Here is a 1,119,363-nt window from a genome sequence, read left to right as displayed (position 1 = left end):
TCTCGAAGGACCACGATGAACGGTGTGGACTGCCGCACGGTGAGCGTGGACTGTAGGGGCGTTGGTTCAGGCTGGAGTGAAACACAGCGATTACTATTCTGAAGCCTCCGGTACCGTCTGAAGAGAGTATTTTTCTTCTTGTCCTATTTCTTCTCGAGTGTAGTGCGTCGCTGCCCGGAAGCGAATGCCGCTCGACGAGAGGCGGCCTATCTTTATACCCGCCCGCTCGCATGATAACGTTTCCAACTCGCGTTAGCGAATCTGCGCGAGCGGGATGGGGCGAGAAAGAACGAGACGCGTGTCTCTTCAGATCGGTACTCTATAGCGTCTATTTATTGCAATTTACAATTTCTTAATTCTATTTATTGTTACAATTTCTATTTCTATTCGTAGGTAATAATGACAACACACAAAGGAATACTTTATTTAACTTACACTATCTTAAATCTATGTAAATCTATATAAAATAACAGAATACAAAACGATTAACTAGGACTTAACAACTATAAATTACGATATATACAAATAATGTCGCGAACACAAGTGTTTTTTAATAAGAATTTCAAACTTATTAAAAGGCAGATCCAAAATATCCTTTGGTATCTTATTGTAATATTTAATGCACATTCCCATAAAAGACCTAATACCTTTTTCTAAACGATACTCTGGAGAGTAAGTCGAAGGCTGGATGTAAAAGACCTTCTCCATGTATATATTTTTTTATTGATGTGACATTTTACCATTAGGATTTGGACCACCTGTATAGCTTCAGTTGTTCCCCTATCAGCCGTGAAACCAAATTGATTTTCGGTTATCCTTATCAGCATTAGTAATCGCGTACCGATCACTCTCTCTCACAGTTTCAGCGATCGCGATGTAAGTTTAATGGCCCCATAATTATTACACTTTTTAGTTTCTCGTAGAAACTATTACGGAAAATTGATTTTGCTTTTGCAACTGTGGCTTTTGTTACAGTTTCCATAGACTTATATTGATTGTATTCTTTGTCCGACTTAGTTTTCTGCCAGAGCTTAAATATATCCCGCTTTGGCCAAAATATTTTTTTTACGTCGTCATTCCACCAGGTAGAATCTCTGTTCATGGGTAGGCAACATCTGGATATAACTAGCTTTTGCTTGGCTTCCTTTTGACAGAAAAAATTCAAATAAAAAAGTAATCCAATTTATTTACCTAGAATGAAGTACACTGTTACGTTACGCCATAGTAGAACTAATATCCATGTCCAATAAACGCTGATGTTTATTTTATTAAGAATATCACCAATTCCTGCACTGCATCTGGATGTGTACCCAGATTTTTTTTATGCAACTTAGAATGGCAAACAACCTGACGGCCCACTTGATGACCGTCACCTATAGATTGTGAGATGAGCAGTATTGATATAATATATGAGCAGATTCCATGTTCTAAATCTCTAATTATACTATATTGTAAAAGTTTCTTTTTGTCACTGCCTTCAGTTTTTTATTTACCTTATCACTTTCCCTTTTTTTATTAAGTTGTACTGTCATTGTATAGGACGAACTATTATTTGACTATAATATTTTACAGCCAATTACCACCTAACGACAAGGCTTTCATCTTCTCAAGACGTGGACAGCGCCATTGGCCCTCTGAGCCTATTCGCCACCATCCCTTTTGTGTACTTTAGCCATAGCAGCACTCTGGAAAAGTTTTCCTTGTTGCACGGAGTCAGCGGATACGCAAACACGTCGGACACGAAGAAAAGTAGAGAACAACTTGGGCACGAGGTTCTCGTTCGTCGCCTTAGTTTCGCGCGCTTTTTAACGGCCGTCCGTTCGCGTACACGGCACGCGCTGCCACCTCGTCGCGTCGCGAGTGCAGTGAGTGCATGTGAACAGTTACAAGTGACAATTGTGTAGTGTTGTGAACTCTAGTGCATCGGACTAACACGTGTTAGGGTGGTGTACTGCGCCATAAGCGCAGCGCACCAGCTCCGGAGCCGGTGCCAGAGACCAGCACTCTCCTCCCCGGCGACCCGCGCCGCCTTCGACACCCCGGCCAAGTATCGGCAACAGGTACACAAGTCACTCCGGTGACTACATTCCATTGTTACATTAACAATAGGCACACACCCCCCCGCCGTACTCGGCGGGGCGGTTAACTGTACACAAAGCGGCCGGGTAACCGTCGCCCGGCCGGTGACTAATCCTTGTATAAAGGGCGACTCATACCTGGACAGGTCCCAACAGGCCCTTATATACGCGGCTTGTAGCGGCTTATTTTTTGTGTCCACTTTTATAGTAGCGCATTGTCCGTATTATAAATTTAAATTATTTTTAGGTATTGGCACCCGACTTAAGAGTCGGGTGCATTGCTAATTTATAAGAGGAGTGTTTCCTGGGACAACATGTCGCTGTCCCAGGATGACATTCCACAATTCGTGGCCTTTTTAAAGGCCAAATGTCCTGGCCTCTTAAAGGCATTTTTCGATGAGCGCAGGGGCGCACATGTGATACATGACGACGCCCCTGCCTCGCCGGCGGCCTCCCTTCAGGAGGCCAACGACGAGCTGTCCTCAAACCCACCTTCCCCCGGGGACCACCTAGTGAGTACCCCGGAGCCGATGTCCCCTCAGGAGGTTGCTCCCAACCGCCCCTCCTCTGAAACGGAAATGGAGCTAGACGCTCCCAACGTCGTCGCCGAAACAGGCGACTCCTCCGACACTGCCTCCTCCTCGGAAGAGGAATTTCAAATTGTGGGTGCCAAGCGCACCAAACGCGCGATGCGGGCGCGCGATCTTCCCCCGCCTAAAACCCAACGTGCCAACTTGGCGCACCGGTTCCGGCTAACGCCGATAAAACCGACCGCGATCACGCGGGGAAAGTGAGGCCTCCTCCTCTATAATCATCCAGGACAAGACAGCCTGGAACAGGGTGTCAGCTGCGCTGAAGGAAAAGCGCATATCCTTTACCCATGCAAGGGTAACCTCACTAGGAATCAGAGTAGTGGTTCCCACATCGGCGGATCATCGCCAGTTAACTTCCTTCCTCAGGACAAACAGTGTGGGTTACCACACTTATGCCCCTCGAGGAGGAGAAACGACTGCGCGTAGTAATACGCGGCGTCCCTAAGGAGCTGGACTGCCAGGACATCCTCGCAGATATCCGCTCACAAAACTACCCCGTCCACGAGGTACACAGGATGTACCGCAGCAGGGCCAAAACGCCACTAGACATGGTACTAGTGGTACTAGATCTCTCCCCAGAGGGGAAATCTATCTTCAACATCCGAAGTGTCTGCCTGATCTCAGGCCTATCAGTAGAACCGCCAAATAAGCGGACTTACCCCGGGCAGTGCCACCGCTGCCAAAATTATGGGCACTCCGCCCGAAACTGCTACGCGCGCGAACGTTGCGTCAAGTGCCTGGGAGACCACGGCACCAAGCACTGCACTCGCGTGAGTGGCACCCCGACCCCACCTAGCTGTGTACTCTGTGGCACACAGGGCCACACAGCTAACTACCGCGGATGTCCCCGCGCTCCCCGTCCCGGCCAAAACAAGGCCTCCGCAAAAGCCACAAAGGCTCAGGCACCCCGCGCAGCACGCCCCGCGCCCCCTACTATCCCGCAGCCCTCAGCTGCACCACCTCCCCGCCAAAAAATGCTTGGGTGCGACCTCCGGTCGTCAAGGCGACCCCCTCACCCACCATGCCATCTGCAACCGCTCCCACGCTTGCCAAGATTGTGGCATCGCCCGCTCCTCCGCGCCCCGCCCCGCAAACTGGAACGAACATAGGCTCAAGCTTCGCAGCCGACTTCGCACTGGTAGCGAACTCGCCAGCTCCATCGACGCTGGCGAGATTACGGCCCTGGCCTCCAAATTAAGGTCAGTCAACGACCCACAAGAAAGACTCGCAGCCGTCTGCGAGCACATCGGCGTACTAGTCGCCATCCTCAATTTTAACAATTAATTATGGATCTAAGGGCGAAAAGATGCAAACCTCGGTCCGTTAAGTTAGCGTTTTTCAACGCTAACGGACTACAAGGGCAAAGAGACGAAGTCCGTGAGTTTCTCACCGTCCATCAGGTGGACGTTCTCCTACTACAGGAGACCTTCCTCAAGCCTTCAACACGCGGTCCAAGAATCGCAAACTACAATATCGTACGCAATGACCGCATCAGTCGCGGCGGCGGTACGTTAATTTATTACCGAAGGTCCCTTCAGTGCATTCCGATCGACACGCCTCCGCTCGTAAACATGGAAGCCTCGATATGCCTTCTCGCGATGACAGACCACCGACCGATCTATATAGCATCGGCATATCTCTCTCCCTCCAAAAAGCTACTCCGGGCCGACCTCCAAGCTCTCATGGACCTGGGGGATTCGGTAATTATTGCCGGAGATCTAAATTGCAAGCACAGCCTTTGGAGCTGTGCTTATCCGAACCCAAACGGTCTCACCCTGGAACGCCTTTCGCTCTCCATGGGTTTCGACATCCTTCCCCCAGTGCACTTCACGCACTATCCGGCAAACACTGCTCATCAGCCCTCCATCCTCGACATGGCCCTACTAAAGAACGTAGCCTTAAGGCTGAGTTCTATGGAGGTCCATGCCGAACTCATCTCCGACCACCGCCCCGTCACATTCTCGCTAGGCCCACCTGCAGACGGGGCGCCTCAATTTAAAACGGTCACGGACTGGAGCCGGCTCGAGAAAGTCCTCGAGTCGACTAACTCTCCGGTACTGGACCGCATCCCGGACGTAGTCGAATCTATCGAGGAGACGACTACAGCCATTGACGCGCTAACAGAGCACCTGCAGTCGGCAGTCAAGGACTGCTCCAGGGAGGTTCCGGATACGGGCGACCGTAGATGGAACCTGCCTGATGATGTAAGGGCTCTGCTGCGCACTAAGAATGCAGCCACACGAGCGTATGACCGCTATCCCTCAGAAGAGAACCGAACCCGCCTGCGAGATTTACAGCGCGAAGTAAAGAGTCGCATAGCGGAACTTCGGCGAGACAGATGGGATAAGTTCACCAAAGAACTCACCCCCTGCCATACCGCGTACTGGCGAGTTGCCAAAACCCTCAAAACAGACCAGTGTTACTCCGACCTTCCGCCCTTAGTCCGAACAAACAACAGTCCGGCCTTATTTGATGAAGAAAAGGCCGAATGCCTAGCAGACAGCCTAGAGGCCCAATGCATGCCGAGTACCCTTCCGGTGCCCGATGATCATCTAGAGAAGGTAGAATCCGAGGTGGAGCGAATCCTGTCGATCCCTCCAGTAGAGTCACTCCCCCCGTTACACTGGATGAGGTGCGAACACTCATCAAAGGAACCCCCAACCGAAAGGCACCCGGTGCCGACGGTATCTCTAACAGACTCCTTAAGAGTCTGCCAGAAACCATTCTGCTACTTCTAGTAGCGATCTTCAATGCGGCAATTACCAATGCCATCTTTCCAGATGCTTGGAAAGAAGCCGATGTCGTAGGCTTTCCCAAACCTGGGAAAGATAAGTCCCTTCCCACCAGTTTTCGCCCCATCAGTCTCCTCAGCTCGCTGGGGAAGCTGTATGAGAAGCTAATACTCGCACGCCTGAAAGACTGGCTACAGTCCAAAGGCATCCTGATCGATGAGCAGTTCGGCTTTAGAGCCAAGCACTCAGCTGTTCATCAAGTACATCGTGTAGTAGAACACGTCCTCAACGCCCGACACCTGAAATCCAACGGGGTCACATGTGCCCTGTTTCTCGACGTAGCGAAGGCCTTTGACAAAGTCTGGCACAGCGGCTTGATTTTCAAACTGCACAAGATGGGAGTGCCAGACAGGCTCGTGCACATCATACGAGCCTTCTTGTCCAATAGGTCATATCGCTATCGCGTCAATGGAGTGCGTTCCAGCGCACGACCGATTAGAGCCGGCGTCCCTCAAGGCGCTGTCCTCTCCCCCACCCTCTTCTCGTTGTACACCAACGACATCCCGCGTCAGCCCCGAGTGCAAATCGCCCTCTTTGCTGATGATACAGCCCTATATGTGGACAGCACGTCGGCCGCCTGTGCAGCCAACAGGCTTCAACGGGCGGTGGACGAGCTGGCCTACTGGTTCAGAAAATGGCGCATCGAAGTCAACCCAGATAAAAGCGCCGCCGTGCTTTTCACGGCCAAAAGAAAACCATCCCTTCCCGCCTCTATTCAGCTGTTTGGCACGCCCGTCCCCTGGACGAACGAAGCCAAATACCTAGGCGTGACACTAGATTCCAAGTTGAGTTTCGCATCTCATCTTAAGCGCGTCCGAGGCCTGGCCAATTTTATACTGGGACGCCTCCATCCCTTTATTAACAAGCGCAGCCAATTGTCGCTTAACGCAAAGCTGACGCTCTATAAAGCATGTATAAGACCGGTGATGACGTACGCTAGTGTCGTCTTCGCCCACGCCCTTCCTTCATTACTTCACCCCCTTCAGGTGGTGCAAAATAAATTTCTGCGACGGGCCACGGGCGCCCCGTGGTACGTGCGCAACGTGGATCTACACCGCGACCTCAAAATACCCACTATAAGGCAATTTATGAAGCAAGCGTCTCGACGCTACTTTGCCTCAGCCGAGTCCCATTCAAATCCGCTCATAGTAAGAGCGGTCAAATACAAACCCCCCATAGAGAACGTCGCTCCAAAACGTCGTCGCCCGAGGCACGCACTCTTGGACCCCGATGATCCAACTACGACGGCAAACGCGTCTCCCTCCCTACCTACCGCGGAACCCTCGACAAGAGCCCCTACAAACACACCCACACATCGCACACACCGCCCCCGCCGGCGGGGGCGAAGAACCCTCGCGACACACGGTCCGCGCGCGATCAGGTTTGCGCCCGAGCGCATAACAACCGCGTCGCAATCTCACCCACCCAGACGTACCGACCCTTCGCCGTCCCTCGACGGGGGTCGAAGTGCGGTGGCCTAAGCCGAGGCCGAGCCACTCTGGCGCCCTTAGGCGCACACACACACCGCAGTCCATAAGAAAGAGTCGACACCTCTGTCGCTCCCCTCTCGCGGGCTTGGAGTGCCATCAGCACTCGCCCCTGCATTCGCGTCCGGTGAAGCTGTAAAGGCCACACACGGCCAACAGCAAACACATTCAGAAAAAAAAAAAAAAAAAAAAAAAAAAAAAAAAAAAAACTGGAAAAGTTTTGTAACGGAGTTACCTTCGCCGGCCTGTTGGTTCGTGGGAGGTTTTAATTTTCCCTCCTACCCTGCGAATCTGCCGAGCATTTCTAAAGCTCCCCAGGAAAAATCGCTTTTACTTCATTTATAATAAAATTAAGGATTTTATATTTAAATTTTCTTTTGTTAATTCTTCTATTCTTCTTTCCAGGTATACCGTTGACATGGAACAGAACGATGCAATCACATTCCTCGCTCTGGTGTCCCACGTCCTATGCTACGCCAATTCTGCAATAAACCCTTTGATCTACAACTTTATGAGTGGTAATTTATTTTAATTATATACATTTTTATTATAAATAAATATTTTTTTAATAATAATTATTAAATATCATATATTAAAGTATTAGCAATTTTGCTGTCCTAAAGAGCAACAAAATTTCGAGAAATGTCTTCGGCATTAACATTGGGAGATTAAATATTTTTTGACATTTTTGATTTTTGCCTTTTCTGTTCTAATATATTCTACTAGCTTTTACCCGTGACTTCGTCAATGTGATCAACATAGAAAGTAAGCCTGTGTCCTTCTCGATCTCATATACATAATACGTGTATACCAAATTTCAATGTGATTGGTTAAATTGATAAGGCGCTAAGTAACAAATAAACAAACTCACTTTTACAATTATAATATTAGTCAAAATAGCATGAGGAGATTCTCAGATTAACACGGCGCGTACAATTCAAGTTATTTACTCTTCTTTGCATGACTTTTTTTTTATTGGTGAAATAAATCAAAGTGATATAATTCATGTCCAAAAGTAAAGTAAATATGGTTAAAAATAAATAAATTTAACAGCTATGTTTTTTTTTCTGCATAGTACATTAAAAAGGTATCCAGACACGATCAACTTAAACTTGTTCTTTTATATAATTTTTGGGCATTCAATGTTATGATGGAAATTTCCACCATTATGCAAATAATGGTTAATTACTTCGACTTTCACCATTATTGTCAAGAGCATACGAGTCTATATACTTACAGAGATCAATTATGTTTTTACCAGGAAAATTCCGACGGGAATTCCGTCGCTCGTTCTGCTGCTCAGCGAGCCCTATCAGAGAGAACTTCACCACACTGACGCACCTCACGACGTCGAAAACGAAGCGACCCTGTGACCTTGTCACATTTGAATGCAGAACACCAGCTCACTACAAAAGCGTGTGCAGTAGCAGCTTAGTCGGAAACGGTTATAGGAACAATTGTCTTAGATAAGCTGTAAAGGAACGTCATGATTCGGTTTACATTTTTTTTTTATTTTTAAGTTTTTTTTTAATTAAAATATAATCGTATCTTCGCCTACGCTATGGATATACGCAGGCCAGTACCAGTGAGGAATAATAAGTGTTGTTGAAGTAAAGTCAGTTGGTATGTTACGACGAAATCACCAAGATGTTTTTTGTGATACGTGAAATGGCAAATAAATTGACAGCCCACCTCATAGGAAGTGGTAATCGTCACCTATAGACATGAACAGCACCGTGGACTTCACAGAGCACGCTGTGATACCTGTTTATATATTTTGTTTTTTGTTTTTTGTTTTTTATTTTTTATTTTGTTGCTTTTTTTATTTCATTCTTTTATCTCTTTTACTGTTTATATAATAAACAGTAAAAGAGATAAAAGAATGAATGAATGTATGTTTTTTTTATTGTAATTTGTGTTTGTTTTTAATACCACTGAGGTGGCAAACAAGCATACGGCCCACCTGATGGTAAGTGGTTACCGTAGCCTATGAACGCCTGTAATACCAGAGGTATTATTACACGCGCGTTGCCGACCCTGAAGAAACCTCTTTACGCCCCTTTTGAAGAACCCAATGCTGTAGTCTCTATTATTGTAATTTGTGTTCTGTAAGTTATGTAAATAAATTATCTATCTATCTATCTACTCCTTATGCGTTACCACTCCTGAGGAATAGATTTTGTCGCCACCAAAACCAATATGTTCAGTGACAGTTTAAATAAGAATTATTAAATGATTAATGCTCTAGATCGCAATCGGAGTTCTTGTAAATAATCAAGTAATCAATCAGAGATATTGATTTTATTAAATTTGACAGATATTCCGTCATTGCCTCACTTCATTGAGATTTGGAATGAACGCTTTTAATGAATCGAAAATATAGTTAAATAAATATAACATATGTATCATTATCATAATATATTGTATATATTATGTATCATACGTACAATATATATATATATATATATATATATATTGTACTATATATACGAGTATATATATATATATATATATATATTGTACTTGGCTTTTATATATTTAATTTTAATAATTTCTCTTATCTGTGTGCTGTAAGTAATGTAAATAAATTAAATATCTAATAAATTATATATTATATGTGTGTCTATATAATTATAATATTATTCGGTGATATATTTATTGTTATATCAATCTTTTAATTTATTTTTTTGTATAATATATATTTGTTGTTATTGTTGCCCTCAAACGCTTTCTGTTTTTATGTAATATTTATTTAGTAGCCATTTATATTAATTTTATTGGGCAATAAACAATAAATGACTAAATATTAAATATCAGAGGGAGACTTTGTACAAAAGTCGTTAACTTGGGTACCTCTGTCCCATTCGTGTTTCAACCGTAATGCAGTTGTGTTTGCATAGCTGGGATATGGCAGTGAATTTACAGGGTACAGAGGAATAACATCTGAGTCCTCAGAAATGGTAACGCTTGGGAGGTATCATGGGCGAAACAGTATACATATGTTATGTCCATGGTACTGCTCATGTCTATAGGCGACGGTTACCACTTTCCATCAGGTGGACCGTCAGTTTGTTTGCCATTCTAAGTAGTATAAGAAAAAACAATTGTTATTTAAAATTGACAGCAGATTCCAATGTTGCCACTCTCCTAGTGAAGTGTGGTAAATGGCGAATGACTGCTATTTTTTTTTAATCAAATCATGACATTCACCAAGGTCTATAGACCTTTACATACAACAATGGTGAACTAAATGGTGGGAGGTTTATTGAAACGGGAAATGAAACAATCAATTGAATTTACCAGCTGTGACAATATTATTTTATTGGCACTTGATCAAATTTTGGACTGATAGAAAAAAAAAATGTATTTTTTAATAATGTTCTTTAGCTTTTCTCGAGCATTTTTGAAAAACAACTAATACAGTCGATTCAGCATCTGTGTTGACATACATTGACGCAATTGATTGCGATTGAAATTCAATTAATTAAAAGTGCAATATCTATGTATTATGGCAATATCTATACATATATTGGCTTAACAACAAATATGTTAGATGTCGGTTGTCCAATATATTAGAATATCGAAAAGTAGAACCCGCTCGTAATGAATATTCAACTGGCTAATGGGTGGTCATCGATGTCCAGAAGAACTCAATATATAGATATCAGATATTATCAATCTTAATCAATGAATACAAATATACCAGATATATATATATACCAGATATATATATATACCAAAGGAAACACAGCTATGCAAACACAACTGCTTCACGGTAGAAAAGTCGAATGGGACAAAGGTACCTCTGTTCCATTCGTTTTACAAAGTCCGTGAATATATTATATATTGTATATTTAGCTGTGTTTCGGTTTGAATGGATGGTCATCAATGTCCAGAAGAACTCTTTATATATATATGCCTCACTCTACGTGTTCTACCGCTTGTACAATGGATTGTGCATGAGGAATTATTCAATATGACAAAACGGTATACTCTGTTATGTCATAGTACTGCTCGTCAATAGACAGGAAGTTACCACTTTCCATCAGGTGGCGTACAACGTCAGTTTGTTTGTCTCCCACGAACAGTTGTATAATATATATATATATATATATATATATATATATATATATATATATATATATATATATATATATATATATATATATATATATTTTACTAATAAATTTCACGCAGCTTTCCTTGTACAGGACTCGTTTTCTTTCATTCCCGTAGCAACTTAAAAATACCTTCTTGTTTTTCTTGTATACAAAATTTTGTGTCGGATGATCGTTCACGCTAATCTTCGAAACCGAAACGATTTTGATAAAATTTTGTACATATTTATCGCTCCAATATGAGAGATACCATAGCCATAATAAGAGAATAGACTCGGCAAGTGTCGATTGAGGATAAAACAATATTTGCCGAGTTCAGTAGTTTTTCTTATAAAAAAAATTCTTTATTAAAAAGATCTGAAACTTTTAATTCTCTTTGCTATAATATCTTACTTAGACGAAGGAAATTTTTTTCTGCGGTAAAATTTTCCCTTTGTTTACCTCATCCTACCCACGCTTTTAAGTCCAAAAAGAAGCATCCTCGGGCTATAGTTTAATCCCACCATAATAAATCCGCTAAAATTGTACTCTATGATCCACACGTACTGTTTTTTTTTTTTTTGTGTAACTTAGAATGGCAAACAAGCTGACGGCCCACCCGATGGAAAGTGGTAACCGTCGCCTATAGACATGAGCAATATCATGGATATAACAGAGTATACTGTTTCGCCCATGATACCCCCCATGCCAGAGGGAGACTTTGTACAAAAGTCGATTGCTTGGGTACTTCTGTCCCATTCGTGTTTCAACCGTGAAGCAGTTGTGTTTGCATGGCTGTGTTTCGGTTTGAAGGGTGGGATATGGCGTGAATTTACTGGGTACAGAGGAATAACACCTGAGTCCTCATAATGGCAACGCATGGGGGTATCATGGGCGAAACAGTATACTCTGTTATGTCCATGGTATATGTCTATAGGCGACGGTTACCACTTTCCATCACCGTCAGCTTGTTTGCCATTCTAAGTATAAAAAAATATGCATGTATAAAAAAAATCACTACTACGATATGAACAATACTGTACACAACGACAAAAATAATACAATTATTAGACTGTTGTAAATACTTGTAACTTGTAAATCGGTATCGATCTAGCTAAAATAAGTACCTATTCAAGACATACAATATATTTTTAATAGATTTTTTTTAAGAAATAAGTCCTAAATACAGTCAAATGACGCCTAGGGTTCCTTACATAAATGTATAAATATGATTAAAAATTATATTTATTATATTTTTCATACGAAATAGACTATATTTAGATACCTATTTGTTATTATTGATTTATTATTGATTATACAATTACGTTAATATATTTTTTTTTTATTTGGATCGTAATTGTTATTAAAAAGTAAATGAACAACTTCGTTTTTGGTGGTTTTTTTTTACACATTCTTTAAAAATGGTGCTAATTAAATATTCTTTTTTTTTTCTATATCCACATACATATATATGTATTAAAAATGAATGTACAAAAGAGTATAAATAAATAAATGCTTTATACACTTTAAATATTTTAGATTTTTCGCTACAGAAACTTAGAAATTTAGGGAGGGAATGGTTTCTAGTCTCAGATTTTCTATGATAACTATAAAACTATTTATATACAAACCGTATAGAAACTTTCTCTTTTCGGGTTCTTATGGAACAAATCCCTTTAAGGGATAAGTCCGCCTGTGTAGATTTTTACTGTAACCTAATATATAAATATATACTATACTTTAAGTAAATGTACAAAAGTATATAAATAAATAAAGTACATAGTATAAAAATAAATAAAAATCAGTTTAAAATATACAAATGAAGCTCTTTCATATGATATAATACCTTACTTGGACTAGCATTTGCATTCATAGTTTCTGATACGTGTATATAACAGACGGTATATACATAACCCATTATTTCAGCCGTTAACTGTCCGCTGTGACAAACAGACGGACAGAAAAAGTCACACCATAACCCTCATTATACGACTATCCGGCCGTCCATTTTAGTACGGAACCCTAAAAAGTACGTGCCTATTCTATAAATCTCGTCCACATGGTGACGGAGTAAGAATGCAATATATCTCGATTCCGTTTACATTCCGAGGATTCGCCATGAAAACACAATAACATTACATGTATAAAAAAATCCCCATAAACTTAATAATTTCACTATTGTTAATTTATTGTAATGAAAAAAAAAAGATTAAATTCGAACTAAAGAAAATATAATTGTTTGTAAAACAAACAAAACAGTATTGTGATAACATTTTATCATCATCATCATCATCATCATCATCATCCACTGCTGAACATAGGCCTACCCCTAATCAGAAGTTGTTCCAGTAGTCGCCACGCTTGGCAGGCGAGTTGGCAACAGCAGTTAGACTTTAGTGATGTTTAAAGAAAAACACTCCTGCCTATATCTCAGTCATTAAATTCCCTTTGTTGCCTACTACGACAGCCACCGGAAAGAAAGATGTAGCCTATTCTATGCCGGGACCACACGGCGAACATTTTATACGTAACATTAACTTAATATTTTAGAAATGGATTAAATAATAAAACTAGGTACTTTTTTCTTTACTATAGCAATATATAATATAACCGACTACTGGCCTTCTCTCCCCATTAGAGAAATATATATCATTATTCATCAACATAATGAGGCGGCCTAGTATAGCTGTTTTACCTAGTCGCTAGTCGATGTTATGAATATCTGTAGAAGAAAAAGAAATTTATACATTTTTATATTTTTATTCCGTAAGCAAATGCAATTATATTTTTCTTCATGTTTGCAAGATGCAAAAAAAACTATTGTAAATATTAATAAATATTATTATAATAATAAATAATTTAATAAATAATAAAATATTAAGTATTTTAAGAGATTTTATTTATTTTTTATCTTATTCCATATTGAAATATTAATGTATTTAATTAAGGCTTACTTGTCGTAATGAGATAATAAGTTTTTTTATAGCATTATTGTTATTAGTGATTATTACAAATAAATAAATAAATGTTTTTGTAAATATTATTGTCAGTATAAAATAAATATTCATAAAATAATAATGTAGTCGTTTTTTATTAATATCATCATCACCTTTACATATATACGTACTTAGTATTTGCCAAGGAAATGGGACTACTTTCTTTGCCAATCACACAGGTAAAGTCGCAGTTACAACTAATATTTATATACAAGTAAATGATATTCAATATGCAATTAATTCTTAATTTTCTTTTAATAAAGGAAATAAAGAATTTCATAATTATTAACATTTATTCGATACGTTAATTGCCTTTGAAATGCAGAAACCAGAAGTGCATTTGCATCGATCGATTCATATTTATGTATATACTAGTTGTGTCATTTTGATATGCTTAATTTTAAGTATATTTATTAATTTATTTAACTCTTTATGGTACAAGAAACATAAAAATAATTAAAATGATTATCAGAGAGAGACTTTGTACAAAATTCGTTTGCTCGGACATCTCTGTCCCATTTGTGTTTCTACCGTGAAGCAGTTGTGTTTGCATGGCTGTGTTTCGGTTTAAATGGTGAGATATGGCAGTGAATTTACAGGGTACAGAGGAGAGTACCTGAGTCCTCATGAAGGGCAACGCGTGGAGGTATCATGAGCGAAACAGTATACTCTGTTATGTCCATGATACTGCTCATGTATATAGGCGACGGTCACCACTGACCATCAGGTGGGCCGTTAGCTTGTTTGGCATTCTATGTAGCATAAAAAATGGCGTATAAATAATTCAAGTGCATAAAGTACAGATTAAAATATATATATAAAGTTACATAAGGCGATCTTATTGCTAGAGCAACCTCTTACAGACAACCTTTGGTTTAAGAAGAACAGATAGAAGTGGGTAGGTATCATATTATAAGTATTGTAAGGATAAATAAAATATGAGAAGAAAAAATGTAAGGATTGAGAGGTCATTGACACTCGGTTCTCTGACTAAACCACAAGGAATAGGGTGTGAAAATAAACGATTAGTTTAAGTGTAGACAGAAGAAATAATTACTAAATTAATTAATAAATTAAAAGACTAATAACATAAAACAAAAATTAAATTATATGTCTACATTAACTTATTTTTTGTATAACTTTTATATTGTTAACATTACAATTAATATTTATTAAATACATGTAAATGCGATGTGGAACGGATCATTTCAATAAAATGATAAAATGTATGACGCATAATAAAATGCAAACACGGAATACCATGAACACCATGCGAGACAAAATGAAAAGTATTCTCATTGCATTGTAGCATCAAACAGTACTTATACTGAAAAGCACTTATATTATAAAAATGCATTATTTTATTGCATTATTAATGTGTTTATTTATAAACGAGATTAGAAGCGAAAAATGTACGTCTTTCCAACAAAAAATTATTACAAAAATTCCTGAGAAATTAGCTAATGTGATTAATAATACATTTGGAAGTATAATAAATAGAGTTCTAAATAAAGATAAATCTATAATTGAAAGTATATATGAGAAATATATAAACGCATCGAATACTGAAGATAAAAATCTGAACATAACACAGTTATTAAATAAATATGGTTATCCTGTGGAACAACATGAGGTGACTACCAGCGATGGATACATACTGACTATGTTCCGAATACCTAATAATGGACCACCAGTATTATTAATGCATGGTGCTCTTAGTAGCTCTGATGACTTTCTAACGATTGGCTCTAATAGTGGACTTGGATACCTTCTAGCTGATGCAGGTTACGACGTTTGGTTGGGTAACGCCAGAGGCAACCAACATTCCCGACGTCACATCACCCTGTCGCCATCCTGCGCCGAATTCTGGGACTTCAGCTGGGACGAGCACGGTCGGTATGATCTGCCAGCTAAAATCGATTACATTTTAAACAAAACTGGTGAAGAGCAATTGATATTCGTAAGTCATTCTATGGGTTCCACTATGTATTTCGTATGTTGTTCTTCATTGCCTGAATACAATGCAAAGATAAAACTAATGGTAGCACTATCCGCAGTGGCATTCAATATTGGAAGTCCGTTACTTAGAATATTTTCACCGGCCAATCCTGTTTTGACGGAACTCGCGAAAGCAGTGGGATTATACGAACTTTTACCGAGGAACGCGTTACTGCAATATTTAACAGATACTTTCTGCGGAACCCCTGCTACAGCTACGTTAGTCTGTGGTAACATACTGTTTCTGTTTGCTGGCGCTGATTACTCTCAAGTTAACGCTACTGCATTGCCAGTAATTTTCGGTCATTATCCCGCAGGGATGGGTACTAAAGTAGCCTTGCATTACGGACAGTTGGCGTTAACAGGAAAATTTTCACGTTACGATTATGGATTTTTTGAAAACTTAATAATGTATGGTTCATTAACTCCTCCTGATTATGAATTAGATAAAATCACTTCTCCCGTTGCAATATATTATGCAACTAAAGATAGAGTCACGCCTCAAGCGAGTGTCGATGCCATAAGTAGCAGATTAGGCAACGTAGTTAAACTGACCAGAGTTCCCTATGACGATTTCTCTCACGCTGATTTTTTGTTTGCTAGAGATGTTAAGGAATTATTGTATGACGATGTTTTGGACTTGATTTATAAATACAGTCAACCCTGATCTCAATAATTTTTTAGACAAATATTTTGTTTATATTTTAATTTTTTTTTTTTGTAATGTGTATAAACTTATTGGCGTTATTATGATTAATAAAATGTGTTTGTCTGTAAGTAATATTTTATTTATTCTATTCTATTTAGTCATTAATACAATTTGGTGCCTTAACTGGGCATATGCCATTAAGTCATATACTATACAATATGGGTCTATCTTTGGACACACTATGCAGATTATGCAGTGAGGAATCGAAATTCAAGAAACATCTGATATGCAGCTGTGATTCATTGGCAAGTATGTGTATGAGTCTACCGGGAACGGCTTATCCGGAGCCAAGGGACTACAGATATCTTAAACCGTAGAATATCGCAAAATTAACACATAGGATCAATAAAATGATAGTATAAAGCGGAGGAAGCACAAAAGATCCCAATAGGTCGACATGTAATGGCTTAGCTGACCCCATATGCAAATAAAAGCAAATAAATGCACAATAAACCTAATAAAATAAACCTAAAATAATAGAAGGAAATATTCTACAATAATCTTCTGCATACCTCAAATCCGCTCATGTTTCTGCCTGAATGCTTCTCATGAAGCAGCTGCGATTTCTTGGCTCTATTGCAATTTGAAGCAGCATATTGACATAGCAATGATATTACAAGGTACAGAGGTGTAACATAGTCCTCGAGAGTAGCAACGCATGTGGCGTACCTTTTTTTTTTAATGGATAATAATGGAATGGTAACCCCGTCTACGCTATCGGCACCAGTGAGGGATGATATTTGAGAATGAAAGGTCAGGTCAGTTAGGCCATCGTGATGAATACACCTGGAATTCAGCATGATGGTTTCTAGGTAAGCGACGTGGAGGTCGACCTGACGGGGTATATTTCTAGCAATGGGGCTGGTAATCCGCATTACTAACTTTCCCTCTCCCCCACATGAGGGGTACCTTGGGCATAATAGTGTATTCTGTAACGGTCATGGTGCTGTTCATGTCTATAGGCGACGGTTACCACTTTGTACGTGCAATACAAATATTTGTATTGCACGGAATTCGAACTCGCTACCATTGGGAAAACGAGGCAGTGTGAAAATCTGTAACACTGCTAAAATTGTCAATAATTCTTTAAACCAATAATGCAAGGTAATTGCTCCTTAAATGGATTAATAAAATTACTCGATTAGACAACTGGAAGGCCGGGGCGATTGCGCAATCTGGTTTGACCATTTGTCTCCATAAATGGCCCCCATTACACAATTTATTACTCTTGAGTTCCCTTAAATTTAACCATTCCCGTAATAACCATCTATTTATTTATACCAACAGTACATTTATCTTAAATTTAACCATTCTCATAATCTCTATCTATTTATTTATTTATCAAGGCATACCAACAGTATATGTATTAAAAAAGATACATTTATATAAAAGATCAAATAATGGCCGTGTGGTCCCGGCATAGAATAGGCCTTCCCTTCCTTTCCCGTGAGTGTCGTAAAAACCGACTACAAGAGGGCAAGAAATGGGCAGCAGCGTGCCTCTTAAAATATCTCCAAAGTCTAGTCGTAAAAGATGACTAAGTAAGAGCGAGAGATGGGCAACAGTGTCCCTCTTAAAACATCTTCTTTTCCCTCTTAAATCATCCAATCCGCCTGCCAAGCGTAGCAACTACCGACAAAACTCCCAAAGGAGGAAGCTTATGTCCAACAGTGGACAGTTAACAGCTGATGATGATGATTAAATAACGAGGATGAAGCACCTATCAAAAAGTTCACTACAATACAACTACAAATATATATGTACCTATATATATTTTATGTAAATTATTTGTTGTGTACAAAAATTAAGACTAAAAACTCTACTCAGCTTCTGCATTACGAGCGTTTATTGCAAAAAATAAAAAAAAATAACTTATACCAGAAGCAACTAAAAAAAAACCATAGATAATCTTGTTCTCAAACAAACCAAAGAGTATCAACATTACAAGAACGGCAAACCACAGAGCCCCTATTATTTAATATCTATTAAATTAACATTAGTGGCGACCCCGTACGGGCAAATGCAGTGTAGGACGCCCCCCATTAGATAGAATGATGATCTCAAATGCTTTGCAAGGAGTCAGTGAATGCAGGTGACTTAGGATCGTTCCTTATGGCAGTCTATGGGGGAGGCCTATGTCCAGCAGTGGACGGATAATGACGGAAATGATGATGATGATGATGATGAAATTCACATGAAGCTGTATTATTTCATATACAACAGTTTTAGATTACATAACATAGTGTCTTCATAAAAATGCTTTGTTAATTGTAGCAAAACCTACTTTAAAATTAAAAACTAAACTACTGAATCTGTTTTGATAAAATTTCTATGAAATAAATGTCTAAAAAAAGACATTTCAGATGAAAAAAGAATTTTCCAAATCGGATTGTAACTGATGGATTGAACTGACCGATTTCGAACCCTATTTTTTAATTACGGTTGAAAACAGGACAACTTTTTATACATGTGTGCGTTAATAGGGGGAACGCTGGGGGAAGGGTTTGCTAGTAATGGGGTTTAATTTCCACATTACTAGCAATACACCCTATCAGGTCAACCTCCACGCGGTTCCCCCTGGAAACTATCGTGATAAATTCTTATCTAATTCGTCACTATGTGCCAACTGATCTACTTCATCCTCACCTATCATCACTCACTGGTGCCCCATTCCCTCCCATTTCATTGTTAAACATTAAAAAAACATGACGTACGCGTACATTTATTACCTCAATAAATACAAAATATAAAGAACTACTTTCTTATACTATATATATATATATATCTATATGGGAGAAATGATATTATAAGGTTAAATTGTAGAAAGAAAAAATATACAAAATTCTTACAAATATTTATATTTGAAAAATAAATTAAACAATGCAAAATGAATTGTAATGATGCTTGTCTTTACTAATTACTTTGATTTATATCCAAATATAGACAAAAAATGACTTTCCATTTTTAAATCATTAAACATTACTGTTATTTAATTAATGTTTATATATTATTTGTAATCAAAACGTACCTATGTCTGTTTACATTAAACAAAAAAATACCCAATTTAATTTTTGAAATTTCGCCGATTTTGGTAAAAAAAATTATCTAATTACTTCTAACACTGAAGAAAGCGCGTTTTGTTATGAAAAAAAAAATTGCTGTCAAAATTTAATCAGTCAAAAGCTTATGACGAGGCTGTATGGGTGATGCTCTTTGCCTGTCCAATTTAGACGAATTTTAAAACTACAACATCGATTGTCCTGATCATCTATATAAACTTTCTCTAAATATCCCAACCAAGCAATTAAGATTTACTTTATTTCTTCCATTGCTTTTCACTAAATATAGAAAAAATTAAATAAATTGAATGTTGATCTTATTCAATCTATGTTAGCTGAACTTAAACCAGAAATTTTTTAACATCTCTGTAAATTATTGATGCCCATTAATTCTTCTCTTTCCGCGTCTAGGGAAAGTAGATAAAGTTTTGTTTGAGAAATCAGTTCAAGGTACAATAGGACTGATATACCCGAAGAAGGTATAGCTCTTAAAATAAAATATAAAAAAAATAAAATAAAAAAAATGTCTAGTGTGCAATCGATAACTGTATCAAATATCTAGAGATCTCAATTTTGATTTATTTAATTCTAAGCTGTAATCCGCAAGACGTATGCTGAGTCAGTGATTCTTTGATAGTTCATCTTAGAACGTGTGAGTTCAACACTTTATTTTGCATAACTGCCTATCTACAATATTTGTACCTATTACTTTAAATTTAATTGAGTTAATTGTACATAAAAACGTTGTGATATGCATTTAATTAAATCTCGTTTTAATTTGTAAAAAACCTGTAATTGGTTTTTTGTCTTTTTTGATATTTTTTAATAATATAATTTTGTAGCTATTGATCTCTTAAAAAAATAAATAATAACATTAGTTTTTTATACTACTATGGTAACAAACAAGCATATGGCTCAACTGATGGTAAACGGAATTACCATAGCCTATGTAACTCTTGTAACACCAAGGATATCACGCGCGCGTTGCCGACCCTTAAGAAACCTTAATACGTCCTTTTTGAAGAACCCCATGCTGTAGTCTCTAGGGACAGCTTCGGCATTCCCATGAAACTACAGCATAGGGGCTGCCGAGGCAGAAAGATCATTCCACGACCGGAATGGGGAGGAAGCTTCTCTAAAACCGCACGGTAGGTAACGTTTCGGATTCAAAGGTACGAGAATGGATTCTCTGCCGATAGCGAGCGGTATGATAATGAAATATGGCTATAGGCATCATGTTGAAGAGTTCTTCAGAACACAATCCGTTAGACATCATCCTTTATTAGTCAGTCAAACGTTAAATTAGCTGACTAAATTGTGACTCGTTACTTAATTCTCGACCCTTCATCTGTATAATAAAAACAGCTGTTTATTTAGCAGTATTTACACACATGTGAACAGAGTAAAATAAGATCCAAGTACTGTAACGTCAAAGGAAGGCAAAGTCACAATAATCTAAAATAATGTGTGAACTTTCCCTGAATATTAAAACTTTGAAAATACTGTATTATTTTAGAAGTAAGTAAAACAAAAAGTTCTGATTACAGATACATGTTCATTAGAACATGAATTAAGCTTTGATTTTCTGCTAGTTATATCCCTCGGCTTCGCTTGTGTGAATCAATAAATACATAAAGAGTCCTATATACTAAGCTAGGACATAACCGACCAGTGTACCAAATTTCATTTAAATCTGTTCAACAGTTTTTGCATAGATTAGGAACAAATGTCCATCCATTCATTCAGCATCATTACCAACTTGTATTTATTATATTAATAGGATAATAAATGCAAAATAAAGTGTTAATCTCTACTAATATTATTTACGTAAAAGTGAGTTTGTTTGTTACTCCTTAGCGCCTTAACGTTTTGACAAATCTCTATAGAATTTAATTTACACCTACTGTGTGGTTTGGAAAAGATATGGGCATTTTAATCCGGTCAGTGATTATATCCCATTCACGTGAAAAAAATCGCGAATAAAAATTACTTATATATATACATAGATCCACCGACAAGAGGGCAGCTCTTAAATAGAGTACATAGATACATATATTACTATTTATTCTTTATTGTACTTGAACAAAAGATACAGCGAATAGTTTAAGAACTTGTTATCAAGTGTGGGCTTATCTCTAAAAGAGATCTCTTCCAGCCAACCCAATGCAGTTAGAGAGAAAATAATTAGTAGATAATATCAAATTTATGTTATAAATAAATAAATAATGGCCTCACGATTCCATTGGATTTGAAGAGCAGAAGGGAACGGAGAAATTATTAGTAATGAGGATTAATAGCACATTGCTAGCAATACACCCTGTTGATTCGATTTCGCGGTTCTCTCTGGAAACCATCGTGGTCAGTTCAAAGAATTTACATATCTTCAGGGCGGACTTAATTTTCTATCATTCAGTCTTTCTCGCGATGAACTAACTGACCTGCATTTTTATTCTCACCTATCATCCCTGACTGGTGTCCCGCCAACATATGGCGTTACCGTAGGCGGGGTTACCATTCCATTATTACACGTTGAAAAAGAAACTATCGGATTAAGCTTTGAAAGTTAAGTTTTTCAACCTATTAATATATTTAAGACCAGCTTTTTGTCCGCTACTTCATACACGTAATTTTCAGAAGTAGAAAAGGCACTGAAATAAATATCTTCTCGATTATCGTTCTAAATAACTTCTCGAGATAAAATATACACTAAATCTTAAGACCTTCAGGAATACAACTGCAAAAAATGCACCCAATTTGGCGCAATAGCTTTTGTATTATGTTAGACACATATTTACAGATAGATTGACAAATTTTCTGTAAAATATTGTTTTAACTTCTATTGCTCTTATTAAGAACCCTCGCATAGTTTTATCGTAAATATCTCTCATGTGCAGACATTGTCTAGTCGTAATTTTATTATATCAGTAATTTACTGCATTTTACCTACTCTTCAGTTATTGTTAAAAACAGATGGTGTTTTGGATTTTTTTTTCCTTAAAATTAATATATTAGACGCATTGTATTTTTAATGACGCATTTCCATTCTTTTTACAAGAGACAGTGTTAACACTGGCAGGTAGGTCATTTTGAAATAGACACTTTTTCACCACACACAATCTCTGACGGATGTGGTAGAAAATATTTTGTCCTCAATTTTTTAATATGATAACACTGGTATTTGTTTTATTGTTATCTCTTAACACGGCTAGTTGCAAGGAATGCTCATTATTTGAGAGAAACATAGCTGAAATTCCCGATAAAGTAATCAAGATTTTCGATGATGTCTTTGGGGACTTAATACAAAACATTATCCGCCATAATGGAACTGTAATTGAGACTCTATACGAGGAATACAAAAAAGCAGCGAACTCCGATGACAAAAATCTGAATATAACGCAATTACTAACAAAATATGGTTATCCTGTACAACAACACGAGGTAAAGACAAGTGATGGATATTTATTGACTATGTTCCGGATACCTAATGATGGGCCTCCAGTATTATTAATGCATGGTACTCTTAGCAGTTCTGATGATTTTTTAACCATCGGCTCCAATAGTGGACTCGGATACCTGCTAGCTAATGCGGGCTACGACGTTTGGTTGGGTAACGCTCGAGGCAACAAACATTCCCGACGTCATACCACTTTATCGCCATCCTGCAAGGAATTCTGGGAATTTAGTTGGGATGAGATCGGCCGCTACGATTTGCCAGCAATGATTGATTATATTTTACTTAAAACCAAAGAAGAAAAGTTAATATACATTGGCCATTCACAGGGGTCGACGACATTTTTCGTTCTTTGCTCAGAGTTGCCCGAATATAATAAAAAAATACGCGTCATGATAGCTCTTTCTGCTGTGGCCTTTATTTTTGGTATTCCAGTATTAAATTTATTATCTCCAATTAATGCACTCGAAACTTTAGTTGTTGATGCAATTGGTGCATACGAACTTATGCCAAGAAATAAATTTCTACAACGTTTAACAGACTCGTTCTGCGGTACTCCTGCCACTGCCACTTTGGTGTGCGGGAATATCTTATTACTTCTCAGTGGTGCTGATTATTCTCAAATAAATGCTATTGCATTGCCGGTTATTTTCGGTCACTATCCTGCAGGCTCTTCTACAAGACAGGCGTTACATTATGGACAATTGTCGTTTTCGGGAAAATTTGCACAATACGATCATGGTCCCATTAAAAATCTTATGTTATACGGTTCATTAGCACCACCTGAATATCCCTTAGAGAAAATCACGTCGCCTGTGGTTATATATCATTCTCTTCTCGACCGAGTGACACCAATAACTAGTGTCGAAAAAATTAAGAAGAAACTGGGAAACGTAAGTAAAGTCATCAAAGTACCATATCTTCAATTTTCTCATGCCGACTTCTTGTTTGCTCGGGACGTTAAGAAACTTTTATATGATAGTGTTTTGGATGTTATACCAGAATATATTGATGATCTATATTAATTTAAATATATAGTAAAATAGATAATATATTAATTTTAAAATGTTAAAATTAAAAGTTTTAAAAAATTATCTTTGTGACTGATTTTCGTTTTTAACTGATTCTATTTTTTATGTACGTGAAGAAAGAAGTGTCTTTGTAAATAATGGAATAATCTTTGACGAATGATTTTTATACAGAAATGATGCCCAAAATATATTAAAGTTAATTACAATTAAAAATTCTTTACCTAATTGCTTTGAAGAGTTTTTAAATTATGAAATAAATTCAATACTGTTATTTTTATGACACACAGCCATATAAGAGAGTAATTTATATCATACGAAATGATTTATGATCCTACACGGTTATCCATAGGGATAAACTTCAAGTTATTCCGCAAGCGATGCAGAGGATTCTGCTCGGAGTTTCTTTGCGTGATAGAATCCGAAATGAAGATAATGATCCACTAGATGGAGAGATTTTATCAGAGGGAGACTTCGTACAAAAGTCGATTGCTTGGGTGCCTCTGTCCCATTCGTGTTTGAACCGTAATGCAGTTGTGTTTACATGGCTGTGTTTCGATTTGAAGGGTGGGATATGGCGTAAATTTATAGGGTACAGAGAAATAACACCTGAGTACTCAGGAATGGCAACGCATGGGGAGTATTACGGGCGAAACGGTATACTCTGTTATGTCCATGGTACTGCTCATGTCTACAGGCGAGGGTTACCACTTTCCATCAGGTGGGCCGTCAGCTTGTTTGCCATTCTAAGTTGTATAAAAAAAACGTTATCGGAATACTCATTTATAATATTGGCAAGAGCAGGATATCTTTTAATTTAATTAATCTATTTTTAGTTCAGTAACATTAATATTATACATTTAATTGCTAATGGGGCATTCCAATATACATATCAATGAATAATGGACCGTGCGCCACTGCAGTGATAAGACTGGCGCGTACCTAATTGTGAGATCAATTAAAATGTCATTTATACACAAACACACGTGAGAATTTTATAAGACAGCTTTATTTGATAAATAGATAGATAGATACTCTTTATTGTTTCCTACAAAAGATTACAATAGTAAACATATTATAGATATAAACAATTACAAGAAATAATCACAATGAGAAAACAATGGGCGACCTTATCGCTAAGAGCGATCTCTTCCAGGCAACCTTTGGATGGAGAGGTGCAAACACAACTGCTCCACGGTAGAAATACGAATTGGATAGAGGTGCCCAAGCAAACGACTTTTGTACAAAGTCTCCCTCTGGTGTTTTTAAGTGTTTTAAGCCTATGTCCTTTTCCATCCCATACAGTATGTGTATATCAAATTTCATAGTGATTAGTTAAGCCGTTAAGGCATTATAAGGTAGCAGACCGTACAGTCTTATACTTATGTTTTAAATTTCAAACAAATCTATTCGTCAATTGTAGCAGAATCGAGTTCAATGACTAATTTGAATTTGATAATTAGATTTTTTATTTTTTTTTTATACCACTGAGATGGCAAACATCTCTGAAGCTGTATATTTTAATAGTAGATAGTCTTAGATTTACAATTGTATGGACTTTTAGTAACATACTTATTTCACTATGAAATAGTAGAAACTGTAACAAAATTGTATCCATAAAGTATCAAATATCGTATGAATGCCTATTTTTGATGAACGTTAATTGTGTTACGGAATTCATACGATTAAGATTGACGTTTTATAATGTTTTTTTTTTTTTTATTTTTTTATTTGGAACAGCAAACATTAATTTTGCCCGAAGCAACAATATTACTTTTATCCAAATCAACATTATTACTTTTATCCGAAGCAGCAAGTATTACTTTTGAGCGGAACAGTAAATATAAATTTTTGCCCGGAGCAGCAACGATTAATTTTATTCGGCGCAGCAATAATTGCTTTTACCTGGAGCAGCAATAATTTTGCCCGGAGCGGTAAATATAAATTTTGCCCGGAGCAAAAATAATTAACAATTACTTATGCCCAAACAGTAAATATTAATTTTGTCCGAATCAGCATGTATTACTTTTTGGCCGAAGCAGCAAGTATTACTTTTCACCGGAACAGTAAATATTAATTTTACCCGAAGCAGCATGTATTGTTCTTATTTTAAACAGCAAATATTAGTTTTAATAATAAAAATATTGCCCGGAACAGCAAAAAATATTTTTAGCCAAAGCAGCAAATTGATTAGATCGGTTACTAATAAAGTTACTTAATACTGATCAAAGTTCAACAACCCAAATTGTATGCAAACGAACTCGAATCAAATACCTCTAAATTTTGAATATTTGATATCATTTTCCTTAAGGAAAATTGATAAGAATTATTTGAAGTCCCCACTTTACGGCGTATTGGATTAAATGTATTGGCGATACAGCCAAGATATACCTAACTATTTATAAATAATATATTATTTAAATTTATATATATACATATATATATAATATGGTGTACTACTATCATAAATGTGACAGTATGTGTATATTTTCTTAATAGATGGAATTTTGTTTCCCTTTCACGCAAATCTAATTAATACAGATAGGGTACTAATGAGTGATGATAGGTGAAGATGAAGAGAATTCAGTTTATTTAGAACACAAGGGACAAACGAGCATACGGCTTACCTGATGGTAAATGACTACCGCCGCCCATGATCTCCCGCAACACTAGAGGCATTGCAGGTGCGCTGCCGACCTGTGCTAAATTAACTTTTTGTGACGAATTGATCTAAAATTATTCAATCAACATATCCCACCCTCCAAACAAAAACACAACTATGCAAACACAACTGCTTCACGGTAAAAACACGAATGGCATCTGAAAGAGGAGTCAAGAGCATTCGAAACTGGCGTACTTGCATGAAACGAGTTATGGGAGAGCGGGAAGCAAAAGATGTACTCGTATATAAAAGGTCTTAGGCACTCAGTTCTCTCTGCCTACACCGCAAGGGAGTTAGCGTGAAGATAGCTAATTTTAGAAAAGTGTATCTAATAATAAAAATAATTGAATGCATACAAGTTTTTGTGTTCAATATTGAATAATAAAAATACAATACAATTTTCTTCGATGCCTAAAGCTACTTGGATGTTATCTATTTTTAAGTGACTTATAAGGGATTCCGGTTTCGTCGCTGTACGCGGAATCGATTCCGCGTTCTAAATTCAAACATTTTCAATATAATGTCAACGTGTTCACGAAACCCACCAGTGAGATTCTTCACAAGAAGTCGCTGTTTTTTTTTGTGGTCCAAATTGTACTTGTCAATAACATTAATGGATCTGTAGGATAGACCGTTGTACCACAAGAATAAAGACCGAGTAGAAGTGGCACTCTCGCTAATTCCATAGGTAGGGAAACATGGTTCAATCAATTCGGGATCCTCATACCCTCTGGTGGATGCTTGATGGGGACCTTGGGGAATTTTTCTTTACCCAGGCTTTAACTCCGAGGTAACTACCCCTGGGTCACTGAATCTCAGCACACTCCAGTTCTTTTAATACGGCGTGGTTTTTTTATGCAACTTAGAATAACAAACAAGCTGACGGCCCACCTGATGGAAAGTGGTAACCGTCGCATATAGACATGAGTAGTACCATGGATGTAACAGAGTATACCTGTTTCGCCATTCCTGAGGACTCAGGTGTTATTCCTCTGTACCCTGTAAATTCACTGCCATATGCCACCCTTCAAACCGAAACACGGCAATGTAAACACAACTGTTTCACGGTAGAAACACGAATGTGACAGAAGTGGCCAAGCAAACGACTTTTGTACAGTCTCTCTAGTTTGGTCTTCAGCCAATATGGCTGTTAGTTTTTAAACAAAACTGGACACGACATACTAGGTGGCGCTAGAATCGAGACTTGTAGTTTTTGTTAATTATTTTGTAATTAAAGGTAATTGGAAGCAAACTTTTTCAAATTGGCGAGTGTTTTTATACATTTTCTATTGATATAGTAATAATTTATTATTTTTCTATTTATTCTCTTTGTATTTATTAACATTGTAATAAAACACATGCTTACATTTCGATTGTGTGAGTTACAATTCGTTCAGGAAAAGATCACGTATTACCTATTACTTCACATTCATACATAATAATAAAAACCAGTCGATTCTCGAAACTCCTCTGACCTTTGCTATATGATAATGGATTGCTTTCTGTAATTTATGTTTGACAAAGTAATTTATTAAATAAATATAAATTGTGACAACCCTATTTGAGTGAGGGGTGAAGTGGGGTACAAATTGTCGGTACCGGCGCACGCAGAAAGGAAAGTAGGCGAGTGTCACTTCTACCCAGATTATATTTTAGGGTTGTGATATAAGAATAAGAACTATATTTATAGTTATGCCTAGAAATGATATATGACTCTCGAAATGTCGAAATACAAACAACAATGAAATAAATATTATCTACTATTCTCATCTTATATATATATATATATATATATATATATATATATATATATATATATATATATATATATATATATATATATATATATATATCTTCGTCATCATATCAGCCTTTAACTGCACTTACTTATTTCATTTCTATAGCCGACGGTTACTTTCCATCAGGTGGGCCGTCAGCTTGTTTGACATTCTAAGATGTATAAAAAAAACTGCTAAACACGGGAGGTGTTGAGGAATTTTGTCAGTAGCTCTCATGCTTGGCAGGCAGATTGGCAACTGCAGTTAGCTTTTGGTGATGTTTTAAAAATGACGCTGATCCCTTGATCATAAGTTCTCTAGTCGCCTCTTACGATACTTACGGAAAATGAAGGAGTGGCACATTCTATGCCGGGAACATATGGCGACGACAAGATTTCATATATTCAGTCATATCATGGACTAATTAAAACAATCATTTACTCATCCGAATATTGTAATGATTCGTCATTTTCTTATCAACTATTAGACTTTTTATTGGTCAATCGATAAATGATTGCTGTTTCAATTAATTGTGTAATGCTTAATAATGTATGTTTATTAACATTTAGCATAAAGATAAATTAATAAACTAATTAATTAAGATATTTAAACAAATTGGATTTTAAATAAATCTACGGCACAACTGGTGGTGATGGAACGTGGTAACCGTCAACTATAAACACAAGTAGCACCATCATAATATTAGCTTTAACTGTCCACTGCTGAACGTAAGAATCTTCCTTAGGGTTTTGCTAGTAGCCATGCTTGACAAGTGATTTGCGACTGCAATTTGGCTTTTGATGTTTCAAGAGGGACGCTGCTATATTATGTACATTATATGAAAAAAATATTGTATAAATTGTATTCTAAGTTGTTTTTTTTTTCAAATTATGTAATCACGTATTGCTGTTGTAATACCTGATACACAGTCGTAAACTCTTAGGTTTTTCCCTGAGCCCCTAACTTCCAAATGATCTTATAAAAGCAGGAAGATTTTCAGTGTTGATTCAGTGCGCGTACGCAGATCTATTGGCATCGTGCGGCGCGTGACTATTAATAATAATAAATAAACAAATAGTCTCCTCTCACAGACAGTGTTTAAGGATATATTTACCAAAACAAAATGTATTGTTAAATAAATAATAATTTAATATAAATTAAAATTTAATGTTAAATAATTTTAATTAAAAATATACTTATAATTAAAAGTGTTTTTTTTTATTATTTTTAACATTGTTAATTAATTTTGAAAATGGTGAATAAAGTGTATAATGTAAGTTTGAACAAAGAGATGAAAGGGAGCAAACACAATCAAGTGCTGATGTCAATAGTGGGTAAGTACAAGTGTAGTTTATTTATTTTTTAATCTCTCAATTAATTTTATTATAATTTTGTATTTACAGACTAATTTAGTGAATAAAATGTAGTGACCAGTGATTATTGTTAGTATTTAATTCCTTTTTTTTTTATTTATTCTTTTTAGTATAATATACATTAATAATATATAAGCAGAGATATAATTCAACTGGATATACAAATTTATTTATTTTTTATGTAATATCTACATCAATATATATATTTGATAATGAAACGGTGCCCCGTGTAGGTGCAAACTGAAAATCAGCGCTGAACGAACATCAGTCCAGCAAAAGCTGAGTTTGTACCTATTGCCAGGCGCATACGATTGATGGACAATATATTGATTAATTAATATATGTACATTATAATTTGTGAAGAATGGCAATAAATTTTATTATTATTATTATTATTAAATTAAATACACATTAATTAAATTTAATTTAATAAAAATTTCAAGATTTATTTTATTTAATAATGTTTCTATAACATACATTTATTCATTTATATTAATTAGAGCTATATTATAATTTTTATTGTTTTTTTTTTTATTACTAAACAATATATGTCCGCACTGTTCATCCCAGAAGTTAACTGGTAGATAACTGCTGCTAGCATTAAGTCCACCTATTATACCAAATTTTTATTTGATTAATAAAATTATTTAAATAAATAAAATATATAAATATATTATATATATATATATATATATATATATATATATATATATATATATATATATATATATATATATATATATATATATAATACATATTTGCTTTATTCATATATATAGTATTTAACTAATATTATCAATACATATGTATTTATTCATTACTTAAACATACTTGAATGGCTAAATTAATTTTAATAAAATTACAAACCACAAATAGTTCATATCCTAGGTTAACGATTACATAAATGACAAATGTAAATAGCGTTGGTCGATCATGCACAGGCTTTTAACAACCACATAATTTTAGATGTAAGTACATTTAAATAAATACATATAATGTTAAAAGAGATTTAAAAGAATAACTATTGAGTTTCTTGTGGGCTCTTGTCAACAGATCAGATTTTCCGAACTCTACATAAAAAAATGACCATTAAAAATGCTTGTAATTAAGACTATTTGAATAATGATTAATTGAATTTGAAATTGGAAAAAAAAGTTATAGGATTTTATGTACTAATTCAAGCGGAAAAAGCCGCTAGATTCATCTTGTTACATAGTTTCTTTAGTACATTACATCATAAATGCATAGATACGGTATTTTTTTGTACACTATATTATTTTCAAGTGACTTCAAAAAGAAGCAAGTTCTCAATTCGGTAATATATTTTTTATTTGTTACCTTATACCACCGTTAGTTCTAAGGCCTAACTGACCTGCCATCATCCTCACCTATCATGGCACACTGCTACCTGGCTGGCATAGCCGTGCGTTTTTCAAAGCGCTTTCTTCCACGCACAGTCACTCTTTGGAATCAACATCCAGCCGTTAGTATTTCCGAACCGATACATCATCACATTCAAGAAAAGAGCATATTCCTTTTTCAAAGACCAGCAGCACATCTGCAATGCCTCTGGTTTTGCAGGTGATCATGGGCAGCGGTAGTCACTTACCATCAGGTGAGCCGCATGCTCGTTTGCCCCCTATTTTATATAAAAACAAAAAAAAAAAGAGAAAACGTTTCGCCTCGTTACTAATTACATTTAGACAGAAATTTCTGTAATATTAACAACAAAACTTGAACTTTTTCGATAAATTTTTAAATAGCCTATGCTATTCCTAATCTATATATAATAGATTTTCTGTGATATGACAAACAAAATGACAGTTCACAAATTAAACCCCACGAAATTAGATCGTAGTTAATGAATGCAAAGCCCACGATATCCCCTATTAATCATAAATCAACCACAAACTTACCATCAGGTGAGCCCCATGCTCGTTTGCCCCCTGTGTTATAAAAAAAATATACCGACAATACTACCAGACTATTGCGTGCTCACCCGAAAAAAATACCTTATCCATTACTCTACTGCATATATGATCTTCGTACATCGACGTTTTACACGTGTAAAGTGCCAAGAAAAGTTCCTAATTCGTCGTTCAGATATCACGTTCTCAGTTGTCTATTGTCTAAATTGGGCTTGCCATTTCTGTGGGCTGCATCAATGCCAACAATTTGTTGCTAACTATAGCTAATATAACATAGGTATATAATACAATATCTCTTAGTATGCATCTCATATTTGTATAATTCGTGCCTTTTTCATACGTCTTGGAATGACTAAATAAATGGACGTCACAATGGAACAAACTCCTTTCTCAGATACAAGAGAAACGTTCTACTACCTCTTTCAGGGGGGAAAAGGGATTGTTAGTAATGGAGACTGAGAATCCCATTGCTAGCAATAGTACCCAACCAGGTCGACCTCCTCGCAGTTCTCCCTGGAAACTATCATGGTTAATTCCTGATGAATTCATCATGATGGGCTAACTGGCCGGTTTTCATTCTCATCTATCACCCTTCACTGGTGCTCCGCCAGCGTATCCCGTTAGCGCAGGCGGGGTTACCATACCATTTTCACCCATCAAAAAAAAAAACTACCTCTTTCAAGAAACAGTTGATATTGCATTTTCTTGCACTTAAGTCTTAAAATCTTAACTTTTCATTTTTCTAATTGAACTGTCAAATCTTGAAGTCATTAAACTAAATTTATAATTGAATGAATGCATGGTTTATTTTCTCTTCACAAAAGATAGTATATGGTGACAACTTAAGGTACAATTTGATATGAAGACCAATTTTTTGAGAGACTGGTGCCTGCGGTAAGTTTTGAAGAACCTGTGTCACAAGTCACCAGTGCCCCATCACCATGGACTACACAAATACAAGGCAACCAATTAGTGTTATAATACACAGATAACAATAATGAGATAAAAAGTGCAAGAGTAAAATTAACATTAAAACTTATTTCTAATAATTATTACTTATATATAACTTAGGCAAAGTTAATTACAAAATACAGACTATGTGTGCGTGTGCGTGTGCGTGTGCGTGTGCGTGTGCGTGTGCGTGTGCGTGTGTGTGTGATTAAGGTTAAGGTAGTTTAATATTAATTTATTTTAACATTCATTATATAAGTAAGGTAGGTTTTGTTTCTGATATTCAACGCACGTAAATGTAAGGTGTATATAATAGATAGATTATATTTTTACATGTTTGTATATAATATATATATAATTTTGTATATAATTAATTTATATTAATAATTAATTAACTATATCCAAATGTCAAAATGTAAATAAATCTTCCATTATAATATAAAAAAAGTAAGGTAATTATTTTATTTATTTAAAGTATAACTATTTATGTAATATTTTAATATATATTAATATTTCATTTAACTGTTTATTTGTATATTTGTTTGTGTATAATAAACACATACGTGCAGTTTATCTACCCTCTAATGACATGCTTTCCAACTGTGACTAGAAGAGCCCCCTGTCAGAAATAAGTCCACCCCTGCTCACAATATTTATAAATACATTAACAATGTAATTTACAAGTGCAATAAAGAATATATATCCCTGAATATATGAATGAAGTACCGCGTTCGTGATTCACTGTTCATCCCAAAGGTTAACTGGTAGAGAATGCTACTAGCATTAAGCCCGCCTTTTGTACCATATTTTATTATTTATTTACTTATATAGACTGCTTTGATGTAGACACGCGGGAGCGTTATCCAGCTTAGTTCAAAGAAAAAGGAACTGGCGACGCAGCAGCCGAGTGTAATGTAGAAATTTTATCAAAATCGATTTAGTAATTTAGTTTCTAGATTGTGACAAAAACAATTGGTTTTGTCACAATCTAGAATTTTCAAATCAACACAGATTTTTTTTTTATTATTTTATCATAAAATACAACTTATGTCGCTGTATAATGTAGTTTTCTATATGTGGAGGTATTTTAATTTTTTTTTTTTTAATTTACAACAACAAATAAATAGTACAAATAAAAATAAAATTTACATAGGATCAAATTGATTAATATAGTTTTTCTTTTGCAGTTTGCATGCCAGTTCTGGCATACGGCACGGCCATGGGGTGGATATCCCCTAACAAAGCTCTCCTCATGGGTGACTCCAGTCCATCGACCTCGCCGCTGTCAGAAGAGGACGTGTCATGGATGGCCTCGATCATGTTCATATTCGCCCCCATAGCTGTGTTTATTTATGGGGTCGCAGCTGACAAGTTTGGAAGGAAACATGCACTACTGTGCGCTTCTATACCTGTTGCTGTAAGTATTACCACAATTATTGTGGAATTTTCAAACGAAAAAGATTATAAATTCGTGTAATTTGATGTTATGCTACCATTTTGCGACATACACACTAGCGATGTACTTGAAAATGACCCGATTTCATTAACACTATAGTGAAATTAGGTAACTTGAGTCATTACGACGAATTCAATCGAAATTAATCAAATGGTTGTGAAAATAAGAATATATAAGTATTTGTTGTGTGTGTGGATATGTTTGTCTCGACGTGCGTGAGCCACGTGAATGATGTGATGTGCGTTCGTGCATGTGTGTGTGCGTGTGCGTGTATATATACATAAAATATATATATATATATATATATATATTACATGGTTAATAAAATTTTCATTTTTACAACCATTTGGTTAATTTCGACTGAACTCGTAACATAAACAAACATATATATATATATATATATATATATATATATATATATATATATATATATATATATACATATATATATATATATATATATATAGTATGTGTTTGTTTATTTAGATCATTAAATATTTCGATAATTGTATGTGTTTGGACATCAGTTATTTACACTTAAACAGTTAAATTAATTAGTATGAAATTTAATATACAAATAGACCACACCTGTGTGTGTGTCATTATATTTTATATATTAACTAGCTGTACTCCGTGGTTTTACCCGCATAAAGGAGTAAGTACATAAAGTATCCTAGTATATGCAAAATTAGGATATAACCTAAATTTAAATACACAATCGGGATTTAACGCGATGTAAAAACCTTTACAGGTAAATAATGCCTACTTACCTGCTACTTTGTTGCCAACATTTCGACGTGGATTGTACCACGTCGTGGTTACGATCGCGTAGTTTTTTACGTGAAACACACGTAGTAACAAACATGCGTCCATTCCGCCTCACAAATTCTCACATTTATATTAATAATATAAAGAGCCCGAGTTTACTAACCGGTCGTTAGGTTTCTAAGCCGAAAGGGTGGGGGCGGGATTGTTAATAATGGAAACTGAGGGCCCCATTGCTAGCAATACACCCAAACAGGTCTACCTCCACGTGGTCGCCCCTGGAAACCATCGTGCTGAATTCCAAGTGTATTCAACACGATGGGCTATCATCATCATCCCTCACTGGTGCCCCGCCAGTGTATACTCATAGCACAGGCGGGGTTACTAATCCATCATCACCCATTAAAAAAAAAAGCTGAACGGTTAAAATCGTACGTATATTAGTTAGTGCTATTATATGAAATTGAGGCCTTAAGGTCTCTGATTTAGTGACCTAATCGAAGAACCTGACGCGAAATTCCGATGTGTTCGACCAGGCTAATAAATAGATAGATAGATAGATACTCTTTATTGTTTCCTCCAAAAGATCACATTAGAAAATTTAATAGTGTCCAAACATTACACGAGCGAAGTCGCAGGTAAAATCTATATATATATATATATATATATATATATATATATATATATATATATATATATATATATATATATATATATATATATATATATATCATAGTGAATAAAGATTATTTTCTCTGACTTTTGTTCACAGCTCGGATGGGCGGTGAAGTTATTGTGCGCACATCCTATAGCTCTTATTGGCGCGAGGGCATTAATTGGTTTTGGCTCTGGAGGGGCATTCGTTGTATGCCCTCTGTACGTTAAGGAGATAAGTGAAGACAGCATCCGTGGCATGACGGGCACTTTTATCATATTTTCTCAAGTAAGTACCTAGTTTTTTCAACCGTAAAGCAGTTGTGTTTGCATGGCTGTGTTTCAGTGGGAAGGGTGGGATATGGCGTGAATTTACAGGGTACAGTAGAATAACATCTGAGTCCTCAGGAATGGCAACGCATGGGGGGTATCATGAACGTAACAGTATACTCTGTTATCTCTACGTTACTGCTGTCTACAGGCTATACTGTCATGTCTATAGGCGACGGTTACTACTTTCCATCAGGTGGGCCGTCAGCTTGTTTGCCATTCTAAGTTGCATAAAAAAAAACAGATTTTCAACGAAAGTGTCGTTGGTTTTGGTACTATATGGCTGATTGAAATCGAAAGACGCGTTTCGACTAGGTTTTGTATACTGCAAGAAGATATTTCTAAAATTTTAATTTCTCAAAAATTTAAAAAAGAAAAAGATCAGACTCATATTCGTATTCGAAAAACGAAATGGAATATTGAAAAAAAAAAACAAAAAAGAACCCTAAAGATATGGCTTTGAACTATATTTAAAAATGTATTGGAGGTGCGTATTACTTATGGATTATTCAGAAATTGCACCTTTGTGGGTCGGAATTTACGCGCGGAGAGCTCGTGAGCGTGGTAGTGAGGGCGAATAAAATGTTTTGAAGCACGATTATGCCTTGGAACGAAGTGATACTTTGTAAATAAATAAATAGATAGATACTCTTTATTGTTTTCTACAAAAGATTACAATAGTAAACTTATTATTCGTTTGTATTTAAATTAATAGATACAGTTATTTAATTTTTTTTAAATTTATTTACAATAATAAAGTACAAATAATACCGTATTAAAATAAATAATACTTTTCAATAGGTATCACTTATTAATGGTTATTATTACTAATTAGTAAAAATTTCTAATTATTTTACTATTCTACCTACTTTGTAATTTTTTCCACAAATAAATAAAATTAATATGTTAAAAAAATGTAATTCACTTGATTTGGCAAATTCATTTCTAATAAGTCCTAAGGTCGTAACAGATATAAGATCTCTGATTATTTTTTATATTACGGTTTAATTTCCCTAGAATCTCCTAGCAATAAAATAAATAAATAAAATACATGTTCCTAAAATATCAAATCATATTTCACAATCCTAGTCCTTTCTATACAACTTCTAAAGAGCGATATACACAGTTCTCGTATATATATTTTTTATGTTGTAAGTATATACAGAATGAAAAAATGTAAGTAGGTAGTTGTAATAGGTATTTATATATGTTACGCCTGCGCGGATTAGACCTCTGTACCTATTATATTATCTGTAACGATATTTTCCAATTCTAAACTAAATATTACAAAAAATAGTGTTAAAAATCTTATCACTCTCTCTCGCAATCTTTAGGATTTTAATCTATGTTAATCTCTTACTAATTTAATCGTGACTATAATGAGTTTTATAACTAAGTAGTTATAGAATAAAATTATTAATTATTTTTTTCCAAATATATATATGTATATAAAGCAAAATAAAAACACGAAGACATACAAACACATGTCGCAAAACGTGCTTGGACAAAATGGCAGTCAGGGATTTATGTCTGATATGAAAAATTATAGTATCTTACTTCTGGTAATAATAATAATAATCAATTTTCAAAAGTTGGCAGTCGCACACTACTACTAATGATAGCGGAATTAAACAAAATAATTCTAAACAAATAACCATGTGGTTTTTACTTGTCACAATTATCTTTTAATACCAATATTTATAAATATGTTGTAGCATGTATTTTAAATATTGTTGGTCCATATACCATATATTGCCACATAATTGGTGTCAACTATGGAAAACTGTAGTATCTTACTTCTGGTATTAATAATAAACTTTTGAAGATTGATTACATCTTCAAAAGTTGGCAGTCGCACACATACTAATGATAGCGGAATTAAACAAAATAATTGTAACCAAATAACCATGTGCTTTATTACTTATGTCTCAATTAAATTTTAATACCAATATTTATATATATGTTATAGCATGTGTTTTAAATATTGTTGGCCCATATATTATATGTGGCCACAGAAATAACTAAAATAAGATTTTATTTAAAAAAAAATAACTATTTCAATTGAGGCAAAATCAGTTATTTTGATTTTAAAACCGATTTTGATAAAATTTCTTATGTACCAAAGTATATCCTTTCAAATACAAAAAAAAATCTTAGATAACAAACGTACAAAAAAATACAACCGAAGTGAGAATCTTCTCTTTTTTTTTAATTCGGTTGAAAATTATACTTTCTTTGCTAAGGGGTTCAAAAAGTATACTCAAAGTTTCAACATGTATTAGTCCAAATAGGGAAATGTAAAACGGTTAAATTATACGTTTTACAACTGGTTTTTATTTTTATTTTAATGGTGCGCAGTTTTTTTTTTACTAATAATAGAATGATTCCATAAAGAATAGTCAACAATAAAATGAAGGACATTATTTTAAAATGGCCGCAGCCACAAGATGGCGGATTTCATTATAAAAGTTTCCTTTTAACAGGCAGAAATGTTTTAAACAAATTTGTTTTGATTGAAATCGTATTGCAGAACAAAATCTGAAATTATTACATTGACACCTTCTTTCAAATCAAAACTGCTATATTGTTTAGATTAAATTGAGTTTTGAGATTATCAATTGTTTGTAAGACTTTATTATTATTTTCAGACAATGGGCAACCTATTTGTCTTTATACTGGGCGATTTGTTACCGTTCAACGCAGTGCTGTGGATCCTGCTGGCTATACCGCTGTTACATTTCTGTATACTGCTTCGGCTTCCCGAAACCCCCTCATATTTGATCAAATGTGGAAAAAATGAGGTTAGTGAACATATATATCTATATAAATATTAAATAATTAAAGATTTTGTCTTGCAAAAAAAAACTACTTCAATTGTGACGAAATCAGTTATTTTAATTAAAAACTAAATTACTGAACCGTTTTTGATAATTTTGGACCGATTGGTCCTATTATACTTGTACATTTTTAAATTTATTCCTGAAAGGATAAAAAAAAATATTTTCCAAATCGGTTTAGAACTGACGGAGTTATGAGGTACCAAACATAAAAAAATGCAATCGAACCAAAACAATGCTGCCCATCCCTGGACCATTAAGTTCCCTTTCCAGTCCGAGTGTTTCCAAGTTCCGTTCTCAAAAAAGTTTGTTCCATTAAAAAAGTTACCGTTAATAACAGTTCCCCCCCCCCCCCTTTTTATATAAAATTAATTTATGTAACACAATTATATTACTAGGTTATATTACACCTAGACAGTGGGGAAAGAAATTATTAACCAATGACAGAGCAAGTATATTGCTAGCAATGGGGACCAATGCCCCATTGCTAGCAATATACTTGCTCTGTCAAATTCATCTCCATAGGGTCGTTCCTGGAGCCTATTGTTTTTAATACGCCATTGTCCTCTCTACCTCTTCACATATCATCCCTCTATGGTATTACGGCAGTGCAAATGAACAGCGTAACCAGAGTTCACATTTCATACAAAAAAAAACTTATATTTTATTGTTAAGATTCATAAATTCACATCACTCGAAAGCCCTGATTAAGAGATTTTCAGAAAATTACTCTAAGTAATAAACTTTGTTAGGGTAAAAATAATATGTTTGTTAACAAGGGCTCTCTCTGGACACTGCAAGCCAAACAAGTGCATGGCCCAACTAGGCTTATACCCAAAAAGTGTTTGCAGATTTTGTCACAATGAAGAAGTAACACCGCAGCACATAATTTGTGGCTGTAGCCCGCTTATACATAAACAATATATCTCCTTTGAAATATGTACTTTATATTCCGAGCAGAGAAAATAACATCGCTACAAAGAACATCTTAAAATTCCTATCACTGCTAGGAATTAGCAGCGAACTTTAAAAAAAGGCGAGCACAAAAGATCATAAAAAGGTCTTACAAGTTTTTCTATCTGAATAAACTCGTCTCTCAATAATGATAAAAGTTCTAATTTTATTTATTTATTTATTTCTTCAACTGGGTGAGTTTTTTTTTTATACAACTTAGAATGGCAAACAAGCTGACGGCCCACCTGATGGAAAGTGGTAACTGTCGTCGCCTATAGACATGAGCAGTACCATGGACATAACAGAGTATACTGTTTCGCCCATGATACCCCCCATGCGTTGCCATTCCTGAGGACTCAGGTGTTATTCCTCTGTACCCAGTAAATTCACGTCATATCCCACCCTTCAACCGAAACATAGCCATGCAAACACAGCTGCTTCACGGTTGAAACACGAATGGGACAGAGGTACCCAAGCAATCGACTTTTGTACAAAGTCTCCCTCTGGTAAATTATATCTATTGCCAATATCAATTTTGTACCATACTCATGAAAACAATTAGGAATTAGGTCAGAATTGGGATCGGTTTGCAATAGTTTTCATTGGCAAGTTACACTAATACGCATCTATCAGAACAGTATAGAACTATTATGTCGCTAGTGTTGCGATTGGAGAGGGCGAACCGTCACAATTGTAATGATCAATCTTTTGGAATTTATTTCAAGAGTAACCACACTTGTTTAACTTGTGGTAATAGGGGGGAAAGGGATTGTTAGTAATGGAGACTGAGAATCCCATTGCTAGCAATATACCAGGTCGAACTCCTCGCGGTTCCCCCTGGAAACTATCATGGTTAATTCCTGATGAATTCATCATGATGGGCTAACTGGCCTGTTTTCATTCTCATCGATCACCCTTCACTGGTGCTCCGCCAGCGTATCCCGTTAGCGCAGGCGGGGTTACCGTACCATTTTCACCCATCAAAAAAAAACTTGTAGTAATATGGACATATAAAAAATAATATCTAAGATAACTCTGCTAAACAAAGAATTGTATTGCTAGAAATTAAAATTGCAATACTCTCTTTAAAAGGAAACAGCAAAAGTCCTGGGTTGGTTGAGATCTCTGCCAGAAGACGACAAATCGATCCTGGAAGAGATGGACCGGCTTATTTCTGAGAAGACGAGCTGCGAACCGAAGTTCTCCCCGAGACTGCTTTGTAAGTATACTTCTGTTTACTACTAGTTTGTTTCTGTAGAACTCATAAACATTTATATCTTTAGCTTATCCTATTGTAAATGCCTGTTAATTTTTAAAAAACAATTTAACAATTGTTAAAGTTTCCTAGTTATAACTTTAAAAATTCTATGCCTGCGAATTGAAATGTTCATTATGCAATAATATTCTTAGTAAACTATCAATAAAAATATAGATTTTTAATGGAGATATGTTTTAGAAAATTCCTGAAGCAAAATATGAAGCAAGTGCAATTTTTTTATGCTAAATTTATATGCAACATATTCTTTAATTAACGTCTCAAGTCACTAGTAGAGAAATAAAATTGAATGACTTTTATTTGTTAGATACATTGTTGATATTTTGAAAGCTATCAAAAGTCAAAAAAAAAAGAAACCAAAGTCACCGACATACCCCGATAGATAAGCAAGCTGAAGTGCCAATAGACTGGTCGCATAGTTCGAAGAACTGATTGGGAAGAAAGGTTCTTGAGTTGCGACTCAAGTTTGTAGAATGATCTCCTACTAAATGGAATGGCGACCTCAAATACATTGCAGGTAGTCAATGGATGTAGATGGCTCAGGACCGTTCCTTATAGCAGTCTATGGAGGAGACCTATGTCCAGCAGTGGACGGATAATGGCCAAAGTAATTGAAAATTATAAAACTATTTATTAAAACTGATACAGGTTTTCCCAAGAGACTACAGCATATACAGGTTTCTTCAGGGTCGGCAACGCACGCGCAATACCTCTGGTATTGCAGGTGTTCATAGGCTACGGTAACCACTTACCATCAGGTGGGCCGTATGCTTGTTTGCCACCTCAGTGGTATAAAAACGAAAATGTAATTAAATACGACGCCACACTTCGATAAAGCTAAAGGTGTTCTTAATGAAAATCTAAATAAACGATTAATTAACCCGAGCATAAAACAGGTGCATTAATCGATTCTTGATTCGAGTGTTAGACTTCGTCCAGTGCCAATCAAGAATGGATTAATAGATTAAATGTTCTAATTTGTTATTAATTCTATTTACAAAACGTTTCTGTGATGACGTCAACAAAACCTGTTTGCCCATTTATTAAAACAGATCATAGTACTTCCAGAAAGAAGAAAATTCTCAATTTATCCACATTTACCTTCTGTAAAGGTATCGAAAATGGTGCCCAACTATGTTATAATAATTGGTCATACGGACAACGATCCAAATGAGAGGCTTAGCGCGGAAATGAGAGTTAGCAATGGAGTTTGACAGCTCCATTGCTAGCAATATTAGGTCGACCTCCACGTGGTTCCCCCTGGAAACCATCGTGAACAATTCTTGTTGAATTCGTCACGATGGGCCCGTCACTGGTGCCCCGCCGGTGTATACCGATAGTGCGGGTGGGGTTACCATTCCATTATCACTCATAAAAAAAATTACATTTTCAGTAATTGGTCTAACGTTGTAATATGTTTCAGTCTCATTAGAGACACATATACACTACTTACTGTATTCTACGGGTTCTCCCACGTAAATCGATACATAAGGTATCTTGTATACTATGTAAGGATATAACCTACCCAGTGTACTAATTTTCATTCGAATTTGTTAAGTAGTTTTTGCGTGAAAAAGTAACAAAGATCCCTCCATTAATTCATACAAACTTTCGCATTTATAATATTAATAACACCTCGGCCCTCTGTAATGGCAACGCATGAAAGGTACCATGGGCGCGCAGTATACTCTATTATGTCTATGGTACTGTACATGTCTATAGGCGACGGTTACCACTTTCCATCAGGTGGGCAGTCAGCTTGTTTGTCATTCTAAGTTGAATAAAAAGTAGGATTGTTTGATACTTTTTAGGGTATTTAATAATAACAAAGTATCTTCGCTAGACGCTTTGAAGCTCGATATGTATTTGGAGCAAATCAATATCGTCACAGTACAGACGCTGAACTTTATATTACCACTAGCTTGTACTCGCGACTTTGTCCGCGTAACAAAAATATGATGATAAAATCGGGATAAAAAGACTATATCTTTCTCCATCCCATGTAGGACGTGTATACTAAATTCAGAGCGATTGTTTAAGCTGTAAAGGCGCTATAAAGTTACAAACTCACTTTTACATTTACAATATTTGTAAAAATTCGAATAAATATAAAAAAATCATCATTGACCTGTTCTCAGTATCGAGAAATATTTTGGAAACACGCACATCTATGCGAATATTTCTCGATTGTTTGCAAACAGTCTCCCTAGTTTATTAAGGCCATTATTCGAAATCACATGCGAACAAAGTATATTGCTACTAGTAAACACCTAACGATATCTGGAATATTCTTTACTCTTTAATTAATACTAAAGTACACTTCACGATTCATACTGTACAAAGGTATGGTAAATTTTATCACAAAACATTGACACGTTCTGAAAATAACCTCAGAATGACCGCACACATAATATTGGCAATAACAACAATACGGAACATTTATACAAAACAAACAAGGTTAATAAGCAACTTGACCGAGTACACACACTTGACTCTTGACATTTGACACCAAACAATAAATGCAACCAAATTAAATGGATGGTGAATTGAGAATAACGATCGGTGAACAAGGACGTGGACAGTCTAACGATTCGACAGGTCACATTACCAATTGGCGCAATAAATCTGTTTGCGATTCCTTCCATTGTTTTCTCGTGTCACTGTTCGACACTTCTACTAGCACAATCTAGACTAATATTATAAAGAGGAAAAGTTTGATTTGTCTTATGTCTGTTTGTTTGTATTTTTTTTATAGGTGATAATGAAATAGTAACCCCATCCGTACTACCGGTATACACCAGCAGGGCACCAGTGACGGATGATAGATGAGGATGAAACAGATCAGTTAGCCCATCGTGACGAATTCAACGAGAATTGTTCACGATGGTTTCCAGGGGGAACCACGTGGAGATTGACCTGATAGGGCATATTGCTAGCAATGGAGCTGTCAAACTCCATTGCTAACGATCCCTTCCCCCTGTTTGTTTGTATTGGATAAACACAAAAACTACTCAAGAGATATTAAATCTTCCACCACCTATAGAAAGCTACATTATCAGCGAATAACATAAGTTAAATATTATTTAAAAGAATAACAGGAATAGACATCTTTTTTTTATACTACTTAGAATGGCAAACAAGCTAATAGCCCACCTGATGGAAAGTGGTAACCGTCGCCTATAAACACGAGCAGTACCAAGGATATAACAGAATATACTGTTTCGCCCAAGATACCTCCCATGCGTTGCCATTCCTGAGGACTCAAGCACTCGACTCGAGGACTGAAGCAGTCGTTTGCATGGTTGTGTTTCGGTTTGAATGGCGTGAATTTACTGGGTACAGAGGAATAACACCTGAGTCCTCAGGAATGGCAACGCCTGGGGGTATCATGAGCGAAAGAGTACACTCTGTTATGTCCATGGTACTGCTCATGTCTATAGGCGACGGTTACCACTTTCAATCAGGTGGGCCGTCAGCTTGTTTGCCATTCTAAGTTGTATAAAAAAAATCTAAGATATATGTATATTATTCCCATGGCACCCCATAGAGATACGAATAGGTCCATATATGTAAAAATGCTTCCTTGTTCTTAGCAGAAATGCTGTATTTTTTGTTTTAAAATTGACGCGTACGAAGTTGCCAGCAAAGGCTAGTATTTACAATGCGTAGTACACTCCTCGCAAAAATTAAGGGAACATAAAAATTATTGAAATTTTTGGGTGATTTTCAACAGGCTGTATTTCAGTGAAAAATAATCGTACAGGAAATTTAAAAAAAAGGGTTTTGAAGCTTGAAAACTCTAGTTTTCAGATTTTTTGGTGAAAAAAATTTTTGAGCTCCGGTTTCCATGCAATTCTTAAACAAAGCTGAAAATATTTTTTTTCTAAATTTTCTAGGTTTTGTTTTTCATCTATGGGCATAAAAATTTTTTCGAGCTACTCCATTGTATAGGTCTCTTAGCGTGTTTATTCAGCTTCAAAAATCGCTTTGGATGGCTCAATTACGACCATTTGTCTCCGAGATATCGAACTTTGAATGCAAAAGCATCCTTTTCCATTCAACTGCTAATATCTCTGGAACTACTGGTCGCACAGCAAGCGGGCGCCGAGTTTCTTTATCTGCATAAAATTTTCTTGTTTTTTTTGATTTTTTTTTTTGATAATGAATTTTTAAAAAACAAAAAATTGAGTAAAAAGTGAAAAACAAATGAAATTATTGATTTTTGAATGGATTAGGGTGAGTTTAAGGGACAAAAACCTTGTTCCCTTATTTTTTCCAAAATTTCAATCAATTGGTCCGGGAAAAACCGTTGAACCGATCGCTCCAGGGATTTGGGGGGGTTCTTTAAGGAACAATAGACTGTAAAATTTTCCTCAAACCTTAGCTTTCCCGCCCATATTAGCGAAGATACAGCCAAGTAACCAAAAAAGGAGAAAAAGTCACTTTTTTCCACTGTTTTCAATTCAATGTTAGAGGTGGAAAAAAATTTTTTCTTCACTAACTCTTGACTGTGCTTAATTGGAAATTTTATGCAGATAAAGAAACTCGGCACCCGCTTGCTGTGCGACCAGTAGTTCCAGAGATATTTTGAATGGAAAAGGATGCTTTTGCATTCAAAGTTCGATATCTCGGAGACAAATGGTCGTAATTGAGCCATCCAAAGCGATTTTTGAAGCTGAATAAACACACTAAGAGACCTATATAATGGGGTAGCTCGAAAAAATTTTTCCATGCCCATAGAGTGAAAAACAAAACCTAGAAAATTTAGAAAAAAAATATTTTCAGCTTTGTTTAAGAATTGCATGGAAACCGGAGCTCAAAAAATTTTTTCAAAAAAATCTGAAAACTAGAGTTTTCAACAAAACCCTTTTTTTAAATTTCCTGTACGATTATTTTTCATACAGCCTGTTGAAAATCACCCAAAAATTTAAAAAAATTTTATGTTCCCTTAATTTTTGCGAGGAGTGTATTTATACGTAGACAACTGTATAATTTTATCTTTTTATTTTTAATGCATGTCGTTAATGCTGAATCGTATTTTTCTTTCTTTCGATAGGAAAAGATACATATTATATTATATAATCATATCAGGTACGCTATATGAATTGTAAAGTAATTTAATACACCTAATTCTTTGATATACAAAAATAGCAATTGTCCAATTCAAATAAACAAATAACGTCGGAAATTTCTAGAAAGATATTCATTGAGGAAACTCATTTCAAATGTTCGTCGATGGGTCTATTATTCATTGACATTCGTATCGGCATGGCGTCGTTACAAATTCCCCTCCATTTTATATATATATATATATATATATATATATATATATATATATATATATATATTCTTTATTGCACTTGTAAATTACAATGTTAATGCATTTATAAATAATGTGAGCAAGGGTGGACTTATCTCTGACAGAGATCTCTTCCAGTCAACCCAATGCAGTTAGAAAACATGTTGCTAGCGGGCAGCTGAAGTGCTACAACTATTAATATTTAGAATACATAAACAAATATACAGTTAAATAAAATATTAAGATACATAATAAAATATTACATAAATACATATACTATAAATAAATATAATATCTACTTACTTATACAGTGGATGTTAAAATAAATGAATATACTACCTAGAATAGAAATTTAGTTCAATGATTTCAAAGTTTGACAGTTCAATTATAAAAATAAATAAATTATGACTCAAAGGAAAGAAAATGTAACTTCAACCTTTTCTTGAAAGAGGTAATTGAAGGGCTCTCTTGTATGTGGGAAGAGAGTTTGTTCCATAATTGGGCAGCTCGATACGAGAAAGAGTTGCCCATAAAATGTGTTCTACACAAAGGTAGGTCGAGAATCCTGGACTGAACTTGACAGGAGCGTTTAGGACGGATTGGTGGTGGTAATAATTTAAATCGAGATCGGAGGTACGAAAGAATTGGGGTTATTAAGTATGTTATAAAGGAAAGAAAGGATGTGCATATCACGTCGAAGTCGGATAGAAGCCACTTTAACTGGTTGCGAAAGGCAGAAACGTGATCATATTTACGAAGACCAAAGATGAACCTAATGGCCAGATTTTGTAATCGTTCCAGCTTGTTTAGAAGCTCCTCAGTCACATCCAAAAAACAGACGTCGGCATAGTCAAGTATTGGGAGTAGTAGAGATTGTGCGAGCATGATTTTAGTATTTACTGGGAGAAAGTATTGAAGTCGCTTGAGAGAGTGAAATGTAAAGTGCATGCGTCTACTGAGCTCATTTATATGACATGTCCAAGATAGAGTGCCGTCCATTATGAGACCAAGGTTCTTAACCTTCTCGCTATATGCCACTGGAACTCCATCGTAGTAAAGTGGCATCCCGGTCCAATTCAACCTGCATCGCATCCTGCTGCTGCCAATAATGATAGCTTGTGATTTAGCAGGATTTACGAGAAGACCAAATGTCTTAGCCCACGATTGTATTGCAGATAAATCCGTATTTAAGACAGCAATGGCATCAGACACTTCGGACAGTGCAAAGTGTCTGTAAAGTTGTAGATCATCCGCATACAGATGGTAGGGAGAATTAATGATCCGAGAAATATTGTTTATAAAAATTGAAAAGAGTAAAGGAGACAGCACGCCACCTTGAGTTACACCGGCAGTGAGTGGAGACCAATCCGATGAAGCATCATTGGCTCTGACACACTGCTGACGACCGAAAAGATAGGAAGAAAACCATTCAATAGCAGGAGAGGATACGTTTACTACACGGAGCATGGCAAGCAAAATGTCAAAATCTACTGAGTTAAAAGCGTTAGTAAAGTCAAGAAGAACAATAGCTGTGAGATTAGTGTCATCCATGGCACGCCGAATGTCCTCAAATATTAAGTAGTGCTCCAGTCTGCTATGGGATGGACGGAAACCTGATTGGAAAGGGCATTACAGGTGATTGGCAGTGAGATACTGATGTAATTGATGGTGAACTACTGATTCAAGGACCTTAGAGAGAATGGGGAGAATGGATATGGGACGGAATTGGGAGAAGCTGGTCGGATTCAGAGTTTTGGGAAGTGGAATAATAAAGGCCTTTTTCCACTGTGTCGGGAAAACATTGCATTTCAGTGAGTAGTTTATAATGTGTGTGATTACGGGCAATATCTCATCCAACACCGGCAGAATCATATCGAGGCTTAAGTTGTCACTGCCAATGGCTTTGGTAGATATGGAACAGATAATTTTTCTGACAGCATCTGTAGACACTATACGGAAAGTAAATGAAGGGCAATCAGGCACTTCGGCATCAGAAAGATATGAAAGAGAGTTGGCCCTAGCAGAATTACTTAAAGAAGAGGGAGGAGTAGAAAAGTGATTATTTAAACCATTAAGGTCTTATTAAGAGATTGACTAGAGGATTTGCCTATGCCTAAAGATTGCAGAAATTTTTGCGGTTGGGAGAGGTTTTGAATGGTAAAATGGATATAGTGGCGTTTGGCATCCCTACACATTCTGTTGCAGATGTTACGTAGTTTCTTATAAGCCTCAAAATTAACCTGAGACCTGTCGCGCTTATACCGATTTGCCCTATCACGCTTAGCCATAGCTCTTCTAATTACTGGGGATAACCAGGGAGCTGGTGGATGCCTAATACGAACAGGACGAATTGGAGCATGAGTATCGTACAGTTTTAGTAATTCCAGATTTAGGATATCCACCATTACGTCAACGCTATCAGCAGAGAGCAAACTCGACCAATCGATGCGCCCCACATCCTCTCTCAAACGACCCAGATCCATACACCGAAAATCACGAAGCAGACGAACCTTGTTTAGTCTTAGGAGGGCGTACCCTATTTATGAAAGATATACTAGATCATGGTGAGAAATCACATTTGCCCCTGAGAAATGGCCATATTAGGATGAGAAACAATTGTGAGATCAATAAGGGAAGGTTTACTATTAGGGAAATAATGTGTCGGATTTGGCAATGTGAGTATTTGAAGATTTAGCGCAGTAGTTAAAGTCTTAAGTTTACTAGCTCTGTTGTCATTCCTCAACATACAAGTATTTAAATCTCCCATAAGAACGACATGATCATACTGAGTTACTAAATTTTCCAGTATATGTTCTAAGGTGCCAAAGTAATCAGTTTTGTTGGAAGGACAATACAAAACACCAAGTAGAATCTTTTTATGGTGAATCTTCAAAGAAAGAAACAAGTATTCGAGAGAACCAATATATCCTGGCTGAGATGCACAAACCACATCCGCAGCAATGTGATCGCGAAGATAGATCCCCACTCCACCTCCGCCTGTAAGAATCCGATCGTTGCGAAAGAGTTTGTATCCCGGAATGGCACAACTGACAGATGGTAGAGAGGGCTTCAACCATGTTTCGGATACAAGTATACAATCAACTATGCCAGCGCTGAAGGATGTGAGAATATCAGGGTAATGAGCTATAATACTCTGAGCGTTAATATGCACTAGGGAAAGGAATTTGGAATGGTCAGTAAAAGCAATAAGCAATTTATTTTCAAGAGGGTCACCATCAGATAACGAAGAGTAGAAGCAGTATTAAAATCATCAGAGGAAGAACAAGAAAAATAATCATCTTGTATATTCATAAATACTTGTTAAATGTATAAAAATAACAATATATTAATAAATAAATATTAGTAAATCTATATTATCGCACTAAATATATCCTATATAAAATATTAAAAAAAAAACAATAATAAAAAAATGCTTAATTTCTGCTTAGGTTGACGCAACGAGTCAAGTTCATACTTACTACAAAAATATCACACACAAAAAAAATATATCAAAAAAAAAGAAACATAACAATCATCAAACATTTACAAAATTGAGAATAGTGGGTACGGAATCCAGAACTGCAATAACTAAACGCAACACTGTAATTGTATTTGTAACTGTCAATTGTCAGTGGCTACTGACAATTGACAGCTCACACAAGTAACATTTTAAACAAAAAGACGGTTTACAAAATTGGTATCTTAAAAAAAATTTAAATTACCCTCAGTCAGATTATTTAAGTGAGAGAAAAAAAAATTATGAATGTGATAAACAAATAACTTTGTATACAAAATCTGGATCGTAGAATATTTCAAACTAATATCAATCAAATTATTTAAGAGAGAAAAAACAAAATATGAATGTGATAAATACATATACATGTTCAGTGTTACTATGCTATAAGAGATATACAAACAAAAAAAAAACAGTACCCACAGTTTTTAATTCCCCACACTCTAAAAAGTACCTCACACAGTGTATACAAAAAAAAAAAAAACAGTATTTTATATAAGGTAATGTTACTGTAAAAATTTAAGTTTGTGAAGCTAGACTGTACAAACATTTTGCCAACAGAGTTATACAGCATTAGTCGCGAGATTCTTGGGATATAAAGAGATCATATGCTGCAACTCAGACATTGAAGCAATTTTCTTACGATTTTTATTAGGAAGAAGGATTACTACAATACCATCGGAAGACCAGCACTTCTTCATCCCAAAGTGATTTCGAGCTGCAACGAAGACCTCTTGCCGTTTTTTAAAAATTCTGAAACGCTTACTTTGGAACCTTTTAATGTGGTTTTGGCCTTCCATACAGATCGAAGATGCGTTGAAGAAAATCGGACGAGAATTGGTCGGGCTGTCTCCTTCTTGAGACCCAATCTGTGACAGGTTTCTATAGCTTCGGGACTCACACCACTCAATTTCATGCGATCAGATAGGAGTGCTAAAAGCTTACTACGTGTATTCTCATCATCTTCCTCCTTGATTCCGTGGAAGAGCAAGACTTTCCTACGTGAGTGAAATCGATCCAAACCCAGCAAAAAGCTCAACCTGCGACTTGATCATTCCCAATGACTTCCATATGAAGCTTTTAAATGATGCGTAATCTGCAGCCAAAGTTTTCACTGTGGTTCCCGAAGAAGCAGATCCATGCTGCTGGCACCCTTTCTCATACTCCTCCATCCTACCCTTGAACATAGAGGCTAGATCGTTAATGCTCTTCATAAGCTGCTCTGCTGTAGTATCCATGGTGACGTAAGTTTTTTCTAATAGTAAACGGCACTGACAAAGGCGAAACCATTACATCGGCGCTCGTTTATTTCAAACTTCTTAGTTGACTTCAGAAAGGAGGTCCTTGAGTTGTCTGTATTTTTTTTTTTCATTTTGTATTTGAAGGCATCGTTTGTCTTTGAAGAAGGACCGCAGGTTATCCTTAATCTATTGCGGAACAACATCCGGGGAGTCTACCATGAAACGAAACTCGGAATTTCCGGACTCAATTTCGTATATACCGAAATCGACCCAGTAAATGGAGCTTGCCGTTTTATTTGTCATAAATCCTACCATAAAAGACCAAAGGAACGATATTTTAACTTTTTTAATAGTTTATGAACGATATGTATTATGTAATTTTAAAGTCAAATTTGTATTGCATTAGATCTATTTCGGAAAATATTCCTCGGTAGGTCCTCTTATACTTTAACCAAAAAATACCTGGCTTGTTGTACGCCATAGATTAAGAATGGTCTATTCGTGTTCCTTTGTATATGTACCTATATAATTCCGCGTTCTATATTCAATTTTTTTGTTTATTTAAACATTCTTCGAATTATTTTTCTGGTTATTCTTGCATTCTATTAATTTTGAATTAGGAAACGTTTATTTTAGGAGTTGATAATATAAAAATACAAACAAAAAATACAACGCTAACTCCTCTATTCAATTAGGGTTGTCACATAATTAATTTTAAAATTTTGCGATGTTTAGACATATTTTAAATACACTACCGGAACTTAACGCGATAAAAAAATTGCAAGTAAATAGTACCTACATACCTGCTTCTTTATTGCCAACGAATCGACGTGTATTACACTACATCGTGATCCTATCGTGACCAAAATTTTCCATCGCCTTAAGTCCCAATAGTGCATTGAAAATAAGTTTCACATAATCACACTAATTACCTGATCCTCAAGTTAGGATAACGTCTGTTAAAAGGAATCGGGCAACAAAAATCTGGAGGGCACAACCACCATTGACGCGACCAGGAATCGAATCCGCGATCTTATTTACGCAAAGTAACCACTACACCATCGAGTATAATAATTACGTCCCGTACGTACATGTGAAACTAGTGCTCATAGTAGCTCGTTTGTTTTGGAGCTTTGGGGTGGAACACTTGTGCTTATCTTAGTAATTATGAATGTAAAGTTATAATAGAGTCAAGGACTATCTATCTATCCTATTTAAGAGCTGCGCTCTTGTCGGTGGAGCTCTTGCCACTCGCTACGATTTTCAGCGAGTCTCTTCACCTCTTGATACGACACGACACCAACTCCTTCCTTGATCTGCCTGATGTAACTATGTCTCGGTCTCCCTCTCCCCCTCCTTCCTTCTATCTTACCTTCTATTATAATGTTCATAAGTTCGTCGTGTCGTATCAAGTGTCCCAACATTTTGAGTTAAGGACTAAATCATCTAATTTAATGTTTTAATCATGTAGAATTGTTATTTAGTTAATAAATTAGTTCTTTAAAGACTCTTGTCTCTTGTATCTAATACTCTCAAAATTATCTTTTCTTACAGTCTCTGATAAAACAGCAAGGAAAGCCTTCTGGGTGGCTATAATAGTGAACCTGACAAGAGAATTCTGCGGATGCATCGCCGTACTGGTGTACGCGAGCCATATATTTGCGGAAGCGGGCAAAAATCACAACACCAGTATCGCCCTATCGCCGAACAAGCAATCGATTCTGCTCGCTGCGGTCCAAATAATGGGGTCGTTTTTGGCTTGTCAACTCGTGGACAGAGCTGGGAGGAAGGTAAATATTGATGTAAACCCTTATTAGAATTATTGAACACCATTTCCGTCCGATAGATTTTTATTGAAAGTGAAAACGGAATCATTAGTATCGTGGTATAGTATTTCCTGTTTTTTTTTTTAATACATCAATAATTTATTTGCACCGATGAAAATAAATATTTATGGGATAAGAACATAGATTGATAAGGATGAGAAATTTTGTGCTTCCCATATTACCACGGTGCATCTATTTACCTCAGATTATGTAAACAGAGTATTTCCATAGAAATGCTTCGCCAAAATCAGGTCGACTTGTTTTGCCATGTGTATGTACATTTATTACTCAGTATGTAGGAGAAATCATATTGTAAGGTAAAATTAAAAAAATTAAAATAGTTTATTTTAATTAAATCTTATTTAATTATATTTGAAAGAACTAGTTAAATAGTCCATAATGATCCATAATGACGCTTATCTTTTTAGAAGAACGCTTATAGTTTTTACTTAGTTTTAACCGACATAGCCCGAAGTATAAGTAAGCTGAAGTGGCAATGAGCTGATCACATAGCTCGAAGAACCGACAACCGATGGGGAAGAAAGGTTCTTGATTGACGACAAGCAAACGCAGAGTAGGATGACCTCCCACTAGATGGAGTGACGACCATTGCAGGGAGTCAGTGGATGCAGATGGCTCAGAATCGTTCCTTACGGCGGTCTATACGGAAGACCAGAGGGAGACTGTACAAAAGTCGTTTGTTTGGGTACCTCTGTCCTATTCTTGTTTCTACCGTAAAGCAGTTGTGTTTACACGGCTGTGTTTCGGTTTGAACAGTGGGAAACAGTATACTCTGTTATGTCCATGGTACTGCTCATGTCTATAGGTGACGATTACAACTTTCCATCAAGTGGTCCGTCAGCTTGTTTGCCATTTTATTTATTTATTTATTCATTAGTACAAATATGTGTACATGGCGGACTTAATGCTAAAAGCTATCTCTCCCAGTCAACCACAGGGTAGTGTCAGAATACTCGAATGCGGTACTACTAATTATTGCTATACATACATACTAAAATTACATATAAACGAATAAATATATATAAATAACAAATATACTTACACATATATGATATATACTATATTATACACGAAATTGAAAATAGTATAAAGCACTTACTGCTCGGAAGAAAAAAGTGAGCGTGAACTTTTTTTTGAAAGACGGTTTAGTCGGTAGTTTCTTAATGGCATCCGGAAGCACGTTCCAGAGTCGTGAAGAATGTAGGAGTAAAGAGTTTGAAGCGTAGCCAGTACGGTGAGAGGGTATTATTATAGTATAAGTTGTATAAAAAAAAGACCTATGTCCAGCAGTGGACAGATAATGGCTGAAATGATGGTGATGATGAATATATTCTATAGCATGTGTAGTGTAGTAGATTCTTTGTTTTATGCACGGCTAACGAATTTAATTTAAAATACTTGGCCACACATTTATAATACTAAGTGTTTATTCTACAGCCTCTTCTATCAGTCACGAGCATCGTGGCAGGATTCAGCATGTGCTTGCTAGGAATATGGTTCTACCTGCAAAGCGTTCAAATCTTCATGCCAGGATGGATACCCATTGCTGCGATGTGCACGTGTATATTCGCTGACGCATCAGGCCTTCAGCCGTTACCGTTCGTTATTATGACGGAAATGTTCAATTTTCAGGTAATTTCTTTATTATTTTAGCTAAAATAATTTTATTATATTTTTTTATTTAGAAATATCAACATTAATTACTATATTTTGGTAAGGGTGTTACTTAGCAATATTACAATTGTACATGGAAGATTTAAAATATTTAATATATATATTACATATAAGGGGTCTTAATAAGATCAATAGAGAAGCCGAAACAATATTTTTTTGAAATTATGTCTGTCAATATATTTGTTCTGGCATCACGTGAAAACTTCTGCACCGACTTAGATGTGGTTGCCACAGTTATGTTCCTGAAGATCTGGCTTAAAATCTAATTCATAAATTCAGGTATAAAATGAGCTATCCCTTCCTTTCTCGTAGGTATCGTAAGAGGTGACTAAGTTAATGGTCAAGAAATAGGCAGCAACTAAAACGTCACCAGAAGCCTAACTACAATTTTCAATCTGCCTGCCAAGCGTGAAAACTACTGACAATCCCTCCCCTCCTTAAAATAGGGAGAGGTCTATGTTCAGCAGTGGATAGTTGAAATGCTACAACCGCAGATAGGCTTTTGGTGATGTTTTAAGAGAGATTCTGCTGGCCATCTCTCGACTATAAGTTACCTTTTTCAATACATCTGTACCAAAAAAATTAACTATAGCTTTTAGGAAAAACATGAATGAATGAAAAATTTTACAACCTCCGTGGTGCAGTGGTGAGCACAGTGCTTTGCGCAAATGAGGTACCTGGTCCAATTCCCGGTTTCCCCATTGAAAGAATGGAACTTTTCTAAATTGACTCCTGTCTGGGTGTTCTGGGCTGTGTTCCCGGATGTTCATTGTCTAGTTCTTGAAAACAGGGTATTTATTTATCTATTTAAACTTGAATGCACAATTATATAAGTAAACGTACATTTGGCGAACTTAACACCTTGACATTCTTTACCAGTCAACCATGAGGCAAGCAGAAAATGAAGTAGACGGTGCATTTACTACTAAAATATGTATATATATTAGATATCCTAGTTAAGAGCTAAGCGATTGATATGATCATGCACCATTCATTTATTTAATCATCACTTTCACAGCTTCGCGGTACAGTGGCAACACTCATCATGGCGATCTCCTTAGGAACTGACTTCGCACTGCTCAAATTGTTTGCACCGCTAAACAGCTGGATCGGCTACCATTACACTTTCTGGATATTCAGTTTTATATGTCTGGCAAATATCTTTTACCTATATTTCTACGTGCCAGAGACAAAGATGAGGAGTTTAGAAGATATTTATGCTGATTTGGAAGGAAGAAATAAAAAGAAAAATATAGATAACGTAATAGAAACCAATCATGTTTGAATTTGGTTAAATTAGGGACATTTAGAAATAAATTTGTACAAAAGTTCATTTTACCATTCCGAATATAAAATTATATTAGGAATATAGTAAAATATATTAATACTCTATGCATGATGCTAATCCTGAAATAAAACTTACGGATTTAATAAAATATTTTAACCACCATTAATATGAATTACAATTTATACCAGAGGTAGACTTTGTACAAAAAACTTTGTCGTTCGCTCGGGCACCTCTGTCCTATTCGTGTTTCTACTGTGAAGCAGTTGTGTTGCATGGCTGTGTTTCAGTTCGAAGAGTGGGATATGGCAGTGAATTTACGGGGTACAGAGGAATAACACGTGAGTCCTCAGGAATGACAACGCATGTAGGGTATCATGGGCGAAACAGCATACTCTGTTATGTCTATGGTACTGTTCATATCTATAGGTGACGGTTACCGCTTTCCATCAGGTGGGCTGTCAGCTTGTTTGCCATTCTAAGTTGAATAAAAAAAATATTAAAACGATATGGACTACAAAAATCTCATTCAATACGGTTTTATTACAGCAAAAACAGCTGAAATATCAGCTGTCACTTGTTTCACTGGCGCAGAATAATGCCTATACAATTTTGTAACGCCAAATGAATGAAATAAGAATATATACATAATAAGTAGGAAATTTTAGGTTATCAAATTGAAGATATGTACCGACAAATAATTATTTCACAATTTTGGTACCATTTCTTTTTTATAATACTAGATACTTTATAAGACCACATGATGTACATACTCGATAAAAATTTTACGTACAAAAACTTCATTGTCCAAACTTCGATCATTAATCATCACAAAATTTTTTGTTTATGGTAGTTCGTTTTTCGCCACGAACTGTATCTAAGTAAAATTATAATATCGATGTTTATAAGTACAGTTAAATCTAAAAATAGATTTTATATTAAATGGATATTTATTTAAATCTAGTCAAAAAAAAAAACAAGTAAAATCCCAGGCCTTCCTTTGCATTTGTTATGACAAATGAGATATATGTGACAGAAGGTATAAAATTAATTAATCTAAAATCAATTTCTTTAAAAAAATCCTATTTAAAGACTATGCTAATTGAAAGAGGCTACATTAAATGTACAGAGGGGAGGGAAAGGGAGTTTGTACGTTTGTCTATACACAGTAATGTTCATACATAGAGTATATAGATAGAATGTCTCCACAGAAATGATTCGAGAAAAATGGGTCTACTTTTTCATACGCATTTTACATTGTTTTCAACATTTTACGTGATAAACAGTTGAGTTTTTTCTTTATAACTTCTATGTTTATTTTGTTTTATATTTTGCATCTTTTTAATGCGTAAAAACTCGTTTTATTTATTGAGTAATTAAATATAGATACGTCAAGATAAATTGTGTAAGCAAGTATATAGAACACTAATAAAAAAAGTCAGCTAATTTGACAATTAGCTGACACAAAATTAACGGGTTTTTGAGGCTCTATCTATATAATCTAAGTATTTATAGTACTTAACAAGTACTGAACCATATTTATCGGAAATCTAATATTTATAATTCATAGTTACTGTGTCATATTTTTTAGTACCACGTAGATAGTGTCATTAAAAACTGTGCCATCTACTGTGGTAACTCCTTATGAATTGTTTAAAGCAAGAAATTAAACAATCTTAAATATAGGTAGCATTTAGTTTTTATTTATATGTGTGTCAGAATTTTGTAAATATATAGATTAAGAAATAAAACAAAATGTAATAGTTTTAGAAGATTTACTTAGTACAATAAATAACCAGCTGTTTACAAAAGCGTCATATTTTTTATTGTTTTTGTTTTTTTTTTTTTAATACAAAATATTCGAAAACTCAAAGTGTAACTGCCAAGTTTCATTATTGTATATTTTCAACAATGTTGATTATCATTAAAAATACAATCCCGTAGGGGGATGACTTCGTGATACTTATCAAAAAGACTAGTTACAAAAACATTGGATAACTACGTACAATAACTTCAGGAAGATATTGGCGCCAAATTATGACAGCGTCAAAAATTATTTAAACTTTTTTTTTAAATTAAAATACAGTGTCATGTCAATGTCAAATTGACATTGACATTTACATTTTTCATCAGTTCGCATAACTTTTTTTAAATCCTGTAATTTCTCGTCAACCGCCAATATTTACACTTCTTAAAACTACAACTCAACATTACCACGATTAAATAAATTAAAAGTATTCCTTCCATTTTTTTTTTATATAGTTGCAATAATAATCATTAATAACTTTTTATTTGCAAATAGTATTTTATTTTCAAAAACGATATACATCGAACGTATATCTAAGATGTTATAGTTAAAAAATCAATTATAAATTGGGGCGGTCCTGTAACTTATAAAACCCTAAATCAGTCATATCAACAAAAACCCATTTTCATTATACTTTATTATACATAGTTTACAACAGAACATCTATTACAATGATTCATATTTTACACATTACCTTTTTTTTTTGTTCAAAATGAGAGGCAAAAGAATATCATTACATAAAATTTATAGTGATTCGATGTGACAATTTAATGGTCAAGTACACACACAGATACAAAATTTTGGCATTCGAACAAAACAAATTTGAACTCTCAGACGTTTGACATTTTTGTATATAACACAAATTCATTCATTGTCCAATTTGGAATTTTCCCTCTAACGTTTATATTCAATTTAGGACTTCTTGTGATATATTTCTTAAACTAGTGCATAATTGTATACAATAATGGACCGTGTTATTCACATCTTAAGTCACAACTGCATAATTCAGTGATTGATGAAAAAAAAATATAAATTAATATTTTATTATGTAAACATAATGTTATCATGTAAAAGTATATATTCATAGAAAGAAGGAGAACAATATTTTTTTATTGCTTTTTATATATTATTTTTGCAATTTTTTTGTGAGGCTTATATTTGGGGCATAAGACCGTCAAAAGTGATGTGGGGGGGGGGGGGGGGGGGGGGGGGGGGGGGGGTAATTTTCGATATTTCATTTTCAATTAGAAATTCATGTTGTTGTTTTTAGGATTAAATAAATAATGAGAATTAGACATAAATATTTAACGGGCCGTGTGGTCCCGGCATAGAATGGGCCACCTCTTCCGTTCCCGTGGGTGTCGTAAGAGGCGACTAAGAGGGAATTAATGGTCAACGGATAGGCAGCAGCGTCCCTATTGAAATATCATCAAAAGCCGAACTACACATGCCAACATGGCAATCAAGCGTGAAACCCTTTCAAGTATTAGTATCCATGACAGGGTACAGTGTCTACCAATGTTCAGCAGTGGACAGTTAACGGCTGGTATGATGATGATGGTGATGATGATGATTTGATGTAATCACCGTATATTGTTTTTATAATAATCGTTATATTTACGTATATTAGGTATAGTATTGTTAGAAACAAAATGACTATGTAAATAGCATCTATATCCAGTTACTTGTATGTGTATAAAATACAGATCCACTTTACTATTAAAACTATATTTCGCTTATTTTCAATTGATGTACTTCAGTTTTTTTTTTTCATATTAATGTTCATAAACGTTGAAGATTTTAGGGGGCCTGTCAATTCTACAGATATTAAATTGAGCTGTAAAGTGGCACTGAAAGTCAGAACACAATAGGCCAATTTGTATCCACGTAACCAAAACTTGTCAAATTTTTGAAATTGTATGTTACACCAAATCGGTTTACGATAGTATTGCTATATACAGGGTTAATCATAAAGTAGGAACCAAGTGGATAATATTTGTGATAAAACTAAACAAGTTCTATAAATATCTTATTTGAAATCTAAAAATAATTTCTGTAACATCTGTACAAGCCACGCGGTCACGTGATCGATTCAGTATAAAAATTTTAAATAAAAATAAATTAATTAAAAATTAAAAAACAGCCCCGACACAAGTCTATAAAGAGATAAAGGCCTTGAAACGCCTTATAAATTGTAGCTAAGAACAATCAATCACATCGACTTTGAAACAAAAAGCTGCGTCATAATCGGTCGATTCGTTTAGGAGCTATGACGTCACGGAAAGACACACAGAGATTTAAGAGAAAAGATTAAAAATATTTTTTAGATCTTGACCGTCCTTTTTGGGGCGAACTGTACTATTTCAATCATACTTTCATTGATTTACGGTTTGGTCGTATTGTGACTTTATGACTAAGCCTGTATATTTCAATGCTAAATAATAATAGTTGGAAATGCGGTCTTGTTATATATAAATATATATATAAATCCTATTCTGAGTATAAGAGCAACATTCAATCATTAGAACACTTAAAAGCATTGAGATCTTTATAACGAGCAGAAACACTTTATTAAAAAAAAAAAAAACAACTTATTAAAAAAAAATCTGTATACAATTAGTCCAATATAAAAAGTTCCTTACAATTGAAACAAAACCTTATTTCTCTCTAGATAGAACACGTTATACCTTTTTTACTTCGAGGTCTGCATTCCAATTACTATACAAATATAGAGTAGGCTTACACATTTTTCTATGTACTTAGAATATTTTATACAATATGAAAGATTCTCTGATGGGCTGTAAAAGGTAAAAATATAGGTTTTTTAATCTATTTTTCTACAAAATTTAATGCCTGATTTATAAATATATATTTTTTAATTTGATAATTTTACAACTTTGTAACGAAATAATTGGGAACTACAATTTTTTTATGCAACTTAGAATGGCAAACAAGCTGACGGCCCATTTGACGGAAAGCAGTGACCGTCGCCTATAGACATGAGCAGTACCATAGATATAACAAAGTATTAATTAAATTTATTTAATTTTTAATTAATTGAAGCTAAATTAATTAAAAGCTGCGACGACATCAAATATTTTAATTTTTTAGTAAATCTAGTAGAATTGTATTATATATAGTATATTTCATATACTGAAATGAATTCAAAAATAACAAAAAAGAAGAAGGCATATTTTGTTCTCAATACAGTACTTTTTTTAATACCACAAAGATGCCAAACTAATATGCAGCCCGTCTAAATGTAAAACGGTCCAGCGTTTACTATCAGACGAATTACAGTTAGTCTATGGACACCTGCAATAGTAGGGGTCATGTGCGCGTTGCTGACCCTGAAGGAGCCCTTTATGAAGAACCCTATATTGCAGTCAAGGAAACCCCCAGTAGGGAGCTCATTCCTCACTAAGCGTTCACGAAAGGAAACCATTATATATTTAAATGATTAGATTAAAAAGAAACCACTTTAAGGTTACTAATGACTATTATAGTCATTAGTAACATTGGCCTTTCTTTATCTATAAATATTTAATACCTAAGTTTCAATAATAAACTCACAACGTGAAAAGTACACAATAACATTTGAAATGTATAGAGTTTAGACTTAGAAAAATTAAAAAAAAAAAACAAAAAAAAAACAAATTATTCCTACCTTTACAACCCATACAGAATAAAACACAGCCAAACAGTAATTTGAAATCCATTCCTAATTAGGGACGGTCACACGAAACCCTTTATTTTACCAATATTCATATTTTATTTTTATTAATAATTACATATCAAATACCGAGTCTAGGCTTATGTACTTGTAAACCCTTACAAGTTACAAGTTGGCCTGATTTCTCGTGTAATATGAGAAATTTGTTATATTACATATCCTATATGTAACGCTTGTGTTACATGTAACAGTACATGCGAAATTTCTCAATGAGCCGCTCATCTGATGTACACGTCTTATGTAATATAAGACATGAATTCTATAAACATGCATACGAAATGTAATGTTACATCTCTTATTTGTAATACTCGCCAATGGGTTGTTACATTACGAGCAAAATATCTCAATGAGCAACTCATTTGATATACCCATCCCGTATATTATAAAGCATGTGCTGAATTACATAAAAATAGGTATACCCAAAATGTAATATTACATCTCCCATTTGTAATACTCGTCTCTTAGATGTTATATTAGACACAAAATGTACATTTGATATTATTGGACTGAGTAATTGTGCGCCTAACAATATTATGAGTTTAATGTCCATTTCATAATTACACGATTATCAATTTTTTTTGTTTTTTTTTTACAAGCTGAGGTATGCTGTATTGTTACCGTAATCATTATTATATAAATGACGATATGTTGTTAAATAAATCAATACACTTAGATATGTTTACTCTGAGATTCTAATACAGTAAGAATACATTGGATTCATTTAAACAAATTACATTAATATAATTAAATAAATTACAGATTAAAAAAAGGCCAATCAAATCAGTACTAGCAAATATATATATATATATATATATATATATATATATATATATATATATATATATATATATATATATATATATATATATATATATATATAATGAAAGATATACACTGAATGAAAGATTTCTTTCTAACTAGAAAAAAAAACAATCTAGTTCCTTTCATTGTAAGATTCAAATTTAAATGTAAATGAAACTTCAATGCCTTTCAAAATGGAGCATTAAACTAAATGTTAGTATGTTAAATTTTATATACATTGAAGGTACAAAGGAACTCTTTTGTGATACAACTTTTTCATTAATAAAATTTTATTCTAAAAAAAAACACAACTCAATTATGGTTCAAAAACTAAACCACTGAACCGATTTTGATAAAACTTCCATGGGACCAATCTAAAAGTATATCCTTTCAGATAAAAAAAATGCAAATTAGTTTAGAAACATATATAACATAAAATAACAACTGAATAGATAGCCTCCTTAATTTTTGAAATCGGTTGAAAATAGCTTTTAAAGTAATATTCTTAAATCTAAGTGGACGCCGCTTTGTGGCTTACAAAGAATTCCAGCATTGTACAATGTTTGCATACCTGCTGCCTTAATATAATCCGTACAAAATTGGCATTTAAGTCCATTCTACGTTTTTTTTATACATTCTTTAATTTCGGCTATATAATATATAAGTTTAGGAACATTTTTTTTTTACAGTGGCCAACCCCATTGAAATAATAACTTCATTTACTCACAATTTTTCAATAAAAAAAAAAGTTATATTTTATGTCTATTTGTATATAATGCATTCGTTTCATTGATCCCAATTCTAAAATCGAATAATCCGTTTCATTCTCTGAATTAAATCAAATATGTAAAATTACATACATTTTATCCAATCAATCTTCCATAAAAGTCCTAACGTAAATGTTAACAGAACACACAATCACAACACAATACAAATAATAAACTATATGTTAAATACAGTAAACTCATAGCCGTATATAAAAAAATGCGAATAAGTAAGGCTAATATACCTTAAAGGGTAAAATGGAGTATTACTAACAAATGTAGTCATTTTAGATTTTATCCATAAAACATAATATTTCAATTAATATATATATAATATAGTTAAATTTAAAACATTTTTATATGTAGGGATCAAAATATTTAAGAGTCAAATAATTTGAGCATGATTACATATAAAAAAAGTCTATAGTGCAATTTTCATTGTCTATGGTTTTGTTCAAGCTCTTTGCCATCCATTACTTTAACTTTGGGAAGAGTATTAAAAAATAATTTAACAATAATTTCCACATTTGCTTTTAATCTCAAACAAATAAAATCCAATAAATACTTTTTACAATTCGAGAATCATATAAAAACGATTCGTTCTATTTTTAAACATTTAAAAACTTTTCACGCTACGGCCTCGGGTGGAGGCGTTTTGGCCCAATTTTTTTGCCAATCGACCTATGTGACCGTCCCAATCCAGCAAAACTATCTTCGGCTATAATATTTCTCTTGATAACATTCATAGAATTTAATTCTTACCAGTCACGCATCCGTCCCTATACTTTCTTGATTAGGGGCCGCCTCTACTTCTTGCGTCTCTTTCTCTGGTTTTCTTTCCTCTTCTTTGACCTCTTTGGTCTCTTTCACTTCTTCGGTTTTCTGTGCCTCGTCTCTACTCTCGGAGGGCTTGGAATCGGTTGATATGGAACTAGATGTTAAACTATTAGGTTGTGAGGACTCTTTGCTCTGTGGCTCCTGGGACCCGCGGTTTTCAGATTGCGGTTTGTCTTTTGTATCTGTGAAATTAAAAATACAATTAGAATGATGTACATAAATGAAAATTAATATCTATTTTTTCTTTCTAAAGGAAAAATCAGAGAATGGCTAAACCAAATCGACTACTTTTTTTAAATACCAACATTTGTAGTTCGTTAAAGATTGTTATAAAGAGAAAAACTGGAAAAATTGTTCAGTAACGAAGTTAGATTGCCCTCCACACGGTCCACCCTGGAAAACGTCGTAATTCCTAGTGAATTTATCATTGTGGGCCAACTAACCGGACTCATACTCACCTATCATCTCTAACTAATACCTCGGAGGGGGAAGGCATTGTTTTTTTTTTATGGGTGAAAATGGTATGGTAATCCCGCCTGCGCTAACGGGTTAGCTGGCGGAGCACCAGTGAAGGGGGGGGGGGGGGGGGTAGAAGGGATTGTTAGTACAGACTACCAGTACCATTGCTAGCAATATACCCAATCTGGTCGACAACTAGTACCTCGCCTGCATCAATCAATAAGGAAAGAGCTACTATTTATTCCATTCTCATCCATTCAAAAACGATCACGACTAAAACCAATATAAACAATTACAATTCAAGATTAATAGTAGTACCTACACCACATTGAACATTATTTTATCTACATGATTACGTTTTTTACTACATACATAATAAAACTATTGTACTTAATTGTGTAATTTTTTTTTATAATCATAATTATTTTTATGGTATCCCATATATAATTAAGTCGCCATTGATTGTTTTTAATCGATAAATTGATAAATTTAAGTATGTTAATACACTTGAATTTATAGAATATTTTATATAAAATAAATAATACATTTATACGATAATTATAGCCAATGCTGTGTATATCTATTACTGATTAGAGAATTATATATAAATACTAGCTGACTCGGCAAACGTTGTTTTACCATATACATTATTTCTAGAACTATACGTGAAAATATATAGTACTACAATTATTATATTCGATTGTCATCTTGCAACCCTATTGCAGCATATATAGAAATCGCGATTAAAAAACAGCGGTTGATCGTAAAAGCGTAAAAATTTGAATTTGTATGTATTGTTCAATGCTAAATCATAATAAAATAAAAATAAAAAAAATTGCCAAAAAAATTGAAAAATATATTTAGGGATGGGTCGCTCTTATCATTAGGGGATATGAAAAATAGATGTTGGCCGATTCTCAGAACTACCCGATATGCACACAAAATTTCATGAAAATCGTGAAAGCCGTTTCGGAGGAGTTTGGTAACAAACACCGCGACACAAGAATTTTATATATTATATATGGTAGAGAATTATAGGATATATATATATATATATATATATATCCTATAATTCTCTACCATATCCCCACCATTCAATCACCGTTCAATTTATATATGTTAATAATAATATGTTACTACTGTAACAAAAACTAACTTTACTGTATTACATTTACATTAACATACAATAATTGATATAAACATGTACATTACTACACATTAAAGAATTATTTTGTCATAATTTTACTAATGATTGTTGCACGTCAGTAATGACAAAACGTGAAACCAACTCATCACCTTATTGTACCAAATTTTTAGCAACAGATTCATAAATAAGTAATAATGTTAATATATAAATAAAATCACTAGTACATATATATAAATATATCACTACTTTGTTACCTCCACCGGAACTATATATGACAAAGAAAGACCGAGTACAGACCCTTTTTTGCCGTCAGGCGTGCGCTCGTACACATCTCTGTTACTTTATTTGATCTGATAAATTGATAAATTGTTGAATATATGTTATATTAAAGTTCTTATCTATCTTTGTTCATATAAATTATGTTATATTGCTTTGTGCTTGTGCCTACACTTTAAACTTTTAAGTGGATTCCTAAATACATATGTATAGAACGTAGAATATCAAAAACAAGCCAAAGACAAATTATCTATAAAAGCATACGGTTATTTAGTGTTACTAGTAAAAAATTAAAAAAGTAAATACTTTGAACTGAGTAATTAATACGAATCAAAACAAACTGAAGAAAAATATTAAAGAAAGTATGACTTTATTCTAAAAAAGGACGCATACTTTCTGACTATTGTATAAATTGTTAAATAATTTCTATCTATCCGTCCTTGTGTACAATCTTATCCACTATCCATGGATACTATTTATACTGAGTGAATTTATATTTATTAGCAATAGGTATAATATAAGATCGTGTTCCACAAAATAAAATCAATTTCAAATATGGCAACACCACTCTTTTTTTTATAATTTCGATTTGAAAACCAAACCACTGAACTGGTTTTTATAAAATTTCTATATGAAATATAATATATAAGAAATATATAATGAAAATATATATATATATATATATATATATATATATATATATATATATATATATATATATATATATATATATATATATATATATATATATATATATATATATATATATAAAGAACTGACTGAGTTATGAGGTAACAAACATATATACATATATATTGTTATAATAATGCTAATAGCGATATAAATAGTTTACTGTATAAAACAATAATAAAAATTTACAACTTAAGAGGAAGCTTCTTTCCTTGACAACTTAATTCGAGTCTTATCTTCAGACAACAAACAATATTTTCTTCAATTCCTTCGAGCACTGAGCCAAGTGTGAACCGCGTACTTGGGCGATAGAAAATCTTTAGTGGAAAAATAAATTTTTATATATTTTTTTGCAACTTAGAATGGCAAACAAGCTGGCGGTCCACCTGACCGAAAGCGGTAACCGTCGACTATAGATATGAACAGTACCATGAACATAACAGAGTATACTGTTTCGCCCATGATACCCCCCATGCGTTGCCATTCCTGAGGACTCAGGTGTTATTCCTCTATACCCTGTAAATTCACAATAAAAAGTTGCATTCATTTACAAAAACTACATTTAACATAATTTGTTTATTATTTTAATAAATCTGTGTTACTGAGGAAGAAAAAAAATATATAAATTATTCATAGAAAAGGAGAAAGAGAGAAAAAATATCCACCTTCTTTATACTCGTAAAAATTAAAAAATATTACAAACCTACTTTTGCTTTTTTTTAATTAGAAAATTATTAAAAAGAAAAAACATAACAGTTCTATATTTAAAATAGGTTTATTATCGTTTCGAAGGTTTAATGACTAAAGAGAGTATCAAACTCACAGATTTTTCAGGCGTAGACTACGCCTGTACAAGGGAGATATTTAACAAAAAAAAATATATGAAAAATCTTTATATAACAAAGAGCTTCTTAAACTTTTTACAAGCTTTTTTACATTCACAGACCACTTTCATGATTTAAACAATTCCACGGACCCCTGTCAAAAAGATTTTAGTTAGGTCCTAAATATTAGGAAAAGAAAAAACGGGTTTCTTTTATATTAAAAAAAACTTCTATTGGTAGTTTCATTACACTTACTACTAATTTAATGAGAAGAATGCTGCTGTTCGACCTCAATGAGAATCAATAATAAATATTTTTAAAGTTAACTGATCTATTACGGACCCCTGATAGATATGCTATGAACACCCAAGAGGTCCGCGGACCCCACTTTAAGAATCCCTACATAAGGGCCAAAAGAATATCTTTTTTTTTTGGGAATTTTATCTGTCTGTCTGTATGTTGCAAAAACTACTGTGCCAAATTTAATGTAGTTTTCACAGTTATATTGTTGAAATTTTAACTTAAACATTAACTATTACATTGTTAGTCTATGGTATATAATATCGGCGAACATTAGTTAACGGGTAACACTTGGTAGCGGTAACACTTACCGCCGCCATGTGTAGCCGGCCACGGTTTTCTCACGAACATGTTCTCGACGATTCTGTCGATGTTGTCCTTCTCTGATGAGTTAGCCGGCCTGTAATCACAACTCAAATGAACAAGGGTCTTGCCACAAATAAGTTAAACTTGTGTTATAAAGTTTATATTGTTATTGTGTTATAAATGCATGTTTAGACATGTTACTACAAAAGTGTCTAACATCTGTTTATATATAAACAAAATAAAAGTCTATTTTACAAATTTACTTTAATTATAAGTGGCCAGGATTACAAAACATTGCTTCGCATATACCTTGCTCTTATATTATATAGATAGAGTGACTCTATAGAAATACTTTGAGAAAAACGGGTCAACTTTTTTCTACAATTTTGCGTGATAAATAGTTACGAATGATTCCTTTATAACTTCTATATTTACTTTGTCTTAAAAATTCTATATATTTTTAATGCGTAAACACTCATTTTATTTATTAAATAATACGTCAAAATATAGAATATAGATAACAAGATATAGAATACTGATAAAAAAACGAGTCAGCTAACTTGACAATTAGCTGACAAAAAGTTTACCCGTTTTTGAGGCTCGATGCTCTATCTATACAATCTAAAACCTTTTTATAATGATAAAAAGAGTTAAATATTTTTTAAAAATCAAACATTCGAAATTCAAACTTTTATAACCAGCCAGTAGCACAAAACATTAAGTCTTGTGTAGTACCTTACTTAAAAAAGTAAAATTTTTCAAAAAACGAATATTCTAAATTCAATCTTTTATAAGCTGCCAGGAGTACAAAACATTGTCACGTTCGCATGTACCTTTCTTAAAAAGTACGAACTATATTTTTTTTTAAATATACCATTCGGAATTCCAATATTTATAAGTGGCCAGGATTGTTCCGTGTGCTACGTACCTGTCTGCGCAGGGTGCGGCCGGCCGCACGATTGGTATGGCGGCGGTGGGGCGACGTTGTGCACGCGGCAACTGTTCCTGTTCCGCACAACTGTAGTATGTCACGCCGCCCGCCTGCGTCGCCTGCGCCAAATAAGCACAATATAAATAAATAATTACAACGATAATCTCTTAATCTTTTTTTTTATAATATTATAAAAAAATAATACAAAAATAGTAAGCGGTGACACCTCAATTCATCGATCGCGGCTGTCGGTCATAAAAATCGACTAAGAGGAAGAATGGTTTCGGTTCGGTTCGAAGGGTGGGCGTGAATTTACAGGGTACAGAAGAGTAACACCTGAGTCCTCAAGAATGGGAACACATGGGGGATATCATGGGCGAAACAGTATACTCTGTTATGTCTATGGTACTGCTCATGTCTATAGGCGACGGTTACCACTTTCCATCAGGTGGGCCGTCAGCTTGTTTGCCATTCTAAGTTGTATAAAAAAAAGAATGGACCAGCGGCATCTCTCTTAAAACATCTCTAAAGCTTGACTGCAGTTGCCAATCCAACTGCCAAGTATGGCAACTACTGGCAAAACCCTGCAAGGGGGAGCCTTATGTTCCGTAGTAGTAAGACAGTAAAACAGACAGTTAAAGGCTGATATAATGATGATGATTAATGTATAAAGGCCAGGGAATAAGCGTATTCACTCACCTGACATAAATCTAGAGAGGGGAACGGATTGTTAGTAATAGGGAGGTTAGTCCCCATTGCTATCAATATGCCCTTGCTATTGCTATAACATATCAGATCAACCTCCACGCGGTTCCGCCTGGAAACTATCGTAACTAATTTATCATTGAATTCGTCACGATGGGCTAACTGACCTACCTTTTCATCCTCATTTAACACCTCTCACTGGGGGGAAAAGGGATTGTTAGTAATGGAGACTGAGAATGCCATTGCTAGCAATATACCCAACCAGGTCGACCTCCTCGCGATTCCCCCTGGAAACTATCATGGTTAATTCCTGATGAAGTCATCATGATGGACTAACTGGCCTGTTTTCATTCTCATCTATCACCTTTCACTGGTGCTCCGCCAGCGTATCCCGTTAACGCAGGCGGGCTTACTATACCATTTTCACCCATTAAAAAGAAACATAAAACCAAATGGATATTTCCAAATATACTCAAGCACAAAATATGACCGCAAGGATGGAGTGTACTCACGTAGTTGTGATGCGGATACATCTGATGTGGATATGGCGCGGGTGGCTGCGCGTACATAGCGCCGCCGAACACTCCGCCGGTGCCACTCTGCTGCGGCGGCTGGGGATAAACGTACCATCAGTACATCTTATCTTACCAACACAAAAAAATTGTAGCTAGACGGATTTTTCTAATGCAAATTAGAATGATAAACAAGCTGACGGCACAACTGATGTAAAGTGATAACCATCGTCTATAGACATGAGCAGTACCATAGACATAACAGAGTGTACTGTTTCGTCCATGACACCCCTTATGCGTTGCCATTCCTGGGTTAGTTAGGCTTTGGTGATGTTTTAAGCGAGACACTGCGTCCATCACTCCACCATTAGTTTCATATTGTTCATAATATTGAAAAAAAATCGCCATGTCGGTCCAGTATAGAACGGACCACCCCTTCCTTTCCCGTAGGTGTCGTAAGAGGCGACTAAGGGAGGGCGATGAATGGACAGCAGCGTCTCTCTTAAAAAATCACTAGAAGTCTAACTGAAGTTGCCAACCCGCCTGCCGCGTGGCAACTACTGGCAAAACTCCCCTTTTGGGGAAAGCTTATGTCCAGCAGTGAACAGTTAAGAGCTGACATAATGATGGTGATTGAAAAAATCAACATACCTGCATATACTGTGCCGGCATCATGGCAGGCGGCGCGTATCCCTGTGTTGGTTGTAACTGCCCTGTAAAACAGAAATTAAATAAGATTTTGTTTCACAAACAAAAAAACACTTCAACTGTGGCAAAACCAGTTATTTTGGTTTAAAAAATAAAGTACAATACTAATATTACCGATTTTAACAAAATATCTATGATGGCACCAATCTGAAAGTCTTTTTAAATAAAAAAAAAAAAAAAAAAAGCAGATTTTCCAAACTGGTTTTGAAATGACGGAGTTATGAGGTAACTAAATTCCCTATTGTATGAGTTATGAACTTGGGCCGATTATTTCGACACTAGTTTCTCAATTTGAAAGACAAAACACATCTGGTTAATATTTACCTATAGTATGTGGCTGCGGCATGTTGTGAAGTGAGTGGTGAGGGTGGGATACCAACTGCTGCGACTCCAGTATGCCCAGTCTGACCTGAACACAAAAAAAAAATACGGTACATTTATATATTTTATTAATACACATTCATTTTCAATTTATTAAAGAAAAACATTCCATTTTGTTGATAGAAGTATGGACAGAAATACCAAAAAAAAATGGCCCAAGCTTCTTGTTTCTACATAATATTTGCAATATATTTACTAATGATATGCTTCCACTTCACACAAGTATATAGAAAGGTAAATTAGTATTTTATATTAACTTTAATAGGCATGGTTTTACCAGAGGGTGACTTTGTACAAAAGTCGATTGCTTAGGTACCTCTGTCCCATTCGTGTTTCTACCGATAAGCAGTTGTGTTTGATAGGCTGTGTTTCGGTTTGAACGGTGGGATATGGCGTGAATTTACAGAGTACAGAGGAATAACACCTGAGTCCTCAGGAATGGCAACGCATGGGGGGTATCATGCGTGATGCTTTATTACCACTTTCCATCAGGTGGGCCGTCAGCTTGTTTGCCATTCTAAGTTGTATAAAAAAAAAAAGTAATTCACCAGTGAAGATGAATATTGAATGATGACGAATTCATCAATAATTACGATTTTTAGGAGAAATCAAGTGGAGACCGACCTGATAGTGTACACTACCTGCAGAAGGTCAGTTAGACCCCGTTACTAACAATTTCCAGAAGTTCACATTATTAGTCTAGCGTGCTCATTACTAATGTTTTTTTTTTTTTACATATACACTAATACTATAAAAAGGAAACATTTGTATTTCGTGTGTATATTTGTAATGAATAAACTCAAAAACTACTTTGCCGATTTAAAAAATTCTTTCACCATTAGAAAGCTACATTCACCCTGGGTAACATAGGCTATATTTATTGCTAGAAAAGATTAGGGATCCTTACTTAAACTTTAGTAACGTAACTCGAGGTGTAAAAAAATGCTATAAAATATCTTTGGTCGCGTGCGCTGCGAAAACTAGATGATAGTGCGGTGATAGAACAAAAGTATGTTCTACAATATTGAAGAAAATATCAATTACTACAAAAAACTTCGCTATATGTCCAACCATTACCGTTATGTCACTATAACCACTTTTTAGATTGTTGTAAAAATGTCCACCCGTGCGAAGCCTAGACGGGCCGCTAGTTTATTCATAAACAATCATTTTCATAATAATAATTTTAAATAATTGTCCTCATCCTCTCCTCCCGCCAGTAAGCGACTGGTACCTGTTGGTTGTGCTGCGGCGGCGCGTGCGGCGCGTGCTGTGCGTGCTGCGCGTGCTGCGGGTGCTGCGTGTGCTGCGCGTGCTGCGTGTGCTGTGGAAGCGGCGCCAGCGGCGGCGACGGGCCGTGCGGCTGTACGCTCGCGCCGCGGTGAACCTACACGTACGTATTACAACGATCAAATTCGAAATAACAATCGAATACTTACCAATGTAATTGTGATTTTTTTTATACAACTTAGAATGGCAAACATGCTGACGGTCCACCTGATGGAAAGTGGTAACCGTCGCATATAGACATGAGCAGTACCGTGGACATAACATTATCTATTTTATTAATTTTAACGTTTGATATTTGACATTTATTACAATATTTATTAAATGTAATGTGATTTCTAATACGGGTTCTTCGGATACCCAGTTCAGGCACCAGTTCTCTACAACATTGATCTATGTATGGTATTTTTTTTAAGTGTTTCATTGTACTTAAAAAAGTTGTGAGATAAATAAACATTTTTATTATTTAAAAAAAAAATGTTATACAGTGAACGCTCTATATAAGCAACACATTGGAACCAATTTCATTAAAAAAAAATCTTATTGGGAAAAGTTACTTATACGGAAAAAAGGAGTATAAAAATACTTTACCGTCTGGAAAATATTTTTACTTATTTCTTTTACGAAACATCGTTTTCATTTATTTGCAGGAATTTACGAACAATTTATTATTATTACAGTATTGCTAGTGTCAGATTTATTAATTAACCGAAATAGTAGATTTTGCATTACATTTTGCTATTGTATCAACCGTTAATTGTCCACTGCTGAACATAGCCTTCTCCATAAGTGGGGTTTTTACCAGTAATTGCCATACTTAACAAGCAGAATGGCAGCCAAAATTAGGCTTTATGGGTGTTTTAAAAGTAACACTGCCGCCTATCCCTCGACCATCACGTTCGCCTAGTCGCCTCTTACGACACCCATTGGAAAAGAAGGGGTGGCCTATTCTATGCCGGGACCACACTGATCTCTTACAAATTATACGGTCCCTTTAAAATTTACATTTTTAATAACAATTTTAAATGTCACATTCATTAATTCCCTTACATCAATACATACCTGGTGCATAAGCTGTTGAGGGTGCATTTGGGGTACGGGGCTACCCTGGTGCTGAGTCGGCGGTGGATTACCGCCGGCGTATTCTAAACAAACGTACAAAGTTTTATTATTATAGATTAAATTCACTAAAAACACTTATTTATTCCTTAATTATAAAATAAATATCTCAATCAAGTGGGCATAACATTATATATAAACTTTTTACTCTTAAATAAAAACAAAAAAATTACAACATGGGATTCTTAAAAAAAAAAATAGGGGTAAAAAAGTTTCTTCCGGGATAGCAAAGCGCGCGTAATGCAAGAGCATGACGCGCGTAAACGCCGTATGCTTATTTTTTTTTTATACAACTCAGAATGGCAAACAAGCTGAAGGCCCACCTGATGTAAAGTGGTAACCGTCGCCTATAGACATGAGCAGTAACATAGACATAACAGAGAATACTGTTGCCATTCCTGAGGACTCAGCTGTTATTCCTCTGTACCCAGTAAATTCACGCCATATCCCACCCTTCAAACCGAAACACAGCCATGCAAACACAACTGCTTCACGGTTGAAATATATTATTATGTTTACTTATTTGCCATCTCAATGGTATAAAAAATATACATTTATAGCCCCCTTGTATTCTCAAAAATAAAACAATATGCCCATACCACTTTATTGATAAATAAAGTTTAAATAAAAATAAATTACGGGTTTATATTGTTGCTATTGTATTATGCTGTTTTTGTAATCATGTACAGATCAACAATTTGCCGCTATGATTATCAACAAATGTAAACAATTACACTATAACCAATTTAAAAAAGCTCTCGTCGTTGCTCTTGTTGTTGTCATTATTGTTGTGCGTCAACAACTTGTCGCTGAAATTATCAACAATTGTAAACAATAAAACAATTACCGGTGTATCTAAACTGTTGTTGTTGCTATTGTGCCCGTGACTGTTGCTGCAATTGTTGTTGTTGTAATCACGTGAACATCAGCAATCTGCTGCAATTATCAAGGAATAATTACCAAGAAACAACAAAACCATTACCGGTGTATCTAAGCTGTTGTGGCTGTTGTTGCTGTGGCTGTTGTTGCTGTGACTGCTGTTGCTGTGGCTGTTGTTGCTGTGGCTGTTGCTGTTGTGATTGTTGCTGTTGCTGCGATTGCGGTGAATATGTCTCAGCGAGAGGTCGCTGGCGTAAGCTGCTGTAGCGTTTCACACCACCGCGTGATTCGGCCCCTACGAGAATATATTAATGGTGTTATTTACACTATCACTAGCTGACCCAGCAAATCTTACTTTGCCCCCTACCGCCACCTACCGTATCCACCGTACCGTATTTATTACCACGATAAAAAATCATTAGATCTCAAGAAAGAAGAAGAAATACAAGTCCCCTTAAAATTAATACAGCTAATAAAAAGTAAACCAGACATCAAAGCACTGGCCAGAGACTTGGAGTAAATATCCCCCGGAGATGAAACTAGGACAAAGCGAATTTCCTCAAGACTCCTTAGAGGGCTAAGAAGATCCGTTATCGTAAATTATCCAATTTCTTAAGTGTATAAAAAATCGTATTTACAAAACTTCGAATAAATCGATTAAGGGATTAAAAAAATTAGCGTGAACGAAGCGTAGAACAGGATTGTAATATATGTATATTGAGATACGAGCTCTACGCCTAGCCTTCGGGCTAGTGTAGAATTAACAGGCTATATCCTACTCTTGTGAGGAGAGACCTACATATGCTCAATAGTGGGGAAAGGGGATTGTTAGTAACGCGGATTACTAGTCCCATTGCTAGCATAAGACCTGTCAGGTCAAACATTTCCCAAGAGACTACAGCATGGGGTTCTTCAAAAGGGGGGTAAAGATGTTTCTTCAGGGTCGGCAACGCACGCGTAATACCTCTGGTATTGCAGGTGTTCATAGGCTACGGTAACCACTTACCATTAGGTGGGCCGTATGCTTGTTTGCCACCTCAGTGGTATAAAAAAAAAACCTACACGTTGTTTCTCCTAGGAACCATTGTGCTGAATCCCAGGTGTATTTATTACGGTAAGCTAACTGACCTGCCCTTTCATTTTCACCTATCACCCCTCACTGGCTCCCACCAATTTATACGCTAACGGTATACCGTTAGCGCAGGCAGGATTACTATTCCATTATCATCCATTAAAATACTGGTAGGTTATGGTAAAAATCGAGCCAGTAATTGGATTGTTTATTAATAGTAATACAGTCTAATGAAATGAAATGTAGAGAAATCATAAAACTAAAGATGTATATATACAATGGCATATAGGTATGCTTGCTATGGAGTATATTTTTAAAAATCTTAATAATATCCATTGCCTTTTAATGCTGACCATACCAAGGCTTAGTGCCGCCACCACTATCCTTTTATAGAAACACCATTACCCAACAAGACAATAATAGATTTATTATTTATTTACACCCAGTAGGCTAGTGCACAATAGATAAATATTTGGTCGCCGATCTTCCGTAAACGGATGATCGGCAATGTACTGCACGTTTTGTTATTTGATCCGCCACACTCGACATTAATGCGACTGAAGATCGGCGACCAAAAATAAGGTAAAAATGGTACTAGCATGTCATTTTTAATATTTAACAACAAACTCACCGGCCTGTTGCTGCGGTTGCTGGTTCTGTTGCTGTGCTTGCGGTTTTTGCTGCGGCTGCGAAGGCTGTTGCTGAGGCGGTGCTTGATTATTTTGCTGTTGCGTCTATTGGAGATGTGAAACCAATAATTTAACTTTTGCTTATTCTGTCATCATCATCATCAGTCATCCTATTTTTCAGTATTTTTTTTTTTCTTAAATTAAAACCAACATGGAACGTTTTTTATATATTCCGCCATAGAACAGCATAGAATTTTAAGATTTTATTGTCAAATTACTTACAATAGAATATAGTAGATCTACACAGAGTACCCAGTAAGTATATTTTTAAGTTTTTTTTTTTTTTAATTATTTGTTAAGTCAACAAAACCAGCTCTAATTACAAGTTACTCAATAATTACTAAATCTTATAATTATTATTGTTGTTTTAATGATATATATTATATCCATATATATTTCTATATATATATATATATATAATTATTTTAGTACGTTACTATTAATTATGTCATATATTTTTCACCACCACTGCCCTTCATATGCTTTCTATTCTTACCTAATAGTTAGCTGGTAAAGGATGGCATATGACATTAAGCTCACCAATTATACAAAGTTTTATTATACAATAAAGAATAAATAAATAGTCTAACAGATTTAAAGTTTTGACAGTCAATGCTGACGCCTTGTTTAGAGGTGACATACATATATATAATAATCATTTACGTATGAAGCCCAAAAATTCTTACCGGTGCCTGCTGCGGCGGCCTCTTCTTGCCCTGTTCGGTTGGCACTGGCTTCTGCTGAGCCACTGCGTTCACTTTCCGCTGGGGCTGGCCTTGACTGACGACATACAATTGTTGTAATACATACTTTCAAGTTTATATACATAATATATTATATATGTATTTATTTAATAATAATAAATACAATAATAATATCTAATTTCATTGCCAGTAGTTGCCATACTTGGCAAACAGATTGTCAGGCTACTGCCAATCTCTCGACAATTGCGCCCTTAGCGGCCTCTTACGACACGCACGGGAAAAGGAAGGACCAATTCTATGGCGAAACCACATGGCAATTGTGATATTATATTCTTGCAACCAAATCATCATCATCATTTTAAACATGAATTGTCCACTGCTGAACATAAGCCTTCCCCATAAAAGGGGTTTTGCCAGTAGTTGCTAGACATGGCAGTTGGGTAGACAACTAATGATTTGGTGATATTTTAAGAGAGACTGCTGCTCATCCCTCAACCATTATGTTCCCTTAGTCGCCTCTTAAGATACCCACGGGAAATAAGAGGGTGGTCCGTTCTATGCCGGGACCAGATGGCAATTGTGATATTATGTTCTATTGCAACCAACTAAATAGCCAACTCACTTGTTATTCGCAACTGCTGTAGTTATTGTGAGATTCTCCAATGGCGGCATCTTCTCCTTGTTCTGAGGTTTGGCTTGGGGTTTGTTCGCGACTGGACGGCTGGACGGCTTCGGCCGTTCGCCCCTGCCCTTGGGCGTCTTGATGGACGCGTTCCTCCGGAGTTGCGAGCCGTTTTCCAGTGATTCGTTAGAAGCCGGCTGAGATTTGGACCTGGGCCTTTGGGGCCGGGGTTTTCTGCTGAAAGTCAAAATTGTTTTATTACACGTATTACAGAACGGTGGACTGTGATGAGGTGATGAAATGATGTAGACACGGAATTGAGCAGCGAATAAATGTATTAACAGCGACCAAGGAACAGAACAATAAGGTATATGTCAAAAAATATTGATTTTTTTTTATATTCCCATTGGTGTTTCTACCGTGAAGCAGTTGTGTTTGCATGGCTGTGTTTCGGTTTGAAGAATGGGATATGGCGTGAATTTACAGGGTACAATGGAACAACAGCTGAGTCCTCAGAAATGGCAACGCATGGGGGGTATCATGGGCGAAACAGTATACTCTGTTATATCCATGGTACTGCTCATATCTATAGGCGATGGTTACCACTTTTCATCAGGTGGGCCGTCGGCTTATTTGCCATTCTAAGTTGTAAAAAAAATTTAAAACAAATAATAAGAACATTTTAAAGGTAAATGAAAGAAAAAGATGTCTAAAGTGTTTGCATCAGCTGGTCGCCAATATAACTGCCCAAAAAAAAGACTGAACATATTCAGGGTTCATGTGTATATGTGGGTTTAAGTTCCTTAATTCCACCATAACTCCTAAATATTTTAATGCAATAACTACCGGTTTAACTTACGTGTAATTAGATCGATTGTTTGAACCGCTCATGATTAAAGGTCACGAATTGATAGCGAAACTAGTCGAGCATACTCTTTGAACATTAGAAAATAAAATAACTCCTTTAATGCCTAAACAAATTTAAATATATTGGTAGAATCCTTACATCATCACAAGTGACGCTGGTAACAATATTTTTAAATAGATTATTTATGAACAAAAAGGAGAACTTAAACTTTTTTTATACAAATTAGAATGCCAAACAACAGTAATGTAAGCACAGGTTCATACCATCATCTTTATCATATTATCGATCGATAACTACCGATACATATACATATAGATGATGATGGTTCATTGAACAGATGATGATGATCATTGTCCATATACAGATGATGCTGATGATGGTTCCTTATACAGGTAATGGTGGTTCATTAAACAGATGATGATGGTTCATTGTACAGATGACGATGATGACAGTTCATTGTACAGATGATGATGATGATGATAGCTCGTTATACTGATGATGATAATCATGGTTCACATACAGATGACTATTATACAAGAGTCGTTTATATAAAACATCACTTTAACACTATCTATCAGGAGGGCCCTCAATTTATTTGCCATTCCGTGTTGTATAAAAAAAAATACTTACGCATATTTTTTGCCTGCAGCATCCAGCTCCGGGAAGTCCTCAGGGTTTGGTGGTTTCCGCGGCGTCGCTTGCGCCGCATTCTGGCGTTTGTAGGCTTCCTCGTCCTCCCACGTCCGAGTGTACTTATTCGGTCCACGGCTAGAAATGAAATGATATTTAAAAAATGTTTATTTATTATTAAAAAAAAATAACAGAATCTTAGAACAAGAATATTATTTATAGGAGAGCTTATAATCAAGTTACATTATGAAAAGTCTTCATTGCAATCGGACCCCAAACTAAATCAGACCTGTATTTTGGGGACTAAAAACTAGCAACTGACCTAGTAACTCATCATCATCAGAGGTGGAAAAGGACCGAAAAATAACACCTTAGTTTAATTCGCCCAACTGATAGAAAGTGGCAACCTTTGCCTATAGACATGAACAGTACCATGGACGTAACAGAGTATACCAGTCCTCGAAAATGATAATAACGAAAGTCGAAAGATAGCTAACAATATACTTTGCCAGATAGACCTCCACGAAGTCTGCATCCCTACCTTGACCAACAGCTGAGGTTGCCATTTCCCCCGCCAAGCGTGACAACTACTTGTAAACCCCCAATAGGGAGGCTTACGTTCAGCAGTGGACAGTTAAAGTCTGATATGATAATCATCATATCAGACCTGTCCATAATAAAATTTCATTCATTAATAAATTATTATATCATTAATACTACTATATCATAATAACATCACTGATATAATCAGAGATTTTTTAAACAAATAAAAATTCCATTGCGTATACAAAGCTGTTTAAAGAACTATACAAATAAATAAGTAAACAATAAGTATTACGAACGCATGCAGAACTGATCATAAACTGCAAAACAAAATTGTAACATCATGCAAAAAAAAAAATTAAAGGCCCATATGTAAATAACCCATATTTACTAACCGCCAATGCCGGTACCTCCATATTGAATAGCGTGGATAGAATTATGCAATTAGTATCGCTTTCTCTGTATTAAAACATTGGTCGGTTTAGATTCATTGCGTCAATCGATACAGTTTGCGTGTGTGAAAGGAAATCAGCGCCATCTAGCGGTCACAGCTTGACACTTTCTTATAATTATTTTTAATATACATACAATACGTTATTAGAAACTAAACCATAAACATCTGCCCCCCCCCCCAGACAAGTGGCAAGCGAATCGATAGATACGTTATCGCTATAGTATGCATGAGATAAAACGTAATAGCAATATCCCACATCTCGTTCTCCCTATTGCGAGTGCTATCAAAAATATACGTAACTGATTCGAATATGTTTTTTTTTTACACTTATCCAGATAATAGATACATTATAGGGTGCATAAGATAGAACAAGATGCAATCTCTAGTGTCTCTTTCTTATATGAAACCAATGAAAATTTATCAAGATATATTTGCCACTTATGTAGAGGGCATAACCTCCAGCACAGTTATACAGAAATTAGAATAAGCCAATTTAGCCAATTTTTCATAAAATGGTCTGAGCTTATTATTAGAAATTTAAAAAATCCTTACATAAACTTTACGTATCCATCCAAATAACGGTTGGAAATTTAAATTTAAATTAGATTTAGTCAACCCTGATCATAAGACTCACCCATATCTCCTATTGCGCCTGGCATGCGGAGGGGCATCCTCGTTTCTGATATCATAACCATATATAGCTACCAACTCATCCCGAGATTTCGGCATCTGTTGACACAAAAAAAAATTTACTTACTTGAAATCTCATACATAACACAGTTTCAACAAAAATATAATTCCATGTTAAAAATTTATACTTTTAACGACGAGCTAACTAATCATGCATTTTTTTCCAGCCAGTTCTATCCGGGGCCATATCCTTGACCTCCCTATACGACATGACAACTAGTGTTTCTTTTTTCTGTCCCATATAGTTATTCCTCGGTCTTCCTCTTCCTCTTTTGCCCTCTATTTTTTCCTTCTACTATGCTCTTAAAAAAATTGTCATGTCGTATAAGGTGGCCCAGCATTCTGCCTCTCCTATTCTATATATATATATATATATATATATATATAAAATACTAATTTCGAATTATTGATTTAGAGAGTATTTCTATGACAAAGTTGGTTACCCTTACTATTCTCTATTCTATTATAATTAAATAAAACAGACTAGGCAGGTGCCTATATATAGGTATATTACTGTCCGACTCGACCCACTGAAACTGCGTAGAGATGTTGCATCTCTTTGCATCTTCTACCGAATTTATCATGGGGAGTGCTCTGAAGAATTGTTCGGTTTGATACCTGCTGCTAATTTTCACAATCGTACAACCCGCCATAAACTAAAATTTCATCCCAACCATCTGGACGAGGGGCGGCCCTCCACCGTGCGTTTTTCAAGGCACTTTCTCCCACGCACAACCACTCTTTGAAATCAACTTCCAGCAGCAGTATTTCCGAACCGATATTGTCATGTCATAACCTTCAAGAAAAGAGCATATTCCCTTTTAAAAGGCCGGCAGCACGCCTGCAATGCCGCTGGTGTTGTGGGTGACCATGGGCGGCGGTAGTCATTTACCATCAGGTGAGCCGCATGCTCGTATGCCCCCTGTGTTGTAAAAAAATAAAGCTCTCTAACCTGTTCATTCTCGTTGTATTTGTCGTGCGACCATTTATTGATGACGTCAGACTTGCGCGGCGGCCGGCGGCGTTCCTGCGGCGTCTCGGCGCCTTCCTTCTTCTCTGACGCTGTTTCGGATGTCGTGTTACTCGATTCTTCGCCACTATGAATATCATAATGATTTTGTAATACATACAAAAGGTTGAAATTTATTTTCGGATGCTGGTTTACGGATTTCTTTTTATTTGATTTTTATTGAGAATTTTTCAAATCCCGTCAGTACTTCTAGAAATTAATTATTTTAAACAAACTCTCTATTTTATACATTTGTCTATACCAATATATATTTTTTCCATATTAAAGATTAATTATATTCTGCAGCTACGCCTGCATAATATGTCAAAAAGTTTCCTATGTGCTATGTTAGTATATGACCTATCAAATTTCATTGGAATCTATTTAGTAGTTTTTGCATTAAAGATTAACAAATATACATCCATCAATACAAACTTTTGCTTTTATTATATTAATAGGAAATTTTTCGACGGAAAAATCTTAAATAATAATTTAAAAATAACAAAATTGATTGACAGTCAGTGAAGATAAACCATAATTAAAATGCGCAAAAAAAGTTGATTAAGGAACCTCAATTTTTGAAGTTGATTATTAAAAAATACAAAGAAGGAATAAATTATAGATTGTAAACTAAATACTGCCAATTAACTTTTAGCCAGTTTTCGTGACGAAACACGACTCTACGTGCATTGTAATACGATTCAAATTGCACCAGCACACACAGCACCCAAACAACTAATTCTTACTTCTAATTGCTAGCTTTCTACGATATTACGATAATATTCGTTCCGCGTCAGTGCGCAGTTTGGTCATTGACGTTCCGTAATGCTTGGCTTGTATAAATTATTGAACTGTTTATTTACGTTTTTCTAAAAGACGAGAATGGATTAGTTACAGCACCTATACTATCGATAGATGCAGGCAGAATGCACAGGCACGAGTAAGGTATAATAGTTTTAGTTAGAATTTACCAGGAATTAACCATAATAGTCTTTTTAATAGATGGGAATAGCACTAATAGGGAGATCAGTTAGTGGTAATTTAATTTAACCTGATAAATCAACAAGATAAATTAATTTAAGCTTAGCTCAAAACTGTGGTAAACGGTGTTGATGGCAAATTTATATCAATGTTTTCTTTGATTAACATTATGTATTATTCTTTATTTTGTAACTGTTAATTTTCCAAATGAAAAAATAAAAACTGTTGCCATTCCTGAAGACTCAGGTGTTATTCCTCTGTACCCAGAGGACTAAAATCATATTTTTTTTGCCATTACACGAGAGATTTTAAGGTATCACAGATTATACTGTGATATCCAATAAAATGTACTCAAACTGTATATTATACAGCCTGTATCTAGCAGCTTCATCCACATGAATTAATACGTAAAGGAACTTATGTACTAGATATTTTTTAATGATTGTGAATGGAATGGTATCCCTGCCTACGCTATCGGTATACACTGGTTGGGCACAAATCAGAAGTGATAGGTGCAAATAAATGCAGATCAGTTAGCCCGCCGTGAAGAATTCCAAGAGAATTAACCACGATAGTTTGCAGGGGAAACCACATGGAAGTCAACCTGATAGGTCATATTGCTAGCAATGGAGCCCGTTACTAACAATCCCTTTCTCCCCTTTGTACTAGGTTAGAATATAGATAGATAGATAGATAGATAGATGACATTTATTACCATTACTAAGAAATTAAAACAACAAAAAGGAAAAAAAAATGTACAATTAATGTTGCTGGTAATAGGAGCCGCCTCAGCTATTGCTATATATGTACAGCTCCAGCGAGATGTACCTATATAGCGCTGATTTTCAGGCGGCCCCTTAACTTCTTTACCTATATAATATAATTTCTTTACATATAACCTATGTTTGTACCAAATTTCATTAAAATCTGTTTAATATTGTTTGCATTAAAGAGTAACAATTATCAACCCATCCATCTGTACATACTTTCGCATTTAAAACATTAATAAGAATATTATTATTACCTGGCAGCGGTTCGATCGTCGTGCTCGTAAAAAGTACCACGTTTAGGGATGTATTGGGGATTGCTTCTGTCCTCATCATCATCAACCCTGCGCTCTGTCTCCTAAAATGATAGATCAAGTATTAATCACACACGTCACACTGTTTATAATTACTCTTCTCAATCCAAAGGTTACCTGGAAAAGATAGCTCTTAGCGATAAGGCCGCCTGTTGTTTTCTCAATGCAATATTTTCTTGTAATTGTTTGTATTTATAATAAGTTTATTATTGTAATCTTAAGAAGGAAAGGATAAAGACCATCTATCTACACAAATATAATTAAACATTTGTTTTAAATAAAAAACAATTTATTTCGTATTTATAACTGGTGAAACTGAATTCCAATTGGGGCATAGATTCGGAAAAAAATAACCCTTCTAAAATTAATAAAGTTTACTTGATTAAAAATTATTATTTATAAACTTTTATTTGCAACAGTCAGACTATCTGTCATGGCTAACGTGCCTATAGCATCAGAAACGACTTTACCTAAGACCTTTGTTTGTATATTCATTTTCCCATTTATTTATAAGCTTACAAATTTAATACAGTAAGAAAAGACAGAATATGAAACAAAAATTTTGAATTATAAAATCACTTGTCATAGTTAGAAATGTTATAAATATGATAGTCAAATGCAATAGGCGTGGCTGCTACTCTCATTCAAAGATTAACTACTAAATATATAATCTTAAAACTCTTGTATTATATATATAATTTGTATTGGATATTATTTAGTTTATCTCCAGCTGTACGGTTATTACCCTTGTACTTTTTATTTTTTTACAACACAGGGGCAAACTAGCATGCGGCTCACCTGATGGTAAGTGACTACCGCCACCCGTTTAGTTTTCTTTGAGCTTCTCAAAGATTGACTGTAAGAGATCCCTTTAGGGGATAAGTCCGCCATTGTATAGTAAATCTTTTAATGTATCCAATATAAATTATATACAATATAGATGTTACAATACAATACTCTTCTGACTTTTTATTTATTCCATAAAAGCCCCACGAATAAGTGATACATGAATCTATCAATAGATAATTATCACTGCCATAGATATGGGATAAAATAAGACAGCAACATCTGGTATCTTATTCCTTCTCATGTGTATGGTTAAAAAAAATCATATCTTCTAATGTTTATTAATTTTTAGATTTCATATTGCATGGTTTATGGTTTATAAGAGACTAGCGACCCTCCCCGGCTTCGCATGGGTGCAATGCAACCACTATGTCCCTGCATTTTAAATCTGTAATATCTTCAAAAATATTTATTTAAATTACAAGCAGTAAAGAGCCATATGACCTATATTAAATGCACAATGTAGTTAATTGGATAAGGATTAAAGCTGTATTGCTTAAAATTGCTTTGTAAATAAAGCATTATGAATGGTTATTGTGGGTTAACCTTAAGAATATATTGTCATAAACTTTTTTGTAGAAGTTTTTAAGGTATATAAATACTGTAGTACATTATTTTGATCTATCTATCCCATAGGGTTCAGCCAGTATTTACAATGTAAGCGCAAAAAATGTGTGTAATACAACATCAGATTATATACCTCTAAAATTGTCAGTGTTTCTCTACTATATTATGCATGTATTATACATATAAACCTTCCTCTCGAATAACTCTATCAACTAAAAAACAAACGCATTTAAATCAATTGCATAGTTATAAAGATCTAAGCATACTTAGGGACAGGGATACAGATGAGAAGCGACTTTGTTTTATACTATGTAGTGATAATGGGAAATAACCGAGCCAATGTAACCTAGTCAAAATGTCATGATAAACCAAGAAAATTATCGTATTACTTCTAATGTTTGTTTTACAACTTTAAAGAATCATAATAAAAAGTTAATATAGTAAGGAGCTTCTATAACATATTTATGCAAATCGAAACTTATTGGGCATAAAACTCTTAAATATTCCTTCTCTTACAATAGTGTCCTATAGTCAATTTATTTATAAAAAAAACACATGTAAAAATCTTACATTGTAAATACAATAGTTTGTTAATAACTGATAAGCATAAGCATAAGAAGCAAACTAGAATAGACTTACAAATTAGAAAGTTATATAGAAGTACAAAAATACAATGTGATTGTAGCATATCAAATGACAATTGTTTTGTACTTTAAAAACATATATAGAAGTGTCACATATTAACATACTTTTGTAGATCATATGCAATGGCATACAATTTCTACTGTAAATAGGCACCCACCAGCTTTTAATCACAAGGTTATATATATATTATATACAATTAATATATTATTACCTGGTTCTCTGGATCTCTTTCAGAGCGGTCAGAATCACTTCCCTGAGAGTCATAATCAGATTCGTGCTGGCCTCCCTCCTGCAAACATTCAGCAACCTTCAACAACTGCATTTTCACAACCACCAAAATAAAGGAATGTTTACAAACGACGTGGCACTTCTAATTTTAGGTGTAAACGCATCAAAGACGTCTCAGTGAGTGGTGTCTGAACCGTGACCTCAATATCACGAAAAGAAATGGGCATACCGACACGCGAGTGCGCGGGAGAAAGTGCCGACGAACGAACCACTTTTAACGTCAAAACGAAAGTTATTTCTCTTAATAAGCCATTGTGCCCTGTCGTTTAAATGTTCTACTCACGTTTCCCGAGTTATTGTGCTCGATATCTTGCGATGCATCCGAGTATTCCCCGGAATCATCTTGCTCCTGCCTTCTTACTACGGACGTCATATTGGCGTCCTCACGAGTCACTTGTAGTACTTCCAGATTGACGACTTTAAATATCAGACAAATTAACAAATACTAATTGGCGAGTAACGTGGTTGATTTCAATTGTTAAAATGGAAATCCACTCTTCACAAGGAAAATGAAGGAATGTCAAAACAAGGAATTGGTAGCCATAATGCCATAAAAAAAACGCGTTTCGTTAAACGCAGTCAACCGGCAGCATTTAATAATTTAGACAAAGAATCTAAAATTGGTCGCTGACACATAAACTATAATAAATAAAAAATTAAACTTTTTCGTTATTAAAAGTTATTACTTAGGATTCAAAATCGTAATAAATTTATCTCTATATTTCATTTAAAAGGAGAGCCAAAAAACTATTTTAAATAAAGAATAAAAATTCTGGTGCTTTTATTATTTGCTAATTGAACAAGTCAAATTTGCATTTATAGTAATTTTTTCTCCTCTTTCTTATGAAATTGTCGGTTTTTGTTTAAAACCTATAGTTTTAAAAATAATTCTATTATACCTAATCACACTTAACAAAAATATTAAAATTATCATGTGAAAATAGTTTTAAGTTGAATTAAAACTATTTTATTGAACTATTGAAGAAAAACAATGTTGTGTATTTTACGCTATAAAAAAATAATCGCTATTAAATGGTGTAAAAGGGTTCAAATCTAACTGATTCATTTTACACAAAAATAAATTCATATTTGAAGGGTGGTTCTAAGTATCTTGTCATTTTTGGCACTATTTTTGTAAAATATTGTAGTTTTATTTCTAATTATGACTTTTTTACCACAAATATTTTGTTAATTGTAGCCTTTTACATGTTTACTATCTCTATTGTTTTTAAAGATATCGTTACGATTCTTATACCATTCGAAAGAGAAAAATTTGCTTATTTAAAGTAGCTTGAATGACTAACAACAAATAACTTGAGTTATACCCTTTCTCACTAGAGGCACAGATATGTTATGTCTGTTGAAATAACTAACCAATAAAAAATTAAAAAAAAAAATTATCATGTGAGAACTTTGGAATGTACTCATGTATTCTAACACTCTTATTATATGTAGCATCAATAACTCCGTAAACTCTTCATAAACAAAAATTTATTATGATTTTTCCTTAATCGCAAAATTGAAATCTAGAGGTAAAAGATTATATTAATTCATGACGATAATTTTATTTCTCAAATCGTACATCAAAAGCAGCATCGTCAAGTACTGGCTAATCTTTTATTTAGATAATACAAAATGAAGATTATAATAACAAATATGTTACTATTTTTGATGAACACCTACAATAAGTAATTGTTATTACATAGTAGGAATAACTTCCAGTTTTAATTTTACAATTTTTCCAGAGGCAAACTAAGAAAAATATTCGCATATGTCTGTAGAGTCTTTTTCGCGAAAGTAGTCTAGGTACTTCTAGTGTTCTACTTTAGGTCTGTTGTAATATTTTTTTTTAGTACGTTTGTTCCATTGTGGAACAGGCTAAGGTCGGAGACCATGCTGCCTAGCCTTCAATATGATAATTTTGTTGTAATAAGTGACACTTGACAGCTAATAACCGGGTCCATATCACTCTAGATAAAAACCGTTTGTATGATTTCTATGTAAGTAGTCCAAAGAATTGGTAAAATTAAAATATAAAGTAACTAGGCCTTTTATGAGACCTATTGCATATGGATACCAAATTTGGGCCTAAAACATATTTTAATTTACACAAATATATAAAATGTGGTATATTTTACACCACTACTATAGCATGAATAAAATACTGGATAATGCAGATATCTTTTATTTCATCTATATCGGCAGAAAAATAGGAACACAATGATAGCAATTTAAAACAAAAGATAATATAAAATAAGTAGAGAAATATGATGGCTAAATACACCACAGGATTTTTATACTTATTTACAATTTTGAATGCAAGGAAAGAACTAAAGAGAAACTCCATTTTTATCCAACTTATTTCTCCAAGATTTTATTATATTATTATTAAATATTTTATATTATATAGCTAAAATATAAATAGTATTTATTCTATAAGTTTGATATAAAACAAATAATAAAGAGATGGCGCTCACTAATTAAGGATTACATAAAATAATTTACCAATTTAGTTCTTTAATTAATGTATAGTGAGTGCCATCTCTTTATTATTTGTTTTATATAGAACTTTTAGAATAAATATAAATTGCAATTTATTTGTTATTCTTTAATCGTAGTGTCTTTAATCTGTATTTTTTATGCTTTATATTTTTTTATTTCATTTTTATTCATTGTTAGTTCCTGTACAATATCCAATTCAATGGCGGGGTAAGTTTAATCACTATATGTGTATCTCATATTATTAAGTAGTCTACAGAGCTTATATTAAAAGAGCCAACAGGATTGGAAGATGAAAAAGCAAAACCTCTAAAACGTAGGCTAAATGGCAACAGTCATAATAATTTATAAATGAATGAATGAATGAGAACAGATAAATAAAAAAACTGTAGATTTTAAGATAGATACTGGTAGCGACTGTGATATTTTACCTTTAAATATTATTAAAAAGTTAAAATCAGTATACCTATATACTATGTACTTACACTTACAATAAATTGTATGTTGATTAATAATAAAAAGGCCAATCTTAGGTCACAGCACTGTTTTAAATTTACGATTAATGGAAAGAAAATATTTAAATAAAATTATTAAAGACAAGTAATTACAGTGAATTTTTATCTGAGTAGGAAGAATTACTTGATGAAAATAAAATAGATACTATGAAAGGTGTTAAATATAATATACATTTAAAAGAATAACTCAGGTTCTCCAAATTTATACAAAGTTTTGACTGAAACAGAACAGGAATAAGATAGAAATAAAAAACTTTTAATAGGAAGAAAGAATAAGGATAAATTTGAAAATTTCTCCCATGCACAACCACTCTGGAATCAACTTCCAACAACAGTATTTCCGAACTGATATGACCACATAACCTTCAAGAAAAGAGCATATTCCCTTTTAAAAGGCCGGCAGCACACCTGCAATGCTGTTGGTGTTGTGGGTGACCATGGGTGGCGGTAGGCATTTACCATCAGATGAGCCGCATGCTCATTTGCCCCCTGTGTTGTAAAAAGAAATCAAAAATACACTTTTCTGCTTTGTCAGAAACCATAGTATAAATAATGAAAGTGCTCAACAGTTTCATTTAGAAAGGCCCAAACGTATGGCTCGTAACGGGCCAAAACATGTGGCATAGAACAGAGCAGCAAGTGTCTTCTAACTCCATTAAATAAAATAGACAAAAAATAACCCTTTAAATTGACAGTAAAGACAGTAATAAAAACAAATTATCAGTAAATCATGATAAAACTATAATCATCCCATTTACAGAAAGGAGGTAAACAAATAACGCCTACAGTAAATGGCAAAATGATTAACTTCTCCAAAGAAGTACCTGGGCATATTCATCGACCAAAAATTTACATGAAATCCATACGTTATCTATATGTGGATTTCATGTCAGTTTTTAGTCAATGAATATGCCCAGGCTTTGTAAAAGGCTAAAATTGCACTTGGCATTATGCAAACTTTAAAAAAAGTGTGTACAATGGATCTATAGAGGTGTGAATCTCAGTGTTATAGGTTTTTCTGCTTGACACAGCCAATTACTCTATAGTGATATTACTCTATATCAGTGATTCTCAACCACTGTGCCGCGGCACTTTTGTGTGCCGCCAAATTTTAAGTGTGCCGCTAAATTTTGCAAATATTTAAAATTTTTGTCATAAACTATTTATGCAGTGTGTTGTAGTAAGTAAATAATTTTTATCTTATCCTTTGTGTGCTGCCAAATTTTGAAATCGTTAAATATGTGCCGCAACAAAAAAAAAAAGGTTGAGAATCACTGCTCTATATTGTTATTCTACAAAGTATTTATATTTTAGGACGAATCCTACAACTCCTGAGGAAATAAACACTATCCAACTCTTGGCCAAAGGAGTAATGGAAATCTATGAGCCACCATTAGCAACCATTAATACTCATTTAAAAGAATTAACGTAAGTATAATATTAAAATTACATTAACCATGATATGGTATGTATTTATGCTTATACTTAATATAATCTAAATGTTTTATTTTAGTGAAAAGCAAGAAGCTGTACACAATATGCTAGTTTCTGAGAGGAGAAGGCTTGAAGATCTACAGAATGATGCAATGCTTGATGCACTGGTAATTCTTTTTTTTTCTATTTATACAACAGAACAAAAGCATGTTTTTTTTTATACAACTTAGAATGGCAAACAAGCTGACAGCCCACCTGATGGAAAGTGGTAACTGTCGCCTATAGACATGAGCAGTACCATGGACATAACGGAGTATACTGTTTTGACCATGATACCCCCCATGCGTTGCCATTCCTGAGGACTCAGGTGTTTTTCCTCTGTACCAATTACATATCCTTTTTTTAATGGATGATAATAGAATGGTAATCCTATCTGAGTAAAGAAAAAAAGAATTGTTACTAATAGGTCCATTGCTAGCTATATATCTTTGCTAATAATGGAGCTTATGTCTGGGTTGTTTTTATGTGGTTGATCCTGGAAATCATTGTGGTTAAATCTTGATAAATTTGTCACGATGAGCTAACTGTCCTGCTTAATAAAAACCTATCATCACTCACTGGTGCCCCGTTAGTATATACAGAGAACGCAGCTAGATTACATTTAACAGCCTATCCTGGAGATTTCATCAAGAATAAACCACAATGTTTTCCAAAGGGAACTGCATGAAGCTATATTGCTAGCAATACAATATTAGGGTATCCTCTGAGATATGGGAATAATTTAAATAAATATCTGGGTTATGAACCAGGAACAAAATTGAATCAATTTAAAAAATATACAAGAAAAAACAAAAAATATAATATTTCAGAATAATTTCCTTAAAAAAAGATGGCGTCGCTAAAAATCGAGACTGCCTGTTTCTATTTTATTGCATTGTCTATGGCATTTGATCATGTTTTAATCAACACAACCACATCTCAGTTTATTGGTTTATCCTTAAAAAGGCAGAACTCTCATTTTAATACTATAATACTTTTAATACTTCAGCTTGCAGACATAGCAACAAGTAGAGAGAAGTTGACGTCAATATCTAATTCAATGATGGGACTACACAAAAGGGTGCAATCGTTACAGGTAAAATTAAAAAATCAAGACGTTATTCGTTTTTTTATGCAACTTACAATGGCTAACAAGCTGACGACCTACCTGATGGAAAGTGGTAACCGTCGCCTATAGACATGAACAGTAATATGGTCATAACAAAGTATACTGTTTCGCTCATGATACCCCCCATGCCTTGCCATTTCTGAGGACTCAGGTGTTAAGCCTCTGTACCTTGTAAATTCACCGCCATATCCCACCCTTCCAACCGAAACATTCATAAAAGGTTCTTGAAACAATATATTATTTATTTCAGACTAGAGCAGCCAACGTTGAGAAAGCTGCTAAAAACAAGGCGGCAAGTCAGAATCACGCTTCAAAAAGCTAGTAGCAAATACGTACTTAATTCATTTGGCACTGAACTATGATAAAGACTGTATTTAAATTATGGCAAATTTTAAATCAGTTTATATTTACAGTATATGTACTCAAATACTATTTAATTAATATATGAATAATTAATATTTTGTTAGAACAATGACCAAATATATATATAAGATTTAATTTTACTGATATAGTTGTTTTATATGTAGGATGATAATCCGTTCTGATTTGAATGGATATGTCTGGCCTTCTCTGTTTATTAATTTATTCCAAGGAGTTTTTAATTACATGTTTTTTTTTTCAATTTTATATCTGCCCAAAATCTATTTTGATTATGGCAGCCCCACATAAAAAGAAGACTTGATATGCACACAGTTTTTAATCATAATAGTGAACATAATTGAGTTATCTCAAATTTGTTTATTGCGATAATTCACTTGTTTAGTGTTTTTTTTTATTTCTTTATAAGTATAACATATTTGATATATTATTATTTATTAATTTATTTAATAAGTTTAGATGTTTTCTATTAGTTTTTGTATAAAAAAAATTGTATACACTATAGCAAAATATGTTTACGAGTTATTTATTTATATAAAATATTAAATAAAAAGAGAGAATGTCGAAAATGAGCGATATTATCAAATAAATCTGAACAGTTTACCTCTTTAAAGGTACTTGATTTTTTTAAATTGGATCGAATTAGTGTTGTTATTTTCCATAATATATATATATATATATATATATATATATATATATATATATATATATATATATATATATATATATATATATATATTAAGATTTCTTCAGAATCAGCAATACGTACGTGACATCCCTAGTGTTGCAGGCGTCCATAGGCTACAGTGACCGTTTACTATCAGTTGGGCTGTATGCATGTTTGCCACCTTCACAGTATATTAAAAAAAAAAAAAACAAAGGGGGAAATATTAATTATTAAATGAAAATAACATGTTTATATTTAAAGTTTATTAACATTGTTACATGTACTGTTTTAATGAACAATAAATAATGTTACTGTTTATAACTATTTAGATTATTCTTAGATATTTTAGAAACAAAGATATTAACTCGTCTATTTGATGTTATGAGTATAAAATATTTTGAAAATTATAACTTGGTCATAACAATGGTGTGATATCTATTTCAGTTTGCATTCCATTTAAACTAAACAATTTTTTTTTTTTCTATAATCTAAAAGCATTATTTTAATAATGAGATATTTGTATGTTACTTAAATCTAAATTGTGTTATGTCGCACCTAAGACTAGTTGTTTTTATGTTTTTTAAGTTCACATTTTCACTTAATTTAATGTAAGTAATATTAAATACATCTTACTTGTAAACATTTTTAAACAATTATAGTTAACGCATGTTGAACAAGTTATGTACAATCATTTAAGAATACATACAAGCAATGATGTTAAACCTAAAACTTTAAATGGCAGTTAAAGATTCACAAAATACAGTAAACAATACTGTACGATAATATTATAGAAAATAAAAGCATTTTTTTTGTCAATTTTCTTTTAATTTATTAAATATATTGCTGGAATTAACAATACTATTCATATAATACAAGTCTTACAGACTTAACTCGATATTATAAAGCAATTATTGGCAATTTTGAATAAATAAGTACAAATAAGTCGAATGTATACTTAAAGTGCTTAATATCTTTACGAACTAAGGCACTAATTCCAGCATTACTACATAGAACATTGATATGATAATAACTTCCTTCGATTTATAAATATTCTACGTCCAATATAAAAATATACTTTCTTACATACCTAATCGGTCGGAGATCGTACTCTAGTACTATGCATCGACATACACGCTGCGTTAGATCATACAAACGGAATAACCTGCGAGACAGGATCGAATACAAAATGTTTCTTTGCAAAATGATGATTACTAAGAGTAATTTTTTAATAAAAAAAAAAAATTTAAAGCCAAATAACAATACATTTATAGAAATTTTAGAATACAAAAATAAACATAATATTTTAAATAACACGTTTAAAGATCTATATCGCAATGTATACGATTTTTTTTTCAAGTAATTTTCAAAGTATACAAATAACAACAAAATTTGGAAAACATTTTCACATGGAAATTACTTGAAAATATGTAATTTTAAAATTTTATAACACGAAAACTTACTGCTCGTAAGTTTTTAAGTATTTAGGGAAAATGCAGACGAATATAGATGTTGTTGACGGTGAATTCCAAATTTCTTTTTGTAAAATATTTAAATGCTTACAATAAAGCAGGTCATACGTGTAGGATTCGTACTGTTTAACAACGTTACCTCAACTGGGGTAACGTTATTAATTATATTAAGTACCTCCTTTATATTAAAGTAACTATAAGTTCGTTTAGTTCTCTATGATAAAGTATTATTGGTAGTCATTTATACTATATTAGAGTCCTACGATTAAAAAAAAAATAAGCTATAATCGAGATTTACTCGTCTACATTTCCCTAATTATCGGGATGCATACCGTAATACTGCCAACGTCTATGTTATCTCTAATATTTCAAAGCTTCGATAATGTATTAACGAATAATATTTATACACTAAATTTTTTTCTTTACACTGTATTTTAAACTGAATGCACACTTAAATGCTATGTAAATGTGTGTCATACAAATTTCGAAGAAAAATTTTATTTTCGTATCCTAACAATTGTCTTTAAATTATGCAAGTAATAAAAACATTGTCAGTTTCACAATACGCGACCATTTAACCAAAATTCCTTGTGCTATTTAACAAAATGTATCCCTTTCTGGTCTTCACCCTTCTGGTCGTCACACACAGCGGTGTGATGAGGTGTGTTCTCGTATGTTATTTCTTGGCGTTGATGACGTCACTGAGTACAGTCACCACAAAGGATTCGATGCCAGACTCGTTCTCGCCACGGGCGATGTGGAAATATCCATCTATACCCCATTCCCGGCCCCAGCTGTTAGCGACAATCTGGAAATGAGACAGTAATTCTTTATCATTCTGAAGTAATGTTGTAATAACCAAATTCGTATGTTATATTTCCTATATAGATGCTGTACAGAAGTCGTCTGCTCAAGTGGGGTACTTCTATTAATTTTGTGGTAATGTCATTAATTATAGATACTTGAAAAAAAAATCAGTCTGGATTAGTTATCACTATTTTATTCGTATCTCTACTGCAAAATATTTATGTTTTGAAGGTTTTTCGAATATTATTTTAGGAAAAAACACCCACTGTTGAAAAGCTCACTTAAAATGTTTCTGATAATTTTGATTTCATACTGTATACGTCCTTACCCAAATGTAAATCTTACCCAATATTTGTCGCCTCTATTCTCGCCCCAGCCTACTATCCTGACGCTGTGCAGACCTTGCAGCTGGTTATCACCATACCTCGTGTGGCGATATACACCGTCGCGATAGTGGAAGAAATCTTGATATACCGTCATTACAGCTGGGGGAAAAAAGTTGATTACTACTTCACAGGCGTCTATTCTTACTATCTCGGGGGGATTGTTAGTAATGGGGATTTATACTACTACCATTACTAGCAATATACCCTATCAGGTTGACTTCCACGCGATTCCCCCTGGAAACTATCGTGATTTTTTTTTTATGCGTGAAAATGGCATGGTTACCCCGCCTGCGCTATAGGTATATACGGTATACACTAGCGGGGTACCAGTGAGAGGTGATAGGCGAGGATGAAAAGGTAGGTGCCTTAGCCTATTGTGACGAATTCAATGATAAATTGGTCACGATAGTTTCCAGGGGGAATAGCATGGAGGTCGACCTGATACGGTATATTGATAGGAATGGGGACTAAACTCCTCATTACTAACAATCACTTCCCCCCAAACTATCGTGGTCAATTCTTGTAAAATTCCTCACCAAGGCCTAACTGACCTGCTTTCATTCTTACCTATCATCCCTCGCCGGTGCCCTGCCAGCGTTTACCGATAGCGCAGGCGGGGTTACCATGCCATTATCATCCCTCGAAAAAAAGCTTTTACCACCTTCACCTCACTTAGTTTTCGCGACGAATTATCTTTTAAAAACTCCATTATTTTTTTTAACAAGCAATTACTGTCACCAACTCACCATGCACGGGTCCAGACTCCATAATATCGTACATGATGTCCAGTTCCTTCTTCAGCTTGCCAGGCGGTCCAACCTTGTAGCGGGTTGTTCTCTCAGGGACGGAAGGTGTGCAGAAGATTGGCAGATTGTCACTCTTCGGTTTCACTGGACATTTCGTTACTTTAGCCTCGTAAGGGAAGCAATTGTCGTCCAATAATCTGTACATGTTAATATTATTATTATACAAAGATGATAGAGAAATTACAGAAGATGTTTGTTTGATGGCTGTATTGTAAATAATGTAGGTATCTTATATATCCGAGCACTTTTCTGTTAGATGTGGTGGGATATCGTTCCCTAGATGTAAGGCGACTTGTCTCTCTGTTGGATTACTTGTACAATACAATCACTACATAGTATAAAACAAAGTCGCTGTCTGTCCGTCCCTATGTATGCTTAAATCTTTAAAACTACGCAACGGATTTTGAAGCGGTTTTTTTAATAGATAGAGTGATTCAAGCGGAAGGTTTATATGTATAATATTGTAGAGAAACATTGATAAATTTAGAGGTTTCTAATGTGATGTCGTAAATAAATACATTTTTTGCGCTTACATTGCAAACGCTGGCTGAACCCCACGGTAAATCAAAATAATGTACTACAATATTATTCACTTTAAAAACCTTTTTAAAGTGTAAAATACAATTGTTGACTTTAACAAAAAAGTTGGCGATGGTATATGTCTATTTCTTAAGGATATCCAACAATAACCATTTATCCTTTACATTTTACGGGAAAAATGGCTTTACGAAGTGATTTTAAGCAATACAGCATTAATTTTTATCCAATTAAGTATTAAGTACCTTAAATACATTGTTCATTTAATATAGATCAATATGGCTCTTTACAGCATGTAATTTAAAAAATTCAAAAAATTCAAAATTCAAAAATCATTTATTCATGAAGGACATTTTAGCCGCTTATGAACGTAAAATTTTTACATTATAATTTTATTTTTTTCCCTACCGTCCAGTTCGGTATATAGATCCAATTGAGAAGAACTGGCAAGAAACTCAATTGAATTACTTTTTTTTTAAAGCCAGTTTATTTACAATGTTTATTTATATAGGTGTCTATGTCTAACATTAAATGAAAATTCAGTGCATGAACAACTATTGCCATGCACACTCGTCATTTAATCGTTTAGTGAGTAATGAATATGATTTAACAGATGTTTTGAATTTATTTAAGATATTCCTTTGGTATCTTAGATTTAAATGACCTATTAACTTTTTCTAAACGATACTTGGGGACAGCAAGTTTCAAATTAATATTTAATATTATATAATATATAATATTTTAAATTAATATTTCCGGTGATGACATTGCACATTACCGTGCGAAGCCGGGCCGGGGCACTAGTTAGAGGAATAAAGTACAAAGTACGAAGGCGTTACGTCTGTTCAGTGAGGCAGTATCGAGTTTCGAACTGAACTTTTTTCATTGTACTGCCACAGAGTTTCGCAGAGTGGTGACAAATTACGCAGAAATGCATTTTTAATATTTATTTTTTATAGTACAATTAGATTTTTTTTATTCTAACTATTATTTTCCCATTATTGTATTATTATAATGATTAAATTTTTTTTAGTTTTGTTCAGTGCATTGGTAAATCTGCAAAGCTCACAGAAAAATATGTATATATATATATATATATTATAAATAAATAAATTATGCTAGATATCATTCAAGTCCACTCCTTGTCCATCAATTTGAAGTGTCTATAATTTAAAATATTGTTCCACTAAAACAAAACATTACTTAAATCGTGAAAAAACCAAATTATTATATTTATTATTATGATTTTTTGATCAAAACCTAAACTTCTGAAGCCCTAACCTAATCTTCTAATTCTTATTTTTTAATCGATTTCAAAATAGAAGTAAGATCTCAATACTGTTTCTGTTTTTTTTTATGTTACCTCATAATTTCGTTATCTATAAATTGATTAGGTTAATTTTTTTTTATCTAAATCAAATTGGTCCCAGAGATTTTTTTATTTCGAAAACGGTTTAATAGTTTAGTTTTTAAATAAAAATTACTGGTCTTATCATTATTGAAGTAATGCTTTTTTTTTTGTGGAACAAAATCTTACTTAATTTATTTTAGAAACCCAATTTATAATTATCGACCTTATGGATCCGGCATGGGCGATATCAAACTTGGTGTATGAGTAAGTAACACCAATATAGATAATGACCTATTTTCATAAGTCGTTAGAGGGAGGCACCTTCTTAAAACCTTGCCCAGGAACGCCAGGTACACTAATGACGGTCCTAGGTGACGTCTCACAGGGAACATCGAATGACGGTTGAATAATGCAGCTTATAGTGGCGTTCTTTCCGAGAAGTTGCTGAGACGCCTTACTATAATCTATTATTATTATTATAATTTCTATCTATTCTCCTTTAACCAAAGGTTGTCTGTAAGAGATTGTCCTAGCGATAAGACCGCCTTTTTTACCTTTATGTGTATATTTCAATCTGTATTTATGTTACTGTATTTCACTTGAATTATTCATTTGTCATTGTATATTTTTGTTTATAGTGCAATAAAGAGTTAAATAAATGAATATGATCTACTTATATTCCATCATCTCATATTTAATGATGACTTTATACCAGAGTCCTGTACATGAATCGTTTGCTTGGGTGCTTTTGTCTTGTTTTTCTCCCGTGAAACAGTTGTGTTTGCATGACTGCGTTTCGATTTGAAGGGTGATATATGGCAATAAAATTATAGGGTACAGAGTCATAACACCTTATTCCTCAGGAATGGCAACGCATGAAGGGTATTATGGGCGACACAGTATAGTCTGTTATGTCCATGATACTGATCGTATTTATAGGTGACGATTATTATTTTCCATTTAAGTGGACCGTCTAAAAAAAAAGAATAATTAAGCATGAACAACATCATGAATCTGATGTCTATGGTAATACAATAAGGCATTTCCACTCCTGAGAATTTCTTAATCCTCTATTAAAAAGTTTACGTACCCATCTTCCCTAACGTAGTTCCACGCAGCATCAATATGGCCTCCATCACATCCCCTCTGGTACCGCCTGTTGCAAGACAGAAGTGTCTGTGGACTGAGCAGTATTTTCTCCATGCCGTTTGACTGGATTGCAAATCTGAAAAATAAATTTAGCAGCGTTTAAATTTGAAACATAGATATTTACCTACCTACATATTAGGTATGCAATTTTAATAAAGATGTTAATACTTTTTGTTAAATAACATTCAAGAAATAAAAAAAAATTACGTAGTAAACAGAATTTTTAATTACCTAACAACAAATTAAATAAATAAATAAAAAAAAACTTTTTTTTTCTTATATATAATTGAACCATAAATTACATTTAAAAAAAAAAAACAAAATTTGTTTTCTTAAATATAATTGTGAGAGTCTAAAAAGTGATAAATAAAGACATTAATTAATTTCTATTCTATATTATTATTTTATGATAGTTGCATGTACAAAAATGTTACATAGTTCTGTTTATATTTTAAAAGAGTAACTGTTGTGTTTCTTGTGGGCTCTTTTCGACATATAACGTTCCGAACCTTGCAGTATAGATTAAAAAAAATAATGACGATTTAAATGTGCTTTTAAACAAGTCTATTTGAATAAACATCTTTTCTATGGACTTTTTTTTTTCATTTATTGCGACTTAGGCGAAAGCCATCAGCCAAAAAGTAACAATTACAATGTAACAGAACATAAAATTACAAGACAAATTACAAAAATTACAATGGTTATTTTTTTTTCCATAGACTATTGTCTTTTTTTTATCTGCCATTTTTTTTTCTTATTTTCGATTTTTATTTTTTAATAAACACCCAAGAAACAAGCTCAGTGTTAGTTTCCTAAACCTGACAACGTCGTGATGTCTGGGTTTTTCCAGCGCATGCCACTTCACAAATTGTAAGCACTAATTACCGCTGAATAATTAAAAGCGTCGGTTATTCGACACTGAAGCTAAAAAGCAAAATTAGCGTCCGCCGTTAATTAGGATTTGTTTAGATTGAGCGGAGTGCATGGTGGCATGCACTGTAATATTTTCTCTTTGTTTATCTAATTCTGCACGCATCATATAGGTCTGCTCTAGATAACTGCGACTGATTTATGCCGTGTTAGTAATTTGTATTCTCATAAAATTCTAAACTTGTTTTTTTTTTCTGTTCGAAAAAAGCAACAGTCAAATCACTTATAGATATTTACTTTTGTAGAAAAATAAAATCATGTGGTTACATTATTTATATTATATAATTGTGAATTTAAATAAATAAATAAAATATTGTCTCAATATATAGATTAATAATTTAAATAACTATATGTGGGACTAAGTCACATTAGAATTAGACATTTTTTGAAAATGGTTTATCAAAAATCTTCACGGGATATTATAGTGTTTATATTCATATTGAAAAATTAATAATACGATATATGGTATAGGAAAAAGATTAGATAATTCTTTTATCTAATTTGCAAAAATTGGTATGAACGTATAGGCATAGAAAAAATATTACGTTTTGCTTTTTTTAATCTAAAAACTGATCATAAACTTAAGATACGGTTATTGTAACAGATTTAAAATGTAGGCAATCTATTTGAAATTATTTATAATTGTAAGAAAATCATAATAATTTTAAACAAATCTGCACGGGATCAATAAAACATATTTTTTTTTATTGGTGGTTATTAAAAAAAAAAATGGATCAGAATTGGCAAAGGTATAATAAAACACAATGCTTAATTTGTACCAAGAAATTTTTAATTATATTACTTCAACAATTGGTGAAATTTAAATATGTAATTGTAACTTATACTTTTCTACTTAACTTACTTTCTTAGTATATTATAATTAATTTATAACTATAATAATTTTTGTAATTTATCTTGTAATTTTATATTGTTACCTTGTAATTGTTACTTTTTGGCTGATGGCTTTCGCCAAAGTCACAATAAATGAAAAAAAAAAAAAACACAATGCTTAATATAGAAAACTTTCAAAGTTAGAGTGAATAAGCACTATTTCAGTTTGACATCATCGTCGATTAAGATCAGGTAAGATTGTAGTCAACGCGCACAAATTTAATATCTATAAAAAAAAAAAAAACAATAGACAACCTCCTTTATTGTGACCTGTTAAAAATAGCATTATCATCAATGAAATGGCGCGAAGTTTTTACTGAATTCTAAATTTAAAATTATTAATGAAATAAATCATTCCACGGCACGATTTAGTCACGCCCGGTCTATTATGAATGGGTCTCAACGTAAACACAGACGACGCGGCATTAGCTCCTGTTTGTTTACTTGTTCACCCACCCTTGAAGTGAGCTCACCGTCATATTCAATTGCATTGCATAATACAAACGCTGTGCTTCACAATTTACACGTGGATGACGTTATTTTGTATTTACATCATCTTTATTATAAAAATGAATCGCTAAATACATTGTTAAGTGCGAAATTCGAGAACGATTGGATAAATTTTGAATATTTTCAACCGATTTTAAAAAGAAGGCAGTTCTCAATTCGATTGTATTTATTTGTTTATTACTCTTAACTGAATCAGTTCTAAATTGATTTGCTTTTTTTTTTTAATGAAAGGATATACTTGGAGATTGGTCTCAATTTTATCAATATTGATTCACTAACTTTATTTTTAAATCTAAATGTTTTGCTTAATGTTTTGTAAGTAACGGCGAAATTTCCATTGGAAACAGTGAACAGATAAAAGGCCTGTATAAAAGCCAAAGGTGACCATTTGGAATAGATTTTTTTTTTATTTTTTATTTTATTTTTGCTGAGACTTTAGTCATTTAATAAATATGTTAGTATAAATTTTAGTAATATTACATTATTTCATTAAAAAAAAAAATGCATTTTCATTTGTAAAAGAACTTATGGCTAAATAACTTAAATAACTATATACATATGTATGTAGTTATTTGACTATCTACTGAGAAACAGGCGCAACTAAATCTATGTAAAATTTATTAATTATTATGTAATATTTTATACAACTTAGAATGGCAAACAAGCTGAGGGTCCACCTGATGGAAAGTGGTAATCGTCGCCTATAGACATGAGCAGTACCATGGACATAACAGAGTATACTGTTTCGCCCATGATACCCCCCATGCGTTGCCATTCCCGAGGACTCATGTGTTATTCCTCTGTCCCCTGTAAACTCACTGCCATATCCCACCCTTCAATCCGAAACACAGCCATGCAAACACAATGTTTGTGGTCGAACTCGTCCAAAACAAGTCGATCGATTTTTATGAAATTTTTTATGTGTATTTTAATGAGAATAGCTCGTAGCTATACTTAATACCGCTACGTGATTAGGATGTCCCTATCTCTAATTTATATGACAGAACAACCGGATCACCTTGTATATGTACAAAACAATATCTGACTCCAAGTATATCGAACCGGTGTAATCAACAAGTTTCCAACGATAATTGGATTTTAGTTATGCATTTTAATATGATACAGTAAAGTAGATAGAATATTATCTATCGGAGTGTACAAATATTTAATATTCATAAGGAAAGGAACGTATCAGCTTATTATAAATAAAAGTAACTATACTGTAGGCTTATCCTAAGATACGTATTAAGGCCGATTGCAAACGTTAAAAAAGTAAAACAAAAGTTCCACAAAAAAGTCGACTTCAGTTGTGGCAAGACAAGTTATTTTGATTTCGAAATTAAATTACAGAACCGATTTTGATGAAATTTCTAAGAGACCAATATGTATGTATTTTTTTTAATGGATGATAATGAAATGATATTCAGTTTATAATTACTGCTCTCCATCCAAAGGTGGCCTGGAAGAGATCGCTCTTAGCAATAAGGTCGCCCATTGTTTTCTCATTGTGATTATTTCTTGTAATTATTTATATTTATAATAAGTTTACTATTGTAATCTTTTTGGAGGAAACAATAAAGAGTATCTATCCCTGTCTGCGCTAACAGTATACGCTGGTGGGACATCAGTGAGGGATGATAGGTGGGATGAAAGGGCATATAATAATACACCTAGAATTCAGCACGACAGTTTCCAGGGGGGACCACGTGGAGGTCGACCTGATAGAGTATATTGCTAGCAATGGAACTGGTAGTCCCTATTACTAACAATCCCTTTTCCCCCTAATATATAAGTATTAGGCATGGGTAATATGGGTACCGATCCGATATTTATATATTGGATTCTCCTAGACATTGATGACGGAAAAAAGGTCATCACCCATCTCGATATCGCCCATATCGGTTGGATATTTATTTTTGAATATGTTAAAAGTTTGCTAGCTAGAGGCATTTGTCGACTGTTGTCCTTGTAGTGAACTTAATTCTCGGAATAACAATATTATTTACATGAATAGAGCCTTTGCAATAAGCAATAAATCTCTAAAAATAGTTTTTGTATAAGGCATAAACAATTGAAAATTGTCATTTAGGTACAATGACAATGTAAATACCTATTTATTTACTGTTTATTTGTCTGGGTCAAAACGCCCAATGCCGAAACTCGCGCAGTGATAAAAACACAAGATGGAGGGTCCACGTTCGAAATTCAAATACTATGTGTGTAACTGTGTAGATTTACAAAACATCTCGATATCCGTAGTGTGTTTTGTCACGATCGAAGTTACTTTTTTTTGTAGAGCAAAATGTTTGGTACATTTTCAAGCGATTTCAAGAAAAGGACGACGTTCTCAATTAGGTTGTATGTTTTTTTTTATTTAACCATTTAATAGCTTAACGCCAATCGGCAATTATTGTCATAATTATTGTATTATTTCTGACTACCATTTGTAAATTTATAATTTAAGATTGTATTGCATAAAAACCTACTTGAATTGTTAATATCAGTTATTTTATTTAATATCGAAGTTACTCAATCGATATTGATACAATTTTTATGGAACCAATTTGTATGTATTGTATAATAACCTTTCAGAAAAAAAAAGAATTATCCAAATCGGTTTAGATTTGATGGAGTTATAAAGTAACGAACATAACACATACAACCGAATTGTGAACCTTTTTCTTTTTGAAGTCGTATAAAAACGAGTTTCTTTTCTTGATTTATCTATACTTTTAGTGTCAATTTAAGGGCAGCTCGGTTTAATACTTTTTTATACCACGAAGGTGCCGATCAAGCATACAGAACGTCTGATGGTAAACGGTAACTGTAGCTTATGGACGCTGGCAACACTAGGGGTGTGTCACGTGCGCGTGTTGGTGTTGAGATCCTAAAGGAACCTTAATATACCTTTTTCAAAAAAAGCAAAGAGCCCATTCCACAATCTGAGCGTTTATGGAGGAAACATCTCTGAAATCGCACAGTACGTGGTCATTTAGATTCTATTCGTAGCGTGTGACGTTGAATTCTTTTATTCCCTGTTGATGGCGAGTAGGGTGATGATTCTGTACTAATATAATAAAGATGAAAGGTTTGTTTGTTTGTTTATTTATAATAGATAAACTTAAAAACTACTCAACTGATTTTAAAAATTCTTTCACCTATACAAAGCTACGTTATTAGCAGTAACATATACTATATGTTATTTTCTAAAATTCTATTTATCCGTGTAAAGTCAGGTCGGACCTCTAGTAATATATAAAACCGTTATTCCCTTATTCATAATATGTCAAATCTCTCATTAACCTATTTTAGCTATTAAACTGTTTTGTCTCTTTCTTTTATACAAAATTCCCAATTTGAAAGAGAGTGACAAAACAGTGTAATAGTTAAAATAGGTTTATAAAACATTTTAGTTTTTATGAATAAGGGGGTTAGATTTTAAAAGCTCAAAATAAACTCCGGGGGGCGATTAAAATGTTGAAGCTACAGTGCCCTACAATAAGCTCGCCCCGTGTACGAGTGCCCTAACTAAATGAAACGTAACCAAGTGTCCACATAGGAACGTCGACGACACTCGCCTATTTTTAGTCGCACTCAAGTTAACAAGATGACGTCTTGCGTTGCGCTCGAGTGCAACGAGTCAGGTTACCGAGTAGTTCTAGAACTGGAGCCTTTTAAAATAAAAATAGACATATATGTATGTATATTAATTAATACAAAAAATACGCATTCGAGTATTCTAACACTTTCATAAGGTTGACTGGGTGAGAATGCTTTTAGCATTAAGTTTGCTTCGTACAGGATCATGTACTAAGGAATATGTATCTAATTTTAATATGAAAGTAGGGGGGGGGGGGATGTTAAAAACGGGGAGTAGCATCTCTGTTTTTAATGCAATTTAAAATGACAAGCTACCGTCCCACTATTCGTAGACAGAAAATGGTAAGTCACCTATAGACATGAACAGCACCACTGACACAGAGAATATGTTTATAAATGACAACCCAGCTTGCACTACCGGTACACACTAGCAGGACATTAGTGAGGGATGAGGATAAAATGTACCTTTGAAGTTAATGTACCTCACCATTACATTATATTTATTTATAATTTAAAATAATTTAATCACAATTTCCATTATTTATATTATATTATTATTTATATCGTTAATATCTTTACTCATTCAATGACATTTAATAAATTAATTCTATTTTAATGTTTATCAAACACAAGGCATGCTGTGGTTGCCTATACTCGTAAATGTAAGAACAGTTAGATCTAATCTACCAGTGTATTGTACTGAAATGTTTCGCTGTATCTTATGTTGGTAATACTATAAATAAATAAATAAACTGACCTGTCAGACACAACGGTAGCGATGGTCACCGCCCAGTCTGAGCCGCACCAGCCCTGATCGATGACCGGCGAGATGTAATCACGCCACTTGGTCCTGCAATCGAATTCATTCGGATAGACGATGTTCTTGTCATATCTGATAGAGCCCATACGTTTCGTTTCCACAGTCAGCGGGAATGTACCTGTGAAGAGTATAAAATTTATTTAATTGTTTTATTTCATTAATACTTTATTGTAGACACTAATATTATAAAAAAAAAATATGACAGAGGTAAACAAATGTACAAAGGCGAGCTTAGCTCTAAAAGAGTTCTCCTCCAACATAACCTAAAGTGGAGGGGGGGGGGGAAGGGATTGTTAGTAATGGAGACTGAGAATCCCATTGCTAGCAATATACCCAACCAGGTCGACCTCTTCGCGGTTCTTCCTGAAAACTATCATGGTCGATACCTGATGAATTCATCATGATGGGCTAACTGGCCTGTTTTCATTCTCATCTATCACCCTTCACTGGTGCTCCACCAGAGTATCACGTTTGCACAGGCGGGGTTACCATACCATTTTCATCCAAAAAAAAAACCCAAAGTGGAGAGGAGCGTCAGCGGGCGTCAACGAGCGTCAGCGGGTAGAGCGGTGTACAATATTGTGACAATTTTCGAATTTTCAAACAAAGAACTAGACGAACTTAAGTTTATACATAACTAATTCTATTGCCATCATCATCATGTTAGCCTTTAAACCTCTACTGCTGAACACAAAACCTCCCCCTTGGGGGGTTTTGCCAGTAGTTGCTACGCTTTGGCAGGCAAATTGGCACCCGCAGTTAGGCTTTGGAGATGTTTTAAGAGTGACGCTGCTGTTTTTTTTTACAACAGTAGGCAAACGAGCCTGCGGCTCACTTAATGGTAAGTGACTACCGCCGCCCATGATCACTTACAACACTAACGGCATTGCAGTTGTACTGGTGGCCTTTTAAAAAGGAGTATATTCTTTTCTTGAAGGTTTTTTTTTGATGGGTGAAAATGGTATGGTAACTCCGCCTGCACTAACGGGATACGCTGGTGGAACACCAGTGAAGGGTGATAGATGAGAATGAAAACAGGCCACTTACCCCAACATGCTGAATTCATCAAGAATTAATTATAATAGTTTCTAGGGAGAACCGCGAGGAGGTCGACCTGGTTGGGTATATTGCTAGCAATGGGATTCTCAGTCTCCATTACTAACAATCCCTTTCCTCCCAAGCGAGTTTATTTGTTAGTGTCTTAACGGTTTAACCAACACTATGACGATGACTCTATATACTTCGTGTACACTTTATACACTAGCTGTAAGGGATCATTACCATCATCACCTGCAGCAGCTGTCCACTGCTGAACACAGATCTCCCACTATTGGGGGGTTTTGCCAGTAGTTGCCAGTCTAGACAAGCGGGTTAGAAACCGCAGTTAGACTTTAGTGATATTTAAAGAGGGACGCTGCTGCCCATCCCTCGACCATTATGTTCCCTTAGTCGCCTCTAAACATCCACAGAAAAGAAAAGTCCAATTTTATGCTACACGGAATAGAATGTGGTTAAAGGTATGAAAATAAAGGTTGTCTGGAAAAGATTGCTTAGCGATAAGGCGGCCTTTTGTATCATTTCTCACTAATATTTATTGTATTTGTTATTTCTCTTTTTACTTGGTGCAATAAAGTGTAAATAAATAAATGAGCTACTTTAATGGAAGGATAGGAGATAGGCTATTTTTATATATTTAGTCACGCGACCAAGGTCTTTATATATTTAGTTATGCGGCCAAAGTCGGAGATAAAAGGTAGTAAATAAATACATTGTTATTCGTAGATATAGTATCTTTAAATCTTTAGGTTCACATCTATGAACTCGAAAGTAGAAACCAATAATAGTTTGCTCACGAACTTAGCGATAAACAATATAGAATAGAATTGAAAGCACTATAATACAGTAGGTGAAGTGAAAGTAAGTACCTAAAGTTCAGACTTTCTCTAGACGCATTTTGAAAGTCAACTTTAAACATTAGACGTTAGAATAGTTAATACATTGCAAACTTAGTATTGAGTATAGACCTATTATTAAATTATTTAGTATGAAACAAATAGTATTTGCAAGCGAAATCAATTGCAAACAAACAATGAACCGCTTGGTCTATTTTAGAACAATTGGTTTATTTTCACTTAAGCCAGAAACGATTTAATGTTGAAGTTGTTATACTGAGAAGTTTCTGCGACTTCGGCTGTATAGTAGTCGAACGTAATTCGCCAAGACAATGAGATGAATTGATACTATCGATAGGCCCGGATTTACATGGTCGTTTTTTTTCCACAATAAAACAGCTACAGCCCATACTGTACGTTAATAATGTAGTTTATTTATTTATTCTTTATAGACTACAATAAAAGTTCTTTATTCACGCTTCCGCGGATTAAAAAATTGCGACCCAATTCCTATATTCGCGGCTAAAGATTTCTATATTCACGGATCTAATCGGTACATTATTATTAAAAAGGATTAGGTATTCTTTGTAAACGCGTCGGCACATAGACTGATAAAAAAGTAAAAATTTGACGCGACTGAAGTCAGTGATTTTTTTTTGAGAAGCAAAATTTGCATGTTTGTTAGAAAAATAATATAAATAACTCACCCAACTTATATTTAATGCCATCCTTCAATTTCTTCCCGTAGAACTCGCTGTAGTTGGCGGCTCTCCACTTCTCGTTGCCGTAATTCACGCCATTGATAACATCCTCGGAGATCAGGCACACGTCCTGTTCACAGCTCCATTGCACCTCCTCAGGTCTGTCTGACTGGATGACGCATTCGCTGTAACAAGAGAAAATATAATTGTTGATACAAATACAAAGCAATTTTATGCAAATAGACTTGTTTACTAGCTCTTTTCAATCGATTTAAAAAGAAGAAAATTCTAAATTCGTTTGTATTGTTTTTTTTTTCTCATAACTCCTAAACTGACTTAGAAAATTATTTTATTATCTGAAAGGATATACCTTTAGATTAGTCCTATATAAATTTTAATTGTAATAAGTTTACTTAATAAATACTTATAAAAATAAATACTCTCCATCCAAAGGTTGCCTGGAAGAGATCGCTCTTAGCGATAAGGTCGCCCATTGTTTTCTCATTGTGATTATTTCTAGTAATTATTTATATTTATAGTAAGTTTACTATTGTAATCTCTTGGAGGAAACAATAAAGAGTATCTATCTATCTATCTACTTTAATTATTAGATATTTTTAATAACAGTTTAAAAAAATTTATATGTGTTTTTTAAATAAGAATAAATGTTACACATTCAATTTAGAAAACGAGACTATAAAAAACTTATAGAGACTATAGAACACTAGCCAGCAAATGTTCTTAGCTCATAACCTGTCATGAATTGAGAAAAATAGCAATTGATGGTATATCTTTCGTCCTCTTTTTGCTAATTATATTTGCATTTGGGGGAAAGGGATTGTTAGTAATGGAGACTGAGAATTCCATTGCTAGCAATATACCCAACCTGGCTGACCTCCTCGCGGTTCTCCCTGGAAACTATCATGGTTAATTTCTGATGAACTCATCATGATGGGCTAACTGGCCTGTTTTCATTCTCATCTATTACCCTTCACTGGTGCTCCGCCAGCTTATCCCGTTAGCGCAGGTGGGTTACCATACCATTTCCACACATAAAAAAAATATATTTGCATAAGAAGAAAAGAGACAACCATATGGTTTTGTGTTTTTATTTTATCATTCCTTCTATGTAATTCCTTGTTCTTAGATTTGTATTAAAGGAAACTTATTCCTTAACGTCAATCCTTAATCACACATATTTAAATAAATATGTGTGATTGCTTTCAAATCTTGGCCTTTTTTGTGTATTTCTTAATCTACGCCCTTTTTTTTGTATTACCACAGATTAATATAAGCACTAGTTATTACGGAGATCATGGTAGGTATGGTAATATGAATTGCAATTTATGAAAATATATACAAGTTTGAATTGTTAGAGAGACTTGCAGCCTTATAAAGTAGGCTGCCGAGGTCTCATCAAGATATATTGTAAAATAATACAAAATTATCATAAAACATACTATGTTATAACAAATTATAGATTCCCCTTGAGGGCTTTTCAAATAGCTTGGTAATAACATAAATGATATGGTTAATTTATGTTTTTATGTGTGTTGTGATGGAGTTAGATTACTTGTGTGAAGGTGGCGCCATCTAGTATCAAGGTAGTTTTGTACGTTAAGGAATAAATTGAACACCTATTATGTCTATCGGGAACGGGGGAGAGGGGTGAAAAAACAATAAATTATATATATTAAAAAAATAAATGCAAATATATACACAAGGGAAAAGAGCAACCCTCTTATTGATTTTCAACCAGACAAGAAGGAAGAAAGAAGACGCCACGCCGACATACACAGATCGTGTATGTCAGCTTAAAAGCAAGTGCCTCCGGAGTTGAAGTTGGGGCAAAGGGGTATGCCCCGAGGCCCCTACCTCGCCCGCCCCCGCCACATGGCGGGCAATGAGAAGACCTGGATTGATTGAATAAAATGGATAAAAATAAAATAGTATATACACTATATACACTGGCGGGGCGCAAGTGAAAGATGATAAGTAAAAACGATGCAGCTCAGTTGGCCCATTCTCATTTCATTCATTCTTCACTCGTCGAAATCTTTATTATTATTTTTTTGTATGTTCCCCGACTACTGGTAGACGTCTGAGCCGATCCGAAATTTGTTCTTTTTTTATTGAAAGGGTTTTCACATTAGTTCCGTAAAAAATTTGGAAATAATTAGGTTCAGTAGTTTAGTTTTTAAATAGCAAAATAGATGATTTTTTAAATAATATTTAAATAATAATATTTGATTTTGGCACGATTAAAGTCGATTTTTTTTTGTGAAATATTTATTATAATCTTAAATTATAATGGATGAAAATGGAATGGTAACCCCTCTGCTATCGATATACGTTAGCAAGGCACCAGCAAGGGAGGAACCGCAATGGTTTCCAGAAGGAACCACATGGAGTTCGAACTAACAAGATTTATGGTGGGGGGAAAGGGATTGTTAGTAATTGAGACTAAGAATCCCATTGCTAGCAATATATCCAACCAGGTAGATCTCCTCGCGTTACCCCCTGGAAACTATCATGGTTAATTTCTGATGAACTCATCATGATGGGCTAACTGGCCTGTTTTCATTCTCATCGATCACCCTTCACTGGTGCTCCGCTAGCGTATCCCGTTAGCGCAGGCGGGGTTACCATTCCATTTACACCCATAAAAAAAAAACTCCCTTAGTCGCCTCTTACGACACCTATGGGAAAGGAATAGCCAAGAATAGAATAGAATAGAAATCATTTATTCAAATAAACTTACATTGAAGCACTTTTAAAAAGTCATTACATTTTTTTTAATTTACCGCTCGTTCGGAAAGCTGTCTCATCACAAGAAGAACGAGCAAGAAACTTGCGTGATGCTCTTTTAAATAATTTTATTATTATTTTACATTTTTAAGTTTAATTGTGTGAATACAAACCACCAATTAGCACTAATTCAATTAAATACTCAAAAAGAAAAAAAAAATTGAATACATAACCAACTGGTTAAACAATTAATAAGAGGAAATCAGTCATAGTGATTAGAGCAGACCAGTCCCTACAAGCAGCACCCGTTCACGAGTATGACGGATGAGCCAGCCATCACTGCGCTCGACCATATTTTAGGGAGCCCAATGACCCGGCCCACCACGCCGCCACAAGTCTGGACATTTTAGTGAGCATGACTACTCAAAACACTAGACCACGTCAAAGCTACTCACAATTGCCATCTGATAGTTATAGTATTCACATTTTACATAAGAATGCATGCGGCAATTAATACAAAAAACCGCTACGCTTTCATATTTCTAAAATTAATCAATTAAATCAAGAAAGCAATGAGAAAATAAAATTATAACGTTGTATGCTAATAAACTAATTATTTACTTGATATGTTGTCATCTATGAATTCGTCTATCCTGTAATAGGCTTTCTTACATAAAAATTGTTTAATATAAGATTTGAATTGCCTCTCTGTCAGATTTAATGCAGATTCCGGCAGTTTATTATAAAATCTTATGCAATTACCATAGAATGAATTACTGATTTTGTGCAGACGGCATTTAGGTAAAATAAGCTTATTTATATTGCGTAAGTTTCTACTTGTACAGTCTTTGAGTTTTTTAAAACTCGCTAAGTTCTTCCGTGTATACATAATATTTTCATAAATGTATTGTGAAGTAACTGTGAGGATATTTGAGTCTTTAAAGCACTGACGTAATGACTCTCTTGAACCCATACCATAAATAGAACGTATGGCTCTCTTTTGTAAAACAAATATAGTATTTATATCGGCTGCTTTACCCCACAGCAGTATGCCATAAGACATTATGCTATGGAAATAACTAAAATATACAAGTTTAGCCGTCGCCACGTCTGTTAATTGCCTAATTCTTCTAATTGCATATGCAGCAGAACTGAGTCTACTGGCCAATTTTGAAATATGGGGCCCCCATTGTAATTTCGAGTCCACTGTTATACCTAAAAAAACTGTATCATTAACAAAATTTACTATTTCGTCATTAAGCAATATAGTAAAAGTAAAGCCAAACAGGCTTATTCTATGCCAGGACCTTTACAGCAACGTCAGGGCTAATTTATTTGAGATTAACCACGTGGTTTGCAAGGGGGATCGTGTGTAAGTCGATCTGACCACTAGATAAAACGACCACCTCTAATGCGATACAGGAAGTTATTGGATGCACGTGACGTGACATAAGATAGTTCTCGTATTTATGCAGATATCATGTTCTATCCATTCTAAATTAACTATATATGATTCCCACGGTTCATGGGAATCACATATAATCAGATATTGGACTCGCTGTAATAATATCTAATTACAGGATTGCGTCCTATTAACATATTATATTGGTGGGATATGGTAATGAAATTACAGGGTATAGAGGCATAAATAAATAAATAAATATATATATATATATATATATATATATATATATATATATATATATATATATATATATATATATATATATGTTATATATCCACGTCTCTATAGGCAACGGTTATTACTCGTAGCCTATTAGCTTATTAGCCATTTTCAGTTACATAAAAACAAAATACAGACCTCATGTTTATCGAAAATTTAGATTAGATAGCCTTTTTTAGCCGACTTCAAAAAAGGAGGAGGTTCTCAATACAGTTGTTTTTTTTTTATTTCGTTTCTTCATAACACTATCACTTATAAACAGACACGAAAAATTCTTTTTTATCTGATTCCTTCCTATCGGATTGGTCTTAAACAAACGACTCCTATGGGGAAAATTATTGTTAACAATAGGGTCTAAATGTCCCAACCTCAACCTCCATATGGCACCCCATGGACGTTATCGTAATAAGTTATTATTGAATTCGTCAAGATGGGCCGACTGACCTGTTTTCATCCTCGCGTATCATCCTGATGCCCCGCCAGTGTATACCTGCTGATATGCACTATCACGAAGGCGGAGTGTTTGTTCTTTTGTATCAATATATTTCTGATAATCATTTCTTTTCAGTTGAAATTGCATACCGAACTGTGCGGTAGATTCATAAAAAGATGACTGTTCAAAAATGCTTATAACTAAGTGCACTTAATTTTTTTTTATACAACTTAGAATGGCAAACAAGCTGACGGCCCACCTGATGGAAAGTGGTAACCGTCGCCTATAAACATGAGCAGTACCATGGACATAACAGAATATACTGTTTCGTCCATGATACCCCCCATGCGTTGCCATTCCCGAGGACTCAGATGTTATTTCTTTGTACCCTGTAAATTCACGCCATATCCCACCCTTCAAACCGAAGCACAGTTATGCAAACACAACTGTTTCACGGTTGAAACACGAATGGGACAGAGGTATCCAAGCAATCGACTTTTGTACAAAGTCTCCCTCTGATACTAAAATATTTTTAAAACCACAACTACTGTTAAGAAACTACAGTTATATTTTTTTTTTACGAATAAATCTCATCTATTTTCAAAATATTTTAAATGTTATTGTTTTTATCAAATAAAAAATAAGACTTCTGTCTGTCTGTATAGATTACTAACAATACAGACCACCTGCAGCGTAAACATACAATTAATCTCTGATCACAACGGTGATCTGCGTTTGTTTTGATGTTCAAAGTTATGACTTCATTGTTAAACTGGGCATAAGGTCACTTGCCAACTGATTGACATTACAAAGGGCTAGGTGAGCCTTACATTATAAACTTGACATGATGACACCCATAAACGGTGGGTGTTTTGTTTTTGAATTAAATTATGATTGATATTAATGGCGTTATTAATGATGTTATGATAACATAATTGTTGTTCAAACGATTTCCATAAAGGTGAGTCAAATTTGTTGTTATTTTTTACACGACTACAAAAAAAAAAGAAGCGTAATATTTTTTGTGTGGAGGAGGTAAGTATGTGACTTTATTTATTACACTATAACTTCTGAATGCATAAACCGATTTAAAGGTAATGTGTATATAGTTAAAATCCTTACAACGTTCTGAATGATATGGCTATACATTTTTTTTAGTATTTCGTTTCTTAATTGAGCAATCGTGTTTTCGACCGACTTGAAAAAGAAGGAGGTTCGTAATTCGATTGCATTTTTTTATGTTTGTTACCTTATAACTCCATCAGCTGCTGGACATAAGCCTCCCCCATAGACTACCATAAAGAACGGTCCTAAGCCACCTGCATGCACTGACTCCCTGCATTTGAAGTTGTCATTCCATCTACTGGGGGGTCGTCCTACTGCGTTTGCCCGTACGCGGTCGCCACTCAAGAACCTTCCTTCCATATCAGTCAAATTAAAGGATATACTTACAAATATTTCCATACAAATTTTATATTTAATTGATCTAAATAATTTAAAATTGTGTTAAATAAAAAAATGGACTTCAATTGTGTCAAAAGCCATTCAAAATTCAAAATTCAAAATTCAAAAATCATTTATTCATTACTTCGATCTAAAAATTAAACTACTGGATCGATTTTAATAAAATTTCTACGAAACGAAATTTTAATCATACCTATCCTTTTAGATAACAAAAAATATTTTCCAAATCGGAGATTTGTAACTGACGGAGTTATGAGGTAACAAACGTAAAAAAAAATACAATCGAATTGAGAGCCTTCTTCTTTTGAAGTCGGTTGGATGAAGAGCCAAGAATGAGGAAAGGGAAACAACCGTTTATATTATTAGAAAATTGTTTCATAAACATCACTCGCATAAACAAGGAAACCCATACTGTTTGTAATTCAATAATTCTGTACGTACGAGTATGTTATACAATTGTTAATTACTACTCGAACTAATATAATAATGAAAATCTTTTGCGGAAAATATTATATGTATAAATGAATCTTATATATACGAGTAGATAGAATTTTCCAAAATATTATGTTACTCTCTGAAAAATTTTTTTTATACAACTTAGAATGGCAAACAAGCTGACGGCCCATCGGATGAAAAGTAGTAACCTTCACTTATAGAAAATCCAACGTGCCTACGAGGAGGAAAAGGGGTTGTTAGCAATGGAGTTTGACAGCCCATTGCTAGCAATATGCCCTGGGGGGAAAGGGATTGTTAGCAATGGTGTTCGAAATTGCTAGCAATATTCTCTATCAGGTCGACCTCCACGTGGTTCCCCCTGGAAACCATCGTGAACAATTCTTGTTGAATTCGTCACGACGGGCTAACTGGCCTGCTTCATCCTCACCTATCATCTTTCACTGGTGCCCCGCCGGTGTATACCGATAGCGCGGGTGGGGTTACCATTCCATTATCACTCATGAAAAAAAAAACGTGCCGACGAAACATTTCCTCGTGAGTTGGTGAGTTATATCAAAGGCGCTCATAGTGAATTATAAATAATTATTTTTCTCATAGCATGACTTACATACCTTAATCAACATACGACTATGTGACAGCTATATTGCTTTATGTATGCTACCCAGTACAGGTATAGTATTCACACATTACGCAACAAGGAAGCATGCGGCAATCAATGGTAAAACTACTACACGCTAATCCAAATAAAGACATAAAAATGTTGTCAGCAAATTAACAGATATAAAGTAAACAAGATACAGATTTCGCGTTAATTTTTCCACAAAACATTATTTCCCTCTATAGATTGATATAAGGAACGGTCCTGAACCACCTGTATCCACTGACTCCCTGCAATGTATTTGATATCCAGTGGAGGACTTCGTACGTTTGCCCGTTGCTACTTCAGCTTATTCAGAGCTTCGCTTTTCAGAGCGTCCATATCAAAGCAAATTGCTTGTTAGTTCTTAGTAATATGGTATAGGAAAAGATATAAGTCACTTTTTTCTCACCAGTGATCATATGCAGTGATCTATGATCATACGCACGAAAGAGTTTTTCATATTTCTAATTGTTTATTTAAAAAAATATTCATTTAATTAACAAAACATAATATTAATAACATAATAGGTTGTCTGTAAGAGATTACTTTTAGGGGTAAGGCCGCCTTTTGTATATGCACATTCTGTATAAATACTCCTTGTATACATCTCTATTGTGCGCAATAAAGAGTTTATTATTACTATAATTATTATATTAATTTTTATATTTTATTACTTATTATATTATTTTTTAACTGTCACTGAAAATTAAAATTTTACCATCGAAAAAGTATTTGAAAAATTTCGAAGTAAAAAATAAAGAAGGCGAAAAAAAATTACTGATAGAAATATAATTATGTTTACATGTGTATTAAAAAATACAATTTAATTAACTCAGCAATAGATATTTTTGATGTTGTAGACGCATTGCCTCATTGTCGGACTGCACTGTATTTGAACTGTGGACTATTTGCTAACTGACGATTCAGTTCCCTGATTAGCTGATTGCGATGACATCATCCCAATGATTTGACTCAATCGAATTGGGATCAAGTCGAAATCTCTATAATACTTTATTTACCTTTTATTTAATGACTAGCAACCTGCCACGACATCGCACGGCTTTTTTTTTTAAATAAAATACATGGTATTCGTTAACGTTGTAAATTTTTATAGGTATTTTTTTACAACACGGGAGGCAAACGAGCATGCGGCTCACCTGATGGTAAGTGGCTACCGCCGCCCATGATTACCCACAACACCAGCGGCATTGCAGGTGTGCTGCGGCCATATGCTCTTTTCTTGAGGTTATGTTGTCGTGACTGTTGCATTTGTAAAAGGAATATTTATTATCGATTATTTTAAAAATACCTAATAATTTACAAATATAGATAAATTATTATTTTTTATTATATCATTTTATTTTATTATTTATGAATATTAGTAGTGTCGTATTTTTTTCGGCAAATACTATTGTTAAACTAATCGCTGTATCTTTTGTTTAAGTGCAATAATAGTACATTACTGCAGCGGCCAGCAACTGAGGCAATAATGGACGAACATACAAATGTGCGTGGAATGGCTAGTTGTGGAAAGTGCGCGGAAATAAAAAACACAATTTTATTTTTAAAATGACGAATAATGAACAATAATAATTTTTCACGCAAATGTTCCTTTGTTTTTTTTTTCAATAAACAGCTTTCTATTTGCAAGCCAGTTCGAAATTTAAACAAAACCTTTTATTATTTAAATAAAAACTTATCTCCTTGGTTGCCATATTTCGAAGTAAAACGTCACTCCATTTTTAAATTACAGGACAGATATGAGTTTCTATAGTAATTTATCTGGCCGCAAAACACGACAGATATGAGTTTTTATACAACTTTTGCCGGCCGCTGCCCGCATGTATCTGGCCAGTACGGCAATTTTGATTTATCTCTAAGAAGATTGTTAAAATAATGCTCACATTTCCAAGCATGTTTGAGAAAAGAATATATATAATAACGTTATTAAAGATTATACAGCTATTTCTTTATTATCAACTAGCTATCTATTATCCCGCAGATTCGATTGCGATCGTAACGTATGTCGAATGGCCTATAACCTTCTTCAAGAAATAAGCTATTAAATCCAAAGGGTATATTTCAAATCCAACTGGCAGTTCCTGAGATTGGACAAACGAATTAGCGGGAAACCAGTAAAGAAAGATAGGTGAGGATGAAGCAGATCAGTTGGCTCGTTCTGATCTATTTAGTAATAATTTATTACACCAGTTTCCAGGGGGAACCACATGGAGGTCGACCTGATAGGGTATTGCTAGCCATGGAGCAGTTACACCTCATTACTAACAAGTAGACATGTGTAATATGGATACCAGTCTATACCGGAGGGAGACTTTGTACAAAAGTCGTTTACTTGGGCACCTTTGTTCCATTCGTGTTTCTACTGTGAAGCAGTTGTGTTTTTACGACTATGTTTCTGTTTGAAGTGTGGGATATGCCAGTGAATTTATAGGGTACAGAGGAATAACACCTTATTGCTTGGAGGGAAAGGGATTGTTAGTAATGGGGTCAAATAGCCCCATTACTAGCAATATACCCTGTCAGGTCGACCTCTACGTGGTTCCCCCTGGAAGACATCGTGGCTAATTCTAGTTGAATTCGTCAGGATGGACTAACTGACTTGCTTTCATCCTCATTAGTCATCTATCACTGGTGCCCCGCCATTGTACACCGATAGCGCAGACGGGGTTACCATACCATTAAAAAGAACCCGTTAAAAAAAACTCCTTATTCCTCAGGAATATCATCTATATATTGGATTCCTCTGGGCATTGATGGTGGAAAAAGGTGATGACCTATTTTGATATCAACCATAGCGGTCAGATATCTTTTTTTTTTTTAATAATGTTTATTTATTTATCTCACAACTTTTTTGAGTACAATGAAACATTTAAAATAATACCATAGATAAATTAAAGTTGTAGAGAACTGGTGCCTGAACTGGGTATCCGAAGAACCCGTATCACAAGGCACCAGGACCCCTCCCTGGCAGATATCTACATTCGAATATGTTAAAAGTTTGTTAACAGATATAATTTTTTGAAAAATTATTAAATTCATTTCGTTATTCGTATATATATATATATATATATATATATATATATATATATATATATATATATATATATATATATATATATATATATATATATATATATATATATATATATATATATATATAATATATAGATCAATATATGTATATTACCTACCATTACTAATAATCCCATTGCCCACGGATTCAGACGTTGCAACAATTGGTTATGTACCCTAATACGATTACGGCATATTACTCAAGAAATGATGTATTCTCTAAGTGGCTACAAGGTAGGATTTTTGGCAAATTCTCATCAAAACGAGGCCGATGTACTGACTAATGCACTTGAGGTACGGTCGCAATACATACGCGACAGCGATTATATTTTTGGCAACTACTGGCAAAACTTCCCTTATGAGAAAAACTTATGTTCAGTAGAAGACAGTTGACGGCTGAAATGATGATGATGAAGTTAACAAAATGTATACAAAAAAGTCACTGTTCACTAATGGTATAGTAATGGTAATTAACATTAGAAATCTTAACAATTCAGTACACTTATAAAGTACGTATATATTGAGATGTATATATATATATATATATATATATATATATATATATATATCTTCTCTTCATCACATGATATAATTATTTTTATTACAACTATCTTAAATCCTTCAATAAATTATGATATAACATATCAACAAATATCGTATTTTTATCAGATTTCCATGTACTCTAACTAGACACCATAAAATGACGACATATAATGTGATATTTTATTTAAATTAAATATTTATTACTAACATAATTAATATTTATTGGATTCGTAATTCATTGCATAGTATTCGTAGTAACGTCTTTATTTATTTAATTCTATATTGCACCATAAATATTAAAAGAGACAATGACAATTAGAAAAAATCAAGTGAAACACAGTAGCATAAAATAGAGATTAAAATATATACATAAAGGTAGAAAACGCGATCTTATGTACTACAGGTCGCTAGAGCGATTGTCTATGAGAATAGACAATGAAAAAAAAAACACTGATTTTAGTCGTGACAAAATTAATTATTTTAATTTAAGAACAAAACTACTCTATTTTGATAAAATTTAAATGGGACCAAATTAAAAGTATATTCCTTCAGATATAAAAAAAAAAAAAAATTGTATCTGAATAATTAATGCAGGGTTAAGCTCGCCTCTTGTACAGCTTTATTTAATATAAATTATATGTATGTAAGTTTTTGCGTACAATCACACCAGAGAGAGACTTTATACAAAAGTCGATTTCTTGGGTACCTATGTTCCATTCGTGTTTCAACCGTGAAGCAGTTGTGTTTGCATGGCCGTGTTTCGGTTTGAAGGGCGAGATATGGCGTGAATTTACAAGGTATAGAGCAATAACACCTGAGTCCTCAGGAATGGCAACGCATGGAGGGCATCATGGGCGAAACAGTATACTCTGTTATGTCCATGGTACTGCTCATGTCTATAGGCGACGGTTACCATTTTCCATCAGGTGGGCCGTTAACTTGTTTGCCATTCTAAGTTGTATAAAAAAAAACAATAAAGTATAAATAATTTTTTTAAATCGGTTTATAAATGGCAGATTTATGAGGTAACAAATATAAAACAGAAATACTTTGATTAAATTGAAAATCTTATCCTTTTTTGAAGTCATTTGAAAAGTATAGCTGTGTGGTCCCGGCATAGAATAGGCCACCCCTTCCTTTCCCATGGGCGTCGTAAGAGGCGACTAAGGGACGACGAGGGATGGACAGCAGCGTCCCTCTTAAAACACCTCAACAAGCCCGACTGCGGTTGGCAATCCACCTGCCAAGCGTGGCAACTACTAACAGAACCCCCCAAATGGGATGTTTAGGTTCACCAGTGAACTGTTAAAGGCTGATATTATGATGATGATGATGATGATACTTGTATTACGTTAAATTTATAAACCGCTTCCGCTTATAACATAAGTCCACGTAAATTCAAAGCTTATAAATGTAAATACCTACTTAACAATAAAGTACTAAATGCAATACATATTTACCAACTCGTCAATACTTTTAGCAAAACGTGTTAATTTCAGCATACCATTCTAGTCTAGTCTAGACTGTTTAGAATTAGTGTATTTTTAGATAAAAATCTAGTTTGACTAAACACAGAATGAAACTGAAACCGTTAGTATTAATATTGTATTTTTTTTTATACAACTTAGAATGGCAAACGAGCTGTCGGCCCACCTGATGGAAAGTGGTAACCGTCGCCTATAGACATGAGCAGTACCATGGCAATAACAGAGTATACTGTTTCGCCCATGATACCCCCCATGCATTGCCATTCCTGAGGACTCAGATGTTATTCCTCTGTACCCTGTAAATTCACTGCCATAAACCCACCCTTAAAACCGAAACACAGTCATGCAAACACAACTGCTTTACGGTTGAAATACGAATAGGACAGAGGTACCCAAGCAAACGACTTTAATACAAAATCTTCCTCTGGTCTAGATAGGTCTAAGGTCTAGCAGCCCCTGGTAGCAACCTGGTAGGTTAATCTCCAGTCAGATCGACCACCACGCGGTTGTCAAGAATCCATTGTGGTTATTTATTATTGAATTAGTCACGATGGGCTAACTGACCTGTTTTCATGCCCGCCTATTATCCATTCTTTGTCGTGTGATCGCAACTTAGAATAAGCCAACCCTTCCTTTACCGTGGGTGTCCCTCTTAAGACACTAAGCCTTGCCAACCCGCCTGCCAAGCGTGGCAACCACTGGCAAAACACCTCTAATGGAGTGGACCTATGTTCAGCAGTGGACAGTTACCATTTTCCATCAGGTGGACCTTCAGTACAGTGTTTAAACGTAAACTTAAAAATTGGCTGTTATGTAACGGGTTTTATACCATTAATGAATATTTCGCTAAAAAAACAAATGCACTTCACAATCTTCAAACAATAAAGCTAAATTAAAATAATCTGCAACACGAAAAGACATTGGTCTTCAAGTTTATATTAGTAGACTGTCAAATATAAAAAGAATTAATATTACCATACCATTGAGGTTATATACTCTAACACGCCGCCTTAATCGCAATGGTAATAATAGTCAACAAACACATAAAACTATAACACTGTATAATACAGTTGTCAACCAACGCATTTGTCTACAACATTTAAGCCTAATTCCGAAACAAATTTTTGATGCTTTTCAACAGAGAGAGGCTTTGTTAAGACATCAGCAACCATCTGATCAGTTGACAGGTACTTAATGCTCAGCACACCAGCTTCAACCAATTCTCTAATAAAATGATGCCTCACGTCAATGTGTTTAGTTCTCGCATGAAACATTGCATTCTCAGACAATTTCTGCGCTGACTGATTATCATTAAATACAACAATCTCAACTGGTGTACTAACTAAGCCCTCATTCAAAAAAGATTTAATAAATACAGCTTCTTTACAAGCATCAGAAAGTGCCATATATTCTGCTTCGGTGCTCGATAAAGCTACAGTGCGTTGTTTTCTACTCTCCCACGATGTTATCGAATTACCAATTTTGAAAACATACCCAGTGTATGACTTCCGATCAACTCCGTCACCAGCCCAATCTGCATCCGTGTAACCAGTAACATTTAATCCTGACTGTTTATAGTTAAGACAATAATCAATGGTCCCTTTTAAATAACGTAAAACTCTTTTCGCCGCCTTCCAGTGAACTTCTGAATAACAATTATTAAATTGACTTAATACACCCACTGCATGCGCTATGTCTGGACGAGAACACACTGCTACATACATCAGGCATCCAATTAAACTCCTGTAGTCCAAATTTTTATTCACTTCAGAATATTTTTCAAGTTTTATACCAACTTCCATAGGCGTCCGAGCAGGCTTGCATTCTGTCATATTAAATTTCTTCAGAATTCGTTGAATATAACTAGATTGATTCAGAATAAATGTATCTCCTTTCTTACAGATTTGCATTCCTAAAACACGCTCAACAGGCCCAAGGTCCTTCATGACAAACTGTTTCATTATCAGATCTTTTACCACCATCTTAGTTTTATCACAGTTACTGAAAAGAAAAATGTCATCAACATATAAAGCTATAATAACTAAGCTATCTTTTCCCCTTCTCAAATACACACATGGCTCCGATAATAATTTTTTAAATTTTAATTTATTTACAAGAACCAAATTAATTTTCTCATTCCAAGATTTTGGCGCTTGTTTTAAACCATATACAGCTTTGTGTAAACGATAGGCTTTATTATGGCTATTTTCAAGCTCAAAACCTTCTGGAATGTCCATATATACTATCTCCTTCAAATCACCGTTTAAAAACGCCGTTTTGACATCCATATGGTCAACATCCATGTTAAATTCAGCAGCTAGAGCTAATAGCATTCTCAATGTAGAGTATCTTACAACTGGCGAATAGGTTTCGAAATAGTCTACACCATATTTCTGTGTATATCCCTTCGCTACAAGACGTGCCTTATATTGTAAAATCTCTCCATTCAGGCCTCTCTTTTTCTTAAAAATCCATTTACACTTAACAGGTTTCTTATCCTTTGGTAAATCTTCAAGTGTCCAACAGTTATTATCTAAAAATGATTGATATTCATCATTCATTGCTGTTTTCCATTGTTGAGCCTCAGCACTACTCAATGCTTCACTCACATCCATTGGTTCATCGTCATCGAACTTCTTACCTATAAAAAACGCTGAGTGAATAGCATCTTCAAACTCACTAAAGTTTCGCGAATCATCCGTATCAAATGACGATGGACTTGGAACATACGTTGAATCTGACGTATTCAAGTCAAAATTGGACGATTGATTCTCTTCTAAGTTATCTAAGATTTGGTCTAATTGACAACCAGTAACGTCTGGAGTTTCTTGCTCTGGCCTGGATGCAGTTAAATCTGTAAAAGTGGCATTGTCAATCCACATGATCTCCAAAGGTAACTTATCTCGTGTTGTAGGATTTCCTTGTGCATCCTTGATAAATTTATTTTCTAGGAATGCAACATCTCTTGCAACGATCACCTTAGTAGGATATGCTGGATCTATTAAACGATATCCCTTACTCGCTTCGCAATAACCTATAAACACAAACATCTTCGTTTTAGAGTCTAATTTTTTCCGTTTATTTACAACTGCATACACTAAACATCCAAAAACTCTAAGATGTTGAATATCTACCTTCTGACCACTCCACTTTTCTTGCGGTGTAACACCTCGTACAGCTTTTGTAGGTGACCTATTCTTTAAGTAAATAGCCGTCCTGGCGGCTTCACACCAAAATTCATCACCCAGACCTGCTTCACGCAACATACACCTAACTGACTCAATAATAGTCCGATTAGCCCTCTCGGCTACGCCGTTTTGCTGCGGACAATGCAGAGTTGTAGTTTCATGGCGTATACCATGGGTCTTCATAAAATCTTTAAATGAATTATTTACATACTCACCCCCGTTGTCACTTCTCAAAACCTTAATATTTTTATCCATTTCATTTTCAGCAAGTGCTTTAAATTCTTTAAAACAATCTAAAACTTGATCCTTGGTTTGGATGAAATAACCAAACGTCTTCCGCGAAAAATCATCAATAAAAGTCAATAAATATCTAGCCCCGTTTATTAAACTTTTAGGCATGGGTCCACACAAATCAGTGTGTATCAACCCTAATACGTCAGATGCTCTATTAAATGATTTTTTCGGAAAAGGTAATTTTGGTAACTTACCCTCTATACAGGTAACACACGGTTCATACTCATTACCATACGAAATTCCATCTGCCATTCCACGCTTCAGTAATCCCATACTTTTAGCATTCAGGTGTCCAAGTCTACGATGCCACGTGTTTTGATCAACACGCCTACCAGTCGACACAGGAAACGCTGACATATCTGACGTTGTTGACGGCAATGACAATATCACCGCATTCTTCTCTTGAGCTAGAGAAAGATCGAAATGTACAAATTTTGCATCAGTTACTCTATGCTGAACATTACGTGAAACTTCACACATTTGTAATTTATACAAACCATTCTCCCTTCGTGCAGTCGCTATAATATTGTCACCTAGCAGAATTTGACAAAAATCACACGAAAATAAAATTTTATACCCATCATTTGTCAATGCGTTGACTGACAACAAATTACATGACAAATTCGGTACAAATAATACATCATTTATATGTTTTAATCCCGCTTTGACTAAAAAGTTTGTACTACCACGACCCGCACTACGAAGTATTTCACCGTTTGCTACAGTAACTTCTACACTTTCATCCGGTACAAAATCAGATAAAATATCGACACTATTACACATGTGACAACTCGCGCCTGAATCAATGTAGAACGCATCTTGCCGTACAGTCGTCGATAAAGCAGATACCATCGTAGCCTTTACCGATGAACCGCTGGATGTTTCGGTTTTCTTAGTAAACCTACTAGGACAATCATTTGCATAATGTCCAGGTTTCTTACAGCGAAAACACCTTATCGGTTTCTGTTGACGTTTCACCGTTAACACTGTCTCAGCCGGTTCCGAACCGCCATTACGCCGTCGCAAATCCTCTTGTAATAGTTTCATTTTTACAAATTCGCTAGATAATTTCAGATTAGAATTTTCCAGTGCCATGATTAGTGGATCATAGCATTGTGATAATCCACTTAGCATTATTACAGCCAAAAATTCATCATCTAACGGAGTGCCAATGTCGACCAGTTGTTGAGCAATACTACATATTTGTGATAGATACGTCTCCATGTCTGCAAATTGTTCTAACTTTAGACTAAAAAGTGTACGTAACAAACCCAGTCTTCTTGTAAGACCTTTATCCTCGTACGCTTTTTCCAAGTTCTCCCAAGCTTCATATGCAGTCAGGGCATTCTGAACATGTACAACAGCCATTGGACTCAAGCTCAAACAAATTCTCGCTAGCGCCTTCTGTTGTTTTTTCCTGTCATCGCAACGAGGTTTTCCAGCATCTGTCCGTTCTATGCAGTCCCACAAATCTTCATGCATTAGGACCATACGCATGTTGAACTTCCATTGAGTGTAATTGATTAGCCCATTTAATCTTTCTATAGCCGGAACAATAGCCGAATTCGTAGTCGCCATTTTTCCTCAGATCGCTATTGAAAATTTACTTTACTCCGTAAATCGTCACCGCAAGCAAATACAGTGATTTTAAATTAAAATATATTCACTTTACGCTCTGCTACCATGTTGGATAAAGCTAAATTAAAATAATCTGCAACACGAAAAGACATTGGTCTTCAAGTTTATATTAGTAGACTGTCAAATATAAAAAGAATTAATATTACCATACCATTGAGGTTATATACTCTAACAATATATATATATATATATATATATATATATATATATAAATTTATTATATTGTTAAAAATTTGCACGCCGACATAGAGGCAGAATGTACACGGGAAATATAAACCTCTATCATTTAAAATTACCTGCATTCTAGCAAAATAAATTCATTTCATTTCATTTCATTTCAGCTTGTTTTTGTCATTCTAAGTTATATAAAAAAAAATCTACCCGTAAAACTAAACATTTTTCTCAAAAAAAAAAATTACTCTTAATAGAGGCAAAAAATCTCAATCCTCCCATACTGATACGGCGCGTCCAGCTGTCAAATTCATATAACCGATGTGAATGATTAATTTTGACACAAATCACAACAAACCAATTACGGAATCATAAAAAACATATTGTGTACATACATGCATACATTTTATTGTCCGTCAATAATGTCTAAATCAAAATAACTGGTCGACTATATCAATAGTCAAATACCAATAAAATGACATCATTTGGAATCATTCAATGTAATTGCATATCTGGTATTGGTTCCATTCATATTGTTGTGATGTGACATTGAATCAATCACATGGCAACTGTAAGAAAACATACGGACACATATTTCGAACGAAAACGCTGCTGTTCAGTTAATACAACTTTGTTTAAAAATTTTACACCCTTCGCGCTCTATCCTAGCATTGTTTATTTGGGCTCTGCAAGACTTTGCCCATTACAATCCTTTCTTGAAGTTGTATTACGTTTACCCTTATTCACAATTATTTTCCGTTTACTTTTTTTCTTTTATAACATTATTTGCTATAATTTTATGAACAGATCTTATAATTATGTGTATAATGTTTTTGAATGGCGATGTCGGTAGGGGCCACCCTAGATGGACATATGTCGACCAAATAGGCGACGTGCTGAAGAAGGGCCAAATTAAAAGTACCCATAACCGGCGAGCGTGTATGAAAAGATTGATGAATTTGGAAGAAGCAAAAGAGGTTTGTTTGAATCGAAGCATTTGGCGTTCCATTGTTTCTGCCTACCCTAATGGGAGACAAGCGTGACAGATATGTATGTATGTATTTATGTATATTTTTCACATCACATTTTTCACATAGTGTTACGACAGAAATACTCTGTAAAATTCACTGTACGATTATTAAAAAACAAATTGCTTATCGTTTTCAAATGATGCGTTTACCAGTATAGAATGTATTATTTTCAATAATCTCACTTTTTAATAATACAATAAAATTACAAGGCATTTTTTGTTCTACCTATTCTCAATATTAATAGATAGATTAATAGATATAATTTAGAGAAATAATACATAAATTACACTCAGCCAATATTGCGTATATTTTCTATTTAAATTACTACACGCAGTAGGGACGGTCGATATATTTATCTGTATGTTTCTTTTCTCTTAAACTAAAGGTCAATAACGACAAACCACTTGCAGCTACCGCGAAACACTTCACCGTTTGTTCCTACCGCCACAGATTAAATTAATTGTTGCTAGCGTCGTCATTATGCCATAGATAAAAATAGTCTATCAAAACTCGCTTACATACTACACCTACATATGAGTGATGAGATGGATAATGTGCTATCTGATGGCAAAGTCAAGAGTCCTCGAAACCGGTGTGTATGCATGAGTGGAAAAATGGACGTTACAAGATGTGAGATCTATTAACCCCGTAAAGATCTGATGATGAGCGTGATATTATAGTTAAAAATAATTCCTTTTAATATATTTCCATCTACTAATAATAAAACAAGAAAATATTTGTTGGTCCATTTGTTTTAACGAGTAATTTAATAAGAATAATTTATATCTTTTTTTTATATCTGGCAATTATACAATTAAATAATAATTGGCAGATAAATTATTATTTAATCGTGTATATGTTATATATGTTGTTACAGCTGTCCATTTGCTTTAAATAAATAAAAATAAATAACGATCGGCCGAACGAGAAAATATTTCCCGCCATATTTAGCTGAGCGGACAAAAAAGGCGGGAAATATTAGATGAAAAAAAAAAACAAAGTAGAAAAAAAAAGGCTAAAACTGAAATAGTTATATACCTGTTTATTAGAAATATAGAATTTTGATATTTTTATGCATAAATAATAATCGTTAACAGCCAGGTGTTTAATAAAACAAGTTATCGGTCATTTATTATATTTTGATGACTAACTTTACAACATTTAAATGTGTCTAACATTGAGTGAATGTGTGAGTGGATGTCCTTATTGAGCGACTTTTAAAAAGAAGGAATTTTTAATTCGCCTTTATTTTTTATTTTTTTTTCTCAAAGATTAGTATTTATCCACTTGTTGGTACGATATTAATTTTATTAGATTTAGAAGCGCTGTTCCTTATTTCATTTTTGTTGATAAAATCTTATGTTTGTTTGCTTGGTTATACTTTAGACTTTTTTCAATTCTTAATTTAAATATTTTTTATGTAATAAATCCAGAGATATTGGATTCATCTAAATATGATCGTTTCATCACTCATGGACGCCATTTGTTTATTTTAAAAAAAGAACAGTGAGATTACTAATTGTAAGTAGTATCGATTTTGTTATAATTGAAATCACTGTTGTTTTTAAAAAAAAGGCTAAATCTATTTGTTTGTGGACCGGCGTTTTAAAGCATTCCTAGAATCACGTTTATAGGTTTCACAGACTAAACAATATGCTCGTGACCGTTATGGAATAATCGGAGAGCTTAACTCTCTGGTTTCCAATGGAATGTGTTATGTAGAATGCAGCGTTAATGTAGCATAGTTACCTCTTAACGAAACCCCGTCGGCAATAATATATATATATATATATATATATATATATATATATATATATATATATATATATATATTACAATATTTTCAAATAGTAATTACGTTATTATATATAATTCTATAGACTATTCTGGGAAAGATCCCACAAAATCAAAATTTTATTATTTATTTTAAAAAAAAATAGTTTAAACCGACGGTATTTCGGTTAACAACAAAATAAGCGATTAACCATTAAACTATTCGATATGGTACGAAACTTACTCAACATTTAAATCACGCTAATCGGCGTACAAATTCATTATATCATCGATAGATACGATTATTTACATAACACATGTTGTCATATCTTGTTATGGTCATTGAAGTTAGCACGTGGGACTAGACGGTCGGTTATTTATGAGTTGTATGACGTTTCTACGTTTATCGTCACGAAGCAAGCTCTTCGCCGTCTGAGTATTTTACGAAATCCGTTATTGTCTCTAAATCGTACATTTTTTTTCACAAATAAACCCAGTTGCTTCGATCGTGACAAAAATATTATTGGCCAGCAATCAATTGTCATTCTAAGTTGTATAAAAAAAAAAAAATAAAAAAAATCTTATTTCAAAACGAATAAAACGCATCAATTGGAGGACGAGATCGTCATCGTCATAATTAGCCTACTGCAGTCCACTGCTGGATATAGGCTTCTACCAAGGAACACAATCTTCAGCTCTTCGTTTCATTACCAGCCACTATGCGTAGGGGTGGCAAGGGACAGTAACGCGAATTGCCAATCAATTGCTAGCAATATATCCTGTCAGGTCAACCTCTACATGGTCTCTCCTGGTAACCATCTTGCTGAATTCCAGGTGTATTCATCACGACGGGCTAACTAACCTGCTTTTTCATTTTCATCTATCACCTCTCTTTGGCGCCTCGTCAGCGTATAACGATAGCGCAGGCGGGATTATCATCCCATTATCATCCACAAAAAAGTCACTGGACGTCCTGCACCACGCCTGCCGATACGCGGTCTTCACTCCAGATTACATATGCTCTAACGATTGTCGGGTCTATGACGGATATGATCAGTTCCATGCCGCTTCAGCTTGCTAGTTCGCTCAGTTTATTTGCCAATTTTGATCCTCTCCCGAAATACTTCGTTTCGGATTCAATCCCTCAGAGGAACTACAAGCGCAGCCCTATCTATCGCGGGCTAAGACTAGATCATCATTATTGTATCAGCCATTATCTGTCCATTACTCCAAAAAATAACTGTAAACCCAAGCATAATCAATTCTAAATACGTACATCCGAATACGAAGTATCCCATTATATAAGTATCCCAAAATAAACTATCCACTGCTAAAGATAAGCCTCCCTCTACTAGGTGGGGAGGGGGGGGGGGAAGTTGCTAATAGTAAGATTAGATTATCATTACTATTATTATTACAGCCCGTTAACTGTCCACTGTTGAACATAAGTCTTCTCCATAAGGGGAGTTTTGCCGGTAGTTGCTACACTTGGCAGGCGGATTGGCAACCGGAGTTAGGCTTTTAGAGATGTTTTAAAAGGGACGCTACTGCCTGCTACGCTTATCCCTGCTTACAATACTCAAGGGAAAGGAAGGAGTGGCTTCTTTTATACCAGGAGCAAACGACAAGTAAGACTAGATACTCAATTTAAAATATTTGAATTTGGAATATAAAATGAGTCTCAGTGGTGACAAAGTTAATATGTGACCTACACAGGAACAGTGGGTCTACCATGGAATGAAATTCGATTCCGAAATTTCGGACTCAAATTCGTGTTTTTGTTTATACCACAATCGGACCAATAAATGGAGTTCAAAATTCCGTTCGTCGTACATCCTATCATAAAAGTCCAAAAGAACAATATTTTAACATTTTTGATATTTCCAAATGGCATGTATTTTGTAATTTTAACATCAAATTTGTGTTTCGTTTAGCTCCGAAATTTCGGAAAACATTTCATGGTAGGCCCTCAGTTCTTTATTGAATTAAAAAGGAAAATGAATTATCAAATTGATTCGTACACACTAAAAAAATAGTATAAATAAAGAATAGATAACATATACCTACATGATTTCAATGACAAAAAATGCATTGTTATATAATTTTATAATAGTTCGAGTTTCTGATAAGATAAAGTAAAATACATATTTCATATTTTATCTCAATTCGTCTATATTTTCTTGTAAGTTGCGCGATTAGTTTGAAGATTTGTTGATTAATTTTTAATTAAACCATCCAAACAGTGATGGGTTCGTATAAATTATATTTATACGAACTATAAATATAATTTATACGAACGTATAATATATATAAATATAATTTAAATTAAAATAAATTAATGAAATGAAATTATTTTTGTCTGTACATTGTAGAGGTTCCACGTCAAAAAGTCTGTGAATTCGTCCCACCGTCTATCTGTCCACCTTCTAGTCTACCTATCACGACGTCATAATAATTTTGAACCGACTTAAAAAAGAAGCAGGTTCTCAAGTCGTTTGTACTTTTTTAAGTTTGTTACCTCATAACTCCGTAAGTTTTGAACATATTTGTATTTTTTTTTATTGGAAAGGATATACTTACAGCATGGTCCCATAGAAAGTTTATCAAAATCGGTTCAAATGTTTAATCTTTAATCAAAATAACTGGTTTTATCACAATTAAATTCGTTTTCTTGTGGGACACAATCTATACTTATAATAAATCTGTAGAGAGGTCAATTCTGTACATGAAATATATTTTCAAAATAACTATCAGGGGGTGATTAGTGATCGATAGTGATGCCAAAAATGCAATCAGTATGTTCGTTATAGAAACAAAAACTACTCAATGGATTTTAATGAAACTTGGTACAATTATTCTTCATACTCCTGGGCAGGTTATAGTATACTTTTCATCACGCTACGATCAATAGGAGCAGAGCAGTGAAGGGAAATGTTAAAAATGTCCACCCGTGCGACGCCGCGACGGGCCGCTAGTCTTTAAATATAGTAATTACTAATTTTTTGCGAGAATTAACTGTCGTGTAAAACCGAACTAATTTTGTTATTTTTGAAGTAAGTAATATTTTTAATACAATTATTTACAACTTGGGTAAAATTTTATTTACTTGCAAGTGTGTTTAAATTTACTGTTTTTTTTTTTTTTTTTTTTTTTTTTTAATAAAATCTTGTACAACCAGTGTTATCTTATTTACTTCGGAGTGAACATGACTCGTTTGAAACAACATCCACGTAAACCAAGTCAGTGATAAATTAATTATGTATTATTAATTACATACTATCATTTTCATTAAGAATTTGTCCTTCATACAAAAATATGATTTTTCAATACGGAAATGTTAATGATGTCACCACTAGTCGGTAAACGTGATATATCCATGCTTAATTATAATCCAGTCATTTTATTTGTCTGTATATTCATTGAGGTCATGCGAATACCTGCATTTTTTAGGTATCTAGTATCAAGATTAGTCATAGAGGTATAGTTAAATAACCTCCAAAATTGGACATGTATTTATTTATTTAACATTTTATCGCACCAATATTACAGGATTTGTTGAACAATTTTCTATAAGTATAGTGTAGTACAAAAGGCGGTCTTATTGCTAAGCAATCTCTTCCAGACAAGCTTTGGGTAGAAGAAAGAATAAATAGGTAGGTGGCGCGTTAAAAAAATAGATCTGTAAAATAATATAAATATCTGTGACATCACAAACTTATACACACACACACATATATATATATATATATATATATATATATATATATATATATATATATATATATATATATATATATATATATATATATATATATATATATATGTGTATAAGTGTTATATATATATATATATGTTAGTTGTATATATGTATATATATATATAGAGGATTTATCTTGTTTTAATATCCATTGTTATGTGTATCATAAATAAACAAATAAAAGAAAAGAAATGAAAATATTAATAGTTATAGGCTAAAGTTAGAATCGTGAGAGGAGTCGTTGTGACAAAAAAAAAAACTAAAAAAGACTTCCGAAGAAACAAATATATCCAATAATGTCATATTTACAGTAAGAAAATCTATTGCATTTACCTCCAAGGAAATCGTCAATTGAATAGTATATTCCATTCACATACTTCATACAGTTTAGTAGTGTAATTTTTAAATTTAAATCTAAAACTCCTAAATGGCGTATCAAAATGAAACACACGTCAGATTTGAAATTAGACCTTTAGGAATAACTAACTATGCAAGCCGTATCCAATTTGATAGTTTTGCGTGATACCGAAACAATCGTACAGACTTAAAGAAAAAAAAATGTATTAATTAGTATATTGGCTTTGTTATTATTGTCTATATATAGTGTTATTTAATAAATTACCTATCCAGTTAAAAATTATACGAAGCCTCAATTCTTTTAAGATTAGATTACGATCCCATTTATTGGAGAAATGTTACTACTCCGTACATGACTACTGTACGGATGTTTAATATAAATAATTAAAAATGAATTTGACATATGTATATAATATTACTATGAAATTGACACTGTTTATTGCAGAATTTATTTATTATAATTTATTGTTATTATTATAGTTTGGATGGTTGTAATATTCAGGTTAGTGTAATGATTTTTGTATGTTTATCCCTTATTTCAGACACAATGTACATTGTTTTTTGAATAAATGACTAATGACTAATGTTAAAACATTTCATAGTATTTTTTTATCTCCTCTGAAGTGACTCTAAGTCCAACCACGCTGGGTGACGGTTATGGATTGTTAGTAATGTAAACTGAGAATCCCATTGATAGCAATATACGCAACCAGGTCGACCTCCTCGCGGTTCCCCCTGGAAACTATCATGATTAATTCCTGATGAATTCATTATGATGGGCTAACTGGCCTGTTTTCATTCTCATCTATCACCCTTCACTGGTGCTCCGCCAGCGTATCCCGTTAGCGCAGGCGGGATTACCATACCATTTTCACCCATCAAAAAAAAAAACCATGCTGGGTAATTCCTTGTCTGAGATGTAACAGACGGACGAACAAAGTCACATCATAAAGGTTCTTTTATACCTTTTTGTTACGGAACCCTAAAATATGATTCTTCCTTTCAAAGTCGAGTAAAAGCAATTTTCTTAATGGCGCCATTAACAATGGACGATACATTAAGTAAAGATTTGTCTTAACCCAATGTTTGTTTAAAAAAGTTTGCGTTGTAGTTTGTTTGAGCTCCTATAAAACTTTGTGCAATTATTTGTCTATATCTATTCATATATAGTCTATGTACATAGTAACCGAGATATTTGTTGGGTAGTTTACATTGCTTTAGTAAACGGTGGCTCCAAGCGATTGTAAATAAAATTTATCCTTCTTTGCATGATTTTTTTTTATTGGTGAAATAAATCAAGGTGATATAATTCATGTTTGAAATTAAAGAAAAAATGGTTAAAAAAATAAATTTGACAGCTATGTTTTTTTTCTGCAATGAACAATAAAAAGGTATCCAGACACAATCAACTTAAAGTGAACTTGTTCTTTTATATAATTTTTGGGCATTCAATGTTATGATGGAAATTTCGACCATTATGCAAAGAAGGATTAACAAGTTCTAAAGGAAAAAGTATTAAGACAACATGTGTTATGGTCGAGGGATGGACAGCAGCGTCCTTCTTAAAACATCACCCAAAGCGAAACTGCGATTGTAAACAGTTAACGGCTGATGATGTAACGATGATGATGATTGTACCATAGTATGTAGAGATCTACACTAATATTATAAAGAGGAAAGATTTGTATTTTTGTGTGTATGTATGTTTGTAATGAATAAACTTAAAAACTACGTTGCCGATTTCAAAAATTCCTTCACCATTAGAAAGCTACATTCACCCTGAGTAACATAGGCTATATTTATTGCTAGAAAAGATTAGGGGTCCTTACTAAAACTTTAGTAACGTAACTCAAGGTGTAAAAAAATGCTATAAAATATCTTTCGTCGCGTGCGCTGCGGAAACTATTGGTGATAGAACAAAAGTTCTATCACTTCGTAATACTATATGTCTAACTATTATCGTTATGTCACAATAACCACTTGATAAAATGTTGTAAAAATTGTCCATCCGTGCGAAGTCGGGACGGGCCGCTAGTAAATAAATATTCAAGTTGTATATGTTACTGGTATGCGTATATATTCATACCAGTAACATCCACTTAGTATTAGTATATGCATGTGTGTCTGTATGTGTATATATGTATATATGTGTGTATATGTATATCTGTGTATATGTATGTATAAAGATATAAGTTTAGTATATAGAATTGGAATATAAGTTTATAATTGTTTAAAAGCTGTATGTACAAGAGCGCAAAGCTGCAGACAAACTGCAATGCAGTTTCGCGACACTAAGAATATGTATTGTCTATGTAACTGTTTACTTGAAATAAATAAATAAATAATAAGGTAGCACCTTTTTATATGATGATCATAAAACTGCTAAATGGTGAATCATACAATGAATCACCCCACGTACTACTGTTTGTCACAAATGTAATTTATTATTGTCACCAATAACTTTGTCATGACTTCATTTATAACGAGTTACTTATAAAAAATGGCGTGATGTCACACATTTTTATTTTTTTTCCAAATAGCTCAATTATAATTTAAAATTGTATTTTATTTAAAAAAAACTTTAACTATGTCAAATGTAGTTATTTTGACATCAAAATGGTACTACTAAACCAATTTTGTTAAAATATTTTTTTTTATTTTTTATTATACACAGACATAACGATAAATAGATGAGCTTATCTCTGATATTTGAAAGTATATCATTTCACATGAAATAAGAATTTTCCATATTTATTTATTTATTTTCTTGTTATTTATTTATTGACCACATTACAAAAACAAAAATGTTATATCATATCGGTTTATAACTGACAGGATTTTAAGGTAACAAACATAAAAAAAAATACTACAGAATTAAGAGCCTTCTTCTTTTTAAGTCGGTTAGAAATAAACAAATACGCTCTATATATTAAAAGCAATATCTTAACAGTTTCCATAAAAAAAAAAACAATGTAATCAACATGAAAAAGATTCACGACTAAATAATAAAAATAATAGTACAATACTCAGTACGATGATGAAATAATACAAAAATTGTATGAAACTAAGTATGATGTCTTGTATGACCTAACCGTTGGCACTGCTTCAGAATGACAGTGAAAGGCGATCACATCACGTGGTACGTCACTCTTGAAGTATGCGTATGCGCAGTGACAAAATGGCTAATATTGGATGAAAAGGCAAGATTTTATAAGTGCCAATATTGATTTACTAGTTGTTTCCCGGCTTCGCCTGGGTCTATCAGTGTATAAACTGTACAGTGGATCTACCCATATACCAAATTAACAAAAATCCTATATTAAATTTGTTACCTCATAACTACGTTATTTAAAAACCAATTTGAAAATTTCCCTTCTTTATTTGAAAGGATAAACTTTCAAATTGGTTCCATAAAAAAATATCAAAATCGGCTCAGTACTTTAATTGTTAACTGACTCCAAAATAGGAGGAGGTATTATGTTCAGCTGTATAATGTTTTTTTTATACAACTTATAATGGCAAACAAGCTGACGGCCCACCTGATAGAAAGTGGTAACCGACGCCTATAGACATGAGCAGTACCATGGATATAACAGAGTATACTGTTACGCCCATGATACCCCCCATGCGTTGCTATTCCTGAGGACTCAGATGTTATTCCTCTGTGCCCTGTAAATTCGCTGCCATAACCCACCTTTCAAACCGAAACACAACTGCTTTACGGTTGAAACACGAATGGAATAGAGGTATCCAAACAAACGACTTTTGTACAAAGTCTCAAATGTTTTTTTTTTAATCGAAGCAAAAATTTTTGATACGATTGAAGTCTTTTTTTTTTATTTTCTATACAACAAAATCTACTTGTTTCGCTCTCCTGTAACACTCACTAAATGTGTCTTACTACATTTTGCGCTACAAGCATCGATATAGTTTTGTCACTATTGCATGGAATTATAATACGGTATAAGGTCAACGGTGACGTCAGGGCGTTGGCCTATGATACGTTCAAGGTTGCGTATTGTCACCTTTTGTTCGCTTACCGATATTTGTATATGTCGCAGACAAATGAGATTATTGGGAAATCGGAAAGCTCTAGTCGATTGCAACAAAGAAAAAAAAATTAAGGCTTCTATGGCAGACCTAGGGATATCACGAAATCGCCAAAAATTTTGTAATATGACAAAATATTGTAATTATTGTTGTTGTATCAGCCATTAACTGTCCACTGCTGAATATAGGCCTCCCACATAATTGGGGAGTGGGGACGGGAGTGCCAGTAGTTGGCACGCTTGGCAGGCGGGTTAGCAACCTCAATTTGGTTTTTGGTGATATTTTAAAAGGGACGCTGCTGCCTATCCCTCGCTTTCTCTTAGTCGCCTCTTACGACACCCACGGGAAAGGAAGTAGTGGCCTACACAATGCCGGGACCACACGGTTTGTTACCTCTATGTAACGACAAAATTTTTTATTCATCAACCGACTTAAAAAGAAGATTGTGTTCTAAAAAAACCGACTTTAATTATGACAAATCCATTATTTTGGTTTCAAAAATAAACTACTAAAACCATTTTTGATAAACATTTTATAGAACCAATGTAAATGTATACTATTTCAGATAAAAAACAATTTTCCAAATTGGTTTACAACTGACGAAGTTAGGGGGAAAGGGATTGTTAGTAATGGAGACTGAGAATCCCATTACTAGCAATATACCCAACCAGGTCGACCTCCTCGCGGTTCCCCCTGGAAACTATCATGGTTAATTCCTGACGAATTCATCATGATGGGCTAACTGGCCTGTTGTCATTCTCATCTATCACCCTTCACTGGTGCTTCGCCAGCGTATCCCGTTAGCGCAGGCGGGGTTACCGTACCATTTTCCTCCATCATAATAAAAAACTGACGAAGTTATAAGGTAACAAACAAATAAAAACACAATCGAATTTAGAACGTCCATCTTTTTTAAATCTATTGAAATTAAAAGAAGAAATTTTGTTGCGATTGAGTTCTTTTTTTGAAATGTTTTTTTTTTTTTTTACTTTTTTGACTAGTGTTCTCTGCCTGTTATAGTGAATGCATTGACGACAAATTGTAGTACTTGTCAAGGACACGTATTATCGGTAAATAAATAAAAAAATAACTGTCAGCTCACTGTTTTAATAGAACCGAAAACAAGATAAATGACAAATGATAATAATATCATCACATCAGACCTTATCTGGCAGACAAAAGATAAATTATTGTAAATGCATTATGCATGTCGCCATGAATATAGGTGTGCCGATATTATGTTTGTTTATCTATTATAAAATATATAGATAAGTGTCTTTTAAAATACATTAAAAGATCTAAGAGATATTTTATATTATATAACTGTAATATATCAGTAATGGTAATGGTTAAGCGGTAGATAACGATTGAGAAATACATGTTTTGGTTAACAATAACTTAATAAGACTGTTTTCCATAGAAATCTAAACTACTGTATTTAAAAAAACTAAACTACTGTACCGAGTTCAATTAAATTTCTATGGGACCAATCTGAAAATATATCCTTACAGATAAGAAAATAATTTTCCAAATCGGTTTAGTACTGACGTAGTTATGAAGTAAAAAATATATAATAAAAAATAAATACATAACCGAATTGAGAATCTCTCTTACTTTTTCTAGAATCTAAGTCTAAATATATTGTAGATAAACTTTAAAGTTAAACGGGAACGAGAAATTTTTGGATGTTGTACCACGACAGATTCGAAAACACGAGAGAAAGGGCAAAAAATTACCATAGTAATGAACAAATATTATTTTAACTTGCCATTATTGAAAAATAATATTTTCAGTTAAGAGTTCACTCTTAATAATGTATTGTAACATTTACATTATGAAGATCAAGAGTAAGATCATTATTTCATTATTAAAAGCAAGATCAAAACTCGGACTATTAACCCAAAAAGGCGTACACTCGAGTAATATTTTAACCTTAAACGTTATTTCGTTAAAGAAAAAATACATTTACTAGTAAGTAATAAATTTTTACCTCACATTTTGGTTTTATTGAATAAAAATATATACATTTAATTTATACTATCATATATCTTATTTCTTTTATCACATATCCTTATATAAATGGTCATGCGCAGGATGGGGACAACGGATCCACATAAATTTCGGAGATGTTTTTACAAGAATACCTCTTACGATCCCTTGTCAAAACAAATAATAAATCCCACCTACATTATATCTTATACATATAATTATAAATAAATCTATACAAATCAAATATGTTGCTAAACTGAGACCGACTGGACCGAATCTGCAGTATTTTTAGTAATCTACACTTTGTACTTTTTCTAAATGTTCTCTATTCGAAAGTTTGTCTGTAAGAGATTGCTTAGCGATAAGGTCATTTTTGTATTCACTTCTCATTAAAGTACTTTACATATTTATGTAATTAATTTAAAATAATGTGTAAATAAATGTTTTTTTTTTTTAATATTAATCTTTTTTTTTTATTTTTTGCTTCATCTGAACCATTTAATCTAAGTTTATAGCTTCTCGTATATATTCTAAATACGAGAAGCATATAACCATAAAACATATAAGCTGTTGTTATTGTGTTGCAGAGTAAAAACTATTAATTTAAATAATGTATTTGGATAAATTAATATTTTAATTTTTCTAAATACATTTATTTAAATGTTTCTTTAAATTTTTTTTATTTATTTATATTTAGAATACGGGAAGCTTTTATTTATTTATATTTAGAATACGGGAAGCATATAAGTTGTTATTATGTTACAGAGTAAAAATTATTAATTATAAAATGTATTTAGATAAATTTATAGTTTCATTGTTCTAAATAAATTTATCTAAATTACCTTATTTAAAGTAGCTTATCTTAATTATTGTAATACAAAGTTATGCGGCTTGAAACAGGGTTTTATTTCGAGTTTCCTTCTCCGTGTGCATGCAGTACATTATATATCTGATTGCAACCGCTTCATGTTTCGTGTTATCGCAACGTAATTTATCAATCTCATTGTTGTCATATATAGATTAAGTGATTATGTACCACTTACTTATTACCTCTTTTAATTCTTGCCAATACAATAATATCATAAATGTGAAAGTGAGTTTGTATTTTTGTTACCTCTTAACGGCTTAACTAAACACTATGTAATTTGGCATATGCTTTCTATATGACATGCTTGGTATATGACATGGAGAGTAACATAAGGCATTATTTATCCCGGTCATGCGGACAAAGTCGCGGGTAAAAACTAGGTTTAAATTATTTTATTATACTCGTATCTCGACCTCAAAAAAAAGATGATATCTTCGTCATTTGTGAACCAATTTTTATGATTCTTTTTGCGATCAATAAGATATGCTCTTGCGTTGGTTCCATTTTTAAATTATAATTAACTAGCGACCCGCCCCGGCTTCGCGCGGGTACACATTATACCACGTTACATTAGAAACCTCTAAATTTGTCACTGTTTCTCTACAATATTATGTATGTATTATACATATAAACCTTCCTCTTGAATCACTTTATCTATTAAAAAAACCGCTTCAAAATCCGATGCGTAGTTTAAAAAATTTAAGCATACATAGGGACTGACAGACAGCGACAGCGACTTTGTTTTATACTATGTAGTGAAGATTGTCTCCCACAAAAAAAAAACTAACTTCAAATGTGATAAAACCAGTTATTCTGACTTAAAAACTAAACATCGATTTTGTTAAAATTTCTATACCACCAATCTGTAAGTATATCCTTTCAGATAGAGTAAGAATTTTCCAAATCGGTTTACAACTGACGGCGATATGAGGTAACAAACATAAAAAAAAAATTGCCTCCTTCTTTTTGAAGTCGGTTGATGAATCCTACAGTATTATGGAGTAATATCCATGCCCACTAGTGGGATTTTAATGTAAACAGCGTAATGTAAACAATATAAGCTTGTGTTCTTTAATTTTAAATGATACACGGTCTATATTTAACACGTCCCCAGGTGTATGTAGCTCGCATGCCACAAGTTCGCACGTTGGCTGGCCGTGTGCCATTGTTTGGCAATAGTATTTTGAAGTGTTAATGAAATAAGAGTGATACAATAATATATTTATCTAATGGGATATGACACTAAAATTACGGGTTACAGGCACAGCATCATAGGCATCGCAGGGCATCACAGTATATACTGTGACACCCACGATACCTCATGTGTTGTTGTTCTTGTGGACTGTCAAATAATAATAATAATTCTCTAATTGTGTATATATATATATATATATATATATATATATATATATATATATATATATATTTCTTTACCACATCTCCACCATTCAATTCAAATTCAATCACCGTTCAAAATTGCATTCCGAATAGGCGATAGAATCATAAAAAAATACTATTTAATTAATAAACGTATATGTAAACTTAACTAAATGCTTTTAATTAAGTTTACATAAATCCTTACTTATTTAATGTTATTATTTATTTAACTCTTTATTGCACCATAAACAAAAATATATAAATGACAATTGAACAATTCAAGTGAAATATGAAGTGACTTTGTTTATTTCATATCAGTCGTCACATTTGTTCATCTTCACCTCTAAACGAGGCTTCTTTAGGCAAATAATTAGATCACTCCTCGAAGCCGTTCGGAGTTTTTTTTTTTTATACAACTTAGAATGGCACACAAGCTGACGGCCCACCTGATGGAAAGTGGTAACCGTCGCCTACAGAGATGAGCAGTACCATGGCCATAACAGTTATATACTGTTTCGCCCATGATACCCCCCATGCGTTGCCATTCCTGAGGACTCAGGTGTTATTCCTCTGTACCCTATAAATTTACGCCATATTCCACCCTTCAAACCGAAACAGCCATGCAAACACAACTGCTTTACGGTTGAAACACGAATAGGGCAGAGGTACCCAAGCAAACGACTTTTGTACAAAGTCTCCCTCACTTATTGCAAAACGTGCGTGAACAAAATGACAGTCAGAGGTTGATGGCTGATATGGAATGTTGTAGAACTTCTGGTTCTAGTGGTGGTCAATTTTCAAGTGTTGCCAGCCACACACATACTAACGGTAACGGAATTAAACAAAACATTTCAATTAACAAGTGATATTAAATCTTTTTCAAAGGATTAGATGACGTAGCGATAGAACGATGTGTCACTATCAACGAGGGGAACGAAGTAAGCAAATACCATACTGTCTATTGGTTTTATCTATTTGACTCATAATATACATAGATATCAATAGAGATAGATGACATAACTATTTCCATTTAAATTAAATTCAACGCAACACATTTAAGCATAGTAGAATAAACCTTTTTTTGCATTAAACCCCTTCAAAATATCATTCGTAAACATTTTTTTTCTAAATAATTTTTAATATCTATGTTCTAATCTGTAGGCGACGGTTGCCATTATCTTTTTTTTTGCTTTTGTTATTTGAAATAATATACAGATTGCATTATAAAAATACTATCAAAATCGGTACAGTAGTTCGACTTTTAAATCAAAATTACTGGTTCCGCTACAATGAATGCTACGTGTATGTTTTGATTTTTGAAAATTCTGTTTCTTCCAGCGAAGCCAGGTCGGATCGCTAGTATTATAGTAAATAATATAATATAATTTCTGTTATAAATATCCACGTTTTTATTTATTAAAAAAAATCACCTTGCGATACATAAATCTAACAAAATGTAAACATAACACGACAAGTTATTATTACTATATCTATTTATTACATATCAGCTAATCGATGACGACATCAACTATCGAATGACTCAACACAAGGTTCACCAGAAACCGCATGACAAAAGATACAATCGTCACTATTGTATGTTACATATGTTTACAATATGTGTTTATATATATATATATATATACTCTTATATATATATATATATATATATATATATATATATATATATATATATATATATAACGGGTGATAATGGAATGGCACCAGTGAGGGATAATAGGTGACAATATACCAGGTGATGAATATACCAGGAATTCAGCACTATGGTTTCTAGTGGACAGTACGTGGAGATCGACCTGACCCCCCCCACTCTCCCACAATCTAACTGATAAAGACGTAGGTGCGGTATACATGTAGTATTATATGATGAAAATGAGACTGTTTGTTTGTTTCAAGATTGGCATAATACACGCATTTGAGACACTAAAGGACTTTAGCTGCTTTTTATCACTGACAATCTATACATCTCAGACACGCAGACAAAGTCGCAGGTAAAAACTAGTGTATCTATAAATATTAGGTGACGTATAAATATACAGAGGTCAGTAATGTATTCATTTATTTATATGTATTTTTACCTGAATAAATATGAGGCTAAAGTTACTGTTATTGTGTGTATGTAAATACTTTATACGGAATAGGTAACTTGGAACCTTGAGGAATTTCCTTGATGAATACAAAATACTAAATTTGACCTCAAAATTCTAGAGCAATGATATATGCCTACTTATACAATACACGTGTATTACACATGTCTCCCATTTTTTGACTGCGTCAGGGAAAGGAAGTGTTTTTTTTTTTAAATGGATGATGGTGGAATGATAACCCCATCTGCACTAATGGTATACGCTGGCAGGACACTTGTGAAGGATGAAAGGTGAGAATGAAAAGGCAGATCAGTTGGCTCCTCGAAGAATTCACTTGGAATAGAACACGATGATTTCCACAGGGGAACCGTGTGGAGGTCGACCTGACAGAGTGTATTGCTAGCAATGGGGCTATTAAAACCCATTATTAACAATCCCCACAACCCCCAGAAAGGGAGTGTTAGTAAACTATTATCAATTCTTAAATTCATCAAGATGGGCTAATTGACCTGCTTTAATTCGCTAGTATATACCGATAGCGCATCCAAGGCTACCATTTCATTTCACCCTTTAAAAAAATCTGCCTGTGTTATCAGCGGGTCTACCATGAAATGAAATTTCGGACTCAATTTCGTGTTTTTGTTTATACCAAAATCGGACCAATAAATGGACTTGAACATTTCGTTCGTCACACATCCTAAAAAGATATTTCCAAACGGCATGTCTTATGTAATTTTAACATCAAATTTGTGTTTCGTTTGGCTCCGAAATTTCGGAAAACATTTCATGGTAGGCCCTCAGTTTACAGTGGCTAGGGAGATACTAGTGAGGAATTCACAAACTGACACTCTTTCTTGTAAACACTCTAATGTTAAATCCCGTAATTGTTTCTTATTTCTTCTTAAAGAGTTTTACTTAAAAAAGAATTAGGTAATAGCTACGACTCAGTAAAATGAAATAAAAAATAATAAATAAATTCCCGCCAAATACGACTTAGTCTTTTTTTTTAATATAGACAAAAAAAAAGAAAACAAAGGAACATTGTCTGTACCGTGTACAATAATTGTTTGACAATTGAACCATAGACATAGTATAGCATACGTAACACATGATTCGCAAAAAAACATCTGTTCCACAGATAAACAATAAATACGAATCAATCATATATCACTTAAGTGTGTCACGAGCGAATTTGTGGAATTGAAAACAATTGTTTTAAAAATATAAAGTAAACATACGTGAGTTCACGGTCGAAAAAATAAACTGTTGTATGGCAGCTTACATATGTTACAAGTAGGTCAGCTGATTAGGGTTAGCAAGTAATTGAAACATTATACATTATTATCGCTATAAACACCAGCTGTTCCCGTGACTTGATCTACGTGTCTGGGACATATTGAATTGCAGGATATATTATTAATTTAATATAAAAATCTATAGCTCTTAAAACAATATTACATGCTAAGTTCCTTATAAATACAGCCGATAACGGATTTTAACTATATAATCGAAAATTATAAGTCTAAAGCAAGTAAGGCAAGGTAAGGATACCAGAGTATAGGAACTGATGCCTGTATTCATAATATTGTATGTATGAAAAATTTCATGATGTTTGGTTAAGGATTAAGAGCCCAAAACATAATAAATGAATTCATATTTACAGTTGTAAAAATTGTCATTAGTACCCGCAACAGTATCTATTTATAATCTACAGCAAGTTAACAGTCCAGTTAATAGAAAGTGATAACCAATAACAATATAAACTTCACAGAGTATATTGTGATGCGGTAGAGATTTTTCTGTTTCACCAGGGTTGATATCACTATGTTACTTATTACTGTTTTAAAATATCAATGTGAGTAATTCTAAAGAGTAAGGATAACCAGTATAATCTCTGATAAAGAAAAGAATCTATAACTCTGTCTGGAAGGCTTTAAATTCATAGACATTAACAATAACTAGAATAAAAAATTTGTGACAACCCTAAATGCGTAGAAAAAGTTACGTCATTTCATATTTAACACTATGACCAAGTGATCACTACGTTTTAATTATGACGATTATGACTTTGCTACGTCTATTGTTGACGAGAAATCTTCGTCGTAATGGGTATAGCTACCCGTTGTCGTCGAATTAATTAGATTCGTAAAACTGTTTACGAACCCAATTAATTCGACGACTCGAGTCGATATGAGTAGGAATATCCCATTGCGACGAGTCAATTAAATATGCTCGACGAAATGTGACCCAGCAGACATTATGACACCACAACAAATGAAATAGAACAGAAATAAACTTTATTATTACACAATGATTAGGTTCGTATTGTTGAAAAATAAAACTTTATATTTTTAATTGTTATGTTATCACAGATTAAGAATAGTATTTAGAAATAGAATATCACAAGTATTATCCTTAATCTATGCCTGAGTAATATGTATTTTTTTATGGCTATCAATTAACTCATAGATTAAGAAAAGTTCTTAGCATTATTTTGCTAAAATTATACAGAATTGAAATTAGCCTTAGATTACGTTATACTATATCTATGTAATTGGTACTTTAAACAAACAATTTTTCTATATCTTTGGTAGTCGTGAGCACTTTTAATATTTGTCTATTGCAAAAGTAAGTCGTAAATAAATAACAGATACTGAGCTAATATACCTATAATATAAAGAATATTTGCAGCTTTATTATACGTTCGTTATTATTCTTCGTCAATATTATTGTAAAGTACGATATTATTCTTATATACTAAGTAGAGCACTAAAATACTTGACAGTTGCATTGTTTTACTAAGTTATTCGAAAATGTATTTGACTATAATGGCTGACTATAATTAGCGTATATTATAATTACCTAAAGGAATCTTAGAATAGAATACTTCGTAACTTTACAGTTACAAGTGTTTTGCATATACATAATATGAATTTTTATTTACAATATGAATGTTATGCAAAACTCTGCGAAGGTGGCGCCACTTTTTATTTATTTATTTATTTATTATAGTTGCATTGCACGTTATGATAAAATGTTTTTACAAACATTACAAAATGCAACACAATATGCATTTTGTTAGGCGTAGCAACCTGAAGGGAACTTGAAACTCTACTAAAAAAAAATATATACCATAATTATATTATTTACGATATTAACTAAAAACAAGAACTAACGACTCGGGGATAGTAGCTTTCGGAAATGAAGCTGGAGCAAGCGGATTAGCTCCAAGGCCCGTCCTTACGTTCTTTTAGAGCGACGAAGGCCTAATGATGACGATGATCGCAGGTACACTTCTTAATTTATGACTGCCGACAGAGTGATTAAAAAAAAAATTACTACCGACCACAGAATAGGTGAAATTCCTTTACGTTCTAACAATGGCGCCACTGTCAATATAAATTGGTATTAAGCTTCCCCATTACCAGCACCCACGAAAATTTTTTGAAGTCAGTTATAAAAAATGAAAATCAACAAACATTTTCTACCTTGGCCATGTTTCATTAATCGACTTCAAAGAGTAAAGTTTCTTAATTCGTTTCTATGTAAATATTTTGATATCACTGGCATTGGTGGTTCCATTTCGTAGATTGATTGCAATTGTCAAGGATATTTCAGAGTGAACTATGATTAGATAAAGGTTAAGGTCTGATAATGCGATTCATATGAGTTTAATTTAATTTTAATTTAATTTAATTTAATTTAGTTAAATTTTCTAATTGTCATTATATATTTTTATGTTTTTGGTGCAATAAAGGGTTAAATGAATAAATAAACTTTTTTTTAAAGTCATCTTCTTGGGTACCACTGACCCACGCATGTTACTGTTGTAAAGCAGGAATGCTTGTAATTTTTCGTGACTTCTAGAACATCTAACGGCCGACCTTAACGTATTTGGCGCTCCTGAGCATATTTTATATAACTCCCCCCCTCCCCCCCCACTCACGTCTAACTAAGGAAAAAAGGTCCTAAGAAAAGGTAAGAATACGCAAGCAGAAATGGCAATGGGCTGGTCACATAGCTCGAAGAATTGATAACCGATGGGGAAGAAAGCTTCTTGAGTGGCGACTCCGTACGAACAAATGCAGTAAAGGACGATCCCCCACTAGATGGTGTGACGATCTCAAATGCTTTGCAGGGAGTCAGTGGATGCAGGTGGCTCAAGACCGTTCTTTATGGCAGTGTATAAGGGAAGTCTAGTTCAGTTAGAAATTCAGCAATGGACGAAAAATGGCTGAAATAATGATAATGATGCGTCATATTAATTTTCTGACAATTGCAACCGTTGTTTTTCATCGCGGAGCAAAATTCCGCTTGCTACGAACCATAATCACACGTAACAGGTTTTTTTAAATGGATGATAATGGAATGGTAACCCCATCCGCGCTATCGGTATACAACAGCGGGGCACCAGTGAAGAATGATAGGTGAGGATGAAGTAGGTCAGTTAGCCCATCGTAACGAATTCAACAAGAATTGTTCACGATGATTTCCAGGGGAAAGCACGTGGAGGTCGACCTAATAAGGTATATTGCTAGCAATGGGGCTGTCAAACTCCATTGCTAACAATCCTTTTGCTCCTATGAGACACGTGACAGGTTATCCACATGAATATCGCATTAGTCATTCAATTATATTAATAACCAGATAATTGAGTGAAAGTACGATAGTGCACTATGTTTTCTTACATTCACTGTTTGATACGTTATCAGTAGTGCGTTATTCGAATTCTTAAGATAACAAAAGTATATTTGGACTATGAACATTGCAAACAATATTCAGTGACAATATAAGCGAGGAAATTGCAACAATTATAATGTAAATATTAAACCATCCAACTCAGCTCGACAGCTTCGGAATGTATGACGCATTTTCTATGACTTTGTACAAAAGTCGATTGCTTAGGTACCTCTGTCCCATTCGTGTTTCAACCGTGAAGCAGTTGTGTTTGCATAGCTGTGTTTCGGTTTGAAGGGTGGGATATGGCGTGAATTTACTGGGTACAGAGGAATAACACCTGAGTCCTCAGGAATGGCAACGCATGGGGTGTATCATGGGCGAAACAGTATACACTGTTATGTCCATGGTACTGCTCATGTCTATAGGCGACGATTACCACTTTCCATCAGGTGGGCCGTCAGCTTGTTTGCCATTCTAAGCTGTATAAAATAAAAAAAATAAATTTTCATATCTTTATTATTGTTTAGATTTTCAACAAAATTCATACCTCCCCTCTTAAGAAGATGAGATGGATCATCTCGTGGACCAAATACCTAGAGATATTTCCTCTTCTTCTCGGTTTCGACTTTTACAAGGTTCTCGTCATGCAGTATAGTTACATCCATTATTATTTTTTAAATTTTACAAAATTCTCATCTCCCCTCTTAAGGAGAGGAGATGGCAAACTAACCCTTGGCATAAGCACAGTCGGCTAGGGTTCAGGGCCCCAGGGAGAGAAACAGGCGTACAATGCGGGCAGTATCTAAGAGCACCGCTTTCTGCATGTTTCCCGGGAGTAAGCCGCCTAGAAATCCCAACCGTCTGAGATGTCGTTCCAGACTAGTTGGGATAAGACTGTTTACCGACAGAATGATTGGGATGATATCAGTGGATACAACCCCCACATTTCGGTCATCCCGTGAGCCAAGTACCTAGACATATTTCCTCTTCTTCTCTGTTTCGACTTTTACGAGGTTCTCGTCATGTGGTATAGTGACATCCATTATTATTATATTTTCATCTCCTCTCCTTAAGAGGGGAGATGAAATTTTTGTATTTATTGTTGGCAACTAATTCCCGGCAGAAGCACAGTCGGCCGGGGTTCAGAGTTCCAGGGAGAGAAACCCGCGTACAATGCGGGCAGTATCTTTTTTTTTAAACATTTATATATTTATTTTTTTAAAGATTGATTAAGTTCGATTCAATATTACGATCATTCCTTGGCTTATTTATTCATTTATAATTTAATTTGGTGAATAGATAGTTAATCTAGATATATAATTAGAAATAAGTAATTAAAAAATAAAAAAATATAAAAAATAAATTATATTACGATACAGCTACGAACAGAAGCCACAGGACAGGACTAGTTTTATATAATCGTATAATTTATGTAAAATAAAAATAACATATATTAGATATTTGACTGCATTTAATTGAGAACTAGACTAATGTATTTAATTATTATGCTAATTGCCATATTAGTGGAAATATTAATTAGTTTCTTTTTTATGATTGACCGAATCCGCGTATTAAAATCGATTAGCATTTAATATATTTTAAAAGGTGGCAAAATTACGCGTTATTTATTTTGTAGTACAAAATACGGAACTGGTACGTATCCTAGGGTTTTCAAATTTTAATTTTTTTATTTTAATTTTATCCCAATAATATATTCTCATCTATGATTTATCAGTATTATTATTATTAGGCATAGAATAGGCCACCCCTTCCTTTCCGGGGGAAGGGATTGTTAGTAATGTGGACTACCAGTCCCATTGCTAGCAATTTACCCTGTCAGATCGACCGCCACGTGGTTCTCCTTGGAAACCATCGTGCCGAAATCCAGCTGTATTCCTCACGTTGGGCTAACCGATCTGCCTCTCCAACGTGTACCGTTAGCACGGACGGGGTTACTATTCCATTATGATCCATAAAAAACCCCTTAATTTCCCGTAGGTGTCGTAAGAAGCGACTAAGGTAACTTAATGATCGAAAGATGTACAGCAGCGTCCCTCTTAAAACGTCGCCAAAGCCTAACTGCGGTTGCCAACCCGCCTGTCTAGCGTGGCAACTATTGGCAAAACTCCCCAATAGGAGGGGGGCTTTGTTCAGCAGTGGACAGTTAACGGTTGAAATAATAGGAAATAAATGTAATTATGTGACATTATTATTATTAATATAGTCACGATAGTTTTTTTTTTAATGGATAATAATGAAATGGTAACCCCGCCTGCTAACGGTATACATTAGCGATAATCCAGTGAGGGATGATAGGTGAGGATGAAAAGACAGGTCTATTTTTTTATACCACGACGTTGACAAACAAGCATACAGCCGTCTGATGGTAAACGGGGACTGTAGCCTACGGACGCCTGCAGCATTAGGAGTAACACGTGCGCGTTGCCGACTCTGAAGAAACCTTAATATAACCTTTTTGTAAAATCCCATACTGTAGTATCTAGGGAAATCCTCAGCAGGAAGCTCATTCTAGGTCTAGCACAGCCTAAGATTTCGCTTCGATTCCTTTGAAACCGCACTGTACGTGAACATTCAGTTTCAAGAGTGTGAGGATGAATTCGATGGAGAGCGTTGCAATGATAAAAGGTGACTGTAAGCATCATTTTAAACAATTCCTCAGAATACAATCCGTTATACTTCTAGCGGCAGTATTTCCGAACCGATACGACATCATAACCTTCAAGAAAAGAGTATATTCCTTTTTAAAAGGCCGGCAGCACACCTGCAATGCCTTTAGTGTTGTGGGTGACCATGGGCAGCGGTAATCACTTACCATCAGGTGAGCCGCATGCTCATTCGCCGCTGTGTTATAAAAAAATACAAACGGCAGAACACAAAAAGGGAGGTAAAGTCTCGAAGAAGGTACATACGTTGACGTCAAACACTGTTTTTCAGGTAATATGAAACTGTACATCAGAACGTGCAAGTGTCACCGTGGACTTCACTAATGTTTCAGCAGTCTGTATTTAGGTCAGCCACCTTATTATTTATTGCGATGAATCGCCATATGTTTCGTAATTAGACGCATTATATGTACGGTACAATTGGCAACAGAAGTGTAATCAAAGGTAACAATACTAATTTGAAATGGCAAGTTGTCTTTATATAATTATTTGTAATTTATGTAAATATTTATTTTAATTTCTGTTTAACAGTACTACTGTCCACTCACTATTTCCTATCTAAGACTTCCTATGTCAATGGGTTAGGTTGACTGGAAGAGATCTCTTTTAGAGACAAATACTGCATAATATGTATTACGTTCTCCACATCGGTATAAGTCGACAAATATCTCGGACTATAATTTTGAAAGTCGTATGGTCCCAGCAAGGCCACCCCTCCCTTTCTCGTGGGCGACTAAGGAGGGCAAGATGTGAGCAGCATTGTTCCTCTTAAAACATCTCCAAAGCCTAACTACCAAACCGCCTGTTTTTTTTATGGTTTTCGGTACAGTATTTAAGGCATCCCGTCCTCGCTATTGGATACGGGTGACGGAATGCCTATACAAGAGGGTACATGGTGGACGTAATTTAGAGGCAATGTTTGAGGAGCATTAGGAACGTACTACAGCCGAATACTGCAACAAAAAAAAAAGAGTATGTGGTCGGCCCCCGAACTGGCGACCTCTGCCAAACCGCCTGTCAAGCGTGGCAACTACTTTCAAAACCCCTAAGGGAGGAGCTTATGTTCAACAATGGTCGGTTAAAGACTGATATGATAGTGCTAAACGTATCTATTTACTCGTATTGTATTTAAATAAATTTATTCCTTGTAATTATCTTCGTGACTGTACCACGATATTTATATTTCTTACATTTTATTTGGCACACGGGAATTCTTGTTATGTTCACTTAGAGAAATTCTTACAATCTGTGATGTCATTTGTAATGGATTTTGGCGTAATAATAGAATGCGCAATCCTAATTCATTGTTAAAGACGATACAAGATTATTAGTAGATAGTATGTGTAAGAGTACGTTACTATGTTGTGATAGATATTGTAGATGCATATCGTAAACAGACAAATGATGTTTGTAACACATTGAACGATGTTCAACATACGATATTCGAATGTAAAAAATACAAAACAGAAAGAGAAGCCATATAGAAATATAGTCTACCTCCCATGCGTTGCTATTCCTGAGGACTCAGGTGTTATTCCTCTGTACCCTGTAAATTCACGCCATATCCCACCCTTCAGATCGAAACACAGCCATGCAAACACAACTGCTTCACGGTAGAAACACGAATGGGACAGTGCAAGAAACAGAGGTGGAACAGAGGTGTCCAAGCAAACGACTTCTGTACAGTCTCCCTCTGGTAGATATATATATATATATATATATATATATATATATATATATATATATATATATATATATATATATATATTGTGACAATTTCATAAATATATTCGTTCTCTTCACAATCCTAAACATATCCATACATCCTTGACATATGGTAATGTCAGTTATTTGACCTGCATCGTAAACAACTGAACATCTTAAAGCATTTTAGTATTTTATTATTATTTTAGTACATATATATGTATTTGTGTATATTTGTATATTGAATTCATAAACTTATCGAAACTAATATTAAAATATTTACATTTAGATTTTTTATTTGCAATTAACAAACTTCTGTTCACCTATAGAATACATAATTAGTGAGTATGGGCTGTATTTTATTTATAAAAGACGTGTGAAACCAGGGCAAGTCTGTAGTTTAAAAAAGCTTTTTTTTTTAATTTTAATATATATATTTGTGTATTTCAATACTGAATTCATAATTTTAGTCTTAAAAATGTTAAAGTAAATAATTTTGAGTATTTGAACCAGTCAAAGGATGAAATGAGGGAGACTTTGTACAAAAATCGATTGCTTGGGTACCTCTGTTCCATTCGTGTTTCAACTGTGAAGCAGTTGTGTTTGCATGGCTGTGTTTCGGTTTGAAGGGTGGGATATGGTGTGAATTTACTGGGTACAGAGGAATAACACCTGAGTCCTCAGGAATAGCAACGCATGGGGGGTATCATGGGCGAAACAGTATACTCTGTTATGTCCATGGTATTGCTCATGTCTATAAGCGACGGTTACCACTTTCCATCAGGTAGACCGTCAGCTTGTTTGCCATTCTAAGTTGTATAAAAAAAAATCTCTCACGAGGTCTGCATTTCTCGACCCATATGAACTGTCATCTTTCAAGGCTAAATTAAATAGACATTATTTGAGTCTGTGTGAGTCTGCATTTTAAACGACGTCATTTATACGTGGTCATGGAACTGTGGTCAGACGCGCTCTAGGTTTATAAAAAAAAAATATATAATACTTTTTAGTTTTAGATGTAATTTGTAACTGGATTTAATTTATTGAATAAAATTAAAATCAACTGTTAAGGAAAGTGTATTATAATCAGTTTTACCAAAGAAATAAGGATCAAAATACAACAAACGTGTGCATGAATTTATACTTGGCTCGAATATATCGTCATAGTCGTAGAATACTGACGGATATATCTATATACCTACATGTAATATTTGTCAGATCCGTCAGTATTCTACGACTATGACGATATCATCGTTATCAAAATGGGTGATAACGTATTTTCCACCATCAATGTCTAAAAAAACCCAATATACAAGTATCGGAATCGATACCCATATTTTTCATGTATTGGAACAAAAAATGGACTTACCACTCATTGCATCCTTGCTTCACCTTCTCTCCTGGTGGGTAGAACTTGTTATTGTACCGGCACGGCTTCGTTATCGGGTTTGGTGGTGGGGATATCCCCAGGCAGACCTCCTCGTAGTCAGGACAGCAGTCGTCGTGCACCCTCGACCGGTTGCAGAACTGGTCGCAGTAGCACAAGGTCGCTGCAACAAATCGATTCTTTACCTTATGGCTGACCTGATGGAAAGTGATCTTCATCATCATCTCACTCATTAGCCGTCCACTTCTGAATATAGGCCTACCCCATAGATCGCCATAAAGAAAGCGATGATAATAATATAATAAATGATGGAAAGTGGTAACCGTCGGAAATAGACATGAGCAGTACCATGGACATTACAGAATATACTGCACAATTCCTGAGGAATAAGTGGTTTTTTAATAGGTGATAATGGAATGGCAACCTTGTCTCCGCGGAGAGAAAGGTATTGTTAGTAATGGAGACTGAGAATCCCATTGCTAGCAATATACCCAACCAGGTTGACCTCCTCGCGGTTCTCCCTGGAAACTATCATGGTTAATTCCTGGTGAATTCATCATGATAGGCTAACTGGCCTGTTTTCATTCTCATCTATCACCCTTCACTGGTGCTCCACCAGCGTATCCCGTTAGCACAAGTGGGGTTACCATACCATTTTCGCCCATCAAAAAAACCCTGTCTCCACTATCGGTATACGCTGGTATAGCACTAATGAGGGATGATAAGTGAATATGAAAGCAGATCAGTTAGCCCAACGTGACGAATTCTATAAGAATTGTTTTCAGAGGAAGGGGGTAGTAGTTTTTGCGTGATACTGGAACAAAAATTCTAGAAAATATTTTTTTAGCATTTACTAGTTTTATTAAGAGGCCTCATTTTGATTTTTCTTAAAAATCTCTCATGTGCAGACATCGTTCAATTACTAATTTATTTTGTTAGTAAAGTAAGGAATCCTATTATTTTTTATATACGAATTTAGTAAATTATATCCTTAGATTATATAGACAGAGTGTCTCCATAGAAATGCTTCGAGAAAAACGGATCAATCATACAGTTTTGCGTGGTAAACAATTATGAATGATTCCTTTATAACTTCTGTATTTGTTTTGTCTTATAAATTATACATCTTTTTAATGCGTTATTAAATAAAGATACAATACATAAAGATTCATTTTATGCGTAAATATAATGTAATGTAATGTAAATAGGACTCTATTTTCCGCGTTTAGCCGTTGTGCCGCATTTGGGCCATTGTGCGTATGACGTGCGTAAATATATAATACATATAATAATTTGACAATTAGCTGACAAAAAATTGGTCTGTTTTTTGAGGCTTGATGTTCTATTTATACAATCTAAGGTTATATCCTAACTTAGCATATAGTATATTTTTCGTACTAATTATGGCGAAAGAAACAGCGGGATATAGCTAGTTTTAAATAAACAAATTTCTTTTCATTTCATCCTGGACCTTGGTTGGCTTGTACATAACATTTGTAATGACTGTTGCACGTCAGTAATGAGAAAATGTGTAAAACCATTGTAATATTACCATATGACTTTATTGTACCTACGACATTTTTAGCAATAAAATTCATTCATACATTCTGTCGCTTTCCAGGCAAATCTGTATAAGGCTAACAATCGAGATAGTGATAAAATCTAGACATGTTATGACCATAAATCATTAGCCAAGGCTGACTGTGTATCTGTTTGTCCACATTATCTATGTTAAATATCCGAAAGTGGTCCAGATTTGTAGTTCCAATCTTGAAGGTCTAATTTTAAAAGAAAGTTCCCATACAGAGATTTTTTAACTGATTTTTTTGTGATTTAAGCGATTTCATCGTCAGCTTTGAGCCGATTTTCGGAATACTTTTGCAATAGACTTAGTCCTCTTGGTTCCATGTTACGAGTTTACGATTACAGCTATTGTTGTTTTTTGGGAAGCAAAAGACTTTAAAGTAACTTAAACTTTACAAGAGGGAGACTTTGTACAAAAGTCGTTTGCTTGGGTACCTCTGTCTCATTCGTGTTTCAACCGTAAAGCAGTTGTGTTTGCACGGCTGTTTCGGTTTGAAGAGTGGAATATGGCAGTGAATTTACTGGGTATAGAGGAATAACATCGGAGTCCTCAGGAATAGTAACGCATGGGTATCATGGGCGAAACAGTATACTCTGTTATGCCCATGGTACTGCTCATGTCTATAGGCGACGGTACCACTTTCCATCAGGTGGGCCGTCAGCTTGTTTGCCATTCTAAGTTGTATAAAAAAAAAGCAAAATATCTATTTATTAAACTCTAATGACGGTGCAACGTAACGAGCGAATAATGAACAGTATCATGGACATTACAGAATGCATGTTGTTTTTTTTTTGATGGGTGAAAATGGAATGGTAACCCCGCCTGCGTTAACGGGATATGCAGGCGGAGCACCAGTGAAGGGTGATAGATGAGAATGAAAACAGGTCAATTAGCTCACCATGATGAATTCATAAGGAATTAACCATGACAGTTTCCAGGGAGAAGGTCGACCTGGCTGGGTATATTGCTAGCAATGGGATTCTTAGTCTCCATTATTAACAATCCCTTCCCCCCTGATAACAATTTAGATATTAAACAAACAAACTCACTTTCACATTTACATACATGATATCAGTAAGGATTAAGAACGATAACGCATGAGGCGTACCATGGGGGTCAGTGTATTTTGATGTATTATGATCGATCAGAATGCTTTCATGGTTATCTATGCCAGTTACCACTTTCTATTAGTTGGCCGTCAGTTTATTTGGCTCTCCAAGTTGCATAAAAATATGTCATGATGATACGGTAAAATACCTATAAAAATAAAATATTTATTTCTTATTGCATTCCATAATATAATTAGTAGATAACATTTCAATTATGGACCCTGTTGGCCACAGCAAGTACGAGAGAGGAGGACAACACTTTTTTTCACTTTAGAAATAGTCTAAGTCTAATAAATTCTACGTTCTTTGTTTTTTTTTTTATACACCTGAGGTGGCAAACAAGCATACGGCCGACCTGATGGTAAGTAGTTACGATGTTTGTTACTCTTTTTAAACAAGCGTGTTTTTATTTTTATAATAAGTAATTAGAGAGCAATTTCAACCGTGAAGCAGTTGTGTTTGCATGACTGTGTTTCGGTTTGAAGGGTGGGATATGGCGTGAATTTACATGGTACAGAGGAATAACACCTGAGTCCTCAGGAATGTCAACGCATGGGGGATATCGTGGGCGAAAGAGTATACTCTGTTATGTCCATGGTACTGCTCATGTCTGTAGGCGACGGTTACCACTTTCCATCAGGTGGGCCGTCAGCTTGTTTGCCATTCTAAGTTGTATAAAAAAAATGATGATATTGATTGTACAAATATTCATGTATTCAAGTAATATTTTGAAATAATATACTGTACATTTGTTTATTATCTATACATATAATAAAATTGTAGAGGTTGAATGTCTGTATGTAGAAAAAAAAACGCTAAAGACCGAGTCAGGGGGATGTTAGAAGTGAAAAAGAACACATTCAGTTTTTTCCAAATTTTGTGTTTCTCTGTCTGTTTGTAAAGGCTAATCTCCGAAACTGTTGGACCGATTTAAATAAAATTTCGCATGGTAGCGCCTTACATCCCCGATCTTCATTTTAGATGGTTTTTATCAAGGAAAATTAAAGAGTTTCCGCGGGATAGTTAAAAAATTATAGTAACTTATACAGCTTAGTACACAACCTACTTAAATAAAGTAATTTTGACCTAAGGCAAATAGTCACGTCACGACACGTCACGACACATCATTTGTTAACTTTGGCCCCTTATTCCCAGACATAATAAATAGGTAGGCACATACATCGATACATACTAAACAGGAATAACAAATACCACGCGGACGAAGTCCCGGGCATCAGCTAGTTCAAATTAAATGAAAAAAAAAAGAATCTAATTTGGTATGGATAGGTTATTTCTTTTACTTACAAAGTATCTCGTGCGAACAGCTGTCTTGTCTGTCATTGCAGCATTGACGGGTGCCCCTCTTCCCGCAGTAGGGTCCCGGGGGCAGGTCCGGACCCCAGTACCCTATCGCCACGCTCATCGAAGCCCCCACTAACAATAACAGGTTCAATCTGTAAATAAAAAGAAAACCTGTTACTCTTTCTCTTTATACTTATATTTTTTTTTATACAACTTAGAATGACAAACAAGCTGACGGCCCACCTGATGGAAAGTGGTAACCGTCGCCTATAGACATGTATAGTAGAATAGACTTTGTACAAGAGTCGATTGCTTGGGTACCTCTGTCCCATTCGTGTTTCTACCGTGAAGCAGTTGTGTTTGCATGGCTGTGTTTCAGTCTGAAGGGTGGGATATGGCGTGAATTTACAGGGTACAGAGGAATAACATCTGAGTCCTCAGGAATGGTAACGCATGGGGAGTATCATGGGCGAAACAGTATACTCTGTTATGTCCATGGTACTGCTCATGTCTATAGGCGACGGTTACCACTTTGCATCAGGTGGGCCGTCAGCTTGTTTGCCATTCTAAGTTGTATAAAAAAAACGCACAGCTAATACTTGTATGTGAGGGAGAAGGATAAGGAAAAGATTAGTAGTGGGGTCTAATGAACCCATTGCTAGCAATACAAGGTGTATTGCTAGCAAATGCAAGAAAGAAAAAAGAAAACTGACTCATTCTATACACACACACCACATGGCAACACCAAGGGGGGGAAAGGGATTGTTAGCAATGGAGTTTGACAGCCCCATTGCTAGCAATATGCTCTATTAAGTCCACCTCCACGTGGTTCCCCCTGGAAACCATCGTGAACAATTCTCGTTGAATTCGTCACGATGGGCTAACTGACCTGCTTCATCCTCACCTATCATCTCTTACTGGTGTCCTGCCAGTGTATACCGATAGCGCGAGCGGGGTTATTATCCCATTAAATCACCATAAAAAAATACTTGTATGTGTGAAAGTTTGTTAAATATGTCTGTTACTCCATCACATTTGAGTTGTATGGACAACTTTGTATCGACTAGCGGTGTCATTAATTTTAATAGTAACTACCGTTCATTGTATTGTTACTTTGTAGTATTGTTATAAATAAACATTTATGATTAATAACTCTTGCAGTAAAAAGGAAACTGTGATAATTAAGTTTAAAATTCAACAAATCTGTAATATACAGAAATTTTCCTAATAAAAACAAATTAAACTCTCTCTGCTTAATATCTTATTTTTTCGAAATTGGAATAGGAAATAATAATAATATACAGACTTTAATTGTAACAAAAAATTTTGATCTAGTAAACTAAACTACTAAACAAATTTTGATTAAATTTCTGTGGGACTAATCTGTATATACTTTTAGATAAAAAAAAATCCAAATCGGTTTAGAACCGACGGAGTTATGAGGTAACAAACATATAAAAGTACAACCGAATTGAAAACTCTTTCTTTTTGCAGCCAGTTGAAATATACTTCATATTACCTAAATCCTAAACTATTACCAAACATTCTTTCTTAGGGATTAAAAAAAAAAGCTCTTATTCATTTAACAATAATACCTAACCCTTTGCTACCGAGAGGAAATAGAATAAATAGAGATATTATTAATAGGGTCTAACTGCACTCTTGTAATATATATATATATATATATATATATATATATATATATATATATATATATATATATATATATATATATATATATATATATATATATATGTTACCCATTCCACCACCACTAAAAAACTAAAGAGCCGCTACAATGTGGGAAGTGTCCATTGTTGCTAAAGTGTATATCTAGAAATAAATGTCGCATATATCGTCATAGTCGTAGAATACTGACGGATCTTTATATGTAATCTTTATCAGATCCGTCAGTATTCTACGACTATGACGATATGTCTGAGGTACATGCGACATTCAGTCTCTTACATTTTTATTATATTTTTTTTTTTATTTATTTTAGTGACAAACTTTTGATGAATCCATCACTATGTGCCAACTGACCTGCTCCCATCCTCACCTATCATCCTTCACTGGTACCCCGCCAATGTATACCGTTTACGCAGGCGGGGTTACTATTTCATTCGCATCCATTTAAAACAAATCCTTCGTTACCTAACTCTAAGTACGTCAGCTCAGTTTCTGTAAACTAAGATCAAATAGAATTTGAATTCTAAAACGAAAGCGTTCGACATAAATTCGCCATAAATCTCTGTATAAAGCGCAATCAGTGCAATAATACGAGCGACCGCAGTATTGTTTGCGTCTGTTATCGGGTTTTCAAAGTGGGTCGTTGACGGTGTTATATTTTATTAGGAATCAATGCTTAATGTTATTTTTTTGTATACGAACTCATATAAACATCATCTTTACTAAAATAGTAGGTATGCAGTTCACCTGTAATTCGCGTTTCCCTAAAAGGCTTTCTTAGTGTTTGAATTTCTTTAGTGTTGAAATTGCTATCTTCAAACACGAACAAGAGAACTGCATATATGTATATATCATCATGATATGATGTATTTAACTGTCCACTGCTACGTTTAGCAGGCGGATTGGCAACTGCAGGTAAGCTTTGTAGATGTTTTAAGAGGGACGTTGCCGCATATTCCTATATATATATATATTGCAATATAAATACTCAATCTGGCATTTGTACAGTCATAATCTTCACAGTATATTTTATATTATCTATGGTAATTCATAATGTGTATAGGAGAGATTTACCACTCTCCATCAGGTGGGCCGTCAGCTTGTTTGCTAGTTTGAGTTGCGTAAAAATGTTTTACTTTAGCATGTTTCACTTTAGCATTTTTACACAAAAAAAATCTACTAATTTGGATATTTGTTTTGTAATTGATCGCTGTTGGTGTATTTACTTTTACATTCGACTTGCCCACACATTTTGCCAGCACAATGCTTACCTACTTGACAGTTAAGTTGAATGTTGAAAGCCAAATTTATAAAAAAAAAAAAATAAGTACTATATTCCTCTTCATCTTTTACATATTATTTTTAAATATTTATTGCCAGAAAAACACACAGTTACAACAGAAAATACAAAAATATTACATACGTGCGAAGCCGGGGCGGGTCGCTAGTTAGGTAATAATAAATATTAGAATAAGTTATCGTTGTTTAAAAAAAGAAATAAAAAAAAAAAATACAGTAACCTTTGCATCTGGTTTCCGTTTTTACTCATCGCTGTCACTTTATACGATTCGGGTATCGTCCCCAAATCTCGACACTCACAATAAATCAGCGGTCACGTAGTTAGATTTACGAAGCTCTTTGATATGTGCAAGCGTAGCATCAGTATTCGATGACAAATCATTAATAACTCTAACAGTGATGAACTAAAGTTAAAAATTGCTTAAACCTATTTCAGTTTAAGATCTCATTGACATGTTATTAGCATATAATATTTATGTTCGTGAAAGACAAAGGGATTTGTTTTTTGAATTGTTTATTGACAGAATTTTGTTTCAATAAATTATGTTAGTTACATTTATTTTTTTATTTATAAGGAAACCTTAGCTTTTGTTAGTACTAATTTAGGATTGTCTGTGGTTTTATGATCTTCGTAATGCAGTGGTAAGTTGTTTTGAGTATGTAGGTTTGATTCTCGGTTGGCTCCATTTAAGAAATAAACTTTTTTAAATTGTATCGGGTTCGGATATTCTGGGTATTTTCTGAATTTCATTGCCTGGTTTTTGGATAACCTAGGTATCCTGGCTTGAAGGCCAGTTAAAATTTTTAATTTTTTTAAGTCGATAGGAAAGATAAAAACTGTAACTAGATCGTGTTTGCGCACGAGTCATGTAAAAATCATTAATAAAGATAAATCTGTTTTATTACCATAAATATATTTCAGCAAATCGAACTCTACACTATCTCTCCTGGAAACCATCGTAGTTAATTGCTGATTAATTCACCATGATGGACCAACTAACCCACCCTTCTTACTACTTAAATAATAATATATTGATTTATTCGGATAGTCAATCGGCATTACTTGCACTTGACTTTTATAAATTAAGTCAAAGCTTATAAACAACTGCATAATGTTATTAAAAGACTTGGGTAGCAGAAATAACATTATCTTGAGATGGTCTGGTCACTCAAAAACTCATGGAAATGAAATAGCTGACCAATTAGCAAAAGAAGGGACAAAAAATGTCTAAATAGTACCAGAACCTTATTGTAGCATACCTCGAAGACTAAAGACCAGACATCTCAAACTTGAAAGCTTAGAAGCAGCAAATAATAGCTGGCTCCTGTCGCCAGGATTAAATCACTTGAAAGCCCTGATTAAAAGGTTTTTAGAAAATTACTCTAAGAAATTATTTCCTTTCAGTAAATATAATTTATGTGTATTAACAAGGGCTATCAATGGACACTGCAAACTAAACAAGCATATGGCCCAACTAGGATTATGCCCAAAAAGTGTTTGCAGATTTTGTTAGTGAAGAAGAAACGCCGCAGCACTTAATATATGGCTGTAGCCCACTCATACATAAACGATGTATCTTCTTTGGAAAACACACTGTTAATCCTGAATAAAAAAACTGAATAAAAAAACCTGATAAAAAAACGTCGCTACAAGAACAATCCTAAAATTCCCATCATTGACAGGAATTAGCAAAAAGGGCGAGCACAAAAGATCATGGGAAGGTCGTAGTGTTACAGGTTTCACAAAAAGCCCGTTTTTCAAGAGCAATAATAACTCTCCCCAATTCCATTCCTGAGATGTTATCCTGTACCTTGTAATGTCCCTTGGTATGTATGCCTGTTACACGTGTATACGGAGAGGAAGGGATTGCTAGTAGTGGGGAGGTTAAATCCCATGGCTATTAATATAGCCTATCAAGTCGACCTCCACGTGGTTCCGCCTAGAAACCATCGTGGTTAATTCTAGTTGAATTTGTCAGGACGGGCTAACTGACCTGCTTTCATCCTCATCTATCACTGGTGCCCCACCAGTGTATACCGATAGCACAGTCGGGGTTACCATTTCATTATCATTCATTAAAAAAAACACGTGTATACGGTACAATATCTATAAAAGGTTTTAAATTGTTTACATAGATTCGTTTGAGAAACGACATACATTTTAGGTCAAGTTCGTTTCATTGTTGATATCTGCAGCGAATAATATTAGGCAAGCTATCTTATAACTGTTTATATTACTAAACACGATAGGTGCTTCCTACGAACTGTCATGTCATGTAAATTTACATGACCGTATTCTGAGAACTCAATTGCTTCCTAATTGTGCTATTTAGTTTAAATTGGCGAAGATTGATTGATTTATAATAAATGATTAAAAAAGTCGCCGTGTGGTTCCAGCATAGAATGGGCTACCCCTTACTTTCTCGTGGGTGTAGTAAGAGGCAATTAAGGAAACTTAATGATCGAAGGTTGGGCAACAGCGTTTCTCTTTAAACATCAAAGCTTAACTACAGTTGCCAACCCGCCTGCTAAACCTGGCAACTACTGGCAAAACCCCCCTAAATGAGTAGGCCTATGTTCAGTAATGGACAGTTGACGGCTGAAATGATGATGATGAATTAAGAACGTTCCGATCGAAATATAGTTATGTGTTACTAAAATTAAAAAACAAAAAAAAATTCAATATTTCTTATTTTAAAAGTCAGTAAATAGGGAATGTTTTTTTTTTATACCACTGTGGTGACAAACAAGTATACGGCCCACCTGATGGTAAGTGGTTACCGTAGCCACAGATAATATAATCCGTAGCCTATGAACACCTGCAATACCAGAGGTATTACACGCGCGTTGCCGACCCTGAAGAAACCTCTTTACCCCCTTTTTGAAGAACCCCATGCTGTAGGCTCTTGGAAAAACCTCGGCAAGGAGCTCATTCCATAACCTGAGTGTTCGTGGGAGAAACATCTCTGAATTATAAGTTGTACATAAAACAAAAGTACAGTCAGAAACGAAATTAAGCGATTGAAACCAAAGGCCGGATCCCCACTATAGTGCCGGTCTCAGTATTGTTAACATGGTCGTTTAAAAAAAAAAGTAATTAATTTTTATCGCGCAAATTTTTTCCTGTGTTTACATATTTTATTATATTTTTTCTAACCTTCGTTTAGAGACTTCGCAGATCAGTCAGTGACAATTCCTACTACTCTTTAATAGGGTCATTTACACATTACTGTCATATCTTATCAGTAATAATGTATTTCTATACGATAAGAGATAACAGCTGTGAGGTGTTTAATTTTAGGAATCATTGTTCTTCTATACATGCAAAAAGTGTTTATTTATGATTGTTTACATTATTATCTAATTATAACTATAAAACCATATTTGAAGGGTGATGGGGCATGCCCACCCTAGAATCGTATAATTCCCACCACAGTAAACGAGTGTTTGTTTTTTAATATATAAAGATATTTGAAAATTCCCTTGCTAATGATTTACAACAAGTTTTCTCTTATATTTCACGTGTATAAAATTGTACTTTAACGCATACAAAATATATATATATATATATATATATATATATATATATATATATATATATATATATATATATATATATATATATATATATATATATATATATATATATATATATATATATATATATATATATATAATAATATATATCACGAGAAATATATATAAATACAGTTTGTATAAGTTTATTATTTCGTGTTATTACATGCCTTTAGGCTATCTATTATATTTACACAATTGTATTTTGTATGAATTAGAATTTTCCTTCTTGATTATGTATTAAAGAGAGTATGGTTCCGAAATGTTTAACAGTTAGCACGCTAGTTGGTAATATAAACGGCTGCTGGTGAAACGGGGACAGTATTTCAGAAGGATATAAATACTGCGGTTCTTAAATCGGTTGTATTATTTTTTTTTTTATAATTTTTATCTCATAATTCCAGTAATTATACATCTAATCCGGTTTATATACATATTGGTCTCGGTCTAGAAATGTTATCAAAACCGGTCAGTAATTTAGTTATTAAAGAAATAAGTAGTTTCGCCACAATTGAAATCGGAATTTTGGAAATCAGTTGAGTATTTGAGAGTGAGTTTATCCATTACAAACTTACAAAATATCAAATATTTCTTGTAATATTGGTAAAGATTAAATGGATAGAAGAAGGAATGAATCTTTTTATAGTTATTGATATTTTCTTTAATACTGTAGAACATACTTTTGTTCTATCAACAATAGTTTCCGCAGCGCACGCAAAGAAAGATATTTTATAGCATTTTTCTACACGTTGAGTTACGTTACTAAAGTTTTAGTAAGAATCCCTAATCTTTTCTAGAAATAAATATAGCCTATGTTGTAGCTTAGGGTGAATGTGGCTTTCTAATGGTGAAAGAATTTTTGAAATCGGCAAAGTAGTTTTTAAGTTTATCCATTACAAACTTACAAAATATCAAATCTTTCTTCTTGTAATATTGGTAAAGATTAAATGGATCATTACCTTCATGAATGAATGAAGTTTATTATTTTTTTATTATTTATAAACATTTTAAGATGATTCTTTTTACAAACAACATATTGTACTGCCGTATGATATCATATAGATGTATTCCGTGGTTTCGTTCGCCTGAATCAGTAAATATATAAAGTATATGCTAAGCTATAATATAACCTACTAGTGTACCAAACTTAATTAAAATCCGTTCAGTAATTTCTGCGTCAAATAGTAACAAACTATCTATATCAATCTATTCATCCTTACAAATTTGCATTTATAACATTCATAATAGAATTACTCTAATTTTATCACGACTAAAATAGCTGGTTTTTAAGCTAAAAAAATGATTTAATTTTAAATACAGAAGCAATGAACTCGTATTTAAAATAAACGCGTGGGAAACTCAAATATTTTTATCGCCGATGCAGACGGTCGCTAAAATGATTAGATTAGTGTCTAGGTTTAAATATACTACTAGTTTTTTATTTTATTTTTTTATTTTTATGACTATTGCAATGTTATTCTATAAAATTTTATAACTCATTCCATTTTCACTTAATCTAATTTTTATATTCTGTAAGCTTTGGCAATGACTAGTGAAGTGAAATGAGTTTTCTAAAGTGATTTCCATTTATTTTTGTAACTACTGCAACGCTATTCTAGTAAATTTCACAATTAATTTCATTTTCACTTTTACTTCATCTAATTTTCATATTATCTAAACTTCTGCAATGACTAGTCAAGTGAAATGAGTTTTATAAAATGATTTCTGTTTATTTTTATAACTACTGCAATGCTATTCTATTAAATTTCACAATTAATTTCATTTTCACTTTTACTTCATCTAATTTTCATATTATCTAAACTTCTACAAAAACTAGTGAAGTGAAAAACTCATTTCACTTTCAAAAACTAAAGTGATTTTCATTTATTATTATGACTACTGCAAATAGCTATTCTATAAAATTTTACAATTAATTTCATTTTCTTCGGTTATGACTAGTGAAGTGAAATGTGTTTTAAAATCTAGTGTGATTTCACATTATTGTTACTACAAAAAAAAGGAGCTTCTAAATTCCGTTATATTTTTTTTACGTTTGATACCTCATAACTCCCTAATCAAATTTCTGTAGCATCAATAATGCTATAGAAATTTGATCAAACTCGGTTCAGTAGTTTAGATTGTCATAAAAATAACTGGTGTTGCCATAATTGCAGTAAATTTTTTTTAACGCGATCTTAACTTTTATATTTAAAGGTATATAAATATTCAAAACACAATTTCTTATCATATTTTACATCTCAAACGAAACTTATTCTTTTATTTAAAAAAAAAAAAAACAAACAGTTTCATTCAACCTAACATAAATGAAATCATGAAATGATTATAAATCACAAATTGTGAATGAAATTCAGTAGCCATACTTATAACAGATCGTTACAATATCTATAAAGTCTTTAAACCCAATCATAAACCCATTAATCCTCATCAAAATATATTCATTCATCATGTTAATTGATGTTATATTTATCAAGGAATGATCTTCGTTGCCAATTAAAGCCAACATGCACCGTATTACTTTGGAATTAGGTCTTAAATTTCCTTATTAAGGTCGCGGAGTATGTAATAGTGATTTATTTAAACGATTTGCAGTGAAATGCAGTTGCGTATAAACGTATGTTATTTATTTGAATCTGTTACTCTTGGCTTGCATTTGGAAAGTAGCAATTAATTAAATTTATATGTACCGTAAGGTACAAATAATTATTTATGTTTCTCTTTGAAGTAAAATATAAAGCAGTCTCTATTTATCAATTGACATTAAAAAAGAAGGGTTTTGTAATTCGACTGAATACTTTGTGTGTATATTAAGAGATATTTACGTTACGTTAATTTTGAGATTTTGATCTTTTTTTTTAACGAAGCAATAGAATAAATTTAATAAATTATTATAATATTAAATTTATTCCGCTGCTTCGTTGACTTTAATGTTAAATTTATTCTGCTCCCTATTAGAAACTGAAGCAACTTATATCTATTAAATTTATTTTATTAAGTTTAGTATATAATTAAAACAGACAAATAATTATTCTGTAAAATAAATGTTCAGCTGTTTTTCCATTTACAACTACAATTTAGATAATTTCCGTTATGTTTAAGCTTAATGAAATTGTACATTAATGATTTGTTTAATAAATCGAGTAATTACAGAATATATTATTGTTTATAATATTCTGTTTGTAAGTTAATAAAATTTTCTTTAAAAAGTATTTTTTTTTAAATTTTTCACTTTTACATACTTATAACATTGTACATTATCTGCTTAATTGTTCTAAGCATAATGTTGGTGTGTCTTTATTAATTAATAAAAAAAATATTTATATTTTTAGAAATGACGGGTTTGACCTTGACATAGTTAACTTACGGGACTATAAGGAAAGGCAACTTCATCGATTTAAAAAAAAACAATCATTTCAAAAATAGCAAAGATATCGCGTGACATATATACAAAATATACAAACCAACTTTAAACCTACATTTTTATATTAGATTGAAAATGAATACGAATGTCACTAATGTGATAATATCTTTTCAAATCGTCACTCCTTTTGTGAGCACACCTTTATTGGCCTTGTACTCGTGACAATGTTCCTTCTAAAATTCTGGAGTGAATGAGACGGGTATATAAGTTTACTTGTGTAGAGCGTGATAGCAATATTTAAAGGTGTGTTTACACAAGTGGTTATGTTACAGAAGCTGAGACGCATTCATTCGTGCTGCTTTGTTGTACACAGGGCTGTTACTATCTTTGATTATTAATAAATTGATTTTAAACTTCATTTTATGTTACGTTACTAAATGGTAATTTAGTATTTTAAGAATTTACTCATAATATCTTGTCTCAAATAAAGGAGTTAGTTGGATTTATAATGTTGTTTTTATTTATAATAAAATTGACAATTATATTTTGTATTAATAAATTGTGAGGTCAAAAACATTTTTCCTCTTCTTGCTACAGATTCTCAAATTTCTAATAAAACTGTTTTTTTTTAAGGTTTGTGGTACAGTATTTAAGGCATCCCGTCCTCGCTATTGGATACGAGCGACTGAATGCCTATACAAGAGGATACTTGGTGGGCGCAATTTAGACGCAATATTTGAGGAGCATTAGGAGGGTAAATGAATGGCCGTACTAGTGACTTTTTAAAAGTAATCGATAATAAAACTGTTAAATATTAGTGTTAAAAAAATATGTGATAAAAAATTACGATTTAAAAGTGCTTGTTAATAATTCTATTTTAATAAAGATTTGAATTTGTGTAATGTAATTTTTTAACTTTTTACTAAAACTAAAGAAATGAATTACTAGTAATTTTTATAGACTAATTGGTGTAATTATTTTATTTTCCTTATTTTATTATGTTAACAAAATTTTTTTAATATGTAACAATGTTTATTCGTGAGCATATTTTTTTTGTGTTCAGTACAATTTTGTCTAGTAAAATTTTATATGTTTAAAAAAAATTATTGACTTCCTAAAAGTGGCAACCCTAAATAAGTGTCTATTTTCATAAGTACGTGTGCATTTCAAGGTACATTTATTAACAAAGAAATATTATCACGAGCAAATTGTTTCCATTCGATACGGGCACAATACAATACAGTTTCTTTTAATTCAACGACCCGGTTGGTTTGTCCGTAGACATTAATCTAATAGATGTCGCAGTATATGTACTTTACATGTTACAGTTTGGACTTTGTCCTCAAAAGAGCCTACTTCAAAATTAAGATCTGTGTTCATGTCTAAATTAAAAATTGATGTAGCTCGCTATTATGTTTTGTTTTTATTTTGAATTTAATTTAATTAATTTGAATTGTTGGGTATCATCAAGTGAATGTAAATTATTGTTTTCTATTAATTTACTGGCATTTCATTGTTTAATAATTTAATTGTATTGTAATAATTTAATTCTATTTTAATATTTTTTAAACACAAAGCTTGCTGTGGTTGCCTCTAAATTTAAGAGCGGTTAACCGTAATCTACTTGTGTAATGTATCGAAATGTTTCGCTGTATCTTATGTTGGTAATCCTAAATAAATAAATAAATAAGATTAAGTTTTTAATTTAGTGTATTAGTTTTTATTTATTCGTTATTTTACTATATAAGTAATTATATATGAAAATATGACAAAGGTAATTAAATGTACAAAGACGGGTTTAACTCCAAAAGAGTTCTATTCCAGCAACACCCAAAGTATAAAGGAGTTTTTACTTTAGAAAATCAAAGGAAAGTGAATTTGCTACTTAGAATTCAGTATCTTTATTGCAATTTCAAAATATACATATAATACTTGCATACAAAGCATAATCTAAAATAATCCATACTTAATCCTTCATAATATTATAAAAGTGATCGTGTTTGTTTGTTTGTTATGTCATAACGCCTTAATGGTTTAACCAATTACTAATAAATTTAATACACGTATTATATGGGTTGAAGAAAAGTATAGTCTACTTTTTATCCCAGTCAGTAATAACACCCCGGCCACGTGGACGAAGTTGCGGGAAAAAGTAGTTAATAATAAAAATAATTGTAATATCGTAATAGATAGGACAAGGACAAACTCTGGGAAGTATCTTTAAGAATTAATTTAAAATATATATATATATATATATATATATATATAATGTGAGAGACTAAATGTCGCATGCACCTCAATCATATATGCGACTATGCGACATCTATTTCCTATATATATATATATATATATATATATATATATATATATATATATATATATATATATATATATATATATATATATATATATATATATATATATATATATATATACTAGCTGACTCGGCAAACGTTGTTTTACCATATACATAATTTCGAGAATTATACATGAAAATTTATCATACTACAATTATTATATTCGATCGCCATCTTGCAACCCTATTGTGGAATATAAAAATCGCATTTAAAAAACAGAAGTTGATTGTAAAAGCGTGAAAATTTTAAGTTGTATGTATTTTTCAATGCTAAATAAATCATAATAAAATAAAAATTAAAAAAATTGTCGAAATTTAAAAAAGGGGATGGGGTCACCCTTATCATTGAGGGGTATGAAAAATAGATGTTGGCCGATTCTCAGACCTACCCAATCCGCACACAACAAAAATCAGTAAAGCCGTTTCGGAGGAGTTTGGTAACAAACACCGCGACACGAGAATTTTATATATTAGATAATATAGTGTAGTCCCGGCATAGAATGGCCCTTCCTTAGGCGTGGACGTCGTAAGAGGCGACTAAGGGAATTTAATATTCGAGGGCCAACAACGTCCCTTTTGAAACACCACCAAAGCCTTCCAATCCGCCTGCTAAGCGTGGCAGTTCCCAGTTTTGCTAGTAATTACTAGCAAACTTCAATAAGAGGTGGCAAATGTTCAATAGTGCATAGTTAATATGATGGTGATGATTTAGCCTGATCAATCAACGAATCAATCGTTCGCAGAGAGGGAGACTTTGTACAAAAGTCGATTGCTTGACTACCTCTGTCCCATTCGTGTTTCAACCGTAAAGCAGATGTGTTTACATGGCTATATTTCGATTTAAAGGGTGGGATATGGCAGTAAATTTACTGGGTACGGAGGAATAAAACCTGAGTCCTCAGGAATGGCAACGCATGGGGGGTATCATGAGTGAAACAGTATACTCTGTTATGTGCGTGGTACTGCTCATGTCTATAGGCGACGGTTACCACTTTCCATCAGGTGGGCTGTCAGCTTGTTTGCCATTCTAAGTTGTATAAATAAAAATACTATTAAAAATATCGTTGAATTGGTAATGCGTCCTTTTTGAAAAAAAAAAATACAAAATGTTTATTCACAAATAGTCTGAAACACGGATCTTACCGCCGTGTCTCACCTTGGCTTCTAAAATGTTTGGATAACGTAGACATACGGGCGTTAGTAATGGAATTACTAAGTATTTTGGGAATATTTAAACGCAAAATTTAACGAGTATGTTTGAAAATCAAAATGATGCATATTATTATACCTATTGCAATCCGTTGGCAAACAAGTAAATAATTTTTTTTTATGCAACTTAGAATGGCGAACAAGCTGACGACCCACCTGATGGAAAGAGGTAACCGTCGTCTATAGACATGAGCAGTACCATGGACTGTAAATTCACGCCATATCCCACCCTTCAAACCGAAACACAGCCATTCAAATATATCTGTTTCACGATAGAAACACGAATGGGACAGAGGTAGCCAAGCAATTGACTTTTGTACAAAGTCTCCCTCTGGTCTTAAATCTAAGTTTACTTGAATAAAAATTTTTCTTTTTTTCTTTCCTTTTATAATACCAACATATAGATATATTGTATAACATATATATTGTAACTACAATATATACATAGGTTTTTTTTTAATAAATGATAATGAATTGGTAGCCCCACCCGCGCTATCGGTATACACCGGCGGGGCACCAGTGAAGAATGATAGATGAGGATGAAGTAGGTCAGTTAGCCCATCGTGACGAATTCAACAAGAATTGTTCACGATGGTTCCCAGGGGGAACCGCGAGGAGGTCAACCTGGTTGGGTATATTGCTAGCAATAGGATTCTCAGTCTCCATTACTGACAACCCCTTTCTCCCCAACATATAGATATTGTAACTACAATATATATAGGTATTTGCTATGTATTACCCAACTTTATTTTTGATCGTCTACGACTTATCTGCCGTATGTGTATATAAGTATTAATCCCATGGTGATAACAATGTCGGTTCGCTTGAGAGCAGCTAATTACAATAGCCTTGGAATTCCAACGACGTACGAGTCAGTATGAAATGCCTATGCGATTACATACATATCTAATACTTTAGTCGGCTTTATAGGACTTTCATCATTTTTCAGCCGCTTTCAAAAAGAAGGAAGTCTCTCAATGCGTTTTTTTTTTTATGTTTGTTACCTTAAAAGTCCGTCAGTTCTAAACCGATTTAAAAAAAAAAGCCGTTAAATTGATATATTTATTCCATTCAGTAAACATGTTCCGAGCACGTGGACAAAGTCGCGGTTAAAAGCTAGTTATTTTTTTATAAATGGTGCAACAAAGTGTAAAGTCAATTAATATATAAATAGTATTATTAAATAATAAAAGATTATACCCCACAAAAAAAGGAGATTTCAATTGTAACAAAACTAGTTATTTTGGTCTAAAAACTAAACTATGGGACTATGGGACCATAAACTACTTTTTGTTCCTGTTAACGAACATATCCCGATCACGGATAAAAGATAGAAAATGATAATTTAAGAAAGTTTCATTAAAGTAAATTTCTTTCTTTATATTTATCAATTCAAGGTGTGACTTTCGCTTTCTGTCATAATCTTTATTCTTTATAAAAAAAAAAGTAGGTTTTTTTACTTTTATAAATTGGCGCCAACTTTAGGCGCCAACGAAATGTCATAAAAAAGAATGTAAATTTGTCTATATAAAAAGTATCAGTCTGTGTTTCTGTAACGAAATAAAATAAGTAAAGATTTTACATTCATTGAAACAAGTTGAACCTAACTAAAATGTTTTATGTTAGCAAATCTTATATCTTCCTTTAGTTTTTAAAATTTTGTTTAATATAAATTCTTACATTCACTTAAGGTATTTTATCTAGTCTAAATATACTTTTAAGTATCTAAGAGCAAGTCCCTTGCTTTAAACATGCTAAAGGAGACGTATTAGTATTCGTTAGGGGGGAAAAGGATTGTTAGTAATGCGATCTAAAAGCATTTTTGACTAATTTAAATTGCTTTAAACTTGCCAAAAGGTATCATCATATCAGCCTGGAACTGCCCACTGTAGAACATAAGCCTGCCTCTTGGGAGTTTTGCTAGTAATTTCCAACTTGGCAACCGCAGGCTTTGGAAATGTTTTAAGAAGGACGCTGCTGTCCCTCTCTCGCCCTCACGACGTACACGGGAAAAGAAGGAGTGGCCTATTCAATGCCAAGACCACACGATCATAAGGTTTCGAAGAGCATTATTTTAATGATTTAAACGTGCTAAAACATACCAAACAAGGGAAACGTGACAAGAAAGGCATTCTTTAGTTGCAGTTGCGGCATTTATGTAAAACGATATCTGTGATCGTTTCCTTTGCATTATGTTTATCAATACAAACATTATTGATTCGCAGACTATAGATAAGCGCCAACGTCACGTCACAGATCTTATCGATTTTGCTTCCGACCAAATATCGATATGACACTTAACAAATCACAGCTGTTTCTATTTTTAAACGGCTTTCAAAAGTGATGTTCAAGTTGTATGAATTTTTATGCATGTTTTCCTTATACAGTGAACGCTCTATATAATCAACTTTTTTGTACCAATTTCAATAAAAAAAAAATCTTATTGGGAAAAGTTGCTTATAGGGGAATAAGGAGTATAAAAATACTTTACCGTCTGGAAAATATTTTTACTTATTTCTTTTACCAACTAAGCTGAGTAGAATAAATAAAATATAAAGAATGTTGCTTATAGAGAGGTTGCTTATATAGAGCGTTCACTATATTACGTGATTGTGACTCGAATTCTGTACGATATTGATATTTTTTTTAATCGATAGGGTTTACATCCATTTTGATCCGCGTTATATTGATTTTATGATAATAAAGTATTTTTCCCGAAATAAAAAGCTTAAGAGAAAAATCTTAAGGCACGTTACATAGGGTGCGAAATATTTTAAAAAATTACGTTAAAAAAATGACTTTTTTTTTCTATTTCTGAATAATAAATAATTTGAGTCGTATTATATTGTAATTAAAGACATCGAATTTACTTGTTTTAAAATTAGAGAATTCCCATATTTATGTATATTCCACATTATTATCAGTAACTAAAACACCTAAATAAATATTACGTACCTACTTATTATTTTAACAAGTAAACCTGTCATATGTCATTAGTGTTCGACAGTAAAAACGGCGTTCTTAATCCGCTCACCTGTCGACATGCGCCGGCGCCGGTCTGCTCTCGTCTCGACAATAAAAAACAAAGATAATCCAGTTTATGCAAATCATTCGATACAGTTATATCCAGGCAAAAAATTGGTCAAGGGTAAATCGAAGTGTTATAAAAGTGGGAATCTATACCGAGCTTCTTGCATTGTTTCCTATTAAAAGGAGATCTCAATCGATGTCCTCAGGAATGGCAACGCATGGGGGGTATCATGGGCGAAACAGTATATTCTGTTATATCCACGGTACTGCTCATGTCTACGGCGACGGTTACCACTTTCCATCAGGTGGACCGTCAGCTTGTTTGCCATTCTAAGTTGTATAAAAAAAAGATCTGTGTATTATTGAATACTATTATTTATTATTTATTTCAAGTAAACAGTTGCATAGACAGTATATATACTTAGTGCTGCGAAACTGCATTGCAGTTTGTCTGCAGCTTTGCGCTCTTGTACATACAGCTTTTAAACAATTATAAACTTACATCCTAATCCTATATACTAAACTTATATCTTTATACATACATATGGTATATGAATGGTGCTTTTATCGGTCAGCATTTCTAATACTTATATCATATATAGACAGACATTTATTTTTTTTTTATTTTAGAGATATATGAATATGTTATGCCGTATGGTCTCCGGATAGAATTGGCCACCCATTCCTTTTCCGTGGGTGTCGTAAGAAGCGACTAAGGGAATTCAATGGTCGAGGGATGGGCAGCAGCGTCCTTATGGCATCTCTAACAACGGGGAAGAGATTGTTAGTAAATAATAATGAGGGCCCCATTGCTAACAATATACCCAATCAGGTCGACCTCCATGTGGTCCCCTGGAAACCATCATGCTGAATTCCAGATGTATTACTAAGTACTTCATGATGGGCTAACTGATCTGCCTTTTCATTGTCACCTATCATCCCTCACTAGTGCACCGCCAGCGTATACTGTTAGCGCAGGCTGAGTTATCATTCCATTAGATTGTTAGTAATGGAAACTGAAAATCCCATTGCTAACAATATACCCAACCAGGACGACCTTCTCGCGGTTCCCTCTGGAAACTATCATGGTTAATTCCTGATGAATTCATCATGATGGGCTAACTGGCCTGCTTTCATTCTCATCTATCATCCTTCACTGGTCCTCCGCCAGCGTATCCTGTTAGCGCAGGCGGGGTTACCATTCCATTTTCACCCATAAAAAAAATAAAAAAAAACCGCGATTGCCAACCCGCCTGCTAAACATGGCAATTACAGGTAAAATCCCCCAAAGGAGAAACATATATTAAGCAGATGACAGTTAACAGCTGATATGATAATGATGATGATAAAAACATCATCAGATAAAAACATTGGACTGTTATATATCAACAAATTAATATTTACCAATGATAAAAATGAAATAATAATGACATTGATGCGTTGATATGGGGGCACATAAATATTTATCATGCTAACTGGGGTAACGTTGAAATGAGGTTCTCATTTCGATTTTGCTCTGCATAAATATTTACTATTTAACTCTTTATTGCACCATAAACAAAAATATACAATGACAAGTGAATAATTCAAGTGAAATACAGTAACATAAATACAGATTAAAATATATACATAAAGGTAAAAGAGGTGGTCCTATCGGGTCCTATAAGGTTGTCTGTAAGAGATTGCCCTAGGCAATCTCTTACAGACAACCTTTGGTTAAAGGAGAACAGATAGAAATGGGTGTAGTGGAAAATAGTGATTGTAATCATAATAGAACAAACCGATATACATATTTTTTATATCTATACATATAATACAACTGTAGAGGTCAGAATGTCTGTGCGTGTCTGAAAAAAAACGCTAAAAACCGAATCAGGGAGATGTTAGAAGTAAGAAGTAAGTAGGAGTGAAACAGATTTTTTCAAATTTTTGTTTCTCTGTCTGTTTGTCTGTTTGTACGGGCTATTTTCCGAAACTGTTAAACCAGTCGTTGACTGTCCACTTTTTTTTATACAACTTAGAATGGCAAACAAGCTGACGGTCCACCTGATGGAAAATGGTAACCGTCGCCTATAGACATGAGCAGTACCATGGACATAACAGAGTATACTGTTTCGCCCACGATACCCCCCAAGCGTTGCCATTCCTGAGGACTCAGGTGTTAGGTGGGTACAGAGGTACCCAGTAAATTCACGCCATATCCCACCCTTCGAACCGCAACACAGCCATGCAAACACAACTGCTTCACGGTACTTTGAACATAGGCCTTCCCCATAAGCAGGGTTTTGCCAGTAGTTGCCACGCTTGGTGGGCGGATAAGCAACTATATAAGGATAACAGACATTTACCATATCCGTTATTGGACTAGTATATAGATATTGTAATTAAAATATATATCATATACCTATCATCATCATCATCATCAGGCAGTCCACTGCCGAATATAAGCCTCCCTCTTGGAGGGGTTTCGTCAGTAGTTGCCACACTTGGCACACAGATTGGCAACCGCAGTTAGGCTTTAGAATTGTTTTAAGAGGGACGCTGCTGCCCATCCACCGCCCTCTCTTAGTCGCCTCTTACGACACCCACGGGGAAGGAAGGGGTGGCCTATTTTATGCCGGACACACGGTTCGTATGATGATGATGATGATTTTGTAAGTCAACTTAAAGTTTATTTTGAGTTTGATAAAATGAATTGTGTAAATCGATTCATAATTAGCATAACGCATAAGGAAGTCGTAAAAAACTGAGACGAACTCCTTTCTTTTGAAGCATGCAAATGGCACGTGGAGAGACCGTATCCATTCGAATCGTCTTCATACAATTTATAACACACATTCAAATTTTTATATTTATCATCACATTTATATTTAAGTACCAACTCGATCCAGTTTCGAATCGAATTGAAAATATCGATTAATAAACATAAAGAAATGGAGTCAAGGCGAGTGAGTGCAAGTGAAACAATTGGGGGATCATAAATAAAATCGATGCCACTTGACCGACTAAACGATACAAATGGTATGCAAAAATGGACAGTACCGTGGACCGATTCGAATTTGATCGATTTACTCATGTACATTGATTCGAATAAATAAATCCGTGTGTATTCGTTCTGTTATACAGGATTGTGCGAATCTGCGGGCAATTAACTAGTAATACTATAAAAATTTTAAAACAATATTGATGCAAGTCTTTTATTTATTTATTTTGCATTTAATAATAATCTTGATATTTATATGTTGTATTTAACATATATATATTCTTATTTATGTAGGTTTATATTCATACGTATGTATTAATATTGTATCTTTCAAATATATATATATATATATATATATATATATATATATATATATATATATACTTTGCTAACATTGTTATTAACTTATTGTTGTTACTGTATGTTAATAAAAGAATAAATAAAGAATATATGTGTATGTATATATATAATAGCTTTTACCCGCGATTTTGTCCGCGTGACCGGATATGTTCATTAACCAGGATATGAAATAGTATAATTATGTTGTTGTCCTTCACATATAGTACTTATATATTAAGTTTCATGATGCCCTGTGGTCCCGGCATAGATTGGGCCACCGTTTTCTTTCCCGGCGTCATAAGAGGCAACTAAGGGAACTTAACAGCAGCGTCTCACTTGAAACATTACCAATGCCTAACTACGGTTGCCATAATACCATTGCTAGCAATATACCTTCTCAGGACGACCTCCACGCGGTTCCCCCTGGAAACCATCGTGGTTAATTACTATTCCATTATCACCCATTAAAAAAAAACTACGGTTACCATCCCGCCTGTCAAGCGTGGCAACTACTGGCAAAACCCTCCTTTATGGGGGAAGGCCTATGTTCAGCAGTGGACAGTTAACGGCTGATTTTATAATACTAAGTTTCATAGTGATTGGTTAAGCTGTTAAGGCGCTAAAAGATAACAAACAAGCTCACTTTCACATTTTTTTATACAACTTAGAATGGCAAACAAGCTGACGGCCCACCTGATGGAAAATAGTAACCGTCGCCTATAGACACGAGCAGTACCATGGACATAACAGAGTATACTGTTTCTCCCATGATACCCCTCATGCGTTGCCATTCCTGAGGACTCAGGTGTTATTCCTCTGTACCCTGTAAATTCACGCCATATCCCACCCTTCAAACCGAAACACAGCCATACAAAAACAAATGCTTTACGGTTGAAACACGAATGGGACAGAGGTACCCACAAAAACTTCTGCACCAAATTGGATGCAGTTTTCACAGTTGTCCTCCTGAAAATTTCACTTCAAACCTGGTGCACGTTTCCACTTTATACGCCATCTAGAAGCGGTATATTTATCTGGTTTTCCTACTACAGAAATCCACGCGTGCGTAGTAACGGGCAAAAGCTAGTTCATTAAAAAAATATAATACACATAGCTACGAGTACGTGTTTTTCTTACATCGTTTGTACATTTTATGAAGCGGTAAATATTAAAAAGTTCAAAACAATAATAGATTAAAAATTGTACCGCAAAAAACGGTCAGTTCATCACTATTTGTCTAAGGGTCACTCACAGCCATTTTTTTTTTCAACAAACCGCGTCATTCTGTCGCTAAGGAAATCTTTACTATGTAGACGGACAAACGCCAAGGTAACTGTGACATTTTTTTGTCTATGGTAGGTATACTAAAAATAATCTAGAAGTCGTTGACTTCATTATAGTCGGATCTGAGATTAGGTAGATACATTTTATTAGAATAAATTCATTTTGTACAAAAGTCGTTTGCTTGGGTACCTCTGTCCCATTCGTGTTTCAACCGTGAAGCAGCTGTGTTTGCATGGCTGTGTTTCGTTTTGAAGGGTGGGATATGGTGTGAATTTACTGGGTATAGAGGAATAACACCTGAGTCCTCAGGAATGGCAACGCATGGGGGGTATCATGGGCGAAACAGTATACTCTGTTATGTCGATGGTACTGCTCATGTCTATAGGCGACGGTTACCACTTTCCATCAGGTGGACCGTCAGCTTGTTTGCCATTCTAAGTTGCATAAAAAAAACAAACATCGCCCAAAATTTCAATAAGATAAATTTAATTGTGTTGCATTTATTTTATATTGACATACGCGATACAATCGTGAATTCAAATGGACTTTATTCGCTCGACTGACACTATATTCACCTTCAAATTGATTATTTCGCTAAGTTAAGTGTGTATGAATGTGTCAGTGACAGATTTATTATAATATAGATGCATATCAAGTAATTACCAGAGGGTATACTTTATACAAAACACGTTTGCTTGGGCACCTCTGTCCCAGTGGGATATGGCGTGAATTTACAGGGTACAGAGGAATAACACCTGAGTCCTCAGGCATTCCTGAGGACTCAGGTGTCATTGCAACGCATGGGGGGTATCATCGGCGACACAGTATACTATGTTATGTCCATGATACCATCGCCAGCTTATTTGCACATTTTAAGTCCCATAAAAAAACGCATATTTTAACTGTTTACTTTGATTTGTATTCAAATATGGACAAAATAGGTAACGAGGAACAGAGAGACTCCTTCATTTTGAAGTCAATTGAAAAGTATCAGGATGATACTTTTCATTTTACTTTTCGCTTGTTCTTGCGAGCTCTTCTCAATAGATAACAACTTTCTGAACCCTGCAGTAGATAAAACAAAAACGTTTAAAAATGCTTGTAAACCAGTCTATTTGATTAAAGAATTTTATTATATATTTGAATTTTAAATTTATTTTAAATTTTAAATTCAAATCATCTTTGAAATTTGATTTGTAATTTCATTGTTAAATTTATTTTATCTATAAACTGAAATTCATGTTTTTAGTCTTTATTTTTTGTTTATAATTAAATTTATATATATAATAATTTATTTCGAATAACGATATACAACAGGCAAGCTTAACTCTGTAAGAGTTCTCTTCCAGCAAACCTTGAGTGGAAAGGAGTCTTAATTAAAATTGTTTTGCTTAAGTATATTATTTTCGTTAAGTACTACTGAAACACAATTTAAATCTAGCGTTCAAAATCTCGACGTGCGTCATATAAGTTATTATTTATTTATTAACTTTAAGTTATAACATAAGACTAATGACATCACTAGCAGCCACGACTTTTTTGTGAAACGTAATCTACTTATTTCACGATTGAGGATTTTTTTGTAAAGTAAATCTTAAAAAACTATCTGAATAAGAATCTTCCAAGAATTTTACTAATGTACAATAATATAACAATGCCACTGCGGTCCCGGCATAGGATGAACCATTCCTTCCTTTCTGTGAGTGTCGTAGGAGGCAACTAAGGAAACTTAATCGACGGATGGGCAGCAGCGTCCCTCTTAAAATATCACCAAAGCTTAACTGTGGCTACCAACCTGCCTGCCAGTGACAATTACTAGCAAAACACAAAAAATGGGGGAGGCCTATGTTCAACAGTGGTTAGTTAACCGCTGGTATGGTATGGTAATATAACATATTCCTGAGTCCTCAGGAATGGCAACGCATGAGGGGCACTTTCCATCAGGTGGGCCGTCAGCTTGTTTGCCATTCTAAGTTATATAAAGAGATATATATATAAAGAGATATATATATATATATATATATATATATATATGTAACAATGAGAAATAAAAACAGATGTTCGTGAAACAAAGAAATTTAATTATAAACACTTAGATATAGAATTAAGAGCAATTTTCGTTTATCACAGCTGAATAGACAACTGCGAGAGATTGATATGATAAAATTAATAAATTCGTGTATTCTGAAGGTTGTAATCTAAATAATTTGCATCTTTTTAAAGAATGTATTAGATAAATTGAACTTTTTCCTCGACGGAATATAGAAAATTGGGAAGAAAATTAGAGTCGTGATTCTGCTGTGAATTAGCTACATTTGCCACTTTCATCGAGGTGGACTGATAGCGTATTTTGCTATATATATATATATATATATATATATATATATATAAGCTGTAAAGGCCACCCACGGCCAACAACAAACACATTCAGAAAAAAATGTTAACTATAATTAACGACAACGCATGGGGGTATCATGGGCGAAACAATATACTCTGTTATGTCCATGGTACTGCTCATGTCTATACACGACGGTTACCACTTGCCATCAGGTGGGCTGTTAGCTTGTTTGCCATTCTAAGTTGCATAAAAAAAAACTTTATTATTATTAATCTATACTATGTATAATAAGCTTAATAAATTTGTATTAAGGAATTGCCAATATCATGGTCACGGTTATGACTTTATAATAAGATGATAACATTCTGTTGAGGGGAGAATTGGATCCGAAGTTAATACGATAAGCATATATTGAAAATATATATTTTAATACATACAACTTATTTTCATAGAAGAAAAAAAAAATACATAGCCCGAATTACGTATATCTTTAATATGTGCAAAGCGTATTTATTAAGTAATATTTAGATTAAGTTAAAAAGTAGCGGCACGCGAATTGTAACGTTAGGCGCATGTCATCAGCTGAGCCAGGAATACAAATTAAGGCGAGATTAAAAAGGTAAAACGGAACGTCATGAAACGGTTGCGTCATCGTTTTTTATGTCACAGTAGTGGTATACTAGCGTACAGCCCGTCTATTAGTAAACGGTTACCGTAGTCTATGATCGCGTGCAACATTAGGGATGTCACGTGTGAGTTACCGACCCTGATGCACATTTTTATGCCAACATTTTTTTGTAAATATTTTAGTTTATTTATTTAGTCGTGGCTCGCACGAGCAAAATTAAAAAACAGAGAATAGCCTATCCCATCGACCTGTAGATCTTATTATAATTAAACTTAAAAAATACGAAGGTCCTCAATACGCCTGTATTTTTTGTAACAAAATCGACAGGATTGCCTTCTGTATTGCTGCCATATTAATTTGATCATGCCTAAATTCATTGTTTTTTTTTTTAATAAATTTTAAATTACATTAATTTATACATATAACTCAAATATCTTGTTTCTTTCAACTATTGGTTTTCAACTATAATCTTTCTAAATAATAAAATATCCATAAAATCTAGAACAGATTTAGCCGTAGAAATTGCACTTGCTGGAGAATATAGCAGTTTTATCAGGCATGGTAACTCGCACAGGACAACCCTGACGTTGCAGGCGTCATAGCCTACTGCAAACGTTTACCATCAGACTGGTCGTATGTTTCTTTTCCAGAAATATTATATTAAAAATAAGATCTATCTTACTTTTTGCTTTTTATTGATATTCTTAGTTAAAAACATAAATATAACGTTTTGAATTAAACTAATTGTGAACAATGTGAGTAGATACGGTAGTTAATAAACGTTATTAGGTGCTAGATGTATTCTGTGGGTTTGCCCACATGAATTATTGTAGATATAAAGTGCACTATATTTTAAAGTAGGATAATTATCTGTCTACTAAACTACATTCAAGTTCATTCAGCCTTTTAACAATAATAGAGTAATAAACTAATAGTGTGGGCGATATTATGGACTGTATATTGATATATATGTTGTAATCAAACAATGGGTTTAAAAGGAAAATAACTATAATAAAGAAAACTACTAAAGATAGACTACGACAGCAAAGAGCAAAAGAGTGACAATTGGTGGAAACAAAAGTATAAAAATACAATAAAAATAAAGTCTTTAAAAATAATTAAGGAGTTCGCAACAAATAGAGTTTAAAAATTAAAAAAAATAATAGAGTTTAAACTTATGTATTTTTTTAAGGAAAAATAATAGAAATAAATATATAATTCACGTTATCATATTAATAAGCTTATGTAAATATTTATCATAATCGTTCAATGATCTGTGACATATACATATACAATTCTACTAGATCTCGTAGGAATTGTTAGTAATATGGGCTACCGGTCACATTCCTAGCAATATAACCCACTCAGGTCGACCTCCACATGGTTCCCCCTGGAAATCATCGTACTGCATTCCAGGTGTATTCATCACGATGGAATAACTTACTTGCCGTTTCATTCTCACCTATCATCCCTCACTGGTGCCTAACAAGCCCTGTCAGGTCGAACTCCACGCGGTTCTCCCTAGAAACCATTGTGATTAATATTTGTCGCATTCGTCACAATGGGTTAATTGACCTGCTTTCATCTTCATCTATCATTCCTCACTGGTGCCCCGCCAGTGTGTACTGATACTGCAGGAGGTGGTTACCATTCCATGATCCATTAAAAAAAAACGCTCACTGGTGCCCCGCTAGTGTATATTTGCGCAGGCGGGGTTACCATTCCATTCTCATCCATTAAAAAAAAAACGTTTATTTATATTTATTGGTTTTATTCATACAAATCAAAATTAAGTTATACAAAGTCAGCACAAGAGGTTGATTAACTTAATTGAATTTTAATTAATTCAAATCATGTAATTAATTAATTAATCAGTACTAAGTTCGTATTTCTATTTTTACTAACCTTTTTTTTATTTTATTTTTTTTTAAATAAAGCATCTATCTATCTATCTTTTTTCCTAATACGTCGGATTGCAGCCATGCCGAGTGACGCTAGCTACCATAACGGCAAAAGATCAATAAGTACCTCTGACCACCCCGTTAGGGATTATAACCGTGAGCATATTATTTACTATATTCCTTCAATATTTCTAAAAAAGATGGTATTTTTCAAACAAACATACAAATACAAATAATTATCATCATCATTTCAGCCATTATCCGTCCACTGATGGACATAAGCCTCCCCCATAGACTGCTATAAAGAACGGTCCTGAGCCACCTGCGTCCGCTGACTACCTGCCTTGCATTTCAGGTCGTCACTCCATCTAGCGGGGGGGGGTCGTCCTACACTACGTTTGCCCGTGCGGGGTCGCCACTCAAGAATCTTTCTTCCCCATCAGTTATCGGTCCTTCGAGCTATATGACCAACCCATTGCCACTTCAGCTTGCTTATATTTTGGACTATGTTGGTTACGATGGTTCTTTTGCGGATATCTTCGTTTCGGATTCGGATTCGGAAAAAAAAAATCTTAATATATTGTTATAATATATTTAGATAGATAGATAGATAAACACTTTATTTGAGCCATTTATGACACACGTGAATTAACAAATGAGTTTATACAATCAGATTATTTACACTTTTTTAAATATAAAACAAAAGATAAAGTATGGAAATATGTTTTCGCCAAGTGTGTCGCAGTAAACCGAATAAGCTACAGCTCAGTGATAGTTTTGCTTAAAAACAAAGCACTGATTTTCAGCTGCAGCCTGAAGTTAGGCTACACGGACGCGTGCAACAAACCCAGAGTGTAACCTGTGTACCAATTTAACAGCCAAAGGTAAAATTGTATTATATAGATACATACATAAATGATGCATAAATAATATATTATATATATATTTGTCCTAAATAATTCCTATCACGCATAATTAAAATCATTGGGGTAACAATGGTACCATCCAATCATCAAGAATTTCCCTAAATTCCCCATAATGCAATAAAAAAAAAGATAAAAAAACGAGTTCAACATGAGCGAATCCGGGATAAACAGCTTACATGAAATGACACTTCAGCATAAAAATGTAATACAATCATTATGCAAATACTTGAAATTGTTACGTTCTGCAAACTTATTACAAATTCAAACCGACTTTCCAACTACACAAAGACTTATATTATACTAAACACTCGTGTAATTGTGCTAACTATGTTGTTAAGCTAAATATATTTTACTTACGTATTGGTCATGGCAGCTTTTGTCAACACTTAAAACTAACACAGCCAAACAGACCAAATTTGTCTAAAAGCCTTTACAAACTCAAAACGGTCCACGATAAATAATCCGCTTAATTTTAAAAACACGTTTATTTTTAATGAAACAAAATCATCTGCCCATTGTTCTCGAATAACACTGGCAGGTTAGAATTTTTAATTTTTTTTCGTTAGAATAAAAAAGAAAACTTTGTATTCTAATTTCGAATAGCGCGCGTAAAATATAGCCTCGGACGAGAGAACGTCCGACTGAATAGACCGCCGCGGATACACTGTAGCGATTGCTTGCTCAGTGTAAACTGTGTACTAACGGCGCCGAACACCTGATTTTAATACGAATATGACGAGACATCATTATACATAATATAATACATACAACGTCATACTCGTCAGAACTTCGTAACAGTTTTAAAAATCTCCAACTAGCATTGTTAATAATATTATAAATAATATATATATATATATATATATATATATATATATATATATATATATATATATATATATATATATATATATATATATATATATATATATATATATATATATATTATTTATATATATATATATATATATATATATGTATATGTATATATATGTATATTCTTTCTTGCACTTGTAAGTTACATATAAAATAATGTATAAATGTTATGAGCAAGGGTGGACTTATCTCTGACAGAGATCTCTTCCAGTCAACCCAGTACAGTAAGAAAGCATTACGTTAGCGGGCAGCTGAAGTGCTACATCTATTAATACATAAACAAATATACAGTTAAATAAAATATTAAAATATGTAATAAAATATTACATAAATACATACACTATAAATACATATAATACCTATCTACTTATATAATAAATGTTAAAATAAATGATATATATCTACTAATTACATTAGAAATTTACTTTAATGATTTTAAGATTTGACAGTTCGGTTGTTTATTACCTCTTAGCGTCTTAACGACCGAATCAGTCACTATGGAATTTGATATACACGTACTATACTCGTCATTGGATGTAAAAGGGTATCCCGTGACTTCGTCTACATGAATCAATGGAGCTAAGTTAGGATCTTAGATTATATACATAAAATGTCTCCATACAAATACTTCGAGAAAAGCGAGTAAATTTTTTCATACAATTTTGCGTGACAAATAATTATGAATGTTTCCTTTATAACCTCTATACTCGTATTTGTTTTTTTTTTAATAATTTTTGCTTTTTTAAAACTAATTTTATTTATTAAATAGTTAAATATAAATACGTCAAGATACATTACGTGCGTAAGTATATAGACTACTGATAAAAAAATGAGTCAGCTAATTTGAAAAATTGCTGAAAAATAGTTGACCTGTGTTTGAAACTCAATGATCTGTCTATCTATATAAAATCTAAGAGTTAAACTATAACCTATCTATGTAGCAAATTTCAATCAAATCCGTTCAATCGTTTTTCCGTTAAAAAGTAACAAATATATCCGTAAAGAGGTAAAGAGCTTTCTTCAGGGTCGGCAACGCGCACGTAATTCGCTTAGTTTTGCAGACGTTCATAGGCTACGGTAACCACTTACTATCCGATGGACCATATGCTTGTTTGGATAGATCGATAGATAGATCGATATATATAAAATATATATATCGATCTATCCATCTTTACACACTGCCGCATTTATAATATTAATAAGATGTATTTATAATAAACAAAAACATTTTTTTTTACAAAAAAAAACCGATTCCAATCGTAACAAAACCAGTTATTTTGGTTTTTAAACTAAACTATTGAAAGCACAAAAAAAAAATCCAAATAGCTCTAGAACTGATGGCGTTATGAAGTTAAGAATATACAACAGAATTGAGAACTTCCTTATTTTTGAAGTCGGTTAAATATTACCTTTAGTTTTGTTCTAGTCAGATACATATTATTTTCTCCATTTCTCCTATTTATGCTACTTCGAATGGCAAACAAGCTGACGGCCCACCTGATGGAAAGTGGTAACTTAGACATAAGCAGTACCATGGACATAACAGAGTATACTGTTTCTCCCATGATACCCCCCATGCGTTGCTATTCCTGAGGACTCAGATGTTATTCCTCTGTACCCTGTAAATTCACGTCATATCCCACCCTTCAAACCGAAACACAAACATGCAAATCCAACTGCTTCATGGTAGAAACACGAATGCTACAAAGGTACCCAAGCAAACGACTTTTGTACAAAGTCTCCCTCTGGTAAATTTCCCCTATTGTGGTAGCATGCTTCGAAGCCTAAAGATCAGATATCTCAAACGGGCTTTTGAAAACTAAAAACTACTCGAAAGCTCTAAGGAGTTTTCAGATAACTACCCAAAGAAATTACTCTCTATCTTGAGTAAAAATTAGGTTTATATATTAACAAGGGCTCTCACTGGACACTACAAACTAAATAAGAACATGGCCCAACTAGGCTTGAGCCCAAAAATATTATATCTCCTTTGGAAAATATACTTTATATCTTGAAGAAATAAAAACATCGCTACTAAGAATATCTATGAATTTTTATCACTGATAGGAATTAGCAGCGAACTTCAAAAAAGGCTAGCCCAATAGATGGCAGTGCTGCAAGGTTTTTTTTACCTGATAAAGCCCATTACTCAATTATAATACGTCAATTTACAGATAAAAAATGACTAAATTAATATGACGTCAATAAAATTATATATATATATATATATATATATATATATATATATATATATATATATATATATATATAATAAGAAATATTTGCGGATATAACATAATAATTGTTTTAATTATCCGTTAATTATTGTCAAATTCATCACGATGGTCTAATTGACCTGTTTCCATCCTTATCATCACCATACTGCCTTAATGGCTCAACTAGTTCTTATGAAATTTGGCATACACGTACTATATGACATGAAGAAGGATATAGGCTCATTAACCGAATTAGTGAAATATCCAAGTGACGCGAACAAAGTCGCGAGTAAAAGCTAGTTAATAATATTAGTAAGGATTAATTTAGTCGATGCACATTCATTCAAAAACGCCCTCGACCCAGTACTTTCAAATTGAGAGCACTGGGAAAACAGTGAATCATTTATAAAATTATAACTTAGGGTAATCTTTTGTAATATAATGTAATTCAAACATTCCTTTTTTTATACAACTTAGAATGGCGGACAAGCTGACGGTCCACCTGATGGAAAGTGGTAACCGTCACCTATAGACATGAGCACCATGGACATAACAGAGTATATTGTTTCGCCCATGATACCCCCCATGCGTTGCCATTCCTGAGGACTCAGATGCTATTCCTCTGTACCCTGTAAATTTACGCCATATACCCTTCAAACCGAAACACAGCCATGTAAACACAACTGCTTTACGGTTGAAACATGAATGGGACAGAGGTACCCAAGCAAACGATTTTTGTACAAAGTCTCCCTCTGGTAAATTGATTGAAAAGTATACCTCGTGAATAGTCAGATTGCCGTGTGGTCCCGGAATTGAACGGGTCATATCTGTTTTTCTCATGGATGTCGTAAGAGGCGACTATGGGAATTTAATGGTCAAGAGATGGGGAACATCATTAAAGCCTAACTGCGATTGCTAACCCGCCTGCAAGCGTGGTAACTATTGGCAAACTCCCCTTATGTAAAATGTTAAACGTCTGTTATACTCGTACAATATTATTTTCTCAAACATGCTTGGAAATGTGAGCATTATTTTGACAATCTTCTTCGAGATAAAATTGTCGTACTGGTCAGATACATGCGGGCAGCGGCCGACAAAAATTGTATAAAAATCCATATCTGTCGTGTTTTGCGGCCAGATAAATTACTATGTAAACTCATATCTGTCCTGTAATTTAAAAATGGAATGACCTTTTACTTCGAAACATGGCTACCAAGGAAGTAACTAATAAAAGTTTTTATTTAAATTTCGAACTAGCTTGCAAAAAAAGAGCTGTTTATTGAAAAAAAAAACACAGGAACAGTATGGCGCATGAAAAATTATTATTGTTCGTTATTCGTCATTGAACTTAAAAAGTAAAATTGTGTTTTTGATTTCCGCGCATTGTTTGAGAAAAGTACTGTACAAGCCTTGGCCACAACTAGGCATAGATGGACTCGCGTATGTGTGTCTCGGCTACGCTTCGGCCCACATTTGCACCTTCGTCCATCAATGCCTCAGTTGCTGGTCGCTGCAGTAATGTACTATTTTTAGATAACAGACTTTTAACATATTCGAAAATAGATATCCGACCGATATGGACGATACCGAAGTGGTTGATGAACTTTTTGCTGTCATCAATGAGCAAAGGAACCCAATGTACTCGTATATCGAATAGATATCGGGTCGATATCCGTATTATCCATGCCTACCTTTAAGTTGGAGTAACAACGTCTGCATTGTTGATTCAATGCAAAAATAGATAAGTCAAGTGCAACAAACAAATGCAGCTTCAGTGGGTACCTAAATGTTGGTCGGGCAATTTAAGTGCACTCATTTAGAATTTATTTATACGCTTTGCATCATCTGACACAGATCAAGCAATTACGTACATACATAGTGTATTTATTAAATGCAGCTTTAACTCATGTAACAAATACATTTTTGTTTTGAGAACAATGTTTAATATACTGCTCACGTGACGCGCAGGGATAAGGAGAGAATTTTAAGAAAGAAACGTGGTTGACTATAAGGACAGAGGAAGACCTAAAAAGACATGGGTGGCCTGTGTGAAAGATGATATGACCAGAATGGGAATGAATGCGGAAATGATTACGAATAGAGAAGAATGGAAGAAGAAACATATTATGTCCTCGACCCCAATTTTTTTTTTAATGCCCGCCTTCTCTATTCATATATACGCTAATATAGATATATAATGAATACGCTGATGGGGCACCAGTGATAGATGAGAATGAAAAGGTTAATTAGTCCATCGTGATGTAAAAAACCCTGGAATTCAACGCCATGGTTTCCTGAGGGACCGCCGTGAGGTTAACCTGAGGGGGTATATTGCTAGTAATGGGGCTGGTAGTCCGCGTTACTAATAATCTCCCCCCCCCCCAAAATAATAATTGAGAAAAGGATAGAAAGATAACGATGGAAAATTAGTAAATGACTGCCTATTTAAAATCTTCATTAAAAATGAGTTTAAGAAATCGATTAAAAAAATACTTAAATCCGATGGAGTCCTCAAATACCCATACAAGTATTCGATTATTTATCCGAGTTCTTACACTCGAATCAGTAATCGGTTCTTTTTTAAATGACAACTAAAATACTAGAATAACAAAAAAGGCCGAGACGTCACAATAGTAATTGATATACAGAGAAAAAAATCTAATAATTTATCGAAACTAACCAATGTAATTGCGTATTTATTAAGAATATATATTCAAGTTACCTGATTTAAATAAAACCTTAATAAAATACTGTATTTTTTTACAAAACAGGGGGCAAACGAGCATGTGATTCACCTGATGGTAAGTGACTACCGCCGCCCATGATCACCCACAACTCCAAAGGCATTGCAGGTGCGCTGCCGGCTTTTTAAAAAGGAATATACTCTTTTCTTGAAGGTTATGATGTCGTATTGGTTCGGAAATACTGTATATACTTACAATTGGATTCAACCGCATTGTATATACATTACATAATACTAGAATAAGATTAACCCAGTAACGTTGCTTTATTTACAAAATCAGTTAAAAAATATTGGACTTTATACGTCATTATTGATACCCAATATTCTACATGCATTCACTGATAGTATACCGAATTTTAATTAGATTTTCACTATTAGCTACGTATGTGTCTACCAAATACAAGTTGACAGTTTTAGAGAGACTGACGACATACTCAGATTTTGTTTCCTAATTGTCTTTATAAGGGAGGAGGGGAGGGGGGAAGGGATTGTTAATTAGAAGAACTAGCTAGCAATATACCCTGTCAGGTCGGCCTCCACGTGGTCCTCCTTGGTTTTATGTCTCCGTGTCCTGTAATTTTACTTCCATATACTTCAAACCGAAATCAACTATGCAAACATAACTATCTCATGGTAAAAACACTAAAAGCACAATGGTACCCATATACCAAGTATCCTAGTAAAAAATATTTGTGTAATATATCCAAACGAAGCAATTAAAAGGTTAATTTTTAACGTAAGGACCTACCTAAAAAATGTATAAGGAATAAGTAGGATAGGACCCTTGGATAGTAGTATACCGTATTTTAAAAAATTAAAAATTTTGACAGTAGCTTCTATTTATATAATGGAATGTGGAATATTCGTAAAGACACAGCCGCAATTATTTACAACAAAATTAGCTTATCATAATAAATTAGTATCAAGAAATCCAACAAAATTGGAAGTCCTGTAGAAGCACACTTTATCATAAAAATTGTTATTCAATGACAATCAAAATTTATGATAAAATACCAAAAAGTATACGAGAACTGCCATTTAGAAAATTTTAAAGATTCATTAAAACATTGGCTTGTTGAGGAGTCCTTTTATAGTGTGCAAGAGTATTTAATACAAAAAGGTAAACAACCTACTTGAATTACCTATCGTGTTACAATGCAGCTGTTATCAATAGTCCACGATTTGACAGTGACATTTCTTTCTTTTTTATTGTTGACAAGTGTCTGACATTTTTGATGTATTTTTTTTTATATAACATTTCGAATTTTAATGACTTATTTAACATTTATTCTTTTTAGGTTATAATATTTGCATGCCCAATTATGGCGAAATATGAGGACTTATACTTATTGTAACATCTATACACTTACCATGTTTCTTGTAAATAAGTAAATAAATGATTTCATTGCACGTTGAATACGCAAAGATGTGACGCAGACTACGAATGTCTATTTAATAACTAATGTAGTCGAACACCAATCGATTAATTGATAATCGAATATGCTGCCAACATAATAAATAGGTATCTAATAATATAAATATTAATTATTCGTTAGAGAAATAAAGATATCATCACTAGTAGATTTGTATTTTTTTTTTTTGGTTAATTCCTATTTTTGTTGCTTTGTGTGCAGTGCATTTTATCTATATTGTTGCTACTTGTGAAAACCTATTAGTGGCTTGGTTTGTGATCCTAAACTGTATCTATTTGCTCGAGTGTAACCCTGGTTTTCCTGTGAATAAATGAATAAATAGCAGACTACGAATATTCAATAACTAATGTAGTCGAACACCAATCGATTTATTGATAATCGGATATGCTGCCAACATAATAAATAGGTATGTAATAATATAAATATTGATTATTCGTTAAAGAAATAAAGTTATCATCACTAGTTATAGTGTATACGATTTTTTACCATCGTTATATCATCATCATTTATTATTAACACTTTTCATTATCTCAATTTCGTTCACTTCCTATTTCAATACACTGATTTTAGTCGACGGTTTTGTCTGTATGAATCCTTACTAATATATAATAAATGTGAAAGTGACTTCGTTTATTTGTTTGTTGTAATTAAGGTGCCACTTTATATCTGGACTTATCGTTTTGAAAATTGTTATAATAGGTCAAGCTGAAATCATGCCAGTTGGACTATTTTTTTTTTTATATAACTTAGAATGGCAATCAAGCTGACGGCCCACCTGATGGAAAGTAGTAACCGTCGCCTATAGACATGAGCATGGAAATAACAGAGTATACTGTTTCGTCCATGATACCCGCCATGCGTTGCCATTCCTGAGGACTCAGGTGTTATTCCTCCGTACCCAGTAAATGCACGCCATATCCCACCCATCAAACCGAAACACAGCCATGCAAACACAACTACTTCACGGTAGAAACACGAATGGGACAAAGGTACCCAAGCAATCAACTTTTGTACAAAGTCTCCCAAATATAATATAATATAAATATTCTTTTTTCCTTAAAATTGCTATTTTCATTTAAATAATTAAAATTTTTATAACAAAAGCCCTTGTCAACAAGTTGTTAAACTAATCGTTGTATGTTTTATCCAAATGCAATAAAAAATATTTACATATATGTATATGAACCGACTTTTGAAAATGTATTTATGTAAGTGAACAACCAAAAGTCTAAGTGGTAAATAATATGAACACTCACCTGGCGCTTCTCACATTGTGCCAAAGCGAACACGCTATTTGTGGCGAGTGACGACTAGGGAATGCATCGTGTTATGAGCACAATACTAACACCAACACTACGGTGTAATTTGCTTTTAATAGTGATGAGCCGAGTCCGCCTTTTTTAGTATCCGAGTATTTTGATAGGTATTTGTCAGAACAGAATCGAATCCTTACTCGAACCAATACTCGAGTATTTGTATGAACTCGAACTATTACTCGATTACTTATATGGGTATTTGAGTACACAGTTTACAATAATTAAATCATAGTAGTATGTTAAAAATGTATGCAAAAGTTATAAGTTACTTAGCAAGCTAGGAAGACTGCAATGCTTGGAGTCTCTGCGTGATAAAATCCGAAACGAGGATATCCGCAAAAGAACCAAAATAACCGACACAGCCCGAGGTGTAGGACGACCCCTCACTAAATGGAGTGACGACCTGAAATGCATTACAGGAGTCAGTGGATGCAGGTGACTCAGAACCGTTCTTTATGGCAGTGTATAGAGGAAGCTTATATCCAGCAGTGGACGGATAATGGATGGAATGATGATGACGAGTTTGTTAAAAAATCAACCAATAATACTCAGTATCAGTTTTATTTAATAAAAACGTATAAATGACGTCATTATGTAAATAATCCTCCTCCCAAAGAATAATAACATAACAAATGCAAGTACTCGGTTACTTTTTCTAATATCTAAATTTAATTTTATAAATATAATATTTTTTGTAAGTACAGTAAGGCCTTGTTGCTGAGAGCAATCTTTTTAAGACATCCTTAGGGTAATGGACTAATTGTCGTATAAGTAGGTATAATATTATTGTATTATTTAAATTTAAATTATTAATTAATTATGTTATTATTGTAATGATTAAAGGGTTTCCCAGTTGATAAATGAGAACTATAAATATTTATTATACACTGAATATGGCAAATTTATAATTATAAAGGATAATCCAAAATTGTAATTATTTATATCGGCTTTACTGACGTAAAATTACATTCTAAGATAGACGATCACTTTTATTCATCATCATCATCTTTTCAGCCATTCATTCCAGTCCACTGGTGAACATAAGCCTCCCCTGATAAACTGTCATACATATAAGGAACAGTCCTAAACCACCTGCATCCACTGACTCCCTGCAATGCACTTGAAGTTGTCACTCTATCTAGTGGGGGCTCTACCTGCACTGTATTTGCCCGTACGGGTCCGCCACTCAAGAACCTTTATTATGTCGTTTCTTTCGTCGTTTGTCGTCGTTATTTTCGGTTATCGATTCTTCGTGCTATGTGACCAGCCCAGCCTCTTCACCTTGCTTATCCTTCGAGCTATGTCGCTTACTTTTTTCTTTTATCACGATGGACTAATTGACTCGCTTTTTCGTCTTCACCTATCGTCACTCACTGGTGCCCCGCCAGCATATACTAATAGCGCAGGCGGAGTTACCATTCCATTATTATTCATTAAAAACCCTTCAAATTGAAACACAGCCGTGCAAATATAACTGTTCACGACGGAAACACAAATTTGAATCGAAAATTTGTCTTGACAATTACAAACACAATAAAAAAGAAAGAATTAGCCAAATAATTGTAGCCGTTCCCAAGTGATGCCTTTACATACATTCAGCAATTGATTTTTTTTTGTAGTATACCAATATACACGCCAAATGAAATTGTGATTACATTTCTGATACTGGCTAGTTGAACATACGACAAATGTCGTTCTATATTTAAATAAAAAAAAATATTGCCTTTTTTTCTTTGGACAATTCGAAATCTTATTTTTTTTCCTAAATACCTTCATATTCATAGACGTAGAGTAACGTACTACGTACTGACAGACTGGCAATGCGATCACAAAAACGAGACAAGAAAGTGTTTGCTTTGGTGTGCGTATTTTGTAAAAGTGTGCACGTGACAAGTGTGAATTTGTATGGAATCGAAGTTGCAAAAATACAACAAATTCACGTATTTAATATAATTTTCATTTTAATTCATGGACGTTCAGAAGTCCAAATAATAGATTTAAATTAGATATGTTTTTCCACTGATTCTTGTACAAAATATTTCTGTTTATTCTATAATAGTGCATGTAAAGTAGTATAATGCATAATTTCGTGAAAAATGTGCATTGACGTGGTTCTTATTTTTTTAATTTATGTTATATCCAGGTTGAACACATTTCTAACTATATTTATTTAAAACTAATTGTACTTATATATATATATATATATATATATATATATATATATATATATATATATATATATATATATATATATATATATATATATATATATATATATATATATATATATATATATATATATATATGTATATATATATATATATATATATATATATATATATATATATATATATATATATATATATATATATATATATATATATATATATATATATATATATGTATATATATATATATCCGCTCTAACATATTTTATTATGTTTTCTCTCTTTTCTATATAGTTTTATGCTGGCCAATCAACAACTCCAGGTCACGCGGACGATTTCGCGGGTAAAACCTAGTAGCAAATATTGTCTGTGGTTCTATTATAGTCTAATATTGATAAACATAATATTCGTCTAATCCATAAGTGTACGTAATAATCAGAAGTTTATGAGGTCGTAAATATAAAAATTTCATCAAAGCGAATTATAGTCTAAAATTTATGGCTGTACTAGCTGTAACCCGTGACGTTGCCTGTGTAATAGGATAAAAAATAACCTATATACTAAACTAGGACATGGCCCATATGTGTACCACATTTTAGATTAGCCGGAGGGGAGGGATTGTTAGGAATTGGGTCTAGCGGTCCAGTTACTCTAACAACAGGGTTGCCAGATTTCCATTTCACTCTGTCTTCATCATCATCATATAATTGTTTATTTTTATAATTATTTATTTTATGATAGTTTGTTTTCCTTGTGCCTATAATTATTAATATATATCTTAGTATTAGGTACATATTTAACAATTTTGTTTGATTAATTTTTATATATTTTTAATTTGCAAAAAATGCTTTTGTAATTATACAGTACTATCATACCTACTTGTACAACAATTAGTCTATTACCTTAAGGTTGTGTTGAAAAGATTGCTCTCAGCAATAAGAACGCCTTACTGTACTTATACAATTGTATCGTTATGTTTGTAAATTGCCTTGCTTATTTCCTATATTGTATAATGCAAATAAAGAATACTCATTCATTCATTCATTACTATATTTGCTGTTATCTGTCCACTATTGAACATAGACTTCACTTTATAAAAAAAAAAAAACAAATAATTTTATCCATTTTTTTTTTTTATTGACTTAAGAACTTGCTTCCAGATGTCCCATAGAAATTTCATCATAGCAAAATCAATTGCGTAGTTTGATTTTTAAATCAAAATACGAGATTGAAGTCGGTGTTTTTATTTTTTGTGGAGCAAAATCTGCTTGTGTTACTAACTTATAATAATAAGTCGATTATAGTCCATAGTATAGTGGCAGCCGTTAAATTTCAACGATGAAGGTTAACATTCAAACTTTATGGTAACCTACCTCTCGTTCTCTTTAGTTTATGGTCGCATTAATATTACCGTGAAAAATTCGAATGGCTATTAAATTTAGATATTTATAGACAAAATCAAATGTTTGTTTATTACTCTTTACAAGCATGCCGACAGTTCAACCATCCGCATACTTTGTCGATCATATTTTTCCTACGTAATTTAAAAACTATTTTGATTTTGGATTTTTGCTAATGATTTTTACTATGAACTATTAATTGTTCAGTGCTTTTTTTTTAATGGGTGATAATGGCATGGTAACCACGTCTGCGCTATCCGTATACAATGGCGGGGCACCAGTGATAGATGACTAATGAGGATGAAAGCAGGTCAGTTAGTCCATCCTGACGAATTCAACTAGAATTAGCCACGATGGTTTCCAGAGGGAACCACGTGGTAGTCGACCTGACAGGGTATATGCTAGTAATGGGGCTATTTGACCACATTACTAACAATCCCTTTCCCCCCACTGGTCAGTGCTGAACATAGGCCTCTCCTTTGAAGGGCTTTACCAGTAGATGCCATGTTAATTTTATTAAAAGGAAAGTAGTTTTGTTTATTTGTTAGCGCTTAATGCCTTAATAATTTAATCAGTCTGTACATAATTTAGTTAACACATTTGAAATGTAGGTACGTATGGTAATAGGACCTAGATTATTTCTTACCTTTGTAGTTTACTTATTTTATTTTTAATGGGTGATAATGAAGTGGTAAATGCGCCTGCGCTATCTTTATATGCTGGCGGGACACCAGTGCTGGATGATAGGTGAGAAAAAAGAGACAGGCCAATTAGCCCACCGTAATGAATAAACCTAGTATACAGCACGATAGTTTCCAGGAGGGACCATTTGGAAAACGACCTAACAGGTTATTTTTTTTTATACAACTTAGAATGGCAAACAAGCTGACGGCCCACCTGATGGAAAGTGGTAACCGTCGCCTATAGACACGAGCAGTACCATGGACATAATAGAGTATACTGTTTCGCCCATGATACCCCCCATGCGTTGCCATTTTTGAGGACTCAGTTGTTATTCCTCTGTACCCAGTAAATTCACGCCATATCCCACCCTTTAAACCGAAACACAGCCATGCAAACACAACTGCTTCACGGTTGAAACACGAATGGGACAGAGGTACCCAAGCAATCGACTTTTGTACAAAGTCTGGTAAACAATAGGACTGATAGTCCACATTACTAACAATACCTTCTCCCCCTGTAGTTTACATATTCGATTATAACTTCTAAATGCCTGAACACATTTAGGTGTGTAAGGTATCGTTAGATTCCTTATATCATCCCGAGTGACATTGGCTGTATTTTTTTTATTTCTTATTTTGACAGAGAAATATTATTTTTAATTTTCAGGTCAAAATGTTTTTACTTATGGGGTAGAAGTAGTTATAACAAAAATGTATGTATGTATGTATTTAAGGAAATAGTTTCAAGGTATTTAAGAAAAAAACAAATGTATATTTGACAGCCAAATGTTACTATACGTTACATGACTATTTACATTGATAAATATTAGACATACAATTTAATTATTTCTATTGACATTTTTTACATTTTATTATTATTATGTTAATCGACAATACATATATATATATATATATATTGTTTTTATTGTTATATAAGTTGTTATTACTTTAATTTTATATTGTACACGCCGATATGGTTGAATATGGAATAATGGACATGTAATTATTATTTTCATCTAATGTATGTACCCATATTCGTGCAATAAATTATTTGAATTTGAAATTTGTATATACACCATTTAGTGAAGGTTAATCCACAACCAAAGCAGGTAAACCGTTAAATAAAATTAGTGTTAAACAAACGTATCCATAAACAAGTGATAAATATTTCAAGGGCCTTTATACGTTGTCCTAATTCCCGTTGATTCCTCATTAGTCACAAGCCAAAATAAGTATGTTTGTACCGCGAAACTGGGTCGCAGTCATTAAAATGCTAACAAAATATTTTAACTTGTTAAAATAATTATTGTCACAGGTGTAAATTGGACAAATAAAATAATTGACATATTTAAATATATGTACATGACACGAGTTTGCACGTGTGAATTAATATACAATTATTTATCGCCTTTCCCTTACTAATATTGTAAATTTGAGTTTTTTTTTTAATGGATGATAATGGAATGGTAACCCCGCCTACGCTATCGGTATACGCTAACGGGGCACCAGTGAAGGATGATAGCGGCTTCTTCAAAAAGGGGGTAAAGAGGTTTCTTCAGGGTCGGCAACGCGCACGTAATACCTCTGGTATTGCAGGTGTTCATAGGCTACGGTAACCACTTACTATCAGGTGGGCCGTATGCTTGATTGCCACCTCAGTGGTATAAAAAAAAGATGAGAATGACAAATCAGTTTATTTAGCCCATCGTGATGAATACACCTGGAATTCAGCCCGATGGTTTCCAGGACCACGTGGAGGTCGACCTGATAGGGTATATTGCTAGCAATAGGACTGATAGTCCGCATCACTAACAATCCTTTCCCTCACCTAATGTGAGTTTGTTAGCTCATAGTGTCATAAAGACTAGATTAATTGTTATAAAATTTAATACACTGGTGTTGTATGGGATAAAGATGGATATTGGTAAAAAGTATATAACTAAGGGAAAGATATTTATTACGTTTTCAGACGAAATTGTAAATACCAAAGTACTAATGAGAAGATTACATTGAATAGTTGATAAAAAAAAAATGGAACCAAGCAAAATCACTTCTTGGCAATAAAATGAAATAAATCGATCTATTAAATTAAAAAGATATATTTTAGTTCTTGTTACTCGTAGAAAATGTAATATTTAATAAATACTCTAGATTCTACTGTAATAAATTTTATTGTAATATTTAGGTACAGACATTTAATTACAGTAAGGCTGACAATAGCGTAGAACAGTAGTAGTGGTCTAAGAACAAGGATTTCTTATTCTTAGTCTAAGAACTAAGAACAAGGATCTCTTATTCTTAGTCTAAGAACTAAGAACAAGGAAACTCATTGGTAGTAGCCTCGCAATGGGAAAGGCAAAGGAACTAAGCCATACAGCCTGATCTTCAGCCACAAGTGAAAGAAACTCTTTGATATTGGTATCAATTTAACCATAGTAGGAAAGGTAAAGGTACTAAGCCATACAGCCTGATCTTCAGCAACAAGTGACAGAAACTATAGTAGCGTTCTGTTATTGACATTTTAAATTTAATATTGAAGTAGAGATTACATTTGATTTCATATAGTAATTATCAAAATAAATAGAATTTAAATTGTAAACAATAATATCATACAATAATTTTAACTTATATAATTTCTTAAATAATAATACTAACAACTAATCATAAATAGTCACCCAACACACCACACCGAGGCAACGTACCCAAGATACTTACCTCTTTGGTTTGCCAAACTTATCCTTTGCGCAAAGTAGCTACAAGCTCTTAGCCCATAGTCTCTACAGCAAATGGCAGGAAATAATAAGATCCCTCCAGATGTGAGTATTTACGCCTCATTATTGTTTCTGCTGTTTCTAATAAGAGGACGACTTAGATAAATGGCTATATATGGCTAAATATGCGTTCATCAAAAAAAAAGAGAATTTACTATTCTTAATTTTTTTTTATTTATGGGTAAAAATAGTATCTATAGTAACCCCGCTTGCGTTAACGGGATACACTGGCGGAGCACCAGTGAAGGGTGATAGATGAGAATGAAAATAGGCCAGTTAGCCCATTATGATGAATTCATCAGGAATTAACCATGATAGTTTCCAGGGGGAACCGCGAGGAGGTTGACCTGGTTAGGTATATTGCTAGCAATGGGATTCCCAGTCTCCATTACTAACAATCCCTTTCCCCCCAAACCCTATTCTTAATATTTGTTTCTTATTCATAATTAAATGTGTAATTTGACGTCTACGTTTGAAAACAGAACATGCTCCATAAAACCTATGTATCGAGGTCAGTCTTCAACCGCAGTTTCTGTTCTTAATCTATGGTCTTCAGTATCGACGAAGGCCATCCTGTTCCATATATACTTAAACGTAAATTGTCAGTGAATAGGTGAACCATAGACAATAATAATAAAAAAAAGCAATCCCATTGTTCTATGAGCAAAACCAAACCTCTAAATTTATACATACTTCACCGTTTAAATTACATTAGTTATTTGGTTAGCAATACAATTGTCTTTTTCTAACAAGATTTTTTTACACCACACGGGGCAAACGAGCATGCGGCTCACCTGATGGTATATTGACTACCGCCGCCCATGATCACCCACAACACCAGCTGCATTGCAGTTGTGCTGCCGGCCTTTTAAAAAGGAATATACTCTTTTCTTGAAGATTATGATGTCGTATCGGTTCACAAATACCGCTGCTGCAAGTTGATTCCAAAGAATGGTTGTGCGTGGAAGAAAGTGCCTTGAAAAACGCACGGTGGAAGGCCGCCGCTCGTCCAGATGATTGGGATGAAACTTTAGTTTGATTAGGCTGTATGTGGTTGTACTTTTGCATTTTGTGTCGTAAACAAACAAACTACTACCTACTTATTGCCATTCTTATTAACTATTTTATTAGCAAAGGCGGATTTAGAATAAGAAAGCGAATGCTATTCACGATTCGTGATAACATTCGCCTATTAATAAAATTTATTTCTTAGTTTCGAATTCAGATTGTTTTACTAGTAGTTGCCATTCTTGACAAGCAATTTTTTTTAATTAGAAAAATTGTAAGTTCACCTGAGTAACTAATTTATGTTTAGTATCAATGAGGTTTGGTAGGTGACGATTAAGTTCGAGTCAGTTGACCCATTTTGGCGAATTCGCCAGCAAACAGTCACGATAGATTTTTAGGTAAATCGCATATATTGCAAGCAATGTGAAATAATTAATATTTAAAAGTATTCAATAATGTTGTACTAATATTTAAATATAAGGTTTCTTGTTGTAACGTTGTCTATCATGTTGTACGCACTTATATCTGGCCTTACAACTTGTCATAAGACATATAATTTGTGTTGATGCTATTAAATGTTTTGTTGCCAAGTTGTTTTCTACATGTAATACTTAAATAAATAAATATATATGCCATCAGGCATTAAGCCCCCCCCCCCCTGTAAACATATTTTAATGTGTGTAAAAGTATAAATAAATAAATATAATATACTTTATTATTCAGACTGCAATTTGATCCATTACAAACTATTTTAAGTTAGTAAAAAAGAAAAACAATTAAACATTTAATTTTTAAAACAATTTACTCAGATGTGACCCAGCCGACTAGAACATCATCTGAAAGAAACGCCTAATGATAGGCGAGTTATATTTCTCGCCTGTTGCTTTCAGAATGCTGTTGGTGCTTGTCCTAACCCTGTGGTAGCAATTATGCAGTTCTCTTTCTCCTTATAGCGTAGTAATCATCTGCGCGGGTGGGAAAGGGATTGTTAGTAATGGAGACTGAGAATTCCATTGCTAGCAATATACCCAACCAGGTCGACCTCCTCGCGACTCTCTAAAAACTATCATGGTTAATTCCTGATGAATTCATAATGTTGGGCTAACTGGCCCGTTTTCATTCTCATCTATCACCCTTCACTGGTGCTCCGCCAGCGTATCCCGTTAGCGCAGGCGGGGTTACCATACCATTTTCACCCATCAAAGAAAAAACATCTACGCGAGATTGAGCAAACATGCTAGAGGCGCTACAAAAGCGAGGTAGCCCCAACAGCACTCTAAAACTGTTATTGTACTGTATTCAGTACAATAAAGCCTATAAACGTTATATGTTCAGCAAAGGACAATTAACGGCTAAAATTATGACAACTGCAAAATTTATTGTCGATACGACCGGAGTAGTTTAAATCCGTCTTCAATCCACAAAAAACAATCTACAATACAAAGATATAAAGCATCTATTACATTATGCTATTTATATGAATTTTTATTACAAATGCGTATACATATTTTAACTTCGCCTTTAAAGTATGCCATTATTTCGCGAATCAATATTCCATGACTGTTTATTTATGAGTATAGGTCGGCCAAACAATTTAGTAAAAATCTTATAGTAGCTATAAATTAGTAATATAAAGAGGAAAGATTTGAGTGTCTGCTGTTCAATAAATGTTGGCGGTCCGGTTGTGTTCCAGGTGACTGGAGCAAAGCTGTTATTGTGCCACTATATAAAGGCAGCGGGTCACAGCAGGAGTGCAAAAATTTCCGCGGAATAAGCATTCTTAGTGTTGTAGGCAAATTGTATGCTAGGATTTTGATTAAAAGAGTGATGAATGAGACGGAAAGTAAAATTTGGGATGTGCAAGCAGGGTTTCGAAAGGGTATGGGATGTACGGATCAAGTCTTTTCCTTAAGGTGCATAACAGAGAAAACCTTAGCTCAACATCAGAAGGTTTTCTGCGCCTTCATTGACCTTGAAAAGGCTTATGATAGAGTGGAGAGGAATGAACTGTGGTCAACACTGGCAATGTATGGGGTGAGCAGCCATTTGATACGGGCATTCAAATCTTTATATAAGGATTCAAATGCCTGTGTCAGAATAAATGGAGTCTATACAGACTGGTTTGGCATTGAACGCGGTGTTAGACAGGGCTGTGTAGCGTCTCCTTGGCTGTTCAACCTATTTATGGACAGTTGCTTGACCGATTTGAAAGGATCTAATTGTGGATTCAGGATGAATGAGTCTCTGTTTAAGACTCTTTTATACGCCGACGACCAAGTACTTTTTGCATCGTCGGAGTATGAATTACAACAAATGGTGACTATAATGAATGAAGCGTATGCAAGAAAAGGTATGAAAATAAATGCGAAGAAGACGAAGGTAATGGTTTTTGAGAGGAATGAAAGTTTAACGGCATGCCAGATTATGATAGGAGATGAAAAAGTGGAGCAAGTGAGTGAGTTTCTATATTTAGGTTCTTTGTTTACGAGGGATGGGAAGTGTGAAAGAGATATTGAGAGGAGAGTAAAAGCGGGAAACAGTGTTAACGGTGCACTGCTCTCGATTATGTCAAGTAAAAATGTATCGAGCAAAGCTCGCCTTGCTATAATTCAAGGAGTACTGACACCAACACTCATGTATGGAAGCGAATCGTGGGTATGGCAGAAGAAGCATGAAAGTAAGATAAATGCTGTACAGATGAGAGCTTTGAGAAGTATGTGTGGTATTACTTTAAAAGATAGAGTAAGAAACAGTGTGATTAGAGAGAAGTGTGGACTGAATGTCGATGTAGTGACCAAAATCGAAAAAGGAATGTTGCGTTGGTTTGGTCATTTGGAGAGGATGGATGAAAGAAGAATTACGAAAGAGATTTATCGAGCAAGAATGAATGGAGATGTCGGTAGGGGCCGCCCTAGACGGACGTATGTCGACCAAATAGGCGACGTGCTGAAGAAGGGCCAAATTAAAAGTACCCGTAACCGACGAGCGTGTATGACAAGATTGATGAATGTGGAAGAAGCGAAAGAGGTTTGTTTGAATCGAAGCATTTGGCGTTCCATTGTTTCTGCCTACCCTAATGGAAGACAGGCGTGACAGATATGTATGAAAGATTTGATTGTTTCGATGTATGTATGTATGTATATTCATATATATATATATATATATATATATACAAATGTTGTTTTTAGCACTATAGATAAAAATTTATCGTACTACAATTATTATATTCGATTGCCATTTTGCAACCCATTTGTGGAATATAAAAATCGCAATTAAAAAACAGGGGCTGATCGCAAAAGCGTGAAAATATGAATTTGTATGTATTTTTCATTGCTTAATCGTAATAAAATAAAAATAAAAAAATTCTCAAAAAAATAAAGAAAAATTTTTTTAGAGGTGGGTAACCCTTATCATTGAGGGGTATGAAAAATAAATGTTGACCGATTCTCAGACCTATCCAATATGCACACAAAATTTCATAAAAATCGGTAAAGCCGTTTCGGAGGTGTGTATATATATATATATATATATATATATATATATATATATATATATATATATATATATATATATATATATATATATATATTATGTATTATTATAGCTGTTTCCCGCGGCGTTGCTCGCTTCTAACTATGTAATTCCCGTATATCATTCCCATTGGAACACTTCATGAATTCGAACTTATATTGTATTATATACTTACTTAATGATAATTAAGTATCTAATACCTTCATAAAGTTTCAGCCAATTTAACTCGGATCGGTTATTTTATAGCATTTTATATGTGATTTTTATGTAAATTGATATAACCTTTTAAAATAAAATAAACACTTAATGTTAAGTGGAGCAAACCGCAACGTATTAGTGAAAACGGCATTCAAATCAGGTAAATTGTTTCTGAGATAAGCGTGCACAAACGTTCAGACAAACATACAAAAATTCTAAAGAGAGTCTCCATAGAAATGCTTCGAGAATAGCGGGGTCAACTTTTGCATACAATATTGCGTGATAAATAGTTACGAGTGATTCCTTTATAACTTCTATATATATTTTGTCTTATAATTACTGCATCTTTTTAATGCGTAAACAATCATTTTATTTATTAAATACGACGTCAAGATACATATTATGCGTAAGTATAAAGAACACTGATAAAAAAGACGAGTCAGTTAACAATTCCAGACCTTTTGATAATCGCAGTTAGGCTTTTGTGATGTTTTAAGTGGAACGCTGCTGCCCATGGGCTCGACCATTAAGGTTCCCTTAGTCGATTTACCAAACCCAGGAAAGGAAGGGGTGGCCCATTCTATGTGGGAGCATAGAATGGGCCACCCCTTCCTTCCTTCCTCACGGGAAGGGAAGACTATTGGTCGAATATTACTGAACAGGTTCGAGGATTTGGTATAATAGTTATGTATTATAAACCCGGGAATGCTTTCTCGGTATCGTCATAAAGATATGCCTCATATGATCGAACTGACTGTTCGTACGCCGCACTTCCAAGAACGAACCCTAAAGTATTTTTGAATACACTAATTGATTTATAGTCCACTTGAGTTTCGTCTCCTTATTTAATAAAAAATTCGCCAAGGGCACGTCGGGCGCTTCTTTAATGCGATTCTTTACATTATTTTCCCATGTAACTGCTTGAAACAATTGTATAATTATTTCACAATTGTTTTTTTTTTTTTAATAGATGAAAATGGAACGGTAACCCTGTCTGCGTTATCGGTATACGCTGGCGGGGCACCAGTGAAGGATCGATAGAAGACGATGAAAGCTAGTCAGTTGTCCCGTCGTGATTAATTCATCAAAAATTAACCATGATGGTTTCCAAGTGAGACTGCGTGGATGTCGACCTGTTACGACATATTGTTAGCAATGGTTTTGGCAGATCTCATTACTAACAATCCATTCCCTCCCCTCCCCCCTTCACATCTAGTTTTTAACAATGACTTCGTTCGCACAATCAGGATGTTTAAGACAGTCCTTAGCTGAAGTGGTAATGAACCGGAGAACTAATGGGGAAGAAAGATTCTAGAATGGTGATCCCGTACAAATGCAAGGTAGGGCGAGCACTTCAAATGTGTCACACGGAGTCAGTGGATGCAGGTGGCTCAGGATCGTTCTAAGGGGGAGGCATTCAGCAGTGGACAGTTCACGGCTGAAATAATGGTGATGATGATGTGTATTATATGAAAGCAAATTGGTGCTTTATTTTTTTATACAACTTTTTTTTATATTTTTTAACTTAGCATGGCAAACAAGCTGACGGCCCACCTGATGGTAAGTGGTAACCGACGCCTATAGACATGAATGAGCAGTACCATGGACATAACAGAGTATACTGTTTCGCCCATGATACCCCCCCCCCCCCCAATGCGTTGCCATTCCTGAGGACTCAGGTGTTAATCCTCTGTACCCGGTAAATTCGTTTGCTTGGGCACCTCTGTCCCATTCGTATTTCTACCGTGAACCAGTTGTGTTTCGGTTTGAAAGGTGGCAAATGGCAGTGAATTTACAGGGTACAGAAGATTAACACCTGAGTCCTCAAGAATGGCAACGCATGGGGGGGGGGGGGGTATCATGGGCGAAACAGCGCATTATATTTAAAGCATTCTATCTCTCTTAAATAAACTCCGGTCAGATCGACGAAGTCGTAGATAGAAAGTACCTAGTAACATTATATATGTCCCATTTCTAAATTTGCCCACGGAACCCTAACAGCTAATCATCGTATCGTCGATCGTTGAACAGCTGATATATTACCAATATCAATAAATAAACACCTACTTAAAGCATTTATTTATTGATTCTAAAGTCAAAACAATACTGATTCCATTTAATATTATTTGCGAGTGATCACAATCATTTTTAGGGGCAAAGTACTGATGACTAACAATATCCCGTGGCTTCGTCCGTGGTCGTATCGTAATGTTGAATAGATCTTGCTCCAGAGGAATGCAAAAAGAATTTTTAAAATTCGAATCTTAGTTCCAGAGATTAGCGCATTTAATTTTTTTTTTTGCTTTACTAACGAGACTAGCGACACGCCCCGGCTTCTCGTGGGTGCAATGTAGAAACCAACCAGTGTGGAGTATAGGTAGAAGTGGAGGCTTTTGTTCAGTTATAATTAAAGATTGCTATGAAGGTCATGATAAATATTACTCTTGTATCCGTCTAAATAACTTTCCAAACTCCATATTATTATTATATTATTAACTGTCCACTGCTGGACATAGGCCTGGGACGAGTCAAGTAAACCACCCCTGACATATAGGCATAGATTTACAGCAAAAAACGCCTTAAATTGTAAACGTACCAACAAACAAGGTAGTGCAATGTAGACACCTACTATATTGGAGAAAAGAGATTGTTAGTAATGGAGACTAGCGACCCCACTGCTCACCATATACCCTGACAGGCCGACCTCCACGCGGTTACCCCTGAAAGCCATGGAAATAAATGTTTTTGAATTAATCACGATAAGCTTCCTTAAACCTGTTCCCATGTTCACGTATCATCCCTCACTGGTGTCCCTCCAGTGTATACCGATAGCGCAAGCAAGGTTACTATTTCAATACTATCCCATAAAAAATACCATATTTGTAAACTACATATTTACGTATAGATTTTACTTAGCAACAAACAGTTTTATGCTACGTAAGCAAAAACGACAGCTTAAATCGTCACAAAATAAAATTGGAACTAAACACCAAAGTACATGTGTACAGTGTAAATCCTATCAATTTAAAAAAGAATCATAAAAATCAGTTCAGGTTTGAAATGTAAAAAAAAAACTAATGAATTAAGGAGCTTCATTCTTTTCGAAGTCGCTTCGTAAACATGCCACAAACATTACATCAGCTAAGAACAGAATTTTCCATGATTTAACTATGTGAAAATGCAGTTAAGCAGTGATGAAACATAGCTCAACTAATCTTAATACCGTCTTAATACAAAATTGCGTTATACATTATTATTAGATTGCGAACTGTACCTCTGAATTTTTCCTAAGTACATATAATCCTGTCCGATAAAATTATAAAAGACCAGAGGGAGACTTTGTACACCAGAGGGAGACTTTGTACAAAAGTCGATTGCTTGGGTACCTCTGTCCCATTCGTATTTCTACCGTAAAGCCGTTGTGTTTGCATGGCTGTGTTTCGGTTTGAAGGGTGGGATATGGCGTGAATTTACTGGGTACAGAATAACACCTGAGTTCTCAGCAATGGCAACGTATTGGGGGTATCATGGGCGAAACAGTATACTCTGTTATGTCCGTGGTACTGCTCATGTCTATAGGCGCCGGTTACCACTCTCCATCAGGTGGGCCGTCAGCTTGTTTGCCATTCTAAGTTGTATAAAAAAAAAACATAAATAGCAAGAACTCCAACCAATAAAATATGAAACGTCAAAAAAAAGTTTCTCTCTACGCGTACCTAAGAACAAAGAATTACATAGAAAGTATGATAAAATAAAAACTGTAAATCATATGATTGTCTCCTTTCTTCTTATGCAAATATAATTAGTAAAAAGAAGATGAAAGATACACCATCAGTTGCTATTTATGTCAATTCATAGCAAACTGGTGTATAGAAAATGTTATACGGCCGTATAATCCTACCAAATTCAGATACAACCCGCTTACATACTTTCTACATAAACTGTATTGAATATATAATCTAGTAATGTAAAATTTGTCATTGATTAATAATTAACATATCAAACATTTTCTATACACTACCTTTTTATCACTATTCCATATATTTACACAACAAATTAACAGTCGCATACGAAGGAGCGGACTCACCCAAAGTAGCAGACATGTCTTCATGTATAGCTTTTGAAGTTAAACCTTTCAAATTCAGGTATTTTATCACTGCACGATATTCAATTTTATCCATTTCCAAAAATAGCTCTGACTTGATAGACAGTATCACGTGTAAACGAACAATGAGTTACTGTGAATAAACTAAACTGTGCATACTTGTTGCTAAATAATGTAACTACAAAACGAGGGTAGTTATAAAAAAAACCAATGACTAACCATGTTAGGCTAAGAACTTTTCAAATGACCCTCGTATAAAATCTAAGGTTTTTTTTTATTTTCAATGTCGAACGAGAATAAAGCGGTAACATTCCAAATAATTAACTATATTTAATTACTCATTTCCACATAGGTAACTATTAGATCATGGAAATGTATTTATTAACGGAATAATATGTAAATAACTATAAATATTATTCAATTCGTAAAATAATGATTCAACCTCATAGTAAATTAATAAATGAATGACATCATTCGGTAAATAAATAATTATATATATATATATATATATATATATATATATATATATATATATATATATATATATACACACAATATTTCTTACTACTAACAAGTAGTACTAAGAAATATTAAATATATAATAATACTATACTGAATTAAAGAAGGAATGTTGCGTTGGTTTGGTCATTTGGAGAGGATGGATGAAAGAATAATTACGAAAGAGATATATCGAGCAAGAATGAATGGAGATGTCGGTAGGGGCCGCCCTAGACGGATGTATGTTGACAAAATAGGCGACGTGCTGAAGAAGGGCCAAATTAAAAGTACCCGTAACCGGCGAGCGTGTATGAAAAGATTGATGAATGTGGAAGAAGCGAAAGAGGTTTGTTTGAATCGAAGCATTTGGCGTTCCATTGTTTCTGCCTACCCTAATGGGAGACAGGCGTGACAGATATGTATGTATGTATGTACTATACTATAACTAGTACTATACTGTTTCCACTTCTTATTGTAAACACGCTGTCCGCTTTCCACTCAAAATTTGCTGGAAAGTTTAACTCTGTAAGTTCTCTTACTGAGTTAATTATTAAGAGAACTTACAGATTTAAGCTCGTCTGTTGTACATCTTTATTCAAAATAATATTATAACAATGTAATTTTTGAGTACAAATAAGTATATATAAATAAATAAAATAAATTATTTTTACATATAATTTAAAATTTTATTTTAAATTTTTAAACATGTTTTACTACAAATTTATCTGATATTAAGTGACGAAGTCTAAAGTGTTACACGTAGACTCAAATAATTCATGAAAGAGCTCTTTACCACATAACAATGGAATAGAGACATTTTTTTATGTAGCTTAGAATGACAGACAAGCTGACGGCTCACCTGATGGAAGGTGGTAACCGTCTCCTATAGACATAACACACTTAGAAATGAGTTATTTAACTATGAAGATGAAACAAGGCTAGTGGACCCATCGTGTTTTTTTTATTGGGTGAAGATGGAATGGTAACCCCGCCTGCGCTATCGGTATACGCTGGCGGGGTACCAATAAAGCGTGACAGGTGAGGATGACGGCAGGTCAGTTGGCCCATAGTAGCCAGTTGAACAAGAATTAATCACTACGGTTCCCAGGGAGAACCGCGTGGAGGTCGACCCGATAATGTATTGTTAGCAATGAGGTTGTTAAATCTCATTCCCCCCGGACCCATCGTGTTGAATTCACCAGGAACTAACCACAATAGTTTCCAGAAGGGTTCGCGTGGAGTTTGACCCCTATTTTAGCAATTTACTCCATATTGCTATAATAGGGGACTAGTGTCCCCATTGCTAACAATGCCTTTCCACCCCATATGAGTTGGTTGGATAGGTTTCTATTTCGAGTATTTCTCCTCTTGCATTGACGTACTGTGATTTATTTCCTAAACCGTCTCTTACGACATACTTGGGATAAGAATGGACTGATGACACACTGAATTCTCACTCCATAACCACACGGGAAAATAATATATTTAATGATTAATCTTGTTACTCATGTATAATAAATAATTCTATTAATATAATAAATGCGAAAGTTTATAACGATCGATGGATAAACGTTTGTTATTCTTTCACGTAAAAACTACTGAAAAGATTTGAATGAAATTTAATACACGTATAAATTATATTCCAACGTAACATATAGAATACTTTATGTATTACTTTACCAGAGGAAGACTTTGTACAAAAGTCGATTGCTTGGATACCTCTGTCCCATTCGTGTTTCAACCGTAAAGCCGTTGTGTTTGCATGGCTGTGTTTCGGTTTGAAGGGTGGGATATGGCGTGATTTTACTGGGTACGGAGGAATAACAGCTGAGTCCTCAGGAATGGCAACGCATGAGGGGTATCATGGGCGAAACAGTATACTCTGTTATGTCCATGGCACTGCTCATGTCTATAGGCGACGATTATCATTCGATCGATTGAAAAAAGCGTTATCAAAATTGGTTCAGAATCGGCGATGTAATCATAATAATACGCAAATAAAGGTTATCTGTAAGAGAATAGAGTATATGTAGTATCAAGTACGCTTTTTGTACCAAACATTTTTTTTTTTTTTGTAATGTGGTCAACAAAGAAGAAAAAAATAAATATTATTATATGCATGTAGGTCCAAGGAGCCAGAAATAAAATTTCTTCTTTGCACAAGCGATTCAACCGTTATATAATTGCAACACTAAATCTTAGAAATAATTCGTAGGAGCACACACACGCTCGTTCATTTGTCGTACATCTTAATCTTTCTCTCCAACCGTTCCTCTCTTCACTCCACATCAGTCTTTTAAATAGATAGATAGATAAACTTTTTATTTGAGCCATTTATGACACACGTAAACTTACAAATGTGTTTATACAATTAAATTATTTACACATTTTAAAATATACAACAAAAGATAAAATATGCTTTAGCCATGTGTGTCGCAGTGACCCAAATAGGCTACAGCTCAATGATGGTTTTGTTTAAAAGCGAAGCACTGATTTTCAGCTGCAGCCTGAAGTTAGGCTACACGGACGCGTGCAACAAACCCAGAGTGTAATTTTTTTCTTTTCTCATTCCTCGTATTCCAATATATGCATACAACATTCACTTTTAACATACGTTCCGTTTCATACCAATCCCACATGCATATAATAAAATTGTAACTAACTGATGTCTTTTTTTTAATGAAAAATGAATAATAAAAAATTATGCACATGAATTAAATATCCATTTTCTTTTATTTAGAAGTTGATAATTTTATTTAAGATCACAAGATCGATACATCTATTTGTTAATAAATTATATATAATCAATTCCTTTAAAAACAGTTTCATGCATTCATTAAACTAAATACTATACGTTATTTAGTTAATGGCGCGGTATTAAAATATTGGCCGTGTGGTCCCGGCATATAATAGGCCACCTCTTCCTTTCCCGTGGGTGTCCATAAGAGGCGACTGAGGGAGGGCGACGGATGAACAGCAGTATCCCTCTTAAAACATTTCTAAAGCCTAACTGCGATTGCCAACCCGTCCGCCAAGCGCGGCAACTTCTGGCAACCCTATTAGTATCTATCTATCCACCTCTCTCTCACATACATATATACACACACACACACATTTTGTCTCTGTTACTACTTTGCACCAGCATGTCCATCAGATACTTGACCATTCTAAATGAAATAAAAATATAATTGAGCCTTTAGCGTTTAGTTCTCTCTGCCTACCCCGTAAGGAATCTGATGTGAAGATAATTATGTTGATGTAGTTTAGACAGCTGTGAAACAAAAAGCAAATATTTAAACAACACCATGATTATACCCGCTAAATATAACATCTCACTATAGCGATCAGAATTCCATTACGAATGTAAGTATTAATATTGGCATACCAACCGAAACTATGCACACTTGCGACTTTTTGTCGCTATTAAGGGATTTAGAAAGCCGTGGCCTGTAGCTCAAAACGCTAAATAGAACTTGTATAACACTAAGGTGACAAACAACGCCTGATGGTAATTGGTTACAGTAGCCTGATCTATTAACCTAAATAATGACACCAGTACCTCACAAAGATTGTTTTAAATTGTATCCTATATAACTATAACTTTTATTATATTGTTATTTTGTAAGAGAAATAAATATATATATTTATATTTACATAACATTTATCAAGAAAGAAATAGATAGGTAGATACTCTTTATTGTTTCCTCTAAAAGATTACAATAGTAAACTTATTATAGATATAATTACAAGAAATAATCACAGGTACAACTTTTTAATATCCTATACTAATTTCATAAAGACAAATGTACCGCTATTTTTGTTTTTATTAAATCAATATAGCATAAACACTAAAATGAATAAATTAAACAGAAAATAATCAAAACCAGTTCCTGGCAATGTACACAAAAATATGGGTAGTTGGAAATTTATTCATGATCAGTCAATAGAAAGTCGATGCTTTTTGGTTTTTTTAGGTCATACTATAAAAAATTACAGTGGAACTCATTACAGCCGTCGTTCAAACTGTTATTAATAGCGTTATAATATCTTAGTTGATTCTATCAAACCGAAACATGAAATAAATTGTTTGAAACTTAACTATCGGCCCACTCTAAATGCGAAGGAAATAACTGAAAAAGTTTAGATGTTTACTTTCTTTGATCCAAAAAAAATCTTTTGAGTCCAAAAAAAGTATTTAAAATTTCTAAACACAAAATATGCCAATTCAAACTTAAAAACCTGTCAAATTAAATAAAATTTATTTTGAAGAAACTAATGAAAAAGTTCTTTAAAATAGAAATTTTTACGATTAATATTATAATTCAATAGTAAGAATGTGTCACCAAATTAATAAAGTTACTGTAAACAGTAACGATATTGGCATATTTAATATTCACCGATCTCATTTTTTAAATATATAAAAGTGTCCATAATAATGATTATAATTAATGTACTCCTATTTATCACGTTTAATATTTGTATTTAACCAATATAAAACGTATCTGTATACAATCGCATATGTTTAATTTTATTTAACTTTAATAGGGAAACATACAATACCTAATACATGAATAATAAAAACAGCAATAACATACAGTGAGTGTAAAAAGTATTCGTACACCTAGGGTTATAATAAAAAAAATACGAATTTGATAGACTTTCCTCTATTTTTTTAATTTAAATCAATACTGTTAAATAGTTTAACATTCCCGCACTTTGTTTATGATAATTTTTGTTTTATAAAAAAAAAATTATACAACATAAAAATATTTTTACGTTAACTAAGCAAATAATGACAAACAAAAAGTATTCGTACATTCATTCTTTTTTAAATGAAATTCTGTATAAATCATTTATTCAATCGAATTTTTCATATATCTACAATACCAAGGTCATTTTTAATACGTAGGTATAGATATTAGACGTTTTAGTTGCACTCGTGACAAGTATAGACGTGTTTAGTTACAAAAATGGGTCGTAAAGCAAAAGAAACGAGTGAAGAGGAGAGAAAAATAATTATTAATTTGCATAATCAATGCAAATCATTATGTGAAATTGCAAAATTTGTCAATAGACCACGTTCAACCGTACAGACTATAATTGATCGGTTTTCTATTACTAAAACACTAAAAAACAAACCCAGAGGTGGGGCGTCCATCAAAAATCACGCCTCGATTGGATCGGAAAATTTTAAATTGTGTAAAAAAAAATCCAAAAATTAGTGCCCCTCGAGTCTTACAAGAAATTAATAATATCAATGATTGCCATATTTCTGTCAGTACCGTTCGGAACGTATTACGTAGTAACGATTATCATGGAAGAACTGCGCGTAAAAAGTATTGGGTAAATGATATTAATAGAAAAAAAAGATTAGAATTCGCAAAAAATATATTAATGAAAAAAATCATTTTTGGCAAACTGTTATTTACTCAGATGAATCGAAATATTATATTTTCAAATCGGATGGACATCATATGGTATGGAGAAAACCTAATATGGAATATAAGAAAGAAAATTTATGTCCAACGGTAAAACACGGTGGTAGGTCAGTATTTGTATGGGGTTGCATGAGTGCTTTTGGGGTGGGAAAACTTGCATTTATTGATGGAATTAGGGATCACAAAACGTATATTAATATTTTAAAAGAGAATCTTCTCTCTAGTGCAGCTCAAATGGGTTTTAACAATAATTGGATATTTTTACAAGATAATGACCCTAAACATAAAGCATGGAATACTAAAGCATGGATCCTGTTTAACGCTCCAAAATACCTAGAGATTCCTCTTCAATCACCTGATATTAATATTATAGAGCATGTGTGGGATTATCTCGATAATAAAATTCGAAATCGACCAATTTCGTGTAAAGAAACACTAAAAATTGCGCTTCGCGAAGAATGGGCATTGATACCGTCTTCTTATATTTTCAAACTAGTTGATTCGATGCCGCAGAGACTCCAAGCTATCATCAATGCTAACGGTGGTCCAACAAAGTATTAATATTTTTTTAATATTCATTTACTTACAAATTTTATAAGTGTACGAATACTTTTTGTTTGTCATTATTTGCTTAGTTAACGTAAAAATATTTTTATGTTGTATAATTTTTTTTATTAAAAAACAAAAATTATCATAAACAAAGTGCGGGAATGTTAAAATATTAAATAGTATTGATTTAAATTAGATAAATAAAAGAAAGTCTATCAAATTCGTATTTTTTTATTACAACCCTAGGTGTACGAATACTTTCTACACTCACTGTATATCAATGAAGTTTCCACAATAAACTTACACATTATAACGAGATCAGGTATATATACATACATACACATAAACACACACACACACACACATATATATATATCTATATATATATATATATATATATACTTAATAAAAACACTTTACACTTTGTTTTTGTTTCAATTCAATTTAATATGTTTATTTAGGTCCATAACTTAAAATCGCTCGACTGTTCGCAACATAAACCGTGTATCAAATTAATGATTTATTTCTGGACACCACGTACGTACCAGGTATTCTCAGATGATCCAATTCCTTTATACTATTTCGAGTCGATTCGTCAATATTACAACTTCACAAATCTGCAATGCTGCAGTGCCTTTATTTCCTGCAATTTCGTCAAAGTCGAACTGTTTATGTCTGCATTCCACAAGCGGTACAGGGTTACTTTTGTTTACTTAAACGTGAATCATTACGTTCATATTAAACTACTTATAAAGGCCAACGCAAACCAGGAATATTTAGCTGTGAAGGACAAAATGTCCCTTTTGTCTCCTGAGAATACAGACATTTCGCTAGCGTCGCAACATCGATTGTTTTCAATCGACTTTAATAAGAAGTAAACCTTTGTATAAACCGTATGCTAAAATATGATTGACTAAAATAACAGTTAAAAGTACCTAACCTACCCTAACCGCAAATTTGCAGTTAAATCCACTTTTGACCAATCTGTTCAGTCAAAAGTACTTTTGACTGATTTTGCTAGTCAATAATACTTTTGACTGGTTAACAGTTTGGACTGCAACATATATACGTCATTACCAACCAATCAGAAGTAACAATTGATCCCGCAGCAGTGATGACCCTGACGTGATCGCCCATACACAGTAATGTAAATATTTTTTATAAAATTCTCATGAAATTGGTATTTTTGGTTGCGGAATATGTTGACTTAGGTTAGGTTCGGGGTCGGATAAAAATAGCGCTCCTTAACAACGGCTTCCTTGCACACATTGTATGGATTTCTCAGAAACCGCATTCCGGGAGGTTATTAAAAAATAAACCATCCACTCAACACTTGTCCGGTGTTTTTTTTTTATTTTTTTTTTTTATGTGTGAAAATGGTATGGTAACCCCGCCTGCGCTAACGGGATACGCTGGCGGAGCACCAGTGAAGGGTGACAGATGAGAATGAAAACAGGCCAGTTAGCCCATCATGATGAATTCATCAGGAATTAACCATGATAGTTTCCAGGGGGAACCGCGAGGAGCTCGACCTGGTTGGGTATATTGCTAGCAATGGGATTCTCAGTCTCCATTACTAACAATCCCTTTCCCCTCGGTGTCCGGTGTGCTTACCATTATTTTATATTCAAATACGACGTTTAAATAATGTTCAACAGACATCAAAGGATGCTTACCTGCAAGATACATATGTATTATTGTATTTTTCCCGCGACAGTAGTGGCGTAATGCTTTTAACCGACTGTCAAATAAATTTTGAGTAACGATTACCAGGTGTTCGGATCTCTAATGTAACATATTGCTTTTGCGGTTCTATGGATTTTTTTAATAATGATTAGTTACTAATTTCAATTCGCGACTTCATCCGCATGACCGGGACATGTTTACTGAACAGGATAAAAAATAGGAACATTTAGTGCAGAAGTTGTTTGCGGAAACCTTTAACCCTGTGCTTCTGCAGTTCAATAGCTCTACTCGCATAGCTATTTTTCAAGTTGTGGGATATTGCAGTGAAAACAGGGCAGACAAAACATCATAGGGGGGAAAGGGATTGTTAGCAGTGGAGTTTGACAGCCCTATTGCTAGCAATATGCCCTATTAGGTCGACCTTCACGCGATTCCCCTTGGAAACCATCGTGAACAATTTTTATTGAATTCGTCACGATAGGCTAACTGACATGCTTCATCCTCACCTATCATCCTTCACTGGTGCCCCGCTGGTGTATACCGATAGCGCGAGTGGATTACCATTCCATTATCATCCATTAAAAAAAAGCCATAACATCATCAACATCATCATATTAGCTGTTAATCTATCCACTGCTGAACATAAACCTCCCCTTATTAGAGGATTTACCAATAGTTGTCACACTTGGTTAACGGATTGAATTCCCAGTTAAACGTTGGGGATATTTAAAGAGGGACGCTGCTGCCCATTCCTCGACTATTGAGTACCCTTAGTTGCCTCCTATAACACACACGGGAAAGGAAGCAGTGGCCTATTCTATGCCGGGACCTCACGGCTAGGGCATAACACTATAGTGCTGAGTAATGTATTCCGTAATTTCCATAGTGCTGGCTATGTCTATTGGAGACGTTTGATACTTTTCATCAACCATATCGAGGTTCATTGGTAATGCACATTTCGTTCATAATATTGATTGCTTTTTGACTTTTTCTCAATGTCCTCTACACAAAGGTTGTCTGAAAGAGATTGCTTAGCGATAAGGTCGCCTTTTGCTTCACTTCTTATTAATATTTATAGTATTTCTTATTATTTTACTTAGTGCAATATACTGTAAAATAAATAAATAAATATATGATTCTGGATGTTGTAGATTTATGACACTCATTAGATGGAGTGACGACCTCAAATATATTTTTTTATACAACTTAGAATGGCAAACAAGCTGACGGTCCACCTGATGGAAAGTGGTAACCGTCGTCTATTGACATGAGCAGTATAACAGTATGGCCATAACAGAGTATACTGTTTCGCCCATGACATCCCCCATGCGTTGCCATTCCTGAGGACTCAGGTGTTCCTTTATACCCTTTAAATTCACTGCCATATCCTACCCTTCAAACCGAAACACAACAATGCAAACACAACTACTTCACGGTGGGGGGAAAGGGATTGTTAGTAATGGAGACTAAGAATCCCATTGCTAGCAATATACCAAACCAGGTCGACCTCCTCGCGATTCTCTCTGAAAACTATCATGGTTAATTCCTGATGAATTCATCATGATAGACTAACTGGCCTGTTTTCATTCTCATCTATCACTCTTCACTGGTGCTCCGCCAGCGTATCCCATTAGCGCAGGCGGGATTACCATACCATTTTCACCCATCAAAAAAAAAACTACTTCACCGTAAAAACACAAATGGGACAGAGGTGTTTGGCAAACGACTTTTGTACAAGGTCTCCTTTTGGTGATATGTTATATAGCACGAATATAAAGTATCGATATTGGTTTTGATATCATTCCGTATACATATATGATTAAATTTACCGCGGGTCGAACCACCACCGCCCAATTTGCGAATAAATTACGTTTTAATAAAAACTTATTGAGACATCATTTTATCAATCGGCTTAATTGAACAATTCTTAAAAAGTAATTGATTTGTCCTTAGCTCTTTATACGTTAACCCATCGTAAACCCACTTTAGATGTATCATTAATTTTATTAAAAAACTGACTGTAAACCGCCTATTTGTCCTCGCGAAGATTAAAAGTACCATCTAAAACATGGTCTTTTTGTGGGAAACTTTGTTTCAAATCCGTTTAGCCACTTGATCATGATTCATCCCCCGTTCGATCTCGATAGCCTAGTAATTAAAGGATGCCTACAGCCACCTTCGATAGAGAAATTTATCCGCACACGCTTGAACTTAAATGATCACGTACAGTGCCGTTCCAGAGAAACTTTCTCCTACAAACGTTCAGGCTGTGGAGTGAGCTCCCTGCCGAGGTTTTCCCTGGAGACTACATTATGGAGTTCTTCAAAAAGGCTATAAGGTATCTTCAAGATCGGCAACGTGTACGTGACACTCCTGGTGTTGAAAGCGTCCATAGGCTACAGTAACCGTTTACCATAAGACGGGCATGCTTGTGTGTCATCTTTGTGCTATAATTTAAATTTTAAAAAATAGAAACACCAGCTTTGCTACCATAAGTTTGTACAGACAGATTACTATCAAGTTTCTACAATAGTCGAAGTATTCGAAAATTATGCGACTATCGTAAACTATAATACGAACTACATCTCGTTTTAATTTACCTAGGATAGATTACTATCCCGTAAACCACAACTCATTGGCCGTGTGGTTCCAGTATAGAATAGGCCACCCCTTCCTTTCCTGTGGGTGTCCTAAGAGAACGAAAGAGTAGAGAGATACCGGCAGGCAGAGGCAGCAACGTCCCTCTTAAAACATTTCTAAAAGCCTAACTGCGGTTACCAACCCGTGTACCAACCGTGACAATTACTGGAAAACTCTCCTTATGGGGAAAGCTTATGTTCAGCTGTGAGCAGTTTATGGCTGAAATGATGAAACCAAAACTCATAAACGCATAAGTAATACCCGGGCAACAGGGAAGGATTAGCATCCTTCTCTGGTGCCCGGATGATACTATAAGGATTTTATAAGAAAGGATGCCGGGACTACCTATGAGGATGAATTCAGGCCCGTTTGAAGTTTGGTTTGAATGGTGGGATTTGGCAGTGAATTTACAGGGTAAAAAGGAATAATACCTGAGGCCTCAGGAATGGCAACGCATGGGGGGTATCATTGGCGAAACAGCATACTCTGTTATGTCCATGGTACTGCTCATGTCTATAGGCGACGGTTACTACTTTCCATTAGGTGGACTGTCAGCTTGTTTGGCATTGTAAATTACATAAAAAAAAGAGTTTACCCATCGTGGCGAATTAATTGCAAATTAACCATGATAGTATTCCGGGTTGGGAGACCACGTGAAGGTTGATTGAATAGCGTATATTGCTAGCAATGGGATTCAACAAACCCATTACCAACACTTCCTTCTCTCGCCACCATTTTTATTATTAGGTAAAGATGGTATAATCAAATTCTATGGGTACCAGTAGTAAATGAAATTGAAAATTGAGGTCAGACCAGTTAGCCCATCGTGGCAAATTTATTAGACATTAAGCACGATGATTTCTAAGGGAGACCGTGTAGAGATCGACCGGACAGCGTATATTTGTGCAACAATGTACCCAATATAGCAGGCATCCCGCCATCCGTACCAAATAGTAAAGAACGGATGACCTCCAGCTATACAAAAAAAAACTGAAAACTAACAATGGTGACTAACATCTCCATTACTAACACTCCCTTCCCCTTCCCCATAAAATTGTAATATCTATTTAAATCCATAACTGTGAGTTAATGTAAGTATGAACTTTGATCCGGCCCGTGGAAAGCAATAGTTGACCCTCGGGTCAACCGATCTGTGATTTTACACGCTTGCAGCTTATCTAGTTTTACCTTCTCTGTATTTACGGATTAAATTATAGATAACAACAGCCTGAATAACCCCCAGTACAAAATATATATTGATGAAATTAAAAAATTACATGGTAAATTCCATTTAAAAAGTTTTTGACATAACATTTAAAATTTAAGTGTAACTCTTAAACAAAAAAATCCCGCTGTTCCGCTGACTGATCGTTATTTAGAAAGGGAAAAAGTGATTTTTTATTTAAATTATTGAGAATTTTACCACTTTTAGTGTTTTTTTTTTATGCAACTTAGAATGCCAAACAAGCTGACAGCCCACCTGATGAAAAGTGGTAACCGTCGCCTAATAACATGAGCAGGACCATGGACATAACAGAGTATACTGTTTCAACCATAAATCTGCCATTCCTGAGGACTCAGATGTTATTCCTTTGTAACCTGTAAATTCACTGCCATATCCCACCCATCAAACTGAAACAAAGCTATGCAAACACAACTGCTTCACGGCAGAAACACGAATGGGACAGAGGTGCTCAAGCAAACGACTTTTGTACAAAGTCTAACTCTGGTATAAGTGTACCTTTTATGAAGACAAAATATGCTGAAAACACATTTGTATTTCGCATTTGTACTGATTACAATAAATTACGTACTCCAGTGTTAACATATTTAGTAACTCGATTGCAGTGTACAAAAAGCTGATTAGGGATAATATGAAGAATTCAATGTGATAGTATTTGCGTCTTAGTATATGGTTTTTTTGTACTTACCGCTGTATTTTGAACCTTGTTTGCTCTGTATTATTGTTTATATTCATTTTATTAAAGTTTATTATTTTTAATAGTGGAAACTTTCACCATCATTTCAACCATTATCCGTCCACTGCTGGACATAAGCCTCTCCCATAGACTGCCATAAAGAACGGTCCTGAGGTACCTGCATCCACTAACTCTCTGCAATGCATTTCAGGTCGTCACTCCATATAGTGGAGGGACATCCTACACTGCATTTACCTGTACGCGATCGCCACTTGTGGAAACTTTATTGGTTAATAATTATTTACTATCTATTTTTTTTTACAACACAGAGGGCAAACGAGCATGCGGCTCACCTGATGGTAAGTAACTACCGCCGCCCATGATCACCCACAACACCAGCGGCATTGCAGGTGTCCTGCCGGCCTTTTAAAAAGGAATATACTCTTTTCTTGAAGGTTATATTGTCGTATCGGTTCGGAAATACTGCTGCTGGAAGTTGATTCCAAATAATGGTTGTGCGTGGAAGAAAGTGCCTTGAAAAACGCACCGTGGAAGACCGCCACTCGTCCAGATGATTGGGATGAAACTTTAGTTTGTGATGGGTTGTACGGTGGTGAAAATCAGCAGCAGGTATTAATCCGAACAATTCCTCTGAACACAGAATCTGTTAATTGTACTGTTTGTTTCCCAAATAAGAATAAAATAAAATGAAAATAAATAAATTATCTGCAGATCTTGGATCTAGAATGAAAGAATCAATACCGTGTGTTAGTGTAATTCAGTAAGTGGTCTGAATATTTTATACGTGTGACAATTACATAATAAATAGATTAGCTAATTAGCCAAGTTATTCCTCCATTAACCATTCCTCTCTCCTCTCTTCCCCCATTCTATGCCGGGACCACACGACATAGACTGTCTTATAGTCGATTCGTTTTTATTAAATTATTTAGTTCTTGTTCAAAATTAACCTTTTTATATACTTTGACAATTGTAGTTTTTTATAAAAAAGAAAATTGATAAACAATTGAAATAGAACAAAATACATACAATACTTCAAGTCAACAGACGGCAATTTTACTTACAAACAATATAATTAATAAATAATATATACAAATAAGAACCAGCATATTTTACAAACAGTTCTAGTTAAACAAACTACAGCAATAGGACTGCCTGTCCTCATTGCTGGCAATCTAACATTATATCAATGACTCTCTGAATACATCGTACACGTAAATTCCAATTTATGACGTACAAAATCTTTGCCTTTTACATTTTAAAAGGCACTTATATTTTTTTATATCTCAAAGATAGCAAACAAGCATACAGCCCGTCTGATGAGGGGGGGGGGTCAAGGAATTGTTAGTAATGCGAACGACTACTCTCATTGCTAGCAATATACCCTGCTCAGATAGATCTCCTGCCCCCCCCCACCTCGCCACTGAAAACCATCATGCTTGATTCCAAGTGTATTCATCACGATGGGCTAACTGACCTGCCTTTTCATTCTCGCCTATCGTCTTGCACCGGTGCCCCGCCAGCGTATAACGTTAGCGCAGGAGGGGTTATCATTCCATTATCATCCATAAAAAAACTTATGGTAAACGGTCACTGTATCTCGTGAACGCTTGCAAAACTAGAGGTGTTACTGTTAATCACTTACCATCAGATGAGCCGCATGCTCGTTTGCCACCTATATTGTAAAAAAAGTATGTTCTAGAAGTTTGAAAAATGCAAACAAGATTGATATATTATATAACTTTAATTCTATATTTATGCATAGGAACCACTAAAGATGTTTCCCATATTTGAAGAAAATATACATTTATAATAAAATACAATCATATTTATTTATTTTGTTTATTTATTTGTACTTTTGCACACATTCAAATATGTCTATAGGGCAGACTTAATGCCTGATAGCATTCTCTACCAGTCAACCGTTACGCTAAACAGAGAGAGAGTAAATGGCGGTGTATAGATTTAAAAAAAAATTGTAAATTAAATAAATATTTTGAGAGATAACAACAATTTAAGATATACATATAGAATAATATACTTACAAAAAATATTTTTTTTTTTTATACAACTTAGAATGGGAAACAAGCTGACGGTCCACCTGATGGAAAGTGGTAACCGTCGCCTATAGACATGAGCAATACCATGGACATACCACACACAATACATATATAAATAACTATACATAGTACATATTAAATTAATAAATATATAAATCATTTTATTGTTTAATTAATCTATATTAGTTAATAAATAATACAAATATTAATTAATATGGGACTATTCATTATTTATACTTATATATTATAATGCCTTATATAAAAATTCATGAAACTTCGTTTTCGTATAAATATTCAAGATATGGGGCGTTTAATTGATAAGACAAATGTTTGCTGATAATCTTAATAAGTCGACTTTTCACTGTGACATTTTGCGATCCTTCTAGAAGAGATTCAGCCAATTGTAAATAATCTGCAGCTGTATTATCGTCGGGTTTTGCGTCGACATATTTTCTGAAAAAAAAAAAACTTGTATATCAATACAAATCGTTTGAACACATTAATTTCTGCAACTACTAATCTCATTAAAAACTGTTTTTGCATTTGGTAGCTTATTTCTTGACAAATATTATGCTATTTAAATTACAAAAGATGATACATCTAGTGTCATAATAATCAGGAAAGACTCTGCTGCCCATCCCTCGTCCTCCCTAAGTCGCCTCTTACGACACCCACGAGAAAGGAATGGGTGGCCTATTCTATGCCGGAACCACACGGCAAAATGTATTAAAATATAGTAAATAGATATGTAATCCTAGAATCGTATGAAGAAACAATTGTCTATAAAATGTGTTCCAAAACATAATTTTACTATTTAAATACACTATCTGGACTTAGCACGATAAAAAGTGATGGCGACGTGATGCAATTCACATCGAAACGTCGGCAATAAAGAAGCATATATGTAGATACTATTTACTTTTTAAATTTTTCATGTGTAAATAACGCGAGAGTTTAAAATTAACTGTAATTTCACTAATCGCGAAAGCTACACGATTTAAAAATTTTAACTGCCCAGACACATCGTCGAACAAAAAATATTTGTATAAAATCTATGCAACCAGTTACGTGTATAACGAAGGCGTTAAGCGCAGTAACATAACCCAATTGTTGTTTTATTTAAACTATTTTATTATTTATAAGAAGTTAAATTAGAAAAATAGCAAGAATCAGTTTTATTTTAAAGAGAACAATACAGATTAGAGAGAATATGTCAAAAATCTCAGCCAACAATCAATCTATGTTAAACGTTAAAACAAAATAGAAGGCGGCAAATTTAAACATTACAACACCAATTATATGAATAGAATCGCACATAAATACCAATTTATATTGAATTACCTTAAACAGTTAACCATAGAATCGAAACGGTTCCAGCTACAGTCGCACCTCATGGGAACATTGGCAGTTTCTTGTGGCGTACATTCAACTATCTCACTACAGTCGACCTCAGAATTAGTTGAATCATTTTTATTCTTTCTCAAGTACAATTTCCTTAAAATAAAAATAAAAGTTTTTAGTACTTATTTCATAATAAAAAAAACTCACAGTTTCCTGTTGCCACTAACCCAGTGTATACATATGCCTCTTATTATGTTCACCATAATGCCATATTGTTATGTGTACCATAATGGCAAAAATCAGAGTTGACAAGGTAATCTTTTCACCTAAAACGTGGTAAACGGACGAATAAATTGATGAAGAAGTTTTTAAAGAAAAATAATATGGGTGTGCAGATACCTATTTGGGTAAGTAATTTGTCTGATAGTTTTAATTTTCGTGAACCTAACCTAACCCATAATTTGAAGTGTAAGGAGCCTTTTTTCTATTTTTTTTTTTTCAGTCGTTTGCATAACGCTTAGACAATATAACTTTGTCAGCTACAGTCGATATATGCTCCCCAGTATTTTTATTATTATTTTTATACTCAATAATATATTCATTACTCTTTTTAATTTTATTTATGGAATATATACGGCACACTTGTTCAGTGATTACCGCCGCCCATAGACACCTCTAACATCAAATGATTTGAAGCAGATGAATTGCCGGCCTTTTAAAAAGAAATATACTCTTTTCTTGATGATTTAAATGTCGTATCTGTTCGGAAATACTGCTTTTATTATTGTTGGGAGAGGGAGACTTTGTACAAAAGTCGATTGCTTGGGTACCTCTGTCCCATTCGTGTTTCTACCGTGAAGCAGTTGTTTGCATGACTGTGTTTCGGTTTGAAGGGTGGGATATGGCGTGAATTTACAGGGTTCAGAGGAATAACACCCGAGTCCTCAGGAAAGGCAACTCATGGGAGGTATTATGGGCGAAACAGTATACTCTGTTATGTCCATGGTACTGCTCGTGTCTATAGGCGACGATTACCACTTTCCATCAGGTGGGCCGTCAGCTTGTTTGCCATTCTAAGTTGTATAAAAAAAATTACCTTGTAAATGTCGAAGTGGACACCGGCATCTGTTTGTTGTTCAGATGCTCCATTGTTATCGTGTCGTATTTTTTGTCTGTCTTGTCTATGGCCACCCTCCGCTTGACCACAGTTATGATTGACTCCAGGTCTTCCGTGGCCGCGAGCCTGTCTATTTCCTCGCACAGGGTCTTTATGAACCATGAACCTTCGTTTGTCCTGGAAAATTATTTATTTTTATTAATCCTTACTATTATTATAAATGTAAACGTGAGTCTTTGTATGTTACCCCCTGGTGATAGAGCCAATTATCACGTTTAATAACACAGTATTTAAATTGAAGTACAATGTAAATTATTATTTTAACTTAACTAAGTAAATGGGAAATCTTTCTCTAACTTATCACTAACCACTCGGTATTGAATGCGACATTCGTTGTCCAAGCCTTTATGATTCTAACTCATAATTGATACTGGGCTCAATTCTAAAATGCCGTTTCTCTAAATTCCCGAAATTGTTTTATTCATCCCAAAAAAATCAAAGTCAAAAGTTCAAAGTCCCCCTCTGGTAAAATGAATCCGATAGGTGGCACTAAGGAGCAAATTAATGCTGTTTTTTTTTTAATAGATGATAATGGAATGGTAACCCCGCCTGCGCTAACAGTATACGCTAGTAACGAGGCACTAGTAAAGAATAATAGGTAAGAACGAAAAGGTGGGTCAGTTAGCCCATCGTGATGAATAGACTTGGCATTCAACACGATGGTTTCTAGGGGAGACCATGTAGAGGTCGCTCTGATAGGATATATTGCTATCAATGGAACTGGTAGTCTGCATTATTAACAACCTCCCCCCTCCCTTCATTAACGCTGGATAATCCAATAGATAGGTAACCCTCATTTGGTCCTCCTGTCAGGTATGGTTTAGATACCTGACAGGGGGACCAAAACCTAACAGGGCGAGACCTTGCCCCGCCAGTGTATACCGATAGCGCAGGCGGGGTCGCAATTTCATAATCACCCATTATTAAAAAAGAAAATAGGACAATTAACGACTGATGTAAATAATAATAATAGTCAATAGATAAGTAAAAAAAATACCTGTGAGCAGGATTTCCGGCATAACAGCTATGTAGGACCAAGATATCTGACTCCATAGGCAATGTGTAGGGTTCCGGTTTCTTCATGCTGTCACGAAACACCAATGTGTATGGTTCTAGTACATTGACACCCACGATACTGCCTTCGCCTCTGCAAGCCTAGACAAAAAGTTCTTTAAATAGTAATTAAGAAAAAAATACTCAACTAACTCTTATAGTTTAATGAAAATTCTTGATGTCCTAAAAAACCTAGTTTAAACTGAAATTGATATAGTGTACGATAATTCGAATTCCTACAGGAATAAATTGCTGAAGCACTTTGTACAACAATCTTATGAACATTAACTCTAATTGTCATAATATATATTTTTTTAATATTTTTTTTTTAATTTAATTTACTCATAATCTTATTTTCTGATTTTGCTCACAACTTAGATTACATGTTTATTTTTGGTATTTACTTAAATTTCTTACACTGTATAATTATGTTAAAGTGAATGCTGTGAATACCTATAATAGGCATGTGCATTAATATTGTATTGTATTTAATGTTGTGATACCTATATGTTATAATGCAATATGCTGTTGGTGTTCCTTAAATAAATAAATAAATAAATAAATGCATATGAGAAAATGTCTTAGAATTATTAAAGGTTTTTGAAGTAAATTTATTTTCAAAATAAATACCCGGTTTAATCATCGTCCGTTTCAGCCCTTAACTTTTCATTGCTAGAAACAGACCTCGCTAAAGGATTTTGCGAATTGTTACCACGCTTGACATTTTATTGTGCAATTTTAAGGTCAATTTGAGAACATCATGATTCAGTAATATAAACCGCAACATCAGAAACTGAGGGTCGAAGAGCATATTTTTTTTACAACACAGGGGGCAATTAATGATGGGAACATATTGCTAGCAATAGAGACATCATCATAGCAATATACATTGGCAGATTGACCTCTACACAGTTCCCCCTTGAAAACATCGTGATTAATTCCAGGGGGAATTCGAATTTTTTTATGATACTTACAAGCTGTGTAGGTCCCAGTGTAGAATAGGCCACACCTTTTCTCGTGAGTGTACTTATGGTAGAGGAATGGACAACAGCGTCTTTTTTAAAACATCACTAAAAGCCTAACTGCGGTTGCCAACCCGCCTGCTAAGCGTGGCAACTACTGGCAAAGCTCCCCTTTTGTAGAAGGCTTATGGGCACGGCGATGTGTTCATAAGTGTAAGCGTAACGAACATATATCGATAGCATAAAAATTACCTGAATTATTACAATCCTCGGCTTGGTAACTAACGTTGGATTCCTTCCTACTTTCAGGTAATCCACGATCATCTGTTCAGGGTACGAGACGTCTGCCGCCATCAGCATACCATTCTCTGAGCCGTGGGTGAGTACTGCCACTGCTATGCACCCATAATCAGACAAGTCTTTGCTTGTAACTGCAATTAGATTTTTTTTTTTTTGCAATTTATTGAAAAATTCTTTCCTCTTTCTTTCTCTCTTTTTTTTATACAACTTAGAATGGCAAACAAGCTGACGGCCCACATGATGAAAAGTGGTAATCGTCGCCTATAGACATGAGCAGTACCATGGACATAACAGAGTATACTATTTCGCCTATGATACCCCCCATGTGTTACGATTCCTGAGGACTCAGGTGTTATTCCTATGTACCCAATAAATTCACGCTTCTTTCTCTCTCTCTGCCTGTCTCTTTCTCTCTGCCTTTCTTTCTCTCTCTCTGCCTCTCACTGGCTCTCTCTGCTTGTCTCTGTGTCTTTCTTTCATAATAGACACGTAATTTTTACAAAGTTTCGAACTTTGTAATTACGTTCCATCACAGACCCCATTATTTTATGCAGGACAGGATGCTTAATCAGGACAAGTATTTACATGTATGATAGATAGAGATAACAGAATTAAAATATACATACATTTTAGTACATTCTAATTGATTCAGCGAAATTGGCCCGTTATCGCCACGGAAATATATGTCGCGCGAATTCGCATGTTATCGCTCCTTATCAGGAGAAATCGGAGCGTTTTATGTACTGACATAGAACACCAGTATCATAGTTTTCTTTGTTCCCACTTTCACTATTATATGTACTTAAAAAAGAATATAATAACTGTTCCGCAATTGTTTTTCCATGTATATTAGAATCCATCATGGCCGTAAGTTACCCTACCATCGTCACTCGAATTAATTTCATAATACTCTTATTGTAATCTTTTATTACTTCAATGATATTAATTTTTTAAAGAAAAAAGTACATTGTATGTTACAAACAAATAATTATTTTTAATCACAGATCACATGCAATGTTATATTAAAATTTCGTATTAGATTTCGGCTCATCTAAATTTGACTTCATCAATTTTCATACTCTGTAAGCTTTGACAATGACTAGTTGAGTGAAATGAGCTTTAAAATCTAAGCGAATTCCTAAGGATGATAGCATACATATATACCCTTATTAAGTCAAGGTATCGTTCACAATCAATGAATCAAATTCCATTTTACTTATTTAAAGAATCCCACACACAAATTCACTCGGAATTCCGCTGGCAAAATTTGAATTTGGCTTTACAGAATAGAATTAGAGTCCCCGTCAAATTTCTTCAAGGATCACATATATAATAAACAAATTTGAACAAAAAATTTAAGTAGTTAATACACACCCCTAAAATAAACAAAGCTACTAAACATAAAAACTGTATCACTAAATTATCAATGCCTACTGTAAATCGCGATAAAATAGATAAGTTCTTGGTAACATGCAAGTTTTTTAGTAAGATAATCTTAAAACAAAGACAGGAAGTTGAATATGTATCATTTATTATATATATATATATATATATATATATATATATATATATATATATATATATATATATATATATATATATATATATGTATAAGTCAAATTTATCTATATCTCTAAAAGACATCTCTTCCAGCCAACCCAGTGCAGTTAGAGAGAAAATAATTAGCGGGTAAAAGGAGAACAATACAAGATAAGTAGAATGCAAAGAAAATAAACATACACGGGAGGGGAGTTTTGCCAGTAATTGCCACGGTTGGCAGGCGGCTTGACAACCACGCTTAGGTTTTGGTGATGTTTTAAAAGGAACTCTTCGGCCCGTCCCTCGACTATTAAGTTCCCTTAGTCACCTCTTACGACACGCGTAAGAAAGAAAGAAGAAAGCTAACTCATTCTACACACACACACACACACACACCACATGGCAAAGAGGGGAAAGGGATTGTTAGCAATGGAATTTGACAGCCCCATTGCTAGCAATATGCTCTATTAGGTCGACTTTTACGTGGTTCCCCCTGGAAACCGTCGTGAACAATTTTTGTTGAATTCGTCACGATGAGCTAACTGACCTGCTTCATCCTCACCTATCATCCTTTACTGGTGCTCCGCCGGTGTATACCGATAGCACAGGTGGGGTGATACCATTCCATTGTCACCCATTAAAAAACCACATGGCAAAGATTAAATATGAATGTCGCTAAATTGAAGTTTCTAAATGTTTATTAAAATAACAATCTATTAAGATCAACTAAATTAACTGTTGCAAGTGACGAAGTATTTAATGGTAATTCATCACGTCTATCATCAAAAAATTCATAAACATCTCAAAGCTGAACGTAGGAATTCCCATAAAAATTAACCTATTATTGTGAAAGTTTGCTATATTTTTTTATACAACTTAGAATGGCAAACAAGCTAAGGACCCATCTGATGGAAAGTGGTAACCGTCGCCTATAGACATAAGCAGTACCGTGGACATAACAGATTATACTGTTTCGCCCATGATACCTCCCACGCGTTGCCATTCCTGGGGACTCAGAAGGATATTTGTAGTAAATACCCTTAGACATTCCTTATGACTCGAATAACTTTCATACACTAATACAATAAAAATAATCGCTTGATGTGATCCTCTATACATGAATGTCTCTCAACAAAAATAGATTTAAATGCGTAATTGCATTGTTCGTTTGTAAGCCGATTGGAACTACTTTACTGCCTATTCAGATAAATATATATTCACAAAGATTGTCAAGTATCAAAAACGTATCAAAAAAGACTGTCAACTGTAAATATATTATTAATTATTAAAAAAAAAAAAAAAACAAATAAATTATTGGAATAAGACTTGAATGATGATGTGAACATTTGGAATGTACTAATACTTACAGTCTGATAATATTGCTTTAATTTCTTCTTCCGTTTTATCAGTAAACGGGGTTTCCACAGTGAATCCGATTTGCTCAAATGTTTTCGTCAATGCTTCTACGTCTTTCTCCGTGCCCAATCTTTTGTCGTGACTAACAAAGTTTACTTGATTGAAAATAAGTAGTACATTTGATTCAAACTCCTCCAATTGATATGTCGAGGCTGTTTTCAGTAATGCCTTCTTGTTATATAATAGCGCAACATTTGTTTTATTCTCGTCTACATCTTCCCCTTCCACCACAATCGGGGTTCCACTTATTGTTTCTGTTTCCTTTGGATTAACGTATTGACCAGGATTAAAGACTCCGGCATCGTAAGAGTTCGTTTCGACATCTCTATCGAATACTTGTAGAATCTCTTCATAGTTAAGCTCTGTTCCCTCAATCACATTGTAGTTTGACATCTTCAAAATTCAAAAACACGTCTGACTTCTGTGAATTTGAAAATTGACTAACATTATCATTGCATTGTTGCAGATTATTATTTGTTATCTTATCAATAAAACACGATATTAGATACCATCGGTATTAGAATTATTTTTTTAAGTTTTATACCTCTTCTAGTTATTTCCTGCGTATCGTAAGATTAATCAGCTTATAACATTTCCCAATAAATGAGCTGGCAAATGCAAAACTATTTTTTTCCAAGTCCGATTGGTAGTTCCAAAGTTGAATGCATTAAAACCAGAGGGAGACTTTGTACAAAAGACGTTTGCTTGGGTACCTCTGTCCCATCCACGTTTCTACCGTAAAGCAGTTGTGTTTGCATGGCTGTGTTTCGGTTTGAAGGGTGGGATATGGCGTGAATTTACAGGGTACAGAGGAATAACATCTGAGTCCTCAGGAATGGTAACGCGTGAGGGGTATCATGGGCGAAACAGTATACTCTGTTATGTCCATGGTACTGCTCATGTCTATTGGCGACGGTTACCACTTTCCATCAAGTGAGCCGTCAGCTTGTTTGCCATTCTAAGTTGTATAAAAAAAATGCATTGAAACTAACTCATCCTCTCTATTGTATATACAAGTATCTCAATACGTAACCATAACCATAACTAATCACTGCTGATTTGGTAAAGGAAGGGATGACCCATTCTATACTGGAACCACATGGTAATATCATACCATATTATTATACATATACCTCAAAGACTTACCACTCCTTTCTTCAACATTCGAGTATCCATCGAGTTATTTTATAAGGGACTATGACAGAACAAATTTAAAAAACAAGACGTGTTCTAAAAACATCAATTCTAACAGTTAATATTAAATCTCCAACATTTTCAATTTTAATTCGAATCTAAAAGTAGATCTTCTGGACCTCAAAATTTGATAGTATATCTATTCCATTCTACACTCGTATTAATCCCAGCGTTGTTTTTGAAGTCTTTTTTTTTTTTTAAATAAATAATCGTTATTATAATTATAACTACGTCACCAATTTCGATCAGTAAGATTTACTCCCGTATTGTATAAATTTTGTAATGTTTTAAGTGGCGTTTTCCTTTTAAAAGCAAAAAACTGCTTGTTGTGGAATTAAAATATGTACTCGTGTGTGCATAACTAAAGTCTATTTTCATTTTTTCAACCGACTTCAAAAAGAGGGTTCTCAATTCGGTTGTATTTTTTTATGTTTATTACCTCATAACTCCGTCAGTTGTAAACCAATTTGGGAAATTTTGTTTTTATCTGAAAATATATATTTTATTTTTAATTTGTCTAAACTTATTACTATTTTTATAGGTATTCTAACTTATATGTACAGATTTTTTGCGATAGAAATTTTATCAAAATCCGTTCAGTAATTTAGTTTTTAGATTAAAAAAGGTTTTGTCACGATTGAAATCGGTTTTTTTTTTGTGGGGCACATTCTTTAATTATCGTTTTACATGTAAATTTTGTTACTGTTTGTGAAACTTCTTAAATTCAGTAAACTATCAATAATCTACATTCTTGATCATCAGGACTCCCGATGTTCAATAATTTTATTTCACAACAATTTATAATTATTTGGGAGTTACATTTTTTTATACCACTGAGATGGCAAACAAGCATACGGCCCACCTGATGGTAAGTGGTCACCGTAGCCTATGAACACCTGCAATACCATAATTATTAGAGATTTACATAACTAAAAAAAAGAATATTTAAATTGATTAATATTTTTTAAATTATTCCATGAAAACAATTTAATTTTTCATGTGTAATATTACCTTATATATAACAATTACAATAATTACCAGAGGGAGATTTTGTACAAAAGTCGTTTGCTTGGGCACCTCTCTCCCACTCGTGTTTCTACCGTGAAGCAATTGCGTGTTTCAGTTTGAAGGGTGGGGTATGACAGTAAATTTACAGGATATAGAGAAATAACATCTGAGTCTTTAGGAATGGCAATGCATGGAGTATCATGGGTATTAAGGTCTGAAAATGAATAAAAAGGTAAGATATATTCAACTATGTTTTATTACACTATGTTTAAAAAACCTGTTGATATTTCCGGGTTCTGGGCTCTAAAATCCGGGGTTTTCAATGCATCTTGTCCTGGTTGCCAAATTCTAGAGACGGCAACCCTACTTGCAAATACAGCAGTAGTCATTTGCTCCCATTACTTCTTTCACCTGGTCATCTCCGAGTACATGCAGGGCTTAGTCTTCAAAAGCTCTTGGTCACTACGTGGCAAAGGTAGAAGAAACGTTTTATCAGAATCAGTGACAGTGTCATTTGATAACAGTATTACGTCGCATAACGCCTTTCTTCAGAACATTGCGGGTGCTATTTTAAAAATTTTATGTATTTAGTAAGTAACTAGGGCACATAAATACAAAACATATATATGTAAAATAAATCTTTTGGACCATTTCCACATTTGTTTTTATACTCATTATGGTACGGATTCCATACAATAGTATACTAAAAAGTAACTAGGACGTAATCAAAATTTTTATAAATATAAACCGATATGTACTTTTTATACAACTTAGAATGGCGAACAAGCTGACGGCCCACCTGATGGAAAGTGGTAACCGTCACATATAGACATGAGCAGTACCATGGTCCGTGACATGGACAATGGTACTCTATCATATCCATGGTCCATGGACATAACAGAGTATACTGCTTCGCCCATGATACCCATTTATCTAGGTTAAGTTACCTTTTCATTAAATTCTGTTAAAATATACTATAACTGATTTTAATATATAATACCTTAAATAATTCACTATAGGGTCGGAACAGTCGTATATACAATCGTTCGGACAACATATCGAACTGTTTTGACCATTTGAGTAGGCACGACGTCTAATTCTTGTGGCGATGGTTCATCACGTGCAGTAATGCTGACTTCTGTTTGCTCACTTACCTCTTTATATCTTCTCAGATACAATTTCCTTTAAATAAATTGTAAAATGTAAAAATAAAATAAGTTTTAAGATATAAGTAAGGTTATTGAATTTCGTAAATTATTGTCAATTTTTTTTCCTATTTATTTTATATTTTTTTATACAACTTAGAATGACAAACAAGCTGACGGCTCACCTGATGGAAAATGGTAATCGTCACCTATAGATATGAGCAGTGTCATGAACATAACAGAGCATACTGTTTCGTCCATGATACCCCTCATGCGTTGCCATTTTCAAGGACTTAGATTTTTTTTAATGGGTGATAATGGAATGGTAACCCCGCCTGCACTATCGTTCTACGCTGACGGAGCATCAGTGAGAATTAGGTATAATGTGTGAATGTCCTAAATCTAAATATTCCTTGATATATACTTTTTACTGAAATTCCAGGTATATTGTTGAACTTAGATTCTAATTGATCAAATATATGTAGATAAAATTAAACGAATTGCGATAGGATAGATCAATAGGTAACATACATACATATCTATCACGCTTATCTCCCATTAAGGTAGGCAGAAACAATAGAACACCAAATGTTTCGATAGATAAATTAACTGTAAATCGGCTTACGCTATCTCTAATCGAAATACTCACTAAAATTACTTCGCATTTTTGTTGTGACTGGTAGAGTGTCTCTAATTTCCTCTTTCTCTCAAAATTTGGTCAACCAATCCTTATAGTAAATAAGTAAAATCAAAGAAAAAGTTAAGGTGCCATGATGGATTAAAGCAGTGTTTCCCAACGTGGGACCCACGCCTCACAGGGAGGCAATTTGATAGTAAAGGGGGGGGGGGGGCGAATTTAACCATCTTGCTTCGGGCCATTTAAATGCAATGCTACGAGTAGATATCGGTGCAAAATTTAACAAAAAAAAAAGTAAGTAAAAAATGCTGTAAATATTTATTAGGTATAATTTCGTTTGACGTTACCAAAATATCAACCGAGCGATTAGAGTCGTCAAGTAAACTTTGTCAGGAAAAATTATGTATGGGGGCATAAAAATTTTGGAAATGGGGCAATTGGGGCGTGGCACAAAAATGGTTGGGAAACACTGGGTTTAAAAATTGACCACAATAATATCCAAGAGGCAAAAATACTAACGTATTTATTTTAATAATGAAGCAATCCCCTAATAAACTGAAAAAAGAAATGTATTTTACCTTGTAAATGTAGAGGTGGACACTGGCATCTGTTTGTTGTAAGAATATTCCGTTTTTATTGAGTCGTATTTTTCATGTATATAGTCTATAGCTACCCTCCGCTTGACCACAGTTATGATTGACTCCAAATCTTCCGTGGCCGCGAGCCTGTCTATTTCCTCGCAGAGGGTCTTTATGAACCATGAACCTTTGTCGGTCCTTTAAATATATATATAAATATGCTTACGGTTGCAATACTATATTTTTAGTAATTAGCCTACAAATATAACCCATCGAATTTCTCATTGCGATAGGATTTTACACGATACATCGTCTTTAATGACTTTTTAATCCAACAGATAGCACGACTTTTTTCGTGTTTTACAGTTATAGAAATACTGTGAGCTTAAGACATAAAAAAAGACATGATTCTTGCACTTTAGGGTCGATTACTTACTAAGGAATGAATTGAAGAAATCACCATACTCCCTAAGATGCAGCATTTTCATATATTTTATTGAATTTGATTGTTGATATTATTTAAATTAATGTGCAAAAATTAATCTCTCATTTGACTAAAGACTGATATTGAATTTAACTTTTACTTTCCTACGTCACCGCCCCACTCTTTTTCGAACGATACTTCTATGCGCTAGAGAGCAGACTTGCATTGACTTCCTAGTAGCACAGTAGAGAACACCAATATAAAATAATATTGGAGAGCTTGTTTTATTTATTCAAAGCCCAATTTCCCATATTGATAATATTATCCATTACTGTCCACTGCTGAACATAGACATATTGGAGTATTTTGTTAGTAATAGCTACGCTTGACAGACAAGTTAGCAACCGCAGTTAAATTTTGGTGATGTTTTAAGATGGACGTTGCTGCCCATTCCATGACCATTAAAACACCTAACCGCCTCTTACGACACCCACATGCAAAAAAGAAGAAGGAGCCTATTCTATGGACCACACGGCAATTGTACTCTTTTTTTTTAATACAACTTAGAATAGCAAACAAGCTGACGGCCCACCTGATGGAAAGTGGAAACCGTCGCCTACAGACATGAGCAGTACCATGGACATAACAGAGTGTACTGTTTCGCCCATGATATCCCCCATGCGTTGCAACTCCTGAGGACTCCGGTTTATTCCTCTGTACCCTGTAAATTCACGCCATATCCCACCCTTCAAACCGAAACACAGCCATGAAAAAACACAACTGCTTTACGGTAGAAACACGAATAGGACAGGAGTACCCAAGCAACTTACTTACTTTTCTTTTCTAATCAACTAGTACATAATTCTTGCACAAAAGCCTCCATGATTGTAATAGATAGATAGATAGAAATTTTATTAGAAACAATCATGAAATAAAATCTCTATCTATCTATCTATGAATAAAATCCACGATTAATATTACTTGCCTATGAGCCGGATTTCCCTCGTAACAGCTATGTAAGACCAAAATGTCTGCCTCCATAGGCAAAGTATAAGACTCCGATTCGTTAATGGCATCAGTAAAAATATCGTTTTCTTCTGTTCCTGATACCGTAACAGCCTTTATATCACCCTTGCCTCTGCAAGCCTAAACAAATTAAAGTCAAAATTAGAATTAATTGAAACCGAAACAAATAAAACTACTTGAAAAATAATTACAGTAATAAAAACTGATATAGGGAAACAATTCGTGTGATATAGGAATATGAGTGGGTAGAAAAAACTTCTTCCTCGGAGACGGAGACAAGACAGCGCTACATCAGTCTACTCGTGACCACGACCGGTGTAACATGATCGTAACGTCGAAATAATTTAGATAAATTCGCAAATCAACTTTAATTCGTTCTCATTTTTATATTTTAGAAAAAGTAAAATAGGAATGGAAATATACAAATATTATACAAGTCAAATTCTTTCGTTATGATTACGAATGTTTTTTTTTTTAGTTCACTTCCACTATAAACACCATCCTTTTACCGTCTCCTTATGTTATATATTTCAATATTTTTACGTCAATTAATAAATATGAATTACCTGTATAATTACAATCCTAGGCTTAGTAATTAATGTGTTATTATCGCCCGCTTTCAGGTATTCTACGATCATCTTTTCGTTGTACGATGTATCTGCCGCCATCAATTCACCATCGTAGGAACCATGGGTAAGAACAGCTACCGCTATGCAACCATAATTGCTCAGGTTCTTGCTTGTAACTGCAATTGGAATTTTCATTGTCATTAAGTCTCTTAACAGTTGACGGCTGTCTGAATATCCTAAGAAAGGATTCCAAGATCTGAACCTAATCCTCTTATTTTTTAAAGTCGTATTTAGCTAACTTAAGTTAGCCAAATACGACTTTAAAAATTAAGATATTTTACCAATAAGCCACGTCAAAAACATTAATGTAAAAAAAGCGTGTAAAAAGTCCCGTAAATTGGTAAATTTTAGATTTAACTGATAAACCTTAGGATTTACCGACATGAGTTGATATGTGTAAGGATTTAAAAAAAAATATAACAACATATACAAACTATATAATCAGATAGCAACACCTTCGCAAGAATAGATTTTTAATGGGTTATAATGGAATGGTAATCCCCTTGGACTATCGGTGTACGCTGGTGGTTTACCACTGGTAACTTACGAGTAAGAGATGATAAGTGAAAATGAAAGTAGGTTCATTGGCCAACACGACAATTCCATAAATACTAACCACCATAATTTCCAAAAGAAACCACATGGAGGTTGATCTGATATATACCCTATATTGCTAGCAATAGGACTGTTAGACCTAATTACTAACAAAGCCTTCCCATCCCTCGCAAGAGTAGTTATATAATATTTAATTTAACATTAGTGGTAACCTCTAACCAAAGAGAAAAGGTCTTTCAAAAGAAAAAACTAAAAATCAACAACTATTACAACAGTTATAATAGAAAAAGAAGATGGGAAATTATTACTTATTTCTCATACAACTCGGAATGAAGAACGATATATATATATATATATATATATATCATTTAATAAATAAATAAAATAAAAAAAGAAATGATGCCTATAATTTATACCCTATAATTTGACCTATCATACAAAACCGCGATAAAAAAAAAACACAAATTTCATTAATATTATAAAATTTAAAGTGAGATTGTTATCACACAATATATTTACATGGAATTCTAATTACTATATCCTGTTATCAAACATAATGATGCCCAGTGCCAATTAATATAAAATAACGAGAAATTTTATTAATTATACGATTAGATATAGGTAGATACCATGTATAGAGCACGTAACAAGATACACATACACATTTTTTTAAGTTAGTCCATCAGGAATACATTTGCGAAAACCGCATTCAAATTGGTGCAATAGTTTTTAAATGATGCCAAAACAAACATTAGACAGACAGATAGAAATCCTAAATATTTTAGTTTCTATTGTAATTTATTAAAACCAATATTCATTATTTTACAACTTATATTTATTTTTAAAGTCATTTGCTTGAGCACCTCTGTTCCCATTCGTGTTTCTATCGTGAAGCAGTTGTGTTTGCATGTCTGTGATTTCGGTTTGAATGGTGAGATATGTCAGTGAATTTACAGGGTACAGAGGGATAACACCTGAATCCTCTGGAATGGCAACGCACGGGGTTCATACATACCAGGGTATACTTACCCTGTTATGTCCATTGTACTGCTCATGTCAATAGGTGATGATTACCACTTTCCACTTTAGTTGGGCCAGCAGCTAGTTTGCCATTCTAAGTAGCATAAAAAAATATACTTACAGTCTTTTAATGTATTTTTAATTTGCTTTTCCGTTAGGTCAACGTATTCTGTTACAGTGAATCCAAAATTTCCAAATGTACATTTCAAAGATTTAACATCTTCTTCGGTGCCTCGTCTTTCCTCATGATTGATAACCTTTATATGATTGAAAATAAGAAGAATTTTCAATTCGAACTTTTCTAATTCGTATGTCAATGCTGTTCTTGATAGTACCTTTCTTTTTCTAACGTTCTTTTGTTGTACCCCTTGCTTTTCCGTTTCTACAGTAGAAGTGTCCACATCTCTTGGTACATTATTAAAACGATTTATACGTTGGCCACTTTTAAATCGAATACTATCGTATAAAAGTGTTATATTATCTTCTGTTCCTTCACTGTTCTCATTATTAGCATCCATTGTTTCTATCTCTTCAGGAAACAGCACTGTTTCTTCAATCACTTCGTATTTACTAATGTCAATAATAATATACGACCGATGTCTATTGAATACACAAACCGAATAACTGTATCAATTAATAATCCGAAATATCTTATCAATACTTGGTTGTAAATCATTACCTGAACTCATTTTTCAGAAAAATAATTAAGGTGCAATTAAGTGTTTAAAGTATTACCAATAAATATTGTAAGTAGGTACCCCCAATAACTTCAACCTCAAACAAAACTTGTAGTCCTCTCCTCATTATTATCATATCAGTCGTTAATTATTCACTGCTGAACATATGCCTCCCCCGTGGGGGCTTTTATCAGTAGTTGATCGTCCTTGCTACGAGTAACAATGAGAAAACAGTGGGCAACCTTATCGATTAAAGCAATCTCTTCCAGGTAACCTTTGGATATACAGGAGTAATTATAAACAGTTTGATCGGAGGTACGATGGAAATTTTATTATTGTTCAATATGGAGATGTAATACATATATATATATATATATATATATATATAAATTATATAATTTGTGTACTATACCCCTTTTTTACATTGCCTGCACTAGGTTATCCTACTATATATATAGGTTATAATAAGTTTTCCTCTGTTGTTTTCTTGTTATACACTGGGTTGACTAAAAGACTTTGGGACTAGGGACTTCATACTATTTTGTAACAATTAGTGTAATAAAGTGTTATTAGTAACAATCCATTGCCTTTCTGTCAATGGAAGCGAGTCCGCACATTGGTATTAATACAATTAATTTAAATAAGTTGATTAAAATGATTATATTTTTACGTGTATACAAACATTGATATGTGTATTAATTTTTTTTTATATTATACTTCAATAATCTATAATCATTAATCAAATAATACCTACACAAATTTCCTGCAGTTATCATTTCAGTTTTTTTCGATAAAAAAAAATACCTAAGAATAATATAAAATAAATTGCACTTTTTTTTTATCAGTGTTTTACATTACTAGCTTTTAGCTGCGACTTCTTTTGGGTGAACGGGATGTGCTTACAACCTGGGATAAGAACTAGCCTATATGGGCTAGTTGTTTGTCAGCTACTTCATTTGGTTTTCAGAAGTAGGAAAACCACTAAAATTGATACAGGAAAGGGATTATTACGTGTATGTTTATATTATATGAATTTATCAAATATTGCTTTATTCTTTTTTCTCAATTCAATAATATAGCGCCTACTTATTTCTCGGTTTGCCCAATGGTTGACTGGTAGAGAACACTGTCCAGTGTTATGTCCGCCAAATGTACATAGAATTTTACTGTGCATTAAAGTTTAAATAAATAAATAAAGTGAAAGGAAAAAACTAAAATTTGAATTCACAAATATGAACACAAAACAGTTGAAGAAGTTGTCGCCTCAAAGATAGCGACAGTTACTACTTTATAAAAAAAAACATCGTGATGAATTCCAGGTGTATTCATCACGATGGGTTAACTGACCCGCCTTTTTATTCTCACTTATCGTCTCTTACTAGTGCCTCTCTAGCGTGCACCGGTAGTGCATACGAGGTTCTTTCCATTATCATCCATAAAAAAAACAAGTATTTTAAAAAAAAAAAAACAATACAGCGGAAAAAAAATACACATACACAATATATATATATATATATAATCTTCTGGAGAAAACAATAAAAGGTATCTATTTATCTATCTATATTTTTAGTGAAACAAATAATATGAAACAGAGTAGTAATAAAATACAAAAACAAAAATTACGAGAAAAAAACCCATACTTTAAAGTAAATAGTAATTTATGGCTCGACCAACCGTGACTAAATAATATTTGGAGAAGGACGCCTCTAAAGCCTGATTGCGGTTGCCAATCCACCTGTCAAGCATGGCAACTACAGCCAACCCCAGAGAAGAGGCTTACGTCCAGCAGTGAACCGTTAAAGGCTGATATGATGATGAAGAAGGACAGAATTTAACTCGTCAATCAATATATCCCGAAATCATGCGAAAAAAGTCGTGAGAGATACAATATTTTTTTATACTACTATAATAGCAAACAAGCATACAGCTCGGCTAATTATAAATGGGGTTACCTTAGCCTATGGATGCCTATAACACCAGGGATGACACGCGGTCATTGCCGATCCTTTAGAAATCTTAATACATTTATTTGAAGAAAGTCGTGCTGTAGGGAAAACCTCAGCAGGAAGGTTACTTCACAACCTGAGCGTTCGCAGAAAGAAGTTCCGTTGAAACCACGTGACCATTTTGCTTCTAGAGTGAGAGGAATATATTTAGTGTCTACTTTTTGTACGGAACCAGCAAACCAAAAGCATTTTATCTATTGCCTTGATACTGTTAACACTTTATCATATTGATAAAAGATAAAGTACCAATAATTCGTAACAATGTAAATATCAAATAATATTAGGAACCATCGAACGCAGACGTGTTTTTTTTATAATTCTTATATTTTCTCATTGAGATTTTTATTTTACTTAGTTAACTGTATAATTTAAAAAAAAAAGCAATATAGACTTTAAATAACATATATCTATTTATCTAACTATAATGGCGGATAAAATAACTAAGAGTCTAAAACATAACAATGAAAAAAGTGCAAGAATTTCTCATGATGTTGTTGTTTTTAATAAACCTCGTTACGAAACTGAGGAGAGTAATGAACCTGAAGAAAATAAAGTTGAACCAGTTACTGTAGAAAACGAAAACAATGATGATAAAGAAAATAATGAGATCAATAAAAATATCAATACATACGCTTTGTCAAAACACGCCTCAACTTACGAATTGGAAACTTTTGAATCGAACCTTCTAGTTATGTTCCATAACAATGTATTTGATGAGTACCGACCAAAAAGGAACACACTTGAAGATGTTCAAGCAGTAACGTCGACATTTGAAAAATTTGGGTTCGAATCAAAAATTCACGCTAATAAAACGTTGGAAGAAATAAAAAAAGAAATGGAAAAATGTGAGTAATTTTTATATTTCATTTGATACAAATATGAAAATAACACCAAAATCAGCAATACAAAAGAAATTGCTACAGTGGTTTTAGGAGAAACATTGTAATGTTACTATTTTCTTGAATGATAATAAATATTGGCTATTAGAAAAGGCGATGAGAAGCGCAAAGTGTTCGTGCCTATTTTATATTATAGCTCAAAATTATGATATACCAAAGGTAAATTGGTAGAGAATGCTACTAATATTAAATCCACCTTTTGTACCATATTTTATTTGGTCAATATAGTATTTTTTTATACAACTTAGAATGCCAAACGAACTCGCGGCCCACCTGATTTTTTTTTTATACGACTTAGAATGGCAAACAAGCTGACGGCCCACCTGATGGAAAGTGGTAACCGTCGCCTATAGACATGAGCAGTACCATGGACATAACAGAGTATACTGTTTCGCCCATGATACCCCCCATGCGTTGCCATTCCTGAGGACTCAGGTGTTATTCCTCTGTACCCAGTAAATTCACGCCATATCCCACCCTTCAAACCGAAACACAGCCATGCAAACACAACTGCTTCACGGTTGAAACACGAATGGAAAGTGGTAACCGTCGCCTATAGGCATGAGCAGTACCATGGACATAACAGAGTATACTGTTATTTAAATAAATAAAAATAAAAATCTGAAGCTGTAAAATTACATAATCTCTAATTTTAAATCTAGGCAGCATCTTTACCAAAAACAGCTCATATAATAGATATATTACATTAATAAAATATTTTCATAATTCACTTCATCCTGAAAAATTTTTAATCAAATTTGTCAAATTAAATCAAATCAAATGTGTTTCGGTTTGAAGGGTGGGATATGGCGTGAATTTACTGGGTACAGAGGAATAACACCTGAGTCCTCAGGGATGGCAACGCATGGGGGGTATCATGGGCGAAACAGTATACTCTGTAATGCCCATGGTACTGCTCATGTCTATAGGCGACAGTTACCACTTTCCATCAGGTGGACCGTCAGCTTGTTTGCCATTCTAAGTTGTATAAATATATATATATTTGTAACACTGGCATGAATGGGCGAGCACAAGAAAAATCATGAAAAAGTCGCAGTATCACAGGTTTTTCTGCCTCGAAAAAGCCCTTCTTTCAATACAATAATAAACATTGACATACATAATTATCATGTCTGTCTCCTATTAGAATAGTCAAACACAATGATACGCCAAAATGCTTCAATTCAATCAAACCTCTTTAGCTACCTCCACATTTATCACCGGCGATAGTTTGTAAATAGATTATTTACAAACTATCGCCGGTGATGGGTACTTTTAGCTTATCACCAACACATTGTCTATTTGGTTGATATGTCTGCGGCGTCCCATCGACACCTCCAATCATTTCTGTGTTCCTTTATTTCATCATGCGTAATTCTTCTTGCATCCACCCTCTCCAAATGGCCACCAAATCAATGCAACAATTTCCCTTTCGATTTTTGTCACTGCATCTTCTTTTTTTATCTAATTTAAAATATATGCATCAGCTAATAACCTCTTTTGGCTGTCCGGTTTTTCTAGTCCATTTCACGATTCTTGGCAAAGTATATGATCTCTGACTAACACATTTTTTATACCACTGAGGTAGCAAACAAGTATACGGCCCACCAAATGATAAGCGGTTACCGAAGCCTGCAATACCAAAGGGTATTGCAGGATGCCGACTCTGAAAAAACCTCTTTACCTCCCTTTTGAAGAACCCCGGACTGTAGTCTCTTGAGAAAACCTGGGCAGGGAGTATTACTAACTATAATTATTATAACACAGTTAAGAGAGAAGACTTCGTTAAATACGGTTGCATAGTAGTGGTTATACTCACCATGGACAAAGATGGCCACTTGATGGCCAAAGATACGTCGTACAGCGAACATGAAATTATAGAAAATTTGAAAATAAGAAACACAACACTAGTCACAAAACCGAGGATTGTAATTATTCAGGTTAGTAATTGATGTATTTTAAATGATAAATCGTTATATATTTTTTTTTCTAATGAATGATAACGAAATGGTAACACCGCCTGCGCTTACGATATTCGCTAAATTGTATAAATACACCTTTTTTTATACAACTTAGAATGGCAAACAAGCTGACGGCCCACCTGATGGAAAGTGGTAACCGTCGCCTATAGACATGATCAGTACCATGGGCATAACAGAGTATACTTTTTCGCCCATGATACCTCCCATGCGTTGCCATTCCTGAGGACTCAGGTGTTATTCCTCTGTACCCGGTAAATTCACGCCTGAAATCCAGCACGATGATTTCCAGAGGGAACCGCGTGGAGGCCGACCTGATAGAGTATATTGCTAGCAATGGGACTGATAATCCACATTACTAACTATTCCTTCCCCTCATCGTTGTATTATTAGGTAATGTAATAAAATTGTAACAAGTCGATGTCTATACATGTAAGATATTTAAGAAAATTTAATATCACGGGTTTTAATAAAACCATTAAATGACAAACCGTAAAACCTGCTGACATACGGGATAATCCTTCCATTACTTCCTTCAAGAGAAGACTGAAATCACATCTTTTAATCAATTGTACATTATAATTATATGCACTTATACATCTGTATATATATTTATCTATTTACTTATTTACGTATTTATTTATATATTTATTCACAATAGTGTTTGTTGTATTTATATTATTTTCACCGGTACCTTTCCTGCACTGGATTACCCAAATTAAATTATTTTCTCTCTAATTTGGGTTGGCTGGAAGAGATCTCTTTCAGAAATAAGTTGTTAAAGTTTCTCACAATCTTTATATCTACGTAATTGACAAGTGCAATAAAGAATATATATATATATATATATATATATATATATATATATATATATATATATATATATATATATATATATATAAAATGCCAAAAACACAATTAAAAAAAAATTGTATGTCTATATGTTTTTTTACGCAAATACTACTGCAACAAATTCCTAATAATCTTATTCGATTAATCGCTAGTAAGTTCCCTATTAAAATTCATTTCAAAAATTTTTATTTGAAAAGCAGAAATCAGACTATATTCTAAAAAGTTATCTTTCCTTTTCGAATTGCTTGTTTTTTTTTTTTTGTGGCAACGTTACACGATTACGTTGCTAATTTTGAACCGACTTTTACTATTCTTTTTGCAAATCTTTTTTGTAACTGCTGCATTAAAATGTATTTTTTTTTTATTTAATAATCTCAGGTTCGATCTCTGCTATATATTTGTCTATCCATGTTTAATGTATTTACAAAAAGTATTTAAATAATTATTTAAATATAGTACAAACTCTGATTCAAAGAACACCACCTTCTAACACATTAGTGCTCAGTACTGACACCGTCTGTAAAGGATATCACAGTGTACTTTGTGATGTCCATGGTACTGCTCATGTCTATACGCGACACTTACCACTTTCCATCAGGTGGACCGAAAGCTTGTTCACCATTTTAAGTTGCACACAAAAAATGTTTAGGGCTAGACGATTCTAGATAATTCGACCAGTGGTCGAATTTATATGCGTGTTTTAGTCTTGCAGGCCTGAAATAATTACAAAGGACTCCATTCAGTATGAAATGGAAATACTTGCCAACGAGACCGATGCTGGTTCATCAGCTAAACATTACATATTGCCCATGGAATCCGATATGTTAATATTACACAGCCGTTACGTCGGAAATCCCAGGTAAGAACTAACACGTGATTAGGCATGAGAAATGGGGGGGGGAGAAATTATCAATATGGGATCTAACTGACCCACTGCTATCAGGTCACCCTATCAGGTCGACCTCCAACCGGTTCCCCTGGAAACCATCGTGGTTAATTCTAGTGTAATTTGTCACGATGGGCCAACTGACCAGTTTTTATCGTCACCTATCATCCTTCACTGATGCACTACCAGCGTATACCGATAGCGGAGGCGGGTTCACCATTCCATTATCATACATTTAAAAAAATTTGGGGAGAAGAAAAGATTTTTAGTAATATGGACTGCCAGCCCCATTGCTAACAGTGTGCCCTGTCAATCCCCCCTGGAAACCATCGTCCTGACGTCCAAGTGTATTCATCACGATAGGCTAACTGCCTGCCTTTTCATTCTCATCTATTATCCCTCACTGGTGTTCCGCTAGCGTACACCATTAATACAGAAGGGGTTACCACTCCAGTTTCATCCATTAAAAAATATTGGGAAGTAATTAGTAAGTAAAGATCTAACAACCCCCATGCTAGCAATACCCTATCAGATTGACGTCCACATGGTTTCCTCTAGTCACCATCGTGGTTAATTATGGTGGAGAATTCTTCACATACTAACTAACCAGTTTTCATCCTCACCTATCATCTTTCACACAGCGCAGACGGGGTTACCATTCCATTATCATCGATTAAAAAAAACACCACTAGTTAAGAACTTACAGTGCCTAGCTTGTTGCTAATCCATGTTGCTTCACCATCCTCATCATTTCAGCCATTAACTGTAACTACTGACCATAGCCAGTAGTTGCCACACTTGGCAGGCGGGTTGACAACCGCAGTTAGGCTTTTAGAGATATTTTAAGAGGGGTGCTGCTGCCTATCCCTTTATAATTAAGTTCCTTTAGTAGCTTCAAGACTTTCCCAGAGAAAAAAAGGGATGGCCTATTCTATGCCAGGATAACATGAACTATATTGCTTAGAAAACACTCTCTCTACTTCGTACTCCTTTTATTAATTCTATTTATTTATTCTTTATTGACCACATTACAAAAAATATGTCTGATACAAAAGGCGGACTTAATACTATGTAGCATTCTCTCCTAGTCAACCTTTGGCAAAACAGAAATTTTATTATGCGGTGAAAAAAATTACAACACATACAATGGAGATTTACTACATATTATGATTATATAAATATACATACATGAATACATTAAACAAATATTACATAAATATACATATATAAATATACCTACATACTTATAGATTATATATGATAACACAAATAAACAACGATAGAGATCAAAAGTGATGATGATGAAGATGATGAACTGCTATCACAGGTTTTTCAAAAGATAATCGTAGACTTTTCCTTTTAAAAATAATTTTGTTAGACATTTGTCTTATGTCCATGGGTAGCGCATTCCAGAGTCGTGAGGCCTCTATGCTATATATATATATATATATATATATATATATATAATTTTCTTTATAGGATTAAAAATGGCACTTGGTTTATAAGAACTTTATGTGACACCATCGACAAATTTGCGGCAACTGAGGATTTAGAATCGATAATTACTATGATAAACCAAAAGGTCGTTATGAACAAAACAGGACATAGTTATGGTACCAGAGACATGAAAATAATGTCTACAAATGAGATGCCTGTGTCATACTCTACATTGACAAGGTAATTCTGTTCTTACTGGCGCACTACTACAAATATGTCTTTATCGTGGCTCGTGTGGGCAGGTTAAAGAATTAAATAGTATCTCTATATCCAGCTAAATAAGCATATAATCTTAGATTATATGGAACGCGTATCCAGCCTCAAAAACGGGTTAACTTTTTATCAGCTAATTGTCATATTAGCTGACTCGTTTTTTTTTTCTTTATCAATATTCTATATATTTACGCATAAAATGTATCTTGACGTATTATTTAATAAATAAGGTTTGTTTGAATCGAAGCATTTGGCGTTCTATTGTTTCTGCCTACCCTAATAGGAGATAGGCGTAACAGATTAGTATGTATTTAATAAATAATATGACTATTTACGCAATAAAGATAGAAGTTATAAAGGTATCTCACTCATAACTATTTATCACGCAAAATTGTATGAAAAAGTTGACCCGTTTTTCTCGAAGCATTTCTATGGAGACACTCTATCTATATAATCTAAGCATACAATATATTATATAAAAAAATGTGAACGTGTGTTTGTTTGTTTCTTGTATCGGTTTAACCAAATCACTATAAAATTTGGTGTACACGTACTGTATGGGATGAATCGCGCAGACGAAGTCATGGTTAAAAGCTAGTTGATGTTATAAATGTGAAAGTTTATAATATGTGTGGATGTTTGTTTCTCTTTCATGTAAAAACTACAGAACGGATTTGAATGAAATTTGATACACGTGCAGGATATATCCTAACTATTCCTAACTTACTACATAGAATACTTAGTACATAGAATACTTAGTACATAGAATATATAATACATTACACCCCTGACGATTATTTCAGCTTTAGAATAGACTTATTATACTTACTATTTAATATCTACTAATAACTTGATTTTTAAGGAAATTGTTCCTGAGAAAATATCAGGGTAAAGGTTGTCGTGGCCTGACTCTTGAGTCAGGTCGCGGTTAAATAGCATTTTTGTTTTCGAGCTGCGTAGACAACACTGTAAACACCACGGTAGGTAATAATTTACATTTTTTGATAATCTACCTACTAACTGGGATGAGAGTTCTTTTTTTATACAACTTAGATTAGCAAATAAGCTGACAGCCCACCTGATGGAAAGTGCTAACCGTCGCCTATAGACATGAGCAGTACCATGGACATAACAGAGGATACTGTTTCACCCATGATACCTCCCACGCGTTGCCATTCCTGATGACTCAGGTATTATTCCTCCGTATCCTGTAAATTCACGCCATATCTCACCCTTCAACTTCATCGAAACATAGGCATGCAAACACAACTGCTTTAACGGGAACTAATCTCGCCATTACTAACAATGACTCACTGACAATGCGACTTCATCGCGATTCCCTTTAGAAACCATCGTGGAAAATTCCTGGAGAATTCATCACGATGAGCCAATTGACTTGTGTTTATCCTCACCAACGTAAACCAGTAAAACGGGCGGTGTTTCGCTTCATTAAATTCGTTAAAAGAAATACGTAAGATATGATTTTAAAATTTCAACAACAAACATTCATTATGTCAGCCATAATCTGTCCACTATTGAACACAGCCCTCCTCTTTATAGGAGGGTTTTATTTTTATTTTATTTATTAGACGCACATAACAGAAGTTTACAAATACAAACTTAAATTATAACATGCAAGTACATTAATGTATTGATCAGGTAAACTTGTCACAACATGTGCACACAGCGTGATCCAATAATAAATGCGACTGCAACAAAGCCATTCGGTTGCAACTATTAGTGAAAAAAATTAAACATAAAAAGAAACATAAACATAAAGAAAGTTAAAAAAAATATAAGAAATTTCTAAATTATTTTATACAATTGTCTGCGATAATTTTTATAACTGAATCCAAGTATGTCAAGGTCATTTCGATCATTTTGCCGGTAATTGCCACGCTTGGCAGGCAGGTTGGCAAGCGTAGTTAGTCTTTAGTAATGTTTTAAAGAGGACGCTGCTACCTATCCTTCCACCTTTAAGTTCCCTTAGTCGCCTCTTACGACACCCACGGGAAAAGAAAGAGTGGCCTAGAAGCCGGGACCACATCGCATCATACGTTACGGACATTAGCGTATTTAAAATTATTTTCCTAGACGACTGGTACTTCTAGAAAGGTGTATTATGTACTCGCAGGCATATCGTTATGGCATTAAGCTCGCCATTTGTACAAAGTTTTATTGTGCAATAAAGAATAAATAATAACAACAATTAAAGCGGCTCGCTCCCGGGAAAGATGCAGAAAGCGGTACTCTTAGATACTGCCCGCATTGTTTTCTCTCCTTACCGGTTTCTCTTCCTGGGGCACTCACATCCTGGGGTGGGCACAAGATATTTCTCAGATGACCATGGATATGTGGATGACATAATGTATAATTAGTAAATAATTTATAGATTTTTAAGGCTATTAATAAAAATTTTAAGAAAATTAATTTTCAAATTTAATTCACAGAAAATATACTGAAAAGCTGGAGTTGTATAGAAGAAGAAAAAAGGAAGAAAGAAAATGTATCTTACTCCATTTTTTTTTTATAAAAAAGAAATAAAGGATAAAACTCACCCATGGAAAATTAAATACCCACCCACATGGAAATTTAAAATTAATTAAAATAAAAATTACTAACTATTATTGAAGTAACGGAATATTATCTATATCTACCCAGTAAGCGTATTTTTAAAAGAAGACTTCAATTATTTGTTAAGTCAACAAAACTAGCTCTAGCTACAAATTGCTCAATAGTTACTATATCTCGTAATGCTTATCGTTGTTTTAATATATATCTATATATTTCGTATATATTAGTATATCTATATATATTTAAATAATATATTTATTATGTATAATTATTTCAGTATGTTATAATAATCATATCACATATTTTTCACCTTCTTCATACGGTGTTTGTACCTAATGGTTAGTTATTAAAGAGTTTCATATGGTATTAAGCTCTCCACTTGTACAAAGTTTTATTGTGCGATAAAGAATAAATACATACATACATACCTACGTACCTTGTTTTATTACCTAGCCTATTTTATAAACAATAAGCCAGACTGCCAGCCAATTGTTTCCAGGTGTGCTTTGGGGAAACTTGGCGCGAATCATCGCGATTCCTTTACCTTCCTTCAACAATTCATACTCGTGTGGGGGAAAGGGATTGTTAGCAATGGAGTTTGACAGCCCCATTGCTAAAAATATGCCCTATTAGGTCGACATCCACGTGGTTCCCCCTGGAAACCATCGTGAACAATTCAACAAGAATTGTTCACGATGGTTCGAATTCGTCACAATGGGCTAACTGACCTGCTTCATCCTCACCTATCATCCTTCACTGGTGTCCCGCCGGTGTATACCGATAGCGCAGACGGGGTTACCATACCATTATCATCCATTAAAAAAGTGCTCAATAGAGTAGACGGACCCGGTGAAGAAAAAGTTATAAATGTAAAAGTTTGAATATATATATATAATTTGCAATTTATATATATATATATAAATTGCATTAAAACATACAGTAACAACAATAAGATGATGTACTATAATAATGTAAAAATAATGTATAAATGGAGGGAACTAACGGCCCTATTGCTAATAATGGCGTGTCAGTCTACCCTCCACATGGTGTCACAGTCCCCATGAAAACTATCATTGTTAAATACTCCATATACTTCGTTTTGAAGTGTTTCGGTTTGAAGGGTGGGATATGGCGTGAATTTACTGGGTACAGAGGAATAACACCTGAGTCCTCAGGAATGGCAACGTATGGGGGGTATCATGGGCGAAACAGTATATTCTGTTATGTCCACGGTACTGCTTATGTCTATATGCGACGGTTACCACTTTCCATCAGGTGGGCCGTCCGTCAGCTTGTTTGCCATTATAAGTTGTATAAAAAAAAAATATTGCTCACTGGAACTCCACTGGCATATAACAATATCTATATGTAGACGAGTCTATCATTCCATCTCTAGACTGGATTTCTTCAAGGACGGCAACGTACACGTAACACTCCTAAAGTTGCAGGCGTCTGTAGACTACGGTGGCTGTTTACCATAAGACGAGCTGTATGCTTGTTTACCACCTCCGTGGTGTAAAAAAAAAGTGTAATTTTATTCAAATTCAAAATATTTATTCATTCTCCACAATACTGTCTACAATACTATTCACTTAAAAATACACAGTTTATGTATTGTGAAGACGGATGGCTGAATTAGGAAAACCTGTGCTACAGCCACCAGGCCACCAACTCCAGACAACTTGTAACAATGTTAGTAAATAACATTATAAAGTAAATAACAAAATAAACTATCTAACGTTAACTATACATAATTTTATAATTCTAAATATTCTAATAATAACAAAGTCCAAGAACGGGTGTGTGTGTGTGTGTGTGTGTGTGTATGCTAGAGAATGTGCATGTGTGTGCGTATTCATAAATAATATAGCCTTATTCTAATAATTGTTTTTTGCTTATGTTTTGAAGGTCTGTTTGCCATTTGGCAAAGGCCTCCTCCACTCTTGCCTATCCTGAGCCACTTTGTCCCACATTTTTCCAGCCACTTCCCTGATGTCATCATCCCATCTTATACAGGGTCTGCCTCTTTTCCGTGTGCGTATTCATACTTGACTGAAATTTTTATCATTTTATATCAAACTCTGATAATCATAATAACTAATAATAGATAATAAGTAGTAAATTTACTATCTGATATTTCGCGTTGTACTTCGGTTATTCCCCCATTTATATTAAAAAAATCATGTCACTTGCGAGTGTTAGTAACAAAAATTAATACAGTAGCACACTGTACATATACATGTTTCGTCCGTCGTCTGTCATCATCTTTCATCCGTCCACTGGTAAACATAGGTCTCGAAGAACTTACGGACGATGTACCCGATACCACCATAACAGTGCCGCTGGTAAATGGCCCCCATTTCTTTTTAGTATTTACCATTGAGGGGATTTTGCTAATAGTTGCCACGCTTGGTAGGCAGGTTGAAAACTGCAGTTAGGCTTTCAATGTTTTAAGAGAAACGCTGCTGCCCATCCCTCGACCATAAGTTTCCTTAATCACCTCTCACGACACCGACGAAAAAGGAGAGGTGGCCTTTTCTATGCCGGGACCACACCGCAGCTATTACTTATTAATTGCAATATTTAAAAAATGCTATAATTAATTCTTTAAAAAGTACCAGACAAATATGTAATTGCGATCTGATAGGATTTTCGGCAACAAAAAATAACGTCCACTTAAGGACAGAATAATCAAAAATAAAGAATCGCGCGTCAGAAATAAAACAATACCTTCTTACTGTTATTTATTTTAATAATTGCTAACAATTTCGTTTAAAATAAAATAAAATGTCCGTCTTACCACGGAATAAATAAACTTGTGATAGACAGGTGTTCTATACGTGTTTAAACGTCTTACTACAAAAGAATGTCTGACATCTATTTATGTCTAAACAAATGAAACTGTGTCGTATTAATTTTTTTTTTAATTTATATTTTTTTATAAATAATCTTGGCATATCATACAATTACAAATAAACATTATTGCACTAATTAAACAATATAAATTAGCTAACTCCAAAACCTCTGTTAATTCCTACTATTTCTTCCTTTAACTACTGTCTTCCTGTGTTCTCTTTTCATCTTCCTCTTTCAGCTTCTCTTGTTATGTGTGTGCTATTAAGCAATGGTATGTTTATGTATGTATTAATTTATATATATATATATATATATATATATATATATATATATATATATATATATATATATATATATATCTGTTTCTTCTCGGAGTTTCCCTCGTTTTTGACAATTTTTTTTTATCATATCTCTTCTTAAAGTCTCCACACAATTAAGTCAATTTAGACCGATTTAAAAATTTACTTTTTATTTCTAAAGTCTTTGAAACTGCAGCACATAAGCAAGTGTCCTCCTTTATCTTTGCAAATAATATCCTTACTCCCTTTCAATCCAGTTTTCGACTTGGGTATAGTACTACTCAAAGTAACTGAAGATATCCGTTCGGGCATAAAAGATAGATTGGTCACCATTCTTATTTTAATTGACTTTTTCAATGCTTTCAACATAGTTCACGATATCTTACTTGCGATCCTTAATCATCACAATTTCTCGCCTTCTGCCTTGGACTGGTTCACGTCTTACCTTCGTAAACAACGACAAGTTGTCCGTATAGTCTGCGAGCTGTCTGATTGAAAAGATCTCCCATCAGGTGTTCCGCAAGGTGACATCTTTTACCCTTTAATGTTTTCTATATTTATTAATCTTCTTTCCACGATAATTAGTCGCTCTTACCATGTATATGCAAGTGATATTAATAACTTGCCAAATTTTGTGACCTGTGACATTATTTACTGATGATAACACTATCACAATTGTATTGATATTAACCTTTATGAAGCTGACATTAATAAATCATTGATATTAGTAACTGAATGGCTTAACAATAATACTTGTTTAATTAACTTAAAGAAGACCAATGAAATGGATAACATTTCAATCAAAGATCTCAGTATTTTCCGGACATAAAGTGACATCATCGTCATCATACCAGCCTTTAACTGTCCGCTGGTGAACATAAGTAATGCCGTATGTTACTAGTGATTTAACTAGACGTAAGTAGCGTATGCTAGACTACAAAGTTTTCTATTTAGATTATCTACATGGTTTTTTCCTTGATATCTTTTGGCATGCTGTTGGCAATATATGTTAGAACTAAAGTTGTATCCCAACTATCTTGACGAGTGGCGGTCTTCCACCGTGCGTTTTTCAAGGCACTTTCTTCCACGCACAACCACTCTTTGGATTCAACTTCCAGCAGCAGTATTTCCGAACCGATACGACATCATAACCTTCAAGAAAAGAGCATATTCCTTTTTAAAAGGCCAGCAGCATACCTGCAATGCCGTTGGTGTTATGGGTTATCATGGGCGGCGGTAGTCACTTACTATCAGGTGAGCCGCACGCACGTTTGCCCACTGTGTTGTAAAATAAATAAATAAATAACGCTATTAAAATACCCAGTATATATCTACTGCACACATATGTTTCAATAAATAAATTTATGAGTAAAACAACATTACCTGAAACATTCCATCGCAGAGTAAAAATAATTCACTATACAGTTCCAAATCACGTCAATACAGTTGCCGTCATCACGCGATGAGAGATCGTTGTCAGTATACACAATTGGTTTATAACGATATTCTCTTAGATACAGTTTCCTTAAAATTGATGGTTACATTAACTATTGGTAACTGATTAGAAAGTACGTAGTACGATATACTAAGTATTGTATTGTATTGTAAAATCTTTATTGTACATAATTGATATATATATATATATATATATATATATATATATATATATATATATATATATATATATATATATTATTCTTACACCTCATAGATTTAGGATAGTACCTGCAATGCTGACAGACTTAGTAAAATTTTTTTATGCTACATAAAATGTCAAACAAGCTGACGGCCCACCTGATGGTAAGTGGTAACGTAGCCTATAGACATAAGCAGTACCATGAACATAACAGAGTATACTGTTTCGCCCATGATACCCCCATGCGTTGCCATTCCTGAGGACTCAGGTGTTAATCCTCTACCCTGTAAATTCACTGCCATATCTCACCCTTCAAACCGAAACACAGTCATGCAGACAACTGCTTCACGGTAGAAACACGATTGGGACAGAGGTGCTCAAGCAAACGACTTTTGTACAAAGTCTTCCTCTGGTAAACTATACCTTATGACATGCAATGACAGTAATAGAACGAGACACCGTTATAAGCAAAACACGCTAGTGCGAGCAAGATCGGAAATATTCTTTGCCTTACTCTGCACACGCTTTTAATTTGGATGAAACAACTTACTTACCAAGTCAAAGTATGTTTGCATTACTTGTTCAAATTAAATAGCTTTTAATATTATATATATTAATACGAAGCAAGCTGCTAGTTATAAGCAAGCTGAACTGGCAATGGGCTGATCACATAGCTCAAAGAACCGACAACCAAAAGAAAGAAAAGGGGAAGAAAGGTTCTTGATTGGCGATCTCGTACGGATAAATGCAATATAGGTCGATCCCCCCTCCCCCCATTAGATGGAATGACGACCTGAAATGCGTTGCAGGAAGTCAGTGGATGCCGGTGGTTCAGGACCGTTCTTTATGGCTGTCTATGGAGGAGGCTTATGTCCAGCAGTGAACGGATAATGGCTGAAATGATGATGATATTAATAGGAATAAAGAGATACGTTTTTATTTGCTAATTTGCTACTTCATTCTATTCATCATCATCGATATGATGATGATGAATCATGATGTCGTTAACTGTCCACTACTGAACATAAGCGTCCCCTACTGGCAGGTTTTGCCAGTAGTTGCCACTCTTGGCAAGTGGGTTGGCAACCGCAGTTTATGGGAAAACTGTGTCAGAAGTTCAGCAGTGGACAGTTAACGACGAAATACATCGAGAGGTATAAGCCAAAAATAACATATCACTTACTTCGTCAACGTGGATGTCGACACGGGCATCTGTTTATTGTACAAAGTTTGCTCTTCTTTCGAATCGTATACCTCATGTGTTCTGTCTATGGCAATTTTTCTCTTCACAATCGTTATAATTGACCTCAAATCTTCAGTGGACGCGCGATCATCTATTTCCTTGCATAGAGTTTGTATAAACCAAGAACCATTCTTATTATCCCTGGAAACCGAATGTTTTATTTCTGTTGAAAGAGAGATTAAAATAATAGAATGGAAATCCTTTAATTCTGTACTTATTTTAAACATAATTATAAACATATTACATAAAAAAGTGAGTAAAACTAATTCTTGATAATTTATGTTGGAATTAAATATCAATAAACGGTCTTAATTCCAATACAGCTTGTCTTCCGACATGGGCCTCCTCTAAAGAGTTCAATTCTACCTTGTTCTTTGTTTTGCGTTTTTTTTTATACAACTTAGAATGGCAAACAAGCTGACGGCCCACCTGATGGAAAGTGGTAACCGTCTCCTATCCTATAGACATGAGCAGTACCATGGACATAACAGAGTGTATTGTTTCGCTCATGATACCCCCTATGCGTTGCCATTCCTGAGGACTCAGGTGTTATTCCTCTGTACCCTGTAAATTCACGCCATATCTCACCCTTCAAACCGAAACACAGCCATGCAAACACAACTGCTTCACGGTAGAAACACGAATGGGACAGAGGTACCCAAGCAATCGGCTTTTGTACAAAGTCTCCCTCTGGTGCGTGTCCATATTGGACCGACTATTCTCTTAATATCATCCTCTCGCATCTCTTATTCTGTAATCTACCTCTGTTTCTTAAAAAAAAGACAGGTAATCTATTAGGTTACTTCTATACATAAACAAATTTAATAAATTTGAACAAATTTCTGTTTCAATGGAACTTAATGAAAAAATAAATAAACGAACAATTAATCCGACCATAGACAATCTGCTGGGCTAATTTCTGATGTATCCAAACTGAATAGCCGCTTGACAGGTAGGTGGTAGTCGCAAATAGACTTTGATGATGTTTTAAAAGGGACGCTGCCCTGGACCATTAAGTTCCTTAAGTCGCCTCTCACGACACCCAAGTGGTAGGAATTGGTGGCCTATTCTGTGCCGGGACAACATGGCAAACTTTACACATTATCCTATCCGTGTATCGAATTTTACTCAATTCCGTATAACCGTTTAAGCGTAATTGAATAAAAAACATACAAACATATAAATATTGAAATATCTTTAAGAGCTTTCGTATCTACAATATTAGTAAGAGTTTATTTATAAGCCAAATAAGATTTATTAGAAACGCAGTGTAGGATGACCCCCCACTAGATGGCGTGACGACCTCAAAGGCATTGCAGTCACTGGATGCAGGTGGATCAAGATCGTCCCTTATAGCAGTCTATAGAGGAGGCCTTTGTTTAGCAATGAACAAATAACGGCAAATATGTGTTTTTTTTTCTACCACAAAGGTGGCAAACAAGCATACGACCCGTCTAATGGTGAACGGTCACTGTAGCCTATAGACGCCTGCAACACTAGGAGTGTCACGTGTGCTTTTTCTAACCTGAAGAAACCTTAATATACACTTTTTGAAGAACCTCATATTGTAGTCTCTATGGTGATGGTGATGGTGATGATGATGAAAACTTATTACCTGTAAGCTGGACTTCCAATATAAGAACTATGTAATATCAACATATCTGGTTCCAATTGCAGAGTATAGTAACGATTGAATTTGGTAACATCTCTGCCAATATTGTGAACATCCGGCTGATGTACCCCGACACCTCTAATATCATCTTTACCTCTGCAAGCCTGAAACGATAGCACTTTATCCAGTGGCGTAGCTAGGTAACCAAAGGCCCTGGGCCAAAAAATAAACTAGGGCCCCCAACTAAACTATTTAAAACCGTTCCGTATTCGTCGTGTTCCGAATTCGACGTGCTTCAAATACAAATTGTAACTTATTTTAATGAACAATTTATGAAAATAAAAGACTATTTTTTTAAAGGTAATAAGTACTTACCTTTAAAAAAAATAGTCTCGTGACAGACACACAGACAGCGGAGGCACGTTAAAGGATCCCTTGGGTACATAATCATAATGTTTAAACCAATAACACTACTTTCTTGCCCGACTATACGTTTTATGGTGAGTCTGGCGTATCATGAAACTGGGTTACTACAAATCTGGCGTATTTCGAGTTCCGAACACGACGAATACAGAACAAATCTTTAAAATTTTATAAATATAAATTATAGATAGATACTCCTTATTGTTTCCTCCAAAAGATTACAATAGTAAATTTATTATAGATACAAACACCGTAACCCCCTGAAGAAGACTTCCAGATGAAGTTCGAAACGACAAAAACACAAGGAGTCCATTAATTTCCCGTATGTATATAGACACTTAAATAATTAATTTTATCATTTATATTGATTAAATCAGTTTTTTTTTATAATAATTTTAATACTGTTTAATGCAATTAAACTCTTTGCAACGTTCCATTTCATTTCGTTTCATTTAGTTTCATTTCGTCTTATTTCGTTTCTTATCGTTTCATTTCATTTCATCTCGTCAGTTTTACTTTTGTAAAAAACAATCTTAAAATATTTGTTGAACTACTATAATAAATACCTGAATAAATACAATCCGGGGCTTGTTAATCAAGGTGGTATTAGTGCTTACATTTAGATAATTAATAATTAGCTGTTCATGGTAACTGTCGTCTTTCGCCATCAGTCTTCCATCGTATTCCCCATGCGTAAGCACCGCCACCATAATACAACCGTGATTGGTGAAGTTTTTTTTTCGTGGATCCGTATCTGTTTGAAAAATATAAATTTTTTTTAATGGATGATAATGGAATGGTAACCCCACCTGCGCTATCGGTATACACCGGCGGGGCACCAGTGAAGGATGATAGATGAGGATGAAGTAGGTCAGTTAGCCCATCGTGACGAATTCAACGAGAATTGTTCACGATGGTTTCCAGGGGGAACCACGTGGAGGTCGACCTAATAGGGTATATTAATAGCAATGAGGACAAACTTATATTCGTACTTACAAACTGTTATTTGCTCGTAACTTCGCGTGCATCTTCGCGTGCCTTTCCATCCTCACCAATTATCCCTCACTGGTCCCCTGCTAGTGTAATGTATACCAAAGGCACTTAATAAAAGTACTTACAATCTTGCAATATTTTGCAAATTTCTCTCTCTGTTTTTTCTTCATAAAGTAACACGTCGAATCCTAATTTTTTAAATGTATTCGTCAAAGCTTCAACGTCTTTTTCTGTCCCTTTTCTTGGTTTATGATTAACACACTCTATATGATTGAAAATAAGAAGGTCTTTTTTTTTATAATTCTCCAATTGGTAAGTTGTGGCAATTTTTAATCCACCCATATTGGTAATCTTATTGCTTCCATCACTTTTTATTTTTATCCCTTCATTTTCTCCATTACTAAATAATTCATCTTCGCCTCTTAATAATTCTGTCTCTTCCGGATAATTGTAAACGGCAGCCTCGTAAGATGTTGTTCCTCTGTCATCCAACTCTATATCTTCACGAGATACACATAAAGTTTCATTTGTTTTGTTATAATTATACTTTATTCTCGGAATTTTTTTCATTGTCAAATATAGCACTTATAATGGGTACGTGTGATTGCAACGATTACAGAAATGTACTGTCTTTTATCTGACAGTATTATGCGTTACCCGTATCTTATCAATTAGATTATGACAAAAAAGCAATAGAAATGTTTTTGCGTTGGATTCAGGGGCGTTGCAACGGTGATTTACAGTAGCATCAAGGAATATTTTCCCCAGACTTTTTTTTATATATCACGAAGGTCGCAAACATGCATACAGACTTTGTACAAAGGTCGTTTGCTTGGACACCTCTGTCCCATTCGTGTTTCTACCGTGAAACAGTTGTGTTTGCATGGCTGTGTTTCGGTTTGAAGGGTGGGATATGGCAGTGAATTTACAGGATACGGAGACGTAACATCTCAGTCCTCAGGAATGGCAACGCATGGGGGGTATCAGGGGCGTAACAGTATACTCTGTTATGTTCATGGTACTGCTCATGTCTATAGGCGACGGTTACCACTTTCCATCAGGTGGACCGCCAGTTTGTTTGCAATTTTAAGTTGCATAAAAAAATCAGTTACTTTTTTGGATTTCTTTAATATTATAAAACTCTTCATTGTTTAACAATTCATATGATATTTTTATATTAGACATTTTTAACGTATTTGAAATTTTATTATAAATTTTAATGCTCATACTTTGATAGTTTTTTTTTTATATATACTGCGTCAATACAGGTGTTTGTGGAAGCACTAATCTATCAGGATTTCTAGTATTTGTATGATACTAGTAATACATATATAGTAATAAATACACTGTGAAGTACCCGTACGCCAACAAACTCGGCTTTCGCTGGACTAATGTGCGTTCAGCGCTGATTTTCAGTTCGCACCTGCACAGGGCCCTGTTTTATTATCGAATAAAATATTTATATAGTAAACAATTGCAATAATAAAATAACTGTATATTAATTAGAAAAAAATCAGTAGGTATTCTTAATGGAAGATTGTACTTTTTTAGTATTACCACAGTATAAATAATAATACTTTACCTAAGTACACAAAGATGTTAAGAAATTACAACAGCAAAAAAATAGAGTAAAAATAAAGAAATATTATTTAATTTTTATAAATTTTTATGTCATGTATTAAAATATACAAATAAAATAAATACTCAGCACATAATTAACGTGTGATACTTAAAAAATAATAAATAAATTAAATTAAATTATTCACATTTATTAAATACTGTTACATGATCCGATTAATTACATTATTTATATATTAAATAATACTTATTCTATTATTCCTTAGAAATATAAAATAAATGGAAATTCATTTATATTTAAGTAATGAATTTATATATTTTTACTTTAGTCAGCAACAAATTTTACATTACTAGTTGAAGTATTATCCTAAATATTTATTTACAAATAACAAGAAAAAGTAATTAAAAATTTTAAAAATTATAAATAAATTAATTTATTTATTCTTTATAAAAAAATATATTAAAATAACATACGAATACATATTACAAACTGTATAATTTGTATATCACAAATATGACTAAGCTGTATGACTTGAATTTGTTAGCTATACGATTCTATTGAGTTCGCTTGCCACTTGTCTAGAGAGCCTGCTTACATCTTCACTTACTGTTACTCCGCCAGCGTATACCAATAATGCGGACAGTTTTTTTAATGGGTGAAAATGGAATGGTAACCCCCCGCCTCCTTACTGGGGGATGCCTATGTTCAACAGTGAACAGTAGACGGTAGACGGCTGATACGATGATGATGATGAACCCCATCGTTAACCCTTCTTTGCATAATGGTGGAAATTTCCACCATAACATTAAATGCCAAAAAATTATATAAAAGAGCAATTTTACTTTAAGTTGATCGTGTACAGATACCTTTTTTAATGTCCATTGCAGAAAAAAAACATAGCTGTCAAATTTATTTTTTTAACCATTTTTCCTTTAATTTTGAACATGAATTATATCACCTTGATTTATTTCACCAATGAAAAAAGTCATGCAAAGAAGGGTTAACAGTGTACGTTGGGAGGACATCAGTGAAATATAAATAGGTGAGGATAAAAGCAGGTCAGTTGGCCCGTCGTGACAAATTCAACAAATTTAACCACCATAGTTTTCCCATTGCTAGCAATATACCCAACCAGATCGACCTCCTCGCAGTTCCCCCTGGAAACTGTCATGGTTAATTCCTGATGAATTTATCATGATGGGCTAACTGGCCTGTTTTTATACTCATCTATCACCCTTCACTGGTGCTCCGTCAGCGTATCCCGTTAGCGCAGGCAGGCAGCAATTCCATTTTCACCCATCAAAAAAAAACCCCCATAGTTTTGTTTATATTTACGAGAATGTCGGCTTTATTAGCAATCAACTTCGAAAAGGAAGAAGTTCCAAATTAGGTTATATTTTTTTATGTTCGTTACCTCATAACCCCGTTAGTTCTAAAGTGATTTAATAAATTATTTTTTTATCTGAAACGATATACTTGCAGATTGGTTTTTTTAGATTACCTATATATAGATATATTTTTTTCATATAGATTTTTTTATAAATAATAATAACTGGTTTTATCACAATTGAAGTTGGTTTTTTAATGAAATATATATATATATATATATATATATATATATATATATATATATATATATATATATATATTATTTGTTCTTACGGTACAAGCATTGGCGTATTTTGGGGGTTGGCTCCTAAAAAGGTATATTATATACTCTCATACATACATATCTTTGTTAAAAAAGTTAAAAGCTCCACTCGCTTCTGGGGTGGGCACTAGACAATTCTGGACTGGGCACACCCCATCTTAAATACGCCTATAAGTACTGGCACGAAAATATTTGTTAGATTAATCCGACTAAAAAAAAAAGTTTCATGTTTTATCTTCGTTCACCGACGTAACCGAATGGGATTGTAGACAACTGTTCTCTTGGGCTCGTTGCAGTATTGACATGTTATGGAGTGAATTAAAACTCCTAGCTTCCCTTATATAACAGCAAGTCCTGGAATCAGAACTTAATAATTAGTAGTGTCGCGTACAGTGTGAAGCGAAAGATAGCAACACCGGATGTGCTCAAGGATTGGTCCATTTACTTTAAAAAACAAAACTTTTGCTGTTGTCAACGGACGACTTTCAAAATTGGAATGGATCGAGGCAACGGCTCTTCCGTTAAAATTTATATTTTTACAATATTTCACATACAAAATTGAAAATTCAAGTTTGTTTATATCAAATTGACATTGTAACGATCTGTTGAAGACTTCACACTTCACACACATAATAAACAGTTAGTAGAATGTACATCATGCTTTGATAGTGTGAGTTTAACACAGATTTATGTCAAATTACTTATTTATTAAAATATACGACAGACTCCGTAGTGTGACTGTATCCCTTAGTTGCCTCTTACGACACCCAAGGGAAAAAAAGGGATAGCCTATTTTATGCCGGGACCATACGGCAAAATATTACCCATTGCAACGAAAAAATTGTGAAACTTATTTAGAATTAGCGATCTAATCGCGTAAAAAAGTCACAAAAAAGTTTAGAGGAGTTGAGAAACTACTTCTTTTAAAAGTCTCGTAAAAAAAATATTTTATTGTAAAAAAAAATATATTACCTTATACATTCCAATACAGAGTATAAATATAACCTAATACAGTCACAAGTCGTATCAATGCATAGATCGTCAGTACCTTCATATCTTTTCAGGTACAATTTCCTAAAAACAAATATTGTTTTTGAATTCGTTTTATACTAAATAGTAATACAACACAACGAGTTCAAAGAAATACAATAGAGTTTTGATACCTTCACCGCCTCCGTTCCATGGAATAATAATCTAAATTAATTAATATTTAATTTAATTAACAATATTAATGTAAATTAATTAAAATATTCTTCAAATACATTAAAAATTAATGATTTTTAATATTTTTTAATTACTGACCAACTTTCAACATACAATTTAATTTAAAAATAAATAATTATATCTTACTATCGTTATAAAATGATAGCTAGATGGAGTGACGATCTCAAATGCATTGCAGTTACTTGGATGCAGGTGACTCAGGACCGTTATTTACAGTAGTCTGAAGGGGAGGCCTATGTTCAACAGTGGACAGACATTGGTTGAGATGAATGAAAATGAATAATTGTTATAAAAGCGAAACTTTGTATGGATTTCAATATTTAGAATACGAATAACGTAGAACACAGAATTATTTATATTAATTTAATTATTATTAATTTAATTTAATTATTATTAATTTAATTTAATTACTATTAATGTAATTATTATTAATTTAATTTAATTAATTATTAAATAAATTTATACATAAATAAATATTACTTTGTTAACGTAGATGTTGACACAGGCATCTGTTTGTTATATAACGTTTGATTTTCTTCCTCATCCTCTATCTCATCAGTCTTGTCTATAGCGACCCTTCGCTTCACCTCCGTTATCATTGATGTCAAGTCTTCAGTGGATGCACGTTTATCAAATACGTCACAAAGGGTTTGAATAAACCAAGAGCCATCCGTGCCTGTGTACTGCTCACTAGAATTTATTATAACTTTTTAAATAACACTGGAAATATTATCTTTAAAATGTATGTTCATTTTTTACGATATATGTATACGTGTGCGTACGTGCGTGTGCGTTTGCGTGTGCGTGTGCGTGTGTGTGTGTGTGTGTATGCGTGCGTGCGTGTGCGTGCGTGTGTGTGTGTGTACGTGCGTGCGTGCGTGTGCGTGTGCGTGTGCGTGTGCGTGTGCGTGTGCGTGTGCGTGTGCGTGTGCGTGTGCGTGTGCGTGTGCGTGTGCGTGTGCGTGCTTATTCAAAATTACTTAATTATGGTACCTGCCCTTAAACTTAGCTCTAGCTACTGCATTCGCTTAATAGAAGCATTATTAAAGTTGAAACTACAATGTTTAGAATTATTGTACGCAGCTACGTTCTGCAGAGTTGAATTTAAAATCTGGTCATTATGTTTATTCAATAATCCTTGCATAGGTACCAAGTCGCGGGCAAAAACTAGTTATAGTAAATAATTTTTATTACCTGTGAGCAGTATTTCCAATATATGAACTATGTAACACCAACATATCTGGTTCCAAATCTAATGTATAATAATAATCACTTCTTTCTTGTTTTGAATTTGTTTTTTTCGGAAACCTGTGAACATCTGGTTGATGTACTCCAACACCTCTTATATCATTTTCTCCTCTACAAGCCTAAACATAATAAAAATAAATAATTAAAGCATTACTTTTCTTGTTTTATTTGTAGTAATTAATTACTAAATAACTATTAATTCAAATTAGATAAATTAATTATTCATTGTCAATTATTTATAAGGAATAATAATTAATTTAATTATATAAACAATTAAATAATAGTAATTTATTTATTGCAAATTATTTATTAAAACTACTGAAATAATAATTAATTATAAGGGTTAATCATTAATAAATTGATAAAATTCTGATAAAAAGAAAAAATATAGCTATGTCACGATTCAGTAGAAATTACAAAGTTATTAAATTCTCCAACAAGCTAGCAATACGAGTATATATCTATGTATCTTATCTTGGACGCGGCTATTCGGCTATTAAAGTGAGGTACACTTTGTACAACTCGCACTATGTCTAGTACATAGTGCGAGTGTGTGTTAAAGTTAAAATAATGATAGGGACTATAACGGGCCATTGTCCATTAAACAAACATTTATACACAATAGCAGCCACAGGCAGCCCTCTATGTCGAGGCTGTTTCGACGCCGAAGAAACGGCTGCTCACTGCTAATCCTGGAATGTGAAGCTGTGGCCCATCAACGTTTAGAAATCCTCGGAACGGTGAGGTCGCTCCGTGAGGCCTGTGAAGATCCCAGGAAGCTTCTGTGCTTCTGGGCGCAGCTAGGTTGGCTGAATTAGCCACGACTCATACGCACAACGGCCCAAATGAGAGGCTAAGCGCGGAAAATAGAGTCCTGTTTACATTACATTACATTACTAGCGTGTGTTGTTCAAACGACATATTTAGTGTGTTACGAGTATTTTCACATATTAATATTTAAATGTTTATATGGAAATCTGAGTTTTATAAACTATCCGCTAGATACGCAGATAAAAACTGACGTAAACATTTAAGCAGTGTAACGTAAAAGTTTGTACAACTCACACTAATTGCTCTAGATTTATTACCTGAATTATTATTATCCTTGGCTTATTCATGAATGTATTATTGGTACTTGATTTCAGATAATTAATAATTTGCTGTTCTTTATATTGTTTGTCTTTTGCCATCAATATGCCATCATAATATCCATGAGTAAGCACTGCCACCGCTATGCACCCGTAATCAGTGAAGTTTTTCCTTTTCGGATCCGTAACTGTAGAGGCAAAAGGTATTATATTATGAGATTACCTTAAGAAAGAAAGAAAGAAAGAAAACATTTATTGACAACAACAAAAAGTTACATACATTATGAATAAAAAAAAAAACTTTACATTTATTATTGCCAACGTGGTCACCACTCAGCATGTGCTGCAGCAATTTAATTGTTACAGCGCTGATATTCTGTAGTGCCCATACGTGACATTACGAACGACGACAGCAAACATACGCATATATATATATATATACTCTTATATATATATATATATATATATATATATATATATATATATATATATATATATATATATATATATATATATATATATATATATATATATATATATATATATACACATACACACATAAGAGATTGGCTAACTTTTGTAATTGTTTATGTTGTATATTTTATCATCTGATATAACGTACATGGGACACTCAGAAAATTTTGGAATACTAAAAAAAATGTTCTATAGGTAAATATACTTTTCAAAGTACTCTCCACTAGCCTCTATACAAAGTTTCATGCGTCTGAACCAGTTTTGGAAACACTTTTTCCACCCCGACGCAGACAATTCGTTTACAGCCTGCTCGAACGCTGAGAGCGCATCATCCGGCGACGAAAATTGTATCCCATTGAGCTAATTTTTTATTTTTGGGAATAAGAAGTCACACGGTTCTAGGTCAGGGCTGTAAGGAGGGTGATCCAGGAATTTGTCCGGTGTGCTGTCTAGAAAGTCCCTCGTTTTGATTGCGGTGTGGGCGGGCGCATTACAATGGTGGCAGTAACCCGCGGAGCTCTGTTTGGTCGCTTGTCTATCGTATTATTCGTCCGGTTTCAGAAGACACTTAAAATCGTAACAAATCATAGAGCAAAAATGTTCTCGACGCAATTCCATTTTTAATGAGACACGGTAATTTTAATAAGCTCGCCAAAAAATGTGGAGGGAAATTTTGAATTTAAAATGCACCTATTTTTACTTATAAGTAATCATATTTTTAAATAAATTATAACTGGCCAGTCTCACATACATAAAATCATTTTCTCACAATACTTTCTGAGTGACCTGGTATAAGATCTGGGCTCTATTATTGACAATGTTGCTGTAGTTTTCAATAGTATTGTTTAATTTTGTGTTTTCTTCATTTGCATTATACATTTGTGCAAACTTTAGTGGCTGTTAAATTATTATTTAAGTGTGTCATTATGTATTGTTATAGCTGTCTGTTTGCTCTAAATAAATAAATAAATGCATCTGTTTTGTATGCAATAAAGAGTTTGTTATGTTCTTATGATATGGTTAATTATAATAAAGTTATAATTATATTATATTCCACAAAAAAATGGATATACATACTTCTTTACTTCCTTAATTTTGCTCCATTTCGATCGATTTATAAATGCGAAACTAGATAAACACTTCTGTTAATACATTTAACACTAAACTTACTTACACTTTTTCAATTTATTCTTAATTTCTTGTACTGTTTTGTCCTCGTAACATTTCACTTTAAATCCGTTTCTTTTGAATGTCCTCTTCAAAGCGTCGACGTCATGCTTAGTTGATTGTCTAGATTCTAGGTTACAATCAAATTTTGCATGATTGAAAATAACAAGAATTTTATGTTTATATTTTTCCAATTGGTATGTTAGTATTTCATTTTTTGTATTAACTATAAGGGACACTTCCTCGCTCGGTGGACTCATCTCTGATTCAAACACAGTATTGTCAGTGGATGTTGACGGTCTGTTCCATGATTCTAAATCATCGTGGTTATACTCTACTTCACGCTTTACAGGTGTATACCTTGCCATTTTCGAATATGTTAGAGCTATTTCAACGTCTGTTTTCGCGGCGCGACTAGAGCGTACTGTTGCAAATTGTATGTAGGTAAGTAAGTCGTTGCATATTATTATGTATTATCTAATTAATTTTCGTAGAATATTGTTAAATCTTATCAAACATGATAACAGAAGATAGGGTTCTATACTAAAATAATACAAAGAAACCCCTGTGATGCGATAATTAATTTACTTTTTATTTATTTATTTATTTACTTGCTTGTTTACTTGCTAATTTATTTGTTTATTTGCTTACTTATTTTTCTATTTATTTATTTATATAATACAAAACTCCACAGCTCTTAAAAAAAACAATTTACACGCTAAGTCTCTTATAAATACAGCCAATAACGGATTTTATTTATACAAACAAAAATTATAATTCTAAAGCAAGCTAGGCAAGTTAGAGTGGGTAAATCAGTGTTTGCAGGCAATGTAAGTGTATGTATGAATAAAACCATGTATAATAATAAGTGTCCATAAATTCAGGTTAATTAATATACAAAATAAATAAAACCCATGTTGCTACAGTTCAGATATTGACTGTAATGATTAAGCAATACAATTTCATGGTAACCAATTGTAAAGAACGCCGCCGCTCTATTATCCGCCCCTCTGTCCGTCTATCCGCCCGTCTGACCGTACATCCAACAATTTCTCTCGCCAATTATATGTGAAACACATACCTAATATTATTTATGTGTTAGATTTTTTTTTATATAATAATAATGTTACTGAAAATAATTTAAGCTTTAATCCAAAAAAATATCACACCCTCCTGAGAGAATAATGGCCCGCGATTGCAATAAGAAAATAAATTTTGGCGTGAATTTACTGGGTACGGAGGAATAACACCTGAGTCCTCAGGAATGGCAACGCATGGGGCGTATCATGGGCGAAACAGTATACTCTGTTATGTCCATGGTACTGCTCATGTCTATAGGCGACGGTTACCACTTTCCATCAGGTGGGCCGTCAGTTTGTTTGCCATTCTAAGTTGAATAAAAAAAATTATATATATATAAATAAATATATATATATATATATATATATATATATATATATATATATATATATATATATATATATATATATATATATATATATATATTTCAATATCGCCCATATCGGTCGGATATCTATTAAGTAATATGTTAAACGTCTGTTAATATAATATTATATATGTTCTTTAATCAAAGGTTGTCTATGAGAAATCGCTCCAGCAATAAAACTGCCTTTTGTACCTTTGTGTGTATATTTTAGTCTGTACTCCACGCTACTGTTTTTCACTTGAACTGTTTATATGTCAACGTTTATTTTTATGTTTTTGGTGCAATAAAAAGTTAAATACCAGAGGGAGACTTTGTACAAAAGTTGTTTGCTTGGGTAACTCTGCCCCATTCGTGTTTCTACCGTGAAGCTGTTGTGTTTGCATGACTGTGTTTCGGTTTGAAAGCTGGGATATGGCAGTGAATATACAGGGTATAGAGAAATAACACCTGAGTCCTCAAGAATGGCAACGCATGGGGGGTATCATGAGCAAAACAGTATACTCTGTTACGTCCATATGCGTATATAAACCATAGTGGTTAATTCTTGTTCAATTAGTTACTGTGAGCCAACTGACCTGCCATCATCCTCACCTGTCACCCTTCACTGCTCCGTCAGCGTATACCGATAGCGCAGGGAGGGTTACCATTCCATCTTCACCTATTAAAAAAATGTACCTACGTACATTAACAATTGTACACAATAAGGTGATAGGTATATTAATTCTGAAACTGATATCGGATGTTGAAGTGATACGATATCACAAGTCCGTTTCCGAAAGTAGGTATAGATAAATTTTAATCGAAAAAAGGTCATGTCCTAATCTCATTAGAAATTGGAAATCAATAAATACACCTACAGACAACGAGATATTTAACTAATACATTGATGAATGAATTTAGAATACGAAATCAGGTGAAAATTAGTCAATCTTTCCCAAAACTTTAGATATATCTACCGCCATCTCGTGACGAGTAGCATATTACATACCTAGAAACTAGGTCTACACCTACCCTGTAATTTTATTAACATATTCTACCCTTTATTTCTATCCTTATATAATAACATGTAAAAGTTAATTTGTTTCTTATTCTTACTGTGCATTTATCGATTAACTAGTATTTATCTTTATTTTTGTCACAGATTAAGAATAGTGACTTATATTTTAACCTTGTATTTTTTATGATTTTAACATAAATACTTCTAACAAATTGGCAACACAGATCTGTCAGTCATAAATTCATCATTCACTCTGTGGTTCATTCATTTATGAAAACATTGTCGCATGAATCTAAATTTAATTATATATTATAAATAAATAACTATTAAAATGATTTATAATTTATTTATAAGTTTAAATGTTATATAGTGTTATCGTGTATATTATTTGATTCTTAAAATTAATTAGTCAACATGTTTAATTACAAATATCTTTCTCGAGATCACCTCGAAGGTTTCGATAATTACAAGGTAAAAATGTACTTAATTACTTAATTGATGATATATACCAACATGATTATTAATGACTAATGAAATTAAGTAAAGTAACATTGATATTATTAGGTAGAAGAGACTAATTGATGTTAATCTCGTAGTGAACTCAAAAATTTCAAATCTAACCTCCAATTAGTATACGTAACCCTAGCCTATTTTGGGTAGTTTACTTATAGTTCACATATACATACATACATATATATATATATATATATATATATATATATATATATACAATTAAGATACACTGGAGTTAATTACGTGTCTATTAAAAATATTAAATAGAATGGTAACCCTGCCTGCGCTATCAGTAAGGGATGATTTTTTAATATGTAAGTAAGAATGAAAAGGCAGGTCAGTTAGCCCATCGTGATAAATTAAACGATAAATTAGTCACAATGGTTTCCAGGGGGAACCACATGGAAGTCGACCTGATAGGATATGTTGATAGCAATGGAGACTAATCTCCCCATTACTAACAATCCCTTCCCCCCAGTGAGGGATGATTGGTAAGGATCAAGTCAGGGCAGTTTTTTTTATTGGATTAAAATGGAATGGTAATCTTGCCTGTGCTAACGGAATATGCTGGCTGGGCACCAGTGAAGGATGATTGATGAGGATAAAAACAGGCCAATTAGCCCATCATGATGAATTCATCTGGAATGAATCATGATAGTTTCCAGGGGAAACCGTGAGGAGGTTGACCTGGTTGGGTATATTGCTAGCAATGGGATTCTCAGTCTCCATTACTAACAATCCCTTTCCCCCAGTCAGGGCAGTTGAGTTATGTTAAATAATAGAGAATTTCAGTTAAGTATCCTGTATATAAGTTATAGATAGAGCAACAACTTCAAATAATTTTACTTAAAGTTTGTAGATGCAGTTGACTCAGGATTGTCTTAGAACATTTTTATATTATGGTCTGTGGTCCGTCATGAGCTGTGATCAGCTGCAGGAAAATAAATGCTGAAATTAAGATAAATATTATAATTTAAATTTATAACATCTACATGAATTATCTCTTTGGAAATACTTCAAATTCTATGGCTTATTTTTTTTAATGCTGCACTTATATTTATTTATATGTAAGATTATTAATATAACTTATTTATAATTACTGTGGTGATGTTATGTATAAATTTCCATTTTTTTTTTTAGTACATGGCCATAGATACTAGTCCACTAAGTGTGTATGTTATGCACCCATTTTGGAATAAGATTGTTGAGGTAAGTACTAATGGAAATCCTATTAACTGTAACAGAATAGCATGGCACATATGTTCGACAAACTAATACAGTGAACACTCTATATAAGCAACATTGTTAATACTACTTTATTTATTCTACTCAGCTTAGTTAGTAAAAGAAATAAGTAAAAATATTTTCCAGACGGTAAGTATTTTTATACTCCTTTTTTTTCCTATAAGGAACTTTTCCTAATAAGATTTTTTGTATTGAAAGTGGTTAAAATGAGTTGCTTATATAGAGCATTCACTGTAATAACAAATGAACATCCCATACACTAAGCATGGGTATTTCTCTACCTCATATGAAAAATAAATTCACCTACTGTTACCCTGCTAGCCAGAGGACTTAATATAAGGTTTTGTATTTACTTTTCCTTCTTTACAAAAAACAAATAAATTATTGTAGAAACTTCTATCTAAGAAAATACAGATAAGTAGATAGTAGTTTTAATTATTAGAAATCCTTAATTCGATATGAACACATCATTTACACATGCATGTCTCGTTTTTTGCTCCTGCGATGGACACCAGATATTTTTTTTACAACTTAGAATAGCAAGCAAGCTGACGGCCCACCTGATGGAAAGTGGTAACCATCTCCTATAGACATGAGTAGGGAAGCAAACGACTTTTGTACAAAATTGTTTGCTTCCCTCTAATTCTAGGATGGAATCAGCCTAATTACACATATGAGATTGGCCATACTAAGTACTGTGCATTTTATATAGATATGTCTATATATCTAACATGTTGTTTTAGTAACCATAAATATGCCATCTATTTGAATTTACATTAATTAAATTTCAAACTCAAAATTATTCTATCATAAGATAATTATAAGATGAATTATACTGCTGTACAAGAAAGGCAACCCGCTTGATATTGGCAACTACAGACCTATCAGCTTACTATCCACAGTTTACAAACTCTTTTCATCCATTATTTTGAGCAGAATAGCAACAGAAATTGACAAATATCAACCAATAGAGCAGGCTGGATTCAGACCACATTACTCTACAATCGATCACATCCACACAATAGAACAGATAATAGAAAAGTACAAAGAATTTAATAAATCACTTTACATAGCATTTGTGGACTACTCCAAGGCCTTCGATAGCATTACACATTCATCCATATGGTATGCTTTGGCTGACAATAACATAAACAGCACCTACATAAATATTATAAAAAATATTTACTCTAATAGTATAAGCAGAGTCAAACTGGAGAGGCAGGGTGAAAAGTTCACAATTGGAAGAGGCGTAAGACAGGGAGATCCACTTTCTCCAAAACTTTTCATAGCAGTACTTAACAACATCTTTAAAAGTATCGATTGGAGCCATGAGGGTATATGGATACTGAACAAAAGACTAACACACTTATGTTTCGCAGATGATATAGTACTTTTTAGCGAATCGGTTAGCAACCTAGAAAAAATGCTACAAGAACTAGATTTGGAAAGTAAGAAAATTGGCCTAAATATGAATGCAACCAAAACAAAGATCATGACAAACCACAGCAAAAAAATTATCACAATAGAAGAGAACCCTATAGATTATGTGGATAGTTATGTGTACCTAGGTAAAATGGTCTCTTTCGAAACGAACAGTGGAGAAAATGAAGTTGATAGAAGAATAAACATAACATGGAAGAAATATTGGGCTCAAAAAGAAATCCTTAAAGGGAACTACAGTCTCAACTTAAAAAAGATAATTATGGATTCCTGCATCCTTCCAAGCCTAACATATGCATGCCAAACATGGACCTATACAGAAAAAATAAAGAACAAAATCCTATCATGTCAGCATGCGATGGAAAGAAGTATCTTAAAGTTAAGAAAAATACAGAAAATAAGAAACACTGATATTAGGAAGAAAACCAAAATAAAAGATGCTCTTCAGCATAGTATGAAACAGAAGTGGAGATGGGCAGGTCATATAGTGAGGTACAAAGATAAAAGGTGGACTCTCCAAACAACAAAATGGCGAGGTCCAGCAGGAAAAAGAAATGTTGGAAGACAAAGAAAGAGATGGGAAGATGACATAATAAAGATAGCAGGAAAGAACTGGACGGGTATTGCTATAGACAAGGAGAAGTGGAAAAAGATGGAGGAGGCTTTTACCCTTGGGGACCACGGAAGTGGAAAAAAGCTATAATAATAATAATAAAAAGATAATTATATTAAATGTATTCGGCAAAAAATCTACTTTAATTGTAGCAAAACAAGTTATATTGATTTAAAAAATAAACTACAGAAGCAATTTTGATAAAATTTCTATTTGACCAATCTGTAAGTTTAGATAAAAAAGAAAAAGAATATTCCAAATTGATTTGTAAACCAATCATATAATCAATCATAAATCAATCCAATCATAACCAATCAATAATAAGTCAGTTGGTTGTAACCAACTGACTTATTTATTTATTTAAAGGAACACCAACAGCATATTGCATTATGAGGTAACAGACATCAACTGAAACCTCCTTTTTTTTATTTTAAAGTCAGTTTTAAACTAAAAGAAGACAATGTCAATAGAATGGGTATTAATAGATGAAGCCATAGAAAATGGCAAGGTGAAATACCAAGTTATAGTATGTTTATCAGGCATTTCCTTATATATTAATATTTTATCATTCTGGGAAGTATCTGCTGATTACCTTGCCAAACATTTGTATACTTGCAATCTTATCAGCAACATCGCTTCTGTTATCATGCATGACTCATCCTTACTTTCTAATCCTTACTAATATTACAGATTTAAAAATCTGTTTGTTTGTTATTAATTAACTCAATCGTCATTAAATTTGGTATACACATAGTATTTGTCTTGGTAAAGAGCATAGGCTACATTTTATTTTGATAAATCGATAGGTAGGTACAACCCAATTACACAGACTTAGTTGCAGATAAAATATAATTACATATTTTTCCATATTTTATTAGTGTCAGAGAATAATAAACCTAGTAGTTTCCATGCTTGACAGGCGGGTTAGTAACCGCAGTTTGGCTTTTGGTGATATTCTAATAGTGGCACCTCTGCCCCTCATTCGACCATTAAGTTCCCTTAGTCGCCTCTTATGGGAAAGAAAGGAGCCTATTCTTTGTGGATCACACGGCAAGTAATATATATTTTAAAACATGGTTTCTTCTTAATTTACAGTTAGTACCTCGCTGGGTGGCGCCCAATGTTCTAACGTTCGCTGGGTTCCTACTCACTGTGCTGGATTTTCTGTTGCTCTCGTATTACGACTACGATTATTACGCGGCGACAGCGCCGTTTCATAACGAAACTGTATCAGAAGTGCCTCTCAATGGTCACATTGAAAAAATACCACAATCGCTGTGGTTCGTGCTGGCCGTTTTCCTGTTCCTCGCATATACATTAGGTATGTACATAGAAAAAAAAATAAACACTAAAAAAACTTTTTTTTTATTGATGAAAATAGAATGGTAATTCCCCCTAATTTAGGCGGGATTTCCATACGTATAGGCTGTCAGGATATCCATGTGTGATCATAGATAAAGTCATGACTTTATCTATGTCATTCTATCATATATATGAAAATGAAGTCAGGCTATCTTGATGAATTCACTAGAAATTATCCACGATGGTTTCCAGAGTGGCCGCGTGGAGACCGACCTAACCGTATTTTTTTTTAAAGTGAAAATTGGATCTATCAATAGATTGTTGTGTGTATATAATATTAGACTAATAAAGTTTTATGGCTTGTCCCGCTTTTTCAGATGGTATCGACGGTAAACAAGCGAGGCGAACCCAAACCTCGGGACCCCTGGGTGAGCTTTTCGACCATGGCCTTGACTCGTATTCCGTGTTCTTCATACCAGCATGCCTGTACTCCATATTTGGAAGATTGGATTACTCTATAGCACCTATAAGGTAAGTCTATTTCTTATGTAACTTGTGGTATAAAACTTTTCATTGCAAATCATATAGCGTGGTGTAATTATCACCAAACTTAGCAAAAATTTTACCTCCTTGAGAACCCCTAGGTTGCCACAAACAGAGTGCAGGCATTTATTTATTTATTTAATTATTTAAAAAAAAAAACATTTATAAATTATTAAATACCCATAGTACAAGTTCTAGTTTGGAACTAAATGCCACTAACATTTCCAGTTTTATTTATATGCAAAAATAAAAATAAACCAACTAAATTGCGTAAGAATAATTTTATATCTATATTGCTCATAGCTGAAAATTCTGATCATCCTGGCGTGGATGTCAGATGATTCTGGGATGGGCAGTCCCTTCCAGTTCCCTTAAATACACCTATAGTGGCCACTAAGAGTGAAACCTACAAGGTCCTCAAACTCATCATCAACATCATATCAGCCTTCAACTGTCCACTGCTGAACATAAGTCTCCCTTTAGGGGGTTTTGCCAGTAGTTGCCACGTTTGGCAAGCGAATTGGCAACCGCAGTTAGGCTTTAAAGATATTATGAGGGACGCTTCTGTCCATCCCTGGCCGTCTCTTAATCGCCTCTTACGACTCCCACGGAAAAGGAAGGGGTGGCCTATTCTACTCTTCCTTTTACAGTGTGCAAGAGTTTTTGATACAAAAAGGTAAACAACCTACTTGAATTACCTATCGTGTTACAATGCAGCTGTTATCAATAGTCCATGATTTGACAGTGACATTTCTTTCTTTTTTATTGTTGACAAGTGTCTGACATTTTTGATGTATTTTTTTTTTATATAACATTTCGAATTTTAATTACTTATTTAATATTTATTCTTTTTAAGTTTAAATATTTGCATGCCTAATTATGGCAAAATATAAGGACTTGTACTTATTGTAACATCTATACACTTACCATGTTTCTTGTAAATAAATAAATAAATACTCTTATATTGGGACCACACGGCCAAATTAATTAATTGTATCTATTTCAGAATGTACTACGTTATGTGGAATTTACTATTCAATTTCTACATAAGCCACTGGGAGAAATATAACACTGGCGTCTTATTTTTGCCCTGGGGATACGATTTCAGTATGTGGGTAAGTTGATATCTATACTAATATTTAGATACTGGGGGGATATGGACTTTTAGTAATGGGATCTAACAACCCCATCGCTGGCACTGTACGCTGGCAGGTCGACCCCCACGCGGTTCCCATTAAATATCGTAATGGTTGTCCTGGAACATATTCTGGTCACTGGATGAATATCATATATGCATCCAGGTGACCAGAATATGTTCATTAACCAGGATAAAAGTAGCCTATATCTTCTCTGTTTCATATATAAGTAGTTTTTTAGTGGGTGGTAATGAAATTGTAGCCCCACCCGCGCTATCGGTATACACTGGTGGGGCACCAGTCAATGATGAAGCAGGTCAGTTAGCCCATCATGGCGAATTCAACAAGAATTGTTCACGATGGTTTCCAGGGGAAACCACGTGGAGGTCGGCCTAATAGGGGATATTGCTAGCAATGGAGCTCTCAAACTCCATTGCTAACAATCCCTTTCCCCCATATATGAGTAGTAGGTACATATATACCAAAACTCATAACAATTGGTTAAGCCATTGAGGCGCCAAAATGTAATAAATAAACAAACACACATCAATACATATAATAAAGTCGTAACTGGTCGTTGTCTGTACATGGAAGATATATAAGAAAAACTATTATAGGAAAGGGGGGGGGGGCTTTAAGAACGCAATAGAACCCAAAACAATGATTTTTAAAATTCTTGTCTGTTTGTCTGAACGTTTGTACACGCTAATCTCAGAAACGGTTTAATGCATTTAAATGCAGTTTTCACTAATACGTTACGGTTTGCTCCACTTAACATTTGGTGTTTATTTCAATCAATTCATAAATAGAAATGTTATATCAATCTAAAGAATTACATGTAAAATGCTATAAAATAACCGATCAGTTGAATTGGCTGCAATTTTTTTTTTTTATTGTATGTATTGATTTTCGAAAATTCTGTCCACCTGTGTGAAGCCGGGACGGGTGGCTAGTTCATAATATTGTTAAGGATTAATACTATATTATATTCCAGGCTTCCACGCTATTCTTCCTGTGGACCGGCATTAAGGGTACCGGTTTCTACAAACGCCATGTATTCGGAAGCTATACATTGGCCAACATGTTTGAAATACTCATTTACGCAACTGGAGTATTCACAAATTTACCTGTCGCTCTCTATAATATATACAAGTAAGGCACCAGTACATTTTTCTTTTTACATAACCTATTAATTTTCTTTTTATTGCTCAAAGATTTTGGTATAGAATAAATGAAATATATTTATATAGTGTGTTGCTCATTGTATTTATGACATTGTCAATGCGTTAGAGAGGGATAGACACATAAAAACGCATCTGCCTTTTGACTAGTTCGTAGAAGTGAAATTCATCAAGATAGTCACTTCGTTTTCTTGGCCATATAACCCTACCAAATTCAGATACAACCTGCTTGCATACTTTCTACATAAAGTGTGTTGAATATATAATTTAGTAATGTAAAATTTATAATTGACATATCAGTATGAACAAAAATTTTACATACACATTTTCTTTACACTAGTCTGCTATGATTTGAGAAAAATAGCAACAGATAATGTATCTTTGGTCCTCTTTTTAATAATTATATTTGCATTGCAAAGGAGGCAACCATGTGATTTACAGTTTTTATTTGATCATTTCTTCTATTTAATTCCTTGTTCTATGGGTTAAGGTCGTTGCGAAACAATATCTATTTGTAAGAACAATTCTCCGTTCTAAATTCAAATATTTTTAATGTTGTGTCTTATGTATATGTGTATGTGTGCGTTCTTGTGTGCATGCATACTTGCATGTGAGCGTACGTGCGTGTGTATACTGTATGTATGTTCACATTAAAAAATCTCTTTTTTTATACCTTATTACAATCTTTGTTCCAGGTCATACAAACTTCACACCGGCAAAATGCGCCCCCTAGGGGAAGCACTGCGGCCATTGTGGTCATTTCTATCTGTGTTCGCTATCTGCTCAGTGTGGATGTACAAGTCTGAGCAGCTTCCCGAACTAGATTTGCGTGTGGTGTTCCTACTTATAGGCACTCTATTCAGTAATATAGCGGTAAGTCTAATTTACTTGATTAACTGACATCTGATTATAAAGATTCTGTAGTAATTTGTGGATAATATGCAGCTATATCTATATTTATAGTTACAATATCTATACAAGGCTCTTAGCACTCACTAAGATTTTTGGCGAGTCTCTCCATCTCTTGATATAACACGACACCCAATTTTTCCTTAATTGTCACTGTGCCTTTATATTCTTTTTTTATGCAACTTAGAATGGCAAACAAGCTGATGGCCCACTTGATGGAAAGTGATAACCGTCGCCTATAGACATGAGCAGTACCATGGACAAAACAGAGTATATTGTTTCGCAACATAATACCCCTCCATGCGTTGCCATTCCTGAGGACTCAGATGCTATTCCTCTGTACCCTTCCTCTGTAAATTCACTGCCATATCCCACCCTTTAAACCGAAACACAGCTGCTTCATGTACATAATATATAATAAGTTTAATTATAATATATAAAGCTTATATCTCCTGATTATTGAATCTAGTTGTCGCCTTGTTCCAGTGTCGGTTGATCGTGAGCCAGATGAGCTCGACGCGGTGCCCGGCGACCAACTGGCTGACCGCGCCGCTGGTCGCCGCCGTGGCGCTGTCGCTGCTGCAGCCGCGGTTCGAGCGGACTGCGCTCTACGGCCTCACTGGTCTCGCGGTCGTCGCGCACCTGCACTACGGCGCCTGCGTGGTAAATATCCCCTCTCTATACACATAATCCTATTAAAATTCTTTTCTCAAACATGCTTGGAAATGTGAGCATTATTTTGACAATCTTCTTCGAGATAAATCGAAATTGCCGTACTGGCCAGATACATGCGGGCAGCGGCCGGCAAAAGTTGTATGAAAATCCATATCTGTCGTGTTTTGCGGCCAGATAAATTACTATGTAAACTCATATCTGTCCTGTAATTTAAAAATAGAATGATCTTTTACTTCGAAACATGGCTACCAAGGAGGTAACTAATAAAAGGTTTTATTTAAATTTCGAACTGGCTTGCAAATAGAGAGCTGTTTATTGAAAAAAAAAAACAAAAGAACATTATGACGCGTGAAAAATTATTATTGTTCGTTATTCGTCATTGAACTTAAAATGTAAAATTGTGTTTTTGATTTCCGCGCATTGTTTGAGAAAAGTACTATACAAGCCTTGGCCACAACTAGGCATTGATGGACTCAGGTATGTGTGCCTTGGCTACGCCTCGGCCCACATTTGCACCTTCGTCCATCAATGCCTCAGTTGCTGGCCGCTGCAGTAATGTACTATTTTCATTGATCATCCTTCATCCCTGAATGCCTGTACTCGACTAAATCAAAAGCATTGATCATCCAATGTTTACAGAAAATATAATTGTATTCCAGGTACGTCAGATGTGTGATCACTTCAGAATAAACTGCTTCCACATTAAGCAGCGCTCAGATTGACTCTTAGACGACAGTGCGTGCTAGCAAACGTAACATACAAACAAACACCATTATGTACGCCGGCACCGCTACAAACATATCCATCCTAGAATATATCACCTCACAGATTGCGTAGTTGACCACAGAGTTATGGGTTATTTTTTTAATAAAAAAAAAAGTAACGAAATGACAATAGTTTCAAATATATTAAAATTGAAGTAGATAGGCACTATTCTTTGTCTATGGTAAGCATATTAATATATTATTTTGCATATACACTTTCATAATTAATAATATAAAGAATGGATATGTAATTTATCTAATTTAATATTGCCTTTGATTAAGTACATAATTGTGTGTGTTTTTTTACAATATGTTATGTTTGATAAAGATTGTGTACACGGCAAATTTAAAAATAGTATTACTTTTTTTTTAATATGTCATATTTATAATTAAATGCTCCCCAAAATTGTTACAGATTTTATAGTAAATTAAGAAGCTATTTATCCAATGCTCAATCAAAATAAGGAAGACACGCTGGTGACGTGTCTGATTACGTCACCAATTTTGAACTGCTATGTTAATTTTACAATCAATGGGTTTTTTTCCTTTGATGGGGATTTACTTCCATATTAGTAGAAACTGCTTGTTGCGAAGCAAACAGCATCTACAAGCAATCAAAGGATTCCGAGTTCCAAATTCAAATATTATAAATATATCAATGAAACATTTTGTCGTCAATGATTTTATTATTATTATTTTAATCACATTTTTTATTCCTTATTTATGTCTTAAGAATCACAAAATCATTAACAATATGGCGGAAAGACAGTACTGTTCTTATTTTGATTGCATTGTACTTGTTAAATGGGTAAATAGATTGATTTCTTCATCATCATCGCGTCAAAGATTTTCAATTTTACGCCCACATATGAGATTATACGTTTCGTTCCAACCCTATCCTCGCTAGTCAACACAAAATGTATATTCTCCACCTCTTTCTATCAGTATTGCCACTATCAAATATTTTTCACGTTAAAATACTCGTAGTTTTAAATCGATTTGTGTTCGAAAATTAACCAATATATTTATTTAATGGCACCTTTTTCACATATTCTTATACTTATATTAAGTGTACACATCTTTTTATATGAGATTATAGCACGCATTGTCTTAATAACTTTTATGTAAATTATTTTATATCGATTGAGACTGGCAACATCTGTACAGACTACCAACGTTCAAACAATAAATAAACTTTTTACGCATATCTTAAAGATCATTTTTAAAAGTTATCAATTGGTGAACTAAATATTACTTATTACAAAATATTACTTAGTACAATTAACTTTATAAGAAAATAGTATCTAGAAACTTCAAAACGAAATGGGGTCGATTCTTAAGCGCCATTTTTCTATCTCTATCTCTTAATCTATTATTTTAAATCGAATGTTTCGTATAAATTCTCGTTTATGAGCCATAATAAATTAAATCTATAATAATTTTTAAATCTATTAGAAATTGATTTCAAGTCTATCCTTGAAATAAAGATTTAGAGAAATGGTCGCTCAAAATCGATCCCAATGGCACCTTCGTTTTATATTTAAGGTAATTACTATGTATTGTTTATAATTTACTCTTCTCAATTCATAGGTCGCCTGGAAAAGATCGCTTTTAGCAATAAGGCCGCCCATTGTATTCTGTGTAACCATTTCTTGTAATTTATTTTCTATTAAATTTACTACTGTAATCTTTTGGAGAATACAATAAAGAACATCTATCTATGTATTTACATAACTTTATTGATGTTGTGTAAACTATCTAACTCTATTGTACTCATAAATATCTAAAAAACTCTTTATTCTTTATTGTATATTCTATGTGTTGTAGTATGATGGAAGTGACAGCTGTTATTTTGACAGTTTTTACTAAAAAAAGAATTGTATTCAACACCTTAATATCGGGGTGAATACCACTAAAGAAGGTTGTCTTGAAAAGATTGCTCTCAGCAATAAGACCGCCTTACTGTACTTATACAACTGTATCGTTATATTCGTTGTCTTGCTTATTTCCTATATTGTATAATGCAAATAAAGTATACTTATTATAAAGAAATATATTCATTCATAAAGAAGACAAAAAAAAATATTAGCGTTGAAATCAATTTTATAAATATATTTAAATTTAATTAAACTCTCATTACTAAACGCTGTATTGAATGTATAAATTATGTTTTAGTATTTTTCTTTTTTTGTATGATTTTAGTTTTATGTCACTTGCATTATGCTACAATGTAATAAATACAAAGCGAATAATTTGTTTTTTGAATTGACAGTTGAAAATGTTGCCAGTCTTAAATTATAGTTTTTTTTTTTAGTGGTAAGTTATTATAGTTATAATAATTGTTTAACTCGATTAACGCTGCTCCACATTTTATTGATAAGTTTAGATATACATACGAGCGATTTGTATAATTTTCAACATGTCTGCAATTCGTTATTTGTACAATTATTATTGCCAGGTACAAAATTCTTTAACGTATACAAATTCTTACTAATATTATAAATGTGAAAGTGAGTTTGTTACCTTTTAGTTCCTTAGCGACTCGAGCAATCGTCATAAAATCCGGTATATACGTACCATATGAGATGGATAGTGACATGGACTATTATTTATCTTGGGCAAGAAATATGCCCCGGTCACGTGGACGAAATCGCGGGTAAAAGATAGTATATAAAAAATACGCATAAGTGATAATCCCAATACTATAGTCAGACTAGCTATCTCTCGCGACTTCACCCGTGGTCGTATTGTGATTTTGAATAGTCTTGTCTGAGAAATTACCTACTAAATGCAATTTTTTTTAATCCTACCAGTAGTCCCAAAGATTAGTGCATTCAAACAAACAAACTCTTTCACTTTATTATATTATTATAATTACACATAAAGTACGAATTGCGATTTTGTACAAATTGATTGTAACAATTTAAGTATTATAAACTTTTAGAAAGCCAAGACTGACAGTTCTGAAGAAAAATTGAAAAACCTTTTTAATACTAAGATAAAGAAGTATTGCAGTTCGCGCCAAAACATAAAAAAAAAGAATCTTAGACATTTATCCTAACACAGCAGACTCTATTGTACTATGATAAATAATTACTGCGTAAATCACACAAGGTATCAACAAAGTTTTTCTTTGTACTGGTTTCTTTCTATACATAGATCTAATCATAGATTCTGTTCTTTGTCTATGACTGTTAAGCGTGCTTAGAGAATAAGGTTCTATTTATACTTACTGTCTTTTTAAAAAAGCTAAAATCTACAAATCTATTTTGACTATTGGTGTTTACTTTCTTTTACACAAATTAATGCAATAGAGAAAAAAATAAACTTTAAACTCAAATAGGTTCATTGTTTGATGATTTTAATGTCTTTTAAGACTTTAAACATGATATTAAACAAGTACATAATAGTTCTTCATCTTACGGTTTCTATAATATTAATAAATAGCTGTCAATAATTCGTCATGTGTTATCCACCTACTTAAATTAATGGTTGTTCAATAGTTTACCTAAGATTTATTTATTGGTTTATTAATGTTATTATTTATTAATTTTTATTAAGTCCCGTGTTATAACGCGTGGAGTAAACGGCGCTAAAACAAAATAATTTTAACATAAAATGACTAAATATTATTAAATAAAGGACTTCTAACATAAGATCTAGTATTGCACGAAACTCGCTTAGTATTATTTTTGTTAATTTTTATTAGAGCTTAAAATGTTTATTATTAATTCAGTATTATCTTGTATTAAAATTATGATAATCACAAATGTAAATTACGCTATAAAATGACAAAAACTCGAATGTCCAGATTCATTTTGGTCTATTTATAAACGTACATACTAGAAAACGTCGAAATATTAAAAGCATAGCCACAATATATATTATAAAGCCGTTGGTATTGGACTCCACATCTCTGCTATCCTGCCCTAATATCGTCCGAGTTATATCACAGAAGGAATGATATACTCCTATATGCCATTAACAAGCATTGATTTTTAATATTTTGCAATTTATATATAAGACAAAAAAGAAAATATTTAAAGTCTGTATTAGTTGCCGAGTGATTTTTTGTATTATATAAGAAAAGGTTCATTAGCTTTTAAGTTTTAACGCCAGCCAGTATTTTTTATATATATAAATTTACTGTTTTATTTTTTATGAATTGAATCATCACAATCAAACATTGGAATCATTGTTTACATTGGGGATGTGATCAATTGTTTTTAATCCAAGTATTACTCTATATTTATAATTGTTTTCTTTTTAATATTTTTTTTTATATGTACCTACCTGCATAGCATAGACAAATGACTTATCTGCGGAAGAGTCTCTGTATGTTCGCAGAGTAAAAATTTATTTACTATTTTGACAGATAAAAATGAACGCTAAGACCTAGTCTACAGCCTTAATTCATGCAAGTTATAATTTTGTGCACAGTACCTGTATGTACATATTAAATTTGCATTGACTGAAATATTTTTATTTTTTATTTATTTCTTATTAAACTTTATTAATTAAATATTTAAATATGTTACATTTCATGTATCTCCTAAACATTGCTATCCTTAAATAGGTATTTAAATGGAGACTCGTTTAACCGAACTAAAATCATTTGAAAAATAAAAACTTTGGGTTAAATACCCATGTATGATGATTTTTTCTTTTACATTTATTAACACTAGAAAGACAAGACGCTTGCGACGGGTTATCTCTTAGGTAGTTTTATCCTAGTTCCATCAAAATAACCAATGGATAAATTCCATTTTCATATTGTGACGATTTAAGCTGCCGTTTTTCTTCGGGAAGCAAAAAACTGCTTGGCATGAAACAAAACGTATCTGTAATAAACACCTTATATATACAAAATATGTAGTTGTAGGGTATTTACGAATTACCAATTACAGAGAAGATACACTAATTCGCAAAGAAACGAGCGGGTTGAAAAAACGACAAAACAATTTGACCCTTATTCGAACAACGTATCCAGCTGTCAAGATGTTAAATACGTAATGAGCGTGCACTAAAACTTGACATGTCATGCCTATTGTATTATGTAGGTACAAATTTTATGAAATTAAATCTATTTTTATATGACCAAAGAATTAATTACTGCTACTGGAAATAGTATTCATAATTTCCTATTCTGTAGATCTGTTGCACCAATTAGGTATATTTATTATCTTCACTCGTGGAAATATTTAAAGAAACTTGTTCTTCCTGGATTTGCCTTCTATTGTCTAGAACATTTGTAGCTAGCTTTTACACTGTGACACCTCGTCATCGCTTCTCACATTATATTTCACGAAAATATACACATAAACTATATATAGAAAGTTCGTTTTATTTAATCCCTAACCGATATTCCTAGTCATACCATAAAAGAGAATATTATGTTTAATAACTATCATAGATACTGCAGGTTTCTAGTATAATGACTTGGACATATTATATGAAGCCATAACTCCATATTCTATTCAGTGTTTTGCTCTTTTTAAAGCAAAGCAATAAGCTGAGTTGTGACCATTTTGTTGTTGTAATGCTAGCAATACACCCTATCAGGTCAACCTCCATGCGGTTCGCCCTGGAAACCATCATAGAATCTATTAGAATTTGTCACGATGGGCTAACTGAATGCTTTCATCCCTCACTGGTGCCCCACCAGCGTACACCGATAACGCGAACGGAGTTGCCATTCCATTATTACTAACAAAAAAAACGAGTTATTATGAATAGAAACATGTATGTCAACTTCACAAACTTTCAAATCTATACTTATAAATCTGTAGAGGTCAATTCTGTACATGAAATATATTTCCAAAATAACTATCAGGGGATGATTAGTGGTCGATACGGATGCCAAAAATGCAATCAGTAAAATTTTCGTCTATCTGTCTGTATGTTTGATATAGAACCAAAAACTGCTCAATGGATTTTAACAAAACTTGGTACAATTATTCTTCATACTCCTGGGCAGGTTATAGTATACTTTTCATCACACTACGATCAATAGAAGCAGAGCAGTGAATGTGTCTGTTACAAAACCACTGAACCGTGAGGAAGGACATAGGCTACTTATTTTACGAAAAACAATGGAAAAGCGGACATAGTTGCGGGCAATAGCTAGTATATCATAAAATATTGGTAAGATGAATTAAAAACTTCATAATATACTCAGAAAATAAATTATATTTCTCTATATTTTTATATTATCCTATTCTTTATACAATAATAAAATATGTCAGTTGTCCATAACATTCTTAAAATATTCTGCCTTTATTTTTTCCCTTTCTTCAACATCGGGTAAGTACGGCTGAATTCCCTTTGACCTCCTATTTCTAGAGACTTGACCCTGAAATAAATAGTAGACAAATGCAATTTTACATTTATAATAGTTGCAAGTATTTTTTTACATGTAAGACATTATTTTTTTTTTATACAACTTAGAATGGCAAACAAGCTGACGGCCCACCTGATGGAAAGTGGTAACCATCGCCTATAGACATGAGCAGTTTCGCCCATGATACCCCCCATGCATTGCCATTCCTGAGAACTCAGGTGTTATTCCTCTGTACCCAGTAAATTCATGCCATATCCCACCCTTCAAACCGAAACACAGCCATGCAAACACAACTGCTTCACGGTTGAAACACAAATGGCACAGAGGTACCCAAGCAATCGACTTTTGTACAAAGTCTCCCTCTGGTCTTCTTCTGTCATTCTTATATTAAGACTTAATTGGAATATTATTATTGAATGAAACTATTGTGAATCATACTGAATCTGATTTATATTAGCTTTACTCAGTAATAAATACAGAATTATATTTAACACAAAACTAATCATGGAACCCAAAGGTAAATATGTCAGTAAAGTTGACATAAAAGTTATCCTCCGTGGCGCAGCGGTCAACACGCCTGCCTGCGACGTGGAGGCCTCGGGTTTGATCCCCGGCCAGGTTATGATGGAAAACGATTTTTTCCTGTTTGGCCTGGGTCTTGGATCTTTATCTATATATGTATCTATTATAAATATAGTATCGTTCAGTTAGTATCCCATAACACAAGTCTCGAACTTACTTTGGAGCTAGCTCAATCTGTGTGATTTGTCCGTATATATTTATATTTATTTTTTAATATTTACAAGTTAACACAAAACAGAAGTATGCACAGCCAACAGGAAATAATTATAATTCACTTTGGTCATAAACCACTAGAGGACCGGACAATCAAATTCTAATATACCTCACTCGATAATTTAACAATAACTGGACAAACTTTTGAAAGTTATAGCCAATGTCTCACCCAGAACTTTTTACAAGTATTATAATTATCGAAATACTTTTCACATTTTTCATGATCGAAGCCGTTTTTATTCAAACACTCATAAGACTGTTCTTGTTCCTGTAAATAAGAAATTATCGTTATATAATTAAAAATTTTAAGAGTAATTTTGAAAGCAAATATTTAGAAATATTTCACGGCGTTACCTTCAAACATGGGTTAAGTCTAGCGGCATTAGGATTTGATAATTTTGCCATTTTAATTTCTATACACTTTGTTAGTGTTTGTATAGTTTCATATTTTTTTTTAAATACTTTGTTTTTTAATATTTCACAAACAAAATATTTCAGGTTAGATTACTGATACTGTCATGTCACTTTGACTTTAATGAAGTTTAACGAAAACAGAGCGGGTATTTTTGACTGATCAATACAGATTAGGGTATAGAATAAGGTAAGGCTGTTACCTTCCATATATAATAATAGCGCTCGTAAGACAGACAGACAGAACTATTTGCATTAAATACAAAACTATTTGATAGCTGCGGCTTTATCCGTGTGGTATTTATTATTCCCGTTTAATATATATAGATATATGTATCTAAATATTTATTATGCCTGGAAATACTGGACCAAAATTAACAAATGACATATCGTTCTCACTCTTTGCCTTACATCAAAATGATTTAATAAGTTTCTATAGTTTTTTTTAACTATTCCACGAAAATTCTTGAATTTTCCGTGATCAAAAGTATTTAAAATGTTGACCGGAGATGTAAGTTACCACCATGTAAAATTTCATTGAAATCGGTAAATCAATTTCGGAGATTAGCCCGTATAAACAGACAAATAGAGAGAGAAGCAAAAAAATTATTCAATACAGAATAATAATGCATGATGGTTGATGCTTTTTTAGGATTAAACTGATTAAACATCTATATATATAATGAAACTTTAGAGGTCGAATGTTTTTAATATAGAAATATTAGAAGTGGAATAGAACGCATCCAGATTTTTTTTAATAACTTTTTAATAAATTAATGAAATCTTTAAAACTGGTGTTATATTAAAAAATAGAGTCCCAAAATTATTTTTTATATAATAAATCTTTATATTACCAAAAATTAACAACGAAATATTTAAATTCTTGAAAAAAATAATCGATTGCACTAGATACATATATAATATTAAGTATGTGAACACCTTATACTAGATGTATAGACATTATTATGTAATTCTGTAGAAGATTATACAATACAATCTTACTGCCCTTACCAATAATAATAATTTATACAAATGTTAAACAATTGTATAGTTATACAATAAATAAGCGTTATATACTGACTGTATATTGTTGTCACTAATAAACGGTGCACAACCGTTGTAATTAATTAATTATCCATATCCAATTATTCATATTTTTTTTATTTATAGTCCCTTAAATCCTTTTCCAGTTCATTTTGTGTAACGTATTTGTCTATTTCACTTTAACATACATGTTGCCACATTTTTTATCTTTTACATTACTATATCTTATTTTAATTAATTACTTCTAATTTTTTAATTTAAAATGCATTTGTGTTCTCGGCCAAAGATAATGTTAGTTCTTGTTTTTAGATACTGGTAATAGATATAATCTGTGATTCTTAGTAAAGAAATGAGTTGTGAATATCGTCCAATGAAAATCATGATTAGACTTCAAGTGCTCTTGTTATTGGTCGTTTGTTATATCTTGACTAAAAATATCGTAATAGGAAACTAAAAAATTATCTAGAGTCAGTATGACAGACAGAACAGACATAATAGAATACCTGACTACCTACCTAATTTATTTGATAGTTCATTCACAACGTTTGTGACTAAATTATATTTTTTTATATTTTACAATGCTATGTTAAAAGTGCCTGTATGTTTAAAATTTGTTTTTATACATCTAAGGATTTGTCATAAATGCTATCGAGATGTCGAAAAATAAGATTGCGGCTAGAATAGACAGTCAAAGTGTCGAAGTTAAAACTAAAGTGAGTACAACAAAATTTCTAATTTCTTTAGCAATAATACGATAGGCACGCAATTCTGCTAACCTAATTTGTATTAATAACATTATTATTTCATTCTGACGTTGCATGTTTTTAAAATTTGTCTGGTAGTTGTTTTAAGTTTTATGATAATTTACTAAAATACGTGTTCTACTATCTGCATTGTTAATAGTGCAACTAAAAAGTTATATATGTACTATAAGTAAGTATCACTTTCATATTTAATATAGATATATTAAATATGAAACGTATAGATATACGTTTTCTTATAAAGTGATCCAACTAATGATCAAATCTAATTATCCATTATACTTATTTGGAAACCTATAACCCATGTTAATCTATTGTTAAAAATTACTAATTAATGTTTGATTTGTTTTATTACCTACCAACCATACAGTACAGGTCATATTAAAATAACTTTTTATATAATAACTTTCTTTATACCATTCTATTGCAATGAAAACTTTGCCTATTGGTGAATTTAAGATTACTTTCCAGGTTGGCACAGGCTCTTTAAAAAATAGTGCTTATGTACTTTTAATATGCCATTGTACATATCTATTAACTTCACTCAAATACTGGAGTGTTCTCAGCCCACCCGCTTATCCTTTAAATACACCTGTGATTCAGCCTCATTTGTGGAATACAGCTTCAATTTAAAGGATATATTTTTTTATATTCTAGTTTGTTCTATGTGCACCAGAAATTGAAACCAAACAAACATTGCTTCATATATTTTTTGTTTAAATTTCAAGAAATATCACCAAAGTTCAAGAAATATTTATATTATCTTACCATTGCTTCAACTTTATTGAAATGTTCACATAAATTTGTGCTTATATTTGAATTTCTTATTGTAAGTATTTAGAATAATTATAAAATAAGACATCTCTAAATTTTTTTATCGTATTTGTTATTCTAAAGTTTAAGATTTATGGCTTGTGTCCATTCCTACATATCCTGAAGAAGATATAACAAATTTACCTTCCTAAAATATGGGAAAATAATTTCTTTATAAAATATGTATATGTGGCTTAGTTCCTTTGTCTTTTCCATTACAGATTAATTAATACTACTACTAGTATAGGATACATTTAGCAACTTAATAATAAATTTAAACTTGGTATCATTAACAGTAATGACTGATCTGATGGAAAATAATAAATATTACCTATAGATATGAAAAACACCATGGACTTACTAATATATAATGGACACCAGAGCCAACCCTCTGGTTTATAACCTCATAACTTTGTCCCTCATAAGATTGATTACATATTAATTATATTAACATTGATTTAGTAGTTTAGTTTTGAAATCAAAATAATTGATTTTGCCATAATTGAAGTCAGTTTTTTTTTTTAGGAAACATAATCTTAAATTTTAAATAGTAATATATTGATAATCTATGATATTGAGGCCTTCATAGATAATGTTAGATACCTGTTAAATATAAATATTTACATATTTCAAATACTATCAGATAGGAAAAGATATTAGACAGCTTATCTTTGTGTAAGGAGATTTGGAAGGTGTTCAGTTTTTAACGGCCTTAATAGAAAAACAAACCAACTTCAAAAAAGGAGAAGTTGCTTAATTTGTTTGTTATTTTATGTTTGTTAAACAAAAATGATGATTTAAAAGTGCTTGTAAACAAGTCTATTTGAATAAAGATGATTTGAATTTGATACTCTTGTCATTCATAAACTGATTTGGAATTTTGTTTATCGGGAAGGATATACTTTGAGATTGGTCCCATAGAAATGTTATCAAATCTGGTTCAGTAGTTTAGTTTTTACATAAAAATAAATTAGAGAAGGAGGGGGGGGGGGGCAGTGACACACAGACACTAGTTCTGGTTACTAGCAATATACCTTGGCAAGTCTATCTTATGTAATACCTCCTGAAAACTAGTGAATTCCTGGTGAATTCCCCATGATGGGTACTTAACCTGACTTTCCCATTGTATCATACTTCATTGGTGCTGTGCCTTTGTAATAGTTAATCTTTTACGCATAAAAAATATTTCATCATCATCATATCAGCTGTTAATGGACCACTGCTTTACATAGGCCTCCCCATAAGTTTTTTTTATACAACTTAGAATGGCAAACAAGCTGACGGCCCACTTGATGGAACTGGATTGTAACCGTCGCATATAGACATGAGTAGTACCATGGACATAACAGAGTATACTGTTTCGCCCATGATATCCCCTATGCGTTGCCATTCCTCTGTACCCTGTAAATTCACGCCATATCCCACCCTTCAAACTGAAACACAGCCATTCAAACCCAACTGCTTTACAGTTGTTGAAACACGAATGGGACAGAAGTGGGAGATTTTCCAGTAATTGCCACACTTAGAAGGTGGGTTGGTAACCGTAGCGCTAGACTTTGGTGTTGTTTAAAGAGGGACGCTGCTGGCCATCCATTCATATCGCCACACATATATATTTATTGCAGGGATTCAATGGATGCAAGTGGCTCAGGACTGTTCTTTATTGCAGTCTATAGGGGAGGCTTATGCCCAGCAGTGGACGGATAATGGCTGAAATGATAATAATTATATTTTTATTTAAATGTACTATGTCTAAAATTACATGGTTATTAAAAAGCTTGTACATGATCGACTAACAGAATGCACATTTGTCATTCGAGTAACCATTTAGTGTGTAATAGGCTTTATTCAACAAGTGTTTTTTAATAACAGTTTTAAATGTATTAAAAGGTAGATCCAAAATATCCTTTCGGTATCTTATTATGAAAAACGTTTTACAGTTTGATGCCGAATTCCGACGTTTCTCGCTAAGTCGGACAGAGAAGCTGAAGTACGAAGACTTCAAAGGTCTGATAGAGAAACTGCACAGGCTACACGATGTGGCGTTCCTCATCTCGTACACGGACCCTCGGGACGGGGACCTGCTTCCGATCAACAATGATGACAACCTGGCTCGAGCACTCCTCACAGCCAGACCGTTACTCCGGGTCATAATACAAAGAAAGGGTGAGTGTTTAATCTATTTATTTATTTATACTTTATTATACACAAAAAAAAAATTACAATCATATAATTTATATTAAATAAAGATGTACAACTGGCCAGACCCTGAGTGAAAAGAAGCCTTAATTACCAGCGGTAATATTTTTTTTTTAATAATTTGTGCTATTTTTTAAAAGTAGAAACTCTTAATGGGTGATAATGACATAGTAACCCCTAAGGATATACGCTGGCTGCGTACCGGTGAAGAATGATAGGTGAGGATGAAAAAGTAAGCCTGTTAGCCCATCGTGACGAATTCACATGGTATTAAGCGCTGTAGTTTCCAGGGAGACCGCGAAGAGGTCGACCTGGAACATTGCATTGCCAAGGACATTGCGAGCAATTGGGTTGCTAGTCCCCATTTGTTTTGGGTTGAAAATTTGTATGGAATTTCGTCTACTTAGAAGTTGGATACATGAAATTTTAAGTTTAAAATTATGGTTTGAAACAAAATCCTCGAGAAATCGAATACCATACGCAAGCGTAATCGCGGCCAAAAGCTACTTTTCTTATATAATCTATACAGGTTAATGTTCACAATTTGAAATTACGTCGTTGAATTAATATGCGCAGTGCACTGCGCCTGCGCCGATTACGATTTCGTGTCCCTTGATGCCCATAAAATAATTTGAATGATACCTATTGATACGCTTTCTATGGTAGCGAACATTATTATATTCTGGCTTCACTTTGGGATACGACGCAGTTTGTTCAGTATCTTCGCAGCAGATAGTAACCATAGACGTAATTGGGGGGGGGGGGGAGATTGTCTGGTGCCCAGCAATGCATTTGAGGTCGTCACTCCATCTAGTGGGGGGGGGGCGTCCTACACTACATTTGCCCGTACGGGGTCACCACTCAAGAACTTTCTTCCCCATCCGATTAATTTAAAACTCATTAGTAAATACACTGGTTGAAATAGTTTATTGTTGTGTTGACCTCGGACGCAAGCAATTGTTTGGGTCGCTGTTGTCCAATTAACAATTTAAGATGTCAAGATAAACAGTCGATTGTTTCAAATGTTACGTAGGCCGCAGACTCCGTGTACCCAACGACATTGGCGTTACTTAAAATTATTTACCAGATGGCATTTGCTTTCTTAACAAAACTAAATACGCAGCTTCTGGGGAGTAAGGGATGTTAGGAATGGGGTCCAACTGCCCTCTTTCTAACAATATACCCTTTCAGGTCGATCTCCACGCGGTTTCTCCTAAAAACTATCGTGGTTATTTCTAATGGAATTTGTCACGATAGGCTACCTGATCTGAGGGCCTACCACGAAATATTTTCGGAAATTTCGGGGATGAACGAAATAGAAATTGGATGTTAAAATTACATAATACATGCCGTTTAAAAATATTAAAATATCGTTCCTCTGGACTATTAGGATAGGATTTATGATGAATGAAACGTTAAGCTACATTTACTGGGTCGATTTAGGTACGAACAAAAACACGAAATTGAGCCCGAAAATTCGGAATTTTATTTCATGGTAGGCCCCCTACTTTCATTCTCACCTATCATGCCTCAATGGTGCCCCGCCAGCGTATACCGTAGTGCAAGCGGGTTTTCATTATTTCATTATTATCTGTTAACAAAAATACACATTTCACACATGTCTGCTCATAGGGTCGAAAACCCTTCTTGCAGCCGTGTGGTCCCGGCATAGAATGGACTATCCATTCCTTTCCCATAGATATCGTAAAGCGACTAACCGAACTTAATAATCGAAGGTGGGCAACAGCGTCCCTCTTAAAACAATCACCAAAGTCTGCGGTTGCCAATTCGCCTGCCAAGCGTGGCAACTACTAGTAAAACTCTCCTTATAGGGAAGGCTTATGTTCAGCAGTGAATATTTAATAGCTGAAATGATGATGATGATGATTTGCTTTGGAACAAACCGTTTTTTTTTAGTAATAAATAATCTCAAAATGTATATAAAACTAACACGGAAGTAAACCCTGACGTTTACAAAAATAATTGTGAAAATTGGTTCTGTTTTAGCCACGTAACTCTCTGACAGCTATAAAACAACTTTAGACTAAATGAGAACCCTTCTTGTAACTTAAAAAACTCAAATACCTACCACATTTATAATGAACAAAAAGAGACACTGATCACACAGATGTGCCGTATTCCAAGGTGTTAAAGTTCACGTTTGAATGACAATACACATGTCCACTGTCGTGTGACGCATTTCTAATTAGTGCTACCTACATTATTCACATTGTGATTATGTCGGCCATTATGAATTTATGTATAAATATGTACAAATAAAATTACTCTATAGTTTTGTCCGTACTTTACCCGTTATTTCCTGTTCTTTTTTTAATGGATAATAGTGGAATGGTAACCCTGCCTGCACTATCGGTATACGCTGTTAGGGCACCAGTAAGGGATGATAAGAAATTCAACACTGTGGTTTCCAGAAGGGGCAATGTGGAGGTCGACCTGACAGAGTATATTGTTAGCAATGGGACTGGTAATCCACATTACTAACAATCCCTTTCCCCCTGTTCTGGATCCCAAGAAAAAAAATTATATTATTACCCCCCGGGGGGGGGGGGGCTTAAGGAAAACATACCAACCCTAGTAATAACATCCAGACTTACCCCTCTTAAGAGTACGCATTAAGAAGCTCTGAGTAAAACCTTCCGAACTAAACCAAGCTCCCAAAACCATAATCTTAATAAATAATTTTTACTCAAGTAAATTTAATAATAAGCATTTTTGAAACGTAATTTTTTTACGAATCTACCGCCCAGTTCGGAAAGCAATTTTAGCTGGAAAGAACGGGCAAGAAACACAGCTGTTGTTTTCATCAAATAAAATTTACAACAAAAAATATCGATTCAGTAATTTAAATTTTAGAACTGGCTTTGTTACTTTTGGCTTTTTGAATTGAATATATATATATATATATATATATATATATATATATATATATATATATATATATATATATATATATATATATATATATATATTCTCCTATTCAATTATATTTTATTAAGCTTATCAGAGAAATACTTTGTACAAAAGTCGTTCACTTGTGCACGCCTGTTCCATTAATGTTTCTACTGTGAAGCAGTTGTGTGTGCATGGCTGTGTTTCGGTTTGAAGGGTGGGATATGGTAGTGAATTTACAGGGTACAGAGAAATAACACCTGAGTCCTCACGAATGTCAACGCATGGGGAATATCATGGGCGAAACAGTATACTCTGTTAAGTCCACGGTACTGCTCGTGTCTATACGCAACGGTTACCACTTTTCATAAGGTGAACCGTCAACTTTTTTTGCCGTTCTAAGTTGCATAAAAAAAAGCTCTATTATTTATTATACACATTAGAACTGAAAACAATGGCTGTATAGGCTTAGTCCTTTTGCCTTCCTTATGTATAGGAAAAATGGCACCAAAAAAAAGCTCTTTGGTCAGTTTTGAAAATCGAACCCAAACAAAACCCGGTATAGTGTCATCCTTTATTAATGGCGTGTTTCTATTGTTTAACGTTCACACGCCAATCCATGGCCGTGACACGAGACTAGCACAAATAGAATACATACAACTCATACATACATACGTCTACAAGTTATAAGCTTCTATTACCTTATTGGCCGCTGGGTCCTAGCATAGAATAGGCCACCCCTTTTTTTCCGTAGATGTCGTAAGAGATAACTAAGGGAAGGCGAGGTATGGGCAGCAACGTCCCCTTAAAACATCTCTAAAGCCTAACTGCGGTTGCCAATACCTGCCTGCCAAACGTGGCAACTATTGGCAAACCCCCGTAATGGCTGATATAATAATTACCTTATTAACAACGTGTTATTACTAAGTACACACAAACAAACAGAAAATAATAGTTTTATGAACATTATTATATCATCCGTTAATTGTCCACTGCTAGACATAAGCCTGTGAAAGTGAGTTTTGCAAGTGTAGTTGCAGCGCCTGGCAGGATATGTAGCTCTTATCCGAGTTTATAGGAGTATTTTTGAATCATTATAAATTTGTTATATATTTATTTAACACTTTATTGCATCAATACGAGTATAACAGTCGATTGCTTGGGTACCTCTGTCCCATTCGTGTTTCTACCATGAAGCAGTTGTGCTTGCATGGCCGTGTTTCGGTTTGAAGGGTGGGACTTGGCGTGAATTTACTGGGTACTGAGTCCTCAGGAATGGCAACGCATGGGGGGTATCATGGGCGAAACAGTATACTGTTATGTCCATGGTACTGCTCATGTCTATAGGCGACGGTTACCACTTTCCATCAGGTGGACCGTCAGCTTGTTTGCCATTCTAAGTTGTATAAAAAAAATTAAATATACGATAATTTTGATGCTATTGGACATATTAAATTATTTTTGCCATTATATTGTATAGATATATATCATACTGGTTAGAGAGTAGGATGCCTCAGAAATATGAGGAGTATGTGCTATGGGTGCCACAGTGTATTCTATCCTAGTGCTAGAGTCTAGGTGCTGTCTATAGGCGACGGCTGCCATTTTCTATCAGGTGGAATTTTAAATTATTTGTCATTCCATATTGCGTAAAATATTTAAATCGCTTCCGCTTGTAACTTGACGCTGTACGCGTCACATGTGATCAACCTGCAGTCACGCATCGCTCATTTCCATTGATCCGATTCAGTTTACTAACGTCATTATCTAAAGCTAGTACCGAGTAAGGTTCCTCTATGACGTGTAACCACGTTATATTACACGTTGATTTAGTCTTAATAACTCATGTTATTAGATTAAATTATATGTCCTGTATAGTTAATTGAAGTATATTTTAATTACTTCATTTGTAGTATTTTATATATTAATTAAATTTAATTACATTTAATTAAAAGCAAAATCATTAGCATCCTTTACTAATCTTTCTTTTTGTTCTACCTGTGAACCTGACCATTTTTCCCTAAATGTATATTTACAAGAATTTTTCATGTATTTTTCCGTGTGGTTCCAGTATAGAATGGACCACCTCTTCCTTTCCCATGGATGTTTTCAGAGGCGACTAAAAGCACTTATGGGTAACAGCGTCTCTCTTAAAATCACCAAAAGCCTAACTGCGATTTCCAATGTGCCTGCCAAACGTGGCAACTACGGACAAAACCCCCAATGGGAAGAGGCCTATATTCAGCAGTAGATAATGGCTGATATAATGATGATAATGATGTGTTTTTTTTTTTTATTACATTAATTTTTTTATTACATTTTTTTATAATAATACGACTTTGATCTTAAACAAATTAGTTTAATTAGCTTTTACCTTAATTACCTTTTACAGTTGATAAAAGTAGAATTTAAAACGGATATAAAGCCAGTTGTTTTTAAAATCGCACACCGCTTTTAACTTGACTACAATTCACGTGTGATCAACCTGCTGTCACGCACCGTTAAGTTCTATTGATGCGTTTCAGCTTATTTACTGGTAACGTCATTATCTAGAGTACTGTAAGATTACACCTATGGTAGTAAATATAAGTGGAAGCGATTTATAATTTATAAATACCAGATACACCTTATAAATTATTGTGCCAATGTATGCCCATAAGATTACATAATGCTTTTGGCCATAGCAAAATATCAGTATTTTGCTCTTGATGCAAAGTTATAAACTGAGTTGTGACCATTTTGTATTACTATGGCACACGCACAAAAGGAAAAAAATATGTGTTTTTCTATTTTCTGTATATCTACGTCTTTGTTATTTGTATGCTGTAAATAATGCAAATAAATTATATATCTATCTAATGCTTTACAAAATGGTGTAATAACAAACACACTTTCACTATTATAACATATTATTAAGATATTATTGTAAGTCAGATCTTTGACGCTTCTATTCATTTTTTTTGTTAAACGAAGTACCATTACATTTGTATTGATCGTAAGAAAAATATTACTATTTTAGTTGAAACAAATAACTGTGGCAATAACTGTTAAAATTTTACGAAAATTAATTTATGTTGCATATTTGTAAACCGGTTTTCTTTGACATTGTCACATCTTCAAAAAAATCGCTTCTTTCTCTTGACTTGACACCCACACGTCATGTGCGATTGATTGTTCTATGATGCACTGTTTGTATTGTATGGTCAGTGATGCATTACTCTGTAATGTGGGTAGAATACATCAGTAGAATCATTATTAGAATACGTTTTTTAAAAGGAACTGTTTCTCAGTATACTTGTAATTTTATTTTATATGTATGTCTAGCGGCCCGTCCCGGCTTCGCACGAGTGGATATTTTTACTACATTTTACATTTTTATCTGATCCTACCTAATCAAATTGACTATATTTTTTTTTAATATTTTTAATTTATATTTATTTGGACAAGGATTTAAACAGAAGTATGAATAACATGGTGTAATTTTGGTCGGTATTTTTATCAATTTTTAAAATGTAAAAAGTGGTTATTGTGACATAACGATATTAGTTGGACATATAGTATCGCGAAGTTTTATGTAGTTATTGATATTTTCTTCAATATTGTAAAACATACTTTTGTTCTATCACCAATAGTTTCCGCAGCGCACGCAAAGAAAGATATTTTATAGCATTTTTTACACCTTGACTTACGTTACTAAAGTTTTAGTAAAGATCCCTAATCTTTTCTAACAATAAATATATGCCTATGTTACTCAGGGTGAATGTAGCTCTCTAATGGTGAAAGAATTTTTGAAATCGGCAAAGTAGTTTTTGAGTTTATGAATTACAAACATACATACACACAAGAATACAAATCTTTCCTCTTTATAATATTAGTGTAGATCATGGTTTATCTATGTTTAATAGTGGACAGACAATGGCTAAAATGTTGATGCTGTTTCGCGATATCTGCATCTATCCTGAACCGATTTGAAATTGTCTCGCTTTTCTCGAAGCATTTGTATGGAGACACTCTATCTTTATTATCTAAGGGATAAGGTGTTTTTTTTAAATGGATGATAATGGAATGGTAACTCCACCCGCGCTATCGGTATACACCGGCGGGGCACCAGTGAAGAATGACAGATGAGGATGAAGTAGGTCAGTTAGCCCATCGTAATGAATTCAATAAGAATTGTTCACGATGGTTTCCAGGGGGAACCACGTGGAGGTCGACCTAATAAGGTATATACCTTATTAGGTTTATGCTAGCAATGGGGCTGTCAAACTCCATTGCTAACAATCCTTTTCCCCCTGGGATAAGGTGTTATGGTTAAGGATTACAGTTGTCGATGCCTTATTTTGCAGAGTAAAATGTATTACTTTTTTTTTGGGATTTCAAAGTCTAACATATGACACCGCAACGCCTAGTTTTTTTTTAATGGATAATGGAATGGTAACCCCGTCTACACTATCGGTATACGCTGGCGGGGCACCAGTGTGGGATGATAGATAAGCATGAAAGCAGGTCAGATAGCCCATCGTGACGAGTGCGACAAGTATTAATCACAATGGTTTCCAGGGGGAACCACGTAGAGTTCGACCTGACAGGGCTTGTTAGCAACGGGGGCATCAGGGGGTCTATCATGAAATATTTTCCCAAATTTCAGGGACGAACGAAACAGAAATTTGATGTTAAAATTACATAAAACATGTCGTTTAAAATTATTAAAAATGTTAAAATATCGTTCCTCTGGACTATTAGGATAGGATTTATGATGAACGAAATGTTAAGCTCCATTTACTAGGTCGATTTAGATACGAACAAAAACACGAAATTGAGCCCGAAAATTCGTAATTTCATTTCATGGTAGACCACCAGTCCCCCATTACTAACAGTCCCCTTCCCCACCCGGAACGCCTAGTAGGCTATTTCGAAATAACTCAGCTGTACCTATTAGTAGAAATAGTATTATAAAGTAATGCAAGCATTCTATTGTGTGGTCCCAATACAACCATAAATAGCGAATGAATTACGTGCCATTCCATACAAAAACAGTAAGCTTGTGACCTACACAATGTAGTACTAGATTGTCCATATAGGCAATGTAGGCAATTTACATTTATTTTTATTTTATTTTATTTATTAGGCGCACATAACAGAAGTTTACAAATACAAACTTAAATTATAACATGCAAGTACATTAATGTATTGATCAGGTAAACTTGTCACAACATGTGCACACAGCATGATCCAATAATAAATGCGACTGCAACAAAGCCATTCAGTTGCAACTATTAGTGAAAAAATTAATCATAAAAACGACGGTTTACTGAATTTTTTTTTATAGTATAATTAAACAATCTAACCGACTCTAATTGTGACAAAAACAATTTTGTTTTAAAAACTAAACAAATGAACCGATTTTGAAAAAATATCTATTAGTATCTATAACTGTAAAAAATATTTTTCCAAATCGGTTTATAACTGATGGAGTTATGAGGTAACAACCATAAAAAAATACAAACGAATTGCGAACCTCCTTCTTCTGGAAGTCGGTTGAAAATCATTTAATTTTAATAATTTTTTTTTAACATTAAATTGCAATAAATATTCTTTTTTAATTTATTTATTACATTGATAAAATTTACTCGAGTTTTTTATATCCATTCGTTTTTTATTTATTTATTTAAGTCAAACAGATATAACAATATGTAATTACACGGTTAAATAGTAATTTAAAAGACGTTAAAGTTTGCACAAATGTATAATGCAAGTGAAGGAAACAGGCAAAATTAAACAATACCATTGAAAACTACAGCAACATTGTCAATAATTTTTAACAAATTTGTTAAGTGAATTATTGTGAAAAATAAATTATGAGTTAACTGAAATAGAAATCTTAGCTTAATTTTTCTTCTGAGATACTGATTTTTATTTTTATATTATTTCAGCCGTTAACTGCTGGACATAAGCCTTCCCCATAAGGGGAGTTTTGCCAGTAATTGCCACGCTTGGCAGGCGGGTTGGCAACCGCAGTTAGACTTTTAGAGATGTTTTTAAAGTGACGCTGCTGCCCATCCTTAGCTTCCCCTTAGTCGGCTCTTACGACACCCACGGGAAAGGAAGGCGTGGCCTATTCTATGGCGGGACCACACGGCAAACAGATACTGATTACTAATTAGTAATGTTCGTATTTATTATTTTTACAGGTGACAGCCTGGAGGAGTTGAATGGCTACGGTACCATGCGTCCGCGAAATATTATATCGTCTATACTAAGTGGGACGCCCGCCAAAAACAAGGGGCTCGCTATATCAAACCCGCACGACTTTAGAATGGTAAGCATATAATTTCTTATATGTATAAATGGCGACCATTACCACTTTCCATCAGTTGAACCGTCAGCTTTTTGTCTTTGTAAAAATTAAAAAAAAAAATTCTTTAGATTTTTTTGCAATTGAGTCGTCAGTTTATTCTAAGCCATTCTAAGGATTACAAAGAAAAAAAATGTTTTTATTATTTTCTTTATTTTTTGATGTGGTCACACTGTAAAGTTTTTTTTTTTCAGGTATCAGCTATTATAGACGTAGATATAGTACCGGAGACGTGCAGAAGAGTGAAGCTGTTAAAACACGGCTCGGACAGACCGTTAGGATTTTTCATAAGGTAAACTATAATGGTTATTGGCCGCGTGGTCCCAGCATAGTCCAGGCCACCCCATCCTTTCCCGTGGATGTCGGAAGAGGCGACTAAGGAAGGGTGACGGATGGACAGCAGCGTCCCTCTTAAAATATCTTTAAAGCCTAACTGCGGTTGCCAATCCGCCTGCCAAGCGTGGCAACTACTGGCAACCCCGAAAATATTTTTAATGCATCTGTCTTTTAAATGGCATTCAGTGAGTAGTTATGACTCCACTCTCATAACTAGAGTCAGTGGAGTTCACAGACATCTCCACTATTTATATATTTTTTAATTGGTGATAATGAAATGGTAACCCCACCTGCGCTATCGGTATACGCTGGCAGGGTACCTGTAAAGAATGATAGGTGAGGATGGAAGCAAGTCGTGACGAATTTAACAATAATTAACCACGATTTTTTCTAAGGGGAACCCCGTGAAGGTCTACCCAATAAGGTATATTGCTAGCAATGGGGTTGCTAGTCCCCATTACTAACAATCCCTTCTTTCCCCCCATTATTTGTATTGATTGAATAGATCATGTGGGGTTTTTCAATCAAGAAAAAGCATCCTTTGTACGCAACAGTTCTTAAGATATTTAGCTGTTTCATATCATTATGAAATTATATTTGTCAATAAAAACGATGTAAATAATTATAGGTAATTTTTTTTAAACAACTTAGAATAGCAAACAAGCTGGCGGCCCACTTGATGGAATGTGGTAACTGTCGCCTGAACATGAGCAGTACCATGGACATAACAGAGTATACTGTTTCGCCCATGATACCCCACATACTTTGCCATTCCTGAGGACTCAGGTGTTATTCCTCTGTACCCTGTAAATTAAGCTATTGCTGTGTTTTCAAATTAATTTCTGTCTTATTTATTATTTAATAATTAAATTACAAATGTATTTATCTATTTATATTTAAAAGAGAGCTTAAAAAGGTTCTAATTAATAAATAAAAAATTGGCATACCTTTTATGTATGTTGAATGAACATTCTTGAATGTAATCGAGAGTGACCTCTGACTACCCCATTGCGAATGATATTTTTCATTTATTAATTTATATTAAAATATTAAATAGTTATTGATAATGGGCACACACAATTAGTTTAATTCATTTATTTATATTCTTTTTTTGTCGAGAATGTCGCGGCTGGCTTTTCGCATTTGGCCACCAACAGAATATCAGTATTTTGTCTTTTTGAGGGCAAAGCAATAAGCTTAGTTGAGACCTTTTTATGTTACTCTGGTACACTCACGAAAAATTTTCTTGTCTCTTTTATGTACTTTCTTTTTGTTTTGTTTTTTGTATATGTTTGGTTTTATTTCTTTTTTTAAGTATACAACCAATATCTAATTTTATTTGTGTGATGTATGTGATGCAAATAAATTATCAATCTATTTGATTAGACAGAGTTAATACCCTCGTTAGTTCCGTACTAATGTTATTACATTATGATTTTTTTTTATATTTCCCAGAGACGGCACGTCTGTACGCGTGACGCCGAATGGCGTAGAGCGTTCACCCGGTATATTCATATCAAGACTGGTGCCAGGCGGGCTGGCTGAGTCCACTGGTTTGTTAGGCGTCAACGACGAAGTACTGGAGGTCAACGGCATCGACGTCTCAAATAAAACACTCGATCAGGTGAGAAAGATTAATAATATTTATTAGGTGTCGAGTATGTCACACTTGACGTTTATAGGCGTCGAGTTTGTTGCTCTTGACCAACCAATTTTTCATACTTTTTATAGACGTCACTCCTTGCCCATGCTTTATAAATTTCGATTATATTATTTAGAAAACCCTCAATCGATGTACAATATTTCGAAAGTGTAGTAGTAAATACATGATTATATTTGGTCCTTCGAACCGGATTTATTACGCTCGACTTGTTATTTATAATCGTCGAGTTTGTCACGCTTGACGAACCAAGTTTGTTGTTTTTATTTTCAAACTACTAATTTGGTTTATTCTTCATACATATATGTGGCTATGTCCGACTCGGCAGGTGACAGACATGATGGTGGCGAACTCGTCGAACCTGATCATCACGGTGCGGCCGGCCAACCAGCGTGCGGGCGCCGCTGCCGCCGCCGCGCCCGCCGACACTGCCTCGCGCACCTCCGCCGCCTCGCACCACGACAGCGAGCCCGACGAGGACAGGTGAGCCCCTGCCGCCGTCAAAAGCGACACCGTCTCGCATCACGATAGCGAGCCCAACCAGGACAGGTGAACCCCCGTCGATGCTGAAACCGACGCCGCCTCCTGCCATCTGCCATCTCATCACCATGAAACTGCCATCCTACTCGCATATCCCAGAGATACACGTACATAGGCAGAAGCGTCATTATTCTAAATTTGTTTATATGTTATAACTATGCACACACACACTGATAAACACATTTATAATATTTCTTTCTTTTTCAGATTCGATCAAGACGAGCAAGATGAAATAGTCGACCTAACCGCGGTCACATTAGAGGAGCAACCGGAACCCTCCAATTTCTCTCACATTCCCACGAAGGATGACGGGCAAGTCCTCCACCTCTAGTATATAATAAATCGTTACAGACGATTTTATAGCCTAACATCAAGATTACAAGTGTCAAAATCGAATGAACATTCCATTTGTTATAAGTAACGGTGCAAAAATATATTTTCTTATTTAAAATTCGGTGACAATAAGTTTGAGATGCGCTCGCTTACATTCCATTCTATGCCTTATTTTTAACTTGCTAAGTGTCAAAATAGGTAAGTCACAATAAATGTGTATATAGATTATAGTACTTAAGTGCAATTAGGACATGATCACGGTAACGTTAGTGACATTTATTTTACTATGTGCAGAAAAGCATTTTTTTTTCATTTTTGTTTTTAAAGTCGGTCTACAATAAAAACTTATTTTCCCGAATTGTATTAGTTTATGATAAAGTGAAATTAAGAGATATAAATTTATTCATATAAGCCCTTATATATATTTTAGAAACTTGTGTCATGTCATTTTTTTAACTGCCGCTCGGTACAGGTAGTGTTCAACCGAGAAGAATGTGCTAGAAATACGGTTGTTACTCCTTTTAATGGGTATTAAATTTTATGTATGTAAGATGAGTAGCACAGAGACAAATCAATTTTTATTATTAGTTATTTTGTACTGATTATATAAATTAAAAAAGCGACGATTGACTAGATAAAAACATATCCACACTATTGAGAGATGTATTGAGAGTCGGCACTACCTATAAATAGCTGAACTATTGACAAGTGAAGAACTGCAGACTAATTTTCGACGCGATCGGATTGACACATTCAAATTGGAATCATCGAAACTACATCATATGGACGTTAAACGTAGTAAAAGAATGCCATAAAAATACTATGAGTGTATGCATTATGAAATAATAATAGAATGTCGTAGCAAACAAACTATTAAAAATGTACTTCCTTATTCGCAACGTGTCGTCTCCTTTTAATTTGAACGGATGATGTAAATATAATGATTTTGACGTGGAAAATAAAAGTGTAAGCAAAGCAAGACAAAAAATATTTGCGATCTTCCTTACACTTTCATGTTTTAATTATAATAGTGTCTCGTTCTATTATTGTCGTTGTACAAAAAGCTTCGTATAAAATCTATGTAGTATGTAAATATGAATTTGAAAATTTTACATTATATCTATAGGACAGAGAGTTAAAACTTTGAATGTTGCCTTACTTTATTGTGTTGATATCTAGGTGGTTGCATAGATTTAATTTTCAATTTCGTTATTATAAAGACAGTGCCGACTCTTAAATGACATAGTGTTTGCTTGCTCTGTAGTAACAGATGCAGTGGAAAAAAAAAACAAAGGATGAAGTAGAAAACAAATTGTTCTAATGTACGAACAATCATAGAACTTCGCCAAGTATTATGTACGTGGCGAATTCATAGCTTATGATACGTGTACTGATTACTATGCTTATAAATCAACCACCATATTGAAAAACTTTCTCATAATTTGGCGCCAAATATTAATGTTCAGATTTAATCTGGTCATGCAAAGAGAAGATATGTATGTATGCAAGTTGAGATTTTTTTAAATTCTTTGGCGCCAATTTTTTTTTTAATCTGCCATCAATCAGTCCAAGACCAGATATGACTGTATGCGATAATGTAGTTATTTATCTACGTAAATAAATCGTCAAAAAAAATGGATGTTTACGTCAACTGCCGAGCTCTGCCATGTTGAATTGCACTTAGCATTCGCACGTCGTTATAGCATGCTGTGGGTGTAATTTGACATTTTGAAGTTTATATATATTTAAATAAAACTATATTTGTGAGAGAAAAAAATAAAGCTCGTCTTTATTTAAATACACTTGTTTATTAGAAATACTTTTAATTCGTCACTTATGATTCAAATTTAGTTTCTTGGAGTCGAAGTAACTCAAAGTAATAACTGATATTTATTTATTTATTTAAATTTTTTTTTGCACCATAAACAAAAATATACAATGACAAGTAAATAATTCAAGTGAAATACAGTAACATAAATACAGATTGAAATGTACACAAAGGTACAAAAGGCGGTCTTATCGCTAGGGCAATCTTTTACAGACTTCCTGATAATCAAATATTTTGTGAAATACTTAAATTATGTTTTAGTAATTTTTTGTCTATGGTTTTAATCATCCACACCATACTATAATGCACAAAGTAATAACACTGGCGACTAATAAAACTTGCAGTATTCCATTTTTAAAGACACCCGTGCCTTGACACTCGGCTTTAGACACGCGCTAGCTGAGTAGCAATTGACTGGATAGTCGTGATAGTGAGATCTGATTCGGATTCTATGTAAGTCCTAATCAGTGCGCAGACGCAGAGAATGCAGGTTAATATCGCTCCTGCACATTCTATATTATTTGTGGTGAAAATACTACATCTTGACAAAATATAAAATAAAAATAATAATAAATAGGTCAAGAATTAGCATATGCCACAAATATATTATGGAATTGAGAACAGCCTTTTAAATAAGTAAATATAAATATAAAGTTCTTACACAAATAAACCATCAATACTGACTGTGAAATAATATTTATTTTTTAAAATTTTAAACCTCCAAAATAAGTTCTAATCATTTAGGTGTCAACAATACCGAAATCTAACAACACATGGTGTTTTTTTTATCTATGATAATGGAATAGTAACCCCACTCGCGCTGACGGTATACACTGCCTGGGCTCCAGTGAATAATGATAGATTAAAATTAAAAGGCAGGTTAGTTCAGCGTGGTAAATACACCTGAAATTCAGCACGATGGTTTCCAGGGAGGACCACGTGGAGGTCGAACTGACAAGGTATATTGCTAGCAATGGGACTGGTAGTTCGCATTACTTACAATCCTTCTCCCTCCCCCAGTCCTTCATAAAGTGGTTAGAGGCCTTGCGAGCGAATTCTTGTTCGATACTTCTCCATACTTGGTAATGTTGAGGTGCTAAGAAATGACCAAGAGACTTGAATTGATCAATAAAATTCGCAATTTTGTACGTTATTGTTACGGCATTATAGTCTAAATCCATTTTAATTTAATTTTCAATCAGATTTTAAAATTCAATCGGATTCCATTCTGATGTAATGCATTTAAATGTGGAGCTTTTAGTATTTTTTTTTATTTTTAATATTGCCTGCATTCTGTGTGTCTATGCTTTATTCGTAGCATTTTGTGATGTATATATAACACTGGGCCTAATTAGTGCCTTGCGGTACACCTTACAGTAATATTAAGTTTTCTTTATAGTATTTTTATTGGTTAATCATATAATTAAGAGTATTGGTTATGAATTTAGCGGCAAAGTATTTATATTATTGATTATAATCATTTAATGTTATGACTGTATGTATGCTGGCTCAGATGCGCGTCGAGTTCTATTATGAAAAAAAAAAGGTTTTTTTTTTTTCAACAATTTTTTTTTTTAGTTTTCTATATACCAGTTCGTCTATGCTTTGCTATTGCTTATTTTTGGATATTTTTAGAAATATAAACGTTCTATCTTTAAAACGTTTTATCTGAAAGTAATATAGAAAATAATTAACCTGTACCAGAAAGAGCCAGAGCTAATTGCCGTTACTAAATACATCACAATGTTTATAATTTAAATGGCGGGAAAATAAACTTACTCTGTTGTTTCTGTCAGTTGTCATCCAGTAGTATTAGGTAAAAAAAAAAAAAAACGAGCGAATGTACTCGTTCGTGAGACGCAGATCTGTAGTCAGCATTGGTTTTTTTTTTTTTTTTTATAAGATAACTGAGTTTACTTATACTTTAGAATAGTTTCTTTTATTAAATATATTTTAGTTGACATACTGGGAGATTAGTATAAGACATATCGTATGCAATATCAATTTAAAATAATATAAAATGCTCAGGTATTAATTTAATATTTGGATATCTTTATTAATTCATTATAATTATGGTCTACTTTAATAGAATTTAATGAGAATGTAACCAAGTCTTGTTAAAATTTTTAAATGAGCACTCACTAAATTAAATCGATAATAAATCGAGTCATTCAACCGATTAATCGATTTTTTAATTGTACTCGTATACAAATATGCTGATTATTTTTATTTATTAATTTTATTACATTTAAATGAAAATACCATCTGTTGACGTTCTATATTATATTTTTTGTTGTAATTCATTTGTTTTTAATTTTTTCTTACAACTATAATTACCAATTTATCTTAAAAGGTTCATTTTGAACAATCATTTATTAAATCATTCTATTGGGCATCAGCAGACTGTCTTATGATTGTGTCAATTATTCGTTTTGTTTACATTTTCATTAAATTCCATGGTAACGGACTACAGTAATTTATTACCCGTCCTCTGGTAGGATTTGAAGGTGTTACCCATATCGACGGTTAACTGCAAATGTCGAACATTGGCAAAATTAAACAAAGTAATATCAGAATATATCAACTAACTAATGTTGCTAAATAACTAAGAAAGCTAACTCGCTGATAATGTAGTTTTCTATAGGTGAATTTTTTAAAATCTAAGTAGTTTTTGTTTATATAAATTACAAACAAAAAACCAAATCTTTCCTCTTTATAATAATTAATTTTAATTACAAATACAAATAAAAGTAAAAAAGTTGGTTTTAACATCAATTCTCAATAGGAATGTTGATGTAACAATTATTTCTCTATCTAACATAGGAAAGGAGATAGGTAATTTGGGTCGTATACTCGTTTGCCACCATAGTAGTACAAAAAAAAAGTTAGCAGAAATGTGTACTGAAGATCAGGCTGTATGACTTAGTTCTTTTGCCTTTCGTATTGTGGATAAATTGATACCACAACTATTTTTTAAATGTCAGGAGCAATTTATGGTTAACCGTCGGAAATGTGTTTTCCGCATATTATATAAAATTAATTATGAATATAATACTAACACGAATAAATTGTTATATGTAATAATGGTTTTTTTCAAAACTGTTCAGTTTTTATCAAAAAACATGGCTACGTGACCGCGCTGTTTGTACAGAAGTTAAGTAAGTTATTAAAAATCTGATTTAGTCATATTTCGAATGTGAAATTTATAAAAGTTGTTCAATTTTATGAATCGTTCTTTTTTGGGTTTGTGTATAACTTTCACGATTAATCCTGTATTAATTCGTTCGTTAATCACAATTTTTTTTTTAATATATCACTATTTTTTCACGATATTTTTAAATCTTCAATTTTACTGTGGTTTTATTTTTTGATAATTGCTTTTATTAATCTAACTGTCCACTGCTGAACGTAGGCTCTCTCCTTAGAGAATTTTATCAGTAGTTGCCACGCTTGGCAAGCAATTTGGCGCAGTTAGGTTTTGGTGATGTTTTAAGAGAGACGCTGCTGCCCATTCTACTCGACCACTATTGATAATTGCTTATTGCTTCAATATTTTTTTTTTTAAATTTTACAGAATATAAAAAAAAAAATTAAATTAAGGTTGACAATTATAAGTATTTTTAATACTTATAATTGTCAACCTTTATCAAGAGTAAATTAATTATTAAATTATTAAATCTATAGTATTATTTTAAATTCGCTATCGTTCCTATCAATATTGTATAACGAGTCGATTAGAATCGATTATTATGTCAATTATAATCAAATTGTGTAACGCCTTCATATCGATTCGATCGTTAGTATCGATAGTATCAATAGACAATTCGTAATTTTGATAATTCTGGGTGAAAACTATCGATTATTAAGTAATGTAAGTACCAGCTTTGCTAGCCAATACATTTACTAGATACAAAATAATAAAGTACTTTAATAATTCTCGACTATTTTATATTAAAACTGAACATAAATCCACTATTTAATTTACTAAAATGAATTTAACATTACGTTATTGTTACGGTACAAATTTGGCTGTACTTCCATTGCATCATATGTCAATTTATAATAAAAAAAAAAAAACTAAGTATTGTAAAGACAAATTGCTTTATACACGAAGTTGATTGAAAAAATCATGTGCTAAATATGTTGGTATTTCTGGTTATATTTATACAATGTTATTATTATTTATATATTATTAGTATTTTTTTATTTCTATTATGTGTATTAATTGTTCATACATGTAATTCATTATACTTATGTACTTAATTTTTTTTTTTTTTACTATTATCACGCGCTGCCTTTAGTGTTATATTAAGTATAAATATATGTATGCGTATGTAGGGTGAAATTTAAATAATTTTTAGATAAATAAGTGGAACTGATGACTTTATTTGAAATTGGTGAAAAATGACGAAAATTTTAAAACTATACTCTCTTGACAGCTGGTTGCCGCCATTTTAGTATGGGAGATACAGAATTTTTCGTTGTTTTTCTCTTTATGAATGTCGGTTAGTTTTACTATGCTTATGATTTGAATTTCACATCGTGGAACTGATATTGACCGAGTTTTAGTTGATTTTGTCTCGAATAATTCAAAATAGGGTATTTAAAGTTCAAACAAAGTGTAACGAGATGGATATGACAAAGGGAAATCCAGCAGTAGTTCATTCACTGTGTTCTGTTAGCAATGTGTATTTATGAAAATGAAATAGCAACAGAAAATAATAGAATAATAATATAGTAGTCGGAAATAGCAACGCATAAGCATCACGTCTATGTATTGGCGACGGTTACCACTTTTAATTAAATGGCTCATTTAATGAAAAGTGGTAACCATGTTTATTATCGTGCTCAGCGTGTTTATTAAGTTTTAAAATAAAATTTTCCTCCAAAGCACTTATAAATTGTTTTATTAAAATGAAATTTGTACTTTCATATAAACCGCGCGGTCACGTGGTTTTTTTAATGGATAATAATAGATCGTTAGCCCCGCCTGCGCTAACGGTATACACTGGCGGGGCACCAGTGAAGGATGATAGGTGAGGATGAAAAGGCAAGTCAGTTAGCCCATCGTAACGAATTCAACAATAAATTAGTGACGATAGTTTCCTGAGGGAACCGCATGGAGGTCGACCTGATAGGGTATATTGATAGCAATAACCTCCCCATTACTAACAATCTTTTACCCCCCACCCCCGCGGTCACGTGGTTGTTCCAAGATAAAAATAACTTATTTTCTTACCCGATTTTTTTTTATAAAGCTAAGGTGGGAGTGATTTCTTATTGTTATATCCTTTCTCCTACACTCTCTAGTTTGTAAATGAAAATTACGTAATTACATACAAATTAAACTTTCATGCCGCTAAAATTGGTAAATTACGGGTATTTTGAGTAAAACTGTACTTAGATTAAGCCTAATTTATATTACGAAACATGTTTCGCGACGTTTCATCAACAGTTTCAAATGTAAACAACTAATCTTATATTATTGATAATAAAACTGTTGCGTATTAATATTAAATATAAAAAAAAGAAAGTATAAAGACATTTTCTGTATTACAAAAGACGGCCTTATCGTTAAAAATAATCTCTTGTAGATAAGCTGTAATGCATACATTTCGTAATTTCACTTCTATGTTTGCGCGCGATTGAATAGGAGTGTATATCTACACACCTATGTCACGTCTGTTAGCTATCAAGATGTTTAACTTGGCATTATTAAAGTTTGTTAAATAATAATTCATTCGTAATTAAATAAACATGAATTACAATAATTACTAATTAATTAAAATAATTAATTACTCTTATTTAATTACGATTAAATTATTACGAGACATTACATTCCGACATCATGCATCAATTAGGCTTTATCACAAACTCGGTTGAAGTATGTTAAATTAAATTCCTATACAATAATAAATGGAAAATTGTTGATTGGCTCAAATGAGATGGTCCAAGTGTAAACAATATTATACTCGTATTAGTCAAATATCATAGTTTAAGGGTTTTATTTACACTAAGCACCTGCGTTGTATGTAATGAAATATATTCTTATTTAAATTTGGAAATCTTTTTATTTGTTCCCTCCCCAAACATCCACATTCCATTTTTTTTTTATACAACTTAGAATGGCAAACAAGTTGACGGCCCACCTGATGAAAAGTGGTAACCGTCGCCTATAGACATGAGCAGTATCATGGGCATAACAGAATATACGAGGTCTGTCCGGAAAGTTCGTATAAAAGTGTTCTGGAATGCGAGAAAGAGGAGTGGGGAGGCCAGGTAAGCGCAGGACCCCTTCCTTATGTCCCTAACAATGCTTCAGTTCTGGTCTGACCGCCGTGCGGTGCGAACTGGCTTGTCACGCCATCTGTGAAGTTACCTCTTAACGAAACCCCGTCGGCATGGAGCCCGCTTCCGTTGAAGAGCAGCGCGTCGTAATCAAGTTTCTCTCGAAACTCGGCAAGAATGGCCGTGAAATTTTTGCCGATCTCAGAACAGTTTATGGGGATGATGCTGTGAAGGAACCAACCGTCCACAAGTGGCTAAAAAGATTCAGAGAGGGCCGAGAAAGCGTTCAAGATGACCCACGTTCAGGACGTCCTTCCACTTCACATTCCGACGAAAACGTGGAAAGAATTCGAACTTGTGTTAATGGGGACCGTCGTTTAACGGTCAGACAGGTGGCTGAAGAGCTTAATTTGGGCAAAACCGTGGTCCACGAAATTCTAAGAAACGAACTTCAAATGAAAAAAATTTGCGCCAAGATCGTTCCGTGAGTTTTTGAGTAAAAATTCCATTACGGTGACCGAACACCCCCCTATTCGCCGGATTTGGCCCCGTGTGACTTCTTCTTGTTCCCAAAAACCAAATTGGTACTTCGGGGGCGGCATTTGGGGGACATAAATGAGATAAAAAAAGCTACGACGGGGCAGCTGAGAAACCTACAACCAGAGGACTTTCAAGGAGCCTTCTCACAGTGGAAACGGCGTTGGCACAAGTGCATTATGTCACAGGGGGAGTACTTTGAAGGGGATAAAATTGATTTACCTGAATAATTGTAAAATAAAATTTTTAAAAAACTTTTATACGTACTTTCCGGACAAACCTCGTACTGTTTCGCCCATGTGTTGCCATTCCTGAGGCCTCAGATGTTATTCCTCTGTACCCAGTAAATTCACGCCATATCCCACCCTTCAAACCGAAACACAGCTATGCAAAAACAACTGCTTCACGGTTGATACACGAATGCGACAGAGGTACCCAAGCAATCGACTTTTGTACAAAGTCTTCCTCTGGTATTTATTTTTAAATCAAAACCTGACTTCAATTTTGATATTAGCGTTCTACCAAAGTAGTTGCCGTGTGGTCCCGGCATAGAATGGGTCACCCCTTTCTTTCCCGTGGGTGTCGTAAAAGGCGACTAAGGTAACATAGTGGTTGAGGGATGGGTAGCAGCATTCCTCTTAAAGATCACCAAAAGCCTAACTACGGTTGCTAATCCGCCTTACAAACGTGGCAATTACTGGCAAAACTCCCCTAGATACGGGAGGCCTATGTTTAGCAGTGGACAGGTAATAAAAAAACTGAATGATTTTAGCTAAAAGTAATCAAGTACCCAGTCGAATAATTAGTAATAGGATTTGTAAAGTCGCGCATCGCTATTTTAAACGAATCTTTCGAAGTCCTATTATTCTTTAACACACCGACCCCCTTTAATAAAGGACGCGACCCTCCACCCCCCAAGGTCTCAACTCCCCGGTTGAGAAACAAAGCTCTAAAAGTTTCGGTGTTCGATTACTTCATTAGACTGTAGAAGTATTTCATTTATTTCTAATAGATGCTTTTAATGAAGGCATTCAATTATTTTTCGTTTATGTGTAACAATGACACGAGAAATGTTTCATATTATTTCATTTAATGAAGATAATTGAATAGAATGTAAATAATGTTTATTCAAATAGACTTGTTTACAAGCTGTAAATCTAATAAATGTTCAGTCATTTAATATAATTTTTCGTTTATGTGAAACGATGACACAACGGGTCTTTGTTGAAAAAACTCACGACAAGTATGTTAAGAAACAAATATATCACTGCATATATAAATCAGGGATTTCAAACGGATTACATATAATATGAATATGTTTATAAATATGTTTATGAAGTGCACTGATAAACTAAGGATATTTTTAATAGATGATAATGGAATAGTAACCCTGCGTGCGCTATCGGTATACACTGGCGGGGCACCAGTAATAGATAAGAATAAAGCAGGTCAGTTAGCACATCGTGACGAAATTCACAAGAATTAACCACGATGGTTTCCAGGAGGATCCGCGTAGAGGTCGACCTGATGGGATATATATTGCTAGCAATGGAGCTGTTTAACCTTATTATTAACAATTCCTTCCCCCCCCCCCCCCCCCCAGCGCCAAAGAGCTGTGGATGTTTTTAAAAAGAATATTAACCCTGCCTATGTGAACAGTATACGCTGGCGAGATGACAGCTAGGATGAAAGCAGGTCAGTTGACCTATCGATAATTCTTTTTGAATTCGTCAATTCAAAAAGAATTATCCATGATAGCTTCCAAGAAAAACCGCGGGGAGATTGACCTAATAGGGTAAATTTTTTTAATAGGTAGTGATGGAATAGTAACCCCGCCTGCGCTAACGGTATACACTGGCTGGGCATCAGTGTGAGATGATAGGTGAAGACGAAAAGGCAGGTAGCCAATCGTGATGAATATACGTGGAATTCAGCATGATGGTTTCCAGAGGGACCACGGGGATGTCGACCTGTTAGGGTATATTATTAGCATCGGGGCCCTTAGTCTCGATTATTAACGATTCTTTTTCTCTCAACAAGATGCATTGTTAGCAATGAGAAGTAAGTTCCTCTTACTAACAATCCAGAGGGAGACTTTGTACAAAAGTCGATTGCTTGGGTACCTCTGTCCCATTCGTGTTTCAACCGTGAAGCAGTTGTGTTTGCATGGCTGTGTTTCGGTTTGAAGGGTGGGATATGGCGTGAATTTACTGGGTACAGAGGAATAACACCTGAGTCCTCAGGAATGGCAACGCATGGGGGGTATCATGGGCGAAACAGTATACTCTGTTATGTCCATGGTACTGCTCATGTCTATAGGCGACGGTTACCACTTTCCATCAGGTGGGCCGTCAGCTTGTTTGCCATTCTAAGTTCTATAAAAAAAAAAAAAAAAAAAAAAAAATCCCTTTCTCCCACTATTAAGTCAGCTGTGAGCGGGATATATATCTAAATATGTCAGTCAGGCAGTGAGACAGGTACTTATTTAAAATATCCGTTCTCGTCCCGGTTTTCAGCGGCGAAAATACTTTTGACCTTGTTTTTAATGTCTTCGCCACGAAAATGGGTTATTAACCTTGATTTAGGGTTGCTTCTTTTTACGCGGTATCCAGAGAAACCCAATATATAGATATTGGAACGGTAGGGATAAATTTATTTGCTGATAATGGAATGTGCCCGTCTGTGCTATCGATATACACTGGTGGGGCACCAGTGAGGGATGATTGGTGAAGATGACTACTGATCAGCTGACCAGCATTCACCCATACGTACACGTAGTCCTCCATGACAAATATAGACAAATATTCACGATGCTTTCCAGTGGCAACCGCGTGGAGGTCGACCTGATAGGGTATATATTGCTAGTAATGGAGCTGTTAAACCTTATTATTAACAATCTCTTTCACCCCGGTAACAATGTAACTTATGCCCATCGAACTATGGCATCAAATGTTTTACATTCATTCCCATACTATGGAAAGGTCGTCCTAATGTTTTTGTTTTCCACCTTCATTGTCTGAAAAAAATATGAAACGAAGCCAAATATTCCTTTCATAGAATCTATAATTATGTAAATAGACAGTCATAATAACCAGACCTACCGTTCCAAAAAGAAAAAATAAAATAGGTACTTTTGCTTTTATGAACGAAATAGTACAAAAGTATCTACTTTTGTACTCCTTCGTTCGCTCGATTGCAGAGTAAAGTAGGTCTCTCCTCTCTATGAGAGCGATACAATACTTCCTTCTCCTCTCTACATCCTCTGCTAATGTAAAGACGCTCTTTACTCACAGTAAAAACTTGTAATATCAGAAATTTTTAACGAGTGAGAATGAAATATTAACCCCGCTTGCGCTATCAGTAAAGACTAGCGGGGCACCAGTGAGGAATAATGTATAATGAGAGCAGATCAGAGGGCCTACCATGAAATGTTTTCCGAAATTTCGGATCCGAACGAAACAAAAATTTGATTTTAAAATTACTTGATACATACCGTTTAAAAATATTATAAATGCTAAAGTATCGTTCTTTTTTACTTTTATGGTAGGATTTATGAAAAATGAAATGAAAAATGAAATGAAAAATTGAGCCCGAAAATTCGGAATTTCATTTCATGGTAGTCCCTCAGGTTTGCACATAGTGACGAATTCTGCAAGAAATAACCATGACAGTTTCCAGACGTCAACGACCTGATAGAGGATATAGCTAACAATGAGGACATTACTTACAATTCCTTCCCCCCCCCCCCCATCTAATAACAATATTAGCCTACTTCTTAATACCAAGTTGGCAAAGTAGCTTAGATACCTATCTACGGTAGTACGTATTTCGATTTGACCATTACCCCATTTCGGTCGCCAAATTGAACCTCCACTGCTCCCAATTTCATATTCAATTCTAACACCGTACAATAAAGTATAAATTTCTATGATTGTTTATATTTTTTTTAATAATTTTTGCATTATTAATACATCTCGACTATAGAAGTGATAAATTCAGTTCTACTCTTGAATCAGATAGGTTAAGTCTCGTTAAAATGTAAGTATAATTATTCTTATAACTCACCTAGTGCTTCAAAATGATCGACATCTTTGGTAATTCTTTAGTGCAGTTTACTAGGCTTATTAATAATATGGATTGGTAGTTAGGTCTTTTCTAATTGTATAATTGTTAGTTAGTGTACATTGACGCTTATCTGTGAGAGCTGTATACACCTTTAATTGATGTGTTCATATGGCCTTAAGCTTGGTAGTGAGGAGTAAGATTTTTTTTTTGTTCAAACATAGATTTAAGCATTTTTGAATAGTAGTTTTTCTCTTTTACTTACTAATAACATTGTATATTCTCTGCTTAATTATTGTGAGCATATTGTTGGTGTGTCTTTTATAAATAAATAAATAAAAACACTAACATTGCCTATACTTAGGTTAGATCTAAATAGGTAATTGTATGTAATTATTGAAAAGCAACCTAGTGACAATTTAAATAATTGGAAATTAAACTAACTGTGAAGCAAAATTAAATACATTTTATTTTAATTCAGAAACTTGCTACTTTAATAAACTTTTAATTTTACATGTATATTGTAATCAGAATTATTTTGTGATGTTTTAAGACTAAAATAATTTAAGTACGCCAAAACTATAAAAATCAAAACAAACAACAGTTTTGTCTAAACAAATAGAATGTTTAATGGTCAATAACACGCCAGTTAACAATTATTAGTTGCTTCCTGACTTTGTTTACAATGCGAAGGAAAGACGTCACAGTTCCATTGAGAACAGTAGAGCGTCACAAACTAAAATAATGAATCTGGTATATAATTATTTCAACTTAATAAATCACGCTTTTCACAACAACTCAACGTATCATTTTAGCCAATTTAATTGTTACAAAAATTATAAAATGTAATAATTTCGTGTCTCTTAATGCCAAACAATAAGATACAAAGTTAAACGACAAACTACCCTTGGCAATGGGAAATACGTTGCCAAGGTGTGGGCTTCCAGAAATAAATGTTACACGCTCTCCAGAAAATAGGTGAGTGTGCCAAGTTTCTTTGCCCTTTCATTAGTCTATTCAAAATTATCAGACCAGATGGTTAAACGGGACAAAGTGTTCGCGATAAACGCCTGTGTTCGTATTTTGAAATAAAAAAAAATAAACATTTAAAAAATACGTTGCGTTCCATTTACGTATTTATTATTTTGTGGCAGTGAAAAACAAAGCAGTGCATCATGGCCGACGAAAGTTATGAAGTGATTACTAGAATGGAAGATATCACAGAACAAGACGATAAACATTTGGCTGGCGCGAAAAAGGAAATAAGGAACGATCTCACTGTCATTATACCCGAAAATCCGTTTCCTGAAATAGAAGTCGATGCGTATCCACCCTTAAAGTTCTCATGGGTTATTCCCAAAAAGTTGGCAGCAATGGCTTTTCCGAGGAACAAGGAGAATGTTCAATTTATCGTCAATCAGGGTATCACACATCTGGTAACACTAACCGCTGGAAAAAAACCGCCAGTTGACGATGTTGCCAGGATAAGGTGGACAGAGATACCCATAGAAGAATTTGAAGCACCAACATTAGAGCATATAAAAAAGTTTATTGATGTGTGCAAAAGGGCAGATAAAAACGGTGAGGTAAGACTGTCTTGTCTATACTAGAATATTGTACATAAAAATATCTATTTCACTTAATTACTAATTTCTTTTTTCGAAAATCTGTGTACAAAATTTATTTGTTTATGTTTTTAATGGCTAACGAGATAAAATATTCCACTGTAACCTCTTATTACTTGTCTATTTATTTATTTATTTGGATAAATAAGCAAACGCTTTACATAAAAATATTTGAAATGTATTATTATATATTTAAATATTATTTCAGTCATTAACTATCGACTACTGAACCAGGTTTCCTCATATGGGTTTTTTTTTTCAATAATTGCCACACTGAACACGGGTTGGAAACCGCAGTTAGGCTTTTAGAGATATTTTAAAAGGGACGCTGCTGCCTATCCCTCGACCATAAGCTTCCTTAGTCGTCTCTTACGCCACCCAAGGAACATATTATAATATGATATAAGTATGTTAATTTATATAAATATAAACATGATAAGCGCATTACTTAGGAGGATGAATGATTTAGCATTTTTTTTTAATATTAGTATTACTATAATATATATTTTAATACTGCCAATAATACTAATGCCTAACTGCGGTTGCTAACGCGCCTGCCAACCGTAGCAATAACTGAAAAAAACCCTCTGTTATGAGTAAACTCTATATTCAGCAGTAAATAGTTAACGGCCAATATAATAATACAGGGGGGAAAGGGATTTTTAGTAACGGAGTCTAACTGCCCCATCTACTACCTCCTTCTAACACCACGCAGTTCCCCCTGGCAATCATCGTGGTTAATTCTAGTGCAATTCGTCACGATGGACTAACTGACCTGCTTTCATCCTCATCATCATCCCTCACTGGTGCCTCGCCAGCGTATACCGATAGCGCAGGCGGGATGACCATTTCATTATCACCCATTAAAAAAAAAACAATAATAAATATCATATTTAACATATATCTTATTATTGTTTCCATTGTTTCTGCCTACCCTAATGGGAGACAGGCGTGACAGATATGTATGTATGTATCTTATTATTGTGTCATGTAAAGTATATACAATAAAGATTTTACTGATGAAAAATATCAGCTGTCACCTATAGACATGAATAGTTCCGTGAACTTGAACCATGAACGAAGCCCAAGGCTTTTTAATTCCTAAAGACTTGGGTTTCCCTCCATTCCCTATAATTTCACTGGTACTTTTTTTCAAATCGAAATGCAGCCGTACGAACAGCTGCTTCACGGCAGAAACAATAGTGGAACCCGGGGGGAAAGGGATTGTTAGTAATAAGGAAATTGACCCATTGCTAGCAATACACTCAATCAGGACTTCCACGCGGTTCCCCCTGGAAACCGTCGTGGTTAATTCTGGTGTCATTCGCCACAATGGGCTAACTGACCTGCCTTTTCATCCTCACCTGTCATTCCTCACTGGTGCCTCGCCAGGGTATCCCGATAGCGCAGGTGGGGTTACCATTCCATTATCACGAATTAAAAAAAATAGTGGAACCCATAAAAATTACGTTTGTACAAGCTCTGATTCTCCCCAGGTTGTAGGCGTCCACTGCCGGCAAGGTCGTAGCCGCTCAGGCGTGATGTTGGCGTGCTACCTGGTACACTTCCACAGGTTTCTACCCGACCAGGCCATGAACGTCATCAGGATGGTGAGAACAGGTAACAACTTTATTTTTATCTTTTATGCAACTTAGAATGATAAACAAGCTGAAGGGCCCACCTGACGGAAAGTGGTAACCGTCGCCTATAGACATGTGCAGTATTATGGACATAACAGAGTATACTGTTTCGCTCACGATACTCCCCATGCGTTGCCATTCCTTTATCGGTATTATGGACATTTTTAACGTAGATAAACGAATCCTTACTAATATTAATATATAAATATGAAAGCGAGTTTGTTTGTTTGTCACTAAAATAACAAAACTTATAGTGCCTTTACGGTAATCACTATGAAATTTGGTATACACGTACTATATGAAAAGTAGAAGGTAATAGACTCCTTTCATCCCGGTCAATAAACATATCTCAGTCGCGCGAACGAAGTCGCGGGTAAGAGCTAGCTTTATTAAAATATTTTTTGTTGTTTACTAGCGATTAGATCCGACGTAGAAGACTTAAATGAAATAGAAGCTTAACACAACACACACAATAGCAAATCAGCGTTTTGCTCTTTTGAGGGCAAAGCAATTAACTGAGATGTGACCATTTTGTCTTACTGTGGCGGACTCACGAGAAATTGTGTAACCCCTTTTATGTACTTTTTTACTGTTTTTTTTTATATTTTTTTTTTATTTCTTTTCAAATATGTACCAATAGCTAATATTATTTGTGTGCCGCAAGTGATGCAAATAAATTATATCTATGTATTTATATTTACTTTAGCGAGATAGATTACCTGCGACTTCGTCTGCATGACCGAGATGAACAGATATTTTCACTGACTGACAAAAAATAGCCAATGCCTTCTCCATTCTTGTACAGTACGCGTGTGCCAAATTTTATAATGATTGGTTTAGCCGTTAAGATACCAATAGGTAACAAACAAACAAATTCACATTTATAATAATAGTTAGGATTAAGTTTTTTTTTATTTATATTTTTTTATTTATTTATTTATAGGATTACCAACAAACAGCAAATCATTTTAATAAGTAGATTAGATCTAACTGTTCTTACATTTATAGGCAACCACAGCATGCCTTGTGTTAAACATTAAAAATTAAGCAATTATAAATAAAAATAAAAAAAAAAACTTAAAAATTAACGAAATCGACAAATTCGAAAAAGTTTATACTAAGCAAAATAGAAATACTTAATTACGTTTTTTCCTAAATAAATACTGTCATTAGAACTAATTTATTACTAAAGTTTTATTACATACAGATAATGCAAATAGATAAAAACTACATTATTATATATTAATTTCATCTTATTTTACCTATCCCATATGGTCTAGTGGCTAGGATACCTGGCTTTCACCCAGGAGGCTCGGGTTCGATTCCCGGTATGGGAACCAGAATTCTTGTTAACCAATTAAAACTACATCATATTGCATGACAGTGGGTGAAAATATTTATTAGTTTTTATAACATTGTTAATTGAATTCCAATTATTTATTTTGAAACTACAGTCATTATTTAGCCATATTAGGTCACAACTCTAAAACGTCTCAGTAATGACGTCGTTTTGGCGTCGCAGAAGTCTTTTTATGATGCTACTTTGTAAAATTACATTGAATATGCACCAGTTGCGTTAATGTTAACTGAATCTATTATAATTATTAGGTTTTTATATAATAAACTAGCTGACTCGGCAAACGTTGTTTTACCATATACCTTATTTCTAGAACTATACATGAAAATTTATCATACTACAATTATTATATTCGATTGCCATCTTGCAACCCTATTGCGGAATATAAAAATCGCAATTAAAAAACAGGAGCTGATTGTAAAAGCGGGAAATTTGAATGAAGTTGAATGAATATTTTTCATATATCATAGTAAAATAAAATTAAAAAAAATTATCGAAAAAATAAAAAAAAATATTTAGGGGTGGGTCACCCTTATCATCAAGGGGTATGAAATATAGATGTCGGCCGATTCTCAGACCTATCCAATATGCACACAAAATTCATAAAAATCGGTAAAACCGTTTCGGAAGAGTTTGGTAACAAACACCGCGACACGAGAATTTTATATATTAGATATATTAACAGCCAGAAAATTATTGTGTATTATTTTATTTTAATCTAATTTGACATACTCAGCGAACTATGGAAAGGGCTGTGTTCGGAATTTCGTGCATGATAGAATCTGAAATAAAAAATCCGCAATAAATCCAAAGTAACCTACATAAGCAAGTAGAAGTGGCAGGGGGGAAAAGGGATTGTTAGTAATGGAGACTAAGAATCCCATTGCTAGCAATATACCCAACCAGGTCGACCTCCTCGCGGTTCCCCCTGAAAACTATCATGATTAATTCCTGATGCATTTATCATGATGGGTTAACTGGCCTGTTTTCATCCTCATCGATCACCCTTCACTGGTGCCCCGCCAGCGTATCGCAGGCGAGGTTACCACTCTATTTCATCCAATAAAAAAAAAGTAGAAGTGGCAATGTCATATAGCTCGAAGAACCAACAACCATTGGGATAGAAAGGGTCTTGACTATGGTGACCCCGTACGGGCAAACGCAGTGTCAGACTAGGCTTTTTGTTAAATATTTTCTAAGGGGCTAGCGTGAAAGTCGCAGCTGACGTATTAATAAACTATTGTATTTATGACAGGTTCCCTGGACTTCCCGGAGCATGAGGAGGCAGTGGGACGGTACTTCGAGTATTTGACAGAAGACAACCCTCTCAAATTTGGTGTTAGCGGCGACGTGATGGACGAATTCATTGAAACAGCAAAGGAGACAACGAAGAAGGCATTATAAACTGTATTAGGTTTTAATTCATAATTATACCTATTCATAAATACTGTATTTGGGAATCGAGTTGTAACTTGTACCTGATGTAAATTAAAATGGATTTTGATACATTTATTTTTTTTGTACCAATTTACTGGAAGACAGTGAATTCATAGGTCACAATTAATTTATAATGCCGTATTTTTTTTAATGGGTGATAATGGAATGGTAACACCACCCGCGCTATCGGTATACACCGGCGGGGTACCAATGAGGGATGATAGATGAGAATGAAGCAGATCAGTTAGCCCATTGTGACGAATTCAACAAGAATTGTTCACGATGGTTTCCAGGGGGAACCACGTGGAGGTCGACCTGATAGGGCATATTGCTAGCAATGTCGAACTCCATTGCTAACAATACAATGCCATAGAGTCCCGGCATAGTATAGGCCATCCCTATCTTTCCCGTAAGAGGCGACTAAGGAAGAGCAAGAGATAGGCAACATCATCCCTCTTAAAATATCTACAAAATCTAACTGCGGTTGCCAAACCGTATGCCAAGTGTGGCAACTACTGGTAAAATCCTGCAAGAGAGAAGCTTTTGCAGTATTGGACAGTTAATAAGTTAAGGTACTTGCGTGTCATATTTTTCTATCAAATTATTTACTTATTTGCAACTCCTAATGATACAAATAACAAAATAAAAAAGTACCGCGCTCTATGAAACAGCCGCGATAGACTATAATAAAAATACTACAAAAAATTATGTTTACAACGATGGAGTCTTGTTAAGGAGATCTGGTAACGTCATTCTTGGAAATAAACTTATATTAATGACGGCATTAACGCTATAAATAGATTATTTGCGTAGTCGAAATGCGCACCAACTTTCCAGCAGAAATTAATTTACAAGAACTTGGCAAACACACATTTTCACACTTACAAAATTATTCCTTCTTAGTGACAATACTCGTTTTATTGCAATTTTAGAACCAGAGGGAGACTTTGTACAAAAGTCGATTGCTTAGGTACCTCTGTCCTATTCGTGGTTCAACCGTGAAGAAGTTATGTTTGCATGGCTGTGTTACGGTTTGAAGGGTGGGATATGGCGTGAATTTACTGGATACAGAGGAATAACATCTGAGTCCTCAGGAATGGCAACGCATGGGGGGTATCATGGGTGAAACAGTATACTCTGTTATGTCCATGGTACTGCTCATGTGTATAGGCGATGGTTACCACTTTCCATCAGGTGGGCCGTCAGCTTGTTTGCCATTCTAAATTGTATAAAAAAAAATCTAAATCGTGTTATATCGTATTCGCCTTTAACTGTCCACTGCTGAGCATATGCCTCTTCCATAAAGGAAAGTTTTCCCAGTAGTTGCCATACTTGGCAGATGGGTTGGCTACCGCAGTTTGGTGTTGGTGATGGTTTAAGAGATACGCTGCAACCCAATACTCGATCATAGAACTCGGGGTTTAACAGCCCCATTGCTAGCAATACACCCTATCAGGTCGACCTCCACGCAGTTCCCTTTGGAAACTATTATAGTTAAATCTTGTTCAATTGGTCAATATGGGCCAACTGACCTGCCTTCATCCTCACCTGTTACCCTTCACTGGTACACCGCCAGCGTACTTCGACCAGCGCAGGCGGGAATACCATTTCATCATCATCGTTTAAAAAAATGCCTCTGACTATCTCATTATAGATTATAGTCGTGAGCATATTGATTATCGACTTAATACGAACATTGATCAAAGAAACTAAAATCAAAATATAGAACAACAAATCCTCATCAATATAAATTGGCATATTACAAGCCATGTCTAAATGTCAGTCTGTCTCTGCCAAATGTTAGCCAACGTCTGTGTACTGGCACACGTCCAGGCGAAATGTCTGCTCCAAACGGCACACTCTTAAAATAAAATACAAACTATAGATAATTACTGTATGTTTCGGAAGCGGGTTTCGCCTCGATTTTATGTGAAAGTGTTAATTGTTTGTGAATGAAATCCCTTTGAGGTGAGTTCGTTTGGTTTGTTGTTGTAAATGTACATATATAATTTAATACGGACAATATTTAAATAAACTTTTAGGTTACTAGAATAAAGTACAAAGAATCTTCATTAGATATATCACCCTTGACACATTTTGTTGTAATCCAATACAAATATTAATTATATCTTAGTAATTAGGGTGGAGGGGAGGGGTACACTTTGTACAAAAGTCATTTACATAGGTAGCTGTATCTCACTTGTGTTTCTGCTGTAAGACAGCTAAGATTGCATGGCTGTGTTTTCGGGTTGAAGGATGTGCGAATTACAGTGTACCAAGGCATTACGAATGGAAGTACGCCTTACATGATTATTTATTATATATATTAGTTACCTATCAATAAAATTATGCTATATCCAAACATGGTTCATATACTTTTTCTTCCTAAGAATATTGTAACAACTCTATATTATGTACATGAATGCATTATAATAAATAAATAAAAACGTCCAATCTCTCAAAAACCTATTTTAGCTATTAAAATGTTTTGTCCTTCCCTTATGTGTTAAATTTATTTATTTATTCTTTATTTTAATTCTATATTTATTCTATATTAAAACTTTATACAAGTGGCAAGCTTAATGGCATACAATAATATGGCATACTCTACCAGCTAACCATTTTTTTTAATGGATGATAATGGAATAGTAACCTCGCCTGCGCTAACGGCGGGGCACCAGTAAGAGATGATAGGTGAGGATGAAAGTAAGTCAGTTCCTCGCTAAGAATTTTTAAAAAAAATCAAGATGATTTCCAGTAGGAACTGCGTGGAGGTATATTGTTAAGAATGGGGCCTCTAGTCCCATTACTAACAATTCCTTTCACCCCACCAGGTTACCATTAGCTAAATTCTCAATTTAAAAGAGCGACAAATAAAATAGGTTGCTATTTTAGTTTTTGTGAATAAGGGGGTTGTCCTCAGGAATGGCAACGCACATGGGGCACGACGGGGCATCAGAGAGTATTATTCTATGGTGTGCATTGTGATTCATGTCTATAACACTTTCCATCAAATGGAAAGTCAGTAGTGTCCAATTACAAAATGCTTAAAAAAATTAATGGTAGTTTACTATTTCTTTTTTCAAAGTAAAAATAAAAATGTACGAAGTTACATACATTGGCGGGTACTCCTGTCGTTATCAATCAAGCATATTCCTTGCACGTTGTGTTCTAATTTCAAAATTGATATATTTTTAATATAAATAATTTATATATAAATTAGGTAGTGTAACGTGCCTTGAGATCTTAAAGATGATATTTTTAAACATATACATAAGTGTAAAGTATAGTAATCTGATAATAATTACTACAATTTCCGAGGTAAAGCATCTTACTTCTCAAGACTCTCATAGATGACGCTGACTTCTCAAGATATCTATAATCATTTAAATTCAAACCAAAAAGTACGAAGTGACCAAATCAAACTCCTTTTTACAGGACAAATTGCCAAAGTACAAGACAAAATGAGCACCGTACAGATAAGGCCAAATGTGAAATTAGCGAAACTATTTTATAAATACGCAGAAGAACAGAAAGAGAAGACCGAGCCAAAGGAATCGAGAAACACTGAGCCGGTTCAAGAGAAGGATTACGAGTCCTATCCGCCTTATAACTTCTCATGGTTCGTAGAGAACAAAATAGCCGCAATGGGGTGGCCGCAAACGGTCGCCAATCTCAACTACTTAGCGGACGTCGGAGTTAATCATTTGGTGACACTGTCACCGGAGAGGAGACCGCCGATACTCGAATGCGAGAGGAAATTAAAGTGGACAGAGATAAGAATAAAAGAGTTCGGTGCGCCGACGCTAAAGCAGATATTGAAATTTATTGAAATATGCGAACGAGCAGCTATAAGGGGGGAGGTAAGGGAATATTTTACTTCTGGCAATTTAAATACATACCTTTTTTTTTAATAAAAATAACAAGTGTCTAATAAATCTTATCTATTTTTTTTTCTTTTGGGCTAAAATATCCATTTAAAGAAGAATGATAAAACATTCTAATAATTAAAATAAAATTCTAGGTTTTACTTTTATGAATAAATAGTTAATAAGAAATATGTAATATAAAGAAACAGGGAATTTGAAATAGGTATAACAGAGTTTCGTAGCCACTATTTCTTGCTGGGGGGAAAGGGATTGTTAGTAATGAAGACTGAGAATCCCATTACTAGCAATAAACCCAACCAGGTCGACCTACACCCGGTTCCTCCTGGAAACTATCATGGTTAATTCCTGATGAATTCATCATGATGGGCTAACTGGCCTGTTTTCATTCTCATCTATCACCCTTCACTGGTGCTCCACCAGCGTATCCCGTTAGCGCAGGCGGGGTTACCATACCATTTTATCCATAAAAAAAAAAACTATTTTTACTCAAGGAGTCCAGTATTAGGAAAACAAAACTCTAAGGTAATCTTAGAACATTATACTAACTCTGTGGTAATAATAGTAAGTTTTATATCCTCATCTCGTGTCCAACAGTGGGAATTTAAAGGTTTGAGTTGAGGTTATAAAGGTTGAGGTGAGGAATAAAATACATTAATGTTTTTAGGTAGTAGGCGTGCACTGCCGCCATGGCCGCGGCCGCACCGGCACCATGCTCGCTTGCTACCTCGTATACTTCCAGAATATGGCACCAGAGCGCGCTGTGCTCACTGTCAGGGTACAGAGGCCCGGTATGTATCATGTTACACGCATTTTTCCCAAATGAAGTGTGATACGAGAAGCATGTGTTGATCTAGAATTATCATCTATTTCACCTTTCCTAAAAACACCAGTTATTATACAGTTATAGTCCACAAAGTTTTCCACTAAGAACAATCCTCAGTCCAAACTGATTTTTACCGCTACAAGAATTGGGATTTAATCATAATGACATCAAATTAACGTAAAATGGACCTTAAGTCTTTTTATTTCAAATAGTATAAATAAGATAGGAGACTGTACAAAAGTCGATTGCTTGGATACCTCTGTCCCATTCGTGTTTCTACCGTAAAGCAGTTGTTTACATGGCTGTTTCGGTTTGAAGGGTGGGATATGGCGTGAATTTACAGGGTACAGAGGAATAACATCAGTCCTCAGGAATGGCAACGCATGGGGGGTATTATGGGCGAAACAGTGTACTCTGTTATGTCCATGGTACTGCTCATGTCTATAGGCGACGGTTACCACTTTCCATCAGGTGGGCCGTCAGCTTGTTTGTCATTCTAAGTTGTATAAAAAAAAATAGATGTTTGACTGGCATACACATCTAAATTTTATAAAATTTTAGGCTCCTGTGAAACTTATGAACAAGAAAAAATTGTATGTCACTATCATGATTGCGTCCGTGGCACTATAACGAAGCCCGACTACCGCTTAGTTGAAGACAAGCTTTACTTCGACTGCTCCATGAAATACATGTACGACGAGGACCAAGAATCACAAGATGGCGACGATGAAAAACAAGATGGCGGCTGCGAAGTCAATTTAAAAAAGAGCGACTTAAATAAAAAAGTTGAAGCATTAAAATTGGAGAAGAAAAAAAAGGCAATGGTTATAAATCATAAAATTTATTTTTAAATATGTATTCAAGTTACAAAAATTAAGTTGTTGTAAGAAACTGAGCAATTGTAATTTAGATTTTTATATCACAAATACAGATTCAATAATGAAATTATGCAAAAATCACATGTAATCTGCTACAAACAATTATAAAAACTTCCTGACCTTTTTCTTATTAATCCATTAAGTGCCATCAATCATCGTGATGGCACATCAATCACCAGTAAATTTTCAAAACAATTTTGATTTTCTTTATTTAAATATAAATAACTTAACATGAACTGCGAATTCTAACTCCTTACTAATCATACTATTTGTTACTTTTATATACATAAATATAAACATTTTTGGAGTTTTATTTTTTTATATATTACAAACATTCGCGATTTTAAACTGTCCTTAATTCTATGTAAATAACCGTTACTGTTTAATCACATCCTAGAACGCTTTTTGCAGTACAGACACGTGGCAAAGTTGAAGCACATTGTTTTGTATAAAATGATGTTTGTTCCGAATTCAAAAACGTTTATACCGAAGCTTGCAAAGTGTGGCAACACCGGAACTAATGTTTAATTTTCAAAAACAATTTTCCAATATTTTTTATTTTTAAAAAGTATTTCGATAGCAAACTAAAATATCAATCATGCAATATTAATTAATTATAATTATTGCATAATAAATAATTCTTTAACTCTTTACAGCAGCAAAAACAAAAAAATATACAATGATATATAAAAAATTCAAGTGTTATTACACTAAAAAAAAAAAACCTACGCAAAACTCTTATTCTGAATACAGAAAAAAGTATTTGTTCAAAGCAAAATACGAATTAGGTTATAACAATTAATTATATTAATTATTAAATATTTATTTATCTTAATCTCTTAACCCTCGACGGGTAATGCATAGGACATTAACAAAAAATTTCGTGTGAAAACAATAAATATTTTTGCACGCGAATTGCGTTAGAAAAATTAACATTCTTATCAATTCATCATTCCTATTACTTCCCATCATTTTAAAATCTTTTTTAGGCAATACACCATGTTTTGTCGAATTCGAAAACATTTTAAAACCCAGGCATTAGAAGTCACACACAAAGTTGTTGTTGTGCCTTAGTTCGCTATCAAATCACTTTTTTAAAAAAGTGACAATTAAATAAATTCAGAAACATTATATATTTAAAAATTGACAGATAAATGCAATGTTGCCACACTTCGGCTTGCCCTCCAAACAGGTAACGTTGAGTATTCGCGGTTATGAACAATATTAAATTATTAATTTGTTATTCGCCTCAAATTAGCGCCGAGCAGCGACTGCCTGTTGTCATCCGATTGCCACGGCCGCGGCACGACCACCAAGTTCAATACGGAATTACCTCTCTTGACCTTCACTTGTATTCGACGGCCGATTGAATGGGTGACGAGTTCTTCCATGGGTGCCAGAGACGGCTCTTCCGTATTCCTGGAGTTCAGTGACCCGAATTGTATGATCGCGTCGTCGCTTCTTAAGCCCTGAAATATATGATTGTATAATTAATTTTCAAATAACTTCAAAAAGAAAATGATTCTCGATTTGATTGTTTTTTTATATTTATTAACCCATAAGTCCGTTAATAAACCAATTTGGATTTTTTTTATCTGACAGCTTTTTATCTTACAGATTGGTACCATAGAGATTTTATCAAAATCGGTTCAGTAATTTAGTTTTTAAATCAAAATAACTTTTTTTACGACAATCGAAGTCCGTTTTCTTCCGTTTTTTGGAACACAATCTTAAATTTATTGTACTCTATTATCTTGTATCTCTTTTTCTGCCTAATATTTCTCTATCAAAAAAAATTAAGTACTTACGGCCAAATCAGCGGGTGAGCCCTCGCAAACATTGACGACTAATGCAATCGGTGTGACCTGCTGTTCAATCGACGCTTCATTTCGCGGTGGGGGCTGGTGTGCTTCACCATTTGCGACCCCATTGCTTGCATGGCCATTTGGTAGATATCCATTGCTGCCATGGCCATTTGGTATGTGCCCATTGGGCACGTGACCATTTGCATTTGGTTGGTGAACGTTCATGTTTGACGGTCCAGCTCCATCAGCCCTATGGGAGTATAATATTTATAATTGAATATAATAAATTTATAATTAACCTAACTAGGTATCCATCCAAATAATACAAATGTTTCACTTTGTCATAAGTACAAAAGTGGATTGCTTGGGTACCTCTGTCCCATTCGTGTTTCAACCGTGAAGCAGTTGTGTTTGCATGGCTGTGTTTCGGTTTGATGGGTGAGATATGGCGTAAATTTACAGGGTACAGATGAATAACACCTAAGTCCTCAGGAATGGCAACGTATGGGTGGTATCATGGGCGAAACAGTATACTCTGTTATGTTCATGCTACTGCTCATGTCTATAGGCGACAGTTGCCACTTTCCATAAGGTGGGCTGTCTGCTTGTTTGCCATTCTAAGTTGTATAAAAAAAAATTTTTTTCAAATATTTATTTCATACGAATCTTGCTCTGATATATTCATAATAAAAAAATAATTAACTAAATAGGGCAAGCCATTTTGAAATGCTGCACTTTAGAATATTCAGCAATTTATTTTTATTTATATAGATAAACTAGAGATTCAGTCCAGCCTCGCATGAATAGATAGAATTTTCGAAATTAATATACAATCTCTATTAATCACTGATGACGTAGTTTTAGGTGATAAGTGAAGGATTTTTTTAATTTATTAAATAGTTTCTGAGTTTATTTATCAGTTACAAACATACAATAAAATATTTCCTCTTTATATTATTTGTATAGATTTTCTATTTTCCTTAAATGGCAATTGATCATTATTTTGAAAACCATTTCTGCTATCATGATGCGTAAGAGGCTCATTTTGGGTTTTTAAACCAACTTCAAAAAAGAGGTTCTCAATTTGGTAGTGTCGTTTTTTTTATGTTTATTACCACGTAACTCTGTCAGTTGTTAACCAATTTGAAATAATCTTTTTTTTATCTGAATGGATATCTATACTAATATTATAAAGAGAAAAGATTTGTATTTTTGTGTGTATGTATGTTTGTAATTCATAAACTCAAAAACTACTTTGTGGATTTCAAAAATTCTTTCACTATTAGAAAGCTACATTCACCCTGAGTAACATAGGCTATATTTATTATTACTAGAAAAGATTAGGGCTCCTTACTAAAACTTTAGTAACGTAACTCAAGGTGTTCAAAAATGCTATAAAATATCTTTCGTCGCGTGCGCTGCGGAAACTATTGGTGATAGAACAAAAGTATGTTTTACAATATTGAAGAAAATATCAATAACTACATAAAACTTCGCGATACTATATGTCCAACTATTAATTATTATAAATGTCCACCCGTGCGAAGCCGGGACGGGCCGCTAGTTGGATATTTACAGATTGTGTGTATAGAAATTTTATCAAAGTCGGTTAAGTAGTTTAGTTTTTAATTCAAATTAACTGATTTTGTCACAATTGAAGTTGGTTTTTTGTGGGACAAAATATTTCATTATTAGTATTATTACTGTAAAAAAAGCACAACATGAGTGTAAAATGTGTATTGAGTTGAAACCTTAAATTGGTAATTACATACATTCAAGTGATAATTAAATGTTGTGGATAAAAGACAGTTAATATTAGCTTACCTCCCACCTGCATAAAACTCATCCAACGCTACCTCAATCTCCTTCATTTTGTCTTTGTGGTCATTTTGTAAGCCTGTAAATTATGTTACATATAGATTTATAATAATATTGTATATTTATAAAACGAAAACTGGTTGCTGTTTTTTAAGAGTTGAGAAAATCTCTCTAATGGAAAGTAGGGCTAGACCATATAGAGCTCATGTAGACAGATATGTCTATATAGATGGAGCCAACATTTAGCATTAGGAGGGGAAAGGGATTGTTAGCAATGGAGTTTGATAACCCTAATATGCCCTATTAGGTCAACCTCCATGTGGTTCCCCCTGGAAACCATCGTGAACAATTCTTATTGAATTTGTCACTATGGGCTAACTGACCTGCTTCATCCTCATCTATCATCCTTCACTGGTGCCCTGCCTGTGTATACCGATAGTGTGGGTAGAGTTACTATTCCATTATCACCCTTTAAAAAATGCATTATTATTTTTTAATACAAAGATAATTTTAATATTCATAATTACTTTTTTTTTATAATAACTCCACATGTGACCATACCATCGTAATTGAAAACAAGGATATATTTATCCTTCCAGTCCATAAATGGGATTAACTGAAAAGAGAATATTCTCCTCTTGACAGTTGGCAACAATGGCTGATACTAATAATTGAATGTGTAAGAAAAAGTGCTAAATAGTACTAATAATTTAGTAAATATAACAAAATGTTAATTTCTGTGATGAATAACCAATTAAAAGATTGTTAAAATTTAAAAATCAACCTTTTTTATACAACATATGGCAAATAAGCTGAGGGTCTATCTCATAAAATGTGACAACATTAATTTATAAATATCATAGAATACAGAGAATTCCAGAGAACTAGGATGCCTCTGTAGGTTATAAATTCATTGTCATATCTCAGTCTTCAAACCGAAACACAATCATATAAACACAGTTGCTCCAAAGTAAAAACAGCAGAATAATCTACGCAAGGTACTCACTTTTGTATAAAACCTCCATCTTGTAAAGATCATTTTAAAAGATAAGCCATTTTTGTCTGAATATTTTTACTAAGGTTATTTAGATATTTTTTTAAAACAGGGGTGGCTGACTTAATTAGACTTAAGATCTAATGTTTACTGACAAAACCTTGTGCAATCTACCAATTACATACTTCATGAAATCTCAAATAAAACAATATAGTATTGTGTAATATATGTAAATATTACATTTTTATTTTTTTAAGAGGGAAAACATAAAACTGAAAATTATTCTTAATAACTACTCATTTATATTAGTGTGATCGTTGCATCTGAGCATCTTCCGCTAGATTAGCAAAATATTATATTTTTGCCTTGTCATGATCGACTGGACTAATAGTTGTGATCGAAGGTTTGCCACTCATAGTGTAAAGGTTATGCTAATAACTATAGACAAGAATAATGGTATGTGTGTGGACAGTAGTAAATAGTACTTCATCATCATATCCACTGCTTTACATAAGCCTTTCCCATAAGAGAGATTTACCAATAGCTGCCACGCTTGGCAGGCAGATTGGCAATCTTGATTAGACTTTTAGCTTATCCCTCGCCTATTAAACTCCCTTAGTCACCTATAAACCCACGGGAAAGGGAGGTTGGCCCATTCTATGTCGGGACCACATGGCAAATTACTTGGTAAACATAACATATTACATTCTTACATATAATTCTGTGTCTCGCATGCCGAACCCTCGCCACATCTATATCATTGCGCGGGAATCCTTCACTATCGACCAATGGCTCCCTCATCCCAATATTATTTGCATTCAATACGGCATTCCACTCTGCAATTTCTTGTTCAATTTTGTCCTTTTCGCGCACGAGCCTCATAGCTTTGTCACGCGGGGTCTCCAGGGTGCACGTTACCATTTTTCATAAATTATAACCTTGACCACTTTATTAATTTATTTGAAAACTTTATTTTTTACCAAACAATCAAATGATTAAATCAAAAACATAACACGACGCAAGAAGAAAATACATGAATGACAAATAAGACAATCAACACAGAAATACCTACATACAGGAATGAATATTGACAGTTACAGAAAGTATTGCCATAATTTACAAATGTTACTATACACGTTATAATAAACGGTTTGGAAAGTTGCTATTGTTATTTTGCTACATCAGATAACAGTTATTTTACCAAACAGTCTAAAGACACGTTTTTATCTATAAGAATGATCCAACTATTTTTTCCACTCCTGCTCATGTGTATTGTGTTCATATAGTGCTGTAGATTATAAATTTATCAGGGATAGATTCAATGTAAAATAGTGCTTACTAAATATATCTTGAAATTTATTAGTAAAATTTGATAACTAAGTATTAAGGTAAATATTAGAATTACGCGTCTATATTTTAATAAAATGATGGAATTGAGTTAATAATTTCAAACATCGATAGTTATAGTTATATTTTATGTATGTAACATATAGTTCCTAACAGAACATAAAAGTAATGTCGTTAAGAGTTAGATATTGAGTAAAATATGAATAATGTAGAAGTAAATACATGTTATTTAATAAAAAATAATAATAAATTTAAGGGATTGAACTTTCGCACTGAGTTAAAAATGTAGTCATTTGTAATGAAAAATACGTTTGTAAGAGTACACAGAGTTAAGACTAAGTTATTATATTTATAATAAAAAGTTATAAAAATATCTTTTATTTTTGTAAATAGATTGATACCTTCGAGAGAGGGAATACCCTAATATTACATCTTACTTTTTCAGGGAAGGTGTAATACATGTCCCAAGAAATGTTAAGTAACGAATATTTACTCCGAAGTACACCAGGTTAAAACAATCAACGAGTGTTTTACTTTCTGCTAACCTCCTTCATTGCATAATAATACTAATTATAAATACTGGGTACAGAGAAATAACACCCGAGTCCTCAGGAATTGCAACGCATGGGGGGTATAATGAACGAAAAAGTATACACTGACATGTCCATGGTACTGCTCATGGCTACAGGCGATAGTTACCACTTTCCATTAGGTGGGCCGCCAGCTCGTTTGCCATTCTATGTTGCATAAAAAAAAATATTGAAAATAATACACTAAATCATATGAATTTTTCTGCAACTTTTAATTATTTCTCTTTCCTTGTATCTTTGTAAATTCTGTGTATTTTCGTCCAATTTTATTGCATTATTTTTATATATTCTCTAGTATTACGAACTAAATAAAATGATAATTTGTTTGTCTAAGCTCGTTTCACGTTTCTCAAATATAACTAGAAACATTTTAACCGGTGGCTTAAGTTTAATACTATTATAATTAAATATAATTAATGTAAAGTTTATGAAAATGAATAGTAGGATGGAACTCTTACGTAGGAACTCTTTTACGAAAAAGTTACTGAACAAATTGAAATGGAATTACACGAGTAGGTTATATCATAACTTAGCATATAGGATATTTTAAGTACTTATGGACGCGGACAAAACTGCGGGAAAGTAGCTGTCTACTTTAGATTCAAGTAGTTTTCAAACATGAATCAAATTATTTTATTAAACATCTTATAAGGGGATTCTTTTGTGTCAACTTTCAATATAGATAATTACTCTATGCTAAAAAAGTTATTCACTATTAATTGAAAATACTTATACATAATTTGTCGGTACTGGCAAGTCAACACATTTTTCTTTTTCACACAGCGAAAGTTTGGTTTGAACGTGATAACCTTTGGTACTAGCAATACTATTTAAAAATATTTTTTTGTATTTAATCTCATTTCTTGAGGAAGGTTAGAGATTATTCAACATTACAATGCGACCATGGGCCTAGTCGCAGGATACAGGATACGCTAATAGTTCCTTCTTTCCAAGTCTTTTATACTATCTAAAAAATGTAAATTTTATTGGTATTAAAATTGCATACATACAGTATGTTTAATTATTTTATATTGCTATGGTAAAAATAGGATATAAATAAAAATACAAACATATTATTTGTTATTCTTTATTTTATATATTTTGAAATCAATAATGAGATTTTAAAACTGTAGCTTTTCAGAATCATTATTTTATACAAAAATGAAAGCTTTTATTAAAGAGGCTTCGATTTTATAATTAACAAATACAACAATGATTTAAATAAAAATGACCAGATTAATAGTTTTATAACTATAATAATGAAGGCTTACATGTAAAGTCAGATTTATAATAAAAAATTAACAAATAAGTGTAAGTGATGGTTAACAATTTCAAATGAAGAAGGTTACATTTTAAAGCATTTATTGCATACAACACATGCAAAATATCCTTAGCATTTTATTATTAAATGTCTTTTTGCGACAGTGTACTTTAGTTAGATCACTTAAAAATTAAACATTCTTTTATGAGCAGATTTTAAACAAAATGTAATCGTGACTCTGGCGACAGCCACGATAACAATTCTAAAGACTTTCTATTCCCATGATTTCAAATAAATTGTGCAATTAAACATATAAGAACTCTCATACATAAATGTACATTTTAATAAAGTAATAGTGACAAATCACAACATAATATTGAACACAAAAAATAAACTAAACGAGAGAACATGATTGTGCATTACAAAAAAAAAATGTATAAATAACACTATTATCACCTATTCATAAATCATCAGCAACAACTTTTAGTGATTCCTAATGAAACACCTAGTCTGGCGTTACTAAGTGACAAACGTGACCACGAAAAGCGGTAACTGATGATCACCTATTCTCCACAACTCAATTAACAAAATGGTCCCTAAAGGAAAAATATTACAGGTTAAAAAAATCACACTTTTCCCACTCTCCATAGAGAGACGCAAATACGTATTTTACATACAAAACATACACTAACAATTATGGCAACGTCGATAATAAATAAGGGAGATATTCACATTGAAACGTAATTATTTTGACGAATTGCTCAAAATATTAAACAGAACCGGGGAATACTGACAGCACAAAATAAATAAAATATTCCAACGTGCACAATAATCGCACGAATTGTAGAAAAAATAAGTATACAAGGCAACAAGTGCAGACTTTAAGTTTTACTACTACCATCTATTGTTTCCACTTAACTAAAAAGCCACATTCGCAAATTCGTTTTTTTTAAGCTTGGCTTAATTCGCGAATTGGTTAATTCATTGTTAGTATTATTATTAATAAATATGGGCACTTGCCTCCATGAATGCCAGCCGCAATGATGTAAGATTTTTATTTTGTCCAAAGGTGGGATACATGTTACAAGTATGTATGTTTATTCGCTTAAGAGATAAAAAAATCTGCAAATAAATGTGTCAAATAGAATTTTCAAAGCGACTAGCAATCCATGGATTTAAATTCGGCACACAAATATTATATTTTTCAAAAAGTAAACTTTAGTTAAAAATATCACTTTTTAAAAATTATACTTTTCAAGTGTCGAAGATTGGCTTTTCTAACATTTCGTCTACAGTCGGAATGGTTCGCGTTTCTCCGTATTTCGAGATGATGCCGGAGTCCCACGTCGGGAGCCTGGTGTAGCGGGGGCACCACTATCGGATGCGTCCGAAGGCTTGCGCAACAACCGCGTCACGGCGGTTTGCTGGCCTGACCGTACGGGTGTTGTACTTCCTGACGGCGTCCTTTGCCTGTTATAATATCAACAAATTAATTATCTTACAAACTGTATACAAGATCATGCAATCTACAAACATTTTAACAAGATAAACCAAACACCACAAATTTTTGAATTCTATTGTAAACCTACAAATTATGTGTATCCTAAATACAAATAATTTCTAACAAACTCATTTGGTAAATAGCAAACAAACTAAATAAACGAAAGCAATTGTTTTCACACTTTATCTACGCACTACAACAAACACAATTTTATTAGTAAAAAAAAAAATAGAATATATATAAAACATTCAAAACATTCCAAAACACACTAATAACTACAGTAAAAGCACACTCAATGTATATTAGTGATAAAATTACCTATTGAGATTACAGTTAGTATGGTGATCCTTTAATAGAGGGATGCGACTCCTGCTAGGCGTTTGTCCTTCTGTAGAGGCAAAGGACCCGCTCCTATGTAGATGGTGTTAGCGAGCACATAAGAAAAAATATTAGTTGGAAACAGAAAAGATTATAAATATTACTATAGGTAATGTCATTGCACATGCTATTATAAAAGTAATTATGTAAAAAAATTGTGTAAAATATTCCAGACAGTGCAAAGTTAAAATTACATACTGATTAAGAATCTTTTGTTCATGACTTGTAAAAATAAGAAGTTCATGTGCATTAACAAAATATTAAAGAAAAGAAAGACTATGTGGACGTTACATAATAATTTAAAAACATAAATGTTTTTAGATTACTACATTAAGCAATGAAAATATGAATAACAGAGAGCAGATGTATACATATTAAAAAAATGTACTGAAATCAATAATTAATTACAATTCGTTTCTAAACAATATTATACTATATAATGCAAAATAATCCAACAAAAATCTGTAATGCATTATTTACTCGATAATATATAACTGCACTTGAATTTTGCAATATAAAAATACTTTTTCAGTACATTTTTAAATGGCATAATGTTATTGTCATAATGGTTTTATGTGCAACAATTCAATTTTCATATAACTAAACATATAAGTATAAAAAGGCATACAAATTGAGATGTAAGATAAAGCGATAAACGAACAGATTTATGATGTTAAGCAGATAGCGCTTATTTCCACGTTTTAAGGCGTTATCAAAGCTGTGAGTTGAAATATATATAAAAAGATGCTTCAAGCAAAATATATTTCACGCAAACACAATCATTAATGACAAGATTGACAGTGGTCATAGGTTATGATAAGTGATTTCACGAGCCATAATCAAACAGAACAGATGAACGATTGATGTCGGAATTGTGATGTAGATAACATATAATTCAACGTAATGATAGATGAGAAAGTCTGAGTAAACATGATATCAAAACAATTTCCAAAATAAAGGAGCGTCAATCATAATTATCGAGCAGAAATCGAAGCTAGCAGTCTACAAGCCTGTACCCTTTGGCATCACGTTGTGTGGGCTTTGACGCATCACCGCTTGACTCGCTTATATTACTCTCATATTCATTGTCGCTCGTCATTCCCGAAATGCTGAGCAATGAGGAATCGTCTTCTGGACTTCTCTGCTCGGATTTCCTTGAAGGATCTTGGGAGGTTGGGCTAGGTTCTTGGGAGGTTTCTCTAGATTGTGATTTTCGAGACCTTTTTATTTGTCTTTCGACAGATGGTGTTCTCTGGGAACGAGAACCGACATATATGGGAATTTTTGTACATCCTTGGGTTTGGAATGCCGGATGATTATGAGATTTAGGATGTTCAGAAGCCAAAGAAGATGGCTGGGAATGTGTTGAGCTGTTATTTATCCGTTTCCGTAATCGATGCATGCGGAAAGGAAAAAGAAAGAAAATTTAAATAACTATATTATAAATGTACTACTATATTTGTATTGTTAGTAAAATTCGCATTTTAATGAGATTTAGTTTTAACTACTTATTCATGCTATATAGCTGTATGCCTATTATGATATTACCACCACCACTAATACTGCACTATAGAAAGTGTTCAAAATCTTTCAACGAATATCAACAAAGGCCATTTCGAGTAGTGTGATCATAAACAAAAGTGCGCCCATTTTTCCTGTAGTACCTGTACTATTGCGCGTCGCTACATTCACCTATACCCCTATGAAGCCAAATGACGTGCTTTTTCATCACAGTGATATTTCCATTAAATTGCGATCAAAACTTTTACAAAGAAAAGAATTAAATTTATATTGTATATGTGTTTTGTATGTAGTTTTATAAAAATTTTGATCACAAATATGGCGCGGCAAACAACTCATGACAAACTCTCAATGTGTACCTCAGCAGCGGCGGCACGGGGGCCAGTGTGGGTATACTGGATGTGCGGTACATCGCTCCGCTACCGTACCTGTCCGTGCGTTATCAGTTCACCATATAATTAAACTATCACCTATTATTTTTAAACATGAAAAGTACAACAGTGCGAACATTTTTTTAGGTAACTGTTGTTTATGTCAATAAGTTAAAATAATAACAAAAAGAAATAAATATGATTTACTCCTCATGTCTAAGTGAATAAAATTGTAGATAAAGATAGATTTCCGTATCTAATATTTATTAAAAAGAAACAAAAATTTTCACTGGATAAATGGGACATTAAATTTTATCCGAATTTTGACTTTCCTAATGTAGCGATCGAGATTCATATAAATAACATAAATTAAATTTGATTATCTAGGAGTGTTATTCACAAATTTTGTTTTGTTAAGTTTCATATTATAAGAAACATCAATATATTTAATTAAAATATTTGTATGTACTTAATTAAAAATTCTCTCAGCATATAGATCATGATATTGCAATCACGTATTTTATAGAGATTTTGAAATTACGTAGGTATATATCAAAAATCTCAACACAATCTATCTCTATCTATGAAAGTGAAAATAAAAGAATAGAAATTTTAATTAAGAAACGTACCTTCCACTGGCAGGTGTTAAGAATCCAGTTGGCGTGCGAGGCCTTGAGCTACCATTTGGTGTACTGACTCCAAGCTTGCTGGCCGTAGCTGCTGCGCGTGCCGTCGACGCTCGCGTATTTGTCACTTTACGCATTGGTATGCGTGATGGCGTGATTACTTCATCTAAACCAAAAATATAGAAATATAAGAATACATACATTTTAACTACTAACTGGCTCAATACATAAATAATAGAAGCTCGACTCTGACTCTATTATTGTATAATTTTCTTTTTGTTGACTAAATAATGAATTCATGTACCTATATTATAAAATAAAATAACATTATAACAATACCTGTACTGTCTAAGGATAGATTTGATCCATGCCTTGACGGTGGTTTTGAACCTGTTCTTGATCCTGGCCTAGAACCTGGCCGTGATCCACCGGGTGTTAACGTTGATCTAGTAAAATTTATAAAATTTATTATATAAATAGCTAGTGATATATACATATATATACGATTGTATTTGCATGTGGTTAATAATTTCAGTGTATTTAAAAAAATAAATATTGTGCGACTAATGTCTCAATCTACATATTCACACTTAATTATTTAATAAATACATTCGCTCGGATAATTGAAAGAACACAGAATCGTGTTTCAATTTAAACAGGCACACTTTAATCTTAGACATTGTATTCGATCAAACTGACTATAATGAAAAAAAAAATTAAGTAATACTTATAAAAAATAATCACTGACCTGGGTACACTAGGTTTTCTATATCTCGCACCGAGACCGCTAGCAGCTTCGTTATCACTGAGCGAGTCTGGTGTGCCTGCGCTGAGAGAGGATCTCGAAGCTCGACCGGCAACACCACCGCCTGACATTGGCACGGATCGGGCCGTCCGTTCCCTTACCTGTATATAAATTGTCTTTGTAAACATAAAGAATAATTTTTACACAATATTAATCAATATAATGAGTATTTAATAAGTTTATGGTTATGTCGTATGTCAGCCATACAAGAAATTTCAAATTATTTATAGTAATAACTAAAGACACGTTACTGATACTTTCAACATATACAAGCATGCCGAACTATATTGGACTTGACGGTTGATTACTATGTACTAACACAATAAAAATAAAATAACTTACACCACAAATAAAATAAACAAAAGAGCTGTTGATTATTAGAAATTGAATGTGCAAACAAACCGCGACACTAACACATTGCCTATTTAGCATTACCCAATGGTATCCTGGCGACGGCTGATATCCATGGTGGTGAGTATAGTGGTGAGCGCCCGGTGTCGTCGAACCTTGAGATCTTGAATGGCCGTATATGAACGCCTGTTTAGTGCCATGTGTTGAGCCGACGTGAAGTGGATACGAGCACGGGAGTTCTTCCCGTTGACGTAAAGCCTCGAATATTGGCTTCAGCTGCTCCATAAACTCCTCAGCTAAACGCACCAATACAAAACCGGGGACTGATTAAGGAGGGCAGGGGATTCTTAACAAAAACAAGTTTTTGTCTTCATAGTGCCAATCTTTTAGCCGAAACGCGGATTATTTGTTTACATTGATGTTACGATTAGTCCACACGTTTAAACGACGAACGCGATTTTTTTTTCGATATGCGGATATGATGGGACTAGCGGGAGAGGATGAACAAAATACATTACCAAAACATCCATATGCGTTGATGTGCCACCTCTCCAATGCAGTGGATCCAATGAGTGGTATACTAAACAACACCAAAACACTACACGAGCCTGTGCATCAACGCATAGCTTGAACACACTAATGCAATACGACCAAACGCTACGAGCTCAACACATGCTGTATTCTCGAAACTGCAATTTGCATATGGATATGATAATCCATGTACAAATTGTAACAAAAAAAGCCAAAATGAAATCCCAAACCGATGCTCCCTCCAACAACTACAGTGCGCTTTATGTAGTATATGTGCGAATTATAACTAAGTTCTATCCTGTAGGAGAGAAGAATTTATTATGAAATAATTTAATAGCAGCATTTAGCTACTTACCTTTGTGATAGGTCCAGTGGATGGAGGTGTATTTGTGTTAGAGCGGGGCGTACGCGGTCGGAACGCTGCCATACTCTGTGATACTCCATCGGCAAGAATGAACTGTTCCCTCAGTTCGATGTTGGTGCGTCCTTTGGCTGCATGCGGGCGGCGTCCAGTGCGTAGGATATAAAAGGAACAGGATTGGGAGAGGGTCAAAGAAAACCGTTAGGTGAAAGGATGGGATGAAAATAACACGTATAGTGTTAAATAAAACGGGACAGCGTGCAGTGGTAGTGAGGAAAAGAAAAAAAAACAACAAACAAAATCAGAACATATCAAACATAAACACACAACGCAGTAATAAAAACAAAACAAAATTGGATATTTCCGTATTTGTGTGCAGTTAGGAATAGGAATATAAAATACAATTAGTTATTTTCTCTCACCCAAAAATACATCCAATATGAATCAAGAACAAGATTATTGGTGAACGTCGAAAATTTAAATATATTATAATTCAATATAATAAATATAGTATATCATTATAGTTTAATCAAATGATTAAATTAAGCGTTTCTAAATTTATTCTTGCTCTTGTTCCATACAAATTAGTATGTTCTACAGTTTAAAATAAACTTTGTAAACTATTTTATGCAAATAAATTCAATTTTATCATGCTGTAATAACTAATATAAAAGCAAATTATTATAAATAAAATACACCGCTATTCCATTTAAAATTGTCATACTTGATATACTACAAAGCCATTCTACATATTTGATGATAAAATTATTATTATCTATATAAATATAAGCTCATTTGACAACAACAAAAGCACCAAACATGTAAAATGACCATTTTACACATTGAGCCAATAATTCTAGTTATGGCGAAAATAAAATTTAAGCCACACCAATGAATAACGCCCCGCTTTGGAACCAAAAGTTTTGTTAAAATTTTAAGCGTTTAGATAAATATTATTAAATAAATACGTAAAAAGGGTGTAACTGAATTGATTTCATTATTTTTTTGGTTCCGAACGCAGGTCATATATCTTACCGAGCGGGCAACAAGCTTCATGCTGCTCCGGCTTGCTCGGATCAGGCAGCGGTAGTACTAATGAAACTACTTTATATAAAGGGGATGTCGGGGTCATAAAATAACATAAATTGAAAATAACGTAAATTAATGATTTTTATAAAGGAGCCAGGGGATTTGGAATGGGTAAAGCGAATACGAATTAGTAAATTAGTAGCAACATTAATTTATTGTGGACATTTTCAATGCTTACTTTAGCTATATGGTATTATCCGTTACTAGCAATTGATTTACGTGTTCATAAATATTTTACAATAAAATTATGACATAAAATTTGATGAAGGACAAAGACTGTGAACCCTAAAAATTTATTTTACATTAACATATTGTGTTTTAGAATTATATTTATTATTTATTAACAATTTATTTTATATTATAATTTATTAATTTAATAATAAAAAATAGTTATATATTAAAAACAGTTAATAACGATTACGTTTCACAACTGTTATGTTGCGATAAGTTTAAGCTGGCAACACAGCTACAGCGCATGTCAAATCGAAGCGCGTCGAAAAAAAATAAGAACAATGGACTCTTCTCGTTGATTTTATTTCGTGTTCAATTGTATTGTTTGATTTAATTACCAAAATGACTGGGACGATAATTGAAAACCTTAGCGGGCGTAAACTAGCCGTGTTAATGACCTTTTTATTGTTATGTCAAATAACGTGTTTTCTAATCGGCGGTTTAGTCGCACCCACGCCAGCGAACGCAAATTCTATCCTCGGTACTGTGTGTCAAGATACTTCTACAGTGAAAAATGACACGACAAAGTGGTTTTATAATCGCGGACGCGGTTCTTGTAAATCGATCAACCTCGAAGATTTGCATCAGGACATTTCCGAAGCGGACATCGTTTTTGCGTTTCAAATGCCGATTCCTCGCGATAGCAATACATTAGACTATTCTAGATGGCAACAGAACTTAATTGGGGTGTTGCAATTCGAAATAAAGTACCATTCTCAGATGGAAGTGAAGCCTCGCAGTGTTGTCACGATAGATGCGCGGCTCGCTTATCAAAACAAGGGCGATCCGGAAGATGAATGGAAGCTATACACTCAGTCCATAGAAAAACGGCACCTCGATTGTTATATTCACAATGACGAGTATTTATACAACTGTTCAGCCATACCACTGTTTGAACTCGGCTCATTATACCATGATTTTTATTTACTCAACGTCAGACTGCCTGTTGACACGCCTGATATGAACACTAACATTGGACACCTACAAGACCTTTGGCTGACCGTCATCCATCAAAATGGAGGTTTCACAATGGTTTGGGTATCATTAAAAACTGTATTTTTCCCATGTATCATAGCTATTTTGGTATGGTTTTGGAGGCGCATTCATATGTTACAGAGAAAACCTGTATTACTTGAAAAGATGTTACTATGTTTAGGATTGGCTTTATGTCTGCTTAATATGCCACTTGAGTATCTGACGTTGCATTTTGACCTTCCATTTATGTTACTACTGGGAGACATAAGACAGGGTGTATTTTATGCTATGCTGTTCTCCTTTTGGCTCATATTTGCCGGGGAGCACATGTTAATACAAGATATATCAGCACAAAGCTCACTAAAACAATACTGGCGTCATTTGAGTGCTGTTGCAATGGGGTGCATTTCTTTATTTATCTTTGATATGTGTGAACGTGGGGTGCAACTTCGGAATCCATTTTACTCTATCTGGGTGACAGACATCGGAACCAATCTGGCATTAACATTCATTATACTGGCTGGGATATCGACTGGAGTGTACTTTTTATTCTTATGCTACATGGTGTGGCAAGTTTTTAAGAATATATCTAACAAACGGCAGACCCTACCCACCATGTGCTCTGTGAGGCGCTTGCACTATGAAGGTATTATTTATCGCTTTAAATTCCTTATGTTAGCCACACTTTTGTGTGCTGCACTGACTGTTATTGGTTTTATACTGGGGCAAGTTGCTGAGGGTCAGTGGAAATGGGATGAAAACATTGAGATCGAATACACCTCGGCATTCTTCACTGGCGTGTATGGAATGTGGAACATATACATATTTGCACTACTGGTTTTGTATGCACCGAGTCACAAGCGTTGGGCTGTCACTGAGAATACATCGGACACCCAGAATTTAAGTGAGGAGATTGAATTCAATGGAATACCCAGTGAGACGAGCAGTGAGATATCTTCATTGACATCATATATAAGGAAAGTCAATATTGATTAAATTGTTTATGGCCTAAATATGAAATATAGTTGAGTATTGCTTAACTTGTATGATGAAGTAATACTTAGTCTCAAGGAAATAGTCATATATCTTATCATTGGTAAACAACTATAACAGTATTTATTTAAGGAACAAGTTTTGTACTAAACTGTTTATTATGGAAATGTATTCCTTATTAGGTTACATTTATTTTATACTGTGTAATCTATGAAGCAATAACCACTTAGTAATAAGATATTCAAGTAGCTTTCTAGTACTATGGAGAACTGTAAACTGACTAATATAAACTAATAATGGATCTCAAATTTGAATATTAATTATGACAGCCATAAAGAATTTGTAGAGTATTTTTATAAAGCAGCTTCTAGTTCCAGTCTGAGTCATTTAAATATACAACTGGTTTTTTGACCTTGACTGTATCCAGTCTGTGCTTCCAATTGTGTGGTCGTGAACTTTTAGAATATAATTCAGTCATTTGATTAACAAGTTTTATTGGAGATCCCAGACAATTTTTGAGAACATTTACCTAATTGGTCCCTACATTAAAATGTATCTCTCTCTATAAAATCCAGTGCATTTTAAAAATATGTTTACTTTGTCATGATTATTTTTACTTATCTCTTCTGTGATAGATTTATATTTTATATTACCTTTAACAGTATTGCTAGATTTATTTTTGTGTTGCCAGCCGTCTAACTTGTATGTTATTTGTAAGTTTTAACTTAAATATTGGTAGTTTTTTAGTAACCCGTAAAGTATTTGTACCCATTTAGATACATAATTGATTAATAAAGTTATTGAATTCATATTGTTATTTTTGTTATTAACACAACTGATGGCAAATATTTTCCTAAGTGTTCTCTGAAATTATTTGCCTTTCGATTAAATGAAAATTAGGTTAGGGACGTCACAATTATTAATTCCCTTTTGTTATAGTGTTAACACAATTTATCAGAAACGTTTTTGATTGACACTTTGAATATAAAAAGTATATTATACTAGTCGACATTTGCAAAAACGAATTGCAAAAATCGATACATTAGCACTCTTTATCAGATAAAATATAAAGTGCATACTCAATAGTATATTCATATATATAAAAAAAACCAAGACTCGCAAAGATATTATAGCAACATTATATATTTAGATATATAAATATAACAATATATTAGGTATATTTTTTAGGATATTAAAGTGGACATGTGCATATCTTGGTTTTTCAAATTAGAAAATATGTAGGCATCAATTCTGTATCATCATCAATCATTAGATATGAAATCAATATTTAGGTAAATATTGGTTGGTAGTTTTAAATGGTTTTTCTCACAAACACAAAAGATAAAAATATTTAGCTGTAATTTATATAAGTAATAACATAAAGTACTTTTATATTATACGGTCACTGTACCCTTTTTTTTAATAAATTAAAAAGACAAAATAATGAAAAACTATTTTACAAAAATATAAAAAAAGTTGTTGCCTTCATATTTTCCATGTAGATTTTATTAATTATCCCAAAAACATCATTATACTAAGAGAATCGTTTAAAAGTAAGTACCATTGAAATTCAAAAGTATAAAATGAATTCGACTTTATTTGAAATGATGTTTTTGTGTTTTTTTTTCATCTTTAATTATCAATTGGAAATAACATATTGGAGTCATAATATACATTTTATTCCGTTGATTGGAAACGGTTGCAAAAACCTACGAATAATTGTAATATGGAAAATTGGAAAAAAAAACCATTTGTTTAAAAATTACTTGCTATTATTACATTAATAATTCTATTCAAGTGTAGAACGAACAACATACATGTTAGCAAATTTAATATCTCTACTAATGTTATTATTTTTATGAAGAGAAATCAACCATATTTTTACCAACATTAAAAAAGAAGGAGGTTCTCAATTCGATTGTATATTTTATGTTTGTTAACTCATAACTCCACTTCATAACTTATTTGGAAAATTCTTTTTTCATCTGAAAGGATATAGTTACCTAGTGGTCTCATAGAAATTTATCAAAATCGGTTCAGTTGTTTAGTTTTTAAATCAAAATAACTGGGTTTGCTACAATTTGTCTTTTTTTTTGGAACAAACTATACTAGCGAACGAATTTTTTTTTAACCGGGAGAAAAAGCCTACAACCGTTTCCAGGATTCCATCTGTCTTTATATCAAAATTCATCATAATCGATTCAGCGGTTTAAACGTGAAGGCGTAACAAACAAACTCACTTTCGCATTTATAATATTAAGGATATATCTGTATATGTATGATATATATTAGATATGACTCGAATATGTTACACAATTAGATAGTAAAAAATGTTATAATCCTTACTACGATTACATACTATATACGTAAATTTGTTTTTCTATATGTGGCCCAATTAGTGAACAGCCTGCATGTCTTTTTATCGAAATTTGAATTTTAAAAATAGAATAATAAATATAATAATAATAAATACAGAAACCTAGGCTAGACTCGGTGGAGGAATCAGTGGTCGTTTGTTCTTACGTAAATTTTCTTTTGTCTATATATATATATATATATATATATATATATATATATATAATTTTTTTAATTTATAATCTGGTATTTCGATAAAATGAGATATCAAAACTGTTTACTAATTTTGCCATGTGTAGAAAAACAAATCATATTTTTAAATATATTGCAATATTGATTCATTAATGGAAAATTATATTACGTTTTAAATTCCGAATTTGGACATAAGGGTGCAAATATTAAATAAACGAAGTCGTTACTGAAAAATTATGTTCAGGTATAGACTAGATACTTACTATAGGACTTAAAAAATTTTACCCTTCCATAGTTATTTTATTTTTGTAATAAACTAGCTGTTGCCAGTGACTTTGTACGTTTGGACTTTGGAAGCACGTATGAATACGTACACCAGACTTTAAGTTCGACTTCCTAGAATACAACTGAGAAAACCTAATCCAATTTGGTACAGTAGTTTTTGCATAATGCCAGAGCAAATATGGAAACAAATACACAAAATAAAAAAAAATATCGCTATGGCTTCTATACTTTTTAATAAGGCCCGCCATATTGATTTTTTTTAAATATCTCCTATATACAAACATCGTGTAATTACAATTTTAGACGTATGCAGATTTAATTTTAGTCCTTCGATCCGGATTTTTTATAATATTTTTAATAATTATTATTATTAATATAATAACAAATGTCCAAATTCAGAGCGATAACATAGACAATCGTAGTAAAGACTCGTCCCGGCGGCCTGAACACTTTCTAGATGTGTACATACCTCTGCACGGGTCGTTCTTGATCAGGAACTCGTCCAGGGCGACCCAGCCACCACCGACGCGGACCATCACCGTCGACCGGAGGATGCGGACCAGGCGGAGCTTTTGCGAGTCGCCGAACTGGTGACAACGAAACAGGATTTAATCATCATCGTCATTGTCAATCTATTGACGTCTAATTTTTGTGACGCCGAAACAAATGTACAGACAAAAGTTTTAAAAAATATTGTTTTAGCATTTATTGGTAATATTGAGCCCCTCATATCATTTTTCCTTAAATATATATATATATATATATATATATATATATATATATATATATATATATATATATATATGTGGTCTAGTTACAATTTTAACTTCAAAATTCAACTTACCCTGTATTTGCCCTCGCCAACTTGGAATACGCGGAACTTTTGCCGGCATGTGCACAGCATGACGAGGCGCTTCACTTCGTCGTGGATCTTGTCAGCGTCGGTCGGCGGACCGCGCCTCTCAACCTGTATGAAAAAAAAATCATTAAATAAATTAATAAGTGGATTTAAAAAAATTGTAGCACTGGCTAGATATATTAAGTCCATAATAGTCCGATAGGCTACGGTAACATCGTTTACCACCTATACTGTCTATTATCACTCTTTTTTTTTATTTCCCGTAATTTTTTTTTATACAACTTAGAATGGCAAACAAGCTAACGGCCCACCTGATGGAAAGTAGTAACCGGCTATATAAAAAACAGTATATCAAATGGTGGAGTCTGCTAGAACTTACCCAGTCAGGCCTGAGAGCGGCTATGAACTCCTCCCAGTCTATGAGTCCGCTGCCGTTCCTGTCGAACAGGTCTGCCACCGCGCCCATCTCCAGGCGGGACGTGTCGAACTCTGGGCGAAAATTAACTTTATTACAAGGGGGTTAAGTTTTATTACTAATTTATTTCAGTTAGGTAACAAAGCCTTCACTCTTCTCCTTTTTATCAACCGACTTCAAAAAGAAGCAGATTCTCGATTCGGTTGGATTTTTTTAATGTTTTTTTCCTCATAACTGCGTCATTTGTAAATCGATTCAGTGTAGTTTTTAATCAAAATAAACCGCTTTTTTTTTCACTATTAAAGTCGTTTCTATTTTCGTGAAACACAATGCGAATGACAATTTAAAAGGAAGCTAATGATTTAAATTCTGTCCTATTTTTTTTTATTATTAGGTATATCAATTGTTAACTGTCCACTTCTGAACATAGACCTTCCCTATAAGGGAAGTTTTGCTAGTAGTTATCACGCTTGGCAGGCGGATTGGCAACCGCAGTTCGCCTTTGGTGATGTTTTAAGCGAGACGTTGCTGCCTATCCCTCGACCGTAAAGTTCCCTCAGTCGCCTCTTACGACACCCACGAAAAAGGAAGGGGCGGCCCATTTTAAGCCTGGACGGTACGGCGATTTGTCCTTTATACCACAATAAGTGCACGTGTACCGAATACTGTACATAATTACTCACTGGTGCCAATGATGCCGTCTATGAACTCGTTCCTGGGTATGAGGCCGTTATTGTTCTTGTCCATTTTGCGGAACAGATCAGTCACTCTGGACTTCTTGTGGTTCATGTACTTCATGAACTGTTGGCAATAATGCAAAGGTTAATTTGCAATTGGTCACATTTTCATATTATTTGTTCATGGTTTGAAAAATTTATAAATCAAACTTTTATAATGTAGGCTCAGTTTTTATATTTATATACTTAAAATTGATTAGCATAAGCCATATTACTGTTTGATTTTACGTTCTAAAAACAATATTAGAAACAATTTTAAATATTTGATTAAAATAGTATTATTATAATATATTCCAGAATATCCGGCTCAGAGGACCAACAAATAGAGGTACTAGTAATTAACTAGTTTATTAATACCTACTATTATTTTAATTATATAAATAATTACTTTTAAAAATATCACTTATATGGTTACATTTGACACCCGAACATCAAATTGGATAAATTTCCAGCTTGTAACAATCAATGTACATAATTTTTTTAATTGACTCAATAGGTTTTCATAACTAATAACGTACTATAAAAAATTAATTAATTAGAAGGTATTGTCAAGTTAAAATATATTTTTTAGAGTTACAAAAAATTTTAGTCGCTCACCCTCTTTCTCCAGTCGTCCCAGCTGAAGTTCGACACGCGCTGCAGTTCCCTTAAATGAGCGAGACGCTCGTGCAGCCGTCTCTGTCTCTCCCACGCTAACAGCCACACTGTACGCCATTTGTCCCACAGTTGTTTCACTCTCGCTGAACGGAACTCAGGCTCTGCGCCTTTGCTGTATAGACATAAGGTTTATTTTAGATTGTTTAAATAACATATAATAAAATATGAGCTTCTAGGCTATAATATTTATTGCTTGTGATGAAACTTTTTGTCGACGATTCTCTTTTACATAAATAATTATATCTGAAAACGGAATATTTATAATTTAACTGGTAAACAAACAATTGATTTTTATTAGGTACAAAGATCTGTTTCTTGTTGGGGTAGGCAGATACAATAGGGGTATGGTATACATGTGTTTATATGTGATTTTTACACATTATTGTCAACTCTATATTCACGGTCCAAGTCCATTGCGGGGTAGACAAATAGAACCAGGTGTGAATTGTGAAAAATTGAAAAAGGAAAATATATATAAAGATAGAGGCAATCTTTATATAATATATCTTCCTTCCTCAACTTTCGTAACTAAGATACTTTTGACTTCTTCTCGTGATTAACATTCGTGTTTCAACCGTGAAGCAGTTGTGTTTGCATGGCTGTGTTTCGGTTTGAAGGGTGGGATATGGCGTGAATTTACTGGGTACAGAGGAATAACACCTGAGTCCTCAGGAATGGCAACGCATGGGGGTATCATAGGCGAAACAGTATACTCTGTTATGTCCATGGTACTGCTCATGTCTGTACGGACGGTTACCACTTTCCATCAGGTGGGCCGTCAGCTTGTTTGCCATTCTAAGTTGTATAAAAAAAAATATTAAAGCAACAATACGTAATTGTACTATTTACTTCTAAATAGCAGTTTCAAATTTCGACATCCATGCTTATGCAAAAAGAAATCTATTCGCTATATACTATATTAAAATTGGCACTCCGTTATATCTAGGGTTGGCACAAATAGCACAAACAAAAAAATAAATAAACACACAAGCATCGCCTGTAATGACGTTGACCAATGAAAATAATTCATTAAACAGCGTACATTAACCCTAACAAGCGTTTGAAGGGTTCAGAAAATACTTACTTCGTCTTAATATTAAATTGTAACCCAAATATTTTATAATTTTTAAGAAATAAATGTTTCAATTCAATTGGTTTTGTTTGTAGCAGATTTTAATATTGTTTATTCCATATTTTTGGGTGTTTAAAAAACAAAACGAAAATGTTATAAAGTAAAATTTTACATATATTGTAGATAATAATTTAATAATATATTAAACAATATATCCCTAAATATATAATTTGTAAGATTTTTAATAAATAAAACTATGGGGTAACTAGAAATTGTATCAATTTTTTACACTTACACGTGAACCGGAAAATTGCCTACACCGGCAATAATAAATAGAAATGCTAAAAATCAGCTAAAGGCGGCAAATATAATTTGCCCGGAACGGCAGAATAGCTACATACGGACTTGGAATTATATATATATATATATATATATATATATATATATATATATATATATTACTATTTACTCTTGTATTGCAGTTGTTTAATAAATTGTTTTATATAGTAATATTTTTTGTATTTATGTATATATGTATTTATTGTATGTATATATTTAACATTATGTGTATGTTTATATTATATGAATTTATTAAGTATTGCTTTATTTTTCCTTTATTCAAAAATCCACCGCCTACGTATTTCTCAGTTCGCCCAATGGTTGACTGGTAGAGAACACAGTCCGGTGTTAAGTCCGCCAAATGTACATAGAATTTTACTGTGCGCTAAAGTTTATATGAATAAATATATCTTGATTGAGGGCGAACCAAGTGAATTGAAACAGGGTAAACGCGCCGTGGACTTACCTTCCCTTCGGTGGGAACCTGGGTCCGTAGTGCGGCAGGACGCGGTCCGGACTGTCCCGGCCGGGACTCACACGGCTAGAGCACACGCATCATTATTACAACAAAGTATCGTAACAAACTGTTAGTACGCACGTTACCTGGTTAGTGTGGCGGTGTCGCTGTGCTGTTAGTTCACGTACTGTTACCATCCACCCGCGAGTATTTTGAGAAAGTATATTTTATTATGTTATGTAAAAAAATTTGTATATATCGCTCTTTTATTGTTGTTTATTTTTTTTTGTTACTATTGTTACAATTTTTGTGTACTTGTGTGCGCACGTACGTGTGCATGTGTGTGTTGCATTTAATATGCTTTCTCAAAATATACTCACATTTATGCCCAGGCGAATATGTTAAACATTCTACGTATGATTACAACTAGCTAATGTTATTTTAAACTGATTTATTCTAATAATAATATAAGCACGTAATTTTAATGCTAATTAGTTTGCAATGTGAAAATATAAAAGTTAGTTTATAAGTGGCAACCCTAAATGTGTTATAAATGAACCATGCGTTTCTTGTATTTTTTTCTTTTAAACATTTCCTGTCTATAAAATACAAATTTCTTTTAATAAATAATTTTAACAATATTTATATACATAATTAAACAAAAATAAATTTAAAGGATCTTAAAACAAAGTAAGATTATTGTATTACTATAACATAGGTACTCGTAAATTTAAAAAATAAAAAAATCTACAAGTCTTTATTGGCATTTATGCACCATTATAAGTTGCCGAAGGTCTAATGTTATTTGAAAGTAAATACTTTGTAATTTGTACCTACAGTACAGTATATATAGAAAGAAAAAATATGTAAAAAATACATCAACGTATTTACCTAAAATAGAATCCAAAACGACTGCATTCAATAAGTAAGCAAGAAGAAAAAAAACTTCAAATTAAAAATAATTAAACGCTCGCAGATTAAGAATAATTCTCTATCTACGAAAATACAAATATATCACTATTTTTTTTTTATTTTCATTCAAACGTCACTACCATGCTATAATAAATAATAATAATAAAAAAAACAATCATCATTCTACAATAATGCAAAGCATACACATCTACAACTACGACTAAAAACCTAAAAAAGGTGACAATCCTAAGAAAAATTAATTCAAACCTTCCTCTCCTACTTCGACTGTGTATCCGGGACCTGCCGTGTTGAAGCGAGTGCGACATAGGGACGAGACAGAAAGCCACATTTACAAGGTATTAGAGCAGGACGAAGCTATACACGTTTTGCCGCTAGACGGTTTTTAGGTTATAATTTGATATCACAGATAAAAAAAAAGCTAAGTAATAATGCTACGAAATATTTCGTTGCATATACAGATAATGTTATCCGACACTAAGACTAAGAACTTTAATTATTTCATAATCTTAGCCACAACGTTAATAAATTTTATAATTCTAAATTACAGTTACAAAAATAAAAATAAAATGTACCTTCTAGCGACAAAATACCTAATACAGATTAAAATGTAAAAGCATTACATCAGTTAAGACACAATAACATTTTCTCGAGAGAAAATGCGACATATTTTTGTAACCAATTTCAATATTTAAAAAGTCCAATATATTAATAAACATATACATATTAACAATTCAAGTATCTTGCTGTCTAAAGAACTATAAATCATAATAAAGTGTATAAAAATAAAAATATTATTTTGTGACAGTAAAAATTTAAATGATTGAAATTGGTGTATGAAAACATTTAAAGAAATTATTTTTTCAATAGAAACATTTAAATTAAATATCAAGGGACTCTTCTGGAGAGAACAGAAAACGTCGATATTTCCTGTCAAAGCTTGCGATTTTTTAATGCTATTTTTATTTTTAATAGCTAAGTAACTGTATTAAGTCGAAAACTAATATATAAAGACTTTTTTGTATAAATTTAAGGTTTAACAGAGTAGTGTTATTTCTTATAATCGTAAGTCGAAGCTAATCTGTACCTATAATATAATAGACATGCCGAATATAATTTGATTAATAAGTTATGTATTAAAGGAGAGTAAATAAAAAAAAAGGTTTTTTTTCGCAGTGAATATTTTTTTTTTGTTTATCCATGTAGTACGTTATTGTAAGTCTATGATTTATTTAAAAGGAAATGGCAAAGGGCTCTGCCCATACAGCTCATGTCTATCGTAATAATTCTTTCAATAATTATAATGGCAGCATTATTGCAGCTAGCTAGCTACTTTAACAGTAATAACATAAATATGTTACACTGGAATAAATCTTAAAATCAGTTGAAATTGATAAAGATATTGCAAAATATATGCAAAAAATCTAAATCACTTAAAAAGCGCAAAACTCGACAGGAATTAGATTACTCTTAGAAGAGCGTCTTAATTGAAGAGTACAAATAGTGTTAGAAATTTAAACAATTGAATATAGAAAAGTTTAAAAGAAAAGAACGTAGAAAAAAAAATTAAAAATAAAAAAAACACACCTGTAACGTCTAGTGCCGTAATAGTCGGGTGATACAGATCTGTCTCTATTGAGGTCGTGCTGAGATCCACGCCTGTATGTACACGGTACGAAGCGACACACCATGCAATGACGTCACAGTGATGGCGTGCGATGAATGTGCATGACACGTGACACGCGAGAACAAAATGAGAAATGAACGAGAGAACAAATAAAAAAAATTAAATTCAAAATTGAACCTTGGCAGTATGGTGATAAGAGTTGTTACGTACCCAGGTGCGCCCTTCGTGGCGCTCTTGGCCGACACTTTCCTTGGTGTTGATTCGCGGCCTTGGCTTTGTGTCTTGACCTGCATTTACAATAGTATTGTTAAAAAAAAAATCTCACCACAAACAATAAAGGAACTTACTATCTATAACATGCAGAGCATTTTAACAATATTATTTGTGAGAACTGGTGGCTGTACTAGGCGTTAAACCTGTACAAGTCACCAGAACCCTTACTTCGAATAGTACAAATTATACTAAGATACAGATTATAAAAAAATTTCAAAAAAAAAAATGTAAACAAACTGGCACGAAACTTTTTTTTTTATACAACTTAGAATGGCAAACAAGCTGACGGCCCACCTGATGGAAAGTGGCAACCTATAATCTACACAATATTAAATATATATGAAATTTTTCCTCCCAGTCCTATTTTTATTCACATAGTGGCATCAAAATGCCGAATTCATTATTTACTCCAAGTAGGAGGTACCCAATTTTTAATTTAGATATTTTTTACTAGGAATTTCTATTATCTTTTTTTTTAATATTACTAATTATAAACGTTACAAAATAAAAGTTTTCATATTTTTTTTTAACATCAAACTTTTTTCGCACGTGTGCCCCACACTGTGTTTCTTTTTATTATACAATTTAGAATGGCAAACAAGCTAACGGCCCACCTGATGGAAAGTGGTAACCGTCGCCTATAGACATGAGCAGTACCATGTACATAACAGAGTATACTGTTTCGCCCATGATACCCCCCATGCGTTGCCATTCCTGAGGACTCAGGAGTTATTCCTCTGTACCCTGTAAATTCACGCCATATCCCACCCTTCAAACCGAAACACAGCCAGCAATAACCTTTTATTTTACTTTGTTGTTACCGACCTGGTACGCTTTGCAGACGCGGTCGACTTCGTTCTGCCTCTTCTGCGTGTGTTCCATTAATTCCTTATGGTCTTCAATAAGATTTTCCAGCAGTTCGATGGATTCTGGCAGAGGTTCCGCTTCCAATGCTAAACAAAGAATTACTCTATATAAATATATATACATACTTATATGTACTTTTGTATTATTATGTACTCAGAATAGGTATAGGGCCAATTGAAGATAAACACTTTCATCAAAAAGGAAAATAAAGAATAAAAATCAATTCACGGATGATAAAAACAATACATATCTTTTTTTTTAAATAAACTGTAACTCCCTTATCCATAAAAACGTAAAACGTTCTAGTAAACTATTAAAACTATTACATTGTTTTTCACTTTCTTTCAAATTGGGACTTTAGCACAAAAGAAAGAGACAAAACTAAAATAATTTTATAAATTAAATGTGTTATTAAAAAATGAAATTTAATAGCTAAAATAGTTTTATGAGAGCTTTGATGTTTTTTTATAAATAAGGGGGTTATTCCATATTTGGTGAAGGTCATTAATCTAAATTAATATTATAATTTTTTTTATACAACTTAGAATGGCAATCAAGCAGACAGCCCACCTGATGGAAAGTGGTAACCGTCGCCTATAGACATGAGCGGTACCACGGACATAACAGAGTATACTGTTTCGCCCATGATACCCCCCCATGCATTGCCATTCCTGAGGACTCAGGTGTTATTCCTCTGTACCCAGTAAATTCACGCCATATCCCACCCTTCAAACCGAAACACAGCCATACAAACACAACTGCTTCACTTCACTCCACTTCAATCGACTTTTGTACAAATCCCTCTTAATATATTAATTTAATGTAACAATTTTTTTTTAAATTTATAATGGATAAATTAAAAAAAAAAAACTTAACTGGTTTTAAAAAATCTTTTGCCTACAGAGAGCTACGTTATCAACGGGTACCATGATTTGTATTTTTTTTAAATTTACTAATTTATCTTTCTACCCATGTACCGTATTCCATATAGAACCCCAAATATACGTATATACTCACAAAGCAGAGTACTCTCCAAGCCGATGAGCCACTTAAGCAGCTCCTCCAACACCAAGTCGAGGTCCTTCAAGCTCTGCATATGCGACTCTAGCTTGCCGCCGCGCTGCATCGCCCACTGCCATACCTGTGTAACATCCACACATAACTAATTGTCAACTGGGGCGCTTATTTACAATTATTTACATTCATTAATAAATTCACTTCTTTTTAATATTTTATCGGTAAAGAACTACTCAATAATCGTTGTTTTGACAAATATATTTTATATATGTAAAGCATGTATAAAACAAAGCATACATGTCTTCATTTTTGTGCACAATATTTACTAATGTTATAAATAAAGCTAGATAGATTGGCCAAATCCACTTGTTCCTACCAAAATCCCCCCTATGTAGTCTTGTACAGTGGATTTTTTTTATACAACTTAGATTGGCAAACAAGCAGACGGCCCACCTGATGAAAAGTGGCAACTGTCGCCTATAGACATGAGCAGTAGCATGGACATAACAGAGTATACTGTTTCGCCCATGATACCCCCCATGCGTTGCCATTCCTGAGAACTTCGGTGTTATTCTTCTGTACCCAGTAAATTCACGCCATATCCCACCCTTCAAACCGAAACACAGCCATGCAAACACAACTGCTTCACGGTTGAAACACGAATGGGACAGAGGTGTCCAAGCAATCGACTTTTGTACAAAAGTCTCCCTCTGGTTCCTACTATTGTATAAGCAGTATAGATGAATAGTCATCTCTTACGGAGATAACATATAGCTATTCTCTGCTTCAAATGTAAAAGTGAATTTATTGTTTATTTATGTAACATATTACGCGGTATCAACTCGACCTGATGTTCCCTATATCTGAGATGAAAAAGATATAGCTTAGTTTTTATATCAGTTAATTTTTATTTGTTTATTTATTTTTAGATAACTTGGATCCATTTTTTGTTAGTAAGTGTACTTAAAAACTATGTTAATCTAAACTATATTAAGCGAAAGAATATTAACTAACTGTTTCCTGCGGCTCCGCCTGCGTAAGCCAATATACAAAGTATCCTATGAGGTAAGTTAGGAAATAACCTAATTGTGTTTCCCCCATGTATGTTGTGTGTGTTATATTATATGTATGTACCCGTGTACTAAATTTCATTCAAATCCGTTCAATAGTTTTTGCATAAAAGAGTAACAAATATCTATCCATCTATTCTTTTACATTGATTATAACACTAGCTGTTGCCTGCGACTTCGTCCGCGTTTCCGTCGTTTTTAGTATTATAAGTAGCCTATGTCCTTCCTCACGGTTCAGTGGTTTTGATATAACAGACACATTCCCTTTCACTTCTCTGCTCTTATTGATCGTAGCGTGATGAAAAGTATACTATAACCTGCCCAGGAGTATGAAGAATAATTGTACCAAGTTTCGTTAAAATCCGTCGAGTAGTTTTTGTTTCTATAACGAACATACAGACAGACAAAAAAATTACTGATTGCATTTTTGGCATCAGTATCGATCACTAATCATCCCCTGTTAGTTATTTTGGAAATATATTTCATGTACAGAATTGACCTCTCTACAGATTTATTATAAGTATAGATAATAATTAGGATTTATGAACGTACTGCTTACGGATGTCACACCGGGTACAGTACATATAAATAAATATATGAATTCGGCCAAAATATATGAACTCACCTCATCCCATCTACTCTGGATGATAGTGATCCAGTGTTTGATGACGGTGACCGCGTCGGGATGGGCCTTGCCCAGTATGGAATGTGCTAGCGTGATGGTCTCCTCCTTGTCTTTCTGCTTCTCTTTCAGCTCGTATATGAACCGCTCGTGGTCCCTGATCTGCTGCAGTGTCTCCTGGTCGCCTTCAGGCAGCTGCCCGGAGAACCGGAGCTTGGTCTCGGCGTCGGAGAGCCATTCCAGGAGCATGTTGACGGAGCGGTGCAGTTTCTCAGCCTGGTGAAGATAAATATATTATGATTATGATATTGTTTATCACGTTGCAATGTCAATTATGTTTATGGTTGACTGGTACCAAAGTGTTAAAGCCGGTGTGGCTTTGATTTACATAATAAGGACGCATGTGGCGTAACCCGATAGCTCAGGTTACTATTCCATCGTCATTATCACTATTTCAGCCGTTAACTGTCCACTGCTGGACATAAGCCTTTCCCATAAGGGGAGTTTTGTTATTAGTTGCCACGCTTGGCAGGTGGGTTGGCAATCGCAGTTAGATCTTTGGCGATGTTTTAAGAAGAACGCTGCTGCCCATTCTTCTACCCTTAAGTTTTCTTAGTCGCCTCTTACGACATCCACGGGAAAGGAAAAGTAGCCCATTCTGTTCCATCATCGCTCATCAAAAAACCTAGATGATTATTAGAAAGTACATACCTCCTTGAGGGCGCCTTCCAGCTTGTGAGCCTTCTTCTCGCTGAGGCCGAGCACCTGGTCCCAGGCGCGCTGCAGTTCGCTGCACTGCTGCCGGATGGTGGCGGCATCTTCCGCTGGTACCGTGGCCTGCAGTTCACGCCCGGTCTTCAGCACCGACTGCATCTGCTGCTCGCGGGAGTGGAGGTCCTCTTCGAATTGCTGCAGCCATCAAATTTATGGTTAATGTAAGAATCGTCATGTTTCTTTTTTTTATACAACTTAAAATGGCAAATAAGCTGACGGCCCATCTAACGGAAAGTGGTAACTGTCGCCTATAGATATGAGCAGTACCATGGACATAACAGAGTATACTGTTTCGCCCATGATACCCCCATGCGTTGCCATTCCTGAGGACTCGAGAGTTATTCTCCTGTACTCTGTGTCTCTTTTGGTGTTCGTGCGTGAATATGAAGATAATATTTTTATTCTAATTAGATTCTTATTCATAAAATTTATGAATTTTATTCACTTTCGTATACATCTTGAATTATTTCAAATGTTAAACTCCATAAGAGGAGTTCTGCTAGTAGTTGTCATGCTTGGCAGGCTAGTTGGGAACTGCAGTTTAGATATTTTAAGAGGGAAGCTGCTGCCCATCCCCTGATCATTAAGTTCCCTTAGTCACTTCTTACAACATCCACAGGATAGGAAGGGATGGCCTATTCTATGTGGTCCCTTACATGAAAGTTTTTTTAGCCATACATTAAAAATGTATTGCAAATAAATGATAAATGAGTTTAATAGCTAAAATAGGTTTGTTAGGATACTATAGGATTAGACCTACATGAATAGAGATATTTTGAATTTTACTTCGAGATTTTTCTGAAAAAGGAGAATAATCTCTGCTAGCAAAATCATTGACTCTTAGACTGAGTATGAGAAGCTGGAGTGGAAATTGTTTCTGCAGTGAAGCAGTTGTTGGCGTTGTTATGTTTGAAGGCAATATGGCAATGAATTACAGGACACACAGACATACTACTCAGGAATGGCAACTACTCCATATATACAGCAGAATGGACATATGGAGACCCTTTATAAGTTAAAATTTGTATTTATTACCTTATGTTGTTCAATGAGAGCCATAACAGTGTCGAGGTCGCCGTGCACGGGCGAGTCTGCGCCAAGTTCTTTCTGTTGCTTCTTCAGCCACTCGAGGAGCGCGGACATCGCGTCCTTAAACTGGCCAGAGTACAGCAGCGCCTCTTCGAGTTTGCGTTGTCTATGGATTATGAATATAGTTAGATATATATTAAAGATTTTTTTTAATCATTATTTATATTACAATAAAAATAAGTTTGTTACTTTGTAACATCTTAATAGTAGTATTTAAAATAAATAAGACTAACTTTATTTAATTGCATTTCAGGAATTAAATAAAGTTATTTTATAACAATATACGTGATTTTTAGGCGAAAAATATGGGCACTGCCTTAATAGATTTAGTCTTGTGGAATCAAATCATTTTAATATCTATAACAAAAATAAAATTGACTGTATTAGTGTTGTTTAAATAAATAATATTATTCAAATATATGAAAATTATTTTTTAACGCAATATTTTATACTTTGATTGTAAAAGTGCCAAAAGACAAATCTCAACGCGGAAATATTTTTACATAATGACAATAAAGCAAACTTTACCTGTCCACGGCCTTCGAGCAAACAGTGGTCCATTTAGATTTGAGATCGCTTATCATCGTCTTGAGCGTGTTCTCATCGCCCTTGGGCGCTTTGTCCTTGAGCTGCTTACCCGTCTTCATGGTCTGATCGTAGGCGGGCTGTTTAGCGGCGAGCGCCTTTTGGAAGTCACGGTGTTTGTGTAACCTGGTTATTTAAAAAATAAATCCCTAATTATTTTGAAATATTGATAAGTAGCGCATAAAACGTTCGTGACGAAATATAGATAAGATTATTAGTAATATAAATGTATAAAGAAAAGAAATCTTTTCTAAAAAATGTATACATTATTGTTAAAATGTTTTTTCGTTTTTTATTTTAAATGTACATAAGTCCACTTTTCTGTGACGTAAAGCGCTACAACGTACTCCGCTTGAAGATGGTTTTCGGATGAAGTCGATTGTCGGAAATGACAAACATAGTAAGTTCATAAAATTCCCGTTATACATATATAGAGACAAAGTTAAAATTGTATATAGTTTTCTATGAATACAACATGTATATGTACATATTTAATTTCAACAAATTCATTTTTAATTAGGAACTTAGCATTGTAATAGTTATTACAATAATATAATACGTTAATACGTATTAATAAACATTAATAATGTTAATTTAAAATATTAATTTTTAAGAAAAAAATATAACTTGGCTTTACAAACTACCGCGCTTAATATTCACAACACTAACCTCTGTTTGATTTTCTCTGGGTCATTGACTGTGGCTTCCGAGTTGAGTTGATCCAGCTGCTGTTCAGTGTCAGTGAGCCAATTCATCAAGTTGTTCCTGCGGGATACATATACATAAAATACATAAAGTACGTACATATTTCATTCAGTTAAATTTATTATAGAATCAAAGTGGAATTATTAAATATTAGATACAATGCCAATTTAAAATATTATTTCCTGTGTGATTAAAAACTTTCCTGACATTGTAAATATTATGTGTGTATACATATATGTATAAACAGTAGCTTCAAATGTTAAGAAAAATTTTTTTTTGGAAATCACTTAAGTATACAAATGTATTAAAACTTAATATTTATAGGAATACGGTTTAAAATCGTATACGAGTCTCGAGTAACTCACCACATATCGGAGAACTCTTTAGCTTCCTTAAAACCGTGGTCGAGGGCTCTCGTCCTCTCGGCCGCCTTGGAGACCACCCTCTCCCATCTATGCTGCACGGAGACGAGCAGATTCTTGATGAGGATCACATCCTGTTTCTGGCTGAAGTATTTCAGGTGGGTACCCTTCTTGTCCAGGTGGAGCATCGTCTCTCGGTGAGTGGCCACCTCCTTTTGGAAGGACTTGTGTTCTTCGATTTGGGCTGTGGATTTTTATATACGTCAATATTGTTTGATCTATATACAGAGGGCGCCACCGTTACTTGAATAGCAATAAGAAAATAATATGCTCATAACTGTAATTCAGTTCTCTGGTACAACTGACTTCGACTGCTTAAAATAGGTTACAATGGTTAAGGTAAAAATTATGGTGATGCAGATGATGTAATCCCTGATAGGGTTGTTAGAAACATTTTTTGGACTGAACAGTGAAGTGTCCACATTTCACTAACAGTATTTAAATGGCATGTAAGAGAAAGGCGATCCTAACTCTTAGATCATCTATAGAGTGCATATATACTGTACAGATAATTAAGTTATTAATTATTCTAGAAAAAAAAAAATATTTATTTATATATTATATACATTATTTTTCTATGATAGAAATTAGGCAAAATCAGATGTTTAGATTCAAACTTGATGTTCATAAGTAGTGAGTAGGAATTTTATTAATCATGCAGTTACATAATCTTTGTATATTTTATTTGCTGAATAACTACCGAGGTTTTCCCAAGAGACTACAGCATGGGCTTCTTCAAAAGGGGGGTAAAGAGGTTTCTTCAGGGTCGGCAACGCGCGCGTAATACCTCTGGTATTGCAGGTGTTCATAGGCTACGGTAACCACTTACCATCAGGTGGGCCGTATGCTTGTTTGCCACCTCAGTGGTATAAAAGAAAAATACTAAATTAAATGCAAAATGTTATATAAAAAAAAAATTATTATTCCAAATGCATCGAAAAAATTGAAAGTACATCTCGTAATATTATGGTTCTAAATATGATATAATAATATGCTCCTATCTTATAGTATACTCACTGAGCAAGGTCTCCATGACCCTGGAGACGGGTTTGGCGGAGGTGAGGGTCTTCTCAGCGCTGGTGAGCCAGTCCACGAATGCTTGCAACGCGTCGTGGAACTCCGTCGCTTCTTTCAGCGCTATCTCCAGTTTGATCTTCTTGTCTGACGCTCTGTAAAAGAGAGTTTAAATTTAACATTATGTCTAGCTCATAGGTTCTAAATGTGAGCGATAACGCCCTCTTGGGGACCTTTAAGACTTTCAGGGAAACAGTAGAAAATTCAGAAAAAATTAAGGGGGCCAGAGATAAGATAATATAATTCATCATTGAGATGACGCAGAGAAGGCGTGGGCAGATTAAAAAATATGGTTTAAAAAAGGCAGATGGTAAGTAAAATTAAGATTAGAGATTCTACAAAAAAAAAAAAAACAAATTGGGCGTTGGACAAAATAAGGTTAAGATACTATATGGTTTATCATACATATATACATATATAAAAATATGGTTTATCTGATAAAAACAAATAATTATTAGATTATTATTTTACGCCCCTTAGTGCATAATGATCACGATGTATTTTAGGCGTCACAGTGTATTCTGTGACATCCACGATGATGTTCATATCTATAGGCGACGATTATTTCCATCAATTTAAGTGGATCGTCAGTTTTCTAAGTCAAATTGTATAAAATACATTATTTTCTTTTACTAATAGTCAGGTAAAACGGTGTAGTTACCTGGCGGTGACACTGTCCCATCTGGTCTTCAAGGTCTTCAGATTGTGATGGAGCTGCGAGGTTGGGTTGGGTTTTTCCTGGCGTTTGAGGTACTCTTGACCTTGCTGCAGTACAGCTTCTACCTTCGGCCGATTGGCTTCGATCTCGTTGTATACCTCCTGTTGTTAAATTAATACATTTATTATAATTATGTATGTACATATTTATTTTTAAATAAACTTGGATTTGCTTAACATAATCTGGCGAGTTTAATGAATAGATTGAAACATTTACATCGGTTTATTACCGGGATATAAGCCGTGTGTCCCGGCATAGAATAGGCCACCACTTCCTTCCCGTGAGTGTCGTAAGAGGCGACTAAGAGAGGGCGAATGATGTGAATGTGTGAATGTGAATAGGACATTTTCCGCGCTTAGCCTCTAATTTGGACCGTTGTGCGTATGAGTCGTGGCTAGTATAGCCAACCTAGTTCCGCCCAGAAGCACAGAAGCTTCCTGGGATCTTCACAGGCCTTACGGAGCGACTAAACAGCGAAGGATAGGCAATAGCGTCCTTCTTAAAACATCTTCAAAGCCTAATTACATCTACTAGCAACACCCCCTAAGGAGGAGGCTTTTGTCCAGTAGTGGACAGTTAAAGTCTAATATGATGATGATTACCAGCGGTTTATAAATAACAAACCCTATTTTGATTCGTATACAGTGAAGTTTTTAAAATCCTGGGACTCTTCAAGTCTATGACAAATAAGTATTTTTGGGTGAGCGCGCTCCATTGTAGGTCTCACTCTCATTAGGCGAGGCAGGCACAAACCCATATTGAAAAAAAAAAACAAGATATAGCAATAAAAAAAAAAGTTATACACAGTTCTATACACTGTATAAGCTACAGTGTTTTAATGCCTGATAGTTAGTAGATTACTGACATTCCTCCGCCCCATAACATTTCCCGTGATCTTACCATGAATCTCTCGAGCTGTTCGGAAGCAGTCTCGGGCAGACCGCCGACTGGTTTAGAAGCAGCGATAACGCCGTCCACTTCGGAGAGCCACGATAGAAGATCGCCAATCTCGGCATTGAAGCTGTAAAGAATATAGATCATGATTTTTCTGTCAAAGTAAACTTTTTTATGAACAACCTTCAAAAAGAAGCAGACTCTCAAAATTCGTATTCTCTCTCTCTCGTAAACTCTCAAAAAACGTATATAACTCCGTTAGTTCTATATCGATTTGGAAAATTATTTTCTTATCTGAAAGGATATATTCACAGATTGGTTCCATACATATTTTATCGAAATCTGTTGAGTAATTTAATTTTTAGAATAAAAAAAAAATTGATATAATTGAAGTACTTTTGTAGGCACATTCTTTATATATAAAAAAAAAAAAATCTCTTAAAACACATATGTACTGCTTCAAAATATCAATCAACAATGACACAAATTCACGTAAGATGAATTCAAATAGGAAGCCCGAATAACTTGAGTTGCCATTCAAGATGAAGAAAGGTCATGAAGAAATAAGAATATTCGAAGCAGATTAGTTCATACTTTATGAAAAATATATATTTTTTACCTCTGGGCCTCTCTTAGAGCATCCTCGAGCTCCGTCTGGCGGTCTCTGGCTTTCTGCTGCAGTTCACGCCATTTCCTATTCAGTGTTGCCAACTTTTCAGCTGTTTCACCCGCTTCCTCTGTACCTGTTGAGTTTAAGAGTATTTTCCAAGATATTATTTATATTCTGTGATGACAATATTAACTCTTGACTTGTCATATTTAATTTTTTTTTATTCTTTCCATGTTGTTTGTTAAATTTTATAAAATTGCTGTTATATAAAAAATACGTAATTTACTAAGGTTAATGAATCGAAATAAAAATATAAAATTTTTAACAATAACAATAGATTTATCATAAGAATTAGTTTAATGTTTTATGTTTTTTTTTTTATACAACTTAGAATGGCAAACAAGCTGACGGCCCACCTGATGGAAAGTGGTAACCGTCGCCTATAGAGCTTCATATACATTTTCATTTTATTCATAAATATTATCAATATCTTTTGATTACCTTTCAAATTAAAGTTTAATTCTATCAAAAGAGACATACCATGATTATATATATCAGTAAGATTCTTGTAATTGTTTGTATCTATAATAAGTTTACTATTGTAATCTTTTGGAGGAAACAATAAAGAGTATCTATCTATCTAAGATAACATTAATTAGATTGATTTATTAGATGTTAAACGTTATTTGTAATTGAAATAATGTATGCATAATCTGTCTTTTATACTTTTCGTATTTAGTCGATAAACATCGCATATTTTTTTTATAATAGAACACTAGAAAAAAAGAATACAAAAACATAAATATTTGTAATTTGTTGTAATTATTAAATAACGACTAGATTGTAATTATTAAATAATATAAAGGTATAATGTAATCAAATGACGAGGACAAACTTATTATTCTTGGCATTTCTTTATCACTCTTATTTTTAAAATTGAGTACATATAATTGTTAATTATTTTTATTTTGTCATATTTTTTATGACCAATTAAAATGTCAAAATTGTTCACTAAATGTGGCAAAAAACAAATTATACATAAATACAATAGCTAATAATGATACTCAGAAAACGACGACAATGACAATGGCCAAATTAAAATATAAGATTATGTACGAAAAACACGACACACGAACACACAAAGCGTAAAGCATTAGTGCATGACGCACGATTTGTATATAGAACGATAGATGCGTGAGTGAGATCACTTATGTAAATCTATACTTTATCATGACATGTTGATGACAACACAATGTGTTACACAGTTCATGACAATATGTTTATGGCAACAGAGCGTCCTGCAAGGTTGTTAAAAACATGTCGATAACAACATCACACGTTGCATAGTTATTGACAACATGTTAACGGCAACATAACATGTAACAGAGTTGATAACAACAGAGCGTATTGCAAGGTTGTTAAAAACATGTTGATAGTAACACCACATGTTGTATAATTAATGACAACATGTTGATGACAACATATTTATGACAATACAGTGTGTTGCCGAGATGATAACATGTTGATGGTAACACAGTCACTTGTAAATTAATAACAACATGTTGATGGCATCTGAGGGTACGAACATTGGAACCGATTTTAATGAAATTGGTCGATTAAAAACCAATAAAATCTTAGAGGAATGAAACAGTCGTGGGTAAACTAGTAATGCTGTAAATATGAAATTAATAGAAAGTTACGATGGTATAAAAGCACAAGCCGCGAGCACATACCCGTACCCTGCTGCACGATCTGCGCGCCGGCCTCGTTGAGCGTGTCGACACTGGCCTGGTGCGCCGCGATGTCGTTCACCAACACCTTGAGCTTGGCAAGTTCCACTTCCAAGATTTGGGGATCGCCGGCCACCTATAATAATAAGATGCATACATTTTAATCAAGTTAAACTTAGAGACGGCAAAAATATAAGCAGAGAGACTCAGAGTGAGAGTATGCGTACATTTAATTAATGCGTACATTGTAATTATCAAGTTTAGGCTAGATACCTCTGTTGTGAAGATATACTCAGTTATCTTGATACTTGATCTCTTTCCATATTGCATAAAAGATACTTACAGGGCGCAGGGTGTCAAGGGTATCGCAGGTGTTCTGTATCCAGGTGAGGAGTTCCTGCAACGCGTGCTGCAGTTGCCCAAGTCTCAGCAGAGCTCTCTCCAGCTGCTGCTGGCGTTCCACCATACCCCTAAGGAGGGTCGACCAGCGCGTGTTCACTTCAGTCAGCGGTTGCTTGATGGCGGCCGCTTGCTCGGACGATGTACGCTCCGTCAGTTCTTGGGCTTGTCTGCAACGTGACTTGCTTGTTACAATTTTCGTTTTTGTTTTCGATTTGTGAAGACGATGTCGTATTCTCATAGTTTGTATTAGGAATTCATCATCTTGCAACCATTCATCGTAAAGTTACCGATGTAAAATGTATTTATATATATTTTTAAGTCGAATGGAGAAAGATCATGAGAATATAACTTTCGCCTTTACAGCGTTTACAGCTATATTAATAAAGCAGTGTTTATAAAACTCAGTACATAACAAGAACATTACAGAGGCAGATTATAAATACAAAATTTATGGAATAAAAAAATATTGGAATTACAATATTCATATACGTATAAAGACAACTGTCTATCAGTGCTTTTGCCTAATATACGAAGTAAGCTACAAACATGCGTTATTATTATTATTAATTTAAATATTGCTCCAGATATTATTAAATTAACATATGACATTAATTTTAGACATATATTATATTTCTAAAAAAAAATCAATGATATTGTGTCCAAAATCCAAATTTATTTAGTAAATTCTAATGTTTTCTTTTATACATCTGGAGCAAAATGTACTTTATGACTATGTTAAATAGGTTCAAATCTAACTACAATATTCTACACAACATAAGCGGCACACTGAAATAAGGTAATATTCTTGCCTCATCAAACTCCTGCACGATTCCAATCCACGGGGTAACGCATAAAAAAAGACACGATTAGTTAGGTGTTACGTGGGTACTCGACTGGTGACTGACAGTCAGGATACAGGCAACTGACATTGATTATATAGTCAGCTTAGTTAGCTTAGATAAATTGTTAATTTATAAATAAATCCTTTTCAAAATTGTGCTAGTTCTATTTTCAAATTTCTGACTGTCAGTTTTTAATCAGCAGTCATTGCTGACTATCAGTCTAAAGGAAAACATTCCCGGTTTTTGTACTTGTTAGGTTGTGCTACGACAGTTGATACAGGAGATTCAATTGCATTGAAAAATAAAATTATGACATTAAAACAAGAATTTTGCAATGTAAATTATAAGGTACATTTTTGTTTGTAAATTTTCTAAATTTAGTGCAAGCTGACTATAAACTTAGTTTATAGTCAGCTTGGTATCGCTGACTGTCAGTCTATAGAATCACATAATATTTGTTCTTGTTAGCTTGTGCAATGTCAGTGACGGGGGAGATCTACAATGTATTTTAGAAAATACGATTAGGTTACAGGGTAATTAAATTGGTAATTACTATTGTATTGTTATTAACCATCACCATAGAAACTTATTCTAATTATTTATTTATTATTATTATACACCCCTCCCCCCTTTATGGGGAGGTCCTATGTTCAACAGTGGACAGTTAATGATTGATATGCTATTGTAAAATTATTATTCCGCGTTACAAATACGTTTCAATCTATTTAGATGAAAATCATGTGGATTCTATTCTCAGTCGATCCAATTTAGGAAATAATTATTTCTAAATGGTTTCTGTTTAAATTGTCTTGGTTGTATTCAGTATGTTACTTGGTTTCTTTTACCTAATAATAACTTTTCGGAATCTGGTAATGAAATCGTGAAAGAGGAAAAAATTTAAAATGTTTTTATAGACATACATTTGAAAGTTTTTTTTATTTTTTTATTTATTAGGCAGCTCTATGCCTATCTCCTAATTGATCTGACATGTAGATAGACTCATATAATACAATATATACCTGTTAAGCGCTTCCACCTTGACCATGTGTGGATCGACCTCCTGTTTGAAGTTGGCTAGCTGAGCGATCTGTCGCTTGACGGCGTCGATGTCGGAGCCCAGAGGACCCATGCGTGAGAACTTATCCTCAGCGGTGTCCAGGAACTCTTGGAGATTCTAGGAGAATAAGGGGTTTGTTAGCAAAACTGACCGTTATATACCATTATCACCATAAGCACCCATTAAAGTTCTTCTAAAAAGGCATAAGATTTTTTTCTGTTAAAAATAATAAAAAAAAAAAACACTTTATTGTCATTATTAAAAAGTAATTATTAATTAAGTATTAATTACTTGTAAAGTGTCATGGAACTCCATAGCTTTCTCCATAGCGTCAATCAGGTTCTCTTCCCGTCTCGCGTACAACGCCGTGATGTTGTCCCAGGCGTTGTCCAGGTCTTCCATGTGCTTCTTGACTTCTGGTTTGTCGGGTTCACCGCATAGCGACATCAGGGTTGAACCAGTCTTGCGGACTTTCTCCACCTAAGGAATTAGTAAGGCATGAATAGGTTAGCTTGACGATATCCCCGTACTAAAAATATCATGCTATTCAGATAGCTACGTTTATCTGCACTTAATAAAATATAGGGCGGACTTAATGCCTGATGGCATTCTCTATCAGTCAATTATTACAAAAGCTTTACACAAAAATGATACTAAAGGATTTAAAGTGATCTCTTTTGATTTCTTCTCGTTTCTCTATACGTACAGAGACTAATATCCGATATTTAAAAAAATATTTTTAAAGCATAATCTTGTATTTGGAAATCATTTGTTAGCGTATGGTATTTTTTAACCTATTAATAATAAAGGAATGATAATTCTGAGATGTTATATGGAGCTTTGTAAAAAACAAATATAACATACCTCAGGTTTAGTATGGTCGATCTCGTGCCTGATCTCCTGTAAGGCTACTTGTTGAGCTTGGATGGCTCTGGGTTGTGCTGCAGGCGGTGGCTGAGCGGTGAGGGTGTCTTCTAACTCGGCCAGGGTGGCCATCACGGCGTTGAGTTGCTGCCAGAACTTGCGGGCGACCTCCAGCGCGCTGTCCAGCGACTGTCCACGGTCGTTCGTGGCCTTTTGTACGTCATCCCATAGTCTGGTGGAATAATGTAAGAAATAATAGTAAAAAAAAATAATAATAAACGCCAAAAATGGGGCAGTGAATTGTCTATTATAACAATTTAGTCTATTGATTAAATAAGTTACAACTGAAATTTATAGTAGCGTTATTTGAAATGGATAAACTTAAAAAAAAATGTTCAACCCATTTTAAAAATTCCGTCGAGATTTTTCCAAGAGACTACAAATATTGCAGGCGTTCATAGGCTACGGTAACCACTTACCATCAGGTGGGCCATATACTCGTTTGCCAACCCAGTGTTATAAAAACAAAATAAAGATCAGTATTGTGGCATATTTGACCGGTGTTCTCGCTGGCTACTAAGACATTCTATAATCAAAACTGATGGCTCGGGACAAAAAAAAAAGGACTTGGACAAAAAACCGAAAAGAAGACGGACATAATTTTGCACACAAATATCCCTTTTAATTATTAATATATTTTGACGACAAATTTGGACCTAACAAGCGGTCCATTGGTCTTTCATGTAGTCCTTCGACCTTTCAATCAGTGACCATATCCACGTCGACGAAATCACGGGTAAAAGCTAGTCGGTACATACTTGTGCAACTTGTCGAGCTTGTTGCGTATGTCCCGCACGGCGGGGTCGCTCTTGTTGGCCTTGCTGATGACGTCGGAGGCGGCGCGCTGTACAGCGTCGTACGCCTCCTGCCGCTTTTCCAAGTCTTCCGCCAGCGCGTTGTTCTCCTCGATCTGGTCCCTGATGCACGTATGGAAATAAACAATTTAATGCATTGTATTACTTTTACAAATATTATAGTTAACGACTGGCCGGTAAAAACATTTTTTTATGTCTCTTTTGTATTTATATTCTCTTTGTATTTTGTATCAATTTATTGACTGTAATTTTAGTTCAGTTTGATTGTTCGCATTCTATATTTTAACACAGTAAACAGTGCGGCATGAAAAAAAATATATTAATTTGATAACGTGTACAATACACAGTATGGAGGGGGGGGGGGGGGAATCCCAATGTTCGCAATATATACCCTGTCAGGTCGACCTCTACATGGCACCCTTGAAAATCATCGTATTGAATTTCACGATGGGCTAACTGACGTGTCTTTTCATCCTTACCTATCATACCTCACTAGTACCAGCGTATACTTTTAGCACAGGCGAGATTACCATTCCATTATCATTCATTAAAAAAATACACAGTATATACTGTGTTCTGTAGAATACATAGAAAGTATATACTGTGTACTTCGTAGTACATAGTATGTGTTGTGTACTACGTTATATTTTATTGGTGGGTATAATTAATTGGCGTAGGATTAATATGTATAGTAATATGTAATATTAAAGCATTAATGTATCCAGAAGTAAATAAATATACGCACTGTATCTTAGGCGGGTGTGCAGAGACGGGCTCCGCTCGCTGCAGCAGGTCGGCAGTGCCGGCGAGCGCGCGCAGCATGCCCTCCAGCTTGTCAGAGAACTGCGACGACTCTTGTAACGCCTGTGAACGACACACGAACGTTAGCATATACGATAAAATTGTTACAAATTTTATATGTGAAAGTATGTATAAGAAATTGATGGGTTAAATTTGTGAACATCAAGAGTCGAATTAGAGAGTGTAACCATAAATTGAAAGATAACATTACAAAACAATTCGATTATATTTTTTCTGTTTGTTACCTCATAACCCCATTAGTTTAAAGTAAAACGATTTGGATTTTTTTTTATCTGAAAAGCCCAATTTCTAAATATATAGCTTGATATCATAGAAATTTTTACAAAATCGGTTCAGCAGTTTACTTTTTAAATAAAAATCATTACAATTTTAGACGGTTTTTGAGGCCAAGATGACCTTCTTCCTTCGTATCTCTATCTCACTCACTCACCTGTTCCAACTCCTGCTGTCTCTGTCGGAGCTCGGCCCGTAATGCGTTGTATCGCTCGCAGTCATTCTCCACAATATCTTGAACCTTCACTGCGTCTTCTTCACCGACGAGGCGCGCGAGTGCTTCGCCAGTCTTCACCAGTTTGTCGACTAGAGGCTTGTGCCCGGCGATCGATGATTGCAACATCTACACAACAATATATATTTATATAATTATAGAATAAACTTTTTTTTTATACAACTTAGAATGGCAAACAAGCTGACAGCCCACCTGATGGAAAGTGGTAACCGTCGCCTATAGTACCATGGACATAACAGAGTATACTGTTTCGCATATGATACCCCCCCATGCGTTGCCATTCCTGAGGACTCAGGTGTTATTCCTCTGTACCCAGTAAATTCACGCCATATCCCACCCTTCAAACCGAAATACAGCCATGCAAACACAACTGCTCCACGGTTGAAACATGAATGGGACAGACCCAAGCAATTGACTTTTGTACAAAGTCTCCCTCTGGTAAACGTTTCAAAGTGACGAAATTATATTCTTCTGAAGTACATTTATTAACTAATGACAATGGATAATCGAAGTGCTCAAAGTAGGTCATAGCGTAAGGGTAAGTGTACACTGACCTCATTTTTGTCTTGCTGCTGCACGATCTGCTCGGGCCTGAGCGCCGGCATAGCCAGCATCTCGATCTGTTTCTCCATATCGTCCAGCCATGACGACAAACTGCAATGTATTTTATTCGTTAGCACCTTGACATTAAGTCTATTCTTCAATACAAGGAAACAGAGGATTACAATCTTCGTAGTATGCAGAATGGGTCAACAAACTTGACTTTACATATCATGTACCCCATTAGCAGATATCGATAGTGCAGACAGGGTTACCATTTTATTATAATCATTTAATGTCATATTCGCATCCTTTCACCTTCCACTGATGCCCCGTCAGCATATAGCGATAGTGCAAGTCGGTGCACCATTCCATCTTCATATTAAAGAAGTCTATTTTAAAATAAGTAATCCACGAATCCGTCATCCACTATCTTATGACTGTCTTCAATTTAAAATGTCATTTATTTCATCGTTAGCTACTCTCTACAAGTTTTTCATTTGATACCTATATTAATGTAGCTGACAATATACATCATCCGCCATTTTGTGACGGCGGCCATTTTGAAGATTTTATCATATTGAGTATTGCATATTGTATTGGCATCAAAACCGAACATCTATGCAAAATTGATTTAAAAAATCTCGATCTTATGCAGCTTACGAGTACAACAAATATAACAAATATGGCAAGTGAAACATAAGATTTTGGAATTACCTCCCAAATGATACAAGAATGGCGCAATAATGAATAGTTATTCTATGTTTATATATACTTATGTATATATGTGTATCTATATGTACGAGGTTTGTCCGGAAAGTACGTATAAAAGTTTTTTAAAAATTTTATTTTACAATTATTCAGGTAAATCAATTTTATCCCCTTCAAAGTACTCCCCCTGTGACATAATGCACTTGTGCCAACGCCGTTTCCACTGTGAGAAGGCTCCTTGAAAGTCCTCTGGTTGTAGGTTTCTCAGCTGCCCCGTCGTAGCTTTTTTTATCTCATTTATGTCCCCCAAATGCCGCCCCCGAAGTACCAATTTGGTTTTTGGGAACAAGAAGAAGTCACACGGGGCCAAATCCGGCGAATAGGGGGGGTGTTCGGTCACCGTAATGGAATTTTTACTCAAAAACTCACGGAACGATCTTGGCGCAAATTTTTTTCATTTGAAGTTCGTTTCTTAGAATTTCGTGGACCACGGTTTTGCCCAAATTAAGCTCTTCAGCCACCTGTCTGACCGTTAAACGACGGTCCCCATTAACACAAGTTCGAATTCTTTCCACGTTTTCGTCGGAATGTGAAGTGGAAGGACGTCCTGAACGTGGGTCATCTTGAACGCTTTCTCGGCCCTCTCTGAATCTTTTTAGCCACTTGTGGACGGTTGGTTCCTTCACAGCATCATCCCCATAAACTGTTCTGAGATCGGCAAAAATTTCACGGCCATTCTTGCCGAGTTTCGAGAGAAACTTGATTACGACGCGCTGCTCTTCAACGGAAGCGGGCTCCATGCCGACGGGGTTTCGTTAAGAGGTAACTTCACAGATGGCGTGACAAGCCAGTTCGCACCGCACGGCGGTCAGACCAGAACTGAAGCATTGTTAGGGACATAAGGGGTCCTGCGCTTACCTGGCCTCCCCACTCCTCTTTCTCGCATTCCAGAACACTTTTATACGAACTTTCCGGACAGACCTCGTATATATTTATATGCATATGTATATATTTTTATTAATGAAAGTATTAATTTTGCACCTTAGTTGTTATACTTTTTATGTTAACCCTATAAATACTTTCTTTTCGGGTTCTTGAAGTTGACTGGATGTAATCCCTTTAACCACTTAATGCGAGGGTTTTTCTGTGAAATTAGATCAACTGGCGCACTAAATCTGAACGAGCATACAATAAATATATACTGAGCTCTATGGAATACAAACGGGCGAGAAGGTATCGTTCCAGATAAAAATATAAACATAATATTTACAAGTGGCGAGAGGTACTCGGGATAGTGTAAATCGGAACATATTTGATGCATAAGAGGGTCTCGTTCGAGATGCCTAAGTGGTTAAGGGGTATGTCCGCCTGTGTACATTTTGGTATAACCTAATATGTATCTACCCATTGGGGGGAAAGGGATTGTCAGTAATGGAGACTGAGAATTCCATTGCTAGCAATATACCCAACCAGGTCGACCTCCTCGCTGTTCTCCCTGGAAACTATCATGGTTAATTCCTGATGAATTCATCATGATGGGCTAACTGGCCTGTTTTCATTCTCCTCTATCACCCTTCACTGGTGCTCCGCCAGCGTATCCCGTTAGCGCAGGCGGGGTTACCATATCAATTTCACCCATCAAAAAAAAATATGTATAAGTGAATGCAAGGCCGGTACCCGTGGTGCGTGTCGGCGAAGTGCTCGGCGAGCGGCAGCGCGTGCTCGAGCGCGGCGAGGCGGTCGGCGGCGAGCTGCCCCACCTCCTCCATCACCTCGCGCAGCTCCTCGCTGCGCGCGCGGATCACGCCCGTCTCCTCCGACGACTGGCACTCGCGCAACACCTGACAAGGGTACCAGGGATCTTAGTCATGGACATTATCAATACACCTTACCAGGTCAACCTCCACGAGGTTCCTCCTGGAAACCGTTGTGATTAATTTGTTGTTGAATTCGTCACGATGGGCCAACTGACCTGCTTTATCATCCCTCACTGGTACTCCACAAATACACGGATAGCGCAGGCGGGGTAACCATTCCATTACCATCCATTAAAAAAACCTGTGTTAGTGATGAAGTTTAGAAGTGATCTATCTAGAAGTAGATCACTGACTACAAGTAACTTAAATTATATCTTTTTTGTTTGACTTAATTAATGTCTAAAACAGACACTGAATGACAATGTTATTATTGAGTAACCGCTACTACCTGTATTGAGCGCGTACTCAGCAAAGAGACTCAGTCGACTCCTTCACGTCACCGATTACTTCTAGCGAATACCGGCACCATCTTTTTAGCTCGAGTGAGTAAATAACTAACAAGAATTCTTTAAGCGGAAATGGAGATATCGTTATTGAGCAGCCACTAATGCTCAAGTTGAGTTTACACTCACTGAAGCTATTTTCATCGAATGTTATTTACAAACATACTCGTATCTTCTTAGTTTGACTGAGGAGATCCCAGACGCGTACTATGAACAGGAATGTCAACATTGAGCAACCGCTATTGCTCAAGTTGAGTATACACTCACCGGCTATACTTTCATTAGACACATACCTTCTTAGCTTGACTGAGTAGATCTCTGACGCGGACTCTCTGAGCGGCGACATCGTCATTAAGCGGCCGCATTTGTTTAAGTTGAGCGCGAACTCTCGCAGGAGTACTGCTCGGCGGCTCAGCGTCTCGGAGTTGAGCGTCTGCGGCTCTGAGCCACTCAATCGCTTCCTCCATATCGCCGACTACTTCTAGCGAACGCTGTAACGTAAATATTCATTAAGCAAAAGTGTTATTGATTTTAGTATCATCATTTCAGGTATTTATAGTGCAGTTCTAAACTTAGGTCTTTTCTATAGATAGCCACAAGAACAATTCGTATAAATGTATTCATATTTACTGCATATAGACTAGATTTGCTTTTATAATTTTCATACAAATTGGGAATTTAAATTCAAAATATCAAAGGAAAAAAAGACATTTTTATGAATATTGTAAATTTAATATGTGTTTTCTACACAACTCTATAATATTCTTTCAATCTTAACAACAATGATAACAAATCCTTACCTTCTTGCTCAGCAGGAGCCTCTCCGCCTTCCTCTGTATTTGTTCTGCGATAGCATCGAACCGACGGTTGTCACGGGTCACGATGCCTTCAATGTGTGTGGCGCCCTCTCCCGGCGATATCTAACAACGAAGACATAAGCAAGTTGAAGTACAATTAATGTTTGATTTAACAGGACTGGTTTACAAGCAAGTTTTAATTCATCATTTTTGTCAAGTTTTAAATGCAGTTTCGAAAAGTTATTACGAGCGAGAAGAAACTATCATAGCTTAAATAATTACTGTTTTGAAATCAGTCAGTTAATATAATACTATTAATTTTTGTATATTAAATATATTTAAAATTATTGCATGACCAAGGTTTGTTTTGTTTTATAATCAGTTAATTTGAATATTGTATATTAAAATATTAATGGAAAAATTTAAATTAATGTGGATGAGACTCTCGAATTAGATTAATTACCTGACAAAGCTGGGGCCCGATGAGGTTGATGTTGTCGAGTACAGGCCGGAACTCCTGGAGATCAGCCTCCAGTCTCAAGATGTCTTCTTCGCGTGGTTCCACTGACTGTAGGCACGATTCCGCGCCACTCATCCAGTCAGTCAGTCTACAGAACAAACGATATTCATTGTGTATAAAATATAGTAACTTCCCACTGTTGGGTATGAATCTCTCCTCGTTTAACGAGGATGTTAGATTATGATTATTGGAGGGGGGAGGGAGGCAGGGGGTGGATTAAACCTAAGAAAGAGGACGCGATAGAGAAAACGTTCTGGGCTTATAACCTGTTGAATGGTACGAACAGAACAGGATAGTTAATTTTAGAGCTTTTAAACATGCGTACTGTTAGTAGAGGAATTAAAAAAAAGATTTCAAATAAACTAACCATCTTTGTCTGTGATAATAGACAATTTATTTTTCTAGATTGATAAATAGTAGGTGATCTGTGATCTGTGATCATATGTAGATAGCGACTCGTCCTGACTTTACACAGGTATATAGATAGATCTCATTTTTTTTTAAATAAAATAGATTCCATGGTATTGAATAATAATATACTTTTCTACATGTGAAAGAATTTTTAAAATAGATTAAATATTTTGAAATTATGTCCTTACAAAAAAAAAAAAAAACAAAAATCTTTCCTCTTTCATATTGTGATTTCTTTAAATATTACAGATTCATAACTCACTTTCCATGACTGTTATACAGTTGCTGCACAAGTGGCAGAGTCTCGGTCGCCACTCGCAACAGTTCCGCCCCTCGGCTCGTCAGGTCGTTGTACCGGCGCTGCAGTGCGTCCAGCTTGTCCTTGAGTTGAAGGGCCTCGTCTCCTGAGATGTGCTTCATCAGCTCCAACCCTGACTCGACTGTGCTGTCCACGGCTTCTTGTTTGGCAGCTATCTCTTCAGTTTTCTCCTGTTGAAAAGAGAGGGGAGGTGGGGATAAGTTCTGAAGTCTCTTAAATTTTTTTTAAATCAAATTAACTTATTCTCGCTCCTTTGTATTATGAATACTTCCATTACTATTAGGCCATAACTACAGCAGTCGTAATTAAAATTAGACCCTATTATAGTTGAATTAAAGTTCACTTACTGCGAGCTCGTCCATCTGCCGGAGCAGTTTCTCCATATGTACGGGCAGGACCTTTCTCTTGGCAAGATACTGTTCCATGCCGTCCATCCACGCGGAGAGATCTTGGTACGTGAGGACGAGGTGCCTCAGACCCTTGCGGGAACTGTCCAGCAGGGTGCCGATGTTCAGGCTGTGGTCTACCAGAGTCTGGTATCTGTTTAGGGAAAACACAAATGGTATTAGAAGTATTTATATTACAAGGGACTGTAAACTTGGAACTTAAACGATTTTTGTACATGGGAGATATTTGAAAAAAGCTAATATGAGGGTCTTATTAAAACCAATAGATGATAAAACAATATTTTTTTGTAAATATATTTTCATCACGCAAAATCTACTGCATGAAATTGAATACTCTTTCCTCTGTTAAGTTTCTGAAGGGATAACTTAAAACCGATTTATGTTTTATTTTGATACGCTATTAAGAAGAATTTATTTCACTGAGTTTCTTCTGAAATCTACGCGTGTGAAGTAGCGAGTAAAAAGTGAGCTAGTATGTAATATAATTACTCGTTGTCCTTTGACATAGGGATTCTAGGTTGCCTTCATTATAAAGGAAGGCCTCATACAACGTTAAATGGAAAACAAGTCGACGATCCACATGGTAGAAAGGCAAGATCCACTTGGCTAATCGTCAACTATAGATATGAACAGCACTAAAGTTAGAACACATTCACCGTCACAAAAATGGGAGACATTTCTACGAACCTTATGTTCTGATATTCCACTATGCCCATAAGTTTCTGATTTGCCAAGGATACGGATCGATTATAGCTGCTTTATTCCTTACCTACAGTTGTCGTGAAGCCTTCCATACTTGAATTACTAAGGCTAACTTAACGACACCAAATTTATTAAATCCATTCATTTCATCGACTATTTATGGTGCCAAATTTAACACTATGGGACCTATGTTAATAATTTTTTTTATTCATTAGTACAAATATGTGTACATGGCGGACTTAATGCTAAAAGCATTCTCTCCCAGTCAACCATAGGGAAGTGTCAGAATACTCGAATGCGGTACTCCTAATTATTGATATACATACATACTAAAATGGCATATATAAACGAATAAATATATATGAATAACAAATATATTTACACATATATGATATATACTTTATTATACACGAAATTGAGAATAATATAAAGCACTTACTACTCGGATAAAGTAAACTTCACTTTTTACTGCAAATAAACTCGATTTCATTTCATCAATCTATCAGTAATCTTTCAATTAGTTTGTCATTCCAAGGTACGTATGAAATTCCATAAATCCTGATCCGAACATCAGAAAAATATTAATCTTCTTTTTGATCAATTGGGTAAATTCAAAAGAAAGTACCTATCAGTGGCGGCCTGCAGTCTGTCAGCCAGCGCGGTGGCCTCGTCGTCTCCAACCAGACCCATGAGGATAGATGCCGTCTCTGTCAGCTGTTTGAACGGTGGCTGTTTGGAGAGGATGTCGTCGTGTATTATCTGTAAAAAAAATAATCACGTTAAAAATTGAAAAATTGAACGGGCTTGTTCGAATATATATACATTTTTTTTATTTTAAAACAGACCACCATTTAGAAAAAGGATTAATTCTACTTGTCTTTTCCAAAAGTTTTTCTTAAAGTTACCGAAATTAATTCATTTTATTTCAAAAGAGATGGGACTTGTAAAGATGATTTTTTTTAAATTAAAGAGGTAAATTGATTTTCAGTATTAATTGATGAAAAAAAAAAGTGAAACAGTTTCACACATTAATCAGACATGGAATAGATGTATTTAGCTTTTACAAAGTAGTAAATGTAGGGAGCCCCTTGAAGGAGAATTCCTAGAATTTATCTAATCAGATTTTACTTGTTACCTACAAGTAAAATTTGATCAGGCAGCTTCTAGAAGTAAAATGCTATACACCTACCTTGTGCTCTCTGATCTTCTGCTGTATCTTCTCCTCATCGGTGGGCACTAATTCGAGCGCCTTCACCTTGCGTTCCGTGAGGCTCAACCATTCCACCAGAGGTTGGAGTTGTTCTTCGAATTGTTTCGCCACCTTTGCAAAAGAAATTCGATCTAGTATAAAAGATCATAGGATTCATTTTGCAACTGTAATTGTATGTCTATAATTTGAATTTTATGACATTACGTTACGGCAGTTAAGAGTTGATATTTATGTTTACGATAAACAAAAACTAAAAAGCGCAGAGAAAATAGAGCTGCGTCTAAACGCCTATTCTATGCCGGAACACACAACACACGGCGCCTATTGCTCTACCAATAGACAGACTGAAATGCGATTAATGTATTATATATAATGCTGTAACGTCCAGATCAGTACAAACACAGTCATGAATACCTATTATTGTATTCTACAGGAATCGAATCCGCTACAAGTGAAAGATGAGATATTATCAAACCTTACATCGTTAGGGTTAACCTTCGTGTACTAACCTTCATAGCCTGCTCCAAATCGAGCATCCTCTGTTGTGCTCCGTTGGTGAGAGCGTCGAACCTCTGCATCAGACCCTTGAGTTGCTTCTCAATAGCCTTGCGTTCCGCGGGCTCGCAGCCGGCCGCCACCTCGTTGCCCATCGCGAACAACGACGACATGGAGTTCTGGCGGTCCATCAGCATCTTCTTGAGGAACTGTTGAGGAAATACATTTTATTAAAGATAGGTGTCTTATGAAAATCATCATTATTGTTCAGAATTTAGCTACTGATAAAATAATGCTTAAATGCATAGGGTTTAATGTTGTCATGGTGAAGGGAGGGGATTTTTAATAATAGAGAAATTAGTCCCCATTGCTAGTAATATACCATGTCACGTCGATCTCCACATGGTCACTGTTGGATGCCATCGTGGCCAACACCTATTATATTCGTCTTGATAAGCCACATTGGTCTGAATTTATCCTCATTATTGCATCCTCTACTGCTGCCAGATACATAGTATATTATTAGTATAAGAGGGTGCTTTATTGCATACTCATTCGTTGAAAGTGTTGCCACTAATTAATTTTAAAATTTTTCGGTGTTTACACACATTTTAAATACACAATCGGGACTTAACACAATGAAAAGCTTTTACAGGTAAATAATATCTACATATCTGCTTCTTTATTGCCGACATTTCGACGTGGATTACATCACGTCGCGACCACGACGGTAGGTACTATTTGCCTGTAAAAGCCTTGTCATCATTGTGTATTTAAAACAAGTGTTGCCACTATTTACCTTCTGTTCCTGCAGCTGCGCCTTGACGACTTTGTAGTCAGCGGACGGTGGTTTCTGGTTGTTGACCATGTCCTCTGTGTCGGCCAGCCACTTCTCGAGCCCGGCGAGCGCCTCCGCGAACTTGCCCGACTGTAGCAGCCCCACGTCGAGGCGCCGCTCGCGTTCGTTCATCTAATATCAAAAAAAAATATTATGCATTGTTCATTTAAAAATGATTTTTTTATGCACCTTAGAATGGTAAACAATCTACCTCAAGGAAAGTGGTAACCATCACCAATAGATATGATCAGCATCACAGAGACTATGACGCACATAGTATCCTTTATGCGTTTTTAGTCTTGACGACTAAGGTGTCATGCCACTGTCCCCTTTAGTTTGCACTGTCAAATCTCACCCTTCGAATCATGTTTCGACTATACTATGCGAGCAAAGCCGTTTCCCAACAGAAATCAAAATGAGATAGAAGTACCCATCTTTTCCTTTAGAAAATAAGTACCAGATGCTTGTATTTTTTTGCAGAATAACCAAAAAAGCAAGAAATTATAGCAAGATTTTTTTTTTTAAAAAACATAAATTATAAATTAAAGATCGTGTCTCATAAAGAATCTACTTCAATTAATACAAAACCAATTATTTATCTATAAATTAAACTACTGAACCGATTTTGATAATATTTCTATGGAACCAAGTAAGTATATTTCTGTAAGTATATCCTTTGAGATATAACTAGAATTATCCAAATTGTGTTACTCAGTAGTGTTTAAATGAATGACTGTTGGAATAATTTTACTTTCTACTTGTTTAATGAATGATATGAAAGAAAAAAAGGTATGTTTTCTGTAGTGATTATATAGCTCTTGACTACGATCGATGTAACCTGGTCTAAACTCGAGATAACAACCGATAAATGATTATATTTTACTTAAACAATTGCGTTAATACAAACCATATAAATGGGTGCTTGTAAATTTCCAATCTAAATATTCCAAGTTATGGGCCCAGAAAAAAAAAATCGTACCTTCTCCTTGAGCGCGTTCCACTTGTCGTTCATCTTCTCGAGGTCCTTCTCGAGCTGCTGCGTGCTGACGCCCTGCAGCGCGGACCGCACCAGCCCCTGGCCGATCTTGTTGCAGTGCGCCACGTTCTGCCCGAGCGGCTCCAGCGTGCGTCGCTTCAGCTCCGCGAAGTCCTTCTGCTGCGATCTGATCTGTTCCACCTCGGACGATGCGGGCTTGAGGTTGCGCACTTGTTCCGTCGCCTTATAAAGGGAAGAATTCAGATGTAACTACATATTGTTAACACATTAATCCGCGAGATGTGTTAGTTACACATCATATGGTAAAGTAGAAAAATATTTGCATTTTGCCTTTCTATATTTACATTATTATGATTGAAAAATGTTTCAATCCACACATCTTTGTCGTAGTCGACTACTTCGAGTTTTTCAATCACTAAATGTAATGCCGCTCCTTACTACATTATATATAATAGAGAATCACAATAGAAACATTACCTCCTGAACATCATCCATAACGGAGTCGTAGGCCTTGTAGAACGCTTCCAGCTTGCTCAGAGTGTCATCCAGGTCTTGTTCCTTGGAGCGCGCGCGCTCATCCAGTCTAGCTAGCTGCTTGCGGAGACTTTCCACCTGGGTTATAAATAAATAAATCAATAAATTTCTTTGAACAATGATTTTATTTAGTAATACATTTATTCATTTTCCTACTTCTATAATCCACGCATATGAAGTAGTGGACGAAAAGATAGTAGAAAATATATGCATTCACCTGATCCCTGGTCTTGCCAGTGTCCATAGAGTATCCACTGTCAGCGAGACTCTCCGCCGCGTGTTCAGTATCGCCCACCAGGTCGTCGGCCTTCTCCAGCCGTTTGTAGAAGCGTCCAATGTCGTCCAACTGTTGTTTGACCGTCTTGATGTCACGGCCCGGCGGTTTCATCGCGTCTAATTCTTTCTCCAACTCGGATAGATCGTGTGCTAGGTTCTTTACTTTCTCCTGTAGGGATGAGAATGTAAATTTTTAGTTTAGCAAGAGTTTTAAAATGCATAACTTTGTATTAAAGAATCATATCAATCCATGTAGATTTGAATCCATATCTTTTAGGTAAATTTGAAACTTATTTTAAATTATATTATCAAACGTTACTATGCATGACGTGTCGCCATTTACCGATGTTATATACTAACTACCGATTTATTCCTTTATAAAATCTGATTAAATACATAAAAAATATGTTTAAATTCGCCCTGAATTCGAAATTCTAAATAAGGATTTATTCAGGGCCATCTTCGTCATCCTTCAATAGTAAAATACAAGTATTTTACTATTGAAGGATGACGAATATATTATTTTAAATCGGAAGGTACAAAGAACATAAACGTAGTCACCCCCGTAGGTTTCATAGTTTCAAACGAACCATGTCTTTACGATCAATTTTGAAGAATATCATTACTGATTACAACAAAAATATAATTAAATAAATATGTAATTAGAAATATTAAAAATCGTAAATTTTTTTTAATTGACAAATACTCGTAATTGCGACGTTGCCAAACCGACATGAACACTCTTACTTCATGGAGGCACAGCTGTTATGAATCATTATCATCATCTCAGCCATTATCTGTCCCCTGCTGAAACTTGAGCATCTGCTGAGGCCTTTCCATAGATTATTATAAGGGAATGGTCTTGAGCTAATTGATTGATTCCCTGCAATGCAGTTGAGGTCGCCACTCCATTTATTGGGGGGTCCTTCCCTTACATGGAGATCAACTGTGATGAGTAGTAAGTTAAAATCCTGTAATGACTAGAAGTATGTGATAACAGGGCACAGATATCGGGAGCCGTACCTGGAAGTGCGTCATGGCGGCGGCGGCGCCGGCCAGCTTGCCGCGCGCGTGGCCGGCGCGCGCCTGCAGGTCGTCGAGGCGGTCGCCCAGCGCCTGCGCCTGCTCCTGCAGCACGTGGCGGGCGCGGGCCGCCGCGTCCGGCCCGCAGCACTCCAGCGCCAGCGTCACGATGTCGTCGGCCGCCACGTTGATGCTCTGTTCACAATTTCATTCGGGATCATCGTAATTTTCTTTTAATATTTCCTATTAAATTCTTCCATTCACGATTAATAGTAATAGTTGAAAATTATGGGAAATTGGGCTTTGAATCAATAAAACAAGCTGTCCAATATTATTTTATATTGGTCTTGTCTACTGTGCTACTAGGAAGTCAATGCAAGTCCGCTTTCTAGCGCATAGAAGTATCGCTCGAGAAGAAGTGGGCCGGTGACGTAGAAAGTGAAAGTTAAATACATGAGTCATTCAATATCAATCTTTAGTCAAATGAGAGATTAATTTTTGCACGTTAATTTAAATAATATCAACAAAAATCATAAAAACTCAGAAAAATGGAAGAGAAAAATATGCTGACTATAAGTCTTCCCCTTGGGAGGTTTGGACAGTGGTTACCATACTTGTCAGGTGGATGAGCAATCGCAATTAGGCTTTGGAAATCTTTTAAGAGGGACACTGCTGCCTATCCCTCGCCCTCTCTTAGCCGCCTCAAGGATTCTATATTCTATATTCTATTCTATGCCAGGACCACACGGTGACAGGGTTTAATGTTAAAATACTCTCGCTAAACACACCTCTTGTGTCATCCACTTTCAAATCACGTTTAAGAATGCATATCAGGTCAGAAATCTAAGGTTTCCATTGTTATCCGTATCCTATATTTCTAACTTTAATTTATGCCTTGCTAAATTACCTGCAGTGGCGCTCTCAAAGCGTGTATCTGGTCAGTCAAGCGAGCCACAGCTTCCGCTGCAGCAGCTGGAGGCGCCGATAGGGCGTCTTGCAGCCGCTCCTCACAGCGCTGCAGCGGAGTCTCCACAGCGCGGACCCGTTCAGCGAAATCGCCAAGCTTGCGCGCTGTAGTCTCGTAGAATTCCACTTGTGAAAGCACCTCTGTTGTCAACGACAAAATTTATGTTTAATTTATTTAAACCTTATACAAATAATTTTTCTTTTATAAGATTAAGTTAAAATAAAATCCACCATATTGGTTTTACGAAAAATCAAATTTTTCTGTACTTAGTATTATATTAATTATAATATTACCCGTTTAAATTAAAAAGCTTCAATTTTTACTTGACTCAATAAAGTCATGTTGCTATTTTAAATTTAATAGGCTTTTACAATTTCTATGGCATTCTCTTTCTATGCTTTAAATGCTTATTGCGAGCAAGATCTTTGCAGACACACAACATCGCATTCTAAATTCAAATATTAATTTTTATAATTTAAAGTAACAATTTAGTACAACGTAAGGACACTCGACAAATGCTGAGTAAGTAACTTTTTAGTGGCTAGAATTTGTTTTTATTCTTAGCTTTTGTAATGTCTCTATATGTCATTAAATCAATTATTTTTCTTTCTTTCTTTCTCTCAATTTCATTGGAAAGAAAAATTTTTAAAGGTAGTTAAAAAAATAAATCTTATGTTTCAAATATAAATCTGTATATTCACCGTTGTTGAGCCGGTCCCATCGCTCCTTCATGGAGTCGAGCTGTTTTCTCACGATTTCTTGGTCGATGTCGCACGCCGATATGAACGTTTCGCCCAGCGTCTTGTTGTTCTCGTACTCGCCAGATCTAAGAAAAGAAATAAGAAATTGTGTGTCAAATTTATTGTATATATAAATATTCAGGCATCACTTTGATTATAATATAAAAATACTTATAAATATTTAATTGATTAAATTACAATTAACGTAATTTTATAATATTCAATATTATAATGATTAAAAAAAATAATTGTGGTTTATATTCACATACGAGTTAATTTACATCTATTTAATTCAAAATCTGTTCAGAGTACCAGAAACTCTCGTCAGATACCAAATTTCCGGATAGAGGAATAAGGATTGGTAATTCATTGCTAGTGTTAGAATCTAACATGAATTTATCTTATGCGTCTGGCAATTCCAAATATAAATATTAAGATTTTAATTTGTATTTGGCAACATTACTCGCTCAGCTTGTAACTGCACTATGACTGTTTGCTCTCAATTAATGATTGTTCACGATATCCTTGATTTCAACAACCATCAGCGACAAGTGGAGACGTAGCTATTTGTACAAGATCCATACAGCTAGCAATACACACCCGTCAGTCTGAACTCTATGCGATCCCCCTTGGAAGCATAATGTTATTCTTTGACCATCTGACAACTGACTTGAACATCCTCATATCATAAGCAATATAGTAAATTATATATAGTAAATTTTTGCAGAAAACAAAAGACGTAATTCCACTGACCTCTTCCAGATGTCGTTTCTGATCTGTTGCAACTCACGGAGCTGCTTCTCCACTTCCTTCTTGGTGAACGCGGCGGCTGGCAACTTGGCGAGTCGCTCCTCCGCCTCAGACAGCCAGGGCAGGAAGGACTCTTGGGCCTTGGTGTATTTGCGGCAGTGTTCCTTTGAGAGAAGTCAAATATTTTAATAAATTATTTGCTTGAATAGAAATGTATGGATCAATACAAAAAAACTAACTAATATTCCTGTATTGACAGAAATAACAATGATATAACATGAATTTACTATCACGCTAATTGTACCCCATATGTGCCACCATTACAAAGGACTAATGTGTTACGTCTCTGCTTTTAGTCATTACACTGCCATATTTACATGGCAACACGAAATAAATACAACACAAAATGTCTCTCTGGTACAGATGGAAAAAAATCCTATGTTTTAGAATCTTACTGTCTAGAATCTTCTAGGATCTAGTATATAGAGGGAGAGAGGGGGGCTTTAGTAGGGAAAATTAGTAGGAACAAGTGAAACTGGAAATTTTTTTAGGCTAGGGGGATTTGAATTTATAGAATAGTAGATTAAAGATGACACTTGCTCAATTTGTTATTGGTCATTTTCCACTGTGTTTGGTTTCTATCCAGGTTTATATGAACACTTTGGAGTGCTGTTTTTTCTCTAATTCACGACCATTATTTAGCAGTATATGAGTTCATATTTTTGACACAAAAAATTCATGTAAATTAATTTAACTAAATTAATGTAACTTAATATAGATTAGATATATGTGTGTGAACTTACCATAGCGGTTTGTAGCCTGGTCTGTCGGTCTACTATTTCTCGCTTCAGTTTGTCCCACTGCGTCTGGATTCTGTCCAGGTCTTTGCGGAGACCTTGATGTGCTGGTTTCTTCTCCATCTCGCGGCCTTTGTCCAGCAGCATGATGAGCTCGTGCTCGCGCTGCGTCAGTTCTCTATAGAGGGGCTCGTGGCGTTCGAGCTGATGCTGCAACTTCACGCTATCCGCGGAGACTTGGAGACGACCTGGTAGCGCGCCCAATTCAGACTGTAGCCAGCCTAATGTTCGGGATATGTTCTCTTCTAGATTACGGCCATCCCTGGTGGAGAAGACAATGATTTTTCATATAATATTGGTCGCATTTTTTTTTATAAAAAAAAATTCTTATCTGTACTGATTTTAATTTTTTTTAACACGAGTTATGATGACAGTGGATGCCTCAAGAGATTATATATATAGATAGAAACCTTTTTATAATTGGTTCGGTCTATCTATCCCAGATTACGAAGACCTGCAATACGAGAGGCATTATCCGCGTATTACAAAGCCTCGTAGAATGAAAATGTTGAGTAACAGAATAAATTAATTGGTAACAGAATTAATACGTAAGAGATAAACACATATGCAGGTAGAACTAAATCGGGAACAACCCCTATAGATTGTTAAAAAGAATTGTGACAAACATCCTCATAAAAATTAAATATATAAAGGACAAATTCATTATACTCACTTAAGAGCAGCTTCTATTTCCGCTTTCTTATGGTCGAGTTTCCTTTGCAGGTTGTCGTACTGCCTGGCAACGGCTGCCAATTTGCTTTGAATGTCCTGCCTGGAAGCAGGGTCTGAGAGGACATCGGCCAGGGCTGCTCCGGCCGCTTCTAAGTCAGCCAGCAGAGGGCGCTGACCTTCTAACTGGCGTTCGAGGTTCTGATCGAGAAGAGATTTTAGTTTTTAAAATATTCAAAATACATGTGTAAGTAAATAAGTTTAAATAATATACAAATTTAAAATATTTCGGTGTTTAGTTTTCGAAATAAATGAGTTCGATTAGGGTTGTCACAACGAAAATAAAAAAGATAACAGGGTTATTGCTTTGTAAGAAGTAATGTATGTATTTATAATATTATAGTATTCCATGATTCTATTGATGCACTTTTAACCCTTTTAGTGCCATTGATTTTTACTCATATCTACTTAAAAATGCCAAAGAAATCTTTATCGTGTTGATGTTATAATCCCTTGTCTCTAAAAAACCGTATATCCTCCAAAAATTATCCAATTTTAATATTTTTTTTTTATAGCAAGCTAAACAGCGACTGAATTTACGAGCGCTATGACGCTCGTGGCACCTTTAGTTGCAATGCGCACGAGTGCGATGGCGCTCGTCGGCACTCAAAGGGTTAATGTTTGTTTGTCTAACTACATATTAAAGCTCCTTAATTATAATACTATAGTCTTTAACAGAATTTAATGAAAAGTAAACTAATTTTATAAAATTATTACAGAAACATTTTTTAAATGAAATTGATCTAAACAATTAATCGACTTTCGATTTATACTACAATCAGACATCAGTGGACTGCCTTATGATCGGGTTAATATTTCATCTCTTCACATTTTTATTAATCGTTCTACTGAAGCAGATTATGGTACATGTTCAAAGTTCCAGTAAGTGCCAACAGCCAGTAGTAACACACTGATCAGTCACCTCAATCTTCCTGAGCTGTTCGTCGGGCTCAGTGTCGAGCGCGAGGTCGTCGAGCTTGTCGCTGATCGTGTGGAGAGCATCCCGCAGCCGGGCGAGCCCTGCGTCGAACTCGCGCGACGTATCAGCTGCCGCGCCTAGGGAATCCGCGCGTTGTTCCAACCTGGCGTGAAGGAATTATATTACACTAACGTTCTCCTATTGGGCATGAAGGTGAGGAGGATTAGTATTGGGATTTAGCGGTTCATGTTGACTTCTACTCGATCCCCCATATTTATTTATTCATTAGTACAAATATGTGTACATGGCGGACTTAATGCTAAAAGCATTCTCTCCCAGTCAACCATAGGGAAGTGTCAGAATACTCGAATGCGGTACTACACTAATTATTGATATACGTACATACTAAAATGACATATATAAACGAATAAATATATATGAATAACAAATATATGACATATACTATATTGTACACGAAATTGAAAATAATATAAAGCACACCATATCAACCATAACGGTTAATATCTGATGAATTCATCAGGAAGGGTCAATGATCTGGTTACATCCTCGCCTATCATCGCTCATTGTTACCCCACTAGTGTATAAAAATAGCGCAAGCGACATTGCTATTACATTCTCATCTCTAGAAAGAAAAATACATACATTCTTTTAGATTCTTAATTTAGTACAAAAAAAAAATATTGAAATAACGTTTAATGTCTGTATAAACAAGGAATGAGACTTGTGCAAAGTAAAATATTGCTTAAGAATTATAATTAATCCAAATATCATATTTTTGTAGGTTGCTTTTCTCTTTATGTGAAATGAAAGTAAAATGGGCTTACAGTAGATAGTAATAAAATACTAACTTGTTGAGTAGGTCGTTCCACCTGGCCTGCAGGTCTTGGACCTTCTGGCGCAAGCGAGCGGCATCAGGCGAGCGCGGCTCGAGGCGACCCAGTACAGCGGTAGCCACCTCCTCCAAGTGGGACAGCTGCGGCTGCTGACTGCGGAACTCCTCGCGGAGGACTTGCACCTGTAGATTTATATGGCATTTAGCACGAGCAGCAGTACCTAATTATTACTGGATGAAGCAAGAAATTTAAAGGCACACTTTTTTTTATTATATATGCTGTAATTCCAAACTTTGCACTAACACAATACTATATCCAATATTACCTGCTGCACTTGTGTTTGCACCATACGTGAGTCTGTCGAGATGGGTCCGAGCGCGGCCATCATGCGGTCCTTGGCCGCCAGCCATCCAGAAAGGTTGCTATGTGTATCGTGGAAGTCTTTCATCTCTTCCATTAGGCGGATTCTGAGAAAGTGGTGTGAGTTCAGTAAAATATCATGTTACATAGTCACGATGGTATTAAAATCCTAGCATGAAATTTATTTGTTTTTCATAATTCGTCGGGGGTAACGCAAAATGTACGCTATTTAATTTTTGGGTCAGTTTCAATTATCTCAGAATTGGTACATTTTTGGATTTCATACTAATTTTAACACAATCGTACATGACCCAAAACATTTAATTGTTAATTTTTCAACTAAGGGGTTTTTGAAATTTATTTATTAGATTAAAAAAAAATTAAATCAACCTCTTCGCAAATGTAATGATGGCCCACCTGATAGAAATTGATAACTCTTGCCTATAGACATGAACAAAATCATGAATATTATAACTATAGAACATTGTAATGGCCATAGTACTTTTCATGCGTTACTATTCGTTGTTTTACCCGTACCCTGTAATTTCACTGCCATACCCCATACAGTATACAGCCATGCAAACATGGCTGCTCGATAATGAGGATATAATTTGGTACTAACCTGTCCTTGAAGGCGTCATGGAGCGCCTTCCATCGTGTAGCGACTTCCTCCAGCCCGTCGTGTAGTCGGTCAGCTCCTTGCACGCTCTGCTTGCGACGCAGCAACTCGCGGACCTGGACAATTACAATAATTATCAACAACCTATTAAAGTTCCCTTGAAAAAGCACATACGAGTATATATATACTTTCAGACATGTTTTGGGAAGCTTAGCGCACTTCTGGGATGGGACAAGATAATTCTTGAGGTGAGCACAGCCGTGGGACCTCTTTAAATACGCCTATGTACTCGTCTCTTACGACATTTTCTAGAACGTTTCAATGGTCGCGTACTGCGCGGTTTCAGAGATGTTTCCTCCCACGAACACTCAGGTTGTGGAATGAGCTGTCGAGGTTTTCCCAAGAGACTACATCATGGGGTTCGTCAAAAGAGGGGTAAAGAGGTTTCTTCAGGGTCGGCTATGCACGCGTAATGCCTCTGGTATTGCAGGTGTTCATAGGCTACGGTAACCACTTACCATCAGGTGGGCCGTATGCTTGTTTACCACCTCAGTGGTATAAAAAAAATGTCGATTACAGCAACAAACCTCAATACACCAGCGCAGGAAATTTCTTGCATTGTACAAAAATGTGGTGCTATTTTCAGTCACATTATTCAGCCTTTAACTGTCCACCGCTGAACGTAAGCCTCCCTCTTGAGGAATTTGCCAGTAGTTGCCACCCTTGGCAGGCGGATTGGTAACGGCAGTTAGGTTTTGGAGATGGTTTAAGAGGGACGCTGCTGCCCATCCCTCGCCCTTCCTTAGTCGCCTCTTACAACTACCATACTTCACGACAATTTATATTATTACCTATTTTCAATGCTATTTATTTATCACTCTTCACACTGTCCTTTATGAATTAGATAGAGAAAAACCAGTCTTAATGTCTACATATTTTTTCACTTTAACAATACACCCATCTATACCCGCTAGTTCCGAAAGCTCTTGATATTTCCCACAGAGTATATATACCTATGTGATCATGGTATAACGATAGAGTTTCTCACCTGAGTCTTGGTCGAGTCCAGTATGCTTTGTTTCTCGTACATCTCTTCAAGAACCGCTCGCGCTGCTTTGATTGTCTTGTCCGCTTCCTCCTTCGTATTGGGAACTGAGTCTTTGGGTAATTGTCTTTGAACCTAGAAAATATTTTCATATAGTTATTTATACAGATTAACACGAGGATTCGAGGACTCTATTAGTTACTTATGTTTTTTACAGTTAGTATGACTCCTAAATAATTTAAATATTTTAAAAATCCCATATTAAACGATGAGCAAAATTGATACATTGGTAGTCCCATACAATATGGAAATTAACTCTTTAGTCTCGAAATAATCTTTATTTAAATAAACTTAATCACAAATATTTTAATTTTTTTTTTAATGTTTTCTGAATGTTGTTATTTGTCTAGGACCGATTACGGGGAATATTGCACAGCGCCATCTAGATCAACTAAATGTCAAAAATAATAATATTAAAGTTACCTTATCGAGGAAGGTGTTGAGAGCACGGAAGCTGTCCAAGTGCTTCTTGACTTCCTCCCTGATGGCGTCCAGTTCCGCTTGGCGGTCAGACAACTTGGTGCCGAGCAGGCTGTATCGGTTGTTGATTTCCGACAGCTGCTGTTGTACTGGTGACAATTCTGTTGAAGACACTTTGGATTACATTTTTGACACTCATCATTACCATTTCAGCCGTTAACTGTCCGCTGCTGAACATAATAGAGAAGGCTTATGTTCAGCAGTGGACAGTTAACATAAGCTTTCTTCATAAAGGGAGTTTTGCCAGTAGTTGCCACGCTTGGTAGGCGGGTTGGCAACCGCAGATAGGCTTTTAAAGATAATTTAAGAGGGACGTTGCTACCTATCCTTCTACCATTAAGTTTTCTCCTTTTTCGTCTGTACCCTGTAAGTTCACTGCCTTGTCCCACCCTTAAAACCAAAACACAGATGCACAAGCAAACGACTTTTGTACAAAGTCTTTCTCTGGTACGTGACCTTGAACCATTTTTGAACGATCGGACGTCTGACAACGATCTGACTCTATGTTTTAACTGTCCGCGAACGTCGTCAACAGTGTATACATTATGGGAATGGCTAATGGAAGATACAGTTAAACAACTGTATAGATTGTTCAGTCGTGACCTTCAGCAATATGTCACATAGCTGAGGATGGCTTTATATATACAAGTCTTTTTGCATAACTACTACGAGTTATTCGTGTTTCTCCTGGTAAGCAACTATGCTTGAATTTCAATTTGAAAGGATATGGCAGTAAAGTTAAGGGGCACAGAAATATAATATCACGGTACTCAGGAATGCCTATAGAAATGATGTGATGTCTATAGGCATATATATAGTTTTGTCATTGTAGATATTGTTGTTCGTGAAAGAGATGTAAACTCAGAATAGTTTTCAACCGACTTCAAAAAAAGGAGGTTCTTAATTCTTTTTTTATATTTGTTACCTTCTAATTCGGTTAGATCTAAACGGATTGGAAAAAATCTTTCTCTTTTATCTGAAAGGATATATTTATAGATTGGTCTCATAGAAATTTTATTAAAATCGGTACAGTAGTTTAGTTCTTAGATCAAAATAATTGAATTTGTTACAACTGAAGTCAGTTTTTTGTAGGATAATAATTTTTATTACGCCACGTAGATTATGACTAGTGAAAATAAAAAGCACTGGGTACATTACCTTCAAGATGGAACCCTTCCTGGCTGGAGCGGCGTGATGAGAATCCGCTGGAAGTGGAGTGTGTCGATCCGGGACTCACTAATCCGTGGCCCTTTGTCGGGGACGGCGATCGGCCGTCTAGAGTTCGGCCTGTAGGCGGTAAAATACAAATTAATATATGGACATCTGTGGTGTTACAGGCGTCCATAAGCTATAGTGACACTTTACCATCAGACAAGACATCTTCGTGGTATAAAAAAGCACGGCGTTCTTTTTACTCATTTATGAGAATATTTAAAAATTTATAGCATTTAAATATTTCAATATCTTGTCAGTTACTTAAATAATTTTGGAGTCTTTGTAAAAACTATAAATAATCAAATTTGGGTAGTAGTATTATGTTACATGGAGTTCAAAATTAAATTTGCGGTATCAATTGTAGGAGTTTTCTTTTTTTTCATGTGAGAGTGGTGGGGAGAGATCAGTAGTGTTAATGCCATATCGTGTGAGTAGAAGTGACTGCTGTATAAGCATAAGGAGGGACCGCCAGTTTAATTCTGTGATTGTCAGGGAATGGGCGTGCGTATGAGGGAGGACAGGTAGAATGAACATTAGGGACTGGTAGTGAGTTTGAGGGATTGATAATGTGAGTTTAAGGGATTGCTAGTGTGTGAGTTTGGGGGATTAGTATTGTGCGTATGAGGGACTGGCAGTATAAGTACGAGGTTGTGGAGGCTTGGTCGTGTATATGGATGCATTAGTAGAGCTGGTACTGACTGGGCGTGTGGCGCTTGGTGGGGCTGTAGAGCTGCCGCTTGCGTGCCGGGCTGTCGGCGCGCTCGGACCGCGACAGCGCTTCGTACGTGCCGCCCGCCTCGTTCACCTGTATCACACATACCATAATTTAATTTCTATGCGACTTACAATGGCAAACAAACTGACCACCTGATGGAAAGTGGTAAAGTGGTATAGATATGAGCAGTACTATGGACGTAACAGAGTATACTGTTTCGCCCAAGATACCCCCTATGCGTTACCATTTATGAGGACTCAGGTGTTATTCCTCTGTGCCCTGTAAATTCACTACCATATCCCATCCTTCAAACCGAAACACAGCCATGCAAACGCAACTGCTTCACGGTAGAAACACGAAACAAACGAACCAAGCAAACGATTTTTGTACAAAGTCTCCCTCTGCTACACTTATCACATTCAGAATAATTTATTTGAGATCACAAAAAATTGTTTCATTTACAGAGTGAAATTAAAATTATTGGCATCTTTTCTAGACAGTCTTCTGCCAGTGAAACTGAATACTTTTTTTTTTAAGAAACATAGATTGGAAAAAACATATAATTTCAAGCCTTTTAAAGATTTTGTCAAATTAGTATTTGACAGAATAAACTTTCTTAAAAAGATGTTTAAATAATATCAAATTTTTCTTGCACATTTGTATCGTAAAGTTTAAATTATATGTTTACAAACTTAATAAAGTTATTTCAGTTATAAGTTATTAGCACAATTAATAATCAATTTAATAACACTTAGAACACAGTACTCAAAATTATAAAAAAAATACATGTAAACTTAACAACAGAGATGCAGATATAAAATTTACCCGTGAACGAAATATATGAAATAACATAATTATACAATTAGATAGTATACCTTATCGATAGTGACAGAGAAGTCCCTGTACTCTTTGGTGAGTGGGCGCAATTCGTCCTGCTGTTGTTTTAGCACGTCCAGTTCCACAGCGACCGGCTGTAAGCGACCCACGCGGTTCTCCATAGATTGTAACCACTCCAGTACCTAATTTGAAACAATAAATCAGTATAGAAGATAAATAATACATTAATTTAAAAATGTAACCGTTTAAAATTCATTCAACAGGTTCAATGTTAAATTATTTGTCAAATTTTTCTTAAAATTTCCTAAGCAGACAGGGGTTGAAATCGCATTTTCTATGATAATGAAGTATCTCTTCACTAGATACTGAGTTGAGAGTTTTAAAAATTTATAATTAAACTTTACTATCCGGCGCAAAGGACCAATAATTTTTTTTTGTATAAGTATTTAAGTAGATTTTTATATTCTTTAAGGTGGTAAAGTTGCAATAAATGTATAGATAGGAGTAATAAAATATACTAGTTTATATCTACGTACTTGTGCTTTGAGGCTCTCGTATTGGCTGAGTTGGTCAGCACGTTGCTTAGATAACTTCAGCTTCTCTTCTAGAGACGTGTTAAAGTCACGCCATTGGTTCTCCAGGGCCTAAAATATCAGTATTAGTAATACTAAATAATTCTTAGAAATATAATTTTCTAGCATATATCATTAAAAAATTTAAAAGGTGAAAGTTTGAAAAATAGATCTAAAACACATACATATTAGAGTCGAATTTAAACAGTTGCTGACGCGTTACCTTCATACGATCACGGACGACGTGGGTGTCGGTGACATCCTTCTTGGAGATGAGTTGCTTTCCGTTCCGCAGGCATTCCTCGAGCAATGGCATTTGTTTGTCTCTGTGGATTAGATTGATTTTGTTTTATATTTCCATTAGGTTTACTTGTCGCTTGTTTGTCCTTTAAGTTACATAAAAAATGTTTTCTGTTTTAAATGGTATACTTTGTAAATTATGAATGAATTAAAAACCTGCCCCAACTTCGCAAGGGTGCAATGTACAACCACACGGTTAGAGTTTCTAATTCGGGACTATACGGCGGTACTACGCTACGCTTATTGGAAATCCTGCAACAAATACTGTAATATTTATGACCGTGTGCTCCCGGCATAGAATAGACCAAATCTTTCTTTCCTGGGGATGTTGTAAGAGGCGATTAAGGGAAGACGAGAGATCGGCAGCAGCGTCTCCCTTAATACATCTGCAAAGCCATAACTCCGGTTGCTAATCCGCCTACCAAGTGTGGCAACTACTGGCAAAGTCCCTAAAGGGGAGGGTTATGTTCAGCAATGGACAAATAAAGGCTGATCTGATGATGATGGTGAAATAGTGTATAAATAATAGTGATACCTGAGCATAGCTAGTTCCCTGTGTCTAGGCGCGAGTTCGGCGGCGGGCAGGCGTGCTAGTTCTCGTCCATCAGCTCGCTCGGCCAGCGCGGCGGCCGCCGCCTCCAGCTCGGCCGCCTGCGCCGAGAACTGCGCCAGCTCGGCCGACACCTCGTCCAGGAACTGAGCGCGCTTTATCGACCTCTCCAGGAGTTTCTCGTATCTGAAATGTTATTAGTTAATTCGCTTGCAACCCTTCATAAAGAATATTGTAAAAAAACAATGAGTATCTACAGTCGAAAATTTATAAATTACTTCCAGTTGATCTTTGAATATCTAAAAGGACAATGAGGGGAGAGGAAGGAGGGAGAACTGTTAGTAATGAAGACTAAAGGTCCCATAGCTAGCAATATACCTAACCAAGTCGACTTCCACGTAGTCCCCCCTGTAAACCATCGTACTTCATTCATCATCCAGGCTGTGATGAATAGCATTACGATAAGATAACTGACCTACCTTTTCGTCATCATCTATCTATCAGCTCTTACAGATGCCCCACCGGTGTATACCGTTAGCATATATACAATATATATATGCTAACGTACGCTAATATAGCGTGTATACAAAGTTACTCTACCATTTTCACGCATTAAAAAAAGAGGGTGAACTGACAGAGACAAAAATAGTTGATCTCATATCTACTTTTTTTTTTATTAAAAATTAACGGTAATCATTGATTATCATTCGACTCTCTTAAAAATATAGATAAAAACAATAATAACTAATATTAATAGTAATATTTACAAAAACGTCTAAAAAAATAAATATAGGCAAAGTATTGAAACAATAAAAAAAAAAAAAACAAAGAATCGACACTAATATTATTAAAAAAAAAATACTTGACAACATATCTAGCAAGGATTATATTCGTATGTATATTTTGGTTTTTATCACATAACATACCTAGCGTATATATCCTCGGCACGCTGCTCCAACTTCTTAGCGATCCTGGCGTTAGATGGCGTGAGTGCGGCTTCCCGTGCGCTGCTCACAAGTTTGGCGAGCGTTGGCCGCCGAGCTTCCACCTCGCTATGAGCGATACGATGCTCGCGAACTTGCTCGTCGAGCCGCTCGCGAATTAGTGATGCCGGTTTATGTTGATTCCTATGAAGATACGCAAAATATTATATAATATTCTAAATTTATTTTTTCATCGTAATCGTTTTCGGAATTCAAAATTAAATTTTTTTTTTTTATTTATGCAGAAGATACAATTATAACGTGATCTCTTTTTTTTTATTTTTTAATCCATATCAAGAAACCTACGTATTGTTGTTACTCATGAACTTTTGAGAAGAATATAAATTACTAACTTGAATATGCTCTCAGCTTGTCCCAGCCAATGGGCCTGAGTCTCAGCAGCATCCTGAAGTCCTTGGCACTGCAGTAGAGCGGCTTCCAGCTCGGTGCATCGGGAGCCGACTGCGCCGGTGAGTTCTTTGTACCGGGCGGTGAGGTCCAGGACGGGCACTTCGAGTTGCCTGATCTCTGATGGTGTTAGGTTGCCTTCCAAGGATTTGACTAGTTGGTCGCAAGCCTGTTGAACGGTAGAAATAAAATATGTAAAGACAAATGTTTATTCTCATACATACATACATATCTGTCACGCCCGTCTCCTATTAGGGTAGGCAGAAACATTGGAACGCCAAATGTTTATTCTCGTGTACAAGTAATCAACTGACTAAAAAAAAATAGGTCCTCAATTGATTTGTATTTTTTTTTCATATTTTTACCTCATAATAGATAGCACTATAAACAAATTGGTGCGTTTTTAACACAAGTAAATATAAGTTATAATTAAATTTGTCTTTAATGCATATTTTTGTCTTGTGGTTTTATTGATCTTTCGGAGTTGATAAGGTGATAGTGTTTTTTTTTATGCAAACCTAGAACGGCAAACAAGCTGACGGCCCACCTGATGGAAAGTGGTGACCGTCGCCTATAGACATGAGCAGTACCATGGACATAACAGAGTATACTATTTCGCCCATGATACCCCCCATACGTTGCCATTCATGAGGACTCAGGTGTTATTCCTCTGTACCCTGTAAATTCACTGCCATATCCCACCCTTCAAACGGAAACACAGCCATACAAACACAACTGCTTCACGGCTGAAACACGAATGGGACAGAAGTGCTCAAGCAAACGACTATTGTAAAAAGTCTCCCAGTGGTGTCATTCTCTTTAGATTATCTAAACACAGTGAGATATGCACAGTTAATACTTCCTTCAGGTGGGTTGATGGTTTGTTTGCCATCCTATATTGCCATAAAAGAGGTGTTGAAAATTCATCAGTTTAGTATAACACTTACATCCTTGGCGTTGTCTATGAGCCGTCCTTGCGAGAGTATTTCGTTGTGTAGGGACTTGGCCTTGGAAAGCTGGGCCTCTACCGCGCGCGGTTCTCCGCCCACGGGTTCGGACAATACCGAGCGAACTTGTGGTTCCACCTAAGTAATTAAATAAATAGATTAAGACACAATTATTCATAATTATTTTTTCAAAACACTACTCCGATACAGATAAGAATAAACTAATATATATCTTATATATAAAATTCTCGTGTCAAGTGTTTGTTACCAAACTCCTCCGAAACGGCTTTACCGATTTTTATAAAATTTTCTGTGCATATTGGGTAGGTCTGAGAATCGGACAACATCTATTTTTCATACCCCTCAATAATAAGAGTGACCCTCCCCAATATTTTTTTTAATGGATTAAAAAAATATTCTCCAAATAATGTATATGGCAAAACAACGTTTGCTGGGTCAGCTAGTATATATATATTTTCGATGAATTGTATCGTCTAAATATTTGTCGTAATGAGTGAGGGGGAGTGGTCGGTGAGTGCGCTCAGGCCCTCTAGATAAGCAAATTCATAGATGGAATCGACATCGCTACCGAGTTCGTGAGATAGAATGAGATAGCAACGCCGGATGTCTCATTCCAACTCATAGACTTGCTAGCTATGTCGATCCCATCGACGGATTCGCTTGCCACTTGTCTAGAGGCCCAGGTATAAACTTGACCGTGCGTGAACGGTGTATTGGTGTATGTGGCGTGTTTTTTTAATGGATGATAATGGAATGGTAACCCCGCCTGCGTTATCGGTATACGTTGGCGAGGTACCGGTGAGGGATGATTAGGTGACGATGAAAGCAGGTCAGTTAGGCCATCGTGACGAATTCAACGACAAATTAGCCAGGATAGTTTCCAGGGGAAACTGCGTGGAGGTCGACCTGATAGGGTAATATACCCTATCAGGTCTAGGTATAGCAATGGGGATTAATCTCGCTATTACTAGCAATCCCTTCCACATCGCGGACGTAGTGTTGGTTTGTCGTAACGAGTGAGGGGGACTGGTTGAAGAGATGCGCTCAGGCATAAACTTGATCGTACGTGAATGGTGTGTGCGATGTGTCGGTGTGTCAGTGTGTGCGATGTATTGATGTGTGCGATGTATTGATGTGTGCGATGTGTTGGTGTGTGCGATGTGTTGGTGTGTGCGATGTGTTGGTGTGTGCTATGTGTTGGTGTGTGCGATGTGTTGGTGTGTGCGATGTGTTGGTGTGTGCTATGTGTTGGTGTGTGCGATGTGTTGGTGTGTGCGATGTGTTGGTGTGTGCGATGTGTTGATTAGTGCGGTGTGTTGGTGTGCGCAGTGTGTTGGTGTGCGCAGTGTGTTGGTGTGCGCAGTGTGTCGGTGTGCGCAGTGTGTCGGTGTGCGCAGTGTGTCGGTGTGCGGTGTATGCGGTGCGGTGGCGACTCACGTCTGCGAGCCAGCGGTGCGCGCGGTCGAGCGCGTCGCCGTAGTGTCGCGTGAGCAGCGCGGCGGCGCGCAGGCGGTCCTGCAGGCGCGAGGCGCGCGCCGCCAGCTCGGCGTGCCGCCGCCGCGCCAGCGCCGCCCCCTCGCGGACGGCGCTCTCACTCGCCGCGCCCACGTGCGACAGTCGCGACGGCAGCGACGTGCGGTACTCGTTCAGCAGCGACAGGAACTCCTATCAACACACGTGTAAACTCTCCTTTATAAGCTTTTATTATACATGCAATACTTATTACTTTGATCAACTTTCAAAATTCGTCTTAAAAAAAAAAAACAAACAAACTGAATCGATTCCAATTGATTTCGCTGAAATTTTGCATACACCTTTAGTTCTGATGACCATACCGTAGAAAATTTACTCCATATTGTAATATTTTCAAAATGGCCGTCGTTACAAAATGGCGGATGGTATATATTTTGTCAACTCTATTAATAGTAATAATACTGAATCGAAAAGCTCGTAAATTCTACTCTCTAAATTAGGAAATAAATAATAATTACAGCACCATAGGTATTACTGTGATATTCATATTCATGTGATACGATCGTCTATAGATATGAATAGTAATTCATATCTATAGACGATCGTTGACACTTTACATCAGATATGTCATCATCTTATTTGTTATTCTAAGATCCATACAAAAAATTAAAAGTAAAACTAACCTTGCTCTCGTCGACAAACTTCTGAGCGGACATGGTGATGAACCGGAGATCAGCCTGGTGGGCGATCACGTCGGACACGAAGTCTTTCACATCGTCACCCTGGTTAGGCAGCTTGTCCAGTTTAGATATGGCTGCCTCCTTCTCCTCCAGGATACGGTACGCCCCCTCCATCCACGTGTTGAAGGCAGTTAGTTCGTTGCTGGAAAAAGAATTGCTTGTTGAAGATAGACTTTATAAACGTGAAGGAGGAAGGTTGGAAAGGGGAGGGGAGGTATTTTTTTAAGAGATCAATATGTAATGGTTATACACTGGGTTGCCAGTATGATAAAAGGATGATGGGTGAAGATGAAGTCAGGTCAGATGGTTCAACGTGACCCATTTACCAGGAATTAATCGTTGATGTCCACTATATATACCTGTTATGTACACGTGACAAGATATATTGCTAGCAGGAGGGTCGTTCGACTGGATTATTAACAATCCGGGTTTGGGATATCAAATCAGATACATATATGTCTTGGATAGCAAACTCTCGTTGGTGATCGTCATTATTTCATTATAAATATATTTATAAGTTTGTCAAGGAATATTAACCTGGCATTTTAATGAAATCGCTTATATTTCTAAAAGATAGTTATTTTAGGTAAAATTTCTTTCCTGTCGTGACCAAGCCGTAGTGCAATCCACATCAAAACGTCGCCAAAAAAGAAGCAGGTATGTTAAAAAATTTTATCACGCAAAGACTCGATGGTATATTTAAATACGTTTCTAAAGGAATTGTCAAAATTAGTCAGTTAATTGCGTAATAATATCTAGAATTAAGAGAACGACCTTTTTCTTTAAGAGGTCTCTTAAAAAACGATATACTTACTTGAATTTGCCAAGTTCGTCTCTGGCGGCGGCCAAGCGCCTTAGCATCTTATCGCATTTCTCAGTGCACTTGTCGAAGCGTTGCTTCAACTGGCGCACACCGCGCTCCAGTGCTGCCACCTGTATTAAAAATACCATTATTATGTCACATTATAATAGAGCAGTTTATATTCGTATCAAAGGTTCATAATCAACTTTGTTATAGCCTTACTGTAGCCAGGATTTAATCACTCAAAAGCAGATATTCAGATAATATCGGTTTATAAATGATAGAGTCATGAGGTAACAAACAAACAAAAAAATACAATCGAATTGAGAATCTTCTCGTTTTTCGAAGTCTGTTGTATTGTACCAGAGGGAGACTTTGTACAAAAGTAGATTGCTTGGGTACCTCTATCCCATTCGTGTTTCAACCGTGAAACAGTTGTGTTTGCATGGCTGTGTTTCGGTTTGAAGGGTGGGATATTGCGTGAATTTACTGGGTACAGAGGAATAACACCTGAGTCCTCAGGAATGGCAACGCATGGGGGGGTATCATGGGCGAAACAGTATACTCTGTTATGTCCATGCTACTGCTCATGTTTATAGGCGACGGTTACCACTTTCCATCAGGTGGGCCGTCAGCTTGTTTGCCATTCTAAGTTGTATAAAAAAATGTAAAAATGAGTTTGTCTGTTATCTCAAGGTGTTTTAACGGCTCAACCAGTCATAATGATGATTTGTATACGCACATAGCTGGATCTATATTATTAGTATATTTAGGACGGAGTAATTCAAAATATTCCGGTCATGCAGACGACATCGCAGGATAAGACTAGTAAGTAATAAATATTGAAATATGAATCAGGTACCTCGTGCGGGGCGAGTACATCGCCTCCGGAGACCAACAGCTGCTTCGCCTGGTCAGCACACGCGGACACCTGACGCTGGTGACTCTCCAGATCATCCTTGATCAGCTGCAAGGAAAACACAAGTCTCGTAATTCCGGAGAGTACATTTAAATTGTTTAATTAATTCGATTAAAACAACCGGTAATTAATATATCCAGTTAACATAATCCTGATTAATATCATCACTATAAAAGTGTATTTGTTTTTTTTTTTTTTATATCACGAAGGTAGCAAACAAGCATAAAGCCTGTTTGATGGTAATCGATCATTGTAGCCTATGGACGCCTGTAACACTAGGGGTGTCCCATGTGCGTTGTCGATTCTAAAGAAATCTTAATACAACCTTTTTGAAGAACCCCATATTAAATATTTTTATTTTATTTAGCATTTATATTGAAACCTAAAGAAAATGCTTGTTATTTGTCTGTTTGAGGTTTAATAGCTCAAACAAATAATATTAAATGTTGGCACAAGTGTAGCGGGTATTTGTTGTGAAAGAGAAAATATTTATCTCTAAAAAGAGTATCTTTACACGATTGTGACTCATTTCTTGTAATCCTGCCAAAGAAACTAGTCATTGAGAGATAACTTTCTCTCATAAGCGTTCTAAAGTTAAATAAATAGTTATCGTAGAACGTGATCCGAGTGGTTTTGATTATTTAATATTTTAAGATTTTAATTTACAAAAAAACATAGACTTCAATGGTGACTAAATGAGTTATTTTGATTTTAAAGCTAAAAAACAGAACCGATTTTGACAAAATTTATATGGAACCAATCTGAAGATATATCCTTTCAAGTAAAATAATCCCAAATAAATGTTGAAATGAAATTATGAGGTAACAAATATAAAAATATACAACCTAATTGAGAAACTTGTCTTTTTTTCGAAAATTTTTGATAATATGAAATTACATGTTTAGACGTGTATAAATTGCTACATATAACAATAATTGAATCAGTTTTATTTACCTTGAGAATGTTAATTTGGTTGCGTAACTCGTCTAAGTCTTCCTTAACCGCTTCCTGATTGGCCAATCTCTCTTCAACCACGGCGATCCATTCCAGTAACTTAGAAAGCGTCTCATCGCAAAGCCTGTACTTCTCTTCAACTGCTTGCTAAATATTAAAAAAATATATTTAATGTATGGTTCACTAAAAAATTAAAATAAAATATTTACAAATCTCTTTCGAGCTTTGATAGTGCATTCATATCTATAACTACCGAGCATTTACAATGCGTCTATCTACATTTGTTTTTTTGTGCAAATTCGTCACTTGACAGAGGACGACTATATCTACGGACATAAACAGTAACAAGTAGTGCATTTCCACAGTGGTATTTTAAGATGCAATGTAGATATGTACAAATTTTCTAAATTAAAAAACATCACAGAAGTATGTACACACAATAATAACAAGAATATGAATAACTTAGATCATGCACAGAACTATATGTACTAAGTTATCCAATGAGAACCGTTCATTCAAGTAATCATGTATGACCATCGATTCATGACACGTTATCGTGATACAGTATTTAATAAAATGAATATGTATTGTAAAATACAATTGCTTATATTAAATCCTGGCACGATAAGAGAACATCATGAAATGACGCTTAATAACGTAATTACTAGAAGAAACGCAAGAATACCTGTAAAAGTAAAATGAACATATAAAAAAAAAAAATAGACTACGCAAACAATAAGCAGAGACAATCCTCAGACAAAGACATAGGCCAACAACGATAGACAGCCAATTTGTATCAGCATGAAGGTGACGAACACAACAAGTTCAAATGTTGCGTAGAGATAGAGACAGATACAGACAACTAAAATCATGCAGGAAGCGTGGCATGCAAGCAGTGAATGTTATAGATATCATAGACAACATAAAAATTTAAACTTTATTGCTTAACTTTTGAATAATTTTTAATATTGTCTATGATACTCCAAAAGTAACGAACTATAATTATCATGGTACCAACATCTTCAATTTCGTATTAATTAATAAATATTTGGATTAGAGTTATTTGTTAAAAAGTATATAAATGTTAAAAGAATACCTCCTTGGAAATCTGAAACTTTGAAATAACAATTTTCTTTGTACAGTAAATGAGGTAAAGTAAAGATAGTAGAATATTTCTTAAAGAATTTACACGTAAAAAAATATTTGTCGTATTGTATACATTTATTGTAATAATAAAATTTGGAGCTTTATTTCATAAGAAAATTACAAAAATTACAAAAAATAAAAACAAATAGTATAATTTATGTATTCTGGCATTAATAAAGTATTAAGTAAGTATTCATAATGAAACAAAGCCCCAAAGGAGACGAGTATTTAAAATAAGACGAAAATGAATCATAAATACTACCTTCCGTGTTTGTGTTTGAAGAAAATGTTTTACCATTCATGATATTGTGAATGTTTGCGTCGCGAGTGTCCGGCATATTAACCAACATCACAATAGCATAGCGCAGTCATGCATTCATGTGAGCACTGCTCCAAGGAATGAGTATATCATAAATCGGGGACTATTTGGAAACAAAATTAAGGGAGCTCACTTTAAATTGAAGACCAGCTGTCATAATTCGCTGGTCTTTGATTATGAAAGCGAATAATAAAGCCAGAGACCAAGGATCGAACGAGTCGATCACGTTATTGACCTCTCAAAAAAATCTTAGCACAAAGTGAAATGGGATGTTAGGTTTTTGACGAGACGGTGATGGTTCTTTTTATCGTCGTTAATATGATCCCTCACAGGCAAGCATTCACGATTTAGCTCAAAAGGGTTCTTTAGCATCGCAGGCAACGGCTGGAAATAAAAAACAACATACATCGAGCCTTAATACAATGTGGGTGTAAGCACGTTTCCAATTGGTAGTTTTCCCTGAACATATTTTTTTAATAAAGGAAAACTGGCAATTGTATAGCGCTATAACCTAAACTTAAGCATCTAGACACAATACATGAGGCAAGTTCAACCTTATAAATATTGGCTACATTATTTATAGTATATATCAAAAGCGTAATGCCTTTTACCTAAATTAAGTGTACAAACTAAGATTAAAATTGAAAATCAAAATACGTCGTGAAGTAAGTGCTTTAACTACCTTTACTAAGAACAAAAAAAAATCTAAACTGAAGGATGTCTTAAGTTCTAGGTAACATGGACCAAATTTTAATGTTAAGATGGAATTCAAAACGTGTATGCCACCGTTGCAAACTGTGACTTCATTAGAAAAATTACAAATAACCCAATCGTCGACACTGTAGGTCTTGTGGGTGTCGTGCATGCCAATGTTTTAAGCCAAACGCTTTAGATAAGATAGATCACCATCTAAGAATGGAAATAGAAAGATGAATAAAGCAACACCTTTGCTTGATAGAAGCACAACATATGTAATAATTTATTATGACACTTACCCTCGTTTCTGCTGGCAGCAAATATCCCTTTTTAAGAGCTTTAACTAAGTCTAGACTTATTTCTTTAGTTGGATTTATAACCAGTCTGCCTTCCACAGGATCAACGAGTTTTTGTTCGATAGCTTGAACCAATGGCCATATTTTTCCTGTCTCTGGTTCTTTGACGACTGTACTAGATGGGTCAACAATGCCTTGTTGGATAGCTTCGCCTAAATTTAATCTTTTTCTATCCATCACACTTGTTGTAATAAATGGATCGTTTAGTGCTCCGGTTGTTGGATTGTAAATACCAAAGTTTAATGTTTCTATTAAACTGAAACTTTTCTTCGGAGTCATTAACAATCCAGATTCTATTGATGCTGATAAGGTATTAAGTTTGGAGGTCTCTGTGTCTAAGATGTTGCCTTTTTCTGCATCCATTAGACCTTTGCGGAATGCTTCGGGGAGTTTCACTAACCTCTTCTTGAGATTATCTTTAATGAGCGCTGTGTCAGAATCTATATATCCTAAAATAGCTGCATCTTTAATGGTTAACATTTCTCTGGAATGTGGATCAGTAAATCGAGCGATATTAACATTTAATTGACCGTTTTCAATTGCTTGCTCAAACGATAGAGGTTCTCTCACGTATACAATCAAACCATTTTCAAAGACAAAGCAAAGCGTACGTGACCTGTTTTGAGTATCGAATGAACCTTTTGCGTTTTTATCTATAATACCTTCACTAATACCTAATCTTAATGGAATGTACTTATTTTTATGAGGATCTTTTATTACAGCCGTATCGGGATCAATAAATTCGTATCTTATGGCTTCCTCTAACGTGAATTCCCTGAGGATCGGTTCCTTTGACGTAGTAGAATCATGTACGTAACGTTTAGTTACAGTTTGAGAAGTAATGGGTTGAACGACAGTTACTAGAAGGCCTTTATCAAAGGCTATGTCCAAGCTATAAGTTTTCTTTGCTTTTGTATCTAAAACTCTACCTTTACTGACATCAACATCACCTTGTTGAATAGCAATTGGTAGTGGTTTAAATTTGTTGGTGAAATTGTCTTTAACAACTGTTAATTCAGGGTTTAACAAATTAATTTCTATTGCTTTATTAATATCAATAAATTCATTAGTGGTGGGATCAACAATTTTGCCATTATCGGGTCTAAAGAGGCCATTTCTTACGATTTCTTCAAGACTTAAATTTTTCTTTGTAGTTACTACTAAACCTCGATATTTAGCGTCTAATAAATTGATTTGGTTTCCGTTCGGTAATATGTATACACTATTGACTTCGTCTACAATACCATTTTGTATAGCTTCATTTAGTTTTATATACTTACTCGTGGGAATATGTTTTACTAGTGAAGTTTCGGGATTAATAAGTTCTTCCACAATAGCGGATTTTAATGATATCTTTTTTTCTGTCACTGGATGAACAAATACAAATTCAGTTATATCATACATATTCATTGCTAATGTTTCATAGAGAGTAAATCCTGCGCTTTCGATGTCTACTACAAGGCCTAAACTCATAGCTTCCGATAACGGTATTTTAACATCGGAGCCTGGTTCATGGAATTTTCCACTTCGTCTATCTACGATTTCGCTACGACAACACTCCGCCAAGGTAAGAGGCTTTTCCGACTTTTTATCAAAATAGCAAAGATATTTGGGACTAATAATAGATCGCCTAATAGCTTCATGAAGTGTAATTTTACGATTAGTAGTTGGATCTATAATTTTGCCAGTACTATCATCATATAAACCTTGATGTAAAGCTCTTTGTAGGCTAATAGATGCTTTACTATCAACAAGTAACCCAATTTCAAAAGCTTTGCGAAGGCTAATTTCTTCGTTTTCGTTATTTATGTTCCTGATTTTACCTGTTTTATCGTCAATAACACCAGTTTTAATTGATTCAGATAGACTAAGTTTATCCCATTTACCTAATCTGTTATCTTGAATGTGCACTGACTGAGGATCAATTAAATTCAGTTTAATAGCTTCTGTTAATGTGTATTTTTTGCCACTTTGAGGATCCAAAAAGAGTCCACTGATTTCATTGTAAACGCCCTTTTCCAGAGCTTCAATAAGCGATAGAGGCTTTCGGACTTCAACTAATAATCCCCTTTCGAAGGCTTCTCTAAAATCAACCTTTTCATCTCCTAATATCACTGTACCTGTTCTACCATCGATAATACCTTTATCGACTGCAAATTCAAATGGAATAACTTTCCCTGCTACATGTACTAAAGTAGATTGTGGATCTATCATACGCTTTTTAATAGCTCTATCTGTAGGAATTTTTTCTTTGCTTTGCGGATGTGAAAATTTACCAGTTTTTGGATCATAAAAACCTTTGAAAATTGCTTCCGGTAAGCTAAGTTTACGTTTAGCAGGAACTATCAACCCACGATCTGAGGCATCTGTGAGAGAGATTTTATCACCCTGTATAGGATCGCAGACTTTACCTTCTTTTGAATCTATAATACCTACATTTATTGCATCGGTTAAAGAAATAATTTCCCCTGTTATAGAATTTCTAACGGTCAAGGCTTCAGGGTTAATATTACCAATTTTTATAGCATCCTCTAAAGTCATCGTTACGTTATTAATTGTTAGAAGACCTGTTTCGGGATCATAAAAACCTTGAACCAAACCTTCTTGTAAAGTCCATGGTTTCTTGTCACTTAAAAGGTAACCTTTCTCACTGGCGTCTTTAAGGTTAAAAATAGGGGAAGTTAGTATGCCCTGTTGTAAATCTATTAAGCCTGTTTTGACCGCTTGGTCAAATGGAATGACGGCCTCAGATTTATCATCTTTTACTTTAACATCAGAAGGATTGACAAGTTTATCGTCAATAGCTTCATTTAAAGTAATTAATTTTCCTGTTTTTGGATTCAAAATTCTACATGTATCTGGCGAATAATAACCTAACTCAATGATATCAAATAAAGAAAATGTGACTGCTTTTGTTGCCACTAAACCCTTCTTTAACGCATCGTCTAATGGAATGTTTTTACCAGTCTTTTTGTCTATAATTTTACCCGTTTTAGAATTGACTAAATTCGTGTCGAGAGCTTCCGAAAGGGGGACAAATTTTTCTAATGCTGTATCTTTGATTTCAGAAATTGTAGGATGTACAATGTTTCGATGTACTGCGTCCTCAATATTAACAAGTTGCTGTGTTAATTTGTCTTTAATTTTACCTTCTTTAGGGTCATACATGTTATTAACAATGACAGCTTCTATAGAAATTGGTCTCTGAATAATAGTTACTATGCCTGTTTTTACAGCCGTTGATATTTCAATTGTTTCTCTTGTTTCTATTATAGTTATTACACCTTCATGAATTTCTACTATACCTCTTTCTACAGCATCTAACAATGATATACTTTCAGTAGTACGTGGTATATTAATAAGTAAAGATTCAGGATCTACAAGGCCCTTTTCGATTGCTACTGCAATTGGTACCAATTCGCCGGTGTTAACGTCTGTAATTTCACCAGTTTTGGGATTATATAGTCCTTGCTCTAAAGCAGTTTCTATAGAGATTTGTTCAGTAATAGTCATGTCTTCAGGTTTTTCTACTATCCAACCTAACTGCAGACATTTTAAGAACGGTATGCGTTGACCAGTTTTGGGATTAACCATGTGACCAGAACTTTTATCAATAATAGGCTTTGCAATTGCTTCATTGAATGTAATATAATTATCGGATTTAGAACCTAGATCTTTTACTAAAATGTTTTCAGGGTCAAAGATCTGTAAACTATACACAAGTTCTTCAAAAGATATTTTTATACCTGTTTCAGGATTTAAGAATATTTGTTTTTCAATATCGTAGATACCCATTTCAGATAGTTCTTCTGGAGTTAATTTTTTAGAGATTGCTACACTGTATTTTGGTTTTGATTCTTTTATAAGGACATAATTCTTGGATAAAATATCAATTGGAGTATATTTACTTATCTGATTTTGATCTAAAGAATCCTGAACAGTTAATGGAGATTCAATACCATTTACGGCAATTCTACATACTTTAGGTTCTATTTTTCCTTGTGTGATAGCTTCTATTAATGGGACGTTTTCGTAAAGTGGTTTTATGGATTCCAATTTCTCTTTAGTGACATTTTGTTCTGTAATTTCTTCGATAACACGTAATGGTTGTTTTTCGGCATCTATAAGTAAAGCCGATGCATTTTTTACGTTTGTTTCTGATATTGGGTGTTTGGTTGGGTATAAATCTAAGAGTTTATCTTCAGTAGTAATAGAACTACTCACAGTAGGTAAGGGTTTATGTTCAGTAGTTCCTTTTGTATGTATTTCTTGGCTTGGTTCGAATGTAGTAATAACGTGATGTTTTAATATGTCTTCTTTTGATTCTTTTATTGAGCTGTTATCAGCAATATCACCTGGAAATTCAATTGGAGTTTGCTTCTTGACAATTTCTTCATACTTTTTATACGTACTGGAATCGATCATACCAAGTTCTTTTGCCTTCTCCAGTGGCACTTTTTCACCGGTTTTTGGATCAACAACTACTGCGCTCTTTACAACTTCGATCACTTTAGTCGCTGCTAAAATTGGTGCACCCACAATAGCAACAAGTCCAATCTTAGCTGCGTCAGCAAAGCTTATTTTATTGCCAGATTTATCTTTTACGTCTCCAGTATTTTTATCAACTATACCTTTATTTATTGCTTCCTTAAAAGTTAGTTCTCTACCACTATTTGGATCCAAAATTTTCACCTTCTCAGATGGAACAATACCTTTGTCGACTGCCTCTAATACATTATCAGAAATGCCTGAGGTTGAAGAAATAATAACTGACGTATTAGGATCGTAAATTACTCCAGGCACCACTTCAAGAGGTTTCATTGATTCAATATTTTCCTTCTTTTTATCAACAATTTCTTTATCCTTTTCGATAACGGAGGTCATAAATTCTTTAGATGATAAATTTTCAGGTCCTGCGTCTTTTTTTATTAGTAGTTTGTCATTTTTATCCAGTATAGTTTTGTCTACCTTATCTAGAGTGTCAATTTGACTTTTATTTACATCCTGTGTCTCACTCACTTCAGAAACAATACGATATGAAGTCGATTCGTTTTGAGTAATTTCAACTGTAGTTATTTGAGAAGCTTTTGTAGCAATTACTGTACTAGAATGTTGAGTAATATATTCAGTTGGTTCTGTTGTTGTCATAACAGTTTTTACAACTGTTGTAATTTCATCACCTTCTGGAGTTGTTTGACGATATTCTTCAACAATGGGTTTACTTGCAACAATTTCTTTGGTATCACTAATTTGCCCTGGTTCCTTAAAGGTAAATTGCTGTTGATCTTTACACGAAGTGACCGTTTGTGGAACATTTTCATTTAAGTTTAGTTTATCTAATGTTTTATTGTTACTCTCATTATTAGATTTTAGTTCTACAGGTTTTTCAGTTTCTTTTGTATCGGTGTCAAATTTCTCACTTACAGCGGGTATTTTAGATACTTTTTCAGGTATTTTTTCAATATTTTTAATTGGCGCTACATTACTATCCATATCATATTGACAAACTTTCACCTTTTCAATTATTACACTATCCGACTGCTCCGTTTTAGACTCAACAGTTTTAACAACAGATATTACATCATCATCAGTTGTTTTTTGATGTAATACATCGGCAGTAGTGGACCCAGCAAATAGGTTTTGTTTGAATTCACTTACTGAACTTTGATCATCTTTAAATAACTCCTGTGAATTTTTAAGATCCTCAGATTCCTTTTTCGTTACAACAGTCTTCGTAATTGTCATAATTTCATCAGTCTCTGGAGTTATTTGTAATTCTTCAGCAATTAAACTGCTCTTTATACCATATTCGCTCTCAGAAGTACCTGCTTTAGAAACTACTGTTTTAACTACAGTAATAATTTCTTCACCTTCTGGGGTAATTTCTCGATACTCTTGCACTGATTCAACTGGATTTTTGCTTGCTATTTCATCAGTCCGTTTCTTTAACCCAAGTTCTTCTCTTTCGCTATGTTCCTTTTCTTTTAGACGAACATCAATATAGGCCGCTTGACTTTTTGTTGGCAATTTATCCTTCAATTCTTCTACTACATTTTTTTCTGCAGGCGCAAAGGTCGTTTCTTGAGAAGGTTGAATTGTTTTTGTAACAGTTTCTAGTTTTAAAATATCCCTATCTGAAGATTTAAATGATTTTTTTTCTGGGACATGACTAATTGCATCTATTTCAATAGTATTTTGCTCTTTAGGCTTTAATATTTTACTGGTTATTGTCTTTGCTCCTTGTACTACTGCCATACCCGCTAGAACAGGTGCAGCTACTACTGCTATTAAACCCATTTTAGCAGCATTTTTAATATCAACTGATTTGCCCGTTTTAGGTTCTTTAACTTGTCCAGTTTTTTTATCAATTAAACCTATATTTAAACTTTCTTGTAAAGTTAAAGGTTTGCCACTTTCAACATCATATATGACAGATTCAGGGTCAATTATATTTCTCTTTAGAGCTTCTTCGAAGGTTAACACTTTATTTGGTGACTTTGGATCTCTGAACTTTTGAGATTTTTCATCAAATAGGAGCTCAAATGCTTCATTTAAACTAAGCATTTCCATTTCTTTCTTGGACGGAGTTGTTTTTGATGATTCTGTCGGTGTTACTTCTGTTTTCAATACTCCACTGGTAACAGCTTCTGAAATAGTTAAAATTTCACCAGTATTTGGATGAGTGAAAGTTCCTTGTTCAATATTAATATATCCAAGATTTATAGCATCTTCAAAACTGATATTTGTATCACTAGTAATAAACTGTTCTTTACTTGTCTGCTCATCCCTAACGATGCCTTCTTGACGAGCTCGAGCCATAGAAATAATCTCTCCAGTTTTTGTATTTTTAACCTCATTTGCATTAACAAGCACATAATCTGCCAAAAGTTCAATCATCTTTGTTGTAATAGTATGTTGAGATGTAAATGTTTCAGTGATTGTAGTTACAACACCACTGGCTTGCATTTCCTCAGTATTGGGTTTAACGGCTAATAGCCCTTGTTCCAATGCTTTATTTAGTGGTAAAACATCTTTAGTTTTTGGATCAGTGTAAGTACCATCATGTAAATTAATAACGCCTTTATGTAATGCCTCTTCTAAAGTAATTGTTTCTGCTGATTGTGGGAAAGGAATTGCCATAATCAGATCTCTTTCTATTGCATTCCCTATAGGTATTATTTTTCCTGTTAGTGGATGTGTAACGTCCCCTGTAGAAGGATTAATTAAATGTTTTTGAATCGCCACAGATAATGTCATCGCTGCAGGAGGTATATTTTCAACAATTGTTACATTGTCCGACTCTGGGAAAAGCTGCAAGTTTACCGCAGATATGAAATTCAAACCACCTTCACTAGTTTTTATTATGTTTTTGTCATCATCAATTATATGTTTCTCTACTGCTTCAGCAATTGTTATATTTTTGTTAGGCGTTATTGTAATCATGGTCATGGGATCAACTATATCACAAATTATTGCTTCTCTTAGAGTTAAATGGCTGCCAGTTTCAGGGTGGATTATTTTTCCAGTAGCAGGGTCCAATAAACCTTGTTCCAAAACTTCAGGTATTGAAAGACTTTTGGCCAGAGGTATTAATACTTCATCTTGCCCTTCGCCATCTAAAATACCTCTTTGAAGAGCTTCATTTATAGTAATTGTATCTCCATGTATAGGATCGATAATTTTACCGTTACTGTGGTCAATAAAACCTTTTTCAATCGCCTTGTCCAAAGTTAGTGAAGATCCATTATTATCTTTAAAAGTTTTTACGGATTCTAAAATCTTTGCAGTTTCTTTGTTCATTAAACCTTTCTCTACAGCTTCTAAAGGTGTTATTACTCGTTTTCTTAGTTTCTGTAAAACAACAGGTTTTGATTCTAGAACTTGAGTATCAATAACCTGTGATCTAGCAATGTTCACATCATATTTTGGTTTTTTAGCCTTGTTAGATTTTGTGACTTGAATTATATCGGATGTAGGTTTCAATTTTGCAGAAGAAACATTGGTAACTATTGTATTATCAGTCGAAAGACTGTTTTGTATAGCTTCCACAGTGATAAAACCTTCTGAGACAGCAGCCCCAACAGATAAAGGCTTTGTGACTTGAGAAAAGGTTGTTGTTACAGATGCAGGTGCCTTTTTGTCTACATCATATTTTTCAAACACTAAAGTATTTGGTGACTGATCTTTAATAGATTTATATTTATTATATGTAATAGTGTCAATTATTTCTTTACTATAAGCTTCCTCAACAGAAATTTTTTCACCAGTATTAGGATCTGTGATCATTATCGTTGTAGTTTCAGTTGGAATGCTTCGAATATCACCAATCGGGGATCGTTCTTTAATTGTCGATAAATATTGATTGTATGTATCTGCGTCTATTATACCTCTCTCATATGCTGTCTCTAAAGGTAATTTCTCACCTGTCTGTGGGTCTTCGAATACTATGACAGTTTCTGTCAAGAATTTGTTTGCACCTTCTGGGGTTTTTTCTCTGATGGATTCCTCATATTTCTTATATGTAGTAGAATCAACTAGACCTCTCTCGTATGCTACTTCCATTGGAAGTTTTTCTCCAGTCTTAGGATCTACTATCATTGTATTCATTACAATTTGAATAACCTTTGATGCAGCAACTAGAGGAGCTCCGACTACGGTTACAAATCCCATTTGCGCAGCATTTGTAAGACCTATTCTTTTACCCGATTTGTCTTTGTAGTCTCCTGTTTTTTCATCCAATATTCCTTTATCATAAGCCAGTTTAAGAGAGATTTCCTTTCCAGTTTGTGGCTCTATAACTTTAACAATATCAGATGGAATCGTACCACGTTCAACTGCATCCAATATATTTTCAGATACTCCAGAAGTAGTCGATATAACAAGAGCAGAAGCAGGATCAAAAATTATTCCTGGAACGACTTGAACTGGCTCTAAAACAGACTGCTCTTCAACGATTTTTTGAGAAGGAATATCATGCAGTTCCGATATCTCCATTTTATCAGGCATACCGGCAACTGAAGTAATAGTTATAACTTTTTGCGAAGATTTGACAATAGAAATTTGTTTAAAAATAATAATTTTTCGGTCTATTGCATCTTTTACTGAAATTTTTTCATTTGGAAATTGATAATGACCTGTATTGCTTATCAATTTTAACTGTAAAGCTTTATTTAATGGCATTTCCTTTTTAGTTTTAGGATCAATGAATTTAGCAGAGTCAGGATTTATAATATTTAGATTCAATGCTTCATCGAGATCTAAAACTCTGTCAGTGCCAGGTATAGTTAATACACCACTGACAGGATCGAAGAGGTTTTGTTGAATAGCTTCTTTTAAGGTCCAGCCACCACGAGGAAGTTCGATCGTATTCCTTTTTATAGTCATGGATGTGAACGATGGTTCTGTCGCAATAGATTTTGAAGTAATAGTTTTTATTTCTTTTATCAAACCTTCACGAGGATGTGTAGTTTCATAGGTGACATAATCAGGACTTTTAACCGTCTCTGGTCTGCTGTCTTGTTCAACTTTGCTTTCTGGGCTTGGGGGTACGTCTTTAATAAAGGATTTTTTTGTAATTTTAAGTTCAACAACCTGACCTGGCACCAAGTCCTTTTTAGTGACTTGGTCAGATATATGAACTACACGAGGTTCGTTTTGTTCAACGCCTAAAAGACCCTCGTCCAATGCTTGTTGTATTGGAACCACAGTCCCAGTAGTAGGATCTGTAAACGTTTGAGTTTTCTCATCTATAAGCCCGAGTTTTACGGCTTCCGCGAAAGTAATAATAGTTTCAGATCTTTGACTGGAGTTTGTGTTTGTTACTGTTACGTAACGTTTTACAGTTTTTGTAACAGTTTGAAGTGTAAGAGTAATATTAAGGAGCGAGTTTAATAAAGCAGCACCTTCAGGTGTAATCATATTAATTTCTACCGCTTTATTAAATGGAATAGGTTTTTTAGTAGTTGCATCAAGTAAATATCCTGATTTTGGATCAAGAATATTTTTGAAAACTGCATCTAATACACTAAGCTCTTTACCATTTTCGTAAATTCCGATCTTCCTATTGAACATTTCTAAAACTTCAGGACGAACAATTGATACTTTAGTACAATCTTCCAAATAAACAAAGTCACCACTTTCAGCTTTAAGAAAAGCTTCTCCATTGGAATATTTAAGATTACCTTTACTATGAGCTACATTGAAAGAAACAAATTCCCCTGTTTTAGGATCCCTAAAACCATCTATATCAAATATGGATCTTTGTGACACAGATGTTATAAGACCACGATCAACTGCTTCAGGAATAGTACAAACTTCTCCTGTCAGATTATCGCGGAATTTGTTATCATGCAGTATAATTTTTGAAGCCAGAGCTTCCGATAAAGTTAGTAGTTGACCAGTTGTTGTATTAGTTATACATTTTATGTTGTCGCTATCGAGTACACCTACGGAAATTGATTCTAAAATATTTAATGGAACCCTGTTAGCAGGTGACAGAATTTTACCGTCGTTTGTCATTAGGTTGTTATCACACACGTCTTTTAGTGTCATGGGTTTGCAAATATATTTTTTGTTTGCAGCGTCTTTGAAAGTTAGTTTTTCTTTAGTAACGTTATGTATATATTTAGAATGTTTTGTATTGATAACATTTTTGTCGATCGCTTCAGCAAGCGTTATTTTAGTATCATTTTTAGGATCAACTATTTCTCTTACGTTTGAATTTATTAATTCGTTTTTGATAGCAACGTCTATTTGAAATCTATCACCTGAATTTCTGTCCAAAATCCAGCCATTATTGTCTACTAAATCTTGACTGATAGCATCGGATAAAGACAAAGCGCTCGATTTAATTTTAATAATCTCATTGTAAATAAGGTATCCTTTTTGATAAGCTTCGGATATTGTTATATAATTTCCGTTAGGTAGCCTATAAAGACCTCTTTGTAGATCTACTTGTCCGCAATCGAGGGCGTCTGAGATACTCATTCCTTGGTTGGTGGGCGCTTGGCCTTCTACAGTTACCTTGATTCTCTTCTCTGCTGGATCAGTTAAACCTTGTTCAGCATCGTACAGCTCTTGTTGAATCGCTTCCAGTAATGTAACTTCGTTACCGTCTTCTGTCATACCGCATGGCCCTGTTAATCTGGCAGCTAGTTTCGGGTCAATGAGACCTTCTTTTGCTGCTTGTTCTATGGTCATTGTTTGTCTTGTATCAGGTGAAGATAATAGTTTCCCTGTTCTTACGTCAAGTATTCTCATGCTAATTGCTTGACCAACTGTCAGGATTTCTCTCGTAACAGGATGTATAATTCCCCTAGATTCAATAATGTTAGGACCTTCATACATTTTATGAACTCGCTTGAGATTCCTAAGATCAGGTCTGTCGTCATCATTAATAATTGTCTTTGTAGTATATTTAGGCGAATTTAATTTGCCATTGGCCATCGATTTAACAGGTGTATCTAGCTCTGTCGTGTGCGATGTCCTGACGTATCTGTTGTAGTTTGGAAAAAGAATGTATGTTACACATATGATATCAACACTCATTTGCATTTCTAAGAGCTTTATGTACTTACTTTTCCGAGGTGTACTGCGTACTGTACGTGTGTTCAGTGGTTGTTGCCAGATCCTGCATATTAAACTCCTGGCGGAAAGAGCGTGCCGACCGCGGGGCCATGGCCTCCACGAGACGCTGAGGATAAAGAAATGAATTTGTGTTAAATAAAAGTTAATACAAAAATTTATTTACTTACTACTTATTACAATTGCAACTACCATAGATAAAACTATAAAGATATTTTTGTGAATTATTGTTTTATAATATTTGTGATTATACTAAATTATACTTCTGCATAACATGACGATATGAATTGTTACTTAAAGTAACTGATTGTATTATATTACAAATAATGTAACACGTAGACCAGTAGGAAAAACTTTAGAATATTTTAAACTTTAACTTGATCAATATTTTCTGGAATATGCTGTTTATTGTCTGTGGGAATATAAATCCAAACTGAAAATGAATAGATGAAAATGAAATATACACTATTATTTTCGTATTTGTAAAAGGATTATTAAAGATTATTTATATATTTTATAATCTATTGCACCAGTTATAATGATAATAAATATAGTAAATTATTAACGCGATACGAATGGCGATTTATTGCAAAGCAATCACTTCCAAATAACTTTTTGGGTAGAGGTAAAACTATTTTTGAGTGCAAAGTTAAACTTACAATCACTAGAACCATCCAGTGCTGGTAGCCCGCAATTATTGCGGTAAATCAACGCAGTTGGTTTCTGGTAAAAACTGTCAGGATGCCGACGGCCGAACATAATTACATCCTCGTGTAATTAACATTCGTAAAAACGAAGTGATTGCGCGCTAGTAGAATGTTAAGTGGCGCCCTCTTATGTAATAAATTATGAACTTCAAGAAATTAAGGTTAACGTACACAATTGTATTCCGTAATCGTATACATATTTTGTACTATAATTATTATATCACGAGATAACAAAATTAGGAATATTAATGAAACTATATTCAGAAGAATTCCAAATAATAAAGCGAAGTATGAATTTATGTAAAATTCTGTGCTTATGTTATGTGTAAGTAACGTAAAAATTTAAAAAAATATGACATAGATTTTATACATAACGTAGTTTATAAGTACATTGTTCAGTTAGTGTCGGATTTATTTCTATCCATGAAAATATTATGTATTTTTTAGAATCGATTTTTTTTATCAATTTAATATAATAAAGTTTATTTACCAGAGGAAGACTTTGTACAAAAGTCGTCACAAAAGTGGGTCGTCAGCATGTATGCCATTCTAAGTTGTATAAAAAAACACCTTAGTACTCAGGAATGGCAACTATGAGGGGTATCATGGGCGACACAGTATACTTTTTTATGTCCATGGTACTGTTCATATCTATAAGCGACGGTTACCACTTGCCATCAGGTGGACCGTTAATTTGTTTGCCATTCGAAATTGCATAAAAAAGTTCAGGTTATAAAGATTGTATGTTTTAAGTGCCTTAAAGACCTAGATGACACAGTATTTATTTAAAATTCGAACTCCTATTATTTGAAACATTTCGTTACGGTACGACGAACATAATGCAATACTGCTAGTAAAATAAGACGTAATATGAGGGACAAAATATGTCACAGAATATGTACCTATCAATAATCATCATCTTCTTGCCTTTATCCCAATGCTTTTTGGGATCGACATAATAGGATTTTATTCATATTACACAAGGATAACATATTAGTAATATGATTTATTTCAGGTACTTAACAACAGTATGAAATAATATACGAACCCGACACTCATACGCGAAGTCATACTCGTACTCTTCCATTTTAACACAAAAGTTTACAACACAACACTAAAAAAAAGGTTCATTTATTTAGTTTGTATAACACTGACATTGTTTTAGTCACAATTGCACGCACACATCACATTATATAAAAAGTACCATTTTGAAATACTACTTCAATAACATTCATAATAAAACTAAGTACCTAATGTAATAGACAACATAAATAAAACAGTTATAAATAATTTAAATAAAGAACACACAGCTGACCGCTAGCAGTACTGGCTGAAAACTGAATGAAAGCCAAGAAAACCGTAAATCGAAAAAAAATACAGCCGGCTTCTAATTTTAAATTATTTCATAATGGATTTCGACGCGTCTAGAACACGTGTGTAATTGTAGTGCTAATTACTTCAGTTATTTAACTGGGTTCGAGTTAGTGAACAGCTGTTCAGAGGTAGGCATTTGAGGTTATGAAAAGTGACTGGCCGATTCGATACTACGGAGGAAATTTTAAGGGCGATGCGCGCGCAGCCACCCGCCCTCCAGTGCGGCGTTGTAACCATGATGACACTTTGGCACGCTTCTAAAAAGTTATTCCTTACAGTAACGTATTTTCTAATCTTAATTATCTCACTACTTGGACATAAGATTAAAACATCTTTCATTTCTCAGATTAAAAGATACAAACTAATAAGCTTATTCAATATTTTTATAGTAGATTCTTCAGCTTTCATTACTTGTAGAAACTCGCATTTTTTTAATTTCATCATCGTCATTATTTCAGCCATTATCTGTCCACTGCTGAACACAAGCTTTCTCCATAAACTGCCATAAAAAACGGTCCTGAGTCACCTGTACTCTACTCTACTTACAGAAGAGTCCACTGACTCCCTATAATGCATTTCATGTCGTCTCTCCATCTAATATTTTTAGTTTATTCGTATTATATTCAGGTAAGTCATAAAGTGTGCAACTCGTCTGTTTATTTAGCACAGTTAATTACAAGTAAACTTGGAAAGCGAGATATTCTCATTTTGAGTACATATAAATTTTACGAGTCAATCGTTTAGAAGTTTATTAGCTAACGGTTTATAACTTCAGTCAATCATTTTAATATCGCGTAGTATAATTTATGGATTACCTATTATAATTTCACATACAATAGTTATTAATTAATGTAGTGATACGCAAGCAAGTTGGTTGAACACTGATTCATTAATTGAAAGAGAAAAGAGAACTAATGACATGATTGTTACCGGCCAGTACTTACAAATTTATTAGTGGCCAGTACGTGAACATAATGTACTACAATTAAGTAACTATATTTAATTTTATGACTACTTATATACATTTTAATTATGAAATACATACATACATACAAGGAAAATTATAACACATACTAAGTAGTAATGGAGCTTTATTGTTAGCAATATACCCTGTCAGGTCGACCTCTTCCCCTTGGAAACCATCGTGTTTAATTCCAAGTGAATTCATCACGATGGGCTAACTGACCTGTCATTTCATCCTAACCTATCATTCTTCACTGGTACCCTGTCAGCATATACTGTTAGCGCAGGCAGGGTTACCATTCCATTATCATGTATTTAAAAAAAAACATTATACTGCATACTTTGCTATAAGTTTTCTACAATTTAAACGTGGTTTGCAGTATATATCCACTAATAAAAAACATACCACGATAATCTAGACAGATAAATAATGACTGAAATATAATATAAGGAAATCATATCTATTTTGAAAACAAGACTATAATGATTTTACGACGATGCTTATCTTGGATTAGGGAAGTTATTTTAGTAGAAAAGCAAAACAATAGCGATAACTAGAAAGCTGTTTCGTTAACATCCATCTTACTAATGATTATCTATTCTGGGAACGAGAGGACAAAGCAGAATTCATATATCTATTAGTTTTTGTATATATTACTTGTAGTTTCCGGTCAGTTGGTAGTAGTTAAATATTATAATTTTCGACGTATGGTCCCGGCATAGAATGGGCCTTACCCCTTACCGTAAAAGGCATCTAAGGAAACCTAATGGTCGAGGAAGGGGCTGTAGCGTCCTTTTCAGCTTAACTGCGGTTGCCAACCCGCCTGCCAAGCATTGCAACTATTGGCAAAATTTCTCAATAGAGGGAGGTTTATGTTCAGCAGTGGACAGGTAATGGTTGAAATGATGATGATTTGAGGCTACATACAATTTACTTGGATATCTTGTACATTGAGGGAACAATAATTTATTTATTTATTTAGTAAATATATCTCGACTCCGTCCGAGATATATTTACTGATCCCGGTATAAAGAGTAGCCTATATCCTTCCTCATCCCATATAGTTTGTGTACACCAAATTTCATAGTGATTTAGTAAAGCCGTTGAGGCGTTATAAAGCAGCAAACAAACTCACTTTCACATAACATTAGTAAAGATATAGAATATAGAATAGTCCTAAATTATAGGCATCTAACTATAATTATGTTACGTTTAACCCGATAATGTGATTGTTCCATGAAAAATATTACTATGTCCAATTAGATAAAATTAAACAAAATTAGATAGTAAAACAAGGGAAAAAATATAAACATATGAATAATAATATAAAGGCAAAAGAGACGCGAAATCATAATGATAAATTCGAATAAAACCCAAAATTACTTCTTGCGTTACACCATGCTACAATTTATTAATAAATACATTTAGGAATAGAAAATAAATAAATAATTTTTAATAACCCGTCTAGAGTAAGTTAAAGAACTTACTACACCTATTATGAACGTAATTTTTTTCTCGAGTTTATTTAATGATATGTTTGACAGGTCATAAAGTATCAAACTATGTCAAATGTATCAAATAAATCAACAAATTGAGCTCTAGTACATTGAAATATGAAAAGTAATTTGTAAATATTGACGTCGACTGTTATGAAGCTCCATTAGCGTAGCCACGCTAGCTACAAATATTACATCAGACCTAAATTATTTTCAGTTCATTCATTCTAGTATTGTTTTTACGTAATAAAACTTGAAACATCTATAGTATTTTTGTCAAAAAGGCAGATTTTTATTTAAGTATCAATTCATATTTTATACTAGTATGGTGGTAAATAAGCATACGATACGGCTGATAGTAAACGGTTACCATAGTCTATAGAGTATAAACACTATTAACAGCAGAGGTATCACATGAACGATTCCGACCCTTGAGAAACCATATTAGATTCGTTTGAAGGACTCCATGCACTATCTCTAGGGAAAACCTCGAATTATCTTAATAAACTATATAAAAAAGAAATAGATACGTCGAATACGCTTCTAATCTAGTATTAAAATAAATGAGAAAGCATCGTACATATAAAATACAATCTTTTACAGGATGTATATTAATTAACAACTCGTATGCATAACATTTTATTTAATGTAGTCCAATTGGGTATTTAAGAGAAGAATGAATGTAACGAATGAAAACTCTTTATTGTTCCCTTCAAATAATGATACAGATTATAAATATTTACAATGTGTAGACAAAAAAATAATTAATTCTTATGTCATAAATTTCTTCTGTTAATTATTATTGGTAATTTTAATGAGTTTTATTTATTTGCATTAAGTGAGCATTCATTTAACTATTTTAGTACATGTCTTTAACGTCAAAAACAAATGAAAATTTATTTTTTTATTTTGGACCAAATAAACGAGTAAAAAATAAATTGATCATACGATGCATCATAGACGTTTAATCTTTAAAAAATAATATTATTCGATACTCCTTTAGTAGGTCGACGACCTACTTTATATATTTATAACCGAATAGTAGCGCAAATATATATAGCATATTCGCGCTACTACTTTGATTGGTTTTTGAATTATATACATATATATGTATATAGCTGTTATAGACATATAATAAAACGAACCGGTGAGATTCATAATATTTAGAAGTGAATTTTATATTAAAACATTAAATATATTTGACACAACATTAAAGTATCTATCTTTAAACCGGTTCTTGGAAGGCAAACCCGATTTGGAAAAAAACAAATTTAAAACTGCGTAGGCTTTAAATTATCTATCTCGCAGAAATGTTCTTTGTAAAACCTTGAATACTAAATATAAATTCTGTGCAGGCAATAAAAATTTGGTGCAATTACGTTCAACTTAGATTTTACGGTGGCTAAACAGTAATTACTTGTGTCATTGACCTTGATATTGGTTACATTTTTTAAATGAACATTTTTATATTTTGGCAAAATGCCCGATACATTTATGGGATCAATGCTCAATATAAAGACATATTTTGATATACCAAATTAAAAATAAATAGTTACTACGCATTATTACGTAGTAATGAAGGAATTATATAAACTAACAATATTAGTATTTACAAATAACGAAAAAAAAAAACTAAATTTTATTCTTACAAATTAAACAAAACTACAGCAACTACAGGACATAAACTGAAGCAAACAGTAATAAATAAAAAAAAATTGTATTAACTTACAAAAGGTATTAAAAAGCAGAAGTAATCCATGAAACAACGTAGACCGGGAGCAGAATTTTATAGTACAAAGTATCTTCTTCAAGACATTTCAATCAATGTCACACAGAATAAATGGTAAATCATTTTCCACAGTGCCATTTTTACTAATATATTTAAATTTCTCTCAATTTATTTCTAAGTTTTTTTGTCATTATTACCTATAGAGGTAATAACTCGAAAACAGATAGTTACGATGTTACTAAGCATTTGATTGTAAATACCAAGTCCTCTAATGCCAATGCGTATAAGAATAGCTTTTCTGGCAGTAAAGCCGTGAACCTATATAACAGGGAGCATTGCCAAATGAAACGACATTGTGACTGGCATAGGATTTGTTTAATGCTGTCGCACTTTCATCTCTGTTCTTTGTAATTGATTTGGATGTTTCAAAGTTCTCCATAACATTCGATATAATTCATAACACCTCGGATTGCGGTTGTGAAAAGATTATATCATTTAATATGCTCGGCGAAATATGGATACGTCTAGAGTTACGTTTTTTAAATACGCAATCAGGAATTAACGCGATGTAAAATCCTTTACAGGTAAATAGTACCTACATACCTGCTTCTTTTTGTAGATACTATTTATCTGGAAAGGCTTTTACATCTCATTAAGTTCCGGTTGTGTATTGAAAATATAAGTAAAAAATGCGAAAGTTCAAAATTACCAAGTTACCGATCAAAAATAACAACACAAATGCCTCCGATTACTCTATTAGGTATTATAGTGATGAGATATTAATTCTATAGTTTAACATCGATTTGGTAGAAGCATCTCATGTGATAACTAAATTGTTAAAGTTTGGCAGATTTTAATAAAATTTAATACAAGATTCAAAGATTGAACAAATTTGAATTGAAAACGTAGTTGACCCATAGTTTTATTTAACAAAGCCACTAGTACTGTTAGCATGTAATAAACCCCACATTAATATTTTGGGATTGGGTGCAGTGAAACAAAAATAAGGAAATTTTTGACTTCGGTAAGAATCTGCAAATCAGATATATTAGGTTTAAAAGTGTTTACATATTTTTAGTAAAAGATAACGATCTTCATCGAGTACAGGTGCACTCAACAGCGACACACGAAGTGAGTTGTTGATTTAATCAAGGTGACGTGAGTAACGAATGGGGACGCTGAATTCGAATAGGTAGCGTACATACGAACAATGTAAATTTTTATATTTGAATTTACCAATAATTTAAAAGTATAATATACAAACATGATGGATAATTTGAAGATGAAAGAAGGCACACACTACACAGCGGATTAAATTATTTGGATGCAATACCATTTAAACATGTAAAACTACGTTTTAAATTTTATTAATATCAGCAACAAATACTCAAACATGTTTATTAACTTACACATTTAAAATTTCTCTCAATAGTAGGCTAGGATAAATTGGTAGACAGTATTCACTGAAATAATTGACTGAGCAAGTCGAATTTCACAAACATCTAATGAGATAGTGTAGGAAAACACGCTATCATAGTAAATAATTCATGAACCACAAGTGGTTTCTAATAAGATTAGCATATTAGTAATTACTAAAGTTGATTAAAATGTCGAACTGTTGTAGGTACTCGTATGAAACGAATCTTTTCATATAATTCTTACAATCCTCGGTAATGAACTTTGGAACGTTTAATATCTATTTTTTGGATAGCTGTCGGCCTTTCGTTGATAATAATAGCATCATTTTTCTAGGGAGTAATATTTGTAGCTTATTGCAAAGTTTGTCTCGTTCATAAACACAATAACTATTCGAGAAAGGAAAAGGATTAGAGGTCAAGATGGCGAAGTAATCGGTGGGCAGATCAATTACTTAGTCATCACCACCTGAAGATTAAGAATAAAGAAACATATATAAAAACTGTCTAGACTCTAGAGTTATGTCAAAGAAAATGAGAGAAAATAAAATTTGAGGTTTTCCCAAGAGACTACAGCATGGGGTTCTTCAAAAGGGGGGTAAAGAGGTTTCTTCAGGGTCGGCAACGCACGTGTAATACCTCTGGTATTGCAGGTGTTCATAGGCTACCACTTACCATCAGGTGGGCCGTATGCTTGTTTGCATTGCACCTCAGTGGTATAAAAAAAAATTTGCTTCGTTTTGATTAGAGTCCATTAAAAATTTTCTTATATGTTTGCTCTTTTCTGTGACAGAGTAGCTGTTTCATGTTGTATTATTACAACTCTATTGCAGAAAAATTGGTTCATTTAATTAAACCAAAAGTTTATGTTTAATAAGTCAGTTCTAATTTTACAAGTCTCAAGGTCCCAACAGTTTTGACCGTTGATGAATCAGTCTGGATAGTATTATTCACACACGACATGTGGCTTTATGAACTTTTCATACCTACTTTTATTATTGGGTCTTATTAATGAGGCGTGGTTCAAAATACCTTTTTTTTTTGGAGACACTTAATAGAAAAAACTATTTCGATAATCCATTTTAAGCGCTAAAAATATCTATATAATACAATGACAGAAAGATCTTATTTCCTTCAATACCACAAAATTTACCATCTTTATTAGAAAATCTAAATTCTAAGTGCTATATTATTAATTTCAATAAACAATGCAACGCAACATATTTACTGACCATATACGAGTATTAAATTAAAAAAATATCAAGTAAACAAAAACTTTAAAACGTGACACTGTGGACATGACACAGTGGTATTAGAACAAATTATCTACTTGAAAAATGGTTGGTATAAAAATGAGCAATACATTACAGTGTTTTAGATGTGTGGAAATAACATATATAGTAAAATAAATACATAATAAATATGATGCAAAAGTAAAAGGATGCAGGCAACGGGAGAGAACTAGATAACTTTATTAATATCAAAAATGTACTATTTAATAGAGAAGGTTCTAAAACCTAAGAGAAATTGAATAGAGAAATCTGAGCCGAATGAGTGGAACCGGAAAGTTAAGGACTAGATGAAGTAAGAGATGTGTGCTGATCTCGTATCTACCTCGCAAAGGAGAGAGAATTTGAAGATGAATAAATAAAATTTCTAGATTTCAAGTACTCTTGTTTTGAGTGGCACATAATTGACTTCCTTTAGAATGTTTCACAATAACTCGCATAACAAATGGCATCACCTATATTTTCGTTCAAACAAAATACCTACAGATGATGACGTGTATATTATTGCGTGAGTTATATAAATAATATGATCGTTATTCGGTTGAAGTTTTAAACATAATTTTATTATTGATTTATGGAGACGTTTGATAATAAAGTTTAATTAACTAATAAACAAATTAAGTCTATATGGGCGGAATGATGGTGCTGAGGTCACTATGACCTTATGACTATAGTTTGAGAAGATTATATTAAGGTAACATCTCTTAAGTTTATCTTGACCGCAAATTATAGCTCGAGACCGCAATACCGGAATAAAAAGTACTATATATGCGCTAATACAAAATACGGTAATTTTATGGCAAACTTCGTTTGAATCCTAAATCTCAGTTTATTGATAAAAATGCAAATATCTTTAAAAATTATGTTGACAGTGCTGGTCGTTAGCACTTGGCGGCATCTTCAATTCTTGTTCGTTAGAAAAAAAGCGAGAGAAGGTTGACAACTCGCCAGTATTTCTTATGTGTGTATGAATTACGCGATACGCATTCTTAACCATTCTCAATAGGATTTATTATTTTATTTATATTGATACCATAGCAATTTTGTTGCAGTTGTAGTCGTTGGTTTTTACACAGCAAAATCATTAGTTTGATCCATGCACTAGACAAATTTTTATGAAGGAATCTTTTTCCTTATACTTATTTAATATACTTAATAAGCTTAGTTATCGCTTCATTGATAACAAGTGCATCATTGATTCAGTAGCTCAACAAGTATGTCATTTATTATGATGATTATCCTTTAGTATCACTTCTATAAACGACATGACATCACAGGGTCATTGCCAGCCAGTTGTAGATTAATTCTTCTTAATACTTCATTGTATAAGAATTTTTGAATAAGCAAAGAAAATAGCTTGAGGTTACCATGAAAGGATAGGTAAGTACGTTTAAGGATACTGTAGTAGAAAAATGTAACATATTTCACAGTGTTGTATTTATAAGTGTGTTTAAAGAGCAAAACATTTAGGTAAACGTATTCATTGTCAATGCCAAACACAATGGCAGTGTTTTCTGCTAAACATGTATTATTTATTGTAATTAACCTTTATCCTTGTTGCATTTTGCACTTGAGTCTTATTTTGGATAGCTTGCGTTATAAATCTAGTTTTGTTTGTCATCCAAATAGGTAATATGTATGTTGAATGAATTTGTAGCGAAATCTTAAATATACGTAAAAGAAGAAATAAGTAACTAACTAATCAATACATAGCCGAATGTGCATTTTTTAGCAATGATAAGATTAATGACAGAGTTAATATATTATATGTAAGTAATGTAAATAGGATAATAAGGATTTTTAGAAAGTTCCCAAGACCTAAAAAGTAACGGTTTCCCTGCGGTTTTCTATTTACGACGTCTGAATAATCCTAAATGTGTTGTAAGAAGTACATATAAGGAGCTTAGGATCGACCCTAACGAGAATCCTGGCTTATGATCAGCACTGGACAATAACTTCGATTATATGATGAATGTGAAAATTTGTAACGATAGATGGATGTTTGAGACTCATTCACGCAAAAACTTCTGAATGGATTTGAATGAAATTTGGCACATGGGCAGGCTATATCCTAAGTTAGCACATAAACACTTTATATTGATTCACGCGGGTAAAGCCGTGGGATACATTCAGTAGCTTATTATGATAGCAAACACTTAAGAAGTCAAACTGAGATTCGAAATATTTGTCAACGTGTATAAAAAAATAGCAGGAATAATACATGAGAATGACGCAGTATGAAATATAGATGATCGTACACTTGTAAATACTGTACACAAAACACTTTTCAACGTTCAGTCTGAAATCTCGAGGTCGAGGATTGTAATATGCGTTTGTGTCTTTAAAAGGAATGATACTTGTAACAACAGATAGAGCTACTATGAAAGCGATAAATATTTCCAGTCAAGTGAATGTAAAAATCTATGAATTAATACACTTACATATAAAATAAGGGGCTTTATAATAAATAGACAAAATGACGTTATTTCATAAAACATTAAAGAAGATACGTGATACTGATTTTGGATTAATTTGTTAGTATAACTTCTAATCAAAGAGAAAACAGTCACGTAATGGATATAGTATTACTGATAACCCAGTAATTTTTGTGCAAAATATTTGCGAATGCCGTAGAAGCCTATAAATATGTTTTTGCATTGTATTTGTTATACAATAACTGTTATTACAGGTAGCGTGAGATAATAATATACACATACAGGGGGAGAAGGGATTGTTAGTAATGCGGATTATCAGTTCCATTGCTAATAATATACCCTAACAGGTCGACCTCCCCGTGGTCTTCCCTGGAAATCATCGTGCTGAATTCCAAATGTATTCATCACGATGGGCTAACTGACCTGCCTTTTCATCCTAACCTATCATCCCTCACTGGTGCCTTGCCAGCGTATACAGTACGCGCAGGCGGGGTTACCATTCCATTATCATCCATTAAAAAAAAATATACACATACACGTATACAATGTGCCATCTACACACTCACTTGTATGTTTTAATTGGTGCTGAACGCGCTTTCCTAGGTGGTCGCCTATTCTACAAATATAAAGGCAGTTCAAAGATCTATGCGTTTGGACTGTTATGATCCACATAGTGGATATTGGACTGCGCAGACTTGAAACACCCTAGGTATGCTTAACAGAGAATGTATCTAATATTAAATCAAATAAATCTTCATATCAAATTCAACGATATTAAAATTACTATAATAATATATAATAATTTGTATTTCTTAGAAAAATGCTTTTTTTATTTTATCTGATTAAAAAACAGCAACGATTGTACTTATTATTTTTGTAGACCCCAGGACTCTCTTGTTAAACTAGTTAACGACCTACTGAAAGGTGGATAATGTAATTAGTATGTATGTAATTGTAATTAGGTACTCTTGTAAAAAACCGGTATAAATTATACCGGTATAACTTCGGTGATAAGTCACTAGCGAATCTCGGTTAAGGTCAATCTACTGAAGAAATTGCATTTGCTAAAAATATTATATAGATCGGTATAGTTATATATAAAGTTATATATTGTATAATAAATAAAAAGATAAACACAATCGATAATAAAGATTAAAAGGAAAAATGTAAGTAAAATATTTAGGTTTGTTGTTATAGTGATAGAAACCCCTATTAAACAAAAAGTTTAAATTCAAAACTTCATCCGTATAAAACCTTCTTTCATCAGTTTTCACAGAAAAAAAAAAACACTGGCACTGCACACTTATTTGTTTTCGAAAATCGTAATTCCAAATTCAATTTCGGTCGCGTACTTATCGCATTTAGTCAAACGCCGCATGCGTCGGTCGCCGGCTGTCGTTCGCGCGCCACTAAAAAACGGACGCCGGTCGTCATCGTATCAAATTGTTGTAGCTATTGCTATCTAGATACTCGCTCACGATATTCACTGCAGCGGTGACGTAACTCATCACTTCATTTTCCAAGCGACGGAAGATTCTTTTATATTTTTTTTCAAATTTCAAAATTATTTATTGCTACCAGTACAAAAAAAAAACAATTGTTTCGCATCGATTTTTACTTCTATGTGTATACTGTGTCCCGCTCTCGCATCACGGTAGACTTTCAGCTTGTCTGGCAAGTTGTAAAAACTATCAAAACTGTTTTTCTCTTCTGTTTTAATTTATATGATTGCCACTAAATGAGGGCGGTGATTTTGGTCAAAACTACCTGGTCACTGGGGAAACATATTTGGATAATTCCCCAAGTATCATACATAAAATTCAGCTTTTATGCTATAACGCAAGTATAATCACAATTTATTACAGTTTCAGGGTGTTTGGCAGGAGGTTTAACAATAGTCAGTGCCTGGCAATAAATGACGTGATTTCTGATATTATTCCGAAGAAAATAAAAAAAAAATGCTCTTTATATTTTTACGATTTTGGAAAGCAATTTTGTTACCTGTTACCTGCTAAAGCTACAATGATCTAAACCGCATACTCTCTCTACTGTTAAGTAACTAATAATATTAGTAAGGTTTAATCAAAAGCTTTAATTGTATCTTTTACCTGAGTAGTGTTACTCACTTTTTCCTCTTAACGAAGGCCAAGGGAAGGTTATTTAGGAAATAAATGTCAACATGCAAACTACATTTGGAAGCTAACATTGGGAATTTAGTGTCAGCAAAGAACAAGCTTTATCACGCACATTTATTTGTATTCGAGTTGCTGCGTAGAATACGGAATGAATTTTAAACCCTTTCTTAAGTCGTACAAAACATTTTCAATTCATTATTTGTATTCGTTATAGGGATTTATAAAATATTGTTTAATGATTCATATTACTACATAGTATAAAACAAAGTCGCTGTCGCTGTCTGTCCGTCTCTATGTATACTTAAATCTTTAAAACTATGCAACGGATATTAAAGCGATTTTTTTTAATAGATAGACTGATTCAAGAGGAAGGTTTATATGTATAATACATGCATAATATAGTAGAGGAACACTGATAATTTTAGAGGTTTCTAATGTAATGTTGTAATGTAATGGGGTGGCGGCGCTATTTATTTAGTATCAGCATTGCACCCGTGCGAAGCCGGGGCGGGTCGCTAGTACAGAATAAAGAACTTGTTCGGAATTATTAACTGATCTATCAAAGAGTAATGTGAAGATAGGTTTTTTTGCAATGAGGAAGTACATACTGAAATTCCTATGAGATCTATTTCTATTTTCAATCGAATTAAAAAAAAAGAAGGAGGTTGTCAAATCGGTTGTTTTTTCTTTATATTATGTGACTTCGTAACTTTGTTATTTGTAAACCGATTTGGATAATTCTTTTATCTGAAATAATATACTCTCAGAACTGTCTCGTAGAAATTTTATCAAAATCGATTCAGATGTTTAGTTTTAAATAAAAATAACTGATTTCGCCACGATTTAAACTGTTTTTTTTTCTTGTTAAACGTAATCTTAAATTATAATATAAATTATTCAGTATAATATGAAGACATTATTTCATATTACAATGAAATCGTCCTATATAATAAATTATCTTTAAATTTAGATAGTATAATAGTCGGAAGATTTCAAAGTAAAGATTTAGAAAAAAAGTACTAAAATATTTTTTATATTTCTTTTCTATAAAAAAATATCAATTGCCGAATGTACTTAAGTGCATCAATTTGGCTAATTCGTTTCTTGTTGCGTTTGTAATTGTCAGGACAAAGTTTGTTTGAAAGAGAATATTTGAAATAATACGAAATAAGCGAAAACGACCGTGAGTAGCTAGGGTGGACAGATATTATAATAAAATAAATTTATAAAATAGCCATTTCTGAGCGATTCATTCTTATCAGTTACACGCACGTGCTTTGAAATTGTTAGTTGAAAACATCGAATTGTTTAAGTATAGGTCATATTTCGATAAGCGGATTAAACGTGCCCTTGTTCCAGGCGCCTGTTGTCTTTAGTCTGACTCCGTAACTAATTATAAATTCCAGATAACATAACACGTACATCCAAATTAAGCAGTTGTAAACAAGTAATATTTGTTAAAACACTTATTTGATACTCCGAAACAATGTAAACAGAAGAAAATTGAAATCATTAGCATACCTTTCTACCTAAGAAACTATATCTTTCCAAAAAAAATGAAATGATTAACAATAATTTTGAGGGAATGTATGAGTGTCTTAAAAGACTTCAAAAAGAGGATCTAAATTCTAATTTAAATTTTTTGTGTGCATGTTAATGTGTGTACATATTTGCCAATTAAGATTGTCTAAATTTGTTTTTTAATCAATAGCATTTTGTTTTCGTATTGGTCTTTTATTAATTTTGTTAAGAAAAAGATTCAAGAGTATAACCACGATTCTTTATTACCAAAAACAAATATAGTTGATTAAAATAAGACATCCTCGTCTTTATTTTATTTTATTTATTTATTCTTTATTGTACACAAAAAATTACAACATATAATATATATAAAATAAATATGTACAACAGGCGAGCTTAACTCTGTAAGAGTTCTCTTGCAGCAAACCCTGAGTGGAAAGGAGTATTAATTACTAGCGGGCAGTGTGCGTACAATAATAGGAGGAAACATTATAGATGTTTCTATTAAAAAATAATAAATATGTTGACATATATAAGTAACTCATATAATTAAAATCAAAATAAATACATATCTGTATACAATACATATACATAAAATATCTCTTTATATACAAAATACGTACATATACATACATAGACTTTAATATTCTTTAATATCTATATGTCGCACAAATTCAATGTTGTTTCCGTAAAGAAATATATCAATATTGCAATTATTATTCATGTAAGCCTTGACACTCTGACCGTGATGTCGTACGTTACGTCACCTCTGATACGATTAATAATAGCCCAGCTATTTCCTCTGGTAAATATGCGTATTTGAATTTAAACAGTTAAACTTTATATAGATCTTGAATTTTATTTTTTGTGTAACCATTATTGAGTTTACTTATTCATTTTTTTATACAACTTAGAATGGCAAACAAGCTGACGGCCCACCTGATGTAAAGTGGTAACCGTCGCCTATAGACATGAGCAGTACCATGGACATAATAGAGTATACTGTTTCGCCCATGATACCCCCCATGCATTGCCATTCCTGAGGACTCAGGTGTTATTCCTCTGTACCCTGTAAATTCACGTTATATCCCACCCTTTAAACCGAAACACAGTCATGCAAACACAACTGCTACACGTTTATTTTACTTTAATTTATTATACTTTACTACTTACTTAATAAGTGATTAGATATGAAGATAACACGAGTTGTTTACTAACAGCAACTATTGTATAAAGATATTCCACTACTTATTATTTATTTGTAAAGACATATCACTGACAAGAAATCAGGTATCACACAGGTCGTAGTCTTACAGCGTTTTCTGTTTGAAAAAGCCCGTCTCTCAACAAAAGTATGGAACTAACCCTCAACAGCAATATTTTCGAACGGATATGACATTAAAACTTTCAAGAAAAGTGCATATTCCATCTTAAAAGGTCCGCAATACGGCTGCAATTTCTCATATACTTCGGGTGCGTATGGGTGACGATAATCACTGTCAGATAAGCCGCATGCTCGTTTGCCTCCAATAAAAAAAAAAAAATACAAAGAAGGTGTGAAATAAATACATTATTGTTTCTGGTAAAGGAAGTTAGTCAGACAACATAGCGTCATTGAGAAACAAAAACTTACAGAGGAACAAAATAAGACGGCATTTTACTAACCAATACACCGACACTGTCGCAGATAAGCCATATAAATTTCGAAGGTGACGTAACGCTGGTGACTTGGGAGCAATTAATGTCCAATTTAACAATCGTGCGGATGAATTCAGCATGACCTAACTCATTGGTTTGCAAAAAGTTTAGGCGTTAAATAGAATTTCAGTAAAAACCTGAGCTCAATTGATGATAGATTAAAATCAGTCGCCTTTGTAAAATTTGATTTTATTTTTAACTTTCTTACTAAAAAATATAGTGTCATAAGGAAAATAAATATTTTTTCTTTACTAGGTCGTGAAAACTGGTCTTTTTTAAGTAGGTATAACGCTAAAACTCTTTCTGCCAATTTGGAGTTAAGTCAACTTTTACTAGTGGTGCGATATACTAGAAAGACATTACCATCATTTTTGGCAGCCGAATAAAATAATACATGAATGTTTTAGACGACCTTACGAGCTCGTGATGGTACGTCGAGGAAATGAGCAAACAAAATAAGCCGGGCATTATTTTTTGCCCACAAATTAGTCATTGACATCGGTTTGCAGCACTTTTTCATCGTGCGATGCTATTGAATGCAATCTATAGATATATAGATAGATAGGCGAAATATAAGACTCTTTTTTATTTTTATTGACGTGCAAAATCTAAAGGTAAATATTACAAAATACTCGTACGTACATGGTATTCGAGATTATTGGGTGTTGTTGATAAAATGTAATACCTATAAGATGTGATAATGATACAATTGGAATGACAAAATTATGAAATATATATTCTATATAATGACTTTTTTGGACTTTTCGGACTGTATTTAAGGAACTGAACAATTCATAAGTTTTTTATATTTATACTCGTGCCAATGGTCGTAGTATTTAGGCCCATAATACGTTCAGCCAAAGCAATTACAATATATAATACTGCAAAACTCATTTATCTATGAATGGGGTTAACGTGAAAGCTATTAATTTATTATTTAAAGGACCAAAGATGCTATTTTTAATCTGTGTTAGTTAAATACTACAAACACTGATAGTCCAGAGATTACCGGAGGAGACTTTGTACAAAACTCGTTTGCTTGGGCACCTCTGTTCCATTCGTGTTTCTACCGTGAAGCAGTTGTGTTTGCATGGCTGTGTTTCGGTTTGAAGGATGGTATATGGCAGTGAATTTACAGGGTACAGAGGAATAACACCTGAGTTCTCAGGAATGGCAACGCATGGGGAGTATTATGGAGGAAACAGTATACTCTGTTATGTTTATGGTACTGTTCATATCTATAGGTGACGGTTATCACTTTCCATCAGGTGGGTCATCAGCTTGTTTGCCGATCTAAGTTGTATAAAAAAACTGATAGTCCACGCTCGTTTCCCATTGAAGTTTTTTTAATGGTTGAAAATGTAGTGGTGTTCCCATCTATGCTTACAGCAAATGACGGGGCACCAGTGTAAGATGAAGCGATGAGAATGAAGTCAGGTCAATACACCCATCGTAGCGAATTCACTAGGATTTAACTATGATGATTTCCAGGGAGGAATGCGTGGATGTCGATCTAGTAGGTTATACTGTTAGCAATGGAGACGAACTTCCCCATCACTAACAATCCCTCCCCCCATTGAGGTAGGGAGTAACAATACAACGCCAAATATTCCAATTCGGATACGCCGGATCATTTATAAATCTATTGATTCGTCAGTTACGAGCACTTTTAACTTGGTCTTTTTCAACGAGTCACCTTTTTGGACGATATATTATTATGTCCGACTAGGGCGGCCTCTACCGATATCTCCAGTCAATCACCCTTGATATCTCTTTCGTAATTATTCTTTTATACGTATAAATAAGTACGTATAAATAAGTTATATAAAGACGTCTGTTCGATAGAACTTATCTAAAACCCTTTAAAACTGTTTCTGATTTAAATCAATGAATCAAGAGCTCTCCAGAACAAAGTATCTACGTGTCCGTAATGGATTCCAGATGTTGTTTATCTAAATCGCTCCAAACTTATTATTATTAGTTTCGCTTTAAATATTGCAACGACAAAAGTTTCTGGATTTTTTTTGTCCATGTTACTCACTGGATCATGTAGGTTTTTATAGGTAAAAGTGAAAAAAGAAATTATTTTTGAGAAACAACAAAATGTAAAGGATTCGCATGTCATTATTTTAATTACAAGAAAGTTATTCAATCGATTTGAACAATTGCTAAATTATTCTATACAGTTTCAAACAGATTCAAAACTCCACAAGTATTGCTTTAATATCATGTTGAATATCGTAAAATATCTATCATGTAACAGCCGTAACGTACTTAAAGTACAAACATCGTTTTTTAATAAGTAAACATGAATTTTTGCCAATGGGAAAAAAACATTTATAATTGGAAGATCACGATTCAAATTAGTTTCGAATTACAAGTTATTGTGAACTAGCGACCCGCCCCGGCTTCGCACGGGTGCAATGCTGATACTAAATAGCGCCGCCGACTCCCCATTACATTAGAAACCTCTAAAATTATCAGTGTTCCTCTACTATATTATGCATGTATTATACATATAAACCTTCCTCTTGAATTCCACTCTATCTATTAAAAAAACCGCTTCAAAATCCGTTGCGTAGTTTCAAAGATTTAAACATACATAGGGACGGACAGACAACGACAGCGACTTCGTTTTATACTATGTAGTGATTACAAATTAATTTTTTTTTTAAATATAAGCATGTTTGTGTAAATATGTTGGAATGTCGAAAATTAACTTTTGATTAATTTTTTTATTGTGTAACCAGCCTTAAAAAATCAACATTGCCGTCATGCATAAAACGAATTTAGTAAACTAACTCCGGCTAAACTATTATACATGAAAAGAAAAATAAAACTTGATGGGCACAATGCACCATTTTAGTCGAAACAAACATTAGTCTGTGTAGGCAATTTAAAAACTTGGGAACCCAAAGTTATTGTAAGTAATGATCAAATCATGAAATAATCATTGCCGTATAGAGGCAGACCTTACGACCTACGCGATGCCTAACATTATGCTATAAGCTGTGTGGGTAGACAATAAACGATACAATTTAACGAACTCTAATTAGAATGTGGCGTGCAATAAGAAAATAAATCCTAGACGCAATTGTCTATGGTCTTAAACGACCTTCTTTGTGATGTCGTGTTTCTTTCGATTCAACAAAATTTTTGTTTTGTCTGTACAAGTAAAATATTCGTAGAGGAATTAAACCTCTCGCTAAAAAAGGATTTAATACGGTATATTTTTTTTATAATTATGATTCTTAAAAACATTAAGAACATAACAGCAATATATAAATACTACAAACACCTAGATTCGAAATAAATATATACAGCGTTTAAATTTATCTTTAGCAGTTTTTTCTCCATTTTATTATTTTTTCTGTTACGCCTTGATCAAATACAATTATAAATATTCCTATCCATCTTAAGGTTGCCTAGAAGAGATTGCTATTTAGCAAGGAGGCTTCCGATTGCCTCTTTTCCTTGTTTTTATGTAACCTTAAGGTTATGTAATTAATTATTCGTTTTGTTTACGCGTTTCGACAATTTTAAACAATATGTATACATATTGTTTAGAATTATCGAAAAGTGTAACACAGCCTCGAAAAATATAGACGCGTCTACTTTTTAAAGCCAGTTAATTAGATTTTATTCAACTTGCTATGTAAGCAAGCTATAAGGTTTTAATGTCTCATTCTCATGATTTCATATAAAATATACGATTACCATAACTCGTTACAGCTTACAAGGTCCGGTCGTTAGTGACACTACGGTGACATCACTATGCGTGAATTAGGTAAATATGGCGCGCAATCGTTCGTTACATGAGGATGTATGATGTATTCCAACTGACAATGTGTACGTGTTACGTGCTGTTCTTTTTTCAATTCGAAAAGTTTTTTTTTATCGAAGCGGTTTTATACGCTTCAGATTCTTGATGAGATGTTTAACTTTTTTTAATAGTTACTAGTTTAGTGGTTGTCTTGTTGAGGATATTCGTAGTTAATTGTGGTTATGATACAATAATATAAAGAATTCGATGATATCTTAAAATTGTTGTAAAATTATTTATTCAATATTAAATTAACTGTATGCTGCGTATAGTTAAATTTAAAACCTTTTAAGTCACTTTTCATAAATTTCAACAACGATAATTTGATGGTTAAACTCTTTACCATTTTATACTTATTCTTAATATTTATTAACTTAGATAATTCTGTACTATACTTTTGCATTGTTGCAGTCTACAAAAATACTTAATTGTACACACTACCTATTAATAATATATTTAAGAAAAACAATGTCAAAACATCCAAATACACAGCTATAAATTTCCCGCCTAAAAATATTAATAAACCCATAGACAAAAGTTGTTACACCCCTACTTCTTTAAATATTGTAAAAAGAGTCGTGTGATTTGTTGTTTGATTTGTCAAATCACATTCTTGATTGACATGATTGAGTGATTTGTCAAATCACATTCTTGTACAAATAAAAAATTTACATAACAGCATATTCCAGATTTGTAAATTAAATATACATATATGTATAAAAAACTGGAGGCACTGCAAGTTGTATAGAGAGAATAGTGGGCTAGCGTCACCGAGTTGGTAGAATTATTGCATGACCTAACTATTTTTTTAGCATATTTTTTGTGTCCTTATTTAAGATAAAGATAATAATATAAAATAGAAGGATTGATCGTTTGTTTGTAATGGATAACCTCAAAAAGTACTAGGACTAAAAACGTTTTTTAAAATTCTTTCACCTATAGGAAGCTATATTATCATCGAGTAATACATATAGGCTATATATTATATTCGAATATTCTAATAACTCGTACGAAATCGGGCTGGATCTTTGGTTTAACATAAAACGTAATAAATCTGAGTAGATGTCTAATTTTATTTATTGTGTTAACATTCCGACAACAACTGACAGTGCCTCCAAGTCTTGACGATTGACTTTCATCATTGGACCGTAAGGTAACATTACAGTAAGAGACATTTTTAGTAAGTGCACCAAGTTATGAGGGTTATCATGGGAGGAGCAATATACTCTGTTATGTCCATGGTACTGGTTCATTCTAGATCTGCTACCTGGCTTGCTATTCTAAGTTGCACAAAAAAAAAGTTGGAACATCTTGCTAAGAGTAGATGCTGTAACTTGACACTGGGATGTTACATTACGGTCAAATTCAGTTGGTCGTTAGCTTAAAAGAAATAGTACTTACCAAAGTAACAATGTCTCCGGGGTTGGCGGCGGCGATCCTTCTCAACCTCTCATATAGCATGTCCAACAGTCTCTGGTGTTTAGCGTTTATTTCGTCTAATTCCCTCGCCACAGCCTCGGCTCCTGTTGGTAGCCGCTCAGGGTCAGGACTGAGGCCTCTGCTGCGCAGCCTTTCCGCCATCTCCACGTCAGCCTGCCGCCGCAGCTGCTTCATCTCCAGCGAAGGGTGCACCTCGTCGCACAACCATTCGGCGTACCGCTGGCATCTCGACGAGTGAATCTATTTCGAGTTAGGTTCGAAGCGGGTTAGGTTTAATTGTTAGTGCCTTTACAAACTGTTTTTTTTTTTAGAATTAACCATACAATTTTATAGTACTGGCCACCACAAGCCTTTAAAAAATACACTGAAAATAAACTACATAATTGTAACGCAAATATTGGTATTATTAAAAAAACAGTTTGCTTGCATAAATAGATTAATAAAATTAGGTATATTTTTACCTTCCAAACTAAACCTTGCATACATTTCATTTTTTGGGCATGGATAATCGTATAATAAACATTCATACCATTCGTTGGCAAAGATACTCTATCACACAGCCACACAAATATTTATTACTGGCAATCAAAAATTTAAAGTCCAGCTTAATGGTATCCCATAGCAAATCATGCTGGAAAAATGTATAAAAATATGCCTCTATATTCATTAAAGATATACAAGCGTGCCACGATGTGCGTGTGCTTTAAAAAATATTTGATAAAAAACCCAATAATCGTGCATTTAAAACGCTCCCCAAGCAATATAATACATTATTTTATGCCGAAATAAATCTTGAAAATTAACCCATTAATAATACTGTGTGTAAATCATAAACAAAGTATAAAATTAACCTGCAATCGAAACACTAACAATGACTATTTACTCAAAATGACAGCACAAAGAAGTTTTTTTTTTTAAAGTACTAATGGCGTCTAGCAAACTTAAACGCCAAAACAAATCATGCAAAGCTATGTATATTGTGGAACAATGAACTCTAGCATATAATGAATACAGTATGCGCCTATATAAGTCACTGGTTACAGGTAAGAAATTAATTTGAATTTCAAATTGGCGGTTACTAAAACGGACTGTCTGTTTGTAAATTTAATATATTACGCTTCACAATTTAGTCACAATGCGGAGAGCAGTAATATATTGCTCTTTTTCCTATAAAATTATATTATTCAATCACACAGACATCCCACATTCAAAGATATTTTTGTGTTAGTAAAAAATATTGTGAGTATAGATTATGACATATGCAGTCGTTACAATAAAGGGCGGAAGCGTTATTTTATTTTTTTTTTTTAGTGCGAGCGAAAGCAATTCTCATGCAAAGGAAAATTCGATGTAGTTATAGATAGAGAACCTCTGCAAGTAAAAGGAGACCTCGAAACACCCGAAGAGAGAAACAAACGACCAAGCGAAGTCGAGTGATGGGACATAACGAAACGCTGGACTAAACGAGACCCTTTCAGAAACTTTCACAACATATCACCTGACTTTTTCTAATGGCATTCCGGGAAATAATATGTATTTTGAATATGAGAAAAAGTAAACTTAGTTTTTATAGAAATGTAAATATTTCAAAAACCCCATTACAGCTATTAGTGTTTCGTATCTCTTTACAATGTAATTTTGAAGAAAGTGACAAAACACTTATAGCTGGTAGGTTGAACTAAAATTTTAGAACTATAATTCTTACAAAATAAAAATTAACAAGTTAACATAACATATTGGACTAAAAAATAAAATTGATATTAATTACTTTGTCATTGGTGTTCCGTCTAAAAAGTTAACGAAACTACTATTCAAGAAAAAAAAGTTGACATTTTAAATGGAACTTTATGGTACATAAATCATATACAATTTTTTTTATTTTTTTTATCCATAAATTTTTTCACTGAATGCACTTTAATTTGCCTCAATATTTCCCAAAAAGCCACAGATTAAACAAACGCCTAACATTTTTATTAGTATACTGATAATTACCTTCGCCTCCCTTATGAACCTTCCACCGTCCACGTTAACTTTTTCAATCTTTGGAGTCCTCTCAACCACGCTTGTGAGTAGATTCTGTAATTCAACCACAAGACACCCGTAATATTAGAATTAGTTTGTGCAAACACAAATGAACTTTATTAATCGTTCAGTTACAGTTCACAATGACATGCTATTGATCATTTAAAACTTTATAATCAGTTATGAGAAATGAATGATTACATAAATAAATATATCTTTTAAATTTAACGCATGCATATTTGTAAGAGATATAGTATAATGGATCTGTTTTTAGTTAGATTTTAATTTATCATGCAGACTTCTATGTCTGGGTGGATCGAAATAATCAAATGTATTGTCTGATGAGAATAATTAAAACAATCATTAACATATTCAAATTTGATTAAACATGCAGTAAAATATTTTAAATATTTCTTTATAAATGTAGAATGTATGTATTATATAAATTACGAGAATATAGTGATGTTATATTTATATAGATAACATGCAACTGTACCGATGTACAAAAAAATAGTCATAGACAAAGTTCAGAACGATACTTGAATAATATGCATCATCTCCTAAAATAATTTCGCTGAACTCCACCTACTGTTAGAATACGTATTTAAATTAAGAATTCTCCAACCTCTAGGAACATTTGAAGAACACAAATTCTGCATTTGGCTAAGGAATAAAGTGTAAAACAAAGTTTTTATTGTATAGTTGTTGCCACAAGAGTATACAACAACCGTTCTGAGCATTCAAAATAGGAACCTGAAGAAATAAAAAAAAAAAAAAGAACTAGTCGGTACTTAATCTATGATCAATAGTATTTAATTTAGAAAAGGTATAAAATTATAAAGCATGGATCTTGTGTTACATGCTCTAAGACCCATTCTTCTATTCGTAAAAACGAAAATGTCCCTTAACACTATTTATTCTACCCAAAAGAAAAAGACAAAACATTCCAATAGCTAAAATATGTCCATTAAACGTTTTTATGAATAGCAGGGTTATTAAGAAAATAAATCAAATAGGATATTTATTTGTTAAATCAACCGCTCACCCTAGTTGGTTCGAACTGTTCCTTAGGTCGAACTTCAATTGGCGGTTGACTCTGGAGTTTGGCGAAGCTGTCGTCGATCCATTCGGCCTCCTTTTCGAGGCCGGCGTTGTAGTTACGGAGGAGTTGGTACGCCGCTTCGCAACTTCTAAGTCTAAATGGAAAGAGAGAGAAAAAATAGTATATGATAGATAGAATCAAATTGCATGTTCTTTCGTCGGGTACTGTAACTCTTTTACTCTATCGGCTCTATTTTTTACACCGGATTAAAAACCATGCTACCTCTTAAGTTGAAGCAAGTAATACTATGTACAACAATAAATTTTCACCCATTTATTCTATATATATATTATTATATATATTTAAGAGCTGCACTCTTGTCGTTGGAGCTCTTGCCACTCACTACGACTTTCAGCGAATTTCTTTTCCTTTTAATACCACTTGTACTACGGTGTGAAAAGTAAATGCAGAAACCACCACATTATATTCCCTAACAAAAGAAGCACCGACGAAATAGAAAAAACAATCTTTTTTTTAAAAAAGGAATAGGAGCTAACGAATTTGAATCACATCGTATCAGTTCTGCTAGTCTCAATGTTGTATTATTATTCTGTCACCAGATGGCGTACATTGTTATAATATTATTAAAATACCTAACTAGCACTTGGTAAACTAAAAATAGTCAGAACAAACACACAGATAGAAATTTTAGTATCAATTCACCATTATAATATTACGTATGCATTATATATATTTTACATGTAGTCGTAGTAGACAGCATGCATGAAAATTGATCGACTGAGGTTCTTGAAAGAGATAAATGTGCCTATGCACTTTGTAACTTTTTTATTTTATATAATATAAAGCCAGATGCTTACCTCTCAGCGAGCTGGTTGCAAACGCTGTTCCATCTGTTGTTCAGCTGCGAGATTTCCTTGTCGAGTCGCTCCAGATCTATGTGCTTTCCGGATCTCGGCAGCGAGGAGTGTGGCAGCGCAGCCCTGGAACTCTCCACCAGGCGCCTGCAGTTTTCGGCGTCGTCGTTCATCTGGTCGATCTGGATCTGCTGCTTGGAGACCGCCACTTGCATACGGAGCAGGTCTTCGTGTATCTGTTAAATGTGCGAATAAGTAAGTGAGTATCCAAATCATCCTGCATGGATAAATGATTTTGATTTCACCATTATATCCTTATGTTTTATATGTTTCTTTAGTCTTTCTCTGTAAGCCATCCAACTAATGCCGTGAGGTTGCAGCATAGAATAGGTCACCCCTCCCTTCCCCGTGGGTATCGTAAGAAGTGACTAAAAGAACATAATGGTCGAGGGATGAGCAGCAGCGTCCCTCTTGAAACATTACCAAAGCCTAACTGGGTACAGAGGAATAACACCTGAGTCCTCAGGAATGGCAACACATGGGGGGTATCATGGGCGAAACAGTATACTCTGTTATATCCATGGTACTGCTCATGTATATAGGCGATGGTCACCACTTTCCATCAGGTGGGCCGCCAGCTTGTTTGCCATTCTAAGTTGTATAAAAAAAAACTGCGGTTACCAATTGGCCTTCCAAGCGTGGCAACGATTAGCAAAACCCCCCTAGGAAGTACAAGACCTATGTTCAGCAGAGAACAGTTATCGTCAACAATAACAAGCTTAGATATACAGCCATAGTTTAAAAGAAGAAAATAAGGGAGCAACTGCACCATTATTTGAACTTCGACATATCAAAAATAGATTTAGTTGACTTCACTGGAAAATATGAACTTTAAATTATTTTAATTTTAATTCTTATCATATTTTAATAAGGTGCAATATCTTTATACTCGTTTAATCTTTTCAATAGGCGAATAGTGAGAAAGTTGTAAAATGGATAGCTCCACTTACGTCTTTAAGTAGTTCAACGTCGTTGGGCAGGTCACTGAACTGAGCCAACTTAATCTCGAATTCCGATATTGTCTGATGATTTTCCTCCATACTGCTGACGACGATCTCAACAAACTTCAACCTGGGGAAAAAATATTTATAAGTATCTACAAAACTGCTTCCTTTGACATTGACAGCTCATTTGAACAGCACTTGGCTGCAGTTGGAGTAAGCCAAGATCGAATCCCAATCTCTAAATTTGAAAATTTAAGTTTGGAACTTTTTAAAATAATTGTCGTTCACTTTATGCTTTGGAAGGCATACAAAGTTAAGATAAAGAGCTGTCCTCCAATAAGGCACAAGAGATGCAAAGGGAGTTACTTTCATTTAACATGAATCAAAAATGTTTGTAGCAATTGTCGAGTAAGCCATAGTAAAAGTTATGTTTAATTTGAGACTAGATGGCGTTGTGTGACCACTAACAATATTTTCGATTTCATTGTTGGATAAAAAAGTTGTTTTTACTATCATTATTTAAATTATATTAAAATATTAGTTCTGAAAAACATATAAATTGCATATTACCTTTCGACAAACAGTTGGCTCTTGGACTGCATGTCGTTCCACTTGCCCATGACTTTGTCCAAGTTCTTCTTCATGGCCGGTGTCTTTAGAGCGATGCCTTTTAAAAAAAATATTTTAATATAATTAACGTTGATTTAATGTTGGATTAACGATGACTAGTGGTCTCGTTGCTAACAATTAAACCTACCAGGTCGACCTCCACACGGTACTTCGGAAAACCGTCGTGATTAATTTTGGAAAAATTCGACATGAGAAGCCTGACCTAAATTCATCCTCACCTCCTATGATGGTATCTATTATCCAATAATTATCGTCCATAGAAAAATTACCTCTAAATGTGGCCTGGACTTCTTCCACGTCGCTAGAGAGCGCGTGAAGGTTTCCTTCCCAGTCCTTGTGCTGGAGCACGAGGTGTTCCAGCGAGTCCAGGTCCCTTGGTATGTGGCTGGCGATCCTCTCGTGTAGTTGTCGTTCGAGGACTTCCAATCTCTCGAGCAGATTGCTGGATTGTTCGGTGAAGATGCGTGCTGCATTCTTCGATTCCTCTGCAGGGAAATAAAATAGAGAGTTTCTTAATATTATGGTTTCTTAAATGGGCCGGTTGGATCCATGAATTGTAATCTTTTCCAATCAGCAGATCTACATTTGAATCTATTATTAATCAACCCAATCTATTGCCAATGACAATTTTGTTCTGCACTAATAAAACAACAACTAAGAATTAGGTTAGAATTAGTATAAGTTTGCAATAGTTTGCATTAGAAAATTATACTAATATGCATTTATCAGAACAATATGGACTCGTATGTCGCTAGTGTTGTAACTCTAGAGTAAAAAAACGTCTCAATTCCAATATCGATCTATTATTATTTATTCTTTATTGTACACAAAAAAAAAATACATTTATATAATTTATATTAAATAAAGATGTACATCAGGCGAGCTTAACTCCGTAAGAGTTCTCTTCCAGCAAACACTGAGTGGAAAGGAGCATTAATTTTAAGATTGGGATTTATTTTAAGAGTAACAGATCTATTCCAGGTCATATTATTAATGTCTCTATACGAGAGAGAAGACTTTATTGTGGTAACTAAGATAGCAGATATGAACAGGAGTACCGCCAAGTTGGATACGGCTGGCAAATATCGAACAGTATTGCGACCGAAAATGGTACGAAACAAAGAACAATACAGAAGATGATAGAAAACATACTCGTTAGGATGATGGCGGTATAATATATGATATATTCTATGTCTAAAAAGGTCTCTCACTGTGTTATATGGAAGAACAGAGGGAAAGTCTTCTTATCCTTGGTCTTGAAAGATTCTTAATTATCGTTATACATGCCAGATAAAAAAATCCCCTTAAATTTTTGAATCGCATAATTATAACTATTAAAAAAATGAATATTAAAAAAAAAACACTAGTAATTACTTAACCATAAGATTAACTGTTCATAGATATATTTTTATGTCGAAGAGTGATTATAAAATTTTCAAGCAAGACAGTTGTAAATTCCCTAATCTAATATGGTTCAAACAGGTAATATCTGGGGGGAAAGGGATTGTTAGTAATGGAGAATGAGAATCTTATTGCTAGCCTCGCGGTTCTCCCTGAAAACTATCATAGTTAATTCCTGATGAATTCATCATGATGGGCTAACTGGCCTGTTTTCATTCTCATCTATCACCCTTCAATGGTGCTCCGCCAGCGTATCCCGTTAGCGCAAGCGGGGTTAACATACCATTTTCATCCATCAAAAAAAAAAAAAAACAGGTACTATCCGTAATCTATGGTGTAAACAGATCTATTAAGACGCGCTAAACATTTTGACATTGGACCGTGTCCACGCACGTATCGTTGAAAATCTACTGGACTGATTTTGATGAAATTTTGTATAGTAGTAACTTAGTATGTAGATAAATATATAGGATACATTTTACACAAGGAAAATGTTTTGATTTCCATGGAAAAACATAAAAATCACCTGTTAAATTCCAAATGAATGATGTTCTCTCCACAGTTCTTTCCCTTAACACTAGATATATCTTCAGTGACATTTAACAGTATTAAATTAACTGAGTTACAAGGTGCATGACTGGTAGACCTGTCGAGTTAATGATGCAACTGAAGAATAGAGACTCCGTCCGTTTTGCGATATTTCTGTAGAGTAATAACTACAGTATGTCAATTGCGACAAAAGACTGCAAACTAAAATACCAGACAGGCATTTTGTATGGATAAATATTATACTAAATTATTATTAGTTTTCGTTGTATATATTTAAATGCTGTCAATACTTAAAGCATAGTGAAATCGTCAAATGTCTTATAACGAGTTGAATAATTTCAAAAATACAGGAATTCACAAATTTTACTTTTACAATTGTACAAACTTAATATAAAAAATATCTAAGTTACAGTGATTTTTATTAAAAAAAAAAATATTATATATTTTAGAAGAAGTAAACGTAGAAACAGATAGACACTGACTGTTAAACTATTCAGAGATAAAGACATTACCTGTAGATTACAGGCAAAAATATATTAACAGTTTCCAATTGAACCTACTGACATTTTTACACTGTAACAAACACCACCCACTCCTGGTTAGGGGCATGATTGGAAATTGCAGAGGTAGTGTCAATCCGGCCTATCAAAACAAGGTCAATCGAATTTAAAAAAGAAACATATGACATCAGAAAAACACTCGTAAAACTGTACTTAATTATCGTACGCCGAGACACTAATTTACAATTGATGAAATAAATTGTTCGCTTTGTTGTGGTGATTGTGGTGGAGCCATTTTAGTAAAGACGTGTTATTCGTACTCAACTTTGAAAGACATTTGCTTTTGTATGTATTATTATCAAGCCACTTTGATGCCAAATAAGGGTTTAATTTTTTAATTGACTTCAATAAATAGAGGAAAGTAATAATTTCAGTTGCATTTTTTTTTATGTTTATTACCTTACAACTACGAAGCTATAAGTGTAATATGCTCGCAAAAAAAAAAGACACGACGAATTGAGAATCCCCTTTTTTGAAGTCGTTTTTCTAATCTACATTTCTATGTAGCAACACATTAAAGTATGTAGGTGCTGTATAATAATCCTCGGGGGTCAGTAAGCGACCTCCAATTATAGACAAGAGACCGAATTACTGTCAAGAGACAGCGACAGGGTCGCCAGCCAAATATCGCCCTGCAATTGGACAATAACACGGTGACATCACCGCGGAATGCAGCTACCACACTCACGTGAAGTCCCGGATTCATTACTGAACATGGTTACGCGTAATGGGGGTTTTTGCCAGTAGTTGTCACGTTTGGCAGGCGGATGTAAGCGCAAAAAATGTGTTTATTTACGACATCACATTAGAAATCTCTAAATTTATTAATGTTTCTCTACAATATTATGAATGTATTATACATATAAACCTTCCTCTTGAATCACTCTATCTATTAAAAAAAAAACCGCTTCAAAATCCGTTGCGTAGTTTTAAAGATTTAAGCATACATAGGGACGGACAGACAGCGACTTTGTTTTATACTATCTAGTGATATTTCTTCGCCTTTTACGACATCCATGGGAAAGGAAGGAGTGGCCTATCCTATGCTGGGACTAGACATTTAATTAGTACTGACTTTTGTACAAATTTTCTTAAAGAAATCGATATTGTTAGCAACCCTAAAATAACAGGACATAGTCCACTTCATCCATATACGAACTTCAAATTTGTGCCTATAATTTATTTTACTATTCAAGCGATATGAACGCTATTCAAACATAATAGAGTTCAAAATTGCCCAACACTACCAATAGGAAGACTATTTCAAGACAAACAAACAAATTATACTGTAGCAGACTAAGAAATCCTATTAAGAAGCAGGAGGGTGGTGTGTTAAACATATATAAATATAAAGGTAACGCAAAGACGTCTGTATTATATTATTCTGTTTGTGGTAGTTTAAGTAAAATGTAAAGCTAACAAACCCAATTCTATTGGGAGTTATGTACTGTATTTTACTTGAATTATTCACTTGTCGTTGTATATTTTTATTTGTGGTGCTATAAAGAGTTAAATAATAATAATAATAAAAATAGGTAATCTGTACCTTAATAAATTTCTATAGGATCAATCTAGAAACATAATTTTTCAAATCAGTTTTAAACTGTAAATTGATTATGAGGAAACAAACAAAAATACAACCGAACTGAGAACCTCCTTTTTTGAAGTCGGTATAAAATAACAGTTCCACATGTTTATATAATTACAAATTGCTAATTATATTTTTACAGTTAAATGCACACAGTTTTATTTATTACCACAATATCAGCCGTTAATTGATCATTGCTGAACATAGGTCTCTCTCTTATGTTTCCAGTAGTCATCTTTATCAGGGGAGTTGGTAGCTGCTTAGAATTTGGTGATGCTATAAAAGGGGTACTGCTGTCATCTTTCAACCATTAAGTATAATAAAGTAAAACACGCACATACTGCATTTTATTATATACTAGCGGCCCGTCCCGGCGTCGCACGGGTGGACATTTTTAACATTTCCCTTCACTGCTCTGCTCCTATTGATCGTAGCGTTATGAAAAGTATATTATAACCTGCCCAGGAGTATAAAGAATAATTGTACCAAGTTTCGTTAAAATCCGTCGAGTAGTTTTTGTTTCTATAACGAACATACAGACAGACAGCCAAAAATTTTACTGATTGCATTTTTGGCATCAGTATCGATCACTAATCACCCCCGGATACTTATTTTGGAAATATATTTCATGTACAGAATTGACCTCTCTACAGATTTATTATAAGTATAGATATTTTTAATTATTAGTAATTAGATATATTTATTATGTATGAAACAGACAAAATTTACCTCCTTTCCCCTTCGAGAAAATTCGTTTTATTTTCTTCATTTCCGTTTGTGTAAAAACAACTTTATTGCAAAAACAATAATGTACACTTTTGTTCACTTCTAATCACATGAATTAATTCGTACATTTCACAGTTTGCTTATACAAGAATATAAGCAGTGTTTTTTTTTTTATTTTTATTTTCGACTATTATAATGATAAAGTAATATTTAATTAAAAACAAGTTAATGCATCAATATGATTATAACAACAATGACATTTTCCAATCGCAATATTTAATATTTCTTTAGTTTAAATTAAATTAAATCCAACTTTTACGATTTAAGCTTTAAACATGTGTATAATTATCAAAAACATGTTTATGAAAACAGTTATACGATATATTCGTTATGCCAAGTTCCATTTTTATTATTTAGTTTAAGAATAAACATATCAATAACAAATTACAATAAAGTTACTGGCCATACACAATTTAAAACTAAAAACAAATAAATAAACTACTAAGAAAAAAAAAATAAATATATAAATATATATATATATATATATATATATATATATATATATATAATAAATAAAAAAGTTGTAATTATTTACGCGCAATATATCAATACGGAGTAATCAGAGTAGCGTAGTACGCGCACTACCTAATTGCGACTGACAGTGAGTGATCCCGTAGGATGTCAATACACATACTATGCTTGTCCTTAGCCGTCAAGACGCTGATGTATACGGTGAAACAACAGTTTTGATACTTTGTAAAAAAAAAACTTTATCGCGCACAAACGATAGGATAGGAATTCATTGTATACATATAGTAGAGATAAAGCTAACATTTTCAATCGACTTCAAAAAGAAGCAGGTTCTCAATTCGCTTGTATTTTTTGTTTGTTACCTCATGACGCCATTAGTTATAAATCGATTAGAAAAATTCTTTTTTATCTGAAAAGATATACTTACAGATTGATCCCATAGGCATTTTATCAAACCTCTCAGTAGTTTAGTTTAGAAATCAAAATAACTGATTTCGTTACAATTGACATTTGTTTTTTTAGAACAAATTATATGGAGCTGTATCCAACTTCTTATAAAGAGACATATTTTTACACTGGGTCGAATTTTTAATCTCTGGCGACATATTGGCCTAATTAACTAGTGTATTCCATAAGCGCAGAAGGGGTTAGCAAAACAAAAAACACTTATTAATTTTTAAATGTACTTGGTATTACAGATTAAAAGTATTTGATAAAAGTATCAAATCTGAACATCCTAGTATATCTGGCAGTCAAGGTGCAACGTACATACACCCACACAATAAATTACGCTATCGCACAGTCACTGGCCATTTGTGATAGCACATCACCGAACCACAGCTTGATTAAGGGATAAAGTAGTTGTCACACTCACAGCAGAGACCAGTTTTTTTATATCATTCTGAAAAAACCTCACCAAACGTCATTTTCTTTTTTTTACAACACAGGGGGCAAACGAGCATGCGGCTCACCTGATGGTAAGTGACTACCGCCGCCCATGGGTCACCCACAACACCTACGGCATTGCAGGTGTGCTGCCGACCTTTTAAAAAGGAATATGCTCTTTTCTTGAAGGTTATGTTGCTGTATCGGTTCGGAAATACTGCTGCTGGAAGTTGATTCCAAAGAGTGGTTATGCGTGGGAGAAAGTGCCTCGAAAAACGCACAGTGGAGGGCCGCCACTCGTCCAGATGGTTGGGATGAAATTTTAGTTTATGGCGGGTTGTACGATGGTGAAAATCTGCAGCAGGTATCAATCCGAACAACATGATGAGGTTTTTTCAGGGCCCCTATACAGGACAGGACAGGAGGAAGATAGAGCAAAGAGATCAATCAAAATTTAATTTTTCACTCTTCTCCTCTTTCACTAGCAACTGGCACAAGAAAAGAATGAGTTCATGGAGAGGGGGTTTTACCAAATGCCATTAAGAGACAGAGAGAATGCAAATTAAAAAAAAATACTAACTTCGTAAGTTTTACGTATATCCTCTAAACAGAAAATATATATTATTCTAATTTTTAATATATAATTATATTTATTTATTAATATATATTTATTTATATGAAATTAAATATATAAATACAGATAATTAAAGATAGTTTTAGAATACTCCTATACGTAAACATGACAAGGATTCGTTTAAAAATATATACTATTTTTTAGCCCTTACAAATTAGCTATTACATATTAGCGTGAATTTACTGGGTACAGAGGAATAACACCTGAGTCCTCAGGAATGGCAACGCATGGGGGGTATCATGGGCGAAACAGTATACTCTGTTATGTCTATGGTACTGCTCATGTCTATAGGCGACGGTTACCATTTTCCATCAGGTGGGCCGTCAGCTAGTTTGCCATTCTAAGTTGAATAAAAAAAAATTATTGTAAAATAATGATCAGTTTGTAGGAATTAGCTGAATAAATAACTATTTATCGGTGAGACAAGTGCTTGATCAAGGCAGGTACGAATATGAGTATTTTTAACTACATGCGTCATATATTTAAGTGACATAAGTTCTTAATATTAAAATGGAAGTGTTTGTGATAAATTCTAAATGGCAAATGTTATTATGTAAACAATTTTTATATAATTACATTTTAAAATTACTTTCGAAGCCCTCTTTAAGTTATATCTTTTTCATTTTAAAACGGTCGATCCACAAAATATCCAAAATATTTAGTCTTATATCTCTTGCCTTATGTTTTAAAGTAGCAACATTTTCCTTTGCGTTATACTGTAACTTACATTACTTACATTTACTCCTTTATTCATAAGAATAGCAAACCTCTCATAAACCTATTTTAGCTATTGAACTGTTTTGTCTCTTTCTTATGTATATATATTTATCTATTTACTTTTTTACGTATTTATTTATTTATATATTGATTCACAATTTGTGTTTGTTGTATTTACATTAATTTCACCGATACCTTTCTTGCACTGGATTACCCAAATTAAATTATTTTCTCTCTAACTACACTGGGTTGGCTGGAAGAGATCTCTTTCAGAGATAAGTCCTCCCTTGTTAACAAGTTGTTACACTAATCGTCGTATGTAAGTGTAATTATTAAGTGCAATAAAGAATATATATATATATATATATATATATATATATATATATATATATATATATATATATACAGTGAGTGTAAAAAGTATTCGTACACCTAGGGTTATAATAAAAAAAATACGAATTTGATAGATTTTCCTCTATTTATTTAATTTAAATCAATACTGTTAAATAGTTTAACATTCCCGCACTTTGTTTATGATAATTTTTGTTTTTAAAAAAAAAATTATACAACTTAAAAATATTTTTACGTTAACTAAGCAAATAATGACAAACAAAAAGTATTCGTACATTCATTCTTTTTTAAATGAAATTCTGTATAAATCATTTATTCAATCGAATTTTTCATATGCCTACAATGCCAAGGTCATTTTTAATACGTAGGTATAGATATTAGACGTTTTAGTTGCACTCGTGACAAGTATAGACGTGTTTAGTTACAAAAATGGGTCATAAAACAAAAGAAACGAGTGAAGAGGAGAGAAAAATAATTATTAATTCGCATAATCAATGCAAATCATTTTGTGAAATTGCAAAATTTGTCAATAGACCACGTTCAACCGTACAGACTGTAATTGATCGGTTTTCTATTACTAAAACACTAAAAAACAAACCCAGAGGTGGGGCGTCCATCAAAAATCACGCCTCGATTGGATCGGAAAATTTTAAATTGTGTAAAAAAAAATCCAAAAATTAGTGCCGCTCGAGTGTTACAAGAAATTAATAATATCAATGATTGCCATATTTCTGTCAGTACCGTTCGGAACGTATTACGTAGTAACGATTATCATGGAAGAACTGCGCGTAAAAAGTATTGGGTAAATGATATTAATAGAAAAAAAAAAAGATTAGAATTCGCAAAAAAATATATTAATGAAAAAAATCATTTTTGGCAAACTGTTATTTACTCAGATGAATCGAAATATAATATTTTCAAATCGGATGGACATCATATGGTATGGAGAAAACCTAATATGGAATATAAGAAAGAAAATTTATGTTCAACGGTAAAGCACGGTGGTGGGTCAGTATTTGTATGGGGTTGCATGAGTGCTTTTGGGGTGGGAAAACTTGCATTTATTGATGGAATTAGGGATCACAAAACGTATATTAATATTTTAAAAGAGAATCTTCTCTTTAGTGCAGCTCAAATGGGTTTTAACAATAATTGGATATTTTTACAAGATAATGACCCTAAACATAAAGCATGGAATATTAAAGCATGGATCCTGTTTAACGCTCCAAAATACCTAGAGATTCCTCCTCAATAACCTGATATTAATATTATAGAGCATGTGTGGGATTATCTCGATAATAAAATTCGAAATCGACCAATTTCGAGTAAAGAAACACTAAAAATTGCGCTTCGCGAAGAATGGGCATTGATACCGTCTTCTTATATTTTCAAACTAGTTGATTCGATGCCGCAGAGACTCCAAGCTATCATCAATGCTAACGGTGGTCCAACAACGTATTAATATTTTTTTAATATTCATTTACTTACAAATTTTATAAGTGTACGAATACTTTTTGTTTGTCATTATTTGCTTAGTTAACGTAAAAATATTTTTATGTTGTATAATTTTTTTTATTAAAAAACAAAAATTATCATAAACTAAGTGCGGGAATGTTAAAATATTTAATAGTATTGATTTAAATTAGATAAATAAAAGAAAGTCTATCAAATTCGTATTTTTTTTATTACAACCCTAGGTGTACGAATACTTTCTACACTCACTGTATATATGTTTATCAAAGACTACTCAACCGATTTTAATAATTGTTACACCTATAGAAACCTATAGAAAATAATTTGTTGTAGGAAGCGACTAAGGGAACTTAATGGTCGAGGGATTGGTAGCAACGTCCCTCTTAAAACGTCAAATCCTAAACGTGGTTGCCAATATGCCTGCCAAGCGTGGTAAGTACAGTCAAATCACCCATTATGCCTATATTCAGCAGTGGCTAGTAAACGGTTGATATAATAAACTGTACAAAACCACAATAGCTTTCATACACAAGTACCGATTACTTGCGGTCATTTAGACGGAGAGGTCACTTTGTATGAAGTGAGTGCGTTTATTTTCTTTGTCACCATATGTGACCTATATTGATGATGTCAGCGGTGCAATCATTCAATTAGTCCAATCGAAATGTATTCTGTAATATCAAAGTCAGCTAGCAAAGGCGTATATTATATTTTCTTTTTATTCATTAGTACAAATATGTGTACATGGCGGACTTAACGCTAAATGCATTCTCTCCCAGTCAACCATAGGGAAGTGTAAGAATACTCGAATGCAGTACTACTAACTATTGATATACCTACATACTAAAATTATATATATAAACGAATAAATATATATGAATAACAAATATATGACATATACTATATTATACACGAAACTGAGAATAATATAAAGCACTTACTGCTCGGATAAAGTAAAAAAGTGAGCGTGAACTTTTTTTTGAAAGACAGTTTAGTCGATAGTCTCTTAATGGCATCAGGAAGTTATTAAGTAGTTTATATGGAAGATCATCTTTACTTCTATTATAAACTAGGCATGACCCGCAGCTACATTCGCGTAAATCAGTACCGCAGTATTCGCGTAATCATACAGTATCGTATGTGAAAAACCTATTTGTTTGTCACCAGAGGGAGACTTTGTACAAAAGTCGTTTGCTTGGACTGTCCCATTCGTGTTTCAACCGTGAAGCAGTTGTGTTTGCATGGCTGTTTCGGTTTGAAGGGTATGGATATGGCAGTTAATTTACATGGTACAGAGAAATAACACCTGGGTCCTCAGGAATGGCAACGCATGGGGAGTATCACGGGCGAAACAGTATACTCTGTTATGTCCATGGTACTGCTCATGTCTATAGGCGACAGTTACCACTTTCCATCAGGTGGGCCGTCAGCTCGTTTACCATTCTAAGTTGCATAAAAAATACTTATTTGTTGTTCAAATTGCATTTTTTTATTTATTTATTTTTTTAAATAACTTTATTGACCAATAGAAAATATGGTACAAAAGTCGGACTTAATGCTAGTAGCACTCTCTAACAGTCGCCTTTTGGAAGGACAGTGAATCACGTACGCGTTACTTCATTATTAGGATAGGTAAAGATAATAACAGTTCATAATGTATACCTATGTACAAATAATGTATACATACATATACAACAAACTGTTGATTATATAATATACATAGATAAGTATAAAAATAATAATATATATACTAATAATCTACATAGGTGGGGGGAAGGGATTGTTTAGTAATGGGCAGGATAGTCTCCATTGCTATCAATACACCCTATCAGGTCGACCTCCATGCGGTTCCCCCTGGAAACTATCGTTACTAATTTATCGTTGAATTCGTCACGATGGGCCAACTGAACTGCCTTTTCATTCTCACCTATCATCTCCCACTGGTGTCCCGCCAGTGTATACCGATAGCACAAGCGGGGTTACCATTCCATTATCGTCCATTAAAAATTATATATATCTATATAATATATGTATATACTTGATAAATATATAAAATATAAAAAAAAGAATGAAAAGCTACTACTCTTGTAATGAGATCATATAATGAGCATGGAGTTTTTTATTAACATAAATTTATTTGAAAGCCCTCGGATACCTTAAGGCAGTGCATTCCACAGCTACCAAGCATATTCAATTCAAAAATGAAAATGGAATCGGTCAAAATCATAACCCTCCTTTTTGCTTCGTCGTAGTCGGGTAACCTATCTTTATCATTCCGGTAGTATTAGAATGGAAACATTTAAGCGTATCTCACCTTCAGCTCTAGCGCGGCGTTCGAATTCGTCGAATAGGCGATTGACGTCGTCGATCTCTCTGCGCAGGCGCCGCAGCTGCGGGTCAGCCGGGTCGCCCTCCGCGAGCAGCTTCTCGGCGTCCTCGTTCAGCGCCCGGCGGATGGCTTGACGCTGTTCCGCGCCCATCGCCACGAACTGTTGGTAATCAATTAGTATTGAAACGTGTGCCGGCCGGATAGCCCGGGTACCAGATAGTAATTCAGTACCAAGCTGGGTAAAGGATATTCAATAAAAATAATAAAAAAAATAAACACTATTTTAAGCGACTTCCCTTAATCGGAAATGACTTTCCTAATATTAGAAATATAAAAGTGAGTTTGTTATATTTTTGTATTATAGTATTGTTAAATTTCAATTATTTATAAAAAAAAAATGATGTTAGAAGCGTTATAAGTGTTGTTAACTTATAATCATACAATACATCACTTTTTTATAAAAAAAAATAAATAAAAATTAAATATATACTTGAGTACCAAGAACTTATTAAATTAATTTTGCAAAAAAAAAAAAAAAGACTTGTAAAAAATATACGTATATGTACGAATTATTTTGTTATCTAGGTTACACAGAAAAAAAAATATGTATAACTAACCTGCGGGAAATCCCATCCTTTCACCACCTTTATGGTGGCGAAGATCATGTTCTGTCTCATTCTCAACTGCTTGCGTTGCCATAATTGTATCACCTTGAACAACCAAAAAAATAAACATACATATATTATATGGAACAAAGAATACACTGGCACCACCAAATGCATAGTTTACAATGAAAATAATAACGTTGACACGTTATTATGTAAACAGTAACGCGGGGTCAGTAAACAATGATTTAGTATGTACATAAAAAGTTATCGTATGTAATGATTTGTGATATCAATACCTATAATAAAATTAATTGGGTCATACAATACAGAATATTTAAGACAGTGTTGCCAGAGAGAATTTTTTATTAGAATAATAGATATAATTAAACATTGTATCTCACAAAATAAACCGAATTGTAATGTGGTAAAATCAGTTATTTTGTTTTAAAAACTGAACAACTGAACCGACTTTGACCTTTTAGATAAAGAAATATTTTTCCAAATCTTTTTTTATTAAATAAATTACGAAGTTACAAGCATAAAAATACAACGGATTTAACCCTTAAATACCTAAAGTTTCAAATTTGATACCGGGGTTATAAATCACATTGGGCGTCTACAATTGATTTTATTTTAATATTTGGCTGTTTACATGTTACCAAACGTTTTTTTTTTTCAAAATAAATATATAAAAATATCGTTTTGATTTTTGTTTTTCTTTTTATCCCCATTATTAAACCCAGCAAAGGGTACACTTATATATTTTTTAATTTGATTATAAAAATCAGGCTTTTAAGGGTTAAGAATCCCCTTCTTTTTGAAGTAGGTTAAAAATAATAATTATTCCAGAGTGGAACTTTCGTGTATTTGTCTGTAATATAAATTATTAGAATAAAACAGTATCAATATTCCGTAAATTGATAGTTGACTGACAATAAAATATTAGCTTAGATAAAAATTATAAGCATTGGTAATGAGAAGGAGAAAAAAAATATAATAACATTTGTGTTAAAGAGAGATAGATAATAGATTGGTCGAAGTTTTATGAACATAACGTATTTCGATAATTTTCGTGTTCTGAAGCGTCATTTGGATTAAGTGTATGTGTGATATTATTACTTTTTTTGTTTACTCTCCACTTTTAACTTATTTAAAGGGCCAATTGACTCGTGACGGGCGATACCCTTGTTTCGGGGTTTTATTGAGCCCGGATGGTAAATCCAACAAGTTAATTTTACTGGTCAGACCAAGCAGAAACCAGGTCCGTAGCTGGGCAGCAATTTGGCTAGCTAAATTACAACTGCCTGATTTATATGAAAATAAATTATATTGCTATTCAGCAATAATATGTCTATATAGATAGATAGATAACCTTTATTACCAGTATTAAGAAAATAAAACATTAAAACAATAAAAAGAAAAAAAAAACAATGAATGTTGCTGGTAATAGGAGCCGCCTCAGCTGTTGCTATACATGTACAGCTCCAGCGAGATATAGCGCGGATTTTCAGGCCCCTTAACTCCTTTACCTTTAGCATGCGTGCGGGTCGTCAATACCTATTTCCCGGATGGGAGACTCAACACGCTTAACAACAAATATATAAAACATTACAATTAATATGTTAGGGTTGTAACAGTACGCATACGTAAGCATGCGTACGCGCGCATACCCGGTCGTACGCAGTGCGCAGGCGCGCAGCGGCCTCGCGTGCCTCCTGGCAGGGCGGCGGCAGCGCCACCACGACGCCCGGCAGCTGCAGCTCGGTGCCGGCGCCGCCCACGCGCACGTGCCAGCGGCTACGCCCGGAGTTGTCTATCACCGTCACTGAGGAGCCCTTCTCTATGGCCACCTGTTGAATCGACAACAATACATTTATTTGTTTTGTTAAATAATTTTTTTTTTTATTTGGCAAAATAATTATGTTTCTTTCGATAAAAAAAAAATGAGAACAGTCACAATTAGTGATGATCTAACTTGATTTACAGATAAGACACTGGGTATGAACTACGGAGATATATCGCTCAGAGTCCTCAGAAATGGCAACAAATGAGTTTTGTCATATTGTGTCTCTGCTAGAACGCTGTTTGTATTCAGAGTTGCGATGACCACTATCCATCAAATAATCCGCCAGTCATAATATAAAAAATAATAATTTAAATGTATGAATTTCAAAATCGTTCACAAGTATGATGCAAACAACAATAAAATATAATACTAAAAATATCGTTCACGAGCATGACGCGACATGAATTAATGATAAATAACTCACGTTCGCATGTTTATAAGCGCAAACGGTCTCAGCCCTTAGAGGCCTGGTGATCGGTGCCTTCCTCTGCTTCACAGGTCTAATTTCTTGTGCTTCCTCGACTAGGCGAGTTACCATCGTACCGTGAGCGTTAAGCTCTTCGCGTAGATCTTGCATTCCCTTGAGGAGTCGTTCGCCTTGGTCAAGCGTGAACTCTGATTGGGAGAATGTACTGTTGAGGGCTTCTTCGCGTCTGTAAGTAAAAATTGAGAAAAATTAAACATTGCTTTTTCGATAGAATAGTTCATATAAAATTGTTAAAAGAAAAGAAAAAAGATTTGGAATTTGGATCGGGCATGTATTGGGTCAGCTAGTATAATGAGCGAGGATTGTGAACAATAAAGTTTTTATAAACTTTTCAATAGAATTTTTAAATGATTGATAACACGTATTTTTCGCTCATTCTTCTCCACTGTAATAATTTTGAAAATTAGGCCGCAGAATAAAAAAATGTCGATTTAAAAACACTGTAAATCAAATTGCATTAGTTTTTTTTTTTTATTCGAGTATTATAAAACCGTTCCATTACACTTACTTCTGTATCCATTTCTCTGCTTCCTTGACCTCCTCGAAGAAGTTGTGGTACTGCGTGGTGTGCTTCAGATGGGTCTCCAAGCAGAGTGTCAGTTGGAGTACCCACGCCCACTGCGATTGCATCACCTGGTGAAGAAAGGTTTATTTGTAAAATAGGTTTAAAACATTTAGTATGACCATAGAAAAAAAAATTTTTTTAAAGTAAAATATTGACTATGGTCCTACACATTGTAGCATGCGGACAACTTTACGATTTTATTATATATAAAATATTTCATTGTAAAAAAACCATTAATTATAATTTACTACATTGACTTCGACTCAAAAATTCTTGTTCAATTTTTTTTTTCTTTCCTACTTTGAATAATACAAATAATAATCGTATTAATTTTTTAACAAAGTATTGCTTTTTTAAGGGTCCGTATTAAAAAAAATCACATGGATTTCTTCGTATCTTTGTCTGTATTTGATATATTGTATTGTTAACATTTTGTCAAAATATTATGCATAAATGAATAATATTTACTAATCTTTGTTCATTGCAACCTTAATATCAGTATCATTTAATTTAATTAATATAACTTCTTATAAGTTTCTAAGACATGGTTGCAAAAAATTGCAAATCTGAAATCTAATTTATAAACAACAAAGTTCATTTTGCAATACCTGTAGGTGAGCTTCAATAGTCTTAGTAGCTGGATGATGTTGGGCGATCAAAGCCTCTCCTCTGTCGATGACGTTGCTGAATTGTAGTTCGCGTTTCTCAAGCGACGACATCAGTTGCTGTTGAAATTTAGACTTTATTAATACATACATAAAGTCAATATTTTATTATCAACATTTAAAGATTACGAAGCCCAATGAAAAATAAAATGGCAAAGAAAAACGTATAGAAAGAAAACTTATAGTGTAAAATAACAAACCTCTTTGCCGTCCCCAAATGAATGCTTGCACGGAAAAAAACGAAAATATGAAATAATTACTGAATGTAAAGGAAACACGCAGCCACAAATATGACAAAACAACAAAATCTCATCAATTAATCAAATAATCTCTCAATTGATCGTTCAGTAGGGTTTTTTTTTATGCAACTTAGAATGGCAAACAAGCCGACAGCCCACCTGATGGAAAATAGTAATCGTCGCCTATAGACATGAGCAGTACCATGGACACAACAGAGTATACTGTTTCGCCCATGATACCTTTTTGCCATTCTTGACTCAGGTGTAATTCCTCTGTACCATGTAAATTCACTGCCATATCCCACCCTTCAAACCGAAACAGCAATGCAAACACAACTGCTTCACGATAGAAACACGAATGGGACAGAGGTGTCCACGCAAACGACTTTTGTTCAAAGTCTTTTGTAGCAAACATGATTGGGCAAGAGACACTTGATTTTTTGTTTTGTTACACATTGTTGCTGCATGCTCGGCTTTAGAAGAATTGGCGCTTACATATCTATTCCATAAATGTGATATGAGACAAATTATAACGGAATTAAACGTCCAGTCAAAAAAATATGTTCAAATGCATGTCATGATGACTTTGACAGATATCAGATTTGGTTCAGGGTAACAGCACTATCACATTTATGAAACAGGTCCCTGATATGATCGACAAGAAGCATGATGAATTTAGTGCCTCGTTATATAAATTAAGTGTAATTCACTTGAAAATAGATGAATAGGAATAGCATTTATCCACCAAGTGTTTTTTAAAATTATCCGAATTACCAATGTACATTTAACATTATATATATATATATATATATTACATTAACATTATATATATATATATATATATATATATATATATATATATATATATATTGAATAAAAAGTGTTACATATGTATATAGATATTCAACAATCAATCGACTTTTGATTTGTACTACCGTTGTTCGTCCTTAGATTGTATTCTAGTCGAGTGAATTATTAATTTGTTTACATTTTTATTATGTTTTATTGACATGCCACTACCGTTTAATCATCTCACCTCATAGTAATGTTGTACGGCCGGTAGGTTGATGTGCGGGTCCGCCCAGTCCCTGGACAATTCCACTTGTTCCTTCTCGTTCAGCCAGTTCAATTCAGCGGTCGCGGATTGTAGGAAGTCCTGTAGCGCGTCTAGATCTGACATGCTGCGGAAATAGGAACTTGATTTAGCTTTATACATATAAGTATACATATATTTATACATACATATACATATATTTATACATATAATTTATGTATCTTTTTTTAAGAGTTCTCTCTTGTCGGTGCAAGTAATAATATCATTCAGCTTTCCAGCCAGCTCTATTCCAGGCCATATCTTTGAGCTCCCTATACGACGTGACACCTAGTGTTTCCTTCTTTTGTTTCTGTCCCATGTAGTTATCTCTCGATTTCAGCTTTCTCTTTTGCTCTCTATTTGTATCTCTTATGTATCCTATAATAACTTAAATATTAACTAGTAAGTGAGTAAATGGGCTAGACAAGTATTATGGTGCTTTAGTAATTATCATTACTATGAACATACATACATACATACATACATATCTGTCACGCCTGTCTCCCATTAGGGTAGGCAGAAACAATGGAACGCCAAATGCTTCGATTCAAACAAACCTCTTTCGCTTCTTCCACATTCATCAATCTTGTCATACACGCTCGTCGGTTACGGGTACTTTTAATTTGGCCCTTCTTCAGCACGTCGCCTATTTGATCGACATACGTCCGTCTAGGGCGGCCCCTACCGACATCTCCATTCATTCTTGCTCGATAAATCTCTTTCGTAATTCTTCTTTCATCCATCCTCTCCAAATGACCAAACCAACGCAACATTCCTTTTTCGATTTTGGTCACTATGAATATATTGATATAAATGGTGATCAAGTACTGTGTCACTAGTTTTATACTTTAACTTCGAACCTTGAAAATATGTTTGAAATGTAGAAGTCGAGCAAAACAAAAATTTGGTGTGAAAATAACGATATATTTTTTTTAAATGGTACCAAATTGATGATTTAAACATTTTAAGATACTGTTTATGACAAGTATCATAAATCTATTGGTCGGAATTTAATTAACATCTTACTATATGGACTTTTAGATTAATTATTCATATTATTAAAAAAAAAAAACGCTTGCACTTCTTCACAAAAAGTCTTTGTGCAATCAATGGATAATAATAGATTTCAATTCTTATTTATCAATTAAGAACGTAATTAGTTGAAAATATTACATGAATAACATAAAAAATATTATTATAATAAATTATATAAAAATAGAAATATTATATTTTTTATACCACTCAGGGTGGTAAACAATCCATACGGCCCACCCGATGAAAAGCGGTTACCGTACCCTATAAACGCCTGCGCAATACCAGGGGTTTAATAATAATAATAATTTTGTTAGAAAATATGCATATCATAATATATATATATATATATATATATATATATATATATATATATATATATATAAGATGTTTAAACATACCGTTTAGTGCTGGTAGAGAGCAATTCAGCATACAGCTTTTGCAGCTGACTCAAGTGCTGGTTGTAGAGGTTCAACTCCTCGCCAGTGAAGTTAGCGCGGTTGTGCACGCACTGTTCCACCTGTACATAGGAATATGAACTTTATTATTACAATTGTACGGTAGTATAAACACCTTCAAACGAATGACGTGAAGTCAACACAATACGTGGCCGCTTGGTCTCCGATGAACATATCCAGTAAAAAAAAAAATAGATTTTTATTTGTAAATATCTCAGCCATTTTTAAAGATAACTAAGACATGTATTTTTTTAAGTAATTTTTCGTGATTATTTCAATATCAATATAATCTCTGAAAACCGAGATTTAACCGATTTTTTTATTTCGGTCAAAGCATAACATAATAAATAAATATCGTATATTATTTATTTCGATATTTACATTGAATAAAAAGATAAAAACTATATATTAATATTGCATTGTTTAAATATATACGAAGCAAATATGTGATAATATAAATACTGAAACAAACAAAAACTTATTTGACCGGAAAGCTTTATTTATTTTTCGTGTCCGCCGAAATGTTAGAAGTACCGCTAAAAATATAGTTTTATATTTGTTTATAAAAACTATACCTAACTAAACCTCCTAGATTTACAAATAAATAAAAAAATATTATTATAAGACTTGTATTACATACATAAGATTGTGGCCATCAAAAAAAATTTTTTATTTAGGTACTGAACCGATTTTGATGATAAAATTTCTAAAGGCCTAATCTGTAAGTATATTTTTTTAGTAAAATAAATTCCCAAATCGTTTTACAACTGACAGAATTTTGAGGTAACAAACATAAAAAAAAATACTACCTAATTGCAAACTACCTTATTATTATTATTTTTTAAATGGAGCTTTTATTACATGTTAACTAAAATACATACATATTTATTTTCAAATAAATTTTGTACACAAAAAAATATTGTATTATAGTGTAATAATGAATTGTGGTTATTCTTTTTAAGGCAGTGTTCTATCAAGGAAATTTAATTTTTTTAATTTAATTTCACTGAAGAAACACAGTTCGAGAAAAGACATAACATAGCATATCTCATCATCACAACTAAAATATTATTCCTTTCCCGTTTTTGAGCATTTGTTTCAAGACATTTCTGTCCTATAACGCGTATAGTAAGGGTAGATTCCTAGTTTCACGTATGGCTAACGATTTCGATTCGCCCCTATATATAGAATTACGAGAAAGAAGTACAAACCTTTGAATGGAACTGATCTATTTGCTTGTGTTCTCTCTGGTGCTTGTCCAGTTCGTGTTGTACCGACGGAAGATCGGACCCGTATTCGGATTCGTGTAGCTTTTTCTGAGGAAAAAAAGCAAGAAGTTATATTATTTACCCTATTATTTACCCTATTATTTACCCTATTATTTACCCTATTATTTACCCTCACATTACACAAAATTATTTACGGTGTGTATAAAATGAATATAATGAAATGACCTCCGTCGTAAAATCTCATGCTTATGTCAATTTACTGCCTCTTAAATCTACACAAATAGAATTGGGGTTTTTTTTTTAATGAATGATAATGGAATAGTAACCGCTCTTGCGCTAAAGTTATACTAGTGAGGGACGATAGGTGAAGATGAAAAGGCAGATCAGTTAGCCCATCGTGATGAATAACCCTTGTTATTCAGTAGGACGGTTTCCAGGGAAGACCGCGGGGTGAGTGATCGGACTAGGTACATTGCTAGCAATGGAGCTGGTAGTCCCCATTACTAACAATCCCTTTCTCCCCGAATTAGGAGGATTGTACAGTGTAAGAGTTCTTTTACACTTGTGATTATTTCTTGTAATTGTTTATATTTATAAGTTAACTATTGTAATCTTTTGAAGGAAACAATAAAGAGTATCTATCTATCTATCTTTCTAAGATGCTGTGATTTCGAACACCCCTTTTGGAACTAGGCAAGAGAATAGTTCACTTTTCAATTACTGATCCGCGTTAAGGGCGCATCAATAATATTTAAAACTATTCCAAATTTCAAACTGATACCATAAATAGTTGAAATATGGGATTGTGGCTAACGAACGCACGATTTGCAATATAAAAAGTCTGTTTTCATAATTTTAAAGAAACGTTATACGAATAAAATTGATTCGTCCCTACTTAACATATAAATATCTTTTTTTTTAAGTGAGTAATCATTCAAGATTGTGTCTCACAAAAAAACAAAACAGATTTTGTTTGTGACAAAACCAGCTATGATATTTCTATGGAACCAATCTGTAAGTATATTTTTCTGTTAAAAAAAATCCAAATCAGTTCACAACTGATGGAGTTATGAGGTGACAAACATAAAAAAGTACAATCGAATTGAAAACCTCTTTTTCTGAAGTTGATCAAAAAATATATCGTCTATACAGTATATGTACATTACATTATACTTAGAAAATAACAATAGAAGTACACTGTATTCAGCACACTCACCAATTTCTCTTTACACCACCTGGTCGCCTCCTGCAACTGCTGGAACTTGGGGTCGGCATCGTGGACCCTGGTCTCCAGGACGGTCCTGGTCTCGCGGCGCACGGTGGTCTGCTGCACCGGCATACGGACGGACGATAGCCGCGGCACCAGGCGCCCGGTGAACGCTTGACGAGCGTTTAGCCAACGGTCGTGAACTTGCTGCACTCTGTGAACATAAGTAAACAATTTGGAATGAACAAACTGACAGATCGCTCGAAAGTGACAACCAGCCCTTACAGATACAGCCATTACAGCAGTAAAGACATCATAGAATGGAGAGTATCACCCATGATAAGTTTCATGCATTGCGTGAGAATGGGGTTGTAATAACGGCTAGCAAAATACCCTATCAGGTCGACTTCCATGCGGTTCCCCTGGAAACCATCGTGGTTCTAGTCGAATTTGTGACGATGGGTCAACTGATCTGCTTGTATTCTCACCTATCAACCCTCACCGGTATAATACTTTGCCAGCGTACACCGATAGTACAGTCAAAATTACCGTTTCATTTTCGCCTATTAAAAAAAAAAACTCTTGCAATGTCATTTAATGAAGGCTGGAATATTACACCTTCGTATATCTTGGTAATAATTTTACTGGCATAATATCAACTCATAGACGATAAATAGGCCTTTGAAATATGAGGTAATAGCAAGACAGAAGTACCCTTTGCATATACAGATATACCTTCTGTAAAATCTTTCTCTGGAATATCTCTATATCCATGTACATTTTTACTTAATAATTTTGACAGAGAATGCTACATGGCATTAAGCTCGACATTTGTCCAAAGTTTTACTGTGCAATAAAGAATAAATATATATCCATACCCCCACTATAATTGTAAAGTTAGAAAGCGATAAAGTCCTAAGGGTTTTAAAGCTAAATTGGTAATGGATTGGCCCTATAGGTCAAAGAACTGGCTTAGGTGGTTTCGATATAATAAAAAATAAACAGACATGGATACTCAGTTCTATATAATCTATGGTCTATGTTCAGAAGTATTAAAAGAAAGGTTAAAATGGTATTGATGGAACCATATTTCGTTATAAGTGTGGAGTTGCTTTCACTCAGAGATGCTAGCTAGCTAGAATACACACAGAGTACCAGTACAGCACTCTAGCAAGAATGTGTGTGTGTGTAAAGAAAGATTTTATTTTATTACATTATAAACCAATATTGTTCCAAACTAGATTCTAGCAATAGCAAGGATTTGTCTATAATCAAATAGAGACGGATAGATTAATACCGTTAAAAGCAATTTATTTTGAACCTTATAGAGTAAAAAATAAAACTCACCGCCTGTGTAATTCGTTGGCTTGTGGGTAACGGCCCTCTCTTAGGGCGTGCGAGTCCTGGAACATCTCTTGTATGGTGTGCTCCATGGCGAGCAAGTCCTGTTCAATTTGTTCGGCGGCCATCTTGGCCTCGGCTGGGTGTACACCGCGCTCCACCCGTCGTATCTCGCTTTCAATGTGTCGCTCGACGTTGTCGAGACCTCCCTCAGTTTGTTTTATGTCTCTGTAGAAAACAAGATTTATTTTAAGCATAATTTGATCATCATCAACATATCAGACTTTATTTGTCCACTGCTGAAGTCCCTTGGAGGGTTTTGCCAGTAGTTGCCACGCTTGGCAGGCGGATTGGCAACCGTAGTTAAGTTTTAGAGATGTTTTAAGAGGAACGTTGCTGCCTATCCCTTTACCATTAAATCCTCTTAGTCGCCTTTTACGACACGGGAAAGGAAGTGGTGGCCTATTCTATGCCGGGGCCACACGGCCTTGTGTACAGTGTAGTATGATATTCATGTACATAATTCAACGACATAATTACTATTAGCACGGGTGGGGGGAAGGGGTTGTTAGTAATGCGGACTATCAGTCTCATTGCTAACAATATATCGTGTCAGGTCGACCTCAACGTGGTCTTCTCTGGAAACCATCATTCCGTTGAATTCCAGGTGTATACATCACGATGGGCTAACTGGCATGCCTTTTCATTCTCACCCATTATTCATCACTGGTGCCTCGCTAGTGTATACCATAGCGCAGTACCTACTATTCCATTATCATGCATTAAAAAATAACTAGCACGTGTTGTGTTCAGTACTTATGTTACAATAATGTGCCAAGACAACTAACCTATGTAGTTTCTCAGCCAGCCGCTGCAGCCGCTCCAGGCGGCGGATCTCATCGCTGAGGTCGCGCTCGCGTTCTTGGTGCGCCATCATTAACCTTGACCACGAGTGTTCCAGGGCGTCCGGTCGTAACGCGGGCTCGATATCACACTCGCCCACAGATTCGAAATATTTCTGCAAATTGCGAACATTATGCATAAATAAAAATATTTTAAAAGCCTAATTATTTAAAAAGACCACTGTATATGAATAGGGAACTTTTTTTTTTCAAAAAAAAAGGATTAATTTTGGGCCCTATTATTGTAAAGTATCTCAAATAATCAAGAAACATAAAAGAATTACCAGAATAATAGTAGAAGACTAATTTATTATGAAGTTTATTGGTATTTTTTTTATGCAATTTAGAATGGCAAACAAGCTAGAAAGTGGTAAACGTAGCCTATAAACATGAGCAGTATTATGGACATAACAGAGGATAATGTGGGATAAAAGTATTTTCTGGTTTTTACGACATTTATTTCATGTTACGTGCTACATAATTGTAAATACGAAATAGAATTATGTAAAATATGTAAACTATTGTATAAATTGAAATAAGATAACTTACTATCCAAAAAAGAAAATGTGACAGCGTTTAAATTTAGTAAATAACACAAAACATGATTGTCAAAACATATAAAGAATTAACTTTCGGTGGAGAAACTTATGATGAAGGTGTTGTATGACTTACTTCTAATTCCCTGTATTGATGGAAGAGCTTCTGCTTCTCCCGCTGGCGCAGAGGCACTTCTTCGTTGCGGAAACGCGTGCTCTCGCTGAGCAGCTTTTTCATCTCGATCAAAGTTGATGGGAAAGCACGGTCCTGGAACATTAAATTAAGGTTTTTTTACTTAGAATGGCGAACAAGCTGACGGCCCACCTGATGAAAAGTGGTAACCATCGCCTATAGACATGAGCAATACCATGAACATAACAGAGTACACTGTTTCGCCCATGATACCCCCCATGCGTTGTCATTTCTGAGGACTCAGATGTTATTCCTCTGTACCCTGTCAATTCACTGCCATATCGCACCCTTCAGACCGAAACACAGCTATGCAAACACAACTGCTTCACGATATAAACACGAATGGAGCAGAGGTGCCCAAGCAAACGATAAAATTTTTGTACAAAGTCTTTAGAGTCAAGAGGTATTACATTATAACAATATTGCTATTAAAGTCTGTTCCATATGATATCCAGTCCGGTAAGAACTTTCGTTATTATACTAAACAAACAATTGTCCCATCTGCTAACCCTGGCTCAGTTTATCAGCAAATACTTTTGCCATAATAGAGCGTAAACAAGATACCCAAATCTATCAGGCCTATGTCAATCAACTCATTTTATAGCAAAGATATTGAATAAGTATACGAATATGTAGTGATTTATTTTATTCGAGTTTTATACAGTAAAAACAGCGCGCTGTTTTTACTTTATTATTTATTTATTTATATGAGTTTTAATTCGATTTCAGTACTAGGACAATTGCAGAGATTATATGGCTAATGCGTTTGTCTTTTCCTGTATGACATTAATAGCGTTTCCATAGGAAAGATCATTAAAGGCGGATGGATTGTCAGTAATGTAGACCAGTGGTCCAATTGCTAGCAACACTCATATATGTCAGGTTGTCGACCTGTCACACGGTCTCCCTCGAAACCATCGTTGGTAATTCTTAGTGAATGCGAAAAGAACTGACATTATCCACACTTACCCATGTCACCCTTCACTGATGTGGAGAAAGAATTGTTAGTAATGGGGATCTAACAGTTCTATTGCTAGCAATATACCATATTAGGTCGATTTCCACACAGTTCCCCTGGTAACCATCGTGGTTAATTATTTATTATTTATTCATTAAAAATAATTATTTTAGAATTCATCACGATGGGCTACCTGACTTGCTTTCATTCTCATCTGTCATCTCTCACTGGTGCCCTGCTAGTGCATACCGATAGCGCAGGCGAGATTATAATTCCATTATCGCCCGTTAAAAAAACAACCTCTCGCTGATACCCCGACATTTTATTCCAATAGACCAGTTTGGTTACAATTCTAATAATCGATAAAAAAATAACATTCCTTTGCAAAAGAACAAAAAAAAAAAACAAAAAAAGAAGAAAAATTATAATAACAGTAACAGCCTCACCTGCATAAGTGCGCATTTCTCGTGCAGCCACGCGCGGTGCTGCGCCGCCTGCTCGGTGTACGCGGCGGCCCGGCGTTGTGACTCGGCGTCGAAGAGCGGGTGCACCGCCGGCGGCTCAGGGAACGTCTCGTACAGCGACGAGATGTACGTGATGAGAGACTTCTCGTCGGGTTCGTGGGTGTCCACATCTGGAATATAAGGAGTTATTATTCACCTAAATTATTATTAGCAGTTCCACTCAGGGAGGAAGTTGAGAAATCGGAAGGTCAGACGACGTAAGGTTAGAAACTGTAAAATCAGGCAATGTAACCTTATGGTCAAAAGCCATAAGGTCAGAAACGGTAACGTCAGAGATGAGAATGTTAGGAGCCATAAAGTACGAAATACGTTCAGAAGGAAAAAAAATTAACTGTGTTTTGGTTTGAAAGGTGGCAGTGAAGTTATAAGGTACGGAAGCATAATGACATCATATTTCAGCTCTTAGGTACAGCAACGCATACCATAAGTGTGTTTTCCATGCTCGCATAGCAAGTATTGTCGGGAGTTGATGGATACAATATAGATCCATATGCAAAGGCGAATTATGACAGATGTAGATTTTCTAGTGGATAAGAGATAAGTTGAAGTAATTATAAACGATTATAATAATTGTCTGTGTAAATAATACCGTGAAAACAACACACGAGTTGATGTGATTCGATTTGAACACCAAGAGAATTTTACTTCTCAAGAATGGCAAAGCATGATGAATGCAACAGGCGGAACTAATAGGTAAACATTATGTATAATGCTAATATATGACTCACGAAAGCTTCCGTCCAAATAAAGTTTAATTAATTAAATTGAAGAGATGTTGATGTATTCTAAAGAAAAAAATATAAGGACAGCGCCCTTTGATATCAAGGATTTTAAACCATTTCAGTTATATGCCCATAAGACTCTTGGTGTGGTTTACAAGGCGACAGATTTATTTATTTGTTTACTAAACTTTAATACATCTAGATATTGTAAATGGCGGACTTAACACCACATGGCGTTATCTACCAATCAACCATAGATAATAACAGAAAATATAATTGATGGTGCAATGCGATAAACAAATAACTAGAAAAACAAAGACAAATTAAACTAAAACATTTACGTACATGTCGTATAATTTCTTTACTAAAGTAAATTGCAAAGTTGAATAACAAATTGGTTTTTCTAATAAGGACACGCATATATCTCAAATTCCGCTTGAAACCTTGAAGTTATTTTAAACGATTACTTTATATGGAACTACAGAGTGTCTTAGAGATATTTTTCTACCGTTTAAAGATTAAAGTCAGGGAAAGACTAAAATTTAAGGTCACTACGTTTATTGCACTCAAGACAGTGGCACTGACAGGCGAATTACAGTAATCACGTCGCGTCGCCATGTCTCGCTTATCGCAAAATCGCAAATCTTGTGGCGTGTACACATTGTTTATATTTTTAAACAATTGTCAAAAGAAAGAGGACTTGTCTATATTTTTTGGTGCCGTATGATTCCGGCATAGAATAGGCCACCCCTTTCTTTCTTTTCACGTGAGTGTAGTAGGCGACTAAGGGAACTTAATAGTCAGAGGATGGGCAGCAGCATACTTCTTAAAACATCATCAAAGCCTGTCAAGCGTGGAACTACTGGCAAAATTAACCTTACGAGAAGGCCTATGTTTAGGACAATAAACAGCTGATATGATGATGATGATATTTTTTGTAGCAATAAATTATTAAAACAATCCTAATACAAACTATTAGTAACTGCGTAACATAGCTATGTTACGTAATAACATCGCCAATTATGAATAAATTTGGAAATCGATTGAAAAGATTTACGATCGATTAATTTTGTGATGATAGAAGGTGCCATATTTATACGAGTATATCAAAAGAAATATGAATGAAGCGTCAGTGATAAAAAAGTAACCATCTGTCCTGGTTTAGATAGGTGATGGGCAGGAATGTGGAGTACGTATTAAGAAAAATATTGATAATGAATATGGATAGCTATAAGTACAGAGGAAGACCTAAAAGACATAGAATGTGTGAAAGATGATATGGCAAAAAATGAATTAAATGCTGAACTGACTGCGAATAGAGAATGTAACAGAAAAACATATTACGCCGAACCCAAATAAATCTTCGTAATTGGGATAAAGGTAGCAAATGATGATGAAGAAGACACACATGTTTGCGGAGCAAAAACAGTTTTTTGCAAAGGAAAATTTACTTGTTTTTGCTTTTAGATGGATTGTTACGGTAAAGCTGTGTCCCGAAACTTAAGTTCTTACAAACAAATTCAATTAACAAGATGCCCACTTTCATGGAGAGAAAACCGCCAAAAGAAGTGGTGTATTGGTGCTACTATTCCAGACTACCGTCGACAATATCGTCACTGTTGGACTGAATTATTATTATTTAATAATAGCTGTGCTCGCGACGTCTATTTAAATGAGATAAATACTGACCTATGTCTTTCTCCATACTAAATACTAAGTGTATGCCTTTCACGACGATTGTTGAGTTGAGAGGTCAAGAAGAAGCAAACAAATTACCTTTTACAGTTATAATAGTAGAAAAGTATGCTAGTGCCTAAGGTAAATATGAGCCAATATTGTTATAATATGTAACAGTCAGAAATCAATCAATTATAGCCTATGATGTCTTGTTGAGCAAATGTCTCCCTCAACTGTTTCAATCACGCACGATCATTGGTCAAGCTGTACTAGTCGCTATGGTCTGATCGAGATTGACCATAAAGAATGATGGTGGTATATGGTACGGATCGGTCGAAAACGTCTCTACATTGCGAGGTCTATCGCGACTTCTTTTTTCTTTTTCTGGGAGCCAAAATGTACAGAGTTTAGCCAGAATTAAATATATAAAATATTTTGTTTTCTACCTAATCAACCCTTCTTATACCCTATCATTTACGTTAAAGATGTGATATGTTATTTCATTTCAAACGGAAAGTGTAGAGGTTGCTTTATCAAAACTGTTATTATCCACGCTAGGCACACTACCGTGTTTAATTTTTTTAGCAGACATTTTAAACATGTAGCAAGATTTAGTCGCCAGTACGGTTCAACGCTTTTAAGAATATTAAATATAATTTTTGTGGTTTCTAGAATTATAACAGAGTAAATTAATAAATACTACTGGATATATTTCCCATCTAGATATATAGATAGAAAGATATATAATTTATTTGAATTACTTACAGCACAGAAATAACAACATACATATACACAAAAAAGAGATAAAAGAATATATACACAAAAAGGAAAATACATAAAAAAGTAAAATAATTTTCCTTTCGCGCAAGTGCCATAGCAACAAAAAAATGGTCACAGTTTAATTTATTGTTTTGTCCTCAAAATAGCAAAACACTGATATTATTAACACTAGTATATGTCGTGGCTAAAAGCAATACAAAATTGAGAAAAGAATCTAGGCCCAAACTGCGTAGAGTTTGTACTATGAGAAATAAACAATTCACAGGTTTTTTTTTTTTAAATAAATACATACAGACTAATATAACAGGTATTGGCATATCGTCATCAAATGTTTATTTATATTCAGCGGTCGCTTATAAACATTGTGATTTTTTTACTATTAAAGGATTCCGCGATTGATCCACGATCTCACATGATGAAAAGCGATGATATGATCTAAGATGGGCTCGCGGGCCCACGAATAGCTTATTCACATTTGCCTTAAATTGGTGCAGATTATATTTCGATGAATAACATAAAAAGGGAGAGAGTACCAGTCCTTGTCTGTACGCATTTTAAAGGAAGATGATTATGATGCCCATGCTAGCCCTCATGCGTTGTCATCCTTGAGGACTTAGATGTAATGCAGTCGTACACTGTATTCTAACTACCATATTTACCTTTCACACCTTTCAAATCGATACACAGTTACGAAAGCATAGCTGCTCGATAACAGAACCATGAGGTGGACAGAGATACTTAAGCAAACGACTCGTGCTTAAAGTCTGCTTCTAAAAATTATCTACTTATAGCTGTTTATGATAGACACCAATGTTCACCAGTGAATAATTAACAGTTGGAAAGCAGATGACCGTAATGGTGATGATGATGATGATCTTTTTAGAATATTCGTACACACATCTCGATCAAATAACAATAGTCCATACAGTACTTATTATAATCGTAGTGACGTCACTCCCTAAGCGGCCGGTGCCAAACGAAGCGTTAACAATGGCTCGTAAAATGTATGAACCTGCTCACAGCAGGTCCTGTTGAGTAATAATTATTTGATAGTAATTTTTCTATTATCGATGGTCTGTTAAGACATAATGTTCCCGGGAACATTGCATAGATAATTATTTCTTTTTTCTTTTAGTTGATTATAGGTAACTTCCAATTACTGGATTCTTCTAATAATAACAATTTCTAATATTACAAACTACTTTTTAAATTCTTAAAAAAATAGCAGTTTTCTTTCAAAAAACGTTCTATCGAAACAAAGTTGTCCAGTAAAGATTCAATCACGATACATGTAATATTTGGTATGATGAAGGACATAGCCTACTAGTCAGGACATATCCGGTTCAGTCAATATATCCTGATCACGTAGACAAAGTTGCGGGTAAAAACTAGTAATATAATGAGCTCAAAATAACCTGAACGCTATACAATATTCATGGTGAATGCTTTTATTTCTCACGACTGATCACACCATTCAATGTCAAAGATGAAGTCTTGACAGCACTGACATAATTGACAGATACGATGTTAATAATTACACCTCTGATTATAGTCATTAATCTATGACTTCGTTCGAAAAAACAATGTCAATAACTCAATACATCTATTAGATAGTAATTGTGAATACATTTTCAGAGAGCTTAAAAGCGTATAAGACTGTCAACACATTAGATATGTTGCATAAACATGTTTATCATACATAATGAAGTTGGCTTAAAAAATTTTGACACTAGTGGCCGCTCTCACATGAAACGTTTCCGTGGCTTGATTCGTGTATATTTGATTAACTTTATAATTTAGCTACGCAAAAAAACAACTATGTCTATTATGACATGAATGAACAATAATGATGAATGCAGGACCAACACGGGAGTGTATTCTATCGAAAAGAATAACAAAATAGATTCAGACGGTATCGACTTACAACATACACTGCAAAAGAATTAAATGCCACTGTTTTTTAAAGATTTATATTTAAAACAATCCATATTAGCTGTTAATTGTGCACTGTTGAATATAGGCTTCCCTCTGTATTTGAGGGGTTTGCCAGTAGTCGCCACGTTTAACAGGCCGGTTAGCAACCGCAGTTAGGCTTTGGAGATGTTTTAAGAAGAACGCTTCTGCTCATCCCTTGACTATTAAGTTCACGTGAAAGGAAGGCTTCTTATATGCTGGAACCACATTACGAATTTGAAATAATACTCCTATAGTACCTGCCGTGACGATTGTATAGAAGTGGCTTACCTTCGGGGTCCAACAGCCTGGTGACGCCATATTCTTTTTCGACCACGTGGAATGCTGTCTCCAAGCGCTCACGCACTTGTCTTGACCTAAAACAATAAATTAGATATTAGAGCACCAATTTTTAGGTATAAAGCAAATAAAATTCAAATGTTCGTTGCCAAGTTTCCCATAACACAGATCAAAATCTGAATCTTCTCGTATTCTGAATTTGGGAACATTCAGACAAAGTGTTTTACGAACATGTTAAAACGCCACATGACAGGAACTGCAGCCGTACTACCAGCCTTTTAAAAAGGAATGTGTTCTTTTCTTGAATGTTACAATTTCGTATCGGTTCGGAAATAGTGCTGTTGGAAGTTGTCTATTCTTTATTATCTTTTTAAGGCGATGAAAGCATACGTTATAGTGAAGATATGATGGGTAAAGAAATACAGGAAAATAGGTACATTAAGTGCAGTATAGGACATAACAGGATATATTGCTAACAATAAAACAAGATTTACATTATCAGCAAGGATTTTCACAACTCCAATAAAATCAATTATACTTGTACTAATTGTAATAAAGAGAAAAGTTTTGATTTTTTGCATGTTTCTTTATTTCCAGTGGATAAACTCAAAAGCTACTCAACCGATTTTAAAAATTCTTTTAAGCTTTGAAAGCTACATGCTCAGCGAGTAACATAGACTATATTATTATTAAAAAAAAAATAGAGAATTATACGCAAATTACAATAACGTAACTCAATGTATCAAATATTTGCCTATTAAAGCTAATAATACAAAATAGTAATTTAAATAGACGTATATTCTTACCTGATATTACGCCAGTCTATCAGGTCAGGACGGTTCCTGTGTATAAGCGCATTGAATGCCAGCCCGTCGCGCCATGACGATGTGAAGTCGGTCACCCTCACACCTGGGTATTTGGCAGTAGACCGCCGAGCCCAGCTCAGTAATGCCTCCCGAGCGGTGACGTTCGGTTCCTGTCCCACCACTATGTCTGATATCTGCAAACAATAAAAGATTATATTTAGAGAAAAATTTACTCCATCTAAATAGGTTGAAATATTTTTGCTCTATAAATCCTTAACTCTTTTTCTACCAACTTCCTTTACTCACTCTTAAAGTCTCTCTCCTTTATCCTCGATCCTTTCTTTCTTTATCAGGAAGATAAAAGAAATTAAGGCGAGATCAAATAGTAACAGGACTAGTGTCTGAAGATGACATTTATCACTTTCCATTAGTGGTCCGCCAGCTTGTTTGCCATTTTAAGTTATACAATAAAAAAATAAAGTTTTATAACTGGTGACTTCAAACAGAATGCAAAAGCAACATATTTTAAAATTGATGTTATGCATAGAAACGCTTACAAATTATTATAATCAATCAAATGAACTGTTACGCCCTTTTAAAGTATTATATAAGGTTTAAGTACAGATTTCATATTTACTTAGGTTCAGGTCTTTGTTCAACGTTTTTAATATTACCAACTCGGTTATGCCTATAGTCTATGGACACACGCCACAAACGCATTTGTAAAAGTTTCAAATGTTTGTTGGTGATCCAGAAGGGTAAAAATCCGCTGATAACATTTATGTCCAAAAGACATTTCCTAATACTTCTTTCAAACTTTTTGTTTCGAAATCTAATATAAAAATACAATGAAAGCCCATATTGCCAAATATGCTTCATAAAGAGCTAATGAGTAATAAAGAAACATGTCTCAGAAACATGTTAAGTATTATTATGTTATAATGAACCGTCATGACTTATTTCTCTATTACTCCGATAGTATCGAATCTGCCGCCGCTGTGAAAAAATCCAATTAAGTTATCACTAACAATAGGTAATAACATGTTACAGATGCTATCCGAGATGGCGGTGTAGACGTCGTAATAAATAAAGTTTAAGTTCCAAAGATTTAGGAGGTATGAAATTGTAGACTGCAGTTAGTTATTAAATGTGTAAAAAGTGTTACAGGTAGCAATAAAAACAATGGGAATAGAGTTGTAAGAGGCGTCAAGTGAAATTATGTGATACGATGATTCAGTACGTTTTAATCAACATTAAAAGACCCCTCCTTCTTTAGTTAGTTTGTATTATTTGTATGTTACGCGATATCTACTCCATTTCCCAATGGATTGTTTGCAATTAATAAAGTTTACTTGTAATTGTATCACAAATTAAGTTGCTATTTTCTTTTTCCAAAACAAAAAAAAATTAAGAGATTGACAATATAATTTACACTAATAATACATTTGGCTACAACAGAATATCAATGTTTTGCTCTTTTGAGGGCAAAACAATAAACTGTGTTATAACCATTTTATGTTACTACGGCGCACGCATCAAAGAAAACATTATTACTTGTTTCATATATTTTGCTTCTTTTCTTTTTGTATATGCATTAATTTATCTCTTTTTATTGAGCATCTCTATTCTTATTTGTTTCATGTAATAATTCAAATAAATTATATATCTACCTATTTATCTATCTACAATAAAAAAAAATGCTAGGTGTATAATTTTAAGTGAACAGCAAGGTTGTATTATAACTTGTATTGTATCCCAGTCATAACTGTAATAACGTAAGATGTTTTTAGATTCAGAAATGACATATGTACCAGTATATTTCGATTAAACAAATATAACCTACTTTTAATTTTAAGTAATACACTTAGTAGTATACTGTTCTTTATAAGACAACCTGTTTTAATGTTATAAATAAATGTGCAGGTCAACGCATTGCTGTCTGGCTGACATCCAGAAATACTAATAGTCTGAAACTATGAGGAAATGAGTACTTAGTAATATATGGGTTAGCATAAATATTGTCTCCTATATTAGTACTATAAAGAAAAATATTAATTAAGTATTACATAAAAAAAGAATAAATAAAAGAGTAGACTCTAATAAGAAAAAATGTGTAGAAAAACAATGAATCTAATTAATGAATTTAAAATAATACAAGATATTACAATGCAACCATCTGTACCTAAGCATAGGTAACCAGAGGAAGATTTTGTAAAAAAAAACTCTCAATGAGTATCTTAGCCCAATGTTTTGGGACAAAAATTCGAGCATCGCATAGTTATGCTTGCATGATATGTTTTAGTTTGAAGTTTGGGATAATGCAGTGACATCACAAGTATCAAAGATATAGCAACTTAGCCCTTAGAAATGGCAATGTATAAGGATGCTACCACTAACACAGGTAAAATGTTAGCTTGTTTAGCTTTCTGAGTTGCATAAAAAGTATCAAGATGAAAATACTACAGAAAAACGTGTGATAAAGCAAATTAATGCCTAATAAATCACAGTTAACAGTGCCTAGTAAACAGTAATCAAACTCAAATCAGGTGATAGTCACATCAATCATGATGATTTCTACGTCACTGATCAAAATTATATTCGGATTAGTTGTAATAACTATGATAAGACATATAAAGAAGTAAAGGTACTTATTTCTAAGCATCGCAATAACTTTGTAATTATGACTCAATTTATCATAATGGTTTAAAATTTTTCATGAGCAATAAAGAAAGAAGTAAATAACTTTGTGTGTAGCAGCTAATTACAAATATATTTGGTAGCACAAAAGGGAGATTAAGATAATTTTTTTAGTAATAATCATTATTCCAGAATGTCAAGTTATTTACAAAAAATGATAAATCATAAATTGAAGACAAATCAAACAAACGATTCAGAAATTGATACTCGGATCACGATTAAAGCTAAAGGTAACCAATTATTCCGCGTCATATTAGTTACACTGAACGCAAAACAAACAAGTTGAGGTTTCTGGATTATTAGTTGACCTTCAGGTCGATTGGCTTATGGCTAATAATGTCACTTTGAAATAGACAGTAGTTTTTGATTGTAGATTCACCAGTAATATTTTAACGCTCTGTTATTTTACCAATAATATTAATATAAACTAGTATCTAAGAAGGTATAAAGTATTTGAAAAGTTTATAGTGATAGATTTAAATAAAGTAGAAAAGTCATAAGTAGCGAATAAATAAAAGTCCAAGAGGTAACATTGGAAGGCATGGGTGGTTTAGACGGTGAAAGTTCCGAAGATGATAATTTTAATTATCTATCGGAAACAAAATAAAAGAAAAAACTATAAAATTACAAAAAAAGCAAACGTAGTTACAATCTTGAGAATGGGAAACAAATTCAGAAAGAAAGTAAGTATATGTAAATACAAAGCGCAGTAAACAGATCATTGTGTGCCTTTAATAAAAACGGTGATTTAAATTAGGTAAATCTAAGGCTTTAAGACAAAAACGTTAGTAACAATAGAATAAAAAGACTAATCTAGTCACATAGCCGTTAGTTGGAGTGGACAGTTACTTGCAACAAAATGGTACAATATGAAAACAAAATTGGTAACAGTTCGGGTTGACGACCGAAAAACACCGAAAATGTCAATCAAATCGATTCGCTCGGCTCAGACCAAGCTTTTCATTGTTAGAACGCCTGAACTGAAATCAGTTGGTAGCTGTTAAGAATTCTTGTAAGTCTTACTGCGAGTCTAAATAGTGTCTACAAAAATCTAATGGATAGAAGTAGAAGGTTGAACGAAGAAAAAATGGTGTTGTTTAATTTTTTATGTTATAAAAGCCTTATCCATTTTTAACCAGCATTAAAAACAGGACGAGGGCTACGTCAAGCAGTAGACGGATAATGGCGGAAATGATAATGATAATTAAAACAGAAGGTTCTTAGTCGAATGACATTTAAGGGAATTCAATAAAGTGGAGGTTCTGCGTGAGATTCGCTAATTCTGACCCATGGATATTTTTCTGCAATCATTAATGCGTATATATCTTAATTATGCCAAAATTAAAGTAGCTTTTTAACCATATCTTAAATTATTTGTCTTCATTCTTTATTAGTGAAAGCTACGTTAGATCAAAAAATCAAATTGAATGTGATTAGACTACTGTAATTTACAGTTACAATATCAAATCAATATTATGTTAAAATAAATTTACTTAACACAACAAACGTTAAAGGAAAAACTACCATTTTCGCAACTGCGTGTTAGATTACAGAATAACAAATAGTTGTAAGTATAACACGAAACTTCATTCACCGCGCAAAAAATAGATCAAATAGTACAAACAATGAAAACAAGATGGGTTTTGTCTATTATGTAAAACACAAAAGCATTCTTTCGGTGTACGTGACAGAATTACCTACAGTATGACATACCGTTGATCAGTAAATACAGAAATGCAAAAAGTACCCATTTAGGCATATAGTGTGTGTTTACATTATTTTAAATTTACAATGATCAATAAAAAAGATTTCGGACCTCAGTGACATAGCGGTAGGCACATTTCTTTACGTAATCAGGTCCCGGGTACCATTTCCGGTCAGAATAATTTAGGAAATGATTTTTTTCTAGATTGTTTCGTGTCTGAGTGGTTTTTCATTGAACAGAGGATGCTAGCTCGAGAACCAGACAATGTTATATTCCCAAAATAGTCACATGAACTAGAGTAGCCGCTAAAAATCAGTTATCACAAAAATAAAGCACAAATTTCCCAAAATTCTCACAGGAATTTTAAATAATATTTAAGAAACTACTAACCATAATTTTAGGCTTTTAGTCTAGCTCAAAGCATTTGATAGAGTCATCACTGGTTTATCAGATCGAAAATTATCTTATATTTCAATTATAAATTCACAAAATTCATTCAAATTAGCCGAGCCATATCAAACATTAGCATAGGAATACAGTGATTTTTCCCCAAAGATTATGTCCCACAAAACTGACAAAATAGATATTGTAATTTAAAAATTAAACTGCTGATCAGATTTCGATAAAATTTCTATAGGACCAATCTGTAAGTATATTTATGTATTTAAACGCATAGTAAAATTCTATGTACATTTGGCCGGCAAATCATTGGGCAAACCGAGAAATAAGTAGGCGGTGTATTATTGAATTGAGGAAATATAAAGTAAGTACATTTTGTCAGATAAACAAAGAATTTTCCAAATCGGTTTAGATGTGACGGACTTAATCAAAATACAACCGAATTGAGAATCTCCATCTTTTTAAAGTCTGTTGAAAATATACGGTTCTTATTGTAAAAATGTTATTTAGTGGTTAAATGATTCAAACAAACATAACCCATTAACGAAGTCGATTAAAACGTGGAAACGATATACGAACGCACCCGAATGAAAGTAGTAGCTAATGTCACGGTCCGAGGTACGGAATCAGGCCATGAAAGACATCATGCATAGTCATAGCTTGTTTGTTCTTCTGCCACTTTCGCTGTTGTTACTTGTACAGATGAGAAATAACACCTTGATCATTATAAGCAGATACTGAATGGTAATAACTAGTTCAATCGTGATAAAATTAATATTGATTAGTGAACTATTTTATTTTTAAATGAAATGAACGCATCGATGGACGCCGCGATGTTTCGTAGATTGTCGATTTCAAATATTTGAATTTAGAACGTGGAATTGTATTAGATTGTGCTCCACAAAAAAAGCTAATTTCAAATTATGGCCAAATTAGTTATTTTGATTTAAAAACTAAACTTACGAACCGATTTAGAATTTTTTTTTATAGGATATAATATTTTTTACTGCAGCAGATAACCTAGCTGCAGCTAAGCAATAATATAGCTGATGTGTAGTAAATAGAATATGCTTAAGCGGCTGTTACCATTTAAAATTAGGTAGGCCGTTATCTTACTTGCCAATATTAGTAGAATAAAAAAAAAAATTGTAAAACAAACGCCTAACTGCGAAATTTCAATATTACTTTTTTTTTAAGTCAACGTTTAGTAGGTGGTTTATTGGTACGCGATACTTAATTTGAAACGATAATGGCTTGCAAACCTATTATTACTGTGAGATCATCCTATAAACGAGAGACATTAAGACATGGCTATTTATATCGAAGATTACAGATTACAAGAAACGATCATGTTTTGCCAAAAGTAGCTTGGGATCTTAGATTATATAGATAGAGTGCCTCCATACAAATGCTTCGAGCAAAGCGGGTCAACATTTTCATACAATTTTGCGTGATAAATAGTTATGAGTGTTTCCTTTATAACTTTTATATTTAGTTTGTTTTATAATTTTTGCATCTTTTTAATGCGTAAAAACACATATCATTTATTAAATAATTAAATATAGATACGTCAAGACACATAATGTGCGTAAGTATATAGAACTAATTTGACAATTAGCTGACAAAATGTTGACCCGTTTTTGAGGCACAATGATCTATATAATCTAAGCTTGTGATATATGTATTAATATTGTTACGATAAAAAATATATTAAGTATAATAATACATACTGCTTCAGATGATATAATTTTGTATATAAAATTATCAAAAAAAAAAATTAATTAATATGTATACTTACTTAATTTGTTGGAGTATTAGAAGTAAACAATATCGTAGTTAAATTAACTTAAATTTATGAGCAAGAATTGTTTAACGTTCACCATATCAGTATTAATCGACGCAATATGTATCTACTTTTGCTTGATGTCGGGTTATGATATTATTTATTTATTTATATACATATTTTTGGTGAGACAGTTTTTACCAATGCACTCAAAATTAAAAAATCAAACATTATAATAATACAATACTGAAATAATAAGAATAATAAAAATCTAATTACGTTATACAAAATAAATATTAAAATTGCATTTCTGCGTAATTTGTTACGCAGAGATGCATTTTTAATATTTATACATATATAATATGCAAAGAGATTGTTAGTAATGGAGACTGAGAATCCCATTGCTAGCAATATACCCAACCAGGTCGACCTCCTCGCGGTTCTCCCTGGAAACTATCATGGTTAATTCCTGATGAATTCATCATGATGGGCTAACTGGCCTGTTTTCATTCTCATCTATCACCCTTCACTGGTGCTCTGCAAGCGTATCCCGTTAGCACAGGCGGGGTTACCATACCATTTTCACCCATTAAAAAAAAGAAAACCGCAGTTAGTCTTTAACCCTTAAATGCCTAAAGTTTCAAATTTGATACCGGGGTTTGCACTGTTTCATTGTTAAATAAATTTAAATATTACCGTAATGTCTAAAGTATCAAAAAAGATACCAAATGTTTTTTTCTAATTTTATATATTTAATAGAAAAATATGGTCTTGATTTTTTTACTATTTTTCCCCATTAGTAAACGCAGTAAAGGATACACTTATATATTTTTTAATTTGATTTAAAAAATCAGGCTTTTAAGGGTTAATGATGTTTCAAGAGTGACGCTGCTACCTATCCCTCGCCCTCCCTTAGTCGCCTCTTACGACACCAACGGGAAAGTAAGGAGTGGCTTATTCTATGCCGGGACCACACGGCAAGTATTATTGAATAGTCCTTGTTTTATGGTCTATTCGGAATGTAAATTTAGCTAAGAAAGACGGAAACTCAGTTGTTTTTTTTCTAAAAGTTAAATTATACAAATTGTGAATTTGTATGAATACAAATTACCAAATTGTTTCTAACCATATTTAATGATTTACCAATACTATCACAGCATTTCCTAATACTATAAAAAAAGTAGTTTAAACCTTTTTTGGTCAGCAAACTGTTAGAATTAGGATAAAATATGTTTTAGTTGTAACGTTGCTAAACCGTGGGCGTTGGGATCCGAGGCTGTTACAATGATGTCATACGCACGATGTCAGGGCCTTTACTTAGTCAGCACTTGAATGTTGATTTTTTTATTGCCCATTTAGTAGTTATATTTTGTTACGACAGTCAAATCAGTGGTTTGTTTTCAATCATATGTTATTTATGTACTTATAAGGATAGTGGATTATATTATGGTAACCTTCGAAATACAGGATTAAGAATTTGAATTTGGGTCGGTTTAATTATATTAAGTAGTCAATTTAATATAACATATTTTTGTTCTCTTTTATTATTTATAGGATTTATATATTTCGTAGTGCAAGTTGCGTCTATGCAGAAATATTAAGAAATGTTCCTGCATTTCTGTTTCGCCAAAGGTTGACTGGGAGAGAATACTATATAGTATTAAGTCCGCCTTTTATATAGGACATTTTTTGTAACGTGTAATTTTTTTTATTTATTTATTTAATAAAGAAATTATTTTTATTATATTACTATATATTATTAATATTTATTTATTTAATAAATAAATAAAAAAACTTTTCAAATCAGTTTACAAATGACTGAGTTATGAGGCAATAAACATAAAAAAGAAATACGACCAAATTGAGAAGTACCTTTTTTTAATCTACTGAAAACCAGTAAAATGATACCTAAGCCAATAAAATATATTAAGTAACGAACAAAAGCACGTCGATTAATCACTTAGCCAGTATTAACGTTAAGAATGCAATGAAAGCTGAACTAAAACTTGGATCGATTTTAAATTTCTCGATCATGAATAATAATAGCATTCAAATTAATAGACTATCGCGCCAAATACGTTAGAATACGATAAACAGTAATAGACTTACGAATTAATATCAAAATGTAGCACGGCAACTATACATATTGAAGAATTTACCAACAACGGTTCTTAGTTACTATTAATCTTTTTTTTTAGATACCACAAAGGTGGCTAATAAGCATACAGCACGTCTGATAGTAAACGGTTACTGTAACCTATGGACGCCTGCAGCACTAGGGATGTAAATAATGTATTACAATTGTAAATAAACGACGTCTGTACATTGGAGATATTTAAGAAAAATTGACCGGAAAGGTTTTAATAAAATATAATAGAAGGCACAACAATAGTTTTCTCAATCCGTATGTATATTTGTACCAGCATTATACAGAAACTACTACACGAAACTGGATGTAGTTTTCACAGTTGTTTCTAAAGATTTAACTTAAATCTTAAGTATGTATTTTGATAAACTATTTGAGAATGGTTACCTACTTCCAAAACTCACGCGTATGAATTAACGGGCAAAAGCTAATGCAGTATATAACGTTATAAATAAATCAGTCCATTTCGTATAATAATACGATAAATTCCAGTTTAAGCACCGCAACTTTTTTTCGAAATGACGCAATCGAACAAAGGTTCGGTGTGAGGGAACGATTTTATCTCATGAATCACTTCTGAGGTTTGCTTAACTTGATCCACTCAGAACAAAGGATGTTATATTGAAAAAAAAAAAAAAAAAAAAAAAAAACTGTAGCACAATTAATCGTTTCGGTTGGAACAATTAAAAGAAAACAAGACATCACAGGATTTCTTACGGTAAATTTAATTAACAATTTATTCGTGCAATACAAGAAATTTATATTTGAAAAATTGTAACTACGGTTACCATATCAGATAAAAATAAGTGGTCAGACAGACTGGTGGAATTAGATGATTATGAAACGTTTAAAAAAAAAACCAAATTTAAAAAAAAAAACATGCGGAGAGATGTTGCATCTCTGTGCATCTTCTACCGAATTTTATCATGGATAGTGTTCTGAGGAATTGTTCGGATTGATACCTGCTGCTGATTTTCACCACCGTACAACCCGCCATAAACTAAAGTTTCATCACAATCACCTGGACGAGTGGCGGTCTTCCACCGTACGTTTTTCAAGGCACTTTCTTCCACGCACAACCACTCTTTGAAATCAACTTCCAGCAGCAGTATTTCCGAACCGATACGACATCATAACCTTCAAGACTTGATTTTAGCGTTATACAAGAATAAACGTAAAGAAAGACAGAAGATTTTTAAAAATTATTGTTTTGGCATCCATTGATCTAAATAAGATCCCTGATGTTAATTTTTCTCAAATACCTCCCATGTACAGATATCGTCTAGTACCAATTTTATTATAATATAATATAAGATTCATATAAAACTGGTGGCAGTGATGATGGAAAGCAGTAGTCGTAATCCAATTACGTTTGCAAAAACCAGAGGTCACATCCGTTGATACTTACGCTGCTTGGAAAGTTCTAGTGTATTACCTAACTGTAGGCTTGCACTTAAGTAAGCCTACAGAAGTCTAAATCGAAGAATTTAGCAGCTCAATCAATTGCAACAGTATAGTTAATTAACTGACAAACCAAAAATAAACCTTTTGGATTTGTATGTTAGGTGACAGCAGAGGCTTAACAATAGGATGGCAGACCGCCCAAAATGGTCCTTCTGGCCGGGTGTTTCCCGCATAAGTCCGGCAAGTCCGCATTACTAACAATCCCCTCCCCCTCGTATCTCCAAGTTGAGAGGGAATCATATTATGAGATTTCACACGGCTGTATGTCAGTTTTAAAGTTTATTAGTTGGTGGAAAATTGAATCGTTGGCGCGAGGAATGTTGTCCAATCACGGTATAATCAACTGGAATTGAAGTTGCATGTAAGTATTGTAGAGGAATGTGGGTATTACAGTTCTATAGCATACGACACCTATATTCCACGTGAATTAGTTAGGGCATCGAGGGAATTAAAAATATTTTTTTTTAAATACAACTTAGAATGACAAACAAGCTGAGGGTCCACCTGATGGAATGTGGTAACCGTCGCTTATAGGCGTGAGCAGTACCATGGACATAACAGAGTACACTGTTTCTCCTATGATACCTTTCATGCGTTGCTATTCCTGAGGACTCAGATGTTATTCCTCTGTACCCTGTAAATTCACGCCATATCCCACCCTTCAAACAGAAGCACAGCCATGCAAACACAACTGCTTTACGAACTTAATTGTAAGCTTTAAGAGTTTAACGGGAAAGGTTGAAACAACTTTCGCGAAATATGAAAATATAGTAAGAAAATATAACATTTCTTTCCTATTAAAGCGATTAAGTGATCAATCAAGTGTATTTCTTACGGAAACTTGTTTATTTTCATAAATAGTATTAATCTTGTAACATGCAATGGCATTTGTATGTATTTTTGTGATATTTAGTTAAGAGAAGGACTGGCTAGAAACCAGCGTTGTGCAGCTGTACACATTGCACTTGTACACTCACAGCATCAGCTGAGTCAGTTCCTTTTGCCTAAAATGAGGCACTTTCTTATATGTGTAATTTTTTTGTATTTTCTGTTATAATTGTATTTTTATGGCAATAAATATTTTCTATTCTATTTATTGGTTTATTTATTATTGATGATTTTGCTATAACGTTACATAAAACACTAAAATGCTGACCTGACAACCACTTAATAAGAGAATGTTATAAAATTGTCTCTGAAATCGATACAAATGAATTTATTTCTGTAAATGTCATTAGGTATACATTAATAAAAAATAAATATTATTCTATTACTTGTGTATAGGTAGTTGAAATGATGAAGATCATAATATTAGATATCAGTCACATTAGATACAGCCTTTTTTTCGTAAAACATTTCTGTGTCCACAACCTTAAATCTTGTGCTACTACTAAACCAGAAGACTTGCTTGGCCTTATTTTAATCGAGTATTACTGATAATAAAAAAAAAATTGTAATTGGATCATCAGTGAACATGGTATCAATGGTTAAAACATTCCAAGATCCAAAGCCACCGCTCATTGGCCGTCAATCATAATGAAATGTTATGGTCATGGTCTGAGCACTGGCAAATTTGAATCGGTCAACTACAAGCTTTTTTAATCAAGAACATACAGGTAATAGGGCTCATTTTCCATTGTATCCCCTCAATGAGATGGTAGACGCTATTTGCGGTTTGAATGATAAAAAATAAAGCATCGTATTCACGTCAGTGAAATATGGATCGACTATTTTTGGCGAAATATTTATAAATTTATAATTCGTTGACCTTAATTGTACATTGTAGTGGTTTTTGGAAGTGACAGAAATCTTGCGTGCAACTTTAAGCTTTAAATGGGCAATATTAATGCAATTATGTGGGCGATAAAATGCTAGAAGTAGGTATACTATTTAATACGGTTACTACAGTGACTAACCTCGTAAGAAATTCAGTTTGTGTTTAAATTATTATAATTTTATTGGTAAATAATGTATTAGATCCTAAAATTCGAATATATTAGTAAGCCATTTCTCTAAACAGGTTTACAATGAAGTCAGTTTAAAGAAATAATGTTCAACCAAAACAAATATAATAAATATAATAACCAGAGGGAGACTTTGTACAAAAGTCGTTTACTTGAGTATCTCTGTCCCATTCGTATTTCTACTCGTACCGTGAAGCAGTTGTGTTTGAATGGCTGTATTTCGGTTTCAAGGGTGGGATATTGCGTGAATTTACAGGGTACAGAGGAATAATACCTGAGTTCTCAGGAATGGTAAAGCATGGGGGGGGGGATATCATGGGCGAAATAGTATACTCTGTAATGTTCATGGTGCTGCTCATGTCTATAGGCGACGGTAACCACTTTCCATCAGGTGGGCCGTCAGCTTGATTGCCATTCTAAGTTGTATAAAAAAAAAAATTATAAATAACACCAGAAACGCCTGAACTGATAAATATTCATAAATTTTAGCTCCAATTAATCTTTAAATTGGACATAGCGCCATTTAATTCAAAATTACCTTTCTATTAAAAAGACGTATCTGTTTATAAAGAATGAGCTCAAAATGTCAATCAAATCGTGACCAACGCCAACCAACAAAAGGCCCCGGCGCTTCGTTAGATAACTATCGTCTAGTTTAAACATATTTGGAGCGGTATTTATTCGGACTATCGCTTCGATTGACGCTTTTTTTTTAATTGTCCGTGAGATTACGGCTGTTTTTTAACTCGTTCAAATTGCGCTCAATATGTATCTAAAATTGAAAAAAAAAAAAGATTTTCAATGCAAGATCATTGTAGTAGCATTATGAATTCATTACAGAAATGTATATATAGCAATTTTATGTTTATGTTGCAATATTTCTGGAAAATAATTTTAATAAATAAAAAGTAATAACTTCAGTTATTCTTCTGTAGAAAAATAGTTCTTTGAATCAGGTTAACACTAAAATAATAATTAAATATTGTGTGACCCACAAATTAACCGACTTCAAAAGTGACAAAACCAGTTATTTTAAACTAAAACCTAAACTACTGAGCCGATTTTGATAAAATTTCCATGGGACCAATCTGAAATCACATCCTTTCAGATAAAAAAAAATAATTTTCCAAATCGATTTATAACTGACGGAGTTATGAGGTAAGAAACAAATAAATCAATAACAATAATAATAGCAACACGAGACTAAACCTTAATAAACTGGCAGAAATATCGTGTTTTTATTAATATTATAACAGTAAAAAGGAATTTACTTCTTCGTTAATAATCCTTTGATGTCATTAATCGGTTAATAAATTATCATGAAATTTTAGTACACGCATAATATTTGAAATGATAATTTTTATCCCGGTCCCGTCAATTAACATATTTCGGTTACGCGAGTAAATTTGCGGGTAATAACTAGTCACAAAAAAAGTATGTTTAGTCCGAATTCTATACGTCTCATACCAATAGTTTTGCATATTTATTTATTAAAAGATAAACGTTAACCTCAATAGAAATAGCAATGATATCAGATAACCTAAAAGTTATTAACTTATGCAGAAATGGCCATTCACAATGTTAAATTTTATTTTAGAATTCTGAACAAGATCGTTAAAATACGAAGAGCAATAATATATTGATACTGACATAGTTATATCAAATATTAAAGCATTTCATGTTACGGAGGTGTTTTCAAGTTTATAAGTTTCGATCATTGATTTACCGGAATATATATATATATATATATATATATATATCATACAAGATACTATCCGTCTGATTCTAAACGGGATCACCGTAGCTTATAAGTTGTGCTCCTGTGAAGTTACTTACAAGTGTACGTAAGTTCTATCGATTTTTGAGGATTTTGACCTGTGATCTTATAGGATTATTCACATCACCTTGCTAACAATATATCTATATTTAGACTAATATTATTTATTATAAAATATCGAAAATAAATAGGAACAACCTTTCAATGTAAACAATATTTCCATTCCAAATCGAAATAAAATATACACGTAATAAAAATAATTATTTATATAATATAAATATACATAGTCTGAAGCTCCCCGAGCTAAGAATAATTAAAAAAAAAGATCTTATTCAATTAAGCTCTTTGATTGAATGAAACAAAAGAATTCACTAAGTACTGTTCCCATAAGATTGAATACTAAGTTCACTAACCTCGATACACTTGAAGTTCAATGCTGGACTAAATATATCTGTTAATCAATCATCTTGAATTATTTTTAGTTCAAAAACATATGTATGAAATTATATTGAGGAGATTGTACACCGAGTGATTCATCGGCAGATTTCATATGATCTGTTATCTGGCTCAGTAGTAGCTAAATAATTATTTAAAATGCAATTATGTATTCGTCAGGTAAAAATTAACGCGCAACATACAGAGTAGCATGTAGCAAAACGTTTTAGCCAACAAGTAATGAAACATGATGAACTACGACTCGTATCTTTTTTAACAATTTCCAAATGAAAGAGATACTTAATTCTACATTTCTATGGTTGTATCTTTTGTAGTTATGTTACAAAATTACGTTACTAATTCTTAATCGATTTTGACGACCTTTTTTGCAATCAATCAGCTTTACTCGTGGGTACCATTTTAATTTTATAATGATTGAAGTTACTTATTATTTTTTACGGAGTAAAAAAACACGTAACACGTATCCGAGTTCTAAATACAAGTATCTTTAATCCAAAATATTTCTGAAGAACTCCTCTTAAATGAACCATAATGCAAGACTTGCATTAGATAGCTTTGAGAGTTATCTGGTAACACCGTGCGGTATCGTGCAACATTGCAACACATGTTGCATCTAAAAGTTGCCTATAATCAAAACATGGTCTGTTGTTTGCAACCAATGCACGGAGAAATACATAACGTATTCACATTGACCATTAATACCTCTATACACTAAATTTAATTATAATCCCACAAAAACTCGAAACATATATGTGCACACATAACACTTGTTCAAAAGAGAAATCCTGACTCATTGTATGACTAAATTCAGATCAATGTACAGCTTAAATGGCTCTCTGGTATGTAAAAGCTTGAAATTTGGTAAACGTGTTCTTTTTATTACGTGAAGTACAAATAAAAAAAAAATTGTTTAAACACGTTAAATTAATAGCTAGACTTCGAGGAATTCTACTTAACATCTTTATGGTCTTGTAGCCTGCAAAATAAGAGGTACAAAAGGCAAAACAGCTGATTAAATAAATTATGCAACGAATTGTGATTTAAATTTTCAGATTTTAATCATAATTTTAAATTCCAAATACAATTTTATCAAAAAAAAGGAAACAAATTTTAATTCTAAAAAAAACTACAGTCATACAAACAGAAATACAGAAAAACTGATAAACTATTTTTGGAAATTTGTTTATTGTCTTTTATAAAATTTTGTTTCAATATTAAACATTTTCAACAAAAGAATCGTTTTAGATGACCCGATTCCAAAAAAAAAAATCAGGTTTATTGGCAAAACAATGCAATATGCATTTGCAATTTCATCAAATGCATATTTTATGACATGCACTCTCCTCGAGATTTGTTATTCAATGTGAGATATTTAAATAAAATTTACATAAAAGAATTTAACACAGTATGTTTTCATGTACCAGTATATTTAAAATATGTATTTTTTATTACCCAGCACTATATATAAAACTTACTAAATGTATCTTCAAATACAAATATTAAATTTCAGATAAGAATATAGTTATAAATGACATGAAAACAAATCACACTTTAGCACGAGTATATTGCATTTGATACCTAGATACACCTTTTTATTAAAATTTCAACTGAAATAGGAGATTTTGGGAGAATATTTGCATTTAGTAATTTGGACATTCATTATGATTTGTTATATAAAATTTGAGCGTGTTTAATAATAATTTCATTTGATAATAAGTGATGATGTGATCTAAGGTCGTCATGAAGTATAATAAGCAAGCTCATTCTATTCACTTTAGACATCACTTATTGCATCTACTATTATACTAATTTATAAAATATTATAATCATTATCATCATATCAACTGTTAAGTATCCGCTGTTGAATATAAGCTTCCTTATAAGGGGGAGGTATATCTATAGTTTAAAGAAGGACGCCGATGATGCTGCCCATACATCGTTCAATATGCTCCCTTGGTCGTCTCTTACGACACCCACGGGTGACCCATTCTATGCCGGGACCATACGGCAAATAGTATATTTAGGAAAACATCAACACCAATACAACAGATTAGTAGAACAAACTGAAGCAACTAAACAACAATGACATACTCGTATCTCCAAATAGAAAAAAATTGTGTGTATTTGAAGTTGCATAAATTTGCTACTTGCGAATAAAGCTACCGAAGCCCACTTGGACCGAATCTTAAAGCCTGGTTCAAGAAATATTAGAATCGTGTGGTGTATTCGTGAGGAACACTCGTGATCATCTGATAACAACCAGACCACGATTTAATGAGCACGTCACTGACTTCACCCTTTGTAAATATAACGGTTTTAGAAAGAATAGAGATAAAACGAAAGTAGGCGAAGTTGATAGTGGAGTAACACGTTTTAAAAACAATTTAGCGGAAGTTGTGAAAAATATATTTTGCTTTGCAAAAAGTGACTTTATTTGTATGCGTATTTCAATGAATAACAAGATGTTTTGCAGATATATTGGTAGATACACTAAAAATATTTAATTTCAAAAATGGAATCGCGTGTTCGCAAATAAACATTGCGAATCAACAAAGAAAAACAGCAGATTTAATAGAATACAATATTAACATGGAATCAACACGCATGTAAACTAATTTGCAAAACATTTGCAAAATTGATTCAGAATTGGTGATGTAATAGCCAAATAGAACCACAAAAAATCAGATGAATTGAGAACCTCCTTCTTTGAAATTGGGGAGTTACTTAAAAATGCCGTGCTCATACTGATGTCAGATAGTGAAAACAATAAAGCGATTCTTAACGCAACAATTCCAGTTCGCAGTCTATCTGTCTGCGATCTGACGTTTTAGTCTGTAACTCACAAGTGATACTGCAAATTGGTCGATTGTTTTCAATGTTATAATAGCTGTGAAAATGATATGTAAATTATTAATGTTATATTCTTATAAAAGGACAGATAACGTTAAAATCAATCTGTTTTATACATGATGCCTTTTCGCCAATTCCGAATCGATTTCTATAACAATTTTTCTTAAAATATATCCACTTGTTTACAAAGTTTATTTTCTTCATCTTGGTACAAAAAGGTTTTTGAACAGAGAAAAGCTTTTGATTAGAATACTAACTCAAATAATTTTTACTAATGAAGTTAATTTATGTAAATAACTAATTTTGCTCGCAAACAGGAATATTTTAATACATTTGACCAAATTGGTTTCTAATTATGTAAAATACAAAAATATTTTAGAACAACTTACAAGGCATAATTATTAGGCCACTCAATATTGCTGCAGACCGTATATGTACAGTAATGGTGAAGCATATTTTTGTAAACATAATTAGGTTCAATTCTTTGTCGTCGGACCAATTAAGGAAACGAATTAGGGTCTGCGTATTCCGGGTTATGCTCTTAGAAGCTTCGAAAAGAGCCAGTCAACTAACGCGACTGTCCAACACTTGTTTCTTATTATTATTCAAAGTTTTTATTATATTTTTATCTATAAAATTCAGTCATTCAAAGGCATTTTTAACAACCGGTAAATATTTTACTTTTACGACGAGTACTTATTTTATTAACAAACAAACTGACAGTTCATATTTATTTGTTTTCTTTAATATTAGTACTTATAAGATGCCGGAAGTGTTAATTCATATGTCAATTTATCTAATTAAATCAAACACCACAAAATCATATTTAGCAAATATGTTAAGTATGCAAGTATAAATAAATATAGGTATTAATATAAGATCAACAATATAAACAGCATGGCGATGACATCAGGTTTTGTTGACATCATTACCTTATATAGTCATCAGTGATCAATAGCGAGATGTAGATCGGATCATTGATCATAAGCCGAGAGATAAACAAAAAAACATAATTGTTTTTGGCGCCATAACTTATGATCATAGTTTAAGAAACAACAGTACGTAGGCTGAACGTATATGTGAAGCTGATATGGATGAGAAATTAATGGTGTGGAGCTTTTAACTTATGAAACTTATGCTAATTAGGCTTTAGCAATGCTTCTTGCTTCAAATTTTTTTAACATTGTTTTACTTGTAATATAGAATAAGCATTATTAAATGTGGGCGTTATTTATTTGGGTAACGGTAAAGTAGCATATTAACATTATTGTTTTTTGTTTGTGAAGCTATGGCACACTCGGGATCACGTTTTTTGAATAATATTTCAATTTTTTATTGAATAATTTAACAAAAGTTTGACTGTCAATGAAAATTCATCAATACGCACTGAGTCCACTGAACGGAGCAAAACTCACGAGATTCTAAAAACAGAGCCTACTCAAACATAAATCCAAGTATTTTTTTATTATACTGAGAATATCAAATAAACGGCCTATCTGAAATGGTAAACGTAGTCTACAGACATAAACATTGCCATTCCTCAGAACTAATGTAATTTCAAGTAACAGGAGACTATAACCTAAGAAAGAAACAAAATACAACGACAACTACTATTATTGGCGTATGGCTACCTCTTTTAAATTAAATCCTACGCGCATAAATTGTACGTCATAATTTTGTAAACTTAGCTATAGATCTGTAGCTGTTCTATAATTTTATAGACACTTTAAAAGGAAATTCTATGTTTACGCCGTTACATAAACAAAGTCATAAATTAATACTATAACATTTATATTATGATATTTGTTGTTGAGAAATAAATTGAAACTCATACGTCAACAGAAACCAAACTTGGCTGAATATAATTAAAGTTATGAAAGGATATCCGTCGCTAAATATCACTCAACCTGACAAATGGTTGACAATAAACTGTCAAGAGCTTGAAGAGTTAGCGTATTAATGTCGGAACATATTAATTAAACCGACCGTTAACTGCTCCTTCGTTATCTTTTGCATCCTTTTTTATTCTTCAAATAAATCTATAGCATAACAAGATTTTGTTCTTCGGTCTTGTTATGTTATTAAAAAAGCAATAACGGGCAATTTATCGCGTAATACAGTAGAGCGGAAGTAACTGGCTTTAAAACAAAATATTGGCAAAGATTAAAAAGTTTGATCGAATGAGATTTTTGGATCTTTGAACTTCATTTTAAACTTTATTATCGCTTTCCATCAGGTTAGATCGAAGTCACTCAAAAAAATCTTTTTCACAGCAAAAAAAAGTAAAATATTTTTTCGAATTGTGGCACTTATTAATACTATTATTTTAGGAGTACTAATTTTTGAAAAATAGCTGTGCTGTGTACAAAATTAAAAACCTACCTAAGGCTAGCCTATTCTATGCCGGGACCACACAGCTAATTTCATTGTATTTCATAATTTCAAACAAATGTTTATTAAATGTCTGAAACATTTATTGTTCATTGCTGATCTTCGGATCCTCTTCTAGATGATAACAATCAATGAAATGTTCCGAGTAAGATGAGTTCCTGCACCATCGATTCCTTAAAAGGATTTCTACAAATTCATTTAATGAGAATTAAATACCAATGTATAATGAAGGTACGTTAATACCTCCGAAGAATGACGTCACTTATTCAGGCTGAATGCAAAATCTGAGGAAGTAGCCCCGGTATGTTAGCCTTAAACAGGCCCGGCGGATTAACGGTCCGACTGAGTGGGAAGACGATTTACAGCTCCGTACGTTCATGCCGCCCTGGTAACCGCGACTATAAAATTCCATTTAAATAAGATGGTAAACCGATTCGATTCCAGTTTAGCCTACATTTTAAATGCAGAAGAAATTTGGCAAATCTTAAATGCGTAACTGAATATTTTTAGTATTGATATTTTTAGTACGTTATGCGCCATTCGTCTAAATTTCCGATTACGACTTTGAGGCTGTTTAACGAATGAAGTCATAGTAGACACTGTAACAGATTTCTTGATGTAAGTTTCTTTTTGTAACTTAGAATGGCAAACAAGCTGATGGTCCACCAGATGGAAAATGATAACCCTCGCCTATAGACATGAGTAGTACCGTGGACATAACAGAGTATACTGTTTCGCCCATAATACCCCCTATGCGTTGCCATTTCTGAGGACTCAGGTGTTATTTCTATGTACCCTGTAAATTCACTACCACATCCCACCTTTCAAACCGAAACACAGCCATGCAAACACAACTGCTTCACGGTAGAAACACGAATGGGACAGAGGTACCCAAGCAAACGACGTTTGTATAAAGTCTCCCTCTGGTGCAGGCAATCTATATAAATACAAAATTAAATATCGAATGCATGAAAGCGAAATACTTCAGAGTATTTAGCAAATTTTTTTTTATGTTGTTTGCCAGGACAAGGTTTTAATAAAATGGAAATATTATTACATTATTACAGGTTAAAAAACGAGATTGTAATTTTTAGAACAAGGTTTGTAAAAAAGGAAATATTTGTTTTAAGAAAAGATTGGGTCCCGTTTTCTCTATTAATGTCGGAATACCTGTACGATGCCGGGATGGGCAGCTAGTATTACCAATAAACAGTAATATATACGTACATTTTACTGAGCCAAAAAAACAATTACGACACGCACCGAATGATTATATTAAAATCCTTTATTCCTATACATTAATTTGAATTTTATAATTTGATTGATTGTTTACGAGTTATTAATTGAAGGTCAAAAGCGAAGGTTGTTTTAAATGAAAAATGCAAATTTTTAAGAAACATACAAGTAATTAATTTAATCAAACATGAAGAGGTTTACAGAAAGCCTTAGTATAATTATTGCAAAGCTTTGCAAAGGTTAACTATCTCGAATTATGGATCGCCAAGATCGTAGGTTCGAATCCAGCCGAAACCATAACAAGATTAAAGACATATATAAATATTCGGATTCTATTGCTCTAACTAGTTTTTGAGAATTCACTATTTATAGGAACTAACATTAAAAAAACCTATGTTTGTATTTTTTTTTAAATTTCTTAAGAAAAATATATAATTGTAAAGTTTCTACTTATTAAATAAAAAAATATTATATGTACCTATGTCAATTCTATTAATATTATAAACGCGAAAATTTATAAGGACGGATAGATGAATGTTTGTTACTCTTTCACGCAAAAACTACTGAACAGATTTAAATGAAATTTGGTACACGGGTAGGTTATATACTAACTTAGCACATAGGATACTTTATATACCGTTTTATGTGAGCGAAAGCGCGGGATATAGCTAGTATATAATGTAATCTCTTCTTATAGTGTTTTATAATGTGATGGGTGTAGTAATAAATTATTTTTATTTTATTCCATTCTATCCAGTACCAGAATATTTTTTAATTGGCTAGTTGATCATATAATTCATTTTTTTTATGTGAAACAGAACGTAAAAATGTACGCTTGAACAAATTTAGCTGAAAATTGAAGTCCGAAAGATGCCTACCAATGTATGTCTAGTACTGGACAATATCGGAACACCTTCATGCCTTCTTTACATAAAAGAGAGTGTAAACCGAAAGCAGTCCTTTTCTGTTGTCTATTGAAATTTTGTCAAAGAGCATCACAGTATATTCAGTGACGTCTACAGTGCTTTTTGTGTGTATAAGGGACAGTCGCAACTTTTCAACCGACTTAGTAAAGGTTTTCAATTCGGGAATATGTTTTTCTTTTTTTTTTAAGGGGGGAAAGAGATTGTAAGCAATGGAGTTTGACAGCCGCGTTGCTAGCAATTTGCCCTATCAGGTCTACCTCCTCGCGGTTCCGCCTGGAAACTATCATGGTTAATTCCTGATGAATTCTTCATGATGGGCTAACTGACCTCATCTATTACCCTTCACTGGTGCTCCGCCAGCGTATCCCGTTAGCGCAGGCGGGGTTACCATACCAAAAAATATGTTTTTTTTTAATTGTTACCGCATAAGTCCGTCAGTTGTAAACTGATTTGGAAAAATTCCTTACATTTTATATTGACTTAATTTGTGAGCGACATTTTATTTTTTCATATAAATTTATTTGACCTCTAATTCATATTTACAAAAAAACTTATCTATATCTTATTTAAAAAAAAATATCAAATTTGTTTAAGATGTTTAAGTAATTTATTTTAAATTTCATATTTAGCTAATAATGACTTTACCACGAAATATGAATGTTGTAAGAAAAATAGATGGGGAATTGTGATAAAATTATAGTAAACTTTTTTCTGATCGTTCTATAAATCATGTATATGTATGTATACGTAAATTATATAGTTTAAAATTTTGACGGTTTAAATTTCCTAACAATAGCCAATAACGGATAAAAGTAAAGATAACATCATTTTGTACACTTCAATTTTCGAACTGGAAAGTTAATCGAAATGAGCCATATACAGGCGCGCCATCTGGCGTTATTTTTTTTTTTTTTTTTAAAAAGAGAATGAACAAGTTCAATGGCTCACTCGATAATGAGGCGTAAAGATGGCGTATGGTATGGACCATATACGGATTACAGATTCGAAATTTTAGAAATTTCAACATCATATTATTTACATATTTTTTTCATATGCAACTTAGAATGATTGACGGCCTACCTGATGGAAAGTAGTAACCATCGCCTAAAGATATGAGCAGTACCATGGACATAACAGAGTATACTGTTTCGCCCATGATACCCCCATGCGTTGCTATTCCTGAGGACTCAGGTGTTATTCCTCTGTACTCTGTAAATTCACGCCATATCCCACTCTTGAAACCGAAACACAGCCATGCAAACACAACTGCTTCACGGTAGAAATACGAATGGGATAGAGGTGCCCAAGCAAACGATTTTTGTACAGTCTCTCTGTGGTTATTAATTTCTTTTCTTAGTTATATTTATTCATGAGCGAAGACGATCTTATCAGCCAGCAATTTGTCGATATTGATTTTATTCATTTTCAAGCGACATCCTAAATCCCAGGTTGTCTGTAAAAGATTGCTTTTAGCGATAAGGCCGCTTTTTGTATATGCACATTCTGTATAAATTCTCCTTGTATACATCTCTACTGTGCGCAATAAAGAATTTATTATTATTATTATTAAAAGCGGTTCTTAATATTTCACAATGTTTTTGCGACGCCAAATCTGAATCGATTTTCACAATTGGAACTTGTTAGAATTAGATTTTTAATATTGTTGTTATTTCATTATTACAGATTAAGCAAGAAAAAATGTCTTAATAATTTTTTTTCGCATATATAAAAACTGATCTATTGTATTGTTTACGCAAATGGGAAAACTATTTATGGCTACACATAGATGTAATTTGAGTATGTATTGATTGAATGAGGCTGTATGTTTTCCTAAAAATAAATAAATATCTTAAAAGGCAAGTAAGGTAATTTAAAGGTCGAGGAATAGGCAGCAGGGCTCGTCCTAAAATATCATCAAGGCGAATTGCGGTTACCAACCCAAGCGTGGCAACTACTGGTAAAAGCTTCCTTTTGGGGAAGCCTTATATTGGAGGACAGCAGTGGACAGTTAACGGCCAATATAATGAAGAGAAGATTAGAGTTATTATAATTAAAATCCAAGTTCATTAGTTAATTTCGCAGCTATCGTGTATCGCCTGTCGCACTTTCCTGATTAGCCCTTTTGCTTTCTCCTTGCGCGGCGCCGGCGCACGATTATCAGCGCGGAACTGACACTTTCGATTGTGCTGCCCTCTCCGTGACTAAATAAATACCTTGTGTAATTCTAGATCTTACACTCAATACGAAGATAATTCGATCCTTAATGATGGTATCGGAACAAAAGTTCGTGCGCAATTTTCTAATTATTTCAAGTAATTTACTCCTTAATTCCACTGCTTTTTTGTGTATACATCAGACGATACCTACTGCTATTTTTGTATTGATTCCGATTATTCTTTTTAAATAAAAAATAAAGCTGTTTGGAAATTGACATAAAACTATATTTCTGAGTATGTATATATAGGCAAACCAACATACGGCATCGACCTGATGATAAATAACAAGTATATAGAGTATAGACAAAAAAATATACTTGTAGGATTGATTTTGAAAAGTAGTTCCCTAGATTAATTTCAACAGTCTAATCTAGAGAAATAAATCTTTAATAAATAAAATTTAGAAACATTTTATAAAGTAACATCTCTATTAGAGATATTATTCCACTACAGTAGTATAAAAAAAATATGTCCTAAACCTATGTCTTTCTCAATGCCATAAAATACGTACACTATATTCTACAGTGATCGGTTAAAGTGTTAGTTAAGAAGTAATAAACAAATTTTTTTTTTTTTTTTTACAACACAGGGGGCAAACGAGCATGCGGCTCACCTGATGGTAAGTGACTACCGCCGCCCATGATCACCCACAACACCAGCGGCATTGCAGGTGTGCTGCCGGCCTTTTAAAAAGGAATATACTCTTTTCTTGAAGGTTATGTTGTCGTATCGGTTCGGAAATACTGCTGCTGGAAGTTGATTCCAAAGAATGGTTGTGCGTGGAAGAAAGTGCCTTGAAAAACGCACGGTGGAAGACCGCCACTCGTCCAGATGATTGGGATGAAACTTTAGTTTGTGGCGGGTTGTACGGTGGTGAAAATCAGCAGCAGGTATCAATCCGAACAATTCCTCAGAACACTCCCCATGATAAATTCGGTAGAAGATGCACAGAGACGCAACATCTCTGCGCAGTTTCAATGGGTCAAGTCGGACAGTAAGGCGTTGACTATCGATAATTCGAGCCGCCCGACTTTGAATGCGGTCTAACGGAAGGAGTTGGTACTGTGGCGCTCCTGCCCACAGGTGAGAACAGTATTCCATATGCGGCCTGACTTGGGCTTTATATAATTTCAGGCGGTGTTCTGGCATGAAATATCGTCTCACCCTATTGAGCACTCCTAACTTTTTGGAAGCTATCTTAGCCTTCTCCTCCAGATGACCGCAAAACTGGACGTCGCAAGATATATCAACGCCCAGAATTCCTAGACTTGACTTTTTATCAAGGGAAGTGCCCTGAAAGTGAGGAGATACGACAAACGGCGTCTTTTTTGCGGTAAACGCGCAGACTTGTGTCTTTTTGGGGTTAAATTGGACAAGATTTTGTTCACCCCAGATCGAAACTTGATGGAGTGAAGTTTCGATTTCAGACACAAGTCTATTCCGGCACTCATCGGTATGTGCCCGCGAGATCTTTGCATGACCGGTATATAATGTATCTCCTGTACTGTCGTCCGCATAGCAATGAATATTACTTATCTGTAACATATCATTGATATGCAGAAGAAACAGAGTCGGAGATAGTACACAGCCTTGCGGGACACCAGCATTCAAAGGTTTTAAATCAGAGCATGCACCGTCGACTACGACCTTAATGCTACGTTCCTTGAGAAAACTGGCGACCCAAATGCACAGTCTCGCAGGCAACCCAAATGAAGGTAGCTTTGAAAGCAGCGCTCTATGCCACACCCGATCAAAGGCCTTCGCAATATCCAGACTAACTGCTAAGGCCTCTCCCTTACTCTCGATTGCCACTGCCCATCGGTGTGTTAAGTAAGCTAAAAGATCACCGGCCGAACGTCCCTGTCGAAAGCCATACTGGCGATCACAGATCAGCCGGTGCTCTTCTAGGTACCGGAGCAGTAAATAAATAAATATACTATCACATTTGCAATATTAATAAAGGGTTTAATTTTGTAAATAAAAGAAAAGAAAAAAGTGGAAAAGAAATTTTATGGATACAATGTAATGCATCAATTAGATTTAACTGCGTCATTACACGAAATACTAATGTCATGCAATAATTGTTTCTACTTCCTATGCACCAGTTATACCATAATTATAAGCATTATCACCTTGTTACCAATTATAATCAAGATGAAAAACATCATCAACATTTCAGCTGTTTATGTCATGTTAGGTTATATTTTTTTTAATGAGTGATAATGGAATTGTAACTCCGCCTGTGCAATCAGCATATGCTGGATTGAGGAATGATAGGTGAGCATGAAAGCTGGTTAGTTGGCTCATAGTGACGAATTCATAATAAGTAACTAAGACGTTTAAGAGAGAAAGGGATTGTTAGTAATGGGGCCCCATTGCTAGCAATATACTATGTCAGGTCAACCTCCCCGTATTTTTCAATTCCAAGTGTATTCATTACGATAGGCTAATTGACTTTGACCGCTTTTGTCCTAACCTATCATCTCACAGGTGCCTCGCTACTGTATACCATTTTGATATTTCGACTAATAATATAATGAGAAATTAGTCAAAAAGTTATAGACACTTAAAAAACCTATGATCATATCAATTCAGACCCAAGATAGTATTTTTTCGTGAAGATCATGCGCACATATTTTTGACTTATTATAAAATTGGTAATCATTATTAACTTTATTTATAACTGATGATATATCTACTCGTATAAATAAAAAAAAAATAAACATAGAAACCTTGCTTAAACCATAAAGATATATAATTCAAGGTTAATATAAACACAATGCCACAACAATTAATGTTATTAAACACCTATAAATATGTATAACCATAAAGAGAGAACAGCTAAAGGCGATGACAGTAATCTTTACATAATGAATTAACCTTTATTAATGCTAAAAATGACGGTGATAAAAAAGTTTATGTTTGCAAAAATTGCCGATGATTCTATAGGAAAGGATTTTTTTTTTAATGAGCATTATAGTATTAAGAATATAATGCGAACAACACATATTTATGCCCAAAACAAATTATATGGAATAGTGAAGAAATTTATGCAGTAACGAAAAATTCTAAGAAAAAAATAAATTACAATTCAACAAAGACATTATTCTTAAAAACAAAAAAAAAAACTTAGAACCATATAGCATAGACTAGTAAGTCTACGAGCGTTAACGCACCGCTGCTCACGCGCCACTGTCATGTGCCGGCGCACCTGTATGCGTTTCCTGTCTGTCGCCATCTTGGCTCAGTGTTCCACGTTTGAAATTACTCTTCCAATTTTAGAATTTTTATACAGAAACCTTATTAGGACAGAGTTCTTTTGTTTTCCAGCCAATACAGATTAGATTATTTTCAAACATGTACTGTAAGGCTTCATTCTACATTGTTGCGTCTTCCTAATGACTTAATATTGCATTTCGTTATAATGCCGTAATCAGGAGTAAAGTAATTCATAAAGTAAAAAGCTAATAGTTAAACTATAGAAATACAATGGTAATAGTTTATACCCGTGACTGTGTCCACATGAATTGGATTTGTTGATTTACTGGGATTAAAAGTGTCCTTTATGTACATCACATTCCATGACAATTAACTGAATGAGCAAAAAGTAACATCAAAACTTATTTTCACAAAATATTAGTAAAGATTTATATTTGAATTTTTAATTTCAATCGTGAGTCAATAAAAAAAAAGAAAATTTTATTAATTCAGGTTCATTAAAAGGTATCACGAAGAATTGAGAAGACCTGTCGAGTAAATTCTCAGATGTATATTAACCCAACAATATGGAGGTTTCGACAATCACACGCAGCGGCGCGAATCTCCGCGTCTCGTGATTTACGATCGTGATAGGGCTGTCGCAACTTTATAATCAATATTGTACGCAAGATATGCTACTGCATTTTATATCTGAGCACTTAAAAGTTAGAAAATTAAGTTTTATTTCGTTAGAAAATGAAACTGTAATAATCGGCAAATGTATCCGACTATTCCATCAAGGACACAACTGAGAATATATATTTTATTTGAGAACGAAATATTAAATGTTGCCTGAAAAGGAAGATAGAGCTGAAATGAGAAAAATATAGAATCTGTGTAGAGTTTAGATCTAGGTTTTAGTGACAATTGGCCACTTATTGGATATCACAAGAAAATAAAAAGAAATATTATATATAGATATAACCGGTGTATCAACGTTGTATGGACGTTGGCATATATAGATATATTAGATATACATATGTGTCCTTTTGATTCTTTCTTTATATTTTGTTTGGAATGCTAACGAAATTTTTCACAACTTTTCAAACTATTTAACACTTAATCAAAAATGCCAGCCCTAGTTAATGCCACACAATGAATGGACTAAAACGTGAACAATCTAAGATATTTTAATCTTTGCAGTGTACTCTAACATTGTGTAGTTTCCTAGGTTTATCAGTTTCTATATTGTTCTCGTTTAGGTTTAGACATAAGAGCTATGAGAATATTCTTGTATACGCGATGTATTTTTAATTAACAACTGAAACGAGAGTAGGTAATAAAAAGACATAGAAGAGAGCTCGTTAAAACGAAAATATTCCACTTAGTTATTCACATAAAACACTGTTTTATTAATTTGCATATGCTTCATCATATGCAAGCAAGAAAGTGTACATCACAAGACTTTGAATAATACACCTCTTTATAAAGACGGACCTAAAATTATGCCTTGTGGTAATCATAAGTAAACTAAACGAGCTATAATTATAAGTGTAAAAAAGAACGCAGTTACATTTGTTCAAAATAATATAACAGCTATTTTAATGAGACAGTAGAATATATACACTTATGTTTAGCAAAGGAAATTTGTCAGAATTAAAGCGAAGTTCTTTAGCCTTGCAATATTGCACAATATAGGGCGCGAAATATGTGCAATATGTAGCATGTAGAACATATTGAATTTTAGTACTACATATAAAGTATTATAACTTTTTGTTTTTATAGTACTTAAGAATTGCGAAATACAAATGAAATGGTAAAATACAGATATTGACTTTCTTTTGTATGTTAAAGATGATTATATGTATAAAAACAATAATTTTTATGATATTTAACATTATTATATGAAATGTATAACTGAAATATGTAATATATGTATACATATATTAAATATTTCATTTATATATTTTGTAAAGAAAATAACCTCTCGCCTTTTTTTATATAACTAAAATTTTATTAGGTGCCCTTTAATTAGAAGACATTTAAAATTACCACTGAATATTTTACCAGAAAGAGAGTTTGTACAAAAGTCGTCAGTTTAAGTATTATTGTCCCACTCATGTTTCTACACTATAAACTTTTTAAAATACTACTCAAATCTCTTGATTTGCAGCTAATGAGGAGATTCCATAGACTTGCACTAAATAATTTGATTGAAACTGATTGTGCAAGTATTTGCATACAAGAAAATAGCGCATGCGCATATCTCACGGATAATTAGACATTTACGTTCCGATTGGATGATTAGAAGACCCCACGCCCACCTGCCCACTACTCCAATTAGGTGAAAACTTACGTGATCCAATGTTTATGAAATATCATTAACAGATTAAACAGCTACAGTGCCGTTTATCGAAGCTTTCCCTGATGCTATAGTTAATTAAGAGATACTGGCAGTTGACGAGTTTGTAAAATAATTAATTATGATTAATTATAAGCTAGTAATTGTAAAAAAAGTTTTATCGACAAAAACATTACACAATAAATAAAAAACTGGTGATATGTTGTCTGGTGGTTGGTCGGCTGGTTAACTGGTGATAATTTGGAATTTTAAAAATTGAATTTGTTGTATAATTAAAAATAAAAGTCTTTAGATAATGATTGATGATGCACTTAACAATAACAACAAAATGAAGACAAATTGAGAGCAAGTTTTATGTTTAATAAATAACTTTATAGTCAGATGCTGTTAAATTTAAAGCACAACAGATTGAAAGCAGAGATATTACAACAATAGATCATGGACATGCTTCAGTTAAAGTTCAACTGCAGAAATAACTCGGGAATGTCACGAAAGTTCACACCGTCTGCGCCTTTCAATTTTCTATCTTCACTCTTGTTCATGCAAATTGTATTTGTATTTCTAAACTAACATAACAAAGAGAAAATGTTTCATTTTTATTGTAATGGATAAACTCAAATGAAGAGTTAACCGATATTAAAAACTCTTTTACCTATATAAAGATATACTAACGAGTAACATGGGCTATATTTTATTTTCTGTCTGTACGAAGCCGGCACAAGACACTAGTCTTTCAATCACACAGAATAGTTAAACAGAATACCAAATTTTATGATTTATTTGTTATAAATATTAATATTATTATAATTAAATGTTTAAATAAACTTCAAGGAATATATTGCAATGAAAAATGGCCTAGGTCCTTCTCTACGCAAAATGTTACCTGCATGTTCCTCATAATAACTGCGATTGGTTGAGTTCTAACGTATATACAATAAAGATAATTTTCAAAATTTTCTAAAATATGAAAAAAAAAGTATATTATAGAATTGAAACACGAATGTGTGTATAAAATACTTTAAATTGAAAACATAATGCCTCAAATATTTTCTACTGACCTTGCGTGACCATCAGTATTTACTAACATCAACTACAGACGCGAAAGAGTTCGTGCAAATTTTAAAATTATAGTTATTAATAATATCGTGAAACACAGGAACATTATAGAGAGAATTTATAAGATGAATATATAACCACACACAAAAGAAATACGCATTTAGAGATAACATATCATTACCTAGAAGAAATTCTTTACAAAGAAATTCCTTCAACTGCGAATGAAAAAAAAATAACGTATTCCCGAGTATGATTTCAGAACTGAAGAAAGTATCGTGTAACAAAAAAAAACGCTAAACTTCTCGTTGAATAAAATAATAAAATTTCACGAAATACTGATTTGGTATACGAGGTTTGTCCGGAAAGTACGTATAAAAGTTTTTTAAAAAGTTTATTTTACAATTATTCAGGTAAATCAATTTTATCCCCTTCAAAGTACTCCCCTGTGACATAATGCACTTGTGCCAACGCCGTTTCCACTGTGAGAAGGCTCCTTGAAAGTCCTCTGGTTGTAGGTTTCTCAGCTGCCCCGTCGTAGCTTTTTTTATCTCATTTATGTCCCCCAAATGCCGCCCCCGAAGTACCAATTTGGTTTTTGGGAACAAGAAGAAGTCACACGGGGCCAAATCCGGCGAATAGGGGGGGTGTTCGGTCACCGTAATGGAATTTTTACTCAAAAACTCACGGACAACAAGAGAGGTGTGGGCAGGGGCATTGTCGTGGTGAAGAATCCAACGCCCCTCTCGCGCCAATTCTGGACGAACTCGTGCCACACGAGCTTTGAGGCGTCTGAGCACATCGACGTAGAATTTTCCATCAACTGTCTGGCCTGGAGGGACGAATTCTTGATGGACAATCCCCCGAACATCGAACTCTTTCTCGGCCCTCTCTGAATCTTTTTAGCCACTTGTGGACGGTTGGTTCCTTCACAGCATCATCCCCATAAACTGTTCTGAGATCGGCAAAAATTTCACGGCCATTCTTGCCGAGTTTCGAGAGAAACTTGATTACGACGCGCTGCTCTTCAACGGAAGCGGGCTCCATGCCGACGGGGTTTCGTTAAGAGGTAACTTCACAGATGGCGTGACAAGCCAGTTCGCACCGCACGGCGGTCAGACCAGAACTGAAGCATTGTTAGGGACATAAGGAAGGGGTCCTGCGCTTACCTGGCCTCCCCACTCCTCTTTCTCGCATTCCAGAACACTTTTATACGAACTTTCCGGACAGACCTCGTACACAATATCTTTAGATCTCTATACAATATATATCTAAAATCATGTTTGTACGATCGTGCTTCTATTCCATAAAAAAAAATGCGTCACGAGTCGAGTCATTTGCATCACACACCGTATTTGAAGTTCTACAATTCGTATCCACATATTATGTAAAGTTATCAATAAAACGAGCGGTGACGTCACCAAGGCTGCGCGGGTCATACACTCGTGCGCAGATGGTTCACAATTTGCATAGTAATGTTGCAGTCAAGTAAATATTTGTCTAAACTATACACATCGACTATGGCTAGCTAACTGGTATAAAACTTGTACACTTTTAGAAAGTGACAATCAGACTTTGTGAATTAGAGTTTGAGATTGAAGTTGCAATGGGCTGGCCACATAGTTCGCCAAACAATGGGGAAGAAAGGGTCTCAAATAACAATTCCGTAAGGGCAAATGTAGTGTAGCATGACCCCCCACTAGACAGAGTGACGACTTCAAATGCATTGCAGGGAGTCAGTGTATGCAGACGACCCTTCCTTATAGCAGTCTATGGGGGAGGCTTATGTCCAGCAGTAGACAGATAATGGCTGAAATGATGATGAATTAGATTTTGTTATATTATTTGACATTTAAGCGATAATGTCACCATCATCTTTCTTATTAGTGAATTCACTACGATGGGCTAACTAACCTGACTTCATCTTCCCCTCTATCCTTGCTTATACCGCTACCATAAACTAAAAATACAAATTCCACTTTCATTTAAAACGAGCCTTGAAGTTCCTTAAAAGAATTATCAGTTAATTCGTATTTTTTTTTTGTGTAACATCTTCTAAACCAATTTTGATATTTATTTCTTGTCGCTAAAGTTCACTTTCGTATCCTACGTAAATTTTGTCACGAATATTGTTGCTAGTTTTTGCTGAGTAACATTAAACAACAACTTAAGCTATTATCAAATTACACAATTTTATAAACAAAGAAGACACATTCTAGATAAAAAAAAAAGTCTATGATAACATTTGTTTATGAATTAGTATACAGACAAGACAGTATTCGTTAATATAAATAGGGTTCATTATATAAAATTAAAGGACATAAAAGTCTTACTGAAAACTAAGTACCTAATTCTCTATTTGAGATTATCGTTGCATTCGTTTAATAAGTAATCAAGATTTTAATAAAAAGTACGGAAATACTAAATAATGAGTAAAAAGAGTAAATCAATTATTGCGTTGATACTTAACGCGAAACCCAAAACGTTTTATACGTTGAGACAAGCAAATATACTTTATCAAAATTGAGATAGCAAAGAGGCAAACATTTAGACATAAAAAATACGCAACGTCCATTACCTCACTTTTTTATACGACAAGAATTGTACTCAACTATATGGTTTATGTGATAGTAAAGCGGATATCGAAGTCTATGCCTGCAACAGTAAAGACACCTAACATTGGCGTATTGAAAATGTACGAGATTTGATAATTTTAAGTTACAGTACCCGTATTGTATTGTACTGCAACTCTGTTGTCTCTAAGGCTCTACTGCTCATAAAATTGAAAGGAAAAATGTAATGAAAAATTCAGTTTCATCGCTGGTCAGATCATAGTCTGATTAGCAGATCCATTGGGATCTTTTTACTTACGCCTACTACCCCTACCTTACTTTATTATCATGCAGATTTTATACATTAGCCTCATGGTGCCCTGATTTGAGATATATGTAGTCTTCCGGCTGCAGAAAAAGTTTAATATGACTTAGTCTTCCCTAAGTCATATTAAACTTTGAAGTAAAACAACATCTTCATGTTGTTTTACTTCTTAAGCCTTAGGATAATTAGTAAAGTCCAGAAAACCGTTGCAGGCTACTTGTTGCTTCATTACGAAAATAAATGACGGAACAGAAAAAAGTAAGAAACATGTAATAACAGCAATCACCGCTTATTAGGTTGTCACTAACACCATTAAGTAACCGGATTCTGACGCGTTAGAATTCTTCGAGAGCATCGTGGACGTACGGGTATTCAAATCATCATACAGTGATGTAATTTCTCAGTTATTCTGCGAATACGAGTCGTCATTTTCCTATAAATACGGTGAAATTGTAAGTACTAGAGACTTTAAACACGGTGCACTGCCAAAGAATATAATTTCCCCCTGAATAATCACAGAACTTTACTATGGAACATTTAAACAGCCGGACGCGGATTTTAAAGGTTTATTTTTGCAGAATTCTTAATTTTTGACACTCTTTGTCTTATGTTTTATTGTGAAAATTTAACTAATAGAATCATCATTTCAGCCGTTAACTGTCCACTGCTGAACATAAGCCTTCCCCATAAGAGGGGTTTTGCCAATAATTGCCACGCTTGGCAGGCGAGTTGGCAACTGCAGTTACGCTTTTAGAGATGTTTTTAAGAGGGACGCTGGTGTACATCCTTCTACCATTAAGTTCCTTTAGTCGGCTCTTACGACATCCACAGGAAAGGAAAGGTGACCAGTTCTATGCTAGGACTACACGGACATAAATTAATAAAATACTCTCTTAAAAACGTTTTTTATAATTTCTATTTCAGTATACTGCAATGGGGAAATGTTATAAATGCTATAACTAATAAATATTTAAATTTTTACCTAACAGGATCAAGTAAACAGTATTTGTACCGGTGAGTGTGTATGGACAGAATGATAATGACGGAAGTAGCGTAAGACGTCCGTTTCGGATCATTTAGTGTTGTATAGTTTTTGTTTCAGTTAGGGTGAGCAGAAAACATGGTACATTGAATGAGAAAATACGTCATAAGCTTAAAGTCTCCAGATCGTGACATATCCTTACTAATATTATAAATGTGAAAATTAGTTTTGTCATCTTGTTAATTATGTTTGTCACCTCTTAGCACCTTAATGGCTTAACTGATAAGTATAAAATTTGGTATACACGTACTACATGAGATAGAGAAGGAGATAGGCTACTTTCTATCCCGGTCAATAAACATTATCCCGGTCACATGGACGAAGTTCTGGGTAAAATTTAGTTCAGAACACCGGACCTGTTATGTGAGATTAGATAATAAATTATACGAAATAATAAAAATTAACCACCTACAAAAAATAAATCTGCCATATGGAAAATAAAATGTAATCCGTAATCTACAATACAAATCAGCGAGACAAAGCATTCGGATCGTATTCAAATCTCTTGAAAGCTTTAGATAAATCGAACCACACCATATTGGGTGTCCTTTCACGACCATATGTAGTTGGCTAATCGAAACCTTTTAACTGAACACGAGTATCATTTGGCACAGTCTATTAATCTTTCAATGTATGAGGTGTAGTAATACCAATGACAGAGTTTAAAGTAATGGAGTCTATCTGACTGGACTCTTAGAAGGTCGTACTTTGCATAATGTATAGATAAAATCAATTGACAATCTTAAGGACCATACTATTGTTAACCTCGTTTAATGTTAAGAATAAAAATGTATTATTACAATATTATGTTTAGATCCCGGTAATCTTGACAAAATACTCAAAGTTATGTTTTCTGAAGATTTTACATTTATATTAACAGTATTGTACCGAAAATCTTTTACTGATATTGGGGTGTAAATTAATGTCAAACTATATTTTAAATGAAAATTACTAATAATCTTATAATCTTAATAGAATTGCAAGTTTTATTTTCCATCAGATAAAAATAATATAAGTGAGCATCAATTTCTAATGGAAAAAGGTATCTAATGACAGCACGTGTATAATAATAATAGAGGACTACGTTAGACAAATTGCAAGAGATCCTATTTGACAGGCAAAGAGACAATGACTATTAGCCAAATGTCTGAAGCAATTAGTGAAATAATACGTGTGATACGTTGTAATTTAATCGTTACTCGAAAGCATTAATAAAACTGACAGTACGTCGTTAACTAAACTTTTGGATATGGTCAAGTTTCTGCTTGTAAATAAAACTCTCGAGTATTTAATATTAATAATGAAAACTGTCTGATTACATACACGTAAATGTTAGATGATATAATTTGTAAATCTAAACAAAAGTGTTAAAAAATTAAAAGCACGTCTTGTTAGAGCGCTTAATAAGGGTACCTTTACTTTTCTAGGATGCGTTGCTTCCATTTCCACATGACGATAATGCTCTGCAGATCTGTGAACTTCGCGTCCACCTCTGGCTAAATCTTCCGCGGACGCTTTCTCCTCGCCACGCGTCAATGTGGTCACTTTTCTCACAATCCTAGTTGTGATGCGTCTCTGACCGCTGTCATCTTTCTTCGAGATCTTCGTCGACTCTAGTGAAGAGCCGAGGACCTCGGTCGACAGCCGTTTGTTCGTGTGAATCGCCTGCAGTTCTGATATGCCTCTACCACCGGCTGAAGTTGGTACGGCTAACGCACTTTCGCCCGCGTCGTACTCAAAATGAGTTTGATTGCCATCGTGCACTATTCTACCGTTGTAGCTCTCTTCTCGATAAGTTCCTGAGCGGTAACTCGAAGTCCTCTCCATTCCTGGGTAGTTCCCGTCGTGTACGGTCTCATGCCGTGTCAATCCTTCTCGTAAACTTTTCGGGACGGAAGCCAGATTTAAACTTGTCGTAATCGGCGATCCAACGGGAGACTGGGAGGACTTTTTCAAACTCGATTTCAATGGTTTCGAGTCATCGCTCTCAAGCGTACCCTGAACGAAGAGACGCTTGCTATTACCTTCTTTCACGAATCGGTACATTGACATAGTGATTCGTGTTCAGGCCTCTCGGGGCCGTGGTAGCATAATAATGTTCGCGCGGTTCGAAGACACACTGCAACTACATTATCACGGCTCTTATTACAGATTCGACGCGCATTCCGTACGATACCGTCACCGTGTTGACGACAATTCAAAACTTAGGAAGCTTTCTAACAGTAAAATAAACAATATGTGGGAAATTATCACGTAGAAGTTTTGAAAGTGAATCAAAAGTTTTTTTTCTCTTGACTGAAACTAAAAGTTGTCGGTATGCTAAACCGGTCACGGATTAGGTGCGTACTTGTCGCCTTATTTGGACGCACAGGCGTCGAATATGGTCGGACCCTTCCGGCGGACGTCACAACAATATGTTCGGAAACGTTTAAAGGACGGGAGGGACCCGTTTTAAAATCCCATGAAACTATTGTTATGCGTATTAAATTAGACGATGTGGATATAGATGTGACATAAATCAATGAATTGAACGCTACAAAGAAATGTAATAGAGATGCTAACAAAATGTGGTGAGCCTTGACCGTAATACTTGAGTAAACAATATGTAGGTACATGCTAAATGGCATATTCACAGTAGGATCAAGTTTATAGTGTAGGTGATACAGTATAATAATTGTAGGTGTATTAAATATAGCTTTCATTGTTTACCTCATTTAAAGTGTAATTAAAACAATCTTTCTATTTGCAGAATTAGATAGCGGTATATATATGAGCGTGTACTTTATGAGACGTAAAATTTAGTAATTTACTAACATTAATATAGTAGATAGAATGATGTTTTGGACATAACACAAACACTAATATTTCTATTCAAATGTATTTAAATTTAACTTTTTTTACATCCATAAATATGTTGAAAATTAAATTTAAAAAGAAGCTTAATGTGTGAAGGGTGTTAGTTAGTTATTATGTATGATAGTTTAGAACAAAAAACTCGCACTGTTTTTATCCTTTTCTATCTCTCCCTTAAATAACAGAATATTATTGTTTAACGATGCCATTACAGAATTTTTATTTTTATGTCCAACATTGTATTAAGTAAATAATTGTTGAACTTTTTTTTAAGCAACTTAGAATGGCAAACAAGCTGACGGCCCACCTGATGGAAAGTGGAAACCGTCGCCTATAGACATGAGCAGTACCATGGAGTAACAGAGTAGCCTGTTTCTCCCATGATACCCCCCATGCGTTGCTATTCCTAAGGATTCAGGTGTTATTCCTCTACACCCTGTAAATTCACTGTCAAATCCTACCCTTCAAACCGAAACACAGCCATGCAAACACAACTGCTTCACGGTAGAAACACAATTAAGACAGAGGTGCCCAAGCAAACGACGTTTGTACAAAGTCTCCCTTTGGTAAGTGCAGGCAATCTAGTAAATTCTGTGCCTTATCCTACCATTTAAACCGAAACAACCGAAACTCCTACTTATTTTGAAATTCTTTGTAACCAATAAGTATGCTAAGGGCGTACCGATGACTAACATAAATATTTAAGGAATAGACTCATATATATATGTTAATTGCAATTGTCTATGCCAAAAAAGGTTTGCAGTTGGAAAAGATTACGTAATGTAGTGTTAATGAAGTTCTCATGTGAAGAGAAAAAATATTAAGGGCACCTTTTAATCACAATGTTAACGGATGAGAATTATGCTTCATATCTAATAACATTATTACAACGTTGATTTAGAGGAAATGAAATATTTTGTTCTATTGTTACGTTCGACATTTCACCACAAGAATACCGTGATATTAAAATAATCTGCAACAATGGGGTCGATTCTAGCGTAGCGAATCTATAGCGCCATTCTTTAAAGTTATAATTTAAATTTGATATTACAATGACATCGGCTGGGGAGAAGGGATTGCTAATAATGGGGATTAGTATCCCCAATGCTAGCAATACACCCTGTCAGTTCGACCTCCTCGCGGTTCTCCCTGGAAACTATCGTGTTCAATTCAAAGTGAATTCGTCATGACAGGCTAACTGACCTACCTTTTCATTCTCACCTATCATCTCTCACTGGTGCCCCGCCAACGTATACCTTTAGCGCAAGCGGGTTTACCATACCATTAACATCCATTTAAAAATTACATCAGATAGTAATAATTGATGGAGTCTTGTAGGAAAAAGACAAGAGGTATATAGTAAGGCAACGTTTGTTATCGAATCATAGAAAAAGAATAACACATAGGATAGACAAAAGAAATTGTCATAACATTTAAAGTATTTTTTTTATGAGCTTCAAATCTAACACTATTAAATACTATTTTATGGATCAGTATTAACTACATTTAAAATAGGTCTAAACTACTTAAATATACTAACATAAAAACATGTATGCATTGTTGTTTATCGGTATATGTTTTTCTTAGTAGACTTCTTAGATCTTCTATCTAATTATCCTTAGTTAAGAATTTAAATTAAGAATTCTTTAGCCGAAGTGCATGTAACAATTCCATTAAGAGCGTCTGTGTAAGTATGTTTGTTCGAAACGTTACTTGTTTCTAAGTTTCGAAGGTTTTAACTAATTAACTATGCAGCTATAAGTTTTTTTGCAATGTAATAAGGATCACATTACATGTATTTCTTCCTTATCACGCCTTCATACCTTACGAGTGTAGGCAGACATATCTGAAGGTTATGATACAATTATTTCACAATGAACGCCCACTTTTTAGAATAATTGTCTATGAAATTTATCCATACAATAATGACAGAAAATTTATGTATTTTTAACGTAGAAAGAGCGTTACTATCTTTTTAACCTATGATTTTTAACCCATTTTAAAAAGATTCAAATTTTTATTTCAACTACATTTGTTTTGTTTACATGTAAGTTACACGATATCGTTGTCCGATTCTAAAGGTTTATTTTAATTTAAATATTTATCCGTTTAACGATTTTTTTTTATTTAAATAAATTTAAAGCATCTTTTGTGGTGGACGTATCTGAATTTCTTTTTTTAAATATTTTAGTTTACGACCTCTATTATTGCCTATGATTTTGATGGCATCTCAGCGTCTTAATAAAAACAACCTGTCTTCGCAGATCCGTAGACGAGATGTACGGTGTTTTTTTTTTTTATGCGACCTTTAATCATAATTATTAGTTATGAAACCCAGTGTGGGTGATAACATAAGTTGGTCGATTTTTTGCGTTGGCTGTGTAGTCAATGGTGGTCGCCTACAGTGAACCTTGCGACGACTTATATGGGCAGGACATTCTTAATTGTCGGCTCAGTTTTAATCGCCATCTTGGATTGCGGAATAACGCTATTTATTAAACTTGTTTATTCTATATCAATCCTTTAATTTCACTATTGGTTTAGTTTCTACTGGTTAAAAGAAGATTTAGCCTACATTACATTCCTCAGGCGGTATGATATATTGCTTTAATTCGGATTCTCACTTTTTTGCAATCGTATACAGTAAGTACTTTATTGTCTTATTCACCCCTTATGATTTTTTTATACCACAAAAGTAGCAGATCAGCATACAGCCCGTCTGACAATATACGGTGACTGTAGCTTATGGACGCCTGCAATACTAGGGGTGTCACGTGCACTTTGGCCACCATGAAGAAATCTATGATATCATAGAGACATAAAGGGTTATTTGTGGTGTCACATTATTATTATTTTTTTATGCGATAACGTTTTTTATAACACTTGTATCTAAATAATATACTCGTATATTACATTCTATGCTGCGAGCATGTTGTATGCCTTTATTTATGCGATTTTTTTTAATTTGTATACTGCAAAACTATTTGCAAAAGGGAATAATTAGATTCTGTTGAGGTCTTAATGAATTTTTCATTAATTATTGATATTTCTAATTTTTTTTCTTTGGAGTACAGTTGCATTTATTGAACAAATATAATATTATATTATGGATGGCCTTGGTTTAATGATGACCGTTACACAGTTGAACCGAAAAATTGCTGTGTCTAATTGTTGATCCAAAAACAGATGTCATTGTAAATATTAATTTCTCATATAAAGTCGATAATTCGTCAAAATAATAATATTAAGTTTTAAGTACTTTTGTTATAAATGACAAAATTAAATGTTTTTAAATATCTATAATAAAAATGGATTAAAATTTCAATCTCTTTCCCTCATTTGACATTTGAAAACTAGTACGATAGACCCTAGACCTATATATATATATATATATATATATATACCATCCTTGATTAATCTAGTCAACAATACAGTTTCTATGAATATAGGTAAACATATAAGTTGTTGTAATCCTATACAAGTTTAGAAGTGCCATAAAGTTTGTTATTTTAGAACATCGCAATACAAAACAGTTCGTAGTGTTGTGTAATGAAAATTAACTGCAATTAGCGCATGTAGGTATTATTTTTCAGCTAGGCTCGATAATTTCCCACCTAAATAACAATGTTAGAAGACCGTTATTGTCACCGGTGATTATCGGTAAAAATCGCGCAACGAATCTGTAATAGGTCACATCACTATATAGGGCACAGATAATAAATAAAAAAAAAAACACAACACACCGTTTCGTTTTGCGAAACACTATTAGTTGATTAGTCGTGTTAGTGTTTATGTCGTTTCGTTGTTCGATATTTGAAAAAAAGAACGCGGGCTGCGCGTGCTGCTTCTGCGAGCGCTTGCAGGTGACTGTGTGCGCCGGCGCAGATGTCAATCTGCCCATGACGGCGTGCAATAAAAAAAATAAACTAAGTATTTTGTACGTGGGATCATAATTTGTTATTAATTATTTTAAAGTAGCATTGCTAATATTAAAACGAGAATCGACTAACTCTCACGAGTCATTTAATGGGAATATTTTACACGATTTTGTCCTTTAAGTTATGCTGCAATAAACTGCTTGCACGACGTGAAGATACATTAATAGCAGCTTTCCAATACTCTCTCCAATATTACTTAGATGTAGTAAAATGATAAACAAATTCATATTTCGCGACTAGTCTTAAACCTAGACTTTGTCTGCATGAACGGGACAGAAAGTAATCTGTGTCCTTCTCCATCTACAATCTATATGACAAATTTCGTGCCATTTGTCTATTTATATGATATCTTTATCAATGCCAACTGTAAACGAATATCCACTTTTTTTTATTTAAATTTATTAATTCCATGGTGAGTTCTTACAATTTTGGATTCTTTATTCACTATTATATTGTGGAAACTTAATGTAATTTTTGTAATTGCACAATAAGCTTGGTTTAAAAAATGATTACGTCTTTTTATATTTTTTTTACTATAGAACTAGGTATGAGCCTTTGTTACGGAGTTTCGTATTTCTGCGGAAGTGGATTCCATCGACCATTCCATTAAACTAAGTATGTACCACCCACTCGTCTCGATTCATTGATTAAATAGCTTAAATGTAGTACTTAATGAACTTGTCATGTACCTATGTGTAGGTGGATAGGTATGTTTGTCACACCTGTCCGTCTGTTTTTTCCTGTATGCAAATTTGTTGTACCCACAGAATACGTAAAAAAAAAATAGGCCGTCTTATAGGTAGAATACAATCAGCAAACAGTTTTATACATTATTGTATAAAAATTCTACTTCTATCTTTGAAATTGGAAAATTAAGAAAGAACCGACTGTAGTATGAGACAATAAGAGAAAATCCCTTTGTTTCATTTCATAGTTTTAAAGTATTAGCAATCATCACAAACGGTTAGGAATAGACGAAGAATTCCTTAAAATTATGATGATCACCTTTTCGAGATGAAATAAAAGACGCAAAAAATAAAATCGAATTAAAGACCTCCTTCTCATTAATGTCGGTCAATAAATGAATTACAACTCATAAAAATAAGTACAATAGTAAACAGGACGTATTAAATATAAAAAACTTTTTTTGTTTTCTTTTTCCAATAATAAAGTATTTGAAACGAGGAGGCACCATTCAAAACATCGATTTTTAAGATACCAGTAGCGACATCTCTTTAACGTTGCCGTAAAGCATTGCATATGCTGCTACTCGGTTATAAACAGCTGCTAATACGAAGCAGCGCCACCTAGCGTCTCAATGAAGCGTTAAGCAAGCAAGCTTGAATTTGCTCAACATTTTTACGCTCTGACACTTACCATAATGGTCTGCCAGAGGTTTGCATGTACAAATAAAGTAAGTGAGTACAAAATATTTCTAAACATAGATCATAATAATTATCATAATTACGTAGTTTTATGCAAATTGTAAATACTACGTAATAATTTTATGTACGTTGGTTCAGCACTTCATTTTTTTTATATATTTAGGCACCTAATTCAATTCGATTGAAAAGTCTTATTTTTAGACATAATTTCTAACAAACTATCACAAACACTTCAATATTAACACATTATATATTTTCGCACCTAGTTGGAAATATAGTTTTTATTAAAGCTACATTGATTTATTAAATTGGGCATTACAAATTTCATCATTAAATACCTAGACTCTTAACGTTCGGAAAAGAGCAAAAATATCCTCAAATGATTTTTAAAAAACAAATAAGGGTATAAAAAACATATTTCGTTATTAAATTATATTTAAGTTATTAATTACTTATGTATAAAAATATGAGCATATTTAATTGAATTAATCAATTAATATGTATAAGATTTAGATATTTGTGTATAACTTATTCTTTAAATTGAAAAACATAGGTACTTTAACAGTGTAAATATATATTAATATAAAGCGATTACGTAACTATAGTTATGCTATATTTTGACAACGATAACTAAAATAGTCTATGATTGCAAAAAATAATAGATACCCAACCTACATTATGCCATATTTAAGAATTCTCCACGGATAATACTCACGATGTCACGAGCTTAGAATACTTTTTATTACATTTTAATAATCCAAGTTGATACCTACATAAGTCATTACTTATTACTTGTCTCATTAGACATATAATATATTGACATTTATTTAATATGACGATTTTAGTAAAATAGTATTAGCATAGTATAGTGGAACAATTAAATAAATTTTGTATGCCAGATTCTGGTGAAAAATGTGATCAATAATTAAATATATAAATTCCATCTTTTATACCATTTTTCAAACAAAATAAAGTTATTTGTATTTGTATTTGATAAGACATCATAAAAAGTAGTAGACTTACTGATTTATTTTTATAATCGATTATTATTATTTTTAATTTAATTGTCGCAAATAAAACAAAATAGGTATCTATTTTGTTTTATTTGCGACAATTAAAAAAGCTGCCGTTGTTTTTGTTGAGCAAAAATTTACACGTTACGAATCGAGATTTACTTGCATACATCCTTTTATTATTATAAATGCGAAAGATCGTAACGACGGATGGATGTTTATTACTCTTTCACGCAAAAACTGCTAAACGGATTCGAATAAAATTTGGCACACAAGTAGTTTATATAGGGTACTTTATATACTAATACTTGGGTACCTCTGTCCCATTCGTGTTTCAACCGTGTAACAGTTGTCTACATGGCTGTGTTTCGGTTTGAAGGGTGGGATATGGCGTGAATTTACTGGGTACAGAGGAATAACACCTGAGTCCTCAGGAATGGCAACACATGGGGGGTATCATTGGCGAAACAGTATAATCTGTTGTTTATGGTACTGCTCATGTCTATAGGCGACAGTTACCACTTTCCATCAGTTGGACCGTCAGCTTGTTTGCCATTCTAAGTTGTATAAAAAAAAAATACTAATTCAAGCGGATGAAGCAACAGGATCCAAATAGTTCATAATAACAACTTACATTTCTGCTTTCTAAATACAAACATTTTAAATATTTTGCCTCCTCCAGAATAGCAACGCGATAATATATCCATGATGCTGATCATGTCTATAGGTGACGATTACTATTTTCCATCAAGTTAGTTTTTAAACTAATGGCGATTTACTATTACTAAGTATCATAAAAAAACTATATGTACAAGGTCGATTTTTTTTCTGGAATAGAATACTTGTTACTAAAACTAACAAGGTATTTTTTTAATTATTAGGTACAGACATCCAAACACTATTGCGTTCTAATTGAAATGAGACATTAAATTTTATTGTATGCAAATTCGTTCATTCCGGTAGACGTTGACGTAATTTCAAAGATAAATGTGGTAGGAGGTCCTTTCTAAATGTGAATGTGAGTTTGCTAACAAAGATTAATATTAAGATTTGTTATTACGATAATTCATCTTATGAAAGTTTAAAATATATATTAATGAAAAAAATACAATTCTTTTTACATTTTACATAATAACTGGAGTTTACATAATAAAAAATATCTAGACGGTTTGATAGTTATCTAGATTAATTGCTTTTTTATACTAAAGACTGTAAGTAACAAGTAAACTCTTTTAAAATGTCGAGCTCAAAAGAACTTGTATTCCGAAAGTTAGAGCTTGTAAAATATTCCTGTAAAATTTTCTTTAATAGGTTCATAAATTTAAAAAAATATTTATATGTATAATCCCTCAATTTAGAAAACACATTATATCATCCGTATTTAGCGTGAAATAAGATAACTTCACAATTATTAAAAATTATAGAACTATGTCATTTCCAAAGAGGGTGCGGGGGCGTCGCGTAGGCTCAGACATCTGGTCTGTAACCTTCGTGTCGACCTACATCGGCCCTATGGTCTATATAGCTTGTTTTAATATAAATCGATGACGTCACAGTTGCTCAAGCGCAGCCCTGGATCCTTTTTTGGATAACGAGGGCGCTGTTGTCATTTCTTAATGGAAAGTTCATGATTTACCAGCCCATTATAATATTTTTTTGTAATAACGTGAATTCTGTGTGAATTTTATTAATATTTTACTGTAAAAGAAATATAAATTAAATTTCTGCAATAAAATAATAATTTATTGTCAAAGAAAAGGATACAAAAAGGTTGTGCAGTGTAGTCAATAGATGGCGTTGTAAGTAATATAATTCAAATGGTCCATAAAATAGTAACAGTAGAAGTATGTACCTTGAAGACGAGTAGGTACTTACCCGTTTCCTTATAATTTTCTTGTTAATTGACTAAAATAATAAATTTGCCTGTGTTAGCGGGGTACTAATAAGGGTTATGTGAGAATGAAGTTAGGCTAATGTGACGTATTCACCAGGAAGTAAGCACAATGGTTTCCAAGAGAAACAGCGAGGAGGTGCGTTTAGGTGCTACGGTGTTACAGACAAAGACAAAGAAGGCTTTATTAGACTTAAAACCTCTTTTAGCGTTAGTCATAAAAAAGCGCCTTCTTTATTTTAGGAAAGCAAATTAAGGGATCTAAACATAGATGTACATAAAATCCAAGATATACAATCAGTAAGTAAAAAGCAATGCTGAGATCTTTATCAGCATCTCTTGTTGATTTCAATAAATGACCCGTTGGTCATTTAACCAAATAACGCATTCAAATCTAACTAGTTGGTGTTATTTGTTGTCAAACATAAATACTTCAAATTTAAAATTAGTAAATATTTAAAATTTAGACATAGAATTTTATACTTTCGAAAGTACTCATGCCTTGCATGATCTATTTATTTTTACGCAACTTCAAAAGAAGGAGGTTTTCGAGGTAATAATACTTTTTTTGTGTGTATGTTATCATCGCCAATTTTGAATAGATATAGTTTCTTGCGATCAACAGAGTTTACTTCCGCGTTGGTCTCATATTGATTTTATTATGACAGATTTCGATCTCTTTTTTGTTGAACAAACAATTTGATTACTTTAATTTTAAATGTTGACGCTACACATACTGTATAATACATTTATGGGTTTTTATCGCTGACTCCACAGTTATGTTTTAGTTGCATTCTCTGTAAAAATATTTTTTTAATTATTTTAATTGTTGACACTTCTGGTGTACGTTTTGTATTGGAGTGGGAATCTTGGAGGTATTATATATCGTTGTCCCCAAAGCTATTTTTCAGTCGTATTCCCAAATTGTATGTTGGCGACGCGTGCGCACAATAGCGGTCGTTCGTTGACCCGCGACCTGCGTAACTGTACGCTCAGCTTCCACTCTCTTACTTAAACTTAGCTCCATTCTGTTCCGGGTTCTAAACTTATTGCAACAAGAATCTAAGTACTGGTTTTTTTTTCATATAATAATAAAAACAAATGATTTTAATTTCTTTTTTTATGTTGTTATAATTGATTCATATATACTCGTAATACACTATAAATATATTAAAAAAAATGTATTTCGCAATATGCAACATCAATTAAAATCTTACTAATATTATAAATATGAAACTGAGTTTGTTTGTTTGTTACTTTATAGTGCTTTAACGGCTGTTGTTTATATATTAAAAAACGTAATTTATGGATATATGTATTATACAATATGCATTACTAAATCAAAAGCGACGGGGTTTTTTAAATTATTTTTTGAGTGTGTTGACAATTGATTTATATATACTTTTTTATAATGGCAACAGTATCTCCTCTCTCCTAAAACTACCACTACCGCTACCTTCCTAATTCCTGCAACATCTATAACATCCAGACTACAGTCAGTGAGTTGCAAAGTTTGTCTATGAGTGTTCCACCTAAAAATTGCTAATCTGATTTTGACAAAACTTTACACAGTATATAAAACTAAATATCAACATATAGGTTATAGAACAATTAAAAATATTGCTTTCTAAAGTAGGTAAATTGCTATTTCCTCAAATCCCTTTAAAGTACTGATTCACTTTGAATATAGATGGTACAAAAAATAAAAGTACGTAAAAATTGACACGCGAATGAAGTTGCCAGCTGAAGGAGAAAAAAAAAATAAAAATATTATAAACATATGTTCACGACAACTGCGGAGTGCAAATAAACCCAGATGGTTCCTTTAAGACGAAAAAGATTTCGAATGAGATGTTCTTTTTAAATTTTTGACGCATGATACACACTGGTCCGGCTTGGTTAGTCACTATCACAAACTTTTTCCTGTCTGAGTAATGTTTTAAAAAGAGTTATGACGCTTTATGACGTCATAACGATGGCCGCTTACACGAGAACATATTTTTTTTTATTTTACAAACGTCACGTTTGTTGCAATAATGATAATTAACATAATTTATTATTAAAGATATTTGAAATTAATATATAAAACAGGTTAATTAAATATTTAACATATTATATTACATTTATATAATAATATTTTAACTTAATAATATACATAAATGAACAAGTAATTAAAAAAATAAAAAAATATTTAAAGATAAAAAATTTATTTGAGATTACTGCCAGCTGGTAGGGTGCCTAGGCTTGATTGCTGCATTTCCACGCTGAATAGCAATGGAAATGCGTTGACCAAAGTATAAGCCGGCCTTCTGATCACCAGAGGTTTTCACCAGCCGGCGTGAAATCTCTTTGAAAAGATTTATGGCTTTGAGGCCATTTATATAAGATTGTCTTCCACAAAAAACAACCGACTTTAATTTGGTTAACCCGTTTTTGGATTTAAAAACTAAACTACTGTATCCATTTAGATAAAATTCCTATGAGACCACTTTGTAAGTATATCCTTTCAGATAAAAAAGAATTTTCCAAATCTGTTTATAAACAACAGAGTTACGAGGTAACAAACAAAAAATATACAAAACCGAATTTAGTACCTTCTTGTTCTTGAAGTCGATTGAAAATAAGGAGGTTATACTATTCGACTATATTTTTCTTGTAAAACGGATTTGGATTTGAAAAATATCCCAAAGGGCATGTTTACAAATTAGTCCTATAGAAGTTTTATCAAAATCGTTCTAAAAAGTTTTATCAAAATAGTTTACTTTTACAATAAAAATAACTGATTTCGCCAGAATTGAAGTCGGTTATTTTACGTGGAACACAATTAAGATATTGTGTATATTCATTACAAACAAATGAACAAACATTCAAATCTTTGCACTTTATTAGTATGTATTTAATAACCAAAATTACGTAGTTAACATTACAGAAATTTGGAAGAAAACTTAGCAGTTTATTGACGAACATCAGACGGGCCGTGTGCTTGTTGACTGCGATAATTGTACAAAAAGACTAATTTAATACTAGGTAATAGAGAGGTATTATCAAATTAAAATGCATAAGAAGAAACACTTTATATGCAGCTAATGGCGTTATGAAAGTCATAAAACTACGCCTCGGGGAGCTATTATTCAATCTGTGAGTCGGGTTTTTCTGTCAACTTACGATAGTTTCAAGACTGCTGCAATAGAGGGCGTGGCAGACACTTTCAATGAGGCCAGTTCAAATCCTAAACGTTACAGTCGGCAGCAAAAATTAATCCTGTTTTTAATAACCTTTCAGCGCCTTAACTAGTTTAACCAATAACTATGAAACTTGATATACGCGTGATAGGGATATACTCGATCAGTGAATACATACTGATAATGCGGACGAAGTCGCGGTTAAAAACTAGTAAATACATAAATTGAAATAACCACAAAAATTATACGCAGCTACTAGTGTTATCAAAGCCATAAAATATAATCTCTGGAGTTATGAGTTTCTCTAACATTTCAAGTTTGCTGCAACAGAGGGCGTGGCTAATACTTTAATTGAAACCAGTTCCCATCCTTAACAGTACGGTTAGCAGCAAAAGTTAATAAAAAGAACAGAATAGAAAAACATTTATTCGACATTTCACATTTATATCTACTTGAGTGAATACCGAATGGGACGCCCACTCAGCATAGTAATAATTGGTAATACCATAGCGTCGATTTTAGTAGGGTCAGCATTCACCTATAGTAATAATTATTATAAAGAGGAAAGATTTGATTGTTTATTTGTAGTATACAAATTCAAAAACCACTTAAAAGATTTTAAAAATTGTTTCGCCTATAATTAAAATTTTCTACCACAAACACTCAAGCTGTGGAATGAGCTCCCTGCAAAGGTTTTTCCTAGAGACTACAGTATGGGGTATAAAAAACGGTATATTAAAGTTTTTTCAAGGTCGGTACCGCGTACGTGACACCCCTAGTGTTGCAGGCGTCCATAGGCTACAGTGAACGTTTACAATCAGAACGGGCTGTATGATAATTTGCCACATTTGTAGTATAAAAAATACACATTATTAGAGAGTAACACAGGTTATATATTATATTTTACCTACACGTGCGAAGCCTGGCCGAATGGCTAGTATAAAAAAATAAATTATTTCATTTTTAATTTTTTCATATATTTTTAAATGTTATATTTCTTTATATATAATTAGTGTGTACAATGAAGTATAAATAAATAAAATATATCAATACAAACATTTGTGGAGAATGGATTCTGGTTATCATGGATAAGCGAGCAGCGGATTTTCTTGAGCGTTTAATACGACCTTTAGTCTACTGATTTGTACGAAGCGATATCGTAAAATATGATACAGATAATATTGGCGCTATATGTAACGACTATAATATAATAATCAAAGTATATTCCACACATATGATGGTATAACCTTCGTTCCAGTAATACTCTCTTATAATTACTCCTCTCCATCCAAAGGTTGCCTGGAAGAGATCGCTCTTAGCGATAAGGTCGCCCATTGTTTTCTCATTGTGATTATTTCTTGTAATTATTTCTTGTAATTATTTATATTTATAATAAGTTTACTATTGTAATCTTTTGGAGGAAACAATAAAGAGAGTATCTATCTATCTATCTATCTACTCTCCAACTATCTATCCCCTCTCACCGTACTGGTTTCGCTTCAAATTCTTTTTTCTCATATTCTTCACGACTGGAATGCGCTTCCTGATACCATTTAGAGACTACCGACTAAAAGTCTATAAAAAAAAAAGTTCACGCTCACTTTTTTACTTTATCCGAGCAGTAAGTGCTTTATATTATTCTCAATTTCGTGTATATTATAGTGTAATATATGTGTAAATATATTTGTTAATTATATATATTTATTCGTTTATATATATTAACGAATAAATATATATAATTAACTAGTAGTTAGTAATTTAAGTATGTATTTATATCAATAATTACTGGTACCGCATTCGAGTATTCTGACACTTCCCTATGGTTGACTGGGAGAGAATGCTTTTAGCATTAAGTCCGCCATGTACACATATATGTACTAATGAATAAAAAAATATCAGCTGTCACCGTCCAATGCTAAACATAAGCTTCTCCTTACTGGAGGATTTTGCCAATAGTTTGCATGCTCGGTAAACGGGTTTGCAACCGCAATATTTTTTATGAACGATAATGGAATGGTAATCCCATCTGCGCTAATGGTATTATACACTGGCGAGGCACCAGCGAGGGACGATAGGTGAGTTAGCCCATATTAAACTTGGAATTCAGCACGACAGTTTCCATGGGGGATCACATGAAGGTCGACTTGACATTGCTAGCAATGTGACTGGTAGTTTGCATTACTAACAACCCCCCCCCCCCCCCTCTGGTAACAGCAGTTAGGCTTTGGTGATATTGAAAAGGGGCCCATCGCTCGACTATTAAATTCCCTTAGTTGCCTTTTACGACAGCTACAGGAGAGGGAGTAGCCTATTCTACGCCAAAACCACACAGCGAACTTATATGATATATAATATATATGATACGTATAGCATATGGTCGAGGGATGGGAAGCAGCGTCTCTCTTAAACATCATTTAAAGCCTAACTGCGGTTGCCAACCCGCCTGCCAAGCGTGGCAACTACTAGCAACCCAATTATGAGGGAGGCTATGTTCAGCAGTGGACAGTTAATAGCTGATGCAACAAGATACAAAATATAAATGCCAAAACAAATTGGACAGCTATGTATCCAAATACAGAGAGATTATAACAGAATTATAGAAGTTTGCGGCCGACAATAAAAGTGCACCGTACAAGGTTCGAATCCCGGTAAGTGTGCCACCGTACGATAGGTTCAAACGCCCACGCCTCAACCTAACTGGTGACTGTACATGAAATTATTATTGAACAAGTTATTGCTTAATCATTCACTAATATTGTAAATGCGAAAGTGAGTCCTTGTGTTTGTATTACTGTACGTCATTTTTTGTCATTAAGATACTGGACTGGCTTGTATTAATGTTAAATTTATATAAAATAGTTTATAGGTTAAAATTATTACATTTTAATTAATAGTAATATAATAAAATTGTAAATGTTTTATACTACTGAGGTGGCAAACAAGCACACGGCCCACCTGATGGTAAGGTAAGTTGGATCTGATCATTACGGACAAAAAGTTATAATTGAAACTAAGGGATCCAAAGGGACTCAAACAATTACATGCAGACAAATAACACAAAAGAATTTGGCACGTTTTAAAAATAAAATTGAACATAAAATATCTAGTGTCATAGTACCTCAATATGACCCGGACATTGTATGTCATATTTTTAATTTAATTGAACATGAAGCTAGCAGTGAATTTAAAACAAAAACATTTTCAACTAGTGTAAAATCAAAGTTTTGTGACTGGGCCACGTTTGGTATTTATAAGTCTAGGGCTAATCTTTACGAACTTTACGAAAAACGAAGCTATATATCCGATCCCTTATTTCATGAACATGTAAAATCTTATTCGAAAATATTTAAAAAGGTTTGTCATACAGCTAAGTCTCTCTATTTAGGTAAAATAATAACTAAATCTAAAGATAAAATAAAAGCCACTTGGAAAGTAATAAATAGCGAAACTGGAAAAGTTAATTTTCAAAATAGCAAAATAGCTTTAAATATTAATAACAAATTGGTAAATTCCGACACAGAGGTCGCGCATACATTCGAATCTTATTTTACTAATATTCCATTAATTACGACACAGGCTCTAAAATCTTCCCCGTCTGCTGCTGAAACTTTACTAACAGACAATGTTAGCAAGTCATCAGCTGTATTTAACTTTAGACATACATCATCAGTAGAAATAATGAAAATATTCAAACAGCTTAATAATAAAAAAACAGAGGATCTATGGGGTATATCTGTTAAAATACTGGATAGTATAATGGAAATTATTGCGCCCTCTCTTGCTTTTATTTTCAATAAATGTATAGATGAAGGTAAATTTCCTAACATAATGAAAATTAGTAAAATCATACCGCTTTTTAAATCTGGAGATAGGAGTGACCCAATAAATTATAGACCTATATCCATACTCCCAGCACTCAGTAAAATTTTTGAAAAAAAAAATCCTTATGCAACTTGTCAGTTATTTCAATTTAAATAATTTAATCCACAATAGTCAATTCGGTTTTTCCAAAGGTCGTTCAACTACAGACGCAGGTGCAGAGTTGCTTAGACACGTATTTGCTGCATGGGAAACTAAAATGGATGTGATAGGTGTTTTTTGTGACCTTTCTAAGGCTTTTGATTGCGTTGATCATAATACATTGCTAAAAAAACTTGCTTTTTATGGCGTCAAAGACAATGCTTTAAATTTAATAAAATCTTATCTATCTGATAGAATACAGAAAGTGAAGATTAACAACGCTACGTCTGACGGGTCACTTGTGCAAATGGGTGTACCTCAAGGATCTATTCTCGGTCCATTTTTATTCCTAGTTTACATTAATGATCTCCCATATGCCATGCAGGATAGATGCGGCATAGTATTGTTTGCAGACGATACTTCATTGATTTTTAAAGTTAATAGAATGACTAATAATTATGACGATGTAAATAGTGCTTTGCGGCGTCTCCTGCACTGGTTTACAACTAACAATCTTATGTTAAACGCTAAAAAAACAAAATGTGTTAATTTCTCTCTATCTAAAAGTTTTAATACTAATTGCAATATTAAATTAAATGACGAATCTCTCGAATTTATAGAATCTACTGTCTTTCTAGGAATCACACTAGATAATAAAACACAATGGGGTGCACAAATTCAAAGCCTTGCAGCGAAACTAAGTTCAGCAGCTTTTGCCGTGCGTAAAGTTAGACAGTACACTGATACTGATACTGCTAGATTAGTCTATTTTAGTTATTTTCATAGTTTACTCTCTTATGGAATATTACTATGGGGAAAAGCGGCAGATATTAAGAATATATTCATATTACAAAAACGTGCCGTTCGAGCGATCTACTGTATGAAGAGTCGTGACTCATTAAGAGAGAAATTCAAAGAGGCAAATATTCTCACCGTTGCTTCTCAATTTATATATTCAAATATTCTATATGTTCATAAAAATCTTGACTTATTTCCAAAAAACAGCAATATTCATAATATTAATACTAGATTTAAAGACAAACTTGCTGTCCCCAAGTATCGTTTAGAAAAAGTTAATAGGTCTTTTATGGGAATAGGTATAAAAATTTACAATAAGATACCAAAGGATATGTTGGAATTACCCTTAAATAAATTCAAAACATCTGTTAAATCATATTTACTGAGCAAAGCCTATTACTCACTAAACGATTACTTGAATGACGAGTGTGCATGGCAATAGTTGTTCATGCACTGAATTTTCATTTAATGTTAGACATAGACACCTATATAAATATACATTGTAAATAAACTGGCTTTAAAAAAAAAAGTAATTCAATTGAGTTTCTTGCCAGTTCTTCTCAATTGGATCTATATACCGAACTGGATGGTAGGGTAAATATAAAATTATAATGTAAAAATTTGACATTCATAAGCGGCTAAAATGTCCTACATGAATAAATGATTTTTGAATTTTGAATTTTGAAAGTAATAAACTACAGAATTAAATAAAACTGCGCACGAGAAGCAAAACTCGAAATAAGACGAATTAGGTAAAGTAATATATAGAACAAAAATAAGAAAAAATATTTAACCCTTCTTTGCAAAATGGTGGAAATTCCCATCATAACACTGAATGCCTAAAACTTATATAAAAGACCAAGTTCACCTTAAGTTGATCGTGTCTGGATACCTTTTTAATGTCGATAGCAGAAAAAAAAAACAGCTATTAAATTTTTTTTTTTTTTACCATTTTTCCATTAATTTTAAACATGAATAATATCACTTTGATTCATTAATTTATTATTTGATTAATAAATTCATGCAAAGAAGGGTAAACGCAAACATGTTATTTACAATTCTTTCCACAAAAGTTCCCTCGAAACTCAAAACGAAAGTACAAGTAAAAAATGCATTCCAAAATTGAGCTGCAAAAAACCTGATGATTTTCCTTTCGTTGTGTGAGCGAGACAGCGATATAAGGATTGTTATTGCGCAATACAAACGAAAGAGAAAGCGATGAGCTTTACTGACGAGCTTTTGATGTGAGCCGACATTCCCCTTGCTCTTTATATAACAGTGAAGTGACGTGACATTTATCGATATGCGACCGTATTTGGTGTGCACAAGAATGCTTATTCATATTGACGTTTATCCGCTAATTGATTTTAAATAACACGGATACATTTTTATAAAAGACACCGATATTTTAAGATTGTTTTCCAAAAAAAAAAAAAACACTTGACATCAATTGTAGCAAAACCAGTTATTTTGATTTAAAAACTTAACAATTGATAAAATTTCTATAAGACCAAGCTTTAATAGCTTTTTTTAGCTCGTACTTTTGCTTCCTTTTAGATAAAAATAATTCCAACGTTTCACAGTTCCTATAACTGACGGAGTTATAAAGTAACAAACATAAAAAAAAATACTTTTACATGTCTATGTAACACTATATCTCTAGGTTTCAAGGGGATAATAAATAAATAAATACAACCGAATAGGGGGGAAAGGGATTGTTAGTAATGGAGACTGAGAATTTCATTGTTAGCAATATACCCAACCAGGTCGACCTCCTCGCGGTTCCCCCTGGAAACTATCATAGTTGATTCCTGATGAATTCATCATGATGGGCTAACTGGCCTGTTTTCATTCTTATCTATCACCCTTCACTGGTGCTCCGCCAGCATATCCCGTTAGCGCAGGCAGGGTTACCATACCATTTTCACCCATCAAAAAAAATTACAACCGAATTGAGAACTACCTTCTTTTTGAACCCGGTTGAAAGTATCTTAATTCTGGGTTTATCCCAAAAACGACCCTGCTCAGTCACGGACGTTTGTTTTTGAAAATAAAATCCATTCCACGTTACTGGCTGATAATGTAGCTTTCTATAGGTGAAAGAATTTTAGAAATCGTTTAAATATTTTTAGGTTGATCTATTACAAATAACAAATCAATTACACACAGAAAATATTCAAGTTTATGTTTGTAATAGATTTTAGTGCAATTTTAATTTATAATTTAAACTACAAAGAATCTAAAGACTGGTAGACATACCTAAAAAAGAAACAGTCAAAATTCCTCCTTTTTCGAAGTCGGTTAAAAAATAGTTGATTTTAAAATCAAACTCTCAACACATTGTTATAAGGGTATAGATTGGTAAACAATTTTAATATAGAAAAATAGTGCCAGGGCGTGAATACTCAATTGTTACTGTAAAATGCATTATTTCCTTCTGGTTCCAACATAGAATAGACCACCCCTTCCTTTTTCGTGGGTGTCGTAAACAGAGACGACTAAGGGAGGACGAGGGATTGGCAGCAGCGTCCCTTTTAAAACATCTCCAAAGCCTAACTGCGATTGCCAATCCGCCTGCCAAGCGTAGCAACTATTGGCAAAACCCCCCTAGAGAGAGGCTTATGTTCAGCAGTGGACACTTAAAGGCTGATATAATAATAATATAATAAACTATATATTGATCCAGTAACGATTTCAATATCGATCGGACGAAGTCCATTCCATTCGTGTTTCAACCGTGAAGCAGTTGTGTTTGCATAGCTGTGTTTCGGTTTGAAGGGTGGGATATGGCGTGAATTTATTGGGTACAGAGGAATAACACCTGAGTCCTCAGGAATGGCAACGTATGGGGGGTATCATGGACGAAACAGTAGTCTGTTATGTCCATGGTACTGCTCATGTCTATAGGCGACCACTTTTCATCAGGTGAGTCGTCAGCTTGCTTGCCATTCTAAGTTGTATAATAAAAAAGTCGCGGGTAAAGGCTAGTACCTACCTAATAACTATACTAAATATGTTCTCAATGGATGCCTAGATCATACATACAATGTTACTTCAGCAAATTTCTGTATCTAAATCCAATAGTAGATTTTTTGTAGGCAAATTCTCGTTGGATTCATTCAATCTTGATTAAGCTGTCCTTAAATGCGTCGATTAATCACGTAAACACTATGACGCTCCGTATATTATTAGCGGAAAGGGCAAATGTACAAGGCTGTTTATAGGCAGCATCTAGAAAACGCCTCTAGGGTTGTCACCTCCGAATTAGTAAATATTAAAATTGTTAAAAAAAAATTTTAGGATAGAACGCTGACGGTTATGTGATTGAGAAATATTTGTAAATAATTCAGTAAAATATTAGTGAATACATATAAAAATATGCATGAAAAAAAAAAAAAACAGTACTACAAGATCTAGATAGTAATACAACAATATCCCACTTGAAGTTAGGGATTTTTTATTTTATTTTAATACAAAACACTGACTTCTGTATATTTTTAATAGACTTCAAGAAGGAGGTTCTCAATTCGGTTATAGTTTTCTAATTGTATTTGTTAACTCATAACTTCGCCATTTTTAAATCGTGGATATTTTTATCCGAAGGATATAACAGATTGGTAACATAGAAATTTTATCAAAATCGTTTCAGTAGTTTAGATTTAAAATCATAACTGGTTTTGCCATAAATGAAGTCGGTCTTTTTGTGGAACACAATTTTAATTATATTAAAATAAAATAGGAATAAAAGAAAAGAAGAAGAAAACACGGGGTAGCTAGCTATACTACTAAAAGCTTCATGGCGGAGATAGGTGGAAAAAATTCACACTTGAATAACAGTGGAGTATGGATGTTATTACTGCGACGTAATTAAATAAGTGTTTGCGTAGTTCAAATACTAGCTGCAGTGAACACAGGAGAAATGTTTACAGAGTCAAATGATATTTGTTGTCTTCATCATCACCGTTTCAGCCATTATCTGTCCACTGCTGAACATAGGCCTCCCCCAGAGATCGTCATAAGGAACGATCCTGTGCCAACTGCATCTACTAACACCCTGCAATGCATTTGAGGTCGTCACTCTATCTAGTAGGAGGGGAAGGGAACCCTCTGCGTTTGGTATATACTGGTTCGTAGAGGATCGCCACTCAAGAATCTTTCGGCCGATCGGTTGTCCGTTCTTCGAGCTATGTGACCAGGACACATTCTATATTTGTAATAGAACGTCTTAATCATCGAATGGTTGCATAATTCAGATTTAAACAAAAATATTATATAATTTTGCATAAAAGTGAAATTGCTGTCGAAAACAATTTACATTACTTTCACAATAAAACAATTTGTGTCAACCCTATATATATCACTGTGCGCGGTAACAAAAACAAATAACGTAATACTGAGTGATCTGAATGCTAGATATCCATGTCATGGCGACGACACACGCGTATTTGCTATTGAACTTTCTTGTCACATTTTAAATTCAACGATGCGACCAAATAAGGTATTATGGACGCAACAAAACTGTTGTTATTCTCACAACTGAAGGAAACAACTAAAATCAGTATTCTATCTAATCAGATTAAACCAGTCAATAATAAAATGTAGGGGGGAAAGGGATTGTTAGTTATGGAGAGTGAGAATCCCATTGCTAGCAATATACCCAACCAGGTCGACCTCCTCGCGGTTCCCCCTGGAAACTATCATGGTTAATTCCTGATAAATTCATCATGACGGGCTAACTGGCCTGTTTTCATTCTCATCTATCACCCTTCACTGGTGCTTCGCCAGCGTATCCCGTTAGCGCAGGCGGGGTTACCGTACCATTTTCACCCATCAAAAAAAAAAAATAGAAATATCTATATAATTTGGCTGCAATACTATATATAATTACATCATGGTCGAGGGATGGGCAGCAGTGTCTCTCTTAAACACACACACACACATACACGCACACACACAATTTTTTTTTAAATTAACATGTAAGCTACTGCTTTTAAATTTTCAATTTTTTAAATTATTGCAGTTTATTAGTATTATAGTTAGTTAGTTGATAGATACAAAAAATTTTCTTCGTTGATGTAACTAACTACTATTACGTTATACGTTTTAATTGGTCTGTTTTGGAATCCTGCAATGAGGAGGAGGGCGTTGATATTCGCGACACAGTTTTATACTTCTGCGGATATCATCGTTTTTTAATAATATTGTAACCAATGTTTTTGTTCCAAATAATAATAATAAATATTATCTTAAAAAAAATCACCAATGTCTAACTGCAGTTATCAACCCGCCTGCCAAGCGTGGCAGCTACTTACAAAACCCACCATAAGGAAGAGGTCTATGCTTAACAATGGACAGTTAACCGTTGGCTCATTCTATGCCGGGATCAAATGTCATTTTTATTTATATCTAATAAAAGTAACAAATACAAAAAAAAAAAAGAATCAACTTCAAATAGTTAAAATTATTAATTTAAGATGTAACTAACCTTTATCCTTAACAGGTAAACCTCGGACAGTTACCTCTAATATATTTTAAATTTAAATATCCTAAGCCATTGTTCGATGAATAATTTAGACATTAGATATTAAGAAATTATTTTTAGACCTAGTTTGACTGCTACCTATCTAAACTTATTAATAATATATAATTTTTTTTACATAAAATATATTTATTTACGAGATAAGATTTTTAAAAAAACTGATTTCCATGGTGGCAAAATCAATTATTTTTATTAAAAAACTAAACTACCGAAACGCTTTTGGTAAAATTGCTCTGGAACAAATCTGAAAAGATCCTTAGCGATAAAAAAAAAATAATTTTCCAAATCGGTTTATACTTGACAGAGTTATGAGGTCACAAACATAAAATCAATTCAAAGATTTGTCAAAGACTTAACCGCTTTACTAATAATACCATGGATCTGTTAGGAACAGATGTAAACTTATGCCAAACAATAAAAAAACAAGTCAAGTTACAGCACTTAGTGTTGGGTTACTAAGTGTTGTCCTATTGATTGAAGGACAAAGTCATGGGGTTCATAGAGTCCAAACACCCCTAGTCTTTGCTCTTTATAAACTATTCAAGTACTAATCATAAAATCTAGACAGAAAATTGGACTGAAATTACCTTTGACGACCTTAGGTTACAAAAAAAAATCAATGAGAGGTCGATGTTGTTTAAGAACAGTAGAATATTAAAATATTATTATTAGGTATTTATAAGTTAAAGTTGAACCTATTTCAAGGTTCAATGTTAACTTATATATACCTGTCAAGAAAATGTAATTCCATTACAAGCAGTTATTTTTTAATAAAATATTGAAGGATTTTTTTTTTACTAATATGTCAATAAAAATAGTATTTTAATGTTAAACACTGTTATAACGAAGGGGGTAAATCCGAATTGCAGGTGTATTCCTATATAACTTGACAAAGACTTAAACGAGTTGTTTTAGATTTTATATAACACTTTGTGGAAGGTTCTGATGAAAAGAAAAATTAAGAACGTTATACAGAAAATTGGAAAATTTCAAAAAACATCGACTATTTCAACTTCATGCGTTTGACAGGACTACATCTTTGAGAGCTCAACGACCCAGTTCACAATTTAAAGAACATTTACCAAAGTAAATATAAAAAAAAATATCAATATGGTTACTACAGAATATCAGCGATGCTGCAACGCATAATTTGCTGCAACGCATGCTGAGTAGCGGCTACGCTGGCAACAACAAACGTGAAGTTTTTTTTATTTTTAATAAATATAATATTATTTTATAATGATGGCAATAAAAAATTTCTTTCTTTCAATCGCAGCATAAAGCAGGGAAGGGGAATAATGTGCCCACTGACCTGGAAGTGCAAGATGATGGTCCATATAAGCCCGAGGGTCAGCTTGGGGTTGCCGTCGACGATGTCCTCCGCTCTGATGTTGACCAGCTTGATCTTCTTGTACCGGAGGAAGTCCAATGCCATCTGGACATTCTGCAGCATGTGGAAGCGCATACGACCTCGTTCCCGCGGCTGGAAATAGAATTAAGGTAATGTTTAGTAGGGGCTTTGATTGGTCTCGTGGAATAAAAAGACTCCGTGTGAATTTCATCCCCATTATATGGACGACAAGGGGATAAATGTGCCCAAAGAGATCAAAATATTATAAAAAGTATCTATCCATCTATCAAACCTGACCTTCTTTCATTCTAACCTATAATCCCTCATTGCCCTGCCAGCGCATATTGATAACACAAGCGGGGCTACCATTCCATTATCACCCATTAAAAAAAAACCAAAGACTTGTAATTCATTAATAATTTTACACGTTGTTTGCATCAAAAACCTCTGTATAACGAGGTAAAATGACATTTTCTAAACTATAAAGTATGCTTCTTGTGGTTTTAAATTTACGCGATCGAAAAATCAACAACACAGAACTTAGAATGGCAAACAAGCTGACGGCCCACCTGATGGAAAGTGGTAACAGTCGCCGATAGACATGATATATATATATATATATATATATATATATATATATATATATATATATAATATTATAATTAATTACAATTAATTGGCAATAAAGCATACGGCTCACCTGATGGTTGTTAAAAGCAAATGTAATTAATATAATAGTTCAGTTTAAGGTTTTTTTGCTAAGCAAAACTTTCTTGTTATTTATTCAATGGGCGGGCGCTATGTGGTTACAGATTACCATAAACGTGCAGTTTATAATTTCAATATTAACTATGTGAATATAAATAGAGTACACCTCATTATTTAGCAAGTAATGGGTTACGCAGCAAGAATTAATAATAAATCACTTTTCATCATGTCAGGAAAAAATAAAAGTCATCGTTATCAGCAAGATTATGACATAAAGACATACATACATAATATTTTTCACAATTTAAAAAAGATACGAAAGATCGTTTTAGAATTTTTCTTAAAAAAACCAGACCTCGCTAGCGATGAAATCTGTTTAGGAGTACATGAGGTAAACCGTGTTGGTCACAAAAAGAATCATTGAAATCGGTGAGCAATACATGAGATTAAATGGATATGTTTTGTGATGCCCACGTTGCTGTTCCCGCCTATAGACGAAGGTTACAATTTTCCATCAGGCGAGCCATCTGCTTGTTCATCATTCTATATAAATATTATTAAAATAATATTATGAAAAGGAAAGATTTGTTTTTTTTTTGTTTGTTTGTCTACACTAATATTATAAAGAGGAAAGATTTGTATTTTTGTGTGTATATATATGTTTGTAATAAATGAACTCAAAAACTACTTTGCCGATTTCAAAAATTCCTTCACCATTAGAAAGCTACATTCACCCTGAGTAACATAGACTATATTTATTGCTAGAAAACATTAGGGATCTTTACTAAAACTTTAGTAACGTAACTTAAGGTGTAAAAAAAATGCTATAAAATATCTTTCGTCGCGTGCGCTGCGGAAACTATTGGTGATAGAACAAAAATATGTACTACAATATTGAAGAAAATATCAATAACTATAAAAACTCGATACTATATGTCCAACTATTATGAACGCCTGCAACTCTAGGGTTGTCACGTGCGTGTTGGCGATCCTGAAGAAACTTTAATACACTCTTTTTGAAAAACCCCATACTGTACTTTCTATGTTTCGATCTCACTCTGTAGATATTGAAATTCCCCATAAGCTGCTTTCCATTGAACAAATTACTTAATTAACGAACTTTACCTATTAATCCTTTCATGTATTCGAGCCGTTACAAAAGACCTACCCCCTATACGGCATCTTTGACCTATGTTGACCCAAATACTCAGGGCGCGGTATTTAGGTTCATTTCCGGCGACGCCGCACCTATCTCGTATCAGCACGATTGAACTGGATTAAATGGGTTTAAATCCTTACTAGTATTCTAAATGTAATAGTATGTTTGTTTCTTACCTCTTGGCGCCATAACGGCTTATCCAATTATTATCAAATTGCGCAAATAACAATACACTGACTTTCTTATTTTATTGGACGTTTTTATGAAAAAACATTAAACCTCTTATTAACCTCGGGCTATGGAATGAGCTCCCTGCAGAGGTTTTCCCTAGAGACTACAGAACGAGGTTCTTCAAAAATGGTGTATTAAGATTTCTTCAGGGTCGGTAACGCGCACATGACACCCTTAATGTTGTAGTAGTGTAGTCCATAGGCTACAGTGACCGTTTACCATCAGTTGGGGTGAGTGCTAGTTTGCCACCTTCGTGGTATAAAAAAAGAACTATTTCAGTTTTTTTTTTATTTATTTTAGTTATTTAACTGTTTAGTATTTTTAACTAATTTATAAATTTGAAAGACAGTGGTCATAATACTCTAATAGTTAAAAAAAATTCTAAGTTAGGGGTAAACACTAAGAAATAAATGTTTCGTTAATTATTGGGGAGAGGATTGGTAGTTATGGGGATTTTAATTTCCATTGCTATTAATATACTGCTGTTATGTTTGCATGGCTGTGTTTTGGTTTGAAGGGTGGGATATGGCGTGAATTTACAGGGTACAGAGGAATAACATTCGAGTCCTCACGAATGGCAACGCATGGGGGGTATCATGGGCGAAACAGTATATTCTGTTATGTGCATGGTACGGCTAATGTCTATAGGCGACGGTTACCACTTTCCATTAGGTGGGCCGTCAGCTTGTTTCCCATTTTAAATTGTATAAAAAAAAACCCTGTATATTTAATCTGCAACAAGTTGACAAGTTCGCATCGATTCAAAAAGAAGCATTAAACAAAAAGTATCATCAATATCGATTCTGCATTGATAGAGATATAGTTTAACCTTAATTTAACATATACGAGTATACACAAAAAATACAGCCCAATTAAGTACTTCCTACTTTTTTTAAGTCGGATAAAAAGATATCTATAACCACGAGAATAATTGTTATGATATAATGTTACAAGTCGATAAATAATATACACGTTTCCTCAATCATTAATGCCAAAATGTCCATCAAAAGGTCACCACAAATATTTTGAATAACATAGAATATTCGGCAATAAGTTACAATTTATGTGTTGTTTAAATTCATTTAATTAATTAATTAATTTTCCAACGTTATGATTAATTTATAAGGCCTGACCATGATTTATGTTTTTGTCAACAAAACGTCGTAATGTCGAAGATCGCGGTTCAAGTCTGGATGATTGGAGATTTAGTCGGGTGGAAAATATCGATCATCGAGGCTTCGCTCAGGTACCGGAATTCTATTTCTTTTTTTTTTTAAATAAAATACAACTTATGTTATTCGCTGATAATATAAGCTTTTATAGGTAAAAATATTTTTAAAATGTGTTGAGTACTTGAGTTCATTTATTATAAACAAATCTAATATTTCCCCTTATATAATAATATATAATATATGTACAGAGGAGGTACACCTGTATCATGTATCATGGGTATCATGGGGTATCATGGGCGAAACAGTACACTCTGTTATGTCCATGGTACTGCTCATGTCTATAGGCGACGGTTACTACTTTCCATCAGGTGGGCCGTCAGATTGTTTGCCATTCTACGTTGTATAAAAAAAAATTAATTAAAAAAAAAGTAATACTTACGAGGTGTTCGCCAGAAAGCACCTCCAGCAGGGAGATGAGACTGAGTCCATCACGAAGGTCTTCGAAAAGGTCGTTCACAAGTCGGTTCACCTGCGCACAATATTAGCACATTAATACTCCAATAAAATATTTTACACTTCAACGGTCTTACAATTCAATAACTATGATATATTATTATTATTGAAAGGGTTTTTTAGCCATAAAAGCCTGTGACACTGCGTCCTTTCCTTTTATATTTCTTTTATATCCGCCTCTTTTTTTAAAGTTCAGCTGCTAATTCCTATCTGCTATGTTCTATTTTGCTCATACATGTCCGCTAAATCAAAATGTAATAAAATAAAGAAAAAATATTATTCCGTGCTAAAATAACAACTGACTGAAGATATTTTGTTAGAAATGTTTTTAAAGGCGATTTCTAACAAAATATGACCATTTCGTTAATTTATATATACTCTGATTGTCAGTAATAATCGAAATAATTAATGAAATTACTGGGTACAGAGGCATAATACCATAGTCCTCAGGAATGGAAACGCATTCTGTGATGTACGTAGTTGTTCACGTCTAGGCAACGATTACCACTTTTCAATAGGTGGACAGTCAGCATATTTCGTTGTCGTTTTAAGTATTAAAAAAAAAACTATTAGTATCTAACCATTGCGGACCAAAGGTATCTAATTACACAAAAATGAATGATTAACATTCTTATAAGAGAGCATTCTGTATTTTTCGATGCATATTTTTTAGGGGATATGGTCAGATTTATTACTGGAAAGTATGAAATTCGTTTATATTTGATACGCTGATCATTTCAATTCCACCATTATATCTACAAACCTGGACTTAACAGATAGTATTATAGAAAATTAAAATAGAATCAATACACGTATTGCATCATGATTCAGAGATATTACTTATTTTATCATAAAATCGCATAATTACAAAAAATTTAAAATATTAAATGACTACAATTACAAAACAAAGAAAAACGAAGCAAAAAGTAATAAAACATAAATCGATGAGTAAAACGAAGCCATTACTGTTAAAGCCATAGCAAATCGAATTAAATAAACGAATAAAAAATCATTAGAATTTCCGACACATCAACGACTCTATGAAAATTGTTTCCTTGATAGAAACAAAATAAAAAAATATACCTAAGGAAGGCGCAAATATAAAAAAAAAATCAATCAACAAAAAGAATAAAGTAGAAAACTAAAAAAAAATGCAAAGAAAATTTCTTCAAGCGAATTAATGAGAAACTAAAACAAATTCCAGTCTGTGGATTCTTGTTTGCAGAAATACGAGTATAAGCCAATAACGACAACTGACAGAACGTAGAATAAACCAGTACCTTACGATAGTATTATTATTCATTATTATTAATATAACGTATTTGTTATCGACGATAAAAATAAAAAATTTATTACTTTACAGATTATTTACAGAGAAAATGGTATATCTAAATGATTAAATTAATGATTTCTATGCATAATTTATCACGTCACTCGGAATTCTAAATGATATTCGAGAAAACTTTTGACACAAGAACGTTTTGGTAGTTATTAGTTTCGTGTTGGTTCTATTTTATTTTTGTGACGATTGAAACTACTATTTTTTTTTTTAAACCATAATCTTGTTTCTTCCGAAGCAATGTCTATTTGTAGAATCATGATAAGATTTTCGAAATATGTGTATGTTAAATGATTTTATAAATATTTATTAATAATATTGCAAGTGTATAAAATTAATTGAACATTGAGGATTACATTAAAGATTTTTTACAACAAACGTTCATTTACAATATCATATCATAATTTTATTATAGATTTAATATAACAAAAATATTCAGTCGTTTATTGAAATTGCCATTTTCTTTTTTGTTACGAAGCATAAACTCTTCTTAAGACTTCTCAAGTCATAAATAGGTTGCGATTTTTGCAACTTTTGCAAAATTTTCGAAAATACCAAAACTGATTTCCGAGTATTTCTGGATTGCAGATAAATGTCATTATTTCGTCATAGACGTAGAATACTGACGGATCTGACAAAGATTACATATAAAGATCCGTCAGTATTCTACGACTATGACGATTTCTAGGTCTGGTTTATTCCACATCAAAACTTACTTGTTGCGGTGGACAACACGGCTGGTTGTTCACGATCTCACAGACGTGCAACCTCGTATAAGTCTGTCCGAGCAGCGTGGGGAGAAAATACAATAACACCTGGGTAAGAATCCGCCAACATTACTAACAATGTCAAGAAGATCTCAAACTTTGGGCTCTAGATAAACTGTGATATAAGGATAAAAGTATATAATTCAATAACAGTATATAACTTTGGGGATCGAAGTTAATCTAGTAAACATCACCGATACTTTTTCATAATGAAATGTTTTGTTACATACTACTACTAAATATAGTCTGTTTTGATAATTCTTTATGAAAATGTAACCAAGTTTTGTTGAAATTGACACAAAAATACTTTCTAAATGAAATTAGTAACGGATTGAAATATTTAATAAAACAATCTACTGTTTTATGATCTGGTCAATTATTCCTTTGTTTACATTTTTATTCATTTTTATTGTGTGATGTTGGACGCCTCTGGTGTCAAAAATTCCTAAGCTGGGTTCGTTTTTGAATTTAGGAGACAAGTTACGTTTATGTAATATTTTCCTATGAATTCATGGTCCTGACACTAGTCACTATGTTTGGTGTATATATAAGTATGTAACATCCTATTTGAAGCAAGATAGAATAGAAGAGAAGATCGGAAATGATAAACATGCTATGACTATGATCTGCTAAGGAAAGATTCCAAAAGTCCATCATTTAGAAGGAATGTAATATTGATGAATATGCAAAGATGAATTTCATGAATATGACATCAATACTGAAAAGAAACTAACAGAAGCACATACAGTAAACTTCAAATTTAAGAATTTGAGCCGAGATATTTATAAACAAAATGTAATAAAATGTAAATGTATCCTATTAACATAGATTGGATAGTACCTACTCTTCATTTATATGAAATAACATTAGATTATATATATGAGTGTCTCCACAGAAATGCTTCGAGAAAAACGGGTCAACAATTTCATACAATTTTGCGTGAAAAATAGTTATAAGTGATTCCTTTACAACTTCTATATTTATTTTGTTTTGTAAATTCTGCATCCCTTTAATGAATAAACACTCATTTTATTTATTAAATAATAGTCAAGATATTCAGTTAGTCAGCTAATTTGACAATGGGCTGACAAAAATTAGACCCGTTTTTGAGGCTCGATATGGATCTATATAATCTAAGGAAATAACTTTCAGATTGTGACAATCTGAAAGTTATTTCCTAAAAATTAAAATAAATTGCTAAACATTTCTCATACAGTTTTAGCGTCGGTGGCGCCAACTAGTGGTACTCATTCTGAATTCGTAAACTTATAACAATAGATTGATATCGAGTGTGATTAAAAAAAAATACTCCATGAATGAAAGAATGAATGAAGGACGAAAGTAAAAAAAGGGAATTAAATTAATAAAATTGCCGTGTATAGTACAAACCTTAACATATTTCCAGTGCTGCTCCAAATCCAAAGAAAAGCGATGAAAAAGACAAATTTATAACAATTGGTGATTGGTTTAATAAAGAGTGTACAATAAATTTTATACAGATATTTCAATTCAAATGTTATTTATTTATTATTATTTATTTATTTATTCATTAGTACATGTATGTGTACAAGGCGGATTTAATGCTAAAAGCATTCTCTCCCAACCATATATAGATATTGTATAATACATAATATTTTATTTAAGATATCAAAAGATTAATTCAATATTTTTTTCACAATAATATATTTGAGAAAAAATATTGAATAAGTTTTTTTAAACTTATATAAAAAAAATACTATAGAACACCAACATAATAATAATAAAAAAATACTCCTCAAATGACAGCATTACTATAATATGTGGATTAGTAATAAATGTATTATCGTATTTTCAACCGACTTCAAAAAAGAGGTTTTCAATTCGGTTATATTTTTTTATGTTTGTAACCTCATAACTCCATCAGTTGTAAATCAATTTTGAAAATTCTTTCAGTAAATTCGATTCAGTAGTTTAGTTTTAAAATAGAAATACCTTGTATTGACACAATTGCAATCGTTTTTAATTTTTGTGGAACACAATCTAGATAAATGATAGCAAATTAAAAAGTCGGTATTATTTCGAATTAGATAATTTAATATTATAATATTAACATATTTTAAGTTTCAATGAAATAAATCTGATAAATTAAATGCGATTATCAAGACTTATCTGAACAGGTAGCACAAAGTAGCATTATTGTCAAATTTGATATCTATAGATATCATCACATTGGTATTCGTAATATTACCTATTACTTTTCCTTTACACATGCGGTGATGACCCATACTTATCAGTGCAATGTTTATTGTTATAGAAACACTTCCAGTATGTGGCACGTCTAGTGATCTTAATTCAGTGTAGTTTTACATCTGTGTTTAGGTTGCTATGGTAACTAGATGTTCATAAATCGTCATAGTCGTAGAATACTGACGGATCTGACAAAGATTACATATAAAGATCCGTCAGTATTCTACGACTATGACGATATAATTGTTGATTATTAGATAAAATATATTATTCTTTGCTGATTATCTTTATTTTTATTTATTCTCTTTATTGCAGTAAAGTTGTTTTTACACTTTACTAAAATATGATAGTAACTAATGTTGCCACTCTTAAATAAATAAATAAATATTATTATTATATATATTATATATAATAATATTATTTAATTAATATTAATATTATTATTATATATATTATATATTATAATATTATTATATATATTTATTAATTTTTTATACCTTTTATAAAATTAAATAAATTTAGTTAAAGTGAATTTTATGTTGTTGTTATTAATTAAAAAAAAAACCTGTATAATTTTTTAAATATAAGTATCAATTATTAAGCTGTCACAAGTCACTATTTACCTGTCATTTACACAATCCCTAACTTAAAATGCTTTTTTGTCGATGAACATAAAACTACATAAAGTCCATGTAATTACGTAGTCCAACTACGTGGCACCTTTGCGGTCTATGTACGTTGTTTCCTTTGTGGGATAAAATGTTAAATTATTTTACTAAGCAATAAGGCAATGTTTATAAGATTGAAGCTTCCAATATGAAGAACAAACGCATCACAAATGCTCCTCGACAGGAGTCCGCTGACTCATCTCACTGGATATGATTACTAACAAACATTAATATGCTGTTGCAATCACCTTCTGGCCCCCTTTTAAAGATATGTTACATGCGGTTGGTGATTAATTAATTTCTAAGAATAATTTCCAATTAGATACGCGAAAGATTAGACGTCTGGACGATCTGAGGCGACAAAGTATGTTACTCAAATACTCACATCAATTGTTCAACGACCTATGGGATTTTTTGAGTTCAAATCCTTTTATATTTATAATCCTACTAGTTTTGACCTGCGACTTCCTTCGTATAACCGGGATATGTTTACTAATCCGAATAAAAGTAACCTGTACTTTCTCCATCATGTATGTATTTATTTATTTATTTAAAGGAACACCAACAGCATATTGCATTATAACATATAGGTATAACAAACATTAAATACAATACAATATTAATGCACACGCCTATTATAGGTATTCACAGCATTCACTTTAACATAGTTATACAGTGCGAGAAAATGAAGTAACAATTATAATGAATTAAATAACACTAGTAGTAGTAGTTTATTAATATAACTAATGTAATTGTTTTTTTGTTAAGAAAAAAACAAAATTGCTTCAATGCAAATGGTAGAAAATTCTAAATTTGTCTTCTAAAAATAAAACTGTTTAGTTCTAAAACAGTATTCGGTGGTCAATGCACTATTACCGTAAAATTTATAATACACTTGCCATATAAATAACTCCACGTCGGTATAGTAGGCCGAGTTCAAGGTTCGATTGTACTGAATTCAATTCCCATTAGAGTAATCTTTTAATTTATTTTAAACTAGCGTTCCGGCCCGACTTTGCACGGACAGAACGCGATCAGCGAGTAACATATGCTATACTTGTATATTATTATATTTTCGAAAATTCTATCTACCCGTGTGAAACCGGGTTGGAGCGCTAGTTAATACTATAAACGCGAAAGTCTGAAAAATTGGATGAATATATGAATGAATGGATGTTTGTTACTCTTTCATGCAAATATTACTAAAGTGATTTAAATTAAATTTTGTACACCGGTAAGTTATGTCCTAAATTTAGTGCACACTTATATACTGATCCTTTATGTACACATGAGCAACGCCGCGGGAAATAACTAGTAAAAAGTGAAGCTTTTTATCAGTGGTAATAACGGAAGGCTCGCATCAAACAACTCCATTTTCCTCACCCATATTCTATGTATTTTATATATTTTTAAGATTTTAACTAAATACACTTACAAATAACACATAGCAATAAATAGCATAGTAGGTAGCACAATTAAATAAATTTTGTATTCCAGATTCTGGTGAAAAGTGTGAACAATATTTAAATATTATGTACCATCCTTTATAGCACGTTTTAAACAAAATAAGGCTGTTTGTATTTGTAAATAAATGTGAATTGAAATGAGTTTGTAAAATTATATAAACTACCTAAACAAGCTCGTTCAGCTTTGCTGTCCCGTACCTCTCACGAGTTTAGCTTGCCACTGCTTACAAGTTACTTCAGGGTCGACAATGTACAAGTGACATCCCTAGTGTTGCAGGTGTCCATAGACTATAGTGACTGTTTAGAGACAGATTGTACTTTTTTTTAATTTATTATCACAAAAATACAGAGTTACAGAAATTATGTTATATTACATTAGCATTCAGAAACCCAGAGGGAGACTTTGTATAAAAGTCGATTGCTTGGGTACCTCTGTTCCATTCGTGTTTCAATCGTGAAGCAGCTGTGTTTGCATGGTTGTGTTTCGATTTAAAGGTTGGGATATGGCGTGAATTTACTGGGTACAGAGGAATAACACCTGAGTCCTCAGGAATGGCAACGTATGGGGGGTATCATGGGCGAAACAGTATACTCTGTTATGTCCATGGTACTGCTCATGTCTATAGGCGACGGTTAGCACTTTCCATCAGGTGGGCCGTCAGGTTGTTTGTCATTCTAAGTCGTATAAAAAAAAAAACCTTTGTAGTAAAATTTAAAAAAAAAAGTATGACGATATCGTGTATAGATGACGAAGAACTCCACAATGACCCACACGTGGGCGGGTGTCATCTCGGGATATACAACCTCATATGGCGCCACGCACAGGCGACGGCCATAAACAAAATTTTCCGCCCACCGTGAACCGAACTTAACCGATTATGTCATACTAGTGGTAAATGAATAATAATACTGTAGTTTTAGTACGATCAACATCACTGAACGGTTAAAAAGTTTATAATATAAATTTGCATTCTACAAAAATAAAACTAACTGCAATCACGGAAAAATGATATTGACTTAAAAGCAAAAGTGAGTGAATCGATTTTGATCAAATTTCTTTTTATTTATTTATTCTTTAATAACCACATTACAAAAAATAGTACAAAAGGCGGATTCAAAGCTATAGCATATATAGCATTCTCTCCCAGTAAACGTTTGGCATAACAGAAATGTAATTATGCATTATAAAATTTAAATGTGTTGTAAATAAACAGTTATATGGTACAAATCTAACAATAAATCCTTTCAGATAAAAAAGAATTTTCCGGGTCGATTTATAAATGGATGGAGTTATACAAATATAAAGCATTTGAAAACCATAACCAATAATTTAAGAACCTCTCCATTTTATGAAGCCGGTTAAAAATCCCTATATCCCATATATATATATATATATATATATATATATATATATATATATATATATATATATATATATATATATATATATATATATATATATATATATATATATATATATATAACATATGTATCCTATACCCCAATGACACATTACGTATGGATGTGATTTACAAACTGACTTCAAAAAACAAAATATTGATAAAAAATATAAGGTATTGATCAATATTATATTGAGTAAATAAGATTTATTTCTGACTTATCGCTATGCACCACCTACTAGGCGCCTGTACATGTATGCAAATACCTCCTCAGTAGCATTTCATCAGCTCAGCGTTTATCTCTGATGACTAAGTAGCCCTGGCATAAAACGCATCGAATGTTTACATTATGAGTCACGCGACGATAACAGGCTTTGTTCCATGGTGTGGTAGGACTATAGGATGTATAAAATGATATTTGCATAACACATGGGAAGTTGTAAACTATTGCAGAGAAAATTTATAATTATAATATACTAGGCTTTATCCGCGACTTCGTCTGAGTGATCGGGAAAAAGCCCGTGTCCTTTTTCATTCCATACGAAATTTTATAATGATTGTTTCAGCAGTTAATACCTCTCAAAGAAACATAACAAACAAAAAACTCATATTTTTCACATATATAATATTAATAAAAGGTTTTATTTATACGCGGGTGAAACCGCGGATCACAGGTAGTGTTATAAATGTTTAAAAGTTTATTACTAGGCATGGGTGATAAGGATACCGATGCGATATCTATATATTGGATTCCTTTGGGCATTAATGATGGAAATAAGGTCATTTCGATATCGCCCATATCGGTCGGTAATCTATTTTCGAATATGTTAAGTTTGTTATCCAATATTATTTTTTGGATAACATACTTTTAACATATTCATTATTGGACCAGTATATAAGATATTGTAACTAAAGTACATAGACATATATTACCTATCCCTATTCATTATGTCTTAGCGACACAACAGCTTTACCACTTGTCAGTAAATTTGGTATGCACGTAATATTTAATACGTACGAACGTAACCTTCGTTCCAATAATACTCTCCAATTATCTTTCCCCTCTCACCGTACTGGTTACGCTTCAAACTCTTTTCTCCTACATTCTTCACGACTCTGGAACGCGCTTCTTGATGCCATTAAGAGACTACCGACTAAACCGTCTTTCAAAAAAAGCGTTCACTGTCACTTTTTATCTTTATCCGAGCAGTAAGTGCTTTATATTATTCCCAAATTCGTGTATAATATAGTATATATCATATATGTGTAAGTATATTTGTTATTCATATATATTTATTCGTTTATATATGTAATTTTAGTATGTATGTATATCAATAATTAGTAGTACCGCATTCGAGTATTCTGACACTTCCCTATGGTTGACTGGGAGAGAATGCTTTTAGCATTAAGTCCGCCATGTACACATATTTGTACTAATGAAAATAAATATTTGGGATGGCGAAGAATCTGCTTTTATGTCAGTCAGTTAAGATCAATATATTTCGGTTACACGGACAAAGTCAAGGTTAAAACTAGTATCATATTATTATTATTACAATTAACATGCGGGTCTTTTCAGGCAGAAAAACCTGTGACATTGCGACCACTCCATGATCGTTCGTGCTCGCCCTTTTTTTAAAGTTCGCTGCTAATTCCTATTAGTGAAAAGAATTCAAAGATGCTCTTTGTAGCGATGTTTTTATTTCCTCAGGATATAAAGTATATTAAATTAATTATATTTTTTTATACGACTTAGAATGGCAAACAAGCTGACGGCCCACCTGATGGAAAGTGGTAACCGTCGCCTATAGACATGAGCAGTACCATGGACATTACAGAGTATACTGTTTCGCCCATGATACCCCTCATGCGTTGCAATTCCTGAGAATTCAGATGTTATTCCTCTGTACCCTGTAAATTCACTGCTATATCCCTTCAAACCGAAACACAGCCATGCAAACACAACTTTTTCACGGTAGAAATAATAATATTTTAATATAACATTTAATAATTTATTTCTATTTCGATGTTTCTCATACACAAAGCATGCTGTGGTTGCCTCTAAATGTAAGAACAGTTAGCCCACTAGTGTGGGGGGAAAGGGATTATTAGTAATAAGACCTAACAGGCCCATTACTAGCAATATACCCTCCTAACAGGTCGACCTCCACGCGGTTCCCCCTGGAAACTATCGTTTTTGACGAATTCATCACAATAGGCTAACTGACCTCCCTTTCCACTGTCACCTAATATATCACTGGTGCCCCGCCAGTGTATACCGTTAGCGCAGGCGGGGTTACCATACCATTGAAATTCATTAAAAAAACCACTAGTGTATTGTATTATAATGTTTCCCTGTATTTTATGGTGATCCTATAAATAAATAAATACAATATTTATTAAATATTAAATGCAATAAAAAATTTAAAATATTTTCAATGACTCAATTATATAACAATTAATCGTATAGCAAAAACATAAAATCACCCACACGTTTTGGGCGAAAACAAGAGTTACTTTCATTTAAATATCTCGCTATCTGATACCACAATACGCTCGTATCTTTTTCGCATATGCCTGTAACACTTTTATATACAAAGGGGTTTCTGTCTGTCTGTGAGTCACCGCCTTTTGATCTTTGTGTTGTTGTGTTACATACACTTTACGAGTATAAGCCGATAGCCCCTGTAGCAGATAATATTGTATCGCTTAATGTAAAGGAGTCATTGTAATTTCAAGATATTCCGAAAGTTCAAGATATTCCGTCATCGCGGTCATTAATTTTTTTTTATACAATTTAGAATGGCAAACAAGCTGACGGCCCACCTGATGGAAAGTGGTAACCGTCGCCTATAGATATGGGCAATACCATGGACATTACCGAGTAGGTATACTATTTCGTCCATTATACCCCCCATGCGTTGCCATTCCTGAGGACTCAGGTGTTATTCCTCCGTACCCAGTAATTTCACGCCATATCCCACCCGTCAAACCGAAACACAGCTATGCAAACACAACTGCTTCACGGTAGAAACACGAATGGGACAGAGGTACCCAAGCAATCGACTTTTGTACAAAGTCTCCCTCTAGTTAAATACATACTTAGTTTAAGTACAGTTATGGTTAATGATTAGTTTTTTTTAATTAATAAAATGTAAGCTGAATGGTTATATTCAAATAATCTGCCTTATTGTAAACCATTATGTGGACTATGGACACCTGTAACACTAGAGTTGTATTTGAGTGTTTTGTCGACTTTGAAGATATGCTTAGGTTTTTTTTTAATGGATAATAATGGAATGGTAACTCCGCCTGCGCTATTGGTTTACACTGATGATAGGTGAGGATGAAGCAAGTCAGCCCACCGTGACGAATCTAACAATAAATCAACCACGATGATTTCCAGGGAGAACCACGAGGAGGTCGACCTGACAGGGTATATTGCTAACAATGGGCTAATAATCCTCATTACTAAAAACATATATATCTATAGAATTGATTACTACGCCCTTTGTTAATACTCCCATACTCAGTCTCTATGTAACTATATCTAGAATAGAAATAGTTGGGGGAAAAGGGATTGTTAGTAATGAGGCCTAAGAGGCCCCATTGCTAGCAAAATACCCTACCGGTCGAACTCCACGCGGTTCCCACTGGAAACCATCGTGGTTAATTATTAATGAATTCGTCACGACGGACCAATTGACCTGTTTTATCGTCACCTTCACTGGTGCCCCGCCAGCGTATATCGATAGCGTAGATAGTGGGATATGACAATAAATAGTTCGCGCTATCGGTATACGCTGGCAGGTCACCAGTGAAGGATGATAGGTGATGATAGGTAACAATGAAAGCAGGTTAGTTAGCCCATCATGATGATAGCCCATCTAAAATTCAGCACGATGGTTTCCAGGGGAAACCACGTGAAGGTCGATTTAACAGAATATATTGCTAGCATTGGGACTGGTAGGCTGCATTACTGACAATCCCTCCCCCCCCCACCGCATTACAGGGCTTAGTAGCATGACGTATAATGCGTGTCGCAGTACATTTCTGTTCATGTCTATAGGCGAGCATTACTACTTTCATCAGGTGGTTTTATTATTTTTATTAGGTAAGCCGTCAATTGATATGTCATTCTAAGTTGCATAAAAAACCATGTAATATTTCAAAGTGACTAAACTCACTTGATTATACCTCTTACTTAAAATTCTCATCCTACCGTAAAGACTAACAAAATAATGTTTTGTTTGATAACAGGCAAGCAGACAAAGGAAATTTGCGGAATGTTAACACATCCGCGGTTATTTATGTTTGTACAGACAGACGGACTAATGTATATTTGATATTCGCGTGCCTACATATCCTTTGTGCCTCTGTTTGTTTATGAATCGTTTTAAAATGTAGAACCTTCCATTATTTTATCACCACAATCTTAATGGTGTGGCAGTTTAACATACTGTGGGTTCGATAACTGCACAGTACATATTATGTACTCATGATTTGTTTATTTTGGCTTTGACTCTTTTTTGTGGCTATTACATGATCCTGAACCGATTTTTACGATTCTTTTTGCAAAGAATAGTTGTAGTATTGGAGGGTATCAAGTTACAAATAATACACTATTGGAGGTAACTAAATATAAAATGTCAGACAGTGTAACCGACCAGTAAACTAGTAATGGTAACCTTGCATTTTTATTTCGATTTCTCTGGACATACAGTAAAATAGTATAAATATCTCCTGTAATAGTCACATATTAAATTTGTGACATTCTTAAATTTTTGTATAGGTATATGGATGGTAATTAAATAAAATCCATAAATAAATAAGATAAATTCAGATATTTAATCTAAATAGGACCTTTTAAAAAAATAAATTAAATGCATGGAAAATAGACATCTGAGAAAAATTATGAAGAATCCATAATTACATTGGTCTGGTGAAATCTATCTTTAAGGAAATACTGGATTTTTTATACAACTTAAAATGGCAAATAAGCTAACGGTCTACATAATGGAAGTAGTATCCATCGCTTAAAGAATGAACAGCACCATGGACAACCCAGATTGTAACAATCATGCATTGCCATTCCTAAGTCTTAAGGTTTTATGTTACCGTACTTTCACTGTCATATTTCACCCTTCAAACACACCATGCAAACATGTTAAATTCACTGCAGAACCACGAGTGAAGGAGAGGTAGAACTTTATTCTTTCGTCCCTCAGGTAATGCATACAAAGATGCAACCAAGACTTTATAAGCTTGCACTTTGTATCACGATTCATAAACACTTATCATTATTCAATACGCCTATACATTTTATGGAGATGTCACGACTGTCCATCATTCACGTTTATTTGATGAGCAGTGTCAATATTGAAGATTTATTGTACACGATCCTGTTACAAATCAACTTAGGTCTAATGTAGAACTAATTCTCAATCGCAACATTGTCCGCATCATATCAGCCTGTCCACTGCCTTCCCCATAAAGGGAGTTTTGCTAGTAGATGCCACGTTTCGGAGGCGGATTGCCAACCGTGGTTGGGCTTGGGGATGTTATCAAAAAGGATGGGTGGTCCAATCTATGCAGGGCACACGGCAGGAGGAATTGTCATTCCATTATCATCCATTAAAAAATATAAGTAAAAAAAAATACAAAAGAATAAAAAAGATAGGGTGAGTAGTGCAAGAAGTTTTCTTAAGTGTCGGCAATGTACACGTGATACTCTTGGCGTCCATACGATATGAGAACCGTTTATCAGACGTGCCGTAAGTGGTATGTTTGTTTTTCTTTTATGCAACGTAGAATGGCAAACAAGCTGACTGACTTCCTGGTGAAAAGTGTTAACTGTCACTTATAGAGAGTACCGAGGGTATAACAAAGTATACCGTGTCGCTCATGATACCCCCCATGTGTTGCCATTCTTGAGAACTAAGATGTTATGTCTCTGTACCCTGTAAATTCAATGCCATATCCCACCCTTTAAAATACACACATATATATAAACAGATTATAGACAGAGACACAGATATATAAACACAACTGTTTCATGGCAGAAATACGAATGGAAAAGAAGTACCTAAGCAGAGGACTTATGTACAAAATTTGCCTCTGGTTTGCTACCATCATGATATAAAAAGTTGCCGCGTGGACCCGAAATGGGTCAGCCCTTCCTTCCCTGTGGATATCTTAAGAGGCAACTAAGAGAACATAATAGTCGAGTCTCAACCTAACTGCGGTTGCCAAACCACCTGCTAAACATGGCAACTACTGGCAAAACCCTCTAATAGGGAGAAGTCAATATTCAGCAGTGGATTGCAATGGCCGATATGATTATTATCATGGTATAAAAAAGCCAGGTCGCCTAATTATATATATATATATATATATATATATATATATATATATATATATATATATATATATATATATATATATATATATATGTAATTTTTTATTTTGTCACTATCGTGGTATAAAAAAAGTAGGGATATTTAAATAGTAAGTGACGATATTATGTGATTTTTGTTATCTCTTGTCCAAGAATGTCAAAAGCGGGTTACCACTGGCGTTCTCACACATTTGACCATTTCTAGGTCACCACAATTGGCTTTTATTTCTACATCACTTTAATTTAATTGATTGATTCCAATGATGGGCATGAGTTAAAATTGCTTCGGTCTGCGAGTAAGTACTGGCGTCATTTTATCGAATGAAACATGAATACCTACTTATATGTATTTTCATTAGTTATAAAATAAATATAAAAAAGAGATGACAATTTAAGATTTTATTCAATTCTATTAATATCCTATGATAAATGAGAAAGTTTGTAACAATGTAACTCTTTAACGTAAAAACTACTAAGCGAATTTGAATGAAATTTAGTACACGAGTAGGTTATATCCTAAGTACTAAGATACTTTATGTGCCAATTCACAAATAAACAAACCGTGAGATACAGCTAGTAAAAAATAAAAATGTTTACCGATATAACAAGGATTTTAAAAAAATTTATCATTTTATATAATTGTGAAGGCAATATAATAGATAATATAAATACTAAACTAGTATTAATATCGTATAAATAATAAATTGAAATAATACAAATACGTACAATGTATAACGTTCTCTTTTTTGAAGTCGGTCGAAAAAATGGGAGTTGAATATCTATTTTTATCGAGTTATGTGTTTTAATAAAATATCTGTTATTACTAATGTAAATAATGACAATTAAATAAATTTATCTATTTAATTGGTTTTTCTACTTCTAAAATCTACGCGCTATTATGAAATATCAAGGAACCGTTTCATTTTAAACCGTCAAAAACTTACACCCTTCAGCGCAAAACCTTTCGAAAATAATATGAAGTTGTTCTAAAGGTTTCATTTACGATAAATTGCATACACTAACTGTGAATCGAATAGACTCCAGAAGAGAATCGAATAGTAACGTATAGTTTAAATCCATTTTAATCTCAAAGCAACTTGTGACAGCTTATTATGAGATTATGACTAATATACTATTAAACATAAGTATTAAAAAGACACAATACCTTAACCAGGTGTTTGTTGACCCACTTTGTGAACGTCTTCTTCTGTATGGCATCTCTTTCATCTGCAAAAAAAAAAAGAGATAAATAATAATATTAATATTCAAAAATTATAGTTGTTTGAGGTCAATGATATCTCTATCAATGTGGTGAAATTTTGATTTAATAATAACTGACGATATACACCATATGGTTTCGGTATAGAATGAACCACCCCTTCCTTTCCCATAGGTGTCGTAAGAGGCGACTAAGGGAACTTATTGGTAAAAAAATGGGTAGTAGCGTTCCTTTTTAAACATCCTCACAGCGTAACTGCGGTTGCTAATCCGCCTGTCACGCGTGGCACCTACTGACAAATTCTTCCAATGAAGAGAGGCCTATGTTCAGCATTGGACAGTTAACGGACGACATGGTAACATCTGATGCCTTAATAGTCGTCAAGAAGAATAACTCCAGTAACAGTAAGTCCAGTACGTAGAAGTATAATAAACCGAAAAAGCGATAGTAAATATTCATAAAACTGAGAAATTTTCTCTAAGATCCAAACTATGTTAATGCAGAATTTTTCCTTTTTCAATAAAAATTGTAAAAATTGATAATTGTACTTTATGCAACTGTATGTCACTTGTATTGTCTAATTAACATTTTTATGTTTGTGGTGTAATAAAGAATTATTATTAAAACTTGAAACTTAATATTATTTATCTACTTATCTTTACGCCAAGTACTTTGTGATGTAGGCAGAGATAACTGATTGATAAAGACCTTTATCTTAATATATAATACATTGATATGTATTTAAATAAACTTAATCAGAAGAACTTGAGTAAGAATTGTAAATATTTTTAATATTTTTTTTTTATTTGGTCTTTAAAAGAAAATCTATCGAAAAATCAATACAAACTTGAATACATACTCTTTTAAAATAGTAATTAAGAAATGTTTATATCATCTAACGATAACAAAATCAGAGAACTGCACTATAATAGTATTAAATATATTTAATAAGTAGTACTATATACTTAATAAGTAATAAATAGTAATATTCTATACTGGCTTTAAATAAAAAAAAAAAATTTCACTGACCGGGATAAAAAGTAGTTTATAATCTTCCCATACAAATTTGTATAGTGATTGTTTAAGCCGCTAAGGCACCATACGGTAACAAACAAACATACTCACATTCATAATATTAATTACGACTACTATAACAAGGAAAGGCTATAACTCAATAGAACCAGTTCCAATACCGAAGCAGTAGCTTAGTCAAATAAATTAAATTATAAAAATAAAACATTAAAACATAGGTTTTTAAATTTATATATTAATTGAACACACTTCAATTCTGAATAGGTTAACATAATTTATAACATTATTTGACATTTTAATGCATTAGGATGATTCTATAAATTGTTAGGTGAAAGATTAAATAAATGGTCGATAAATATTAAATCCACAAGATAAAACATGTTTGTGTGTTTGAATATATACTCGTTTTCTATTTTGTAGAATATGATCGAAAATATGTTTTTTTTTTATAGTTTTATATTTTATATATTTATATAACATTTTAAGTATTTCTTTTTATTTTATGTGTTTGCTTTTAATGAATTACTCAAGCTGTGCACATGATGTGATTGGATTATAACCTAGCCGAATCACAAATGTAACTATTGCTTAAGTTTTTTATGGTTGTGATCTGTTTTATGTGCCAATAAAATTAAATAAAAAAAAATAAATGTAATATCTGGAACTATTAAACTGGTTTTAAAAATTTTTACACTAATATCAACTCTATCAATATTTTTTTTAAATATTTATTGGTACTAAAGAGTATCTATCTATCTATCTATCAAACATCATTTCATAGTTAATCCTGTATAATATTATAAATGCAGAAAATTTTAAGGATGGATGGGTGTTTTTTTTTTTTTATACAACATAGAATGGCAAACAAGCTGACGGCCCACCTGGTGGTGGTGTTTGTTACTCTTCTACGCAAAAAGTACTGAACGGACTTGAATTAGGGGTGGGTAATTTTTTTTATACAACTTAGAATGGCAAACAAGCTGACGACCCACCTGATGGAAAGTGGTAACCGTCGCCTATAGACATGAGCAGTAACATGGAGATAACAGAGTATACTGTTTCGCCCATGATACCCCCCATGCGTTGCCATTCCTGAGGACTCAGGTGTTATTCCTCTGTACCCTATAAATTCACGCCATATCCCACCCTTTATACCGAAACACAGCCATGCAAACACAACTGCTTCACGGTAGAAACACGAATGGGACAGAGGTACCCAGTAACTTAGTACACAGGATATTTTATGTGTTATTTTACAGTGGTGAAGTCACGGGACACTGATAGCTTAAACTAGATTTCTCATAAAAATGTCGGTAACACAATAAAATAGGACAATAGATCTACGCGGTTAAGTCGTGAGAAATATAAAATAATGAAGCTAATCTTTATTTCTTCGGTTACTTATCCATAAACGTGGTACCAAACAGGCAAATACGATGTAATCGAGCCGTCGCCGTTAACTGCTAAGAATAATTAAAAAAAAAAAACTGCTATTCAAACCGTAGGAGAATGGGCTAAGGTATCGTGTAACCAACAATGCAATCGATTCGGAAACCTCGTTCTTTCAGAAGTAGGTTGAAAATACCGACGATGACTAGAATGATTGTTAATTTTACGTTTTAATAAAAACAAAGCAAAAAAGTACAAGTATTTGGAGTCAAGAGTTAAGTCCGCATGACCGGATTATGTTTTTTTTTCTTATGTGTGAAAATGGTATGGTAACCCCGCCTACGCTAACGGGATACGCTGGCGGAGCACCAGTGAAGGGTGATAGATGAGAATGAAAACAGGCCAGTTAGCCCATCATGATGAATTCATCAGGAATTAACCATGATAGTTTCCAGGGGGAATCGCGAGGAGGTCGACCTGGTTGGGTATATTGCTAGCAATAGGATTCTCAGTTTCCATTACTAACAATCCCTTTCCCCCCAACCGGATTATGTTCACTAACCGGGATAAAATAATATAACCTTAAGCTTTCTTCATCCCTTATAGTAGGGGAGCACGGGGGAATTGGCGCCACTTAAGCTAAAACTTAAATAACTTTTTGTATAAATCACTTTTTATTTTAATTTTTTCTTTTAATTATAATGTAACTAATCAGGCTTATCCTGTTAATATAGAAATTAAAAAAAACCTACTTAAAATGAAAATAATTCTTACTTAAAAAAAAAGTAACATTGGCTCCCATTGCCAAGAGTACGGGGTAATTAGAACCAGAAATAGGGGCAATAAGATCCATCGGGGTAATGGTAACCACATTAACAATATGTAACAAAATATTGTATAATTAAACATTTTCCTCATGTGTTTATAAACTAAACTTATTCTCATTCAAAATACAATTATATTATCTTTAGGAACATGCAAAATTATAGATAATTATATGTAATTAAAAACAATTATCGCCTCATACAAAAATCACAAACATAATTTTTGGCAGAATCACTACCTGAATATTGGGCATGTGTATATCATACATTGTGATTTTAATCATATTTTTTGATTTGAGATATAGGTCACATTCGCGATTGTATGCTTTTTTTAGAGGACCAAAAAATGTTATATCTAGAGGCTGCAAACGATGCGAGGAGTGTGGTGGTGTAGACAACATGTTGATGTAGTTAGCTTTGCAAAATTCATATGCTTCTAAAGTGGAGTGGCTGTTATTATTATCTAGAATAAGCAATATTTTGTTTTCCTTACTCGGTTTTACAAACATTTTGAAATGTTGCAACCATTTAAAAAATAGATTTTCATTTGTCCATCCATTTTTTGAACAATCGTAAATTACACCCGGAGGACCATCTTTCTCTAAAAGAGGAGAATGACGTTGTCTCGGATATATAAACATAGGAGGCACATAAACGCCAGAAGCACTCATTGCACAAACAACAGTGACTGTCTTTCCTCTCTCCCAAGAAGTGACAGTACCAACTCGTTTTTGACCTGTTTTTGCTAAAATTGTTCCTGGTTTCTGCACTGTAGACACTCCCGTCTCATCTACATTAAATATTTGGTGCGCTGCATCATTATTTTTTATCATTAGTTCCTCAAGATTTTTGGAAAATAATTCTACTTCTACTCTGTTAAATCCCTCAATTCTGTTAATACTAGTTGACTCAGGTTTGCGAACACTGATATTAGTATTTCTTTTCAAAAATCCTTTAAGCCAGTCTGGTCCCGCACATTTAAGTTCCTTATTAAAATTATGAGATATCTTCAACTGTTCAGCACACTCGTATGCTAATTTTCTAAATTTCATGGAGTCTAAGCCGTAAAAAAGATTCGACATGTGAATGAGATGATCAGCCAAAATTTGTTTTTGAGTTGGAGAAAATATTGGTTTCCTTCCGAGACGAGGATTGGTTTGTACTGCTCTGCGATACCTTTTTTGCAAAGTACTATATGGAATATTAAACCCTTGGGCAGCCTTATGCAGAGATATTCCATCTTCATTGACTCTCTTGATAGCACGGTATAGTAACCAGATTCCACTGATATTTATCCGTAATCCTATCTTGTTTTCAAGGCATCTGAAATAAAACTACAAGAAATGAAGTGGGTAATGAGAGCCATTCGACTCCCATTTCCCCAAATACTCATTTTTAGGTTTTCATATAATTGTCAAAATACAATTGCTTATTTACATAAATTAACTTTTTTATACGACACTCTAATGATAAATCTATAAGATAAAAGAAGCAATACTAATAATAAAATAAATTAAAAACTCACAATTTGTCCTTGAATGTTGTCAAAAATTAGATGAATAGCTTAAAAAACTGACGTGCTATTTATTTGTGTACTAAAAGTCAACTAAACGGTGACACAACGAGGCATATGCACCCCTCCTGCGTCCTTTTGTAATACGTTAAAACAAAACAGGGTCTAAATTGTCAAGAAGCATGTAAACTAGAGTAACTCCCATTACCCTGTGGCTCTGATTCCCCCGTGCTCCCCTACGTGTATATCAAATCTAATAGTGATTGATTAAACCGTTAATGCACTATAAGGTAACAAATAAAAAAACTTTACAACTACATTTATACATTTATACAATATTCGTAAAAATTGTCGATATAACGAAGTTTCGTCAAAAAATCACAACACTAGCAGTCAATTATAATTAAACATCGTGTCCTACAAAAAAATCGATTTAAATTATGACAAAAACTAGTTATTTCGATCTAAAATCTATACTTCTGATCCGATTTTGATATTTCTATGGAACCAACCAATAAAAAAAAAAAAATTCCAAATTTAAAACTAATGGAGTTATGAGGTAACAAACATTGAAAAAATACAACCGAATTTAGAATCTCTTTCTTTTTGATATTTCTTGTGGAAAATTATTGTTCGAAACATTTAGAAGAATTAATTAATACACAAAATATTACTGTCTACTATCTTAAAAGGGTATCAAATTATAATCATTTAGCGGGGAAACCGCTTCATTAGAAGAACTAGATCTGCCTAGATCTCATTTCAGGATAGAGAGTTGGAACATTTATCATTCAGCCGATTCACCGTACCACTTGGCTCAAGACGATCGGCCTACATACTCGAACCACACTGCAATACTGTTAGACGTATTTAAATTTAAGTACACACTTTATTGCAAGAGCGAATTGTCAATTTAAATTTGAACGAACTAGTGCAGCGATTCCTGGAGTGGTCTCCGTGGAAAAATTAAAGCAGTTCTTCGAATTAATGACATTTCTATTACAGACACATTTAAAAGCATACTATAAACTTCCTTATGAGCGTGTCAAGCAGTCCGCTTTAAATATCTAAGTCATTTACTAGAGTGAAACTTTGTACAAAAGTCGTTTGCTTGGGTACTTTTATTCCATTCGTGTTTCAATCGTGAAGCATTTGTGACCAAAATACATCCATTTAATGGGTGTGTTTCGGTTTGAAGGGTATGTAATGGCAATGTATTTGCAAGATACAGAGGCATAACACCTTAGTGCTCAGGAATAGCGACACATGGGGGTATCATGGGCGAAATAATATACTCTGTTATGTCATGGTACATCTTCCATCCATCACACTTTCCATCAGGTGGACCATCAGCTTGTTTGCCATTTAAAGTTGCATAAAAAAGGTCGTATTTTACATTAAAACTTACATTGTGATTCGAGAGTGGTTTCTTTAAATTATACTCGTCGCTTTGTTTACGAGAATTAGAAAAAAAAAACTATCATTAATGTTACATTAATGTTATAAATGTGGCGCCATGTGGTCTCGGCATGGAATTGGATACCCCTTCCTTTTCCGTGGGTATCATAAAAAGCGACTAAGGGAACTTAATCGTCAAGGGATGGGCAGCGACGCCCTTCTTGAAACATCACCAAAAGCCTAACTGCGTTTGCCAATCCACTTACCAAACGTTGCAACTATTGGCAAAATCCCCCAAGAAGGGGGGAGGTCAACAAGGGAAGAGGTCTATGTTCAGCAGTGGAGAGTTAATGGCTGATATATTAACGATGATGATGATGATGATGATACCCTTAAAAGATTAGGATCCATTTGGGAACTAAAACAATGTTATACCGTTCTCTCTACACTTGCCTTCTCTAATACGACTGACAGCTATCGTTGTTATGACATGTTCGAATTTAAAGTACATATTTTATGGCCAATACTATGTGTCTCGAGTGGTTTTAGAAATAAATTGGTAATATTTATTATTATAGTATGTTATTTAATCATAAGTGGCGATTTTAAGAACTAGTTCACTAGTTCATATTGGTATCGCGATAAAATGAACTTTATTGCATTTCTCATAGGAAATAGACGCCTAATATGTAGTTATTAAAGTATTTTTAATGTAATGAATCTACGAAACATGTTTGTGATGTATGAAGTTGCTTTTTTATGGAGAAAAGTTAGGCTTTATTTATTAATACCTGTTGTATAAAGACATAAAAAAATATCGACAAAAATAGTTACGAAAACCTTAAATTATTGGCGAATTTAGTCTATCCATATTTATGGGATATTTCAAAAACGTATTTAAAGTTCTTCAGGATCGGTAATGTGCACCTGACAACCCTAGTATTAATTTTAATTTCAAAATCAAACTATTAAAACCGATTTCGTTATAATTTCAATGATACCAATCCGAAAGTATAATCCCTTAAAATAAAAAAAAAGTCAGTTTATAACAGAGTTATGAAGTAATAAAAATATTAATATACAATCGAAACCAGAAACCTTCCTTTTTTAAAGTCGGTTGAAAAGCGCGCGTAATCGCGTAACATGATTATAGACAATTCAAAACAATTGATGAGTATCATCTTTTGAAAATCACTTCAAAACTTCACTCTTTTTTGAAGTCGGTTGAGAAATATGCAGCCATTGTTTAGCAATTGCGTTAGGTAAAGAAAAAACAACGGTCAACAAATTAATTGCGACACAACAAACATATCTGCGTTCTAATAACATTTATTGTTAGACACACGTAGCACGTGTCAACGGAACCATAGATAAAACAATAATACTTGAATTACTTTTTACAACAACGAAGTACGTAATATACGACGAAATTAAATAGTCGAGCCGGGTGAACGAACTCCGGTGTTGATCGATAACGTTCTAATCCGGTCTATTAATACTCTACTATTTTAGCATGCAAACATTGAACGTTGCCAAATAGTTGCGAATCGGAAGTAGAGATGTAGTCACTACTTTTTATTAGTTCAGAAAGATTTGAAAATTTCACATTTTCTTCTTATTTGTAAAAACGTCAAAAATCTCATAAATCTATTTTAGCTATTGAACTGGTTTTTCTTTTTATAAGCACAAAATTTTTAATTTGAAAGAAAGTGACAAAATAATATTAAAATATGTTTGTATGTTTAATATTTTATAAATGAAAGGGTTAATGTATACGTTATGTTTACGACTCGAATTGAAGTTGTGGATAGATATAAATCGACAATTAGCGTTGTAGAAAACGTAATTACGATTAACCCAATAGTTTTACTAACACAACTATCATTTACTAAAACAGTGGCTTAATTCCATGCCTTTATGTATCACATTCAATTTAAACAAATATTATTTCAAATTTCAATTGTTATAAAATAATATGGGATCAATACAGAAATAAACTTCGAATTGGCGAAGATACCTGAGTCCTTATAAATGGCAACGCATGGGGGGTATCATGGGCGAAACAGTATACTCTGTTATGTCCATAGTACTGCTCATGTCTATAGGCGACGGTTACCACTTACCATCAGGTGGACCGTCAGCTTTTTTGCTATTCTAAGTTGTATAAAAAAAATATCGTGTAAGATGCAAAAGGTGAATTAAGAACTTTTCGGAAGTAAAAAAAAAATAGGCAAAGTTGCGAGTAAATGCCAATTACGAGTCAATATTTATTATCGTCATTAACAAAACTACAGAATCATTGTCATTATTATGTAAAAAAAAAAACGGTATTCAATCGACTTTAAAAAGAAGAAGATTCTCAATATAGCTGTATTTTTATATGTTTATTACCTCATATCTCCATCAGTTCTAAACCGATACGGAAAATTATTTTTTTTATCTAAAAGTATATACTTACAGATTGGTTCTATAGAAATTTTATCAAAATTAGTTTAGTAGTTTAGTTTTCAGATCAAAATAACTGGTTTTGTCACAATTAAAATCGGTATTTTTGTGAGAATCTTTAACTCTTCTTTGCATAATGGTAGAAATTTCCATCATAACATTGAATGCCTAAAAATATATAAAAGAACAATTTCACTTTAAGTTGATCGTGTCTGGACACGTTTTTAATGTCCATTGTAGAAAAAAAACATAGCTGTCAAATTTATTTTCTTAACCATTTTTCCTTTAATTTTGAACATGAATTATAACACCTTGATTTATTTCAGCAATAAAAAAAATCATGTAAAGAAAATACCTATTGTTTGCCGATTTGTACTATCCAATCAGATTAATACGCATCAGAGTTTTGTTGATTTATTCCTTAGTAAACGCAATTATATAAATCGTTTTAAGTCACTTTATCTGAAGTGGCATTATCTTAAAAAACTTCTGTGTTGAAGACATCCTATTGGAATTTCGCAATTGAGATCATATCTCTTATCGAATCATGAATGCCTGGTACTCGGATATTTTAATTAGCCATCTTCGCTTAATCAAGATGAATTGCGAACTAAGGTCTCTTCTATCTCTCTCTGGCGCGGTATGTTAGATAAATTGACCCGAGTTCCTGGCATGTGTTACAAGAAGATTAGTGTGAAATATAGACAGGACTGTATTTAGATACAATTCTAGTCCAACTTTAAAAAAGGAGGAGGTATGTATCCACGTCTATTCGGTTGTATTTTTTTGTCTGTAACTCCATAATTAACTTTATAGTTCTGTCACTTATAAACTGATCTGGAAAATGTTTATTCATCTTTTTTTTTATACAACTTAGAATGGCAAACAAGCTGACGGCCCACCTGATGAAAAGTGGTAACCGTCGCCTATAGACATGAGCAGTACCATGGACATAACAGAGTATACTGTTTCGCCCATGATACCCCCCATGCGTTGCCATTCCTGAGGACTCAAATGTCATTGCTCTGTACCCAGTAAATTCACGCCATATCTCACCCTTCAAACCGAAACACAGCCATGCAAACACAACTGCTTCATGGTTGAAACACGAATGGGGTAGAGGTACCCTAGCAATCGACTTTTGTACAAAGTCTCCCTCATCTGAAAGGATACATTTTCAGATTGATCCCATAGCGTTTTATCAAAACCGGTTCAGAACTTTAGATTTTAAATACAGATAACTAACTTGTTTTTCTGCGATTCAACTTGGTTTTCTGAGAAATAATAATTTATTTATTGAAATATCAACATGCAAAAAAAAAATGTTGATATTTGAATGATCAAAAGAACGAGATTGTTTTTTGTGAGGCTAATATATTGTACGTAGATTTTTTAATAAATCAATCTCAGAACTCAGTGATCTGAGATCAATTTATTATATATATTTTAATTTACCCGGAATTTAAAAAAAATTACATCTGTTGAGTACTACTTATGATCCACGAACGCCTCAAATTGTTTAAAAAAAAAAAGAAAATACCGAGGACCACCGAGATTTGTACTTGCATATTCCAGCAATATATTCGCAGATGTTAATAAAAACATCATACAAGCAGCAATCTGTTGCGTTTGCGTTCGCAATAAACAGTGCACGCATAATGCAATCAGGGTTGTCAAATGTTTTAAAATATTTCTGTATTGTAGTGAGAAAGCTTGAGATTGTGAAAGATTTCGAAAACTTGTGTAAATCTAATTTCTAATCCTACATTCCAAAATAACCATGAAAAATTTCAAACTCAAGGCAGAATTCGCAATGTAATTGTAATACAGCGACAAAAAAAAAACTGAGAAAATTGCCACCAGCCCTAAAGTACTGTTCTATCTCTGGGTTGGAGCACCTGGATACTAGTTTGGTTTTCTTGATTCGATTAAAGCAGGCTATGAGAACAATCGACGATCCCAAGGTCACAAGTGGTATTGAGCCCTTAAATCAAAGGTGAGACTTTGCCTCCCTTTGTAAGTTATACAGCTTATATAATGGATTATAAACTGAGGAATTATTAGAAATGGACAGGGAATTTATCCTCATAAGCTAAAATTCGAGCTAAAAATCGAGAAAAGACTGAACTCAACTGAAAAGAATCAAAACACGTCGTCAATGAGTATTGATGACGCAGTTCTAACTGGTCGCAGTTAGATTACTCAATTTTTATTATCCAGTTCTTAAATTTAGGATAAATAAGCAATTGATTTATCCTTGAAACAAACCAGACGCAAAGAGTCTAGACTGATTTTACGACTCTTTTATGTCAACAGTCTATGGACATATGTACAAACATATCGACGTTGAAATCGATACTTTTCCATTACACTTTTCAGCACATGTTTTTAATGCCAACTAAAAATTTTGGAACAAAGAATATTCATATAAAAATGTTTGTGAATCAGCTGTTAAGGTGCGATTTAATAATTCACAAATATAGACACATTACTGCATATTGTTAAATAATAAATGCTCGAGACAGTCTTAAACTGCGCTCCCGAATTCTCCTAAAGGGCTCCAATTGAGTTCGAAATTAGTCTTCCCCGGATTGAAAACATGAGTATAGCATAATTTCTGCATATACGATTCATAATATCTGTCCAACTACTACAGTAGAGCGGGTAGCGCCCTCTGATATCAAGAGTCTCTGTACGCATTACATGAAAGCTTTTAGCATAGCTAACCAAACAATTTTACGTGCTAAAATTTTCTAAATCACGATCATTTTAAACGACTCTAATATAAATTTGGAAAATATATATTTTAGGCTGGGATCCAATCTTAGACTTCAGGACAGCTGTCAAACGTTGTTCCAGTGGGTTGTAGAATAATTATATAATTAAATTACTGTTTTTAATAATATATCAAGTTTATCCGAAAGATAGATGTAGGATTTTACTCAGTTACGTTCTTTTTCAAGATATCTGCTCGTAAAATGTCAAACAAGCTAACGGTCCACCTGATGAAAAGTAGTAACTGTCGCCTATAAACAACATCATCGGTATTACAGAATGCACTATCAAGTCTATGGTACCCCTCATGCGTTGCTATTCCTGAGGATTAGGATGTTATGCCTTAACTAACTCGTTATTTCACGCTGGATCATTTATGCTTGGATAAACAAGTATTTACGTACACCACAACGGCAATTGTCAACAACGGGTTCGACCCATTAAAGGATATGTTTTGAACCCCAATAACATAAAGAGATGTGTTATAAGTTTAACGTGTCTATCTGCGGCATCGTAGCTTCTAAATGAATAAACCAGTTATGATGCGGTTTTTATTTAAAAACTGACGTGAACGAGATGGATACAATTTATAATAAGTTTCAAAGTCATCAGCTCTTTTTATAGGTTTTAAAATTTAAAAATTTTTAATAAATTTGTAGTTATTTTAAGGATTATTTCCATAAGTTGGCAGCCCTGTTGCGAGTGTGAATGCACCAATTGGCGGCCGGTGGCGACTGAATTGATCACACAAATGCGAATTAACACTTCGGGAGATCGCTCCAAAGATAATTTACGGCTGTTTGGAATATTTGTGATTGCTCCTACAAGTATGCTTAAGATTGGTAGCACTTGGTGGAATTTTGAATTCATCTTATCTGTGTTTGTTTTTCGCTGTGTGGTCCAGCCTTGCGACTTAAAATAAAAGACATATCTAAAGTCTATTCCAAGTTCTAAATTCAAACATCTCAAATGTAATTTCGATACAAACATTTAGTTTCTGTCTTTTAAAATTCCTGTTTGGAAACCATAGATATAGTAAGTATCCTTTCTAAGCAACAATTTGTGTCAAAGATTTTTGCAGACTTGATGCCAAGGAATTATACCAGTCTGCCTTATCTACACCCACACTTTCGCTTGATTAAGCAATATTGTATCTTGGTGCAACAAATGTATGAATAATTCTCCGTGCAATAACAGTCAGATTGGCAACCGCAACAGTGTGGGCAGAACTTATGTATTGAGGTGGTCTATAGGAGTTTACCTTTATTTTTAAGCGACATTCAAATAAAGGTGGTTTTCAGTTCATCTAGTTCATTGCTATTTTTACAAAGTTAAAAAATGGAGACATTTTTAAGGTCCCAGGACTCTATCACTTGTAACTGATTTAGAAATTTATTTTTTATTTTAAAACATATATATATATATACACACATATATATACTTCAGCTGCCCGCTAACAAACATGCTCTCTAAGTGCATTGGGTTGACTGGAAGAGATCTCTGTCAGAGATAAGTCCACACTTGCTCATAATATTTATAAATGCATTAACAATGTAATTAATTAGTTGAAATTGATTTTTTTATGGAATGAATTCTACTTGTTTTTGACTCTTCTTTTGAAGCTACCTTACGTCTTTACGGAGCCAAATATGTACGAATTTAGATAAGATTTTAAAAATCTTTAGTTCAGTACTAGTTTAGTACAATATTAGATTAGTGAGATAGAAGTCATCAAAGCTTTTTCCAAAACCGTAAATAATTTTTGCTTCTATTTCTTTACTGCTATTACTACAATGTGATTACAATGTTAATTTTAAACATTAATTTACGTGATTACGTGAGCTCCGCTAGTTTCATGATTCACTCCGTTTCAAACTTTCAACGTCAATATTCAATGTTCATTATTCATTGTTGACCTACAACGTAAATGATCAATCATCAAGTGTGTCTCATTCAACGAGCTGGTTACAATTAATTGCATCGAACGATCTTGTCAATTACTAATAGGCATCTAACTTGATGTCTATTTTAAGTATGTACAATTATAATAATTATCTTATCTGTACTGATTGAAAGACTGCATGTAGCTGAGATGCGAATGTTGAGACGGATGTGTGGTGAGCCAAAAATGGGCATAATAAATTTGCGTTCCAGAAAAAAACAACAGACCTCAATTATGGCAAAACCAGTTATTTTGATTTAAAACTTAAATTACTAAACCGATTTTGTTAAAATTTCTATAGGACCAATCTTTACGTATATCCTTTCAGATAAAAAAAGAATTTTACAAATCGGTTTATAACCGTCAGAGCTGTAAAGTAACAAACATAAAAAATACAACCGATTTGAGAATCTCCTTCTTTTTTAAGTCGGTTGAAAATTAAGAATGAGTGGTTCCCTCTGCCTTCACCGCAAAGGACTTGGCGTGAAGATAGATATAGAGATAGTATATCAGAGGAAGTATGAAAGTAGTGCCAGTAATAGAAAAGTAACTGTCTGTTCCAGTATAGACACATGATGCGCAGTTATGAGGAGCATGTTTTAAGAATAGTATTAAGTATGTATGTGAATGGCGATAAGGGCAAGAGGAAGGCCTAAAAAGAAATGAATGAATGATGTGAAAGATATATGGGCAGAATGGGAGTGAATGCGTAAATGACTGCTAAGAGGAGAATGGAAGAGAAAAAAAAATTAAACTGACCCCAAACAAACAATTGGGATAAGAGTAGGAAGATGATGATAATCTGTATATGCAAAGTAAATGAACTACAGATGTATAGAATCAACACACTTCTAAATGTATAAGAATTTGCACAAAAAAAAAAAGACCAAGGAGGAGCACTGTTTTACAAAAATAAAAGTACACTAAAGAAGCTGTTGTCATCATTTATTTACACAGCCTGCTTAGTAATTTTTAACGATGTAATTTTCCACGAGCATCTAGAAAAAATATATTTATCAAATTTACCATTTATTTATATCATTAAATTCTATTAGATAAAATCGATGTTTACTTATAACCTTAGTTTTCAATAAGAATAACAAAATACAAAATAGTAGTATTTATTTAAATTACATAATTATAAAATTTGCTTGAAAATGTTCAGTTACGTACCATTTCACTTTTATATTTAATCTTTGTTTGTATGTAAGTTTATAATTAACAAGCTCTTTGTTCGCTATTTTTTTCACGTCAATTTCAGAAGTAGGAAAACCAATGAAATGTTCCACTTTTAGATGATGTGTCAAAATAAAACATGCACCACATTTTAAGTCAGAGCTCCAGAAATACAACTGTGAAAACCGCAACATAATGCACCTATTAGATTTCGCATGATGCCAAAACAAACAAACAAACAAACAGATAATCATTTTTTTTCATAAATTATTAATTTAGCATCTGTTGGTCTTACTAAGACCTTTCATATTATTTTTTCTTAAATATCTCCCATGTAAAGACTTTGTCGAGTTACAATTTTATTATAATAATAATCAAAATTTAGAAATGTAGAATGACCTATCCACTAGATGGAGTGACGACTTCAAATGTATTGCAAGAAGCCAGTGGATACAAGTGGCTCAGGACCGTTCTTTATGGCCAGTCCATGGGAAGGCCTATGTTCAGCAATCGACAGATAATGGCTGACATGATGATGATGATGATAATGATGATGAGTAAAATTTCACATAAAAGTTTCCGTCAGCTAATTAATAATAAATATTTTCGAAATATAATTTTCTATCGTTATATTTTACGTGTTGGAAAAAGTTTAGAGCGTGATTTAGACTTTTAAATTTACAGCGATACATTTAAATTGAAAAGGTCAGTACAAAAGAGGTGATTGCATATCCGCCAGGTTTTTATTAATCTTAGAATGCGAACAATAAATCGTTCGACCTTGACAGTTGCAGCGCTCACCTGCATTGACCTAGTTTCGTTATCTAGTTTCATATCCGCTGAAATGCAAGTCCTATGTCTATCGGGGTTTAGAAGTTCTTAGATATACCTAAGCCTTGCGCGAGGGGGGGAAATAACCACATTACTAGCAATATACCGTCAGGTCGACCCCCACGTTGTTCCCCTGGAAACCAACGTGTTTAATTCTAGTTGAATTCATCACGATGGGCTAATTGACCTGCTTTCATCCTCATCTGTCATCTCTCACTGGTGCCCCGCCATTATATACCGATAGCACAGGCGAGGTTACCATACCATTATCACCCATTAAAAAAACCCCTTATTAAGGTCTATGTTCAACAGTGGACAATTTATGGCTGAAAACAGCTTGCGCGAGGAAGGAAAGGGATTGTTAGTAATGGAGACTAAGAATCCCATTGCTAGCAATATACCCAACCAGGTCAACCTCCTCGCGGTTCCCCCTGAAAACTATCATGGTTAATTCCTGATGAATTCATCATGATGAACTAACTGGCCTGTTTTCATTCTCATCTATCGCCCTTCACTAGTGCTCCACTAGCGTAGCCCGTTAGCGCAGGCGGGGTTACTATTCCGTTTTCACCCATAAAAAATAAATGCTTGTGCGAGGGATGAGTTAAGAATTCTTCAAAAAGTGTATATAAAGGTTTTTTCAGGGTCGTAAACGCTCACGTGACACTCCTAGTGTTGCAGGCGTCCATAGGCTACAGTAACCGTTTACCATCCGATTGGGTATATGCTTGTTTGTCACCTTCGTGATATAAAACAAAAAATGCGGGAAGCAAGAGATGTGTCTAAGGACACTCGGTTCTTTCTGCCTACCCGAAGATAGATAGAACTCTATCTCTCTCTTTGTGTGGCTTGACTCCTATCAGTTTACTGAAATAACTATATAGATGTCGCTCCTCGCAATATGAGAATTATTGACTGTAATACCAATTCGCGGTCGATTTCACTAATTAACCGATTTGTTCCAATGTCTGGGGTCAATATGATCAAGCGGCGGTCTCTTGAGGTCATTTGGTCCAGTGTCACTTGCTGCATCATGCTCTTTGTTTGAGATGTAAAGCAACATAGGACTTAATATGATGACTCATAAAATTCAAATTCCTTAGTGCATAATAAAAATACCTGCTTCACTAATTCTCGAAATATCATTTTTTTAAAAGATTTTCAAATGAAGTAGATTCGTAATTTGTCAATATTTTTGTTGCTATGTGCTGTCGTTAATTCTGATATAATTTTATTTAGCAATCGATTAGTTTTACTTTTGTTTTAGTACCATATTAATTTGGGAACAATAGAAGACGTAATTTTCATTGCAGAGCAAAATGAAGCAATGTTTACAGAACGAAGCAAAGTCTACAAAACGAAGCAAAGTTTACATAATAAAGTTAAGTCTACGAAACGAAGCTAAGTCTACAGAACGAAGCAAAGTTTCCTTCCTCTACTTGTACATATAATTCTATATTCTAAATACAAATATTTTCAATCTAATATTTCAATGAAACTTATCGTTTAAACATGTATGTCTGTTCACGATTTAATACGTTGTTTCTTTTTTTTTATATTTATTCTGCATGAAGGAAACACGAATATATACGTATGTATGTTTATTACAATAGTGTTTTGTGCCCCAGAGAATAATTGAAAAGTAAATAAATAGACTTTGTCGCAACCCAAAACCATAGATTGCATATCAGTAGATAAAGTTATTATCAAAATCAGTTATCTATGTACAAAACAATGATAAGGTATTAACAGGCACAGTGCACTAATTTACTAAGTAGGCAGCAAATGTGACGAAAGAACGCGCATAAAATAGAACGGAAAGAATCAAACTATATCTTACAAATAATTTAAAAAAAAAGTAAATTCTATTTTTATATGTATATCTTATGTTAGACATCTTCGCGAATTTTGAAGTTTTAAAATAAAAACAGTGAGATTAATAGTGTATCCATCTATATTTTTTTAGAGTAAAAAATATATTTTGTAATAACAGCCATATTAACTTAAATGAGTTTTAGTCGAGACATCTTAACTAGTTTCAGGACCATCCGGAACGAAGTTAAGTTACATGTTAAAACCCTACCTAGAATAAAGAAATTAAAATATTTGAAACTTGTGGTCATAGCAGAAGATGGATCGATAACTGCTGATATTAACCATAGAACGAAGTCTAAGTGTCATAAATGGCGGAGTTCTCTGTGATCCAAAAATGCCTATTAAAAGTTAAGGCAAGGCCTACAAAACTGCTGTGAGACCAGTTCATGACCAGGCTGTGGTAGCGAAACGATAACTTAAAAAAACGCATGATCAAAAATTTAAATGCAGCAAGTATTGTGCTGATGGATTTACTTTTAAGAATTAAATGCGTAATGAGTACATACGGGGTAGATTTAAGGTTGGGCCTATCGCAGATAAAATTGTAGAGTCCAGGCTGAAGTGGTATGCATGCAACGAAGCGACCCGATTGCCATGTATTGAAGAAATGCCTTTTCATGGTTGTAATAAAAAGAGGACGAGGTAGGCCGCTACTACCTCGTTATCAAATGTCCAGATGGATAGAGGATTATGAAGCAGCTAAGCCTAGCTGCTAGTGACACCAATTAGAAAGCCAAATAGCTTCGTATGATAAGGAAAGCCGATCCCGCGTTATATATATATATATATATATATATATATATATATATATATATATATATATATATATATATATATATATATATATATATATATATATATATATATATATATATATATATATATATATATATATATATATTAGATATGGCGTGAATTTACTGGGTACAGAGGAACAACACCTGAGCCCTCAGGAATAGCAACACATGGATGATATCTTGGGCGAAATAGTATACTCTGTTATTTCCATGATACTGCTCACGTCTATAGGCGACAGTTACTACTTTCCATCAGGTGGGCCGTCAGCTTGTTTGCCATTCTGATTTGAATAAAAACAAATATTTAATAGTGTAATATACCTCTTACTAGATAAAGTACAAAAATATAACTGGTGTCATCCCATGACGTAATGTATTAAGAGATATAGTTTTTGCGAATTTTTTTTCGATTTATACCATACCCACCCACAGAGTTCTTGCGTTCATTATTTTTAAGTCCATTGAAAAGGAAACTTTATTCACTTTCTGTCTGTTCATCGAGTACAGGTGTGGGCAGTGGTGTACTGTGTATTACATACATATATACATACATCTCGCCCCCGACTTCTCGCCGAGTGAAATCAACGCAATTAATTCAAGGTCAATCTATACTAATATATTAAGGAGGAAGACTGTTTGTTTGAACGTAGTAATGTATGAAATTACCAATGGGTATTGCAAAATTCTTTTTGTGCTTGATAGATTACCAGAGGGGTCTTTGTACAAAAGTCGAATGCTTGGATACCTCTGTCCCATTCGTGTTTCAACCGTGAAGCAGTTGTGTTTGCATGGCTGTGTTTCGGTTTGAAGGGTGAAATATGGCGTGAATTTACTGGGTACGGAGGAATAACACCTGACTCCTCAGGAATGGCAACGCATGGGAGGTATCATGGGCGAAACAGTATACTCTATTATATCCATGGTACTGCTCATGTCTATAGGCGACGGTTACCACTTTCCATCAGGTGGGCTGTTAGCTTGTTTGCCATTCTAAGTTGTATAAAAAAAAAATACCAGATCGATATCCACATTATCCATGCCTAGGTAAATGTGCACAGTGGTTTTAAAAATCTAAATGTGTCCATCAACTTTTGACGCTGACTGTACTTCTAAATAATTTAACATGTATTAACATGAACTCTGAACTTTACGTTAATAACTTCGCACATAATCACATATTATGCAATAATATCCTCATTTAGCTTCTTATATTACATTTTTTGTTTGCACTTGAGTGATTACCGCTATTTATTATGTCAAGAATATGAATAGAAAAAAAAAACAAGTTAAAGACCCGTTTACATGCAGCTACTGCATTTAATCTCATTACAGCAAAAAGCTCGTTTATTATCCCATTGCTGGATTTAGTAATGATTAGAAATGTAGTTATTTTAATGATTAATTTAAGTGAGCAATGCTATGGGACTCATCCACACCAATTTATGAATCGTAAGTTTGTTTGTTTTAACGCGCTGATCTCTGTAACTACCAGTCGTATTTGAAAAATTCTTTTTACTTTTAATAACTGATTTCTTGAGAAAGATTATAAGTTATTCAATATCATATTACAACCAAGCATGAAGTCGCGGGATACAGCTAGTATTTCATAATTTTGATACGCAAAAAAAATTGCGATTTTGCGATCATTTCACGATCCAAATTAATATAGAACTATTAGGAACTAAATCTTACCGACTGACAAAAGAATTATCAAAATGAGAATAAAAAAAATACAGCTTAACACAAAAACAAAAAAAAGATTTTGTTCTATAAAGCACCACCAATATTAGTCATGGCTAAACCAGATATTTTGATTTGAGAACAAAAACTAATAAATTGATTTAGATAAAATTACGGGACCAATCTCACATTATATTCTTTCAGATAGAATAGAATAGAAAATATTTACTGCCAGAAAAACACAATTACAAAAGAAAATACAAATATATTAAAAATATAGGAAGTGTTGGACACTTCCTAAATTTTTATATATGAGTATTAGGCAAAAGGAACTGACTCAGCTGATGCTGTAAGTGTCCTAGTGCAATGTGTACAACTACACAGCGCTGGTTTTCCGCCAATCCCTCTCTTAACTCTCTCAAAAGAAATATGAGGCAACATACAAAAACAAAATTAGAACCTCCTCCTTTATCCAAATTAGTTGAAAAAAGAATCAAACTGGCATTCTTCTTGTATAGAGAAAAGATTCTACAACTTGTACTCCCTTACTTGCATTCAGTTTAACATTTAGTTAACCAAGCAAATCTCGATAAAGTGGTATCCGTTATATTGCATAATTGATGTGGGCTGCTGATGACGATGCATGGGAAAATGTGGTGTGTTCATATTTTAAATATGAGATTAATTAGTCATACAAAAACACTATTCTCACACAACCGGATTTCAGTGTGTTTTTAATATAGTTAGATGAGACAGTGTTAGAAAAACAGTAAATTGAACTTGGTTTACTGTTAAAAGATAGCATTTTTTTGTTGAACATATCGCCCTTTTAGTAAAATATAAACTCGAAATTGGCAAAATGTATTTTATGAAATACCGACTTAAAGAGACACATCTTTCTCTAAGGAAATTTAAGTCCTAATGAAAATAGGCGTTTTTTCTTGACTAAGCTATGAAACTTGTTTTTTTTTTGTCGGTATTTTTAATTATTATATCATTTTGTCAATTTTAAGTTTAAATCAATATTTTACTAAGGATACGATATATAATACATGCCTATGACACACTAGCAAATATCAAATTAGTTGAATTAGAAATCTATTGTAGTATTTTGATGCGTGTAACCGAACACTTGGTTAAACAGGGTTGCCACAACAACGAAAACACACGCATTCTCTATAACCCATCACCACGAACCTGACTGTTGTATAAAGAACTCCCAACAAGTTGTACCTTTGAATTTTGTTAAATTTTCCTCGTAGACCTGATCATGCTTTTCGCCGCCATTCCTTTCGCTGCGGTGTCTCTTCGGCTGGTGTGAGTGAGACGGGTGCTCATAGTAAGCGTTCCCGTTCACACCGTCCTCTTGTGGGTCAAACCCTAGGCGTTCCTTGTAGTACGCTTGTGTAGACATGTTTACACACACACACTTATCATTTCAAAATTCGGGCAGGGCTTTTACAATTAAAAAAACACGTTCCGTTTCACGCGTAACTCGCGAACAATTGTGAAGGGATCCGCCAAAATCCTTCCACAATTCACCCGCGGCACGAAGGTCACTTTAAAACGATTCACCACTATTTTATCGCGATCGATGTCACAGTTCTACAAAAGGAAAGTTGCTGTAAACCCCTTGACACACACTTAATGCTCTTGACACAATTTTTTATTCACTATACAATTATTCATTTGCAATTACTCACTTAATATCGATTTACTTAAAAGCTTGTTAATGTTAATATGGCAACGATCTAATATATAAGCGTTAGTTTTTGAATTTGGAATGCATGGATTACTTCTTAATTTTTTAATATTCGATTTAAAATTTTCAATTTCGGTTCGAGCTCGACACTTCAACTATATTATACACTCGGTTGTCTTTGGGTTTTCACACGGAGTTTCGTAGACATTTGTGTAAATAACGAAACGGTGGAAACACGACCTGTGGAGACAAAGAAATTGTTTAAATATCGCATTTCGAGGTCTAAATTGCCTCATACTAAATGATTCATGTTAACAACAAGATCTTTATGAGTAAGTAATGACTGTAGGTAAAATGTTGTTGGTCATGAGAACGAGGATTTCGGTAATTTTGTTGGCGGCCTTGTTTTTAAAACGATAATTTTTGTCTATGCTCAATACAACAGATTTAGAGGTTAACGTACACTATAATTTAAGTTTACAAATAATCTACACTGCTTATTGTTTACAAGGAAATACTCATAACGTTTTTATTTATATGGTTTATTTACAAAGCTTTTTTTTTAATGTATATATATATAGAAGAGGATGCTGTGTGTTTGACTAACTGCCCCATATATTTACGGACAACTGAAACCATTAATGTTAAATCCAGAATCATGAAATTTTGTAGATAAGTTCTTTATATAACGAAGGTGAACAATAAAAAATTTTGAAAATTCATACCCTGAAGGAGATAAAAATTTTCAAAATCCACGCGTACGAAGCCGTTATGTTACTAGTTTGTTAAAAGAAAAAAAGTAAGTAATATATTTAACTTGTAAAGTTACATGTGTTATGTAACATGATATATTTAAAAAATTTATAACTAATATATATTAGTATAATATATTAGTTTTTAAAGAGATATAAAAAAAAGTAAAGAAGATACACAACAAGTAACTGGTTACGATTGCATTACATTTACGAGTCCATTTTAAAGTGGACGCACGCTATAAAAATACGTTAAACTGTAAAATAAAAATTCCAATGATACTAGACGTAAGAGGTCAATAAACATACGAGCATTTATGCATTGCATTATAAACGCAATGTGACAAACTCGTATAAATTCATAAACGCAAAATGTCAAAACTTATTACGTATTTTATGTACCAATAACGCAACTATATACAAATGTTCAATTAATAATTACCTATTATATACCTACACCTACATTAAAATACTCTGTTAAAGTATATATATATATATATATTTGTAATTTTTTTCTGTTTTCTCTGCACTTATTAAAAATTATTACATTATTAAAATTAGTACTATATATATATATATATATATATATATATATATCTCAGGATAGGGGGCTGATAAGTAACAGGGATAAATGAAGTGATACATACATACTTATAGATACTTATAGTTAAATGTATTGTGTGTGCATACATTGACATGCAATATAAGACAACAACGATTACATAACGACCTATAGTTAAATTATAAAACGAAAAAGTCAGTAACTTGGATATACCATCAACGTAGATGGAGTACTAAATAATATATTTTTTAAGTTTCTAAATATTAGACATAGATACTACTTTTTTTAAATCCAAAAATAAGAAGACGGTCTATGGTTTGGCAGTATTTTTTTTTATGTTCATTATCTCAGAACTCAGTTATTTATAAAAATAACTGGTTCATGACTGTGATTGCTCACTTAATTCAGTTTTAGAATAAACTATTTTAAGCGCCGGTAGAATCTAATAACCGGTTTATAACAAGTGATATAAACGAAAGACGGTCAATTAAAATCGGTACTTAAACCGTCACGATTAGCATAAAGTTTCGGATGAAAAAATCGTCTGTGAAGAATACAGTACCAAGGCGACATCAAAAGTAAGAGTGCGCACAATGCAATAAAGGTACCAAAACCGGTTAATTCGTACCCAAAGATGTTTATCTTATTCTTATTAAACACTATTTGTTGACGAGTATTTCAGGCCGTGGAATAAGCTCCCTGTTGAGATATTTCAGACAGACTACAGTTTGGGGTTTTTCAAAAAAAAGTCTACTAAGGTTCGTTCAGGGTCGATAACGCGTACTTGACATCCATCGTGTTGCAGGCGTCCATAGGCTGCAGTAGCTGATAACCATCAAAAGGACTGTAAGCTTGCACGAAATTAAGTCCGAAACTTCGGAATTTCATTTGATAATAATACGCTTTTAATAATACGCTGGCGGAGCACCAGTGAAGGGTGATAGATGAGAATGAAAACAGCACAGTTAGTCCATCATGATGAATTCATCAGGAATTAACCATGATAGTTTCCAGGGGGAACCGCGAGGAGGTCGACCTGGTTGGGTATATTGCAAGCAATGGAATTCTCAGTCTCCATTACTAACAGTCCCTTTCCCCCCTTTAATATATTGTTGAGTAATAGAGTAGAATACGAAGGGAAGAGGATAATCCCTTTTCCGTGGGTGTTGTAAGAAGCGACTAAGAAAACTTAATGGTCGAGGGATGGACAGCAGTGTCTTAGTTAAAACACCACCAAAGCCTAACTGCATTTGCCAACCTGTCTGCCAAGTATGGCAACTACAGGCAAAACCCCCTAATAGGGGAAGCCTATATCCAGCAGTGGACAGTCAATGGTTGACATGAATGAACGATCTCATATGTACAGACGTCGTTCGGTTAGAATTTTATTATATTACAAAGATTTGTATGATGAAATGATATCATCAAAATATTCGTACACAAACGCGAGCGACATCTTGTTTTTTATTTGTAGCATAGTTTCCGTAACCCTGGCCTTATTATATAGAAATAGTGGAACTAATCATCACACTGTGCGTCCAAGTTTTATTATTATATTATACAATTGTTACACGAATTGTTTACATTCACAATACTTCAAATATTTATTAGGCATCATACATAAGGACGAATTTCTCAATTCAAAAAACTACAAAAGAATTTATGGCAATGTTATGCGATTATCTACTAAATAGTTTATTTTTTTATGCAATTTAGAATGGCAAACACTCTGACGGCCCGCCTGACAGAAAGCGATAACCGTCGCCTAATAAACATGTCGCATATAGCACCGAAGACTTAATAAAGTATACAGTTTCGCCCATGATACCCTCTGTACGTTGACATTCCTGAAGACTCAGGTGTTATTCCTCCGTACCCTGTAAATTCACGGCCATATCGCACCCTTCAAACCAAAACACATCTGCTTAACGGTAGAAACACGAATAGGACAGAGGTTGGATACCTCTGTCCTATTCGTGTTTCTTTTTACCATACCATACCATACCATTATCATACATTAAAAAAAAAACCCTTATTAAGGTCTATGTTCAACAGTGAACAATTTATGGCTGATATGGTATAGTAAAGTTTGCCTAAATCTAATTATTAATTAAACATTTTATCTGTCTGTTACTTTTTTTTTATTACGTTACGAAGTGAGGACGGGCATAACCTTGTTTAAGCATTTCTCATTAATAATGTCCAAGAGCTTCAACCCAGGTAGTGGTCGACCGGGTTTGGCCAGTTTAGTATTTTTACCAAACTGTTTTATTTCATTTAGGCATTTTATACTAGCTTTTATACCGCGACTTCGTCCGCGTGACCGGAATACGTTCAATTACCGGGATAAAAGTAGTCTATATCCTTTTTCATCCCAAGTATGAGTAGTATTGTTGAATATTCACCTATTTTATTTATTTATTTATTTATTCATTAGTACAAATATGTGTACATGGCGGACTTAATGCTAAAAGCATTCTCTCCCAGTCAACCATAGGGAAGTGTCAGAATACTCGAATGCGGTACTACTAATTATTGATATACATACATACTAAAATTACATATATAAACGAATAAATATATATGAATAACAAATATACTTACACATATATGATATATACTATATTATATTACATATTATAGTGTTAGTTCTTTATAAAAAAAATTTTGAGGCAGTAATTAAGTTTCTTAATGATTCGAATTATTATAATATGAATTTATAAATGATTTCTATATGTTTGTATGTTTATTTATTACAAATTGTTATCTCTTAAAATATTAATTTAATTTACTATTTTTTTAAATCTGTGCACCGCCATTTGCTCTCTCTGTTTGGCGTGGCGGTTGACTGGTAGAGAATGCCATCAGGCATTAAGTCCGCCCTGTAGACATTTTTTAATGTGTGCAAAAGTATAAATAAATAAATGAAATAATAATTATTAGTTTGCGGAATATTTTTAGAACTAGCAATAATAATGTTACCGACATAATGTATATTGTTTTGAAATAAATAAATAAATGAATTAATCAATAAAAAAATTCATAGCGATTGGTTATGCCGTTAAGAAGATTCCTTGCCCTCCCTTAGTCGATCCTTACGACACCCATGGGAAAGGAAGGGGTGGCCTATTCTATGCCGGGACCACATAACCAAATTAAAGTTTAAATACCACATATGACAGTTTTAGTTCTTATGATTATGTTTAAATATTCATAATATAATCATCATTCATTTACCAGAGGGAAACTTTGTACAAAAGTCGATTGCTTGGGCACCTCTGTCCCATTCGTGTTTCCACCGTGAAGCAGTTGTGTTTGCATGGCTGTGTTTCGGTTTGAAGGGTGGGATATGGCGTGAATTTACTGGGTACAGAGGAATAACACCTGAGTCCTCACGAATGACAACGCATGGGGGGTATCATGGGCGAAACAGTATACTCTGTTATGTACATGGTACTGCTCATGTCTATAAGCGATAGTTACCACTTTCCATCAGGAGGGCCGTCAGCTTGTTTGCCATTCTAAGTTGTATAAAAAAAAAGAAAAAAAAATATCTCTCAGATAAAGAATCACCTTCTTTATCGAAGACGTAAGATTAATAAATACATTCCAAATATTCTCCTTAATGACATCACACACCATATCATTGTTATTGTTATGTAACAACGTACAGACAACAGCATCCAGCTGTTTCATTTTGTATTTTAATTACTATTTAATGACCATGGCATCGATGACCAAAAGGCGGCTTGTCTGCATGACGTTACTCCTTTACAAGTATGATCGACGATTTTATCAAATATAATAAAATTGGTTATTTGAGTTATATTAGCCAATACTCAGTTTAGTAAAATGTTTATAATAAAATTGTAACTAGATGATGTCTGTAAAAATTGTAACTAGATGATGTCCGTAAAAATTGTAACTAGATGATGTCTGTACATCAGCAATATTTGAGAAAAATCGATACGGGGTCTTAATAAGAGATATAGAAGTGAAACCAATATTTTTTTGAAATTTTGTCTGTAAGCCTGTATTGTGTATATTACACATACACGGCATCACGCCAAGCTACTTCATCAAATTAAATGCAGTTTCACAGTTGTATTCCTACAGGTTCCAATTTTAAATGTGAATTTTTTTATCTTAATAAACCATTTACAAGTGGTCTATTTAATTTGTTTACTTTCTTTAAAAATCCACGAATATAAAGCAGCAGGAAAAAAATACTGTCTATGTGTATATATGTATGTATATACAGCGACAGTGTGCGATGAGACGGTGTGACGCAAATCGTCGTGCTCCCACTGAAGAAGACTTCCGGATGAAGCTGAACCAATTATCGAAAACGACAAACATAAAATATATATATATATATATATATATATATATATATATATATATATATATATATATATATATATATATATATATATATATTCCCGTTATACATAGGGCTACTCCTTCCTTTCCATATTTTTTTATACAACTTAGAACGGCAAACAAGCTGACGGCCCACCTGATAGATAAAATATATATAAAAAAGATATTGCTGTATATTACCTATCTCTATCCTACATGTAATTGGATATGGTGCATCTGTGTACCAAAGCTCATTTAAATCTAATCAGCTATTCCGTATAAGAGAGTATAAAACATTGAAGCATCATTACAAAGTTGCTGTCTTAACAGACAGATTGTGCTGTACTCGTAAGTACATTTGCGGGGATTTATATTTATTTACACTTTAAACTGAGTACATACAATAGTAAAAATCTCAAGGTTATTACATATTATGTAACCTTGATTTTTTTAACTCGGGTCGTTTTTGCGGGCATTCCTGTCTATGACAGCGTCTGGTGGGTTAACGGCCGACGTTGTTCCACAGTGTAAACGAAGGTTACAGTAGCTTAACTCATACTCTAATATAGTTATAATAAAATTACAAAGAGGTACGTCGGTAACATGGACTAAAGATCTTCTGAGACAGAGTCATGGAAACCACCATGGTTAATTCCTAGTCAATTGATTTTGAATTTTTTGAATATATGGATAACGCAGGCGAAATTAATATACCGTTATCATCCCGTAAAAAAATAGCCATACAATTTCTTAAAAAAAAAAAATTATTCTGCCATGATAGGCCAACTAATTTGATTTCATGGTCACCTATCATTTCTCACTTGTCTGTTGTAAAAAAAAAATATTCGAGTTTAAAAAAGAAAAAAAAAAGAAGAGGGATCGCATCGTTATTGCCATTTTATAAACCGGTACGATAACAATACGAAATGTTCGCGTGTAAGTGTAACCCAAAATCGCAGTGTGTCACATCCCGAGTGGTCAGGCGAATCCAAGGCCGAACGACCTTAAAACGCCCAATGCGGCCGTGGGAACAGGGGAACAATTATCACGGTGGGGTCACATTGTAAGAGATGGAGATCGCGTTATTATATTTTCACGAAAAAAATGTTTCGTTAAGGTTGCATTATCTCATCTAAAGTCATTTTTCAGACGTTATTGTTATATTAAAATTCGATCCTTAAATTACAATCTGTGTTTTTGTAAAATTAATTCACTTGGATTGTGAATTACATAAATTTAATAAAGTACCGTCTAGTTTCAAAAAGATTTTCTCCCGCGTATGTTCAAGCCGTGAGCTCCCTGCCGAGGTTTTCCCTAGAAACTTCAATATGGGGTTCTTCAAAAAGGGTATATTAAGGTTTTATTATTTTAACCTGAAATTTATATTAATTACATATGTATTGGAGAGTTAAAAAGAGTCTCCGCGAGGGACGCAACTCGTCCGTATTTTATGACTATTATTCGCGATTACATAGCCTATTATTTTTACAGCGAATACAGTTTATGACCGTGTTGGCTCCTTATTTATTGTGTTATAAGGTATCGCGTTTCTTTACGTAAGAAATTCTTCTAGTTGCAATGCAAAAAATAATCGTAAACCCAATTTCGCGTTCTGAATTCAAATATTTTCAAAGAATTATCTCATTATTTATCGGTGTCTTCACGCTTTACATTAAAATTTTTTGCGTAACAAAATACACTCACGTAAATACATATATGTACTGTAACCAATCTACATATACTTCTATTTAATGCGCAATGAAGTCTGTTGTTTTGTCGCTCCGCTTATAAAACCGTTTGGAAACGGACCCAACATAAAGGTCACACAATAACACGGTAGGCTCCGGATTTCGCTGCATTGTTCGTTTTTGATTCGTATCCACGAATTGAGTATATTCATTGTGAGACATATTTGTGTTTTGTAAGTGTTGCGCAAACCTATATTACTGAGAAAACCTGTGTGGTCGCGAGTAATAAGATATATGTATGTAGTCATGTGTAATTATTATGGCATTCGCTTTTGTTTTAAAGTATTCCTACCAGAGACTTCAGTATAATGAGATAATTTCCCACTACACTCCTACATATTTTGGTAATCAACATTGCAGTAAGATTGACTCCTACGTACTTGCCATTTTAGAAATTTTACTTCAATTTATATTTAATATTCAAACAATCAACAAAAAAACATTAGTCTCGATTCCAACGCCATCTAGTATGTCTAATTTTATTTAGGGACCAACCATCTTAACTGCGTCTACACATGTTCTATACTAAAGAATAAATAAATTTATATTGATTATTGTCGATGTTAATTGGATATTTGAATTACCAGATGGAGATCCTGTAGAAAGTCGTCCGTATAGGCACTTTAATCCCATACTCCAAAGACTGGGTGATTTCAAGAGTAATCATGAATAAGAATGAATCGTCAGTCACCAATTTCACGATGCGTAAAATAACATTTGAATTTTACATGTAAAATTTACTAGTCCCAGTCCTGGCATAGAATGGGCCACCCCTTCCTTTCCCATGGGTGCTGTAAAAGGCGACTGAAGGAACTTAATAGTCGAGGGATTGGCAGCGACGTTCCTCCTTAAACATCATCAGTTAGGTTGCCGACCTGCTTGCTAAGCGTGGAAACTATGGCAAAACCCCCTTATAGGGGAATAAGTTACATGTTATTGATAAATAAGTGGGTATGTATGATGTAGACATGAACAGGTCATAATCGTAAGTCATTTAAAGATATTCATAACTTAATAACATGTATGTATATTAATGAAAACAAACGACGAACAATGGACATTCCTACATTATGACATGACCGCACTCCATTTGTTTCAATAAAATTCACATACCTAGCAATTGCATTTTGTGGTTGGAGAATTACATATGGGTTTGCAATTGTTTACATGGCTTTATTAATGGGATAAATTATACACCCTATGTCACACATACATATATATATGGTTTTGTACGCATTACATTACTGGTGGAAAGAGCTACGTGATATATCATAATCTCGACATATACGCTGTTTGTGATAATCGCATCTCGTCATATACGCTGTTTGTGATAATAGCATCTCGTCATATACGCTGTTTGTGATAATAGCATCTCGTCATATACGCTGTTTGTGATAATAGCATCTCGTCATATATGCTGTTTGTGATAATCGCATCTCGTCATATACGCTGTTTGTGATAATCGTATCTCGTCATATACTGTGTTTGTCATAATCGCATCTCGTCACATCCGTAGTTTGCTATAATCATATCTCGTTTACGCTGTTTATAATATATATAATTTATAATATAGTAAATCTGTCAAGAAACCCAATAACTGTTATTTCCCTAGTTTTAGAAGAAACATTTATTTTGTTAATCAGAGTAGTGGTTTTTTTAAACAGGAAGAAATTTCACCGTTTTTTATTTAAAATAAAAAGGTGAGTTGATAACTTTGTTTTTCTACGTTGTTTAAAATAATTATTACTTTTTACATAATTACCTGTTTTGATTAAATATACAATAAATTGAAATACAAATTAAATAACTCCGGTTTATTTCTGAAGTATATAGACCTGAGTTAAAACATTCACCTTAAAGACAGACATTCTACAAAGAGTTTAATATATGAGGTGTCACACACACTCTAATCTTTGTTACTCTTATCTTAATTACCAAAAGATCTTTATTATTCCAGTACGGCTGAGTTTTTTTGATGGCTGAAATTAGAATGGAGTTCCTACCGAGCTGTCGATATACGCTGATGGCGTAATAGTAAGAGATGATAGGTGAGAATGAAAGTAGATCAGTTGTTCCGTCGTGAAGAATTCCACAAAAACCACTATGTTTTTTAAGGAGAAATCGCGTGGAGATTAGGTCAATATATCGCTAGTAATTAGTAATAGGGCTATTCGACTCCAATACTAATAATTCTCCCCCCCCCCCCCCCGGTACTACTAAATTTAATAACTCGTAAGCCATATCATTAAAATTTGGATGGACCTGCTTCCTATTTTTTTTTTATACCACTGAGGTGGCAAACAAGCGTACGGCCCATCTGATGGTAAGTGGTTACCGTAGCCTATAAACACCTGCAATACCAGAGCTATTACGCGTGCGTTGCCGACCCTGAAGAAACCTCTTTATATCCACTTATAATCCATACCTATGTATACTAATCTATACCTATATATATCCACTTATAATCTAGGGGTATTCATGAAACGCGTGACAAGCAGCTAGCTTTATTATTTTTTTTAAAGGGTGAAAATGAAATGGTAAGCCTGTTTACGCTATCGATGGGTCTGTTAGACCCTATTACTAAAAAGACCCCTTAAGAAAAATATACGTACAGAGAGTACATATTTGACATATCTGCGAAACATCCTAGGGAGGAAACCAGACGATTCTGAGGTGAGCACGTCCCATCCGGCCCCCTCTAAATACTGCTCCATAGAGGTCGACATTCTTGAATCAATGACATCGTAATAACGTTGGTAAACTAAACACTACCTTACATAGCTATGTAAATAATTTCGCGACCAATGCTCAGAAAAATGTCGCCTACTATCGGCCAACTACCAGCACGTCATTACGTCATAGCAAATATGAACAAATTATAGATTACAACTGTCAAAGTAAACACATAGGAAACAACACCTTATTGTTGTGCTAATAAGAGTGGTTAATGTGCACCTTTACAAGCGCGATGGTAAATTTAAAATGGTCGGCTAATTAGGCTATACTGTCACAAACTGTCGACGAACGTTCTAAATTGAAAAATTGTGTTCGACGCCGTAAGAGAATTGGCGACTAATTCCGCGGTCAATACTCCGGAACCATCACACAAATCATAGACGAGAATAAGAAAAAAATCTTAATTAAACTTCTGTCGATGGCGGATTTACACGTTTGGAGATAGTAGGCTATTCAAATTTTAGCGCCACTACCGACCTCTATAATTCGATACCCTTGTTCATAATCATTTTAAATGCCATCACTTAACGCATAGACAAGAATAAGAATAACAAGTCTTTATAATACAATACTTCAGTCGATGGCAGAATTACATGTTTGTCGGCAGTAGGCCATTCAAATTTCAATGCATCTACCAAGCTCAATAATTTGATACCCTCGTTCACGATCCTATTAAACGCCATCACATAACCCATCCGCCATCAATTAAATTCTTCGTCATCATGATGATGACGAAGAATTTAATTGATGGCGGATTTTCTTATTTGGCGCCAGTAGCCTAGCTCACAATCATATTAATTACAATTTTTTTTTGTCAAAAAAATTTTAATTTTAAAGTTATAAAAAAAAAAATAAACCCAGATTTTCCGTAGATTCCCATTCGCTTTGGGGATTGTTATCGTGGTATAGTATTACAGCAAGTATTATTACGAATGAAGGGTGACAACTCCATCAACTGCGATCCGAAGTCCCAAGACTCTATCCCAGTAAAAACTTCTAAATATTTAAACTCATATTTAGGTTAATTTAAAAATAATTGTCACTCGCTTCGTATTTCCGATACAATCTAATCACAGACAGAGACCCGAAGAAAAACTTTTATTACCAGAGGGCGCCACCTTTACATGAAGAACGAGCCATTATGGCAGGATCAAAAACTTCGCCGGCTAATTCTTAACAGTATCACATTGCGCAGTTCACAGGCAGTTTAGCGTAACGGTGGATTAAAATTTGAAAATGGCTAAAAGCCATAATATGTATTTGGACTGATACAGTAAAGGAGAGTGAGCATCTCCTTAATTGGGTTCCGTAGTTAATCGATAAATAATATCAATTATAATGAAACCGTTTGTGTATATAACGTTGGAACGAATCTTACCATTAATAGAAATGTAGAAATTCGTAAACATGTTTGGTTTTTAATAACAGATTAAAAAGGGAACGTTAACTGCGCTTGCACTACTGCCTCACAGCGAATATACGAGTATCTTGTTTTTTTTTTCCATGCAACTTAGAATGGCAAACGAGCTGGCGGCCCACCTGATGGAAAATGATAACCATCTCCTATTGACATGAACAGCATGATGGACATAACAGAGTATACTGTTTCGCCCATGATACCCCCCCATGCTTGGCCATTCCTGAAGACTCGGGTATTATACCTCTGTACCCTGTAAATTCACTTTCATATCCCACCTTTCAAACCGAAACATAGCTATGCAAACACAATTGCTTCACGATAGATACACGAATAGGACAGAGGTGCCCAAGCAAACGACTTCTGTACAAAGTCTTCCTCTGGTAATGTGTAACGATGAAATGGTAATGCCGAATAAAAAAAAGCATATTAAAAAAAATCTATTAGGGATGCCACAATCGTATGCATATTTCTTTTAACAATTAAACGAATTAAGATTATTCAAACGGACTCCCAAATATCGTGCGAACAAATTAAATTTCACAAGGTGAACCGCCCATTGTGCGTGCCAGTGGTGTTAAAAATTAAAAAAAAAAGTGATGAAGAAAAGCAATTTTTGAACGATCCAATTTGTCTGACCGTTGACCGGGGGCACCGTTACGTGACAGCGCCGTGAAATCACTAATATCTGTGGAATTTGATACTGGACATGAATTTTTTACTACCGAAGTGAATATTAGCCATGTGAGTGAGCCACCCCTGTCTTTTCCGTGGGTGTCGTAAGAGGCGACTAAGGGAACTAAATCGTCGTGGGATAAGCAGCAGCGTCCTTCTTAAAACATCATTAGTCTAACTGCAGTTGCCAACCCGCTTACTAAGCATGGCAACTACTGTGCACCCCCCCCCCCCATACCCTATAGGGGAGGCTTCTGTTCAACAGTAGACAATGGTTATTTATTTATTTATTCATAGGAAAACCAGGGCTAAACTAGAGCAAATAAATACAGTTTAGGTTTATAAAATAAGCCACTAATAGGTTTCACAAGTAGCAACAATATAGATACAAGGCGCTGTACACAAAGATACAATAATAGGAGTTAACAAAAAAAAGTGAAATTAAATAAAAGCTTGTAAAAAAAAATGAACAAACAAGAATGAAAACAAAAAACAATTATTAATAAAATACAAAGTAAAAATTAATTACAAGTATTTGATTAAAATGTGGCCTTCTTGTCCATACAATAGCTATTCAAACTGACTGAATGATGATTGTATTAGAAATGTGTTAAAAGACTGAATAAATTATGTACTATGCAATTTGACTGAGCAGCGTAATAGAGGTTTCGTAAGTACAAATTATATTTTAATTTAATAACTACTGGTTAAAAAATATAAGTAAATTAAACCGGAAGTCATTATCTTAAAAGCATAGTAGAAATTGTATTAATTTTCTTCGTCATTATTATTGGTAAACACACACAAATAAAAAAAAAAACTAGCATACATACAAATATAAATCTTATCACTAACCTTATAAGATAACAACATTATAAGACAGTATATGAATTACCAGAGGGAGACTGTACAAAAGTCGATTGCTTGGGTACCTCTGTCCCATTCGTGTTTCTAGCGTGAAGCAGTTGTGTTTACATGGCTGTGTTTCGGTTTGAAGGGTGGGATATGGCGTGAATTTACAGGGTACAGAGAAATAACATCTGAGTCCTCAAGAATGGCAACGCACGGGGGATCTCATGGGCGAAACAGTAAACTCTGTTATGTTCATGGTACTGCTCATGTCTATAGGCGACGGTTACTACTTTTCATCAGGTGGGCCGTCAGCTTGTTTGCCATTCTAAGTTGTATAAAAAAAATTTCGTGCAATAAAATAAAATAAACACATGTCGCTCATGACTAAGGGTCCCGGATGGTCCCGAAACTAGTCAAGCTTTTTCAATTAAAATACGAGTAAGTTAAACCGGTAGTTATTATATTAAAAACTTGCTTGTAACTTCATTTTTCACTTTTCGTCAGTGTATACCGATAGCGCAGGTAGGGTTACCATTCCATTATCACCCATAAAAAAAACCCCTTGAGACATAGTAATCTCTATTACTTACCTATCTGTTAATTTAATTTTTAATTTGAGATTTTTTTAAGTCAATAACATTTATTTATTAATTTCACAAATTTATCATTGACAACAAGAATTTCTATATCAAAAATTTTGAATAGTTTATCATTGATTGTAGTTTATTTACGATATTCAAGGTCGTTGATAATTTTTGATGTGTCGTACAACGATAATGGCGGGTTTTAATTGAAATGTAGCTGGTTTGATATTGGAAGCGTATCGCATGAAATTAATTCATGTTCTAAATTTGAATATATTTAAAATCTGGTTTGATACTGGGATCATGTCGAGTAAATAACGATTCCGCATTCTTATTTTAAATATATATTAAAAATCTTGTTCGGTATTGAGATTGTATTGGTATTAATAATATTTTTTTTTGGCTTTTACCGTCTTTAGATACATTAACCTTATCGTACTCTGTACTCATCTGGACCCATAGAAATTTAAACATAATTAGTTCGGTAGTTAAGTTTGAAAACAAAATAAGTGGTATTGCCAAGTTTGAAGTAGATGTTTTTCTTTCTTGCAGAACAATGTCTTAAATTATTATTACATAAATTTAAATTTAAGAATTACTACAATTAATTAATAGTATTTTCTTTTATTCTACCGCCCAATCGGAATGTAATTTCAGCTAAGAAGAACAAGCAAGAAACACTAAGAATTATTAAATATAAATAAAATATAAATAATGAGATTAATTATTAGCTAATAGTAGATTATTTTTTCCGAGCAAAAAATAAAAAAATATTTCTTTGAACACAGTAATATCTGTAGTAATATTACAAAGACAAAAGTTTGATTCTTATGTATGTATGTTTGTTTGTTTGTAAACGATAAATTCAAAAAGTACTGAATAAATTTCAAAAATTCTTTCACATGCAAAAAGCCAGATTATAGCAACGAGTAATATAAGCTACATACTAATAAAAAACATTAGAGATCCCTACGAAAATTATAATAATGTAACCTTAAGTTTAAAAAATTTACCTATCAAAGCTGAATTGAAATACTAATTTATATTTCTATATTATACCCGTACGAAGCAATGTGGATCGATAGTATCTTATGTATTTGAAGAGCTATGATGCATTACGGTAGCCCTAAGCTGCATCGAATCGTGTGGAGTCTCAAGTACAGAGCTTAGTTATCCCGTTATGTACGGAACCGGTAAGCGACGGTTCGCGTTCCACGCATTGTTTCGTGTCGAGATGAATTTTGTTTATTTATAGACTTTTGGTGCTGTTGCGTGTAATCTCATTTTAACCGACTTCAAAAAGGTTTCGATGTTGAGATCAAATGATTATTTTAAAAATATACAGGTCCGTCATATGAAGTTTGATTATAAAAACAACATTTGAATTAATTTTTGCGACTAACGAAGATATTACGTAGACGCAATGAATTGAAAGACATTTGAATTTAGAACATTTGATTTTAAAAATAAGTTGTTTGATAATAAAAATAATTGTGTAAATCGACTAACAACGATGTTCCGTAGACGCAATGAATTAATTGAAAGACATTTTTTTTTTATCTTTTTTATGTAGAGGTTTTTATCCTATAAGGATATGTCAGCCTCATCATACCCTAATTTTATAAAATACTTCACATACTTAAAACATTGATACATAAATAAATAACACATAATATCTTAGTAGTCTATTTCATAAAGGGAATTATTGATACAAAAATATAGTAATTAAAGATTTTGCCATTCCGGAATGTGGTTCTGCGAGTAAATTGAAAGACATTTGAATTTAGAACATTTAATTTTTAAAAATAGATTTTAAATAAGAGGTTTCACGATTTTATAAACTCCTCGTTGTTACAAAAAAATGTTTCCATTAGGTTGTATCTTTTTTTAAGTCTGCTACTTCATAACTCCGTCAGTTGTAAACTGATTTGAAAAATTATTTTTCTTACCTGAAAGCATATACGTATAGATTGGATCCATAGACATTTCATCAAAATCGATTCAGCAGTTTAGTTTATAAAATAAAATAACTGATTTTGTCACGACTGATGTCGTTTTTTTTAACTTAATCTTAATAATAGCTATTGAAATGTTTTCTTTCTTGTACTAATTTCTAATTTTAAATTATAAAATATGACAGATTGTAAATAAATAAAACCCAATTATGTTTGTTTAAAATAAATACATACTAAGCACAGATAACAATAAGTCTCAATGTCAAGAGTGAAATGAAACGAGATGGATGATTCGATAATACTGATAACACATAGTCAATGACGCTGTCAGTGTTGGTACTTTCATAGCCTGAAGCTATTGAGACAGCAATGCGACGGTTAACCGCCAACATCACCTAACTAACATTAACAAAATTGATAACGAAGGTGATATCATCATAATGTCAAGCTCGCCATTCGTACAAAGTTTTATTGTGCAATAAAGAATAAATAAATAAATATCAGCCGTTACTGTCCACTGCTGAACTTAGGCCTACCCATATTGGTGAGTTATGCCAATAGTTGCTACACTTGGCAGGTGTGGGTAACCGCAAATAATCGTTGGTGATGTTTTAAGAGTGACGCTGCTGCCTACCCTCGACCATTATTTTCCTTTAGTCACTTCTTACGACACCCACGGTAAAGGAAGGAATGCCCCATTCTACGTTCGGACCACATAGCACAATTTTACAAAAGAAAATATTCTAATACTGAATTTATTCCAATACGATTCCAAAATGATAGAACCCAAAAAGTAATTTGTTTTAAAATAAATTTTCAATTAACTAAAGCGATTTTGTTCACGGAATCGAGATATGTTCATTGGCCGGAATAAAAAGAGCCTATATCCTTCTCCATCCAAAAATAGCAATTAGCTGAGCTATTAAGGAGCTAAGATGTAACAAAAAAACACACTTTCAAATTTGTAATATTACTACGAATGTAACATAGAAAAAGAGATATGTAAATTAGAAAAAATATCTACAACTATTTTTTAAATGTCAGTTAGGAGGTTGTAGTGGTTAACCATCGAACGGTGATCGAAAACTAGATGCAAAGGTGAGAGGCGGAACGCCATTTGATTGCGGTGAACAATTGCTTGTCTTGGTTTGTTTTATTCTAATAGTTGAAACTGAAACAGTTCTAATTAATGTAATCAACCGACTTCAAAAAAGGAGGAGGTTGTCAATTCGTTTGAGATTTTTTCTGCCGTTCATTTACCTCTGTGGTAAGTTTTGTTGTAAATTAGTTTTTTTAATTACCACAGACCTGTGTCATTTATAAAAGGATTTGCAAAATTATTTTTTATCTCTCAAAGTATACTTTCAGATTGATCACATAAAAATATTATCAAAATCGGTTCAGTAGGTTAGTTTTTAAATCAAAATACTCTGTTTTGCTACAATTAATGTTAGTATGTCTTTTCGTGGAACAAAATCATTTATTATTATAATAGTATTTTATGAATCTGCCGCCCAGTTCGGAATGCAATATCACCTTATAAATGATCCAGTTATAAATTTGAAAATACAGAGGTTTAGTCATTTCAAATTTAGCAGCCTAGCTATAAATAGATTAACTATTTTTTACCAACAGCGGTGAAACAATTACAAATTACATATTAAGAAAACTTTTTAAGTCGGTTAAGATCAAACACGCCTTAATCCTGTGATTTTTCACGTTTATTTTTCCATTAACAATACATCTTCCCATTCGTATTTCTACCGTGAAGCAGTTGTCTTTGCATGGCTGTGTTTCAGTTTGAACGGTGGGATATAGCGTGAATTTACAGGGTACAGAGGTATAATACCCGAGTCTTCAGGAATGGCCAAGCATGGGGGGGTATCATGGGCGAAACAGTATACTCTTTTATGTCCATGGTACTGCTCATGTCTATAGGCGACGGTTACCACTTTCCATCAGGTGGGTCGTCAGCTTGTTTGCCATTCTAAGTCGTGTAAAAAAAAATTTAAGCGACGTGTAATCCTGGCATAGAATATGCTACCCCTTGCTTTTCCATGTGTAACTGAATAGGCGACTAAGAGAACTTAATTGCCGAAGGATGAAAAGCAGCGTTTCTCTTAAAACGTCTTCAAAGCCTAACTACGTTTGCCAAGCATGGCAACTATTGGCAAAACCTATCTTTATTGCTCCTCAATAAAGACGAGTTTTGCCCGTCTATGTTCAGTAGTGAACAGTTAACGGATGATACGGTGATGATGATGATGAATAAATCTTAAATCTTTATTAGCATATATATAAAATACAATAATGATCTCTATGGGATATAGCTATAAGATCCAATCTAAAACTGTGTGGCTACTTTAGAAATAATAGCGTACAAAGGAAAGTACAAGAGAAAAGCTTCTCACGATTTTATTAGGTTTAGTAAAAACAGAGAGTTAAATGTGATGCAGGTATTTACTGCTTATGAAACAATAAAATAACCTGTAAACCTCAATAACTACTAATAAACCAGAGGTACCTCTGTCCCATTCCTGTTTCTACCGAGAAGCAGTTGTGTTTGTATGGCTGTGTTTCAGTTTGAAGGGTGGGATATGGCAGTGAATTTACAAAGTACAGAGGCATAACACCTGAGTCCTTAGGAATGGCAACGTAAGGGGGAGTATTATGGGCGAAACAGTATACCCTGTTATGTCCATGGTACTGCTCATGTCTGTAGGCGACGATTACCACTTTCTACTTTGTTTGCCATTCTAAGTTGTGTAAAAAATAGGTTTTGAACAAACACAAATACTAACACCCTATTTCATAAAAAAGTCAAACTTCTCATAATAATGTATTATGTACATATTCAAAATTTATTAATAGGCACTTGTAATGATTTTCCTTAATGTTTTACTTTCTTAGTTACCACAATATTATCATACGTACTTGTACAACAATTAGTCTATTACCCTAAGTTTATCATGAATAGATTGCTCTCAGCTATAAGACCGCCTTACTATTTTTTTTTAATGAGTGAAAATGGAATGGTAACTAAAGGTATGCACTAAAGGGATACGCTGGCAGGGCACCAGTGAAGGGTGATCAATGAGAATGAAAACAGGCCAGTTAGCCCATCATGATGAACTCATCAGGAATTAACCATGATAGTTTCCAGGGGGAACCACGAGGAGGTCGACCTGGTTGGGTATATTGCTAGCAATAGGATTTTTAGTCTCCATTACTAACAATCCCTGTCCCCCCAGACCGCCTTACTGTACTTATACAACTGTATCGTTACATTTATTGTCTTGCTTATATTATATAGGGAATATTGTATAATGCAAGTAAAGTATACACATTTATTCATTAATTTTATTGCAATTTATATTAATTCACATTAATTATTGTTATGTCTTATTTATATGTAATTTTGTTAAATTATATGTTCTTGACTTGAACGCTATCCAATCTTAACATTTATCACTATCGTATTCAATACAATTGTTATATTGTTTATGAATAAATTGAATTGAATACAGTAATAAATACATTAAAAATTATATTAGGGCCAAATTAAAAGTGCCCGTTACCGGCGAGCGTGTATGAAAAGATTGATGAATGTGGAAGAAGCGAAAGAGGTTTGTTTGAATCGAAGCATTTGGCGTTCCATTGTTTCTGCCTACCCTAATGGGAGACAGGCGTGACAGATATGTATGTATGTACATTAAATATTTTCGATTAAAAAATTCCTTTTTTTTATGCAACTTAGAATAGCAATCAAGCTGACGGCCCACCTGATGGAAAGTGGTAACCAGTGCCTATAGACATTAGTAGCATGGACATAACAGAGTATTCTGTTTCGCCCATGATATCCCTCCATGCGTTGCTATTCCTGAGGACTCAGATGTTATTCCTCTGTACCCAATAAATTCAATGCCATATCTCACCCTTCAAACTGACAACACAGCCATGCAAACACAACTGCTTCACGGTAGAAACACGAATGGGACAGAGGTACTCAAGCAAACGACTTTTGTACAAAGTTTGTTTGTACAAAGCTCTTTCTTTTTTATATCGGTTGCAAAAACAAATCATACTACAGTTACTCATTCGTTAGTGTTACCATTTTATTGTCCTTAAAATAGACTTTACTTATTGTATTAAGTATGGCAACAATATACCTTTGAATGGACATTTAAATTACTATTATTCGGCGTAACGGAAAAACGCTTTGTAGAAACAGAAAAAAATATCGGTAAATACTGTAGAAACGAGTAGTTGCCATAAGAAAAATTAGTTACACATATAAATAATAATATAAAATTCGCTATGTTCCTGCAGTGCCTTTGCGACAATAGAATAAATTATAAAAAGTGAACAACTTCCTTCGAGAGGGCTTTGACCATTGCTAGGGCTGCTACCTAACATAGTTATAACTGAATATCTTGTGACAATTGAAATTTGTATATATATATATATTTTTCGAAACCAAATCTTAAGCTGAATTCATAAGGTATATTTCATATAAATAAAGACACAAATTTCGATATGTAATTAAGAATCGTTGAAGAATTAAACAAATTATTGAACAGGAATATTATGGACAATACAAACATGATTATGGCTAATTTAACGGCTAACTAATAGGAAACAAAGAGTATGATAGGCAGTAAATTAACGAATGTACACTAGTGCTTCCTAAACTATTATAAATTACTCTGTTTGTCTCAGTCTCAACCAATTATTATGAAATTTACACGTATTATTTAGCAAAGAGAAGGACGCACGCTACTTTTTATTTCGTTCACTCGGACAACAGAGAAATCAAGATAATAATATTAGCTTAATTATAATATTAGGTTTAAACATAAAAAATCCAAATATTGTTATTTACATAAATACCTATCATTTCGTCCACATTTTACCTTCTATTCCTTCTATATAAGTTTGAGATACAAACATACGAGACTTAACGTATCCTGCGTCTTTGTCCGCGTGAATCAATATATACAATATTCCATGTGCTAAGTTTTTTTAATGGGTGAAAATGGCATGAAAACTCCGCCTGCGCTATCGGTATACACTGGCGGAGCACCAGTGAGAGATGATAGGTGAGGATGAAAAGACATGTCAGTTAGCCCATCGTGACGTTTTCAACGATAAATTTAATTACAATAGTTTCCAAGGGGAACCACGTGGAGGTCGACCTGATAGGATATATTGATAGCAATAAATACTAACCTCCCCATTACTAACAATCCCTCCCCTCCCCTCCTGTGTGCTCAGTTAGGATATAACCTACCCGTATACCAAATTTCATTAAAAACCGTTTAGTAATATTTGCGTGAAAGAGTAACAAACATGCATCCATCAATCGTTACGAACATTCGAGTTTATAATATTATTAGATCTTTCTTCACATGCAACGAAGGCGTTCTAGGAAATTACGATAAAACAGAGGACGCCACGTATACGCAGGATTAGAATAAATACTGGCTTTTTACTCTCACATCCAAAGGTTTTAAAGTTTGATTTTTCTTTAAATAGGCAACCCTAGCTATTAGTGCCGCGGTTCTACGTACTGTTGTTGGAAGGCTTCACAGATATGCATGACAATATTTACATTCGCGATAACGTTAACAGCGGAAAAGTGTGAATCGAAACACGAAAAGAGATAATGCCCTAACAGATAAACATAACAACGTCAAAACACCGAAAACTCACCGACTTGGTCGGATTCAAGATCAGCACGGTGCATATAAATAATGGGCGTCACAGTATATTCTGTGACGTCCGCGGTGCTGTTCATGTCTATAGGCAACGATTACCACTTACTACCAGGTGGTCTGTCAACTTATTCGCCGAAGTTGCAAGAAAGAAAAAACAACAAGAAGAATAACATATTCGTAGACATTATAGATCAAAAGTAATTTAATTAAAGTTTTTGAAAAAGGGGTCGCTTCTGGACGCCATTTATCTAAATCTATACTCTAAAATTAAAATTTCAAATTGTTCCATAACCTACAATGACCGTTCACCATCAGACGGACTGTATGCTTGTTAACCACCTTCGTGGTACAAAAAAAAAAAAAATAAAAATCAATGTGAACACTTTTCTAAGAGAATTAATTTATAATTAAATTATTGTAATTTAATTTATGATAGCTCATAAAACAGCAATTTTGCCAAATTATCAAATAAAAGTACAAATAATATTTAAAGAAATGGCCACAATATTTGGTTATTTAAAGAGGTCATTATTAAAATAAACACTATTAACAAATATTTGGAAAAAGTAAATAATATTAAGGGAAGTGAGTAAACTACATTAAGATTACATTTAAAATTAATGAGATAATTATAGCCAATTTTGCCCCCCCCCCCCATGTTTAATAAGCGTACACATATCGTTAGGAGACTCATAACACACGGCAATAAAAAAAAATATAAATGAATTAGGAACATCCTTTTAGAAGCAAAAATGTAACCATTATAATTAAACCATTGTTCTATTTTAATATTGTCTAACCTTTCACTCCCTTATTGGGGTCGATGCAGCGTATTTCCTTTTCTAATGTCCCCTTAAGTCATTAAAACGAAATAGGACAAAATGTCTATCATATTTTGATGTAAATTCTATCATAATGTGTTAAAAATATTATAGGGCACATTCATTTACTTTTAAAACGATTTTTAAAACATTAATCAATACACGGGAGTAGGAATTGCAAAAGTTTGTTATATTTTATATTTAACAAATGTTTTATCATAATATTGCCTTTCTTGTAACTCCCTTATTGGTGCAAATATTTTTCTTATCGAACGCTCCCATACAACATTAATAATAAGAAACGAAACAATATAAACTTTGTTATTTTTTTTTTCTACGAGTCACAACTACATTAAAAAATACACACACTGGCAAGATAATCTTCCAATCTTATATTTTGATATCGATATATCTTAGATGACGTCATGCTGGTTCCGTGTTAACTGATATCATTTATAACAAGGCATTGCTATATTTTATATAAGAATTGCATTTAATGTATGTTAGTAAAAATATTTGGACGTCTCAAAAGGAAGCTTTATACATTTTTTGTAAATACGAATTACTGGACTTAGATGGAAAGCAGGCGAAACATTCTTTTGGGACAATATTTAATGGAAATCCACGGAAAGTTACGGTAAAAGCTAGTTTTTCAATATATTCCTATTTATTCGTTTGACCACTTCTCTCAACGAGCCGTTAGATTATGATCAACCTGTTTACACATAGATTTAACGTCAAAAACCACAACAAACTGATTTTACATATAGGTAATTCAATCGTGAATTTTATTACTCTCACTATAAGGTCGAGTTTCGTTATAGCAGTAGCTGGAGTGCAGCAGTGACTTAAGTATGACGTTATAGCAAAGTGAGATAAGTCAAAAATACATTTTTATTTTGTTCATGACATATAAGTAATATAATATCTGTTAAATATTATTGTTGCATCAACTGAATGTTAATGTTCAGCTTTTTAAATTTATGTATAGCTACTTCAAAATACGTAAATGTATTATTTATATTAATTAATAAAATCTATCCTCTTGCACGTCAATTTGTTAATCATATTAGCAGTTAGGGAATAATAAGAGCATTTTCCTGTTTTAATAAATTGATTGTAAATACTTAATTTACAATAACAAATTGCAAAAACATATTGAATGTTGTTAACACATGTTAGAAATCTGAAATATATTATTATTAACAGTTAGACGCTGTCAAACGGCTTCAAAGAAATTATGACGCTGTATTTAATACCTAAAAGAGTGATTTTCGCTTTATTACTTAACACTTTTGGTATTTACGTTTTAATATTTTAAGAAGGGCATAAATATTATATTCATTACATGAAAGGCAATTGCAGGCAATTTTATTGCGTTTTGTGAAATCATCCTGTTTATTTATAAAATTAACAATGACGACAGGTTTTGCTAATCTGAATACCTAAAGGAAATTTGTGTGCAAAACGAATTGGCATCACAGTTTATTCTAATTGAAGAAAAAAGTGAAATACTCTGACATAACCGCAATGTGAAATCATACAACAAAATAAATGACTTCATTGCCGGCTAGGTACGTCATTTTATTCTGACTAATTCTTTATTTACTGAATTAATTGCTGTATTAAATAAATACTGCAAGCAACAAGCTGTTCAAATGATGATTTAATCGTTAATTAAAATTTAAAAAGGTAATGCCGTTAAAATATAACTAATGATACTCTTGCGTTGAAGTCTTTTGCCCAATGGGCCTAATTCTGAAAGTCATTTTACTGTACTTTATTATCTCAAAAATCAATAAATTCAATGGCAAAGACACAGATATTCGGAGTGTGATTGGATGGAATCATTAATGGTTTTTGTAAAATATTTTTATTAGTAAATTATAGAGAGAAATTTACGAAAAACATTTCAGAGATGGGTTCATTGTAATCTAATCGGCCGTGAAAAGCATTAGAAAAGTATTTAATGTAGGTAAAAAATTAAAATAAACATACTAAAAAACACCATAGACAAAACACCTAAATTGGCACCTTGACGACTTATTAGTAAGAGCAATGTAAATACCCGATAATTATTTTGCAATTTACATCACAGACGTGACGTAGACTCACACCATCGGCACAGCTAATAAAAACATCTCAATAATAGCCGCGAATACATTTTATAACCTCAAAAAACGTTACGGTAACCGCTTTGAAAATACCGAAATCCTCGTCTTATTGCAGTTTGCGTTGATAACACAAAATGGTGATTCCAAATTTGAAAATCAAACCTCATAAAGAACTTTTTTGTTAGCACACATAATACACTGAACACAAAAGTGGACACGTACGGTTATTTTTAATAAACTGACCGAGAAATTCGTAGATACAAAATGGCGGCGATGTGCAATCGTACCGCGACGCCGAGCATCGGCCAACTGATCGTGTAGCGACTAGCGAGAACTGTCAAACTGGCTTGAAACAGTGGGCACGTGTGAGTGTTGATTACACGTCACGCTCGTTTGTGTGCGTATGGTTAACGAAGGCTTGAATGGATAGGTGTTGTGGTGGCTTCGTCCCACTGTTGACTTCTGAGTCAGCACAGAGTGGGATGGAAAAAATAATTATTATTCAAATTTACAGTGCCAGTTTCAGATCGGACATTTCTAATCTTTAGACCAAGGTCGAAACGCCGACACGTAAAGGGGAAAATTGTATATTTAAACCCGTTTTTAATTGGGTGTTGGAAGGTTAGATCACCTTTATTGTCCTAATGAAAGGGAAACAAGACAGCTGACAGATGGGTATTTATTAACTAAGATAATAATGGGTATGTTGTGACTGGCAAAAAATATAGGAATATGTGTTAACGTTACAAACGTTATTAAAAACAATATGACCTTGAAACTTGCTTCATAAATAATAATATATATTAAATTATAGCAACAGAACAAAATACTTGGTCAAATATTAATTTATTAAAGAAAACAAAAACTATAGGCATTTTATTACAATTTATTTAAATGCAATATAGCGTGGGCAGGTCTGGGACTGTTTACATTTTTACTCTGTTGACATTTTACGATTGCTGTCATATTTTTATGGTATATAAATACAGGGTGTAATCGAAATCATTAGTGTCTTTTTAATAATTTTCTGCCACGGACATAGAACACTTACAAAAATGCTATGCTTGCAAACATTTGACATATAGAAACATGAGTCGGCAAACTATTCAAAGAGAATATTCTCAATTCGGTGGTAATTTTATATATATATATATATATATATATATATATATATATATATATATATTTGTTGCCTAATAACTCCGTCAGTTATAAACCGATTTGGAAACTTTTTTTTTTATCTAAAAGGATATATTTACAAATTGGTCTCATAGACATTTGTATCCAAATCAATTAAATCAAATTAATTAAATTAATCAAAAAGTTTAGTTTCTAAATCAAAATAACTGGTTTTGCCACAAGTGAAGTCAGTTTTTTTTATGTAATCTTATATTATTTCATTTCATTTCCTTAAAAGAAAGCACGATAAAACTACAACTGGCATTGTATGGGAAAACAATGATGTTGTTTAAAAAAACTGTCTTTAAAATAATAACTTTTAAGGATCAACACCTGAGTCCTCAGGAATGGCAACACATGGTGGTGTATCATAGGCGAAACGGTATACTCTGTTATGTCCATGGTACTGCTCATGTCAATAAGCGACGGTTACCATTTTACATTAGATGAGCCGTCAATTTGTTTGCCATTCTAAGTTGTATAAAAAAAAAAGTTTCTTGTAAATTTTTCTCAATAGATAAGAAAATACCATACAATATACATATATAAAAAATTTACGAATTAAAACAGTTTATAAATAAGTATATTTAAATTAAAACAATTTCTATTCAATTCAATTCCAATCACGCTTAAACAATCGAATGGAATTTAAATTCTATTTGGTATATAATTAGACAGTGTCCTGGATAAATATATATGTAGCAGTCAAAACTCTTAACCAGTCAAAAGTACTATTGACTAGCAAAATCAGTCAATAATAACTGTGACTAAAATAACAGTTAAAAGTACCTAAACTAACCTAACTGCGAATTTGCGGGAGGAAAGGGATTGTTAGTGATGGGGTCAAATAGTCCTATTACTAGCAATATACCCTGTCAGGTCGACCTCCACGCGGTTCCCCCTGGAAACCATCGTGACTAATTCTAGTTTAATTCGTCAGGATGGGCTAACTGACGTACTTTCATCTTCATCTGTCATCTCTCACTGGTGCTCCGCCAGTGTATATCGATAGCGCAGACGGGGTTACCATACCATTATCAACCATTAAAAAAAAACCGCGAATTTGCAGTCAAAAGTACTAATAACTAATAATTTTCAGTCAAAACCACTTTTGACCATCCTGTTCAGTCAAAAGTACTTTTCACTGATTTTGCTAGTCAATAGTAGTTTTGACTGGTTAAGAGTTTTGACTGCAACATATACACTTTATCCTATTCATGTGAACAAAATAATACTTTTTGTTTGCTTGTTTTTTTTACAGCAATACCGGTTTTGAAGAAATTTGGTATGGGATACTTCATACTATGAAGAAAAACCCTAGATGTTTCTTACTAGTCATTACTCATGACATCATCACTATCATCATCATCAAATCAGTTGTTAGCTTATCACTGAACATAGACCGACATACAGCGAGTTTTGCTAGTAGTTGCCACGCTTGGTAAGCGCTTTTTAGAGCTGTTTTAAGAAGGACGCTCCTGTTTATTTTTTACCATTAAGTTCCTTTAGTCGCTTCTTACGAGACTCATAGGAAAGGAAGGGGTGGCCTATTCTTTGCCGGGACCACACGTCCAATACGGTTCAAGACATACTGACCAGGACATATTGATTAACTGATTAAAAACTAGCTTATGTTCTTCTCCATCTCAAGGACATATACATGTAATATGTATGTAATAATAATAATACATATACATGTAATGCCAAATTTCATAATTATTGGTTAACCCCTTAGAGTATATAGATAGAGTATCTCCATACAAATGTTTCGAGAAAAACAGGTCCAGTTTTCATACAATTTTATGTGATAAATAGTTATGAGTAATTCCTTTGTAACTTCTATATTTATTTTGTTTTATAATTTCTGCACTTTTTTTTATGCGTAAACACTCATTTTATTTATTAAATAGTACGTCAAGATACATTTTATCCGTAAGTATACAGAACACTGATAAAAATACGAGTCAGCTAATCAAATGTCAAATTAGCTGACTCGTTTTCTTTGACAAAAACTTGAGCCGTTTTTGAGAGTCGATACTCTATCTATATAATCTAAGGTTGACCCATTAAAGCGTCAAGAGGTAACAAACAAACACGCTTTTCCGTTTATAATAATACTAACTAGCTTTTACATACGACTTCGACCACGTAAACAGGATAAAAGTAGCCTATTCTTTCTCCATTCCATATTGTCCGTGAATATCAAATTTCATAGTGATTTATTAAGCAGTTAAACCGCTTAAAGGTAACGTTAACATTTACTAAACTAAGAAAGGTTAAACCAATCCTTAATAGGGCAAAATGGGGCAAACAAGTTCATGGTAAATACTGGTCCAATTAATGATACCATGACGTTGAAGTAACCAGAGACATGGCTGTGTTTCGGTTTGAAGGGTTTTTTTTAATCAATGATAATGGAATGGTAACCCCACCCGCGCTGTCGGTATATACCGGCGGGGCACCAGTGAAGAATGATAGGTGAGGATGAAGTAGGTTAGTTAGCCCATCGTGACGAATTCAACAAGAATTGTTCACGATGGTTTCCAGGTGGAACCACGTGGAGGTCCACCTAATAATGCATATTGCTAGCAATGAGGCTGTCAAACTCCATTGCTAACAATCCTTTGAGAAATAAAACCTGAGTCCTCAGGAATGGCAACACATGGGAGGTATCATGGGCGAAACAGTATACTCTGTTATGTCCATAGTGCTGTTCCTGTCTAAAGGCAACGGCTACCACTTTCCATCAGGTGGGCTCAGCTTGTTTGCCATTCTAAGTTGTATAAAAAAACTACAGTTTCAACGCTGTTACACTGCCTTACTGACCTATTTTGACTTATTGGCTTAGCGACTTACGTTGAATTACCTCATTTAATAATAACAGCTTAAATTAGCGATGACTGTTATATTTGTGGTTGGACAAATATTGCATTATTTGACTTACGCTATTTTGGTATGATGACGCGTTTTCTTGAAGGGTCTTTACATAACTAGTTTGTTGGTCGACAACTCTCCTAAATCCACTAATATTTATAAATGAGAAAGTTTGTCAAGATATTTAGATGTTTGAATATTTAATATATTTTTAATGCACTTAGAAATACAGTAGATAATATCAGTTATTACAAATAATATAAGCAAAGGTGAACTTATCTCTAGAAGAGATCTCTTCCACTCATCCCAACGCAGTGGCACAGAAAGACTTGAGTGGGCATCATTAGTGCAAGGGAGTAATGACACAAAACAAATATATGTTATATATGTTCGTTATTAAACAAATAAAAAACGTAAACTTTTTTACAACAAAATTAATTTAAAACACTGTTTATTTAAACAAATTTTAATAAACATTTGTTTAAATATTATTTTATCAGTATGATTGTTTATTTGTAAATTTATAAATATTACAATAAAATTTACTACATTTAGAATGTTTTATTTTTCATTAGCTTTCGTCAGCTACGAGTCTAATTTATATACCACTGCGATGGCAAACAAACATACGGCCCACCTGATGGTAAAGGTTTACCGTGACCTATAAACGCCTGCATTATCAGGGGCCGTGGCCGTGGGCATCATATAGAACAAGTCCCCTGAGCACAGTCCGTTATACAAGCGGTAGAATACGCAGAGTGAGGAAAAATCTCTCCTAAGACTTAAGACTTTGATACCGCTTGTAAGCCTGGGATCATCAACATTTCTCATTCTCTTATTCGTCGTTGCATTGAGTAGAAGAGTTCGAACTGGTATCTAGGTGTTTCCTAGGTGCACCCATAAGTGAGAGCAATTACAATTTTATTATGTTATAAAATAAAATTAATAAAGTAAAAGTATTACCCAGTACTATTTCTCTCTTATTCATAAAAACTAAAACCTCCTACAGCCTTGTTTTTACTTTTAAACAGTTTTGTCACTTTCTTTCAAATTAAGAATTTAGTGTAAAAAAAAAAGACAAAACTCATCAATAGCTAAAATAGATTTATGGAGCGTGTTCAAAATTAACCTTTTTATATACTTTGACAATTGTAGTTTTTTTATAAAAAAGAAAATTTGTAAACAATTGAAATAGAACAAAAAATACATCAAGTCAACAGACGGCAATTTTATTTACAATTAATATAAATAATAATATATACATACAAGGACCAGCATATTTTACAAACAGAGCGTTTGGTGTTTTTTTTTTTACGATAATAACGGCTAAATTTCAAATCCCTTATTCATAAAAACGACAAATCTCACATAAACCTATTGTATTTATTTACTCACTTACCTTACCTTACCTTATTACATCACTTAAAAAAAAGTGCAAAGACAAATATATTGATTACACTTATGAAGTACAAAAGGCGGTCTTATCGCTAAAGCAATCTCCTCCAGACAACCTTCGGGTAAAGGTGAAAAGAAAAAAGACGGTTTTGGCGCTAGAAGTTACAGCTATTTTTTAATAGGTTATAATGGAATGGTATCCCGCCTGCGCTATCGGTATAGACAGCGGGGTACCAGTAAGATATGATAGGTGAGGATGAAAAAGCAGGTCAATTAGCCCATCGTGATGAATTCAACGATAAATTAGACACGATGATAGTTTCCAGGGGGAACCCCGTGGAGGTCGAATTGATAGGGTATATTGACAGGAGACTAACCTCCCCTTTACTAACAATCCCTTCCACCCTGTAACTAGCTATTGTACTGGTTAGTGTTTAAATACATCTTCATAAAGGAGTTTCGTTTACTTCCATGTCTCTTCTAATTAGTACCTGTAACAAAAGATAAAACAAATTAGTGGAACAAACTAAGATGTTATAGTAAACAAATGCTAGTCCCGTGTAGGTCCTGGCATAGAATGGGCCACCCCTTTCATTCCAGTGGGTGTTGTAAGAGCCGACTAAGGGAACCTAATGATCGAGGGATGGGTAGCAGCGTTTTTCTTAAAACATTACCAAAGCCTAACTGCGGTTGCCAATCCGCCAGCCAAGCGTAGTAACTACTGGCAAAACCTTTTTTTTTTATACAACTTAGAATGGTAAACAAGCTGACGACCCACCTGATGGAAAGTGGTAACCGTCGCTTATAGACATGAGCAGTACCATGGACATAACAGAGTATTCTGTTTCGCCCATGATACCACCCATGCGTTGGGTGGTATCATGGTACTCACCCACCTCCTAAGGGGGAGGCCTATATTCAGTAATGGATAGTTTTTTTAATGGGTGTAGATGGAATGGTAACCTTGCCTACGCTATCGGTAAACGCTGACGAGGTATCAGTGAGAGATCATAAGTGAGGATGAAGACAGGTCAGTTGGCCCATAGTGACCAATTGAACAAGAATTAACCACTATGATTTCCAAGGATAACCGCGTGGAAGTCGACCTGATAGGGTATATTAGCATTAGATTAAGGCTAGCAATGGGTAACGAGATTTAATTAAATCTCGTTACTAACAATCCATTTCCCCCAGCAATGGAGAGTTACACATACACAGGAAAGGAAGGTTGGCCTATCCTATGCCGGGACCACACTTACGATCTATATTATTATCTAATTAATGTACAAACATGTTCAGGATACAATGCCACAATATAGCTATTCAATCAGAATATATCTAATGCAATATACACCTAACAAATACAATTCAATTCCAATCATATTTCTAATAACAGAAAGCTCAAATTATCTATCATTTAGTGCTTTGTGGCATATATTTTCCTGTTAAATTATTTATTAGTTTATTCTCAGATGTTTATTACAATTCTAGAGAGCATTATTATATAGGTTAGAAATGATGTCATAATTTCCATAGAAATACAGATGTCAACTGAGTATTGAGTCAGGAATATGAAATTAATCTGTTAGTCAATTCAAAGCACGATTTTGGCGCCATATTACTAAGAAATATTTGTAAGGCAGTAGAACAAATAATATCCTGTACGCCTAAGGACCTGTACCAATAAAATTTATGCAACTTTATGGGAATTCTCTTGTATTTTTGTATGTTGGGTATTCTACTTATTTTGTATGTTGTATAATTTTTGCCAATTATCATAACAGCCTTTAACTGTCCACTGTTGAACATAAGCCTCCCCTTTGGGCGTTTTTCCAGTAGTTGCCACGCTTGGCAGTCGGGTTGGCAACCGCAATTTCGCTTTTGGAGATGTTTTGAGAGGGACCCTGCTGTACATCCTTCGCCCTCCCTTAGTCGAGTCTTACGACATCCACGGGTGAAGAAAGGTGTGGCTTATTTTATGCCGGGACCACACGGCTAATTTGTCAAATATAATAAATATTTATTAAACGACTGACACTTTTTTAAAACCAGTTTTGTTTTTTTTGGTAGTAGGAAAACTAATTAAATCTACGTATCAAGATAAAACTAGATCTACTAAAAACTATTTTATAATTATAAATAATTAAACACACTATTTTATATTAGGCCGTTTGGAACATAACTGTCAAAATCCCTTTCTATTAGATGCAGTAGTATTTTCATGATGTCATAATATCATAATAGACAGACTTACAATAAACAGTTCCTCAACAAAAATTTAAATAAAAAATGTGTACAGACAGATTGATAGAAATTTTCAGAAATTATTATTTTGGATTCTATTGCACTTATGAAAATTTCTCACATAAATTGTTTTCAAATATGTCACACGTATAGACAACGTCTCGTTAGAATTTTATTATATATCTATTATTTTGTTATTTGTTTAATTTTTACTTATCCCAATAATGAAGTATCGCGACCCTGATTCACTGTCCATCCCAGAGGTTGACTAGTAGAGAATGCTACTAACATTAAGTCCGCCTCTTGTACCATATTTTTGATCAATAAAGTTATTTAAATAAATAAATATATACTCATATATACAGAACAGTTGCATATTAACTTAATTACAATTTAAGTTGCTTTTTTTAAAATACCATTTCATTTTTTTGGAAAAAAAAAATATTGCTGTACTAATAAATTAACTAAAGAATTACTTTATGCGGATTCCTTAAACTTCAAACGCGTAAATAATGATTAAATAATCACAAATTACTAAGAATAAATTAAAAACAATGTAATTAATTAATTAATTTTCCTTTAGTTAGACCCTGACACCGATTACGGATTGAGCGAATGAAATTGTTGTACTATAAAAGTTAAAAACAACATGTACTAATTTGGTCTCACTCAAGGTACTACAATGGGACCGTACGATCGCGTTTTTCCTTTAACAATATCGTTTTTCCATATAAACATACATACTTTTATAGTAACCGAAAGTATATTAAAATATATATATATATATATATATATATATATATATATATATATATATATATATATATATATATATATATATATATATATTAAAGACCCTTCAAAAAAGAACTGACTTCACTTGTGTTAAAATTAACTATTTTGGTCTAAAAATTAAAATAATTATTATACTAAAACCGATTTTGACAAATGTCTATGGGACCAATCCGTAAGTGTATGCTTTGCGATAAAAAAAATACAAACCGGTTTAGAATTAACGGAGTTATGAGGTGACAAACATAAAAAAAAAACAACCAAATTGAATACCTACTTCTTTTTGAAGTCGGTTGGAAATTGTTTTTATAAAGATTTAAAAGAGCGTAAAAGTACAGCGTAAAAGCGAGTACAGTCATTGCCGAATAATCTCAACGGTTGATACCCGGTTGCGAAATATCAAAAGTCGTAATAACAGCTCACGAATCCGTACATTCGTATTTAATTTGGAGATATGCACTTTATCATTTTTATAGAGTATTAAATACTTAAATTTAAAGATATAATATGTTTAAAACAAATTAAAAAAAAATACTTATTGTTCATAAAATTACAGAGTTACGTAATATTATTTTATTATTAGCTGTATTAGTAATTAATCAATCAATTTGTCATAATTTTACGCTATTTAATAAGATTACCAATTATACGAGTATTTGCCGTAAAATAAAATATTAATTACTAAATAAGTACTATAATACTAATAGACTCTTCACAGTAGCATAAAGTCAAAAGTCGTTTACTTAGGTACCTCTGTCCCATTCGTGTTTCAACCGTGAAGCAGTTGTGTTTGCATGGCTGTGTTTCGGTTCGAAGGGCTTTCGGTTTCGGCCGATGATTTTTCATGTGTTTGTATGTTAGATGTGGTCGTCAAGTTTTAAAGTGAATATTTTTATAAAATTATAATAATATTTGGGTATTTTGTGAGTATTATCAAATGTTTAAAAGTTCCAAATAAATACCTACATTCTATGCCGGGACCACACACAATGTTTATTACCCCCTTCTTTTCCCGTTATGAGAGACAAAGGAAACTTAATGGTTGAAGGATAGGCAGCAGCGCCTCTCTTAAAACATCACCAAAACCTACCCTAAGAATCCCATTGCTAGCAATATACCCAGCCAGGTCGACCTCCTCGCGGTTCTCCCTGGAAACTATCATGGTTAATTCTTGATGAATTCATCATGATGGGCTAACTGGCCTGTTTTCATTCTCATCAATCATCCTTCACTGGAGCTCCGCCAGCGTATCCCGTTAGCGCGGGCGGGGTTACCATATCATTTTTACCCATCAAAAAAAAAACCTTCCTATTAGCCTATCATGATGAATACACTTAAAAATCAGCACAATTGTTTCTACGTGGAGGTTGACCTGACAACGTATATTGCTTGCAATAGGACTGGTAGTCCGCATTACTAACAACCCATTCAAACAGGGGCTGTTTGATCATGTTGTCTCGTTAGTACTCCATTACGATGATTTGACCCAATCGAGACTCGAATCATAGGTTAATTCTGAGAACAGAATATTTTTTCAATTTCTATCATGAACTGTATATGTATTTCCATATGGAATACAAATTCTGGGTCAGAGACGCGGCCGTATAAGGTCGACAAGGAAACCCGGAGTATGTACATTTGTATTAATTTGTAGATAATCACTTCATTATAACATACCGTGTAATTGAATAATGCAAAGTCATTTGACCGACTTCCTAAAAAGAAGAAGGTTTAAACTCGGTCGTATTATATGCAGAAAAACCTCGTTGAATAGAAATATAATAGATTGTGACTCGATCCCATCAGCGGGGCGAAAGGGATTGTTAGTAATGGGATCTAACAGTCCCATTGCTAGCAATGTACCCTATCAGGTCGACGCCTATGCGGTTCCCACTGGAAACTATCGCGGAATTCTTCGCGATGGGCCAACTTACCTGGTTTCATCCTCACCTATCATCTTTTACTGGTGCCTCGTTAGCGTATATCGATAGCACTGACTGGATTTCCATTCCATTCTCACCCAATAAAAAAGACCCCATCAGCGATTTCGGTAATTTTTAATCACTTAATAAATCAATGGAAAATGTGTTTCATATTTCCATAATATTTATATATTAATTCATTATTATGTAATTAATTGTCAAGTATCTAATCATAAATAAAAAGTTTAGTTAGTAAATAAAGCGAAGTAAAATCGAGTGGTTAAGTTACGATTAACATATTTGATCAAGTCATATTAATGCAACCAATGTCAATTTAATTTCGCCGCTTACGACACTTTAAATCAGTGTTGCCAGATAAGGTATTGTTTTCACCTTTTTGGGGAAAAATTTTTGCTTGCGATATATTATAGCAAAAAATATTCTTGACGAGATTTTTAGAGAAAAGTGAAATGTGTGTGGAAAAATGTGGGGAATTTTTTATTAGTCAGTTTTAGTACTTGTAAAATATATATAGAGGCTACCTCAGTATATATACCTCAATACAGAGAATGGGATATGAGAAGGAAAGGGTAAAATAAAGTGGATACAGAGGAAATGACCTGTTTTTTTCGTCGTTCATTTTGTGGTACAGGACAAAAGGTAGTTAAAAACGATACAACTGTGTTATAGGGACAAAATCCTGGAAATCACATTAATTTAGAGAAAAATTTTTTGACGTTTGGGTAAAAATATAAATTTGCATTTGGCAACCCTGCTCAGGCTAACGGATTGAACTTACAATTAGCGAACGTGGGAGTCGATTCGATTACTCAGTCGCCGGTGACGGGTGATTAGTAAACCGACTAATTACTAAATACTATGAATATTATTATTTATGAATTACTAGCTATTAGGCCCGGCATTGCAAGGGTAGGTATATTTTTTTGAAAATAACATGTAGCTTATGTTACTGGCTGATAATGTAGTTTTCTATAGATGAAAAATTTTTCAAAATCAGTTGAATAGTTTTTAGGTATATCAATTACAAACAAACAATCAAATTTACAGGGTACAGAGGAATAACACGTGAGTCCTCAGGAATGGCAACGCAAGGGTGGTATCATGAGCGAAACAGTAACCCTGTTATGTCCATGGTACTGCTCATGTCTATAGGCGACGGTTACCACTTTCCATCAGGTGGGCCATCAGCTTGTTTGCCATTCTAAGTAGTATAAAAAAAAATCTTTCCTCTTTATAATATTAATAGAAATTGGGTGTTCCACGGCTTTGTTCGCATGCATCAGTAGATATGTAACATTCTTTTTGATTATAACTCAGAAGGCAAACTCAAATACTTATAGACTTACTCAAATACGAATAAAATAAAAATTAATTAATTAAATAAAATTAAAAAATAATATTATTAATAAACAATAAATTAAAAATTAATTTTGTCGCAAGAGACGACTAAGGGTATTTTAATGGTTGAGGAGTGGCAGCAGCGTTCCTCTTAAAACACCACCAAAACCTAGCTGGCGTTGCCAACCCGCACGCCAGACGTGGCAACTACAAACAAAACTGCTCTTATAGGGAAGGCCTATGTTCAGCCTATGATATAATAATAAGTAAAAATGTAGTCAGGCCACCTCTTGTGGCCCATTCTATGCCGGGACCGAATGGCATATAATGGTCCAGTCCAGGAGCTGACTATATGTATACGATTAAATAAATAAATAAAATACCTAAGATTTGAGAACATTTAACTATATAAAGTTCGTAAAAGCGAGTACAGTCATCGCCGAAAATACACTCAATGGTCTGACCCGATTGCGAAATACTAAATGTAAATCGCATTAACATGTTACGGTTCCGTACATACGTATTTAATTTGTCAAGAGACTTCCCAAAGGCGGAGATTCTCTATTCGTCTGCATTTTTTTTTTATTACTTGTTTATTACGCGATTATGTAGGTAAATAATTTTGAATCGATTGTCTTTTCACAATAAAGTTTTTAAACATTTTGAAATCTAATGTATCTGTGTTTACCGATGCTTGATGACGGATACTATTTTCAAAAATCGAAATTGAACTATATTTATTATTATTAAAACGTATGAGATTTAGCCAGTCGTTCTATTATTACTTATTACTTACTAGCTTTTACCCGCATCTTTGTGACTTTTTAAGTCAACTATATCATTCTCCATCTCAATCATCATCATCTCAACCATTATCCGTCCACTGCTGAACATAGACCTCCCCCGTAAACTGCCATAAGGAATGGCTGATAGCCCACCTGATGGAAAGTGGTAACCGTCGCCTATAGACATGAGCAGTACCATGGACATAACAGAGTATACTGTTTCGCCCATATACCCCCCATGTGTTGCCATTCCTGAGGACTCAGGTGTTATTCCTCTGTACCCTATAAATTCACGCCATATCCTACCCTTCAAACTGAAAGACAGCCATGCAAACACAACTGCTTTACGGTTGAAACACGAATGGGACAGAAATACCCAAGCAAACGACTTTTGTACAAAGTCTCCCTCTGGTAAATGTAACAAACAAATCCACTTTCACATTTAAAATTTTAAAATGGACAGCATTGTTTTTTCTTTTGCGTCTGTTGATTATGTCAATCTTCAGAGTCCGCGGTGAAGTCCGCGGAACCCTAAAACTTTTTTTTAAGATATGCAAGTAGGTAAGAATCGGCAATCTTATCGGCGAGGCGCGATCGACAGCGGCCGAGGAGAACTGCTTCCACTCAGTAGTTGACATTAAGTGTAATGTAATCAATAAATATTATCATTTATTGTCTATGGTAAATAATATTATAAACATCATTGATATATTTAGTAGCGGCCTGCCAAAGATATTGGAAGCGGCTCAGACATATCTAGAGTCGGGTTATAGTACATTTATTATAACTTTGTATGTTAGCACACTAGATTTATAACATTGATTTGGGCTTTTGCTGTTTTTTTTATACAACTTAGAATGGCAAACAAGCTGACGGCCCACCTGATGGAAAGTGGTAACCGTCGCCTATAGATATGAGCAGTACCATAGACATAACAGAGTATACTTTTTCGCATATGATACTTTCCATGCGTTGCCACTCCTGAGGACTCAGGTGTTATTCCTCTGTACCCTGTAAATTTACGCCATATCCCACCCTTCAAACCGAAACACAGCCGTGCAAACACGACTGCTTCACGGTTGAAACACGAATGGGACAGAGGTACCCAAGCAAACGACTTTTGTACAAAGTCTTCTTCTGGTAATAAGGATTTTTTATCAACCGACTTCAAAAAGAATAAGGTTATCAATTCGATTGTATTTATTTTTATGTTTTTTTTATTTCATAACTCCGATTTGACAGAAATTCTTTTTTTTATACGAAAGGATATACTTATAGATTGGTCTCGTAGATTTATATTCTTTCTTTCTTTATTCTTTATTGTACACAAAAGGTTATTAAAATGTAAAAACAAACATAATAGTGCACAAAGGCGAGCTTATCTCCAATAGAGATTTCTTCCAGCAAACCCAATATGTGAAAACTGACAGTTCATTAGTAGTTACAGTCACACATGTGTACCAATAGACATAAATGTTATAGTAAGTAATAAGTAAACAAATAAAATGTCTTTACAAATGAAAAGACCAATAGGTATAAATAAATAAATAAAAATATAAGTAAATACATATAAATAGATAGATATATATTATATATAATACACAAATATAATAAGTACGTACATAAGCATTGTGAGAGGTAATAATTCCTCAGACGTGATTTGAAAATCCCAATGCTTAGGCTATTTCTAATTTCATGAGGAAGTGATATCTATCATTTATTTATTTATTTATTCTATTTATTTTTATTTATTGTACACTAAAAATTACAACAACAAGCTATCTATAAATGTCTCGGTAGTTTAGTTTTAAATCACAATACTTTTGTATTGCCACAATTGACGTCTTTTTTTTCTATGGCACACAATCTCAATTGTTTTAATTTAAAAACAAAAATACTAAAACGATTTTGATATTTTTTTTAAAAGAACAATCCGTGTGTAACAAACGGAGTTAATATAATTAACTTTCATTCAAATACTATGCGTTAACTGTAATAAATCTTATTACTTACAAGTTGATTAGAAATCAGTACTGCGTTGCAAATATTTGCATAACGGGCATCGAACCTACGGCCTAGCACTTTCACAAAATCAAGCCACTGTTCATTTTGCAATATCCTACAATTTATAATATTGCAATGTAGTGCAAATTACTGGGTAATTTGTGGTTACTTTTTTTTAAGTAAAATCCAAAAGAAAATGCTATGTGACGCAATTAAGTCGCTAATTGTGTACCGATTTCGATTATTCTTTTTGTATTATTCTTTTTGTAATCGACAGGTTTTATATATGTGTTGGTCACATATAAATTTATTTATTTATATATTTTTCCTTATTGCATTCCATAATGTGGTTATGAAATATAGAAAACAGCTCTATTTTCTAACCGAACCCTGTCAGGCACAGCGAGTTGGAGAGACGAGAGCAACCTTTTTAAACTTTATAAAAATAGATAAATGAATTTAATACAATATTGTTCAATCATTATAATTTTATTAAATGGGGAAGGTTCTTGAATGGCGACCCTGTATTGTTGAGTGGAAAACGCAGTATAGGACTACCCACTACTAGATAGAGTGACGATCTCAAATGAATTGCAGGGGATCAAGGATGCAGGTGGCTCAGGACCGTTCCTTATGGCAAACTATAGGGGAGACCTATGTTCAGCAGTTTGTCCATTGCTAACTAATGGCTGAGATGATGATGATGATGATTAAAATTCTTTCACTATAGATACGTATTTTCTGTACTATTATTAGTCAGCCAGTTGTCAGTTTAGCTAACTACTCGTAAATGCTGATTCATTTTTTATTCTCGACTGCTCCATCTATATAATCTAAGGCGAAGCAATAAATTGCTTATTTCACGAACACGATTCCGTGTTCGAAATTCAAATGTTTTCAATCCAATATATCTACGAAAAATTGGTTTTACTTTTCTTTTCGGCCAGTAATAATTACATTTAAATATGGTTAAACAGTGAACTCTTTGTATTTCGCTCTATCCTGGTCCCAAGATACAAATATTATTATATCGTACTATTTCGGAAAACCTAAACTTCCTAGGTAATAAAACTTCAAACAACAAAACCTATTTCCTTAACGTATACGTTGAATCCTATACCCTGTACATAAGGTTGAAAATCGATTAACGCCAAGGTATTAAAGCGGTAACTTCTCAAGTTGCATTCTAGCGAATCGTAAAATAAGTGCGGAGGTGCGTTCCTGTATTTCGCAAATAGATTAGTGGGAATGAACCTTACGTGGACCGGTTCAAACAGCATGTTTGCAGTATTCAATAATATATACCTAAACTAAATTTTTGTCCGTTACTTCATACACGTGGATTTCAGAAGTAGAAAAACTAATGGCATAGACCGCCTCTAGATGGCGTATCGTAATAAAAAACACCAGTTTTTAATTTATATCTTCAGGAAAACAACTGTAAAAACCGCATCCAATTTGGTGTAATAGTTATTGCGTAATACTAGAAACATACAGGCAGACAGACAGACAGACAAATATCTAAAATAATACTGTATTGCGGTTCTTGAGATTTTGTTTTATAATAATGTTTTCGAATGATTATTTATTGGTAACAATGTATTATAAAGATCAATCCAATTTTAAATGACGTTTTTAAACTCCGATTGTGCATCTTGACTCTTTTTTTTTCTGTTTGAAAAGCTGAATAATATTTATATTTAAAATTAAAAGAATGCATTCATCTAATTTCAAAAAAGATCATAAATTGGTACGCCTTTTCAAAGGCATAATGTATAAAAGCAATGTTTATTCCTTCTATCTGAAAATCACCTGCATTTTTTTTATACCACTAAGGTGGCAAACAAGCATACGGCCCACTTGATTGGTAAGCGGTTACCGTAGCCTATGAACGCCTGCAAGGGGCATTACCAGGGGCATTACGCGCGCGTTGCCGACCTTGAAGTAACCGCTTTACCACACTTTTGAAGAACCCCAAGCTATAGTCTCTTGGGAAAACCTCGGCAGGGAGCTCATTCTATAACCTGAGCGTTCGTGGGAGAAAACATCTCTGAAACCGCATTGTACGCGACCATTCTTGCAAAACAAATTAAAAATTAATTTCATTTAATTTCAATGTACTATAGAGAGTTAATTCACTGTACAATATATATCACTACTATACTGGGCCTCCCAATTTAAAGACGTAATTGTGCCACCCAGATAGATAACAATCGACACGATCGCTGTACCTTATCAGAGGTGAATGGACTTAGCTTTTTATCATCGGTAATTAGTTGTCTGAGATGATTTTTTTTTATTTGCCTTGTTGTGAAAGTTTGACATGATTTGCTTAGTATTGAAGGTGTCATAAAAATCTAATAATTGTAATAGAGGGGAAAGCAATTGTTAGTAACGGGTACTAATATCCCATTGCTAGTTATATTGAGTGAAAATGGAATGGTAACCTCGCTTAGCTAGCGGGGCACCAGTGAGGGAATACATAGATGAGAATGAATTAAGTCAGTTGGCCCATAATGATGAATTTATAAACAAATTAATCAAGAGTTTTCAGGGGGAACGGTGTGGAGGTCGACCTGATGGGGTATATTGTTAGCAATAGGGCAATTTGATCCCATTACTAACAATCCCTTGCCCTCCCCCTCCATTGCTAATAATATGCTTTATGGTTTGATGAAAGATACAAAAATGATCTTGTTTTCATAAAATTCTCACATTTACCAATTCACATCGTTAAAGCCTAAGATTTATTGGTAAAACTTAAGATTTACCAATGTGCGGGCTTTTGCAGTAACATATACATATATTAAAATATATGTACTGTACGAAAATCGAATCTATAATCATCGGAGGATGAGACCACGTTAAACTACCACACCACAGCGGTCATTGCATAGACAATTCCGTAACAGTTTGGTATTGTAAAAAATCGATATTTTAAAAATTATTTATTTATTTATATGCTTTTGTACATCCACTTATAGATATTTGATGGATGAAAATGGTATGGTAGCCCCGCCTGCGCTAACGGGATACGCTGGCGGAGCACCAGTGAAGGGTGATAGATGAGAATGAAAACAGGCCAGTTAGCCCACCATGATGAATTCATCAGGAATTAACCATGATAGTTTCCAAGAGGAACCGCGAGGAGGTCGTCCTGGTTGGGTATATTGCTAGCAATGGGATTCTCAGTCTCCAATACTAACAATCCCTTTCCCCCCAATCAAACCGGTTATTTACACGAGAAATATATTAATTTTGCCACGACTACGAAATAGGTTTTTTGCGCAGCATAATCTAGTAGTTAAAGTAGGCTCTTTGCAATGCATCAAAAGTCATCCATTACTAACAATCCCTTTCCCTTATAGATATTAGGTTATACCAAAATGTACACAGTCCGATTTATTCCTTAAAGGGATTACTTCCAGTCAACCTCAAGAACCCGAAAGGAGAAAGTATTTATAGGGTTTGTATATGAAAAACATGAAAAACATGGTCTGAAATATAATACACAAAAAAGTGAATTTATGTATTTCGGTCTAGGTAGTAAGAATCCACAAATCCCGCCAATTCTTCTAAACGGTGTTCCTCTTAACAGAGTGACTCAGTTTAAATATCTAGGACATATTATTACCGATGACTTGAAAGATAACGCTGACATTGAACGTGAACGCAGGGCGCTGGCTGTAAGGGGTAATATGTTGGCTCGCAGGTTTGCTCGTTGCTCGACTGAAGTCAAAATAATATTGTTCAAGGCATATTGCCAATCTTTTTACACGAGCAGCCTGTGGGTTGACTATACACAGCGGGCATACAGCGCTCTGCGTGTTCAATACAATAATGTTTTCAGGGTGTTGTTGCGGCTGCCACGTTTTTGTAGTGCATCCACAATGTTTGCAGCGGCATGGACAGATGACTTCTATGCCATCAGACGCAAACGGATTGCATCTCTTTTATACCGATTGCGTGGCAGCAGTAGCGGCATTCTGAGGGCATTATGTAATAAATACGATAGCCCGATCCTCTCATTGTGGGTCAAAATTATTATAGGGGCTATAAAATGAATTTTGTATTTTTTTCTCTACTAACATAGTTTAAGTCAATTGTTACTAACAAAAATGGATCTTAGTAATCCATAAATAAAGAAATATTAATATTAATTAATATTAATATATAAAGCATAACATATAGGTAAGGTGTAAAAATAATACTTTAAATAAAAAAAAATTAATTATAATTACCGTCATCACTTCATCATTTTTACTCTTCATAAAATTGTCCTGCCCGTACGTATGTATGTATGTACGTATGTTGTAGTAGCTATGAAAGTACTCTTCGCAACGGTATACCCATATATGGCCACAATAAAACGGCACAGTCCAGTCATATGTATTGTGACACAGGAATGTCAACAGAATCACTAAATATAGTGCGGCCGCGTGGGTTTGCTCGTAGGCGGCACCCAAGTATCAATGATCTAATATACTGTGACGAGCTTATCAAAAACAATACGCTTATTTGGTATGAGGGGTATTGATGTTGTTCGATTGAAAATAGGCTATAGCCTGATGATTTATTATGACAGTTTAACTGTTGAAGACCTACGTTTTGACATTGTCAGGATTGGTGATATTTCCCCAATCATTTAAAATTAAATGAAATTTATTGGCAAATAAATCGTCATAGTCGTAGAATACTGACGGATATGACAAAGATTACATATATAGATCCGTCAGTATTCTACGGCAATGACGAAATGTGGTGCTCCCCTGTCGAGCGTGGCAACTACTGACAAAACTTCCCTTATGGGGAAGGTTTATGGTCAGCAAACGACATTTAATGTCCGAAATAAAATGTGGTACTATCTCTCTTCAATCGTACACTCTAGACCAGGGGTGGGCAAATATTTTGATAGTCGGGCCATGTTGTAGATGAAAATTTGACCCCGGGCCAAACAGGTTTTTTTTTCTAATTTTAATTTTAATTGTTGCTATGGATGTCAAGTAATGAATTTTATAACCAACATTTTTGAATCAAAATATTTATTTATCAAGTCATTTGAATAAAAAAATTGAAAAGAAATTTTTTAAGCATTATTATCAGATAACTATCAAACTGTACAATTATCATACAAAGGTGTTATTAAAAGTATTACCACTATCATCTATGCTCACACAAAACACATGAAAAACAAATGCTGGCAACACTGTGGTGATTTACATAAACTATTAATTTGACAGAATGTCTTATTAAATTTTGGCTCCCACCGGCCCTGATAATGTGTATAAGTATTGCTTAATATTTTATCTAAAATTTTTTATGCACCAATTTATGTTAGACAAAAACTAATATTTGTGTTTTTAATAATAATATATACAATTCTTTAGGGGCCAGACAAAATTCTACCGAATTTCCCATTCTACCGAAACCCGCGGGCCGCCATTTGCCCAGGTCTGCTCTAGACAGAGTGGTCGTGGTTTTTATGAAGATAGTGGATCGTCGATGAGGTCCTCCTTCGCGATTGAGGTCTTCGCAACGCGTCTCCATCTACTTCTGCTCACAGCCGGGCGAGAGCATTCCACAACAGACTGCTGTGTGGCCGTTTAGTGAAGTCAGTTCGTCGCGTTGGTGATCTAACCCGAGAACCTTTGCCTTGTACCGACCCTTGGACAATAAGACGTTCCATACAGTTTTCATTTCGGATGATATGGCTGAAGTACTTGAGAATTCGTATTTGAACAGGTGTACTATAAACATATAACAAAAAAGAAACTGCTTCTCCTCGATTATATTGCGTATTTTTTACTTTAATATGTATGCAGTATTTCCGCCAATTCTGGATCGATTGCGATGATTCATTTTACAAGCAATAGGATTTTTCGTGTCGGTATCATATTAATCTTTTAACGATAATTTTGAACTGTTTATGAAACAATATCTTCATTTATAATTGATATTTTTTATGTGTCTGTAACATGATACTTCGCCGTGTGGTCCCAGTATAGAATGGGCTATCGCTTCATGATGATGTGGGTGTCATAAGAGGCGACTAAGGAAACTTAATTGTCAAGGGATAGATAGCAACGTCCTTTTTAAAACATCACCAAAGCCTAACTGCGTTTGCTAACCCGCCTGCCAAGCATGGCAACTACTGGCAAAACTCCCCAATTGGGGAAGACGGCTTATATACATTATATTAAGAGAGTGACTGGCTGAAAACCAGCGTTGTACAACTGTACACACTGCACTGGAACACTCACAGCATCAGCTGGGTCAGTTTATTTTGCCTAATATGAGATATTTTCTATTGTAATTTTTTTTCTGGCAATAAATATTTTCTATTCTATTCGTAAATAATATAATTAGTAATCGAGTAAGAGTGGCGCCTCAGATGGTGGTGCATTCTCACGTCAAGTGTGTGTCTGCCTTGATTTATTTACATAACTTTATTAACTAACAAGTCTTGGTATAAAATACAAGCTCAAAGATTGTACACGATGCCTTAGCGATAACAGCCTACTAATTCATATCCACCTACATGTTCTTTTCATTCAATTAATCTCTTTGATACATTCATCATTATGTAATATAAGAATCTAAGCTTTGTTCTCTCTTGTTTTATCAATTTTTTAAGCGGCTTCAAATGTGGGAGGTTCTCAATTCTGTATTTTTTTACGTACAGTACGAAAATATCGCTAATTTACGCTAAATATGAAATAATTTTAATTATAAACGTAGTATAATGTACTACGTTTGAAGAGAGTTCATAACTTTTGCTCAGTGAACTAAGGCAAAAACAATTTATCATTTTTCAACGTTTTTAGCGGTTTAGTTTAAAAAGTGATTTGTAAGCAAAATAAAACTTTAATCGTAGAGTACATTACATATATATAGTATTAATATAAATCTACGTAGTTTCTGAATGCTAATGTAACATAATTTCTGTAAATCTGTATTTTTTGTGATAATAAAATAAAAAATAAAAAAATATAAATATATCATTAACGATACAATCACTCTCATGATGGATCCGTATTAATTTCGTGTTTTAAAACATTTCAAAAACAAACATTAATTCACATACAAGGCCAAAATATTTTTTGAGCTTCAAAAATTTTTCCAAAAAAGAAGAAATCGGATTTTAACTCTCCAAAATATTTTAACTTAACAGTTTTTATAATAGTAAAATTAAAAAAATATATTCTATTCTTAAAACGTTGTCAAGGACCCTTGTGTTAAGGGGAGAAAGGAATTGTTAGTAATGAGACTAAACAGGTCCATTGCTAGTCATATACCCTATCAAGTCGGTTTCCACGTGGTCTCCCTGGAAACCGTAGCAGTTGTAAGTAATATGAACTGCCACTCCCATTGCTAATAGTATACTCTGTCAGATCGATCTCCAAGTGGCCACTCAGCCCCTCCTTGGAAACCATCATGGTGAATTCCAGGTATAATAATCACAATGGACTAACTAATCTGCCCTTTAATTTTCACTTATCATCCCTCACTGGTGCCTTGCCATCGTACATCGTTAATGCAGGCGGGGTTACCATTCCATTATCATATATTAAAAACAAGCAATAGGTTACCAAGTTTTACATTCGAAGTAACCATGTATATTCAATTCAAAACTTGTGCAATATCAGTGCTAGTTAAACGAGTTAGTAAACAAGATACGATACAATTACGTTTCAAGCAATCAATCCAGGTAATAACAGATAATCATCCCACACGGTTAGGATTAAACATGTCAAACTTGAACAGTACAAAGGCCTGCGCAAATGACACGTTCGCCGTGAGCCGTGACAATTTGTTATCTAAATATCTAGTTCTCGTCGTCGTAGACAGACAGATAGATTCTCTTTAGTATTTCCTCCAAAAGATTACAATAGTAAACTTATTATAAATATAAACAATTACAAGAGAAAATTAAAATGAGAAGACAATGGGCGACCTTATCGCTAAGAGCGATCTCTTCCAAGCAACCTTTGGATGGAGAGGAGTAATTATAAATAGTATTTTTTTTAATGGATGAAAATGGAATAGTAACTCCGCCCGCGCTTTCGGTATACACCGACGAGGCACCAGCGGAAGATGATAGGTGTGAATGAACGCAGGTCAGTTAGTCCATTGTTATTAATATACCTGGAATTATCTATATTTAAAGATAATACTTTGAATATTTTTTAAATATTTTGTACCAAAAAAATACACGTGCATTTGAGTAGGGGGGAGGGGTAGTGTAAAACAAAAAAAAATCAACTGTGTTAAAACCAGTTGCTTTGATTTCAAACGCGGCTCCGATAGTCTCCATCCGGTGTCTGAGTAAAACTACTAGTAATAAATAATATTGTATCCCATAAAAAAAAAAACCAGTTATTTTAATTTAAAAATTAAACTCCTAAACAGATTTTAATAAAATTTCTATGGAACCAATCTGTAAGTAATTGGGAATATCCTTCTTTTCGAAGTCGGTTGAAAAATCTGTTTTTGCTTAATCTACATTAATATAATAAAACAGAAAGGTTTGTTTGTTTGAACGTGTTAATCCCTGTAGCTAATAGTTGGATTTGTAAAATTCTTTTTGTATCTAATAGCTCATTTCTTGAGAAAAATTACGAGTATAGGCAAATCAATATCACGATACGACTACTAGCAAAACCGAGGGAAACAGGTAGTCTAATAAACTAATATTATAAATAGGAAAGATTTTATTTTTTTGGTTATTCACTTGTAACTTTTGGCTTTGTTGCAGTCGCATTTATTATTGGATCACGCTGTGTGCACATGTTGTGGCAAGTTTACCTGAAAAATATACGAGTATTAATGTACTTGCATGTATATATGTATAGTTTAAGTTTATATATTTGTAAACTTCGGTGTGAAGTAACTTCTTAACTTTGTGCGCCAAATAAATAAAATAAAATAAAAATAGATAAACTCAATAACGACCGATTTTAAAAATTCTTTTACTTATTTTCAATAAATCATTTGAATTCAATTAGTCGATAATCAAATCGAGTTCAGCTTAATTAATATTTCATTTAAATATTCACTAACTAGTTTTTAACAACGACTTTACCCGCCTCTGGTACTGTTTTTAGTAAGTTACATGTTAGCATAGGCTGTAGCACTTTTTTAACATCAGGCGGACCGTATGCTATGTAATTATGTATATAGTTTATATATACGAGTACATATAAAACTTTCCACCTGTTTTTTTTTACCACAAAGATTGCAAATAAGCATACAACCCATCTGATGGTAAACGGTTACTGTAGGCCTATGGACGCCTGCAACATTAAGGGTGTCACGTGCGCGTTGCCGATCCTGAAGAAACTTTAATATACCTTTTTTGAAAAACCCCATACCCCATACTTTCTAGGAAAAACGTTTTAAGCACCAATTTTACTATGCGAGACCATGAAAAAAAAACAAAAAAAAAAAAAAAAAAAATATATATATATATATATATATATATATATATATATATATATAATTCAATTTAGAATGGCAAAAAAGCTGACGGCCCACCTGATGGAAAGTGGTAACCGTCGCCTATAGACATGAGCAGTACCATAGCCATAACAGAGTATACTGTTTCACTCATGATACCCTCCATGCGTATGCATATTATATGTTCAACGAATTACTTGCAGCTTTAAACGGATGGACAGACCGTCCAAAAAACATTAGTGAACTGGTCTGCTGAACGGTGTAACGGTTCGTTTATGTGGGTATTTGGGTTCATGTCTACTTACGGCTTTTATTGATTTGTTCAACGCTACCATTACATCCGTCCTATTCAATGGATGTGATTTTAAGCGGATTAAATATGATGACGTTTCATATTTGTTCTTGTTTTTTAAACGACTTCCAAAATAAGTAGGTACTTATATCTTCCGATTTTATGTCAGACAGTGTCACATCGGTCGGTCACCCTTTCCTTTCCTGTTAGTGTCCTAAGAGGGACTAAGGGAACTTAATGATAGAGAGATGGGAAGCAGCATCCCTCTTAACTGTCTGACCGCGTATTTTTTTTTTCGCACTTTGCTTTGACAATAAACAGCAGTACGAGTACTTGACTTGACTTGAGTACTTGACCCATCTAGCGGGATTCTGAGAAACAATATCAATTTACCAAAACAGGGGGGAAAGGGATTGTTAGTAATGGAGACTGAGAATCCCATTGCTAGCAATATACCCAAACAGGTCGACCTCCTCGTGGTTCTCCCTGGAAACTATCATGGTTAATTCTTGACGAATTCATCATGATGGGCTAACTGACCTGTTTTCATTCTCATCTATCACCCTTCACTGGTGCTCCGCCAGCGTATCCTGTTAGCACAGGCGGGGTTACAATACCATTTTCACACATCAAAAAAAAATTACCAAAACAAAAATCGCGGGATAACAACGTCAGTAAACATAAAAAAATGCGAGCACGTCGAGATCACGAGATGCGTAAAATTAAACTAGTAGATACGGCACGCGGAAATCGCGAGATGCCCGGTCTGAGGGTTAAACATCACCAACAACCTAACTGCGGTTGCTAACCCGCTTACTAAGAGTAACAACTATTGGGAAAACTCTCACTTTTATGAGAGGTGTATGTTAAAGACTGATATGATGATGTTGGAGAGGATGGATGAAAGAAGAATTACGAAAGAGATTTATCGAGCAAGAATGAATGGAGATGTCGGTAGGGGCCGCCCTAGACGGACGTATGTTGACCAAATAGGCGACGTGCTGAAGAAGGGCCAAATTAAAAGTACCCGTAACCGGCAAGCGTGTATGAAAAGATTGATGAATGTGGAAGACGCGAAAGAGGTTTGTTTGAATCGAAGCATTTGGCGTTCCATTGTTTCTGCCTACCCTAATGGGAGACAGGCGTGACAGATATGTATGTATGTATGTATGTATGATGATGCTGATGATAAATGTAAAATTATTTTACAAGCGAACACCAAAAATACACTAAGAATGACAAGAATCCCAACAATAAACAATTTAAGAGCTTCTTTCTAAAATTTCCTTCAACAAGTTGTATCTACTATTAATGGGTCTAAAATTGATGTCAATCAGATCGCTGTGGGCATAAGTAGGTAAGTATAATATCATTGTGTACGTATGTATATTGATTATCACTGAACGTCGCCGGCGCCTCGAGGTATCGCTGCTATTATTGCTTGTAAATTGTATTTATGACCGCCGCCATTTGTCGAAAGTTTAAAGATATCGAAGCACTGCGTTCGTTAAAATGTTTTTTTTTTTTTATTATGAACATTCCATTCATCATTATTTAAATGAGATAAGATTTACATTTATTATCCGACTACTTGAAGGAGGAGGCTGGATTATATTTCTGTTTTTTTTTTTACTGTTAAAAGTTTTGTAAATGCATAATTATGTTTCAATATAATAACTACCAGTTTGATTTGATCGTGTAATTTGGTCGAGAAAGCTCTACTAGTTTCGGAACCATTCGGGAGCATTAGTCTTGAGCGGCTGTAACGCGAGAGCCTGAATGCACGCCTCGGATGTATTTTTCGTATATTAATTACTCTTTACTAATACGACGTCAGACAGGCGGCCGGTCGTAAAACTATAAGCCAAATCTTTTTGTAATATCGTCATACTCGTAGAATACTGACGGATCTATATATGTAATCTTTGTCAGATCCGTCAGTATTCTACGACTATGACGATATGGATAAAAATCATTACGGCAACCCCAAATAATAATTAGGATAAGGGTGGGAAGATGATGATTCTTTACTAATATTATAAATGTAAAAGTTTGTTTGTTTGTTTATTACCCAATAGCGACCTAATGGCTAAATCAATTACTATAAAATTTAGTTTACACTTACTATATGGGATAGAGAAGGATATACCTAGAATATTTTTTATCCCGTTCAGTAAACATATCCCGGTCACGCGGACAAAGTCGCAGGTGAAAACTAGTACTTTATAAAGCGATTCACGTGGGCGAAGTCATGGGAAATAGCTAATTAAGTGATAATAGTGTCTAGTTATGTAGATGTCACAGATATAAAGGGCAAGATGCAAGTTTAATTGACACTCAGAGATAGTACCTGTCAAAAACTATCAGTTCGATTCACTAAATACTCGTATGTATGAACAATCGTTCAATATGTCAGTGGATGACATCACTGTACAGAATAGGCAATAGGCTTTGTCCGCCCCTAGGCGCCTACGCAAGAATTGGTGACGTCACGTCGTTTCACATTGGCAAGTTGAGAGCTCTTTGAGGCCCCTCTTCCTCAAAGAGCTCTCAACTTGCCAATGTCAAATGGGGGGGGGTCTCCTTTTAACTGACTTCAAAAAGGAGACTTTCAATTTGTTTGTATTTCTCTTAATGTTTCTTACCTTATAACTCCGTCTGTTATAAATCGATTTGGAAAATTCTTTTTTATTTGAAAGGATAAACTTACAGATTGGTCTCATAGAAATTTTTATGAAAATCGGTTTAGCAGTTTAGTTTTGAAATCATAATAATTAATTTTGCCATGATACGATGAATTCACCAAGAATTAACTGCGATAGTTTCCAGGGGGAGCAGGTGATGGGGCTATCAGTTTTTCCCCCATAAGTCGAAAGCTGTGCTATAATAATCTCTGTAGGCATGGTGCTAATCATTGGTATAGACGACGGTTACCACTGTCCATCAGGTGGGCGTGTTTGCCATTCTGTCTCATAAGAAAAACATTATTCTTATATGAAAATTAACTTTATTAAGTATGTTTGTCCGTAAGCACTTTTAATTAATTTTCGTATGACTGTTTTATTCTATATTCTCTAAATATATTTTATTATTCTTATAGCCCTTAGTATTTAAGAAATTAAAACTGGCGGACATTACTTTTGTTGGACAACATAAAAAAAAATATTAAGAAGGTCGTTAACCATCAGTTTATACAATTTCCAGAGTAAAAAAAATATTGCATTGTTTGTTGCACATACATATGTATTTTAATTTCACGTTCGGGACTTTACCTGAGGGCCTACCATGAAATATTTTCCGAAATTTCGGGGACGAACGAAACAGAAATTTGATGTTAAAATAACATAATACCATTTGATGTTAAAATAACATAACATAATACATTTAAAATTATTAAAAATATTATAATATCGTTCCACGGGACTATTAGGATAGGATTTATGATGAACGAAATGTTAAGCTCCATTTACTGGGTCGATTTCGGTATGAACAAAAACACGAATTTAGCCCGAAAATTCGGAAACCATTTCATGGTAGACCACCAATTCTCTTTACTGATTTACACGTAATCGCGTCGCGTTAAACATTAGTCGTGAATTAAAAATTTGGAAATTTGTCTTTGGAAATTCGGATGTGACCTTGTTACTTCGTATGTATGTCACGTGTTATATTTGTACATATCAATGGGCTTATTGCCCGCCTACACACCGTTTACGACAAAAGATATAAGTATTCACTTTATTTGTTAATGAGAAACAAATGAAGTCACGAGTCAAATTATTTGTAGGCAGGCAATGATGCAGACACCTCGAATGATGCACTTGGAACTACAGCATGGAGTTTTTCAATAAGGGTGTATTAAGGTTTCTTGAGGTATGATAACGCACGCGTGTTACAGGTGTTACAGGTGTCCATATACTATGATAACCCCGTTTACCATCAGACGGGTCGTATGCTTGTTTACCACAATAATAGTATAAAAAATATCGGTCACTTTAGTTCTTTGGTGAATATTCTCGTAAGCTATCAAAGTTAAAAGAAGGAAATCTCCATTCTGTACTCATTCTAAGGACTCTTCTTGCAACAGATAAGTTTTCTACCATAGGGATTGTTAGTAACTAGGACTAGCGGCCGCATTGCTAGCAATATACCCTATCAAGTCGACCTCCACGCGGTCTCCTCAGGAAACCAGCGTGGTTAATTCTTGATAAAATCGCCCCGATAGGCCAACTGACCTGGTCTCATTCTCATCTATCATTCCTCACTGGTACTCCGCCAGGGTATACTGATAGCACAGAATGGGTTACCATTCCATTACCATTCATGAAAAAATTGCGGTATTGATTTTATGCAAAATTTACTGTTTTTATTGACATAATCTTACAACTATTAAATTTTATTTCCAATACTTTAAAAATGTTAATAAATAATCCAGATTAGAATTTACACTCGTAAATCAGTATGCCAAATAAAATTTACGAAAAGGTCAAAAACATCAAATGGATTTAAAAAATTCTGACAACATTTCCTCTCTAAATTTATAATACCTACACTACAACGTTAAAAAAGCTGTCCAAAACAAGATGGCGGAATATCTCTATTAAAATTACTATTTGCATGTCAATAAGGAATTATTAGAGATAGATGAATTGGATACAAGCGTTTAGATAGACATTTTAAGGAACGCGAACATAAATTTACGTGTTTATATATATATTTTAATAATATCGTATTAGAGGCACAAAAAGAGTATTGAATTACTAATGATAAATAAGTTTAGCATTTTTTCGTATTTTGTAACCGCCATTATTTATTTTATAACATAGAACGTATAACACTACTATAGTCTCATATTAAAAACGCAATTCCTGATTTTTTTTTAAATACATTATAAAATTCAACCCTTGTTACTCACTGATAACGTAGGTTTCTATAGATAAGAGATTTTTTTTATATACAACTTTGAATGGCAAAAAAGCTGACGGTCCATCTGATGGAAAGTGGTAACCGTCGCCTATACACATGAGCAGTACCATGGACATAACAGAGTATACTGTTTCGCCCATGATACCCCCCATGCGTTGCCATTCCTGAGGACTCAGGTGTTATTCCTCTGTACCCAGTAAATTCTCATAATAAACACAGCCATGCAAACACAACTGCTTCACGGTTGAAACACGAATGGGACAGAGGTATCCAAGCAATCGACTTTTGTACAAAGTCTCCCTCTGGTAATTTTTAAAATTGGTCAAGTATTTTTAGTGTTTTTTTATTCCAAGCAAAAAAATCTAATCTTTTCCTCTTTAGTAATAATTACAATTAATAGTTAAGATAAAAATAAGTCACTACTATTACAATATTTTAGTACTGTAGAACAGGGATCTCCAAACTGCAGCCCGCGGACCAAATCCGGTCCGCCAGTGCCATCAATACGACTCGTGACAGCTTAAGACTAATGCCATCAGTCCGATCCGCGATAGCCAATGTCTTATTGTTTTTACTATTACTGTGAAGCGTTAAAGAAGCATTCAGACAGAAATATAACAGGAATATACTGGAAAAATTATTATGTACTAAGGCGTCAAAGTTTGGAGAATCCTGGTATAGGCGATAGTTACCACTTTCCATCAGGTGATCAGGTGGGCCGTCAGTTTGGATCCCATTCTAAATTGCAACAAAAACTACTATATTGTTGTTAAATATCTTAAAAAGAATTATCAACGCGATAAGCAAGTTTCAGAAGTATAATTTCACTCCACAAAAAAGGGATTTAAATGCAAATGAAACCTGCACATTGTAAAATAAATACCAAATTTGTTTCAGATGTGACCAAGATTCTCTCTTTGAAGTCGCTTGAAAAATAACAGCTACCATCAGAAATGTGAATGACCCCAACCGCCTCCATTTCTACGAATTTAGACAAAATGACCGCACACCGTTTTGGACAGAATCGGTTTGTAGTTTGCAAATAAATTACGACAATAAAAATGTTACTACGAAAAAGTGAGACAAATTACAATTTATCAAGAGTATATATATATATATATATATATATACCATAAATGAAATGGTAGGTAAATTATAAACATTGCCTACTATAACAGTGAATTTGCAAATAAATTAGTGTAATTATTTTCAAAATTAGTCTACTTAATCCATTATGATACTATATTGCCGTAGTTTTCGCATGATCGTAAATATAATTTGCAAACTTGGCTCCATCCACTGCCGCATATTCTGTATTTATGTTCCGTGTACATGCAAGGCAAACTTTGAGACGGTCGAATAGTAGGTATTGCCATAATAATAAAAATAATACTGCTTATTTTCTTTTTTTATATTATCTCATGGTATTGTCATATTCTTGTATCTTACCAAAAGTATAAATTTTAAAATGAGTTTTGCACTTATGGTATTAATATATAAATACTATGTTTATTTTATGAATATTTGTATATACAAATTACATATATACGTAGATAGATAATTTTATTTGCATTATTTACAGCACACAAATTACAACATATATACACAAAAAATACGTAATGACCACCTTATACTAAAATATAAATAATTTTATTTTTTAAACCGCCATCGAGTATTTCTGCACATCTCAAAGGTTGACTCGTAGAAAATGCTTACAGTATTAAGTCTGCCTTTTGTACCACACTTTATTGGAATGGAGAAAGATATAGGCGAGACTTTACTATGACTAAATCGCAAATAAATACTAATTTATAGAATAGATAATCTTTGTCGTTTTTGTTCTATGATTCTTAGAGACAAAGTTCTGTTTCCTGATGAAACACTATCTTAAAAGGATTCTAGTGGTTTCAATTTTACCATAAATTAATTATAAGCTAGTTATATAATTTTAATACCACCACTGCGTAGTTTAGGAACCATTTAGTGGATTCTAGTAAAGTCGCTTTTCGACATCAACCAACACATTTTATATGACACTACAGTATACATATGACCCTACTAACTTAATATACGTAGAATTAGTACTTCAAAAACGTAGAAACACTCTTTAATTTGAACCAAAAGTATGATAATGATGAGTTTTGTATCCCTTACTACTTAAGAAATGATTGGTTTCCCATACAAACTTTCATCTTCTACTTCACCCCCCCACCCTTAAGTTTTATTTCTCAACAAAAGTATCCTATGTCCTTCTCCAAGGTCCAATTCATTTTCATAATAAAATTCACGAAAAGACAGCAAATAGACAGACAGTTACTTTTGCATTTATGGTATTAGTAAGAACATATTTAACATTGTAATGTATACATCTCAGAATTGTTTGAGAAACAATAAAATCATCAGGACATTGACATTCTAGACTTTGCTCAAATGTGCTGAGATGAGTGTTTATTCGGTCATAACTGGTTGGAAACATGTCAAATTTGTAATTCCAAAAGGATATCATCATTGATGATTCTTTATTGTTGATATATGAATGGTAACCCTAACTGTTCTATTATAGGTGATAATAAATTTAGATCGGTTTTTTTTTTTATACTACAAAAGTAACAAACAAGCAGACAGCCCGTCTGATGATAAACGGCCATGGTCAGTAAGCCCATTGTAGACTGTGAATGTCACTAAGAATTAACTATCATAGTTTCGAGAGATTACCGCTTGGAGGTTGACCTGATCGGGTATATTGCTAGTAACCAGGCTACTAGACCCCATTAAGAACTAATAATCCCCTCCTCCACAGCAAACGAACAAGCAGTGGTGTAGAAGCTGAAGGTCTATTCTCTATTTCTGAAGCTACTAGTCGAGATTCTACAGTCACTCATATAGATATGTTCCTACCACTAAGTAGGTGTATTTAGGTGCCTATTTTGGCTTAAAGTATGGGATTTAATAGTAAAATTACATAAAAAAAACTTAGATTTCAGAAATGCTACGAATGAGAGATAGCGTAGGCGCCACACTAGTTTCTTTGATGTTAATGGTGGTAGTTGATATTAAGTTGACAGTTACCACTTTCATCAAGTGGACTGTCAGCGATTTCGAGTTCTAAATTCAAATATTTACTCGTGTCTACGAAACATTTGCTACTGTTTAATGAGTTTACATTATTTACATTACAGAGTATAGGGAAATAAGCAAGACAATAAATGTAAGGATACAATTTTTTAAGCACAGTAAGGAGATCTTATTGCTGAGAGCAATTTTTTCAAGAATTGTGAACGGACTAATTGTCGTACAACTAGGTATGATGATAATGTATAATTAAATGTTCGAAATGATAGTTTAAAAATATAAAATAAAATAATTATATGTATCTACATATTAATTACAGTTGTTAGACATCGGTGTATTTACGGTTAAATTCGCATTTTTGTGAAACAAAACGTGCTTTTTAATACCCCTTTCTCTCTACCTACTATGTAAAGGATCAAATGTGAAGATAGCTAGTAATTATGAATACAGAAGCAAATTATACAAGTTCTACGTGGGTATACAGAGTACACACTCAATAAACAATTACGTAATATTTACAATGACAACAAGCACGTAACACGGCCGATATATGTATTTATACATTAGGTGCGAAATACTGACGAAATCGATACAAATATACTTCCTATTATTAGTTATAATAAAATTTTTGATTGAGGCTTTATGATTTTTTAATAATAAAATAAGTATATTACATACAACAGATCAGAAAATACAAGAATATTTATTCTCATATCAAAACTGTTTCCAGGTAGCTGATTCGTTAACGAATTCCAGTTTCTTGTTGTTGATTTATCTAACAGTTTGAATTTTAAAAGATCTAACTCTATGACAGAAAGTTTAAATGGAGCAGAATTACAGGAGGATCTTGGACCACTACGAAGACGTGAAATATACACAAGAATGAAATAATCACTTGGTGATTGAATTTGACGACTGATAATTCTAAAATCTTATTCAAAAATTATTACTTATATCACAGAAATTATATATTGTAACAGACAAGCTTAAGTTTCGAGACATTTTTAATGCGACTTCAAAAGGTGAAGATTCTCAACAGAATATATGTTTTACATTACACGATATCTTTGTTATATTTGGACCGATATTGTTTTTAATCGAAAAGGTTTTCTCGTGTACACTAATTTTGTCAAGATAATACACGATGAACAATGAAATAGATCATGAAAAACATAATAAATATCCCGTTCGTGTGCGTGTAATATTACACACGGCTGGTGTGTTGCGAGTTTTTGGAATGACTTGGCTTGACACGCTGCCATGTGTCTATATATAAATTCAGTACAAAAACATTTTAGTTCTTAGATTCAGAGTCAATGCTTTAAAAAATTATCATAGATTAGAGAACTAGAATCTAATTTTTTTTTCATAATATGGGCCCAGAGATATTGAATAACAATAGTAATTAATCTGATGGAGGGTCGTTAGCTTGTTTGCTATTCTAAGTTGTAAAAAAGCAGATTTTGAGTACCATAAACAATTGTCAAAATTCTATTATTTTTTATTCGATAACTTACAATGAACACTTACGATCGAGCGATCACAGTATTCTCACCAGATGGACAATTGCTGCAAGTGCAATACGCTCAGGAAGCAACCAGGCGAGGTTCTGCAGCCGTGGGTATAAGGGGAGACAATGTGATAGTTCTGGCTGTGGAGAAAAAGTCCGTTGCAAAACTTCAGGAAGAACGAACCGAGAAGAAGATTGTTTTGTTGGACGAGCATGTTACGTTGGTGTTTGCTGGATTGAGGGCTGATGCTAGAGTGCTAATATCTAGGTTAGTTATTTACACAATTGTCAAAAAGCTAAGTTTTCAGGCTTCGTGTGCGTAAGTTTGTATATTGCACAACTAACGTGTCCCGGCTTCGCACGGGTATTTAAATATAATTATTTTTTGTAACTACTTCCAAAAGAAGAAGGATTTCAATTAAATTGTATTTTTTTTAAGTTTGTTACTTTATAACTCTGTCAGCTGTAAAGCGATTTGGATTTATTTTATCTGAAAGGCTACTTAGAGATTGGTCCAATAGGAATTTTAACAAAATCGTTTCGGTAGTTTAGTTTTTAGATCAAAATAACTGGTTTTATCACAGATGAAGTCGATTTTTTGTGGGACACAATCTTTAATTATTTTGAAATTACAGCCTCCTATAAGATAATGTAGCTTTCTATAGTCGAAACAATTTTTAAAATCGTTTAAGTACGAGTAGTTTTGAGATCATCCAATACAAAAAAAAAAAAACATTAAATTTTTCCTCTTTATTAGTTACTAGAGACCCGCCCCGGTTTCGCACGGGTGCACATTACATCACATCACATTAGAAACCTCTAAAATTATCAGTGTTCCTCTACTGTATTATGCATGTATTATACATGTAAACCTTCCTCTTGAATCATTTTATCTATTAAAAAAAACCTCTTCAAAATCCGTTGCGTAGTTTTAAAGATTTAACCATACATAGGGACGGACAGACAGCGACAGCGACTTTGTTTTATACTATGTAATGAAGATAACTTCTAAATCCCTAATTAGATATAAATGTATGGGGTATTGTTAGAATCCTTAATCATCTTAAATGATACAGGCTATAATTCTTGTTAAAGTCGTGTATTTTATGTTACTGAGAAATATATATTTGATTACTAAGTAGCTAAGTTTGCGACAACGTAGTGAATTTTTGTATTAGCCCTTAGATACTGTATTTAATGGATAATAAATGATGGTAATCCATTATAATAGATAATATAATACAGCCATAATAGTGCAGGCGGCGCTACCGGTATACACTGGCGGAGTACCAGTGAGAGATGATACGTGAGGATGAAAACAGGTCAGTTAGCCCATCGTGACGATTCCACAAGAATTTCAGGGGGTGAAGTTCGCTCTGATAGAATATATTGCTAGCAATGAGGCTGTTAAACCCTATTACTAACAATCCCTTTTCTCCGTCCCCTAGATACTATTTATAGGCTTGGCATAGATTAACCCTTCTTTGAATGATTTTTTTTTATTGGTTAAATAAATCATAGTGATATAATTCCTGTTAAAAATTAAAGGAAAATTGGTTAAAAAAATAAATTTGACAGCTATGTTTTGTTTTATGCAATGGACATTAAAAAGGTATCCACACATGATCAACTTAAAGTGAACTTGGTCTTTTATATAATTTTTGGCCATTCAATGTTATGATGAAAATTTGCACCATTATGCAAGAAGAGTTGTTACTCCTTTTCACTTCTTTTTAATTTTTTTTTTCTGGATATTTTCGACAGGATTAAACATTTATTTTATTTTTTGGTCAACATGTCTTTACAGGATATATCCCAATTCAATATGATACGACAGAAACAAAATTGGTTTAGATTTTACAATAGACTTTTACCAGAGGGAGACTTTGTACAAAAGTTGATTGCTTGGGTACCTCTGTCCCATTCGTGTTTCAACCGTGAAGCAGTTGTGTATGCATGGCTGTGTTTCGGTTTGAATGGTGGGATATGGCGTGAATCTACAGGGTACAGAGGAATAACACCTGAGTCCTCAGGAATGGCAACGCATGGGGGGTATCATGGGCGAAACAGTATACACCTATCCCCCGATTTACACGGTACTTGTTTTACACGTTTTCGCTTTTACACGGTTTTCCAAATAAGTTTTTTTTTGTTTTATCGCACTCTACTAAATGCTACTGTGTTTGAACACGTGCGCTCTGTACACATCTCACGGGGAATCCCGAGCTTATGTGCTGACTTGCTGCACATGCACACTGTGTCTGTATTTCTTCGCATAAAATTAAAGTTTTATCTACGGAAAATTGTATTTCAGTAAAAGTATCACAGTGTCAGAAAGATTTAATTTTTCATATTCGTAAATTACAAGTGAGTGCATAATTAAGATTTTTATAAATTAACATAAATAAAAAAAAAATAGGCTTATAATGTCGAAAGAAGTTAAAAGAAAAGTTATTTCTTTAGAAACTAAAATCGAAATTTTGGATTGCTTACGAAAGGGAGATAGAGTAGTAGATGTTGCAAAATCGTATAACATGAACGAAGTTACAATAAGAACTATTAGAACAAATGAAAACACAATTAGAAAGAGTGTTGCAGCTGGCAATACTATTAGTATGGGTATATAATAACCGATTTTATTACCACCTCTCAGAATGTAAATATTTCTGCTTCAAACATTGAATCGGCACAAATAACTTCGAGTGATGAAAGTGAATTCCAACCTTCGATTCCAAAAAAAAGAATGAGAGTAATTTCTAATAGTGATGAAGGATAATAAAACACCTTTGGTTTTATTTTTTGTTCTTCTGTTTAATGTATTGTAATTAAATAAAAAAACAGTGTTTTCGTAATATATTACATATTTTAACCTGTCAATGCATTTTATTTTTATTTCTGTGTACACCTAAAAATATTGAATAAAATCACAACTTTTAAATAGCAAAATTATGCATTTTCTGCAAGCTTTTCGATTTACACGGTTTTGACTTGAAAATTTTTAATTTTCGATTTACACGTTTTTCTCAGGAACGTATCTACCGTGTAAATCGGGGGATAGGTGTACTCTGTTATGTCCATGGTACTGCTCATGTCTATAGGCGACGGTTACCACTTTCGATCAGGTGGGCCGTCAGCTTGTTTGCCATTCTAAGTTGTATAAAAAAAAAATATAGTAAACATTCTAGTCCTGGTCTATTCCGATCAGTACCTATGTATATGAGAAATTAATTAATAATACCATCTGAAATTGTAGAGCTCAAATAGAATGCCAGTCCCATCGGCTGACCGTCGAAGATCCTGTTACTATCGAATATATAACCAGATATATAGCTGAGATGAAACAGCAACACACGCAGAGCAATGGAAGGAGACCTTTTGGATTATCCTGCCTTATTGGAGGGTTCGATTATGACGGCAATCCACATCTATTCCAGACAGAACCTTCTGGAATCTACTATGAGTGGAAGGTAAACAATTTAATGAATTTATTTAAAATTATATTAACATAATAAATTTATAACTTGTCAATGTTTGTACATAAAGAATATTTAAGAAAAAATCGAATGAGGTCTATTCTGTTGGTCTAAATAAGAACAACAAAAGGCGAAATTACAATTTTTAAAATTGTCTGTCTGATCCGAAACCATACAAAAACTATTGTATCAAAAATAGATGTGATTTTTATAATTGGTTTCCTAAAGGTCATATTTTGAATCTAGTATTTTTTATCAACCTATTTACCATAAAAAAAAGGAGGTTCTTAATTCGATTGTATTTTTTTTTTATTTTTGTTATCTCATAACTCCGTCAGTTATAATTTTTTTTTTATCTGAAAGAATATATTTACGGATGGGTTTAAACAAATTTTAGTAAAATAAGTTTACTAATATAGTTTTTAAATCATAATAACTAGTTTTACCATAACTGTAGTCGGTTTTTTTTTTGTGAAATACAATCTTAATACGCCATTTCAAAGTGGTTATCAAAAGCAATAGTTAGTACTTTAAATATTTTGTATTTCGTAACAAAAGTCAGTAAGGTCAAAGGTTAAATTCGTAGCTTCGTCTATGAGGTCCATGGTGCTATTCAAGTTTATAAAAGAATGGGTGTTTCTTAGTTATATGAAAGATTTTTTATCTACTTTAACCATTTCATTAGTCTACGAGAGGCTTATATTCAATATTCAATGGATGCTATCATTATATATATATATATATATATATATATATATATATATATATATATATATATATATATATATATATATATATATATATATATATATATATATATATATATATATATATATATAAATGGCAAATAAGCTGACGGCCAACCTGATGGTAAACGGTAACCGTCGCCTGTAGACAAGGGCAATATAATGGACATAACAGAGTACAATTTCTTCTTTCCTAAATTGACCCGACACAGAATCAAATATGGGTCCTTATTACCCAAAGCAATGTGTCTACCGCTGATATTTGAATTTAACAGTTTTCCATTCTATCTGTCAGGCTTGTTCTACAGGAAGATGTGACAAGACGACCAGGGAGTTTCTAGAACAAAACTACACACCAGGAGTTGTGGCTACCGACAAAGGAGCAATTAAACTGGCCATCAGATGTTTACTTGAAGTGGTGCGGTCGGGGCAAAGAAATATAGATGTGAGTATTTATTTTTTTTGGAGGTCCAAACATCAAAATGTTCCACTCTTCATAAAAAGAACAGAACTAGGTTTTTTTTATACCATTCAGGTGGCAAACAAGCAAACGATCCATCTCATGGTAAGCAGTTACCATAGCCTATGAACGCCTGTAATACCAGGGACATTACGCGCGCATTGCCGAAGAAACCACTTTACCCCTTTTTTTGAAGAACTCCATGCTGTAATCTTTCTGTAGATAATTCAAAATTGGCAAAGAAGACATTTGAACACTAATTTTTCGTAGGATATTATTTTATTGCGCAAGAAATTGTGATATTTTTTAAAGATTTAGATTTCACTAAATCTCTTTTTGGCAATTTTGAATGAATTCCAAATATAAATCTATGTTTTTTTTTTAGAATAGAAATCGTTCGATTAAGTCTTTGAAAAAAATATAAAAAGAAATATAATATATTTTTTTCAAAATATTATTATAGGTGGCCGTTATAAAAAGAAACCAGCCAGTAAATATGTTGGAGCAAGAAATTATCAATTCTATCACCCAAGAAATAGAGGAAGAAAGAGAAGATGCGGAGAAACAGTAACAAAAATAGATGATGGTGATTTTTTAATTTAATTTAATTTTCTACTGATAAAAATGTTACTATATATAAAAAAATAATAATTATAAAGTTTCATAAGTATTGCTTCAATTATTATTTAATATTATCAAAACTATAATCAAATCTTTATAAGGGATAATCAAAGTCCCATAGTCCCTTCAGAAAGATTTGGTTATACCCTCTTTTCCTTATAGAGGACTTACATCGATCACCTCCTTCTCTTTCATTATCACGAGATTTACGATACTCAGTTACTTATCTACTAAAGGCTGGTTTTGAACCGACCTCAAAAAAAGAGGTTCTAATTTTGCTTGTGTTTTTTATGTTACATCACAATTCGGCCAGTCAAAAATCGATTACCACTTTTTAATCTAAAAGGATATACTCTCAGATAGGTTCCATAAAAATTTCATCATAAACAGTTCAGTAGTTTAGTTCTTAAATCAAAATAACAGCTTTGGCCACAATTGAAGTAGGTGTTTTTTTTTTTTTTTGGTAGAACACACACGTACTATCAAAGTATAATATCAAAGTCAACAAGGGGAATAACGGAATCGTAAAAACCAATCTAGATAAGCCATTATCTATAGTAATGTAGTAAAAAAAAAAATAAGGTATATCTTCTTGCTGAAGGTATGTATATTGTCTTTTTGCTGAATTTTCATGGCTAACTAAATATTTCACCAATCTGGGTATCACTCTACCATATTCTTATCCCATAGTTGCCTCTTAAAAGTTTCTGAGTGAAGAAATCTATTTCATCATTCATCGTTGCCTTTAAGTAGCTGGTACAAATATGGTTGGATAATGATGATGATTATGATGAAAGCTCCCGTCCCAGAATTTTTCAGAATATCAGCTACGTGCAAAGAAGTGTCTGAAAGTACATATCAGCCATTAACTGCCCACAGCAAAACATAGGTCGTGGGGGAAAGGGATTGTTAGTAATGGAGACTGAGAATTCCATTGCTAGCAATATACCCAGTCAGGTCGACCTCCTCGCGGTTCCCCCTGAAACTATCATGGTTAATTCCTGATGAATTTATCATGATGGGCTAACTGGCCTGTTTTCATTCTCATCGATCATCCTTCACTGGTGCTCCGCCAGCGTATTCCGTTAGCGCAGGCGGGATTACCATATCATTTTCACCCATAAAAAAAACAGGTTGCGCCCATAAGAGAGGGTTTGCCAGTAGTTGCCACGCTTTTCGACGGATTGGTAACAGCAGTTAGGCTTTGATAATGCTTTAAGAGGGACACTGCTGGCCATCTCTCAACCATAAAATTCCTTCAGTCGCCTCTTACGCGACAGGAAGGGATGGGCCATTCTATGCCGGGATCACACGGCTGAGAGTACATGTGCCCTTTTGAAGGCGATAAAACTGGTAAATTATGCATGATATTATAATAATTCCATTATTTTTCATCCATTCCATCCATAAACCATACACATTATTTTTATAAAGCTCCACTCCTTTCACGAGTATATAGCGTGATATTAAATTAACGTCTAAGTTATTAATTAGAAGCATGATTAATTAAACCCTAGTGGATAGATAATAGGCATGTGCTGGCCTGTTAAAAAAATCCAGTGAAGTGTGTGTTGTCTAATTATAGAAAAAGATTCCGTATACGACGAAAGAAGGTAAGTCAAAATATTATTATAAAAAAAAAAGGAAAAATATATATTTTTATTGTATATCATTAATCTTGTTAATCAAAATCTTCCATTACTTTGAATTGGAGGTTTACTTTCACAAAAGAAAAAAATAGCAACTTGAATAGTAACAAAACTATTTACTTTGATTTTAGAACTAAACGACTAAATCGATTTTGGTAAAATTTCTATAGTAACAATAAGAAAATATATTCTTTAAGATAAAAAAGGAATTTTCCAAATCAGATTATATATGATGGATTATAAATTCTGAGTTAGTAAACATTAAAAGTAAAACTAAATTAAATCTTCTCTTTATTTGAAGTTTGTTAAAAAACTATCTACTAAGCATCTTATCAAGTCGGGGTACTCCTTTTGAAGTTAAAAAAAGCAATTTAACCTTAAGATAATATCTTAGATTATAAAATGTAAGTACGTTATACTAAGTTTATGGATAATATAAACTTTTTAATTTGGTTGGGTAATAAATACCATCATTGCTTGGTGCACCAGAAATAAATAAAAAAAAAACTTTACAGTTCTATTTTTAAATAGCCCAGTAATAAAATAATAAATACGGAACCCACAAACATACGAACAGGAAGCAGTACGTTGATTACTTTCAATAATTCCTTTTTTTACTACATACATATTATTAGTATGTTTGTTTTTGCTCTATTGATATTGCTCACCTTAATAACCAACATCTAATTATATTTTTTTCTACGAACAAAATTATTTGTTTTGATTGTGTAATTCAAAACAGGTTTAAGATATTGGAATTTACAATTTTATAATAACTCTTCTCTATATATATAGATATGTCCATAAATAGAGATGAGTACAGATATTCTCTATCTAGATATTTTTATAATGCAGCAAATGGTAGAGACAGTTTTTTTTTTTTTTAATGGATGATAATGGAATGGCCACCTCGTTTGCGCTAGTGAGGGATGATAGGTCAAAGGGTGAAAGCAGGTCAGTTAGTCTATTGCGACGGATTCAGCAACAATTCTGATTACAATGGTTTCAAATGGTCGACTTGACAGAGTATATTGATAACTATGGGAGTTCACGTTTCCATTACTAACAATCCTTCTCCCCCTAGTAGAGATAGTTTATCTGTCCTATTATATAATAATATTCTGATGATAAAAAAGTTTTTTTTATTGATGAAACTGGAATGTCAAAACCATCTGTTTTGTTATTGTTAGGTAATGCGAACTACCAGTCTTATTGCTATTAATATACTCTGTCAAGTTGACCTCTACGTGATCCTCCCTGGAAACTATCGTGCTGAATGCCAAGTGTATTCATCACGATGAGCTAACTGACCAGCCTTTTCATTATTACCTATCATCCCTCACTTGTGCCCCAGCCGTACCGTTAGCGATGGCGGGGTTACCATTTCATTATTATCCATTAAAAAAAAGCCATCTGTTCTATTAGTTCACGCAAACTATTAGGGAATGATAAGCTTCTAATCGAATACATTTAATTGGAGGATCATGTAGAATTCATCAAGAATTAACTATAAAGGTTTTTTTTATAAAATAATTATAGAATGGCAACTCCGCCTGCGCTATTGGAATACGCACGAGTACGGTTTTTTTTAATGGATGATAATGGAATGGTAACCCTACCCGCGCTATCGGTATACACCGGCGGGGCACCAGTGAGGGATGATATAGGTGAGGATGAAGTAGGTCAGTTAGCCCATCGTGAGGAATTCAACAAGAATTGTTCACGATGGTTTTCAGGGGGAACCACGTGGAAGTCAACCTAATAGGGCATATTGCTAGCAATGGGGCTGTCAAACACCATTGCTAACAATCCCTTTCCACCAGCACGAATACGGTCGGCGAGGCACCAGTGAGTAACGACAAGTGAGGGATGAAATCAGATCAATTGGCCCATTATGGGAAACTACTAGGTAATTGATCACGAACAAGAGATTACTTGACGCGCAGGCACAAGGAACATGTTTTGAAAAAAGGTATTAAGTAAGAATGTGGATAAGGAACAAGGGCAGAGGAAAGCCTAAAAAGACATGGGAGGACTGTGTGAAAAATTACGAGTATATGGCCAGAATGACAGTGATTGTGGAAATGACTGAGAATAGAGAATGACAGAAGAGAAAAACATATTACGCCAACCCCAAATAAATAGTGGTGTTAGGGTAGGAAGATCATGGTTTCCTGGGATCGCGTGGAGGTCAACCTGGCAGTGTATATTGCTAGCAATGGGCACTGACATCCGTATTAGTAAAAATCTCTCCTCCCAGCTACTTCATTATTATTGGCGCCTATTTACTTATTATGCAAGGAACGTACTCGATGTAAATTCACCTATACACATATTCTAAAGAAGTTTCAATAGATAGGTATTTATTTTTTACGCAGACTATTTACTTGGCGCAGATAAAAAAATAATAATAATAAAATCATTGATATAATATTATCACCTATTTAGATATAGTAATTATCAATTAATTTCTTATATTATATATATACATCGTAGTATCTAGTCACTAGATGTCACGTAGGCATCACTAGCTTTAATTTGCATTACCAAAGAATACCAACTGAAATTTAGTCGTGTAAACCGTTGTAGACAAGTAATAAATATGATGTAGTATTTTAGTTACAGACAAAAACACAATTAACAAACTTAACGACATCTAAAGCTACTTAAAAAACTCTAGTTTTTTTTATGATTTCGACAATATTTGCCAGTTATGAATTGATTTTTGAGATTATTTTTTTATCTTAACAGTATTATCTCCAATATTATGTAACATATATATCTCTATATTTCGATAAAAATTACTTATTGCGAGTACTCAAATTTAGATTTTAATATTTCCCACTGAATAAAAATCTAACACTGATGCTTTATAGTTTAATAACTAATTACGCGTTTATATTATTTTTATATCAAAATAATATTAAGTATTAAATAAAAAAACATACCTTTTTAAACGACATTAGAATCCACATCTAAAAGTTGTATTTGTGTTCTCTTTACTTCAATGAAAATTATTAATTACCTGAAAAGAAAAAAATATATAAATTCCAAGTACAAGTAGCGACATCTATTATTTTTCACGTGAACTATGTAGAGGTGATCGGAACGATTCTCGTAGATCGGCAAGTGTGAAATTACACTTTGCTTCTATCAACCGACAGAGTGCGACACTAGTCTAAAATCTACATAAGTTTTAGTGCGCATTTTATCTCATTTAATTATAACTAGGCAACCTAAATAATGATTTTTTATAATATAACCTAAACACTTTTTATAACATAATTATCTTTATACATAATGAAAACGTTCATGTCCTATTTATTCTACTGTATTTTACGATATTGTAAAATAAGTCTTATTGCAAAATAAGTCATACTTTTAATCAATTTTAAAATAGAAGGGGTGTGTATTAGGTTAGTATATTTGCTTTATGTACTTCGGAGTTATCTCAAGAACATAAATATGTTGATTTAAAAAAAAATCATAGCATTCTCTTAAATCACCATATATTTATGAAATAACTAAATGTTATATATTTATTTGAGTAAATATTATTATTATATAAATTCCGGAAGGATTTATTTCCAAAGATGGTTAACTTTGTTACAACATAATTGTGCTATTAAATTTGTGGGCGAAAGGACTGTATGCTTATTATGGAAACACAGTATTTTTAGAAAGATTTAAAAATATATACAATACAAACCAAAGGAGCAAAAAAAACGAAGGACACAAAACTGAACTGACACAAATTTCAAATTACAAACAAAACTAATTTTATTAAAAAGATTTTAATAAAATTAAAAAAGAAACTAAAATGGTGCGTCGTGCACAAAATTAAAAAGTCGTAATAAATGTGAGCGACATTTCAAAATAAATAAAAGGCTTGACATTTTATTGATCTTAATTCTAAGAATTACATTATAATGTAATTCACAACTAACATATGATTGAATCGATGATACTTCGATGAAAATAAGTTTATTAATATAATATTGCTTAAGTATATAGGCATTTATATAATGCTATGACACAAATACAGAAATGGAAATACTTTTTGAAACAACTTTCAAAAAGACAATTAATTTTCAAAAATTTTCCTTTGCCCTCTTTTTTCCCCAAATGGCAAAAAGAGGGCAAAGGAATGATGAATGAGACGGAAAGTAAAATTTGGAATGTGCAAGCAGGGTTTCGAAAGGGTATGGGATGTACGGATCAAGTCTTTTCCTTAAGGTGCATAACAGAGAAAACCTTAGCTCAACATCAGAAGGTTTTCTGCGCCTTCATTGACCTTGAAAAGGCTTATGATAGAGTGGAGAGGAATGAACTGTGGTCAACACTGGCAATGTATGGGGTGAGCAGCCATTTGATATGGGCATTCAAATCTTTATATAAGGATTCAAATGCCTGTGTCAGAATAAATGGAGTCTATACAGACTGGTTTGGCATTGAACGCGGTGTTAGACAGGGCTGTGTAGCGTCTCCTTGGCTGTTCAACCTATTTATGGACAGTTGCTTGACCGATTTGAAAGGATCTAATTGTGGATTCAGGATGAATGAGTCTCTGTTTAAGACTCTTTTATACGCCGACGACCAAGTACTTTTTGCATCGTCGGAGTATGAATTACAACAAATGGTGACTATAATGAATGAAGCGTATGCAAGAAAAGGTATGAAAATAAATGCGAAGAAGACGAAGGTAATGGTTTTTGAGAGGAATGAAAGTTTAACGGCATGCCAGATTATGATAGGAGATGAAAAAGTAGAGCAAGTGAGTGAGTTTCTATATTTAGGTTCTCTGTTTACGAGGGATGGGAAGTGTGACAGAGATATTGAGAGGAGAGTAAAAGCGGGAAACAGTGTTAACGGTGCACTGCTCTCGATTATGTCAAGTAAAAATGTATCGAGCAAAGCTCGCCTTGCTATAATTCAAGGAGTACTGACACCAACACTCATGTATGGAAGCGAATCGTGGGTATGGCAGAAGAAGCATGAAAGTAAGATAAATGCTGTACAGATGAGAGCTTTGAGAAGTATGTGTGGTATTACTTTAAAAGATAGAGTAAGAAACAGTGTGGTTAGAGAGAAGTGTGGACTGAAAGACGATGTAGTGACAAAAATTGAAAAAGGAATGTTGCGTTGGTTTGGTCATTTGGAGAGGATGGATGAAAGAAGAATTACGAAAGAGATTTATCGAGCAAGAATGAATGGAGATGTCGGTAGGGGCCGCCCTAGACGGACGTATGTCGACCAAATAGGCGACGTGCTGAAGAAGGGCCAAATTAAAAGTACCCGTAACCGACGAGCGTGTATGACAAGATTGATGAATGTGGAAGAAGCGAAAGAGGTTTGTTTGAATCGAAGCATTTGGCGTTCCATTGTTTCTGCCTACCCTAATGGGAGACAGGCGTGACAGATATGTATGTATGTATGTATTTTCAAAAAGATTAGGTTGCAAATCATCGCAAATGATTTTGAAATGATTTTCAAAATTCTTCTTTTTCTTGGAGTGTCGTTTTATAAAGTTAGATAAAGTAATTCCGTGAAAACGAAAAACTGCAAATCACAAACTAAAGTGATTCAAAGATATCAGAATCTATCCATCACAATACGACTGTTTAGTTACAAAACAATTAGAAAAGAAGAATGCTCGTCGAATCGTTTAACGACCAATTACTCTATGGTTGTTTACAAAAAAAAAGTAACGCTGGTGTCTATGGTCGAAAAAAAAAATAATAGGTAGGTTTATTAATATGAATTGATTTGTTCCGATATACAGTTTCCGGCGTTCATCGATTTTGCCTCAGGCAATTATTTGATATATTACTTTTATAATTTGAGGTCTTAGATTACTTAATGTTTTTTTTTTTTATTATTTGTATTTTGATCAATTGTAGTATTATTAGAGTGATCAGTGTTTGTAGCGCATCAGTAATAAAAAAAATAAAAAAAACAGTTACCTTTTCAATTTTTCCAGTCTTTATTCTAGTGATTACGAAAACTTAAAGGAAACCATTCTAACAATCTGTGAGTATATTCAGATAAAAGAAAATCCAAATTGGTTTACAATTTACGGAGTTATTTATTTATGCTTTTGTAAATACACTTTTAATATAGGTTAGGTTATAATAAAAATGTACACAGACAAACTTATCTCTTAAAGGGATTTCTACCAGATTTATTCATTATGTTATTAGGTCAAAAATATAAAAAAATACAGCCAAATTTAGAAGCTCTTTTTTTAAGTCGATTGAAAATCAGGTATGTAAGTTCGTATTGAGTCCTTGTAGTATATTTAAATTATCTTACCGCTCAGAAATAGCAAAATGCATTTTGATGTGCACAGTCTAAAGGTGACGGCTATCACTTTCCATCAGGTGAATAGTCAGCTTGTTTGCCATTTCAAGTTGTATAAAAAAAAAATAAGCACTATCGACTATTTCCTTGGCCAGCAATGTAAGTACGTGATGAGAATGTCAGATTGCAGTCAACATTATAACGTAGTGATTACTTGCTCTGTGGTCAACTCCGTAATGATTAAGACTTACTCTGTGGTCAAGCTAAATCTTTTTATGCATTTCACACGCTATGGCGCGTTGTTGGAATATAAACTATAATATTATTTATTACACAGGTCAAGGTAAATGGTTTTTGCCAAGTTTTTATGTCACAGATTATTACTAAAATACGAGCAGTAATGTTATTCATTTTTTTGGGTTCCGTACCTCCAAAGGAAAAAAGGGAACCCTTATAAGATCACTTCATTGTCCGTCCGTCCGTCTGTCAAGACATTTTTTCTTAGGAACGCGTGGAGGTATCAAATAAAAATTAATATATCATATACTCAGGTTCGCAATCTCTTAAAGCAGTAAAAAAATCAAGCTTCTAAATCGATGTAATCAAAAGATACGGCCGTTTATGTTCCACTTATATCGCATATTTTGACATTCGTAAAGGGAATCAAAATCTATAGGATTCTTCTCGTTGACCTAGAATCATGAAAATTGGCAAGAAGAAATGTCAAGTACCACAAGAAAAGGAATAAATTCGTAAACCGTAAATTTGCACATTTATTTCACAAAAAATAATAACTTTAACTTGATGATTTTGTACGGAACCCTCATTGCGAGAGTCCGACTCACACTTGACCAGCTTTTTTGATACTTGGCGCCTTAACGACTCAAACATACATTATCAAATTTGGCATACATCTAGTATTTGGGATAAAGATGTCAAGCTACTTTTTATCGCAATCAATCAATTGACAAAAAAAACTGGATCAGGACCAAAAACAGATTGTCCTTCTCCATCCCAACTAAATAGAAGAAGAAAAATAAATATTTAATATGATCTTAAATTACACACGACGATTAGTTGAGTCCTTCATAGATTGTATAGACAGAGTATGTCCATACAAATGCTTCGAAAAAAGCGGGTCAACTTTTTTATACAATTTTGCGTGATAAATAGTTATGAATATTTCCTTTATAACTTTTATATTTAAGTTCAATTGGACAGTTAATAGCTGATATGGTATGGTAAATAAATAAATATGACCAGTAGCAATCAATAAGACAAGATACAATTCACTAAAGTGTTGCAATTAGTCGATTAAAATCTGTCAACACATAATTACAAGTAAGAAATGACAATAAACGCTTGTTCTTTTGTTCTCGGCATCAAGACTCGTCAGCTATAAGATTGTAAAGCAATTATTAGCTAAAATAAACACTTGCATAAGGTTAATCCAGTTGTTATAATCGGAGATCTTTTATTATAAGAATATTTGTTTTATTTTTATGTAAAAATATGAAATTTTGGGAAGGATCTTTCGCAGAGTATAGGACAGTGTTTCCCATATTTACAGTATTTTTTAAAATTTATTTTGTTGTTAAATTTGGCACCGATATCTACTCGTAGCATTGCATTTAAATGGCCCGGAACAAGAAGGTTAAAATCGCTTCGAGTTCATTTTTTAACTGCCACCCCATAACTATCAAATTGCCCCCCTGTGGGGCGTGGGCCCTACGTTGGGAAACACCAGCATAGGACGTTAATCTTCATTGCTAGCAATATATCTATGGCAGTACCAATAGCAATATATACCACGATTAATTATTGTTGAATTCATCACAATGGGTTAACTGGCCTGCTTTCATCCTCACTTATCATCATTCACTGGTGCCCCGTTAACGTATACCGGTAGAGCAGGTGGGGTTACCATTCTATTATAGTTTATTACAAAAAAAATACCGGTACAATAACTAGAGAGAAAGGATGCATCCATTAAGAACTCACAACCTCTCAACAATGGTTAATTGTGTTGTAAATAGCAGGATGCAGTAATAAAACATATTTGAGATATAAAATAATAAGTTTAGGGAAAAAAATACAAGACATGTCTTATAAAAATCTGACACAGAACAAATATAAAAATAATACATTGTTCTAAAAAAACCTCAGTGTCAACAGCCAGTATTAAAACTTCAACAAATTGTCCTGCCTTTTCATCCTCACCAATAATCCCTCACTGGTGCCCCGCCAGTGTATACTATCAAGCGCAGGCAGAGTTACCATTCCATTATCATTCATGAAGAAAACTTACAGTATGTTCTATATCGAAGGTCCTTATTATTTATTTAGCAAACTGCAAGTTCATATTATGGACCTTCAACTCGAATCAAATAATGGCCGTAAACCCGCCTGTTCCGGGCTGGAGGCGTCAAAACCGGTTCTACGTACTGTAGGGTTGCCATTCTTAAATTTTAAGAACAAGACTTGAAAGCTGTATTGCCAGGACGTAATGTACACAAACAGAACGTAATGTAGACGATGAAACAGGATAAATGTAAATATAGTAAATGTTTTTTTTTATGGGTGAAAATAGTATGGTAACCCCGCTTGCGCTAACGGGATACGCTGGCGGAGCACCAGTGAAGGGTGACAACTTGTGTGAAAGAAATTAGATACAATTTATGGAAGTGTCTTCAATTATAAATTAGTAAGTGAGTGTGTTGGTTTGTCATCGCATAGCACCTTAACGGCTTAACTAATCACTTTGTAATTTGGTATATACATACTGTATGGAATGAAGAAGGATGCGCTAACTGCCTTATAATGCCTTATAACTGCTAATCTGCCTTTTCATCCTCACCTATCACCTCTCACTGGTGCCTTAGCGGCATATATCGTTAGTGCAGACGTGGTAACTATTACATTATCATCCGTTTAAAAAAAGGACCTTAGAAAGTAAATCAAAAATAAATAAAAACCAAGACAGGAAAGAAGCAGGATATGTTCTGGAAAAACAAATGCATGGTAACCCTAGTGTGCAGGGTACTCAAGTTCACCATCATTGCATTATCGATAACATCGGTATGCCACTGTAATGTTACCGGCAGATCATCCTCATTGATAAAAGCATACATGATAAATTACACGCAAAGAACTAGTCATTCCAGCGTAATTCTATGAGATATTTAAGATTGCAAGCAATTTAATCATCATAATGAACACATCAATGTGTATGACCAGAGGTATGACAAGTCGATTGCTTGAGTACCTCTGTCCCATTCGTGTTTCAACCGAGAAGCAATTGTGTTTGCATGGCTGTGTTTCGGTTTGAAGGGTGGGATATGGCGTGAATTTACTGGGTACAGAGGAATAACACCTGAGTCGTCAGGAATGGCAACGCATGGGGGGTATCATGGGCGAAACAGTATACTCTGTTATGTCTATGGTACTGCTCATGTCCATAGGCGACGGTTACCACTTTCCATCGGGTGGGCCGTCAGCTTATTTACCATTCTAGATTGTATAAAAAAATGTATCTTGGTGTATCGCAGAACACCTTTAGAATGCTACCTGTATAAGATTATTCTCCATCTTTCTGAAGTCGATCGATAATTAATTCTAAATATTTTATAAGCGCGCCAAAAATCATGAGTATAAGAACTCATATGGAACGAAAATGGGAGTAGGTTATTTTTTTTAATGAGTGATAATGGAATGGTAACCCCGCCTGCGCTATCGGGTTACGCTGGCGGAGCACCAGTGAAGAATGATAGGTGAGGATGAAGCAGGTCAGTTGGCCCATCGTGACGAATTCAACAAGAATTGTTCACGATGGTTTCATATTGCTAGCAATGGGACTGTCAAAATCTATTGCTAACAGTCCCAAAGGGACGGGCCGCTAATTTTCAATAAAAAGAATCTTCTTTTTATTGAAAATTAGCAGCCCATCCCGGCTTCGCACGGGTGGACATTTTTACAACATTTTAAAAAGTGGTTATTGTGACATAACGATAATAGTTGGACATATAGAATCGCGAAGTTATTTACAGTTATTAATATTTTCTTCAATATTGTGGAACATACTTTTGTTCTATCACCAATAGTTTCCGCAGCGCACGCGACGAAAGATATTTTATAACATTTTTTTACACCTTAAGTTACGTTACTAAAGTTTTAATAAGGTTCCCTAATCTTTTCTAGCAATAAATATAGCCTATGTCACTCAGGGTGAATGTAGCTTTCTAATTGTGAAAGAATTTATGAAATCGGCAAAGTAGTTTTTGAGTTTATTCATTACAAACATGCATACACACAAAAATAAAAAAAAATCCTGTTTATAATATTAGTGTAGAAAAATCATCAATATCTATCCCGAATCGTAAAATTATCGCATAAAACATACAGACAAAAAAGCAAGTCTAATTTAAAGAAAGAAAAATAATTTATTTTGTGACATACATAGACATAAAAGCTAACAATAAAAACAAATTCTTGTCACTAAAAAAAATTATATACGATAAAAAAAGAGAACCTTTTTTGAAGTCGATTCAAAATTACACACCTGCCGTCATGCTAATCTTCCACATTATCATACGATAACTATGTTTAGAACATCAGGAACAAAGTACGTACATACAAACACACATTCACACGCTGTTTTGGCAATTAGCGTATCCGTGCGAATGTCTATGTACTCTCGACAAGTTAATAACAAATGGTAATGCTGGCCCACAATTTTATAGCTATAAGATTTTTTACTACACTGCTAGGGCTTTGTAAATTATTCAATGGATTTTAAAGGATTACACACACTTGTACACACACTCGGCAATGAATGAAACATACTTTAGTATCCATTGTATGTTTCGCAAACTTATCCGCAACGAATCAGATGAACTATTGGAATTAATAAAGGCACATGGTTGTGCAATGCAGGCAATTCTATCCCCATATGTGTGATCTCCTTAAGACGTATATAACTTGCGGATGTCCACATCACTGGTTAGTTGATTAAAATTATTTTGTATATATTATTATTTATACTACTTTATAGATGGCCCGTTCGTCCTTTTGCCTCGACATAGAATGGGTCATCCCTTCATTTCTCTTAGGTATCGTAAAAAGGCAACTAAGGGAACGTAATAGTCGAGGAACGGGCAGCAGCATCCCTCTTAAAACGTCACCAGTCTAACTGCGGCTGCCAGTCCGCCTACCAAGTGTGGCAACTACTGGCAAAACCCCTTTATGGGGAAGGTCTATGTCCATATTAAATCACAGCGAGCGAAAATCACTTATATCATTTGTCATAAGTGTTAAAAATAATAATAATTTATTTGTTTAAAAAACCAGGTATACACATGCTAGTAATGTCACGAACTAGCGTGTTTTGCCAAAAACAATGGCATGTGAAATTTGGGTACAATAACGTCACTGTGAATAAAAATAATAATTTGGCTAAATGATAATATCAATGTAGCAATAATTTCCATGCGTACTTCTTGTTTAAAGTCGGTGAATAATTCGTAAGACAAAGTGAGTTGTGTAATCCGGTGGTGGACAGGACGTACTCGACAGTGACCATAGGAAGCTCGCACTTTGTGCCCGTCAGTTTAACTTCCTCGCGTAATAAACTGTTATCTTCCAGTTAAAATGAAACCGTTCATTTGTCAACTCATAAATTATACATATCACATTTGGCAGTAAGGTTAATCGATATAAGGTTCTAAATCAATATCAGAATAGCTAATTCTGTAATAACTAAATTAAAGCTAAAAGTCTTCATTTCAAATCGGTTCAAAATAGAAATTAACACATTATGTGTGTGTGGCAGCGAGAAGTGTGCGTATGGGGGGGGGGGGGGCTGTTAGTAACGTTAGTAATAAACTCCGATACCGATCACCGCGTAGTCATCATGACTTCATCCTCGACAATCTTTATTTACTGATTATTCCCAGTAGTTGCTACGCTTGGCAGGCGGATTGACAATTGCAGTTAGGCTGTGGAGATGTTTTAATAGAGACGCTACTGCCCATCCCTCGCCCTCCCTTAATCGCCTCTTACCAGACCCTCGGGAAAGAAAGGTGTGGCCTATTATATGCTGGGACTACAGGACGTTGGTAACACTATGATATCATTTGGCGGGAAGAGATTGTTGGTAATGGGCAGATTAGTCCTTATTGCTATCAATACATCCTATCAGATCGACCTCCACTCAGTTCCCCCTGAAAACTATCGTGATTAATTTATCGTTGAATTCATTACGATGGGCTAACTGACCTGCCTTTTCTTCCTCATCTACTATCCCTCACTGTTGTCCCGCCAGCGTATACCGATAGCGCAGGCGGGGTTACCATTCCATTTTTTTATTATTATTATAGCTTTTTATCCACTTCAGTGGTCCCCAAGGGTAAAAGTCTCCTCCATTTTTTTCCACTTCTCCTTATCTATAGCAATACTTGTCCAGTTTTTTCCTGCTGTCTTTATTATGTCATCTGTCCATCTCTTTCTTTGCCTTCCAACATTTATTTTTCTTGCTGGACCTCGCCATTTTGTTGTTTGGAGAGTCCACCTTTTATCTTTGTACCTCACTATATGACCTGCCCATCTCCACTTCTGTTTCATACTATATTGACCATTACATTATCACACATTAAAAAAACTATGATATCATAAAAAGTAGTTACATATATACACATAACATGCTAGGAGACAATAAACGGTTTGAATTGATCACGCGAGTTTGACACATTAATTGACGAATCAAAATATATATACGCGCGATTCTTATGTAATTTTAGCACGTTATTATTGGTCAGGATCAAATCATGTCAATTTTAAAATTTGATTCAATTGGCAATTAAATTATTTTGTTTATTTATTTGATTTTAAGCTGTAGTGTTCAGCATTAAAAGCGGTATTATTTTGACTTAATAAGTCAATAACAATGACTAGTTGGAGGCTGTGGAGGTTAAGTTGATCCAATAAACAAATCTTTATTATTATTGTTGTTTTTTATACCAATAAGATGGTAAACAAACATACGGTCCACCTAATGGTAAACGGTTATCGTAGCCTATGAACGCCTGCAATACCAGAGGTATGACGCGCGCGTTGAAAACCCTAAAGAAACCTCTTTACTCTCTTTTTGAAGAACCCCATGCTGTAGTCTTGGAAAAACCTTATTTACTGTATTCCATTCATGGGTCAACTGACCTGGTTTAATCCTCACCTATCATCTCTCGCTGGTGCCCATTCTATTATCCTTACTAATATTATACACGTGAAAATGAGGTTATTTGTTTGTTACCTTATTTAGGCTATAGGCTACTTGTTATCCAAAAAAGCCTACTCATTACTCATTTTATATAAGATTCATCATACTATCTTGTCTTATAGTGAAAAAAAAAAAACGGAGTTTCGTGTTTCAAACTGGTGACTTTATTGTAAATTTATCCTTCTCCATCCAAAGGTTGCTTGGAAGAAATCACTCTTAGTGATAAGGCCTATTGTTTTCTTAGTGAAACATTTTCTTGTAATTATTTATATATTTTTTTTTATATATAATCTGTATATTAATAAGTATCTATCTATCTATTTATTACTAATAAACATTTCCTCCTACACAAAAGTTAAAGTCATTACTGACACTTCCTTTTATGATGCCAAGATCTAAAAACATCACTTGCGTCAAAGTACATAACTAGTCCAAAAATAGTAAACACTAACATTAAAAATAGCTGTCGAATATTTTGAGTTATATGCGTACAATAATTACCGCTACTTGTTCATACTCAAAATTATGTATTCAGCCAGTCCTAATAAAAAAAAAAGTAAAGTCCTCCTGCATACTATTAAATGTACATAAAAAATCATAATGTTTAGTTAACAAACCATTGCATTTTTTGTAACCTAGAGTGGCAAACAAGCTGACGACCCACTTAATGGAAAGTGGTAACCGCCGCCTAAGGATTAAAAGATGGAGAACAACAGAATTACATGACTCCAAATAAATAATTATATAAAGTAAGGGTAGAAGGATAAAGAAAACAGGTAATTTTTTTATTAATGCTGCGTGAATAAAGTTCCTATAACATTTGTTACTAAGTTGCACCGACAAGAGGAACCTCTTAAATGAAAAGAAGACTAAGTATATGGGATAAAGTGTATTGTATAATTCATTTGAAAAATAAAATTATTATATTTGAAAGAACCGGATAAACAGTTCATAACGATTCGTAATAACGTTTATCTTTACTGAATACTTATATTTGTGTAAATGATTAAAAATGGCGGCCATTTTACTTAATATACAAATTTGTTAACAATACGTACATGTGTATATTGATATTATATCCGAAAAATAGTTTCAAATCCTAATCCAGAAATTAACCCGATTTGGGGAATTTTTAATCTAATTACTTGCAACACATAAAAGGGGTGTCTGATTTTATTTAAAACAAAAAAAATTTACTGAATTATGTGTTAGCTTGTAGAAGTCAATATTACTAATTATTTATTTAGAAATATTTTGTTTAAATCCGCTTCCATTAGTATGTGTGCGACTGCCAACACTCGAAGATTCACCACCACTACTATTATTACCAGAATTTCAACAATCTTTCATATTAGTCATAAATCTCAAACTGCGTGTGTGAACAAAATGACAGTCGGAAATTGATTGAGAGAGTGTTGGCAGTCGCACACATACTAACCGTAGCGGAATTAAACAAAATAATTCTGTTCAAATAACCAGTAAAAATGTGTCAGGTAATTTGATGTTTGGCTAACCGAATGTTGTCCCGTTTTTTACACTTGACGCTCTATCTATATATTATATAAACTAAGATTTAAACCTCTTTAAAGTTTGTTGAAAAGAAGAAAATGAGTCACGTCATATATTTAACAATGATATTAGCTATTCATTCAATTAGATTAGTAAATATTATAATTATTTTAATCGACCTAGACCCGACCTTGTTGGTTAAATAACATACAGATATAGCTTATCGTGTACAAACTTACAATATATCTACTACAAGCATATCCTGTATGAATAATGTAACTGATAAAATGTATTTAAATATTATTAATTGTATGTTGATAGATATTTAAAAACTACTGGATAAATTATTGTTAAAAATTTCGTAAACATATATTTTATTTTATTATAATAACTAGCTGGTTTAACTTACGTGTAATTATGTTGAAAAAGCTCGACTAGTTTCGGGACCAATTCAGGACCCTTAATCACGAACGGCTGTGTCAGAATTGTACACGCGTCACAGCCTATGTGGAAGGGATTATTATTCATGCGGACTACTGGTCCCATTGCTAAAAATATATCCTGTCAAGTCGACCTTCACGTGGTCCCCCCTGGAAACTATCGTGCTAAACTCCAGGTGTATTAATCACGATGAGCTAATTGACCTGCATTTTCATTCTCGCCTACCATTCCTCACTGGTGTGCCGCCAGCGTATGCCGTTAATGCAAGCGGGATTACAATTCCACTATCATCAATTAAAAAAAAAGCCGCTTATGTCGAAGGGCCCCCAATTGGTTCTAAAACTAGTGGAGCTTCCTTGCTCTAATTACAAGTAAGTTAAACCGGTATTAAATACATTAAAAGACAAATTACTGTTATGGTAAATTTGCAGTATATAAAGTACCTTATGGGTTAAATAGGGTCATCATCACCATCATATTAGCTCTTAACCGTTCACTTCTGAACATAAGCCTCTTCCTTGTTCTGTCTTTATACCACTGAGGTGGCAAACAAGCATATGGCCCACCTGATGGTAAGTGGTTGTCTATTATTTAAACGTAATTTATTTATTGGCCCCATTACAAATTAAAAAACTATGAACTGATTTTATTTAAATATTTATGGAACCAATGTATAAGTATGTCCTTTCAGATTAAAAAAATAATTTCCCAAACCGGTTTAAAACTGACGGTATTATGACGTAACAAATATAAAAAAAAAAATACCACCGAATTGCGAAACTCCTTTTTGAATTAGTTTTTTGACGAAAGTTCTTTCAGTTTTATGAATAATATCGCTGAGTTTCAGCTTGGTGTGCCCTTTATGACCAACCCTTTATAGATTATTTATTTATTTATTCACATATACACTGAAAAAACTATTCACTTAAATAATATCAACCATCAGATACACTGTCTTTTTAAGAAAAAAAAAAAATAAAATAAAATTATACATGTTACATATGACAAAAGAACATAAAAATTAAGGTTACACAATTACATAATAGCATCATTATTTTATTTTAAAATTAGAATAAAAGAAGAAAAATTAAAAAAAAAAATGCGTACTGGGGTTACATAAGGCTACGTACACACACAACCATAAACGCACCATAAACACTCGCCGTCTCGGCCGCTGTCAAGTTCGACAAACCGGGAAGTGCTCTATTTCAGTACCACCTCGTGTCGGCGTCGACGCGTCCGTACCTCGCTTTTATTACGTGGCTCGTTCTACTACACTTACATTAAAATCATAAACTGTATGTTCCCAGTGCGTAATATTAAAAGGGGATGTTGAATGAAAAGTTATTAATAAAAAAAAATATTACTATGATCAAATAGGAGGTGTATTTTCGAAACCGGCGTTTGCGTGCATACATGACACATTACATTATATAGGTATATACTAGCTGACCCCGTAAACGTTGTTTTACCACTTATTGCGAAATATAAAAATCGCGATTAAAATACATGGATTGATCGTAAAACGATGAAAATTTAAAGTTGTACGTATATTTCAATGCTAAATTATAATAAAATAAAAGAAAAAAAAAAATTGTCAAAAAAATAAAAAAAAATTTTTTGGGGTGGGTCACCCTCATCATTGACGGGTATGAAAAATAGATGTTGACCGATTCTCAGACCTACCCAATATGCACACAAAATTTCATAAAAATCGGTATAGCCGTTTCGGAGGAGTTTAGTAACAAACACCGCGACACGAGAATTTTATATATAAGATATATATATATATTTAATGGATGATAATGGTGTGGTAATTCCGTCCGCGCTATCGGTATACACTGGCGGGGCACCAGTGATAGATGACTAATGAGGATGAAAGCAGGTCAGTTAGCCCATCCTGACGAATTCAACTAGAATTAGCCACGATGTTTTCCAGGGGGAACCACGTGGAGGTCGACCTGACAGGGTATATTGCTAGTAATGGGGCTATTTGACCCCATTACTAACAACCCCTTTCCCCCCGACACATTATGTTAAGGATAGGTGCCTTTAGTAGATAGATAGATAATTTATTTGCATTACTTACAGCACACAAATTATAAAAGGTACAGGTATACTTAAAAAGCGAGATAAGAGAAATTATTAAAAAAAATACATAAAGCCAAGTAAAATTTTTCCTTTTGTGCGTGTACCATAACAATACAAAATGGTCACAAGTCAGTTTATTGCTTCGCCTTCAAAATAGTAAAGCACAGATATTTTTAGTACCTGGTTTTCTCTGCTTATATTAAGATAAATTTAAATTAATTTCATCCTTTCTTAATATTAAGAAAGAATTGACTATCTGTTTGTAATGGATAAATTAAAAAAAACAACAATTTTAAAACGCTTTCCACTAATGGGAAGCTACAGTATTAGAGATTAATACGAGTTGCATTCGATTTCAAAAAAAAAAACATTGGACGGCTTCACATGGTTTTTAGAGGTTAAAACACGTGCCGCAATATATGCGACGACTCAATAACGGTCGGTGATTGATGACTAATATAGAAAGTCGTAGAACTTCTATTAATAAAAATAGTACTCAATCCTCAAATGTTAGCAATCGTGTGCACATTAATTATAGCGGAATTAAACGAAATAATTCTAATGTACTAACCAGTAAAATTAACTCCCACAAAATAACATCTAGTTCAGTAAAATATTCTGTCCCAATCAACTTTTGTAAAGACAAAAATATAATTATGCGGTAAAAATTATAAAAATTAATATTTCTCGTAGGTATCGTATTGATAATGTAGAGTTAATATTATAATTGGGGTCGTAAAGGAAATGATAATAAAATTAAGAGCAAACTCAGTGTCGATAACATAAGACTTTTTTATCTTAATAAAAATGTGCCATGCAGAAATGAAACCGTGCCATCAGCTCTATTAATAAATAACTTGAATGACTGTGTAATCATTATTGAGTCATTACATTGCCTCCTATAATTGTGATAAGACGGATAGTTGAACTTTAAACATGGAGCATCTCTTACTAACTTGGTAGATTAACACGCAGTTAATATGGAAAGGCTGGGGGGGGGAAGAGATAGTAATGCGAAATACCAGTCCCTTTTCTAACAATATAGGGCATATTGTCAGGTCGACCTCCCTACGGATAATGGCTGAAATGATGATGATGATGATGATAAATACTCCTGTTCCATTCCTCCAGTAGATGGAGCTACGAACTCAAATGTGTTTACTCAATTTACAATTTAAAAAGTTAGTATCTAGTCTATGCAGGCCCTTACACATAAAAGGTCAATTACTGTACTAAAAGATAATAGTGTAAATTAACAATTTGTGAACGGAACAATAAAAAAACAAAATCCACACCAACAGTCATCAGTTTAAATTGTGTTAATTTAACTTCGTTTCGTTTGTCGCCATAAATCACGTCATTATGTAATGACTTCAAGGCGGAACTGACGATGAGAAGTGAGCAATAATCATAGTGACCATAAATTATAGAAGAATTATTACTAAAATTATTATAAAAAAAAATTAAAACAAAATAAAGTCACTTAATTTTGAAACTAAAATACATATGTACGCTGCACAGGTCAGTCTGAGAGCTATATTCTCTGTATGGCCGAACTTGGGTAATAATCACATAAATAAAAAATAGATTTTGCCCTTCAAGGCACAAAGTTCAGGCGTAAAAAAAAATTATGTTAATAATAGATAGTAAGGCTATTATTTTTATTTCAAATCAAATAAAACATAACGACAGACGACCAGATGTCTCGTAAACACAAGATTTTTAAATACTTTATTTGGAAAAGAACAATCAAGTCTATGCGTAGATATTACTTCGTAATAAATAGTTTTTTGCTCCACAAAGAAAAACGACGGCTTCAATCATATATAAAATTAATATGAGACCAACAACAGAACAAACCTTACAGATTCCAAAAAGAACTCTCAAAATAAACACAACTTGTATTTGTTACTTATATGTCTAAGTATCTTAATATTTTATATAAAAATTTCGTTGGTTCACGTTAATCTCCGAAACTGTTCAACCGATTTTAATAAAAAAATTTAAATATGTATTGCATACTCCAACTTGAGAGATAGGATAATTATTATTCCGATAAAATAAAAGGCAAGAGGCAAAATTATGTTTACCTGATACACTAGTCTACATACATATTTATTATTATTATTATTTCAGCCTTTAACTGTCCTCTGTTGGACATAAGCCTTCCCCATAAGAAGAGCTTTGCTAGTATTTGCCACGCTTGTCAGGCGGGTTGGCAACCGCAGTTAGGCTTTTAGAGATGTTTTAAGAGGGCCGCTGCTGCTTATTCTTTGCCCTCCCTCAATCGCCTCTTACGACACCCACTGGTAAGGAAGGAGTGGCCTATTCTACGCCGGGACACATACGTATTTAGTTACATATATATAAAGGGGGGAAAGGGATTGTTAGCAATGGACTTTGACAGCCCCATTGCTAGCAATATGCATTATTAGGTCGACCTCCACGTAGTTCCCCCTGGAAACCATCGTGAACAATTCTTTTTGAATTCGTCACGATGGGCTTACTGACCTGCTTCATACTCATCTATCATCCTTAACTGGTGCCCCGCCGGTGTATACCGATAGCGCGGGTGGGGCTACCATTCCATTATCATCCATTAAAAAAAACATATATATATATATATATATATATATATATATATATATTAATAAAAAATATATTTACATATGTATTTAAATTTGTAAATATGTATTTAATTTTAAATATGTATTTATTTTATATAACTGAATAGACTTGACCTCCGTAATCCGTAACATTGAGATATGAATGACATCACTCAATCGTCATTTAATGACAAGATTACGAAAGGTCGCAATCAATATGTAATTACTATTATTCCGTTCAATTAGTTACAGTGAAATAAAAAATTCCTACAGTCAACTACTGACTCTAAGTAATTAACAGTAAAATAATGTATGTAATCATCATCATCATCATCTCAGCCATTATCTGTTCACCAATAAACTTAACTGCCTCCCCCATAGACTGCCATAAAAAACGGTCCTGAGCCACCTGCACCGATGCACTGATGTGTGAAGTACCACAGTATAACAGGGAAAGTAATTATTAGTAATTGGTTCTAATAGCCTCATTACGGTTGGGGGGGGGGGGGAAGAGAATATTAATAATGCGGACTATAAGTCCCATTTCTAGCAATATACCCTATCAGGTCGACCTCCACGTGGTCACCCCTGGAAACCATCGTGCTGAATTCAAGGTGTATTCATCACGATGGGCTAACTGTCCTACCCTTTCATCCTCACTTATCACCCCTCAATGGTGCCCCGCCAATATATACCGATAGCACAGGCGGGGCTACCAATCCATTTTTACACATTAAAAAAATACCACAGTATAAATTATAGTACTTAGATAATAATAGTACTAATTAAGTTAGTAATATGTACTTACTGATTTGGGAATAGTTTTGTTAGAAACCAGAATATAATATTTAACTTTTTTAATACATGTATACAAATTGCACATAGATAAAGGATAGTCGTTGCGGTCAGCGCTTAGATCAATTCTGAGGCGTTATTTCTCTCTACCTACGTCTAAAATTAAAATTTTACATTTAATATCACAGCAAAATCTTAATTGTAAGGACCAATATGAACTAGTTTTCTAAAAGATTAAAGTATAAATTGCTATAACTTTAGTTTATGATTGTCTATAAAATAGTAATTTCTCGAAATTATCAAATTGAAATATTACGTTAGAGATAGGTTTAAAGGAATGGCATCTCAGAATCGGCCCCATTGTGTTTCGTTCTCACATATGTCAGCTGCCTCTGTACTTTATAATTACACTGTCATATCCCACCCTTCACATTATTGTTGCAGATAGGGTTACCATGCCGTTTTCTTTCGGAGAGATTTGAAATAATTTAAATTTCGTATATAATATATTGAATAACCCATAATTTTTCTATTTTTGGGCCAGTATTTATTAATATATAGATATTGTAACTACAATAAAATAAAAGTATATGAGTTTCTTCACCAGAGGGAGACTTTGTACATAAGTCGATTGCTTGGGTACCTCTGTCCCATTCGTGTTTCAACCGTGATGCAGTTGTATTTGCATGGCTGTGTTTCGGTTTGAAGGGTGGGATATGGCGTAAATCTACAGGGTACAGAGGAATAACACCTGAGTCCTCAGGAATGGTAACGCATGGGGGGTATTATGGGTGAAACAGTATACTCTGTTATGTCCATGGTACTGCTCATGTCTATAGGCGACGGTCACCACTTTCCATCAGGTGGGCCGTCAGCTTGTTTGCCATTCTAAGTTGTATAAAAAAAAAGGTCAGCAATGTGCACGTGAGACCACTAGAGTCACTTCTTTTCTCAGATTTCGTCAGATTCTCACTTGCCCCTCATTATCACTTATTATTATCACTTGTTAACTGTCCACTGCTAAACACAGGTCTTCTCCTATGAAGAGCTTTGCCAGTAATTGCCACACTTGGCAAGATGAGCTAAAAGGAAATATCCAAAGCCATCAAGCTTTCTCAAAAAAAGAACACTTCATTTAGTGACGCTATGATGACTGTCTGCGACCAACATTAGAATAATACGATAATATATATATAGCAGTAGTAGGATTTGGTGATATTTTGAGAAGCACACTGCTGCCCATCCCTCGACCATAAGTTCCCTTTGTCGCCTCTTACGACATCCACGGGGAAGGAAAGGAGGGCCCATTCTATGCTACGACCACACGGTCATATATATACGTATAACTTTATTACAATATACTATATATAAGATATATATACCAGAGAGAGACTTTGTACAAAAGTCGATTGCTTGGGTACCTCTGTCCCATTCGTGTTTCAACCGTGAAGCAGTTGTATTTGTATGGCTGTGTTTCGGTTTAAAGGGTGGGATATGGCGTGAATTTACTGGGTACAGAGGAATAACACCTGAGTCCTCAGGAATGGCAACGCATGGGGGGTTCATGGGCGAAACAGTATACTCTGTTATGTTCATGGCACTGCTCATGTCTATAGGCGACGGTTACCACTTTCCATCAGGTGGGCCGTCAGCTTGTTTGCCATTCTAAGTTGTATAAAAAATATATATATTTAATCTATGTATATATAATCTCGTATCTATGAGACATAAATAACATTTTCCCTATTTTTTTGTGACTTATCCAGTCATAGGTTTTTACAAGTATTTATATAGAACTGACAAATAGAGGATAACAGCAATGGTATTTACTGTGGTCAAGATTAGATTATTTTTATAAAATCTAATAAAAACTATTACTTTGTCGCTGATAAACTTTATCGCGTTTGTTTGATGTTACCGTAACTATTTAATTAACATTCAGTGCTAAGCGAATTACTTTTAACATTGGCCGTGTGGTTTTTTTTTACAACACAGGGGGCAAACGAGCATGCGGCTCACCTGATGGTAAGTGACTACCGCCGCCCATGATCACCCACAACACCAGGGGCATTGCAGGTGTGCTGCCAGCCTTTTAAAAAGGAATATACTCTTTTCTTGAAGGTTATGTTGTCGTATCGGTTCGGAAATACTGCTGCTGGAAGTTGATTTTAAAGAATAATTGTGCGTGGAAGAAAGTGCCTTGATAAACGCACGGTGGAAGACCACCGCTCGTCCAGATGATTGGGATGAAACTTTCCCGTCATAGAATAGGCCACCCCTTCCTTTCCTGCGGGTGTCGTGAAAGGCGAGGAATGGGCAGTAGTGTCTCTCTTAAATATCTCAGAGCCTGAAATGCCGCAACAAACAGACAAAAATTTTATAAAATATCGTTTTTGGCATCTATTAATCTTATTAAAATCCCACATTAAAATTTTTCTTAAATATCTTCCATATACAGACATTGTCTAGTTACAACTTTATTATAATTGGAAAAATTATGGTAAAATGAATAAATAAATAAATAAATTCTTGTGGAGCCGTGTTTATCTCCGTCGTCAAGACGTCCATGACTTTGGAACATTTATTCAGTTATTTTCTGAGAATATTCTATGAAAACTTGTTGCTATGAAGGCTGTACTATGTTTTCCTTAAGTAAAAACTTATTAGATCGATGTCTCCCATAGCGTTGAAATGTAACATGCAGGCCACGAATCGCATACAGGTTCAACGACCTCCTACTCCGAATAAAGTCATAATGCAAATGATCGACTCTTAAATACAACAATTGAGCCAGTGATTCAGATTAAGTGTTTAGTATTTGTGTTTAAGTTATAAACTATTAGCGATTTAGGTAAAAGCAAAATACAATTACAAACTGTACGGTCACGTTATGGACTTATCAAAGTTGTCCAATTTCACGAATAATATCATCATTGGCGTTCCGTTTGTTTGTCCTTATTAATTACATCTTGATAACTGTATAAACACTCCTCGAAGAAGGTATTTTTAATGGATAATAATGAAATAATAGTCCCGCCTGCGCTATCGGTAAATGCTGGCGGGACACCAGTGAGAAATGATGAAACCCACCATCGCTACGAATTCCAAAATTATCCACGATAATTTCCAGAAGGATCCAAGTGGAAGTCAACCTGATAGAGTATATTGTTAGCAATGAGTCTGTTGAACCTCTATACTAACAATCCCTTCTCCCCCTCTCCTCCAACAAAAATATTTTATCGTCCATATCCGATTACGTTACTCTTGCGATCTCTTTTAACGTCCAAAGCTCAGGAGACTTAAATGCTTAAGGAGCATATTTGGCACCTAGTTCCTCAGAACACAGGGTATCCTAATCAAAGGATCAAGCAATTGGTATGATATTTATACGTCAAAATAACTATTCAACTAGTCATCATAAATTTAACAGTCACCAAGAAAGTACGTGTCATCAATTTGATTAATAAACCAAAGAGAACCGCATTTTTATTTCATTGATTCTGAATTTGTTTTCCCCATTTTTATTTAGCAAATTAATTATAATAATAAAATATACACATACACTTTAATTAAGAAAGTGTAGCTTATTAATGTCACTATTAAAATACGCTACATCTTATAATTTATACCACAAACGATCACAGTCTTAAAAACGACTGCGTGGGCGGCGGTTATTGACAATCAGCAATCAGTATTGTCGAGTTTATTGATATTAGGAACGTTATAACTGCATTATACATATATCGGCACGGAAATAAAGACACGAATATATATATGTGTGTGTGTGTGTGTGTGTGTGTGTGTGTGTGTGTGTGTGTGTGTATGCTTAACGGAAATTTTACTCTCTGCCTTTTCCATCTAAAAAACAACGACTAAGCCAATTCCATGACGTTAAGGTGCCGAGTGACAACAAAGAAATAAACTCAATTTCACATTTTTTAATAACAAAACACGGTTTTTAATAAAAAAAAAAATGAGGTAAAAACAATATAAGAGATTTTGTATTTCTGTCTACGTTTGTTCCGGCATCACACAAAAACTACTGCACCGAATTGAATGCGATTTTCAGTGTTGTGTATCTAAAGGTCTCTGGCATTATTTAGTATTTTTATTAATATATAACGCCAAATATACATTCTACTATTCGCAACTTTTTCCACACGGATTCACACACACAAAATAAAATAGTCAAATTTACTATGCAGAATCGTGAAGTGGAAAGACTTCTAAATTTGTTCGTATTATAATTACTGACACAATTTCCAGAGACATCAACAACTAATTCAATGAAATTAACGCACGCCGTGCTCTAAACCGGATTTTTTTCCGTTTAGCTGATGTCACCTGTTTACACGACCCTTTAATATCGTCTTATCTAACCATGAAGGTCTTATCTATTAGGAAACATAGCTCTTGTACCAAGGATGTTGTTAAACTTGATTACCTTGGTCTACTTGACATCATAAATATCTAGGACTAAGAAAATAAAGCGTTCATATTATTTATAACGCCCTAATATATTTAATGATAATATTGTCTCGCAAAAACCGACTTTAACTGTGTGACAAAATAAGCTTTTTTGATCTGGAAACTAAACTACTGTACCGATTTTGATAAAATTCATATGGGATATATATATTTATTTATTATTTTCACTTTTTATTTTTAATTCAGTAATTTATATCTGTTCATATAGGTACAGGGCATGGTTAATATCGATACCGCATCAATATCTATATATTGGCATATAAAAAATATTATATTGTTCATTTTAAACTCTCGCCTATTTATTTAATTTTTTTTTATTATTATTTTCACTTTTTATTTTTAATTAAGTGCTTTATATCTGTTCATATAGCTATAGGTACAGATAGATAGATACTCTTTATTGTTTCCTCCAAAAACCGCATTAATATCTATATATTGGGTTATTTTGAATATTGATGGCAGAAAAAAGGTCATACCGATTTCGGTATCGCCCATACTGGTCAGATATCTACATTAATTTCAAGCGGATTCTTCCTTTCGACATAAAATATTGGATAAAAGACATTGCCCATATTCGTTATTGAGCCAGTATATAGATATTGTAACTAAAATATATATAGATATTGTATATATATATATATATATATATATATATATTACCTATATATTATTTATATATATAAATATATATTACCCACCCTTAATAGATACAAAACATGACTATGGAATGCTGGCCGGCTGTAGAAAACGGTTGAGTGTTGAAGAAGTAAGTTATTGCTTCTCGGTAATATTCGAGCGTGGTATGGAAAGAAAAACTTGTATACCCAGAGAGGTGGCTGCAAACCTGATATGGGTGCACATGGTGTTTATTTATCTATTAATTTTATGGGCTCCTGATGGGATTTAATGCAAAATAACATTATATCCAAATCAATCCAATATGCTCGGCGAAATGTGAACATACTGGGTCCAGGTACAGAATAGCCACCACTTTCGTTGTGGATGTCGTAAGTGGCGACTAAAATATCTCCAAGCCTCACTGCGGTTGCCAATCCGCCTGCCAAGGGTGGCAACTACTGGCAAAATCCCCAAGTGGGAAGCTTATCTTCAGCAGCGGACAGTTCAAGGCTGATATGACGATAACTTAGATTTAAGCATTTTTGAATAGTAGTTTTTCTCTTTTACTTACTAATAACATTGTATATTGTCTGCTTAATTATTGTGAGCATATTGTTGGTGTGTCTTTTATAAATAAATAAATAAATATTGATAGATGCGATGTTTACCGTAATGGCAACAGTTGGCATATGCCTCCAAGTATCTCACTAGGGATTATAATTATAAAATCCGATCCTATTGTTATTATTTTTATAATATACTATATACGAATGTTCCTAACCATAGATGGATGGAGATTGTCACTTCAGTGGAATATAAACAAAATGTACTGGAGCCGAGGCGGTTCGCTAGTTATATATTTACATGCACGTAAGTTATAAGTTTTCTATACTTGAAAATTTTTCAATGATGTCATTCATTCCAAGGAATTTTGATTTGCATAATATCATTTGACAATATGACACGACACGATTAATAATTCGCGCAGATGAAAACAATGCATTATGTACATTATTTATCATATAAAAGGTCAAGTCGAGGCCATGTTGAAAATACATTAGTATGTGTTATAACTTATATTCTACTAGCTCTTGTCTGCAGCTTTACACACGCGGTGTCGTATTCCCACTTTTATTCAAACATCCTTGTTATTTTTTTACTTTTTTTTTAAAGTAATTTTGAAATCTGGGAGCCTCGTTTTCGCAATTGGATAGGGATAGCGAGACTTCCAAAATGCGAGAACACATTCTTTTTCTTTTTTAACGTTTTGAAAACGTACGTAACACATTTATCTTATAAGTTTAATTATAAGCATCATGTTCCAAATTTAGCTTTCTAGAAGTAGTTAGTTGTTTAGGCTGTGTGTTTAGTCAAAACTACTTAGGACACACGATTTTATAAATGTCCATAAATTTATATGTAATCAAATTTCCTAATATAAGAATAAAAAATATATGAGATATGACAGTGAAATTACAGGGAACGGTTGCGTAATACATTAGAAATTTAGTAATAACAACAATGGGAAGTGTCTGTATATTCTGTAATGTCCACGGTGCTGCTCAGGTCTATAGACAAAAATTCACCAAAAAAAAAAAAAACAACAAAATAACGAGTGAAAGCTAACGAATATGCTCACGACAACAATCTCGAATACTGATCCGCAACCCCATTACAAAAATAAATTATAAACATGGCGTCAGAACGCCTAAGACCACGTTCCACGAACTGGGCAAAGCTGATTCTACGCAATAAATTTAGACCATAAACCATGATCTTTATTTCTATTCATAAAGAAACGAATCATTCATAGAAATTTTACGTAATAGTTATTCAAGATCGTAAAAAGTCAGGGGCGCCAATAGATCGTAAATAATGCGTTAATTATATTTAATTATTCATCAGATCGCTCGCAATATTAGATAAAATGTTGATTTTTCTTGATGTCACGATAGTGGTGAATGTGGCTTAAGTTATAAGCGGATATTTAATAATAATACGCTATTTGCCTCATTTTTTTTAAAATCTTGCAGAACATGACTTTAGTTTCTGATATCAGTCGTTAACTGTCCACTGCTGAACACGGGCTTTTCCCAATAGAGAAATCTTGTCAGTAGTTGCCACGTTTGGCAGGCAGACTGACAACCACATTTAGTTTTTAATGATGTTTAAAGAGGGACGCTGCTGTTCATCTCACGAAACTTCCATATAAAATCGCTACCGCCAATGCCTGTCACTTGGACCGCCACTCGCAAATATTGCGTAAAAAACGCTCGTGGCGCATCGCACCGTAACCAAGCACTTTCTCAGCGAAACGTTGCGTACTACTTGTACGTAGCGCCGTAATTAGTGTTGTTTTTTTTTTTTACAACACAGGGGGCAAACGAGCATGCGGCTCACCTGATGGTAAGTGACTACCGCCGCCCATGGTCACCCACAACACCTACGGCATTGCAGGTGTGCTGCCGGCCTTTTAAAAAGGAATATGCTCTTTTCTTGAAGGTTATGTTGTCGTATCGGTTCGGAAATACTGCTGCTGGAAGTTGATTCCAAAGAGTGGTTGTGCGAGGAAGAAAGTGCCTTGAAAAACGCACGGTGGAGGACCGCCACTCGTCCAGATGGTTGGGATGAAATTTTAGTTTATGGCGGGTTGTACGATGGTGAAAATTTGCAGCAGGTATCAATCCGAACAATTCTTCAGAACACTCCCCATGATAAATTCGGTAGAAGATGCACAGAAGGTAGAAGTTGTTCATTTATAATAATCACAATTACAAGTCATAAAAGTAACGCGTTGAATGACTGGACGGATAAATTAGCATTAATATTTATAACTAGGCTCATTTGAATTGAACGCGCCAATGCATACAGCGACACGTAAGCCAGTACAGATTCGCAAAGATTGTGGATTTAGGAAAATGAAAGGAGTAGGAGATGAGTGTTCGTATCGAAGCTTACTAATTATTTATATACGTATGTAAATTTTTAATTTGAACAATAATTAATCGACTGTAAAATAAGGAAAAAGGTTTACAATTTGCCTGGTTGTTTTTTTTTTTATGTGTAACTCATAACTCCGTTATTTATAAATTCGCAAAGTGCATCTGAATGGACGTACTTTTGAATTGGTCCTTTAAAAAATTTTATTAAAATCGTTTCAGTTTAGTTTTTAAATCACAAGAACTAGTTTTACTACGATTAAAGCTGTTTTTTTTTCTGGGAACAAAATTTTTCTTAAAATATTATCAATATTTCAAATTGATTTATTTAAAAAGTGCTCTAAAAGCAAGCTAATATGTTAATCATTAAGCTATCACTGATAATTTATATTTTTATGTCGATGAAATATATTTGAAAATTTTAAAAGCAAAATGAAAGAAAGAAATTAAGGAGTTGTAAAATTGTTTATATTAAATTTATGTGCAATATACCAGAGAGAGACTTTGTACAAAAGTCGTTTGCTTGGACACCTCTGTCGCATTCGTGTTTCAACCGTGAAGCAGTTGTGTTTGCATGGCTGTGTTTCGGTTTGAAGGGTGGGAAATGGCAATGAATTCACAGGGTACAGAGTAATAACACCTTAGTTTTCAGGAATAGCAACGCATGGGGGGTACTGCTCATGTCTATAGGCGACAGTTACCACTTTCTATCAAGTGGGCCAATATCAATAAAATATCTCAATGTCTGCCGGTGCGTTTTGTAAGTATGGTTTACTTGCTTGATATTAAAAAAAAAACAAAGGTTTGCGTTTTTCAAGACACATTTTTCCACAACTCTATGGAATCAACTTCCAGCAACAGTATTTTCGAATCGATACGACATCGTCAACTTCAAGAAAAAAGCATATTCCTTTTTAAAAAACCAGCAGCACACCTGCACGCGTGTCGACACACGAAACCCTTGCTTCAGGGTTTTACTGAGCCCGGATAATAAATTCAAATAGTTAATCTTTCTAGCCAAACCGGCAGAAACCAGGTGCGTAGCTGGGCAGCAATTAAGCTAGAAGAATAGCTGATTTATAGATATTACGATCCGGCAATAATATGCCTATAAGCCACCGTATGATCCCGGCGTAGAATAAGCCACTCCTCCCTTTCTCGTGGGTATCTTATAAGGCGACTAACGGAACTTAATGTTCGAGGGATGGGCAACAGCGTCCAACTTAAAACATCACTAAGAACCTAACTACGGTTGCTAACCCGCCTGCCAAGCGTGGCAACTGCTGGCAAACCTTCCATTATGAGGAAGGCTTATGTTCAGCAGTGGACAGTTAACGGCTGATGTGATATTATGCGTGTATGCTAGGGTTGTAACAGTCCGTTTTTAAATAAGAATAGTGTTTTTTTTATACCACAAAGGTGGCAAACGAGCATATAGCCCGTCCGATGGTAAACGATCACTGCAACACTAGGAGTGTCACGTGAGCGTTGCCGACCCTGAAGAAACCTTAATATAGCCTTTTTGAAGAACCCCATACTGTAGTCTCTTGAAAAACCCTCGGCAGGGAGCTCGTTCCTGTGCGTTCGTGGGAGAATGCTCATAGTTAATAGAAATTTTGTCAAAGAATATAAAAAAAAGCACTATCGCTTTTTTTATCACGCTACTTAAAAAGTTCTCGTTCTACTCTCGAAACCTGCTTTGCCGGAAGTTTTAAATTTCATACTGAGAATATACACCTGAGCTAAAAGTAGTTACTGAGAAATGCCGCCAGACAGAATATACACCGTGTCTCATCATTTCTTTTTACACGAGCACCCAAAATAAAACAGTCAAGTGTGAGTAGGAATCGCGTCTCGAAGGTTCCGGTTGATGACGGCGACGACTTACAGTTGGATTTTATTATTATTTACGTGGTGAAATAAATAAGTACCTATCTATCTATCTATCCTATTTAAGAGCTACACTTTTGTCGGTGGAGCTCTTGCCACTCACTACGATTTACAGCGAATCTCTTCCCCTCTTTATACGACACGATACCAACTCCTTCCTTGATCTGCCTGATGTAATAATGCCTTGGTCTCCCTCTTCCCCTCCTTCCTTCTATCTTACCTTCTATTATAATGTTCATAAGTTCGTCGTGTCGTATCAAGTGTCCCAAAATTTTTTCCCTTCTGTATTCAATAAAAATAAGTACCGTGTTGGGGGGAAGCGACTGTTAATAATGGAGTCTAACAACCCCCTTTCTAGCAATATACCCTATCAGGTCGACCTCCACGCGGTTCCCCCTGGAAACCATCGTGGTTAATTCTTATGGACTTGTCACGATGGGCTAAATGACCTGCTTCCTCCACCTACACCCACACCACAGTGGTGCCCCGCCAGCGTATACCTATAGTGCAGGCGGGGTCACTATTTTATTTTCACCCATTAAAAAAAAAGTACCGTGCTACGAAAAATATAAAAACACCCAATCAAGTCTTGATCTTTATGGATCTTTATTATACAGTACGAACTGTTTGTGAATGGCATACCCGTACGTAACAAATTATAAACGGCACGTCAATGTACGCATAACATTAACTGCACACATCAATCACGACCGCTTTATTATTTATATCGTCGACCTACGACAAGCGGCCAAAGATCAATTATAAATAAACGCGACGGGGAAAATTCAACCATTTAAGGTTTTTTTTTTTTGCAAAATATGATTCAAAATTGTGGCAAAATTAATATAACATAAGTTCGAATGTAAAAATACTGCAAAAAGAATTTTCATCGAACAGCGTTTTATATGTACACAAAAACTAAGCACATTTCGTTTTGAAAAAAGAGATTTCAGATATAACAAAAAGAATATGCGACCAACACTAAGAATAAACTCAAAGGATAAAAAAAAAATTTGTTCTAAATTAGTGATATATTTTAACATACACAAAATATAAACAAATTTAGAATCTAACCTTTTTCAATGGACTTTATATATATGAAATAGATTTTTTTTTAAATCTGTTAAATAATATACTTTTTAAATCAAAATAACTGGTTTTGTCACACAACGGCAGTCAGTTTTTTTTTTTTTATGGATGATCTTACATTAATAAATTCTGTTATGAAAATTAAAAAACCTTTCATCTACATGTATAAAAAGATATGCCTTTACTGATAGTCTCACTATCAAAATACAAACTAAATACAAAACCGCTAAAGTTAAAAACTTAAAATTTTGAACATACGTAACTTTTGAAACGGGGGGGAAAAGGGATTGTTAGTAATGGAGACTAAGAATCCCATTGCTAGCAATATATCCAACCAGGTCGACCTCCTCGCAGTTCCCCCTGGAAACTATCATGATTAATTCCCGATGAATTCATCATGATGGGCTAACTAGCCTGTTTTCATTCTCATCGATCACCCTTCACCGGTGCCCCTCCAGCGTATCCCATTAGCGCAGGCGGGGTCACCACTCCATTTTCATCCAATAAAAATAAAAAAAAACTTGAAACGTAACTAAGAAAGTAATTCAAGAGTCAAGTGATAACGGACTACGCTAGTGACTATTGCCTATTTTAGATTAAATATATATATATATATATATATATATATATATATATATATATATATATATATATTTAGATATATTCTTACTAAATCTTACTAATAATATAACCCCCTTATTCACGACGTCAAACCTCTCACAAACCTATTTTCGCTATTGGACTGTTTTGTCTCTTTCTTATGTGTTAAATTCTCAATTTAAATATAAATGACAGAACAGTTCCACAGCTAAAATAGGTTTGTAGTTTTATGAATAAATAGTAAATCTGAAAATGAATTTGTTTGTATAATACCTCTTAGCGCTTTAACATATTAACCAATTAACTATGAAATTTGCTAAACTCTATAAGATGGAAAAAGGCATAGGGTACGTTTTATCCCGATTAGTGAGCACATCCCGATTTCGCCAAGTCGCTTGTAAAAACTAATATAATATTTATTATTACATAAGTAAGTTTCCCAGAGGAAGACTTCGTACAAAAGTCGTTTGCTTCGCACCTCTGTCCCATTCGTGTTCCTACCTTGAATTAGTTGTGTTTGCATGGCTGTGTTTCGGTTTGAAGGGTGGGATATGGCAGTGAATTTACAGAATACAGAGGAATAACACCCGAGTCCTCAGGAATTGCAACACATGGGGGTATCGTGGACGAAATAGTACACTCTGTTACGTCCATGTTACTGCTCTAGTCTATAGGCGACGGTTACCACTTTCTATCAGGTGGGCAGTCAGCTTGTTTGGCATTCTAACTAGCATAAAAAAGTGAACACCGAAAATTGATATCAATAGGCTGTCGATTCTGGTCAATTAACTAATCACATTGAGATAGGTCAGTGACACGGTCTGGGTGGGTGTGGGCGAGAAATCGCTTTTTGCTTGTAAAAACACGGCGGTTCTCGAGGCGATGACCGATAGCAGATGCTTAATCCCTTGTTTATTGATAAGAAACAATCTGTTCGTTTGTTTGTCTTAGATGGCTTTCAAGCGAGCTTACAAGTGTACAAAAGGACTATAATCCGTGCGGTGTAGCGTAAAGCAGCCGACATTCTGACCCTATTACTTTACAAAAAGAAGGTTCTCACTTTTGTTTTATTTTTTGTATGTTTGTTACAAAGTTATGAACTTTGTCAGCTGTAAAATGATTTGGAAACATCTTTTTTATATGAAATGATGTACTATAGAAATTTTATCAAATTCGGTTCGATAGTCATTAATTAAGTCGACTTCCATGCGATAAAGGTTTCTATGGTTTTCCCTTGAAACCGTTGGTTAATTTTTGTCGAATTCGTCATGGTGAACCAGTTGACCTGCATTGAGCAAGTCCAGGTCCGCCTAAACGGCTGAACGGATTTAAATGAAATTTGGTGCACAGGTAAGTCATATCCTAACACATAAGGTATTAATATACAGATTCATTTCATTTAATTTAATTCAGCCATGGGAAACAGTAGTAAATATATCTTCGAAATATTTTTTTTAGAAAATTAGGGAGTAGGTCCATTCGTTCCAGGGAGTAGGTTCATTAAAATTCAAGCTACTATAGATTCAATAATATTTAAAGTACATTAAAAAGGCTCTTAGTATAATATCATTTAATGACGATATATTTTATTATGTTAAAATTTATGGTTTTTGTCGTTCCCGTTTATTTCCTACAAATATATTGGCATCGTTAAAAAATGAGCATAATTAAGTTTTAAATATATTATTTAAATTTCACAACAAAACTCCATAACGTTCTTGAACTTGGCCCATTCACAACCGTGCACGTTTTCACTGAACCAATTAATATAAATTACTTATAAACGATGTTAACTTACTCGTTTAAGCAATCCAACCGTATACCCATTCATGTTACCTGCAAAAAAAACTTGAATTATAAACATTGTAAAGCCAGTTACACACTTTCAGTTTTACTATAAGATTTAATTCTACAGATAAAAAGAAGAGCATGGAATGAAAAATGAGCATTTATAATTTATTTTTTTATTATCTGACATATCTTAAGATAAAACTTCCCAAGTTTAGTTGTATTATACACGTTTTTGCATTACCACTGATAGAGGTAATTTCTAGTCCACTTTTTCATGTTTCAGATATATTTTTCATTATAATTAACCGTTAAACAATTAAATTAAATAAAAATAATTTTTAAATTAGTGTACGACCAGTTGAATTGTATTGCTTAACACATTTAGACGACTTTAATAATTCATATATTATTTTTTATCAGTAATAAAATTGTGTTCAACAAAAAAGACTTTAATTTCGACAAAACCAGTTATTTTGATTTAAAAACGAGACTAATGAACCGATTTTGTAGATTTTGTGGTCGATAAAATTTCTGTGGGACCACCCTGTAAGTATATCCTATCAGATAAAGAAGAATATAAATTAACAATTTTAAATTTCGTTTAATGCTAACAATCTCATCGACAAAATTTATCTGTAGGGTTTCCCGTGGGAGTATTAAGAGGCAACTGAGGGAACTTTACGGTCGAGGAATGGGTAGCAGAGTCCCTCTTAAAACATCACTGAAAATACTTACTGCAATTGCTGACTCGCCTGCCAAGCATGTCAACTTTTGGCACCCCCCTCCCCCTTAATTTAAATTATATATTACAAGTTGCTCAAAAAATACTTTTTATGTTTCATATTGGACAGAAGGTTGAAAAATGTTGGGACACTTGATACGACACGACGAACTTATAAACATTATAATAGAAGGTAAGGTAAAAGGAAGGAGGGGAAGAGGGAGACCGAGACATAGTTACATCAGGCAGATCAAGGAAGGAGTTGGTGTCGTGTCGTATCAAGAGGTGAAGAGACTTGCTGAAAATCGTAGTGAGGGGCAAGAGCTTCACCGACAAGAGCGCAGCTCTTAAATAGGATAGATAGATTGGACTGCGTGATATTTTGTATGAAACGTGATTATAAATAATAAATAATATAGAGAACAACACACGGAGTGTATAATCTGAAGGTATGTCGTGTGTAGTAGGCTTAAGTAGCGTCGCGGGAATTCAACTCACGTGCGCGAGATTGGAACCCGTTAACCACTGAACTAGTTGGGTTATACCATGAATACTAAACACAGACGGATATAATGACGATTTCAGATTTGTTTCACTGTTAAAAAGGAAGTAATTAATTGTTAATTAATTATATACTATGACAATGTAAAAGAAATATGAGTCACTATTCCTTCTAATTCCCAATATCTAAGAAGTGATACAATACATCAGTGCCAGACTGACCGAGATTGACAATCTCTGTAATACGTTACTCTGCGTAATTAGTAATGGTCCTGAGTTCGATTCCCGGTTGCATCAGTCTAGGAAATGGACTTTCCTAAATTTGCTCGGGTCAGAGGTCAAATGTTTTCTGAAATTTCGGGGCCAAACGAAAAACAACTTAAAACAATGTTAAAATAACGTAATATTTATTGTTTAAAAATATTAAAATATCATTCTTTGGACTTTGACGGTAGGATTTATGATGAAACAAATGTTAAGCTCCTTTAACTGGGCCGATTTTAGTATCAACGAAAACACGTAATTGAGTCCGAAAATTCGGTATTTCATTTCATGGTAGATCCCTTTAGTTGTTCTGGATGTGCACCCAAATGTTCGCCGTCTGATCACTCATAACTAGGGATGAGTAATATATAATAATATCTATATATTTCAGTTACAATATATACTAGTCCGAATATGTTAAAAATCTGTTATCCAAAAAATATTATTGGCTAACAAACTTTTAACATTTTTTTTTATACAACTTAGAATGGCAAATAAGCTGACGGTCCACCTGATGGAAAGTGGTAACCGTCGCCTATAAACATGAGCAGTATCATGGACATAACAGAGTATACTGTTTCGCCCATGATACCCCCGATGCGTTGCCATTCCTGAGGACTCAGATGTTATTCCTCTGTACCCAGTAAATTCACGCCATATCCTACCCTTCAAACCGAAACACAGCCATGCAAACACAACTGCTTCACGGTTGAAACACGAATGAGACAGAGGTACTCAAGCAATCGACTTTTGTACAAAGTCTTGAAATATATTTGAAAATAGACATCCGACCTATATTGGCGACATAGAAATAGGTGATGACCTTTTTTCCGCCGTCAATACCCAAAGAGGGGGAAAGGGATTGTTAGTAATGGGGCTATTAGACCAATCCATTTTCACTAATTTTTTTTATATGGATGAAAATGGAATAGTAACCCCACCCGCGCTATCGGTATACACCGGCGGGGCACCAGTGAAGGATGATAGGTGAGGATGAAGTAGGTCAGTTAGCCCATCGTGACGAAATCAATAAGAATTGATCACGATGGTTTTCAGGGGAAACCACGTGGAGGTCGACGTAATAGGGCATATTGCTAACAATGGGGCTGTCAAACTCCATTGCTAACAATCCCATTCCTCCCTTTTCACCCATTAAAAAAAATACCCAAAGAACCCAATCTATAGATATTGGATCAGTATTCATATTATCCATGGCTGACGACGATTGTTTCCAGGGAGAATTGCGTGGAAGTCGACCTGACATTGTGTGTTGCTAGTATTGTGGCCGCTAGTCCCCATACCTAACAATTCCTTCTTCGTCAATATAACTGTATTCTGCACAGTACACTAAACCCGTATTCTTCCTGTAACCTTTTTGTTTTTAAACTCATCGCTTCTTCCAGCGCAGGGTTGCCACATGCATTACCAATTTAAGTACGCTACTCAATAACTCCGAATAGATATTTTCATAAGTAAACAACCCTATAACTCACAACACGACATCACTTAAGTTCAACGTCCAGCAAAAACGTCTTTAACCTGTTACTTAAGTAAGTTAAATTTCAGGGTTGACCTTAACAAAAAAATAATATAATATATATATATATGTATATATATATATATATATATATATATATATATATATATATATATATATATATATATATATATATATATATATATATAGTATTACAAATCCATTCCAATATATAGGCCTAATTACACTAATATACATATAATTTGATATAATTATGTGTATTTTAAAATAATAAAATAGAAATAAAAATATATAATTCATATAGAAGAACCTTTCACCAGAATGATTTATAGCTTTATTTATGTACTAACTGTATTCCGCGGCCCCACTCGCATAAATTAGTACACAAAGGATCCTGTATGCCTTGTTGGACGATAATGGAATGGTAACCTTGCCTGTGCTATCGATATACACTGGCGGGGCACCAGTGAAAGATGACAGGTGAGGATGAAAGCAGCTCAGTTAGCCCATCCTGACGAATTCACTAGAATTAACCACGATGGTTTCCAGGTGGAACCACGAGGAGGTCAACCTGACAGGGTATATTGCTAGTAATGTGGCTATTTGACCCCATTTCTAGCATACTTTACCCCCTCCCCCCAACTAAGTTTTTTTTGATGGGTGAAAACTGAATGGTAACTCCACCTGCGCTAACGGGATACGCTAGCGGAGCACCAGTGAAGGGTGATAGATGAGAAAGAAAACAGGCCAGTTAGCCAATCATGATGAATTTATCAGGAATTAACCATGATAGTTTCCAAGGGAAACCGCGAGGAGGTCGATCTGGTTGGGTATATTGCTAGCAATAGGATTCTCAGTCTCCATTACTAACAATCCCTCCCCCCCCCCCAACTAGGTTAGACCTGGTGACATTATTAAAAAATTAACATAACATTTCTCGGTTTGCCCAATGGTTGACTGGTAGAGAATACCGTGCGGTGTTAAATCCGCCATATGTACACAGTTTCACCGTGCATTAAAAAATTATAAAAATAATTTAAACACGCAATCAACGCGTTCTGTCAAATTCGAATAATTATGATAAGTAAAATATAAAAGATAAATATTAATCGAAATACTACAAATAAAAATAAATAAATAAGTTTTAAAAATTATTTAAACATGCATTTAAATTTCCGTCAAATTCCGACAATCACGATTAATAAAATATAAAAGATATATATTGTTCAACAAATCCTGTTATGTTGCTGCAATAAAGTGTTAAATATATAAAATAAAATTAATTGAAATACTATAATCGACAACCCTACCCGTAAACAGGGGCCTTTCACAAGTCACCTGTCTTTCAAACCGATTTATTGTTTCTATGCAGTCATGCATGCACAATGCGCCGGCGTTGGAATTGTATTGCATCCACAGTTTATCCAAAGAGAATGATACTCGCATAGTAGTTTGGTACTTTTACATACTAAGTTCTATGATTTGAGAGGAATGGGATTGTTAGTAATTAGATCTAACAGGCCTACTACTAGCAATATACCTTAACAGGTCGACCTCCATGCGATTACCGCTGGAAACCATAGTGGTTAGTTTTTGATGGGCCCATCACGATGGGCCAACAGGCCTGTTTTCATTTTCAGCAACCTACCAGTGTGGGTGGAAAGGGATTGTTTGTAATGGGGTCGAACTCTCCCATTGTCAGAAATACACCCTATCAGGTCGACCTCCACGCGTTAATTCGCCACGATGGGCTAACTGGCCTGCTTTCATCTTCACCTATCATCCCTCACTGGTGCTCCACTAGTGTATACCGATAGCCCATGCGGGGTTACCATACCATTATCATGCATAAAAAAAATCTATCTATTGTAAACAGAATAATCAAAATCGGTTGAGATTTAGCAAAGATATCGCTTAACATATTTGAAAAAAAAAATACAGATGAATTGAGAATTGTTTCCTTTAGAAAGTCGTTCAAACTGTATGAATGAAATAACAATATTATTAAAACAAAGTGTGGCCTCACAGGTAATTCTATAGGTAAAAGTGATTTGCTTCTAGCTTTCGTTTTCTTCAATACATTTGATCCGTCCGCTCCGGATTGTATTTCATGCGTGTGGATATACAAAGTGATCTCAAGTTCAAATATGCATTGATTTATTCACACTTTCAAACAGTATTTTCAAACCGAGGAATTTTATTAATTCAACTATTTTTTTTTGTTACGCGACACTGATTCTTAGATTTTTGCATGTATATTAATTATTATATATTTTAACGCGCCAGCTACCAATTTATTTTTTATTCCTTCTACCCAAAGGTTGTCTGGAAAAGATTGCTCAGCAATGAGTGTAACAATTCGTATAATATTTGTGCAATAAAATGTTAAATATAAAAAATATTATTTAAGCATCGTATGAAAAGAAAAATGTTTTAAAAAATCATCGTATTGAGAAATAATTCTTGTAAGAAGTAATGTACAGTGGTACCCTGCACTTTGGTTGTTTTGTTAAGAGAGGGACTGGCTGAAAACCAGCGCTGTGCAGCTGTTCACATTGCGCTGGGACACTCACAGCATCAGCTGAGCCGGTTCCTTTTGCCGGGTGTGGGACACTTTTTGTATATGTTATTTGTATTTTGTATTGTAATTGTATGGCAATAAATGTTTCTATTCTATTCTATAGTTATTTTTTTGTGGAAACGTTATACGACTTCGTCGCCAATGTTGAATAGCTTTTAATAATATTTTTTTGGGAAATTATAATATAGCATAATTAAAAATCATTTAAAACAAATAACAATATTTAAAAGTGCCTTCGAATTCATTATTTGTATTTAAAGGACATACGAGCACATAAGAGAGGAGAAATAGGAACAAATAAAGGAAAGAATTATTTATAGTAAACTTTGCAAATGGCACCTGCATTCACATAATGGAAAGATCATGTACAGATAAAAGGTGTTAAGATAACGAACTCTAGTTGCTTCCACAACGAGCCTATTTACTCCAAGTTCTAGGTGGTAAATTTTGAAAAAGATTAATTTAGTTTTTTCCCACAAAATACTAGCGACCCGCCCCGGCTTCGCACGGGTGGATATTTTTACATTTTAAAAAGTGGTCATTAAGGTTGCACACGCGACGGAAGCTTAAAAATACAGTAACTTCTCCCGCTTTCCCAACATTTCCCTTCACTGCTCTGCTTCTATTGATCGTAACGTGATGATAAGTATACTATAACTTGCCCAGAAGTATGAAGAATAATTGTACCAAGTTTCGTTAAAATCCGTCGAGTAGTTATTGTTTCTATAACGAACATACAGACAGAGAGACAAAAATTTAACTGATTGCATTTTTGGCATCAGTATCGATTACTAATCACCCCCTGATAGTTATTTTGGAAATATATTACATGTACAGAATTGACCTCTCTACAGATTTATTATAAGTATAGATAAACGGAAAAAAAGGCTCAGCAGATATCATATCATTTCTAAACGTCAAGAAATACATTATTTACTTTTTGACATTTGAATATAGTTAATTAATCATTGATATATATTAATTATATACAAAATTTTATATATAATGTATATTAAATAGAAATATGTAAAAAATATAATCTATCTATTATATACACCTTACATCTACGTGCTATGAATATCAAAAACAAGTCCTTAAAAAATTACTTAAAGATAAAAAATATATAATAAATTTCGTTTATAAATAGAATCAAAACTATCAGTTAAGAAATGACATAAACAATAATACGAATAATAAAAAGTTACTAGATTTTTCTAATGTGTAAACTTCTATTTCTTTTTTTTTTTGTAATTTACTTTTACTGCTGTAATCTTTGGGAGGGAAAAATAACGGGTATTTATCTATCTACTTACATATTTTCAAGTATGTTTTGCTCTACAAAAAACTAATAATCAAAACGAATCAATGATGACTGACAAAATGTTTCGTAGACACATTAGATTGAATTCATTCGTATTTGAGAAAAAAAAACGCTTCATTCACATTCGAGTACTCTATCGACTGCCACTAGCGTCGCAAGCATCGACAGGTGACCGCTTACCATCAGGCGAGACGTATGTTTGTTTATAATCTCAGTGATATATATTTAAATTGCGCTTCACAAAAAAACAAACTCCAATTACAGCAAACCCAGTTATTTTATTTTTAAAACTAAACTATAAAACCGATTTTGATAAAATCTCTATGGGATCAATTTGTAAATACATATATCCTTTCAGATAAAAAAAAATCCTAATCGCTTCACAACTAATAGAGGTATGTGGTAACAAACATAAAAAATAAATAAAACCGAATCAAGAACCTCTTTTTTTAAGTCGGTTGAAAAAAAAATATTAAAGAAAATAAACTGTCGAGGTTCTTGTATAAGGCACGTAAAAGCTATTGTATAAGCTCGACGAGTTTAGTACATAAACAAGGGGCGTCATTTGACACCAGCGTGATTCAGTTCTCGGATACGACCCGCAGCTGTGCAATACCGTGCCTGTTACATAAACATATTCCATATTTGTTCAACCCTAAAATATATTCTTTATAATAAAGTACTATTAGATATCGGTCTATTACAATTAATTAAGTCTAAGTAATTATGAATACTTAGAGTCTCTTTGCGTGATAGAATCCGAAACGAGGATATTTTACCAGAGGGAGACTTTGTACAAAAGTCGATTGCTTAGGTACCTCTGTCCCATTCGTGTTTCTACCGTGAAGCAGTTATGTTTGCATGGCTGTGTTTCGGTGGATTCAGAAGGGTGGGATATGGCGTGAATTTACTGGGTACAGAGGAATAACACCTGAGTCCTCAGGAATGGCAACACATGGGAGGTATCATCGGCGAAACAGTATACTCTGTTATGTCCATGGTACTGCTCATGCCTATAGGCGACGGTTACCACTTTCCATCAGGTGGGCCGTTAGTTTGTTTGCTATTCTAAGTTGTATAAAAAAAAGAAACAAATAAAAAAAACATATTCGCAAAAGAACCAAAATAACTACATAACCCGAAAGATAAGCAAGCTAAAGTGATAATGGGCTGGTCATATAGCTCGAAGAACCAGTAATCGATGGGGAGGAAAGGTTTTAGAGTGGCGACCGCGTACGGGAAATCGCATTATAGGAGGATTCCCACTAGATGGAATGCATTACAGGGAGTCAGTGGATGCTGGTGGCTCGGGACCGTTCTTTATGGCAGTCTATGGGGGAGGCTTATGTCCAGCAGTGGACGAATAATGGCTGAAATGGTAATGATGATAAAATACTTATGCTATTTGGAATGACAAACAAAGTGACGGTCTAGTTGATAGAAAATGGCAACTATCAATTAGAGACATGGCATTTTTATGGATTAAAATGAAATGGTAACCCCGCCTGCACTAGTATATGCTGGCAGGGCACTAATGACAGATAGGTGAGGATGAAATCAGGTCAGTCGGCCTATAGTGATGAATTTCACAAGAATTAACTACGATAGTTTCCAGGGGGAACCGAATGGAGGTCGATCTGATAGGGTGTATTGCTAGCAATGGGTCTTAGACTTCATTACTAATAATCCCTCTCCCCCCGCGCAGGCAAGGTTACCGTTTGCATTTTCATCCATAAATTTTTTTAAAAAAATCTCCGTTTAGTATATTTGTTTTACGGATTACTTATAGCATTTAGTTTTTACTGTACCATGACAGTCAAGTCATTGTTTTAAATTGACATATATATAAACACAATGAGCCCCTCGCAGATTCTTTCGAAGTTAACCATTTAGATTTAGGAGATAACCCATTTAAGTAAAATATTGTTAACAATCGTTGTATCAGATACCAGGATCGCATAAATTAAAGAAGACAGCGGATAATTTAAGTGTACAAGCCTACGCAATTAGTCTAACCCCTTAGTTGGGAAGTAATAGTTAATTAAGTGCCGATGTTATCTACAAATCTACAGAATGTAATTGCAGTTTATACGAGAAGCGTTTAGTAAAAAGATAGTGGAATAGTTTTAGATTAAATACCACAAAAAAATGTCTTCAATTGTCAAGAAAATGATGACTCCAATATGGAGGTTAAATCTTTTCAGTTGCATAAAGAAGCAATTATTTCATTCATCTAGGATAGCACGTACGTATTTCCAATTTCGAAAAATTCAAACAATGCCATGAAATAAACTTAATATAAATTATATTACGTAAATTAACATTATTGCGCAAATTTAACTAATTTGATTGAAATAAATTGTATAAAACTTACTGGCATTACACTAGCAAATTACACAATCTATATAGACCAGCGATTTTATCAAATATTTCAATACATTTATTCCTAACTGGAGAATAAATCATAATGTAATTTATAAAAAAATAATTAATTATGAATTGATAATGATTTAAGACATAGCTAAAACTGACATTGCTGAAATTTTATTATTAAACGATTTATCAATTAATTGTACAATATGAATATAAATAATTATAAACTACAGAATATATTAAATAACTATATAATACTAATAACTATTACAATAGATACACACTAATAGTTAAATAATGAATAATAATAATAGTAAGAAAATACGTACCTATCGTGATACAATTTCAATGACTGGATAATATTGTAACAGATCCTTAGACTATTTCTAAAGTGAAAAAAGTGTTGTCCTCCTCTCTCCTACTTGCTGTGCCCAACACGGTCCATAATTGAAACGTTATCTACTAATTATATTATGGAATGCAATAAGAATTAAATAAATAAAAGACTAACCTTACCTGAGCCAACTAACTCATCCAAAACTGCGTTAATGCGAATTTACATTCATTTATATCAGTCGTTAACTGTCCCCAGCTGAATATAAGCCTCCCCCTTTTGGGGGGTTTTGCCAGTAGTTGCCACGCTTGACAGGAGGGTTAGCAATCGCAGTTAGACTTTGGCGAAATTTTAAAGAGGGACGCTACTGCCCATCGTTAGACCATTAAGTTTCCTTAGTCGCCTCTAACGATACCGGGTGGAAATGGTGGTCCATTCTATGCCGGGACTCTCGTTACATATACACGCGTATTTATTAATATTATATACATGTAATATTATGTAAATTAAGCATTGGGTTAATTTAAGTTTAATTCAGTTGTGACCAATTGTACGACTTATTGATTTTACCACTGAAGTAGTAAATTACACAATATACACAGACTAACGATTTTATCAAATAGCTAGCTCCTGATATTCAATTATGAACGATAATTAGGTACTTATAATGAATCGAAAATAATTTTTATCTTGGAATAATTATTTTTTATTCTTACTTTTAATGTTTTGATTTAAGTTTCGATAGATTGGAAACTGTGATGACATGAACAGATACAAACTTGTAGCATCCCATTTATAAGCGACACACTAAAATTTATTCAGTTCATCAGCAATTATATTTAATATAACTTCTTCGTAGTGACTGGAAGCCATTCTCCACGTTAAATATTACGTATAGGAAAAACTTTTAAGCTTTATATAACAAACAATAAACAAACTACACACATTTATTAAATTAGTAAGAACGGGTTGCAATTAGTTAGTCGACTTTATTTAGTAACTTTATAGAATATACAGTTATAAAATATCTAAAGAATGACATCTATTAGACTCGTGGACGTCATGTTATTTGGGGATTTAAATTACAAATCTAAATAATAATAAGCTAAGACAAATCGCTACGACTAATCGCACGTCTACCGAGACCGACCTCACCTAATATTCGTTAATGAAACGACTGGCTCTCGACAAGTGGACCGCGCCCGGTGACATCATTATAGTGTTGTGACTAAACGGAGGTGCTCGATGAACCGCGATATATAGTACAAGACAGGTGCCACCTGTAATATCGATTGTTTAGCTAGCAATAGGTCAGCGACAGGTGACACATTTTTTTAAACGACGACCGAAACGAAGTTCTTCATTCTTATTCCTTTATAGCTGTGTTGCACGATTATACCGACAATTCTATACCGATTTTATTAATTTCTTTTTTATGAGCAAAACAGGAGTACTCTGACTGAGTGATTGACGTTGGTTAAAAAGATTTTCGTTGATTTAACATAGTGATCGTTAAATGCACATATAACCAGGTGATTGAAAAAGACGGGAAACGTTAAACTTGACGATATTCTGAAAAATGAAACTAAAATTATTTTAATTTTATTTTCACTAACGCTGGCAGAAATGGATGTAAAAATAAAGACCACACACACACCTTTGGAAAAAAGAAAGTATGCAAATATGCATACACATATATATTACTACATATATATTATTTTTATGCTTCATAGCTCTGTGTGTGTGTGTGTGTGTGTGTGTGTGTGTGCGTGCGTGCGTGCGTGCGTGCGTGCGTGCGTGCGTGCGTGCGTGCGTGCGTGCGTGCGTGCGTGCGTGCGTGCGTGCGTGCGTGCGTGCGAGCGTGCGTGCGTGCGTGCGTGCGTGCGTGCGTGCGTGCGTGCGTGCGTGCGTGCGTGCGTGCGTGCGTGCGTGTGCTTGCGTCCGTGCGTCCGTGCGTCCGTGCGTGCGTGCGTGCGTGCGTGCGTGCGTGCGTGCGTGCGTGCGTGCGTGTGTGCGTGGATGCGTGCGTGAGTGCGTGCGTGCGTGCGTGCGTGCGTGCGTGCGTGCGTGTGTGTGAGTGTGTGTGTGTGTGTGTGACACCGCTCGCTTGTTCTAAGCAACGTTCATTGCAACTATTTGTACGTAACATTCGAATGTATAATTGCTCTTTATTATATCAACCAACTTCAAAAAGAACGACGTTCTCAATTTTTTTATGTTTGCTACTTCATGACTCCGTTATTTGTAAACCGATTTGAAAAATTATTTTTTTATCTGAATGGATGAACTTACAGACTAGTCCCATAAGAATTTTATAAAAATCAATTCAATAGTGTAGTTTTTAGATCAAAATTTTTTTTATACAACTTAGAATGATAAATAAACTGACGGCCCACCTGATGGAAAGTGGTAACCGTCACCTAGAGCCATGAGCAGTACCATGGACATAACAGAGTATACTGTTTCGCCCATGATACCCCCCATGCGTTGCCATTCCTGAGGACTCAGGTGTTATTCCTCTGTACCCTGTAAATACACGCCATAACCCACCCTTCAAACCGAAACACAGCCATGCAAACACAGCTGCTTCACGGTAGAAACACGAATGGGACAGAGGTGCCCAAGCAATCGACCTTTTTACAAAGTCTCCCTCTGATAAAAAAACTGGTTGTGTCACAATTGTGTCATTTTCGGAGATCTATCTCATGTTCGGTGGCCCCATTGAAAATCAGCTCTGTAGTCTTGTCAAATTGTCAAATAAAATGGCATATGCTGAGTTGGAGTCCCATTCGTTATTCACTCAAGTAGATGGAATGCGAATGTCCAATTATTGTTTTTCTATTCTATTCTCTAAATAAAAACAAAAAATGTGATAACATAGAGAGCCAATTGCAGACGACATGAAGAGAAAAAATATATATATCTGTGTTAACATATTACACAGAGGCGTCGCTTATTGCCTTATCTTTTTACGTTAAATAATCTGACAGATCTCATTCATAGTATTAATCCTTCGATTAATTAATCAAGGATTTAAAACGGAAGTCAAATGACCGGCCTGTGTACGAAAATCTGATAATTCCTTACTTATTATCCTTATCTAAAGCGAAAGTGAACGAATTTGTTTCACACATAGATATGTTTTTAATAGATGACGCAAACAGCTTGTAACTTGTAAATTTAGTAGCTCACACACAGATAGCTTATAATATCTTAGATATGTATCTATATGGTAGCTTTTTTTTAATGGATGAAAATGGAATGGTAACCCCGTCCGCGCTATTGGTTTACACCGACGGGGCACCAGTGAAAGATGATAGGTGAGAATGAATGCAGGTCAGTTGGCCCACCATGACAAATTCAACTAGAATTAGCCACGATGGTTTCCAGGGGGAACCACGAGGAGGTCGACCTGACAGAGTATATTGCTAGTAATGGGGCTATTTGACCCCATTACTAACAATCTGTTTCCTCCCTATATGGTAGGCGTGTGGTCCCAGTATAGAATGGACTACCCCTTCCTTTCCCGTGGGTGTCGTAAGGGGCGTATAAGAGAACTTAATAGTCGAGGGATAGGCAGTAGCGCCCTTCTTAAAACACCATCAAAACGTAACTGCAGTTGCCAACCCGCCTGCCAAGCGTAGCAACTACTGGCAAACCCCTCCTAAATGGAGGAGGCCGGGGGGAAAGAGATTGTTAGTAATGGAGACTGAGAATTCCATTGCCAGCAATATATTGAATCAGGTCGACCTACTCGTGGTTCCCCCTGGAAACTGTGATGGTTAATTCCTGATGAATTCATCATGATGGGCTAACTGGCCTGTTTTCATTCTCATCGATCACCCTTCACTGGTGCTCCGCCAGCGTATTCCGTTAGCGCGGGCGGGGTTACCATACCATTTTCATCCATCAAAAAAAAAATGGAGGAGGTCTTTATTCAGCAGTGGACAGTGAACGACTGATATGATGATGACATCTATATAGCAATAAAAACCCTATGTGCTAAACATGGAAATTTTTCCTAATTTTGGGGAAAAAGCCATGGTAAACAGCTGGTAAGAACATGACAAAACACTGACCACAACACACATAACCAACGATTACCCAACACTAGTAGCAAAAGAACTAGTGCTACTAAATATTCAAGCGCCATTATGATAATGTGTACTTACTTTGAAGGTTGATCGTGAGGCAAGTTTAAAGTGAAAACATACGGGAGAAAATATCGGCCGTGCACGAGACGTTATTATATTTTTTTTTTAACACATCACAACATGTGTTACAATCGTGATAAAATTAATATGAGCATTTTAAACTATATATTATATACTATATTTATAGACTTTCGCGATGCAAGATATATGGTTTGCACTTATATCGCATAATACCTACCAACTTTTTATATGTCTTTTTCATAAAGTTCCTTCAAGCGTAGGCAGAGAGAATCGAGTGCCAAACACATGCATTCTTACATACATCTCAATTCAGATATGATTTTAATAATTATTTTTGCAATCAAAAGGACTTTCTAGAGTATTGATCTTACATTATTTTTATGGTTTATAAGAGATAGGAATTAATACGATCATTTCGATAAACTATAATAATTTACCTGAGTTATTTCGACATTATATCTATACTCAATATGGTCTTTTAGTTATAGTTTTATCTTAATGATCATGTTATTATTAATGCTCCTGGTATTGCAGGCGTTTACAGGCTACGATAACCGCTTACTATCAGATGGGCCGTATACTTGTTTGCCAACTAAGTGGTATAAAAAACAGAAAGGCGAGTTAAAACCTCCTTTTTTGCTTATAAATATGACATTAAACAATAGAACAAATAATATTCTTCTATCAAGCCTTAAGACACATGCGCTTGCGATAATTCAGCCATTATAATGCACACATATATTTAAGATGAACAGAATTTGTAGTTTCTGTAATTTATTTTATTTGTTAAAATGCTATTTTAAGGAAACTAGCATTTCCTACACTTGGTATCCCAATAGCGAAGTGTAAGTGGCTCTCAATATTTAGGGAACGGTGTTCACTAGCAAAAAAAGTACAAAAAGATAGTAGCAGTCGCGGTAAAATTATGCTAACCTATGTGATCTTATTTCCTTTGATACACTGACATAGATAAAGAGATTATTCAGAACTGATTGCGCAATCCAGGCCGCCAAAAATTTAAAATTGTAAAAACCTACTGCAAAACAATTTTAAAGTACTTGTCGTTATAAAATGGCTACCTAAACAAGTAGACATAAAAGATTTAAGTGCGAGATTACTGTTAAATATAATAATGGGATCATATTTCGTGCTTCTACCGTGAAGCAGTTGTGTTTGCATGACTGTGTTTCGGTTTGAAGGGTGGGATATGGCGTGAATTTACTGGGTACAGAGGAATAACACCTGAGTCCTCAGGAATGGCATGGGGGTATCATTGGGGAAACAGTATACTCTGTTATGTCCATGGTACTGCTCATGTCTATAGGCGATGGTGGGCCGTCAGCTTGTTTGCCATTCTAAGTTGTATAAAAAAAAAGGCAAATGGGTAATTTTGAGCAAGTTTTTCTAAAAGTACAATAAATAAAGTATCTTGTTGGTAAGAAGAAAGGGTAATCAAAAGTGAGGGCCCTGTATACCTAAACTAGGTTTTACACCTGTGCCCTCTTATTTTGTGCAACTAAATTGTCACTAGCATATACTTAATTTATTATCACTTACAAAATGCCCCTGGTATTACATGCGTTTATAGGCTACGGTAACCACTTACCATCTGGCGAGCCGTATGCTTGTTTGCCACCTTAGTGGTATAAAAAAAATACAAAATAATTTATATCTACGTTTCAGCATAGGCACTTTACAATGTTCGTGACCGAACGATTTTAATTACACGCAATTATGGCCATGTTTACACGTGAAAATCTAAGAAGTTATGAAACGAAATGTTAAGTAGGACATAAAAACCTGTTATCTAGTATATTATTTATTTATTTATTCATTACTACAGATATGTGTACATGGCGTACTTAATGCTAGAAGCATTCTCTCCCAGTCAACCATAGGGAAGTGTCAGAATACTCGAATGCGGTACTAGCAATTGATATACATACTAAAATTACATATATAAACGAATAAATATGTATAAATAACAAATGTACTTACACATATAGTGCGCTTGAGTTACTTAGTTGACGCAAAAAAAAATAGTTGAGTTATCTATGTCTAATTAATTGTTGATAATTCCTAGAAACCAGATAAACATGTCCTTCGCGGGCGCAGACTTAGCCTATTATTAAATTAAACCCATTTTTAGTTTTATTAATTAACCAGAATACTTTTTAAGGAAGTAATTAAATAGAATTTCCGTTTTTTAATTATTTTACACAATGTATTACGTGATTAAAAATGGTTCAAAAAATAATCATAAATTATTTTTGAAAAACAACATTAAAATAATATGTTTCTTTTATATTAAGGAAATGCAGTGTATTTAAGATTGTATCTGCCTTAGATGATTACCAAATACTAGAAGCAAACCAGAAGGCGAGACCTGTCACGCAATCGGATCGGAATCAAATCGATATTACATCGAATATTTATCGAAAGAACGTTATAGTATGTTTCGATGGAACGTATAAAATCGCCGTATGGTCGTGGCATAGAATGGGCCACCCCTTCCTTTCACGTAGGTGTCGTAAGAGGCGACTAAGGGAACTTAATAGTCGATGGATAGGCAGCAGCGTCCCTCTTAAAACTTCACTAAAACTAAAACTAATAAAATATTAATTTATTACATTACATCTGCTGGATGAGCTTTACAGTCTTCCAATACGCTCACCCAGGAAATCAGTACAATAACATATAACTACAATAAACTAAAAAAAATATATAGCTTTAACTACGGTTGCCAACTCGCCTGCCAAGCGTGACAACTACTGACAAAGCCTCCCAACACGGGAAGGCCTATGTTCAGCAGTGGACAGTTAACGGTTGATATGAATGAATGATGACGAAAAGAATTAATGAAGATGTATACGAACGAATAAATATTCGATTATAATCGACCCAACTATAAGACAGTTTCTTGACAATGAATAAAAAGAAAATAGGTTAATTGATAGATTCAATTTGTTATATCATTTAGAGAGTATTTCTGTGTTAATTTTAACAAAACGTAGCTACATTTATATTATTTTTTTACCAGAGGGAGACTTTGTACAAAAGTCGATTGCTTGGGTACCTCTGTCCCATTCGTGTTTCAACCGTGAACCGTGAAACACAACTGGTGTTTGCATAGCTGTGTTTCGGTTTGAAGGGTGGGATATGGCGTGAATTTACTGGGTACAGAGGAATAACACCTGAGTCCTCAGGAATGGCAACGCATGGGGGTATCATAGGCGAAACAGTATACTCTGTTGTGTCCATGGTACTGCTCATGTCTATAAGCGACGGTTACCACTTTCCATCAGGTGGGCCGTCAGCTTGTTTGCCATTTGAAGTTGTATAAAAAAAAAATTTAAATCTATTAACACACTAGACCTTATGTTTGACATGTAATCGATATGAATTCGATTTGATTCCAATTCGATTGTGACGATGGTGATCGTCTATTACTTTGCTAGCGTTTGATTTGACCTCATTTAACAAACTTCGACAAGCACGAGCATCTAAGGCGTGTTAGGAAATGACAAATACAATGTTTGGGCCAAAAGTTTAAAAACTTTCCTACTTCAAACTTCACATTCTGTATGGCCAGACTTCCAGAGTTCGATTCGGATTATATTTGATGTCTACTTCAAACAAATTTGATTGGTCAAATTGTTTGAGTTTGAAGTTCAATCGAGTAACATTCGAAGTTTCGATTATTCAGTTCAACATTTAGATTTGAAATTTCGTAGTATATAAATCCCCACGTCTTTGAATATCACTACTCATATGAGAGTTTTTAACACACTCTTCTGTTTTAATAATATCATTTTCTCAAACATGCTTGGAAATGTGAGCATTATTTTGACAATCTTCTTCGAGATAAATCAAAATTGCAGTACTGGCCAGATACATGCGGGCAGCGGCCGGCAAAAGTTGTTTGAAAATCCATATCTGTCGTGTTTTGAGGCCAGATAAATTACTATGTAAACTCATATTTGTCCTGTAATTAAAAAATGCAATGACCTTTTACTTCGAAACATGGCTACCAAGGAGGTAACTAATAAAAGGCTTTATTTAAATTTCGAACTGGCTTGCAAATAGAAAGCTGTTTATTGAAAAAAAAAAACAAAGGAACATTATGGCGCTTGAAAAATTATTATTGTTCGTTATTCATCATTGAACTTAAAAAGTAAAATTGTGTTTTTGATTTCCACGCATTATTTAAGAAAAGTACTATACAAGCCTTGACCACAACTAGGCATTGATGGACTCACGTATGTGTGCCTCGGCTACGCCTCGGCCCAAATTTGCACGTTCGTCCATCAATGCCTCAGTTGCTGGCCGCTGCAGTAATGTACTATTTTATCCAATCATTCATCTAGTTCGCTGTCCAAAGTTTATATAGAGAACTGTGCTCCACAATTTATTTTTTACACTATACAAAGCAATGCTACTGAGCACCGAGTTATAATTTATGGAGCATACATCTTTATGAATGTGCCGCCAAACATTCATAAAGATATTCATCTTCATTCGCTCTACAGCTCAATAAATCAATAAACTTTAGTTCCGCTACTAACCGTCACGTTCGAAGTTGAAATTCAAAACATGCTTTCCCGCGTGACTCAGCGCATGCGCGTAATCCACCAATCTTGAGTTTGTAATCGTGGGTGACTGACCGCCACAGGCCAAGTGACCAATGTCCGGTCAGGGTCCTGACATTGCTCGTTCCTCATATTATGAAATGTTACAAGGGTTGGACGATTTTTTAATCGATATAATTGTCGCCCTAATTACTGGTTATGAATTCAACCCTAACAGTGTATGACACAAAATTGCACATTCTTTTTCTCTATTCTTTTTTGTACTGGTAACTACATTGGTAACTTACTTAATAAATAATATAATAAATATATAAGACTTTAATCAGTTTAAATTTAATTCCATATTTTTATTTTAATAAAATTGAAATATAATCAAAAGATCCTTTAAAAACATTTAATATGATAACCGATTAAAATCTGTATTTACATACCTTACGTATACTTCTTTATAAATAAAGAATATATTCTAATTAAGTTGTCACTGAAAATTTGGATTTTGCTGACAAACATTTCAAAAGTTCCGAAGTAAAATATGAAATAGGCGCTAAGTATTTATGTATGTATAATAATATATTTATATGCAACGTAAAGTAGATATTTTTACATAGCTGTGTTTTCGTATTCAATAAAATTACAGGGTACGGAGGAGACACCATAATATTCAGGAATGGCAATGCATGAATATATCATATATATATATATATTACAAACCAGGGGCATCAGTGCGAACAGAAACAAAGGTTTTGTATATAATCTATGCAACCAGGTTTAATCTAATCTGAAAATTTTACACTATAAAGCTAGCTCTATTATAATACCTGTCGATATCGACAACGTAGACAAAGAAATGTAAATTTTTTTACTGCATTGTTGATTTAAGATGGTTGCATAATTTCATTTCTTAGTTGTGTCAATAAAGAGCAGTGCTGACTTTTAAATAATGTAATGATTACTTCCTCAATGAACAATATTTCCCCTTTGCAACCGCTATCGTTTCAACAGACAAAATTAAAAAAAAATATTAATATTGACTTGATTGGTGATGCCATGTAATCATAACAAGGCTATAAATAATTGTGTTATAATCATTGCGCAATTGTTTATCCATGAATCAATTACATTTTATGAGAGGACGGTCGTAAAGTCAATGAGACGAAGCCTGCTTTAAAGAATTTAATGTCGATAAAGTATTAATTGCAAGTTAATAAGAATAGCAAAAACAGACATACAATAACAGCAAGGCTATTTATTATTGATTCAATTTATTAATTTACAAGTATATTATACGCCGCGAAAAAAAAAACAACGACTCAAATCACGACAACGTATTATTCTTAATCTATATTATTTCAAACAAAAAACCATAGAAAGAGAAAGCACCTACTTTCCTTATTATGGGTTTTTGGCACATAAAAAACTGTAGAAAAAGAGAGTTCTATCATAGAAAATGGATCCTAAAACTTCTTATCATACATTAATTTATGAAGTCAAGGTTTTAAATATTTAAAATTTATAACGCTGGATTGTGTAGGAATTTGTAAGTAGATTCTGTTTCTTGTTGGTTCCAATCCTATAAAAATTTTGCGACGATGGGACCATTGTAAATTTAGTAATTAAACATAGAAAATAACAACAGACTAATGAGAACTTTCGTAAAAAAATTCACAAATATCGATGATAGTGCTGACTCCTGTAAAACGTTTACAAAGCACCGAGACTTGGCTCATTATAAAGTGAAATAATTGAGAGAGTAAATTCTGATAACAAGTTTAGTGTTGGCTTATCCGTGTCCGGTATTATAATGACTTAATCTAATTGATAAGACTCAGCAATAAAAATGAGTATCAATTATTATAACCTTGCCCTTTTCTCGGAAATCGATAAAAATTGCCAGAATTAAATTCGAATTTCAATTTGATTTTCCCTCAGATAACGTTAGTACGCAAGTACATCATAATGGGGGAAAGGGATTGTTAGTAATGAAGACTGAGAATCCCATTGCTAGCAATATACCCAACCAGGTCGACCTCCTCGCGATTCCCCCTGGAAACTATCATTGTTAATTCTTGATGAATTCATTATGATGGGCTAACTGGTCTGTTTTCAGTCTCATCTATCACCCTTCACTGGTGCTCCGCCAGCGTATCCCGTTAGCGCAGGCGGAGTTACCATTCCATTTTCACCCATCAAAAAAAAAGTACGTCATAATTGTCTATGGCTTTCCATTTTTTTTTTTTTGCATCACTTTTGAGTTTACACTGTTCTCCATTTGTAAGTATACGTTAACATCAATTATGAATAGATTTTCATAATTATTAATACAATCTACCACTATCTATGTATGCCTTAACATGCCGTATCTTTGTATGCATTAACATTCGTATTGGTCTCACATTAATCTCGATACCTTTGTCAATTGTTAACCTTTGATATATATTTTTTAATCGATAAGGTTTACTCAGAGATGTCGATGATTTTTTTACGACTGTTATTGCCTCTTTTTTTTATGCGTGAAAATGGCATGGCTACCCCACCTGCGCTATCGGTATACACTAGCGGGGTACCAGTGAGAGGTGATAGGTGAGGATGAAAAGGCAGGTCAGTTAGCCTATTGTGACGAATTCAATGATAAATTGATCACGATAGTTTCCCGAGAGAGCCGCGTGGAGGTCGACCTGATAGGGTATATTGATAGCAATGGGGACTAAACTCCCCATTACTAACAATCTCTTCCCCCCTGTTATTGCCTGTTTTATTAATCATAATCATAATTACGATAAGTTATTGTCATGTATTACGTATCTTAGATGTTAATATCTACAGTCGTCTGCTTATCAAACGACATTAAAAAAGAAGGAGATTCTCGATTTGGTTCTATTTTTTATGTTTGTTTTCTTTATATTTATTTATTACTGAGAGATAGGTTTTTCAAGCTGAAAAATCTGTGCACAGCGACCTTTCTATGATCTTTGGAGAGAGACTTTGTACAAAAGTCGATTGCTTGGGTACCTCTGTCCCATTCGTGTTTCTACCATGAAACAGTTGTGTTTGCATGGCTGTGTTTCGGTTTGAAGGGTGGGATATGGCGTAAATTTACAGGGTACAGAGGAATAACACCTGAGTCCTCAGGAATGGCAACGCATGGGGAGTATCATGGACGAAACGGTATACTCTGTTACGTCCCTGGTACTGCTCATGTCTATTGGCGACGGTTACCACTTTGCATCAGGTGGGCCATCATTTGTGGTTTGCCATTCTAAGTTGTATAAAAAAAAACTTTTGTGAATTTGCACTTTTTGTTACCTCATAACTACGTCAATTCTAAAACGATTTACAAAATTCATTTGTATCTGAAAGGAAATGAAAGGAAAGGAAATGAACTGAAACTTACAGACTAGTTCCACAGATATTTTATCAAAATCGGTTGAGTAGTTTAATTTTTAGATCAAAATAAATCTGGTGTTGTCACAATTGAAGTTAGTTTTTCTTGTGGGACACAGTCTTTAATTATCCGGTATACCACGTCAAATGGCTTCATATAAAAAAGACGGCCAAAAGCATTCTCTCACAGAATCACTAATAGCTATTATAGTCTTATTATCATTCATGTTCTATACCTATAAATCTATACCTTTTTAATACGCCAGCGACGTACAGGCGACTCTTCTCGTGTTGGCAGTGTCTTTGGACTGCAGTGATCACTTACTATCAAGTGAAACGCATGCTTGTTTGCCAACATCAGAAAAAAAATTTATGTAGTCTAGTTTTAATGGGTGATAAAGGAGTGGTAACCCCACCTGCGTTAACGGTATATAGTAGCGGGACACAAGTGAGGGATGGATAATAGATGAGAATAAAAAAGGCAGCATCGTGCTGATATCCAATACACTTGGAATTCAGCACGATGGTTTCCAGGGGGGACCACGGGGAGGTCGATATGGTTGAGTACATTGCTAGCAATAGAACCCTTAGTCTCCATTACTAACAATTCATTTCTCCCTTCCTCATCTAAAGTTTAATGTTGACTCACATTTCACTTTACCGTAAGTATCCTATCCCTGCTTTCTTTTCTCCCTTAAAAACCGTCCAAATTCTTATTCAATGATATTACAAGTACAACAACGTACACGGAAATATTTGCCACGATAACGCTAAAGGAAAAAAATTGCTTTCGTCTAAGACGATACGTGTAAGAACTTATATGACCTGCGAAATAAATTCCCACAGAATATCAAAAAGAAATTATTCAGGTAAATTTAAGTCGCAGTACGAATTTAAATTGAATTCTCATGTAAAACAGGCATCGGGTAAGGATCACCTTGAATACGTATGACGATGACACCATGCTTTGAATAAGAAAATAAGTCATGTCACTCACGTTGGCGCCAACTGTTTAAAAGGAACAATTTTAGTTTGTCTTTTCTGAACATGTCATTGACACTGAGCAAGTAATAGTTACGCTAGCTAAGAGTCGGCATCTCCTTTAAATTAACGAAACAGGAATATGAAATTATGCAACCATTCAGAAGCATCAACACAGTAAAACAAATGCATATTATATTCATTTCATAGTATTGTTCAATTACGTATATTTCTGTTCAAAATATTGATATTGGACAAATGTACCTAAACAGACGACTTTTGTACAATCTCCCTTTAATAAAATAAGTGACTTAAAACTGCTATTCTTCTACACCATATTATTTTATCGTAAAACGCTTGAACTAACAACCTTTATTTCCCATATAATTACGGTCGACATAGAAAATATCGTGTTACGTATCACGTGAGACCGACTCAACCATGACCGCGGTGGAAACTAGAACACTTTCTTTTTGTTCAACTATAAAGAAAAAGATGTAAATAAAAATTAACAAATTACAGGTTTGCAGGTACGGACGCAAGAATACGGTTGTTTACATGCGGGCATGCGGTCTTTATGACTATTCATAGATTATGTACATTTAGATGGGATTCGATTGTCAAAAATGTTCTAAAAAACGTTAAGCCAACTATGGGATAACGCGTTATTTTTTCATACGAAGTATTCAAATATTCAATCTCTCATTAAGGTTTACTCGAGTCTAAAAGTGTAATATTAATATACAAATAAATAATCAGCTAATAAAGCTTTGCAAAAAAAACACCATACGTGAACACACACATCGATGAATAGCGAGATATTTTATATCTACAAGTAGATTTTGCTTTACAATACACTTCAATTCTCCACAAATAAAAACAGCGGGATCCATCGTCGCATATTAATAGGGAATAATGCCCTATCGATAAAAAAAAAATTACCAATTATTAAAATCACAGAAGAGCAATACAATCGTGAAATTGGAATAGTGCCCTATTTGAAAAAATTGCCTGTTTTATAGTGCATGTGTTCTATCCAGATATTATTAGTCTATGATTGTTCACTGCCACAAATTAACGAGGACCCATAGAGCGTGATACTTTCTAATTGCCCCACGAACATTGTTAGGTCTCGCACTTGTATCGTCTCGTTATTTACTATTATAATTAAGTTTCAATTATGTCGATTTCAAATTTAAGTATAAAAATTATAGTTTTTTTTCTACAACTTCAACTTCCAGATTTCCAATCCACATATTTCTATCTCGATGATACTCAATTTAAATTATTCCATTCTGAGTCTGTGTTATTTTATATCTTTTTTACCTTATTTTATAAGCTATTACTTCTCTTATATTAAAGAAACTAAACAAGGAGTCGGTAAACATAATAAAGTAAAAGAAGTGATAGTGTTCCTATTTACAGTATACCTTTGTTTAAAATATCGATGTCAATAAATATTAAAAAAGCCCTAGGTACCTTTTTATTTTAAATTTTAAATGCATAGAATTCATACAAACTTTTTATTCAAAATGATGTGGGCCTCACACTGATTAACGATAATAATATTTCATAGACTTATTATTTTAAAATATTTGAATTTACAATGCGAAATCGTGTGTCTACGAGTATAGTTCCCTTCGCAACGAGCAGCTTTTTGCAAAGAAAAAAAATTGTTTCCATTATTAATTTAATATGAAATTTACCAAAATAGATTCAGAATTGGTGACATAATCACAATCACAAATTAAAAATTCCAAAAACAAAAAAACAGACACGTATGAAGTTCCTACTTCTGGAAGTCAAAAAAAATCTCTAGTTTTCCTTTTCTAATCTATTTTTATTTGTTGTCAAGTGTCACAAACAAATTATATTTAAATTAAAATAAACATATATAAAATTTAGGCATCGAAATAAAATGTTACACTCAATAAAACCAACCACTGTGTTATCGCATCCCAGTTACTGTGATTCACCGGATGATAGGACAAAAACGCCTGTTCGAGTGTTCAAAGCGTTGAAGTGTATTGCGCTTGCTTAGCTATTCGCAAATAAACAATCAACGCTATTTGTAATGGCAGAGGTCTAAAAAAACTGGCCAAGTGTGAGTCGGACTCGCTTACCAAGGATTCCGTACAAGTTACTATTGAAAAAATATCTTGTAAATTTTATTTTGTGATATAACAACATATTTATGGTGATCTGATTTTTACCTTTACTTGTGCTGTGTAACATTGCTTCTTGCCAAATTTCATGAATGTAGATCAAAGAGAAATATCAAATGTTAAAATGTATACTATTATTATAAACGGCCGTATGTTATGATTGCGTTAATTTAGAAGTTTGATTTTTTCACAGCTTTAAGAGATTGTAGACTTAAGTATCTGATATTAATTTCAGCTTGATACCTCCACGCGTTTCGGAGAAAAAGTCTTGGCAGACGGACAAGAAAGCGATGTTGTAAGGGTTTCTAGTTTTGAGGTACAGAATCCTAAAAATTAGGACTTAACATAATAGGCGATTACAAGTGTCTATCACGGTAAGACGGCAGTTTTTTTATGCATATTAGACTGGCAAACAAACTGACTGTACAATTGATGGACAGTGGAAACTGTCGCTTATAGACATGAACAATACCATGAACATAATAGAGGATGATACCCTTCATCCGTGGCAATTCCTGAGGATTAAGGTATTATGGGTTTGTACCCTGTAATTTCATTGGCATATCCCACCCTTCGAACCGAAACAGCCACGCAAACAACTGCTTCACAGCAGAAATACGAATGGAACAGAGGTACTCGACCACAGGCGACATTTGTACAATCTCCCTCTGGAATGTGTGATATGACATATAACAATCATAACTTATTTACAGTGATACACATTTCGAGCAAGAATGAATGGAGATGTTGGTAGGGGCCGCCCTAGACGGACGTATGTCGACCAAATAGGCGACGTGCTGAAGAAGGGCCAAATTAAAAGTACCCGTAACCGGCGAGCGTGTATGAAAAGATTGATGAATGTGGAAGAAGCGAAAGAGGTTTGTTTGAATCGAAGCATTTGGCGTTCCATTGTTTCTGCCTACCCTAATGGGAGACAGGCGTGACAGATATGTATGTATGTATGTATGTATGATACACATATGAGATATTAAAGAAAAATGACGTTATAAATCCAAAACAATAATTTTGAGATTTTTGCGTGACAGCATAATCCATCACGTAAAAATTCACTAGAATGGAATCACACAAATTTTACAGTTCTTGTTACTTCAGTAACTTTAAGTTAACCTTCAGGTGAACTCAAAATCTGGTGTACGATTTATCTTGCCATCGCCATCCAGAAATAATCTATTTAATTATTTCAAGATCCATGCATTCGAACTCGCGGGCAAAAGTTTAGTACAAATAAAATTCTCAAGAGAAACACATACACGTAAATCAAACCGTTTTTTTTTTATGGCTGAAAATGGTATGGTAACCCCGCCTACGCTAACGGGATACGCTGGCGGAGCACCAGTGAAGGGTGATAGATGAGAATGAAAACAGGCCAGTTAGCCCATCATGATGAATTCATCAGGAATTAACCATGATAGTTTCCAGGGAGAACCGCGAGGAGGTCGACCTGGTTGGGTATATTGCTAGCAATGGGATTCTCAGTCTCCATTACTAACAATCCCTTTCTCCCCAATCAAACCGGTTATTTACACGAGAAAAATATTAATTTTGCCACGATTACGAAATAGGTTTTACGCGCAATATATTCTAGTAGTTAAAGTAGGCTCTTTGCAATGCATCAAAAGTCAAAGCCGCCCCAAATGCCAGTAGAAAAGGATAAAACATTGCCACGTTTAAGTTTGGCCTATATATGGAGACGGGCGGCCGCTCGCCTGGCGCCTGTTGACCCGCCACGCCGGGGAAATATAGTTTTGTTAGTGAAAAATAAGACTATTACGTATTTATCTTGTAAATGATAAATAGACAGAACACGATATATTTTTTAATGAATGAAAATGGAATGATATAATGGTGAGGGTGAGGATGGAAGTGGATCAGTTGGGACGTCGTGATGAATTCCACAAACTACGTGGAGGTCGATTTGATAGGGTATATTTCTAGTAATAAGGTTGCTAGACCACAGAGCATTAGTAACAATCCCCCCCCCCCCGCCCCGTCTTCGCTATGTTTTTTTTATACAACTTAGAATGGCAAACAAGCTGACGGCCCACCGGATGGAAAGTGGTAGCCGTCGCCTATAGGCATGAGCAGTACCATGGACTTAACAGAGTGTACTGTTTCGCCCATGATACTCCCCACGCGTTGCCATTCTTGAGAATGTATTTAATACGGATGACGAGATGATCATTCGTAGCAATTCTGAATTGTTTGTTTTTATTGAGCATAGTAATATTGGGTTGCAAGGGGAAGGGAGTATCAAGTCGACTTCCGTGCGGTCCTCCCCTGGAAACCATCATGGTTAATACTTGCTAAATTCGCCACGATGAGCCAAATGATTTGACTTTGTTCTCATCGTTTCATCCTCCATTACCCTGTCACTGTATACCGTTAGCATAGTAGAAAGCACCATTCCAGCTTCAACCCATAAAAAATAAATAAGGGATGCGTAGAGGAGTTGTTTGTGATGCATTTAAAAAGCATTAAGACGACATTTAAGACCCTTTAAGACGCATTAATATACCACTACGCATTAAAAAAAAATGTTACAGAAAGAAGTCCTGTCCGTGACACAAAGCCTAACTGCGCAGTAACTGAATGCCTTCTGAAACTTGGCCGCGTTTCAGAACATTCGTATAACAATGAATATCTGAGCGGTCGAGACACAAAGACTGAAGGTCGTATAATAATCATTTTATTGGGAAAACCCGTACTTTAGATATCAATACTATTATTTCAGTTGCATTTAAAGGAAAGGAATTTACGCACTTTTTAACTGATTTAAAAAAAGAGGTCTCAATTCGGTTATATGTCTTTTGTGTTTGTTACCTCATAACTCCGTCAATCGTGAATCGATTTGGGATTCTTTTTACGTGAAAGGATATAAATACTCACAAATTGGTTCCAAAGAAATTTTAATTTATTAATCGTATAAAAATATTAGTTTTTAAATCAAAATGCCACTCTTTATCATTACACTGCTCGCCATCGATACGGAATTTATCCTCACACGCTTGAACCTAAATGGTCACATACGAGTACATTGCGGTTTAAAAGAGATTTTCACCCGTAAACGCTCAGACTGTGGAATGAGCTCCCTGCTGATGTTTTCCTAGAGACTACAGTATAGAGTTCTTCAAAAAAGGTATATTAAGGTTTCTTCAGGGTCGGCAATGCACATGTGACAGTGTGGGGGGAATATTTAGTAATGGGATATAATTTCCGCTTTACTAGCAATACAGCCTATCAGATCGACCTCCACGCGGTTCCCCTTGGAAACTATCGTGGTTAATTCTTGTGGAATTCATCACAATGGGCCAATTTACCTACTTCATCCTCACCTGTCATCCTTCATTAGTCTTCGCCCGCGTATACCGATAGCGCAAGCGGGGTTACTATTTCATTACCACCAACCCTAGTGAGCAGGCGTCCATAGGCTACAGTAAAAGTTTACCATCAGACAGGCTGTTTGCTTCTTTGCCAATTTCGTAGTATAAAAAAGAATGACTGGTTTTACCAAATTGAAAACAGGTTTTTCTTAAAAACAATCATATTTTATTTATGGACAAGTGGCGTTACCATCATACACATAGCAACCACTGATCATTTTATTGCTACAATGTAATTATTAATTTGGCATTTATAATTAATATTTTTTATCTGTTTTTAACAAAAACAAGAAACCAACCGTCAATCTAATCTGTTGATAGAGAAAGATTCTGTTTTTATTTGTAATGGACAAAATGAAAAAATACTTAAGCAATCTTTGAAGTCTTTTCACCTATAGACAGCTATATTATTAGTGAGAAACATAGACTGTATTTTAATTAAAAAAAGAAATCTATCCGTGCGAAGCCATGTCGCTAGTCCTAAATAATATTGAAGCATACGTATGCTTGTTTGCCACCATAGAAATATAAGAAAAAAAAATGAAAAGGCCAGATATGTTCTAGAATGACAAACAAGCTAGCGGATCAGCTTATGGTAAGTGGTACGATCACTTATTAATACGATGACAGCACGATACGTATGTTTAATTTTCTTGTAATTGTTTGTATTTATAAGTTTACTGTTGTAATCTTATGGAGTATCTATTTAACTATGAACGTTAACTTTTTACAATTCAACAGATCTGCACAAAGGTATATTTGTAATGTTTAACTCTAATATTGTTTAACTAAACTTCGATATACCACTGCCTCGATTCGATGAATTACGAGTTCAACAATATTCTCTAAGTTTCCCATACTTTTTTAAGTCTATTGGAAATATGTTAACACTTTGCTGACAGGTGACGAGTTAACTTGTCTTTTCATAACCAAACGTTGCTGCCCGGTAATGAGTTAACTCGTCATTGCACTAGCGTGTAGTTACGTCCTCCTACCACGACGGGCAACACCGTTTGGATTACAAAATGTTCATGACCAAAAAAATATTTTTTTATCACAATTTTTGGTTTAATTCCAAAGATATGATATAACTATGACGGAATTCCCGGTCAGCAAAATTTTTAATCTAAATATTGTGAAGAGAGAACCGTGATTTAAGTACATTTCAATTACAAATAAAAATGAAATATATCTACTCGTATATTTTACGTATAAACGCTGAAGTAGTGTTCACAGCTGACCTTGAACCTGCGACCTCCGAATCGTTTGCTTCTGACTCAGCCCTCTGCTTACACAACTATAAGTGCTAAATAACAAATACTGTTTTCACGAAAATACCTCAGTGCTATAGTTCATTCAGGCTGACATAAAGACTATGTTACGTATTTTCTTGACTCCCCACTTGGGTTTCAATTTAATATTAAAAGACGTCGAGTACTTAATGCGGATCTTTCAATAAATCAACTTATGTCAACTGCAAAAAGTGTAAGACAAGATATGTCAAAAACAACAATACAGAGATCGTTTATGAAGCGCAAGAACATTCGTAAACGATCCTTTTCTAAACTACTTATAATTTGCGATAGACAAGAAGATATACTCGACATCTTTTATTTAGTTTTAAACAAGTTGATGGCCTACCTGATAGAAACTGGTAACTGTTATAGACATGAACAACCCTATAGACATAGAGAACACAGTGTGACGACCATGGTACCCCTCATGGGTTGTTATTTCTAAGGCATTATGTCTCATGATCAAATGAATAACTTCAGCAATGGACTATCAACTTAGGCCTCTACTATAGCTCAGTATAAGTTATAGTATGCCTATAGATTATCCATATCAAGCTTATATAGCATCAAGTCTGTCTCTTGTATCAATCATTTTTTTTTGTAATGTGATCAATAAAGAATAAATTAATGAAGAAAGGTTCTTGAGTGATGATCCCGTACGGGCTAACTCAGTGTAGGACGACCCCTCAGAATGAGCGACAACCTCAAGTGCATACAGGAAGTCAGTGGATGCAGGTGGCTCAGTACCGTTCTTTAAGGCAGTCTTTCGGGGAGGTCTATGTTCAGCAGTGAACGGATAATGACTGAGAAGTTAATGATGATGATGTGTATAGATGGCCACAAAGGACAATTTTAAGTTAGCTGAATCTACAGATTCCCTGAAATATAATTGACATCGACTTTTCGTTTATTTGAAGGCATATCCAGTAATTCTATTAACGTATCCCTCATTTCAAAACCTCCAACCATACCAGCACAATTGCTTGGCGATAGAAAAGCGAGGACAGAGGTGAAGGTGAGACATTAAAATCATAATCACAAATAACATATAAATGGAACGAGCCAACTTATATTCAATTAGCATAAATGATCTTTGATCTAGATCAATTATAGAGGTCGCCCGAGTTCCAGATATAAAATCAATAAGACTACATACTACTAATATATTTCATGCAACTTTCATTAAACTTTCGTGTTGTTTACACATATTTTAAGTACACTATCGGGACTTAATGCGATGAAAAATGTTTACAGGTAAATAGTACATACATATCCGCTTCTTTATTGACGTCCTGTCGTGACCACGATGTGGTGCAATCCACGTCGAAACTTTAGATAATATATTTAAAGCCTAATACTCTGGTCAGAGAATGAGATACCATTATCATGTTATTATCAAATAATAAACAGATAACAACTCAGCATGATGACAAAACAGAACTGAGTGATAATAAAATTTCTCCATTTATTGACTGATGGGAAAACAATAAAAGATTAAAATATTAACTGAGACTGTGCCTCCCATAGTTTTCATGTGTTGCCAGTCTTGAGAACTAATTTTCGACTCCATACCAAAGAGAACAAAAAGGTCTAAGAAAAATAAAATAAAATACGAAACTGACTAAAAATAAATCCTTTTAGTAAAAAAAAAAAACTCATTAAAAACACTTCACTATCCTACTAATATTATAAATGCGAAAGTTTGTAATAATAGATGGATGTTTAAACAAAACCTACTAAATGATATGATGAAAATTTGGTATACGGGTAGGTTATAACCTAACGTAGCACTTAGAATACTTATATCACGCGGTTGAAGCTGCAGAGTAGCAGCTAATCGTACATAAAAAAATATAGACGAAATAAAAAAAAAGAATTGTTTTTTTATCGTTATTTAGCTTTGCTTTCATACTAAATATTTTACCTAAACTAATTTACATAACGACTGTTTGAACTTGTACCAAGTTCGAGTTAATGTCGAGGCGCCAAAAACAGTCACTATCATATAAATTTATACTTACATAAAATGAGAATACCTACAGAAACGATAGCAACCTCAGTGGAGCCAGACTTAAATGGATCAATATCTGTAACCTATGACGGCAGACTACGGAATCTTTCCAGTTAGAAATTGTTTAGATTGCGTACCTACTCATGTCTCAAGTCGGTTTGCGGCTCTTTAAGCAATTTCTAAACGCTGATGTTTCTCGATTTGTGTTTTTTTTTTTAATAACGTGTCGTTAACATCTTCGTAAATTATGAACCGATTTTGATATTTTTTAAAAATCAATAGAATTTATTTTTTGTCTGATATTTATTAATTAGTTGCTATTATATAAATTACTCTTTTGCCGTTGCCATGTGGTCCCGGCATACAACGTGGCACGTCCTTTTCCGTGGGTGTCGTAAGAGGCGACTAAGGAATGATCGAGGGATGGGCAACAGTATCCCTATTAAAACATCACTAAAACCTAACTGCAGTTGTCAACCCGCCTGCCAAACGTGGCAACTGCTGGCAACCCCTCCCGCTAACGGGCAAGGCCTATATTCAGCAGTGAACAGTTAACGGCTATTATGATGATGATGATGATGATATAAATTACACACGCTTACTACACACGAGTATAACTACCTGTAGGCAGTTTTATACTGTAGGGTGAAATCAGAATAGAAATTAAGCATCTAAGGAGTGTTCTATTAATGAAACTGGTTCACGTACATTTACGACGCATATTGCATCTCTAAACGAGGCATCTTCAAGCAAATTAATAAATTACTGGTCACAACCTAATGTTAACCATTCAGCACTCAAATTGCAATCTTCGAGTGTTGGCAGTACCACACATCGTAATGGTAAGGAAATTAAAATATAATAATTCTAATGAAATAACTATAAAAAAAATGTTTATTACTTAAATATGACCCCGAATATGCATACAATTTAATGTCTTCAAAGTGCAAGAAACTTGTTGGCATTGTTAGTCACCCAACATGTGTTTCAAACAATAGCACTCGTGTTTGTGTTTGTTTAACACAAAGCGCTTCTTGTTGATTATAAAGAGAAAAGGAGAAAGAAGATTTTACCACTCGTTCACACATGAATCAACAATTCGAAATTTCAATTCGAATGAACAAAAAGAACAATGAACTTTTAATATTAAGATTTTATTAATGTTGCAATTTTTATAAACTTGAACGAATGATTATTGGAAGTAATGTTTTCTTGAAACAGGGCGGGATTCAGGGTTCCAGGGTTTCCAGATGAATGCAGGAACAGGATTCGGATAGGATTTTCTGGAAATTAAAAGAAAATGAATATATTATTGATGTATTTTGCAACTACTTATATTTTCTTAGTATATTGCTCTTTGCCTATTTAACTATGATCTTTTTATGTACTTGCAGTATTTTACCATACTATATTGAGCTACTATACAGAATGGGGAGAAGGGATTGTTAGTAATTGGGATCTAACAGCTCCATTGCTAGGAATATGCCCTATCAACTCGACTGCCACACTCGGATGCCTCTAGAAACTATCTTGATTAATTCTTATGGTTCATCACGATTCGCTAACTGGCCTGCTTTTATCTTCACGTATCATCCGTCACTGGTGCCCCGCCAGCGTATACCGATAGCGTTGACGGGGTTCTATGATCACCCATTAAACTATACAAAATATACATTTATTTTTATGTATACATCTATACATATATTACAGTTTTTGTTGATGTTCATGTCGCAAATAACAAATGAATGGGTGGATGTAGAAAAACTATATTTCCTTAAACGATACAATTGTTTACATGATACGTTTTCGTTATTTCGTATAATATTATGTTAATGCCCTTTTACTGGATCTAGTTTATAAATTTATGTTCTGCGGTATAATTGAAATGGTATATAATTTGTACTTACCAGCGGGCAGGTAACCCTGGCTGTGTAGCTCAGTGTGGAACGCAAATGGGGAAATACCACACTAAATGAGTGTAAATTGGGTTATACAAAGACACTATGGATTCATTGCACGCGTTCTTATAGCCTAATTTCAGGCTGCAGCTGAAAAACAATGCATTGCTTTTAAGCAAAACTATTGCTGAGCTGTAGCCTATTTGGGTCAATGCGACACACATGGCGAAAACATATTTTTGTGTTTTTACCTTTTGTTTTATATATTTAAAAAATGTAATTAATTTGATTGTATGAATTTTATTATTAATTTACATGTGTCATAAATGACTCAAATAAAGAGTTTATATATCTATCTATCTACTAAATAAAACATAGATGAATTTGTACCTATAGCCTATCTATGTATCTCATAGGATTGCAAATTTAATATTAAAATACACAAGTAATAACTAGAAACGTAGAATTAAGAATATAAATATGCTTAATTATCTTATTAAATTTAATTGTGTTACGGAACACAGTACAACACGACTACAGGAATATGTAGGGTTTATCATTTTAATAGAGCGCCACTATAGTTTACGACTTGACGACAAATACGTTTGCAAGTTCATTGACCTTACAATTACGAACATCCTCGTTACTTAAAACTTTGAGCGAATTGACATCTAGTATGTTATGTTGCCCTAGTAACTTTTGAATCACCAAAATAACGCATTAAAAAACAAACTAATTTTCAATCTTGAGAAAAATAAAATTTTACTCGTTTAAGACTAAAAAAATCATTAAAATCGGTACATAACTGTTGACGACATTTACTATTGCATATAATATATAATAATATCACATATTTATTATCTGTATTCCTTATTTTTTATCATCTATAATTGTGTCGTATTCATCTTTTCTGGTCTAATTTGTCTATGGTCTGAATTTACCTGGGAGCTTCATACAACCGCTGGCATAGATAAAGGAATAATAACCGACCTCGACCTTTACAGTATGAAAGCCATTTCAAAAGTAAAATATATGGTATGTAGTTTATTTCATTAATGCAGCATTCTTAATGAACACCTTGCAAATACCTCTTCCCCCGACTAAACCGGCCACCATGGGCATTGAATGCACCTGGTCGAGGTTGGCACGAGGCTGATAGCATATCTAATATGCACTATACAAATATCGAGCATTTATTTATTTATTTATTCATTAGTACAAATATGTGTACATGGCGGACTTAATGCTAAAAGCATTCTCTCCCAGTCAACCATAGGGAAGTGTCAGAATACTCGAATGCGGTACTACTAATTATTGATATACATACATACTAAAATTACATATATAAACGAATAAATATATACAAATAACAAATATACTTACACATAAATGACATATACTATATTATACACGAAACTGAGAAAAATATAAAGCACTAAGCATTCCTGTGTACGCATTTACATCAGAAACCCCTTATTACTATAATAATTTGCAATAGTATAAAATTTCGCGACATACAGGTAGATTTTTTTTTAAGGGAACGAATATGGTATGGTAACCTTGCCTATGCTATTTTTTCTTTTTTCAAAGGATGATAATGGAATGGTAACCCTGCCTGCGCTATCGGTATACGCTGGGGAGACACTAGTGCCGAATGATAGATGACGATGAAATAGCAGGTCAGTTGGCATACATAATCATCATCATCATCATCATCTTCCTATCCTTATCCTAATTATTATTTGGAGTGGGCGTAATATGTGATTTGGCTTTTAGTTTTACGACCGGTCGCCTGCCTGACGTCAACCCTCTTTGGGATGTAGATTTATATATTTAATCATATATAATAAATATATAAATCCATAAATCCTTCCTTACTAATATAAAAGTGAAAATGAGTTTGTTTGTCTGTTTGTTACCACATAGCACGGTAACGGCTTAACCAATCACAATGAAATTTGCTTTAAACGTATTATTTGGTATAGAGAAGAAGGCTACTTTTTATCCCGGTCAGTAAACATATCTCGGTCCCGCGGACTAAACCGCGGGTAAAAGTTAGTATAAAATAAATTACAATAATTTCCAGAGAAAACCGGGTGAAGGTCAATCTGGTAGGGTACATTGCTGGGAATGGGACCCCCGGTCCCAATTACTAACAATCCTCTTTCCCTAGTTGTTGTATCGGCACTTTTTTTAATGAAAGATAATGGAATGGTAACCCCGCCTACGCTAGCAGTATACGCTGATGGGGCACCAGTGACGAATGATAGATGAGAATGAAAAAGACAGATCAGTTAGCCCATCGTGATGAGTTATACACTTGTAAACTAGCACGATGATTTTCAAGGGGAACCACGTGGAGGTCGACCTGGTTGGGTATATTGCTAGCAACAAAGTCCTTAGTCTCCAGTACTAACAGTAGTATTGGTACAGAGGGGAAGGCCCTGTACTAGTACTAATTGTAATATAGCGACATAGTCTAGTCCAACAGCAATAATAAACATTTTAATCTAATGCCTAAACTAACGAGGCGTTACTGGGGAACACGCAAATAAAGTAGGTAGTGAATGGTACTACGTGTTTTGTAGCGATAACGATTTTTTAAACTAATTTTATTAGTCATCCGCGGTGATAAAAAAAACTGTTCGAAACGAGTTCGACGTTCATTTTAATAATTCGAATTCTTGCCAAATAAGACGAGTTTGTAATTATTTATGGAACTAGTTTATTGAAATTAATGTGTCTACAGTGCTGATACATGAATTAAATTTAATTAAAATTTCGGAATTTATGGTGGAGCTTATGGCGGAAGGATGGGCAGCAGCGTCTCTCTTAAAATATCTGTAAAAGCCTAACTGCGGTTGCTAACCCGCCTGTCAAGCGTGGCAACCCCTGTCAAAACTTCTCTTATGAGTAAGGCCTATATTCAGCAGCGGACAGTTAAGGGTTGAAATAATAAAAATAATTCGAAATTAAATAAGTTTTGTCTGTCTGTTTGTTCTGGCATCTCGCAAAAACTACTGTACCAAATGGAATTCGATTTTCACAGTTGTATTCCTGAAGGTTTAACTTTAAAACTGGTGTTGTTTTTGATCTTGATATATCACGTCACACAAATCCACACGTATCAGGAAAAAATTGGTTTAAAATATATAAATAATTAAAAAGGAGATCGGATTTCAATTTCTACGGCCCCAGCATCATCATCCTACACCCTGGGTACTGAGGAAGCTACGAGCGGGTATGTTTGCAGTCTACACTCATCGTTTTGTGATATTCGAATCAATAAATTTGTATGAGGTAACCGTCTTTATGTTTTGTAGCACTGTTTTTAATGGATGATAATGAAATGGTAACCCTACCCGTGGTATCGGTATACATAGGCAGGGCACCAGTGAGGGATGATCGGTGAAAATGAAAAGGCTGGTCAGTTAACCCATCGTGACGAATTCAACGATACATTAGTCACAATAGTTTCCAGAAGGAACCACGTGGAGTCGACCTGATAGGGTATACCGATAGCAATAAAGGCTAACTTTCCCATTACTAAATCTCTTTCTCCCAGAGTTTATTAATTGAACAAGTGACCAATTTAATTACTGTAATTTCTAATTACACAACTTGTAACTGGCGTGAATTTACTGGGTACGGAGGAATAACACCTGAGTCCTCAGGAATGGCAACGCATGGGGGATTTCATGGGCGAAACAATATACTCTGTTATTTCCATCAGGTGGGCCGTCAGCTTGTTAGCTATTCTAAGTTGAATAAAAAAAAATGTATAAGTATTTAGTCTATCGACTGTATCTTATCAGCAGTTAAAGGTTATCAGTTCGTATAGGTAAAAATTATTATCTATAGATACGTTAAATTGAAACACAGAAATATTTATGTAATGCTTAATTTTACACTTAATTACATAAAATATTTAAAAATTAACAAAAAAGGAAAAGAAAAACACTAAAATGGTGTCACTCAAGTATATGCCAAGTCCTTCTGAACATGACGCTGATTTACAGTGTACAGAGCTCAGGAATGGCAACGCATGGGGCGAAACGATACACTCTGTTATGTCCACGATACTGTACATGTTTATAGACGACGGTTACCACTTTCCATCAGGTGGGCTATTAGCTTATTTGCCATTTTAAGTTTTATAAAAAGCAGAGCAGAGCTCCAACAGACTCTACTGCTATAAACAAGATACTTTGACAGGTCAACTCACGTAGTTCATGACTAGTGACTTCCATCCACATGACATCTAGCGTTAGTTTATATATTTTGTTTTGTTGCTTTTTTATTTTCATCCTTTTATCTCTTTTACTGTGTATTATGTGTATGTTTTTTTATTGTAATTTGTGTGCTGTAAGTAATGTAAATAAATTTTCTATCTATCTATCTATCTATACCGGTAGAGCAAGGTAAATATTGCAATTTTGTCTCATTAAAAAAAAATACTGTGATGGCGAATTGTCTCGTCAATATCTGGAGCTGTGGCGACAAAGATTTGTAACATCTGATGTAACATCGTAGTAAAACGAGAGCGTGGGTAAGCGATTTATCGCATCATTCATGCGGAAATTCAATCTTTGATTCGTTCGCACTCGTATTTCATGGAAGCTTGCTTTGACAACAAATTTATATTCATTATAAAAATAAAGTGACCACTGCCCTTACTTCCCTACTAACATTTTGAGTGTGAGTTTGTTTGTTTGTTACCTTTTGGAGTCTTGGTGGTTGAATGGCTTGAGATAGAGGATGTTAATTAAAACATGTAGGTCACGTGGACATCCCGCGTAAATGCTAGTGATAAAATAAAGGGTTATTCGTGGATTGTATTTGTTGTATATTATACTGGATTGAGAAATAACCTGACAGCCCTTCTAATACAAAGTGTTGGATGTCACCGGATACATGACTAAAATACCAGACTTTGTACAAAAGTCGATTGCTCGGGGCACCTCTGTCCCGTTCGTGTTTCTATCATGAAGCAGTTATGTTTGCGTGGCTGTTTCGGTTTGAAGGATATGGCAGTCAATTTACGTGGTATAGAGTATTCCCCCTGTCTCTGCAGTTAGTAATTTCACTTTCTCCTCAATCTGATAATCTCAAACCGATTATCGTTGTGGTAAACGTAACATTAGATTCTGCCATATTAGACAAGTAATGAGAGGTTTTCAAGTGATATATTATAGATTATCATTGTTATGATTAAATGTAGCGGTTAAGAATAGGTAATATACCACAATATCTATATATTGTAGTTGCAATATATGTATATTGTCCGATATAAAAAAAAAACATGAAATATCCAATATATATATTCTTTATTTCACTTGTAAATATATATAATATCGAAATTAGACACCCGACTGAAATAAATACAAATATCTAACTAATATGGGTGATATCAAAATGGGTAATGATCTTTTTTTGGTCGTTACTGTTCAGCGGAACCTAATAACTAGATATCGAAGCGCTATCGATATTACCCATGCCTAGAAACGATACTCTTAGACTTTAAATATTTCGAGTATGTTCTAGGGTTCATGCATATCAGCCGTTAACTCCCCACTGTTGAATATAAAGGAGGGCCTGCCAGTAGTTGCCACGCTTGGCAGGCGGTTTGGCAACCGCACTTGGGCTTTGGTGATTTTTTTAAAAGAAACGCTGCTGCCCATTTCTCGATCATTAAGTTCCCTTAGTCTCCTCTTACTATACCCACGGAAAAGGAAGCGATGGCTCACATATTCTAGGATATTTACTGAGAATTTCTGATTTGGATCGATTGAAAAGAATCGATACTTTTGCTCGAAAACTGATATAGCTATCGTGACACGAATCAATATTATTTCACTTAGTCGTGACGGAGAATAACCTCCAATATAACATATGCGATTGAATTATTTCAATAGTATTTGCTTTTATACATATTATGCTGTTATTTCATATTCTAGTCTGGTTGCTGCCTCGTTTGTTGACGCGGAACAAAAAGATACTAACTTGGAATATATCTCACGATTCGCTAATTACCATAACAAAGAGCAAATAAGTCCGTTTCCAGTATATAGGAGGAAAAAATAATGACGTTCCACATCCATCATCAGTTAATAAAAAAAAAACAAGTGAGGTTAATCAACATTTTATAAACATGAATAAGCCATTGTCGCATCGCAATATTGCCGTGGGACAAAGGTATAAGGGGGTTTTTGCACTAACCAAATCAGCCAATCGAATCTCAGCCGTCAATTGTACGATATTGAAAACACATTTCCTTCAGAGACTGCAATAAAGATTCAGCCTAAAACAGTCTAGATGGCGGAAAACGACAAGTTTTGAATACTGTTGCCTCTAGCTGTCAAGTTGCGTATAAATGAGGGTGGAGGATGGGCAATTGTAGTGAACATAAATTCCAAATCGGTTGAGATCTGACACGAACATAAAAAAAAAAACAGAATTGAACTCCTTTTTTTATTTAGTCGGTTAAAAATATGGCCAGAAATGCCTATTTGACAGCGACTAAATATCGCTTCACACCTCCTACGCGTAATGGCAGTGTAGTAACCTCCTAACTGAAACCGTGTCACTCATTGGACCTTGTTGGAATTGATTGTATACATTCTAATGAAACCGACGTCAATGGTGAAAGCAAGCACTGGTTGGTTCCAAATATATAATAAAAAAAAACCAATTACAAAACACTGGCAACCCAATGTTAATGAACTTTTTTGTTAAGCCTTCATCGAGCGTGAATTGAATGAAACAATAATTTTGTTGGAAAAAATTAACTAAGTAAGTAGGTGGATGGAATGGCCACTCATTGGGGCAAATTTAGCTCGATTACGCAAGGTCTGGACGAGTTGCGACATAAATATCTACAAATAAAAATAGCAAATATATTGAGCGTTTTTATAATTTTCCGTAGCACGATTAAATATCGCTCGAATGTATCGTCTCGGCATATTAGTAGAGCAAAATGTATGCAACTGTTTGGAGACGATTTTAAATGGTACACGTCAAACGTAACGACGATACAGGTATTACGTCATACGTAAGATCGTCATGGAAATTAAAAATTCCTAAGTACTGCATACATTTTGCTTTCATATTTTTTACTAGAGAATTTTTCATAATGGTATTCTTACTCTATGTTACTATTAGTTGTTATACACATGAAAGAATTTTCAAAATCGGTTGAGTAGTTTATTTTTTGAACATCTAAGCAACAAGCTGACAACCCACCTGATGGAAAGTGGTAACCGTCGCTATAACATAAGCAGTACCATGGATATAACAGAGTATACTGTTTCACCCATGATACCCCCCATGCTTTGCCATTGCTGAGGACTCAAATGTTATTTCTCTGTACCCTGTAAATTCACGCCATATCCCACCCTTCAAACCGAAACACAGCCATGAAAACACAACTGCTTCACGGTTGAAAACGAAAACAAAACGAAACACAGTTGTGCAAACACAACTGTTTAACGGTAGAAAATCGAATGGGACAGAGGTGCTCAAGCAAACGACGATCGTACAAAGTCTCCCTTTAGTTATTAAGTTTATCCATTACAAACAAACAATCAAATCTTTCCTTTTTATAATATACTCCTTCAAAAAGATTCATACCATTTTGAATAGACGTCAAATATAAAGTAAGGCGAAGTCCATTTTTTTTGTTTTTACAAGACAGGGGGCAAACGAACAAACATAGGTATCAATCCGAACGTCCAATTTGACGTTCTATGAGAATGTGATTAGATTCCAATACTCTTGCGTCAAAAGTCAAACCGCTGACCTTATACTCGAAATTTATTCGATGTTATTCCAATACGATTCCAACTCGATTCCGTCAAAAGTCAATCTGGTGCAGTGACGTAGGACAATATGGTTTTTCTGTCACTACACGGAGAATAGGAATTTACTGATGATATGTACCTATCAAATATTAATATATCGATCATGGAGATGGTTGTGGAAATCCGTCACACTCGATCGACGGTAATCTCGTATATATTTTGAAGAGATACGTTCTCTCTAATTCCTGAATTACTTATTTGGTTCAATGATAAACGTGTCTTATTTATGGTGACTGTTTTTTTTTCTTGCGAATCTATGCTATGTTTTTTTTTTATTTTTATTTTATTTTATTTCAATAGGTACACATTACAGAGAATTAACATATGAAAGAAATCACAAATACTGTTGTTGTATGATTTTTTTAGTATTTTGCTGTTTATTTTAATTCATATAAAAGCAGCTAGAAATAGCCAATACAGATATACGCTTCGCATGTTTTAGCGTGAAAACGAAACGCACACAAACCCTTTCTCTTCATAATATAGTATGACTGTGGCAACGATAATATGGTAAAAAAAGTGTTCAATGTTTTTTCATCGCTCGTGCAATATTCATGCATGCCGAGGCGTGAAACGATTTCAAACAGATATGGATTGATTTCATTTCAAATTAAGCAAGGGGACGCCATTAATTAAAGAAGGTGGTTTTTTTTTAGCTCCATTCAAATAGAGACGGGTAATGTCCGATATCTATATATTAAGCTGTTATGGAAATTGATGGCCACCCATTACGATATCGCCTATATCAATCGGATATCTATATTCGATATGAATGGGTTCGTATGGATATTGTACAATATAATAGATTTTTTTTTTTTTATGGGTGAAAATGAAATGGTAACCCTGCGCTAACGGGATACGCTGGCGGAGCACCAGTGAAAGGTGATAGATGAGAATGAAAACAGGCCAGTTAGCCCATCATGATGAATTCATAAGAAATTAACCGTGATAGTTTCCAGGGAGAACCGCGAGGAGGTCGACCTGGTTGGGTATATTGCTAGCAATGGGATTCTTAGTCTCCATTACTAACAATCCCTTACCCCCCTATAATAGATATTGCTATATGTTACCTACTCTTACTTCCAAAAGAACGATGTTCCGAATTCGTTTGATTTGTTTAATGTACTCGTAACGCGATTGCGTGGTCAATTTTAAACGCCTTTTCATAGATTTTTAGCTTAGAAAAAGATTGTCAATTCAATATTTATTTGCGATTTGTTTCATGATTACGTCGCCAATTTTGAACCGATTTTGATGTAACTTTTACAATCGATAGGGAGTACTCTATTGTTGGTCCCATATAATTTTTAGACGGTTAAATAACCAGTTTTCGATTACAAAGCAAAATGTTGCTTGTAATGAAAAAAAAAACAGACTTCAGCTTCATCAATATTGAAGAAGCAATTTTTATTATATTATTTAGAAATAAAAGATAACGTAAATACATAATTAGTATTTATATTGCTATAAATTAAATTTTGATTGTGTGATAGTTACAGTGGTAGGTAAGCAGGTTACCTACTACCTACCTAATGTTTTTTGTTTTATAAAGGAATGGTTACATACTAACATGATAAAAACATCATTATGTAGTTTATTAAATATGAAATACCTACGTAGATGAAATAAAAATCTAGGTAGATATTACCTAAGTGTGTGACGCTATGGGAAAGTTCCACAGAAAGAGGGGAATATAACACAGCTGGCAATTATGGGCAACATTATGGAGTGCATTGGCATTCTATAAAATATCGTTTTGCCTACATTAAAAAAATAATTGAGGAAAAGATAGGCTAGTTAGCGTATCGTATTTATTTTGTATTTCGAACACATTACAGTTTACACTGAACGAAAGTGAAAATCTAAGCAAGGCCGCAATCACGCGAAAAAATAATTCTGCTTCTGCTTTGCTTAAAACGTATAAACAATACATTTGATAGTGCTCTTTATAAATATTTATCTTTATTATAAATATGGGCTAACCAGTGTCGCTATCATAGTGATAACGTGACATGATTAAAAAAATTAAGTAGGTAACTAGACACTTTGTATGTAGGTAGATAAATCCATATTTTCTTGTAGCATATGTTTTTATTGAAATACTAACCTGCTATTCTCAAGACGGCACGATCGGCCGGATCCAGTTGCAGAATGGACAAAGGTTTGTGCTTTGCCCATTCTTTCAAGCTGAAATCGTTTTCAAATTCCATGTTTCTGTCATCCAAAACGCGAAGTCTCGCGCGTACCTTCGTACATACTTGAATCAATCAATCTCACTGCACAGCACTAATAAATACAACACATCATATAAATAATCTTAGATAATGTTACTATTAAAAAGTAAACAAAACGTTACACTCATTGTAAAATGAAAATCGATACACTATAGAACAACAGCAAGTGCGTATCCCACACAAAAGGTTTTATCACTGTTAACTTATATCGATTTTGTGTTAATAATTAAACAATAAGTAAACCAATCACAAATTATATTAAATAGGAATCTCAGATCAAAAGGACAGGCCGACAACAAAGTGTTTTAGGTTATTTATAAATACCGAGCGTCATACACCGTACCGGCGGGCAGACATGATGCGACTGTTTAGTTCAGAAATGAACCGCAATATGCCGCTATCATCGCTCAGCTGTTTTAGCGCATGCTCGTAATGACATAATCTGACCGCTTCAAAATGCCACTATTTCTGTACAAATTCCATTGTATTTCATTCTACCATACCTAAGGCGTATAATACTATGTTTTGAGACAGGTACCGCCATCTAGATATGCAAATAAAGATATAATATTCTGCAGTGTTATCATGAGTGTGATAAAAGGTCACATGGGTAAAACAAAATATTGCCAAGTCAGTAAATTGGGTTTTAGCCTAAAAATTATATTTACATGGTATTTATCAATGGTCACCCACAATTTGTTGTCAACTCCCTCGTAAAACTCCAATCTTATTTAGCCAATATGGTTTTAAAGAAAATGTAGAGCAATGCCTCAAAGTAGTATTTTTAACCTTTTATTTAGTAAAAGTCTACGTGGTGGTTAAGTAATAAAAACCATACCGAAACAATATTGAGTTAAATGCAAAAGTGTGAATTTGAAAACATTGATTTTTATTCCAGCATCGAATTAATACAAATATTTTGAGATTAAAAATAGTGATAGTTGATAACATTCACAAATATGAGTTTTATTTTTGACATCAGCCTGAATATATTTTCAATGAATTTGACTGAATGAATAAATATTCGACAATTTCATACTCCTCTAATATTGTCTATAAATAAACTTGCTATAAAAATAAATACATTAAACATTTCAAGGGTTAGAATGAGTACATTTTTCTTTGTATGGAGGATGGGGTATGGTAATTAAATTATAGAATACAGAAACAAAACACCTTAGACCATTAGATTATATAGATAGAGTCTCCATAGAAATGCTTCAAGAAAAGCGAGTCAACTTTTTCATACAATTTTGGGTGATAAATAGTTATGAATATTTCCTTTATAAGTTTTATCTTTATTTTGTGTTATAATTTTTAAATTTTTTAATGCGTAAAAAGTAATTTTATTTATTAAATATTTAAATATAGATACATTAAGATACATTATGTGTGTAAGTATATAGGACACTGATAAAAAAACGGGTCAGCTAATTTGACAATAAACTAACAAAAACTGAACTCGTTTTTGAGACTCCATGCTCTATCTTTATAATCCAAACTTAAACCTTGAAATGGCAACGCATGAGGGGTATCATGGGCGACACAGTATACTCTGTTATGACCATGGTCCTGTTTATGTCTATAGACGACGAATTCTTTGTATTTTAATTTGTAGCCGAATTGTTGTTATTTATAATCAAACGACAATATTTTTAATAAAAAAAAAATATTTGTGTCATATTTAAAGTTTTATACTATATTATTGCCTCTGGTACCCAATTACAAATCATAATCGTGAGCATAATTTATTTTTAATTTTTAATACTGGTATCACTATCACTGGTTACTATGACAACGGAACTGTCAAACCAAAATGTTTACCATGGTTACTTTTTATCCATTCTCATTGCGATATTTAAGATTTAGTTCAAAAAAATATGTCAAAAGTTATTTAATTTAAATTTATTACAACATACAAGTTTTTTTTCTAGTACTTACAATACGAAAGTCTGTGAAGAATAAATTAAAATGTCGGCTTTGTTACGGACTAGATATTTTTTTTATATTTAAAAGTTTTGTCAATAGTTTTACTAAGGAATTTGTGTTAATATTTATTGAACGGTTACATACTGACCTAGTTTGTGTCTTCCCTTTGTTTTGTGGCCTAATTAATAGCAGTTATGAATACTTTACTTGCAATAACATTGCTCTTGTACGTTTTCTAAATAAAAATGTACGTGAAGATAATGTATTAATTGAGCTGTAATAATGAGTCTCAGCGAATAATGAGTGAAGACTACGATATACGAGGTTCAAAGGTGTTATAATTAATTATTATAAGAAAAAAAACCTATTGAATTATTAAATATGCAAGTAGCCTTGATTAAAATTATTCAATGTAATTTATCAACTACAATGATTTATTTTAATAATTATACTTACTTACAATATTATTATCATTGAGAATTAATGTTAAAGGATGTATATTGAAATAACAATTTTTATATTTGCCTAGTCACTTAAATTAAAAATTAAAACCTACTAAATATACTATTTTTCATCATTGTATATATTTGTACGAGGTTTGTCCGGAAAGTACGTATAAAAGTTTTTTAAAAATTTTATTTTACAATTATTCAGGTAAATCAATTTTATCCCCTTCAAAGTACTCCCCCTGTGACATAATGCACTTGTGCCAACGCCGTTTCCACTGTGAGAAGGCTCCTTGAAAGTCCTCTGGTTGTAGGTTTCTCAGCTGCCCCGTCGTAGCTTTTTTTATCTCATTTATGTCCCCCAAATGCCGCCCCCGAAGTACCAATTTGGTTTTTGGGAACAAGAAGAAGTCACACGGGGCCAAATCCGGCGAATAGGGGGGTGTTCGGTCACCGTAATGGAATTTTTACTCAAAAACTCACGGACAACAAGAGAGGTGTGGGCAGGGGCATTGTCGTGGTGAAGAATCCAACGCCCCTCTCGCGCCAATTCTGGACGAACTCGTGCCACACGAGCTTTGAGGCGTCTGAGCACATCGACGTAGAATTTTCCATCAACTGTCTGGCCTGGAGGGACGAATTCTTGATGGACAATCCCCCGAACATCGAAAAAAACAATCAACATTGTCTCGGCCCTCTCTGAATCTTTTTAGCCACTTGTGGACGGTTGGTTCCTTCACAGCATCATCCCCATAAACTGTTCTGAGATCGGCAAAAATTTCACGGCCATTTCTCTTGCCGAGTTTCGAGAGAAACTTGATTACGACGCGCTGCTCTTCAACGGAAGCGGGCTCCATGCCGACGGGGTTTCGTTAAGAGGTAACTTCACAGATGGCGTGACAAGCCAGTTCGCACCGCACGGCGGTCAGACCAGAACTGAAGCATTGTTAGGGACATAAGGAAGGGGTCCTGCGCTTACCTGGCCTCCCCACTCCTCTTTCTCGCATTCCAGAACACTTTTATACGAACTTTCCGGACAGACCTCGTATATGTATTAGATAATTATTTATACAGTAATGTACAAAATATCAATTTTGTCATTATTAATTATTATATTGACTTTAAATTTGTTTTAATTTTTTACTACTTATTTTCTATTATTTGTATGTAAGTACTGTTTATCCTAAGGTAGTCTGGAAGAGACTATCTTAGCAACAAGGCAAAGTTTGGGTGTACATTAATACATTTTTAATGTTTAGTTTTAATTTGATGGAAGTGGAATTCATTTATTTTGATTCATTCTTGCTGAATTGTCATGATGGGTCAATTGGCTTACTGGTACATGAGTACCGTCCTATCAGGATAACGGTGACAATGAATCATCCAACACCCTGCCCATAAAATATCTTTTAAAAATAACACAAATCAACATGAAGCATATCATGGGCGTCACAGTATATTCTGTGTTGCTTAATGTGCCGTTCATGTCTATAGGTGATGGTTACCATTTTGCATCAAGTGGATTATCAGTTTATTTGCCATCACATAAAAAAGCAAAATTTACTATATATACTAGAGATTCTTGAATGTAGTATCTACATGTATAAGTGAATTATGTAATTTCAAGTATGTTAAATAGGAAATCATCATATTAGCATTTAACTGTCCACTGTTGGGGGATTTTGACAGTAGTTGCTTATATATGCTTATATAGTATGCTTGACAGACAGACTGGCAACCGCAGTTAGGCTTTGAAGGTATTTTAAGTAGTACACTGCTGCCCATCCGTCACCCGCCCTTAGTCACCTCCACAGGAAACGAAAGGGTGGCCTGTTCTATGCCGGAATCACCCAGTACTATATAGGAAATAATACATACTACTTTTCTTCTAGCGTCATTACTGTGGGCAAGTTTATAAAGATGTACAAACTCCAAAGAAATTGACATTTTCTGGAAATTTCACCCAAAGTCAGAGGTTATTTGACATAAACTCCCCAGAAAGGCGAGCCAGCATGCGGCGAGATATACTCAGTGCGGTCATGAAAAGGACAGAGTCGAGGTTGGAACAAGAGGAACCTAGAGTCTTCCACGATGACAATCCAATGTACGAGGATCCGAGGGATGTTATTGGTATATAACATTATAATAACAATATGATGATAATTTCTTTATTTGGATCACATTCCATTTTGTGTTAGTACAAGACTTAGAAATCTTTATTGCTAAAAGCCAACATTGAATTCCAATACTGCTATCCACCTTCAGCTGCTCTGGACTCGTACCAATGCATAGCGTTCCAGTGATTCTGAAGTGGACAGTTTGGATTCTCTGCAATTATTTTAGTATGCCGTTGGCACTTCCAGGGTTCCTACACCACAAGGAAGTTCTTCTCATTATAGCGAGAATACCGTCTTGTATGTGCTACCACAAACAAACCTGAAGCACTACACAACTGGGGACAAAATTATAATTTAAAATATATGATTAAGACTCATTATTGATTCACTGTTGCGATATTTTTTTTTAATGGATGATAATGGAATAGTAAACTCAGCTCTGGCATTAATATATACTGGTATAATACCATATATATATATATATATATATATATATATATATATATATATATATATATATATATATATATATATATACTTTATATTTCAGGAGATAAACCAGCGAAACCACCCAGAAAGCGTAACATTCAAGCGGTAGCAGTTTCCTCACCAAAGACGAGCAAGGAAAGTAGGACACTATTAAGGGAACAGAAGAAGAAGCTTACCAAAAAATATGAGAGCCTTATTACATCACTAATGGAAAGATGTGAGGAAAATGTCACTCAGGTTTGTATCATTTTAGATTTGTATCTCATCTTTGTTTTATTTGATCCACATTGACAAGGATGGGATAAACTCATCTACAGTGATAGCAGACTCATAATGGGTGCCTTAACTGGACATATGCCAGTAAGGCATATTGTATATGGGCTTATCATTGGACACACTGTGCAGATTGTATAGTAAGGAATCGGAATCCATGGAACACCTGATGTGCAATTGTAATTCCTTGGCAAGTATGCGTATTACTCTACTGGGAACGGCTTATTCAGAGCCAGGAGACTACAGATATCTTAAACCGCGGGATATCGCAAAATTAATACATAGGATCTATAAAATGATGGTATAAGTCAATGGGAAGCACAAAATATCGCAATTGGTCGATGTGCAACGGCTTCGCTGACCCCATATGCAAATAAAAGATAAGATTGTTTGAACCAGAGTCTTCTCCAGTCTACTCTATTTTAGCAATGAAGGGAAACAAAAGTAGAAAAGGTTCGTGTTTCTTTAGTCACAATATCTAGTCAGATTTCTTGAGCTGAGCACGAAATTTGGGGAAGGAAGGAATTGGTAATAGGGACTAGAGATATAGCGATAGCATTCTGCCATGTCAACCTTCACGGGAAATCCTCTCTGGAAACCATCGTAGTTAATTTGTATAAATTTGTCAGGATCGGTCAACTTCATCCTCATCTTTACATCCTGCTCGAGTGCCCAGCCATTGTATACCGTAGACGAGTGCATCAATCCATCTTTAACCATTAAAAAAGACTACAAAATCTGTGACTATTTGTACATTACAATTAGTTTTTTCTTATTTTTTTTTTGTTATAAGATAAAACATTACAAATTAGACCTACTGACTATTAGACAAGTTAGACCTACTGGAACACAACTGTGAAAACCGCATCCAATTTGCTTCAGTAGTTATTGTGTGATGCCCGAACAAACAGATTAATAAAATGTCTACAAATTATTGTTTTGTCTTCTAATGCTCTTCTAATGTCATGGTTAAAATCTTTGGAATTAAACTAAAATTGTGATAAAAGCTTAATTATAAAGAGAAGTAATTTTTTGGTCATGATCGCTTTGTAATCCAAGCGGTTTTGCTTGTCGTGGTACCTACACGCTAGTGGAATGACGAATTAACTCATCACCGGTCAGCAAAGTGTTAAGACCTTATCATTTGTTTTTAAATATTTTCCATGTATTTTATATTAGTAAAATTTATACAAGTAACAATTGTTTTATATTACAGTTATCAGAAAGGGATTCACAAATAAATAAATTAAAAGAAAAACTCAAAATCGTGCTAGAATACAACAGACTGTTTGCAGAAGAGAATGATCAATTAAAATCACAATACGAGACACTAGTTAAATATGTAGAAGAGTGTAAAGCAGTTATAAAAGAAGAGAGAGAAAGAAATACAACTTTAGAGGAGAAGAAGAAAGAGTTAGAGAATAAAGTGAAACAGTACGAAGTTCCTGATAGAGGTATTATAAAAATAGAAATTATTTTTTCAACCAACTTAAAAAAAATAGGATGTTGTCAATTCGGTTGTATTCTTTTACGTTTGTTCTCTTAGAACTCCGTCAGTTATAAACCTATTTGGAATAATACTTTTTTTTTTTAATTTGAAACGATATACTGAATACAAGGAATAACTACATGGGACAGATAAAGGAAACACTAGGTGTCATGTCGTATAGGGAGATCAAGGATATGGTCTGGGATAGAGCTGGCTGGAAGAAGATGCGTGAATTAGTTGCACCGACAAGAGGAAACTCTTAAATGAAAAAAGAAAATACTGTTACAGATTAATCCCACAGAAGTTTTATCAAAATCGGTCTAGTAGTTTAGTTTTTAAATTAAAATAACTGGTTTTGCTACAATAGAAGTAGGTCTTTATGTGAAACACAATCCTTAATATTTATAGAACTTGTTATATTGTTTGCTATAATATTATTAAGGGACAATAAAAAAAAAAGTAATTATCACTGCATATGAATTTTACTTGCGACTATGTTACGCGATCACATCGCCAATTCTAAACCTATATTCATGATTCTTTTTGTAATTAATAGTGTTTTATTTTTTATACAACTTAGAATGGCAAACAAGCTGACGGTCCACCTGATGGAAAGTGGTAACCGTCGCCTATAGACGTGAGCCGTGGACATCACAGAGTATACTGTTTCGCCCATGATACCTCCCATATGTTGCCACTCTAGAGGACTCAGGTGTTATTCCTCTGTACCCAGTAAATTCACGCCATATCCCACCCTTCAAACCGAAACACAGCCATGCAAACACAGCTGCTTCACGGTTGAAACACGAATGGACAGAGGTACGGCAGCACATCTGCAATGCCGTAGGTGTTGTGGGTGACCATGGGCGGCGGTAGTCACTTACCATCAGGTGAGCCGCATGCTCGTTTGTCCCCCAGTGTTGTAAAAAAAAAAAAAGGTACCCAAGCAATCGACTTTTGTACAAAGTCTCCCTCTGGTGTTAATCTCTTATTAATTTTGTGGCGATTAAAGCTGTCGTTTTTCTTTGTAATTATAAGCACAGTAAAAATGTATACTTATTTATTTATTTAATTTATGTAAAATATACTCTGTTATGTCCATGTTACTGCTCATGTCTATAGGCGACGGTTACCACTTTCCATCAGGTGGGCCGTCAGCTTGTTTGCCATTCTAAGTTGTATAAAAAAAAAAATAATGTATACTTGTTCTGATTATTTTTATAGTATTTTCAAGATCGATTGTAACTGAATACGTTATTTTCAGATAATGCTCCTACAACGGCCATTCCCCTGGTAGAAGTGTGCATGAGCTGCAGCAGTCGCCAGATCATACTGAATCAGGCGCGCGAGCAGAACACCAGGCTTCAGAAGGACATGCAGGCGTTGAAAGATGTTTTGTATAGGTACTGTCCGTTATAGGGGTTTATAATTATCAAGGGTTTGGAGAAAGAGGCTAATAATGGAAGCACATAATGCTAGTAACAAAGAGGTTTATTCAGAGTCGGCAACGCGCACGTAATACCTCTGGTATAGCAGGTGTTCATAGGCTACGGTAGCCACTTACCATCATGTGGGCCGTATGCTTGTTTGTCATCTCAGTGGTATAAAAAATACCTTTCTAAGACCACGTATCTCCACGCGGTTCCCTCTTGAACCCATGGAAATTCCTGGTGAAAGCGTAACGATGGGCTAACTGACCTGCTTTCATGCTGATCTATCATGATGGCGGTGACCCGCCTGCGTATACCGATTATGCGGGCTGGGATACCATTTCATTGGCATCTACTAAAAGAAACCTTATTTCACGCAGCAAGGATAAACAAGATGACATGTTTTTAACCAAACATTTGTATGGTGATATTTTATCTATATAATTTAATTTCACATTTTTTTTTGATGGATGAAAATGGAATGGCAACTCCACCTGCGCTACCGGTATACGCTGGCGGAGCACCAGTGAAGGGTGATCGATGAAAATGAAAACAGGCCAGTTAGCCCATCATGATGAATTCATCAGGAATTAACCATGATAGTTTCCAGGGGGAACCGCGAGAAGGTCGACCTGGTTGGGTATATTGCTAGCAATGGGATTCTCAGTCTCCATTACTAACAATCCCTTTCCTCCCAATTTCACATGTTAAATGTATTTTATTATTTTACAGGTTAAACGTCCAACTATCTCGATATCAAGAGAAACTACGCGCCAACGTACAAGGGTTAAGTGCTGACGGGAAGGACAGTATATATAAACCAGGAGAAAAAATTGATGGGTTCGATTCACTGATCACCGCTAGTCTTGGCTATAAACAAGGTATGATAGCTCTTTTTTTTAAGGGATGATAATGCAATGATAGTCTTGCCGATGTTAACACTATTTACTGGCGGGGTACTAGTGTGTAATGATAGATGAAAATGGCAAGTCACGGCAGTTTTTTTTTTTTTTATGGATGATAATGAAAGGGTAACCCCACCCGCGCTATCGGTATACACCGGCGGGTCACTAGTGAAGGATGATAGGTAATGATGAAGCATGTCAATTAGCCCATCATGACGAATTCAACAAGAATTGTTCACAATGGTTTACAGGGGGAACTACGTGGAGGGCGACTTAATAGGGCATATTGCTAGCAATGGGACTGTCAAACTCCATTGCTCCGCTCCAAGATATATATATATATATAGATATTACCCATATATGGACCAAGTCGTCTCTGTGTTCGCTCAGAAAAAAATACGTTGGACCACTGGTTATTTCTTACACTATGTCACATTGCAAGACTGTCACACCAATAGTTTACTCAGTAATCATGTAAACTGCATGCTCTTTTATAGAATCGGCCACCGACGAAGCACAGTCCAATAAAACCGGTCCTGAAGAGCAAACCCACGGACGAGTGGTAGACTTGTCTGGACTACTAAGTGCGCAGGCGCTGGGTTTGTATTTTTTTTTATTTATTATATTAGTCGTTAATTGTGCACTTCTGAATATGGGCCTCAACATGGGGTTGGGTTTTTTTTTAAACAACTTAGAATAGCAAACAAGCAAAACAACAAGCAATTATACTACGTTATTATAATTTTTTTATCAATTCTGTCATCTTTCCCCAGCGCCCCTCTTCGACGCTTATCAAGAAAATTTACAAGAAAAAGACAGCCTCATACTGGACTACGAGAAACAATTTGAAAATATAAATAAGAAATCAAAACAAATTGTCACCGAGAATAAATCGTTGAACGAAAAGGTCCGAACGCTAGAAGAGGAGCTGGCGCAAACGAGACAGAACTATAAAAAGATGGTGGTCGAGAGAGAGACGGCTGATATAGAGAAGGCTACGCTGGCCGAGCGAGCGGAACGCGCAGAGTCAAAGCTGAAGGAAGTGTACGAACTATATGAAGATAAGAGTAAGTGTTACCACTTTTTTTCTCGTTTTCTTTATACAACTTAGAATGGCAAACAAGCTGACGGCCCACCTGATGGAAAGTGGTAACCGTCGCCTATAGACATGAGCAGTACCATGGACATAACAGAGTATACTGTTTCGCCCATGATACCCCCCATGCGTTGCCATTCCTGAGGACTCGGATGTTATTCCTCTGTACCTAGTAAATTTACGCCATATCCCACCCTTCAAACCGAAACACAGTCATGGAAACGCAACTGTTTCTCGTGTAGAATATATCTGATATAACTTCTTTTTTAGTTAGCTTACATATAAGCGAATTTAAGTGGCGGTGCGGGGGGAGCACTCCTTATTTACCTGGTATCCGTCTTTGAATTACCCGGTTGTCCACCCCTTCATTACTTGGTGTCCACCCGTTCATTGCCTGGTGTCCACCCCTTCATTGCCTGGTGTCCACCCCTTCATTACCTGGTGTCCACCTCTGCATTACCTGGTGTCCACCTCTGCATTACCTGGTGTCCACCCCTGCATTACCTGGTGTTCAGCCCTGCATTACCTGGTGTACATCCCTGAACTATCCGATTTCCATCCCTGCATTTAGCTATGAACAAAGATATGTCTGAAAGTATATACATACGTGTTTTTTTTAAGTGCCAAGTGTTACAAAGATAAAAAGGTGCCAATTCGGAATTAAATTGTATCGATTTCAAAAATAATTACCAAAATCAGTTCAGAATCGTTGACGTAATGGTGCAACTCATTCACAAGAGAATTCAGATGAATTAAGAATCTTTTCTTGGAAGTCGCTTACGAGCGCGATAGAGCAGTTAATCGAGTTAGGCTACTCCCTAATTCGATTAACTGCTCTATCGCGGCAGGACTTTGAATGTGGTCTCCAAGGTTTAATCTATTTTTGTATGAAAACTCATCAAAATTGGTTCAGTGGTTTAAGTGTGAATAGGAAAAAAAAACAGAGTTACTTTCGTATTTATAATATTAGTATAAATTACTAAGGCTGAATCAAGTCTGAAATGATAGAAATAGTGAAATAAATAAGTTACAAATAAGTATTTATGAATGTTTTCAATGTAATGAAAAAATATATATGTATATGTATATATTTTTTTCTTTTTTAGATAACTGGGTTGATGGAAGAAATCTCTTATTAGAGACCAGCTCGTCTTTGTATATTACCTTTCAAATTATATGCATTTATCACTACATTTGTATAAACAATTTACTAAATGAAAAAATGAGTTTGTTTGTTACCTTATAACGCCCTTACGGCTTAACCAATAAATATGAAATTTGGTATACACGTACTATCTGGAACGGAGAAGGTTAGGCTATTTTATATCCCGCTCAGTGAGTGAAAAGTAAAGAAAGAAAATCCCGTGTACAGTGGCAGCCATGATGCGTGACTACGAGACGGTACACCGTGAGTACTTCGCGACCCGCGGTGCTTTAGAAGCAGCCGACGGCCGCCTCGCAGCCTTCGCCGCGCTGCGGGCGAGGACCGTGCCCGCTGACCTTCACGAGCGGCGACTTGACCACTGCAAGAGGTAGTTTTTAGACCAGACTATAGTGCCGGTCTTATTACGTACGAAACAACATGTGTATTCACACTACAATCCAGTGGGGGAAAGGGTTTGTAATGAGGAGGTTAGTCCCCATTGCTATCAATATACCTTATCAGGTCGACCTCCACACGGTTGCCCCTGGAAACCATCGTGATTAAATTATCGTTTAATTTGTCACGATGGGCTAACTGACCTGTTTTTTTATTCTCACCTGTCATCCCTCACTGGTACTCCGCCAGTGTATACCGATAGCGCAGGTGGAGTCATCATTCCATTATCATGCATTAAAAAAAAATACAATCCAGTGAGGGGAAAAGGATTGTTATTAATGAGATTTAACAGCCCTATTGCTACCCATATACCCTATCAGGTCGACCTCCACGTGGTTCCTTCTAAAAACCAATGATTAATTCTTGTTCAATTGGTTACTATAGGCCAACTGATTTGCCTTCATCCTTACCTGTCACGCTTTATTGGTACCCTGTCAGCGTATACCGATTGCTCAGTGCGGGGTTACTATTCCATCTTCACCCATTAAAGATTATTTCTTGTAATTGTTTATATTTATAATAAATTTACTATTGTAATCTTTTGGAGGAAACAATAAAGAGTATCTATCTATCTATCTATCTAAAAAAAACTTCAATCCAGTCTCGTTTCGGTCAATCTCATACAATATCCAGAAAGGAGGTAGAGTGGTTACGTACCGAAATACCGAATCCGGTACTGCTTAGTAGTTTTTTTTTTTTTATTGTGGCTCCCCCTATAGGAGCACGCTTTTTCCCGGATATTAAGTTCCAGGTTATGCATCTATTACTTTTAACTATTCAGCTAGTTTCTTCCTTTCCATCCATTCTTTCATTCCGTTTATACTTCATTTCCTGTCAGTTCTATTTATTTCTTAGTGGAGCTCCTAATTCCTTTGTTCATAGGTTTTCCGGTAGTCGTTGGACCACAATCCTTTGGCGTTGATGTTTATACGTCACCCATCCCACTGTCTGTGCAAGCAAGCAAGTAGTTTGTATTCACACAAATTCATAATTAATAAATTTCTTGTTTTTTTTTTTTTCTTTTTTACTAAAATTGCATTAGATTAGTGTAATAGAAATTGTATTAAAATCATTTCAGTAGATTTTAAATAAAAACTACTGGTTTTGTTACAATTGAAATTTTTTTTTTTTTTTGTGAAACACAATTTTATATAATATCAGATTAGACACAATTAAAACTATTGCATTTTTGCTCACATACAGACTGCTAGAAGAATTGAAACACCAGTACAGCATGGAAACTGAACGCAAGACAGAACAAGCCGCCAAGCTTCAGGAGCAACTGAAACTGCTAGAAGAGAAGCACAGCAAGGTGTGCCAGGAGCACGAGGCGGTCAAAGAGGAATTGACAGCTGCTTTGAAGAATGTTAGGTGAGGTTGTCGTCATTTTATCGTCATCATTACCACCACCACTATTATTAGCTGACGGCTGACAAGCTGACGGCCCACCTGATTATCAGAGGGAGACTATATAAAAGCCGTTTGCTTGGCCATTTCTTTCCCATTCGTGTTTCTATGGTGAAGTAGTTGTGTTTGCATGGCTGTGTTTCGTTTTGAAGGGTGGGATATGGCAGTGAATTTACAGGGTACAGAGGAACACTTGGGTCCTCAGGAATGGCAACGCATGGGGGGGGGGGTATCATGAATGAAACAGTATACTGTTTTATGTCCATGATACTGCTCATGTCTGTAGGCGACGGTTACCACTTTCCATCAGGTGGGCTTCAGCTTGGCAGTCAGCTTGTTTGCCATTCTAAGTTGTAAAAAAAAAAAATGAAATTGAAACCAAAAATTCAGAATTTCTTTTTACGGTATACCCTCAGGAATGGGACGGAGGTACCGAATAGATAGATTTTATAGTGCTTTTATGATTAGATATTCTTGTAAATAGCAAATATGGCTTTATTATAACCTAATGTATAATTTTATGTAAACCAAATGACATGTTGATGAAATAAAACCACATTAGCACCACTACCACCTGTACCACCACCATTACCACCATTATCATCACCGCTATCATCATCATCATCATTTTCCTACCCATAACCCAATCCACCCAACCCAATCGGTCATCTTTATATTTGATAGCTCATTTCTTGAGAATAGGTAACTTCTAAGAATATTTTTATTTTTGTACCGCTGAGGTGCTGGTATATAAGCATACGGTTCACCTGTTGGTAACAATAAGAAGAAGAAGCCTATGAATAAACGCCAGCGATGAGGGGAACTGTGAGCTCATTGCCTACCCTGAAGCACCCTATACTGTGGTCTTTTGGGAAAACTACGACAGGGACGTCGTTCAATATCCTGAGCGTCCTGAGTAGTTACTTTTTTCAATAGTTCTCTACGTCACTTCCTTTTAATACAAATATATTTTATTTAATTGTCTTCCATTCTATTATTAATCGCAAGAATGTCAATTTTAAAACCTTATTTATATATATCTCTTTTTTTTCTTAGGTTATATCGTAAAGCAGCGGTAATATTTCGTCAGCGCGTAAAAGCGGCGACCGCTAGAGCGACGCGCGTCCGCCGCAGTGTACGGAAGGCACGCACCGCTAACGAGCCGCTGCGGTTAGCGCTGGAAGCGCTTGAAAGAATCAAACGGGAAATTAAGGTATCTCTATAGAGTTATTGGGGAGGGTAGGGGAGGAATGTCCGCGTTCACTAAATAAAAGGCATATAATATATTAGAGCAGTAAATTTTTTTATGCAACTTAGAATGGCAAACAAGGTGACGGCCCATCTGATAATGGAAAGTGGTAACCATCGCCTATAGACATGAGCAGTACCATGGACATAACAGACAATACTGTTTCGCCCATGATACCTCCCATGCGTTGCCATCCCCGAGGACTCAGATTGTTATTCCTCTGTACCTTGTCTCCTCTCATAAACCTAGATTAGCTATTGAAGTGTTTTGGCAAACAAGCTAACCGTCGCTTATAGACATGAGCAGTACCATAGATATAACAGAGTATACCGTGTCGTCCCTGGTACCCATCATACGTTGCTGAGAACTAAGGTGATATGCCTTTGAACTCTTTGATCTTTTAAATAGAAAGTATTCTCAGATATGTCTTTGTAAATATAACTAAAAGCTGATCCTCAGATTGTCTTGAAAAGTTTACTTTCAGCAATAAGACCGCCTTACTGTACTTATACAACTGTATCGTTACATTTATTGTCTTGCTTATTCCCTATATTGTATAATGCAAATAAAGTATACTCATTCATTCAAAGTTTTACTTTACATCTAGGCGTGGGCATTCTCTCCTCCCTCCGTAAACACCTTCTTCTGTTTTTTTTTTTTTTTTTTTAATACTAGCAGCCCCTCCCGGCGTCGCATGGGTGGACATTTTTAACATTTCCCTTCACTGCTGTACTCCTATTGATCGTAGCGTGATGAAAAGTATACTATAACCCGCCCAGGAGTATGAAGAATATTTGTACCAAGTTTCGTTAAAACCCATCGAGTAGTTTTTGTTTCTATAACGAACATACAGACAGACAGACAAAAATATTACTGATTGCATTTTTGGCATCGGTATCGATCACTAATCGCCCCCTGATAGTTATTTTGGAAATATATTTCATGTACAGAATTGATCTCTCTACAGATTTATTATAAGTATAGATTACATCTGCAATCAACAGCTTATATCTAGAATAATAAAAAATATTATATTTACACCATAGCCATTAGCCAATTACAGATCCCCATTTAGGATACCAGACAATATTATGCTTATTTTTGGAGGGTAGATCTATTATTTAAAAAAATATATATTTCTCAAACATGCTTGGAAATGTGAGCATTATTTTGACAATCTTCTTAGAGATTACTATATAAATTCATATCTGTCCTGCAATTTAAAAATGGAATGACCTTTTTACTTCGAATTAAAGCTAACAAGGAGGTAACTAATAAAAGGTTTTATTTAAATTTCGAACTGCCTTGCAAATAGAAAGCTGTTTATTGAAAAAAAAAAACAAAGGGACATTATGGCGTGTGAAAAATTATTATTGTTTGTTATTCGTCATTGAACTTAAAAAGTAAAATTGTGTTTTTGATTTCCGCGCATTGTTTGAGAAAAGTACTATACAAGCCTTGGGCACAACTAGGCATTGATGGACTCACGTATGTGTGTCTCGGCTACGCCTCGGCCCACATTTGCACGTTCGTCCATCAATGCCTCAGTTGCTGGCCGCTGCAGTAATGTACTATTATGTCTTTTTTTTAAATATACAAACTTTCACATTTGTAACACAGTATTGATCTGGTAGGTAGTGAAGTCCCGCGCGTACTCGTCGCTGGAGGAGCTGGAGAGGCGCATCGTGCAGCAGGAGCGGCGCGCTGCGCTCGCGCACGCCGAGCACCGCCGCGAGCTGGACAGGGCCGCCCTGGCGCTGCAGCACAAGGAGGGCATCATCAGGAGCCTCATCGATAAGGTGGCCGACGTCGAGGAGGTCAGGTTAGCACCTATTAGCCTATTGTCTGCGCTTGATAATACCTCTAAACCAATATCATAAAGAGAATTAATTTTGATTTTCAACCAACTTCAAAAAGAAAGAGGTTCTCAATTTGATTGTATTTTTTTGTTTGCTCCCACATAACTCCTTCAGTTTTTTTTTTGATGGATGAAAATGGAATGGCAGCTCCACCTGCGCTGCCGATATACGCTGGTGGAGCACCAGTGAAGACTGATCGATGAAAATGAAAACAGGCCAGTTAGCCCATCATGATGAATTCATCAGGAATTAACCATGATAGTTTCCAAGGGGAACCACGAGGAGGTGGCCTGGTTGGGTATATTGCTAGCAATGGGATTCTCAGTCAATGTTTTTCTCCCTTTTTTTCTAATATATTGTGATTAAAAATGATCTCAAATAGGACGACTTACACCCTTTTTTCCAGACTCAGCCAAACTAACACGAGTCGACTCCAAGGTATAGTGTCCGACGTGTCAGACCACTCGTCGTCTCCTGAAGAGAAAAAAGATACGAAACCGTCCGTCAAGCTGGTGCCAGGGGCCGGAGGCTATTTTCAGGAGAAAGAGGGAAGAAGAAAGAGGTTATAGGAGCCATTTGATATTATTTACAAGACTTAATTATTATATGCGATTTTCGTATAATTTTGTACCTTATTCTAAAGAGCGTAAGGTCTATAGTACAAAATAGATATTTGGATAATTTGGTGGAGTATGGTCAGTGTTAAGAGAGCTCATAACTTTAGCTTGACGAGGTGTGGCAACGTCGCATTTATGTGTCAGTTTTCAAAAACTGTTTCATATAAAATTCATTCATTCATATTTAAATTTTTCTGATTGATTATTTAAAAAGTGCTCTGATAGTGAACTAAAATGTTAATCATATGTAGAGACGTACATATAAATGTACCACTAAAAATTGGCCAGTTCCACTTGGCCCTACCAACGTTTCTCTATTAGGTGGCCTATTCTATACATTTTATTTTTATGATTATAGACAGAGAAATAACTACATGGGACAGATAAAAGAAACACTAGGTGTCATCTCGTATACGGAGGTTAAAGAATAGAGCTGGCTGGAAAATGTATGAATCGGTTGCCCCTACGAGAGGAAACTTTTAAATGAAAAAAATATGATAATATTATAATGTTTATATATTATTACAAGTAAGTACTAAGTGTTCATAATTAAGGTCTAGTCAGCATCGAACCGCCAATTCTTTCACAGCCACTGAACTATAATGGTTCTATAGGTTACATGTATTTTGTAATTTGTTATTTAGTAATTATGTATGAGGTAAAGATATATATATATTCTTTATTGCACTTGTAAATTACATTGTTAATGCATTTATAAATATTGTGAGCAAGGGTGGACTTATCTCTGACAGAGATCTCTTCAATATCTGAAGAGATCTCTGACAGAGATCTCTTCAATATCTGAAGATATGTAATGATATGAAAAAGTGATGATTCAAAATAAAAAAGTAATAAACAATTTGATGTCAATTTATTTAAAAGGTCACCTGAACAACTCATTACCAAAGAGAGTCTTTGTACAGAAGTCGTCTGCTTGGGTGCCTACTTCATGGCGACGGTTACCACTTTCGGTGTTTGGTTAGGTGTGCCGTCATGGAGTCTTTGTACAGAAGTCGTCTGCTTGGGTGCCTACTTCATGGCGATGGTCACCACTTTCCATTAGGTGGGTCGTCATTTTTTTGGTATTCTGAATTTAATTATTCTGAAATTAAGGTTTCAATGTCTGGATACGACCCCCCTCCCCCCGTCCCTATCGATTGCCTTCAAATTTTGCATTATTAAAGATAAATAGTTACCTTCCCACATTGCTAAAAATGATTGGTGAGGATGGGGGAGGAATAGGATTTGTTAGTAATGGCACCGATAATATAATACTATACTAGTAGTAATGGGTACGCTAGATCCCGTTTAATTCCACCTCCATACGCTCTCCCTTGGAAACCATCATGATTATTCCTATTGTATTCGCCACGGTGAGCCAACTAACCTGACTTCGTTTTCATCATTTCACCCTCCACTGGTGCTCCGCCGTTTTATACCGTTATCATAGGTTGGGGTGCCATTCCATTGTCATTCATAAAAAAAAAAATAAGTACAAATGAAGTCAGCTTATAATAAGGCCACCATTATGAGGATTCACCAGGAGTTCACTAAGGTTTCCAGGAAAACCACGTGAAGCTCAACCTGACCCTACCCTATATTGCTAGTAGTGGACCCTTAGTCTTCGTTACGAATAATTAATACTTTCTTTAACGGAAGTCACCAAACTACCTTTTATAAGGTAGGCCGTCAGTTTGTTTGCCGTTCCAAATCCTATATCACTATAAAAAAAATGTAGGCCAAGAATATTTATGGTACCTGTACAATACTGTACATCTGTAGGGTTATCACAAACATTTTAATATTATTCCAAAAGCAACCTTAAGTATATGCTAATACAGTCATAATTTGAATACAATATTGATATTAAGGTGATTTATTTTGAGATGCAATATATTCATTAACAAATAATACTGTATGAATTCAGATAAGGGAACCCTTGGAAAGGCCTTGTTTATACAATCACTTATTGAAACAGCTGAAGGTGATTACCGTTTATAAAATAACTAGGAATCCGGCCCGGCTTCGCACGGGTAGATAGTTTTTGAAAATAATAAACTGTATTACTTGCTGATAATGTTGTTTTCTATAGATGAAAGAGTTTTTAAAATCAGTTGAGTAGTTTTGAGTTTATAAACAAACAAACAAATCTTTTCTTTTTTTTATACCACAGGTGGCAAACTAGCATACGGCCCACCTGATGGTAAGTGGTTACCGTAGCCTATAAACACCTGCAATACCAGAGGTATTACGCGTGCGTTGCCGACCCTGAAGAAACGTCTTTACCCCCCTTTTTTAAGAACCCCATGCTGTAGTCTCTTGGGAAAACCTCAGCAAGGAGCTCATTCCACAACCTGAGTGTTCGTGGGAGGAAACATCTCTGAAACCGCGCAGTACGTGACCGTTGAGGCTGTAGGACATGAGGATGAACTCCCTGTCGATGGTGAGCCGTACGATGGTAGAAAGTGGCTGTGGGCATCATATTAAACAATTCCTCTGAGCGTAATCCATTGTACAGGCGATAGAACACACAGAACGAGGCCAAATCTCTCCTAAGATTTAAGGGTTTGATACCCCCTGTGAGCCTGGGATCATCGACAATTCTCATAGCTCGTCGTTGCAACGAGTCGAAAGGTTCAAGCTGGTATTTAGGTGCTCGGGCCCATAAGTGACAGCAATACTCCATGTGGGGCCGTATTTGCGATTTGTATAGCATTAATAACTGAACCGGCGTGAAGTAATGCTTCGCTCTATTGAGCACACCGAGTTCTTAGATGCCAGCTTCACCTTGTCTTTGAGGTGGCCACGGAACTGTACATTACTAGAGATGTCAAAACCAAGGATCCCAATGCTTTTAGAGATGTTAAGAGACGTGCCTTGAAACTGTGGAGCCACAGCAAATGGGGTTTTCTTAGCGGTGAACGCGCAAGCTTGTGCCTTAGCGGGGTTAAACTAGTTTTCTTTCTAGTATATAAAGCATAAATTTGAATGTACATATATCAATAGGTCTGAAAATGGTTTTGTTTTCACGCATGGGTAGTATGTATGTATGTGTAAACATAGTTTTCATACAATAATTTGTGACAATTTCAATTGTCATATAATATGTTAATGTTTTTCAAATAAAGTCAGACGTAAGACTTTGTTTTGATATGTAGGTATATCGGTTATTTTTAATGGGCGATTTTCGAATGGTAACCCCGTTAAAGTTATCAGCATACGTTGGTGGGGCACCAGTGAGAGATGATAGATAAGGATGATGCCGGTCAATTGGGCTATAATGACAAATTCATAAAAAAACATCACAACCTTCAAGAAAAGAGCATAGTCCTTTTGAAAAGGTCGGCAGCACATCTGCAATGCCTTTGATGTTACGGGTAATCATGGACGGCGGTAGTTACTTACCATCAGGCTCCACCATGCTCATTTGCTTTCTATGTTATAAAAAAAATAAAGAATTAAGTACTATAGTTTCCACGGGGTACCGCGTGGAGACCGACCTGTCTATTGTTATCAATAGAGTTGTGGAATCACCATTACTATGTTGTATAATAGTACAATATATAATAAATAAAATACTTCTTTATGTCCTTACTAATATTATATATGTCAAAGACTTTGTACAAAAGTCGATTGCTTGGACACCTCTGTCCCATTCGTGTTTCTACCGTGAAGCAGTTGTGTTTGCATGGCTGTGTTTGGGTTTGAAGGGTAGGATATGGCGTGAATTTACAGGGTACAGAGGAATAACACCTGAGTCCTTAGGAATGGCAACGCTTGGGGGGTATCATGGGCGAAACAGTATAGTCTGTTATGTCCATGGTACTGCTTATGTCTATAGACGACTGTTACCACTTTCCATCAGGTGGACGATCAGCTTGTTTGCCATTCTAAGTTGTATAAAAAAACAGTAAGTTTGTTTGTTTGTTATCTTAATCGTTATGAAATTTGGTTTACAAGTATTGTTCAGATAAAGAAGCAAGGAAGGTTACGTTTTATCCCGGTCAGTAAACATATCCCGGTCACGCGGACAAAGTCACTGGTAACAAAGTAAATGGTAGTATTTTTTTTAGTATGTTTGTTTCGTTGTGGAACAGGCTAAGGTCGGAGACCATGCTGCCTTAGGTAGTATTAATATATGTTCAAAATTTCAAGCTATTAATACCCATTATTCATCACTATAATTCATCACCACCATATCTGCCGTTAATTGTCCACTGTTATACATAGGCTTCTCCTATAAGGACGGGGAGTTTTGTCAGTTGCTGCCACGCCTGACAGGCGGACTGACATCCGCAGTTGGACTTTGCTGATGTTTTAAGATGTACACTGTTGCTCATCACTCGACCATTAAGTATTTCTCTTATGAAACCGAATACAAAGTGATTTCACAACTACACTGATTTTAAGTATAATAAATTTGAACGTAATAATTACAAGACACTTGAATCTTATTTAGATTTTTTATTAGGAGAGAGAGCGAGGACACTATTGGCATTATAATGAATTTATTTGTGTCGAGTTGCCAAGAGTTTCCTTAGCCGCCTCTTAGGGAAGAAAGGTCCCGGTATTCTATGAAAGAGGTAGAGGTTAGAAAGAAAGGTATATGAGTATATCATAAACGATACACGGCCATAGTTCAATAATATATTTAAATTAAGTTCCCTTAATCGCTTCTTATGACACTCACAGGGAAGTAAATGGGAGGTCATTCTATTCCGGGGTCGTATTGGGATTTCAATATTTCCAAAATGTTGTAGCCTATGTCTATAAAATTCCAAGACAATACAAGAGTCGAATGAACATATTATGAATACAATAAAGTTATTATCACTAGTGTATCAGTATGTACAGGTGTCTTTGAAGTCATTATAATGTTAATACATATTGATGAACATACCTAAATAGCCTCTCACATGCCTCATAATGTTTATAATAGTCGATCTTGATATCTGGTGAGTACTCCAATAATACATTTTTTTTTTAATTATTCTTTTTCAATTAGGAATCAAGCCCCAAATTTTTACGGTACTATGGAAAGGGTTTTAACGTGTAGTAAATGCACGAAATAAGAGATAATAGAGTAAGAGGAAAATATTATTCATTAAATGTTTCCCTCATGAATTCCTACTTAATAAGTATTACTGAGTACAGAGGAATAACACCTGAGTCCTTAGGAATGGCAACGCATGAGGGGTATCATGGGCGAAACAGTATACTTTGTTATGTCCATGGTACTGTTCATGTCTATAGGCGACGGTTGCCACTTTCCATCAGGTGGGCCGTCAGCATGTTTGCCATTCTAAGTTGTATAAAAAAAAATGTGAGTGAGTGTTTGTTTATTTATTTTTTATTGTTATTTCATAGCCCCTTAACTACTTTTAATCTAGCTCAGTAAACATAGCTCAGTCGCAAAGTCGCGGGTAAAAGTTACTTTATATGTTTACTCCTGTATAATTTTGTTTTGCAAAACCGTACAGCAGTAATTGAGTAACAGATATCCAAATATCTTTATAAATTTTCACAATTACAATAATAATAAGATTTTAAATGACTTAAATAATTTATTAACCAAGAAAATACGGTACAAATGGCGGATTTAATACCATATGCCTCTTTACCAGTCATACGAAAGTAGTGCTTATTTAATCTTTTAGTTTATTATCTATATTAAAAAAAAAGGTTTACAATACAAACAGACATACGTTTTACTCATAAACACAAATGTTGGTTTTCCGCGAGAATCGAACTTGCGACCAATTGTATTTGGTGGCATTTTCTTAAACCACTACACTACGAAGTTCGTGAGTTAATGTTTTGTTTTCTAATATTATTGATAGCAAAAAAACAATTAAGATAATTAAATCAATAATAGATAAATATTGATTAGATATATATTTTATCTGTAGATACTTAGTCTATTAAAAGTACATGCATATATTTTATATGGAAAATATTTTTGCGACTAATTGATAAATTACATATAATACATTTATTGATAAATCACTGTTAAAATTTTAGCAATCAAGATATTTAAAAATACGTATGTGTTATGCTACTAGGCGTTAATAGTGAAGCCTTTTTTTAAATTTATTTTTTAACTGATTTCAAAAAGAAAGAGGTTACAAATTGGTTGTATAATATTTTTTATGTTTGTTAGTTTCGAAAAATAGCAATAATTTGTAAAATTGTTGCTATTGTCCGAAAGGATATACTTATAGATTAGTCCAATAGAAAAATCATTAAAATCGTTTCAATAGTTTGGTTTTGATATCAAAATAACTTTTTTTTTTAGATTTTGTAATAATTGAGATCTGTTTTTCTTTTTGTGAAACACAAGTTAAATTATTTTCTCACATATGTTATATTTTGCTTTTTTTTTTTCAGATATGTTTAGTAAACTTTTAGTATTGTTGTTTTTTGTTTTCGAATATGCAAAGACACAAGATGCAAACTGCGATTTCAGACAAGATGTAAGTACAATTATTTAGAAGATTCGTAATAGGTACAAGGCTGGGGGATGGGATAAACTCATCTACAATGGTAGCAGACTCAGATAATGAGTGTTTTAATTGGATATATGGCAGTAAGTCATATACTGTACAAGATGGGTCTATCTTTGGACACACCAGAGGGAGACTTTGTACAAAAGTCGTTTGCTTGGGTACCTCTGTTCCATTCGCATTTCTACGATGAAGCAGTTGTGTTCGCATGACTGTGTTTAGGATTGAAGGGTGGGATATGGCAGTGAATTTACGGGATACAGAGGAATAACACCTGAATCCTCAAGAATGGCAACACATGGAGGGGGGGAATGGTCCATGGTACTGTTAATGTCTATAGGCGACGGTTATCAGACGTTTTCTATGAAGTGGGCCGTCAACTAGTTTGCTATTCTAAGTTGCATATAAAAATACACTATGCATATTATTCAGTGCGGAATCGGAATCCATAAAACACTTGATGTACAACTGCGATTCGTTGGCAAGTATGCGAATGAGTCTCCTGGGAACGGCTTATTATGAACCAGGGAACTACAGATATCTTAAACCGCGGGATATCACAAAGGTAACACATAGGATCTATAAAATGAAAGTGTAAGGTATGGGGAAACTAAATAGATTCCAATGGGTCGACGTGCAATAGTTTCGCTGACCCCATATGCAAATAAAAAGATATGATAGGTACAATTTAACAACAGTAACAAACATCTTACTTATATAATAAAATTGTAAATAGACGATGTTTGTTCATAGGATATACGAGCATTTAAGAAAAAATTTATACACGGCATCGTAACAGAACCTATAACAGAACCTATACAACTTAGAATGGCAAACAAGCTGACGGCCCACCTGATGGAAAGTGGTAACCGTCGCCTATAGACATGAGACATAACAGAGTATACTGTTTCGCTCATGATACTCCCCATGTGTTGCCATTCCTGAGGACTCAGGTGTTATTCCTCTGTACCCAGTAAATTCACGCCATATCCCACTCTTCAAACCGAAACACAGCCATGCAAACACAACTGCTTCACGGTTGAAACACGAGTGGGACAGAGGTACCCAAGCAATCGACTTTTGTACAAAGTCTCCCTCTGGTAGATACTTTACGTGTATGTATGTCTTTAGGGAAAACCTTGGCAGAGAGCTCATTCTACAGCATGATCGTTTGCGGGAGAAAACGTCTCTGAAATCTGAATTATAATAGCACTAGCAACGTTACAGTAAAAGCTAGTATAATAGCACTAGCTTTAAACTTAACGTTTCTTACTCTGTGATGCGAACAATTGTAATTTTCCATTAAATAACTCGTCAGCTTGCTTGCCACTTTTTTTTAATTTAATAATTTCCTCTTTGCCGTAATAAATTCTGTCAAGAGATTTACTATATCCAGCTGTGGTAATGTTTTTTTTATATTCCAACAGGTAGAAGTAGGTCAAACGTACTATGTGTATAATCCAGGATATTCAAGTAATTATGAACCAGGTGTACAGTGCAGGTGGATAGGACGTTGTCCAGATGGGTACAGGTGTAAACTGTACTGTTCCGAAGTATCATTACCTGAGGTGAGTATTTTAATTTTGAACAAAATATAATTAATTTTTGTACTATAAATAATATTTATTACAAACAGTCGACAAGATTAAGCATTATTTATTTATTTATTTATTACATCCTCTAGGTAAGCCTTACAGTCTTCCAATACGCTGACCCAGGAAAGCATATCATATCATATCAGCCTTTAACTGTTCATTGCTGAGCCCTTGGAAGGTTTTGCCAGTAGTTGTCACGCTTGGCAGGCGGATTGGCAACTGCAGTTAGGCTTTAATGATGTTTTAAGAGGGACGCTGTTATGAGTGCATACCGATACCATTCTTTTATCACCGATAAAAAACACCCTCTTAAAAAGGTCTCAGTGATTTTGTTATCAGCCTGTAGAGAGAGAATTTATCGTATTTTTTTTTTGTTAGAGTCCGTCGTGCTCCTTGGATCGTTTGTTGATCTCCAAGAGCGGAGATCCTCAGTTGTCTGCCGCGGAGCATTACTGTGGACGTGGTTTTATGACAGTTGTATCGACTGGCCAGACAATCAGTGTAGGTATGTACAAATCTTTAGTTGAATTAAAACAATTAGTATAATCCTTAATGCACGATTTAAATCTATACTCTTAATTTTTTTTAATTAGATTGTTTATTTAAATATTTTTATTGACCAAAAGATATGGTATAAAAAGCGAACTTAGTGCTAGTAGCTAGTAGTATTCTCTAGCAATTAACCTTTGGGATGAACAGTGAGTCACGAACGAGATATTTCATTATTGAGATATGTAAAAAAAATAACAACTAATTTAATTTTTTTTATACAACTTAGAATGGCAAACAAGCTGACGGCCTACCTGATGTAAAGTGGTAACCGTCGCCTATAGACATGAGCAGTACCATGGACATAACAGAGTACACTGTTTCGCTCATGATACCCCCATGCGTTGCCATTCCTGAGGACTCAGGTGTTATTCCTCTGTACCTAGTAAATTCACGCCATATCCCACTCTCAAACTGAAACAGGTACCCAAGCAATCGACTTTTGTACAAAGTCTCCCTCTGAGATTACAAAATTACAAAAGAGTGGGGAATTTTTATTATTCTAAAAATAATTCTTCTAGTGTGACATATTTTACAAATATTTATTAAAATTGTGCATTCCACAGAATTCTTTTTATTTAAAGGGAAAAACACATAATGTATTTTCATCTTTAAGGTTTAATAACATCAAATAACAGTCCAGGTGGGAAATTCCTTTGCGAACTTACCGCTGAAAGGGCAGGAACATCGCCGAACACCCGAACATGTCGATGTGGTTATAAGAAACAGGTGAATTTATTATTTTAAAATATAGGGTATTACGAAGGTCATGAATAAAAGGTACAATTTACCTTTTGATAAATCGATTCGAACCCACGTCTCTCTGCTATCGGGGCTGAGTGTATTTCTAATTACATCACGGTAAAAATTTGCATTGTGCACAGTTTTTGTACATATTTGGCGAGAAATATTAATTTATTTTCTTATGGTTAAATTTTCAACGTGCTTTTCGGTTTTAAGGGAATGGCACACGGCAATGGAACTATAGAGTACAGTTTGTTTGTTTGTTACATTATAGCGTCTTAACCAAACACTATATTGGTGTACACGTAGATATTATATGGAACGGAGAACGATATACGCTACTTTTTATCCCTATTTGTAAACACATTTTCAGTTACGCGGACGAAGTCGCGGGTAAAAGCTAGTAATTACAAATACTATTATTTATTATTATTACATTCGTATTGGAATGAAATTTGGTATACGGGTAGTTTCTTTTTTAGTTTGGCGCAGGATGTTCTATGTACTTATACACGCGGATAAAGCCACGGTATGCAGTTAGTATCTGTATAATAATTCATCTTCATTCCGTTTAGACGCGAATCGTAGGTGGTGAGGAGACCGCCGTCAACGAGTACCCGATGATGGTCGCGCTGGTACACAGCCGAACGGCCGAGATGGAGTGTGGAGGTGTCATTATTGATAAGCGGTACGTTCTGACGGCGGCCCATTGCTTGGACAGGCAGCAGATATCCAATCTAGCGGTTGTGGTCGGAGAGCACAATGTTGATACCGGTAAGTTATTTATTTATCTATTTATTTTTTATTTCCCGTGATTGTCGTAAAAGGCGACTAAGGGAACTTCATGGTCGAGGGATGGGCAACAATGCCCTCCTTAATTCATTGCCAAAAGCTTAGCTGTGGTTACTAATCTGTCTACCAAGCGTGGCAACTATTAGTAAAATCTCCCTTGTAGGGGAGGTCTATGTTCAGCAATGGAAACCTTGACCTGGTTATCGATATACTCTGGCGGAGTGTCAGTCCAGGATGATAGGTGAAGATGAAGGCAGGTCAGTTGGTCCATTGTCTATTGTCCAGGAATTAACCACGGTTGTAGCTGAACCTAAATCAGAAGTTAGTTTACTCTGTACATTCAAAGGCAAAGTAAATAAAATCTTATCCGGGAAATAAGTACAGTGTAAGATAAGATATATTTATTTATTATTTATTTATTTTAACTTTAATGCACAGTGAAACTGTTTACATATAGCGGACTTAAGACCGGACGGTGTTCTCTACCAAATGTTCTCTATATGTGCAGGAATGTAATTTTTTTTGTTACCCCTTCGCGCTTTCCTGACGCAATTGATCATCACGAATCTTGACATTCATGTAATAGGCACCTACTTAGAATCGAGGATATAGTCTACTTAATACTCGTATGCCGGTCACACACACAAAATAGCTAAGTAATGTAAGTAACAAGGAATTCTTACCTATACGGGAATCTACAAAAGTGTTAATTTATTTCAGGTGATTCGCCAGCTACAAGAGGCTATAGAATTATGGATGTGATTATTCATCCGCAGTACAGCTCGTAAGTTGCATTTTCAATTCAAACTAAGCAGTCTGTATACATTTTCTACTGTTGAAAGTAGTTGTTTGTTCGCCATATTTGTTGTTTCGTTGTTGCATATATAATAAATAGACTTTAGAGTCAGCTCTCTTTTGTAATTTATCCATTTAGAGTTCTTTCCACATGTCCTAACTTCTGTAAGATACCTCATTTCGGGACTAGTAAATTTTAGAATAATTTATTTCTGAAGTCGGTTAAAAATAAATGTGACAATCTGATAACAATAATGGCATTTCGCAAGACCTAAAAATGACGTATTACTGTTACCCTTTACACTGTAGTATTGATTTGATAGGTATATATGTATCTATTAATAGGATATTCCGTCTCGGCAATAGAAAATTTTAAATAAATTTGAATAACCTATTTTTGAAATTGGTTAGAAATAAATGTGGCAACCCTGCAACAAAAACGCCATTTCGCAACCGATACACACACTGAGTGTGTGTCGAACCGATAGGGATGTCTCTATTAATAGAAATAAATGTTATGTAATAAATGTATGTATTATTATTTGTCTAAAAGACTGTACTTTAAAATATCGATTGGAAAAAGTGGCATATTTATTCCATTTATCCTTACTGGTCAATGACAGAGACAAGTGAAAAATTCACTCTTATCCTCTCAAGGGGGAAAGTTGGTAGAGACAAGTGTAACTGGCCGTTTCATTGTGTATCAATTCATTCTCTCACATTGAAATCGAATAACTTGAGGTTAATTGTTTTATACCACAAAGGTGGCCAACAAACATACAGCCTGTCTAATGACAAACGATCACTGTATCTTATGGACGTTTGCAAAACCAGGGGTGTCTCGTGCGCGTTGCTGACCCAGAAAAAAACCTTAATATATCATTTTTGAAGAATCCCATATAGTTGTACTAGGGAAAATCTTGGCAGGGAATTAATTCCACAGCCTGAGCGTTCTTGGGAGAAAATTTAATTATGGTTTATGATGTTCAGTTCTAGTTACACCAACGACATCGCGATTGTGGTATTGGACCAGGACATCGAGTTCGGCCCGCTGGTCGGACCCGTCTGCTTACCATTTAAATTCGCTGATGATGACATGGCTGGAGACACAGTCACTGTTCTTGGTATATGAAGTTGTTTTTTGAATTTTCCAACTTGTCTTTCAAGATTTGAAGATATATATTTTACAGGAGGTTTGCTTGAATCAAAGCATTTGAAGTTTCATGGTTTCTGCCTACCCTAATGAGACATAAACGTGGCATATTTTATAGTATATGAGGAATAATAGCCACTATTTACCTGTATATTATGTAGAATATTGTTGCAATTTTTAAGGACTAAGGTGCTTTTTCTATCAAATTGTGTACGTAGATGGAAGTATCACCATTTTTTATTCAACTGGCAAAAAAACGTCGATAGAAAATGCTAATCGTCAATAAATAGCACCATGAACAGCGCAGATCGTCACTGCAATGTACTGGTACTCTTTAGGCATCAGCTACTCCTGAACAGAGACTATGCTTCTGTACCTATGTATATTACCGACATATCTCATCCTTCAAATCGAAGCACAGCTGCTTCATGATAGAAATATGGATGGGACAGAAGTGATTTTTCTGTATGATACTGGAAACAAGTTGACAACCCATGTGATGAAAAATGGAAACCGTCGATTGATATGAATATCACAGGTCATCGCTGTAACACCCATGGTACTTCTTATATCATGCGATTCCTGTAGATTAAGGTATTATGCCTTTGCACTCTATAATTTTACTACCAGATCATTACCCTTCAAATCGAATCACAATCTTGTAACTTATAAACATAGTTTTTTAACGCCAGGAACATAACTGCGATTGAGGTATTCATGCACACAGCTTTCTAAATGTTACCATTGAACCTTTCAAATGTACCTATTTACCATTAAATTATATCAAATTACGAAAAGTTTAATACAGATTTGGTAATTTTTGTTTCTAGGATGGGGCACACTATTCATAGGTGGACCAATATCCAAAGTGCTGAGACAGGCGGACTTGGATGTAATAAGTCAAGAACAATGCCAAGCCAAATATCAAGCGCTTAATTCAAGTCAAATTTGTACCTATACGCCTGGAAAGGATGCTTGTCAGGTAATCTATATATCTCTCTGATATATCTCCATCGCCAGATTGCAAGTGAATTATGTTGATTGTTCTTATTTCAGATTAGAAATATTTTTTTTATACAACTTAGAATGGCAAACAAGCTGACGGCCCACCTGATGCAAAGTGGTAACCGTCGCTTATTGCCATGAACAGTACCATAGACATAACAGAGTATACTGTTTCACCCATAATACCCCCCATGCGTTGCCATTCCTGAGGACTCAGATGTTATTCCTTTGTACCCAGTAAATTCACGCCATATCCCACCCTTAAACCGAAACACAGCCATGCAAACACAACTGCTTCAAGGTTGAAACACGAATTGGACAGAGGTACCCAAGCAATCGATTTTTGTACAAAGTCTCCCTCTGATAAATACTAATGGCAAACATGCTAAATACATCGATAATTTAAGCTTTTATTGTACAGAGATAAAAACCAACTTCAATATTTATAAAATAAGTACGAGACTAATACTGCAGTAACTCTTTCTGATAAATAAGAATCATCTTAATATCTCCTCTGTCCCATTCGTGTTTCTACCGTGAAGCAGTTGTGTTTGCATGGCTGTGTTTCGGTTTGAAGGGTGGGATATGGCGTAAATTTACTGGGTACAGAGGAATAACACCTGAGTCCTCAGGAGTGGCAACGCATGGGGGGTATCATGGGCGAAACAGTATACTCTGTTATGTCCATGATACTGCTCATGTTTATAGGCGATGGTTACCACTTTCCATCAGGTGGACCGTCAGCTTATTTGCCATATGCCATATGTATGGTTCCGAAATAGATTGGATCACCTCTTCCTTTCACGTGGGTGTCGTAAGAGGCTGTTAAAGGAACTTCATGGGCGAAGCTGGGCAACAGCGTTGCTCTTAAAATATCACCAAAGCCTAACTGTGATTGCCAATTCGCCTGCCAAGTAAGGTAACTAAGGGTAAAACCCTCCTATATGGGGGAGGCCTATGTTCAGCAGTGGACATTTTTAATTGCAATGCAATTTCGAAATGGTGAAGAAGCTGACGACCCATCTAATGAAGATAGCAACAACCTTTAAAGATGAATGGTATTATGCACATCACAGATAGGTTAGTCCTTGATATATATTCTATTGCTATATTTATAATATAAAAGATTTATTTATTTTTCCTCTCTCTCTCTTTAAGGTACCAAGTTCAGAATATTCTATATTCTAATGAATTTTCTAACTTCATTTATATATAACTTTGCAGCTCGATTCCGGAGGTCCTTTGCTATACACAGATCCTGCGACCGGTCTCCTCTTCAACGTGGGTGTGGTCAGTCAAGGGCGGTTCTGTGCTTCCAGAGGGGAACCGGGTGTTAACACCCGGGTGACGGAGTACTTGTCCTGGATAATAAACAACACGCCGGAAGCGGATTATTGCAGACAATAAAATGTTTTGTTTTGTTTCTTTTTTTTTATAATTTTATTTATTGTAACCAATTTTAACTATACAGATGTTATGGGGAAGGGATTGTTAGTAATGGAGAAGTTAGTCCCCATCGTTATCAATATAGGTACCCTTTTTGTTTTTTTATACAACTTAGAATGGTAAACAAGTTGACGGCCCACCTGATGGAAAATGCTAACCGTCGCCTATAGACATGAGCAGTACCATGGACATAACAGAGTCACAGATAATATAATACTATACAGAGTATACTGTTTCGCCTATGATACCTCTTATGCGTGGCCATTCCTGAGGATTCAGGTGTTATTCCTCTGTACCCTATTAGATCGATCTTCTCGCGGTTTTTAGTTGAATTCGTCACGATGGGCCTATTGATCTGCTTTTTATCCTCACCAATCATCCCTATCGGTATACACTGGCGAGGAAAAAGGATTTTTTTAAGAAGTTGTCTTTTAGGCAATAATTCTTACTTATAATATTCTATAATACTTTTATACTACTTACGTATACTATTAATATAATATTATAAATGCAAAAGTTCGAGAGGATATGTTAATGAATGTTTGACTGTCACTGTTACTCTATCACGCAAAAACTACTGAACAGATTTAAATAAAATTTTGTACATGGGTAGGTTACATCCTAATTTAAAACATGTACCATATATAGAATACTTTATATAATGATTATGCGAAGGAAGCCACGTGATACAGCTAGTTACTGATAAAGATAATTTCGGTTATATTTTGTTGATACATTAATTATAACGTTTTAAATTGCATAATATACCCTACATAGGTAATTTAAACAATGCTTTATTATCTCTAAGGTTGTAAAATATGAATATAAGTGCCATTGTACAGATAACATGCATTGAAAATAGATATCATACAAAATTTCACTGAAAAACAAGTGATGTACGCGAGCGCCTTGTATGGCGGACGAATTTACTTTGATACGTGATTGAATATTATACAGATTTTTATTTTTAATTGCCTAATTGATAACATACATTCACTGATAAATGCGAAGTGAATTTTTCCCTGTGTCGGTAGTATTGTGAACAAGCATTCACTGTTGAATGCCGCAGTGGGGTCAATTGTTTATATATTATTATTATAATTGTTTATTAAATAGTGTTCGAAATTCAATAAAGTTCTTATTTCAAAAATGTATATTAAAAAAAGTATGTTCATGTTTTTATTTTTTCTACTCGAATCTTTGGCTCAAGACCCAAATTGTGATTTTACACAAAACGTAAGTAAATAATATTTGTATTTTTGAATTCAAGGATTCGTTTCTGTAAACTAATAACATAAATGAGAGAATTTATAAAGGTGTTTAAATGTTTGTTACCCGGCTGAATAGATTTGAATGAAATTTGGTACATGGGTAAATTTACACGTATAATTACCCTATCAATGCACTACAAATATTGTTGAGATCAAATCCTTTATCTAACTAGAATAGAAATAAATAACATGTGTGACAACAAAAAAATATTATACTCTATAGGATAATCATAAGAAATTATACCAAACTGACGACGTTAGTTGTGTTTTAAACAATGTATGCTTCAATTTCTGGTAGCTGCCAGTTCTATTGCCGCACAAAACGATTGTAAATGTGATGAATTCACTAGCAATTAATCATGATAATTTCCAGGGGAGACCAAATCGAGGTAAATTAGCAGGGTAGATAGACAAAAACGTGCCTACTAATTCCCACTGCTTACAATCCATTTCCTCCATGATTTACCAGGTACAGCCAGGGCAAACGTACTACGTTTACAGTCCGCGGTACCCATCCAACTATCCACCCGGTGTGCAGTGCAGGTGGATAGGTATATGCCCAAATGGATACAGATGCAGGCTGTACTGTTCAGATGTGTCAATACCACAGGTAAGTAGTCATATTAATAACAAAACATAACTTGTTTGATATGTAGGATATTATGGGGGAATGACAGGATCATCGTCATCTTACATTATATACATTGGCCTCTCCCATAACTGTTAGCCTTGTCCGCTGCTGTCCATGCCTCGAACATTAAGTTCTCTTAGTCGCTTCTTATGACATCCACGGGAAAGGAAGGAATGGCTTATTCTATGCCATATGGGACTACAGAATGACAGAGTGCGAAAGCTTAATTCCTTCTCCGGCAAGAAAGATAAAATACGAGGATTGACATAGATATCTTTTTTTTATACAACTGAGAATGGCAAACAAGCTGACAGCCCACCTGATGGAAAGTGGTAACCGTCGCCTATAGACATGAGGCAGCAGTACCATGGACATAACAGAGTATACTGTTTCGCCCATGATACCCCCCATGCGTTGCCATTCCTAAGGACTCAGGTGTTATTCCTCTGTACCCAGTAAATTCACGCCATCGCAGTGTATTCTGTGACTTCTATGATACTATGTAGGCAGCCGAACAATGATGCTTGCAGAGATGTAGGGTGATATAAGGCAGTGGAATTACTGGGTGTATTCTGACTCTCAAGATTTTCACGCCATAATAGTCCAGGGGTAGGACATTTCTAGTGTTGCAGATATTCGTAGGTTGTAATGTCCGCTTACCATCAAACAGGTCGTAGGGTTTCCACCTCCACCATCACAGGAAGATTCTGTAGAAAAGTCGTCTGCATGAGAACTTCTATCCCATTAGTGTTTGCCACAAACTGTGTTTGCAAGGCTATGTTTCGATTTAAAGAGAAGGATATGGCAGTAAAATTACAGGGTACAGAGAAATAACATCATAGTTCTAAATAATGACAGTGCAAGAGGAGAATTATAGGAGTGATTCTGTGATATTCATGGTGTTGGTCACGTCTATGGGCGATGGTTATCATTTTCCATCAGGTGGTCCTTCAATTGGTTTGCCACATTATTAATCTTGTCTATCCTTTTTTTTTTATACAACTTAGAATGGCAAACAAGCTGATGGTCCCCCTGATGTAAAGTGGTAACCATCGCCTATAGACATGAGCAGTACCATGGACATAACAGAGTATACCGTTTCACCCATGATACCCCCCATGCGTTGCCATTCCTGAGAACTCAGGTGTTATTCCTCTGTACCCAGTAAATTCACGCCATATCCCACCCTTCAAATATCACAGCCATGCAAACACAACTGCTTCACGGTTGAAACAGGAATGGGACAGAGGTACCCAAGCAATCGACTTTTGTACAAAGTCTCACTCTGGTGCGATATTTATATATTGAGTCCTAACGTAACATTTTCCACTTTATAATCGTATATTAATTCACGCGGGCACAAATCACGGGATATAGCTAGTTTTAAATTTTAAATATCATAAGAAAACTGCCAAAAAAAGGCTTGCATTTTTTCCACACTTTAGACCCCATCTTGCACCATGGATCGACTACTGATCTCCAGGAGTGGGGACCCACAGCTTATAGAAGCCGATTACTACTGTGGACGTGGAACAGTAACAGCTTTATCAACGGGACAAAGGATTAGTGTCGGTATGTTTTATTTTTTTTACGTTATTTATTTCATAAACATGTATGATAGTTCTAAGAATTTTTGAGTTTCCTTTAGTTTTTTTTTTTTTTTTGATGGGTGAAAATGGAATGGCAACTCCGCCTGCGCTAACGGGATACGCTGGCGGAGCACCAGTGAAGGGTGATAGATGAGAATGAAAACAGGCCAGTTAGCCCATCATGATGAATTCATCAGGAATCAACCATGATAGTTTCCAGGAGAACCTGGAGGGGGTCTACCTGGTTGGGTATATTGCTAGTAATGGGATTCTCAGTCTCCATTACTAACAATCACTTCTCACCTGCAAGAGAGTATTAGAACATACATGTTTCAATACCTGTAGTTTTAATTTTTTTTTGTTGTTCTAGGTTTAATATCATCGTACACGAGTCCCGGCGGGAGGTTTATGTGCGAACTGACCGCTCAACCAGGGTCACCGCCTGATCAATGCAGCTGTGGTTATAAAAAACAGGTTATTTATTTAGGGCAAACAAATAGATTTAGATTTTTTTTTTAAATTGATTTAGCATGATAACTTAAGGAAATTAAATAATTTAAGATTTTGTTCCACAGAAGAAACAGTAATGAAAATCAGTTGTTTTGATTTTGAAACTAAACTAGTAAAGAGATTGATAAAATTACTATAGGAACAATCTGAAAGAATAAAATACCGTTACAGATAAAAAAAAAAATTCCAATCTGGTTGGTTTTACGAATTGCGAATCTTCTCGTCTTTTGTAGTCGGTTGAAAATTAAGAATAACGGTATTCAACAAAGTTTGTTCACATAAATTTAATAGTAATTAAATAAATACACAAAGAGAATAAATAATCTTCAGCAAACGCAACAATATTTGCAAATAATAGCAAAGATATAAAACAAGTTCCGAACTTTTTGACTATTGAAGTACAACTGACAAGATTAGGTGTGCAATTAAATAAGTTTATAATAACAAAAAAAAAAAACAATTTCTGACGATATTATATTACGTACGTGATACTAGTAACTAAATAATTTCTTATTTAAAATAAAAAATAATTAAGAACCTCCTTGATTTTGAAGTAGGTTAATTATAATCATTGGTCAAAGATGCCGTACAACATAAAATTAATTATTGAATCGAACGACAACCTCCTTTTTGAAGTCGAGCAAATGTTATAATTGTAAACCGTTACTTTTGTGTACGAACCCTGTTAATTTTTTTTTTAATTACTATGTGACTGTTTTACTTTTGTACTTACGTAGGTATTACAAGTCCTGCTTAGTTTGAGTTCAGAAGGCGCTTTGTAGTCTGTTAATTTAAACAAAAAGTAATAATTCTCCAGATGAGGATAGTCGGCGGAGTGGAGACAGATGTCAATGAATTCCCAATGATGGTGGGCCTGGTAGACAGAAACGTTGGGCAGATCCACTGTGGTGCCGTAATCATCGACAAGCGATACGTGTTGACCGCAGCACACTGCATCGAGAACCAGAACGTAGCAGATCTAGCTGTCGTGGTTGGATTACACGATGTTGACAGTAGTAAGTTATTGTTAATACTATTATGATAATTAAAAGGGAAAAAATGTTAGGAAACTAGATACGATACGACGAACTTATAAACATTATAGTAGAAAGTAAGACCAAGAAGTATAGGAGACCAAGGCATAGTTACACCAGGCAGATCAAGAAAAAGGTTGGTGTCGTGTCGTATCAAGAGGTAGAATCGCAGAAAATCGTAGTGAGTAGCAAGAGGTCCACCGTCAAGAGCGCCCCTTTTAATAGGATGGATGGATGGATTATGGTGGTAAACAAGTATACGGCCTGTCTGATGGTAAACGGGGTTAACGTAGCATATAGACGTCTGTAACTCCAGGGATGTCACGTACACGTTACCTGATCTTGTTACGCCCTCTTTGATAAATCCCTGTAGTCTGTAGAGAAGTACAAGATTTTCGTTTCTTTTTTGGCCATTTCCCTCATATTCTTAGTAACATCACAATGCTCGCCAGCGACAGGGAGTTCATCCTCCTATGTTGTCCTACAGCCTAAATGGTCACGTATAGCGTGGTTTCGAAGATGTTTTCTCCCACGAACACTCAGGTTATGGAATGAGCTCCCTGCCGAGGTTTTCCCAAGAGTTACACTACTACTACAGCATGGGGTTCTTCTAAAGGGAGGTAAAGAGGTTTTTTCAGGGTCGGCAACGCACGCGTAATATCTCTGGTATTGCAGGTGTTCATAGGCTATGGTAACCACTTACAATCAGATGGGTCATATGCTTTGCCACCTCAGTGGTATAAAAAAAATTCTTATTTGGTATCGATATTATTTTTTTAACTCTTTTTATAATTTATTAAAAATAATTGATTACAATGAAAAATATTTACCTCCCAGTAACTCGAACTGACAAATTTCATACCCGCATCTTTCTGTTATTCGGGTAGAGTGCATTTCTCGTTATTGTTTATGCAATCATTTTTTCAAATATTCTACATAAGTAAGTTAGTAGGTTTTTTTTACAATTTTTTCCTCAATAAACCTTTTCAAAATTATTATGGAATTACGTTACGATTATAAAAAAGGATTATAGCACTGAGGTGGCAAACAAGCATACGGCCCACCTGATGGTAAGCGGTTACCGTAATCTATGAACGCCTGCAATACCAGAGACATTACGCGCGCGTTGCCGACCCTGAAGAAACCTCTTTACCCCCCTTTTGAAGAACCCCATGCTGTAGTCTCTTGGGAAAACCTCGCTAACTAGCCTAACTGATAGGCTCTCCTTTCTGAAGTTGACAAAATTTTCAAATGTATCTACGACAAAATTTTATATTAAAATTTTTATTCTTACTAATAATATAAATGTGAAATGGAGTTTATTTGTAAGTTACCTCCAATAGCTCCTTAACGGCTTAACCAATCACTATGAAATTATGTATACACGTACTATATGGAATGGAGAAAGACATAAGCTACTTTTTACCCCCGATAACGAGGATGAAGTCGATAGAGATGGCTAATTTTTATTTTATACAACTTAGAATGGCAAATAAGCTGACGGCCCACCTGATGGAAAGTGGTAACCGTCGCCTATAGACATGAACAGTACCATGGACATAACAAAGTATACTGTTCCGCCCACGATACCCCGCATGCGTTGCCATTCCTGAGGACTCGGGTGTTATTCCTCTGTACCCTGTAAATTCACGCCATATCCCACTGATCTTCAAACCGAAACACAGCCATGCAAACACAACTGCTTTACGGTTGAAACACGAATGGGACAGAGGTGCCCAAGCAATCGACTATTGTACAAAGTCTCCCTCTGGATGCGATATTTATATATTGAGTTTTGGATATTGATGATCAATCATTGCGATACCACCCATAACAGTCGGATATCTACATATACATATATTCATTAGAAGCGGTTTCTTATTTTCGGTTTTATACTATATTGGATAACCGATATGTAATATATTTGTTACTGGACCAATATATGTATAGATTGTAATTACAATATATAGATAGATATTATTACCCACCTTTACAAAGAAGCAGGTAAAAACTAATATATTCAAGTCTTAGCTATGTCTTGTTTGATTCGTAGACGTGTCTCCTGCCACGAAAGCGTTCAGAGTTACCCGTATCAACATTCACCCTGGTTACAGTTCGTAAGTATATATTTTTTTTTGTTGTCTACTTTATTATCGGCCTATCATTCGTTGCATCTTTATATCGGAACACCGTCATAATACAGCCATATCTGATCGTAGTGGATATAATACTCTTGATAGCAGTTTCTTTATCCACAATATACACGCTGAAATAAAAAAAAATCTATGATAAAACTTCCCGCCAAAACTTAATTTTCTTTTTCGACAATATAAGCTGTCGACTTGTTTAGAGTTAAACGATTTCACATTTTTTGCAATGGTGTTATTGTAGTTTAATCCAGTAATTGCCTCTTCATGCTCTCCTAATACCACAACAATACTCGTCTATTTTTTTTTTAATTGGATGATAATGGAATGGTAACCCCACCCGCGCTATCGGTATACACCGGCGGGGCACCAGTGAAGAATGATAGGTGAGGATGAAGTAGGTCAGTTAGCCATCGTAACGAATTCAATAAGAATTGTTCACGATGGTTTCCAGGGGGAACCACGTGGAGGTCAACCTAATAAGGTATATTGCTAGCAATGGGGCTGCCAAACTCCATTGCTAACAATCCTTTTCCCCCCAATACTCGTCTATTATCGCAGGCATCCAAGTGCGTGCTCCTATTTTATCTGTATCTAACATCAAAGTTGGGGTGTCTCACTAGCAGTGTACAGGATCACAAGTATCCCTCTTCTTATTGTCGTCTTTTATGATATCCTGGTAGTAAAATCTAATGATCACCTTAGTATAGTGAGTCTAACTTCATTGTAATTTCAACCGTCAACTATACACTGTTGAACGTAGGCCTCCCCCATAAGTGGGGTTTTACCAGTAATTGCCACACTTAACAAGCGGGTTGGCTACAGCAATTTGACTTCTGGTGATGTTTTAAGAGGGACGCTGCTGTCCATCCCTCCATCATAACCTCTCTTAGTCGCCTCTTACGACACCCATGGGAAAGGAAGGGTAGCCCATTATAAGTCGGGACAATACATACCATACATATATGTACCTAACTAAATAGATAAAAATAGAGTTTGTTTGTTCCAACTTAGTAGGTATAGTTTTTAGTACGATAACAAAACATAAATCCTGCATCACCTATGATAGAGAATATATGCTTATTATAAAATCGGTGATACCTATTCCAGGGCTAGATACAGCAACGACATTGCGATCCTGACCACGCAGGAGGACATCCAGTTCGGGCCGCTGGTCGGACCTGCATGCTTGCCGTTTAAATTCGTCAGTACCGACATGACCGGAACTAGGCTCACTGTTCTAGGTATCTATAACAAAATTTCACACACTAATTCCTTATATTGAGTAACAACTGTATATTATGCACGTACACATAGATGAAGACGCTGACCTGTTTTTGACGAAACATTTGTATGAAGACTAATATAATATCTAATATAATTTAAGACTACAAACACTGCAAAGTTAAATGCTCTTAATTTGTGGCTGTTGACCACTCATACATAACCGATATATCTTTTTTTGAAAATTCACTATATATTCTTATAAAAAAACATCGTTACAAAAAACATCTTAAAATTCCTATCATTAGAAGGAATTAGTAGCGAATTTAAAAAAAGGGCGAACACAAAAGATCATGGAAAGGTCGAAGTGTCACAGGGTTTTCTGTTTAAAAAAAATCATCTCTCAATAATATTAATAATCTAAGACTTCTTAGTATGTACTTATTGCTATTATAAAATGACAAGCAGTACATACTAAGTCACAGATTATAAAGAAATCAAACCGTTATTTTATATATAATAACTACCGGTTTAACTTACGTGCAATTTGGTCGAGAAAGCTCGACCAGTTTCGTGATCATTTAGGATACTTGGTCTTGAGTTTAATTGTTTTCTTTAGTTATGTTTTAGATTATGAAAATTTACCTTTTATTTGCACTATAGCACCTTAAATTATGGATGTTAAAAGATCATTAAATATTGTTTATGGTACTCAATATTTGGGCTTCTTTACGGGACAAAAGCTCTTTCAAATTTCTTACCTTATAAAATCAATAAAAATGTGGACATAGTTTTGTTTTTAATTATTAAAAATTAAATAGTAATTCTTCCTACGCCTTCAGTATACGCTGGCAGGATACAAGTGAGTGCGAATAGGTGCGGATTAAAGCAGATCAGTTAGCTCATCGTAACGAATTCCAAAAGAATGAACCACGATGGCTTCCAGTAGGAATCACGTGAAGATCGACCTAATAGGGTATATTGCTAGCAATGGGACTGTTCCACTTTATTACTAACAATCCCTTCCTTCTCCTCACGGGTGTAGTGGGTAATAATAATTATTCATGTTTCCAGGTTGGGGAACTCTTTTCCCCGGTGGTCCAGTATCTAATGTCCTACGGAAAGTGGACTTAGATGTAATGAGTCAAAATCAATGCCAGGCTAAAGTACCATTGCTTACTCCACAACAGATTTGCACTTACACGCCAGGGAAAGACGCGTGTCAGGTATTAATTTTCTTTAACTGAGTTTAATGTACTGTCATATATTTAACTTAATAACCCATAATATATATTATTGCTGGGACATCTTGTGCTTGTTACCTCTCCTTTATATCTTCAGGTTGTAGTGAATCAAAACGTAATCAAAGAACGATGCAGAACAAAGTAGGCTAATTTTTCTTCTATGAGAAGTACAGCAGAGTTTTGCTTCAAAAATGTCTTGCATTGATATACTCGTATTGTAGTGTGATGCAATGTTCACCTGTTATGGTATTCTGAATATTAAATGGAGTGTTAACGTCTTCACGAATTATTAAGATATGTTTCGCTACTATTACTATATAAGTAATATATCTACTAGATCCCAGATTTTGGATTTTCTTTTTAAAGGAAACTTAAGTTCCTTTAACTTGGAGCCTTATGTGCATTGCTTACGGGATACATCGCAGATTTTGGGGTTAAGAAGAGATATCTTCTACGTTATTAGTTTTACAGTTTACCAGAAAGAGACTTGTACAAAGTTGTCTGCATTAGCATTTGCCTTCAAGTAGTTTGCTTGCAAGCGGTGTTCCGATTTGAAAACTTGAGATGGGTAGAGAAATTATTGGGTGGATGCTTACCCCTCAAAATTTTTGCAAAAGTCGATAGCACAATTTTATGATTGCGCGAGTATTATTTCATCATCTTGCATCAAGGCAAGTGTTCAAAAACTGAGATGGCTTCTTATCAAAAGAATCATATGCTTAATTTTTATCCTCATTGTCTATGTAAGTTTATTGATCGAAGTTTATTGGACGTGGATTTAACTAGCATGTAACAATTACAGGATGATTCCGGAGGACCTCTTCTGTACACAGACCCGGCGACAGGACTTCTTTTCAACATTGGTATAGTCAGTTATGGTCGGTTCTGTGCGTCTCAAGGAGAACCCGGTATAAACACTCGGGTATCGGCGTATTTAACTTGGATATTGAATAATACACCAGGAGCTAATTATTGTAGAAAATAAATGAATAAATAATCAGTGATTTTTATTTTGCATTACGATACGTTGTAAGCAGATTATATCTTTGTGATCAATAGATATACTTTTAAATAATATAAGTTGACTATCAAATTACTAACAAATAACAAACAAACAGTCTGAAACCTAAACTGGATCATATATACAAATAATCATAATTATAAACACAGCTAAGTATAGATATGAACACACCATGGACTTCATATAAGAATATTCCACTATCCAAGGCACCTCTTATATCCACTTCTGTCGAATGCTTAATTGATAGATCTCCTACCTCTCGGTTATTGTCTCTTCTGAGTAGATTTTTTTTATTCGACTTAGAATGACAAACAAGCTGACGGCCCACCCGATGGAAAGTGGTAATCATCAGATCAGAGAGGAGAGGAATTCCAATATTACGTAGACATACATCTTAAATTATTTTGTTTATGTATGCACACATACATGAAGTGTGTCACTCACAAGTGAGAAACAGAATTCATCAGTAAATAAAGAAAGTAAATTCGAAATGGGACCATTTAATTATTTACTTGGTAACAGTAGACTAATCCTCTTTTGACAAGAAAGGGAGTAATGAGTGTTATGTAACGGAGAGTAATAGCAATGTATATATATATTGAAGTTACAATATGTATACATATATTACCCGAATAACAGAAATGCAAACGCATGTTAATGTGCGTTGCCGACCCTAAAGAAACCTCTTTACCTCCCTATTGAAGAACCTCATGCCGTAGTCTCTTGGGAAAAACTCGGTAGAGAGCTCATTCCATAACCTGAGTGTTCGTGAGAGAAAACATCTCTGAAACCCCGTTGTACGCGACCATCTAGGCTGTAGGGTATGAGGGTGAACTTCCTGTCGATGACGAGCCGTACCATGGTAATGGGGGGGGGGGGGAAAGGATTGTTAGTAATGGAGACTGAGAATTTTTATTTTTCAGTTTAACCTTATAAATTTCTTACACATATTCAACATTAACTAATTTACGCACACAATGATAAAAAAGTATACTAGTTTTTGGCGAAACATTTGTATGGGTACACTCCATCTAAATCATTTAAGAGTAAAAAATTGAAATATAAATTACGGAAAACAACAATGACAGCAATATATGTGGTTACAGATATTCGCATAACTCGCCAAAATTGTAACATGTATGCGGGTAGCCAGTTCAAGGTTTATTTATATCATAACGAACCCGCACTTGCTTGATACGAGTATAACTGATGCGAATTTTATTCGAACTAAATCGACCTAAATTAATGTTTTCCTGTTTTTTTTTTTTTTTTGTTTGTATGTTTGTCAAACTTGTACGATCATATTTGAGATGAGCAAGAGCAAACATTTAATTTATCCTAGTTATGTGGACGAAATCGCGGGAAAAGACTAGTAGCTTATAGAGATTTTTTGTAGGATATATATATATATATATATATATATATATATATATATATATATATATGTCATAACATACATAAGTTAGAAACTTGCCAACACAGTATGGAACGAAGTATACTGAACATCAAATTAAAAGATAAAGTAAAACTGGACACTATAAGGAAGAAAACTGAATTCACGGATGTTACTTACTGTATCAAGAAACTAAAATGGAGGTGGGCAGGACATATAGTTAGAATAAATAAAGAAAAATGGTCTAAGGATATTACAGAGTTTTTTTTTTTTCCGAGACAATATAAGAGAAAAAAGGGAGACAGCGTCGTAGATGGGAAGACGATATCAAAAAAATAGCGGGACACACCTATGGAAAAGACAAGCGCAGAATCGCATTCAGTGGCGAACTCTAGGGAGATTTATGCTGGACAGCATATATATATATATATATATATATATATATATATATATATATATATATATATATATATATATATTATTATATATATATATATATATATATATATATATATACCTCCAAAAAATCGGTAATATACCGCCTGGTCAGCGTGATACATAGAGGTTTTTGTATAAAAAAAAACCTTAAATACTTATAAGAAACTTATTCAGAACCACTATATTCTAAGTTTTAAATGTTGCGGAAACCAGAAAAATCATGTATAAATTTTCTTTATTGACTACCAGATAGCGCCACTTTCTATGCGCATGTTATAAAGATGGCCGCGAATTTAGGCGCGAAACTATTGATTTTGTCGGCGACCATTTCCCGCTAACTTCGCCTTATCACAGTTAAATTTTTACATTATTAGAGATCATTTAACCAATAGGGATATTATTTTTTATTCCCCGTTTATTTAAATGCAATGTAGTTACGATATATTTTCGAAAATTATGTCAAAAATATTTTTAATCTTGCGAAGCAGTGAATGGTGGAATTCTGTTATGTTTAGATAAAAATTGATAACAATGGAAGTGAATTTAGAAACGTTGATAAAGAGGTAGTGATGCAATTAGAAAAATGCCAAAACGTATACCATTCCACGTTGTTTACGCAACAAGTAAGTATTAATAACATTAGCATCTAATCTATTTTTAAATTAACACTAGTTTTAACCCGCGGCTTCGTCTGTGTGACCGGTATAAGATATTGCCTATATCCTTCTCCATCATAAGTACTATACGTGTATCAAATTTTATCATGACTGATAGAGCCGTTAAGGCACCACGAGCTAAAAAAAACATATTTTCATATTTAAGTATTTATTTTTTCTAAATATTCAATAAAATAATGCACGTCTAATATATTGAACGAATTATAACTTAAGAAATAACAATTTTATAGTAAATATAGGAGAAACTCCGAACATTAACTAAAAAAACTTCTAAATTGGTTCAACTTAGAATTGATCCCAGGACCATATTACGTAGTCATTACGTGTCAGCTGAGACATTTTTAGGATGTGTGAACCTTGAGAAAGTATAAAAATAAAAAGATGAAAGAAATCTCACGACTCTGTCCGCATAACCGGGTAAATACGTACAATTAAATTAAATATTTTGCAATTATCTGTTAAGTAAGATCTGTGAAGTTCCAGTAGGAAGAAAACATCCACAATTTTTTTATTGGACTTCATAATAATGTAGACCTCGTTTGTCTAACGAACTCTAAAAAAAACATTAATATAATTTTTAACCGATTTAAAAAAAAGAGGTTCTCAATTTGGTTGCATTTTTTTATGTTAGTTTTTTTATGTTTATAACCCCGCCAGATTGTGTCCCATAAAAAAAATCAACATAAATTGTGACGAAATCACGTATATTGTTTTAAAAATATGTCTACTGAATCGCATTTGATAAAATTTCTATAAAAACAATCTGTAAATATATTCGTTCAGATAAAAGAAGAATTTTCCAAAATCGGTTTAAAACTGACGGAGTTATGAGGTAAGAAACATAAAAAAATACAATCGAATTGAAAACCTGCTACTTAGTGGTGACAAAATTTTGAAATTATCATGGTAACACTTCTATAAATGACTTCAGTAACAAATTGAAACATTTAATCAATTACTCACAGTTTTTTTTTAATATATGAAAATGGAATGGTAACCCCGCCAGCGCTATCAGTATACTCTGGTGGGATACCGGTAAGAGACGATAGGTGAGGACAAAAACAGATCAATTAGCCTTTCGTGATGAATTCTATAAGAAATAACTACGACGATTTCGAGATGGAACCGCGTGGAGGTCGACCTGATGGGGGTATATTGCTAGCAATGGGGCTGTTAGACCTCTTGCTTACAAACGTTAGTAGATATGGGACTTTTAAAAATATTTCTCGTTTATCGTTTTTTGTTTCTTTAATGAAAATGTTCACTGTCTCAGCAAAATACGAGACTCCGAAGTGTCTCCGAAAAAATGAAGTTTGTTGGAGCTCCTTCCCTCCTTATCTTTTTATCTCTCTTATTTTAGTTCAGTAATGAAAAGGAGGTGATTTCTAATTTTAAATATTAATAACGGTTATTTTTTTTAAATGGATGATAATGGAATGGTGATCCTGCTTACGTTTTCGGTATACTTTGGTAGGGCACTAATACTAATAATCCCTTCTCCCGAGTTATTTAACTGTATTGTTAAAATACCAAAGGTTTCGTCCGCAGTGCGGATGTTGTTTACATAACAAAGTATAAATTGTATCTTCTACTTTGACGAGATCAATAATATCTGTTTTGATAGGATTTAATGAAAATATATACCAAAATATATAGATAGATAGACCTGATTCGTCCTCATCTATCATCTCTCACTGGTACACCGTCAACTTATCCTGACAGCACAGGCGGGGTTACCATTCCATTATCACCTATTAAAAAATCTACTAACACTGCGTGTTCAGTTGTTAAGTATGAGTCCATTTAAGGTCTTTCTCTAACTCTTTTAACACATTCTCCGCCAATAAGTTTTTACATAAAAATTCTTTGTTTTTAAGTTATATTTAATAAATTATGTAGAGATATGGTTATTTAATTTACTTTGTTGCATTTTTGTGGGAAATTATGAGGATTTTTATGTGTCAGCCACATGTGACTGACAAAGCGCCAACGGAAAAAAATTACTAAGTATTCCAGTGTCAGTCACCCGTGACTGACAAGGCGGTCAATGCGTTAAATATATATTTTATTATTCATTAAATAAATCGTTCAATCCTATTTTGAATGATTTTTCTCAATCCATCTGTATTTTTATGATTATGTCACATAGTTATGTCATCAATTTTGAATCTAGTTTGATAATTCATTTCAACCGATTTCAAAAAGAAACAGGTTCTTAGTTCAGTCGTATTTTTCTTTTATGTTTGTTACCTTATAACTCTGACAGTTTCAAACCGATTTGGAGAATTCTTTTTTATTTGAAAATATATACGTACTTACAAATTAGTCCCATAGAAATGTTTTAAAAATCCATTTATTAGATTTACGTTTTCAGATCAAAATAAATGGTTTTGTCACAATTGATATCGTTTTTTTTTTTGTAGTACGCAATTTTTTATTATTTAGGTAAGAAAAATAAAGCCTCTAGGTGACAATAGAGGCAGGGTCAACTAGCAGTATAACAAAAATAACTATAAATATACGTAAAAAGCGTGTCATAATGACTGATAGAACGCCACCCTACTCTATTTGTGTGTAAAAGGCAACAAATTAGTTTCGGCGAGTCGATTCCACGTCGTTTAATATTTACAATACCTTCTTTCGACAGTCCGTATTGATCGGTACCTGAATTATGTATTTTCCAGTCAGGTTATATTAGTAGGGGTATACTCGTGTCGGAGTGTATTGGAATATTCATATATTGAGAGTCGTACAATACCTAGCAACGCTCAAATGAAAATCTGACAGCTGCATATGCTGTGTTGTTCTTTCGTACCTGCTATATTATATATTCTTAGATTATATAGATAGAGCCAAAAACGGGGGAACTTTTTATCAGTTAATTTTTTTATACAACTTGGAATGGCAAACAAGCTGACGGCCCACCTGATGGAATGTGGTAACCGTCGCCTATAGACATAAGCAGTACCGTGGACATAACAGAATATACTGTTTCGCCCATGATACCCCCCATGCGTTGCCATTCCTGAGGACACAGATATTATTCCTCTGTACCCTGTAAATTCACGCCATATCCCACCCTTCAAACAGAAACACAGCCATGCAAACACAACTGCTTCACGGTAGAAACACGAATGGGAGAGAGGTATCCACGCAATCGACTTTTGTACAAAATCTTCCTGTGTCAAATTAGCTGACTCGTTTTTTTGTTAGTTTTCTATATACTTACGTACATAATGTATCTTGACATATCTATATTTAATTATTTAATAAATAAAAGGAGTTTTTACGAGAGTTAAATGTGCAGAATTTATAAGACAGAATAAATATAGAAATTATAAAGGAAACACTCATAACTGTTATATTTATCACGCTAAATTGTATGAAAAAGTTTACTTACTTTTCTTGAAGAATTTGTATGGAGACACTATCTATACAACCTAATATCATACCAATTAGCTGTTTAGTGTTCACTGCTGAATATAGGTCTCCCCCTTTTGTAGGATTTTATGAGTACTTACCACGTTTGGCAAGTTGGCGATCACAGTCAGGCCTTGGTGATGTTTTAAGAGGAACGCTGCTGCCAATCTCTTGACCACTAAGTTCCCCTAGTAGGCACTTACGACAGTCATGGGAAAGGAAGGAGTGACCCATTATGTGCCGTGTCCAAAAGTCAAAATCACACAATATCTAGCAAAACTCAAAAAGAAATGAGACAGCAACATATGCTATACTGTTTCATACCGTGCGGTAACGAAAATGTATCTACTGGTTCGTTCGTCACTTGTCTAAAAGTACAAAATACAAAGCTAATAATGTAACAATGTGGGAAAATATTTTTTAGTAATAGAGTCTAACAACCCAATTGCTAGCAATATACCTTATTAGAACGACCTCCACACGGTTCCCCCTGGAAACAATCGTAGTTAATTCTTGTGGAATTAGCCACTATAGGCTAACTTTAACCTGCTTTTATTATCATATATCGTCCCTCATTGGTGCCCTCCAGCGTATATTGATAGAACAGGCGTGGTTACCATTTCATTTACATCCATAAAAAAATATGTGCAACAGTAAGCTAATATCCTCTGTCAGAGTGAAAGGGATTGTTAATAATAGGGTCTAGCAGGTCCATTGCTAAAAATAGATCCTATCAGGTCGACCTCCATGCGGTTCCCCCCTGAAACCGTCGTAGTTTATTCTTGTGGAATTAGCCACTATGGGCTAACTGACCTGCTTTTATTCTCGTCTATTATCCCTCACTGATGCCCTGCAAGTGTATACTGATAGCGCAGGCGGGTTACCATTCCATTATCATCCATTAAAAGAATACCTTTTGATATAGGGAAAACGTGCTCAGAATTTTTTTTTTATCAGATAGATTAGATAAGAATATTTTTTTTTAAATGAACGTATTTAAATAAGAGATATTTGTAAATTGTTTCATTGTTCTAGAGCAAGGGTCGATGACTCTTAGATAAGGATTATAAATCTAATATTTGTTTACGAAATACTTTTTATTTATATAGATAGATCACATTTTAATTCCACTGCGAACCAGTAGTATTATTCTGTACTAAAAAGAACATGCAACAATCTCGAACTACTCTTATTACATACCGCTTAACAAAGCAGTTAAGAAATTTGTTTGGAATTTAGTATGGCATATATATCGTTTGGAGTATAGTGTAGCATAAAGTTACAGTTTTATTGTAACTGTGGCCTATAGAAAAAATCATCCCTTACTGGCACTCCGCCAGTGTGTATCGATAGCGCAAACGGGGTAACCATTCCATTGTCATCCATTTAAAAAAAAGCAAGCAAAGATATATCCAGTATAATGTTTTGACTATCATTATGATGGTACCAGGTGAGGACAGCTCGTACCCAGCATGCGAGCTGAACGCCCAGGGTCCGGCTGCCCGCGGCTGGCGCAGCTCTGGCAGTCCACCGCACGAGCTGCTCCTCCGGCTCACCTGCGTCACCAGTGTCCACAAACTGCAGCTATTAGCACACCATCAGCTTATACGTGAGTTAACTAGAATCACATTTCAACAGTAACCATCAACAGTACCACCCTTTCAACATAGAAAGGTAGGTAAGTTATTACCTACCTTTCTATGTTGTATAGGTAAATATTTTTTACATCATTGTATTGTGAATTAATTACTAATATTTTAATGTAATAACTACTTGTTAAACTTACTTGTAATTTGGTCGACAAAGCTCGATTAATTGCGGAACCATCCGGGATTCCTAATCTATGTATCTTCCATCAATCTAATGCGAACGCTCAGGTCACAGCTCCTTAAAATTAAGTATTTATTACATTAAAATAATGTATACTTATGAAAGTTTTAATAATAAATTATTTATAATAAATTTACTTATTCGATCTTACCGAATCGTATTTGGAGTGATTTTATAATTAGGATCTTTTTTTCAACACCTGTAAATTTTTTTCCGTGATAGTTAGGTGTTATTCGTCATTAATCGGTGATATATATTCGAATGAAAATTAATTGATTTATTTCATGAAATTTTTCATTTGCCTTTTTTTCGTATACTTTACTAGATGTCTTCACCAATTCTGAAAAGATTAAATTACTTATTTAATTAGATTTAGGCGATTGATTTTATGCTGAGTGCGATTGCGCTAAAGAAATATAAACAGATTACAAATTACTTCTTTCAAACCTCAAATGTATTAAGTCAGAGCCTTAAAAAAGAATTGATTTTTTAAAATACCCCAAGAACAGGAAATATTGAGTACTCCATGAATGAATTTACAGTTTACATAACATAAACATGATATATATATCTAACTAATTACAATTTGAGCTAGTTAACCTGACAACAGCCATCTTAAGTACATTCCAGGTAATTTAACGTTACTAGACCTAAAGAGACTCGCTGAAAATCGTAGTAAGTAGCAAGTGCTCCACCGACAAGAGCGTAGCTCTTAAATAGGATAGATAGATAGACCTAATTACCTGGCTATGATATTATTTTACATAAAATTATTCTCTATATAAGAATGATTGATTGTATGTAATGGATTAACTCAAACATTACTCAACCAATTCTAAAAATTTTCTCACGTTTAGAAAACTGCATTATCAGCCATATGGTCCCGGCATATAATATATCCCCAAATCCTAACTTTGGTTGCCAAACCGCCTGCCAAGCGTGGTAACTACTGACAAATCTCCCTTATGGGGGAGGTCTATGGTCAGCAGTGGACAGTTAATGGCTGATAAGATGATGATGATGATAATTATGATTATACAGGCTATAATTGATTTCGAAAATACTATCTGCCCGTACGTAGTCGGGCCGAAAAATAATTTTGAATACTCCACTGGCTAGCTCCGATTTGTTATCAAAAACTTACAGTTTACAATTGTATGAATATCTTACAGCGGCATGCGTGGAGGTACTAGTATCGGGTGGGCTGGTGTCTGAGGGTGCGGCGACGCCATGTGGCGCCACATACACCAGCGTGGGCAGAGTCACCCTCGCAAAACCAGCTCCTCAAGCCAGGACCAGGGAACTCAGGTTTGACGATGCTGCGTGCTATTATATTGCACGATTTATATACTTTTTAAAATATTATTATTTCCACAGTCAAAAATAGCAGGTATGACTACCAGCTATTTCCCAATGCTTTGTCTATGTAATAGTATATAAAGTGTCCTATTTATTTATTTATTTAAACTTAAATGCACAAGGTTAAAATATGTATATTTGGCGGATTTAACACTAGATGGTGATCTCTACCAGTCAACCATTGGGCAAATAGAGAAACAGGTAGGTGGTGCATTATAGAATTAAGAGTCTTATGTGTTAAGTTAGAATATAACTTACCTACCCGTGTACTAAATTTCATTAAAACCTGTTCAATTAAGCGTGGATACGAATGAACGAACATACACATCCACTCTTTTCTCCCCCTAAATATATTTATGTTATCAACACGTAATCTATGGACATTATTACCAGCCAAACTATATGTAAAAAAAATTATTCTTCAATGTTTTTATTCTTATTTACTCTTTTTACAGATCAGCTGCCCTTCCAGAACCAACAATAGCTCGGTTTGTTAAGTTGAAACTGTCCGGACCACATTCACCGGCTAACGAAGATGATCAGGTAATTTTACTGAACTAGGTGTTATCTTGCGGAAGTCGATATCACTGGTTATTTGAATAGAATTATTTTGTTTAATTCCGCCAGCATTAGTATGTGTTTTTTTTAATATTTTAAGGGCTTTTACCTTCTTCAGAATCAGATTGACTACCAAAACAAAACTTATTACCTGACCAAAGAGAGTTCCACAGAGATTTCAAAAATTTCTGATATCACTGGTTATTTGAATAGAATCATTTTGTTTAATTCGACCATTAGTATGTGTGTGACTACTGTTACTGTGTACTTTTCGTATTGGTCATCAATCTTCGACTACCATTTTGTTCATTCACGTTTTGCGACCCGTGTTTCACCTCTAAATTTTCAGGCACATTATATAGATCGCTGTCCGGGGCCTAGTGTTAACCGTTCGTATAAAGAAGGTGATAGGTTTTCCTCTCTTATTTCGAAGTTAGTGCTTAATATTGCTTAATACATTGTATTTGGAAAGTTTAAGCCCTTTTATATTATACTCATTTCTTAATCTAGGTTGCATTAATGGCCGTAAACGTCCTTGGCGAAGAAGTGGAAGACCCTGAGAAATCAACACCAGTCTCCAAAACTGAGGCATTTTATTCACCTTACGATGACTTGGCATTTGTTATGTATGTGGACAACGAGATAGCTGACTTGGTTAGGAGTTTGGATGAGAAAAAGAAGACTGCTGTTGCTGGTGAGTGGGATCTCATTTTTACTATTTGAAATATTCTACTATCTTCCAGTTCACTAGGTTCCATTCTCTGGCTCCGTATCCCAGGATCTTAGGAATAATTTTTCTTCACTAACTTCCACTCTATCTGCAGTATAATATCCATATAACGACCCTAGGGACAATTTTTCTCTTCTTTAATTACAATTATGATTAATTCAAAACCCTAGCATTTTCTATGTCACTTCCCTTCACACCAAAAATTATACCATTAGCATAACATTAAAATAGATATAAACATTGATATGATCAGAACACTCCAAACCGACCTAAAGTTAATTTCCTTAATTGATATAACCTACCATTCAATTGGTTAGGTGTAATGCCATTGTCAAGATTTCTTGTCTGTATCCCTATAATATATTGTTTTCTCCAATTCATCTTTTTTTATAGTCTCTCAAATATTCACTTCTTTCTAGCGAAATTCTTTTTCACCCAGTATCTCCATATCTATTTATCTTATTTTTAGGTCTGTTTTTAACCTTATAATGACAGAAATCCATACTTTTTATTTTTATAAATTATAATTGCCACCCTTGTTCATCTCATGTTCATGCCAAGTCAAACGATTACTTCTTCTTTCTCACTTGTACGTCTTTCAAACTTCCAAAAAATATTTTTTCTTTATAAATTTGAATTTTACAGAGGAACGATTTGAATACGCCCGCCGTTTAAAATCCGCGGGATCCGCACTTGCAGCCGCCGGCATCCGAATTGGCCGTTGGAGACTCCGCAAACGGACTGCGGCCGCGAGGGATGACTTCGAACTCGCCCGACGGATGCGGGACAGGATAGCGGATGCGCTGATGGGTGTGAAGGAAGATCCACAGTTATGTCGACTGTTTGAAGAGGATGGAGTGAGTATGCAAGCCTTTAGGTGTGCCCTGTAGGCTTTACTAATATCCGAATTTCGATATGACGATAGCCGATTTACTGTTGATTTAATAATTTTCTGCTTTGAAAAAGATTAAATATAAATCTTTACATATATTTACGAGTAACAATGTAGATTTACTAATTTCTTTACAAAGAGAAATATTTTTAAATTGAAAGCACCCTAAAATTTCAGTAACATCCTTCGATGCTCGATTTCTGATAGCAGATCCTGATGATTTGATCATTTCACTACTGTTTTTACCATCAAGCATGCGTGCTTGCATGGCTGTATTTCGGTTTGAATAGTTATGGCAACGAAATTACTTGATACAGAAGCCCGTCTCTTCAGGAACTGCAACGAGTATAAGGCACTGCGCTTTACAATAGCATCCGAAACTGCTACCCATGTTTATTAGTGATTTTGGCCACTTTTCAAAAAGTAGATTGGCAACTATTTTGCTTTTTCGAAGTGCTTAAAAAATCTATGTACAATCAGTATTATTCCATGAATTTTTAGCCGGATTCTCGTAACGACTCTTCAATGCATCAAGAGTACGACTTCTCGCACCACCTATCTCCGTCGGTAGCAGCCGGCTCCCTCAGCATCGACATGCCCAGTCCAGTGCCACCAATGGACCATGTCGACCACGAACCAGTACAGCAAGAAGCGGAGTATGTGAATGGAGGAGATGAAGAAGAGGCTAACAATATATCAACTGTGAGTTAATCGTTTTGTATTCGACTACTGAAAGAGAAAAATGGTTCTTTGTTGCGAAAATATTAATATTGAATAGATTTCAGTTTGCTGCTGCCCACTCACCACTTCTTATGTCACTGCGCTAGGTTGACTGGAAGAGATCTCTTTTAGAGATAAGTTTACTTTTGCTTACATTGTTTCTAAATGTCTAAACAGTAAATAGATTTTTATGGATTAAATGGGAATGGTAACCTAGTCTGCGCTATTGATTAACATTGGTAAAGTAGATAAACAAACTGGTGGAATTTAACCACGATGATTTTTAATTAGTTATTTACGAAAGCTCTTTTCAAAAATTCTTAACCATCTTCTTTATATGTCAAAGCTTCTAGATTGAATTCTTGCACTTTGAGTTTCATTTTTATAGTATTATTATTGTCATTATTTCAGCCATTAATTATCCACTGCTGGACATAAGCCTTCCCCATAAGAGGAGTGTTGCCAGTAGTTGCCATGCTTGGCAGGCGGGTTTGCAACCGCAGTTAGGCTTTTGGAGATGTTTTAAAGAGGAACGCTGCTGTTCATTTCTTGCCTTGCTTTGGTCGCCTCTTACGACACATTTCATAGTATATAACGATATTATTATTATAATGATATTTTTTTATATTTTTTTACGATTCTAGTCACCAATCCAAACAATACAAGAAGATATCCGACCAATGCCCAGCGAACCAACTTCTCTGCCAGTCCAAGAAGATAAAATAGAAGCTCAAAAGAAATTGGAAGAAGAGGAATTGAGGAAGGAGATCGATAGTCCACGTAGAAGCATCACACCTAACGCTGCTAATGGTGAGTTACTAATACTCACAATTTTAATGATATTGCACCCGATAGAAAGTGTTATCCGCCTCCTATAGAAATAAACAGCATTATGAATACCATAAAATATATTGTGATAACGAGAAATTTGCATTTTTAATAATTGAGTATTAAGTTCCTTAATTATTTAGCTGATTCGATTTGGAAATTTTTGTTTTCAGGTACATTAGTAAGACGTAGGAACAAGAGCGCAGGTCCAAGGTCCACCTTCGAAGCCTACGAGGAGCGATTGCTACCAGCTTTAAGGCAGTGAGTAGTATTAAATATATTCCAACTTTTGCTACTGGATAGTCCTTTCATGCCCCCCACTTGAACAAGTAAGTCGATATTAAAACTTCTAGAACCTATTTTAGTAACTGCACACTGCTGAACATAGGCTTTCCATATAATGAGAATTTTGCCAATAGTTGCCACGTTGGCAGGCAGATTGGCAATCGCTGTTGAACTTTGATGATGTTTTAAGAATCCATCCCTCGACCATTCAATTTCCTTAGTCGACTCTTACAACTTCCACGGAAAAGAGAGGGGTGGCTCACTCTATGCCGGGACTACACGGCAGGAAAATGAAAAGATATTTTTTAAATTATTTTTACAAAATAGGTTAAAGTTTTTTTTTTTAAATAAAATACCGCTTAAAAAATACCATACATATATACCATACAGATATGTGTCTATGGACATTACGTTATATATAGTGAAGCCCACGGCACCTTTCAGGCGTTTCCATTCCTAAAGTCTCCCTGTAGTTAAGTAGGTAGCTGTCAGCATAGAGGGTATGTCTGTTAAAGAGGATTCTGAACAAAGCGTTCAATTGCAGCTCGCATACGAACGAGTACCTGCGGGAGGGCCGCGAGGGTCGCGAGGGCCGCGAGGAGGAGTGCAGCGGCGGCAGCGCCTCGCACTGCACGCCGCGCCCGCCGCAGCCGCACAAGCTCAACGAGCGCGAGAGGAAGCAGGCCGCGCTGCCCATACTCATATTTGGATACCCGCTGGTGAGTTCCATCAACAATCATTCACCAGCTTTTACCTGCGATCTCGTCTGCGTAACCGGAATATGTTAATTGTCCGATGAAAACAACCGGGATAAAATATGTCATTCTCTATCTTACATAGTACGTGTATTGGTATACACATATTTCATAGCGATTAGTTAGTCCGTTAAAGCGCTAAGTGGTAACAAACATGCAGGGTCACTTTCATATTTGTAATATTACTACAGCGATCGAACGAAATGTCTAGACGATTTTCATACGAAAGTGGATTTCGTGGTTATTTTTTTGGAGAACTTACCACGATGGACCAATTGACTTAATATATCCTTTATGTAACTGTCACTAGTATTACTATTTTATTTTATTAAAGAATTCCTTAAAAATCTAAGAAAACGTACGTTTACAAGAAATTACGTACATATAAAATATTAAAGACCGAACGTACGACGAGCGCTAGTAACATTCCACGGCGCTGCATCGATGTAATGATTGATCATCGGCGTATTGGTACCCAGAGTAGCAAATTGTATGCGATTTGACGTATCAGCATTCATAAGCGATGATTCACGACCGAAGATCGCCGAGCCGTTAGCCTCAGAAACTTAAAGTGGTTCTGTATGGCCTGTTTATCAGGTGGAGAAGTTCTACTCGAAGAACTACCTGGACAAGGAGGAGGGTCTGGCGCGGCTGCGCGCCGAGCTGTCGGCGCCGGCGGCGCGCGGCCGCACGTCGCCCAACAAGACGGCGCGCGCCGCCGCGCTGCTGCTGCAGCGCGCGCTGCGGGACAAGGTGTTCTCCGTCTACAGCCAGGCCAACGAGGTCGTGCGCGCGCTCTTCCAGGACTTCGTGCCCGACAGGTCGCTACTCACATTACACTTTCACTGCAGTTTCGGTGCATTACACCCGCGCTGCATCGCTGTGTTCAGAGATTCCAAGGTTTTCACACGATATACTAAAAATCTGTTCACCGTGCTTAATCATTTTCCGCTATGTTTGTCCATCGCGTGGAGAGGATTGACGAATGAAGTCTTTGTATATAGTGGTCCAGTACGGGTGATAAGTACCATAGTGTTTTCTAGACTATCTCGATACCGAGATTTCATTAGAGTAATAGGCTAATAGTAAAAATAAAGAGAGTGAAACGACATTTTATGAATTCTGTCAAAAGTTCCGCCTCATGATCAAAATAAACCTTAAATTGTTCAGAGAAAAATATAACTAATGTTGGCTCAATAAATACGTTAAGTAATACTAAATTGGATTAATAATACGTTAATAACCTGTGGCCTGAAGCTCCAGGATACTAGCTTGATCCATTTAACTCCTTTCAAAGTCGAGCTAGGAGAATAGTCAATGATCTCAAGATTACAAGCAGTATCGAACCCTTAAGTCCAAGGCGAGATTTTGCCCCCCTATTGTGCTATTCTACTGCTTGTATAACGGATTGTGTTCGGAGTAATTGTTTGAAATGATCTCCACAGCTACATTTTATCATCGTCACACCTCACCATCATCAGGGAATTCATCTTTACTAGCTTGAACCCAAACATGACCTACAGTGCCGTTTCAAAGGAATTTTCACCCGCGAATGCTTAGGCTGTGGAATAAGTTCCCTGCTGAGCTTTCCCTCTAGGGAAAAAGGATTGAAAAGGGAATATTAGGGTTTCTTCAAAGTCGGCAGTGCACACGTGACTTTTCTAGTGTGACTTTACTGGCGTCCATAAGCTACAGTAACAGTTTACCACTAGTTAGGCTATATGCTTGTTTATCACCTTTGTAGTATAAAACAAATATTTGATTGACAGAGTATGCGCTGCGGAGGTAGGACGGTGCCTGGAGAAACTAGTTCCAGAATTGTTACGGGCCTGCGGGGACCCCGCGCCCCGCGTCCACTCCACGGCCCAGCACACCGTGCTAACCGTCGCAGATTGCCCGATGGTCAGGTGAGATCACTCTTATGAAGGCGAAACAAGTACATTTTACTCTGCAATTAAAAAAAAAACATAACTGCCCCGCCAAAATGAACTATTATATTATAAAAATATTTATAGCCGGTGTCATTCGGGATAATGTAAGGATTAAAGCGATACCACACAACTTTAAATTTGTAAACGCATTAAGAAGCTATGATGGAATAAAGAATCTCAAATAGATACATACCCTGAAAATTGTGTACTATTTTTTGGCCAGTCATATAATAAGAGAAAATTCTTTTTTGTGAATTTCGAAAAACATGCTCCAAAGATAGAGGATCAGTAGAAATAATTGCACAGATATTAATCTATATCTTTAATGCCCTGATTATTGTTAAGATTATGTCCCCAGATGTTCTAGCTAGCTCGAGGATGTAAGCGATTCGTGTTGTTAGTATGGCACTTATTATCATTAGTTTTGGTCTTGATAATCGACAAATAATGTTATTTAACTAGATAAATTCTTTAGAATGAAGAACATAATGAAAAAAAAAATCAGCTGCAAAATCAGTTTACAAATTATTACACGTTTCCAGGAGTCTCCACATAATTCCACAACAACTGGTCCGACCTGTTGCCGCATCGATGCACCCGCGGCTCGCTCTCTCGCGGCTGCAGATGCTTGAGCAGCTCATACTCAGCCACGGAATATCTACTGATAAGAACAGGTGAGAACCATAAGTGCTTAAAGTAAGGTATTAGGAAGTAAAAAATATACCAAAGTTATGTTTGAAGAGAATATTCCAGGAACGTTTTTATAAAATATTGGCATGTTCGACTCTCGTATACTGGGATGAAAGGCATCTTACTAATATTCAACCATCATCACATGAATTAGCATGGAATATGAGATCGAAATAAAAACTCGCGGGATTTTCTCTAGTTCTTTTTTACTGAACGGTAAATTGGAAAATGAGAGTAAAGCAATAAAAATATTGCGAGGTTTCCTTGTAGTCCTTTACGGTTGAGTGGCAAATAACCTGACAGTAGGATGGAAAGTAGGAACTGTGATTTTCAGGAATTATAAACATGGAGTCTACATCTTTTGTCAGATATACAGTGGATATCTTAATCTTAAGACCAAAAAAATAAAACTTCGTGTAACTTTACGGCAAATGTAATAGCTGAAAATGAAATGCTTACCTTTTTATTTTAGAATAGCTACGAATTACTAAGACAACAAATTGAAATATTCTCCTCGTTTGCAAGTTTCTCAATCTAAAAATCGTGAGCCTAACCTAAAATGCAAAAAAGTAGGATCGGATATTAGGGGACACCCGGATTTGAACCGGGGACCTATCGATCTGCAGTCGATTGCTCTGCCGCTGAGCTATATCCCCGTCGGGAAGGAAGTTGAATATTATAGAGGGTTTCTTTTAAAACTAAACTCATTTGTTTCGGATTTGGAATAAATAACATAAATAAAAAATATACATAAACCCAAAAAGTTTTCAATCTATACATTTTGCGCCTTACATTCTTAACTCCATATATATATATATATATAATATGAACCCGCATGTATGTATGGATGAAAGTGGAATGGTATACCCACCTGTGTGGTCGGTATATGCTGATGGGTATAGTACCTACCCACCAGCGTTATTCAGTAGTGTAAGGTGATAAATGAGGATTAAATCAGGTGAATGATATCAATGACGCATTCATCAGACAATAACTGGTTTTTAGAGGAAACCGATCTGCCAGGGTATGTTGCTAGCAAAGTGGACTCTAGTTTTCATTGTTAACAAACCCTTTTCACAATGAAAGATTTTGCAAAAAATTTGCTATATCTGGCCTGATGCCTGGCTAACGTGATGGAAAATAGTTACCATTTTTATTACCCTTAGTTGAAATGAACTACCATTAGGAGTCAATCTTTATTAAAGATAGATAATGCCTTCTAAATTCTATAGTGGACTGACGGTCCGTCGCCTGGCGGAGTGCGGTGCAGCCGGGGCGCAGCATGCGGCAGGGTCGGTTCGAGCTGCTGCTGAGCGGATCCTACTAGCTGCGTACGCTCGTTCGCCCAGGGTCGTCAGAGCGCAGTTACCACCTGATGATGCTGTTACTAGAAGGAACTTAATATACCGGCATCTGTTCCAGCAGTTTGATAGGATTGATATGCAGGTTGGATATCTGTTTTGTTTCATTTTTTTCATTCATCCTCAATATTTTATCAGCCGTTAACTTTCCACTGCTGATCATAGGCCCTATACTTACCCTATTTTGCTAGTAGTTGGCAGATAGACTGGCTACCACGGTTAGGCTTTGTGCGATGTTTGTTTCCTTAATTTCCTCTTAAGACACCCATGAAAAAGAAAAGGATGACCCAATATATGAAGGCGCATTATGTCATATTCTAGGGTTTGATTTATTTATAATACAATGGTACCAAATAAGCCAAATGGCTTGCAGCCTGTAATGCCAGGAGTGTCACATGCTCATTGCCAATTTTTAAAGGCCATCTGTATATTTCCACTTTTGTATCTTGATTATTACCGTGTGTGTTCCACAGAAAATGCTCAATCAAGCACCAACTGAAGAACAGTTACTCAACGGAGCTGACCAATCAGCAGCAGACTCTATGCATGAAACTGCTAGCGTTACCCCATCGACCCGAAGTGGGACCACTAGTGGGATGACCACATCCTTCGGCATGTCCTCATCCATCGGTGCCACTTCTTCATATAGCTTAAAATCTATGACTTCAAATGTAAGCAGCGGTACTCTAGCGCCATCTAGCTTAAGTGGTAGTTACACCACGTCAAGGACAAAAAGCAGTTTGAAAAAATCACCAACGAAGAGATATACTCCAACCAGAGTAGTGAAAGACTTCTCAAATTATCCGGGTTATAATAAATTAAGATTGGACAGCGCGGTCAGCCCGAAGCATTCGCCTAGAACTTCTGCAGCTTCTTCTGAGAAAGTAAGCTTTTGATATATTAAGGTCTTGCACTAGATGGTTTTGTAATCATCAGTGATTAAATAAAGGAAATTAGGTAGCTTTTATGGTCGTCCACTTATTGAAAGAGATAATATATTTTTTATTCCAATTAAACAAATACGATTTATGATAGGAAGTATTTTCCGTTTCCTATAGACTTGTTACACCAGAGATGTAATCTGTTCTGTTATACAACCAATTTACACAAAAGCTACCCACTAAAGACGTTATGTTATATTATTATTATTTTTTATTTTTATTTTGGAATAACAAATTTATCTTCATATATTACAATAGGTGCATTTCCAAGAAAATCAAAATGAAGAGGTGGTATACCGGCGCACGAACCGTCACCCAGAAAATCGTCACTCCATGATTCACTACGACCACGACCCATCCAAGCCCCAGCTGAAAGAACGCCCAGTCACCGTCTACGAGCCTTTACATTTGGACTACAGGGACTCTCCAAGTTTAGGATCACCGAAAACATCCAAAAACGACGTAAGAAGTATGGACTCTTTGCCGATGGATTCCCCAAGAAATGACTTGAGATGTGACTCGGACTGTAGGAGTTTGGACTCTCCAAAAGTCAAAGCGGATTATTTTAGAGAGAGCGTACTTGAGTCGCCGAAGCTGGTGGCTGGGTTGAGAAATCTACATCTTGACGAGAACAGCCAGATGGATGAGAGTGGATATTATAGTCCTGGTGAGTTTTTTCCTACCAGACTTATGTCTTCCGTCTAAGAAATATCGACACCTTATACTATTAGGATCCACTGCAAATCTAACGACCTATCTAATAGAAGGTTGTTGTCTATGAAAATCATTACCTGCCAGCTGTAGCCCGTAACTATGAATCCAATAATTTTATTCATCGAAAATATTTCTTCAGTGGTTTACTGAAAGTAAAGGGATTATAAGAATAAGTAATTATAAGTATTCTATTTCGTCTGATAGATATTTAATGGTCAGGATATTCTTTTATTGCAGGTAGAAGACATATGCCGACTAATCCTGAGAACCAATATGAAAACTATGAAGGCGGTGCTATGGAGGGTAGTGACACCACACCGGAACCAATTTGCCAGTATGTCATATATTTTTCAGTAAACATAATATTTAATATAAACATGAGCTATAAAGAGTTCATATAGTATACTATTGCATAAAGAGCACAATCGTTAGTAAACCTAGTAGTTCTGTAGTTCTGGTTCTAGGATTTTTATAACTCAAAGTTAAACAAATTATTGTCTCACCTGATGGAAAGTGGCATCTAACCGTCATCTACAGATGTGGACAGCATTATACTCTCTGACTCCCATGCTACTTGGTGTACCATTGTCGTATTTAAGTTTACTTTTAAAACAGGCGCGTAGATATTCTTAAATATATCTTTGCGAAACATTGGTCGTATATTGGGGTTGGCGCTACACAATTCTTGGGTGGGTACTGCCCACCTGGCTTCCCTCTAAATACGCTTATGAAGATCATCACGTTGTGTCTTTGTACCCGGTAATACCACTGGCATATAATAGCATGAAGAGTGTGAAACACAGCCGTGCACGCACAGTTGCCGTGTGTGTTCGTCACGACAGTAGAAGTAGTTAGAATAGAAATCATCTTTACAAAAATAAACATGTTTTGTGCTACAGACAAATTGTAAAACAGTTTCGAGGCACTGTGATTATGTCTTGTATATGTATGTATCTGTTTACTTCGATTATAGTACATTACTGCAGCGGCCAGTAACTGAGGCATTGATGGACGAATGTGCAAATGTGGGCCGAGGCGTAGCCGAGGCACACATACGTGATTTGTATAGTACTTTTCTCAAACAATGCGCGGAAATAAAAAACAATTTTACTTTTTAAATTCAATGACGAATAACGAATAATAATAATTTTTCACGTGCCATAATGTTCCTTTATTTTTTTTCAATAAATAGCTTTCTATTTGCAAGCCAGTTTGAAATTTAAATAAAGCATTTTACTAGTTACCTCCTTGGTAGCCATGTTTCGAAGTAAAAGGTCACTCCATTTTTAAATTACAGGACAGATATGAGTTTACATATTGATTTATTTGGCCTCAAAACACGACAGATATGGATTTTCATACGACTTTTGCCGGCCGCTGCCCGCTTGTATCTGGCCAGTACGGCAATTTTGATTTATCTCGAAGAAGATTGTCAAATTAATGCTCACATTTCCGAGCATGTTTGGGGAAAATAAACAAACGAATACTAGCTTTGAGTTTGGTATTCTTTTAATATTCTACTACGGGGTTAGGAATGTTGTTATCCGCTGGGAATAATCAGCAAGAGACTATATGCCGCGTTGTTTGTTTGCTTGTGTGGCGCGTGCGTGCGTGCGTGCGTGCGTGCGTGGGTGCGCGCGTGCAGCACGACGTGCGCGTGGTGCGGGCGGCGCGTGCGCGCGGAGAGCGTGGAGGCGCACTACTGGCGGCGCTGCGTCGTGCTGGCGCGCTGCCCGCACTGCCGCCGGGTGCTCGAGGCGCGCTTGCTGCACGCGCACCTGCTCGGTACTATTTTTTTAATGGATCAAACTGGAATGGTAACCCCGCGCGCGCTATCGGTATACACCGACAATGCACCAGTGAAGGATGATAGGTGAATCAATGTAGGTCAGTCGGCCCACCATGATGAATTCGACAAGAATTAACCACGATGGTTTCCAGGGGGAGCCGCGTGGACGTCGACCTTAGAGAGTATATTGCTAGCAGTGGGCCTATTAGACTTCATTACTAGCGATCCCTTGCCCTTCACCTGCTGGGTGCTGCCGCCACACCACGCCACTACGCCACCATACCACGCCACTACGCCACCACACCACACACGCATACACTCCCTTACGTAATGAGCGGGAACACTGCTGTAACCTTAGAATATATAGATAGATCATCGAGCCTTAAAAACAGGCCAACTTTTTGTTAGCTAATTATCAAATCGCATAAAATGTAACGTATTATTTAATAAACAAATGAGATAAAAAATGAGCACATTAAAATAATGCAAAATTTATACATTAAAATAAATGTAAAAGTTACAAAGGAATCACTCGTAAGTATTTATCATGCAAAATTGTATAAAAAAGTTGACGCACTGTTTTCGAAACATTTCTATGGAGACACTCTATCTATATAATCTAAGGCTGCAACGTATTTATTAGATGCCCAAGCACTGACTCTGTACAACGAGCATGAGCGTCGCTGTACTCACATCCACTATAAATTTATTTGCATCATTTACAGCAAATAAAATAAAACAGACGCAGATAGACACGCATAAAAAGAAAGAAAAAAATATATTAAAAAAAAAATACATGAAGGAAGTAATTTTATTTTTTCTTTTCATGTGTGTGCCACAATAACATAAAATGGTCACAACTCAGTTTTCTGCTTTACCCTCAAAAAGGCAAAACACATTTTCTTTTATGATCAAAAACTAACTGGAATTGTCCGTGACAAAAAAAAAAATTATATGCTCGTTAAATAAGTAATATTTAATCTAAATATTTAAATACTAGGTATGCATGCACTGACACTATCCTTTGCGTGACGAGCACGAGCGCTATTGTACGTTAAGTGCGACCCACTCACACTATACTTTGCGTGACGAGCACGAGCGCTATTGTACGCCAAGTGCGACCTACTCACACTATCCCTTACGTAACTAGCACGAGCACGCACCTGCTGAGTGCACACGCCTTGATAACGTCCTTTAAATCATAAACACGAGCACAGCTATATCGAATAAATGAACACTCGCTAACACCCTTATATAACAGCTACCACTTTCTTAATACGTAAATGAGATCGTTGATGAGATACTCTATTTTCGCTATATAGAATTATAGATATAAAAATATGGGTGACAAATCAATTCTAAAAAAAAATAAATTTTTTTGCAGAAGAATGCTCAATGAGCGAAGGCTCGTGGAAGGCGTGCCAGAAATGTGGTGCTGCGCTACGGATCGATGAGAATGACTATCACATCAACTGCGTGCGTAAGTACATAGCAAGTTTCTCTTTTGGGGTTCCGAGCAATTTGTCTGTCTTTGGGTCTTACGCATGTATTTTTGTAAGGCCAGTTAGAGAGTGAAAGTCAAAATAACAGTCATACCATAGTTACATATTTTAATGTAATAACTACCGGTTTAACTTATGTGTAATTGGATCCAAGAAGCTCGACTAATTTCGGGATCAATTCGCGATCCTTAGTCATGGGCGATTATCATGAAAGCGCAGGATTGATTGTCAGACTTAGATCCCAAAACTTCGAGTTTTTTCGATCTAATTACACGTAAGTTGAACTGTTAGTTATTATATTAAAATATAACGTGTACCTATGAAACTTTGAACAATAAAAGTTACACATTTGATAAGAGTGGTTAACCGTTATTTGTCAACATCTAAGTAGTATGTTCCTTGTACCAGCTCTCTTGGCTAGGACTCGCAGCAAGACTTCAGCCGCTACTGTATGCTCATGCCTATAAAAATAAGAGTTAATAATAAATCATAGAATTGCTCGGCATATGGTGTAGTTTCAAAGGAGTTTCCTTCTGCGAATAAAAATGAGCTATCTACCAAAAGAGAATGCCCAGAGAAACTAGAAAATACGATACGGGGATCTTCAAAAATGGGCTAATTAAACTTTCTTCAGGGTTGACAATTCGGTTTATCAATGAAGATTCAATCACTACAGAATTGCTATCTTCATTATTCTGTCCATATGCCATTCTTGAGGACTAAGATGCTATACACCAAGCTCAAGTAAGCAATCTCTGACTCAAAGCACAAGCCTTGCAACGGAGATTGCTTTGGCTTTCTAAGTTCTTAGTTTAAGCCTAAATCTGCCAAAATAAATAATCATTGTCGATCACAATATGAAACCAGCTCTGGGCATGGACGAGTGGAAGTGTCCATACTGCCTGACCAACGTGCTGGCACGCGACCTACCTTGGCAGCGACACCTGATGCAGTGTCCTCGCAACCCGCGACTCGCATCGCCACAAACCACCTAAGTAACCGCCGCGCGTCCCAATTTATTGGCTGACCTCTTTTGTATTGTGTGCTCGATTAACTGGGTTCTGTGCGAGTAGATTGGTTTTCTTTGTTGTAAACACAAAGGGTATTCTTAAAAAGAACTTGATTAGGTTTGGGATTTACTATGAAATGTAATTCTGAAGTTTCGGAGCTAAATTTCGTATGTAAGACGTAATTAGTTTATTGAAACGAGATGGAAAGTTACTTCTTTTTCGTTAAGTGTCGAAACCAACCAAGTTGTACTACCATCGTCGTTTGGCTTCGAAATTTTGGATAGATTTTTACGACAGGTAAATTAAATTAAAAAACTTGGGTTATTTAGTTGATAGAACGTATTATAAGATTTGCAACCGAATTTTCTGTCAAATTTCATAATTCTATGATTATAGTTTTCATAGAATAGAAAAATAGTTACTTATTAGGAAAAGTGGTTAAGGAATTTTTCAACAGTATTTTGTGGTGTGGTTATACCCGGTTACGTTTGGATATAGATAGACAGAGATAGAGAGAAATTCTTCAAAGTAATAATTAGAAAGTTATTTGAAATTATGCAAAAAAATGTATAAATTTTGACAGAATATAGGCGCGCGCAAATCTTAAAGTATATTTTATTGTTGTTGTTTAATGTATTTACGTTATACACAATTCTATTTAAGTATTGCGTTTAAATAGTTAATAGTTTTTACTTTTATGAGTAGCCAAAAACTGGGGCGTGTGTAATATTTAGTTTCTTACATTGTAAATAGGGTCGCCATCCGTCCGGAATTCCCCGGATTTGTTCTAGTTTAAAGGGCATCCGGGGTGCGTTTGGGTGGGACGTAATTTAAAATCTTGGGCCGCTCGCGACACACGTATTGTGCCTGCACGCCGCGGTGATCAACCGACGAACCGACTCGCTAAGCTGTTGATTTAGAAAAAAAAAACCTGTTTATATGTTCTGGGTTCTAAAATCCGGGGTTTTCACGTGTCTTGTCCTGGTTGCCAAATTTTAGAGATGGCAACCCTATTTGTATCGAGTAGTGATTGTAATTTTAATAGGTATTGATTTTTAAATTGTGATACCAACCTACTGCAGTTTATGGGCCACTGGTTCCTCATTGAATTTATAATTTCGTCATTATATAATAATTCATATTTACGAATTTAGATGATCATGTTCCCGTGGGATAAATTCACAAACGGAAGAATCACGAATAAAAAATAATAGAGACCAGTGGCTTGAATAGACACCATTTTAGTGTAATTTTTGTTAATTTACATAGTGGTAGATAGTCCTTAGGGGTTATTACACTATCATTGCATCATTATCATATCTAGATTAATCTATCAATTTATTTAACCTAGTTACACACTTTCTTTATTTGTATAAAAAAAATGTATTGTTTTGTTATAATCAAATAAGGTCACTTATTTTTTTTTCACCCTGTATATGTGATCCTACAAATATGACAGTGTAATAAGCCCCTTTTATTAACATTGTCCTGCTATACGCATTATGTGAGTAATAATAAATTTTCCCTTTTTTTAAATTTACATTACATATAATATGTAGTAAAATTATTGCATCAACGGTTACGAAAATTCGTAAATTTTAAATGCCTATAATTCTGCAAAACTAAATTAAACTAAATTATTTATTTAAATAGTCCAATATAAAAAAAAGTAAAAGCGAAGGCTGCATATACCGGAAGAGATTTAGATTGATCAATCATGGTTATAGACCATTATGCAATCCGCTAGAAAAGTCAGCAGTCTCAGGCGTCTGTGTATGAGATGAGTGTTGGAGCAAAGATTTTTCTTGAGAAATTTGATGGTTGCAAGTTCAATTTCCACACAATACAAATATTTATGTTCATGAGCCTGTCTGTTTGTATTGGTCCGGATATTTTTCTATCTATATTGTTTATGTATTTACAACAAAAAAGTGTAAAATATTTCTATTAATTGTCTAATAAGTAACTAAAACTAATTGAAGTCTACAAACTTTGATTAGTTTGAAACTAGAGGTGCTGTGTGAAGTGTCCAGGGTGATTGTTAAAATCATAGTAAAAAAATAATTTAGTTAATTTAGTTATGTAGGAAAAAATTAAAATAAATGTAGTTTGCATTAGACTGAAAATAATTTAGTGCTTTGTATGGCAGGAACTCATTAAATACGTATTAGATATAATTCGATTTTTTTTAATGTCTCTATCTAATTTTATTAACGTATAAATAAATGCCTTCAGTCATCGCCTATCACGTTGAATTCTAATATGACTAGCAAACGGCAATTTTGCCATTTTGAGCAAATATGTTTGCTCTGCCCTTATCATCCTTTTCTGCCGCTCTGGGCATAATTGCCCGGCTTCTGTCTCTAGTTAGATCGAACCCTGTGCTGTAACTAAAAAAAATTACTCTATTCCGTTTGGGATACAGTCATAACCATTTTTATGTATTATTGTAATATCAATAAAGGCATGGTAAGATTCACTGGGCGATGACAGTGTAATTTCTTCAGTCAATTTCTTTAAGATATTCGATAAGAGAACTAAAGCACAGCTTCTAGTCCATTACTACCGTCCAAACAATGGAGTCCGTCTTAGTCGATGCTCATTATTTGCTTTTACTTGTGTCAACGTTACACTAATATGAATATGTTAAATATTAGTTTTTAATTCGATATTTAAGTAAGTGTTTTCTTAGCTTATTCTTGTTGTGTTTTGTTTTTATAGAATAAGCAAATCTCATTAATTTTCTTTCACAAGAGGATCTAAGTGATCCAACGATGTACCATATGTCACTTAATCGCTCTAAATGCGTTCTTGCTTGTTCAGATTTCTCTTAAGGGGAATTCACTAATTATATGAGATTATAATAAAGGGTTGGGGGAGGGGAAGGGGGGGCTTTCTAAATCTTATATTTACAAGAGGAATCAAAGAACCAAAAACCTTACATTAACTTTCTATTCTCCTCGCATTTAACTGCATTACGCAAATGAAACAAAATACATCAAGATTCAAAAAATCTCATATAAGAGGGAGATACTTTCACCCATATCTCATCTAAGAGCTAATTTAATTAGTCAGACTGTTCTTTTTTGTGATTAAAATCATTATGATTATAAAAAAAATATACCAGGAAGTCAGAGTTGGCTACAATCTGTTATTTATCATAAGTAGTGTACCTTTAGATTTAAAATATTTTTTTTTTTTATATCACAGAATAGATATTTCAAAAAGCTTGTCAAATGGATTAGTACTTAGTACTAGATATCATATAGATTCATTTGCTGGTACTCCATATAGTTTTTTTTTATCTATGAAAAGAGACATCGATGACTATGTTTTTTTATTTATTAAGGTTTTTACCTCTTTTAGCTATCCTATCGTACCTTGAACTGGTTTTTCAGAAAAGATTTTATGTACTTTGATCTACTCACAGAAAGAAAGAAATTAATGGATATCAATAATTTACAGAGATGTTCAAAAATTTCTGATTTGGGTTCAGCTAATATAAATTGAATAAGATCAATATTTAATTTATTTAGTTGAAAATGGCGCATGAATTCTTCTCTTTCCATCGAGTTTATATGACACTCTAACAATATGTGTCATCATATCATAGTATATTTCGTGTTTCAACCGTGAAGCAGTTGTGTTTGCATGGCTGTGTTTCGGTTTGAAGGGTGGGATATGGCGTGAATTTACAGGGTACAGAGGAATAACACCTGAGTCCTTAGGAATGACAACGCATGGGGGGTATCATGGGCGAAACAGTATACTCTGTTATGTCCATGGTACTGCTCATGTTTATAGGCAACGGTTACCATTTTCCATCAGGTGCGCCGTTAGCTTGTTTGCCATTCTAAGTTGTATAAAAAAAAATATTCGATGGTATCAAAAACTTGACAATGGGGTGACCAAGACTTTCCCAACAGGTGCAATTTTTTTTTTCACATATGATTTGAAAACATAGGTATTAATTTATACTCCTGAAAAGTGTAATAACATTCAAGTACGAGAAATATTTTTCTGTCACTTCATAGTCACTTGATTTTAGCATCCAGCGGTACAAGTTTTCATGCTAACGAGAGGTATGGATTATCTGAATTTGAGGCGGGACGTTACTTCTTTATCCATTTTCTATCGGCTGTACAATGGGAATTGTTCCACGGAATTATGTGACCTGATACCATTGTCACCTTTTTGCCATCGTACCTCTCGCCATAGAACTGGAACTCATCCTAATTTCTTTATGGCGTACTACCACTGTTCGCGTATTTCATTCATTTCTATCTCGTACATCTAAATTGTGAGTTCCCGTCTTCAGTTTTCCCTTACAATATAATATGTGGCATTTCGAAAAACGTGCCTACAAACATTTAGAAGGCCGGCAACGTACAAGCAACTCTCGTGTTGTAAGTGTTCACGGGCGAGGGTAGCTGCTTTTCATTAAGTGGACCGTCTGTTCGTTTGCCTCCCTAATTAAAAAAAAAATACTATAATTAGAAATATACATATTTATGTGCATGCTAGGATCGGGTTTAAAAGGTGATGTAATCTACCTAACCTTATCCCATTTATATAAATATTGGGGTCGTTATATTACCCAAGATTTAGGCTTTTAGTCAAATCGGTCGCTAAAAAAAAAAAAAGGTGATACCTTTATGTAGCAGTTAAATTACTTGATGTTGTGATTTAATGTCTTCATACATCACAAGAGACAGCTATAGAACAGGTCATGCATTTGACTATCTACTGTATATATTTTATTTAATTTTTAATAAGAAATGTTCATCTCAAATTTATATTTTAAATTGACTTAAAAAAAAACTATGTTATCTATTTAGTACCACCTCAGTTGTATAAAAAAAAGTCATATTTTTTATATTTGTTACCTCATAACTTCGTCATTCATTAGCTGATTTGGAAAATTCTTTTTTTTTATCTAAAATGACTTTTAGCTTAGCCTCATAGAAATTAAAACAAAATCAGTTTAGTAGTTTAGTTTTTAAATATAAATAACTAGCTTTATAACGGTCGGTTTTTCTCCTGATACAAAATCTTAAACATTAAACAACAGTTCTTACAAACAATTTCAATTCGATTAAAATATTATCAGGCTCATAGTAATCAGTTTAGCTTTTATGATATTAAAAAATGTATTCTATCATTGTAGTCATTCGGTTGTTATTAGGTTTTATTTTCCTTTTAATTTTTATGCCCTTTCAATACATTTATACATGTATACATATAAGTATAGATTAACATAATTTAGCGTATAATTATAAAGCTATAAATACAGAGTAAGAAACAAAAATGTCTTTAGACTGAGGATGTAGTATAAAAAATCGCGTATTTTTACTAAGAATATGTGAATCGTATATAAATGATAATTACAGTTATATGAACATATTTATTACATTTTCTTATACTACCTACAACTATTGCTACCTTTAGGTATTTACTATTACAGATAATTTTAGCAAATATTATAGTAGTTAGTATAATCGTCTTTTAATAAAAAAAACTTGCTTTACATAATGACGTTATACTGTTCAGATACTAATTCTTTAGTATATATGAATAATATATTTAAATTTTTTGTTCATATAATATCGTTACAGTTTATATATAGATATAGGTGAAATCGATAAAAATTGCATACTTATTAGTGAATTTTTAACGTTTATCGATCCAAAAAAAAAATTGTCCAATTGAATAATCAATCAGTCATAGCCTATGGTGTCCCACTGCTGGGCAAAGGCCTCTTTCAACTGCTACCATCTTGCACGATCGCTAGCCAAACTGTATCTGACATTATGGAACCTGTCGAGATCTTCTCTCCATTGCATACGCGGTCTTCCGCGACTTCTTTTCTTGTTTTTTATTAAGCCAAGATGTCCATATTTTGGCCTACTAGTTCTTTGGCATGCGAGTCACATGTCCTGCCCAGTCACACTTCAGAATTGTCGCTTTGAATAAAATTTAAAAAATTTAATTCAATTTTTTTGTTGTGTCTAAATAGTTTCACTGTTAGAATAAAACATTCGACAGAAAATGGATCGATAAATGATAAAATTTATCAAAAGAATGCTTTCGTTTACACCGCGTATTTATGTTTACCACTTCCCATCAGGCAGGCCGTCAGCTTATTTTGCCATTCTAAATATCTGTCTGTCATCATCATATAAAAAAAACTAATGTAGAATTTCCTCAATGTTAGTTGTTCATCTAAACAATACACGAGTTAATTATAGCTTAGATTAATTAGCTTGTAACGTAGCTTAGCTTCGATTTAAATACCACATCACCCACTGTGATATTGGGTCGAGATATTACGTTGAACTGAGGTATATAAGCGTGGCACTTTTGTTGTTGGTATAGCGAGTAAAATAGTTATAAGGTGATAACTTGTTTGGCTACATCCATAAAAAATATCATACAAACATCATACAATCATTATACATACAATCATACAAAATAATCACATTTTACTTTACCATCATTTCGATGATAATGATACATGTTAGGTATAAAATTAATTATTTAATTAATTATCATATTATTTTTGCACTATAATTGTTATGCTTTATATACAAACCCTAAAGATACTTTCCCTTATCGGGTTCTCAAGATTACTGAAAGAAATCCCTTTAAGGGATAAATCTGTCTGAGTACAATTTTGTTTTAATCTAATGTATACATATATTACATTATAATTTCGGCTGCATTTTGTCAACTGTACATACAGAAAGAAGAAGGTATTGTTAGTAATAGGGACAGCTGGCCCCACTACTAGCAGAATAGGATTATTTTACCCTGTCAGGTCGTCCTCCACGCGGTTCTCCTTAGAAACCATCGTGGTTAAATCTTGTGGAATCGGCCACGATGGGCCAATTGACTTGTTTCCATTCTCACCTATCATCAGTCACTAGTACCCCGCTAGCACCGATAGCGTAGATGGGGTTACCATTCCATTATCATCCCATAACAAAAAAAAACTGTATATAAATACTGACATTTAGATATATATACACATGGATGTCGCCAAACTTAATGTAAAGCTAAATTTTAAGTATCATAATAGGCACTTCTCCTTTGCACTGTCTGTCCATTTATATCCGTTCCATCACTTATACTCATCACATAATTATATACAGACCTATTTATAAATCAAATAAACACTATTCATACCCAAAGTACAAAAATATTGCTACAGCAAACGCCATACATACTTTACAACTCTATACTTTTGTGTAATAATGTATGTCTAACCTATGAATGAATTGTATAATGCAAGCCTAGATTACATTTGTACAGGCTGAAATCAAAATCGTTAGTATCTATTGAAGGTAGTGTTCTACCGGCGAAACTAAACATTTTAAGGAAACGTGAGTATATATGAACACGGCGCCTTCATGTGAACACGGCACCTTCATGTGACCACGGCGCCTTCATGTGAACATGGCGTCTTTGTCTTTGGGCGGCGGTAGTCACTTACCATCAGGTGAGCCGCATGCTCGTTTGCCCCCTGTGTTGTAAAAAAAAAAATAAAAAAAAAAACGGCGCCTTCAAATGATCACGGCGCCTTCATGTGAACACGGCGCCTTCATGTGAACAGGGCGCCTTCATATGAACACGGCGCCTTCATGTGAACACGGCGCCTTCATATGAACACGGCGCCTTCATGTGAACACGGCGCCTTCATGTGAACACGGCGCCTTCATGTGAACACGGCGCCTTCATGTGACCACGGCGCCTTCAGTCGTTAAGTTAGTATGGGAGACTCAAAATTTTTTGCAGTTTTTAAATTTTTCACGAATTTTCTGTCCTAATATGTTCTATAGAATGAATACATTCTTACATTTACATACTTATCTCGAACGATTTTGATTTTGCCCTGTATGTGCATACATATAAATACGTATATAACATTTATGGTAAATGTATTAGTCGAGTTAATCAGAGACAACGGACGAAACTACGGAAAAAATATAATATTTCTATAATCTGGACCTTTTGAATTCTAGGATCTAGAATTAACTAGTAATGTATTATATATAAATAATGCAAACTACAATCTACAGGGATATCGGACAAATTTTAATTTGTACCATAACTTCAGTATAATTTTTTTTAACTATTTACGAATTTTTATAATTGACAAATCCATTTGACTGATGCTTTTTGGAATATTATATACTTTAGATATTAATTATTTTTAATATTTCGTTTACATCTATAAATAATTCTCAAATTCATGATAACATGCTTACTTGTTCAATGTAACACGATTTCTACTAAGTCACTGTATTTTTTAACTATATTAAAATTTGCCCCATTTTTGCACGATTAAAACGTTTCAATACTCATATTTAAGTAATATACCAATTCGAATAAAAAAAATTAAAGTATTATTGTAACTAATTGGACTGAATATAAGAAAATGATAATATTTTATTTTGTTAAATCAATTTTTGCAAAAGCTTTTAAGCCAAAGTCTGGTATGTGATTTCGATTCACCTTATATTAAGTAACCAACCACTCTAGACAAGAAGCAAACAAATCTATCGTTAAGTTTCGATTAACGTTTAAAAAAGAAAGAATAACAGACCAGACATCGCTATCTCATTCTATCTCAAACTCGGTAATGATAACGTTTCTACCGACAGATTCGTTTGCTACTTATATACGGGAGAAATGCTAAAAATGTCGCGATGCTGTAAAGCATTCACTTGTACGAGCTAAAAGTTGACTCATGCGCAATCAGTATCGAAATATGAAGCATTTATTTTAATATAAGTATAAAATGTAATTTGTCAATCTGTCTTCAAGATATGACTTCTCTGTATATGTTAATAAGTAGTTAGAAAGTAAATAAATTGTTTCTAGTAATATCTTCGTGCAATAAACTACCTTAGGGCTGGTTTACATTGACAGGAAGGCACCGTATGGCGCGATATTGTATAGCAATGGAATGATCTATAACAGGGTTTCTCAGAATAGGTTATGCGTACCCAAGGGGTACCAGTTAATTGTAGCAGGTGGGTGACAAAAATTACTTAATGGCTTATGTGAGAGTGGGTTGTCACACCTGGTTAAGTTAAACATGAAATATACGTATCAATTGAATAAAATTGCCCCGAGGATCAATAGCATTTACACTAAAAAGCGAGTACATCCATTACATTAGATTAACTTAATAATGGAAATACCATTTATCTATTGCTCTCTTGTACTTTTTCTTTTAACAAATAACCATATCTGTTCTATCGAGTCAGTTTTTAAGGGGTTTCCTGTGGTATAGAAAACCTAAGGGTACGTGGAGCCATAACTTGAGAAACTCTAGTCCATAACGTGAAATATCTTCACACTAAATACTAATATAATATAAAAATAAATAATGAAAAATTTATTTGCCGTTCTTTTCTGTCAGTAAGCATCATGCCCTTAATACAATATGGATGGGCCCTTAATATACATATACTGAAAAATAAATACCAATGTTAAATGGAATTTATGGGATTGCGAAATGTTGAAAATGCATCGGTGCATTCATTTATAAAGTAAAAATTTTTCAAAGGAATGTCTCATTTTAAAATATGTAAAATTACCTATTATTACTCGTAATATTGCTTAATAATGGTTTGATATTATAGACATTTTGTGTGTGCACTGTACATTATGTTAAATCGCCTGTCCTTGCTCACTGAGGACTAATTTGTAATGTTAAATACATTATATATATGTACTTAACAGTTATTGGTTTCGCGCGATATTTTTTGTCGCGCTTTCTCTTATGCTCATAATTACTCTATGGTTTAATATTGTTATGGTTTAAAATTGTTGACTTTGTGTTGTTTTTATTTATTAAGCGTTTTGACATTATTTTGTGGTGTTCACATTATTATTAAAATAGTTAAAGGCGATATTAAAAGTATATTTTAAGAACAATTTCATTTTAAAATGGACTTGCTCTTAAAACGAAGATATTTAGAATTTCCGATCTTGGATTACAATATCGATCTTTTGAATCGAATCGAATAGTTTTCGATCGATCTATGAGAAAATTGACATTACAAAAATCGATTCGATCTTTTAAAAAATGTGTTATGTCGAAAAAAAAGAAAAGAAAAAAGTAGGACAACCACAGGGAATAATTCATATGCAGAATGGGAAAGATCGTCTACGATCTGTCATATTATATCGAATTTTAAAAACTTGATCCAAAAAATCATGAACGCGGTTCGGAAGATCGATTTTCGATTAAATTGAGACCGGGATTTTTAAAACTATTCATGAATTTAATGAACAATATGTAACAGCACTGTTTTGTTGATATAGCACTTTGGCAACTGATAATAAATGAAATGAAGGTTGTTATCGCTGGAGTATTGCGAATGATTAGGGAAGTGATGAAATTGTGGTAAATAAAGGGTTTCTAAACATTTATGTATTTTATTTTGTGTATATATGATCACCATCATCTCAGCCATTGTCTGTCCACTGCTGAACATAGGCTTCCCCCATAAACAGCCATAAGGAACGGTTTTGAGCCACCTGCATCCACCGACTCTGCAATGCATTTGAGGTTGACACTCCATCTAGTGGGGATGTCGTCCTATACTGTGTTTACCTGAATGGGGTCGCCATTAAAGGATTGTGTTGACTTAAAAAGAAAAGGCATCAGTTTATAATAATATATATAATTTATATTATTATAACAAAATAAATACACAACGGTACGTCTTATTTGTAAAGATCTTTTGAAACAATTGAAAAAGTCGTGTAAACATTTACATCAGAATTAGATTTTTACTAACTACTTGTACTCTGTGCACCGTTTTCTGTAATATCCTCATTATTGGCGCCATTCTCCTGCAAACTTGAGGTCTCGGGGATTTCTGACACGTCTGTTGAGGCCACATCGGCGTCGGGTACATCTGATGCCTTTTTAAATTTATTTATATCTGTGAAAAATATAAGTAATACAATAAGTACTCTGTCTCATTCCTTTTTCTGCTAAGAGCTAGAATAGCTAAAGAAGAAATGGCAAACAAGCTGACGGCCCGTGGCTTTGCTCGCGTAAATCAGTATTTACTCGAAAAGTATCTTATATTTTAAATTAGGATATAACGTACCCATGTACTAAATTTTATTCAAATCCAGTCAGCCATTTAAACGTAATTGAGTACGAAAAAACAAACATATTCACAAACTTTTTATTTACATACAATACTTATTCATCATATCAGCCTTCAACTGCCCATTGCTGAACATAAGCCTCTCCCTGGGGGGGGGGGGGGGGGTTACCAGTAGTTACCACGGTTGGCAGATAGATTGGCAACCGTAGTTAGGCTTTAGACATGTTTTATGAGGAACGCTGTTGCCCATCCCTCGCCTTTCCTTAGTCGTCTTTTACGACATCCACGGGAAAGGAAGGGGATAGCCTATTCTATGCCGGGACCACACGGCCAATAATACTTATTACATATTTACAAAATTCCTTTGAAATCGGTCGAGCGCTTTCGGAGTCGAGCAGAGGAGACTTCCCTTTAAATAATCCTATGCACATACCATATTTACTGTGATCGGCTCCCAGCAGCCGCAGATAGTGAACAGTGTCGGGCGTGGCGGTGTAGGCCCGCAGCGAGTGCACCCCGCGCCAGCCCACCAGCGTCAGCTGCAGGCCCGACTCGCCGTCTCTGTACTCCAGGACGCAGCTGCCTGTTGCTGTGGGGGGAGAAGGGGTTGTTAATATTGGGCAATCCATTAATTAGCAATCCAGTTGCTAGCAATATACTCTATCAGGTCGATCTCTTCGCGGTTCCATCTAGAAGCCATTGTATTGTATTGTAAAATCTTTATTGTACATAATTCACATTGACACCAGCAATTCATCATGCTGAATTGCTGGTGTATTCATTACGATGGGCTAACTGACCTGCCTTTTCATCATCTCTCACTGGCGCTAGCGTATACCGTTAGCGCAAGCGAGGTTACAACTCCATTGTCATCCATTAATAATACCCGTTGCTGTGGGAGATATGGTGTGGCATGGTTTACCATCAAAAAAGCTGGTTTTTTAATAGATGATGATGGAATGGTAACCCCGCCTGTGTTAACGGTATACACTGGCGGAGCACCAGTGAGGGATGACAGGTGAGGATGAAAAGAAAGGTCAGTTAGCTCATCGTGATGAATACACTTGGAATTCAGCACGATGGTTTCCAGGGGGGACCACGTTGAGGTCGACCTGGTTTGGTATATTGCTAGCAATAGGGCTCTTAGTCTTCATTATTACCAATCCCTCCCCCCTGATAGGAAAGGAAGGCCTATTTTATGCCGGGACCTAAACGGCAATGGTTTTGATGCTAAACGGTCACTAAATTATGGACGCCTGCAACACTAGGCGTGTCACGTACTCATTGTTGATCCTGAAGAAACCTTATTAGTTCTAAAATTACAGTACTCACCGAAATCTTTGACCAGCGCCTGCGTATGTTCGCTGAACAGCTTGATGTCTGGTGGATTGCTGGGATTGTCGTTCTGCAGCACCAATATCAAATCTTCTTTTAATATCCTGAGTCGCCGTTTGGGACCTATTGACGGCGATATACTCTGTAGGCCTTCTTGAGATAACCTGCGTTTATACGGAAAGAGAAGAATTAAGATTTGTATAGAATCTTTCACTTGGGAAAGTCTCATTTATTTGCATTATTAAGCAGCCAGCATGAAAGTATTTTTTATATAAAATTGAATGTGTAAACCTGCCCAAATACACTGCAATGCAATTGAAATTCAATGCTATATGCGAATGACTATGATCATATCATAGGTGAGGATAAATGAAGGTCAGTAAGTTAATTATGTGAAATTAATTGGAATTTCTGTCAATAAACACTATGGTTACCAAGAAGATAGTGTATAGTATAATCTTCATAGGGTAGAAATTGGGCTACTAAATTCCTGGTTACATATTTCTTTTTATTAGTTAAAAATGCAGTTGTAATTCCGCGTACAATATCGATATGCGTTAATAAGACTAATCAACTCAAAGCAATATATTTTTCAAATTTTGTTTGTCTGTCTGTATGTTTGTTCTAACATCATGTAAAAATTACTGCACCAAATTAAATGCGGTTTTCACAGTTGTGTTCTTGAAAATCTAATTTAAAATCTGGTGTATCTGGATATTGTATCTAGAAGTAGCCTATTTCGTTGGTTTTTCTACTACTGAAATCCACGCGTATGAAGTATCAGGCAAGAATTGAGTACATAAATAAATAAAATAGAACTGTATTAATGTGTATGTATGTGCATATACTTAGTGCTTAGTATATAGTACTTCACATTTTTTTATCATTAATCCAGTATTTAACATACATGTTCAAAATTAACCATTTTACATATATTATAGTTTTTATAAAATAAAAGAAAATAAACGATTGAAATAGAATAAAATATACATATAATACATCAAGTCAACAGACGGCATTTTTATTTCACAATTAATATAAATCATAAATAATAATATATACGTAACAAGAACCAGCATATTTTACAAACAATACACATCAGTTGTCAATTATAAAAGAAAAGTAAAAAAAATAATTACATACAAATTTTTACTTACCTAAACGGGCACACCATATTCTTATTGTCACACCTCACAAATGTTTTCACACCGGTATTAATAATTTTTATATTTGTCTCATTTCTCTGTACAACATCTTTCACTATCGGCGATACTAAGTATATATTCTTCTTCTTCCCCACATGACATCTTGTTAACAGGCAGGTAGAGTCGAAGTCTGCTTGTAAGTCATAATACTCTTTTATTGAAGGGAACACATCTTCACTGTCTCCAGAGAAGAAGACAAACGGGTCTTCCCTGTAACCGCCCATTCTTCTTTTCTTCTTCGGCGGTTCTTTCTTTTCTTCTGTGACTTCTGTGTTGTTCTCTATGCTTGTTTCCTCTTTTTCCCAGGGCAAAGGTTTTGTTTTTTCGAATACTGCCACAAAGAAACCACCAGTGTCTTGTTGGTGTGGGAGGATTCTTATACTGAAAAGGAATACTTTTTTTTAGAATAGCAAACAAGCTGACGGCCTACCTGATGGAAAATGGTAACACCATCGCCTATAGACATGAGCAGTATCATGAACACAACAGAGTATACTGTTTCGCCCACGATACCCCCCCCCCCCCCTGCGTTGCCATTCCTGAGGACTCAGCTGTTATTCCTCTATACCCTGTAAATTCACTGCCATATCCCACCGTTCAAACCGAAACACAGCTATGCAAACACGACTGCTTCACGGTAGAAACACGAATGTGACAGAGGTGCCCAAGCAAACGACTTTTGTACAAAGTCTCCTGGTTTATAATTTATATTAAAAGACAGGATTGTGTTCCACAAAAAAACCAGATTTCAATTTTGGCAAAACCTGTTATTTTTATATTTAAAAACTAAACTACTGAACCGATTTTGATAAAATTTCTATGGAGGTCCCGTAGAAATTTTCTGTAATTATCTCCTTCCAGATAAAGAAAAAAAATTAGAATCAGTTTAGAACTGACGGAGTTATGTTACCACATACATAAAAAAAATACAACCGAGAATAAAAAGGCAGGTCAATTAACCCTTCTTTGCATGATTTTTTTTATTGGTGAAATAAATCAAGGTGATATAATTCATGTTCAAAATTAAAGGAAAAATGGTTAAAAAAATTAATTTGACAGCTATGTTTTTTTCTGCAATGAACATTAAAGAGGTATCCAGACACGATCAACTTAAAGTGAAATTGATCTTTTATATAATTATTGGGTATTCAATGTTATGATGGAAATTTCCACCATTATGCAAAGAAGAGTTAACCCATTGTGAAAAATACACCTAGAATTTAGCACGATAGTTTTTATAAAGGGCCGCGTGGAGGTTGATCTGGCAGGGTATATTGTTAGCAATAGTCTACATTATTAAAAAAATTACTACATTATTAATTTTAATATAGGTAAATAATATTAGAACAATTTTCTCACCATTTCTCCAAGTTATATTTATGTACGTCCTCAGGCTTGGGCGGGAACATCTGTGGCCGCACCACGGTCTGCCACTTCTCCGGCACATCCTCATATTTGTCGTAGAACACCATGTCTTTTGATGCTGGACGCCAGTGGGTCATTCCTTTGATGACATAATTAAATAATAAGTAATTATTTTTTATCTCATAACTGAAAAAAGAAGATTGCGTACAAAACTTATCTGGTTGAGAAACTCTAATATCTATGATGTCCACGGTGCTGTTTATGTGTATAGGCAACAACCATTATCTTGGGAGGGAGTGGGGGATACATTGCTAGTGGTTCCTCTTGAACGTGGTTTATCATCATTTTAAGTTCATCATCACCTATCATCCGTTACTATCACGTCACCTTTCATTAGGTGACTTAATGGAGGCGTGTGTTTACAATTCTAAATATCATATTGAGAGCTACCTTTCCGGTACTTGAGTCCAGGCAGCATGTCCGCGACGTCGACGAGCCGCAGCGCGTCGCCTGCTTCCTGCAGTATCCTGTGCACGACGGCCTCGTTCTCGATGGGGTTGAAGGAGCACGTGGAGTACACCAGCCGTCCGCCCACCGCCAGCAGCTCGCAGCCGCGACGTGCCACCCGATACTGCACGCTGCCGGACACATGAATGAATGAATGAAAACTCTTTATTGTTCCCTTTCAAAGAATGATATAGATTATAAAGATTACTTATATGTACACAAACAAAGAACACCAAAATGCATATAATGAGGAGTTTGGTTTTTCCAATTTTTCTGTATAGTGCAGAAACTTGGACGATCAGGCAACAAGAACGCCGAAAAATTGATGCTCTAGAGATGTGGTGCTGGCGACGACTGCTGCAAATACCTTGACTGCCTTTCGAACTAACGTTTCCATTCTGAACGAACTAAAATCAGAGAGATTGTCGTCATAAAGATTAATCATATGATGTACACAAACAAAACGAATATTTAATTAACATAATGGAGACATATTGCTCAATCGCGAAGGAGAGCCTACACGATCCAATTGTGAAAACCACGCCACTCTGCCAAGATATAAGAGAGAGAGAGACACAAACAAAACGAATATTTAATTATATAAACTTTATTGCACAAAAGCAAGATATAGAGGCAACAATGGGCGATCTTCTAAATAGCGATCTCTTCCAGGCAACCTTAGGATGTGGAGGAATAATTAAAATTATATCTGGTCAAGGCGTTTATTTCAATTTCATAATGTTACAGCATAGTTTACAGTGAACGTTATGGACCCTGCTGATAGCAAGCGACAATCGCAGAGGTGGCCTTAATATATATATATATTTTTAATAAAAGTACGTCATACGTCGTAATTATCAGTATTTTTTTAAAAACTGAACATTTTTTAATGTTTCAGATTATTTAAAAAATGCTCGGCTAGCGAACTAAAAACATTGATAATGTTGTATTATTTTTATTAAGCTGTCAAAATAAGTTTGAAAAATTCCGAGGCAATATATGAAGGAGGTGCAAAGTTTTAAATACTACCTAGATTTATATGCAACCTATTCTATGATTAACATTTTAGTTTGTTTGCAGAACACATTTAAAATCATCAGTCGGAAATATTTTAAATACATTATCGGGACTTAACACGATGAAAAATTGCGCTATGATGCAATAAGCATCGAAACGTCGGCAATAAAGTAGCAGGTATGTAGGTAGGTCCTATTTACCTGAAAATTTTATTAACGCGAAAAGTCACGATAGTGTAATTAAAATATGTGTAAACAACACGAAAGTTTAAAATTAATTATGAGTCAGAAAAATTAAAAAATCTTAAATTATTTTTCAAAATAGACTAATAATTGCGACGTTGCCACACTTCGATAAGCTAATGTTATGAGTACTCTTAGACGAGTAGTTATTACGATATTGCGTTTTTTAACTTTTTAAGCTACATTCACCATATCTTCGCAAGTGTCCAAGAATCTCTACCCACTGATAAAGATATTATAACAATAGTCTACAAACCCATGTAAGTTGTTCCCGTTGCCGGTCGACCACTTGAGCCAGATGTCCGGATTCTTGCGGAGCGTGGCGTCACCCGAGCACGGCACGTCCGCCAAAATACGGTCGAACTTCAGCTGCTTTGTCGATGATGGATTCTGTATTAAAGTTGTACATGAAACATCTTCAGTACTTTGATGACTAGCAACTCCACTTGCGCCAGTAGGTGATGATAGGTGTGGCTGAAGTCAGGTTAGTTGGAATAAATTCACAAAAAATTAATCACAATGGTTTTAAAGGGAAATTGAGAAGAGGAATTGACAAGGTATATTACTATAAATGAGGGGGGGGGGAACTATAAGCCAAATCTTTTTGTAATATAGATAAAAAAAACATATTACGCCGACCCCAAATAAAAATTGTGATAAGGGTAAGAAGATGATGATGATGAGGGTGGGGGGAGGGATTGTTAGTAATGTGGTGTATATCAGCATCAGACATAGTAATGTGTCTAAAACATTTTACAATTATATGGATTCTAAATAAAATAAACATAGTTTATGCTTGAATGTCAATTTGCTTAGAGTAGATCTAATGTCCAAGAGCAATACATTCTATTCTACCTTTTATTACGTAGAAGATTATATATAGAAAACACCCAGACCAGTACAAACAGACGCATGAATACAAATATGCGGGGAACGAAACTGACCTGTTCATCACCGATGAGCAAGGACGGCATGACGGCCGAGTCGTGGTTGGTGATGAGTATGCAAGGTGAGTTGAGCCGCTTGGCCTGGTGCACCAGCATGTAGCACCGGCTGTTGTCCACGTCGTTCGCCATCACGAAGCCTGTGAGGATTTTATTTTTTTATTTTAATATTATATCTGGAATTAACACCTTATATCTAGAATAAATAAAAAAATATTATGTTTACACTATACATTAGCCAATTACAGATTTCCAATTTGTATACCAGACAATACTTATACTTATTTTTGGAGGGTAGGTTAAATTAAATAGAAAAAAAAAGACAAGCGTGGATTTTAGCTAGCTAGCTTCTGCCCGCGGCGACAGGACCTACGATGGCAAACATTTTATAATTGCATTGTGAAAGCCCTAAAACTTTTTTTTTTATCGACGAATAACAAACCAATACCCTCTAACTAATATTTACAAAATAGTCGTAGACATTTTTTGTAAGCTACCTATCTCTTTTTTTATATGTTACATAGAGAAGTTATTGTTACACCAACATAATTGAGAATAGATACTGAAATTTCTACCATCGTACAGCTCGCCATCGACAGGGAGTTCGCCTCATGTCCTACAGCCAATGGTCGCGTACTGCGCGGTTTCAAAGATCTTTCCTCACACGAACACTCAGGTTATTGAATGAGCTCCCTGCCGAGGTTTTCCCAAGAGACTACAGCATGGGGTTCTTTAAAAGGGGCGTAAAGAGTTTTCTTCAGGGTCGGCAACGCGCGCGTAATACCTCTGGTATTTCAGGTCTTCATAGGCTACGGTAACCGTTTACCATCAGGTGGGCCGTATGCTTCTTTACCATCTCATCATAAAAATAATTAAGAAACAATTAATTTGCTTGTTTCAATTTGAAGAGTGGGATATGGCAGTAAATTTACAGGGTACAGAGGAATAACACCTGAGTCCTCAGGAATGGCAACGAATAAGAGGCTATCATGGGCGAAACAGTATACTCTGTTATGTCCATGGTACTGCTCATGTCTATAGGCGACGGTTACCGCTTATCATCTTTCCATCAATTCAATCGCTTTCCATCAGGTGGAGCCGTCAGCTTGTTTGCCATTCTAAGTTGCAAAAAAAATGTTACAACTAATTTAACAAACTCACCAGTGGGCACTTTGTCTTCATCTGCATGAAGAAACTCAATCAGTTGCGCCGTCTTCGAGCCAGGTGCTGCACACATATCTAATACCTGAGATAGGGGGAAAGATTGTTAGTAATGGAGACTGAGAATCCCATTGCTAGCAATATACCTAACCAGATCGACCTCCATGCGGTTTCCCCTGGAAACTATCATCGTTAATTCATCATAATTTCATGATGGGCTAACTGGCCTGTTTTCATTCTCATCGATCAGTCTTCACTGGTGCTCCGCCAGGTTATTTAATATAAAGAAATCTGATGATATTATTTAATATTCCTCTTGGGCTGGTCACCTTATGATGCGGTTGCACATCTAGCACAACCGGTGGTATCATGGAGACGGTCTCCTGACGTGACACGCCGCCAGCCGCGGTCTCCGCTACTAGGAAGTTGTGCAGGCGGTACAGCGGCTCGCTGCGCCGGATGTCCGTACGAGAGAGACGGAGTTGCCACGCCAGGCCGCCAGGGTACCTGCAATTTTTTTAATGGGATAAAATTGGAAGTGTAACTCCGCTAGCGCTATCGATATATGCTGGTGGGATCCTAGTGAATAATGATAAGTGAAAATGAGGACAGGCCAGTTGGTTTATCGTGATGAACTTGCCAGGAACTTGCCTGGAACTTGCCTCCTTTACCAGAGGGAAACTTTGTACAAAAGTCGATTGCTTAGGTACCTCTGTCCCATTCGTGTTTCAACCGTAAAGTAGTTGTGTTTGCATAGCTGTGTTTCGGTTTGAAGGGTGGGATATGGCGTAAATTTACTGGGTACAGAGGAATAAAACCTGAGTCTTCAGGAATGGCATTGAATGGAGGGTATCATGGGTGAAACAGTATACTCTGTTATGCTCATGTCTATAGGCGACGATTATCACTTTCCATCAGGTGGGCCGTCAGCTTGTTTGCCATTCTAAGTTGTATAAAAAAACAAAAAGGAATTAATCATGATTGTTTTTAGAAGGAATCATGCGTAGGTCAAGATAATAATGTATAATGCTTGCAATGAGGCTGTTACAATCCATTTCTCCCCAAGGTAGCATTGCACGGCTACATTATTGTATCAGCTGTTACCTGTCCACTGCTGAATATAGCCTGCCCCATAATGGGAATTTTGTAAGTAGTTGCCACACTTGGCTGGCGGATTGGCAACCATATTTTGGCTTTTAATGATGTTTTAAGAAGGATAGCTAAATTTTGACATTGACACGTAGTTTGTGGTTCCAACCAACTTATGCATAAATGATATACCTTTGGAAAATACACCTTATATTTTGAAGAAATAAAAAATATTGCTTCAACAACAACATCATAAAATTCCCGTCACTGACAGAAATCAGTAGTAAACTATAAGAAAGGATGAGCGCAACAAATCACAGTGGTAACATTTGTACAAGTTTTTTTGCCTTGCACAGCCCATTCCTTAATAATCATAATACTTCATTGACATATTATAACAAGTGAAGCTAAGCCTATGTACCCTTCTTGTTTCCCATACCTATGGTATGAGAAATGTGAGAAAGACTCTGTTTTCCACGCTTAGCCTCTCATTTGGGCTGTTGTGCGTGTCATATATACATGACAATTTAATGACCTGTTATTACACTCCTCGCAAAAATTAAGGGAACATAAAAATTTTTGAAATTTTTGGGTGATTTTCAACAGGCTGTATTTCAGTGAAAAATAATCGTACAGGAAATTTAAAAAAAGGGTTTTGAAGCTTGAAAACTCTAGTTTTCAGATTTTTTGGTGAAAAAATTTTATGAGCTCCGGTTTCCATGCAATTCTTAAACAAAGCTGAAAATAATTTTTTTCTAAATTTTCTAGGTTTCGTTTTTCACTCTATGGGCATGAAAAAATTTTTTCGAGCTACTCCATTGTATAGGTCTCTTAGCGTGTTTATTCAGCTTCAAAAATCACTTTGGATGGCTCAATTACGACCATTTGTCTCCGAGATATCGAACTTTGAATGCAAAAGCATCCTTTTCCATTCAACTGCTAATATCTCTGGAACTACTGGTCGCACAGCAAGCGGGCGCCGAGTTTCTTTATCTGCATACAATTTCCAATTAAGCACAGTCAAGAGTTAGTGAAGAAAAAATTTTTTCCACCTCTAACATTGAATTAAAAAAGTGGAAAAAAGTGACTTTTCTCCTTTTTTGGTTATATGGGCGGGAAAGCTAAGGTTTGAGGATTTTACAGTCTATTGAAAGAACCCCTAAATCCCTGGAGCGATCGGTTCAACGGTTTTCCCGGACCAATTGATTGAAATTTTGGAAAAAATAAGTGAACAAGGTTTTTGTCCCTTAAACTCACCCTAATCCATTCAAAAATCAATAATTTCATTTGTTTTTCACTTTTTACTCAATTTTTTATTTTTTAAAAATTCATTATCAAAAAAAAAAATCGAAAAAAATCAAGAAAATTTTTAAGAAATTTTTTTTTTGAAAAGTCGAAAAAAGTTTACAAAAATTTTTTTTTTTCGTTTTTAAGTAAATCAAAGTTTTTGTCAAAAACTTTGATTGATGATCGATTTACCGCCGGCATTAGCGTTACCCAAAGCATACCACGTGGAGGTTGCACGGTCGGATTTACGTGCGTAAGCACAAAAGAAGCGTCGATCGATCGATCATCAATCAAAGTTTTTGTCAAAAACTTTGATTTCCTTAAAAACGAAAAAAAAATTTATTGTAAACTTTTTTCGACTTTTCAAAAAAAAATTTTTCTTAAAAATTTTCTTGATTTTTTTCGATTTTTTTTTGATAATGAATTTTTAAAAAATAAAAAATTGAGTAAAAAGTGAAAAACAAATGAAATTATTGATTTTTGAATGGATTAGGGTGAGTTTAAGGGACAAAAACCTTGTTCCCTTATTTTTTCCAAAATTTCAATCAATTGGTCCGGGAAAAACCGTTGAACCGATCGCTCCAGGGATTTAGAGGGTTCTTTAAGGAACAATAGACTGTAAAATTTTCCTCAAACCTTAGCTTTCCCGCCCATATGAGCGATATTATTCAATGTTAGAGGTGGAAAAATTTTTTTCTTCACTAACTCTTGACTGTGCTTAATTGGAAATTTTATGCAGATAAAGAAACTCGGCGCCCGCTTGCTGTGCGACCAGTAGTTCCAGAGATATTAGCAGTTGAATGGAAAAGGATGCTTTTGCATTCAAAGTTCGATATCCGGAGACAAATGGTCTAGCCATCCAAAGCGATTTTTGAAGCTGAATAAATATATATGGAGTAGCTCGAAAAATTATGTTCTTGCCCATAGAGTGAAAAACATAACCTAGAAAATTTAGAAAAAAATTATTTTCAGCTTTGTTTAAGAATTGCATGGAAACCGGAGCTCAAAAAAATTTTTTACCAAAAAATCTGAAAACTGGAGTTTTTAAGCTTCAAAACCCTTTTTTTTAAATTTCCTGTACGATTATTTTTCACTGAAATACAGCCTGTTGAAAATCACCCAAAAATTTCAAAAATTTTTATGTTCCCTTAATTTTTGCGAGTAGTGTATTATATTAAGTGTCAAATGGTAACAAACTGATGCATTCATTTTCACATTTGTAATATTAGTAAAGACATATTTATTTAATTAACTTTTCAATTCATATTTATGAGTTTGAAAAACTGGTAAACTCAACAGACAAAAAGGATGATGTGATATGATAAAAATAAATATTATTATGTAATCATAGTCGATACAAGATATCTATATTAATTTTGGGTTGATTTTAAGGATTTTTTTGCAATTGCATGTTTGCTCTTACATTAATTGTTTCATGGTGGAAATTCTTTTTTTTTTTTATCTTAAATTATTAAATCTACGATAATTAAATAAAAAAAAATATTAAAGTCACTGGAGGAGGCCTTTGTGTCTTTTTTCACTGGACAACAGTCACTGGGTCAACATAACCTTTTGGTTAAGTTGACCCAGTGACTGTTGTCCAGTGTGTATTAATAGTATAATTATAATTTATTATCAATAAATAAAGGCCTTAAAATAGAAATTATTAAAGTGATTTAAAAAATAATAATGATGCCTTCAAGAAAGAAAGTACATTTTTCTTATCCTACAAATTATCTTAAATAAAAATCAAATCATACCATGGTAAGTTTATAGGTTTTATCTCCTCCTCTTCATCAGTGCCTTCCACTTTCAACTTCACATTCAGTAGTTCTGAGAAGTATTCACTTTTCACAATCTTCAATAGACCATCAGCCTCACACTTGGAGCCTGTGATGCGGAATGCTGTTGGTAGGTTCTCCTTCAGAGTCTTCATAAATATTGACCATTCTTCTTCAGGGCACACTTTTTGTACCTATTATTGATAGAAATATATTTTTTAATTAATTAAAAGTGTTTATTTATGATTTAGTCTGCTTGACAGCATTTTGATTGACTGGAAAATCATAGCATATATCATTCTCTATTTTTAAAAAAATATGTCCATATCCAATTTTATAATAATTTGTTAGTGTCAAATAGTAACAAAGAAACAAACTATAATTTTTTTTTAATAAAATTTTTGTGGAGAATTTAGTACACCTGTGAGACTATGCCATCCTCATATGGATTGTCTGAAAGTCAGTCTGTCAGTCCATCAGGGACACCTTTACCCACAGATATAGCCATTTTACATAATTATATATTATATATATATATATATATATATATATATATATATATATATATATATATATATATATATATATATATATATATATATATATATATACAAAGGAATTACAACACAGGTTTTGATAAATATCATAATAAAGCCAATTTTATGGGTTCTATCGGATAGAGTTGCTTGGGAGGATCACTTTATTTGTGATGTTTTTTGTATGTTGTCCCTTTCTGAAATACAGAAGCCTGAGTAACAATTTTTCTAAGGCCTGGTAATGTTTTGGGGTGCTATAACTCAAAGTGAGGAACCCTAATAGACGGACTCGTAAAGGTGGGGTTATTGTGACAGACAAAAATCGTCAAAATTATTATATCTAGGCCTATTACGCTTCTAAGTGTATACTCCAACTCTTCAACCTCACTTATTGTCTCTCACAATTGATTACTATTCCATTGGAATGTATGAAAATAGACCGACTCCTCATATATAGTGAACAACAATAACAACAAAATTACCTTGTAATATTCCTCGAACGCCGCATTTTCTCTGACAATATCTTCATAATGTTTACGTGTATCACCAGCAGGCTTTTCTTGAGGATTTTTTTCCTGTAAAGCACTTAAAAATGTATTAACTAATCGGACTAAATTAAAGTAATAAAAAAGTAAAATACATTCTTATTTACCTGTTCCCTACGTTCCCTTTTGCGTTGAGCGAATTTATTGACATTACGATTTCTTCTACCCATTCTTTTTAAGTACGCTCCGAGAGAAAGTAATCTTTTTTGTGATAAATTTATGAACATAAACATTCAATTAAACACATTTATTTTGACATTCGGTTTGATGACGGAAAGACGGAGTTAGGTTATGTTTAGGGATGCAGATAGGATTTACAAATATTAACAATCACTAGATTGAAACCCAATTTTTTTTTTTATTGCCGCATTCAATTTTCTATTTATAAAACTAAACTTACTATTTTATATTACGCTGAAAATATTATTAATACCAAGGATAATAAGAAAAATAAATAAAACCAAGCATTACAGTTAATTAAATTTCTTTGAGTCAATGTTATTTTTAATTTACTATTTAGTTTAAGAGATTAAATAAAAATGGAATATTTATTCTGTATTATGATATAAATTTAGACCGCGAATAAATACACACATCAAAAAAGTCTAAGTAACAGATACAAATTTCAATTTTATAATGTGTTTTCGCATTAAATCCTTAGTATTTTTTTATTTATATTATTTTTTATTGCTTTTTTGATATTAACCATAGACTTTTTTTTTTCATTTATTGTGACTTTGGCGAAAGCCATCAGCCAAAAAGTAACAATTACAAGGTAACAATATAAAATTACAAGACAAATTACAAAAATTATTATAGTTATAAATTAATTATAATATACTAAGAAAGTAAGTTAAGTAGAAAAGTATAGGTTACTATTACATATTTAAATTTCACCAATTGTTGAAGTAATATAATTAAAAATTTCTTGATACAAAATGGTATGTTTTAGTAGATCCTGCACTGAAGTAGGAATATTTTGACATTTTAATAAATCTTGACATTGACAAATAAAAAGTAACCGTTGAAGTGAGAATTTAGGACAAACAAAAAAATATGATCCAAATCAGAAAAAATGTTTTGGCAGTATTTACAGATAGAATTATCCAATAAATTAATACGTTGCAAATGTGCAGGAAATTTACAATGACCTATCCGCAATCTACTTAATGTAGTATAATATTGTCTACCAAGAAAAACATTAGATTTTTCAAACCAATATTGTAACCAGACAATTTACAGATTTTGTTAGAATCAAACCAAGTATCATTTAGTAATCATTTAGTAAAATGATATCAAAATGTGATGTAAAGTTGTAAATAAAGTTTTTAAATTGAAATATTTTAGACAGAAAGCTTCTTGAGTTCCAATGAACAATATTAATTTCCTTTAAAGATGTAATGGTCATGTTGAAAAATTAGATATGAGTATTTCCTTAATTAATTTGGATGAAATTGTATCAGAATTAGTTTGAGCTTTCTTAACTAGCTCAATAACAGTCTTAGTAATTGTGTTGAGTACAATGTCCGAGTTAATGATGTCAGTAACTAATGCCCTTTTTTGAGGAGATTTATTTTGCGTTGAACTGTTAATAGACACAGGGGTATTTGAATTAATTACAGAGTTAACCGATTTTGAAGTCACTGATGCATAAGATGTTTCGCCTAGAATTTTATCTTTGATTTGAGACAATTTCATCGATTTAGTGGGACAGCTATTAGATACTGCTACATGTTGTCCATTACAATTAACACATTTAAGATTCTCTTTGTTGATACAGGATCTATAATCATGGGCACCGGCACATATGGAACAAACTTGCTTTCTTCTGCAGGAACTGCTTCCATGACCAAATTTGTAACAAGTGAAGCATTTGAGTAGAGGTCTAATGAATTCACGCACATCCAGCCAAATATGATCATACGTTACGTGATCAGGTCGCTGCGTAGAGAGGAAAGTTACTAAAACTGTAGGAAGAGGATGAAAACTTCCATCTTCTTTCTTTTTTTTGAAACGTTTAACACCGATGATATCTACAGTAGATTTTAAGTTATTTAAAAGATCTTCCTCAGATATTTCAGTAGGAGCTCTTATAACTCCCTGAGATTCCAGCTGATTATTGGGTATCCTAGCCTGAAGTTTATGTTTCTCTAATAAATCTTTATTTAATAAAAATTCGTTAGCCTGTTTCATTGATCGAAAACATATTTTGAATGCAGTAGGACCCATAGTACGAATATAGAATACACCAGGTACAGTTCTCAGAATAGAATTGACTTGCAATAAATTTACATTGTTGCCCTCAATAGGAGACAACAGGATAAAATATTCATTTTTAGTAGTGTCAGAATATAGGTAATTTTGATCTTTAAACAGTCCTCTTTTTGAGAGAGTAAATTTAATACTCATCTTAGCATCTGGCTCTTCATCAGATATGGAAGTATTTTTTTTTCTTTTTAACTTGCCTCCGCTTGACTCGCACATATCCTCCTTAACTAAACCTTAACATAATAATGTTTGCCAAAAATCTTTAGCGTATATTTATGTTTTTTTTTATGATATATAATTATAAATTTTTATGGGTGCTGTATTAACAATGTAAGTAGTTTTTATTAATTTTTTATTAACCATAGACTTTGTACAAAAGTCGATTGCTTGAGTACCTCTGTCCCATTTGTGTTTCAACCGTGAAGCAATTGTGTTTGTATGGCTGTGTTTCGGTTTGAAGGGTGGGATATGGCGTGAATTTACTGGGTACAGAGGAATAACACCTGAGGACTCAGGAATGGCAACGCATGGGGGGTATCATGGGCGAAACAATATACTCTATTATGTCCATGGTACTGCTCATGTCTATAGGCGACGGTTACCACTTTCCATCAGGTGGACTGTCAGTTTGTTTGTCATTCTAAGTTGTATAAAAAAAATTTAAACAAAAAAAATTTTTTTATTTATTTTTTTATAATCTTAATTAACAATAACTACGAGTAAGTACTGTATGTACGTAGTACAAGGTAAGGTGTCTAATCAACTAAACTTAAATTAAAATTAAATGGTTGTATAAAAATTGCATAAATTATTACAAAATGTAGCCTCCTCTGTTATGGAGAACTTGCTGGCACCGATTTTGTAGAATCGATGAAACTATTATCTGAAACTGTTATCCTGCGGCAATTGTTCCCAATGAAATTTTAGTAAGGCCATCAGTTGTTGGGTTGTTGTCACTCTATTTAAGTCCTTTAAAACACGTCTCTGGAACATGTCCCATGTATGCTCGATGGGGTTGAGGTCTGACGATTGTGCAGGCCAAGACAATACTTGGATGTTTTCCCTTGTCAAGTACTCCCGTGTGTGCAAAGCTGTATGCGAACGCGTATTGTCATGCATCAACGTAAAATCGGAGCCAAGCGTTTGTGCGAATGGACGGACATAAGGCCTTAGAACATCCTCAACGTAATTTATAGCGTTCATGTTACCATTTACAAAAACGAGCTCAGTTCGTCTGTTCTTCGTAATAGCCGCCCATACCATAAATGTTGAGCCGTTGTATGGATGCACTTCCTAAACGCACCTCAGTGTTACAGTATTTCCAGGATGACAATACACTCTTCCCTTGTAGTATCAGTCTTGAACCCAAATCGAGACTTATCGCAAAATAAAATTTTATCCCATTGTTCCCAGGTCCATGTAATGTGTTTCCTACGCCATTCATTTCAACGAGCGCGATTCCCGTGACGTATCGGTGGGCACCTAATTGGCCATCGTGCTCGTAGGCCATACTCATGCAGTCGAGTCGCATAGTTTGGCAGCTAACAACAACACCACTTGAATTTTGTAGCCTTAAACCTATCTCTTGGGCGGTTAACATCAGCTGGTGTCTTGCAGTCAGTTGTATGTATCGATCTTGCCGTGTGGTTGTACACCTTTCTTGAACTGGGTGCTGCTCAGCAGGATCTCCCGTGTTAGTGTAACGCTGATGAAGACGGCGAATAACGCTTCTGTTGACACCAAAATACCGAGATACCTGAGATTGACTTCTTTACGCTTGCAACATCCCTACAGCTCTTTGCATTCCATCTGCGTTCAAATGACGTCGCTCCATGACGTAAAAAATATCGAAAATCCAAATTTGTTCAAAACTTTTTTCAAATTATTGTTTAAATCATAAAATTGGTACAGAATACTAAGTCTTAGTAAGAAAAGAAAATGCTATAAAATTCGAACAAATGCATTCGTTTTTGAATTTGTGAAAAAAAAAAAAAACAACTGATCCTTGATTTTTTTTACAACTAGCCAGTATGTCCTCTAGATCATTAAAGTTCACATAGGTATTACCTACTTGGTAAGAAATGTTATATTTGATTAACAATTTGAAATAGTATGTGTTGCTTAGAATTTTTTGATGTGTTTATTTTTTTAGCAAGAGCTCGAACTTGATTGATACTGTCACCTTTTTAGGGTTCCGTAATAAGACTAAACTTTTACCAAATAATAACTTTTAAAGTAAACTTTTTTTGGACGTAAAAGTGACCTCTGTTATAGTTATCTTTATCCTATTAACTAAAACTACATGAAATGAAAAAGGAAATAAAAATATGTAATTATTTAAAAATAATATATTTTTACCGATTAATAATCAAAAACAGAATTAAGAAATTCACTGCCTAAATCATTATAATCACTACCATCACTTTGATTATTTTCTTAAAGTTGTTACATATACTTCTGGAAAACAAAAAACAAAAACATTGTAATATTGAATTTTACAAGAATTGTTTATGTCAATCCTTTTCAGATTTCGAATTAAATCCTTAATCTTTTGTTTTGGTTCATCGTGTAAACCATCTGGATAACAAATAAATGAAATGCATGTAAAAGTCTTCTAAAAACTGTTACATTTTACATGTAATTATTTTTATGAGCGCTAAAAAATCAGTCGGATATCAAAATCTGAATACGTATATATCAATAATCATATAAATATATTTGTTGACGGAACAATTTCCTTGAAAATTCGTTGTTTTTTCACAAGTACTTGCTGCATGTCACTTTTATCCAACCATAATTCTTTATCATGGTAAATAACATGCCCGAACACTACTTTTAATAGATTTAGCAAGTTTAAATGCAAAATTAAGAAACAAATATGTGACGAAAGAATCAGGGATACTTAGTTTGACAAATAAAAAAGTTGTCAGTATGAAAGTTTACAAAAATGATGAGTGACACGACTCGCTGGCCAAAATCTACAATCGATATTCATTAATAATTAGATACACTAACTGATACCGGTTTTGTTAGTATGGCAACACAGAATTAAAAAAAAATATAATTTTGTAATTGTTTGTAAATACTGTTTATTATTCTTATTATTTATATTTTTTATTATAATGTGTTATTTGTTACATAATTAAAGTTGAAATAGACGAATTTTATGTGTTATTTATATCAGAAAAAATCTATATAATAACAATATTCTGTATTTCTGTAAGTTTATTTTTGTATTGAACCTGCAATTATTTATTAAAAAATATATGATAAATAAAACAAAATGAATGATATAGGTGTTATATATATGATTATTCCACAAGCGATCTAGTGTTTGTACTATTTTCCTAAATAATAAATCACTTTGAAAATTGTTTACCCAAGTTTGTTGTCAAATATCATCAGTTGATGTACTCTATGCCATTAATATAAGAGCCATTATATGTTATACATTTTTCAATGGTTCTTATCACTTATTATCACTTTTATTTAAACCTATTGTCATTATTTCGTTATCATTGGAGTCTGAGTGGAGCTGATAAGGAAACCTAATGAATTAGAAGCATTCTGTAGTTCCTTATATACTTACTGTTTTTTGTTGTTTTCATATTCAATTGTGAGTACCATTCTTTTTATTTTATTTTTTTATTTATAATAAATATTCTTCGACATATCCACTTGGCACCATCTAGTTCTAAACTAAGCAAGGCTTACTATCTGGGCTACATTATCTATTTAGCAGTGTGAGCAATTGCCCAGGCTACCCAGGCTAGGCTAAGGGCCCTACATCCCGACAAAAGTGTTCCTTATTAGTAGTTCTGTTCACATATTATAATCTTATTTTGAATTGAAAAGAATTCAATTTTAAATGTCAACAAAATTCTTATAATAATTTTTATTTAGAACTACATTCTTTTTTTTTTGCTGAAGTGGCAGTTGGCTGGTCATGTAGCTCAAAGAACTGACAACCAATAGCGCAGACAGGTTTTTAAGTGGCAACCCCATACACGTAAATGCAGTGTATGACTCTCTCCAACTAGATGAAGTAATGATCTCAAATGTGTTGTAAGGAGTCAGTGGATGCAGGTAGCTTGGGACTGCTCCTTATTGCAGTCTATGAGGGAGGCTTATGTTCAGCAGTGGACGGATAATTGCTGATATGGCAATGATAATTTTTTTTATAATTTGTATGTGGTGTCTTGTACTGTGAATAAATTAAGAATAGCATTTGCCTTTATAATATAAGTTTAACTTGTTCAACAGATTATATGCTACAATGAGTCCACCAAAAGGTTTCCAGTTTGCCATTGACCGTGGGGGTACATTCACTGATGTGTTTGCACGCTGTCCCAATGGAAAAATTCGTGTCATGAAGTTACTGTCAGTAGACCCACAGAACTATGATGACGCGCCTAGGGAGGCTATCAGGAGGATTTTACAGGAGGTATAATTTTTTAATCTCATTTTCGCTGTGGCTTCCGTATAACTAGGTTGTCCATGGTTTTCGTACCTCACAGGACATGTAAGATTCGTCAAATTGGTTTATCAGAGATACCAGCACTGCTTGCCATTGACATACATTTTGAATTTTAAGACTTTACTATTTTAAAGCAACATTCTTACATAGAGGGGAAAGGGATTGTTATGAATAGGGTTTAACAAATCTATCGCTTACTTATACTCAAGTTTTGCAAATAAAAATCTTGAATCAGTAAAAATACACCCTATCAGGTCTACATCCAAACATTTCTACCTGGAACCATTGTGGTGGAGTTCATCTCGATAAGCTTACTAATCAGTTTTTATGCTCATCTATGATTCCTTATTGACACCCCACCAGCATATACTGAGGAGTGGTTACAATTCCATTATAACACTTTAAAATTGGTTATTTGATTACAATAATTTTGTTCAATTTCGTTAATAATGGTTCTTGTAAGGCCAGTTATGTTGCGCTTTTTACTATATATATATAATATAATTGCTAATTAAATACTGGTTCATCTTATGAATAATGGTAGTTGACATCCTTAGAAAACGCCATGGACATGTTAATGCCCAGTAATTTTTCCGTATTTGCCGTATACTACTCTTCAAACCGAACCAAGCCATGCAAGCACAATTAATGTTTAACGGAAGAATTCCTAGTTGGACACGAGTACCCAAGCAGATATTAATATTTAAATAATAAATAAATTTATCTACAATTATCTCAGTTCTGCCAAGGCCATCTCGTCATCCATGACTTATTATTTATATAGAGATCATGCTACGAGTAATACGGTATGTAGGTATTAAACATTATTTATTAAGAGAAACAGGTTGATAATAAAAATGCTTGATATTGTAGTTCTCTTTATCTCGTCTTCATCAGTCGGAAAACATAAAGGCTAGATATGACAGAATTGTAAAATATAAGACAATAGAAAATCAGTATAAAAATATAAAAGGCGAATTATGATGGCCAGTAATACGCCACATCAGTTTTTAAAAATTATTGAATATAAAAAGTGCTCTGCTACCGAACTAAAACGTTAATCATAGGATACGTTGCATATAAATCTACTTACTATGAAAAATACATTGCATCTATTTTATATTGTACTTTGGAATTTTTCGAATGCAGTTTTGCCATGAATGTCAAAATTTTCATTGAGAATTTAATAAGCATTGCATGATTGATATTTTATTTCGCTTGGCTATCGATGGCTTCTAGGGAGGACCACGTGAAGGTCGACCTGACAGGGTATATTGCCAGCAATGGAATTGCTAGTCCGCGTTACTAACAATTCCTTCCCTCCCAATGGAATGCCTATTTTATTGGTTTACATTGACGTGATATCATTGCGGGTTGAAAAAAAAAACAATAACTTTCAATCTTTCATCGCACAAAATTATCATTGGTCATTGGTATTTTTGACTAAATAACGAGATTGTGGCGACAAGAGTACTGTCGGAAATCCCTGATGACCTTTATTTTTGTTTTATCACCTTGGTACGTCGTCAAAAATTTTCCCTAGGGATACAGGTTTATTTTAATGGGTGTAAATGGAATGGTAAATTTGCTTACGATATATTACGATAGGCGGGAATGGGGCCCCGTTACTAACAATCTTATTCCCCGCACTAGGGAGACAGGTATGTCAGAGCCGGCTCTGGTAGTAGGTATTTGTTAAGCTATGTATATATTATAAATTCTACTAATACTCTTCCAGAAAAACAAACACACACACACACACCCACATACACACAAACACACGCACGCACTCTACTAATTAATTTATATATTTGCACCGCTATTTATCGGAAATCTACATTACCTTAACAAACTAAGTACAATAGATGTCCTTGCGTTGGCAGCCAGGTAATCTGTAAGACAGGTAATCCCAGTACCGACATTAGTCTCTCACAGAGATTGTTTTGAATTGTAACCTATGTAGGTGTAAGTTTTATTATGTTATGGGTAAAATAAAATAAAATGATAAAAAAAAAAGTCGAAAGTGGGAATGTAAGAAGAGATTGCTCAGCGATAAGGCGATATACCTTTTGTATAATTTCTTATTACAGTTAAATATATTTACTATTTTATAAATGGTGCAATAAAGTGTAAATAAATAAATAAATGTCATCCAATGTATTTATTTCACAGGAAACCGGCAATGCTCTGGATGAAGATGGTAAAGTGAACACGTCCCTCATAGAGTCGATAAGAATGGGTACCACAGTGGCTACTAACGCGCTGCTCGAGAGGAAAGGCGCCAAAATGGCGCTTGTAATTAACAAAGGCTTCAAAGACCTGTTGTACATCGGCAATCAAGCGAGACCACACATATTTCAGCTGGTAAGTATTAACCGACTTCGAAAAAGGAGGGAGTTCTCAATACAGTGGTATTTTTTTTATGTTTGTTCCTTCATAACCCTGTCAGTTATAAATCTATTATTTATATTGTTTATTTTATTTGAAAGGATATACTTTTATATTAGTCTCATTGAAATTTGATCAAATTCGACTCAGTATTTGATTTAACAATAACTAACCACGATGGTTTCCAACCGCGTCGTGGTCGACCCGATAGGGTATATTGCTAGCAATAAAGCTGTTAGACCTCATTACTAAAAATCTTATTCCAAAATCGTTCTTATTGCGAAGTAAAATCTACTGGAAGATATGTATTTTGTATTCTAAATTAAAATATTTTTAATTTATTATGTTTATTTTAGCGCAAAAAAAAAATCAATGCCAAAAATATGTTTATTAGAGGTTAGAAGCTATCTTCTATACTTATAATAAATCTGTAGAGAGGTCAATTCTGTACATGAAATATATTTCCAAAATAACTATCAGGAGGTGATTAGTGATCGATTGTTGTCATTTTAAGATGTAAAAAAATATTCTTCATACTCCTGGGCAGGTTATAGTATAGTTTTCATCACGCTACGATCAATAGGAGCAGAGCAGTGAAGGGAAATGTTAAAAATGTCCACCCGTGCGACGCCGGGACGGGCCGCTAGTTATGAATAAGGGGAGAATAGAATTTATTTATTTATTTACTAGTACATATTTGTGTATAAGGCGAACTTAATGCTAGAAGCATTCTCTTCCAGTCAACCATAGGGAAGTGTCAGGTCAGGTCGACCTCCACGTGGTTCCCTCTGGAAACCATCGTGGTTAATTCTAGTGCAATTCATCACGATGGACTAACTGACCGGCTTTCACCGTCACCTATAATCCCTTACTGGTGCCCCACCAGCGTATACCGTTAGCGCAGGCGGGCTTACCATTCTATTATCATCCATTAAAAGAAAAAAATAAATAAAGGGTATTACTTACATGTATATAAACAAAAATATACTATATGCAACTTTAATTTTTTTTTTCAGGATATAAAGCGCCCCAGCGTGTTATATACTGAGGTGGTAGAAGTGGACTGCCGCGTCATTCCAGCATTGGAGGACAGATGTCAAATGAAGAAATCCTGGCCATCAGTCACCGGCACCACTGGAGAGAAGATTCTTATTGTCAAGGAAGTAGATGAGGAGGAGGTACGGCGTGACTTGAAGGCGTTGAAAGAGAAAGGGATAGACAGTATAGCTGTCGTCCTCGCGCATAGTTACACGTATCATGACCACGAAGTGAGAATAGGGAAAATTGCGAAAGGATTAGGTAAGTTATGTATGTACAGATTTTTTTTTTTTATATAACTTAGAATGGCAAACAAACTGACGACCCACCTGATGGAAAGTGGTAACCGTCGCCTATAGACATGAGCAGTATCATGGACATAACAGAGTATTCTATTTCGCTCACGATACCCCCCATGCGTTGCCATTCCTGAGGACTCAGATGTTATTCCTCTGTACCCAGTAAATTCACGCCATATCCCACCCTTCAAACCGAAACACAGCCATGCAAACACAACTGCTTCATGGTTGAAACACGAATGGGACAGAGGTACCCAAGCAATCGACTTTTGTACAAAGTTTAATAAATAAATGTATTATTTAACAACAGGGTTCAGCCAAGTGTCGCTGTCGCACGCAGTGACGTCGATGGTCCGCATGGTGCCGCGCGGGTTCACGGCGAGCGCGGACGCGTACCTCACGCCTCACATCAGGGACTACGTGCGCGGCTTCGCCAGCGGCTTCACCAACCACCTTGCCAACACCAACGTCTTGTTCATGCAGTCCGATGGCGGACTCACGCCTATGAATTTGTAAGTCTCTACATCTTTTCATCATATCAAGGCCTCCCCTAAGGGGGATTTTTGATTTGCCAGTAGTTGCCGCGCTTGGCAGGCAGGTTGGCAACCGCAGGTGGACCTTGCTGATGTTTTACTAGGGACGCTGCTGTCCATTTTTCGACCATTAAGTTTTCTTAGGCGCTCCTTACGACACCGAAGGTAGAGGAGGGGGCCTTTATTTATTATTTATATAAAGTAGTTAAATCCTATGACATGAGCATATAGACATGAGCAGTACCATGGACATAACAGAGTATACTGTTTCGCCTATGATACCTCCCATGCGTTGCCATTCCTGAGGACTCAGGTGTTATTTCTCTGTACTCAGTAAATTCACGCCATATCCCACCCTTTAAATCGAAACACAGCCATGCAAACACAACTGCTTCACGGTAGAAACACGTATGGGACAGAGGTACCCAAGCAATCGACTTTTGTACTAAGTCTCCCTCTGGCATATCTCAAGAGTAATGAAATATTTATGTTTTAGATTTAATGGATCCCGCGCCATTCTGTCGGGCCCCGCCGGTGGAGTGGTAGGCTACGCCATGACATCTTATCAAAAGGAGACGGGCCTTCCAGTGATTGGTAATTTGATGCTTTAAAAAAATAAATAAAAACAAACAAAAAAACTTCGTTTGGTAGTCGCTTGAAAAAGGGATTCTGGTTGTTATTTTTTTTTTTTAATATAGGAATGGAAAGGTAGGTAGGTATCTAAGCTATCGGTATGATAATATAGCAGAGTGTACTTACTGGTATTTAGTTAGTTAGTCCATTTTTTTTATTGGTAGAAAATGGAATAGTAACCCCACCTGCGCTATCGCTGGCGGGGCACCAGTGAAGGGTGATAGATGAGAATGAAAACAGGCCAGTTAGATAATATATCAGGAATTAACCATGATAGTTTCCAGGGGGAATCGCGAGGAGGTTGACTTGGTTGGGTATATTGCTAGCAATGGGATTCTCAATCTCCATTACTAACAATCCCTTTCCCCCCCAGTTAGTCCATTGTGATGGATTTGAAGAATAATGAATATAATAATGTTGTAAATAGCAGGATGCAGTAATAAAACATATATGTATTTGTGATATAAAATAATAAGTTTAGTGAAAAAATACGAGACATGTCTTATAAAAATCTGACACAGAACAAGCTTCAAAATAATACATTGTTCTAAAAAACCTCAGTGTCAACAGCCAGTATTAAAACTTTAACACGCCCTCTTAATCCTGGATGTTGACCAGCAACTGTTTGACCGCTGACTGATTGCCGCAATATATTACGATAGCGTTAATATGCCCCGTCACCTCGGAGAGTAAGACACGGACGTACACCACTTCTCTTACCGCCTCCAATAATACTATATACTCCGCCTCGGTAAACGAAGCCTTTTTCACCACTCGACAATCACGCGATATGAAATTATTCATCAGATCACGCCGTTCAGTCACATAATTTGTGGCTCCTGAGTTAATTTGCAACGAATTTTCTGTATCCGCAAGCAGTGTATATCGACAAAACACAGTAAAAAACTCTTTTCACTGCGACTTTTTTTTAAGATGCCATTTCTGTCTACACTTTCAGCACCACGGTTCCTTCTTATGATAATAAGACTGCTTCGCATTCCTTAACTCATCTTTGTCTCCTTACGCGTCACTTGTTCCGGATGTACTCGAAGCTGAAGTGCTTTTCTTCCAAGAAAACAAGCATTCATTCGATTCACCACGAGTTATCCAACGGTTTTCTTGTAATAATTTAGTCTTCACTAAACCAACTAATATTACAATTTCCGAGTGCTCACGTGCCATGGTCATGGATTCGTACTCCAATGGGAAACCTTGCAGCATAATTGCCCAAAGAAACTCATCATCGATAGTTTTATTCGTACTTGCTAACTGTAGAACATACAACAAAACTTGATCGACACACGCCTCCATATCAACAAAGTCTTCCAGTTTTATTGAACAAAGACGACGTAACGTCTTCAATCTCATACCAAGACCTTTGTCATCATATGCACCTTCCAGAGCATTCCAAACTTGATTTGCAGTTTTAGCTCTCATGAGATGAGAAAAAAAAAAAAACTTTTTCAACACAAATCAATGATTTTTCCTTGTCGTCCAGTCGTTTTCTGATTTTAGGTTACAAGCTATCATTTGCACTATATTCACAAATACATTTTCATATATTTTCAAAAGTAAAAGCATTCTGCATAACAAATTTTCAATCTACATTGTTCACGCGTCCTTTAAGTTTTTCAAAGGAGATCGGCGAATTACTCTTGTTAAATATCGTGAAAATTTTCTACTTACAGAGCTGGCCCATAACCTGTTGTAAATAGCAGGATGCAGTAATAAAACATATATGTATTTGTGATATAAAATAATAAGTTTAGTGAAAAAATACAAGACATGTCTTATAAAAATCTGACACAGAACAAGCTTCAAAATAATACATTGTTCTAAAAAACCTCAGTATCAACAGTCAGTATTAAAACAACAAATAATAATACGTCTCTGTGCTTCTGCCGGGGGTGGTCATGTTATTAATATATATATATTAATTTTTTTTATAAACTTAGAATGGCAAACAAGCTGACGGAAAGTGGTAACCGTCGCCTATAGACATGAGCAGTAGCATGAACATAACAGAGTATACTGTTTCGCCCATGATACCCCCCATGCGTTGCCATTCCTGTGGACTCAGGTGTTATTCCTCTGTACCGTGTAAATTCACGCCATATCCCACCCTTCAAACCGAAACACAGCCATGCAAACACAACTGCTTCACGGTTGAAACACGAATGGGACAGATATCGACTTTGTACAAAGTCTCCCTCTGGTCATGTTATTAATATATATATATATATATTAATATATTTTATTACCAGGTTTCGACATGGGCGGCACGTCGACGGACGTGTCTCGTTATGCGGGCGCATTGGAACACGTCCACGAGGCCACCACGGCTGGAGTCACCATACAGGCGCCGCAGCTCGGTTTGTCAGTTTGTTTACTAGCTTTTTGCCCGTGATTTTGTACTGTTAGTGTTTAATTAAAAAAAAAAAAAAAAACTATTTCCCACACGCCGAAATTATTTATTTTATTTTTATTTTTATTTTATTTTATTTTACTTTGAAAGGGAAACATACAATATCTAAAACATATAAAAAAGTATACATAACCATAACATAAATCAGTAAAGTTTCCACAATAAACTAAACTAAATAATCGAGAGCAGATGATTATTAATATTATATATGATATATTATTTAATTTTTTTTTTGTACACAGCTAATAGTACACTTTCATTGATTTGAAGGTTCACTTTGACTTGCGACGCGCGAGACCCTTGGTTCAGGGTTTTATTGCGCCTAGATGAATCTAACTAGTTAGTTTTACTGGCCAGACCGGCGGGCAGAAACCGGAGGGCCTACCATGAAATGGTTTCCGAAATTTCCGAGCCGAACGAAATACAAATTTGTTGTTAAAATTACATTATACTTACCGTTTAAAAACATTAAAAATATATTAATTATTCCTTTGGACTTTTATGATAAGATTTATCGGCGAACGAAGTGTTAAGCTCCATTTACTGGGCCGATTTAGGTATGAATAAAAACACGAAATTGAGTCCGAAACTTCGGAATTTCATTTCGTGGTAGGCCCCCAGGTCCGTAGTTGGACAGTAATTTGTTTAGCTAAATTACGACTGATTGATTTAGAGTTTATATAGACATAATACTGCTGATTTAATTGGGAATAAATGATATTGCTAGTCAGCAATAATATGTCTATATGCTAAGGTTTTTTTTTGGTGGATGTAAATGGGATGGTAATCCCGCCTGCGCTACCGGTATACGCTGGCGGAGCACCAGTGAAGGGTGATCGATGAGAATGAAAACAGGCCAGTTAGCCCATCATAATGAATTCATCAGGAATTAACCATGATAGTTTCCAGGGAGAACCGCAAGGAGGTCGATCTGGTTGGGTATATTGCTAGCAATGGGATTTTTAGTCTCCATTACTGACAATCCCTTTCCTCCCTATATGCTAGCGTTGTAACAGTATGCGTGGATCTTAGAAAAATAGGAGGTCGCTTTGCATTTTGGTGGCCAACAGACCGAGTCGTCGTCTTACGTGTAAAGGGTACTAGACGTGTCACAACACATATTTTGTTCTTTCGATAAACTATAAATAATGAAATAATTATATATAAATATATATGTTATAAAAAAAGAAAGACGAAGAAAGAAATAATTTATATAAGTACCCGCATGTCGGTATAACGATTTCAGGCCATTTCATAATACACGATGACCTCTCGATGACGGTTTTACGTGCCCTCCGAAGGGTGAAGAGTGATTATATTTGAATGGTGTGCAGACATCAACACGGTGGCGGCGGGCGGCGGGTCGATGCTGTTGTTCCGGTCGGGGCTGCTGGTGGCGGGGCCCGAGTCCGCGGGGGCGCAGCCCGGGCCTGCGTGCTACCGCAAGGGCGGCCCGCTCGCGCTCACCGACGCCAACCTGCTGCTAGGTACGTGTAGTGCACGCTGTGTCAATGTGAATGTGAAAAAGACTCCATTTTCCGCGCTTAGCCTCTCATTTGGGCCGTTGTGCGTATGAGTCGTGGCTAGTACAGCCAACCTAGCTCCGCCCAGAAGCGCAGAAGCTTCCTGGGATCTTCACAGGGAGCGACCTCACCGTTCCGAGGATTTCTAAACGTTGATGGGCCACAGCCTCACATTCCAGGATTACGTGAGCACCTGTTTCTTCGGCGTCGAAACAGCCTCGACATAGAGCGCTGTCTGTGGCTCCTATTTGTATAAATGTTTGTTTAATGCCCAATGGCCCGTTATTGTCCCTATCATTATTTTGAGGTTTTTTCTATCTAGATGTAATAAACGTTTTGATAGTCGTTGATTCAACGTAGGTACGGCCAATTTTGATTGTCTGCAATCAGTAGCCTGTATCCATCTTTGGTTTTATATGTCAGCGGATCTTTGACGAATCCATATTCGAAGTCCCAGCACACACTATGTTAGGCTACCGCCATGTTTTTTTTTTTATGGATGATAATGGAATAGTAACGTGCGCCTGCGTTCACGGTATACACTGACGGGGCACCAGCGAGGGATGATAAAGTGAGGATGGAAGCAGGTCAGTTGACCTATAGTGATGAATTCTTAAAAAAACAATCAAGATGGTTTCCAGGAGGTTTTCCATGTGGAGGTCGACCTGATAAGGCATATTGTTAGCAATGGGACCTCTAGTCCCATTACTAACAATTCCTTTCCGCCCGCTACTACCGTGTTAGGCTATCGTCAGCTTAGGCTAGCGCTATTGTAGGCTATTGTCACATTAGGTGAGCTTACCCACATACAAGAGTCTCTCCATTACCTCTTTCAAGGAAAAGTTGATATTACCTTTTCTTTCCCTCGATTCATAACTTTTTTTTTTTAATTTAACTTCATGTGTGTCTTTAGAATGTTCTTAAAAGTTGCTGCAAATAAAGAGCACTTATATGGTTATATATAGACAGTATTCATTATATCAGGTCGCCTCCTGCCCGAGTACTTCCCCAAAATATTTGGCCCGTCTGAGAACGAGCCACTGGACCGGGAAGCCACTGTGACCGCCTTCAAGAAGATGACCGAAAACATTAATAGTTTCTTAAGACAAGATGGCGGCAAAGAGGTATGTAGCTGCGTAGTCGCTAAATGTTATTTGTAGGGGGTTTCCATAGTTTTAGTTAGAAATTTTTGATTTGTAATATTTTTTTTTATGCAACTTAGAATAGCAAACAAGCTGACGGTCCACCTAATAGAAAGTGGTAACCGTCGCCTATAGACATGAGCAGTACTATGGACATAACAGAGTATACTGTTTCGCCCATGATCCCCCCCCCCCCCATGCGTTGCCATTCCATTAAAGAGTATCTAGCGAGTAATAATAATAATTTCTATTACGGATAACAAGGATCCATTTTTGTTAGTAACAATTGATTTAAACTATCTTAGTAGAAAAAAAACAAAGCAAATCATTTTATGGCCCCTATAATAATTTTGACCCACAATGGGAGGATCGGGCTATCGTATTTATTACATAATGCCCTCAGAATGCTGTTACTGCTGCCACGCAATCGGTATAAAAGAGGTACGTCTGATGGCATAGTATATATAGAGTAATATTGGCCATGTTTTATTTTCGAAAAACCGTTTAAAGCCAGGTCTACCAGAGGGAGACTTTGTACAAAAGTCGATTGCTTGGGTACTTTTGTCCTATTCCTGTTTCAACCGTGAAGCAGTTGTGTTTGCATGGCTGTGTTTCGGTTTGAAGGGTGGGATATGGCGTGAATTTACTGGGTACAGAGGAATAACACCTGAGTCCTCAGGCATGGCAACGCATGGGGGGTATCATGGGCGAAACAGTATACTCTGTTATGTCCATGGTACTGCTCATGTTTATAGGCGACGGTTACCACTTTCAATCAGGTGGGCCGTCAGCTTGTTTGCCATTCTAAGTTGTATAAAAAAAAAAAGGTCGAATCATTAATAATGCATAAAAAGTTTTTTTTTACATGCTAAAAGATCACTTTTGAATCACTTCGAATTTTGTTATTTTCTAGATGACTATGGAGGAGGTGGCGATGGGCTTCATTAACGTTGCTAACGAGGCCATGTGCAGACCGATCAGGTAATAAATCCTAACCTAAATGATCTTAAGGGGAGAAGGGATTGTTAGTAATGGGGAGGTTAGTTCCCATCGCTATCAATATACCTTTTCAAGTCGACCTCCACGCGGTTCCCCCTGGAAACCATCGTGAGTAATTTATCGTTGATATCGTCACGATGGGCTAACTGACCTGCCTTTTCATTCTCACCAATCATCTCTCACTGGTGGCCCGTCAGTGTATGGTATACTGATAGCGCAGGCGCGGTTACCATTCCATGATCATCCATCAAAAAAAAAAACCCAAATGAATTCATAATTTATTTATAATATCTATTTATTAATTAAGGAACACCAACAGTATATTGCATTATAATACATATAACAAACATTAAATACAATACAATATTAATGCACATGCCCACTAAAGGTATTCACAGCATTTGCTTTAACATAATTATACAGTATGAAATGAAGTAAACAGTTGGCGTGAATTAACTGGGTACAGAGGAATAACACCTGAGTCCTCAGGAATCGCAACGCATGGGGGGCATTATGGGTGAAACAGTATACTCTGTTATGTCCATGGTACTGCTCATGTCTATAGGCGACGGTTACCGCTTTCCATCAGGTGGACCGTCAGCTTGTTTGCCATTCTAAGTTGTATAAAAATAAAGTTATATGGAAATAAATAATACTAGACTACAAATATTTTAGAAGTTGCGTTATTAGTTATGGATCGATAATAATTATCTATTTAATAGATGAGAGGGTATTACTCTGTACCCTGTAAATTCACCGCCTTATCTCACCCTTCAAACCGAAACACAGGTGCCCAAGCAAACGACTTTTGTACGAAGTCTCCCTCTGGTAGATAGATTAAAAGATATGATATGATATGACGCCCCTGTGTCAGGGCACTGACGACGGCTCGGGGCCATGACGCGTCGCAGCACGCGTTAGCATGCTTCGGCGGCGCCGGCGGACAACACGCCTGCGCAGTCGCACGGCGGCTCGGCGCCTCGCTCGTGCTCGTGCACAAGTACGCCGGTGAGTTACATTACTAACTGTAACTGAGGTGGGGACGAAAGGGATTGTTAGTAATGTAGTCTAACTGACCCATTGCTAGCAATACATTGCTAGCAATACCATCGTGATTAATCAGGTCAATTAGCTGCTATTTTTTTTTGATGGGTGAAAATGGTATGGTAACCCCGCCTGCGCTAACGGGATACGCTGGCGGAGCACCAGTGAAGGGTGATAGATGAGAATGAAAACAGGCCAGTTAGCCCATCATGGTGAATTCATCAGGAATTAACCATGATAGTTTCCAGGGAGAACCGCGTGGAGGTCGACCTGGTTGGGTATATTGCTAGCAATGGAATTCTCAGTCAACATTACTAACAATCCCTTTCCTCCCTAATTAGCTGCTATTGACCTGCTATTTTATTATCACTTATCACTATATTCTTCACTAGTGCCCCGCCAGCGTATACTGTTAGCACAGACGGGACTACCATTCTATTATCATCCATTAAAAAAATTCGGCTATCAAAGATATGTCAAATGCGGCGCCGGTCCTTAGATACCTCACCTCAGCAGTTTTTTTTTTATATGGGTGATAATGGAATGATAACCCCGCCTGCGTTATCGGTATACGCTGGCGGGGCACCAGGGAGGGATGATAGGTAAGGATGAAAGCAGGTCAGTTAGCCCATCGTGACGAATTTCACAAGAATTAACCACGATGGTTTCCAGGGGGAACCACGTGGAGGTAGACCTGATAGGGTATATTGTTGGTAATGGGGCTGCTAGATCCCATTATGAACATTGTCTGCGCGCCGGTAGATTGTAGCGTGCGTGGTGTGCAGGCATCCTGTCCGCGTACGGCATGGCGCTGGCGCAGGCGGTGCAGGAGGAGCAGCAGGCGAGCGCGGCGCCGTACTGCCGCGACCAGTTCCCGCACCTCGACTCGCAGCTGTCGCTGCTGGCCGCCGTCGCAAGGGACAAGCTGCGCGCCCAGGTATACCTCAACAAAACAACCTCTCCAATATTATTTTATAGGGGGAGAAGTTATTGTTAATAATGGGGGGTTTTTTATTGGATGAAAATGATATGGTAACCCCGCCTGTGCTAATGGGATACGTTGACGGAGCACCAGTGAAGGGTGATCAATGAGGATGAAAACAGGCCAGTTAGCCCTCATGATGAATTCATCAGGAATTAACCATGATAGTTTCCAGGGGGAACCGCGAGAAGGTCGACTTGGTTGGATGTATTGCTAACAATGGGATTCTTAGTCTCCATTACTAATAATCCCTTTCCCCCCAATAATGGGGGTTAGTAGCCCCATTTATAGCAATATACTATATCAGGTCAACCTCCTCGTGGTTCTCCCTGGAAACCATCATGATTGATTTATTGTTAAATTCGTCACGGTGGGTTCTAACTGACCTGCTTCATTCTCACCTATCATCCTTCACTGGTGCCCCGCCGGTGTATACCGATAGCGAAGATGAGGATGCTATTCTATTATCGTCCATTAAAATATTTATTATTTATTTATTCATTAAAAATAATTATAACATTATAACAGCAAAAGCCAAATCAATGTTATAAATCTAGCGTGCTGACATACAAAGTTATAATAAATGTACTATAACCCGACTCTAGATATGTATATATATATATTGTTTTTTTTCTATTGTGCTACTAGGAAGTCGATGAAAGTCTGCACTCTAGCGCATAGAAGTATCGTTCGATAAGAAGTGCGGGTGGTGACGTACTAAAGTGAAAGTTAAATACATTTATTTATTTATTTATAAAAGACACACCAACAATATGCTCACAATAATTAAGCAGACAATATACAATGTTATTAGTAAGTAAAAGAAAAAAACTACTATTCAAAAATGCTTAAATCTATGTTTGAACAAAAAAATCTCACTCCTCCACTACCAAGCTTAAGGCCATATGAACACATCAATTAAAGGTGTATACAGCTCTCACAGATAAGCGTCAATGTACACTAACTAACAATTATACAATTAGAAAAGACCTAACTACCAATCCATATAATTAATAAGCCTAGTAAACTGCACTAAAGAATTACCAAAGATGTCGATATCATGGTCAACGTTTACGGCTTTATTATACGATGACAACGTTCTGTTGAGGGGAGAATTGGATCCTAAGTTAGTAAACACATGATTCATTCATACATACAATATCAGTCTTTAGTAAAACGAGATTAATTTTGGCAAAGATTGGCGAGATTAATTTATGATGATATGTATAATCTATGACCTTCTCCATCTCATAAAGTACGTGTATACTAAATTGCATCGTGATTGGTTAAGCCGTTAAGGCGTTATGAGCAAAATTTCCCTTATGGGGAAGGCTTATGTCCAGCAGTGGACAGTTAACGGCTGAAATAATAATAATTTGTAATTACTTGTTTTGTTTTTGTTTATTGCAGGGCTTCTCAAACTCTCAAATAGTAACAGAGCCGTACTTACATCTGCGCTATGCTGGCACTGACTGCGCCCTGATGGTCTCCCCAGTGCCTGGTGATTCGCCAACGGCCTGCCTCCATGGCGATTTCTACACTGCTTTTGTCAACAGGTAATAAATAATAATAAAAAGTTTTACTAGAGCGAGATTGTAATTCAAGTTGTCTGCTCGGGTACCTTTGTCCCATTTGTGTTTCGGTCTTCAAATATGGCTAATATATCAGTTTAAAGGGTAATAATCATCATGATTTCAGTCATTAATTGCCCACTGATATTTTAAAGAGTTCTTTACATTCTAGATACAAGAATGAGTTCGGTTTCACACTGTCAGATCGTGATGTCATTGTTGATGATATACGTGTACGGGCTGTGGCAGTGAGTCAAGTGCCTGAGGAGGTGGCGCCACCTAGCGGGAAGGGCATCAAGCCGGTTCCAGAGAAGGTAAGCGTATCACAGTACAGTATTACCACACTGTAAGGAATAACCAGTAAGCAATCTCTTCCAGGCTACCTTTGGATGGAGAGGAGTAGTTATAAACAAGTGATTATAACTACTCCTCTTCAAACCAGATATATATATATATATATATATATATATATATATATATATATATATATATATATATATATATATTTATAAATAAGTATATACATCATAGTTCCAGAGATAAGTGTATTCAGTTCAAAGAATTCTTATTAATTCTTTATATTAGTGTAAATTAGACACTTGGCAAATTAATATAGAAACATTATTAACAATCCAAAATTATATTCCAATAATTATTGTGTGATATAAAAAAAAAAAACTCGAAGCAGAACGGATTTGAACCCGCACGTCCTAGTCTAGTTCACTGTCTTAAAAATGTATATTAATTTTGTGTTTTTGCTACGCTACCGGCAATGACATCATTTTGCCCTTCTTCTTTTTGCCCAGCTTACACTCCCCTGAATCGGGCCCTGTAAACATTATATGTACTGTCCACAGACTACGAAGGTATACTTCGAGGGTGGCTACCAAGACACCGCGATATATCAGTTGGAAAAGCTACGTCCCGAGCAGCAGATCTTCGGGCCGGCCATCATCATGGACAGTTTGTCCACAATACTTATTGAACCAGGTAATGCAATAATAAATCCTGTTATATCATCCATTAAGTGTTTACTCCTAAACATAGGCCGTCCTAATAAGGGGAGTTTTGCCAGCAAATGTTACTCTATTGTTGAGCGATAGAGCAGCAGCATCCCTCCTTAAACATTACCAAAGCCTAACTGTGATTGCCAACTCGTTTGCCAAATATGGCAACTATTGACAAATCGTCACAAAAGGGGAGGCTTACGTTCAACAGTGCTCAGTTAAAGACTAATGTAATTATGATGATAGAATAACTACATGGGACAAATAAAAGAAACACTAGGTGTCATGTCGTATAGGGAGGTCAAGGATATGGCCTGGGATAGAACTGGCTGGAAGAAGAGGCATGAATTAGTTGCATCGACAAGATGAAACTCTTAAATGAAAAGACTATAGATTGTCTACGATAACATGGCACGCCCCTCCAATGTTCAAAGAATTAAAAATGTGTGAGTAAAAAAATTTACAAGGTTTCTACCAAGGAATGTAATACTTCTCTGGCCGGACCATAACTGAAGATGTTTCCTTACTAACACAAACAGAGCACCACGTCTGTATATGTTCACACACATTGAAGTAAAAAATTGTATGCGCGTGCCATGTTAATGCAGGATCTATACTTACATAATCTTTACTTCAGTTTTATAACTAATATCGTCAGGGGGAAAAGGGATTGTTAGTAATGGAGTCTAATTTCCCCATTACTATCAAATAGACCCTATCGGGTCGACCTCCAAGCGGTTCCCCCTGGAAACTATCGTGGTTTATTCTAATGGACTCTATTCCGATGGCATTCGTCACGATAGGCTAACTGACCTGCTTCCATCGGGGGGAAAGGGATTGTTAGTAATGAGATTTAACAGCCCCATTGCTAGCAATACACCCTATCAGGTCGACCTTCACGCGGTTTTCCCTGGAGACCATAGTGGTTAATTCTTGTTCAATTGATCACTATGGGCCAACTGACTTTCCTTCATCCTCACCTGTCACCCTTCATTGGTACCCCGCCAGCGTATACCGATAGCGCAGGCGGGGCTACCATTCCATCTTCACTCATTAAAAAAAAAACCTGCTTTTATTGTCACCTATCATCGCTCCTGGTGCCCCGCCAGTGTATACCGATAGCGCAGGCGGGGTTGCCATTTTATTATCACCTGTAAAAAAAAAACTAATATCATCATAAATAATCATCGTAAGAAATAAATCAATATCTATTTTCCAGATTGTCGCGCGGACATAACCAAATATGGCGATATCCGTATAACAGTGGGCACGGGACAACCAAAGCGGGTCACTACCGACCTAGATTCAATACAGTTGAGCATATTCTCACATCGGTTTATGTCCATAGCGGAACAGATGGGCAGGTAAATTGACACTTTTAATGTATTTCACATCTATTTTATTAATTTATTTATTCATTAGTACATATATGTTTACATGGCGAACTTAATGCTAGAAGCATTCTTTCCTAGTCAACCATAGGGAAGTGTGAATACACAAATGCAGTACTAGTAATAATTAATATACATACATACTAAAATTACATATAACAAATATACTTACACATATATAAAATATATTATATTATACATATATAAAATATATTATATTATACGGAAATGAGAGTAATACATAGTACTTACTGATTTTACTTATCTATCTGTCGATTCAGTACACACTAACATACTGCTAGGCATTTTTTGCGCCATTTGCATTTGATGTAACACCCTTTCTGTCTATCCTATTTAAGAGCTGCGCCCTTGTCGGTGGAGCTCTTGCCACTCACTATGATTTTCAGTGAGTCTCTTCACCTTTTGATACGACACGACACCAACTCCTTCCTTGATCTGCCTGATGCAACTATGCCTTGGTCCCCCCCTTCCCCTCCTTTCTTCTATCTTACCTTCTATTATAATGTTCATAAGTTGGTCGTGTCGTATCAAGTGTCCCAACATTTTTTCCCTTCTGTACTCAATAGTTTTTATAATTTGTCTCTTTTCTGAACCCTAAGTAGGACCTTTTCTATAATGTATGAAAATGGAATTATAACCCCATAATGAAGAGTGATTCGTGTCATAAATGTGTGTTACCAGCATAGAAAAACCACAAGAGGAAGGGTACATGGCAACACAATAACACCGCTGGCATGAATTTACAGGGTACAGAGGAATAACACCTGAGTCCTCAGGAATGGCAACGTATGGGGGGTATCATGGGCGTAACAGTATACTCTGTGATGTCCATGGTACTGCTCATGTCTATAGGCGACGGTTACCACTTTCTACCAGGTGGGCCGTCAGCTTGTTTGCCATTCTAAGTCGTATATAAAAAAAAGCTCTCTCCTTTGTAATCGCATCTCGTTGTAATGATACGTGCTCGGAGTAAAATATTAATTTCACATCGCGGTCTTTTTATTACTGCAATATCAACCAACAGCTAGAGTTTTGTCTCTTGTCTATTTTAAATTTCTGTACAGTGATTATCAGCCATTTACTGTCCACTGCCCCTAAATCTCCCCTCTAAGGGTTGCCAGTAAGTGCCACGCTGTGTAGACGGATTGGCAACCGCATTTTTTTTTATAAGTGAAAATAGAATGGTAACCCTGCCTACACTACCGGTATACGCTGGCGGGGTACCAGTGAAGGGTGATAGATGAGAATGAAAACAGGCCAGTTTGCCCATCATGATGAATTCATCAGGAATTAACCGTGATAGTTTCCAGAGGGAATCGCGTGGACGCTGACTTGGTTAGGTATATTGCTAGCAATGGGATTCTTAATCTCCATTACTAACAATCCCTTCTCCCCTGGCAACCACAGTTAGGTTTGATGATGTTTCAAGAGAGACTCACTAGTCACCTCTCGCGATACTAACTGTATAGGAAGGGATGGTTTGTTCAATGTTGGGACCACACCGCAAGTATTCAGTTTTAAATGAACATTTCTGTCAGGGTGCTGCAGCGGACGTCGATTTCTGTGAACATAAAGGAGCGGCTGGACTTCTCGTGCGCCTTGTTCGGCCCCGACGGCGGCCTGGTCTCCAACGCTCCGCACATACCCGTCCACCTCGGCGCCATGCAGGAGACTGTGCAGTATCAGGTAATTCATGAATACTAGATGCTTCCCATTATTTATTTTTTTAATGGATGACAATGGAATGGCCTGCGTTAACGGTATACACCAGTGAGGGATGATAGATGAGAATGAAAATAAGCAGGTCAATTAGCCTATCGTGATGAATACGAGGTTTGTCCGGAAAGTATTCAGTTTTTTAAAAATTTTATTTTACAATTATTCAGAACATTTTATCCCCTGTCACATAATGCACTTGTGCTGCAGCGGACGTCGATTTTTTTTATCTCATGAAATGCATAAAGGGAACAAGAAGAAGTCACACGGCCAAATCCGGCGACGGTCACCTTTTTACTCAAAAACTCACGGACAACAAGAGAGGTGTGGGCAGGGGCATTGTCGTGGTGAAGAATCGGCCCCGACGGCGGCCTGGACGAACTCGTGCCACACGAGCTTTGAGGCCGCACATCGACGTAGAATTTTCCATCAACTCGGCAATCCCCGCCATGCAACATTGTCTCGAGCCACTTGTGGACAGCATCAGGTAATGTTCTGATGAATACTAGATGCTTGCCGAGTGAATGATTACGCGCTGCTCTTCAACGCTAACGGTATACACCAGTGAGGGATGATAGATGAGAATGAAAATAAGCAGGTCAATTAGCCTATCGTGATGAATACACTTAGAATTCGGCACGATGGTTTCCAGGGGATGGTTACCAGGTAGCAATAGGGGCAATAGACCTTCTATTGCTACCTGGTTGGGTATATTGCTAGCAATAGGGCCCTTAATCTACATTACTAACAATCCCTTCCCCTCCTCCCATCGGGTTTACCCGCGAATTAGTATTAATATTTAACTCTTTATTGCAAAAATATATAAACGATTCAAGTAAAATATAAGTAACTAAAGTACAGATTAAAATACGGTGCAGTTAGGTTTTGGTGATGTTTTAAGAGGTATGCTGCTGCCCATCCCTTGACTATTAACCAGAGGGAGACTTTGTACAAAAGTCGATTGCTTGGGTACCTCTGTCCCATTCGTGTTTCAACCGTGAAGCAGTTGTGTTTGCATGGCTGTGTTTCGGTTTGAAGGGTGGGATATGGCGTGAATTTACAGGGTACAGAGGAATAACACCTGAGTCCTCAGGAATGGCAACGCATGGGGGGTATCATGGGCGAAACAGTATACTCTGTTATGTCCATGGTACTGCTCATGTCTATAGGCGACGGTTACCACTTTCCATCAGGTGGGCCGTCAGCTTGTTTGCCATTCTAAGTTGTATAAAAAAAAAAAACTTCCTTTAGTCGCCTCTTACAACACGCATGGAAAAGAAAGGGGTGGCCCATTCTACGCCGCGATTATACGGTAATTCTCCTTGTATTGCAGATGAAAGTCCGCGGTGACTCCCTGAAGCCTGGTGACGTGTTACTGGCGAATCACCCCAAAGCTGGTGGCTCTCACCTCCCCGACTTTACCGTTATCACACCCGTGTTCCACAAGTACGTATATGAAATATTTTGTTCAATTCAAATTTTCGATTGATTTTTTACTATCTAAAAAATCGATCTTATTAATAACTATATATAATGACAACAATAAGCTTTTAATTAGCTTGCTGTTGTCATTTTTATTTAATTATCAAGTTATTATAACTGTAAGGTTCCTCAAAAATAATAAATAAATAAATAATAATTTAAAAATTGGATTTAACAAGGTGGATTGTTTATCGAAATGTTTCTTTGACAGTGTTTTGTGTATTTTTTTATGCACCATAGAATGGCAAACAAGTTGACGACCCGCCTTATGAAAATTGGTAATGGTCGCCTATAAAAACGAACAGTACCATGGACGTAATAGAGTATACTGTGTCGCCTATGATACCCTTCGTGTGTTGCCGTTCCTGAGGACTAAAGGGTTACGCCTCTGTACCTTGTAATTCCATTACCATATTCCACCCTTCAAATCAAAATACAAAAAAAAGTCTATATGACTTCCGCAACGTACTTGCCTTCAGAAAGCTATTACTTCGCCCCCCCCCCCCCCACCAGGTCTGCCAGTCGTCCGATCTTCTTCGTGGCGTCGCGCGGCCACCACGCGGACATCGGCGGCCTCACGCCCGGCTCGATGCCGCCGCACTCCGTCAGCCTGGCGCAAGAGGGCGCCGCCTTCAAGTCCATGCTGCTGGTCGACGGCGGACGATTCAACGAGGGACCGCTTGTTGAACGTACGCTTGACTTTTTTAAAGTTGGAATTCAAAATTATGACTTATGGATAAGAACAGTAATAATGGGAAAACAATGGGGCAAAAGTTAAGCACTTTTGCCCACTTTTGCAGACTATTTTTTATAAAAAAAATCTATGATATTTTGTGATTTTTATAAACTCTTATTTGAAGACAGATTGTACAGCACCCATTGATGGAATGTGATAGGAACCGAAGGGAGAGGGAAACATTTTTAAAAACATTTAATATTAATAAATATGATGTGGGGATTGTTCAGAGCATAATGCATGCTCCTACTACCAAAATTGCTTTGTGCTTAAGTGAATTAGTAAGCAGTATTGTTTAGTCATAATTATAATAGTAGATAACTTATTTATTTTTATTTATTTCAAGTAAACAGTTACATAGAGGAAATTTAATAACTAAAAATATTTTAATAAAACTAGTACATTTCACAGAATCACAAAAAAAGAAAAAAAATTAATGGTCAGTCCCATTCATGATCCGTACCCGACCCAAAGGTCCCCATGACACTTGTGGCATTTCCGCGTTAGGTTGCCTACTACTAACCATACTAACCAGAACGGCGATGATAACTTGTTTAGATTTTATGGGATTGACATGTTAAAAAACAAACATCCCAAATTAAACGTAGATTAAATTCTCCGCCTTCGCTAACGGGATACGCTGGCGGAGGACCAGTGAAGGGTGATATAGATGAGAATGAAAAGAGGCCAGTTAGCCCATCATGATGAATTCATCAGGAATTAACCATGATAGTTTCCAGGGGGAACCGCGAGGAGGTCGACCTGGTTGGGTATATTGCTAGCAATGGCGTTCTCGGTCTCCATTACTAACAATCCCTTCCCCCGCCCATTTCGCTACTATTAGTATGTGTGTGACTGGCAACACCCAATGAGTTTGATGACTAATTTATTTTTATTTCAAGTAAACAGTTACCTAGACAATATATATTCTTAGTGCCGCGAAACTGCATTGCAGTTTGTCTGCAGTTTTGCGCTCTTGTACATACAAGTACTTGTAATATGGAAGGTTTTTTTTTTTGTACAACTTAGAATGACAAACAAGCTGACGGCCCACCTGATGGAAAGTGGTAACCGTCGCCTATAGACATGAGCAGTACCATGGACATAACAGAGTATACTGTATTGTAGAACTAACAATCTGCAAGTGGCCCCGGCATAGAGTAGACCACCATTTTCTTTCCCGTGAGTGCTATAAGAGGCGACTAAGGAAACTTAATGATCAAGGGATGGACAGTAGCGTCCCTCTTAAAACTTAACGGAATACCTAATTGCGGTTGCCAACCCGCCTGCTAAGCGTGGCAACTATAGACAAATCCCCCCTTATTGCGCTGATGTGATGATGATGATGATGATTGTTACATGTAAGTAATGTTACTAATTATTTATTTGGATAACTTAAAAAATATATTGCACTTTATTTAAAAACAGAACGCTGTGTGTGTGTGTGTGTGTGTGTGTGTGCGTACGTGCGTGATCGTGTGCGTTTGCGTGCGTAAGTATATAATAATAAACATCTGACAATTGTAATCCCATTAATATTTTCAGAGCTCATGAATCCTGGCAAAGAGCCTGGCTGCTCCGGCACCAGGAATCTGGCTGACAACCTGTCCGACTTGAAGGCACAAGTGGCTGCCAACCAAAGAGTAAGCATTTCACTAATAAGATTTATAACTAGACAATGTCTATACATGGAAGATATTCAAGTATAGTAGCTATATATTTATACTACTTAGAATGGCAAACAAACTGACGGCCCACCTGTTGGAAAGTGGTAACCGCCGCCTATAGACATGAGCAGTACCATGGACATAACAGAGTATACTGTTTCGCCCATGATACCCCCATGTGTTGCCATTCCTGAGGACTCGGGTGTTATTCCTCTGTACCCTGTAAATTCACTCCATATCCCATTCTTTAAACCGAAACACAGCTATGCAAACACAGCTGCTTTACGGTTGAAACACGAATGGGACAAGGTACCCAAGCAAATGACTTTTGTACAGTCTCCCTCTGGTAAAGTAGTTGTCTGTCTGTATATTAGTTCCAGCATTACACAAAAACTACTACACTAAATTAAATGTAGACCTGTTAGGGTATATTGTTAACAATGAGACTTTTGTATCCCCATTATTAACAATCCCTTTCCCCCCGTCGTATGAGTATTGGAAAGATAGAGGAAAGAAATTCTAGAGTTAGTTGTTTACGGTATAGAGGTCGTTACTATTCGTCCCTCTTTATTAACCGAACGTAATAAGTAAGTATACATATATAGAGAGATAGAAAGAGAAAAAATAGAAACTTGATATATCCCTTTCAGACCTGACTTTAAAAAATTCTTAAACCGCGCGCAATTCATTTTTACACACGAAGTTGAAATAACATGATAGCGAGATTCTAAACCAACGAATAAGAAATCATTTTAGCGGTTAGGTGGTGCAGTAGTCTCGTGCGTGCCGGCAAGATGGCTTGGCTCCATATATATAAACACACATATATAAACGCATATATATATATATATATATATATATATATATATATATATTTACTATATATATATATATTTAATATATATGATTTTATATAAAGTATATATATATATATATTTAATATATACTTTATATAAAATCAATATTCTATATGTAGCACTAAAATTTAGCTGAACTAACATTATACTATGTAATGAGGGTTGAGCGCTGATGTCTGAAATACAGGTTTTATAACCTAGTTCATATATACAAATGAATTCATCTACTTTTACTGTATTTATAATAATATGTATATATATGTATATATATATATATATATATATATATATATATATATATATATATATATATATATATATATATATATATATATATATGTATATATATATATATATATATATATATATATATATATATATATATATATATATATGTATATATATATTATTTAAGGTATTTACCATTTATAATCATTATCATATCAGATTTTTTTATTTACATTTTATTTTAATATTACATCTGGAATCAACAGCTTGTATCTTATCTTAAAAATATTATGTTTACACCATACATTAGTCAATTACAGATTCCCAATTTGTATACAAGACAATATTATGCTTATTTTTGGAGGGTAGATTAAATTAAATAGAAAAAATAATAATACAAAAGTAAAATCTATGGAGATACTTATTTGAAATCATATGTTAACTGGCCCATTGTTGGATATAGGCCGGTAGTTGCCACGCTTGGCAGGCGGTTTGGTAAACGCAGTTAGACTTTAGTGATATTTTAAGAGCGACAATGCTGCCTATCTCTAGACCATTCTTAGTCGTCTCTTCTGACATTCACAGGATAGGAAGGGATGGCGGTATTTACCAATAGGTTCTGTCAATGCTTTTTACATTTCAGGGTTATTTGATTAGTGTTATTTTGTTTAATTCCACTGCCATTAATATGTGTCTAATTGCCAACACACGAAGATTGACTACCAGAATTTCCACAGCTTCCCTTGTTAGCCATCAATCTCCGACCGCCATTTAGTTTACGCATGTTTTGTGGCATGTGTTTCGTCTCTAATCAAGGCCTTAGTTTTAGGCAAATTATTAGATCATCGGGTCCTAGTATCAGCATCAAAACTGCGTAATGGTAGCAGAATTAAACAAAATAATTCAAATAAAAAAATAACCATTGATATGGAATTTGGCAAAATAACACCTATTTCAATAAAATAATTTATTTCAGGGTATCCAGTTGGTCGGCGAACTCATAGACCAATACGGCCTGGACGTGGTGCAAGCGTACATGGCTCATATACAGAAGAACGCCGAGCTGGCTGTGCGGGACATGCTCAAGGTAAATAGTACATACATACCTGAATTTTATTTCAGACATTTCGACGTGGAACAAATGTATTGTTTATGTTTAAATGTGAAAATTGATTAGAACACTATTTGGCCGTTGGCTATTAGGAAGTAGGACATTTTCAACTTTTTTTTTTTTTATATTTTCTTTTTTTTTTTTTTTAAGAACTTCGCTCCTTATTCATAAAAGCGTCAAAGTAAAAAAAAAGTAATGTTAAACCTCTTAAAAACCTAATTTAGCTATTGAAGTGTTTTATCTTTTTCTCTTGCGCTAATATCTCAATTTAAAAGACAGAGACAAAACACTCTAATAGTTATTAAAAGAGATTTTTAGGTATTTAGTTTGTATTCGTTTTTATGAATAAGGTCCCCTTACACACACACTATAAAAAATCTTTCTATTACAGGAAATTGCCAATAATGCCTTAGCCAAAACTGGATCTACGGTGCTGAAGGCGACCGAGTATATGGATAACGGCACACCCATTGTCCTCACCGTCACTCTAGATAAGGATAACGGAAGTGCGATATGCGACTTTACGTAAGTGTTATTAGAGTTTTGAATAGTGTCAAGAAAACTATTGAGTACGTTTGAAATAATTAGGAGCATCTATGCGTGACCAACCAACTTTTACTTAGTAACCAATTAAGCAAATGTTATTAATTATTATTATATCAGCCCTTAATTGTCCACTGCTGATCATAGGCGTCCTCTTTGGGGAAGCCATTGGTTGCCAAATGTTCCCAAACGCTAAATGCCAAAATAACAATATTCTTTTTTTATATTTTGATATACATACTTAAGAGTTAAAACGTCATACTTATATTCTATCTTCGTCACTCCGTTCCTTCTGCTTATTTGATCCGGCTCGAAGGATCATAATAGTATTTAGTTTTATTTTGTGCGTAATTAAATTGCAACCTTGCCTGCTCTATCACAGTAAGGGAAAAGCAGGTTATATAGTTTATTGTGACGAATTCATCAAGAATTTATTACCACGATGGTTTCCAGGGGAAACCTCGTGGACGTGGATGTAGGTGAGGAGATATATTGTTAGTATAGAATCGCTAGTACCCGTTATTGACAATACCTTCCTCCCGATATTATTGAGTTATTACACGCTGATGGTGACTTATTTATGACGGCGCTGTCGAAGTGTGAATGAATCTTAATGATGTTTCCGGATATACTGGTGTATCTGTATTTTTTTTTAATAATTTAACCAACGTACGAAATATCATTATCTATTTATTGTTTGATTTTTATATCTTTGCTTAAATCCGGCCAGAAGGACTATAATATGATTGTATTACGACTTATTGAGATTTGACGCCGCTTTATTTATATTTTTTATTTTATTTCCAGCGGTACCGGCGTGGAAGTGTGGGGTAACCTGAACGCTCCTCGTGCGATCACACTCTCTGCCCTTATTTACTGTCTGCGATGCATGGTTGGGCACGATGTGCCTCTCAACCAGGTAATTTTACCAATGTTAATGTTTTTAAACGACCTTGAAATTAGAATTTTGTTCTGAGTTTCGTCCCATTTTTTTTTTTCACGCAATATCATCTAGTGATACGAATTGTATTTGCAATTTATAAAGTTATATCAATAAGAATAGAAGATTCATTTTTTCTCTTTTTTAAAGTGGCTCGCAATAAAAAAAAATCTTCATATTTTTACTTCTTAATATTTAAATTTTTAACCAACTTCAAAAAAAGGAGGTTCTCTATTCGGTTGTATTTTTTTATGTTTGTTACCTCATAACTCCGTCAGTTCTAAACCGATTAGGAAAATTCTTTTTTTACCTGGAAGGATATTCCATAGAAATTAAATCGGTTTATAGTAGTTTAATTTTTAGAAGAAAATAACTGGTTTTGCCATAATTGAAGTCGGTTTTATTTTGTGGAACACAATCTTTCATTCATTAGATTTTTTTTTTTAGTTTAAAATAAATGCCATGATAATAAAAGCTGTAAAAATACATTTCACTTATATTTCATTATTTTTTTTTAAATTTCTTTTTTAATGTGATATTATTCAAAATTGAATTAACTTTAATCATTAAATTGTTTCATGACCCAAGGGTTGCTTAAATCCAGTGAAAGTGATCGTCCCACCGGGGTCCATCCTGGACCCTTCAGAGGGCGCAGCCGTCGTCGGTGGGAACGTGCTCACCTCTCAGCGGATAGTAGATGTACTGCTCAAGGCATTCCAGGTGAAAATTTATTTAAAACTAGCGATACGATTCGACTTCGCACGGGTACATAGAATATTCGAAACGAATATAAAAGCCTATGTTACTTGCTCATAATATAGCTTTTTATAAGTGAAAGAATTTTTAAAATCGATTGTTTTTAAGTTTATCCATTACAAACAAACGAATAAACAATCAAATTGTTCCTGTTTATAATAGTATAGATAGATTAAACCTCTTGTTCATAAATAACGTCAAATGTCTCATAAATCTATTTTAACTATTGAACTGTTTTGTCTCTTTCTTTTACACTAAATTCCCAATTTGATAGAAAGTAACAAAACAGTGTAATAGTTAAAATAGGTTTGTAGGAAGTTTTACATTTTATTAATAAGGGTGCAATTATATTCTGAAAGGGGAGAAGGGGTTGTTCGTAATGAAGATTAGCAATTCTATTGCTACCGTACCTATCAGGTCGACCTCTACGCGGTTCTCCTGGAAACCATTGTGATTAATTAATATTTATATTATATACGTATGTTTATGTATTGAAATCAAAATTTTATATAAATGATATTTAGAATATTTTGCATTTTGTTTTATTCCTTTTTTTGTATTTATTGTATCTGACTGGCGCCATCTACCTTTCTCTCTGTACTTATCCATTCTTTATGCCAGGTGGTCTGTAAGAGATTGCTTTTAGCGATAAGGCCGCCTTTTGTATATGCACATTCTGTATAATTACTCCTTGTATACATCTCTACTATGCGCAATAAAGAGTTTATTATTATTATTATTATATATTTGTTAAATAAATATATCTTTATCTATTATTATTGATTTATTGTCGAATTCGTCACTATGGGCCAACTGACCTGCTTCTTCGTCCTCTATCATTCCTCATTTGTACCTCGCCGGTATATATCGAAAGCGTAGGCGGAGTTACCATTCCATTATCATCCATTAAAAATAAATTGTATACTTATTTAAACTTTTATTAAAATATGAAAATCGGATAGGATTCGATTTATCTTGCCAAGAGTAATAGTTGTTCCCAGACAGGCATCTTAAGGGATCTGAAGTCAAACCTAGGGTGCCATGCCATGCAATGCAATTCCGTATCTTATTTTGAAGGACAAAACGACTCGAGGTTAATTCCTCGAATTTAATTGTATTTATGTATGTACAGGTGTGTGCAGCCTCACAGGGTTGTATGAACAATTTGACGCTGGGTGAACAGAGCTGGGGGTACTATGAGACGGTGGCCGGCGGCAGCGGTGCGGTGAGTTGAGTTTCTTGATGTTTCTTGTTAGGTTTACCCTTACCCTCTTATTCATAAAAGCGTAAAATCTCTTTTGAAGTGACGGGCAGCTGCGTGTTGAAAATAATAAGCTAGGTTCGATAAATAATAAAATGTCTGTATTTTGTGAAGTTTAGAAGAGAACAGGAAAACTGTCATAAATTATTATATTTTTGTATTTTATATTTTGATTATAAAACATTAATAAAAACGACTATAGAGTTTTTACAACACAGCGTCCGTCTTAAAAAGTCATTCAAATCTAACTACGGTTGTCAATTCGTCTGCTAATCGTGGCAACTACTGGCTAAACTTCCCTTTTTTTATACAACTTAGAATGGCGAACAAGCTGACGGCCCACCTGACGGAAAGTGGGAACCGTCGCCTATAGACATGAGCAGTACCATGGACATAACAGAGTATACTGTTTCGCCCATAATACCCCCCATGCGTTGTCATTCCTGAGGACTCAGGTGTTATACCTCTGTACCCTGTAAATTCACGCCATATCCCACCCTTCAAACCGAAACAGCCATGCAAACACAACTGCTTCTCGGTAGAAACACGAGTGGGACAGAGGTACCCAAGCAAACGACTTTTGTACAAAGTCTCCCTCAGTCTTCCCTTTTGGGGAAGGACTTTGTTCAGCAGTGGACAGTTAACTGTTGGTATGATGATGACAAGTAGATGATCAATCGTAAAAATTAACACTTTGCTGACCGAGAATTCCGTCATGGTTGAAATCTTTGGAATTAGGAATGAGGAATAACACCTGAGTCCTCAGGAATGGCAACGCATGGGGGGTATCATGGGCGAAACAGTATACTCTGTTATGTCCATGCTACTGCTCATGTTTATAGGCGACGGTTACCACTTTCCATCAGGTGGGCCGTCAGCTTGTTTGCCATTCTAAGTTGCATAAAAAAAAAATTAAACTAAAATTGTGATAAAAACCTAAATACAAAGAGAAGTAATTGTTTTTGGTCATGAACGTTTTGTAATCCAAACTGTGTTGCCCGTCGTGGTAGGAGGACGTACCTACACGCTAGTGCAATGACGAGTTTACTCGTCACCGGGCAGCAACGTTTGGTTATGAAAAGACAAGTTAACTAGTCACCGGTCAGCAAAGTGTTAAAAGTAATTTCCGCGAGAATGGGAGCTAATGGGTTCCGGACGCTGGTGTTCCAGGGTCCGGGGTGGCACGGCGCCGGCGGCGTACACACTCACATGACCAACACGCGCATCACCGACCTGGAGATCGTGGAGCGACGGTACCCCATGCTCGTCACCAGGTTCTCGCTGCGGGACGGCTCCGGCGGCAGAGGTCAGTCTGTGAACCCTATAGACGGATGTTTTATTACGTTAGATACGTTTACGCTGCCACACGCATGTTTAAGAACGCCGTATATTGCTGTCTCGTTCTATTGTTCTTTTCTTGGTTTATAATGGGATACATTTGTGCTTCTGGCACAAACCATCTTTGCTCCTGTGTTTCAATTTGAAAGTTAGGATTTGACAGCGAAATTAAAGGGTACGAAGCCGTAACACTATAGTCCTCAAAAAATACCTCATTGAGGTTATTTTGTTTTCTGTGACCTTTATTTATTATTTGTTACACATAAAGATTGCATTTTTATATTTTTTATGCAACTGATAATGGTAAACAAACTAACGGCCCGCCTGATGGAAAGTGGCAATGACCGTCTGTACACATGAACGGTACCATGGACGTAACAGAGTATACCATGTGTTATACACGATATCTCTTATTAATTTCTTTTTGAACAAAGAAAGATGTACAACAGGCTAGCTTTACTCTATAATAGTTCTATTCCCATAAAACCTAAGTGGAAAGAACCATTCTTTACTCGTTCATCATTAACCCATTGTTAGCAATACCTCCTGTCAGGTCAACTACCTCGTGGTTCCCCCTGGAAACCATTGAGCTCAGTTCCAAGTGAATTCATCACGATCGGCTAACTGACTTTTCTTTCATCTGCACCTAAAATCTCTCGCTTGGGGAGAAGGGATTGTTAGTAATGGGGATTAGCAATCCCATTGCTAGCAATATACCCTATTAGACCTCCACACGGTTCTCCCTGGATACCATCATGATTGATTTATTGTTTAATTTGTCATAATGAGCCAACTGACCTACTTCATCCTCACCTATCATCTCTCCCTGGTGCCCCGCCAGTGTATACCGATAGCGCAGGCGGAGACACCAGTCCATTATCATCCCATTAAAAAATATCCCACGCTAGTGCCCCACCAGCATATACTAATAGCGCAGGTGGGATTACCATTCCAATATCATTCATTTAAAAAAAATCCTCATTACTAACTATCCCTTCTTTTTCACCATGTGGAGGTGAAACCGATGGAGGGTATATTTCTAGCTATGGATCCCCTAATCTCTTTTATTAAAGGTGGGTTTTGTTTGTAGGCAAATGGCGCGGCGGTGACGGCGTGACCAGAGAGCTGGTGTTCCGTCGCACGGTGCAGTTGTCCGTGCTCACTGAACGGCGCGCCTTCCAGCCGTACGGCATGAACGGTACGTACCACCACGTCATACTATACGAAGGCTCCTACTATTCTATATTGGTAACAGAATTATTATAATAAAGCTGTGTTATTTAAAAAAAGACGGTTGAAAATACAAATTGACTTAACATTAAGATTGTGTTCCATCGAAAAAAACTAATTCAATTGTGGTAACACCGGTTATTTGAATTTAAAAACTAAACTATACGCTACTGATTTTTATATAATTTCTATTTGACTTATCTGTAAGTATATTTTTTTAGATTAAAAAAATATTTTTCCATATCGGTTTATATTTGACAGAGTTATTTATTCATTTATTTATTTATTCATTAAAAATAATTGTAACATTATAACAGCAAAAGCCAAATCAATGTTATAAATCTAGCGTGCTAACCTACAAAGTTATAATAAATGTACTATAACCCGACTCTAGATATTTGTGAGCCGCTTCCAATATCTCTGGCAGGCCGCTACTAAATATCTCAATGATTTTTATAATATTATTTAATAACCGTACTGCGTGAGTGAACGGAGCGTGCTGAAGTAGGTTAGTTCTTACTGGCGGGACATTCAACGTGACCGGATGACGGCGCGCGCTAACATAACCATTCGGTACTCGCAGTTAGACTGTCTCTAGCACTTGTGGGTGATGCATCCATCCGCGTAACATACTCACAACACATTTTACGAGATCGAGATCTCTCCTCATCGCCAGTCTGTTGTATCCCACCATGCCTAAAACAAACAGAATCGGGTACATCAACAGATAATAAGGATAAATACCATATTCCTTTAGATATAAAAATCAACTGAATTTATTTAGTAATTTAACAAACATAGAAAAAAAAAATACATCCAAATTGGGAACCTTATTCGTTTAAAAATCGGTTGATATCTGCAAATTATTTATTTTAAATGATTCTAACATTAAGCATTTTTAAATGCATGGGCGTCACAGAGTATCCTGTGATGTTAATCTATATTGCATAAAATACATCTTGAGATCAAGTATTGCAAATTCATAATTATTATCACGTACCTATGTTTAGGTGGGGAGCCAGGTGCTAGAGGTTTGAACTTACTGCAAAGAGCCGATGGAAGATTGATCAATCTCGGTGGGAAAGCGTCCATAGAGGCATATCCTGGGGTGAGTACATAAATAAATTATAGATTTTTATTACGGATTTGTTTCCATTTTGTTTTTATGGTTAGTTGTGATATATCTTTTGACAATGAAGGCTTCATTTGTATCTTATTAATATAATAAAGTTGTAATTAGATGATGCCTGTACATGAGAAAGATTAAAGAAAAAATAATAAGGCTAGATGAATTTCTAGAGATTTTGTCCATTTGTCTGATTGTATGTTCGTTCCGGCATCACACAAAAACTACTGCACCAAATTGGATGCGGTTTTCACAGTTGTATTTCTAAATATTATATCTAACTTAAAAACTGGTATATGTCTTGTCTCGATATGCCATATAGTGATCTATTAAATTGGTTTTTCTATTTTTGAAATCCACATATACGAAGTAGTGAGCAGAAAGGTAGAATTATATAATTTAAGGATGACACTTAATATGCTCATATTGATATATAAATTTAAATTATGCTTCACCACCATCAGTTGAGCTGCATGTTCGTTTGCTTTTTGTGTTATAAAAAATATATATATTGTACATTTTTGGCTAGCCTTAACATTCAGCCAGTTTGGCAAGCAACCTTTTTACATGTCATTTCAACATTTTTAAAGGTAAATTTAGAGAAATAACGCATCAGAACCGACCCCAATATGTGTATGTTCTTATTATTTTTTTTATCACTTCTGTAACCTTATATTATTTCCAGAGGGAGACTTTGTACAAAAGTCGATTGCTTGAGTACCTCTGTCCCATTCGTGTTTCAACCGTGAAGCAATTGTGTTTGCACGGCTGTGTTTCGGTTTGAAGGGTGGGATATGGCGTGAATTTACTGGGTACAGAGGAATAACACCTCAGTCCTCAGGAATGGCAACGCATGAGGGGTATCATGGGCGAAACAGTATACTCAGTTATGTCCATGGTACTGCTCATGTCTATAGGCGACGGTTACCACTTTTCATCAGGTGGGCCGTCAGTCAGTTAGTGTTTGCCATTCTAAGTTGTATAAAAAAAAAATACTCCCACTGCATTCCTCTATATATAATTCGTGTAAAATGACGTCCCTAAACCCCGTCAATGTAATAACATTGCAGGATAAATACATAATGAATTCTCCTGGTGGCGGAGGGTATGGTCGCCCGTCGGAAGCTGTCGACCAAGGTGACGCGACGAGAAGCAACTATAGCGAGTTCTTGGAGCGTGGCAGCGTCTACGAATACAGGAGTGCCCAAGAATCTGTCTAAACACTGTATCTTATTGTAGTGAATACACTTATTGAAATTACGCGACTGAATTTTGGCATGTTTACGCGCCTAAAAAATATAGAATAGAAAACATTTGCTTTTTAATACGATGCTATTTTATGAAGTAATATAGATACTTAATTACGATAAGAAAAAGTGTTCTGCGCTTAAATATACTTTGCGTAAGTATGTGCCAAAATTACGCTAAGAAAAACTTTCGCTGCGTAAATGTATCTAATTTGCGCGTAATTCCAATACGACTAGAAACGGATTTACATATTTACTAACTAAAAATTTACTGCATAATGGCGCGATTGATAAATAGATTTGAATTAGAACAATAACTTAATATCAGTCGCTATCGAATTGTAAGTGTATGTATAAATAATAATAATAACAAACTAATAGTAAGGTTGAATGATTGAATGAATCTGAGAATGAAAGAAATAAAAACATTAGAATTGAATTATATTGTTGTTATATTTTTTTTATGTATTTTATATATTTCAGATGCTTTATTAATTATTTCTACAGTCATTGACATATTTGTCCGGAAAGTACGTATAAAAGTTTTTTAAAAATTTTATTTTACAATTATTCAGGTAAATCAATTTTATCCAAAGTGTCCCCCTAATGCACTTGTGCCAACGTGATGTTCCAAAGTCCTCTGTTGTAGGTTTCTCAGGCCCCGTCGTAGCTTTTTTTATCTCATTTATGTCCCCCAAATGCCGCCCCCGAATTGTTTTGTAAAATTTTTATTTTCGGTCACCGTAATGGAATTTTTACTCAAAAATCACGGACAACAAGAGAGGTTGATTCTGAAGAATCCAACGCGGTTTTGCCCAAATTAAGCTCTTCAGCATTTCTGACCGTTAAACGACGGTCCCCATTAACAAAGTTCGATGTTTTCGTCGGAATGATGAAATTTTTCTTGAACGCTTTCTCGGCCCTCTCTGAATCTTTTTAGCCACTTGTGGACGGGGTTCCTTCACAGCATCATCCCCATACTTCTGAGATCGGCAAAAATTTTTTCTTGCCGAGTTTCGAGATTTACGCGCTGTCAAAAATATATAAATGGCGTGACAAGCCAGTTAGCACGGCGGTGACAAGAACTAACATGGATAACATAGGAAGGGGTCCTGCGCTTATCCATTCCAGAACTCTTTTATACGAACTTTCCGGACAGACCTCGTATATAATATCAACCAACCAGTGTCCACCTCTAGTGATGTTCCATGTATACTAGGGATGTGATCCTACAACAATTGTATTGTAAAATTTTTATTTTCTGGACTAATATCAAAGGTTGATTCTGAGGCGACATTTCTGTAAACCTATCTTTCAATTTGATGTCGTAGCCGAAATTTTTATTGTTTCTATACGAACTAATTTTCTAATAGATTTAAGTCAAAAATATATAAATTTAGTTTGTAACATGGATAACATAGCCTATCCATATTGAGCTTTTAATTATTGTCTACTGGGTGAATTTTGCCAGTATTTGCCACGTTTGGCAGTGGGGGGGTAGAGCACTAATAGGTTTACAGAATTGGTCGTATACTGCATGTAGCCTCATCTATCTATTTTGCCATTTTAGGCAAATATAAATATTTACCGTTCTTGAGAATGATACCTTACAAGTGTAGTACTGTATTGGTGACGCAATATGATAATTTTTACTTCAACCTTCATATTTCGCCTCTTGTTCATTTAATGGGTACAGATCGTTGTTAATATTTTATTTATTTTAGTTTTACTATTGTTATTGTTGAAAAGTGCAATTAATTTTATAAGGATTAATGAAATAAAACAATTAAATAAATAAATAAACTGTTTTAATAATATAAAAGTATCAAGATCTCTCAAACATGTAACAATATTAATCAAACAATTATTGGGCGTCCGTTACGTATTTAGAAATTTTCATTTAATTGTAATTATTACAAATTTTTGGACAGCAATAAAGATTGTAATATGCTAAATGATTAACTGTTCCAATGAAAAGAATAACCTTAAAACGTTAATCAGGTTAATTATAACTATTACTAGAATAGATAATTTTAGTATCTTATAATTAATTAATCGTACTAACATAATACAATTGTAACTGGACTATGACTGTACACGGGAGATGTTTAAGAAAAAAATATGTAATAAAAGGCAATAGAAGCGAAAACGATACATTTTAGAAATGTTGTCTGTCTGTTTGTATTAAACGTACATTACATTACTGAATAATGCAAAAACTAATATACCAAATTAAATGCGGGTTTCACTGTTGACTTCCTGAGTCTAATTAAAAAACTGGTGTGTTTTATTTTAATACGCCATCTAGATGTGGTTTATGTCATTGGTTTTCCTACTTATAAAGTCTGCGCGTACGAAGTAGCGGGCAAACAGCTAGTATATAGTGTATTTTACCAGTGGGAGACTGTACAAAAGTCGCTTGCTTGGGTCCCATTCGTGTTTCAACCGTGAAGCAGTTGTGTTTGCATGGCTGTGTTTCGGTTTGAAGGGTGGGATATGACGTGAATTTACTGGGTACAGACGAATAACACCTGAGTCCTCAGGAATGGCAACGCATGGAGGGTATCATGGGCGAAACAGTATACTCTGTTATGTCCATGGTACTGCTCATGTCTATAGGCGACGGTTACCACTTTCCATCAGGTGGGCCGTCAGCTTGTATGCCATTCTAAGTCGTATAAAAAATAATATATATATAATACCTATATAATGTGTAAGTACAATAATTTTCCTAGTTATTAAACAATAACAATTTTTAAAATGTACAATATTTTCATTTATATTATATTATATATTTTATGTGACTGTTGTTTTTATATATCTGTTATATTAATATATTATATTAAATAAAATGACAATAGTTTTATTTTATAATATTAACATAACATTTAACTGTATATTTGTTTATGTACTCTAAATATTAATAGTTGTAGCACTTCAGCTGCCCGCTAACGAAATGCTTTCTTACTGCATTGGGTTGACTGGAAGAGATCTCTGTCAGAGATAAGTCCACATTTGCTCATAATATTTATAAATGCATTAAGTGCAATAAAGAATATAATAATAACATTCCCTCTGCTTTGCTCGCTAAATAACAACCAACTCATGGTTGGATACTCGTAAATCCATTTTATGACCAGCAAACGTCAAATCCTGTTTGCTAATATTATCTTGTATTAATTATCTTTTCAATACAGCGGTGTTGAGCTGGGAAGGATTTGTCAAACGGCCAGTTCCAATTTTGAAGTGTATTTTTTTAATAGGGAATTATTTCCACTTGTCTCTACCATTGTGCTACCAGTAGGACAAATGGAATAAATGTGGCAAAACCTTGGTAGGTACAAATGGAATTGGCCTGTCAAATTAGAAAACAGACGTAAATCAAAAGTTTAGTGTTTGAATGTGTTCTGGACACTTGTATAATATATACATAAAAATTTTTGAAATTTTTGGGTAATTTTCAACAGGCTGTATTTCAGTGAAAAATAATCGTACAGGAAATTTAAAAAAATGGTTTTGAAGCTTGAAAACTTTAGTTTTCAGATTTTTTGGAAAAAAATTTTTTTGGCCTGTCATGCAATTAAACAAAGCAGAAAATAATTTTTTTCTAAATTTTCTAGGTTTTAAATCAAATTGTATAGTTTAGTGTTTATTGAATGTGTTCTCCGAGATATCAACTTTGAATGCAAAAGCATCCTTTTCCATTCAATATATACTGGTCGCACATTTCTTTATCTGCATAAAATTTCCAATTAAGCACAGTATATATATATATATATATATATATATATATATATATATATATATATATATATATATATATATATATATATATATATATATATATTATCAAAAAAAAAATCGAAAAAAATCAAGAAAATTTTTAAGAAAAATTTTTTTTTGAAAAGTCGAAAAAAGTTTACAAAAAATTTTTTTTTCTTTTTTAAGGAAATCAAAGTTTTTGACAAAAACTTTGATTGATGATCGATTTATTAGTTACCCAAAGCATACCACGTGGAGGTTGCATCATTGGACCACGTGTGTTTATGATATGGGATTCTTCAGAAAAAATGAGACCCTAAGTATTTCGTGACTCCAAACTCATTTTCTGAAGAGTGTGTGTGTTAGTGTTGTGTAAGTAATTTTTAGAAGAAATGAGACCCCGTGGTTCGTCAGCTCCGCAGTATTTAATTCCAAACTCATTTTCTAAAGTGTGTGTGTGTGTGTTTCTCCATGTCCAAAAATTTTTTTACAAAAAATCTGAAAACTAAAGTTTTCAAGCTTCAAAACTTTTTTTAAATGGATTATTTTTCACTGAAATACATCCAAAAATTTCAAAAATTTTTATGTTCCCTTAAAGTATATATATATATATATATATATATATATATATATATATATATATATATATATATATATATATATACTTGTATAATTATTGTATAATAGGGGATCATATTAGTAGCCCCATCATTGGACCAGTGAGATAAATACTAGTGTATAAATTAAGCAATTTTTCCTCCTATATGGGTCATCCACTTTTAAAGTTGTAAATGAAATGGTAACCCATCCCACATCTATGCTATTGGTATATGCTAAGGATTACAAGTGAGGAATTAGGTCTGCCAACTGGCAAACACATATTTAGAAGCAAACTTATTATAATTATTACAAATAGTAAATTATTAAAGAGCCAAAAAAACAACCTAAAAAATAAATTAGGAATGTATCATATATTAGTATATATCAATTTATTAACGATGGTAAGTATGATATATTTTTTGTAAATATTTTTTGTAAATGTTTTTTTTTATAAATATTTTTTGTTTTGTTTCTTTATTATAATTCTTAATATATGGATTTTTTTAACCCCTGTGTGGGTGTCGTCGCATATTTCTTGTAAAATAAAGTTTTTTTCTTTCTTTCTTTCAAATAAATATGAAATTTTAATAAGCACAATATTAGTAAGCCTGTACCTCTGAATACAAGGCTATTTTATTTTATTTATTTACGAAGTCGGGTCAGTAAGACCATAGCGACAAATTTGTTAGGATTTAACCATAAAATTTTTAAGGGAGACCATGTGGAGGTCGACCTGACAGAGCTCATCCATTAAATCTACCGCCAAGAGAATTTCCTCCTATCTTCAAATTTATATCTTATTTGTCAGGCGTTATGGTCCCCGGCGGCCGCTAGCGCCTCCCTATTCTCGTAAGCCCAGAACCCATGCAGCTCCAGGAGTATCGAGACCGCAGTATGTCCGTGCCCACTATGGAGGAGGTCTTGGAGCGTGATGCGCGAGGGATGCTGCGGTCGAATCATGTCAAAGATTTCGTCTTTCACGTCATCGAAGTTGACCGGTTCCGCGCCGTGGGCGACCATTTGTTCTTGAATTGCCTGTAATGTTTACACTTAAAGAATTAATATCCAGGTGGAACCGACACCAGCGTGGAGTTAATGATAATAACAGTATTAGTTTGCGCATTAACTGCACGATTCTTTTTAAAATCATCACCGGTGTGGCAACGTCGGAATTTATCTGATAAATTAAAAAAAAAATTGAAATCAATTGTCAATATTGATGATTGATTATTCATAATTAATCAAAAAAATATCCACTGATATATTGTAGAATATCTGAAAGGACATACATCTAGTTATGTTCTAACATACTAAATTAGTAACCCGACCTTGCTTAATACGAGTTGATAGGTATACTGCTTATCAATGTTTTTAAAAAATACAAAGATCACAAAAAAAAAAATCTATTTCAATGGTGACAAAACCAATTACTATGGTCTAAAAATTAAACTTCTTAACTGATTTTGATAAAATTTGTATGGGACTAATCTATATCCTTTCAGATAAAAAAAAAGAATTTTCCAAATCGGTTTCGAACTGACGGAGTTATGAGGTGACAAACAAAAATACAACCGAATTGAATACCTCCTTCTTTTCGAAGTCGGTTGAAAATACAGCGTAATGTTATTGGCTAATATTATAACTTTCTATAGGCAAAAAAAAAAATGATTAAAATTGGTTAAGTATCTTTTACAACACAGGGGGTAAACGAGCATGCGGCTCACCTGATGATAAGTGACTACCGCCGCCCATGATCACTCATAACACCAGCGGCATTGCAGGTGTGCTGTCGGCTTTTTAAAAAGGAATATACTCTTTTCTTGAAGGTTATGTTGTCGTATCGGTTCGGAAATACTGCTGCTGGAAGTTGATTCCAAAGAGTGGTTGTGCGTAGGAGAAAATGCCTTGAACAACGCACGGTGGAGGACCGCCACTCGTCCAGATGGTTGGGATGAAATTTTAGTTTGTGGCGGGTTGTACGGTGGTGAAAATCAGCAGCAGGTATCAATCCGAACAATTCTTCAGAGCACTCCCCATGATAAATTCGGTAGAAGATGCACAGAGATGCAACATCTCTGCGCAGTTTCAGTGGGTCCAGCCGGACAGTAAGGCGCCGATCGTCAACAACTTTTGAGTTTATTCATTATAGACAGAAAAAATAACCTCTCTTTTATATATATTATAGAAAAGCAGACAAGATACCTTAAAGAAATAGTTAAGTGTGAATGCGTCCAAGTAGCCCTGTGAGTTGATATCGAGGACTCGGAACAAGTATGCCAGTGCTGCCGGCTGCCTCCTGTTCTCCAGGGCTAGCACCAAATCTAGGTACGTTTTGTAATCCATCTCTCCATCGTACGTGAGACACTGTTGGAACACCCTTTGTAAGAATGCCTGTGTCAATGTGCCTGAACCGTAGCTGAAAAGTAACCACATTTGTTATAAAAATGTGAAGCCATTAATATTTTTATAAGCAAATGGTGTGGCAAACAAGCTGACGGCCCAACTGATGAAAAGTGGTAACAGTCGCCTATGGACATGAACAGTACCATGGACATAACAGAATATAGTGTGATACCTGCGGTACACTTCATACGTTGTCATTCCTGAGAACTAAAGACAATAAACCTATTATAATTTTCACCACAGATTAAAAAGGTATAAATAGATGGTTAAATACATAATTGTTTTCTTTTTATTATTTTGTCACCTTTTTTTCGTTTTCTCATATTTTAGCGATTGGCCATTCACCCTTCCCTACAGCGGGCTAGAGGCATCTTTTCATTAACTGGGTGAGCTTTACAGTCTCTTACTTATCTGGTTTGATTTCTATTCAATTAATTATCAGGATTTGAGCGGAGTTAACATACACAGAGACATGTCTGAAAGTACATATAATGCACAATTTTTGAAGTTCTACCTCCCCCCTCCCCCTGGAAAACGATTTTAGATGCGTCAATGGATCGGGCCAAAGTTTTTCTTTAATATAATAAAACTCACCCGGCCAATTCGTTAATACTGAGCATGCCATTGTGGTCCCTGTCCAAGTTGAGGTACTGTCCGTACACGCGCAGCGCGGACGCGGCGCTGAACCAGTTCTGCTCCTGCAGCTCCATAGGAAGGTCTTCTTCTCGCAGCTATTAGAAAAAAGAAGAAGAAGGTCAATAAAAGTCGATTGCTTGAGTACCTCTGTCCCATTCGTGTTTCAACCGTGAAGCAGTTGTGTCTACATGGCTGTGTTTCGGTTTGAAGGGTGTGATATGGCGTGAATTTACTGGGTACGGAGGGTAAGTTGTATAAAAAAAAATCTACTCTAAATACTCCTTTTGAATGAAAGTGACACAGCATATATATGCTGTGTCATTTTCATTCAAAAGGAGTATTTAGAGTAAACGAAAAAGACAAAACACGTCAATATTTAAAATCGATTTGATTGACATTCGTCGTTTTAATGAATAAGGGGAAGAGAGATACCTCAAGTAAATCATCAAGGAACGAGCAACTCAGCACATCTCGTATCCTCACACGACCGACTCTCAGCGGGTCTAGGAAGAAGAGGAACTTCCTTGCTGCCGTGCACACATAGAATGAGCTGAACGAGGAATCCAGCCCGTCCAGAGCCGCCAGCGACGGCACCAACTCCGCTATATAACTTTCCAAATCCTGTAAGGTTAAAAGGATATTTAAGCAATCATAACATTAAACTAGGTTTAATCTGTGATTTCGTCCGATATTGGTCGGTAAAAATATATTTTTATTCAAGTAAACTTAGATTTAAACTAAAATTTTTGAAATTGTCTTTCGACAAATTAGTAAAAAAACTTCAGGCTGCAGCTGAAAATCAGTGCTTTGCTTTTAAGCAAAACCATCACTGAGCTGTAGCCTGTTTGGGTCACTGCGACACACATGGCGAAACCATATTTTCATATTTTATCTTTTGTTGTATATTTTGAAAAGTGTAAATAATTTGATTGTATAAACTCATTTGTAAATTTACATGTGCTATAAATGGCTCAAATAAAAAGTTCATCTATCTATCTATCTAAATTACTGCTTTTTCTACTGTACCTACTGTGACATGTGAATGTGTGTGTGTGTGTGTGTAACAGTGATTCCATATTTGTAATATTCACGGTTCTATTTAAGCTATTGTGGAGCCGATGATGTTAAGTTTTTAAGGATTTACAATTACGCATAGGTTTTTTTTATAATGAGTGATAAAGGAATGGTAACTCCGCCTGCGCTATCGGTATACGCTGGTGGGACACCAGTGAGGGATGATAGGTGAGAATGAAGAGGCCGGTCAGTTAGCCAATCGTAATGAATACTACAGGAATTCAGCACGATGGTATCTAGAGGGGACCATGTGGAGGTAGACCTGACAGGGTATATTACTAGCAATAGGTCTTCATTACTTACAATCCCCTCCCCCATTACGCATGGGTAGGTCTGATATGCAATTTGTCCTACCAAGTGACGGGACTACTAGCGTTAAGTTAGCTGGTTAACAGCAATAGGCACTCGCGCGTTGTTCACACCGATCTTTTGATGTGACCATTTACACTATAAAAATATATTCTTATGGTTCAGCTTATGGTCCAAATTTGTTTGGCTAATTGACTATTAAAATTTGTTGTTGCAAATCCTTTTATAGTAACATACTAACATGCTCAGTTAAGTATCCCTGACCAGTGACATCGTATAGAGACAGTCCGATCCTGGTCTGCTGCAGCCACACCCGTCGCATGACGTAGTTAAACAGCGACACTCCTCGGACGCGGCCCACACCACCCTCGGCTGCTTGCAGGCGCCCAAATACTTCCGCTGTAAAGTATGGTCTGAAAGAAATAGCTTAAATGTTACCAAGTTTATTCATTATATCAAATCTTAACTGTCTGGCGTTAAACATTACCATAGCACCCTGCAATTAAAAAAATTAACAAATACATGCATAAATTAGAAATATTTATATTATGTAGATTGGACTTCTATTAAAATTGCGTCTATATGACAGCGGTGTATTTAGCTGCTTTACATTGGATACATTAGAAGAATAAATATACAATGGCGGACTTATCCCATCGAGGAGTCTCTTACAATCTTTGAAAAGTTAAAAGAAAACTATAGAAATATTTGACAAAAAAATTGTACAGCTTTGTCAAAAGTCGATTGCTTGGGTACCTCTGTCCCATTCGTGTTTCTACCGTGAAGCAGTTGTGTTTGCATGGCTGTGTTTCGGTTTGAAGGGTGGAATATGGCGTGAATTTACTGGGTACAAAGGAATAACACCTGAGTCCTCAGGAATGGCAACGCATGGGGGGTATCATGGGCGAAACAGTATACTCTGTTATGTCCATGGTACTGCTCATGTCTATAGGCAATGGTTACCACTTTCCATCAGGTGGGCCGTCAGCTTGTTTACCATTCTAAGTTGTATAAAAAAAAGCTATAGATAAAACTTAAAAATCATTATAGCCGTTATGTGTCCACTGCTAACTTAGGTCTACCTCATAAACTGCCATAAGGAACAGTCATGAGCCACCTGCAATTTAATAATAAAACTTAACACTACTTAGAAATAACTAAATATATCCTTCCTTACTTATATTACAATCATAAGTAATTGTACACACCTACATATATAAATTTCTCATAACCCTTCTTTGCATGATTTTTTTTATTGGTAAAATAAATCAAGGTGATATAATTCATGTTCAAAATTAAAGGAAAAATGGTTAAAGAAATGAATGTGACAGTTATGTTTTTTTTCTGTGATGGACATTAAAAAGGCATCCAGAGACGATCAACTTAAAGTAAACTTGTTCTTTTATAGAATTTTTGGGCATGCAATGTTATAATGGAAATTTCCACCATTATGCAAAGAAAGGATGTAGGTCCCAGCATAAAATAGGCCACCCCTTACTTTTCCATCCTGTTCGTGGGTGTTGTAAGCAGTGATTAAGGGAGCTTATGGTGGAGGGATGGATAGCAGTATCCCTCTTAAAACATCACCAAAAGCCAAATTGCAGTTGCCAATCCGCCTGCCAAGTGTGGCAACTACTGGCAAAACTCCCTTTATGTGGGGAGGCTTTGTTCAGCAGTGGACAATTAACAGCTGCTATAGCAACACATATAAATATATACATATACCTATATTTGGGACCAGCTTCATCTCTGATCTTCTTAAATTGAAAATAGTCAATTGTCAGCTCATCGCTGTTAGCCATGCTATAGCTACCATTAGATTTCTCTATCAGACTCCATAGATGTTTCAATTCACTGTTATCCAGCAGTTCTTTACTTTTCTTCTGTAAAAACTGTGCTCGGGTCTCTTCTCTCAGTTTCTGTGCAAGAACTTCATCAGGACGAGGCAATTTGAAGTAGAATTTGGGTATCTTCTTGTAGGATTCTTCATCAGAATCCAATTTGGGTTTGTATAATTGTTTGAATGTTTCTATTTCTAACTTTTCACTTTCTTTTTTTGAAATACTTGCACCAGTGTCTGTAATATATAAATGTAATTAAATTAAGAATTATATATATTTAGGCATTTGTCTTAATCTTTTTTATTGAACTTAGAATGGGAAACAAACTGACAGCCTACCTGATGGAGAGTCGTAACCATCACCTATAGACATGAACAGTACATATCAGAGTATACTATGCCTCGCCCATGATACCATTCATGTGTTGCTAATCTTGAGGATTAAGGTGTTACGGCTCTGTATTCTGTAATTTCATTACCATATATAATTTAAATAAATTAAAATAAACTTTATTTCTATTTATTTAGAACAGTGCTTTGTTAATCATAAATAATAAAAAGGATTAAGAATATGATGATCAGCTTCGTTAAATATAAAAACTCATCCTAAGGCGACATTTGTAATGGGTATCGTAGCCCCCTTGCTAGCAATATCTATTCTCTATCCTCATCAGGTTGATCTCCATGCAGTTAGTATATGGTGAATATGTTATGGTAATAGTGATAATCAATAGATATGGTAACATTTTCATTTTCATTCATAATAAAAGGAAAAACTTCATGTCTGAGCTTGTGTAGACATTTGGATATTAATGGCTCATATGTAATTAAACGGAATCATCAGACTTTAATAAAATTTGGTGTATTAATGGATCACGACCTAAATTAATAGATAGGGCACTGTTTCTATTAATTAATGAGAATACAATCAGTAGTTACAAAAGGTTTCTTTTAATCAGCAATGTGATTAATACTAAGTGATAATTTAATTTCTTAATGGTTTATAATTATATATTATAATAATATATAGTTTTAAATATACAACGATAATTTAGTACATTATGGATAATAATGCCCTACCATCCAATTTTTTAATATATTTTCGCAAGCGATTTTTAAGTTCATTATTAAGCTTGACTTGCTCTTCATCCAGTGGTTTGGTCTCATTAGACACGTTGTTATTAGTTTTATCTTCAATCTTTGCCTCTTTAGGACTATCAGACATTGTTTTCTGTTATAATTTCTAAAAATAAACAATTAGATATGTTGTGATTATTTTTAGTTTGTATTGTGTTGTCATAGTGACAGCGAGAATCCGACGACGTTTGTATCTACGCAAGTAACTTTTTGCGTATAATTGAAAGATGTATATATTATTATTGTTATTAATTACAATAAAACGAAAAATATTTCTTAATTAGAAAAATATTTGTTTCATCTTTATGTTATCTATTTTGGTGTTATAATTTTTTAATAAAGTCATCAAGGACGAGTAAATTTGAATTAGATTGTGTGGTAATAGAACGACGAAACTAAATACGGTTCAGATGTCGCTATTTGTGCACATATACTTTCACTACTTACCAATAGATGACGCTAAATTGTTTAGTAACACTGGTGTAGATATTAAAATCTCGTTGATGTCTTTAATGTGAAAGAAAGGTGATTTTATAAATTATTTTTATTACAAATGCTAAAATATTTATTTATTTATTTTTATTTTAAAGCTATCTCCTTTATACCACATGATTATATACAAATAATTAAAATACTGTAAAATACGTAGTTTTTAAGCATGAAACCAAGAAATGGTCTTTAAATCAAAAAGACAATGCTTATAAATACAATCCTAGAGAGAGTCGCCAGATGCCAGCAGTATTTATCGTCTCTTGTCGTTATGGTAAACGTAATATTTGAAATGCTCACGTTTCGCTTTTTCTTCGTCTTAGCCTTTACTTTGTTATTAACTTAAGATTTTGTACCATAAAAAAATGCAAACTGCCATCGCCACGTTCGCCATCGTTATTTTGGTTTTTAAAACTAAATTATTGTACCAATTTTGATAAAATTTCTATGGGACAAATTTGAAATATATCGTATCAATTACAACAAAGTACAAAAAAGTACAAATCGGTTTATAAATGATGAAGTTATGAAATAACAAACATTACAATACACAACCTTCACCTTCTTGAATCTTCACCTTTTTGAAGTCAGTTAAAAATTAAACATTATTTAGAGCTAAAATTTGTCTATAAAAGTACATATACATTGCGTCTTCTATATAAGACCATAACTATGCTCTAGTTTTATTTAGGCCAGTGAATATCATCGTAATGCAAGTTTTCCACGGCATTTATCAGCAATGTGTCCCAATGACCACAAAATGTGGTTAATTTTCTTATTTACAATCTAATATTACACCTTGAACGTGACGCAGTTAATGTAAGTGAAACTAATCTATTGAAGCGTACATAGACATAGAGAGAATGGAGTAGTCATCCTTAATGATAATATATTAATATTTTTTTACATTAGTAAAAATAAGTTTGTAACTCTATTTATTATATTTGTGTTATCTTTTGTGTTATCTTTTGTGATATCTTTTACAATCATCATCCTCATCATCATATTAGCTGTTGGCTGTCCACTGCTGAACATACACCATTAGGAATGTTTTGACAGTAGTTAACGCACTTGGCGGGCACGTTGGTAACCGCGGTTTTAATTACCATAGGAATGCAAAAACAAGTTCGTAAGTTTATTTAGACTTAATTTTTAACATAAATACAGTTTACGTGACTTGCCTTTTTAAATTGTTCCTCGAGTGACACTTCCAGTGAAGCGTTAATTCTCTGTTGGTGATATACTGAACGCAGGCGCAGAAGTTTGTGGTCGCATGTTGCTTTCTTCTCCGCCCTACACTTAAGTTTTCACCAGTTTAAGTTACAGGAAAGATTAACTTTTTCGCACCTGTTGTTTTTATTGGCAACTTATTTTTTTATACATGTTGAAAACTTTTACTTGAAACTTATATGAGTAATAATTATTTATTTATTTACAGGAAAATCAGGACTATCTTGATCTCAATCACCTGCTGAGCCCTGATTTTCCTGTACAGTTTAGGATCACAAACCAAGCCACTAATAGGTTTTCATAAATAACGATTTATTTATCAACATGTTGAAATCTTTTACGAAGTGAAACTTATATTAGTAATAACTATTTAATATATATATATATATTGCTCGTTTCATGTTAAATTTAATAAGTTTTCATAGAGGATAATTAAGTTAAAATTTTCTTACAATTATAAAATCATCGTCGTCATCAGACGTTAACTGTCTATTGTTTAACATAGACCTTTATTGGCGACTCCGTATAGGCAAACACAGTGTTACAACGCCCCACTAGATAGAACGACGATTGCAGGGAGTGTAGAGTTAAACTCCCCTAAAGAAATAAGAAATCATCGAAATAAAAGTAATGTATCGTTTATTTTTTTTTTCTCAAAAACGTATCAGCCTGCATTAGAATAGTAGTGTCGTAGTGAAAAGCCTATTATTTGTTCACATCCACAAAAGTATAAGGTTTTCGTAATAATAGTTTAGGAGAAAATAAATAAAGAATGCAACATTTCGGGTACTAACGAAAAATTTATAAAAATGCAAATTTCTCGAAAACTATACATTTTTGCAGAACATACATGGGGGTGTTTAGAGAAGCCCTTGGATCCCTCTATCGATGGTTTTCGTTTGGATCACATGAAACCCGACACCCTGTATATAAAATAAAAAAAAGACGTTTTTAATTCGACTGTATATTTGTGAATTTATTGATTTCTGATTTTTTTTAATATATATTTCTACTTATTATTCGTTATAATTTTTGTAAAAATCTAAGTCTTTTGAGATACGAGGTACACTACACCGTTGTACACGACCCCAACATGTTGGTGTCTAACACTTAACAAAAACAACTGAGGTGGTTTTATGGGAGTACGAATTAATGGACTTTCAATTAATTTCAATGGGGAAAATAAAATTAATAAAAATTAATTAGTGATTAATAAAAATTAAATAGTTTTTAATAAAAATTAATTAGTTTTAATAAAAATTAATTAGTTTTTAATAAAAATTAATTAGTTTTTAATAAAAAATAATTAGTTTTTAATAAAATATAATTAGTAATTAATAAAAAATAAAAATTAATAAAAAATTAATAAATTAATTAAAAATTAGTAATTAATAAAAAACAATTAGTAATTAATAAAAATAATAATAAATAAAAAATAATTAGTAATTAATAAAAATTAATTATTAATTAATAAAAATTAATTAGTTATTAATAAAAATTAATTATTTATTAATAAAAATTAATTAGTTATTAATAAAAAATTTATTAGTAATTAATAAAAATTAATTAGTAATTAATAAAAATTAATTAGTAATTAATAAAAATTAATTAGTAATTAATAAAAATTAATTAGTAATTAATAAAATTAATTAGTAATTAATAAAAATTAATTAGTAATTAATAAAAATTAATAAATTAATAAAAATAATTAGTAATTAATAAAAATTCATTAAATTAATAAAAATTCATTAAAATGAAAATAAATTAAATTATTAAAAATTAATTAAATTAAAAAATTAATTAGTAATTAATAAAAATTAATAATTTAATATAAATTAATTAGTAATTATATAATAAGTAATTAATAAAAATTAATAAGTAATTAATAAAAATTAATAATAATTAATAAAAATTAATAAGTAATTAATAAAAATTAATAAGTAATTAATAAATATTAATTAGCAATTAATAAAAAATAATTAAAATTAATAAAGATTAATTAGTAAATAATAAAGTTAATTAGTAATTAATAAAAATTAGATAGTAATTAATAAAAATTAATTATTAATACAAAAATTAATTATTAACTAATAAAAATTAATCAATTATTAATAAAAATTAATTAGTAATTACAAAAATTAATTAGTAACTAAAAAATTTAATTAATAATTAATAAAAATTAATTAGTAATTACAAAATTTATTAGTAACTAATAAAAAATAATTAATAATTTATAAAAATTAATTAGTAATTAATAAAAAATAATTAGTAATTTATTAAGATTAATTAGTAATTAATAGAAATTGATTAGTAATTAATAAAAAAATTAGTAACTCATAAAAAATAATTAGTTATTAATAAATAATTAATTAGTAATGTATAAAAATTAATAAAATTAATAATATAAAATTTATAAAAAATAATTAGTAATTAATAAATACGTAATAATTAATCAATAATTAATCACATTATTGTAATTAATGAATATGTGTTAATTAATTATTAATCAATTACTTAATTAGGTAATTATTAATTAAACAATTAGTTATTAATAATAATTAATCACTAATGATTTTTAATTAATTGTTAATTAATCAAAATTAATTAGATATTATTAATTAATTTGTTATTAATAATCAATTAATAATTAATAAATAATTAACAATTAATAATTATCAATTAATTAATTAGTGATTTTTATTATTTATTAACTAATTAACGAGTAATGGAGGGATTGGATTTTTAGTAATGCAGACTACTTTTTGCTTAGCAGGCCGACCTCCACGTGATTTCCCCTTGAAACTATCGTGTGGAATTCCAGGTGTGTTCTGTGGATGTGGACCTGTCTTTTCATTCTCATCTATCAACCTTCACTGTTTCTCGCCAGCGTATACCGTTAGCTCAGGTAGGGTTACCATTAATATAATAATGTAATATAAATAATAATAATGTAGGGTAATTCCACTGTTATATCTCAACGTTTAAACTGATATACACCTATGCGAGCATAGCTGCTTTACGGCAATCAAGAGTGGGATAGAAATACCAAAGCAGATGACTTTTGTACAAAGTCGCTCCCTTGTACTTCGAATACACAGTATTCGGACACAGGTTTCAAAAATTTGCGGTATTTAAATATTGGTCACGTGTTTATATTGTTCTATATTGTTTATTGTTTTATACTTTCATTTCAGCAGTCTCTTTGTGATTATTATCGATGCTAAAAAGAAAACTGTAAATTAAGCTAAGGATCCCAAATAAACATTTTTATTTATTTATTATTATAATTGTTCACTGCTGTCTTCCCCATAAAGGGAGTTTTACCAATAGTTACCACGCTTGGCAGGCGGATTTAGAGATGTTTTAAGAGGGACACTGTTGCCCATCCCTCTACTATTATACTTAATAAAAAATAAATTAAAAGGTACTCCTTCTTACGACGAAAGGTGCTGCTTCTTACGACGTCCAAAGGAAAGGAAGGGGTAGCTTATTTTATACCGGAATCACACGGACAGTTTCACTATTAATTTTTCTTTAATTAGTAAACGAAAATTGACTGAATATTTATTATGTACATTAAAAATAAGCTTTAGAAATAATTTGGAACATAATTTAAGTGTTTGGAACATAATTTGAATACCCAAACAAGTTCTCGAGTAGTTTTATTTTAATGGTTGGAAATGGAATGGTAATCCGGTCTGCGCTATCAATATACACTGATGGGGCACCAGTAAGTGATAATAGCTGAGAATGAAAGCAGAATTAGTCAATCGAGCTAATTTAACAAGAATTAACTACGATGGTTTCCAGAAAGAATCGCGTGGAGGTCGACCTAATGGAGTGTATTGCCAGCAATAAGGCTTTTGGATCCTATTACTGACACACCCTTTTTTTCGGCATTCGAGTTGTCTAAGTTCTCAGACTTGAGGCAAGATTTCAAGAAAGAACACTAGAAAAGTCTAATGGTAAGCACATCACTACCATAAAGTAATATTTTGTTATTAGGGATGGTAAACAAAAAGTAAAATGGTAGTTACCGTCAATATACAATGTCATGAACTACGTGATGGACAATTAATACGTCCATATAGATTAACACAGATTATAAATGTGAAAGTGTGTTAAGATAAACGTTTAGTTAAGATAAACTAACACGATGATATGTAACTGACTCACTGCTCTGCCGTTATTCAGTTTATTATATAATTAGTACTGGGGGGGGGGGGGGAGGGGGAGAGGATACTTTACGAGGGTAATTTCCAAGTAAACAAATTGTTGATAAACAAATTCTTAAAGGATACATTTTTAGATCGGTCCCATAGAGACTTTATCAAAATATGTTTCATAGTTTAGTTTCTAAACCAAAATAACTGTTTTTTTTTTTCTAATCTAAATAATTTATTTGGACACGATTGTATCCGATTTTTTTGTAGAACATGTTAAATTATGTATGTTATCTACCTAATTGTTATTACTTCATAGAACTTATTGTTATTGTTATTTCTCTCGTATTCTTTCACGTAACCTCTTATATTTCTAACTCTACCATCAGAACACATCTTTGTGATAGCTTTAAGTTACAAATATTATAAAATCTAGGTATGTATACTGTGTCTATGGTTTAAAGGTGTTATCACTTTTCATCAGGTATGTCGACTTGATTGTTATTCTAAGTATAATAAAAAAAAATAAGGGTAGACTATCAATTCCATGAGATAAGAAAGATACATTTATATATGTTGGTTTCGATTGCTGATAAAGTAAATAAACATACTATAATTTTCACGTGACGTCTATCAAATCACCAATGCACCACAGCACCGTTACGCCGATAGCTATTGCTTCATCATTATGCCCACATGGTTGCACCTAAACAGAGTAATGACTTTGCAATTGTGCTAAACAATAAGTAAATTTAACGCTCTCACAAAAACATGACGCTAATGCAAAACACGGTATCTCACTCATCAAGGCATTTCATTTTTTTTTTATTACATAATTTCTGTAAGAGGCGAAACCGATTTATACGTATGACAAAAGGCGAGGTAACGAAACGCAAGCGTAAACCGGCCGTTGAGTGCGCGGGCGCAACGCAGACCTACCAAGCAAGTTTCCTCTTGCTCAGTTATGCGCGAGACGTCGATGGGGTAGGACGTGTCGCCCTCGAACTAAAAGTGTCAAAATTAATCGCCGAGCGTTCGGAAACAGTGTTATTTATTGTGCATAATTATTTTTGCGTGTTATTAATAAAGTTTGAATGAAAAAAACATTGTGTTCTGTGGACGATGGACGATTAAACGCTTTATTCAGCGCACGGATTCTGTAAAGGTGAGCGCTATGCGGCCGAGTTGAGAAGGGCTCTATTTCTATAAGCTAGTTTGGTGGTTGACTTCTTTTCAAAAGGGTTGACTTGTGGACTTTTGCAAGGCGAATCGCATTCTCTGTTGGGTCCATTTGTCAACATTATTGTGCAATTCAATTTGAATTTTGATGGGATATTGTGACCTTTGTTTTGTAAGACGGCGTGTTTCGTTGTTGTTTTTCATCTGGTCAATCTCTCCGGCCTTGTAATGCTCTGTGGAAGTGTGGAATGTCAATTCCAAATGGTTAATCGTGGACCCCAATTAACTCAGTATACGTTTATATTTGTATATAAATGGTTAAATTGAAATAAACGTTAAATTATTAAGTAAGTTTATTAACAATATTACCTTTTTGTAATTTAATGTTTATATTATTATAGGTATTTAAAACAAAATAGATAAAGTTAGGCACTATCTCTTATTTACTTATGTATCGATGTTTTTTATTTAGTAACAGTACATTTTATACTACCCACATATTTTATTAGCGCACTATAGAATATACAACCTTATTACATCTATATACTAAATATAATGTGTACAAATTTAACAATTAACTAGATAGTATGACCATGACTCTTAACTTTACCACCATTAAGGGTACAATTAAAATAAACAAGTTTTTCCACGTGACCGAAAAAAAACGGTCGAGTGATAGTTTACATCCAATACATCGAATTTTTAATTAGTTGCCATTTATACGATCAGTAAAGTTTAATGGTAATTTATAGACATGGCCAGAGTTCTTAGGTCAATTTGGATTTGGAACTTTTCTATATTAAGAAATCTTATATATAATATAGCTTAGCAAGATTATCATATATACATACATTATATTAATTTATTTAAATACTAGTTTTCGCCCACTACTTTGTACGCGTAGATTTCAGAATTAGGAAAATCAAAATTCTTTTTTTGAAAATAGTATTCAATTTAGTGCAGCAGTTTTTGGGTGATGCCGGAACGAATGTGTGTATACGTTAGACATTATTTATAAAAAATATTGTTTTGGCTTCTATTGCTCTTATTATATACTCGTTTTTTTTTTAAATATCTCCCATGTACAGACATCGTTTAGTTAGAATTTTATTATATTACTAAGATAGACAACTTCATTCGCGTGGAAGTCGAGGTCTGTATTTTATCATTCGTTGGACAGATTGTGATAAAATATATACTTATACACACCAAGTAGGATTAGTTTTTGCTCATTTATTTTCTAGTAATGACTAGGAGTGGATAATATATTGCAATATCTATATATTTCATTTACAATATCTATATACAAGGCCAATAATGAATATGTTAAAGTCTGGTATCCAAAAATAATACTAGATAACATTATTTTAACATATTCGAAAATAGATATCTGTTCGATATGGGCGATATAATGTCCTGAGGAGCATAATACATAGATATCGGATTGGTATGCATATTATCCATGTCTAGTGAATTTACTGGGTACACAGGAATAACACCTGAGTCCTCAGGAATGGCAACGCATGGGGGGTATCGTGGGCGAAACAGTATACTCTGTTATGTGCATGGTACTGCTGATGTCTATAGCTTGTTTGTCATTTTAAGTAGTATAAAAAAAAAGGTATAAATACATCGATATCAATTAATTGTATTGAAAAAACTGTATCTCTAAAAAAAATGAAAATTAATCTATAAAAATTATTTATATTGTTCTTTCGAAATAATCGAAAACATCTCGCGAAAAATAAATAAAATACTCTTAATTAGCCACCGACTTGCATTTGATGGTTAAATTTACGTACCAACTTTCTAATTGTTTCTACGCAATATAAAATTAATGTTGGTTTGGACAATTTTAATTAACTTCTACCATAGAAGCATATTTATTTTTAATTAATCGCGCTTTTAAGACATTTTAGGAACGATTAAATTATAATTGTTTTTTTTTTATGTAACTTGGTATGGCAAGCATGCTGACTGTACATCTGTTGCAAAGTGGTAAATATTATTTAAAGATATGACTGTTTATAAAGACGGCAAAGAAATATAATTCTTGCCGTCTTTATAAACAGAATATAAAGAAAAAAAGAATTTGATTAAATTATAAATAATTTAATCAAATTCTTATAACATACAGCCTGTTTAAAATTAATACATAGTCAAATTAATTATCAACTTATTTACTTACATAATCTATAATTCATAATATAGGGATAATATTTATATCATTATGTGATACATTCACATTTCCCATATTTAGAACTAACAAAATTTTTCATCGTGCCTCCCACCAAACTGTTTATAATTACTCCTCTCCATCCAAAGGTTGCCTGGAAGAGATCGCTCTTAGCGATAAGGTCGCCCATTGTTTTCTCATTGTGATTATTTCTTGTAATTATTTATATTTATAATAAGTTTACTATTGTAATCTTTTGGAGGAAACAATATATATATATATATATATATATATATATATATATATATATATATATATATATATATATATATATATATATATATATATATATATATATATATATATATATATAACTAATATATTTCTTAGAATCACAAAAAGAAATAGACTGTTCATGGTTCACATTGGATATCTTGGAATATACTGCAATGCCTTTAGTATTCATAGAGTACTTTGAATTTACACTGCTAATTTCATCCATTACACTGAAAATTAGGTTCCGGCATAGAATGGGCCACCTCTTCCTTTCTCGTGGGTGTCGTAATAGCGTTCCTCTTAAAACACCACTAAAGTCTAACTGCGGTAGTCAAACCGGCTGCCAAGCGTGGCAAGTCTTAGCAAAACCCCCAATAGGGTAAAGCCTATGTTCAGCAGTGGACAATTGAACAGCTGATATGATGATACAGAAAGTACAGTCTTCATCAATAAAGTATTTATTTATTTATTTTAAAAGACGACTAGAATAATAAACCTATAGTTACATCGTGCATAAGAATTCCGTTGCTTTCATTTGGAACGGAATCCTAAAAATGCTGTAGACTGTAGATTCTACCATTTGTTCCGGAGAATTGCACCAGTTTGCAATTATGTCTGTATTTCTTAGAAAGGTCACCGCATCAGGTTTCCTGCATAGCATTTTTTAGTACCTAGACCGCGTCTTCCATGTGGAATTTCTGTACCCTGTAAGATCATGCCATATCCCACCCTTCAAACCGAAACACAGCCATGCAAACACAACTGCTTCACGGTAGAAACACGTGGGACAGAGGTACCCAAGCAATCGACTTTTGTACAAAGTCTCCCTCTGGTAATACCGTGGTAGTAACCGGTAAGTGGTTGTTAGGGATGGGTAATATATGAGCAACTAGTATAGCAATTTATGTTAAAATTTTGGATAACAAACGTTTAACATATTCGAAAATAGATATCTGACCAATGTGTATTAAAAATGTGTGATGATCCATTAAAGTTATATTTTATATAGATATTGGATTGGTTTTATTACATTTGTACGCACCAGAACCCAAGTGTATAGCTTATTTGTCACCTCATGTTCCATTCTTCATAGTTTTGCTAATATTGCAATTGTCTAAATATACGATAAAGAGATGATTTGATGATGACTGAGGTGATGATAATATAATTGATGGTGGAACATGATACACAATATCCCTCCTTTGCATAATGGTGGAAATTTCCATCATAACATATTCAATGCCCAAAAATTATATAAAAGAACAAGTTCACTTTAAGTAGATCGTGTCTGGATACCTTTTTAATGTCCATTGCAGAAAAAAAAAACAAAGCTGTTAAATTTATTTTTTTAACCATTTTTCCTTTAATTTTGAACATGAATTATATCACCTTGATTTAGTTCACCAATAAAAAAAAATCATGCAAAGAAGGGTTAAATTAAAACCGTTATTTAAAAATGACATACATATGTTTTTCACATATTTTTCACCATATCTGCCCTTCATACGCTTTCTGTTTTTACCTAATGGTCAGCTGGTAGAGAATACCATATGGCATTAAGCTCGCCACTTGTACAAAGTTCTATTGTGCAATAAAGAATAAATAAATAAATACACACTTCTTTTGGGAAGTCAAATGGTTTCAATTCATGTAATAAAATACATGAATTAAAACCATTTTTTTTTCTTTATACAACTTAGAATGGTAAACAAGCTGACGGCCCACCTTATGGAAAGTAGTAACCGTCGCCTATAGACATGAGCAGTACCATGGACATAACAGAGTATACTGTTTCGCCCATGATACCCCCCATGCGTTGCCATTCCTGAGGACTCAAATGTTATTGCTATGTACCCAGTAAATTCACGCCATATGCTTTAAAATCGGTCAAAAACAAGTAAATACTTGATAGTTACGCGTGCACATGCACAATGTATTATTATGAATGTTGCGTGTTGAAACGACGTAAGCGTATCTCACCTACATACTCGGTGTGTGTATCGATTATTCATAGAAATGAATTAGTCACAAATTGGCATGTCTGTTTGCGCTTCTGTCTATGGAGGTGATACCAGGAAATAAGAATTTGTATGCAGGTGGCATTATGTTTTATTATAAATACCTAGCTAATAATACATTTTTTTTTATTGGATGAAAATGGTATGGTAACCCCGCCTGCGCTAATGGGATACGCTGGTGGAGCATCAGTGAAGGGTGATAGATGAGAATGAAAACAGGCCAGTTAGCCCATCATGATGAATTCATCAGGAATTAATCATGATAGTTTCCAGGAAGAACCGCGAGGAGGTCCACCTGGTTGGGTATATTGCTAGCAATGGGATTCTCAGTCTTCATTACTAACAATCCCCCCCTTCCGCTAATAATACATTGAAATGGGAAGTTTAGAATTATAGTGGTACAGTTTTTTTTTTTATATGATGATAATGGAATGCTAATCTCGCTATTTAAGCCGGTGCGTTTTTTTGCTTGATAATTTTCTTGTTTTAAACAATTGGTTAACGGACAGTATTTTTACATCGCGACTTATTATATCTTTGAATTTAAAATCTTTCTATCACTCCTGAATCTATATATATGTAAATGTCTTCAAGCCAACATCTACATATTTAAATTCTTTATTGTATTCACCTAGGTTGATTTTCTATTTTTTTTTATGTAACTGACAATGGCAAACAAGCTGACGGCCCACCTGATGGAAAGTGGTAACCGTCGCCTATAGACATGAGCAGTACCACGGACATAACAGAGTATACTGTTTCGCCCATGATAACCCCCCATGCGTTGTCATTTCTGAGGACTCAGGTGTTATTCCTCTGTACTCTGTAAATTCACTGTCATATTCCACCCTTCAAATCCCAACCTTAAAAAAACATAGCCACGCGAACACAACTGCTTCAAGGTAGAAACACGAATGGGACAGAGGTGCCCAAGCAAACGACTTTTGTAAATATTATGATTGTAAGAATCATTGTCTACAGTAATGACAAAGTTTATCTTATCTTATCTTAAAATGCTAGGATAATTAACCTTTCTGATGATGGCAAGGTGTGCACTAAAAATAATTACTTGAATTTTTTAAAAAAACCAAAGATACAGATAGGAATATAATATATATAATAATAGGATAGGGAATACGCGGGCGAAGTCGCGACAAACAGCTAGTGCACATAGTACTTGCCAACAACTGGTCGTGTGAAGGGCCGCCCTCTGGTGTCAACAGTTTCTAGGCCGCCTTCATTATACGGAAGGCGTGTTAAGTGGCTTACCGGACGATGGCAAGCACGAAGCAAGTGACAATCGTTTTTTAATGAGCCAACATGAATTTTGTAAATTAAGAGGCTTGGAAAACTATAAGAGAAACGTAAGATATACATATATAATATACACACATATATATATATATATATATATATATATATATATATATATATATATATTTGAGTGGGCACGTTTTTATCATATTTGTGTTTTAAGAAGGATAGTGCTGCGTTTTCTCGACTTATGTCCACCCATGACTCCCACAGGAACAGGGTTTTGCCAGTGTAACGTGTAAGTTCACGTAAAAAGTAAGTTTTGTATCGAAATGTGTGTTTTGAAATTTTTCAATATGGATTGTTGGTTAAAAAAGAGTCGATATTTAATTTTGAGAAATTTTGATTTATTTTTCAAAGCAGTCAAAAGTAATCAGGTAATAATTATAAAATATTATATTATTATATATATTTTATACCATATTCGGAAACTGAAACTTTACAAATTACAATATAAGAAAGTCAGTATATTTCGGTTCACTTGTTTAAAAACTATAAATTTAATTCAACAAAAAAAAGGTTTAATATGAAGAAATAACGATAGAAACTATTTCACGATACAAACGAAAAAAAAAACTATGAATGAAATATCAATAAATATAAAAAAAAAAACCGCTTGCAAGAGGAAAGAGCGTGGAAAATCAACAACAATGTACAATAACACAAACTCACCATTGGCAATGAATAAATTATATCTGAGCCTTTAATTTTTACGGTACTCTACGCATTTATATTCATATATTGTTCTTAAAGGCACAACAATGAAATTAAATGACCTTACAAGTTAAACTTATCAAAGGAATAAATTAGCTGCATTTTAAACCATTTTGAAAGCAGGAAGTTCTCAGTTCCTTTTTTCTACATTTGAAAAATATCTATTAGTCATAAAATAATTTCACATGAATAACAACCATATTTATGATATAAAAGAAAAAAATATCTATATAGTCATAAAATAATTGTATTATGGGCGAAACAGTATACTCTGTTATGTCCATGGTACTGCTCATGTCTATAGGCGACGGTTACCACTTTCCATCAGGTGGGCCGTCAGCTTGTTTGCCATTCTAAGTTGTATAAAAAAAAAAGTATCTACAAATTTATGATATTTAAATTTTTTTTTCTTGCGGTGGACCTTTCTGACAAATTTCATGATTCTATGTCAACGAGAAGTACCCCGTAGGCCTCGATTCTTTTGCAAATATCAAAATATACGCAATAAATGGCGGTTGGTATCTTTTCATTGTTTTATTGACTTAGAAGTTAGATTTTGTTTACAACTTTAAAAAAATATAGACTTGAGTATTTGATATGAATTTCACGTCATTTTTCTTAACCCTTACGCTTCCTTAGAAAAAGCGTCGTTGAAAATTTAAAGTTTTAGACCAGGATTCGATCTTGGATCCGCAGTCAAGCGCTATCCAACTGAACTATCACCGCTCCATTCTATTTTATTTAAAAATGTATTGACAGTCCGAGCCAATTTAGAACAAATCCGGTTTTTATGTTGGCATCCTTATCGGGAATCTACCGCACATGTATCTAAACTAAAAACAGAATACACTGGATTCTTATATTGAAATGAAATCTTAATCGTGTCTCGGTCGGACATTTTTATATATATGTATTTCTTAAGACATTGACATTAATAAATTGATCAACATCTATCTTTCCAAGCATTCCCGTGTCGAGAAATTGTATGAGAAAATTATTCCTTCCATTTTTTTTTATACAACTTAGAATGGCAAACAAGCTGACGACTCACCTGATGGAAAGTTGTAACCGTTGCCTATAGACATGAGCAGTACCATGGACATAACAGAGTATACTGTTTCGTCCATGTGCATTGCCATTCCTGAGGACTCAGGTGTTATTCCTCCGTACCCAGTAAATTCACGCCATATCTCACCCTTCAAACCGAAACACAGCCATGCAAACACAACTGCTTCACGGTCGAAACACGAATGAGAGAGAGGTACCCAAGCAATCGACTTTTGTACAAAGTCTCCCTCTGGTATAGTTTCGCTTATTAACATTTCAATTGAGTTTTTTTTTATGGGTGAAGATGGACAAATGCTAATGGTGTAAAATAACACTAAAGAAGAATGAAATAATAACCATGGAGTCAAGGCAGCACCGTGGCGAATTCGCTAGGAACTAATGTAAATGATTTCCAGGGCGACCTTGTGGAGGATGATCTGACGGGGTATATTGTTAGCAGTGGGGAAATAGCGTCCCCATTACAAAAAATACTATTAATCTCGTAATATAAATGCGAATGTTTGCATCGGAATTACAACTGTATGAAACCAACTTTTTCTATTGGTTTTCGACACATTATTCTTTTAAAAAATGTTCAGTTTTTCTAATTGCTAATGATTTTATATTCACTCTGTATGGAAAGAAAGAAATATTTTTATTTCAGTAAATTTAAATTTAAGCATTTTTGAATAATCATTTTTTGTAGGATTTTACCACTTATCCTGGATGCAATTTTAGCTGATAAGAACGGGCAAGGAACTCGGCTGTTGCTTTTTAATAAAAAAAAAATAATTTTATACATTATGAGTTTAAATTGAAGCGACGCTTTCTTTTTTTTTATAGTACTTTGTTTTTGTTAGTACTTTGGTTTTGTTATTATATTTTTTGTGTATCTCCATGGGACTGCATTAATAATAACTCTCTAATTAAAATACTGTGATTAGCACTGTAAGGTCTATTGTTGTAAAGCTATGATGCTATCGTGTATTAATTTTTTTTTATACAACTTAGAATGGCAAACAAGCTGACGGCCCACCTGATGGAAAGTGGTAACCGTCGTCTAAAGACATGAGCAGTACCATAGATATAACAGAGTATACTGTTTCGCTCATGATACCTCCCATGCGTTGCCATTCCTGAGGACTCAGATGTTATTCCTCTGTACCTTGTAAATTCACGCCATATCCCACCCTTCAAACCGAAACACGACCATGCAAACCCAACTGCTTAACGGTAGAAACACGAATGGGACAGAGGTACCTAAGCAATCGACTTTTGTACAAAGTCTGCCTCTGGTAAATATTAATATACATATATAAATGACTGTTTGTTGCTATAATTAATAATTAAAAAATAAAATTATGAATACAAAGTACTAAGCAGTATTAGATAGAAGAACAGATAACGGGATAACGGGAACCTTTCCGGTTCTTGAGTGGCGATCCCGTACGAGTGTAGTGATCCCGAAACTCAGTGTTAGACGACCCCCCGCTAGATGGCGTGACGACCTGATATGCATTGCAGGGAGTCAGTGGATGCAGATGGCTTAAGACCGTTCTTTATGGCAGTCTATGGGGGAGGCTTATGTCCAGCAGTGGACGGATAATGGTTGAAATAATGATGATGATTAGATCGCAAAAATTAAGATATATTATTATATATCTTAATATTATTATATAATATTATTTGTGATTCTGTATATTTTTGGATCAAATTCTCAAACGTGCATTATTAGCACGAACAATGGCCATCGTCCTTACTGCAAATCTTCATAATTATAAAATCAATGTTATGTTAATATTCATGAGAAAAAAAAATATATATACATACAACATTGTTAATAATTCTGTTATGTGTTCACGGGTTAGGTAATTTGATTATCGTGGAATAGTTAATTGCCTAAAATTACCAAGGATTTTGTGGAAATATTTAACACTAGCAATCGGTAAGATAGAATTTTTGCAAAAAAAACTTATATGTAAGTAGCCGACAATAAAATAAAAGCCTATTTTTTTTTTATTTTAGTCGTTAACTGTCCACTGCTGGACATTTAGCCTTCCCCATAAGGAGAGTTTTGTCAGTAGTTGCCACGCTTGGCAGGCGGGTCGGCAACCGCAGTGAGGCTTTTACAGATGTAAGAGAGATGCTGCTCATCCCTCACCCTCCCTTAGTCGCCTCTTACGACACCCACGGGAAAGGGTGGCCTATTCTATGCCGGGGCACACACGACGAAAAGCCTTTTTTTATACAACTTAGAATGGCAAACAAGATGACGGCCCACCTGATGGAAAGTGGTAACCGTCTCCTATAGACATGAGCAATACCATGGACATAACAGAGTATACTGTTTCGCCCATGTAACGCATGGGGGTATCCCCATGCGTTGCCATTCCTGAGGACTCAGGTGTTATTCCTCTGTACCCTGTAAATTCACGCCATATCCCCTACCCTTCCTTCAAACCGAAACACAGCCATACAAACACAACTGCTTGATGGTTGAAACACGAATGTGACAGAGGTACCCAAGCAAACGACTTTTGTACAAACTCTCCCTCTGGTTAGGTTAGCCTATGTTATTTGCCGATAATGTAAATATTTTTTAAAATTGGTTGTGTATTTCTGGAATCATCATATTAGTTATAGTCTATGCGCTGCTGAACATGGGTTTCCTCTATAAGGGGTGTTTTGCCAATAGTTGTGACGCTTGGCAGGCGAATTGGCAACCAAATTTTGGAATTTGTTGATTGTTTTAAGGGACGCTGCTGCTCGTCCTTCTACCATTATGTTCCCTTACTCGCCTCTTGCAATAGCTAAGTATTATATTATCTGTGGCTACGGGAAAGGAAGGGGTGGCCTATTTTAGGCCGGGCCACTCGGAAACCAAATATTGTAGGGACAGAATTAATAATTGGGACAGAGTAACCTTACCTTAGTAAACAGTTTGTATACTTTGTTAGTAGTACAATTAAATATTAAATTAAGTATTGACACAATTATCAAGTACAGTCGGGTCGAGCTATTAGTTTACTATGCAATATTACGTTTCGGATGTATTGCGTGGTTTCCTGCAAGTTTGGCGGCCTCAGACGCATCCTGCACAATGATGTTTCTAGGCCGAACGTATTAGAAATTAAATTAATAGTTTACCGTAAAGTAGGTTAATATTAAGACTGTATTATTACTGATTTATAGCTGGTCAGGAGCTTTGGAGTGGAAAAGGGATTAGAAATGTGATTGTGAACGGGGAGTAGCGGCTCAGTTGCTAGTTATATGTCTGTCAAGATGACCACTGCGCTGTTCCAGGATGCTAATTGGTCTTCGTGATTATGATTAGTCTAATTCAACTATATCTGGAGTATAGCTTTGTATAGATGTGAGACGTGGACAATAACTCAGAAAGAAATGGATAAACTTAGACCCTTTGAAATCTGGTGCTGGAGAAGGATGGAGAAATTTAGTTGGAGAGATCTAATTAGTAATGAGGAGGTCCTAATTAGGGTTAATAGTTCTTATAATTTGTCTCTTTCCTTAAAGAGACAAGGAGTGAGCGGCAAGAGCTCCACCGACAAGAGCGCAGCTCTTAAATAGGATAGATAGAATTAAACTAATTTCAAATTTCTAAGGCCGACTAACCTAATTTCATTGCCATCAATTATTGGTACTATTCCATTTTCATTCAATAAAAAAAAAATTCGTTCATTTGTTCATGTAATTTAAATATATTCACAATTGAAAATTTTGTACCATATTAAATATAAAAATAAAGACAACTACTTTCGTTTCAGAACTACCGATGATATCGCTTAACATGCATACAAAAAACGGTCGAGTAAATCTTTTTCGAAGTTGTTTGAAATTGTATGGGATTCTTTGCCATATAAACTCTACTACCTTTGTATTATGTTGCATTTGTACCTACCTATGTGTTTGTATCTATAATAAGTTTACTATTGTAGTCTTTTGAAGGAAACAATAATAAAGTATCTAATTTACCATATAAATTAGGGATATTTTTTTTTATGGGTGAAAATGGTATGGTAACCGCGCCTGCGCTAACGGGATACGCTGGCGGAGCACCAGTGAAGAGTGATAGATGAGAATGAAAACAGCCCAGTTAGCCCATCAGGAATTAACCATGATAGTTTCCAGGGAGAACCGCGAGGAGGTCGACCTGTTTGGGTATATTGCTAGCAATGGGATTCTCAGTCTCCATTACTAACAATCCCTTTCCCCCCAAATTAGGGATATTGACACCCTAATCACCTAGCGGTATGAAAGCAACAACGACCTATATTCTCATACTTTACGACCTATTATTCTCATACTTAGCAAATATACATAAATTAATTCATAAAAATCGGTCGAGCCGTTTCGGAGGAGTGCGACCACAAACACTGTGTGACACGAGATTTTTATATATATAAATAACGGCACATAAAAATAAAAATATCTCCCAAATGAGGTTTTAATATTTCCGACCGTAATAAAAGTTGCATCCGATGAAATAATTTTTTTATACACCATTGGTTTTAATAAAGGCGCTGGTAGACATTATTTTTTTTATTACCCAAATAAGTTGTGAATGGTAAGTATCTTTTAAAAATCGAATTAATTCTTTATTTCGGTTTAATTCTGTAATCCTACTGTTAAAAATGTGAAAATGTGTAAAGTTATGTGTTAGTTTGTTACTCAATCATGCTTAAACAGCTGAATAGATTTAAATGAATTTTGGCACAATGTGTAGGCTAAATCACCAGAGGGAGACTTTGTACAAAAGTCGTTTGCTTGGGTAGCTCTGCCCCATTCGTGTTTCTACCGTGAAGCAGTTGTGTTTGCATGTGTTCCAGTTTGAAGGGTGGGATGTGGCAGTGAATTTACAGGGTACAGAGGAATAACACTTAAGTCTTGAGGAATGGCAACGCATGGATGGTATCATAGGCGAAACAGTATACTCTGTTATGTTCATGGTACTGCTCATGTCTATACGCGACGGTTACTACTTTCCATCCGGTGGGCCGTCAGCCCAACCCAAAATCTTTGGTTTTCCTCAAACATCTTGAAAGTTTTTCTTTTTAATAGGGGAGGCAAAAGGATTTTCCCTATACAGTCGTTGTCTTCAGTTATTTTCTGGTATTAATATTTTTTGTTTCTTTGTAGTACTTCCTTTGCGGATTAGACAGATTTTTTTAATATCCTATATGTTTATAAATTTTTTTTTTAAAATAGAAGTTCAAAAATAAATATTAAAAATATTATTATAGTCCTTTTAACAAAAAGAATTTGTTTTAAGGAACGGAAAAAAACATGGCGAGGACTTCATCTTAAAAAAAATTTGAATTATTATCATTAAATAAATAATTACGTAGATTTCCCATCGAATACATAATATAGTTTTATATCGAAATAGCCTTAGGACATTAATTTACTCATCTTCAAAGCATTCCTTAAGCTTATTACAAATTGACTAAATAAAAAAATAAAATAAAAAGAAAACTATTTATGTAGCCAATTGCAGTTAAAAATGCATTATAATTTATATTGAACACAGCGAGTCCATGTTCTAGGCTCACAGGGATGACATTATGGCCGTTTTTTTCTTTTTATGCCGTAGTAAAATGCAAATAGGTTGCATGTTAAGTTTATTTTTAATCTATGGTCGTTGTTGGAGAACATTGTATCATAATTTTAAAGGTGCGTTCACAAAGGTCATGTTCGTGAATACTTATGAATGTGTTGTATTATGAATTTTTAATAATTTATTTTTATCACATTCACTTTTTATTTTGATTTTTTTTTTTTAAATAATACTTTAAATAAATAAAGCAACAGTCAAAACAATTATGCCATTCTAGCATCATTTCATATTGAGATATTTATTAATTACTGTATACCTCTGAGATTGTTCTATATATCATGAAGGTAGCAAACAAGCATATAGCCTGTCTGCTGGTAAACAGTCACTGTAGGCTATAGACGCCTGCAACACTAGGAGTATTACGTGCGTGTTACTGACTTTAGACAATAGGTTATAAAGAAAACGACAAGGGATGATTGTATATTTTGGGCCGACCTCCACGTTGTTTCTCCTGGAAACTCTTTCGATTAAATTAATTCTAAATTCGTCACGTTGGATAAGTAACCAGCATTCATCGTCACTTATCATTTCTTACTGGTGCCCCGCCAGATAGCGCAGGCGGGTTTACTCACTCACTCATAAAAAAAAAAAAAACTAGGCATTTCGTTCTTAAGGTGTCATATTAATGGACTGGTATATTGACCCTTATGGAGGAGGCCTTTACCAGAGGGAGATTTTGTACAAAAGCCGTTTGATACCTCTGTCCCATTCGTGTTTCTGCCGTGAAGCAGTTGGGTTTACATGGCTGTCTTTCGGTTTGAACAGAGGAATAATACCTGAATCCTCAGGAATGGCAACGCATGGGGGGTATCATGGGCGAAACAGTATACTCTGTTATGTCCATGGTACTGCTTATGTCTATAGGCAATGGTTACCGCTTTCCATCAGATGGGCCGTCAGCTTGTTTGCCTTTCTAAGTTATATATAAAAAAGCCTATGTTCAGAGGTGGACAGTAAACGGTTGATATGATGATGATCATGATGATGATGACTTTAACACCGGTAGATTATCACCAACAAAGCAATTCCTATTATATATGATTCATGTAAAAATGTGGTTTTTTAACCTACCTGATGGGGAAAGAGATAGATAGATAGATAGATACTCTCTTTATTGTTTCCTCCAAAAGATTACAATAGTAAACTTATTATAAATATAAATAATTACAAGAAATAATCACAATGAGAAAACAATGGGCGATCTTATCGCTAAGAGCGATCCTTCCAGGCAACCTTTGGATGGAGAGGAGTAATTGAGAGATTGTTAGTAATGGGGACCATTGCTAGCAATACACCCTATCAGGTTGACCTCCACGTGGTTCCCCCTGGGAACCATCGTGGTTAATTCAAATGGAATTCATCACAATGGGCCAACTAACTGGCCTGCTTTCACCGTCACCTATCATCCCTCACTGGTGTCCCGTTAGTGTATACCGATAGCGCAGGCGGGGCTGCCATTCCATTATCACCTATTAAAAAAAAGCCCACCTGATCAATGTGGCGCTAGCTTTACGCCAATGTATAATATTCCTAAGAACGTGGATAAAAGACTCTTGTGTTTACCGCTGACATTAAAGCCATTTCATTTTACAAAGAGACGAAATAAGTAATATCTCTCTATGGACCCGTATTCCCAACAATTTACTCTACTGATAATGATGATTCTTTTTCCTTTTCCCCCGCATAATGATAGTTCATTATGCGGGGAAAAGGATTGTAAGTAATGGGGATCTAACAGCTTCATTGCTAGCAATATAGCTTGTTTTTTTTTTTTTTTTTTTATTTTTTATACAACTTAGAATGGCAAACAAGCTGACGGCCCACCTGATGGAAAGTGGTAACCGTCGCCTATAGACATGAGCAGTACCATGGACATAATAGACTATACTGTTTCGTCCATGATACCCCCCCTGCGTTGCCATTCCTGAGGACTCAGGTGTTATTCCTCTGTATTCAGTAAATTCACGCCATATCCCACCCTTCAAACCGAAACACAGGCCATGCAAACACAGCTGCTTCACGGTTGAAACACGAATGGGACAGAGGTACCCAAGCAATCGACTTTTGTACAAAGTCTTCCTCTCGTAAATAGCTGAAAATGGATTGTTTAGCCCGCCTGTGTTATTGATATACACTGGGTACCAGTAAGGGATGATAGATGATGGAGGAAGTTAGTTGGCCCATCGTGAAGAATTCGACAAGAATTAACCACGATGATTTTCAGGAGGAGCCGTGTGGAGGTCGACCTAATAGGGTATATTGCTAGCAATGGGATTCCTAATCTTAATTACTAACAATTCCTTCTCCCTCCAACGTACCTTATTTTTTTTAATGGATGATAATGCAATTGCAAACTCGCCTGCATTAACGGTATAAGCTGACAGGGTATCAATGGGACATGATTAAGAATCATGAAAAGGCACGTCAGTTTTTTTTTTAATTGGTGGAAATGGAATGGTAACCCCGTCTGCGCTATCGATATACGCTAGAGGGGCACCAGTGATAGATGATAGGTGAAGATGAAGGCGGGTCAGCTAGCCTATCGTGAAGAAATAATAAAGGATTAACCACAATGGTTTCCAGGAGGAACCGCGTGGAGGTCGACCTGATGGGGTGTATACTTTTCCCCAGGCAGGTCAGTTATACCATCGTGATAAATTCACCTGGAATTAAACACGTTAATTTAGAAATTGTCTAGAGGCAAGACCGCGAGGAGGTCTTACGACACCTACGGGAAAAGAAGGGCCTATTCCATGCCGGGATCATACGGCCAAACAAACAATTACGTATTGTCAAATCGCATCTTTATGTATATATATATATTTTTGATGAGTGAAAATGGTATGGTAACCTAACCTGCGCTAACGGGATACGCTGACGGAGCACCAGTGAAGGGTGATAGATGAGAATGAAAACAGGCCAGTTAGCCCATCATGATGAATTCATCAGGAATTAACCATGATAGTTTCCAGGGGAACCGCGAGGAGGTCGACCTGGTTGGGTATATTGCTAGCAATAGGATTCTCATTATTACTAACAATCCCTTTTCTCCTTGTTTATGTAAATTCAAACTACAGCTCTTCGAACTAAATGTTCAATTTTCTCGTAATTTCATTATTTCAGAGGTGGATTACTTAATGGAACACAGATTAACACACAGAACGTGAAGACAGATTGATTGATTTATAATACACACATTATGTGACGTCATTAAATAATTCACGCGGACAAAGTCGCAGGCAATCGCATTGTCTATAAAATGATCGTTTAGTTTATAATTTACCTATGTTCGAACTTTGTTAGTTCGAACACTTTACCTATAATAAGTTTAATAACTGCAATTATGCACACCACTCGGTCCCTCTTCTCGATTATTAGAGCAAAGTGCGACCACATAAAATAGTTACAGTAACAGTTATTTTATTTATTTATTTACATATTTAAACTTTAATGCATAATGAAACTATGTACATATGGCGGACTTAATACCGGACGGTGTTTTGTAACAGTCAACCATTGAACAAACATAGTAATAAGTAGGCGGTGCATTATTGAATTGATTAAATATAAAAAGTAATATATATATATATATATATATATATATATATATATATATATATATATATATATATATATATATATATATATATATATACATAAATAAATTCATAAATATTACTATTCATACTTTTTAATTTTTTTTGTATGATACCAATAAATATTAAAAAAAAATCTACGCTTTTAAGTTGGACGAAACCTACTGATGAACTTAAAAAATATGTAAAACTTCACAGTTTAAGTGATGGAACCGCGCTCGGCCTAGGGCGGTGCGACATTCCTACGCATGCGCTATGCAGATCCCGCGCCTGCGCCGCGCACTCTACTTTTTGCTCTCGCTAACCAGATAAGTCAAATTGTTTTGTGCACTGACAGCGCGATATTGAGACCGCTCGAAGGGAAGGAGATCTCGTTAAGGCGTATTATACTCGTCGGATTTAACGGGCTGTGATTTATATAAATTATTAGGATTTAACATCCTTCCTTATTAGAACTTTTGTACTACGTAGTGTTATATTATCTGTGGTTCTACGTAGATTTATACCATAATACATCTGTCCCATTCTAATACATAGAAAATGTTTGATATGTCATTTATTGGTCAATGACAAATTTTGCATTACTGAATTATATATTCGACACAGTTTATGTATAAAGTATGCAAAGAGGTTGTATCTGAATTTGGTAGGGTTATACGGCCGAATATCATTTTCTATACACTAGCCTGTTATGAATTGACAAAAATAGCAATTGATGGTGTATCTTTCGTCCTCTTTTTACTAATTATATTTGCATAAGAAGAAAGAAGGCAATCATATGATTAACAGTTTTTATTTTATCATCCCTTCTATGTAATGCCTTATTCTTAGAACAAATAGAAAATGAATCTATCGAAGGCACATTATCGCTAGAAAGAACGAGATAACGACATCGGTAATCCTATTCTATCTCATGTGTATAGATTCTTTTGCTTACTTTTCTATTTATTCATAAAAATGTCAAACGTTTCAATTAAATACTATAAGTTAATGTCTATGGTCAAGATAGTTCAAGTACTAGCGGATTGCGGAGTACATTCCCGTCTATGGTCCTTAACTATTAATGTTGTATTTTTTAATGGCACCTTCATTACAGTCGATCATCTGTCATCCATCAATCGTTCATTCCCTTTTTCATGTAAGTTACATACATTTTTATTAATATATTTCAATATATATTATTAAGTATTTATTTATTATCTATCATTAATTGTAATGTAATAATAAATATGTCTGATAATGGGTAAGATAAATTTCGGATTTGTCTCGTGGTCGTTTAGCGATAAGAGCTTTTGTTCCTACAATGTTCGGGCGTATCTCGACTCCTTTTGGGTAAATAACTGTCAGTGAGTTACGTGAATTGTAGCTTTGTATATATTTATTTATTTATATTCGAATTCTCTGCCTTTCGTCCTTTGGGTAAACATAAGTAAGTTAGGTATGTCAAATATCAGAATTAAGTCCAAGTTATGGAAAGTTCGCGTATTTTGTCCAAGAAGTTAAATATTTATGTGTGCATTTTATATTTGCTGTCGATATAATTTAAAGAAAAGAATAGAAGTTACTAAGACTGACATTATGTTTAGGTAAAGTATTAATAAATGAGAAAATGAATTTGTGTACATCATAGATTCCCAAACTATTTATGACAAGGGAACCAAAATGAACTGATAACTCATATCCCCGTAGACAATTAATTTAAAAAAATACCAAATTGTGCGAGCATATCGACATTTTAAAAGTACAACAATGACATTTCTTTCTAAAATATAAATATTTTTTATAACATGTTGATACACGTAATACAACTTATAAAGTATCTTGAAAGTTTCAAATAAGAATTAAATCCGCCGGTTCGACTTTTAGACCTTGTCGACCCCCAAAATCAGTCTCTGTTTATCTCGGCACCTTAGGAAACCGATTTCGATCTCAAAAGGGGTCGATATCGATCACTTTGGGAAACCCTGGTCTGTATGATGTCTTTGCAACAATTTTTTTTTATTAATCTTAGAAAACTTCAAGATGTATATTTTTTTTATATAACTGTCAAATGACGATGATGTATAACTAAATTTATACATCATTATAATCAGACCCACTGATGTCTTTTATATACTATATATAAAACAGAAAAAGTGTTAATAAAAACCTGATTTCTATAATCCTTACATGTTTGCCGCGAGCTCTCGTTTGTTACTTTTTTTCGTTGTATCTATACAATCATATAGAACATGTCACTGTTTCCAATTACATTTTTTTTTTATTTAAAAATGAATAAAGTGTCTCACAAGCAGAATGTGTTACTTTTATTTGTAATTAGTTATATAAATATAAATAATTATAAATATATTATATTACATTACATTATATTATATTCCATTACTTAGTATAAAATTCTTCTAATTGAACTGTCAAATCTTAAAATCATTAAACGAAATTTCTAATGTAACTAGTATATTCATTTATTTTAACATTTATTATATAAGTAGGTAGGTATTATATGTATTTATAGTGTATGTATTTATATAATCTTTTATTATATATTTTAATATTTTATTTGGCGTTCCATTGTTTCTGTCTACCCTAATGGGAGACAGGCGTGACAGATATGTATGTATGTAATATTTTATTTAACTGTATATTTGTTAATGTATTAATAGTTGTAGCACTTCAGCTGCCCGCTAACGAAATGCTTTCTTACTGTACTGGGTTGACTGGAAGAGATCTCTGTCAGAGATAAGTCCACCCTTGCTCACAACATTTATAAATACATTATTTTATATGTAACTTACAAGTGCAATAGAGAATATATATATATAAAATAAAAATTATTTTTATTCAATAATTGGAAATTCTTAAATTTAACCTCTAAGAATATAAATAATTTGATTGCTTGAAATTTATTAATATTTCTTTCTTTTAATTAACTAAAAATCCAATTAAAAAAATGTTTTATTAAATAACAAATAATCTTTTTCTGAAATTTGTTGCTAATCAACTAACCAGTTAATTGGATTTTTTTATTGTATCTACAAAGATACGGAACACGTGTTACATTCGTGCCGATTTTATAGCAGTCTGTTACAAAATACAAGTTAAATATATAACAGCAGTTAAAACGTTTACGAGAATGGCGTGTTTATGATCTGATAGGCATCGCCGCATCCCGGAGCCGTCCGCCCTTTAACGTTCTAATTAAACGATACATTTCAATTTAAATTGTCCCCGGTCCGCAGTTTTCGTGGTCGATTTATGTTTTATACAGTGAATACTAATTGGGTAAAAAAATACTATTGATAAGACGTTTCTAGTGTGCTAGACCTTCTAGTATTGTCAATCAGATGTCAATAGAGCCTTTAAGAGTAGGTGTATGGTAATGTTTATATAAATAAACTAAATCAATATGCTCACGACTGTAAATTCAAATAGGGTTTACCTTTTTTTGGATAGATAAAAATGAAGTGGCTCTTAGAGTACTGAGGGATGATAGGTAAGGGCATGAAGTCAAGTTAGTTGACCCATTGTGATTAATTTAGTGGGAACCAACTACAGTAACCGCGATAGTGGGTGATAGTTGCCAACCCGCCTGCCAAGCGTAGCAACTACTGCTAAAACTCCTTTTCAGGGAAAGGCTTATGTTCAGCAGTGGATAGTTAACAGCTGATATGATAATGATGTGATGTGATATTAAAAAAAAAATAAGATATACAAAGCTGTCAATATATAACATTTGAGAGTGAATGTGAATTTATTTTAAATTACATGGTATACTATTTAAGCGTAGTGTCGAAGTCACAGTAATTTTATATACAAAGTTCAATCCCCTGGTTTATTTTTATACTTTTTAGCAAATTATACCCTGTCCCGTAATAAAGGAGTGAATTCAAAAGTCTATAACCAGGCTGTGTAATGGTACCGACATCTTACCAGGTAATTGTTTCGTGATGTATATTTAATGTCGACACTGTGAACCGTACAGGGGATTGTAATTATGTTTTGTTATTCATTTTTAAATTTTATATATTTTTTCAATCTTAATTTGGTATTTTATCAATGAAGATTACCATGGCATAATAGCTCTAATGGCTTAAGTAGTTCAGGGATAATTTGTCCTATACATTTTTTTTTTTATTATTTATTAAACATAAAAAAGCATTACAAAACAAGGAAATAAAAAAAAAATTGTAATGACACGATTTAAAAAAGACGGAGGTTTTCAATTCGATATTTTTTTTTATGTTTGTTACCTTATAGCTCCGTCAGTTTTAAACTTTTTTGTATCTGAAAGGGTATACCTACTTACAGATTGGTCCCATAGAAACTTTATTAAAATCGGTTCAGGAGTTTATTTCTTAGGTTAAAATAACTGGTTTTGGTACAATTAAATTATTATACGAGTACTGTGAGTTTGACTTCCACACGGTTTCTTCTGGAAATTACCGTGGTTAATTCATGGTAAATCTATCAACATAAGCCATCGGATTTACCTCTATTCTTACCTATCACCTCTCACTGATGCCCAGCTAGCATATACTGTTAGCGTAGGCGGATACACCATTCCATCTTCATCCACTAACCATGGTTAATTCATCAACATAAGCCATTGGATTTACCTCTATTTTCACTTATCATCTCTCACTGGTGCCTCACCAGCATATACCGTTAGTGTAGGCGGATACACCATTCCGTCTTCATCCACTAAAAGAAAAAAGACAAATATCCATTAGATGTCACTGCAAGTACATTCTTATAGTGAGAGAGCCGGATGTTCAAATTACTAATCCATTTATTTCGTATGACTTAAAGTATCAAAATGGTTTAATTAATAGCGCTCTTTATAATTGCTAATAACGATTAAGCTAATTATTGCGTATTTTTAACATAGTGTTGCCATGTTTCACGTATAAAATTTTGGGACTTAATTTTTTAAACTATAAGTATCTACATCTTGGTAAAATTACGAAACTAATACGGAAGTAAAGTAAACTTAACAGTAATACGTACATACATACATATCTGTCACGCCTGTCTCTCATTAGGGTAGGCAGAAACAATGGAACGCCAAATGCTTCGAACTAAACCTCTTTTGCTTCTTCCACATTCATCAATCTTAAAACAATCTTTTTACCAGGAATGTATATAATATTTTATGTACCTATATATTTTTTCCTATATTATTGAAGATGTTGCGTAACAAACACAAAAATATAGTTACATTGTGAAATGAAAAAAAAAATAGTTTGTTTTGAAGTCGATAACTGTGCTTCGGTGCATGGCTGTGTTTCTGTTTGAAGGATGGAATTCGGTAGTAAAATTATAAGTTAAGAGTATGGAGATATAATATCTTTATAATTAAGAATTGGGACAAATATGGCGTTAAAGGATATTCTATGATATCTATATTGTTGTTTTTGTTTATAGCTAAATGGACTTTCCAATAGATAGGTTGTTTTTATTTTACTTATTTAAACTCTAATGCAGAGTAAAATTCTATGTATAGGGATAGTGTTCTCTACCAGTCAACCATTGGGCAAGCAGAGAATTACGTAAGCGGTGCATTACCGAACTGAGGAAATATAAAGTAAACAATTTTGTTATCAGATTTTTTTATGCAACTTAGAATGGCAAACAAGCTGACAGCCCACCTGATGGAAAATGGTAACCATCGCCTATATACATGAGCAAAACCATGGACATACTAGAGTATACTGTTTCACCCATAATACCCTTGCGTTGTCATTCCTGAGGACTCGGGTGTTATTCCTCTGTACCCTGTACTCTGTAAATTCACTGCCATATCCCACCCTTCACACCGAAACACAAATGCATCACGGATTATCAGATTACTTGTCATTTCCAGTTACGTAAAAAGTTTTTTATGGCATTTTTTTTTATTTTCTAAAGTATTTAATTTTTCTATTTATATTTATGTTCCGGGACTTACAACGTCGTGTGGTCACACTGAACACGACTTATTATCTCACTCCGTTAGTTTTCCGCAAAACTTTTGTAATGAAACAGTTAGTTAATTAAAATACACGTCCTGATGCAACAAAGGTCGACGCACGGACTTTACCAATAGCCGTGAGAAGAAATTCTAATTTTTTTTTAACCAGTCTACGTAATTTTTATAGCTATTTCCTCTATACGGTAAAATATAAAGTACTAAGATTGATATCAGGTTATTAATAAAAGGTAATGGTCAGAATAAAATAGGTTGATATCCAGTGATGGTAGAAATGTAACTGATAGTTTTGTACATTTTTTTTTTAATTATATAAGCCGTTAACTGTCCACTGTTGAACATAGGCCTCTCCAATAAGGTGGAGCTTTTCATCCTAACTTATCATCTCTCACAGGTGTTGCGCCGGTGTATATATGAGTATGTGTTAACACGTGTGTTTACCAGAGGGAGACTTTGTACAAAAGTCGATTGCTTGGGTACCTCTGTCCCATTCGTGTTTCAACCGTGAAGCAGTTGTGTTTGCATGGCTGTGTTTCGGTTTGAAGGGTGGGATATGGCGTGAATTTACAGGGTACAGAGGAATAACACCTGAATCCTCAGGAATGGCAACGCATGGGGGTATCATGGGCGAAACAGTATACTCTGTTATGTCCATGGTACTGCTCATGTCTATAGGCGACGGTTACCACTTTCCATCAGGTGGGCCGTCAGCTTGTTTGCCATTCTAAGTTGTATAAAAAAAAAAAAAATAAACGAGCGGGCTCTACCATTTTATTGTCATTTATTAAAAAAGACTATATCTTTGATATAGGCTATTTTATCCCGCTCATGTGAACGAAGTCGTGAGTAAAAATTAGTATGTTATAACAAGGTAAGCGAAAATAACTATGCAGTAAGTTTTAACTGTATTGTATCTGTGTTAACTGCTATTGTACTCATATTTATCTATTCATTTACATATTAATTCGATGCTGAATTTCGCAACATCAACTTTGTAGCGTGACCTTAAAACTAAGTAATAGGTATAACACAAATTAAACCAATCCAATTGTATGCAAAATAATTTAATATATTTTTTTTATTTAAGACTAACTTTTATTCGCGATTTTGTCCGCGTGACCAATATATTATTTTTTATACCACTGAGGTGGCAAACAAACATATGGCTCACTTGATGGTAAGCAGTTACCGTAGCCTATGAACGCCTGCTATACCAGGAGCATTACGCGCGTGTTGCCAAATTGAAGAAACCGCTTTATTCCTTTTTTGGAGAATCATATGCTGTGGTCTCTTGGAAAAACCTCGACAGGGAGCTCATTCCATAACCTGAGCGTTCGTAAGACGAAACATCTCTGAAGTTTTACCAGAGGGAGACTTTGTACAAAAGTCGATTGCTTGGGCACCTCTGTCCCATTCGTGTTTCTACCGTGAAGCAGTTGTGTTTGCATAGCTGTGCTTCGGTTTGTAGGGTGGAATATGGTATGAATTTACTGGGTACAGAGGAATAACACCCGAGTGCGTACTTGAGAATGCATACTGTAAACTATACTGTGATAGAACCATCATTACCGATAAAACCATTCATTTCAATAGACCCGATATAACTATACATGATAAAGACAATAATGTAGTATACATAGTTGACATAGCTATTCCGAATACACACAATAGGGGGGAAAGGGATTGTTAGTAATGAAGTTTGACAGCCCCATTGCTAGCAATATGCCTTATTAGGTCGACCTCCACGTGGTACCTCCTGGAAACCATCGTGAACAATTCTTGTTGAAATCGTCACGATGGGCTAACTGACCTACTTCATCTCCTCACCTGTCATCCTTCACTGGTGTCCCGCCGGTGTATACCGATAGCGCGGGTGGGGCTACCATTCCAATATCATCCATTAAAAAAAATACACAATATACAAAGCACTATTAATGAAAAACTATCAAAGTATACAGACTTAGCAATAGAAATAAAGAAGCAATGGAAAGCGCACACCATCCACATAATACCCATAGTACTATCGTCTACAGGAATCGTACCCAAAAATCTTCACAAGCATTTAGATATGTTATAAATTCCTACCTATACAATAGATTTGCTACAGAAAGCGGTCATCCTCAATACCTGCCGCATAGTCGGAAAATTTCTTTCCTCATCATTGTCATCGTCCTCATATATAATTTAAAGTCAACAATGCTTGGCTAAGGTCCGCATGGTTGAACATTTATCCCCATAAAAAGGGAGATGTTAAATACAATATATATTTAAATAATAATAATAAAAAAAAAAAAAAACTTCCAACCGTGAACTATCTCACAATAACATACCTGAGACCTCACTACACCAAATCTCATGGTTATTCAGTTAGAAACAATGTAACCGAATCTTGTTATCAATGTCGAGATTTTGTTATGATTAATTATCTTATTACAATTCTTAGTTGTGCAAAGGGCTTTACTTGTAAAGGTGTCTTTATCTCTTACAAGATCAGATTTTATCAAGATCATTTTGTAAGCTTGTATGCAAGTTGATAAAAAAGTATGTTCATAACTTATACTATAGTTGTACTATTTTTTTTTAATGGGTGATAATGGAATGGTAACCCCACCCGCGCTATCGGTATACACCGACGGGGCACCAGTGAAGGATGATAGGTGAGGATGAAGTAGGTCAGTTAGCCCATCGTGACGAATTCAACAAGAATTGTTCACGATAGTTTCCAGGCGGAACCATGTGGAGGTCGACCTAATAGGGCATATTGGTAGCAATGGGGCAGTCAAACTTCATTGTTAACAATCCCATTCCCCCCTTATAGTTGTACTGTAGGAAATAGTCCCTAATGGAGTAGTCAGAGGCATTTGTTAACCAGTGTTGCCAGATTGGCGATGTTTTTTTTTGCAATTTGGGATAAACATTTTTCTTTAAATTTTTGGAGAAAAGTGAAATAGGCTCGGGGAATTTTTAAATTTTATTTAAATTTTAAAATATAAGGTACATAACTATAGTAAAATATATAACTAAAGATATATAACGGAAAGAGAATGGTAGAGAAAATGAATGGAAGAAATGACCTTGTTTCGTCGTTCTTTTTGTGTCACATCGCAAAACGTAGGGAAAAGCGATACAACTATAGTAAACATTTTGAAAATAATATCAATTTGGAGAAAAACATATTTGACGTTTTGGTAAAAATCAAAATTTGCATCATATAAATAAACAACAATTTTATGAGTTCTTAATATTTACGTAATTATTGTCTGTGTCACTTCATGGCGATTATGATGATATTATTTACAATTTTAGTTCTGTCTTCGTCCTATACTAGTTTCGTCCAGACTAAGAGTTTATATTGTCAACAAAAATTTCACCATTTTACATCGACTCAATTTATTTTGTATTCGTTTATTTTTATAGGTTATGTCATCTGTTAAAAATACGGTTATTATTATTCAATTAGTAAATCTATAACAGAATACCGTTCCACACGACTGTTGTATTATTATATTTCTTATTTCTTATTAAAAAGTAGCAATAAGTGCTTTATATTATTCCCAAATTCGTGTATAATATAGTATATATCATATATGTGTAAGTATATTTGTTATTCATATATATTTATTCATTTATATATGTAATTTTAGTATGTATGTATATCAATAATTAGTAGTACCGCATTCGAGTATTCTGACACTGCCCTATGGTTGACTGGGAGAGAATGCTTTTAGCATTAAGTCTACCATGTACACATATTTGTACTAATGAATAAATAAATAAATATGGTATTTAATAAGAAATATTGGCAAAAGAAACGAAGTATACAGCCAAGTTTTTTTTAGTAATAGCGGAGCTTGTAATAGTAAAAAATGTCTATTTTAGCTTTCTTTTTTCTATATAGCACGTGCTCAAAGCATCTGCTCTAGATTGGAATGAATAGGCACACAATGTTGTATTGTGTATAATATAACTTGTTTAAATAGATTCTTTGTAGAATTTCGACAGATGATAACGTCAGCTGTTTGTGTATTATTGTTACTTTGGACCGTATTTTCGGAGTCTAAATGTCGAAATTTCGTTGGCAGCTCCTAGAATAGGCTTTTAGAAAAGTTTATACTCTGATACCAAAGATAGTAGGTGTATTTTCTACTGTATTTTTTCCAATTCGTAACGCTCAATTTGAAATTGTTTGCACTAAGAAGGGTTCCTGACATCTGCTAAAGTGTGACCTTTCGCCAGATGGCTATTTTGGTTTTATATCATAAAAGTCGTGATATATTTGCACGATTTAATTTATTATAGTTATGCTTAACTATAAAATTTTTGAAAATTAATTTTGTCCAATAAAAAAAAAAAATTATAAGTTGAAATTAAAAGATAATTTCGCTTGTACCCTTTGTATGCGCTGGCTGCGTACTATTTTTTATCTAGCATAAAATGTCCACCTTAACGCGAATAGGTACCCTAACACCTTGCTAACAACCCCTTTCCGCTGCCATGGAGCTGTCTTTTTAATGAATGATAATGGAATGGTTACCCCGTCTGCGCTAAAGATATATGCTGGCGGGGCACCAGATAGGGATGATAAGTAAGAATAAAGGCAGGTCCGTTAGCCCATCCTGACGAATTGCATTAGAATTAACCACGATTGTTTCCAGGGAGAATTACGTGGAGGTCGACCTGATAGGTGTATTGCTAGCAATGGAGCAGTTAGACCCCATTATTAACAATCTTTTTCCCCGCACTGAAGCTATTTTTGTTTTTTTGATGGGTGAAAATGGAATTGTAACCCCGCCTGCGTTAACGGGATACGCTGGCGGAGCACCAGTGAAGGGTGATCGATGAGAATGAAAACAGGCCAGTTAGTCTGTAATGATGAATTCATCAGGAATTAACCATGATAGTTTCCAGGGGGAATCACGAGGAGGTCGACCTGGTTGGGTATATTGCTAGCAATGGAATTTTTTAGTCTCCATTACTAACAATCCCTTTCTCCCTGCACTGGAGCTATTAGATCTCATTACTAACAACCCCTTTCTCCCCTCTAATTGTAGAGTAGGTACTACCTACTACTACCTAACACTGTATAGTGCAACAAAGTACAATGGGGGGAAAAGGATTGTTAGTAATAAGGTCTAACTTAGGTACCCATTGCCAGCAATACACCCTATCAGGTCGACCTCCACGTGGTTCCCTCTGGAAACCATCGTGGTTAATTCTAGTGTAATTCATTACGATGGACTGACTGACCTGCTTTCATCCTCACCTATCACCTCTCACTGATGCCCTGTCAGTATATACCAATAGCGTAGGCGGGGCTACCATTCCATTATTACCCATTAAAAAAAAAACAAAATAGAGGTCTAAAAAACTAGGTAACGTTGTGTTAGACATCAGACATCGCGTGTAGCTGTCGGCATTGCTATGTTGCTGCTGAACGTACGAACATTTACAAGCAACAGCTTCTGGTGTTATCTAATAAAACAAAAAACTTTTACAAAACAAGTCGACGTAGTGAGTTACTAAAAGACATTTTTTTGTAAAGTTATAAATAAATCTATACTTATAATAAATCTGTAGAGAGGTCAATTCTGTACATACATATTTCCAAAATAACTATCAGGGGGTGATTAGTGATCGATACTGATGCCAAAAATGCAATCAGTAAAATTGTTGTCTGTCTGTCTGTCTGTAAAACTACTCGACGGATTTTAACGAAACTTGGTACAATTATTCTTCATACTCCTGGGCAGGTTATAGTATACTTTTCATCACGCTACGATCAATAGGAGCATAGCAGTGAAAGGAAATGTTGGGAAAACGGGAGAAGTTACTCCATTTTTGAGCTGTCGTCGTGTGTGCAGCCCTAAAGGCCACTTATTAAAATGTAAAAATGTCCACCTGTGCGAAGCCGGGACGGGCCGCTAGTAATGAATAATTAAGAACTGTCAGGTGTCTTACACATTGACTGCGGTGCTCGCTCTGTCTCTGCGGTAGAGTGTCGAGTATGTGAAACACTACTTCAACTTTTCTACAGATTTCTAAAAGGAGGTTCGCTTCTGTTTTTTTAACGTTTGTTACCTTATAACTCCGTTAGTTGTGAACTGATTTGGTAAATTCCTTTTTTTAATCGAATGGATATACTTATAAATTGGTCCCATAGAAATCTTATCAAAATCAGATCGTTAGTTTAGTTTTTAAATCAAAATAACTGGTTTTGTAACAATTAAAATCGGGGGGGGGGGGGAAAGGGATTGTTAGTAATGGAGACTGAGAATCCCATTGCTAGCAATATACCCAACCAGGTCGACCACCTCGCAGTTCCCCCTGGAAACTATCATGGTTAATTCCTGTTGAATTCATCATGATGAGCTAACTGGCCTGTTTTCATTCTCATCTATCACCCTTCACTGGTGCTCCGCCAGCGTATCCCGTTAGCGCAGGCGGGGTTACCATACCATTTTCACCCGTCAAAAAAAAAAACAATTGAAATCGTTTTTATGTTGTGGAACATAATCTTAATTATTATAAAGTTATTAAAAAAATAATGCCTTGTAGTTGCCATACAGAATGGGCCACTGATTCCTTCCCTGTGGACGTCGTAAAAGCACTCAATAGTGGAGGGATTAGCATTAGCGTCCTTCTTCGAACATCACTAAAGCCTAACTGCGGTTCCTAAGCCGCTTGCCAAGTGTAGTAATTATTGGTAAAATTCCCCTTATGGGAAAGGCCTATTTTTTTATACAACTTAGAATGGCAAACAAGCTGACGGCCCACCTGATGGAAAGTGGTAACTGTCGCCTATAGACATGAGCAGTACCATGGACATAACAGAGTATACTGTTTCGCCCATGATATCCCCCATGCGATGCCATGCATGAGGGCTCAGGTGTTATTTCTCTGTACCCAGTAAATTCACGCCATATCCCACCCTTTTAACCGAAACACAGCCATGCAAACACAACAATGCCTATGTTCAACAGTGGACAGTAACGGCTGATATAATAATACATATATTATTTAAAAAAATGCTCATATTTGGTCATACTTGTGAGTTGATTTTTCTAAAAAAACATTAAATGTGTCTAAGAAAAGATTTTCTCTGTCATAAACACTTACAAAGCCCGGACCAGTACTGTGTGAATGGTGCTTTACTGTCCAACATTAGGGTAAAAAAAGGAAAGCGTCACGCTGTTTTCAAGGCATTTAATGCTCGATTAACCAGGCCCTATGTAGGTGCTACATTTGCAATGTTTTGGTGAAAATATTTCGAAATAAACCAACACCGTGGTAAGGAATTGTATCTTGCGAAAATGTCCCTCTATTTCGAGCTTTGTCAGAAAGAGATCAAAGGCCAAAGCAAAACGAAGTAGCCGCCATGTTGTTGAATTTTTTACGGGTCGGTGTGGCAATGTGTGCGTGAGCAGTGGTCGGCGTGTTTGGGAGATTAGACGCTGGGTTCTGTACGTATAGGTGCCGAATTAAGTTGATTGTTTATGATATTTAAAGATGCAAACAAACTGACGGTTAACCTGATAAAAAATTGACCGTTGTCTATAGAAAACATCCATTATGATGCCTGTAGTACTCCGCATGTTTTGCTATTCCAAAGAATTATATTTTTTTTAATAGATGATAATGGAATGGTAACCCCGCCTCCGTTATAGGTATACGCTTGCGATGTTAGGTGAGGATGAAGACAGGTCATCTGGCCCATCGTGACGAGTTCACTAACTATAACATACTAGACGGTTTCTAACGGAAACCGCGTGGAGGTCAACCTGACAGGTTATATTGCTAGCAATAAGGCTGTAAGTCCTCATTATAAATAATTCTCGTATCGTTACATTTATTTGATGTCTTGTTTTATTCTCTATGTTGTATAATGCAAATAAAGGATACCTATTCAGTTATTCCCCACTGAATATAATGTTATACCCCCATACATATACCCTGCAATTCCATTGCTACGTTTCACCCTCTAAACGGAACACAGCTGTTTTACTACAAACAAACAATGGATGAGAATTGAATAGTTATTAATTAGCATAGCATGACGTATGGTTACGTTGCTTTTGGCCTAATTTTGTAGATGTAACACGATCAACAAACATGATCTATGGTGAAGTCATGTTACGGAACCATTGTCTGTTCAAATTTCAAGTTCGTGTTGAGGCCGTCACGGACCATTTGGTAAAAAAATCTCGTTTCGGATGTAATTGAGCCAAGTTTAATGTTTCTGAGTTTATAAATGTATATTTTAATAAAGTTTAACATTGAATTAATGTTTGTTGGAAAAGCAAAGGGATTATATCCACATAGTTTAAAGTTACCTGCCTGGGTACCTCTGTCCCACTAGTGGTTTTGCCGTGGAGCACCTGTACTTGTATAGCAGTGTCGGTTGGACCGGTGGGAAATTATTTAAATTCATAAGCAGTAATTACAACCAATAAAGATAATTTTTCACAAAAAAAATTAAGTTGTAGCCAAAACCAGTTTTTTTTTTACTTCAAATCTAAAGTACCGTACTGATTGTGATAAAATATCTATGAGACCAATCTGTAAGTATATTTTTTCAGATAAAAAAGAAATTTTTAAATCAGCTTACAACTGGTGGAGTAATGAGGTAACAAACATATAAACAAATACAACCGAATCGACGACCTTCTTTTTGAAGTCGCTAGAAACTTAAATATATCTTCTATCAAATATACTAAAAAATCTAGATAGAGCATCGATTGTTAAATACGTCCCAAAAATATTTTGGTTTTCAAATTGTACAAAAGTGTGAAACAATAATTTTCTTAATGTAATCTATACTTATAATAAATCTGTAGAGAGGTCAATTCTGTACATGAAATATATTTCCAAAATAGCTATCAGGGGGTGATTAGTGATCGAGACTGATGCCAAAAATGCAATCAGTAAAATTTTTGTCTGTCTGTTTGTATGTTCGTTATAGAAACAAAAACTACTACACGGATTTTAACGAAATTTGATACAATTAATTATTCTTCATACTCCTGGGCAGGTTATAGTATGCTTTTCATCACGCTACGATCAATAGGAGCAGAGCAGTGAAGGGAAATGTTAAAAATGTCCACCCGTCCAAAGTCTACATCGTAAGATGCAGATGATGGTAGAAAATGCCTTTAATAATATTTCAAATATGAAAACAAATATTTATTTATTTAAATAAACTTTACTAATCAAAATAAAATAAGATACAAAAGGCGGACTAATGCTAGTACCATTCTCTACCAGTCAACCTTCGGGATGAACAGTGAATCACGAACGCGGTACCTCATTATAGGCATAGGTAAAGAAAGAAATATCGAAGTGAATTTAATTATTTGGTTCTAAAAGCTTACAGAATACATAAATATTAATTTGAACGGTATAACAAGCTGGTTGGTATTGATTAAGAGATAGAAATACGACCGTAGTACGGTATCGCTGTTGTAAATTTACACAATTTTATAGAGTCAAGGTGTCAAAGCAATCGTGTTTTTGTGAATGACTTGCAATGAAAGGAACCATTCAATGCCTCGTCACGTACGTAGATTTTAGTAACAAACGATACAAAATACGTTTTACCTCGTGATGTTGTGATGCACAGGAGATTCGACTTTATTTTCAATGATGTAAGAACGATTGAAACTTTTACACACTTAAAGTGTAAGCGAAGGCTTTCATAGAAATTTTGATGAATTCAGAAGAGCTCTAATTGCTGTAGTGATAAAGTTCATTTTCAATACAATTTTAGTAGTTTGTGAAAGTTCATTGAACCGAACGAATGCTAAGTAAATAAATAGGTGCGACTTTAAGATGCAAGTGTTAAAAAAGTGGTGGCCATTTGCGGTACTACAGTGGGTATTATTAGATAACTGATCCGTTGTACTGGACGGTCACGCGATCTAGGCAATTATCTCGAGTTAACTTTGCTTATTAGGCAGTCTAGTCTGGTCTAGCTTTCCCCGCTTTAGTTTTTTATTGTATCATCCGTTGAATTTTATTACTTGATTACTATTATTTATAACAGTTACAATGAATCTCGGACATACAATGAGTCTGTTTAAAAATATGTTTTTAAAACAAACTTTCTTAATGCATTCGTAATCCGCCATTATGTGGCTGCGGCCATTTTAAAGTGATATCATTTATTGTGTCATTACATATTGTTCAAGCTATTTCATTTGATGTCTATATAAATGTGGTTGACAGAAAATACATCATCCGCCATCTTGTGGCGACATCTATTTTGAAAGTATTACAATGTTGACAATTGCATATTGAATTTTTATTTTTTTTTTATACCACAAAGGTATAACAAGCATACATCACGTCTGATGGTAAACGGTCACTGTAGCTTATGGACGCCTGCAACACTAGGAGTGTCGGAAATCTTAATATACCATTTTTGATGAACCCTAGGGGAAACTTCGGTAGGGATCTCATTCCATAGCCTGAGCGTTTGCGAGAGAAAATTCCTTTGAAACCAATATAACTAAACGTGCATGGAAAGTTTCAGCATAATCGGATGCTAAGAAGTGTTTCTAATTCAGCTTTGATCTAATACCTTCGTGATTTAATAACTATATAATATAGAAAAAGAGCTTAAACGCGATAATCAGTCGGTATTGAAAAAATATTTTTGCATTTGATAGCTCATTTCTTAAGGGAGGTTATAAGCTATTTATCATAATGATATGACCACGACCGAAGCCGCGATGTAAAGCTAGTTAGGTAATATTTAAACATTAAATTGTATACAAAAAATGGTAGGTAACTTCAGTCTTGTGAGATGAGACTAGTGGAGCATGAGACTGGTATTTTTTATTCCAATTCTGTTAGTAGATATTATACAAAGTCCTCGATACGGTGTCACTCGAAATTAGCTGGTTTTTCTTTTCGTTGCCGGTGGTCTATTTGAGTGTGACATTTTTTGTCACATTAAATCGAGTACTGAGTTGGTATTATGACCTTTTATAGGAGAACACAAAATTGCTTTTTACACTTTATTAGACGGTGTAAATGAAGAGGTCGGTTTATATATACCAGAGGGAGACTTTGTACAAAAGTCGTTTGCTTGGGTACTGCTGTCCCATTTGTGTTTCAACCGTGAAATAGTTGTGTTTACATGGCTGTGTTTTGGTTTGAAGGGTGGGATATGGCAGGGTACAGAGGCATAACACCTGAGTCCACAGGAATGGCGACGCATGGAGGGTATCATGGGTGAAACAGTATACTCTTATTTATATATTTATTATGTCCATGGTGCAGTACCATGGTCATGTCTATAGGCGACGGTTACCACTTTCCATCAGGTGGGTCGTCAGCTTGTTTGCCATTTTAAGTTATCTGAGTAACAAACTCAACAGATTTTAAAAATTCTTTCATTTATAGAAAGCTTTGTTATTAAAGAGTAATACAATTATATATATATATATATATATATATATATATGCTAAACATCTCGTCATTCAATGGTATGTTTGAATTCACCTTTGAAACCTCTATTTTGTGGAGCAAAATTTAACTTTTCAATCGGAAGGTTTTAATCTATGTACATTTTTGAACCGACTTTAAAAGGAAAGAGGTTCTCAATTCGGTTATACTTTTTTAACTCAGAACCCCGTCAGTTCTATACTAATTTGGATTTTTTTTTTTCTAAAAAGACATACATTCAAATTAGGCCCGTAGAACATTCATCAAAATCGCTTCCGTAGTTTAGTTTTTAGATCGAAAAACCATGTTTTAACATTAATTATACACACAATCATACCTACTTGTACAACAATTAGTCCATTACCTTAAGGTTATCTTGAAAAGATTGCTCTAAGCAATAAGACCGCCTTACTGTACTTATACAATTGTATCGTTGTGTTTGTAAAGTGTCTTGCTTATTCCCTATATTGTATAATGCAAATAAAGTATATTCATTCATTTTTAAGTTTTGTCACAATTGTAGTAATTTTTTATGTTGGACATAATCTTTAATTATTTACCGTTGAAGTAGATTTTTTCTTATGAAACAAAAAATTGCCTTATCTAATATTTGCCATTAAGTATTTTGCTAACGTTTACGATAACTATTTAGCTATTTCCGGTAATCGTTTTATGTGAAATCTGTTTATAATAACTGTTAAAGGAAACGGCTAATCATTCTATAACAGTTATGTTTAGTTATTTATACACGTGAAATGAGAAATCCCCTGTACCGTAAGTGTAACTTACATTACATAGTCAATAAGTTTTTGAGTGTTTGTTTTTATGACTGTGCAGTTATTAGGATGTAGCGTTTGATGGGTTTTCCCACGTATTTTATAAGAAAGGTTTAATGTAGTTTTGCATGACATAATAGCCTAATTGGAAACTAGTATCCATACATACATACCATCTTCATTACGTACGTACTGAAGATGGTAACCCGTATTACTAGATGGGTTGGTGTCCCTCTTTTTCATTTAGGATGGTATGTGACCTTCCTATGTATGATCTGTGATCTATGTATGGTATGTGCTATCCTTGGCTGATATGGTTATATATGCCATGTTATTATAGAATAAAAATTGTATCCCACAAAAAACCGACTATTGTGACAAAACCTGTTATTTTGATTTATGAACAAAATTACTCTATACTACAACTACTGTTGATATTTTTTTTTATAAAATTAATCTGTAAGTATACTTATCCTTTCAGATAAAAAAAAATATTTTCCATATCTGACTGACAGAGTTGTAAGGTAACTTATATAAAAAAATGCAACCGAATTGAGAACTTCTTTCATTTTAAAGTCGATTAAAAATGAATTAATGAATATTTATTTTTAATCATGTCTGTTTATTTATTTTCAGGTACGCTCACCTTGCGTTGTTTGCACAAAAATAGACATGTGAATCCGCAGCATGAAGTAAGTGGTAATTAATTTGAAAAATTTTAGGTTTTGGTTGAAATTCTATATCGGGAACCTCTGATCGTAATCTCCTTTTCCTAATGGTCATAGGTCGAAATATAATAAAATATAATATAATACTAGTTCTTCGACTTTGCTGGCGTGATTCAGTATACGAGTTTAAGTGTCCTGTTTTTAGATGATTTTTATTCCTACTCTATCTATATAATGTAAGTCTATGTTATAAAATCTACCCGTGTTCCAAATATCATTTAAATACATTCAGTAGTTCCATCCATTCAAATATCGTCACAAAATTTCTCATTTATAATAATGGTAGTGTTAGTAATGATTTTTTTTATTTAAAGAATTTAAGAATTTGGTAATTATAAGCAATTAAATAAAAAAAAAAAAACTAATTAAATCTCTAATCTGAAATGGCGAAGATCATAGTCGTAACAAGAATTGCCGCATTTCGTATTCACTAGCTCTGTAATTATTGTTACAAAGCAGTGAATATCTCGCGATCACTTTCCTCATCATCTATGTATTGTGGTGATGATGCAACCTCGTGGAAACTATGACAGGTTGCCGCTACGATTGTCTCGGCGTATGGAAATGTGGGGCGTCTAAGAAAAAAAAAGATATGGCAGATGATCTCGTTTTTCGCTAATGCCAAAGAAAGGGTAAGATTTTTCCTGTGTAGCAATGTATCATAGATTAACAATACATAGATGGAGCGTCTAATTATAGTCCTTTTATATACAAGTTTAATGAAAAGGTAATCGAGTTTTGATAAAATTATCAAAGAAACATTATCAAAATTAAATTAGTGACACATAAATATAATACGTAATTAATTAATTGAATCATATAATACTAGCAACCCATAAAAATTTTTCGTGGTTATTTAGAAAAAAAAAAACTTTCATATTATTCGCTGATAATGTGCCATTTTAATTAATATATGTATATAATATTATAATTTTATTTCTTGTACAGGAATGCAATAAATTTAAATTAATAACAAATCATCTGATCTCTAAAATATTATGAATCGAATAACTATTATTAGCTGGCCATTTTTCTCTAAGTCATATTTGAGATTAATGACTTCATTAAGCAATTAAGCGTTGTTGTATAGCCAATTAAAAATCTAATATCTTTATTTACATCACAAATCACAATCAGACACTAGGTTATGGTAATGTTACAAGAATTCTAAAATCATGAATACAATGCGAACATTCGAACGTGGGATTTAGATGCACAAGTATCACGTGAACAGCAACTGTGATATCTTTGTAACAGGTCACGTGACGCAATAGTTATATCACTGCGCGTCACGGTAAAGTACTTTAAACAGTGGCAACCCTGTTTATTGTGATCGGGCATTTGTCGCAATTTTCTGTAGGAAAATGTATGTTCTCGAAGTTTTTGGAGTAAAATAAATTTGGGTAAATTTAGTGATAGATTATGTTTTTTGTAAAATATACAATTGTAAATTAAGGTAACAATATGAAGGGAATAAATCAACGTAAAGAACGGAGTTTTATCGTGGTATAGTGGTTACATTGGCAAAACCATATGACAGAAATAAATAAAATACTTCAAATTAACTAATCATTGTGAGTTCCAGCACAAGTTTGTGATAGGGTTATAATAAAATTGTGTCACAAAAAAAAAATTCAATTGCTGTAAAATGAAATACTAGTTATTTTGATATAAAAACTAAACTATCGACCGATTGATTCGATAAAAATTTTATCAAAATCGGTTACAGATTTGTAAGCATATCTTTTCAGATAAAAAATAATTTTACCAAATTGAAAATAAATTTTTTATTTGAAAAAATATGCTTATAAAAAAACAAAAATTATGCAAAAAAATAATTATACTAAATTTACAATTGTCGCAGTTATGACTCGAATTCGGGCATATTTTTTATGTTTATTACATAAATTTTGAATTAAGAACCTTCTTCTTTTGTAAGTTGAAAATGAAGAAATTAATCTCAATTTAAAAAAAAAATAGCTTTTATTTGCGACTTCGTGTGCGTGATTAGGATATTTACTTACTAATCAGTTAATCAGTGAGTATGCCCTGGTTATGTGGACGAAGTCGCATGTAAAAGTAAGTAATTTTATATGTAAAGTATTAGTTGAAAATTAAAAACCCTACCTGGCAACACTGAAGAAACTTTCGATAATACGAAATACCAATTGTTCATACAAAAATGGAAGCGATCGTGTCACTTGATTTGTCAACGGTGATTTTATTTATGTGCACGTGTACTGCTGTAGTGATGTTGTAATAGTAGCTTTATTATAGCCGATTTATAGCCTGTGATATTTATCGTGACAGTTATACTCTTAACAGTTGTACTGTGGTCACCATACAAACACTTGTTAATAGTCGTAACTTCGTTTACATAATATTAAAAAAGCTTTATTCACACGAGTTGAAAAAACAAACGAATAAACAAAAATAAATAAATGCAATCTTTTATTTAAGTTTTTTTTTATTTTTTATATTAACTGAATAATCAATATTTATTTATTTGTTAATGACAACAACAACAATAAATCTAGAATCTCAATGTGATTAAATTTTTAACCGATTTTGTTTTTTTTTTTGTTATGTTATCGTCTAAAGTTTAATATTGATTTTCTGATGATCAATCAATACTGTATGTAATATTTCCGTGTAGTCCCGGTATAGAAATGGCAACTCCTTCCTCCTGTCCTCCTTCGCCAAGCGTGGTAACTACTGGCAAACCGCCCCCCCTGCTATGTTAAGCAGTGGTCAGTTAACAGCAGTAAATAGAAAGAAAAGTTGCACAGGTTTTTTTAAAAAACTTTGGCTTCGGCCCTTCACAGGGCATACATATGAAGATCTTCGTGCATTAGCTACAATTCGGTAATCTCTTCGGAGAGACCGAGGGTTTTGTCTGTGCAGTACAAGATCAGGTTGTTAAGGCGAACAATTACCGAAAGCATTCTTCAGACGAAAACACAGCATGCAAATACAACTGCATCACGGCAGTAACACGAATGGGATAGAGGTAGGTATTAAAGCGGATGACTTTTGTATAAAGTCTTCCTTTAGTAATATTAAAATCCAATGAAAACCTCCTTTATTAAAGCTTCGAAAGCGGCCGTATATCAAGTAGGTAGTGCTTGAATTTTATACCGTCATAAATAACAATTAATATTGGCTCTTAAATGGAACTTCCTTATATCCTTCACTCCATCAATTCATCAATCTGCAACAGTGCAACGTAATTTATTACGGGATCTATAAATTCAGTTATTATTCTCATAAGCATTGCTCCATACGGTACGCGAGTTCGTAACTCGATAACCGGTGTGGGTTTTGAAAACACAAGAACTGATTATGTATTTTAATATTAGAGCTAAAACCTAAATGTCTGTATGCAATTTGATATTTATAGTTCCGTGGGATTATATAGCATTTCTTAGTAGATCAGGTCACTTAAGACTTTGAATAGGCTGACGGCCCACCTGATGGAAATTTGTAATCGTTACATATGTATGTAGGTAGAATTAGTAAGAAGAAATAAAAATAATTTTTATTGAAGTAAATTTAATTTTTACACGATATGTCAATAATAATTTATGATTTTTAGTTCCACAAAAAAGAATAAAAACGAATTATTTTGATTTAAAAACGATATTACTGATCAATTTATTCCTTTCAGATATGAAAAGAATTTTTCAAATTGATTTATAAATGACGGAGTTATGAAGTAATAAACTAAAAAAAAAATAATCAAATATAGAATCTTCTTCTTTTTTAAGTTAGATTGAAAAAAGTTTTTATTTAGGAGCACAGTCAAGTTTTTTAAATTAAGCAATATAGGGGTATATAGGTACAATCAACAGGTACAATAATGTCGTCCCTGAGGGCTGTGGTGCTTTCATTGGGTGAAAATGAAATAGTAACTCCGTTTGCGTGGGGGAAAGGAATTGTTAGTAATGAAGACTAAGAATCCCATTGCTAGTAATATACCCAACCAGGTCGACATCCTCGCGGTTCCCCCTGGAAACTATCATGGTTAATTCCCGATAAATTCATCATGATGTGCTAACTGGCCTGTTTTCATTCTCATCTATCACCCTTCACTGGTGCTCGGCCAGCGTATTCCGTTAACAAAGGCGGAGTTACTATTCCATTTTCACCCATAAAAAAAAAGAACTCTGCTTGCGTTATCGGTATACGCTGGTGGGGTACCGGTGAGAGATAATAGGGGAGGATGAGAGCAAGTCAGCTGACCCATTGTGATGAATCAGTAAACCACTACCACAGTGGTTTATTCCAGGGAAACCGCGTGGAGGTCGACCTTATAGGGTATATTGCTAACAGTGGGGTTGTTATAACTCATTTGTAACAATCCCCTTCCTTGTAGTGCTCTGCATCCATACCTTGTAATTTCCCAGCCATATCCCTTCAAACAGAAATATATATGTATATTCTATATTGCACTTGTAAATTATATAGATAATACATTTATAAATATTGTAAGCAAGAACAGACTTATCTCTGATGGAAATGCATGTAGTTAGCGGGCAGTTAAAGTGCACGAGTGCTGTACGGACAACATATTAATATATATTATAATATTACGTAAACATTATATCTACCTACTTATGAAATGAAACGAAATGAAATGACTTTACTTTCTTATTACAATCCTGTGGTAAGGATGTGTCGTCATTATAACGACTTACTGCTCGATCACAAATCCATCGACATATTCGGTACAAAATATTTGCTCTTTAGGAAGAACTTGTTTTCTATTTTGTAATATGATTGAAAATATTTTTTTTATATAGATTTATCTTTTATATATTTATATGACATTTTAAGTATTTTCATTATTTTATGTGTTTGCTTTTCATGAACTACTCAAGCTGTGCACATAATGTGATTGGATTATAACCTAGCCGAATCACAAATGTAACTATTATTTAAGTTTTTTATGGTTGTGATCTGTTTTATGTGCCAATAAAATAAAATAAAAATGAATTTATTTTGCTAGAATGTATGTAGTTTTCGATGAAAGGGGTTTACATTTCCCATATACATTCTGCCTCGTATGTCGGCGTGAAAATTATTAACATATGAAAAATTTACATAATTCCACATTATATTTCCCCTTATTAGTCATACTATTTACTATTTAATACACACATAATTTATTCCAGTAAATAGAAAAGGAAACATAAGAGTCAAAGTGTCTCCAGTATAGACTGTCAAGTACATTTGTTTTTTTTTAGTAAAATATTTATTAATGGTAAAAAAATTATTACATAACAGCCAATTCCTAAGTTTATATAATAAATATTAAAAAAAAAAAAAAAAAAAAAATATATATATATATATATATATATATTACTATCTACATTAGAAATTTAGTTTAATGATTGTAAAATATGACAGTTATATTTGAAAAATAAAAATGAAAAGAAAAAAAAATTCATTCATACGTAACAGCTGTTTAACAGCAGAAACTCGAGTAAGACATAGGTAAACAAGAGGACGACTTTTGTACAAGGTGCATTAGTATGTATGTATATATAATAGTAGCCACTACGTGTACCAATTATTGTATAATATAAGACGTAACGCACATATTTGTAATAGAGTCATTATTGAACAATGTATCAATAGATCGATCAAGTACATAACAATTACGCAAAAAGCTGTAACTCTAGTCTTTTTTTATTTCAGCTACCGCCACTTATACAATCGCGTTATTTCATTAAATTATAAGTATATGTGGACTAGGTATTCGTGTTTATTTGTTTATTTAATTTTTAAATAGTCAGTGAGGTGGAAAGGGATTGTTAGTAATGAGATTCAACAGGCCCATTACTAGTGATATACCCTAACAGGTCGACCCGCTCGTGGTAACCATCGTGGTTAATTTTTAATGGTGATGAACCTGCTTCATCTTCACCTGTCATTTCTCACTGGTGCCCGCCAGCGTATACCGATAGCACAGGCGGGATTACTATTTCATTATCATCCATAAAAAAAGTAATTAGTGAAGTTCTAACACTGCGTAAGTCAAAATTTGGCATTTTACAAGACAGCAAATAAAGTGTATTTCTGTTTAATTAATTAATTAATTGCATTTATATTTATTTGCATGCTTACATAGTGCAGATTAGTTGTTATAGTTTAATAAGTAAGTACATAAGACATCGATAGATTTACTGTATAAAATCCTAATTGGTGGGTTTATAAAAATAAAAAAAAAAAGTAACTATAGCCTATGGATACCTGCACCACCAGGGATGCCACATTGCTCTGCCAACCTTGAAGAAACTTTAATACACTCTTTATGAAGAACTACGTACTGTAGTCTCTAGGGAAAACCTCGTCAGATTGCTAATTTCATGGCCTGAGCGTTACGGAGAGAGAAAACTTATCTGAAAAGAAAAAAAACTGGTTTTTATTTGTAACAAAATTTTCAATTGTGGTCAAATAAGATGAGTTGCGTTAAAAATATCACCAACCGTACCATACAGGGGGGAAAAGGATTGTTAGCAATGGAGTTTGGCGGCCCCATTGCTAGCAATATACCTTATTAGGTCGACCTCCACGTGGTTCCCCCTGGAAACCATCGTGAACAATTCTTGTTGAATTCGTCACGATGGGCTAACTGATCTGCTTCATCCTCACTTATCAACCTTCACTGGTGCCCCGCCGGTGTATACCGATAACGCGGGCGGGGTTACCATTCCATTATCATCCATTAAAAAAAACCATACCATACATACTTTAAATGAACATTACACTTCTTTCGTGTGAAGTCGGGTAAAATTTCGCCGATTACTTCATGTAGATTCGAGTGTTTACGTCACGTTGAATGTAAACTAGATTCACTTTACTACATATGGAGGTCCAATAGACAAGTTAATTTGTAAGATTCGAATAGACAACAGTATAACAATTATCGAATAAGACTCGTTGATAATTATGTATTGTATCAGTACATAGGCGGTCAGGCTATTATCTTATTGTGACAATCTATGTCAGGGTTAATATTATATGTGTGTATTTATGTCTGTATGTTGAGGAAGGTGTATGGACGACGACGCAAACTATGGCCATGTATTATGACAGCATTGAACACTTTGAAGCCTGTCAATAGTTGATGGGATATTTAAATGGAGTATTATAAACCTTAACAGTCTGTAGTTAAAGTTGAAATTTCAGTAACTGTTACAGTAATTGCAACTGTTAAAAAAATAACAACATACGAATTGGTTTATTGAATTTTTACCATTTCCGTCGAGAATATTTGTTCGTGTTGTCATCTTTTATTTATTAATTTATTCTTCATTGACCACATTATTTAATAAATGTTCGGTACAAAAGACGGACTTAATGCTACATAGCATTCTCTCTTAGTCAATGTTTGGAAAAATAGAAATGTAATTATGCGGTGAAAAATTGAAAATTGTTGTAGATATATATATATATATATATATATATATATATATATATATATATATATATATATATTTTTATTTTACCAGAGGGAGACTTTGTACAAAAGTCGATTGCTTGGGTACCTCTGTTCCATTCGTGTTTTAACCGTGAAGCAGTTGTGTTTGCATGGCTGTGTTTCGGTTTGAAGTGTGGGATATGGCGTGAATTTACTGGGTACAGAGGAATAACACCTGAGTCCTCAGGAATGGCAACGCATGGGGGGTATCATGGGCGAAACAGTATACTCTGTTATGTCATAAATATATATATATATATATATATATATATATATATATATATATATATATATATATATATTTTTTTAAATTATAGTTATACATAATATTAAAACGATAGCTGTCATTGTACAATCTTTCTACAGTAGGTATAAAGATGGTAAATAATGACTCACCTGGTAGTATGCAGTTAGTCTCGTGTGCATTGCTAATATGAACCTTGAATCCTTATCTAGGTTCTCTGGTGACATCTCTCATTACATGAACATAACCTTAAAAATATTACAGAAGTGGTAACCCTATTCTAATGTTGATTTTTTTTTAAATGACGTGCAACCTTATATCCTTATGTAGGTAGTTATGCGTGTACAGCTCTGGAGAAAAGCTAATGTTATCTTATTAATATAATAAAATTTTAATTTGACTGTATGTATATATTAAAAAATATATATATATATATATATATATATATATATATATATATATATATATATATATATATATATATATATATATATATATATATATATGTGTGCAATAAGAGCAAAAGAAACTAAAATAATCATTTTTAAAAATTGTGTCTGTCTATCTGTATGTTTGTTCAATGATATCAAGCAAAAACTATTGCGACAAACTAGATAATTTGTTTTAGCCACATCTGCGGCTTCCACATTTGTATTTCTGAAGATCTAACTTAAAGACTGTGGTGTATATTTTATCTTTATAATTAAATAAAAAAAAAAAAAATTAAATTCCATCGATGTTCTTAATTCTGAATCTTTGTGTATAAAGTAGTGGGCAAAATGCTAGTACTTTATAAAATGCTCAAACTGTAGTAAAGTATAGATATTCAATTATGACGAAACATGGACAAAGGTAGTTACAGACAGTATTTACATAGTCGCTGCTCAGTTTACGGCCCATTCTATGCAGTTTCAGCCCACTTGTTCTTACACAAGTTAAAGAAATCAATGTGCTACTACAAGTATACTATACATAGGTTTTGCTAACTTCCACGTTTATAGAATTAAATTTTTTATGTTACTTACCAAAGGGAGACTTTGTACAAAAGTCGATTGCTTGGATACCTCTGTCCCATTCGTGTTTCTACCGTGAAGCAGTTGTGTTTGCATAATTGTGTTTCGGTTTGAAGGATGGGATATGGTGTGAATTTACAGGGTACAGAGGAATAACACCTGAGTCCTCAGGAATGGCAACGCCTGGGGGGTATCTGGGGCGAAACAGTATACTCTGTTTTGTCCATGGTACTGCTCATGTCTATAGGCGACGGTTACCACTTTCCATCAGGTGGGCCGTCAGCTTGTTTGCCATTCCAAGTAGTATAAAAAAGAAGTGTAGTCCCGAGATAGAATGAGCCATCCCTTCCTTTGCCGTGGTTGTCGTAAGAGGCGACTAAGGGAACTTAGTGCTCTAAGGATGAGAAGCAGCGTACTTTTGTAATACGCTTGGCAGGTGGGTTGACAACCGCAATAAGGCTTTGGTGATGTTTTAAGAGAGACGCTACTGCCCTCGACCATTAAGTTATCTTAGTCCCCTTTTACGTCACCTACGGGAAAGGAAGTTGTGGTCCATTCTATGCCTGGGCCACACAGCAAAAAGGTGTAATATGGCAGTGATAAGGTATAGAGGTATACCTGAATCTGAGAGAAAGAAATAGAGATAGCAATCAACGCCTTCATTGCATGCAAAATATCCCTTATTATGTTGACCTCCATATAGTCCCTGGAAACCATCGTGATTAATTCCTGGTGAATTCATCACAACAGGCTAATTGATCTGACTCAATTTCGTCATTTCATTCTTCACTGGTATAATCGTTAATGCAGGTATACCGCTCCATCTGTACCCATCAAAGAACGCTTGACTCCTAGTGAATAGCAATGCATGAAGGATACTATGGCCTTATGGTGTTTTTTATGTTATCGTGATACCTCCAATTGGGATGTAAGCATAAGAAAATCTCATATTTTCATACAAAGTTATCGGCTTAAATGTGAACGCGGTTTCAACGTAATTTTTTTTTTCAAATTTGGGATGCAGTACTAAAGTTCCGACTGTGTCGAAACAGAGGCAAGCTTACTCACATGATAAGTACCTATACGGTCGGTTTACAACCCATTCAGCGCTGTTCCAGCCCACTTGTACCAGCAGATTGCCGCGCACTCCTACGCAACCTTTAGATCAGTATCAACAACCTCAACTATAAGTAAAAACCAAGGGTATCCGCACAATTATAAGCTTGGGAACTCGTTGCACATAATTGTTCATGTATTATTGTTTCACTTTTGTTTAAACAATCGCGTGGTTGCGAAGTAGGAAACTCTATGAACCTAAATGATGACTCGTGTGAAATCGCGCGTGGTGGCTATGAGGTATTTTGTTAAACGCTGTTCAGGAATGTACCTAATTACACTGATTTGATTACAATACCTTGTACTTTACAGTTTTTATGTAGGTATTGTAGAGGGCGCTTTAGTATTACGTGTGAACAGTTTTTTTTATTCGGCCCTAATGTTTTTTAATTTGCCTCACATATTAAAGTGTGGGTTTGGATAAAAATCTTTAAATTATAGCAAATTTTTATTAGTTCCACAGTTCCACTATATAAAGACTGTACAAAGTTATGTGCATTTGTAATTATCTCAGCTATCATTTCTGCAACTAAGCAGAGATGTACTTGAATGACTGTGTTTATGTTTGAAGGATGGTACATGGCTGTGAATTACTAGGTACAGCGACATGACACCTTATACTCATACATGTATGACGTTTGAGGTTCATGTTATTCAATTCATAGTACGCCTCATGTTTATAAGAGATGGTTACCATTTATCACTAGATAGATAGGTCGTCAATTTGCTGTTCTAAGTTGCTAAAACAAAGGGCATTTCGCCAGCCTGTTGATTGGCATAAAAATAAAAAGAATTTCGCCGCTTGTAATAGTAACTTTTATTTGAGAAATAATATTTAGGTAGTATGCGATGAATCTTTTAAACATGATAACATACATAAATTTATACCGAAGTGCAGCAACGTCGGAATTGCCTGTTAATTTTCAATAATGATTAAGCAATTTTCCATATTTCTGAATACTTATTAAGCATTATAACCATGCTTTCCTACCACAAAAGTTTCCAAAATTAAATTTTTCATTGACACCTATTAAAATTTCAGTTCCCTATTGGGGCCCTGATTAAATCATCACTCAGGAATAATGATAAAAAGTTGTATCCCGCGGCTATGCCCATCTGTTTAAATAAAGTATCCTACATAGTAAGTTAGGATATAACCTACCCGTGTACTAAATTTCATTTAAATTCGTTCAGTAGTTTTTGCATGAAAGAGTAATAAACACTCATCCATCCATCGTTACAAACTTTAATTATTATTATTATATTAATAGGATTATTTAATTGTTATAATGTCAAGGTCGGACTCTTATATGAACACCGTTAAATAATAAAATACCTATTTCATTTGTTATAACACGAAGTCATCATTTTAAATCAAGTGCATATTTTTATACTAATGTGCTGACAAACAAGTTTACGGTTCGTCATATTTTATTATGTATGTCTTTCTGTTTTATTATCAAGCCTCACTCTTTTATTTATTGCCCTCTTAAGCTATTTTAATTACTTGATTTATAATATAATTATTTACATTTATAAATCAGGCAACTTTATAGGTTTATCTCAAATTTATTAGTCTTCTCTAAACATTGGTAGAATCCATGCAAGTGAAATCAGTGGACTAATTAAAATTCCCGATTTGAAAGAGTTTTTAATTGGGACATAAATAATTCCACGCGGCCGCTTATGTCTTGCAGATAAACAAGTCCTATGTAATTTGTTTGAGCGGATATTCTGATAATTGTAATTAATATGCAAAGACATGTGTCGGGGGTTCAATACTTCGGCCCTGCGCCGTCTCACCATACGTGTATACGTGTCGAACGTGGTACGAGTCTGACTAATCTCAGGAATAGTCGTGGACAAGATATAAGCGGAAGCGATTTCAATAATCGAGCAATGCTAATCGAAAAAAGCATTATTGTTTCTGACTTGTTACTCGTGATTTCTACATGACATTTGTTTTGATGCCATATAACTCTAAAAGAGGAATGACTTATGAAATAAACAAGAAATCTTTTTGGTGTTAGTCTGTAATCTGTAAAGAATGTGGTGTTGTTTATATATATGAATATATAAAATTTGCCATATTGCAATGGATGACAATAAAAATAGTAACCCCTCCCACGCTATGGGTATATACTAGTGGAGCACCAGTGGGACTGATAGGTGAGGATAAAAGCAGGTCGGTTAGCCCATGATGACGAATTCTACAAAATTAATCACGATGGTTGGAATCTATCAGAGAGAACCGCGCGAATGTCGACCTGATAGAGTATTAAAAGTTGTTAGACCGCATGATTAGCAATCTCCTTCTTCTTTAATGGTATAGTAATCCCCATCTAGCAATTGGCATATGCTGGCGTCAGTACCAGATATCAGTGTGATGATGAGTAAGGATTAAGTCAGGTCCGTTTGCCTATCGTAACGAATTCGTTAGGAATTTACAATAGTTTCCAGAGAAAATCACGTGGGGTTCAACTTGAACAGGGTACAATGACAATGCGAGATGAGGACAAGCTTTACTAAGAATGCCTCCCTCTTCCCTCTCGAATGGTATAGTAGTAAATTTCATTTGAAGATTTTTAATATGACTTTAATTTGATCCCAATCAGATTACGTCAAGTCAGCCTACAAACAAAGGTCCAGTGTGTGGGTGGACCAAATCGGGCATCGATATCAAAAAGCAACTTCATGGAAACAAGAAAACACATTATCTTGTCCCAAAACGTTTATTATGTAAAGTGAATTATTATTCCAAGATTCAGCTTATTTATGGTCCACAGTGCCTACCTTGTATGTCGAAATGGATGCAAAATGTGCTCAGTTGACCTCAGATTGTATATCGTACGACACGGTATGACCACATCACATTTAAACTAATTGTAAGTAATAAAAGTTTTGTTATTAGTGCAATAGTTTTAAGTTTAAAGATTTTTTGAAAATTTGCTTTTTTATTATTAGCTTTTTACCGGCTACTTCGTACTGTGGATTTCAGAAGTAGGAACACAAATGTGAAAATAGAATCCCATTTGGTATAGTAGTTTTTGCGTGATACCGGAATAAACATGTAGACAGACAAAATTTCAGAAGTTATTGATTTGTCGTCTATTGACCTTAATTTACATATAAAGATATTTTCATATTAATTTTTCTTAAATATTTCCCATGAACAAACGTCATCTAGGTACAATTTTATTATATGGTAACATAACTGTTTTCTTAATGTCGAAATTAAAATTTTGTAGTTTAATTGCGATTTACGGTGAACTAACATCATACAAATGATCAGTAAAAGATATTTATATCTGTTTTCACTACCAAATATATATTTTATGTACAAAAAAATCTAAAATAGCAGTACAATGAATGGGCTAACTGACCAGCTCTTTCATGCTTTACTATCATCAATTACTGGTGCCCCGCTAGCGTATATTATTAGAAGGTGGGGTGGATTATCATTCCATTATCACCCTTTGAAAAATCAAACTTAAACCTCATCGTCTCTTAAGATCAGGTAAGATAGTGATCAAATACACTCAAATTTAATATATATGTACATAAAAGAAGTTTCTTCAACATAAAATTAAAAATAAAACAATAGAAATTCAATATCACAAAATGTGTATGTGCATATGGTCCGCCCCCGCTTCAGCCTATAACTTGCGGCATATACAAAGACTTGTCGACCTCTGATCACCATATCTGTACAGATGATGCTTGTATTTTAACCACAAGTGCCCATTCTTTAGTGACACGATGCACTTGTATGAAATTGTATATTAATTTAAGAGTAAAGTAATATAAGAAAAAGGATTTCAATAGCATACCATAAAAAGCAATTATTCAAATTTATATCAAGATATTTCAAATAAATAAATGTATAAATATTATTATGGAGAAATCTCGACTAGTTTTTTTTAGTTTATACGAGATGATATATAACGAATAGTGAATTATTTTAGTATTATACAGATCAATAATGTGCGATAACGAAATTTTTTACATTAATGTCAAAGTAAAAAAAATCTATAAAAATAAAATCGAAAGAAGGTCAATATTTGGATCAAATTTTCCTCCTAAATTTAGCAGTGGACAATATTTTTTGTACAGCTCTCCCAAGCAGCGTGTCCGGCGAACTCGATTCACCTTATTTTGGGCGTTCAAGGCTGAGATGAGTGGAATTTTTTGTCGATGGTGAATCGATAGCAGGAAAACTAAAGTTCAAATATTATTTTGTACTTCAACATATCAAAATTTGTATTCATTTAATAAATCCATGTGAAGGTTTTATATATATATATATATATATATATATATATATATATATATATATATATATATATATATATACTATATTATTTAAAAGGAAAATACATGAAAGAGGTAACATAATTTTTCGTGAGTGTGTCACAGTAACACAAAATGGTCACAACTGAGTTTATTGCTTTGCCCTCAAAAGAGTAAAATCTATATTCTGTTATGGTCAAAAACCAAAAGCTGAATACTAAATAGATGTATTGTAAATATAAATTCGATTACCTTCATCCTTCATAAATATATTCTAATGCTCTTATTAATAAAAATCAAACAAATCTCTTATCAAATTGTCAAATATCTTACAAATCTAATTTAGCTATTTGAACTCTTTTGTCTCTTTCTTTTGTACAAAATTCTTAATTTGAAAACAAGTAATAGTTAAAATAGATTTGTAGAATATTTTAGTTTTTATGAATCATGTTTCTACCAAAGCAGTTGTGTTTGCATGGCTGTGTTTTGGTTTGAAGGGTGGGATATAGCGTGAATTTACAGGATACAGAGGAATAACACCTGAGTCTTCAGGAATGGCAACGCATGAGGGGTATCATGGGTGGATAATAGTATATTCTGTTATCTCATATCTATAGGCGACGGTTACCACTTTCCATCAGGTGGGCCGTCAGCGTATTTGTCATTGTAAGTAACAAAATAAAAAAAAAAAGAATAAGGGGATCAACCTTTAAATTCGGCCACAGCATTCGGATCAACAAACCTTGATACGTTTTCATACATTAAACGCACCGCCCATCAATTCGTACGATTATAATCACCTTGCGGACAAAAAAAAATATATTACACTTGGTCGATAAACAAAAAAGTAGACGTTTAAAAAAACTAATGGCAACTCCAATGTCAACTCAATTGTAACACCTGTGGAGACTATTTGCGATATATTTTTTATATAGCAACTTTAGCTGTATGTTCCTTATGTCTTTGTATCGGTACAAATACATTTGGTAAAAAAAATTGTAAACACACATGCACACTAACACATACATTTTAAATATAACTTAATTCTAAATATAGTCACAATAACCATGTAAATGTAAAATAATCTTGTACATTATTTTCATATTAGCTTTTAACTGTCCACTGCTAAACATAAGCCTTCCTCTTTAAGTTTTGCCAGTTGTTGCCACGCTTGGCAGGCGGGTTGGCAACCGCTGTTATTCTTTGGAGATTTTTTTAGAGGGACGCTGCTGCTCAACCCTCGTCCTCCCTTACAACACCCACGGGATCTTCTCAGTAGATAACGACATTTCGAACCCAGCAGTATAATCATAAAAAATGACGATTTAAAAGAGCTTGTGAACAAGTATATTTTAATAAAGATTATTTTTATTCTATTCTATAAAAATAGAGAATTTGATGTTTTGTTTGTAGTGGACAAATTCGAAAAATATTTAACCGATATTTTTTTTTTGATGGGTGATAATGGAATGGTAACCCCACCCGCGCTATCGGTATACACCGGCGGGGCACCAGTGAAGGATGATAGGTGAGGATGAAGCAGGTCAGTTAGCCCATCGTGACGAATTCAACAAGGTCGACCTAATAGGGCATATTGCTAGCAATGGGGCTGTCAAACTCCATTGCTAACAATCCCTTTCCCCCATTTAACCGATATTGAAAATTCTTTCACCCATAAAAAGCTACAGTACAGAGTAATATGGATTACATTTCATTAAAAAAAAAGTGCGAAACGAGTATATCTTTAGTTAGGACCTGCGATCCGAAATGACTAAGCTGTCAAAGTCAAATAAATTAGTCTATACTATCTATGATTCAAAATTTACCAAATCGTGATGGAGAAGAATCCTATTTGAAGAAATATCTCTAATCTATCTTTAGTTAAAAATATTTAAATTTAGAACGGGGAATAGTGTCAGAAGTAAATTTTGCTTTGTAGTAAGTAATTAAGGCGCTTTATACTGTACACCGTCCGGCGTTCACTGATCGAGCACAATCGTGGCTCTGTCTTCTCTATCCTTCTGCTATAGAGCACACGTTTTATTGTTATAAAATGAATATGGGATGAATAGATAGATAGATAGATAGATAGATAGATAGATAATTTATTTACATTACTTACAGCACACAAATTACAATAAAAAAAACATACACGTGATACACAGCAAAAGAGACAAAAGAATAAAAATAAAAAAAGCACAAATAAAAAAAAAAAATACAAAAACAAAATATATAATCTAACAATCTCCTTTAGAATAGTGAAAAACTTTTTTGATTACAAAAAAAATATATTAAAATCAGATTATTATAATTGGCATAGTACTGTGTTACGTACGTAGTCACAAAAAATATACATACGAAATGGGAGACTCCCTTTAGGGAGTTGTTTAAGGAATAAATACGAGCAAATATTCACCAATCACGATTCCACCGCGAGTCCGCTATAATTTAGTATATCGGTAGTTTTATATGATGTTTTTATTGTTTCCTCTTAGCAGTCTCATACTCACACAGTGCAGGATGGGTCCCGTTACAATCGCTTGGGTGTAAAAACTTTAATTATATATATTTACCGGCGCAAAGTGGTTTATAGTCTCTAATATTTTATTCGGATAATTTAATTTGCTTTATAAATAATATTAGTGCCCGTTATTTTTTTTTTTCATTGAAGCTGTTTGTGCGTAGTTATTACTCTAAATAGAATAGTAACCCCGCTTGCGCTATTAATTTACGCCCGCGGTTTACATGTAATGTAACTGATGATAGGTAACAACGATGTCAGGTCAGTTGGCCCAAAGAGTAGATATTTAATATTTATTATTGACCCAATGCGATGAATTAACCCTAAACTGTCCACTGCTAAATATAAACCTCCCCCTTAGGGGGATTTGCCAGTAACAGCCACGCTTGGCAGGCGGATTGGCAACCGTAGTTAGCCTTTGGAGATGTTTTAAGAGGGACGCTGTTGCCCATCCCTCACCCTCCTTTAGTAGCCTCTTACAACACCCACGGGAAACGAAGGGGTGGCCTATTCTACGTCGGGACCATACGGCAATTTGTAATTGTTTTGTAATGCTGAACTTAAATTTAATTTTTTTATATGACATTGTGCTTTGCTGTGTCCTCTATCTCTCTCTTAAAAGCGTTGTTTTGACTTTATCATCTGTTCAATAGTATAGTTTTTAATCAAAATAACTGATTTTGTCAAAATTTAAGTAGTTTTTTTTTGTTGAACTCAATTTAATTTATCATAGCCGGTCTCGTGCATATGATCTGCTTCTGCTGATACTTGATTCCTTCTTTAAATTACATACCAGAAGGAGACTTTGTACAAAAGTCGTTTGCTTGGGTACCTCTGTCCCATTCGTGTTTAAACCGTAAAGCAGTTGTATTAGCATGGCTGTGTTTCGGTTCCCTGTAAATTCATGCCATATCCCACCCTTCAGGTGGGATATGGCATGAATTTACAGGGTACAGAGGAATAACACCTGAGTCCTCAGGAATGGCAACGCATGGGGGGTATTATGGGCGAAACAGTATACTCTGTTATGTCCACGGTACTGCTCATGTCTATAGGCGACGGCTACCACTTTCCATCAGGTGGGCCGTCAGCTCGTTTGCCATTCTAAGTTGTATAAAAAAATACAATAGATAGATAGATTCTCTTTATTGTTTCCTCCAAAACATTATAGTAATAAACTTATTATAGGTATAAACAATTACAAGAAATGATCACAGTGAGAAAACAATGGGCGGCCTTATCAATATATATGTATATATATTTCAAATTAATTATATTTTATACAACCTATCTGGTTATAAATTAGACGAGGAATCTAGACTTTTTAATTAACTAATTTGACATTATAAGAATTGAGTTCCGACACTGCAAGATATCAAATGATTAATTGCATTAGAAATCATTAGGATGAAAAAATACTGCGTTAATTATCGATAACAGAACCTTGGTCGTAGGAGGCACCTTGACTTGGTTCTTTGAAGTTGGATGTATTATAATATATATAATAAAATCGTAACTGGCCTTTACATGGAAGATATATAAAAGAAACTATTATAGGAGGGCTTTATGGACGCAATAGAGTGCAGTTGCCAAACCGCCTACCAAGCATGGCAATTACTGGCAAAACTCCTATGGGGAGGGCTATGTTCAGCAGTGGACAGTTAACGATATGATAAAAATGCTAAGAAATAATTGGTCTGGTATGATGAAGTATCATTATCTTTAATATGACCTTTAAAAGAGAGGTGTTCGTGTCATATACATGATTTTTTTTTATTTATTTAAACTACTATAGTGTACTTATATGGTGCCACAGACAGCCCTCTATGTCGAGGCTGTTTCGACGCCGAAGAAACGGCTGCTCACGTAATCCTGGAATCTGAGGCTGTGACCCATCAACGTTTAGAAATTCTCGGAACGGTGAGGTCGCTCCGTGAGGCCTGTGAAGAGCCCAGGAAGCTTCTGTACTTCTGGGTGGAACTAGGTTGGCTGTATTAGCCACGACTCATACGCACAATGGCCCGAATGAGAGGCTAAGTGCGGAAAATGGAGTCCTATTTACATTACATTACACTACATAGTGTACTTATAGTACTGTGTTATTATAGTACTATAGGGATCTTAATTAGATCACATAATTAAATCTGTTTGCTTGTTAAGCTTTAGAGATGTTTTAAGAGGGACGCTGCTGCCCATCCCTCGTCCTCTCTTAGTCTGCTTTTACGACACTGTCGAGAAAGAAATGGGTGCCCTATTCTATGCAGGGACCACACGGCCATGATGATACTTATTTAATTTGTTTATTTATTATTTAATTGGCTGAGATATGGGCGTTCTGGACTGTGTCCCCAGATTTTCTGTACCCCAGTATTACTCGTATTTCGATATTGTTTCGGTTACCTCAAGAGTCAGGTTTTTTTTTTAAGCGGATGACAATGAAAGGGTAACCCCACCTGTGCTATCGGTATACGCTGGCGGAGCACCAGTGATGGATGATAGGTGAGAATGAAAAGGCAGGTCAGTTAGTCCATCGTGACGGATACACTTGGCATTAGGCACGATGGTTTCCAGGGGGGACCACGGGGAGGTCGACCTGACAGGGTATATTGCTAGCAATGGGACTAATAGTCCCCATTGCTAACAATCCCTTCCCCCCCCCCCCCCCCCCCCCCCACCCCCCAGAGTCAGGTTGGGATACTAGGTGCCTCATCTCAGTTGTGGCATTTACAAAGTTTTTTTTTTTATTATTATTATCTATTGTGTGGCAAACTAAAATAAGACTAACATCACTGTGTTGAATTCTTCAAATGGGAAGATATATGAAACTATTGTTCTTATCTTTAGACCATGAATCGAATCATCAAATTGATTGGAAATATGGAATTACGATCGATCAAGGCGTTCGATGCACTAAAACATTGTCTATTGTTGTCTATGTAAGGTAATGTGATATTATTGACGTAGTTATGGAGTCTATAAGAACCTATTGTAAGCAAATAAGACAATATGGACAGTCACACCCTCTTTAGGGTTCCGTATGTAAAAGTGAACTCTCACTTTTTTTTTATTGAGAGCTAATTTTATTCAGCTAGTTTGTGTGAACGATAAAAATGTATTAAAAATTTATTAATTTATTTATTAAATTTGTGTATTAAAAACAGGATTAATTTAATTATATAAATATATGAACTAAATACATAAATGTATGAAATATAAAATAAAATATATAAACATAAGAAAAATTTAGTTAAATTTCATTCATTTAAATGCGATTAAGTGACAAACATATGCTTATATTCGAAATAACCAAACACTTGTACAAGCTTTACGATAATATCTAATTACGTGAAGAACGAAAATTTTATAAACTTACTATATTTGTTGTTTCTGACAAACGTTTTGACTTCATCTAGAAGTATTCTAGATGAAGTAGTCTTCAGGGGGCATACTTTTGTCATAGTGTCTCGTTTCACACTGCGGGCTGCAGCTTGCAGAGCTCATAAGCCTGTCGCGTCGATAACATGTTGACAGGTGCGTACATCTACCTGTCTATAAATTAGCATGTCTATTTAATATCCAGATGTAACATAAAAAAGTAAAAAATTGACATATTATCTATAATTTATCCTTAGTAAGTAATAAGGAGTACTGAGGGTCTACCATGAAATGAAATTCCGAATTTTCGGGCTCAATGTCGTATTTTGTTTCATATCAAAATCGGCCTATTAAATGGAGCTTAACATTTCGTTTGTCATAAATCCTACCATAAAAGTCTGAAGGAACGATATTTTAACATTTTTAATATATATGAACAGTACGTATTATGTAATTTTAACTTCAATTTTGTGTTTCGTTCGGTCCCGAATTTTCGGAAAACATTTCATGGTACACCCTCTGATATCACCGTATAAGGATCTTAGATTTTTTTATACTGTGTTAATATTTTTTTTAATGGATGATAATGGAATGGTAACCCCACCCGCGCTATCGGTATACACCGGCGGGGCACCAGTGAAGGATGATAGGTGAAGATGAATAAGGTCAGGTAGCCCATCGTGACGACTTCAACAAGAATTGTTCACGATGGTTTCCAGGAGGAACCGCGTGGAGGTCGACCTAATACCACTGTGTTAATATTATAAATAAGAATATGAGTTTGTTTGTTTCCTTTTCGTGTCTGATAGTTAAATTCGATTACTTAACATGAAGGGAATGAATAAAAAGTAGCCAGTAACAAAAAGAAAAGATTATAGTTAACTTTTTAGGCGAATCAATTAATAAATAACAATCATGCGATCGAAGACGTGGGCGTAACTAGTATGTACATGAAAACAATTTAAAAATATGTACCGATAATTTCCTATAATAATCGAGTCACCTACGTTAATTTTAATTTAGTAATCACAAACTATACTTCATGTATAATATAAAACTATAAACACACGTTTGACTTGGCCCGGAATCGAATGGGTAATCAACTTGAGCAACGCTACTACGTGACCGATCGAATTATAATCGCACACGTGTCATTAGTTCTTTATGAAGCACAATAAACACACTTCCTGCTGCAATTCATGGGTTCGGTGATGTATGTAACTCGATACGAGGTTCGTGACCTTTGAATCTACAGCTTTTAGGGTTCCGTACTTGAAAAAATTAAAAGAGGAGTTCTTCCGTTCATTTGTCAGTCGCTGGATGCAACGCTATATTTCAGTTAGTAATAATACTAGTTAATAATAATAATAATTTAAAATTAAGAAAAGATTATTGACTTTTTTTATTATAAAAGTAATTATCATCATTATTTCATCCATTATCTGTCCACTGCTGGCCACAGGCTACCCTCATAGACCGCCATAACGTACGATCCTGACTCCATCTAGTGGGGGATTGTTCTATATTGCGTTTACCCGTACGAGGTCGTCAGTGAAGAACCATGCTTAACCCTTCTTTGCATATTTTTTTTTATTGGTAAAATAAATCAAGGTGATATAATTCATGTTCCAAATTAAAGGAAAAATGGTTAAAGAATTGAATTTGACAGCTATGTTTTTTTTCCGCAATGGACATTAAAAAGGTATCCAAACACGATCAACTTGAAATTGTTTTTTTTTTGTATAATTTTTGGGCTTTCAATGTTATGATGGAAATTTCCACCATTACGCAAAGAAGGGTTAACCATTGGTTGTCGGTTAGTAATAATTTTTTTTTGTTGAGCATCTAAATTTAATGCTTAAAAATTTTAAAATACCTAGCTTACTATTTTAAGTTAGGCATCACATAATTACATTGTGTTTTACAAGAAGAACTGACTCCAATTGTAACAAAACCGGTTATTTTGATATAAAAACTAAACTAGTGAACCAATTTTGATAAAATTTCTATAGGATTAATCTGTAAGTATATCCTTTCAGGTAAAAAAGAATTGTCTAAATCGGTTTACAACTGACGGAGTTATGAGGTAACAAACATACAAAAATACAATCGAAGTTGAACCTCCTTCTTTTGGAAGTCGGTTGATAAAGGGATTTATTTGAATATTATAAAACGAGTTTAATTATTATTTAATTAATAAAAAGATAAAACTATCTTTTTATTTATAATTTCATTAATTAATTAAATTAAAAATCATTTATGAAAATTTAAAATGTTTATTGAAGAGTATGTATTATGGAATCCTTAATAAACATCTTAAATTTTTTGTCTATGATTTTGTGTAGGATAAAATGTGTAATGGAAAATCTTGAATACAATACTCGATGCTATGGTTTTGTTTGGGAAATAATAGAAGCTTTAATACAACTATTGTAAAATTTAACACGTGTTCTATTGAGTCACCGGAGTTCCTCTGACACACAAAGAGGGATGCTGTAAATTCGATGCTTCTTTCTGCGTATATCTATTACATCTTGTCTTCCGAACGGAGGAATCGATAACAATACAGCTTTTATATTTGTAAGATGGCTGATGAACTATCAATTATTGTTAAGAAAACCTCTGATCTCTACCCTTTCTTAACATTTTTCTACACAAATGTTTTTCTATTTTTAACCGTTTTTAAAAAAAAGGCAGTTCTTAATTCGGTTGTATTTTTTTATATTTGTTATTTAAACCGATTTGAAAAGTTTTTTTTTTGTAATTGAAATAGTTTTTTTTTGTTAGATATAATTTTAAATTATAATGTAGTAACTACCAGTTTAACTTACATGTAATTTGGTCGAGAAAGCTGGATTAGTTTTGAGATCATCCGGGACCCATAATCTTGATTGTCTGCAACACGAGCGCGAGCCTGAAGTTTTTTCTGTTGGGGGTTTTTCTAATGTATGAGAATGGATATGATATATTATATATATGCCTGTACTATCGGTTTATATTGGCGAGGAATCAGTGAAAGAGAATAAATTAAGATCGACTAAGAAAATAATAATCCTTAATTAAAAATCATTAATCATCATATATGTTTGTGACGAATTCAATACGGATTAATCACAATGGTTTTGTGAGGGGACCGCGTAGAGGTCGACCTGACGGGATATATTGCTAGCAATAAGACCGTTACTCCCCATTACAATCTTCCCCTCCTATTATGTATTAAACTTGAATGAGTTGTCTATAAAGTTATGGAATGATATAGAATCAAGTAATTATAACCGTCCGGATAAGGCGGTCTTAATTCCTGTATGGGAATCAACGTAATGAGAGGTAACTCCCGTATGTGGCCGTGTGATCCCGGCATAGAATAGGCCATCCCTTCTTTTCCCGTGGGTGTCATAAGAGGTGATTAAAGGGGGGCGGGATATCCGGTCAGACGGTTGATGGCTAAAATGAATAAGTTTGTTACTTCATACTACAAACAATCTAGCCCCTCTTCAAATCATGTATTAAACTTGACTTGAACTATGTCTATAAAATTATGGAATGACATAGAATCGAGTAATTACAGTCGACCGGATAAGGCGGTCTTAACTCCCGTTCGATGAGTCGTAAATAATAATGTTTAATATTCAATTTTAATAAGTCAAAGATTACACATCTTCAGCTTGTTAGGTTATATTATTTTTTAGATATATGAAAATGGTATGGTAACCCCGCCCGCGCTGTCAGTAAATATATAGTTGAGGTTGAAACCAGGGGGTCTACCATGAAATTCGAATTTTCGAATTCAATTTTGTGTTTTTGTTTATACCGAAATCGACCCAGTAAATGTAGCTTAACATTTCATTTGTCATAAATCCTACTATAAAATTCCAAAGGAACGATAGTATTTTTAATATTTTTAAACGGTATGTATCATGTAATTTTAACATCAAATTTGTGTTTCGTTCGGATACGAAATTTTAGAAAACATTTCATGGTAGGCTCTCAGAGGGCCTACCATGAAATGTTTCCAAATTTCATCTTAAAATTTTATATTACATGTAATTTAGAAATGATAAAAATGATCAAATATCGTTCGTTTGGATTTTTTTGATAGGATTTATGACGAACGAATTGTTAAGTTTCATCCACTGGACTGATTACGGTATAAACAAAAACACGAATCCGAAAATTAGGATTTGAAATCCATTTAACTTGGGGGTCTATCATGAAATAAATTTCATGATTGATCCCCAAGTTAGTTAGCTTATCGTGACGAATTCCACAAGGATTAAACATGATAGTTTTCAGGGGGAACTGCGTGGAGTTCGACCTGATAGTATAGCAATAGGATAGTTTTTTTTGATGAGTGAAAATGGTATGGTAACTATGGCGCTAACGGGATACGCTGGCGGAGCACCAGTGATGGGTGATAGATGAGAATGAAAACAGGCCAGTTGGCTCATCATGATGAATTCATCAGGAATTAACCATGATAGTTTCCAGGGGGAACCGCGAAGTGGTCGACCTGGTTGGGTATATTGCTAGCAATGGGATTCTCAGTCTCCATTACTAACAATCCCTTTCCCCCCGCAATAGGATAGTTAGTTCGTTCCTACTACTAACAATCCCTATCCCCCATCCCTTTTATAATGGGTTTTAATAGTTTTTGTGATTTTTTAATATTATGCCAAGTAATTTAGTTACATATTTAGTGTCATAGTTTTTGTGAAATAATAAAATTATTATTAAATCGAGGTACTTGCGCCGTCTAACTTCTCTATGTCTATGATTACTCACAATAGGAAAAGGAACGGCATTGAATCAAAGACTCACGCGCATTTTGTCTATTAAAACATTAGCCGTGCGCGGAGACATGTCATTTTCTATAATAATACGGTAATAAAGGTGACAACACATTGTACAATCGTCATGGAAAAAAATAGCTAATAAAATTTGTCTCCCACAGAAACCCGAATTCAAATGTGACAAACAGAACCAGTAATTTTGATCTAAAAAGTCAACTTCCGAACCGATTTTGATAAAATTTCTATGGGATCAATCTGTAAGTATATCCTTTCAGATAGAAAAAAGATTTTCCAAATCGGTTTAGAACTGACGGAGTTATTAGGTAACAAACAAAAAAAAAATCGAATTAAGAACCTCCATTTTTGAAGTCGGTAAAAAAAGTACATAATTATGTGTATATTTTACAGTGGTGTTTTAATTAAATATCTAATTCCCTGGAAATACCAAATTTTTTTTTTATTTTAATTTCATTTCAAAGCGTTTTAAATTGTTTTTTACCTACAGGCGTCTTAAGGCAGTTTACAGCTCATATGATTTTGAATTTGTGTACATTTTATATTTATGAATTTGTATATATTATTTTTATATTTTGTATATATCTATTTAAAAATGTTTCAATACTCTCTTGCACTACTGATGTCCACTCAAGACTTCTTAAGCTACTGTATTGGATTGACTGGAAGAGATCTCTTTAGAGATAAATTAACCTTTGCTCATATTACTTCTAATAATTGTTATTATTACTGTATTTTTGAGTGCAATAAAGAATACATACATAAACTTTAACGTTTATAATTTTAATGATATAAATATAGACGAGAGCAACTCGTAACATATTTCCCGAGACGACTGTCCACAATTAACAGGTCCGCGTGTACCTCGGAGCAAATTTCAATGGTTAATAGCATTTTTGGTTTGCAGCGTATAAATTTATGACACGTTCAAATAGGAAATAGTTAACTGTACTTAGTAATAAAGTAACACCGTACGCCCATAAGCACGGCGTACTGTAAAGATGTGCCATTCAAATAGGTGTTTTATAATAAATAATGAGAATAGAATAGAGAATATGCATTTATCTCTTTCTGGTGAATAAACTTTGATTATGTACAAAAGTATCCTGCTTGGGTACATCTGTCAAATTCGTGTTTCTACTGTGAAATAGCTGTGTTTGAATGGCTGTGTTTCGGTTTTTTTTTGATGGGTGAAAATGGAATGGTAACCCCGCCTGCGCTAACGGGATACGCTGGCGGAGCATCAGTGAAGGGTGATCGATGAGAATGAAAACAGGCCAGTTAGTCCATCATGATGAATTCATCAGGAATCAACCATGATAGTTTTGAGGGAGAACCGCGAGGAGGTCGACCTGGTTGGGTATATTGCTAGCAATGGGATTCTCAATCTCCATCACTAACAATCCCTTTCCCCCCGCTGTGTTTCAGTTTGAAAGGTGAATTGCTGAACACAGGCCTTCCCATAGACCAGTGATTCTCAACCTTTTTTTTGTTGCGGCACATATTTAACGATTTTAAAATTTGGCGGCACACAAAGAAAAAGATAAAAATTATTTACTTACTACAACACACTGCATATATAGTTTACGACAAAAATTTTAAATATTTGCAAAATTTGGCGGCACACTTTTAAAATTTGGCGGCACACAAAAGTGCCGCGGCACAGTGGTTGAGTATCACTGCCATAGACAGTTATAAGGAATTGCCCTGAGCTACTTGCATCCACTGACTCCTTGTAATGCAAATGCCAAAAAAATTGACAATTTTAAGTCACAGATGTCGTTATTTGTTTGGGTTATCACTACACGATGGTAACTCAGTTGGTTAGTGCAAAAAAATCAATTACGCCATGATAAATCTCATAATGAAATTGCACGTATGGTATATAAATGACTGCCTCCTAACACCATATGAAGTAACTATTAAATCATCACTGACATTAATATCAATAAATATAAGTCATTGCTCATATACGTGTGAGGTCCAAGGCAGTTTTGTAAACAAATTGACACAGAATAATACTGTTTACACTCTTGAAGCAATTTGGTTTAGCAATACGTGATTTGATAAATGATATACGATTTTATTGACTGGTGATTGAGTTCAAAACCTTTCGACAGTGGGCCTAACTCTATTTAAGGCCCCAAACCACTAAGCTCAATTTGTACGAATTAGGTTGTTTTATTATAGTTAATATGTTTATTCGTTAATTGGAATAATCTATTGCATCGTATAAGTGTATATTATAAAAAACTTGCATAATATTTTGTATGTGTCCGCGACTTGTGTTCGTTTAAATCGGGGTTTCTCAAACTTAAGGCTACACGTTGCCTTATTAGGCTTTCTTTACTACGGCGAACTCCTTAAAAAAATTTACTATCAGTAGAACAAATAAGATATTTTATTAAAAACGAATGACAAGAAAGCAATAGATTTTTTTTCAATTATTTAGTTGAGTCTCGAGGTAGAGCCATCGGGAGGAAATTGGATCCTTTCGCTCAGTGGAGTTCATTTTTGGAAACTGAGAGTAACTAAAAATCTAGTATAGAAACCCCAGTACGACTTAGAGTCGACTGGCTCTACCTAGAGTCGCTGAACGTGATTTATTTTTTTACTTAGATTATTGACCTACGTTATTCTAGTGAGTGCGTAGTCAGTATTAAAAGTATAGCTGGAAGCACACCCTGACAGGTGTGCTTGTTTTTCAATGCAAATGGTATCCATTCTTGAAGAAATTTGCTCAATATCAATCTTTATTCATATTCAGTGTTCAGTCAATTCCTATATTTTGTCTTTAACATGACCGCGTGTAAAAACCCTCAAATAAGTAAGTTTATTTTTTTTTAATAGTAGCGTGTGCACCATATTGTTCGAATCAGCTAAACTATTAGGTACATGTCATGGAACCCTTGCGTTTAACTAGGGTACCCCAAGTAATACTTTGAGAAACTCTGGTTGTAAAATATGTAAAATATTTAATTTAATTTTTTTTATTATGTGTTTATCCACGTGTACGTCATTTAAATAATTAAGTATTCCTTATAATAAATAAGTAACTAAGTACCGTTAACAAATACATTATAATATCGATATCATTATAATTTTATTATATTTATAAACTTCATAGGAATTGGAGTTATTTAATAAAACAGGTTATGTATAATAGAGAGGTTGTTGTATCAAGGTCGTATTTTTAGATGTTTTTTCGTTCGATGTAACTAAATGTTATTGGCCTCTATGATACCTATTAGCAATAGGGTTGCCACACATGTGGACTAAAATTTTTTTGTTTTATTTTTGTTAACTGCCGTGATTAATATATTAGGCAATAATTAAATAATTAATAAAATTGACTTCCTACACCCGTCTTGTTTATTTGTGCTTTAAAACATACTTCATGTTTGTGTTTATAACTTAGAATAAATTGTAATTTTTTTATGCATTTTAGAATGGCAAACAAGTCGATGGCCTACCTAATGGAAGATGATAACTATCGCTTACGGACATGAACAGTACCAAGGGTATAACAAACTACTGTGTTGCCCATGGTACTCCTCATGCGTTGCCTGAGCGCAGGTGTTTTTTCTTAATGGTTGATAATGGAATGGTAACCCTACCCATGCTATCGGTATACACCGGCGGGGCACCAGTAAAGGATGATAAGTGACGATGAAGCAAATCAGTTAGCCCATCGTGACGAATTCAACAAGAATTGTTCACGATGGTTTCCAGGGGGAACCACGTGGAGGTCGATCTAATAGAGCATATTACGAGGCAAGTGTTATGCCTCTGTACCCTGTAATTTTATATCCCACCGTTCAAACCGAATCACAGCCATTCAAACGCAGCTGCTTCACGGCAGAAACACGAATGGAGCAGAGGTGCCCAAGTAGATGACTTTTGTACAAAGTTCCCCTCTGGTAAAAAGCAAACAAGCAAAATTTCATCCCAACCATCTGGAGCAGTGGCGGTCCTTCACCGTGCGTTTTTCAAGGCACTTTCTTCCACGCACAACCACTCTTTGGAATCAACTTCCAGCAGCAGTATTTCCGAACCGATACGACATCATAACCTTCAAGAAAAGAGCATATTCCTTTTTAAAAGGCCGGCAGCACACCTGCAATGCCGTTAGTATTGTGGGTGATAATGAGCGGCGGTAGTCACTTACCACCAGGTGAGCCGCATGCTCGTTTGCCCCCTGTGTTGTAAAAAAAAAGTAATTATGCTACTTGTTTTTGTTCATAATCATGGAAGAATGGAGGAGTGGCCTTTATTCAAAAATAGGACGTCATTAATAAGGATACAGTTTAAAAATAAACCAGATTTAATAGGTTTAGTTTGTTTCAAAAGAATTTAATAAATCGATAAACAAGTTTTATTGAAACCATAAAAAACATTCAATTAATTGCTTTTTTGCGAGGCGAAGGATGGGCAGCAGCGTCCCTCTTAGCACAACTGCGGTTGCAAAACCGCCTGCCAAGTGTGACAACTATTGGCAAAGCCCCTCTTATAGCTCCCTATATTCTTATGGCCAGCAGTGGACTGATAATGGCTGAAATAATAATCTATTTTTGGTTTGAACATCAGCAGATTGTCTTTTGGTCGTGTCGTTGTATTTGTTTGATTATATTTCCATTAATTTATGCTAAACAAACTTTAACTCGCTATTTTTTATGAATGATAGTGGAATAATAACCCTGCCTTTTTTTTATACAACTTAAAATGGCAAACAAGCTGACGGCCCACCTGATGGAAAGTGGTAACCGTCGCCTATAGACATGAGCAGTACCATGGACATAACAGAGTATACTGTTTCGCCCCTGGTACCCCCCATGCGTTGCCATTCCTGACGAATCAGGTGTTAGTCCTCTGCCTGCGCTATCGGTATACACTGACGGGGCACCAGTGAGGGATGATAGGTGAGAATGAAGCAGGTCAGTTGACCCATCATGATGAATTCAACAATAAAACATTCACGATAGTTTCCAGGGGAAACCGCGTGGAGGTCGACCTGAAAGGGTATATTCCTAACAATGAGGTTGATAATTTCCATTACTGCCAATCCCCCTAACTCGCTACGTTAGAGCAACTAAAGAGACTCACTAGTTAAACCTCACAAAACAATACACTCCTTTTTTGCGTAGTCGTGTATAAAACATTACGTAATCACAAACCGGTCGATTAGTTTTTTCTGATTGCCATTTGTTATCACGTGACGTGTTTTTGATTCTTAAAAAGTAATTAAATCCCCGGTTAACAATTGATGAAATCATTAAATTGGACTGTCCGCCATATCATCATTGATTAATCATCATCGTACTTAGTATAATAATTTTAGAGTCTTTTTTGTTTAAAATCTTTCATTAATATTGTCAATTTTATTGGCAAATTATATAAGAGGTTCTGAATTCGATTGCATATATTTTCGGTTGTATTATTGTAACAAAGGGATTGTTTGTTAGTAATGCGGACTATTCCATTCCATTGCTAACAATATACCCTGTCAGGTCGACCTCCACCTGGTCCCCCCTGGAAACTATCGTGATGAATTCCAGGTGTATTCATCACGGTGGGCTAACTGACCTGTCTTTTCATTCTTACCTAATCTGCCCTCACTCGATTTCGCTAGCGTATACCCTTTTTGATGGGTGAAAATGGTATGGTAACCCTTCCTGCGCTAACGGTATATGCTGGCGGAGCACCAGTGAAGGGTGATAGATGAGAATGAAAACAGGCCAGTTAGCCCATCATGATGAATTCAACGAGAATTGTTCACGATGGTTTCCAGGGGGAACCACGGCTCCGCCGATATCGTATTGTACAACGCGTTGGGGCAGATATAGACGGCTCTGCCCCAGGTATCGCTTCACCGAGTAGAAATGGATCCTTCATTAAAAAAATATTACACATCTATAACGAATCATCTATTTATCTATGCCTGTGAAGTACCTACGCGTTCAATATCACAATGACAGGTGGCGAGTGTGTTATTAGTGTTGTTCTATCATGATTTATGTGCAGTTAGCGCAGTAAAAATTGCAATAACGATATGAGAGATTGTCTATGATATATTTTTTTTTAAATTACATTTTTTGCCCGCGGGTCTATTTATTTTGTGTGTGTAACATGATGTGTATATTATTACTTTATATCTTAGATTATATAGATAGAGTATCGAGCCCCAAAAACGGGTCAACTTTTTGTGTTTTTTTTTTTTATCAGTATTCTATTAATTGACGCATAAAATGTATCTTGATGTATTATTTAATAAATAAAATAAAACACTTATTTTATTAACACGCATTAAAAATATGTGAAGTTTATAAGACAAAATAAATATAGAAGTATTAAAGGAATCACTTCATAACCTATTTATATAACGCAAAATTGTAAGAAAAAGTTGACCCATTTTTCTCGAAGCATTTCTATAGAAACACTATATCTATATAATATAAATATTTATATGTATATATGTATATATATATATATATATATATATATATATATATATATATATATATATATATATATATATATATAATTAATGCAATTTGTATGATATGATAATAAAAAGAAAAGAGTATATTCCTTTTTAAAAGGCCGGCAGCACACCTGCAATGTCACTGGTGTTGTGGGTGATCATGGGCGGCGGTAGTCACTTACCATCAGGTGAGCCGGATGCTCGTTTGCCCCGTGTTGTAAAAAAAAAATATAAATAATTATATTATAAATGTGAAAGTAAATTTATTTGTCTGTTATTTTTTAGCGTATTAAGTATTAATAACTAATTACTATAAAATTGGGTACACACGTATTATTTTAAGTTTAAAAAAAAAAGAATAACCGAGTTTCTTGCTCGTTCTTCATACCTGAAATTACATTCCTAATTGGCGGTAGAATCATAAAAACGACTATCAAAAAATGCTTAAATAAAAAAGAATTAATAAGAATATTTCTTTCTTTTTCTTTCTTTGTATGAGATGGAGAATATATTTTTGTAAGGTCAGGCGTGATCACGCGGACGATGTCACGGGTAAAAGCTAGTTTCCTATATATCCGGATGCTTAAATTGCTTTTACTAATGATTAAAACGCTTATTAGTAAAGTGATTGTATCAACGTTTACTTAGCGTGTGTCGACATTAGTATGGCGTTTATCACCGTGCGAACATCGTCGACTTGTGTCCACATGTGTACATGGGAATTCTATGGAGAATATGAGAATTATTCGCTGTTGACTGCGTATATAATTTATAGTTACGTGCCATGCATAATTAAGGTCTAGACTTGAATTATAGTGTACTTTAGATGAAGCATATGGGGTCAAAAAACGTAAAAATCTGTTGGCGAAATGTTAATTATATTATTTGTAATTAAAAAATAATCAATTATATTAATTGATGTTAATTTGTTAATTCTTTTTTAAATATTTTTTTTTTCTAGATGGAGTGTTGAGTCCAAAAAGTTCAGTCAATTTGTTGGCCGTGATTTTGTAATATTTTTCGGTATCACGATATTTTCATATTCTTATAAGCATATATCAGCAAATTGCGTGTGGTCATGTATTATGTATAATACAAATATGTTCAGGTAAGGGTAAAAAAGCTGGACAATGGATTTAGGAGATTTCTAAGTGTTTGTAGCGAGTAATTCTATTTAAACCAGGTTCGAGTCTTGAAAACTTTAATATTAATTTATTTTTTTGGACAGATACATATTATAAATAGTTGTAAAATAGTCTTAAAAATAGATATAAATTTACTTTTTTGATATGGTTACACAGATTCATTTTCTAGTTCTGTCAATGTAATAACAGTGCCGACTCTTAAATAACATAGTGGTTACTTGGTCAGTTTTTTATACTGTAATATTAGTAAGGATGATGTATGAAGCACAAAATGAAACCAGTGTGACAGTAGACAGCTCTATAAAACAATTACTCATTCGCCTCCGGTTTTGAACCGGTGACCCCTTGCATCAAACCATTCACGATCACGTAACGCGCATTCGTATCCTAATAGCGCTATCAGTAAAGAAATTTAAATGTATCTCAATTCAGATAATGTTTGTGAAAGACAGTATTTTTAATTTCAGCCATTAACTGTTCACTATACATACATAACATAAGCTTTTTTCGTAAGGATAGTTTTGCCAGTAGTTCTTACGCTTGGCAGGCGTGTTGACAACCGCAGTTAGGCTTTTAGAGATGTATTTTTTTTAATGGATGGTAATGGAATGGTAACCCCGCCTGCGCTATCGGTATACGCTGGCGGGGCACCAGTGAGGGATGATAGATGAGGATGAAAAAAAGACAGGTCAGTTAGCCCATCGCGACGAATACACATGGAATTCAGCACGATGGTTTCCAAGGGGGACCACGGGGAGGTCGATCTGGTTGGATATATTGCTAGCAAATGGAGCTCTTAGTCACCATTACTAACAATCCCTATTAGAGATGTATTAAGAGGGACGCTGCTGCTCATCCCTCTACCATTAATTTCCCTTAGTCGTCTCTTACAACATCCATAGGAAAGAAAGGGGTGGTCTATTCTATACCGGGACCACATGGCCATTTATTAACAAAGACAGTATACAGTCAATCTTTGTTAATAAGGAAACTTACTGCTTTTTGATCCTATTATGATGAAAATCATAATACAATGATTATTATGACCACCGTGTGGTCCCAGCATAGGATGGGATACCCCTTTTCCTGTGGGAGTTGTAAGAAGCGACTAAGAGAACTAAATGATCCAGGGATGCGCAGCAAGTCCCTCTTAAAACTTCACCGAATCTTAACTACGGCTGCCAATCCACCTGCCAAACGTGGCAACTATTGGTAAAACGCCTCTTATGCAGAAGGCCTATGTTCGGCAGGGGACAGTTAATGACTAATATAATAATAAATTATTAGGTCATGAACAACCCATTTTATATGTTTGTAGATTTTGTACAAAAGTCGTTTGTATGGGTGTTTTTGACGCATCCATATTTCAATCTTGGAGTCGCTACTTTATTTGAAATATGGGGATATGGAAATGAAATTGCAGAGTATGGATACATAACTGCATAGTTCTTAAGTATGGTAATGAATAAGAGGTATCATGAGCTGGATAGTGTATTCTGTGATCTAAATGATGATGTTTATATGAAATGGTAATTTACTACCATCCATCATGTGGACTGTCAGCTTGTTTGCCATTATAAGAATATAAAAAAAAAATATTGACCACAGACAAGTTTAACTGACTTTTTAATTCTATTACATAAAATCACCCAATTATATTCAGCTATGTTATCATATGTATATTAATACTGAAATAATGATGCATTTAACACTTCACTTCAATTAATTGCGTAAAAGAACTGGAATATTAAAACTTGTAACCTTAATTTATGTATCGATAAATATGATAGATTGCTATTAATATCGAGTTCAAACATGTAATAATCGATTTATTAATACGTTACGAGTAACACGATAAATATAGTGTTGTACTGCTAAGAATGGTAAACAAGTTGATGGCCTATTCGATGGTAACTCACCATCGTTTATAGACACGAACAGCGCCGTAGAGATCGCAGAATGTAGTGATGCCTCGATCATATCAGCCGTTACTGTCTGCTGCTGAGCATAGACCACCCTCATGAGGGGGGTTTTGCCAGTAGTTGCCACTTATTCCGGGCGGGTTTCAACCGCAGTTAGGCTTTGGTTATGTTTCAAAAGGAATGCTGTTGTCCATTCTTCGATTTAGTTCCCTTAGTTGCCTCTTACGACACCGACGGGAAAGAAAGCGGTGGCCCATTCTATGTCAGGACCACGAGGCGTATGTGTGTGTAATTTTGTCTATTTCCATAAAATGGTCAATTAATACTCGTAGCTCTATTCGTCATTCTCCTCTATCATCCCTCACTAGTACTTCCATTTTCATTCCTTTAAAAACATTTAATTGTTGCATTCGATTCATTCTAACTATACTGTAAGGGGTTTGTCGTGAAGATTAAGACTATCGTAATTAAATATCCCTAATTAGGTAAAATTGATCTACTAATGTCTAAGTGCTTTTTTTATAATTCTAAGACTCATGGAGCACTATCTCTTTGTTGCAGGTGGCGGTAGTCGCATCAATGGCCTGACACGATGTTCAGAACGGCGTCAGTCGAGGGCTCTGGGCCGAGGACGCCGCCCGCGTATGCGCCCCATCCCCCCTACGTCCCACCCCGCTTCTTCCCCCCACGGATACGTCCACCACCCCCTCAATACTGCTTCGATGCAGCACGCTTCGCGTGCGACGCTTCGAAGCCTAGATACTTGGATGTCGAGCGAGAGCGATTAGTGACGAGATGGCTGGCAGAAGCAAACGAGGCGTTAGTTAGGCGAGATAGGCCTCCCCGGTACAAGCCTCGGAGTAGCGAACGACGGCCAGATTTCATGCCAAGCGATCTCCAGCGACGGCCGAACGCACCAGAATGGGCCGACAATTTTCTTCTAGGGCGTCGGAACGGTTCCGTCGAGCCAGAAGATGATAGTGATGTGATGACATTAAAAGAGTTCGTGGACAAGTTTTCTTTACCTCGAGTAGTGAAATTCGAGGGGGAGGATAGGCCAGTGCTTCTGTACAGGGTGTTGGAAGCGCATAGGAGAGTAGAGGCAGTGCCGCTATCTGGGAAGAAGGGCAAGTTGGTTGGGAAGCCTCTGTATATACCGGATTCTTATGATGGTAAGTCTTTAAAATTTTTTGCATGCTTATTTAAGATTTGTCTATGACGCTATACTCAGTCTTGTGACAATCATGCATTATCATATGTTACTTGTTAAATGTTGTTTTTGTGGTCATTTTGAATGAGTGTCTCAATCAAGTTATGGTTTATTATTAAGCTCATATTATATATTTATTTTTACTATATTATCAATATTATAATTTCTAACTTTTGTACTATCTCTCAAGAGACTGGACGTTTGGCAGCTGTGTGAGGCAGCAATTGGCTGACCCATTTTTTGAGACGTTTTTGATACTTAACTCTCCATCTATCCATAGGTGTATATGATCTAAACCTCGTGTGTAATAAAATAATAAAATTTTATATTATTTATAAACATATAAATAAAATAGTTAAGTACTGTTATTTATATAGTTCGTTACAATGTTCAGATAACAATATTCCGAACCCTGCAGTGGATTAAAAAAAAAATGACGATTTAAAAGTGCTTGTAAACAAGTCTATTGGGTAAAGATGATTTGAATTCGATTTAATAGAATGAATAAAAATGTAAATAAACGTGTAATTGACCTGACCAAAAGACTGTTGACATCGAATAGTAGTACAAATAAAAAATCGATTAAATGACCGAATATTCCGATTTGTTACTAATTTTATTTGGAGTGTGTTTCTGTGATGACTTAATTAAAATTTGGTTACCTTTTTATAAATTTCTATTGAAACAAAATTAAAGTTTTTAATAGTCATTTTCCGGAAAATTACACTGCCGAGTATAATGCTATAAAGAGTTATTGTTCCAATTTAATAATTACTCAATTAAATATTCGTATTTGGAGCATTTAATCGATTAATATTATTATCAATAATCGTTACCGCAATTATTCTTATGAAGTAAGGTCAACTCGTTCTTATTTGATTAAAATTGTTTGTTGTTGTTATTGCTGATACTTGTAATTTGTTGTGTTGTAAAAAATATAACACTGATACTCGGAATTTTTTGTTACTATTATTTTACATTATAATTTAGGCAAAAAGTTTTAATTTTTTATTTATTTCTTATCTTAATAAGAACTATTAATCATGGGCCTCTACCATTTTTAACCGACTTTAAAAAAGAAGCAGGTTATATGTTCCATTATATTTTTTTTGAGAAGCTAAAGAATCAATCAACGATAACTAAATAAATAAATAAAAAGTGAAAATTATATTGTTTAACACTTTTTTAATTGTTTATTTATTACTTTTTATTAATATTATCATTATTTTCAAGGAGGGTTGACGTCAGGCAGTCGTCCGCTTATAGAACTTAAAGCCAAAACCCTGTATCATCATCATCATCATCATCATCACCATATCAGTCGAATAACCCTGGAATTTCTGAAGGAAAAATTCTATTACACATATTTAATTCGATAAGTTCTGCAGTAGATACGAGTAAATATTTTACTATTATTTAGATATACTACGTAGAAAACTTAGGAATATACAGTGCTGCCTTGTTTTGAACGAGATTTCCATTAGGGTACCGTATTTCATACATTACTCGGACGCGGTGCGTAATAGAGGTCGTGACCTTCGCCCTTCGCTACCGGTCAGCTGATGAGGGCCCGGCCAGTTAGCATGCGCTTAGATTAATTTAATAAGACTACATACTGAGTTCGTTTGAGTATGTTTGTTTGTGAAAGGTAACTTACTATCATGGTTGTGTGTCGAAACTCAATTGAAATTTATATTTAGAACATAACGGGTTTCTATTTAATTTGGGGATATCAATAAATTGTTCTTTTTTTTAATTTGAATTAAGTATGTATTGATATTACCAAAGAGGGTTGACGTCAGGCAGGCGGCCGGTCGTAAAACTAAAAGCCAAATTTTTTTGTAAGATGGATAAAAACATTACGCCGACCCCAAATAATAATTGGGATAAGGGTAGGAAGATGATGATGAATGTATTGATATTTGGTGAGATTTTTTTATACCACTGATGTGGCAAATACCACGTTATCCTAGCCTATGAACGCCTGCAACACCAAGGGTATATTTTTTTAATGGATGATAATGGAGTGGTAAAGGTTGCGTTAAAGGTGTACGCTGGCGGGGCACCAGTGAGGGATGATAGGTGAGAATAAAAAGGCAGGTCAGTTAGCCTATCGTGATGAATAGACTTGGAATTCAGCACGATGGTCTCCAGGGGGGACCACGGGCCTAATAGGGCATATTGCTAGCAATATGCTCTGTCAGGTCGACCTCCACGTGGTTTCCCCTGGAAACCATCGTGAACAATTCTTGTTGAATTCGTCACGATGGGCTAACTGACCTGCTTCATTCTCGCCTATCATCTTTCACTATTGCCCCGCCGGTTTTTACTGATAGCGCGGGTGGGGTTACCATTCCATTATCACCCACTAAAAAAAAACCATGCCTAGTATCCCATTAGGCGATGTATTATTTGGTGAGATTTTTCTATAGATATTTTTTGGTTTATATTAAAATTACTCACTGTCCCGGTTCTTTTCATTGACCGGGATAAAGCTTCAGCATCCTGGCGTCCAACTCATATAGTTAATGTATACCAAATTTCATAGTGACTGATTATGACTGATTAAGCTTTTAAAGCGCTATAAGGTAACAAACAAACATACTTACTATGTAAGAATCCCTATAATTATAGACTTCTTAACAATACGTATTATTTAATTATTGCTCATTTTTAACCGACGTCTTCAAAGAGAAAGACCGTCTCAATTTGGTTGTATTTTTTATGCTTGCCATCTCATTACCCCATCAGTTTATACATATAAACCGACTTAAAAAGTTCTTTTTCAAATCAGTTTTTAACTGACTGCTCTGTTTATGCTTTTATATAAATAGAGATTTTAATATACAGATTGGTCCTTTTAGAAATTTTATCAAAATCAGTAAAGTAGTTTAAGTTAGAAATCAAACTAACTGGTTTTGCTACTATTGAAGTCAGTTATTTTTTGTGAGACACAATCTTAAATTGTCACATAAATAATATTATGATAAATAATAATGTATTGGCCATTCCCGGTGTTCACTCCCCCTCTTTTATACCCCCTACAGTGATGTATCCAGTGCCATGTATGGTTGTACATGAAATTTATTATCTAAGTTGGGCCCGTTCGTCTTTAACCTCAAAGGGCAGTCAATGGCAGTAGCTTAATTGCTAGTGTACTATTCAACTGAATCTTGGTGTTAGGGTTGCCTACTTAATGTTTATAGATATAATTATTAATATATTGTTATCAGTCCCGATTGTGTTCGCGTAACCGTGATATTTTCACTGATCGGGATAAAAGGTAGGATGGAGGAAAACATAATTTTTTATCCATCCTATTTAGTATTTGTATATCAAATTTCATAGAGATTGATTAAGCCGTTAAAATATTAACAGGTAACAAATTTGCTTTCACATATATAATATTAATAAGAATTATATCGTCATAGTCGTAGAATACTGATGGATCTGACGAATATTACATGTATAGATCCGTCAGTATTCTACGACTATGATGATATAGAAAAACACTTGATCAGTTTCGCAGAGGGAAGGAATTATTACTAAATATGTCTAATGGTCCCAATACTACCTATATATATATATATATGGAAACCATCATGGTTAATTCTTAATGAATTCATCAAGATAGGCCAACTGATCTGGTTCCAACTTTACCACTCAGTTATTATCACTCACTAGTTGCCTGCCAGAGTATATCGATAGCCGCAAGCGGGGTTACTATACGATAATCATCTATTAAAAAAGAAAAAAAATTAAAACTTCCAATATCGATTGGAAGCATTTTTATGTTATATTAAAAATATCCGACCACTATTGAAACAAGGCCTTCATTTACGGAAATCAAAGGAACTCATCACGTTCCGAAGGTTACCAGTTAATAGTAGGTGACAGCCCTAACAAAGTGAGGCTTCCGTCCGCGTGGGAGACCCGGCCCATTACTGTTAGACCTTAAAAGGCTGTGTGCTCGAGGCTGCGGCCTTATTGCCAAATGTACAACTCAGATATTTGTAATCATCTGTCAGCCCTGTATCTTTGTTCTATCCCAGTTAGGTAAAGGATCATTAATAAGTACTGGAGGTTTTATGTCACTCGTCTAGGAAGGTAAAACTGTCTATAGATTGTCTATGACAACATGGCATGCCCCTCCAAAGTGCAAAGAATTAAAAATATGTAAGTTAATATGGCAGTCTATGGGGGAGGCTTACATACTCGTATGTCCAGCAGTGGAGGGATAATGGCTGAAATGATGATGATGGTGATAAAATATTTCTTACAAGGTTTCAACCAAGGAATATAATACTCCTCTAGTCGGGCAGCTACTAAAGATGTTCCTAGCAAACACAAATAAAGCACCACGTCTATTTATGGATAAAAAGACAATTAAATATTTCCCTATAGTCTTCTGTTTTCTCTCTCACTCGCTTTTTGATATTATGGATTTTTTTACTTTTTCAAATGATTTTTCAAATATTTTTTTTTCATACAAACATTGTACTGACAATTTTGAATATAACAAAAAAAGAATTAACCAAATAGATGCAGCTATAATGTACTGATGTTTATACCGTCATAGTCGTAGAATACTGACGGATCTGATAAATATTACATATATAGATCTATCAGTATTCTACGACTATGACGGTATATTCATTCGGTAATTCATCATCATCATCTCCCTATCCTTATCCCGATTATTATTTGGGGTCGGCGTAATATGTTTTTATTCATATTAAGCATTTGGCTTATAGTTTTACGACCGGCCGCCTGCCTGACGTCAACCCTCTCTCTATTCATTCGGCAATTGTTTTTATTTATATAGATTACTGTCGAATACACCACAATTTTTCTCAATCTGTTTTGGCACTTGTTTTAAATTTGTGTGTAGGTGTGAAACAACATGTCGCTCTTGTGAGTCAGCAACTTAAACTATTTGTTTTATGATTTATCATTATCTATGAGTGCTAATGAATGTGTATATAAACATAATGTTTAATAATATCTTTTAATTTGTAACGAGTATATATATTTTGTAAGTTATTTTATTTTAAATACAATATGATATTCTGTGAAATGTTGAATAAAAGATTTTCTTTTTCATAGTTTGGGCACTGAATTGTTAATACTAGGCTCCTAGAGCTATAATATTGGCAGATATTGGCATCTTCAGGCAAATTATTAGAAAACGATCTAATAATTTGCCTAATTGCATATTAGTCTACTACTAAAAACTTTGAATTTACTTCATATTCTGTTTCGGAGTTTTTCAAATACATTTTTTCCATTAAAATCTAATTTCAGTAACGGTTGCATAAGAGTATTATTGAATGATTAACGTTTTAGATCGCTAGCAGAATGCTTTTTAAATAATCAATACAAAACATTGAAAAATGATAATTTTTTTTTTAAATTGACAAACAAATGCGACGTGATCACATTTCAGTGAGCATCCATAACTTTGGACACTCTTAAAGTAAATAAAGCAAGTGATGTGTGTAAAGAAAGAAGGAAGAGAAAGGTAAAGAGGCCTTGCCATTTTGTTTTCTTCGCTTGTCCCCCAAAGACTCCGACAAAAAGTTTAATTTTAAATTCTAGCTTTCGTTAATTTTGATTATATTTTGTTGACCCTTAGTAAAGAAGATAAATTATTTTTGCTTTTCAGTTATCTTGAATGGACCGACAAAGATGTGCCATAAGAGTTTCTTTGTGCTATTTTGGTACAGAATTCTAAAAAAGTAATTCTAAAATTTCAATAACAAACTAAGTCATCTATTTATAAGTCCGTTGTTTTATTCATAACTACCGTTAAAATTCCACGGTATTTCCCTTTCGGATCTTCTCAAAAATAAGAAAACAAATATGCGACTAACAGTAGAGTATCCAAATGGCCAGTAATAAGAATCTTTTTGTTGATCTACGGCGTACTACTTATTTGAATTCACCGCATGCGCTGAGAATTGAACCGGTGACCTCTGGCCTGCTGACCGTTAGGTACATTGTACGGTGGATAAATACGTCACACAGATCATCTCAAACAATTCGTCTACGCTATTGATTTATAAAATTATCTACTCCTTAGTTGGTTTTATTTTTAAACGGTTCCCAGTAGGATAATTAAAAAAGTGCATGATTACGTTTTCAACTCTAGAGATCTGTCCGGTTCGAGTGTAAAAGCACATAGATATGCGATCCCGGCCTCCGGAGCCGCATTAATTTCCGATCAGTATTCCCTCACTGTGGAAAGGTCCTTGCAGTGGCCCTATTTCCCTTTTCCCCATAAATTCTACATGTTTCATTTACCAGCTCCTTTTACTCGCTCCTAACTTTCCCCTTTTTATTCCTAAATCTTTTTCACCATGTCATAGGTGGTGGATATCTCCAACAAATGCATTCCCATAGAGAGTTGACTTCAAGCATGTGACCGATCGTAAAACCAAAAGACAAAACCTTATATGATAATTGAATAAAAACATATTACGCCATCTCAAATAATTTGGAAAAAGGCAGGAAGAGGATGACACGACTATTATGTTTAGTGGGGTAGTCAGAGGCAATTGTCAACTATTACCGTAAATGTTAAGCACTTAATGTTCTCACATTTCGCCGAATATAGTGCAGGCTAAGAGGCGAACCTACCATCGTAACTTATATCGATATGGTTTCTTATTTGAGTTTTTTTGGAACGATGTACGCATTTAATCTCTTTTTTGTGGCTATGTTACGCTATTACACAATAAAAACTCGGTCACATGTCTCGTCCATCGAATATTCCTTTTCATCACGGTAGGTGTGAACGAATCGAATAATCGATTGTGCATAAATCGCGTGATTCATTCGGTTAATCGATTTGGTGAATTCTAAGCACGCGCCCAATGTTTACAATCCGAGTGGGTGTCAGTATTCGTACAATTGTTTTGTGGTTATTTGTAAAGATTCCATAACGATTGTATTCGATTTTCTAAACAATGAATGTTGCATGCGATCACGCATTCGTGCAGTGATGTTTCTTAGAAATTATGCTATGTCTGTGCACAGGCAGATGGGCACCACAATAACTATTTGTGTTATTCTTAGCTGTACAACATAATAACATTACAATCCGCAATCGTACAAAACATACTGTTGATTGTCGAAATATTTTACGTGGACATCTTCATCAGCATCACAATATATCCATTGTCTACTGTTAAACATAGGTCTATCTCATATTACGCCACAAAATACAATTCTGGGTTATTTGCATTCCACGTATCTAATTCCTGCTACACTTGAGATCGTCTCTCCATCATATGGGGATTGCCCCTCACTACCCTTGCTTGTACGGAATCGCCACTACGAGTATATGTTCGGCCCATTGCCATTTCAGCTAGAAGTTTCTTCAGACTGTGTCGGTGACTTTAGCTCTTTTGCGGATTTCCACGTTCTAAGTTCTATAACGCGGTGAAATTTCGAACATAGTTGTTCCACAGTTCGCTGAGCGACTAGGAGCATTATTATACGGCTAGTTATGTACGACCATGTTTCAGACCTAGTATTAATTACTGACAAGAAGGATATATCATAATGATGGCTGACTGTAGACATATTTATTACTGTTATCATCACCATCATATCAGGCGTTAACTATCCACTGCTAAATATAGGTCTCCCTCATAAGAAGGGGTTTGCTAGCAGTTACCACGCTTAGCAGGCGGGTCGACACCCGTAGTTAGCCTTTGGTGATGTTTTAAGAGAGTTGGCTACTGCCCATTCCTCGACCATTAAGTTCCCATAGTCGGCTCTTACAACATCCTCGAGAAAGAAAGAGGTAACCCATTCTATGTCGGGACCACATGTCAAGTATATATATTAGAGTGAAAACATTTTGAGGTATTGAAATGTTATACGACGCAGTTCGATGACCTCTACTCACTTTCAGACAAAAAAAGAATTTTCCAAATCGAATTAGAACTGATGGAGTTATGCGGTAACAAACACACACAAAACACAAAATAAGAACCTCTTTCTTTTTTAAGTTGGTTGAAAACAATTTAACACCACAATATTACTCATTACAGCTATATCCTGTCGCGGTCGGTCAATATACGACCTTACATTATCGCCAAGCGTGAGAAGTATGCTAAGTAGCTCGATTCCTGTGATTCCCTTTCATCTGGTAGAACAATGGCATTCCCTTTGAATTATCATTGAATGATCTTGGACACGTGTGTAACCTCATACAAATATTTAAATGAATCCAAAATTGAACTCTATTTATTTCTAACAAAGTCCATTTTAACATAGAAAGTGGTAATAAAAAATGGTTTTGTTTTATTGAATTTAGTATTTTACATGTATGAATCTCGTCCTTATTAACTTAATAATAAAGTCTACATATTTATTTTTGTTAGGTAGGCTAAGAAATGGATGCGCAGGCACGTAGAGGCACCCTCGCTTTGAATGCCACGTCGTCTTTCAGATGAAAAAAAGGTCAAGCGCGAGACGGAATTTTGTGGCGATCGGATCTTTTTGTAGTGTAATTTATGAATCAGGGATTGAATAAATTGGATTTTTCCAGAGCACACAATATTTTTTCTTTGGAATTTTAATAGGCTTCAAAAAGAAGACGGTTTTGCTATGCAATATCTTTGCTACTTCGAAACCGATTTCGATAATTCTTTTCGCAATCTATAGTGTTTATTCCCGAATAAATTTGGTCACAATAGAACTGGCTGTTTTTGTACGGAGCAAAATTTTGGACATGCAAACTATTGCATGTTTACTAAAATATGGGACAATGTATTACCATATTTTAAAATATCTGATTAAACGGTTTTGAGCTTGTTTATGCTTCCAAGTCTCTAAGAAAAGGGATAAATAGTTTCAAGACGATCTAATTTTTTTTTTTCTAGGACCAATTATCGTATTTTGTGTTCATATATATAGGAAAAAGAACTTATAATTTTTGTAATGTACCTAATGTTTCACAGTTTTCTATATATCTATATAATGGCTTTGTTATATATCTATTCATCTGTAATATACAATGTTTGTATGTATGTATATATACTTCCTGGATTTGGAAACTGGCGTACTTCCTTTGCGATTATGTTCGCCTAGTAATTCATCGCCGCATATGCACTAACTCTTTAGTGTTCAAATGTTTCTTTAAAAAAAGTTTTTCTCTAATAAAAAAAAAAATCAAAGACATTTCTATCTCTGAGGTGCTACGGACCTATTTTACTGTTGTTAGCCTTTGGGTAGTCCCACATAACACATTCAGTGTACAGTTACAGCGGCTATTACAGAGCGTCGAAGTGTGCGGCGCAAGTGTGTAAACCGCCTTAATGACTGTAATCTGTAGGTTGAGGTGGTACTACCAGGACTGCAGCACGCGCGTATCTTTTTTTAATAACAGGAATCCCTACTAATAGTAGAAACTAGCTTGTACCCGTGACTTCGTCCGCGTGTCTGAGATAAGAAGTAAACTATGCCCTTCTTCATTTCATACAGTACATGTATGTCAAATTTCATTGTGGTTGGTTAACAAACAAACTCACTTTCATATTTATAATATTTGTAAGGAAAGGATATAAAAATAAGTTTGTTACCTCTTCGTACTGCAGCGGTTTAACCAATCACTATGAAATTTGGTACTATATGGGACAGAGAAGGCTTAGATTATATAGATAGAGCATCGAGCCTATTTGTTAGGTAATTGTCAAATTAAATGATTCTTTTTTTTATCAGTATTCTATATATTGACATATAAAATATATCTTGACGTATTATTTAATAAATAAAATGAGTGTTTACGCATTAAAACGATGCAGAATTTATAAGACAAAATAAATAAAGACCTTTGTATGGAAAAGTTGTCCCGTTTTTCTTGAAGCATTTCTATGGAGACACTCTATCTATATAATCTAAAGCTATATATAGGCTACTTTCTATCCTGGTCAATGAACATATCGTGGTCACGCAGACAAAGTCACAAAACTTAGTAATAATGATGTTTCTTTTAAACGACTTCCGAAATAAAGTGTTTCGATTCTTAATATGTATTATAGTTTCTCAAGTCTGATTGTTTTTTTTTTGTGATTATATTACACAATTATTTCCGAAGTTGCTTACTCCAATGTCGATCCCATTTTAATTTTTGAACAATTTAAAATACTGTTTTAGAGCAAAACGCTTATTAGGAATCACGATCTGTATGTAAACACCGCGATTCCACGTTCTAAATTCGTATATGTAGGTAATTATGTTTATTTAATGAGTATAGTAATAAATTTTAAGTTATGTAAAAGTTTCTAATGGACCATTGTAGCCGTTCCCCCTCGACACCTCTATAACGCAGTTACCCTAATAACCGTGATGTAACTGCGTAATGTGTTAAGACGCCATCTTTATCGCTTAACCGATTCAGAAGAGGAAAGTTATAGTTATTGACTTTAAAGAGGTCGCTTTTAACGATTATTATGTTTAACTATTAATAGATATCCTGTTTTGAATTAAATTTATTTATTTTATGGAATATTGTGGCATTTTGCATAATTTAAATGTAAGTAAATTAATATGTTGCATGTTATTTCGCTGTGTTAACTCGGTAAGCATTTATTTAGAAGAACTTTCGTCATTTTATCCATTCTAATATGCCGTGAAGCAGTTGTGTTTACATGGCTGTGTTTCGGTTTGAAGGGTGGGATATGGCGTGAATTTACAGGGTACAGAGGAATAACACCTGAGTCCTCAGGAATGGCAACGCATGGGGGGTATCATGGACGAAACAGTATACTCTGTTATGTCCATGGTACTGCTCATGTCTATAGGCGACGGTTACCACTTTCCATCAGGTGGGCCGTCAGCTTGTTTGCCATTCTAAGTTGTATAAAAACATATAGATATTGGATTACTACCGATATTACTCAATCATATTTCTAATTTTAGGAATCACTTAAAAATCGATTAATATATTAAAATGCAACACCTATTGCATTATTAATTGAATAATGACTAAGTAATTCAAATTTGCATTTAAAAATCACTGTTAAGTTAATTATGGTTTCGAAACTTAGACAATGGCAGTATGAGACAGCGCCATGCCGTTGCAACATAACCCCATACAATGAAAATAGTAATTTGCGACTTAACTATGCAGATTCTTGCCTGTCCTTAAGGTTATATAAACTTGGACACAATGGGAAATAGTTAAGCTGTATTCGGTGGTTTTCGTCATATCAATAAGTTGAGGTAAATAAAAGAATTTGTTAAGCTTTGTTTAAACTAGGCTAATTGATCGCTTATGATGTTCTTTAAAGATATGAGAAAACCTTTGGTGTTTCTTCACAAATAACCTTACCAGAGGGAGACTTTGTATTTCATTTTTTTGTTAAGCTTTGTATTCGATTGCTTGGCTACCTTTGTCCCATTCGTGTTTCTACCGTGAAGCAGTTGTGTTTGCATGGCTGTGTTTCGGTTTGAAGGGTGGGATATGGCGTGAATTTACAGGGTACAGAGGAATAACATCTGAGTCCTCAGGAATGGCGACGCATGGGGGGTATCATGGGCGTAACAGTACACTCTGTTACGTCCATGGCACTGCTCATATCTATAGGCGACGGTTACTACTTTCCATCAGGTGGGCCGTCAGCTTGTTTGCCATTCTAAGTTGTATAAAAAAAACTGAATTTAAGATGTTATTTGAATTTAAGATTGATTTGGTGAGATTTTGGTGTGTATGGGGTGAATGCAGATGGACTTTTTGTGGCCATCTAGATAGTGTTTACCCGCGACATCGTCCGCAAGAACAGGATTCATTGATTGACGCTCATAAAAAGCGCTAAGAGGTAACAAACAAACGAACTCCCTTTCAGATTATATTTATTAGTAAGGATTTTTATTTATTGTTTATTAACTTTTTTAAATACCACAAAGGCGGTGAATTAGCATACAGCCAGTCTGATGGTAAACGGTCACTGTAGCCTATGGATGCCCGCAACACTAGAAGTGTCATATACACGTTGCCGACCCTGAAGAAATCTTAATATTTCTTTTTTGAAAAAACTCCATACTGTAGTTTTTAGGGAAAACCTTGGCAGGGAGCTCATTCTACAGCCTGAGCGTTCGCGGGACAACATTCCTTTGAAACCGCACTCTACGGGACCATTTTGTTTTTAATGGATGATAATGGAATGGTAATCCCGCTATCGTTATACACTGGCTTTCACCAGTGAGGGATGATTGGTGAGGATGAAAAGGCATGCCAGTTAGCCCATTGTGACTAATTGAACGATAAATTAGTCACAATAATTTCCAGGGGGAACCACGTGGAGGTCGACCTGATAGGATATATTGATAGTAATGGAGACTAACCTCCCCACTACGGGCGAGGGATTGTTAGTAATGGGGTCTAATAGCCACATTACTAGCAATATACCCTTTCAGGATGACCTCCATGCGGTTCCCCCTGTATATGGTAACATCATATTTAATTCTTGTTGAATTCGTCACGATGGGCTAACTGACCTGCTTCATCCTCACCTATCATCCTTCACTGGTGCTCCGCCGGTGTATACCGATACCGCCTATGAGCTTGGGACCGTCGACCTACGTGCAACAAAACAGAAAAATTTAGAAGGAAAACTCAGGACTTATTATATTTAATCTACAAAGTAAATGCTTTTACGGAACTATTAGTTTTTAAATATGCCTATTTACAATTGTTGGTTTAATTTTAACTGTCTAACCGTTAACCTTTTGACCTCGGTTTAATGAAAACGAAACTAGACATTACATGGTGAGTAAGTTCAACTAAGCGTATCGATATCGACTTACGATTTCACTTGTCGCTTGCTTATGTTTAATTGGCACTTGTAGAAGTACACCTATAGAAGTACAGGGCATGTCTACTAGTGTTGTGCAATAATCGATTTATAATCGATTCTATCTATCATCGGATCAATAGCAACATATATATTTTAATTCTCTTTTAAAAAATATTCCCTTATTAAAAAAATTATCGTGTGGTCCCGGCATAGAATGGACCACCCCTTTCTGTCCCGTGAGTGTCGTAAGAGGCGTCTGGGAACTTAATGGTCGAGGGATGGGCAGCAGCGTCCCTCTTAAAACATCACCAAAGCCTAACTGCGGTTGCCATTCCGCCTGCCAAGCGTAGCAACTACTGCCAAAACCTCCTAATAGGGTGAGGCCTTTGTTCAGCAGTGAACAGTTGGCGGCTGTTGATGATGATGATGAATGATATTAATTTGATTTATGTATATATATAATCATCCTGTATAAACATTGCTATAAATACTTTCTATTATGTAATGACAACGGTAACGCACTTATTAATATACGATTATGTAGGTACGGTCAGCATCAAAAGCCGATGATCGCTTTAAGATTTCTTTAAAATTCATATAAATATTTTGAAAATCAGAGTGTTCACTCCGCAGTATAAGGGATGTCACTGTATAGTGTAGCTTCTTCAACGTTGTTATTTTTAACAATATAAATGCTTTTAGATCTTCTGTTAAAAAAAAATAGGTAGAATAAACCGAATAATCGATACTATATAAATAGGTTCATATTAGTTTACAAGAATGATATATAGTTAAATGTATAATAGTATTATAAAGAGGAAAGACTTAACTTTTTGTATGTTAGTTTGTAGTGGATAAATCCTATCTATATATCTATATCCTAATAAAAACTATCGATATCTACTTTAAAGTTTTATTTTTTAATTCAAGTTACATTATCAACGAAAATTAGAGATCCCTATGAAAATTATAATAACATATTAAAATATTTTTTTTATAAAAATAATAGATTTTATAATTATTAACGGTAGAATTATAAAAAAAAAAACTATTTAATTTAAGTTTAGTTGAATTCAAATTATTTCTTTCTTCTTTCTTAATTTCAGTAAATAAATATTTAACAAATTACGAGTGCGTAAGATATCCTGGCGTTAACCTTTTTTCCAGATGTTTTTAAAAATGTAATGTAAATTGGGCTCTTTTTTTCGCATTTCTCCTTTCATTTGAGCCATTGTGCGTAGAATCGTGGCTAGTACGGCCAGACCAGCTCTGCCCAGAAGCACAGATGCTACTTGGGCTATTCACAGGCAACCTTGTATTCTATGTATAAATAATAATAATAATAATAATAATAATAGCCTTTATTAACAATCTTACAATGTATTTATATAATTTAGTTATTTGTTTGACACCGGTACGTGAAGATTGTCTTGCTGTCCAGCATAGGCCTCCCCTAGAGTTCGCCACTGAATGCGATTCTGCGCTTGTCTTTTCCAGGTGTGTCCCGCTATTTTTTTGATATCGTCTTCCCATCTACGACGCTGTCTCCCTTTTTCTCTCTTATATTGTCTCGGACACCACTCTGTAATATCCTTAGACCATTTTTCTTTATTTATTCTAACTATATGTCCTGCCCACCTCCATTTTAGTTTCTTGATACAGTAAGTAACATCCGTGAATTCAGTTTTCTTCCTTATAGTGTCCAGTTTTACTTTATCTTTTAATTTGATGTTCAGTATACTTCGTTCCATACTGTGTTGGCAAGTTTCTAACTTATGTATGTTATGATTAGTTAAGCTCCAGGTTTGGCATCCATATGTCATAACAGGCAAAATACAAGAATTAAATATTTTGCTCTTCGCTTTCAGTGATATGAGAGGGTTTTTCATTACCTCCTTAAGAGACCAGTATCTTTTCCATGCCAGCGTAACTCTGTTGTTAATTTCTTTTGTTGTTAGGTCTTTTGGAGATATGATCTGACCGAGATATGTGTATTCCTCCACATATTCCACTGTTTTACCGTTAACCGTTATAGGGAAGCTTTCCGAATTTGACATTATTTTGGTTTTCGTAGTGTTCATTGATAGCCCTACTTTATCACTTTCATGCACCAGTTGGTCTAACATCTTTTGTAAACTTTTTGGATCAACGGAAATCAATATTAGATCATCTGCAAACCTTAAGTGGTTTAATCGCACACCGTTGATAATCAAACCATAGTTTTCCCAGTCCAGGCATCTAAACACGTGTTCGAGAACAGCTGAGAATAGTTTGGGTGACAAAGGATCACCTTGTCTTACACCTCTTTTTATCGGAAAAGATTCTCCATCTCTTTCTGTCCTTATTTTTACTTTCATGTTCTTATATATATTGATGATCAGTCGAATATACTTTTTCTCCACTCCTTGTGTTTCTAGAGCTTCCCAAATTTTTATGTGTTTTAAGGAATCGAATGCTTTATTATAATCTACGAACGCAAGGTAAAAGATAATATTATATTCACTGCATTTCTGGATTACTTGTTTTATAGTGTGAATATGATCTATTGTTGAGAACTCACTACGAAAACCTGCTTGTTCTTTAGGTTGGTTTTCATCCAAAGTCTTTGTTAAACGATCTAACAGTATTTTTGAAAATATTTTGTACATATTGGACATCAAGCTGATGGGTCTGTAATTGGTTATATCATCTTTCTTCCCTTTTTTGTGTAGTAATATAATAATTGATGTAGTCCACTGATGAGGTATATATTCTGTGCGCAAAATTTCGTTAAATATCTCTGTGATAGTGTTTAACGTTACTTTGGATGATCCCGTTAGCAATTCATTAGATATTAAATCTTCTCCAGGCGTTTTTCCTTTCTTCTGTGATTTGATAGCCTTATTGACTTCATCTTGTAGTATGCAGGGGGTCACATCCTCTACAGTTTTAGTGCAGTTTATTAACTGGTTGGATTCCTCTATTGTTGCGTTTTCATTGTATAGTTCGCGATAATATTCCGTTGCTACTTCTAATATTTCAATTCTATTAGTTTTATTTTTCTTGTTTCTGTGGTGTTTCATGTTATCTATCCAAGTTAAATTGTCTCTTAATTCGATCTCCGCTTTCTTAATTCCGCCTGATTTTTCTATATAATAACTCATTGTTTCAGTTCTTAGTCTCTCTCTGTGTTTTCGTATTTGCAGGTTTATTTCTTTGCTCAGAATTGTTATTTCTTTTCTATTATTTTTTCTGTCTTTAAATAAGGGTTTTCTTTGCATGATTAACTTCCTTGCTTCTGAACCTAATTTGTCTTTTTCCTTTCTTATTGTTCTCATTTTACTTTCAATTTCTCTTAATTCCTTCTCTAAAGCGTCGTATTTTTCTTGGACTTCTTTAAGATTGTCTATTTTTTCTAAATTAGTGTGTAAAGACTCTAGAATATTATCCGGGATTGGTAAAGCCACTGTTTTTGTATTGTAGATATTTTTCCTTAATGATTTTGGTTCTCGTGTATATAATTGTCCTCTAAGTAGTCTGTGGTCTGTGTTGTAGTTAAATTGGTTGACAATATTTATGTTTAAGAACAATCTTGGTTTGTTTGTGATGATATAATCTATTTCATTTCTTATTTTACCATTCGGTGACACCCATGTCCATTTTCTATTTAAATTCCTTTTGTAGTAGCTGTTCATGATTCTTAGGTTGTTTTCCAGAGCGAAGTTTATCAGTCTTTGCCCATTGTCGTTTCTTTTGCCTGTTGTGTGTGGTCCCAGTACTTTGTCTTCATTTGTTCTTCTCTTTCCTATTTGTCCATTGAAGTCACCCATTACAATTATAGTTTTAAACAAAGTTGGCATTATTTCGTTGAGTTGGTTGTAGAACTCGTTTTTTATTCCTTCTTTGGTGATATCAGTCGGGGCATATATTTGAACGATTGAAGATGGTTGTTTGTGGCCAGGCAATTTAATATTCAAGACTGCTATCCTATCCGATATGCCTCGAAACTCCAATATTTCGTTTTTTAGATATTTTTTTACCATAAATCCTACTCCATTAAGGCCAGCTATTACATTTTTATAATAAAATATATATTTATCATGTTCTTCAATTTTTTCATCAGCTCTCCTCACTTCGCTTAAACCTAAAATATCCCAGTGTATGGTTTCCAATGCATTTTCTAATTCGAGTAGGGACTCTTGGGATTTTACCGATCTTGTGTTTAGTGTGGCTATGTTTAGTCTTGTTCTTTGTTTTTGTTCATTTTTTTCAGAGTAGTGTTTGTTATGATTCTTGAATCCTTCCACTGTACGCTCTTGGGGGGTAGGGTCTATCTCCCCGCGGTGACCAACCGTATTGGGGATCTGTTTGTTTTTAGCTAGAATTGTTTTTATAATGTTTGTTTTCTTCACGTTTCCGGTGTCAGAAAATTCCTATACCTTATGAGGTTGTGTTTGTTTCTCTGACAGTGAGAAAGATCTGGCTCTCATGTATGCGAATGCATCAGTTTTATGCATTTTTTTAGATGGGGCAATAATATTTCTCTCCCCTGTTGAGTGAGATTGTTTCTGTATAATCTCAGGTGACATAGAAACTTCTCTTTTTCTCCTTTCGGCTTCTGGTTTTCCTGTGATAATAAGTTTATTATTCCTGATGAAAGCTTCATTTCCTTTTTCCCTTTCTTCTTTTAATTGTTTTTGTAGATTTTTACGTAGTTCTAGCGTTTCTTTTGAAAAATCTTCGGTAAGAAAGGTTTTATGTGGCATTTTTGCTTTATTTTTCATTATTTCTACTTTTTTTTGATATGAGATAAAGGAGACAAGTATGGGTCTGGTCTTGCTTTCATCTTGTCTCCTTCCCAATCTGTAATATTTGTTTATTTCCGATTTTCCTATTTTAACATTAGTTTTTTGTAAAATACCCATTATTGTGTTGAATAATTCTACAGAATTATTTTCAGTTTCCTTGACTCCATGTAGTATTATATTATTCTTCTTATTCATTTCTTCCAAATATTTTACTTTTCTATTTAATATTTGCACTTCAGATTTCAGGTATTTATTTTCTTCCAGTAATGGTTGTATTTTAACATCTATAGTACGCATTAAGGTATCAGTTATGTTCTGTGTAATCGTTGTTGTTTGTTTTTCTAATTCCATTCTCATCATTTGAAATAGCTGTAGCATTTCCTCTGACATACCTTTATTGTCCATAGTGTATTAACTACTCGTATACGTGTTTCCGAACGTTAGTGTTCCGTCCGTTATGTTGGTAACACTGCAATTCAGTGAGATGTCAAACGTCAAATAGACAATTGATAATGTTTATGAAAGTTAACGAATTTCTAACCTCCAATCTGTGGTATTGTTGGTGATATTTCCCAATATAATCCAATTTTTAGTAAACTATTGTCGCGGTTTGCTTTGTACTAGTTTTAGCGTGGTGATTTTCGCCAATTCGAATTGATGTTTGCTGATTTTCACTGGTTATTAAAAATAAACTCAGGAGCACTTTTAACACACTGTTACTCTTATGACAGCCGGAAGCGGATGTATAAAACAAATATTTATTTAAAAGGGGGAAAGGGATTGTTAGAAATGCTAACAATACACCCTATTAGGCCGACCTCTACGCGGTTCCCCCAGGAAACTATCATGGTTAATTCTAGTGGAATTCGTCACGAGGGACTAACTGAACTGTCTTTTCATCCTCACCTATCATCCCTCACTGGTACTCGGCCAGCGTATACCAATACCGCAGGCGGGGTTACCATTCCATTATCACCCATAAAAAAATATTATTTAGAAATCAGTAGGTGTTTACCGACTTTTGTTGTTGACCGTACTCTATACTACTCTTATTTACCGACTTTATTACAAATTTATGATATAACTCGCTCGTAATTGTCTTCGTATTAAATTAAATTAGAAAATTTGTTGTAACACGTAACCGCATTACATTGTATGCGTCTTCATATTTTGTATGTATTGCCACAATCTATAATGATATGTTTTTTTTTTATAATGAATGCGGTAATTACGACACCTCACGACTACTGGCAGTCACGGGGAAGGGATTTAGTAATGGGGACTATCGGGCCCATCGCTTGCTATACAACCTGTAAAATCAATCTCAACGCGTTACTCTGGAAACCATCGTGGTTAAGTCTTGGTGAATTCTTCACAATGTACTTTTTTTCAATGGATGATAACGAAATGTAACCCTGCCTGTGCTAACGGTTATACGCTAGCGGGGCACCAGTAAAGGGTGATAGGTGAGGATGAAAGAGCAGATTAGTTAACTCACCGTGATGAATAAACCTGGAATTCAGCACGGTTTCCACCGTGAAGCAGCTGTGTTTGCATGGCTGTGTTTCGGTTTGAAGGGTGGGATATGGCGTGAATTTACAGGGTACAGAGGAATAACACCTGAGTCCTCAGGAATGGTAATACATGGGGGTATCATGGGCGAAACAGTATACTCTGTTATGTCCATGGTACTGCTCATATCTATAGGCGACGGTTACCACTTTCCATCAGGTGGGCCGTCAGCTTGTTTGCCATTCTAAGTAGTATAAAAAAAAAATCAATTTTAATTCTTGCTGTAAGTCACATAGGTAAGAATTATGCTAATGTAGTGTAATTAGTATTACTTTCCATTTCACGGTGCGCATGCGTCGCCAACTGGAACGGAAATAACAGTGTCCATGGCTTAAACAGAAGCATTGCCACTTTACTGGGTGAGTATTTCTTTACACTAGAGTGTAAAGTGTACTGCCATTATTAATGTAGACATCTATGTCTACAGTACACTACTGGCAGTACAGTACTATAGTTTGGTTTTTTATAATTTTTTGTATGACAAAACGCCCTACCTTTTTGAAAAAAATTTTTATGCATTTTTTTATACAACTTAGAATGGCAAACAAGCTGACGGCCCACCTGATGGAAAGTGGTAATCGTCGCTTATAGACATGAGCAGTACCATAGTCATAACAGAGTCATAACTGTTTCGCCCATGATACCTCCCCATGCGTTGCCATTCCTGAGGACTCAGGTGTTATTCCTCTGTACCCAGTAAATTCACGCCATATGTCGCCCTTCAAACCGAAACACAGCCATGCAAACACAACTGTTTCACGGACGAAACACGAATGGGAAAATGGTAACAGACAGGAGCGCTGGCTTTTAGAAAACCTCATGGGTGCTCATGCTCTTTTGCTAAGTACATATAACGTCATGGGTACTCCGTAGCCACTATTTACCTATCGTGAGTGCTGGAGCCCCCAAGCACCCATGGTGTCAACGCCTGACCGACACCTTTAGACATGAACAGGACCATGTACGTCACAGAGCCTGTAACACTCTTCATGCATTCCCATTCCTAAGGTGATATTACAGTGCAAGGAGGCACTGTAATTTCACTACTATATCCATTCTTTATTATTTTGTAATAATTGTCTACATCTACTACGCATAGTACTATGAGTACTAATATTATATTCGAGTTTGTGTTTTTGCTTCCGTATAGCGCTTTAACGGCTTAATCAATCACTATTAAATTTGATATATACGTACTATACGGGATGGAGAGGGTTATAGGCTTTTTTTGATGTGTGAAAATGGTATGGTAACCCCACCTGCGCTAACGGGATACGCTGGCGGAGCACCAGTGAAGGGTGATAGATGAGAATGAAAACAGGCCAGTTAGCCCATCATGGTGAATTCATCAGGAATTAACCATGATAGTTTCCAGGGGGAACCGCGAAGAGGGCGACCTGGTTGGGTATATTGCTAGCAATGGGATTCTCAGTCTACATTACTAACAGTTCTTTTCCCCCCGGGTTATAGGCTTATTATATAGGTCAGTGAACATGTCTCGGTCACGCAGACGTAGTCGCGGGTAAAAATTATTACTATATAAACTTTACTTTTGTCATATCCCTACATACGACTATTACAACCATGTTGTATGTTTATAATTTTGAATTGCTCAATATAAAATTCCGTAGACTGTTTACTTTTTTAATATTACGTGAAACAGTTGTGTTTGCATGGTTGTGTTTCGGTTTGAAGGGTGGGATATGGCGTGAATTTACTGGGTACAGAGGAATAACACCTGAGTTCTCAGGAATGGCAACGCATGGGGGGTATCATGGGCGAAACAGTATACTCTGTTATGTCCATGGTACTGCTCATGTCTATAGGCGACGGTTACCACTTTCCATCAGGTGGGCCGTCAGCTTGTTTGCCATTCTAAGTTGTATAAAAAAAATTATTATTTAAATTTAACATTAGATGGCCAGTAGTGGCGTTGTATAATTTATACATAATTACCAAACGTGTGTTATACATACATTAATTTATTATACAAAACTAGTTAGTGATGCGTTAGTTCACGGAATTCCTACAACATTTGCATGCCTAACTAATTTATGGTAGGTATATACTTGACATTGATGTATTCATAGTACGGGTGCCTTCCTTAGAGAATTTATATTACGTATAATGACCAAGATAGTATAGAGTAAAATTCGTATATGTAAAATTTTTATCGCAGGAAAGTTTGCTAGTAAATTTGAATAGTAAACTGAATTAATATTGATTAGTAATTATTCTTATTATACTCTTAAAATAAATTAAACGTGCCTATAGAGCGCGAGGTTTCCTAGACACTATGCTGATTTTTTTTATACAACTTGTAATGGCAAACAAGCTGACGTCCCACCTGATGTTAAGTGGTAACCGTCGCCTATAAACATGAGCAGTACCATGGACATAACAGAGTATACTGTTTCGCCCATGATACTCCCCATGCGTTGCCATTCCTGAGGACTCAGGTGTTATTTCTCTGTACCCAGTAAATGCACGCCATATCCCATCCTTCAAACCGAAACACAGTCATGCAAACACAACTGCTTCACGGTTGAAACACGAATGGGGCAGAGGTACCCAAGCAATCGACTTTTGTACATAGTCTCCCTCTGGTAGATATCAGCCGTATTGTCCACTGCTGAACATAGGCCTTCCCCTTGCGGGGATTTGCCAGTGGGGGTTTGTTACGCTTTACACGCGGGTTGGTAAGCACAATTAGGCTTTGGTGATGTAGTAAGAAGGACGTTGCTGCCAATATTTCAATCATTGTTTTCTTAGTTGCCTCTTACGACACCCACGAGAAAGACAGGAATGGCCCATTCTATGCCGGGACCATACGACAAAATGCTAATGAATACCGTATTTATTTTCCAATTAGTGGTAATGGAATGGTATCGAACCCGATAATAGGTGAGGATGAAAGAGCATGTCAGTTAGCTATTTGTGATAAATTAACCTGGAATTAAGCTCGATGGATTCTAGGGGAAACTGTGTGGAAGTCGATCTTACAGGATATGGCCAGCAATGGGGTTGCTAGTGCCCATTACTTAAATCCCTTTCCTCTCAGCATATATTGTTAGAGCAGGCGAGGTTACCATACTTTTCAACCATTACTTATTCTCCTCACTTAAAAAAAAATACAAAAAAAGCAAATCACAATTAACCCCAGCGCGGTCTTCCCTGAAATCATTGTGGTCAAATTTTAGTGAATCAGTCAAGATGGATCAAGTAATCAGATTTCCTTTGTTCTCATATATTATTGCTCACTGGTGGTCTGCCAGCGTATATCGCATAGCGCAGGCGAGGTCACTATTTCATTATCACCCATTAAAAAAATATATGCGTGTTCGATGCTTCCGAAACGCCAAATATCTGTCAGTCTGCAAGTCACCTTAAGTTATTTTTTTTTATGTGCAAACCACCTATTGTTAGTTATCCACAGCCCTGAAATAACAAACTATGAAATAAACTAAACATTTAACAATAGTAGTGTCAATCGACAAAGGCCCCACAATATCCGCTGATTCTCACGGCATTATTTTATAATAGGAACATACCTTAATCTTTTAGAGGAAACAATAAGGCGTATTTATCTATCTATGTACAGTAATGGTTTATAGGATTCTACTAGCGTGAACATTTATGTGATTTGCCGTAATCCCAGATCGTCATATACGTAGTTTGCTATATATTGCAGATCGTTGTATACGCAGTTTGCCATAATTACAGATCGTTGTATACGCACTTTGCCATACTTGCAGATCGTTTTATACGCACTTTGCCATAATTTCAGATCATCATATACGCAGTTTGCCATCATTTCTTATTATCGTATACGCAGTTTGCCATAATTGCAGATTATAGTATACGCAGTTTGCCATAATTGCAGATTATAGTATACGCAGTTTGCCATAATTGCAGAGTATAGTATACGCAGTTTGCCATAATTGCAGATCGTTGAATACGCACTTTGCCATAATTGTAGATCGTCGTATACGGAGTTTGCCATAATCGCAGATCGTCATATATACATTTTGTCATAAAAGCGGTTTACTGTATATACAATTTGCCATAATCCCAGCATTATAATAATGAATTTATTGAGTTAAATGTGCACATATTTAATTTTTACATCTTTAAGAGACTGCTAAAAGAAGTAGATTTTCAATTAGTGTGTATTTATATAGCTACGTTGATAATTCTGAAGCATTCTGGAAAATATATTTTGACTATTGTTTGGAATTACTCTCATGTTTGCCCCATATCAATTCCAGATAAAGTAGTTTTTAAACTCCATTTTTGCAGAGTAAAGACCTGTTTGTAGCGAATGCTATAGATAGATACAAAATTGCGCGTTCTAAATGCTAATATTTGAAATCTAATGCGTGTGAAACATATTGTTATTCATTAGTGTTTTATTCGTTTTAGAATAATAATAGTGATGTTACTAGTGAATATTAATTTTGTAACGAAGTTGTTTTTTGTTTCGGAACGATTATTAGTAACGGCAGTTATCAGTTATGATTAAGTTCCTGATAACTGGTGATAACTGCTCCTCACACCTTAGCTGGTTTATTGATGACTATGACACGTGCCTTGCAATAGTGAAGCACGACACAATAAGTTTTTATTTAACGGTGTCAACATACCGCCCGTATTGAAACGTGTCAAAAATATTAAGCGTAATTTTGTATGAAACACGTAATGTTTTTTTCACAATAACTTCTGAATTATAACAGTTATTTTACGATTCTATAGTGTGTGTAATAAATAAGCAATTCAATCGACAACACTAGTCACATCGTTCGGGTATTAGAATTTAGAAATACGAAAGTGAGATATTTGTTTGTTACGTTTTATTTAGAACAACGGATGTACAGCGAATTGCAAATAAATTTGTTATTCCGAATACAAAAAAAAAACAAGCAAAACAAGTTATTGCCAGTCAGTGTTAGAAGCAAAATCGAAAGTGTTCAATGTGCATATTGAACTCTAAATTAGATTTCTTGTAGAATAAGGAAACGTCTTTAAATATTTCTAAACATTTTTTTTAAAAAATGCTCTTATGTCTTATATATTATCTTACATATTATATATATAAAAATAAAAAGTATAATTATATAAAATGAATAAAAATATTTAGATTTGTTCCTAATATCACTTAGACAATGTTTTTATGATAATTTGAATAAAACTTGATTATAATGGAGTGCAGGCCTCATATATTATTTATAGCTTTATATTATTCTTTACTAAATTCGAAATTGATACGCATTTCTATTGTTTCTTTTTGTCTTGCCTTCACGGCTCTTGTCTTCTAAGTTCCTTTGACCAATATACATATTATATATTACCATTTTTCATTCCTGGTTTCCTTTGTCTCCTACAGTTATTTCTTAAGTTTCATAGATATATACTATAGTTATTATTATTGAATTCACAGGAGCACCAGTTCTACTTGAATATTCATTTTTATGTCCATACTTTTCGATCTAAACGACTTATAAGACATAGAAGTATACGTAATCATATGATATAACCAAATTTTTCTTCAAAATGTCCTTTCGTGAACTTTATTTCAAATTATTAGAACAACGAAAAGCTTCAATCTATACTGTTATATAATTAGCCATGCCTTATATGTTTATTATATTAATATGCATTATGTATAGTTATTTCTATATGCATTGTATTGCATGTGATTTATATATGTATAATTTTTGGAAGTATATTCTATATGTTTGTATGTTCATTTATCTTAAAATACATATATTAATGTTGTTATCTCTTAAAATATTTATTTAATTTACAAATTGTTTTTCGTAGATCAATGCAACGCTATTTATTTTTTCTGTTTAGCGTAACGATTGACTGGTAGAGAATGTCATAAGACATTAAGTCCGCCCTGTAGATATATTTTAATGTCTACAAAGTATAAATAAATAAATAATGTTCGATTTTTTTCAAATCTTTCCATAACATCGACAGGGAAATCTGGACATCGCGTACGCTCTCCGAGCAAAATTGCATCGAAACATCGATGGCTCAAGCTATTACGGGTCAAATTATATGCACGACGAGATGGGCCAATAGGTTCCACCTCGTGCATCCGAAGGGTTTTGTCATATTTTACGAAAGCCGAAGCGGCGCGGGTGCTGCGCAAAATGATTAGTAATTGAGGCATGGCTGACTGAGAAAATTATTTTAGCCCTGTGCAAAATTGATCGCCTATTACCTGAGTTTGTAAATAATTGCCTGTGTTCCGAGTACGTTGTCTTGCGGATAAGTTTATATGCATTTTAAAGTGATTTATCAAAGGGAAGGATATTTTTAATTTGTTGAAAATGTTAAACTACATACATTGAAAATTGTATTTGTAATTAACAGGAGTTATTCCTTTATTGAAGGTATGATTGCATTGCATTCCTCTGGACATACATGGCGGGAAAAAGGCCATTACGTATTTAGATATCGCCCATATCGCTCGGATATTTATTTTCAATTATGTCAAAAGTATGTTATCCAATATTATTTTTTGGATAACAGATTTTTAACATATTCGTAATTGTATCAGTGTATAGATATTGTAACTAAAATATATAGATATTGCTAAAGTAGGGATTATTCATCACTACTTTATTGATTTCGTCACAATTGAAATCAACCAAAAACCCCATTACAACTAAAAAAAAACACAAAACTTACGGGTTTTTTCAACTCACACTCTCGTGTTGATTCTGTAATGATTATTTTTGTCACTATTGAAATCACGCCTAAAACAAGTACATTTAATAACATTACATACCAGGCCAGCAACAACAGGGTGGAGACTATAGTAAATCGATTCAGTAGTTATCCAATCGGCTAACGTTATCGATTCGAGTTCGTTAACTAGTCTAGTAACCGTTATATAGAAATGCGGCGACAATGAAACTAGGGCATGAGAATTTAGAAGATGTGGATAGAGCAAGTTCTGGATTATGGACGCAGACGTTCAGCACTGGATTCTCACGCTTCGAGAATTATGATATCCTAGTTCTAGGACTATTCAGGTGTCTTGTACTTCATACCTGTCTATTTTATTTTTTTGTTTAGTTTGCAATGTATGTTAGTTAATTTGTTTTGGTCAAATCTTAAAAACCGAAGAACCCCTTCTTTACATCCGATTGGTTGGAAATTTTGCATATATCTTAGTTTCGGTGACAATGATAATAATGAAAAACACAATAGTGTAATATTTTCAAAATGGCCGCCGTTAAAAGACGGCGGTGGATTATTAGAGTATATTAGGATTTGTTAACGTAATATTATATGCTTCAACATGTTTAAATGTTATTTTTTATATTTAGCTCAATTAATCATAGTTTATTCCTAATGGGCAGAATCTCAGTTTCTAATAGTCTATGGTCTAGTAAAAAATTTAATTTGGATTGTCTATGATTCGACTCTCTTCCATATCGCGCTTGAAGAAGCGAACGTGTCTCTGCAAGTATATTTTAAGTTATTCAGCAAATTATAAAGACGAAATAACCTATACCTTGTTATTGTAATTGACAGTGTGTTAGGTACAAGAAATAAATCAGAAGGTGAATTCAGTAATTTTCAATTTCGTTTACCAAACCAATAAAACCTTGTGTGCCCGCGTTCAGACACTATTTGCGTGCACTATAATGCACTATAATATGCAAACCATGTTAGTACATGGCCAGATCTGTAACAGGACACATCTCTAAATATATCTTCAGGAAAACAATAATTTATCATAGACGATAATTCTGATAGCAGTCACGACAGCTTACACACAAGCTAGCTGTTGCCCTCAGCATATCCTGCATGAGTTCAATTGTTATGATCCCGCGGAATTAAAAAGAAAACCTTATGGAATTTTCTGTACATTTTGCACATAATTTTTTTTAGAGCTGTTAGTATTGATTTTTTTTATTAAACAGTTTTCTTTTGTCTTAGCGACTAATTCTTGCATTCTCTTCCAGTCAGCTTTATTCCGGGTCATATCTTTGACCTCCCTATACGACATGACACCTAGTGTTTCCTTTATTTGTCCAATATAAAAAAAAGTATTTATTGTGAACTGTTGTGCGTTGCTTAATTTATATCTAACTTCTACCCGGGGCTTCGTACATGTGACCGGGATATGTTCACAGATTGAGATAAAAGTAGTCTATGTCCTTCGAGTTCCTTAAAGTACGCGAATGACAAATTGCATACTGATTGGTTAAGCCGTTAAGGTGCTAAGAGGTAAGGAACAAACTAACTGACACTTATAATATTAATAATGATTACTTATAAGCAAATATGTTTTGTATAATGCATTATATAGAACTAGTTCTTGCCTACGACTTCGTATGCGTTACCACAACTTATTTAGTTATTAATCGGGATAAAAAGTAGATTATATATTTTTCTTCATTCTAAATAATGATTTTTTATGCAACTTAGAATGGCAAACAAGCTGACGGCCCACCTGATGGAAAGTGGTAACCGTCGCCTATAGACATGAGTAGTACCACGGACATAAAAGAGACATACTGTTGCGTTGATTCAACCGTTATTCCTTTGTACTCTGTAAATTCACTGCCAAATCCCACTTTTCAAACTGAATGGTAAAGGCGTTAGGTTAATAAACAAACAAACTCACGTTCACATTTAAGATATTATAATAGTAAAGATAAAGACGAGCTTCTGAATATCACTTAACAAATGCGGAATTATTTTTTAAAAGTGTTGACCTACTGGTTTTTTTTTCACCTAAAACCTACAAAACCAGTACATGAGTGTCATACTCATCATGTAGTGTACAAATTTTTACCCTATTGCTAAAAGAAAGGAGGGTAATGTTCTTTCATAGTGCTACATGAGGACAATATAAAAGAAAGGTGATCTTGACAAACTGTTAAAATTTACAAAAAATAATGCAGTCTCGTATTTTGGAACAAGATCTTTAATAATGGGAACCCCACTAGAATACCTTTTATTTAATGGAATCCTTTGTAATCGCATATTTGCTAGTAGATAGCCAGGCAACTGGAGTTAGACTTTTGTGGTATTTAAAGATAAACACTGCTGCCCATCCCTCGCCCATTATGTTCCCCTAATTACCTCTTACGACACCCACGGGAAAGAAAGGGGTGGTCCATTCCATACCGACTGAAATGTTAATTCATTAATATGTATATTTATGCTAGAATCACGCGAAAACTACTGCACCAAATTGGATATGATTATCACAGTTGCATTCTTAAAGGAGTAATTTAAAATCTGACGCATGTTTTGTATTGTCACGCCATCTAGAGATGGCCTATTTCTGTGTGTTGCTGATTCTTCTTACGCATCAAAATAGCATAACTTATCTAGAGAACAATTAAAGTTGGTTGCGTACAACGCAGTTTCAGAGATGTTTTCTCCTAGGAACACTCAGGTTATGGAATGAGCTCCCTGCCGAGGTTTTCCTAAGAGACTACAGCATGGGGTTCTTTTAAAGGCGAGTAAAGAGGTTTCTTCAGGGTCGGCAATGCGCGCGTAATACCCCTGGTATTGCAGGCGTTCATAAGCTACGGTAACTGTTTACCATCAGGTGGGCAGTATGGTTGTTTGCCACCTCAGTAGAAAAAAAAATACTTTCAAAATTTATGCATAAGAAGTCACTGGTAAAAGGTAGTTAATAATAATAGTGTAATGATATAATACGAAGTGGGAATCTGTACTTGCAAGGTAGCACTAAGATAACTTTGGACAGTGCCATTTACAATGGTGATAAGAAGTACTATTATTTATGAGTGCTTTTATATCAAACAGCCAAACATAAATCAAGATAAAATACATTTAGTTATTTTTTAATAGAGGAATTGGAAATATATTGCACGTTTGTACGATAGGCATATTTTATTAGCTGATAATTCGACACCTTTTTTTTTATTAAACATTACGCAATATTTTTGCAATTTGTGAATAGATTTCAATTATTATCCATTTACTTTATCGATAAACATTTTTATTTTAAGTCTGACAAACGTGAAGTCTTTTTTAATCAACTTTAAAAAAGAAGGATGTTCTCACTTCGATTGTATATTTTTTTTATTTGTGTTACCTCATAACTTTTTGATTTATAAATATATTTGGAAAATTCTTTTTTTTTTTTACTAAAAGCATATACTTTCAAACTTGTCGCATAGAAGTTTTATCAAAATCGGTTCTGTAATTTCATTTTCAAATAAAAAAGATATAGAAATAAGCATGCTATCCCCGAGGACTCGGAAATCTTCTATGATTTTGTAATATCTCTATTATTGTCGTTTCTCTTTGTCGTACAGAATATGCACAGGTATGTGCAAAGAGCATTAAAATTTGCAATCAACCCGTTGACTGCAAGTCATTCTCGCGATATTACTGCTTCGTACAACGAAACATACATTTTTTTACATTTAAAATGACGTACATTTCCTTCCTTTTGTATATTAAACGTGATAAATCTTATTAAAGTGCTGGTTAAAAAATATCTGAATAAATTTGAATATATTTTGTCAATTTTGCAATATTACTTCTAAGAATAGAATGTGTTTATTGTGTTATTAAATTTTTTATTGTCTGTTAATGAAATTATCTAAATACATACTAAGTTTCTTAATATTTCTGTGCTTCTTCTATGTTCTGTGTTCTTAATATTCTGTAATTCACTATTATTGTAAAAACTAAGAAAAGTATGTAAAACTTTAAGTAGTTTTATATATTATTTCTCCAACTGACTTCAAAATAATGAAGATTGTGTTTCACAAAAAAAAGAAAAGACTTTAATCGTGGCAAAATCTCTTATTATATTAAATTGAGATTGCCCTAGCGATAAGACCGCCTTTTGTACCTTTATGTGTATATTTCAATCTGTATTTATGTTACTGTATTTCACTTGAATTATTCACTTGTCATTGTATATTTTTTTATGGTGCAATATAGAGTTAAATAAAATAAAATAAATAATAAAATAAATAAATCAGTTATTTTGTTTTAAAAAACTAAACTATTGAAACTAATTTTGAATAATTTTCTATGGGACCAATTTGAATATATCCTTTTTGATGAAAAAAATAATTTTCTAAGTCACATATGGTCTAGTTATAATTTTATTATATTGGTAAGATTGCTTTATATGTACGACTTATCCCCGTGATCTCGTTACTGGATTCGAACCGAAACTGGTTCGGTGTCGATGCTCCACTATGCGCTTTGACGCAACAGCTGTAAAAACTATGGATTACGACTTACAATATGAGCAAACCTGCTCAGTTCCTCGGTGACTCAGGTTTCAAAAGATCCATTTGTAGACGGGCTTTTATTGGCATCTATATTTATTTACTAGCTACCCGCGACTTCGTTCACGTGATCAGGATATATTTACTGACTGGGATAAAGAAAGCCTATATACTTCTCCGTACGTTTCTTTCTCTGTATTCTTGTCTTTCCATATGTTTGTTTAGACATTATGCAAAAACTATTGCACCAATTTGAATACGATTTTCATAGTTGTATTCTAGAAGAGCTAGCTTAAAAATTGGTGTATGTTTTATCTTGATACGCCATCTGGAAGTAATTCATTTTATTAGAATACGATTTTCATAGTTGTATTCTAGAAAATCTAACTTAAAAATTGGTGTATGTTTTATCTTGATACACCATCCAGAAGTGGTTCATTTTATTAGAATACGTTTTTCATAGTTGTATTCTAGAAGATCTAACTTAAAAATTGGTGTATGTTTTATCTTGATACACCATCTAGAAGTGGTTCATTTTATTAGAATACGTTTTCATAGTTGTATTCTAGAAGATCTAACTTAAAAATTGGTGTATGTTTTATTTTGATACGCCATCTAGAAGTGGTTCATTTTATTAGTTTTTCTACTTCTATAATCCACGCGTAAGAAGTAATTTTTTTACTGAATCGTTATTCATCAAAAGAAAAAGTTTCATTTAGACCAGGGTTGCCATATGCGAATTTACATTTTTACCCAAATATAAAATATTGTTTATAGATTTTTTTTTATCTAAATTGCGAGAAAGATATGTAATCAGGAAACGCTGAGTTAGAGACACTTAGTGTAGCTCAGTGTCACCACACAGTCATGCATTATATTAGAGTTATGAAATACCTACACATAGTTCAGTCCTCAACTGTCTACATTATATGCTAATTACCTGTCTACCAGGTTGCCGCTGACACTTACCAACGCAGCTAAACGCAAATGCAATTTATTTGTCTAATTGTAATTACTTGAAAGGCCCTTTGAATTGGCTATCTAATGAAATAATCTGTATTTAAGTATTTAGAATGTGCAAGGATAAAAGTGTTACTGCCGACAAACAGTGTTTTTCTATACTAATATTATAAAGAGGAAAGTGTCTTCTCAAACCAATTTTATTTTTAACCGACTTCAAAAAATGGAGGTTTTCAATTCAAGTTGTATTTTTTATGTTTGTCATCCCATAACTTCATTAGTTTACGAGTAGATATGGAGTTTTTTTTTTCTGAAAGGTTATACTCACAATTTGGTCCTATAGAAATTTTATCAAAATCGGTATAGTTTTAAAAGCAAAATAACTGATTTTGTTACAAATGTAGTAGGTTTTTTTTTGGGACACAATTTTTAATTATTTATATAATATCGTATTACGCGATATGTTAGTTTATAATGAATCTAATTAAACTTTTTATTAATTGAAATTTCGCTTTTACTGTGGTCTTATTCCAATTTCATAATATTCTTTTCTTGTTTCAGGTATGTGAAGTACACAAATTGTTACATTTTAAAGGTAAATAAGTATGTGAAAATTAATATTTACTATAAGATTTGTTCATACTATTCTACAGACATAAATTGATTTAAATCTTTGTACTGTAAGTGTTGATGCATTTGTTTTAAATGACTTCAAAGAAGCAGAAGGTTCTATGATCGACTGTATTATTTTATGTATATTCATCAATTTTTCCGTTAATTGGGAACTTGTTTGTTTCAAATATTGTTTATTTATACAAAGATGTATTTTTTTGTTTGATGTTTGTTGTTTTATATAAAAATAGTTTGTGTGTTCGTAGAGGAGTACTATTGATCAATAATGATCAATCCCAAATATCAATTACTATCATCATTATCATCATCGATAGCCTAAAACAATTTAGACTTTGTTTTACAAAAAAAAAAACAGCGATTTCAGTATCAGCAAAACTGGTTATTTTAATTTAAAAACCAAACTACGGAACTGATTTTAATAAAATTCGTATAAAACCAATCTGAAATTATATATTTTTTTGGCCATTTAAACTGGCAAACAAGCTGACGGCCCACCTGATGGACGATGTCGCGGGTAAACACTAATTAGATGGCTACAAAAAGTCCATCTCCACTCACCCCATACACACCAAAATCTCACCAAATCAATCTTAAATTCAAATAACTTTTTTTTTTATACAACTTAGAATGGCAAATACGCTGACGGCCCACGTGATGGAAAGTGATAACCGTCGCCTATAGACATGAGTACCATGGACATAACAGAGAATGCTGTTTCGCCCATGATACGCCTCATGTGTTGCCATTCCTGAGGACTCAGGTGTTATTATTCTGTACCCTGTAAATACACTGTCATATCCCACCCTTCAAACCGAAACACAGCCATGCAAACACAACTGTTTCATGGCAGAAACACGAATGGGACAGAGGTGTCCAAGCAAACGATTTTTGTACAAAGTCTCCCTCTAGTAATAGTAATCCGTTTAGATAAAAAGAAATGCCGAATCGGTTTATAAATATCTAACTTTTGAGGTAATAAAAAAGAAAAATAAAATACAGTCGAACTGAGAACTTCCTCCTTTTTTGAAGTTGGTTGATTAGTAGTACCTAAAGTAGCTGTTTACAATTTTCGTGACTCTATGAAATTTTTCCAAGCGCCGGTATGTTTTTAACCTAAATGATCATAAAGCAAATCTCCTATTAGTTCTTCCACTAAGCGACGATCGATGTAACATTAATGGGTTCCGTAAATTAATATTATATTAGTTAGTATGATAATATATGTTGCCATGTAAATAATGTAATATACTGGGCATATACCACTCCTTCCATTCCCGTAGCTGATGGAAGAGGTGATTAAGAGAACTAAATAATCCAGGGTTGGGCAGTAGCGATCCTCTTAAAACATCACCAAAGCCTAACTGCGGTTGTCAATCGGCCTGCCAAACGTGGTAACTAACCCCGTTAATAGGGAGAAACCTATGGATATACATATATGTATGTATGTGTGATGATGATAATGAATGTGACATACTTTTACGTTACTACTCTGTTAGTTTTTCATCGAATAATTTGTATTGAAAGTTTAATTGCGTGTCGAATGGTTGTTTTCTGGAACCCGTATCTGATTATGTAATATGGTAGATGAGTCTGTTTGTATATTTGGAACGTGCTAGTCTCTGGTAGTACCAGTTAGAATTAAAAAAAAAAATCATAGCTCTTTAGGGAAGTGAATTGCCTATAACTTTACGATACAACCACCGGAAAAATCCTGAAATACAGCAATGAAATGAAATGAGAAACCCAATAGCAATTAATATAAATATGCGACCAGTATGGACGATATCGAAATAGATGGTGACCTTTTTTCCAACATCAATGTCCATAGGAATCCAGTATTCAGATATAGGAGCGGTATCGATATGTCATGCTTAGTCGGAACGTAATTGTTCGTACAACCCACATTAGCCACTCAGATGTGGAACCCTAATTGCCGTTTTCACGATTACCAAACGAGGAAGCCGTGGGTGCAGTGCAATTACTACTTCTAATTGTGTTTCCGCCGACATTTTAATATTACTATACGCGCCTTATTCATTACTAGAAGCGCAATGGTTGCGGCTGTTAGTTTCAAAATTTGTACTCTTCCAGCTTCCAGGTGTTTGTACAAAGTCCTCTGATAGTTATATTGAAGCTCTTAAAGGATCATGCGGACCTAGTATTTGTTTTACATTTCTGTATCGTAATGTGAAATATGTGATATTTGTCTTTTATTAAAAACCTGCAATATAGTTATGAACTCCTAGTACTTGGTTAAAATTTTAAATAGTATTTATTTATAAACAAGAAAATTTACTGATTTTTTTTTTTGCAATCTGTGATTTTTTTCAACTGTGTAATATTCTCGCTTTATCCCGCAGATTTGTCCTTGTAAGTCAGTATATAAAATATCCTACGTCAAGACATAGGATATTTTATTACGATATATTTCATACAAATCCATTCAAGGGTGTGAAAACTCAAACTTGCACATAGCACACTCACAAAAAAATTCAAAAACTGATTTGAGAAAAGTGACGTAGAAAAAAATATTTAAATAACATCTGTAAAATTCTTTTCCAAGTTTGCTTAGCGTTGAAGTAATCTACGCATAAGAATTCTCAGAAATACTAGTTTCATCAAAAGTATCTTTAACGCCTTTAAACTGACAGTTGAAATCATTTTAGTACTTACATCTACATATTTTTCAGGTTTTTGACAATCCATATAATTTAGGTTGAATTATACATTAATAACCATTAAGATTTGTATCTTCTTTGTCCCCAAGAAGAGAAAACCTATCAACTTTGCTTGGAAATTAAACCTTAAAATTATAGTGGAACAGTGTAGATTTGTATAAAATTGTAATACAATTCTAATGTGTACATCACTGATTGTGTGATGAACTGTAATAATTTGATTCGTAACGTGTTAACAATTTATGAGCTCCTAGTACATAATATACTGCGTAATACATATCTATGTAACATGTGTAAACTTTAAATGCATTTATTCAATACCATTATATTATTTGCAAATATAATGGTATTGAAAGTTATTGTTGTTATATATATGTGTATGTGTATTTTGTACTTTATATACTCGTAAAATATACCATAAATAGTATAATATAATAGTACATAACTTGAAATGTATGGCGGTAACATAAAATATACCAAAATTATATTTTGACTTTTGATTCTCTAAGGTATTCATTCACACTTCTACTAGTTACTACTTTAATTCAACACATTTGAATTAATTTATCTCGTGTGGTCCCGCTATAGAATAGTTTTTTCCGTGGTTGTCGTAAGAAGCGAGGGAGGACGAGGGATAGGCAGCAGCTTCCCTCTTAAAACATCTCTAAAGCTTAACTACAGTTGCCAACCCGCCAGCCAAGCGTAGCAACTACTGACAAAACTCCCTAGGGGATGGCTTATGTTCAGCAGTGGACAGTTAAAGGCTGATATGATGATTATGAAACAAATAAATTTAATTGATATTATAAAGAGAAATATTTTATTGTTTTTTTTTTTTGTATTGGTTAAACTTAAAAAATATTGGACCGATTTTAAAAATTCTTTCACCTATAGAAAGCTACAGTATCAGCCAGTAACATGAGCTATATATTATTTAAAAAATCTATTCACCCGTGCCACAGATAATATAATACTATACTAGTACCCGTGCGTAGCAGAACCGGACCGCTAGTTAAACATAAAATTAAATCTAAAGGATGGCCTTAGCGTTGTTTAACCTCGAATGTTACCGATCATAGAGAACAACTGAGCGTACTTCATTTTTGATATATTCAAAGGTGTCTATCTAAACACGTTGAATAACAATTTGACATGGTCGTTAATTAACCAGAGACCTGTCAAAATTATGATAATCAGACCCCTTGACTAACGCTATGGCTTATCTAAACGAAGTATGCTTATATTGTCTGTTGAGCAAACAGTTGACAAGCACCAAATTGAATTTAGTAGGAAATTATTAGATATGGTATTGCGATAACATTATTTTAAATATACTATCAAATAAAATGACATTGTTACAGAGACGTGAGGGGGGGGGGGGGCGGAACAATGCGTTACGTAACATTATTTTTAGGGAATTAAAATCTCCGAAGCTGGCGACCTTTTTCGTTTATATTTTACAGGGCCCTCGACATTATTGTACGTCATTTTTATTTTGTTTTCGTTGTCAGTATTCGTTAATGTTGTTACTTTTAGGTAAAAGTGGTTACTTCGGTATTATTATTATTACGTAATGTCTAGTAAGGGGTTACAGAAAAATGTTACTGGGCATTCCATGGGGGGAAGGGGGGTGGAAGGAAGGTCAAAAGTCTTCAAAATATGTGTTACTTATTTTGAGGACTTGAACGCTATCTGATCAATGTTACTAAAAGTATATCTGATTAAAAAAAAGTATCGAAATATCCATTCATTAATCTAAGAAAGTAATCTCCTATCGAATTCTGTAATTTGGATCCTTCTTCATTCTTACATATTTTTGATTTTGGATGCGATTGGATTAAAAGTGAATTATGCGAACTGCCTAATGACGTCACATCTTAAGATCCGACTCGAACTCGCGGCGTGACGGTCCCGCTCTGATTGACTCGACTTTGAAACAGTCAGTGTCACTGCCTGCAAGCTCACCTACGTGATCAACTTTTTTTTATAAATTCTAACCAGTTAATATAGTGTTTAACATAGTAAATAATAAGAATTTATATAAGAATTTAAATAAATAAATGAGAGCTACACAATAGTTCTGATCTCCTAGTCCTCAAGACAGAAACCCTATGTTATTAGATATGTGTACAATCCAGAACACCCAAACCCAATTCAAACCAGAAAAGTTCTTACCCTATATAAACCCAACCGGAAATCGAACCCAGGATCTCATTTACGCAAAGCGACATACGTACTGCGGTATGGAGTTCGTCAAATACCATCATTATCTCCTTGCTCCATGGTGATGCTCATGTCTATAGATCCGATTATCAGGCCAGCATGTTGCTGGCCTGATAAACGGTCATCTATAGACATGAGCACTATAGACATGTTTACAATTTTAAGTGGTATAAAAAAAAGAAACTAATTTACTTCGATATTAGAAATGTATTTTGTATTAATGACAATAGAATGGCAACTCCAATTGTGCTAAGGGTATTTACTTATGAAATACTAATGCGGGATGATAGGTGAGGATGAAAGCAGATACGTTAGCCCATCATGATTAATCCACCAGGAGTTAACCCCTTAGTTTCCAGGAGCGACAGCGTTGTGGCCGAACTGATAGAGTAAATCAGCTAGTCCCCGTTACTGTAAATCCCCCTGTTTTCTGTGGTTCTTTCGATTTAATTCTTCCAAAAAACTTTTCTGTAATTTTTCCCAAAAAAATAAGGGTCCAACAACGATAAAATGTTTTGAGCTCTTAGACTAATACGGTCCAGTGATTAAGTTAGTATGAAGGCGAAAAATGATTAGACTTGAAGTGATTTATTGATTCTCGTTTCCTTGGCACAAATGTTTGGTATCATTGTTAAAAAAATGCTTCCTTCTTTAAAAAAAGAAATGTTAAAGATTTTGATTTCAGCCTGAATATATGTAATAAAAAAAACTTACTATATAAAAGTATTATACAATTTTGCACAAAAAAAAAAAACTGTAAACAGTAAATACGGTCTCAGTTACTTTCAGTAAGCAGGAATTTTTTAAGTTAAAAATTATAACCGTAATGGTAACGTTAGGTCAATATCATTAAGAAATCGAACAACGTTTGTTCTAATAAAAAAAAAATGCGAAGCACAAGATCCTTAAGATAGCTGTGTATTACCGGGCATCGAACCCCACTCCCGCTATACCGGTATCAGATAACAATGACAATTGAATCAAACGTTGCGATGTAATATCATAACATAGATCTAAATAATTCACAATAGTTAAATTTTATGTCGAAGTACGCTCGAGTGGGTCATAAAATATCTTCTTCTATTTTGATTATATATATATATATATATATATATAATTTTTTTAATTAATGGAAAAGAACAAAAATATAATTAAAATATCAAAATCATGTTCAAGTAATAATTATTTCGTAATTTTATAAAATTTAGAAGTGGTCAGAATTAAAACCTAAACTTCTATTCTGAGTTGGGCCCAGTACTCAATCACATTTTACAATTAGTAAATTGACATTCTTACTGTAATAATAAAATAAATTAGTTGATGTTTGTAGATACATAAGATATCATCATCATCATATCAGCCAGTATCTATCCACTGTTGATCATAAGTCTTTGCCATAGTCTGCCATAAGGAATGACCCCGAGTCACCTGCATTCACTGACTTTCTGCGATGCATTTGAGGTCGTCACCCTATCTAGTGGGGGGCGTCGTTCTACACTTCGTTTGCCCTTATGGGGTCGCCACTCAAGAAAATATTTAATAAACATTAATATGAGGGATCTTAATAATAGCAATATGATTCAATACAATAATTTTTAGAATTATGTCTGTATGTTATCTGTTTGTATATTTATTCTGGCATCACACAAAAACTACATCATTAAATTTAATGGTTTTTCACATGTTATAAATATTACTGAAGGTCTAAATTAAAATCCAGTGTATGATTTTGTCTTGACAGAAGTTAGCCTAGAAAACCTAAGTTCAAAATCCGCGAACACGAATTTGCAAACAAAATTCAGTCGTAAAAATGAATGTTTAAAAATGGAATGGTAACATAAAATAATTATTTTGAAATACCAAATGCGTATACAGTTACCATTTTTATTTATTTACACGTTCGTTAACTTTGGAATGTGCGGCTTAATTTATTCTTTGTAATATCATATATAAAACGGCAAAACCTTGAATCGAACATAAAGTATACACAATTGGTAAATAATTATACTGAAATAGGCGAAATATTTGAATATCTGAAACGACGGCTATCAATTGCATACCATCTAATCGGTAATGCCACATCTAGTATCCAATAGCCATTTGTTGCGCAATCCACTGGAATTGATTAGAGAAAATGCTTTTGTACTTCGCCAATGAGCCGAAATGTACCGGTTTAATAAGACAAAAGACACTGTTTGGTTAACGGTAAAAAATCGATTATTAACTGTTAACAGTAACGCACTATTGGCATAAGTACTTTCAGGATTACCAAATAAAAAAAAAACACATTTTTTTTTTAGAGAATTAGAACATTTTCATATATTAATATTTTTGAAATAATTATGAACAGTAGGAGACTGCTTTGCTTGGGTACTTACTTCTGTCTTATTTATATTTCTGCCGAGAAGCAATTATGATTGTATGGCTGTGTTTCGGTTTGAAGGGTGGGATATGATAATAGAATTGTAAGGTATACCTTGAGCCAAAACACCTTAGTTCTCAGGAATGACAATGCATGAAGGGTATAAAGGACACAGTAAGGTACACTCTGTTATGTCATGCCTATAGGTGACGGTTATCATTTTCCATCAGGCGGGCCGTCAGTTTGTTTACTATTATAAGCTACATAAAAAAAAATAAAAAAAAATGAAAAATTTGTTTTTTAACTAAGCAGAAACATTCTGCAAACGAAGTCGGTTTCTTTCTTTATCTATTTGTAACAGACGAAACTAGAACAAAACAGCCCCGATGAACACCAGGCTGACATAAAACATGCGAGCTCTAGATAAACGCTATCGGCACATCCGGGTGTTTTCACTTGACAGGGAACTGATATACAATTAACTACTAACGTGTGAACATCCCACCATAGTATGTGTTCCTAGTACTTTCGTAAAGCACTTTCTATGGTGGTGGGTGAAAAATATCAAACGAAACTTTTTTTTCACAAAATATGTCTTTTTGTTTTTTTTTTTTTTGTTTTTGTGTAATGATTCTTTTGTTATAAGAAAGTGCATTATATGGCCGTCAATACACGGCATTTTATTTTAATTAAAATTTTATTCTTCTACATTCAATTAACTATAAAATGTATTCATAACAAAACGAGAGACTAGCTAATGCAACAATTATCACATTAATTTAAATTCACGATATCTATAGGTTATTTATCTCTATAGTAACAGGGAGAGAACGTAAAATTTTGCTGGCTTTCCCATTTTTACATTTATTTTATTTATAACTAGCTGTATTCCGTAACTTCGCCCGTGGTCGTATAGTTATTAACTAGCCTAAAATCTGCTTTAATTTTGTTTTGTTTGAAATTTTGTTAAACCGACTGGTAATTAACGCGTTCAAACTGGGGGGAAAGGGATTGTTAGTAATGGAGACTGAGAACCCCATTGCTAGCAATATATCCAACCAGGTCGACCTCCTCGTGGTTTCCCCTGGAAACTATCATGGTTAATTCTTGATGAATTCATCATGATGGGCTTACTCGCCTATTTTCATTCTCATCTATCACCCTTCACTGGTGCTCCGCCAGTGTATCCCGTTAGCGCAGGCGGGTTACCATTCCATTTTCATCCATCAAAAAACGCGTTCTAACTACCTACCGCTTTATATAGTGTAGACGAGATTAGGTAGTTAGTTCCTATTAGAATTACATCCGACTGTCATGTAAAATTTTAGACACGATTGTCTTAATATAGATTCAAATATTGAATTTCCACTGACTGGAACCGGTATCTATAGGTGTCCAATGGTCCTAACCGCGTCCAATTACCCATTTATGTGGTGTATCCCGGACACGTATGACCACACATCGTTACCGTGCTATCTACGATTATCGACGTTCCAGGAATGAGGGCTTTACGGCACCTTATTTGGCCTAACTCGATGTTCACTCGAGTTTCGACTTGCTGTTTTATCAAAGATTTAAAATAACACGCAGTAGGGACACATTTTATAACTTTTTTTTTGTTGTATAAGCCGTTAATTGTCCACTGTTGAACATAGCTATAGGCGGATTTGTCCAGTAGTTGCCAAGTTTAGCAGACAGGGTTGGAAACATCAGTTTAGTTTTTGGTAATGTTTTAAGAGGAACGCTGCTGCCCATCCCTCCACCATGAGCTCCCTAAATCGTCTCTTACGACACCTATGAATAAGGAAGGGGTGACCTATTCTATGCCGGGACTTACACGGCTCAACAAATTTTTATTTATGCAATTGGAATATAGGAATGGCAATCGAGTTGATGGTAACCGTCGCGTAAAGACATGAACAATACTATGGACATGAGCTCATGCTCCCACACTTGATTCGTCGTCCCTGAGGACTAAGATATTAAGTCATTGTATTTTTCAAATCAAAACAGCTATAAAAGTGCAGCAAATGGCGACAGAAACATAAGTGGAATAGAAATATTTTTAAATGTAATCATTTTATATCTTTTTATATCTAATTTATATTTCTACTGTACAACTTGTATTGACTATTGTACAAAGTTTCTCACTTACATTGCGCACGTTATTAGATTTTAAAAATATCTGAAGTAAATGAGATTCACTGGGAGAGATAAGAAATAAGTAAATAAATCTACTCGAATTGTAAAAGTACTCGAAATCGAAACCTAAAGCCCAAAACTAATATAAGTAAGAGGAAAGATTTTTTTTATAATGAGTTCGGCTGTATTTCATTTTATAAAAAAAATTAGATAGGCATAGGTAAAAAAGTAAAAAAGTCGATTGCTTGGGTACCTCTGTCCCATTCGTGTTTTTACCGTGAAGCAGTTGTGTTTGCATGGCTGTGTTTCGGTTTGAATGGTGGGATATGGCGTGAATTTACAGGGTACAGAGGAATAATACCTGAGTCCTCAGGAATGGCAACGCATGGGGTTGTTGTATACACAACTGTATACTCTGTTATGTCCATGGTACTGCTCATGTCTATAGGCGACAGTTACCACTTTCCATGAGGTGGGTCGTCAGCTTGTTTGCCATTCTACCCAGAGCAGACCCAGAGGTACCCAGGCAATCGACTTTTGTACAAAGTCTGCCTATATATAGCTATATTATTATTATAGCTATATATGTTCTGTCTGTCTGTAATGTATTCTTTGGCATTCCGTATGTTCGTTTGTATTAATGCCTAATATGTTTCACTGTACAGATAAAGGCCACTTCTACTTTCACTTGGCAACCATTTGTATGGATTTTGTATGTTAATGTTTTGTATAGCATTTAAAGCGACTCCTGAAAGGAGGCACGTAATTCGCTTTTGTTTTTTTTTTTTTTTTGTTTGTGTTATACGATATCTATTTTTCTTCGCCATTTTTAAATAAGTAATTATTTATTCACTCTATGGTGGGTATATTTGATTAACTTTGCGATGATTAAATTAATTTTATGAATAAAAAATTATTCTAGTAGGTATAATTTAAATTTTTAATTTTTTTTTTTTGGTTCTTCTAAAGACTATATAAAATATATAACAAAAAAAAAAAACATTAATAAACTATATTAGTTCATAAAATGTGTAAAGCTGTAACATTAAAAGCTATTAAAAAAAGCTGATATTGAAAAAAGACAAAAAAAATAAACGTTTTGAAAATTTGCAATCATATTTTTACACGTACATGAACAGTCAATACTTTATCAATTCTAATAGATAATAATGATTGATATTGGGTATTTTACATCTAGCGATTAGTTCCCGATTTCGTCACGAACAAAAGCGCCAATAGTGAAAGGCTTCTAAGGAGTTCAAGGCAGATAAGTCAAGTTTAAACTGTCTCGCATTTGTTATGTTTAAGCGCGATTCTGATGCATAACACACCGGTCGTTCGTATGTGTTCAAATTTTTAATTCAACTTTACGGAAACGAATTGGGAAAATGTCAATAAATTACTCGACAACATTTATGTAGCTAGAGATTTAACGTTACTACTGGTTTAGCGTTTGCGTTGATAATTTGTGTTGAAATGTAAATATGATCCTTAATCTATGTCTTGATACTTTCGCAGCGCCTCTATCGGATGATTTTGGAAACTCAGAATTTTATTTTACAAACTTATCGACGTAAACGTAAATGCGATCATAAGTAAGAATAATGGAATTAAGTAATTCTATTGTTAAGGCAGTATTCCATACCACGTACCAAGGAATTTATAATGAAATGTTTTTGATTTGTATTTAATTTATTAATATTTACTTGTCAAATGTCTAACCCCTTATTCATAAAAGCGTCAACCTCTTATAAACTATTTTAGATATTGAACTGTTTTGTGTATTTCTTTTACACTAAATTCACAATTTAAAAGAAAAAAAATGACAGTGTAATAGTTAAATAGTTTTTTTTTTTAATAAGAGGGAAAATTACACTAAGAGAATTAAATTATACTAATTAATGTAATGTAATGTAAACTGATCTGAAACAAAAGGGTTTTATTTCTTATAAGTATCACGTAAAATTTTTACACAACTCACTTGGTAACTACTCTAATAGGTTTTTGAAATTTCATATCTGTCTATATGTCTAGATACAGATCCCGGAAAGGGCTCCGGGATATAACTGTAGTTAATTCTTTAGTTAACTGGCGAGTTGACCGATTTAACTACATCTGCACTTATAATACATCAATACTGCATACACTGTTACTATTCTATTTGCATGCATTAAAAAAATATAATCTGTAAGTAAACACTAAGGTAAAAACATTCTGACTTGAAAGTTTGCTGGGAACAAGTCAGTGAAAGACCAACTTGTTAATTACAAGCATGGCATAGGTTACTTAGATTAGATGAGAGACTGCTTTCGTTAACTCTCTACCATTCTCTACCCAATTACATCTATAGTTGTATGTAATTTTATTATGTTTAAACAATTGCTAGCTAGATCAAATTCCATCAGATTAAATAAAAAATAATTGTTCTATTCATGCATGTTTTTTTTTATTATATACCATAAACTAGTAGACCCGAACAAACCTGACAGACGTCCTGTCAAATGTGCGAACTGTCAAACGCGCGAAGTTAAAATGGTATTTTTCCTAAAATTACCAATATTTTGCACAATTTTCTTAATTTTTCTTTCCGTCGGAATCTTTCACAAAGTTAAAAGAATGAAACCGACTAAGTCGTTCTCAAGTTATAGCGTGACTAAAGGAAATAGGGATGAATTATCATATATGTATAAAGATAATAAAAAAATACACACGTGATCATATTAAAAAATAAGTAATCATGAACTCGAAAGTTTTATAATTTTTTTTAATGGATGATGATGAAAGGTTTACTCCATGTACACTATTGACTTCATATACACGGCGGAACACCAGTGAGGGATGATACGTGAGGATGAAGTCAGATGACATTAGTGAGGGATGAAAGGCGTAAATGAAGTTAGGTTAAAATTAATATTTGAGGTACAGATAAATACCGAGTTACAAACGGCACGGAGTTACCTACCTGGATTGTAAATCCTACTAATATCATAAACTAGCAGTATACTGCAGATTCCGTCTGCTTGAATCAGTACATACAGTATCCTATGTGCTAAGTTAGGTGCCTCTATTCCAAATTTCGTTTGAATCGTTTTAGTAGTTTTTACGTGATAAACTAACAAACATTCATTCATCCATCCTAGGGGTATTTTTGCATGTATATGTTTTTTGCACATGTTTGGGATGTCTATATTTTTGTATAATTATTATTCAATCACGATTAAACGGCTGAACGGATTTGAGTGAAATTTAGTACACGGGTAGGTTATATTTTAATTTAACATACAGGCTACTTTACGCAAAGCCGCGGGAAATACTTAATAGCCCATAAAAAATATATCAATTGCAAAAATTGAAAGTTCGCATCCCATCTGTTTCCTCTAGATATTGATCGCTAAAACAATGGTGACACGAGCGGTGCGTGGGCGCACGGAACAGCTACGAGTTACATAACGCGGATATAAAGGGTCTAAAAATATATCCTACATATAAAACGGCGTTGCCTTTAAAAATTAGTCAGTTACATTTATGTGAAATTAAACTGTTTCTAGTTTAGTGACGGTAAGATCCCTATATGGAGTAATACCATAGACGTTTTTTTTATTTATTAAACTTTGGCTAGAAGCCATTAGTCAAAGAGTACAAATGTTAGAAACTTAGTACTAATATTTACAATTCAACTAATATGGTATTGTTATTATAGAGTATTATTTGCCATGTCGGTCCCGGCATAGAATGGACCACCCCTTCCTTTCCCGTGGGTGTCGTAAGAGGCGACTAAGGGAGCTTATGGTGGAGGGATGGGCAGCAGCGTCCCTCTTAAAACATTTCTAAAACCTAACTGTGGTTGCCAACCTGCCTGCAAAGCGTGACAACTACTGGCAAATCCCCCCAAGGGGGAGGCTTATGTTCAGCAATGAACAGTTAAAAGCTGTTACGATGACAATAGTGATATTAATTTAGTCAATATTACTACATAGAGCAGTTGATGCATTGATTATACCATATAAACAAAAAATGGTAGGAAGCTATTGTATAACACTGCAATCATAACAATGGTTCCTGATTCCACGAGCGCGTAATATATCGCAATCAGTGCGCGCGCATCGGCACGCGCGCCTTCCACGATTCGACACGCGAACGCAATATGGCGGACGAATGAACGAAAATGACAGATGTGTTTTGGCGCACTTTTTGGTATAGGAATATTGTGAATTTGTGCGTTTCAGCAGAATTTTGCATATAATTATTATGTATTCGATAGGTGTTATTAACAAAAAATAGTTTTCTTATAAAAATCATATATCACAACATTTTGATAAAATATCTTTTCTGCATGCTCAATACTGACATTTCTAAGTTACTTTGTAGGTTTATGAGCCGAGAATTTGGTTCTTTTCTCTTAAATTTTTATGTTTCGTTACTTTGTGTTTATAATATATTCAAGCATTAGTTTCGGTCACTAAAACAAGTTTCACTTATTATGCAATAGAGCAAATAAAAAAAAACATCATTACAAATACCAAATTAATTCGTCATTATTCAAAACTTTTTTTTTATTGACATAGGTACAAGTGTTAAACAAACTATTTAATATACGTCTTCTACCATCACAATACAAATATTTCACTGTACAGTAGAATTGATTTGCATATTACATAAGCGATCTCACAGATAGATCGTTAATCATAAACATTTGGAGTGGCTTCGTACGACAAAGAGAAAAAAAATGTACAGTAGTGACATGTGACACTATAAAACTTGTTTTTTACTTACGAGGTAATCAGTGCCTGAACTTTAGTGTAGCTGAAGTGTATAACATGTTAACAGATATCTGATAAATATAGAACCACAGACAAGTGCATCGTGTAAAAAAGCGACTTAGTCTTGGACTCAAACTGGAGTAAATACTATAAAATATTATCAGTTGCAAAAAGTAATTATCGAAATTGGTTTAGAATTATCGAAGATAGGTATCACAAAACATACAAACAAGTGAAATGAGAATCTTCCTCTTTTTAAAGTCACTTAAAAATGGTAAATATTGGGTCACAGATAAATTATTATAAATTTGTCAGAAATGTATACAGATAGTATATCTGTGCAGATGAATGCATGAAAAGTCCAGATAAATTGTTCAAAGAAGTAGCTTGTCTGTGTAAATTTTCTTAATCTATGACAAACTGTCGACGGGCAGTCGTGCGTAAACAAGCCCACTATTGTTTACGTGCAAGATAATGTTACCCCTGAGCATGATCACTTGATCTGATGAAATGCATTCGCCCAACGTACAACATGTTGGTTCACACTTTACTAGCTATGCAAGCGATTTTGTTGGAGTAACCGGACATATTTTTTACGCAACATAGAATAGCAAACAGAGTTGTCAGATGCGTCTTTTTTTTCTATCCAAACTTTAAATAGTTTTTATGTTGAATGATCCACCAGTTTATAAGACAAGAGCAACTATGCAACGCAAATTTTTTTTTTTATATTATTACGATTTTTTTCATTTTTAGTCAATTACAAATTTTCGATGTTTATATTTACATATTAGCTGTATCCCAAATCTTCGCCTGTGATTGTATTGTGATGTTAAATAGCTTGTAATGCTAAATTCAAAAAGAATTTTTCAAGTTCCAGATATTTACGTGTTGAAATAAACACACTTCACCGTTTTATTGCTTATAGATATATATTTATTATTAATATAAGTAGTATTTATGTGTTATATGTGTATTTCTTATGTATTATTATGTATAATTATTTCGGTATATTACGGTATATTACGCTTTCTGTTTTTACCGAATGGTTAGCTGGTAGAGAATGCCATATGGCATTAAGCTCGCCACTTGTATAAAGTTTTATTGTGCAATAAAGAATAAATAAATAAATATTTCTGTATAGTTTTCATAAATACAAAATCAGTGAAAAAAATTACTCGAATTTTAACACACCTGTTTTACCAGAGAGAGATTTTGTAAGAAAGTCGTTTGCTTGGCACTAGGCACCTCTGTCCCATTCGTGTTTCTATCGTGAAGTAGTTGTGTTTGCATGACTGTGTTTCAGTTTGAAGGGTGGGATATGGCAATGAATTTACAGGGTACAGAGGAATAACATCTGAGTCCTCAGGAATGGCAACGCATGAGGAGTTTATGGACGAAATAGCATGTCCATGGTACTGCTCACGTCTATAGGTGACGGTTACCATTTTCCATCAGGTGGACCGTCAGCTTGTTTGCCATTCTAAGTTGCATAATATATATATGTATATATAATAAATACAATACTGGAAATATTGAAATAAATACTGAAATAAATACATAAGTTCTACGTGTTTCTTCATCTTTAATACCTATATGTGTGTTAAATTTCATGCCTATCGAATGCTTTGGGAATTGATAAATAAACGAATTCACTTTCACATTAAAAAATAGATATAAGTAGAAAGATATGAATGAATGAAAACTCTTTATTATCGCCTTCAAAGAATGTCACAGATTATAAAAATTATTGCAATATTTACATAAACAAAATTAATAATTACATGCATATATACAATATTTATATTATATCAGAAAAAATATTTTTTAATTCAATTGTGAAAAATTTACCTGATATGGGAGATTTTTGAACAAATAACTTGCAATATTGGATAAAAAGCGCGTTAAGTTTTGACTTTAAAAAAAAATATGTCAAATGTAGCCAGCCAAAAGTCAAATTTGATAACTAAACATTGTCTTATTTTTTGACACTGGATGCTAATCCATATAATCTAAAGTGTACCTATTTCTTTTACACTCTCACATTTGTTCCACAATTAAGAGGTAAGATTTTTGTGCTTTTTATTTAAGTTATATAAACAGATTATAAACATTAGTGATTGGCACATTATTGTTTGATCAAATATTTGCTTAGTACACGATAAGAACAAATTTATCGATCAAACAATATTTACATCTCGATTCAACTCGGACATGAATCGATAAACATCAAATCGTAACGGTCCACCAATTTTGAATTTCGAACGTTATTTTATCTTTCTAGCTCAATATTAAGTGGCCAGTGCGCTGTAATACAACCTCTTTTAAGTGTGGCCAGAGAGAATAATGCGCGCCCGTATCTCTGTCCCACTTTACAAGTTTCTACTTTAGTTTTATTATGCACAAAGCTTAAATCTCTTTGTTACGAGGACTCAGATTTAGAGAAAGCTGCCCTGATGTACGGTCTGCAGCATTGATAAGTGCGCTTCCCGGTTGGGACTCATGCAAATTATTATCGCTAGTATGACCTGGCTTTGTAGGCGGTGGCCCTTGCATAATCCCTATGCATATACTGAGCTATATATACGACGTTATATAATTTATATCTCAACTTGCAAAGGTTAAGTCTCGAGGTAGAGGTTTTTAGATTATATAAAGGGAGAATAAATTATTCATCGAAATCTAGTTTGTGTGGCCAGGGTTGACATGGTATCTAGTGTATCTCATATAACTTAATTTTATATAGGATATAACATCTAGACTTAATTAAAATTAAGGAGTCTAAGAAGAAGCTGGAGTCAAATCTAATGACCCAATTAATCAGAATAATAAAAAAAAGACCTCAAATGGACGTTACCATTAGACTATTTGACGTCTTTTCGATTTTGTTTTCAATTCTGCTCCGATTCGATTGCATTAAATCTCAGCCCACAGAATTCATCTTGTGACCATGATCGAGTCATTCCCTGACCACCCCACCTGAGAATACAGTCGTATATATCTCTAAATAGGCTGAATGACAACCCAATAGGACCGTAATTCACAGTCATACATAAATTGTTTATAATTTAAAGCTGCGTACAGGATATGCGCTGCGCGCCTGGCGCCGAGTGTATTGACTCGGCCAATGTTGTTAAATCAAACAGACATCTTCAATATTGACAACGATGCATTTATTTTGATGTGTAATGATTCGTAGATACACATGACATTTTATAACCTTGTTCTTTTACCGTTAGAGTTCAATATCGCAAATCAAGCCTTGAATTTATTATAAATGGTGATAGTAGGTACATTCTATTATGTAACTTAATTGCTAATGTTATAAAGTTGAATATAATATAACTCATGACACCTAAATGACAATTACTATTAGTCACCTGTAGTCATATTTTGAAAGCGATAAAGTCCAATTTTGAACTTTATTAGATGTCATAGATAATGCAATCTCAGTACATTCTCACGTCAAACTCGTCTATCAACAATGGTTATGAAATATGTTAGTTTGTGTTTGCGATAGTTCCGGTTTTAGTATAAGCGGAGCCAGAGGATTAGGTGATTAGTGTTAGATCTTATTGCATAGTAATTAGGTTTATTTTAACAAAAATAATTCGTATTTCGTATATATTTCGGTTAAGAAAGCTTGAGGTTGGTGTTGCCTTATTTTAATTATATGTATTTGGTTCAATACCATAAATATATGAAACCATTTTTCATTTCTCGAGATTAGCGCAGTTACATAAAAAAATATAACAAGACGCGTGTTAAAGATATTTATACTCAAGTTGGTGCAACTCTATGCAGTATATAAATAGGGCTGTCATCACTTAAATTGCCGACACCGAATAAGCACGGCGAAAATCCCTGACATTTGGGCGAAATATGATTTTTTCCCCGGACACTTCTGAAAAAATATTTTTTGTAACAAAAATAAAAACATTGTTATATAAAAAAAGGGCTGGATGAATTTGTAATTAAGAATTATTTCGATTGGTCGCCTATCTAAAAAAAATTGGATTTCCCCTGACAACAAAAGTGTCCGAGACACACACTCGGACACTTCAACCCTTGCCGGACGGCCCCGGATGCCCTTAAAACTAGGACAAATCCGGGGAATTCCGGACGGCTGGCAGCCTTATATATAAATAATAGATGGCGCTTAAAGTTGCTATTTGATTGAAACGCGGACGCGTTCCAAGGATATACCTAGTCAACTCAGGACAGCTCTATACGCTGTATGAAAGATAGCGCTTAGTAGCAGTTTGTTGAGACGTGGACGCGTGCCAAAGATATATCTATCAAACTTAGAGCAGTTTTGTGCATTATAAATTCACATATATAAAGTCACAACTTGGTCGGGACACGGACGCGTGCCAAAGACATACCTACTCAACTCAGTGCAACTCATAGTGCGTGCAGTGTGATAGGTCACGCATAAAGCAGACAAAAAAAAAAACAAAAATTATAATAAAAAATTGTGTCCTAATTAAAGATTGTGCGATTATTTCTCTCCATTTAAAGGTAGGAAACAATAAAGAGTCTCTATTATCTATTCTAGAAAAAAAAAAAACAAATACAATCTATCTCTTATCTATACTATCCCACAAAAAAAAATCCATTTCAATTGTGTCAAAACCAGTTATTTCAATCTAAATATGAAATTACCGAACCGATTTTGAAAAAAATTCTACGTCACCAATCTGTAAGTATATATATATATATATATATATATATATATATATATATATATATATATATATATATATATATATATATATATATATATAGTATACTTTCAAATATATTTTTTTCTGTAGGTTTAGAATTGACGGAGTTATAAGGTAATCTATATCTATCTATACTTATAATAAATCTGTAGAGAGATCAATTTTGTACATGAAATATATTTCCAAAATAACTATCAGCGGGTGATTAGTGATCGATACTGATGCCAAAAATGCAATCGCTATAGAAACAAAAACTACTCGAAGGATTTTAACGAAACTTGGTACAATTATTCTTCATAGTCCTGGACAGGTTATAGTATACTTTTCATCACGCTACGATCAATAGGAGCAGAGCAATGAAGGGAAATGTTAAAAATGTCCACCCGTGCAACGCCAGAACGGGCCGCTAGTAAGTAAATAATTGTATACGTGCGAAATTGGTTCAAGTTGCTAGTAAAATTTTGAACCTATTTCCTTGTATTCAACTGATTTGTTATATATAAAAATATTCACTCAATGGTATTCGAATTTAAAGCCGTATTATGCAGTTACCACAAAATTTATAAGGCATAAAGATTTTATTGTGTAAAGAAGATGCCGAAATTCTTTAAGACATGACTTATTATTAATAAACCACCCACGTACGAGCAGTTAAATTTTATGGTGTTAAAACTTCTTGTGACGTCATTGTATGTCTATTAAATTGGTGGAATGGGCACTGTTAGTGATGGGGACTAGCGGCCCCATTGGTAGTAGTGTATAATAGTCAAGTCGACTTCCATGCGGTTCTCTTCAGAGACCATCACGGTTGAGTTCGAATAATTAGAAATATATATATATATATATATATATATATATATATATATATATATATATATATATATATATATATATTCTGTTAAAAATACATAGCTAGTAATAATTTATTACTTATCGTTTTATTATTGCATCATATATGTTATGTTTCATATACAAACTCTATAGACACTTTCTCCTTTCGGATTCTCAAAGTTGACTAGAAGAAATCCCTTAAAAGGGATAAGTCCGCCTGTGTACATTTTTGTTATAACCTAATATCTATATATAAGTGAATGTACAAAAGCATATAAATAAATAAATAAATAAACTGGTTTATCAAATAAATATATTATTCAAGTTTTTATGACATAAATAATAGATAGATAAATAGATAGACATTAACACGCCATACATTAATGGCAAACACAGCACAGATAAAAAAAACTATTAGTTAATTACACAGTTAGTGCCACTTAACTTAGCAACAAAAACACGAGTCTTTATCTAGTGTTAAAAATGATTCCATATTCCATTTAAAATAAGTACCTAATTATTTGTGTCTTAAAAAAAAAAACAAAAAAAAAATATTAAACTACAGTTGTGGATGAAGAAATAAACATATATTTTACGTGGACATAAAATTGAATTTGTAGTGTCTGTATTTTTGTTTTTAGTCCATTTATATTCCTTTTATGTACAAATTTACAATAATAGGCTCATAAAAAAATATATACGATATCAGTAGAAACGGTATGCAATAGTAATCGTGAAATTTGTTTCTTGTAACTGGAAATTCTTCGTACTTGGTCGAATTTGGTAAATTTACACACCATATACGAGTACGTAGTTTTTTTAATGGATGGTGATGGAATGGTAACCCCGCCTGCGCTATCGGTATACACTGGCGAGGTACCAGTGAGGGATGATTGGTAAGGGTGAAAAGGCAGGCCCGTTAGTCCACCATGACGAATTCAACGATAAATTAGTCAAGATGGTTTCCAGAGGGGACCGCGTGGAGGTCGACCTGATAGGATATATTCCTTTTCTTCTTTTTGTATACGTATACTAAAATTGAGAAATTTCTCCTTTTCTATTTACATACAAAAACTACTAAACCAAATTGGATGTGATTTTTACAGCATAAAATATCTTTCTTAACATCTAAAAGTAATCCACTTCATTGGTTTAAAATCCACGCACACGAAGTCAGTAAGATAGGTAAGCAAAAGGTAGTAAGATATAAATATTTATACTAGACAAATAAGAGCTGGCTATCGTATTGAAAAGGATCTATAGAAATGCCGGTTGTCTCGCGCCAGCCTAGATTTCGGTGTTTGTGATAAGCTGCGCGCGCGCCACCTCGCAGTCGATCTTTTGTACGAAAGCCGGTCATTCACCCGTCGCCTGCGCATACCGAACCGGACCTATGCGGATATTTGGCATGCTAAATAAATTTTATATAGTACACTGAATGCAAATTATTGTTTTATTAATAAATTAAATTATTACAAGTAATAAAGTCAATCTGTGCTCGGAATATGGCATGCGATTCGATCGTAATTCAAATTAATTGAAGCAGCTGTGTTTGCATGGCTGTGTTTCGGTTTGAAGGGCCTTCTCTTAATAATGGTATCTTAATGCTCACTGCCATATCTTAATATCATATCGGCCGTTAACCGTTGTTATATATATTTATTCATTTATATACCGTAGAACGGGGCTATTTGGTTTATTTTTTTGCAAAATCATGTATTTAATAAAAGAGCAATGCATTAATTTACTCGACAGGGGGTTTTTTGATCTGTTTCTATAATACCTTTTTAATGATTACCACTACAATAAGTCTGTCATAGTTTTGATATATATATATATATATATATATATATATATATATATATATATATATATATATATATATATATATGATATATATATATATATATATATATATATATATATATATATATATATATAATTCTTAAGGGGAGGCTGTTTTCATTTTTACGTGATAGCTAATAGATATAATTAATTCTGTAATAGGTATAGGTATAAATAAAAATACTTAATATATTTTTAATCAAATTATTTTATAATCTTCATTATGAAAAGAAACATAAAAGTAACTACTAGGTACATACCTAGTTAAAGCTACATAAATGCTATAAAATGTAACAAAAGATTATAAATTTTGCTTAACATAAAAACAAATTCTGGAAAAATAAAGTGGCTTAAAGTATCTCAAAAATACACCATATCGCTTTCTTCAGCGAGAAGAAACTCGTTTTTCTTCATAGGATTATTATTCATAATAATTTTTTTCACAATCCATATGTCATCAACTTCATCGCGATAAATTTTCTTGCTAATCCGAAACGCAAGCTGTGGCTTTTTAATAGTTTTGTAAAAATTAACACTGTAATTATATTTTTGTCCATCAAATTTAATATTTTCGATAAATCCAATGTAATATTTAATGTTTTTATCATCACAGTCGAGTACCAAAACTCGTAAGTCAGTTGTATCCAAAGGAAATCCCCAATGGCTCAGTAATTGTATATATTCTACAAAAGTCTTCTCTTCCTCTATTGAAAATAGAGTTGGGTGCCCCGCTTTTTCTTGCGTGCAATTTTTGTTTCTAGATTTCCTACTCAAAGTGCTCATTGGAATATTGTAATTTTTGGAAGCCTCTTTTAATTTCATTAAACCATTTTGAATGGCTTTTATTGCGTTTTCTAAACTTTCGTTAGAATAACTTAGATATGGTGGATGTGTTTTACCGCAACGTGAGTTGGTATATTTCCTTTGATATGTTCGCACCATGATTTTTTCTTGATTTTCCCTCTGTGGAAAGAATAAAATTATTTTATATAATATAAATTATTTTAAATAATAAATTATATTAAAAAATATTTTATATACTATTTTATAATTTTTTTAATATATTTTTAATAGGTAATTTGATTTTATTTTTTCATTTTATTATTATATTTTATTTTTTAATATTTTTTTTATTATTTATTTTTTATATAAAGTCGTGAAAATAACGGCGCAACTTTAAATTATTCAATGTTGGCACTGACTTATATGCTAGCCTGCTCACACCTAAAGACATTATATAAATTCGCCTGGGAATATTAGTCCCATTTTTTAGATTAGGTATTTTGCCGAATTTAATTTGATGACTGGGAACTGACTTACCCTTAAATATCTTTTTTTGCACTTTTGGGGCTATTTGAAACCATCACTCAAACCCGTACTAATGCATAAAGAATCGTTAGATGGGGCTATTTGAAATAATATTCCAAATAACCCCAAAATCAATCTCAAAAAGCCCCAATCACAAAAAGTAGAAACAGTAGCTAGCTCGACAGAGATATAAAATAGCAACATACACCCCTGAAATCTACGGAAAATACACGTATACATAGTTTAACTTGCATGGTACATACCTTTCTACGTTTCATGCGTCAGACGAAAGTTAAATACTTACGAAAAAGAGCGAAAATTCTTTTTTTTTTTTAAACACTTGCTGCCTCGTGTAATGCTTAACTATAACCTCAAAAATTTAAAAAAAATTGACAATAGTCGTTGTGTTACCAGGTGACAACAAATATTCTACTCATTGCTAAATTAAAAAATATACGTAGATAATCAAATCTTTTATTTAAGAAATTCCATTTAACCCCACGACTTGCAAATAGCCCCTTTCTACGGTATGTAATTTTAGTACGTATGTATATCAATAATTACTAGTACCGCATTCGAGTATTCGGACATTTCCCTATGGCTGACTGGGAGAGAATGCTTTTAGCATTAAGTTCGCCATGTACACATATATGTACTAATGAATATATAAATAAACTGTTCTCTGCTGAACATTGGCCTCCCCCTATTAGGGTTGGGGAGAAGAGAATGTTAGTTGCTAGCAATGAACCTAACTAGGTCGACCTACACGTGGTCCCCCCTGGAAACCATCGTGTTGAAATTCAGGTTTATTCATCACAATGGGCTAATTGACCTGTCTTTTCATCATCACCTATTATTCCTCACTGGTGCCCTGCCGGCGTATACCGTTAGTGCGGGCGAGATTACCATTTCATTGCCATTCATTAAAGATCCCTTTATTACGAAGGTTTTGCTAATAGTTGCCACGCTTGGCAGGCGGGTTGGTAACCGCAGTTAGGCTTTGATGAAGTTTTAAGAAAAACGCTGCTGCCCATCCCTTGACCATTTATTTTCCCTTAGTCGCCTCTTATGACACCCATGGGATAAGAAAGGGTGGTCCATTCTATGCCGGGACCACACAGCAAAGAGGGTTAACCTTTAAATATTCAAGCTAGGTTATTCTACTACACGTCTTTATTAATCGTGTCTCGGAACTATATGCCTCGACCAGTTTATTTATTTTTTATATTGCGTCATTTTGGTGACATTGACCCTATAAAAATTTTGTTTTTGTTTTTTTTTTCTTAAACGATTTTCATTGTTGTGTATAAGGCCAGTTATACACTGATAGAGGAATGCATATAAATTATATTGAATATGACAGTAAAATTATAAGGTACGGAGACATTACATCTCAGTCTTGCATGAGGGGTACCATGGCGTTAGATTGTATTCTATAATGATTATGGTGCTCATATCTATAGGTCATTATTTCGCTCCGGAGGGAAAAGGATTGTCAGTAACGGGAATAACGGGATCTAACAGCTTCATTGCTAGAAATGTACTCTATCAGGACGACCTCCACACGGTTCCTCATAGAAACCATCATTGTTACTTCTTGTGGTCATAGTTACGTCACGATGGGCTAACTGATTTTCTTTCATCCTCACCTATTATCCCTCACTGGTGCCCCACTGGCGTATACCGATAGCGCAGGCGGGGTTACCATTTTATTTTCACCCACGATAAAGTCATTTATTGTATCTAATACTTTATTTAATTTGCCGTAAATTAATCAAACGCACGCAATTCTCGTTGATAACTTAAAAGGGTCATGACACTGAATCCTTTTCTATCCTATTCTGATATGTACCTTTCGTTGTACGTGTGAGCAGGTAGGAAAATCGATTGCGTATTTTATAGCTTCAAAATACATTGACACTAACGCAGGCGTGTTATTTAAATTATTGCCATAATTCATAGTGACGTAGTTTTAAGCATTTGTGCGATCGATGAATGATTGTGGTAATAGATTAAATTTACTAATTCTTAGTCTTAATTTTTTTATACCACGAAGGTGACAAACAAGCATACAGCCCGTCTGCAAAAAAAATATCAGCTGCATGACGTATTTTTACTAAATTATATGTTTTATATTTTTTTTATACAACTTAGAACGGCAAACAAGCTGACGGCCCACCTGATGGAAAGTGGTAACCGTCGCCTATAGACATGAGCAGTACCATGGACATAACAGAGTATACTGTTTCGCTCATGATACCCCCCATGCGTTGCCATTCCTGAAGACTCAGGTGTTATTCCTCTGTACCCTCTGTAAATTCACGCCATATTCCACCCTTCAAACCGAAACACAGCCATGCAAACACAACTGCTTCACGGTTGAAACACGAATGAGACAGAGATACCCAAGCAATCGACTTTTGTACAAAGTCTCCCTCTGGTAATGTTTTAGAATGCACTGATTTCAGAAGTGATGGCCATATTATATATATATATATATATATATATATATATATATATATATATATATATATATATATATATATATATATATATATATATATATATATATATATATAAAAAAGTACTTCATTTCGGTTGGTTTTTTTTTTTTGATAAATAGATAATTTATTTGCATTATACAGCACACAAATAACAATACAAACATACACAGTAAAAAGAGATAAAAGAATGCATATACATATTTTTAATTTTACCACACAATTTAATCATTTGTAAATCGATTTGCAAAATTATTTTTTTATCTGAAAGTATACACACTTAGATATCGGTGCCATAGAAATTTTATCAAAATCAATTGAGTGATTTAGTTTAAACCAACCGACTACAAAAAAGGAGGTTCTCGATGCAGTTGTAGGTTTATGTTTTTATCTTTTGTTAGTTATCTCATATCAGTTGTAAACCGATTTGCAAAATTCTTCTTTCATCTGAAAGGATATACTTACAGATCGGTGCCATAGAAATTTCATCAAAATCAATGGATTAGTTTTTAAGTAAAATAACTGATTTTGTCATAACAGAAGTCCGCTTTTTGAATGGAACACGATCTTATAAGCATTTGTATGTTAAATTATTGTAGTAATAAATTAAACTGACTAATGTCGTAGTTTAAAAAATTCGAGAAAATGTGAAAGTTTGTATGGATGTTCGCTACTCAGTCACGTAATAGGTTATACGGTATAGGTTATATATATTTATATATAGTTTTATATATTCTATAAGCCGATCAGTATAAACAGTAGAAGCATATCCTGGTCACGTGGATAAAGCTAGTTTTAAAACAAAAGTCAAATTAAATATATTATGAGGTATATGCGGACATAGCTTATTTAATTCTCATTGCATCGAGAGTCTTCTCAATTCGTTATAAAAAAAATTTACAACTTTGAGAATGTTTATGAATGTTACACGATTACGCCACTAATTCTAAAACTTATTTCTAATTTTTTTTTTTTTTTTAAAGTAACATAATGGTTCCGTATTAATTTTGCGGTGATTGAAGCTGTGCTTTCTCTTTATGGAGCAAAGAACAATTCTTGTTTCAATACAAAATATACTTAGTAATAATATAAACGCGATTTCACGTTTCAAATTTTACATCTCGCTGTACATTGCTACATTTTATTATAGGAGATATTTACGAAAAAATGTTACGAGAGGTCTTAATATAGGCAACAAAAAGTTAAAGGAGTAATTTTTACAACTTATGTCTGCTTATCTGTGTATTTGTTACGGCATCACGTAAAAATCACTGCGCTAAATTGGATGCTGATCTAATTAAAAAACTGGTGTATGTTTAATCTTGACAAACTATCTAGAATGGGTATATTTCATTGATTTTCCTACTTGTGAAATCCACCGCTGCGAAGTAAAAGAGAGAAAGCAAGCTTATTATATTTATTAAAATAAAACTATTGAGATTGCTATGATGAAAAGCCGCTTTTGTACAGAACATTTTGTTTTTGTTATACCTTACTTATTTATATTCATGTCTATATATTAATACGTAAAGCAAGAACTTTACAAAGAAAGAAAAAAAGATACAGATCTCTTTTTTTTACGAAAATTGCGCGGGCAGAGGTGCATTAAATTTGGCACACTTATAGTTTATATACAGAACGAGTGCAGAAAGTTAATTTTTTTTTAAAATAATGCAAAAAAAAAATACATTAAATCAATTTAAAAAAAAATCACACTTTCATATATTCGACACACACACGTATATATACTCTTTTGTTTATGGTTACAGTCTGTGGTCAAATTGGGAATAGATTAGTATTGTTTATCTTTAATATTATTTGTCTATAGTCTTACTGAATGTCAGACATAACCATAATAAATTCATTTATTACAAAATATGTTATGGTCGAATTTCGACCATGGGACGTCCACTAGTATTTACAAAATGATCTAATTCTCAACCGATTGAAAAAGGAGGAGTTTTTTTTTTTATATTTCTTACCTGACGAACCTGATGAAGTTATGACTCCGTCAGTTCTATTCCGATTTGTTTTTTTTTTTATTTCAGATTGGTCCTATAGAAGTTTTATCAAAATCGACTCATTATTTTTTAAATCTAAACTGACTGGTTTTACCACCATTTTTTTTGATGTGTGAAAATGTTATGGTAACTCCGCCTGCGCTAACGGGATACGCTTGCGGAGCACCAGTGAAGGGTGATAGATGAGACTGAAAACAGGCCAGTTAGCCCATCATGATGAATTTATCAGGAATTAACCATGACAGTTTCCAGGGGGAACCGCGAGGAGGTCGACCTGGTCGGGTATATTGCTAGCAATGGGATTCTCAGTCTCCATTACTAACAATCCCTTTCCCCCCCCCCCCCGGTTTTGCCACAATTGATGTTGATTTATTGTGAGACACCAACTTTAATCATTTATAATATGTATGTCAATGTCCCGCAATGTGGTCCCGGCATAGAATAAGTCACCCTTTCTTTCCCGTGAGTGTCGTAAGAAGCGACTAAGGAAACTTATTCGCCTCTTACGACAACTTTACTATATTACATAACGGTGGAGGGATGGGCAGCAGCGTCCCTCTTAAAACATCTCTAAAAGCCTAACTGCAGTTGCCAATCCGCCTGCCAAGCGTGGCAACTACTGGCAAATCTCCCCTTATGGGAAAGGCTTATGTTCAGCGGTGGACAGTTAATGGCTCAAATAGTAAAAATATCAATATGTATGTCAGCAATGTATTACATTCTCTTGCGACTTTCCCTTTTAAAATTAAATAATACCTAAATAATATATACCTACCCACTTCTGACATTATTACAGTTTTACGTTCATATAAATTGCTTTGTCATTTTACTCAATTGCTGGATGAAAGTTCATATGTGTATTCACTAGGTTTTCTTTAACAAATTAGCTTTATACATCATTAACACCGTTCGTAATGCACAAAATGAGCAATCTTGCTACTACAAGTGGCGTTCACTGTTGCGCAACTGTTTTGAACATTCAATATTTATTGTTCTATAATAATTGTAACAGTCTTTTATATAAATAACTAGCGATACGCCCCGGCTTTGCACGGGTAGTGTGTGTGTGTGTGTGTGTGTGTGTGTGTGTGTGTGTGTGTGTGTGTGAAACAATTTTTATAATAAATTAAATAGTTATTCGGCTAGAAAGATAAATAGGTATTCTATATTGATTTTCATAGGCAAATTACATAATTTTAGGCAGGCAAAATTAAAAAGTTTTTAATCATGAAAATAGTTGCATGTGAAAGAAGCACGTAGTTTTAGTGTTTGCCGTGTGGTCCCGGCATAGAATGGGCCACCTTTTCCTTACCCGTAAGGGGCAGCTAAGGAAACTTAATGGTCGAAAGATAGGCAGCTAGTAATAACGTACTTTTAGTAGTTTGTTTTAACTAAATAAAAGCTATTTTACACACAAAATATGAATATTAATCACCAACTAAACACTTTATTCTAAACTTAAACTAATTGCCATGTTACTAATGATTATAACCCTTTCCCTACCAACCGTTGCTCATTATGGCCCCGGATCATTTTTTATCCAATCATCCCTAAGGCACTTGGACGTCTGCTGAGGGCGTGGTATGCCGTCGACCTTGGGGAAGGTCGCCGGTGTACCGGGCGACGCTTGCTTTTTTTAACCCATAAAAATTACCCATAAAACGTTGAGCGATCTCTTTGTACAGAGTAGACCTGATACAGAGATGTCTATTACATGTATTTTATTTTGCGTGATAAGTTAATAACAATTAATATAATTTATGTATTTATATTGTTACTGGCAACTTGAGCAGACAACTTTTTTTTATAGTTTTGCATTTTGATATATGTACACTTATTTATCTTCGTATAGAATATCCTATTACTGGGTATTTGATTACATTTGTTTTTTTTTTTTTATACAACTTAGAATGGCAAACAAGCTGACGGCCCACCTGATGGAAAGTGGTAACCGTCGCCTATAGACATGAGCAGTACCATGGACATAACAGAGTATACTGTTTCGCCCATGATACCCCCATACGTTGCTATTCCTGAGGACTCAGGTGTTATTTCTCTGTACCCAGTAAATTCACGCCATATCCCACCCTTCAAATCGAAACACAACCATGCAAACACAGCTGCTTCACGGTTAAAACACGAATGAGACAGAGGTGCCCATGCAATCGACTTTTGTACAAAGTCTCTGGTACGGTTGTTTAGTTCAGCTACCATTAGTATGTGCCGTTCGTTACCTAAACTGTGATATTAATACTCCCTCTGAAGCACGAAGCAAATAATGATCATTATTAAATGATCGAGACATGAATATCACCGGAAACACAGTTAAACGTTGCCCGATTGAGTCTCCATCTTTTATCGCCATTTATTTCATTAAAAGTATTTATCTTCAGGCACTGAAAATGATTGTGAGTCTCTAACTGTAACTACTCTGTGTTAGTAAGAGTGCCTGAACTTTTTGCCGGCGCGGGCGCATCGAGAAGGGTAACAACCGCTTTATGTGTGCGCCTGCACACATGCCCACCGATGGACTGGAGAATACAATAGCTCCATTGATATTTTAGTAGCATATCTAATTTTTTTTTTTTAATGGATGATAATGGAATGGTAACCCCACCCGGACTATCGGTATACACCGGCGGGGCACCAGTGAAGGATGATAGGTGAGGATGAAGTAGGTCAGTTAGCCCATCGTGACGAACTCAACAAGAATTGTTCACGATGGTTTCCAGGAGAAACCACGTGGAGGTCGACCTAATAAGGCATATTGCTAGCAATGAGGCTGTCAAACTCCATTGCTAACAATCCCTTTCCCCCGTATATCTAATTATTGACATTTTTTTTTTTTATTCATTGACATCAGTACAATAGTTTTTGCCCAAGACTTCGTTTAGTTGATCACGTAGACAAAAAAAAAATTATAATATTTGTCCATAATTTCGTAAGCGTGAATTTTTGAAGTAAGTAACTAGCTATTGTATTCAAATGAGAAGTGCATCAGTTTTAAAATTCGTACCTTTAGGAACATAACTGTGAAAATCGCATCCAGTTTGGTGTTATAGTTTTTGTGTGATGTCGAAAAAACATACAGACAAACAGACAAACAAAATAACTAAAAAATATTATTTTGGTATCTATTGGTATTATTAAATCTGTTCATATGTTTTATTATATTATATATTTATTTGTCCTTTATATTAATAAAGATGTTTATATTTTTATATCTCCCATGTACAAACATTGTCTGGTTACAATTTTATTATATCTGTATTTACTTATTTTTACTTAGCAATTATGTATGTGATTAAGTTGGACCCAAAATGCATATGCAAAAGAATTTATATTGAACATAATTGCAAAATTAATGCAACGCAAAGAAAATTTACATAATTATTACATTACTACTCAATCGGGCTATGGCAATACCGATTTTAATTAAACTCGTCAGTTTCGTTAAGTTTCTTAAAAAATGGCGGACTTAATTCTCTTAAATCGACTTAAAAAAGGAGGTTCTCAATTCGGATGTATTTTCTTTTACGTTTGTTATCTTTTGACTCCGTCAGTTGTAAAGTGATCTGGAAAATTATTTTTCTCAAACATGCTTGCTTCTTCGAGATAAATCAAAATTGCCGTACTGGCCAGATACATGCGGGCAGCGGACGGCAAAAGTTGTATGAAAATCCATATCTCTCGTGTTTTGCGGCCAGATAAATTACTATGTAAACTCATATCTGTCCTGTAATTTAAAAATGGAATGACCTTTTACTTCGAAACATGGCTACCAAAGAGGTAACTAATAAAAGGTTTTTATTTAAATTTCGAACTGGTTTGCAAATAGAAAGCTGTTTATTGAGAAAAAAAAAACAAAATTGTGTTTTTGATTTCCACGCATTGTTTGAGAAAAGTACTATACAAGCCTTGGCCACAACTAGGCATTGATGGACTCACGTATGTGTGCCTCGACTACGCCTCGTCCCACATTTGCACGTTCGTCCATCAATGCCTCAGTTGCTGGCCGCTGCAATAATGTACTATTTTATCCGATGTACTTACAGATTGATCCCATAGGAATGTTATAAAAATCGGTTTAGTAGTTTAGTGTTTATGTCAATATAAGTGATTTTTTTTTTTATTTGACACAATTTTCAATTATTTGTGTGCATAGGAGTAATGACTAATATGAACTAATTTTCCAATAGATTTAACTCAAAATTATTCTGGGTTTAGTTTACAATGGCCTATAACAGTAACGGTAATATTAGGATAAAAAATAAGTTTAGAGAAATGGCCCCATTATTGGAATTCTATGGCGTATGTAACAAAATGAACAAACTCACTGAACGATCTGAAGGGCAAACGACGCGACAACGCGCAGTCATAAAAACACGATAGCGCAGGGTTAACTAAGTGACCTTTAATTCTATCGCTCGTGGAAAAGTCGGCTGCATTGTATTTTTTAATGTATTTTTAATGTTTCGTTTCACTTATTATGGTAACGGATATAATTAATTGAAATTCGAATTTGAAGAATTCTAAATTCAAATAATTTACTTTGATAAATATAAATAAAGATCTGTGGGTTAGGTATTTTTATCTTTCAGTAACAATCATAATGAGCTGTGCATAAATTAATGCGTAATTCTTTGTTATGATTATATTATTCTATTAATATTACCAACAGAAAAATAATAATTTTCGAGTTATGAGCCTCTTATACATAACACTGGCAGAAACGGTCGAAAAAAAGGCGACCAATTATTATTGGCAAAAGAAGAAGAAAGAACTATGTATTATAATGTAAAAAATAATAGTCGTTTCCCAGATAATTCGTGTATAGTTAATAAATGTCAACAGATATATAATAAATTGATTAAAATAATGGAAATATAAAAAAAAAATATGGTGAAATTACAAAATTAAACTTAAAATTGTTGTCCGAAGAAATTTCTGTAGAATCGACATGTGCTGCCATCTGTTACCGAGTAGAATACATTTAATACATCGAAGAAAAATAGGGTACACCCTTATAAAAACTAGTTTGTTATATGTAGACAATAGAATGCCATATGGCATTAAGCTCGCCATTTGTACAAAATTTTATTGTGCAATAAAGAATAAATAAATAAATAACAATAATATCAAAGTTCTAGCTTTTGCTGCTTCAAAGCAGGCGAAGGCGTAAACGCTATAAAGTCCTATTTAAATTATCTACACATAACTCGCATTACTGAAGTAATAACTTTAGTAATTAAGTACGCGTTCGGACCTATAATTTATTTGTTATCATTATCTAGGTTGTACTGGCGCTAGAATGGCCGTAAAACCAAGCCCGACCAATAGAGGAACTAAAATATGGGGGTTGTTTTATGCGAGCTATATTTTCTTTCGTTTATTACGCAATGTTAATACGCCTAGTGTTCATTAGATATACTGGTTGTTTGCTTCAGCGGTCAATGGCAGTCTATAAAAAGATATAGTAGGCAATAGTGAGTATCAAAAGACCCATATTCTATTAAAGATTTAAGGCTAGATTGTGTTCATATAGATGGAGTTTTGAGCATAAAAAACGTCCTGAAAAACTAGCCAACTATTAGCTGATGCGCCGTTCTTTTTTTATATTTCCTACTTCTTAGAAGTCAACCATTGTTGTTTATACTCATAAAGATTTGATAATCATAAACTACTGAATCGATTTTAAAAATTCTTCTACCTATAGAAAGCTACATTATCAGCCAGTAACATGTTCTATATAGTATTTATGAAAATTTTATCCATCCGTGCAAAGCCAGTATAGTACATAGTTGTTTTGTATAACAAAACGCTGATTACATTAGTTATATAATTTTTAAAGTACGCGATTTTAAAAGGTAGACTGTTTTCAACCGATTTCAAAAGAAGGAGGTACTCAATTTGGCTGTATTTATTGTTAGTACAGCCAACCTCATAACTCCGTCAGTTGTACATTGAATTGGAAAATTCTTTTCTCATCTGTAAGGATATACTTACAAATTAGTTCCAAAAAAAATTATATATATCGGTTTATTTAAAAAAAAAAAACTTATCTTAGTTATTTTAAAAACAAAATATATGGTTTGAAGTCGGTTGTTTTTTGTGGAACATAGTTTAATAAAAAAAATATAGTTGTATAAATAAAAAAATATTATTTTTTGTTGATTGAAATTGCTGTATTTTTTTAACATACAATTTTTGATCGAATACACGCGTTTGTCTGGTACAAATTTCGCCAAAGTTGTATTTCTTTTTTAATTAAAAGTGTTTAATTTAATTACAGGATGGTTCTCAGCGTGTGGGTGCCGGGGCGGAGCGCTCGCGTCCCCTCGGGGCTCCATAGCGGCCCTGCTCAGGGCGCGTGCCTTCGCCCTCGTGTCCCCGCGCGCCATCTCCGCGTACCGGGCGAGGCCGGCTTCGGGTGAGTTGAAGAACTACTCCTTATTAATTATGAGTTCCTGGTATCACCTAGACTACATGTACTGTGACAGGCAGATGGCATGCAACGACTGTAGTCCGTTATAATAATAAAAAAAAAAAAACAAAAGCATATATTTAAATCTATTGGGCGTTTAGTTTTTTTTTTTTTTTTTTTTAATTGCAATATATTATATCTTTTATATTTGGAGATATTTTTCGTTCTGGTGACTACAGCTGTCGTATCCCACATCCTCGCACATAGTGTGATTACTTGCTCAATGCCACATAGTGGCATCCTATCCCTTCCCATAAACATTAAAGATGTTTTTTTTTATTGGATGAAAATGGAGTGGTAACCCCGCCTGCGCTAATGGGATACGCTGGCGGAGCACCAGTGAAGGGTGATCGATGAGGATGAAAACAGGCCAGTTAGCCCATCATGATAAATTCATCAGGAATTAACCATGATAGTTTCCAGGGGGAATCGCGAGGAGGTCGACCCGGTTGGGTATATTGCTAGCAATGGGATTCTCAGTCTCCATTACTAACAATCCCTTTCCCCCCGGACTGCAGGTACTGGTTCTAACGTACTACTTATTAGCTATCCCTAGTTTTTTAATGGGTAATAATGGCATGGTAACCCCGTCCGCACTATCGGTATACACTGGCGGGGCACCAGTGAGGGATAATAGGTGAGGATGAAAGCAGGTCAGTTAGCCCATCGTGAAGAATTCCACTAGAATTAACCGCGATGGTTTCCAGGAGGAATCACGTGGAGGTCGACCTAATAGGGTGCATTGCTAGAAATGGGTCAGTTACACTCTATTACTAACAATCCCTTTCCCCTCATAGCTATACCTATTAGGAACAAATAAGTAATTAAAATTTGCGTCATTTTTTTGCTATAACTTGTGGAAACCGGTTTTAAAAAACGTTCCTAATTTAATATGACAGTACCAATTCTGTTTACCATAGATAAAGTTTAGGATTGTCCTTGACCGTGATGAAAGAGTATGCCACTATCCTTAATCTATGTTCTTGACTGTCACTTCAGTGCTAAGAACAAGGAATTACATAGAAGGAATGATAAAATAAAAACTGTAAACCATGTGGCTGCCTCCTTTCTTCTTATGCAAATATAATTAGTAAAAAGAGGACGAAAGATACGCCATCAGCTGCTATTTTTCTCAATTCATAGCAGGTTAGTGTATAGAAAATGTTTGACATATCAATTACATATTTGTCAAGGACAAATTTTACATTTCTAGATTATATATTCGACACAGTTTATGTAGAGAGTATGCAAATAGGTTGTATCTGAATTTGGTTGGGTTATACGGCCGTATAACATTTTCTATACACTAGCCTGCTATGAAGTTTTTATTTTATCATTCCTTCCATGTATAATTCCTTGTTCTTAGCTTCAGTAGTCAAATCGTAGATTAACCTAGAAGTCAGAGTCGACGGCGTAGATAAATAAGAATATTTTATCTGCAAGAGAATTTACTGTTCGCTAAACAATGGACACTACCAATCATAATAGTTGGTAATTTACCATGAAATGTAATTCCGAAGCATCCGATCCCAATTCTGTACGGACTGACCTACTAATAATATAACGCGATTTCGACAGCATTATATCGCTGTACATAGTAATTATTTATTTTATTTTATACAACATATATTAATAAAATTGGTATAAAACCAATCTAAAATTATATATTTTTTTATGCAATTTAGAATGGCAAACAAACTGACTGCCCGCCTGATGGAAAATAGTATCCTTCGTTTGTGGACATGAATAGTACCATGGATATAATAGAGTATACTGTGCCGCCTGTACACCTCATGTATTGCCATTCCTGAGCTAATACAGGGTGCAGAGGCATAACATCTGTAATTTCAATGCTACGCCTCACGCTTCAAACCGAAACTCAGCCGTGCAAACACAACTGCTTCACGGTAGAAACACGAATGGGACAGAGGTACCCAAGCAGACGACTTTTGTACAGAGGCTCCTTCTTGCAAGTATATCCTTTAGTATTACAATACAATTAGTACCTATGATAGAATTACTAATAAAGTACAATTGTTATTGTCCAATTACTTAGTTTACATTTCTTTGCAATTTACTCTTTAAATTTTTGTTTCTTCAATAATCGACTCTTATAATTTTTAAGTGGTTCAATTCACAAGCTTATAGCGTATTTCGTGTAAACAGAAAGCGGGCGAGTGGGAGCACAGTACGAGCGGGCGGCGGCGAGGCCCGGCACGCCTCTGCGGCTGGCTGGCGTCTTCGCAGACGGCAGTAAGGCCAAAGCGCCTAAATACGCGCAGCTGATCGATCCGCAGGGGAATGTAAGTGATTTTTTTTTTATATGGATATATTTTTACCTGTGATATTATGTACTGGAAAATATCACATCACGTCTCTAAAGGACTGAAATAAAAAAAATATACCTATGTTTTAAAAAATTTATCTTTCACAGGGATTTTATTCATGCCATATTTTGGCATTTGTAATAATTTTTTTTATGTTTTGTTAAATAATTTAACTGTCGTGAATCGCGTTAATTATTTTGATCAACTCCTTTATATATATATATATATATATATATATATATATATATATATATATATATATATATATATATATATATATTTGCCGTATATAATAAGTTAATTAGGTTCGTAGAAATATTAGATATATAATACAAGATTAATATGAACATTGAAAGGCTATTCCACCATCACGACAAACTTAAATACATCTGCTACCGCTACCAAAACTTTAAAACGATTCTTGACGTAATTCTCAAACATAAGTAACAATAAAAAATAATTTAATCCATCGATAAAATAGTCCAGGAGCAGATAATAAAAAAAAAATTAACATCCAGCATTTGAGATTTTACTCCTTCATGGAAATTTTTTAAAAATATTTTATAAATTAGACATAGCTGCTATTAAGTCTCTTTGTATCTATTCTATTTAAAGGAATTAAACTATTAACAGGTATTAATCAATTTATAATTTCTTGTACTACTTCTACAATAGAGATTTTATAGAAGGTATTAAATTACTATGCCGCAAATGTAACTCAATAGATTTATATAGTTAATGTACGTACAGACAGACAGTTGCATTGATTTTATAGCCAAGTAACGTAATTAATCGTACTGTAGCTTAAATCATAAGAGAGAGCGGTTAATATAACGATTAAATTATATCCAATTTAAAAAAAAAAATCAATAAATATGCGATACTTAAATCAATTCATTATTATTTTACGTAGGCATTGTGTTTATATTAACATAGTATAGGTATCAAATACGGTGTTCTTTTAAATTGAAATATTGTAATATTTTCGGTAAACTAAAGTACAATCGAATTGGGAGCCTTTTCTAAGTAACTTAATAAAAAGGAGTGTCTCAAATCGGTTGTATTTTTTCTATATTTGTTACTTCATAGCTCTGTTATTTATAAATAAATTTAGAAGATTCATTTTTTAATTCGAAAGTATCTATCTATCTATCTATTTAAGAGCTGCCCTCTTGTCGGTGGAGCTCTTGCCACTCACTACGATTTTCTGCGAGTCTCTTCACTTCTTGATACGACACCAACTCCTTCCTTGATCTGCCTGATGTAACTATGTCTCGGTCTCCCTCTCCCCCTCCTTCCTTCTATCTTGCCTTCTATTGTAATGTTCATAAGTTCGTCGTGTCGTATCAAGTGTCCCAAAATTTTTCCCCTTCTGTCCTCAATAGTTCGAAAGTATATACTTTTTAATTGATTTCATAGAAATTTTATTAAAATCGATTCAGAAGTTTAGTTTGTAAATTAAAATAATTAGCTATACCACAACTGAAGTTGGTACTTTTGGTGGAATATATTTGGATTTGGAATATAATAAATATTATTTGGAGTCAATTGAAAATATCGGTAGATATAGTGCAGTTGATAAAGATCAAACTCTTATGACTTGCACCGCGCACCTCACATTCACAACTACATACAAACTAGTAGTTTATTGCAATACTAATATCGATTAATCAAGTCCATCATGCGGGCCGCAGCCTGTGAACAGGGCAAAATGAAAAAGTACACTCGATGCATACTCGGCTCAACTCGATACTCTATTCGATCTTCATTCGATCGTTGATGTTTATCAATTTTAAATTATGGCAGAATGTATTGTGTAATAAAAAAGGAGCAAGTTTTGTTAACTCTTTTTTTTAAATCCAGTCCTTCCCAAAGTTTTTGTCTACTAGATTCTACCTTTCAATAAATAATCAGTCGTATCATATTTTAAAACGATTTTGTCTATTGTAATTATTTTTTTTTCTTCTGTCAAGATTACAAGAGAGTGGTAATGTATATAGAAAGTCACGGGCGGCACTGTATATTCTGTAACATCCATGGTACTGTTCATGTTTAGCGATGGATGCCACTTCCTATCAAGCGGACTACCAATCTATTTAATTTATGACAGTTTTTTTTTATACAACCTAGAATGGCAAACAAGCTGACGGCCCACCTGATGGAAAGTGGTAACCGTCGCCTGCAGACATGAGCAGTACCATGGACATAACAGAGTATACTGTTTCGCCCATGATACCCCCCATGCGTTGCAATTCCTGAGGACTCAGATCTTATTCCTCTGTACCCTGTAAATTCACGCCATAAACCACCCTTCAAACCGAAACACAGTCATACAAACACAACTGCTTCACAGTAGAAACACGAATGGGACAGAGGTACCCAAGCAATCGACTTTTGTACAAAATCTCCCTCTGGTTTTTTTGGACAGTTTATGATAATTATAAATTGAGACACAGTAGTTATAAATATAGATTGGATGAAGAGTTATTATTATATGTATTATATAAAAATAATTATATATCAAACACATGTATAATATTATGTATATAATATGCTAGTATTGGCGACATTAGACCCTAAGTTCATTTGCTAAAATATATCAGTTATATTCGCGATTCTTCCTGGATACCAACTGAGCTGACTGCATCCTTACTGGTGCCGACAGTGACAGGCAGGTTCACTATTACATTTTAATATCTTTTAAAAAAAGCTGTTAAAATCACAAAGAATTATTCTATTGGTGTAATAAATGCAAAAGTTTGTAATGATAAATGGATAGATTGATGTTTGTTACTCTTTCACGCAAAAGCTACTGGACAGATTTAAATGAAATTCGGTACACGAGTAGATTATATCCTAAATTAGCAAATAGGATATTTTATGTATAAATCCATGCAAGCGGACTCGTGGGATACACAGCCTGCATTTTATTTTATTATTAAAAAATTACTTCAAAAACGCATTGGAAAAGTATATTTAACTGCCATATGTTTATGACTCAAATTGTTTTGTACGTAAGTTGAAATTATACCAATCACTGACACCATACTGTTATGAGAGTAGAAAACAATACAAAAACACATAAAAAACCTACTTAACGCTCAGAAGAACATTATGGTCTTTCTCTATTTTTGTTCGACAACCCATAGTAACCCAGCAGGACTTCTACAGAACAAAGTTATTCGAAAAGAAAAACAAACAAAAATAACGTCTATTTTGTATACAATACAGTACAATTTCAATGCAGGTGTTGTAAATGGAATGCGAATTGTAGACAACCTATTTGTGGATAGGTGCACTATCTGAAATAGACTTAATGGGCTAGGTAATAAGGTCTAGAAAAGTGAACGGATAGATTTGCAATATCGGGGCAGTGTCCTCGAGAGGCGTGTTGCTAGGACCTCTGAATAGGGTTGTCACGACTTCAAAGTAGCATCTTTTTTGTTTTTATCGGTTTTTCGACGTTTATTGGTAGGGGAATAGCACTGAGTGATATATGGATTTTATAAAATCAAATCGCATTTTAACATTGTCAGGGGGCAAAGTCTGGACCTGAAAGGATGTTGTTATGCAATTTTTATAAGTAATGATTTTATAGAATTATTAGACAATGATATAATTTTTTTTAATGGATGATACTGGAATGTTAACCCCGCCTGCCCTAGCGGTATACGCTGACGGGGTACCAGTGAGAGATGATCGGTGAGTAAGAAAAGGCAAGTCATTTAGCCCATCGTGACGAATTTAACGATAAATTAGTCACGATGATTTCCAGGGGGAACCGCGTGGAGGTCGACCTATTAGGATATATTGATATCAATGGAGACTAACCTCCACGTTGATAACAATTTTCCCTCTCCCCCCCCCCCCCCCAATGACATAATTATATAGGTATTATATTAGTTGAACGGCTAACGTTGTATTGCCCTCACCCGCCACCTACCGGATCCATTTATTGTTATTGAGATAATAACAATCCTGTCTCTTAATTTAGATCCAACAATATACAATTACAAAATTTTATTAAAATCGGTTGAGCAATTCGAAAGATTAATGTATTAACACATAACACATTAATGTGATAGGGTATTTTTATAATATAAGTATGAAGAATTATTTACCGTATGGTCCCGGCATAGAATAGGTCACCCGTTCCATTCCCATAGATTTCGAGGCAACTAAGGGAAGTTAATGATCGAGGGAGGCAGCAGCGTCCTTCTTAAAACATCACTAAAGCCAAACTGAGTTTGTCATCTGACGCTATTAATTACATACTTCAAAGTCCATTTATTTCACGTTCCTTAAAAATCTAAATAAAAAATAAAATACCGAATGGGTCCAGTTATTCTCAAGTGATGTACTTACCAATGAATAGCATTGCATTTTCATTAATACAGATATATTATAATTAATGACATTAAATTACATTTAATACGCAACCCTAATGAAGACGCACGAGAAAAATGATACAGAGTCTGTCTTTTGTTTATGGTATAATGGGGCCCTTAATTACGTAAGGACTTGACTAGCTGCTCAACTTTTATAAGGACCAATTCTTGAATTGCTCCTGAATGTTCTACCGTTCGATATTCAAATATGTTTTTTTTTTTTTAATATTCCCTTAGGCAAAAGTGTATAGTGTAGCATTCGATAAGGAATAAAATGGCTACAAAACCACACGTCAAAGTAATAGCAGCACATAAACGTTTTACGAGCAATCGTATAGGGTAGGTAATCACTTTAAGCTTTTGTTGTACTCTGGTATGTATATACATACATATAACATATAAGAGAGTATTCGTACATTTAGTAGATAGAAAGTACCAGGCGAACATTTGAATTGCGTAGACTCGAAAATAAACCAGAGGGAGACTTTGTACAAAAGTCGTTTGCTTGGCTACCTCTGTCCTATTCGTGTTTCAACCGTAAAGCGTTGTGTTTGCATGGCTGTGTTTCGCTTTAAAGGGTGGGCTATGGCGTGAATTTACAAGGTACAGATGAATAACACCTGAGTCCTCGCGAATGGCAACGCATGGGGGTATCATGGGCAAAGCAGTATACTCTGTTATGTCCATGGCACTGCTCATGTCTATAAACGACAGTTACCACTTTCCATCAGGTGAGCCGTCAGCTTGTTTGCCATTCTAAGTTGTATAAAAAAGACTGGAAAATTCTAGAAATTTCATTTTACTTATAAAATATTTCTTTCAATTAAATTTGTGTAAAATTATTATAAATAATTTAATATAAACACATTTCGATTGAATAACTTAAAAATCTGAGTCACTATCGTAGTGACTTCTTTGCGTTTTTAGTTATCGGGTTGTTTAGTAAAAGGAAAAGAAATCTTTTTATATTGTTATATTATATAACATTAAATATACTTTAGTAAAAATAATAAATAAAAATGTGCATAATCGTTTATTATGCATTTTATAATTAATATATGTGTTATATATTATTAGTTTACCAAACGTAGGAACTATTGGCAAAACCCCCCTTTATTGTGAAGGCTTATATTCAGCAGTGGAGTTAATGGCTTATATAACATTAACGATAGTAATTGGGGGGAAGGGATTGTTAGTAATGCGGGCTACCAGTCCCATTGCTAGCAATATACCCTGTCAGGTTGACCTCTACGCGGTTGCCCCTGGTAACCATAGTGATGAACACCAGGTTTATACATCACGATGGGCTAGCTGACCTCCTTTTTTTTACACCGGTATACCGTTAGCGCAAGCGGGGTTACCACTCCATTATCATCAATTAAAGTAATCGATAAAAATAATTTTGTATAGAACCACAACATGGGACAATATTTGTGTTCAGAATGACGTCACTCTGTCTTTGTTTATGGTAGGTACAATAAGACCCTTAATGACACATAGATAAGGGCTTGCTTTGTGTACTTTCGAATTTATCCACAGTATGATAAGGGATTGTCAAAACCTGTTCAAAATAGAAGACTCGAGTAAGAGTTCATCCTAACGAACTATCTCAGGGACTACTTCAAACAAGCCTCTGAAATACCTATATATAAATAATGGTGGACGTGCCCACTTTGCGTAAATTAGATACTGGGTTCATTCCTCGTCGGGTCAATTTAGTAAACGAACTTTTGTAATTTGATTCTCTAAATTCTGAGCTGTACCACCACATGTTCGTTGCCTGGTTTCTCATAATACAGTGTATACTAATTCGAGGTGCAGAAAATTGGAACAGAGCTGGAGCTGGAATTACTCTTCCTGCTAAAAGTCACATACATTTAGATTGATTTATGGTACAAAATGGTACAATATGCGACGAACTGCATACTCGCACTAAACAGTATAATTATCTATTTATAGTGGAGAGTGAATTAATCAAAATAGGTTCAGAATAAGTGAAGATAATGCAACAAGACTTTAAAAAATAATAAATATATAAGAAATCCCATCTACCTCTATCTACCTCTATATAATCTATTATTCTATCTACTTTATTGAATAATTGCCACTATCCCAGTAGTGGGACTTAATGAACAGGATGATGATGATCAACTTTCAAATTTAATTTCGATATCAATCTAATCTCTTGCCTTTGACAATTTACATTCATGAGACAACAATTAGGTTAGAATTAAGATCGGTTTGCAATAGTTTGTATTGGCAAATTACATCAATATGCATTTATTAGAACGCGAATCGTCTCAAATTCAAAATGAATCTATCGAAATTTATTTTAAGAAGTAACCCCAATGATATTGAGTTTTTCTTTTTTGATGGGTTAAAATGGAATGGTAACCCCGCCTGCGCTAACGGAATACGCTGACGGAGCACCAGTGAAGGGTGATAGATGAGAATGAAAACAGGCCACTTAGCCCATCATGATGAATTCATCAGGAATTAACCATGATAGTTTTCAGGGGGAACCGCGAGGAGGTCGACCTGGTTGGGTATATTGCTAGCAATGGGATTCTCAGTCTCCATTACTAACAATCCCTTTCCCCTATAATGGTATTGAGTTAGTAAATGACAAAATTTTTATCAGAAATTATCACAGAGTGCCTATTGTTTGTTTTATTATGGCATGGCCTTATATAAAGCTTATCTTAAGTAATTGACCCCATAATATGCGATAGGCAACAATGTTACAAACGACTGCATAGTATTTGAGTCATTCTAAAATTTCCACATTGCCAATTTTGATTCAGACTGCCGCATAACTCACAACAAAGACCAGGCTATTCAATAATATTTCTATTGAATTTACCCATACAGAAATAACGTAAATAACTGATACAATAGGAATTTAAATATCTTTACGACGTATAAAAGCTGCAACTATTCACAGGTAAAAGACGCTGTATCGACCACTCGATATTTTTATATCCACTCTTTACACTTTTTGATTTGTAAAGTAACTAGAACTAATTATAATGATAAACAATGTTAAATGGATGTAATTTAAAATGTACTCCTATAAAAACATATTTTTTTTTTATTTTATCTTATGTCAAGAAAAAGTAGAAAAAATGCCTTTTCTATCAGTAGGGAATATTTTAAGATATAAATACGAATAATGTAATAACATATATGAACAAATTCATTTTCGTAACATATTTTTTTTTAATATTTATTGATTAATTAATTTAACAGTAAATATATTTTATTTATTATTATTTCTATATTTATATTTGTTTTTAATTTTCATTATTTATCTTTTTATTTTATTATGTTTTATAATAATATTTTATAAACCTTTAATAATTGAACGCTCGACAAAAGTCGACCACTTTCAACTACAAGTACGATTTCAAGAATAGCGTACCATTTAAAGTTAAAACGTCATTGAAAAATAGCTCAGCAGTAATGAGATTTCGCTTCTCGTAATAAACGCTCGAATACAGCACGGCTCCTTGGCGTACATTCAATTAAAGAGCCCTTGATTGATATTTTAATCTATAGAGAAATTGTATTGGATATTTCGTAATTATATTGTTTAAGTTTTTTTTTTTTTTATTATATAACTTAGAGTGACTTTGATTTGCTGGAGAAAAGCTCTCACAGAGTAAACCTCGTCTTTTGCACATTTTTTTTTCTATCATTTTCTATCTGAATTTATGTAATAGCCGTAATGGTAATCACTTTTCATCGGGTGAGTGTAGCTCAGTGGTAACCATTGTCTATAGGCATGAACAATGCCATGGAAATCATAGAATAAAAAAAAAAAACATAAAATAAAAACAGAAACCATTTTTTAAGACTAAGGCCTGTCTTAAATTTAAATATAGATATATAAATCTTCTTTATTGTTTCCTCTAAAAGATTACAATAGTAAACTTATTATAGATACAAACAATTATATGTTATTATTATTAAGAGATGACTTTAAATTGACTAATTTATTTATTGCCTATAAATTTTATTATATACTTGTAATGACATTCAAATATAAATTATTGTTTATGAATAAATAAAATGAAAAAAAATAATTAATTTCACAGTAATTTCACTGCTTTATAAAATAAGTTAAAATAAGAATAAATAATAAAATTATCTGTTTATTTATTTATTATACAACATAGAGAATAAAAGAATACATAAGTAATATATACAGATAACCAGAGCGAGACTTTGTACAAAAGTCGATTGCTTGGGTACCTCTGTCCCATTCGTGTTTCTACCGTGAAGCAGTTGTGTTTGCATGGCTGTGTTTCGGTTTGAAGGGTGGTTTATGGCGTGAATTTACAGGGTACAGAGGAATAAGATCTGAGTCCTCAGGAATTGCAACGCATGGGGGGTATCATGGGCGAAACAGTATACTCTGTTATGTCCATGGTACTGCTCATGTCTGCAGGCGACGTGGGCCGTCAGCTTGTTTGCCATTCTAGGTTGTATAAAAAAAAACTGTCATAAATTAAATAGATTGGTAGTCCGCTTGATAGGAAGTGGCATCCATCGCTAAAGCCAATCGCCAAGGGTGGGACCCTTCAAACTGAAACACAGCCACACATATGGCTTGGATTTACAGGGTACAGAGGAATAACACCTGAGTCTTCAGGAATGGCAACGCATGGGAGTATCATGGGCGAAATAGTACCTATACTCTGTTATGTCCATGGTACTGCTCATGTCTATAGGCGACCGTTACCACTTTCCATCAGGTGGGCCGTCAGCTTGTTTGCCATTCTAAGTTGTATAAAAAAAAATACAACACAATAAAGGTACTTGTACAAGTATAGTAAGTAATAAGGCGGCCTTACTGGTGAAATCAATCTTTTCAAGACTACCGCATTTAATTATTGAACAAGTAAATTGCTAGCGAGCAAAATCTATTTATTTTACTTTCATAATCATACTGTCCACTGCAGAACATAATTCAAAAATCATAAATCATCATCACGTAAAGAGGGGCTGGCGGTCCGCCAGTAGTTGCCATGTTTGGCAGGTGGGTTGGCAATCGCAGTCAGGCTTGCAGTGACGCTGGCGCTCATCCTGTTTATCGATTATTAATATAATATAATTGCTTTCTATTTGTATACAATTATTATTTTCTTTTGTTTGTTTTCTTTTGATTTCTTTTGTTCTTGTTTTGTGCGCTACTGTGTGGGCCGCATGGTTCTTCGATTAAATTATTTCTTTCCTTCTTTCTTTCTTTCTTTTATCCCTCGACCATTAAGTTCCCTTAGTCGCCTCATACAACACCCACGAGAAAGAAAGGGGTGCCCCATTCTATGCGGATTTTTACACACACACGGCATTTTTACTTTCATATCTCTGTAATACAATAATTTGTCCACTTTACTCCTGACACGCTTCTCAAAGACAAAACAAAACAATAATAAAACAGTTATCCGACTGTACTATGTATGTATACATACATATAATTTGGCTTTCTACCAACAAATCACCAATTCCCAACGTACACCTAAGTACAAGACAATCATTATCTAATTTCACAATTAGGTACTCTCGCGATAACAATTTTGGTTATCGCCGGAAATTTGTCGAATGTTTTTTTGTCTTAGTATTTTTTCGAGTGACACGAAAATAACCGTTAGACTACACTGTACAGTAGTTTTTTTTTTTTTTTTGTGGATGAAAATGGTAACCCCGCCTGCGCTAACGGGATACACTGCCCGAGCACCAGTGAAGGGTGATCGATGAGAATGAAAACAGGCCAGTTTGCCCATTATGATGAATTCATCAGGAATTAACCATGATAGTTTCCAAGAGGAACCACGAGGAGGTCGACCTGGTTGGGTATATTGCTAGCAATGGAATTTTTAGTCTCCATTACTAACAATCCCTTTCCCCCCACTGTACAGTAGTAATAAGTAATACAATTATACCAATTGTCTGGACCCCAATACAAGATACACTGTATAAATAAGACACAACCACAAAACCGTGTGGTCCCGTCATAGAATAGGCCACCCCCTCCTTTTCCGTGGGTGTCGTAAGAGACAACTAAGGGAGTGCGAGGGATGGGCAGCAGCAGCATTTTAAAACATCTCTAAAGCTGCGGTTGCCAATCTGCCTGCCAAACGTGGCAACTACTGGCAAAAACCTCCAAGGGGGAAGCTTGTGTTCAGCAGTAGACAATTAAAGGCTGATTTGATACTGATGATGATGAACCACAGAATACCTTAAGCCTGAAAGAAATTTCTTCCGAACAATCTAATACAGTGTACAGGGGGGAAGGGATTATTAGTAATGCGGATTACTACTCCCATAGCTAACGATATACACTAACAGGTCGACCTCCCCGTGGTCTCTCTTAGAAACCATCGTGCTGAATCCCAAGTGTATTTATCACGGTGGGCTATGTAACTGACCTGCCTTTTCATTCTCCCGTATCATCTCTCACTGGTGCCCCGCCAGCGTATACCGTTAGCGAAGGCAGGTGTACCATTCTATTAAAAAAAACACAGTGTACATAAAGTAATAAATCAATTCGGAAAAGACAGCATTTAGAATCAAAGAATTTCTGTCATCTAAATTATCTACATACATCCTGCAACATAAAATTTTACACTGACGAATATTGCATGAGATATGTAACATACCTTCCAATATATGGACATACACATAAAATACTTAATGGAAATTACCATAATATGTAACCGTAAAATGAAATTAATAGTTGAAAATTCATTGAGAAGACCATTGCATTTTTAACTTAAAAGTCATTAAATTTAGGTTGAATTTGCCTTGTGCTATATTTTATTGCTATAACCCAACTATTTTAAGTATACACCTTATTCGACGCGTTATGATTGCAAGTTAGTCTTATGTTGATTTGTTGGTATAGTCGACCTAGAGTCCTAGCTCTATTGTACTAAACTCCATTGTTTCCCGTGGGAAATTATTTTAGTTACACGATTCGTCTTTTCGACAGTTGAAAACTCTTACGTAATTTAGGTTTTTAACATAAATGCAGTATTCATTTCAGTATTACCCGTACGCAAATAATATTACCCGTTCCATTTTTAAATCTAATTAAAATTTATATAAAAAAAATATTTATACTCAATTAACGTAGATACTAATCACAATTAGTAGTCACAATAAAAAATGGCGCGCAATGTTTTATTTAAAATAATATATATATATATATATATATATATATATATATATATATATATATATATATATATATATATATATATATATATATATATATATATATATATATATATATATATATATATATATATATATATACAGAGTTTATTGAAACTTGTTCCTCTATCTAGATGTTTATTATCTAGCCAAAAACATGTTTATATTCAAGGAGTACTAGTTTAAAAATAGATTAGATTAAAAAATCTCAATAACTGTAATCAGATGGGGAAGTGTTTGCGTAACAAAAACATCTGAATTACAGATTAATTGAAGTGATAGATGTATAAAGGAACTTGATCAATGTTAGATCATTGTTCTCGAGTAGTTCTGTTTCTCATTGGTTTTGTTGTCTACTTTTTCGTCAATAGATACAAATCCATTTGTCTCACTCAATCACACTAAGAAGGTAGAGACAAATATACCTGTATGTTCGAACAATTAACCTCTTTCGTACTTTTTATCATTGATTAAATCAGATGATTAATATATACTACTGCCACCGCGTAGATTTTTTGATGACGTCACATCCATTACTCTGGTTGTTCTGTCAAATTCGGTACAATTTCTATATTGACTATGGATTTAATAATTACTACGTTATTTAGAAGTCAGCATTGCCTTTAATTTGTGACTAACGAAAATGAATCTATGTAACCCTTTATGTGTTAATACATTAAAATTATTGAATATTTATAGTGTTGTACAATTATGAGTATTTATCATACACCTCTGTCCATAATATCGATATTAATATATTGGTATAATATATATAAAAGACCTAGCTCTTTCATATCAACTGTCCATTGCTGAACATAGGCTTCCCCTTAAAGAGGAATTGCCAGTAGTTGCCACGTTTGGTAGGCGATTTGGCTGTCACAGTCTTTGGTGACGTTTTCAAAGAGATGCTCCTACCCATCACTGGACCATTATGTTTCCTTAGTCGTTTCTTACAACACTCACGGGAAAGGATGGGGTGGCCCATTCTACGATGGGCTCATACGATTAGCTACTTATAAGTAGAAAATTTTCAAACGCAATGAATTGGTTACATTGGTTTCATACAAACTTTTCTCTTTCTTCGAAATGCTGCGGGCCTGATAGCGACTATCAAGTGAAGTTCTGTAATAGCTGTAAAGGTACTATCCTTAATCTATGGTAACAGTACTATTTGTGTGGGGGAAAAGGGGTTGTTAGTAATGGAGACTAAGAATCCCATTGCTAGCAATATACCCAACCAGGTCGACCTCCTCGCGGTTTTCCTTGGAAACTATCATGGTTAATTCCTGATGAATTCATTCTAGCCTGTTTTCATTCTCATCTATCACCCTTCACTGGTGCTCCGCCAGCGTATCCCATTAGCGTAGGCGGGGTTACCATACTATTTTCACCCACCAAAAAAAAAAAGTACTATTTGTGTCTCAATTTTTTTCCACTCTGTATAATATGGATTGACATTAATTCTACGTGCAAATAAATTTAAAGATGTCTACTACGTTTGAACAGTAACAATAAACTATGATCATTGATATTCCAAGCTAGTTCTTTATGGGCACGTTTTAATAATGGCACAGCATTGCCAAGTTTCTATGCGTTCCTAGTACCTCTTAATGACATTATGTATAAGGCATACGATTTATTGTTTCAATTGAAAACAAAACAAGGACGGTATAGTTGGGTCACTCGATATTTTACATGCAAAACACGAGTGAACTACACAATTTTATTCGCATTGAATTTGGATATTCGTTAATGTAAAATGAACTCTTTCGTTACGTTATAAGATCGAATATCAATGTTTGTGTACAGAGATCTTGGACGGGTCTGTTCAACCAGACCATGTCGGTTGTGTTATTAAAAATTCAACAATTATACGAATTTGATGCTTATCCGAACGGAATAAAGGTGAAGTATGATTGGAATAATAGTGTTTTGAGTTGCTAGAGGTGAGTGCCATTGTTTCGGTTCACTTTGAGTCCGTATATGATGAGCAGACAGGGCACTGTGACACTTTTGCACGGCGCACCCGTTACCTATAGGATACTAAAAATAAAAATTATTTAAAAAAAAAAGAACGTTAATTAATTACAAGAATGTCTCTGTCTTATATAACATATTACAAAGTGAAATGTGTTATTCTCTATCTATGCTCAATTGTTTATAAATTTATATCTTTGCGTTCCATATTCGTTTATATTGAGTCTATATAACCTACCTTTATCCTTGCCTTCTACAGACGCTAAGATATGTTAACGACTCATTTCTTATAGGATATCTTTTTTTGTTTCTATTCGTCTTTTCATACAGGTCTATAGGCCATTCTGCTCATCGTGCTTTGGTCTTAAATAGAGAACAAATTTATTCGTTTTAGTATTTCTTTTAACAACATTATTACATCTTCAATGATAAATGATTAATTTTACTTCTTATTTCATCAAATTTTAACTTCTTTTTGTTTTAAAATCTCTTTTACTTTCGTTTTTATTATCTGTATAATAAAGTTGACAGTACGAGTGACATAGCTAATTGGATTACTACTATTTTTTATCTTGCTTTAATAATCTCGAATCTATCATGAGTAATGCAGATACACCACATATGTTCAGCCCTTACGACTGGTTAGACGAAGCTGTTATATATAATAAAAGATACGAAATCATACCATCCGAGTGGATCAGAGAAAACACAGACGTCCTTGTCTTACTGTTCTCTGCGAGAGGGACAGACAGAAATGGCATTGTCGAGAAATTTTACGAGATTTATGAAAACGTCAAATTCCTTAACCTGCCTATAGAAGTCATTTACGTACCCCTAGAAGAAACTGAAGAAGAAATGAAACAGAGCTTCGAGAAACAGGCGAATTGGTTTACTCTCAAACCTTATGATCCCCTGGTACTTAAACTCAAATATATGTATGATATTACATGTATACCTCATATATTAGTTTTAAAAATTGATGGGACCATAATATCGACTCACGGTATGGTAGATCTAGAGCAGTATGGGAAAAATGCTATACTAACATGGCTTTCTACTTCGGCATCGTCGAAGAACCATAGGAAGTTGAGCAAGGACGCCGCAATGTATGGTGACAAGTGGAATTATATTAATGCGCAATCAAATACATCGAAACATGATTCGTATCTAAGGAAATTCAGCATTCCCGAGACCTTGTAAATTGACATAACTCTTGGTATTTTTTTCATGTAATCGGGTCATTTTGTGTAATTAAATGAATTTGTGAGCATGTCACTCAATATCGCAAATTGTCTATGGTCTTTGAGACAGTCAGAGTGCTACGAAAGTGCTAGTTGCCACGCTTGGCAAGTTGGTTGGCGTGTACCTCAACGTCAACAGCCAATATTAAAACTCCAACACGCCCTCTTAATCCTGGATGTTGACCAGCAACTGTTTGACCACTGACTGATTGCCGCAATATTATACGATAGCGTTAATATGCTTCCTCAGCTCAGAGAGTAAGGCACGGGCGTACACCGCTTCTCTTACCACCTCCAATACTACTATATATTACCTGTCTCGTTTTTTTTTCACTAAACTTATTATTTTTTATCTCAAATACATATATGTTTTATTACTGCACCCTGCTATTTACAACAAGGTCTATTATTTATTTATATGTATGTATATAATTGGTTTTTCGCAGTAATTTGTCTTTATTTTAATATTTTTTGTTTTATTTAATAAACAGAGCGGTGATGGAAAAACGAGTGGAAAAATCATTTTATTACTAATGTTGTAGGTATGAAAATGAGTTTGTTTATTTATTAGCTTATAACGCCTTAACGGCTTAACCAATCACTATGAAATTTTGCATGTCTACATGTACTATATGCGATGGAGAATGATAATGACTATTAAAAATATCTCGATCACACGGACGAAGCCGCGGGTAAAAGCTAGTATTTATTTAGTACAATTTTTACAAGTATGTTTTTCAAGTAGGAGCAAATAATATTTTATTAAAATCGGTCGAGTGATCTCGGAGATTAGCGTGAACGAACATGTTGACATGGGAATTTTTATGTATTAAGATAATATTATCTAGCTAACTATTCTAAAAATATTCACATAAAAACCAGTTGAACTTTTAAAAAATATGGCGCCATATTCGGATAGTATAAATTATATTGAGAGATGTAAATCTTGTAATCTATGGTTTTAAAAAAAAAAACTTTAATTGCACCAACTGTCATTTTATTTATCTTTATTGTAAAATGTATAATTTTATATTACCACATATCATTAATACCTTAATTTTACCTTTCTTTCGTACAGTTTGAAAAAGCTGCGCATCTAACAAGTTTGTTGACATTTTTGTTACTTGATACCCTTATAGATGTATTTATATATTTAGAAACTTCACAGAAATTTTAATGCTGCGAGTGCCTATGGGCAGCGGTAATCATATCTCGTTTGCCCACTAGGTTACAAAGAATACGAGTATACATACATACATACATACATATATATCTGTGACGCCTGTTTTCCATTAGGGTAGGCAGAAACAATGGAACGCCAAATGCTTCGATTCAAACAAACCTCTTTCGCTTCTTCCACATTCATCAATCTTTTCACACATGCTCGCCGGTTACGTGTACTTTTAATTTGGACCTTCTTCAGCACGTCACCTATTTGGTCAACACATGTCCGTCTAGAGCGGCCCCTACCGACATCTCCATTCATTCTTGCTCGATAAATCTCTTTCGTAATTCTTCTTTCATCCATCCTCTCCAAATGTCCAAACCAACACAACATTCCTTTTTCGATTTTTGTCACTACTGACCCTCGTATATTGTCATAAAATTTGGCATTTAGTAGCTATTACTTAAACTATGGCATAAAAAAGTTGTTTTTGTTCTTTATTCTATTACATATTTATATTATAAATGCGAAAGTTTGTAAAGATGGATAAGTTTGTTATTCTTTCACGTTAAAAGTACTCAACGGATTTAAATGAAATTTGTTAGTACATAGGATATAATTATACAATAGATAAATAAATAAATAAATAACTTTATGTATTGATTTACGGTGGGCGAAGATGTATGCAAACTAAGTCGTTAATATAGCTAGTTTACTAATAATTTGCAGTCTTAAAATTAGATACTCGTTACAGTCGTATACCTATACAAGATACGTAATTAATTTTAGAATCTAGAATTTTCCTAAAATATTCTTAGGTTTTGTAGACATCCATATCCCTACATACTGAAGTCGTTTACTAGTATAGGTACTATTAATATAATGCCTTCTTAATTGTAATTTTCATAAAATAAAAAAAAAGTATAAAACTTGAATTTATTACTTTAACTTAAAAAAAAAATGTGGTCAAGTTGTGCCTTAACCATTTTGTGTGTTCCATCCTTGTCAAGGGGAGTGCTAACCGTCTCTCCTTTCAATAGACACAAAAGTATTTACCAAGCATTCACTATATATACTTAACTCAACGTAAAATTTTGATAGCGCGTTGTAGGAACTTATTCTTACTACAGAAAAAGTATAAAGTAGTAAAAGTGACATCTGTGAGTGACTTGCAGTACTAAATTAATTTATCATTGTCATGTTTCGATTGGTTTTAATTCAGTGGTATTCCATTATTGTAATACATACACTTATATGAAAACCAGTTTTTGTCCGCGATTTCGCATCGAATTTGGAAGTAGGCAGTTGAAGATACGAAATAGTCCACTTTCAGATGGTCAAGATAAAATGTATCTACACCAGATTTTAAGTTCCACGTTTTTGGGATACAAATTAATGTGAAAATGGAAGTTGTTACTACATGATGCCGGAGCAAACATATGGATCAATAGACATACAGATAATTTCTCTTATTCAGATCTCTTATATCAATTTTCTTAAATATTATTTATTTATTTATGTACACTTTATTGCACCATTTATAAGAATAGAATAGAATAGAAATCATTTATTCAAATAAACTTACATTGAAGCACTTTTGAAAAGTTACAATTTTTTTTTTAATTTATAATCTATATTGATTTTTTAAATAATATTATTATTTTACATTTTTAAGTGTGTGAATACAAACCACCAATTAGCACTAATTCAATTAAATACTCAAAAAGAAAAAAAAAATTGAATACAGCCAATATGTCACGGAGACAAGTGACATTTTAGGCGACTCACTGCGCAAAGCTACTCACAATTGCCATCTGATAGAATATTCACATTTTACATAAGAATGTTCTCATATTAATCAATTAAATCAAGAAAGCAATATTTAACACAATAAACTAATTATTTACTTGGCGACGCTATCCTGTAATAGGCTTTCTTACATAAAAATTGTTTAATATAAGATTTGTGATTTAATGTGCTTATGCAGTCAAGAATATTACTGATTTTGTGCAGACGGCATTTAGAAAATAAGCTGATATTGCAAATATTTTTTAAAACTCGCTAAGTGCAAAATGTATTGTGAATTACAAAAATACAGACTCTCTTGAACCCATACCATGATATTCGAATACATGTTTAACAAAATATACAAGCTTGCGGCTAATTGCATATGCAGCAGAACTGAGTCTACTGGCCAATTTTGAAATCGTAATTTCGAGTCCACTGTTTATAATATATTTTCATGTTTCTGATTTATCGTTACATTATTTTGTTTCTTAATTATTTACAGAATGGAAAAATTGTTACATGACTGAACATTTAGTATCTTCATTAAAATATGACTCAAAAATTAATTATAAAATGACTCTAATTTAACGAAGTACCTCTCCCAAGAGTGTCATTAGCACCGCGTCAGGTAAACCATATTGCTGACTGTGAAGCAGTCCGTTAACCCTGATTTAATTATCTTTTCGAGTCCTCAGAATCATTTATTCAAGATTCGATTTATTAAAAATAGTGGCTAGATATGGAGCTTTTTACTTTTACAGACATGCCCCAAAGGTCTTCCGTATTTTTTAAATTTAGCTGTTTGAATATTTTTAATGAATACAAAAATAGTAAACACATTTAACTGAATACTAGAAAGTAGGTTTGATTCTTCGCAAAAAACATTGAAAAACGTCTTCAATCGTCTAGGATTTTTACTATATAAAATGGCAAATATTTTGATTTAAAAAAAAAAAACTGGCGACTGAATCGGTGTTGATAAAAAATACAGAATTCTGTACATGGGTCTTGCGGTATCTGAAAATATATTTTCATGTTTCTGAGATAATATTTTGTTTCTTAATTATTTACAAAATGGAAAAATTTTTGACGAATCGATTTATTAATAAATTTAACGTACTCTAGCACCGAGGTAACATAAAGAAATAGCCTTTTTAATGATAAAAAATACGTACTAGAAAGTAGGTTTGATTCCGCAAAAAAGAAACCGTCTTCAATCGTGGTAAAATCAAATATTTTGATTTAAAAAAAAAACTACTGAATCGGTGTTGATAAAATTTCTATGGGTCTTATCTGAAAATATACTCCTTTAGATAATAAATAGAATTTTTCGAATCGATTTATAAATGGAGTTCTATGGTAACATAAAGAAATAGCCATGATAACGTAAACCAAGTTGAGGACTTCCCTTTTTTTTTAAGTCGATTGAAAAAGGCAAGTTTGGCACATCACTAAGCGCCCGCACCGCTCATACTGCCATACAGATGGCAAAATTGATTAGGCAATAAAACCCGGTCTAGACTGTTGCAGCATTGTCTGATAAAGCCCAGTTTTTATTGGTACAAACAGGTTGACGTGTACGAGTTCTACGAACTAATCCATCATCAATCAAATGTCTAATTATAATTATCTAGACTTTTGAAATTTAATTTTAGATAAATACCTAATTTTACTAGTGTGGGGACTAGGTTACTATTTTCATTGATGTTCAAATTTGTTTGCAGTAACATTTAAACAAATAGAAATGAAATTTTTTTCCTTCAAAAAAAAAAAGGGAAAAAGAGCAAGTAAATAATATTAGAATAGTTAAAAATCTTATTCCCTGGTCAGCTTTATTGCGATTTCGTACGCGTAGATTTTGAAGGTAGAAAAATTTATGAAAGAGACCATTTTTAGTTTTAAATTCGAACTTCAGGAACACAACAATACAAACAGTATCTAATTAGGTGCAGTAGTTTTTATGAGCTTTTGGTATAGAGATAGGCATTAATTTCAAAAATTATTGTTTTGATATCTAATGCTCTTACTAATTCTCCCATACCTATATTTTTTTCATAATATGTGCTATAACGTTCAGACATCGTCTACATTTAGCCACTGTGCTATATTTTATAATTATTACATTTGAATATGTGGCGCCATCTGTTGTTTAGTAGCAGCAACTATCGTTCGAAGTAAATGATTTTGTTTTTAAAAAGGAATTAAAAGCGCGTCCACTTCAAAAGAAATTCCATAGAAGTCCATAATTAGTTATTTAACTGTCGATCGTAAAGAAACCCGAACAGTTTGTCGTAAAAATCGCAAAACGTCCACTTAGTTTTCCTTTCAATACTTTGTTCTCGTGTAGGCAGGTATGGCAACACAAATGACAGTAATTAGCATTAAGCTTAGCTTATTTATGTTTATCAATGTTTATGTATGCCTAGTAATTGAGACTTTGGTATTAGGTATCTGCATAATGTTTACCGCCCATTGGCAGAGAAAAGTCCATACTCGTTACAAAGATCTACTTAAAATACTCTTTTTGTTTTTAGAGGTTGTGTACCTCAAAAGAGAGGACGGAACCTTTATAAGATCGCTTTGTTTTTTTATTTTTTTATCTGCCCTTTATCTCAAGAACTTGTGAATGGATTTTTAAAGATTACGAGATAAAGAAAAAAAACTGCACCACGCAGACAAAGCAGCAGGCTACAACTAGTTTAGTTACATAATTGTTATAAGTTACCACCCTTTTACCTAGAATAAGACGATGTTATTTAACTATTCTGCCCACTATTTTATAAGTGTGAATTTTAGAAGAAGAAATATCAATGAAATAGACCACTGCTAGATGGCGTATCAAGCTAAAATATATTTTAATCAGATTTTTAGTTAGACCTTTTAAATTGTGAAAAACGCATCCAATTTGGTGCAGTAGTTTTTATGTAATATTGGAACAAACGTACAGAAAGACAGATAAACTTTCTAAATGATTTAATTACTGTTTTGACATCTAATCGTTTTATTTTTCATATCAATTTTTTTTTTAAATCTCCCATGTACAGACATCGTCAGGGTACAATTTACGTATTATGTTAGTAACATAACTAAAATGTCTCAGTGCAGAAATCCGCCTACCTGTGTGTTGTGACTATTGTGACAATGGCCGCCATATTACGTACCAACTTGTATATATAACTTGTGCGCAAACTCATAAACAATACGATTGCGTGATGTCGAATGCATTAAAACGAATGGCTTCGCAATAAAAGCTAGGCATTATCTTGGGTGTTAATGCATTTGACAAGGCACAATGAGGGAACGATGGTACGATGATAAACTTTCATTAGGATACCTATGTTATTTTTTAATGAGCGGTTCGTATTAAGCTACCTTGTTCTAGTTACCTTGCTAAGTTGCATTATTGCAACATAGAAACAGGTCTTTTCTCATAAGATGAAGATATTAGTCTATTATGCCAGATTGGCAACTTAGTATAGGATTATAATACGACTTTTCTTCTTTTGTGCTAATATTTTGGTCTTTTTCTTATAGCGGTCTATTATAGGATCGAAATTCTGGAGATAGAAAGGATTGATGTCATCAGAAATATAAAATGTTATATTTAATTAGTTTTCAAATACATTTTTGCGTTATCTATGCAAGCCTAGTCCCTTAATGGTAAAAACAAAAGCGAATACTAAAGTTCTTTATCATCATGTCTTTTGCTTTATCTTATTTCATAACCATTTCTCATCTATCACATGTCGGTTTTAAGACCTTCTTCCTTAGATTGTATCTACAAGGTCAAATATTCAATTAATTTATTAAATAAAAAATAATAACTAATGCCTTTTTTTATGGAGACATGTTCATCCCCAGCAATGCAACGTCAATAGATTGTTATATATTTTCTCGTCATTAATATTAGAAACGTACAAATTACAGGAGCTCTTCGTGCCTATCAATACAAAGGGGGAGATGTTCGAGGTATGCCCGGAGGAGCTGTCGCCAGCGGAATGGGAGGGAGCCGAGCCAACATCGAGCCCGCCGCCCGAGGCCGGGGTGCGGGCGCACCGGCTTCCACATTTGCTGAGCCTCTGGCGGCTGCCCACCAGGGTGCGGCTGTTAGCAGGCACCGTGCCGATCGAGATGGCACATGATGTTGGAGGTAATATACCATTTTATTAATATACATAACCAAACATATTCTGTTCATCTAGCTTCTAGGACATGATCCATTTGTATACCAAACTTTATATCCCTTTAGCTGTGATTAACAAACATTTACTAATCTTTAAATCTTTAATATTTATAAAATTAATAAGATCATAATTTTCAATTCTAGTATCGTATAATTTACTTGTAAAATACAATAGAACCATTATTACATAATATTAATTTAAATTTCAGATGATCTTCTGTTACGGGCGGCAGTAACAGAACCAGTTTTAGTAATGTGCACCCTCCCGGAGTACGGTTCGATGCCGTCCAGTCCGAGTAAGCAGATGGATCCACGCTACCACGCGAAGGATTCCCTTAGACTTCTTCCCCTCAATAGCAACATAAAAGTTCGCCGAACCCAGCTCGGATTCGAGAATGAGAAGCGAATGTTCCTCTCCGCTCGTCTACAGAAGGCTCTTACTTTCTGTCAACTCAACGTTGATAATTGGATTAGACAGATCTCTTACGCGAACTCTACTGTTGTTAGCAAAGGGAAAACTGCCGAGGATCTCATTAAAGAAGACCATGAGCCAGTAAAATTCGAGAAGGAACGCAAATTCACACTACAAGGCCTAAAGATAGATACGTCAAGACTCTTCGGGAAAAGCGAGAAAGTACTCAAAGATATACCAGACGAAACTGAGGGATCTATTATATTTTTAAGTAAAAACGAACTCGAACATATGAATTACGACGTTTATAGCGACGATGAGGGTAAAGATGATAAACCGGAGGAGAAAATTGATCAAGAACAGTTTTCCAATGATAAAATGCATGTCTTTAGAGAGGACTCTGGACAGAAAAAGAACAAATGGTTTAAAAACTTAAAACTCTTAAAAAGCACTGAGAAGTTGACAGATGAAAAAATAACGGCTATTGAGAACAATGAAAAATTAACTGATGTGAAAGATCCGTTCGATCCTCTGGGTGAAAAACACAGTTCAATAGAGCGGTACCAAGATATGGCGAAACTTATTGAAGATAAATTTGGTGCTTCCAGAAAACAAGATGGAACAGCCGAAAAGAGTTACTCTTATAAGAGTCTTACAACTTCTTCATCGGATATGGGGACTAGTCAGTGTAGTTCCAATCATAAAAAACCTATATTGACAAAATCGGTGTCGGTGCAAACAGGTATGCCTGACAGTTCTTATAATACAGAAGATAGTGGAATCAATATGAAGCATGGTCGCAAAAATCTTAGTGTGGATCAAATAAACTATTGCGGTTCTATGGAAAGTGATTCCAGTTCTGGTCGTAAATTAAAGTCTTTAGACGAAAATATGCTCAAAAAGTCATCAGCTACAAAATCCTCTACGAATCTCGAAAGGAGACAGAGGATACAGCCTGACTTAATTCCTGAAAAAGCTATGGCTAAGTCAGAATCATATAATCAAATACAAAGTTGTGAAGATATCAACATGTTTGGAGTCGGATCTCTATACAATGATAGTGATTTCGAAATCAACTATAAACAACATTCGTTTATTACGGAGAAATTATGTTCAGAATTTCACGTTAAAACGAAGAGAGTGCTGAGTAAATCTACATCAAATCTATTGCATCCTAAAAAATGTAGTGAGAAAAAAGAAGGCAGTAACAGTAATAGTATGCCGACAAAAACAGAACGTTCAAGCGATGGCGAGAAACTTGTTAATTTTAGAAAAAAGATTGATAAGCCAAGAGCTCCTACACCTAAGTCTGAAATAGAAGAAGATATATCAGCAGTAGATATTTCAGAAGAAGAACCGCAAACTCAAGTAAAGATCCGTAGGTCCATTTCTTCAATACAGAAACGAAAGCTTCCTGTAATAGAAGATTTACCTTATGGACAGGTAGCTGATGCTGTCGAAATTGAAGAAGAAAAGGTCGAATCGGATGCCAGTTCTGACAATATTTATGCTGAAATATGTACACCAAATGGTAATAAACTGAATGAAGAAGATAATTATGATAATAATATAGACGTACTAGCGAATGACCCTGTGATTTGTAATGTGAAAAAAGAAGTAATAATAAGAAACGATGAACGAGCGAGGCAGATGATAGAGAACCAAGAGAATCCTTTTAGACATATAGAAGTTGTAGTAATAGAGAAGACTACAGATTTTGATTTAGACAATTCAAGCGTGACATCCAGTGAACTAGACGACATGGGAAGTAAAAATGACGTATCGATAACAGTAGATTCCTGGGAGCGCGATAAAGTTAACCATTCGGATCAGAAAATTCATGCGATAAGATTAGAGATAACTAGCAATATGGATGATTATCCGAATGAAAACGAAAGTCAAAGTTTAGAAAGGACAGAAGTCCGACTAAGTAAAGATAATTGTTTAAGCTTTAGTAACAGCATCCATTTGAATGGTACATATCCCAACGAGGCCATTTATGATACTTTAAAATAGTTAGTTGATAAATTCACAGTACACTTTAGTCACAAATTTGCAATTCGAATATAGAGAATTGTTTCGCAAAATGTTTTACTACTATTTTTTATATGTAAGCGAGAGATGTAAGAAGTTATGTTTTTATATCACAATATACTATTTGAAATGATACCACAATTAATATAATATTATTTCACAATGCGGCGGTAGTGAACACATTGCATAAAATTTATTACATATTTTAATTCTCTTAATATATTTATCATATTATAAAAATCTTATAGGCAGACAATAACTGATTTTGTTTGTCTTTTTCCAAATAAACATGCGAATTATACATCATGCACCTATAATTAAATATTTGCAATGACAAATATTATTCTTTGTAAATTGTTTCTATTCAAACAGGTTATAACATATTTATTCCTCTCTGAAATATAAAATAATGGGCTGAAAATGCCCATAATAAAAAAAAAAATAGATTTTGTATCAGACTATGATGTAATCATTTATCTGGTCTACCCAACTTTCTGCCATCATTACTGTTCATTTATTATGGTCCTATATGTTTTACAATTATTATAACTATTACAGGGTCTTGCAACCATCACTTTATCACTGGAAGGATTCATATAAATAATAATTTTATTTTAAACTTATCGCTCAGCTTTCATAAACTGCCACATCAAGTCAGACAAATTCCTATTTCAGCTAGTACGTCCTAAAACTTTTATAATAAATAAACCTATATGTTAATGCCTATATACATACATACATTAAAAATGTCATTGCAAAAATCCTTTAAGGCCTGCGCAAACGATGGACATATTGTATGCGTACAAAATGTCTCTCGTATGCACAGACCATTAAATTTAACAGATACGTATATCTCATTTATAGTATTCTGTTAATTTGAAAATTATCACTACCAGCCTGTTTATTAACCATTAATTACTTATAATATTAATTGACACAAAGTGTACTTACCTATTATGTAAAAAATCACAATTTAATTATTTTATGGCATTATTTACTAATTTTATGGCACCTACTAATTTATATTTACTTGATATTATTATACAATGTCATGCGACCAAAATCCAAAAAAAAGCTATTTAAAGTGGTAAATAATTCAGAGAACTTTAGCAATATGAAGACGATGCATCAGACAAAAATTAAAAAAAAGAATTAGTTACAAAACGAACGTACCATTTTTATGCATATTGATATTAAACTGAGAGAGGATAGTAGTCAATTTGCTGACGAGCCACCCTAGAAAAGCAGCGATTTAATCAGTAGATATGTTTTTGTCATGAGAGGAAACATGACGTCAAAGCTACTATCTTGTTCTTTTTGAATCACATGTTAATGACAATAATATGTATTTATTGATACATTCATTTATCATTTGTTTAAGGGAACTGGAAAGAATAATATGTAAAAAAAAAATATATTGGAGTTGGTCTTTGGAGTTATTAAAATTAAATATGAGCTTTACGGACTAAACCACTAATTACAGTTTATACTTAAAAAAAATAATATACACAGCGCAATCTAGTAAAAACAGAAGTACTACTATTTTAGTATCTATTACTTACTAGATGGCGCTGTTATTATAAATTAAATATGACAAAAAAATAACTAAGCGACATAATTCCAATATGAATATAAAATATCTGGTTAACGATATTTATGTTATCTAATATATAATATAATAATGTGCTCGCTATTTTTTATATACGGTAAAATAAACATTACAAGGTTTTATAAATGGATTTTGGTCGCCTAAGTGATTTCACAACATCGAAAATTATTATACCCTAAACACAAAGTCAAATGTACCTATAGGCAATATAGATGAGAAAAAATGTAATTTGACATAAGATGAAAGTACTAGTGTACTCTGTATTATTATTTTTTATAACTGCAAAAAATAGAAATTAAAAAAATAAAATCTTTTAAAACCTATTTAACTGGCGCAACGAATGTTACTAAAATCAAACTACAATTACAGTAATATAGACTAATTTGTATAAAATTCATAACCATAGAATTCAAATTTGGAATTCTACATTACATACACTTACTTTTTAATTTCGACTTTCTACATTGCTGCCATCTATTATTTGAACAATTGCAGTGTACTTTTACACTTTTTGTAAACATTTTAACACGAATTTTTTAAACGTTTGTGTACGGGGTATTTTAGTCACTAATTTCATTATTAAAATTGGTGCTACATATATAAGGTTAGTTGTAATAGGTTACAATAAGACGCGTCCAGTCATATTATTCATGAAGTTGGCCAATTTACTCTAAGAAGCATAACTGAAATGATTTTTGAACTTTTTATAAAGCACTCACATGATTAATTTAATTAAATGGTTAATGGTTCTCGGGGCAAGTTATTCAGTTTCCAATAGTCTTGGCGAAAGTTGTTCAGTATTTATTATTCTTGGGGCAAGTTATTCAGTGTCTCTAATAATTGGGGTAAGTTGTTCAGTTTCTATGATTCTTGGGGCAAGTTGTTCAGTTTCATGAATACCTTAACTGGAGTTTAGTTTGGTGTACCCATTACGACTAATTCTGTACTATAATAGGTGCTCAAATATTATATAATTTGTTATTAAGGCACATATCACATGACAATTTGTAAATTGAGTGTACCATATAGGTTTAATGTTGTATTGTAAAATATAAATCAGTTAAGTCTGACAATATTGGTCGTGTAAAATTAATGTTACAGATTTGTCAACAAAAATATACGAATTATCGAATGTGTTGTTTTTATTTATATATTTATTTCAATAACTTTATTGACCGAATGAATATATGCTACAAAAGGTGGACTTAATGCTTGTAGCATTCTCTACCAGTCAACTTTTGGGATGAACAGTGAATCAGGAACGTGATTAGGATAGGTAAAGAAATTTACAGCTAATAATGTGTGAATATTCCGAATAATATAAATAAAATAAAATAAAATTAGATATCGGATATATGGAAGCAGGTGAAGAAAAATAGTGGATGATGAGTTCAGAAAATTTTTATAAGTCAATTCGATTGTTTAAGAAAGAACATCAATAAAAATATTCAAATAATGTCATTGACAGAAAAATAAAATAAAAAATATAAAGAGGTTTCACAACATATGTATACTTATACACAACATATGAAATATACATTATAAACATAAAATGATGATTCAGAGGGAGATTATGTATAAAAGACGTTGGTACTTCTGTCCTATTCGTGTTTTTACCGTTAATCAGTTGGGTTTGCATGACTGTATTTCAGTTTGAAGGGTGAGATATGGCAGTGAATTTACAGGGTACAGAGGTATAATACCTTCTTCAGGAATGGCAACGCATGGAGGGAGGTGTATCATGGGCGAAACAATAATATATATATATATATATATTATTGTCCCAAGTTTATATCGTCAGTGCATGCAAGGTTATCATTTTATTATCATTAATAAAAAAACTGGTAACAAATTTATTGAGAGTACGCCATTGATGTACATTTTTTTTAATACAACTTAGAATGGCAAACAAGTCGACGGCCCACCTGATGGAAAGCGGTAACTGTCGCCTATAGACATGAGCAGTACCATGGACATAACAGAGTATACTGTTTCGTCCATATCTTCCATGCGTTGCCATTTCTGAGGACTCAGATGTTATTCCTCTGTACACTGTAAATTCACGCCATATCCCATCCTTCAAACCGAAACAGTTAATGTTAGGTGAGAAAGCACTTCAGTTGGCCCATTATAATGTATTTGACTAGAATTAACCAAGATGGTTCCTAGGGAGAACCGTGAAGAGGTCGACCTGATAAGACATATCGCTAGCAATGAGGCTGGTCCATCTAATCATCCCTTTTTCCCATAGCGAGAGAGAGAGAGTCAAGTCAGTAAATGCCAGTGACATCCCGCAAATGTATATCAACAGCGCAGACGGAGTAACCATTCCAGTTTCGTCCCATCAGAAACTCAAAAGTAGTGAAATAAAACCAATATTCCGACAAATATACTGTAATCAATAGAATTATATTCAAAATTAAAAAAATAGAGTTGACAAATTATTTTATTACTGTGATGTTAAAATAATTAATCTGGACAATATACGACAATAAAATTGAACTATATATTATCAATAAATAATAATAATAATAAAAAAAACAACTTTACCAAAAGTCAGTTTTTGTGCGTCTTTCAACACAATTGTCTCAATAAAATTAATAGGAATGAACGAATTAATAATTCTTCAACAATATTCATCTAAATGCTTCAATCCTCATCACTTCGTCAGTCTACTACAATAATAGATGTACATACAATAATAATATGTACTACAATAATAGACTTTATACCAAATAATTTTAAGTATATTTTGCTATAGATATATTGAATAAAATATAGATAAAAAAAACAGCTCTACTTCATAGATTTAACTATTACATTTTTATTATTAAATCTTGCTTTTAACTCGTTAAAATTCCATATTTAATAATAAATATACATTATAAAAACCATCGAGGTCAGAAGGGAGAAAATGTTGGGACACATAATACGACACGATAAACTTATGAACATTATAATAGACGGTAAGGTAGAAGGAAGGAGGGGACGGGGAGGCCAAGGTATAGTTACGTTAGGCAGATCAAAGGACGTTGGTCGAGGTGAAGGGACTCGCTGAAAATCGTAGAGCTCCACCGATGAGCTCCACTCTCAAATACAAAATGGAAAAGCTGCATTTTCTATTTAACAGACCTCCAAGTTGCGGATCTATTATTGTAGTAGATTGACCAGCACTCTTAATATTATTTTTTTTTTTTACAATATACAAGAATATATGAACAATGTTTTCCTTTGAGATTATATATTTAAATTCTGACCTTATATGACTAAACACAATAAGATGCAACTTTCGAAGCTACACAATGATTGCGCAGTGAAATAATGCACATAAATGTTATGTCCTCTGTTACAGTCGTGACTTGAGAAGTTTGATAAACACAATAATTGGGGCCCATTCCGAAGTGTCTGCTCTCTAAATATATATTAAAATTTCAATTTTATGATATTACAGTGAAATATTTATTTTTAGGACGAATATGAACTAATTTACTAAGTTACATTTAAGTTAAAACTGTTATAAAATTTAGTTTATGAATGTTCATAAAATAGTAATATTGCTAAATTATCAAATTCAAATATTAAGAGAAATTTAGAGAAGAAACAGAGCTTCAAAATCAACCCCGAGTGTATTTTGTTATCGAAATGTCTTAATATACAAATATTGAACAAAATACAAAGAATGGTAAGCGGTATAAATAATTTTGGCGCGTAAATACCTACATAGTAATGGAATGCAGGGTTGTCTATCTCACTCTAGACTTGTATGTGTGAAGAAACTACTCAAGCCACAAGTAGGGATTGCACTTTTGGGTAGTATTTATCAGTCGAAGAATCACATGGGTGTGGGAGGGGGGGGGGGGGCGGTCTAGGCGAGTCTTATGGATTGGATAATTTGGAAGACCGCCGAGCCACAGACTACGAAGATGAAGAGAGCTAGAAGCCATGGTGCTACAGGGTACTGATCGTCTTTTTCCTGAAAAAAAAAAGATTACATATTTAATATATTTTTTTAATTATATCATTACATATAAGCCGAGTTTGGACTGATTTAATATTTAGAAGATTAATACAATACAATATATTTCATAGTAATGGGGGGGGGGGGGAAGATTGTTAGTAATTGGATCTAGCACTATATCCTATCAGGTCGACATCCACGCGGTTACCCTTGGAAACTATTGTGGTCCACACCCCTAACTAATTGAGCCCTGGCTAACTGACCTGCTTTCATCCTCACCTATCATCTCTCATAACCCTTAAAAAAAACCTTAATTATTTTTTATTTATTATATTATTCTTTATATTATGTTATTAGTTAAGCCATTAAGGCAACAACGTCTGAGGATACAATCAAGAGCATTCGGACATGATCCATTTCATGAATTTTCCAAATCAGGTAACAACTGACGGAGTCTTGAGGCTAAAAATATAAAAAAAAAAAACAAATTGAAACCCTCATTTTTTAAGTAGGTTGAAAACAAAGGTAATATCGACTACTTAGTGAAAATAAACGAAATTAAGTATACATAATTATTAAGTATTTCTTTTAGTTATTAAATGAGTACACTTAAACATGTCCAATCCGATTTCCCGCGGCTATTTTGTATTGCGGAACATTAACATTGTTTTACGCAGTTGGTTTCGATAATATAAACACGCAATAAGTAATGTAGCCCTTGTGCTGGCGCAATAAAGTCCATAATAAAATAGCACACCACGTCAGAGAAAATATTCCGCTCAATGTCACAGGTGGTTTGATGTTATTGAAAAAAATTTCACTGACATCAGTCGCTTTGACTCGCTAATCTATTGTTTGTTTATTTATTATTACTTCGTATAAAATTCGTTTGCTTGGGTAGCACTGTCCCATTAATGTTTTTTTTTTTAATGGATGATAATGGAATGGTAACCCCGCCAGCGCTAATTGAATATGCTGTTGTGGCCAAAAGCCAGCCACGAAATTCCATAAAAAAAATAAAAAAAGCTCAATCCATAAGGCATTTTAAATCATAATTAAAGACTGTGTCCCTGAATCCCACAAAAAAGACTTTAACTGTGATAAAACCAGTTATTTAAATCTAAATACACAAAAGTGAGTTTCGTTTGTTATTTCTTGACATTGTAATGGCTCAACCAATTGCTACAAAATTTGGTACATTATTTGGGATTGGGAACGACAGAGGCTACATTTCAATAGATTTTAAAAAGAAGAAGATTATCAATTCGGTTGTATCTTTTTATGTTTGTTACCTTATAATTATGTCATTTGTAAATTTGGAAAATTCTTTTTTATCTGAAAGGTAAATACTTTCAATTTTATATCAAAACAACTGATTTTGCCACAATTAAAGTTGGTTGTTTTTTGGTGGAACAAAATCTTAACCTTATTATATTCACTCAAAATATCCTGGTTAAGGGGATGAAAAGATTAGTAAAGATTAGTCAGTACAACTAACCTTGGTGGTTTTGGGCACATTTCCTCGCATGGTGATGTTTTTACTGGCGATCTCGTTGGCGATACGCATCCTCTGTTTTGGCGCCATTTTAATTGATTTGAAATATATTTGTCCTGGAAGAATGTGAACACAAAAATTTAATAAATAAAAATACAAGTTAAATTTGGAGTAGTAACATATCTATGAATTTTGTCCAATTGGTTATAATGGGCTAACTGTCCTGGTTTCATCCTCACCTATCACCATTCGCTCCTGCCCCCTCCCTTTACCCCTCAGCATATACCAATAGTGCAGATTCCTATTTCATTATCATCCATTAAGAATACATATTTTAGAAATAAATACTAATGAAAAAAAATAATTACATTGAACATTTGTTATTTAATCCTGCTTATATCACTCTAAAGATTCCTGTGAAATTTACTACACTGATAGGTAATTACCCTTACCAACACATTATACACTAATTTATATAAACAAATGTGTCATTAAAATGGTCGACATTTTTGACACCAGATGACACCACCTTCATATGACTACAATAATTATATATAATAAAAAATAGCTTTAATGCAATTTATAACTGCCCTTACATTGCACTATAGCTATTGAAACTTTATTAATCAATAAATGTGGTAATAAGTACCAATTAATGCAAATGACATTCTCTACCTGCTAACCTTTAGAAGGTGCATTCCATTTAATACTCATAAAAGGTATAAAAAGCTCATAGTAATGAACTTAGCATCTTCAGAGATAAAAAAAATGTCATGGGTCACATCTAGAGATAAGTCACAATTATACTTTATATTTACAAATAAAACAATTTAATAACTTAAGTATTCAAAACAATATGTAGGAAAATCCAACTATATAGCAACCTTCACAAGACTATGAAGTCGCATTTTATTATTTTACCGGAGGGAGACTTTGTACAAGTCTTTTGTTTGGGTATGTATATAGGTGACATTATCACTTTCCATCAAACTTGTTTCCTATTTCCATATGTTTTAATGTATTGTAATCATCATGTGTTGGAAGATCCAAACCCTTATCCCAAAAATTCGGGTCCACATAATGTTTTTATCCATATTACTCAAAATTTTGGCCTTTAGCTTTATGACTGGCCACCTGTCTATATCAACTTTCCTTCGGAATTAATATTGTAAAATAGTGGATATAGTACATATTACAATGATAAATTTATTTCAAAGAAAATGACAGGTAGAGTTTGTTTATAAACTTATTATGAATACCAAATAATGAATTAGAGGGGGGATAAATTTGATCATTCAAGTTGAACGACCATTTTAACTGTGTAATCTCACAAACTAGAATTTTAATTGTATAGATTTCATTTATGTTATTATAAATGTTTAATTACTGCAAATTAAGAAAGGATTTTTATCTATGAATACATTATGGAAATAATTATTTAATTCAAATCTCTCTATATTAATACTAATTCTTATACAAATAAGAATAACACACTCTGATATCAAGAACTTCTACAAGATCACAAATATATACCATTTCACTATATTGACAAGTTGCTTCTCTTTTCATTATCTATTTAATTGCTTTTAATACATTGATAAAAAAGATAAGCTGATTAAAAAAATACTTAATAAGTTTTCTTATACCACTAGATAAGAAATTAATTAGTATATAAAACTTGAAATACAAAAATGAAAAAGAGAAAAAGAATAAACTTACCTACAAAAAAATGTGTAATAAAAACTGTTAAATAGAAGAATAATATATAGTTCTTCACATAATTCTATCAATAAATATCCGAATTAATACTATTACAATAAGATAATAGCCTTTAACAGTACCTAAATGTATCCACTGACGCAACTTTCACTATTTGTAAATTAGCTGAACAAATCTTAAACATCAAAACTATGGACAATTAGATACGATATTAATTAATGGAATGTTTTTTTCTAGAACAATATCGAATTTTCAACATAATTTTATACGTAATTTGGGTTTGCGTCGCAAGGAAATAGCGGAAAAACCCGATCTAATGTTTGCACAGCTGTTAGAAAGTAGATTGGGTTTTCCAATGGAATATTAATTTTAGCAGTAAAATATATGAAGTAAAATTAAAGTTTTATACGTTAATTAGGTGTATTTTACGGTGTAACACGATTTTCCACTAAATCAAGCGATGTTATCAAATTGGGTTTTCACAACATACGACATTTAAAATGTAATAATATTTAGTGATATTATAATAACAATTTCTTGATTGTAATAATTAGAAGCGTTCATAAATCTATTAAGTAAGCAAAATAAAAGGAATACTCACAGTTATATCTTATAATTAGGGCTTTAAAGCCGAACGCGTACAAGCTCACTTGACACGTATGTAAAAAGTGAAGATTTTATTAATGGAAGGAAAACGTCAACAATAACGAAATGTCACACGTCATTACGAATCTCGAAAATCGTAAGTTTATGTTACACAGAATAAAAAAGTTCGTATGATATCTATGCAACCAATTTATTACATTTGAAAATTTTATATTATAATATGGTTGTTGCAGTTTGTATTTTAAATTAACTTCTTTGTAACATTTTTATTATAATCAAGTACTGGCAGTTATATTTTTATAGAAAAATGATATATAATTTTTCAAATAGTTTAAAAATGATCTTGAAAACACAAGATTTATTTTTATCTATGTTAAAATATAATTGATAAAATATATTTGGATCAGAATAATTACAGTTTTCAACAATAGTTTAGCCTTTTATTATACTTATTAGTATAAATATTTTAGATAAAGGCGAAAATAATATGCCACAAAAGCAATTTTAAAATAACATCAGTATGTTTATATTTTATGTTTGTAGGTGGTAGCATAGATATATTTTCCTGTTTTATCAATAGTAAAATGGTGTCGACTCTTAAATAAGGTAGCGATTACCTATTTGCTCTGTGGAATATTGCGCAAAAAAATAGCGACACGCGTATTGTCTAATGTTGCCAATATAAATAAATAAATTTAAAATCTTAAATGTAATATATACTAAATAATATAGATAATAATATTTAAATATAATATAAATAAAAATATTTGATAAAGATTATCACAGTGAATATTATTATTTAAATAAGCAATGAAATAAGGGGAAATGTATTTGATATGCACCTCCTGCCATCTATTAGCCAGTAGTTACAAATTTAATTTAGAACTGTCTCAACTAAATTAGTTTACAAATTCGGCGATAGATGCCGACAGGTTTATTTTAAAGTACTCAACGAAGGATATGTAAGTGTTGATTTTTGATATTTAATTCGTTTACAAAATGGATTCAATTCTAAATTAGTACAATTAATTTAAAGGAAATATCAAGCTCAAACATGCATACTTCACAACACAATTACAACCTGCATTTTAAAAAAAAACACCGTTTTTCTTAGACAATAGCAATGTAAAAAAAATAGGAGAGTTTTTGTCTTAACTAGGATGTGAAATATAATTGTTTGTCAGTATTTTATTAAAACTTAATTTTGAATAGAGACTTTATTAGACACATTTGTACTAAAAATTTTATAAATAAATATGTATAAATGTAAAATGCTTATATTGAATAGAAATATAAATATACTTATATCTATTTATTATAAAAAATAATAATATGTATACAAACAAAATTAATTACGTAAAATTAATTACATAAACATAGAACAATACAACTACTAGCCTATATAGGTATATAATTAGAGATGATTAATTAAAAAATTAAAAGTATATTTTATTTAAATTATGCAACACATACAATAAATAAACACACACTATATTATTTTTAAGCAGAATTCTGTTAAAGTATTATTTTTACTGAATTATTTATTAATAGGTGAGCTATAAAAATTTAAAACATTTTTACATAATGGATTCATAGGGCCAATCACGGCAAATAAAGGAAAGCCAGATTAGTAAAAAACAGAAACATGGTATTTTATTTGCATTAACTCGCGAATTTGCTTTTCCAGCTGCGTTTGAGTGAGACAACGAAAATCAGAAAGGACAATAAAAGACAGAGACCAAGATACACTTTAAGGACATCTGTACATCGTCATTTAACTGTCAGTGATGCAACCAATCACAAAACACTATTATCCTTCAAGGGTAATCCTTGAATTCTCATTGGTGGACGGAGATAACGCCTTCGGAAGGGCAACGCCCCCAAATAGAATCCATTTGAATTTGAATATCGAAAGGAGAATGACATTAAAAAAATAATTGAAGAGTACGTAGGTATGATAGAGAGTAAATGACAGTCTTTGTGATTGAGTCAAATTTGGAATTGAATTAAATTTTAATAAATCGTTATCTAATAATAAACTGAATAAATAATAACAAAAATAACCTGTTTAGCCACAATTGAATCGTTTTTTATTAAATAATTAGGTATTATTAAATAATTGAAACTTTAAATTAATTAAGAAATTGAAGTAAGTGCGCAGTCTAGCGAGCCTACTGCTAACACCTAACCTGTCAGGTCGATCTCCACGCAGTCACCCCGAAGCCATGGAATTTGGAATTTATCGTAACGAATTCATGGTAAGCCAAACAATCTGACCTCATCCTTGCCTATTATTAATATTGCCTCACTAGTATTCCAGCAGCGTAAACCAAATAAGTGCAGGAGGGGTTATTCATTAAAAATCATGGATGTATAGGTATGTATTAGATATGTTTTTTTGTATGGGTAAAAATATAAAAATAGAATGGAAACATCGCCTGCTCTATTTGTATATAATGTCGGGGCACCAGTGAGGGGTGATAAGTGAGAATGAAAGCAGGTCTGTTGGTCCATCGAATTCCAAGAAAATTAACCACGATGGTTATCATGGGGGAATAACATGGAAGTCGAATTAATAGCGTATATCGCCTATATTGCTAGCAATGGTAATCCTATGACCATAAGGCATCATTACTAACAATCCCTTTCCCCCGTCAAATCAAACCCAATCAAATATATGCATTTTCATTTTTATGATGAAAATGCAATAGCAATCCCAAACTGCAAGCCTGCGATAATGTGCGGGATACGTTGGCGGGGAACCAGTGAAGGGTGATAGATAAGAATGAAAACAGGCCAGTTAGCTGATCATAACGGTTTCATTAGGAATTGACCACAATGGTTTTCAGGGGATACTGCGTGGAGGTCGACCTAGTTGGGTATATTGCTTGCGATAGGATTCTTAGTGTCCATTACTAACAATACTTTCCCTCATCCGTATTCGATATGTTTTTTTTTTAATGGATGACAATGGAATGGTAACCTCGCCTGCGCTAACGGTATACACTAGCGGGGCACCAGTGAGGGATGATAGGTGAGAATAGAAAGGTAGGTCAGTTAGCCCATGGTGATGAATACATTTGGAGTTTAGCATAATGGTTTCCAAGGGGGACCACGTGGAGGTCGACCTGGCAGAGTATATTACTAGTAATGGCACTGATAGTTCGCATTACTAACAATCCCTTTCCCCCACCGCATTAGATATATAGATAACATATCTAACATCTACATGTCGAAACATTTGTCGGGCTGCCAGATTAAATAGCCTGTTAAGTACCTACTTAAAGGGGGCGAATGAGGGAGGGGGGGGGTGGTTAGTACCCACCTAATTCACTAACAGCTATCACTTTCCTTCATACCAAATTATCTCAAATTAATTAGTGTCTAAATAGATTTATCTAATACGTATTTACCAATTACAGTTGTCAATAACAGTAGAACGTGTTTCAGGTATTATTTTAAAGCAGGGGATCGCTAAGGTATTCGATTCAAACCCCATTTTAAAAGGAAAATCATAATAAAGGATATTTCGAAACAGTATACTCTGTTATGTCCATGGTACTGCTCACGTCTATAGGCGACGGTTACCACTTTCCATCAGGTGGGCCGTCAGCTTGTTTGCAATTCTAAGTTGTATAAAAAAAAGGCTTGAACTCAGTTTCTAAAAAAAGGAGATTTTATAATCTGTTTATAATTACTAGGGGTGGGTAATATATTAGCAATATCTATTTATTTTAGTTATAATATCTATTATATATACCTATACTGGTCCAATAACGTATCTATATGTTAAAACTCTGTCCAAAAAATAATATTGTATAACAGACTTTTAATATATTCGTAAAAAGATATCCGACCGATATTGGCGATATCGAAATGGGTGATGACGTTTTTTCCACCTCTCTCTCTCTCTCTCTCTCTCTCTTCGTCCTCTTCATTTCTAAAGGTCGTGTCCTTGAAAGGTGTCCGTTGCCTCTCTTATGATGTTATTCCATTGTGCACGGTCTTCAGCTTCTCGCAGGGCAGCTGCAATTGACAGTCCCGTAACGGCGGTTATTTGGTCCGACCATCGATTAAGCGATCGTCCGCGTGGTCATTTTCCCCTCTATCTTGCCTACAACCATTAGTTTGTCCAGATTGTCGGACTGTCGTCGAGCAATATGATCGAAGTTTTTTCCACCATCAACGTCCAAAAGAACTCCTCTCCATCCAAAGGTTGTCTGGAAGAGATCGCTCTTAGCGATAAGGTCGCCCATTGTTTACTCGCTGTGATTATTTCTTGTAATTGTTTATATCTATAATAAGTTTACTATTGTAATCTTTTGGAGGAAACAATAAAGAGTATCTATCTATCTATCTATATAGATATCGGATCTGTATCCATATTACGAGTACTATATGCCTAAGCTACATAGAAGATAAACGAGCATGCGGCTCACCTGATGATAAATGGTCACCGCCGCCTATCAGAGAAATTGCAGATGTATTACCGGCGTATTAAGAAGGAATATGTTCTTTCCTTGAAGGTTTTATGTTATACATGTTTAGAAATACTGCTGCTGGGTGTAGGTTCGATACTTGGGTCGTACGTGGAAGCAAGAGAGTACAGAAACGCACGGTGGAGGACCGTCACCCATCCAGATGATCCAGATAGTACCTACCTTAGTTTATAAAGGGCCGTACGGTGAAATTTAGCAGCTGGTATTAATCCGAATAATTCCTCTGAACACTGTCCATGATATACGCAATATTATTTAAATAAAACTTATTAAAAATGTAGATATGAACAATTGTAAGGAATGCAGTATGCTGATGTCCGATAGCAGAATGTTGGCAATAACAAATGTGAAGTTTGTTTTCTATTGATAATTGTTGGCAATAAATGTTTTCTTTCTTTCTCTCTTTTTCTTTCTTTTAATAGTAGAACAAATCAAAAATCGATTAAGCGTATTTATAACGAAGTATATATATGTATATAATCTTTCAAAATTTCTGAGTAGAGACCAGTTACTATAAACAGGAAACATAGATTTTTAGTATTATATTTTATATAATAATATTCGGAAACAAAGAAAAATCACAGCGAAATTTTTGTTTAAAAAAAAAAAACATTAAAAAAAGTAATAAGAAAAAACCAAAACGTGCATTATGCACACTGGCTACTTACAAATCCTTACATCTATGAGACCGTATTAAAGCATCGATAAAGGTAGGTTACTCTTGACTGTTTTTTTTGTTAAAACAAACTTATTTAGGTTCGTTTTTTTTGCATTTTATTTCAATTCCGCGAAGTATTTGGCGCCACGTGGTTTACAGACAGTCTTCTGTCCACCCTAAAATAACAACGAAGGGACAATGCTAACAGATATAAATTCCCAGGAATGTATAATGTGAAAGCGGTAAATTGAAGTTTTATAATAAATATATGTTTGAGAAACTGTTTGACATGATGGTCACAGACGTTGAAAGAGGTTGAAAGAAAGCAAAAATAGCATTATCGGCATAAGATTTAATAATTCAAAATATAACATACATATATACATACATATATATGAGTATCTGTCACGCCTGTCTCCCATTAGGGTAGGCAGAAACAATGGAACGCCAAATGCTTCGATTCAAACAAACCTCTTTTGCTTATAAAAATAATATAAAAAATTATAAATAAATTAATAATAGGTATTGTTATTAATTAAATGCAGTACAGGACCTCAAAATGCAATATAGGCAGTCAGTCGATGCAGCTGGCTCAGGGTCGTTCCTTATGGCAGTCTATGGTCCCCCAGATCTCTGTTCAGCAGTGGGCAAGTAATGGCTGAGATGATGATGACGATGATTGTTATTAATCAGGTACCTTAATTAAATTAATATTATCATCACGTTAAAGTTTAAAACTTAGAAAAATTTGTCATTATAAAATACGTTCACATATTTGGCTGAAATGTGGATAAACAAAAAATAATATATAGTAAATATAGCTAAACAAAAAAGTTGAACTTACATTATTTGAATTGAGAATCTCAACCATTTTTTTTTAATTTGTTTGAAAGTGTCAAGGTAAAGCAAAAAGTGTGGGACTTTGGACTTTGTACAAAAGTCTGTTGCTTGGGTACTTCTGTCCTATCCGTGTTTCAACCGTAAAGCAGTTATGTTTGCATGGCTGTGTTTCGGTTTGAAGGGTGGGATATGGCGTGAATTTACAGGGTACAGAGGAATAACACCTGAGTCTTCAAGAATGGCAACACATGGGGGGTATCATGGGCGAAACAGTACACTCTGTTAAGTCCATGGTACTGCTCATGTCTATAGGCGACGGTTACCACTTTCCATCAGGTGGGCTGTCAGCTTGTTTGCCAATCTAAGTTGTATATAAAAAAAAAAAAAACAAAATATGTCTCTGTTTTCTAACTGCTTCAAATACAAATAATCGGCAAACTTTAAAAAGATTTTCCGCGTCTCTGACTAAATGCGTAAAGCCTGATATTGCAACAAACATACCGATATTTGGTCACAAAAGAGCACCAACTTTATCTGTGCATTACAAGAAAAGGACAAAAGACTTGTGTACTTAGAAGCGTGTTTTGTATCGGTGACAATGAGTTCATCTGAGAGATAACTATATTATACAATAGCTTTAACTATATCTTTTTAATAGTTACTGAATGCAGGTATCTTTAAGTGCCTATCTACAATATTTATTAGGCTGGCAATAATTGTACCGAGTTTTTTTATATAAATAAACAATTAACATAAGACTCAGTTGATTGCGCATAGAAATTTATATACCTGAGCATAATCAGATGAGTACTGAATATAGGTACAAGGGGGAAAGTGATTGCTAGCATGGGATCCCCATTGTTAGCAATATTATCCTCGTAGAAGTTATCAGGTCAATCTCTACGCGGCGGTCTCCCTCTGGTAAAAATTCCAGTTAATCCTTACTGATATTATAAATGTAAAAGTTTGTTTGTATGTTTGTTTATAGTGTCTTAACGGCTTAACTGATCACTATGAAATTTAGTATACACATATTATATTGGATCGGATGATAAAATGTTCAGCAACGGACAGACAATGGCTGAGATCATGGTGATGATGATACTATTTATTTATTTAACTTTTTATTGCACCATAAATAAAAATATACAATGACAAGTGAATAATTCATGTGAAATACAGTAACATAAATACAGATTTAAATATACACATAAAGGTACAACCTTTGGTTAAAGGAGAACAGATAGAAGTGGGCAGGTGGCGCAAGAGTGAATTAATAATTTTTCGTGCATAAAATACAAAAACCTGTAATGCACAAAAATATCAAATACATATAATTTATTATATATATATTATATTATATATATATATATATATATATATATATATATATATATATATATATATATATATATATATATATATATATATATATATATATATATATATATATATACATATAAATACATACATAGCACATACAAGGAAATATGACAAATCTAGTCAAAATTACTATATGAGATGAGAAGAGATTATAGGCTACTTTTTAGCCCTGCCAGTAAACACATCCCGGTCACGCGGACAAAGTCGCGGGTAGAAACTAGTAACAAATGAAAACAGCTGCTTAACAAAAAAAAAAACAACAATATATCTCTTAACTGTTAAAAAATAGATCCTAAATTTTTTATCACAAAATATTATAAACCACAAAATTCATATGAAAGGCATTAACAGATCTCCCATCCGTCCTTCTGCTTGATTAGCGCCGTGACGAGTTTGACGCAAGACGCAAGGCTGCGGAGTTACGACCACACACAACACTAGATACATTGTGAAGTAAAAATAATATTGGAAATCCAATTTCACAGATTCATTGTGATCAATTGGTCTGTGAAATTTTGTGTGGTATCAAGGTGTTACAGGATTATAAGTTATAATATTTGAATATTTAAAAATATTTTAAATTAATGAATTTGGTAGAATACGTAGCTTTAAGAGCAATAGAAGGATAAGCAAGCTGAAGTGCCAATGGGCTGGTCACATAGCTCAAAGAACCGATAACCGATGGGGAAGAAAGGTTCTTGAGCAACCCAGCACGGGCGAACGCAGTGTTTCTTTTTAATGGGTGAAAGTGGGTATACACCGACGAGGCACCAGTGGAAGATGATAGGTGAGAATGAATGCAGGTTAGTTGGCCCACCATGATGAATTCGACAAGAATTAAACATGATGGTTTCCAGGGGGGACCGCGTGGAGGTCAACCTGAGAGGGTATATTGCTAGTAATGGGGCTATTAGACCCCATTACTAACAATCCCTTTCCCCCCACACAAACGCAGTGTAAGACGACCCTCTCACTAGATGGAGTGACGACCTCAAATACATTGCAATTTGCATTGCAGTCAGTGGATGCAGGTGGCTAAGGACCGTTCCTTATGGCAGTCTATGGGGGAGGCTTATGTCCAGCAGTGGACGGATAATGGCTGAGATGATGAAGAGTAAGAGATTTGATAGAAGTGACAATCTTTCTAAACTTTCCTTTAATGTTGCAGCAATGTTGCTGGGAAACATTTAAAATTAACTTCTGAAATAAGTTCTTATTATATTCGACTATACTATTAATACTAAATTAAATGTGAAACTTTGTAAGGATATATGGATGGACGTTTGTTATTCTTTCACGCAAAAACTACTGAACTGTATTGAATGATATTTTGTACACGAGTAGGTTGTATTCTAACTTAGCACATAGGATGATTTTCAATTTTCAAATTTTTTTTCAATTTTTCAATTTGTTCATTGCATTCTACGGTAGAGACTACAGCATGGGGTTCTTCAAAAGGGGGGTAAAGAGGTTTCTTCAGGGTCGGCAACGCACGCGTAATACCTCTGGTATTGCAGGTGTTCATAGGTTACGGTAACCACTTACCATCAGGTGGGCCGTATGCTTGTTTGCCACCTCAATTGTATAAAAAAAAACAATATTTATATTAATTTATGTATTAATACACGTGGGCAAAAATGTGAGATACTGCTAGTCTTCTATAAAATTAAAAAGGAAACGCTAAATGTGTTGCTAAATATATTATATAAATTATATGAATAAAATATATTAAATAAATTATATAAATTATATAAATATATATGGAACGGACAAAAACACAACGAGTTCATTAATTTCCAGTTAATTATATATATAGACATATTAATTATTTTTTAGGTACTGAACGAAATCTCTTTTAGACGTAAGTTCACCTTGCTAACATTGTTTTTTTATTTTTATTATTACCGTATATTTTAGTGCAATAAAGAGTATAAATATTCATTAAAGTTCAAAGAAGGCCTTATGAAACGAAAAATAAAAAAAAAAAACAAAATTACATACATATATAACTAGTCTAGTGTTAATAAACAAATAGACGTCACGTTTTTCGTGTTCACCATCGGCGCCTGCGCAGCGTTACGTGCGCATGAGCGGTCGCCGCGGACAATTCTAGGATTAACTATTGTTGTTCGTCAGACGAAAGTGTTTTTTGTAGAAACAACATTTACGGGTGTTTTGAGAGATTTCAATTATTTGTATCGGCAGCCGAGAGATAAATATTCGTTTTTGTTCGTCTGTCCACATTTTTGGATGTCCATATTTGGGCTGTGGTCTAATAATTATCGAGTTATGCGAGGGCCAATAGTAAAGTTTTTTTTTTTTTAAATGAATGACTTACTTACTTATATCCTGCGGGTTTGCTCGTGTGAATTAGTATATAAAAAGTGTCCTATGTTCTACATTAGATTACAATCTATTCATGTACAAAATTCTATACAAATCAGTTTGGTAGTTTTTGCGTGAAAATAACAGAAATATGAAAATGGAATGATAAGCTCGTCTGCGTTGTTAGTACAGTATATATATAATAGGTGATGATAAAGACTTTTTAATGGACAAAAATGGAACCTTTCTGCGCTATCAGTAGACCCTAGCGAGGGGGGGGGGGGGGGGGGGCAGTGAGGATGAATTATGTTAATTAGCTCAACATAACGAATTCGACAGGAATGAAACACGATGATTACCAGGGGGAACGACATGGAGGTCGATCTAATAGGGAATATTACTAGCAATGGTGATAACACCATGGTTATTAAACAGTATTATGAAAGCTAAAGCTAAAGTCAGATTATGCCCATCATGGCAAATTCACTAGAAATAAACCAGATTCCAGAGAGGATCACGTGCAAGATGATTTGACAAGAAAAATTGGCTGCTTTCTGAAAAAGAAAAAACAACCGCAAATAAAACAGCGACGCATTGAAAAATTCCTAAGTTCGGAAATAAAACGACTTAAATGTCCTTAAAAACTAACCTATACAGTAAATGACCAACTATTATTACGAACTGCTAACAACCCATATAAATATATAATGAAAGGACTGCATTCACAAACTCACAAAATGCGCATCGAAAAAACAAGCCAACTCCCCCCGACAATGCACGGAGGATGCTCATTTAATTCACTGGTAATACGATATTTTATTACGGGCATTGTTTAAACAATTGCGTAAGTGATTGTAAGGCCCAACGGGATCTGCACCTTGTGACCCGCATTATGCAGACACGAGCCAATTTTAAATTTTGCCCTATTTACACCCGGCGTGAAAACAGCGGGATAAATTTTGACGCAATCAAGTTGGGAACAAATTTAAAAAAATCACATTGAATTGACGTCAAATGAAAGTCGTTAAAATCACAATCAAATAAAAAAATCAATAAATTTTATACTATCTTATACTTTATTATTTCCTTAGTCTTATAAATGTTACGTTAGTTTATTTTATTTTTTTTTATTTATTTATTTATTTTTATTTATTTTATTATTTATTTATACCAGTATATGATATTTCAAGTTAGTCTCAATTCGATTGCGTTAAAGTAACCCTGATAGAATGGTCTTCTGTGTATTTAGGTTCTTACTCCCACGTCCCACCAAAATGCGTATCGCAGAACAAATTGTACTTGTGTATATCGTTACATGTATTTTAGTAAGAAAGAAAATGTTTATTGCCAATAACAAAAGCATATTATACGTAATTACTAATAGTAAATAAAAATAAATACCATATCTGCTGTTACCTTCATAATTACTAAAAATGATTGTGATTGTGATATTTACATACATAAAAATCATGTTTATATATTATTACAATATATATAAAACTTGATCTATGTATATGTATGTGAACTTTGTTGCGATGATCGATTCTAAAATGTGTTATAATTTTGAACAATTTTTTTGGAATAATTTTCTTTCCTCTTTAGTTGTTCTCAAAAATTTGATATAAATTGTAGTTTTTATATCACAAAGGTAGGCAAACAAACATACAGCCCGTGTGATGATAAACGGTTACTGTAGCCTATAGAAGCCTGCAACTCTAGCGTGCGAGTTGTCGACCCTGCAGAAACCTTAATATACCCTTTTTGAAAAATCCCACACTGTAGTCTATTTTTTTACAAAAAATTATGACACTAGTATTTGTGTCTTATAATAATATATTTATGATAAGTAGAAAACAGTAGTTTAAAAATACTTAATGAATAAAGCCATCCCCGTCTATCCAGTATTGAGCGAGTGCGGGCATACGTTCCGCGTTATACCCAGGACGGGGGCTGCGAGGGGTGGGGGCGCGGCGGGGTGAACTATCAGGTTTCGGATAGCTCCAGCCCGCCTTGCTCTCCTGGTTGTCTGTACTAGTTTAGATAATTTTAGACAGCGCTCATCGCAAATCGCGAGGGACGGAAATTGTTGGTGATAGGTACCACAATTCCGTCCGGTGGACGAAATTGTGGTGTTTCTAATTTTTTACCCAATTATCGAATAAAGAAGGATTTTATAATGTAATGTAAATTAGAGTTTTTTTTTCGAGCTTGGCCTCTCATTTGGGCAGTTGTGCGTATGAGTCGTGGTCAGAACAGCCAGCCTAGCTCCGCCCAGAAGCACAGAAGCTTCCTAGGATCTTCACAGGCCTCACGGAGCGACCTCGCCGTTCCGAGGATTTCTAAACGTTGAGGGGCCACAGCTTCACATTCCAGGATTAGGTGAATAGCCGTTTCTTCGGCGTCAAAACAGCCTCGACATAGAGGGCTAAAAAGGGTTTTTATTATACATGTCTGGATCTTCGATGCACTGTATCTTTGAATCTTTATCTTCACAATAAAATTTGTAGGGTAAGCAGAGAGAATGAAATGAGAACTGCTTGCTTTATCCACTTACAGAATTCGTCACTAGGCTGTATTAAGTTTTAGGGTTCTGTACCTCAAAAACAAACCTCAAAAATATATATATAAATAACAAATATACTTACACATATATAAAATATACTATATTATACACGAATATTAATATAAAGTACTTAACTTATACTACAGTTAACTGTAGATTTATATGGCCAAATAAGAACTTATATGTTCTTCAGCCAGATATACTTCTGTTATTAAAAAAATGGAGATTTGATCTAGAAGATTCCAGAATGTTCGATATTCAGTATTCTGTTTGGATAAATATAAACTAAAGGCTTTCAAGAATTTATTTCTTAAATTTATTACAGTATCCATTTTTGTATGAATGCACGTATCACGGTAGAATAGAAATAGTGACAGTGGCGAGAATCATCAATTGAAAAAATAACACATCATTGAAAGGGAGATTTGTGAAAGCACGCGTGAACTGTCCTTTTTCTGTTGTCCTGGTAAGCTTATGTTTTTAACATACCCAATTTTGTCCAATTTTCGTCATACGATATGTATACCATTATTCGACCGATAAAATGGTCAAGGACTCTTTTCGTGTCAAATGGAGCGCACTCTATTGACGGGACTCGAAAGTGTTTGGTGCACACTCGAATTTGCCTCAATAGTCCTTCTTGCGCCGTTCAGTCGGAAACATTCGATAATTACCCGAATGTGGTAGTCGATTTCGAATGAAAGAAACTGTTTTATCGATTTTAAAGTAAGAGAAATAATATTGAGTACTGATAAGCCCCATTTTACAGATCGAATGGATAGTGAATTCCATTGTGCCATGGGTACCGACGGCGCCAAGATTTACGTCATACGACCCGCGTCGTGTACGCATGTCTGCGTCGGGTAATTATATTTTTTAACCCCCAACGCAAAAAGCGGGGTGTTATAAGTTTGACGTGTCTGTGTATCTGTGTATCTGTCTGTCTGTGGCGTCGTAGCTCCTAAACGAATAGACCGATTATGATGCGTTTTTTTTTGTTTTTATAATCTGACGTTATCGAGATAGTTCTTAGTTACAATTTATGAAGATCTGTTCAAACGTTTCGGTGGTTATTTAAAATTATTGATTTTGTTTATTAAATAGATGATAGGATACTCTTTATTGTTTCTTCCAAAAGATTACAATAGTAAACTAAACCGATGGGCGGTTTTAGTTTAAACGTTGGTCGGAGAAATAATTAGTTTTATTGTTTGCGACCTACATCACGAGCAATTACTAATCCTTACTAAAATTATAAATATGTGAGTTTGTTTGTTACATTAACAGCATGACAGCGTTCATACCTTTAGCTTTTGACAAAGTATGGCAACGTTGCAAATTATCTGCAAATTTTTAAAAATAATTAAATATATTCAAACTGATTATTTAAAAAGTATATATATATATATATATATATATATATATATATATATATATATATATATATATATATATATATATATATATATATATATATATATATATATATATATATATATATATATATATAATTTAAAAAATAGTGTATGAAAAATTTCAAAGCAAAATATGAAGTTCTATGAATAACGTTAGTTAGTTCGTAGACAGAGAACTGTTTAAATAATCAATTCGAAATTATTGAAACATTTTCAATTCTTTTTGAAAATTGACACGTTGCCATACTGCGAACCGTGTGGTCCCGGCATAGAATGGGTCATCTCTTCCTTTCCCGTCCTTCGTAGCCACTATTTACTTCTCGTGGTTGCTGGAGCCCCCGAACACCCACTGAGGCGGCGTCCTTATGTCCACCTGTCCTTCAGTCTCTCGCATTCATAATAATAATAATAATAAAACAGAAACTCAGATCTCTATAACTCTTTCTAAAATTAAAATAAAACCAAAAAACAATTTGATCTCTTTCAACTTTCAACAATTGATATCAGATCTTCCGTTTTATTTTTCGACTTTTTATTTTCTTGTTTTCATTAAGGTAAATAGCTTAAAATTGTATTTACAAACTTTATGCGGCTTCCCGAGTATTAACAACCCTTCCGTAAGAAAAAAAAAAAACAAAATAGGGGAAACAGGGGAAGTTATACGAAAAAGGAACCGGAATTTTATATTGACACTGAAACCTTTTAGGAAGCACCGCCCCTCCGAGGTGGATATACAGCTTAAAAATGTCCTGTATTTTTTTTCTGTGACGTAGAAATTTTGTTTTTTTTTTTAATTTTCCTGTTCAATAAATGAATATAATGTTTTAGGTTTTTTTTTTTCAATGGGTGTAAATGGTATGGTAACCTCGCCTGCGCTAACGGGATATGCTGGCGGAGCACCAGTGAAGGGTGATAGATGAGAATGAAAACAGGCCAGTTAGCCCATCATGATGAATTCATCAGGAAATAACCATGATAGTTTCCAGGGAGAACCGCCAGGAGGTCGACCTGGTTGGGTATATTGCTAGCAATGGGATTCTCAGTCTCTATTACTAACAATCCCTTTCCCCTCAATGTTTTAGGTTAGGTTTATTTAAATATATATTTATCCAATACTCGCTACCTGCCCCGGCTTCGCGATGTAATTTGTTTAATTTTCCAATGTTTTTTTTTAAGTAATTTACAGCTAATATTATTTGTTGGTTGATGCTGTGTGGTCCCGGCGTAGAATAGATCACCCCTTCCTTTCTGTGGGTGTCGTGAGAGGCGACTAAGGGAACGTAATGGTAAAGGGATGGGCAGCAGCGTCCCTTTTTAAATATCACAAAACTTGAACTGCACTTGTCAACTTGCTTGCCAATCGTGTGGCGACTATTACCAACCCGGGATGTCAACATATTCCGGTCACGCGGACGCAGTCGCGGGAAAAAGCTAGTTTATTTAATGCTACTTAGAATGGCAAACAGACGGTCCACCTGATGGAAAGTGGTAACCGTCGCCTATAGACACGAGTAGTGCCATGGACATAACAGAGTATACTGTTTCGCCCATGATATCTCCCATGCGTTGCAATTCTTGAGGATACAGGTGTTATTCCTCTGTACCCTGCAAATTTACTGCCATATACCACCCTTCAAACCGAAACACAGCCCTCAAACACAACCGCTTTATGATAGAAACACGAATGGGACAGAGGCACTCGAGCAAACGACTTTTGTAGAGTCTCACTCTGGTAAAATTATTTAACTATACCAATATTGTTAAATAAAATTTCATCAGAATCACTAAATACGAGTATTAATGAGCAATAAAAGCCTTTCATTGGAGATGAAATTACCTATAACGCCGAATTGTCCCTTCGGACGATATGCCACCTAAGTCAAACAAACAAGTCCCGGTCTGTCGGTCGCATACGACAAATAAAACACAAGTGTACACGCACTTTAAAAGTAATATCGGCTGTGTGGGGACACTAAAATGCCGTTTGTGACCATAGACAAAGACGAACCAAGCAGGTTTATGTTTTTAAAAAAGAAAAATGAATACAATTCGATAGTGCGGAGCAACTGTCACATGACAGTTGCGTTCAGTAATTTAATGATTATGTGCAAGTATTGTACAGGCTGACGTCAACCGCTCTTGGGACATAACATTATGGTAATATTAATATAAGAAATTAAAAAATTCTATATAAGATACTAAAATTAAGTCGGTAGTTATTAAGAATTACAGTACATCAATAAATTAAATTTAATATACAATTTATTAAATATTAATTGATAAAATTTATAAAATACTAATTATAAATAGTCTCCCAACGCACCGCATTGAGGCAGCGTACTCATATAGGAAATAAATATATAATTTAGAAGCTATGATCATTTACAATATTAACATTTTTTTAGTTAAAACTCTAATTAAATTATGGCGCCATTTTAGCGGCCCACAACCGGTAAATCTAAGTCGATCACTATAATATTGACCAAGTCGGAACTCAAACTTGCGACCACAAACACGGAGGCAAACAGATTAACGCATAGAACATTGAGACAGCGGCGGCATAAACACAAAGAAAAAATATTGGGAGAGCATTGGATGTAAGTACCGCGTGTTGTTGTAGGCCTATGACAAAAAAAAAGTAAAAAATATTAATCTATGGTAAATGTCTATGCGTCTGGCAAAAAGGTTTCTTATTCGAAACAGTCAAATTTAAAAAACGAATAAAGTTTCTTCATAGTAGTCGTGGAAAATACCGGTACTGCAGGGGTAAAGGATTGGTAGAAATGCGAACTACCAACACCATTGCTAGCAATATCTATCAGGTCGATCTCCACGTGGTTCCACCTACCATCGAGCTGAATTCCAGGTGTATTCGTCACTTACCATCTCTCACTGGTGCCCCGCCAGCGAATACCGTGTGCGCAGGCGGGGTTATCATTCCATTATCATTTATTAAAAAAAAAAATCGGTACCGATACTTATATATTGAGTTCCATGAGCACTAATGACAGGAAAAGGTCATCAACCATTTCGATATCACCCGTACTGATACAATACATACATACATACATATCTGTCACGCCTGTATTAATATATAGTAATACTAGCTGACTCGGCAAACGTTGTTTTACCATATACATTATTTTTAGAACTATACATGAAAATTTATCGTACTACAATTATTATATTCGATTGACATCTTGCAGCCCTATTGCGGCATATAAAAATTGCGATGAAAAATAGGGGTTGATCGTAAAAGGGTGAAAATTTGTAGTTGTATGTATTTTTCAATGCTAAATCATAATAAAATAAAAATAAAAAACTTTGTTAAAAAAATAAAAAATAATAATTAGAGGTTGGTCACCCTTATCATTGAGAAGTATGAAAAATAGATGTTGGTCGATTCTCAGACCTACCCGATATGCAAACAAATTTTCATGAAAATCGGTAAAGCCGTTTCGGAGGAGTTTGGTAACAAACACCGCGACATGAGAATTTTATACATATATTAGATATTAATTTCGATTCGGTTCTTCATTTCAACATTAAATATTAGATAATAGAAATTTAATTGGCTCCATAACATATTCGTTATGGAGCCAATAGATGTTGTTGGAGCCAATAGATGTAGAAGGAGATGTTGCAACTAATATATATAATATATATATATATATATATATATATATATATTGCCCATCCCTAATTGCTAGGTAGCATCAAATGGAATCACAAAGAGATCATATTGGGGGAGCATTGAATATATCTACAGCATGTTGTAGTGAACATCTACTAGAATAATTATGTTCCACAAAAAGCGACCGACATCATTTCTGGTAAATACAGTTGTTTTGATTTAAAAAATATCTAAGGTACCAATTTTTGATAATATATCTATGGAACCAATATACTTACAGTATATCCTTTCAGATTTTCCAAGAATTTTCCAAATCGGTTTACAACTGACGAAGATATAAGGTAACAAACACGAAAAATATTTTTTTATACAACTTAGAATGGCAAACAAGCTGACGGCCCACCTGATGGAAAGTGGTAACCGTCGCCTATAGACATGAGCAGTACCATGGACATAACACAGTATACTGTTTCGCCCATGATATCCCCCATGCGTTGCCATTCCTGAGGACTCAGGTGTTATTCCTCTGTACCCTGTAAATTCATATATATATCCCATCCTTCAAACCGAAACACAGCCATGCAAACACAACTGCTTCACGGTTGAAACACGAATGGGATATACAAACCAATAGAGAGCTTCTTTTTTTAAGTTGAAAAGAAAATATTAGACTATGAACCACAACGCTCTTTACATTTTATCTTTCCAATTTAATTTAAATATAAAAATGATTAGAAGACTGTCATCATTGTGTTCTCTTGTATTTGATATTTATATGTTGTATTTAACGTGTGTATGTATGTGTGTATATGTATGTGTATGTGTATATGTATATATATGTGTATGTGTATGTATGTATATATGTGAATGCATGTGTGTATATATATAATTATTTATAATTTATGTAAATATTTATTTAAATTTCTGTCTTGCACTACTATACTGTTTCGCCCATGCCACTCACTACTTCCTATGCCACTGCGTTAGGTTGACTGGAAGAAATCTCTTTTAGAGATAAGTTCGCCTTTGCTAACATTGTTATTAACTTATTGTTGTTACTGTATGTTTTTGTGCAATAAAGAATATATATATACATAGTAAGGAAAAACGAAATTCTCTCTCGAATGTTCCAATCGTCACCATACCATTACACAAATATATTTTACCGCTAGATGTCACCCGAGGGTGTTAGCTAGTCACGATGCAAAACACACAGTTTCTCATATTACAAGTCGGTAAAGCGATACGGTAGGCATCTAGTCTACGTGAGGTTACAAACATGCGTAGAATTTTTATTTGCCTTATGAATATAATACATTTTTGTTTATGTATGGCTGAGTTTTGTTTTTAATATAATTGTTTGTTGTTATCTATACTCTTTGGAGAATAGAAATCAATGGAAAAAAGTAGAAAACTATACAATTTCACTAGCATACGCTTAGATTTTTATTGTATCAAATAACTAGTCATACTTATTAATTATAATGCCATGTGGTCCCAGCGTAGAATGGTTCACCCCTTCCTTTCTCGCCATGAGTTTTTTTTTATACAACTTAGAATGGCAAACAAGCTGACGGCCCACCTGATGGAAAGTGGTAACCGTCGCCTATAGACATGAGCAGTACCATGGACATAACAGAGTATACTGTTTCGCCCATGATGCCCCCCATGCGTTGCCATTCCTGAGGACTCACATGTTATTCCTCCGTACCCTGTAAATTTTTTCTATAGGTAGGCGATCAACTGAAATAAATCTTAGTTACAAATTCATCCACAATAACCCACATTCAAGAAGGCTCAGCAAAATAGTGTCCGGGGAAAATACCATATTTCGTCTAAATGTCTGGGATTTTTGCCGTATTAATCCGGTGTTGGTGATTTAGGCGATGGCAGCCTAAATATGACAAAGAAGAAATAAAATGACATGACAATTAGGAGACTATTAACTTTTAAATATTGGGGGGAAGGGATCGTTAGTAATGCGGGGTTGGTGTCCTATTGCTAGCAATATACCCTGTCAGGTCGACCTCCACGCGGCTCTCCCTGGAAACCATTGTGCTGAGTTCCAGGTGTATTCATCACGATGGGCTGACTAACCTGCTTTTTTCATTATTCACCTATCACCCCTCACTGGTGCCCCGCCAGCGTATACCGTTAGCGCAGGCGGGGTTATCACTCCATTCATCATCCATTAAAAACAAAAACTATTAAATATTATTAATTAACTATTTAATATTAACTATTAACAGTTACAACTGGCATGTAACCTAAGGATTAGCAAGCTGAAGTGGCAATGGGCTGGTCATATATCTCGAAGAACCGACAACCGCAGCGGAAGAAAGGATCTTGAGTGGCGACCCGGTACGGTCAAACGCAGTGTAGGACGACCCCGCACTAGATGGAGTGACGACTTTAAATACATTGCAAGGAGTCAGGGGATGCAGGTGGCTCAGGACCGTTCCTAATGGCAATTTTGAGGGGATACTCACGGCTAAACATAGTTTCAGCCGTAAAATGAAATAACTTTATTTGCATAAAATAATATTAAAATTATTGCCACAAAAGCCATGTAAGTTTTTTTGATGGGTGAAAATGGTATGGTAACACCCCGCCTGCGCTAGCGGGATAAACTGGCGAAGCACCAGTTAAGGGTGCTCGATGAGAATGAAAACAGGCCAGTTAGCCCGTGGTGAATTCATCAGGAATTAACCATGATAGTTTCCAGGGGGAACCGCGAGGAGGTCGACCTGGTTGGGTATATTGCTAGCAATGGGATTCTTAGTCTCCATTACTAACAATCCCTTTCCCCCAGATATCGCTATATATTACCCATCCCTAGTGAGAATTAGTATCGCATTTGTCACGACAACAAGAAGATTGTTAAAAAACAGCGTCCTAATTGTTATGGTAGCGAGGAACAAATCCTAGGTTCTCATTACGACTGTAAATTAATGCCAGGATTTATTTACGGAAAACATACCTGTGACTGCGAGATAGAGGTAACAGAGGGACTATTATGCACAGTTGGTTAAACATATTTTTGGTCAATATTTGACCACTGGTCGGTAATTGACTGTACATACGGAATTATTAATTATTTATTTGCGCAGGAGCATCTGTACCGAGTCCGAGGTAGCCGGGCTAATATTGGTTTTTCCTGCGAACTTCTTTTCTTTATATTATTTTTTATACAGCGCAAAGAAATCCTTTAATAAAGGTATCGCTTCGCAAAAAAGAAAAAAAAATTTGCGACTATAAATAAACACGAGCGTAGACACTATCTACTTTAAGGTAATATATCAAAATCGGCTCAGATTTTTTTATGGTAATCGTGTATGGTTAACGGGTACTGTATCCTATGAACTTGCCTAAACTAATATCATAAGGAGGATGGGGGGTGAAGAAGAGATTGCTAATAATGAGGATTAGTAGCCCCATTGCTAGCAATACACCTTGTCAAGTCGACCTCTACGTGGTCCCCCCTGGAAACCATCGTGCTGAATTCCATGTATTCATCACGATGGGCTAACTGACCTGCTTTTCATTCTCACCTATCATCGCACCTATTATACAAAAAATAATATTGGATAACAGACTTTTAATATATTAGAAAATAGATATCCGACCGATACGGGTGATATCGAAAAGGGTGATGACCTTTTTTCTACCGTTAATATCTGGTGGGACCGAATATATAGATATCAGATCGGTATCCATATTTACTCATGCCTAATACTCACTCCTGGGGGGAAGGGAACTACACCCTGTCAGGTCGACCTCCACGTGGTCTACCCTGGTAACCATCATGCTGAATTCCAGGTGTATTCATCACGATGGGCTAACTGAGCTACCTTTTCATTCTCACCTATCATCGCTGACTGGTGCCTCGCCAGAGTATACCTTCATCACAGGAGGGGTTACCTTTCTATTATCATCTTCATATTAGGACAGAATATAAAAAATATCGTTTTTAAAAATTCTTTCACCTATAAAAAGCTACGTTCATTGATGGATAACATGGGCTACATTTAATTAAAAAAAAAAAACCGTACGAAACCATAGCGAGTTGCTAGTTATCAATATTTTAATTAATCAAATATCTATTCCCCTTTTATGACAGTTTATAAACTCAAAGTACACGTATCTATGGAGCCGGTACCAATAAATCCCATCAAACCTCCCGTCAGGAATAACAATAGGATTTCCCCATTAAATTATGAGCTTTTACCGAGATAATGGGGCTGGCCACGTGACTGAAACGTATGAATATGCCCCTTTGTTACCGCATAATGATTTACGAAATACGAACTTCAACCTTAAGAGTAAAACAATAAGGACACAATTAAATAAACTGCTAAAATTAAAAATAAATGTTTAGACGTCATGAGGCGTATTTTCTGAACAAGATAGAACTAATTTTAAATGCGCGCGAAATCACCTGTCAAAACTTAACGAACCAGCCGTGGTCACGTGACATTTTTAATAGAATAATTCTATAGCCATAATTGAACAGAATTTTTTTTCTATACAACTTAGAATGACAAACAAGCTGACGGATCATCTAATGGAAAATGGTAACCGTCGCCTATAGACATGAGCAGTACCATGGACATAACAAAGTATACTGTTTCGTCCATGATACCCCCATGCGTTGCCATTCCTGAGGACTCAGGTGTTATTCCTCTGTACCCAGTAACTTCACGCCATATCCCACCCTTCAAACCGAAACACAGCCATGCAAACACAACTGCTTTACGGTTGAAACACGAATGGGACAGAGGTACCCAAGCAATCGACTTTTGTACAAAGTCTCCCTCTAGTTACTTCTTGTTACTTTAAATATAGTGAGGCACGTGGGTTCAGCTGCGGAAAATATGTAATTCGTCCATATACGGATGACGTCGTCAATTTACAAATGGCAGCCATTATGTAAAATGCTGAGGAAAAATTTAAAATTGCTCGACGTTTTGTAAAATGATACGAAATCGGAAGATAATTCGGTAGGATTTGAATATTTTAATGTTTACATTTTTTAATGTAAACTTCGGATTTGTATCAAATTTTAGTTATAATATATAGGTAGGAGGTAAAATTTAAAATAAAAAGAAAACCTGCAATTATTTCCAGTTACACCTTAAACATTTTAATTTAATGTATATATTTTTACTATTACTACTAATATTACAAATGTGAAAGTGAGTTTATTTGTTTGTTAGCTTATAGGGCCTTAACAGCTTAATCAATCGCTATGAAATTTAGTTTATACATACTATATGGGATGAAGAAGGATACAGGCTACTTTTTATTCCGGTCAGTAAACATATTCCGGTCACGCGGACGAAGTCACAGGTAAAAGCTAGTATATGTATAATTTGCTATTGAATATTTTCACAGTCATAAATGTTAATAAAATAAATACTGAGTGACAATTTTAATATTAATTAGTCATTGTTTAAAGAAAAGAGAAAGAGGTTACTCTTTTATTTTAATATTTAATCAACTTGTCTGATTTTAATGCTGGATTTTGTTTGTCCGCACGTATAAATTACCGTGCTAATCGAATTTGCAAGGTATTCGATGCGGTATTTAAACATTTTAAACAAAATAGGTATGTAATATTCAATTATTCCATAAAATTTACATTGTATGTTATGACATCTTCATTACGCACGCGTAGGCGTTACCAGGATAACATAAACTGTTTGGCATTAAATTCTATCTACATTGTTGAGAATTACGAGCTACGTTGAATCGAAAGTTTACATATTGATGCATAAATTTCTCTAGGGTTACCAATTATCGAAAACTTATTAGTGTTTTTTTGTTTTTTTGTTTTATTTAATAAACATGTTTGTATGTATGTATAAATTAATTTATATATACCCGAGTTATATAGAGTCGGGTAAGATTCCTTAGGCAGTAGGTTATTTTACTTAGTTGTAGTTAGGTATATCACTGGTGCCATTCAGATATCTAAGTACAATCAGGTATCCAAGTTCTAAGTTTCACTCGGGCGACTTATCGACTGAAGCGGAGACCGCAGCGCGTCGTCGCGGCGTCGCGCGGTGACCGCAGCAGGCCGTCACACGCTCGGTTCACCGCAATGTACTCGTAAAATATACTGCACTAGAATATAGTAGAAAGAACACAGACGGAAAATAACAGCAACTTCATACTACTGAAAGTAAAACTTTTTTCGATTTAAAAAACAAAATATTCGGCTCTGTGAACACGCTGATCTCTGGAACTACAAGTCGAATTTGTGATTTTTTTGCATTTGTCCTTACTCAATTTTTGAGGAAGGTTATAGGCTATTCAACATCACGGTGCGACCACGAGTAAATCCGCGGGATACAGCTACTTATTTATAAGTAAAAAAAAAAATACGTACTTCCGAAAATATATATTAACAAAATTATTTATATAGTATAGAATTAAATTTGTTTGTACGATTATTTTTATTTTATAAGGTTATGCTATAACTTTTAAGGAAACAATAGTAGTTTTAACCAGAATATAGAGGTCGTTAAATCTAAGCGCACGTTCCGTAATTATAATTACTAAGTTGTATATCGCCACGCGTCGTGTAATGTATATAATTATATTATTATTAGACTTGCATCCCCTGTGTCTACGCCCTTATTACGGTAATAGCATAATCTGATATTCTCTGTAGTTCTGCGAGCCTGGTATTTGCAGTAGCAATTAGTGATTTTTTTTTGATGGGTTGCTATAATTCAAGGAGTACTGACACCAACACTCATGTATGGAAGCGAATCGTGGGTATGGCAGAAGAAGCATGAAAGTAAGATAAATGCTGTACAGATGAGAGCTTTGAGAAGTATGTGTGGTATTACTTTAAAAGATAGAGTAAGAAACAGTGTGATTAGAGAGAAGTGTGGACTGAAAGACGATGTAGTGACAAAAATTGAAAAAGGAATGTTGCGTTGGTTTGGTCATTTGGAGAGGATGGATGAAAGAAGAATTACGAAAGAGATTTACCGAGCAAGAATGAATGGAGATGTCGGTAGGGGCCGCCCTAGACGGACGTATGTCGACCAAATAGGCGACGTGCTGAAGAAGGGCCAAATTAAAAGTACCCGTAACCGACGAGCGTGTATGACAAGATTGATGAATGTGGAAGAAGCGAAAGAGGTTTGTTTGAATCGAAGCATTTGGCGTTCCATTGTTTGTGCCTACCCTAATGGGAGACAGGCGTGACAGATATGTATGGGTAAAAATGGTATGGTAACCCCGCCTGCGCTAACGGAGTACGCTGGCGGAGCACCAGTGAAGGGTGATAGATGAGAATGAAAACAGGCCAGTTAGCCCATCATGATGAATTCATCAGGAATTAACCATGATAGTTTCCAGGGGGAAACGCGAGGAGGTCGACCTGGTTGGGTATATTGCTAGCAATGGGATTCTCAGTCTCCATTACTAACAATCCCTTTCCCCCTAATAGATGTAGTTGTTAGTGAAGAATAGTTAAGTTTTAGTAGTTTTAGACTGTATTAATAATTTAGTTTACCAAATCAGCTGTTAACTGTCCAGGGCTGAATATAGTCAACCCCTTAGATGGGGTTTAGCCAGTACATGTCCACGCTTGGCAAGCGAGTTGACAACCGCAGTTAGGCTTTGGTGATTATTTTAAGAAGAACGCTGCTGCCCATCCCTCGGCCATTATGTTCCTTTAGTCGCCTCTTACGACACCCACGGAAAAGTAAGGGTGACCCTATTCTATGCACCACACAGTACAGATTAATTTTGAATTATTTAGAAAAAAAAAAATCTAAAATAGGATTACAATTTTGTAGTTTACTCTCAAAGAATATCAGAAATTGTCATAAACGTGTTTAAAATAAATCCTAAATAGGTAAACATCAAAAAGCCTACTTGGACTCGATTTGGGTTCGAATTCTATTTTTTTTATGAATGACAATCTACGCTATCGGTATACGCTGGTAAGGCATCATGAGAGATGATAGGTAAGGATAACAGCTGACTGAATAAAGTCCCGGTCTGTCGAGAAGTATTCAACAAGATTTAACCACAATGTTTTCCGGAGGGAACCGCATGGAGGTTTGACCTAGTAGGGTAGTTACAAGGTATGGGTCGGTTTTTTTTGATGGGTGAAAATGGTATGGTAACCCCGCCTGCGCTAACGGGATACGCTGGCGAAGCACCAGTGAAGGGTGATAGATGAGAATGAAAACAGGCCAGTTAGCCCATCATGATGAATTCATCAGGAATTAACCATGATAGTTTCCAGGGAGAACCGCGAGGGCGTTGACCTGGTTGGGTATATTGCTAGCAATAGGATTCTTAGTGTCCGTTACTAACAATCCCTTTCTCTCCGCTATGGGTCTGTTAGACTTTATTATTAACAATCCTATTCCCTCCAAAGTTCTATGTTGAAAAACAGCAGGTACGTATAGAGGATTAACAAAAACCTTTAACGTATATGTACAAGTAGGCATAGGTAATATGCATACTGGGGGGAAAGGGATTGTTAGTAATGGGGTCTAATAGCCCCATTACTGACAATATACCCTCTCAGGTTGACCTCCACGCGGTTCCCCCTGGAAACCATCATGTTTAATTCTTGTCGAATTCATCATGGTGGGCCAATTAACCTGCATTCATTCTCACCTATCATCTTTCACTGGTGCCTCGTCGGTGTATATCAACAGCGCGGGCGGGGTTACCAATCCATTTTTACCCATTAAAAAAAAAATATGCATACCGATTCAATATACGAATAAATTGGGTTTCTCTGTACATTGATGGTGGAAAAAGGTCATTACCCATTTTGATATCCAATATAAATTTTTGGATAACATATTTTTAATATATTCGTTATTAGACAAGTATACAGATATTGTAACTAAAATATATAATTATTACTATATATTACAAGCTCTGCTTATTTTGAGAGTAGATGTCACTATGTACGTACTGTATTAAAAAGTACTTATTATTTATTCATTAATTTCAATTTACTCTGTTCTACAAAATTGTTTTATAATTTATGTATACCTACAATTCATATTCAGTGTCCGCGTCGAGTACAGACCAAACAAAGAGAATCTCTTCGAAATTCCATTGCCCCTTTTAATGGAACAAACAGTTTAATGGTTGCTTTGGCGCGGCGGCGGCCAGTTGCTTCCATTTTAGGGATTGATCGATCCCCACATTTTTAATTCTGTCGTCCATTAGACTTTTTTCTTTATTACATACTAGTGATTCACCCCGGCTTTGCACGGGTATAAGTAAAACACTGTAAAGATAAATTACTAAAATTTATATTAGCTTTAATATGTATAATTGGGTGTCATTGTTGTGATTTTCGTAGGGATTTCTAATTTTTTTTTTAAATAATCTATAATATATGTTACTCGTCGATAATATAGCTTACTGCAGGTGAATATATTTTTGAAATTGATTGAATAGTTTTGTGTTTATCCATAAAAAACAAACATACAAAGAAAAAAATCTTTTCTCTTTATAATATTAGTATTAGATAAATTTTTAACCACGACATTGAATTTGCGTGAATTTTGAAAGTATTTCATTTTAAGTTCGACCTTCAGGAACAACTGTAAAAACAAGCAAATTTGACGCAGAAGGTTTTGCGTAATGCAGGGATAAACATACAGAGAGACGAGAATTCTAAGAACTATTTGTTTTGATTTTTATTGCTCTTATTAGAATTCTTTACATGTTTTTTTTTCCTTAAATATATTCTACATAAATACAGACATTGTCTAGTCACAATTTTAAATTTAATTTTCTACTTTTGTGATTAGAAATTCCTTTTCAATCAACTTAAAAAAAGGTTTTTTGCAATTCGGTTGTATTTTTTATGTTTGTTACCTTGTAACTCTTTCAGTTCTAAACCGATTTGAGAAATTCTTTTTTATTTAAAAGGATATACTTACAGGTCCTATAGAAATTTTATTAAAATCTGTTCAGTAATTTAATTTTTAACTCAAAATCACTGGTTTATCACTAATGAAGTCGGTTATTTTTTATCTTATTATATAAGTCAACAAAATTCTGCTAAAAAATAGTTTTTTAATATGAGTATTAATGTAAAGATTTATTATTCAAATTTCTTAATTGCGTACTTTTGCTTTAATTGAATGTTTTATCCGTAAAATAAGAACAGACGGATAAAGAAATACTTTACTAAGAAAAAAAGGGTGCCTAGGTAAATTTTTCGCGTCCTTTTTTGCATCTTTCTCATCTTGTGTCCTCTCACAATATTTGCGCTCATCCCTCAAAGTACCAGGGCGGCATGATGAGGGGTGGTAGTCGGGAGTGGTTGGTAAACAATAGGCGCCGGCGTGGCGCGACCGATCACCTGCCCAAATTATCAATAGGTAGGTATATTTATGAATTATTTTTGATATTGACACCTTCTAAATATTTATGACATATTAATAAAATAAAAAGTAAGATTTTGTTCCACAAAAAAAAAACGACTTAGAAAAAAAAACATTTTCAAACCAAAATATTGATTGATTTAACAAAATGACTAAATTGATTTTCTTAAAATTTCAATGTGACTATTCTGAAAGTTTGTTTGGTATTCTTTATTGTACAGTAGTCTAGAATCAGTACTCTGGCGGACTTATTCCATAAAAGAGAGTAAAGATAAAATAATAATTTATTAATTAAAATCGCAATGATTTCCAAGGAGAAAGAACCTAGTCCTCATTATCAACAGTTCCGTTTCCTCGCTCCCTGGTATGTGGATTGTAATCATCGACACCATCATCATATCAGCCGTTAACGGTCCACTGCTGAACATAAGGAGGGTTTTCCAGTAGTTGCCATGCTTGGCAGGCGGGTTGCCAACCGCAGTTAGGCTTTGTTTATTTGTTTCACTTATTTTTATACTTTTGCTCTTGGCACACACTTGTGTTTATTTGCTGCAGTTAGGCTTTGGTGATGTTTTAAGAGGGACGCTGTTTCCTATCCCTCGACTATTAAGTTCCCTTAGTCGTCTAGGAAGGTGTAGTCCGATCTATGCCTGAAACACATGATATTATAATATGTTGGGCATAATGTGAACCCGTCATGTGCTATGTTCACCACAAAAAAGTCTCTAATCCCTTTTTAGTCGTAAGCAGATATATTTATAAAAAAAAAAACAAATTTATGAATAATGGAACTTATTTATTTTCAATGAAATATATAAATGTTACAGGACAACCGAATAGGCGGTATTGCACTTGCACATAAATATTCATATTATATTATAGATAATTATTTCGCCAGTGTTATAGTTAAATAAATGCCTCTCATTTACTTAGAACCAAAATGTTTAGTTAGAAATGAGTATATTACATGAAATGTGTCTATTATTAATTGTTAAATAAATATAAGCATTGTAATTATATATATAAAGTACTATTATTAATATTGATATAAATGTAATTATACATTGAGACTACATTTTAGGTTCTTGTACCATAAAGTAAAGAATTGATTTTAAATTAAAAATTCCTGGAAGCTATTGGATCTCTTTAGAGATATTTTTCTTTAAATGCGTCGCGTCAAATAAACAAAAAAAAGTTTTCTCTATCTGAGATGAATCTTAGACTAAGAATACTTTTTTTTATTCTATGATAATATACATCAGTAAATACGTACATGCAAACAGTGCATGTAATACTAATATATAAACGCACATTCACAATTCTTTACTTGTTAATGATCAAATGAGAGATTGAGCGAATTAATTAATATATCACGTTGATATCAAGGAGGTCAGAGAAGGTGCACGCGCCTACGTGAAGTAGTTCTGCATTGGCACACGTGAGTCTGAAAATAAAAAAAAAATATCAAAAAGGATATATTAATTTCGTAGGAATACAGTTTGGAACACAGATACTATCTTTATAGTAATTTATATGGATTTTATACTATAGAAATAGTGTAATATACTAATCTACATTTATCATAAAAAAGTGTCTCTCTTCAAACATACATTAAGGATATAGATTATATAGATAGAGCATATAGATAGAGCATTGAACCTCAAAAACGGGTCAACTTATTGGTTCTTTATCAGTGTTCTATATACTTAGGCATATAATGTATCATAACGTACTATTTTATAAATAAAATTACTATTTACGTATTAAAAAGATGCAGAAATTTTAAGACAAAATAATTACAAAAGTTCTAAAGGAAACATTCATTATTTATCACGCAAAATTGTATGAAAAGATATGCTTTTCTCGAAGCATTTGTATGGGTACACTTTATCTTTATAATCTAAGAATAGTATCTGCAAGATTTGATCGAATCACAGGTACAATTCTTAATCTATGGTATTGACAAAGCAACCGTAATTTTTATTCCAAAATGGCGCGCTTTTAACATCTTAATAAGGTTTTCGTATCGCAACTTACTAAAGTGTGGCAATTTCGTAATTATCATTCAATTATTAAAAACGATTATACAATATTTAAATATTTGTGTTTAATTATTTAGTAATTAAAAGGGTTTTTATAATTAATTAAAATGCCAAAATGCCAATTATAAAAGGAGGAATTATAAAGGAGTGATACATGAATCTACCACTAAATATGTGCACTTATTTTAAATTATAATAAAACGATAATTGTTTTAAATCAATTGTTTATGTAGATTGATTGATATTTCAGACGTTGTCACAATTCGACAAGCTTAATTTATGTAATTGGTGATTTATTGTTAGAAATGATCTCTTTATTATTTATCCTTATCAATATTATAAATATGAAAGTGAATTTGTTTGTTACCCTTTTTTTATACAACTTAGAATGGCAAACAATTCGTTAAACGTTACCTTATCGCGCCCTAACGACTTAATCAATCACTTTGAAATTTGGTATATATGTACTATATGGGATGAAGAATATAAGCTACTTTTTATTCTGGTCAGTAAACATATCCCGGTCACGGAGAACACGTTTGCAAAATGTATAATTAAATGTATTAATAACGAAATTAACTTAAGCATGTTTGAGTCGAGAAAGTTCGACTAGTTTCGGAATTATCCGGGACTTTAGTCATGAGTGCCAGCGACGCGAACGCGAGCCTGACTAGTGGTTCTAACAGTTATGAAGTTTTTTTTTTAATAAACAAATTAAAAAAAAAAATAAGAATAGAACCTACTCGCATAAATTGAAATATGTTCCAAGGCCCTTCGCGCAGACATAGTTTTGAGGTTGTTTGAAGCAATGTGCACATTTCACAAGTTCGTCCAATTCATCAGCACGCACTATTGTCAGGAATGCGATCAGTTGCAAAAACAGAAGTAGTCCTAGAAACAAAAAAAAAGTTTCAAAAACAGAAGTAGTCCGGGAAACGAATAATGAAGTAACTCAATTTATTCATATTTACATTCAAAATTAATTTTGTCTATGTAATAATATAAAATTACAAAACGATTTAAAATTTATACAAAAAGTAATTTAAATCGTTTCATGATTTTAGTTGTAATTCCAGAAAGTTATTTGTTTAGAAGAAATTATAAAAAAAAAACTCAACCATTAGTTATGTTATCATTAATTTATTTTGCATGAATATGGGTGATTTTCTAATGGAAGGGATGAACATTTCCCTTACCTTTGAGAAGGCGTGACAATAATTGATCATTTATGAAATTAGGTACGTTTTCATGCAATTTAGAAAGGCAAAAAGACGGCCTACTTGATGGAAAGTGGTAACCGTCGCCTATAGACATAAATAGTACTATGGACATAACAGAGTAAGTATCCATGTCGTTTAGGTAATGGAATGAGCTTTCTTTCGAGGTTTTCCCTAGATATTACCATATGGGGGTTTTTCTATAAAGTTAATACGGAGGGCTCGATATATTTTTGTCGTTTTCGTGAAAAATGTTTCGTTTCTTAATTTAATTGGTAGAAAATTACCTCAAAACTAAACTAATGATATTGATTTCACATGATTATAATACAAATTGTTGTATCTAAAAGAATAAATATAACATCAAACGTAACTTTTGTTCACATATGGTAACACATAAAAGATCATAACATTTTTCCCGATTACAATTTCAAATTTTTATAACACGTTTATTTTTAACTACACTTTTTTTTTAATAACGGAAATTAATTTTGAAGAGTTTAGATCACAAACAATCACAAATTAATTAACACAATAATTTCACATTTTGTGAAATATAAATATTTACATACGTAACAACACTACAACTACAATCATGACAGTGGAATCGGACACTAGCACTGTGGTACTCACCGAATATCTTCATAGTGAAACGAAACGGTCATTCAAGCGGGAGCCAAATTTGCGACTGTTTGCAATAACCACCGAGTCATAAACTTATGAGTTACCATACAAATGCACAAGCGAAAAATACTATTTGCATCTGAATAACCAGCTAAGTAAACAAAACGTAGAGCTCACGTATAACCAACTATTTATTTGCGTTCACATCGATTACAAACGATCTTTATTCTCGAGCCATAACATTCAAAATTGATTGATTATTTCTATTGAAACAGCAAATGTAATACGGAATGTGGACAACTAGAAAACACTTGGCCAATTATAAATTCTCTATAACATACAACTCGGTATTAATTTGCATGCAAAATGAGGACTGAATATTCTAAATAGGTGTTACAGAACTATTGAAGTAACGAGAGAACCCGACAACATTTGGCAAAGAATTCGTTACAGTCTTAAACTGAAACATATTGTTTCTTGTATATTTATCGCGGTAAATATATAGATACATCACGTGTATATATAGTGATAATGGATTTAAATAATTTATTGTATTTTATATGTCATTCTGTACGGTCATAGCGTCATGATATTAAGAGCGTGCATAATTAAGTGTGGCAGTTTTTATAAAAAAGTTTTGTATTTATTATGAAAAATAAATAACTAAGCTGGCAACACCGCAATTATCTGTCAATTTTTAAAAACAGGATATTCAGATTTAATATTAAAAAGGTGCTCTTTATGATGTTTAACCCAAAATAAGGAGATTCTATTTTTTGTATATTGATTTTGTTTGTAATAGATAAACTCGAAAACTGTTTAAACCAATTTTCAAAATTCTTTTACTTATACAATGCTATATTATCAGCGAGTAACATAGGCTATATAACATTTAAAAATAAAAAAAACTTCTCTACGTAAATTACAATAATATAACCTAAGGTTTTTTATAATTTGGTTTGAGGTGCAGGTGGCTTAAGACTGTTCTTTAAGGCAGTCTATGGGGGAAGCCTATATTCAGCAGTGAGCGGGCAACGGCTTAGATGATGATGATGATGATGAACCTAAGGTATCAAAAATTTTGTCTATTAAGACAAAATTTTTGATACCTTAAGCTAAAAAGCTAATTTTAAAATTTTATCTTTCTATCTATCTACCCGTCCGAAGTCGGGGCCAATCGCTAGTAAATAAATAAATAGACAGCACCTTAGTTCGGTGTAGGATGGAAGTTTCGCGAAGGTGGAGTTAGTTAGTGCGACGAATGTTTGCCAATACTTGACGCGTGTACATAGACTTCCATCCGTCATACGAGGGGTCGCTCCGACCACTTGTGTTTGCGGGAGTCGTGACGCGCTTCGAGATATTGTTATTTCAACCGGCTTCAAGAAGGTCGTAAGTTGGAAACTGCCCGATAGAGTTTTGCCCGATTATTAGGAACTGGTAATCCGGCTCGGCTTCGCAATACAGCTTTCTATAGGTGAAAGAATTTTTAAAAATTGGTTGAGACATATAAATCGGTTGATTGGTTGATTAAGAGATTGTTAGTAATGGGGGTTTAATAAGACCATCACTAGCAGTATAGAGTATACTGCTAGCACTCTTGCTAGTAATATACCCTATTAGATCGACCTTCACGCGGTCCCCCCTGAAAACTCTAGGTGCATTCACCACGGTAGACTAACCGATCTGCCTTTTCATTTTCACCTACCATCCTTCACTGGTGCCCTGCCAGCGGGGTTACCATTTCATTACTCTTTATTAAAAATAGAGCCTACCCGGCCCGGGGAAAAGAGATTGTTAGTAAGGGTCTAATAGTCCTGTTTTTATTCTCACCTATCATCTCTCACTGGTGCCTTACCATTGTATACATTGATAGAGCAGGCGGGAATACCATTCCATCTTCACTTCATAAAAAAACAGACGAATTGGGAACCTCCTGCTTGAAAAAGATTTTTATTAACGATATAAGTGACTATTAGAGTTGTAAGGGTTAAATGTCAAATGCATTTATTTATTTATATACTATATACAGTTTTACGTTGGCCCCATATTAATTTTATCAATACTAAAAATTAAAAATGTAATAGAAAACCTACTTCTTTGAAATGTCTCAAAATTTAGCTTCATTCATAAACTTTATAAACTTTACAATGCGTCCTTTGAGAGTAATAAAAAAGTATGGTTCCCTTACAAAACAATTACCCTGTCGATTCTTGTTTAATTTCGTTGTAAGCGACTAAAGGGTTATAACAATAAAGACATTTAGTTCTTTGCCTTTATCGAAAAAAATATAATATTTCTTAAAAAAAAAAAAAATTATCGTACAACCTTTATAAAGCTTTTATAAATACAAATTATTGTAGATAAAAAAAGAGATGGATTGAATATTTCTTTTTATTGTGCTAAAAATGCATTTGACATTTAACCCTTACAACTCTAATAGGGTCAAGTAGAAAGTCATTAATTTCGTCAATAAAAAACTTTTTCAAGCAGGAGGTTCGAAATTCGTCTGTTTTTTTTTTAAAGTGAAGATGGAATAGTGCTTCCGCCTGCGCTATCAATGTATACAACAGTGGGGCACCAGTGAAAGATGATGGGTGAGAATAAAAACAGGGCTGTTAGACCTCATTACTAACAATCCCTTTCCTCCCGAGCTAGGTAGGCTTTTTTTATTGAATGATAATGGAATGGTAACCTAGCCTGTGCTAAAGAACCAGTGAGGGGTGATAGGTAAGGATGAAAAGATTGATCACTTATTCCATCGTGATGAATATACCTGAAATTCTGTGGGAGGGAGAGGGGATTGTTAGTGATGGAATCGTGTAACTCTATTACTAGCAATATATTCCATCGGGTCGACCTTCACGTGGTCCTTCCTGGAAACTATCGTGATTCATTCCAAGATTTAAAAATGATTATGAATTAATCACAAAGGGCTGACTGTCCTGCTCCTCTATCGTCACTCACTGGTGCCCCACCAGCGTATACCGAAACCGCAGGGGTTATCATTCCAATTTCATCCCACTAAAAGAACCCCAGGAAAATAATATGTATTAAATACGCCAACGGCATTCTGTAATGTCCATCGTGCAGTTCATATCTATAGGTAACGGTCACCACTTTCCATCAGGTGGGCCGTCAGCTTGTTTGTTACCTACATAAGTATCATAAAAAACAGCTTATATTCTACTCAATTCTCATAAAATACAGAACGAAATGACACGACACCCAACAAGCCAAGGTTATTGGACCGTGGCGTAGAAATTAACGTTAGAAAACATTGTAGGGAGGTGTTCGGTCAGTGATATTCGTGTGAGTAAACGGCTGCGGGCAACCGCGGAGTTTACTTACTAAAGTATAGAGATGCTTGTTCACGAGGTAGATATTAATAGATATGTGAACGATAAGCTAAGATTATTAATATAAGATATTTGTGACTCTTTAAACATTTATATTATCTTTGCTAGTCCTTATAAAATGTAAAGTTTATTTACTGAACTGGTTTATTTATTTGGCATTACATTTGTACGTGTATGTATTATGTTTAATTATTTTATTTATTTATTTACACATACATATAACAAACTTTTCACTTAATAGTATCATTCATTAGATATACTCTCTTTAAAAAAAAAATAATATAAATTTTATTATACATGGTACCGATGGTATGGAACCGATACGACAACATAACCTTCAAGAAAAGAGTATATTCCTTTTTAAAAGGCCGGCAGCACACCTGCAATGCCGCTGGTGTTGTGGGTGATCATGGGTGGCGGTAGTCACTTGCCATCAGGTGAGCCGCATGCTCGATTGCCCCCTGTGTTGTAAAAAAAAAAAAACAGTAGTTACGTAGTAGACGACATAAAAATTAAGATGCACAATTATATAACAACAGGTTTGGAATGGAGATGGGCATATGCTAGACTTTATTTTTAGATTCTCTCTGTTTATGTTTTTCTATACAAATATATACTAATTTAAGGCAAACGTGAATAGGCTGCTACATTTTAGGTCACATTTTCGCTTTCCATCAGGTGAGATCGTGATAGTAATAAAACTCGTAAACAAATAATTTCATCATAATGCCATAAATTATTTTGATTAAATTGCTGAAGTACATGGATTAAGCAGCTGGGTTATCGTCGATTATTATCGAATTAGCTACATTTTGTTTTATTTTTTACACCGACCAGCCGTAGATTAAAAACTCTTGCGTTATCCTTTTAATTTACATTTAGCGGTACCAGGAGAGCATAGAAAGCGGGACGTGGGCTGACAGCTGATTGACGTCTTTACTCGTTCTGCATCAGCCATGTTGAATGTTTACTAACTTATATTTTCACCTTACAAAATGTAACCAGTACTTTAACGTGACAGGAATAATGTTCATTTTAGTTTGAATTAAAAAATAAATGATAAATATAATTTGGTGAAACATTACTAATGTAATGAATGACTAATAAGACAGAACTAAACTAAATAGTCACTAGAAGCGGCCCAGCTGTGTCCGGTGACTTTTAGTTTTAATTCTAAATGGGTTTAATTGAAAACTGCCACGCGTGAAGATGCGTTTAGAGATGTCGTACGATATTAAAATAGAGTTACATCCTGTAGCTGTCAACACGTATTTAGTAATATGTATTATATTTATTTTATTTATTAAAAAATAAATATAAAATTGTAATAATTGTAGTAGCAGGATTTATTATACGGATCGAAAATTTTCTCACAAGAATGTTAAGGTCGATTTCTAAAGGAATATGGTTCCGACTATAAAATAACAATAAAATGAAGTTATATTTTTAACTCTTTGTTGTTGTAAGTCGTAAACTACCGTTGTGCTTTTTAAAATTGTATCAAATATTATAAAAAAAGTCGAAAAATTTTGTTTGTGAAGTCAAAGGTCACAATAAATAGAGTCATCGATACATCGAACATTTTTCATTGTTAAATCCCAAAGGGTCAGCGTTTGAAAGGGATAACAAACACCGATAATTTTTACAACAATAAAAAATCTAATAAAAGGTTGACCCTTTCTACGATTGCGTATCCATAATTTACAAAAAAAGCGTGACAGGTAATAAAAAAAAATATACCCCGAAAAGTAATTCAAAACCGCGACGCACATGCGCAAATGATTTGTAAGAAAAATAAGACCTTTTTACAATATTCCCTTAATTTCGTGCGAAAATATCGTATTTCGGGCGTTTCGAAATTTGAAAAGTTTTCGGTCGCCGCTTCCGATTTTCGACATGTGTTCCTGATATAGGTTTTGTGATTTCAGACCGAGTATTTTTGGAAACAAAGGAAGTGTCAATCTTACTGTGCTACCTGATTATGGTCGATGAAGAAGACATCGTCGTCTGCAAGAAACTTGCATTAGTTTGATATTTATTGTATTTTTTTTTTAATATTTTTCTCCATTAGATTCCAAAAAAAAAAAAGAAAATTTAAATAGTTATTTTCGTTTTATTTCTTTCTATTTTAATGGATTCCTTTATATTGGATTATAATAATAATTAATGGATACACAAAAAGCATATGTCACAAGCGAATTAAAAACTTCTTCCTTTTTGAAGCCACCTAAAAGAATCGCTATATTTATATTTTTTAATACAAAAACTATACAAACCAACCATAGATTAAGAATAGTAACCAAGACACATAAATTTAAAAATAGAACTGTTCCACACGTCAATTTAAAAAGCATTCTAATTTTGAATGCTCATTATAAGGATACGCGGTAGTCCTGTGTTTTTAAAACTATGAAACGTGGAACGGAATGGGCCGACATTAGGTGTCGGATAGCAAAAATATTTAACGTGTCACTGAAGGGTTCGCCCGGTTTTCTTAGGCTGACAGAGGAATAAACAATATGAAGCATTCTTAACATCTTACTTCATATAATATTATATAAATAATATATTATAAAATAATTGCAACTAGATTGTCTGTACATGAGGGATATTTAAGAAAAATTAACACGAGGAGTCTTATTAGGGGCAATGGATGCCAAAACAACGATTTTAAAAAAAAATACCTGTCTGTTAAAGCGGTCTATTTGTTTAGTTTTCCTACTTCTAAAATACATATATACAAAATAATAGGTAAAAATTGCAAAAGGCGGTTCTAAAATAAAAAAAAAAATATATATTAAGCCTATATTCCCTAATAACGAATTCAGAGACCATGTCAACTGCTGTCGTTATGGTGAACGTAACTACGAACAAGACTACAAGGAAACTTACCACCATCACTTAACTTGATATGGTTTGTTATTGGTGTTCTCCATCACCGGGTGTTATCCGCTATCAAGTTAGAGCAAGCAACACACAAATACAAAACTAGCACTATTCAGTGGCTTCGCCCGTGGTCGTACCGTGATATTGAATAATCTTCCTCAAGAAATGAACTATTAAATGTATATATTTTTTTAATATAATTGTTAGATTCAGAGGTTATTTGTGGAGACTTTCAACCTCTCGAAAGTACAGTTTCGAAGACCCGCGTTAACTCACATTCATGTTTCATTATTATCAATATTATAAATACAAAAGTGTGTTTGTTTGTAAACTTCGTACATATCCCGGCTACACGGTCGAAGTCGCGGGTAAAAAAATTTATTAATATAAATAAGACATAGATGTTGATTAGTATTCTATATTTATAATATATAATATAAGTATACTATCTCGTTTACTACCCAACTGTACCTCTTTAATTTTTTTTTTCAATGGGTAATGATGGAATAGTAACCCCGCCTGCGCTAACGGTATACACTGGCGGGGCACCAGTGAGGGATGACAGGTGGGGATGAAAAGACAGGTCAGTTAGCTCATCGTGATGAATGCACTTGAAATTCAGCACGATGGTTTCCAGGGGGGACCGCGGGGAGGTCGACCTAGTTGGGTATATTGCTAGCAATGGGGCTCTTATTCTCCATTATTAACAATCCCTCCCCCCCCCCCCACTCTTTATATTTTCAACTGACTTCAAAGAGAAGGAGGTTCCCAATTCGGTTGTATTATTTTATGTTAACGAGTATTACATTATAACTCTGTCAGTTATAAACAGAAATGGAGTTTTGACTGAATGGATTTTACTTTAAGATTGCTTCCATAAAATTTTTATCAAAGATATTTATTCAAAATAACTGGGTTCGCCAAAATTTAATTTGATTCATTTTTGTGGATCACAATCTTAATAAACAAAGAAATTAGAGTTTAAAACCAACGCGTTGTGTGTACAAGTGATGCAAATAACTCCGTACAATGTCTGCAGCCTGGACGTATTGTTATTTCAAACATGATTTATGTATTTAATAATTATAAAGGGTAATAACGCACAAATATATTATTATTGTTTAATTAAATTAATTGTTAGTGTAATATTTTATTACTTAAAGGATTTTTAATTCATGAAATATATTTAAAAAAATATATGCATAAATTGCTATTTGGTAAAACTATTAGTGGCTTGGTTTGTGATCCTAAACTGTACCTAATTGCTCTGGTGTAACCCTGATTTTTATATAAATAAATAAATAAAAATAAGTATCTAGATTATTTATTTTTATGGTTATATCATTAATTTCTAAGTAGTTGTATAAGTTCAATTTTTTTTTTGAGGAATGTAAATTGTATAAAAAAATACCGATTTCAGTCAGGCACAAGTCAAGCTGACAAAAAGTGAATCTTATTGTATTTCTAAGTTTAATAATTATGGCTATGATTGTAAAAATAAAACTAATATCGCAGTGCAAAGAGATTTAATATGCTAACTATTATGATCCGTAATGTAGTAAACAAAAGTACCTATTTGTTGACTTCAACATGCCCATACTTGCCTAGTACAATATATATGATAACGCCTAGTATTTTAAATAATTTAAGTAATAAAAAATATATGTATCTAATAACTATGTATGAGATACTAACAAGTACAGTACATTACTGCAGCGGCCAGCAACTGAGGCATTGATGGACGAAGGTGCAAATGTGGGCCGAGGCGTAGCCGAGGCATACATACGTAAGTCCTTCAATGTCTAGTTGTGGCCAAGGCTTGCATAGTACTTTTCTCAAACAATGCGCGGAAACAAAAAAACGCAATTTTACTTTTTAAGTTCAATGACAAATGACGAACAATAATAGTTATTCACGCGCCATAATGTTTCTTTGTTTTTTTTTTTCAATAAACAGCTTTCTATTTGCAAGCCAGTTCGAAATTTAAATAAAACCTTTTATTAATTACCTCCTTGGTAGCCATGTTTTGAAGTAAAAGGTCATTCTATTTTTAAATTACTGTATTATAGTTATTAATATATTTTCTCAAACATGCTTGGAAATTTTAACATTATTTTGACAACCTTCTTCGAGATAAATCGAACTTGCGGTACTGGTCGAGCAGCGGCCGGCAATAGTTGTATGAAAATCCATATCTGTCGTGTTTAGCGGCCAAATAAATTACTATGTAAAATCATATTTGTCGTGTAATTTAAAAATGGAACGACCTTCTACTCCGCAACATGGCGATCAAAGAGGTAACTAACTTATCAAAGGTTTAATTTAAATTTCGAACTGCCTTGCACATAGAAAGCTGTTTAGTGAAAAAAAAAAATATTTTGGCGCGTAAAAAACTATTGTTATTAGTTGTTTGTCAACTTCGTCATTGGTTTTAAATACTTTTGTATTTGACAAAATGACACGACATATGGATTTTCATACAACTATTGCCGGCCGCTGTTAGATCAGTACCGCAAGTTCGATTTATCTCGATGAAGGTTGTCAAAATAATGCTAAAATTTTCAAGCATGTTTGAGAAATATTTATTTACTTGTAAAAGAAGTAATAAATATATTAATAACTATATATACGATACTAGGAGCTCATAACAACTAAACTGTTATTAATGGAACACTACTTGCAGGCAGTCCGCCTTATCATAAAAACGTCTAATCTCTTACAAACCTATTAACTATTGAAGAGTTTTGTCCATGTCTTTTACTCTAATTTACAGTTTAAAAAGCAGTAACAGAACACTTATAGTTAAGATAGGTTTGTAGGGTGTGTCTTTATGTTTTTAAACAAACAAATCACGATTTAAAGCCAACGCGTTGTGTGTACAAGTGATGCAAATAACTCCGTACAATATCTGCAGTCTGGACGTATTGTTATTTCAAACATGATTTGTGTATTTAATAAAATTATAGAGGTTAATGACGCACAAAGATATTATTGTTTAATTAAACTAATTGTACTGACTTTCTAATACGTTATTACTTAAAGAATTGTCAATAAGATGTAGATATATGTTCTAAAAATAATATATTCATAATAACAAGAATCTATCTATATTATTTGTTTTTATAATTATATTTTAATATTATTTATTATGTGAAAATGGTATATAAAATTGCCGATTTAATAAGGGGCCAAAGTCAAGCTGTCAAAAATTGAACTGTGTTGAATTTCTATGTCTTATATGATTATAAAATTAATAAAAATAAATATAATAAATAATAAAATAAAAGCTAAAAAATAAAAAAATATATATATATAATAATTATGATCCCTAATAGAGTAGTTAAAAGTTTGTTTGTAACGCTTTATAGTACAGTAGTCTTAAATTATAGATTACAGAGATCTTAAGAAAAGAATGAGTACAATGCCGGTCATAAAAGGAATTTCTTCCAGTTAATCTCTGAATGTCTGAAGTGTTTGCTGACTTCAATATAACCCATACTGGGGGGAAAGGGATTGTTAGTAATGGAGACTGAGAATCCATTCCTGATGAATTCATCATGTTTATTCTCATGTTCATGTTTTATTCTCATCTATCACCCTTCACTGGTGCTTCGCCAGCGTATCCCATTAGCGCAGGGGTTACCATACCATTTTTACCAATAAAAAAATATATATATATATATACATATATACATATATATATATATATATATATATATATATATATATATATATATATATATATATATATATATATATATATATATATATATTACTAGGAGCTCATAACAACTAAAACGTTGTTTAAGGAAAATTACATCCAAACCCTTATACATAAAAACAAATATATTATTGTTTGCCGCCGTGTGGTTCCTGCATAGAATAGGTAATTGCTTCTTGTGTTGTGGGTGTCGTAAGAGGCGAGTAAGGTATCTTACTGGTCGAGAGATGGGCAGCAGCATCCTTCTTGAACATCTACAAAACCTAATTACGGTTGCCAACCCGCCTGCCAAGCGTGGCAATTATTAGCAAAACCCCCATTATGGGGAAGACCTGTATAATCACTGCTGGACATAGGTTATCCATAATCTTATATATATACTTATATATATGTATCAGTTTTCTTCATGATCAGCAACGAGCACGTGACACCCCTAATGTTGCAGGCATCCATAGGCAAATGTATATCGTCAGGCAAACTGCATGTTTTCCTTGCCCTCCTTAAAAAAAAAATATCAATAGACAATAATATTGAATGAAATAAATAATCACCAGATTTTACCAGAGGGAGACTGTTTAAAAGTCGATTGCTTGGATACCTCTGTCCTATTCATGGTTCAACCGTGAAGCAGCTGTGTTTGCATGGCTGTGTTTCGGTTTGAAGGGTGGTATATGGTGTGAATTTACAGGGTACAGAGGAATAACACCTAAGTCCTCGAGAATGGCAACGCATGTGGGGTATCATGGGCGAAACAGTATACTCTGTTACGTCCTTGGTACTGCTCATGTCTATAGGCGACGGTTACCAATTCCCATCAGGTGGACCGTCAGCTTGTTTGCCATTCTAAGTTGTATAAAAAAAAATCATAATTATGAAATAAAAAGTAGCAATATTGTTTTAAATCAGTAAAACTAAATGGTCAGAAAGTTAAATTTATAAAATTTCTAATTAAGATTTTATCTTTCAATTTGAACGATACGAAGGCTAGTGTTGTTTACCTTATACGTACATGGGAAATAGTCCATGCATAATGAGAAACATTGTTTACATATGATATAAACATGGTGTAAACTATAAACAACAATGGTATATATATACCTAAGCCGGTTTCCACGCTCGACCTCCTATTAAAATTCTTCACGTGAGGTTTGTGTTTTGTAACTAATGGTATTAGATACGGAACCCGTAAGTGGGTGTTTTAATATTATGAAAGAGTAGAAGCTGAATGGAAATATTATCTATGGTTTTTTTTTAATGTGCGAAAATAGAATGGTAATCCCACCTACGCTATCGGTATACACTTGCGGGGCACCAGTTATAAATGACAGTTGAGGATGAAGGCAGGTCAGTCGGCCCGTAATTAGGAAGTCGACTTCCAGGAGGAACCGCGTAGAAGTTGACCTGATAGGGTATATTGCTTGCAATGGGGCTGTTACAACCGCATTACGAATGCACCCTTTCCCTCCCATTATCTATGGTTATCACTTATTTTATTGATGTTTTAAGGTTTTAGCACTCTTTTCACTATCTCTCGTTTAAAAGGCCCCATGTGATTTCTATGCTAAAGAAGACCAGTGTCTACAGAGTTACAGCTGTTATTTGTTTTTTTTACATTGTGAGATTAAATTTTAAATTATACTGTTCTCTTTTTCCTATTAATTATAATAATTGTTGTTATGATTATAAAATAAATAAAAATTAAATTAAATTTAAGTAAAAAGAATTCTAATGTGCAACAATTATGATCGCTAATTGTGTAGTCAAAAGTATTTGTTAACTTCAATATACCTATGCTTGCCTAGTACGACATATATAATAAACCTTTGTATAAATTAATTTACAAAACGAGTAAATAGATTTAATAACTATATATGATACTAGGAGATCATAACAACTAAAATGTTTATATCTGAGTGGTCATGCAATCATTTCACGCGTCATCAAAGTGATTAAATCATAACCTTTATACACAAATTATCAAAACAATACTTTAATCAAAAGAGGAGCATACACGTTGCAAAAATTTCTTCTTTCCAACACGAAACTTTGACCTAATTTGATAAACTTTGGCCAAGTATGGACCAACTTAAGTTACACAAAAATTAGCCAATCTGATTTTAATCTCCTCCTATTGTAGTTGATTGAAAATAAATATGATAACAACTTGACAAAGCTTGGCCATATTTGTATAAAATTACCCAAAATTAAACATATTCAGATCCGCCATCTTTTTTGTCAAATCCTAAAAATAGCATTATTCCTTAGATCAGTAAACTTAAATTATTCAAAATTAATACCTAGAATAAAATATAAATACACTATTCATTTAATGCAATATATACCAAAAATGCCAAAAAAATAACGAATTAGTTAAATTATAAAATTTAACCAACCATGGGAAGCAGCGTCCCTCTTAAAAACCAACAAAATCTAACTGTGGTTACCAAACGCCTATAGCATTCAAAAGTAACTTTGACAGATAACCAAAGGAATGTATGGCAGTTCGGTGAATTCGCTGAATGGGAACTTTATCTACATATGAAGTTTTAAGGACTTAGCACTCTTTTCATTATCTCTTATTTAAAAGACCCCATGTGATTTCTATTGCTAACGAATACCAGTGTCTTTCAAACCTACAACTGTTATTTATTTTTTACATTGTAACATTGTGAGATTAAATTTTAAATATACTTTTCCCTATTCCTAATAATTATAAATACTTAATAATTGTTACTACAATTATAAAATAAATAAGAATAAAACTAAAATTAAAGTAAAAATAATTCTTATATGCATCAATTATGATCACTATGTAATTGAGTAAAGTATGTGTTGTCTTCAACATGCCTATGCTTGCCTAGTATGATATATATAATAAAAAGTCTTGTATAATTTACATAATGAAATAATTAATTACAAAACTTAGTAAACTATATATATGATACTAGGAGCTCATAACAAATAAACTGTTTATATCAAAGTGATCATACAAACTTGTGACCAACACTCACGCGTTATGAACGTGATTAAATTGATTAACAATCTTCTTACATAAACCAACTAAATATTTTAATTAAAAGCAGAGATATTACAAAAATGACTTCTTTGTAACACGACACTCTGATCCAATTTGGTAAAATTTGGCCAGGTGTCACCAACTTTAGGTAATGAATTTTCTTTCAAAAGGAGAAGATTAAAATGACATTGGCTTATTTTAGTTTTAGTTCCTCATTGAAGTTGGTTGAAAATAAATGTGATACTAAATTTTAATAAAATTATCCAAATGTAACATTATTATTGACATCTGATACCTTTTTTGTTAAAATTCTATGACCAAAAATATCCAAAATAAATTAGTTTAATAGTTAAGTTCAACCAATCATAAAAAATAGCGTCTCTCTTAAAGATTCACCTAAATGGACACTTCTGACCCATTCTACCGTGAACATTAATCTCACCTGAAAATCTGTACCTCTTTATTTGTATTTTCATGGTTATGGAGGAGCGTGACCTTCTGATACAGGTGATAACACTTACTAGAAGGTCATAAGAACGCTTAGTATTGTATCAATTTTGCTATGGAATAAATATTTTTTCATTTTCATTTTTTCATTTACGTTTTAAACTTCAACTTCAACCAACTAACTTCAAAAAGAAGGAGGTCCTCAATTCGGTTGTATTTTTTTTTATGTGTATCTATTAATTACCTCATAACCGAGTCAATTATAAACCGATTTGGAATATAATTTTTCTCTGAAAGGATTTTTTTTATACGAGTACAACTTAGAATGGCAAACAAGCTGACGGCCAACCTGATGGAAAGTCAAAGTCAAGTTTGGTTCTGTTACATATATTAAGTGTACGTGACCTAAGACCATGTGTCAACCTACGACCTAATCATTATAATATTTGACATTCCTATTTGTATATTTGTATTTGTCCATTTGATATCGAAATCATTATATTGTTTAATATTCATATTTGTATATTTGTCTATCTCATCAAGTTTCCATTAGTAAGTTATTATCTCTATTTGTTGTCACTCTTTCAATGGAAGTATTTGACTATTGTAATTGTAAATAGTAATTAAGATATCTCTACTATATATATGGACGATTTGTAATAATAAAAGATAGTTCAATTCAGAATACTCTACGAGTCTAGTCATTTCAAAAACACCAACTGTGTTAAAACCCTGCCCCATAACAGTTCCAAATAAAATTTATCAAAATCGATTCAGGAGTTTAATTTTTAAATCAAATTAACTGGGTTTAACCCTATTTTAATTGGGTTATTTTTTTTGTGGATCACAATCTTAATAAACAAAGAAATTAGAGTTTAAAACCAACGCGTTGTGTGTACAAGTGATGCAAATAACTCCGTACAATGTCTGCAGCCTGGACGTATTGTTATTTTAAACATGATTTATGTATTTAATAATTATAAAGGGTAATAACGCACAAAGATATGAAATATTATTGTTTATTTGAACTAATTGTATTAACTATACGTTATTATTTAAACAATTATTTTATTTAAAAATCTAGATTCATATTATTATTTTTACGGTTATCTCTTTAACGTGTAGTGGCAACGGGTTGGTCACATAGCTCGAAGAACCGACAACCGATGAGGAAGAAGGGTTCTTGAGTGGCGACCGCGTACGGCTAAATGCAGTGTAGGATGACCCCCAACTAGATGGGGTGACGATCTAAAATGCATTGCAGGGAGTCAGTGGATGCTGGTGGCTCAAGACCGAGAGGAAGACTTTGTACAAAAATCGATTGCTTGGGTACCTCTGTCCCAGTCGTGTTTCAACCGTGAAGCAGCTGTGTTTGCATGGCTGTGTTACGGTTTGAAGGGTGGGATATGGCGTGAATTTACTGGGTACAGAGGAATAACACCTGAGTCCTCAGGAATGGCAACGCATGAGAGGTATCATGGGCGATACAGTATACTCTGTTATGTCCATGGTACTACTCATGTCTATAGGCGACGGTTACCATTTTCCATCAGGTGGGCCGTCAGCTTGTTTGCCATTCTAAGTTGTATAAAACAAACAAAACAATTAGGAAATAGTTCATACATAACGACAAAAATTGTTTACATATGATATAAACATGGTATAAACAATAAACAATGGTACATATTTACCTAAGCCGGTTTCCACGCTCGACTTCCTATTAAAATTCTTCACGTAAGGTTTGCAAACAACATGACTTAATAATATTAGATACGGAACCCACAAGTAGGTGTTTTAATATTATAAAAGAATACAAGCTGAAATGAAACATTGTCTATGGTTGAAGTACTTACATTATTGAAGTTTTAAGAACTTAGCGCCCTTTTCACTGTCTCTCGTTTAAAGGGTCCCATATGACGTCTACGCTAAAAAAGATCGCTGCTAAATTTTAAACTTACAGCTCCATACGTCTTGACTGTGTATTTACCAGAAGGAGACTTTGTACAAAAGTCGATTGCTTGGGTGCCTCTGTTCCATTCGTGTTTCAACCATGAAGCAGTTGTGTTTGCATGGCTATGTTTCGGTTTGAAGGGTGGGATATGGCGTGAATTTATTGGGTTCAGAGGAATAACACCTGAGTCCTCAGGAATGGCAACGCATGGGGGGTATCATGGGCGAAACAATATACTCTGTTATGTCCATGATACTGTTCACGTCTATAGGCGACAGTTACCACTTTCCATCAGGCGGGCCGTTAGCTTGTTTGCCATTTTAAGTTGTATACAAAAAAAAAATTAAAAAAGTACCTTATTATTGCTTTACTAGTTTTTACCCGCGGCTTCGATTGCGTGAGAGTAACCTGTCCTTCTTCTTCTTGAATAGTATATGTAAATCAAATTTTATAATAATTATTTGAGTATTAAGAAGCTAAGTCATAACCAACTAGCAAAGAAACAAACTCACATTAGGACTTATTATATTTGTAAGGATTTGCATCAAACATTGGGTTTTTAAATTTGGAATATATTTTTATTTCTTCTAGTATAAATAACAAATAGTTTAGTAATTGTTGATATTATTATAAAATAAATAACTAATACCACAGTATAAAGAATTCTAATATGCTACCGATTATGATCCCCAATGCAGTAGTTAGAAGTATTTGTCGACTTCAACATATTCATACTTGCCTAGTACAATATACATAATTATAATAAATCCTAGTTGATATTAAATAATTTAATTTATGATATTAGGAGCTCATAACAACTAACACGTTGTATAAACAACACACATACAAAGTAGGACTGTTCTGTGGCTTCATCCGGGATATTGAATAGTTTAAGAAATTTTATAATTCAACTTTTCTTGAGAAATTAAATTAAGAAACTATGTATGTGAAAAAGATTTTTCAAGTTTGACTGACAGTATCAAAGATTTTCGCGTATCATGGGCGACACAGTATAATCTGTTATGATCATGGTGTTCATGTCTATAGGTGACGGTTACCACTTTCCATCAGGTGAGCCGTCAGTTTGTTTGCCCTTCTAAGTTGCTTAAAAAAAACAAATTCATACCGTTGAAAAATTACGTTAATTAAAAATATTAAATTCCTTTGAACTATTATGGTAGGATTAGATTGTCAAATATTGTGACCTTAAATTTTTAATATATTTTTCTCTTAATAATAAATACATACGAGTACATACATAGTTTGATAATTATTGCTACGATTGTAAAATAAACAGATGATATCACATTGATAATGATATACAATTCTAATATGCTAACAATTATGATCCCTAATGAGTAATGGAGTAGTCATAAGTATTTGTTGACTTCAACATGTTCATACTTGCCTAGTACAATATATATAATACTGTATAATGTAATAAATTTATTAATTATAAAGCGAAGTAATAACTATATATATGTTACTAGGAGCTCATAAAAACAGAGATGTTTATGCCACAGTAATCATTCAAACCGTTGACGAACTCTCACGCGTCATCAACTCGATTAAATAACAACCTTCATACACAAACCACCAAAACAATACTTTCATCAAAAGCCGAGATCACACACGTTACAAAAAGATCTGTAAAAAAATAATACACGCACCGAGATAAAAGTCCTTTGGTTTTTTCTACAAAAAAAAAAAAAAATAATAAAAATAAAAAAGAAAACCTTAGGCCGCGCCATACTGTCTGCTATCCGATTTCCGAAGTATTAAGTTACCTACGGCTCACTCGAATGATGGTTTTACTTTATTTAGAGGTATAAAAAATGATAATTTTTCTTTATTGAGTTAACTTGTTGGGAGGTTGTCGAGGAAATTTTTATGGTTTATTGTGTAAAAAAACTGGAGAGTTATAAAATTCCAATTCTATTTTCAAGCTATAAATTTATACGTTATTTCGTTCCATCGACGTTTTTAACAAAAATTACAATTTTATACAAGTTGTTTTATGATGTGTCATTTTATTTTTTATTTTTAATGTACTTACAGTTAAATGGATATTGGATATTATTATTGCTTAATTACTTATATAGGTTTTTATTTATTGAATAATACACTTGGAAGTTATATTTTATACATTATTTAGGTGACTTATTTTTTTTTTTAATTTGTTATTTATTATATTTATTTCCTGAGCGATACAGAAATTTAAACTTTTACTTTGTATTTTTTTTTCACAGCAATATTTGTTAAACAATTTTATTTGTAAAAACATTTACAATCCATTGTTTAAAGTACTAGGTCGGCATAAATCAACAGCATGCTTGCTATTCCACTAAACTGTGTCAGCGCTGATTATGAATAAAGCAAGTGGCGCCTACTGATTGTTGCGTCAACAAAGACCTTAGGTATTTATTATATCCTAGTAATGATAATATTGAAATTAATAATTATTAATTAATAATGATGATGATTATTTTTAACTACTTAAAATAACTTCGGCATTATTTCAGAATTTCTTTAGACTGTTGCTTATTAATTAAATTGCAATTACATTGCTAGATACATACCGTATTAGGACAGCATAAGGAATAGTGTCTTTTATTTTTTTTTTGATGGGTGAAAATGGTATGGTAACTCCGCCTGCGCTAACGGGATATGCTGGTGGAGCACCAGTTAAGGGTGATCGATGAGAATAAAAACAGGCCAGTTAGTCCATTGGCGAAGCATTTGTATGGAGACAATATAATTATAATCTGATTAATGTTTCTAGAGTAAACATTAAATTTCATTTGAAAATGAATTAGGTATTAAAATCAGTTTACAAAAAAAAAAAATACCAACCACCTTTTTTTTATACAATTTAGAATGGTAAATAAGCTGACGGCAAGGCTGATGGAAAGTGGTAACCGTCGCCTATAGACATAAGCAGTACCATGAACATAACAGAGTATACTGTTTCGCCCATGATACCCCCATGCGTTGCCATTCCTGAGGACTCAGATGTTATTCCTCTGTACCCAGTAAATTCACGCCATATCCCACCTTTTAAACCGAAACACAGCCATGCAAACACAACTGCTTCACGGTAGAAACAAGAATGGGACAGAGGTACCCAAGCAATCGACTTTTGTACAAAGTCTCCCTCTGGTAAAAACCTTCTTGAAGAAGTGGTTTAGACAAACAAAAACTATAAATAGACTGATTAAATTTTAAATATTAATATTCAAATAGAGATTTAAAATCGACGCCAATACAATCTGCACCGTAATTATGTTTATCTTGGCAAAAATTGATACCTATTCCTCCGACCCATTTAAACAAGTTACATGAGCGTTCCATGTAAACCGATGCGTGTATTTCTTAGAAATCAAACGTTTCGCCTATAATATTATGCAGATGCGAATTTAGCAATACTCTGCAAGTAGGTAAGTACGTTTATGCACGGTTTATTGTAAAAATTGTAACCTTGGCAGTGAGTGACAAAGAATAATAAATACAGAATGCCTATTGTTTATAATTAGCGTGACTTTTGTACCTATACGTTATTTTCTACTAGCACTTTCGATTAGTAACAGCGCTGAATACACTTGGATTACAATATAATCTATTCTTTTAAATTTGACATAATTTGTAAACAATATTAACATGTATCTTTTTTTAATAATAATTTTATTGAATAATAACTTACATACATTTAGTTGGATCTACTAGCTACCGAACTAGGACGAGTCTATATCTTAGTGGATAGTTAAAGAACTTACTTGGCCACAACAGAATATCAGTGTTTTGCTCTTTTGAGGGCAAAGCAATAAACTGAGTTGTAACCATTTTGTGTTACATTGTGTGTCATGAAGGAAAAGAAAAAAAGGAAATTGTGGGTTTATATATTTTGCTTTTTTTTTATTTTTGTTTTGTTGTTTTTTTTTATTTTCATTCTTGTATCTCTTTTATGTGTATGTTTGTATTATAATTTGTGTGTTGTAAGTAATGTAAATTAATTATCTATTTATATACTTTGACTTAAATATTTATGAAAGACGTTACAATATCAAATATATACACACTCAAATTTGCAATGTACAAGAAATTTTTGGTGCAATATAGTTAAATGTGGGTAGCATCATGTTACCTCTCTTACAATTACAATTATAGTTTACCCACCCAATATGATATATAATGTTCCAGTCATCTTAATAGCAATCACATAAAGTGTTGTTTTACAAAATCAGTAGATTCCTTTTAAGCATAACTATCACTGAGCTGTAGCTTTTTTGGGTCTGCGACACACATGGCCTAAACATATTTTTTATTTTATCTATTGTGTTTTAATTTTATAATTATGTAACTTATTTGATTGTATGAATTTAGTTGTAAATTTACGTGTGTCATAGATGATTCAAATAAAATGTTTATCAATAGATATATCTCTGTCGAGTTTAGTCCTACATTATTTTCTTTGCTTTTCCATTTCTATAAAAAAAAAAGACATCATTGACCCATCTATTTGTTTTATAAATCTGTTTTAAATTGTTTTAAAAGTCTATTTTAAAAACATTTCAAAAAGAAATGTAAACAAAGGAATAATTTACCTGAGAATAAGACTGTCTACTAATATTGATTGCCAACAAGTTTAACAAACAAAAACTCAATTAATTCAATGAATGTTTTAAGTTATTACTAATATATAATCTAGGCAATGTTTCTATAATAATTGAATGAATAAAGAAATCCCTTTAAGGGATAAGTCCGCCTTTGTACATTTTTTTATAACCTTATATCTATACTATAAGTTAATGTACATATAAAAGCATATAAATAAATAAATAAACTAATTTATTTCAGGTAAAGGCGAAACTGTTGCCGGAAACGTCAAACATAGTAAGTTCGTAAAATTCCCGTAATACATATACATAGAAAACGTGGAATAGTAAAAAGAAATACGAGATCTAGAAAGGGTTTTAAGTTCTATCAAAGAAATTGATAGTTCGTCGATCATAGTACAGTATGGGTTCGACTATAGTTTTAGCGTATAAAGTAGCTCTCAGAATGCATCAGGCATTAGGAGACCATAACACATGAATATCTCAATGCTGCCAATCTTTTTAGTGCATAAAACTGTACTATATCATATAGTCTATACATTATTGTGTCGGCCATGTTTTTTATTCGGACTTACAACCTCATGTCGCGGTGGTATACCACTCGGCAACGACACTCTGTGTATATTTAATCTTTGAAAAAAACTGCACATTCAGAACTATTCTGTATCGCCAACAATGGACTACGTAAAAGTACGGTCAGCAGAAAAACCGTGGGAACGTTTCACGTATAGTTTATTATGTAAATGTTTAAGTAATATTTAATTAATGAGGTCAAATTCATTAATAATACATAACAAAATTATTTTAATTTTTTAGCGCTCTTTAAGTGACTTGTTAAAGGAGGAAATTGTCAATTCGTCTGTGATTTTTGGACTGTTTTGTTTTTTTGTTTTAATAGAACACTTTCTTCATCCTGTCGTCCTCGTATGATCAGAGTAGGCGAGAGCCTCCACCTTTACGTAGTAGACATACTATTTATACGCACTTAGCGGTTTGTGACTTCCTTTATCATGAATACTGCCAATGAGTTTTTTTTTCTTTTTAATGGATGATAATGAAATAATAGCCCTGTCTGCGCTATCGGTATACACTAGCGGGTACCAGTGAGGGATGATAGGTGATGATGAACCGGTTTAGTTAGTCTATCGCGATGAATTCATCAAGATGTTTTCCAATGGAAACCGCATGGAGGTCGACCCGATAGGGACTGCCAATGAGTGGAACTCTCTTCTCGCTTATGTTTTTCCATCCAAATATAATCTGCACCAATTTAAAGCGAACGTGAATAGTCTATTCGTGGGCCCGCGAGCTCTATCTTCGACCACGTCATCGCTTTCCATCAGGTGAGATAGTGATAAATCGCGGGACTCTTCAACAGTAAATAAATTTTAACTATAAGATTGTCGCATGTTGCCGTGTGGTCCCGGCGTAGAATAGTCCAAATCTACCTTTTCCGTGGGTGTCATAAGAGGATTTTACTTAACAGAAGGCTATAGAACGGTAAACGTCGGCGCTAACGTATACGCCGGCGAACCAGTGAAGGGTGATAGGTGAGGATGTAAGCAGGTTAATTAGCCCATCATGGTGAATAGACCTGGAATTTACCTCGATAGTTTCCACGGGGGGACCAGGTGGAGGTCGACTTGACAGGTTATATTGCTAGAAATGGGGTCCTTAGTCTCCATTACTAACAATCCTTCAAACCCTATTCGTTTATACTTTCTTTGTGTAAAACGATTAAAATAACCGTGTTACTAAACTGCACGTAGTCTAATTTCAAATAATAATTGACCTATTGCGTCTACTAACTCTGTAAATAAACCATGAAATTCCATACATAAGGGGTGGATGCCTACCGCATCCTGTGGGTTTGTTTGTGAGAGCGCCTGTATGGTTTCCATCATTTCCAGCGGCTGGCCACGTGAATCATAGTGGCGTAATACAAATTGACAAGCGTCCCTATAAACTGAGGCGCGGAAGTTAATTACTTAGTAGGTGGAAACTGGGCATCGAACCGACAACCAAGAATTTTTTTTATATACATAAGGATAAGCAAGCTGAATTTTTTTTTATAAAACTTAGAATGGCAAACATGCTGACGGCCCACCTGATGGAAAGTGGTAACCGTCGCCTTTAGACATGATCAGTACCATGGACATAACAGAATACACTGTTTCGCCCATGATACCCCCAACTCGTTGCCATTCCTGAGGACTCAGGTCTTATTCCTCTGTACCCTGTAAATTCACGCCATGTCCCACCCTTCAAACCGATACACAGCCATGCAAACACAACTGCTTCACAGTAGAAACACGAATGTGACAGAGGTACCCAAGCGATCGACTTTTGTACATATGATTTTATCATGATACGTCATGTAAATAGTATAGTGGTCTGTTTCATTGGTTGTAGTTACTGTTAAAATTCACGCGCACGAAGTAGCGGGCGAAAGCTAGTAATCTATATGACGATATTCTGCAAATATCAGGCGTATTGTTTCAAGCAACACATGGCCGGCGAGTTGCTGATAATGGTAGTGTCATTACAGATAAAATATCCATTAGCTACACACACACTCACACATACACACACACACACACGTCGATAACACACTGTATAAGGGGGAAGGGATTGTTAGTAATGCGCTCTATCAGTCACATTGCTAGCAATATACCCTGTTAGTTCAACCTCCCCGCTGAATTATAGGTGTATACATCACGAGGGTTAACTGACTTGCCTTTTCATTCTCACTTATCATCACTCACTGGTGCCCTCCCCCCAGCGTATACCTTTAGCACAGACGGGGTTACCATTCCATTATCATCTATTAAAAAAACACACTATGTATCTGTTGTAATATTTAAAAAAAAAAGTTATACTACATTTTTCAATCGATCAATTAATTTATCAATTTGTGAATTATCGAAATTTACAATTTGTGACAACACCAGTTATTCATGGTGCAATTCATCTAGGCCTTCAGCTTATTGAGCATTTTAAGTCGCATAAAAATCTTTATTTTATGACATTTGGTTTATTTAAAATATAATATAAGTGTAAGTATAATATAATAAATATAATATAGTATAATATAGTATATATATACCTATTTCAGTATATTGAAATTTATACTTTACTAGCTAAATCCCGCGATTTTGCCTGCGTAAATCAGTATATAAAGTATCCAACGTGCTAAGTTACGATATAACCTACTCGTGTACCAAATTTCATTCAAATCTGTTCAGTAGTTTTTGCATGAAAGTGTAAAAAACATCCATTCATTCTTGCAAACTTTTGCATTTATAATATAAATAAGATTTTACAGCTTACATTCATTTGAATCATAAAAAAGCTATAAATAAATCAGTATGTAAGGGCTTATTTCAATGATTATTTGACACATCATACAAATTACAGTCCCCTGTCTACAAAGACATAAAGCGCCACCTACATGGCGATCGCGATGCGATGCGATGCCGCGAGCGATAAAACACGACTTAATTTATTCCCTTATGGCGCGCGGCTCGGTGTGCGGTTACGAGGGGTGAATTGAAATCTTGCAGACAAATCGGCGGACTTGTCCCTATGGGACAGCACACTGAGCTCAGTAAGGAACGGGTATCTGACAATGATAGCATATATGAGAAATAATAATTAAACAAGGAAATATTTTTTATGCAATTTAGAAAGCCAAACAGGCTGACAGCGCACCTGATAGAAAGTATTTTACTGAACTAGGTGTTATTTTGTGGAATTCAATTTTACTGGTTATTCGATTAGAATTATTTTGTTTTGTTTTGCTACCATTAGTATACATGCAATTGCCATTACTCGAAAATTGATGAAAAGTGAAGAATTTTTACAAATAGACATGAATATCACTATGGACTGAATATACTACATATTTTATGCTACTCCTGGGTTTACATTACTAAGAGATATAATTTTACTTCTACCCTGTAATTTCACTACTATGTCCCACCTTGTTTGTAATACTTGGTTGTGACAATTTGAGCACTTTTTTACACTCTTCAGATGAACGATTCGGTGCAGGTTCAAATTAATTGTATTTTATTGTAAGCAATCGAATTCATTGCCGTGTATATATTTTGTCTACAATTCCTCATTACATACTTCAATATTCTTTAAGAAATTATTATATTTCACTTCAAACGAACGACAATTAATTTATATATCCCCGATTAAAAATGTCGCATACCCTGTTCTTGCGATAACGTATGACAATGAAAGCTTTACGGAGGTGCGAATGACAAAACCATAGGGAGGGCGACCAAGTATATGCGATGTTATCGCTCAAATTGCTTTAAATTATAACAAGTGACTGTAATTGGCTTAATGACGCTTCGTTTCATTAGTGGGTGACGATGATTAGGTTTTATTTTGTTTTATTGTCGTGTAGGGTTGTCAGCGTGTCTGATTTGATGTATACTGCCAAATTAGGGGACAGCAAAGATCGTAAGGAAAAGAAAGGGGAGGAGGTGAAAAAATAGTCATAACCTATCATTATTCTCTTTATAAACCGACTTCGAAAGGAGGTATTCTTAGTTTTTTTTTGTACGTGTTTAGACTTAAAAATATTGATTTGAGACAACCAGTTATTTTACATCAGTTACTTTTATATGTAATTTTTTATATTTATTTACCTCTTTTTGTGGCAATGTATTATTTCAATGTCGTGCATGTCCATATATCTACTATACTATCATCACATACTATTTCGTTTTTAATACCTGTTGTTAATGTGTGTATTTGTATTGTTGATATGTTTATACAAATAAATAGATAAATTACGTGTAAGATACAAATACAAAAAGGTTATTTATAAATTCAATTTATTTAATGTAATTTAATAATGGAAAAATAAATATCTTGATGATTCCTTTTAAGTGGTACAATTTACCGCTTCGTCGGTCTCATGCTGATTTTTTAATGATTGAAATATTGTTTGCAAATATTTTCATTTATTAATTCCACAAAAAAAAACATCGACTTCAATTGTGACAAAACTGGTATTAAAAATAACTACTAAAATACTGGTATATTAAAAATAACTGGTATTTTGATTTAAAACTAAATTACTGAAATGTTTATGAAAAAATTTCTATGAGACCAATTCAAAAGTATAATCCTTTAGGATAAAAAAGAATTTTCCTAATCAGTTTATAAATGACGGAGTTCTAAAGTAATAAACATATAAAAAAATCGAATTGATAACCTCCTCCTTTTTTAAAGACGGTTAATAATATGGATGGATACAATATTAATAAAAACAGGTATAACTTTAAAAAAGACAGAGGAGTAACACCTGAGTCCTCAGGAATGGCAACGCATGGAAGATATCATGGACGAAACAGTATACTCTGTGATGTCCAGGGTACTGCTAATGTCTATAGGCGACGGTTACCACTATCCATCAGGTGGGCCGTCAGCTTGTTTGCCATTTTAAGTGGCATAAAAAAAAAGTAGACTGATATTCATAATAATAACAGCTCTGACACCGAAACACCAATTCCATTACGAATAGACACCGTTTCAAATTAATTTAATTCATTACCAACATACACCATCCCCTTATCTCCCACCCCCAGGATCCCCAGGGGCGCGGACATCGGGGTCATTACCTCCAATGATTTTCAACACATGCCGCTAGGGGGCGGATTATCTTAACTTTATTAGGGTAAGCTTGTTCTTTTTTATTGTGGAAATACTCGTGTAAGTGTATTATTTGTGAACCGACTTCAGAAATAGAGAAATACAATTTTTCTTTTGTAATTTCAAATAGAAAATAATATCGTATATCAAATGATTTTACAGGGTGGCCGATTTGCTGGCTGATTTTCATCTTAAATTTCTTCTTTAAAAAGAAAAAAGTATTAATATATTGCTAGCAACGGAGTCTGGAATTCTCATTACTAACATCTCCTCCCTCCCCCCACTTTGCAAGCCTAACAGAATGACCTTCTGTTAGACTAGCGAGGGAATCTACAAGACTATTTAGCAAAATTTTTATAATATATACTTTGAAAATTAACATTCCACTATATTTATTCTATTCTTGATATTTGAAATCGTTGATGACATAAACTGTGACTTTGGCTCAAACATTTTTTTCGTCTAAAATTAAACGACGCTAAAAAGAAATAGTCCATTAATTTCATTTGAAAACTATTAGAACATGATTCAAACATTCTAAATTCGAATGTCCGTACCGTATGACAGCTGTCAAAATGCTGTCATAGCGGCGCAAGATGGCGTCCGGTTACCGTCGCTCTAACGGGCACCACCGTGAACAACGCAAAACGACAATTAAAATATCATTTCCGACTTTGAAATAGCAAATAGATTGCAATACATAATATACATAGCTATGAGTAATAACATACATAGGCTCTTATTTAGTCTTAGACAAGCTTTTGCCTGCTACTTCGTACGAGTAGATTTCAAAAGTAGAAAATATCATTAAATAAACAAATATGCTAAAATTAATAAGAAACTAAAACGAGTGTAAACCCTATCAATTGCGAAAATAAATTAACATGAGTTTTGTTGGAATTTAAGTTTGCATGAAGAAAACTATTAGCCTGGTTTTCATCGGGGCTGTTTTGTTCTAGTTTCGTCTGTTACAAATAGATAAAGAAAAAACCGACTCCGGTTAATCGTTTGCAGAATGTTTCTGGTTACTTGAAAAACACAGTTTTCATTTGTTTTTTTATGCGACTTAGAACAGGAAACAAACTGACGGCCCATTCGATAGAGTGTAATAACCGTCGCCTATACACATGAACAGTACTATGGACTTAATATAGTGTACTGTATTCCCCATGATACCATTCATGCATTGCCGTTCCTAAGGACTAAGGTGTTATGCCTCTGAACCCTGCAATTTCAAAAAAGGTAAGGTAAATGACAGAGGAATAACACCTGAGTCCTCAGGAATGGCAACGCATGCGGGGTATCATGGGCGAAACAGTACACTCTGTTATGTCTATGGTACTGCTCATGTCTATAGGCGACGGTTACCACTTTCCATCAGGTGGGTCGTCAGGTTGTTTGCCATTCTAAGTTGTATAAAAAAAACCTTTTGTAAATTTATTCTCTTCCATTTTATATCTCCGTGTATTTTATTATTAGCAAGTAAATACAATAAAGTAGACAAGTAAATAAACTGATAGAGAATGTCATCAGGCAATAAAAAATATTTTAATGTGTGTTATATATGTAATATTTTAATAAATAAAATAAATAAAATATATTTTACTTAACATCTCACTCGTGTTTCTGCTTTGAAGCAGCCGTACTTTCATGGCTGTGATTTGGTAGAAGGGTTTTGCCAGTAGTTGCCACGATTGACAGGTGGATTGCGGTTACGTCAGCTGTTGTCCATCCCACGCCCTCCCTTAATAAGGCCTACTCTATGACGGGACCACACTATAATTTACATTGGACACATCAAAAGATTTAATAAACAATAGCAGACTTATCCCATAGAGGGAACTCTTACAGTCCACATATTTTTGAATAAAATGGAAATTGCTCGATTCATTTTGAAATCGTCACAATCATCACATTAGACGTTATGCCACCTATGTGCGGCAGCTGTCTACTGCTGTACATATATTTACCCTATAAGCAGGGTTTTGCTGGTAGTCGCCATGCTTGGCTGGCGGATTGGCAACCGCAGTTAGATTTTGATGATGTTTTAAGAGGTACATTGCTCCACAACCTTCGACTATTAAGTTTCCTTAGTGGTCTCTTACGATACCCACGGGCAAACAAGGGTCATTTTAAATGTTGACAGATAATTTCCAATGTCAACGCACTTCGCTTTTGTCTGATAGTATTCAGACAGAAGTAAATTATAAATTTACGGTTATAATAGCTAATAATACGATCAGGTGACAATTAAATTAAAAAAATAAGGTGTATGTATGTATGTATGTATTTAATATCAATGACGGCGTCACGCTCTGGTAGTTTGTATAGAAATCAATTCACGGTACGATCAAGTTACATTGCACAAACAATGTCCAGTGTGTGGAACGCTTTTCATTAAATGATTTCCAAAGACAAGATTTTTTTTATTGTATAGGCAAAGATATGTCTAAAAATACACATTTGTCATTGTTATGGGGCCAAGTACCTCATTGAAAATCATCATAAATATATCAGAGGGGGGAGGATGACTTCGCTTTTAAGGTAGACCGCCAGCTTGTTAATTCAATGTTGCACTTAAAAATGGAAATAAATAGCTAATATACTCGTAGGTTTAAGCTTGGATTCGATCTTGGAATCCCATATTACCGTTTTACGGATTTATTTCTTTGTAATGGATGAAAATAGAATTGTAACACCACCTGCGCTATCGGTATACACTGACGTTTTCTTTTATAACATTGAAGTACTAAACATACGGCCCACCTGATGGTAAGCGCTTACCGTAGTCGATGAACGCCTGCAATGCCAGAGGTATTACGCGCGCGTTGACGACCCTGATACCTCTTTAGCCCCCTTTTGCAAAAGCTCATGCTGTAGTCTCTTGGAAAAACCTTGGCAGGGAGCTCATTTCATAACCTGAGTGTTACCAGTGTGGCATGATAGGTGAGGATGAAAGCAGGTCATTTGGTTCATCAAGATGAATTAACCACGATAGTTTCCAGAGGGAATTACTTGGTTGGTAGTCGGATAGGGTATGTTACTAGCAATTTGGCTGTTCTTTATGAATAGTCTCTTTCGGGGGGGAAAGGGATTATTAATAACAGTTATATAGGCCATCAGCTTGTTTACCATACAGAGTTGCATTAAAAGTCTTACAATGTTAATATACATAAATGTTGCAGGCCAATGATGATATTTTAGATATCATGAAATACCTAGGAGGAAGGATGTTGGTACTAACTTTGTGTCTCGTCTGGACATTGTCAAACATGGTGCACGTCATCAGGCAGTAGTGTTATTTAATAAATTACCTGTCCAGTTGAAAATTATACAAAATCTCAATTCTTTTAAGATTAAATTACGATCCCTTTTATTGGAGAAATGTTACTACTCCGTACATGACTTCTGTACCGTTGATTAATGTAAATAATTAAAAATAAATTTGACATATATATATAATGTCATGAATGAAGTTGACATTGGTTATTACAAAATATATTTATTATTATTGTTACTGGATGGTTGTAATATTCAGTTTAAAGTAATGCTTTTTGTACGTTTATCTTATTATTATTTCAGACACAATGTACATTGTTTTTTGAATAAATGACTAATGACCTAGGGATATCTTAAATACACTATAGGGACTTAACACGATAGTAACAGGACTCTCAGACTCAGTCAGTATTTCCACTAGATAGAGTACTTATTTATATGCAAACATAGCTTATAGAGGGAAAGGGATTATTGATAATTGGGTCTAACTGCCCCATTGTCCTATCAAGTCAACCTCCACGCGGTTCCCCCAGGAAACCAACCTGGCTAATTCTTGTGGAATTCGTCACGATGGGTCAACTGACCTGTTTTTATCCTCACATACCATCTCTTACTGGTGCTCTGGCAGAGTATCTACCGATAGTACAGGCGGGGTTATCATTCCAATATCACCAATTAAAAAAAACATAGCATAGACATAACAATTAGAACGTAGAAAAAAAATATTGAACATGTAATATGTATGATAATAGTTTTAAATATAATAACATATGATAAAATGTCTAACAACTAAAGCCACCATTTTTATAAGCAGATCCAGCGACGCGTTTCATTCTCTACATTTATAGATATTTTCAAAGGACTTTAAAAAGACGGAGGTTCTCAATCTGGTTGTATTATTTGTTTTTTTTTTTTATATCATAATAGATACTCTTTATTGTTTCCTCCATAAGATTACAATAGTAAACTTATTATAGATAAAAAAAAATTACAAGAAAACATTACACTAAGAAAACAATGGGCGACCTTATCGCTAAGAGCGATCTCTTGCAGGCAACCTTTGGATGGAGAAAAATTATTATGAATAGTTTGACTGGAGACACAAAACTCTGTTCGTTTTTTAAATACAATTTTAACACAATGCAATTTTAACAGTTCCAAGCCTCTATATACTGGTTGTCCTTACTGATTTTGTAAAGGTCCTTCTGAAAACTGAAACTGAGCAAAATAGAAAAAATCGGGAGAGTACTAGGAGGAAAGATGTTAGTACTAACTTTGTGCCCCGTCTAGACATTGTCAAACACGGTACACGTCATCAGGCAGTAGTGTTATTTAATAAATTACCTATCCAGTTAAAAATTATACGAAGCCTCAATTCTTTTAAGATTAGATTACGATCCCTTTTATTGGAGAAATGTTACTACTCCGTACATGACTACTGTACTGATGATTAATATAAATAATTAAAAATCAATTTGACATATGTATATAATATTACTATGAAATTGACACTGTTTATTGCAGAATTTATTTATTATAATTTATTGTTACTATTATAGTTTGAATGGTTGTAGTATTCAGGTTAATGTAATGATTTTTGTATGTTTATCCCTTTTTTCAGACACAATGTACATTGTTTTTTGAATAAATGACTAATGACTAATATATATTGAGATATGCATACGTACAATAAATAAATGTATATTTTAAGTTACTAATACATATTTAAATAAAACTTTATGATTGATTGGTTTTTTTTTATACAACTTAGAATGGCAAACAAGCTGACGGCCCACCTGATGGAAAGTGGTAACCGTCGCCTATAGACATGAGCAGTACCACGGACATAACAGAGTATACTGTTTCGCCCATGATACTCCCCATGCGTTGCCATTCCTGAGGACTCAGGTGTTATTCCTCTGTACCCTGTAAATTAACGCCATATCCCACCTTTGCAACCGAAATACAGAACCGAATTTGATTATTTGTTACCTCATAACTCCATTAGTTAACCGATTTGGAAAATTCTTTTTTGTTTGTATTTAAAAGAACATATTCACAGACTGGTCTCATAAATTTTTTATCAAAATCGGTTATGTAGTTTACTTTTTAAATCAAAATAAACTAGACTTGCTACAATTGAAGTAAATTTTTTTCTCAAATACTATCAACTATTGATAAAACAATTTGGACTGTCAAGATTAATATTTTGATTCCTTTTTTTTACCACTGAGGTGGCAAACAAGCATACGACTCACCTGGTCGTAAGCAGGCACCGTAACCTATGAATGTCTGGTGATGCTTTAATTTCGCGGTTTCCCTGGGTATTTTTCGAAATACGCTAGTTTTTCAATTGTCCCGCGACATATAGGTATGTACAAAGCTGCTAAATACTATGTATGCACAGAATGCGGTCTGTTTAACATTTTATATTGCAGCATTAATGTTGTTATAATCCTAGTCAGCGAATGGGCCGATTTCTAAACAATCTTTATTTAGCGTCTAACACAAAGCAAATCACGTTGTTTCCGTTAAATAATTGCCGAGTTGGAGCTGAAACAAAAAGACAAACAGAATGTTTTGTTCGAGTGCTAATTTGTTGACTTAACGAGTAATTGAACGACAATGTAAATCAGGGTTGTCGCGCATGAGATTTCCGAAGAGTTCTTACTGAAACTAATTGCAGTGAACGCTCTATATAAGCAACTCATTTGAACCAATTAAAAAAAAAACTCTTATTGGGTTAAAAAAGTTGCTTATAGGGGAAAAAGGAGTATAAAAATACTTACCGCCTGGAAAATATTTTTACTTTAAAATATTGGCGTGAATTTACAGGGTACAGAGGAATAGCACCTGAGTCCTCAGGAATGGCAACGCATGGGGGGTATCATGGGCGAAACAGTATACTCTGTTATGTCCATGGTACTGCTCATGTCTATAGGCGACGGTTACCACTTCCCATCAGGTGGCTGACGGCCCACCTTACCCGGCTAACTTGTTTGCCATTCTAAGTTGTATAAAAAAAAACTTATTTCTTTTACTAAGTTGAATAGAATAAATAAAATGTAAAGAATGTTGCTTATTTCAGAGTTACTTGAGTGTTCACTGTATTTGATATTTTTACCTTATTGCAAGAGTTATAGTTATGATTTAACCGATAAAATTAATTAGTTGTTTATATCTTGGTCGTTTATTTTCTTCAGGAAAAATAACTGCACAAAAAAACCTATGTAGACACCTGATCCTTAGAAGAGTCATCTGTTACTGGAAATATCATAGTTCAAAATATTCACGTGAAAGAAAAGATATTCACGTGTGATTTCGGCATAAAATAGGCCATAGGTCTTTTCCGTGGATGTCTTACGACATTGATTTGATTGAGCAAGGACAAGGTAGGGGCAGCGTCACTTTTAAAACATCTCCAAAGCCTAACTGCGGTTGCCAATCCGCCTGCCAAGCGTGGCAACTACTGGCAATAGACCTAGGGGGCGGCTTATGTTCAGTGGACAGTTAAGAGCTGATATGGTGATGATGATAGTTCAAAGAACTTGTAATGTAGTGAAGGTGGGCTTGTTTGTTTGTTACCTTTTGGTTCATTGACAGTCCAATCAAGTACACGGGCATAGACTTTTAATGTATAGTATAATTACATTTGACATGAAGATGAATATAGGCTACTTTTTATCTATATGCGAGTATCACATGGACAAAGTCACGGTGAAAAGCTAGTATAAAAATTAATAATATTTCTTTTCATATTAATAAATGAAAAGCATTTAAAAATATACACACAATAATAATATTAGACAACAATATGGTACATAATTACATGGTACAGTCAACAGAATATTTTTATTGTACTTGTATATTTTATGCTTTATTATTTAAATAGAGATAACAATATTGTATTTTAAATATGTTAAAAAAAAATACGAGTATTAAACGGTGTAAATATGATCCAATCTTTGAGCAAGTGTCAACCCTACAGTTCTATAACGCTATCGATATATCGCTTACAGCTCAATATTATGCATATTTTAGAATGTAGACACAATATGTAGAGTTTGTAATGTACTCCTGCCTACTTATGGTGCCCTTGTAACTAAACACAAATTAGTTTATAAACAAATACATTTTGCTTTTTTGACTAATTTACAAGAATGGGGTAACAACTTAAATAGAGTAAAAAGTCTCACTTACACACACACACACACACACACGCACTCACATTTATACAAGCCAAAGAATGCAGTTCAAAATTAGAATGTAGTTACAGGATAAAATTGGAATTATTAAATGTTGTATTAACTAAATTGAAAATTTTTCCAATGAATGAATGAATGATAAAAGAATTTTGAGCTACCAATTCCCTATCCTATGCCATATGGTCCCGGCATAGAACGGGCCACTCCTTCCTTTCCCGTTGGTATCGTAAGAAGCGACCACGCGGACAGCAGCGTCTCTCTAAAAACATCATAAAAGCCTAATTGCGGTTGCTAACTCGCCTGCCAAGCGTGACAACCATTGGCAAAAATTTAAATTATTTGAAGTCAGCAAATAGAAAAAACAACCAAATCGCTCTAACTGTTTTTAAATGCGATCTTTTTATAACATAAGGGCAAACGAGCATACGGCTCGTCTGAAGGTAAGTGATCACCGCCGCCCATAGACACTCGCAGTATTAGAAAAATTACAGGTGTGTTGCCAGTCTTTTAAAAAGGAATATGCTCATTTCTTGAAGGTTTATACATGAAACAATTTAAATTATTATTTATATAGTTTACAATGTTGAAAGCACACAATTAAAACAATATATTTATGCAAGCACGCGCATGTATGACATCATGACAACATACATGCGGTTAATTGCGATTAATCGAGCATATGCAGGGACGCGCTGCACTCAATTGGACTAAAAATTAATTTATTATGCGTGACACGTTTATTTGAACTACGATAATATATAGCTTATGTGTTCGCTACACATCTGTTACTTTACTTAAGGCTTTATTTTTTAAACGGCTTCCAATAAAAGTGTTTTTTTTAATGGGTGTATATGCCGTGGTAACCCCGTCCGCACTATCGGTAAACACTGGCGGAGTACTAATGAGAGGTGATAGGTGAGGATGAAAAGGTAGGTCAGTTAGCCCATAAGTTAGTCACGATTGTTTCTAGGGGGAACCGCGTGGAGGTCGACCTGATAGGGTATATCGGTAGCAATAGGGACGACTCCCCATTACTGGAGGGAAAGGGATTGTTAACAATGGAGTTTGACAGCCCTATTGCTAGCAATATTAGGTTGACCTCCACGTGGTTCTCCCTGGAAAGCATCGAGAACAATTCTTCTTGTATTCGTCACTGGCCTAGGCTAACTGGCCTGCTTCATCCTCACCTATTATCCTTCACTTGTACAACGCCAGCGTATACCGGCAGCGCAGATGGGGTTACCATTCCATTTTCACTCATAAAAAAACCTCCCCATTACTAATAATCCCTTCTCCCTCCAAATAAAGGGTTTTTAATGGGTAATTGATGGCAACCCTATCTGTGTTTTGGTATACGCTGACGAGACACCAGTGAGTATTGATAGGTGAGGATAAAATCAGGGGATCCATGAAATGGAATTCCGAATTTTCGGTCTCAATTTTCTATTATCGTTTATACTGAAATCGACTCTGTAAATGGAGCTTAACGTTTTGTTTGTCATAAAATCTACCATAAAAATCTAAAGAAGGGATATTTTAATATTTTTAATATTTTTAAACGATATTTATTTTGTAATTTTAAAATCAAATTTGCGTTTCGTTTATGAACTATTAGTCTATAATAGATCTTATGTACCTACAGAATACGGATTAATCTTATCTAATTAATTAGTTAAGATTCATTCTACATATGGAAAATACCACGAGTCGAGGATTTCTCTCTGCAGTACCAGAATCGCAGACGCATACAGGAGGAAGTATAAATAGGTGTGAGACTGAGACCATCCGGCCCGACGAGCTAATGTGATAGGAGATGGCCCAAGTTAAGAGAGCCTGCGTCCGTTTTTAAATAATGCATGTAATTTGAACACATGAATATTGTAATACAATTAAGTTTAAATACAAAATTCAAAATTACCTTGTTTATTTAGGAGTAAGTAAGTTGATTATGGAGTTAATATATAAGGGGTGACTAAAAGAACTTAATAGATGAGGAATAGGCAGCAGTTTTTCTCTTTAAATATCTGCCAAGCGTGGCAACTATTAGGAAAACCCTCCTTATGGAGACTTATGTTCAGTAGTAGCCAATTAACGACTGATAAAAATGAATAAATGAAGTTGATTATATTTCTAAGTTACAAAATAAGCAATATATTATAGTTTACTTTTTAAAATATTTGCACGTAAACTAGAGTTTCATTGTCAATGTCATTGAATTTGGTAACCGTTATCTATAATGTTATGTACATTATTTTGTTTTAATCAAAAATATATTTATGGCCGCGTCAAGGTAATGTCATGACATATATACATAGATAAGATATAACCAACATTAACTTAACTACCAACAACTGGTTGCTTATGTACGATTCCGTATTACATAACTTCGGTATTGTAATGTACAAAATATGTTATAAGCATACAATTCCAACAGAAACGTAATCCGTTAAAATTTCTTTATTTAGAAATAATTATAGCCTTTTCAATTGTTTATTGATCTAACATCATTATCATCATATCAGCGTTTAACTGTCCACTAGTGAACATAAGCCTCCCCTTGGAAAGTTTTGCCAGTAGTTATTTTGACAGGCGGATTGGCAACCGCAGTTAGGCTTTAGAGATGTTTTAAGAGGGACCCTGCTGCCCATCCTTTCTCCTTCCTTCTTAGTCGCCTCTTACGACACCCACGGGAAATGAACAGGCGGCCTGTTCAATGCTGGGCCATACACGTACAAATTAATTGTAAATAATTTTTTTTTAAAGATTTTTTTAGGGTTATGATATTAATATTGTAGGCATCTATATTACGCTACTGTAAATGCTCACTATTGGACGAGTTCGCACTTATCACTTTTCAATCGTAAAATGCCATAATAAGTGATATCCCTAGAATAAGTGATATCCCTAGTGATGATCAATGGAACAAAGCGCGTATTGTGTTTTTTTAGTCACGTAATTCAGTATAAGAGAAAGAATATTTTAAGTAGACCCTTATTACTAAACTTCATGCCTAGTATAATAATAGTAAGCCAATATTTTCCTCTCATGTGTCAAGATCAGCATTGTGCTGGCATGATATTAGAATCCTATTAATAGGGGGGAAAGGGATTGTTAGCAATAGAGTTTGACAGCCCCATTGCTAGCAATATGCGCTATTAGGTCGACCTCCACGTGGTTCCCCCTGGAAACCATCATGAACAATTCTTGTTGAATTTGTCACGATGGGCTAACTGACCTGTTTCATCCTCACCTATCATCCTTCACTGGTGCCCCGCCGGTGTATACCGATAGCGCGGGTGTGGATACCATTCCCGCCCATTAAAAAAAATCCTTTTAATAATTATACTGTGCAAGTTTGTAAGAATAGGTAGATGGCTGTTTGTTACCCTTTCACATAAAAACTACTGAACAGATTTAAATAAAATTTGCTACATTGATAGGTTATATTCTAATTAACAAGCGGCTGTACCCATGGGGATCAGCTAGTAGTTACATATTTATATCTGTTTAGGTATATATAAGCTAAATTTCAAAATCAGCCACAAAATCGCCACATCCTATCACTTACGAGGTCATATTAGACAAATTAATCGCTCCGTCCACAGTTTGATGAGACGACTAGACGCTGGGACAGACGGTCACGTGCGATGCAAATGGATACGGCCTTTGCTGTTATAATTTAAACTAATGTTGGGCACTTTAGAATTTTGCCAGCAACGAGCATCCGTCTCTCAACATAATAAATGTACGGAGAAAATTGGCTATTCCTGATTTAATAATGACCCTTTAACTGTCATTTTACAGAGGTAAATATTACTTTGAACATGTTTCGTCTAAGAGCCAAATGAACACGGGGTTTTTATGTTATAACAACTGAAAACTTTGCAGAATAATATTACAGCCATTTTTATCTACGTTTGTTGAATAAATATTATGTATATATTTGTAACATTAAATTAACATCGTTTACTAGCAAAAAAAGTACCTATATTTTAATGTATACTTTTTCTATGTAGATAGAAGTTTATGTTTCCAGGTCCCCATTTTACTCCCATGCTTTGCCACTCTTAAGATATTAGGAGTCGCATAATTGCATTGTGATAATAACTAACTAATATATCTCTTTAATTTTACTGAACTGTATAAAAAAAATATCACAACGTTTAATCTATCAAGACTATCCAGTCTTCCTCTAAAAATGTACTATCAAATGCAATAAGTATTTTAATAATTCGACTGATAAATTCTAGAGATTAACGTGTTCCAAATAAACAAACAATTACGCTAGATAACAAATATAATATTATAAAATGGAATGTACCAGGCGAGCAGAACGTTAAAGAAATTCGGCTGATCGATACGACACCTGTGCGTTGCCAGGCGACGCTCCGGAGGGCGCCATCCGACACCAGCGCGTAATTTGAAATTCGAACCGCACCGATAATGTCTGTTGCCAGTCGCGGCGCGTGCGGTGCCTATTTCGGACCAAATTACGAGCAATTTCGATGGATGTCTTTTTGGATAATTAAGAGAGTTTCCTGCGAATGGTTGTAGAGTGGAAATACTAACAAAATTAATGAACATTCAATGTCATTAAAACTTGTTTAATGAAGTTACTTATAGGCAGGTGTTATCATTAATTACTAACTACATAATGTACGTATTGTATTGTGTCGCAATTTAAATAAATATTGTAGATAATTATTATCAGACTTTTTGACACTTATTTAGATGAAAATTGTATCTACACGAAAATGTAATGTTAACTCCATCAGCGTTAATAGTTTACACTGACAGGTTACCATAGGGACGATAGGTGAGAATGGAGCCAGGTCAGTTGGTTCACCGTGACGAAATCATCAGGAATTATCCAAGAGTTTCCAGGGGTCCTGTCGACTTAATACCTTAGGGGTCATTAGTCCCCATTACCAGCAAATTCTTCCCCTCTCTGACCATTATGTTGAAAGCGGCCAACCTTTACCGCTGTACCAGCGGGCGGTCGATTACGCGTTGTAATCGTACCTCGTCGAGTTAGTAAACGAGGATCAATCTATTTTTATGGGCCATACATCATCCTGACACCGACGCTTGACACAATTACTGCACTCGCTAATTTGCGATGCATCCAATGTACGGAATTAAGGAATATTAGAATATCTAGATAATGTTTCAGTCCAGTAAAATGGGCAAGAAACGCTGTTATTGTTTTTTTAAATGAAAAATAATAATAATTTGAGATGAATCCCATGTACGGAAATAAAGCATGTTAATATATCTAAATAATATAGATAGATAGATACTCTCCTTCAAAAGATTACAATAGTAAACTTATTATAGATATAAAAAATTACAAGAAATAATCACAGCGAGAAAACAATGGGCTTATCGCTAAAAACGATTTTTTCCAGGCAAACCTTTGGATGGAGAAGAGTAATTATAGTTTGATCGGAGGAACTAAATGATGAAAATTACATTATTTCTAAATATGGAGACGTACATACATACATGCATATAATACATATGTATATGTACATATGGTATGTATATATATATATATATATATATATACTTAATTTTTAACTTTTACGCAGTAAGTAGTAATTTGCTCTATAAAGGAAAATGTACAATCCAACATATAGCAAACCCCATCGCGTGCAATAAGAATAATTAAAATCCATTCATAATTGGCAAAAATAACGCGTCACATACATTTGTCTGTATAAAAAAAAAAGACGAACGAATCGAGAATTTCCTTTTTTAATTTTGCAATCGACAATTTTATTCGCCTCTCCCAAATGTTGGTGGCTATAAATCGATTATGTGTATAAAGTGTGTGGCCCGGAGTCGAAGTGTCAGTGAGCAATATGATATCAGGAAAGATAAGCTTATCTTTACAGCACAGAAGTAATTTAAAGCTAAGTGGACGCATGTGTACGTCTTAAAAAAAATAAGTATTCTATTTCACATACGAAATTTATTTTTATATTATTTTTATTTATTAATAATACAAACAGTCAAATAGGTATATAAAAATAAGAAATTATACAATAAATCAAACAATGACGATACATATTCATGTAAAGTTATCATCATGGACTTCATGTCCATTGCTGAACATGAGACTCCTCCTAGAGAGGTTTGCCAGTAGTTGCCATGCTTGGCAGGCAGATTGGCAACCGTAGTTAGGCGGGGGGAAAGGGATTGTTAGTAATGGAGACTGAGAATCCCATT

At 34.2% G+C, this 1,119,363-nt stretch overlaps 30 protein-coding genes and 3 non-coding genes across 73 annotated transcripts; 19 read left to right on the top strand and 14 right to left on the bottom strand.

Moving 5' to 3' along the window:
• The first annotated feature begins 7,249 nt into the window (after positions 1-7,249).
• On the top strand, positions 7,250-9,445 carry LOC128202527 (orexin receptor type 2-like). Its single transcript, XM_052903225.1, has 2 exons — positions 7,250-7,468; positions 8,212-9,445. Exons 1-2 carry the CDS (start codon positions 7,369-7,371, stop codon positions 8,418-8,420), a joined length of 309 nt encoding a protein of 102 aa, XP_052759185.1. The 5' UTR covers positions 7,250-7,368; the 3' UTR covers positions 8,421-9,445.
• A 5,835-nt stretch (positions 9,446-15,280) lies between these two features.
• On the top strand, positions 15,281-16,798 carry LOC113511277 (lipase 3-like). Its single transcript, XM_031912104.2, has one exon. It carries the CDS (start codon positions 15,395-15,397, stop codon positions 16,706-16,708), a length of 1,314 nt encoding a protein of 437 aa, XP_031767964.2. The 5' UTR covers positions 15,281-15,394; the 3' UTR covers positions 16,709-16,798.
• A 6,173-nt stretch (positions 16,799-22,971) lies between these two features.
• On the top strand, positions 22,972-24,285 carry LOC113511278 (lipase 3-like). The gene has a single exon (XM_031912184.2). It carries the CDS (start codon positions 22,972-22,974, stop codon positions 24,283-24,285), a length of 1,314 nt encoding a protein of 437 aa, XP_031768044.2.
• A 5,457-nt stretch (positions 24,286-29,742) lies between these two features.
• On the top strand, positions 29,743-57,931 carry LOC113511279 (facilitated trehalose transporter Tret1-like). The gene is made up of 8 exons (XM_052903146.1): positions 29,743-30,062; positions 34,168-34,397; positions 35,974-36,144; positions 38,834-38,986; positions 41,069-41,195; positions 52,861-53,096; positions 54,591-54,785; positions 55,846-57,931. Exons 1-8 carry the CDS (start codon positions 29,981-29,983, stop codon positions 56,110-56,112), a joined length of 1,461 nt encoding a protein of 486 aa, XP_052759106.1. The 5' UTR covers positions 29,743-29,980; the 3' UTR covers positions 56,113-57,931.
• A 5,801-nt stretch (positions 57,932-63,732) lies between these two features.
• Positions 63,733-86,831, bottom strand: LOC113511057 (uncharacterized). 3 transcript variants are annotated; one of them, XM_026894637.3, is made up of 18 exons: positions 86,551-86,831; positions 86,191-86,268; positions 83,865-83,965; positions 81,803-81,947; positions 80,795-80,889; positions 79,164-79,301; positions 77,666-77,899; positions 77,026-77,119; positions 76,282-76,384; positions 74,682-74,873; positions 73,643-73,725; positions 72,528-72,680; positions 71,237-71,321; positions 70,856-70,917; positions 70,205-70,303; positions 68,985-69,106; positions 68,062-68,150; positions 63,733-64,236 (listed from the first exon to the last, which is right to left on the bottom strand). In XM_026894637.3, the coding sequence occupies exons 1-18, from the start codon at positions 86,638-86,640 to the stop codon at positions 63,983-63,985; spliced, it is 2,217 nt and encodes a 738-aa protein (XP_026750438.2). In that variant the 5' UTR covers positions 86,641-86,831; the 3' UTR covers positions 63,733-63,982. The 3 variants fall into 3 exon arrangements, with proteins under 3 accessions (XP_026750438.2, XP_052759105.1, XP_026750437.2); XM_052903145.1 differs by having other exon boundaries at positions 77,666-77,902; positions 86,191-86,265; XM_026894636.3 differs by having other exon boundaries at positions 77,666-77,902; positions 86,551-86,830.
• A 1,968-nt stretch (positions 86,832-88,799) lies between these two features.
• LOC113511184 (uncharacterized) lies at positions 88,800-92,914 on the top strand. Its single transcript, XM_026894799.3, has 5 exons — positions 88,800-88,976; positions 90,596-90,709; positions 90,795-90,882; positions 91,764-91,850; positions 92,134-92,914. Exons 1-5 carry the CDS (start codon positions 88,969-88,971, stop codon positions 92,203-92,205), a joined length of 369 nt encoding a protein of 122 aa, XP_026750600.1. The 5' UTR covers positions 88,800-88,968; the 3' UTR covers positions 92,206-92,914.
• Positions 92,915-93,169: 255 nt separating this feature from the next.
• On the bottom strand, positions 93,170-193,848 carry LOC113511018 (uncharacterized peptidase C1-like protein F26E4.3). Of its 2 annotated transcripts, none has more exons than XM_031911991.2 (9): positions 193,833-193,848; positions 158,378-158,526; positions 154,361-154,541; positions 108,784-108,962; positions 106,122-106,302; positions 99,375-99,509; positions 96,337-96,533; positions 95,550-95,689; positions 93,170-95,205 (listed from the first exon to the last, which is right to left on the bottom strand). In XM_031911991.2, exons 2-9 carry the CDS (start codon positions 158,493-158,495, stop codon positions 95,074-95,076), a joined length of 1,263 nt encoding a protein of 420 aa, XP_031767851.2. In that variant the 5' UTR covers positions 158,496-158,526; positions 193,833-193,848; the 3' UTR covers positions 93,170-95,073. The 2 variants fall into 2 exon arrangements, with proteins under 2 accessions (XP_031767851.2, XP_026750376.2); XM_026894575.3 differs by lacking the exon at positions 193,833-193,848 and adding an exon at positions 185,669-186,014.
• Positions 193,849-224,232: 30,384 nt separating this feature from the next.
• LOC113511112 (caspase-1-like) lies at positions 224,233-232,776 on the bottom strand. The gene is made up of 6 exons (XM_031912140.2): positions 232,307-232,776; positions 229,353-229,531; positions 228,083-228,240; positions 227,005-227,202; positions 225,909-226,061; positions 224,233-225,020 (listed from the first exon to the last, which is right to left on the bottom strand). The coding sequence occupies exons 1-6, from the start codon at positions 232,746-232,748 to the stop codon at positions 224,834-224,836; spliced, it is 1,317 nt and encodes a 438-aa protein (XP_031768000.2). The 5' UTR covers positions 232,749-232,776; the 3' UTR covers positions 224,233-224,833.
• Positions 232,777-234,795: 2,019 nt separating this feature from the next.
• Positions 234,796-241,205, bottom strand: LOC113511056 (caspase-1). Of its 2 annotated transcripts, none has more exons than XM_026894631.3 (6): positions 240,693-241,205; positions 238,934-239,112; positions 238,327-238,487; positions 236,918-237,115; positions 235,558-235,739; positions 234,796-235,122 (listed from the first exon to the last, which is right to left on the bottom strand). In XM_026894631.3, exons 1-5 carry the CDS (start codon positions 241,087-241,089, stop codon positions 235,571-235,573), a joined length of 1,104 nt encoding a protein of 367 aa, XP_026750432.2. In that variant the 5' UTR covers positions 241,090-241,205; the 3' UTR covers positions 234,796-235,122; positions 235,558-235,570. The 2 variants fall into 2 exon arrangements, with proteins under 2 accessions (XP_026750432.2, XP_026750433.2); XM_026894632.3 differs by having other exon boundaries at positions 234,796-235,019.
• Positions 241,206-243,526: 2,321 nt separating this feature from the next.
• On the top strand, positions 243,527-250,560 carry LOC113511150 (caspase-6-like). Its single transcript, XM_026894753.3, has 5 exons — positions 243,527-244,099; positions 245,921-246,093; positions 247,689-247,843; positions 249,350-249,547; positions 250,443-250,560. The coding sequence occupies exons 1-5, from the start codon at positions 243,679-243,681 to the stop codon at positions 250,510-250,512; spliced, it is 1,017 nt and encodes a 338-aa protein (XP_026750554.2). The 5' UTR covers positions 243,527-243,678; the 3' UTR covers positions 250,513-250,560.
• A 2,679-nt stretch (positions 250,561-253,239) lies between these two features.
• On the bottom strand, positions 253,240-261,953 carry LOC113511177 (caspase-1-like). Of its 8 annotated transcripts, none has more exons than XM_031912172.2 (6): positions 261,342-261,861; positions 260,790-260,977; positions 259,804-259,964; positions 258,129-258,329; positions 256,693-256,833; positions 253,240-254,206 (listed from the first exon to the last, which is right to left on the bottom strand). In XM_031912172.2, the coding sequence occupies exons 1-6, from the start codon at positions 261,784-261,786 to the stop codon at positions 254,197-254,199; spliced, it is 1,146 nt and encodes a 381-aa protein (XP_031768032.2). In that variant the 5' UTR covers positions 261,787-261,861; the 3' UTR covers positions 253,240-254,196. The 8 variants fall into 8 exon arrangements, with proteins under 8 accessions (XP_031768032.2, XP_052759110.1, XP_052759109.1 ...); XM_052903149.1 differs by lacking the exon at positions 253,240-254,206 and adding an exon at positions 254,886-256,506 and having other exon boundaries at positions 260,841-260,977; positions 261,342-261,953; XM_052903147.1 differs by lacking the exon at positions 253,240-254,206 and adding an exon at positions 254,886-256,506 and having other exon boundaries at positions 261,342-261,862.
• A 2,501-nt stretch (positions 261,954-264,454) lies between these two features.
• LOC113511280 (caspase-6-like) lies at positions 264,455-270,206 on the bottom strand. 2 transcript variants are annotated; one of them, XR_008253828.1, is made up of 7 exons: positions 269,655-270,206; positions 268,007-268,194; positions 266,865-267,037; positions 266,151-266,360; positions 265,419-265,520; positions 264,609-264,800; positions 264,471-264,551 (listed from the first exon to the last, which is right to left on the bottom strand). XR_008253828.1 is itself a non-coding variant. In XM_031912196.2 (6 exons), the coding sequence occupies exons 1-6, from the start codon at positions 270,013-270,015 to the stop codon at positions 264,671-264,673; spliced, it is 1,164 nt and encodes a 387-aa protein (XP_031768056.2). In that variant the 5' UTR covers positions 270,016-270,205; the 3' UTR covers positions 264,455-264,670. The 2 variants fall into 2 exon arrangements, 1 of the variants encoding a protein (XP_031768056.2); XM_031912196.2 differs by having other exon boundaries at positions 264,455-264,800; positions 269,655-270,205.
• A 2,141-nt stretch (positions 270,207-272,347) lies between these two features.
• LOC113511109 (ethanolaminephosphotransferase 1-like) lies at positions 272,348-287,740 on the top strand. The gene is made up of 9 exons (XM_026894702.3): positions 272,348-272,562; positions 273,745-273,813; positions 276,998-277,223; positions 277,582-277,735; positions 278,754-278,862; positions 279,878-280,035; positions 280,760-280,937; positions 281,460-281,636; positions 282,308-287,740. Exons 1-9 carry the CDS (start codon positions 272,506-272,508, stop codon positions 282,368-282,370), a joined length of 1,191 nt encoding a protein of 396 aa, XP_026750503.2. The 5' UTR covers positions 272,348-272,505; the 3' UTR covers positions 282,371-287,740.
• An 841-nt stretch (positions 287,741-288,581) lies between these two features.
• Positions 288,582-290,089, bottom strand: LOC113511185 (coiled-coil-helix-coiled-coil-helix domain-containing protein 7). The gene is made up of 3 exons (XM_026894800.3): positions 289,902-290,089; positions 289,717-289,815; positions 288,582-288,764 (listed from the first exon to the last, which is right to left on the bottom strand). Exons 1-3 carry the CDS (start codon positions 289,950-289,952, stop codon positions 288,654-288,656), a joined length of 261 nt encoding a protein of 86 aa, XP_026750601.1. The 5' UTR covers positions 289,953-290,089; the 3' UTR covers positions 288,582-288,653.
• A 1,405-nt stretch (positions 290,090-291,494) lies between these two features.
• On the top strand, positions 291,495-314,802 carry LOC113511034 (partitioning defective protein 6). Its single transcript, XM_026894600.3, has 7 exons — positions 291,495-291,715; positions 294,517-294,742; positions 303,877-304,004; positions 304,235-304,332; positions 305,832-306,000; positions 306,365-306,519; positions 306,784-314,802. The coding sequence occupies exons 1-7, from the start codon at positions 291,656-291,658 to the stop codon at positions 306,905-306,907; spliced, it is 960 nt and encodes a 319-aa protein (XP_026750401.1). The 5' UTR covers positions 291,495-291,655; the 3' UTR covers positions 306,908-314,802.
• A 4,677-nt stretch (positions 314,803-319,479) lies between these two features.
• Positions 319,480-325,754, top strand: LOC113511116 (dual specificity protein phosphatase 23-like). 2 transcript variants are annotated; one of them, XM_031912169.2, is made up of 4 exons: positions 319,480-319,600; positions 320,779-321,210; positions 322,746-322,869; positions 325,502-325,754. In XM_031912169.2, exons 2-4 carry the CDS (start codon positions 320,800-320,802, stop codon positions 325,648-325,650), a joined length of 684 nt encoding a protein of 227 aa, XP_031768029.1. In that variant the 5' UTR covers positions 319,480-319,600; positions 320,779-320,799; the 3' UTR covers positions 325,651-325,754. The 2 variants fall into 2 exon arrangements, with proteins under 2 accessions (XP_031768029.1, XP_026750513.1); XM_026894712.3 differs by lacking the exon at positions 319,480-319,600 and adding an exon at positions 320,584-320,602.
• On the top strand, positions 324,155-324,226 carry Trnae-uuc (transfer RNA glutamic acid (anticodon UUC)). The gene has a single exon. It is a non-coding gene; the product is annotated as a tRNA-Glu (tRNA).
• A 196-nt stretch (positions 325,755-325,950) lies between the features above and the next one.
• On the top strand, positions 325,951-331,576 carry LOC113511124 (dual specificity protein phosphatase 23-like). 2 transcript variants are annotated; one of them, XM_026894721.3, is made up of 4 exons: positions 325,951-327,651; positions 329,122-329,546; positions 330,238-330,361; positions 330,958-331,576. In XM_026894721.3, the coding sequence occupies exons 2-4, from the start codon at positions 329,148-329,150 to the stop codon at positions 331,245-331,247; spliced, it is 813 nt and encodes a 270-aa protein (XP_026750522.2). In that variant the 5' UTR covers positions 325,951-327,651; positions 329,122-329,147; the 3' UTR covers positions 331,248-331,576. The 2 variants fall into 2 exon arrangements, with proteins under 2 accessions (XP_026750522.2, XP_031767942.2); XM_031912082.2 differs by lacking the exon at positions 325,951-327,651 and adding an exon at positions 327,844-327,978.
• On the bottom strand, positions 331,222-336,980 carry LOC113511125 (26S proteasome non-ATPase regulatory subunit 9). Its single transcript, XM_026894722.3, has 4 exons — positions 336,605-336,980; positions 334,904-334,976; positions 333,083-333,329; positions 331,222-332,743 (listed from the first exon to the last, which is right to left on the bottom strand). The coding sequence occupies exons 1-4, from the start codon at positions 336,810-336,812 to the stop codon at positions 332,507-332,509; spliced, it is 765 nt and encodes a 254-aa protein (XP_026750523.2). The 5' UTR covers positions 336,813-336,980; the 3' UTR covers positions 331,222-332,506.
• A 10,110-nt stretch (positions 336,981-347,090) lies between these two features.
• LOC113511172 (protein wntless) lies at positions 347,091-349,631 on the top strand. The gene has a single exon (XM_026894783.3). The coding sequence runs from the start codon at positions 347,197-347,199 to the stop codon at positions 348,823-348,825; it is 1,629 nt and encodes a 542-aa protein (XP_026750584.1). The 5' UTR covers positions 347,091-347,196; the 3' UTR covers positions 348,826-349,631.
• Positions 349,632-354,233: 4,602 nt separating this feature from the next.
• LOC113511282 (dystonin) lies at positions 354,234-726,517 on the bottom strand. 20 transcript variants are annotated; one of them, XM_052903175.1, is made up of 97 exons: positions 607,622-607,729; positions 582,579-583,323; positions 561,651-561,712; positions 549,718-549,735; positions 548,278-548,340; positions 546,149-546,238; positions 542,401-542,571; positions 481,988-482,181; positions 481,173-481,258; positions 475,672-475,859; positions 474,211-474,342; positions 473,485-473,654; positions 472,643-472,864; positions 471,305-471,509; positions 470,071-470,175; positions 468,803-468,921; positions 467,313-467,457; positions 465,981-466,097; positions 465,316-465,440; positions 464,745-464,973; positions 464,145-464,324; positions 462,484-462,576; positions 461,852-462,026; positions 450,392-450,607; positions 450,063-450,159; positions 449,499-449,619; positions 448,492-448,724; positions 447,617-447,767; positions 446,542-446,625; positions 444,511-444,789; positions 422,517-422,632; positions 410,884-422,434; positions 408,424-408,570; positions 407,413-407,517; positions 406,563-406,681; positions 405,692-405,890; positions 404,973-405,200; positions 403,515-403,652; positions 402,513-402,736; positions 402,103-402,303; positions 401,162-401,362; positions 400,550-400,652; positions 400,291-400,398; positions 399,793-399,936; positions 398,902-399,007; positions 398,146-398,274; positions 396,931-397,088; positions 396,451-396,582; positions 395,406-395,518; positions 394,749-394,890; positions 394,439-394,605; positions 393,573-393,732; positions 392,595-392,791; positions 391,868-392,183; positions 391,068-391,228; positions 390,276-390,400; positions 389,515-389,714; positions 388,608-388,802; positions 387,526-387,753; positions 387,252-387,386; positions 386,757-386,996; positions 385,739-385,909; positions 384,954-385,148; positions 384,424-384,555; positions 383,860-383,993; positions 382,473-382,665; positions 382,069-382,295; positions 381,339-381,483; positions 380,879-380,998; positions 380,372-380,569; positions 379,496-379,659; positions 377,122-377,221; positions 376,490-376,675; positions 375,983-376,101; positions 375,181-375,339; positions 374,363-374,594; positions 373,790-373,978; positions 373,461-373,615; positions 371,541-371,766; positions 371,201-371,333; positions 369,477-369,600; positions 368,864-368,984; positions 367,907-368,064; positions 367,189-367,340; positions 366,115-366,355; positions 365,714-365,809; positions 364,988-365,170; positions 364,406-364,565; positions 363,308-363,505; positions 362,600-362,872; positions 360,905-361,028; positions 359,846-359,973; positions 358,958-359,034; positions 358,708-358,779; positions 357,370-357,402; positions 356,200-356,274; positions 354,234-354,434 (listed from the first exon to the last, which is right to left on the bottom strand). In XM_052903175.1, exons 2-97 carry the CDS (start codon positions 582,793-582,795, stop codon positions 354,251-354,253), a joined length of 26,352 nt encoding a protein of 8,783 aa, XP_052759135.1. In that variant the 5' UTR covers positions 582,796-583,323; positions 607,622-607,729; the 3' UTR covers positions 354,234-354,250. The 20 variants fall into 20 exon arrangements, with proteins under 20 accessions (XP_052759135.1, XP_052759134.1, XP_052759138.1 ...); XM_052903174.1 differs by having other exon boundaries at positions 607,601-607,711; XM_052903178.1 differs by having other exon boundaries at positions 582,615-583,323; positions 607,601-607,711.
• LOC113511173 (proteasome subunit alpha type-7-like) lies at positions 637,513-646,537 on the top strand. Its single transcript, XM_026894784.3, has 6 exons — positions 637,513-637,633; positions 639,786-639,908; positions 640,409-641,456; positions 644,442-644,655; positions 645,703-645,852; positions 646,331-646,537. Exons 3-6 carry the CDS (start codon positions 641,197-641,199, stop codon positions 646,436-646,438), a joined length of 732 nt encoding a protein of 243 aa, XP_026750585.3. The 5' UTR covers positions 637,513-637,633; positions 639,786-639,908; positions 640,409-641,196; the 3' UTR covers positions 646,439-646,537.
• Positions 726,518-727,966: 1,449 nt separating the features above from the next.
• On the top strand, positions 727,967-743,849 carry LOC113511149 (protein Cep89 homolog). 5 transcript variants are annotated; one of them, XM_052903195.1, is made up of 14 exons: positions 727,967-728,407; positions 730,414-730,651; positions 731,189-731,364; positions 732,617-732,854; positions 734,154-734,292; positions 735,052-735,200; positions 735,722-735,823; positions 735,998-736,291; positions 737,693-737,852; positions 739,124-739,291; positions 740,384-740,540; positions 742,211-742,398; positions 742,842-742,997; positions 743,411-743,849. In XM_052903195.1, exons 1-14 carry the CDS (start codon positions 728,375-728,377, stop codon positions 743,481-743,483), a joined length of 2,271 nt encoding a protein of 756 aa, XP_052759155.1. In that variant the 5' UTR covers positions 727,967-728,374; the 3' UTR covers positions 743,484-743,849. The 5 variants fall into 5 exon arrangements, with proteins under 5 accessions (XP_052759155.1, XP_026750551.2, XP_052759157.1 ...); XM_026894750.3 differs by having other exon boundaries at positions 727,968-728,399; positions 730,520-730,651; positions 743,411-743,848; XM_052903196.1 differs by having other exon boundaries at positions 727,969-728,399; positions 743,411-743,847.
• A 4,045-nt stretch (positions 743,850-747,894) lies between these two features.
• On the top strand, positions 747,895-768,284 carry LOC113511283 (ovochymase-1). Its single transcript, XM_052903245.1, has 19 exons — positions 747,895-748,007; positions 749,440-749,525; positions 750,983-751,123; positions 751,529-751,655; positions 752,316-752,428; positions 753,019-753,217; positions 753,956-754,019; positions 755,021-755,154; positions 756,014-756,165; positions 757,413-757,592; positions 758,751-758,870; positions 759,375-759,515; positions 760,982-761,108; positions 761,496-761,599; positions 762,453-762,651; positions 764,723-764,786; positions 765,927-766,060; positions 767,115-767,266; positions 768,087-768,284. The coding sequence occupies exons 2-19, from the start codon at positions 749,442-749,444 to the stop codon at positions 768,267-768,269; spliced, it is 2,418 nt and encodes an 805-aa protein (XP_052759205.1). The 5' UTR covers positions 747,895-748,007; positions 749,440-749,441; the 3' UTR covers positions 768,270-768,284.
• Positions 768,285-770,469: 2,185 nt separating this feature from the next.
• LOC113511284 (centrosomal protein of 104 kDa) lies at positions 770,470-802,567 on the top strand. Of its 2 annotated transcripts, XM_031912124.2 has the most exons (20): positions 770,470-770,759; positions 775,684-775,842; positions 777,236-777,371; positions 777,878-777,965; positions 778,491-778,674; positions 779,356-779,567; positions 780,104-780,304; positions 780,967-781,132; positions 781,324-781,411; positions 781,980-782,154; positions 782,788-783,011; positions 783,960-784,097; positions 784,664-784,795; positions 786,044-786,257; positions 786,646-787,056; positions 787,372-787,780; positions 788,065-788,161; positions 789,473-789,612; positions 791,001-791,096; positions 791,986-802,567. In XM_031912124.2, the coding sequence occupies exons 1-20, from the start codon at positions 770,720-770,722 to the stop codon at positions 792,111-792,113; spliced, it is 3,438 nt and encodes a 1,145-aa protein (XP_031767984.2). In that variant the 5' UTR covers positions 770,470-770,719; the 3' UTR covers positions 792,114-802,567. The 2 variants fall into 2 exon arrangements, with proteins under 2 accessions (XP_031767984.2, XP_026750704.3); XM_026894903.3 differs by lacking the exon at positions 789,473-789,612 and having other exon boundaries at positions 791,986-792,124.
• Trnac-gca (transfer RNA cysteine (anticodon GCA)) lies at positions 785,396-785,467 on the bottom strand. The gene has a single exon. It is a non-coding gene; the product is annotated as a tRNA-Cys (tRNA).
• A 242-nt stretch (positions 802,568-802,809) lies between the features above and the next one.
• Positions 802,810-816,565, bottom strand: LOC113511043 (tRNA (cytosine(34)-C(5))-methyltransferase). The gene is made up of 13 exons (XM_026894611.3): positions 816,385-816,565; positions 816,215-816,307; positions 815,176-815,390; positions 811,369-811,546; positions 811,040-811,124; positions 809,879-810,018; positions 809,191-809,324; positions 807,619-807,806; positions 807,163-807,307; positions 805,756-806,184; positions 804,596-804,762; positions 803,697-803,852; positions 802,810-803,089 (listed from the first exon to the last, which is right to left on the bottom strand). Exons 1-13 carry the CDS (start codon positions 816,508-816,510, stop codon positions 802,938-802,940), a joined length of 2,208 nt encoding a protein of 735 aa, XP_026750412.2. The 5' UTR covers positions 816,511-816,565; the 3' UTR covers positions 802,810-802,937.
• A 5,042-nt stretch (positions 816,566-821,607) lies between these two features.
• On the top strand, positions 821,608-856,836 carry LOC113522139 (5-oxoprolinase). 2 transcript variants are annotated; one of them, XM_052903193.1, is made up of 29 exons: positions 821,608-821,764; positions 822,809-822,989; positions 825,195-825,386; positions 826,427-826,709; positions 827,058-827,259; positions 827,777-827,874; positions 830,178-830,285; positions 831,673-831,825; positions 832,846-832,985; positions 833,917-833,984; positions 834,877-835,010; positions 835,832-835,983; positions 837,439-837,584; positions 837,772-837,913; positions 838,457-838,589; positions 839,826-839,970; positions 841,557-841,704; positions 843,068-843,180; positions 843,730-843,905; positions 845,498-845,595; positions 847,681-847,791; positions 848,207-848,340; positions 849,166-849,277; positions 849,887-850,018; positions 851,187-851,279; positions 852,486-852,621; positions 853,744-853,851; positions 854,894-854,991; positions 856,080-856,836. In XM_052903193.1, the coding sequence occupies exons 2-29, from the start codon at positions 822,822-822,824 to the stop codon at positions 856,227-856,229; spliced, it is 3,873 nt and encodes a 1,290-aa protein (XP_052759153.1). In that variant the 5' UTR covers positions 821,608-821,764; positions 822,809-822,821; the 3' UTR covers positions 856,230-856,836. The 2 variants fall into 2 exon arrangements, with proteins under 2 accessions (XP_052759153.1, XP_052759152.1); XM_052903192.1 differs by lacking the exon at positions 821,608-821,764 and adding an exon at positions 821,912-822,161.
• Positions 856,837-860,776: 3,940 nt separating this feature from the next.
• Positions 860,777-868,173, bottom strand: LOC113511148 (serine/threonine-protein phosphatase 2A regulatory subunit B'' subunit gamma-like). Its single transcript, XM_026894749.3, has 7 exons — positions 867,961-868,173; positions 866,766-867,117; positions 865,282-865,453; positions 864,090-864,278; positions 863,616-863,752; positions 862,821-863,034; positions 860,777-861,653 (listed from the first exon to the last, which is right to left on the bottom strand). The coding sequence occupies exons 1-7, from the start codon at positions 868,103-868,105 to the stop codon at positions 861,423-861,425; spliced, it is 1,440 nt and encodes a 479-aa protein (XP_026750550.2). The 5' UTR covers positions 868,106-868,173; the 3' UTR covers positions 860,777-861,422.
• A 6,677-nt stretch (positions 868,174-874,850) lies between these two features.
• Positions 874,851-1,041,748, top strand: LOC113511136 (uncharacterized). Of its 2 annotated transcripts, XM_052903194.1 has the most exons (7): positions 874,851-875,064; positions 910,677-910,732; positions 945,728-946,338; positions 1,012,083-1,012,220; positions 1,014,441-1,014,577; positions 1,036,306-1,036,528; positions 1,036,771-1,041,748. In XM_052903194.1, the coding sequence occupies exons 3-7, from the start codon at positions 945,759-945,761 to the stop codon at positions 1,038,987-1,038,989; spliced, it is 3,297 nt and encodes a 1,098-aa protein (XP_052759154.1). In that variant the 5' UTR covers positions 874,851-875,064; positions 910,677-910,732; positions 945,728-945,758; the 3' UTR covers positions 1,038,990-1,041,748. The 2 variants fall into 2 exon arrangements, with proteins under 2 accessions (XP_052759154.1, XP_026750537.1); XM_026894736.3 differs by lacking the exon at positions 910,677-910,732.
• On the top strand, positions 1,028,544-1,029,831 carry LOC116413357 (uncharacterized). Its single transcript, XM_031912002.2, has one exon. It carries the CDS (start codon positions 1,028,782-1,028,784, stop codon positions 1,029,382-1,029,384), a length of 603 nt encoding a protein of 200 aa, XP_031767862.2. The 5' UTR covers positions 1,028,544-1,028,781; the 3' UTR covers positions 1,029,385-1,029,831.
• LOC113511325 (U6atac minor spliceosomal RNA) lies at positions 1,031,545-1,031,634 on the bottom strand. Its single transcript, XR_003402112.1, has one exon. It is a non-coding gene; the product is annotated as a U6atac minor spliceosomal RNA (small nuclear RNA).
• Positions 1,041,749-1,042,994: 1,246 nt separating the features above from the next.
• On the bottom strand, positions 1,042,995-1,048,520 carry LOC116413368 (stress-associated endoplasmic reticulum protein 2). The gene is made up of 3 exons (XM_052903207.1): positions 1,048,390-1,048,520; positions 1,046,073-1,046,185; positions 1,042,995-1,044,589 (listed from the first exon to the last, which is right to left on the bottom strand). Exons 2-3 carry the CDS (start codon positions 1,046,157-1,046,159, stop codon positions 1,044,482-1,044,484), a joined length of 195 nt encoding a protein of 64 aa, XP_052759167.1. The 5' UTR covers positions 1,046,160-1,046,185; positions 1,048,390-1,048,520; the 3' UTR covers positions 1,042,995-1,044,481.
• Between the last annotated feature and the right edge of the window lie 70,843 nt (positions 1,048,521-1,119,363).

Source organism: Galleria mellonella, unplaced genomic scaffold, assembly GCF_026898425.1.
Source record: "Galleria mellonella isolate WM207_F2 unplaced genomic scaffold, CSIRO_AGI_GalMel_v1 utg133, whole genome shotgun sequence".
Taxonomy (NCBI): domain Eukaryota; kingdom Metazoa; phylum Arthropoda; class Insecta; order Lepidoptera; family Pyralidae; genus Galleria; species Galleria mellonella.
This window is presented reverse-complemented; position numbering and strand designations above follow the sequence as displayed.

Bases quoted from the DNA above. Each gene is read 5' to 3' on its own strand.
- LOC128202527 (XM_052903225.1), top strand. From the start codon at position 7,369: ATGGAACAGAACGATGCAATCACATTCCTCGCTCTGGTGTCCCACGTC. The intron at 7,469-8,211 runs GTAATTTATTTT...TGTTTTTACCAG, and splicing joins GATCTACAACTTTATGAGTG to GAAAATTCCGACGGGAATTC.
- LOC113511277 (XM_031912104.2), top strand. From the start codon at position 15,395: ATGCATTATTTTATTGCATTATTAATGTGTTTATTTATAAACGAGATT.
- LOC113511278 (XM_031912184.2), top strand. From the start codon at position 22,972: ATGATAACACTGGTATTTGTTTTATTGTTATCTCTTAACACGGCTAGT.
- LOC113511279 (XM_052903146.1), top strand. From the start codon at position 29,981: ATGGTGAATAAAGTGTATAATGTAAGTTTGAACAAAGAGATGAAAGGG. The intron at 41,196-52,860 runs GTAAGTATACTT...CTTTTCTTACAG, and splicing joins GTTCTCCCCGAGACTGCTTT to TCTCTGATAAAACAGCAAGG. The intron at 54,786-55,845 runs GTAATTTCTTTA...TCACTTTCACAG, and splicing joins CGGAAATGTTCAATTTTCAG to CTTCGCGGTACAGTGGCAAC.
- LOC113511057 (XM_026894636.3), bottom strand. From the start codon at position 86,640: ATGACGTCCGTAGTAAGAAGGCAGGAGCAAGATGATTCCGGGGAATAC. The intron at 70,918-71,236 runs GTAAATATTAAC...TCTGTTTTACAG, and splicing joins GCCGCAGCCACATACTATAG to GGCAGTTACAACCAACACAG. The intron at 70,304-70,855 runs GTATGTTGATTT...GTTTATCCCCAG, and splicing joins TGCCGGCACAGTATATGCAG to CCGCCGCAGCAGAGTGGCAC.
- LOC113511184 (XM_026894799.3), top strand. The intron at 90,710-90,794 runs GTAAGTATAATA...GTTTTATTTTAG, and splicing joins ACTCATTTAAAAGAATTAAC to TGAAAAGCAAGAAGCTGTAC. The intron at 90,883-91,763 runs GTAATTCTTTTT...TTAATACTTCAG, and splicing joins ATGCAATGCTTGATGCACTG to CTTGCAGACATAGCAACAAG.
- LOC113511018 (XM_026894575.3), bottom strand. The intron at 99,510-106,121 runs GTCAGTTTATTT...TTTATTTTTCAG, and splicing joins GCTACCGTTGTGTCTGACAG to ATTTGCAATCCAGTCAAACG. The intron at 95,206-95,549 runs GTAAGATTTACA...TCTCATTTCCAG, and splicing joins ATAGAGGCGACAAATATTGG to ATTGTCGCTAACAGCTGGGG.
- LOC113511112 (XM_031912140.2), bottom strand. From the start codon at position 232,748: ATGTCAAACTACAATGTGATTGAGGGAACAGAGCTTAACTATGAAGAG. The intron at 227,203-228,082 runs GTATTTTTTTTA...ATAATTTTCCAG, and splicing joins GCCGGAAATCCTGCTCACAG to GACAAACGAAGGTTCATGGT. The intron at 226,062-227,004 runs GTAATTTTTTTT...TTTTATTTTAAG, and splicing joins TCCACTTCGACATTTACAAG to GAAATTGTACTTGAGAAAGA.
- LOC113511056 (XM_026894631.3), bottom strand. From the start codon at position 241,089: ATGGATGCTAATAATGAGAACAGTGAAGGAACAGAAGATAATATAACA. The intron at 237,116-238,326 runs GCAAGTAATATT...ATATATTTAAAG, and splicing joins GAGGGAAATCCGGCTCATAG to GACCGACAAAGGTTCATGGT. The intron at 235,740-236,917 runs GTAAAATACATT...ATTTATTTAAAG, and splicing joins TCCACCTCTACATTTACAAG to GAAATTGTATCTGAGAAGAT.
- LOC113511150 (XM_026894753.3), top strand. From the start codon at position 243,679: ATGGCGGATAAAATAACTAAGAGTCTAAAACATAACAATGAAAAAAGT. The intron at 246,094-247,688 runs GTTAGTAATTGA...TGCGTGTTTTAG, and splicing joins CGAGGATTGTAATTATTCAG to TCTTGCAGGCCTGAAATAAT. The intron at 249,548-250,442 runs GTAATTCTGTTC...TTGATTTTTAAG, and splicing joins TCATACTCTACATTGACAAG to GAAATTGTTCCTGAGAAAAT.
- LOC113511177 (XM_052903147.1), bottom strand. From the start codon at position 261,786: ATGAAAAAAATTCCGAGAATAAAGTATAATTATAACAAAACAAATGAA. The intron at 260,978-261,341 runs GTAAGTACTTTT...TTTTTCAAACAG, and splicing joins TTGCAAAATATTGCAAGATT to ATACGGATCCACGAAAAAAA. The intron at 256,834-258,128 runs GTAAGTGATATG...ATCAATTTTAAG, and splicing joins TCGACATCCACGTTGACGAA to GAAACTGTATCTAAGAGAAT.
- LOC113511280 (XM_031912196.2), bottom strand. From the start codon at position 270,015: ATGGCAAGGTATACACCTGTAAAGCGTGAAGTAGAGTATAACCACGAT. The intron at 266,361-266,864 runs GTAATAAAAATT...AATAAATTCTAG, and splicing joins ATTGGAAATACTGCTCACAG to TGAGCAGTACACAGGCACGG. The intron at 265,521-266,150 runs GTAATATTTATT...ATTTGTTTTTAG, and splicing joins TCAACATCTACGTTAACAAA to GAAATTGTACCTGAAAAGAT.
- LOC113511109 (XM_026894702.3), top strand. From the start codon at position 272,506: ATGTTTAATTACAAATATCTTTCTCGAGATCACCTCGAAGGTTTCGAT. The intron at 280,036-280,759 runs GTAAGGCACCAG...TCTTTGTTCCAG, and splicing joins GCTCTCTATAATATATACAA to GTCATACAAACTTCACACCG. The intron at 281,637-282,307 runs GTAAATATCCCC...ATTGTATTCCAG, and splicing joins TGCACTACGGCGCCTGCGTG to GTACGTCAGATGTGTGATCA.
- LOC113511185 (XM_026894800.3), bottom strand. From the start codon at position 289,952: ATGGCAAAATTATCAAATCCTAATGCCGCTAGACTTAACCCATGTTTG. The intron at 289,816-289,901 runs GTAACGCCGTGA...TCTTATTTACAG, and splicing joins GACTTAACCCATGTTTGAAG to GAACAAGAACAGTCTTATGA. The intron at 288,765-289,716 runs GTGAGACATTGG...TATTTATTTCAG, and splicing joins ATACTTGTAAAAAGTTCTGG to GGTCAAGTCTCTAGAAATAG.
- LOC113511034 (XM_026894600.3), top strand. From the start codon at position 291,656: ATGTCGAAAAATAAGATTGCGGCTAGAATAGACAGTCAAAGTGTCGAA. The intron at 294,743-303,876 runs GTGAGTGTTTAA...TTATTTTTACAG, and splicing joins GGTCATAATACAAAGAAAGG to GTGACAGCCTGGAGGAGTTG. The intron at 306,001-306,364 runs GTGAGAAAGATT...CCGACTCGGCAG, and splicing joins CAAATAAAACACTCGATCAG to GTGACAGACATGATGGTGGC.
- LOC113511116 (XM_031912169.2), top strand. From the start codon at position 320,800: ATGGCCGACGAAAGTTATGAAGTGATTACTAGAATGGAAGATATCACA. The intron at 321,211-322,745 runs GTAAGACTGTCT...GATTCTCCCCAG, and splicing joins GGGCAGATAAAAACGGTGAG to GTTGTAGGCGTCCACTGCCG. The intron at 322,870-325,501 runs GTAACAACTTTA...TATTTATGACAG, and splicing joins CATCAGGATGGTGAGAACAG to GTTCCCTGGACTTCCCGGAG.
- LOC113511124 (XM_026894721.3), top strand. From the start codon at position 329,148: ATGAGCACCGTACAGATAAGGCCAAATGTGAAATTAGCGAAACTATTT. The intron at 329,547-330,237 runs GTAAGGGAATAT...TAATGTTTTTAG, and splicing joins GAGCAGCTATAAGGGGGGAG to GTAGTAGGCGTGCACTGCCG. The intron at 330,362-330,957 runs GTATGTATCATG...ATAAAATTTTAG, and splicing joins TGTCAGGGTACAGAGGCCCG to GCTCCTGTGAAACTTATGAA.
- LOC113511125 (XM_026894722.3), bottom strand. From the start codon at position 336,812: ATGGTAACGTGCACCCTGGAGACCCCGCGTGACAAAGCTATGAGGCTC. The intron at 334,977-336,604 runs GTAAGAATGTAA...CATAATTTACAG, and splicing joins TGCGAGACACAGAATTATAT to GCTTACAAAATGACCACAAA. The intron at 332,744-333,082 runs GTAAGTACTTAA...CATATATTTCAG, and splicing joins GCTCACCCGCTGATTTGGCC to GGCTTAAGAAGCGACGACGC.
- LOC113511172 (XM_026894783.3), top strand. From the start codon at position 347,197: ATGACTGGGACGATAATTGAAAACCTTAGCGGGCGTAAACTAGCCGTG.
- LOC113511282 (XM_052903171.1), bottom strand. From the start codon at position 518,581: ATGTCAATGTACCGATTCGTGAAAGAAGGTAATAGCAAGCGTCTCTTC. The intron at 422,435-422,516 runs GTAAGTACATAA...AAACTACAACAG, and splicing joins ACGCAGTACACCTCGGAAAA to ATACGTCAGGACATCGCACA. The intron at 359,035-359,845 runs GTCGGTAACAAC...TTGTAAATGCAG, and splicing joins GCGTCTGCAAAGCGTACCAG to GTCAAGACACAAAGCCAAGG.
- LOC113511173 (XM_026894784.3), top strand. From the start codon at position 641,197: ATGAACACTTACGATCGAGCGATCACAGTATTCTCACCAGATGGACAA. The intron at 641,457-644,441 runs GTTAGTTATTTA...CTGAAATTGTAG, and splicing joins GCTAGAGTGCTAATATCTAG to AGCTCAAATAGAATGCCAGT. The intron at 645,853-646,330 runs GTGAGTATTTAT...ATATTATTATAG, and splicing joins CGGGGCAAAGAAATATAGAT to GTGGCCGTTATAAAAAGAAA.
- LOC113511149 (XM_052903195.1), top strand. From the start codon at position 728,375: ATGAGTGAAGACTACGATATACGAGGTTCAAAG. The intron at 735,824-735,997 runs GTTTGTATTTTT...ATCTTTCCCCAG, and splicing joins ACTAAGTGCGCAGGCGCTGG to CGCCCCTCTTCGACGCTTAT. The intron at 740,541-742,210 runs GTATCTCTATAG...TTGATCTGGTAG, and splicing joins GAATCAAACGGGAAATTAAG to GTAGTGAAGTCCCGCGCGTA.
- LOC113511283 (XM_052903245.1), top strand. From the start codon at position 749,442: ATGTTTAGTAAACTTTTAGTATTGTTGTTTTTTGTTTTCGAATATGCA. The intron at 755,155-756,013 runs GTATATGAAGTT...TTTTGTTTCTAG, and splicing joins AGACACAGTCACTGTTCTTG to GATGGGGCACACTATTCATA. The intron at 757,593-758,750 runs TAAAATGTTTTG...TTTATTAAATAG, and splicing joins AAGCGGATTATTGCAGACAA to TGTTCGAAATTCAATAAAGT.
- LOC113511284 (XM_031912124.2), top strand. From the start codon at position 770,720: ATGCCAAAACGTATACCATTCCACGTTGTTTACGCAACAA. The intron at 784,098-784,663 runs GTGAGATCACTC...ACACGTTTCCAG, and splicing joins GCAGATTGCCCGATGGTCAG to GAGTCTCCACATAATTCCAC. The intron at 787,781-788,064 runs GTGAGTTTTTTC...CTTTTATTGCAG, and splicing joins GAGTGGATATTATAGTCCTG to GTAGAAGACATATGCCGACT.
- LOC113511043 (XM_026894611.3), bottom strand. From the start codon at position 816,510: ATGTTTATGTTCATAAATTTATCACAAAAAAGATTACTTTCTCTCGGA. The intron at 810,019-811,039 runs GTGAGTTTGTTA...AAATCCTCACAG, and splicing joins TGAAGACAAAGTGCCCACTG to GCTTCGTGATGGCGAACGAC. The intron at 803,090-803,696 runs GTATGTGCATAG...TATTTTTCACAG, and splicing joins AGCCGATCACAGTAAATATG to ATATAAATAAATTTAAAAAG.
- LOC113522139 (XM_052903193.1), top strand. From the start codon at position 822,822: ATGAGTCCACCAAAAGGTTTCCAGTTTGCCATTGACCGTGGGGGTACA. The intron at 827,260-827,776 runs GTAAGTCTCTAC...TTTATGTTTTAG, and splicing joins GGACTCACGCCTATGAATTT to ATTTAATGGATCCCGCGCCA. The intron at 851,280-852,485 runs GTGAGTTGAGTT...CTGGTGTTCCAG, and splicing joins TGGCCGGCGGCAGCGGTGCG to GGTCCGGGGTGGCACGGCGC.
- LOC113511148 (XM_026894749.3), bottom strand. From the start codon at position 868,105: ATGTCTGATAGTCCTAAAGAGGCAAAGATTGAAGATAAAACTAATAAC. The intron at 867,118-867,960 runs GTAGGGCATTAT...TATATATTACAG, and splicing joins ATATATTAAAAAATTGGATG to ACACTGGTGCAAGTATTTCA. The intron at 863,035-863,615 runs GTGAGTTTTATT...GTTACTTTTCAG, and splicing joins AGTATTAACGAATTGGCCGG to CTACGGTTCAGGCACATTGA.
- LOC113511136 (XM_026894736.3), top strand. From the start codon at position 945,759: ATGTTCAGAACGGCGTCAGTCGAGGGCTCTGGGCCGAGGACGCCGCCC. The intron at 1,012,221-1,014,440 runs GTGAGTTGAAGA...TCGTGTAAACAG, and splicing joins CCGGGCGAGGCCGGCTTCGG to AAAGCGGGCGAGTGGGAGCA. The intron at 1,014,578-1,036,305 runs GTAAGTGATTTT...TACAAATTACAG, and splicing joins TGATCGATCCGCAGGGGAAT to GAGCTCTTCGTGCCTATCAA.
- LOC116413357 (XM_031912002.2), top strand. From the start codon at position 1,028,782: ATGAGTAATGCAGATACACCACATATGTTCAGCCCTTACGACTGGTTA.
- LOC116413368 (XM_052903207.1), bottom strand. From the start codon at position 1,046,159: ATGGCGCCAAAACAGAGGATGCGTATCGCCAACGAGATCGCCAGTAAA. The intron at 1,044,590-1,046,072 runs GTTAGTTGTACT...TTTTTTTTTCAG, and splicing joins ATGTGCCCAAAACCACCAAG to GAAAAAGACGATCAGTACCC.